This window comes from Botrytis sinoallii (assembly GCF_014898435.1).
Source record: "Botrytis sinoallii strain Bc 23 chromosome Unknown BSIN_016, whole genome shotgun sequence".
NCBI lineage: Eukaryota > Fungi > Ascomycota > Leotiomycetes > Helotiales > Sclerotiniaceae > Botrytis > Botrytis sinoallii.
In genome coordinates this window covers 1-1,096,432 of record NW_024066043.1, presented here as the reverse complement: position 1 = coordinate 1,096,432, position 1,096,432 = coordinate 1, and the positions used below count along the sequence as shown (strand labels likewise).

General features: G+C 42.2%; 325 protein-coding genes across 325 annotated transcripts; 169 read left to right on the top strand and 156 right to left on the bottom strand.

Annotated features, from left to right (window-relative positions):
- Positions 1-2,390: 2,390 nt before the first annotated feature.
- On the top strand, positions 2,391-4,208 carry EAF02_008681 (uncharacterized protein; the record flags this gene model as incomplete). Its single annotated transcript, XM_038904729.1, has 1 exon — positions 2,391-4,208. One exon carries the CDS (start codon positions 2,391-2,393, stop codon positions 4,206-4,208), a length of 1,818 nt encoding a protein of 605 aa, XP_038755786.1.
- Positions 4,209-4,650: 442 nt separating this feature from the next.
- On the bottom strand, positions 4,651-6,179 carry EAF02_008680 (uncharacterized protein). The gene is made up of 2 exons (XM_038904728.1): positions 5,956-6,179; positions 4,651-5,908 (listed from the first exon to the last, which is right to left on the bottom strand). Exons 1-2 carry the CDS (start codon positions 6,014-6,016, stop codon positions 4,767-4,769), a joined length of 1,203 nt encoding a protein of 400 aa, XP_038755785.1. The 5' UTR covers positions 6,017-6,179; the 3' UTR covers positions 4,651-4,766.
- A 623-nt stretch (positions 6,180-6,802) lies between these two features.
- On the top strand, positions 6,803-7,141 carry EAF02_008679 (uncharacterized protein; the record flags this gene model as incomplete). The annotated part of the gene is made up of 1 exon (XM_038904727.1): positions 6,803-7,141. The coding sequence occupies one exon, from the start codon at positions 6,803-6,805 to the stop codon at positions 7,139-7,141; it is 339 nt and encodes a 112-aa protein (XP_038755784.1).
- A 1,774-nt stretch (positions 7,142-8,915) lies between these two features.
- Positions 8,916-10,332, bottom strand: EAF02_008678 (uncharacterized protein; the record flags this gene model as incomplete). The annotated part of the gene is made up of 2 exons (XM_038904726.1): positions 8,916-9,404; positions 10,078-10,332. 2 exons carry the CDS (start codon positions 10,330-10,332, stop codon positions 8,916-8,918), a joined length of 744 nt encoding a protein of 247 aa, XP_038755783.1.
- Positions 10,333-14,511: 4,179 nt separating this feature from the next.
- Positions 14,512-15,712, top strand: EAF02_008677 (uncharacterized protein; the record flags this gene model as incomplete). The annotated part of the gene is made up of 2 exons (XM_038904725.1): positions 14,512-15,005; positions 15,061-15,712. The coding sequence occupies 2 exons, from the start codon at positions 14,512-14,514 to the stop codon at positions 15,710-15,712; spliced, it is 1,146 nt and encodes a 381-aa protein (XP_038755782.1).
- An 810-nt stretch (positions 15,713-16,522) lies between these two features.
- Positions 16,523-17,329, bottom strand: EAF02_008676 (uncharacterized protein; the record flags this gene model as incomplete). Its single annotated transcript, XM_038904724.1, has 1 exon — positions 16,523-17,329. One exon carries the CDS (start codon positions 17,327-17,329, stop codon positions 16,523-16,525), a length of 807 nt encoding a protein of 268 aa, XP_038755781.1.
- Positions 17,330-18,693: 1,364 nt separating this feature from the next.
- EAF02_008675 (uncharacterized protein) lies at positions 18,694-20,938 on the top strand (the record flags this gene model as incomplete). Its single annotated transcript, XM_038904723.1, has 4 exons — positions 18,694-19,818; positions 19,871-20,033; positions 20,089-20,308; positions 20,368-20,938. 4 exons carry the CDS (start codon positions 18,694-18,696, stop codon positions 20,936-20,938), a joined length of 2,079 nt encoding a protein of 692 aa, XP_038755780.1.
- A 668-nt stretch (positions 20,939-21,606) lies between these two features.
- EAF02_008674 (uncharacterized protein) lies at positions 21,607-24,182 on the bottom strand (the record flags this gene model as incomplete). The annotated part of the gene is made up of 3 exons (XM_038904722.1): positions 21,607-22,364; positions 22,414-22,516; positions 22,638-24,182. The coding sequence occupies 3 exons, from the start codon at positions 24,180-24,182 to the stop codon at positions 21,607-21,609; spliced, it is 2,406 nt and encodes an 801-aa protein (XP_038755779.1).
- A 576-nt stretch (positions 24,183-24,758) lies between these two features.
- On the bottom strand, positions 24,759-26,919 carry EAF02_008673 (uncharacterized protein; the record flags this gene model as incomplete). Its single annotated transcript, XM_038904721.1, has 2 exons — positions 24,759-26,750; positions 26,797-26,919. 2 exons carry the CDS (start codon positions 26,917-26,919, stop codon positions 24,759-24,761), a joined length of 2,115 nt encoding a protein of 704 aa, XP_038755778.1.
- Positions 26,920-27,331: 412 nt separating this feature from the next.
- Positions 27,332-28,121, top strand: EAF02_008672 (uncharacterized protein; the record flags this gene model as incomplete). The annotated part of the gene is made up of 3 exons (XM_038904720.1): positions 27,332-27,352; positions 27,465-27,654; positions 27,794-28,121. The coding sequence occupies 3 exons, from the start codon at positions 27,332-27,334 to the stop codon at positions 27,862-27,864; spliced, it is 282 nt and encodes a 93-aa protein (XP_038755777.1). The 3' UTR covers positions 27,865-28,121.
- A 560-nt stretch (positions 28,122-28,681) lies between these two features.
- On the top strand, positions 28,682-31,264 carry EAF02_008671 (uncharacterized protein; the record flags this gene model as incomplete). The annotated part of the gene is made up of 5 exons (XM_038904719.1): positions 28,682-28,811; positions 28,945-28,968; positions 29,057-29,731; positions 29,781-30,942; positions 30,994-31,264. The coding sequence occupies 5 exons, from the start codon at positions 28,682-28,684 to the stop codon at positions 31,262-31,264; spliced, it is 2,262 nt and encodes a 753-aa protein (XP_038755776.1).
- Positions 31,265-32,247: 983 nt separating this feature from the next.
- EAF02_008670 (uncharacterized protein) lies at positions 32,248-35,459 on the top strand (the record flags this gene model as incomplete). The annotated part of the gene is made up of 8 exons (XM_038904718.1): positions 32,248-32,258; positions 32,455-33,178; positions 33,231-33,399; positions 33,471-33,817; positions 33,876-34,263; positions 34,324-34,374; positions 34,419-34,930; positions 34,980-35,459. The coding sequence occupies 8 exons, from the start codon at positions 32,248-32,250 to the stop codon at positions 35,457-35,459; spliced, it is 2,682 nt and encodes an 893-aa protein (XP_038755775.1).
- Positions 35,460-37,739: 2,280 nt separating this feature from the next.
- On the bottom strand, positions 37,740-39,233 carry EAF02_008669 (uncharacterized protein; the record flags this gene model as incomplete). The annotated part of the gene is made up of 3 exons (XM_038904717.1): positions 37,740-38,094; positions 38,166-39,139; positions 39,198-39,233. The coding sequence occupies 3 exons, from the start codon at positions 39,231-39,233 to the stop codon at positions 37,740-37,742; spliced, it is 1,365 nt and encodes a 454-aa protein (XP_038755774.1).
- A 3,298-nt stretch (positions 39,234-42,531) lies between these two features.
- On the top strand, positions 42,532-43,294 carry EAF02_008668 (uncharacterized protein; the record flags this gene model as incomplete). The annotated part of the gene is made up of 2 exons (XM_038904716.1): positions 42,532-43,093; positions 43,149-43,294. The coding sequence occupies 2 exons, from the start codon at positions 42,532-42,534 to the stop codon at positions 43,292-43,294; spliced, it is 708 nt and encodes a 235-aa protein (XP_038755773.1).
- A 3,161-nt stretch (positions 43,295-46,455) lies between these two features.
- On the bottom strand, positions 46,456-50,765 carry EAF02_008667 (uncharacterized protein; the record flags this gene model as incomplete). The annotated part of the gene is made up of 3 exons (XM_038904715.1): positions 46,456-49,629; positions 49,683-49,940; positions 49,992-50,765. 3 exons carry the CDS (start codon positions 50,763-50,765, stop codon positions 47,008-47,010), a joined length of 3,654 nt encoding a protein of 1,217 aa, XP_038755772.1. The 3' UTR covers positions 46,456-47,007.
- Positions 50,766-52,267: 1,502 nt separating this feature from the next.
- Positions 52,268-53,848, bottom strand: EAF02_008666 (uncharacterized protein; the record flags this gene model as incomplete). Its single annotated transcript, XM_038904714.1, has 2 exons — positions 52,268-53,282; positions 53,331-53,848. 2 exons carry the CDS (start codon positions 53,846-53,848, stop codon positions 52,268-52,270), a joined length of 1,533 nt encoding a protein of 510 aa, XP_038755771.1.
- A 963-nt stretch (positions 53,849-54,811) lies between these two features.
- Positions 54,812-55,897, top strand: EAF02_008665 (uncharacterized protein; the record flags this gene model as incomplete). Its single annotated transcript, XM_038904713.1, has 1 exon — positions 54,812-55,897. The coding sequence occupies one exon, from the start codon at positions 54,812-54,814 to the stop codon at positions 55,895-55,897; it is 1,086 nt and encodes a 361-aa protein (XP_038755770.1).
- A 10,814-nt stretch (positions 55,898-66,711) lies between these two features.
- Positions 66,712-68,804, bottom strand: EAF02_008664 (uncharacterized protein; the record flags this gene model as incomplete). The annotated part of the gene is made up of 2 exons (XM_038904712.1): positions 66,712-68,669; positions 68,732-68,804. The coding sequence occupies 2 exons, from the start codon at positions 68,802-68,804 to the stop codon at positions 66,712-66,714; spliced, it is 2,031 nt and encodes a 676-aa protein (XP_038755769.1).
- Positions 68,805-69,509: 705 nt separating this feature from the next.
- On the top strand, positions 69,510-71,205 carry EAF02_008663 (uncharacterized protein; the record flags this gene model as incomplete). The annotated part of the gene is made up of 6 exons (XM_038904711.1): positions 69,510-69,622; positions 69,687-69,820; positions 69,885-70,086; positions 70,248-70,333; positions 70,473-71,078; positions 71,150-71,205. 6 exons carry the CDS (start codon positions 69,510-69,512, stop codon positions 71,203-71,205), a joined length of 1,197 nt encoding a protein of 398 aa, XP_038755768.1.
- Positions 71,206-73,200: 1,995 nt separating this feature from the next.
- Positions 73,201-74,072, top strand: EAF02_008662 (uncharacterized protein; the record flags this gene model as incomplete). The annotated part of the gene is made up of 3 exons (XM_038904710.1): positions 73,201-73,305; positions 73,367-73,753; positions 73,806-74,072. The coding sequence occupies 3 exons, from the start codon at positions 73,201-73,203 to the stop codon at positions 74,070-74,072; spliced, it is 759 nt and encodes a 252-aa protein (XP_038755767.1).
- Positions 74,073-74,795: 723 nt separating this feature from the next.
- On the top strand, positions 74,796-76,428 carry EAF02_008661 (uncharacterized protein; the record flags this gene model as incomplete). Its single annotated transcript, XM_038904709.1, has 3 exons — positions 74,796-75,094; positions 75,150-75,372; positions 75,433-76,428. 3 exons carry the CDS (start codon positions 74,796-74,798, stop codon positions 76,426-76,428), a joined length of 1,518 nt encoding a protein of 505 aa, XP_038755766.1.
- A 1,469-nt stretch (positions 76,429-77,897) lies between these two features.
- EAF02_008660 (uncharacterized protein) lies at positions 77,898-80,510 on the bottom strand (the record flags this gene model as incomplete). Its single annotated transcript, XM_038904708.1, has 5 exons — positions 77,898-79,468; positions 79,521-79,999; positions 80,141-80,258; positions 80,313-80,377; positions 80,500-80,510. The coding sequence occupies 5 exons, from the start codon at positions 80,508-80,510 to the stop codon at positions 77,898-77,900; spliced, it is 2,244 nt and encodes a 747-aa protein (XP_038755765.1).
- Positions 80,511-81,921: 1,411 nt separating this feature from the next.
- Positions 81,922-83,581, bottom strand: EAF02_008659 (uncharacterized protein; the record flags this gene model as incomplete). The annotated part of the gene is made up of 2 exons (XM_038904707.1): positions 81,922-83,285; positions 83,359-83,581. 2 exons carry the CDS (start codon positions 83,579-83,581, stop codon positions 81,922-81,924), a joined length of 1,587 nt encoding a protein of 528 aa, XP_038755764.1.
- Positions 83,582-86,623: 3,042 nt separating this feature from the next.
- EAF02_008658 (uncharacterized protein) lies at positions 86,624-88,855 on the top strand (the record flags this gene model as incomplete). Its single annotated transcript, XM_038904706.1, has 3 exons — positions 86,624-86,699; positions 86,767-87,390; positions 87,468-88,855. The coding sequence occupies 3 exons, from the start codon at positions 86,624-86,626 to the stop codon at positions 88,853-88,855; spliced, it is 2,088 nt and encodes a 695-aa protein (XP_038755763.1).
- A 2,848-nt stretch (positions 88,856-91,703) lies between these two features.
- Positions 91,704-94,583, top strand: EAF02_008657 (uncharacterized protein; the record flags this gene model as incomplete). Its single annotated transcript, XM_038904705.1, has 1 exon — positions 91,704-94,583. One exon carries the CDS (start codon positions 91,704-91,706, stop codon positions 94,581-94,583), a length of 2,880 nt encoding a protein of 959 aa, XP_038755762.1.
- A 673-nt stretch (positions 94,584-95,256) lies between these two features.
- On the top strand, positions 95,257-96,504 carry EAF02_008656 (uncharacterized protein; the record flags this gene model as incomplete). Its single annotated transcript, XM_038904704.1, has 1 exon — positions 95,257-96,504. One exon carries the CDS (start codon positions 95,257-95,259, stop codon positions 96,502-96,504), a length of 1,248 nt encoding a protein of 415 aa, XP_038755761.1.
- Positions 96,505-97,557: 1,053 nt separating this feature from the next.
- Positions 97,558-98,001, top strand: EAF02_008655 (uncharacterized protein; the record flags this gene model as incomplete). Its single annotated transcript, XM_038904703.1, has 1 exon — positions 97,558-98,001. The coding sequence occupies one exon, from the start codon at positions 97,558-97,560 to the stop codon at positions 97,999-98,001; it is 444 nt and encodes a 147-aa protein (XP_038755760.1).
- Positions 98,002-99,045: 1,044 nt separating this feature from the next.
- Positions 99,046-100,518, top strand: EAF02_008654 (uncharacterized protein; the record flags this gene model as incomplete). Its single annotated transcript, XM_038904702.1, has 1 exon — positions 99,046-100,518. The coding sequence occupies one exon, from the start codon at positions 99,046-99,048 to the stop codon at positions 100,516-100,518; it is 1,473 nt and encodes a 490-aa protein (XP_038755759.1).
- A 117-nt stretch (positions 100,519-100,635) lies between these two features.
- EAF02_008653 (uncharacterized protein) lies at positions 100,636-101,253 on the bottom strand (the record flags this gene model as incomplete). Its single annotated transcript, XM_038904701.1, has 1 exon — positions 100,636-101,253. One exon carries the CDS (start codon positions 101,251-101,253, stop codon positions 100,636-100,638), a length of 618 nt encoding a protein of 205 aa, XP_038755758.1.
- Positions 101,254-102,816: 1,563 nt separating this feature from the next.
- On the bottom strand, positions 102,817-104,099 carry EAF02_008652 (uncharacterized protein). The gene is made up of 2 exons (XM_038904700.1): positions 103,747-104,099; positions 102,817-103,685 (listed from the first exon to the last, which is right to left on the bottom strand). The coding sequence occupies exons 1-2, from the start codon at positions 103,833-103,835 to the stop codon at positions 102,965-102,967; spliced, it is 810 nt and encodes a 269-aa protein (XP_038755757.1). The 5' UTR covers positions 103,836-104,099; the 3' UTR covers positions 102,817-102,964.
- A 2,164-nt stretch (positions 104,100-106,263) lies between these two features.
- Positions 106,264-107,103, top strand: EAF02_008651 (uncharacterized protein; the record flags this gene model as incomplete). Its single annotated transcript, XM_038904699.1, has 3 exons — positions 106,264-106,269; positions 106,408-106,803; positions 106,927-107,103. 3 exons carry the CDS (start codon positions 106,264-106,266, stop codon positions 107,101-107,103), a joined length of 579 nt encoding a protein of 192 aa, XP_038755756.1.
- A 283-nt stretch (positions 107,104-107,386) lies between these two features.
- Positions 107,387-109,264, bottom strand: EAF02_008650 (uncharacterized protein; the record flags this gene model as incomplete). The annotated part of the gene is made up of 2 exons (XM_038904698.1): positions 107,387-109,085; positions 109,179-109,264. The coding sequence occupies 2 exons, from the start codon at positions 109,262-109,264 to the stop codon at positions 107,387-107,389; spliced, it is 1,785 nt and encodes a 594-aa protein (XP_038755755.1).
- Positions 109,265-110,114: 850 nt separating this feature from the next.
- On the top strand, positions 110,115-112,976 carry EAF02_008649 (uncharacterized protein; the record flags this gene model as incomplete). Its single annotated transcript, XM_038904697.1, has 2 exons — positions 110,115-110,553; positions 110,602-112,976. 2 exons carry the CDS (start codon positions 110,115-110,117, stop codon positions 112,974-112,976), a joined length of 2,814 nt encoding a protein of 937 aa, XP_038755754.1.
- A 1,093-nt stretch (positions 112,977-114,069) lies between these two features.
- EAF02_008648 (uncharacterized protein) lies at positions 114,070-115,041 on the top strand (the record flags this gene model as incomplete). The annotated part of the gene is made up of 1 exon (XM_038904696.1): positions 114,070-115,041. One exon carries the CDS (start codon positions 114,070-114,072, stop codon positions 115,039-115,041), a length of 972 nt encoding a protein of 323 aa, XP_038755753.1.
- A 440-nt stretch (positions 115,042-115,481) lies between these two features.
- Positions 115,482-116,261, bottom strand: EAF02_008647 (uncharacterized protein; the record flags this gene model as incomplete). The annotated part of the gene is made up of 2 exons (XM_038904695.1): positions 115,482-116,077; positions 116,192-116,261. 2 exons carry the CDS (start codon positions 116,259-116,261, stop codon positions 115,482-115,484), a joined length of 666 nt encoding a protein of 221 aa, XP_038755752.1.
- A 1,556-nt stretch (positions 116,262-117,817) lies between these two features.
- Positions 117,818-120,761, bottom strand: EAF02_008646 (uncharacterized protein). Its single transcript, XM_038904694.1, has 4 exons — positions 120,579-120,761; positions 120,201-120,476; positions 118,502-120,140; positions 117,818-118,448 (listed from the first exon to the last, which is right to left on the bottom strand). The coding sequence occupies exons 2-4, from the start codon at positions 120,447-120,449 to the stop codon at positions 118,027-118,029; spliced, it is 2,310 nt and encodes a 769-aa protein (XP_038755751.1). The 5' UTR covers positions 120,450-120,476; positions 120,579-120,761; the 3' UTR covers positions 117,818-118,026.
- Positions 120,762-121,207: 446 nt separating this feature from the next.
- EAF02_008645 (uncharacterized protein) lies at positions 121,208-121,936 on the top strand (the record flags this gene model as incomplete). Its single annotated transcript, XM_038904693.1, has 3 exons — positions 121,208-121,463; positions 121,513-121,526; positions 121,595-121,936. 3 exons carry the CDS (start codon positions 121,208-121,210, stop codon positions 121,934-121,936), a joined length of 612 nt encoding a protein of 203 aa, XP_038755750.1.
- A 1,107-nt stretch (positions 121,937-123,043) lies between these two features.
- EAF02_008644 (uncharacterized protein) lies at positions 123,044-124,229 on the top strand (the record flags this gene model as incomplete). The annotated part of the gene is made up of 3 exons (XM_038904692.1): positions 123,044-123,496; positions 123,566-124,048; positions 124,173-124,229. 3 exons carry the CDS (start codon positions 123,044-123,046, stop codon positions 124,227-124,229), a joined length of 993 nt encoding a protein of 330 aa, XP_038755749.1.
- A 510-nt stretch (positions 124,230-124,739) lies between these two features.
- On the bottom strand, positions 124,740-125,691 carry EAF02_008643 (uncharacterized protein; the record flags this gene model as incomplete). Its single annotated transcript, XM_038904691.1, has 3 exons — positions 124,740-124,812; positions 124,875-125,301; positions 125,385-125,691. The coding sequence occupies 3 exons, from the start codon at positions 125,689-125,691 to the stop codon at positions 124,740-124,742; spliced, it is 807 nt and encodes a 268-aa protein (XP_038755748.1).
- A 765-nt stretch (positions 125,692-126,456) lies between these two features.
- EAF02_008642 (uncharacterized protein) lies at positions 126,457-127,162 on the bottom strand (the record flags this gene model as incomplete). The annotated part of the gene is made up of 2 exons (XM_038904690.1): positions 126,457-126,816; positions 126,869-127,162. The coding sequence occupies 2 exons, from the start codon at positions 127,160-127,162 to the stop codon at positions 126,457-126,459; spliced, it is 654 nt and encodes a 217-aa protein (XP_038755747.1).
- Positions 127,163-129,158: 1,996 nt separating this feature from the next.
- Positions 129,159-130,738, bottom strand: EAF02_008641 (uncharacterized protein; the record flags this gene model as incomplete). The annotated part of the gene is made up of 6 exons (XM_038904689.1): positions 129,159-130,038; positions 130,091-130,320; positions 130,373-130,487; positions 130,545-130,597; positions 130,647-130,685; positions 130,736-130,738. 6 exons carry the CDS (start codon positions 130,736-130,738, stop codon positions 129,159-129,161), a joined length of 1,320 nt encoding a protein of 439 aa, XP_038755746.1.
- Positions 130,739-131,133: 395 nt separating this feature from the next.
- Positions 131,134-133,176, top strand: EAF02_008640 (uncharacterized protein; the record flags this gene model as incomplete). The annotated part of the gene is made up of 5 exons (XM_038904688.1): positions 131,134-131,181; positions 131,236-131,287; positions 131,338-131,993; positions 132,041-132,160; positions 132,241-133,176. 5 exons carry the CDS (start codon positions 131,134-131,136, stop codon positions 132,961-132,963), a joined length of 1,599 nt encoding a protein of 532 aa, XP_038755745.1. The 3' UTR covers positions 132,964-133,176.
- A 290-nt stretch (positions 133,177-133,466) lies between these two features.
- On the bottom strand, positions 133,467-135,352 carry EAF02_008639 (uncharacterized protein; the record flags this gene model as incomplete). Its single annotated transcript, XM_038904687.1, has 2 exons — positions 133,467-134,591; positions 134,669-135,352. 2 exons carry the CDS (start codon positions 135,350-135,352, stop codon positions 133,467-133,469), a joined length of 1,809 nt encoding a protein of 602 aa, XP_038755744.1.
- Positions 135,353-135,604: 252 nt separating this feature from the next.
- EAF02_008638 (uncharacterized protein) lies at positions 135,605-139,022 on the top strand. The gene is made up of 8 exons (XM_038904686.1): positions 135,605-135,764; positions 135,818-135,846; positions 135,898-136,122; positions 136,196-136,273; positions 136,309-136,619; positions 136,692-137,357; positions 137,437-138,572; positions 138,685-139,022. The coding sequence occupies exons 3-8, from the start codon at positions 136,012-136,014 to the stop codon at positions 138,942-138,944; spliced, it is 2,562 nt and encodes an 853-aa protein (XP_038755743.1). The 5' UTR covers positions 135,605-135,764; positions 135,818-135,846; positions 135,898-136,011; the 3' UTR covers positions 138,945-139,022.
- A 199-nt stretch (positions 139,023-139,221) lies between these two features.
- On the bottom strand, positions 139,222-139,760 carry EAF02_008637 (uncharacterized protein; the record flags this gene model as incomplete). Its single annotated transcript, XM_038904685.1, is given in 2 exon segments — positions 139,222-139,446; positions 139,461-139,760. The coding sequence occupies 2 exon segments, from the start codon at positions 139,758-139,760 to the stop codon at positions 139,222-139,224; spliced, it is 525 nt and encodes a 174-aa protein (XP_038755742.1).
- Positions 139,761-140,658: 898 nt separating this feature from the next.
- EAF02_008636 (uncharacterized protein) lies at positions 140,659-142,246 on the bottom strand (the record flags this gene model as incomplete). The annotated part of the gene is made up of 4 exons (XM_038904684.1): positions 142,171-142,246; positions 141,460-142,054; positions 140,708-141,381; positions 140,659-140,668 (listed from the first exon to the last, which is right to left on the bottom strand). The coding sequence occupies exons 2-4, from the start codon at positions 141,721-141,723 to the stop codon at positions 140,659-140,661; spliced, it is 948 nt and encodes a 315-aa protein (XP_038755741.1). The 5' UTR covers positions 141,724-142,054; positions 142,171-142,246.
- Positions 142,247-143,501: 1,255 nt separating this feature from the next.
- On the top strand, positions 143,502-145,128 carry EAF02_008635 (uncharacterized protein; the record flags this gene model as incomplete). The annotated part of the gene is made up of 6 exons (XM_038904683.1): positions 143,502-143,576; positions 143,632-143,763; positions 143,847-144,164; positions 144,222-144,254; positions 144,321-144,473; positions 144,541-145,128. The coding sequence occupies 6 exons, from the start codon at positions 143,502-143,504 to the stop codon at positions 145,126-145,128; spliced, it is 1,299 nt and encodes a 432-aa protein (XP_038755740.1).
- Positions 145,129-145,946: 818 nt separating this feature from the next.
- On the bottom strand, positions 145,947-149,157 carry EAF02_008634 (uncharacterized protein; the record flags this gene model as incomplete). Its single annotated transcript, XM_038904682.1, has 8 exons — positions 145,947-146,594; positions 146,651-147,494; positions 147,545-147,798; positions 147,846-147,970; positions 148,024-148,297; positions 148,349-148,657; positions 148,717-148,946; positions 149,007-149,157. 8 exons carry the CDS (start codon positions 149,155-149,157, stop codon positions 145,947-145,949), a joined length of 2,835 nt encoding a protein of 944 aa, XP_038755739.1.
- Positions 149,158-149,515: 358 nt separating this feature from the next.
- Positions 149,516-151,207, bottom strand: EAF02_008633 (uncharacterized protein; the record flags this gene model as incomplete). The annotated part of the gene is made up of 2 exons (XM_038904681.1): positions 149,516-150,774; positions 150,825-151,207. The coding sequence occupies 2 exons, from the start codon at positions 151,205-151,207 to the stop codon at positions 150,114-150,116; spliced, it is 1,044 nt and encodes a 347-aa protein (XP_038755738.1). The 3' UTR covers positions 149,516-150,113.
- A 209-nt stretch (positions 151,208-151,416) lies between these two features.
- Positions 151,417-152,452, bottom strand: EAF02_008632 (uncharacterized protein). Its single transcript, XM_038904680.1, has 3 exons — positions 152,219-152,452; positions 152,002-152,147; positions 151,417-151,952 (listed from the first exon to the last, which is right to left on the bottom strand). Exons 1-3 carry the CDS (start codon positions 152,289-152,291, stop codon positions 151,812-151,814), a joined length of 360 nt encoding a protein of 119 aa, XP_038755737.1. The 5' UTR covers positions 152,292-152,452; the 3' UTR covers positions 151,417-151,811.
- Positions 152,453-152,850: 398 nt separating this feature from the next.
- EAF02_008631 (uncharacterized protein) lies at positions 152,851-155,367 on the top strand. Its single transcript, XM_038904679.1, has 2 exons — positions 152,851-153,805; positions 153,857-155,367. The coding sequence occupies exons 1-2, from the start codon at positions 153,698-153,700 to the stop codon at positions 154,754-154,756; spliced, it is 1,008 nt and encodes a 335-aa protein (XP_038755736.1). The 5' UTR covers positions 152,851-153,697; the 3' UTR covers positions 154,757-155,367.
- Positions 155,368-155,951: 584 nt separating this feature from the next.
- Positions 155,952-157,058, bottom strand: EAF02_008630 (uncharacterized protein; the record flags this gene model as incomplete). The annotated part of the gene is made up of 3 exons (XM_038904678.1): positions 155,952-156,521; positions 156,591-156,797; positions 156,955-157,058. 3 exons carry the CDS (start codon positions 157,056-157,058, stop codon positions 156,230-156,232), a joined length of 603 nt encoding a protein of 200 aa, XP_038755735.1. The 3' UTR covers positions 155,952-156,229.
- Positions 157,059-157,944: 886 nt separating this feature from the next.
- Positions 157,945-162,221, top strand: EAF02_008629 (uncharacterized protein; the record flags this gene model as incomplete). The annotated part of the gene is made up of 4 exons (XM_038904677.1): positions 157,945-158,101; positions 158,565-158,948; positions 159,091-161,108; positions 161,161-162,221. The coding sequence occupies 4 exons, from the start codon at positions 157,945-157,947 to the stop codon at positions 161,731-161,733; spliced, it is 3,132 nt and encodes a 1,043-aa protein (XP_038755734.1). The 3' UTR covers positions 161,734-162,221.
- Positions 162,222-163,101: 880 nt separating this feature from the next.
- Positions 163,102-164,798, top strand: EAF02_008628 (uncharacterized protein; the record flags this gene model as incomplete). The annotated part of the gene is made up of 6 exons (XM_038904676.1): positions 163,102-163,116; positions 163,278-163,336; positions 163,396-163,570; positions 163,618-163,707; positions 163,764-164,266; positions 164,315-164,798. 6 exons carry the CDS (start codon positions 163,102-163,104, stop codon positions 164,796-164,798), a joined length of 1,326 nt encoding a protein of 441 aa, XP_038755733.1.
- Positions 164,799-167,886: 3,088 nt separating this feature from the next.
- On the top strand, positions 167,887-168,426 carry EAF02_008627 (uncharacterized protein; the record flags this gene model as incomplete). The annotated part of the gene is made up of 1 exon (XM_038904675.1): positions 167,887-168,426. One exon carries the CDS (start codon positions 167,887-167,889, stop codon positions 168,424-168,426), a length of 540 nt encoding a protein of 179 aa, XP_038755732.1.
- A 1,030-nt stretch (positions 168,427-169,456) lies between these two features.
- EAF02_008626 (uncharacterized protein) lies at positions 169,457-170,595 on the top strand (the record flags this gene model as incomplete). The annotated part of the gene is made up of 2 exons (XM_038904674.1): positions 169,457-170,076; positions 170,142-170,595. The coding sequence occupies 2 exons, from the start codon at positions 169,457-169,459 to the stop codon at positions 170,593-170,595; spliced, it is 1,074 nt and encodes a 357-aa protein (XP_038755731.1).
- A 1,297-nt stretch (positions 170,596-171,892) lies between these two features.
- Positions 171,893-176,255, top strand: EAF02_008625 (uncharacterized protein; the record flags this gene model as incomplete). The annotated part of the gene is made up of 6 exons (XM_038904673.1): positions 171,893-172,118; positions 172,267-172,406; positions 172,517-173,870; positions 173,919-173,957; positions 174,016-175,325; positions 175,362-176,255. The coding sequence occupies 6 exons, from the start codon at positions 171,893-171,895 to the stop codon at positions 176,253-176,255; spliced, it is 3,963 nt and encodes a 1,320-aa protein (XP_038755730.1).
- Positions 176,256-177,174: 919 nt separating this feature from the next.
- Positions 177,175-178,345, bottom strand: EAF02_008624 (uncharacterized protein; the record flags this gene model as incomplete). Its single annotated transcript, XM_038904672.1, has 2 exons — positions 177,175-178,120; positions 178,191-178,345. The coding sequence occupies 2 exons, from the start codon at positions 178,343-178,345 to the stop codon at positions 177,175-177,177; spliced, it is 1,101 nt and encodes a 366-aa protein (XP_038755729.1).
- A 424-nt stretch (positions 178,346-178,769) lies between these two features.
- EAF02_008623 (uncharacterized protein) lies at positions 178,770-179,677 on the top strand (the record flags this gene model as incomplete). The annotated part of the gene is made up of 3 exons (XM_038904671.1): positions 178,770-178,933; positions 178,986-179,201; positions 179,266-179,677. 3 exons carry the CDS (start codon positions 178,770-178,772, stop codon positions 179,675-179,677), a joined length of 792 nt encoding a protein of 263 aa, XP_038755728.1.
- Positions 179,678-181,736: 2,059 nt separating this feature from the next.
- Positions 181,737-183,309, top strand: EAF02_008622 (uncharacterized protein; the record flags this gene model as incomplete). Its single annotated transcript, XM_038904670.1, has 7 exons — positions 181,737-181,858; positions 181,986-182,166; positions 182,316-182,399; positions 182,478-182,597; positions 182,649-182,705; positions 182,772-182,974; positions 183,039-183,309. 7 exons carry the CDS (start codon positions 181,737-181,739, stop codon positions 183,307-183,309), a joined length of 1,038 nt encoding a protein of 345 aa, XP_038755727.1.
- A 598-nt stretch (positions 183,310-183,907) lies between these two features.
- On the top strand, positions 183,908-185,583 carry EAF02_008621 (uncharacterized protein; the record flags this gene model as incomplete). The annotated part of the gene is made up of 10 exons (XM_038904669.1): positions 183,908-184,030; positions 184,114-184,147; positions 184,192-184,244; positions 184,292-184,456; positions 184,516-184,692; positions 184,743-184,781; positions 184,964-184,987; positions 185,040-185,253; positions 185,306-185,392; positions 185,441-185,583. 10 exons carry the CDS (start codon positions 183,908-183,910, stop codon positions 185,581-185,583), a joined length of 1,059 nt encoding a protein of 352 aa, XP_038755726.1.
- A 53-nt stretch (positions 185,584-185,636) lies between these two features.
- Positions 185,637-185,927, top strand: EAF02_008620 (uncharacterized protein; the record flags this gene model as incomplete). The annotated part of the gene is made up of 1 exon (XM_038904668.1): positions 185,637-185,927. One exon carries the CDS (start codon positions 185,637-185,639, stop codon positions 185,925-185,927), a length of 291 nt encoding a protein of 96 aa, XP_038755725.1.
- Positions 185,928-187,258: 1,331 nt separating this feature from the next.
- Positions 187,259-190,644, top strand: EAF02_008619 (uncharacterized protein). Its single transcript, XM_038904667.1, has 5 exons — positions 187,259-187,927; positions 187,983-188,437; positions 188,498-188,528; positions 188,606-188,910; positions 188,960-190,644. Exons 1-5 carry the CDS (start codon positions 187,495-187,497, stop codon positions 190,325-190,327), a joined length of 2,592 nt encoding a protein of 863 aa, XP_038755724.1. The 5' UTR covers positions 187,259-187,494; the 3' UTR covers positions 190,328-190,644.
- A 1,498-nt stretch (positions 190,645-192,142) lies between these two features.
- EAF02_008618 (uncharacterized protein) lies at positions 192,143-193,429 on the bottom strand (the record flags this gene model as incomplete). Its single annotated transcript, XM_038904666.1, has 1 exon — positions 192,143-193,429. One exon carries the CDS (start codon positions 193,427-193,429, stop codon positions 192,143-192,145), a length of 1,287 nt encoding a protein of 428 aa, XP_038755723.1.
- Positions 193,430-194,061: 632 nt separating this feature from the next.
- On the bottom strand, positions 194,062-195,113 carry EAF02_008617 (uncharacterized protein; the record flags this gene model as incomplete). Its single annotated transcript, XM_038904665.1, has 3 exons — positions 194,722-195,113; positions 194,320-194,673; positions 194,062-194,257 (listed from the first exon to the last, which is right to left on the bottom strand). Exons 1-3 carry the CDS (start codon positions 194,901-194,903, stop codon positions 194,062-194,064), a joined length of 732 nt encoding a protein of 243 aa, XP_038755722.1. The 5' UTR covers positions 194,904-195,113.
- A 253-nt stretch (positions 195,114-195,366) lies between these two features.
- Positions 195,367-196,048, top strand: EAF02_008616 (uncharacterized protein; the record flags this gene model as incomplete). Its single annotated transcript, XM_038904664.1, has 3 exons — positions 195,367-195,671; positions 195,735-195,864; positions 195,926-196,048. 3 exons carry the CDS (start codon positions 195,367-195,369, stop codon positions 196,046-196,048), a joined length of 558 nt encoding a protein of 185 aa, XP_038755721.1.
- Positions 196,049-196,409: 361 nt separating this feature from the next.
- EAF02_008615 (uncharacterized protein) lies at positions 196,410-197,827 on the bottom strand (the record flags this gene model as incomplete). Its single annotated transcript, XM_038904663.1, has 2 exons — positions 196,410-197,220; positions 197,274-197,827. The coding sequence occupies 2 exons, from the start codon at positions 197,825-197,827 to the stop codon at positions 196,410-196,412; spliced, it is 1,365 nt and encodes a 454-aa protein (XP_038755720.1).
- A 591-nt stretch (positions 197,828-198,418) lies between these two features.
- EAF02_008614 (uncharacterized protein) lies at positions 198,419-201,749 on the top strand. Its single transcript, XM_038904662.1, has 4 exons — positions 198,419-199,477; positions 199,547-200,153; positions 200,308-200,745; positions 200,874-201,749. Exons 1-4 carry the CDS (start codon positions 199,076-199,078, stop codon positions 201,008-201,010), a joined length of 1,584 nt encoding a protein of 527 aa, XP_038755719.1. The 5' UTR covers positions 198,419-199,075; the 3' UTR covers positions 201,011-201,749.
- Positions 201,750-203,399: 1,650 nt separating this feature from the next.
- EAF02_008613 (uncharacterized protein) lies at positions 203,400-204,956 on the top strand (the record flags this gene model as incomplete). The annotated part of the gene is made up of 4 exons (XM_038904661.1): positions 203,400-203,559; positions 203,613-203,803; positions 203,862-204,108; positions 204,160-204,956. The coding sequence occupies 4 exons, from the start codon at positions 203,400-203,402 to the stop codon at positions 204,954-204,956; spliced, it is 1,395 nt and encodes a 464-aa protein (XP_038755718.1).
- A 2,347-nt stretch (positions 204,957-207,303) lies between these two features.
- EAF02_008612 (uncharacterized protein) lies at positions 207,304-209,255 on the bottom strand (the record flags this gene model as incomplete). The annotated part of the gene is made up of 6 exons (XM_038904660.1): positions 207,304-207,832; positions 207,996-208,260; positions 208,328-208,822; positions 208,879-209,073; positions 209,119-209,169; positions 209,237-209,255. 6 exons carry the CDS (start codon positions 209,253-209,255, stop codon positions 207,304-207,306), a joined length of 1,554 nt encoding a protein of 517 aa, XP_038755717.1.
- A 1,996-nt stretch (positions 209,256-211,251) lies between these two features.
- EAF02_008611 (uncharacterized protein) lies at positions 211,252-213,484 on the bottom strand (the record flags this gene model as incomplete). The annotated part of the gene is made up of 6 exons (XM_038904659.1): positions 211,252-211,963; positions 212,018-212,224; positions 212,283-212,617; positions 212,742-213,220; positions 213,273-213,347; positions 213,400-213,484. The coding sequence occupies 6 exons, from the start codon at positions 213,482-213,484 to the stop codon at positions 211,252-211,254; spliced, it is 1,893 nt and encodes a 630-aa protein (XP_038755716.1).
- Positions 213,485-214,233: 749 nt separating this feature from the next.
- Positions 214,234-216,132, top strand: EAF02_008610 (uncharacterized protein; the record flags this gene model as incomplete). Its single annotated transcript, XM_038904658.1, has 3 exons — positions 214,234-214,493; positions 214,620-214,843; positions 214,898-216,132. The coding sequence occupies 3 exons, from the start codon at positions 214,234-214,236 to the stop codon at positions 216,130-216,132; spliced, it is 1,719 nt and encodes a 572-aa protein (XP_038755715.1).
- A 315-nt stretch (positions 216,133-216,447) lies between these two features.
- EAF02_008609 (uncharacterized protein) lies at positions 216,448-217,671 on the top strand (the record flags this gene model as incomplete). The annotated part of the gene is made up of 1 exon (XM_038904657.1): positions 216,448-217,671. One exon carries the CDS (start codon positions 216,448-216,450, stop codon positions 217,669-217,671), a length of 1,224 nt encoding a protein of 407 aa, XP_038755714.1.
- An 836-nt stretch (positions 217,672-218,507) lies between these two features.
- Positions 218,508-218,732, top strand: EAF02_008608 (uncharacterized protein; the record flags this gene model as incomplete). The annotated part of the gene is made up of 1 exon (XM_038904656.1): positions 218,508-218,732. The coding sequence occupies one exon, from the start codon at positions 218,508-218,510 to the stop codon at positions 218,730-218,732; it is 225 nt and encodes a 74-aa protein (XP_038755713.1).
- Positions 218,733-218,781: 49 nt separating this feature from the next.
- On the top strand, positions 218,782-220,884 carry EAF02_008607 (uncharacterized protein; the record flags this gene model as incomplete). The annotated part of the gene is made up of 9 exons (XM_038904655.1): positions 218,782-218,989; positions 219,040-219,072; positions 219,120-219,359; positions 219,416-219,511; positions 219,565-219,640; positions 219,695-219,878; positions 219,931-220,024; positions 220,075-220,368; positions 220,403-220,884. 9 exons carry the CDS (start codon positions 218,782-218,784, stop codon positions 220,882-220,884), a joined length of 1,707 nt encoding a protein of 568 aa, XP_038755712.1.
- Positions 220,885-222,239: 1,355 nt separating this feature from the next.
- On the bottom strand, positions 222,240-223,139 carry EAF02_008606 (uncharacterized protein; the record flags this gene model as incomplete). The annotated part of the gene is made up of 2 exons (XM_038904654.1): positions 222,240-222,834; positions 222,898-223,139. The coding sequence occupies 2 exons, from the start codon at positions 223,137-223,139 to the stop codon at positions 222,240-222,242; spliced, it is 837 nt and encodes a 278-aa protein (XP_038755711.1).
- A 660-nt stretch (positions 223,140-223,799) lies between these two features.
- EAF02_008605 (uncharacterized protein) lies at positions 223,800-224,638 on the bottom strand (the record flags this gene model as incomplete). The annotated part of the gene is made up of 2 exons (XM_038904653.1): positions 223,800-224,167; positions 224,344-224,638. 2 exons carry the CDS (start codon positions 224,636-224,638, stop codon positions 223,800-223,802), a joined length of 663 nt encoding a protein of 220 aa, XP_038755710.1.
- Positions 224,639-228,928: 4,290 nt separating this feature from the next.
- EAF02_008604 (uncharacterized protein) lies at positions 228,929-230,808 on the bottom strand (the record flags this gene model as incomplete). The annotated part of the gene is made up of 4 exons (XM_038904652.1): positions 228,929-228,944; positions 229,004-229,917; positions 229,971-230,560; positions 230,622-230,808. 4 exons carry the CDS (start codon positions 230,806-230,808, stop codon positions 228,929-228,931), a joined length of 1,707 nt encoding a protein of 568 aa, XP_038755709.1.
- A 1,229-nt stretch (positions 230,809-232,037) lies between these two features.
- EAF02_008603 (uncharacterized protein) lies at positions 232,038-232,629 on the top strand (the record flags this gene model as incomplete). The annotated part of the gene is made up of 2 exons (XM_038904651.1): positions 232,038-232,047; positions 232,109-232,629. The coding sequence occupies 2 exons, from the start codon at positions 232,038-232,040 to the stop codon at positions 232,627-232,629; spliced, it is 531 nt and encodes a 176-aa protein (XP_038755708.1).
- Positions 232,630-232,831: 202 nt separating this feature from the next.
- EAF02_008602 (uncharacterized protein) lies at positions 232,832-234,793 on the top strand (the record flags this gene model as incomplete). Its single annotated transcript, XM_038904650.1, has 1 exon — positions 232,832-234,793. One exon carries the CDS (start codon positions 232,832-232,834, stop codon positions 234,791-234,793), a length of 1,962 nt encoding a protein of 653 aa, XP_038755707.1.
- Positions 234,794-235,343: 550 nt separating this feature from the next.
- On the top strand, positions 235,344-236,261 carry EAF02_008601 (uncharacterized protein; the record flags this gene model as incomplete). Its single annotated transcript, XM_038904649.1, has 1 exon — positions 235,344-236,261. The coding sequence occupies one exon, from the start codon at positions 235,344-235,346 to the stop codon at positions 236,259-236,261; it is 918 nt and encodes a 305-aa protein (XP_038755706.1).
- Positions 236,262-237,773: 1,512 nt separating this feature from the next.
- Positions 237,774-240,206, top strand: EAF02_008600 (uncharacterized protein; the record flags this gene model as incomplete). The annotated part of the gene is made up of 10 exons (XM_038904648.1): positions 237,774-237,984; positions 238,096-238,232; positions 238,289-238,371; positions 238,576-238,673; positions 238,740-238,845; positions 238,899-239,277; positions 239,334-239,464; positions 239,521-239,854; positions 239,941-240,046; positions 240,139-240,206. 10 exons carry the CDS (start codon positions 237,774-237,776, stop codon positions 240,204-240,206), a joined length of 1,653 nt encoding a protein of 550 aa, XP_038755705.1.
- An 862-nt stretch (positions 240,207-241,068) lies between these two features.
- EAF02_008599 (uncharacterized protein) lies at positions 241,069-241,710 on the bottom strand (the record flags this gene model as incomplete). Its single annotated transcript, XM_038904647.1, has 1 exon — positions 241,069-241,710. The coding sequence occupies one exon, from the start codon at positions 241,708-241,710 to the stop codon at positions 241,069-241,071; it is 642 nt and encodes a 213-aa protein (XP_038755704.1).
- A 1,509-nt stretch (positions 241,711-243,219) lies between these two features.
- Positions 243,220-246,497, top strand: EAF02_008598 (uncharacterized protein; the record flags this gene model as incomplete). The annotated part of the gene is made up of 3 exons (XM_038904646.1): positions 243,220-243,816; positions 243,874-245,968; positions 246,097-246,497. 3 exons carry the CDS (start codon positions 243,220-243,222, stop codon positions 246,495-246,497), a joined length of 3,093 nt encoding a protein of 1,030 aa, XP_038755703.1.
- A 2,664-nt stretch (positions 246,498-249,161) lies between these two features.
- EAF02_008597 (uncharacterized protein) lies at positions 249,162-250,224 on the bottom strand (the record flags this gene model as incomplete). The annotated part of the gene is made up of 4 exons (XM_038904645.1): positions 249,162-249,371; positions 249,444-249,637; positions 249,940-250,065; positions 250,179-250,224. The coding sequence occupies 4 exons, from the start codon at positions 250,222-250,224 to the stop codon at positions 249,162-249,164; spliced, it is 576 nt and encodes a 191-aa protein (XP_038755702.1).
- A 576-nt stretch (positions 250,225-250,800) lies between these two features.
- Positions 250,801-252,969, bottom strand: EAF02_008596 (uncharacterized protein; the record flags this gene model as incomplete). The annotated part of the gene is made up of 2 exons (XM_038904644.1): positions 252,826-252,969; positions 250,801-252,775 (listed from the first exon to the last, which is right to left on the bottom strand). The coding sequence occupies exons 1-2, from the start codon at positions 252,873-252,875 to the stop codon at positions 250,801-250,803; spliced, it is 2,025 nt and encodes a 674-aa protein (XP_038755701.1). The 5' UTR covers positions 252,876-252,969.
- Positions 252,970-253,171: 202 nt separating this feature from the next.
- On the top strand, positions 253,172-255,008 carry EAF02_008595 (uncharacterized protein; the record flags this gene model as incomplete). The annotated part of the gene is made up of 3 exons (XM_038904643.1): positions 253,172-253,949; positions 253,995-254,889; positions 254,939-255,008. 3 exons carry the CDS (start codon positions 253,172-253,174, stop codon positions 255,006-255,008), a joined length of 1,743 nt encoding a protein of 580 aa, XP_038755700.1.
- An 840-nt stretch (positions 255,009-255,848) lies between these two features.
- Positions 255,849-256,299, top strand: EAF02_008594 (uncharacterized protein; the record flags this gene model as incomplete). Its single annotated transcript, XM_038904642.1, has 4 exons — positions 255,849-255,867; positions 255,930-256,032; positions 256,081-256,217; positions 256,280-256,299. 4 exons carry the CDS (start codon positions 255,849-255,851, stop codon positions 256,297-256,299), a joined length of 279 nt encoding a protein of 92 aa, XP_038755699.1.
- Positions 256,300-256,945: 646 nt separating this feature from the next.
- Positions 256,946-257,763, top strand: EAF02_008593 (uncharacterized protein; the record flags this gene model as incomplete). The annotated part of the gene is made up of 3 exons (XM_038904641.1): positions 256,946-257,088; positions 257,143-257,436; positions 257,529-257,763. The coding sequence occupies 3 exons, from the start codon at positions 256,946-256,948 to the stop codon at positions 257,761-257,763; spliced, it is 672 nt and encodes a 223-aa protein (XP_038755698.1).
- Positions 257,764-285,653: 27,890 nt separating this feature from the next.
- Positions 285,654-286,508, bottom strand: EAF02_008592 (uncharacterized protein; the record flags this gene model as incomplete). Its single annotated transcript, XM_038904640.1, has 3 exons — positions 285,654-285,774; positions 285,905-286,101; positions 286,218-286,508. 3 exons carry the CDS (start codon positions 286,506-286,508, stop codon positions 285,654-285,656), a joined length of 609 nt encoding a protein of 202 aa, XP_038755697.1.
- A 1,345-nt stretch (positions 286,509-287,853) lies between these two features.
- On the bottom strand, positions 287,854-289,791 carry EAF02_008591 (uncharacterized protein; the record flags this gene model as incomplete). Its single annotated transcript, XM_038904639.1, has 1 exon — positions 287,854-289,791. The coding sequence occupies one exon, from the start codon at positions 289,789-289,791 to the stop codon at positions 287,854-287,856; it is 1,938 nt and encodes a 645-aa protein (XP_038755696.1).
- A 9,084-nt stretch (positions 289,792-298,875) lies between these two features.
- On the bottom strand, positions 298,876-300,071 carry EAF02_008590 (uncharacterized protein; the record flags this gene model as incomplete). Its single annotated transcript, XM_038904638.1, has 2 exons — positions 298,876-299,687; positions 299,741-300,071. The coding sequence occupies 2 exons, from the start codon at positions 300,069-300,071 to the stop codon at positions 298,876-298,878; spliced, it is 1,143 nt and encodes a 380-aa protein (XP_038755695.1).
- Positions 300,072-300,336: 265 nt separating this feature from the next.
- On the top strand, positions 300,337-301,675 carry EAF02_008589 (uncharacterized protein; the record flags this gene model as incomplete). Its single annotated transcript, XM_038904637.1, has 2 exons — positions 300,337-301,016; positions 301,066-301,675. 2 exons carry the CDS (start codon positions 300,337-300,339, stop codon positions 301,673-301,675), a joined length of 1,290 nt encoding a protein of 429 aa, XP_038755694.1.
- Positions 301,676-306,762: 5,087 nt separating this feature from the next.
- Positions 306,763-307,038, top strand: EAF02_008588 (uncharacterized protein; the record flags this gene model as incomplete). Its single annotated transcript, XM_038904636.1, has 2 exons — positions 306,763-306,782; positions 306,840-307,038. 2 exons carry the CDS (start codon positions 306,763-306,765, stop codon positions 307,036-307,038), a joined length of 219 nt encoding a protein of 72 aa, XP_038755693.1.
- Positions 307,039-309,263: 2,225 nt separating this feature from the next.
- On the top strand, positions 309,264-310,639 carry EAF02_008587 (uncharacterized protein; the record flags this gene model as incomplete). The annotated part of the gene is made up of 3 exons (XM_038904635.1): positions 309,264-309,291; positions 309,331-309,447; positions 309,503-310,639. The coding sequence occupies 3 exons, from the start codon at positions 309,264-309,266 to the stop codon at positions 309,982-309,984; spliced, it is 627 nt and encodes a 208-aa protein (XP_038755692.1). The 3' UTR covers positions 309,985-310,639.
- A 598-nt stretch (positions 310,640-311,237) lies between these two features.
- EAF02_008586 (uncharacterized protein) lies at positions 311,238-315,145 on the top strand (the record flags this gene model as incomplete). The annotated part of the gene is made up of 4 exons (XM_038904634.1): positions 311,238-313,117; positions 313,277-314,247; positions 314,301-314,414; positions 314,491-315,145. The coding sequence occupies exons 1-4, from the start codon at positions 312,206-312,208 to the stop codon at positions 315,143-315,145; spliced, it is 2,652 nt and encodes an 883-aa protein (XP_038755691.1). The 5' UTR covers positions 311,238-312,205.
- Positions 315,146-316,718: 1,573 nt separating this feature from the next.
- Positions 316,719-317,786, bottom strand: EAF02_008585 (uncharacterized protein; the record flags this gene model as incomplete). The annotated part of the gene is made up of 2 exons (XM_038904633.1): positions 316,719-317,033; positions 317,133-317,786. 2 exons carry the CDS (start codon positions 317,784-317,786, stop codon positions 316,719-316,721), a joined length of 969 nt encoding a protein of 322 aa, XP_038755690.1.
- A 653-nt stretch (positions 317,787-318,439) lies between these two features.
- EAF02_008584 (uncharacterized protein) lies at positions 318,440-321,770 on the bottom strand. Its single transcript, XM_038904632.1, has 3 exons — positions 321,098-321,770; positions 319,038-321,041; positions 318,440-318,982 (listed from the first exon to the last, which is right to left on the bottom strand). The coding sequence occupies exons 1-3, from the start codon at positions 321,466-321,468 to the stop codon at positions 318,706-318,708; spliced, it is 2,652 nt and encodes an 883-aa protein (XP_038755689.1). The 5' UTR covers positions 321,469-321,770; the 3' UTR covers positions 318,440-318,705.
- A 1,824-nt stretch (positions 321,771-323,594) lies between these two features.
- EAF02_008583 (uncharacterized protein) lies at positions 323,595-324,143 on the top strand (the record flags this gene model as incomplete). Its single annotated transcript, XM_038904631.1, has 2 exons — positions 323,595-323,696; positions 323,854-324,143. The coding sequence occupies exons 1-2, from the start codon at positions 323,690-323,692 to the stop codon at positions 324,141-324,143; spliced, it is 297 nt and encodes a 98-aa protein (XP_038755688.1). The 5' UTR covers positions 323,595-323,689.
- A 3,829-nt stretch (positions 324,144-327,972) lies between these two features.
- Positions 327,973-330,813, bottom strand: EAF02_008582 (uncharacterized protein; the record flags this gene model as incomplete). The annotated part of the gene is made up of 2 exons (XM_038904630.1): positions 329,233-330,813; positions 327,973-329,189 (listed from the first exon to the last, which is right to left on the bottom strand). The coding sequence occupies exons 1-2, from the start codon at positions 329,555-329,557 to the stop codon at positions 327,973-327,975; spliced, it is 1,542 nt and encodes a 513-aa protein (XP_038755687.1). The 5' UTR covers positions 329,558-330,813.
- A 2,952-nt stretch (positions 330,814-333,765) lies between these two features.
- Positions 333,766-335,790, top strand: EAF02_008581 (uncharacterized protein; the record flags this gene model as incomplete). Its single annotated transcript, XM_038904629.1, has 1 exon — positions 333,766-335,790. One exon carries the CDS (start codon positions 333,766-333,768, stop codon positions 335,788-335,790), a length of 2,025 nt encoding a protein of 674 aa, XP_038755686.1.
- Positions 335,791-337,386: 1,596 nt separating this feature from the next.
- Positions 337,387-338,999, top strand: EAF02_008580 (uncharacterized protein; the record flags this gene model as incomplete). Its single annotated transcript, XM_038904628.1, has 3 exons — positions 337,387-337,637; positions 337,733-338,337; positions 338,383-338,999. 3 exons carry the CDS (start codon positions 337,387-337,389, stop codon positions 338,997-338,999), a joined length of 1,473 nt encoding a protein of 490 aa, XP_038755685.1.
- Positions 339,000-341,499: 2,500 nt separating this feature from the next.
- EAF02_008579 (uncharacterized protein) lies at positions 341,500-342,254 on the bottom strand (the record flags this gene model as incomplete). The annotated part of the gene is made up of 2 exons (XM_038904627.1): positions 341,500-342,171; positions 342,219-342,254. 2 exons carry the CDS (start codon positions 342,252-342,254, stop codon positions 341,500-341,502), a joined length of 708 nt encoding a protein of 235 aa, XP_038755684.1.
- A 1,431-nt stretch (positions 342,255-343,685) lies between these two features.
- EAF02_008578 (uncharacterized protein) lies at positions 343,686-345,044 on the bottom strand (the record flags this gene model as incomplete). Its single annotated transcript, XM_038904626.1, has 1 exon — positions 343,686-345,044. The coding sequence occupies one exon, from the start codon at positions 345,042-345,044 to the stop codon at positions 343,686-343,688; it is 1,359 nt and encodes a 452-aa protein (XP_038755683.1).
- Positions 345,045-346,057: 1,013 nt separating this feature from the next.
- EAF02_008577 (uncharacterized protein) lies at positions 346,058-348,603 on the bottom strand. The gene is made up of 2 exons (XM_038904625.1): positions 347,027-348,603; positions 346,058-346,957 (listed from the first exon to the last, which is right to left on the bottom strand). The coding sequence occupies exons 1-2, from the start codon at positions 347,107-347,109 to the stop codon at positions 346,240-346,242; spliced, it is 801 nt and encodes a 266-aa protein (XP_038755682.1). The 5' UTR covers positions 347,110-348,603; the 3' UTR covers positions 346,058-346,239.
- A 1,979-nt stretch (positions 348,604-350,582) lies between these two features.
- On the top strand, positions 350,583-352,551 carry EAF02_008576 (uncharacterized protein; the record flags this gene model as incomplete). The annotated part of the gene is made up of 6 exons (XM_038904624.1): positions 350,583-350,717; positions 350,774-350,948; positions 350,998-351,229; positions 351,278-351,883; positions 351,978-352,379; positions 352,443-352,551. The coding sequence occupies 6 exons, from the start codon at positions 350,583-350,585 to the stop codon at positions 352,549-352,551; spliced, it is 1,659 nt and encodes a 552-aa protein (XP_038755681.1).
- Positions 352,552-354,998: 2,447 nt separating this feature from the next.
- On the bottom strand, positions 354,999-357,666 carry EAF02_008575 (uncharacterized protein). Its single transcript, XM_038904623.1, has 2 exons — positions 355,717-357,666; positions 354,999-355,661 (listed from the first exon to the last, which is right to left on the bottom strand). Exons 1-2 carry the CDS (start codon positions 357,016-357,018, stop codon positions 355,050-355,052), a joined length of 1,914 nt encoding a protein of 637 aa, XP_038755680.1. The 5' UTR covers positions 357,019-357,666; the 3' UTR covers positions 354,999-355,049.
- Positions 357,667-360,051: 2,385 nt separating this feature from the next.
- EAF02_008574 (uncharacterized protein) lies at positions 360,052-361,212 on the bottom strand (the record flags this gene model as incomplete). Its single annotated transcript, XM_038904622.1, has 2 exons — positions 360,052-360,863; positions 360,915-361,212. 2 exons carry the CDS (start codon positions 361,210-361,212, stop codon positions 360,052-360,054), a joined length of 1,110 nt encoding a protein of 369 aa, XP_038755679.1.
- A 3,700-nt stretch (positions 361,213-364,912) lies between these two features.
- EAF02_008573 (uncharacterized protein) lies at positions 364,913-367,094 on the top strand. Its single transcript, XM_038904621.1, has 4 exons — positions 364,913-365,217; positions 365,284-365,325; positions 365,656-365,924; positions 365,978-367,094. Exons 2-4 carry the CDS (start codon positions 365,289-365,291, stop codon positions 366,452-366,454), a joined length of 783 nt encoding a protein of 260 aa, XP_038755678.1. The 5' UTR covers positions 364,913-365,217; positions 365,284-365,288; the 3' UTR covers positions 366,455-367,094.
- A 2,773-nt stretch (positions 367,095-369,867) lies between these two features.
- On the top strand, positions 369,868-371,394 carry EAF02_008572 (uncharacterized protein; the record flags this gene model as incomplete). The annotated part of the gene is made up of 1 exon (XM_038904620.1): positions 369,868-371,394. The coding sequence occupies one exon, from the start codon at positions 369,868-369,870 to the stop codon at positions 371,392-371,394; it is 1,527 nt and encodes a 508-aa protein (XP_038755677.1).
- Positions 371,395-373,659: 2,265 nt separating this feature from the next.
- On the top strand, positions 373,660-376,243 carry EAF02_008571 (uncharacterized protein; the record flags this gene model as incomplete). The annotated part of the gene is given in 3 exon segments (XM_038904619.1): positions 373,660-373,788; positions 373,799-374,102; positions 374,180-376,243. 3 exon segments carry the CDS (start codon positions 373,660-373,662, stop codon positions 376,018-376,020), a joined length of 2,274 nt encoding a protein of 757 aa, XP_038755676.1. The 3' UTR covers positions 376,021-376,243.
- A 330-nt stretch (positions 376,244-376,573) lies between these two features.
- Positions 376,574-377,208, bottom strand: EAF02_008570 (uncharacterized protein; the record flags this gene model as incomplete). Its single annotated transcript, XM_038904618.1, has 2 exons — positions 376,574-376,995; positions 377,049-377,208. 2 exons carry the CDS (start codon positions 377,206-377,208, stop codon positions 376,574-376,576), a joined length of 582 nt encoding a protein of 193 aa, XP_038755675.1.
- Positions 377,209-378,970: 1,762 nt separating this feature from the next.
- EAF02_008569 (uncharacterized protein) lies at positions 378,971-381,153 on the bottom strand (the record flags this gene model as incomplete). The annotated part of the gene is made up of 2 exons (XM_038904617.1): positions 378,971-381,074; positions 381,134-381,153. The coding sequence occupies 2 exons, from the start codon at positions 381,151-381,153 to the stop codon at positions 379,163-379,165; spliced, it is 1,932 nt and encodes a 643-aa protein (XP_038755674.1). The 3' UTR covers positions 378,971-379,162.
- Positions 381,154-382,469: 1,316 nt separating this feature from the next.
- On the bottom strand, positions 382,470-384,234 carry EAF02_008568 (uncharacterized protein). Its single transcript, XM_038904616.1, has 2 exons — positions 382,888-384,234; positions 382,470-382,836 (listed from the first exon to the last, which is right to left on the bottom strand). The coding sequence occupies exons 1-2, from the start codon at positions 384,094-384,096 to the stop codon at positions 382,675-382,677; spliced, it is 1,371 nt and encodes a 456-aa protein (XP_038755673.1). The 5' UTR covers positions 384,097-384,234; the 3' UTR covers positions 382,470-382,674.
- Positions 384,235-384,414: 180 nt separating this feature from the next.
- Positions 384,415-385,772, top strand: EAF02_008567 (uncharacterized protein). The gene is made up of 2 exons (XM_038904615.1): positions 384,415-384,898; positions 385,043-385,772. Exons 1-2 carry the CDS (start codon positions 384,431-384,433, stop codon positions 385,577-385,579), a joined length of 1,005 nt encoding a protein of 334 aa, XP_038755672.1. The 5' UTR covers positions 384,415-384,430; the 3' UTR covers positions 385,580-385,772.
- A 2,291-nt stretch (positions 385,773-388,063) lies between these two features.
- EAF02_008566 (uncharacterized protein) lies at positions 388,064-389,638 on the top strand. Its single transcript, XM_038904614.1, has 2 exons — positions 388,064-388,446; positions 388,516-389,638. Exons 1-2 carry the CDS (start codon positions 388,235-388,237, stop codon positions 389,282-389,284), a joined length of 981 nt encoding a protein of 326 aa, XP_038755671.1. The 5' UTR covers positions 388,064-388,234; the 3' UTR covers positions 389,285-389,638.
- A 26-nt stretch (positions 389,639-389,664) lies between these two features.
- Positions 389,665-393,893, bottom strand: EAF02_008565 (uncharacterized protein). The gene is made up of 2 exons (XM_038904613.1): positions 393,728-393,893; positions 389,665-393,610 (listed from the first exon to the last, which is right to left on the bottom strand). The coding sequence occupies exons 1-2, from the start codon at positions 393,822-393,824 to the stop codon at positions 389,976-389,978; spliced, it is 3,732 nt and encodes a 1,243-aa protein (XP_038755670.1). The 5' UTR covers positions 393,825-393,893; the 3' UTR covers positions 389,665-389,975.
- Positions 393,894-394,738: 845 nt separating this feature from the next.
- Positions 394,739-396,625, top strand: EAF02_008564 (uncharacterized protein; the record flags this gene model as incomplete). Its single annotated transcript, XM_038904612.1, has 4 exons — positions 394,739-395,439; positions 395,590-395,766; positions 395,813-395,900; positions 395,952-396,625. 4 exons carry the CDS (start codon positions 394,739-394,741, stop codon positions 396,360-396,362), a joined length of 1,377 nt encoding a protein of 458 aa, XP_038755669.1. The 3' UTR covers positions 396,363-396,625.
- A 424-nt stretch (positions 396,626-397,049) lies between these two features.
- EAF02_008563 (uncharacterized protein) lies at positions 397,050-399,433 on the bottom strand (the record flags this gene model as incomplete). Its single annotated transcript, XM_038904611.1, has 5 exons — positions 397,050-397,502; positions 397,556-398,011; positions 398,092-398,443; positions 398,615-398,915; positions 399,265-399,433. The coding sequence occupies 5 exons, from the start codon at positions 399,431-399,433 to the stop codon at positions 397,050-397,052; spliced, it is 1,731 nt and encodes a 576-aa protein (XP_038755668.1).
- Positions 399,434-401,108: 1,675 nt separating this feature from the next.
- Positions 401,109-404,285, top strand: EAF02_008562 (uncharacterized protein). The gene is made up of 3 exons (XM_038904610.1): positions 401,109-401,929; positions 402,039-402,670; positions 402,726-404,285. The coding sequence occupies exons 1-3, from the start codon at positions 401,716-401,718 to the stop codon at positions 403,986-403,988; spliced, it is 2,109 nt and encodes a 702-aa protein (XP_038755667.1). The 5' UTR covers positions 401,109-401,715; the 3' UTR covers positions 403,989-404,285.
- Positions 404,286-433,644: 29,359 nt separating this feature from the next.
- EAF02_008561 (uncharacterized protein) lies at positions 433,645-434,058 on the top strand (the record flags this gene model as incomplete). Its single annotated transcript, XM_038904609.1, has 1 exon — positions 433,645-434,058. The coding sequence occupies one exon, from the start codon at positions 433,645-433,647 to the stop codon at positions 434,056-434,058; it is 414 nt and encodes a 137-aa protein (XP_038755666.1).
- A 16,579-nt stretch (positions 434,059-450,637) lies between these two features.
- Positions 450,638-451,478, top strand: EAF02_008560 (uncharacterized protein; the record flags this gene model as incomplete). The annotated part of the gene is made up of 2 exons (XM_038904608.1): positions 450,638-451,288; positions 451,341-451,478. 2 exons carry the CDS (start codon positions 450,638-450,640, stop codon positions 451,476-451,478), a joined length of 789 nt encoding a protein of 262 aa, XP_038755665.1.
- Positions 451,479-452,302: 824 nt separating this feature from the next.
- EAF02_008559 (uncharacterized protein) lies at positions 452,303-452,737 on the top strand (the record flags this gene model as incomplete). Its single annotated transcript, XM_038904607.1, has 1 exon — positions 452,303-452,737. The coding sequence occupies one exon, from the start codon at positions 452,303-452,305 to the stop codon at positions 452,735-452,737; it is 435 nt and encodes a 144-aa protein (XP_038755664.1).
- A 1,577-nt stretch (positions 452,738-454,314) lies between these two features.
- EAF02_008558 (uncharacterized protein) lies at positions 454,315-455,070 on the bottom strand (the record flags this gene model as incomplete). Its single annotated transcript, XM_038904606.1, has 1 exon — positions 454,315-455,070. The coding sequence occupies one exon, from the start codon at positions 455,068-455,070 to the stop codon at positions 454,315-454,317; it is 756 nt and encodes a 251-aa protein (XP_038755663.1).
- Positions 455,071-457,942: 2,872 nt separating this feature from the next.
- Positions 457,943-459,670, top strand: EAF02_008557 (uncharacterized protein). Its single transcript, XM_038904605.1, has 7 exons — positions 457,943-458,100; positions 458,197-458,381; positions 458,429-458,477; positions 458,529-458,594; positions 458,649-458,791; positions 458,844-459,135; positions 459,187-459,670. The coding sequence occupies exons 2-7, from the start codon at positions 458,291-458,293 to the stop codon at positions 459,464-459,466; spliced, it is 921 nt and encodes a 306-aa protein (XP_038755662.1). The 5' UTR covers positions 457,943-458,100; positions 458,197-458,290; the 3' UTR covers positions 459,467-459,670.
- A 140-nt stretch (positions 459,671-459,810) lies between these two features.
- On the bottom strand, positions 459,811-460,800 carry EAF02_008556 (uncharacterized protein; the record flags this gene model as incomplete). Its single annotated transcript, XM_038904604.1, has 2 exons — positions 459,811-460,520; positions 460,629-460,800. 2 exons carry the CDS (start codon positions 460,798-460,800, stop codon positions 459,811-459,813), a joined length of 882 nt encoding a protein of 293 aa, XP_038755661.1.
- A 1,492-nt stretch (positions 460,801-462,292) lies between these two features.
- On the top strand, positions 462,293-462,979 carry EAF02_008555 (uncharacterized protein; the record flags this gene model as incomplete). The annotated part of the gene is made up of 1 exon (XM_038904603.1): positions 462,293-462,979. One exon carries the CDS (start codon positions 462,293-462,295, stop codon positions 462,977-462,979), a length of 687 nt encoding a protein of 228 aa, XP_038755660.1.
- Positions 462,980-474,986: 12,007 nt separating this feature from the next.
- Positions 474,987-476,850, bottom strand: EAF02_008554 (uncharacterized protein; the record flags this gene model as incomplete). The annotated part of the gene is made up of 3 exons (XM_038904602.1): positions 474,987-475,781; positions 475,839-475,970; positions 476,020-476,850. The coding sequence occupies 3 exons, from the start codon at positions 476,848-476,850 to the stop codon at positions 474,987-474,989; spliced, it is 1,758 nt and encodes a 585-aa protein (XP_038755659.1).
- Positions 476,851-499,496: 22,646 nt separating this feature from the next.
- On the top strand, positions 499,497-501,175 carry EAF02_008553 (uncharacterized protein; the record flags this gene model as incomplete). Its single annotated transcript, XM_038904601.1, has 2 exons — positions 499,497-500,525; positions 500,600-501,175. The coding sequence occupies 2 exons, from the start codon at positions 499,497-499,499 to the stop codon at positions 501,173-501,175; spliced, it is 1,605 nt and encodes a 534-aa protein (XP_038755658.1).
- A 1,680-nt stretch (positions 501,176-502,855) lies between these two features.
- On the top strand, positions 502,856-504,115 carry EAF02_008552 (uncharacterized protein; the record flags this gene model as incomplete). Its single annotated transcript, XM_038904600.1, has 1 exon — positions 502,856-504,115. One exon carries the CDS (start codon positions 502,856-502,858, stop codon positions 504,113-504,115), a length of 1,260 nt encoding a protein of 419 aa, XP_038755657.1.
- A 1,635-nt stretch (positions 504,116-505,750) lies between these two features.
- EAF02_008551 (uncharacterized protein) lies at positions 505,751-508,307 on the bottom strand (the record flags this gene model as incomplete). Its single annotated transcript, XM_038904599.1, has 2 exons — positions 505,751-506,388; positions 506,510-508,307. The coding sequence occupies 2 exons, from the start codon at positions 508,305-508,307 to the stop codon at positions 505,751-505,753; spliced, it is 2,436 nt and encodes an 811-aa protein (XP_038755656.1).
- A 2,534-nt stretch (positions 508,308-510,841) lies between these two features.
- EAF02_008550 (uncharacterized protein) lies at positions 510,842-511,652 on the bottom strand (the record flags this gene model as incomplete). The annotated part of the gene is made up of 2 exons (XM_038904598.1): positions 510,842-510,938; positions 511,000-511,652. The coding sequence occupies 2 exons, from the start codon at positions 511,650-511,652 to the stop codon at positions 510,842-510,844; spliced, it is 750 nt and encodes a 249-aa protein (XP_038755655.1).
- A 4,889-nt stretch (positions 511,653-516,541) lies between these two features.
- EAF02_008549 (uncharacterized protein) lies at positions 516,542-517,935 on the top strand (the record flags this gene model as incomplete). The annotated part of the gene is made up of 3 exons (XM_038904597.1): positions 516,542-516,960; positions 517,050-517,593; positions 517,645-517,935. The coding sequence occupies 3 exons, from the start codon at positions 516,542-516,544 to the stop codon at positions 517,933-517,935; spliced, it is 1,254 nt and encodes a 417-aa protein (XP_038755654.1).
- A 1,058-nt stretch (positions 517,936-518,993) lies between these two features.
- On the bottom strand, positions 518,994-519,911 carry EAF02_008548 (uncharacterized protein; the record flags this gene model as incomplete). The annotated part of the gene is made up of 5 exons (XM_038904596.1): positions 518,994-519,265; positions 519,344-519,407; positions 519,462-519,507; positions 519,647-519,804; positions 519,867-519,911. 5 exons carry the CDS (start codon positions 519,909-519,911, stop codon positions 518,994-518,996), a joined length of 585 nt encoding a protein of 194 aa, XP_038755653.1.
- Positions 519,912-521,468: 1,557 nt separating this feature from the next.
- On the bottom strand, positions 521,469-523,156 carry EAF02_008547 (uncharacterized protein; the record flags this gene model as incomplete). Its single annotated transcript, XM_038904595.1, has 3 exons — positions 521,469-522,038; positions 522,121-523,059; positions 523,136-523,156. The coding sequence occupies 3 exons, from the start codon at positions 523,154-523,156 to the stop codon at positions 521,469-521,471; spliced, it is 1,530 nt and encodes a 509-aa protein (XP_038755652.1).
- Positions 523,157-524,371: 1,215 nt separating this feature from the next.
- Positions 524,372-529,251, bottom strand: EAF02_008546 (uncharacterized protein; the record flags this gene model as incomplete). Its single annotated transcript, XM_038904594.1, is given in 4 exon segments — positions 524,372-527,782; positions 527,802-528,348; positions 528,403-528,753; positions 528,807-529,251. 4 exon segments carry the CDS (start codon positions 528,950-528,952, stop codon positions 524,372-524,374), a joined length of 4,455 nt encoding a protein of 1,484 aa, XP_038755651.1. The 5' UTR covers positions 528,953-529,251.
- A 372-nt stretch (positions 529,252-529,623) lies between these two features.
- EAF02_008545 (uncharacterized protein) lies at positions 529,624-533,577 on the top strand (the record flags this gene model as incomplete). Its single annotated transcript, XM_038904593.1, has 6 exons — positions 529,624-529,665; positions 529,737-529,786; positions 529,837-530,156; positions 530,213-532,108; positions 532,163-533,283; positions 533,335-533,577. 6 exons carry the CDS (start codon positions 529,624-529,626, stop codon positions 533,575-533,577), a joined length of 3,672 nt encoding a protein of 1,223 aa, XP_038755650.1.
- Positions 533,578-533,931: 354 nt separating this feature from the next.
- EAF02_008544 (uncharacterized protein) lies at positions 533,932-535,269 on the bottom strand (the record flags this gene model as incomplete). The annotated part of the gene is made up of 4 exons (XM_038904592.1): positions 533,932-534,421; positions 534,581-534,675; positions 534,815-534,971; positions 535,076-535,269. 4 exons carry the CDS (start codon positions 535,267-535,269, stop codon positions 534,265-534,267), a joined length of 603 nt encoding a protein of 200 aa, XP_038755649.1. The 3' UTR covers positions 533,932-534,264.
- Positions 535,270-536,044: 775 nt separating this feature from the next.
- On the bottom strand, positions 536,045-537,683 carry EAF02_008543 (uncharacterized protein; the record flags this gene model as incomplete). Its single annotated transcript, XM_038904591.1, has 2 exons — positions 536,045-537,260; positions 537,313-537,683. 2 exons carry the CDS (start codon positions 537,681-537,683, stop codon positions 536,045-536,047), a joined length of 1,587 nt encoding a protein of 528 aa, XP_038755648.1.
- Positions 537,684-538,737: 1,054 nt separating this feature from the next.
- Positions 538,738-540,209, top strand: EAF02_008542 (uncharacterized protein; the record flags this gene model as incomplete). Its single annotated transcript, XM_038904590.1, has 5 exons — positions 538,738-538,807; positions 538,858-539,197; positions 539,269-539,455; positions 539,641-539,896; positions 539,986-540,209. 5 exons carry the CDS (start codon positions 538,738-538,740, stop codon positions 540,207-540,209), a joined length of 1,077 nt encoding a protein of 358 aa, XP_038755647.1.
- Positions 540,210-541,599: 1,390 nt separating this feature from the next.
- EAF02_008541 (uncharacterized protein) lies at positions 541,600-542,295 on the bottom strand (the record flags this gene model as incomplete). Its single annotated transcript, XM_038904589.1, has 2 exons — positions 541,600-542,004; positions 542,089-542,295. 2 exons carry the CDS (start codon positions 542,293-542,295, stop codon positions 541,600-541,602), a joined length of 612 nt encoding a protein of 203 aa, XP_038755646.1.
- Positions 542,296-542,886: 591 nt separating this feature from the next.
- EAF02_008540 (uncharacterized protein) lies at positions 542,887-545,088 on the top strand (the record flags this gene model as incomplete). The annotated part of the gene is made up of 2 exons (XM_038904588.1): positions 542,887-543,192; positions 543,322-545,088. The coding sequence occupies 2 exons, from the start codon at positions 542,887-542,889 to the stop codon at positions 545,086-545,088; spliced, it is 2,073 nt and encodes a 690-aa protein (XP_038755645.1).
- Positions 545,089-547,377: 2,289 nt separating this feature from the next.
- On the top strand, positions 547,378-548,946 carry EAF02_008539 (uncharacterized protein; the record flags this gene model as incomplete). The annotated part of the gene is made up of 1 exon (XM_038904587.1): positions 547,378-548,946. One exon carries the CDS (start codon positions 547,378-547,380, stop codon positions 548,944-548,946), a length of 1,569 nt encoding a protein of 522 aa, XP_038755644.1.
- Positions 548,947-549,574: 628 nt separating this feature from the next.
- On the bottom strand, positions 549,575-550,205 carry EAF02_008538 (uncharacterized protein; the record flags this gene model as incomplete). Its single annotated transcript, XM_038904586.1, has 2 exons — positions 549,575-549,998; positions 550,099-550,205. 2 exons carry the CDS (start codon positions 550,203-550,205, stop codon positions 549,575-549,577), a joined length of 531 nt encoding a protein of 176 aa, XP_038755643.1.
- Positions 550,206-551,249: 1,044 nt separating this feature from the next.
- On the top strand, positions 551,250-553,594 carry EAF02_008537 (uncharacterized protein; the record flags this gene model as incomplete). The annotated part of the gene is made up of 4 exons (XM_038904585.1): positions 551,250-551,597; positions 552,079-552,184; positions 552,355-552,980; positions 553,079-553,594. The coding sequence occupies 4 exons, from the start codon at positions 551,250-551,252 to the stop codon at positions 553,592-553,594; spliced, it is 1,596 nt and encodes a 531-aa protein (XP_038755642.1).
- Positions 553,595-554,604: 1,010 nt separating this feature from the next.
- Positions 554,605-558,412, bottom strand: EAF02_008536 (uncharacterized protein; the record flags this gene model as incomplete). The annotated part of the gene is made up of 3 exons (XM_038904584.1): positions 554,605-554,775; positions 554,839-557,546; positions 557,596-558,412. The coding sequence occupies 3 exons, from the start codon at positions 558,410-558,412 to the stop codon at positions 554,605-554,607; spliced, it is 3,696 nt and encodes a 1,231-aa protein (XP_038755641.1).
- A 342-nt stretch (positions 558,413-558,754) lies between these two features.
- Positions 558,755-560,254, top strand: EAF02_008535 (uncharacterized protein; the record flags this gene model as incomplete). The annotated part of the gene is made up of 2 exons (XM_038904583.1): positions 558,755-559,031; positions 559,080-560,254. The coding sequence occupies 2 exons, from the start codon at positions 558,755-558,757 to the stop codon at positions 560,252-560,254; spliced, it is 1,452 nt and encodes a 483-aa protein (XP_038755640.1).
- A 348-nt stretch (positions 560,255-560,602) lies between these two features.
- Positions 560,603-561,308, bottom strand: EAF02_008534 (uncharacterized protein; the record flags this gene model as incomplete). The annotated part of the gene is made up of 3 exons (XM_038904582.1): positions 560,603-560,821; positions 560,924-561,122; positions 561,277-561,308. 3 exons carry the CDS (start codon positions 561,306-561,308, stop codon positions 560,603-560,605), a joined length of 450 nt encoding a protein of 149 aa, XP_038755639.1.
- A 6,439-nt stretch (positions 561,309-567,747) lies between these two features.
- On the top strand, positions 567,748-569,755 carry EAF02_008533 (uncharacterized protein; the record flags this gene model as incomplete). The annotated part of the gene is made up of 4 exons (XM_038904581.1): positions 567,748-568,063; positions 568,489-568,522; positions 568,578-569,160; positions 569,213-569,755. The coding sequence occupies 4 exons, from the start codon at positions 567,748-567,750 to the stop codon at positions 569,753-569,755; spliced, it is 1,476 nt and encodes a 491-aa protein (XP_038755638.1).
- A 5,092-nt stretch (positions 569,756-574,847) lies between these two features.
- Positions 574,848-577,296, top strand: EAF02_008532 (uncharacterized protein; the record flags this gene model as incomplete). Its single annotated transcript, XM_038904580.1, has 4 exons — positions 574,848-575,231; positions 575,316-576,139; positions 576,187-576,964; positions 577,036-577,296. 4 exons carry the CDS (start codon positions 574,848-574,850, stop codon positions 577,294-577,296), a joined length of 2,247 nt encoding a protein of 748 aa, XP_038755637.1.
- Positions 577,297-578,017: 721 nt separating this feature from the next.
- On the bottom strand, positions 578,018-580,779 carry EAF02_008531 (uncharacterized protein). The gene is made up of 3 exons (XM_038904579.1): positions 580,256-580,779; positions 579,952-580,159; positions 578,018-579,901 (listed from the first exon to the last, which is right to left on the bottom strand). The coding sequence occupies exons 1-3, from the start codon at positions 580,532-580,534 to the stop codon at positions 578,265-578,267; spliced, it is 2,124 nt and encodes a 707-aa protein (XP_038755636.1). The 5' UTR covers positions 580,535-580,779; the 3' UTR covers positions 578,018-578,264.
- Positions 580,780-582,803: 2,024 nt separating this feature from the next.
- On the bottom strand, positions 582,804-583,130 carry EAF02_008530 (uncharacterized protein; the record flags this gene model as incomplete). Its single annotated transcript, XM_038904578.1, has 1 exon — positions 582,804-583,130. One exon carries the CDS (start codon positions 583,128-583,130, stop codon positions 582,804-582,806), a length of 327 nt encoding a protein of 108 aa, XP_038755635.1.
- An 885-nt stretch (positions 583,131-584,015) lies between these two features.
- EAF02_008529 (uncharacterized protein) lies at positions 584,016-587,384 on the bottom strand (the record flags this gene model as incomplete). The annotated part of the gene is made up of 2 exons (XM_038904577.1): positions 584,016-586,797; positions 587,368-587,384. 2 exons carry the CDS (start codon positions 587,382-587,384, stop codon positions 584,016-584,018), a joined length of 2,799 nt encoding a protein of 932 aa, XP_038755634.1.
- On the top strand, positions 587,046-590,823 carry EAF02_008528 (uncharacterized protein). The gene is made up of 4 exons (XM_038904576.1): positions 587,046-587,218; positions 587,296-588,904; positions 588,960-590,140; positions 590,203-590,823. Exons 1-4 carry the CDS (start codon positions 587,201-587,203, stop codon positions 590,287-590,289), a joined length of 2,895 nt encoding a protein of 964 aa, XP_038755633.1. The 5' UTR covers positions 587,046-587,200; the 3' UTR covers positions 590,290-590,823.
- A 2,515-nt stretch (positions 590,824-593,338) lies between these two features.
- On the bottom strand, positions 593,339-593,848 carry EAF02_008527 (uncharacterized protein; the record flags this gene model as incomplete). The annotated part of the gene is made up of 1 exon (XM_038904575.1): positions 593,339-593,848. The coding sequence occupies one exon, from the start codon at positions 593,846-593,848 to the stop codon at positions 593,339-593,341; it is 510 nt and encodes a 169-aa protein (XP_038755632.1).
- Positions 593,849-595,235: 1,387 nt separating this feature from the next.
- Positions 595,236-596,324, bottom strand: EAF02_008526 (uncharacterized protein; the record flags this gene model as incomplete). The annotated part of the gene is made up of 2 exons (XM_038904574.1): positions 595,236-595,393; positions 595,931-596,324. The coding sequence occupies 2 exons, from the start codon at positions 596,322-596,324 to the stop codon at positions 595,236-595,238; spliced, it is 552 nt and encodes a 183-aa protein (XP_038755631.1).
- Positions 596,325-597,036: 712 nt separating this feature from the next.
- Positions 597,037-598,158, bottom strand: EAF02_008525 (uncharacterized protein; the record flags this gene model as incomplete). Its single annotated transcript, XM_038904573.1, has 5 exons — positions 597,037-597,479; positions 597,530-597,581; positions 597,632-597,762; positions 597,813-597,931; positions 597,989-598,158. The coding sequence occupies 5 exons, from the start codon at positions 598,156-598,158 to the stop codon at positions 597,037-597,039; spliced, it is 915 nt and encodes a 304-aa protein (XP_038755630.1).
- A 1,211-nt stretch (positions 598,159-599,369) lies between these two features.
- EAF02_008524 (uncharacterized protein) lies at positions 599,370-602,957 on the top strand. Its single transcript, XM_038904572.1, has 4 exons — positions 599,370-599,775; positions 599,826-599,946; positions 600,008-601,250; positions 601,305-602,957. Exons 1-3 carry the CDS (start codon positions 599,501-599,503, stop codon positions 601,145-601,147), a joined length of 1,536 nt encoding a protein of 511 aa, XP_038755629.1. The 5' UTR covers positions 599,370-599,500; the 3' UTR covers positions 601,148-601,250; positions 601,305-602,957.
- A 2,661-nt stretch (positions 602,958-605,618) lies between these two features.
- EAF02_008523 (uncharacterized protein) lies at positions 605,619-607,181 on the bottom strand (the record flags this gene model as incomplete). Its single annotated transcript, XM_038904571.1, has 1 exon — positions 605,619-607,181. The coding sequence occupies one exon, from the start codon at positions 607,179-607,181 to the stop codon at positions 605,619-605,621; it is 1,563 nt and encodes a 520-aa protein (XP_038755628.1).
- Positions 607,182-619,716: 12,535 nt separating this feature from the next.
- On the bottom strand, positions 619,717-621,848 carry EAF02_008522 (uncharacterized protein; the record flags this gene model as incomplete). Its single annotated transcript, XM_038904570.1, has 4 exons — positions 619,717-619,903; positions 619,958-620,728; positions 620,826-621,504; positions 621,551-621,848. The coding sequence occupies 4 exons, from the start codon at positions 621,846-621,848 to the stop codon at positions 619,717-619,719; spliced, it is 1,935 nt and encodes a 644-aa protein (XP_038755627.1).
- A 565-nt stretch (positions 621,849-622,413) lies between these two features.
- On the top strand, positions 622,414-623,148 carry EAF02_008521 (uncharacterized protein; the record flags this gene model as incomplete). Its single annotated transcript, XM_038904569.1, has 1 exon — positions 622,414-623,148. One exon carries the CDS (start codon positions 622,414-622,416, stop codon positions 623,146-623,148), a length of 735 nt encoding a protein of 244 aa, XP_038755626.1.
- A 14-nt stretch (positions 623,149-623,162) lies between these two features.
- On the top strand, positions 623,163-624,155 carry EAF02_008520 (uncharacterized protein; the record flags this gene model as incomplete). Its single annotated transcript, XM_038904568.1, has 1 exon — positions 623,163-624,155. The coding sequence occupies one exon, from the start codon at positions 623,163-623,165 to the stop codon at positions 624,153-624,155; it is 993 nt and encodes a 330-aa protein (XP_038755625.1).
- A 705-nt stretch (positions 624,156-624,860) lies between these two features.
- EAF02_008519 (uncharacterized protein) lies at positions 624,861-625,601 on the bottom strand (the record flags this gene model as incomplete). The annotated part of the gene is made up of 2 exons (XM_038904567.1): positions 624,861-625,299; positions 625,354-625,601. The coding sequence occupies 2 exons, from the start codon at positions 625,599-625,601 to the stop codon at positions 624,861-624,863; spliced, it is 687 nt and encodes a 228-aa protein (XP_038755624.1).
- Positions 625,602-626,184: 583 nt separating this feature from the next.
- On the top strand, positions 626,185-627,696 carry EAF02_008518 (uncharacterized protein; the record flags this gene model as incomplete). The annotated part of the gene is made up of 1 exon (XM_038904566.1): positions 626,185-627,696. The coding sequence occupies one exon, from the start codon at positions 626,185-626,187 to the stop codon at positions 627,694-627,696; it is 1,512 nt and encodes a 503-aa protein (XP_038755623.1).
- A 428-nt stretch (positions 627,697-628,124) lies between these two features.
- EAF02_008517 (uncharacterized protein) lies at positions 628,125-630,573 on the top strand (the record flags this gene model as incomplete). Its single annotated transcript, XM_038904565.1, has 2 exons — positions 628,125-628,542; positions 628,610-630,573. 2 exons carry the CDS (start codon positions 628,125-628,127, stop codon positions 630,571-630,573), a joined length of 2,382 nt encoding a protein of 793 aa, XP_038755622.1.
- A 994-nt stretch (positions 630,574-631,567) lies between these two features.
- Positions 631,568-633,614, top strand: EAF02_008516 (uncharacterized protein; the record flags this gene model as incomplete). Its single annotated transcript, XM_038904564.1, has 2 exons — positions 631,568-631,767; positions 631,829-633,614. 2 exons carry the CDS (start codon positions 631,568-631,570, stop codon positions 633,612-633,614), a joined length of 1,986 nt encoding a protein of 661 aa, XP_038755621.1.
- A 1,627-nt stretch (positions 633,615-635,241) lies between these two features.
- EAF02_008515 (uncharacterized protein) lies at positions 635,242-637,260 on the top strand (the record flags this gene model as incomplete). The annotated part of the gene is made up of 2 exons (XM_038904563.1): positions 635,242-635,690; positions 635,805-637,260. 2 exons carry the CDS (start codon positions 635,242-635,244, stop codon positions 637,258-637,260), a joined length of 1,905 nt encoding a protein of 634 aa, XP_038755620.1.
- A 171-nt stretch (positions 637,261-637,431) lies between these two features.
- Positions 637,432-637,922, top strand: EAF02_008514 (uncharacterized protein; the record flags this gene model as incomplete). Its single annotated transcript, XM_038904562.1, has 2 exons — positions 637,432-637,827; positions 637,878-637,922. The coding sequence occupies 2 exons, from the start codon at positions 637,432-637,434 to the stop codon at positions 637,920-637,922; spliced, it is 441 nt and encodes a 146-aa protein (XP_038755619.1).
- A 112-nt stretch (positions 637,923-638,034) lies between these two features.
- EAF02_008513 (uncharacterized protein) lies at positions 638,035-638,493 on the top strand (the record flags this gene model as incomplete). The annotated part of the gene is made up of 1 exon (XM_038904561.1): positions 638,035-638,493. One exon carries the CDS (start codon positions 638,035-638,037, stop codon positions 638,491-638,493), a length of 459 nt encoding a protein of 152 aa, XP_038755618.1.
- An 865-nt stretch (positions 638,494-639,358) lies between these two features.
- Positions 639,359-639,973, bottom strand: EAF02_008512 (uncharacterized protein; the record flags this gene model as incomplete). The annotated part of the gene is made up of 1 exon (XM_038904560.1): positions 639,359-639,973. The coding sequence occupies one exon, from the start codon at positions 639,971-639,973 to the stop codon at positions 639,359-639,361; it is 615 nt and encodes a 204-aa protein (XP_038755617.1).
- Positions 639,974-640,984: 1,011 nt separating this feature from the next.
- Positions 640,985-641,917, bottom strand: EAF02_008511 (uncharacterized protein; the record flags this gene model as incomplete). The annotated part of the gene is made up of 4 exons (XM_038904559.1): positions 640,985-641,076; positions 641,252-641,309; positions 641,358-641,546; positions 641,606-641,917. The coding sequence occupies 4 exons, from the start codon at positions 641,915-641,917 to the stop codon at positions 640,985-640,987; spliced, it is 651 nt and encodes a 216-aa protein (XP_038755616.1).
- Positions 641,918-643,111: 1,194 nt separating this feature from the next.
- EAF02_008510 (uncharacterized protein) lies at positions 643,112-643,870 on the bottom strand (the record flags this gene model as incomplete). Its single annotated transcript, XM_038904558.1, has 1 exon — positions 643,112-643,870. The coding sequence occupies one exon, from the start codon at positions 643,868-643,870 to the stop codon at positions 643,112-643,114; it is 759 nt and encodes a 252-aa protein (XP_038755615.1).
- A 3,259-nt stretch (positions 643,871-647,129) lies between these two features.
- EAF02_008509 (uncharacterized protein) lies at positions 647,130-648,987 on the bottom strand (the record flags this gene model as incomplete). The annotated part of the gene is made up of 3 exons (XM_038904557.1): positions 647,130-647,164; positions 647,225-648,756; positions 648,809-648,987. The coding sequence occupies 3 exons, from the start codon at positions 648,985-648,987 to the stop codon at positions 647,130-647,132; spliced, it is 1,746 nt and encodes a 581-aa protein (XP_038755614.1).
- Positions 648,988-652,590: 3,603 nt separating this feature from the next.
- On the bottom strand, positions 652,591-654,826 carry EAF02_008508 (uncharacterized protein). Its single transcript, XM_038904556.1, has 6 exons — positions 654,409-654,826; positions 654,000-654,163; positions 653,786-653,831; positions 653,620-653,649; positions 653,317-653,500; positions 652,591-653,261 (listed from the first exon to the last, which is right to left on the bottom strand). Exons 2-6 carry the CDS (start codon positions 654,041-654,043, stop codon positions 653,122-653,124), a joined length of 444 nt encoding a protein of 147 aa, XP_038755613.1. The 5' UTR covers positions 654,044-654,163; positions 654,409-654,826; the 3' UTR covers positions 652,591-653,121.
- Positions 654,827-654,866: 40 nt separating this feature from the next.
- Positions 654,867-657,333, bottom strand: EAF02_008507 (uncharacterized protein). The gene is made up of 3 exons (XM_038904555.1): positions 656,798-657,333; positions 655,719-656,744; positions 654,867-655,648 (listed from the first exon to the last, which is right to left on the bottom strand). Exons 1-3 carry the CDS (start codon positions 657,009-657,011, stop codon positions 655,602-655,604), a joined length of 1,287 nt encoding a protein of 428 aa, XP_038755612.1. The 5' UTR covers positions 657,012-657,333; the 3' UTR covers positions 654,867-655,601.
- Positions 657,334-657,613: 280 nt separating this feature from the next.
- Positions 657,614-658,973, top strand: EAF02_008506 (uncharacterized protein; the record flags this gene model as incomplete). The annotated part of the gene is made up of 3 exons (XM_038904554.1): positions 657,614-657,712; positions 657,817-658,395; positions 658,452-658,973. 3 exons carry the CDS (start codon positions 657,614-657,616, stop codon positions 658,971-658,973), a joined length of 1,200 nt encoding a protein of 399 aa, XP_038755611.1.
- A 1,460-nt stretch (positions 658,974-660,433) lies between these two features.
- EAF02_008505 (uncharacterized protein) lies at positions 660,434-664,648 on the bottom strand (the record flags this gene model as incomplete). Its single annotated transcript, XM_038904553.1, has 5 exons — positions 660,434-660,765; positions 660,974-661,880; positions 662,022-662,326; positions 662,388-662,802; positions 662,864-664,648. 5 exons carry the CDS (start codon positions 664,646-664,648, stop codon positions 660,434-660,436), a joined length of 3,744 nt encoding a protein of 1,247 aa, XP_038755610.1.
- Positions 664,649-664,800: 152 nt separating this feature from the next.
- EAF02_008504 (uncharacterized protein) lies at positions 664,801-666,174 on the bottom strand (the record flags this gene model as incomplete). The annotated part of the gene is made up of 1 exon (XM_038904552.1): positions 664,801-666,174. One exon carries the CDS (start codon positions 666,172-666,174, stop codon positions 664,801-664,803), a length of 1,374 nt encoding a protein of 457 aa, XP_038755609.1.
- A 1,588-nt stretch (positions 666,175-667,762) lies between these two features.
- EAF02_008503 (uncharacterized protein) lies at positions 667,763-671,800 on the bottom strand. Its single transcript, XM_038904551.1, has 3 exons — positions 669,906-671,800; positions 668,852-669,855; positions 667,763-668,801 (listed from the first exon to the last, which is right to left on the bottom strand). The coding sequence occupies exons 1-3, from the start codon at positions 671,210-671,212 to the stop codon at positions 668,179-668,181; spliced, it is 2,934 nt and encodes a 977-aa protein (XP_038755608.1). The 5' UTR covers positions 671,213-671,800; the 3' UTR covers positions 667,763-668,178.
- Positions 671,801-677,103: 5,303 nt separating this feature from the next.
- On the bottom strand, positions 677,104-678,198 carry EAF02_008502 (uncharacterized protein; the record flags this gene model as incomplete). The annotated part of the gene is made up of 6 exons (XM_038904550.1): positions 677,104-677,253; positions 677,312-677,583; positions 677,645-677,772; positions 677,875-677,888; positions 677,950-677,984; positions 678,120-678,198. The coding sequence occupies 6 exons, from the start codon at positions 678,196-678,198 to the stop codon at positions 677,104-677,106; spliced, it is 678 nt and encodes a 225-aa protein (XP_038755607.1).
- Positions 678,199-681,242: 3,044 nt separating this feature from the next.
- EAF02_008501 (uncharacterized protein) lies at positions 681,243-682,284 on the top strand (the record flags this gene model as incomplete). The annotated part of the gene is made up of 2 exons (XM_038904549.1): positions 681,243-681,656; positions 681,724-682,284. The coding sequence occupies 2 exons, from the start codon at positions 681,243-681,245 to the stop codon at positions 682,282-682,284; spliced, it is 975 nt and encodes a 324-aa protein (XP_038755606.1).
- Positions 682,285-686,821: 4,537 nt separating this feature from the next.
- Positions 686,822-687,874, bottom strand: EAF02_008500 (uncharacterized protein; the record flags this gene model as incomplete). The annotated part of the gene is made up of 2 exons (XM_038904548.1): positions 686,822-687,587; positions 687,642-687,874. The coding sequence occupies 2 exons, from the start codon at positions 687,872-687,874 to the stop codon at positions 686,822-686,824; spliced, it is 999 nt and encodes a 332-aa protein (XP_038755605.1).
- A 2,222-nt stretch (positions 687,875-690,096) lies between these two features.
- Positions 690,097-692,014, top strand: EAF02_008499 (uncharacterized protein; the record flags this gene model as incomplete). Its single annotated transcript, XM_038904547.1, has 4 exons — positions 690,097-690,300; positions 690,355-690,645; positions 690,700-690,944; positions 690,994-692,014. 4 exons carry the CDS (start codon positions 690,097-690,099, stop codon positions 692,012-692,014), a joined length of 1,761 nt encoding a protein of 586 aa, XP_038755604.1.
- An 815-nt stretch (positions 692,015-692,829) lies between these two features.
- On the top strand, positions 692,830-693,729 carry EAF02_008498 (uncharacterized protein; the record flags this gene model as incomplete). Its single annotated transcript, XM_038904546.1, has 1 exon — positions 692,830-693,729. One exon carries the CDS (start codon positions 692,830-692,832, stop codon positions 693,727-693,729), a length of 900 nt encoding a protein of 299 aa, XP_038755603.1.
- Positions 693,730-695,473: 1,744 nt separating this feature from the next.
- Positions 695,474-698,251, bottom strand: EAF02_008497 (uncharacterized protein; the record flags this gene model as incomplete). Its single annotated transcript, XM_038904545.1, has 1 exon — positions 695,474-698,251. One exon carries the CDS (start codon positions 698,249-698,251, stop codon positions 695,474-695,476), a length of 2,778 nt encoding a protein of 925 aa, XP_038755602.1.
- Positions 698,252-698,919: 668 nt separating this feature from the next.
- EAF02_008496 (uncharacterized protein) lies at positions 698,920-700,317 on the bottom strand (the record flags this gene model as incomplete). The annotated part of the gene is made up of 1 exon (XM_038904544.1): positions 698,920-700,317. One exon carries the CDS (start codon positions 700,315-700,317, stop codon positions 698,920-698,922), a length of 1,398 nt encoding a protein of 465 aa, XP_038755601.1.
- Positions 700,318-700,900: 583 nt separating this feature from the next.
- Positions 700,901-702,434, bottom strand: EAF02_008495 (uncharacterized protein; the record flags this gene model as incomplete). The annotated part of the gene is made up of 6 exons (XM_038904543.1): positions 700,901-701,211; positions 701,269-701,391; positions 701,450-701,611; positions 701,660-701,771; positions 701,822-702,057; positions 702,104-702,434. The coding sequence occupies 6 exons, from the start codon at positions 702,432-702,434 to the stop codon at positions 700,901-700,903; spliced, it is 1,275 nt and encodes a 424-aa protein (XP_038755600.1).
- A 1,465-nt stretch (positions 702,435-703,899) lies between these two features.
- Positions 703,900-704,936, bottom strand: EAF02_008494 (uncharacterized protein; the record flags this gene model as incomplete). Its single annotated transcript, XM_038904542.1, has 2 exons — positions 703,900-704,412; positions 704,463-704,936. 2 exons carry the CDS (start codon positions 704,934-704,936, stop codon positions 703,900-703,902), a joined length of 987 nt encoding a protein of 328 aa, XP_038755599.1.
- Positions 704,937-705,567: 631 nt separating this feature from the next.
- EAF02_008493 (uncharacterized protein) lies at positions 705,568-706,260 on the bottom strand (the record flags this gene model as incomplete). The annotated part of the gene is made up of 1 exon (XM_038904541.1): positions 705,568-706,260. The coding sequence occupies one exon, from the start codon at positions 706,258-706,260 to the stop codon at positions 705,568-705,570; it is 693 nt and encodes a 230-aa protein (XP_038755598.1).
- A 1,303-nt stretch (positions 706,261-707,563) lies between these two features.
- Positions 707,564-708,893, bottom strand: EAF02_008492 (uncharacterized protein; the record flags this gene model as incomplete). Its single annotated transcript, XM_038904540.1, has 3 exons — positions 707,564-708,135; positions 708,187-708,614; positions 708,685-708,893. 3 exons carry the CDS (start codon positions 708,891-708,893, stop codon positions 707,564-707,566), a joined length of 1,209 nt encoding a protein of 402 aa, XP_038755597.1.
- A 1,311-nt stretch (positions 708,894-710,204) lies between these two features.
- EAF02_008491 (uncharacterized protein) lies at positions 710,205-715,371 on the top strand (the record flags this gene model as incomplete). The annotated part of the gene is made up of 10 exons (XM_038904539.1): positions 710,205-710,504; positions 710,555-711,194; positions 711,253-711,577; positions 711,649-712,636; positions 712,736-713,261; positions 713,321-713,706; positions 713,820-713,878; positions 713,928-714,557; positions 714,612-714,790; positions 714,848-715,371. 10 exons carry the CDS (start codon positions 710,205-710,207, stop codon positions 715,369-715,371), a joined length of 4,557 nt encoding a protein of 1,518 aa, XP_038755596.1.
- A 348-nt stretch (positions 715,372-715,719) lies between these two features.
- EAF02_008490 (uncharacterized protein) lies at positions 715,720-716,516 on the bottom strand (the record flags this gene model as incomplete). The annotated part of the gene is made up of 2 exons (XM_038904538.1): positions 715,720-715,941; positions 716,010-716,516. 2 exons carry the CDS (start codon positions 716,514-716,516, stop codon positions 715,720-715,722), a joined length of 729 nt encoding a protein of 242 aa, XP_038755595.1.
- Positions 716,517-717,692: 1,176 nt separating this feature from the next.
- EAF02_008489 (uncharacterized protein) lies at positions 717,693-718,610 on the top strand (the record flags this gene model as incomplete). The annotated part of the gene is made up of 1 exon (XM_038904537.1): positions 717,693-718,610. One exon carries the CDS (start codon positions 717,693-717,695, stop codon positions 718,608-718,610), a length of 918 nt encoding a protein of 305 aa, XP_038755594.1.
- A 579-nt stretch (positions 718,611-719,189) lies between these two features.
- On the bottom strand, positions 719,190-719,813 carry EAF02_008488 (uncharacterized protein; the record flags this gene model as incomplete). Its single annotated transcript, XM_038904536.1, has 1 exon — positions 719,190-719,813. One exon carries the CDS (start codon positions 719,811-719,813, stop codon positions 719,190-719,192), a length of 624 nt encoding a protein of 207 aa, XP_038755593.1.
- Positions 719,814-723,317: 3,504 nt separating this feature from the next.
- On the bottom strand, positions 723,318-725,791 carry EAF02_008486 (uncharacterized protein). The gene is made up of 5 exons (XM_038904534.1): positions 725,645-725,791; positions 725,485-725,591; positions 724,520-725,435; positions 723,570-724,465; positions 723,318-723,516 (listed from the first exon to the last, which is right to left on the bottom strand). Exons 1-4 carry the CDS (start codon positions 725,733-725,735, stop codon positions 724,335-724,337), a joined length of 1,245 nt encoding a protein of 414 aa, XP_038755591.1. The 5' UTR covers positions 725,736-725,791; the 3' UTR covers positions 723,318-723,516; positions 723,570-724,334.
- On the top strand, positions 723,489-724,022 carry EAF02_008487 (uncharacterized protein; the record flags this gene model as incomplete). Its single annotated transcript, XM_038904535.1, has 3 exons — positions 723,489-723,522; positions 723,575-723,898; positions 723,976-724,022. The coding sequence occupies 3 exons, from the start codon at positions 723,489-723,491 to the stop codon at positions 724,020-724,022; spliced, it is 405 nt and encodes a 134-aa protein (XP_038755592.1).
- Positions 725,792-728,631: 2,840 nt separating the features above from the next.
- On the top strand, positions 728,632-731,346 carry EAF02_008485 (uncharacterized protein; the record flags this gene model as incomplete). Its single annotated transcript, XM_038904533.1, has 1 exon — positions 728,632-731,346. One exon carries the CDS (start codon positions 728,632-728,634, stop codon positions 731,344-731,346), a length of 2,715 nt encoding a protein of 904 aa, XP_038755590.1.
- A 4,843-nt stretch (positions 731,347-736,189) lies between these two features.
- EAF02_008484 (uncharacterized protein) lies at positions 736,190-736,850 on the top strand (the record flags this gene model as incomplete). The annotated part of the gene is made up of 4 exons (XM_038904532.1): positions 736,190-736,299; positions 736,368-736,489; positions 736,549-736,648; positions 736,718-736,850. The coding sequence occupies 4 exons, from the start codon at positions 736,190-736,192 to the stop codon at positions 736,848-736,850; spliced, it is 465 nt and encodes a 154-aa protein (XP_038755589.1).
- A 527-nt stretch (positions 736,851-737,377) lies between these two features.
- On the bottom strand, positions 737,378-740,975 carry EAF02_008483 (uncharacterized protein; the record flags this gene model as incomplete). The annotated part of the gene is given in 3 exon segments (XM_038904531.1): positions 737,378-738,010; positions 738,027-740,572; positions 740,729-740,975. 3 exon segments carry the CDS (start codon positions 740,973-740,975, stop codon positions 737,378-737,380), a joined length of 3,426 nt encoding a protein of 1,141 aa, XP_038755588.1.
- A 3,293-nt stretch (positions 740,976-744,268) lies between these two features.
- On the top strand, positions 744,269-746,144 carry EAF02_008482 (uncharacterized protein; the record flags this gene model as incomplete). Its single annotated transcript, XM_038904530.1, has 3 exons — positions 744,269-744,684; positions 744,734-744,937; positions 744,992-746,144. 3 exons carry the CDS (start codon positions 744,269-744,271, stop codon positions 746,142-746,144), a joined length of 1,773 nt encoding a protein of 590 aa, XP_038755587.1.
- A 155-nt stretch (positions 746,145-746,299) lies between these two features.
- EAF02_008481 (uncharacterized protein) lies at positions 746,300-748,535 on the bottom strand. The gene is made up of 3 exons (XM_038904529.1): positions 747,677-748,535; positions 747,108-747,560; positions 746,300-747,016 (listed from the first exon to the last, which is right to left on the bottom strand). The coding sequence occupies exons 1-3, from the start codon at positions 747,749-747,751 to the stop codon at positions 746,753-746,755; spliced, it is 792 nt and encodes a 263-aa protein (XP_038755586.1). The 5' UTR covers positions 747,752-748,535; the 3' UTR covers positions 746,300-746,752.
- Positions 748,536-749,229: 694 nt separating this feature from the next.
- On the top strand, positions 749,230-749,925 carry EAF02_008480 (uncharacterized protein; the record flags this gene model as incomplete). Its single annotated transcript, XM_038904528.1, has 1 exon — positions 749,230-749,925. Exon 1 carries the CDS (start codon positions 749,461-749,463, stop codon positions 749,923-749,925), a length of 465 nt encoding a protein of 154 aa, XP_038755585.1. The 5' UTR covers positions 749,230-749,460.
- A 1,307-nt stretch (positions 749,926-751,232) lies between these two features.
- EAF02_008479 (uncharacterized protein) lies at positions 751,233-752,036 on the top strand (the record flags this gene model as incomplete). The annotated part of the gene is made up of 2 exons (XM_038904527.1): positions 751,233-751,249; positions 751,397-752,036. 2 exons carry the CDS (start codon positions 751,233-751,235, stop codon positions 752,034-752,036), a joined length of 657 nt encoding a protein of 218 aa, XP_038755584.1.
- Positions 752,037-752,636: 600 nt separating this feature from the next.
- EAF02_008478 (uncharacterized protein) lies at positions 752,637-753,383 on the top strand (the record flags this gene model as incomplete). Its single annotated transcript, XM_038904526.1, has 2 exons — positions 752,637-752,656; positions 752,711-753,383. 2 exons carry the CDS (start codon positions 752,637-752,639, stop codon positions 753,381-753,383), a joined length of 693 nt encoding a protein of 230 aa, XP_038755583.1.
- A 1,409-nt stretch (positions 753,384-754,792) lies between these two features.
- Positions 754,793-755,473, top strand: EAF02_008477 (uncharacterized protein; the record flags this gene model as incomplete). Its single annotated transcript, XM_038904525.1, has 2 exons — positions 754,793-755,009; positions 755,064-755,473. The coding sequence occupies 2 exons, from the start codon at positions 754,793-754,795 to the stop codon at positions 755,471-755,473; spliced, it is 627 nt and encodes a 208-aa protein (XP_038755582.1).
- A 2,094-nt stretch (positions 755,474-757,567) lies between these two features.
- Positions 757,568-758,479, bottom strand: EAF02_008476 (uncharacterized protein; the record flags this gene model as incomplete). Its single annotated transcript, XM_038904524.1, has 5 exons — positions 757,568-757,752; positions 757,815-757,891; positions 757,935-758,152; positions 758,238-758,286; positions 758,466-758,479. The coding sequence occupies 5 exons, from the start codon at positions 758,477-758,479 to the stop codon at positions 757,568-757,570; spliced, it is 543 nt and encodes a 180-aa protein (XP_038755581.1).
- Positions 758,480-758,854: 375 nt separating this feature from the next.
- Positions 758,855-759,749, bottom strand: EAF02_008475 (uncharacterized protein; the record flags this gene model as incomplete). The annotated part of the gene is made up of 4 exons (XM_038904523.1): positions 758,855-758,979; positions 759,037-759,129; positions 759,194-759,663; positions 759,727-759,749. The coding sequence occupies 4 exons, from the start codon at positions 759,747-759,749 to the stop codon at positions 758,855-758,857; spliced, it is 711 nt and encodes a 236-aa protein (XP_038755580.1).
- Positions 759,750-760,452: 703 nt separating this feature from the next.
- On the bottom strand, positions 760,453-760,740 carry EAF02_008474 (uncharacterized protein; the record flags this gene model as incomplete). The annotated part of the gene is made up of 2 exons (XM_038904522.1): positions 760,453-760,649; positions 760,710-760,740. The coding sequence occupies 2 exons, from the start codon at positions 760,738-760,740 to the stop codon at positions 760,453-760,455; spliced, it is 228 nt and encodes a 75-aa protein (XP_038755579.1).
- A 974-nt stretch (positions 760,741-761,714) lies between these two features.
- Positions 761,715-763,852, top strand: EAF02_008473 (uncharacterized protein). Its single transcript, XM_038904521.1, has 2 exons — positions 761,715-762,958; positions 763,012-763,852. Exons 1-2 carry the CDS (start codon positions 761,956-761,958, stop codon positions 763,776-763,778), a joined length of 1,770 nt encoding a protein of 589 aa, XP_038755578.1. The 5' UTR covers positions 761,715-761,955; the 3' UTR covers positions 763,779-763,852.
- Positions 763,853-765,837: 1,985 nt separating this feature from the next.
- EAF02_008472 (uncharacterized protein) lies at positions 765,838-766,410 on the bottom strand (the record flags this gene model as incomplete). Its single annotated transcript, XM_038904520.1, has 1 exon — positions 765,838-766,410. One exon carries the CDS (start codon positions 766,408-766,410, stop codon positions 765,838-765,840), a length of 573 nt encoding a protein of 190 aa, XP_038755577.1.
- A 2,087-nt stretch (positions 766,411-768,497) lies between these two features.
- Positions 768,498-769,013, top strand: EAF02_008471 (uncharacterized protein; the record flags this gene model as incomplete). Its single annotated transcript, XM_038904519.1, has 1 exon — positions 768,498-769,013. One exon carries the CDS (start codon positions 768,498-768,500, stop codon positions 769,011-769,013), a length of 516 nt encoding a protein of 171 aa, XP_038755576.1.
- A 1,287-nt stretch (positions 769,014-770,300) lies between these two features.
- On the top strand, positions 770,301-770,720 carry EAF02_008470 (uncharacterized protein; the record flags this gene model as incomplete). Its single annotated transcript, XM_038904518.1, has 1 exon — positions 770,301-770,720. One exon carries the CDS (start codon positions 770,301-770,303, stop codon positions 770,718-770,720), a length of 420 nt encoding a protein of 139 aa, XP_038755575.1.
- A 1,633-nt stretch (positions 770,721-772,353) lies between these two features.
- Positions 772,354-772,791, top strand: EAF02_008469 (uncharacterized protein; the record flags this gene model as incomplete). The annotated part of the gene is made up of 1 exon (XM_038904517.1): positions 772,354-772,791. One exon carries the CDS (start codon positions 772,354-772,356, stop codon positions 772,789-772,791), a length of 438 nt encoding a protein of 145 aa, XP_038755574.1.
- Positions 772,792-772,896: 105 nt separating this feature from the next.
- Positions 772,897-773,103, top strand: EAF02_008468 (uncharacterized protein; the record flags this gene model as incomplete). The annotated part of the gene is made up of 1 exon (XM_038904516.1): positions 772,897-773,103. One exon carries the CDS (start codon positions 772,897-772,899, stop codon positions 773,101-773,103), a length of 207 nt encoding a protein of 68 aa, XP_038755573.1.
- A 265-nt stretch (positions 773,104-773,368) lies between these two features.
- EAF02_008467 (uncharacterized protein) lies at positions 773,369-774,067 on the top strand (the record flags this gene model as incomplete). Its single annotated transcript, XM_038904515.1, has 1 exon — positions 773,369-774,067. The coding sequence occupies one exon, from the start codon at positions 773,369-773,371 to the stop codon at positions 774,065-774,067; it is 699 nt and encodes a 232-aa protein (XP_038755572.1).
- Positions 774,068-774,706: 639 nt separating this feature from the next.
- On the top strand, positions 774,707-775,966 carry EAF02_008466 (uncharacterized protein; the record flags this gene model as incomplete). The annotated part of the gene is made up of 2 exons (XM_038904514.1): positions 774,707-775,245; positions 775,297-775,966. The coding sequence occupies 2 exons, from the start codon at positions 774,707-774,709 to the stop codon at positions 775,964-775,966; spliced, it is 1,209 nt and encodes a 402-aa protein (XP_038755571.1).
- A 1,226-nt stretch (positions 775,967-777,192) lies between these two features.
- Positions 777,193-779,009, top strand: EAF02_008465 (uncharacterized protein; the record flags this gene model as incomplete). Its single annotated transcript, XM_038904513.1, has 2 exons — positions 777,193-777,469; positions 777,529-779,009. 2 exons carry the CDS (start codon positions 777,193-777,195, stop codon positions 779,007-779,009), a joined length of 1,758 nt encoding a protein of 585 aa, XP_038755570.1.
- A 578-nt stretch (positions 779,010-779,587) lies between these two features.
- Positions 779,588-781,153, bottom strand: EAF02_008464 (uncharacterized protein; the record flags this gene model as incomplete). Its single annotated transcript, XM_038904512.1, has 1 exon — positions 779,588-781,153. One exon carries the CDS (start codon positions 781,151-781,153, stop codon positions 779,588-779,590), a length of 1,566 nt encoding a protein of 521 aa, XP_038755569.1.
- Positions 781,154-781,750: 597 nt separating this feature from the next.
- EAF02_008463 (uncharacterized protein) lies at positions 781,751-783,118 on the top strand (the record flags this gene model as incomplete). The annotated part of the gene is made up of 1 exon (XM_038904511.1): positions 781,751-783,118. One exon carries the CDS (start codon positions 781,751-781,753, stop codon positions 783,116-783,118), a length of 1,368 nt encoding a protein of 455 aa, XP_038755568.1.
- Positions 783,119-784,662: 1,544 nt separating this feature from the next.
- Positions 784,663-786,636, top strand: EAF02_008462 (uncharacterized protein; the record flags this gene model as incomplete). Its single annotated transcript, XM_038904510.1, has 1 exon — positions 784,663-786,636. The coding sequence occupies one exon, from the start codon at positions 784,663-784,665 to the stop codon at positions 786,634-786,636; it is 1,974 nt and encodes a 657-aa protein (XP_038755567.1).
- Positions 786,637-791,130: 4,494 nt separating this feature from the next.
- Positions 791,131-794,200, bottom strand: EAF02_008461 (uncharacterized protein). Its single transcript, XM_038904509.1, has 8 exons — positions 793,879-794,200; positions 792,964-793,793; positions 792,661-792,917; positions 792,415-792,586; positions 792,242-792,369; positions 792,006-792,192; positions 791,561-791,951; positions 791,131-791,466 (listed from the first exon to the last, which is right to left on the bottom strand). The coding sequence occupies exons 2-8, from the start codon at positions 793,157-793,159 to the stop codon at positions 791,310-791,312; spliced, it is 1,488 nt and encodes a 495-aa protein (XP_038755566.1). The 5' UTR covers positions 793,160-793,793; positions 793,879-794,200; the 3' UTR covers positions 791,131-791,309.
- Positions 794,201-795,374: 1,174 nt separating this feature from the next.
- Positions 795,375-797,044, top strand: EAF02_008460 (uncharacterized protein; the record flags this gene model as incomplete). Its single annotated transcript, XM_038904508.1, has 2 exons — positions 795,375-795,926; positions 795,977-797,044. The coding sequence occupies 2 exons, from the start codon at positions 795,375-795,377 to the stop codon at positions 797,042-797,044; spliced, it is 1,620 nt and encodes a 539-aa protein (XP_038755565.1).
- A 624-nt stretch (positions 797,045-797,668) lies between these two features.
- Positions 797,669-798,732, top strand: EAF02_008459 (uncharacterized protein; the record flags this gene model as incomplete). The annotated part of the gene is made up of 2 exons (XM_038904507.1): positions 797,669-798,340; positions 798,541-798,732. 2 exons carry the CDS (start codon positions 797,669-797,671, stop codon positions 798,730-798,732), a joined length of 864 nt encoding a protein of 287 aa, XP_038755564.1.
- Positions 798,733-799,877: 1,145 nt separating this feature from the next.
- On the top strand, positions 799,878-800,621 carry EAF02_008458 (uncharacterized protein; the record flags this gene model as incomplete). The annotated part of the gene is made up of 1 exon (XM_038904506.1): positions 799,878-800,621. One exon carries the CDS (start codon positions 799,878-799,880, stop codon positions 800,619-800,621), a length of 744 nt encoding a protein of 247 aa, XP_038755563.1.
- A 468-nt stretch (positions 800,622-801,089) lies between these two features.
- EAF02_008457 (uncharacterized protein) lies at positions 801,090-803,675 on the bottom strand (the record flags this gene model as incomplete). Its single annotated transcript, XM_038904505.1, has 4 exons — positions 801,090-802,206; positions 802,271-802,341; positions 802,393-803,167; positions 803,242-803,675. 4 exons carry the CDS (start codon positions 803,673-803,675, stop codon positions 801,090-801,092), a joined length of 2,397 nt encoding a protein of 798 aa, XP_038755562.1.
- Positions 803,676-804,181: 506 nt separating this feature from the next.
- On the top strand, positions 804,182-805,554 carry EAF02_008456 (uncharacterized protein; the record flags this gene model as incomplete). Its single annotated transcript, XM_038904504.1, has 2 exons — positions 804,182-804,864; positions 804,918-805,554. 2 exons carry the CDS (start codon positions 804,182-804,184, stop codon positions 805,552-805,554), a joined length of 1,320 nt encoding a protein of 439 aa, XP_038755561.1.
- A 143-nt stretch (positions 805,555-805,697) lies between these two features.
- On the bottom strand, positions 805,698-806,004 carry EAF02_008455 (uncharacterized protein; the record flags this gene model as incomplete). The annotated part of the gene is given in 2 exon segments (XM_038904503.1): positions 805,698-805,943; positions 805,963-806,004. 2 exon segments carry the CDS (start codon positions 806,002-806,004, stop codon positions 805,698-805,700), a joined length of 288 nt encoding a protein of 95 aa, XP_038755560.1.
- A 153-nt stretch (positions 806,005-806,157) lies between these two features.
- EAF02_008454 (uncharacterized protein) lies at positions 806,158-807,087 on the bottom strand (the record flags this gene model as incomplete). The annotated part of the gene is made up of 1 exon (XM_038904502.1): positions 806,158-807,087. The coding sequence occupies one exon, from the start codon at positions 807,085-807,087 to the stop codon at positions 806,158-806,160; it is 930 nt and encodes a 309-aa protein (XP_038755559.1).
- A 946-nt stretch (positions 807,088-808,033) lies between these two features.
- On the bottom strand, positions 808,034-811,330 carry EAF02_008452 (uncharacterized protein). Its single transcript, XM_038904500.1, has 2 exons — positions 811,007-811,330; positions 808,034-810,955 (listed from the first exon to the last, which is right to left on the bottom strand). Exons 1-2 carry the CDS (start codon positions 811,160-811,162, stop codon positions 809,753-809,755), a joined length of 1,359 nt encoding a protein of 452 aa, XP_038755557.1. The 5' UTR covers positions 811,163-811,330; the 3' UTR covers positions 808,034-809,752.
- EAF02_008453 (uncharacterized protein) lies at positions 808,311-809,313 on the top strand (the record flags this gene model as incomplete). Its single annotated transcript, XM_038904501.1, has 2 exons — positions 808,311-808,941; positions 809,006-809,313. The coding sequence occupies 2 exons, from the start codon at positions 808,311-808,313 to the stop codon at positions 809,311-809,313; spliced, it is 939 nt and encodes a 312-aa protein (XP_038755558.1).
- Positions 811,331-812,284: 954 nt separating the features above from the next.
- Positions 812,285-813,624, top strand: EAF02_008451 (uncharacterized protein; the record flags this gene model as incomplete). Its single annotated transcript, XM_038904499.1, has 3 exons — positions 812,285-812,291; positions 812,341-812,381; positions 812,431-813,624. 3 exons carry the CDS (start codon positions 812,285-812,287, stop codon positions 813,622-813,624), a joined length of 1,242 nt encoding a protein of 413 aa, XP_038755556.1.
- A 634-nt stretch (positions 813,625-814,258) lies between these two features.
- EAF02_008450 (uncharacterized protein) lies at positions 814,259-815,275 on the bottom strand (the record flags this gene model as incomplete). Its single annotated transcript, XM_038904498.1, has 3 exons — positions 814,259-814,388; positions 814,443-814,967; positions 815,019-815,275. 3 exons carry the CDS (start codon positions 815,273-815,275, stop codon positions 814,259-814,261), a joined length of 912 nt encoding a protein of 303 aa, XP_038755555.1.
- A 1,133-nt stretch (positions 815,276-816,408) lies between these two features.
- EAF02_008449 (uncharacterized protein) lies at positions 816,409-817,535 on the top strand (the record flags this gene model as incomplete). The annotated part of the gene is made up of 4 exons (XM_038904497.1): positions 816,409-816,527; positions 816,604-817,154; positions 817,211-817,328; positions 817,379-817,535. 4 exons carry the CDS (start codon positions 816,409-816,411, stop codon positions 817,533-817,535), a joined length of 945 nt encoding a protein of 314 aa, XP_038755554.1.
- A 1,077-nt stretch (positions 817,536-818,612) lies between these two features.
- Positions 818,613-819,212, bottom strand: EAF02_008448 (uncharacterized protein; the record flags this gene model as incomplete). Its single annotated transcript, XM_038904496.1, has 1 exon — positions 818,613-819,212. One exon carries the CDS (start codon positions 819,210-819,212, stop codon positions 818,613-818,615), a length of 600 nt encoding a protein of 199 aa, XP_038755553.1.
- Positions 819,213-820,689: 1,477 nt separating this feature from the next.
- EAF02_008447 (uncharacterized protein) lies at positions 820,690-823,125 on the top strand. The gene is made up of 5 exons (XM_038904495.1): positions 820,690-821,181; positions 821,293-821,544; positions 821,608-822,145; positions 822,195-822,579; positions 822,633-823,125. The coding sequence occupies exons 3-5, from the start codon at positions 821,781-821,783 to the stop codon at positions 822,993-822,995; spliced, it is 1,113 nt and encodes a 370-aa protein (XP_038755552.1). The 5' UTR covers positions 820,690-821,181; positions 821,293-821,544; positions 821,608-821,780; the 3' UTR covers positions 822,996-823,125.
- Positions 823,126-825,172: 2,047 nt separating this feature from the next.
- On the top strand, positions 825,173-826,489 carry EAF02_008446 (uncharacterized protein; the record flags this gene model as incomplete). The annotated part of the gene is made up of 4 exons (XM_038904494.1): positions 825,173-825,392; positions 825,520-826,127; positions 826,181-826,382; positions 826,437-826,489. The coding sequence occupies 4 exons, from the start codon at positions 825,173-825,175 to the stop codon at positions 826,487-826,489; spliced, it is 1,083 nt and encodes a 360-aa protein (XP_038755551.1).
- A 2,349-nt stretch (positions 826,490-828,838) lies between these two features.
- EAF02_008445 (uncharacterized protein) lies at positions 828,839-829,838 on the top strand (the record flags this gene model as incomplete). Its single annotated transcript, XM_038904493.1, has 6 exons — positions 828,839-828,881; positions 828,971-829,053; positions 829,219-829,287; positions 829,452-829,544; positions 829,635-829,649; positions 829,731-829,838. The coding sequence occupies 6 exons, from the start codon at positions 828,839-828,841 to the stop codon at positions 829,836-829,838; spliced, it is 411 nt and encodes a 136-aa protein (XP_038755550.1).
- A 1,049-nt stretch (positions 829,839-830,887) lies between these two features.
- On the bottom strand, positions 830,888-833,086 carry EAF02_008444 (uncharacterized protein; the record flags this gene model as incomplete). Its single annotated transcript, XM_038904492.1, has 4 exons — positions 830,888-831,544; positions 831,596-831,637; positions 831,698-831,833; positions 831,933-833,086. The coding sequence occupies 4 exons, from the start codon at positions 833,084-833,086 to the stop codon at positions 830,888-830,890; spliced, it is 1,989 nt and encodes a 662-aa protein (XP_038755549.1).
- Positions 833,087-833,980: 894 nt separating this feature from the next.
- EAF02_008443 (uncharacterized protein) lies at positions 833,981-834,810 on the top strand (the record flags this gene model as incomplete). The annotated part of the gene is made up of 4 exons (XM_038904491.1): positions 833,981-834,316; positions 834,370-834,421; positions 834,474-834,531; positions 834,591-834,810. 4 exons carry the CDS (start codon positions 833,981-833,983, stop codon positions 834,808-834,810), a joined length of 666 nt encoding a protein of 221 aa, XP_038755548.1.
- Positions 834,811-834,944: 134 nt separating this feature from the next.
- Positions 834,945-835,466, bottom strand: EAF02_008442 (uncharacterized protein; the record flags this gene model as incomplete). Its single annotated transcript, XM_038904490.1, has 3 exons — positions 834,945-835,094; positions 835,155-835,341; positions 835,417-835,466. 3 exons carry the CDS (start codon positions 835,464-835,466, stop codon positions 834,945-834,947), a joined length of 387 nt encoding a protein of 128 aa, XP_038755547.1.
- Positions 835,467-836,951: 1,485 nt separating this feature from the next.
- EAF02_008441 (uncharacterized protein) lies at positions 836,952-839,809 on the top strand (the record flags this gene model as incomplete). The annotated part of the gene is made up of 5 exons (XM_038904489.1): positions 836,952-837,821; positions 837,927-838,379; positions 838,435-838,480; positions 838,766-839,577; positions 839,639-839,809. The coding sequence occupies 5 exons, from the start codon at positions 836,952-836,954 to the stop codon at positions 839,807-839,809; spliced, it is 2,352 nt and encodes a 783-aa protein (XP_038755546.1).
- A 3,728-nt stretch (positions 839,810-843,537) lies between these two features.
- Positions 843,538-845,061, top strand: EAF02_008440 (uncharacterized protein). The gene is made up of 5 exons (XM_038904488.1): positions 843,538-843,925; positions 844,002-844,139; positions 844,196-844,277; positions 844,334-844,521; positions 844,571-845,061. Exons 1-5 carry the CDS (start codon positions 843,745-843,747, stop codon positions 844,789-844,791), a joined length of 810 nt encoding a protein of 269 aa, XP_038755545.1. The 5' UTR covers positions 843,538-843,744; the 3' UTR covers positions 844,792-845,061.
- Positions 845,062-845,242: 181 nt separating this feature from the next.
- On the top strand, positions 845,243-847,491 carry EAF02_008439 (uncharacterized protein). The gene is made up of 4 exons (XM_038904487.1): positions 845,243-845,332; positions 845,379-845,622; positions 845,677-846,796; positions 846,853-847,491. Exons 1-4 carry the CDS (start codon positions 845,320-845,322, stop codon positions 847,402-847,404), a joined length of 1,929 nt encoding a protein of 642 aa, XP_038755544.1. The 5' UTR covers positions 845,243-845,319; the 3' UTR covers positions 847,405-847,491.
- Positions 847,492-849,029, bottom strand: EAF02_008438 (uncharacterized protein). The gene is made up of 2 exons (XM_038904486.1): positions 848,568-849,029; positions 847,492-848,517 (listed from the first exon to the last, which is right to left on the bottom strand). Exons 1-2 carry the CDS (start codon positions 848,833-848,835, stop codon positions 847,643-847,645), a joined length of 1,143 nt encoding a protein of 380 aa, XP_038755543.1. The 5' UTR covers positions 848,836-849,029; the 3' UTR covers positions 847,492-847,642.
- A 138-nt stretch (positions 849,030-849,167) lies between these two features.
- Positions 849,168-850,761, top strand: EAF02_008437 (uncharacterized protein; the record flags this gene model as incomplete). Its single annotated transcript, XM_038904485.1, has 9 exons — positions 849,168-849,319; positions 849,383-849,396; positions 849,457-849,519; positions 849,577-849,671; positions 849,727-849,818; positions 849,863-850,004; positions 850,063-850,221; positions 850,274-850,609; positions 850,663-850,761. The coding sequence occupies 9 exons, from the start codon at positions 849,168-849,170 to the stop codon at positions 850,759-850,761; spliced, it is 1,152 nt and encodes a 383-aa protein (XP_038755542.1).
- Positions 850,762-851,076: 315 nt separating this feature from the next.
- EAF02_008436 (uncharacterized protein) lies at positions 851,077-852,175 on the top strand (the record flags this gene model as incomplete). The annotated part of the gene is made up of 7 exons (XM_038904484.1): positions 851,077-851,105; positions 851,160-851,325; positions 851,377-851,493; positions 851,550-851,664; positions 851,726-851,797; positions 851,856-852,000; positions 852,052-852,175. 7 exons carry the CDS (start codon positions 851,077-851,079, stop codon positions 852,173-852,175), a joined length of 768 nt encoding a protein of 255 aa, XP_038755541.1.
- Positions 852,176-852,229: 54 nt separating this feature from the next.
- EAF02_008435 (uncharacterized protein) lies at positions 852,230-853,651 on the bottom strand (the record flags this gene model as incomplete). Its single annotated transcript, XM_038904483.1, has 4 exons — positions 853,178-853,651; positions 853,099-853,123; positions 852,917-853,058; positions 852,230-852,860 (listed from the first exon to the last, which is right to left on the bottom strand). The coding sequence occupies exons 1-4, from the start codon at positions 853,289-853,291 to the stop codon at positions 852,230-852,232; spliced, it is 912 nt and encodes a 303-aa protein (XP_038755540.1). The 5' UTR covers positions 853,292-853,651.
- A 354-nt stretch (positions 853,652-854,005) lies between these two features.
- Positions 854,006-856,959, top strand: EAF02_008434 (uncharacterized protein; the record flags this gene model as incomplete). Its single annotated transcript, XM_038904482.1, has 6 exons — positions 854,006-854,093; positions 854,161-854,400; positions 854,457-854,567; positions 854,782-855,581; positions 855,643-855,832; positions 855,915-856,959. The coding sequence occupies 6 exons, from the start codon at positions 854,006-854,008 to the stop codon at positions 856,049-856,051; spliced, it is 1,566 nt and encodes a 521-aa protein (XP_038755539.1). The 3' UTR covers positions 856,052-856,959.
- Positions 856,960-859,756: 2,797 nt separating this feature from the next.
- On the top strand, positions 859,757-862,714 carry EAF02_008433 (uncharacterized protein). The gene is made up of 5 exons (XM_038904481.1): positions 859,757-860,577; positions 860,628-861,244; positions 861,302-861,604; positions 861,651-862,025; positions 862,077-862,714. The coding sequence occupies exons 1-5, from the start codon at positions 860,301-860,303 to the stop codon at positions 862,263-862,265; spliced, it is 1,761 nt and encodes a 586-aa protein (XP_038755538.1). The 5' UTR covers positions 859,757-860,300; the 3' UTR covers positions 862,266-862,714.
- A 1,114-nt stretch (positions 862,715-863,828) lies between these two features.
- EAF02_008432 (uncharacterized protein) lies at positions 863,829-864,369 on the bottom strand (the record flags this gene model as incomplete). The annotated part of the gene is made up of 2 exons (XM_038904480.1): positions 863,829-864,201; positions 864,245-864,369. 2 exons carry the CDS (start codon positions 864,367-864,369, stop codon positions 863,829-863,831), a joined length of 498 nt encoding a protein of 165 aa, XP_038755537.1.
- Positions 864,370-866,149: 1,780 nt separating this feature from the next.
- Positions 866,150-866,978, top strand: EAF02_008431 (uncharacterized protein; the record flags this gene model as incomplete). Its single annotated transcript, XM_038904479.1, has 3 exons — positions 866,150-866,226; positions 866,344-866,559; positions 866,681-866,978. The coding sequence occupies 3 exons, from the start codon at positions 866,150-866,152 to the stop codon at positions 866,976-866,978; spliced, it is 591 nt and encodes a 196-aa protein (XP_038755536.1).
- Positions 866,979-867,267: 289 nt separating this feature from the next.
- Positions 867,268-869,244, bottom strand: EAF02_008430 (uncharacterized protein; the record flags this gene model as incomplete). The annotated part of the gene is made up of 2 exons (XM_038904478.1): positions 867,268-868,402; positions 868,451-869,244. The coding sequence occupies 2 exons, from the start codon at positions 869,242-869,244 to the stop codon at positions 867,268-867,270; spliced, it is 1,929 nt and encodes a 642-aa protein (XP_038755535.1).
- A 590-nt stretch (positions 869,245-869,834) lies between these two features.
- EAF02_008429 (uncharacterized protein) lies at positions 869,835-872,632 on the bottom strand (the record flags this gene model as incomplete). The annotated part of the gene is made up of 3 exons (XM_038904477.1): positions 869,835-871,412; positions 871,500-871,862; positions 871,970-872,632. 3 exons carry the CDS (start codon positions 872,630-872,632, stop codon positions 869,835-869,837), a joined length of 2,604 nt encoding a protein of 867 aa, XP_038755534.1.
- A 653-nt stretch (positions 872,633-873,285) lies between these two features.
- On the top strand, positions 873,286-876,027 carry EAF02_008428 (uncharacterized protein; the record flags this gene model as incomplete). Its single annotated transcript, XM_038904476.1, has 5 exons — positions 873,286-873,480; positions 873,537-874,199; positions 874,244-875,026; positions 875,082-875,367; positions 875,543-876,027. The coding sequence occupies 5 exons, from the start codon at positions 873,286-873,288 to the stop codon at positions 876,025-876,027; spliced, it is 2,412 nt and encodes an 803-aa protein (XP_038755533.1).
- A 1,089-nt stretch (positions 876,028-877,116) lies between these two features.
- Positions 877,117-878,171, bottom strand: EAF02_008427 (uncharacterized protein). Its single transcript, XM_038904475.1, has 5 exons — positions 878,114-878,171; positions 878,022-878,055; positions 877,768-877,895; positions 877,540-877,642; positions 877,117-877,450 (listed from the first exon to the last, which is right to left on the bottom strand). Exons 2-5 carry the CDS (start codon positions 878,042-878,044, stop codon positions 877,345-877,347), a joined length of 360 nt encoding a protein of 119 aa, XP_038755532.1. The 5' UTR covers positions 878,045-878,055; positions 878,114-878,171; the 3' UTR covers positions 877,117-877,344.
- Positions 878,172-878,288: 117 nt separating this feature from the next.
- EAF02_008426 (uncharacterized protein) lies at positions 878,289-879,065 on the top strand. The gene is made up of 3 exons (XM_038904474.1): positions 878,289-878,353; positions 878,424-878,804; positions 878,859-879,065. Exons 2-3 carry the CDS (start codon positions 878,430-878,432, stop codon positions 878,949-878,951), a joined length of 468 nt encoding a protein of 155 aa, XP_038755531.1. The 5' UTR covers positions 878,289-878,353; positions 878,424-878,429; the 3' UTR covers positions 878,952-879,065.
- Positions 879,066-879,983: 918 nt separating this feature from the next.
- On the bottom strand, positions 879,984-880,998 carry EAF02_008425 (uncharacterized protein). Its single transcript, XM_038904473.1, has 4 exons — positions 880,864-880,998; positions 880,678-880,805; positions 880,068-880,623; positions 879,984-880,003 (listed from the first exon to the last, which is right to left on the bottom strand). The coding sequence occupies exons 1-3, from the start codon at positions 880,928-880,930 to the stop codon at positions 880,417-880,419; spliced, it is 402 nt and encodes a 133-aa protein (XP_038755530.1). The 5' UTR covers positions 880,931-880,998; the 3' UTR covers positions 879,984-880,003; positions 880,068-880,416.
- A 580-nt stretch (positions 880,999-881,578) lies between these two features.
- Positions 881,579-882,329, bottom strand: EAF02_008424 (uncharacterized protein; the record flags this gene model as incomplete). Its single annotated transcript, XM_038904472.1, has 2 exons — positions 881,579-882,078; positions 882,125-882,329. 2 exons carry the CDS (start codon positions 882,327-882,329, stop codon positions 881,579-881,581), a joined length of 705 nt encoding a protein of 234 aa, XP_038755529.1.
- Positions 882,330-885,798: 3,469 nt separating this feature from the next.
- On the top strand, positions 885,799-890,535 carry EAF02_008423 (uncharacterized protein; the record flags this gene model as incomplete). Its single annotated transcript, XM_038904471.1, is given in 14 exon segments — positions 885,799-886,192; positions 886,243-886,469; positions 886,515-886,794; positions 886,841-887,074; positions 887,132-887,446; positions 887,458-887,846; positions 887,898-888,348; positions 888,402-888,600; positions 888,652-888,723; positions 888,785-888,900; positions 888,960-889,144; positions 889,194-889,627; positions 889,682-889,762; positions 889,813-890,535. The coding sequence occupies 14 exon segments, from the start codon at positions 885,799-885,801 to the stop codon at positions 890,495-890,497; spliced, it is 4,062 nt and encodes a 1,353-aa protein (XP_038755528.1). The 3' UTR covers positions 890,498-890,535.
- Positions 890,536-891,933: 1,398 nt separating this feature from the next.
- EAF02_008422 (uncharacterized protein) lies at positions 891,934-894,973 on the bottom strand. The gene is made up of 4 exons (XM_038904470.1): positions 893,783-894,973; positions 893,367-893,613; positions 892,664-893,308; positions 891,934-892,609 (listed from the first exon to the last, which is right to left on the bottom strand). The coding sequence occupies exons 1-4, from the start codon at positions 893,941-893,943 to the stop codon at positions 892,256-892,258; spliced, it is 1,407 nt and encodes a 468-aa protein (XP_038755527.1). The 5' UTR covers positions 893,944-894,973; the 3' UTR covers positions 891,934-892,255.
- Positions 894,974-896,210: 1,237 nt separating this feature from the next.
- Positions 896,211-896,766, top strand: EAF02_008421 (uncharacterized protein; the record flags this gene model as incomplete). Its single annotated transcript, XM_038904469.1, has 3 exons — positions 896,211-896,366; positions 896,449-896,460; positions 896,514-896,766. 3 exons carry the CDS (start codon positions 896,211-896,213, stop codon positions 896,679-896,681), a joined length of 336 nt encoding a protein of 111 aa, XP_038755526.1. The 3' UTR covers positions 896,682-896,766.
- A 6,082-nt stretch (positions 896,767-902,848) lies between these two features.
- EAF02_008420 (uncharacterized protein) lies at positions 902,849-905,602 on the top strand (the record flags this gene model as incomplete). The annotated part of the gene is made up of 3 exons (XM_038904468.1): positions 902,849-902,871; positions 902,999-903,142; positions 903,328-905,602. 3 exons carry the CDS (start codon positions 902,849-902,851, stop codon positions 905,600-905,602), a joined length of 2,442 nt encoding a protein of 813 aa, XP_038755525.1.
- Positions 905,603-910,320: 4,718 nt separating this feature from the next.
- On the bottom strand, positions 910,321-912,633 carry EAF02_008419 (uncharacterized protein; the record flags this gene model as incomplete). Its single annotated transcript, XM_038904467.1, has 3 exons — positions 910,321-910,939; positions 910,996-912,562; positions 912,621-912,633. The coding sequence occupies 3 exons, from the start codon at positions 912,631-912,633 to the stop codon at positions 910,321-910,323; spliced, it is 2,199 nt and encodes a 732-aa protein (XP_038755524.1).
- A 1,176-nt stretch (positions 912,634-913,809) lies between these two features.
- Positions 913,810-915,120, bottom strand: EAF02_008418 (uncharacterized protein; the record flags this gene model as incomplete). Its single annotated transcript, XM_038904466.1, has 4 exons — positions 913,810-913,913; positions 914,217-914,707; positions 914,783-914,901; positions 915,055-915,120. 4 exons carry the CDS (start codon positions 915,118-915,120, stop codon positions 913,810-913,812), a joined length of 780 nt encoding a protein of 259 aa, XP_038755523.1.
- A 553-nt stretch (positions 915,121-915,673) lies between these two features.
- Positions 915,674-919,962, bottom strand: EAF02_008417 (uncharacterized protein; the record flags this gene model as incomplete). The annotated part of the gene is made up of 2 exons (XM_038904465.1): positions 915,674-915,850; positions 915,901-919,962. The coding sequence occupies 2 exons, from the start codon at positions 919,960-919,962 to the stop codon at positions 915,674-915,676; spliced, it is 4,239 nt and encodes a 1,412-aa protein (XP_038755522.1).
- Positions 919,963-920,324: 362 nt separating this feature from the next.
- EAF02_008416 (uncharacterized protein) lies at positions 920,325-921,379 on the top strand (the record flags this gene model as incomplete). The annotated part of the gene is made up of 3 exons (XM_038904464.1): positions 920,325-920,475; positions 920,530-920,768; positions 920,828-921,379. 3 exons carry the CDS (start codon positions 920,325-920,327, stop codon positions 921,377-921,379), a joined length of 942 nt encoding a protein of 313 aa, XP_038755521.1.
- A 383-nt stretch (positions 921,380-921,762) lies between these two features.
- EAF02_008415 (uncharacterized protein) lies at positions 921,763-923,590 on the top strand (the record flags this gene model as incomplete). Its single annotated transcript, XM_038904463.1, has 4 exons — positions 921,763-921,808; positions 921,859-921,990; positions 922,044-922,252; positions 922,304-923,590. 4 exons carry the CDS (start codon positions 921,763-921,765, stop codon positions 923,588-923,590), a joined length of 1,674 nt encoding a protein of 557 aa, XP_038755520.1.
- A 451-nt stretch (positions 923,591-924,041) lies between these two features.
- EAF02_008414 (uncharacterized protein) lies at positions 924,042-924,713 on the bottom strand (the record flags this gene model as incomplete). The annotated part of the gene is made up of 1 exon (XM_038904462.1): positions 924,042-924,713. The coding sequence occupies one exon, from the start codon at positions 924,711-924,713 to the stop codon at positions 924,042-924,044; it is 672 nt and encodes a 223-aa protein (XP_038755519.1).
- A 1,147-nt stretch (positions 924,714-925,860) lies between these two features.
- Positions 925,861-926,756, top strand: EAF02_008413 (uncharacterized protein; the record flags this gene model as incomplete). Its single annotated transcript, XM_038904461.1, has 3 exons — positions 925,861-925,914; positions 926,022-926,530; positions 926,600-926,756. 3 exons carry the CDS (start codon positions 925,861-925,863, stop codon positions 926,754-926,756), a joined length of 720 nt encoding a protein of 239 aa, XP_038755518.1.
- Positions 926,757-930,866: 4,110 nt separating this feature from the next.
- On the top strand, positions 930,867-932,143 carry EAF02_008412 (uncharacterized protein; the record flags this gene model as incomplete). Its single annotated transcript, XM_038904460.1, has 2 exons — positions 930,867-930,923; positions 930,992-932,143. The coding sequence occupies 2 exons, from the start codon at positions 930,867-930,869 to the stop codon at positions 932,141-932,143; spliced, it is 1,209 nt and encodes a 402-aa protein (XP_038755517.1).
- A 3,960-nt stretch (positions 932,144-936,103) lies between these two features.
- On the bottom strand, positions 936,104-940,276 carry EAF02_008411 (uncharacterized protein; the record flags this gene model as incomplete). The annotated part of the gene is made up of 5 exons (XM_038904459.1): positions 936,104-937,923; positions 937,971-938,520; positions 938,580-939,308; positions 939,404-940,155; positions 940,246-940,276. The coding sequence occupies 5 exons, from the start codon at positions 940,274-940,276 to the stop codon at positions 936,104-936,106; spliced, it is 3,882 nt and encodes a 1,293-aa protein (XP_038755516.1).
- Positions 940,277-940,874: 598 nt separating this feature from the next.
- EAF02_008410 (uncharacterized protein) lies at positions 940,875-942,015 on the top strand. Its single transcript, XM_038904458.1, has 4 exons — positions 940,875-941,110; positions 941,163-941,282; positions 941,335-941,529; positions 941,578-942,015. The coding sequence occupies exons 1-4, from the start codon at positions 940,933-940,935 to the stop codon at positions 941,658-941,660; spliced, it is 576 nt and encodes a 191-aa protein (XP_038755515.1). The 5' UTR covers positions 940,875-940,932; the 3' UTR covers positions 941,661-942,015.
- A 467-nt stretch (positions 942,016-942,482) lies between these two features.
- Positions 942,483-943,807, top strand: EAF02_008409 (uncharacterized protein; the record flags this gene model as incomplete). Its single annotated transcript, XM_038904457.1, has 4 exons — positions 942,483-942,581; positions 942,653-942,802; positions 942,856-943,554; positions 943,607-943,807. 4 exons carry the CDS (start codon positions 942,483-942,485, stop codon positions 943,805-943,807), a joined length of 1,149 nt encoding a protein of 382 aa, XP_038755514.1.
- A 447-nt stretch (positions 943,808-944,254) lies between these two features.
- EAF02_008408 (uncharacterized protein) lies at positions 944,255-944,701 on the bottom strand (the record flags this gene model as incomplete). Its single annotated transcript, XM_038904456.1, has 1 exon — positions 944,255-944,701. The coding sequence occupies one exon, from the start codon at positions 944,699-944,701 to the stop codon at positions 944,255-944,257; it is 447 nt and encodes a 148-aa protein (XP_038755513.1).
- Positions 944,702-945,267: 566 nt separating this feature from the next.
- On the top strand, positions 945,268-947,486 carry EAF02_008407 (uncharacterized protein; the record flags this gene model as incomplete). The annotated part of the gene is made up of 6 exons (XM_038904455.1): positions 945,268-945,298; positions 945,569-945,921; positions 945,980-946,352; positions 946,406-947,003; positions 947,071-947,279; positions 947,449-947,486. 6 exons carry the CDS (start codon positions 945,268-945,270, stop codon positions 947,484-947,486), a joined length of 1,602 nt encoding a protein of 533 aa, XP_038755512.1.
- Positions 947,487-949,940: 2,454 nt separating this feature from the next.
- Positions 949,941-953,101, bottom strand: EAF02_008406 (uncharacterized protein; the record flags this gene model as incomplete). The annotated part of the gene is made up of 8 exons (XM_038904454.1): positions 949,941-950,575; positions 950,624-950,703; positions 950,749-950,867; positions 950,919-951,832; positions 951,883-952,543; positions 952,597-952,764; positions 952,819-952,981; positions 953,034-953,101. The coding sequence occupies 8 exons, from the start codon at positions 953,099-953,101 to the stop codon at positions 949,941-949,943; spliced, it is 2,808 nt and encodes a 935-aa protein (XP_038755511.1).
- A 1,410-nt stretch (positions 953,102-954,511) lies between these two features.
- Positions 954,512-954,880, bottom strand: EAF02_008405 (uncharacterized protein; the record flags this gene model as incomplete). Its single annotated transcript, XM_038904453.1, has 2 exons — positions 954,512-954,766; positions 954,821-954,880. The coding sequence occupies 2 exons, from the start codon at positions 954,878-954,880 to the stop codon at positions 954,512-954,514; spliced, it is 315 nt and encodes a 104-aa protein (XP_038755510.1).
- Positions 954,881-955,786: 906 nt separating this feature from the next.
- On the bottom strand, positions 955,787-957,708 carry EAF02_008404 (uncharacterized protein; the record flags this gene model as incomplete). The annotated part of the gene is made up of 2 exons (XM_038904452.1): positions 957,330-957,708; positions 955,787-957,272 (listed from the first exon to the last, which is right to left on the bottom strand). Exons 1-2 carry the CDS (start codon positions 957,533-957,535, stop codon positions 955,787-955,789), a joined length of 1,692 nt encoding a protein of 563 aa, XP_038755509.1. The 5' UTR covers positions 957,536-957,708.
- Positions 957,709-958,691: 983 nt separating this feature from the next.
- EAF02_008403 (uncharacterized protein) lies at positions 958,692-960,575 on the top strand. The gene is made up of 2 exons (XM_038904451.1): positions 958,692-960,129; positions 960,197-960,575. Exons 1-2 carry the CDS (start codon positions 959,714-959,716, stop codon positions 960,444-960,446), a joined length of 666 nt encoding a protein of 221 aa, XP_038755508.1. The 5' UTR covers positions 958,692-959,713; the 3' UTR covers positions 960,447-960,575.
- A 154-nt stretch (positions 960,576-960,729) lies between these two features.
- Positions 960,730-962,488, bottom strand: EAF02_008402 (uncharacterized protein; the record flags this gene model as incomplete). Its single annotated transcript, XM_038904450.1, has 5 exons — positions 960,730-961,347; positions 961,398-962,102; positions 962,158-962,237; positions 962,289-962,359; positions 962,427-962,488. 5 exons carry the CDS (start codon positions 962,486-962,488, stop codon positions 960,730-960,732), a joined length of 1,536 nt encoding a protein of 511 aa, XP_038755507.1.
- A 413-nt stretch (positions 962,489-962,901) lies between these two features.
- Positions 962,902-965,539, bottom strand: EAF02_008401 (uncharacterized protein; the record flags this gene model as incomplete). The annotated part of the gene is made up of 2 exons (XM_038904449.1): positions 962,902-965,420; positions 965,473-965,539. The coding sequence occupies 2 exons, from the start codon at positions 965,537-965,539 to the stop codon at positions 962,902-962,904; spliced, it is 2,586 nt and encodes an 861-aa protein (XP_038755506.1).
- A 305-nt stretch (positions 965,540-965,844) lies between these two features.
- Positions 965,845-966,463, top strand: EAF02_008400 (uncharacterized protein; the record flags this gene model as incomplete). Its single annotated transcript, XM_038904448.1, has 3 exons — positions 965,845-965,871; positions 965,931-966,009; positions 966,093-966,463. The coding sequence occupies 3 exons, from the start codon at positions 965,845-965,847 to the stop codon at positions 966,461-966,463; spliced, it is 477 nt and encodes a 158-aa protein (XP_038755505.1).
- A 975-nt stretch (positions 966,464-967,438) lies between these two features.
- Positions 967,439-968,786, bottom strand: EAF02_008399 (uncharacterized protein; the record flags this gene model as incomplete). Its single annotated transcript, XM_038904447.1, has 3 exons — positions 967,439-967,780; positions 967,835-968,202; positions 968,291-968,786. The coding sequence occupies 3 exons, from the start codon at positions 968,784-968,786 to the stop codon at positions 967,439-967,441; spliced, it is 1,206 nt and encodes a 401-aa protein (XP_038755504.1).
- Positions 968,787-969,573: 787 nt separating this feature from the next.
- EAF02_008398 (uncharacterized protein) lies at positions 969,574-972,012 on the bottom strand (the record flags this gene model as incomplete). The annotated part of the gene is made up of 10 exons (XM_038904446.1): positions 969,574-969,858; positions 969,908-970,347; positions 970,407-970,458; positions 970,526-970,693; positions 970,755-970,848; positions 970,902-970,909; positions 971,014-971,066; positions 971,132-971,471; positions 971,781-971,803; positions 972,009-972,012. The coding sequence occupies 10 exons, from the start codon at positions 972,010-972,012 to the stop codon at positions 969,574-969,576; spliced, it is 1,467 nt and encodes a 488-aa protein (XP_038755503.1).
- A 3,001-nt stretch (positions 972,013-975,013) lies between these two features.
- Positions 975,014-975,948, top strand: EAF02_008397 (uncharacterized protein; the record flags this gene model as incomplete). The annotated part of the gene is made up of 2 exons (XM_038904445.1): positions 975,014-975,472; positions 975,616-975,948. The coding sequence occupies 2 exons, from the start codon at positions 975,014-975,016 to the stop codon at positions 975,946-975,948; spliced, it is 792 nt and encodes a 263-aa protein (XP_038755502.1).
- Positions 975,949-976,239: 291 nt separating this feature from the next.
- EAF02_008396 (uncharacterized protein) lies at positions 976,240-979,995 on the bottom strand (the record flags this gene model as incomplete). The annotated part of the gene is made up of 4 exons (XM_038904444.1): positions 976,240-976,300; positions 976,356-976,456; positions 976,511-979,786; positions 979,912-979,995. The coding sequence occupies 4 exons, from the start codon at positions 979,993-979,995 to the stop codon at positions 976,240-976,242; spliced, it is 3,522 nt and encodes a 1,173-aa protein (XP_038755501.1).
- A 654-nt stretch (positions 979,996-980,649) lies between these two features.
- On the bottom strand, positions 980,650-982,636 carry EAF02_008395 (uncharacterized protein; the record flags this gene model as incomplete). The annotated part of the gene is made up of 3 exons (XM_038904443.1): positions 980,650-982,321; positions 982,388-982,482; positions 982,589-982,636. The coding sequence occupies 3 exons, from the start codon at positions 982,634-982,636 to the stop codon at positions 980,650-980,652; spliced, it is 1,815 nt and encodes a 604-aa protein (XP_038755500.1).
- A 302-nt stretch (positions 982,637-982,938) lies between these two features.
- Positions 982,939-986,368, top strand: EAF02_008394 (uncharacterized protein; the record flags this gene model as incomplete). The annotated part of the gene is made up of 2 exons (XM_038904442.1): positions 982,939-983,307; positions 983,363-986,368. 2 exons carry the CDS (start codon positions 982,939-982,941, stop codon positions 986,366-986,368), a joined length of 3,375 nt encoding a protein of 1,124 aa, XP_038755499.1.
- A 737-nt stretch (positions 986,369-987,105) lies between these two features.
- EAF02_008393 (uncharacterized protein) lies at positions 987,106-988,492 on the top strand (the record flags this gene model as incomplete). Its single annotated transcript, XM_038904441.1, has 2 exons — positions 987,106-987,231; positions 987,335-988,492. The coding sequence occupies 2 exons, from the start codon at positions 987,106-987,108 to the stop codon at positions 988,490-988,492; spliced, it is 1,284 nt and encodes a 427-aa protein (XP_038755498.1).
- A 351-nt stretch (positions 988,493-988,843) lies between these two features.
- EAF02_008392 (uncharacterized protein) lies at positions 988,844-989,908 on the bottom strand (the record flags this gene model as incomplete). Its single annotated transcript, XM_038904440.1, has 2 exons — positions 988,844-989,411; positions 989,739-989,908. 2 exons carry the CDS (start codon positions 989,906-989,908, stop codon positions 988,844-988,846), a joined length of 738 nt encoding a protein of 245 aa, XP_038755497.1.
- Positions 989,909-990,710: 802 nt separating this feature from the next.
- On the bottom strand, positions 990,711-992,843 carry EAF02_008391 (uncharacterized protein; the record flags this gene model as incomplete). The annotated part of the gene is made up of 1 exon (XM_038904439.1): positions 990,711-992,843. One exon carries the CDS (start codon positions 992,841-992,843, stop codon positions 990,711-990,713), a length of 2,133 nt encoding a protein of 710 aa, XP_038755496.1.
- A 3,346-nt stretch (positions 992,844-996,189) lies between these two features.
- On the top strand, positions 996,190-998,474 carry EAF02_008390 (uncharacterized protein; the record flags this gene model as incomplete). Its single annotated transcript, XM_038904438.1, has 2 exons — positions 996,190-996,214; positions 996,769-998,474. 2 exons carry the CDS (start codon positions 996,190-996,192, stop codon positions 998,472-998,474), a joined length of 1,731 nt encoding a protein of 576 aa, XP_038755495.1.
- A 5,585-nt stretch (positions 998,475-1,004,059) lies between these two features.
- On the top strand, positions 1,004,060-1,007,005 carry EAF02_008389 (uncharacterized protein). Its single transcript, XM_038904437.1, has 7 exons — positions 1,004,060-1,005,039; positions 1,005,100-1,005,193; positions 1,005,252-1,005,318; positions 1,005,372-1,005,758; positions 1,005,809-1,006,247; positions 1,006,581-1,006,750; positions 1,006,804-1,007,005. The coding sequence occupies exons 1-7, from the start codon at positions 1,004,963-1,004,965 to the stop codon at positions 1,006,827-1,006,829; spliced, it is 1,260 nt and encodes a 419-aa protein (XP_038755494.1). The 5' UTR covers positions 1,004,060-1,004,962; the 3' UTR covers positions 1,006,830-1,007,005.
- A 522-nt stretch (positions 1,007,006-1,007,527) lies between these two features.
- On the bottom strand, positions 1,007,528-1,012,022 carry EAF02_008388 (uncharacterized protein; the record flags this gene model as incomplete). The annotated part of the gene is made up of 2 exons (XM_038904436.1): positions 1,007,528-1,007,987; positions 1,008,043-1,012,022. The coding sequence occupies 2 exons, from the start codon at positions 1,012,020-1,012,022 to the stop codon at positions 1,007,528-1,007,530; spliced, it is 4,440 nt and encodes a 1,479-aa protein (XP_038755493.1).
- Positions 1,012,023-1,012,448: 426 nt separating this feature from the next.
- Positions 1,012,449-1,017,276, top strand: EAF02_008386 (uncharacterized protein; the record flags this gene model as incomplete). The annotated part of the gene is made up of 4 exons (XM_038904434.1): positions 1,012,449-1,012,692; positions 1,012,745-1,012,944; positions 1,012,996-1,015,947; positions 1,016,011-1,017,276. 3 exons carry the CDS (start codon positions 1,012,449-1,012,451, stop codon positions 1,014,478-1,014,480), a joined length of 1,929 nt encoding a protein of 642 aa, XP_038755491.1. The 3' UTR covers positions 1,014,481-1,015,947; positions 1,016,011-1,017,276.
- Positions 1,014,557-1,015,819, bottom strand: EAF02_008387 (uncharacterized protein; the record flags this gene model as incomplete). Its single annotated transcript, XM_038904435.1, has 1 exon — positions 1,014,557-1,015,819. The coding sequence occupies one exon, from the start codon at positions 1,015,817-1,015,819 to the stop codon at positions 1,014,557-1,014,559; it is 1,263 nt and encodes a 420-aa protein (XP_038755492.1).
- Positions 1,017,277-1,019,186: 1,910 nt separating the features above from the next.
- On the bottom strand, positions 1,019,187-1,020,835 carry EAF02_008385 (uncharacterized protein; the record flags this gene model as incomplete). The annotated part of the gene is made up of 5 exons (XM_038904433.1): positions 1,019,187-1,019,375; positions 1,019,432-1,019,572; positions 1,019,682-1,020,095; positions 1,020,153-1,020,311; positions 1,020,743-1,020,835. 5 exons carry the CDS (start codon positions 1,020,833-1,020,835, stop codon positions 1,019,187-1,019,189), a joined length of 996 nt encoding a protein of 331 aa, XP_038755490.1.
- Positions 1,020,836-1,021,265: 430 nt separating this feature from the next.
- EAF02_008384 (uncharacterized protein) lies at positions 1,021,266-1,023,357 on the bottom strand. Its single transcript, XM_038904432.1, has 3 exons — positions 1,023,016-1,023,357; positions 1,021,732-1,022,962; positions 1,021,266-1,021,677 (listed from the first exon to the last, which is right to left on the bottom strand). Exons 1-3 carry the CDS (start codon positions 1,023,200-1,023,202, stop codon positions 1,021,377-1,021,379), a joined length of 1,719 nt encoding a protein of 572 aa, XP_038755489.1. The 5' UTR covers positions 1,023,203-1,023,357; the 3' UTR covers positions 1,021,266-1,021,376.
- A 2,067-nt stretch (positions 1,023,358-1,025,424) lies between these two features.
- On the top strand, positions 1,025,425-1,029,092 carry EAF02_008383 (uncharacterized protein; the record flags this gene model as incomplete). Its single annotated transcript, XM_038904431.1, has 4 exons — positions 1,025,425-1,025,580; positions 1,025,658-1,027,983; positions 1,028,054-1,028,747; positions 1,028,867-1,029,092. The coding sequence occupies 4 exons, from the start codon at positions 1,025,425-1,025,427 to the stop codon at positions 1,029,090-1,029,092; spliced, it is 3,402 nt and encodes a 1,133-aa protein (XP_038755488.1).
- A 16-nt stretch (positions 1,029,093-1,029,108) lies between these two features.
- Positions 1,029,109-1,031,039, top strand: EAF02_008382 (uncharacterized protein; the record flags this gene model as incomplete). The annotated part of the gene is made up of 2 exons (XM_038904430.1): positions 1,029,109-1,030,865; positions 1,030,919-1,031,039. 2 exons carry the CDS (start codon positions 1,029,109-1,029,111, stop codon positions 1,031,037-1,031,039), a joined length of 1,878 nt encoding a protein of 625 aa, XP_038755487.1.
- Positions 1,031,040-1,031,671: 632 nt separating this feature from the next.
- EAF02_008381 (uncharacterized protein) lies at positions 1,031,672-1,032,565 on the bottom strand (the record flags this gene model as incomplete). The annotated part of the gene is made up of 1 exon (XM_038904429.1): positions 1,031,672-1,032,565. One exon carries the CDS (start codon positions 1,032,563-1,032,565, stop codon positions 1,031,672-1,031,674), a length of 894 nt encoding a protein of 297 aa, XP_038755486.1.
- A 628-nt stretch (positions 1,032,566-1,033,193) lies between these two features.
- Positions 1,033,194-1,034,832, top strand: EAF02_008380 (uncharacterized protein; the record flags this gene model as incomplete). Its single annotated transcript, XM_038904428.1, has 2 exons — positions 1,033,194-1,034,192; positions 1,034,242-1,034,832. The coding sequence occupies 2 exons, from the start codon at positions 1,033,194-1,033,196 to the stop codon at positions 1,034,830-1,034,832; spliced, it is 1,590 nt and encodes a 529-aa protein (XP_038755485.1).
- A 597-nt stretch (positions 1,034,833-1,035,429) lies between these two features.
- On the top strand, positions 1,035,430-1,036,993 carry EAF02_008379 (uncharacterized protein; the record flags this gene model as incomplete). The annotated part of the gene is made up of 3 exons (XM_038904427.1): positions 1,035,430-1,035,484; positions 1,035,553-1,036,085; positions 1,036,142-1,036,993. 3 exons carry the CDS (start codon positions 1,035,430-1,035,432, stop codon positions 1,036,991-1,036,993), a joined length of 1,440 nt encoding a protein of 479 aa, XP_038755484.1.
- Positions 1,036,994-1,038,630: 1,637 nt separating this feature from the next.
- Positions 1,038,631-1,039,986, bottom strand: EAF02_008378 (uncharacterized protein; the record flags this gene model as incomplete). Its single annotated transcript, XM_038904426.1, has 2 exons — positions 1,038,631-1,039,501; positions 1,039,556-1,039,986. 2 exons carry the CDS (start codon positions 1,039,984-1,039,986, stop codon positions 1,038,631-1,038,633), a joined length of 1,302 nt encoding a protein of 433 aa, XP_038755483.1.
- Positions 1,039,987-1,040,927: 941 nt separating this feature from the next.
- On the bottom strand, positions 1,040,928-1,042,079 carry EAF02_008377 (uncharacterized protein; the record flags this gene model as incomplete). Its single annotated transcript, XM_038904425.1, has 1 exon — positions 1,040,928-1,042,079. One exon carries the CDS (start codon positions 1,042,077-1,042,079, stop codon positions 1,040,928-1,040,930), a length of 1,152 nt encoding a protein of 383 aa, XP_038755482.1.
- Positions 1,042,080-1,043,434: 1,355 nt separating this feature from the next.
- Positions 1,043,435-1,044,136, top strand: EAF02_008376 (uncharacterized protein; the record flags this gene model as incomplete). Its single annotated transcript, XM_038904424.1, has 3 exons — positions 1,043,435-1,043,518; positions 1,043,594-1,043,923; positions 1,043,987-1,044,136. 3 exons carry the CDS (start codon positions 1,043,435-1,043,437, stop codon positions 1,044,134-1,044,136), a joined length of 564 nt encoding a protein of 187 aa, XP_038755481.1.
- Positions 1,044,137-1,046,038: 1,902 nt separating this feature from the next.
- EAF02_008375 (uncharacterized protein) lies at positions 1,046,039-1,046,375 on the bottom strand (the record flags this gene model as incomplete). Its single annotated transcript, XM_038904423.1, has 2 exons — positions 1,046,039-1,046,227; positions 1,046,346-1,046,375. The coding sequence occupies 2 exons, from the start codon at positions 1,046,373-1,046,375 to the stop codon at positions 1,046,039-1,046,041; spliced, it is 219 nt and encodes a 72-aa protein (XP_038755480.1).
- Positions 1,046,376-1,047,551: 1,176 nt separating this feature from the next.
- Positions 1,047,552-1,050,395, top strand: EAF02_008374 (uncharacterized protein; the record flags this gene model as incomplete). The annotated part of the gene is made up of 5 exons (XM_038904422.1): positions 1,047,552-1,048,035; positions 1,048,095-1,048,582; positions 1,048,640-1,048,960; positions 1,049,012-1,049,019; positions 1,049,078-1,050,395. The coding sequence occupies 5 exons, from the start codon at positions 1,047,552-1,047,554 to the stop codon at positions 1,050,393-1,050,395; spliced, it is 2,619 nt and encodes an 872-aa protein (XP_038755479.1).
- A 2,690-nt stretch (positions 1,050,396-1,053,085) lies between these two features.
- Positions 1,053,086-1,056,158, bottom strand: EAF02_008373 (uncharacterized protein). Its single transcript, XM_038904421.1, has 2 exons — positions 1,053,943-1,056,158; positions 1,053,086-1,053,889 (listed from the first exon to the last, which is right to left on the bottom strand). Exons 1-2 carry the CDS (start codon positions 1,056,155-1,056,157, stop codon positions 1,053,681-1,053,683), a joined length of 2,424 nt encoding a protein of 807 aa, XP_038755478.1. The 5' UTR covers position 1,056,158; the 3' UTR covers positions 1,053,086-1,053,680.
- Positions 1,056,159-1,056,401: 243 nt separating this feature from the next.
- EAF02_008372 (uncharacterized protein) lies at positions 1,056,402-1,057,245 on the top strand (the record flags this gene model as incomplete). Its single annotated transcript, XM_038904420.1, has 4 exons — positions 1,056,402-1,056,495; positions 1,056,564-1,056,614; positions 1,056,666-1,056,766; positions 1,056,826-1,057,245. 4 exons carry the CDS (start codon positions 1,056,402-1,056,404, stop codon positions 1,057,243-1,057,245), a joined length of 666 nt encoding a protein of 221 aa, XP_038755477.1.
- An 880-nt stretch (positions 1,057,246-1,058,125) lies between these two features.
- EAF02_008371 (uncharacterized protein) lies at positions 1,058,126-1,059,064 on the bottom strand (the record flags this gene model as incomplete). Its single annotated transcript, XM_038904419.1, has 4 exons — positions 1,058,126-1,058,494; positions 1,058,558-1,058,751; positions 1,058,808-1,058,903; positions 1,058,998-1,059,064. The coding sequence occupies 4 exons, from the start codon at positions 1,059,062-1,059,064 to the stop codon at positions 1,058,126-1,058,128; spliced, it is 726 nt and encodes a 241-aa protein (XP_038755476.1).
- A 691-nt stretch (positions 1,059,065-1,059,755) lies between these two features.
- EAF02_008370 (uncharacterized protein) lies at positions 1,059,756-1,062,635 on the bottom strand (the record flags this gene model as incomplete). Its single annotated transcript, XM_038904418.1, has 6 exons — positions 1,059,756-1,059,852; positions 1,059,965-1,060,091; positions 1,060,145-1,060,245; positions 1,060,352-1,061,569; positions 1,061,803-1,062,206; positions 1,062,261-1,062,635. The coding sequence occupies 6 exons, from the start codon at positions 1,062,633-1,062,635 to the stop codon at positions 1,059,756-1,059,758; spliced, it is 2,322 nt and encodes a 773-aa protein (XP_038755475.1).
- Positions 1,062,636-1,065,557: 2,922 nt separating this feature from the next.
- Positions 1,065,558-1,066,761, top strand: EAF02_008369 (uncharacterized protein; the record flags this gene model as incomplete). Its single annotated transcript, XM_038904417.1, has 2 exons — positions 1,065,558-1,065,629; positions 1,065,700-1,066,761. 2 exons carry the CDS (start codon positions 1,065,558-1,065,560, stop codon positions 1,066,759-1,066,761), a joined length of 1,134 nt encoding a protein of 377 aa, XP_038755474.1.
- Positions 1,066,762-1,067,641: 880 nt separating this feature from the next.
- EAF02_008367 (uncharacterized protein) lies at positions 1,067,642-1,070,880 on the top strand (the record flags this gene model as incomplete). Its single annotated transcript, XM_038904415.1, has 4 exons — positions 1,067,642-1,068,249; positions 1,068,363-1,069,131; positions 1,069,187-1,070,255; positions 1,070,353-1,070,880. 3 exons carry the CDS (start codon positions 1,067,642-1,067,644, stop codon positions 1,069,379-1,069,381), a joined length of 1,572 nt encoding a protein of 523 aa, XP_038755472.1. The 3' UTR covers positions 1,069,382-1,070,255; positions 1,070,353-1,070,880.
- Positions 1,069,620-1,070,797, bottom strand: EAF02_008368 (uncharacterized protein; the record flags this gene model as incomplete). Its single annotated transcript, XM_038904416.1, has 3 exons — positions 1,069,620-1,069,782; positions 1,069,843-1,070,249; positions 1,070,348-1,070,797. The coding sequence occupies 3 exons, from the start codon at positions 1,070,795-1,070,797 to the stop codon at positions 1,069,620-1,069,622; spliced, it is 1,020 nt and encodes a 339-aa protein (XP_038755473.1).
- Positions 1,070,881-1,071,067: 187 nt separating the features above from the next.
- On the top strand, positions 1,071,068-1,071,835 carry EAF02_008366 (uncharacterized protein; the record flags this gene model as incomplete). Its single annotated transcript, XM_038904414.1, has 2 exons — positions 1,071,068-1,071,161; positions 1,071,225-1,071,835. The coding sequence occupies 2 exons, from the start codon at positions 1,071,068-1,071,070 to the stop codon at positions 1,071,833-1,071,835; spliced, it is 705 nt and encodes a 234-aa protein (XP_038755471.1).
- Positions 1,071,836-1,072,190: 355 nt separating this feature from the next.
- Positions 1,072,191-1,076,097, bottom strand: EAF02_008365 (uncharacterized protein; the record flags this gene model as incomplete). The annotated part of the gene is made up of 4 exons (XM_038904413.1): positions 1,072,191-1,073,299; positions 1,073,353-1,075,421; positions 1,075,482-1,075,630; positions 1,075,681-1,076,097. The coding sequence occupies 4 exons, from the start codon at positions 1,076,095-1,076,097 to the stop codon at positions 1,072,191-1,072,193; spliced, it is 3,744 nt and encodes a 1,247-aa protein (XP_038755470.1).
- Positions 1,076,098-1,077,305: 1,208 nt separating this feature from the next.
- On the top strand, positions 1,077,306-1,078,948 carry EAF02_008364 (uncharacterized protein; the record flags this gene model as incomplete). The annotated part of the gene is made up of 5 exons (XM_038904412.1): positions 1,077,306-1,077,617; positions 1,077,673-1,077,767; positions 1,077,823-1,077,928; positions 1,077,977-1,078,358; positions 1,078,404-1,078,948. The coding sequence occupies 5 exons, from the start codon at positions 1,077,306-1,077,308 to the stop codon at positions 1,078,946-1,078,948; spliced, it is 1,440 nt and encodes a 479-aa protein (XP_038755469.1).
- A 74-nt stretch (positions 1,078,949-1,079,022) lies between these two features.
- On the bottom strand, positions 1,079,023-1,081,005 carry EAF02_008363 (uncharacterized protein; the record flags this gene model as incomplete). Its single annotated transcript, XM_038904411.1, has 4 exons — positions 1,079,023-1,079,188; positions 1,079,243-1,080,306; positions 1,080,367-1,080,520; positions 1,080,572-1,081,005. 4 exons carry the CDS (start codon positions 1,081,003-1,081,005, stop codon positions 1,079,023-1,079,025), a joined length of 1,818 nt encoding a protein of 605 aa, XP_038755468.1.
- An 863-nt stretch (positions 1,081,006-1,081,868) lies between these two features.
- Positions 1,081,869-1,083,632, bottom strand: EAF02_008362 (uncharacterized protein; the record flags this gene model as incomplete). The annotated part of the gene is made up of 8 exons (XM_038904410.1): positions 1,081,869-1,082,035; positions 1,082,094-1,082,393; positions 1,082,488-1,082,577; positions 1,082,630-1,082,700; positions 1,082,758-1,083,087; positions 1,083,148-1,083,322; positions 1,083,379-1,083,478; positions 1,083,525-1,083,632. The coding sequence occupies 8 exons, from the start codon at positions 1,083,630-1,083,632 to the stop codon at positions 1,081,869-1,081,871; spliced, it is 1,341 nt and encodes a 446-aa protein (XP_038755467.1).
- A 3,341-nt stretch (positions 1,083,633-1,086,973) lies between these two features.
- Positions 1,086,974-1,088,705, top strand: EAF02_008361 (uncharacterized protein; the record flags this gene model as incomplete). Its single annotated transcript, XM_038904409.1, has 3 exons — positions 1,086,974-1,087,089; positions 1,087,149-1,088,529; positions 1,088,580-1,088,705. The coding sequence occupies 3 exons, from the start codon at positions 1,086,974-1,086,976 to the stop codon at positions 1,088,703-1,088,705; spliced, it is 1,623 nt and encodes a 540-aa protein (XP_038755466.1).
- Positions 1,088,706-1,089,203: 498 nt separating this feature from the next.
- EAF02_008360 (uncharacterized protein) lies at positions 1,089,204-1,091,326 on the bottom strand. Its single transcript, XM_038904408.1, has 4 exons — positions 1,090,262-1,091,326; positions 1,090,041-1,090,209; positions 1,089,764-1,089,991; positions 1,089,204-1,089,712 (listed from the first exon to the last, which is right to left on the bottom strand). The coding sequence occupies exons 1-4, from the start codon at positions 1,090,791-1,090,793 to the stop codon at positions 1,089,310-1,089,312; spliced, it is 1,332 nt and encodes a 443-aa protein (XP_038755465.1). The 5' UTR covers positions 1,090,794-1,091,326; the 3' UTR covers positions 1,089,204-1,089,309.
- Positions 1,091,327-1,091,843: 517 nt separating this feature from the next.
- On the top strand, positions 1,091,844-1,094,358 carry EAF02_008359 (uncharacterized protein; the record flags this gene model as incomplete). The annotated part of the gene is made up of 3 exons (XM_038904407.1): positions 1,091,844-1,091,979; positions 1,092,094-1,093,840; positions 1,093,887-1,094,358. The coding sequence occupies 3 exons, from the start codon at positions 1,091,844-1,091,846 to the stop codon at positions 1,094,356-1,094,358; spliced, it is 2,355 nt and encodes a 784-aa protein (XP_038755464.1).
- A 490-nt stretch (positions 1,094,359-1,094,848) lies between these two features.
- Positions 1,094,849-1,095,472, bottom strand: EAF02_008358 (uncharacterized protein; the record flags this gene model as incomplete). The annotated part of the gene is made up of 4 exons (XM_038904406.1): positions 1,094,849-1,094,939; positions 1,094,992-1,095,151; positions 1,095,242-1,095,368; positions 1,095,428-1,095,472. 4 exons carry the CDS (start codon positions 1,095,470-1,095,472, stop codon positions 1,094,849-1,094,851), a joined length of 423 nt encoding a protein of 140 aa, XP_038755463.1.
- A 573-nt stretch (positions 1,095,473-1,096,045) lies between these two features.
- EAF02_008357 (uncharacterized protein) lies at positions 1,096,046-1,096,432 on the top strand (the record flags this gene model as incomplete). The annotated part of the gene is made up of 3 exons (XM_038904405.1): positions 1,096,046-1,096,101; positions 1,096,236-1,096,324; positions 1,096,382-1,096,432. Coding segments are annotated over 3 exons (196 nt in total), but the record flags the coding sequence as incomplete, so codon positions are not given.

The following is a 1,096,432-nucleotide window of genomic DNA, read 5'->3' as shown; positions in this document are numbered from 1 at the left end:
CCATACAGCCTGCTTTCTTTCCTTTCCTTTCAATCATAATCGACTAGGGTCGGTTGTTACGATGAAACTCATATTCTCCTTTTTATACATTCGTATTTTCACTCCAAACACAAAACATTATGCATTAATTGAATAATGACAAACATTAATCATTTCTTTCTCAATCATTATTCAAGAAAAGCCCAGCTAAAGCCAAGCTTCTCAAGAAATTTAAGTCGTGTCGTTTAATTGCTGTATCCAATGATGTCGCTAATTGCCACTCTCTCCTTTGTCTTGGAGGTCTTGGGAAAATCATTAACTATCAATAGTTCTTCTTCCTTTCTCCCCTCAGGGCCCAATTCTAGAACACAGCCGTGTCCTACAAACCTTTTTTTTATCTGAATTTCGCTCAGCCCCCTCTTCGCCGTCTAATCGTACGTCAGTCAGTCACACTTCAAAAAAAAAATAACCTCAAGTAGTACTTATGGCACATCAGTTCTCGCCTCATCCAGATCTCTCTTTCTCTCTTATTCGGCTTCCTCGGAAGAACACCTCTTTCTCAGCTCTTGTCGGCTATCAAATCACATGAAAGCTTGGTGAAGACTTGGTAAATCAAAGCTCATGGCTTGGCTTACTTGGTCTACTTGAATTTGTTTTCAGCCTCGTCGTTGCCAACAGGCTTGGTGTTTTGGCTTTTTTCTCACTTACGTTTCTCCAATTCCTTGTCCAAATTTTCGCTCGTCGCCTCCCAAACCTTACAGAGCTCGGCGTTCTGGTCTTGATTGACACATTACGTGCCGCATTGCAGCGGCACGAGCCTTTCAATAAAAGTCGGTCTGGGCTAGCGCAAACTCTATCTCCGCGAATCGAGGGGAGCGAGGTCACGTGTTGCAGACATCTTGCCATATCTTGAAGTTTCGAGATTGTTCCAGTAGTGAGGTTGTCTTGCTGTCAATAACTAGCTACACGTACACGTTTCTGTCTATTTTTGATTCGCATATCGCTGCTCAGATCTTTTCCGATAATGCCTCATTCGCATAAGGTTAATGTTCCTAGTGAGAGGTACACATAGCATGAGACTCCAAGAAACATCAAATGTCGGTATGTCGATATCAATCGGGATTGTTTCGAAAGCGCGCTTTCCTAACACTGCCATGACTCCCGAGTAGATTTATCGGAAGAATACTCTTGCATGATGGATAAAGATGGAGTGGGATGGGTCGTCGTCGCGCATTCGCTTCCGATCGTCAAAACATTCGAAAATATCTCGATAGTCACCCAGATCAAACCCTACCAAACCCGCCATACTAGCCAGAGTTCGAAAACGGAAGAGACCTCAAACTTCAAACCCTCAAGAAATATATCAACAAAAATACAGGCGTAAGTGTTTGAGAAAACGATCGTGTTTCGCGACGTCATCATTCGCTATACTTGCCTGTTTTTTGACGTTACCCACTTCTAACCTCACCGACGACAATGCAAAGAAAAAATAAGTATGTTAGAAGGCCTGAACATTTCAAGGCAGGCATTGAATTGAGACCTTGAGATTGTGTTCTTACTTCTTTTTTATTCTGTTTTTGGATACATCCACCACCTATCCATCCATCACCTTCCAACTCCCCCGTCAACCATCCACCAATCATCTAATTCTAAGCTATCTATTATTTTGTTTTTATTGCCTTATTTTTGGCTACATTCACACATGCATGCCTCACATTGTGGCAGCATACCGAGGGGTATTATCTTCGAGTGCCACGGCTCAGGACGGGCTTCAGAGGGAAGAAGTCGAATTGCACTCCTTAACCACTCTACCAACTGCCCCAAGTTGTTCTCGTTTGTATTGACGGTTATATAGTACGCCCGTCCTTGCGGATTGTGACCGCGCCCGCCCGGTTTCTGCCAAGATGGGTAAGATGGTGAGATTCACTCAAGGCTGCCCCATTTGATGTCAGCAGACTTCCTATCAAAGTGAGAAAAGTGACCAGCATTCTCCATTGACCATTCTAATCATCACAAAAAGAACCTTATCAAATAATTACCTAGGTCGGTTCAATAAGATGGTGATTATTCTATTATACAATCTTATCTTATATTAATTCAAATCCCGAAGGATTACCCGGATACAAATTCTCATGGGAACACAACTGTTTTCCCCAAATAGGGACCAAGTTGGCCGCTTAGAAGAGCCGATTATTATACATTGATTCTCTTCAGATCACTTGAATAAAAGGCCAGGCAGGATACTACGTAAGTAAGCAACGGCAATGCGACATTTGCAAAGACCAATCTCAGCCGCCTGTAAATGTTGTGTAGCATGAAAAAGTGTGACTCTGGCTGGTGGCTTTTCTCCACTTCTGGCCTTCAACTTCTGTCTTGTTTCAGCAATCATCATTTTGAGATGAAAGCGCGAGATGGCATCACCCGCTGCTATTATCACCTACATTGGAATTCCGCTTGCTGTTCTCGGCATTTCACCTATACTTTACAACTTTATCATTGCATTTTTTGTCAAGCTGAGATTGAAGCGACAACTGAAAACAGTGGGCTTAGTTGATGATACGGTTATTCGAAGTCGATTCATCAATGGAGTTGTCGAGCTTGAACTTCCAATTTATGAGCTCAAATGCGAGGAGGGTTGCCCAAGTCTACGAGCTCGGCTTAGGTGGAAAGATTTGGGAGATATTGGGGATGCATCTTGGATTAATTTTGAATGTGGTGAACGAGGTAGACAGGAGCCATATTTTCAAAGATGCCTGGTAGGCCGGGTCACTAAGACGTTCCAGATATCTTCTATACTACCGTTACCAGAAGTTTCAGTGTCATTTGAGCATCTGCTGAGATACTTACTCCAGAATGAACGGAAAAAAGGAGGAAACATTGACCTTAATGGCTTTGGGGCGTTGAAGACCCACAATCTCGATATTCCAGTGGGAACAGTGTTAGTAAGAATTGCAACATCTTTGGAGCAGTGTTTGTTCTTGAAAACAGCTGCGTCGAGTTTGGAGAACCGAGGCTTTCTTTGTTTAAAGTTGTGCTCAAACGTATCTTACCCATTCACCTCGGAACTGTCCAAAGACGATGATTATTTCAGCAAGATAGAGAGAAAGAAGTGGGTTTCAAAAGCTGGTCTCATCACCGAGGATAAAATTTGGATTCTGGAAGAGACGAATCGATATTTCATCCGCGAGCCATCCTCTCCAGCATCTTCATCCGCAGTTCCTGACGGTGTTGACCAGGTTGCCAATACTGCAAAACAAGATGAAAACACCTTTGATTCCCAAGCTATCGTTCCCAAGAGGGGAGTTTATGTTTGGGTCGATGTGACCGGAATTCGGCAAGCGTTTGCCATTGATGGCTTAGGTCCTAATAATGAGCCCGTGCAATTAGAAGAAATTGACAAAACCCATCACATAATGGCACCAACTGCCGGTCTCGGAAAAACGATCAAACTTGAACAACGCATTTTGGATAACCCCCTCTTGACACATGCATTCGCTTCACTACTCGAGCTTAATAATCACCATAAACTTCCACAGTTCGAGTACAGCCCTGACGTTCTTTCCACTGCAGTTTTCGCGTCTTTCACATTTGGGAATCTCCATGAATCGGTACGACTGGCCATGTATAAACGCCAATCTTCTCCCGATTCCGCACTTGATCAAACCAACATTGCTGATTCCCTCGAAAGATTCCCCAGTCAAGCGCGAGAGCGAGAGCGAGAATCTCTCACCAAGATCAATCTGCTAGCTAATACACATGGAAACATAATCGTTTCTTCCATCCCTAAAACATTGATGAAACGGCGTCGCAAGCGTCATTCTATCTACAAGAACTCTCCATCATTCAAAGTACACTTTCGAATCTCGCAATTGAGATTATACCTCGACCTTTTCCTCTGGCAAGAGATTTGCCACACTGCCGCTAGATCTCCAGGGAACAAAGCGTGGCCGCATTTTCTATCACGCAGCACGGTTCCTACCATGGAAGAAATTCTGTACTGGATCTTACTTGATCAAGACTTTGCTACCGCGATCGTCGAGCAGCTAATGCTGATCGGGAGAGAATCGTGTAGCCCGGCCGAACTGCGAAATCTGCCTGATACACACCCGGTTTTCTTCTTTTGTGCAATTGTTTTGATGGATGGGGTGGCGGGAATGGCGGAGAGATTTGGGTTGATAGATGATGTTCGGGGTTGCGTGAAGAGGTTTCCTAGAGTGTATTTGCGATAGGGTGTTACTTTTCCTTTACTTTTTATGAGGTTATTATATATATCTACGTATACATCTGTCTTTCTATCCCTTACATATCTTCTCTATATCTATTTATTCGTTCCTTATAATTACCTACCCTCGCTTTCACTTCCACTCCATCTGCGATTCAGATTCCATTTTAAACTACAATCATCTCTATTATTTTTCCTCTCTATATTCTAGAACATAGTCTACAATATACATAATAAAACACACTATATAAATTACAGCATCCTTTCTTTTCATACAAAGATCCCATTCTCCAGGTAAAGTTGGGCGATCGAATTGTGATTCCGGGCGGCAGATGGCGGAAACCCCCTCGTTCAAGTGGTAGAGGTGGAGAGATATTCTGATATTCCAAGTATACAGGATATCGCATTGTAAGACTACCTATGGTATAGTATTATTTTCGTAGGGTGGTAGCATTATTTCTAGCTAGAGCAATGGAAGTACACACTTTAGGCTATATCATGAAATTGAATAAATTGTTTGAGACGGGTTTTCAAATTCAACGATACGATCGCAGATATTTCTAAATCAAGCTTTCCCATTCAAAGCACTTTTTTCATGGAAAACATCCGACTCAATCTCCTCACTATACTTCAAGTCTCCCTGTCTTCGCACCTCATCCATAACCCGCATGATCGCTTCACTCTCCCTCCAATCCAACCCCTCACTCTCCTTCTTCCCGTCCCTCAAACACCTACCCACCTCATCCGCCTCCCACGCCATCCCATGTCCCCAATTGCCCCTCTCCGGATCCTGCGGAATCTCACATTCCACCGTCTTGAGGTCTCCCGCCTCGTTCGCAATCTTCAAAACCTTGTATTTCAACGGTCTATACGCAGGACCAAAAACTTGGATTTCTCCCTTGGTGCCTTGGATTCTAATCGTCGGAGCTTCATCTCTACTCGCCTCCCCATGCGCATCTGGTTGCGTCGCCACTCTCATCCCCGTCGTTGCGATCCCCACACTTTTATTCTTGGGAAACTGTAAAATGATACTGGTCTGTTCATCCACACCCGTCTTCTCGTATTTCTGCACAGCGGCAAGAACAGAGGGTACTTCGCGCTCGATAGAGGGACAGGATTGACAGTGGTACAGAATTTGGAAAACCCATGTGATAGCATAGATACCCAAATCAAGAAGTGCGCCACCCGCCAAATCAGGATTCACCATGCGGTTTTCGAGAGGAAAAGTCAGAGTGCCATCTTCGTTTGCCTCTGCAATCGAGAGATCTGCAAACACGCGATGCACCTCTCCAATCTCTTTATTTCGCACCAACTCCCGGACTTGGATACTCAGCGGGAAGTAGCGGGTCCAGACCGCTTCCATGAAAAACAGATTGCGCTCTTTGGCTGTCTCGAACAGTTTACGCGCTTGCGAGGAATTGACCGTGAGAGCTTTTTCGCACAGCACGTGTTTGTTTGCGTGCAGGGCTAACATGGCGTTTTGGAAATGGTGGGAATGCGGGGTGGCGATGTAGATGACGTCGATGTTGGGATCGGCAACGAGTTCATGATAGGAACCGTAGGCTTTGATACCTGGGGGCGCGTTGATCTCTTTCAGAAATGTTTCGGCGCGGGAAGCGGAGGAGGAGGAGGCGGCGGCGATGATACGGTGCTTGACGTCGTGGACGTCGCGCGTGGCGGGGTTGCAGAGGATGTCTTTGCAGAAGGCTGGGGGTGGTTAGTTTGAGGTTGTTTGGGGATTGGGGGGGAGGTACTGGTTGCGATGCCGCCGGTGGCTAAGATGCCCCATTTTACTTCGTATGGTTTGGATGTCATGGTGCTGTTCTTATTGATTGTTTTCACGTGCAAACGATGAAGAGGACAGGTGTAGAAACAAGTATGGAATCGTTGACAAGTTATGAATCTAACTGAAATCTGGTGTCGCGGAGCTTAAGAAGTAAATAATGGGTAATGACGTACAAGGCAATTCTGGCACAATGCGGGTGTTCATAAATATTTATTACCCCGCCATCTTATCTGATATCTTATGTCAACGTTACACCACATCCGCCACCTATGTTAACCCGCTGTGTGCAATATCATCGGAGCTACTACATCAAGAAGTCCGACGGTACAATACAAACACATCCGCATTTCAAACAATTAGTGTGCACATGCCCAATTTAACCATTCAACATAGGTATCACAATCCCAGTATCGCTTCTCCATTTCAACTCACGGTTGATGTCCTACAGCTCTAATTACCTAGGTACCTAATACCAATGCTAACCAATCCTCGCATTGCTCCACCATTGATTCTCCAAAGTGGTCTTCCATGATATAGAACCAAAAATCTCTTCCTTAAAATATCTCGTCTTCCTACGCAGAGGCGTGAGTATGGGAAGACAAATCAGCTGATAGTGGATGGGAAAACGCGAAGAGACCGACAAGAAATGCATTCGCTAGTGTGGATTGGAAAGGGGGCAATGGGGAGAATTTGAATGAAGGAAATGAATATCATATAAGCGGAGAAGATATTGATACTTCACGAGATTAGAAGAAAGAAAAAATGTTCTAATTGGTACAAGAGGAAAAAGAATCGTCACAAGAGAAAAAGAATCTATGTCCTACCAAGAGGATACGGAATTCGCAAACGAATATCCATTTGAGGAAGTAAAAACGAATAGATCATCTGTAAACACACAAGCCAATGGGTCACCTGTCCTCGAAACTGACGTTGTCATTCGCCGCTACGAGATGTTCGGAGAAAGTCCTCAAATTCGCAAAGTCGGCTTAGTGCGACGAGCCGGCCGAATCGAAACGGCGAAGAAATCGATCATTCAAATTACATATCTCCTGATTCTACAACCCGTTTTCCAGATTACATCAACATGGGCGGTTTCTCTAATATACTACAAGATGTTAGAGGAGGAAAGGGCAAAGAATAGAAGCGGAATCTAGAATTAATCGGTATTAGGTGAGTTGGGTAGAACAAGAAGCTGGTTCAGTGAGGATACTAGAAGAGATTAAGAAGTAGGAAAGAGAGAGTGATAGTTTGATGATGGAGAGAAGATATGAAGCGTGGAACGCGTGAGGTAGAGGGGGTAATCAAAAAAGGGGTTAGAGATGGGTGGATGATAGTCTCGAAAATGGAATTAGATGAGGATGGAGAAATGGGGAAGAGGGGCGGGGAAGAGAGAGCAGAAGAAGGACTGGGAGAGGGGTAACATGATGACTTTTATGTGAATCTGTTCATTTCTTACTTCAACTTGAAGATTTTATCGGGATTATCTAAAATCGTTTTCAAATTTTATATGTAAATATTTCCCTATAAAAAACCAATCACAATAGAGAAATCAAACTCCTAATAGAGAATCAGAAAGGACGCGGAAAGACCGAGAATTTCGAAAGAGATGCGAGAAAGACGCTGAAAAGCAATCACAAAAACAACGAATTTAAAAATACCTACGGAAAAAATTCACATTAACCAATCTATCTTAATCTCCATTATCCAGCAGTATCCTCGATGTCACTGAGACCCTACCAATACATGAACTCTCAAACGCTGCTCTTACGAATCGTAATAAGACTCGATTGTTCTATACATAGTACAATATAATACAATGCGATGAATTCACTCTCAAGATACCACTTAGGTAGGATTAGGACTCGAAGTAGATGGTCACCCAAAAGGAGAAATATATCCAATACTGTTGGCGGAGAATTGATAGGTGAGATGGAGATGTATATATACATGTATGGAGTAGTATATTACGATTGGGAACATATGGCAGGTACATAGATATGATATATATATCTATAAATATTTGACTACGCATTAAGAAGCTAGAAATAGTATTGGGGGGTTGGATGTGCAATTGAATTGTATGTGAGAATGCAAGGAAAGAATATGAGTCAAGAGGTGGAGCTATCATGGGTGAAATGGTAAAGAGATGGGTGTGATATAATATAGAAGCATAAGCGTTTCGAAAAGAGAGAGAGAGAGAGAGAAAGTAAACTCTACAAAATCCGAACTATGTATCATGATAGTAGACTAGGTTAGGTTAGCGAGGGAGATGATGAGATAGGTAGTCATATATATATATTTATATATTTATAATTGAAGTTCCAAATCGACATGAATCCCACAAGTCAATTAATCAATACGCAAGAGAATGCGACACGAATATGAAAACAGTGAGTGTGTAGACAAAGAAGATTGGGAGATTGGTATGGATACCCAACAAAAACCACTTCTGCTTTGAAAAAGATGGGAGATAGATGTGGTTAAGTTTGCGAGAAAATCATCGTGCTGAGGATATTGCAAAGGGGCTTAGATACCGGAAGATTTGTATGGGAATTTCCTGTATCAAGCAAGCTGCAAGTTACTTTATATGGTTAGATAACAAGAACGTATACTTATCTGTTATGTTCGTGTTCCATAATAGGTTCTTTGATGTTGGGGAAGGGAGGAGTGTTCGTCTTTTTCCTGGAGTGGATTGTGGAATAAAGGGGGAGGATGAAAAGCATAAAGAAGAAAAAGAGTTTTCGACAAGGCAGGGTTTCAAATAACGTACGATGTAATACGCCTTAATAGAAAGATAAATTTCATACCCAAGTGAGAGAATGTAAATTTCAATTTTATGCGAATATACGCCGCCTCGCGTTCAAAGGTATCTAAAAGGGATGATTCCACGGAAAGATCAATCCCAATGCAAATGAGTTGCATGCTTTCTCACATTTCCTCCATGTCCTCGAAATCGTCCATTACTGGAAAATCTCCCACTGTCACTCTCTCAGGTCTAACAAAAACGCCGAATTTTCCATCGCCATCGTTACCCCAATATCTCTTTCCAGCTATACTGCCATCATTCTTTCCGACAGGTTCATCTAGTTTAACTCCGATCCATTTTCCTGCCCCGCCAGGGATTTCTGCAACGTCACCCACATACATCACTACACCTCTTCTGGAATCATCTTCTCCAACTCTACATCTCTTGCCTACAGAGATACCTTTGGCTTTGATCTCATTATCGTAGACAGCAAGTTTGGCATCAAGGAGAGTTGGAGCATCAGGGTTGAATCGTCCGAGCTTTTCATTCTTTTTCCACGCAAGAACACTGTCGGTGCGTTTCTCGTAGGATTCTACGGGAAGAGTGTATTTCTCGACTGCAGAGACATCGGTATAATTTTCACGGAGACCAGGGGCGCGAGTATCAGTTACCTGGGAAGATTTGTGTTAGCATGTTGATAAATAGCCAAGCCTAATTGGCGGAAGTATCGCTACATAAATTTGTTGGGAGAACCCGGTGGGAAAGACATAAAATGATACGTGTCCTCCAAAAATGATTGCCAAACTTAACAATGGAGAACAGTAGGTTTGTGCTTGCAAGTATCAGGTGCCTACTAAGTTTTGGAATACAGCACACCGTGACTCAGAGTGAGACTAACGATAATGCAATAATATATCCACTTGATGGAGCTCAGACTGCGGCAAATAGTTCATGGACAACGAACAAAACTTGTCGTGTCCGTGACAAAACACTCCACTCTGAGCAATTTGGAACACTTGGCCTAGCTGTAGGGCAGGAAACTAATCCACACAAAGCAACATCAGCGAGTTGAGTAGACTATAATTTAAGATTTATCATCTCAATGGCCCAAGTATCATGGAATGAACTATTGGGGCAACCCGGCAAACATCGGCATGAACTATCATATGATGCTGAAATGAAAACCTTGTCTAGTATGGATACGATACCGGAGATCAAGTCTCATGTCGAGGAGAAAATAACATCCGTGGGATCGAGGTGGACAGACAGCCTTGCAGAACGATAAGGTCTTAGAGTACCACGACATGTTTCGCGTTACGAAGCTAAAGAAATTTCCGAACTCACGTGAATAACGGCGTGTGGTGCCAGAGGAAAGTTTGTCAGTTGTGTATTCTCTTCATCCAGAGCTTGGATGTCGACAGATTGTTGATTGTTGATCCACAAAGTGAGTTTTTGATCTGAGGAAGGGATACCGGTCACGGGTACGAGTTTTGATTTTAGTTGACCAATGGACCAAGATGGAGTAATACGACGCTCTGATCCAGAGTTCTCTGACTTGACAATCATGGGGATATCCCCTGCTGTTTGCATACCACTCATGGTTGTTGAAGTTGGAAGGAATGTAGGGCGTAACGGATGAGGCTTTGATGATTGAAATTTTCCGATATAAGGCGACCAGGTACAAAGTTCCGGTTACACAATCAATAAATCTGCGAGAAAGTTCAATGTTGATGTTAATTGCGAGTGGGATGATGATCCAATAGGATTTCCTTATCGATAGAGGGTTGGAAGGTATGGATGTGTATTTGAAATGTTCCACACGATAATATGGAATAGTATGGACGTTTTGGTTTTTTCTTTGCCTTTTCTATGCCTTATGATGCTTGAAATAGAAATCTATCCCGGTTGACGGATCTCTGCAGCTTGCCAGGCGTAAGATGACCAGGTTGTTGTTACCAGATTCCGTTTTGAACTTTGAAGGCGGGAGGGACAACTGCCGTTTGTTCTCGTATACAATAAGAAATGATCCGACGAGAGAGATTCGATGGGGGGATTCGAATTTCAATGCAGAGCCCGATGGGGAATCTGAAAGTTGGATTATGGAGACAGATGAGGTGTCACCGCACTTTCCTTGGTAGAAGTAGGATGATTATGGGTCACAAAGGAGCGAGTGAAGCGTTCATCCATGATACATCAAGTTGTTGTTGTCGACCCATAGAAAAACTGGTCTGGTTGACGCACGTGACACAGCTCCAAAAATCCATCCAGAATAGGGAATAATAATAATATTAACAAGGTGTGCAAGTGTTCCAAGGTTCCAAGGTTATTTTCCAAATCCATCAGCCACAGTTCTTTCTTCAATGCCCCATATTGGAAGTTGCAATGGAAGCTGGAGTGACAAGTTACAATTTCAAATCCATATTGGGACACTGGCATGCTGGGTGGTGGTACAGAGCACCAGTATATGTAACATGAACAAGAAATGAGGAAGGAACGTTCAACGCACATTGCCGAAAGGTATTGTCAACGTCCATCCTGGATAGAGCTGAGAGCAGCAGAGAGCAGAGAGCAGACCAATGAGACCATACAATGGCACACTGGATGCATACACCAACTGTAACCACCACACAAGACAGGCACGAGGGAAGCATCTGTTCATTCTGTTCTGTTCATCGATAGCAAGTACTGGTCTGGTGTACCTGGTGTTTTTCACACAGAGACAAATCAAATACCATGTCTATCGATCTATTTCCATCACACGCATATCACAATCGGTCAATCAAAATTAATGCGATGTGATTGAAAATTTTGTTCTTTTTCTTCTTCCTCTGATTTCTTCATTTACCATCATCATCCCTTGAGAAAGAGAGAAATGTGATTAGAATTAGAACATGTTTATCACGACATCTCTATTTTGGAAGCTTCATCCATAATCCATTGCATCAATCGATACATCTTCCTTCCCTCCTTTCAACACAGAGTGAGCACTTTCTTCAAATCCCCCACCAATAGATTGAAAAAGTCAGTGCTTTAGAAGTTTCAAAGGGACGTTAACTTTCAGTCGATCGCTGGCTTAACTTATTGCAGTATAGCAGGATGAAGTATCTGAGTCTCTGACCCATTTATGGATCGTGGATTATGGATTATGGATGGTCTTGTCGCAAGGCTCAAACATGATGAGATGTATGAAAAATAACAAAAAAAAAAGAGGATCAGGAGGAGATCTCTAACAGTTCTTGCCCCAATTGGCTGGCTAACTTTCGTTTGCAGTCTGCTTGTTAGTTTGTTGGTTTGTTGACTTGTTGACTTGCTGACTTGCTGACTTGTTGACTTGTATCAATGTCTTCTACGCCATTGGACAAACCTCAAAAAAGATACGGGAACTCAACATGAATAATTCTAAGCCCTACATTGAATTTGAATGAGAGACGATCCTCGAACTCTTCTCGGCGCGATTATTCCTGTCAAAATGACTATAGTTAGTGCTATTGTTCTTCTCTGGGATTGCATAGCATACTACACCGCTCAAACAGACATGGGTTTGGACTTTTCTGAGACGAGTTCTTTTCCATAGCCCTGCCCTGTACAGGATACGCCACTCACCGAAGTGCCACGCGACTTGCATCTTTGCATCTTTTGAATACCTATCAAAGCAAGTTAAGCTACGCAGTAGGTACATACTTTTGACTTTGGTTTGGTGGTTCGCAAGATCTACCCCCACAATGATCGGACTACATTTGATTCGGGACGAGGGAGCGATAAACACGATAGCTGTATTACTAAGCTTCCCATCTTGGAAGTTCTACACCGACGGCTAGAGAACTCACGATGAGATCGTGCTTTCATGGCATAACATCGGCAGCAAAGCGAGTTACGCTTAAATCCACCTATACTTGTGCATGAGGCAATTAACATAACAGTCATTTCCTAATTTGACAGCCGCCTTACTCAGGCTTTGATGGCTGCAGAATACTCCTTTCCTACAACAATGACCATTGTAAATGGAAACAAACGGGCACAGCTACATGTCGACGGATATCTGCAGAATATGTATCCTACCTGAGACACCGCAATCAACAATGACAGCACAGCTATACTATTGTTGTCAAGTGTTGCTAGCATGCTAATGCACGCAATTGGGCGAGGGTGCTTGAGGCGCTATTTTCCAAGGCCGTGCGACAGGAATTATCTGGTACTCTCGTCTGATCTGACAAGTTTCTATTTTTTGAGGCTAAGAAGATAGCTCAAAGCGTGAACTGGGCATTCACCGCCCCCAATCCTCCCGGATGGGATTATCAGGGCTGAAGGCGAACTGCAGAAAGCTTTGAGTGCCCGCCGTGTATGCCATTTGAGAGTTAGTCATTTAAGCTTTGGGCTGTGTTCATGGATACCATGTTTCCGAAAGTTCTGAAAAAAGCTCTACTGACTCAAACCGTCTACACGATTATGGCGCCGTCTCACATGACAACATGAATTTACACCGCCAGATGTTGGTATCCGAAGGTGTGCTAGAAGGAAAGGACTGGTATGTAACTGTGCTCCTTGTGATGGCTACCGACAGAAACAAACGCAGAATAGAACAACGCAATACACTCCTCTTCATTAGGCATCAAGGTTTGGACTTTGGATGAGGCATAGCCGACCTAAACGGTCGCGTAAGCTTTATTTTCAGCCACCAACGACCCAAATAAAGGGAAATTTATTCTATGTGGCTTGATAGATTTCTTCGGTCTTTTCGGCTTGCTTGCCCCACGGAAGATCGTGGTTCATCGAGGACTTAGAGGCGCTGCAAGCCATGAAGATCATACATTATAATCCTTGAAGCAAAGCTCACCACTACCCTTGCAAACCAGACCGCCAATTCCTTCTTTTCAGACGTCCATCTTGGATCTACAGTGGTTGGCCGATTGAGGCGACGACAAGCAACCCATATCAAATCATGAGCCTTTTCATTATTGTGGCATTCCAAACCTTCATCCCACTATTAAATTTGGTGAAGTGCAGATAATTACAATCAAAGTCAAGTTTGATCACGATTACGCACAGACATGTGTCTAAAACAGCTTTGAGGGGTTGAAGGAGTATAAATCAGTTTCAAGCGCCAGCTCCCAGGTTTCAACTGTTCTTCCATAACTTTAACAATGGAAGCACTAGAATGCAACATTTCTAAAAGCATTACTATGCTCATGTTCATGTTCATGCATGAATTCGTGGCCGGCCTTCCTCCACACTAGCATACCCTGGTTTGGACCCCCCCACTAAGGACTCTATTTGCATCTCGCATGCTCGCGACCGACTGTCCAACATTCAACCTAGTTATTTCCTGTGGGGATCAGTTCGAACAATGCCCTTGTCTTTAACAAGCTCATTAACAAACTTGACGTATTCTTCCGTTGGCGTTGGCTTCTGCTCTTTTCCATTTTCCATCCAATCTACCGCGATTGGCTGCGTCAATGATATATCTTTACCAATCAGGTTTATGGCCATCACATTATAGGCGAGCCACGCATTTCCCTCTACTATGAAGGCCTGAAATAGGATCGTGGTCCTCCCGTTAGAAATAGTCCAAATCGTCTCAAGATAGTTTTTCTCGAACAATCCAAGCTACCACGTCTTAAAGAATAATCTAGTCTGTTTCACGCCACTACATACTCACATCTATCAAAGACTTGTATCTCCTTTAGCATTTTATCTTTCGACCGACATACTACTCTTTTTGGTTGTACAGCGCCAATTCTCCATAGAATCCTCACATCACCAGTCTTTGTGTCCAATTTGATGATCTACAAATCGAAAATCAACACAGAAACAAACCGTGTACCTCTTTCTCGCAGATCATCCGTCGACCTTGACGGTATCAGGGACTTCACCATCACCGTGGATATCTCCCTCCTCCTCAAGGACCCGGACTCTAATGAGTCCCAGACCACATCACCACCCGACAGAAACCAAACAAGATCTACATCCGTTCAGTCATCAATCACACAACCCGAAATACCAAACTACGCTGCTGCCGTTTCTGCAGCCGGCGGAAAAAGAAGTATGGGTGCCCATCCATCAGAATCTCCTGCTAAGAAGCAAAGTAAATGGTCGGCCGACGAAGATGCTCTAATCATTGATCTAAGAGGCAGTGGGATGAAGTGGGAAGATATCTCTAAGAGGCTACCGGGTCGAAGTGCTATTAGTTGTCGGTTACATTATCAAAACTATCTGGAACGCAGGAGTGAATGGGACGAAGAACGAAAGAACAAACTCGCTAGACTCTATGAAAGGTATTACTCTTTCGAATATCAACCTCATAATAATGTTATTAACATGACTATCTAGGTTCAAGCAAGAAATGTGGTCAAAAGTGGCTGAAGAAATGGCAGTTCCATGGCGAGCAGCAGAGGCCATGCACTGGCAACTCGGCGAAAACGATATGGCAAGACGTGCTGGTGTCGTTCCCTTCTCTCTCTCAAGCGTAACTCTCGATGCTCCATCTTCTGGTTCGAGAGCTTCGCCTGCGAGAGGTCATTCATATAGTCAATCCACATCTAGCACGATGAATTCAGCATCTGGAGGTTCTCGATACAGTAGACCTGGTACCGCACAAGGAAATCCAAACCCAAGAGGTGTAGGAGCCACTCGTACAATCGCCGCCAGGAGAGAAAGCACACCTAGATCGGTACCACCCACGAGCCCAACAGATGGCCTGGCCTTGGCGGCCATTGGAGGCGGTGGGGGCATGATGATGGGTCAGGGTAGAGGAGGATATCTACCTAGTTTGTCGGAAATGACCACAGGTATGAGTCCGTATAGTACGCCTGCTTATGCGATGTCGATGCCCGCGCATTCGAGTGGCTACTCGAGTGGATATTCGAGTCCTGGCCCTGGACCCCTCCTACCGGCTATTGGCATGTTGGGTCAGAGGAACGATGGGAAGAGAAGGGGAAGTCCGGAGGGTGGGACACGGGATAGTATTAGGAGAAGACAATGAGGGTCGTCGTGATGCTTGATGAAAGTTTGTTATGTGCAATGATATGATGGATAGATGGATGCATCGATGGAAACGTGTGTAAATGCGATTGGCGTTGAGGAAAAAGTTAATTTCTGTTTCTACACTTGTTTTCTTTTCTTCTAGGGTAAAGTAGGGTATGGTCGGGATGGATGGGTTGAGTGAGCATATGGGGATGGACCTTGTATATTGGAATGGCGCGATGTTTTGAAAAATATCCCTTGGCTTTGGATCAGGGCTTTATGAATTGGAATTTGCATTGAATGGGATGGAATGGGGTTGAGATGGGGTAGCGTAGCACGCATTGCTTGCAGGCACGCATGGTGTTCGAAACTATACCTTCTAGATTGTATTATGATTTTTTGTATCTTAACCCTTTTATATTCTTCTAATTGCTTTTATGATTTGTGTGTCTACGCATATATGTGTTGATAAATCTTACACGAATGTGTTTATAGAGTGTCATTTCTGGATATAGCCTTCAGGTCCAGTGGGTAATAGTACAGTGTTCAAGTTCTCATGATGGATTAATACTAACAGGCTGAACTTTGTTTCTCGGCTGCCGCCTTGGAAGAAGTGGGTATTGACCTCCAGGTCCCTTTTGTACTACACAGGCGCTTCCTCGACTCGGGTCCTGTCACCTTCTCCATGGCCAGAGCAACGTCGATCATGGTTTTTGCATGTATGTATGCAGTATGACGCGTCAGCGCACATTCGAGAGGAATCAGCATGACGGTTCAGGCAGATCCCGAGTTGCTGCTGATCTCCCGTGGTCATCCCGTGCGAGCAATATCATACTATGGGGTCAGATGCTCGGGGTAAAAGTGAGTCTCCTCGAGAGCAGATAGCCCACCAATTGTCCTTTTCATACCCACTTTCTAGTACCGTGCCGCCTACGCTCTTGATGTCCTCCTCTAGTTCGCCGGCCCGATACAGATGGTAGTAGCGTTGAAAGGTTTTTTCGGAAGCTGGTTGCGTGATACTTCCATCTGGCGCGACTTTTTTGCCGGTACGCATTACCCAAGGGACCATCACATCTTGAGGATTCGTTTCGTCCCAGCCCCGGCGAGAAGAAGATTGTTCGAGGGCCCAGACGTAGATCAGTGCTTTTCCTGAAGGGGAAAGAGTGGCGAGGATGGATTGCACGGCTTCACGACGACGATCTGGAGTAGATAAATGATGAATGACTGCTATACTTATCGCGAAGTCAAAAGTACCTTCTGGATGAGGTAATGCTAGAGTATCGGCTACGATTGCCGAATGGGGTTGGTGGGAACTAGCTATTTTTGCGAGATTTGTAGAGCGATCGGAACCGACGATGAAGACGTCGGGGTTTACGAGGAGATATTTGCCGTTGCCGCATCCGACGTCGAGGCCTATTGATCCGGGTGCGAGACCTTGGAGAAAGGATTTTACAATAGGCCAGGCTTTGTAGCGGGTGGACGAGAAGTGGGAGGCGATTTGTTCGTAGACTTCGTGGACGTTGGTTTCTTCGTAGGTTTCGGGGGCGGCGGGGGGTGTGGTTATGGGTGTGGATTCGGGTGCTGAGGCGGGTTTGGGTACCTTGGGGTGGGTTTCTTCTGGTTGTGGAGAAGTCATGATTTCGGGGGTGAGAAGGCTGGTCTCGTGACTAGAGTTGGATTGGAGGGTTGATATATGGGGAGTAATTTGGTAGGTTCTTGTATTTATAGATTCGGTAGATGAGTGATAGTTTATGCCTTCCCCTGAATCTGCGTGTGTGTTATAGAATCCTTTGCAATGTTTCAATTTCTTAATTGTGCATACGACCTTGGCAATAGGATGGGTAAAATAGATATCCCCTGTCGGGTAGGCGAGAAAGGGATACCGAATCTCGTGATCAGATTTTGAAGTGAAGGTTGTGTAATGTGCCGGGTTAATTTTGGTATATGAGGGGCAGAGATTTTAATCGATCCTCTCTCTGGGGGTAAGCTCAGTGATGAGTAATGAAAGAGAATCCAGAGGTCAGTTTAAGGTTTTATTGTCTCTGATCAAGCACTGCCCAGGTGCTGTTTGAGACAAGGGCTTTAATGGAAAAATGGATGAATGCGACTGTGCGATATACTTTTTGCAATTTGCAGCAGGGAAGTAAACATCCAATGTGAGATGTCGGATGAGTACGATGGTGAGATGTCAGGTTAGTGGATTAGATTCAGATTAGATAAGCTCGATAAGATCATCGCATGTTTGCAATAATTTATCCGGGCTTTCGGGAGGATCGGAGCAGTCGGCCGCTCAATCCACAGACATCTCCAGTGGCTCGAGTGGCTCGAGTGGAGTGGGTATGCGATGTGGATCACTGGTGGATGATGCTTTTTCGAGAAAAAAAATATGCTCTTCTCAAATCCAAACCACACCTTCACCACACTCCGACGTGAATGAGAATACAACGACAACGATACATCTTATTGTATTGCAGAGAGGTCAATTAAAAAACTCTTTATAGTACATCTTGTTCACTACAAGATAAAACTACTACGCAACCTAACTACGGCGATCGCAGTTGTCCCACGAACGATACGCACTTCCACGCTCCGGACTCGATGTACAGTTCGAAATTCAACGGTTTAAAGGCATCGATCAAGTTCCAACGAGAACTCCAATTTCTTCTACAATATATACAGATTTTTACTACAAATTTAAGAGGAAGCTGAGGTGGAAAGCAAGATACAACCCATACTAGTTTCACCTTCACCCACAATATCGAACATCAACACAATATATAACCAGCACAAGGTAGACTTAATAGCGAAACTGAGTTCTTTTAAACTTTGGTTAGCCAATCGAGTCTTATTGTCGTCGTTCACAATACACGTTCGCGTCGAGGAAAAGAAAGACAATAAGCGTATTGTCGAAATTTGCTATTGTTAAAAAATAACAATTTGACCGCGTTTTACAGCCACCGACCCGACCAAGAAGACAATAGAGGATTGATTTTATTCAAAATGGCGACTAAAGTTATGAAGATGTACAAAACACCTCTATTTCCATCATTCGATTCTTCAAATACGCCAGCATACAACTATACGGGGGCATTCAAGTACAACCCACGGTCATTCCTAATGAAGAACCCACGTCAAAACAAGCTGTACGCACAGTACTTCGCTCAATCGAAGAATTATAGAAGAAGATCTGCGCGTAGTAGGAAGATGTCATCTCCCGCAAGATCAGCATCCTCCTCTTCTAATTCGAGCTCGAAATCATCTGTTTCTCCACCACCATCAACCAAGTCTTCTAGCTCGCATCCCGCAGCGAAATCCAATTCTCGTTCAAAGACGTCTGTTTCACCTCCGAGAAAACTGTCTGTCTCTCCGCCACCAATGAAAGCCGCCGAAACTACTGTTCACCCCAAAGAAATCGATACCCCTCCGTCAGTAGAGCCATCTACTTCTACTCCTCAATCATTGGCATCTGTTTTTCCTCGAGAAAACCCATTTGCCTCCTCATCTCCATCAAAGAATCTCAACAGCACACCTACCTCTCCATCTATTTCTTCCCTATCAGTAAAGGGGTCTGACAACATAACCCCTTCATCTGTTCCTCCCACCTCTTCAAAATTACCTCCGTCTCCACCCCCTTCATCCGCTATCTCGGCTATATCAAGGACGCCTCTACCTTCATCTTCTTCATCCGCTACTCAAAAGATACCACTACCCTCGCCCCCATCGTCTGCTGTCTTAGCTCCCTCGAAGCCAGCCGCCTCCTTACCGAACAAACCACGTCCAGATGATAAAAATGAGATAACCACCAAAGTCAATCCTCTTAAACAAACAACTTCCGAGGCAAAGAGCAACACGATCACTATCAAAAGCATTGAGCCATCAAGACCTCACCCTGTTGTTAAAGACGAAAAGATTGCTGTCAAGGTTAACGCTCCAAAGAGATCACGGCCAGATGATGAGGATGAAGAAACTGCTGCTCAGAGTGAATCCCCAAAGAAACGACGAATTGCTGCCAAGGCCTCGAAAGTCGCTACCAAGAAAGCTACCAATTCCAAGCCGGCTGCAAAGCTTTCGAAAGAAGAATTGGAGAAGGCACGCAGTGACTCGCTAAGAAAGCGAAGATACTTGGTATGTTCATCAACTATCACTCATTTATTCATACTAATTCTCATGTTCTTAGGCCTCGAAAGTACGCAATGACTCAACACGCATGCCATCAAATGCACAGAGGGGCCTGTCCAATGTTACTGGATATGCATGCTACAGAAACAGTCTTTTACAAGGTCTTTTACATCTTCCCAAGTTCTTCAATTTCTTAATTGACCAACATCCTGTGGAAACTTGTAAGCTATTCTCTATTTGAGGGTTTGTTGATCATTAGCTCACAAAGATTACTAGGCGACATACCCAAAAGAGATTGTTTGGCCTGTTCTCTTAGCCTTCTCTCTTCAAAGTATTGGACCGTTGATGTTCCTTCCAAGGATATCACACCAATTCTGAGAAAACTCGAGGTTCAGTGCAAGCGTCTTGGGTGGTATCCTGGACCCTCTGGTCAAGGTGATCCCCATGAGCAAATTACCTGGATGTTGGAAAAGATTGAGAAACAGATCAAGGCGTCGTAAGTTTTATTTCCTCTCGTTCGTCTATATCAAAATCTTACTGACCTTGTTTGTTCAGGAGCGTTGCCAGTATGCAGTCGATAATGCAGCTTGTTTTGAGCAGCAGAATCAAATGTGATCACTGTGATAACGTCTCTGTGGGAGACTTACAAGATGAACTAGCCTTATCCATACCCCTCAAGCCGCGTATCCGAGGTGGCTCTGTTTCCTCGTACTTGCAAAAGTACTTGGATGAGACCATTGAAGGTTACAAGTGCGAGAAGTGTAAGGTAACGGGGGACGTTCATCGCGTACAGTCGATCAGTCACGCACCGGATATCTTGTTCGTCCAGCTTAAACGGTTTGGTTATGATGGAAGAAAGGATAAGCTTGCTATTCCGATCGACCATACCCTCGACCTCAGTCCTTATCGCGACCCTAGTGGAAGCAAGGACTCCATGGAGTACGAGCTTGTAGCATCTGTTTCGCACTCTGGTAGCCTCGACTACGGACATTACACCTGTGATGCTCGTGGACCCGATGGTCGCTGGAGTTGCTTTAACGATTCATATTACAATGCTACGACTCTGGCAAAGGCTTTGGGGGGTAACCAACCGTATTTGCTGCTCTACCAACGCAAACAGACTTAATTGTCGATCTGAGGTCGTATGCTAGCCGCTTTGGAGCGTGCTAGATCCCTCTAAGTTTGCTGTTTGGAGAGAAAACATCAGTTCTTGGTCGTTGTGCGAGTTGTCATTTTGTTGGCCTGGGTGTCCCTGCCTCAAACCTTCCTTGAACGGATGAGAAAGAGTCGGTGGTGGATTACTGCATTCTTCCAGATGTTCATAATGGAGTCTAGCTCCCGCTTATGGTTTGGATGCATGTTGCGCTGGAGTTCATGTATAGATTAGGGTTGGATTATTTTTTGATTCCTACTTTGTGGTTCCACGGAGTTTGGGATTATGTCGAGAGAAAGGGATACCTCCTCGGCGATTTTGATGTGGCGTAAATAGCGCTCGATACCAACTTTGTTTCTATCTACTTCACGATATAATGATGAAATTGTTTAAACTTCAATTAATGAACTTATGTGAACTTATTGATTCGTGACTTGTGATTCTTGCATTACTACAATCTCATTTCCACTGAAGCTAGAACCATGCGCAAATATTTATTAATACAATCCGAAATCAGCAGCCATTTTTCTGTCTCCTCTGGGCAAAGAGCCCAAGCTCTTCGGCTCTACGGGAGATTCATGTTTCACATCATCGATAGATCGTTCGGTTACTACAAGCCTAGTCCTTCCTTTCTCGATCCTTCAAACCTCATTCTTGGATGACGTAGATGGGGTTTCTGGAGCGGTCAATTGTATATGCATATCTAGATCATCATCGTTGTCGATCATTTTGATTCCTCCTTCGTCTTCGGAGCATGAATAATAAGAAGGAGATGGCGAGGAAGGAGTGGTGGTATTTGGTGTGGCAAGTGTAGCTGTGGTTGTGGTAATGCTGGGTGATATAGTGCCGTTTGAGTGTGAAGCGAAATGAGTACCTGAGATACTTTTAGTCGTACTTGTGACTGTTTCTGTCGGGGTTGCTGGCGAGCCTAATAAGTCTTCCAGATCATACGAGTTACTAGTAGTCGAAGGGATGTTGGAATTCTTGTTATCCAATTGTCCGGATGGCAATGGAACATGGGCTTCCAGTTCCGCTACCTCTCCAAAATCAATCAATAGCTCTTCCTCTATTCCATCCTTCTTGACCCGGCCCTCGCCATCAATCATTGAAATGCCTTCTTCTCCCTCTCCTCCATTCTCCCATTTCTCCTCATTAACACTACTCATGCTGGGAAATACGTAGGTCCCCAAAACCCTATCAATGACCCCTTCGTATTTCAGGTGCGAATTGAGTTTAGAACTCACGTCGATATTGGTGACGCCTTCAATGTGCTCAATTGGTTGTAGACCAGAAATTCCGTACTGTAGGGAGGTGAAACGGTAGAGGAAGGCGAGGAGAAGATCAGAGGGGTTGTAAACGTTCAAGAGGGGTCCGGAGATGACGGTGCGGAGGGGGAGAACTAGGGAGGTGTTAGAGGGAAAAATGAGTAGAAAGAAGGAGGGACATACGGGAAAGAGTCGACGAGGGGATTGGAGAGCCGATTAGCACCACACTGTCGATGAGACCGAAGGCGTGGCGTTCGGCGAGAGAGCGGAGGCACGAGTAGATTACCTACGAGGAGAGAATTAGCTAACTCTGAAAAATGTCTTCTAAACGTGTTTCCCAATGTCTTGTCCAGCGTGAACATTTGAAAGTACGGTGAGATAGTAAAAAAAAAGAAGTTGACACATACCCGACTCCCTAATGAGTATCCAACTAGCATAACCGGACGTTCTCCTTGAGCTCTATTGATGAGCGCGTCGGCCAGGACTTCTCCAGCTTTCTCGGCCCTTCTCTTAGCTCTCGCAAAAGGATTATCAATCCCAGTAGCCATCTTCAATAAGTAGACTGGCCACAATGCTCCCCATAAAGTAGCCAGAACGGTCCGTTTCAAGATCTCCATTTTAACCATCGACCACGCATAACTCCCAACCGTATCCTTCAAACTATTTCCCAACTCTACCAATGCATTGGTTTCATACCTCAGCGCAAAAACCTCACATCCATGCCCATTATCCTCGTCTCCCTCGCTTGTAGCAAGTTTTCTCCACGGCCTAATAATGTCCCTCTCCTCCCCCACCCACCCATTAACCCCAATCAGCACCCTCAACCTCCTTTTCTCCACCTCTTCTTCCTCTTTCGTCCCAAATTCCCCCCATTCTCCTTTAACATCCAGAAACTTAAAATCCTCCACCTCCCTCGCATACTTATCCATCATTTCCCCCGTCATCCGTGCTCCGTACGCTCCAAAAAACGTTCCCACCAGCGCCCCATTCATACAAAAAACGCCCAGGAAAGACGCCAAGCCTCCTAAACCAACCGAGCCCATGAGTCCCCCAATAGCACCAGCGACTACGGGAGCCGCAAGCCCGCCGGTGACACCGATCAAAGCGGCGCCTGCTACAGAGGCAAGCCCGACTTTCCAACGACGGGAAGACGTATTCTGGGTTGCGCGAGCGGCGGTTTCGGCGTCGGCGTTGAGGGCAGCTTTGGAGGCTAGAAGGAGAGTGCGCGAGGTTTGGATTTCCTCGTGGGTGAGGAGGGAAGGGGGGAGAGAGAGGGAACTAGTGAGTGTGCAGAGAAGAACGCGGGAATGGGCAGAGTAGGTTCCGAGGGAGAGAACGATAATGAGAAGACTTGAGACTATGTGGATGCGGTCTTGAAGGGAAATGGTAGTTAGACGGGTGGGGATTGGAGGGTAGAGGGTCTGGAAAGCTAGGATGTCTTTGCTTTGTTCATTGTTGTTATTGGAAGCGGGGCTATAAGGAGGCGGCGGCCTCGAAGCGAGAAACTCTTTCTTTTTTTGATCTGCACGGGGATCATCTGGGGAATTCAAAATTTTGCCTAATTGTGTGATAATTGAATCACGCCAAGAATCGAAGTAATTCAGAGCTGCTTTTTCCAAAGCTTGTAGTTTGGGCCTTGAAAGATTTTGATTTAGACGGGCTTCAAGACGGCGTTGTGGGGCTGTTTCTTGAGCGCGTTCCGAAGTTGGTGTTGAAGCGGGCGAGGAGGTGTTGGAATAGTGGACATTTGGGTAGGAAGAGACATTTGGATTAGATCCTGCAATGTTGTTGTTTAGATTGGAGTTTGGTTGATTTGAGGGGTTAGAAAAAGAATCTGTAATTATTTTGCGCATGTGTTCTGTGATGGATCCGATTAGGATGTTGAGGGCTCTTCGACGTGCAGGGTTGAGAATAAGTTTGAGATCTTTTGGATCGGCCGCTGTGGGCGCCATCTTTGCAATTGGGTTTTGGGATCTATGATGTGTAGTGATATAACATTGGGACTGATAGTATTGGTTAGAATCAGGGGGAAAGCTAGACAATTGGTTTGATGTAGAGATATATGAGGTGAGAATAAGTCATGTAACAGAATCCTGGAGGCTTAATATGACATGCTCCGTGATCTAGATTTGACACAGCCCCACTGTGGATTTTCCTTCAAGATGTGCCTCTTTCGTGCAGATGAAGTAAAAGCCAAGAGGTAGGCGATCTGAATTTGGATTTCTAATTACGAAGGAGGTTGACCTGAAAGTTAGGAAGACAGAAAGCTTCCTGCCATGGGAGGTTATGTCAGCGTGGGATTATAATGCAGGGGTAAAAGTGGACCAATTCTGCTTGGCCATCCATATCGGTGTGTTGTTTACGTCCCGTGTGTATATGAGATAGCCGAGAATTAGAAATGAATAAAAAAGGAACAAGAAGCAATCATGTCGATTGTTAACTAGGGTATATTCAACGCAACGACGCCATATCTATCACATAGAGTTATCTCATCGCCTCAGCAAGTATCGCCTCCCTCTATGTCTTAATTACAACCCGTTGATGCCATTCACATCATGAGCATTTTGTGCCGATGACTCCATTCTAGCCACCAGTTTCTTGACATTCGCCCATTCCTCACTTCTGGCACTATCCTTGCCCCCAAGATCCGGACCAACCTCAAATATTGAAAGCACACCGTCAATACCACCGGTTGCGATACGTTTTCCTTCAGTTTTTTCCCAAGCGAGTTTGTTCAAGCTCTTGGACATAATGCTTCGACCACCCTTTCGGCCGCTTGGCTGGACTTTAGACACTGGGACCTCAGTGTCCACGGTTATGTCCCATACTTCTAGATTACCTGCTCCATCCACAAGTGAGAATACACCGGGTTTTATAGGTGACCAGGCTGCGTCATAGACAAGATCCTCTCTGGTAAAATCAAATAATGGAGCGACTGCCTGGCCTTCTCCTGAGATAGAAGTTGTTGCTGTCGCAGTTGGGGCCCGGACTTTCCACAATTTAACGGTCCAATCCAAGGAACTGGTAAGAACAAGATCGCCAAGATCAACAGGACCCTTTGCTGGATGGAAATTCAAAGACATGACGGGTGCTGCATGGCCACGGTAAGTGACTCTTTGATCAACACCTGCCTTGGCACCTGCTCGATCATATCTATGGCAAGAATACACAGTTCCTTCTTCCGAACCAACGAGAAAATATGTCGGATCAGTTTGTGGGAAAGCCATACAAGTTGGGCTCATATCTTCAGTTTTTGCGGGTGCTGGAGTTGTTAATGTAAGTAGTTCTTGTGGTTGCGCAAGCATATCTACAGTCCATCCACACATAACACCATCTGTCGAGCAGGATATGATATTATTTGCGTTTTGAGTTCCTACGATATCGACAGAATAGACCGGGTGAGTGTGTCCTGATCCAGTTAAAGGCGTCTTTTGAACTGGTGCTGATTTTGCTCTTGTGTCCCAGAGTAAAACTTGACCGCTGTAAGCACCTCCAATGATCAGATTGGGGTGGAAAGGGGAAAATTTTGCAGCGAGAACATCTGATTGTGCATGAAACACAAATTCTGGCCTATCGTGAAGATGCATATTCCAGACCTGAACCAGTCCATCAGGATCATGTGGTGCAGATGGATTCTTTGTATATGCTGCAAGAACGAGCTCTGGAAATTTGGGTGAGAAATCAATAGCACTGATCATCCTCTTCTTTGACCATCGTTCATCGTAGAATTGGGCAACCTCCTTTATCTTCCGTCGACCCCTTCCGCCTGTATTACCGTATTCATCGTCGTCCCCAACTCCATTTGCGCCACTTAATCCGTAATCTGCAAGCACATCGTATTCCTGATCTAATGCTCTTTCGATAACCTTACTTGATCTTTCAACAAATTCCATAAAATCTTCTGACGATGTCACAGCATTGAGCTCTTCATTCGTCAGAGTTCTCGCAGGGAAATTTTCTGTTGATAAATGCTGAGAATCTGGTCTTACAGAGCCATCTACAAGATCTCGAGTTGCCTTCAGCTCTTCCTCGATTTCCCGGCGAATGTTCTCCCTTAATTCTTCCTCTCTATTTTTTTCTCTCCTGCTTAGCCGCTTGCTTGGTGAATGAACTCCAGGGGGTTTGTCGAGTTCATCTTCCGAATCGTCGAAACCTCGAGGCCTAGAGGTTTGTGTACCCCATTCTTCAGTTGTTTGTACCCCTTTACTGTATGAGAATACTTCCTTAATTGGAGATGGCGGAAACTCATAGACTGTAGATAATGGAACTGTGGAAAGAGACTGGGGAGTCGATATTGATAATGTTTGGGTCTGCGAGACTTGGGCAGTCGATATGGTCGATTCGGAAGGCTCATTACTTAGTTCACCGGCACTTAATACACTGTTTGGTCGACTCCCTCTCGCAGGTGATCCTGCTCCGCCAGGGCCAGTCGATCCAGGTCTACTATCTCCAACTAAGCTGGAAATTAGATTGTCAAGTTCCCTTCGATTATCGGCTCGTCCTGGTGTCGGTGATGCAAGCTATGGCTTGTAAGTTTAATTCAAGTATGAGGGTAAGTTTAATTACATCACTTCCACTTCCTATGCTCTGTCTGCTCACGGAAACTTCTCTCGCACGAAGTTCTCTTTGTCTCTTTAACTCTGCAAGTTTGGCTTTCTTCGCCAGAATTTCATCTCGTCGTTGTTGCATTTTGCGGGAGTTCTATGCCCATCTCATGGGCAAATACCTTTAATTTACCGCAATATCGTGTTGTTGAAAGATCCTAAAGTTCGCAGATGGTGGTTGAGTATTCCAGCAAATGTCTGAACCCAAATATGAAGTTGTGTTATTACAGTTCATAAATACAAGTAGACACGCATAATAGAAGTCGCGTTTGTTGAAAGCGCATTATTGTAATTTAGATATCACGTGGAAGTCTGGTCCCGCAAAATGCCGCTGAAGCTTGCTCTGGCGATATTTCATCCGACCACCTTGAAAAAGTTTATCGCCGACAACAATCACCCTACCTGCCTTTCGTTGTGATACCGAGTTCAATTGGTATTTCTTAAGCCACTACTCTTCTCACCATATCATCCCCGGCATATTCTTACAACTATTCCCGATGGCTTCAACTGGGGTAAACGTACGTCTTAAGACTTCGCGCAATCCTTAACCCGGAGACTTCATTCCAAGTTGGAATCTATTCTTCGCAGGTCTATTGGTAAAAGACAGTGCTAATGTAGATTTTTCTATAGGTTCTGCGGTGGTCAGCCCTTGGTGCGGGTGTATTCTACGGATTCTACCACCAAATGAGCCTATCTTCTGCAGCCAAAGCAGCAGCAGCAAGCAGGGAATTCGAGCACAAGCAAAAGTTAATTGAGCAAGCGAGAGCAGAGTACGCAAAGAAGAACTTGCCTGCGAGCCAGAAAACCGGAGGTGGTGACAGTACGTGAAGTTTTAATAGATTTCAATCTCTACCACATTTACACCTGCTCAAATCTGCAACCGAATGAGGATTTTTGAGTCCATTTCGAGACTTCGAGCCGAATTTCTTGGATGAAGCATTACTGACATTCAAAAACAGTTATACGGGATCCTATGGACAAGAATTTCGATCTCGAGGCATACTTGAAGGTTCTAGCAGCAGAGAACTAGGGGCATTCGTGGGATGGGGGTTTTAATTATGGGTAATGATAGAGGGGCATCGCTGAATGAGACCATTCGTGGTAGTTGGTATGGGCTCCGGCGATGTTTGGAGAGGGTTTCTAGGGTTTGAGCAAACACACAAAAGCCTTTAGACATCACTTAGGTGATACTTCTTGTACATTGTACTATAGACGACCAATACAGCTGGGAGCTTCTGTTGTTGGAGACCCAATTTTCACCTACGAGGACCACAGAAGAAGGAAGTACACGTCGAATGTTCCGAATTTGGATCATGAAAGACTTCCAATACTTCCTTTTGTTCACATGGAATGAGTATACTGAGGTAATCATTTTTCTCATCGACAGGCCAAACCAGCCAGGAACATATACAACCGCTTTATCTACAAGAAAATTGTAGAGAAATAATTACACCTCATTTTTTTCTACAGAGCATAAATCCTTCGCACTGCTTCGCTTGACAATGACGGGATCAGAGAATACAGCAAGGAATACATTCTTCCCTTCAAACCGGAGCCATACAAAATTAGTTTGCGCTCCAAAACATCATTATTCACATAGTAAAACTTCTTGAGATGTTGAGATAAGCATCCTACATTTGGTACACATCACAAATAGGGAATGATCCATTGATGTGTTGATCTATTCACGTGATATTCAAACTAGTTGCGGCGGGTCACTGAACTTATTAATCCCTGTGAACTGACGCGGAGCTCTGAAAGTGCGGCATTGCGAACAGATATGTGTTAATTCCAGAGAATCTTTCAACCAGCGACAAACTTTCCTTTTCACCATAGCTGCCATCAACATGGTTGCAAAAACTCAGGAACCGTTCTTCCAAGGGAGTACGGGAAAGAATTCTCGTGGGGTATTAAGAATTGTTATTCTTTGCTTAATTGCTGGCGCTGCAATTGCCAGTCGACTGTTTTCTGTGATTCGTAAGTACCTCGAGCTTCACACATAATACTCCGAGCATTTGCATTCTTCATGGCATTGAAGGGCATAACAGTTTCGTCGTGCTTTCTGCCAATGCTCAAGCTGTGGAATAAATGCTAATATAATTATGTTTAGGATTCGAGAGTATAATTCACGAATGTTAGTACCCAACGGACCCTCAATGGACGGAGCTCTCTTTGCTCCAGATCTACCCTCAATGAATGCCCGGAAACTAACTTACCTTTAGTTGATCCTTGGTTCAATTTCAGAGCTACGAAATACTTGGTCTCGAATGGGTTCTACGATTTCTGGGATTGGTTTGACGACCGAACATGGCATCCACTTGGTCGAGTTACGGGAGGAACTTTATACCCAGGTCTCATGGTCACCAGTGGTGTCATTTACCATGCCCTTCGAGCTCTTACTATACCAGTCGATATTCGAAACATTTGTGTGCTTCTTGCACCTGGTTTCTCTGGTCTGACTGCCTTCGCAACCTACCTCTTCACCAATGAGATGTCCACATCCCCTTCCGCCGGTCTTCTCGCAGCTATTTTCATGGGAATTGCTCCAGGTTACATTTCGCGATCAGTTGCAGGCAGCTACGATAACGAAGCCATTGCAATCTTCCTACTCGTCTTCACGTTCTACCTCTGGATCAAAGCCATCAAGCTCGGATCTGCATTTTGGGGTGCTCTTTGCGCCTTGTTCTATGGATACATGGTATCAGCCTGGGGTGGATATGTTTTCATTACGAATTTGATCCCTCTTCACGTCTTTGTATTAGTCTGCATGGGAAGATTCAGTCCAAGAGTCTATGTTAGTTACTGTACTTGGTACGCACTAGGCACGTTGGCAAGCATGCAAATTCCATTTGTAGGATTTTTGCCAATTCGCAGTAGTGAGCATATGTCTGCTCTCGGTACGTTCAATCGCCTTGTTTTGAAATGTCTATGTGCTAATCTGTTCAGGTGTTTTCGGCCTTCTTCAATTGGTTGGATTCGTCGAATTTGTCCGCTCGGGTGTACCAAGCAAGCAATTCGCTACTCTCCTTAGAGGGTTTGTCCTTGCCGTTTTCACCATCTCCTTTGGTGGCTTAGTACTCTTGACCGTCTCTGGTGTTATTGCTCCTTGGACTGGTCGTTTCTACTCTTTGTGGGATACTGGATACGCCAAGATTCACATCCCTATCATTGCCTCTGTCTCTGAGCATCAGCCAACCGCATGGCCAGCTTATTTCTTCGATCTTAACCTTCTCATCTGGCTCTTCCCAGCTGGTGTTTACCTTTGCTTCTTGAAGCTTGCCGATGAGCAAGTTTTCGTTGTTGTATACGCAATTCTTGCCAGTTACTTCTCTGGTGTCATGGTTAGATTAATGCTTACTTTGACCCCAATCGTCTGTGTGGCTGCCGCTTTGGCATTGTCCAATATCTTGGACACTTACTTGACCATCAAGTCGCCTGAAGAACCAACCACAACCGCTACTGTAACTGATGGTGCTAGCAATGGCACCACAAAGAAGGCCGCTAAACAAGAGGAACTCCGCTCCATGCGTCAACCTCTGGTCGGTATCTATGCCAGCTTCTCCAAGATTTCCGTTGTTGGCGCCATGACAACATATCTCTTGATCTTTGTTCTCCACTGTACTTGGGTCACATCAAATGCCTACTCTTCTCCATCTGTCGTGCTCGCTAGTAGAATGCCGGACGGTAGTCAGCATATCATCGATGATTACAGAGAGGCTTATCAATGGTTACGACAAAACACCAAGGAAGATGCGAAGATCATGTCCTGGTGGGATTATGGTTATCAGATTGGTGGTATGGCTGACAGACCAACACTCGTCGACAACAATACCTGGAACAACACCCACATCGCGACTGTTGGAAAGGCAATGAGCTCTCGTGAGGAGGTCAGCTACCCTATAATGCGCCAACATGAAGTCGATTATGTTCTTGTTGTCTTCGGTGGTCTCCTTGGATACTCTGGAGATGATATCAACAAGTTCTTGTGGATGGTTAGAATTGCCGAAGGAATCTGGCCAGATGAGGTTAAGGAACGTGACTTTTTCACTGAGCGTGGAGAATACAGAGTTGATGACGGTGCCACTCAAACCATGAAAGACAGCTTGATGTAAGTAACGCTGATCATATCACTTTTGAAAATTTGCTAATCATTCAACAGGTACAAAATGTCATACTACAACTACAACTCCCTCTTTCCACCTGGACAGGCCCAAGATAGAGTTCGTGGCGTAAAGATGCCAGAAGTTGGACCAGTTCTTAACACGGTTGAAGAAGCATTCACTAGTGAGAATTGGATCATCCGAATCTACAAGGTGAAAGACCTTGACAATGTTGGCCGAGACCATGCATCGGCAGCATCTTTCGATAGAGGAAACAAGAAGAAGAAGACAATAAAGAAGAGAGGGCCAAAAGTTTTGAGAGTTGAATAAAGAGATGAACTTTGCTTTGTATCATATTTCCTTATCCTGGGTTGGGCGCATTGAAAAATAGCGCGAGTCCAATGTTATGTATAGAAAACAAAATGTACTCGTAAATATGGCCCTGCGTTAGGTTCAATTGACTTCAGGTATTGATGTGACAGGTATGAGATCCATTTGACATTCAGTTCCTTTCCTTCATAGCCTTCAAATAGAACTTTTAGTGCAAAGCTGAGAGATTCTTTCAACATCATGGTTTTACTTGCAGCAATGATTCACTCCATTATAACATACCACCTACCTACCTAGGCAGTTATTACTAATTAGTGTTAGCTGGAACAAAACACCTGCTCTTTCCCATAATACAGCTCGAAGCATTGTTTCCCTTCACTTTTCCATCCCACGTTGTTCAACCTTTGGATAAGAGAGCTCCTTCACCTTAACTTCAAAGGTCGAAATGGGATTCTTCAATAACCGATAAGAACCCGAGGAAGCATTGCCTGCCACCTATTCATGATTATGGGTCGATAACAGTGAATCATACCTTTTGAATTATCTCTGTTTGTGTATCTATTCATCGATGAGGCTTAAGGTTGGTCAATGCCAGTGATGTTGACGATAGCCGAATAGGGAGAGCCCGAGAAAACCATCATAACATAGATTGAATATCTGGTTTCTCCCATCTTCTTTTGCACACCTATACAACCAACTTTTTTAAGACAAAATTGCACTTCGGATTCTCTTTTACTTCTTTCATTGAGTCGGCTTTGTATTCAAATTTTAATATTAATTGCTTAATGGTAGGCAAGAATCTGGTGATTTTGTGCTATCATTTTACTTCACTTCTTTCATCTACTTTCCGACGTTTTTACTGGATTTCCATTCGTTTACTTTGTGTCGGAGCAGTAACAAGACAACATAAAATCCCCAGACAACAATCCTAGGACAGTCCTCGGCTGGTGAACAAATAACAATCCCCTAATTCGGTTGCCAAAATGCTTACTATGTAAGTCTTTTCTCCTTCATTCGAGCTAAGCAATTCGACTGAGGTTCTTTCTCAACGTTCTCTGTTCTAATCATTGATATCAGGTTGCGAGCTGGCTCTCGGAGCGATGATGGCTCTGATACTACCGAGGAGATTGTAAGAGACGGATACCCCTATTATTTCAAGAAAAATAATGGCCGCATGGTGATGCAAGAAGGGTTCCTACAAATCGTGCAAAGAAGAATTTCAGTTTGCTAGGTCAAGCTTTTGGAATTCATGAACCAAAGAGAAAAGCTTCTGTAGAAGCCTTGAAGAAGAAGAAGAAGAGACTGGCGCGTTTCCTATCCCAACGACCTCCTTATTCGACAGCGCACCCACCACAACACTTTCCCGCTTTTGCACCACCACCAATTCCTTATGCGCCAACCATCCCTCAACAGCCTTTTCCGAATCCAAATTTCTTTCCTCAAACAACCTCCGGATTTCCTCCTTTCTACCCTCTTCCTGGATTTCCTGGATTTCCTGCTGCACCTGCACCTGTACCTGCACAACAACCCATGCGATGGGCGTTTCCACCAAAAGCATCAAAGCCACCAAATTTTGAAGAACTTCGAAAAGTTGAATCTGATTTTCTTAAGAGAGCGAAGTCAAAGTCAAAAAGAGACGGAGATAATGATGATCACACAGAGATAAAGACAACTACAACGACCGTTATCACCAAGCATATTTGTGTCAGCTGCCAAAGAGATCGTTCTTCTAAATATCATCTTGATAATCCAATCAAGGCTGGCGAGACTCCCACTCCTGGGTTTTGTCGCAGGTGTCGTAGAAGCGCTACCTCTACTAGTGGATCAAGTAGCGATGACAGTGATGACAGTCGTTCAAATATTCATGGATATAGAGGAAGAGGAAGAAGAAGAACAAAGGTGAGAAGCTCAAAGGTCAGTTTGATTCCTCATTAATCTTAGAGGTTCCCTCACTAATATCTTTCAGAAGAATTACAGACGCAAACCCATATCTCGAGTTCGCTCTATTGAATTTCTGAGCCGAGATGATGAGAGAAGAGGCAATGCCCACTCTAACGACCATCGGCATGAAATCATCGTTGAGGAGGAAGTTACACGCGAACACAAACCCGCACCCAAAGACCCAGCTCGAAAAAGTGAGAAAAACACAAGACAGTCAGCATCAGAAGCTACACTCTTACTCGTGAAAGGGATCCCTTTGAGGAAGACTCTACTGCTAGAGGAGAGCCAAAAGTGAGAATTAATATTACAAATCGATCCTTATCAGTCAGTCCACCATCAATCGTCGATGATATTCGAGAAAAGTCAGTCCACTTTAACCAGCAGACGAGGAAAGCAAACGCTACTTCTCAAGCCGCCTCTCGACAAGATCTCCATAAATCATACAGGTACGTTGAGCCACTTCACTCTGCTGCTCCATACGAATCTCTGCCAAGATCTGTTCGTTTCTCAAAAGATTCTCTTCCAAATTTACGTACGAAAGATGATGCTCAGCACAGACGTTCTGAGCGTGCATACCCTGAGCGTGCTTATGATCATGATATCCATGAGCAAGTACATGAGTATGTTCCTCGTCGTCGCTCCGATGAAGATATTATCGTGGTTGAAACAGAACACGAACACCCTGAATCACGAAATGGGCCAAGACACCTGCCTCGCCATCGCCCGCGCTCCTCTGACGAAGACTTCATTGTGGTCGAGGACCGAGCATGAACTACCCAGATCTCGAACTGAATTTAGGCATGATCTAAGAAGACCACAAGCTAGACGTCACAGTCCTCCACGTACCCCCATCAGGACTCGAGAAACATATATTACTTCTGAAGTTGATCAGCATGGCAATGAGACGCAGTATAAGTGGACTACTACAAGCCGAACAAGTTCAAGCTTAAGCTCTCTGAGGAGTTTCGTACCGAGTATTCGGCGTGCTTCTTCAGATATGTATCATACTTCAACCATTCGTCGTTCTTCAGATTCTAGCGAAGAGTTTAATAGAGCTTGTAAGTACCAGGTTATCTCTCTTATGACATCTGAAATCAACTTGACCTAATTTTATCTAGATGAAATGGCTCATCAGAATTTGCCAAACCCAGGACCTCGTCGTCGTCAACGTAGCTCATTCAAAAATTATGGAAGCTTTATGGATGGCACCCAGACACCTCCTCGAGCACCAGACCCACCACTCTGAACGGTGATTGGGACCCTAGATATGCGCCCAGAAGTAGAGATCGTTCAACTTCTCAGAGTAATTTACCTAAAGTTCCTCAACATCAGAGCACTCCTCGAAAAAATCAGGCATGGATGGATGCATCGACAATCGATCAGCTTGATCAACGCTTGGAACAGAATCGAAAATCACGTGTTCATTCTCGATCATCTGATTCTCAATCTTCCGGCTCAATGGTCACCCAATCCGATTCTTTCACAACAACCTCAACATCAGCAGGCTTGTATGAACTTAGTGCTTCGGATTCTACACGTTTATCCATGATCCCTCAACCAGTTTCTATTCGTGACACCACAGACAGTGGGAATGAAGTTGAATCGACTCTCGCCGTACCAAGCATAAAAGCAATTCTCAAAAAGAAGCCGGTTATTGAACCTAGCCGTCGTCCTCATGAACGTGCTGAATTTTCAAATTCCAAAGTCGACGAAAATAGCCATGCTGTCCGTTCCACTTCCCAGAAATACAGGGATCAAATTGGAAGCTATACAGCCTATGTTGAGTACGGCAACGCAGCAGTGGTTCCCAACGAAACAAATCGTCTTAACGCTAACAATCGCACTCGAGGACGTTGCAGGCAAAGATGACAATGCTACCATCGTTGATGATGCTACTGATCTCACTCTCCGAACAGCTCGTTCTAAGGCTGCTGTGCTTGATCGTGTCAAGCTTCGACGCCGAGTATCTTTTCAAGAGAAGCCTGAGTACTCGGCTACTCCTAAGCCATCTAGAGAAAGTTCTTGGGCAGAGACTACCAACTATGATGCGGAGCAGTCATATGGTGGCAATACTTATACCAATGATCAATCTTGGGATGCCAATGCAGATCATTCCTATAGTGCTACTAGTAACGGCTATCAATCATGGGGAGCCCAAGCCACCGAAGATGACTCTCGGGGTACCAATACCAAGACCACCGGCAACAATTCTGGCCAAGCCCTACAGATACCGAAACTGTCCTTCCAGACATAGGCGGCTACAGTGGTGGCGCTGGTGTTTAAATGTAATCCCTTAGATTTCAGCGGAGGTGGTTATGGCATCTACTCCTACACCCAAGGTCCAAATCCGGTACGAGAGGAAATGGTAATACTGATGGTAATGGCAATAACAAGAACAAGAAGGAAGCTGATGATGATGATGATAATGATGGCTGGGGTCCCATCCCTACATTTTCTTCTCTCAAACTTTGAGCTCTTCTCAGCATTTCTTCATCCGCTTACTTCCATTGTTACTTTAGCAATGGATCAAGCACCTTTCATTTCAAGATACTACAGCACAAGCAATTGTTCGGCGAATTGGGAATCGGTAACGGCGCACGACTACCACTCATCCTATGCTACTTATGCATACACATGTTTACAAAAGATATACAAACAAAAGATGTTTGGATGTAATTGTTCACTATCAATCAATCACTCACATTCTTTTGATTTCTCTCTCGAGGTTTTCCTCTCATTGTTTCTCTTTGCTTTAATTTTTTCCGTTTTGTCTTCTTTGGTTTAGTTTTTACATTGGCTTAGGTTTCTAATTTGACATGGAGATAGGAAGACCGGCTTTGAAGGAGTTACATCTGTGGTCGAATTTGATTTTGCATTCATCGTTTTCTCTCTCTCACTCAAATTGAACGGATACATACAATCAAGACACGGGAACACACTACCAGTACCAACACTACAGACTACAGACTACAGATTACAAGAACCCGTCGTTCATCACATCCAGAATTCCACGAGAGATCTCGATCGGAGATATGATGGGATGCGTTGGGGGATACTTTATGGGAATATTTGCTTACTTCGTTACTTGACTTACACTCTTGCGCACTTCCGGGGTGAAGATACGCTTATGGGATACACTTATGGGATAATGACTATGGATATGGATATACAGACTTGGGGATTTCTACAATACGTGCATGCAGTACTGCTGGCTGTTATGACTTAGGTTATTTTAGTAATTGCTACGATTTGCTTAGAAAGGAACTTTGCGGTATGAGATAAAAACAGAAAAATAGAAAAAGAAAAAAACACTAATAAAAAAGATTAAAATGATGTGCTTTCAGTATCTATGTTTGCTTTATATCATATGAGTGAGCTACGTCCTGGAGGTAGGTAGTGTGAGAACCTTGAAGATTCGGAGCTTGTTAATATGTAAGTTTGGTACTATACATCCAAGTGATGCCTGTAAATAAAGCAATCCACTTTGACACATATATCACAACAACATTCTAGCAAATGAACAAACTTCTTACATTCCATTCCACAGAAAAGGCAAATCGCCTCTTCTTTAGATCTAGATTTACATACCACCATCAATCTCCTTCCCTTCGATGCTCCAAGACCTGTACAGAATATCTTTACAAGACCCACAGATAGAGAGAAGCTCTACCATTGAATTCCAATCGATATGCATATTTAGAAATCGTTGATATTGGTGTTAGCACCTAGCAAATCCGTCCGCGAAATCTTCAACATCGATATCCATTCCCAGTCAGCCTAACCACACATTTTCCATGTTTATCATATCTTCAATATTTTCTGATATATTGAAAAGTTCTGATAAGATATCGGAATTGACCCTGGTATCTTCTGTCTCTGATGGGTACTCGATAGTGCTATTGGGTGAGGAGGTCATTGCATTGATGGAATCTTCAATGTCTGTATCAATATCAGTATCCATTCCTAGCCACCCGAACCATTCATTCTCCATTTTTATGATTTTTTCGACTTCTTCTGACAGGAAAAAAAAGCTGTGACAGCACTTCGGGAATGGATCTAGGCCAGATATCTTTTGATGTATCCTCAACCATGGCGCCAGATCTTAGTGGAGTCTCCTGCATTACTTCTCCAATTTTTGTGCCGTGCCACCTCGCATCATCTGACATGTCTGTAATATTTTGAGGTATTGAAACCGTTTTTGTAATGTCCCCTTTGTCTCTATATTCAATAACAGTATTGATTTCCATGTCCAAGTTCTCTGGTAGAAATCCATCATCTTTCAGGGCTGGAAGGAGTTCCCCCGTCTCCCGCCCCTTCCGTAGCGCGATGTCCTTGCTCACGCTCAAGTTGTGACACTTCTCGGCTTCCATTACCAATTACAGAAGAATTGTCCTGCACGGCTCTTGAGGAGTAAGATTGTGTCCGTAATGATGAACCTTGATCTGGAAGTGCAGCTAGTTTTTTCACTATCTCTAAACTTCTCTTCTCCAACACAGCGCAAATCTTGGCAGGCACACTCCTCAACTAGTACTCGCTATTGATGATCTGATGCGTTCCGATACCAGAAGCTCTTGCTCCTGTTCTTCTTTCCTCTTTTCCACCAACTCATGTTATCTAGTGCTGATAATCTTTGTCTTCGTTCCTTTCCCCTCTGTAATAACACTCTGATTTCAGCTGGTATTGAAGTGCTCGGTTCTCGCGCTCTCTCCACTGCAGTATTTTTCTCCTGCTGAAGTGGGGTTGCAACACCGCTTTCATGACTTCTACAAATAATCGTGGGATTGTTTTGCGTACGATGAGCAGGGGAAGCTACCATTCCATATGATTTCTGTCGATCCAATGCACTTTGTTGTGTCTGTGCTCTTATCTTATCCCTCTGCTCTCGCAGCCTGACTTGATATGTTATTGGGCTCTTGGTGATGTGCTGACTTAATCCGTCTTCTGCGGGCTGGCTCCAAACCCAGTATTCTCGATTTCCATAGTCTCGAAAATTTTCTGCCCATTTTTCTTTTCCTGGATGTTATGAGGGTTGAAGATATCAGCTTCGGGGTTACCATCTGGGAGAGTTCGAATGGAGTTCTCTTTCACATTTTGCCGAGAAGGGGACACAGGAAGAAGACCCTGTGCTTGCAGCAAAGTTTTGCGTGCCATTATTCTCTCACGTAGATTAGCTATTTCTTCCAGACGCTCTCGCTGCAGAGTAAACACCCCAGGATTGGTTCGTTCCATAGTCATTTCCCTACTCCCTTCCTGCTCTCCTACTTCCTGCTGGTTGTTATTTGACTTGAGACGAAGAGCTGCGCCATCACGCTGCGAAACCGTTCGATCGGTTTGCTCCTGCAAAGGCTGCGGAGGAAGAGGAACTGGAAGTAATCCATGGATTTGCAGCGACGCTTGAAGTTCTGCTGCCTTCTTCCTTCGTTTACTTCGATTTGATTTCTTTCGTCTTGTACGCGAGAAATTTTCTGAAACGAGATTCTCTTCATGTATGTCCACATTCGTATCCCAATAAACATCGCCATATATACCCCCGTACGCATCTCCGTATATACCATTGTGAATAGCCTGCTCCCTTTCTTCTTCTGTCCAACCACTTGTTTCAGAAGCCATAGATTCTTGCCGATTATTATAAATTGAGTCCTGGGTCAACGGTGAAGGTGTGGAAGGTACAAGAGGTAATTCTGCTTGAACATTTCGTGTACATGCCGCTCCTTCCACGCTTCTCACACACTGCTTCCGCGCTTTTCGCCTCTTCATACTCTCCTCCCATATTTCTATTTTGGCAAGACGATCTGCTTTATCCTTGGCTTCGAATGTAGCTAGCTTGAATGCTTTGAAGCTGGGGATTTGTGGTCGCCCTTCAATCAACTCTCCTTCCTCCAATTCTTCCTCTCCCATTTCATAACATTCCGATCCTTTATGGAAGCTCAGATCCTAAGCAATATGTATTGAGTAACAACAATTTTGTGTATTTCACGTTAGCAACACTTACAATGATATTATGGATATCCTCCATTTCGGCATCCATATTGTGAGATGTCAATGTTGAGTACAGAATTTTGGTGAGAAGCAAACAAATAGAACGCGATTTGGTATTTTGCGTGGGTTTCGATTAATGCATCAGAATGAATGAAGATGAAAAGAAAATAAGGTTGTGTAACTAAGAGGTAGGCGCTTCCTTCCTTCCTTCCTTCTGTATTTGAACACGAACAACTTCTACGCAATGAAATACCACACTGGAACAATTCCTAAGCGTTATGAACTATCTAACGCTCCGATTTAGGAATTCAGATTCAAATGTTAAGTGGTCTCTCAAGGTTTGAGAATCTTTTTACAAATCATAAAGCACCTGGGCAATAAAATCGACACTTGATCATTTGCTCATATGTTCCATAATTCAGCCCAAAACTACCTTGAATCACTCATTCACACACATGTAGTTGTCAGATGTGATTTTTCCACAAGTCGTGGGGTATGTATACATACTAAAAGGTACCTCAGAGATAAACGCAACAAGTGTTTTGCAACGATACTCAAAAAGTTGATGCTCATGTCTATTAGAGATACGTTTTTGTACATCAAGCCTCTATGCTTAATACAAGCGCGGTAGTGTAGCTGCGCAACAAGCATTCTTTGTTAAGATACACCAAAGTTGGTTGTGCTTTAAATGTTTGGTGGATGCATGATTGTTCTCCCCGATGAGTGTTCTTTTGCTCTGAATGCTGGAGGAACATATACTCCTGTACCTGTTCACTTCAGCTCGATGTCTTTTGATTACCTACCTTCATGCACTTTGGCGAGACAGACGGTTCAAATGGATTTTTCAACTAGCATTGAATATTCATAATCCAGCCTGAAAGTAATAAATGCTTCCATCTTCCTTGCCAAGATGAAAATGCTGTCCGTACCCAACCATCTTACATGCCAAAATATGTTGGCAAATACCAGACAGCTGGTTTTCCACTGGTATGATGTATCCCAGTACTGATATTTCACTGGAAACACCAATTGAGATGTTAACGCGGAAAAGGAACTTCATCTTTGGCGTATTCATTTTCTTTCATTCGTGATATCTCGTAAGAGCGAACGCTTCTTGAATACCTTGATTTAAGCTTTCTCTTCGATACACCCGTTTCTCTGTCTACTCACCTATCCGAATATGGGAATTTCGACGAACAAATATAGCCAGCCCAACAACAAATAAGGTCAACCCTGGAACAGCTCTGTGACGTGATCACGTGAGTTGGCATAATTGCTCAAGCTCCAAGACCTCGTATTCGCCACTGATGCAGAACTAGTCGTTCTTCCGAAACATTGATGGACATTCGTAGATATTGCAAATGCAAGACACAGTGCGGAGGATGTGTTACAGTAGTGTGTATGACTATGAGAAGGACCCCTCAAAGATCTGTGTTGAACTTTTTGATGATGCAATTATTGCGGAGTTTGATGGATCTATGTTTGAGAAAGACGAGACTCCGCAAGAACAATTTTGGTTTTGGGTGAGTCTAGTCGGTGATTTTCAAGAATGTTGTTGTCAAATTTCTTGGAGCAACGAAGCATATTCAATAAATAATCAAGCCTCTTTGTGATACGCCGGACTCCCGCTATGGCTTTAGTTATTGCTAGACAGGAACGAAAGCAACCTTAATAATGAATCATGATAGGTAGCTAAAAATTACCGCATGGAACCTTTTGGAAAGCGCTCAAACTTTATATCAAATCTTATTTCCATGTCGAACCTCTGCGCGACATACGATAGGTAGGTACCTAGGTAAGCTGTGGAATTTTCACCGTAACCGTTTTGGTACATCTACGATGGCACCAATCAGAAGCAGAAGGTTTTAGTCTGGGCCGCGAGGTTAATAATTAGTTGAAACTTCTGTAATATTTTAGACTTTGGAAGGTTTTTGGTTCCGAGTATCGAATCATTATTGAGGGCCTCGAGAGTGCATCTACCGGTATCTACGGAATATAATAAGAGGGACACCCCTTTCGATCTAGGCGACTTGTCAATGAATGGAGACGAGACGAGAATCGAGATAGAAGTCCGAATTGATTGCTAAGAATTTACCAAGTGTTGACGTTATTTTTGGATATGGATATGGATATGGATATGGATATGGATATGGATATGGATATGGATATGGACATGGAAAGGTATTTATGAATTACTCCTTTTTCGGAGCTGGATTTCCTTGGGAGACGGAAAAAGAACGACAAAAACGCCACGATCTTACATTTTCCTACAACCTTATTAACTACAACAAATTTCCTTGGGAATGTGGAGGAATGCGATATATCAGAAAATGATGGGCTAATTGGATGGGAGAGTTGGTCGTTATGTCAATCTTTTGAATGTCTCCTCATGCATAGTGGAATATGTAGTATGTATGGACTTGGATTGGAGTCTTGGAGTCTTGGTAAGCTCTTTCTTTATTGTGTAGAGTGAAGTACGAAGTGAAGGGTAATAATCAAGTGAAGGGTAAAAGTAGGTGAAGGTAAAGTAAAGTGAAGTAAAGTGAAGAAAAGAAGGAAAAGAATCTCAATTGATGATTGGTTCAATTGGATCATTAGCCCCCTGAACCAATTTTTCCCCGTATTTTTTCAATTTCACTACCATCGACCTCATGCATATAACCATGTCGAAAGAACTCAATTAAAGTAAGCTAAGCCAATACGGGTATGTTACGGCAGAACAAGAGCTTAGCGTGGAAAAGTCGAGGAAAATGAAATGAGCAATAAGCATTATTATCCTTTATGATCCTTGTTTACCTATCGATTCCCCTGTTGATCATCAAATAAACATGACCCTGCCCCGCCTGTCTGCCTGCTGTAGTATCCGTTAGCAATTTGTAGTAATAATAATAATCAATTATTTACCCAGACTTTCCATGACAATAAGAAGAGCATTCAACCCATCTTCCATCCAATTTCCGTTCCTTCCCAATTTCATCTTCATCTTCGTCTTCATTCTTACTTGAAACAAAAAGACCATCATTGCCTCTCATTACATATATTCCTTCGTGGATATTCACTGTCGTTCATCTACAACAACAACAACAACAACAACAACAACAACAACATCAACTCAACTTCATCAAATTATCATATAATCTTATTCTTCGGTAAATCCGTAAGTTCATTCACTCGCAAAGTAAGTAATACATATCTACCCCCATCACTCACTCTTCGATCTACACTTTCGAATTCGACCTTGTTATATATCTAGTCAATCCTTATAACCAACAAACTGACCGCTTTCTTCTCTACGTATAGTCTTTTACAGTCAATCAATCGTCTTTAAGAATACCTCAATAATCAAAATGCAATTCAGCACTCTCTTCCTCGCCGCTGCGGCAGCAACTCTTGCCAGCGCTGTCCAATTGACTAACTCCAACTTCGCCGTCACCGCTGGAACTCCTTTCAACATCACCTGGTCAGATGCCGAAGGACCTGTCACCCTTCTCCTCAAGAGTGGCCCATCCACTGCCCTCACCACTGTCTCCACCATCGGCAGTGGATTGACCGGAACATCTTACTCCTGGACTCCATCATCCGGTCTTGACTCCAGTCTCTATGCCATTGAGATCCGAGATTCCACCAGCACACCAAACTACAGTCAGCAATTCCAAGTTTCAGGTGCTACTGCCGCTGCTTCAACTGTGACTGCTTCTTCTACAAGTGCTTCTTCCGCTTCAGGATCTTCCACTTCTGGCACTTCCACCGGATCTTCCACTGGTTCCTCCACTGGATCTTCCACCACCTCTTCAACTGCCTCTTCTACTGGCTCTTCTTCAAACGGTACCTCAACTTCTGCTTCTTCTTCTACCGCTAGCGGCAACAGCAGCACCACTCTCAGCGGTTCTAGCTCTGCCTCAAGAACCAGTATGTTTTTTATTGAATTGACTTGAACAAATGAATTATAACTAACAAATCATAGGTGCATCCTCATCCAGAACTGCCTCGTCCAGCTCCACCCGTGGCACTTCCACAGCAACCTCTGCCCCAACCTCAGCAGCTGCTGAGTTTGCTTCCCCACTCGCATTCATCTTCCTTGCATTTGCAGCCATCGTCACCCTTAACTAAGAATACAATTTTTAAGTTATGGATGCATGATTTTTCACTTCGTACCCGATTACTTTCGATTTCAATTCAAATTGTCGAAAGTTTTATCTTAATTCCTATAATGTACTTTACGCATAAACGATGATGGTTTGGAGGTTTAATTTTTGGGAATGATTTCATGGTGGAGAAAGGAAGATAGCATGAATGAATGGGTATGGTCATGAGGATTCTTGATTGCTACTTTTACATTGAGAATACATCATGTATGATTGGTTCGAAAAGGCAAAGCGTTTATAAGGCGTTTATTTTCGTCTTTCTTCTACAGTTGCGGATTATTGAGAAAGAGGAGTAGAGTTTACACAGCGGTTAGAGAGATTGAATTGTGATTCGAGACTACGGGTTTCGAAGCCGATAGATTAATGGAATAGAAATATTCAGCCATAAAATCATATTTTCACTGGGCTGACAAGAATCATGACTCGTGAATCTTGATTAATCTGACATTACATTTGCACAGAATTACGATATTACAGAGTGCGTAGGAGTTTGAGCCTCCCAAAAGTAAGCTTACACAATAGTTTCACTGCAGGCTCGTCAGTCAGTGGTTATCCAAGGATTGAGATTGGTGTTGAGATCTCCCTCGTGCTCATGTGATGCGATGCGATGCGATGCGATGCGATGCGATGTAATGTAATGCAATGCACTGTGTGTGAATACTAATGGGTGATTGGGTCATGGATGATGGATGGATGCTTATGTTTGCAGATGCAGATGTAGATGTAGATACAGATGCAGATGCATGGCGTAGAGTTTGAGGATTGTTCTGATTTGTGGGTTTGTGTGATTTTGGGTGTGTTTGTATGATTTTGGGTGTGGAGATGGAAGGTGTGAGGTGTGAGGGGTGAGGTGTGAGGTGTGAGGTGTGACGGGTGAGGTGTAGAAGGCGGAGTGGAGTGGAGTGACGTATATACAGAATGGGTGTTGAAGTGTTGAGGGGTTGAATACCTACTAGGTAGGTAGTAGTGATGGGGTTGGAGTTGTGGATGGAGTTGTGGATTTGGATATGGATATGGATATGGATATGGATTTGGATGCATGTATAGATAGGTATGCAATATCAGGCTGTGTTACGGATTGGATTGAAGTGAAGTGAAGTGAATTGAATTGGATTGGATTGGATTGGATTGGATTGGATATCTGTAAGATTATTTTAGGTAGATTGTGAGTGTATGTTCTAGAATATGGAATTTGGAGTCTAGAATCTAGAATTTAGAATCTGGAATTTAGAATTTGTAAGGAAATTGAAATGAGAGGAAGCGCTTGGGTTAGATGAATAGATGGCTAGATGAATACCTAGATGAATGAATGGTTTGAAGATACTGGGATAATCTTAGAGAGGTAGGTATAATAAGATGGTAGATAGATAAGTAAGTAAACAAATAAATCAATAAGTAAAATAAATAAATAAACAAACAAACGATCCCCCAGCATTATGTTTCGTATTTGCATTCCACGAGTTCAAATTCCTGAGTATGGATGGATGGATGGAAAGATGGGATGGGGAATCCTTGGTGGAAGATAATTGCTACCACAATTTTGTTGGAACGTATCTTGTAAACGAATGAATGAATGAGTGAGTGAGCGAACGAATCAATGAATAAACCAACAAATGAATAAATAAATAAACAAATAAATAAGCGAATATCAAATTTCAAATATCAAATTCCGAGGTTCGAGGTTCGAGGTGATTTGAAAATGAGTAGGTAATATGATACAATGCGATATATATAATATACACCAACAAAACGAATTAAGAAATCCTAAAAGAAAAACTTGGAAAAGCAAAGAAGTAATCTTAAACAAAACTCAGTGTTTAGAATTTGATAGTTAGATACCTATCGAGAATGAGAATTAAAAAACACATATCATGAAATGAATAAATGAAGAATGAATGAAAGACTTGAAATTCGTAACTCGAGTGCTCTAATATCATAATACTACAATTATAAATACTCTAACCTTATTGAGCCTTGCTAAGATTGAGAATCCGATTATCTACTACTAGGTATATAGAAACCCGAATCTTCAAATCAGTGCTCTCTACGATATCAGCGGGTTTAACAAGATTAACTCGATTCTAACTCGAAATCTAAATCTACTAAATTCTGAATCTGAATCTCATCCGTATCGCTAACCTTAATCAATCATCTCCCGCTACGCTGAACTAACAAATCTAGATATCCATCTCTCTCCCTAGTAACTGCTACACATAATACACAATCCCCCCATACCATCCATCTCCTCCCATCCACACTTATCGATCCTTCACTATATACTCATCTCTCCATATCCCTTCTCATCTATACCTATATATACCCGCATATTCATTCATCTTCACACAATATAATACATACCCGACTTCCTACGAGCGAGCCGCCACTGTACAATACCCCATAGATATACATACATACCTAACCTCCCGACCCAGAAAATAACAACCTACCGGTACATGGACCTGATTTTCGAACCCCTAACTCCAAGCTCTTACCCGCAGCCGCAGCCGCACCTGCAACTAGAATTGAAATGAAAATCGAAATCAAAATCACAAGTCGAATTAATAGACCAGGTGAGTGAGTGAGTGAATTACATCCCTGAGTATCTCCTCTCTCCTCTCCCTATCCACGATGATTTAAATTTCTACAAGATAAGTAAATATATAGATACTCTATTAAAGTTTTCCACTTACGATTCATCACTCATCAATCCATCACTCATCTCAACTCCCATTTCCCACTTCCCATTTCTCATTTCCCATATCCCCCCTACTCACCCAGACAATACACAAGTCAAGGTTCCAAATTTCAATTATATAAAAATCACAAGAAGAGTTACTCCCTACAGAATATCCATAATTCCATATAACATCCTCATATAATATAATATATATATATATAACATGTAATAAATATATCGTTGCTAAATAGGTATAAGAAATAGGGGGATTACTCGGTAAACAGTTAGTTTTTCTGCCAACAAATCAATACGATATAGGGCTGCACTTGTGGATAGCGTCAACAACTAACACTCTAGTACAACTAGAGAGAAAGCTAAAGGGAAAGCTAAATGTTCCAAGAAGCTAGCCAATTCATAGTTTACCTCACCAATCATTTATTTAATATGTTATGGTATTTTCTCGAATAATCTAAACTATATTTTTCTCTACTACAGTGTACTGAGTTCGCCCATGGTACATATCATTCATATTCCCGTTCATATTAGCAACCTGAAAATTCAGCCCAATCTGACTCTGTCTTTCCGCGATCCCACTAATATTCATTCCACCCAATATCATTCATTCATCCCTCCCTCCCATACATCCATCGATCATGGTATCAAATTATCCGCCCCACTCTCTTAAAGCACCTGAATAGATTCTTGACCACATCTAAACCTCACACCAGAAGAAAAATTAGCTTGTATAGAAACAAGCAAAGAAGTAAAGCAATTCAGCCAAGGAAGCGAGCAAATAGTAAGAAGAGAAAAGAAAAGAAAAGCTAAGCTAAAGCAGATAGAAAACTCTCGTGTGGGATGTGTAAGTAAAAGATGATAGTACAAAAGAAAAAAATAGGTCTCGTGTTCATAAGAGTACAAAAGGTTGTGTTAGATAAATATACCGTCGAGGTGTCCCTAAGGAAGCGTTGTTGTGGAGTTGAATTGCAAAAAACCAATGGAGATCAGATGTCTAAAGATTGCGTCCTTTGACGTTTTAACTCCTTGGCCAGTTTTTGCTCCTCAATCATCTTTTTGGTGCGCTCCTCAATAAAGGCAGTTTCGAGCATGTTACATACTCTGTCGACCTTTGCAATATGATCTTCTTCTTTGTACAGGAAGAATTTCGACTCGTGGCGATTATATTTACCCATACCCCAGAAACAGTCGAATTTGAGTTTCAAGAACATGTTCTTTGTCGCACTAATCGTGATGATGTCACCATTACGAATTTCTCCCCAAAACTTCGAGTCGCCCAAGGTCTCACTGATATTATGACTTGGAAGTTTTTGCCCATTGATCTTGAGACCTGCCGAGGACTTGGTAGAGATCAAGAATCTGAAGCCTTGTTCTTCTTCTTCACTATGGCTCTTATTCCAGACTTCCGTATACTTTTCACCGGAGTGATAGAAGTCATTTTTGAATAGTATCAGCTTGAATGCGTATCTAGGAACACCTATTCGGACATCTTCACGAGTTGCATATCGGATAGTGTTGGAAAAGCCGCGGCCCCAAGATGTGAATGCTTCCGTAATATTAAAAGCAATGGTTGGTAAACAAGAATCTGGAGTTGCAGAAAACTTTGCAAGCACGCGCTTAGGGACCTGAAAATCGTCTGCTGCAGATGCATCGATGTTTGGAATTATAGCTGATGTACCTTCCGTCGCGGCTTCAATTGAAGAAATGATTTCTTCATCATTTGTCGCGCCTATCTTGACTGGTGAAGAAGGTTCTGAGTTCTGAGCTACTTCAGGCGCAAGGGCATCGGTGTTGACGGACAAATTTTCCTTGGAAGCTATGCTCTGTTGAACAGAAGCGTCGTCGCTGAGCCTTCGTTCATCGCGCGCCAATGGTAAATATCGTTTTGTTCCTTCAATTAAAGGTTCGGATTGAGCGCGAAACGATACATTCGAGCCAATCGAAGGAGTTTTGCTATTGCTTCTGAAGCTAACCATTACATTCTCAAATATTGTACAGCCATGCTGAAATTTCTCTCCTTTGGATTTGGCAAGCTCAACATATCGATTCCAATCCGCTGCTGACATCGGTGGATAATGTTCATGATGAGTCGACTTATCTCTAGGATTCCAAAATGTTTCTGGGGGTACCATGACATCAATTGTTCGCGCAGACTTTCGGCGTTTTTGCGGTGGAAACTCCTCAGGTTGCCAGCCGCCAACTTCTCGAGGTCTTCGAAGACTAATGTTGGCAGCCTGAGCATGCGACAGAGTTGACAAATAGGGAGTTATAATTTCGGTTGGTGAAATCAAGGGAGAATTCATCTGCAGATGACCTAGTTGGGATACAGCACCCAGAAGGCTTGAGTGATTTTGAACAACTCCATTTTCGAAGTGCCTCGCAGCTGGAGTCACAAAGCGAGGGTGAGGTGGAGGTGGAGGTGGGAGCGGTGTCTTTGGCATGGCGCTCGCAGCTTCAAGACGACTCCTGAATTTTGCGACTGGAAGTGTGTCGTCATGTTTCGAAACCTGCTGATGTTTATTATTTCCGATGTGCTGAATCGGAGTTGGGAGATCCACTGGAACAGCCCCAGAACTTCCCAAGGCAGAAGAATTTACATTAACTTCGCCAAACAAGCGACCAGCGTTTGCAGGATTCCGGATGAACTCATAGCTTTCATCTCCTTCGATTTGTTCGGCGGTTGTGAATTTTGTTCCCGTGCCAAAGTCACTCGGAATTGAGCTTGCGAGCTCCAAAGATCTCTCATCATCCGACTCATTGGTACTGAAGCTGCCCGGCATCTCACGAGGTTGGAATTGAATCGTCTCCTCACCGAACTCATCATTTTCACCATTGTTTTCGGGATCATCCAGCAAACTCAACTGAGAAGCGGGTACCTCGAGTTGTCCAACGTCTTCATCCTCTGTTTCATCAAGATCTGGGTCGTTTCCTGTCAACCAAGGACTTTGCTCTAGATCCTCGATAGTGGCACGATGCTCTGGATCGGTGTGAAGCATTTTTATGACAAATCTAATTGCATTAGGTGATACTCCACAACGTTGCAAGGGCCTAACATCCAAAGGCACTGTCATTATTCTTTGAAGTATTTGCGTATGATGCGAGGCAGCTCCAACGGGAAATGGCGGAGTCCCACAAAATGAATAGAAAAGCACACCAGCTAGCGACCAAACGTCGACAGCGTGATCATATCTCTGTTGTGTTGTTGAATCGTCACTGCGTCGGTTGGTTCTTCGACCTGTACGATCATATTGGGGGTATTCGTTATAAACTTCTGGCGCACAATATAGCAATGTGCCACAGAAAGTGTGCAAAAATGTGTCTTCCGTATCAATCATTTTCGACAAACCAAAATCAGTCAGTTTAACGTGCAGTGGATTTCGACTTTGGCAGAGAATATTGTCAGGCTTGATATCGCGGTGGGTGACATTTATCGAATGAAGATATTTCAATGCGCTTAATAGTTGAATAGTCATACTCTTGACTGCATGTTCCGGAAGGAAATGGCACATTGTAACGAGGGATGTAAGGTCCCCTTCGGGAACAAACTCCATGATAATGTATAGATAATCATCCCAGTCGATACATTCGACAAACGAAACCACATTATCCTGAAGCATGTGAGCGTGTGCGTGAAAAAACAAAGGGACAAGAATGAACTTACATGATGAATCTTGCTCATGATCTTGATCTCTGAATCAATATTTTTGGCTCCATTCTTCAAAAACTTCTTCTTGTCAAGCTCCTTGGCAGCGAATGGAACTCCAGTTCGTTTATCAGTCACCCTATAAACAACAGCAAAAGCGCCTTTGCCAATCATGTCGAGCTTGTTGTACTTTGAACCACCTCTCCATTCTCGCTTTCTGAAAATTGATGAAGACTCCGCACTACCACGATTGGCAGCATTGGGGAAGAGATTAAGCTGCAATCTTTTAGTATTGTGCTTTCCTTTAAGGGCAAGACAATCACTTACTGGCTGTCTATCCACACCACCCGCCACACGACGCCGAATTTGCCTTTCTTGAATTCGACGAACGTGAATGGCGAAGTTTGTTTCAAACGCCTCTTGAGCTTCATCACTACGTCTGGGTATCCGAACAACAAAATTGATACTGAGGGCAACAGGCTTGTTTAAAGCAAGGGATATAATAGTCCCGTTTTCGATAGTTTGTCGATAAGGTTTCCCATTGTTTTTCTTCTTGAGTCGGAGTATAGTACCATCAACAGAGATACCATTAGTAGACATATCTTCTAACATGAGGAAGCCATGTTCATTGAGATAAATGCGGAAGTGTTGATTGCTTATCTGAGGAGGTGTGCCATCTCTTATCATAAAGTCGCATCGTTCCTCACTTCGACCAAAAATCCAGCCCAAATTTTCATCTTTCAGATTGGCTGATAGTCGAAGTGCCAGGTCGCAGGGAACCTGACCTTCTGCTGTCAAGTAAGAATTACCACCCTCAAGGCTGATTGTATTCTTGGGGTGCAGTTTGTTGATTTCGGCACAAGCTTCGCGCGCCAGATCGGAATCAGGATGGAGAATGCAAACAATATCTGAAGCATCTTCGTCGGTCAAACCAGAATTTCTGTTAGCAAGGCGAATTGCTTCGTCGGTAGGCTGAGTAGCTTCATAATCAGGATCATCAGTAATTGAGCTAAAAACAAACGCTGGAGTCTTGGGAGGAGGAGGATAAGTAGAAGGAATGAAGAAGGGATCTTTACAGGGCTGGGTTGCATATTCCTCCATTTTGAAAAGAGTGCGGAGAGAACGGTCGATTCAGTAGCAAAGTTGTTTTGGACAGACTTTGAGGAGAGGAAGATGAAGAAGAATCAATTGTCCAATGATGGTAGTATAGGTGAAGTATGCCGAGAATGTTTGCCAGGCAACGGTACTTTAAGAGGGGTATATCATCTAATGTAAACTTGCGTAAACCACACCAATTATTTCTTTCAAATCTTCAATATTGAATATCTTTCTCTGCCATGCAATCAAGTTCGTCTCTTTTATGGTATAAGGTGTCCAAGTGGTGAAAAGAAGAGGCAATAACCAGGTTCCGATGCTTTCTCCAGCTTAGAGATGAAATGAAGGATAAAGATCAGATGAAAGGGTTTTAATGAATGACAAAATAACATAAATTCTTCTAATATTCACATAACCTCATGATATTCGCAGATAGTAAAGCTTGACTATGGTGGTAATGAATGGTTCGTAGGTATTCTGAAGGGACTCGAACATTAGTAAACATCTCTCACAACAAACACATGAACATATCGACAACCTTACAAAGCCGTACTCAAGACTCGCCTGCCCTTCGAGGGCCCACCAGTATTCTGTAGATCAATCGAGGATATTGACAAATCTTCATTCATTTATATAGATGGTTGGCTCATAAGATGGTTCATAAGGTCATGGTAAGAAAAGTTCTAGACATTTTCCTTCAGTCGTTACATACCTCGAAGCTTTCGGAACGGATTAACTTGTGCCATAGCACGCTATACTATAAATGATTTAGCGTCAGTGGGGGTTTTGGCTCGTGTCTTTTTTTTCAGGTCCCATCCACCATCTTCTCCAATTATATGCATTTCATCTATTACGTGCATTGCATCAGTTCCACACCATAATACAGCATTTTGCCGTGCATTTTCCCCATTCTCCATAAGAATTCGATCTCTTTTTAAGTTTGATTATATCTTCGAAATGCGTTCTAGAAGTGGGGCGCCGTCAAGGTCTGAGGTTATTGTGGATGTCAGATTGTTATCTCCTACCCAAGACACACCCGCCTTGTAATATATATCACGAGGCGCACAAAGCGATGAAGTGTAAGTGTGAACGATAAGTATCAAATGATGCGCCTCGAGAACGTCATAGAAGCCAGCATTGTTGCTTGCCCTTATTGAAGCTATTCGACTCATCAAATAGAGTGACACAGTGTTTGAGGCCTGTGACTCCATCGTTACTCATATCACACGAGATCTGTGTCTTGCCGAGATTCCACACACACACATCCCACAATTCTGTTCGAAGACCCTTCACAGATTTTGTGTGACAAAGGCAAAGTCTGCTAAAATGAACAGTCAGACTAGACGGATTGTTCAATACACAACATCCTATCTCATCTCTCTTTCTAGCACGGTTTAAATTCTTAACTCATTGCCAGGACGAGTAGCCGTTGAAGACTTTAGGCTTATCGGAGGCTATGAAAAACATGTTATACTTCAAACTCGATTAAACACTGCTTATCTATAACGTTACTTGCCATTCCTGATTGAATTTATCTTTATTGTTTCGCCTTTTTCGCAGTTCCTTAATTTCTTTTCCAGGTCGACCCTCCACCTTCTTTGTTTTTCTAGAAGTTTATTTACGAGGACGTCGTCAAGGTCCACTTTCCGTTCATTGTTCCTCATTCCTAGTTTTCCCAGCTCAACCGTCTCGACGTTTCCATCTTTATCTGTCCATGAACCAAAATTAGTGCTCTTAATTTTACCTTGAACCGCCTCTACACAAAAATTCGCGCAATTCTCAAAAGCAGTTCTTCCAGCTTGATTCCACGGCATGAGAGCAAAGCAATGCGGCATACCCACATACCCATCGAATATGACTGTCCCTCCGGCCTCGTGCAATCTACGCGTGAAAACCTCTGCTTCATCTTGCATACTCTCCCAACCTACACTTACGTAGACTGGTGCCACACCACGCCAGTGCTCTCTCTTAGCCGCAAGAGGGCTGACGAGAGGATGAGTGACCATTGGTGACTCGCAATAGGTCTCAACACGAGGTGATCGGGCTGGCCAGACCGAATCGTGAGGAAATCTGGGATGAGGCATTGTGTAATCTGATGAAGGTGGTGCTATTATATCGTACTGAATGTTCCTCAGTACGGAAGGGAGGGATCGGGAAATATCAAGCCAAGGCGAAGTAATGGCAAGGCCAGCAACTTCGGTCGCATCGATTGGCACATTCACTCCATTAAAATGAATATGGTCAATCCTCATACGATTCAAAGTTGTCAATAGTAGCAAAAGCGATGTCGCTAATCCTGCCCCTGATGAGTCACCCGAGAAAATAATATTTTTGGGAGGAACAGGTTCATGGAAAGAGCCAGGCGGAGGCGATATCAATGATAGATAAGCGATGAACGCATCTAAAAGTGCCGATGGAAATGGATCTTGGGGTGCCAGTCGATATCGAACTGAAAAGCAACGGCCACCAGTTTGTTGAGCCAACGCAGATGTTGCCGGTCGGTGAGTAACAGGATCCATGAGACTAGACGTTGAGTTCAGTTTGAGAAATCCAACATCATGATCTCCTTACCAGAAAGCTCCGCCATGAAAATAAAGAATCGTGGGACTGTTCGGAGCCACTTCTTTCATCATCATCTCATACTGTTTACACTCAGATATGTTTAGTCGACGAGCAAGAGTTGAGACTCCACTACGATGGCCTGTCCACTCAGCTTGCACATCGACAATTTCTGGTAGATCGAAAGCATTATCTCCGGCCCCAAGCTCCTTTATTGCTTTCACTAAAGCATTTCTAACACCATAGACTCTTTCGTTGTCATGGCAATCATCTTGAGGTCTTGGTATGGTATACTTCGCAATCCACATTGGTCCCCATACTCCCCAGTCTATTTGAGATTGTATTTGAGATTTCAAGATAGCCGCCGGAGTGCTAAGCATAGGTCTTGCAGTCACTACTATGACTTCAGTGATGACATCCTGGACCGAAGCATTTGGGGACCGAGAAAGCAATGCTAAAACGGCTGTCTTTATTACTAGAGGGAAATTAGGGATAACAGCCTTGGCAATTCCAACAGGGCTAATATCCATTGTGTAAGAATGGGAAAATTGGGAGATGAAGAGAATAAGGGAAATGTTAGAGTTGTGGAAACATTTTCAGTTATCTTCAAGTTTCCGCTATGACGACATGACTTTTGGAACATTATTGGTTTTAAAAGAAGGCTCAATGCAACAGCGGTAATTGAGTAGTCAGTAAGCAGTAGTACACATGCTTCTTTTCTTTATTCGGGCTTGCTATTAGACGGTGATACACTTCAAGAATTCTAGGATTCAGAAAGAAATGCATAACAAGAGCTACCCATTAGATAGAACAGCAATAAATACTAGTTGGATACCTAGCTACTTGGTTGCTTGGCCACTTTCGAAGACAGCTCAAGCTTAAGCAAGAGCCACGAAGTGACATAAACACATGAATCTCCACCGAACCACTCTTGTACTTGTAAGCGAAGAAAAATATACCATAAATACCGTAAATACCGCGAATACTACCTCGACTACCTAATAAAAGAGTTAATCTTTAGATAATTTCATAATCTCTTGTTTCCATATTTACCCCATTTCCCCTGACTCATAAAAAGACCCAATAAAATGTCGTAAAGTCTTACAAGTTCCTTACATACATTTGTTTCCTCCAACCCACCTACTTCCCGTCTGAACTATCGTTTGCGCAAAGTTCAAACACGTACCGAGTACTTTTACTACTTCCAACCTCTTTCATCAAAAACAACTCAACCCAACCCAAATCGATCAATTATAAATCAAAACATTTCAGACTAAATATCTCAGCCAAGCAAATCATAATTACAACCAATCATATTCAGATACCCCACCAATCATTGCCCCCCTCGAGCCCCCACACAACTTCAAAGTTCCATTCCATTCAAACATCCCGACCTCCCGTTTTTAGAAAGGAACAAACCCAAAATCACGGACAAAAGTAATCCGACTCCGCAGCCTCATATCTCCAACGCGCGCGGGCGCAAGCAATTCGCAATGCCCATCCTCAAGATTAAAATGCCTCATCCTACAGCGTCAACTTCAAATTCTCCTCCCTCTGCAGCGCCAACTCCCGCACATTATACTTCGACTCCGACTCCCGTTCAAGGAACTTCTCCTCCTTCACATACTCACAAATCATCCACTTCGAGATCCGCCAGCCCCGAACGACCTCCCGTTTCTCCCATCACTCCTACATTATCGGCCGCGAGGCTAGCCTCAACCTCCAATGTAAATGCGAATGTGAATCTGGGAGTCGCCGCGAGAAATGGAACGGCGGGATTGGAATCGCAATCATCGGGTTACGCGCAACGAAGTCATGTCGGAGGAAAGAATATCGCAATCATGAATAATACGATCGCAGCTCAGAATAGTAGTCTTCAGCCAGTGCCAACCCATCCAGCCATGCAAGCGCAAGCCCATGCGCTCAGAGAAACATATACCCATATACAACAAGCGCCACAAGTATCGATGCCGCAACCAAAACCGTCGCCACAAACGATCGATTTGAGTCAGAATCCAGATGCTCTGGCTGTGAAAAGTGCGATTTCGATATTACAGTTGCAGATGAGAAATGCAAAGAGGGATATGGTTACGTTGCAGAGGATTAAAGAAAGGGCGATGGAGGATCCGGAGGGATTTATAGGAAGTTTGCAGGAAGGGGAACAGAGGGAGAGAGAAGAAATTGCGAGGAAGAGGGGAAGAATGGTCGTGGATACGGAAAGTAGTAGTGATGAGGATGAAGATGAAGATGAGGAGTCTGAGGAAGCCCAGCAGATCAATGGAGCGCAGGCCCAGAATCCAAAGTGGGAGACCCTACCAACACCCCAGAACATAGTACGGTGTCCACCGGTTAATTGGGCAAAATATGGAGTTATGGGGGAGAGTCTAGATAAGCTGCACGCAGATCAAATTCGAAACCCAAGTCAAGGAATACCGGCTACCATTAATGCGGATTGGAGCACGACGCACAAATATGGAGATGGAGAGAAGAAGGAATACGTGATGCAGAAACCACTCGAGATAGGCGAGGTGGAATCGAAAACGAAGAAAAAAAGATCACCTGCTAGTAAAAAAGATTGAGCAGACTCGATACAAGACAAGCTTCAATAGCAAACAAGAAACATATTACATGGGAAGGAGTTTTTGCATTTTATACATTTCAGCATCGGGATTGGGGCGGGTCTTAGAACATATGACATTATGAATACGAGGTTATGAATGGGTTTTAGGATTGGAGATGGTATAGCGTGGCGTTTTGGTCAGGTAGCAGATGCATAGCAGCTTTGGGGTTCTCTCTCTCTCTCTCTCTCTCTGTATATGGACTAGATTGGGTTGCGCGACTAGTGCCATATAAATGGCTGGCCAAGCTTACACACTCTTATTCTTTTAATCAGCGTAAATAACACGTCGGGCATTTATGAATGAATTTATTATTTCATTTCCTTCTTTGCATTGACACGTCTCCATTTCTTTCATTCTCTTCTATATCAGCCCGTCTACAATGTTTCATTTTCGATTCCCACATTACCATATTCATCACACTTAACCATCCCCCCCCCCCAAACTCATCTCTTCCCCTTCCTTCCAACCCCCAGAGTCCAAGGAAGCCCTACTCCCCAGCAGCAAACAATCTTACCTTCACCTCATAAGGCGACATAGTCAAAACTCAGTTTTCTTCTCCCAACAACCCATCTTCTCCACTCATATCAACCGCTTCGATTCTTTCGTATTTTTGAGAAACCGCGCGATCACAAAACTGGCTTCGTTGAGTGCGTATTGTTCTGTAGAGAGGGGGGTGTTAGTCGGATATCCTGTCCCGTTCTGTTCTTTCTTACGCGTGCTATTACGTTGTGCTCTATTTCGTGATATTCTTATGTATGCGTGTACAAATGAACTCAATAAACCACAAACCAATCAATCCAGAAAATCCGCATCATCCCTATAATATAACCCAAAACATAAAAACGAAAAAGAAAAAAAACTCACGACCGATACACACTCTCGCCCCTCCACTAAGGGCTAGTTTGGATGTAAAATCCGTGCTGAATCCGCTGAAATAATCTGCACTTTTGTGCCATCGCGGGATTTCCGCGGTGGCATCATCCGCTTCAAAAAGAGCGGATTATTAATCTGTGGTTTTATAGTTTGGATGTCAAATCCGCCAAATAATCCGTGGTTTTTCTAGAATATTCATTTAAACTTCATTCGATATTAAAACCCCATATTTAAAATTGAGAACTATGTAAAAGCTTTAATAGAGTAAATGATCTTGAAAAAGTGCTTAGAATGGAAAAGAACACATTTTGATTTTATCTTTCTTCTTTCTTTTCTTTTTCAAAGAAAGAACCTTTTTTTGAAGTATTTTTGAAGCTATTTTCTATATATAAAATTATTTCAATGGCCACTGATGCAATCATTACCCAAAACACCTCGAAAGCGTCTAGGAAGTCGAAAATTATTGACGGACGATGGCAATCGAAGGTTTATATCTGTACGAAAAAAGAGGTAGAAGATCTCGAACTCGAAGTCCCTCTCCCCCAATTCGTCATTCCAAACGAAAGCCCAAACCTACAGCAAAAGCAACCGAATCTCAAAGCCAACTTCGAAAGATCATGATAACCTCCTCCTCTTCTCCCATTAGAGATTCACTATCCAGCTCCTTCTACAATGACGACACCACCTTCAATCAGAAGAAGATACCCTCTACAAAAAAGAAAAGCTCACACAGGTATTTGATTCAAATAAAGCTTATTGTTAATTATATTAATGTATAATATATAGCAGGATTCCGAACCGATGAGAGGCTCTCAACAAACATCGATACAGACAGCGATGAGAAACGATGGACGACGAGAGGGAGTGTCGATAATAGCGACAACACAAGCAAGACCCAAACATAACACCTGTCGTGGTTCAAAAAGTGAAAAGAACCCCTTACCGACACCATTGAAGGGAGGATAAATCAGTGGATCCCGGCAACTGAGACCAAAGATATTTCGAAGAAATCTACGAATCAGTCAAATGGAAACCCTACGAAAAGCTTCTTTTACACTTAATGGCAACGTCATCCTACAGAAGACTAGTCAACGACCAGGTCAATTCACTGGATGGAGAACACTTCATTATAGTCAATTTGCACAAGCTATTGCTTTAGAGCACAAGACACGCACTAATAGTAATGAGAATCTAACTGGTGATCAAATTAAAAAGAAAATCAATTCGATATGAACATCCTCTTTTTTTATTGTTTATTTGATCTAATTGATTTGATTTAGATCAAGGGACGTTATGTAGAGTGTCGGTATCTTCTTAACCTATCTGGTTGGGGCACTAGATTCAATGAAAAGAACGACACTATGCAGCCTTATGCACCTGATCATCTATGGAAAACGCTTCTACAAGCAAGCGAAGCTAATAATCGAAAATATCGTTGGCATCGAAGTCACTATACAGAGAGCTGGTCGATTCTTCAATTTCTATTCGAAACTCGCACAGCTAGTGGTAAATTTGCATATCACCCTACAGCTTTAATGCAACAAACAATCGTTTCTTCGGATGAGGAGGATAATCTTGCTGATTCAATACGCTCTATACCTTTCTCAGATAAGAGCACTAAAAGGTGGAATAAACATAGCTCTGGGACACACAAGGTAAGGAATTCATATTTTTGAGATGTATTTTATTATTAACTGATTTATAGTTAGAAACAGAGCGATATAAACAATCTATTGCAAGCTACACACCATCGAAAAGGCCTCGAAAAACTGTCTCTTCTGAAGTTGCAGATAGTTTACTTCATATTAATAAATCTTTAAGAGATTTTAATAAATCGAAAAACCACTCTAACGCCTTACATACTCAAGTCGACAACCCACTGCCCCTTTGGCACCAAGCATACTATATGATCGCACAAAACTACCCTAGCAAATATGAGTCCCTAGGGGCTGATATTGCTTTCAAGCTTGTTGATTTCCTACAATATCCGGTGCCTGGTGTTCGCCAATCTTATGGTGAGCTGCTGATGTTTATGCGTATAGGCCCATTTCAAGCAGAGTTTGTGGATAAGATCTGTAGAGAGCTTAAAGAGCAGCACGAAAAGGAAAATAATGAAATGCCTCTATTATCCGCTCCTTTACAACAAGCTTTAAATGAAGGGTGGCTTCCAAGTTCTAATAGCTTTTGATTTGGCAGTTCTATTCACTCTGTTCTCTTTATTGTATGTTTTTATCAATGTAACCTTTGTATTTATTCAATTAGATATTAATATTATATCTTTCAATACCTTTGTCTTATTTGATATTAACAATATATGAGTACGAATGACACCTATTCACCAGCCCTAGGTATGTGAAATAAAGAATATAAGTATGTAATAGCTGGCTAGTGAGAAATGGCGAGTGAGAAACGGCTGGTGAGAAACGGCTAGTGAGAAACGGCTAGTGAGAAACGGCTAGTGAGAAACGGCTAGTGAGAAAACTGTAAAGTTTAGCCTCTCAAGGTGTAATATCCACCAATAACAGGGGTTGCCAGCTCCATCATTCTTCGAAGAAAAATGCTATCTGTGTCTTTAATAGTTTGCCTCTTTGCATGAAATGCACAATGTTGTAGCACTATAAATTAAATCAATAATCTACTCAATTGATAAATAGAAAGAATAGAAAACGCACTCTCAAAATGAGTAATCATAAAGGATTCAGCTGCCTCTTGAATTGCTACAAGAGCAGCAGCATTCCACCTCCAACACTCTCCACCAAGTGCAAATTGATCCGAAACCTCTTTAACTAAACGTTGAAAAGGGGCTTTTTTCAAGAGCAATTCGGTCGATTTTTGATACTTTTTAATCTCTCGTAATGCAACCGCTATACTCAATTAGTAAGAAAGAAGCTTAGAAATCAAGAAAAGGTTTACTTACTCCCCGCTTTCCATCGGTGAGCTCTTTTAGCAACTTCTGCTTTTCTTTTTTAGGCTTCTTTCTCTTGCACTTTGAACCTTTGCTTTCGAAGCTTTCTTTACACTCTTATTTTTAAAAAAAGGTGACCTTCCACCTACACCTAGCTCTTGTTTATTCGTTGATCTCTTTCCGATATTAGTACGTGACATAGCTTCCCTATGTAGTGCGTTTGTAGTTTATATTACAGCTACAGGATTTCCTGGAATGTAGCGCTTTCAAGGCCTAGATTTGAATCATTTCAGTCTATTGTAGAAAAGGTTTCAAATATTCAAGGGGTGCATACCTAAAAAGCTTCAAGAATGGGGGCGAAAGGAATAAGCGTTGAAAAATTAAATGTTTAGAAACGCGTGTTTGTGAATTAATGTATCACGTGTCGCGTAATTCAACCAATCATACTACTTATTTCTCATGGAATATAGTTATTCCGAATACGAAAATATTACAAACAGCACAAACAACGCGCTTTTAGGAACAACAATAACAACAACAATAATAAGCGTTATATTTATAATATTGAATCTCTTCTAAGCTTCAAAGAATCAAAAAGATGCCAGTAGTAACTAAATCTAATAAGAAGAAGCTACAGGGAAAGCAAGAAGAATATTCGCAAAAGCGAAAAGCTAGAAATGCACGCAATCGAAAGGCAAGAATGACACCTAAAGAGCTAGAAGTCGAAAAAGAGAAAGATAGGAAAAAGCATCAGATTTCCTACGCTTTGAAAGTGCTTCGCAAAACTTCTGATTTTTTAAAGGCATCGAAGAATAGACAAGATGAAATGGTTGCACAAACTCGATTGAATATCGAAATGCGACAATCCCAGTACGTGGATCCCAAATGAAAATCTGATTTTAATTACTTTATTTAGAAAAGCGTTGAAGGCAAAAAACCTTGTTCAAAACAACGATAACCCTGTATCAGAAGTCTGAATCAGATGATTCCGAAACAGATTTTGAGGGTTGGGAAGTCGATATTGACGAGAAAGAGGAAGAGGAAGAGGAGGAATCTGATGATAAAGAAGAGAACATGAAGTTAGAGAGCTTGAAAAGATTGACTTGAAAGATTGAATATCAATCAAGAATTAAACAAGTATGAAGGTGTAATGTTTATTTGGTTCTATAAATGCTAATATATAAGTTTAGGCAGTTGGACTTTCTGGGATTTTGATTTGGATTAGAGCTTGGAAAGCTAGCGTAGAGCAGTTTATGACTAATTTAAAGAGTCTAAACGAAAAAAATTGATGAAGAATCTTCGGATTTTTCATGGGTGAAAGATTCGTCCTGGGTAGGTTTATTTGATTTTTTCTCACTAGCCATTTCTCCCTAGCCATTTTCTCACTTACTATCCCTCACTTATTATTATATCAAATTATTAATATATTAATAGAGTATATTTGTATCCTAATAAACTCCCTCATAAAATATTCAGTCGTCGACAACGTGCTGTTTGGAGAAATCTTGCTTCTTGGAGCTCTGATATTTTGAAGCTAGAGGGAGAGAGTGATATCAAGCTTCCTGGACCTGAAGAATGGTGGACCTCTAATAAGAGCTATGATCCAAAAAGACATGGATTTTTGGATTCCTAAAGATGGGGTGAGATATAAGCGAGCTTGGAATCTACTCCATTATACAGAATGGAAAGAAGATCTCTCTCAACTCCTTAAAGAATTCGAAGAAACGCCAGAAGCTATGGCAGAAGATAATGGTAAATGGAGAAACCCTGATGATTACTTTCTATTCTAATTACATGTACTTATTCAAATTCTATTTCAATACGGTGTTGCTTTTCTTTCTCTCGCGCTTTTCGAACTCTTTTCACCTTGCAATAATCTCTCCACATAGCCTCTGCAATTCCTTGTCGAAAGTAGTCCATAGATTGTAACGAAATAGAGTCTAATTCGTTACTGCTTGAATTCATTATTGTATCATCCATAATGCTTGGAACACAATCGATGATACAATCAAATTGAACTTCGAATGGATCTTCTTCGAAGCTATTTTGTCGAATAAAGTTATGTAGAGCGCACAAAGCATAAACTATACGTATTTGAGTTGTATATGGGTATTTTTGTGTTGTGTTAGAAATGGAAAGCGCATTTTGAGTACTCCAAAAATTCTCTCAACCTCATTTCGTAAAGAAGAGTGTCGAAGGTTGAAAAGCTCTTCTGGTGTTTTGGGTGTCTTATTGGATCCCAATTGCTCTTGTAGATGATATCTTACCCCTTTGAATGAAGTAAGAACCTGCCCAGTATTTACATATCCTGCATCACCTAGATAATAATAACCTTCTGGAATTCGTAAACCTTTTGAAATCAAAGCATCTGAAAGCACCTTTTGATCATTCGCAGAACCTTCCCAACCGGCTAATATATAGCAGAATTGTAAATTGAAAGTAACTACTGCAAGAACATTCTGTGCAGTATACCCTTTTCGATTGAAATAAGCAGATCGATCTTCGAAAGGTACCGTTGCTGGAATAAAGGTGCCATCGAGAGCTCCTAGGCAATTCGCAAAATATGTACGATATTTTTCATCTTCTGCTACTCGAGGAAGAGCGAATTGTATAGTTGGATCCGGTAGCTTTACTACTAATGGGTATAATATCATTATAGCATCTAAAACTTGATAAAACCATCTTAAAGCGCATTAGAATAAACCAATAAGTAGATTTATATAAGGTGTTTTTCGTACCTATGGATTGTTCTTCAGAATGAGAAAAGGCTTCAGCTGTACTACGTATAGTTCCACGCTGGCCTACGATATAGAGAAATACGTATAGTTTTTGATCAATTGAAGCATATTGAGAGTGTTGTAGCTTTGTTTTTTCGTGACAAAACTCGATCAAAAGTCGAAAAGTGCGTAGAGGCATACGCAGTTGTTCTTGACAACGTTGAGGGTGTTTAGAATCAAGAAGAGATTGTGTTTTAAATTCACCAGGAGTACCAGTTCTTTTTTTCGAAATTGGAGTACAATAAAAAGAGCCAATAACAGCAGCTAAATTATAAATCAAGATAGGAATAAACTGTTCAGAATCATCAACCTCATCGTCGTTCATTGTGAATAAGAAAAAGGCAGTTTACAATCTAAATCATTAATAGAATCTAAAGCTATAATAGAAAGAATATTGAAGAATCTACTTTTAAACTAAGCTATATATATTCTAGTATGTGGGGAATAGAAATGTAAAGTAATCTAAATCGAAATTAGAGACGATTTGAAGAAAAATAAAGATACCCTATAAACTTAGGTATTTGAAGCACTAATATCATTATAATACTATATGGATATAGGGTGAAAGGCCTATAAGAGCCTATAAAAACGCGGATTATTTGTCAGATTGAAAACGAGGACTGCTTTTTCTAGTCCTCGTTTTCAATCCGCGCCCTTGTTTTCCCATACAAATTTGGTGAAAAAACGCGGATTATTTAGTGTCATTTAGAGTGATCCACCTCCTCCCCACCTCGAAATACACTAAATTCATTGAAATGCGGATTATTTGACGGAATCCGCGATTTGACGTCCAAACATGAATTCAAAATCCGCTTTCAAAAAGAGCGGAATATTCAGCGGATCCAGCGCGGATTTGTACATCCAAACTAGCCCTAAACCCCCCAAACTCCCACCCCAATCGCCTCCCCTCCCACCTTTCAGGTTTCCACTCCAACGCATCTTCCCCCCATATATCCCCCCGTCGATGCATCACGTACGTACTATACGTTACCCTCTCACCCCTCCCTAACCACTATCGGGGTTTTCCCATCACTCTCCGCCACCAACCGGTAACACGGTATCGCGGATCGCGACGCGCGAGTTCATGGGCACGAGAGGATAAAGCCGGAGAGTTTCGTAGAGGATGTGGGTTAGTGTTTTACACGTTTTGAGGGTGGTGAAAGAAGAGAGGGGAGGAGGAAGATAGGGGGCCGAAGTGCGAGAGGATAATAGAACGGTATTTGGTGTAGCGTGCAGGATTGCGCGAGAGGAAGAGAAGCGTCCAGGCGAGGAGCGCGGCGGTGGTGTCGCGGCCGGCGAAGAGGAGGTGTAGCATTTGATCGCGGAGTTCGGTGGGGTTACGGGTTTGGGTGGCGAGAGCGTTGAGAAGGATGTATTTTTCTTCTTTCTCGGGGTTGGCTGCGGGTGGGGCGGTATTGAGAGATGCAGACTTTGGAGAAGTAGAAGAGAGAGCTCGCTGTACGAAATCGGCGGCATAATCTTTGCAGATCTGGCACGCGTCCAGAAACTTCTGAGAGCGCGCCAGCCACCATAATTTGAAGAGTCTCACGCGGAAAATTATGTAGTCTTGGGAGTAAGACATCGCTTGCACGAATTTCTCCTCAGCTTGCAATTCTGTGTTGTTGCCTGAGTCAATAGACTGTAGAGCGGTCGTTTGACTATTGACTGATTTTCCAAAGAGGAATTCTGTGCTAACGTCCATTGTGAAACGCAGGTAATAGAGGAAGGAGATCTACCTCCTCTGAACTTGTTTGAGGAAGTGCTCGATAGAGAATCTGGAGATGATGATCTGCGGCTTCTAGATCACTTATTTGATCTCTGGAAAACTGGGGCTTGAGTTGTTGACGATAGTGCGCCCATGCTTCGCCATCCGCGGTAAAGATGCCGTTGCCGAGTAATTCAAACATGTTTTGGCTTCTGCTGGGGCCGAGCTCGAAGTCGGTAAAGTTGGTGGCGAGGATCGCTTGCATGTTTTGGGGGTCGGAGGTTGATATTAGGGAGTGGAAGGGGTTGAAGATTCGGTAGGTGCCGACCCCCATTTTGAGATGGCGTGCGCGGACGTGGTCTTCGAGGATGTCCAGTGCCTGTGTATGGTTAGGATTGTGAGCTGGTTGATGAGAAGAAGGTCAGGTGTATGGGAGATTCATGGAAGTTTGTGTATTGTATAGAAGAAAACTAGACTTCTTGAAATGCCCGTCCTATTGACCTGAAGACATACACACAGTCACCCAATGGCAGGCATCCAGAGAAACTTTGACTTCAAAGTGAAATAAATCTAGTATCTTCCATCCCCATCCCATCACCTATACCTTCCCAAATCATAAAGAAGCCCACAGCATACATACCCTTCTTAAACTTCAACATCCCCCAATATCTTTCTATTCCCCCAGGCAATTGATTTTTCAACACTTTCGGTTCTTCACACCCATGCTTCCTCCCAAACCTCCTCAATCTCATCCAAGTCACTTCATTCTTAACCCACGCATATACTATCCATGCCGTCAGAAACAGAAACCGTGCCGCTAAAATACGATATTGACATTGTCCTTCAACGCTTTGGTGACTCTCAATATCAGAAAGGCAAAAAGTATACAATAAACAACAAGACAAAGAAACCAAAAACAAGAGTGGCAGGTGACAAAAAGAATGAACCACTGCTTTCTTGTATGATTTATATACGACAACCATAAGCCACAATCTAACGTCCTTGCGTCAATAATCATCTCGCGAAGCCGTAAATTCCACGCAAAACGAATCCTTCCCTCTCCCACAAAATAATCGTCTCCACTTCTCACCTAATCTTCATCTTTGTGTACAGCCTCACCACGCCGACGGAGTAAGAAATGTCAGACAAATCCGAATGCGGAGCGGAATCAAGACTGTAAAGTGTCCTTCATGAGCGGAAAAGCATTGAATATTCGGTCCGTTCCCGTTCCCGCTGCCGCCGCTGCTATACTCATCGCATCCCTTATATATTTAGAGAAAGTTCCTAGGGCTGTAAGATGTAACTAGTCAAAGCTAAGTCGCAAGTCGTAGTCTTGTTATATTGAAGCAATGCTACCGATGTGATTTGCATATTTACACACCACTGAATTGGTTGAATTGTCAACACCTCTCGTCCATACAACCTCAATTATAGTCTTCTTATTTTGAGAACAAGATGTGAACGATCACCCATCACATCTTACCTACCTGTACCATGAAGTATAAAAGAATGTTCTATCCAAGAGCGATGAATTGCTCCCTCCCCCCGGACAATTCTTCCTCTCCTCCATCCGGGAATAACATCTCGGAAGTAACATTTTCCAAAATCACACTCATTCCGATCTAGTCTCTCTAACTTCTCCACTTTCTTTCTTCACTTGTGTCGATCAAATTTCGCTCATTCTCGTTCGTGTAACCGATATGCAACAAAACAATTTTGTCACTCATCATATTCACGTGATATTCGGTCATAAACGACTAAATTAGGACATGGCCGGCCCCTTCGCATTCGCTAAATTTCGCGATTCTGATTGGACATACATTTGCTAGTGATGAAATGAATGGGAAGGGTAAATGAAGATATTCGTAAAAAATGCTAATGGTAGTGGGTATGCATTAAAACGGTGTGGGTATGGAAGAAAGCATGTAGAATGAGAATGAGGAGGCAAGGTAAGAACGGAAGATGGCATTCATTTTCCTCCTGTTTTTGTTTGCATAGAGAGAAGCTAATAGGTAGACGGGTGAGCAAAGGAGCAATTATAGTATTGTACAGCATGCTGTGCTTCACCACTCACGGATACCAACATCAACATGCATGAACTGCTCGCACAAATCTTAAAGTTTACAGATCCCATGCAGATACCCTCAGCTGAAGAACCATCCCCCTCAATCAAACATAAAAACTCACCTGTTTCGGCGTTTACACCAGCCTAGGACATACTAGCTTAGTCACTTCCCAAACAGAGTTATTAGAATCCACGTAGCTCAAATAAACGAATGCGAAATGCATCTCGACGTGCAACAAAAAAGGTTGAGACAACATTTCCATTCATATGATACGCTGAAAATATCAATGCTAAAGTTGACACGAATCTTGTATCCGCAGTAGAGCACAATTATCCATATATGACCCCACATATGACTGCAATATTCCAAGATGTGGTGGCCTAGACCAGTGATGGGTATTTCTTTTCCGAAGAAATAAAATGAACAGTCGTTTAGTCCTTATCAAACTAATCCGAATCGCTATCCGGTTCCGAGTCAGGGAATCCATTAAAGGTGCCTTCTTCATCCGAATCTTCCAATGAGACTTTCGAATCCTGTGATGCTTTCCCTGAATCTTCCTCATCTTCCTCATCATCATCCTCGTCATCTTTAACACCGAAAGCACCGCTGATGTCCCATCGATCGCCTTTTGCGTTTTTACTAACGTATTTGACGAATTTCAATACACCGCTGTCTCTTAAGACAATGCTCATCTTATTCCACGAAGCCGGCATAGTGAAAAGTACTCCATCATCTTCTTCCTCTCCTGCAGCTTTGTAAATTGCTGCATCTTCGTCATTCTCATCATCGCCTGCCATAAACACTAAATGACCTCCAACATCATCTTCTTCCTCTGGCTCTGGTGTAGGTTCCTTTTTGGGCTCTGGTGCCTTCTCCTTGCCATTTGTCTTTTCTTTGCCCTTTGACTTTTTGGATTTTGGATTAGGCTCATCCTCTTCCTCCTCCTCATTTTCCTCCCCGTTATCTTCATTTTCTTCGTCATCATTAGCATCGTCGCCCCATCCAGTTGTAGGCGTCAATCCCAAGTCGACCTCTAATCTTGGCTCTCCTTCGTAATTCTTCGCGAGAGCATAATCTGAACCCTTGCGAAATCTACGTGCCAAAAGGTCATAATTTTCAATTTGACATGATGTAGCAATCTCAAGCCATTTGCGGAATTGAGGGCTTGGAAGTAAAACATTAAGAATTTCTTCGATTGGATTCAATTCGTTTTGACCACCTGAAACTTCACTGGATGGCTTTTGATAGAGGAAACGATGTTTGTGAGGTGGCTTAGCAACCTTCCAAGAACCCTTCTCGATTTCAACGCTGCTATCTGGTAGACCTGCAGCTTCTTGCGCTTCGACATATTCTCGTACTTTGGTTGAAAATTTGACAGATAGAAGACCATCAAGAGTAACATTTGACTCCTCCTCGAAACGTTCGGTAATTTGCTCCAACGTATCCGGTGTTAAGTAAGTAGGCGCCATATATTTGAGTAAGAAGTCCAAATCTGCCTCTTCAAGACCATTTTCATCAGCATCTTCAATGGTAGATTCCGTCACAGTAATTGGCTCTTCCTTCGGGAAGTCATATTTATCTGGGTTGCCCTGCAATTGCATCAAACTGCTATTCTTCCCCCATTTCTCTTCAGCTCCCTTGACGTATCCTTCTTCTCCAATTTGTGGAATGTGAAACCATCCACTAACAGCCATCCTAACTCTACCACCATCTTTTTCCAATTCTTCTTTATTTGCAGCATGATATACCTCTTCAACATCGTGGAAACTCTGACCTGGCTGAACAGCAAAGAAGCTCAATTGATTCCAAGCCGGTGGGATAATCTTCGAGGTGTCAGGACTAGGAGTAATGGTTGTCACACCATCATCCTCGAACTCTTTGGTAGGGAACAATCTCAAAGCTCCACCCCATTCTTCCTTCCAAGCCACATCCGGATCAGTTAAATACAAAATGTAGCTGACTTTTCGACTTCCAATCACATCATCGTGACACAAGAGATGGCAGCCTGGAGTATATACATTGATAGCCATATCCGTTTTCCTTCCGCTCAATTCTCCAGAGCCTGTAATCTTCGCAACATATTTTCGAAATGAAGACGAGTACAATGCATCTCGTAGCCTGAGTAAAGAAGGCAATTTTTCCAGCGCACCATCATCCAACCCATCCAAATTTGCCAAGTCTCCAGATTGATGAATTTTATAGATGTCCGTTTCCTTCGGTGTGAAGTGCACATTTTCTCGAATTTCGTTGCGAACGGCGCGGAGCAAAGCATCGTCGATTAATGGGCTGATGACTTGATGTTTATATGGTTCCGATTTGGCATATTCTTTGGCATATTTCTTGAGGACCTCCTTGTCGAAGAGACCCTTTCTAAAAGACTTCCTTGCATCTTCATCCGACAATGCTGTTACGTTATATTGGGTCAGTTTGTGTGGTAGATGAAGAATAGTTGACGGAAAGACATACCCTTCTTTGCACGTTTCTTCAAGATGCTTTTGCCATTCTGGCCATTAGATTGAGTATCTGCTTTGCGCTTCATCTTGAAAATTGGAATAATGTGTTGATGAAAGGTATCAGAATAACAATTCTCGATTGAGAAAATTAAAAGATTTTCGGGATTATCAGTTCATAATAAATTTGAAGCTTGCTTCTCCAATGACGATTTTGCCAGGGCGGTGAATCTTTTTACGGGGCCACCAGCTCGAAACGCTGAGGTTGGATTTAGAAGAAAGGAGTTTTGACACTTGCACAACTTCACTGGTAAATCTGGAATGCGTACGAAGTATGCTGATCATATCTATTTACTATAAAAAGATTTGCATCTACGCGCTGTGGATTCAATGCAGGAAAGGTTTCTTAAGATGAGAATACCCTCAAGTTTGAGATTGAATATCAAATACGTCCATCAATACTCCTGCATTGTGTCAGGAAAAGCAGTGAGAAGATACCTCAACGTCAATTGGCTTGCGAGATTCAACGCTTTTGATAGATTGGTCAGTGTGGAAGCGCAAGTGCCTCGAGACTGCACTGCATTCGGGTTATTTTCATCCGCTATTTCTGAAGAGGAAGCTCCATTGGGCAATCCTTGATTACGGCCCCTCAACCCCACGTTGCTATCCATGCCGATGATAACCATGTTATCATGAAGTAATAAGGACAAGTCAACAATCTTCTTGCCATTCCGAGTCACTTCTTCTACTGTTACACCTGCAAGATCAACTATTGAAACCATAACACAGCGACAATGAGCTCCTTCGATATCACAGCTACAAGAAAGTGCTTCCCATCATTGGACAAGAAACAAGTGTATTTTGACAATGCCGGTGGTAGTCAAACCCTAGGGACTGTCATAGACAGGTATAGTGCACCTCTCTACTACATTGCTATGAGATGTACAACAGATAATCTCACACATATAAAGCATCCATGATTACCTCATCAATTCCAATGTTCAACTCGGTGGTTCATACAATGTGGGCAAGAAAGCAAATACAAGTTACTCTGCAGGATATGAAGCAGCGGCAAAATACATCAATGCACTCCCATCCAATATTGGTAATCCCCTTTTCCTCATTCTCCTCATCCGTTGAGTGATCTGATCTTTGACGTTACCTCTTAGTCCTCGGTTCAAGCACAACTCAGAATTTCCGAAACCTTTCCCAGGCTTTTGACTTTCCACCCGATTCTGAGTTGATCATATCATCCATTGACCATGAATCAAACATTGCCTCCTGGGTCGCTCTCGCTGAATCTCAAAAGTTTACTATCAAATGGTGGACTCCACCTGCGTCAAGTAACCCAATTCTGACTCCCGAATCACTGTGTGTTTAATCCTCCTTTGATTTCGCATTTTCAAAGATTAAACCCTGGCTGCATAGTTTGTCCCGCTTGATGAACTCCTCTTGCTGCGCAATAGACGCCATAAGCATACATTTTTCTTGTAGTCCATCCCGACTAGACAGCTGATTGATCCCCATTCTAGTCGCCCCCTTCTCTCCTCAAAGACCGCTCTTGTAACCCTCACTCACGCGTCCAACATTCTTGGTACCATCCACGATATTCGCGGCAGTAAGCAATCTCATCATTTTCACACAGCATACTAAAATCTAAAATCAATCTCGAATCAATTATATATCCCCCCATCCAACCCAACTTCCTCTCCAAGTCCTCCCAATTCGCACTTCCTTCTCACTAAATTCTCCTCCAGTTTCCGACCTCGTGCACACCATCCCAGGTGCACTCCTCTGCGTCGACGGCGTCGCCTACTCTCCCCACCGTCCTCTCGACGTCGAAGCCCTCGGCGTAGACTTCTACGCCTTCAGCTGGTACAAAGTCTACGGCCCCCACATTTCCCTCCTCTATGCCTCCCCCTCCGCTCTCTCCTCCCTAAAATCCCTCGGCCACTTCTTCAACCCCAGCAAGACCCTCGCCGACAAACTCGCTCTCGCAGGCTCAAACTACGAGCTCACAGGCTCCATCCCAAAAGTGGTCGAGTATTTTGAAAATCAATCTTGGGAGGCAATCTGTCTCCATGAAGAATCGCTTCAGAAAACTCTCCTTCAGTATCTTCTGTCTAAATCCGAAATCCAGATTCTCGGTGAACAGTCTTGGGATACGAAAAAGAGAGTTTGTACCATCAGTTTTCTCGTGCAAGGATTCGGAAGTCGGGAATTTGTGGAAAAGGTGGATGAGAAAAGTATGGGGGAGGTGGGGATTAGATGGGGAATGTTTTATAGTAATCGATTGTGCAAAGACGTGTTGGAATGTGGGGATCAGGGAGTGGTGAGAATTAGTTTCGTGCATTACAATAGTTGTAAGTTCTTGCTTTTCTTTTGATTTTGTTTTAGTTGGAGAAATTAGTGGTGCTAATATATGTGGTTTCAGTGGAAGAAGTAAACCGCTTAATTGGCATTTTTGATGAGATCCTTGGGAAAGCATAGATATATTCACGTATATATGCTTAGAAAACAATTGATTGCGCTTGCTTGCACGCTAAATAAGAAATTCAAAAACTGGACAGCAGAACCCACTGAAATTCCGAGCATTAATTCTCAACCAGTGAATTCCTACTTCCGATCTCCCTCTCCCTTATTAATATAAAATATCCAGTTGCAGATTCCAAATTCAAGTCCAGGGTATAGTACTCCGTGCTAATTTAATTGACCCATTCATTGCACGAAAGAATTCCTTTCCTTGACCCTCCCCGATCACCAATACCAAAGCTTCAAAAACACACAAGAAAACAGGATTTGTGCAAAAGAAATATCAACCTCGTCCCCAGAACATTCCATTACCTCTTTTCGGTGGCCTGAATTTACCAAAAGTTTGCTCCAATTCTTCTTCCGACCAGCGGCGATGAGGCTCGGTGCCTATGTATTCACCACTGTGACCTCGAGCGAAATGTTTTAGATACCTTGTAGAAATTTGTTAATCCATGATTCATAGTCTGTGATCGATGCGCTATAAATAACGAGGATAAAGGAAGCATAACTTAAAAAATGAATAGCATACTCTTTTCCTCGGCATATAGACTACCTTCGTTAACTTCTTTTCCTTATCATCTCCGTTTCTGCCCTTGTCCTTTTTCTTCTTAACAAGTCTTGAGACTAAACCTGTCTTGCTTTTCTGTGGAAGAGTATCGTTGTGGCTACTGTCTGAGCCAGAAGAATCACGTCTTTTCGGCGGAATACATCGACGACGATGGCGGGGATGATAGAATCTTCGCTTACGGGGGTATTGTGAAAGGAGGGGGCCGCATACATATGTTCAGAGTAGGTATGTGCGGTATAAGGCGAAGCTGAGAGGACGGAAAGACGATGGGAGTGGGGAAGAAGAGGCTCGTTTGTCGGAGCTAGTGATAGGGGGAAGCTGTTAGTTTTGGAAGATGGAGAATTATGCAGTGGGTTTCTTTCTTTCACCAAGAAGTTCTGATTCATGACGATATTGGAGATGGGTAGTGAGGATCGTGCCTTTAGTACGATGAACCATGAAGGAGAATGGAAGTGAGCGGCTTACTCATAGAGATTGGCGGAAGGATACGATCAGCGGAACTGTAACGGTTGATGAGGCACAGCGATGGTCGCTGGGTATCGATAGTATAGAAGCATTGGAGCGTCCAGCCATTCATGGTCGATGAATCAAACGATTATCAAGAACACTGGCGAAAGCCTTTAAATAAGTAAAGCAAGAGGTTTCTGGCAAGACTCTGGTAGGACTCCCTACAATGAAGAGGCCGACAACGGTCCCTGAAGCTTTAAGGCTTTTCAAAATGACCTGGATGAAGGGGCGGTTGAGCAATTTATGCCCTCATCCGAGATCACATTGTACGACTGAGTGGCCACAATCTTTCAATACCTCGAGGTACTTTTGTCGGTTTGTTTGATCGATCGGTAATGAATATATGATCAATCACAAGATATCAACACAAACATGAGGTTATTGAGGTTATATTGCCAATCTGTATTCCCCGAAATGTGAGAAATACAAGATACACAAGAAATCAATTAGAGTCTAGACGTATGAAATCAAGATTTAGATACGACGTAGGATTTGGTGTATTTATAATAAAGTTTTGTTGACCGAATGTTCGTATTTATGCCCAGGTGAGACAATAGTTGCTTGACTTCTTGATTAAATTTCCCCGCATTTCTTATCTCTTATCTTAGCGCATGATTTGTGGGTTGATGATGGATTAATGATGGGCATGATCAAGAAAAAAACCCACCTCCAAACCCAATATATTGAATGCCTGATATTTCAGTTGCTTAGATATTGAACTGAGCTCTCGGTGAGGGGGACGAGTACGAATAAAACAAATACCCCCACCATAATAAATACAACTTTGTCTGACGTACTTTCAAGATTCAAATCTGCAAGACTTATTTCTAATTTCTTACTCTTTCTGTCAGCATATCTGCCGAAAGATTATTATCAAAATGTCACCTCAAGCTATTATTGCTCCATCTATTCTATCTGCAGATTTTGCAGAATTAGGAAAAGCATGCTCTGATACAATCGGTCAAGGAGCAGATTGGCTCCATGTAATTGAATACCTGCCCACAATGTTGAAATCATGCTAATCGGTGATTTTGTGATTTGCAGGTAGATATTATGGATGGACACTTTGTGCCAAACATTACTTTTGGAGCACCTGTCGTTACGAAGATCAGAAGTCATGTCGACCGACCAACGGCTAAACATGGAAAGGGAACATTCGATTGTCATATGATGATTGCTGAGCCAAAGAAATGGGTAAAAGAATTTCAAAAGGCCGGATGCGATCTTTACTGCTTTCACTACGAAGCTGCAATTTCAAGCACTGCAGCAGAAAGTCCGGAATCAACCAGCGAATCGAAGACGAATCCAAAAGAATTAATCAGATATATTCATGACAATGGAATGTTGGCAGGAATAGCAATCAAACCAGATACAAAAGTTGACGTGCTATGGGATATTCTCGAAAACCCTGAAGAAAAGGAAAGACCAGATGTGAGCATTTTCATGACACAAACACAAGGGAACAAATCGCTGATAATTGTAGATGGTCTTGATCATGACGGTCCACCCGGGATTTGGCGGACAAAAGTTTATGGCATCTGAATTACCTAAGGTCGCCGAACTCAGAAAACGATACCCAGACCTCAATATCGAAGTTGATGGTGGATTAGGTCCTGGAACAATTGATCAAGCCGCAGATGCTGGCGCAAATGTGATTGTTGCGGGCAGTGCTGTTTTTGGAGCCAAAGACCCATCCGAAGTTATTGCAAAGCTTAGACAGGCTGTTGATAGCAGAAGGGGAAAGCTGTAATGACAATGCAATGTGACATGCAAGTTCGTACACGGAGGTCATAACGGGAAATGACGGCGGTCATAACGGGACATGAGCGGATACATAGAAGTCGATATACGTATTCGATCGTATCGCAAACGCCCAAACTTGAAAGCAAGCGGGTATTCAAACAGAAAAATAGAGATAGATTCCCAGCCAAATCCGTGCAATGTGACCTCCAACTTCCAGAAATTTAACAAAAGGAGTTCCACATGTGAATGCCATGCAACGCAAATCCTTTCGGCTTCGAAGAAAGGGAGTTGAAGAGAATAATTTCATAGTCAAATACTACTTTTGAACATCACTTGAAACAAAATAAGTACAGAGATTCCGAGAGATCGCCGGCCGATGACTTATACCCCCTCATTATTGGCTGCGTGAGTCGTCTTGCCAGGTTTAGCGGGGACCCGAGAATATGGGGATGCGGATGTGCCAGAATCAAAATTGCGGGGTGAAGACGGATTCCACAGTCGGCAGTTTTGAAGCTTCAAGTATAATTGAACTCGATGTCGCTGGATATTTCATGCTGAAGTTATCTTTATATTTTAATTGAGGTGTGAACAAGCAAAATTCTGTTTAGTGTCGCGAGATACCCCTGAAGCTATTGTTATCATTTTCCTCCGGTGTTTAAATCTTGCATCGGACCCTGCAGCACATCCTTCCGGCAAAAGAAGCGGTAATTGATCATCGCTCTAGTACACAATGGCCGTTATCGATTTTCTTCTCACGCCTTATACGATTCCAATCGCATTGGTGCTCTTCTTTGCTGTCCCATATTTCACATCCAACACAGCTATCAGAGATATCCCCGGACCCTTCGCAGCGAAATTCACAAGATTATGGCTACTGCTACAAGCTCGATTGGGATATCGATATCTGAGTGTTCATGATGCGCATGCCAAATATGGAAAGATGGTTAGGATCCAACCGGATCATGTCAGTATCGCAGATGATGCTGCTATCCAGCAAGTTTATGGTCATGGCAATGGGTTCTTGAAGTCGTAAGTCTCTGATTTGGGCTGTGAAAATTTCAATTGCTAATTTGCTTCTTTTCAGAGATTACTATGATGCTTTTGTCTCTATTCAGAGAGGTTTATTCAATACTCGAAATCGTCGCGAACATACGAGAAAGCGCAAGACTATTTCGCATACTTTTTCCACAAAGAGTATTGGCCAATTCGAACAATATATGCATGGAAATTTGGATTTGTTTGTGAATCGATGGGATGCACTGTCAGATAATGCTCATGGCCAATTCGCAAAAATTGACTGTCTTCACGTATGTTTGATTCGCTAGTATAAGCTTTCCAGCCATATGCTAACGGGTTTGTTTTTGTAGTGGTTCAACTATCTCGCTTTCGATATCATTGGCGACCTTGCATTTGGAGCTCCATTCGGCATGCTTGAAAAGGGAAAGGATATCACGGAAATCAGAAAAACACCCGATGCACCAATCACTTATGCCCCAGCTGTCGAGGTTCTTAATCGTCGAGGTGAAGTTTCCGGTACACTTGGTTGTTTACCACAGCTTAAGCCATACGCCAAATATTTCCCAGATCCGTTCTTTAGTCAAGGTCTTGCTGCGGTGGAAAACTTGGCTGGTATTGCTGTTGCTCGTGTGAGCCAACGTCTTGATCGTGAGAAGGAAGATGGTCGTGTTGACTTACTCGCAAGACTTATGGAAGGAAGAGACGAGACAGGTGCCAAACTTGGCCGCGCAGAATTAACCGCAGAGGCGCTCACTCAACTCATCGCTGGCTCAGATACTACATCCAACACATCCTGTGCAATCCTCTACTGGATTTGCAAAACTCCAGGTGTCCTTGAAAAGCTTCAAAAGGAGTTGGACGATGCGATTCCTGCAGGCGTCGATGTTCCCACTTTCGACATGGTAAAGGATTTGAAATACATGAATAATGTCATCCAGGAAACCCTCCGCATTCACTCTACCTCTTCTCTTGGCCTCCCACGTATCGTCCCACCTGGAGGAGCGGAAGTATGTGGAAAATTCTTCCCCGGCTACACTGTCCTTTCCGTACCAGCTTACACAATTCATCATTCAAAAGAAATCTGGGGAAATGATGCAGATGAATTTGTACCAGACAGATGGTACAACTTGACAGAGAGACAAAAGAATGCTTTCATTCCCTTTAGTTATGGACCAAGAAGTTGCGTCGGAAGAAATGTGGCAGAAATGGAATTGGCGCTTATTGTCGCGACAACATTCAGGAGATACGAATTTGATCTGTATCAGGATGTATTGGAGACCCGAGAGGGATTTTTGAGAAAACCGCTGGAGTGCATGGTGGGGATTAAGAAGAGGGCGAATATTTGATGAGGGGCTAGTGGTAGGAGGGGTTTGTATATGTTTAGCTTTTGTCTTGCATTTTAGGATAAGATTATGTGTTATTGATCTGTTGTATATTATTGGAAAAAATTGTATTCATTCATGAACATTGGAGAGATCTTTGTGGAAGGAAGTCATTTGCTTGAGTGCATGCAGTTGTTTGGTCGATGAACGAACGTGCAAGTCATTGATTGTACGAAGAATTACACAGGTAGTAAAATTCCTGATGATCAATTTTAACTCACACAACTAAATCATAATAAAGTATTAACCTCATATCTCTCCCGTAATTGCATTGCTCCTTCACCCCCCATACACACCCACGCGTACGTACCCCCTTTCCAATATTCTCCTCTCCCACAAGAAAAGAATCCAAAAAAAAATCACTTTTCAAATTGTAAATAGTATATATTCTCAAAAACTCCGCGTCTCATATCGAATACCATCCGAATTAGTGTAGGGGTTAACATAACTCGCTTTCATCATCATATGACCATCCGTTCATGTGATCTGGAGCCGAGTAGCCCCGGGTTCGATTCCCGGATTCGGAAAATGTGCTTTTGCCGTTTTTTGGCCTGGTTGGGTTTGTAGCTTTTTATTCTACTCTATGGGAAGAGAAGAAAGAGATACGAGGGAGAAGCTTTATTTATTTTGAGGTTTCTCTACATGGAGAACTTGGAGAGATGGAGGGAGAGGGCGGAAAAGTTTTATGCATAGCATGTCTGTGCGTGGATGGGATCCGCATTATAATGGATCGGTGGCGTGCGTGGTGAGGGGCTAGAGGGGTACTTGTTAATGTTTGATGAGGGTTTAAGCCTAGGTGTACGAGTAGTAGGTGTGGATAATGTAGGGCTTTAAGAGTTGCTTCTTCGCTCTCCTGTTGAAGAAGTGATGATTAGATTGCTCGGGGAGGGGATTGCTTCATTGATGAAGTGAATTTTTTCTTGAGCGTTATGAAATTTTTCTCAACGGGTTTTAAGCCATTTACATTTTTTCACTTATCAAATAGCCTCACATTTTCTCGAACGATCGTAAGAAACTTGTTTGGATTTGTTCTCAAGATCAACAAACCTCATTCCAAATACCAGACTTAAGGCATCATTTCGTCCTAACAGTTTCCCGATTTTTTCCCTTGCCGATATCACTGTAAAGGGTTGTCGACCGATGATATGGTAGACTTACATACTAGCTAGTATGCACAGAGGTCAAGACTTGTGTTTCATGATAAATGTAGCTGAACTAACTACCGTTGCCGAAAGAGAGAGAAGAATGTGGAGAAGTGGATAAAAAAACAACTTGAAAAACTTTTGCAAGTGCAAGGGAAGAATGAATTCCTGAGGGCAAAGTGGGGTGAAGATGGACTTTGAAGTAGGAAGGTTCGCGAGATTCGGAAGAGACTACTGCCATGACTGGACAAAGGCTCGAGCATATCGCCATTCCGAATCCAAGCATAGAACTCAGTTGCGATCTATATTCTTTTTCAGACAATTGATAAAACTCTTGTCTCGCCCCAGTCCAATCTCGTATGCGGTATTTGAGTGTTCGGCGACTGGAGTAAACTTTATTGATTTGATGACAGACTCGATCTCTTTCCTGCCGCAAAACTCTAAGGGATATTTCCAGCGATTGGCAACCTGGTCACCCCACCACTCCAAAAACCCTTCAATCCATTTCTGGCCGTGGTTGGCAAAATTGCTCTCTAAAAACTGTTTTACATCGGCAACAATCAAGGTTGGAAGTATATCACCCGATGCTGAGCTAGCGGGACTACGCTCAGCCGATACAAAAGCATAGCGGGAAAGAGACCGAGTATCAGTTCTTGCCTTTTCTCCCTCTATGAGCTTGTAGGATTCTTCTTCAACAATCATGATAAAAGTCCACTCATTCGGAATAATCTCTCTAGTGATTTGAAAGATTCCATTTCTCTTTGAAATGCCAAAGCCCATATCGTCGCTATAAAGACCTGCGCAGAGTGGTAAAACCTTGTATCCTGGGCCGACATCGTCGTTTGGTTCCATGGCGAGGATCTTCGCCAGAGTCTGCCTCAAGTCGGAGAGCCATATGTGTCTCTTGTGGAAAGAAAATCCAATGAAGCGAGCTAAGCTCTGCACAAGTAGGGAAGGGTGTCGGTTCGCTTCTTTGAACGACATAGCATGATACCCAGGATTACCAATCCCCGAGTGCGACGACGGTCTCCGAAATAGATTAATTATGTCAAGGCCACCTTCACTATCACGTATGCAATTCTTGTCAGTATTACCACAGGTAATGTATATCATCTGTTCAATTACAGGCGAGATATAACTCAAATCGCAAAATGGTGGCATTCCGTTTTCAAGAAGATGGTCAAACTTGCTCATATCATTCATGAAGCTTTGCGGTTCTTCACTGATATCGATAGCTCGACTTGCTTCTTCGTTCTCGGGGCCGAGCTTTGGACCGAGCGCTAGAATGGGCTCACTGTTGTAATTACGAGAGTTTCGATCGTTGTGGAATTTTTCGCGAGATGCGAATGGCAGTGCATACAGGTCTGTGTCGAATAATTCCCTCAATGCTTGGCCTCTAAGTATCTTTATCTTTGTCGCAAGTAGAATCTGAGGGGTATCCAGTAAATACAAAGATCGAAGACGCGGAAAGTCATTGATTAGCTTGACTAGAGAGGCATCATTTATCTTTTGATTGCCACAAAGACTTAAGATCTTCAACACTCCAGCTTTCCTGGGCTGCTCTAGTACCTCTATTAAATGATCAGGCGATAGATCAAACGGACCCAAGTCAATGCTTTTCTCAGTTTCTAGTAATCGACTGAAAATATATCGTGCAGCAGCGGAACCTGCAAGAATTGTCGGTGTCGAGAGTATGGCTGATTTCAAGGCAGGTCGAAAATCAGGCAGGAGCGTCGCACGTTCAAATTTGGCAGGCAGCTCCTTGATTGGACAATTGAAAATATCCTTCGAGAGCTTTTCCATGCAAGCTTTGCGTAGTGTCAATGGCGGAGAAAAAACTGGCAAGACGACGTCGATTGGCTCTGACATGAATTAGAACTTTGCAAACATTGCAGGTAGTATGGAATGACAGACCTTGACCAGAAACCGGGAGTCGTACAATCTTTGCACCAACACGTATTCTCCATGTATTCCTTGGCCAGACGCTGTTTAGTGTACGACTGTCAATAAGATCTAGCTTGCTTAAGTGATGAATCCATTTTTTCCAAGCCTCTTCAAACTTCTTTGGTTCGTGGCCGTAGGCCTCAATGTACTCAGTAGCACTCAGAGGAATCATACTTGGGACTCCACAACTCATAATTATTCCCCACCCTCCTCTAGGGTCCGATCCGCAATGAATATTGACGAAACAATAGCGGATTTTGTCGATGTCTGTTATATCCAAAACAGTAATCCCTTCATTGTTGTCGGCTTTATCGAATTCCGTATTGAAAGATTGCGGATAACAAGAGGAAGTCGAATAACCATCCTCCTCCTTGAACGAATACCCCATGAACAGACACGTCATCGTAAATGGAAATGGGTTGGTTTCTTTCCGTATACACCAATCGGATCTGTTTGTCGGTGGGAAAGGCAGGATGTCAGTCATTACTTGCAAAGGCAAAGGTTTGGGGAGAATGGATATGAAAGGGTCTGGGATAAGGAGATAGAATCTGGCACAAGATCAGTGTGCAAACAGGGAATTGATTACGAACTCTCGAAGACGTGTAGCCCAACGCTTTTCATGCTCAAGGCCGATTCTGTTCTCAGGGCTCTGAAACAAGTGCACCGCGTTGGAAAGCAGTTCGACAGCATCTGGTCCGAACATGTATTCTAATACAAAGTAAGCTTCGAACGAAAAGTAAATGATCCGAGGGATTTTATTACGATGATGAACCGTTGCAAGTGTTCGATATCGGCTTCCGATTTTGGAAATAACATAGACTTGATGTCTTTCAATAGCTGTCAGTCACTGTTTCAATGTGAAAGAAAGGTTAAGAGACGAAAAGAATTCAAAATTCTGAAAAGGATATGCTTCTCAGTAAAGCATGAAATGAATGTAACATGCACTCACCTATTACCCATGGCTTGGGATGAAAGCGATGATATTTAAAAACTACCTTTTTTTAATGTTTAGTTGAGGTGATAAGAAGAAGGAGACGCGTGGGATTATTTACATGCTTCAAAAAGCAGCACGAAGAAACGTGACATGCTAGTGGTGACCGTAAGCTTCTTACCTCAACACAGTCTTACCTCAACACACGGTTTGCAGGACTAACCCCGCACTATCCTGCGGTCAGCAAATCACAACCCCAAGGACCCAAGGACTATACTATAAAGATTTCTCAATATAAGTATACTTTTCAAAGTCCAAACATGCACTAAAGAGATTGTGTGATTCCACACATCGGTTTTACTTGTTTCCTTTGCATGTGCACGTGATCGTGATAGAGGTAATTTGGAAGGCTGGCTATGTTGTGATCTTCAGAGTGATTTAGGACACACAATGCGAGATACATCAAACGAAACGAATTAAGTTCAATGTCAGGTGTTTGATGTCAGTATGTGAGTACATAATGAGGTAGATGGGTGGGTAGTTGTGAAGAGCATCGGAATTTGAACAAAATACTTGGACCAAGCGAGCTGAATGAAGGAGGTAAGAAATTCTTTGATCTCTTGACCTCTTGACCTCGAAGGAAATAGATGCACGCAAGTACATCTAAAGTAAATATACCTCATCTATCTCAAACAACCAGTGTTCAGACACTGCCGATTATTTCGACTTCGAATTTGGGCCATTAGACGTGAAGCTCTCTCTTTCCAAGCTATATGTACCTAGGTAACCGATGAGATGTCTCACACTCGATACTCCCGCTCATAATGAAGTCAGACCCCTTCCTGTTCTTCTCGTGCACTCTTTCAAATCTGTGGGGGGGGGGGGGGCTGAAAGATAGGTACTGGATTTTGAGACACTACTTCCGTTAGTATCTGTAGCCGGGAACCGTCTCATTATCTCATCACAACTCGAAGGATCTCGAAAGCAAATTTGGACTACCAATGCCAATTCGAAAGCTATAATTTAAGCATAGAAGAAAGACCCCCGTTTGAAGCCTTCCTGCCATTAGCTTCAACAATGTTAGACTCTATCACTGACACAAAATCCCAGCATTACCGCAGCTAATTTATAATTTTGTCATAATTCGTTATATTTCGTACTAACTGGGTAGCTCTTCTACTTGTAGAATGGGGCACTCTAGGCTGTTGAGAGTGACTGCATCCCGAAACATTCATATTAGATGAATGCCACATTCCCGTCCATGGTCTGAAGTCTCCCCATATGTATTCTTTTCCCTCTAACCCTACCAGCTTATGGCACTACCTCCCTAAAGTTATTTTATTAGGCCCAGAGAATAATCTTCTGTCGAAACCGAACCGTATGCAGAGCTGTCAACATCAAAAAGCGAGCTGTATGTGCTTCCCCAATCGCGACCTATGTCTAACCGGTCTCCTGCCCGAAAACTTTCAACATCACCATACCATTGTCTTCTTTAATCCCAAATGAAAGCTTGGCCTCTTTTACAATTGCTTCTACTTCCGCCTCGCTGCATCTCTGCAAATCCAGCAAGCCAGTGCCTTTCTTCCAGAAATCTCGAGCTTGCTTTATAATCATTTCGTCTTCCTCGCCTGTAACAGCCTGTTGAAGAAACTGATCAATATCAGCCACGACCAACTGCGGCTCATAGCTCTTAACAAATGCGACGGAACCTGTACATTCCTGACCGGCGTTCGCCTCGACGTGTGCACCGTGTTCTTTCGCCTTGATAAATGCGTATCTATGACGGAAAGAATGTTTGGCTGCTCCTGGGAACGGCTCATACGGTTGAGAAACGACTATCAAGTTCCACTTACCTGAAGGAGTTGCCCTGGGCCTCTGCCGGTAGTAGTTCATCCAACAATCGCCCTCCTCTTTATTTCTTGTCAAGTTGAACTCGAACAGATTTTTGGCTATTGGTGCAATTTTCATCTCGTCATTCATCTCCGATATTGCCATAGTCTTCGCTAGAATCCGCGTGCCATGGGACACTTGCTTCCGATCCGTATCTGGATTAGAGAGTACTCGAAGGAAATTGGCAAATCCATTGATGAGAAATGGAAGTGTGAGGTTGACCTCTCGGAGACTTAGAACATACACACTTTCCTCAAATGGCCAGGAATCTTTCGTTTTCCTGGCAATCAAGCCCGGTATCTTTCCATCAGATGATAGTGCGTAAATGACTTGAGAGACCAGAAAGTGTGGTGGCTCAATCTTGTTATAGCCGAGACTACCTGTGGCTGGCTTGAATGCCATGGAATACAACTCCGAATCATGGAAGCCTGATACCTTTGTTCCCTGGAGAATCTCCATCTTTCTCCCTAGCGGTATTCCAGGAGTGTTCAGGAGGTAGACATCTTTGAGATTTGGCAACGCGGCGAGAATCGTTTCTAGGGCAGCTGGGCTGATCAAGTTATTGCCGCACAGACTCAACGCGGTAACATTTCCTCGATTCATAGAGCTCATTACTTTCTCTAAGATCTGAAGAACATGACCTGAGCTCAGATTGTAGGGGTAGCCTAGGTCTATAACAGACTGAGTCATCAGAGCCTCGCCCAGTAACTCCCTTGAATTATAGTACCTCGATAACCTTAAAGGCTTTTCACGACTCTTAGAGATTGCTGTCGGGAAGAATCTGGGCATCACTGATGCTCTGTCTAATAATCGCCGGAAGTTCGCGGGTGTCTGTAGGTGCAACTCGTTGAATAATTTCGTTTCGGCTAGGATTTGTAGAGAGAGCGCTCCCTTGACAGATTGGTTTTGATTGACTGTGAAGATATGATCAGTCAAATTATTGAGCCCGCGCTGCTTGATGACGTTCAATGAAAATGGAACACAAACCTTGGGGATGATTCGACAAGAGATCATAAGTATCTCCAACGAGCACCATCCAAATGCCACGAGGCCAAGTATTACCTAGTATATGGGCATCAATAACTCTGAATTGGTCAAGAGACTCATCATAATTCTGATAAGGTGTCATGGTTCGTCTTCGTTTGCTGGCATGGTGTCCTCCAGCAAAAAAGACACTTGCCGATAAAGGTGTCATACGCGGCGCATGCATCTGATCGAGAGAGTTCCATTTAATTGAACCCACGTGAAAGAAGCAATAACCAATATCTTTAAGGTTTGTAATGTCAAAAACAAGATAAGGTCGAGATTTACCCAAGTCGGGATCAAATTCTTTCATCGAAATCGTGTCATTTGCAGCTTTGTAACCAATAGAAGGTATGAATGTAAAGCCGATAGCGAGACAAGTTTGAATGAAAGGAAACATAGTCTGGCGCCGGTGGTTTCTCGTGAGATCATCTCTGGATCAAATGAGTGTCGCAGATCCAAGTTCGTGCTGGATCTGGATTCTGTTTGCCGATGATGAATATATCTTGATGATATTGGCGTAAAGATTGAATAAAACGTCGTGGATAAGACCTATATATTAGATTCTTAATTAGTATATAATCTCATGATCAAAGATCAGGTTTGTATATCGAAGAAAAGAGATGGATATCAATGAAGACGGAAGTTACTCACCATGGCGGTTTTGAATACTAGCTAGCTGGAGGTAGCCCAGACTAGTCTTAGCAATTACTACCACTCTCATGTTGAATGCTTACTCCGATCTTTTGGAAAATCTGGAAGGCTTTGATAGTGTTGTTACGTTTGTGGTTGTGGAGGTAGAAGGTGGAGTGGAGAAGAATTCAGAGGTACTCGAATTATAAATAGAAAAGGCTCAGGCCACAATTGACTTTCCGGATAGTCTTGACGGTGACCGTCTTGATTTTCCTGTTCTTGAGTTCTTATTCTAGACCTAATATAGATATGACTGGGAGGCTAAAGAGTGTTCTTGTTGTTATGATGGAGTCACAAAAGGTTGAAATTTAACCGAATTTCACATCAGGGGCAACTAGAGTGTTTAGACTTTGATCTAAACAACATGTTTTACTGAGAAATAGATTCAATTGATTACAAGCGCTGTGTGACTTTTAAACAAATGATTCAAGGAGATAGATTTTAAGAGGGGTTTAATGACCAGTGTAAGAATTGATAAATGTTGATTAGGTGACAACACCCTGTGGTGGCAGAATCCGTGGTTGACGAAACAATGGTTTCGTCAAATACGATAAAATTTTTAATCTTTAATATTATATTAAAAAATGGGTTGTAAAGTATTAATGTAATCAATCTTATATATATACATGATTAGAAAATATTATTCTGAAAGGATTTAGAAAATTTTCGAAATTTCTTGATTTTTCGAAAGTTTTAGTCTAATATTATTTTCAAGTAAAAAGGTTTATTTATACTGAATTTGATTAATAATTAATTAATAATCGTATATTAATTATAACTATATATATTAGAGTTATTTAGTATTCTTGTTTAAACAGTACATTCTGTACTGTATGGTATAATGATAAAGCTTCTGATTGAAGAATAAATTGAAAGTGAGTAGTAAGGTGTAGAACCTCCTCCCCTTTAAACTTTCGACTAATACTCTTTAGCTCCCCCGCTCGTTCCCCTCCTCCTCCTAGCTCTATACTCGCTTCCCTTCCGTCCACCTTTCCTAAAATCATAAAGGTTCTTCAGCTAAAGGGTCTTTATTTTTTTATTTTTTTAAAAAAAATAAAAAATTAATAATAAACAGGTCCGAATTTGAGCTAATTATATTTGTCGATAATGAAGTATATATTTTGTTAATAATGAAAAAGTTTCAATTCAATAATATATATATTAAATATTTATATAGGAATTTATATTGACATTTTATTTATATACAGGTATTAACTTTACTACCATAGGGTAATGAGTATGCAACTTAGTTGTGTTAATATAAGTCTTGGCCACTTGGACACAATTTCACATGATCTTGTACTGAAATAAGACCTGAATCTATGAGAAGTGTCTGTTCAAGAAGATTCCCAAGAGGATGACATCTCATGTCTGAGAAAACTCCTTATACTCTCATCTACAGGCAACTATTGCGTGGCACTTTCTGACTCTTCTCCATGTTATTAGTATTTAGTCACAATGTTCATCTTCATTTTGGTATCTGTGTCACAAGTTCACAAAGGTTTTGTTGTAGTGGACATGTTTTTTTATAAAGGAAAAAGATTTTTTCATTTTAATTATTGTTTGTTTTTGTGTTGAAAAGTCAAGAAGTTAATACAAAGAAAGACTTCTTCTACTTATCTATTCAAGAAAGAATAGACTGAGCGCCAACAAGGGAAATTCCAGTTTACCAGTGCGAGGACCAGCCTCCAAGTCGTTGTCACCCGTGAGGATGTACAAGATGGTTGGTATGAGAGAGAGAGAGGGTTCTCTCAGTCTTTCCTCCCACCTAGTACTAGTTTCCCCTAGGATTCCTATATCTCTTACCTTTACGATCTTCCGCATCCAGCATACCCGCCAATTGCTCAGCATTAACTTGGTTGTTGTCGATTTTCCACTTGAGAACGAGGGTTCTCTCAACCAATTCCTGATACTCGATTTTGTAAGAAAAAATTGACTCGGATTCATCAAGCGCCAAAATATTGCCAAATTTCTTGACTTCTATGTTTGCCCTGGCGAGTATCGAAACGAATACCAATTGTACCTAATATCTAACCCTCTTCCTATCACCCCAAATACTAGGTAAGGTAAGTTATAACCGGTAAAGTATCGGTAAACCCCAACATCGATAGCCGAGATTGTGTATGCTCAGCCGATGTATAAGCACCCTTGTCTTCCCGAAACAAGTGGCTTCGGGATATCACATTTTCCCCATCAAATCAGTATTTCGAAGATGATTCCGTCGAATAATCAATCGATCGCAGGGTAAGCAAAATTGACATTCCACTTATTTTTCCTTGCTTTTGTGGATTTTAGGCAACTCTAGGCACTGTGCATATGCGCCTCCGTATCATTGGCTAGTCAGAAAGCTGGACCTCAACTGTTTGTAAAGCCACAGATTGAGGCGAATTGTCGTGGTCAATATATAAAGCAAGCTTTTCCCTTTTCTTGTAATTATTCCTCTTCATACGTACTTCTGAAGATCTCCTGCGGTACACTTACGCGCGATAATTAACCCAATAAAATTATTCGAGAGGAGATAGAACAGTCGCTCAATATGGGACAAAGACATCAACTCTTCGTTATTGCCAAGATAAATGGGCGGTATCGCGGACTAGCAGCAATACACCACCGTGAGTTTCTCTCTTTGGCCAATTTGGCCCTTAATGTTCACCCAAATACTAAAGGACAACTTGTCAGAATGGCTCTACGGCATTACCGCCCTCGAAGCCTGCCTAAACATCCTCAAAATCTTGCAATCTCCGGCCAACAGAATCGCATTGTCGCATGAACTTCGCCACGCAGCTCGCTTTAAAGAGGAAGATTGGTCACGGAAAATTGGATTCGCAAAAGTTCCTGTGGCCGATATCCCATTTCCCTTTATACTTACATGTTTGGTTGTCGGAGCTGGCCTCCGAGCAAAGGATAGTTATCATGCTCGAGTCCACAATCTTCCTTTCAATCTATCGTTTGATGGGGGCGATAATAACGATGGAATTACGGTATTCGATATCACTGAACTGACGCAAGTGCGATATTGCTTCGTCAATCTTGATTCATCTGATAGCGACGAAGAGGAAGGCGGGGCTCCTCCGATACCCCCCGCCATGACCCCACTTACTGGACCCCAATATCTTTGGGGATATTATAGAAAAGATGACCAATCAAAACAAGAAAAATTTAAGGATCTTGGTAAAAGCTTTCAAGCTTTGCCGCTAATTGATGGCAGAGCTTTGCATAGTGCATGGCCTGACAGTTCGTGGAGGATAATGGTGCAGGATGGCGGAGAGAGTGTATGCACCCGTGTTGAACAGGTCGTGGCAGGTAGGTCTAGCTTGAGACATCTCCATCATTTGATCATCCGCGTCACTCGATACTTTTGGCTGATCCTTTGATTACAGAAGAAGAAATTTCTGGGCAGAAGGAATCGAATCCTGTAGATTCTGAAATTTCCAGCCTTAGAGCATCCTCTCTTGTCAAGGTTCTAAACTCAGCGATTGCAAGTTCACCCTCCGAACTTCCGCAGATCCTTGAAAGGGCATCGCTCCTTTCGGACTTCTATCCTGCCGCCAAGTCAAAGCTATATGCTGATCCTACCGGTGTGTCGAATTCTGCGTCGGCACGTCGGATTTTGGGCAGTATTCTTAGAAGAGAAAATACAATTGACCTTGGTACCTTCGAACTGACTACCGAGCAAATTTCAGAAGTATTGGAGGAAGCATCTAAAGATCCCAAAGATGTGATTAGTTTGAACTTTTCTGGAAACCTCAACATCACCGAATCATTTCTCAAAGAAATCTTGATCAAGTTTCCTAGACTTAAAACATTGTATCTCTTGAACACCCCACAAATTTCTTTGGAGAAGAAGATTGGGCTATTAAGAGGAACTACAATTCAACTTTACGACACAGAGCTTCTTGCGTTGCCATTTGTGAAGAAATATGACGGGATGATGCACGGCTTCAATAAATTTGAGCCAAGATTAATTCCGCTCTATGGTTACATTAAACCAGTCATTAATCAAATGATCATAATGGCATGTTGTGATACAAATCTGGTTCCGCGCGACACAGATGGAGGCCTCAATATCGAGTCCATGTTTGATAAAGGCATATTATTAGACAATTCTATGCGCGACCATGTTTGTATACCTTTTGGAGAAGTAAATCTCAAGCCATCTGCGTTGATAACCGGGATTGCCCAATACGTTCATTATGTAATGAACCAGCAGCCGTATCTCGATATTGGAATGATGAATCCCCCAGCACTGAATATCGCAAAGCAATTAGCAATGCCTCATACTTTCGAAGATAACGAGAATTCATTTGCAGTTGGTACCATCTCTGACTATTTCGACCGTACGCCAAGCGACAGTTGGTCTCTATCCCACAAGGGAGGGTGGTGGAAGAAATATTCTAAAATTGCTCCAGGTGAATGGACTTTAGTTGTGACTGGGGAAACTGATAGTTGGGACGGCCCAAGGGAGGAATGTGCAAAAGTGCGATACGCTTTTGTGAGCGCTGCTCCTCCAACAGATACTGAAGATTCGACTCTAGACTCATATGTTCCGAAATTCATCATCCGGGATTTTCGTGGATTCCTTGACAGTGTTATCCCTGATACGTCAGATCAGCAACAGATCTTGGAAATCTGGAATAGAGCTGTAGAACCGACTACTCCAAGTTCAGCCTTAAGGTTGAGTGGAAGACAAGAGGTGGAGTCACTGATGCGTGCGCTTGTTTATCCGGTGAACGATCCAGGAAAATTAGAAAATACAGGGACTACATAGTCAAGATCAGCAAGTTGTGCATCGTCAATATCAATAGATAGATTGAAGCATGGCTAATATTCTCAGTCTTTTGGGGGATGGGGAGGGGAGTAGATATATCTCTTGAGTCGAGAAATGATCATTATGTACCGACGCTTGCTGGGTCCGTTTACCGATAAATTGTGCTTCATTGTTTCGTCGTTTATGTTTCCTCTCTGTATCAACAGACCTTTTTTTGTATGACGCCATCAAAACTGCATACCAATATTAGGAATTATAACATCATCGCCCTTGGGTATATTGCACCGGTCATATGGAATCTCAAACAACAGCTGAATTGGTAGAGGATCTCGATACACTCGAAAGAACATTCTCTTCTAGTGCCACCGAGTGAGCATGAAACTGAATGCACATGTAATATCTAGTTTCCTTTAATGAGATAGAACATTCTGCCGTTAGCTGGTCCAAGGATATTGGTGTATCTGTATAATAATAGATCGATACATCCTGATTCAATTACGTCGGGCCGCGTTTCGGTGGTCTGTCTAAAATGATCCAAAACATGTTCTGAAGTATTTTACATTGGCTTTGATGATGCTGGTATTCTTAGGATCTCTCAAAGTGTATGAAAATTAGAAACTGGTGAAACCTTTCGAGTCTGTGTTGCCGCCTGTCATCAAAAGAACGGGCAATTTTGATAGGACAACACCAGACTGATGTCTGAGGACTAGCAGGCTGAGTCTATAAGCCGTACATAATCTGTTGGCCCGGTCAGATGAGAGGTCGGAACTCAAGAAGATGTCAAACATTCCCGACCATAAGGACAAGACTTGACTGCGATACATGAAGTCTCAGAAGCATCTTACTACCACGTGAAAGCATCTGTGTTCCATATATTCAAGTACCAGTCGAATCATCTGCCTATTCAGGGTTAGTCGTGCATGCATCAATATTACTTAGATGAATGCATAGCCTGGCATACAGGATACACAGCGTGGGAGTCCACAAGTACTATACATTTGAAATGTGAAGTTAGAGCAACTCGAAAGATTAATGTCGTAAAGCACAGAAATCAAATTATGTGGGTGAGTATGAGTAATATCAGCTCCGTCCAACGTAGCCCGACGCAAAGGTTCGGATTCTTCGGGTAGTTGTGAACTTGTGGAAGCGTATTTGAAGCAGAGTCGTTGACAATAGATGGAACAAGGAGTGCAGAATGCTGGAGTATAATTTTCCACTGAGAGAATATAGTTACCCATCCACATGAATTGGTGCCTGACTAGAGAGATTCGGGGTAGATTGAAAATGGTATTCAGCAATCGGATGTAACCTTGTCAAAAATGTGGTTGTTAAAACATGCTACATTCCCGACAGATGGTACCAATGAGAGCAACCCAAGTGAGAATTTATAGATGGCTTGTGGATGAATCAGTTGGAGAAAGAGATTTTGGTTCAACTGTACCGTAGTTCATTTGGCAGTAGCACGAACGAGGGTTGGTTGATTGACCAAGCTCGCCAAGACAATGAGTGAGAGACATTGGATGATAGGAAAAAGCACGGACTAATTATGGTAACGACACGTGACGGGATCTTTTACTTGGCTTGGCTTGGTTTGTGGAAACTCTGAGATGTTCAAGGTCTCTCATTCATTCAACTAAAAATGACACCTCAAGCATCTTTCGAAAACAGAGCATCAAAGATATATGACATGATGCAGCAACAGTCAGACGCCGAGATATATATATGTATACAAAGTATATGAATCTTCACCCGAGACTGCTTAGCTGGCAATTTTTTAATGCAGGTACCTCGATCATACCGCCAGCAGATATGAGCTCATATACTGTCCCTATATTTGTGCTTGACACAATCACGTTAGCATGACTGGTTGGCAATATTCATCGGCGGATATTTCTACTTACAGAAAGTCAAAGTATATATAGGGAGCCCACCCGTCACCTATTTCTGTCCTCATTTCTACATGGGTACTTCACGAATCGAATGTATAAATCAGAACATCACATCCAGTCGTGCGAAGTTGAACTACGATCAAGTCAAACCCGGTCTAACTCGTGGTGCATTGAAATCTATCCCCATAGGTCAGTCTTTTAACCATTTCTATTTTTACGCGCCGAACTTGTGGTGTTCCCATGAATCAGCAAGGTTCTGCAGTCGATGAGCACTTTCATTGGTAGATGCTGTATGCAAGTGCTAACGGAAAACCTACCTCCTCAATTAATCGTTGCGCGCGCAATTTGCTAGAAAAATTGATTTTCTTCCCATTTCAGTCCTTGCTTGCCAACTATTCGCTGCGGGGCCGTCATCGCCATGCATTTGGGTTGAACAGCCACATCTTCTATTGGCTATACGGTCGTGAACCGACGTTGTAGTATCTTAGTCAATCTCAACCTTTTATCCTCATTTTGGATGAATCTCTTGACTAGTGGAGATCATATTGGTCTTGACGCTTGGAGAAGCTTGTGAGTCCCTTTTGGTCGGTCTTCAATAAAATAGTTTTCCATTGGTGCCACACCTGCTTGCTCCCCTGGTCGACTTTTGACGCTATCCGGTGACGATTGTACAGGCAATACAGGTATCGTCAGTATAAACCCTTGAGTGGCCCAGTTACCAAACGCAAGTTCTTCTCGTCTCATTCTTTTTTGTAGTGTAGGAGGCGTATTTTTCTTGTCGTTGTTAATTCCTCTCTTTTTTTTGGCATTGTTACAAAGTCTTCGTTGATCGAAGCATACTATCTTTTAATATCTCATTTTCCTTGCCTCACGAGACGCAGTGCGTTTTCGAAATTAATTCACGATACCCAGTCGACAAAGAACGCAAACAAAAAGGTCACGTTTTCTAGGTCTACAAAATGGCAACTCTATATTATTTACCTGCTACAACATACCGGCCGCCAACTTCACCTGTGCAGGCACAGACAAGAAGACGGCCACTTAATACAATAATGGAAGATGAAGAAGAATCTGTACGGGGTTCAAGACACATGGAAATGCGTAGTCGAGATAGATCCCCCCTGAAGGCAGACTTCCTTTCTCCCCTCAGCGACCACTTTCCAACGCCTCGAGCCAATCAATTCATGCAACAATATCGTCCAGCTTCACCATCCTGTTCAGACTCGAGCAAAGACTCTTCTTCCGCTCCATCATCAGCACCATGGACAAGGACAAGTTTTACAACCGATGCTACAGACTTCGATGATCTCTATGATGCTTCATCTGACGACGATAATCGATGGAGCAGCACTATGAGGCAAAGAACTAGTGTTGGGCAATTTTCAAGGTCAAACAGGTCATCCACGGGCTCTACTCGAAGTAGAAACTCCCTAAGCTCATTGCCTTCACTTGTGATTCCGTCAAATGAAGATCCATGGGCTGAAGTCACCGCTTTCAAACGACAACTAGCCTCTCCGGTACCACCAACACCACCCCCGAGAGTAGCAATGTCTCCCGCTGTTCTCACGTTCCTCAAGAATCAAGAAAATCTATCAATTCCATCATCATCGACTCCGCCTTCGTTGGATGGAAGCATGGATTCAGAGCAGATGGCCCAAATATCTGCTCCACCAACTCCAGATGTCGGCTACGACAGTGAAGAAGATGGCCCTCGGGCTAGCTGGGGCGTTCAACTGCAACCTGCTGCTATGGCCACCTTGGAGGCGATCTCAGGACCTTCAAATGACTACTTTGATGAACAGCAGCCGGAACAGGTCATTGATTTGAGTACCGCACCGCAAGAAATTATACCTGGTCAAGAAATGCAGCAAAGCTTGCCACCATTGAATACAAACATTCATCGCGCCAACTCGCTAATTCTTACTCCAAGTCAACAGCGAGCTATGGAAAGTTTAACAAATCTGGAGATCCCATCTCCTGGTGGCTTCTTTGCATCTTTGGGCCATGGCGCAAGACATACCTGGCACCTTGTACCCATCACGCCAGACGAACCTCTTCCGCCTTCGTCAACTACCGCCGAAAACTTTTACAACACTCCGTGGGCACCTCATCCAGTTGAGCGTATCATCGAACTTCCAGAGCCCGCTGATACTGATGGGCCACCTACTGCTAAATTCATTAGACCCGAGATCCGCCATGACAATTCTGATGAAACAATTGTTCCTGTCAGCTCTCCACCACCAAACAAAACTTATTTTGAGGAGGAAATTGTAGCTGACGAGATCTTAACGGATTACGCACCTGGATACATCAACAAGCTTGAGGATACTGCGAATGCCAATGTTGACCGCACAGCACTGTGGCTTGCAGCTCAGCATGACTACCTCTCGGAACTCATCAATCCTACAGAGGCTCGTGATGATGAAGTTGCCTTGTTGAAGCGAGCTGTCAGTGTAAGACTTTCAGCAGCAGAAATGAATATCTCGCCAATTGAGCCTGAACAACTACCTATGCAGCGTAAAAAGACCGTTCGATTTTCCACAGACCCAATCAATCATGATGTCTCCACTCCAGAAGCTGCTACTGCTACACTTGCCACACTAGCTGGAAATGCCTGTCCGCTACCCAAAGCCCTTCCTCAAGAGTCTACATATCATCGTGCCTTCAAACGCTCAGTTCGCAAAACTCGTCGCCGTGATGTCTTCGTGCATCGTGTGCCCAGGTTTGAAGCTATCCAATCTCAACGTGTCTCCTTCCCAGCAGCTCATCGTGCCAGTCTTCTCGGTAAATACCAATTGAGCGTTCTTCCAATGTCCCCAAAGCGCCGCATGTCTTCCAACGTGGCTCGTGGCGATGATACCCCATTTGAAGATCCCGAAAAGCTCCAGCATGACAAAGAAGCCGAAGCTCTTGAGCAAATGTCACCTGCAGCCTGGAACGTGACAGCAACTAAAATGCTTAACGGGGGTCGCTTGATTGCAGCCCCGGTTGCCAAGCGTCTTGCGAGACTGTCCTCGATGGGCCCCACCATCAACGGTACCCCTCGAGACCGTGCTCGCATTCTCGATCTGGGTGGACAAGCCACATGCGATTGGGCATGGCATTGTGCTACTGAATATCCCAACTGCAAAGTCTACACTGTAACCACCAAGGCTCTACGTCAACTCTCAAACTCCAACATTCGCGGTCCTAAGAATCTTCGCCAGGTAGCTGTAGAGCGTCTCGTTAAGCTTCCATGGAAAGACAACCAATTCGATCTCGTCTCCGCTCGCGAAATCTACATGATTCTCAAAGAGCGCGGTGAGAACGGTGAAGATGAATGGGAAGCTTGTCTCAATGAATGCATGCGCATTCTTAAGCCAGGCGGATATCTTGACTTCTCCATCATGGACTCCGATATCGTCAACGCGGGTCCAATGGGTTTGGCCAAAAGTGTTGAGTTTGGATTCAATCTCAAAACCCTCGGTTACGATCCATCTCCCACCAAACTTTGGCTTGGTCGTCTCAAACGCGCGGGTTTCGTAGGTATCAAACGCGCGTGGGTATTTTTGCCCATGGGTGCAGATCCTGAGCATAGATTGGATGTGGAGAGAAACAGTGTAGGTGATCCATTGGAAATGGAAGCGATGGTTAGCGGGAGCACAGGAGATGCAGCATGTGTTACTGGATTGGTCGGTGGCTGGGCTTGGGAGAAATGGTTGTTGAGATGTAGAGTTCAGACAGTGGGTGATGAGGGCACGTTGGAGGGTGTACAAAATCTCATTGAAGAGGGTAGAGCTTGTGGTGCTGGATGGAGAACTGTGAATGGATGGGCTAGAAAGCCAATGGGAAAGATGTAGAGTCAGCTACTTTCAGTGGGAAAGGACGTGCAAATTGGTTTCTTTAGATTTTTTGGTTTGATTTGGTTGTTTTGGTGACGGTGATAAGGGCATGATGATGAGGATTATGATGGGATGAGTAAATGGCTGATTTCTTTTGTTGGTTCGTGGATAGTAGTTGGCTGGATGGTTGACGAGTGATGAGTCTTTCGGTAGTGGGGGCTGGCTGAAGGGGCATTTGGTTGAGGTTGTAAATTATCTTTCTCTTGATGTAGCAATCCATGTGTTTTAAACCCATATTATTCTCTCGTTATATCGTGAATGTAGGTTCCACGCTTTTTCGTATTCGTTCTCAATGCATGGGATACGAAAGTTCGCAAAAAGAGGATTTTGACACTTGAAATTCGTCGTGGCATCTTCTCCTTTGACAAATCTTTGTAGCCCGGACAGACGATTCAAGCTTGATAACAATAAAATTGTTACATTTGTTATTTTTAAAGAAGAAGAAGAAGTATGAATAACATAAATGGAACAGACTGTGAATAGACCTCATTTTTCGACTATATTATACTTCTAGTTTGACTTGTGTATTTCATTCCAGTACAGCTTCCCATCCTCATTCAATACTCCAAACATCTAGTTCTTAATCTAAATCTTCCATTACACATTCAAGACCCAGATTACAATCAGCAAGATGAAGTGGACACCAGTTTTGATTGACTGGAATACCAGCGATAGAAGTCAAATGGATTATACCCAAGACACCATCCAACCAGTAAACACATCAGCCAACACAGAAGGTGTTTCTAATGGAGAATCTGACCCTGGTATGAGTGCCGAAATAGATTCGGTAGAGAGGTTAGTGATGTTTGGTAAATTGATTTCTTTAGCTCATAAAGAATGCATGGAGATAGAAACTGATCTTAAACTAGTCCCAGAATACACCAATTTTGAGCACTATTTAGCATATAAATACAAGGTTTCCACTCCTGGCACTCATTGCTATTGCAATCGCTGCATCGGATTCTTGGAAATGGCCCACTTCAACGTTATCAAGACCCGGAATATATTGTACAACAAGCTTGTTACTTTAGCAAAGAATAATTTGAGGTATCGCGAGAGATACTCAATGCTTTACCACCAAATGACTGGCTTCAGTGTCAAGTTCTCGGATATGCCTTTTGATTTGCCAATCATTGATAATTCTTGCTACGATTACCAACGACCCAGCCCTCTGGTTATGGGAATCTGCCACTTTCGTCGTCGTTATGAACAATTGGAGACTTGCCATGTCAAAACTGTTCAGACTAAGAATACTTTACGTCAACAAATCGATGTCATGACTGCCATGAATGAAGACTTACTTGATAAATGCGATCAGTTGTTCGCGATTATGCAAGAGAAGATTTCGGCCAATTCAGAAGCATTCGATAAACAATACCAATACGACCCTGAGGATTCTTGCCCCTGTCATCACAACTGCAGCGACTGTAAAGAGATGATAGAAGGACAGATCGAGCTGCTCTACCGAGAAAGATCCAAATACAATACCGAGTGCGAAACCACGATGGAAGAATACAAAGAGCTCAATGACAGATACAAGGCTCTAATCCTTCGGGCTACCAACTCTTCAAGGTTTGATATTTCTCGTGGTCCGAACGATAATATCTACGATCAATACGATGATTACTTTCATCTCAGAGTTGAACCAGATGAAGTTCTCGTGGAGGAATACGAACACCTCCTTCCTCACCAAGACGAAAATTCGAATACACCTCGCGATCGATGTGGTTCGTGTTCTTACTGTGCTCTCGCGCTGAAACTCATCAATTTTACCAAAGTCAACCGCATTTTTCCCATATTATTCGACTTCAAGCAAGAATACAGCGATTTATTCGAGGAGTATTCAAATTTCAAAAATAGAATACTAGGAGATTGTTAGAAGCTGGTCTTCGCGCGGATGTTTGGTTTTCTTTCTAGTTTCCTTTGTTGATATCTAGGAGTTGGGCAATCATGAATTAATTTAAGATTTATAAAATAATTAGATGCTTATATGAACAGCAACCTTGTGAAATGAAATGAAAGTGAATGTATTCAGAAGAATATTGCCATGTAATTTGAGGTCGCGAAAATGCTAGCCATTCTGAGGTATCAGAGTCTATGTGGCTCCACATGGCTCTCCTGTACAGCTTTGGACGGCAGTGGCAATGACTCATTTACGCAACTAACGTATCATATAGGCGTCTTGTATCTTCGCCGCAGAAATCGAAGTAACGAAGACTTTCTTTTCTTCATAAGCGCGCTGGATGCATCTATGAGTCGAACTGCCTACGATATATTATAGAGTTGATCCCGAGTAGCAGTTGGGTTTATATGAATACATTGGATAGATGCTTGTTTCAGGGGCGCATCAAGCAGGATCAACGCATACACAATTGAAAGGTGCCGCAGAATTCTTCTGGCTGGTATTCCACACGCCAATCTAGTATTTTCTTGAGCATCTGTCGATAGATGGCAGGTAAAAAATGTTGCTTGATAGAATATGAGAAAGAGTGTGAGGTCTCGGCTGCAGTGTTAATTAGCGTCAGAGATACAGGTCAGACAAAGAATTGTGATAGAGATAAAGAATTGTGCCTCTCTAACAAAGAACTTGGACCTGCATTCTTCCAACCCGGGTACAACAACAAAGCAAAGCTCGAATAGTATGGAACAACATTAAATAACTCACATGCTTGCCAGATGATAGAGAAATTTGTCTTACTGAACTCAGCCGTGTAAAATTTCTTCAGGGAGTGAGCCACAAACGTCCAAGATAACAGATTCTAAACAATTGTAATTCTTAAACTATAAGATCAAGCAATATCTACCTTGTAAGCAAGATTCCATCCTCATACTCGCCATCGATCACCTATCACATCTCAAAAGTACCAATAGCACCAGTCTTAACAGAAATAATTCAGCGAATCATTTAGGTTAGACAATCAAACCCGCTAACATGGACCAGATTTTGATGATAATTGATAGAGACCTTGCTGAAGTAGTTGAGAGACTCGAGGAGATCACAGTGACTCCGGAGATCGATAGAATTATTGATCTTGTTGATAAAACCATTGCAGACATCGCGGAAATAGCCTTCGAACGCGAGGGCGAAAACACACCATCTCCAGAGGCATATCTGGATCTTGAGTCAAATGATGGATACATTTCGGATATCGTTGACAACTTGAGCATTGTCACTTCCGGTGCGGAGATCACACCAACTGCGGTATCTGAATTTAACAAGGACCAATTGGATCACCAATCCGATAGCAATTGCAGTCTACTTGACTGCTACAATAACCACCATGGATACAACTATATGTTAGAACATCAATTTGAAATCGTCCAAGTTCAACATGCTCTCCATTCTGAACTCGTTGCGCTGGATAGAGAAAACTAGAAACTTCGCGAGAAGTACGAAGCTTTGGTCCACCAAACTCCCGGCCTCTCAAGACTTTCTCTCCCGCCCAAGGTAAAGAAGGGGTGTCTTTTTGACAATTGGGAGCATTATAGTCCTGGGGGTGAAGTCTGTGAATGCGAGTACTGTTTCAACGACCTCAAAGAAGAACACTTCGATTCGCTTGAAATCATAAAAAGCACACAACAGGCTCTCAAAGACTCGAGAATGGAGCATCGCGAATTACTCGAGGAGTATGATGCTTTCAAGAAGTTCATGAGCAGGGACTCATGAGACTCAAAACTCAACCTGAAGGCTGGTCCTGATACAGGTATGTCTGCACTTCCCTCTGTCGATGTTCGCTCTTGATGTAATTGAAAAACACTAAAATACAATAAAAAATACATTTGCCCTGTAACTTGAACATGATACATACTGTGGAAACCGTGAGAATGGAAATAACAATAAACTAAAAACTTGTATGGGAAAGAGCCGGTGCGTTTATTTAGGGCATAATTATGTCTCTCCTTCCATTCTAGGAGAAATCGATGTACAGAAGCTACGTGTTTGGACAATATGAATATTTGAGCTTTCCGCCTGACCAGCTTTCAAAAATGTTACCCCCTACTAGAATTCTACCTCCAAATAAAGACCACTTTTCAAGCTCAAGCAACGAACCACAAAGAACATTATGTTCCTCTTAGAGCTTCCCAACAAGCTTCTCGGAAAGATCATGCCTTGCCTCGAGCTTGAAAGCTTCACGAAACCCCACACCTAACGGACAGTTTTCTAAATCAACGATTAGTGATTCCCGATGAATTCTATGTCTGTAGAACCTCTTCAATGATTCCGAACGAGGAGAAAAAAAAACGAGAGAAGGCTTAGCATATTGTACCTACTTATTAGTAATTTAGAAGCGAACACGTAAGAAGTCCGGAGAGGATGATCACGTGACTGTATTTAGGCGCTGCGCTTAACTAGGCTTATATATTTCCAAACATCACAAAATCTTCTCTATAATTTTGAAGCCTTATTATAAATTATAAAATGTCGCTTCTCAATCTACCTATCGAAATCTTTGATAAAGTCGTATTGCTTGTATTGCCCGAAGGATTTGAGAGTCTGGCTTTTGCCTGCCGAGAAACTCACGCATTGTGCACACCTTTCCTCAAATGTCACAATCAACTTCGGTCACAATTCCATAGACTATCATTAGGACCATCATCATCGATCAAGACATTGCTGGATCTCATTCTACGAATCGATAGCGAGCCTATAATTGCCCGTTATATCATACACGCAGACTTTGGCGTTGACAGATATCATTCTTATATTCAGGATTTTTACCATAGACATCATGGACCTCTGAAAAAGCTACTCGCTAATTCTCCTTATTTAAAGAAAGCAGGATTGGACTGGAAGGAATATCACGATCATATTAAAAGGGATCTGAGAAGGAACCGGCACTCTAGGAACTATTCACAACATGTCACTGCTTTTGTCTTGACAATGTTACCCAACGTCAAGACTCTCGTACTATCTCCTTGGCAGCCGCTCGAGGCCCCCAAAAGGCTTCTTGAGGCTATTATTGCCGAAAGCAAGCTGTCGACGTTCCCATGTGAGGATCCCAGTCTCGCTCAACTTACTAAGATCAAGATATCGACCTACACTAGACTCAAGTTTGACTGGTGGAAAGACTTTCCGTTGTTAGCACTGCCAAATTTGAGGTCATATCGGGGCCCTAACTTCGTAGCAAGAGGGGACTTATCCATTACACACCCTTCCAAACCAATTCCGGAATTTCGTTGTGGTCAGAAACTCGAAACAGTCTATCTTAAAAACTGCTGTATCAGTGACGTAGCCATTGCCAATCTCCTCAAACATGCCCCACATCTTAGGAGTTTTAAATATACCCATTCGCCTGATAAGGAAAGCGATGATGAGGTCTGGAATATTTTCAAATTCATCGCAGCAATCGAAGGCGAGGCAGGAAGTTATCTTGAGGAACTTTCTATCAAAATTTGCGCGTCACCGTCCACTGAGGATACCTCTCTCAAAGACAGACCGATAGTTTCAATCGCCCCGAACGAGGTGTTCATGCGTGGCTTTGAGTGTCTCCGAAAGCTTGAATTGCCTTTGGAAATTGCGATCTGTGATCATGCCAATGCCGCATTTCGAGCTACAAATTCAGCACGCATTTTAGCGGACCAAGGACCCAGAAACTTTGAGATATTCATCAATGAGCTTTTACCTGCTTCTGTTTCCTATCTATCGCTGTCATCAGGTGGAATAGACGTAGATGCAAGAAGTAGTATCGTGAAGGCCATTGGAAATCATTTTGTTACAGAACAATCTCGGTTCCCTCCCACCAAAGAAATTCAACTTCTGTTGCCAGGGGATAATAGTGCGATCTATTTGTACAAAGAAAATCATTCAGTGGCAGTTGAAGAAGTTGACAAGTTTGACGTCATTTCGAACTCCACATCATGTGGTTTCTCTCTTGTCTATTTCATTTACTGATTATACTAGGATGGCAGATGTTCGAAACTATGTTAAGTCGAACTAGAGGTGTGTGGTTATAAAGCAAAGTCATGAGTCAAAAACCATTCATTCCTCTAACACCGAACGATATATGACTCACGAGTCAATGCTGCTCGCGTTGTCCCATTTTCCCAATTCTTTGACCAAATCGTCGGTTTCAGCCAGCCTAGCGTAGGAACCATCCAAGATCCCCATCGCTACTTTATGCACCTCCTCCGCTCCTATCTTCTCTTTCCTAAAGTAATCAAATCCAAAAGACGCACACGCATCTACGACAACCACCAAGTTTAATCCTAAATCCTTCGCACCTCTCACGGTGCTGTTGATGCATTTTGCACTTTCCATGCCAATCACTACAATCTCTCTGTCTCTACAGTCAAATTCTGGAAGACTTTCCTTCAATTTACTAGATGCAAATGCACTTCCAGTGTTCTTGATAAAGACAGGCTCATGAAGTAAAGGAACGGCGCAAGCATGTGGTGCGATGAAGCTAGCGTTGGCCTCAATCGGGTACAGTTCATCGCTGGGATCAGGCGAGTGGTGATGAACATGAAGTACTGGGAAGGATCGTTTGCGGAAGGCACTGATGAGTGTGGTCACATTTGAAGTGAGATTGGGGGTAGAGCGCGGACCCCAAGAAGATGGCGGATCGACCAAAATTTGATGGAGGTCGACGACAAGGAGAAGGGGAGGTTTTGTGGGCGTAAAGACCATATTTGCTTTTGTTGATTAGAATTTGCTATTATTCCAGTTGGAAATGTTATTTCGTCAGAAAATGATGATAGGAAAGCTGCGTCGGGTGAGTCAGACATGCCGATATTCACAAGAATGAGTCATAGTCACGTGGATTTGTCGTGGAATCTTTAGGGGCAGATTAATTTTAGGGTCACGTAGATATCAAAAGTTTATTAAAAATAAAATGGCAAGAGTGTTGGCAGCTTCCTGCATTTGCAGCTTAGAATGATACCAGCGATTGTGAGATAATATCAAAGACTTGAACTCTTTAATGCTCAAGAGCACGCCGTCTGATTGTGAGTGACTGGGAGATTTACCATGAAGAACTCACTTTCATAGATTGTGATTTGACAGAAAGGAGAAGCTTCTATAGTATATTCATGAAAATCGCAGGAGGATCTCTTTCAGTTTCAAGCTTTACATAACTAAATAGCATGAATCGAGCACCAATATTTGGAGATTCAGATTGCCTTCCTTGATACCGCGCCTGTATAGTGACGACAACGTGAATTCTTTGGTGATGTGTGGAACATGTGAGCATTTTCATGTCAATTTATGTGGTTCTCCAGTCGGAATCGTGCACAGTTCAGGAATCTTGATAGTTTATGGTCTTAACATTGGAAATATTACTGGAGGCCACACCGCGCTCAAAGAAAGCTCGCGATCATTCAGATGAGTTTAACTTCGGCTTATTGAGATCAACATTCATCTGTGTCACAAGAAAATCTTAAATGTTATTATCCCATGGGGTTTGGATAAAACAAACTTTCACATCACAAATTGTGACCCTCGACGGGCAGAAACCGGCAATATGATCACAGTTGCTGCAGGATGCAACCTTTTGTACTTTGTAACTTGACGCATTCCATTGGATATTTTGCAGCTTTTTCAAACTTCCATTCATCACTATAAAGCCCAATACAGCTATAACTCACCTCGCCTTCATCTCCAAAGTCCACAATAACCTCATTCACTCTCCCTCGCTTCATTTCCCCCACTCAAAAATTCAACCCTTCGCTTCAAGGTTACCACACAACAAGAACCAAGAGAGGGCAAAAACAAGCACTTCTCTCACAATCATTAATAAATGACAGTGATACTTTCCAAGCCAAGACACAAAAAGAAAGCAGGCAGAAATGGCAAAACCTTGCCACCCCATGAGAGGGGCGGGAGGAGAAACCCCGCGACGGGATTTTTTTCCGATTCGAACCAGGCGTATCACCACTCCACCACCAGACCGCATTTGACCTGAACAAACAGGACTGTTTGTCGCCTTTGCGATCTGGATGGGGAAGCTTCAGTTATCGCGGTATATATAGTCGATTACGGTTATCGCATTTGATAAGGTGATGAATGAACTTTGCGAGATTGCTGGGTGGTCGATGTTGAGGTTGTATTAAGGTTTGGAGGAACTATAAACATTTCAGGATTGATGAGCCGTACTAAGGCTTTGAAATAATGGGTTTGTCTTCTTTTCACTATGATTATGCCATTATAAGAGAATTATTCTTGCAAGGTGGACATTAAAGTTCAAAGGCGCAATTTCTGTTGGTAACGTCTTTTCATTCTTTGTTACATAAACCCAATCATTCACTAAAACAAATAACACATCACAAGCCCCATCTTATCAACATCGGTTTCCGATATCTTCCTCACTCTCGAAGCCCAAGCAGTTATGTTTTCAACTTCATCATGAAACAGTATAAACACCACTTGCGCTAGCGGTTGGTGCAGCAGGGAGCGTTTGCGTAACTGAGATTGCACCACTGTAGAGAGCAGGACCAGGAACAGTATAAGTCGAAAGAGATCCATAAATACTGAACTGTATACCCGGATCGGTAGGAGTGTAAAAGCTAGTCGCGGGTACACCGGCTGGTTTTGTTGTTCCAGTACCCTTGATTGCAAGATTGACACACTGTGGATAATTTTGAGCGCCATTCGTAGAGCTAGCAGAATGGAGCGCGATGATTTCGTGGCGGAGAACATAGTTTCCAGTCGCGATATTTGAGGGGATCGTGACAGTCCAGCTATTATTATTGGCAATCAATACATCAGTGCCCCATAAACCACTGGTCTCTGCCGTTGGACTGATCAATCCAACTTGATCGATCTTGAACCATTTCAGTGTTGTTTTGTCGACAGTCTCGCATGGACCATTGCAGTTGGCCAGGTAATCGATGACCGGACCCTTATGAGATACGGGCCATGGTGTCCATTGAAGTTCAACCTTTCCACCTGCCTTAACGGGAGCCTCGATTTGGGCTGGTGTTGCGCCAACGTGGCAGATAATATCGGAAGACGTGTACGCAGCTGGAGAGACGAAACCGTTGTCGAGGTCTTTAGGTATCAGCCAGCCAACGGTTACGGGGGCGGGTGAGGTATATTGATAGCTTGGATTGTATCCATCGTAGCTTGATATTGTTAGCTCAGTTTCTGGAGAGACGTATCATGTTTAAAGAGGGAAAATCTTACTAAATTCCATCCGCGACGATTCCAGAGACTGTGCCATGAGCCTGTACGGCAGAGACGAGTATTAAAGCTGTGAGTTGCTTGAAAAACATGGTCACTGTCTTGATGGAATAGACTTTGGTGGTTGTATACTCGGACTGTATTTAGGGATTTGGTGACCAATTTATACTTCGACTGCCAAGCATCGATATCTCCTCCCTTTCCTGGTTGATAGAAGCGAACACGGCAGTTCAGTCTTACAAATGTACAAATGAAACTATAACGATGACAGAAACATTAGCAATCAAGCTTCTAGTCACAGGAGCAAATAACTCGTCTTATGATCGATGCTGAAAGCCTCAATATGAAGCAGATCGACTCTATATTAATATATTAAGTATTAGTCGTCAAATAAACTCCGCCTATGGGGTTGCAAATCTTCAGCGACCCTCCTTAAATCTTGCCTTGAAACGCCCCACATACGGTGTTCCTTCGGCAGTGTTGCCACATACCCCGGATTTTCATTTAACGAATTTCAATTTCCCGGCGAGCCGTCGGGAAGTGTATAATCACATTTTATCCGAAACCTGGGTTATGCAGGGGTGCGGGTAAAAGGGAGCATGCACGTTTGGGCGATGATGATATCTCATGATTTTTGATATGACAACGAATGGAAAGGCGAAGAACAGCATGTGTCAACTATATTGGAGCAAAAAGACGTATATGGTAACAAATCTCTGAGGGAAAGTTTTGCTGATGTAGGAACAATTTTCCGAAATGCTTTGCAACGCTTTCGATTGATTTCATTTGGCACCAGGTGTGAAATACTCTTACAAAGCCTTTGCCATCTTTCAAACTTAGTATGCTAGAACAGCGAGGGGTTGCGAGTCACTGAATTATTGAAAATGCACCTTCTCCGAAGTCAGATGCACCTCCAAATATGGAACAATCAATCATCATTGGAGGACAACACTTTGATTTGTCCGCTCAATTTTAATGAACACTAACATTTGATTGAATTTGTTGTGATGTTTTAACGATGCTCGCTACTCAAGCTCAGATATGAACAAGCTTCATAGAGCAATATCAGAGTTTGAAGCATCCATGGAATTTTATTGAAACCCAACGTTAGAAAGATTCACAAATCACTGCAATAGTAAAATACCCCATGAAAAGGTGAGGGTGCGAGCTCCTTCGTCAGTCCCAAGTATTGCAATAAATTTCAGTAAAATCTCAAGCCTGTTTGTCAGGTAGGGGAGTAACACAAGTCACCAGTCAGTTTGGATGAATCTGATCGAAGCAGTGAGATATCTGGAATTAGATCGGGATATCTTCCACATATGTGACCATGAGATTGGGTGCGATATGAACGTATCTACTGCCCAGTAGTAAAAGTTGTCATGGCTCGAAGTCTAAGATTCTGTTGCTGTGTCTAAAAGTCCGGCCACAGACTTTGTGTTGTAAGAGAAAACACCAATACTAAGACTATTCCAGATATTGAGATGGTCATTGATTCAAACAATCTATCTGTCGAAACGGTTTGATTATTATCATTTTTAAGTAAGGTATCAAGAATGATTGTAGTCTAGACTACTAAATACTCAACTCTTTAAGTTGATAATCTGATTGAAAAATAAGAAATACATGCATAGAAATAAAGTGCAAATGTAAAATTGATGCTGGCTTAACTCAAATGAACCGGGACCAGGAGTTTGACTGAGACAGGCTTTGTGGTAACATATACTAGCCCTCAACCTCAACTTCAACTCGAAATCTAACATATGCTTTCATTTTCAAGAACGCTTTCTATTTATGTTTCTTCGCCGAGTCGGTATGAGTCTGTAGCAAAGGTTCCTAGTCGCTTCCTACAGAAGCAAGTGCTTTTCAAATTGCAATGGACAAGGTTCAGCGGTAAGGATACTGCATAAATCTACACAACTTAACTTCACGCATATTCACATGGAAAACTTTCCCAGGTGGTTGAAACAGATTGAAGTCTTGATTCGCTGATGGTCCAGCTTTTCGTGAAAGTTTTAGCATCTCGCGCATTATGTTTCAAGGGCTGGTAGACTGGTCTGTTCCTAGCCTATAAAACTACAAGAGCAGAAAGCTCACAAACATGCTTGGGTTGAACGTGTCGAAATTAGTGAACAAATTGGACAGACTCAGATTGCCGGTGCCAGGCTGTGCACCACATGCTGAGCAATAGTAGGAGAGAAGATAGCAGAACTTCCCACTCCCGCTCTCGGCATTGGATAACTTCAGACATTACAATGGTAACTTCATCAAATTCTCCAAGACCATCTCACTCACCAGAGTCTTCCAAAATAACTTCATGCACTTATGAAATGCCGTTGAAGTGGATATAAAGTTGTCGTTCAGCTCCACGGCGAGATGGATCAAAAGCGTAGCTATGTCAGCCTCAGGCCAACAGATAGCTTAACCAGCCGACACCTCTCCTTGAACTGACGCAGCTTCAAGCCCCTCTACATTAACAACTCGTACACCTTTTCCCATATTTACAAACGCAAATTGTTCAATATGCCCGTAAGTATTTGATACAATTCTATGTTTCAATTCTTTCAATTGAAAAATAATATCGAGATAAACATTTCAGAACCGCTCTAATCTTCAAACACCTCACCCGTCATACCTTGGACAAAGCTAACACACCACCTCCCCTAGGCCTACAACAGCATATTCAACGAAGACTCCTCCACTCCTCTCCACCTAATTGGAAACTTCCCTCTCCTCCCTCTTCGCACAAAAGTCCGCGGACCCGCCTACACACTCCCTCTCGATCCCTCTCTCCCAGCACATCTCTCCCCAGAGCCCGATTCCGAATCCTACGATGCATTAGACGAAGTACTTTCGCTCTTCCGCGCCAACACATTTTTCCGCAATTTTGAAATCCAGGGGCCCCCAGATCGTCTTTTGATTTATGGAATTTTGTGGGTTAGCGAGTGTATTGGGAAAGTGAGACCAAAGATGGAGTTCAGGGAGGCGCAGAAGGAGGTTCAGAATATTGCGCTGGATAGCAATTTTGCCATTCCCGGAGAGCCAGGGTTTCCTTTGAATCAGGTGGGTTTGGTTTCCGTTTTATTTGTGTTGTTAGGTTTCTAGGTGTGGGCTTGGAATTGGAAATTGTGTATTGGGATAGGAGTCAGAATGAAGTGAGGGAAGCTAACAGGTACTCCGAAATAGATGTTCGAAGCACCCGCCTCAAGACAAGAAGCCGAAACCCTCCGACAGTATCTAGGGCAAGTGCGTCAGGAATTGGCAAGTAGATTGTTAGCACGCATTTACGATACTGAGGACAGGATGCCAAGTAAATGGTGGTTGAGCTTCACGAAGAGGAAGTTTATGGGAAAGAGTCTGTGAGGAGGTCTGTAGATATGAATATAAGCTGCTTGAAAAAAAGAAGATGACGTTGCAAGATGGGAGCATGCATTTGTTAGGGAGTTGGCGGTGTTATTATGGGCGATACAAAGATATAGTTGTGGTTACGAAACGAAGCTAGGTGGAGGTGGATGGCCAAGAGAGAAGCTGACGAAGTCCACCAATCTTCCAGACTACTTTACCAAATACAATATCGATTCTATACTTCACTAGATACGTGCAATGCAAGGAAAGCGCGATATATTAATTGCATTGGAGTCTAGCTCTATATTCCCATATTTACATCTTGTTCGCCATTTGTTTGAATATCCAAACTTCCGGGTTCCAATTTAATTTTTTTATTCGCACTCCCTTCAACATCCTCTGTAGCTCCCGTACTCGTTTTCTCTACTTCAACTACCTTTGGTCTTTTCGAAAACTTCCCCCTGGCGGATACTTTTCCCTCCGCGGGAACAACTCTCGTTCCCGTAAACAGATATCCCTCAGCACCACCCTTGCTCGTCATCAAAGGATGAGTTCTTCCTGGCAGAACTTGCCACTCGCGTTTTCTGCAGCTCTGTACCGATGTATTCAAGATAAGCGAGGGATTGAGAGGGAAATCTTCATTTCCTTGCCATGTGGCTATTTCGGCTTGTGACAGCCCCTTTAACTCTTCTGGGGGTGATTGAATGAATGCTGTTCTTCTGCTCGTGCTGTAAAGATCTGCAAGGGCGACTAGGGGTTCAATAGTGGGGGAATATATGGTGATGGTAGCACTGGGTCGTAGAAGGTGAATAGTGCGGCGGATGATAGATATAGGGTCCATGTTGGAAGCTACTACTAACCCGGTGAAGTCGCCATGTTGTGTAGTCGATACTATATGTCTAATTCTCTCCCAGCGACGCTTCTTTCGAAAATGGGTCCCTCTCTTGCCCGAACTCCATTTTGATAGTTCTTCTGGAGTTGCTGAAGGAGGTGGAGATGAATACAAGCTATCGCTTTCTGGCGAGATGAGTTGAAGCCAGGATATAGGTAGGAGTCGTCTAGTCAGAGGGTGCGATGCTGCAGGACTATCAATATTGAAATTGAAGTATTTCAGGAGTGAAAGATTTGGTTGAGAGTTGGTGTGTATTAGAGTCAAGGTATTGGTACTGGCATAAGGTCGATATTGACGATCGTGCTGGTGTCGAGGAGCTGGTTCTTTATCAGCTTGGGCTTCTTCTGACGCTCCTGTGAATTCCGTGGGTAAATCTTGATCTTCTTCTGGGTACAGTAGGCCCATTCTCTCGGCCATAGCTGCAACCAGTAAACCACCAGTCTCATCCACAACTAATAGTCGCCCGCCACCACTTGTATTGAGAGGGTCGTCGGTATGCTCGCTTTCTGGATCCTCGGAGAAATGTACATTTGCCCAGCTTCCAGCCAAAGCGAGCATTTCATCTCTGCATTCCATGATCTTGCTAGCATCTTTCTCTTTCATCATCCAGTAATCCATCATTGCCACATCCATTGGTAGAATTGTGAATTGCCGCAGGTATTTTCTAGTTTTCAGCAGCTTATATTTTGCTAACGAGAAAGAAGTCTTTTCGTCGAGGGCAGTGTGCGATAGCATTAGTTTGGCAATGAGATCCTTTCCTGCTGCTGCGCCGTCTCTTTTTAAGGTTTCAATTTCCTCTTGAGTTAGGGTCTGTCTGGCAGAGTCATCAATAGTTTCGCGATTCGAGCGCATAATAACTTCGCCATTTTCTCCAACAAGTTCAAATTCGACCCCATCCCCTCCAATTATTACATTTTCATCTGGAACTGGATTCGCTGCTGCATTTTCTTCTGCTATTGTGTCGGCATGGATCTCGGAAGCAGGTACAATCCTCAAATCCGAGTATTTTTGATCCTTTTGTCGGTCGATAAGTTCGTACTTGAGGTTATAGGGACGGTCAATTATGAGATTGCTCGGAAATGTACCATATTTTCCCAGTGAGATTGGACTGGTGCAATTATCAGCAAGGAGCTTCCGTCAAAATTCGAGAAAACTGTAGATAGAAGAAAATTCTCCGCCAACGCTATCAAAACTCACTCACGTATTTGGAACAACTTGTAAGACTTTGAGGTTGTCTGAAGGTAGTCTTAGTGCTACCCAAGCATTTGCTTTAACCAAGTTGTGCATATTCTGAATAGTAAGAACACTCTCTTAATCGGAGGTATTCAAAGGTATATGCAATTGAGTACCGATTGTTATCGTTGTCTATCAATCGATATTCATTTATTTTCTGAGCATAAATGATTCTGGTAGCCTTGCGTTTAGTTAATTTTTTCTTCTCCATAAGATTCCATACCATTGGCCAAACCTTTTGCCAGATACTTCAGCCTTCCATGTGTGGCAATGCTCAGCCACATATTGAGCCACACTGAACTACCCCGGCCCCCCGGCCGGCCAAGTTTGACCTCAACCTTAGGAAAGCTCTAAGACGCGCAAGCAATCCCTTTTGATAAATACTAAGCAAATTGAATGCTCACTGTCACCAATATATTCTTCTGTGTCAACTATCTTTACTTCAACTTTTGTGAGAAAGAAACACCAAGTTTGTCGCAATTGCTTTAACACCATCAATTCCCCAGCCGCATACGATACATTCCACATCAAAAGCGCAGATACGGATACGATACCCACACATCTTACTAGGTACTTATCGATACCATCGATAGTCTTTCAAGGAAATCGACCTTTTGAAGCTCTATTTAAAACATACGAGTGGTTTCTACTTTCAACCCCTTTGAGAGGAGCTCGATTGTGTCCTCTTACAAATCTAAAAGCTTTCTGAGACAAATTTAAAAGCAGAGTTGTGGTTGCATTCTGTTATCGTCTTGCTTTGAATTGGTTATGACCTCATGGTTCGCTGATACCGATATTTGAGGAATTCAAAATATCAATTTTACCCCAGATATTCAATCGACAGGAACGAAACTTCACCCCGCTCTAAATAATACTTCTTGCTATCGGAGAACTATCACTCACGATGGTCACCCGAAAGCCCGTTCCCCAATCCAGCATCCCTTCCAACAACACCTCCTCGCCGCCATACCCCATTACCCCAGTATCTTCGGATCCACATCATATCCCCCGCCCCGAAAGGAATCACAATGTGATTTATGATCATCCTGCAAATAACATAGAGCCTAATGTTTGGAATGAAGAGGAACATTCTCATCCCGATCCCAAAAGCCTTCCCGACGCTTTAAGAGTTGGGCCATCGACAATCCCTCCCAAGCCTTCTCAGGATATGCTAAAACCCAATTCCTCAATCACGAACCCATTTTTAAGAAGGCAGCAATCACAAAGTTCGCAAAGTGCAGTATCCGATGGAAAGGAAAGTAGTGCAGATATCTGGAATGAGCTCACAGAGAAACCCACACAGCCGGATTATCCACCACCACCTCCTCCTCCAATATCTCAAGGTTTGTCAGCACCCATCTAACCTGACTTTGTACTAATCTTCTTTATAGTAACTCAACAATTTTCGAACTTGGGAGTTTCTGGGCAAGACACAAACCCTTGGCAACCCATCACGAACGAAAAGCTGCCATTACAAACATCCAGCCTTCAACGCGAAGATTCAGGAAACGAAGCCTGGTCAGGCGCAAATCCCGCAAACATCGTTACCTCTTCCGGCTTATCCCAAAATTCGCAACAATCAGTTTTGGTAGATATTGATGAGCCTGGATCTCCAGCATGGGATGAGGATGATTATGACGATGGTGAAGAGGAAGAAGGAACGCCAGTTAGCCCCAGGAAGTCGACATTACCTACGCACGAAACGCAGGAGATACTAGAAGACCAACATGCATGGGACTCTACTCATGGCCAAAGTTCGAATCAGTCACAAACGATTGCAGTTCAGTCCTCTGGGAACGCACAATATTCCAACCCTCCTGCGGAAGGGTGGAATTTAATTGATCATGATACCATACCAGAGAATGTTCAGCAAAGTGGAGTAGTCGGTGCAGATGGCACCGAGATTTCTAGAATACCCTCTGAGGAAATTGCTCCAGCGCTTCCACCGCGCAACTCTCAAGAACATCCTCCTCCCCAGCCTCCGCGCCCAGTCTTAGATGCGGCAAACACAAGTACAATACCGATTACGACACCTGGTGCGTCAACAGCTGCTCTAAGACAGAAGAAAGAGACGTACGAGATTAAGAAAATATCTTGGCATGACATCAATGCCCAACATAACCCCAGAATTTCACCTATTCTGGTACAAAATGCCAATGGACCTTGTCCTCTATTGGCTCTTGTGAATGCTCTGACTTTATCGACACCCGCAAATGTGGAAACTGCTCTGGTGGAGACACTCCGGTCGCGAGAGCAGGTCAGTCTTGGATTATTGCTCGATGCAGTTTTTGATGAACTCATGTCCGGGCGACGTGGAGATGCTGCACAAGAGCTTCCAGACGTGGGCGATCTATATTCCTTTCTGCTAACACTCCATACGGGAATGAACGTTAACCCCCTCTTCTTTCCCGTTGACTCTACTCAGTCAGCGAATGACCCCAGAAACTCAATGCCACACATTCATCCTGCGCAGCGTGAGAGTTCGGTTCCAGGTACATTTGAGGAAACTCGTGAAATGAAATTATATGGTACCTTCTCTGTGCCTTTGATTCATGGTTGGCTCCCCGAGGAAGAATCGCCTGCTTACATGGCACTCAAAAGATCCGCTAAATCGTATGAAGACGCACAAAACCTGATGTTTCATGAAGAGGTATTAGAAGAGAAGTTAGTTGCTGAAGGTCTCAGTTTCGAGGAACAAGGGATCCTAGAGGATATTTCAACTATCAAAGCTTTTTTCATCTCCGCAGCAACTCAGCTTACAGCTCACGGCTTGGATCTCATAACTAAGTCTATGAGTCCAGGTGCTGTAGCCATTCTATTTCGAAATGACCACTTTTCCACAATCTTCAAACATCCGACAACTCTTCAACTATTGCAACTCGTGACAGATTCAGGTTATGCCGGACATGCAGAAGTTGTATGGGAAGGCCTTATTGATGTTAATGGAGAAAGGGCTGAGTTCTATTCTGGTGACTTTCGTTTAGTCGGTGGACCTTCCACTTTACACCAAGGAAATGAAGAAGGTAATTGGACCACAGTCACTGGCCGTAGAAACAATAATCGAGTTGAAACTTCACATGACGCACCATTGAGGAATCAACAAGAATCGCAGAATCACGAGCAAGGTACGACCACAGAACAGGAAGATCACGATTTCGCCTTGGCACTACAACTGCAGGAAGAAGAGGATGAGCGTAACCGAAATGAAACCGCACGAAGGCAAAGAGAGTCGGAGCTTTCACAGCAGTACATTGAGCAACAGGGGAGTAGCAACAATAGTAGTAATGCCCCTGTTAGCCAGCGGGGCGGTAGTGGGCGGGGTAGTACCAGAGGCCGTGGAGTCAATGTTCCAGTCCGAGGAGGGTCAATTCGTGGTAGCACTAGTACACGAGGTCGTCCCGCAATTCCCCCTCGCAACAGTAATGTTGCCACTCCTGCCGTCGACCCAGAAGCGGGTATTGATGTACCACCTCCCACATACGAGCAAGCTGCTACCGAACCAGCTTACCAACCTCCAGATAATCATCCTGCACATCCAAACGCAGATCCAAGCCGGAGAACAAGTGCTTATACAGCGACCGCTGATGGTCAGCAACGTCCGCCAGCTAGTGCTGCAGGTCGCCGTAATACGGCTTCTTATGGTGGCATTAGAGGGGGTAGTCAGACGCTCATAGATCAGGTTCCTGGGCGCAGGATCCAAGCCCCAAACCAAGGGCTACCGACCCCTCAACAGCCAGAAAGGCAGAAAGATTGTATCGTTATGTGATTATTGCATTTTATGAATACATGGCAACGATGGATAAGCAATTGGGACATGAAATGAGCGGAATTTTAAGCCAGGCGTTTGGGCAATAGGCATATTGATTTACAAGAAGGAATATATCACGAGCTACGGGTGGATGAGGGAAATATTCTTAATGTATTATACGCTTTTTTTTTGCAAGTGATTGATTTACAGGCGATGAATGGGAGAATAGAACGGGAGGGTGATATGGTTGTTAATAATCAATATACTAGTATACTTTGAAATTTGTGGGCTTGATTTGATAATAGTATATATAGGTACCTCTCTCTTCTGCTTCAGATAAGATCATCCAATGATCGAGATTGGCAAATTAGATGCCATTATCCAACGCTTAAAATTGACTTTATGTTCAAAATGAATTCAGGGGACTGTACTTGGAGTTGAGATATGTCGCAATTGATGAATGGATCTTGCTGTACCAGTGTACTTCATGGAAAGGATTTCTTTGGTCAGCCAGCTTTGTCGTGTCTGTAGCTAGATACTGGAACGCTGTTGGTGTGCACAATATGCCTTCATTGTATCACAATATGAGAAGATTTCTTATCCTTGAATCAATATGTGAAAATGCGACTACAAATACGTCTTCTACGAGGATGCTTGGAGAAGATAGATGGAACAACTTACACATCAAGATCATGTATTTTTAGGCCCAAAACGTTCCTCAATGTGTCAATATGGGTTCAATTCCTTGGGCTTTGGTTTTCACCTTGGGCTGCGGTTGATTTCTTAGTTGCCCTGGTTTTCTGTGTTGTCTCAACATTTCTTTTCACCATTTTAAAATCGTCTTCGCCCCGTATTGTTGATGTCATTTAGATTTATGATCGCCAAGCTTGTCTATTAAGCCTACGAATCAGAATGGACGAAAGGACCGACTCTGAAGATATTTACCCCTATTTAACCGCAACTAAACTAACCAGCATTATGGATAAATGGATAAATGCAACGAGCCCCCACCACAACCTGTGCCTGCATATAATATCCCCTCCTGTTCCTCATATTTATTTTTTATTTCTCTCAATTGCAACGTCTAAATTTCTGATCAATTACGTACATCATGTCTGACAAAGAACCTCTTATTACTCACATCTACACCGCCGACCCATCGGCTAATGTTTTCAACAACACTCTCTACATCTACCCCTCACATGATATCCCAACCGATATCCAAGACAATGATAATGGAGATCAATATGCAATGGAAGATTACCACGTCTTCTCAATGTCCTCGATTCCCGGTCAGGTAACCGATCACGGTGTCGCTCTCTCTAATTCTTCTGTTCCCTGGGCCTCCAAACAACTATGGGCCCCAGACGCTTGCACCAAGAATGGAAAATACTACTTATATTTCCCAGCTCGCGACCATGATGGTGTTTTCCGTATCGGTGTTGCCGAGAGCGATAAACCTGAAGGTCCTTTTACTCCCGATGAGAACTATATCCCGGGAAGTTACAGTATCGATCCTTGTAGTTTTGTCGATGATGACGGAGAGGCTTATGTTTATTTTGGAGGAATATGGGGTGGTCAGCTTCAGTGCTGGGGAAACCAACATGAGGTTTTCGAAAAGGAAAAATATAGCACCATGGAGCCTACTACTGGACCTGCACTGGGTCCAAGAGTGGGAAAATTGAGTGAGGATATGCATTCATTCTCTTCTCCTGTCCAAGAAATATCTATCTTGGATGAGAAAACTGGCGAGAAGATTGGTGCAGATGATCATGATAGAAGATTCTTCGAGGCATCGTGGATGCACAAATATAAAGGAAAATACTATTTCTCATACTCAACGGGTGATACACATTACCTGTGTTACGCGGTAGGAGACAAGCCTGAAGGACCATTTGTATACAAAGGGAGATTGTTGGAGCCAGTGGTGGGATGGACGACTCATCATAGTATTGTGAAATTCCAAGGACGGTGGTGGTTGTTTTATCATGATTCTACTTTGAGTCAAGGAAAGAACCATTTGAGATGTGTCAAGGTTAGAGAGATTTTCTATGATGAGGATGGTGGAATGAAGGTTGAGTAATTGGGGAAAGACGGGGTATGCTATATTGGCGATAGCTACCTAGTACGTGCTAAGATACGAGCAACTTCTTTTGTGGTTCGCTGCTTCGTATATGTCGAGAATCAAAAAAGGAAAGAATTGAATGGCACCTTCCTCAGTAATCTATAGCGTTACTCTCATTGTGTGTACATTTCCTCTTCAACTGAAAATATATTTACGATCCACATCTTTAAAATATTATTGTCAGGTTCAGGATAATTTTTCCCGTAGGAAGACAAGTTTGTTCAAATAATGAGCAACGAATAGATTATTAGAACAATGGATATCTTTCTCTAAGCAACAAAAGCAAAAAGCAAAACTGTCTAGCTGATCTAAAATCCCCACACCTAATGGCTCCGCATATGCTATTGTATCATCCATTCATTAACCGCGCAATCACACTTCCCATCACCTGTAACTCCCTAATTACAAATGACCGCCACTTTATTCTCCCACCTCTGTCTTTCGGCCAACTCTACCATGAATCCCGCAACACTCTTCCTCGTACATCCCGGCAAGTGACCCATTCCCTTTCCCTCAGCCCCATGCTCCACAACACTCTTCTTCTCTCCCTCCTTCAACATCGCACTTCTCACAACACTGTACTCCAAACCCGAAGCCTTCAGCACTTCCTCTGCAGCAGCGTGATCCTGAAATCCGACTTTCCCCATTGTCGAATTATTGATAAGTAAACGCATCGGCAACCAAAGCGCACCATTCGAAGAACCCACTCCAAAAGCAGACATGTAGACTATTTTCTTGACACCATGAGCAGCCATTGATTGCGTAACTGTCGAGATGACATTTTTAAGGAAATCAGGAGGAGAAGTCGATGCTGCGAAGGGGGAATCCGACGCCCGACTAGATGAGAGGGTTACGAGGACCGCGTCGATTTTGGGACCGCTGGTAAAGACGGTTGTGAGATCCGAGGAGGAGGATGGTGTGCCTTTGATGATTGTGAGGCCCGGGGCTTCGGGAATGGAAGAGGGATTGCGTGCGAGTGCTGTGACGGTGTGATCTGGTGGGGTAGGGGTTAGCGAATGGGGATTCTTGGTAGGTTTTTATGGATGGGTGTGGGGTGGTATTGAAATGCTTGGCTTGGGACCGGGGTAAGGGGATAAGGTATACATACTTTGTGAGAGAGCTTCAGCAAGTACAAGACTTCCTGTTCTACCAGATGCACCTAAAATGAGTAGATGCATTTTTTCGATGGAGATTCTTTCTCTTGCGGTTGTTGATTATTTGAAAGTTGGTTATTTGTGTGACGGGGAAGTAGTGGTTTGTATGTATCGAACACAAGAAGAAGCAGTTGAATATTGCGATTTTCACTTTCTACAATGCGAACTCTCGAATATATGTACTCGCTTCTCACAACAAAACCATGAGTAGAAAGAACGAGGCAGTGAATAAGGAGCCTCTCCTTCCATATTCTTCGGATCCGGAGTCCGGACCGGAGACAACAACTCCATAGAGCGGCCTCTTCGCGAATATCCCGTTTTTGAATTTATGAATCAGCAAATTAATTGTGTGACAGATAAAGAGTGAGAGTTTACTGCAGCTGACAAATGTTCAAAGCTGAGTTGGTCTTTCACAAAAGGTTGGTTGGTATGGATGTTGTGTCCCGAATTTAATGTTTGGGGGCGAGGGAGGTGAGATGACTGTGTTACGATCTCCGGACAAGGCAAATTTATATTTAACACGGTCAAGGCTGGGAAATCTCTCCTTTAATCTCTTTCTTTCACATAGATAAATGATTCTATGACGCTTACGCGGTGCCCCATTCAGTAACCTGTGGAATGCAGGCTATCAGTTTTTGTGTGACTGCAAAAAGGGACATCGGAGAAAGACACCAACATACTCTGGAGATGAAGATCTTAATCTCCGCAACTCTTTTCTCTCTCTTTCAATAGAGTCATCACAAAACACAAACCACCTCGGTATCATTTCGTGTAAGGTCTTGTTGTTTGTGACATTTTAAAAGATAATAGCAATTGCTACGTGGAAAATGACATACGATCTGATGTACACTGCATCTGCCGCCTGCAACTAGCTCTTCGGCTGATTTAAGGAGGAGCCTATGATCAAAACAACACAATCCAAATGCCCACGATCGTCAAATCGCAACAAACCACTATCCATTTCTTCACCTCTATTACACATCGTAAATTTCAACCCAAATCCTAGAATCCTCTCGTATTTGTGAATTCACGAAGTAGGTATCCTCTTTTTCACAGTAGCACTATGATACTCGCTAGTAGAGTCATGACGTAAGTTACGAGCTAGTGTTAGTATTCGTATACTTATCAAGAACGACATTTGGGGCAATGCGCATATACACATGAGTTACTACTCACTAATCACTGATATCTAAATCAACTTCCCTTTTCTCTTTAAGTTGCGTTCGTATCCTCCAAAGCACACCAGACATCCTCACCTCTCCACTCGCCGCCCATCAATTTGCATACCAAAGTGCCAGCAGCAGCTCGTTCAAGTGACTTTTACAACCTCCAAGTTAGCGGGTTATTAATCGAACTTGAGTCTTGAAGCATACATTTTCACCGTTGTCTGAAATATCCTGAGTCTAAGTGTACCTGTTTGGCAAATTTAGGTAAAGCCCTTTAGATTTGGCAATACTTAGTCTATCGTCACATTTTGTGGTTCATCTCATTGGTCTAGTCAGATTTCTCCTTGAGAATATGGCGTATATTAAACATTTCAAGTGACAGCATTATGGTTAAACAAAAGAAAAACCGACAGAGGTAATAGTTTGGAAGCAGAAAGCATTTAAGAAATCTTTAAATTTAGATATAATCTAGAGGATCCATATTTGTATAAATCCTCATCGCTAACGTCAAAATTCCAAATCACACTTCGTTTTTGACCATTCATCCGTCACCTACACCTCAAAATATTGTTACATTTTCCCATTATCACCGGGGGTCTTGAATTTTACTTCAATTTCACCAATTATTTGGCGAAATGAAGGTCATATCCTAGCCATTTTCTTGCGTTGACTTCGGGCACGCTAAGGCCTGGGTAACCGTATGTCAATGGTAGGAAAAAGTACCACCCGAAAAGTACAACAGAAAGAATGACTCCAACTGCAGCCCAGGACATCATCAAGTTCTGTCCAGCGAGCTTTTCACGTGCTGGAAGATGCTTCTTGACGGCACCTGCCTTCTTTGCGACTCCTGATGGAACATCATCCATAATAGGCTCTACGTTGAAAATGAACTCAAGTAGTGCACCGGTGATCAAACATGATGCTAAGTGAGCAGGTAAATAATGATGCAAGAACAGTTGACGGCCCATAAGGTAGAATGGTAGGTAATGTGTTGCCCAAGCAAGGAAAAAGAAACCGGTAGAATTGTAAAGGCGGGATCGGGTACCTAAAATTATCGTTAGTTAAGAAGTCTTGAAGGTAAGCGAGGATAAGACTCACGGTTGTCTAATGCGTCAACTCCGCGGCGTAATGACAATTGATCAGCAGCCCAAATTCCAGCATAAACTGCAAGTAAACTACTTGCCAACCACCAACCAAGAGGGTTTCCTAAAAAGTAGATTTGTTGTCTAGTGTCATTATGAGTCCAGAAACTAACACCTCTTAATAGGAATGGCCAAACAAAAGGTTCACTGGCATATGGATGGCTGCTAGTCAAAGCATTGTTGTGGTAGAACATTGCTCTTTGCAACTCGAACCATTTCTTCAAGAATGGAACGCTCTTAACCTTACGTTCCTCCTTGATCAGGCGAGGGGAGTCCTTTGGAATGGATGGTATCTCATCCACGTACCATATGTTAGAGCTTTGAGCCAAGTTCTTGTTTCCGTTGATTTCTTGTTGTTTGTAGGCCCAATCTGGTAGAGGGGTTGTGTGTGTCCACATAGCAACCTTACTTGGCCAATGAACGAGCTTGAATTGTCCTTGGAGACTCTTGAAATCTTGGCGTGGTTTGCCGTTTTCAATTCGAAGTTCAAAGAGAGTATCATTTAGACGCTCACCCAATGCATCTTCGATGGAAACTGTTGTGAATTCTTGGTTTGTTGGGTAATATGGAGAAGCAACATCGTGGGACAAGAGCATTGTGTTTGTGATAACGTGTCTTAATCTAACAACTTCATTGTTCTTGACAGGGCGACCTTCAACTTCTTCAAATGTGCCTGCAGGAATGATTTGCCAGTGGTTATTGGCATCGGCATAAGGATAACCAGTGACTTGTTGACCTTGACTGGAGACTCTACCATCATCATATCTAAGAGGATATGTATCGGGATGACTGTGAAGGTATCCATGTGTTTCCTTGTGCTTGATTTGAATGTTATCAAAGTAATTGATAGTAACAGCGTTTGCGGTCATGGCGTTGTCGCTAAGAGTCTCTTGGAATTCAGGAGACATGAAATCATCACCTGGACCAGACTTGGTCAAGATTGCGAAATGAACTTGGAACCAAAACAAGTAGAACAGGAAAGGCACAATGATGAGGGCAACGGCGCGAGCGGCGAAATGCTTGCCAAATTCTGGCAAGCTCAAAGCACCCTGACGGCGGTTTATATCCAGCAAACTCCAGAGGTCAATTGCGACTGCAGAACCAATTGTAACAAATGCGAATGTACCAACGTATTTGGTGGAGATGTCGCAACTCAAGGCGAATCCAGTCAAAAGGAGCCACTTCCACCACTTTCTCGAAAATGGAATGTGTCGGAGTTTATAGAATTTGATATAGCAGAGAAGACTGCACGCCATTGCAAGAACGAGGGTGGCATCCAATAAGATCAAACGGGTTTGCCCAATATGCGCATTATCGAATAGTACCAATGAAGCGGAGAGGACACAGGCAGGTAGAGTGTAACCAGATTCCCACATGATGGCGAAGACAGTTGGGACTGTCAAAGCTCCCAGAAGAGCAGGCATAGCGCGGAAAGCCACATATGGCACCTTGTTGTCGATGTATGAATCCCCAATATTTTCGAAATGGAAATGTCCGTCGTATCCCACAAACCAACCCATCAGGGCGAAAAGAAGCTTCCCAAAAGGAGGATGGACATCGAAGAAGTAGGTTCGCTCAAGGTAATATGAAGCAAACTGTTGAACAATGGGTCAGAAAAGCTATAACTCCGAAGGGAGGAACATGGTGTAAATTACCTTGCCAAAATGAACTTCGTCAAACACCACCTCATTGGGATGACTGATTCCCCAGAATCTTGTGACGAATGCCAGAATTGTAATGATTGCCAGGGCGATCCGGTAATCCCATTCTGGTCCAGTTCTGGTTTGTAAATCTTTCACCAGAGCATCGAGCTCAGGATGCGGCGCCGCAACAGTAGAGGCATCTTTTGCTTGAGGTGGAACTGAACCACCTTTCCGTTTTCGAACGGAGCCTTGAGAAGACATATTGAAGTGTAAAGGGTATAAGAGATTCTAAGGGACAAAATAGAGATTAGACATATGCACCTATGCGACGTGTGGTTGCAGGAGCTGTGATAAGACGATGCAACTGTGTCAAAACTGGGAACAACTTACAAGAGTGCTTCACAGCAACTTTTTTCAGAGAGTGTAAGAAGATAGCATTGATCTCAAAAGAGACCAGCAGGAATGAATTGTTGTCTCTCGTGTTGATTGACTTTTTAAAGAAATCGAAGCCCCCTTGACAGAAACGGGTTGAAATTATTACTCCAAGTTTAAGCCGCGTAAGAATAGGACACTTTGTTAAGAATCTCGCCTGTTTAAAGTGAGCTTTAGCTTCATCATCAATTTGTTTGATCAACTCAGGGGTATAAAATAGATTTGCTCTTGAAACGGAACATTTTTGTATTATTTTTGTACGAAGTATATGTAACTATTCAGATTTACAGATCAATATTCGAGATTAACATTTACATTTTTATATTCATACCTAGTAATTGACCAGTACTTATTAACCTTGAGACCAAGTGGGAAGGTACAAAAAGAAATATGTGAGTCTAAAATTAGCATGATCACGTGAAGATAAGCGATTAAGATAAGAGCTCTGACAACTGCTCCAAGCAGAACTCGAGTGTCTCAGTAATCAGTCACAATAGGTAGCTGGAGTAAAAATACTTTGTTGCTGTACAAGACTCCCACGATATCCCGAATCCGAACAAAAGTCATATTGATACCACGGAGAAGATATGTTTTCAAGAATCTTACCTAGATACGGTGCCATCAGATCAACGAGTCGTTCCTCACTGGCCACAACTCTTGTTACAACACCTCAGCGAAGTACGATTTCGACGACACATACTTTGGGAGCTTATAACACAATCTCAGCTAGAGATTGGTCGCGCTTGAGATGTGGTAGACATAACTATGCGAAAAAAGAAGCAAGTCGATGTGGTCAGTCTAAGAGGTCTATTACAACAATCAATAGCGCAAATCTCCCAGCTCGTAAGTTTTTAGATTGAGTTTACAAGACTAGATACTAAGCCTGCTACAGCAATTGGTCCATACGTAAGTCAGCATTGTTCAAACAGCAATTGAAATATTCGTCCGTATTAATCAGTCTCTTGGAATAATAGTCCCATGCTGTGCAGACACCTTTCGGTGTCTTTGTTTCCGGTCAACTCCCTGCAGACTTTGAAGGAAACCTCGTAGAAGGAACAATGCGTGAAAAGACGGAAGCAGTTCTCAAAAACCTACAAGAAGTTCTTATCACCGCCAAGTCCTCTCTCGATAGGATCGTTAAGGTCCAAGTTTTCTTGACAGATATGAAAGATTTCGCTGAAATGAACCAAGAGTATGAAAAGTGGATCACTCACAAACCAGCGAGAAGTTGTGTAGCCGTTAAGGAGTTACCGAAGGGTGTCAATATTGAGATTGAATGCATCGCCATGCCCTTGAATATTGGACCCAAGGAATAAGACTTACTGATTGTATGACGGGATCGTGTTGCTATCGTGTGATACCTATCAAGGTGCAGTGCAAATGCACAGATTTTTGTTCCCTTCTGTGCTGTTTTTCAGTCAGTGACCAGGTTCCGGGATGTATGAAAGATGAAATGCGAGCTAGAGCAAAGACAGACATTCAAATGATAGTAGTACTTTCTGTTTATCTGGCTGGAACAATTGCACAGCCATAAGCCTTTTTACGACTTCGAGACTGGAAGTTGCAGCCATGATAGTCCGGGTCACGGGTATCAACGTCCGGCGAGATTCATTAAAGAATTCGGTATTACGGTCGGCTATTATACGGTTCAGATTATAGATCCGATGAGTGGAGCATAGATAAGACGAAGTATCTACCTCGTATGTACGCCCTGCAGCCTCTCTTTCAATTCACTGCTGGTGTATCCATCAAATCCCGAATAATAGCTTGGGCCCGGCTTCATTCTCTACTTCGGGACTTCAAGAACTAACGTCCTTACACATTCACCCGGTACTTCCGTTAGCCCTCGAACTATACTATATATGGTGGTAGGCATGTGACGATAAGAGTTAAAAGCGTATTAGCAGTCTCCATATTACCTTGAACCTATAAAGTATATAACCCTTCAAGCGAAACCATTTTCTCACTAGTCAATACGTGGCATCCGCGTAAAATCCACTAGCCTCTCAACTCCCGTTCAAGCGAACCGGATAAATTGAGGTAAAATCACGAGTTCATCAACTTCATCATTTCACGGCCCGTCATTTCCTAGTATTAATATCAAATCTCACATATGCACCCCAGACAGTTAAACGATAATATGGGGAATTGTGTAGCCACTTAGGTTAGACGGCATTGATTACTGGAAATGTCTGGGCATACCTGGAGTTTTGCAGGGTATATTGCTAGGGTGGTTTGATAGTTTGTATTCACTATTTTTTAGTATAAATGGGTTGCCCCGAGATTCTTATATTGTCTGTACAATTAATGTGCGTTCTCTTCTTTGCTCAAGTACATTCCAATCCGACTTTCAAAAAGTGCAGGGCTCTCCAGCTTGTGTTGTAAAAAGAACACCGCAACGAACCCACGCAAGCTTATTAACAATGAAGGCCAATCTCGCTCTCTCTGCTCTTTTCTCTTCTCTTCTTCCCACACTCATCAATACTCAAGCATCCGGAAGTGGTACAACAACCCGATATTGGGATTGCTGTAAAGCATCCTGCGGTTGGTCCAAAAAGGCTACTCTAGCCACTGGTTCCAACCCCGTCAGTTCCTGCGACATCTCAAACAACCCACTCACCGACTACAATGCTGTCTCTTACTGTGCTTCTTCTTCTGGTACTTCATTCATGTGTGGCTCACAAACACCTTGGGCAGTCTCAGATACAATGAGTTATGGCTTTGCAGCTACGACGATCTCGGGTGGAACGGAAGCGAGTTGGTGTTGTGCTTGTTATCAATTGACATTCACGAGCGGACCAGTGGCTGGTAAACAGATGATTGTCCAGGCTACTAACACCGGTGGAGATTTAGGAAGTAACCAATTCGATCTTGCTGTACGTCTACATTCTCTCCTCATCCCATCGCTGAAACACGTGAATATCTCACTAATTCTCCCCTAATAGATTCCCGGCGGTGGTTTCGGTATCTTCGACGCCTGCACACATCAATACCCATCGACTCCCGCATCCGCGTGGGGTGCCCAATACGGCGGTCTCTCCAACCGCACCCAATGTGCCTCGCTCCCCGCCGCCCTCCAAGCCGGCTGCTACTGGCGCTTCGACTGGTTCCTCAACGCCGACAATCCCGCCATCACCTTCAAACAAGTCGCATGTCCAGCTGCGCTCACCGCCAAAAGCGGTTGCGTACGCGCCAACGATGCGATCAACGAGACGCCCACAGGTCCAAGTGCAGTCCCTACGTGGGCGAGTTCAACCGGCGCTGCTGGCTCGACATCTTCAACAACTGCGAGCACGAGTAAGAGCACGAGTGTGGGTGCAACGATCAGTACTTCTTCGACCACCAGCAGTGCTGCAAGTGGCGGAACGGGAGCCCCCGTCATGCGTTATGGACAGTGTGGCGGAATTGGTTGGACGGGTTCTACAGCTGTGAGTTGAGAATTGTTTTCTTGAGTCTTGAATTTGTGAATTGTTGATTGTTACTCGTTATCTTGTATTGTTGCTGCGTGTTGGTATTGTATCGACATGACTAATGCTAATTGTTTGAATACAGTGCGCGTTGCCTTACACGTGCTCTGTGTTGAGTCCTTATTACTCGCAATGTGCGTGAAGATTTGCAGAGTCGGAAGGAAAAGTAAAGGGAGAATAGTCATTAGACAAGCGAACGGATGGATGATGGGTGGGTAGGATGTCAACATTGTACATATCGCGATGATTCTCTGTACATAGGGAGGGGCTTTTCAATCATAGTACCATTTTTGATGCTGTGGCTTCTGGAATGAATAATTAGATGTTGGTCTCAGTAGGTATGAACTGGTGCTTTGAAATACTGTGATGGGAAATCTTGTGGTGAAGCTCATGTGATCTTGAAACTACCATCTAGCCCGTGCTCATCAATGGGGATTGATGCGTTGGTTTCCAATGACTTTCCTTGTCAATAATGATCCATTATGGCACTTCTACTTACCAACACAAATGAAATTGTGTACAGCACAATTGAAGCATTGATTCAAGAATTAGGTTAATCGAGTATTTATTACTGGTATGAGTCCAGATTATACAGTGATATTATACATATAGTTGATCCTCCCACGGGCGATCAATCCTATCAATTTACTTCCTAGACAATAATGTTATCCTCATCATCAGACGGGGTAGCCTCATATCCATCAACCTTCGAAACATAAGGCGGCCTACAAAAAACCATCAGCAGGCTCTTTAACCCCCATGCCACCTACAAAATAAGCACACTCACCTAGCCCAATTTCTCAATCCCACCAAGCCCGCCGTACCCACAGCATAAGCCCCCAACAAATTACTCCACCCCGTCTCTCCAATCTGTCTTTGACCAACCGCCAACGCTACCAAATCATACACTAAACATCCACCGAAAATCCAATCACTATTGCTAGCCAACATACCAAATCCCAATCCTGTAACGATCTTGACAGCGGTTGAAGGACCCTCATGGTCAAAATAAGCTACAGAGCCATTGTGCAGAAGATCCAGAACACCAATTCCGGCAAAAGTTTTGGAAACTACATGGGTGAGGATGGAAGAGGTGGATTGTGTGTTCATAGCTGGTTGACGAGCAAATATGTAGTAGAGTTGTGTGAGGGAATTAATAAGGACGAATATATTTGCGGTTTTAAGGGAGGCGGAGTTCCAGAAAACCATCCAGGCTGTTTGGGTTAGCATTGGTATTTATATCATTTCGTCTCATCACCCCTCCCCCCTCCATTGTTCTAGAACACGAAATACTCACTAGCAATACACAAATTCCCTACGCAATAAAACGGTACAAAATCCACCATCTTGTCTACCTCCTCCTTCTCCTTGATACTTTTCTTCGGATCCAATTTCCACAAGCGATATAACCATACCAGTTGGAAGATCTGTTGCGGGAAAAAGAAAAGTGCAATGGCGTACGGTTGAGGAGACCAAAATGAAAGATGCGCATCGTGGATATCTTTCATGTTTGGAGAGGAAAGCATGCCATATTGTTGCGCTGCGAAGTCGATGAGGAAGGAGAGGGGAGCGACATATCGCGCGGTGCTGTGGGAGATGCCCATTTTGAATTGGGGATTGGAGATATTTTGGTAGAGTTGTGAGATTGGGGTTGAGGAATTGGATTTTGTGGTAATATCTTATAGTAACCAAAACGTTGTGAAGAGGCAAAGGGAAGAAGTGAGAAATATGTAAATGGTGGTATTTTATGCTATTTTGTTTTACTGGCGATGACGATGATGATATCGATTTGATAGCTCGCTCCTTCCGGATAATCCGCCCAAAAGTGATGATGTCAACGATCTAAATAAGTTTTTAGGTGCGTCCCGGAGATTTTGTCCCGCGTTCAATAATTTAGGTACTACTCCATGTTTTAGTCAATCGACTAAATATGTGTATGTTTATAAAAACCGTGTACATTAAAATCCAAGGCGAATATTCATTTATATCGATCGACCTCGCGTCTCGTTCCTTCACGAGGGGAAATAAGAGGGGTTAATTTTGTGGAGACCAAGATCTTCGAAATAAATCGGTAGCCCCCCCCGTCGTTCATTTGTCTATCGTACTTGTTGTTTTCTTCAGATAGTTGAGATTGTAATTATGATGGGTATGTGAAAGATCTAAATTCGATATATACGCAGCATTAGATGTTTTATCCATCAGCTTCTGATGTGCTTGATGTCTCTTTGGTCTGGATAGTCCAGATACTGTGGTTTATACTAGGCTCAAATGTCAAAGTCTTCATTAACCTTATGTCATCGTGAGACATTCGATACCTCGTTGAATCTGATCCGACATCACAGCGAATTTAGTATCATCGTGACTTTTTCTTAAACACTACTCAGCTTAATCCTCATCGGCCCTAGACCACTAGCATCGCTTCCGCTTCCTGATGCCACGCCTTCCGTCTGTGTCTCCAATCCTACCAAGATCGGTCCCTTCAGTAGCCTCCTCAACCTCATCTTGCCATTCATCTTTCTGTCAGCATTCTCATCATCATTGTCACTCTTCGTTATAAGTCTTTGGAACCCAGCTTGGATATCCTCTAGAGACCTCAATCGCGTCTCTGGCATCCAGATAGCCATTACAAAAACGGCCAGCAATGAGAAGCCTCCAAACATGAAATAAGCACCATAACTAGAATGCGCCAGAAAGATCGGTGTCAAGAATTCCACCAACCAATTTGCGAACTATACAGCCATTAGTCATTCAGCTTCATGCCCTCATGTGTTCAATACTTACGAAACTCGCCCCCTGAGCCAAACTATTCGCCTCATTTCTAGTCTTCATGGGTTGAATCTCGCTAGCATAAATCTTTCCCATGACCGCCCATGTCGCACAATACGTCAGCGCAAATACAAAAATTAAAACGACGACGACCCAGCGTACAATCCCATAGGAATGGACAGAATCCGAAAGATATAGTGCGCCGATCATGAACATCGACGAAGAAAGTATGATACCGCCAACAAGACCAGATGTACGGCGCCCCCATCGATCAACGTAAAGGGTAGCTGGGATGGTGATGGCGACCATGAGTATGGCACTTACACCCGAAGCGAGAAATGTGGACGTGGTTCCGGGTAAACCTGCAGTTTCGAAGAGAGTTGGTGCAGAATGAATGAACGAAAGCTCCTTTTGAAGACATCATCAAATATAACAGTTTACGATATCCTTTCATTGACGGTGCATTCAAACCGGTGATTGTGTCGACACGCCCTTCGATCGTCAAGCCCTTCACTTGTCAAGGCATGTAAGATCTGACATATACATATGATCGGCAAAGAATATCCAATCCCATCATTTGCCATGATTTCGCTGCTACCTCTATTAACCCAGCGTAATGTATTCTGATAACCTTGTTCCACTTACTATTAGTAAATACACAACCTGATCAGAAGAACGCATGTAGATTAAAGTCAGAAGAGGAAAAGAATGAGAGCATTCTCACAATATAATCATCATCCGAACCTTTGGAAGGAACCAATGATGGACTGCCTTTCCGTGAACTGGACTGCGAATAGTTGATATTGATGAAGGAGACAGAAGATGCACATTCTAGATCCAATGGGCGGATTGAGAATACGACGTATTGCTGAATTTAGTACTTGGAAAAGAGCGCGCGAAACCCCCCTCGCGTAAACTGTACTGAGTACCACTTATTCCTCATTGCTCCCACCTGAATAGAAGTTTTATCATGTGTGTTACAGAGCCAGGATCTAGTTAGACTTGTTAGTAAATTAGGTTGAATAGAATTGCAATCAGGCATCAAGTTTCCAGGGGATTCATTATGAAAATCCAATATCCTTGATTGATGGTTGTTGTCGCTCAACCCACCACGCCGCGTAGGCCACAACCAACATCTTAATGATTCAACTACTCCCCTCAAATCTATATAAGATGATTCACATCCAGATTTCTTTCGACATTGGTGATTTAATTTCATTAATTCATTGTAACATTTGATCATTTACTTTTCTAATCATCAAGCTTACTGTAATTCATTTCCGTGAAAAATGTCTACCAACCTCAAGATTCGTGCCAGTGACCTTCCAGATGGTATAGAGTCCTCGATGGACTTTCTTGATTCTTCATTTTTCCAAAAGTATCGTGACCAGTGTTTACCCACACCAGCAGAAGGGCTCGCATCATCTGGCAATAGGCAAACGAAGCCTCAACCTCCTCCTGTCATTTTCGAGCATTGGAATCTTCTTGTTAAATTTGGTCGTTATCTTACAGTAGCTGAAGCACAATGCCTTTGGGTCATCAGAAAGGATCTTGGGGATGAAGTTCCTGTCCCTGAAATCTATGGTTGGCGAGTTGATGGGGATTATGTTTTTATACATGAAAGTAATACGAGGAGTCACACTGAAACACCAGTGGGATTTTCATGAATGACTCCGACAAAACCAGTGTTTGCGAACAAATTTCGAGATGAGTTCTTTTGCATAATCAATTCATGGCATCCCAAGATTTGTATAGTATTGCCATTTTCTCATGAATTAATCCTACAATTGCTTTTTCCAAGTTGAACGCACATTCTTTCAGCCCAAAAGTCAAGCTTCGGCCGATTCATAACCCCCATTTCTTATTAACCAGCTAGCTGTATTGGCTTTGATAGCAGACATCATAAGCCGGTTGCCATAACTTGAGGGTACCATCTTTTAAAGGGCAAATATGAGGATCTAATATTGTTAGGTGGAAGAGAGAGAAAAAAGAGGACGCAATGAGTATGACTTTTTGATCTTTATTTGCACGTCTTGCGTGCATGTTAATATAGCAAAATTTGATGTCTTTGAATCGACCTTCTGATAAATTAAGTAGTCATGTAAAATGAACCAGTACAAATAAAAGCACCGGAATATTCCTGAAAACTGCAAATGTGAAGAGTTGAAAATCTCATGGCTCGTTACTCAACTTTTGCGAAGTGGATAATTGTTTTAAACGAAGTGATCATGAATATTTGATTCATTAATGCTATCTTATACACCAACGCCAGCTAATATACACCCCTCTAGTCTTTAAAAGACTTCTAGTTGTATTGCATATAAGTGGCAGTGGAGTTAAACTTCAAGTTACCCTTGATGACCTTGTCAACTGCGCTCAAGAAATCCTTTTCTGTCGCGACCTTTCTTCTAGCACGAATGGCAAACATTCCTGCTTCTGTGCAAACACTTCGAAGTTCAGCACCGGTAGAGTTAGGGCAAAGACGTGAAATCAATTCCCATCTAATGTCTCTCTCGACAGACATACTCTTGGCGTGGATTCTAAGAATGTTTGCTCGTCCCTCGAGATCTGGTAGCGAGAACTCAATCTTTCTATCGATACGTCCAGGTCTCATCAACGCGGGATCCAGGGTAGAAGGTCTGTTTGTAGCGAACATGACCTTGATGTTTCCTCTCGCGTCGAATCCATCAAGTTGGGTAATCAATTCCAACATGGTTCTTTGTACTTCGTTGTCTCCACCGGCACCATCATCGAAACGAGCCCCTCCAACTGCATCAATCTCATCGAAGAAAATGATACAAGCTTTCTTCGTCCTCGCCATTTCGAACAATTCACGAACCATTCTAGCACCCTCTCCGACATATTTCTGCACCAACTCACTACCAATAACACGAATAAATGTAGCATCGGTTCTGTTGGCGACAGCTCTAGCGCAAAGTGTTTTTCCAGTTCCTGGAGGACCATAAAGTAAAGCACCTTTGGGTGGGTCGATACCAAGGTTGACAAATCGCTCTGGTGATAACAGTGGCATTTCGACGACTTCTCGTAGCTTTTCGACCTGTTCCTTACAACCTCCAACATCACCATATGTAACATCAGGCTTCTCCTCAACTGTCATCATCGTAACGCTAGCATCGATCTTCGGAGGTAAGGGTAATAAGATTTGGTACTTGTTGCGGTCGACACTATTTGAGATAAGATTAGCTTTGTAAATGATTGAGATCGCATTCCGCATACCCAACTCTCATTCCTTCCTCAATATCTGTAGGACTGACACGGTCGCCAAGGTTTACAACGAATTTCGCGATCTGCTTAACGTTGATGACATATTTGCTCTTTTCTGTATCCTTCTCGTCTTGGATAATCTTCGTACATCTTGCAACTTGTAAAGGTTGCTCTTCTGACATCCGTTGTCTATCTGCTGCTACATCCCACAAATGAGGTGGCGCCAATCCGGTATCTGATTCCTGTTGCAAGTTTAGGCCCTGTTTGTATATGCTATAGATGCTGATCTCCTACCTTTACGCCAATCTTCTCATTCACACTTGTTTGCTTCTCTTTGATCTGTTGTTCGAGTTTCTTTAGCGCGGCACCATATGGAGCTGCGCCATAGGTTTTTAGGACTTGAATATCTCTACGATTCGTTAAATACTGAAAGGATACGATAATGCGATGACCTGGATAACCCTACTCATCTGATAAAGGTGTAATCTTCTTCTCCTCAACCTCGTCGTCGGCGAAGTCCTATGAACTTGTCAGAAGGAGTTCTAGCAGCTTGGATAATAATATATACCTTCTTATAGTTCTCCCAGTTTTGCCCCTTTGCGCTGACCTTCGAGATTGTTAGTCAAATGTATAAACACCAGACAACGTAATACGAACCATGATGAGAGCTGAGTGACGAAAGGTACGATGTTGTAAGGTTGTGTTTTAGCTGAAGATTTGATGGGTGAAGTTTCGTAGAATTGGTCGTTTGCGTAGAGATTAAAAATTCAAGGGCAATGTAATATCCTAACCCAAGTTCCTTTCAATGTGGTGGAGAAAATGTGGTTGTGAGAAGTTTAGTTTGTTGTGTTGATAATCCTCCCATAGCTCTTAGGTATCCAAAGGTACGTCGGCGTTGCTTGATAAGCTAGTCCAAGATAAGGTTAGCCGATTTTTCAAAATTCGAAATCTCAAGACAGACGCGCAGTAGGAGTAGAAACGCGACGACGTCACTTCTAACATATTCTGAGATTAAACGTTCCAGATTTCCTACAGCCAATATCAGATACTTCAAGATGGCTCTTACACAATCAGCAGGAAATTCTACCAACAATGCCTTTAAGGTGGGACATTTAAGTAGCTTAGAGGGTGTTCAATATAGCTAATGTGGTCTATAGGACAAGGAAAAGCCTATGGCTGTTCGAAATGCCAACATTCTGGCTGCCAGAGGTGTGTTTGGAAAAGTAAAATCATGCGGAAGTAAAGCTGACAAAATACAGCTGTCGCAGATGCATGCAGAACCTCTCTCGGTCCCAGGGGAATGGACAAGATGATTCAAGACGGCAAAGGAGGAACACTTATTACAAACGATGGAAGCACCATGATGAAGAGTATGGCAGTTATGCACCCTTCTGCGAAGATGTTGGTCGACCTTTCAGCAGCACAAGATGTAGAGGCTGGAGACGGAACTACCTCAGTTGTGGTTATCTGTGGAAGTCTGTTGGGTGCTGCAGATAAATTACTAGGAAAGGGAATCCATCCTTCAGTTATTGCCGAATCTTTCCAGAGAGCTGCTGCAGCTTCAGTCCAAATTCTCCACGATATGTCGGTCCCAGTTGCTCTCAGCGACACCGCAACTCTTTTACAAGCCGCCAACACATATCTTTCTTCCAAAATCGTTTCACAATACTCAAATCTTCTCGGTCCTATGGCAGTAAATGCTGTCACAAAGACGATCGACATTAAAACTGCAGAAAACGTGGATTTGAAGAACATTAGAATAGTTAAAAAGTCGGGAGGTACCATCGAAGATAGTGAGATGGTTGAGGGAGTTGTTTTGACTCAGGGTGTTTTAAAGAATGGAGGAGGACCTATTAGAATGGAGAAGGCAAAGATTGGACTTATTCAATTTCAACTCAGTCCTCCAAAGCCTGATGTAAGTCATTTGAGGACTATGGATCGAACACTGCTAACGTATTTCAGATGGAAAATCAAATCGTTGTCAACGACTACCGACAAATGGATAAGATTTTGAAAGAAGAGCGAACATATTTGTTGAATTTAGTTAAAAAGATCAAGAAGGCGAAGTGTAACGTTTTGTTGGTATGTTATATTATAGTTCTTTCCTGAGATGTCTTGATGTGCAACCTATTTATCATTGGAATGCTAACAACGACCTCTAGATCCAAAAGTCTATCCTCCGTGATGCTGTTAATGAACTCTCCCTCCACTTCCTCGCCAAACTCAACATCCTCTGTATCAAAGACATCGAGCGTGATGAAGTAGAATTCATCTGCAAATCCACCGGCTGCAAACCTATCGCCGACATTGACTCTTTCACCGAAGATAAACTCGGATCAGCCGACCTCGTTGAAGAAGCCCAAACTTCCGGTTCCAGACTTGTCAAGATCACCGGTACAAAGAGCGCAGGCAAGACCGTTTCCATCGTCTGCCGTGGCGCCAACTCCCTCATTCTCGACGAAGCTGAGCGCAGTCTTCACGATGCTCTTTGCGTCGTTAGATGTTTAGTCAAAAAGAAGGCATTGATTGCCGGTGGAGGAGCTCCAGAGATCGAAATCGCATCCCAATTAGCGCAACAAGCACGAGAATTGACCGGTACCGAAGCTATTTGCTGGAAAGCATTCGCTGACGCCATGGAAGTAATCCCCACCACACTTGCCGAGAACGCAGGTCTCAACAGCATCAAAGTCGTCACCGAACTGCGCCACAAACATGCAAACGGAGAGAAGAATGCAGGTGTCAGTATCAAGAGTGGAGGTGTCAAGGTTGATATTGCGGATGAAAATGTGTTGCAACCACTTTTGGTCAGCACGAGCGCTATTGAATTGGCGGCTGAGACAGTGAAAATGATTTTACGTATTGATGATATCGCTTTATCCAGATAAACTGTCCGTATCTAAAGCAAAAATTTAAGGAAAAGTTGATGGTTATGACATGAGATGTATATTAATGCATGGCGGCGAGTGGGATATCATTACAGAGATGGATATTTCGCTTAACCCCTTATGGCATCAGCTCTAATGAATGAATCATGATTGTCCTCAGGAACCAATCCATGCTTACTGGTGCAGATATGAAGTAATGTGAGCATGTGGCATTCAAGGTGTTTTATTTGCTGTGAATTGTGATGTGAAGACCAACGCCCAAGTCTTTAACAGTGAGCTCTGACATCTGTTTCCGTTATAGTCAAAATACAGTGCAACTTTTATATTCAATATTTACACTAATCGATCCATTCATCCCATCCAGGGAGTATACAACCTTCTCGCATGGTTTCAGAGATTGAAAGGGTCCAAGAGATCTGTCTATAACAATCAAACTCTACCCTTATATAATCCACCCGTTTTTTCATTCCCCTTCCATTCCCACATCTATTTAACACCCACAACTACCAAATTTCTCGACTCATCCCATATTCAAAGACCCCCTCAACCCACGCGTCCCTACACTCTCCCCTCTCAATCGCCTCTCGCAAAAACACGTATCGATCAACTACAATCATTGACTCTATAACCCCAGCACTAAACGCCATCAGTGACCAAATGATACTGAGTTCTTTTTTCCTCGCCAAATATTGAGACTCGTAAGTCTGGATTTCGGCATCGGTGATATCGCCGACTTTTTCCTGGACCATGGATGAGACGTCGGAGCGGGGGACTTGTGGTTCCTCGGAGGAGGAAGCTGGCGTGGCGGTTAGTTTTTGAATCGCGCCTCGCACATAGCTGGTGAAGGACTCGTAGCAAGACTTTCGGAGGGAACCGATTATAATGGGGGTTGTGGTGATGGGCTCCTCTTCTTTGTCGTCGCAGCATTCTGTCGTGTTGCACTTTGTGGAAGTGGGAGTCCGTTTGTCGAGATGGTCGGAGGTGTCTAATGGGATGGCTTGTACAACACCGTAATCTAGGAATAGCTTTTGGAGTAAAGCGCGGTAGAAGTGGCGTGTGAAAAATGAATCACTGTCTTTGGCGGTCCAGTTTGCAGGCGCTTGGACACCCATCATTCGAGAGGTGATGTTGAGTGTGATGCCATGCTCGTTGTATGTTGATAGACGGTTAGACATGGGGAAACCGTGGGGATCTGATGCGGGGCTTGAAGAGGAAGAAGGGTGTGGAAGATTCAGAGCGCGGAGATTGGGACGGAGGAGAGGATGTTTGTAGGAAGGAGTGTTGAGACGTTCGGAGAGGAGATTGTAGCAGCAGCCTACGATGGCTATAGCGTGAACCGAAGGATTGAGGAGGAGAGAGCGGATTCCATGATGTGAGAGGTTGCCGCAGGAGTGGATGGATATAGCCATTAGATTTATTTCCGAGGGTATTACTTCCGAGACACGGGATATGATATCTTCTTTAGCAAGAGCGGTAGAACCGGTCTCCGAAATGATGTTGAGATCACCATCTGGGGCTGAAACTTTCAAATCCTCAATTTGTGATACCACATCTGATAAATCTCCATCTTCAACTCGATGTTCCACGTATTGAATATATCCCTTCCCAACAGCTGGGGTATATATCGTCTGTAAAGCCCTCGCCGGTCGTAATCTGCCTCTTCATCCCTATCCACTTTCCCTTCTGCTCTTTTCGTCTTCCCTACCTCTCCCATAATCTTCTCCCTAAAAACTTTCTTATTTCTCATAACCTTTTCCCTCTCCGCCATCCCCGCCAAAATATCCATGCTCTTCGCCCCCTCAATATTTCCCCCCTTACTCTCCACCGCCACAATCCATCTGTTCCACGGCGGACTCGCCAACGTTCTCCCCAAATAATTCTGCCCACTCCCAAAATCCACAAAATGCGTGATTTCCTTTCCACTTTCCTCCTTCACCTCATCCGCAACCCGCGTCACATAATCCGCAAAATTCGTCACCTCGTGTATTTTCTTCGGAATCATGCCCACCGCCACATGTCTTGGTAACTTTCTAGCACTGAGATTCTTCTTCTCCACGCTTCGGATCAGTGAATGTTTGCGGATATTGAGGATATATGTGATGAGAGATTCTGGCGGCGGATTGGCCGTATCACGTGCCAATGAAAGATCATCCCGCATGAGTAAATCTAGAAAATCCATAGAGGGATATTCGAGTAACCAGGCGCGCCATTCTTCGGGGAGAATCTTATGATAGAGACTTGGCTCTCTGATGAAGAAATCGAGGATATGAACGCCTCCGCATAGGGTTTGGAAAAGGGTAGAGGTGGTTGCGAAGTTTAGGAGTGAGTCGACGTATTCATCTGCGTTGGAAAAATCATCTGGATATGGAAGTGGTTTTTCTGGAGGCATTGTAAGGTTTGTTGGATATTTTTTTATTTGGTTTCTGCTTTTCTGCGATTTTTTAAGAGGAAATTATATCAACCCTTGAATTTTTTCAATATCTTTTTTCACGATGATACAGACACAATGTGCGGCTAGTGTTAAAAATTCACGAGCCTCATCTTCCTTGACTTTTTAAATTTTACAGATACATACCTACATACGTACCTACATACATACAAATAATATAATATCATTTCATCAATACATCAATATATGTATATATCTATCTAGATATCTAGGCCTATATATCCAATCATCTCCGAGATCTTTATAATTATAATTATCATTGTTCCATTCGTCATAGTTATCATTTATAATAAATATTTATCTTATTATTAATCCAAATTTTACCTGACAGCTAACAAGTACCGGTACTCGAGTAAGTGCATCTTGAATCATGATGGTATATACAGCATTATTAATCATCCAAAGAGTTCTGGTATTTAATATCTCGAGGCAAGGTAATGAGGCATGACATCTCAAAAAAGTTTAATTGTGTTAATCCGTACCAGAACTAAGGTTACTCCACATGGAAGTTAGATCCTCGATTTGGTAGTCAATACTTCAAGTTATGAACTCGATCACTCGAATTTGATGCTCATATACGCAGTAATCGCTTAGCTGCCATGAATCAAGATACTGAACCTTCAATAAATGGAATCTCCACCGCTACTCCGACTCCGTCATCTGGCGGCCGTCGACATGCCTGTGATCGTTGTCAGAGGCAAAAACTTAAGGTTTGTTCTAGCCTCGGATTAGTAGTTCGATCATGCTTCATAATGCTGGAAAGTACATGCTAAAGACATCCAGTGTGATATCGAAAAACCATGTCTCTTATGCGTTTCGTTCAGGGGCTTCATGTGTAACAACACCGTCTGGAGCTTCAAGGTATGTGCTACACAAGCTTATGGATGCTATGGAAGCTGACCAGAACGCTCGTCGAAAGAAAACCGAAGCAGGTCCGGAGAAAAGCGGCCCGCAAAAGCAATACTGCCCCTAGTGCTTCGGGGACGCCCTCGGCCGCCCCCAAAGACTGGGACTCTGGACCGTCAAATTCGCGAACTAAAGATTTTCTAGATCATCCTCACCCCCCTAGTCAAGGAGCAAAGGGTATACATTCAAGTCCAGCTTTGTCAAGCTCGCTGCATGATGATGACACAATATCTCAACAAACTACACCGTTCCCCGCGCCAGACAAGTATGCTGAGATGTCCGGATTGGACTTACAAGTAAGGTAAATAAACACCATACCTGATAAGATGACCCTTTTGGTAACCTGTAAGATCTGACTGCTAAACATGGATAGCTTTTTTCACATTCACAAGCAAGGATCAATCAACTCTTTGGTAGAAAGCTATAGTACAAATGCTATTCCAGGCGGAGACTTCGTGAATACCCAAAAACAAAGATCGCCAGACGTCGAGTCAGTTAGCTTAGACTCCGCGTTCCCAGGGTTTACCTTTCCACCGCGGCCAATTTGCGATTTTCTTGTAGAATCCTACAGGAAGTCGGTGCATTGGTTTATGTTGCTCTTCCACGAAGCTTCGTTTAAATGCGAGTACAAGGAGGTCATGGATAGTCAAGCGGCTAGTCCCCGTCAACTTGGAAGCGTTGTACTATTTCTAATGGTATTTACTATGGGAGCGCGGTACACGACCAATGAAGAAGCATTGGAAGCCTGTGGGACGAATCTGGACCTAGAAGCACTCCAGCAGCAAATACTCAAAGAAGTTCAAGCACATCTATTTGATGTTATCGATATAGGTGGAATCGAGTCGGTCCAGATTTGTATTTTGCTAAGTTCATTTTACATGTACAATGGTAGACCAAACCTAGCTCTAGCTATTTTGGGAGCAGGGGTACGAAGCTCACAGGCAATTGGACTTCACAAGGAGTCTTTGTGGGGATCCCTTACCGAGACTGCCAAGGAGGCTCGTCGCCGCACATGGTGGGCACTATATGTTTATGACAGGTAAGCCTAGATTATATACATTATTGATTCTCCGAACATCGAAAGTCTCTTGTTACGTCAGCACTAAATCTCTTCTCAGGTTTTCGTCGATTACATATGGGCGGCCCTTATCCATCAACGATTCTGATTGTGATGTGCGCATCCCCGGTAATCTGGATGATGCCTCCGACGTTCATCCATTGTTAAATTCACTAGAACTTGTGGATGCAGATTCTTCAACCCAAGTTACCTTAAGCTCGTACCATCGATTCAAATTCGCTCTGTATAATATTGCAACCCCTATTATTGGTGACATTTATAATTTGAAAAACTCAAATCCCTCAAACATGGCACAACAGGCTATATCAATCAACACGAATCTTGTGAGGTGGTTTGACCAGCTGCCATCAGAACTAAAGCTAGATTCAAATACAGATCTCGATGTTAGCAATCTTTCAGCTTCTGAGGTCAAGGTCTGCAAGTTATTTCAGCTACAAGCTCTTGTATTACAGCTAGCATATGACAATATTCAGATCATTCTTCATCGGCCATTTCTTCGATATAATCATTGTTTGGCTGTACTTCCTACGTCTGCTACGTCTGATTTACGTCCCACAAGCTTGGAACAATGCAGGCATTGCGCCAGACGAACTTGTAATATTTCATCGCGTTACTCAGATCTTCTCCTGGCTGCTCGAGACACTCATGCTGTTGCATATGTCGCCATTCAAAATTTTACTGCAGGAGTTACATTAGGAATGGTGGCTTTGTCAGATCCAGGTTCGGAACAAGCACAGGATGCAAAAAGAGGGGTCTCGAATTCAATATCTCTTCAGAGAATGCTCGCGGTATCATCTATCGTTCCATTACAAACGGTAAAGGTTTTGGAGCAGCTTTTCCGGCTCATATTCAAAAGAGAAATGGAGATAATGCTTGATGGCCCCCCTTTAAATCTGGAGACTGGCAAAGTCACTTCCAACTTCTCGCAACACGAACAGAAAATCAATGAGCCACCCCGTCATCTTGTGCAAAATAAGGCAACACTGCCTAAATCTCCGCCATTGCAGACTTCACAGACCGTTGTGATGGACCCTGTGCAAGCATCCCGTCAAATCGGAGACAGACGGTCGCAAGCAGAGGAAATGAGGCCAGCGCAAGAGCTTGGTAATTGTATGGACTGGAACAACTGGTCTTTTGATGCAGGAATTGATAATGCCCTAGAATCAATCCAACAAGGTAATTTAAATTCCATTCCAATAGCCTCTGTTATCTGTCCAGTCTCATCTTCCAGCTGCAATTTTACATATTAAGAAAGGAAGTTGTACTCAGCTAATATTTTGACTGACAGTTCTCTGGCAAAATTCACATCCGGTGACAAGTTCAGAAACATTGTCTATGAATACCACTGGTTTATGTGGCAATACATGTGGGCCGCAAAGGCAGGTGGCGGCTGGCGATTCTAAAGATCCAATCACTATCCCACCAGAAGAAGTTCAATCTTTCGACATAAATGAGACTTTAGGGCAGAGTTCCTGCGATCTATATGGGCAATGTTGGATGTGGAATTGGGATCCTTCTGATGGTGATAAGGGACCCAACTTCGGATAAGCAAAGCCTTGGCTACCTGTCGGACGATTGAAAGAAAATTTGAACTCACGGCAAACGAACTATTGTAATCATACATCCTGTTTTCTTTTCGACACTTTCGCATTTGTCATGTTATGATCACTCGCATGGATTTGTTATTTTCGGGGGGTTTTATTGTATCCAGGTATCGAGCCGTTGTATGAAGTACATATAATACAGGTGGGTGAATAGGGGTAATCCGCAGTAACAACAGCGCGCAATGTTCGATGTTCTCTTTGGGAGAAAAATTCTGTACGGCTCACCTCACAAACTGATCGACAAAATCTGCGCCCAACCCAACCTTTTCATAATGAGCTTTTGCGCTCGAAAGCTTCGAGAAAACATCCTCCACCCCCACCGGATTACCAGCAGGATCAACATAAATATAAGCACCCGTAACATGAAACAGCGTAATCATCTCCTCCACTCCTTCCGGCACTTCTAATGTATGGATATCCCCCGGCGGCTCAAAACGCAATGGCTCCTTCGGTAGCCCACCAAATCATGCTCCAGATAATGCCATTTTCCCCGCAGCGTCGTCGCATGTACAGGACCAGAATGACGATGTCGTGAAAGAATACCCGAGCGACGCACTCGTAGGATGTTGACGAAATAGCCCTGGGAAACGCAGAGCACAAGCGGACGAAACCAGACGTTGGGGGCCTGTGGGACCCAGAGCTTCTCGTCGCAGTCGAAGGATAGCACGTTGGGGATTATGAGATCCGAGGCGACGTGTGGGAGGGGCTCGCCTTGGTAGGGGATTGCTTCGGTGTCTGGGCGTGCGTGGGGGGTGGTCATGGTGATTGAGGGGGGGTTGTGGGGTGGTTGGTTGGGTTTTAGGGAATGCTTGATTTTTTTGGTGAAAAGTTTGTTTGATTAAATCTGAATTTGAATTTGTGTCTATTGTCTGAAGTATCAAATGCGTTCTATTCTATATAAATTCCCTTGAAAGAAACCCTGCATCTGATCTCATGTTGAGCAGGTTTTACTCTGTAAAGTGATTTTCTCTACCCGGTGGACACTAGGCACTAGACCTTCCACCGGACTCGATACTGAACTAGCCGAGAAGAATATCGAGGCTCATCATATAAAACCTATTGTTATCCTCTTCTCGATATCGATGTCCTCGACAGATAGAACAGCCATTTATTTTACATATTAATCATGTTTTAAATCGTGTAGTGTTTGAAATTTGAAGCTGGGGACATTGAGTCTGATGTGAGAGATTTTTTTTATCTATGTAGCTGTCTCCTTTGAAGACACCTCGTCGGAAAGTTGGGAAACTAGGTATGCATATCTATTTAGGTATGATGCAGGTGCTTTTCTGCTTATGTATTCGCGATACTGTATTTTTAGTAGCATGCAGAATTTGATGGCTTGTGAATAATGTATGTCACTATGATGCTGTTCTATATACATTTTTATATTTGATATTTTGGGGATGGGTTCAACTAGTTTTCTATAGGTAAGAGACTCGTCAGAATATTCGAGATTTTGGGACGGGAATGCACCTGTGTTAAAGTTGTTGGTTCGGATGTTGTATATCAAGTGCACGAATGAAGAAGTGTTTGATGAATATTCGGCAAAAATATATTTGAGAATACAATCCATCTATCTATTTTAATCTATCCATTGCCCTCCTTTATATAATAGCTACACATTATCTACCACAAAATTCCAAAAAAAAAACTCCTATCTAAACAATTCTATCAACTTTAATAAAACTATTATTCCCTACAACTTACAACGACGCGGCAGTCGTAGTCTCGAAATCTTCCGGCTCCCGTCCCAGCAATTCCCTCAACAAGGCGACACACCGCCGCCTCTCCTCTACGGAATGCTTCAAAAGCCGTCGTCCAAAGCATCGAGAGATCAACTCCATGATATGTGAAATTGATGAATTCTGCAGCTGCTTCGCAAACTCCTCATTAGAAACCTTACGAATGCGCACATCTTTCTTTGCAAGCTTTCCGAGAATCTCCACCGTCTCCTGCAAGGTGAGGATTTTCGCTCCAGAAAGAAGAACCGTTTGGAGACGATACTTGAATCCCGCGGGATCCTTCACAAACCGAGAGAGGAGCTCTGCGGTGCCCTCACCCAGCTCTTCTCGCTTGACCCATGCGATGCCCGGCGCGGCTCCATCATGCGGAATACAGATCTCCTCGACGGGATTCTTGGGGTCAAAAAATGAGGTGTAGAGAGGGTAGGATTCGGAATAGAGTCCCTCGCGCACAATCGTGTATGCGAAACCGGGATGGGTGCGCGTGCAATTGTCGAGGTATTTTTCGGTGTCCAAGTGAGCGCGCATAACGTGGGCGACGGATTCCTGGCTGCTTTCTTGGCCGGCGAAGCCTAGAGAGCCGTAGAAGATGTATTTGACGCCGCTGCGGAGAGCGAAGTCGATGGCGGTACGGTGACGCTGGGATTCGTTAGTGCGGGCTCTGGAGATGGATATAGAGTGGTGGGAATGGATGGCCCACCAAACTCGGAAACTTACCTCTGCTCGATGTTCATATTCTACTGATGCGTAGGAAATGAGGAAGAGAGTATCGATTCCTTGGAATGCATTTTGGAGAGAGTTGTCATCGTCATAGTCTGCTTGACGAACATCCGCGCCGGCAGATTTAGCAGACTCTAATTTTGCAGGATTGCGCGCGATGAAAACTAGATCTTGGGCTGGAAGACGGGGAAGTAGATGCTTGACTGTGCTGCCTCCAATGCCTCCTGAGGCAGGGAAAACACCAACTTTATGACCGGACATCACGAGAATGTTCTTAAGAATAACGATTTGGGATGACAGATAATAGTGGATTTTAGGAATGCAGAAGATCAATGAAATGAGATGGAACTGGTTGATTGATTTCTGTATTTGAAGTTAACAGACGAGCTGTAGTTATATGTGTTTAGCAAAGCAAAGGGGGTTGTTATCTTCTTCTTTCGAATTCGGAGTGCTTTGAAATCAGATATTGAAGGGAAAAATTCGTCTGATGAAGAGAAACTCAAAGAAGCCGCATTGTTTTACTTGACGTCATCTCAATTGATGTGGAGTATCTGATGGAACCAGTCTGTATCGTCTGTAGTATACCTAACTCCTTGAAGACATAGAATTAGTTTTTCCCTACTACGAGTACACGGCCAAGTAAACCCTAGCGTTAACTCTGCAAGAGATTGAAGCAGAAATAAACTTTAAAACGGAAGGAAAACAAACCTACTTGCCACGCTACAGCTAAGAAGCTAGCGGTTTATCCTTTTGGTCGAAGCTTTCTCTAGATATGTGTGAACTTGCATGTTTCTCCAAGCCTTCAATTTTTCATCCAAGTAAGCGAGTGAGGTTTCTGTTGTTTTCCTCTTTCGCTTTTGGCTATTCAAGCGACCTTGAAGATTCCTAGGCTTTGACGTATCTGAAGGCTGAGAACCTACCAATAACGATATAGCTTCACCTCCATGCGTATTGAACGTAAGTATGATATGTTCTGCTCTGCTCTGCACCCATCACACCGTCGGCTAAAAAGCGGGGGAACAAGAGGCAAAAAGGATGAACGATTATTAAGCAAATAATTCGAAACCATCAGTGAGACCTATCCCAGAACCTGCCCTATACAAATCCGTACTAGCGACCAAGCATCCGATCCAGTTATTCGTCCCGTCCCATACCATACCCGTCTTTGTCATCGGAATTGTACATGTTGATAGGTATTGAGATGAATTTTCACACTTCCCACACTATACTTCTTCATGTCGAATCGTCAAAGATCTTCGAGCTATCATCTTAGCCCACCGGAAGGAAATATTGGCACTTGCCCCACATCGTTAGTTGTACATCTAAGTAGCTAAGCAGTCGGAAGTCCGGTGGACCTCCACATTGCAAGAAGAAGCTGTCTATATACCGCAGCAATGTACTGATATCACATAACATAATGAAATTGGAAGAAGGGAGTTTTCGTCCGGCTTATAAATACAATTCCATGCAAGATAACACAAGACAGCACAGCAATTCATGGCCAAGGTATCAAGCTTACTAAGTATGAAGTGTTTATCGTTGACACCGAAGTCTGATACTATCATCGATGGTCTGTCGTTGAGACGATGGTATGATATGATATGATGCTAACTCGCTACTAGTGGTCGTGGCCATCCATCCGTTTCCATTATAATAAGTTACAAGGTATGACGTATCCCTGGATTGGCTTGAGCACCTCCCTTCCGGACAAGAGAATCGATCATGATTGTGGCTACTCGAGTACTCACTCGTAGACGCCATCGTTCCTGCCGTAAAAATTCGTTTGATGATTAATACTATAAGGTTAAGGTTACTACCTTATCGCCTAGTGTCATCGTAGATTTCAAAGCTTCGTGATTCAGCCTCTCTCCTCATATATATAAAAGGTGCTGCACTTCGAGTTGGAGGAGAAATCATTCTAGTATCAGATCAACATCTTAGAACTTCCTTACAAAGTTCTTGTTTCAAGCATCGCGTCATATAACATAGCATAGTATACTATAACATCCGCCGACGATCCCCATACATCAATCACCACAATGGGTGCGACACGCTACTTAAACATCGACGACGAGGCATCTATCATAACCATAGTGAACGAGCCTTCACCAGATGTCAGTGATCCCCCTCTCCAAATCTCCAATTTCTCAAAATATTAACTTCACACAGGTTCCCTATTTCACACCCAAGCAAGACCCAGTTTCAGGCACAGCCATTGCCACAAAGACTGAAGGGAAAGAAATCCCACCTCTTTTCACCCCCTTGAAAATAAGAGGTGTAGAGCTCCAGAACCGTATTCTGGTACGTGTTCCCTGTTCTATTCTCTACAAATCCAAATCCCACTCACCACCTCCTCATATCACCCATAACTAACAACCCAAAAGCTTTCACCCCTCTGCCAGTATTCCGCTGAAGACGGCCACCAAACCAACTGGCATTTTGCGCATCTGGGCGGTATCATATCACGTGGCCCAGGGCTTTCCTTCATCGAAGCCACTGCGGTTGTGCCCGAAGGACGCATTACGCCCGAGGATTGCGGGCTCTGGAAAGATTCTCAGATCGCACCTCTGAGACGCATTGTGCAATTTGCGCATAGTCAGGGCCAGAAGATCGGTATTCAACTTGCTCATGCTGGACGAAAAGCAAGTACCGTGGCCCCGTGGCTGAGTATGTCGCGTGGTCCTGCTGCCCCTATAAAGAATGTATGTCTCAGGTAACTTATTCATGATTTGAGAAGTAATCAATGCTGATTTCCAAAGGTCAATGGATATGAAAATGACGGGTTCACACCGGTAAGAAAATTCGAAGCCCAACGAGCCAGCTCGAATGAATGTGAATAACTGACATGAGATTACCAGGCTCATGGATGGCCAGACAACGTCATGGCACCTAGTGCCATCGCTTACAAGGACAAGAATATCATTCCACACGAGATGAGCCGTGATGATATCAAGTCACTAGTCAACGCATTTGGAGACGCAACCAAGCGAGCCATCGAAGCCGGATTCGACGTAAGTTTCCAATCCTCCTTGTCAATGACTCCGAAGACAGCCAATTAGCATTAACGAATGCATATAGGCCATAGAGATCCACGGAGCACACGGCTACCTTCTCCACCAATTTCTCTCTCCAGCCTCCAACAAGCGCACAGACGATTACGGCGGCAGTTTCGAGAACCGCACCCGTGTCGTCCTCGAAATTGTAGATCTCACACGCCAAATCATGCCCAAGAACATGCCCCTTTTCTTCCGAGTTAGTGGAAGCGAGTGGTTAGAACATCTTGCCCCCGAACCCAGCTGGGATATCCAAGAATCGATCAAACTCGCCAAGATCCTAGCCACCCGCGGCGTCGACGCCCTCGATGTATCCAGCGGTGGAAATGATCCCCGACAAAAGATTAAGGGGGGCCCGGGATACCAGGCTCCGTTTGCCCGCCAGATCAAATTGGCGGTAGGAGATAGTCTTCTGGTGGGAACAGTCGGATCCATCACTTCAGGTGTGCAAGCAAACGATTTGTTGAAGGACAATGGGCTCGATATGATTTTCATCGGGAGAATGTTCCAGAAGAACCCAGGTCTAGTCTGGACGTTTGCGGATGAGTTGGATGTAGATATCAAGGTCGCAAACCAGATCCAATGGGGCTTTGGTGGACATCGCAGAAAGTGATTTATTAAAAGAAGGGAAAGTTAAAAAGGATAGAACGATAGAGACGGGAGGAAAAGTAGATGATAATTGGTAAATTATCAATCCTGTTTATAGAGATAGAAATATTCAACTAAATAATTCCATAACTTCCGATAAATTGTTTCTATTTGTGTTTGTTAATTTTATTGAAGAGCTGGCATGTATGTATCTTCTCCTGGACCCCCCTCCCCTCCCCCCCTTTCTTTTTTCTTTACCCACCTACCTAGTATGTATATATACATACAACTATCAATGATATACTCATAATAGATACAAATTCATACCTATGTATTCCTACCATCTCAGCTATTCTCGCAACTGTATATATGATGATTTTATAGTCAGCATTACTTCGAATTTCAACCAATATGCTTTTAACACACATCCTACTCCTATCAACCTCAATCCTGCAATGGATAAAGTAAATCGTTCACATATTGTCACTTCACATCACCAGACACCCAAACCCAACAACACGCCCAACTTACCGAATGATTCAACATTTCAATTTCTCTTTCTCTTCATCTACTTCAAGCCCAAACAAAAAACTCTCTGAAAACGTCGATAAAATTGCATTCCTTGTCTGTGGTATCCTTCGCTCTAATATCCGCTCTTCAAGCCATTTTCTCTCACTGCATCTATTACAACCGTCCGATCTGAACATCAATCAACTCACAAAAATCCTCCTAGTCTCCCATCCGTCCATCCTGCCTAACACTGATTTTGTCCCAGAACCAAACTCCTCCCCACAGATACCATGCTATCCTTTTCCCGACAAAATCTCTATTCCCAAAACCACTCTACTCAGCAAGTACACCTCTTAGCATACTCAAGAATCCCTCCTTCAACTTATACACCTCGGCCACTTCTGGCTTGGCAGGTTCACCCGCAGTTCTCCTTAAATGATCCTGTTTCCTTGCTCTCCTTTTTCTTTCAGCAGCAATGGGGTCCAACTCATCGTCTTCCTCATCCTCATCACTACTGTCTTCGTCTTCTCCATAGTTGATATCCTCGAGATCCCCTTCGTCCAATCCAAAATCGGTACTCTTGAAGGCTAGTGCGCCAGGTATCTGCTCTGGAGCACCTGTACCTTCTGCCGCCATCTTTTGTCTTGTTTTATCAGAATGCCACTTCTTACGTGCTTCTTGCCAAGTAATCAATTGGTTTATTTCGTTGATAGCAACTTCTTTATTTAGTTGATTTACGCTTACGGCACCTGTAACAAGAGCATTGATGTCAAGTTTTCCACCCTTGGGACCTTGACGGAGGAACTCGAGGATTCCCTCTATCCAACCCATCAATTGAGTAAAGAGTCCATTATCATGAGTATGTACCTCATGAACGAATTTGTAGAAATTGTGCTCGTGTCGCTGGCATAAATCGATGAATGCTTGAACTGTTTGATTAGGGTCTGCTGAGAAATCTTGTTCTCGGCACTTTTCAACAACCTGTTTTGTGTACCGTTAGCTATTTTCGTCTATCGATGGAATAGAAATACACTCACCTTTATCGTATCCTCAATGAACTCGGCAAAATCAGTGACACTGTCGTACACATTTGCTGATTTATATACTCGTACCAAAGGCTCGTAGAAGATTGTGAACAAGTCGCGAAGAAGGCGTAATGTAACCGGTTCCTCAATCATGTTTAGCATCATAGCCTTATCTCGCTGTCTCGTGTACAATTTGAGGAGTTGTTTTAAGTATGAGAACAACTGTGCTCCTTGCTTCATCTCTTCGTCAACGTTCTCCACAGCATTGTTCCAAGCAACATAAGCGTTGTAGATTTTGCCGATTTGAGTCGAGTTCAGGGGCGGTTCGATATCTTCTGACCTTAGGATGGAAACAATCAAGTCCACGCCACTCTCTTCTGCATCAACTCTTATGATATTCTTGAAATCTTCAGGACTGTCAGAGAACTTCTTTAATTTGTCACAAAAGACAGGCTCATTGATCTTATTTTGGAGGCCATCGATAGACTTTTGGAAACTTCGAATCCCATCATTCAAGGTTAAAGAAAAGATCCTCTGCATAAGCGATCTCGTTCCAAAAGGTTGAGCTAGGAAGATGTCTAATATGCTAGACATAACAGCCGCTGGATTAGCTATTCGAATTGCATTCTTGATAATTGTGTATGGAATCATTGAATGAATCTTTTTGGCTTGCGCGAATAATTCCGGGGAGTTGTCTTCTGCTAGGAATAAATGATAAAGAGTTGCTGCTACTTCAATTCGTAACCATTCCGCAAATTTCTGGTATTGAATGCTGAGATCTTGAATGGTTGGCTTATCCTTAATTTCTTTGAATAATTTGGTAAGGCCATTGCTTTCCACGATGTCGCGGCGGAATCTAAATTACTTAGTGAGCGTACAAATAGAGTCTCAAACAGGGATACGTACTCTTCCATGTAGATGTCCAGTTCGGCGGCGCGCTTCCTGGCTATTTCATAAAACTGTTGTTGCTCTACAACCCTCTTTTCGTCCATTAGCCTTCTTCTCTCAACATCCTCTACATCATCATCGGTTAGTTTGATAGGTTGCTGTGACAGGAAATCTTGCATCGCTCGGGTTCCAGCTATTTGAGGATTGGCAAGAAGACCACGGAGGAATGCTCTCAAAGATATGCGTTGATTTTCTCGCCATAGAGTTATGCCCTGAGAAAAATTAGCTCGTGTTATTATAACCTATTAGCAAAACTAACATCTGAGTCTGTAACAGGGGTTGAAGGAGGTTTGAGAAGCCTATCTACTGATGGCCGTGGAGATGATGTTGATGGTCTCGGAGATGACCTTCCGAATGACGCCGCTGATCCAGAGCGACGATGATCTGATAAAATTAGTTGTGATACATCGAAACTTGTAAAAAATTGGCGAACTAACCACGGACAGACAAGTTTTTCATGCCAGATTCGGCGCCCATAGTCCCCATTGTCGAAACCGAGGACATCGAAGACGCATCGGAATCTTTGCCACCCGTAAGACCACTAATCAGGTTTGATGCAGTTGAACTCTCCTTATTTTTCCGAGGCATTGGTGGAAGGACTTTGCCAGGAAGTTCTGTTCGTAGCCTCTTGTGAAGTCTACTGAAGTCACCATATCGGCGTCCGATGAAATATGGGATTTCCCCCTTCTTCTTGACTCTGAGAACGAATTCCTAACGTGGTATAAGTAGTTGTTCCACAATTTACAGCCATGATTAACTCACGGCATGTTTGTGGTATCTGATGTTTCGTTTGATTTTTGTCGTTCTCACGCCCGCCACATTTACATCCCAACCATGCAAATAATGGCCTTCTGGCAAAGTCGAAAGAACTCCGTGCTCGATAGCACCCGCGTCGACAACTTCGAGTTCAGAAAACCTAATTCTCTCCTCATATCCTGAAGCCGTAGGTATACCAGATACCATCATCAACTCCACTAGCTTCTGGCATTTCAATGATAGCTTTCTGCGCTTTGTTTCTTCGAGCCTATCTTCGGATGACGAGATGTGTTTCTCAGCGAACGATTGTAGAAACTTGCATAGTAGATCCGTTAGATACTTGCCCTCAAAGATCCAGACTTTCTTCAACTCACCACTTGTAATTTATCCTGCCAGAACTCCTTCTCCTTCGCCTTATCCAAAAATGGAAATTCGCGAACATGATGTACAAATATGTATCTGAGAATCGGCAGCTCGGAATCTAGAGGAGATACTTCCCCGCGATCGGATTTGAATGGGGCGCCAAATCTCTGTAATGCCGTGGGAGAATTCAACTCGGTGATTTCGAATTTCACTTGTTGCGAAATTAATTCGCGCTTTAGATCTATAGAGAATGAGTCAGTGTCTATGCCAAATAAGAGGGGTGGGGTTGTCGAATACATACAATGTTCTTGCTTTCCAGTAAGTGCTTGTCCTTTATCATCTCCAAAGACGCTTCTTGTGGGCGACAGTATGGCGCCATTTGCTGCCATCTTGGAGGGAGAGGAAGGAGGGATAATGGGATTTCCACCCTCAATCTTATTTTCGTCGTTCATCGAACTTTTGTTGTTATGAGTAATTTGAGGTATATTTAGGAAGAAGATTGCGCGTCTCCTAGGTTATTGCGATGTTGTTGCAAGTTGAGGGATTTCAATGTTCCAAGTTGTTTTAAGTTTTGAGGTCGGATGCGATGGGCTATGCAATGCGTAAAGAAGCTTACGGTGTAGCGGGGTAGCTCGTGAAATGATGCTTTTCTTCTGGTAACCTTGACAGATGCTCTTGCGTCAAGGATTAATAGATTGGTATGTCACCACCATGAACGATTCTAAAAATAACGGATGATCAAATAGAAGTCAAATCACAAACATTGTCTTACTTGATATTCACAGCAGAAGCAGAAGGACATAGTGAGGCATTATATACCATGGATTGGAATTTTGGAATTTTGGAATCTCTTGACAATTGCCATACAATACAGGGATATATGATGGGTGGCTTAGGGAAATGACGACTGATGTCTATTGTGTGCCGGTCCACGGCCCACGGCACCATGTCACCATTCTAGAATCCAAAGTGTGAAATAGATTCCAAGTTCGGTAAATGTAAAGCATTTTGTTATATATATCATTGGACGTGAACCTTGCATAATCGACTCGGCATTCACCCGCGTATCCATCTACCTAGTATCAAAGACGCGAACCCCCAAAACTACCTGTGAATACGCATGAATGTCACTCCTAATGCGTACGTACGGTTAATGTGTATGATATGTAGTGTCATGTTCAACGATGCTAATAAGAAGAAGATGGGTAGGTTTATGGATTGGCATGTAGGTTTCGACCTTTACCAGCATCCGGTTGCTCGGCATGTCAATACTACAAGTCATGGGACCGTCGACCCACTGATTTTTGGGGTCCCGTAAGGCGTAGTATACTTGGAAAAGTGGTACTATTAATAATTAGACTTGGGCTGAGAGGTGTAAGCCCCGTGTGGACATTTTCGTGCCAATAAATTATAACTCGTCGAGTACTTTAAGTCTTGGATCCTCTGCCAACTTCTCTGCTTCCTTGTTGACTTCACTTCCAGGTGTTGAGCTTTCCAATATATCGAGAGTAGGCTTCAGAGTGGTCTTATTTTGGGCCTTTTCCAACTCTCTCAGCGCGGTCGGATTCGAAATGTTGAGTCTTACGGTCCCATGACCTTGCCCTTTCGAGGGAATGTATGCCAGAATGACGATGGATAGTAAAATGGTTGCGCATATCGACATCAAAATCCACATCATCTTGAGTCGTTTTCGTGTTTTGTCTTGCCATTCCTCCTCTGCTTGTTCCCAGCCTTTGACGCGCTTTCTAACAACGTCTACCCGTCCACTCAATGTGGTGACTGTGTTTCGTCCTTCCTTCACACGTTTCTCCAATGCTTTGATCTTTTGTTCCTGTGCTTCGAATTCTTCAAATCCTTCAAGTTGTGCCCGACTTTCTTGGACAAGCTCGTCTCCCTCTGTGCTAAAATCCTCATTCAACTGTCTGGTCATGGATGCCAAGTCTTTGAGGGATCCGATCGTCTTGTGAAGATCCCCTAATTTCTCCAAGACGGAATAGTATGTTGCATCTAAATGTCGGGAAGTGTTGTCCGCTATAACGTTCACATCCGTTAAGGTATTTCGCAGTTCCCTAATCCAGCGCATTAGTATCGGAGAGTAGAGGTGGTAAGTAAGACAAACGTGGCCATCATGGCGCCCTTCTGTTTCTCAGCTTCGAGCTCGCCCTCCCTCAGAGGCCTTCTCTCGTTGTTCTTAAACAAATCGAAGCCATCTACAGTAGAACCCAAGATACTAGGCCTTCGACTTCCATTCCGGCTCCCATCAGGTGAAACTCCTTCACTTTTTGATTCTACAGATGGACTGAAACCCCTCTGCAAAGTAGATTGAGACGATTTCTCGTCTTTGTCTCGACGATGTATATGCGGATGGTGATGATGGTGATGGTGGTGATGAGATCGGTGAGGTTTCACGGGAGGAGATGATACCTCAGATACCGACCGTGTGATTTGATGACGAGTTTTATTTGGAGAAACATATTTGGATCCATCACCGTTGGAAGACATGACTCTTTTGGTTTGTGATCAGATGTTGTTCCGTTTCATATTCAGGTTCCGATGAATGCATGTGCTATGAAGCTTGTATGGTGAAATTTAATGACCATTGATGCAACAATAGGGCGGCCGTTAGCACATCGCTGCACGAATTCGTTCATGAATGGCAAACTAGGTAGGTGTATAGGTAGGTATGTTAAGAGTATGAGTTAATAAATCAATTTAGAAGATAATGGAAGATTGAATCCTTTGGTTATTTCTGATATTATTTATCGTGTATTTTGAAATAGCTAATATACTCAAGGTCCTTACTCCTGATCGAATCTTGTTGAATCGCTGTCGAAGTTTCTGTATCGGCAATATCATAACGTCCTTCAACTTCCAAGAAACTTCGCTCAGTCCGGGTTGACTTCATCCTCGATGATAGGAGACAGTCCTCATTGGTGCTGCTGTGTCCGACTTTTAGTAGGCATATATCGTGCCATCAATAGCTGAATATCGCTCGACGTGCTATATGTGACTTGCGCAAATCAACCACATCACCCATATCTATCGATTGCTTTCAATGTGTTCCAAGTTGTTCCATGCGCCATGCTCCGTCCCAGAAGATTGTCTATCATGACTTCAACATCTTGTTTCTCTTCTCTCTTCTCTTTAATCTGTCAACACGCTTCTGGTGCATCTTTTCGGCCATTTTCTCGTATCGTTCTCTTTCCTCCTTGTTGGCGCGCTTTTCCTTGATTTTTGTAATATGGGCCTGTGATAATGATTAGTCTTGATGCAGATAGAGCTGGAATGGCGCTGACCTGTCTTGCAGCTTCTTTCTCCTCCTTCATCTCCTTTTCTTTAGCCTTGGTGGCTGCTATAGCCTCGTCATTTGCCTTTCTCTTTTCATATGAGGTATTTCCAGCCTTTGGTCGGAAAGCTTTCTTCACGGGATGCCATTGTTTGCCTAGGTATATCGAGTCAGAGACTTGATGCTCGGGAGAGAACGAAAAACTATCAATTGGAGCGCATGCGTACCATTCTTGCGCATTCCTTGGGGAAGGACGGTCGACTCAGCTGCAGGAGCGGGAGGGGCCACTTCTGTTGACATTTTGACAAAATGAATATTGATCAAATATTGGGCAATGATGTGAATATTCGTATGTGAGGAAAGAGGTTGAGGGATTTAATTTTTGGGCGTTATGGATCGTCGTACAGCAAATCAATTGTCGACAGGAATTCCAAATTCCAAGCATATCAATTACGATGCAGGAACTTTTTTTCTCGTTAACCATACTGATAAGCGTGATTGATTGCTTATCAGTAGTATGGATGCATTAATACCTTACTAGGTACTTACTAGGTACGAAGTATATAATTTATTATTCGTACTAAAGTGACTAAAACCCATCTGGACTCTTCTCTTTTTCCCCAAATTCTTTGAGCCATTTTTTTTCATTATTACCAAGGTAGGTAGGTAGGTAGTAGGTAGTCAGTCCACCGGCATCTCTAATCAATTGGTGATTCTTTGATTGTCCGTTATGGTCAATGTTCAATGTTCAATTAATTCTATTAATAATGCGTTCCCTCCTAGTAGGTACATACGTATATAATGTATATAAAACCATATAAAACTATATAATCAACGCAATCCTCTAGACTCGGTTCAAATTTCTTCCATCACATTGTCTTGTCAATCCTTTTCATCACCATGACTGCCAACACCTCCTGATCTTGCCTGATCTATTAAATCCCCAGCTTTCTTGAAGACGCAGGACGGGACCGACTGCCAACCTGGAAGAAAAAGTTGTTTCGATTGTGGAGACTTTCGCAGATTTTCAATCTGATAAAAAAATAGCTCCATCCTCCCCCCCACCTCACTTGGAAGTTGACAGCCCTCCGAAGATGATACTACGATAATCGGACTTCACTTTCCTATCCACGACATTCAAACCTTCGAAATAACTCCACTAGTACCACTCTCGAGCCACTACACATATATCTATTACCTTGGCACACCCAGTCTACGCTGTCTACCATGTTCTTCTAGCAATGTGGTTGGCTTGTTGGGGATCAATTCTTCCTTCTTCGTTTGTGGGTCGCACTCTGATTTTATAATTATTACGAGTTCACGGCAATAAATTACGAGAAAGTAAGAGAGACCTGGGTGTTACCCATTGTTGGAGAGAAAATCTTGCCCGCAGAAGACCGCAGATATCTTGCAAACAATCACGCAAATCAACTGTTTCCTTACCTTGCAACTGTTACTCATTTGCAGCGTGGAACAGCAACCTCATTATCCACACGGCACACAAGGAATCCCAAATCTGCCGTGTCGCCTCAACTTACAAAGAGCTATTCCAATCCCCTTCCTCCTTTCGGGACTCATTTCTCAATTGAAGTGGCAGAAAGTCGAACCCAAAGGATACACACATTGATACAGTCAAATAACAGTTTATAACTCTACTGGAAACATCTTCCTTTACTTTCTCATAAGCAAACTACGACCCAGCCATAATGGCAGCAACTATGACAGCGGAATTCACTCCCGACACACCACAGAAAGTAGTATCCAAGGGAAAAGAGGCTCTAATGAATTCTATTGAGGATTGCCTCTACGGTTCCGTATGTTATATCCACAAAACCTGAGCAAGACAATTATTAACAAATGAGCAGATTGCTGGAGTAGCTGGAAAATATATCGAATATCCTTTTGACACAGTGAAAGTTCGATTACAATCACAACCCTATCATCTTCCTTTACGTTATACTGGACCTCTTGATTGTTTCAAACAATCGATTCGCAGCGATGGGTTCTTAGGATTATACAGGGGCATTAGTGCTCCACTCGTCGGTGCTGCTCTAGAGACTAGCAGTCTTTTTGTTTGGGAACAAGCAAGTAGGGAAGCACTTCTCAAGGCTGGAGTATACAAGAGAGATCAACCACTTCCTCTGGAGGCATTGTGGATGACTGGTGCACTATCCGGCGCCCTTACTTCTTTAATCCTCACTCCTATTGAATTGGTCAAATGCAAAATACAAGTTCCGGCGACCGCGCCAAATGGTTCAGCTCCCGTCGCTGCAAAAACAGTCTCATCAGTCATTCGCGAGGTTTGGCACCACCAAGGCATTCGTGGTTTTTGGAATGGGCAGCTAGGCACTTTGATCCGTGAAACGGGTGGATGCGCCGCGTGGTTCGGTAGCAAAGAGACAGTCACTTCTCTTTTCCGAAAGCTGAACGCTAAAAATAGCCCCCAAAGTTCTTCCTCCGTTCTATCTACTGAACTAGTACCTTTACCTTTCTGGCAACAAGCTCTCGCTGGTGCCTCAGCAGGCATGTCTTATAATTTTCTCTTCTTTCCCGCAGACACCATCAAATCTCGCATGCAAACCGCCTCTACTTCATCTACAGCACCACGTACTACATTCATCCAAGAAGGTGCTCTTCTTTGGAAAAAACATGGTCTGAAAGGCATGTATCGAGGTTGCGGTATCACAGTTATGCGATCGGCACCTAGCTCTGCATTCAGATTCATGATTTATGATGGATTAAAGAGCCGTTTTCATCTTTCTTAGTACTTATTTCCCCATTTGATTACTTACGGCACGACGCGCATGTACATAGAATTGGAATCTTTGCCGCTTTCCACTTTCCATATCATATTATACCATAAAAGGTGGCCGGATATATAAAAATCGAACTCGGGTCTCTTTTTTTTGGCTTTCGGTTATGAAAATCTTGAAAATTAATTGGGGGCGGGCGTTGGAGAGGCGTTCAGGGATATCATATCATAGATCTGTATAGTCGTTCGGTTGACTCGGAAAGGAGGGGTAGGGGTGAGAGTGAGATAAGCAGAGCTCAAGTGAATTCCTGAGCATTGAAGGATTCACAGCTATCGTGTCGAGTTGGAAAAACTTGAAACTGGAGCAAGTCAGCTTTTGAGCGTTGCATTTTATATATATATGTCATAGACGGGACTGGATGAGATAGCATGGAGTAATGTGGGATTATAGAATTTAGAAATTAGAACTTGTTTTGAGAATGAAGTGTTTTGTTTTGTTTAGATTGGGTTTTCTTTTGTGTGTTTAGTTTGGTTTGGTGTTTGGGTGGTTTAGATTTGGTGATATTGATATTTGTTGACTGGTAGGTAGGTAGGTGGGTATGGTATGATATGATTAGTTGAATAGATGAGTATACCTATTTATCCATATAGAGTACAAGTAGATGTATATAAGATCTTACTAAATCAGATAGATGTATGTATCTACATGATAGAAAATACATATACTAGGTATGTATATCTAGATGATTGTGCTATAATATAGATAGATGGATGGATGTATATGATAGGTGTGTGATATGATTATTTAGAGGTAGCTGGAGAGTATATAATGTATACAGAGAGTAGAGAGAGTAGAGAGAGTAGAGAGAGTAGAGAGAGTAGAGAGATTTAGAGGTAGAGATAGTAGAGAGTAGAGAGATTAGAGAGAGTAGAGAGAGTAGAGAGAGTAGAGAGAGTAGAGAGAGTAGAGAGAGTAGAGAGAGTAGAGAGAGTAGAGAGAGTAGAGAGAGTAGAGAGAGTAGAGAGAGTAGAGAGAGTATAGAGATACTCAAATAGGCAGCGGAAGGGCGTGAGATAACGTCCCTGATTAAGAGGTTACCTCCCTAGCGCTTTTTGTATTCTTTACTAGACGAGGTGAAGTTTGATGTTATGAGATGAGATGAATGAGATGTGCATTGGTATATTCGTTTATATGTATTCAGAAGCCTGGAGTATATAGTATGGTAGATATACCAGTATTGCAGTAGAAAATAAGTAATTCATTCATGATTAAAAGCTATGGTATATTATCTGAAGACAAGACAAGACAATGAATTCAACGCCGTGCGAAAATCTGCGTGGAATAATGGACTCGGGATGTGTGGTTCGTGAGATAGATGATCGATCCATCCTTCGGAAGATGAAGGATTTGGGATTTGCACACACCGTATGGATTTTTAGCGCGTGCTTCGTGCGTGTATTTTCATTCTCCGCTTGCTTGTATCCCCTACTCTTCCTTCTCGTCAACGTACTTTGTTCCCTTGCCCTTGGGACTCTTCTCGACTTCCTTGTCGCTGATGTTCCAGTCGTTGAGATAGCCCACGCCGGCGCTGAGGTAGGTGGCGAAGCCGAGCCAGCCGACGTAGGGAGCGAGGGCCCAGGCGGCGACGGAGTCGACTTGTCCCCAGATGTAGGTCAGGTAGGAGACGGTTCCGGTGAGGGCGACGATGTCGATGGTAGCGAGGATGGGGCGTTTGAGGGAGAAGAAGAGGGGCATCCAGATTAGGTTGAGGCCGAGTCTGTGGGAGGGGAGTTAGTGGGAAACTTGTGTAGATAATGGGAAGTGAGAATTGTGAGGTGGAACTTACTGAATGGTATAGAGTGTAGCACCTTGTTTGAAAAGGAGATGGTTTTCGGTAGAAGCGAGAGGAGATAATCCGGTAGAGTATGCGCGGTAGGCAGAGTATCCCATCAGACCGTAGAGGAGAGTCCAGGCTGGACCGAAGACATATGGAGGGTGGAAGGTAAGGGGGTTGTTGTTTAAGTGCCATGTAGGTCCTTTTGAGTTTCTTTTGCTGGGAGGGGTGTTAGTGATTTGTTTGAGGGGGTCACTTGCTTCACGTTGTATATTATCGAGTCGGGGATATTGCCGGAAGAGGGGTTTCATGATGTACGATCTCGTCGTAGATGAATAAACAATGAAGTGGCAGAAGATCCATACTTACGTCTAACTGCGAACCAATAGCAGATCCAAGAGTAATTGGCAAGAGAACCGAAGCCGTTGGATTGGCAAATATGGCTGCGGGCAGCGTTAAGCTGGGAACGAAGGTCGTCATGATGGATGGATGAATTGATTGAATTTCGGATTGATGATGGAGCTGTGGATGGCGGCGTGAAAGGAAGTTTTGAGTCGAAAGTTGAGTGTACGTTGTCTTTATATCGGTTTCTGGTGGAGAAATCAGTTCATCCCCTCAATGACGTACTCCTCTTGTTATGCGAACGCAGTGAAAGTATGTGGAGTGAGAAAGTTGAGAAACCTCGGTTTGTGTGGGAGTGGGAGGGGATTGAGAAGGGGAATTGATTTGATTGTATGGAGGATTGCTAGTTATTTACTGCTTCTTTTGTAAGGTAACAAGATCTCTTATGAATGCTTTGTATTTATCTATTTATGATGGTCTCTACTCATATATGCTTCAATATCGAAGATTTGAAAAAGACGATATTAATTACATCCGAAGTACTTGTATGATGATCCAGAGATCTCCCCACCTACCTAACACCTACTGGTAGCTGTAAGATCTCAATGTGAGAAACTGCATTTGGCTGATTTCGGGAATTGGATGATTTTGATTGGCTCTTTAATATACCTTACTTTGAATCCTTGCTGCTCTCGGGAACCCATTTTGATGATTGGTTGGAATATGAAGGATTGTTGATGTGGAATGGGAGAAGTCGTATCATTGGTTATAATATTAGTCATCAAACTTCGGCTACCTTTGACGAGCTAACCAATAACAAGCATTCACTGTCGTATCATGTGCTTAGCCGAGACGCACTAAGCTACATCAGTCACACTCATCGATCCACTTTCCGCAAGTGCGATGCTCACTAGTCTATTTCCGAGTTGGACTGTGCTAACCCACCCTAATCACTCTTTGGGTAAAGTTTCTGATCAACACCACTCCTCGTCCGGCTAGTACTACAGATACCTACTAGGTAAGCATGTCAAGAAGAAGCGCGAGAGCTCCCTTTGACCAGCCGCCCGAATCCAATCCTCCTCCGACGTTGCCCTTTATTAATCAACAACATCATCATCTATCCAATATTGATTTGGTAGAGGAGCTTTCTTCAAAACAACCGTTGATCATATCTGAATCTTGTTCGTCAGTCCTATTCTTCTATTCTTCTTACACACTTTGGTCTCCCTCAAAAAGAAAATGAAAAAACACAACACCACCGTCGCACCTATCATCCTTTTTCTGCCCCCATTATTATCATTGCGATAAATCTATAGCAATTGCTTTTCTTCCTTCTTCTTGATCGATTAATTCAAAGTCCATCTTGAAATCAAATCAAGTTGATAATATCAAATCATATCACATCACATCAAATTCAATTCAGAGATCGCATATCCATCAACAACAACAAGTTGTCGTCGTTTTTTTTTTACCTTGCCATCTATAGGCACTGAACTTTTTTAATCCTCTTTTCTCTACTCTGCCTATTCTGCCTCTTGTCTCCCTGTTGCTATCGCATTTTTACTTCCCCAATTCAAACATACACTTGTTGATTCTATAACATTTTTGAACAATCCTCTAACGGGCAATCATGTTATCAAACAGCAGTAGCTTCGTTGTCAACACCTCCTCCCGACAATCACCAGGTGTCACTTGACAATCGCAATCGACAAGAACCGATTACCTACATCGATTTCGTCAAAAGGGTCTCTAATAACGAAACTGTCTTACCAGAACGTCCGACTGGTCCATTACCTGAATATCGAAAGAAAGGCAAAGGCGGAGTCATTTTGGACGGTAGCAATTACATCATGGACGGCTACGGAAGTTACAGCAGAGAGCCACCACTCGCTCGCTCACCAACTGAAAGAACAAATTGGGCTGGACGTGATGATGGCTTCAGAAGTGTTAAGATTGAACGCGACGATGGCTTTAGAGGTACCAGACCCGACCGCGACCGTGAATCATTTCACCGTGGTAGATCTCCTGGTATGTCGCATTTTTTCTTCTTATCTCTATGATTTCACCTTTCAATGCTTCGTTATTACGATGTATCTGTTCCAGAACGATACCTTCATAAGTTGATATCCGTATTGTATTTGCTCTCATGCTTACATAGTTGTTCTTTTAGTCGGAGGTGATAGGCAACGTCGAAACACACGCGACCGCGACCGTTCCAGATCGCCTGTAGATCGTTATGAACCTGTTGGTAGAGCCAGAGAGAGAGAACACGATTACAGATCATCGAGGGACCGCGAGGACCGAAGACGAGTTGCGTCACCGGCCCCAGCCAATATTGATCGATGGGTACCTGGTCAAGATTCAGGCCCCCCTCCTCCAATTACTGTCAATCCACTTGCGGATCCAGTCATCCTACCTTTTCAGGTTGGGTTTTCATACTATGGAGAATGGTGGCGTACAAACGAAAAGATCAAGGAAGAAAAGGAGCGTGTTAGGTGTCACAAGCGCGGTGAAATTTTCAGACCTCGCGAAGAAGACCGCGATACTGAAAAGGCTCGCATCCAAGTTGCTTATGACGCGTACAAAGAAGAGCTCCAAGCCAGGATGGCACGTACATTTGTGCAGGAGCACAAAGGTGAACAATGGTTCATGGAAAGATATGTACCTGAGATGCGAGACGCTTTACGCCTACAAGTCAACGAGTTCCGCCGCGGCAACTACAGCCAATGGGAACAAGACCTCGAATCCGGAACTTTTGATGAGTACTCGTTAGAAGGCATTCCAAAGAGCGAAAGTAACGGAACGGGTGGAGTTATCGAGAAAGAAGAGGGAGAAACAACCGCGGCCAACGAAGTTCTTGGTGTTGGTGACCTGGTTCCCTCTAGAGGCGGTGATATCCGAGACGAAAACGCTTTCCAGCCTACGTTGCTCATCAAGACGATTGCGCCACATGTTAGTCGTTCAAATCTCGAATCTTTTTGCAAGGAGCATTTGGGCGAGGATGAAGGCGGTTTCAAGTGGCTCAGTTTGAGCGATCCCAACCCAAGCAAACGTTACCATAGGATTGGCTGGGTTATGCTTCACCCTGCACCTGACTCGGTTCCGGTTCTCGATCGACCTGAAATCAAAGATGATGAGGAGGGTGATGTCCCTGCTGAACCAGCAGTTCCACTCACTACTGCCCAAAAGGCACTCGAGGCTATCAATGGAAAGACTGTCAAGGATGAAGTCAGGGGAGATTTCACATGCCATGTTGGTGTCCATGTACCACCCAACCTCCCACGCAAGAAAGCACTTTGGGATCTGTTCTCGGCCCCCGAACGTATCGAAAAAGATCTTGATTTAGCCACCCGCCTCGTCAGCAAATTCGAAGAAGATTTCGGTTCAGACTTCAATGCTGTCTTGAAGATTGAGGAGAAAGTAGACGATTTAAAGAATCAAGGCCGTCTTCAACCACCAGTTACAGCCCCCACTCCAAAGAAAAACAAGACATCTAAGAATGGTCTTGGTCTTGACGAAGCAATGGATGAAGGTGAAGATTTCGAGGAGATGGAAGAAGGAGAGGAAGAAGAGGAAGGCGCTTTCGATTTCGAGGATGTTGACGACGATGAACTTCTCGTCAAGAAGAAGCAGCTTGATCTCATGGTTGAGTATCTAAGACGTGTCTTCAACTTTTGTTTCTTCTGCGTATTCGAGAGTGACTCAATTCATGAACTTACGCGAAAGTGCCCTGGAGGACATCTTAGACGACCACGTAATACTCTTACCACATCGGCTAAAGCAGCTGCTCGCGCTAGTGCATTGGGAGATGTATTTCCTGGAAAGGTTAAGGTTGAGGACAAGATGGATATGGACCCCTCCTCTCCGGATGGTGAACGCAAAATCAATCCACGAAACAATATTTCCAAAGCAGAACAACAACTTCAGCGCGCTTTCAATTGGGTCAGAACGTTTGAGGATAAGATTATGCAAATTCTGGATCCAGATAACGTGGATGTGCGAAAATTGGGTGGAAAGCCAACTGAAGATGCTCTGAAGGAAGAGTTGGTCAAATTCGTGAAGCAAGAAGATGACCACAAATTCAGATGCAGAGTTCCAGAATGTACCAAATTGTTCAAGGAAGAGCACTTTTGGAAGAAGCATGTCGAAAAGAGACATCCTGAGTGGCTAGAAAGCATTAAGTCTGATGTAAGTTATTATTTCTACCCTTTCCCAACAACCTAAGCTAATCTATGTGTAGTTTGATCTTGTCAACACCTATGTTCTCGATCCTGCACACATTGCTCCATCGAGATCAGATGCCAACAGCAACGGGCATTTCCCTCCAGCCAATGGCCATATGCCAGCGGGTACTCCACGAGGTTTCAATCTTCAAAACTTTGGAATTAATGGAATCAATCCTATAACAGGTTTCACACCTTCTACCGGTTTCCCACCATTCCTTGCCGGACATGCTGTTCAATCACCTATGGGTTGGGTTAGTGGCTCTGATAACCGTGGTCCTGGTCCCATCAGAAGAGGTGCTGGTCGATATCAAACAAATAATCGAACTGGCCCTTATGATCGTCGACCCAATCAGAATCATCAGAACCGTGGGGATCCCAATGCTGGTAGATTAAGCCCTCTCACTGGTGGCGGTCGTGGAGGAGCACACCGTTTCGCAGGAACCAATGCCAATAACCGATGGGGTGACGGAGTAGCGCCGGGTGGTACAACTACCGGACCTCGTGAAGCAACAGCCGGTAGAAGCTTAAAATCTTATGAAGATCTCGACGCTGTTGCTGGAGCTGGATCCGGAGAGTTGAATTATTAAATTCGAGGAATGGAATTGGGGTGGTTTAAAGTGATTGAAAGAAAATTGATATCTAGTGCTCATGGTAAATGATTGCCATGAAGAATCTGATTGGGGACAACGGAGAAAATATGGTAATGGAAAGTAACAGTGTGCGTTTGCCTTTTCAAACTTTCCTTTTGGCGTTAAAACACATCTTGTGCAGGAAATAGCTGCTTTGCATTTTTCAAAGCTTTCATTCTTCAATTGAGAGTCTTTTTTGCTGGTTACCTTCTTTGATGTATACTAAATTACGGACATGGACTCTTTCGTATGCTTGTATTTTTCAAAATTAATAAGATGAATTTGCGACAGTATAGATGATGACTACTTGTTGACGTGTTTTCGGAAATCGCATTAATCATTCTTTTCAATTGAGATGAATCAGGAAGACTTTTGATTGATATATAGATCTGAGCTTTAGGAGTGAAGATCATTTGGAAGTTGATATTGATTTACCCCAACTCACAAGATGAGTAGGGTGATCAAAGCCATATGAGGTTACTGTACATCCGCACGATCTTAATATTGAAATTGACTGATTAGGATTGGACTGGACTGGACTGGATAATGCAATTTGCGGCACAGCACAGTACCTAGTAGATACCAATCAACGGCTTTGAGTGATGGGTGTAGGGAGGGAGGTAGGGAAGGAGGAAGGAGGAAGGAGAGAGGATAGGTAGTGTTTCATATATGTACTTAGATGTATATATATTATATATAGAGAGAGAATAGGAAGTCTTTGGTATATATATGTGTATACATAGAGATACATAGAGAGTAGAGTCTTTGATGATTCTCTTCCCTTTGAATTGAAGCTGTGTAGAATCTCTGTATTCTTCGTGATTGTATATGTATTTGTTTGCATTTGTGTTGTACTGAACTGTATTTGTATTGTGTTGTATGATCACAATTGTATTGTATCATGTTGCATTGTTCCATCGAGAACGCATAACATGCAATATCGATAACATTACCTTCACACACAACACGTGATATCAACCAACTGTCAACAACCCAATCGGCTCTAGCGTGTGTCAAAATGGCCAAATTCTAAGGTTCTTGATCGTTTTCCCCCCTGAAACTCTACTTATATACACCGCCGCGTTATCTCCCTATACAGACGCCCCACATTCAAATCAACCAAGAGGACTTTGCGAAATTCGAATTTGAACACTTGCCAGCAAATCCACTCTTTCACCCAAATAATACCAATACCAGCATTGCTGAGACCGCGCAAAGGGAACATCTTTTGCCATAGCTCAACGACGTCGACGACTGCAACTTATTCTCTTCCCTCATTCTCTGCCATTGCCATTCCCATTTACTTCGAGAAAAGGATAATTCAAGATGACTCGCGGAGAGGTAATAAACAAATCAATTCTTATTTGAACAACGCACTACACTACCTCCCTCACCAATTACTTGACTACTTCCCTGGAGTCGTGTATCTCTTCTCTCTTTCTTGATTCAATGTATTCGCGTCGCAGTATTATGATTGGTAATTGACAAGTCATTGATTATAGATTCTTCACCTTCATATCGGTCAAGCTGGTACTCAGCTTGGTAACAGTGCTTGGGAGTTGTAAGTCGATTGGATACCTCGAGTATACTCGATTGTATGCTAATTCCCTGCTTTCCCAGATATCTTCTTGAGCATGGTCTCTTACAAGATGGTCGTCCTGATCCCGAGGCAAAGGCCGTCCACGAATCTGGTGAACTCGATACAGTCTTCACTGAAACTGGCAATGGTAAATACGTACCTCGATCCATCTTCGTCGATCTCGACCCATCTCCAATCGACGAAAATCCGAACTGGGTGATTACAGATCCCTCTTCCATCCCGAACTTTTGATCAGTGGAAAGGAGGATGCTGCCAACAACTACGCTCGTGGTCACTACACAATTGGAAAGGAGATCTTGGATGGTACTTTGGACAAGATTCGTCGCGTTCTGGTAAGGAAATGTTTCATGTATTTTTTGACGGGCGTTACTAATTTTTCTACCCCCAGGATAACTGCTCTTCCCTCCAAGGTTTCTTGATCTTCCACTCTTTCGGTGGTGGAACCGGTTCTGGTTTCGGATCTCTCTTGCTTGAGCGTCTCTCCACCGATTACGGCAAGAAATCCAAGCTCGAATTCGCAGTTTACCCAGCTCCAAGAGTTTCTACCGCTGTTGTTGAGCCATATAACGCTGTTCTCAGCACTCACAGCACTATCGAAAACTCCGACTGTACCTTCTTGGTCGATAACGAGGCTGTCTACGATATCTGCCGTCGCAACTTGGACATTCCTCGTCCAGGTTTCGAGCATCTCAACAGATTGATTGCTCAAGTTGTCAGCTCCATCACCTCGTCACTCCGTTTCGATGGTGCTTTGAACGTCGATCTCAATGAGTTCCAAACTAACTTGGTTCCTTACCCAAGAATTCATTACCCATTGATCAGTTACGCTCCAGTCATTTCTGCTGCTAGAAGTTCCCACGAGAGCTTCAAGACTCAAGAATTGACCCTCCAGTAAGTTTCCCCACTTTGGTATTGATATCTCATACTAACTTCATGTAGATGTTTCGAGCCAAACAACCAAATGGTTGTCTGCGATCCCCGCAACGGAAAATACATGGCTGTTGCCCTTCTCTACCGTGGTGATGTCGTTCCCCGTGACTGCAACGCCGCTGTCGCTTCCCTCAAGGCTAAAACATCCTTCAACCTCGTCGAATGGTGTCCAACTGGTTTCAAGCTCGGCATCAACTACCAAAAACCAATGTCCGTCCCATCTTCCGCACCAAACGATGGTGCCCTCGCCTCAGTCGATCGTTCCGTCAGTATGTTGTCCAACACCACCGCTATTGCCGAGGCCTGGTCAAGATTGGACCACAAGTTCGATCTTATGTACAGCAAGCGTGCTTTCGTGCATTGGTACGTTGGTGAGGGTATGGAGGAAGGAGAGTTCAGTGAAGCAAGAGAAGATTTGGCAGCATTGGAGAAGGATTACGAAGAGGTTGCTGCTGACAGCTTCGAGGCTGAAGAGGGTGAGGCTGAGTATTAAGTTATTCAGTCCGTATATGACATTTTGAGCCTTGCGTCATTTTGATCCATATGGGGTGGTTTGTGTTCTGCGAATATCCGAAAATGAGCGTCTGATTATTCGGTGAGGTTGGGAAATGAGAGAGATGAGATGGGATGAGATATTTTAGTTTGCTAGATGATATTATGAATAGTCAGTATGCAATATAAATATAAATCTCGATGACAGAAGTGATTTTAAAAGTCGTGCAGTGTACTGTGCGGGAACGTCAGATCGCTCTTGATTAAACAATGCTTGGGCTCGAAATACTACTAGGTATGTGTTTTTGTGGTATTAAGTATTGCCCTGTCTATCGTTTATCGATACATCTAGGTACATAGGTATCCTATTCAAGACATCAATCACTCGCTTATTATAGAGACTAGACGAGAGTAGATCATCGTTTCTAAAAAAAATTCTTTTTGTTTTTATGTCTTAGTTCGAACTTTGAACCTTAGAACTTTGAATGGATGATGGTTGATTTGTGTTCAGACTGTGGAGGTGGGAGAGTTGGATTTGCTCAATTTCGCTTGTGTCCCGTTTTCAGTTGATGATACCTACCTAGGCAAAATCGATTGTAAAATATGTTCTGATAGGATGGGATGATAAATGCATCGGGACTAATCGCTCTAATTGGATTTTGTTATGCAGGAGGGAATGAGAGATGATGTAAGTATCATTTTGAGCTCTTGCACTAGTGTATCTACTTCTGATGAACTCATTGGATTGGTTTGGGCTTGAGGTGTTTGCTCAATGTAACTTACTCTCTATTGTATTTCTCTCTTTCTAGTATAATTATCTTACGGAAGTAGCTTGTACTATTCAAGTTTATACTTATACTTCACAGAGCACTTCGAACCCACCACAAATTGTACCTTCGCTTTCGCTTTCGCGTTTTCCTTCATCAGTAAGTATTGATATCTGCAAAAAGCAAAAGTTTTACTCGCTTAGCTATAGTCCAATTGACGAGCAAGCTGTTGCATCATGGCTGCACGGTTATGTTTATTGTTCTTTTTGTTCCCGTTGCTGACAACGGTATTGTTGGTGGGTTTCATCATGTGCTAAGATCGATGTTGTCAAGTACATTGTGATTTTCTATTTTCGCTTTATTCAAGTTGTAGTGTTTTTGGAAATGATGATGTATCTGGATATGTCAATATCTACAGATATGATTATGGAGGTTATGACTAGTGATGAGCGCTACGCGAAAAATATACCATGGTTACAAATAGTGGGATGCTGAATCAAAGAGAACTGGGCTGCCGATGCATATAGCACCAAGAAGCAAGCTGGATGTTTTAGCACACAAGCAGTTGTGGGGGCTTCGAATCCAACTTTTCAAGATAGTCTACCTACTCTCGTTCCGATATGAACTAATTATTGGAGGATACGATATGGACAAATGTCACTAGTTTGGTGAATCAGAAGATGTATCATTCATGCAACTTACGGTCCTGAGAATTGAGAAAGAGTTCGCGAGATGGGAATGTATTCGCACGAGATCTAGATACTCGCGTGTTTTTTGCTCTTTACTTGCATTAATTCATACCTCTTTGGAGATTGTATACTTACCAATTTAGCTAGAATACTTCTCTATCTCACAATTATAGGCATCTGCTTCGGAACTGGGATTATGGTATAGAATAGAAGTATCTTTCCTAGATTTTGGAAATAAATTAATAGCTCGGCCCCGGGACAAACTTCATTAATATATATTCTATACTGTGCTACTCGGCTCTCAATGACTTATCCCTTTACTTGGGAATGTTGGTTATGTAGAAGCAGAGTACTCAGTATTTTTATTGGCATCTACAGCGCTATGTACGTGATTTCTCTTCCGTTTTGTTTTGTTTTTCTCTTTTTCGCATAATACTTTTTTCGCATCCCCCAATTAGAACTTTGTGATTGAGGGGAAATCGAATGGATATACTGGATTTAATTAATACAAATATTTCTATTATGTTCGCAGATAGAAATAACATTTCGATTGCTTTGACGGGATGGTTGGTTTTATTCAAGAATATAGTAATAGGAATTTGAGGAATGGTAGAGAAGGAAACGAGAGTATGGAAAGATCGAAGAGGGGGATTATGAGGAAGGCGAAACGATTTATACTCGTTTGATCTACGAAAGATGGTGCTTATTAAGTTTGTGAAGGAGAATTTTCTGGTGAGTGATGTTAATGGGGTTTTGGAGGATGTGGAAGTTCGCTTTGGTGTATGGGTTCTAGGCGGCGTGGGGGTCAATTGATATGCAGGGAGATTTGGAGGATTTCGAGGTGGAATATATGGGAAATTTAGATGGGAAAATGGATAGTAATTGTGATGGAAGATGCTGTAGAGAAGCAATGCAGATAGCTGTGCTGGTATGTGGACCCGAAGGTATGCGGATGGACGAGGAGGGAAGTTGTGGGGTGTGTGGAGAGGGGGTTTGGGGTTCATTTGTTGGAGGAGAAATTTGCTTGGTAGGGGCATTGTTGCTGTGTTTTCTTTTGTTTAGAAGGATATGGGGTTACATTATGGAGCGTTTTTGTAAATTCTTCAGAGTACTTTCATGTTTGGGGAGAAACGATGCGTTTATATTGAGGTTAGGAGGGTTTGGGGATGGGATGATGACTTGGATTATGTTATGTTGAAATGGACAGCTTATAATCAGATTTTTTGTGGAACTTGACGATTTTCAAGTGCCATCTAGTATGTATGATGAGAGCGGCCCGAATCACCCAAATTGCGCAGACTAATTTTTCATCATCGAGTCCTCCCATTTTCCAAAGCTCTTCTCGTTCTTTTCCCGTCTTATTTCAGAAGCGAAGTCGTGCTGCAGACCCTTGAAGCCCCTTCTTGGCTTTTCACCACATTCGGTAATCTTGCTATAACGTGCTCAAAAAGCTCGTAATAGCTCATGCTCAATTTTGGCTTTTGCTTTTTATTGTAGTGCTCATATGCTAGTTGGGTACCATATACGAAATAGAGGTATAGGACTTTAAAACGAATATATAATCTCGTAGATGATACATAAAGATTCCAAAGAACCAATGTAAAGATACACAAAAAACTCAACATAGCCAACCATGAGCGACACCTCCGAGTTAGCAAAAGGCTACACTCTCGTCAACGATACACAATACAAAGCCGGACAGTATCTCCTCGAAAAACTCGCTCTCGTCCATACCCCCAACATCCAAATCCTCGACATCGGCTGCGGACCCGGCAATCTCACCGCGTACATTTCCTCGCTTCTCCCAGACGGAAAAGTAATCGGTATCGATCCCAGTTCTTCTCGTATCGCGCTCGCACTCTCGAGTTATGTAGATCATACCAATCTTGAATTTTATGAAGGCATCGCGGAGGATCTTGCACGATTTGGGGATGAGAGATTTGATGTGGTGTTTATGAATAGTACGTTTCATTGGGTTGGGGATCAGGAAGGGGCGTTGAGGGAATGTTTCAGGGTGATAAAAAAAGGAGGAAAACTTGGGATTTCGGGGGGATCCGGGGATTTCGAGGCGCTGCATGAGAGGATTAAGAGGGAGGTTTTGGGGAGAGAACCGTATGGGAGGTTTGTGGAGGAGGAGAGTGGACCGAGGTTTTTGGGAAAGAGGGAGGGATAGGAGATGCTAGGGAAGCGGGGTTTGAGAACTGGGAAATAGGGACGAATAGGATTGTGAAGGAGGCGAGGGATGGGGTGGAGATGGTGAGGTGTTGAATGTTAGTTCGTCGGGGAAGACTTATGGGGGAATTCGGAGAGGTTGAGGGAGAGTGCGAGGAGGGAGATGGTGAGGGAGTGTGAGGGGTACAGGGGAGAGGAGGGGATTAGGATGGAGATGGAGTTTGTTGGTTACGGTTGCTATTAAGGGGGGGAGTGGGAACTGATGTGTTGATGATGGATTATGGGGACATTTTGTCGCTTCTATGATTATGATATTATAGGATTTTCAGATTTATATTGGTTATATTCTAGAACTTAAATATGATGTGATAATTACTAGGGTAGCGATTACACGAGTATAGGTCTTCTATACTTCATTTCAGTATCAGAGACAATGAAATATACTCGCGGATCCAACACAGACCATAAAGATCACCCCATCAAGTAATTTCTACTATCTAAACAGAATAAAACTCGTAACCCTCCACTTCGCAGAAAAGAACAGCCCTCAAACTTGAAAACTCTCTGCATACTTCCTCGCAAGCAGGTCCTTTTTCGCACCATACAAAACACCCCGCATACCAACCAACATGCATGGATCTACAGGGAATAGAGGGATTTGGAGCATATAATCTTCGGACTCCGCAGATGAGTTTAATCATACTATACTATGGTAGGTACTTTTGCAAAATAGTGATAGCCAAGTCTTCAGCAATATAGATGCTATTAACGGAGAAGCTGAGCTGCAGGTGAGCACGCCCAGATGTTGGTAATTAGATCAAATGTGCTCATATGGAAGAGGGAATTTTAGTACCGGGGGATAGTGCGGAGATGGATGATGCATAGGAAGAAATGTTGATATAAATGGGGTTTGTGAATGCGGTTTCTTGGTGCTAGGTGTTATATCGTTGAGTTGAATATTTGGAATAGATATCCTACATAACTCTATATTTCAGTGTACTATAAAGGCAAGCTTAGCATCACATCATACCATGCAACAAAGAGTTTCCATTCTCGGCGCTGGACCCGCCGGCCTCGCACTCGCAGCCGATCTCTCGCGCCACGGCACAAATGTCCTAGTTTATTCACACCCCTCGCATACCTCCCACTCTTCTTCTATCCTCTGCAATGGACATCTCGAACTCTATTCTCCCACTTCCATTGATTCTGCAAATCCAAAACTCACCTACGATATCCACGATGCGGTTTCCTTTTCAAAATTCCTGATTCTGACTGTTCCGTCTACAGGACAGGAAACCATCATGCGTGAATTGCGAATTTTTGATTTGGAGACTCATACTATTATAGCTATACCGGGAAATTTGTTTTCGCTTGTTTTTCGGGAGATGCTAGGGGATATGAAGGTGAATTGTGTGCTGGAGACGAATTTATCGCCGTATTCGTGTAGGATGAGTGGGGGGAAGTTGTCTGTGTCGGGGAGGAAGAGTCGATTTTCTATTGCAGCGTTGGGGAGGATTGATGGGGGGCTGAGGGAGGAGGTTAGAGGGATTTTTCCAATGGAGTTGTGTTGGTGTGAGAATGTGATGGAGGTTTGCTTGGGGAATATTAATGGGGTGTTTCATCCGGTTATGATGTTGATGAATGCTGGTCGGTGAGTTTTGCTGTTCCAATTTAATGTACTTGTGAATAGTAGGGATGAGCACTGAAAATATACAGCATCGAAAGTCCAGGATCTTTTTTCCTTTATAAAGAAGGACTTACTCGCTCGGTATCAAATGTTGTTCAAGCAATCGATGCTGTGCGTCTTCAAATCGGGAGCGAGTTGGGATTTAAACTCGATTCTGTCCTGGATGTTTCGAATAAATGTTATGATCAACATTTCTTAGATTTAGTTGAGCTAGCGAGAAAATCGGGGCCGCATAATGGATTGCAAGCGCCGAATGAGATGGAGAATAGGTTCATTGCGGAGGATGTGCCGGATTTGCTGGTGCCGTGGTTGGTATTGGCGGAGGGGCTGGGGGTTAGGGCGGAGAAGGTTAGAGCGGTGGTGGAGTTGGCGGGGATGGCGGTAGGGAGGGATTATTTTGAGGATGGGAGAGGGTTGAGGAAGTTGGGGTTGTTGGGTTTGGGGAGGGGCGAGTTGGTGAAGAGGTTTGGGAGGGTTGGATGATGGGGTTTATGATATGCATATGGTAATTGTGATATATATACACTTGTATGTTGATGGATTCACGAGATGGCAGCAACTTGACTGTTATGGATTTCCTGATACAAAAAGAAAATAAGAGATGGATATACTATTGCGCGATTGTGAGATGTATTGATCCCTATCAATACTGTGAATAATTTAATTTCTGGATGTCACTTGACTGTTGTCTTTTCAGAAGGTATATTTTGGGTATTTCACATACTCTCAATTTTGATAAAATCAGAGAAAAAAGTTCCATGCGATATCAGAGTAATTATATAAATATTCCGTAGGGAAACCAAAAGAAAAATAGAAAGAGCGTCGAAATATAGAAAGAAAATGTTTCGGAGCGTAGCGAAAGAAACTTATACGCCGGATAATATGAAATATTAGAAAATATTAGGCGCTCTGAAATATTCGCGAGCTAGCTCGCCCCGAATTTCCTAGGTGTATTGAAAGGGGGTTGTCACTTCAGCATTATGAGTATGCGTAAATGAGTATATATTGCCAGATTGTACTCAACTTCAACAATCACTAAATCATTCATGGTTCAGTGGTACCCTGACCTGATCGAGTTAACTCGATTATCACTCTCGGTCGTCTAGTTGGTTTATGACGTCAGACTGTAATTTCTCATGTGATCTGGATGTCGCGTGTTCGACTCACGCCTGAGAGACTTTCTTTTTGGAATTTTTTTGGATTGATCTTTGATGAGGATGTTTGGAGACTTTTCGTTTTGGAGGAGATGGGATGGCTCGGGCGGTTGGTGGTGGGGGTGTTTTTGGCTTCACGTGTTGATAAGATAATGGATGTTGCAGATTGGTAACCTTATGTAATATACATACATAGGTATCTATAGCACAAGTAGGTAATCTAAGAAATCTGTTTCGATTTAATTGTATATCAACTATCATATCAACTATATCAATATCATGCCTTTCAAGCTAGCTCTATATCCTCTAACGCTAGCAATATCTTCAAACGCTAGTAATATCTTGCTGTCTATGTTGAAGAGCTAAATAAATTAAGAGGTTGACTCTGCTAGCGCATTATGACATTAAAATGATTCCACATTCTCCAAAAGAGGTGGGCCATTGTAGATCATCCGACCTTCACCCGTGTATGAGTCGCACTCGCACTCATTTCACCGGCGCGGGGAAATTTAAATAATTTTTTTGTTTCCTCTTTCATCTCTAACCCCGCCATTCCCTCAAAATTATATATCGAAAATTCGAACAATTCTCGAGTTGTGCTTCATCGCACAACAGGCAGAGACAGGATGGAATACCTTAAATTGCCTGGAGATTCTTGCTTCACTCCAGCTGAGGCTACAAAGCTCGCGGCGAGAATCAATGATGTTCATCAAGTGAAGGTAGAACTTACGGGTGTTTGGATTCATTATACACATTTGAGACACTCGGATCCAGAAACTGAAGCCAAGATCAAGCAACTACTTCCAGTCTCAGGAGTGGATTTGGAGGCTAAATTGGGAAGCAAGATCTATTGTAAGTCGTCACTTATTCATTGTCCGAGATAATTCTGGGCATTGAAAAGTGGTTATTGAGGGTTTCAATGCGCGCACGCCATGGCCTCTCGTCACTTTCTACATACTGCAGTGCAGTGCAAGCAAACACTAACCCTCCAATCTACTAGATGTTACTCCAAGAAACCTTTCCCCATGGAGTTCCAAAGCTACAAACATCGCACATGTCTGCGGTCTCGAATCCCAAGTTCACAGAATTGAAAGAGGTCGGGCTATTTTGATAAAATATGCGGAGCCATCTGAGGCAGAGGTGAGCATCAGTGATTTCATCTCAGTACATGTTCCCTTGTGTGGAGAATTATTTGGAGGTTCAATTCTATCTGGATGCTCAAACCAATTACTGACTTCCTAATTCTCAAGAGGGAGGATTTGCCATTCAAAGATATCCTTTACGATCGCATGACCGAGAACATCAGTGCTGAGGAGCCAGATGTGCACAAAATTTTCGAAGAAGGGGAGCCAATTCCCTTGGAGGTTGTTGATCTTTGGGTAGAGGGTTCAACACCTATCGAAGTCTTGAAAGCGTACAACGTGAAGCGTGGTCTCGCTCTAGATACCCCAGAAATGGAATACCTTGTTGAAAAATACACCCAACACGGCAGATCACCTACCGATGTCGAATTGTTTATGTTTGCGCAAGTCAACTCTGAGCATTGTAGACATAAGCAATTCAATGCGAACTGGACAATCGATGGCATGGGTATGGATATGAGTTTATTTGGAATGATTCGAAACACCCACAAGAAAAATCCAGATTTCACCGTATCAGCTTATAGCGACAATGCTGCCGTTTTACAAGGACAGATGGCCAGTCACTGGGCCCCCGAATACTCAACTGGTAGTTGGAAGCAAACCCCTGAGGTTGTGCATATCCTAGCGAAGGTGGAGACTCATAACCATCCCACAGCAATCTCACCTTTCCCAGGAGCAGCGACCGGTTCAGGAGGAGAAATTAGAGATGAAGGTGCAGTGGGTAGAGGATCCAGCCCCAAAGCTGGTCTTTGTGGATTCTGGGTTTCAGACCTTTTGATTCCAGGACATAAGCAACCATGGGAAATGGATGTTGGCAAGCCAGCACATTATGCCAGTAGTTTGGAAATTATGTTGGAGGCACCAATTGGTAGTGCCAGATTCAACAACGAGTTTGGTAGACCATGTCTTGCTGGAACCTTTCGTACCCTCCTTACAGATGCAGATGCCTCAACGGACGAGTTTCGCGGATACCATAAGCCTATCATGATCGCTGGTGGACTAGGTACTGTTAGACCAGAACACGCCATCAAGAATGGCAATGACGTCAAACCCGAAGCTCATGTAATTGTTCTTGGTGGCCCAGCAATGTTGATTGGTCTTGGTGGGGGTGCAGCTTCAAGTAACACATCTGCTGGAGAAAGCTCAGTTGAGCTTGACTTTGACAGTGTTCAGCGAGGAAATCCAGAAATGGAAAGAAGAGCTCAGATGGTTATTGATCATTGCAGAGCCTTGAAGGATGAGAATCCTATTGCATTCATCCATGATGTAGGAGCAGGTGGATTATCCAATGCTTTGCCGGAGCTTGTTAAGGATGCCGGATATGGTGGCAAATTCGAGCTTAGAGATGTCGAGAGTGCGGATGGCAGTATGAGTCCTTTACAAATCTGGTGCTGCGAAGCTCAAGAACGTTACGTCTTGATTGTCAACAAGGAAGACCTTGGTAGATTTACAAGCATCGCCAGTAAGTTACGTCTTCAAACGTGGTAAATCTTATACTAATCATTTACAGAACGTGAACGATGTGGCTTCTCTCCATGTCGGGACCGTCGTTCCCAAGGATCAAGATGGAGTTGCCAAACTTGTGGTAACTGATCGAGATTCTACAGAGCACCCTACACCCATCGATCTCCCTATGTCTACTTTGTTCCCCAAGGACAGGAAATTGGACAGAATCGTGCAGTCTAGGAAACCACAGCTTCTCCCATTCAACGCAGAGAAATCCCTCAAAGAAGCGTACCCCCACATTCCCGATCATGATCTCTTAAGAATGGCTATCGAGCGTGTATTTTCCCTTCCATCTGTTGGCTCTAAATCTTTCCTCATCACTATCGGTGATCGTTCCGTTGGAGGTTTGACCGTTCGCGACCAAATGGTCGGACCATGGCAAACTCCTGTCGCAGACGTAGCTGTCACAGCTAGTGCTCTTAACATTGGTGGCAAACTGAAGACTGGTGAGGCTATGGCTATGGGTGAAAAGCCTACGTTGGCTTTGATCTCGGGTGCAGCTTCGGCTAGAATGGCTGTTGCCGAAAGTTTAATGAACATTGGTGCAGCACATCTTCTGGGCAACTTGCCTCGTATCCGTTTATCTGCAAACTGGATGGCCGCAGTCAACCAACCTGGTGAAGGTGCAGCTTTGTATGAGGCAGTTCAAGCCATTGGAATGGATCTCTGCCCTAAGTTGGGAGTCAGTATCCCTGTTGGCAAAGACTCAACATCAATGAAAGCCTCGTGGAAGGATCAAAAGAGTGGAGATTCTAAAACAGTCACAGCTCCTATGACTGTGGTTATTTCTGCCTTTGCGCCAGTCGCAAATGTTCGTAACACATGGACGCCTGCACTCCGAAGACTTGAAGATGTCGGAGAGACTACATTGATGTATGTTGATCTTGCTCAAGGTCACAAGGCTATGGGTGGATCAGCCCTCGCGCAATCTTTCGGTCAAGTTGGAGATGAAGCACCGGATGTTAGAGATACTGATCTCATCATTGACTACTTTGATGCTTTACAACAATTACACGAGTCAGGAGTTGTGTTAGCCTACCATGATATTTCAGATGGTGGTTTGTTGACTACCATCGCCGAAATGATGTTTGCTGGACGATGTGGCGCTGAGATCATGCTTGATGGAGTTTCTAAGAGCGCATCCCCATCTCACGTCATCGAAGCTTTGTTCAACGAAGAACTTGGTGCTGTTTTCCAAGTTCGTAAATCGGACGAGGTCAACTTTATGAGATGTTTTGCTACCTGTGGTCCTCCACCAGGACTCATCAGAAAGATTGGACGAGTACCAGCTGCATCGAAACAACAACTCGCCATTCGCTACGGACAGAAGCCAATCTTACACATGTCAAGATCTGAGCTTCAACAACAATGGACCAAGACATCTTACCAAATGCAACGTCTGAGAGACAATGTTGATTGTGCTGACGGTCGAATTTGAAATATTAAGGATGATCGCGATCCTGGTCTCCACTATACCCTTACCTATGAGCCTAAGGAGAACATTCTTCCATTGACGGCATCAATCACATCCACTTTCTCTAAGGCACCTCGCGTAGCTATTCTCCGTGAACAAGGAGTTAACGGTCATGCCGAAATGGCATTTGCTTTCAAGGCTGCAGGATTTGACCCTATCGATGTCCACATGACTGACATCATTTCTGGACACTATTCTCTGGCTAATTTTGTCGGTATTGCTGCCTGTGGTGGTTTCTCTTACGGTGACGTCATGGGTGCTGGTCGTGGATGGGCAAATTCCATTCTTATGCATGAACAAAAAGCTCGACCAGAGTTTGAGAATTTCTTCAAACGCCCTGATACATTTGCATTGGGTGTCTGCAATGGTTGTCAAATGCTTAGTCGCATATCTGAACTTATTCCTGGTACTTCTCATTGGCCTGTCTTTACCGACAACCAATCTCAACAATTCGAAGGCAGAGTCAGCATGGTGAAGATCCAAGACAATGCCAAGAAACCATCTGTATTCCTCCACGGTATGAATGGTAGTTCCTTGCCTATCGTCGTTTCACACGGTGAAGGTCGAGCTTCGTTCAAAAATGATACAGACTTGGGAGCCTTGAACTCTGATAATCTCATCCCAATCAGATACACAGATAACTTCGACAAACCCACAATGAGATACCCATACAATCCAAACGGCAGTCCTGAGGGTATTGCAGCAGTGAGAAGCTTGGATGGAAGAGTCTTAGCTATGATGCCTCATCCAGAGAGAACTATCATGGCAGATGTCGGTAGTTACGTACCAAAGGAGAGTGCAGAGGAGTGGGGAGAATTTGGTCCTTGGGTCAGAATGTTTAAGAGTGCTAGAAGATGGGTCGGCTGATTGGATCGTTGCGAAGTGAGATGATATGAATGGGATATATGGAGAAAAAATGGCTAGAATTGGGTTAAGATATCATTGCATGCATGCTTGCATTATTAGTGTCGATGGAGTTTAGGGGTGGATATTGAAATAGATAGATGGTTATCACGCGAATATTGAAAAAATTGGGTTCTTTTGCATGTTTTTGATGTACTTGAATTAGCTGTGAAAATTGAAGTATTTTGCAGCTAATTACAACTATTTGTGGAGAACACCTTGATCCGGGACTTTCTGGATAAGAGAAACGTCATTCTACGCCCTTCGCCCTTGTTTGACTGCATCGCACTATCATCTCTTTCCTTGGGATACCCTCAACTGGAGTGAGAATTCAATCCCATGCCTGGTATTCGAATCATTCGTGGGTACGTACTGTGGTGTGTCGTTGGGGCGAAGATGGCTATACTACGGCATTGCGTCTTCTTGCCAACGATATCTGGGGTTCAAGCAACCGCCATGCTCATTCTGTTTGAGGCTCGACATTCAGTGTCTTAAGTTTCGCCCATAGTAACAATCAGCAGGGTTATTTGCTAATCTTGAAGCTGAGAGCTCTGAAGGATTTATATATGAGATGGTACGATGTGTGTATTAGAGGGATTGAATCAGTGAGACGCATCTATGAGAGGGTTTGGACTTTCCATTCGTGGGGTTTGTCCTTGACGGTGATTGGGAGGCTCTGTCGCTAAGATCTTGAGATCTAGAGTCGTATATAAAGGTGCCGGGTGGGATGTTAGACGTGTTAGTGAGGCTCTTGTGGGGAGCTAATGCTGACTCTTGAGGCGAATAATAGTCTCATCGAAGATAGGAAGGGAGGAAAAAGGGATTGATTTGCTCGATAAATCCTGGAGTACACTTCTCCCCTCATGCCCAAGTCAACAAATTCCTAGCCAGCATTCTGAGCCCTGAGACGCTTGATGATTGCTTCATCCATATCGTGCTTATATTCAAGTTGGGTAATCTTTTGTTGAAGCTCTGCAATCTTTGTATCTTTGGTTTTAAGAGCTACGCGTGTGATGTCACGACCTTTCACGATACCCGATATTTTTAGTGCATGTCTGGCTAGCATTTGACGCAGTCGAGCGGAGACTTCATCGTCGATATGTTGATCCTTGAGAAGATTCATAATGTCTTCCGTCATGTCGTAATTTTGCGGCGAATCCCCTGTGCTGCCGTTTGAAGGGGAAGCCATGAACTTGGGAGGTGGACCTTTCGTAGCATCTTTGAATCTCATAGGAGAAGGTGTCTCTGCAGGACTAAATAATACAGATCGTTCATTCCCACCCCACATCCCACCATTTATTCTTTTGCGGCTTGTAGAAGGAGTACCAAAAATGTCTTCGTCCCGTGTACCTTTTGTCGTAGGCGTAGGATACATATTAGCACCATTACTTTCTCCTTCGCCCCGCTTTCTTTTACTTCCGGGTGTTGTTGTCTTGCCATCCATCTTCCCCTTTCTTGGAGTCTCTGGAAAGCTTCCAGGGTCTGTTCTCTCAACAGTCTTGACCACTTTCTCCTCATCCTCTCGAGTTAAAGGCCATGCCCCAAACTCATCGTGTTCCTTCTTCCCAATATCTTCCAGCCATTTATTACTCGCAATCGCATGCCCTTCCAACGTTCTTTTATCTCTCGATGGAGTCACTGGTGAGCGCGATTCGGGTGTATGAGGCTCCGTTCTTGTGCTATTCAGAACTGCGCCCATCTCCCTTACTTTAGCTTTATCGTCCCATAAGAAGAATCCACAGCTGGAATCTTTTGGTTCTTGACATGTGTAGAACCATCGACCTTTATTTGCTCCTTCTTTCTTGACTTGGAACCTTACGGCGGGTAGTCTGGGGTTGCAATTGCCTGTCGCTATGTTAACTAAATGATAAAAAGATATCTAGTTTCGAGGCAACTTACAACTGCCAGTTGCCATCAGAAAAGAGTCCATTCAGAGCAACCTTTGTTGGTGTTGCTTTGAATGATGGTGCTTTGGATGGTGTCGCTCTGGATGGGGTTGCTTTGGATGATGTTGCGCCATTGCGCTTTTGAGGTGTGTTAAATACACTATACATTGTTTATTAGTATGAGATAGAATTAGGTGTAGCAAGTCTTTCAAAGTATCATCGTCATTTCAAGAAGTGGTGGGAGTGAAACATCTCCCCTCTTGTTGACATCGTCACCATCGCAACCATTGGAGGGATGATTAACTTTATCCGTTATCTTATCGGAGACGTCGATCTACAAACTGCATCGATGAATATCGGATTCGGATAAAGTCAAGGACCGATCAGCAAAATAAGGTTATTATGTCATCAATTATGGGATTCATTATCTCCAAATTAATTATTGTTGAATCTGTTGATTTGACACAACATCTAATTCAATTCTTCCCAATTGTCATTGCCAAACATTTTTTCGTGTCTATGGACTTTGTATTATAAAACTTATCACGTCTGCCATTGCTGGCTTTGAACTGCCAAAACTACCACAGTCAAAATGGGTCTCGTTTCATTCATCACTGGCTATATAGCCCCTATGTTTATCATAATATCTCCCATAACGTCGTATGCGGATCAGACATACTCGATACATAGGAACAAGTCCAGTGCGGGATTTTCTTTGGATATCCCTTTGATCATGCTTGTAGCATCATTTCTGAGGTACGACGTCCTGTAATGTGCGTTGGAAGACTGATGCTAATCCTCATCGTAGAGTTTTTTATTATCCTGGAGCCCATTTTGATACCTCCTTACTGATACAGTCATTCATTATGATTGCGATGCAAACCATGTTATTGAAGGTTGCGCTTGATCATCGACCATCGCCATCGTCGAAAGGAGGAGACGCGGCTATACCATTTGCTGGACACAGAGAAGGGGATGGAGCGTCAAGACCATATAACTTCTGGCAATGGCGTTCCCCAAAACCGTACGCATTGAATCACTGTGTTGCTTACCAAAGGGTTACATGATGCTAACGAAAAAATTCACAGTTACTGGCAATTCCTCCTTTACCTATTCATAGCTCTCATCGCATGCGAGCTCATTCTCTCTCCAGCTCCATGGTTTTATTCTGTCTACTCTGATGCAACCGGCTACATTGGACTCGGCGTAGAAGCTACCCTCCCAATTCCTCAAATAATTGCAAACTACAAATCTCGATCCTGCAAAGGTTTCCGTTTCTCAGTCATGGCCAGCTGGATTGCCGGTGATGTAATGAAGATGTTCTGGTTTTTTACGGCCACAAGTGCTATACCATGGGCTTTCAAACTTTGCGGAATGTTCCAGATGTGCTGCGATTTATTTTTGGGTTTGCAATTTTGGATGTATGGAGATGGTGATGCAAAGAAGAAGGATGACGACTTTAGAGCACCAATTGGGGAGAAAGATGCCCGGTTATCATGAGATGAATGGGTTAAGAATTGGAAGTAGGGGGAGAGCCGAACAAAATTTATAGAAATCTGTTGATGAACAAGCGAGACGAACGAACGAACGAAACTAGCGATGAAAATGACGGGAAATGTTAGTTAGAATACATGATGAAAGTCGGAAGATTTTCAAACTTATTAGAAAAGTGTTAATGGTACATATATATTTAATCAAATCCATTTGTTGATGGGCATTTTCTCCTGAAATTAATGCGACCCCTCATACTCTTGAAATCACAATTGCTTCATCTTGGACTTGTCATGAGCGGTAGATTCCATGTTTGTGACATGATTGACTCTCGAGAGCCTGCCAGTGTGTATTTAAAGAACTCTGTCAAGTGAGAAGAATCACATCCTAGTGGCCGCTATTCAGCTTGGCACAACTGCTTCGGTTCACTTCTTGGAAGCTAGTCATCGCGTATTTAGCTAGTGCTTGAATGATTTCGTTTAATATACGTTCTAGTTCTATCTCACTCACTGAACTTCTTTCTTTTCTTGCAAGTAGATGAAAATGTATGGTGAAATTCTTGTCGTCAGATTCATATTCGAGATTATCCATTGTTCACTAAGATGCTGGTTATTGTGATTTTGAAACATCGGACGAGTATTCTACCATGTAAGTTCATCAAATGTTTCTTTTCGATGTAGTTTGATGATGATTTCCATATATCAGACGAATGCTTCGAAATGCCCATACTCAAACAAAGCAATGAGAAATCTACATTGGTCAATACTCTTGATTCCATTACAGAATGGCATCTCCCTTGGCAGTTTGATAACCAAGCCTGGAAGAAGCTGGCTTCAGTCCAAGTAGATATTCATCACTAGATTTTGTCCAAACATGTTTTTATTTTATATCCACCTTGACTCTTTTATTTATAGAGATAAAGGGTACCGTATTGCTATATTAATGGCTCAAAGCAAGGGACTCGGCACTTGAAGATGATTGGAATTGAACTGTCTTGCTTATAACTTCTCGCAAACCATATAGCCACTAGATCCTGCACTCTCAATTCTGTCAACTATCCATCCACCCATAGCTCTCCCTCATATGACTGATTTGCTATCACTACCGCCTTCATTTATATCCTAATGTTCCGTCTCATGGGTTCAGTTACACTGCATTTATATTGCACATACAAAAACACTTAACAGCGACTCTTAAGCCCGCTCGTATAGCTCGAGTCTTCATACCGCCCCGCATTCATCTTTTAGAATCATTTATGCCACTGGCCACGCTCTCTATTTTTACATCTACATGAACGTCGGACTTTTCTACAAATTATCCATCGGATGTACGTCAAATTTACCTTCTACTAGCTAGCGTTCACGAATATCCTTAACCGTAATATGAATAGCAAAAAAGTCTCTTTCATAGTCCGTAACTAAGTGATATACAAGATGATAGGCTATTTTCTCGTTAAACATTTTAGTGGATGTATATTTACCATTTATATTCTCCCAAGCGATGAAATGGGTCTCCTCATTCCATGTCGCGTGGGCACCTATGATCTAGGTATGGAAAGATCCAAGATAGAGAAAGACATGAAAAAGAAAACTTCAAGAGCTACAAACGACATTTAAAATTTCGAAGCATCGAATGACTCCCAACAAGTAAATGCACGAACCCCTCAGAATATACATCAAGGTTAAACAATCCTCAGCCATCCAATTGGCTGTCTCAATTTCCCAAAGTATAAACGCGTTCATACCCCTCAAAATCTAACCAATCTCACAACATCAATATTCTCTCAATGTAACACATTCAATTCTCTACAGCCTGAAATTCTCACATTCCATTGGCCACAAAGCTTCCGCCAATAGACCCCCAAGCCTCGTCTGTGCGAGCTCAAATGAGGGGTAAATTTAGCGGGAGTGTAACAAAGGAGGGGTAAGCAACATCGAACCATAAAATTCAATTATATTGCTGAAGCTCTTTACACAATCGAAATTACTTTTGCTTTTATTTATCGCAACTCCAGTCTCTTAAATATTCTCCATCGTGAAAGAAGAATCAATTGATCCATTGCGAAAAAATGAGAGGCGTAGTAATCAAGGACCGTAATTCCCCCTGGGAAGTCTCCAATGATCTGGAGAGACCTGTTCCCGGAAAACATCAGGTTTTGGTGAAATCGCTGGTTACAGGAATTAATCCTTTGTGAGTCCTCTATTTCTCAGATTTCACACACACACATTATCTCTCGCACTCTCTCACTCCCTCTTCTTCGTAAACGACCCATCTTACCAATTTCCCCCACGAGCATACCACTAACTCAAAAATAAAGGGACAACATAATGCGACAAACCGGTTCCCTCATCCCTTCCTACCCAATAGTACTCGGCTGTGACGCTTCAGGAGTGGTTGTTGAATTAGGCCCTGGCGTTCAGAAATTCAGAGTTGGAGATGGCATTTTTGGATGTGCGACGAGAGTTGGAGAGGAGGGTTATGGTACTTTTCAGGAGTTTGTATGTTTGAGGTTCCTTTTCCATTCGGACAGGATACTTTGAATGGTGGGTGAGGCGGGTAGTCTGAGTAATGAGGTTGGGTGGGAATGAGGGATGGAGAATGGTGGGATGGAACAAGAGAGACGCTAACTATTAACTCTCTTCAATAGCATTTAATGGATGAGAAACTGGCGTTCAAGAGACCAGAGAGAGTTTCGGTTGAAGAAGCTGCGACGATTGGAGTGGGACTTTTGGTGAGCAAATCTTTCCCTCTTGCTAGTTGTCATGTTATGGTGTTTGTGAATGAGCAATACTGACTGCAATAATGATAGACAGCAGCAATATGTCTAAATGAGGGAAATAATATCATGTATCCTGCCACTCGCGAGAATCAACCAGAATGGTTTATTGTTTTAGGAGGCACGTCGAACGTCGGACAATACGGAATTAAGGTTCGTGTATCCATCTACAATTTGCAAATGTTGACATTGACAAATATCTAGCTTGCAAAATTGTGCGGATACCAAGTCCTTGCTTCATGCTCTCAATCTAATGCTGAGGTGAGCTTCGCGGAAGAGAATGAAGTTGAAATGATATTATGAACTAACTAACCTATCCCACTACAGTTTGTCACATCTGTCGGTGCAGATGCAACATTTGACTACAAACAATCTACCGAAACACAATTGTCTGAGATCGAAAAAATTACATCGGGAGAGTTTGCGGGTATATTTGATGCATCAGCTGCCAGTTCCGCAGTAGGCTTAGCTGCTTTGAATACCAAATCCACAGCAAAAACACAAAAAACATTCTCGACTACGAATGATTGGTATGTAAAAGCTTCCAATCTCTTCACGCTCCGGAAAAAAAAACTACAACTAAATAATAAATAGGGACGAAATCGACGAACAAAAGGACATCAAAATTTATCACGTCCACCTTGGACAAATGGGCAATTTTGGAGAGCCATTAGGCGACGCAACCAACAGCATTGTAGAGAAACTGATTCCAAGACTTGAAAGCTTGCTTTGGAAAGGATTATTAGAGCCAAATGAAGGAGAAGTAGTTGCAACTGGATTTGGAGGCGTAAGTTTTGGTGTTGATCTTTCGACGAAAAATGAGATTGGAGGAAAGAAGATATTGGTTAAGCTGCAGGATTCTTAATGCGGAGGTGCATTCATCAATATGGTAATCATATGATGCCACTTGTTGGTCTTTAGTTAGAACCCTCTCGGTAGTGGAGAGTTAGTTTATCTGATACGAGTTCTTGAATAAATCAGAGTGCAGCCATATGACGGGAATAGGAAGCTTGAGTGTAACGGGATATATTTCAAAATACATTCTGAGAATTTCTGGTTCAGCTATTTGCTGAATGATATGTGTTTTAACTCGAACAACTCTTTGCACGCGGTTTTCGGTTTGATCAAAAGACCAAAAAGAGGGAAGAGGAGCATGTGATCTGATTTAAAAGCCAAAAAGAGGGGTATATCTGATTTCGATTATCTTCTCTTTGACAAGTCTGGCCTTCCAATCAGAATTAGATATTAAGCTTACTGCTGTCCAGATCAGGTCACAGCAAGGGACGTCATGTATGTAGGCCTGACTTGGCAATGTAACTCTCGGGTGAAGATCTCTTGCAGCGCTTCAGCATTTAAGCAAGGCAATTGCCTACCCGCTCGTTGCTTGGTACAAGTGGTGAGAGTTCGCACTGTCTTCGCCTTTATACTGCTTCATCATGCGGTCGCTTTCAATTCTCTCAATAATGTCTTCGCTCACAATTGCGTCTCGTGGAGCTTCTCTTTGTGGGAAGATAGTCGGTCGTGATACCGCACTTCTGTCTAGTTATGATTTTATTGTTGTGGGTGGTGGAACAAGTGGTCCTGTCGTAGGAAATAGATTATCAGAGAATCCAGGCTAAAATTCACTCATTTTGATGCTTTGGATACCTAAGAAGCTTACCATCACTAGCGACAACTGTTCTCATTATTGAGGCCGGTGAACTGTAAGTGCACGAGTAGTCTGATGTAACCGTCTAATAGTATATAGTGATCAGGGAGAAGATTTCATACACATTCCACTTTTCGCAGGAATTGGGAATGGTGCGATAAGAACATAGTATGATTGGAATCTAACCTATGCTCCCCAGCCAGCTACAAATAATAGATCGATTGCCATACCACTAGGTAAAGTTCTAGGAGGTGGTTCTTGCTTGAATAAGATGGCTTTCGATCTTGCTGGAAAAGAAGACTATGATCGTTGGATCGAAGTAGGAGCAGTTGGTTGGAATGAACTCTTTCCATATTTCAAGAAAGTAAGCATATTATGTGCAACACATCGAGTAATCCATCAACTAAATCTTCTGTCCATCAGTTGACTAAATTTACACCACCTGCATCTGAAATTGCAAAAGAATGGGATATTCAAACGGATCATTCAGCACACGGATATAAAGCCAATTTAATGAAATCTGTGTTGAGAATCGACGTACTTGCTGACCGTGTCTATAGGTCCATTCAAGTTATTCAACATTTAATTGGCCATCATTCAGTTGAGTAAATTGTCCTAATCAAACTACTTCTGCTGACATGTTGGTAAAGTACATTTATGCGTCCATGAAATACCTCGGAATACGCAAGGTGTTTGACTCTTTAAATGGAGATGTAAATGGTGCTCTGTGGAATCCACAATCACTAGATCCAGACACTGAGACCCGCTCAAATTCTAGAACTGCTTATTGAATAGTGCAAATAGTCGAACCAATTGCACCTCTTAGAGGGACAACAGGTGACAAAACTGATCACTAAACTAAGTAATGAAGGAGTTGCAATCATTTGGTGGAGAGGTAAATATTTGTCGACCGCATTCTTTGGGTAACATTCTGACAACGAGAATAGTATGCAGCTGGCTCCAATTTTTCAAGATCAACCGTACTTGCGGCGAAGGAGGTAGTTCTCGCAGCTGGTGCTATTCATTCACCTCAGCTGCTCCAACTCTCTGGAATTGGAAGCTCTTCTTTACCTAAACAATTTGGTATCGAAACTGTGGTGAGCTTGCCAGGAGTTGGGGCGAATTTCCAAGATCACCCATCGCTCAGAGCTAGTACCACTTGTAGGTTGTTATAGCAAAAGTCTTTAAAACCATCCACTAACTGGATCAATAGTGGATATTTACCTTTCCGCGAACAATTTGACCAGTAATGCGACTTTCAATGCTGAGGTGCTAGCATTGTATAGGCATAACAGAATTGGTTCGTAAAGTATTAAACTTTCCAAATCGTTCTAATCGGGCAAAATAGGTCATACTCCACAGAAGGGGGAGGCGAATATGCATTTATTGGAAACCGTTCTTTCACCAATACAACTTCACAGATTGTATCCTCCGCTTCATCTATCACACCGGCATCATATTTACTATCCGATGTCGACTCGCCTATCTTAGCAGGATATGAAGCTCAATACAAAATCCTCACTCGAGATCTCGCATCCAACAAAATGCCAATTATGGAATTCGATCCTTTCACTTCCCCATCAGCAACCCCAGGATTCCTTACTCATCAGACAGATCTTCTTCTATTAAGCGCCGCAGCTAAGTTTGCTCGTAAAATAATCAACACACCAATATTCGCAACACTATCGCCAGTTGATACAGTACAAGGCCCAAGTATACAAACAGATGCGGATTTTGAGGCATGGGTTCGTTCGACTATTGGAACGACATTTCATCCAAGTGGCACTACCTCTATGATGAAGAGACAATATGGAGGAGTTGTGGATTCCAGTTAAAGGTATACGGGGTCAATAACTTGAGAGTAGTTGGTGCGGGTACGTTTCCAATGATACGGAGTGCGCATTTGCAAGTGACTGTGTATGCCATGGCTGAGAGAACTTCCGATGCGATTAAGAAGTCATGGAGACTTTGAGGCAGATGCTATGATAGGATGATGTGCTGAATAACATATGAGCAGATAGAAGGGGTAACTATTTTCATTCCAATCTTGTTGCTCTTCTTGCCGCTGGAGTGTTAAAAAAGCAAAGTATGATGGTGTATATTGCCACCCCGTAAATTGGTGTCGTGATACCCAGTAGAAACCTTGAGGATATAGATCGTTGTCTACAGATTTAGAGAAACTTGAGAGTCTCTTCCAATTGTACCGGTGAGAATTTATCGAACAAATCTTCGCTTTTACGTAGTGTTCTTGAGTTTGGCAATTGTTAATTCTGAGGTGTGGTTGCAAAAAAACACACACGCTAGCATACTCTCCGACACAGGCAGGTACGTGCCTACGGAGTATAAGCGAACTAAAGCCGGGCTGTCCTTTCCTTCCATCCAACTCTCCAATTACATTTCACATCGATTTCGGCATTTTGTATTTCTCCGTTGTTGATCTACATCCAGGGCACGTTTGAGCATGATGTGTTTGCTACTGTTTACTTGATAATGGCATTAACATTACTTTTTCTTCGTTGAAGGCTAATGGACCCCCGGGGTTGAGAATATGATACCTATCCAGACAATCCAAACCCTGGTAACGACAATCTTGTATTCAGCATTCTACTAACCGTCAGTTCTACAAACGAGAACTCTTCAAACACAAATCCAAGTGCATTGGTATATACTAGAATCCCGCGGCGCGGGTTGGTTCCTCGGGTAAACGTAGTATTGACGTTGCTCGTACGCATGTCTATGGGGGCTGGATTCATCCGGACTTTGCTAGACTTGTCATATCTACCAGGCAAGAACCGTTTGGTCAATGACAGATCGACTGCCTCTTGATAGATTGTAACGGGAGTTTGAGAAATTCCATCCAACGATTCTTTAGCTGAGCTGTCATGCAGTAGCCAAGAATATACTTTGCCTGGGTAACGTTCCACTGGAACCAATCATACGGATAAGCCGAAAAGCTTCTTGAGCCCTACCTATATCATGCCATGCCACGCCAATGAATGCACAGCTATGGACATATCCCAGCTGCAGTGTCTACACCGTAACGTCTCACATCAGCCGAAAGTTACACATGAAACAGAGAGAGTACCCGTCAAAACGCAGATTATATCCACTGAGTCTCCATGCTCTCTTAACAACTATATAACACACAACTCCACAATTTGATAAACATTAATAAAGACTTATTACGATCAAACTCACTCACAGCATTGTCGCCGATATTAACGGTGAACATTCACCAATCCCATGAGTTACAGCCTCAGAGGCACCCCACCAAAATCACTCCACCCGCCCCAAACCACCCCACTATAGCTACGACTACCCTCGTATCTATCGTAGATACATAAACAAAGCTCTTCCTCAAAGATCTTTCAAATCAACATTTCTTCCAAAATATCTCTCAACATGTCTCATTTTTTCCATGACGCCAAAGCAGCCATCGGCGACTTCGTACATGAAGTCGAGTCAGAGGTTTCGAAGGCTGCAGGAATCTCAGACGGCGAGAAACACAGCCACACTCATATCGGAGAGGCATGTCATGCACTTCATATAAATGGAAAGGAGAACAGATATGGCAGTTTCGCTCCTCCAAGAACTGGCCATGATATTAAATGGCATATTGACGGGTGTGCGTACATGTGGGCTGTATCTGTCGCCTTGGAAGAGGCACAGGAAAGTATCTGGATTCTGGATTGGTGGCTTACCCCTGAGCTTTATTTGAGAAGACCCCCATCGGCAAACGAGGAATATAGAATCGACCGCATGCTTTTGGCTGCTGCTGAGAGAGGTGTCAAAGTGAACATTATCATTTACAAAGAGGTTACTAAGGTCTTGACATGTACGTTTTATCCTCATTTCTGGCCACATGTCACGTGGACTAACCCCGATGTCAGTATGCTCCGAGCACACCAAGAAAGCTCTAGAGGTTCATCCTAACATTTCTGTATTCCGACATCCGGATCATGTTCCAAGTGGTATTCATCTCGAATCGGAACTTATTACCGACTTGAAGAATTTCAGTTTAAGAGACTTTGATCTTGCACAACTTCCTAAAGAGGGCATTGAAGCTTTATATGGAGCCCGAAATGATGTTATTCTATACTGGGCGCATCACGAAAAGCTTTGTCTGGTTGATAGCAAGGTCGCTTTCATGGGTGGTCTAGACTTGTGCTTTGGTAGATGGGATGTGAATCAGCATCCAATTGCTGATGCACACCCAAGTGACCTAGACAATATTGTTTTCCCAGGTCAAGATTTCAATAACGCAAGAGTGTATGACTTCCAGGACGTTGAAAATTGGCAAGAGAATAAGCTTGATCGCACGAAGTACTCTAGAATGGGATGGTCGGTATGTATTTTGGAAACACTCAAGTAGTTGTTGGACGATGAAATCTAATTGTTGTTGTAGGATCTATCAATGTCGTTGACAGGACCAGTTGGTAAGTTAATTAGAGACACTCCCACTATTACACTCCCACTATTACACTCCCAAATTTCAATGACTAACACTTCAAAGTCGAGGATCTCAGAGCTCATTTTGTTCAAAGATGGAATTTTATTTTCCGAGAGAAATACGACACTCAAGATACAAGATACACAGCATTGTCCTTGATTCCTAATGATATCCCTGATGGATATTATAACGAAGATGGTACAAATGTCGGTTCATCTACCGAGGGTGCAATCTCCGATACATTCCGTCGAGCGGGTACATTTTTTGGCAGATCGGGAGGTAATTCAGGGTATGGGGATGATCAAAACGGCGTTTCTATTCAGCTTGTAAGAAGTTGTACTGAGTGGAGCAATGGTGTAGCCACTGAGGTAATTCTGTCGTTCCAAAAATCATGCCGCAGGATACTAATTTGGATAGCACTCAATTGCCAATGCCTACATTGAGGTGATTCAACGAAGCCAACATTTCATCTACATCGAAAACCAGTTCTTCATCACCGCCTGTTCCGATGAGCAAAATCCTGTTGAAAACAAAATCGGAGCGGCGATCGCAGACAGAATCATTCGTGCTTATCAAAATGGCGAGCAATACAAAGTTATTGTTTGTATGCCAGCAGTCCCAGCTTTTGCAGGCGATCTCCATGCAGATGATGCTTTGGGAACTCGTGCAATTATGGAGTATCAATATAATTCAATCTGTCGTGGCGGTAACTCAATTATGGAAACAGTTGCTAAAGCCGGAGTACCCGATCCAAAGGATTATATCCGATTCTACAATTTAAGAAACTATGATAGACTTAACGATAACGGTACGATGGCTCGAACTGAAGAAGAAAGTGGCGTCAGTTATGAAAGTGCTAGAAAAGAGCACGATGATATCGTTGGCGCTGGATATGGCGGTTACGGTGAAGAAACTGGTGCTCGTAGGGGTCAAGAAAATTACGATTATGATCAATACCAAAGAGCCGCCCCTCGTTCCCAAGAACAAGACACAGTAGCAGCATGCTATTTGGAAGATGGTCCATCCATTACATCCATTCCTTGGAATGGTACCCCAGAAGCCGAGCTCGATGCCTTCGTCAGCGAGGAACTTTATATCCATACCAAACTTCTCATCGCCGATGATCGTGTTGTAATCTGTGGTTCAGCTAACCTCAACGATCGCTCTCAACTCGGCACCCATGATTCCGAAATCGCAATCGTAATCGAAGACACCGAAACCGTTGATTCATATATGGACGGTCGCGAGTTCCGAGCCGCAAAATACGCCACTTCGCTCCGCAGACAACTCTTCCGAAAGCACCTCGGCATGATCGCACCACAAGATTGGACCAGACCAGATGCAAACTATATGCCCATCAACAAAGACCCCAACGATTACGACTGGGGCTCCGACTACGATATCGCCGTTCAAGATGTGTTTTCCCCCGAATTCACAGATTTATGGAATGGTCGTGCGAGAACTAACACAGAAGTTTATTCGAAAGTTTTCCATGCCATTCCGGCGGATAATGTGAGGAACTGGGATGATTATCATGAGTTTTATGAACAGTATTTTGTATCACCTAGTGATAAAGATACAAATGAAGAAGATAAGGAGCCCGCAAGATATCTCTATGGGCATGTGGTGAAAGAAGAATTCCCAGGGGGCGTGGAGGAGGTTAAAGAGGAGTTGAGCAGGGTTAAGGGTATGCTTGTTGAGATGCCGCTATTGTTCATGGATGGGGTAGATTTCGCGAAGGAGGGGTTGAGTTTCAATGCTCTGACCGAGACGATTTATACTTAGAAGGAAAGTTTGGATAGATATCGGGATTGAAAACTTGAGTCCCACTTCGTGGATGATTGGCAATGGTTTGGAAAGCTTTTGAAATTTTTCTAAATTTAAATTTGTCTTGAATATTACAATTAGATACAACAATTAGAGAAGCCTACTTGATTACTAGCTACATAGATGACCTCAAAGATGAGAAGTTGGGGAATACGCATGGGTCAATCAGGGGCTTTACCGATCATCTGGCTTTGAAGACATCTCCAAACGTGAGAATACGGCGCTGTGACTGGTTTACATAAAAACTTCGAAATGCGATGGCTCGGCATGGAATATCTGTATTATGAGACATGAAACATTGTATTTGTTATACAGTATTTCCTAGCAAATCTAAGCAAATCCTGCAGGCACTTTAGCAAATTTACATCGGATTTGTGACATGCAGATATATAAGTTATAGAATGCGAATGTCATACAGAATGAGGGATAGTTATTATAAGTACTTGAATTTGATTCATGGAAGATCCAATCCAACACCGACGATGCGGAACGTATTCTTTTCTATCCTGGTATAGATACCTATTTCTATTCGCCACATTGAACAAACATTTAGAGCTACATGAACTTGAAAACACAAGGAGAAGCTGATTGTAGATGGCGATCCATCCTTCCCATTTCTCAATATGAGATTTTCCCTACTACATCAATACATGCATATCTAGATAGTCACACACAAACGTGCTGGATAGTCGACTTGTCATATATTTCATTTCCCACCCTTTGACATCCAATCTCTCCATCCAATCTCTCCATCAACCACCCCAACACCTCCCTATCCAAGTCTCCCCATCCCCCCAGATCAATTTCCAGAACATCGTTCTGTATCCCGTGATTATCTCCCGTCATTAATACTTCCCTTCTCCGGATTCGCATGTTCGCCCGTCCAAACATGTAAAGCTGGGAATTTTACACGTGGAGAATATGACGCGAATTTGAAATGTGCGGTATGTAACTTACATGTGCGATGGATCCACGAATCGATTGCTGGTTCGACAAGGAAGGGGGGAGAAGGAAGAAGGAAGAAAGATTTGATATTATGCATGGGAATTCATCACATTGGATATTTAGGGAATGGGATTGCGGAGGTAGGCGATTTGGTGGGGTTTGTCGAGAGGAGCGAGATCTTTAGGGGATTCGGGATGGGGTTGCACGTTGTGTTTACTTTATCTGATTTTAATATTATACCTGGACGGGAATTCGAAGATGGGAGGTTGAGATATGTGCTGGATTTCTGGTTTAGATATTTACATTGGGGTCTGAGGAAGATGGGAGGAATGATCATTGAGGTGAGATTGGGATAGGGTATCCGATTAGTCTCCCTGTGCTGCTAATACGCTTTCTTGTTTGAACGCTGCTGTATGAAACTCGGCATACGCGGCGGAAATTGTGGAATCTGGTTGGTATCGATTTCCTTTCGCTTTTGGGATCATTAGTACTTTGTAAATTTTCTAGTAAAAGGTACAAATCATGAGAAGTCGTAGTGGAGGAGTCTTATCAGAATAGATATTAGATAGACAGAAAGCTTGGTAAAGAGAACTGCGTGAGATTTGGATCCTGATTAGAAAGTACATACTAGGAATAACTGAGGGAATGCACCCATGTACTAGGTATGTGACTTTGATTCAGGAATTGAGAAATGTAATGTGAAGACTATTTTGTTCATTTACGCCATTGTTTACAAATCTTGAAAAGGACACCACCCTAAGCACCAGTGCACCTGCTATCTGAATCTAAACCTTTTCATAAATCCCATTCTTATCCATACGCAACGAGTTAAGCCTTCTTGAATTTCTCCCCCGAAATCAATGATCCGACAAGCTCTATCAAGTAAGATTTTCCCTTACCAACCTTCACCATCACACTAGGAATTCTCCAACCAAAAATCTGTCCGACACCACCTCCATTTCCGATAGGTACGAAGATTGTTTCTTTCATTGGTTTGAATTCCTGTTGTACGGGATATCCAGTTCCAGAACCCCCCGCAATCATTTTCCATACTGAGCCCAACAATCCAGGAGCGGGCTCCGCAGGCTTCTTGACGCCGAGATCGGTGGCAATATCTACTGCGAGAGAAGAACATAGTGTTGCGAGCATAGGGTCCATTTCCAAGGCGGAATTGGAACTTCCGGCTACCATATCTCCTAATACGTAGATACCCTTCACATCATCCGAACCATTTCCCTTGACGCGGAAATAGACATCACGTGTGATGACGCGTCCTGATTCATCGAGCCATGATTTCGATAGGAATTCACTGTTGGGTGTTCCTCCAGTAGCGTCGATGTAGATGTCGACATCGCGTTTACTACCATCGCTGAGGGTTAAGGTAGTGGGGGAAACACCTGGCTCGGCGGGGTTGGTACTTTCAACGCGTACATCATTGATAACCTCGACGTGAACAATATTTTCGAGATAATCTTGGGCTCGTGCACTGGTTGCCGGTTTGACTCTCGAAAGAACTCTGTTGGCACCAGAGAGAAGTGTGACTTTACAATTTGGAAAATTTGTTGCGATTTCTCCTGCGGTTTCAACACCAGCTGCGCCGCCTCCGGCTACGAGGACAGTCTTTGCGTTGGGGAGAGCAGTGTGTAATGCACTCAAGGCGCTCTTAGTGTGGGATTCTGAACCGTGGAGTGTCCAGAGTGGGGATTTGGAGGTTGTACCTGTGGAGATAATGAGAGAGTCGTAGTGAATTTGTCGCGTGGCATCTGTAGTCTCATCGCCTGTTGATATGGTAACTGTTCGCGTTGCAGGATCTAGAGCTGAAGCCACGCCCTGGATTAATTCGAACTGCGAGGCGTCATATCTTGAAAAGGCCTCGGACAATGGGACGAATAATTTTTCATGGGGAATTAAAGTTCCATTGATGAGGGCTCGTGGACTGGCGATCTTGAAGAAAAATGATGTGTTGGGAGTGATGAGTGTGATGTGATAGGATTTTGTTTGATCGAGACGATGGAGCTGAGGTAAAGTTTGACGAAGCAATTGGTGAACGGCGTTGACTCCACCAAAGTTTCCGCCTAGAATGACTACTTCGTGGACAGTGGAGTTGGAGGACATTTTGAAGGTATTCGGAAATGGATTGACAATGGGATGGGTAAGGTTGAGGTTGAGCTTTGAATGTCTGAAGGTCTGTTAGCTATGGAGATCTGGGGTCTGTGGGTCAATGTGGACTGATCATTGATTGAGTACTAGGTAGATAACCTCCATTTGATATTCAATAAGAGTGTAGAGGTAAAGGAGAGTAGTACCTGATATATTCTAGAAGTTATTGAACGTCCACGGGTCCTTTGGATGATTCTCTAGATGAATTCTTTAAAGACTTTGACCTCGAGAAATTATATTTACATTTACCAGAATGAATTGAGGATTGACGTGTACCTCTTATAGTAAATCGTTACTGCTCTCAGACTGGTGAAAGAACTTCGCGGGGCACGGATTGATCATTTATCAATTGCTCGAGCGTGAAGCTATTTATATATTCCCCCTTGCTTCACAGTGAATGTTACCTACCTACCTAGGTCATTTATCAATGATTGTCATCGCCATATCGAGATCACCAATTTTGAACAATATAACACATCAGAAAGTCCTTTGCACGACTATCTAAATGTTGCCGCGACGTTCAGCCAATCAGAAGCATTTCCGCTGAGAATCATGGTCCCCGGCTAACGCATCCTACTGCACTCATTCTACAACACCTTGCTCTTATCATTTCTTTTTCGCAGGTGTTTGAACACGATAGGATAATATAAATCGGCCAATTCAGCCGCCACAAAAAGAAATGTTGTTAAAGGTGTGCCTACCACCGTGTAGTCCTTCGGATAGTGGAGATATCTCCAGCAATACGTCAAAATTGCAGATGCTGAGCCAATGAAACGACAAAACCTATCTGTCCTGATTAGCGCAGAGAGCATGCCAGATCATCAATCATACAAGTTACAACTCACCAAATCTCAATAGAATGACCACTTGTATGACCTCTCTCCATCAACTGTGCAACTGAGGAAATCCCAAGGAACATCTGGAGAACAAACGCCGACCAGAACATTGCATCCATATCGTCGCCGTAAGTTTCCGCAAATGCCCAATGCAGAACTACCATCATTCCAATCCCTCCCCCAAGAATCGTCTTCAGATTTTGAGATATCATGGGAGCATGATTCCACTGGGTTGGCCCAAATTTCATGGTAGTATACACAAGAAAGGCATCGATGATAAGCCTGGGAACAAAAACTAGGATTTGCGTCAGGGTGAATGGAAGGCGGAAGCCGTAGACTATCTCCCACCCTATGTTTGCACAGCTATTGTATGTTGTTAGTCGGAGCGATATGTGGAGTGATGATATTTACAGTGCAATAATAGGCATTCCATAAGATTCATCTCGATACGCTTGTCGAATGTATAGAAGATATGTAAAGGTCCAAAAGAGCCCCGTCGAAAGTATGAGAGTATCTTGGACTTGGAGGTAATAGAGAGGAGGTTGATTGATGGTATCAATGGCATTGAGAGGAAGATGGATCTTGAAAGTCATCTTGAAGATCACGATGTAACCAGGAAATGATAGTGTCACAAATATCTATCAGTTCGTATTTGATTTCCCACTTTTGAGAAGCCTCAAAACATACGTTGCATCCGTCCGACGCATCGACCAATCATTCACTGTCAGGAATCTACCATTAATTTTGCTGTCTGGACTTGGTTATCTCTATAGCAGTATATTGTTAACCACCAGATTAGTACCGCCGAGAATACAAGCAAATGTTACCTTCAAAAGAGGCACTCGCATCTGGCGCATTAAACAAATTGGAGACCTCATCTACAGTGTACAATCTAATTGGTATAAAATTCACGTGATCTGCCACGTATTTTTGTTTCTCGTGACTTCCATGCACCCCATTTATATTTCTTTCAACATATCATATCTTTGAAACATCAATAACCTCATCACATATTTGACTTCTCACTGTTCATCAATACGCATCTTGCTATTCACGATGACCTCCTCCGAAATACCACTCTTTTCAAACGATTTAATCTCCGAAGAATGTCAAAATACCCTCCCGGAAGGCTATAAATTCCGTGCACTCCAACGCTCGGATTTCCATCGTGGATATCTAGGTGTTCTTCGTGACTTAGCATATGTAGGGCCCATCACCGAAGAACAATGGGAAGAAAGGTTCGATGCGATGAAGAAGTGTGAGGATACTTATTATGTGTTGGTGATTGTGAAGGAGAAGGGGGGTGCGGGTGATGGAGAGTTTATCATGGGGACTGGGACACTGGTTGTGGAAATGAAGTTGTGAGTGCTTTTATTTTGAGAAAGTAATGAAAGGAGCGGAATGGCTAATGTATTATTGGTAAGCCTTGGAAATTTGGGACTACAAGGCCATGTGGAAGATGTGTGTATCTCGGCGGATCATCAAGGACAGCAGTTTGGAACAAAGCTTATTAAGGCCTTGGATCATATTGCTTCAGAAAGAGGTTGTTATAAGGTGAGTTTATTTTATTCCATGTCCAGTTTTTAAAACACATGAGTAGCTAATCATATCACAGAGTATACTTGACTGTGGTGCCAAAAAGGTACCCTTCTACGAAAAATGCGGTTATGAAGGGAGAGGGTTTGAAATGCATCACTACCATGATCCTGAATCGGAGGCTGCATTAAATGGAGTTTGATTCCAATAAATCCTGCAAGAGGCTTTAGGAATGGTGTTTTAATGTTCGCGGGTCCAGTGACAGCGAGTAAAGTATCAAATACTGTAAATAATGGTTTTTAGAACTCATTTGTCAACCTCGCCATCTCCAACAATGTCTCTTTTAATGAATTTTTGGGTTTTCGAATCGTTTCCAATTTTCCCTCAACAATGACTCAGACAACTGATTCAACATATCGATTATATCTGTCCGGCACACACGTATTTCGTCGCAATGGACGAGAGTTCTTTAATATTATGCGGTCTGGAATCAAATGATGTTTATGGATATCTATTAACAGCTCTATTCTAAGATCATTCGCCCAGATCTTACCTCTGATATCTCAATGGAAAAAGCACATAGATGCATTTTTCTGCACTTCCCAGACTCTCAAAATCTTAGCTTCATGAGGCATTACCTCCACAGTATATGGAACATCATAAAGACCCTCTTTATGTTTCCACAAATCACGAATTCGATAACGATCCCAAGTCATAAGAATATCCCGACGAGGACTAAAACTCATTTCCGCCGTGGAAGTTCCACGATTGAGTAATGCGATAGCATAACTCCCATCCGTCAGCTCTTTAGCATAAACTTGAAGATCTCCATCAGATTCGTAGCCCACACCCACTGTCTGAGCTGATATTCCAAGCGCATCTTGATTGATCTCAATAATCTCTTGATTGGTGAGAGTTTGAAGTTCATAAGTATCCAAAGTCCTCACGTCGGATCCAATGAGTAGAGGAGAAGCTACCATCGCCCACATACTGAAATGCGTTCGATATTCAATATTCGACGCCCCCGTCCCTACAAGTTGGGTCGAATTCCCATTGAGTCCAATGATTAACATATCATAATCATTCCAATGACCCGGGCCTGAATATTGCACCAAGTCATTTCCTCGATCAATCATGTCCAAGACGTCGAAATAGTACTTTTCCCGATTTCCAGGATAGTTGAACTCATCAGAAATATCTTGACCAATGCGCCACTGATTTGCTCCTTCATCAGCGGCCCATTCCCAGATATCGGCCCAACCGCAATGACATGCGTGGTAGACGATGGGACGACCACTTGCTAGGAGCGCTTTGGACATTTTCAATACAATTTCTTGGACCACGGATTTAGGAGCATCTCCATGGGAACAACAACTGTGGTCATTAGAAAGTCTTCAAAGGTATATTCGGACAGAAAAGAAGCCCACCTATCATATTTCAAATGATCAATCCCCCAACTAGCAAACATATCTGCATCTTCTTCCTCATGTCCAAGACTCCCCGTATACCCAGCACAAGTCTCATCACCGGGTCCGGAATAAATGCCTAATTTGAATCCTCGTTCATGGGCATAGTCGGCTACAGCTTTAATTCCATTTGGAAATTTGACAGGATCGGCTTCGAGGGGGTGAGCGGATCGAGGTCCTTTGTATCGCTGCCAACCATCATCCAAATTCACATAGATAAATCCGGCATCTTTTAGACCGTTAGATATCATGGCATCAATAGTTGACTTGATGAGGTTTTCGTCGATCAAATCACCAAACTGATTCCAGGAGCTCCAGCCCATGGGAGGGGTGAGGGCGAGACTATTGTTCAGGGGTGGGGAAACTGGGGGATCAGGACCTGGTGAGCATTCTTGCGCGGTTGGGGAGGTTGTTGTTGAGGTTTGAGAGGATGAAGATGTGCTTAGAGCGAGAACGTGGATGAGAGATGCCGTTTGTAGAAACCATGGGATGGCGAGTTTCGCGAGAAAATGCATTGCAATTATTTTGTCTTCTCACTCTGAATGATGTTCAAGTACGATTATCTCACGACTATTATGAAGAACTCTATTTCTCTCTTTCAATTCATTCTATTAATGTATCTCTCTCGATACAAGACTACTCATATACAAAGCAGAGGCAGAAGAATACAGCTCGTACCGATCATACCTAAGAAAAACACGAATGCTTTTTACAAATTAAAACATCTACCCCGCAATCCTTCTCGTGTCGTACAGCATGTCAAAGTAACAGCCAAGAGCATTCTCTACATAATGGCTAGCTGTCCCTTCCCCAAACATCCAACTTTAGTACTCCGCACTTGCGGCTGAACATCCCCATGCATTTTGGCTGCAGAAAAATCGATACCAAGAATATCACCGACTGTAAGTCGTTGCATCAAGCAATAGGAAAAATAAATTGTAACGTCAAGGTTCCATACCGTGCGGACCGCTCGTAACGTATCATTGAATAGATATACGAGAGAATTGAGTTTAGCTTCTGATGTATACATACAAGTTCAATGTGAACCAAGCTCCGCTCTTAGATATACTACCTATATATGCAGAAGCGGTGATGATGATAAGTAAACGTCCTGAAGACATACCCGCCTTATTCTATTCGTCAAGATATACTGCTGACTCAGACCGAATGCAAGCATGTACCCCGACTTCGGTACATGACTTCAAACACGCCCAATTCAATACTGAACTACCATTCCAACGTCGTCAACTTACCTACTTATCTACCTTCCTAATTTAGTTGTCCGGTCCGTGATATCTATCTAGAGTTGTCGGTTTGCTGGGAGTGCCAAGACCGCGGGGATTGATTGGGTTTTCCCCACATGCACTCACTCCCATCTATGGCTCTTTGGGAACGGTGCACCCACCCCCATTTTGGTAATCTGATATCATATCATAACGTCGCATCCCGTATCTGCAGAAGCATGAGTTGCAGCTTATCATCGATAAGTATCTATGGATGGATTGATCTCTTCTGCTTTCGCAAGCGCGATAAGGATTAAGATTTAATGAAGGGTTTCCTTAGGATTTTCATACAATATAGCATGATTCCAACGGGTGTGTTTGAGGATACACAGTGGGTGACGATTTACGAATATTGAATATTGGATGTTGGATATTGCGCATTAGACGACTATATCTTTCGAGATCGATTTCACATTCTAAGGATACTGGTTTTATTTTGAATTCTCTCATCTCCTCATCATCATCCATCCAGGAATCAAGATGCGGAAATCAGAAGACATGACCACAAAACCACACCTCCAAGATTTATCTCTCCCCATCGACCCCCCGCATCTCCCTAATAAACAAACGCACCTCGATGCGCAAACTGCGACGGAAATCGAGCATTCCATGTCTTTTCGCGATGCGCTTCGTCTCTACCCCGCGGCGATAGCTTGGTCTGCATTTTTCTCTCTCGGAATTATCATGACGGCTTTTGATCCCCAATTACTGGGAAGTTTATATGCGACACCTGCTTTCCAAAAGGATTTTGGATATAAATACAAGGGAGATTATATCGTGAGCGCGCAATGGCAGACGGCATTGGGAATGGGGAATCCGATTGGACAGGTGGTGGGAGCGTTACTTATTGGGTTTCCGATGGAGTGGTATGGAAGGAAATGGGTGGGTTTTCGAAATCTTTATAACCACGAAGGATTTGACGTGCGCTCGAAGCTAACTTGGTATTGGTAGACATATATGGCATGTGTATCCGGTACTGCAGCACTTATCTTCGTGCAGTTCTTCGCGCGCTCTCTCCCTGTTCTTCTCGTCGGGGAACTTATCGGCGGTCTCATCCTAGGCACATATACTACCATTGCCCCAACCTACGCATCGGAAGTATGTCCTATAGCGCTTCGCGGTCATCTAACTTCGTATGTCAATCTTTGTTTCGTGATGGGTCAACTCATCGCAAATGGGGTTATTGCTGGGACGTCTCGTCTCGATAATCATTGGGCATATAGTGCTCCATTTGCAATTCAATGGCTCTGGCCTCTCATCATTTTGATTGGTATCCCTTTCGCGCCTGAATCGCCTTGGTGGTTGGTCAGGAATGACAGACTTGAAGAAGCAGAGAAATCGCTGGATAGACTGTCGTCGAAGGAAATTAATAACAAATTGGTTCTGGCGATGATGATTGAGACGGATAGGTTGGAGTTGGAGATGGAGACGGGGACAACTTATTGGGATGTTTTTAATAAGACTAATATTAGGAGAACGGAGATCGCAATTGCGGTTTTTGTGACGCAGGTTTTCAGTGGGATTTATTTGGTGGGCTATGCGGCCTATTTCTTTCAACGTAAGTCTTCTTTCCTCTGGTGTTGTATCTGATTGTGTTGTATTTGATTCTTCCTTGAGAAGATTCAAGATCTTTTTCTAAAAAGTACATCCGTTCTCGCTACTTGGGTACTGTGTGAAGAACTAAATGATAATCTACTGACTCACTGTTCCAGTTGCCGGTCTTGCTGGATCCAAAGCATTTGATATGAGCGTCGGATTTCTAGCCGTTGGCTTCGTAGGAACCCTTTTGTCATGGATTTTGATATCAAAATTCGGTCGACGACGCATCTACAACATCGGCCTTGCGTTACTCACCACTATTATGTTTCTTATTGGGATTCTGGATTGTGTACCAAATTATGTGAATCGTCCAGGTGTCATCTGGGCACAATCGACGCTCATGATTGTTTGGAATGGTATCTTTGATCTTAGTGTTGGCCCCGTTTGCTACACGATTTTCTGTGAGGTATCAGCGACCAAAGTTCGTTCGAAAACTATTGCTGTGGCTACGGCAATGCAAGCACTTGTTGGAATAGTTATGACGGTTGCCATTCCTTATATGATTAACCCGGATCAAGCGAATTGGAGAGGAAAGATTGGATTTTTCTATGGTGAGTAAAATCTTTTGCATTATCAATTTTCACAACAGAGGAATACACCGATTGGTGGAGTTATTGGTTACAATCATTCACGACGATAATAAATATCGAAAAGAGTATAGTGACTGATGATTAGATAGGTGGTTGTTCGGTATTTTGTCTTATCTGGTGTTGGCTCAGAGTCCCAGAAACCAAAGGAAGGACGTACGAAGAATTGGATCTGATGTTCGCAAGAGGTGTCAAGACGAGAGATTTCAAACATTACAAAATCGTGTAATGTATTGTATATCCACACCAATTTGACTCGTTAATGAAATTAAAAATAGCACTTTCACTTGCAGATATACTGGTTTCGTCTTATGTTTCGTTCTCATTCTCACCACTGTACATTTTGATGGATCATCTTGTGCATGGTTGATGATGATGAACTTATTTCAATTGTGTTTATCTTCAGTGAGTGCATTGAAGGACTCCTTGCATTAACCCTACAACTTATGAATCGTTCCAATTTCTGGAGACCCCTAGTTTTGTGATCTTCACAATCCCAAGACACAATGATTGAATTTTGCAATGAAAGTTGAAACCCCAGAAATCGGCAAAGAAAGGTTGAGCGATTTAATGCCAAATCAATCCAATTAGCTCGTCGACACGACACGACACAACATGCATGACACAGCACGATAAATCAAATTGACATCATTTGTGTCGGCCAATCCGTCTGTCGGTGTTTTGGGTCAAATCCTGTCAATTTTGTCATTCCTGTCAATCCTGTCATCCATACTCGTGAGTCGTCGTCATATGTTCCGGGAGTCCGGAGTATTGATGGGCGATGATGTTCCAAGTTTTTTAGGATTGATCGATACCCAGGTCCAATTAGCTACGTAGATGGAAAGGTAGAGGGAAGAAAAGTAAGGTTATTCCGAGTTTCGTCCACCAATCTTCGTGTAAATGTGAAGATTTACTACCTCGAACTATGAGTTGTAATCTTATCTAGGCGTAGGTAATACTAAAGTAAGTTTCAACGGCAGATGAAAGAAAAAGGAAAAGATGTCCAAGGCCGTTGCAACCCGAGATCTGAAAAGGCTAAGGGCCTCAGGTATATATACATTGTTAGTCATCAGCGACGACCATATCGGTGCTAGAACAAGCCTTTTCCGAGCACCGAGACTATGTCACGTTCTTATCAAGGACAACGATTGGTCATGAATTTTCCTAAGTTTTTCGTCGTGTTTTCTAGCGTGTCGTATCATTTCTAATCTAACGTCGTCAAATGAATATCTTATGATGCTAATAAGAAGCTAACAATGCCTTAGTAAGCCTTACCCATGGCCAAGGCATTACCACGATGAAATTTTATACTGCGGAATTAAGCACAAAGCATAATCTATACGAAGCTTTCTTTCACACTATGATCCCAGAAGGAAACTCCCACGCTTTGCCTCAATGGTTCTCTTCCCCCCCTCATCACGCATCGACTGCGATTCCGATGATACCCCAAAATGAGGGGGGGGATGACAATCACTCAAACCACTCGAGCCACTGCGGATATCGCGTCAAGGCAGCGAGGGGTTGGGAAAATATGAGACCATTTTCATCTACTCTACCCCATAGATAGATGTGCATATGTCTCAAAGATAGATGATCACATCTGTTTACCAATTCCGGATTCCGTCTCGGTTTTCTTATCTACGGAGTACGAATACAGTGCGTGCTTGGTATCTTTTTTATACTTTCGCCGCAATGAACTGAAAGGAAAGGAGTGGATACAAGACGTTGAATGGATGCAAAATACACCTCCAACCATTTAAAGCTACTTTCGTCTAAAGGCGGCCCGACGAGGCTGCGGGAGTTGTCGAATAAAGCTACTGACTCGCATGATCTGCAACGTAAGGCGAAATCAGCCAGGTACAAGCTTGAAAAAATTAATTCATTCGAATTTTTAGCATCAATTTACTCCAGATTTTGATGTTGGAGAAGAGAGAAGTCAAACGTGGTGACTTTGGGACATCGTGTCGATTACTTGCATCAGTGATCAAGTCCAATCCAACTCATGTTGTTGGCAAGATTCATATCCTCAAGGTTTGGCATGCAATACCACGCACTACCCCAGATTCAATACCCTGAATTAGTCAAAACGTACATGGTCAATACCGAGATCACACTGAATTATTATCAGATTATGGCGATTTCATGGAGACCGTTGTTCACGTCGCCTCGGCAAAACATAATAGTTACTTTTTAGTGGAGTCACAAAGGAACAAATGGTCCACTGTCACTGATGAAACTCCATAGAAAAGAATTTTACTTACGTCTTAGGAACCACCTTCCAACATGGTCTTACCATTCGCACTGACGTTCCCCTCATTGAACTTACTTGAATTCAATAGAAATTGATTGTCAATCTTTGGCTTATCTCGGTGTCGAGCGTGTCTAGCCCCGTCCAGAAACCCTACATATTTTCGTCTCGTGTCCACATCTTGATGTTATCTTGCTATCTTTCAACTCTCTTTCAACACTCAGCTACTCCTTCTTCAACTGATAGCTTCAATCCTTTATTCTTGTTCCAACGACCGTCATTAGCATCCGAAATCGACAGCAACATCTCTCGACTGTTGAGAAAAGGCTCAAGACAAAAATTTGCAAACGAATCATAAAAATCTGCAAATATGGACCCCGAAAAGGCAACTTCGAATAAAGCCACCAAAGATGATATCACAGCCGCCAACAATGTTCGTGGTAACATCAGGGCGGACGATCAGTCCTCCGATATGAAGGTAGCAGAGGTACTCGATGCTTTTGGTAATGAGGAAGGCGCAGAGGTTCAATGTAAGCTTTTTAACTCCTTGATTAGCGAAAGAATTGGCTGACAGTATCATCAGACAAAACCATGACTTGGTGGCAAGGAGCAATCGTTATGATTGCTGAAAATATCTCCCTTGGTATCCTTTCTCTACCAGCTGTTTTGGCCAAGGTTGGTCTCATTGGTGGTCTCATCTCGATTCTTGCTCTCGGTGTTTTCACTACATATTCTGGTTACATCTTGTGGCAATTCAAAATGCGATATCCTCAGGTATGTTAGGTTCTAGGAATAGTCTTTGAATATTTACAGTTTCTAACAAATTTCTTAGGTTACAACTTATGTAGACATTGGTGGTATCTTGATGGGAACCTGGGGAAGAGAGATCTTCGGTGCTGCTTACGTCATTTATTGCATTTTCTGCATGGCATCGCATCTTTTGACTTTTACCATTGCCATGAATGTTCTCACGAACCATGCAACTTGTACTATCATCTGGGGTGTCGTTGGATTGGTTGTCTTCAGTTTCCTCTCTTTGAACAGAACCCTCAAGAATGTCTCGTTCTTGTCCATTGTTTGTAAGTTTCGCCAAGTCCTCTATTACCGAATTTCGCTAACCGCTGCAATAGCATTCACCAGTATTCTTTCCGCCGTCGTCCTCACCATGGTCGCCTTGGGTGTATCGCCAAAAGCCGACGCCACAGACATGAAGGGAACTTACAGCCCATCATTCCCAACCGCTTTCAACAGTATTTCCAACGTTGTTTTCGCATACGGTGGTCACGTTGCCTGGGTCAGCTTCATTGCTGAACTCCGCGATCCAAAGGACTTTCCAAAGTCTCTCGTCCTTCTTCAAACTGTCGATATCAGTCTTTACTTCGTCGCTGCTCTCGTCATTTACAGATATGCTGGTGAAGATGTCGCAAGTCCAGCTCTTAACAGCAACAGTCCTATTGTTCGCAAGGTTGCATGGGGAATCGCTTTACCAACCATTATTATCGCAGGAGTTATCTTTGCTCACGTCACTGTTAAATATATTTACATTCGACTTTTCTCCGGAACCAAACACTTGAACAGTCGAGGATTGATCGCCACCGGAACTTGGATCGCTCTCGCTTTCGGAACATGGACTGTCGCGTGGATTATTGCCGAATCCATTCCCGTCTTTTCCGATCTCCTCGGTTTCATTTCTGCTCTTTTCGCGTCTTGGTTTTCTTACGGTCTCCCTGGTATCTGCTGGTTTTATATCAACTGGGGATCATGCATGCAAGGCTCCAAGCAAATCTTCTTGAGTTTCGTTAATATTGTCTTGATTATTTTAGCGTGCATTATGTGTTTTGCGGGTTTATACGCTAGCGGTTATTCTATGAACTTGGATACTGCTACTTCTCACGGTGCTTGGTCTTGTGCGGATAACCAACATTAATTGGTTATCTTGGGATTATATTATAGCAGTTGCATTGCATTGCGTTGCGAGGTCTTCTTTATTTTCTTGGGAAAAGCAATCGAAAAGCGAAAGGCAAAAAGCAAAAAGCAAAAAAGCATGATACCCAATAGGGAATTTCATATCGGTGGAGGCTTCTTTTATGATATCGAATTCCGGTTTATAGGATTTGGGCAATTAGGTGTCTTAGGCGCGTATGTACTTTGGGAGTACGAATTTTGGGATGGGGGGCATTCTCACTTGATTGAATGAATGGATGGGGTCGAGCTGGATATGAATGACTGGCCTTTTTTGTATATTATCGGGTAATGTTGTGATGAGAATTATGGTGTGATGATTAAATTATCTAAATGAATGGAGATTGATTCATTGGAATAGATGGTTTTTTGAATGGTTTCGATGACGTGAATACATAGTGAATTTGTGATGTTGAGATGAGATTGATGTGAGGATATATTAATGAAGTTCATGGTATCAAAAGCGGGAGATATAAACTCTCCTCGATGAGATACGATGAGATGCGATGAGATGATATGAGATGAGAACTACAATCTTCTAGCTGGCGGGAATGGAACTCATCGCATACGGCAACTGCTACATCTTTTCCCTCTCTACAAACCTGAAGAGAGATAGAGAAAGAAAGCAGAAAGTACATCACCAAGCGAATGAATGACAAGACAAAATAGCACGGAAACAAGTTGTTTGAAGATCTGATTGATTTTGAGGAATGTCATCTATACGTAGGTAGGTAGGTAGGTAGGTAGTAGGTAGGTAGGAGGTAGGTAGGTAGGTAGGTAGTAGGTAGGTAGGTAGGTAGGAGGTAGGTAGGTAGGTAGGTAGTAGGTAGGTAGGTAGGTAGGTACATGCATGTGTGCACGATGGAGTAAGGAGTACGGAATACGGAGATGAGAACTTGTGATCTCTTTACTGTATTGTATCATACTGGATTGTAATTTGTGAGTACCTGGATATCTATCTGAATTATTTTTCTCCCCCCCTCCCTCTCTGCAGCACTATACATACCATACCCCATACACAACACACCCACCCATTAGATACATCATCCACACCATACCACATGATCACTCTCTCCATCTCCATCTCCATCTCCCGATGCTCCCATCCCTGCGCCCGGATATGTATTTACTACGGAGTACTCGTGCTGCCAGAAAGTATGCAACTCCGGCACTAAATACACTATATCGGCTTTAATGGGCCAATAGAATCCACTGCTTCCTTCAATCCCACTATATTAAATAGAGATTTGGAAAAATGAATCAATTGAATAGCTCGCTTATATTGAAGCCCTACTACTTTCAGCACAAATTTCAATAACGTATGCCCCTTTTGAGCACTAGAAAGCTTCCCCACAGTGGCTTAATCCTATTGAAGCAAGAGTTGCATACTTTCTGACCGCACAAGTACATCATCGAATATTCCTAGCGTCTTCTCCCCATCTCGTCTCGCGATTCTCATCATCCCACTCTATGCCGCTGTCATATGTACGAAGTACAGGTACTTTTCTCCGAGTACCGGGAGGTATCCATTCTGTACTTGGGTGTCTAATGTACCTAGGTACGCTAATGAATAATGAATAATAAAATACCCGAATACCTTCGTAGGTATCCCTGTTTTTATTTATGTGGGGTTGCTCCACTTGTGCGGATTCTTGTGGAGGATGATGTGAGTATGTGGGTATTTATATGTTGTGATAAAGTTGCAGATGGTATATAAATCAACTAGGTCGCTTAGCTCAGTTGGTTAGAGCGTGGTGCTAATATCTTCCCTGATTCATCAGTAAGACAAAAACGCCAAGGTCGGCGGTTCGACCCCGCCAGTGATCACTTTTTGGTTTTACTTCTTTTGCATTTTCAAGTTGGGGTTGTTGGATGCATGTGAAGAAATATATATGTAGGGATGAAATAGATGAGAGACAAAGGATTTGTATAGAGAGACTACATGTATGTCTATGTTGTGTGCGTTGCTTTTTGGTGATAGGAAAGCTTGAGGAAGAAGAATATATCAAAACGAGCTGAAATATCAGAGTTCCGTATGCGTATGTACTATATCTACCTAGGTATTCATGATATTTCGATGTTTGGAAAGTCGCTAGTATGAGGGCAAAGTAAATTTTCTCTATTTCAGACCCTCGAATTTGAGCGATCAGAGTTGTCTTGAGAAAGAACCCCTCTTTACAACGACTAACCTATAATTAGTCGTACCATCTCTGATCAACAAATGATGCTAGCTGTTGAGCTCTTATCTTTCGTACATGGTGGTTGTGGCCGCGTGATAATCATTTGAGATTAGATGTTTTCAAATAGTGAGGTCAGACTAAGTTCATCCATTGCCGCGCTTCAGTTTGAAACAGCTTTTTGGAGTCCTCAGAAGTCTTCAGTCTGTAGAATCCTACTCGGCGATAATGGTTGCTATCTGACTCCATAGCAGGCTGTAGAATTAAGCCGGAGATTGGTTTGGCCTGGGCACTGAGTTTACAAAAGTTCAAAAGCCAGAGGTCTTCTCTGTCGGTAGCACATTTGTTTGTTATGTCGGTATGTTCTAGATCATATTCTTGGTCCATAACCGAAAATTTTACGCCCATGGGGTATGAATTCTTCCAGATGAGCTTACCGGGGCCTTTTGAGAATGCATTCAGGCGAAGTATTGGGGGTTGAGAGTCAGTTGCTGGTATATACTCGTGATTAGATTGGTGGGAGAGTTGTTGGTCTGTATTCAGCACTTCGGAGTCTTCCATGTGGAAAATCCCTTGGTAGAAGGAGAGGTGTTGGTGAGAACACCATGACCAAGAGGGCCAGCTTGAGTCTAGGGATGAGTTTCCGAGAGGGATCCACATCAAGCTATACTTCATATTAGTCTTGAAAGTGATAGAAGGAGTTATAGAGTCAGAAGTCGGCCTATATAATCTGGAACAAAGATGAGAAAGAAAAAGTATATTTTTGACACTGATTCGGATTTCGAGCACAGATTTGTATAGGATACTTCAGTGCAAATTTCACTTACCATCTAGGAAGGTCCTCGAGAAACGTGCCAAAAATGTTTGTATGAAATCCAAGGCGTTTCTGAAACAAAGCAGAGCAAGCTGCAAAAGCAGCTGCTTTGTCTGAAGAGTATGATAAGTTGCGTTGACAATACTGGTCTACAAGATTGTAGTAAAGCCTTACAAGTGCGTCAAAACTAAGATCATTAAAATTGAGTACAGTCGGATGCCCAAGCCGTCGGGCTTTTATGAAGCCAGCTTCTACTCGTAAGCCTGCGAGATCATTCTCTGTGAGCTCTTGTTCAGGGCTTGTCTCCATAAAAAAATCCCTTTGCACATTCAAAATATATCCTACCACAGGTAAAGTGTAGAATACGGGGAGAGAGAACGCGTTCTTGTAAAGTCCACGCCCTGGTATTCCAGATACTCCTTTGATGGATGTCCCACGTCCAATCAATGGGAAATTCGTTCTGCAAACCGTACAGATCTTGACTGAACATAATGTAGGATCCAGGCTCGCTATTCATCGGGTAGAAAGGCAGTTTGACTGATGGCTCTAACGACGAATAAGGGGGTAGGAAGCCGGATTTACTATTGATACCAGATGTGGCGCAGATGCATAACGCTGCGTTCCCGTAAACATCGCCCATACGTGCGATTTCTACGGACTTGTCGGGAATGGAATCTTGAAGAATGCAAATAGAATCGATCCACAGATACTGAAATCCCAGGTCACGAGTAGCAATGACGGCATCCCTAAACGTGGCGGGCAAATCTTCCAAAGGCATTCCTTCCATCCGAGACGACAGAGTTGATGTTTGACTTGTATATTGAGCTTCGAATGGGTGTTCTTTGGATATTCCCAGCAGTGGCTCAGGGTCACATATTTATCGATAATTCCATTACCCATGACAATCTTAGGAGGCGAGCTTTTGACATCTATAACCCTTGTGGGTAGGATACTAGGCGTCGTGTCTCGACAAGTATCATGCTTGTCGCACATTCTCAACCACATCTGCGCAATGCTGATGGCTTCATAATTCCATGTTCGTGATCCAGGACGAACCAGGAAGTACTTCGAAGAAGTGTTTCCACCGTCGCCTAGTCGAATCAGCAATACAGTCCGTCCACAGGATTGGATCTTACCATATTCTGCGTACAGGACAAAACTAGCTTCAGATTCCCAAGCACCATCCACTTTAAATATCAGATTGTTGTAAATTGGCAGTTTCAACTGACATCCATAACTTGCGGAAATATTTACTTCTAAGAAGAATCAACATGGTAAGCAATTGTTACACAAGTAAGATTGATGGACATATCTACCTCCGTTCTTGAAGAACGGCTTTCAGCAAACGTGCGCAAGAGGACATCCCTCAAAGCCCCGCAGAGGTTGCAACCATCGTTAAACGAGACCAAAAGACCTGGGAAGTCAGGCGTTGTATCTTTTCGATGATATGGCACTTCAACGTGATACACCCAATTTTCCTCAGCACGTCCGGGTAAGCCACGGTCAACAGTGAATTCCTGGCACTGTCTGCAAGGAGAATTTACCAAAGCCATCCTGCTATCGGATTGCTTTTAAAACTTTGCACTCGTCGTTGAGAGAGAGAGAATCGGAGATTTTGAAGAGGGGGAGGTAAGGAATGTAATGGTGTGGTAAGCTCGTTTGGACAGCCATGATGTCAAACCCCTGCTGTTTCCATGTGTGGGTGTAGAGAGAATATAGATATATGAGTAGTACGGTGACGAGTTTCCTCGAGAATGATATATCTCTCTATGATCGAGACTCCTGCCTTCCTGTTGGGTGATCTGTCTCAGAGAAATGTTTTAAACCTGCAGATTGCCCACGCGAAATTCCGCGTAAGTGATTTGACTTCGAGTGACTCCACAGAATTCTATTTCTGCTCAGTTATACAAGAGCTTGATGTTCAATAAACTCCATTTCTGCTTCAAACGTCTCTGCTCGCTTATCTCCCCCTATATTCGCATATAGGTTGATTTCATTTCGAAGCTGATGTACCTGTCGTAAAAGACTTGTTGATACAACTCATACCTTAAGTTTACTATGTCAAAGAAATCGGCACATTAGTCTTGCCCAAAGAGTAGTGGGACTGAAAATTGCACGATCGGAATCCGACCAAATATGTTCCTTGTGCGATCCCACTCGCTGCTGTGCTTCGGCCATGATGCAGTACATCGCTCAGTCTTAACGTTTGAGTATAGTGTAATACTGACAAATCTCTTTCACATACGACCATAGACTAAGAGAATTGGGCATCCCGTCCGCTCTGCCATACACAAGCTTCAGATCGGTGGATTAGTAGTTGGGTGGGTGACCACCAGCGATCCCCACTGTTGTATGTTTTGACTTTTTTTGCTTTCCTCAATTTTTTATACGTTGTTGTTGCGTCGTTTCGTGTGGAGGGTTGGATTTTGCGAGGATGTTGAAGGGAGGCAAAAGGGCGAAGATTTGGAGAAACTGTCTTTGTCATCAGATCGGGTAGTATCTGGTGTATCAACTAATCTCGATTTCGTGTCTGTATGAAGGTTTCAACTGGTACCAATTTTTGATCCTTAGCACGAAATACTCTACGATAGATAGATTACTTCGCAGTACATAATTTCGCAATGGGAAAGGTTCTTGAATCCCGTCTCGTGTAAACTAGTACCTTCCTTCTTGAACAGTAATTGAGCCATCTAATCTCTTCATATCGAAGCGTTGCCGAATCTTCATTACCACGTATCATGGCGTCTATATACCATCAGGCATTGGTGCAGGTTGAATTCGTCAGATATTTACTGTAAATAGTTGATTTTGGAAGGATATCCTCAGCATCTTTGAGATCGATGTAATATATACAGGATCACATCCTGAATCTGCCATGGGCTCTTTCTGAAGTTCGCACAGAGTCAGAGGCTGAAGTAATTGATAGCTGAGAGACTGGGTGGGTTTTCTACTTGACTTATTTCACAATTGGACATCAGATCCAGGCTTAGATTGGATAGGAAAATGTATTGCGAAGGGAAAAAAATGATTTTTCGTAACTGAAGAGCTAGGAGAAAGTTCAACGCAACAATTTTATGATGCAGATGATAGGTCTGGAGTATGTGGCGGGTGGAAATAATTATGGTCAGAAGAAATGGTGTTATTTTCTCAGAACCATCATAATACTAGTCACCATCGATATTCCTAATCTGGTTCTTGACATATTATATATGTTTCATTGCATATTGCTATGATCTCCAGGTACTGTCGGCTCTCCTTGTAGAGCCAACCTATCCTAAAAGCTCTGCAGGAGCCTCAACCCACTTATCCCTCACGTAGTCCGCAAATCCCTTTCCCAGACAATCCAATCGACTACTGCTACTAACACCTCTCCCCAGATACCCATAGATCACGAAATGTACCGCCATGATTGCTGAAAACTCAACTCTTTCAATTACATATCCTTCTTTCCATTCTTCGCCTAATAATTCTTGCATTTTCGAACGACTGAAATAGTTCTGAAGCCAGCTGTATAATTTAGGGTTTGAGGATGATGGGATAAATATTCCGCAGTCGAGATTGGCGCCTTTATCGCCGGAGCGAGCGAGTACTATATCGCCTAGTCGAACACTTTTTGTAGGTCCAAATGTGGAGAGAGATTGTGGAGAGACAGTGTCGTATGTAGCGCGGCAAGTGAATGGTTGATATTTTGGTGGGTGTCCGCATTTGAATGTCTGTACTTGATTGTCGGAATTGATGATATGCACTTGTTCATCAAGTTGATCTTGAGGAAAAAGCGCTGGATAATATGCCAGGAAGGGTTTGGGGATCGCAGTACGCATATCGAGGGATGCGTGGAAACCTGAGAAGTGTTGAAGAGATATTTCGGTGAGGGCTTTGACTAGGCCTTGAAGAGTTGCAGCTTCGACGGCTTCGGCGAATACACGGCAATAAGTTGTGCTGCTGAGTTGTGTCGAAGGATTCATTTCGGATACACCGATGCTGTATAATCAGTAACTCGTTTATTCAAAATTGCACGTAAAAAGGGACTCTTACGTTTGAAATTCCAAGAGTTCAAAAGATTTATCGATTCCAGCAATTTGTAATTTTCTTCTCATCTGCGTTTCAAATAGAGCCCATTTTTGTTTGGTACCATAACCTGTTGCGTTTACCAGAATCTGGCATTGATATCCGGCATGATAAAATATTGCTGCTTTGGTTGTTGGAGGTGGCGGAAGATCAGTAACACCGGTAACTTTGACACTTTTACCATTACATTAGTGACCAAATCTCGACATGTAGGTAAATTTTTGACACTCACCGGTTCTCAGATAATTGAGAGACAGATATATTATCAAGGACGGCAGTCACATCACTATTCAGGTAATGATTACCTTGAATCTCATACAGAAATTGGGCCACAACAGTATCAGAAGTAATCATCCCACCAGTAGCTTCATGTTTAGTGATTGTGCAAGAACCATCTGCTTCGATTTCCGCAATAGGGAATCCTGGATCAACGAAAATGTCCTGATCATATTCAGTGAAGCCAGAAAAATTGGCTCCAGTTACATAGGCTGAACATTCTATTAGATGACCGGCGTTCAAAGATCCAGCAAGAGAGTCATAATCAGTTTCTGACCACGAGTGCCAATACTAAAATGTCCGACAGTCAGTAAATACCTATATGAAAACATTTTCACGGGACCAAAAAAAGTTGTTCAATAGGAAACCGCGGAAGAAAGAATGTTAATGAAATTGGTATTATCATTAGACTTACCCATGCAGCGGCAATCACAGGAGATGCGTCAGAAACTCGCCCGCAAATTATAATATCGGCACCTTCACGCAAACCCTTAACAATAGCATGAACTCCAAGATAAGCACTACTTAAAACAATAGGAATCGATCTACCTTCCAAAAACGAGAAGGTATTGGCCGGTAATTCTAGGTCTTGGTTCCATGAATCAAAGTGTTTCGGTAACTTTCCACGTAAGGATGCCATATCCGGTCCAATATGTGAAATCAGGTCATCTCCAGAGACCCAGCCAACCTTAAGAGCAATGCCGCGTTGTTTGGCAAGTTCGTCAACTTTTCTTGCTAAGCCTTCGGGATTCAAAGCTCCTCCGTTAATAACAACCTTGGTCTTTTTCTCGGCTAGCAATTCAAGAGATTGAGACAATCGCTCTAAAGCAGTTGAGATATATCCTGGATGATTTCCAGCTCTATATGCCTCTACATTCTCCGCCATATTCATCTCTTCCGAGGGTTTATTAGTTTCGTTCATGTTTCTCACACATCAATGACATACCTGCAAGGTAGTCACCGGTAACGAAATCGACATTTCCTAATGAAATCTGTTTGTACATCCTATAAGCGGGATCACCTCAGGGGAGAGTCAGTGTCTTTCTCAGGGACTCATATCAGAAATCACGAACATAAGTAACGCGAACAATTGGCAACTCTGACGGGTCTTTTGGGCTGAAAAGCCCCATGGATTGGCGTTTCATTTGTCGCCGCCATAGCATCGAAGCTGGGCTCCGATTGACAAGATATTGATATGTAAAGGTAATGACGAAGAAGAGGAATGAAGAAAGGCGAATCTGAAGAGATTAATTTCACATGAAGCCGATATATGAGTTTGGCTACATCATTTTTCATCAACCTCGGTGGCTTGTAGTTACCCTTGGGGTTTGAGACTACTGTAGGTGATGCTGCGTTGGGTAATTTTTATGCTAGCGGATGAAGAGGATCTGCCGTCAAGATTTGCAGCCATGACCACAACTAAGTTATGTATAGTGTTTGATATACAACACATACTTCTAGCGACCACCGTGAAACAAGCAATGATAAGTCACTGCGGTAATGACGGAAATGGCGAATCTCCTTTCACTGTGCTTGATACCAGATTGTGGGGTAACAGCATGCGGCCGATCTGCGGCTCATACTGAAAACGCAGAGTCTATTCCATCCCAATTCCCTAATAGGAAATTTCTCGTGAAACCATCATCGGCCTAAAAGACTCAGACAACAACACGACAGCCCAGAGCTTCTTTTGTGTCAATTAACTCACTGTCTGAATGTTTTCCTATAGTAAAAATATGGATAATGCGTGTCACTTAAGCCGAGGCCCGTTGATGGGTTCCCGGAAAGTTAAAAAGCTTGATAGTGTGGCTACCACTCTGTCAGTATGAGTACTCCTATAAAGAGCTTCCGGTGGAAGGTACCTTTTCAAGTATCATTTGTCACTCAATCGATATAACAAGACGATCATGTATTCTGTACCAGAAGAGAGCAGGAAGGTTTTCCAACAAGGGATATTGGAAAATCCCACCATCATCCCCAACCTGCCAAAGGACTTTCAAGATCATGCCAAGAAGATCAAATTCGAAGGAGAGGATGCTCCAACTATACCAATAAACTGGCGATTCGCTGAGAGTATATCTTCAATCAAAGCTTTGGAAGCGACGGTGCTTTTATCGCTGTTGAAAAAGAAATATGATGTGGAGCCGAAAGAAGTTATCATCAACACGTGAGTAACCTTGATCATACTACAGCGACGCCGTCTCGTCTCCTAAATTCACACCCTTGCCCCTTCCCTCATATCACATCCGCTTTCGCTTTCGCAACGACAGTTAACAAATTGCAATAAATACAGCGATCATGCACAACTCTTTATCATGTCTACTCTATTGTGGGAGATTAATCACGAAGGAACCAAGGTGACACTATTCAATGCCTCTGATCCGAATTCTGAAAATGGAAAACTTCTTGCAAAATGGTTCCCTTCAACCGATATTCACAGATTACAAGGAACATATCATCGTGCCTCTTGTACAAACATCTACAAGACAAAAGATGGAAAGTACTTTCATATACATGGTAAGAGTGCTTCTGAATGATTTTGGAGATGTCATATTTGCTTACTTCGTTCAGGAAGCATGAATCCAGATCCTAGCTTGGATAGTATTGGACTACCTCATGAAATGGACCAGCCAAGCGTTGAAGCGTCTTGGAATCCATTCATAGAAAAATTAGGACAAATAGATTCGGATGACATGCAAAGAATAGCATCAGATGAGTACAAACAGGCAGGAACGATTTGTTGGACAAAGGAAGAATATAAAAATAGCGAGCATGGCAAAGCCAATGCTAACGCTGGATTATTTGAAATCAGACATTATCCAAATACCACCCAAGGTGCAAGTTGGTGGCCCGAAACAGAGCAAACAAGTCCAAAGCGACCTTTGGCTGGCTTGAAAATCGTTGACATCACCCGAGTCATCGCAGCTCCAGCAATTGCAAGGGGTTTAGCAGAATTGGGTGCAAGTGTCATGAGGATCACTCCTCCGCATCTCCAGGACTATTCTCAACTGCACTGCGATCTGAATTGGGGAAAATGGAACACCCATTTGGACTTCAGGAACAAGGATGATCTTGAGAAAGCCAAGGAATTGATACGAGACGCAGATGTTGTTGTTACTGGTTACAGACCGGGAGTCCTTGATAAATATGGGCTCGGGAATGATGGCATTCGCGAGCTAGTCAAAGGCAGAAGTCGAGGTATTATCATCGCAAGAGAAAATTGTTACGGATGGCATGGTCCTTGGTCATATCGAAGTGGATGGCAACAGATTAGCGACGCAAACTGTGGTGTCTCTATGGAATTTGGTCGAGCTATGGGCAACGATGAGCCTGTCACACCTATCTTACCAAATTCGGACTACTGCGCTGGAGTTTCAGGTATTGTTGGAATCCTTCAAGCACTGATACAGCGCTCAGAAACTGGCGGCTCCTACGAAATGAATGTGGCTCTAAACTACTATTCTCAGTGGCTTGTCAACTCATGTGGCATGTATCCACAAGAAGTTTGGGAGGATCTATGGTCAAGGAATTGCAAACCTGTATTCCGACACTACCACAATATGAACTACACAATGTCCAGGCTATTCCAGACCCTAATAAAGTCAGGCACTGGCAAAAGTATTTTACGCGATGAATTCTTCGAGAATAGAGAAACTAAGGCTGTCGGGGTAAATATCAAAACTGTAAAACCTATTTTAAGGTTCCCGAACAAAGAGGTGGAATTGAGGTACAACGTTGGTACCAGAACAAACGGTGTTGATGCTGCGCATTGGCCGACTGATCTGATGACAGAAATAGTAGTATAAATGCCTATCAATTTTGACTATTATTCACTTGTGAGTAACAAAGCTACTGTTTTGCAACCGTAGAGACTGTATCGAAAGGCGATATACCGCACAACTACTGTCTCAGTCGTTAATATGAAATGTCGCTGCGCCGCAATACCTTGCGTGCTTTTCCACAATGAGCTGAGTTATCACCGCCACCAACTATTGGTATCTGCTAGTTCAATACTTTATCTGCTAGTTCTTTGTTAATGTTGCACATCTCTACTCCCCTACTACCTTTACTAGTTGCATAACTTTTACCACTTCACAAATACCAGTTGGTAATCTATCATCATGATGCCTCTCCCTGACTCAGTTTACAGCTCTCAACTTCCACAACCAGAGCTTGCACCCGAGATAATTAAGGCTCTGGTCTTCGAGCGCTCTAAGCGGGCCATCGGTTCTGTTCATATCGATCCTTTCTATACCCTCGCTCTGAAAACAACTTCAGATTCCTCACTCCCAGGAACCTTCCTAAAAGTCCAAGAAAGTATCGATTCTACATTGTACTCTACTCCTTCTTCCGTCTCAATCTCGCGTCTCATCTACCAGTCTCTTACTCTTACCGGAGACCCTATTCCTGTTTCCGCGTACATAATTTGGCCTCTTCTCCCACGAAGGAACTCAGATGGCAGCTCCCAAATTGTCGCCTGGGCCAATGGAACCTCTGGTATTTTCTCCGAATGCGCTCCTTCTCACCTCCGGAATCTACACCAGCACTTCCTCGCGCCCTATGCTCTAGTTTTGTTCGGCTATGTCATCGTTGCCACTGATTATGCCGATCTAGGCGTCTCCCATTGCTCTCAGCCACAGAACCAATTGATTATTCATCACTATCTCGCCAATCCTGCCGCTGCGAATGATGTGATATATTCGATTGTTGCGGCTCGTTCTGCGTTTCCATCCTTAGGATCAAAGTCTGTATCAATTGGTCATTCTCAAGGTGGAGGTGCATTTTGGGCCATTGCACAACATAATTCTAAAGAAAACATGGAAGGGTACCTTGGAGGCGTTGCAATCATTCTTACAACAGATATTAGAAGTAATTTTGATCCAATTGGAGCTGTCGTCTGGGCGGGAATGATGGTAGGTCTGAAGAATGTGTTTCCCAAATTCCAGTATCCAGCTGTTTTTACAGAGGAGGGGCTCGCTGCAGTGAACACTTATAGAGAAGTTGAGGGAGGCGGCGCAGTAGGAATGGGTCTATTCTTACCATTGGCACTGGAGGGGATTTTGCTGAGACATGGGTGGAGAGAAAATGAATGGGTTATCAAATATAATGATTTGATAATGAGCGGAGGCAAGGGAATTGGCGGAACGCTGTTGGTTATCCATGGAGAGAAAGACCCGCTCATCGATTTTACTCTTACCGAGAAGGCTGTACATGATATAGCTATGAAGTATCCTGATTCTGAGTTGGAATTCATAAGACTACCCACTACGCACGACTCGGCCATCACAGAAAGTCAGTGGTATGGATGGAGCGGATTAGAGAGAGATTCGAGGGCAAAGCGATAGAGAGGTGTGGGGATATGCACTTAGAAAAAGGGAAATTCAACCGGGAGAGAAGTATCATTTCGGAAAGACCGAAGGAGAGTTATGGATTTGAGACTAACTTGTTCATGGCAAGCGCAACCGAGAATTATCACAAATTTTGACCGACATACTTGCGGGACTATGGGATAAAGTTTTCAATAGTCTAGTCTAGAATATGGAAATGAAAACCTTTGAAATTATGAGCCCAGTTAAGCATCCTGAACCCTCTCATTCACTTCAGGGATTGGAGAGTTTCTTGAAGTAGAAAGTTTATATCTAATTTAGATTTTTGAATTTCCTGTACAGATAAAATGATCGCTTATGTTTTGAGAATCATAACTGAACTTGATCAAGTATCTGAATCTTCCTAGTATTGGCTAATAATACTGGAAAAGACGTGATACTAGAGCGGGTATCAGGATGACTTGCTGACGGCGGTAGGAGATAAATTTAAGACGCCCAAAACCCAAGACCATGGCATTGCCATCGGCTTCAAGAGACATACCATGTTACATGTTTTAGAGAGTGGAAGATAACAGATAGATTACAGAGATTGGTCAAAGTGAGTTGAGGGGTGAGACCCCTGGTCAATACCAAGTATCACACAACTTCAACTATTGGTAAGATAACGAGAGATTCATCTCAATGCAGATATACAATCTAAAGCGGGACGTCATTTCTCTCCAACAATCTATTCTAGGAAATCTGATGTTGCATCAAAAGTTTTCTGGGGGTAATATGTATTGTGGTCGTTGATAACGAAATGAATGTAACCTATGACGAGCTTACAGGATTAGATCCACATCAACCACACAACTATGCTATCAACCCTAGCATCTAATACTTTCTTCACTGCCGATTGCGACCCCAGTAATGGCGCAATGAAACGGCAGAGTGTAGGATTTTATGCTCTTAGACGATTGGTCGCTCCGAACGTCGTACATTATCACGGCTGTGGTGCAATATCTCGCCAATTGTGCGAGCTGAGACAGGGAGTTGTTACGGCTTTTGGCAAGCTGCTTGGTTTTGGTACTTATCTATGAGGCTCGCCGTGAGTAATGAAGATTCAACTACGGGAGGCTTGTAATCAAGATGTCGGAGACCAAGGATTCAGAAATTGTGGTAAACCGCCATACTGGAGAAGCGGAAGTCAGGGAGCTTGGAGCGCTAGAGTTCATTCATGAATACGGAAATAATGGATCGAAACCATCGTATCAAGAAGCTTCAGGAGCACCAGTCGAAAATGAATCGCCTCTTGGTTTGCAAGTTACGTGGTTCACTACAATCTTTTTGAACATTGGTATTGTTCACCCCATTCACAATTCAGAGAAGACTACTAATTACCTACAGGTCAAATGATTGGCACAGGTGTCTTCTCAACTCGTACGTTCTAAAAAATATCACATAAAACTCAGGCTAATGGTTTCCAGCCGCAAGCATCTTGTCAGCAGTGGGTTCAGTCGGTCTAGCTATGATCTATTGGACACTCGGTCTACTCATCTCCGGTTGTCAATTTTCAATCTATACTGAACTCGCCAGTTTCTTTCCGAATAGATCTGGAGCTGAAGTAGTGTATCTGGAACAAGCGTATCCGAGACCAAGATATCTTCTTCCGACCACGTTCGCTGTGCAATCGGTTTTACTTTCTTTCAGTAGTAGTAATGCTATTGGTAAGTGGCTTCTCAAAGTTGCAATTAGTATCAATAAAAACTAATGATATGATTAGTCATGGGTAATTATCTGTTTGCTATGGCTGGTTACACACCCTCATCTTGGGAGCAGAAGGGATTGGCAGTTGCTTGCATAACTTTCATTACCCTTCGTTAGTATTAATTCCCTCTCATGAAATTAAAAGCGGCTGACGTAGTATCATAGTGGTGATATTTAGCACTAAACATTCTCTACGAATATCAAACGTGATCGGAGTGATCAAGCTCATAACGCTCATATTGTAAGTCGAGACATTCATTTTGCTTTTTTCATTTTAACTGACACATTCCTTTAGCATCTCAATCGCGGGTCTTGTGGTACTAGGTGGCCACACTAATCTTGCAAATCCCACAGAGAACTTCAAAAATGCCTTTTCCGGTACGACAAATAGTGGTTATGGACTGGCAAATGCACTAGTCAAAATAAACTTTGCCTACTCTGGATATGCAAATGCATTCAATGTGATTGCAGAAGTGAAAGTAAGATTTGAATATCCCGCAACAGGTTTAAGAAAATATTGATATTGTCAAGGACCCAATAAGAACCATAAAACGTACCGGACCCGCTTCGCTTCTCGTTGTGGCTATTCTCTACATTCTTTGCAATATCGCTTATTTTGCAGCTAGTATATAACCCCTCTAACCACCTCTAGGACCCGACTAACACACCCTCTAGTCCCTAAAGAAACTCTCAAAGAATCAAATCAACTCGCCGCCTCTCTTTTCTTCACCGCAGTATTTGGTGCCGGTAAATCTGTTCGCGCGCTCAATTTCCTCATCGCTCTGTCGGCATTTGGAAACATTGTCTCAGTCACCATAGGGTCATCTCGCATCATCAGAGAATGCGGTCGTCAAGGTGTACTTCCATATCCTCGTATGTGGGCTTCTACTCGACCTTTCGGAACTCCTCTTGCTGCTTACATTCTAAAATGGGGTTTGACTATTCTCATGATTTTGGCCCCACCTTCAGGTGATGCTTTCAATTTTATCGTGGATTTGTATAGTTATCCAAGTAATCTGTTTTTTATTCGCATTGACTGCGGGATTACTCATTATTAGGAGGAACAGAAAGACACTAGGTATCGTGGACGATGACTTTAAAACGTGGGATGTAGCGATCTATTTCTCATTGGCGATTAATATTTTCTTACTGGTTATGCCATGGTATCCTCCTCCCGGAGGAGCTAATGGTGGCGATGTGAGCTTTTGGTATGGTACTTATTGTGCCGTTGGCTTGGGTATAATGGGTGCCTGTATCCTCTACTACGCTTTCTGGATTTACATTCTGCCGTACTTTGGTAAATACCAGATCCGGCAAGAATTGATAGTTATGGATGGTGAAAGTTCAAAAGCTCATCGGCTGATCAAAGTCCCAAATGCTGAGCTGGAAGCTTGGGACAGAGAGCATGATGCGTTGGGGAGAAAAATCGATTCAAGTTCGCCATCGGAGGATGGTGGGGCTGAGAACGTTTTGGAAAAAGAGTGAAACATTGAAGGCAACTGGAAGAGTTTGGAATGCGGGGATACAGTCACGACATGGAACGTCATGGAACTTGAACAGTAGATGTCATTAAGGCTTCGGCAATTAACCGAGCCTTAGGAAAGAACAGGCCGCGCCTAGTTCGGTCTCCTAGCCAGGTTATTTGAAGCCTCTCTCAGAGTATAAGGCTGATGATTAGGGGTTTCCACCCTTATTTATATGTAGATTTTGTTGATCATTGAATGTACTGGATTCAAGCCAACAGCCTACATATAGTAATTTGACCAATTGGGGGAAGTAATGGAGTTATCAGCCTTATAAAACGATCTTGACTTTGGAACAAGACATCATATCCCGAAATGCCGATCTCTCTAAGTTCAAACCCAGAATCAATGGCAAAAAGCTGACACTGGTGATAAATAATGTCATTTCTTTCCCTTCAAGAATTATCCGTTGAAAAATTACTTTCTACAACAAATAATAGCGCGGCCTGTTGATGGTTTGCGAAGACACTTCATCATCTCCCTTGGATTCGTGATTTCATATTCTCACACCATTCTTGATGATGCATAAAACTTCATGAGATCCATATGGCGCCAATGGTAAGCACTCTTTACGATTCAAAGATTTTCAACGAAAGGTGATAGATATTAGACCCGATCACTAAATCCAAAACAATTCAGCCTCGACTAGAGCTAACATCACGGCTATCATAAATCACGATTGCATCGAGGTCAAAGATGAAAATCAAAATCTACGAAATGATCGAAATATAGAGACGAAGAAAAATTGTCTGACTTGCTCCTCATATAGTAGGTTTCATTGAGGTTGTATAAAATAGATTGAGAAAGAATGAGAATAAGAAGCGCAAGTTATTCGGACGTCAGACACCGAGCCCGAAATAGCTCGAGTAAAAAAAAAGGAACAATGATAATCAGCGGATAATGATTGTAGCAAGAGATGGATAATTTAAAATTCGATGATAGATGAAATGTACCATGGATTGGAAATATGAAGGTTATCGAATTGTAGAGATAACATGGCTACCTCACCTTTTACCTGTCACATGGAAGGCGCATAAACATGCGCGTGCACTATATTGTTTTATGTTGGCTATGCATCGTCGTGTTGTTGTATTTTTGGCGACTTGAAGGAATCCCCCAAGTAGCGAAATGGGTATTTATTTGCATAGCTCTTCTCCGACCATGAGCATTAATGGCTCAGCGATGATGTCCAAAGTGTCCCTCCTAGTGGTTTGGTTTCGGTTGTGAAAATTTTGAGGCGCCTGAATATGTGAGATAACAGGCTCAGTCGGCTTGGAACCATGTTTTGCAACTGCGGAAATACAAATTATTGCCTTCTCAATCGGTCCTTGGACGTTTGCTAGCCTCATCGCCCTCATCGTGACCATTTACTTCAGCCTCTCCGTCGACCTCATCGTGACCCCTAACCCTTCCAGCGCCTTCACCAAGTACTTCAACAAATTCTTCACCTCCAATCCAATTTCCATCTGCGTCAAAATATTCCGAAACATTCTCCGCAGTGATCCAGCCGCCACTACCTGGAAATGGAGGGGGCAATCCACCATCCGTAGCTCCTTGTTGTACTCCTGGAAGTCCAGTAACACCTTCATATCCGACATTACCTTCGAATTGAAATTCAGGACCTCCTTCTTCCATATCCTCGTCTTCGTCTGGTACAAGATTTGAGCAATTCGTCAAAGCTTCGTATAATGTTTGTGTAGAATCCGATTCGGCGGGAATAAGAACCAATTCGATAATCGATGGCATATCATCTCCAGCTGGAGGAGGTGTCTCTAACTGCATGAATAACCCAGTTACCTCTCCTTTCGATGCATCTGTAGGATCAGGTAGACGTTGAATGGCATGTAAGGATATAGAAGTATAGGGAATTGCGAGTCCAGCTGAGGTAGTTTTATTGAATATAGTGACATTCCTAGATGAAATAAACAAGTCAGCCTTTGCGCAATGTGTACAATGGTGAGAGATGAACAATTACTCAGTAGAAATGTAGGCGTCCACTGTCTCTACAACAGCTGCCTCCGAATTCTGTGCTGGACCCTCTGCAAAAAATGGCAATTCTTTTATATATTCTCCATAGGCAGCTGCACGCGCAGCTTTAGCATGATAATGTAGCACAGGTCTAGCATCGTAGAATGTGCTTGGTGTTTGTGTTTGATGTTCTACTAAAGGTGTGAATGAGTCCAAAGCTGGCGCCGAGTGTATCGTTGATAGAGGCATTTTGGTTTTCGAATGGAGAACGCAAAGTAAGGGTATCTAAAGCTTCGAGGTTCCTGAATCGTTTTAATTCGACTCCGAGTTTTACAAGTTTCGTGAATAAATGACAATCGACTGCTGTCCAACAAATCCAACAGACCCCTCTAGAATTGTTTCTATAAGGCTGAATTGAGGGAAAGTGTTCGGAGAAAGCGGCCGCTCGGATCAATATTTATCCGCAGAAATTCCCACTATCAGGACTTGTCTTGTGCAAGTCTCAGTTGCGTCTGCTCTACCTATCTATTATCGAGTCTACCTAAGATTACCTACCTAGGTACTGGTAGTAAGTACAGATGAATATCTTTGTTCGTGATATTTGTTCGTGCTTCAACCACCATGACTCTTTCAAGTGCATATGCGTACCGGATGTCAAAGCGAGCAAACATGAGCGACCTATCATATTGCACTCCTTCTATTCAAGACATTAAACTCTCAATCAGGGAAGGATCCATCAAAAAGTAAGAAAGTGAAGCTAACTAGTCCAACAAACGAGCATCTGACAGAAGTCTGTGGTATATATGCGGAACTCCAACGAGTCCTATACGATTCCAAGCAACAAAGCAAAACTGCAAATATTATTCCCCTCCTGCACTCTTTATGTATGGCTATACCTATAGACACCAATTACTCCGTATCTCCATCATCGCTTTCCTTCTTTTTCTCTTCGCCATTCTCTTCCTCGTTCTCTCTCTCCTCTTTCCACTTGATTCGGCCCATAACTAATTCCTTTAAAAATCCGTTTTCGCCTTCTAGTTCCTTTATTCTACATTCCATCATCTCAATCCTCTCTTTCTGCTCTTTGACGTTGATTTCTAGGCTCTTTTCTCTCTGTTTCTTTTTCTGGCGAAATCGTGCTGAGGCTGCAGTCGATGCATCGCGCTTGGCATTTGGTTCCCTTGGGGAAAGCGACTGTGTGGGCGAGGAGAGTGTTTTGGCATATAGAGGTGCTGATGGTGGGGGCTGAGCGTGCAGATATGAATGCACAGGTATGACTAATGAGAGTTAGTACCTCGAAAATCATGAACTATAATGTTCTGCGGGGAATATTGGGGTATGACGGTTGGCGTTATTTTTCCCGAGCACTTTGTGCTAAAACGCAGAAACCTTTTCAGTCGCCTGCGGGTGCATTCTTCTACCCACAGAGCGAAAAAGATAAATCAGAACTCACCGGTATTCTGTCTATCGACCCAATTCATTACACCCCCCCACATATCAATCGAACCCTCACTACTATCCGAGGCCGGGTATGGCGCTATTGGGGTATTATAGCTCGAATTCTGCGCCAGCCCTTGAGTGAATACTCTAAGATCATGCTGGGATAGGGCAGGATCTAAATATGAATGCTGTTGCTGCTGCTGTTGCTGAAAACTGGGTTGTGGTTGAGGATCGAAATGCTGCGATTGGTAGAGAAGCTCCGGTTCTGTTATCGGAGCGATAGACGGATATATCTGCGTGGCCGTCATGGCGACTTGTTATATGGTAAACTGTTGTGCTAATTCGACGTGACAGGACGACAAAACAAATACACCAGAAACGCAGATATCACACAATCTTCAGGGTATTTATTATAGCACCCCGCCCAGTTGACTTGAGCACAAAGCTGGAAATCAAAGTTCGACAAGTGGGATATGTTTGATTTATGGATGTCTATTGGCGGTAGAGCGTACGAATATTATGTAAGTATGCTCTATCTATATGCGATAGCGTGGAGAAACTTCCAGGGTCGTGCCGTGGAGATGGGGTGAGGCGTCGTAAGGCGCAGGTGAATGGATCCCAAGTGTGCGGAAAGGAACGCCCGAGACCAGCATCTATGGAAGAGGCAAAAAAATGCGTGGGATTCCCTCATCCAGTATGATCCCTAATGTAGAAGTGAAAAAAGAAAGGCCTGATTTGACCAATTGTTCTGCGAATGTGTTTCAAACGACCACTTGTACTATCTAGCGAATGTGCGGAAATAGAATCCTGGCGAAGTGACACCGGCGAAATCCTACAGTGACACAAACTTCAGAGTAATAACGGATAACGTATGATGAAGACGAGATAGACGGACTATCGAGTTTTACCCGAATACCTTCAACATATAAAGCTTTATATGTTCCATTCAATCAGGCTCTCTCGATTACCGAGCTATAACTCTATTCAACAAAAGGACCGAAGAAAACAAAGATATTACCAAATGTTGAACCTCTTTCAACAGACATAGGAAGTCGAGATCGAAGAATTTTGAACCTCCTCTCAGGTAGCCCACTTTACTAACCAAGTTGACATTGACAGGACGTATTCAAATCCAATCAATCCTTCGTATAGTAATTAAATTTCCGATTTCCGATTGGACTCCACTTGAGTCGATGGCGCCTTGTATCAAAAACAATGATAGAGTGGATGAAGTGGACACGGTAGCTAAGAGCTCTCACATCTCGCGGACTGTTCCGAGTCCAAGTGCTCAATTCATGATATATAACTTCTCAACTGTCCGCTGTTTCCCAATCATTATTTTCGAATACTCAGGCTGAATAAGCTACAAACCCCACTCATGCAGCTGAGAAACATCAATAAAGCCACCAAATGTATCAGAAAACCACCAGTGTCACGATTGATGAAGGGGTGGAAAGGCATCAGTACAAATTTGTACTTCTCCCGAGTTGCTTACCCGGTCGAGTGGGGGTTCCACAAAGACTTGCTAGCATGCATGCGTATTGTAGAAACAAGTATTTCTACAGGAGTTATCATTTTGGGCCATACGTCGCTGAACTCAATTTTGTTATCACTCTCCCGCCTTTCGCCGGCAACACTCACGAACCCTTTATCAAAATGTTATAAAACACTCCTCAGTAACCTTATCTACTTTTCTTCCTCTTTCTTCTCTCTTATCTCTTCTCTATGTTAAGGTTCGAGCCTCTTAGGAGCACCAGAGGAATAATTGAAAAGTTCGATTTTCCGAGGTGTATTGAGCACGCAATACAGGGGTTCGATGAGCTCTTCGATTTACGCGAGATGGACGGCTGGTAGACCAAATTTTCGAAAATTTTATCTCTCTTAAGTTTCAATGAATGCCCGCTCATGCATTTCGCAGAGGGAGCCGTTTTCTTGAAATCAGGAAATCCCCTCTCAATGATAGTGATGATGATTATGGAGATTGTCGTCAATGAATGAAATAGGAGTTCGCTTGGCAAGTCTTCCGATATTTCTCCGTTAGTGCTCTCAGATCTCAAGTTGAGGTTCTGGTGGGAGGATTGAAATTCGCGGCGTGGGGTAATGAGCGGAAGGTGTGCCGGGTTCTTTTATGATATCATATGGTGGTATTTCGATTATTGAAGAGAGTTATTATGCAGGGATGTTTTATGGATATTTTCCAAAAATATGTGCCGGTTCTGATAAACAGGGAAACATTATTTTAGATCTTCATCAAGCAGTTTCATTGCGTTATCTTGCAGTTGAGTGGCCATTGTGGGTGATGATCGATCTCTTTCAAAGTTTCCTGAATACTATGTATTAGTCGGGGCTCGAAGACTTGGATTGATATAATCAATTGGCGGAGACAATCCCAGGCAGTACCCTTTATACAGGTGATTTCTCCTCCCTGATAATATGTTCCGAGAGAATATCGATTTCTCACACAATATTGGGCCGCGAAAGTTCATTGGAACGACAATCAAATCTACACATACGATATATCTTTTCAAATACGTAAGTTATCGAGAATAGCAATGCTGGATACTAAGCCACCAAGTCTTATTACATCTGAAAAGTATACCTATCTTGCTCAACACAAGATTTTTGGACCAAATTAGCTTCTCACTACTCTCAAGTCTCGAATTCAAAGAGCTTTCTTTAGACAATCACATTTCTGAGCCCCCATTTTGACGCGAAGAACTTTTGATCATGAATTACAAAGCTGGATGTATTGTGTTACCTTCTTATTTATAACTATATCCACATCCACGCACTAACACCAGCATTATCATCACATTTCCATCTACCACGCATGCACGCACGCACGTACTTCAATAGAGTACGTAGCACCTTATCCACATCCACGCGCACCTCCGCACAAAGCTTAATTGATAACGATATCGCGATTTGTCTCTCTCATCTCCACGTGCAACTACAGCTCTATCTCCGAGTCCTCTCCACACTATCGTTTCTTATCCCAGCGGTGAGAATGTTGACGACCATAGTATGACGATTATGAAAATAGGAATATTGAGGGAAGATGTATCGCTTCATGACTAATGCTAGGGAGGTAGGTAGGTATGTAGATAGTGTACATGTTCATATAGGAAAGCGAATCCATTTAACGTGGGGATGATATGAGATATCTAGTATCTCCAGGGCTAGGCGGGTATATAGATATAAACCCCTCGCCCTCCTCTTTAAGTCTTATTGATTCTTCCTTTTCTCTAGAAAATAGATGGGATAGAATTCTTCACCATGTATGGCAAGATAACTCACCCGACATACCTAGGTAACGCAAGTCAGCCTCAAGCGGTTATAGATAGCTTCCCACATTTCCCACATCTCCTCTAAAGTCATAATAACATATAATAAGTAGTCGTTATCATATTTCCAACTTCCCATCTTCTTGTATCTCATCTTTTCAAACCTTATCTTCATGTTTTTACATCCCTATATCCTCATATCCTCATATCTTTAGCTCATTAGAATCCACGATATCTCTACACCTACTCCAAGATTCCGATATCCACTCCCAAGATCAAGATATGCAACATCAGTTCTCTGAATACAATTCGCCTTCTGCATCACGTCCTCACATCCTCTATATCTAATTATTGAAATAGACTTTGTACCATTCATATCTTATAATCCTCATATCCCCCCATCCCCCCATCTTCCACACAAAAACCAAACATCATCCTCCCCATCAACCTCCCTATCCATCCTCACATCCTCCCAACCCCCATCCAAGAACCAATTCCCAACCATCAGCTCCCAACACCTACCCACTCACTCACCCCCAACCAAGGAAATTCAACCCCACAGCTCAAGAACCCATTAACAAATACCAAGATACCCGCGTATATTTTACGATCCAATATAATACCGTCAAATGCCTCATTTACTTCTCCATCTCCCCATAACCCCCTATAAACCAACTCCACCTCATAAATACCTACTTATTTACTCATATACCTCTCTACCTATCTATCCATCCACAGCACAGCACACGAGATCACACCACACCACACCCCCCCAAAGAAAGACCCCAGCAAAAACAAAACAACCATCCAAAACACCAAACAAAAACAACCATTTACCTCAAAAACAACATTTTTTACTATGTACCAAAAGAAACCCATACTAATCTCGATGTATGTATACATTATAAGCGTCGCCTATATAGAACAAGTCAGTAAGGAAGTCCGTGATACCGCTTACGAAGTAACGATGCCTACCTGTAGCATTCTTCCCCAAGAACAACACAACAGTCCGAATTCACACGTACACTGGACACAAGAAGCCCCAACGAATCAAGTAAAGACTTAAATCAAACAACAAATATCACGCTTCAAAACTTTCAAACATAAATTTAGACTTAACATTGTATGCAATTCATGCATCAACAGTCTAAGTACGCAAATCATTGATCAAAATGTATCTATCGACCTAAATCGATACCCATGGCAGCTTCCCAAAGAATATCACTGAGATGACCTCCAAGACGTTATCGATTATCATAGTAGCTTCCCAAAGTGCTCCCAATTCCCTTCCTCCCTTTGTATATTTGTATCTTATTATTTCTTACGATCACTACCGAGACAACGATGTTAGCTATGGCAAGTTGATTGGGGTCTAGGTTTGTAACTCACGTGCTAAGCCTTCTGGAAAGCAATTGTAACCCCTTATCATTATCAGCCTCCCTCTTCGCTCTCTCCAAGGCTTGCTCTCGTCCCTCTTCATTCTGTCTCGTGACTTCTTCGTGACTAGGTGGGAGACGTTCGTTTTGCAAATCAACCTTTCGTGCATCCTCAAAATTAGTAATCGCGTTCTTGATACCTTCTGCTCCAAGCATCAAAGTTCCAGCTGGAAGTCTACCACCAGCTGCGGTCTTCAACTCGGTAACTCTCTCGGATTCTTCTCGTAGAACTTGGAAGACTCGGGAAAGACGACCGATTGCAAGAATTTTGTTCTTGATTGCCCTTCTCTTGTACTCGATGGATTCCGGATCCATTGGAGAATTGATGGGTGGCGATATAGGACCTGGAGAAGTGCTTGATGGAGTTTGATCATCCTTGAGCTCATCCTCCGAAGAAGTGCTAAGAATTGCGAGTAACATATCGGTAATCTTCTCTCCAACGAAGGGTAGAGACCAAGTGAAAACGTCCATGAAGTTTGGTAGCCAGTAAGGATGAGGAGTACAGTTGAACTGTCTGATGTTCATAACGTTGTTCTCATACTTTAACACAGCGGCCTTGTTGTTATAGACATCGAGGTAATTGGGTGCTGAGAAAATGGTCATGACACTAGGAAATCCGGTTGTGCGAGTCTTTCTGTACATTCTGTAACCAGCATCTTGTGCCTCATGGGCTCGAATGATTGAAAGAAGGTTGTTTTTCTCAAGGAAGTTGCATGCAGCGGGATATGAGAAGAAGTATGAGCAACCTCGAACGTGATTGTGAATGAAGAATTCGGAAGTTTTTTCCTGTCCGAATTCCTCCAATGGATCTGCCCATAAGATATCGCACATAAGGCCATGAGTGGGAGGTTCGCGGAATCGATCAATCTGCCAATTCAAATTAGTGACGTCCTGAAAAAAGTAACAGCAGGTGTACATACGCTTTTAAGATCATCCAAAGTGTGTAGCTCAGGACTCAAACCTCCATGAATACACAAGAATTGTTTGTTCATAACAGCTGCTAAAGGCAATGCACAGAATGAATCCATGCATGCTTCGTAGATTCTCTCTGAGTACTTGTGCTTACATTCAAGCTTGAATGTGAAGTAATCTGTCAAATGCCTGCATTCATGGTTTCCCCGAAGTAGCCACAAGCTGTTTGGGTACCAGATCTTCAAAGACCAAAGATATAACACACACTCAATACTGAAATAACCTCTGTCGACATAATCTCCCAAGAACAGGTATCTGGTATCAGCTGGATCTCCACCCACTTCAAAAAGCTTCATTAAGTCGTAATATTGTCCGTGAACATCACCACAAACAGTGATTGGCGCATCCATCTCCAGAAGGTTAGGCTCTTGCTTCAATACTTTGGTACCCTCTTCGAGAATGAAAAGAGCTTGTTCTTCGGTCAAGCGACCTTCTCTGTAGAAATGTTGCTTCAAGAATTGTAAATTTGGCTTGGATGGATCTTGTGGCGAGAAGAATTGCTGATCTGTCGGTGGGACCATGGCAGGTGCTTGTACATCTGCAATTATATAGACTCAGCATCGCGCTCTGGCAGTTGCGCATCTTGAATTTAACCATACCTTTGCATACTCTTTCCATCGTGCTCACTTGACTTCCATCTTCCATGGTATGCAGAGTAAAATCAATCTCTGGCACAGGTTTCTTCTGATGAATTGCTCGCAAAGCATTATCAACTTGCATTCTGTTCTCAATGCCCGCTGGCGCAAGTGGGGTCAGCGGGGTTTTGGGTTGGTCCTCGCCGTCCATGATGGCGAACGGTGTAAAGGATGAAGGAATATGGAATTTCCTGGTGACTGTCGTGTCACAAAAGGAAGCAGTCGTAACTGGATATTTTGCGATCGGGTTAGGAAAGCGGATGGCAGAAAGAGGCTGAAGAGAAAGGGGAGGTTGTTCAATACAGGTGAACTGGACCCTTAAAGTAAGCAGACAAATTAAGCCGTAAATAACTTGTATCAGCTCCTGAGCAAATTGAACAAATCCGAACGAAGACTCCAAGCAAGCCTTGTTGAAGATCAAAGGAAAGGGCAGAGTATATTGAACTCGCTGTCGTTGGTAGCTGTTGTCAATAAGGCTGACAATCCGATAAGTTCTAAAGGGTTCAAGTTGTTTGTGTTTCGGGGAAGGTTAAGCCAAAGCTGGAGGTGAAGATTAATAAAAAGGCGGCAAATCCCAGGGTGCTGCCAGACTGCGAGACTGCCTAATAAATTTGGTAACCTTAAGGGTGAATGGGTGAGTGAGTGGGTGGTGAGTGGTGGTGAGTACCGCCCTAGTAAGCAAAAACGAATATCTGTGGGGATTCTGAAGCCTCGACCAACATTCTACCCATTCACTGGTTCCACAACACCACAACTTATATTATCGTATTATCATTCATTACAAGGACAGGACACATTGAAGATTGAAGAGATCACCAGAAAGTATAAATATCCATCTTACATATACACCTACGTTGTATCGTACACATACCTGGGTATACCTCCTTCGTATACACACCTATACACACACCTTCTTCGTACATGTCTATCAGATACATACATACTCCGTACACACATATACACACATAAATTCCTCGTCTCGAATTGCCAATATCATATGTATCTCTCATCATAAGAGAAAGCATCCGATTGATCGAGAAAGACACCTAAGCACATCTATCTATACGAAGTAAAGCAACCAATCCAATCTTCAAAGCAATCCCATTCTCAGATTTCACAGTCCTCGAACCAGAACCAGATCCAGATCCAGATCCAGGGGCATAATCGATATCGCGTTTCCAAGACTCTAAACCAACCTTCTGCCCTTCCAATTCTTCGAGAACACTTCACGCAATCCCTTTTATCGGAGAAAAAAGACAAGGGTCGTCAATTGTTTGGTAAATCTTATTCCATTTAATTGTCTATTATTACTTGGAAGAAACGAAGACCAATTGATAGAAGATTACTGGTCATAGCTCTTTCCCAAGATCCATTTAAATCATGGACAACCGTTGAGTGCCCCCCTTGTACAACTTCACCGATAGAGAAACTCAAGAACTAACAATGCTCAGGTACCCATCCACTGTTAGCGCAGGTACCTCTAACGGTCTCACCGTTTGTCTCTCTTCCTACTGCGACTACTCTTCCATACACATATAAAACTCTTCCCTCAACGTTGCCACCATCATCTACGGCAGCTGCAGCCTCGTCCAGCGACGGGAGATCTCAATACGTTGTATCGTCGTCGGGCCACGCAGCACATCCAGATGAGATAATTGCATCTTGCAAAGCACTTCAAGCTTATATACAGAAGGTTCAAGACGATGCAGACAGGGAGCTGAAGGCCTGGGAAGATGCGATAGCTGCAAGAGAATTGGCAGAGAAGCGTAGAGTAGCTCCCGGATGGTTGGACAGTGATGCTCGGATATTAGAGCCAGAGAAGAAGACAGTTGCGGGAGGTGAAAACCTTATGGACGTTGATGTGTCAAATAACGATGCTTCACGCCTCGCACAAACCCCTGTGGCTGTTCCAAATCAAGAAGGTGACGAACTCGATAGAGCGTTTGGAGGAATGGGATTAAATAAACCGTGATTATGAGACGACTACCAAAAGACGAACAAACCATTAATTTAACAGATACTACATGTACTTTTCTACTGCTGTGCAATTTGTGACGTAACTGAAGCTTCAAATATCGCGATATTAGCCTTGAATCTAAGGCACAAATGCCAACCTCCAAGGTTGAGCTTCCCAAAATCTTCAATCTTGTCTTGTCTCTCTTGCTTCGACCATAATGCCTCCACGAATACCTAGGGCGAGAACTGGCTGGAAAAAATCCCTTCGAACGCCAAACAATTTCGAGAAATCGCATATCTGCCCAATATGCACTCTATCTCAATATTCAGAGAGGCCTCGGAGTGAACCTCGACAACGCAAACTCTTACCCACCCCTCAATTACCAGTCCGGCAATCATCTACTGCTCCTATAAAAGCTATAAATAATGGAAGACCTGGTAATATCTTAAAATTAGATCGCAGCTCTCTTAGAGAGGCATTACTCGACGTACAAAAACACGCCACGAATTATGTGAATATCTCTAGGTTACAACTTGCGTTAAGAGGTTTAGAACAACCAGAGGGTCAAGAGACAATAAGGATTGCGATATTAGGACTTGCAGATGGTGGTACCTCTCTTCAGAAGGCTAAAGAGCTCCTGAGACTCATTTTGGCGGACCCATTGAAAGCAGAGGAGGAATGGGAACGGCGTATAATTCACGGGGATGACATGAACCGGCCATTATTGATAAGGGTGGGACATAATGAGGAAGAAAGCTCGGAGCGGAATGGCAGGCTGGTACATGAAATGAATATTTCTTCTCCGATGTTCAATGGGCACAAAATGGAGATTTTAGTTTTGGAAATGGAGCCTCCAATAGTCAACGGAACCGAACTTTTCGAAGAAACAGTCCTAGTACCGACGATGGAGATACCGTCTAGTGCAGCCCGTTATACTCCAGTCACAACGCCCGTACATAAATCGTTCCTCCTGGGCCAAGGAATTATGGGAGCAGTCTCTCTTCTTTCGTATCCTCTGCATGCAAACCGAGAATCTATCGGAAGTGCTGTCAACGTTCCAAACTTCGAATCAAAATCTCTACCTATACAATCTATCGATATTTCGTCTGGCAATGAAGCTCTGCAAACATTTCGTAAAAGCATTGAGAATGCGATGGTTTACGAGCGTCAATGGTTGTCAAGCGGTATTCCAGAAGTTATTGACTGGATGAAGTCGGGTGCATCCTCAACTCAAGATACTATCAAAGAACCACTCCTCCGACTGATTTTATCTATCATACAAAATGCGGAGAAAAACCTGAAAGTAGAACAAGCAAGACAATTGTCCCTTCTTTTGTCTACTCGAATACCTTCAGCCCAGATGACATCACTACGTCACGAGCTCTCTAGTTGGTCTGAACGTGCTCATACTGAGCTTCGGGATCAACTGGATGTAGCCTTTGGTGGCCGGAGATGGCGTAAGCTGGGTTGGTGGAAGTTGTTTTGGCGTGTCGACGATGTTTCTATGATCACGTCTGATATGTTGAGCCGAAGCTTCTTGATCGAGGCCGAAAAAGAGATCATATTTCTAGCCGGACGGACAGAAGAAGCTGGAGTCTATCGAAACATATCTCTTGATTCTGACTCTACACAAAGCTCTGATTGGGCTTACACACCTGTCCAGGAGGCCCTTCCAGAAGGATTACCCCCTCCACCAAATCTTCGAGATGTTATCCCAATCAAAGCGGATGAGGATACACCAATGAAGATAAAGCCTCAGCCTTGGCCTTTACATATTCCCATTGCTAGATTATTCTTATCTACAACTACCATTCCTGCTCTTCAAGCCTTAGCGCAGAAGCTTGTTCTGCAAACCCTCAGTACTTCATCCTTGACTTCGGCTCTTGCCGGTCTAATGTATGTGAGTAACATGTCTACAACTTTGTACGAAGCAGGAGCAGTCGCCGCCTTTGGAATAGTGTGGAGTATGAGACGGATGCAAACCAAATGGGAGACTGCGCGGGCATACTGGGAAGGCGAGGTTAGAGAAGAGGGCAGAAAGGCTGTGAGAACCGTGGAAACGATTGTTGGTGAAAACCTGAACAAGGCAGAGGAAGGCAAAGGTTTCGATCCAGTTATCGAACGAGATCTGGAGAAAGCACGGGAAGCCATCAGGTCTGCGCAAGATATCATACGTTGAGAATCAACGAATAATTAGCATCGATGTAACATTATTGTATTATGAAACAATACTCAGCTAATTGTAAATCAACAAATAATTACGGAACATCGTTTACAGCTTGTGGTAAACGGGTTTCTTGTAGCAAATGCATGGAACACTCAAAATATTGCACGACAAATTCTTTCTTTGCATTTTTACCCCAGTGTTTTTGCGCCAGACGCAAGAAAAGACTTGTGTATGAACACCAACTGAAAACCCATAACATTTTTTCCCTTTCACCCCCTTTTCTCCCATTCAATTCACATGTCCACTTTGCCGTTGACTTTCTCAATCACGTGTTAAGAATATTGATACGTGCCTCAGGCAATCATGCTGCTCTAGCGCCTGGCTGTTCCAAGGTTCGAAAGCCATTGGCAATAAACTCTTGAATCTTCAACTTTGCGACATCAATTAACTTTAATTTTACAACATTTTGTAATCAATCTACTCCGCACATTATCTCTTGTAGCAGGCCATTCCATTTCTTTTGTCAAAAGCTCTTTCTGATGCATAATAGATCCAGTGCAATATGTCTACTCCAGATTCAGGTACCATAGATACTCAAACGGCGAAGTTGACGAAAGGCAATGTCGAAAAATCTCTAGACAACGAGAACTCATCAATCCACGATAAAACAGAATTAAAGCATACAGAGATCGGCGAGGAATCTACAAAATCTGACAAACCAGAAAATTATGCGACATCTCAAGATTCATCAACAGGTACAGAAGAGCAAGGCGTCACTTCAGATAATGATACGAATTTGAATGAGAATCAAAACGGAGAAAGTGATCCAAGGGAGAAAGATATTGCTACCGAGGGCCCGCCATTACCAGAAGAACCTCTTCCGCCCCTCCCAAATGAACAACCTCCAGTTGTCGCACAAGAAGATGATGGTTGGGCGCCAGTCTGGGATGAGACAAATCAAGCTTTTTACTTCTACAATCGCTTTACCGGAGCCACACAATGGGATAACCCTCGTGTTCCAGAAGTCTCGCAGCCTGGCCCTCCAGGCGTACCATCTACAAAGTCTGCTATTGTACCTACAGAACTCGACCCAATTTCTCGCCCAGCTTGTGGCTATGATCCTGCTATCCACGGAGATTATGATCCGAACGCCTGGTATGCGCAATCATCGGCAGTCGAAGAACCAACAACTGTTGGGTTAGATCCAGCCGCCGCCTATGCAGCAACTGGCCAATTCAATCGATTTACAGGACGTTGGCAAGCTGCAGAAATCAATCCAGAGAATTTCAATGATGAGAACAAGAGTAAAAGGCAAATGAACGCTTTCTTCGACGTTGATGCTGCGGCAAATAATCATAATGGTAGAAGTTTGAAGGAAGAACGCAGTGGCAAGAAGTTATCCAAAGCAGAACTAAAGCAATTTAAGGAGAAGAGAAAACAAAAAAAGGAAGAGAAACGAAGAGCGTGGTTGAGGGATTGAATATACCACAAATTTTTGCATGTATTGGCGTTGTATTGGGGTTACATAGGGATCAAATCCGGGAGTTCTTGGATGATTTTGAGCGGAAGGGGTCTCGGAAACAGACTTCAAAGCCAAGGAAGGCACAAATTAAAATCATATTAATCTTTATGCTCCACACATCTTCTTCTCTTCTTTTACAAGACAATTGGAACGGTTACCGAACTGTGGAGGCTTACCCCTCGAATACTCCGAGTCCAGCCATCACATTTTCCGATTGTATATTTCCAGGAGTTGCATGCATGGGGTTCGGAATTTTGCCTTGTTCGCTCACATCGTACTTTGACGGTCTCGAATTATCATGTTGTTGATCAAATGCGCCGCTGTAAATAAAAACAGTCAACAACGCCAACCCTTTAATTGGGCAGCAGACTAGTATTATATTTCACTTTCTGCCACAAAATGTCTATTTAATTTACAATTATTCTTAAATCTTCCAACTCTGTTGTCAATTTCATGCTTCACGAGACGAAAATCTCTATCATGCGGCTGGCTTCGTTATCAAATCCATAGCCCACCAGCCTGTACTCGGTCTCATGTTGATTCGTCGAATGCTGTCCTGTAACAAAAAATCATCGTACCACCCATGAGTTACCCCACCCCCACGAAGAAACGTCTCAAGTCTGGAATCAGACACCACGACCTTATCCGGGCAGTCTTCCGAAAGTCCTTGATCGATATTTGATGGCGACTTTTATGCAAGTGATAAAAGCCGTCCTTAGGATAAGTGTTTGAACTTTGCGGATCTTGCAACAACGCCAGGGATGACCTTTTGGCAAGTTTTTCCGTATGAAATTTTCTCCAATCGATTTTGGTCAAGCTATCGGTAAACTCAAAAATAAATGGGATTTCCGGTTATTTTTGTCGTTGCGTTGAGTACAGACATCAACTAGTAATGCCGCAGTTGAAAAGATAAGGCAGTGTATCATTGCTTATGCATAACAAACAATGGACGAGCATGCCGGATAAGAAGTTGTTCTAGTTGTCTTACTGCATACTGCGGGGTGTAGAATGAACAAAACAGCCTCTTGGCGTAGTATCCCTCCTTAGCCATGAAACTTTCTGTTTTCCCGGAGCCGCTCTTTCAGAAATGAAGATTGACCGATTGGTGACAATAGTTGAATATTTGCCAGATTCATTGTAGTTGAATGGCCTCTCCCTACCAATCCTTGCCTTCATGTGTTAGTGACATGTCTACAAGTCTTCGAACTATTTGAGGAATCACAGGATAAAAATCTAGATCTCTTTTGTAGAGACTTTTCCCTGTCCGTGACTCCACTTGTTGATTTCATCAATGGTGCGGGAAACCATTGGATAGAAAACACGTTGGATAACTTTGCATTTCATATGAAAAATTGAGGAGATGTCGTCTACTATATATGTTCCGTAGTACTTCTCTCTTCTCCATAAATTAGACATTACGCCATTCTTCTCCCAACTTCGTCATCGCCTCACAGCGCTTTCCTGTTAAGCATGTCAATTGTCACTAATGGAATGATTCAAAAGTCGAGGGATGATGAATCTACACCTCTTCTTTCGGATGCGAAAACCCCAGAAGTTACGAGTTACAATAAATCCTCCATTCACAGCGATGAGGAATCCACAATATGCAAGATACCCCTTGTTGATCCATCGCCGGAAAGCTCGCGTAATATAGCAGGCGTCATTTCAATTCTTCTTTTAGGTGGGTGCAATTGTTTGGACTTTTTATTTAGAGGCTCTCCAAGCTAAAGATTGCTCTCTTATCTATTTTCCCATTCTCAATATCAACATACCCCATCTCACAAATCCCTAGGTGTCTTTATAGCAAACGCAGACGGGTCACTGGTTCTTGCCACGAGCGGAACCATCAGTAGCGAGTTCAATGATTTGGGAAATGCAGGATGGCTGATCTCGTCGTATATGCTGGCTATGTGCGCTACTCAGTCTTTGGTGTGTTTTCCACGCCTGTTTCCAGAATATAAGATCACCATCTAATTAGAGACTAGTATGGGAAATTAAGTGATATCTACGGGAGGAAGAGTACGATATTAGCTTCTTATGTGTTTTTTGCTTTGGGCTGTGCTATTTGGTAGGTGTTATTACTTGTGAAAAGATCTCGATTGTTATGATTGTTTCGTAAGGAAATGATTAATTCGAGGTTCATTGTGGGTCATTATTGCTAGCGCAAACATATGGAATGGTGGGGTATTGCGAAATTAGTCATTGGACTTGATGTTTCTCACCCAAAACTGTGTCTGACGAACTGTTTGTAATAAGCTAATATAAAACTTAGTGGGCTGGGATGGAATCTCCCGGTAGTGGTAGTAGGACGACTAGTTGCAGGCGTTGGTGGCGCTGGTATCAATTGTCTAGTATCAATCGTCATTGCAGGTGTGTTTCTTGCACATCGTTCTTAACAAAGCTAATCTCATATCCACAAGACATGGTTCCAATCAGAGAAGTCGCTAAATGGAGAAGTTATGTCAATATTGCGGCTACAACTGGAAGATCATTGGGGGGGTCCAATTGGAGGGTTTCTGACTGATACTATTGGGTGGCGTTGGTGAGTACCTGATGCATATGTAGTATTATACTTTCTGATTGTTTTGTGTTCAGGTCATTTTTAGCACAATGTCCACCTACTATCTTAGCCTTGATGCTAGTAATCTGGAAACTGGATATCACACCGCAACAAATCTGCGGCAGACAATCGCACTTCTCGAAATTAAGCCGTATTGATTTTCTAGGCTCCATTTTCCTTTCGGTCTCAATCGTTTGCGGACTCATGGTCCTTGATCTCGGTGGTCATCGAATGCCTTGGACCGATCTTAAATTGCTATCGCTATTAGGCATCTCAATTGCAGCTGGAATTTTATTTTTCCTCGTTGAAGGGTTTTGGGCTAAAGAGCCTATTTTTCCTTTAAGATTGTTGCGTAATAGAGATGTACTTACAAGTTATGTCAATTTGGGGTTTCAATCGGGCGCTCAGATGGCGGTATGTGGTTTCTTGACTAAGTATTCGTTTAATTTTAGCGACTAATGAATGGCTAGATAATGATGCTTGTTCCGATTTATTTTCAAATAACCGATCATGCGACTTTTACAACGGCTGGTGCGCATCTCATGCCTTCTGTAATTGGAAATGCAGTAGGAGGTCTCCTGGCTGGATACATTATTCACAAGTACTCCTCTCCATATTTCTTCCCCTTTTCTAGACTGTTCCGCTAATCCCCCCTAGAACCGGACACTACAAACCCATCCTCCTCCTCGGTGCCCTCTCCTCCCTAACATCCTACACTCTCCTCCTCCTCCGCTGGCACGGCCACACCTCTTTCCTCGAATCCCTCTACATCATCCCCGGCGGCTTCGGTAACGGAATAGCACTTTCAGCATCATTTATAGGACTCACAGCAGGTGTAGAACAAGAAGAGTTAGCAATCGCCACGAGTGGACTTTTTCTAAGCGCAAATATAGGATGTGTGGTGGGGGTTAGTGGGGCAGGAAGTATCATGCAAGCGGGGCTTGAAAAGGGTCTTAGGGTTGCGCTTGAGGGGTGGGAGGGCAGTCAGAAGGTGTGTGGATTTTTTCCTTTTCTCTCTTCTTTTTTTTTGGACTTCGTGGTTCTGAGTTACTAAATTATATCATCTCTTCGCTTCAGATCATCGAACGAGCACTCTCGGATGTTGAATACGTGCGGAATCTCGATGGTGAATTGGAAGAATTGGTGAAGAGTGTTTATGTGAATTGTTTAACTTATACTCATGGTATGTGGTCTTTTCTCTATGTAGCTTTTCCTCTGTGCTGTTTGATGTTAGTAGATTGTGAATTGGGCTAATGGGGATGAATCAATGAATAGCTGTATCTGTTTTTGCAGCGGTTGTGGCGCTGATTGCGGCGTGTTGTGTGAGGCAGCATCGTCTTTGAGTATTCTGGGGAGGGGGATTGGGGGTCAAGGATGATGAGGTATGGGCAGGAGGGTAAGGTAGGAGGCTCGGAGGGTATGAGAAAAACGAATTCGGGAGATAATAAAAGCGCAAAGATTATATATTGAAGAGCGAGAATAATTGAAACTCACGGGAGGATAATTCATAACTACTAATTTTACATTCATTTCATTGGATTCCAGTTCCAAAAAATTATGATGTGTAGTCAGTCATATGGCGGAATCTCGAAAATCACGTTCTCGGGGCGGAATAAAATCGTCTCAAGAACGCCTTTCATTTTATGAATATCTGAAATATTCTTATTGCTAGACCACTTGCCTACCTAATCAGGAGAATTGCATTTCGATGTCCCTGACCCTTCGCGTGTTGAAGTTTAAAGCTGTTGATAGCGAATCCGTATAATCTCATCGGATGCTGTCTCTGGGAAGGGCTTAGAGGGAGATGAGATGGGTGAGAATTGTGTTTTTGATTGAGGGAGAAGGTGAAGGAGGGAAAACAGTGCACGATTGAAATATACGAAGTACCAGAAGTTCTTTTAGTTGTATATCAGGAAGTCGGTAGAAGTATTTTTCGAGACAATCACAATTATGCACTTGACGCATTGATTTAGTTGAGTTAAGCAGTATGCGATCTAAATACAAGTAGCTTAAAATAAAAACCCGAGCCACCGCCAGTACTCATGACTCAAAATTATCGTTAAACGGGTATATAAACTAGATAACAACACGAAATGGGATATCAGAAATGAATTCTAGTTAACATAACCTCAAAGTCCAACATCGCTGAACGCTCCAAAATAAAGCAAATGCAGTATAAATCAGAAAAAAGATACCCATAACCATCTACCACCGCCTATATTCATAAACAGACTCAGAGCGCGAACGAACTTGAGGAAAGCGGACTTCTCTAGAGCCTGGCTGTTTCACTCGAATCCTTGGTTGTCTAATCTCCCACACATCTTGACATGGCAGTTCCGGAGCTAAAGGAGGTAACAAGTATGGCTCCCTCTCCTCTAGCTCTCGTCGCGAAGGATGTCGTCTTGGATATTCATCCCGACGGTCGACTTGTACAGGAAAAGGCAGGATATGTATTTCTTCAGAAGTAGGTACAGGTGCAGGTGCTGAAGCCTTTTCTTTTTCTTGTGTCGGTTCATGGCTCTTCGTCCCCCCAACCGTAATACCCTCTTTCTTCCCATCCCTCTCCATTTGTAATTGTATTTCCAAGTGTGCCTTCTCGTACTCCTTCTCCATCATTCTTCTCTTATGTATGTGATGATGCCATTCATGTCGTACTTCTAACCCCGCAAGAATCAACGGAGCACTCCAGAGAACAAGCTTGCCGAGCTTCTTCACAGGATTCTCGAGTTTCTCAACTGTCTTGTAAACGCGCTTCCCTACTCCGGCTACCTCCTCTTCGACATCTTTCTTGAATCTATCTTCTCTATCTCGTGTGTGATGTCGATGTGATCGAGAGTTCCTTGACATTTTGTGCGAACGTTTTCGACTGCCTGATGAGCGCGAAGATCGGGAGGAGCTAGTGGAGGACTCCCGAGACAATGTCGATTTTCGGTGATTGTGAGGCATTCGCAGAGTTTTGCGTATTGCTGCTTCGTTCTCCAAGTATATACTGAGAAGCACAATGGTATCAGAGAATAATGAGTCAGATCTGTATAGTTAATCTCGAGTGATGATCTAGTAGCAAAAAAATAATTCGCAAAGCAAGCACTTCCACTTATGGAAAGGATTAGGTTGCTATATATTGTCATTTTAACATCTGCGACAACTTGAGGCAGTGATGTTCAGCAGTTAGAGTCATGTGTAATCCATGACCAGCTGACCTACCGTATGAGTCTTTTATCTCGACACAGATATGTAATGAGACTATGTTTCGAGAAAAGATGACTCTTATTCATCATGATTTGCAATAAAATGATTTTGAGGGAAGAGAAGTGCTGAACACTCCATGAGTCGCTGGAACTTCAAAGATGATGAGGACTGGAAGCGCGACGCGTTGCTAGCTCATATATTCACGTGCGCTTATATAAGCGAGATATCAACCCTGTGGTCCCCCACCACTGCCGCCAGTTACAAAACGAGCAATGCTGCTCAAAATATGCAACTTCTGTGATTTGTCGAACAGTGTCGGATTATATATGCAGTAATTCCTAGTGGAATCTCCTCGACATTCTATTTGATCCTGAGCAAATGTATTTTCAGAGGAGTGAGTACCTTTCAAGTGGTCATTCTCATGATATTAGTCAGTTGATTGTCATGTCATCTGATTCAACCTATGTTTCGAAGCCCTGCGGAGTATTACTTGTGTTCTGAGTTTGCAATCAGTTAAAACTAGCACCTATTATCTATTCCCCCAAGGGTACTTCCTATCTCATCTGTTTTTCTTGATTTTCGTATACTGTTTTCTTGGCCATCGACAGGCCCTGGCACGTCGCGTTTTTGACCTCTGATGACTACCACCATGTAACTTACTGTGAATGCAACATATAGACTTACTAGAGCTATGAGCCATAGCTATCCGATGTAGTCTTTTACTTGTTTGTACGAGAGGCTTCCTCCAGCGATGTGATAAGTATCAAGCATCTACTTCTCGTAAAACAATTTTTGATTTTTATTGGTCATAGATAGAGTATTCGAAACTATCCTTGTAGATAAAACCTACTTCTCTATCAATTCCTTAAATAGAAGAAACTTTCTTGTGCGAATTAGAAGTTCAACAATTAATTGTCATTTAAATCTAGGGTAGGATCATGATATCTGGAAGTGGCGTCTACCTACCCTGCCCTCACTCAGCACATGTGTGGAGACTTGCTTTTTATTGCAATTTCCGCAACAGTGGCGGCTAATAGTTCAAGACACAAGGCTCTTTAAATTTCCCCACATATGAAATTGATACTTGGTCAACATCGAGCAGATAACAACATCACTAAGCTCAACCATCCTAAATACTCTTAGCTCTTGTACATGAAAACTCACGTCATGCCTCAATACAATTATTCTACAAACCCACTGGACTCTGACAGTATTCGTTTGCTCGCTTTAATGCCAAGCAAAGACCAAACCGCTCGAATACAATGCCAACTTCATAATTATTCTCTTCGAGAATCGGATAGAGGGATTCATCTTTATGAAGCTTTATCCTACGTCTGGGGTAGTCCGGACAAGCCTAAAGTTGTCCTTATAAACGAGAATTCTCTACCTGTTACAACAAATCTTTACACAGCACTGCTACATCTTCGAGATCGCACCTTCGAAAGAATTATTTGGGTGGATTCGATTTGTATCAATCAAAAAGACGACACAGAGAAGAGTCAACAGATTCAATTAATGGCGAAGATCTTTGGTCAAGCGAATCGCGTAATTGTTTTTCTTGGCGAAGCAGCAGATGATAGCAATCAAGCGCTCGAATGTATACGTTTTGCTGCAGAAGGTGAATCCTCGAGAGATGAATCCCCAGAAGGTGAATTTTCAGATGATGAATTTTCAGAAGATGAATCTCTGGATCAGGGAATCAATGAAGTGAATCAGAGGGGAATTTTTGAACTGCTTGAACGACCATGGTTTCGACGGATCTGGGCAAGTCAAATTACCATCGATGATATTTCAGAAAATCACTAATAGAATTCGATGCAGGTTCTTCAAGAGGTTGGCTTCGCTCAACAAATCCTGATAATGTGTGGCTCTGCAACAATAGACGGGTATACCTTCAGCACAGGCTTCAGCCAGCTTTTTTACAACCGTCACTCAGACTTGCTAGATCTGATCCGTCCAGTGATTTACCTAATAAGAGGAGCGATCTTCCGACCAAAATATGAGATTAGGTCATCAGGCGCACTTTCTCTGGGCTCGCTGGTGGATATGTACCATACTCGTATGGCCACTAACCGCCACGATAAGGTATATGCCTTGCTTAGCATGAGTTCTGATAGTCCTAATCTAGCAGGCTTGTCGCCTGACTATAAGATTACATGGTCCGCACTATTGAAGCGACTTGTTCAATTTGTGCTCTCCAAAAAAGTATTTGTAAAGACTTGGGAGAGCAAGGAAATGGTACTAATTGAGAGCAAGGGCTATGTCCTTGGGCATGTGATTTCAATAGATGTTGATAGTACTAGGTACGAGAGACAGTGTATAAATATCAAGTTGAACAGTCAGCCAAAATCCGTGCACTACGACAAGAAGTACAGTACTCGTTGGTTTCTCCAGGCTTCAGCGAAATCTATCCGACAAGGCGATCTCGTTTGCCTTTTGCAAGGGGCTTTAAAGCCGTCTATCATTAGAGCATACAAGGATCATTTTACTATCATTGTAATTGCGGTCACCTTGCAAGAACACACGCGAAAAAAGAGAGGACATGTTAAATCTAGACATACCTTGGCTTCGAGACAGGAATCCCCGCGTGATTTTCTACTCATCTGGAACTGGGAGCAAGTTCCAGACAATTTTCAAAGTCAAGAAGAATACGAAGGTACAATTGAGAGGTATACCTCAATACCAGAGTATCTAAAGACAGATACACACAGAGCACTCAATTCAATCAATGTAGCAGTTGCCTTGGCAGACACAAAAAACTACGAATACGCAAAAGATATACTTCAAAGACAGATCAAGAACTACGAGGGAAAGCTTGGAAGAGAAAGTCTACATATATTAGCATTGAAAGAAAGCCTTGCATGGATGTATTATCACCAGGGTGATGTGATGAAAGCGGAGCCTTTCTTCATGCAGGTAATACAGATAAGAAAAAGTTTACAGGGGGAAGATCATCGAGATACATTGAGAAGTATAGCAAAGCTAGGATTAGTCTATATGAAAGAACAAGGCTGGAGCATGGAAAGGCGACATATGATAACAATATTGAGTAAAATCGAAAAAAATATTCAAATGAGTGAGGAGGACATGATAGAAGTTGGAAAGTCGAGTAATCAGAAAATGATGAAACTTGTATTGGATCAGGAAAAAAAGAATCTTAAAATTACGGAAGATGTGATGGAGGCAGTAGTGGGAAATCATGATAGTGGTTATGAGGTTATGGAACTTCTATTGGCTCAAGGAAAAGAAAATGTTAAAGTTACAGAAAATCTGGTGAAGGCTGTAGCAAAAAATGGGCAGAATGGCTATGAGATTATGAAACTATTGTTTGAGAAACGAGGCGAGGAGATAACAATCACTACACAAATACTGAATGATGTGGTTGATAACGAGGCAAATGGGTATCAAATTATGAAACTTTTATTGGAGAATGGATATAAAGAAATATCAATCACTCAAGAAATAGTCAAGATTGCACTAGAGAATCCAAGCTGTGGATATGAGATTATAATGCTTTTATTTGAGAAACGAGGCAAAGAAATCACAATCACTGAAGATTTGGTGACAGCTGTAGCGGGGAGTCGGTGGAGTGGATATAAAATTATGGAGTTTTTTTTGGAGAAACGAGGCGGAGAAACAATAATCACTGACAAGGTGATAAAGGCTGCAGCAGGGAATTGGGGTCATGGGTATGATGTTTGGAAGCGTTTGTGTCAAAAACGAGGCGAAGAAACAATAATCATCGACGAGATGGTGAAGACTGCAGTGGGGAATTGGAGTGATGGATATAAGATTTTGAAGCTTTTGTTTCAGAAACGAAGCAAAGAAACAATAATCACTGATGAGGTGGTGAAGATTGCAGTAAGCAACTGGGGTAATGGATATGAAATTTTGAAGCTTTTGTTCCAGGAACGAGGTGAAAAAGTGACAATCACTGAAGAGATAGTAAAGATTGCAGTGAGCAATTTCAGAATGAACCAAGGATTTTAAGACTTTTGCTCGAAAAAGGAAGGGAAAAAATAGTCCTTACTAAGAAATTAGCAGAGGCTGTAGCAAAAAATGGGTTTAGCGGGCAGGAGATTATGATAATTCTACTTGAGGAACGAGGGGGAGAAGTGACAATTCCTGAAAAGGTAGTTGTGATAATTGCCGGCAAATTCGGAAAGAAAGCTGTGGAGCTTATGCTCGAGAAACAAAGAGAAAAAGTAGTTATTACTGAAGAGGTAATGAAGGCTGCAGCAGGAAATCCTCATTATGGGAAAGAGGTAATAAAGTTTTTATTGCAGAAAAGAGGGGAAGAGATAATAATTACGGAACAAATATTAGAAGTTGCGGAAAGACGTTCTCGTTTGACAGAAGAAGTGATGGAGTTATTGTTGAAGCATCAGGCAACTAATGTCATGATTCCAGAGAAGACGATCAAGGGCGCCATTACAGATGAGTAGTTGTCTGTATATAGTGGTGGTCTTGAGTCATTGAGCATACTTTAACAGGTTGAGCGAGAGCGCTAGGCTCTTAGTAATGCTTATAAAGAATTGCAAATTCCTGTGTATAGCTTAGCTCTGGATAGAATACAATATTGGCAAGCGAAAGGCTTTCAACTTCAAAAGCATTCTCGACAATGTATCCTGTTAACAATTTGCCCGTCAAAACTTTTTCATCTACAAGAGCAAAGACGAGAATCGCAGTGGGCGTCATTCTGATAACCTTATTAACATTCTCAACATTTGGATTCTTTGTTCTGAAGTGAAGACGGGCGAAAGAAAGACATCAGATTACAGGAGCTACTCTCACAATATAGGGTTTGAAGCCGGAAAACCATAACTACATGCTGAGAGTATTGCAATAATAAAGAGAGTTAAATGTGCATGAATTTGCAGAGGCTGATTCAAGTGAGGGGACAGAATATATAAGTACACGAGTTAGATGCACACCTATACATATCTTGAAAGTAGACGTAGTAATGAAACACATAGATTCCAGGACTCTGAGGCTCCTGGCTTGCAATTCCATTTTTCCCTGGCAATGTGGATTGTTCTATTACGTTACTTTACTTCATTTCCTAATATCTGAACGATGAAGTAATTGTACTTCTTCATGATTGAAGTGGGCCGAGATTTAGGAATGGATGGCATTCTCGTTGCAACAACTCCATTACGCGAGATAGATCAGAAGTAGAAGCTATAAAATTTACCTCTAAACTGAACTACCCAGAATTACTTTATTCTCAACGTGAAATATCAGTAGGATCGATAGTGTACCTTCAATCATCTCTGCTTACTAGTCATTATTCTAGTAGCGACGAAGACGAGCTGTGAGTGCTCTCGCTATCCAAGCGATTGCATCAATTATATAGCAATCTCCAGCTGTTGTAGCTTCATTGATCTCATTGCGCAGACTGAAAAATTTAAACGAAATCATTGGCTACATATACCTTCACTATATCCTTTCTGTGCTAGTTAATCCATCAGCTAGATACCTTAATTTTTTGTCTGAAGTTCTATCAGCTGTATCATGAATTTAAATTAGTTCAAAAGAAAATCTATGATTCATTTCTAAATGAACTTATGTGTTCAATTTGAAATCTCTTCTGATGTTTTCTTCTTTTTTATTTTTGGCGCTTTGAGTTGAGTCTAACAATATTGTTGAGACGTCACGGTCTAAGTCCACACGTGATTCTGAATAGCCAATTGAATGTCTACTCACACACCCGCTTGGTATACTGCAAAACTACTCTTTTGAGACTGTACGTATTAAGTTTACTCTGCTATACTTGCATTTGTGACATTATTTTCAAATCAGCATTGAACAATTCCGAATGTACCGAAAGACCCCCAAATCCGCACCGAGTATGTTGACGCTAATGAAAATAGCAACGATTGATATACTGAATCTTATGCAAGAGGCCGAGTCTTCAGAGGCTAACAACGTATAAGATGAAAGTAAATGGATATACGCAGAGTTGAGCTCATTCTAGACGATAGGAAGTATTTTAAACTTTTATGACGATATTTGAGCATGATTACAGATTGCAGTGTGTAATATTAACGAAAGAGTAAACTCGCTTAAACTAAAAACTTAAACAGATAAACTCCCCTTTGGCTAGCGCGTATACATATTGCTATTATAATGATCTTCGACCACAGACCATTAGATTGGGAATAAGCCGGGAACATAATATAGAGAAAACTATACTCTGGGTCCACGAGGCTGAATTGAAGATGAGAGAAAACAACTTTTGGAAGGGGGTGAACAGCCGTTTTCTGGAGTCGTGACAGAACAGGCGTATAAGCGCTAAAGCAATATACTTAGTAATCGAGGCTGTATGACATAGTATTTAAAGCTACTGGATTCAGCAGTCCTAATAGTCGTACTTGGACGTAAAGTATAAAATACGGCTATGTAAAATAATATTGTTCCGAAACTTGTAACACGCGCCGGGATTGGGAAGTTAGATGATATCACTTTTGGAGGATAGAGAGGTGAGTTTACTTGGTATATGGAGAGAACGTATTAAATTAATTGAAGATTAAAATTACTGAATATTTATCCAGTCATATATATATATAGTTTCTATGATAATATGATTCAAGATCGTGATCGAGATTTTCATTAACACATAAAGATAATTAGATCTAAGTTAGCCTGATTTGAACCTCGACTGGTTGAGTTAGAAAAGTTAGGAAAGTGAGAGAGAAGGGTACTAGGATAGGAGAATGGTTGAGTAGGAAAACAGAAAAGTATAGAAGAGTCAGGGGAGAGGGTCTAGAAATTTGAAAGAGAAAAAGTAGAGCAGTATAAAAGATGAATACCAGTATAGATTGAGATAGTAACCGAGCAGAAAAGTGATTCTAATAGATTTAGGAAAGCTGACCAAGCATAGAAATATGAAATTCGCATTAAAATGTAGGGATAAAACTAATAGATACTAGTAATACCAAGACATATCATTGGTTATATGTTTTGAGGGATGTTAATGTCCTAATCAGGTTACATATATTCTATCTATTCACCTATTCTTATATCCACGCAAATTCACACTAAAATCATCTTTCGAGGCAGGCTAGGTATTCATCTAATCCCCACCATATCTCAACCCCCAAAATAATTTACCACTCCAACTGACCCCCCTTATAACTCCAAAATTTCCCCCCGTGACTCTCCTTCGTACTCTTCGTAATAAGCGGCACCATTAGGGCACATGAATCTTCAACTGAAACGGCTGCTTGATCCATTCCAAAATAGACGGCTCCGGAATTACCGAGCTCTGTTTGGTACCAGCCGGGATCAAGAACGAAGGCGTTCAACGGGCCTCGACGCTCATAGGAATGGGTTGCGAAGAGAGAAATTTCATCATAGGTTAAAATTAAAATTCAAGAAGAAACACCCACAGTGATCGTTCCCGCCGTACTCCCAATAGTAACATATTTTGGATTCTCACTCTTCAATAACAATGACAAAGTCGCCTGATACAATCTCACAGCTCTATAAACACTTGGAATGAAATGGCCTTCTAGATCTTCAATCTTTAGATCGACAATAGAGGGCCACGCGTAAGATACACCAGCGTTAGCGATGACGAGGTCTAGATGATTTATTCCGAGGGAGGGAGCGTGCCGATGGCGGTTTGCGCAGAGGTGGGGGAAGAACCGTCGATTTTGATGATGACTGGGGGTGGAGATGGGGGTTAGCAGATGTGGGGGAGGGGCTTGGGAGAGAGTGGAGGGAAATTATGAGATCTTGATGTATTATAGATAAAGGAAATCGGGTGTTTATGATTGAGTCCGCAGAATACCAGAGTAGAAATTAGCCATCACAATGAAGGGTAAACAAATTCGGGAATCATGAATTTCAGAAAAGAAAAGAAGAAAAGAGAGTTATGCTCACCGAGCTTGGAATTAGCACCAGTAGGCAGCTCTGAGAGAGCTTTCGACGTTGGATGCGAAGGGTCCCGATTAGCAGCAATGACGATGTGATCGGGTTTGCTCATATATTGGGCTAGGAGACCTTTTTCTGTTGAGTGATAGGGTTATCAGAATTTCGTTTGTTTTGTTATACAAAGTTGGAGTTGGGGAATGAATAAATCGAGGATAATGAATAATATGTGAACCAAGAAAGTACTGTACCTAAACCTCTGTTAGCACCACTAATAAGAACGATTGTTGGAGCCATGATGATTTCGTTAAAGATCAACCAACCAATCAATCAACCAATCAATCAAGAGTTTAAATGTAAGTACCTAGGTAGGTATAGACTGTTGAATACAGGTTATCGAAGTAGACGAGAGTTTAAAATGTATACATCAGTAATCTTTAAATGAACAACTACCTACACGGATACGTTCCTCCTGAAAGGTCTGTTGGACCGACAATTACGTTCTTCAAGGTTACTTGCATTGAAATCTGTATTTCCAATCTGGAATATGACAAAATTACAAATCAACATCAATATTGTGCTTGCTAATCAGAAACAAATGATAAGGAAATTAACAGGGGCTGGAAGAATATGAGGAATTGAAGTGGCTTGATAGTAAGATGCCTATCTAATAAGCGACATAAAGATAAATTTGCTTTGTCTCCATACCTACATTTTGACAGAATATTGTTGACTTGATAGTGTGGATTTCAATTCGTCTCTGAGAGTTGTGACATTCGTCGCATGGTATAAAGCTAATCCTGTTCCCGAAGTCGCGGATCTATTTGCCGACTCCTCTTATCTAAGTTGTTCTATCAACTAGAGGCTGTTCACCTACAATTTACTCTCCCTCCCCTTTTCACCTTCCCCATATAACTCGCAAACCAGCACTCCCACCCCCACATCCTCCCCTCCCTCCCCCTCTCCCCATCGATCTTCCTGCCCATCCCCAAAAACCCACTTCACACACCCATCCCTCTGACTTCTAACCTCAACTTCCATTTTCATCTGTCTGATAACGCAGATAGTTTGGCCAGCCACTATCTGATCTCCTTTCTCGACGCAGATTTCGATGAGTTTTCCCGGGAAAGGTGTTGTTATATGGTTTGGATTTTGGGGGTTGCCGAGACGATGGGAAGATTTTTGGGAGGTGGGAGTGGAGGAAGATGAGGTGAGGGAGAGTGTATAGGGAGTCGGTTCTGTGGTAGTGGAGGATGGAGAAGTGAATAGGATGTTGGCTTTGAGAGAAGAAGGAAAGTTGTTGGTGAGGATGCGAGTTATTTGCATATGATATGGTATTGGCGCCGAAGTCCCAGATTTTGCATTCGTATTGGAGGATTCATCAGGAGTAAGTTCAATAGTCCACGCATCTCTTGGACGGAATACCACACCTGATGAAGATGGTAAAGTCGGTAATGAGCTCGTCAATACCGGTAGTGCCGAATTTTTCAAGCCCTCGCTTATCTTCTTGGCGGATCTGAGTAACACCGGTAAATTCATCTCCAACCATCTTGTATCGCACTCTTGCTTCTGAAATGCGTCACTGTCGATAATTGCTCTTAATAAACCTAAGTTAGATTCAATGCCAATGATATATGTGTCATCTAATGCTCGTTTAGCTTTGGCGACGATATCTTGCCAGGTAGGTGCGGTGATAACGAGCTTTGCTAGTAGACTGTCGAAATCTGTGCCGATGACTGCAGGGGTTGAAGGATGCAGATGAGTATCTACTCGAATACCATTTCCTGAGGGAAAATAGAAAGATGAGATCTTCCCGGGACTGAGTGAGAAATTCTGAGAGGGTGATTCGGCTGTGATGCGGAGTTCCAGGGAGTGAATTTGAGGTGGTGTTAATGGGGATGAAGGGAGAGATTCTATGAGCAGTGATGAGAGGGGATGCCCTTGAGCGAGGAGAAGTTGGATTTTGACGAGATCGATACCGGAAGCCAGAGATTCGGTAATCGTATGTTCCACTTGTAAACGCGGATTGATTTCCAGGAAATAGAACTCTGGCGACGATTGCCGGACCAAAAATTCGAAAGTTCCAAGCGAGTGATAATTCACCTTCCCGGCCATCCTCAACGCACTTTCAATAACCTTCTCGACAACTCCCCTATCCGCAACCGAGCAAGGAGCAAACTCCACCACTTTTTGAAACCGCCTCTGGATACTACATTCCCGCTCCCAAAGATGTCTTACCCCTCCTTTGCCGTCGCCAATAATTTGTACTTCTACATGTCTATACCCATCTATAGCAGCTTTCTCCGCAAAAACCTTCTTGCTAGGACTTTCTCTCAATGCTGCTTTTAACATCCCTTCTAGCTCGTCTTCTTTCGTTACGATCCTAATTCCACGCCCTCCGCCTCCATCTACTGCTTTAATGATAATAGGATAACCAAACTCTGATGCAAATTTCTGGAGTTGAGTCACATCATCTGTGGGTACTTGGAGGGCCGGAAGAATAGGAACGTGACATTCCTGTGCAAGATTTCTCGCCATCAGTTTATCACCTGTTCTTTCTAGAATTTGGAATCCAGGTCCGATAACAACCGCGTTAGCTTCTCTCCACATTCTTTCTGCAAACTCAGCAGATTCGGATAGAAATCCATAGCCTGGATGGATAGTATCGATATTGTATTTTTGAACAATGGAAATTAGAATTGAGATATCGAGATATGAAGATGGAGATGGAAGTTGAATGGAATGGGTTGAGTTCAGTGTGTGTGATGAGTCGTTGGTGGTGTAAAGGGTGTAAGTTTCTATGTTTAACTCGCGTGCTGTAGATAGAATACGCGTTGCGATTTCTCCTCTTTTGGGAGTTAGTTTGGGGGAGATCAGAGGGGGTTGGTGACTACCTACCTGTTTGCTATGAGAAGACGCTTGATAGGGCGGAAGGGTTGTTGCGACATTTTTCTGACCCCTGTATAGAAATCTGGAATTATATCGAGCTGTGTCCTCTCTGACCGAAAATGAAAGCAAAATGAATTGTAAATTTGAAATTATTGAAGCTCCATCAATGTTCGAGATGTGGCCGAGCTTCAAGGTGTGGTTAAGCTTCCCCACAAAACACGGGGCGGGGAGTAAGCCGAGGTCCAAATCATGTAGATCGTTAGATCTTCATCAACAAGCTCTCGAATGTTTACTTCTACTTTTACAAACTGGTATCGAAGAATGAGATCCGAAAATAAAATATCACCTCATCATCATGACAGTCGATAAGAAAGAAGAAAGCTCTTCAAAAATCGCGTCAGATCGAATATCTCAAGTAGCCGGTCATTTCTCTAATACATCCAGTAAACGTCGAGGGCTGAAAGCAAAAAATGATCTTCCAGCCGACTATTCAGATATTCTCGGGACGATATCCTCTTTGCAAAAAATAGCCCAAACACCCGATCTCTCAAATAAAGGATATATCCGACAAAAGCAAGCTGGTAAACTCTGGGTCCGAGAACGAGTTCTTCAATTACTCGACGCAGATAGTTTTCGCGAAGTAGGTTCTATTTCTGGAACTGTTTCATGGAAAAGACTGGATCCTTCGCAAAGTCAGGGGAAGAGAGAAGAGCCAGTTTCTTATGTACCAAGTAATAATGTACAAGGCTTTGGCTTATTGAGAGGAAGAAAAATATTGTTTACAGCGGATGATTTTAGTATTCGTGCTGGACATGCCGATGGTGCATTGACGGAAAAAACGATTTATATGGAAAAATTGGCTGTTGCATTGAGGTTGCCTATTGTCAAATTGGTGGATGGCTCTTCGGGAGGGGGGTCCGTGACAACTATTAGGAAAGAGGGGTTTTCGTATATACCGCCTATGCCATCTTTTAACCATGTGGTCGAACAGTTGAATATGGGGATTCCCAATCTAGGAGCTGTGTTGGGACCGGCTATTGGGCTTGGAGCTGCGAGAGTTGTTTCATGTCACTTCTCTGTGATGGCTGCGGATGTTGGAGCGTTGTTTAATGCTGGACCAAAAGTTGTTGCTGGTAAGTGCATTGTATTGGCGGAAGGAAAATGCTAATCACCAACAGGTGCAACTTTTGAGGAAGGACTTACTTTCACAGATCTTGGTGGCCCGAGTATGCACTGTACAAATGGTACCATTGATAATATGGCAGGAAATGAACAAGAATGTTTTGAACAATTGAGGACGGTTTTGAGCTACTTACCAAACTCTGGTGCTTCTTTACCCCCAGTCCTAAACGCTGAAGACCCAGCTGATCGGCTGTGTGAAAGTCTAAGAACGATTATTCCACGCCGAAAAGCGAGAATGTATGATCCTAGAAAAATCATAAAGACTGTGGTCGATGTAGAAAGTTGGTTCGAAATTGGAGCACTTTGGGGAACTACTGCCATTGTTGGTCTTGCCAGACTTTCTGGTAGACCCGTTGGAATCATATCTATAAATTGTGAGATAAACGCTGGAGCACTTGATGCTGCTGGGAGTCAGAAGATCACTCGGCATCTCAAATTCTGCGATATTTTCAATATCCCTATACTCCAATTTGTCGATATTCCAGGGTATGCAATTGGAACAGTTGCAGAACGAGCAGCGACGATGAGGCATGGGGTAGCACTTGGGACAACATATTATTCTACAACGACTTCAGTCTTTAGTGTTGTGACGAGGAAAGTGTATGGGGTAGCTGGTGGAATCATGCTCGATTGTAGAGATCCTCGTTTCCGAGTAGCGTGGCCAAGTGGAGAATGGGGAAGTCTTCCACTAGATGGAGGTATTGAGGTTGGACATGCTGCGGAGTTGAAAGCAGCAGAAGCGAACGGAAAACGAGAGGAAAGATATAAAGAGTTGGAAGAAGAATATACTCGATTGATGAATCCAGTTAGGACAGCCAATGCGTTTGGAGTGGAAGAGATTATAGATCCTGCTGTTACAAGGCAAATAGTTTGTGAATGGTTGAAGCACGTGTGAGTACCTCTTCCTCTAATGTTCGTGGTGTTGACTAATGTCATGTAGATATGAGGAATTATTGCCCATCAGACTTTTGGATCGAGCGAATGGGAAAATTCATCCAATCTTTTACTGAATTAGGACGTCGTCACTGAGAGTTCCTTTCTGTTCCAAACTGCTCGATTACTGACCCGGCTCGCCCAGCTAAATTGAATGTGGCTACACCTCAATTATTGACTAATTCTTAGATAATCCAGATTCTTATTCTTCATTGGTCGTGGAGAACAAATTATACCAACAGGAATGATTCTGAGCACGTGAGATGACAATGCCCCTGCATCGAATGTTCTTCCTTTCTTCGCTGGCCCACACGTTCCCATGCATTTGGTGGCGCAGCTCGCGCAGGTAGTACATAGGTTCTGTTGGCTAAAGGAACAACGTATCTTATGAAGATCATAACCAATGAAATCTGATTCATCTTGTACAGAATCTGTACTTGATGTGGCTCAGATTTGACGTTATAATAATTTGATCGACGTGACCATCTGAAATTATCGCCAACGCATTGTGTATCAACCCAAAGGAGATGCCATCAAGAAAATCAAGGTAAATCAGGCAAATCAGACTGTCCCTTCCAAAAATCTCCCTCGAATAAATTTCAAAACAAGGGAAAATATAAAATTACTATAAAAAGAAATCATTTATTTCTGTACCTGAATCCTGATATCCGTCGTTCAAGGACTGCCTAGCATACGTCACTGACACTAAGCGAGTGAGGCAGTTCCAAGATCTATATTCAAGTTCCGCATTTTAAAACGTGAATATAATATTTACCCCCTCCACCAAGACTTTTTTCTCCACCAGAAAAGCAATCATACTCTGACATATTTTTGCACCATTACATTTTTGAATTTATTCACAATTTTCTGGATAATCATATAGAGAAAAGAATTTTTTATAACACAAATTCGCAAATATGGGTGCTGTTTCAATGAGTGAGTTGATTTTATATGTTCTTTACGACTATTAATGAACAAGCGCTGACGATTCACCAAAGTTCTCTTGATACTAGTCACCATCTTCATACCTCCAGTTGGTGTCTTCCTAGTATCAGGCTGTGGACCGGATCTCCTGATAAACATATGTTTAACACTCCTTGGGTACATCCCTCTTTCTCTTCACCCGAAAACAAAACTAACACCCAAAAGATACATACCCGGACACATCCACGCATTCTATATCGAATACGTGTACTATGAACGACGAGAAGCAGGTAGAGAAGGGAGATTCCAAGCGGCGAGAGCTCCGGGAATTTATTCGGATAGGGTGCAAGGAGGTGGTTACGGTACGATCGTTGAACCTACGAATTAATGGGGGGACATTGTCTGAGTTCAGCTTGTTTTGCAGTTCATGAGGCGAGACCATAAATCGATTGGGAGTTCGAGACAGGGGAGGATGTCATGATTGGGTGTTTTGCGGAATATGGAGGAAGATAATATTGGGTGTATAATGATGGAGATGATAGATGGTAGAAACTGCGCTATGTACTGGGAGGATTCCGGGAGAGATATGGGGAGTTCACGAACATATACTTGGGATACCAGTTTGTCTTTTGAAAGCTATATAAAAGGCTGCGTTGGGATGGCGATACCAAATTTGTATTTCTGTTTCATTCTTCCCCCTTGATTTATTACAAGAGAGAACCTTAAATACAGAAAGACTCTGCGCACAAGCATCTCTTGATGCATCTGTAATATCGAGTATACAATGCATACAATAAATACAATTTCTCGAATATCAAGTACACCGCCACACCGTGTTATAAGCTTCAGCCACATCTTATTACCCCACAATCCACTAATTTAGCTCAATCATGAAGCTTTGAGATTGAGACGTGTTAAACCCGAAAGTCCAGATTGCGATAATATTTCCATCTATCGATTCCGTCCACATTTGACGGAACCTCGACCACTACACTACCTTCAGGATCCATACAACGACGGCGCATGTAGGAAAGGACTTCGGCTGCATATACCATACCTTCCAATTGGACGCAAAACAATTCAAGCAAGCATGCATTCCTCAGTAGTGCGCATCCAAAATGTCTTTGGATTCTTCACCACAGTGGCATTTGTCGTCGCGGCTTTGATCGCATGTACAGATATCATTTCGCCCCGGACGCCCAGTGCCAAAGTAGAAGTGAAAGATATCCAAGTGTACGTTCTCCCCTCCCTGTCTCTTTCTCTCCAATCCCAACTAACCCTCCCCAGTGTAAAAGGACGTCCACATTACTATTCCACGAAGAAAGAAGAATACGCACACATCCGCTTCTCCCTCAACGCAGATTTCTCCTCCCTCTTCAACTGGAACACTAAACAAGTCTTTGTCTATGTTTCTGCATCATGGCCTTCCAATTCTTCGGAACCTCAAGTGCTGAATAACGAAGCGGTTATCTGGGATACGATTATTACGAATCCGAGCGCGGATCATTTGCAAAATATTGGGTCGGCTGCGAGGAAGAAATTGATTAAGAGTAGTAAGGGAAAGAGTATTGATCCTTCGAGGTTGGTTCCTATTTTCATTTATCTTTGTTGAAGCTTGCTCCCTCCTGAAACTTATATAATAGAAGGGATGTACTAACAATCACCACCTACAGAGGCGTATTGAAACTCAAGAATCAAAAAGCGAAATACCAAATCACACAACCGGGTGGAAAACTCGCATCAACAGAAGGAGTCGTGTTGAAGGTTCATTATAATGTGCAGCCATGGGTTGGAGCACTTACTTGGACGCCTCAGATAGAGTTTTTGAGATGGAAAAAGGTTAAGGGGGGTGTGAGTAAGGTTTTTGGATTACCGGCTTTGAAGGAGAAGAAGAAGGTTGCAGAATAGGGGACAAAGTAGAGGGATGTTTGTTGTGATCTGGAGAGGAAAGTGGTTAATGAGATAATGGTTATGGAACCATTTTTCGAGGATGGTATTTATGTATTGTTATAGAATTGGACTGGAAGAATGCGAATGCAAAATATACCACGTTGGGTTTCGGCAGTGAGCCTTTTTTTTTTCAGAAGTCATTGTGCTGGCTCCATTTAATATACCTTTCTATTGGGATATCTATCCTCATCATTGCTTCATTCTCAAGCGGGAACGACATGCTCCATTTATAATCTACCTTGCCAAATACCTACAAGTGCATAGAGTAATGGTATAGATCCACAACAATCATCAATTCCCCTTTTCTTCTTCTCCACATCTGTTTATAAAAAGCACGAAGAGAGCGCATAAATGATTAGATTATACTCTGATCGAAAAAATGAACGATTGCCATGGAGGGGGCATTGTTTTTCTTACGGGGGGTTGAGGTTCGTGCATGCAAATGAAGTTGTATGATGCAAGGTGGGAATTTGAGGAGGAGGTGAGGGAGTGATGGTTTGGTGATGGTTTGGTGATGGTTTGGTGATGGTTTGGTGATGGTTTGGTGATGGTGATGGTGATGGTGATGATAACAGTAACACCACTTGAAGATTTGTTCGTGAGAAACAGGATTAACAACGATGACTGGCACCACTGGTATGTAAGATTACATAGGTATCTAATGACAATCTTGATCAATCGATCTAATACTATCGAACTTCTTTTCTCCATCCTCTCCATCCTCTCCATCCTCTCCATCCTCTCCATCCTCTCCATCCTCTCCATCCTCTCCATCCTCTCCATCCTCTCCATCCTCTCCATCCTCTCCATCCTCTCCATCCTTTCCATCCTCTCCATCCTCTCCATCCTCTCCACTATAATCCTAATCCACATTCCTATTCCTAGAAAAAAATATCAGAAAATACCGCATAATTCTCCATCTCCATTTCGCCGCTCTTTGACTCTTCATCAGCGTTTCTTCTCCCGATAGAGCGCTATAAATATGGGTAAGAGATATGGAATAATTCAAAGTTCCTTTTGCTATATACTATTTTCATCTCGGGGGTTATATTTGATGGAATTTGTGGGGGTTATGGGGAAGAAGGAGGCGGGGAGAGAAATGGTGGGGAGAGAGATGGTGGGGCTGGTGGGAAGGGGATAGGATGGGGATGGAGAATGAAGATTGGAGACTGGATGGTGTGGGATTGGAGATGTGGAATTTGGGAAGGTGGAATGGATGGAGTGGATGGAATGGATGGTAGAGCTGTAAGGGGATATGGAAAGATGTGGTTAAAGGACTGAGGTTAGTTGGCGGGTTGATCGTAATATATTATGTGAACTAGAGGGGATAGTATAGAGAGCTTTGAGAATAGAGAGAGGTGTAGAGAGTTGTTTTTGTATACTGAGTTTAATGTTATTCACTCTCATGGTTGTTCTACAAAGTAAAAGGTTTTGAAGTGAATAATCGTATGAGTATCATATGTATACTGTATACCTAACATTGGGATATAAAAACGTCTGGGTTTTCAAGACTTTTGAATCACAGCTTTTTACGCGCATCAAATAATACATAGATGGTCCTGGGTTGCGAATAGCTGTTTGAGTTGTTGGAATGAGTTTGTATGGTATGGCAATATGTTTTGAGTTCTTGAGAATTCGGGAGAGAAACTCGCTAGGTTTGGGATGATATTTCTGGGTTACAGTATTTGCTGTGAGCGGCAGTGATTCAATGAAATGATGAAAAGGGGTTATGATGATGATAATGAGAAGAGAATGACAATAAGAAAGTGAATAACGGTGAAAGTCTACTATTAACTGCGAAAGTCTACTATTGATTGCATACGCAATTCTATTTTCGTGACTACATTCTGCTTCGTTTTTCTGAGAAGATCACCCCTTGAATGTTGGTATACCGAGTCATAGGAGTGAGTTTTAATTAGTTGAGGGGTTGAGGAGAGAAGGAATGGAGAGGGGGAGCGTCGTTTATATATTTCGATGATTCACGGGAGGAAGGGCAAGATTGTGTTGCTAGGAGATAACCTTGGAGGTTGTAGTAATTTATAATTTTTAGTGAATTGAATTATCTGTACGGCTGTCGAGCTTGAAGAGATTAGGAGAGGTGGAGTGCTATTGGAGAATAAACCCAAGTAACGGGGAGAAAAAGATATTCACTACTTTTATCAAGGGTGGCGAGAATGTAGCACTGGATGTGACTATAAAATGTTTCAAAGTCTGAGGAAGCTCGGGTTCAACATCCGTTGCACGAATTGTGGTCTAAGGGTGTGAGGAAACTGACCAGTTTGTGGTCAGTATTATTTCTAGGAGTAAATATAATCTGTGTTTCAAAATCTTTGAACTGACTGTATAAGATCGAGTATCAATGGAAGATCAGACACTTGGGAGGCGAAAAGGCAAATTGTATATGACAATATCAAGGATGAATTTAACAACAATCGAAAATGATAGAAATTCACTCAATATCCACATCCCATTACTCCTCATTCTAATACCTATAATTCTGAGTATGTTTCTCAATCCCTGCCTTTGTATATCCTAGATCCACAATGGTTGTCCGAGATTTCCTTAGGGGTTGAGAATATAGAAAGGTGAAGAGAGAGGAGGAAGGATGGATAGGTATTTATACACATCTATCACGATCTCTTTTGAAAGAAGAAGCAATATACAGAATGTCCCATATAATTATAGGGGCTCAAGATATTTAAAGAAAAATGAGAGTGAATTGCAAAATGGTCGGGTACTATTCTGTGCATCCATGGATCATTCTAAGTTCCATAATCGAATCCTAGATACAAAAGCGCCGCTCTTTACACATCTTTCAAGATTTGTATGTTGAAAATTGAAATATCACAAATGGGACTGTTCCCAAGGGCTCCGGCTGCTCTTACAATTGAAACGGCTACCAAGATGGAATGTTTAGATAGTGTCCTTGACATAGCATGTACGTATGAAGAATCAAATTTGTGCAACAACAGTAAATCCGTTTCATTATATCACTCGATGACAACGGCAGTCCTATATCTCAATAGCGGTAAATAAGAACATCAAAAGAAAGCCAAACTCTGAAACTTTGAATTCTCATCGAATTTATATCTGGATTATCCTTCAGTCCACTGCTTTCGCTCTGATAGCTCAGCGATCGAAATCAATTCTTTCCGCCTAAAGTTGGTGGGAATCTTTGTTAGTGGAAGTTGAGAGAAAGAAGAAGACAGACTACAGAGGTGGCTGATTATATAGCTTTGTTTTGAAGAAAGGAGTCTTCTGAGATAGGTTTTAACGATTGAGATGCAGTGCCTTGAGATGCGGTATCTTGGAATACTTCAAGTGAGGTTGGTAACGGTAGAGTTGTGTAAGTGAATAAGCATATGAATATCTAGATGTGACAACAAGGATGGTACTACATTCTCATTACTCCCCTTAATGATTCCATGATATAATGGGCCTTATTTAAGAAACTCTTGGTTATTCTTTTGGTGAAGAGGTATAGTATTGAAACCAAAACCCTGCTTCGAAACTCAAGGTTCGAGTCTTCAACTCACCAAGTGCGTATGAATTCACTTTTCTTTGCAGATCGGGTAGTGATACTGTTTTATGAATCTTGATACTCTCTTTCTCTTTTATGAGAATATTCGACGACCAGTTAAACGAGTAGCGAGTGGCCCGCGACAATGAAAATTGCTGAGGATGGCCAGTCGAAATCTCTTTTTACTTTTCAATTTTTCCTCGTTACTTCTCTTAAGACACAGAGGCGCTCAAAGTCATAGCTTGTGCAGACCTTTGTAGTAGCTCTCTGCTGGGAAGCTATATAACAAAGAATAGTGAAGTAGATGTTGTATTAAATAAATGATCAAGGAAACATAAGATGAGATAAGAATAGGTATTTGAGTCGGGTCTTTATATTTGCTTTCAGTCTCTTTGGAAAGAAGGAGGGGTATTGCACAGCAAATATCTCGAATGGGAAATATAGCAAGGACCAGATGGATTGTAGACGCAGTTTTATCCGGCAGGAGATATAAGGTATATTTGAGATGAGATGAAAAGTTTTTATGGAAAACGGAGTAAACGCATGGTTTTTAAAAGCAATGCCAAATATGACTCAAAAATTTGGTGGGAAATCTTATACCATTAGCGAATCCTAGTTTCAAGTAGGGTATCACGGGGCAGGCAGGCGGGATAGGGTTCTAATAACTTTGCCCTAATCTAGCAAAGTTATACTGATTCAGGTAATAGGTTCAGATTGAGAATTAAGATGTAGCTTAAAAAGCTACAATACAGGATCTTTTGAGTTGAAGATATATAGAATTTTCATAGCGAGCTAGCCTGATCGGGCTCTAACTCGCTTGTGCTCCAATGCGAGCATTCTTTTCGGTTCTTTTCAATAGGATTAATATATTATGTAAGCTCATATTGTAATATTACTCCCCTTTTAAAAATCGAGCTCCGTTGAGACGGCATATTATGGTTTACAATCTATAGGTAAACAAGATCTGATCAAGTGGGATCGGGTTTGTTAAGGTATCTATAATGGAAATTGCAGATCAGTTTTTGTATGTCTTCCAGGTAGCTCATAGTGTTATATGGATATATATATAGTAGTAAGCTATCAGGAAACAATCCCTGATACTGTGCCTTTTGGACAGATTGCGTGTGTGGCGTAGTGGTAAAGCTTACAACTCCTATTGTGTCCGCTTACGTAACACATAGGTTCTTTGATTGATATATTGTAGTTAACCCAACAGACAGTATATTTTAGACAAGGTTCTCCATAATCTTTTCTTTTCTAATAGAAGTTCAGGATTTTAGTAACCTCAAAACACTTAAGACTGTTTATTTTTATAAAGAGTAGTAATAGATTATGCTATTTAGAAATAGAATTATTGTATATAGAATATAATAAGTTGATATAAAAAATAGAATGAATCTTTATTGAAATTAAAAGCTTTAGTTTATAGATATAAAGATCTATTAAATTCAGAATCTTAAAGAACCCAAGATTCTTCTAATCAAGCTTTTTTTATAGGTGTAGAATCTTAATGTTTTTGGTATTTAACCAGATCAGATTATCGGGCAGATATTTATAGGTAGGGGAATAATGGATATTAGTATTTGTTGGGATAGGGATCATGTGACTGACCGCGCTAGCGCATGCGCTAGCGCCCCTGTACTATAGTATATACATTCGTAGCCTTTAGCTTTTAGAACCTCGAGCAATATTATAACAATATGAATTATTAGTACTATATTACTTCACCATTCTTATGGTGATATCAATACTAATCAGTGATATTACAGATCAGAAGCCTGGCACCTTAATTTCAAATGCAATATGGGTTTATGACTAAGGTTGGTATTTCTTTGAAAAGGTATAAGCTCTTGTATCAAAGCAATGTGGTTTGATATCTGTTTTTGTGTAAATAAGGATTATTGGTAATATGATGGTAGTTTTTGTATTTAGTATTAATTCAATATAATTTAATATTAACAAACTGAGTTTAATTAATAATGTGGTAATGATCTTTACAATTAATCTTAGTCTATATTTTATTCTTTAAGATAATATGTGTTAAAGAATACAAATTAGTAGTTATTAGTTCGAGCTAAGCATTATCTTTTAACAAATAAATACAACTTTGCTGGATTTTGGTAAAGTTATATTTAAGTATTTTATTTCATTATCTATTTGTTATTTATCAATATAGTAGGATCTTATAAAAACGACTTTATAAAGTATAAGTCTAAACGTGATGACAATATTGAAAGTGTAGCCGAATCAATTGTATTATCAGTTATTACGACTGATGATTTTAATATAATGGCTGAGCAATGATAGAATAACCTTATTGATTTTATAAAGGAAATAGATATAAAAGAGATTAGGGATTTTTGTAAGTACAAATTTTACAAATATCAATAATCGAAGTATTATAATAGTGAGCTATGGTCGGACTACTTTTGCGAATTTGAATACTTCAATTCGGAATATTTTCAAGTAATCGGCATGCGTTTTTTATACAAATTGAGATACGAATTGTGCTTGTATAGTGTGTTTGTTGTGAAGTATAAGATCTGCATGATACAATTTGTTTATAATGCTTTAGTTGATATAATCCGATCATTATATAGAGAATGGTCAGATAAAGAGATTGTAGATATATTTGTAGATAAGGGATTTATATTTCGATCAAAAAGCATATAGAAGAGGATAGATGAAAAAGATATTCGAGCTTCTATATATATATTACTAAAAGAATCCGAGATATTTTAAGTAAGTAGCTAGTTTGGATTATCAGGTTTCAATCAATACAGGCTATTGCAGTTACCAAGTATTTTATTTCAAATTGTAATAATTTCAGAATTCAGCCTTTTAGATAATAAAGGAAAGGGTGTTGATATTAGACAAAAAGCATTATCAAAACCACAAGCACTCCATTATTATGAATCCATTCCCCAATCTAATATTAGCTTTCTATAAGAAAATAGTAAACCCAACTTATCTATATACTTATTCTACAATCAAAAGAAACCACTACCTTTGCGGCCAGTTTAGTATAGATAATTTCAACTCGAAATACCTTTTTGATAACCTAACCCTCCATCACTATAATTATCTTTACCATTATAAAAAAGAAGTGGTTAATCATTTAGTGATTTATTTGGTAGTAATGGTGGTTCGAGTAAAGGAAAAGGAGGAGGAGGTAATAAAGGCAAAGGAAACGATTTCCTACAAAATGGTTATAATGGAAATAGCAGTGGTGGAGGTAGAGGCGGTATAGGAGGAGAAGGAGAAAATGATCCAGAATATAATTATAATATTCCAAAGATCTTTCTAAATCCATTATCAAGAGTTATAAATATCGGTCAACTTTTCGGAAATCTTGTAAAACTTTATAATAAGGATAATAAATATAATAAACAAAATAACAATTTTATACACAAATTCAATATATTCCTCAATAATTGCTAATATATTGATCTACCTAACAATCTATTTCCAAAAGCATTCTTTGCTATGCTTGTTGATACAGTATTTGATTTCTATTATACGAATTTAGAGACTATGCTGATATTGATATGGGAGATTCGTAAGTTATTTATAAATATATTCAAAGATCCCAAGTATAAAAGAAATATTATATAACAATAGGAAGCTGTTATACTAAAGAGTGTGATAATACAATTAGAGAATAATGGGAAATCAATTATTTACTATCTACAACAAATAATGACAAGATTATGTTATTTATATAAAGGATTCAGTAATATAATTAGGATAGAGGATTTACTTTATTAAAAGATTGTTAATATATATATACTAATACCAGTATGCTCTCTAGTTTGTTTTCACCCAGCTAATAATATACCAAGTCTCTTTGAAGAACTTTGTTCAGCTATTATGATATGGGAGCTGGCTTATCCAAACGAAAACATGATATTCTATATTAATTGGAAATATCAATGTGGAGGAGGATATAATTAGAATAGAGGATTTGGATGAGATAGTTAATAATTATTTAAATTATAAACTAAAAAGAAGTGTTTTATTTGCAAAAGAATAATTATTAATCAACTAAATATAGTAAGAAGGAGTGTAATGAGTTACGATACAAATATAAGAAGTGGTTTAAAAATACTAATAATAATTTTAATAAAGGTTTTGAATAGTTTCTTATTGAATATAAAGATTCTAATCAAAATGATATTAAGGAATCTGATATTGATACTAATAAGGAGATCGAAGCTTACTTTGCTCAATATAAACTTTAAGATTTATTAGAATAAAAATCATATTCAAGCTTTATTACTCAAAACAAACTTATTAATAATAAAGAGATTATAATAAAATTGGCTAATAAAATACTTATTCATACTTTAACACACCAAACTTGGAAGGAAATTATATTTATAAATGGATATAATTCCAAAAAGTTTAAGGGCATTATTATTGATATAGCTATAGCGGAATGGTCTATAGTAGAATTCAATTAATATATGGTATATAAGACAACTATCGAGAATGTTATCTTAAACAAAAGCAGAGCAGGAGTTGTAAACATGATATTCGGAATTGGAAGAGCTAAATCTTTCGAATCAGTCAAATTCTATTTATTCTTAGAAACTATCGAATTTTATGTTATAAATACGGAAACACTATTTCTATTATCACTTAATAACATAAATCGTCTCAGTATATACTACAATAATATTATCAACACTATCATTATAAGAATAGAAAAAAGTTATTCTTGTATTTGACATAACAAATATATAGTTCTACTATAGCAAATAAATATACAGCAGTTTATATAATAAATTATCGAGAATAATAAGTATTACTTTACCAATACAAAACTACAACACCTATATCATTGCTTTGGTCATCCATCAGCATATAGACTTTTACAAATACTACAGCAATGTCACGGGATCACTTCTGGGAGTATTCAGAAGCTTTACCGCTGAGCTAAACGCCCAAAAGACTAGGAGGTAGAACTGGAAGTTCTACCTTACTCTCACATATATAGCAGGACAGGACAGGACAGAAAGGGCTTAGTGTCACCCCGTGACAAGCAAGCTAGCTACAATAACATTTCAAAAGCCAAGATTAACAAGCTCAATAAGTTCTGTTAATATTATTAAAAGTACAGAAAATCACCAGATTGATTTAAATTCAATCTACAAGATAATATTAACTTCAATCATTCAATAATAGTTAACATTATATATATTAATACTCATTTCATTTTATACATTATTGATGAAGGTATATGATTTTAAGCTATATAATAACTAAACAATATTACCACAAAACACACTTTCGATATACTTCGAAAATGCTGGATGGATACTTATATCGGTCCATCAGATTTTATTATACATAATGCTAAGAAGAACTTTGTAAGCAAGGAATTCGTTCAATACACTGCAACCATATTGATAAGAATAAAGAGTATACTAATTGAAGCATATTAGTTAATTAGCATAGTTGAATATTATTATACAATCATTAAGAGAGTGTATGCTATTATTTCCGATAAGCTCGGTAGTTCTATTATAAAAAAAATGATACTACAAATGACTGTAAAAGCAGTAAACAATATTATAAAACCAAACAAATTAGTTTCAACACTTCTAGTCTTTAGAGTATATCCACGGATATCTGAATCTGATCCACCTACATTTACAATTCTATAATAATAATCAATAATCAAGAAAGTAATAAATGAAATTCATAAATTACAAATGATACAATAAGTATTTGATACTTTGAGTTAGCGAAATGAATTATTTATAATAGCTTTATATAATTTATCTGTTAATTTGAAGATTTGGGTATAAAGAGAATATAAAGGATAAACGGGATTATATTATTTATTAGGTATAAAAGATAAGATATGCATAATACGACTATTAAGCGGACCAACGGAATTCCGTATTATTCAGGTTAAACCTTATATAGAGGATATACAGGATCGGCCTTAGAATCAACTCCAATCACCTGCCGAATCAGTACAAATACTACCTGTACAAACTGGATTAATACAGTAAGAGCAACTTGCTGTACCTAGTATAAACAAAATAATTTTACTAAAATTTAGCAAAATTATATTTATCCCCTTACTAGCTACTATTAGAAATAGAAATCCAGAGGAGACCCTCTTGGATATATCCAGAAACCTCTAACCTCAGTAATAATGAATCCCTTAAGTAGTAATTCCAGTATAATCAACACTTTTCACAAAAGGAAAAAATATCGAATTCATAGAACACCCACCGAATTTGTTAATTTTTCTATTAGAAAAAGATGAGTCTAACGATATACAACACGTTAAATATTATACAACATCTACTGATACCTTATTATCAACAATTTTTGTGGAATCAAGATAAAAGGAGATCGATGGATTTATAAAAAACAGTGTTTTCTAATTTATAAAGATTACGGATATCCCTACAAGTATAAGGATTTTTAACTCTTGTTTTGTTAATAAAATTAAAAATAAAGAAACTAACAAAGCATTTCCCAAATCCTAATTGATTATACAAATATAGAAAGATTAAGGAAAAGATACTGTTTTAATATAATCGCTAACAATATAATATATCAGCTAATATATTATACTAGTAGTAATAGTAATGCTACCTAAGAACAAGGTAACCATGAGTATTCGCAATATCACACAAGTATATACACAATCGACATTAAACTTAGTTTGGAAGTTTTATGCTCGATCACCATCAGAAATGGATATTCTAGAGGACTTTATCCTGCAAGTTGTACAACTATTATATAGTATCCCGGAAGCAGGCAATCACTGGTTTAGCACCTACCACAAGTATCATATCAATGCTCTCAAGATAATATAATCAATCTACAATCCATATTTGTTACATATAACTAAAGATGATACAGTATTCGGCATTATCAGATTACAAATGAATAATATACTCATTATAGCTAATAAAGTATTTGCAGATTATAAGCAAGCTGAACTTAGAAACACTAAATTCATGGCAAAAGAGCATGAGATACTTATATCAAATACATTATTCAAATTTAATAGTGATTTGATTACTCAGTGGGATGATAGTATAATCTACCTCAATCAAAAAAAACAATACGAAAATCTTTGTTTAGTCAATTCAGAACCATCTAATATACAAAGTACATATAACAAATTCAGAAAGTTGGTGATAATAAAAGACCAGTATATTATATAATATGTTCGAAAAGTATATTATCGTACAGGACAATAGCATATCACGATGGAGGGGAATGATTGGACAATAATGGTATAAGTATAAGAATGTGTATATCTCCTCATCTACAGTTAGAACTGATCTCTTCTCGTAGAGAAGAGATCGGATTATATACTGGGTGATCTTCGGGTACCGATCACGGGAGCGGTGATCGGTCCTGCGGCCGATCCGGTTATCGTTGTTCCGCTCCGGAGTATTCTATATAATGAATACCTGACCATCACATGATCTGATCCACGTGGTCTACAACACCGTTTCCGTCACATATATATAGTAACTATATATCAATCAGAGGTAGCTTTTGACTTATCATATATAGTACAAATAGTCAACCCAAAAGAAAAAGATACTAATACTCTTAATAAACATATTCAATAGTAGATTAACAATTTAGAGAGAGGATTACAATTTATTCTATTTGATATAGACTCTTTTAAATTGATTATATTTATAAATACATCCTTTGCTAATAATAAAGATTTGTTCTTTTAAATTAAATATATTATTATTCTAATAAACAAATTCGATAGGGCTAATATTATTCATTGATTATCAATTAAATGTAAAAGAGTTATTAGGAGTATACTAACATCAGAGCTCTATAATATGATTTTGGGCTTTAATATTAATATAATAATTAAAAGTACACTTGATAAGATCTTCCCAAATTACAAGATACTATTAGTTATATGTATCGACTCGAAATCATTATACAACTATCTTACAAAGCTTAATATAATTATTGAAAAAAGACTAATAATCAATATAATAGTAATTCAAAAGGTATACAAGAAATGGGAGATTATAGAGATTAAATGAATTAATAAAGAATCTAACCTAATAGATATAATAATTAAATCTAAACCATATCAAGCTTTAAAGGACTTGATTGATAATAATACTATAAAGATTAAGGTTATGGAATAGATTGAAAGAGATTAATGGCATAGATGGTTATATTGAGAAAGGGATATTAGCTAGAAAAAACACAATACGACGATTTTAGAGAGTTGCCAGTATTGGGATAGGGATCATGTGACTGACCGCGCTAGCGCATACGCTAGCGCCCCTGTATTATAGCATATACGTTCATAGCCTTTAGCTTTTAGAACCTCGAGCAATATTACAATAGTGTGAATCATTAGTACTATATTACTTCACCATCCCCATGGTGATACCAACAGTATTCTTCGAGTATTAGGCTTGACTATCACGGGGCAGGCGGGCTGGATAGGGTTCTAATAACTTTGCCCTAATCTGGCAAGGTTATACTGATTCGGGTAATAGGTTCAGATTGAGGATTAAGATGTAGCTTAAAGAGTTATAATATAGGATCTTTTGAGTTGAAGATATACGGAATTCTTATAGCGAGCTAGCCCGATCGGGCCCTAGCTTGCTTACGTTCTGATGTGAGTATTCCTTTTGGTTTTTTTTGATAGGATTAGTATATTATATGAGCTTATACTATAATATTACCCCCTTTCTAAGGGTTGAGCTTCATCGAGACAGTATGTTATGATTTATAATCTATAGGTAGGCGGGGTTTGGTTAAGCGGGGATCGGGTTTGTTAGAGTATTTATGGTGAAAGTTGCGGATCAATTCTTGTATGTTTTTCAGGTAATTTATAGGTTTTTCGATTGATATATTGTAGCCGACTCAATAAATAGTATATTTTAGGCGAGATCCTTTATAATCTTTTCTTTTTTAATAGAAGTTCAGGATTTTGGTAACCTTAAAACACTCGAGGCTATCTACTTCTATAAAAGGTAGTGATAGATTACACTACCTAGAAACAGGATTATTGTATATAGGATATAGTAGGTTAATATAAAAAATAGAATGAATCTTTATTAAGACTAAAAGCTTCAATTTATAGGCATAAGGGTTTATCGGGTTTAGGATTTGAAGAACTTGAGGTTCTTTTAATCAAGCTTTTTTTATAAATATAGAATCTTAATATTTCTGGTATTCAGTCAGATTAGATCACCGGGCAGGTATTTATAAATAGGGGAATAATAAGTATTAGTATTCTTCAAGTATTGGGCTTGACTAACAATTAGTTCAATTTATAAATATAAGGAGATAGCTTCCATTTTAGCAATAAATTCTTCAGCATCTTATATAGCAAGATAGTTATTCTGGAACAATATGGGCTCGAAGTTCAGGCAAGAGTAGAATCTATAGTTCGAGAAAAACAAGATTATTCGGGTATTTTCGAATTAGATATTATTAATAAAGAATTTAGTGAGTAGAAGTTACTCTACTCAATCGTTTTATAGATAGGCTATATACAATTGGAGGTATTATTTCAGTATTATATTTGTCACGGCGCCAACTACATGATCTATAGTTGCCTTTGTATCTCAGGTATAGCATACTAGCGTACCCTACTTCCTATAAGTAGGGCTTCACTCTTCCATAGCTTTTCTACCCTTATAGTATAATATAAGTCTTTACCTGTACCTTGACAGTTTGTATCATCTTCAAATAAGCTATCACAGCTTTATTTCTTATTTTACTTCCAAAACCTTACTGATGCCTTATCCCGATTGCGTTGATTGTACTTACTGTTAATTCATTGTATACCCTACCGCCGATATTTGAGCTTCAAAAAGTGCTGAAGATGGGTAAACAAGCACCTACACCAAAAACACCTATATCTAGCTTACCTTCGCAGTTCCTTTTCTTGAACTATATTCTCAACTCCACCGAAACCGATATTTCTCTTTTTACAGATCTATTCAATAATCCAAACACTGTATACTTCACTATTATTTAAACTGTATTTGAATCGATCGAATCGATTGCAAACTCATTACAAACCCAAGCTGCCGCTATTTAAACCCAAGCTATCGATACTCAATCAAAGATTGTTGAATTGAAAAATATAATTGAGATATTGAAGATTGTTATTTGTAATAATTCGTAAGCTTTATTTTGTTATAAGTATCTCGCTATCTTAAAAAGTTTAATAATGATGAATAAGATATTGTAAAGCATTAAGATTAGTATACGACTTTTTGTAATGCAGTCAATCGCTATTTAACTATAGATTACGAAAATAAATCAGAGTTTCAGAAAATCATATTTCTTGTTAACCTACTTTCTGGCCTTGCTTATATGAATAATCAGATATACTTTGATATAATTACAAACAATATGCATGATTCCGACCTTTAGTCCTCTGGATGGTATACTGTAATAAGCATTTGGTGTGAATTAAACAAGCAATACCAGATTCTAGATCTCTTATATAAAGCTTCCATAAATTACAATAAATATAAAATGAAGAAAATCCTATTTGATAACTTTATTACTAAATTCAAACAGCTCGCTATCAAATGCAAAAAGACTGCCAAACAACAAATCATTGATTTTAAACTTAAAGTCTTACAAAAACTAATCAATATTTTAATTAATCATTCTAATAAATCTTCTACTACTAATATCGACATATAGATAGTCTGATGGCAAGATATCTATAATGATTTAGAGGAGAAGATTCATCTTAATAATCAATACAAGAATCAAGGTATTAACTTCAATAATCAGAAAAAATCTAATGAAAAGAAGTCTACTATTGTTATTATAATATCTATGCCTAATCCCTCTAGAAATTCTATATAATTGAATATTGCTCGCTAAGGCTAGTAACCCTTATTATATTACAATAAAAAACAATGTTTAGATCTTGGCCTTTATCTTTATTACAAAAAGCCTAATTATATTAAATTCAATTGTAAAGAAAAGTAATGTAATAATATAAAATATAATATCAACTCAGAAACCATACAATACCCTGATCATCCTCCTGTCACAAATCAATACACTCCGAATATCCATTGTTTTCTCATTACTGATCACTATTATAACCTTGGACCCTATCGCAACACTTATAGCCCTACTTACCAGAATACATTTCTGTCTGCTAATCGTTTCCCAACTGTTGTGATACTATTTCGATATGCCTTTCTAGTTCTCATTGGTAACAGAGATCTGAACGGATTCGTTAAAAACTTCATATATTCGGATGATAGCGGAAATTCAATTCCCAGCTAAATATATTAAAAGATTAATTTTGATTTATAGTCACAAATCAAGATTCTTTATGGAAAGTTTGTTTTTATAGATTAAAAGATTGGTTATGTCTAGGAATCCTTTATATCTTAGAATAATAAATAGCAAATCTCTTAAAATCTCAATAGAAATTTTCCTTATGCTTAATATGATTATTCTATTTATTAGCTTAATAGATAATGGAGTTGCAGAATATGGGTTTATAGATAGAACTCTTATATCCAAGCTTGGTATTTCTATACATCCCCTTCCTATTATCCGTAATCTGTTACTTATAGATAGAAGGACTTCTGATATTCTATCTCAATATGTATTGTTAGATTTACGGATTAACAATTATAAAGAAATTGGCTTATTCTATATTACCAATCTTTCCGACGCGGACCCTATAATCCTTGGTCTTCTATAGCTTCAGCGTTATAACCCTATTATTAATTGGGTAACAATGATTCTTAAGTTCACATTTATATACTGCTCCAGATATTGCTGCCCAATTAACTCTATTACAATTGTTATCCTTAATTATAATAATATACTAATCCCAGCAGACACAGCGTTCAATCCAATATCATATATACCCGTTAGGAAGTCTATTTTGAAATCTACTTTGAAAAAATCTACCTCAACCTTATATCGTACCTTTGCTGAAGAAGTTATTGATGAAAGTCTCCAGACTCCCTCCTTTTCATTCCAAGATCAGTCGATACTTTTGGAATACAATCCTTTGACTTTAGTTGTAAAAAGAAATACTGATAGAAACCTCTACAATATAGATCCTGCTGATCCAATACTACCCGACTCAAATCACTACTACACTCACCGAATCAATAGAAAAACAAAAACCTGTATCAAAATGATACTAAACCGGCCGATTTTGAAATCGGCTTTAATATAGATTATCGCAGGCTTTAGGATATATAAAAGATTACTACAAAACCAAAACGTTTTACCTTCATTGAACCCCTTATTACTATAAAAACCCTTTAAGAAATCGATTAACACCTTACAAAATATCCGACAGAAAATGAATGATATAAAGTTCCTTATAACTAATAGCTTTATTCAATTTTATAAAAATCAGAAAGCTTATATCACAAAAGTAACCTGGAATGAATTAGATAGAGCTTACGAGTTATACTATATAATAACAAACAATCCTATTCAATTATATTATAATATTATGGAAAGCGATATCAAGAAGTTTATGGAAAAGACCAACCAACTTGTATTATCTATAATAGAGATTCAAAGCAAGCTATTACTCTAGCTTCACAATCTATTTGCTAAATTCTTATTTTCCCTTACCAACAAACTCCCGTTATAATATTCTTGGAATCATAAGATCGAGATTATGCTAGATAAAAAGCTCTTATACAATAAAGATCATTCAATATTCCTAGCCAAGCTCTAAATTGTTCGCAAATAGCTTAATAATAATCTAAATAAAGAATTTATCCACAAATCCCGTTTCCAATCGGTTGCCCCATTCCTTCTAGCTGCAAAGCCTAAGGGGGGTATTCGAATTTGCTAGAACTATTGTAAATTGAATAATATTATTATTAAGAATTGTTATTTACTATCACTAATTAAAGAAACCCTCAATACCTTATATTATACTAAAGTTTATATCAAATTGAATATTATCACCATATTCAATAAACTATAGATTATGGAAGGTCACAAATGGAAAACTGCTTTTATAACTCGTTTCGGCTTATTCAAATCCCTGATAATACCTTTTAGCCTTTATAATACTTTTGTCTTGTTTTAGAATTATATCAATTATATTCTTTTTGATCTTTTGAATAAGAATTATATAATATATCTAAACAATATCTTAATCTACTCTGAAAATATTATAGATTATCGAAAATAAGTTTGCAAAGTTGTTCAAAGACTTATTAATACTAGATTACAAATTGACATTAACAAATACAAATTCGAAACAAAAAGAACAAAATATTTCGGCCTAATTATTACTCTTGATGGTATTGAGATAAACCCCGATAAGATTAAGACTATCCTTGAATGAAAATCGTTAATTAAACTAAAAGACCTTCAATGCTTTCTAGGGTTCACCAACTTTTATTAATACTTTATTCACAATTTTTCTAAAATCACAAAATCTTTAAATCGTTTATTGAAAAAAGAGAATATATAAAATTAGATTGCTAATTAAGAGAATGCCTTTGAAAACCTGAAGTATACCTTTACTTTTGTTTCAGTCCTTGTAATATTTGATCATTATTGCCATACAGTTATTGAGACAGATACTTCCGATTAAACTGTGAACAGAGTATTCTCTTAATATAATAATAAGGGCCGACTATATTCAGTTATATATTTCTTCTCAAAATATAGTGCTATTGAATATAACTACAAGATTTATAATAAGGAACTATTAGTTATTATCAAATTCTTAGAAGAATGGAGATCTGAACTATATAGAACTCAAGAGTTATTCGAGATTATTACTGATTATAAGAATCTAGAGTACTTTATATTAATAAAAATGTTGAATCAAAAACAAACTAGATAGACTGAATTCCTGGCTAGTTTCAATTTTCGTATTATATACAGACTAGATCTTAAAGCAGTTCGCCTTAATATATTGAATAGAAAAGCAGAAGATCACTCTGTATACATTGACCCTAATGACAATCGAATTAAGAATCGCTTATAAACAGTCCTTCCAAAAAGAGTATTCGACATTGTTGTATTCAAGAACCTTATCTGACAAACAAATAACAATATCGACCTCACTATAGTACTTATAGGTATAATCATCCTCGATACTGAAAAGCCGATTGACAATCTTATTGATAAAGTATACGAATCATTCGAATTGGTTATTATTATATGTAAAACACTTCAGAATCTAATTGCTTGTTATTGATTATTATCAATTCAAAAAGACCTCTGAATTGCTCTTCAAGATTATAGATTAATCAATAATAAAAATTTTTATTACAATCACCTCTTTATTCTCCCCTTTACAAAACTTTGTACCCAGATTATATACCAAACACACTCCACTAGTCCAGTAGAATATTCCGATTGAATTAAAACTATTAATCTTGTTTTCTATATATACTAATAGCCTAATATATCAAGGGAAATCGAAACTTACATATAAGCCTATCAACTCTACTTCAAATCAAAGTTTTCCGTCTTACTGCACCCAGATTCCTAAAACCCCTATTAATACTATTCTACTCCTAGTCCGATATCTCTATTGATTATATTATACTACTATCAATTAACAAATACTATAGTAAAAAACATTAATATATTATTACAATTATTTACCGCCTAACGAAAATACATTATTTCATTCTGGTTATAGGATTATCCATAAAGGAGCTCATCAATCGATTTATCGAAAAAGTCTATTGTCTATATAATATACCTGACAATATAGTATTTGATAAAGGTTTATAATTTATATCAGAATTCTGAAAGCACTTATCCAAACATCTATCGATTACTTTAAAACAATCCTTCTCGTTTTACTTCAAGTTTGACAAACAAATAGAAAGGATTAATACTATAATAGAATAATATCTTTAGGTTTTTATAAACTTCCATTAAAATGATTAATACAATTAATTCCTACTTATAGAGTTTACATTTAATAATACTATCTCAGAGACTATTAGTATATCCCTATTCTTTACTAATTATGATTTTTACCTATACTTTAGTATTGAGCTCTTTTTATTTGTTCCCCCAAATCTATTATATCAATACAAATGTGAGTTTCTAAAGGCTAACAAGATTGCGGACCAATTTGATATTATTCTAACAAAATTGAAAGCTCTAGCTGTTTAATCTATTCAGAGATATGAAGATTATACTAATAAGACTTGTATTAATGTTTTTTTATACAAAGAAGATAATAAAGTATAGATTAATATTAAGAATATAAAAATCAATTGCTTGATAAAGAAAGATAATAATAAATGGAATAGTCTCTATAAGATTCTAAAAGTTTATAAATAAGCCTGTCTATTTCAGCTCCCTATTAGTTTTAAGATCTTTCTAGTATTCTATAATTCATTACTTCGATTACTCTATTGCTTATCTAAACTAGCCAGTCAAGAAGCAATCAACGAAACCGAATCCTATCAAAACCAAGGCTATATCCTAGAAAGAGATAACGAAACGAATGAGAAAACCAAGTGATGGGAATTCAATAAACTATTTGATTATTATAACAAAAACGGATTTTATTATCAAGTCAAATGGAAACATTATTCAGTATCTTGGTAATCTGTTGAAAATCTTTATAGCCAGAAAGATATAATTATCGCTTTTCATTTAGCAAATCCAGATAAATTAGAACCGCCTGTTTAAATAGACTTTAAAAGATCTATTACTGTCACGGGGTGACACTAAGCCCTTTCTGTCCTGTCCTGTCCTGCTATATATGTGAGAGTAAGGTAGAACTTCCAGTTCTACCTCCTAGTCTTTTGGGCGTTTAGCTCAGCGGTAAAGCTTCTGAATACTCCCAGAAGTGATCCCGTGACATTAGGTAGAACTACCCTTGGTTATAAGTGGAGCTGTGTGGGGGGCCCACTTATAGCTTATAAGCCTTCATTGGTTTGGGGGCTAGCATATATAGATCCTGTCTGCCTGTCTGAATGCCTGAGGCATTAGAATCCAGAATCCTGAATCCTGAAACCTCCTAGTAGGTGATGGTATGGAGACCATACCTTAAGAAGGGGGGTGGTGTCACGGGGTGACACTAAGCCCTTTCTGTCCTGTCCTGTCCTGCTATATATGTGAGAGTAAGGTAGAACTTCCAGTTCTACCTCCTAGTCTTTTGGGCGTTTAGCTCAGCGGTAAAGCTTCTGAATACTCCCAGAAGTGATCCCGTGACAATTACTCCTGATTTCCTGCTAATACTTATACCAAACGTATTCCCGAATCGAGGCTAAAGCAAACCTAAAAAGCTTTGGTAATTAATTATTATTTCTAAGAAAGTTCATTTAATTTAATAGTAGAAATTAGAGTATTTTAATATTATTTTGTTTTCTAAAAGGTCAATTGGTATTGTGATTGTGAACCAATCGCCTTGAGCAGGGGGTACTGTTATAGCACCAACTATATGATCTGTAATTGCCTTTATGCCTCAGATATAGCATACTAGTATGCCCTACTTCCTATAAGTAGGGCTTCACTCTTCCATAGCTCTTCTATCCTTATGGTATAATATAAGTCTTTACCCGTACCTTGACAATATTAGCTCTCTTAGTTTATTTATCAATTTCAGAATAATAAGCAATTGAAAGCTTAGCGGCTATGCCCAAGTGCTTACAAATATGTTTTCAGAATTCAGAGACGAATTGAGCTTTACAATCAAATATAATAATCAGAGGTAAACTATAGAGCTTCCAGATATTCTTTTGGAATAAATAAATAACCTTTTGGAATTACAGGTATTATAACAGAATAAGAAATGTTTTATTTTTATTAATTGGTCAATTATTATTATAATAATATCGAAATCGATATTTTCAAATAGATATATAATGAAATCTATTGAGATATTTTATTAAGCTCTTTACAAGATTGGGAGTAGGCGGAAAACTCTCTTTTGGCCTTTGTGATTCGGGGTAGCGTGGTAGCAACTATAATAGTTATGGACCCACTGCATAACATAATTATAATATCCAGGCTAGTAGTAGTTTCGGAATAGTAATTCGAAGATTCGGGTATAGTGTAAATAATCAGCAGCGGGCGATTTGTGGTATAAACAGAGCAGGTAGGTTTTCAGGGGGTTATGATCGGGAATATATAGTTTCCCTTAGTAATATAGTAGATTATTATTTTCAATATACTCGGTAAGAGTGATTTTCGAGTGTTTCGGGGATTCCTTTTATAGGGATTTTAGAATAGATTTGGGTACAGGGTCGGCTTGGTAGTCTTTATGGAACAGGGTAAGTAGATTGGCAAGAAGGTTTAAAGGGTTTTCTGGGTTCTCTAATTGTATTATAGGGTTGGGTACAAATATAATACATAGGATTGCAGGCTTTATAACTTTGTTATTTTCTGGTAAAATTATGATATCATCAAAATCCAAGTGGTTGATGGTGTTGGTAGGGTTGGGGTTTCTCTAGCTATGGGTGATTATAATAAAGTATATTCTTTTAGCAATCTTGAATTCAATTAGGGTAATAATAATGGGAAATAGATCGAGATTCAGGTTTTTTTATTTCAGAATAGTATGACTTTAGTGCAGGAAATATTCATTCCTTTTCTTAGGGAGATCTTCTAATCTTCTGGTCAGTGTATCGAGTTTAGCATCTAGTTTTCCGGGGTAATAAATAATTCGGAAATTAAATCGAGATAGAAATTCGGATTAATAGGCTTAATAGTAATTTAATAGCTTTATTATGGTAAAGTATTCCAGATTTCTATAATTGGTAATCATTTAAATTAATAATGCGGCACCTTTCAATTCAAAATACTATTTTTCGAAGCAATGAATAATAACTAATAGTTCTTTATTATAAATCTTATAGTTATATTTAGTTATCAAATATTTTTTAAAGAAGAATATAACAGGTCTAAGTACTCCATTATTATCATATTAGAAGAGTACTCCGATGGATATGTAATTAGAGGCATTGGTTTTTATAATTATTTTCTTTTCCTAATTGAAGGAAGCCAGGACAAATGTTTCAATAAATGCTCGCTTCAATCAATCAAATGCTTTTTGATAGGTAGAGCTTTATAGAAACGAAACATTCTTTTTGATCAGGTTTACTATTGGATTAATAATTTTCGAAAAATCTCTAATAAATCATTAGTAAAAGTTTGAAAATCTAATGAATACTTGAATATTGGTTATACTAATAAATAATTTCTAATTCACAATTATTCAGATTTTCTCTAAATTTATTTGAATATCATTGTTTTCTATAATAAGGTTTAGAAACTTGATTTCGGATTTTAGAAATTCATACTTTTCGAATTTAGTGAATAAACTGGCTTCCCTTAGTGCTTGTAGAATCTTCTGGATATGGCAGATATATTTCTCTCGAGTTCAATTATATATTAGAATATTATTTAGGTAAGTAATGTAAAATATATCCAGATATTCTTATAAAGAATCATTAATAAATTTCTAAAAGATTGTGGAAGCCCCTATTAGTCCGAATGGCATAACTAAGGATTCGAATAATCTGAATCAAATATGGAATACAGTTAGGTATTTCTGTTCTTTTTTTATTCTTATATTATTGAAGGTAGAGATAATATCAATCTTATTGAAATACTTTATTTCTTTTAGATTATTTAGAGATTCTTTTATTAATAATAAGGGGTATTGATTTTTAACCAATAAATTATTCAAAGCATAATAATCTATATAAAATCGGAAGTCTTTATTAGCCTTTTTGATAAATAAAATAAAAAAAGTGGTAGGGAAGAAGCTTAGTTAAATAAATTCTTTTTTAAGATTTTCTTCTAGCTATTTTTTTAGAACTTCTAATTCGGGGTGGGATATGGAGTATAAGGTGTCGAAAAAAGGAATAGCTTTTTTTTTAAGATAGATCTTATAGTTGTATAATCAATAAGGGGGTAGCTTCTTTATATTCTTTGGGAAAAAGATATCTTTCCAATTTTGGAATTTGAATAATAGATCTTTGGGATTGAATATTTTTTTCTTTTTATTTAGAATATTATTGATTTGTTTGATTGATATTTAGAATATTTCATATTTCTGGTAGATATAAGCCGAACAGGCTTTTAGAGAGATTACAGCTATATTCTTATTCTTTAATTCTTTGGGACAAGTAGATAGATATACAAATCAGGCTTTTAAAGAAATATCTGGCAGAGCTTTTATATAGAATAGGTGGGACGAAGTATTACAAAATTCGTAGTAAAACGAGCTATCGAATTGAAACGAGTTTGTCGTAAAGTCGATATGGGGGTTGTGTTTTTTAAGTCAAGCTATTCCCAATATAATAGAATAATAGGCTAGTTCGGTTATATACAAAATAATCTTCTTCTCAATATAATCGTTAATTCTAAATTCTACTCAGATATAGAAGATAACTCGATTATTGGACAGGATGTTTCCATCGAATCCTATAACTTCAAATGCTGTAGATAATTGATATACTAGTATTTTCTGGGAAAATATTCAATTTCGATTTGTGAAGGTAATTTCTTTATATCTGCTATTAATCATAGTGTATATCGAGAAAATGTTTTTTTTCAAGAATAAGGTAATAAATAGAATTATTAGATCCGTATAATTGTTTAGTTTATTTTCCAAAGGAAGGCCATAAATAGTAGCAGCAGATAAACAAAGGGTATACAAAGAATCGTCCTAATTGCGATTTAAATCAGACATATTCTGTTTTCCAAATTGATTAAATTAATCAACAAACGGAAAGAAAAGCGAAATGGGGAATGGGTAGGGACTTGGTCTCTCGGAGGATTGTTCAGTACAGGGCTGATTCTCGTAGGACTGGTTGTAGTAATGATAACTCGGAGTTGAACAGGATGGATATTGGGGTGCGGGCAATCTCATATTAGGTGGCTGGCAGAGCTACAGTGATAGTATTTGTTATATTCCTATTGCAAATCCAGGTTCCTAGCAGTGTATTCCTTTTTTCCTAAGTTTAGATTTATTAGATCTCCAGAAATAGACTTCGGACTAATGAATCATAAAGGCGGAACAGTAATTATTCTTTAGAATAAAGTTTTGAAAGTAATAGAATGAATATGATAGACTTATTGTTGATATTAATAGAATCAGTTATTGAATTGTTATAGATAATTAGTATATTAACAAAATTCATAGATCGAAATAGAATTATATAATAGTATGTCTTGTAATTCACAAAAGATTTCTTGAAATAGGAATGGGGTTAAAGCATTATTAAGCATCTCTCCTTCTAAAATAAGTCTCTAGAATTCCGCAAAGAAGGTATTAAAATCAAGGTGTCTTTACTTCAATACATATAGTTTATTCTATATGTTTTATATTCAATCAAAATCCCCAAAAGCATTTTTAAGATATTCAAGAAATACAATATAATCAGTGAACTAAGGAATCCTATGGGAGATCTTAGATAATATAAGCTTATATATCTTTTCAATAAGTCTTTCAGTAATGTAAGTCAAACAGACAGAAGTCATTAGGAATCTATTATTATTCATATTCAATTTTCTGTATATCTATTAAACAAATCTATACAGATCGGAGCAAGTGTCATCAAACTCTTTCGAATCGGGGATACACTTATTCAATCAAATGGTCGAAGTAGGTACAATAGATTCGGGGACAGAATCAGTAGGAGTTTCGGGGGATACAGTTTCCAAATAAGCAGGTATAATAGGTATAGATTTGGCAAGGTAATCGAGTAGATAGGCGTTTTGAATAGTAATCTGCTCATACAAAGCAGCTTGAATACATTTACAGACTAGGGATTCGGAAATTTCGCATTCGAGTGATCTATTGATCTCCTTCAGTTCGATATAATACACAGATACCGACTGAAGGTATTGGTACCAAATCTGGAAGTCCTTCGATACAGAAACACCAAATTCCGAGGAGTCCCCAGGTTGGTCAGGCAAATGCAAAATAGTTATCGCGAAAGTAATATTTTAATAGATAGAAGCTACATAGTATTATAGAACAAACGGACTAAATAGAGTTCTAATAACTTTACTCTAATCTGGTAAGGCTATACTGATTCAAATAATAGATTCAGATTGAGAATTAAGACATAGCTCAAAAAGCTACAATACAGGATCTTCTGAGTTAAAGATATACGGAATTCTCACAGCGAGCTAGCCCGATCGAGCCCTAGCTCGCTTGCGCTCCGGTGCGAGCGCTCCTTTCGGTCCTCTCCGATAGGATCAGCATATTACGTGAGCTCACACCGTGACATTGACTAACAATTAGTTTGGTTTGTAGGTATAAGGAGATAGCTTTCATTTTAGTAACAAATTCTTTAGCATTTTGTATAACAAAACGGTTATTTTGGGATAATATGGGCTCGAAGTTTAGGTGGGGGTGAAACCCATAGTTTGAGAAGAATGGGGTCATTCAAGTGTTTTCGGATCAAGCATTGTTGATAGAGAATTTGATAAGTGAAAGCTATTCTATTTAATTGTTTTGCAGATAGACTATATATAACTAGAGATATTGTTTTAGCATTGTATTAGCTCTCTCAGTTTATTCATTAGTTTTAGGGTAGTAAGTGGTTGAAAGCTTGACGGCTATACCTAAATGCTTATAGATATATTTTCAAAATTCAGAAACGAATTAAGCTTTATAATTAAATATAATAATCAGAAGTAAGCTGTAGAGCTTCTAGATATTTTTTCGGAACAAATAAGCAACCTTTTCAGAGTTGTAGGTATTATAGCAAAACAAGAAATATTTTATTTTTATTAATTGATCGATTATTATCATAATAATATCGAAACCAATACTTTCAAGCAAATATATAATAAAATCTATTAAGATATCTTGCTAAGCTCTTTACAGAATCGGAAACAAACAGAAAACTCCCTTCTAGCCTCTACAATTCAGAATAGTGTGGTAGTAACTATAGCAGTTACAAACCCATTGCATAACATAATCATAATATTCAGGCTAATAATAGTTTCGGAACAGTAATTCAAAGGTTCGGATATAATGTAGGTAACCAGTGATAGGCAATTTGTAATACAAGTAGAGCAAATAGGTTTTCAGGGGGTTATGATTGGGAATGTATAGTTTTCACCCGAGAAACGAATCTCCATGACTGTCTCTATTTGGGAGAAAAAAGAGGCCAAAATTGATCACCTTAATAAATTTTAAAATAAATCAATTGATAATAAATTTACAAAAGTTATTGAAATTGAAAAAATTCTTGAACAATCTTCATTCTATGAAATTGTTTAAAGGGCTTTGCTAGTGGCCAATTGTGGCCTGTTTTTTGTCCTACGAAGAGGCTGTCAGTTAGTATATTGGATTTTGAGATGTCTGGTATCGCAGAATCACTCCCGCTAATTAGAAAAAATAGGAGCAACATAGTTGCCTTCCCCTTTGGAAAAAATTATGATATCCCCAGTGCTCCTAATGGGTACATTTCATACTTTTCTTTTTTCAAGACTCATCCCAACTCGCTATTCCGGAAAGGTCATTAGATTCTCCATCATCTAGTCCACTGCAAAATACTAATCAACATCAACAAAGCTTTGAAACTTAAAACCAATCCAAACTATCCCATCACAAATCTTCATTTTATATCACCCAATCTAATCAATCTACAGTCTACTCAATCATATCTATATCACTCCACCCACCCATTAGAAGCACTGCCGAGATCACAGATCCATAACATATTTGCGATATCTAGCGAACTCAATGATATCTTCCTGAAAGCTAACCCTCGATATTCCACTACAAAACACATAGGCGAGTCCCCGAGCGCTCACATGCAAATCACCCTGTGTCATTTACAAATCGATGCATAAATTCCTGATAGATTCGCTTCTGCGTATCCAGATTGCTCCTCGCACTGTTAAGTATTTCGCTTACCTAGGTACATATAACATCGCTAGGAATTTCTCTTATTCTACTCATTATAATCAAGTTTAACAATTTAAACATCACCATGTACTAGTCGAGCTCCGGTCATTGTGATTCTCCCAATCTCGCGGCATCTTCCTACCCCTTTTCGAAATGCAACAATTTACACTACCGACAATCTTCATATCTATCCACAAACATCTTCATATCTCCTAACCTTCTCCATCATCATCAGAGCAAAAAGCGAATGTTAAGTTAATAACTCTTCTCTAGATACCTACTCGAGAATTAGTATTCACTCACCATTTCTTCTCCCTTCTCAATTCATACACCACCATCACACCACCATCACACCACCATCACACCATTCAAGTAAACAATATCAAAAACCCTCAAACTCAAATGAGCCCACAGACCCAACTCCAACTCCAACTCCAACTCCAACCCCAACCCCAACCCCCAACAAACACCATAACGCATATATCAACATCCCAAAGCATACCTTCCCCAACACAACCCCAAATTCAAACCCAAACAACTCGTGAACCTCACAAATACCAGAAAAGCACAATATACAACCTATTCACACAAACGATAATCAAATCACATCACAACTCATCTCAACAAACCCTCTACATCCCACCGTAACAAAATTCAAAAATTCAAAAATTCAGAAATTCAACAACCCAACAAACAGAAACCATCAACCCCAACACTCACAAACAAGCCCCTACAAACACCGACACCCATGAAAATAACTCAACTCAGATATATATACCAATCCCATTTTTCACCGAGCTATAATACGATACAATACAAGTAGCTAGCTAGCTAGGTAGGTAATGATGAATATCTTAGCACTACCCACCCTACTCAGCTTGAGCACTAAGCATCTTGTGTAGCTTGAGGAAATACGGCTGGTTTACTTTAGTTCAGTTTGCCATGCCATGCCATGATATGCCATGCTATGCTATGCCATGCCATACTATGCTATGCCATGCTATGCTATGTCATGCTGCTATGTAACCCATCTATCTCAAAAATAAAAATTCATATCAAATGATTTGTTTATATTTCGCTTTTCTACCCCTCATTCTTTCGGGTAGTATCGTAACATCGTATGAGCGGTTGAAAAAGAATACAAATATCAATATCGACATATATCTTAAACCTCCGCACAACGCACTTGCGTTGATCAAATTACCTATTTCTTCTCTCACATCCCTCAAGTAGAAGCAAAATTAGCACATGAATATAATTTCATATCATATCGTATCATTCATCTCATCTATTCTAATCTAAACCATTCTATTTTCGTATCAGTAATGGTATGACCAGTTTGTCAGTATCCTCCCTATCTACCGTTCCTCCACCACAACTTGCAATACAATAGCACTTCTCTCCATCGTAAATCCACTGCTACCTAAGCCCTTTTCCTCAATCATTATTACCATATCCTCAATCACCCATCTAAGCACCGTAAACCTTGAATCTGTCCTCGATGGGCTTGAAGGTCTTCTCTCCAGCTTCGGCAACAGGAGTACCGAAAACAAGTTGGGCGTTGAGTTCCCAGTCAGCTGGGATGTTCCATCTAGAAGATTCGATGTTAGTCATGTATTTATTTCAATCCCTCTCTTTAGCGTCTTTATCTTCATCTTCATGTTACTCTTTCTCCACCCCCACACTCGAATTACCCCAGGGAAATAAAAGAAAAAACTTACTCAGAAGCAACCTTAGCATCAATCAATGGAGAATAATGTTGCAAGTTTGCGCCCAATCCCTCAGCTTCCAAAGCAACCCAGATGGCATATTGAGTCATAGCATCACTTTGACTAGCCCACATGGGGAATTTGTCTGCGTAGGTAGCGAATGCGGATTGCATTCCAGAGACCACCTTTCTATCTTCGAAGAAAAGGACCTATTGATATTCGTGTTAGTTCATTTTTCCTATACCAAGATGACAGATCAAAGATCCAAAGATGAAATTCTCCCACAATGGAATGACAGAATGACAAAAAGAAAAGAAAAACATACAGTTCCATAACCAGCTCTAAATCCATCAATTTTCTTCGCCGTTCCCTCAAACTGATCCTCAGGAACAACACCCTTCAAAACCTCCTTGGTAATATCCCAAAGCTTCTCATGCTCACCCTTGAGCAACAAAACAGCTCTCGTGCTTTGCGAGTTGAACGAGGAAGGAACGTGCAAGATTGATTGCTCGACAATCTCTTGGATCTTGCTATCTGGGATGGTGGATTTGTTGCTGAGAGCGTAGATGGTACGACGAGCCTTGAGGAGATTGAGGAATTGCGTTGATGGAGACATGGTTGGTGGTTTGTGTGGTGTGGTGTAGGTATTAGATACGTGTATGTGTTCGAGTATGTATATAAAAATCGAGAACTGGTTGCGAGATACAAGTTGTCAAGTGCGAATAGAGAAAGTGAAAAATAAAAAGCCTCCAGAACGGAGAGATCAAGCCTCTTATACCTCCAACATTCGACCCAAACCGACGTTGCGAAAGTTAAAACCCGGCCCGCTCTTGGCCCCGCTCTCTGAAAAGAGACACACTGACAGAACACCATTCACGCCCGCTCCACTCTTTCCCATCCCATGCCATCCCATCGAGAATCGCGATTCCCAATCTCATGTCGCCATTGCAAATCCCACATCCAGATCCAAAATCCCACCAATAAAACCCCCCCAAATGGAGATGTCTAATAACCATGTTTTATTTTCCAATGCTTATCTTAGCCAGTATCAATCAATCGATCAATCCAGTGATTCACCTATCTACCTAGTAGTTATTGCTTCTTCCACTGACACAGTAAACACGTACCTACCTAGTACCTACCTAGCATCCCACCTAATAAACTCAATCTACCTGCTTCCCCCCTTCCTCTCGGCCCCCCTCCCCATCAAATTCGCATGATGTCTAATCTCTCACCAAGCTTCGACCCTCCCAGCTCCACAAAATAGTCAGGATTTCTAAGGATTCCATAATTGATGAACCGCTGACATATCCATTATAAACTTTGGAGTGGGGCGGATCTGAGTGCGGCGCGCTTCTTTCTACTATTGGTGGAATTGCTGCGGATAAGCGGGGTACTGATTGCGGATGCTCGTCTGTACAGGCGCATGGTGTCGATGAATGCACGAAAAATATTGAGACAATTGTTACACTCACGATTCATCAAACTCGAAGAATATGATTATGATTTTTAAATGTTTTCATTTATAAGCTATCTGTATGGCATAGTATCCCATATACTTCTTTTCACAGAAGTATCTACTTGCTGTCTTGTATTCACTATCCCATCATGTAGCTCCCAACAAGGTAATCCCAATTGCTTGGATTGTTCTTTTGCTGTTGTTCTCATTTCCCATTTCGCCATTCTGAACGCCGCTCAACACCCTGTTGACAACCAAAATTTACCCAGTCAATATCCTATATGCAAAATGTGTAGCCAAAGAATCCCCCCATTCATTGCATAAAAGCAAGACAGCTCTCCACCCATTGAACATGCGTATAATACAGTCCAAATATGGCAAACGATGTCGAAAGCCCACTGCGTATTTACAATCCTTGTTTCATTCGCATCGTAATCCCATCTTTGGTAATTGAAGACCCCAGACTCAAGGAAGAAAGGAAGGAACAATAAAGTGAAATCAATCACCAAGTCTCGGCAATATATTGCCCAGCTTCATTCTTCAACTTCCAGAAATTCTTTGCTTCTTCCCTATCCAAATTGCCCTTCTCCATGGCAACATCTACAAGAGCTTCTTCAACACCTTCACCCATTCCTTTACTGCTACCACAAACGAAAACTCGACCATCTAAAGCATTGATGATGAACCAGACCAAATCTCCTTGATGTCTAACTTCGTCTTGAACATATTTGCCCTTTTGCTTACTACCTGGTCTTCGACTCTGAACAACTTTCTTGACTTCTGATTCATGAACACCCCATTCACCCGAATACAGTTCATCCAGAAGAGAATCTCTGACTCCTTGAAGAACCCAAACTTTGTTGGCGCAATTAGCATTCTTGAGACGGCGTTGAACAAATCCTCGGAAAGGTGCAACTCCTACACCTGCACCAATCAAAAGCATGGGTCCATCGGAAACGAATTCTCTAGCCAAAGGATTTGCCATTAATCCTTTGAACATTGGGATTCGGATGTTGACCTTTTCTCCTCTCTTTTCAGCTTCAATGAATTTTCTTGCTTGTCGCTCAAAGAATCCTGATCCCAGACCAATTCGATTTCCATCCTTCCAGTGATTGGTTTCGTGGACAGTGACTGCAATTTCGATTAGTCGGCTACATCCTTCAACTGGTACACAATTCTCTTGAGGATCATTGGACATTGAATAGAATCGAGGTCTCAATGTTTCGAGTTCCGAGAGAAGATGATCGAGAGGTGGTTTACTGGAAGGGAAAGCGTGAAGAAGTTGAGGGATGGTGATATGTGGACCAGTTCTGAAATCGCAGAATGCACCTTGTCCTTCTCCAGAACACAAATATAACAAAATCTTCTTCTCTTCTGGATCGGTAGCATATTCGGCAAGGATTCGTAAGATCTTTTTGTTTGGAGGATATGATTGAATATCAGAACACCAGGTCAATAAATCGCGTCTGGTTGTGATTAATTCTCTTGGTTTATCGTCTCCCCAAATTGTAGGCCATCTTCCAGAATGTGTCTTCAATAGAATCTTTCGGTCGCGAAGATGTCTTGGAATAGATAACAAATCCATCATTTCTTCCACCATTGATTCTTCATTTGGTGCCATGACACCAATTGCACCACCAACCTTGAAATCAACGCCACCTTCCTCAGGATAATCGGTGACATCCAAATCGAAGTGATATGTTCTCTTTTCAGCACCAGGCTTAGTCAATTCTCTAGCGTTGAAGATTCTCGCGGAATAGACCTCGTAAGGTGGATGTGGTTGAACGAACGAGGGTGGTTGAACTTTGGTGTCGACATCTAACTTGGCATGATGTGGTGTGAAGTCGATTGAATCATTTTCCATACTAATTCCTGAATTCTTGTGGGAGATAGCATTTTGTATGTCTGCCGCATCTGCGACGTCCATAGAAGGCTCGACGGTAATTGCTCCTCTGTTCTCATTGACATCCAAGGATTGCATACCCTTGACAATATCCAAGGCCTTTTCCTTGTCCAAAGGGAGAATCTCCATGTTTTTCTTTGGCAGATCTGGCAGACTTGTCAATCGTGTAGGAATGCTTTCGATCTTCAATGCCAAACTCCTGTAAGCATCGTTGTCTGGTAATCTTGGTCTTTCGTAGGTAAGGCCATCAGTTTTGGTAATGGCCATACAGCAACCTCCACCACAGCATTTTTCCACCAATTTCGTGCCCGCATTTCCGATAATTCTTTGCATATCGGTAGCATTTTGTGAAATAAGTACCGTCGAAGCCCGACGACGGCGGGGTTCAATTTCTTCGGGTTCGAGGTCTGAAGAGGAAGAGGACGAGTAGGTGAGAGCTGGAACCTGGGATACCTGGGAGCGGGGTGATTCAGGCTGTGGCTCTTGTGGTATACAATGAGATGTAGTGGCCATTCTGACAACTTGAGGACGCGACATTATTCGAAGTAGAATCGATGAGCGACGGATCATATACTAATTGTACGAGTATGAGTGCCGAGAAATCGTTGAAAATCCGGAGGGGGAAGGCAAAGCCAAACTTGCTGATTGTGTGTCAATCCAACTTTTGAGTTTGATAAGTGATTCCACAACGGAATGGTATGATGTAAGAAGTGATCTAATAGATTGTTGTTGTTCTTTAAATAATAAGCATTGGCGTAATACTTGTGTGCTGAGAACTTGAGTGATTATTGCTGTAGTAGATTTCCTATTTATTCGACTTGATCAAGTATTATGGTGAATATATCAAATGAAAGAATTATGGTGAATTCTGGGTGATGTGGATAGAAATCCCTTTTAATAAAGTTTTTTTCCGAAGAGACAAATGGAATCTTTGGTGGCGGAATGACTTGGAACTTTATTTTGTATTCTTGACTTGAAGCCTCGGCCGACACCGGGATGGAGATGGAGATGGATATTGATCAACCGTAACAAGCGTAATATAAATAATATAAATAATATAAATACGGAGTATTCTGATCAAGCTTTTGGATATATACCTCGTAGTATATAAATGTGGAGGAACAATATTTAACAGACAAGCACAAGGAATTTGATTGTGTAAGAGTCGTAGTGATGACGGATCTGATATCAAATGATTACTACAGTACTGACTAGTAGGTATGTATCGTCATCATCAACCATCAAAGCAATATATTACTACCCACGAGTAGGTCACGAGTAGCTATAACTCATCAATCTGATTTGAATCTCCTTTTTATTGATTCTATTGTGTGCTCTGTACGATACATACATCATCATTGAACATGTCTGTCTCACCAAGAAAACACACAAGCAATGGCCTCAGGATGATCAAACATTGAGCTCATCTTCCCCCTGGCCACATCTGTACGTCGTATTTTCTGTTGTCCTTTATCATCTTGTATCCATATATAGTCAACATCTCCATCACCCACTCCTACTCCCACTCTTCACATCAATACCTACCTAGGTAGGTACTTGCATCAGATGTACTAGGTCTTTCCCTTCACAACGATACTCACTTGCTTTAGCATCACGAGAAACCCAACATCGTCAATCGATCATTCAGAGAAGAAGAAATAAACCATCTCTCAGCTGGCACATGCTTTGCCTACCTACATAACCGTTATTCAATCCCGACAAACATCGTAAAGATCAACTCTCTTTTTACTAAAAACTATGATTCGGGTCCTGTTCAACTCAATTGAAGTCAGGAACCAACCGTTTTAGGAACTGCTAGGATAAGAGAATACCCGCTTTTCGTAATCTACTTGCCATTCGAAGTTAGGATATCCAGACAAGGGAAATAGTCCCTGTCATAGACCTTGTCATAGACTTGTCATGGACCCTAGTCGATTCACTTATCTGATCCGAAAGGTCGAGGGCTAGACTAAAATGGTGAGACTCGGTAAATGCTCTGGGTAGATGGAAGAATGACCTGACGGTAAGGTGATACGGCAAGAAAGGAGGTAAAGAATAGTATTCAGCGCGGGTATAGAAGGGCTTGGACTACAGAGACTAGGAATTTAACGGTACTGATACTGATAATAGGGAAGTTATGAGACTGCCAACAAGCACGATGACATCTCGATCCGAACAGCCTTTCGCCCTTCGTTTTCGCATTCGGGTTAGCCGGTTCCAAAGCCGGACTATTTACACGGAGAAATACACTATCCCTTGACGTTGTTTCCTAATTAACCCATGGTTTTCTTGTACAATCCACTTATCACATTCAGAATTTCACAAAATCACAAGCAAGTCATTTTGGGGAGTCTGGTCTATTTCGATCTATCCCAAAGCCAAAAATGAAGTCGGCTTCACGTAACCCTACCTACAACTTGCAACGATTTCAACCCAACCATTCGGAACCCTAATACCCAGATCCGAGACATGCTCATCTAAATTTACACATATTTACTTTTAAGATACGGGGGACTTTCGATCTGATAACTTTAAATCATTTCGTTTAATTTATATGTACAACAAAAGGTAGAATAAATTACAAATGATTAATGAATCAAGGAATCAAGGAAATACGTGGAGACTCACGTTGGGTGACATTCCGGTGACATACCAATTCTCAACATTCCAGGATTTCTCCACCAGGTTCGACGGGGTGTCAAAAGCAACAAGGAATAAAATCTGATTAGATGAATCTGATTAGATTATGTGAGCCCCACTTCGCCGAATCCAATATGATCCCTTTGTTGAGAAATTATCCCAAGACATGGAAGCGAATTTTTTTCCTGATTCAAGCTTTGTACCATTCGGATTTACATTTTTATCAGATCGTGTGGATCTCATGCCATCTGATAAGTGGACAATATTTCCTCTGCATACCCACAGGCATTCTACTCCGTACACGTATAAGGTGTGTACTAAGAGTTTCTTGCATTAGCTTTTTGCTTATATTCTTCTATGGATCATGTACTGCATAAAGAAGGTAGTCAAAATGGCAAAAGGAAAGGCGACACGGAATATTCTTGTTTTCGTGTCCAGCTGCTTATACTTATTATCGCATGTGGATTTCTTGATGCGCCCAAGCATTTGCATACCAGGATATGGCAATCGCGAACCACAGTTTGAAAATTGCGACTTTGATGTACAGATGATGAATGTCAATACATAAATGGGGAATTGTGGGAAAGGATTCGGTAAGCTTATCAGATCGAATGATGGAAAGGGGTTGCGAGAACGGAGATTAGATTAATCTGATAAATTGTGGTGAGATGCGTGGATCTGATCTGATTAGACAAGAAGACAGCTAAAGACAAAGAAATGTGGTTGATGGGATGAACAATGTGAGTGGACAACGAAAGAAGACACGTGATTTGTAAAGGGGTGGTTTTGGAGTTTTCATTCCATCCACGTTACTCTTTCCGTCGCACCGGAAATTGCGACATCTTGAATGCAAGGAGATGAACATTTTCAGAAAATCATTGGAAATAGTTTTACAAAGTGAATTCCATTCATCCTCGCTCTTCTTGCAGTCCAAAAAGACTCGACTCAAGGCGTTTGAAATCGGGACAGATTCTATTCTTCCAGACCTGTTCTCTTCTTTTTGACAGCAGCAGCTAGTCTCTCCTCAACACCTTCACGGAAGTTACGGCTCAAATCTAGACGTGGGTACCGCTATTTACCGATGAATTGGCACGAAAATCTTCTTCGGAACTGCTGACATGGCTAGAGATACTCCACTGCCATTGTGCTCTGTAGATCTCCTGCAATATACATATCCCCAGTGGTTTGGGAACCCTTTGTCTTACCTATTTTCTTCTCTGTTTTCCATCTCTCTTCTCTTTCTTCTTTCATATTTTCCTCGATTCTTCTAGAAAGGTTCGCGGATCTTTATGTTGATCGTGGTTGATATATACATTTTCATGTGATCAACCCTGCTTAAGTGCAAAGTCCAAAGTGCTTGGTGTGGTTGCTCTCCAGGCTCACAAACATTGGGGCTTGAAGTGCATGAAAAGAAAGGTCTTTGAGTCTATATTCTTCACACCAGAATGCTCAATTCATCCTACGAGTTCATTGATCTCAGTTTCTGTTGTTGGTGCGCTCTAATTTTCGAGATGTGATTTTTTGATTTACGTTCAGAATTATAGATTTGACACAACGAGGAATTATGTTAATACCTAGGTAACCTACAATCACCGCATCTTCAATTTATTTACAAACCTAGAGGTATCTGACTTCTCTCAGAGTCTCCTGTTTTACATAATTGTATCATCTTTTCTTCGCTTCTCATCTCATCGATGCAGACAAACACAAAGTTATCACACAAACTCAGGGATGATAGGCAAGTGCCAAGTTCTACTTACAATATGAAAATGAAGTATATTACGTTTTAAAATATGTAGAGTTTGGAATCCCACTTTATTATATTAGAATCCTCGACCAAATCTGCTTTCTTTCTTGCTGTTGAGAATGACTTTGGAGGAAACTTCCTTCTGCGGAGATGTTCTATGGTATTAGATCCAAGTCTCTAGGGAGTGGCTTCTTAATGATATTTCATAGCATTGTTTCTAGATGTCATGTTTGATGTTCAATGTGGAGTCTATGCTATATCCTCGGAGTGTTGAATGACTGTTTGTTGTTATAAGACGAGATCTTCCGGAGACTGCGCAGAGATTTTGTGTACCTATGGGATATTCGCGAGTGATTTTATTTGCAGGTTATCCATCAGGACTATTACCCGCTGCCCATACTCTTTTTCTTGGGATCTAAAAAGTTGGGATGGGTTGGTAATTGATACTAAAACTACCGGCGAGTGAGTATTTTTGCTGTCATGGATATCTTGACGCCGCCAAAATAATAATCATGGCTTGTTTGGTATTTCATCTCGTGGAAAGTCACAGGGTGGATGGCTGAGGTTCATGAGTACCGATCGAAGGGTAGTGGGGTTTGGTCAATAATTGGACAATCTCAATTTTGGCGTAGAATCGATCCGTCGTCTTTTCATGCTTGAACATTTTGTACAAGGAAGAAGTGGCTTTATGCACTCGAAATCGGGATTGAGAGATTAGATGAGGGGGAATGTGTGGAGATGGTATTTGAGAGATGGGGGTTGGTTCATGAGTGAATTTTACTGGTGGATAGTGGATGCGGGGAAGTGTCTACCTGGTTGATCTTTCCTGATAGAAGGCTGAGAAGAGAGATTGGGAAAGGAAAGGGGAAGAGGGTAGGAATTCTCCCAAGGCGAGGAGTATAAAAGTCAGGCAGGTGCATCTTGTTGCGTCCCTAAAACAAAAGCAACAAGTTCATTGTTTTCCCCATATGAATAGCGTGATTGGTTAGTTAGGGTTTCAAGAGAGACTGTAGTTGCTACGAATGGAAGCAGATGGAATGAGACGAATTATACATCGTGTGGTAACCATTGTCTTTAGATAATCATCGCTGTCAGTACTTATATTCCCATCTCATTTTATCCCACTCCCATCGCATCTCCTAACACAAATCTACCACCTATATCATTCTTGTGTGCCTGGGTATATCACACATTATATCACCTCTAATCCATCTTTCTCGCCAGAATCGCAAACAGCAAGTTGCATCGCCCATTCTCGTAACCCGTCCTGCTTTTCCTCAGCTGCAACTGCTCATGCTGGGCCAACTGAGATTTTGATGGCAAGAGACGTTTATATATTGAGAGTATGAGGTGAGATCTTGAGAAAGTGGGAAAGGGTTTGTGTAGTATGGAATTGATTCACCACGAGTAGTTAAGTGGTCAAGTACTTGTATCTGAAAGTCTTGGAGAAATTGAATACTGGTAGGGAATTGACAGGTATTTTGTGTTGTAGATGGATTGCGGGGTATATCTAGTTAGGTAAGCATCTGAGTGTGTTTGGGAATGGGTGAGGAGAACGAGCGATCTATCTACTTAAGAAACTGGTGGAGTGATTCTATCCTGGGAGTAAATATGTGAAAGCCCGTTCAAAGCCTTTTCAGAGGAACTGCCTGTCCTTGGAGTATTTCTGATTCGTAGCCAACAAGAATTTCGCGCTCACGCGTTTTTACAAAGAATTCCATCCTTAACTTTCATTCTTGGGATATCGTTGTCTTTCTCGCCAAATTAAAGTATCGTTGTTGTTTTGAAAAATTTTCATCTGATCTCTTGAGGAAAAAGTCCTCGGTTCTTTCACGGTGGGATTTTATCAAATCGATTGCGCAGAATGAAATTCGCCTGTATGAGTACACTGGTTACTTGTTACTTGTTACTTCACAATTGCACAATACTAATGTCTTTGTGGATTTGTATGAATCCTGCCAGCATGGTCTCAAGAAACTTTTCTGTGACTATGAGAGGCCTTTTATTCTGTCCCTCAAAGAAAATTCCGGAAGATGAGGTGGGCTTATTCGCCGCGTAGGGAAGGAGAAAGAAAGCGCAAAGTGTGTATCTTGTGTTCTGCTTGATTTTCCTGGTGACGTAGGAGGACTTGGTTAGTCATGACCACCTATTAAATTTTTCTCGCAGAATAGTGAATGTTAGGTATTCAGAAAATTCCGAACAGCAATATATAAACCAGATAAATTCTGCGGGAGCTGACGATTATCACGTCTATACAAACGACATTTACGAAGTCATGAGGAGAACTTCGCGCCCTCTTGGAGTATTCTCAGATTCACACATATGTGGATTATTGTAGTAGGACTTGGAAATATTTACTTCTGTCTTGTTATGTTACATACGTATGTCAGTTGTGAATGTTTGATACACGGATCGGGATACGGTGGGATTGTTATCGTTTATCTACTCTTACTGTCGCCTTCACTTTTAAATCTGAAGAATTGTACCGTGTTTTTCTTCACACTGTCGTTTATATGAGATATTGATTTATATTCCTTGAAAGCTGCTTTGCTGGAGATTTTTTTTGGTGAATCACATCTGGAATTACTTCTTATGTTGCCTGAGTTTAGTATAGATGCTTGTTTGCCTTTCATTCACGAGGCGAAAGTTCCAAGAAATCTCAAGCTGTTTCGGATTCTGGTTTAGGATGTGTTATGACTTGGGGTGCTTGGATGCTTATATATATCATTGTTGGAGAAATAGTGGGCGGGAGATCGCGCCAGTATCTTGAATTCTGGGGGTGAATTGGTATTAGAGGATGAGCGGCAATTTAAATTCGATGGGTGATTTAGCATAGCCCCTCAAGACAATTATTCACTTTGTCCACGGTTGTGGAAGAAGCAGGTGCCTCTGTAGTGGAGACGCTCCGCTTAGGAAAGATGATAGAGTCTATATAAGGATTACGGCTCAGCTCTCTATACCTTTACATGGCCAACAACAAACGGTATATGAGCCGTTCATGTTTTGGAAGCGTGTAGCATTTATAGAACTATACTGCATTAAGCACCACTCATGAAAGATACGAGCGCTTCCCTGTGCAGGGAAATAATCGTCATTCTCAGTCAAGACAAAAGTGCTTACGTGAATACTTCATTATCACTGTCGTTTTGAATCAATGGCTTTTCATTGATTTCTCTGCTGTCATTATACCACATAAAATACACGATTTCTCAAGACAGAAGATTTAAATATCCTACCATCGGAAAAATCATTTAGTCAATAATTTCACACAATAACTCTTCCGCTCATCGCGGCCCATAGAATCCTGAAGTCCTTAGACTCACAAATTTAAACCCAGATCAGGCCTTTACTTAAGTAAACCTTGGAAGATTCAAGTCATCAGGCTTGTGCGGATAGAAGCGGATGTTGATATTAAGCGAGGGGTAGCAAAGCGGAGGAAATGCACGGAATGTCAGAGTATTATCTAAAGAGCACAACTTTTGCGTTCTTGCGGATCGATAAGTGTGATAATAGATAAACGCTACCAAAGAACTAGGCTAGAAAGAGGGGTGTTGTAGATGATATCTGTATTTGCCAAGGAATTTGATGGAGTTGGGGTGCAAGATGCGGTTTCGATGTCTGTAAATTATGCTTTTATCCTTTTGTTTGGGAATAACAAATACTGTGTTATTGTCCTTGTTGTTTTTGAATTTAATTGTTGCTATGTGATACTCGTTGTCGTCGCTGTCGATGAGACTATCGATCAGTGTGCCCAAAGGAAACTGCGAACGACAAAAATGAACTTGCTTATTATGAAAATCCTGAGACGGGAAGATTGTGACTAGGAGAATGATTCCCGCGGCATTCCTATGCAAGAGCGTCGATGTTTTGATAATAAAGACTTACTCACCGATGACGCTAAAGTCTTTTCACTATCGAGGTTCAAGTCTGCTAAAAGGGTACTCCGCTTTGATTTAACTGTCTGCTGAGAAATGAAACAAGACAAGTATTCAAAATCAGTGTCCATTTAGATCTTAAAGTGACTCCTTGACGGTAAGTCTTATCCATATTTTAACTTGTCTTATATACCTTAACATACCCGTCTCGACACTTCTGAGAACATGAAGTCAAGTAATAAGGACAACGATTGCCACAGCATAGATCTTGCCCAGCTCTGCCTCAACATCATTTTGGTTTGATTTTGTCGGCGAGTTGGCTCACCTCGGGCGTAAAATGAACCATTTCCAGCAGGTAAAATTGAGGGCCTGTGATATCACTCTATCAGAGTTTGATGCCGGCACCATTAGAGAATACTAGCGAAGACCGTACGAAAGGGCCAGCGGAAAATGGCATATTTGTTTCAAAGTCATGTTTTGCGCAGTACATCATCCATAATTCAAATTGAAACTACATTGTTGAATCTTTCTCATCTCTGGCACTAAGTTTTCTCATGAAAAACAAATACAAAGAATAAAGAATTACACCACGTTGATTTTGTAGAATGCGAAATGTTTGAATGGACTGTTGAGTTGCGGTCGGTTTTCCCTGAGAACACGTGATGGCGATCTACCTCTTTGTCATCGTCAAGCTCGGCTGACCATGTCCATTGCAATGTGTGTTTACTCAGGTCTGGAGCAGATTGCAATACTCACATCTCAAAAATACTCAATAAATCATGAAACGTCAAGAATGTGTGTGAAGAAGTGCAGAATGGTTAGGCTCACTTGACTTGGACCTTTTTCTTGACATCCTTCAATATGACCACGAGAGTTAAGCTACCACATCTATGTCATGCAACAGGGTTTCGAAGGTTTCGCGGAATTGATTTGTCGCTCCCAATGACTTGCCAGGAAGACTAACCTTGCCATGAACTGTATTTATTAAGAAGTAACACGATGACGAGAGTGAACCTTCACCGTCAACTTGCCAGCTTTGCATTTATCTAGCTGCTTTTCAATGCGGTTCTCCAAGCAAACGTATCGGAGTACGCAAATTCAACTCAATCGCACGCAGGCGTGGAATATTCCTCTCCTCATAAGCTATTAGCTTGACTAGCCGGGTATTGAAAGTAATGCTTGCACTGATCTTGAACATCCACGTCAAATTTCTGTGGAGGAACAAAAGTACATTGCAAAACCCGACCCCATAACGTCTTCCGCATGCTTCCTGTAAAGCTTTATCAATTGGTAGGTCTAGCTAAGAGCCCTGACTATAATGCAGTATCGTGTAGTCTGCCAGAGTTGAGTTTGTATGTCTTAATCCACAACGAAGCTGGATCTCATCTTTACTGCTTCATCATGGATTTCGGGAAGGGTTTCTGCCTGCTCCAGCCATTTCAAAGCCTCCTCAGTTTGACCCTGAGATTTACATATTGAAGCCATGTTTAACATGCTTAAACCAAATCCACTTTCAGCTGCGACTTGAAACCACTCTTTGGCATAACCATAATCTCGCTCTGACGGCTTCTTGTCCGCTTGGTCACTGTTCTTAGATAGTTCAATAGCACCAAGATTGTGGCATGCTTCAGGCATACCAGCACCAGCCGCTTTGAGTAAATAAACCATCCTATTATCCTCTTCCTCAGGACCTACATGTTTAGAAAGATAAAAGAACGCTGCTGGATGATCTAAGTCTAATGCTGCTTTGCTGAACAATTTCTTTGCAGCCGCTCTATCAGTCTTTTCTAAAATCAAGCCAAGCACGACGAGTGCCTCTGCAGCCCCTGGAAAATGTGGTGAATTTTCTCCACCAACAGCCTTTTGCAGCCAATCTCGAGCTTCCTTTTCCCTTCCTTGACTGTATAGAATTTGACCAAGAAGTCCCATTGCTTGAACATTGCCCTCTTTCTTGGCTAAAATACCTAAACGTTCGAGAAAAACTGTAAACCTTGCTGTGTAGAGCTTATTACTATGAAAAGCTTCTGATACAACCTCTAACGTGGCTGCTGGGTCTCCCATAGCTGACGCTGAATCTAGCAACACTCTTGCTAGACGTTTTTGTGCTTGTTCCCGGCATCTCCCCATAGAAATAGATAATTGAGTCACGTCAGATGCCGTGATACCATGCTCTATAAAACATCAGTAAGCTATGTAAGCTGCGAAGAAGAAGAAAACACCTTACTATTGCAAATACCAGTCTCCCAACCTTGGTTCGGATTTCCATGTAGATTCTGGTAGTTCTTTAAGAATTCCATGGCTTTATTAGGTTCGACAGTCAGAACTCCAGCTTTATGGTCCGTTTCAAGAATAAACATCGGTGGAAGAGCTTCAGGAGTGTTGATTGGCACCCTCTTCCGTATGATCACTGGTTCAGTAGCATTTCTCTTTGCTAATATCTGCTTTCTTGAAGGTTTGATATTGACAGCGAACAACCTTGGAGTGGTATGAAATGACCTTTGATTTAATAGTCTGAGACCATGTTTTAAAGGGAGCATTGCTCGAGGATTCGACATGTTAACATTCGTGTATAAAATATCAAATATCAATCAATGAAAAGCCTGATATCAACATAAATCACAAGCTTGATGAAGCAAGAATGACCAACCGTCTGCGTTTCTCGATTATCGGAAAGGCGGTGAATCCGATAAAATATCAATGTCATAGCGCTCCCCGGCACTAAAGAAATCTCAAAGATTTTTTTACAGGTTTGTCCTACACCCAAGGCCCACTCACACCTTTAACCGTTATTTAAAGTTCAATCCAATACAGGTTTTCTGTATGTTCGCCAGAATCTTTAAAACGTCTTCGAAAGAGGATCTTCAGGCGGACGATCCATTGACTCCTAGTCAGCAATTGCGCGACGAAAGTAGAAGAACTAGAAGTATGGTTACTACGCGGGGTAGAGCTCGAGAATTGGCAGATAGTCCCTCAGTGAACGGAGATGGAGATTCTATAATCATCGATGAGGGCACTCCAGTTCCAAAAAGGAGAGGGCGACCGCGCAAATCGCTTCCTCTTGAAGATGATGAGGTTGCTGCCACTCCACGACCTACGAGGAACTCGAAAAAGGTGTCGGCACAGGCAAGCGAAGAAGAAGCAACACCAATACAGTCACCGCAAGTAATTGAAGAAATACCCAATTCTGCAGAAGAATCAGAGGATGCGCAAATCATCGAGGCAGATGAGGAGGTAGTTAAGACATCAAAAGCCAATGGCGATGTCTCGACCCTTTCGAAAATCACTACCACTGTTACAACGCCAGTTGCGAAGAAGCATAAGCGATTCGATAGCGCAGAGCCTGAGCCTGAGCCAGTGAAAGAAGAAAAATCCGAAAGAATTGAAGCTGAAGAGGAGGAGGACGAGAGTAGCGATGACGATGCCCCAGAGGAAGTAACAACAAATGAGGCTGCGAAATCCGCCAAAGAAAAGGAAAGAGAAGCAACAAAAGCGATCGAGGAGTATGTTGATTGTGATTTCTGCCTAAATGACTTGCTAACGTGATTCCAGGCAAGAAGCTGTCTCGAAGAAGAAGCGCCAGGAGAAAGCCGCAAATCTTAAACGTCAAGCAGAGATCTCTAGTAAGAAGCGCAAGTTAGATGTTGCATCCGCACAAGACGAAATGTTACCCCCCGCTCAGAAATCGAAGATTGAGGTCACATCAACCACCGAAAAGGCGGATGTCGATATGGACGAGGAATCAAATACTTTAGAGGGAGAAGGAACGGCAGATGGACGACTGGACTCCGAGGACGACATTGAAGAAATTAACAGAACTTTCGCAATCCCCGGACAAGTTCCACTTCCAGATCTTCTGCCGGCCGAATTTCTAGAAGATGATGATGTTGATAGCCCAGAACCTGGCCGTCTCCATTCAAGCCTACCCACAAGATCTGTCAAGCCAGATAAATTACGTCGCCTTCTGGAGAAGAAGCCGAAGGATAAACGGGTTGGTTCAACTACATTCAGAGTTGCGGAAACCCGAAATCCACTTTTACCTCCTAAAGCATCAAATCAAGCACGCTCGCTAAAGGAATCGTGGTTACAAGGTCGGGCAGGAACCAAGATCAAGCCAAACCGTAAGCCCTTCAGCCAAGGTTTTATCAAGACCAAGAAATAGAGAGGAAACTGTTCTGGCGATTGCGGCGGTAATATCGAGGGGATTGGCTTATGTGCGGCGTCATTTATTTTGCTCACTGTCGAGGTTTTAAGTTTGAGAGGCTCTCAAAATGTCTAGATGACAGACACCAAAATAGCAGAATATGAGAAAAAATGGGGGACGAGAACAATACGGAGGAAAGACTGATGAGGGGATCATGCGGCGGAGGAGACACTACAAAAGAGAATGATCACTCCGAAGAGGTCAGGGTCTGAAGATAGAATATTGGTGTTTGGCTAGGGTTGGCGCATCTGAACAAAGGATTATTGAATGATTCCCAACTTTCTTGAAGAAAAAATTAGTAGCATGGAAGTCTGGAGAAATAATTCAATTCGAAATGATCTTCCACAACCTATTGAATCTCACGATGCTACCTGCTCCTGAAATCATATGTCTTTTAAATTGTGATTATAGATCCCGCAATGCTTCATAAAACTTGAGTAATCTCTCAAGCCTCTTATTGTTCACGCCAGTGCAAATTCGTTGAATGTCCTGATTGCAGAATTAACGCAGTGATTTAGTATTATTCATATCAGACTGGCAGCTAGTGGAAGAATGGTAAGTGGTGTGAGAGGGAGGATGGGAGGAGGAAGGGCAAAGAATGGAGGGAGGGAGGGAACAGGAAGGGAGGGAAGGAGGATACCGTCTTACTCACACTGAAGCCGTATAAGCCCGCGAGTTTTCGTGCATGGCGATCGCATCGTCATTGAAAAGTCCCCATTTCTATCGAAGTCTGGTTGCCGGGAGATGAAATGATGCCAATTGTGTGAAGATGGTGGATTGATAGGTATTGAGATGGAAAAGGACCGGGAGAGAATGGGAACAGAGAGAACTAAATCGGTCTTCTTTCTTGAACTCGAGCGGGTCTCCTTTTGAGATTGGTTCATTGAGACATGCGTGCAGGATGAGATCATAAATCTTATATAAATTCGCGCATGTAACGTTAACAAACGAAGTCAACTCATGAATGCTTTCCGCTGTGTAATGTAGGATAATGTAAGATTGGATCCATTTTCTCACTCTCAACAAATTCTCCTAGCTTTTTCATCTCAAAAGTAGACATCTATCACCTACTGTTCATACTGAAGTTATTGTGGTTATAGTGATCAGTGCAAAGCGCCCTTTTTTTGTTGTAAAAGAATGGATAGGGAAGGAAAAGTCAAGGGTTAGGTTTAGGGTTGATCATTCTACAATATTGTGTTTCTAAACATAGTAATTTTGGTTCGTAATGCCTTCTTTCTCGACTGTGTCTATTTTCCAATCCTCTCCTACCTTCTCCCATTGTCACGAATAAGGTCAATCGGCAGTCATTCAGCTCCCGCTCGGGCACCGCACGCTTCCGCGGGTGGGCCGAACACATTCACCGAGTCCGAAGTGCTTCGGCGTAACTATAACTTCAAATTACACTCAAGCTAGATTCCATATATTACAAGAACAAAATTCATTCCTCTGGTAGAAGTATGTTTGGTCTTTGTTTTGGGTTCAGAAACAAATAAAACATTCGGCGCACTGTCTCGTGCGAGCGAATTCGTCACTTACCGGTTTTTGCATCATACAGGGGCTCGCCTATAACCAGCTAGACCTTAAATGTCTTAGCATTTCTATGATATGGAGTCGTTACTATATCTGCCGTTTGCTGGTATGGAAACATAATTTCAAGTAAAATCGAGGACAGTTCTTCCGGGAGGCTACCTTTTCAAAGTTTCATCCCGCATGCACACGAGCCGAAAATTCCATTCATGGCTAGTCATCCTCTGGTTTATATGGCTTGGTGGGTGATCAGGTACAGCAGGTCGGAGAAATTTGAACTGCGGATGGCAGAGTTTCAATATTTTTTTGATGAAGCAAACGTAGTTGAGAGACTATCGTCGGCCTGTTCACTAAGCATCAATATTTAATCTATAATAATAACCTCACATAGTAACATTCCGTTTATTGATACTCGAATCAGCTATTTCGATCTAAACTACTAGTGATATTTTTGATATTTAAATCTCTAATTTTTCATAACGATATTATTCTCTTCTATTTATAAATAGAAAAGTATTCATATTAGAGTTTCGAATCATCGATTTCTTTAGAAAACCTAGAAAAGAATTACAAATTTTGAGAAAGAAATTCGAGGATTTGAAAATCTGAAAATTTCATAAAAGTAAAAAATTGTTAGTAATATTAAAACTAGAAGATCAGAATTTCATCTTTTTAAAAAAGCTATAGCCTGAACTAGCGTATAATAGACCCCAAATACCAAGCTTTTGAATCAGTTGTGGTGTTAATTCATGGAATGTCCTATATGAGATTATTGTGCACAGGTTATCATCGTCAAATCTATTATGATTACTCAAAATTTATTACATTTACAATCATTGAGTTTCACACATCTTTCAATCATTCGTATAGCTTTCTAAGCGTTCAACAATCTTCAAGTACAAAAGACTACTTTCCCGATTGGTTGCGCTATCCAACAAATATTCGCAGTGGCTTGAGAAACTGGAAATCTTATAGGTCATCGAGGCGTTTCAACAAACGTTGACTCGCAATCTTGTAAAATGCTAACCTCATTCATGTAGCTTCTCACAAGCGTTATGTACAAACGGAAGAAAACGTAACGGCGATGCATCTTGGATGCATACAAATCACAAACACCCATTCGCAACAATGGGAATTCTCCACCGATTAGGTGTCTTATATTTGATTGGCCACGAGGTTACTGGGTCTATTCCCATAAGAAACGTGCTGTTACTTACCACAGGGCTATTCATGAACACAACCAAACATCAAATTTATTTTTTCGTGGAATTTGTTCATATGGCTTATGATTTGGAAAAGGGGGCATCAATGGTTGAAAGCTGAGATAGTTCATCGGTGATGTTGGAGATGATGGGATTAAGTTGCGAAGATATTTGTGATCTTGAGATGATGATCAAATTGAACAAAATGTAGATTATTGTGTACTTTTGTGAACAATGATGAAATTGGTAAAAGAAAATGTATCCATAATCTCGCCAGAGTGAAATCACTATGAGACATCGTATTCGTCTGCATGAAGGGATTGGATAGGATCAATATATCAGCCATGGGTGTAACTCAAACTTACCATCAGCCAATTTGTTGAGCTTTTTTTGCTTGCTCGACACTGACGTCAATCGAAAGATCAAGTTTGCTACAGTATGATCCAGCGAATTCGTGATTATCGATCTTCAAACTTGTGCTTAACATATCATCAACCTCGATAATAGTCAACAGTCAAACGGAATGTCAATACTTGAAATGACTCTCAAAAGACTATTTCCTGCACGTGGCTCGAGGGCCGACTGTTGAAAGCTCCTGTGCGTTTTCCCTAGCAACCAGCAACATGGTTTTTACCATAAAGTCTGATTCTTGGCCTCGAAGCTTCCCGGAACAATACATGCACATGCTCTTTGGCATCTAACCGAATGCATTACGACAATGAAAAGTTTCCTCTGATCACTGGAACCGTTTGGCAGCTACCGCAATGAGGGTTTCGGAGCGCGTTAGTCTTTGGAAGGAAAAAATGAGACGGAGCTGGCTATTAAGCTTCACCTTTATCTCTTCCCATTTTTCAGCTAATGAAGTGAGTATTTTCTCCCCGGTGTTTTCTACCAAGTTAATATTTTAAAGATTACCACTCCTTAACTTCATTAATATCTCTATAAACTTCACTTTCCTCTGGCCTCTGGGATCGACAAACGCCTGCCAGAAAACTCGGCACCTCATCTTTATTTTCTCAGCCCTAGCTTCAGCTCTATGGAATACGAGTTCAATATAATATGAAAGGTGAGAGAGCGCATAAAATATAGCATGGGGGAAAGGTAGCTTAAGCTAAAGACAGCTAGACCCGCCAGACAGATTCTTCTTCGGCACTGAATCGAAACGGATTCTGCCATAACGTCTAGCTATGCTAGCTCCATCAGACAATGAAAGTTTGAGGCACAGATGAAAAGGTGACTTGTCATCTTCAACCTTCCATCTCAAATACATCTAGTCTATTTTGACCTGCATGAGGAATGGGCTCACGTCAGCTGGACATGGATATGTTTGTGTTTACAACTTTGTTTCGAAGCAATGAGAAGAGAAGACACTCGATTGGCCTCGAAATAGCCGCAAAGAGTTCAACATGAAGAAGAGTGGCGCAAACGGAAAGGAAAGAGACTCCAACAAGGAATGATACTTCATAATAAGTTTTCAACATCATTAGAAACACACGTATATTTTAAAGGTAAAGTCTTGCGATGGATTGTATCCTGCAACACAAAGAGGGCTATACACAGCTAGTTTACACTTGAGCACGCTCCGAGACTCTGACGGAGGATAAAAAGAGGTGCGAGATTAATCAATCCATTGTTATTAGTTGACGAACTGCGGAAAATTGGAATGCTTGCTGAGCACTCGTACAAATATTCTCGAGAAGAAACGATACAAAGCCGGAAAACTTGAGGAGATATCAATGAAATTGATAATTGCCGGTAGCAAACAATAGTTACGTGAGATATGAACTACACAACTTCATCTCACGAATTATCATGTTGAAAGGCAAGTCCGGAGAAAATCCAAGCCATCAGTTCTTCGCAATGAAAGTGAAGTCGGGATGAGATCTTCGCTAATGGACGACTTCAATACTAGACCATGCATATGCATCTATCTACCTTTCGCAAGACCATCCTCGTCTCAAACAAAACTAGCATTTTATGCCATGATGTTGAACTTTCCTAATTCTGGACATCCAAATTTTGAAGAAAATGATGGACTCGATCCTCGATAGAAGGGCACAGAAGGAAGGGAAATCACGGAAAATCACGGAAAATCATTCGTAATTGAGCACGTCACACGTTACTGATTATATACGCATTCAGCAGGAAGAAAAATTAGTCGATAAATAATCCCCTACAGTCCTGGTTGCAAAATAATGTGCCTATTTTAAGCAACTTGAAACGCTATATTTGAAATGAATTGGGGGTGATCTATCAGTTCCAAGCTCGGTATCGTGGTGCAATGTCGTGGCACTATACCACGGTTCCCAAGTTATAATGCGATGGACTCATGCCAGGTAAGATTATCACATCTTTAAGTTTGATCTCCAGAATGATACTGAATAAAGCTAAAGCAAGGCGAGGAAACCGGATTCTGGTAGTAGTCTTAAATCTACAACCACGATTTATGGAAAGACTCCAGAATATTTCCTAGTAATATCATTGGATGATGGAGTTACACCTGTTCATCCGAGTTCTATGTGCATTCATTCCTGCATCTTGCCTCGATTTATCAGATATCCTTTGCATTGGTTATACAAGATCCTTGCTTGATCACCTGTCTACGCGAATAATTCGCGTTCTTCCTACTAGGCAGCCACGCCACAAGTCTCTACAGACCCTGTTTCTCACTTAGTGGTAACCAAATACAGGAATTTTGCTTTCTGAGTCCACCAATAACTTGAGAGCAATACAGAAAATCATACTTGGAGACACAGGGCTGTGGAAGATAGATTGACCCTGTTCGAGGATGCCGACATCCTCGCAAGGATGATGAATGTCGGAATACTTTATTTTAGACAACGTAGCATATTGATTGTAAGAGTAAATTTTGATAAAACCTTTATTGAATGACCGCAAGTGCGAAGGCATGTATGGTATTCATCGTTACATACATAAGGATTGGTTGAATGGTACTTAGATACTAGGCTGTCTTGTTACATCGTATAACATCGTCCGGACATCGTAAAATACATACCATGTCAGGATATACATGATACTCCATTAGAAAGTATCTCTAAACAATACTTAGATGATCAGTAATGACTAATCAGGCAGGCAAGTGTTTCCGCATTGCTTAACGAAGTTGACAGGCGAGTAGTCCAAGCCTAGTAAGTGAGTATCCGGTAATTTTCAAACACAGAGGCACTGGCTATCTGTTAAATATTCATCTATATTCTATAAGCATGCACTTGCATTGTTTGCACAAACAGCACTTATTATTTCTTCAGCCATCCCAGAATACGTTTTCGCGGGTGAAGCTAGCTTGAGATTTTTCATATTATACAAGAGATAAGAGCCTTCTGTCTATGAAATTGTTGAAAGAAATACACATTTCCTTTTCCGCAGCGTCATGTCGGTAAATCATCGCTACTGCTAGCGCACAATCAGTACTTAGAAGACTGGCATGAATTAGATCAATTGACCAACTCGAAGCATGAGGGTTTGTGCTTACTTTCCATGTAGCAAATAACTTTGCCATGTTCAAGATAGAACACGCCGATAAGTTCTGCTACTTCCTTTTGACTCAGCTATTTTCATCACTCATACTCACCGAATCTGATTCTATCTTACGTGTACACCAGCTGTCCAAGTAGCAGATGATTTATCAACATCAAGCACAACGTACTTGAATCCACACGAAGCCATGGCCACTCTCCTCTATCGCTCGCTACATTCCCATTCGAGGGAGTTTCCTTGATGCTTGGTTGCCAGATACGTCGGAAGACCTGTGGTCAGCTCGTGCTGGGCCCAATCACATTGCGGTTCCCTTTGAAGCTGAGGTGGAACTTGGAAGATGTACACAATATAAGCTCCCGCAGAGAGGAAACAAGAACTGATGAGACTTTCTCAATTGACGAAGTCGATGCTTTCAGTATCCTGTCATCCAATGGAAGTAGTGATGACTTACGACAGAGAAAATCAATGTCTCGAATTCGTCACTGTGTTCGCAATGGCAATCGCCTCAAGTTATACAATCAACTAAGTTGGGGCCATGTCGATGATAAGTACCATCTCAAAGAAATATTGAAAAAAAATCTCGTTATCCATCAAAAGCTTGATTAAATTTGGCATTCATCGGACAGGGGATTCGTGACCCGTTTGCTACCTCTACCTGATGCCTCCTTATCTTCACATATGTGTCCTATCTGTGTGACCGTCCACAATCACCACCCAACAGCCACTTAAACTCATTTCCAAATAGGGACCAACAGATTTTAAAGGAAACAAGGTTGATAGACAGTACCTGTGGTAACCTACCTAGTTAGTTTCGGGACTGAGTAAGCAGAGTATTGAGAAGTAGCATAACATCGCCACTACAAGATCATTTATCACTTGACAATTCAACTTGACTCAGAGACAGTAGAGTTAATGTAACCATGGGATCCAACTTCATTTTTCTGTAGAATTGACTGTTCCGTCAAAGGGGTTGAATGGTCTAATGGGATATTGGATGTTCGCAAATCATATAAGTGGTGATGAGTGCTCTTTTCAGATCATAATGTTCAGATCAGCTACTCCACCGAGACTTCTGCTACACTACAATAAGATATCTCAACACTTTTACAACCTGTTTCACTTCCAACATTTCTGATTCAAAATCGTCATGGCGAGCCCCATTCAAAAAACCTCACTATTTAACTGCAATAAATGTTTCAAGACAATTACAGCCAAGCACAACCTCAACACTCATACACAAATTGTACACAAGAAATTAGAGATGTGCCCTATCTGTGGCCGCGTGGTGAAGAATCTGGTGCAACATAATACCAGATACCATGCATATGTCAGCAAAGGAAGACGCCAGTGCCAATACTGTTTGAGATGGTACATACGGATTTGCAGGCATAAATGCTCTCGGCAAAGCCGCCGGAGTTTATACGTACCAAGAGCTTGTGCGCCGCTCCGTACCACAGAAGATCTTGAGCCATTGCAAGTTTTTTTCATCAACAGTTTCCCAAAGTATGTATATACAAGCAAGCTTTAGCAACAATTCTCTTTGTCTAACATGCAATAGACCGTCTTCCGAGCACTTCCATCCTATCTCCACAGCATTCAACGAGCAGATCACTACCCTTGCTGTCTTTGAACAACACCGATTCCACAAATCAGACTTCAAATCCCGAATCATCTTGGAATGACGCCTCGTCACCATTTAAACGGGCACGCCTAGACTTTTTGATGGATATGATGGTGTCATTGGACCCAACGATGGGTTCGCCTGAGCTGTTGTCGACGTATCCAGACGGTATTAATGATACCATCTCGATATCTTTAAGCTCGATAGTATACAAAAGGGGGATCACGTCAACCTCTTCGACTCAAGAAACGTTAAGTGTTGATTTGCCAGATCATGACGTTCCAATTCCCAGTATAGAATTTTGCGATGCAGATCACCCATCTGCTGAAGAGACACCAATTGCTGCGTATGGGTTTGATTGGATGACGTGGGAGGAGTATACCAGTTGCGATTTTAATACGCTAGAGAAGTGGTTATGATTTGGGCATAGATGGAGTTAATTCGATTGTGGATATGTATCATCAATATATGAGGAGCAGATCGCGGGATCAGGTACTGGTCGTGTATCGCTAGCAAATCAACTGCTTCTAAGTTTACATCTGGCTAATTCCACCGCCAAATACTATCTCTGATTTTGATATGACCCAAACATATCAGTATTCAATCAAGCTTATCATTCCTCCACATTCACTCTTATCTTGACCATCATTTGAGTTTTCAAACCTGAACATGCATCCACATCCACATTATTGCTTCTGTTCGGCGTCTGAGATCCAAAGCCAAATGAATCAAGGAGACAAACACCTTGCCGCCCTCAGCTGATATGTGGGAGAAATAACTTTACACATGCCGAATTCTTTGCAAGGCCCGGTGTGACACTCCTGCTCGCTACTTAAGTGCCGGTATGATTAGTTCTCGATTGGCGTGTTTATAGACCAGGTAGAAGGAGTGTTGGTGGACAGTAAGAAAACGACTTTATTTCAAGTCAAAATCAATGGTGCGAGGTTCCAGTATTGGGTTCAAAATTGATGCTGGAATTAATAAATGTTGACAGCTTCATCAGACACGCGACAGATATGAGGAATTGATTTATATTTCTTAATGAGATAGATGGTTATATATGTACAGAAGAGAGACACAAGGATTAACAATGAAGTGAATAATTTTGTAATCGTTCGTTTAAACATTCTGGAAATATCAATTTCCCAGCTTCAAGCTACACAACAGCCTCCTCGTAACCTTCCAGCCTTGTCCCCAATATTAACCTCCCATATACAGATTTGCCAGAAGACTTGTTGACCAAGAGTCCAGTCCTATCAGTATTCGGCCATAGAAGTAAAGTTTAGCAGAAGTGCGACTTCGAAATTGAGTACAATAGTCAGAGTAAAGACGTTGGATTAAGGTTGATGTCCGTGGAGCGCGGCTCATCTCGCCATCAAACCACGGCATTGACTCGTTTAGGTCGCCTCGTGGAATTGAAAGACAGAGTTGGTTTCATCTGATCTCTCCTGTGTGCCATAATCGAGTGCCGAATGCAATCTTGTGGCCCTCCGGAATGTTGTGTTTGTACTTGTGTCTTGGATTCCGCATTCGCTTCGCGTCTGTGGCTTAGTCATGGCTTCGTCAGCATTGTGATCGTAGTAGCACGTGCGTGATCGTATTTTAAATTAATCTTGACCACACCACACCAAAGACTCTCAACATGAAACATTTACTGTGCTTGAGATCTGCATGTATACAATTCTTCCCTATATTACTGTTTTTATTAAGCTTTCCATAGCCTAGCATGCATCTACACAGTGTGTAATCCCCCTCCACTTCCAAGGATCACTGTTTCGTGGAAGCCACCCTACATTCCCATATGTACCGACATTGTCCCAAAATGACACGGGACCGATCAATCACTGTTCAAAAACCATTCTTCGGCTGGTCTTAGCGAAATGTCCTTTGATTATCTATCATGCACAAATAACACGATATATATCACCAAGTCACGCAGAATCATAGAGATTTGATCTTCAGTTGCAGCAGTCTGCGAACTTCGTGTTGTTTTCATCAACATGTATCCAGCGATATATCTTGGTTTCAATCTTGGATTTTTGTATAGCGAAATCGCGAGAATTACGACAGTTCACCTGTTTCTCCGGTGATTCCGCAAGTTCCGAACAGCTTTTACGAGGTTTACTGTCGATAAGATTTAAGCTTTTGCAGATCACTAAACGAGGCAGGTGGAAGCTGCGGGGTTTTGAATTACTTTAATCTACTCTACCCTAATTGGCTTTTGTGATATTAGTATATTACTAGAGCTCTATAACTTTCGTCCGTAGATTAGCTGGCAGGGAAGTTCATTTTTCAAATCTAGGTCATTGAATTTCATCTATCGAATCCTCTACAACAACCATATTAAATAGAACTGCCAGTGCCATTTTAAATTAGGATCCACTTTTCTGAATGTCCATTCGTATGTACACAAGCTAAATTCCCCTGCTCAACATTCTATTTGCGCTCCAACTACAGTGTTAGGATCAACATGCTTAATTGGTCTCGGAGAAGCAATGTAATGATGCCTTAAATCTCTTAACACTCTTTATAAGTTCAGATAAAGGCGTTTTGTTATTGCTATTTCCATAGGCTTCATTCCTATAAAGTTCATGCTGACGGTCTCAACTCATCGTTCAAAACATTGGCACAACTCAAATCATGTTTGTTCTACACAAGGTCATTGGACTGTCTAGTATTCTATTCACGGCAGTCTCTAGTCAATATATTTCCCTCAACTCTGGTGATTTGAACGCCAGACTGAATTCATCGAGCCAGACACTTGCATCTTTGATCCCAAAGTCCTTGACTACATTCGATTTCTCCCCTTTTGATCTTCTCTCACAAAGAAACGAAAATGGCAATTATCATGTTGGCGATATTACACTCAGGTATCGACCTGTTGGATCTACTTCATGGATCGGTGTCGATTCCGCTGCAGCTAGAAATGCGGTGACTTCCACTGGTGCCACTTCCGCAAACCTCGCACCAACCCTACCATCAGGAATTCCTTTGAACATCACGAGAGTTTGGTCTGCTAGCGGGGCAGATATTAATCTCAACTTCACTATAACCAATAAGGGTAACACCAGTATTGAAATCGGAGCACTTGGATTCCCTATTGAGTTTAATAGCATCTTCACAAATAGGACAGCAGTAGATACTCAGCAAATGTGCTCCCTCGTGGATCCAAACATTGGCCTTGACGGTGGCTATCTACGCGTGACTCCATTATCTGGAACGGGTCCAGCGCTTGTAGTGACACCATTGGGACAAACACCCCTCGAAGGATGGCGATTTTTGGAAGAAGATCCCGACACCGCACTTTCCTATCAAAGCCAAACATTTGAAGGGTTCTATTCTTGGGAAACTTACACTCTAGCATATACTCAGAATGAATGGAATGGTACGAGCCCTTGGAATCCCGGTACATCTGTAGTGCTCGCGAAAGGCCAATCGATTACCAAGGGATTGAGATTTTCTAGTTCAAGTAGTATCAGCAATATCGAAACCACTGTAGCAAACACCGGAACTCCTGTTGCTATTGGTATACCGGGATATATCATTCCCCAGGTAAGTGATGTTATTTCCACCTTCAACCTCCCATTCCCATGACCCAATCATTTTGGATCTTTCATCTTATGTGTATATTTGACACATCCCTGATGAAGCTCTGTTCCGTTCTTTTATATGACATTGAATCGTGGCCAGATATGTTTTGACACTTAACAGGATCTCACAGCTCAATTGTTCTTGCAACACAATTCACCTGTCTCTTCCATTACATCAACTCCTGCTGGAGCCTTCACATTTACCGCTACAGGAACTAATAAGTACAATCTTACCCCTGGCTCCTCTGCATTTGGGAGAGTGCGAGTAACAATTACATATTCTGATGGTCTTGTACAAACGGTGAACTATGCCATCACCCTTTCTGCACCCTCGGCCATATCTAAGCTGGGCACATTTCTAACAACAAAGCAATGGCTTTCCAATACCAGTGATCCCTTTGGTCGAGCACCATCCGTCATATCATACGACCGTTCAGTTGATGCTCAAGTCCTTCAGGACCCAAGGGTCTGGATCGCTGGATTGAGTGATGAAGCCGGAGCCGGATCTTGGCTCGCTGCAACAATGAAACAAGCAATTTCACCCAATGCAGCTGAGGTGACTAAATTGGAACAATTCATCACAAAAACACTATGGGGTGTTCTTCAGAACTCTGACTATAGCGTCAAAAAAAGTGTCTTTTACTACCAACCTGGTGCTATTTCCTACAATTATCTATCCTCGATTGATTGGAGCAATTGGTGGAGTTGGGACAAACCGACTGCGTATGGTACCGAGAGAACCTACGATTATGTTCATGTTACTGCTGCTTATTGGGCTCTCTATCGTGTTGCTAGATTTTATCCAACGCTTGTCACTCAGCAGACATGGCAATGGTACTTGAATCAGGCTTATGAAACTATTATCTATGCTACCGGTCCGAATACGGATTATGTAGATGTAGGATTGATGGGCGAGACTGTTTGGGGATATGTTTTGCAGGATTTACAAAATGAAGGGAATACTACTGCGGCGAATGCGGTTGTAGCTGCGATGAAGACAAGAGCAGATTTGTGGGATAGTGAGGCTGTTCCTTTTGGGAGTGAGATGGCTTGGGATTCTACTGGGCAGGAGGGGGTTTATTATTGGTCCAAGTAAGTGATATGACATCCACACCTGATTTTCGCTAATCCATTTGGACTTCCAGCTATTTCGGCTTGACAGCTACAGTCACGAAGACAATTAATACCATCTTGGGATACATGCCCACGGTAAGCCATTGGGCCTGGAATGGCAATGCGAGAAGATATTGGGATTTCATGTAAGTTTAACCAGACTCTCCACAATCCGATTCCAAACTCTCAACACCACAGATGAAATTAGCTAACAAACAAAAGCTACGGAGGTAAAATAATGCAATTCGAAAGAATGGGTCATCATTATGGATCCGGTCTAAATGCCCTACCACTACTATCACACTTCGAACAAAATCCCTCTCAAACGTATTTGCTTCGAGTCGGATACGGCGGAACAAACGGTCCATTATCTAATATCGACCATGAGGGCTTCGCATCAGCTGCTTTTCACACATGGCCAGATACCATGGCTTGGGACGGATACAGCGGGGACTACGGACCGAATTTCGTGGGTTTGTCATTAGGATCTGGTGTCTATGTTGTGGATGATGCGGTATTGGGTCTTATTGCTTTTGGGGGTACCCTCTGTGGCTCAAACACTTCATGGAGTGTAGAGCCAAGAGATGCGGTGAGGAGGAAAGTGTATATTGCACAGCTGGGGTTTAAATTTGAGGTTGATGCGGCGGCTATTGAAAGTTTGAAGTATGAGGATGGTAAGGTGCAGATTAGTATTGTGCCGAGTGTGGAGGCGGTGAGTGGGATGGCAAAGGCGAGTGAGACGATTTTGAGAGTTACGAAGATGGCGCAGGTGGGAGGGACGGGGAAGGTGGTTGTGGATGGGTTGAGTGCATTGAGGGGGGGTTGGAAGGTGGATCTTAGAGAGGGGAGGGTGAATGTAGCGGTGGGGTTTAAGTAGGTGGCTAGTGGGAGATGGGTAGTTACTCTTCAATGTATGTTGACTGCATGGAAGAAAGTAAATGAGCATGGAGTTAGTGCCGTTAAGTAAAATCTTGCATAGAAGAGAAGATTCCATTATCATGGATCTATTTACACATGGATTAGGAGGCGAGAATTAATTGATTGAGAGCGTAATATCTTCGGTGCTTAGTAATGGACTTACTACTACTCAGGTGCTGAGAAATAATTTCAACCCCTATTTACGCTTGGGAAACCATTCGCATAATACACTGATGCATAGTTCGGGAGACGCCACTGACCTATATATACATATGTCCATTTTTATATGACACACTGCTGTTATCGTATACTTACCATTATGATATTCTCTGATCAAACGCTCAATCATATTCCTAGTCCTATATCTCCATCTGTTTTAACTGTTCTAATCTCCTCCACTCCATTCATTACATTCTCTAAGAAAACCAACGTGAGAAGATTTAAATAACCAAACCCCCCCTCCCCCTAAACACATACCCAAGTACACAGTAAACCATCTAGACCCCCCTCTACTCTACAATAAATTACTTATCTCACCATATTACATTACAAATCCCATTTCTACTCCCCATTTTCTACTCCCCATCTTAATCCCCATCCACCCAACCACTCTAACAATCCCACCACATATCCTCATCCTCCAGGAATACAACAACACAGACACGATTACTCATTCTCAGTCCAACATCTCGAGATAATATTCTCACTTGACTCCACTCCATCCAACCCATCCCATCCCAACCCAACCCAATCAATCTCGCCATTCTCAAGATATTTCCCCTCCTTCCTCCCCTCCCATTTCTACTCCCATTTGTTCTCTTGAATCTGTATATAAATAAAATACATAAAATCAATCCTCACTCCAATTATAACTACCTACCTATCATCTGAATATATTATAAACTCCATCATCACACTGCTAACTAACCCATTTCCCAGAAAATCGAGTGATCATCATCATCATCATCACACAACACAGCATACAACTACATAGACTATATAGACTACACCCCCTCTAATTCCCTTCCCTTCCTTCCACACTAGAAAAATTATCCCACCATGTATGTATACATCTCGTGTATATCCGATTCACGTTGTGAGTTATATTATATGTGCAATGTATAGTGCATAATAGATAGATATATATATAAAAAGATCTCCTAATAATAGATAGTATTAGAGAAACGCACGAAGAGATCTTGAGGAGGAATTCGGGATTGTAATAGTCTACTTTTTTTTTCAGATTGCAGGGACATGTGTTGGGAAGGGATAGATGTGGATGAATAGGTACCTATTGGTACATATTTTCTGCACGTGCTGAATGCTAGTTATTTGTTCCTTTTTTGTTAATTATTGATTTATCTTGTGTTTTGAATCCTGATGACGATGAATTCTCGAAAACGTAATATGATATGCTTTGAGTCTTTTAATATTCGGACAACATAGCACTCTCATCTCTCAGCCAAAAAACCCCATCCCATCTCAACCCATCCCATCCCATCACACAACCCGCACATCTCCCCTCCCAAAACTCACCCCCAAAACCCCTTCCCATAGCCAATACTCGCTCTCAACTTTTCCAAACTCGCCGCCGTCAACCTCAACCACTCGATATCCTTCCCTTGCCCCGTCCCCCTCCCCCTCGCATAAAACCCCAACGTGCCAATCTGCACCCGCCACGACTCGCGACAATTCACAAAACTATATTTCCCTTTCATCCCCTTTCCCTCTTTGAACGTGATATCGACTTTCGCGCTTGGGAGTTGCGCGGTGCGTACGCGGAAGAGGAGGGATCGGTGACCGAGCTTTTTCGTTTCGTGGAGAGTGCGCGAGCCGAGGGAGGTCATCTGGGGGAGGGGTGTTAGTATATCAATCTTCCAGAAAGAAGAGAAAAAATCGGCAATCGAGTACTAGAAACACAAACTCTAACGTAACCTCAAACTTACAATCGCAATCTCCACCACTGAAAACCCATTTGCCGGATTCGGCATACTCACAATCACCGCCGGGTGATCAAACGCATTCACATGCAGCTTCGGATCCACGTACGCATGATGCACAATATCTTCTTTCGACGGGAGCCACACGACGGTACCCGGTGTGATATCGTTAATATGATGCGATTGGATGTAATATTCTGGAGGCTGGGTAGTGGTACTCTTCCGAGTTGAGATGTTGAACACATTTTCGGGAATAAGTGGGTTTGCGAGGGAGAGAGAGAGGGAACGGGTTATGGGGGAGTGGATACCGGGAGATCGTTCGCTTGTTGATAGGGAGGAGAGAGCGAGTTTGTGTTTTTGTTTTTGGTTTTGTTTCTGTGGTGTTGCGATGAGTTTTGGGGGAGGCGGAGGAGGGACTTTCTTGATGAGAGGAGGGACTTTCTTGATGAGAGGAGGAGGGGGTGAAGAAGATGTTAAATCTATAACGATTGGTTTTTTCGCGGCTTTACTCTTGATATTCATAGGGACTGGAACTTTGACCCCGCGATGTACATCACCCTGCCGCGATACATTCGCTCGAACTTTGCTCTTCTCTTTAGCGGACTTTGGTTTAGCTTTTGCTTTCCCCTTTCCCTTTACTCCCGTTTTGAGTTTCGCCATCCCGATGTATAGAAATGTAATCAGCCCACTGGAATCGAATCTATATAGGGGGTAGAAAAAGCGTTCCCGAACTTATCAGGACTTCTCTAGACTTGGTCCGCGATGCAGATTCCTCAACCAGAAATATCAGACTATGATACGGTGTCGTCGAACAATACAATGATACAAATACTCTCCCCCAAAAATGCTTCCCTCAAATTAGATAGTAATTTCGACCCAAATCAACTCTTTTTCTTTTTTAAAAAAAGCCCCCCTAAATAATCCACACAACGTACAAACCCAACCAGCAAACAAAGAGAAAGCAAAAAATAGATATTCTTCCTCCAAGAATGTTTCTGGTCTTCTTTGTTCAGATACTTATCGAACAGAAGAATCACTTAGTCTAGCAAAGCAAATGTATATTTATAGATTCAATTGAAATGGAATCAACAGATCAAAGCGTGTGTGGTAGTTTTGATACGGGTATATTCAATTGGGTACGAGTACAACCTTGGAACGGGATCAAGTACGATATTGATTAGTCAGCATATCATTATGCAGAGAAATCACAAATATTATTCACGTCACAGGACAATCACAGAATGCATAAAATCACCATTCACAATTTTCAGGAGAATTTTTCCAATGGGTACGAATGGTAGAACATCAAGATCATATCTGCAAATTACTTCTCATTAACCTATTACACTATCTCGCCATCAATGCCCGGTCTCCTTATATATCCGAATAATGCAACATGAATACCGTATCTATCTTTATCCAACCTACCATCCAAGCCATGCAATTCATACAATTCTCAAACCCAGTAATATCCTGAAATTGGTATATACACATCCCCCTTCCTCGTATCTTCCATATCATACAATTCCATATGTATAATGAGATCCTCCCCAGATTCCCCAATCCCCATGATCCATTCTTAAACAATCTTATAAGCGATCTTCGCGATATAGAAGCAAGCTAGTCCGAAAAATAGTAAACCAGCTGTGATGCACCAAAACCATGTCAAATCTCCTTCATAGTCCTGACCAGGTACCCATACGTTCATACCCCAAAGACCAGTAATGATATTCATGGGTAAAACAATGGTACCAAGGACTGTAAGTTTACCAAGAACATCCGCGGTTTGTTCTTGACGTTCATTCATACGGATGTTGATTTGAGCAAGGTAATTACCATGAGAGCGAGCTAGGATTCTGTAGATGTGTTAGTGATGACTTTGATCATACTTCAACCCGAGGAATAACATACTTTTCATAGTGGGATAAATTTCCAGTCATAGTAACGATATGATCTTGAATATCTCCCAGATATAATCCAATCTCACTTCGTGGAGCAATTTCCCATTGCTCGTTGCATCTTTTAGCGAATCCCTTGATGACATCTGCTTTGTTGCCTAGCAGTCTGTAAAGACCCATAACTTTCTTTCGACAATCACCAACTCTTCGAAGCATGTCTCCTCCACTTTCTCCCGAGGTACCATCTCCTGCTTCAGATTTCTTTTCGTTATCTCGGGTAGACTTTTCATTCTCCGCTGGAGAGTGAAGTTTCAAAATAGCATCATCAATATCATCAACTTCATCTTCGATAGTTTGAATTAAAGGAGCAAAAACATCGGTAATATCATCAATGATAGCATATGATATCCAATCAGCTGTGAGTCTCAAGTAGTCTTTCAGTTGTCGAATTCGTCGTCGAACATTGGCCGGATGAGGTGTTTGAGAAAAGTGAAAACTGATAACCCCATCGCGGAAGACTACCACATACATATTGAGAGGCTCTAAGAAATTGTCGTTATTCATATCTTGCTCGAATGATCGATAATTCACAAAGTAATAATGTCGAAACAATTCAACCTTTTCTCGAGCTTCCTGCATTAAGATATCCTCAGCTGTCAAAGGATGTATACCAAAGGTCTTGGAAATGATCTTCATCTCCGCATCCGTTGGAGAAAGAACATCAAGCCACCAGGTAGGACGATCGCCATATCTTTTAGGCTTCTCTTCGAGCGGTGGAGTAGACTTTGGTGGCGATGACTTATTTGGGGACGCGTCATGGGAGGTTTGTCTAGAATGCGATTCTGAAGGGCGCCCTGCACGAGGAGATTCTGTACGTTTTGATTCTTGATTTGCCATATCAATTATGGACGATTGACGAGTTGCTGATTTCGAATCTTCGTTATTATGTCCCAGGGCATGATTGATGTATGCATTTTCTCGACGAATTTCCGTATCATCACCCTCATCCTCGGTTTCAGAATCAGAACTATCATCAATTATGGGACGATCAGGAATAAATAATTCTCTAAAACTTCCACCTGGTTGAACAAGTTCTGAAATTGTTTGACTGTGAATGGTGCTTGGAAATTCTTCGTTGAAATAAGTAAATCGATATGGTGCATCATCCTCCGCTCGATGCCAACCTTTGTGGATTGGTCGAAGCCGTCCATTAATCAATTGAGGTTCGGTGATTTTCTTAGCCCGTCTCTCTTCACTCCTGCCTTCTTTTTCAAATCTGCTCCAATCATCGAGGACAGATAAATTTGGAAATTTCCTTTTATGGCGTCGTGATCTGTATGCTTCATCTTCTTGTTGAGGAGCATCTTCCTCCGCCATTTCAGACATATCAACTGGAAAGCACACGTCTTCTTCAGCTTGTAATGCGATAGTGTGTCTTCGTTCTCCGTAAGATGATCCTTTGCGCGGGGTGCCTGGAATTGAATCATCCTCACATGCATCTTCTGGGAGAGACCTAAAAGATCTCATAGATCCTGCCTGAATAGAATCTTGCTCTGGTGAATGATCGCGAACCATTACATCTCCAAAGCTCATATTGGGATTTGTGGCTCCGAGCACAGGAGACCCTGGAACCGAGGGTGGATAGTTGACATTGTATTCATCATTCTGCCTAGCCAAACCAGATGTCGTCTTTTCGAAAATGGTCTTCTTTTTGCTATGATTTGATGACCTGCTAGAGCTTCGGCGACTACGTTTTCCTTGTTGAAGAAAATTATTAGAGCTTTTCGATTTCGAAGCGCTGGAAATAAGTGGAGTCCTCTCGTCGGTTTCTTCCATTAGAGCTTCATCATCAGAATTGCTCTTCGATTTACTAGTGACAGGTCTTCGAGAAACGGTTTCCGACGATTTGAATGGATTATTGTACGAAGGTCGACTGAAAGAAGGACTGTCATACATCTGACCGAAAGCGTTTTGACCCATTGTCGAAGGTCTTCGAGGTCGCATACTTTGATGATCTCTGTCGCAAGACGATGTTAGGAAATGCTATGTATTATATGCCATTAAAAGACTCACCTGTGATCCAAAAGTTCTCCGCTCTCAATACTAGTATTACTCAAGTTTCTTCCTCTATAGAAGCTTGACCTTGTTACACTTTGCGGAGCATTTCGTTGTGCCATTGGCGTTTCAACCATACCATTCCCATCCTCAGTTGATGCGGCGAAAGATTGTCTTCTTGGTCTCTTTTTCTTTCCACCTCGATGATTATTTCTCTTCTTCTTAGAGTTATTCTTCTCTTTCCCGGTATTGGGCGTTGAGGTCGCATTGAAATCATTGGAATGATCTTGTGGTGGTTGTAGAGCAGTAGGTTCCGGTCTTTGAGGTATTGTGCCACGAGTATTTGAGCTTGTAGGCTCCGTCGCACGAGGTGGAAGTGGTGCAGACATGATGTGGGAAATCGTGTATTTCAGTCGAGAGACACCAAATGTTTCTTCGACCGGCTGATACTCGATGCGAGGTAAGATAAGTTAAGAGTCTGCAAACGGGACCAATTGAATGATGATCCAATCAAGGTAAGCTGCTTTAACCTGCAAGGAGATAGATAATAGCGATGGAATCGTTTATCGCAATACGATACATTTGTGATAGGTAAAACGAGGCGAAGTGCAGAATCTGATCTTCTTTTTATTTTTGACCAGAGAAGAAAATGGAGATGAGAAATGAAATGTCGTGATGTTGTGTGAGTTTATGGGAGGAAAAGTTGGTTTTTGATTTTGGGTCGAGCAAAAGCGCTATCTAAGCAGCTAAAAGCCCGAGTAGGCTAGTTCTACGGCCATTTATCAATTATGACGCCTTGGAACTTGCGATATTCCGAACCAAGGAAGAATTCGACAGGAGACAGTCTTGGTTGGAAGCTTAACCTCACTCGGTCCTTGGCTTTACCGTGGACGATCAAAAGAGTGAGAGATGGGAAAAGAAATATAATTACGAGAGAGTCAAGAGAGTCGAGAGTCAAGAGTCGAGAGTCGAGAGTCAAGAGTCGAGAGTCAAGAGTCAAGTCACATCTATCAAATACATGGTCAGAACATCAAGAATTCAATTGATACCTCCCTCTCTACCTTCCATTAGACAACGCCACCTAGATTCCCTAGATACTAGATACTTCCTTTGCGGGGTCGAGAACCGTTTCTATGCATATTCTATCTAGGTACATATCATCCTCAGCCATTTCGGTATAAAAGTATTTATATATTCGGAATTCGTAAGGAACCAGGGACAATGTACGATCTAGCTCGTATAGAGTCATCATTACCATCATCTAATAAGTCACTGATGATTGGTTGAGAAAACATCATCGGATGTACCTACCTACCTGGTACAATATTGATGTCGTGTGCTCAATTGCTTATTTGGATTAAGATTCTGAAGCTTTTTACTGTGCATATACTTTGTATAACGTAGTTTAACACCGAGTGGGCCATATCACCGAATGGGCCACTTCAAAATACACCAAAATTAACGCTTTTTTAATATTTGTATTTTAATAATCAATCATTATTTTTTAAAAGAAAATTAATATAAAATAATAATGAGAATTTAGCTTTTTATAAATCTATTTTTGATATAAAAATTTCTTATATTTTCTAAAAATAAGTAGAAATTGTCACGATTTTCGTTACAAAAAAAACATTTCTATAATAACTATTATAATAAATTGAATTTTCAATAAATAATTAGATTTTCATATTATTTATATGATTAAATTTTCCAGTTTCAATCTTTAGAGAATTCTGTCTATAAATAAAGAAAGTGCACGGTTATGCACAGACGAATTTTGTATGTAAAAATGATGGCCCACTCGGTGATATGGCCCACTCGGTGTTAAACTACGTTATATCTAGTATCTATCTTATACATACGTTTATATATAAAAGCAACATTTACTATAATAGAGATACAGATAAATAAATGAGCGAAACAAGATCGATAGAGACATCTCAAGAATTATCTAATTAATATCCTAACAATACCTTCCCTTCAAATCTGACGATCAAAGATTCAAAATGCTATTCGATACTATTATTAATAATATTGATAACATTTAGCAACCAGCTAACGTTACTCCACCCCTCAAGCTTCCTCACTGATTACAACCCCATTTCAGTGCACGGAATCCATCACATCACATCACACTTGAAAGCTTCACGAAATATCATATTGGAACATACATTGCAGAGTATTGAACTCTGAAAAAATACTATCATCGAGAAACATCCAAGTGTGAAAACCCAATCAATCATTTGATTAACTATCAAATCCACCAAAACCACATGCATCGTCGTTGTATCTACGATGATGAAATTGGAGATATTAGGAGGTAGGAATCGAGTACCCTTTCAAAGACCTTCTTTAATTAAATCATAAATTGATTTCAAGTAGAATACTAAAATCTGAGAAGAGTAAATGAAAATTTGAGTTTTCATTAAATTTACAAATAGGATGATGTGTGTTTGATATGATATGGAAGAGAGATTTAAATAATTGAAATCCTTTCAAATAGTACTCAATTTCCGCTTCTTAATTCGCTTATAAGGTTAGAGGTCGTGTCGTCTACTTGATGTATCATCCACGCGTCTCTTCCAATCATTAGACGATTTTGATGAATAGATGGAAAGTAAGATAAACCTCCTGCACGGTAGAAAGACTTACAACAATTGAACACCAGTACACAAACCCCAGAACATCCACAAAAGAATCCCACAACCAAAAGTCACACCCCCTCCCCCCAACAACCCCCACATCACAATCCCAAACACACTCACCAACCTCAGCGCAACCACCTTCCGATTTCCTCAATACCAAAAAATCAAACAATCCGCGATTCCACAATACGCGCCCATCACCACCATGGAGGTATCGACCGCGTGCAGATTTCCCTGGATGTAGAAATGAGAGTCAGGAGTCCGAGGGTACTGGTGCGCATGGTGTGACCGAAGTAAACGGTTTACGCAGAGGGGAGGAGGCGATGGAGGGGGCGTACCCAGGTGAGCAGCGCAGAGCGCGGCCGAGAGAGTCTGTGGAAGAGCCCGTCGAGGAATATGGGAGGGAGGTGAGGAGGTAGGGGATGTGGTTGAGCGTTGTGGTTGGGAGGGGGTTTGAGGGGTTGGGATGGTGATGGTGATGGTGATGGCGATGGTGGGGATTGAGGAATGGTTTTGAGAGTGAGGTTTGAGGTTTTTAGGGCTTCGATAAATCAAGAACAGGAATTCGACGTCTCTTTATGACTAGGAAATGAGTAATCCCAACTGCTATACTCCGGGATCTCCTGAATGAATAAATAAATATGTATATTACGCGAGAAACCTATCAAACATTGCGTTGGCTAGTCCTTACACATAGCCGAAAGATAATTATATGGAAATCGAATCGAGCATCATCAACATCACTTCTTTCCGTTCAAATCATGAATTCATTCCATACGAATAAGATAACAGAATGAATCTACAATCAAACAAGCGAATAAACACCTGCGCATTTACATTTACATTTTGAGAATTTTGTATAATTAGATATTTTCCATATAAAGAGAACTAAACAAGCATGACGAAAAATAAAATGTTGAACTCCTTCTAGACCTGAAGAGTAATCATTTCCCGCTTGATGTTTCGCTTAAGAGAATCCAGAATCTAGATGTTAAGTGAATGAGATCTCACTCCTTATTTTTTAATACTGGATTTCGAGTTACTTATTACTTTATCTAGATTTATTTATTTATTTAAGATAATACATTTAATAAAATACAGAAGAATCATAGATAGAAAATCGTGCGGGATATCGATGCTGGGGATTCGATATTCGGTTGGAGATAGAGTGTGATATGTGGAAGTTGGGATGAGAATAAGATCTTGGGATTGGTTCTTTGCTTTTACTTGATTGATGCATGCTGGGATGATGAGATACGGTATAGGGGATTGCGGTGGATGAGTTGAACTGTGATGGGTGGTTTGGAGTGGATGGTTTGATGGGTTATGCTGCTCATATGATTATTATTATTATTATTGAATGATATCAAGGAAAAGTAAGTAAATATCTGAAAGCGATGAGTAAGTAGTATACAATTTACAGCAACATCAATATCCAAATTCTCTCCCTTGATAAAATTCCTACCTAACAACGCATACAAATATAATTCCAACATCCCTCATCCGAAATTCCCAGCTATCTACTCCCAAAACTCTGTGCCTCTTCGTTTGATCCATACAAGCCATGAGTGATCTCCAATTAAGCTAATTGTTCTCGAACGGGTAGTGATACTATATTGATACATGAGCGTATTTCAAAAGCTAGATTGAGAAAAATTAAAAAACAGGTCCACCGTGACCATGCAAACAACTGTTGGATATAACTTCGATAAAATAATGAACTTCATACTCACAGTTCGGTTTCTCTTCTCGTTAAAACCTCTAAGATTTCCTACCACAAATCTACATTCTCTTCACATACCTCATCAATCCTCATCAAACCCCCTTCTCCCTCAAACCATCCCCTCACTCCACCAAACAGCACCCGCAAAACATATCTCCCACCATCCCAATCGACAATCTCCCCTCCAAATTTCCCACACCCCAGATCCACGGCCCCTAATCTCCAGCAACAAACAACGCAATGAACCCAGAAACAAAAAACACACATGGGACATCCTCTCCAAATTCCTCGCCCCCTCCTCTTACCCCTCCTATCCTCCATCAACACACCCGTCATCACAATCGCACTCCCTACAACATCCCAAGAACTTGGCTACGGACAAGATGACATCTATAAGTTTCTCATCTTCACCTATCTATCATTCCCCTCTTCCCAACCCAAACTTTCAAACCAACCCCCAACACCCCAGGAGTAATCAACACCTTCCTCTTCGCCTCCACAGCCCCCAATACCTCTTCGCACAAACCTCCAGCAACCTGGTCGACGTACCCCATCCTCATCTCGCTCTCTCTTCCACCTCAGCAGCGATATCGCAGGCGCTGCCACAATTCCCCATCCCTCATCGCGGCCCGCACAATCCAAGATCTAGGCACAAGCGGCCTGTACATCCTCGCCGATATCATTCTCTGTGATATCATCCCCCGCGCCATCGCGGCCCCCATCTAAACGGCGTTCTATCCAAGGCAGCGATTAGCTCGACCATCGCACCGGTAATTGGAGGTATCCTCGCACAGAGCAATTGGAGATGAGTATTTTGGATTAATCTCCCTGTGTGCGCCGCGGAATTTCCGATTCTTCCATCACATCTCCGAGTTCGGGATCCTCAAAATCCGGAATGGAGAAACCCATCAAACGCGGTAGATTTTCTCAGGAATGCGATATTCATCCGAGTTTCATTTCTATACTTCTAGACTTAATAATGAGCGTACGCGATATCCCCGGAAATCATGGCAGATAATCGTTCGTTCCTCTCACTCTCAGTCTCCTCGACTGATGTATCTCCCACCTCTACGAATCTTCCACCTGTTGATGCACAACTCCCATGCCCCTCGCCTCTTCCAGCACCGCACATCTGCAAGTTTCCTCCTCATCTTCCTCGGATCCATTGTCATCACTCCTGCGAACTATTCCCCCCCGTCTACTTCCAAGCTGTGAAAGAAGCATCCCGCTCGATTCCGGTATCGACTGTATCTAACATCTCCCATTCGCGCTGGCTATCATCCCCATTGACCGGCTCAGCGCAGCGTTTCTATCGAAAACCAATCTCTCCATCCCTCCCCGCAGTATCAGATCCGCACTCTACACCATCAAATCCGTACCTCTAACACTACCCGCAACCTCCAACCGCGGTTCCTGGATCAGATACTAAATCATCACATCCAGCGCATGGGTTTAATTTTCACAACTCTCATCTGCACGCTTGTTGCTACCGATGCGTATTCATCTATGCGTTCTTTTGGTTTTGTGGGGTTCGACGAGACGATTGCGTCGATGGTGTTTAATCAGATTGATGATATTTGTAGATGGTGCGGGATGAGGAGGTGCGTGGTTTGGATAATGGACAGGCGTATGTATGCGTATTTGAATAAGGGACGATTAATGCATTGTCTGCTACAACTCAAACCCAAGTAATAGCCGTCTACATAAAAGCTCCCCAGGTAATCTGGCCAATACTCATCACTATTTCTTCCTTTGGATTCTTTCGTGTATTTATTTATAGAAAAGCATGTAGAATTAAGAAAAGAGAAAGGAAATAAATTCAAATTAATAAAGAAGGAATCTAAAAATCATTAATAAAGATGCTCGATATAATTCAGATGATTCGACAACAATTTGACAGTACAATAAGTTACTCTCACATCCCCAAAACCCATTTAATTACTTCCATGCCTTAAATTGGAAGATAGTACCTATACTTCCATACCTTGTAGATTCAATAATAAAAGAGTAAGCTCTCGCTAGCACAAAACAGATTCAGATTTAAAATAACTCGATTCTCACTAAAACCCAAACGGATTCCACAGCAAAATACTCCTTTTCCTTTCCCCTTCAACTTTTCGATTTCTATTCTGATTCCATCTAGTATAGATTGGAATCTATAGTTTGCGATTAACTCTATATAGATTGGAAATCTAAAAGACGTATTCATTAAACAATGATCGGTAAAACTCGAACTATGTGACAGAATTTCCTCAAGTAGGTATATGTCACTCGATAATCCCCAAGCTATAAGGAAATAAAAAGCAACTTCTAACCAAGATTTGATCATCAAGATCGAAATTCATCCGCTAGATCTCATGTATAGTATTGATAATACTCAAACTCCTCTAGATTAGACGTAAAATTTATCACAAAGATAAAATACCAATCAAACCAAACACAACATGAATCAAAAAAATTAGTAATCAAACTCCAAAACAAAACACACTATCCATCCTCCCACCCCCCTCAAAATGACCCAAACCTCAAGGCCACAACCCTCTCTCCCACTCTTGCCCCCTCAACGGATCCCCAAAAACCACACTCAACCCATACCCCCCCCTCCCCGGATTCCCCAACCCATCCTTCCCCGTCCCCGCTGCTCCATCTCTAAAACTCTGGAACCCACCCCCTCCATACCCCCCTACCGGTCCCCCTATCGCACCCGCATCCTTCTCATTCTGATCCTTGATCGCTTCCCCACGATCAAACACAAAATTTTCAGCTTGTGGTATCCATGTTCCGTTTCCCCATACTATATGTCTGCGAAGTGCTATATTCCAGGAATATGATGATTCGAGGGTACCGCCAAAGATGGAAGATTTGAGCAGGACCTCAAAGTCGATTAGAGAGCGTTGGGGTGAAGAGAGAGAGGTATAGATCGCTAGATCTTTGGGATGAAGAGTAAGCAGATTGGCAGCCGTAGCGACGTGGATATGATATGTAGTGTAACTATGAGCGAGAGAGGTAAAGTGTTTGATATCGGTTTCAGAGGTGCAAGCGAGATAAATTACTCGAAATTTATTGTGCTTGCATGCTTGAAGATAATTTTGAGTTTGCTTCTCCACACCGGTCCAATTGGCTGCTTTTGCGTCTTCACCTGTTCGAAGATGTGCGCCATAGTACATTTTATCTTGTATTCCTTCACTGGCATTGAATCGAAGATTGTACTTTTGAGACAGTGCGTAAAGGACTGTTGAGGCGAGAGTGCGGATTTCTTGATTGGGCCGAATTAGTCGTCCAAATTGAGAGACAAAGTCCGGATTATCGTACTTCAATGGCCAATGTAGCAATGACTCCTTGATTGTCACACGCATTGGCAGCTTTTCCGAGAACTCAAAATTTATTTCATTGAGCCAGGTCGTAAAATCATTAGCCCATGTGCCAGGATTGGCAAGGGGAGATTCGAATGGTTCTTCTAATTTCTCTGGGGATAACGAACCCGGATCAAGAGGATGTGGATTTTGAGTGCTAGGAGCCGTATATAAATCATTGATATGTGGAATAAACTTGATTCGAGGGCATGCTCCAGTCAAAGATTCTTTAAAGAAATCAAGGTCGAAAAGGTATGAGAATGGAACGTGCGCAGTATTATCCTTTTCTTTCCTACTCTGTAAGCCGGTATTCAGTTCTGGATCCGGTGTGTTTGGCCTATCATTATGAGGTATCCAAAGTTTAAGTTCTGGGATGACAATTGATGTTGCTACACAGTTAGCAGACGAAAGATTAAGGATGAGAGATCATACCTCCAGCTTCAATGGCATATCGAACACAATTCAATAGTATATTTCGAATGTTCGCAACTCCTCCATATGGTGCTTCACATTGGAAAATCAACCCTTCTCTCCATTCCGTGTTGTCGCAGACTTCAACTAAAGTCGAATCATCAAAAGGTCCATCAATATCTGTTCGAAGAGCCTTTTGGACGAAGATCCCTTTCTTCCCTGAGACAGCGATTTGAAGTGTCTCATGATAATCGTGATCTGAAAAAAGATAGAACCCGAAACCAATAGTAACAATGAATATTAAACCAAACTTGAAAAATTGAAATGATTGCTGCGACAGGACCATTTTTGATCATTCGTGAAACTTGAAGATGAAATTATAGTAAGGAAAGTACAGAATGAAATGGACAGAGTAATCGTTAATACGTTGCAATGATATTACCCCTTACGGTATGATAAGACTGAAAAGGAATTTGATGTCTCAAATCAGGTGGACGGTAGCCATGTAAGTGTGGCGCGTATATGAAGCTCGCTCAGCAAAATGATATGGCAATGATTGTCGTATCATTCTGTGATTCTCATAAAATACGACTTGATTCAGAAGAAAAGATATAGTATTGAGGCAAAAAGTAAGGTGATGTGGAAGTATATATCACGTGTATAATAAAGTCAGGAATTCTTCTCATTTTTTACAAGCATGAGAAGCATGACAAGCATGACAAGATGTATTGAGGTATTTGCCAAGGTTTGAGAATGTGGGATAGACGCGATTGTGTGTACACATCACATCGTATACCAAAGTTGTTGATCAAGCCCAATGGATCCGAGTCACTCGATTCAGAGAGGAATATGCAAACATGATAGGAAAAGAAGTGTCGACGATATCAGTATCGAGTGTCGCAAAGTACAGCATTTTCATGATGCCATTCTCTTCCTCTTCACTCCACCTCGTAAGACCTTACCAGACACTTCTTGGCCCCAAATTCTGACAGGGATGGTATCAAAACCTGGAGCTCTGGAGTTTTGACATTCCTTCCATCGTAAATCTCTATCTCATCCCGTGTTCTTATTCTTCTTCGAGATGCTTGTTTATTCTTCATGCATGAACCATGAAAACGAGCACACACCGTACAATCCAAAGGGCCGAGACGGATAGGTTCATTCTAGAATGTGATATCGCAATGTCGGTGTAGCTAGCTTCAGCCTTTTCGTGGTATTATTGTCATATCGTGAAAATATGAGGGTTGAAAAATGAAAATGGATGAAATGAAGAGATGGAGAGCAGAGCTAGAATTCTCAACTAGAAAAAGAAGTTGGGCCGGAATTTCTAAAAGTAGAAGGAAAAGAAGTAGGTATGCATAAAATACCTAGCACTTATGCATGTTTGATGTAGTACAGCATATAAGAACAAGGAATGACTTTTCTGTCCAATCGAATTGTTTAAAAGATCCCCAAGATTCGAGAAAACGCGAAATATACGCGTGTGAATATCTGATGATTAAGCGACGCGTCTTTTTGCACCACCAAAATAGAGAGAAATGAAAGAAAGTGGAATGAGAGGAAAGAAATGAAAAGACAAGGAAAAGAGGGTAAAGTGAAGTGAAATGAAGTGAAGAAAAGAAAAGAAAAGAAAAGAGTGGAAGAGAGGAAAGAAGTAAAAGAATAATCATTCGATAGACTATCTTTAATACTTGAACTCGACCTTGAAATAACCTTACCTAATTCTTACATCATCTCTTGTTAAATACTCTAATCTCCATTTCTCTTTATATCTTTGATTTAATCCATTTCATTTCATCTCATTTCATCTCATTTCATCTCATCCCATCTCATCCCATCCCTACATTTGCGTCTAATCAAGTTGTCTTTAAAGTTCAAACTCAAAAGATTCTCCCGTCTTGTCGTTTCCCTGACATTTGACATTTGGCATTTGACATTTAACCCCTCCATTTTCTTTTTTATCTACCTACCTATGTATCCCTCTTGATGTGGAGTTACTACCATCTTAGGTACAGTAGGATCATTCACCAATCACAATGTTGGTACGAGCCAAGTCGATAAAGTCCTACTACGTACGTATCTAGGCAATTCAGATAGGACGATAAGTCACAACCCTTGAAACAAAGCGTTTCTCTTACCTAGGTAGTACAAGTAGAGAAGACGGAAAACATCATATCCATCATATTCATCACATCACATCACATCAACAGTCTCGGAGCATTGGCCAACGCTGTCCCACTCCTTTTTCCAAGACCTGCAGGTCCAAGAACTCCACACGAGCTTTCACCAATTCCTACTGCATACCATACATGGCATCCATATTACATACAGCAAGTACCAGAACATGGTGTTCTTCCTGCGACTCGCTGGATCTCATGCAATGTAACTGCGTGCAGCGTGTCCTGTACCTGCTGTAAGTCCTAACTGTCAAAATACCCACTCGTGATGGAGATGAACAACAGATGATGCTGCACCATGCCATGAATCCTGGTCAGTGCAGACGAATGTGCTTTGCAGATGGAAGTGTGTGCACCGTGCCAGTATCCAATTCTAGTGATTCTCATCATTCTAGCCATGTCGCTACTGCAACATTGTGGACATTAGCTGCCAACTTATAAGGACATCCCCAAAAGAATACGAAAACCAGGGACTTTGCGTAACCTACCTGGGTATTTCTTGCCGATTCATCTGGATTGGATGTTGGCTGAAGCTATAAAATGCCAGAGATGTAGGTAATTATAGACCGATGAGAAATCTACTTACCGGTACCTACGAGTCTACGAACCGACGAGGAGAGAATATCTGGTAATAAGTACCGTTATTGTATTCAAAATACATTATTTATTTTCTATTGCGATACTTCATCACCCTTCACTGATCGCAACTAACACTTGGAGTTTATTTCTTTTCAAAGTATCCGAAAGTGCATTGATGAATTGATTTGTTTTGATCGTCAGCTTTGGACCAATGAAAACTCAATATGGCACAAGATTCATTGAGAACCAATCATATTCCCCCATTCGATGAAATTCTGACGCGCCAAACCTCATTTTGTTTGATCCACTCTCGAGCCACTTTCACCCAATATGGACGCTTGACCCACTTTCTCTCTCTTCGCTTCACTTTCACTTCCACATCGAACCTACACACCCTCACACCCACCATACCATTCATCCATCCATCCATCCATCCATCCATCACCCACCCACCTTTAACTCCTTCCCGCCGCACTTGCCTTGCCTTGCATACCTAATCTTTCCTTACTATCCTATTCTATCCATCTTCACGACACGATCCGACCTCTGAATAGCTTCCTCATTCTTCTACCTTACTCCCGCACGCCTATCGCCACTTCAATTCTAGTTGATCCGATCAACAAGACTCTCGAGGAACAATCAACCTCCTTTCTTCGTCTTCGTCTTCGTCCTCATTAAATTCGCCCCTTCACCGAAACAAGTATCATCGAAATCCCGAATCGCATCGCATTCTATCGCATCACCTCGCACCGTAGGAAATTGGAAAGGAATTAGACACCCGAATCAAGATACTCCCTTGTCTCGGTCTCGGTCTCAATCATCGATTTCGCTCAATTGTCTCTCTTGCGCCTTGAGTACGGTGATCACCATTTCCTATCCGGCAGACGTGCGCCATTTCACAAATACAACATTCATACAACAACATTCATACAACAACACCACATTTGTCCTCCCTCGCGATCTGCGAATTTCACTACAGCACACATTCTTTTATTCCACTACTTCGCTTCTCGCTCGGATTTCTTTTCCTCGTTCTGCTGGTAGAGCAATCGATTATCTGGTAATAATATTTTCACAACGGAATTTCAATCGTGCGACCGCGATAAAATAATCATAATATTTGAAGGGTGAATATACCAGAAAGTCAATCGCGACGATACGCGCGCAAAAGTCAACAGTCAACTATCAAAGCACGGCCGCAATCAATCAATCTCCACAAAGAATTAATCTCACGATACGCCGGGACCCTCTACAAATTGTCAATCAACTGGTTGAAAGAATCGCCCTACCCACGAATACCGAGTCATAGCTGGGGATTCAGTTCCTGATTCGTTCAAGCCTATCAATTAAATCACACCCTAATCATTGATTCGGTTCTTCAAGATCGTCAACATCAAATTGTTTATGCAGGGCCTCCTTCGCACCAGTCTGCATTCAGAAGGAATTTTCCAAAACATCTATTGACAGGATCTGTTGAAGTTGGGAGGTAAATTCAAGCTTCACATTGGCTTGAATATATTCACTTCGCTCGCCCCGAATAAACGAACGATTTTCTTCATTTACCTTTGATCACCCACCAAAACGTTCGTTTTCTGGATTCTTTTCACAATCCACCCTCTTTCTCGATCTATTCGACTTTTCCGGCCTTCTCATTACACTTCACGTCTCCTGTAAATTGAAAAATTGCATTGCAACGAGTGAGATTTGCTTCTGGCGTTCTGTACAAGATCGAATTCCCACTTTTCCCATTTTACAATTCAGTCAAATCTGAAAACGTTTCAACTAATTCATCAACACGATGTCACATCACCATGAAAATGGGTCAAATACCCTTCCTCGGGGTTTCCGCTTTCATCATCTTGAAGGAGATCAGCCAACTACACCCGAACCCTTCGACCTTGTTGGATCGGAGGGTCCACCTTCTCCACCCCGTCCAAATCGTTTAAAGGTCAGACGACGAAATGTGTCGAACTTGCAAGCACCAACTGAACATTTTCTCGCTTCTGTTGCAGCTGCAGATATCCCTATCCCTACAATCGAGGAGCCACAAATAGCTCCCCACGTATCGTCAGATTGCGATATGCCAGACCGAGACCCACTTTCCATCAGTACATCTTTCTTGGCCCCGCATACATACAATACAAGATTCTCATCTCCTCCGAAAACTCCAATACCTACTTTAGCCATGGAAGAAACAAACCTTCAACGTCCCGATTGGAGAATGGGACTCTCGTCGCCAAGTGAGCTTGATATTGAACGACCAACATCTGCCGCATCGCTACGCTCTGAAGATTCATTTTACAGTGAAGGCCATCTCTCAAGGTACTCGGAAGATGGTAGTTGTACAAGTCCCGAGTCCGATTGCGCCGATCCATTCTCATTTCCATCATATTCAAAAGCCAAGGGCAAGAAGCTACACAACGAAGCCACCAAACCCAATGATACCGTTCTCAACGCAAACCTCCGTCACAAAACTCGAAAGGATGCACCGTGGACTTCAGCAATGAGTTCTCATTTGTGGTCGGTCTATCTCCTCTATCTCCAAGATCCAGTCGTGACACCTTTTCGAATTGGAGCGTGCGCTGTGCCTCCGGAAGGTGTATGCCATCGTGTTGCTCGACAAGCAAAAAAGAGTTGGAAGGGACCTAGAGGAATTCACAGTGCCAAAACTTCCAATCATCCATCACGTGCGGCGCCTTCTGAACGCGACCAGCTTGCAACCCCAATTGGAGATCGACAACGAACATACACACAGTGGCCCCACACAAGCTCAGCTACTCGCGCACATCTTCGCGAACTTTGCAAGACAAAAGATACCAGCGCTGTTCAACGACATATGCACCTTCAATCTAGAAATTCTACTCCTTTTACACAACATAATCCTCGTTCACGATTCAGAACTCCCGAGCCACAAGTTCCTGTTCCAAAGACTTTCAATACTAAAGATATCTCAATATCGTTAACGACAAGTACATCTGAAACCATGCAACCAAATGGACCTTTAGCTCAACTAGCCACTTCCCAAGAATCTTCCATTGCTAGACCGCGCAGATCAATGTGTCAACCTAGGGGCTGGGTTAGATCTCGTACCACAAATCTGAGCTTGGACGACTCGAGAACTCGAAGTCTCGGGTCACCATTCATGGCTCGGACGTATGGACCTAGCTCGACCATGGATGGGGCATTTGATGAACCTCGGCCTTCAGCTTTTCGCGTTCATTCTGATACGATATCAGGTCCAGGACCTGCACCTCGTCTTAGGTCACCTCTTCACTTTGATCCTCCTCGTCCTTCAAACAACAAGGAGCACAAAAGGCGGGTTCAAAATCATTTTGAAAATTTAAATTTAGGTGGAGCTACTTTGAAGCCAAATAGCATGAATGAGCAGATATATGGTATGCCTCTCTCGGGAAACCAACAGCGACGAGTACGGACTCGAGCATTCACCATCGGTGATGATCTTTTCAGAACCCGCATGCCAGGATTGTTTCAACCTCTTCCAATAGGATCAGAAAAGACGGGTCTTGTTCCCGATATTAGTCCGTCGCCAAGATCCCAGCCAAGGTTACTTCCATCCGCCACATTCGATGCTCCACGTTTACGATCGCCTTTTATGGAGAAACCAAGTAATACATTTCCTAGAAGAGCTGCTCATCACCAAAAGACACCTGTTCGCCACTCTGGAATAGTGACCATGCATAAACCACGTCACTCGATAGATTCTTCTGATTTTGATGAAAGGCCTTCACTGCAATCAAGACTTACTCGACTTGATACCAGGCTTGCTGAAATTAGAGAAAAGGAAAATGGCAGTCGAAATTGAGATAGTCCATGTATTGCTGTACAATAGACGATCGATCATTGTTCCATCGCCATCTGGGATACGTTTATTTCTTTGTCTTGCATATTTGCGCTTCTCTGGCCATGATATCCATGAATTATGCGCTGCTGCATATGGCGCAATTTGGAGTTTCTTCAATTCGAATTCTCAGCTTTCGCTCATCGAGCCCCGCCTTGATGATGGCAATTATACTCTTCGTTGAGGCTATATAGCTTCTTGTTTTTAATCGACATTATTTCCTTGTATTATAACTTGCTCTACTTTCCGGGATTGAGATGAACGGCACGTTGGGAAATGATTGTAACGATTTTACGAAATATGGTTGGAAGGGAAATATGATATTTTATTTGCCTTTTATAATATTGAGCAAATGGTTTTTCTTTTTCTTTTTACAATCCTACTTATGGTGGATGTGTGGTACTTAATGGATATGGATATTATATTCGGGAATCGATGCTGTGCATATGAGGAAAGGGAAATGGTATGGTTTTAAGGGGGTTTATGTAGATACGGGATGGGAACGGATGGATAGGATGGGAAAAGAAATCAATGTCATACAACTACTTCTTTAAATTGGTCCTTTGGGTTGGTGTGACGTGTTACTTATAGTGATTTCGATAGTAAGCAGAGTTGAGTAAAGTGTTGGGGACTTTGTGTGTATGAGAAGTGGCTGTTCAGATGGGTGATTTGAAGCTAATTTGTTGGCGAGGGGGGAAGAGGGGGGGATTGTCAGATTGGTATTTTTTATGTTAAGGGCATCTTCTTTCCGATGGTAGATGGTAGTATCACTGGAGAGAGGTCCTAAGTTGGATTAGGTATACAGCATTCGCGCATCTATAGATACTAGGTACCTATTCTCTCGCCTCTCCTGTTCATTTTCTGCTCATCTCTCTCTATTGGTGGTACCAGTAGTCTGAATAGGTACAATACCGAATCGAAGGGATGTGGGATGTATGTTTCGAGTTATATGGATGGATGTGAATGGTTTATATGAATGGTTTATTAAATAATTCATTTCGAGGAAAATTGAAAGAATGAAAGAATGAAAGTGTTTATTTAATCATCCGAATGGGAATGGTTCCCTCCCATGTTGGTTGAATTTCCTGATCTCAGCTTAGCTCTTGATATGTTTGTTTTTATTACAGCTAAGAGCGAAATCGGTGTCCTGTCTCCGTATTTAATACTTAATCAAGCGATGGTATGCCCACATGATTTGTAATTTAGCCTGAATTCCATTAGGCCATCAGTCGCTTCTTAGGCATCACTCGTTCTTCTTTTTGTTCTCTTTACTCCTTACTCTCCTCCTCAGGCCTACATCATAGATATGGATATATTCCAAGAAACACAATGGCCTCCTCTCCTAATGACTCGAGCGATACTTTCCAAAACGAGATTCAAATGGACATACAACGAGCAGCTCTGGAGGAGTGAGAGCGAAATTGGGCACCAGAAGCGCGGGAGCCTAAGTATGCACATTTCAGTAGATTGCTTTCCTCTGCTAACCTCCCCTTTGGTTCTCAAATGAAAGATGACACCAATATCCCATTGATTTACTTTTCCCGCGGGGAAGAAGAGAAAATGAGTCAAGATCTCTTTCCATGGCTCTGGGAAACCAAGACATCCTGGCGTCCACCAATCGAGACTACCAGCATGCATGAGAAGTTTGAGCGCACTGTAACTGGTCCCAAAAAGCAATTAGAGCAGATACAAAAGTATAGGTTCAAGCGAGACAACATCACTGATTGGGCTTCAAATCTACGTTTTCTCACTGGACCGACACCTATCGTGAGGGACGATAACACTTTGAATCCAAGGCCTACCGAGCAGATGTGTGCTTGCACTTGCTTCTCATGAGAGGAAAGCTTCGAGCGCGGTAAAGAGATTCTGCCAGCCTGTTCGTACGCTAGCGCAGCATCCCCTTTAGGGAATTCCGCTTGATACAGGAGGCGCCCAACTGTCATCACTACGTTGCGGTTTCATACCGATGGCGGGTTAACAATGAAGATACGGCGGTGGTGGAGGGAGCACAAGACTCTGATGCCCAGAAGGCTGCAGGTAATTTGTCCACCGTCATCGATCGTGCAGTCAAGTCTTCCCTGCTTCATGGCTATCAGCTCGTTTGGATCGACCAGAAGTGCATCATACAAGATGATATGGCAGATAAAACAATAGGCGTCCAGGCCATGGATATTGTGTACGAGAACGCGTCTCTATGCTTGGCAGTACTTCAATGCAAGATCACCTCTCAGGAGCAGATAAGCGCCTTAACGGAGGCTATGGACGTCAGTCTTCATCCAGTTTCAAACGAGAAAGAGTGGCGCAAATGGATAGAGTATCTTGACCACAAAGAGCTTATTGCCATGGCCGAGGTTGTTAAAATGATCACCGAAGATGAATATTTCAGCCGGGCCTGGATAGCTCAGAAGAATACAGCTGCGAACGCCACAATTCTGCTCTTGAAGTACGATTCCGCTTTAATACGTCCGGACTCTATGGGCAGTCTCGACGGAGAAATTCAACTGCCCCTGTGTAAGTTCCGGGTCGCATGTTCCTAGCTAGCTGGCGCTTTTCAAGCCACCATTGAAAAGAAAGTATGGTATTACGAACGAGAGGCAGCACGATATGGTGAAGATGACTGGTTCGGTGACAGGCGGAAATCTTTCAGACATGACGAGCATTTCCCAAGACTACCCTCCATTGAGCAATTCAAAGCGAGCATAGAGCCAGATCAACAATGGAAGATACACTTCGACAGCTCTCTGCGCAAATGCCGGGGAAGCCACGTGGCACGCAGACATCAGGGCCGGTATCATTGTTCCGCAGCTGAAGCTGTCGAATTTCTATCGACAAAGCATAACTATGAGATTGCTGATCGTCTTGCCATAATTGCTAATCTCTGCAATTTTGAGGTCCGTTTGGATGCCCAGAAGCTTAAGGAGCTTGGATATGATCTCGCTGTATCTCTGTTCTGCTTGGCACTCTTGAATGGAGACCTCTCGTTGGCGAGGCTGCCAGACGGAATAGAGTACAAAGACCTTGGTACTGAGCAGTTCTCATGGGATCATATCACGCTCCAGATTAGTCACGGGCAGGATGTTCTTCACCGGACCGTAGATATCGAGATTGGCCCATCATCATTCTCATGGGCTCCCCGTCTGAGGCAAGGCTTTATGGAATACCCACGCATATAAGGACAATAAACGTTATGCTCTTGAATTTCTTGGCCCGAAACCTAGGCTTCATATGTATGGGTGGTTGTGGCATGGTTATGAGACCTTTGATTTTGCTAATTTTGCTAAAATCTTTCAGAAAAAATTATCGAACAACCCAGAAGACACCAAACACAGTTTCTGCCTAAAAGAAAAATGGGAGATGACTACCACCAACCAATTAGACTGTTTTTGGGATCTCATTCAAGAACTTCGAAATCGACAACTGAGTTCTGTTTCTGAGGCCTTGTGGATTTCACTCTTAATGTTCAACAAAGGTGTGGAGCACATATCTAGCACTGCGGAACGATACACCTTCTCGAATTCCCTAGATCCTCGAGATGATGACAAATTACGGCTTGCCATGCATGATATATCAGTGGAAAATTTCAAAGACTTCTTGCCCCTAGGACGCGAGTCAACAGAAGATATCGTCACCCCTTATTATTGGATGATACAGAATATAAGTGAAGGCGATGCACTCAATCTCTGGAAACTCAATGACACGCATCTAAGCGATTGCGACGACATGACACAATCTACATCTAGGCCACCACACGCCTTTTTCAACGATTCCCACCCAAAGTCTCTCTTTACTCCCATCATACGGAGTGTTGCCTCTAGAAATCTGCCCAGGACCCTAATGGATGAGCAACGACTACTCTCCTGGCCCGCGAATGTGACTGATTGTTCGGATGATGGGCGGGGAGTTTGCATAAAGGTAGATCGTGGGAAAAAATAGGTGGAAATTGTTACGTAAGCGGACACAATAGGAGTTGTAAGCTTTACCACTACGCCACACACGCAATCTGTCCAAAAGGCACAGTATCAGGGATTGTTTCCTGATAGCTTACTACTATATATATATCCATATAACAGAAATTGAGTACTCTTAAAGGATTTCTTTAATAGATTACAAATTCATTTCAAACTAAATATTGAAATTTTAAAAAAACAAAAGAAAATTTGAGTCTTCTTTATATTGGCAACAAGTGTTTTATTATTTAGTATTATATCGAGAAGAATTCTTGGTTGTTGAAGCTCTTCCGAATAGTAGTTATTTTCCGCCTGTTTTTTCGCTTATATAGAGATAGGATAGGACACCGATTTCGCTTCTAGCTATATCGAACTTGTACTTCTTTGTAATCTTTTCATATCGAATGTTGCTTGTTGTTCTTTTAATGATCTGACTTGAAGTTATCTTATAGGATAGATAGACAGACAGGCTTATTAATTAATTTAGTGAATTTTTTTTACTTTTTGGGGGGGAAGGGGGGGGGGCTTTATTATCGAATATTTCAAGGAGTTTTTTATTCATTGTTCAAATTTCTTATATAAGCATTACTATTAATACTATTAATTTTCAAATCGGCATCTCAATTGTTTTTGTTTATAGAAAGAATGCTTTTTTTATCATTTGAATTATCATGTGAATAATCGTCCAAAATCGCAAGATATGAATATCAGTTAATTAGAGCATTAACTCCAGCATCCATACCACTCTCCTCCTCATCCACATCCACATTCCAAAAACGCATCCCCTAAAAAAACTCCTCTCCTCTCCTCTCTACACCATCCTCCACAACCCCCACAACCCCATCCCCAAAACCACCAAAACAAAAATCTCTCGCACCCCTCTCCCCCATCTCCCAATCCTCACCTGTTCTTCCCGCAGCGCGATAATCTCGCGTTGTTGTTCTGCGCTAGTGAATTCGAGATCTCGGAGTTGTGAAGCGAGGTGGGAGATTTGTTGGTGTTGGATTTGGGTACGGAGGGTTTGTCGATGGGTTTGGTGCTGGATTTGTTGCTGGAGTGTGTCGATGCGAGGGGCGGCGATGATGATCCAGGTTGTGAGGGCGAGGACGGCGAGGGGGGTGGTAAGTTGGGGGGGGGGGAGTTGGGGGGGAAGTTGGGGGGGAAGTTGGGGGGGAAGTTGGGGGGGGGAAGTTGAGGTTGTAGTTGGGGGGAGGGGGTTGGGATGGGGGGGAGGGGGTTGGGATGGGGGGGAGGTCGGACATTTTTGGGGGTGTGGGTGTGTGTGTGAGTGGGGACTTACTTGACACTTGTATGCTTGAGGTAGTTACTCTTTTTTGTGTGTTATTGTAGAGAATATCTTTGCAGGTAGGCAGGTAGGTAGGTAAGAAAGCAAAGCTCGATCTATGTCTATGTATCCGGGGATATACTGAGAGAAGGAAGAAGAAAAATATTAAGAGAGCGGGGATGTATGGTATGGGTTATATATCTCCAGATTGGGATTGTTTACTGTCTGTCTGGGGGTTTGATGATGGTACAAAAATATACTGTTGGGGAATTGGAATTGGAAGTGCGGCGGAATAGGGAGAGACTAGGGGGGTTGGATTGTAGTATTGTTTTTTTTTACAGTGTTGGATTCGGTTGTTTTGGATTTGTTGGTAAGTTATTACCTGGTACTTGGGCGTCATGCCAGAAATGCTTAACTATAGTGGAATAGTATACAATCCAATCATGAAGTTACAGCTCGTTTGGGAAAAACATTAAGATCGTAAGAACCATTACCCTTCTGCAATCCTCGCTTCCAAGCAGGCCTATCATAAACTCTCTTCAACCACTCATCCAATCTAGGAAATTCCCTTTCTAGATCGACCCAGTTCCTATGCTTTACGAAGCTCATAGGAAACTCCATCATAATATCAGCCCTACTAGGATTCTTCCCCATGAAATACCCACCTTCCGGTGCATTTTTTAGTTCTTCGTCCAAGATAGTTAGAATCTCCCTCAACTCGGGACCATCAAACCAATCTACAACTCCATTCCTAATGAAATCTAGATCAATAAAAAGGACGAAGTAAACCGATCGCACGAAAGTCGTAAGATTGAAACAAGTAAGGATCTCATCTCTAACCCAATCACCGCTATTTAAGCCAAACTTATCCTCGGTGTCAAACTTGCGAAGAAGATATGTGCATATAGCATCGCTTTCGGGAATATATCGATTACCATCCGCGGCACCAGTTGTCAGAACTGGGGCCTTTCCATATGGGCCGAGGGCTTTGAGGGATTCGGGAGCGCGGAAAGGGGCAATAGGATCATCGGCAGGTTTGCGGAAGTGGTAGATGACATTGTATTCAATACCTAGCTCTTCAAGAAGCCAGAGGATACGTTGAGATTGGGAGTGCTAGTTTCGTTAGTTATTTATCATCAGATTTGGAGGGGCGAACTTGCATCTAAGTGATGGAGAGTTGGCTTATTGTCTGCCATCTTGTTTGACTGAGGTTAATCGAAGATGCTGTTCACTAAGCATTGAAGAGATGAGGGATTTGACGAATATATCAGAAATCTACAGATTACTTTCTGCAACTGATACGCCATCGACGTATAAAAATGGAATGATTAACGCAATAAGAACGCCACGAGATGCTTTGCGCAAGCATATCCCGCTCGCGCCTCTTCAATATCAGTAACTTACATTTCTTTTAGCTATGTGTCCACACGAATGCGTCCTGAAATTATGTGAGAACTCAAGGAACTCGAATTCCAGAGTCACAACATAATCTTCATGTAACGTGAGTGTTTATCGCATTCTTGTTCACTAATATGATTGATGATTTATGGGGACATGATTGTCGTGTACGGATGAAGGGGGAAGTCATGGATTTTGATAATAGGCGGTAGTGGCCCGGGCTGAAGCACGTGGAACTTCACGGGCCTTCTCACCATCACATCCGGATTCTTGTTTCAAAATTTGTACTCTAATACACACAACATTCGTGGTCTGTAAAACAGCGACACTCTTCATCTACATACACAAGTTCGAAAAAGAGTATTGTTGACCAAAGTTCTAGAATACTTAGTACATCAGTACTACACTTGAGATTCCAGCTACACTGACGCCTTCCCATAACACTTGGGTAGCTTGCGAGCTTGCTTCGACATCCAACTCCAAAGACTTGCTTGTTCTCTGATGCCTGAAAAAATCGGAATTCTTACCACTTAAAGAAGATTCATTACTCTTCGCCGGTGTGCTAAATGGCTCAAACTCTGGGCCATACCTGTCCTGCTGAAAATTTCCCCCATCAGGCCTGATTAAGCTCTGATGAAATATCACCATCAAGTTTCTTCTTTCACGAGGCAAAGGATCGGGTATGTTAGTTGGCTGATACTTATTAGCCTTATCAAATTTAACGTCAGATGTCTCTAAAATCAATCGTGGTGTTTGTATCGGCGACGATATTCTTACCGGGTACTCAGATCTGCACGGCTTGTATCTTGGATGAAAATGATTTTAGCATTGATAATACACTTCCGTCGGCACTCGACCAGATATTGTTTTGATCAGACCAGCTATATTCCTTGGTAATACGATCATTTCGCTACCTACATAGTTCTGGCGGTCTAGCTAAGTCACGTATTGACCTGTATCCATCCTTGATTGACCTTTCAACATTCCGACACGCACGATTTTACCTTGCTCGAGCGAGAATTAACACACACACCCACACCCAGTTCGTACAGAGACACGGATAGATCATTTCCGACTTTGCTTACAGCACAATAGACCAAGTCGCTTGTGCATATCGCCTGTCTCTCCAGTCCCCCACAGCCTTCGAACCTATCAACCCGCAGAATGCTCAATTTCGATCGGCACTCAATGAATCTTTCAAGGACGTCTTATACCTACTTCCCGGTCTTTCAAATGCTTTTGGTGGCAGATTCTTCCATCAAGGTGGTCATGAAAGTTGCATGGTGAGAAGGCGTTAAGGCTACTACTCCTCCATGTAATGCTCTCCTGAGAGCAACAGAGTCGTCCTCCAAGCCATCGATGCGTTTTTTCATGTCCCAGTACCGTGGCCAAAGCTCTGGAGGACAACGATCTAGATCATAATTGAAGCTATAGCATGCCAGCTTTCTCAAGCCACAATTCTTTGGGGTATGCTTATAGATGCCAGCGATGTCTTCCTTCGTCAATAAGGCTCGATTTAACTCCAGAGCTCTCACGACATAATCTGTTATGAGATTCATCAAATCTTCTACACACAATCTGCTCGCCAGCAAATAGAGCCCTCCCCAATTGAACCCCGTTTCGATCCGAACGACTGGACAATCATGCTGCGTGCGCTCACTCATTTTTTTGCCATCAGGATAAATCGACCATGGAGGCAAGTGCCCATTAGACGCCCACCACATCAAATCGTGGAAAGCCTCGAAGTCACCACTGGGAAAAGTAACGGAATTCGATGCTGCTTCTTGGGATGTTCCATTAAAGAAGTTTTCGAAGTATTGAATTTTCTCGCAGAGAATCTTCTTGTAAACTCGGATCACTAATATTTCCGGGCCGATATAGATCTTGACAATTTCTTTTTCTGGGCTCCCATCTTCCTGATCGTCACATGGGCAGTGAAGGGGTTTGAAATTGTCCCGCTGCTCGTCTTCCTTATGTTCAACAGGGCAGTGGAGAACTAAGCCAGCTTTTTCTGATGGCGTCTCGAAGTCGCAGATAACTGCAGCCATTTGCTTACTCTCCTTCGAGCGCTTTTGGTATTTCCAAGGTTCAGCACGTTCGTCCCATACAACACCCATCAAACCTTCATCTCGCAGATCTTCTCTCCATCGCTCAAGTTGAGACCGCCAATGTTCTAATCCTATGGTTACTGGCTGCTTCTTGTAATTGAACGTTACAAATTTTGTCAATATCGGCTCCTTTCGTGTCCGGTTTTTGTTGCTGCTTGTTGATTCCTTGTATGAATTTTTGGCTTCCTCTTCTGTGATCACGTATTTAATTTGATGACTGGCTCCTGTACTTCTGATTGCCGGTGTCTGCGTTTCTTCGACATCTTCATCTGTCTCTTCGCAATCTTCATTATACTTGAAGTGACTCCAATGCTGGCACATTGGATCTTTTTGGGTCTTGGGGATCTTCTCGGTTGCAGCGAGCTTATCATCTCCATGCGCTTCGATTGCAGATTCTTTCTCCGGATCTTTCGTCGTAACGCTGTCTGAACTATGACTGTTTGGCGCAAGTACTTCCTTAATTTTCTTCGATGGCGCCATTGTCAATATCTGATTGCGTCAGAATTTTTGAAAGCCAGAGCATAAACTTGTCTCTAGAGAAACTTTGAAGTTCTTGAGGATTTGCTTTTGTATGATGATTAAAAAACAATTGCCACATACCTGTTTAATGTCTCCTGACTATCTTGACAGCGCAGAAATCAGGATAGATCTTAAGAAGTAGCTCTTTGCTACAAAGGCTAGTAGCTGCAGGTTTATTTTTGGTACAAAGTTCAATTTGATGTTGAAGATGAGTGCCAAGTACTGTAGCTCTGGATTCTCTTCTTGAAAAGATTGATTCAAACTTGATAATGAGAGTTGAATGCCGAAGTCACAATTTGTTTTTGATTCAAGTATTCAAATTGGTATTTGAAGTCGCATCGACTCTTTAATAAAGTTGGTAATGGATGGAAACAAATTTCCTTGATCTTCGATAGTGATTTGTGTAATAGGTTGAGTCGTGGGTCGGGCCTCGGACAGTAAAGGGACAGGCCACATTCGGCTAGTGTGATATGTTGTTAGATTGTTAATGAATCTTTTACTATGATTGATAAAGGTTCTTGAATCTATATTACAGCGTACCTAGACTTACACCCAGGGTCATTCACTGTCACTGTCGACCGAATATGGTATATAGTGATTATATAATAATGATTAGAGTTCAGGCTCTACAGTAGGTAGGGCTTTTGCTTTATATAAACGTTCAAGAGATTGTTAAATTAGCAAGTGGGATACGACCAATACACATAGGATGCATCATTGACCTTGTCTCTCTACACAGATAGCATTCTAGCAACAGAGACAAACAGGGGTGATTTACCAGTGGACTACAACGTCTTGGATCGATCAAGTGTCAACATGCTTGTCTATCATTATTGTCATCTTGCTTTGCTTTGGTAATTGACAACTTGCCGCAAGCCAATGCAGAGTCCGCTGTTCTTTGTTGTTTGCTCGCTTGATAGAAAGAGACTGTAAAAATATTCATCAGACAACGATTGTATGTTCAAGTTTTTTGAACTTGGGAAAATGCTTCTATTGACTAAAATCTAATGATGACTAGGTAGTAATTGATTGAGTGGCCTTGCAGTTATGGCTAATGACAACCTTTCGACTTGTCTTGACTACAACAAACATACTTTGAAACTTTCCAAGTTCTATTTTTTACTTCCCTTGCTTCTCTTCCTAAACCACCCGACACCTAAGTCTTAACACAAAGCGCCTGTCCCACACTCAAATTCGCACAACCAGCATCAATCTCGGTATTTAAACTCCTCAAGGTATCCAACGTGATCCCATTCTTCGCATCAACAATATCGCATGTATCTCCCATTGAGACAATGAAGAATGTAGTGCAATTTGCAGCGGTTCCAGGGAACACGGTACCGGTGGTGTTGGTGGTTGGATCGGTCACAGTGGCGGTTATGGTGGTGGTGTTGGCAGAACTGGTCGTGTTTGCTTTGGGGGTGTCCGTGATGGAAAAGGAGGTTAGATCGCGGGCCTCGGCAGGGGGCGCGGTGGTGTTTGTTGCGCTACCAGGGGCTGGAGGAGCTGGAGGAGCTGGGCCACCAGCTGGGGGAGCGGGGGGAGCTGGCTTTGTGGTGTTGGCTGCATCAGAAGGCGGGGCTGGACCACCGGCAGGAGGAGCAGGCGGGGCTGGCATTGTGCCGTTGCCTTTTGCAGCTGGAGCTGGTGGAGCTGAACCACCGGCGGGAGGGGCTGGCGGGGCTGGCATTGTGCCATTGGCTTTTGCAGCTGGAGCTGGAGGGGCTGCACCACCTGCTGGAGGAGCAGGGGGTGCAGGCATCGTAACATTGGCTGCATCAGCGGGTGCGGGGGGAGCAGGAGCACCGGATGGGGGCGCCGGAGGAGCGGCCATTGTAGTATTGGCAGCGTTAGGATCAGCGATTGCTATTATACTATTTACAATATTAATTTCATCGTCGATAAATACTAATTCAAGGTATAGGTAGGTAATGAATGCTTACTCTCTCGTCTCCAACTGAATAGGAGAGGCGTGGATAGCCGTTGCCAAGACGGCGAGTGTAAGAGCGGTAAATGAATATTGCATTTTGAAGTTTTGGTTTGGATATCGTTGGGTATATGAGACGAACTAATCTTGTTTAATAATATGAAGAGAAGAATTACCAGTAAATCTAAGGAATGAGGATGAAATATCAAATTTCAATTTTAATATATTAAGGAGAGTAATTCAGCAGGACTAGCCGCGAAAAAGGGAGTAATTAATAAAGAGTGTATTAGAAAGTTTGGTTCGAGTTTATATAAATATCGGATGTGGTTTGCGAGGAGGTTATATACATATGTAGGAGAAATGCTGTTCAAGTGTAGATTCTCAAACAGTGCCAGAGGAGATGTTTGAAGGTTTGAAGGTTTGATATAGGCTTCACGATCAGTGCTCAGCCACGCTAAATCATGCCGTGATTGTGTGAGATGGAATTTTTACCGGAGAATTAACAGAGTGGTATACTTCAGACGGTTCTGAAATCGGCTAAGGAATTTGCGCACAAGTCATGGTAGGGCGAATGAGGCAAATTGAGGTGAGGTGAGGTAGAGATGGTTTGGAGCAGTAGTCGCACTGCCTTCATTCTGAAATTCAGAGCTTTTATCTGGAAAGCTTGTTTTGGACAGAGGGGTTAGCGGGTTCTTTGATGGATGCACAGACTAGAGGGGAAGCTACAGCTATGAAATAATTGTAAGGAGGGAGATGTAGAGGATTCGAAGGGAGAGCTGTGTATGGCATATGAGAGGAATTCTAATTTGGATATGGAAGACGCCCCTCTTGAATGATCATCAAAGTGAGTGAATGTTAGCACAATCTATCACCATACCCAAGGATCCCGTTCGTGAACTTTCTTGTTGTCAGACCCTCTTTCTCTTCCTCCTCTATTTCAACCCATCTTTCCAATTCGGAACATCGGCAAAAATACAAATATAATTCCATCAGAACATCAGGTCTACAAGGTCCGAAGATCTGATGGCACATGATGGCATGTATCAAATCATGCTTAAATTTAGCTCTGCTTCAAATCTCTCGCCAAGGTTCACCCAGAGTGTGGTTTCATCTTCTTGATAGAGATTATGCTATGTGAAACATGTGATAAGACTCATTCTTGCTGTGATTGTTTGAGATGGGAAAAGTTTGATAGGTTGGTATGATTCATTGATGAATCGAATAGCTTAGAGGAGATTGGAGGGGGACGTTGTATGCTGATTGCTGTGTCTCAACTTTGTCGTCAGATTGAGGTGATGTTGCTGTGGTTGTTGGATCGTGATAGGTTGATTGGGTCATGTGATGAGATCTAGATTTTCGAGGTCTTAGAGGTTTTATCCATGTACGGCGTGGCAACAAAAAAGAAATAAAACAATGTGTGGGGGATCTTCAAATGAATGCATCTAGAATGAATGCAAGAGAATCCGTTCCGGATTTCCTGTACAGAGTTTATACCAACGCCATACGAACCAATAATTAAATGTCACCATTCTCATCCCTCGTGCTGCCGAGTCTTCGCCGTTCAGAAATCGGCTGGAGGGTTTGATAGAAAGCTTAAAAATGCGCATGGTCGGATTCGTCTGGCTGCATCCGACAGTTGTTCAGATTATTTCTTGGAATGTCATTCTTTTGATGACTGTTACGTGATAGGATACTATCTACATATGAATATGAGACAATTGGTGCTCAGCGCCCTCGAACCATCAGCACCCTCAAGCCACCGGTTCGAAGTATAGGTTGAAATGTAGCATTCAGCGAGAAGTAACCGTTTCTTTTCATAAAGGGAAGCTTCCGAGCCTCCGATCTTTACGAGGGTTCATGGCATGGGTAGACATAGATCAAAGAGGTACGCCCCCAAACAATCTATATCGTTGTCAATTTACCAAAATATGTAGTGTAACCACCAGGTATGATTTCCCATTGCAGTTTCCTCCAGGCTTCGTGTCGGTTTTGGTGTACTTGTACGTTCGGACGGCCAGTCCTGTGTCCTGACGGGCAATTGTACCATATGAATCAATAGGAAGCTCGAGATGTTGTGTTTCCAACAGAACCAAACTCGTGGGTCTAAACAGCCTTATTGACTCCTATCAAGGTTCAGGATGCTAGCACGGTAATTGTCCCTTCTAGAACGGGGCCTATAGAAAATGAGTTCTTCGGTAAGATAATATCTCCACCCTGAAAGAACCTTAAAGGGGCAGATCGATGGATACGGGATGAAACTTCGGGGAAACATTGAAAGAGGGGGTCCGTAAAAGGGAGCTTCACCGCCACTAACTTGATAATATAGAACAGAGCTTTTCGAGGGTGGATAAACATCGCATTCGCGTTGCGTTCGAAGTTCGAATAATCTCATCACATTTTCGAGCGTATATCAAAATGTAAAGGCAATACGTCGTCTAAAATTAGGTACCTACAGATGCTGATAAATCCTCAACGGTCCACGGAAATTAGCTTCCAGTCCCGGGCCAGGGCCGAAATATAATCCGAAAAAATGACTGGTCGGTCGGTACTACCTAGGTAATCATGTATCAATATCTGGGCCGTAAAGTTTCTACCTAGCTATTCCAATGTCATCTATCATAAGCACACAGCAAACCCTTAAAATTAACGTCAATCAACACTCTACAGTCCAAGTTAGAACCCAGTAGTACTGGATCAGGACCGGATCAGGACTGCGGAATATCCCCATAGGACTAATAACGGTACTACCAACCAAATAACTTGGTTTCAAAGCGGCACAAAACTATCATATCAGACCAAAATCTACTACTATCGGAGACCCCGCATTCGATTCGATAACTTCTCTTCTTCAACTCACACAATGGAAATGTTATCGATTCAGCGTGAGACAACCATACCTGAAAAAGATTGGCCATTGCGATTGCGATTGCCGCACCCCACTTCTCACTGAATCCCTGTATGTATGTGTATATTTTTTCAGTCAGTCACTTTGCCTTCGTACACGATGTTCCAATTTGCACGACATCATCTACATCATCTGAATTCTGACCCCATCTCATTTGCGTGTTCGTTCAGAAAGTTCCCACTATTGGGCTGAAACTAGCGACAATTGATAAACATACTTACGAACGATTTTGTTGACATAAAGTTCATGCCCTAATGCAGGCCCAGGACGCATGAATTGGAAATAGAAGCAGGTCCTAGGTTTCCTGACCAGGCTTGTTGAAAGGCTTGTTGGTGGCGGCGGCACATTATTTCGTTTATTTGCTCTCTCTGGAGGGTATATTTGACAGGGGAACAGGTAAGGTTATCCCGGGTCGAATTTGGGGTGGGAAGACCCAACGTGCTTGTGGCCTTACCGCTTCTGTTCTGCGTCATATTTAGTCTTTACGGCAAGAGATATTGCATTCTGTTTTCGCTCAGACTTAAAAGTAAGTTCGTTCCTTGCATCCTTTGCATCCGTTAGCCCATGCGCATGTGTATATATTCCATTGCGAACCCACATGAGTATGTGACTTTGCATAAGCTATTCAAATATCTGCATTCAACATTATACCTGAAATCTGTCCAATATGGATCAGAAAAATGATCTTGGGGTCATTGAGACTTCCGTGACTGACACGTCACAGAGCCTGAAAAAGAGTAGCAACATGGCTACCATCGAGAACGATGATGAGAGATTGCTGAACAGAATTGGTTATACTCAAGTTAACCTTCTTCACTGCCCCCGCAATCAATGTGATGCCTACTAACAATAGCGAAGGACCTGCGTCGACATTTCTCCAAATGGTCTACATTATCCTACGCGGTCTCCGTTCTTGGTGTCCTAGGATCCGTTCCTGCTACTTTTGGAAGCCCATTGAGTCTGGGTGGACCAGCTGCATCAGTATGGGCATGGTTTTTTGGTTCTGTAATGGCACAAATCATATCAAGTTCAGGTTAGAAATCTTCACTTTTGAATTGTAACTTGTACTGATATACTCAAAGTATCTGAATTGGTCTCTGCATATCCGACGGCAGGTGGCATGTACTTCGTTACGAAGAATGTTGTCCCACCTGAACATGCGGCGATATGGAGCTGGATTATTGGATGGTGTAATCTACTTGGTCAAACTGCAGGTGTTGCCAGTGTGGGGTATACCGTTTCTCAGCTTGTTCTAGCAGCTGCGAGTATGAACTCTGATTTTGATGAGGTCACCGGGACATATGCCTATTCACCGTAAGTGTTTAACAATGTCTGAAGTTTTGTGTACTCATGTTCCGATAGAACTGCACTGCAAACCGCTCTACTCTCATGGTTGATCCTTATAATACTGGGAGTAATCTGTTCCTTAACAACAAGACGTCTTCACCAAATCGTAACTTGGTTCATGCCAATCAACGTCCTAGCTTCAATCGCTATATGCATCACTCTACTCATTCTAACTCCCAACAAACAATCTGCAACATGGGTCTTCACAAATTTCACCAATGGATCTGGATGGGGAACTCCATTTTCATTCTTTCTCTCATTCTTATCAGTAGCATGGACCATGACTGATTACGACGGCACAACCCACATGTCGGAAGAAACTCACGATGCTGCAGCTCGTGGGCCAATGGCTATTCGATGGGCCGTTACCATTTCTGGAGTCGTAGGCTGGATGCTCACCGTTACTTTGTGTTTTTGTGCAACAGATCTTGAGGCTATCATTCATTCGCCCACAGGAATGCCAGCCGCGCAAATCTTCTTAAATGCGGCGGGCAAGAATGGTGCAACTGCAATGTGGTTTTTTGTCATTCTTGTTCAATTTTTTACAGGATGTTCGGCTATGCTTGCTGATACTAGAATGGCATATGCTTTTGCGAGGGATGGAGCTCTTCCTTTTTCAAAGTAAGTTCCCAAGTCTCTGGATTTCCAAACATGCCATTTTGCTCATTGCGCCATTCCTCTTCATACCAAAAAATACTAACAACGAACTTCATAGGTTCTGGTCCAAAGTAAATCCCTACACCCACACCCCTCTCCACTCTGTCTGGCTCATCGTCCTCCTAACTTGCGCACTCAACACCATCGCCATCGGCAGCACCGCTACCATCGTCGCAATCTTCAACATCACAGCTCCTGCTCTTGACATGTCTTACGCTGCAGTTATCCTAGCACGCAACATATACGCCTCGCGCGTGAAATTTATTCCCGGACCATACACACTTGGAATATGGCAAAAGCCACTCAATGCGATAGCATGTACCTGGGTGTTAGTTATAAGTATAGTTCTTATGTTCCCAACGGTGCGACCGGTCACGATGGAGAATATGAATTATGCGGTGGCAGTAGGCGCGGCTATTGCGGTGTTTAGTTTGGGTTGGTGGTGGGCTGGAGCGAGAAGGTATATTGTTCTTTCTTCTTTCATATGCACAAGATTTTGGGATGATACTAATATGAACTCTAGGACATACACGGGACCGAAAACAAAAGATCTCATACAGTCCATCGCGTCGGAAGAAGGCAATTATGAATCGGATGAGAGACCTAACTATGGGAGTATTAACGATCGTTGAAATGGTGTTGAGGATTAGATTTTTATAAAGGCGTTTTCTGATTTCGGGTCAAGGAGTTGGTGGTTTACAAAAGCGTTTCTTCACTGGATTGAATTGAATGTAGAAGACATTTCCATCTTTGCGCATTGAGAAAGAAGGTACATAGATCTAGATAGATAAATATATAGATATATATTTGCATTTTTTAACCTTCATGGACACGGGATGATATGTTTGTATTGATTAGATAGACCAAGGTCGTAAAAATAAACAGCTCGTTCAATATATAATTAACACAACCTTGGAATTGAAAGATTGATGAAAGCAGAAAGAAAAGCTCACCGGCAAGTTACGTTACCCAACAGAACATTTTCCGAGCGGTCGAATTCCGGCCTTTCTTTCACTAGATACTCCCAAGTTCCAACTCTCAGACCTGACCCCCACGCAGACTCCAACACAAAATAACCAATCACACGCTTCCTCTAACTGCATTACCATATGGTCTCTAAAGTCGCCCCACATACTATTTGTCATTTCTATATAGTGTAAAATAATGCATCCCACCACAATTAAATATCACACAGCTCTTGTAACTCAGTGGTAGAGTGGGCGATTGCAGTAACACTCTGATAGAAGTCGTTATCATACGTTATCGCCAAGTCGCTTGTTCGAACCAGGCCGGGAGCTTCATTTTTTAGTTTTTTTAATTTTTGCTGGTGTGGATGGGTTTTGAGAGGGGAGGGAGGAGTGATGGATGTGGGGGGTGGATTTTTTTTAGAATGTCCACACGGGTGTGTGTGTGTGTATGTGTGGCTGAGAAACGTGGAGTATGAATGTTCTGTTTCTGGAAGGTTTACTTGTCATTTATTTACTTACTACTACTTCTTACTTACCACATACTTGCAGTGTAATTGATCCTTTGAACGAGTAGTAAGTAGTAAGTAAGTAGTAAGTAAGTAGTAAGTAGTTTCTTGCTTTCCACCTGCGCCATGGAATTGCGATTGTTAATCGAAATCCGGATCACCATTGAGGTATTCATTCTGCTTGTAGATTTCCCTGAAAATCATAGATAGCAAGTAGAGACATATGTATATGTCTGTCTGTCTATCTACTACAACAAATTAGCTTTCCCACTCTCAATATCAAGCGTACATGTAGGTATTCTTCTTTCATCTATCTCTCTCTCTCTCTCTCTCTCTCTCTCTTTCTCTCTATAGCTTTAAAACCCAGCTATACCAACTATGTTTGTGATATTTACTCCTCAAAAAACACTTCTACTCTCTTGAATAGTATAGAAACAGTAAGTATTCTTGATAAACTCTCTTCATACCAATTCTCTACAACTACTAATTATATATACTACAAATTCCTTCTCTCGTCTTCGTCTTCCCTCGCATCCCTATAACCTATTTCGCAGCGTCGAATTTAAATGTCCCATTTTTAAACTCTATATCGCATCGTACCCTTCCTAGATTTCTTATTAATCATGATATGGTGAAAATGTATTTCCTCCGGTCCCTTGCTTTGCTTTATCACTTTTATATTCCGGATCGATAGTTTCATTTCCTTGATTTTTCCCGCGTCAATCTGTACTTGTCTCCTTCGCTTCTTCGCTGGGACCGTGGTTTTCTTGATAATTAGTATAATCAGTATAACCACATCTCAACGACCAATCATTTCTTCTCATCTTTCTATGTATGTAGTTGCACATCTCTCTATATTGACGGAACGGATTATTTACTTTTGTCATCTGCGTCTTCGAATGTATCGGAAGTCATGGTGATGAAATCTTGTGCTGGGTGCTCGAGTGCTTTCTTTGTTCATTGTAGATAGTTCGCGCTGGGGGGCTGAGTTATGGAGATGGTGTTTTGAAGGGTTGTGTGGGTGGGGATGTGAGTTGATGATTGCTTATTGGACCTTGGGAAGGTATGGTGAGAGATTCATTGGATATCTGAGTAGGTAGCTTTAGCTTTCTTTAATCGTCATTACCTCCCTTGAAAGTTAGATTTACTTGGGGAGGAAATTTGAAGGTACTTGAAAGGCAGAAGCTTGATAGAAAGCTCTCTTGACTTGTCAAATTATGTCAACAGGTGTGTAATCAATCTCTTCTGCCAAAACTAAGCATATTCTATGAGGGTGAGCAATCACATATCAGTATTTTGGTAATCTTACATGTAGAGTGAAAGAAAAGAGGAAACGTCAATTAAAATCAGGAAAATCAAAGGGGTTGTAAAGTAGATCTTGCATTCCGGATTGAATCAATATATTTTGGGGATTTATGCGAAGTCTTCTGAACTTCCGAGCCGAGCGTCGAAAACAGGAAACCCTTCTTCCATTTGCTGGCTTTCCATTCTGGCATATCTATCCCGCTGATGTATGTGATAATCTCAGAAATTGAATACGTTTGATTTCACTTGTCTAAGATCCCGAGTCCTGGGTCTGGCCACTAAAACGCGAATCTATATCCTCTCCTTTCTCCCCAGCAATTCTCAGAAATTGCACCCGAACACCTCCAGAACCTAACGCACATGAGAATTCTGACGATAAAGACCCATAGCACAACTATTATCCGACCATCCCAAACGAAGATCATCCATCCACCAAAGTTTCGGTTCGCCCGCCACCGTCGCACTCATGAGAAAATAAGTTAAATTCCTAAAACTAGGTTCCAAATCCACGGTCGTCAAAACGCAATTCGCAAGTTCGGGACACGCGGGAACATGGATGATTTGTTGGGTGACTTGAGAGGTCTTTTGAGAAGCCACGTCGTACTTGTATCCCGTAAATGTGAAATCGCATGAAGGACCCGTGGAATCGCAACCGAGTGATGCTCCGTAGAGATTGAAATTGAAACATCCGGTGTGTCTTTCGTCGCCACTTCTTATTTGCCCTGAGAAGCTATGGTCTGCGGTGTTAGGGCCCCTTTTTCTATCTGAGGAGTTGGCTTGGAAGTTGGTTGTGAATTCGAGGAGGAGTGGTTTTGAAGATGGGAGGAAGGGGAGACGTTTTGGTGGTGGAATGACGGTGAAACCGTCGGAGAAGAGAAATTGGTGGTAGGGATTGAATAATGGTTCCGGCTGGACGTCAGTATCGCTTGCGTTGGAGACGGACGATGGTGGGACGTCATCGAACTGTTTGGATGTTTGGTTAGTTGCTGGATATGAAATTTAGTGAAGATAGACTTACAGTCAATACGAAGTCTCCACGCTCTCCGCAGTTTGTGGGCGTGGCTGAGGAAATGATGCTAGTGGATGTAGAGGATGTTGAGTTGGGGAAAGTGACGGAACTTGATTCTTCAATCACTGGAATGAAAGTGGATGTTGACGCGGTTGTAGACAATGAACTTGATTGAAATGTTGAAGTGGCATTGAATACCGGAATCAAGATTGAGCTTGAAGTAGACTTCGATAAGGAGGAGGCGTAAGATGTTGCATTGAAGCCGGGAATTGAGGTAAAGCCAGACGTTGAAGTCGAGCTAGAAGTTGGAGTATATGCAGAAGATACAGTATCCCTAGATGACGAAATCGAGCTGGAGATTGATGTCGGCATCGAAAATGAAGAGTCCAAAGTTGTCGAAGTGGCAAAAACAGAATTGAAAGTTTGAGTAGCGGCTTGTGATTCCCTCACTCCAGTCAAAGTAGTCAGAGACCCAGTTGTAACCAACGTAGGTGTAATGAAGGTCGATTCCGCTGCTGTTTGCGACGTTGAATTCCACCCCCCGGAGTTGGAGGCAATACCGGTAAATATTCTACCTGAAGCTGATTGAGAAACCACAGATGTTGGAGAAAAGACGGTATGAGTGGCCAATGACGAAACTGAGTTGAAACTAGAGCTAGCAGTCAATGATGGTGAGGGCTCAACAAAAATTGGTAAAATGGTCGATGGAGCTGAGGCGACTGTCCAAATCCCCGTCGAATTGCCCCCACTACTCAAAACCTCCGAAGGCGAGCCCGAAGGCAAAGGTGTGGTTGTCCAACTCGCCGGTACGGGAGTTGTATATGGTAAAGGAGTGACTGGCTTGATACTGCTCTCAGAGACTTCAGGTCCAGATGTTGTTAGGCTTGGGACAGGAGACAAACTCGAAAGTGGGTTTTCAGTAGTAGAAAGATTGCTGGCCATAGACGAGAGATTGAAAGAAATTGTCGAGGTAGAAACTACTGCAGTTGGAAGAGTTACCGATACGAATGTGGAAGTACTGGAAATCATCGTTCCATTGGGAGATGCGTAATTTGTACTGGACTGGGAAGAAATAATTGCGCTGGCTGATGTAAATGTAGATTTACTACTAGCAGTTGTCGTTGAAAGTAGAGTTGAGAGAGGTACAACGGTTGTTTCTGTGGTGGTTAATGTAATTACCACATTACTGCTGGATGCTGGCTGAATTGTAATCGGTGAAGATGATTGGGAAGTAGTTGGTAGAGGTGTAGACGCTTTTGTTGACAAAATGACAGGCTCATCGGTAGATGTTGATTTGGTTTCGGTTGTCATTGACGACGATTGAGGCAATGGTAGAGTTGACAGGGGGATCACCGTTTCTGTTGATATGATCACAGACTCACTGGTGGAGGGTTTTGTCAAAGAGTATGGAGAGGAGGAAGCCGGAGGGGTATTCGGAAGAGGTATAACAGTTTCTGTAGATATAACCACAACTTCACTGCTAGACGCGGATGTCGATGCAGGTGGAGGTGGAATCGATACAGGAACCACTGTTATAGCACTCGTAATGACGACGAAAGATTGACTTGGAGCGCTAGTTGGCGTTTGTCCATTCAACCAGCTAGTTGTACCTTCGACGACTATGAAGGAAAAGACGTCACTGGATGACTGAGGGATTTGTCTTACTCCAGCGGCGGTCTCAATTGATCTAGTAAATCTTGATGGTTGGGAAGCTTCGATAGTCCGAGTTGATTCCGAAAATCCAACTGACGAATAGGTGGAAAAGGTGGTTGCAAAAAAGAGAGGGAGAGATGTATCTGCAATAATTTGTGCATGCGGTTGCTTGCTACGGCAGTTGGAAATGGAGCAGGAGTTTTCAGAGCAGGGAGCGTAAACAGTGACGGTAGACTCGATGGGACCATACTGAGGAGCTGCAACAGCAGTTTCCACATATGGCCCATATTGCGATGAGGAAGTTCAAAATCATGTTGTTAACATTTATTGATACACTGCGATTCTGATCGTCTGAGGCTGAATGAGCGACGAAAAGAAGGATTGCTGTTTTCGAAGAAAGGCTGGGGGGGTAGAAATTGAAACTAATTTCTTTATTTGTTTGCTCGTTGCGCAGTGAATTTCAACCACGACGGTATATCCCGCTAGATAAAATTCTTTGGGCAAGCCAATGAGACCTTTTAGGCTCATCATTTTCATATCAATGTTCCTCAGCTTCTTGAATAATGAAAGCTGAAATCGGCATCAATCCAACGAGACTGCAATGGTGATAAACCTAAATACATCCATAGCATTTTCGTCTTTTACTCCCCATTCATCACTTTAATGACCTCTCTAGTAGATGCCTAATCACTTACAGACATCATTTTATTCTCAGCTCACAATATACAGTAAGCAGAAATAGACCCTCCAGATCCGACGCCAGCTTTCAGTCTCAGTCAGCCAGATATTTGACATTCAAGCCCAAGATTCAAAACTCTTGAATATTGCCTCATCGAATATTCGTACACCATCAGGCATGTATCGAAGTCGACACTCAAGCTCATCAAAAATCATAAGTCAGATATACGGCAGAGTGGTAAGACCAGTACCTGATGTGTATATCTTAGCGCGCAGCACTGATGGCTTTCAGTGAACAATGACAGTAAGATGAGAACATATACTTTCCGTATGTAGCTTCTTCTGTTAGAATTTGAAGTTCTTAATAGATGAGTGCGTATGAGAATTCATGGTTCCACTAGGTACTCAAACAACATGTCCATAAGAGGAGCAGAAAGCAGCAGCCCGAGAATATAGCTCGGTGGTTATATTCAAAGGCAGGCCCTCCAACAACTTGAGGGGATCAAACATTGCACATTGCAATCCAAGACTTCACGCTACAAGAAGTCAAAAGTCAAGACCAGAAGACCTTTCTTCCTCTCAATGAACCCTCTCAAGCGAGACCAAGAGTACGTACGAGTACCTCGAACATAACATCAACTTATCGAAACCCATCGAGAACGAAGTTCTACTCCAGTAAGCATTCCATATCACACCAACACTCGAATCCAAGTTCCTACATTGAAAACAACTCATCAATGAATAATCCCCAAAAACCAAAAGATCACATCCTCAAACTCTCACCTTGAATATCCCCCACGGACTACATCCTCTCGCTGTCATGTATCGAATTAGCCCTAAACATTTACCTTACATACCTAGGTAGTATCTTCCTATAATTCTAGAGAACCTCCTCCAGTCTACCTATAGTTTCCACAAACATGTGTTAGTACATCATCCACTACCAGATTGAAATGCTGCCTTGATTACTTTCCTACAGGATCACTAACTCAAACCCCAACCTCACAGAAATCAATTACCTATCCCATTATATTTCATTCCACTTACCCATTCATTATCACTCATCCCTCAACCTCCCCTTGTCACCATTGCCCTCTTCCCCCCCTCTTCCCTCCATATATCCCAATCCTCCCAAACCCCCCACGTCGTCCCAACCCCCAACCCAGCCACACCGCCACACCGCCACACCTCTCCTCCCACCTGCAACTCCAAACCCACACCAAACACCACCTGTTTCAGCCCATCCTATAAAAAACACTCCCTCACCTCCCCCCTCCTTTTTAATATATACACATATGCACAACATATGCAACGCAGCTAAGCGCCACCCGTCTGATCTACCGTCTGAGGTATGTGATACCGAAGCGTAGGATGTTTTATCTTACCCGGGTAGTAGTGTGTGTGTATTGTGAGATAGGATGACAGGTCGTTAATTTTGTGTGGAAGTTCAGATTATTTGTTCATTCAGAATATTCAGATGGAGGCGTGGGAAGTAATCGACAGTTGCTTGTGAATTTTGTTTTTAATATTACATTCGTGACATCCAGCGTCCAACTACACTACAACACAATACAATAAACAAATAGGATATCTATTATGTGTGACATTCGTAAACAATTCCTCGACTCATCGTATTGCATCAAATACATGATGCATATTTCCCATCAAGGTATAATAAGCCATTCATCCGCGCACTCATCCATCGCAGAGTACTAACACCCAATGCATCTGCCCCCATGAAAGAAAACAATGTAAGAAAAGAGAAGAAGGAAATAAAACACCTTTCCTTTCCTTTCCTTTCCTTTCCTTTCCTTTCCTTTCCTTTCCTTTCCTTTCCTTTCCTTTCCTTTCCTTTCCTTTCCTTTCCTTTCCTTTCCTTTCTACCCAATCCCCAAGCCCTTGCTTTGCCTTACCTATATTAATGATTTTGACTCGTACTCGAGTATCTTCAACCTCTTTTCTTCTGTCCATAAGACACCAAATATCTTGTACCTCCCGGATTAAACAAGAAATCTATGCAATAAATTCAAGTCTCGAGCGGCGTCTCTTTCCATTATTTCCTCCTTTCCCTCCTTGTGCATTGGCACCGCTATTCTTTCCACCCTGTCCCTTATTACCTCCCTGTGCATTCGCTGTATTAGCTGCTTTTGCCGAAGTGCTCGCCGTACTAGTTGCTTTTGTAGCTTTGCTCGTAGCACTAGCTGCATTAGCATTTCCCTTGGCAGCTGAACCCTTCGAACTTGCAGCTGCAGCTGAGCTTGCCACCGAGTTGTTAGGCCCAGCAGCCACTGCACTTGCCGCTAAAGCAGCAGCAGCTTGACCACCAGATCCATCATTTGAAGCTGCATTCGCAGTGGTACCTGAACCGGTAACTACGAATTTAGTGCAGTCGTCCGCGGTACCGCGCTGGGCGACAGGCATGATGACTGGTTGATGATTGGATGAAGAAGCCATTGTGCATACACGGTAGTTTCCAGCCGGGAGACCACCGGTCACGACAGCGGAAAGAAGACCGTTACCATTTCCTGCGTCGTTGATACCTTTGAAGAAGGCAAACTGGGTAGCGTCGAGAGCTTTCGTAGGGTTCAAAGAACTGCCGAGATCTTGGACAGTGACGTGGGTGTGGCCAATCACTTTACCGCCGGAGAGATCTTGGGGTGCAGCGAAGTAGGTAGAATCCGCGTTGGTGAAGGATCCGGCCACGAGATTTGACATTTGAACTGTGATGTTGAAGGTGGTGTCTGATGGGATGCCTTTCCCACCCGTTGGGGGATTAATGATGGTCGAAGAGACCATGGCGGTCTTGGCAGGAAGTTTTCCCATTGCTATTTATGATTAGATGCGTGTCTACTAGATGTAGTCCACAGAAAACTTACGAATACCGTTACATGATCCTGTAGTAACTTGTAGACCATTTGTCAACGTTGAACCAGAGCAAAAGTTGATAAAGTTGTTCTTCGAGGTTGCTGATTTCGCTTGTCCAACTTCTGCCGCACCAATTTCTCCTGAACCATCCGCGAATGAACCGCTCTGAATAGCATCTGATGCTAATGTAAGGGATGCATCGTTTCCACTGGCAGCTGTAGCAGCGTCTTTTGTCCCCTTTTGCGGTGATGGAATTGCCGCTACAACACTTATCAATGCAGCTACACTTGCGATTTTGCTGATATGCATTGTTTCGATTTAAAGCTTGGAATTATAAGTGGAAATAATATTGTGGTATAAATGAATGAAGACCGTCGAGGTGTGGGAGATCGTGAAAATTAGATGCACGGTCAACGTGATCTACTTGACTGGCAAGATAGAATAGAAGTAAATTAAAAGAGAGAAACTGTAAAAGAGAGGAACCCGCCAAAGAACTTTGAACAGAGAGAGAAGAAGAGATTGCTTGGGACGAGGTTGAAAGAAAAGAAGAAGACGAAGCGTCTATACTTATTCTTATTTCTTGGCATTGCGGCATCTGTGAATGTAGTGTAACTTCAAGTGGATCAAGAAAAGGATAGACGGAAGTGATCATAATTCTGCTGCGTATATTGGCAATGGAGATCCCGCTGTTGCATAAGAAGCTTTGAAACCAGACATGAGGTCGAAGTTGTCGCAGCGCGTGGAGTACCTGTCATCTGAAAAAAGAGAAGGAAGTATGTAGAAATATCAGACGAGGATTCTAATCTGGGTCTATGCTGATCTCAACTCAGTCGTGAACATGGACTAGCTTGCTTGAAATGGGATGAAATGGGGGAAACGTCGATACGAAGGTTGGCTGTGTTTGGGTTGATTGGAAACCGTTGATGTCTGAAGTGCAAGGGTGGTAAAACTTGCCAACCTTCCGATAAGCATGAAAATGCCAGCCCACCAGAACTGCAGTTGACGTTTAATCGGATGATCGAAACCATTAGGAATAAAAGGAATTTACGATGTATTCAATTGATCAAGGGCAAGAGTATGTATGAGATATCAAATATGAACATCAAGACGTTTGGAATTATGGTGGTGATGATGTGATGATAGCAATGGTAGCAACGGTAGCAATGATTTGTCATCTGATGTCGTTGAAAGAAGAGTTGAAGAGTGAAGATGGAGAGTGAGTGAAGAATGATTTTGGATTTTGGGGTCACGATAAGCTTGAAGTGAAGAGTGGATTTCTAATGTGAATACTAGGTAAGGTTCAATTGGCCCTGAAATTGGTCCTTGCTTTACTACTACTACCACCACTACTATAATTAGAGTAATTAAAGTTTGGCTCAAACAACAAATGCAAGTACACTTGAACACAACATCTGCAACATTTCTTTGGATATAACCTCTCCATCAACTGTACTCACACTCTCGAAGATTGTTCTGTATCTCTGGATGATAATCTAATCATCATGATCTTTACATCAATCACCAAAACAAAACTTTCTCCATCTTGAACTAAGACTCCGCAAACTACGATATCAGATGAAGCTGCCAACGGAACTATGCTAGGGGACTGAGTCTCCTTAACAGCTTACATCCGAGCATCTTGGGTTTTGAAGTTTCAGACACCGAGGATCATAATGATAAGATATCAGATTATTGATCGGAATTAGGGTTAAAGCTGTACTCTATGGCCACTACGTTGTGTCAACAAGCCGAAATATTGCTTGCAAGACCTTGGATCTTAGCATCAGGATCTGACAGCATGGGGATCAGTCAAGTCATGTCAATCAATCACACACCATGCACCAAGTCAGAAAATATATCCCGCAGTCAAAGTCAATCCCGTGCAAGACATTATGAGATACTCTATCGATCCAGATTTTAATGCTATTCGGAGCAAAGGCAACGTCGATTTTGCTACGAGCTTTTGTTGTTCATTATAAGGGTCACCCTCATGCTCATCTGTACACCTTTTCCACTCTTCGAAAACCTACATTTGGCATCACCAGAGAACATTTCCAATAACATTTTGACGTCATGAAATGTTCCACTCCTCAATTATCATATCTATTGCATTGACTCTTACCGTTTTAAACGGTAGAATATTGGCAGCTGTCATCCGAGTTAGCATATTTTCATATGGTCCTCGTCTCAGGTCGTGTTACAGAGATCCGATAAGGCTCATTGATTTCCAGGATGCTTATACACTGACCCGAGCCAAGCATTTTCACCGTTGTTCCCGGTCAGGTTTCAAGCATTTTATGACAACCTAATCCTTAGCATCAGTTTGTCTTGGATCGATTCTTATCACATGTTCTGTGAGCGCAGATATGGTAGAATGATTTCGGATTAGGGAACCGTGTGCTTGAAATATCTTCAGACAAAAACTTATACTCGATGGCTAATCATGATTACCATCTGCTAAATATTGATTTTCAATCAGACCGATTTAAAGCTCCATCTCTCCACCCCTTACCCTCCTTTCAAACATCATTAGTGACAGTTGCACTTTTATCTTCAACGTTAGAAGAATTGACCGAATGCAATCATCAACTTCACAAATCGTATTCTCAACATTCTCACAATGTTCTTCACAAAACAAAACGAACGATAGGCCAATAACTATAAATCTCTTGAAACTTTAACTTACAGTTTACTGCTCTTGGCATGGTTCTATCGAAAGTTGCAGAATTCAGGTTATTCAGTAGGTTGATGTCGATACAATAAGGATTGAAGCTTGGCTATATAAAACTCAGTTACTCCCATATTATGTATTGAACGAAGGGATGCTGTCAAAAGCAAGCCGTCATTCATTGTATGTTTTTGATACAAAGCAGAGTCGAAAATGTACCACGGTGTACTCGATTGACCTGCGTGTCTTTAAACTTCCGCTGAGGCGTGGTTCTGCACAACAATTGCACAGCATACAGTTGCTATCGATTCAAAGAAGCAACATCAAATTGCGGTGAAGACCTAGGGAATAGCCTCAATCCTATGTTTCTTTATCGACGAACAAGACATGGGATGGCTGTTATGGTGGGGTCGGGCGGAAGTTCTACGGCAAAGGCAGGTAGCACAGTAGGATATGGGAATTGAGAAAGATGCTATTGCCAAGTCCAAACCCACCATCTTATCGCGGATTCCACAGCGTAAGCACACGAGCTATACCTCTGACACCCGAAGGAGTTCCGGTGGTTGTACAACTGGCTGAGGATGACCCGAGACATTGGAATGATGAGCACTGACAAAGTCCCCGAAGTCGATTTTTTTCGAGATCATCGTGGGGCGGAAGTGATGCAATCAGGGTTGGTGCCTTGCATATTAACGTGTGGTGCACTGGTGCGTGCTGTATTCAGTCTGTGCTAATACTGCTTTCACCATGGTAGTAATGGAAATCTACTCATAGAATCCAGAGTTAATAAGGCACCTTGAGTTCGGACAATCACGACTCCGGACATGGTGGAACTTGGTGAAAGACATCTACCTATGATAAGAAAGTATCACTACGAATACGCTTTCGCCGAAATTTGCCCACAGTACAATCTCATCTCATCTTGCTGAGGCTCAATATGAGGGGCATGCCTGTCGTGTGCTACCGATTTTTCTATGGCGTTGCTCTACCAAGACTTGGCTCGTGCAACGATGACCCCTTCTTACCGGTCACCGCATGCAAGTCATGATAAAACGTAACATGAAAGAGTCTGAATGGAGTCTTGAGAACAATGTTAAGGGAATGTGAAGACTGTACAAAGGAGAGAACATTGTCCGATGTTCATGGTATTACATTGTTCGAAATTTTCTTTGGTTTAACAGGCTCAATAGGTGCATATGATATCAGCGCTAGGTCCCCTCATAACTTAGCTACTCAGTGAACTTGTGGCACAGCACTGACTGATGTTTTCGAGATGATGGATGACCTTTTTCCATTCGTAACTTTTCCCTTCTATCCTTCGACCTTTCCCCTCAAAACTCACACTCATCCATACGCACATCCACCCACACACACACACATTCATCCCACTTTTGCAGTCAAAATATAAATTTATTTCTTAGGATTTATTCACGAACGAGCCAGCCACCCTTCTGTATCACAACAACTGTACAATAAATTCGATTCTCGACTTCTCTTCTTAAGATTTTGTTGGCATATACATTTATTTCCTGTTACAAGAAGCAATACATACATTGACAGCGTTCTTTCCATCTACCCGTTGTGAAGGATTCTCGACATCAAACCAATCGACTTTGAGACCACCAAATCAAAAGCACCCAATATTCGTATGCGAGCACCTCACAATTCCGTTACACCTGCATCGAAACCTTTATTAATGGAACCGCAAATAGGTACAATGTCTTCTCCAGAACCAAGAGTCGTAAAGCGACCAAGTAAGATTCTTTTTTGTTCCTTGAATTTTGTTCTCTTATCGTCAATCGCGTCCTCTTGAAATTTTACATAGGCAATTTTCTTCCCGCACCAATTCAGCGGGTCGCGCCGCTCTAAAAGCAAAGGGAAAAAAATATTTTCAATCAATTGTTGAACTTTACCAACCACACTTATATTATTCCTGTCAACTCGCACAATTATTTGAATCATTCACCAATCCATCGATACTGCGATAAAAGAATACATCTTTTTCTTACAATCCAAACACTCTTTTGGAAGCATTCAACATTACTTCTGCCATCCCATCCACTGACATTTATTCGCAATGGCAGGAACTCAATCAGAACCCCCTCCAAGTCTTCCTCAAGTCATCGCAGAACAGCATGTTCCTATACCTTCAACCGATAAAGATTCGCAAAGATTGATTGTCGTTCTCTCCAATGCCAGTCTCGAAACTTATAAACAATCTTCGGGTGGTGGAAGACCTGGCGCCCGTCCCGCAGAGGAAAAATACTCTCTTCTCAACAGTGATGAGCACATTGGTATTATGCGCAAGATGAATCGAGACATCAGTGATGCCCGACCTGATATTACACATCAGGTTCGTATATAATCAAGAAAATGATCAGTCATTTCAATACTGACCTATCGCAGTGTCTTCTCACCCTCCTCGACTCGCCGATCAACAAAGCCGGCCGACTTCAAATCTACATTCATACCGCCAAGGGAGTTCTCATTGAGGTCAGCCCAACGGTCCGAATTCCACGTACCTTTAAGCGTTTTGCCGGTCTGATGGTTCAACTCTTACATCGCCTCTCTATCCGATCTGTCAACTCTCAAGAAAAACTCCTCAAGGTTATTACGAACCCGATCACCGACCACCTACCTCCCAATTGCCGAAAAGTCACATTGAGTTTCGAATCACAATTGGTCCGTGTTCGGGATTATGTGGAGACATTGGACCCGAAGGAGAGCATTTGTGTATTTGTTGGTGCCATGGCAAAGGGAACAGATAACTTTGCAGATGATCTAGTGGATGAGAAGATCTCCATTAGTAATTACAGTCTTTCTGCAAGTGTGGCATGCAGCAAATTCTGCCACGCTGCGGAGGATGCATGGGATATTATTTAGACTATTCCGCTGTTTTTCTCATCCCACAAAAAGTACCGGCGAACACATTCGACAGTATACGAATGGAGGAACGGAGCACAAAAGACCACAGGGTTGTGAATGGTATGAGATGATGGGCATTGGAGGTTTGGTCGATATGAAAAGGTGAAAGCGGGACCATTGAGCAGATTCAACGATAACAACATCGTTCGATATGCTTGTGGTCGCCGGGCTTGGGTATCTGTGTGCTCTGTCTCTGTTTTTACAACCAAAACATAAGGCGTTCAACATTAGATCCAAGACGCTTTAGTCGTCTTCGTGGAATACTTCAACTTGATCCACATCTCTTTTGTCTTTTCTAGTATCAATTTGCATCCACTTTAGAGCTTAGTAGCTACTGCACGCCGGATGACGATAAGTATTTCCCCTTTTCAGCATACATACCTTTGGCGTATAATTTTGCATTCAGTTTCCTCCCTCGAGCTAGCTGAACTGCAAGCAGTCAAATTAGCATGGGAAATTGGTTCATGCTGCTAGGTGGCAGACACTACCGCGAGTCATTCGGTGACAGCGGATAGCTTCATGTACAAAAATACTATACTGGTCAATGAAAGGGAAATTCTCCAAAATTTGAACAAATCACAATGCGTGAAGTTAATCCATCTGTCGCATACCCCATTCTTCTTGCTCATTAGCTTGCAACTTAACAAGAACGGTTTTCGCGTGATCAAGAATGGGATAACGGTTAACCCGCCTCGGGGTTTAAAGTACAACAAAACATTTATACTTTTTCCATGCAGGTTCTAGATTCAGGTCTGCGCAATCGAGATGGAAATGGAAACGGAACTGAAAACTTATAGATCTTGAATCAATCTGCGTGTACTTCATTGGGTATTTTCCTGTCGCCTTGAATTGACATATCAGAAAATCGTAATAGCAGATCGAGTCTTTCAACCTCGGAAGTGAAGCAGCTGCTCGTTTCCAACAAATTATGGGGATGAAAGACTCGAGTGTGGTTCAGATTGTCCTATTTGCTAATCATTGCAGCATGGCATGATCTCGACACCAATCGCTTTTATTTGAGGCGATGCAATACCGGTAATCCTGGTCTAGAGCGGTCGCATAAATTGGTAGGATGTTGGTAATACTTGGTACGAGACGAACAAGATTTCGTATGGATGGACAGGAGATCTTCGTAGGAGGCCGGAGACGTGGCATGCGGAGAGGGGAGAGGGGAGATGGATGATGCAGCGTGCAAGTCTTCTTTATGGTTACGATGCGGGTTATGAACGGTAGGAACGGTAGGCACGGTGTAGGTACAGGTACAGGCACAGGATCCTGCATCGGGATGATAATTACTTTTTAGTTAGTCTGGTAGATTATAGACTTGTAGAAGATGATGCAGTAGAAGAAGTGATATATGATGGAGACGGATTTTGACACAAGTCAATTGGGCAACTTTATAGTTCAATCAAATCACAGCCCTCTTTTCGAAAATCTATATCAATTCAATCGATTGAGATTTCGGAATTGAAAATTATATGAATCATTTTTAACCTGCTCCTAAATTTACTGATAGTTCAGATTCTCGACTACGACACTACACTACACTACTTTTGATTGATGCTGTTTATCGCTTCGTGGTACTGAGAGACATGACATTGGGATATGTATGATATGGACGCTTTTCAATCGGGTTTGCAATTGGGTGTGTTTTGTATTTTGTGTGCAGTTTTATCCGTCTACCCTAACATTACCAGCCAGGTATGATCTCTGGTTGGGCTCATTTCCTTGCCAGGCCAGGCACAAAGAATCGGCCACGATGACCCATAAGAATTTAGGTGAGTGAGTGGCTCGAAACTCGAGACTCGAGAGTGGTCAAGAGTGGTCAAAAATGCTTGGACCGTATTGATTGAATCGATGGAGTTCAAAGTTCTCGACATGATCAAATCACAAAAAAACTTGTTCGCTACGCCTGGCTCGCTGGCTGAAAAAGAAAAAAGTTGTGGGGATGTGCTGTAGTGTCGAACGAGTATACATGGGTTTGATTTGATTGATTTGTATCGGTCTATTGATCCATTCAATCGAGGGATTAGTATGAGGCGACAACTGTCAAAACTAGATAATGTTCTCCATTCTCTTGCAGTATGCATATATACTATTTACTCCGGGCTCAAAAGTTCAACACCACATACCGATGCATAAACTTAATGCTTCGACAAGACTTCTCTTTTGATTCCTCTTTTCTTCTTCCTCTTAATGTCTATTCATCAATTCAAAGTTTAAGATCCAGTTACAAATAATACTTATATACGTTCATATATCAATTAAATTTTTGGTTTTCTTTGGTAAAGTTGGGGAGATCCTTTTATTAACGAGGAATTCGGTGCACAGTACGAATTTTGATATCTCGTTAAACAAGTCAGTTCACCCATTATATACATATCCATATACATGTGCATTTATTTACATTTACATATCTATCTCGATTTGCAGAATTCCTTATTAAATTTGTTTCATAATTCCAAGGACCCATTTTTACATCTCATAATCCAATTCCTATCGCGGCAGATTTTCGTTTGGTACAGAGAAATACCTAGTACCTACAGATATTACTTGTCAAGTGTTTCTACCTCCTGCCTGCTTCTTTACCGCATTTTCCCAACCTCCGAAACTTATCAAACGCCAACACTGCCTTCTTGCGAATCTTGCATCACCACGCAACCCATCTTCAGCTATTTTCATCAACAGTCAACCCTTTTGTCTCACTCTCTAACCTCCGGAGAGCTTGTTTGTGCTTCCCGGCGTGGATCTTTTCTGCATCATCAGAGTAATACGACTTAATTCAACGATCGACCTTAATCTATCGATCTAACGACAAAAACGATTGACAAGTTAAATCGTTAACAATCATTACCTGTGTGTTTCATATTCTGGGACCTGCTGAATGAAGTAAATGTGCATGCACACACGACGAGTTCACCTCATCTCATCTGATCGCTGACCGCCTTTATATCCACAATCCACAACTACATAGGTAGTTAGCAGATCAAGCGGAGCAACTAGGAACAACCAAGACCAAACCGGAGTCACATTTTTTTTAGAACTTATCAGGGTCATCATTCCATCTTCATCGGATGTTCTTTTTTCTCAGCATAATTTTGGGCATTATTTGAAATACATACATTCACCGTTCCCCTCTCACCGTCAACACGTTACACCGTTCACGCCACCTCGATTCGAGTCATTCATCTTTACTTCAGTTTGGGAATATACATACACACACACATACACAAGCATTCGTTCGCCTTTTCACAAGTATAAGAAAATACATTGCATATTAGATTTCGAAATCAGCATAAATATCCTGAACAACAAACAACACAAAGAACGAAACATAAATTCAAATTATACACTAGACGCCATAACCGAACATGGCTTCCCGCGGTCGAGAATCCTCCCGTCCCCCAACTATAGTCACAGCTGCTACTGAAAAAGAAGCTCGTCGTGTTCTTCAATGGCAAGAAGAAGTTGCCAGAAGTACAGCTGGTAGTTCCACTTCCCCTACTTCAGACGAAGCATACCGTGCTGTAGCTCCAAGTCACGTTTCCAGAGCACCTGCCCGAACACAAGTTTCCCATGCTCCTCAATCTCAAGCTCCAGAACATCCACCTTTTCGAAGAGCAGAAACTTTCCCCAGAGTTATGAGGAGAGAAACTTATGCAGGTCATGGACATCCGGGTACACAAGTTAGTATCCGCCGAGACATGAGTCATGATGAGGAGCAAACCGTCTACGTAGACGAGGTAGAACGAGCCGAGCAAGAAAAAGAAAAAGAGAAGAACGGTGGGCTCTTCGGCATGACCAACAAAGCTCTCGTGGGTACTTTTCTTGGCGCGGCTGCAGGCGCTGCATTCGCATATGCAATGGTCAAAAGCGAAGACCCCGAATACGAATTAGAACCAGAGCGTAAATCGATGCCGGGTCTAAGAAGAAGCTACACCACCGGTCATGCGGAAACCATCGCAAGTAGCACGAAAAGTTCTTCAGTAGGAGGCCCAGCACACAGATATAGAGTTATTGAGGCGCCACATGCTCCTATGCCTCCTCCTGCCTCTAGCTACTCGCGCATTCAACGTGATCGCGAACGTGAGAGAGAGGGCGTGTTAAGTCCCATTGAAGAACGTAGTTACTACAGCTCCGTCGCGCCTTCAAACACAGGCACGAAAATCCGACGTAACGCAGCGGATCAGGGCGAAGGTTCGAATGCCGGAACGGCAAGACCACCCACCGCCATCAACATCCGAGACAAAGCCCAGAGCATCGCACCCACCAAAGTAAGCGAGCGAACCAGCACCGTCAAAGCAGTCAGTCGTGCCCCGACCCAAGTCTCGCGCGCCCCCAAAAGTCAAGTCAGCGTGCGCGAATCCGAATACGAGTACGGACCTGCTCCGACGCAAGTTTCTGCAGCTCCAACCCGATATTCACAGGCGCCGAGAGGCGATGATGCAAAAAGTAAGATCAGTCATACACATACTACGATTAAATTCTCACCGTCAAAAGTAGGCGCGAGCTCGCGAGAACGCATTCCCCGGTCCGAAGCGACGTGGGAGCGAGACGATGTATCGGTTAGTGCGGTGAGCGAGCGTAGTCGCGCGAGGGACGTCCCGCTTCCGGCATCGACGGTGGTGAGTGCGAGGTATGGTGGTGGGTACAGGGAACAGGGAAGTGGGTATACGCATGCGGGCGACCGGGAGAGGGATGCGGAGAGGAGGGGCGAGAGGGATGGGAATGATAGGAAGAGTTGTTTTGATAGGGGGGTGGATGAGGATGGGAAGAGCTATTTTAATCCGCGGGGTGCGATGAGCGTCGCGCCTTCGGATAGTGTGAGTAGTGTGGGGAGTAAGAGGGAGAGGATTGAGAGGTTGAGAGGGAGATTGGAGAGGGATTTGAGGGTTTAGTTTGGGGGGTGGTGCTGATGTCCTTCTCGTCTTTTGAGACTCATCTTTCTCTCTCTCTATCTCTCTGTCTCTATCCATCTCTCTACATGAAGATATACTCGGGTCCGGCTGTTTCAACTCTTTTACCTTTTTACTTTTTACATTTCTTCACCTTGTTTATCTTGTCTATCTGTTTTTCTACACAAGTTGGTTATTGGTCCTGTTCTGATATTTTTATCGTCGTGTTGTTTTTCGCGTCGTCTTCGTTCGCTTGCTTTTGTTATGGATGGATGGCATGTTTGGAGTGGGGATTTAATTGTTTGTGAATGAAAAAATTGGATGGTTGAATGGATGGATGGTGGATGGGATGATGGGGTGATGGGATGGTGCGACGAATTGTGGGATGAATATATGCATATATGAATACTTAAATGAATGAATGAAAAATTGATTACGGGATGTTTTTACGTTTTTGCGTTTTTATGTTTGGTTGGATTTGCTTGTGATGATTTTCTGTGCCGTTCTGTGTGTGATGGATGGGTGTGGGTTTGGTGTGGTTTATTGATAGAGTAGCAGGTGGATGTGAAGACTCTTTGGGTTTGATGGTTTTCTTGTGGGGGGAGGTAGTTTGTCTCGGGATTGATCTGAGAAGGGAGTGTGTACTGTATGCTTGGGTATGCATTGAAATGTTGATAGGAGTGTGGTTGGTTTTAGTCTTGCGATTCTGATGTGTGGGAAGTGAAATGTGGAGGTATGTAATGACCTATATATGTATATATAATCTGCGTGGTTTTATTTGTCTCTCGCTACTGTACCTGTTAATTGTATAGAAGATCTGGGGAGAGGGCAGAGAAGGGGAACTTTTTTGTGTTTCCGATATTGTTATGATATTGGTAATATTGTAGATAAGTTTGAAGATGGGCTTTGGAGATACAAACATGAGATTTGTTCTGGGTGAGTGGTGTTGTTGATATGGGGGATGATTGTGCATATTTGGAGGAGATGAAGGCAATCAAAATTCTTTATCCATGAGGGAAAGATATTGACTAGAAGCATTAAAATGGATAAATAAATGAAGAGTCCCAAATGAGTAAATCCTGGATTTCAGTAAACTGCACGCGGAGTATGGGGTCGAGTGGCTTTTTGGAGAAACGAGAGAGGGGAAAAACGGGGATGGGAAAGATATATCGGTGGCTTGGATATCTCGATGCAGGGGAGCATTGTCTTTGAGGGTTGTGTTTAGATGGGACTGATTTGGTGAATAAGATGAGGAAAGGCGTAGGTGTGAGTGTGAGTAGAGGATTAGTGGACTTGGTTGGCTTGATATATGTACATATATCTTACCTCCCGACGATTTCTCAGGTATCAGTGTTCTTGATTTGACAATCTGTCATGTCTTTAAGCTTTAAAGAGTTGTGTATCGTGATGCTGGGATTCAAATGCTTCGTGGATGTTCAACGGTATCGGGTTTGATTGATTGGAGAGACAGGCTAGTCGTGCTAGTTCTACACTCGATTTCCGTCGTGAGGTAGCATTCAATAATCTTTTCGCGAACTTTCATGATCGGTGATTGTGGTCTTGTGGGGAGTTTTGTCTTTATATCTTGAAGAGTTACATCGTAGATAGTATGTGAGCGAGCTCGAGGTTCAGAACGAAGCTGATCTTGAGACGATTCTTTGATGGCATTGGCAATGGTTTCTTTATTGTTTCGTCTGAGACTTTACGATTGGGAGTCGCTGTAAGTGTGGTGGTTTAAGCAGATGATACTACAATGGTAGTCAGATCAATTATTCATTGTTGAAATCATTCAGAAATTTGTAGTTGTGTCCCCCTCTGTCTTTTTTATATTGATCTTTTCGCTATCATAGAGTGTACCTAGTTTACCCCGGATACTATTCTACTTCGGGATTAGTGTAATATACATCAGTCTGTCGAGTTTTGATGGTAGCTTGTGTCCGACTTTTCATCAGAAGAATAAAGCTACACAATTCTCCATAACCTCATCTCAATTCATCTCTACTCTCTATTCCAAGTCTCATATTCCAAAGTCTTACTCTATCCTTTAGGTATCCATTCCAAATCTTGATGCTATTGCCTGTATATTTCGTGAAATGGAGACGTCGTTAAGGTTACCCAGCAGAGCTTACCCCCGTCTCGATTTTCATTGGACCTTGCTTGCTTATCTTGTAAACATGAACGACTTTTCAATCCATCATCTATCAAGAATAGATACATTACTTTACGACATTCCGTCAGGTATCTCCAACCCTCCTCGAAACGCTCAGCATGCTTTGCAAAGTGTGTGATCGTTTGAATGTAACCGACCTGCTCGAGCAGGCAAAGGCCAATAGTGGTAAGCCCTCTTATTCCGATGACTACCGGACTTTCGAGCATCACAAAAGATACGATGATCTCGTGAGTGCAGCCTCGTCCGGATGTGAGCTTTGTCTACTTCTTCAACGGCAATGCGAGGAAGAAAGAATCGAGGCATCTGGGCAAGGTATTCTTAGATCAGTTACACTGGAACAAAAAATTTCGAGTCATGGAGGCGACGGAGAATAGGCACATGGACTTGCGAGTAGAAATTGAGACTTCAGATCTGTATTGTGACCAACCGTTCGAGAAAGAAAAGGTTTTTAATCATTTGACATTCAGACATTACAATGAGAGTTGGAAGTGGAATTTTGATTACTATACTAAGATGGTTTGCATTCTTCAGACACCGAAAGGTATTGTGGATTTTTGAATATGCAGCTCTGTTGAATGAGGGAATCTTGATCGATCGCTGGTTACTGATTTTGAATAGATCAACCTAAATTTATCGACGATATTCGAATAGGTCAGTTTATCGTTGACGAGGATTTGGCATCAGATGCAAATTTTGACATTGCACGAGGCTGGATGAATACCTGCATTGTTGAACATTCTGAATCAAAATGTCCTTCTTTTGAAGACAAAGTCTTACCTTCTAGAGTGATTGATGTTGGTTTGGAAGACACAAATCCATCTCTTTTTGTGACAAACGGTCTTGGGGGCAAATGGATCGCACTGAGTCATTGTTGGGGGGGTCGAATTGAGACCGTTTTAACAACATCGAATCTGCAATCGCTCCAAAAAGAGATCAAAATGACAAACTTACCAGCTAATTTCAGAGACGCAATTTTGATCACTCGCGGGCTCAGCTTTCAATATTTGTGGATCGATTCCTTATGTATCATTCAAGACTCCATACACGATTGGTCGACTGAATCAACAAAGATGGGAGACATATATCGAAACTCTGTCCTAACTATCGGAGCAGCAGCAGTACACAAAGCTGCCGATGGTATACTTCACACTCGATCACAAATATCTCACGAGATGAAGCCTAAACTTAAACTATCAAAAGACAGTGGATTCGACGACGTTGTAGAAATTGCTACCTCCATCTTGGAGCCTGAAAATCTCGCCAGATTGTTTAAATCTGGACCTCTGCAATCTCGGGCCTGGGCATTACAAGAGAGAATACTTTCACCTCGAATACTGTGGTATGGTCGCAGACAAATCTATTGGCAATGCCCATGTGGATTTCAATCTGCGAACGGCATGCCATCAGATGGCAGCAGCGATTTTCCCTTGAGCAAGAACTACATCTATCCTGTATTTACTCGAAGACTTGTTCTTAACCAGAATTACAATGATGAGTTCACGAGATTCTCTGAAGAAGAACTGCTAGAAATAAATCGCGAGTATCAATTCATGGTTGAGGATTACTGTAACCGAAATCTGACTTACCCAAACGATAAACTCCCAGCTTTTTCCGGCATTGCAGCACTACTCCATAAAGGAGTTGGAGGACATTACTTAGCTGGAATATGGAGTAAATTTTTCCAGAAAAATTTGCTATGGTATGGAATCTCTAGTTGGTCAGATACAGTGCCTCATATAAAGCAGTACCGAGCACCATCATGGTCCTGGGCTGCTGTGGGTGAAGGAACTTCTATATTTTATTACGATTCAATTCGCTTTACATCTACCTCTTATGGTCCTATTCTTTTATCACATCACATCGAACTTGCTAGCGAGAATCCTTATGGCGCTGTCAGATACGCCCATATTATTGTTGACACGCTTACGCTGAAGTTGATTCACCTAGGTGAATACATGAATCCCTCTAACAAAACCGGGTTCTCCTTAACATTACATTGGTTTGGGGATACGGAACTGAGTTTGTTATCTCCCCAAACGCTTCCCGAGTCCCCCCCCGGAATTCCTCTCGAGAAACAGGGCGAGATAGAAACACCAAGCGAGGGATCTGCAGCCTCCACAACTGCCGAAACAAGTCTTGAACATGCAAAGCTGCGAACTGCTCACATTGTCCGCTGGGATGAAGGTTACCCCGATTGGTTGGCTGTTTCTCCGCTGAAGTGTAAAATCATGTTTGTAGTGGAAGAGAAGCGACCGGAGAAGTACGAATATGCACCCATGGTGGAATTTGAATCGTGTTTAAAATGTCTGATCTTGCAAGAAGATCCCGAAGATACAAAGGTGTGTAGACGTATAGGACAAATGGAGCTGAAATTCTTCTACGAAAAGACAGAAAAGCCGGATTTGGATGCATGGCTGGCTTCAGATCGGTGGGAAAGAGAGACCCTAAAGTTGATTTGAACTGGAAGTTGACAGAGGAGGAGCATGCAATTTTCTAGCAGTTTCACTGAAATTATGAACAAAGGTTTGTCTACGTCTGGTAGATGGACCGAATTTTTCTTAGCGAATCACAATGTATCGCAGTAAAACTTCTTCTATTTTATGAGCTATGGGTGGTTAGCGTGGAGGAGGGGGAGTATGAAAAGTTACACGGGATTTTCAAACTCGGAGCAACATGACTTTATTAAAATTGCGAGATACTAGTTTTTGAGATCTTAAAAGCATTTGTATTTTATATGAAATGTTTAAACAATAAGTATTATTCAGCGGAAACAAGCAATTTCCAGGAAACTCTTACCAGCCACATACCCAGCACACAACTTCCAAATTTAGATTACACCCCCACCGACAACCCCCCTGGGAATCACAGATCTGAGCAGAATCTCAAAATCCGCATCTTAGATGTGAATGGCAGCACTTCAATCAAACTTTCCATCAAGTCTACGCGTCCGCAAGCTCGAAATCCCAAGCAAGTAAGTGAGTAAATGCACCATCCACAAACAAGCCCACCCATCTACCACTTCCCAAACAAGATACCCACAAGCAAACCACCCACACCCTCCAAAACACCCCCAACCAAAGCTCCCGCAAGCATAAGCACATCCCCCACAATCGCATCCAACGTACCCAACACCAAACCAAGAGCACCAACCAACCCACCGATCAGTCCACCGGTATATACTCCTCCGAATGTGTTTTGCACAAGACCCATGGTTCCGGCAATCGAAGTGATGGCATTAGCGCAAGTACCGCTGATGATTTGTTGATCTTGAGCCGAGTAAGTTCGAGCTTCGAGATCGCGTTTTTGGGTTTTGAGAGCGGTGTTGGTGGTGGTGGCGGCGGTGATGATGTTTGTTACTGCTTTGGAGATGGCGGCTTGAGCGGTGCTGTTTTGGGCGGAGCTGGAAGAGGAGGTGATGGTGTTGAGGGTTGAGTCTGGGGGGTGTTATAGGGGAGGTAAGGGGAGTGAATTGGAGAAGAGAACTTACTGATGGTTCCGGTGTGGGTTTGCACTTGGGTGTAGAAGTTGTTCATGATATCGGTTGCGTTTGCGGTAGCACGGGACTCGACTCCAGCGATTGTTGGGGCGGCGAGAGAAGTTCCGAAAAGACCGGTGATGGCGAGGAGGGAGATGAATGAGGTTCTCATTTTGGATATTGGGAGGGTGGAAGATATGAGGTGATCAACGAAGAAATTGAAAATAAGTAGAAGATGAAATCTTTGATGAAAATTTAACAAATGTTGTTGAACGAGAGTTAAGTTAATCGAATGTATTATGATGAAGTAGAGAAAGAATAAATGAGCTGGATCAGTGAAGATTGATGTAAGTGTCGAGAGAATCCAACATCTTTATATACCCATCCTGTCGCCCTGAACACTCGTCCAGACCTCTCACGCAAGATGATTCTACACACATCGCACACAGATTTTCCCTTGTGATTGATCCATCGTGAGTCAACTAAAACTACCGAGATATCTGTCCTGGCTAAAGCATCAAAATCAATGCGCATACGAGTGCATTGACCAACGAAACAATTTTCTTCAAAACCCATCTCGCAGTTGATATTCGACAGCTGATTTCGATATCATCAAAATACCACATCATCAAACGAAACAAAGCACAGACAATAAACCATCGTAAGAATTCGGTACAAAGCCAGCTTTGACATCCCACGTGGAAAGTGCCGATCAAATATAAGCTATCTCGGACGCTAAAGGGATGAGCTACATGGATATGTGTATCTGTCCCGTACAATACGAGAGAATGGTACTATGAATAACTTCATTTTTTGGGGCTTGGCCCGAGGTCCGCAGTATTTGGATTTTGGAGCTTTGTTAAATTTTCAGGGGAGGAGGTGAAGCTTATACTTTCCGGATGGAAAAGATGGTGGTGCGTAGGAGGAAGGAACACCCTGTCGAGCCTGTCTATCAGGACTAGATAACTTTTTAGCAGGTTCTGAGCAAACGGCAGTGAGAGCTTCATGTTCGCTTCGAGGAATTCAATGGGTCTCGTATAGGAGTGGTGAAACACGAACTCCGCTCTCTTCAATCTATTGTCATTGTGGAGTAGGAAAAGAGATGGCTCTTGTGCCGTGATAAGAGAGAGCGAGGCATAGCAATGGGAAGAAATGAATATTGGGATTCCGATTGGACGAGACTGTTAAAGGAGAATTTTCATATCTCGTAACGATGCGATGGGATAAACGATGAAGCAGAGTCTGAGAGTTCAGTATTCTTCTGGCCAGCGGGAAATTAATGAATACGATGGAAGGATTGCAGGATTTCAAACCGCGATTTGCTCTGTGTTGATCTACTATAGATTACCTGGTGATGAGATGCAATTCTTTTTGGAGGGAGTGGTGCTTCGGAATCCTTGCAGTATCGAAAGGCTAAAGGGGACAGGCAAAGCACTTGCGGTGCGTCTCAGTCTCTTAGAATTATTCCAAATTATTGATATTTTGGCCATCCAGTGAAATAGTGCTAGCAGTGTACCATTTTCAAGCTCCTCATACATCAATCAAGAATTCCCTAGGCTTCTGGTTGATTGTCCAAACATCTCTTGAGGTTATTGCTTCATCACCTGAGGGGCATCCAGGTAATTATTCGTCGAACAGACTCAAGAGATTGATTGAGCCATATCTACCTCCCGCTTTCAACTCAACTGAGAGAAAGTTCAGATCATATCCTGAAACCTCAAGAGAATGCAATACAATGTCAAGGGGCTAGAATATCGATCCGAGATTGAGGGGCATCAAAAGAGACCAAGAGATAAAGCTATGATGAATAGTTTGAAATCAGGTAAGGATATCATCAACTTCTAACCCACTTCAGTCTTCAGGTTGTACTACAACCAATTATATTTCAAAGTATCACGTAACATCACATGTCAGAAATTTAGTAAGAGACCGCTATTTCATTGTAAGAACACTATGGTTCCAGCCTAGGTATTTTCCTATCTGAAATTGGATCATCGCAAAACGCCAAGAGTAGCCGCTCTTTTCCCTGTCGTTCATTCATTTATTCATTCATGTATTCATCCATTCAATTCCTCTGCTCAGTACTAATCCCATTTCGCCGATCTCCTCTTCCAGTCTGTGCTCGCTCAGAGACAACCAATCGCATACTTCGCACCCTCGAAAACACCCTTAAAATACTTCTCCGCAAACTGACCACCAACAGAAGTAGGATGACTAATAGCCATTTCGTTCTTCTCGACAATCAAACCCGGGATGAACTTCTCTCTTGCTTGGTTAGCAAGAGATGTAGCGATGCCCTTTCGGCGGAAATCGGAGTGGACCCAGAGTCGATCAATGCACATGTATGCTTCTTGTGGGACGGAATTGACAGAGGTGGCGAGAGCTGGGGATGCATTGGAGAGGGAGGTCGAGAGCGAGGCATTCTCAGCAGTTTCGGCGGTGTTCATAATAGGGGTTGCTTTGCCGATTCGCTCGGCGAGGAGAATACCAATTGGACGGGCGCCGATAACGTAAAGGAAGACCTTGTAGCGGGGAACAGGAATAAGATCTTTAGAGTCGTTGGGGCTGGTGATCATGGACCAGAGTCGCGCGGGAGTTGGTAAGATGCCATCCATATCCATCAAAGTAGCCTCAAGGATACTTTCTACAAGACTCTTGACGGGACCGGATTCCTTGCAGCTAATGCACTGGACGGTGTGAAGTTCGCCATCAATTATCTTTTGCCATGCTTGAGTATTGACGTACTTTGGCTTGAAAACAGGTCCGCCCAATTTGAAGATCTTGTGGAATTGATCATGCATGCGCTGGTCCGAGGGGTCGTTAATCGCATACTGCATGCCGCAATTAGGGCATTTATTGGAGAACGATTGCCCTAGATCTAGAATTTGTTGATGGAGAGCAAAACCCATAGGGCGGGCGATCTCGGCTCTGAGCCTTGCACGTTCTGGAGCTTCAAGGGCCTGGTCAGCAAGAGGGATGAGAGTGCCATGATCGATGATGGATTGGTCTCTCATGTCTTGAGCATCTTGATAACGTTCCATCAATTCAACTCGTGAATCATCGGTAAAATCTCCACATAGTTCTTGCAAATCGTCTTCATAAATTTCAGACATGGTATCGATCTTTGGTAGGTTTGGTTTGGTGCTAATGCGACGTCGAACCGATTTCGTCCTTTTCAATATGGGGTAACCCTGGGGTATTGGGGGAGGCGATGAAGGAGGAGATGATACTGGATGCTGAGATGAATCCGAAAGAGTAGAGGATTGTGATTTTGGTGGACTCGAAGATCGTTGTGGTTGTGGCTGTGGTAATGGTTTGAAGTAGCTTCGAATAGAAGATTTGTTAGCTTTCTCCACTGGATGGAACTTCGAAGTAATAGTGGTATCTTGTCTGGTTAATATCTCTGACGAGGGAGAAATTGGTCTTTTTTTCGAAGCCGAAGTAACACTTTTCCGTGGATTTTGCCTTGAGGTTTCTGAATCAATTCTAGTATGATTCGATGCAAGACTTTCTTTTGAAAAAATTGATTCTGAGACAGGGGAGGGAGATTTCGTCGTATTAGTGCCTGTCTTATGCTGCAACCTTGAACTAGATCTCGAGACTGTCATAGAGTTCGAAGCCTCCGGGGTAGAAGTGAGTTTGGCGCCTTGAATCTTCGTTGAAGATTTGCGTTTCAAAGAGTCAGGGGAATAGGAAGAATTGATCTCATTATCGCGTCGATTTTGCTGATTTGATTTGAGTTCCGTGAGAGGAGAGATAGATCTGACGGATCTAGGAGATAAAACTCGTGAGTTTATGGTAGAGAAATTCTCGATCTCTCCCCGCGGCTGCTTCGAAGGAGATCGAATCAGAGGAGAACGTGGTTTATCTTCAAATCTATCCCTAGAATGGTTTTTGGGAGAAGAAACCGGTTCAGAAAGAACTGGAGAAGAAATTGACACGAATTCCGAAGCATCAACGCGTTGTCTCTTGTTGGAGAGATTTTGATTGCTTCCTCTTGTGCGTTTAGAATAAGTTCTCATGGTAGCATTACTTTTGCTTAGGGTACATAATTAGCGGCTGTGCTCTTGCAAGTGAATATGTATGTGAGTTGATACCTTTTTGAATGATTCTCCATTGTTACTTCGGGTTGTGGTGTTGAATCTTTGTGACAATCTTTCTCGTGGTCATGATATATTGAAGATTTGGGGAGACGCGTTTCGGGTCATTTTGATAGAAGTTGTGAAAACACGCTAGTTAAAGTGGTGGTCCGTGCTCGAACTGATCAAGAAATATACTCCATCAAGTCATCCAACATACATCTCATGAACATTTCGACATCCGATGAACCAATGCATGAACCCTTCATTTTTGTACACCGAAAGGTGAACTAAAGAGTGAAACTAAAATTTGAGTCTTATCATTTTTGATTGTTCTCTCAAATTTCGAAAGCCTTGTTCTCAGCCTTGCCTTATTAAATCAATAAGAATTCTGAAAGTCATTGCACCTGCATAGATATCATAAAGTTATTTCACTCCCCCAGATTCAGTTTTCTTCATGTCACAGAGTTCTTTTCCTCGTGTGAAGAAGGTTGCCTAGGACTGGTATCTAGGTATGAAGGTAATATGACTGAGTATACATTGATTGTAACATGAATACTCACAACATTATGATATCGCCCCAGAGGTTCTCAAGTATTACCTCATTAAATCAAGAGTCGGCAAGGTACGGCAAGCTTGCAGGATCTTCACCTCAGATACTAGAATGCCATGCGAGTGATGGCTGAGCTGCATCATTGGATTCCGGGAAAGTGCTATCCGTGAGAATGTTGGAATATTGACAGGTAAATACCCGTACCCGTCGGGTTCAAGCTGGGGTGGTTACTTTGAGATGGCATCCACCCACGGATAAGTTGCCCAGTACCCAATACTGTCACAGTGAGATTATGAACGCTTTCTGTCCGGAATGCAGAGATTTTTCACCGAATAGGCCTTAAGCATTTCGATGGTCTCATGTGAGGAACCTTGAAGTGATGATTAGAACGTCATTCTGTCCGTGCGAGTATGCCAGGGTTTCTAATAATTCCTATTATATCATATGATTCATTGGAGGGATAAGAAGTCGGGCAGAATGTGATCAGCGCAGGGTACTGTTGTGCACAGGACGGATGTGGTCGTGGTGCGTGTTGAGGTTGACATAGAAGCGAATGGTTTGGGTGCATTTGCTTCCATTGTGTAGGCGCCGCTCGACGAACAACACTTTCCATACGTTCTGAAAAGCTCACATCCAACCTAGGTAGCTATAGTTGGACTCCTAAGGGTATACATGTACATTTAAAATAGTTTGTTAGGTTAATTCAAGATTGCTATGGAAGGTTATGTGACTACAGGCCGAAGAGATATACAAGTTACCAGATAGTCAAAAACATGAAACGGGATTACAGAATCAAAGAGCTATTTGTGCAAACAAGCTTAATATTAATACCCAAATTGACCTATGATTCCTGGAGGTATTAAACGTCTATTTTGAATCTTGAGATCCTGTCTATATAATTCCCGCCAAGTTGAAAGCCTTTTGTATAATACAATAGTTTTGAATCCGGTACAGAAGGCGTGATATTATTGGTACAAACCAAAAACTTCTGTTTGGTACATTTCATTCATTTCCTTCGTTTCAAGGTCTTATCCGCCATTTCTATCAGGCCATCCTTGGCCTCGCTGTCGGGGAATGCACTGATGGCAGAAATTGCCCGGCTCGCATATTCTTCAGCCAGGGCACGAGTTTGCTCTAAGCCATCGCTTTGTAGCACTAATTCCCTTGCCTGCAATTCTGTTAGTGCGAACTCTTATATACTCATTGTAACATAACCTACCCGCAAAACATCTCCTTCCTGAGAGAACTTCCTTCCCACTAGGGAGCCCAACTCTTTGTTATTCTTCCATGCAAATATCAATGGGGCAGTCGCAAGACCCAATTCCAAGTCGGCTCCTGCAGGCTTTCCCAGTTCTTTCTCGCTGATTGTATAATCCAACATATCATCAACAAGCTGGAATGCCAATCCTAGATTCTTACCATAATCATACGCTGCATCAACAGTAACACCATCTGATCCTCCGAGTAAAGCCGCGGCCCGGCATGACTTTGAGATCAAGCTTGCGCTTTTCAAGTATGTCTTTTGTAGGTAGTAAGAGATCGTCTCTTCTGTCCAAACAGGATACTTTTCGTCTTGCGCGGTGTTCTTCAATTGCATGAATTCTCCCTCGACAAGGTTCGCAATGACTGTCGCCAATAATTCGGTAACTTCCGCATCACGCAGACGTGCAAGAGCTACTGAAGCTCGGCTCAACAAAAAGTCTCCAGCCAATACTGCCATTTTGTTCCCAAATTCGAGATTAGCAGATGGGTTGCCTCGCCGCGAGACGGAATGATCGATGACATCATCATGTAAAAGGGACGCAGTATGAATAAGTTCCGTAATCTCAGCCAAACGTCTTTGAGAGGGGAGTATGTCACTTTCGGCTGCCGAATATGTTCTGGGCACATGTGCCAAAGGGTTTAATGTAGGTGCGGTAGGATTTACATCCGAAAGGATGGTAGTCGGCGATATTGGGTTGTCTATATCTGCAATTTCTTGATTGGGATTATATCGAGAAGATTTGGGCGCTAGGGCTGTAGCTCTAGACATCAGTAGTACAATCATAGGTCGTACATGTTTGCCTTCAGCTTGTGTATAGTATTTCGCAACAGTGTCGAGAGAAGGATGTCCAGATCCAAGGAGTTGCCGTATGTTGCCAGTCAGAAACTTCATCTCTTTCGCAACCATTCGTAAAGGGTCTATCGAATTGGTCCCTCCTGTTGCCCGGGTGGTAGCATTTGAAAAAACATTGGACGCCACAGATACCGCCTGCGCCCAGGTTGATTGCTTCCGCCTTGTAGAGTTATAATGGTATGAAGGAGTAAGTATAGGACGTAGTGATGCCGTGCAAGCTAATTGACACCGAAAACATGCGCCATTGACCTGCGTTCTGGCTATGGAGGAGCTGGGGAAGAGCTTCGAAGCCCTCATTGAATAATTCCTCATGGCCTGTGAAACCCCCACTATGTCGAAATACCAATTTTTCTTTGTGGAAAAGACAGTTTTAATACTCAATTCCACGTATTAGTACCTCGAAGTCAAAAGCGGCCGTAGGAGTCCTTGTAAACCTAGAATGTATGGAAGAATGTAAGGAATATGAAAATTATTCCCCGCAAGATTCCGAGCATGAATATTTCGGTTGGACTAGACCACTGTCGGACAAGTTAATGCCGATAAGCAAGTTTTACCGATAAGCTTTGAAAGCGGGAAATGATACTTGGAGCTATCACAAACATCTAAGACTGTGGTGAACTACTTGATACATTCATAGAACGTGAAAATGGTTCTCCTTACCATGACTCCGACTACAGTCGAAGCATTAAAAATCCTACATGAATTCGAAAATGCCCATTCTCAAGACGAGCCAACACAGCTGCCTAGTGAACAGCAACTGGAGAGAGAAATTGGAGAAGACAATCTGAAAACCTTCTCGGAAAACAAAGTCCAACTGAATGCAGAAGACAACAAGACAGATGCAGATATAACTGAAGAGCATACACAGACTGGATTGCTGGTCCAGCAGGATGTGTCCACAGCGAGTTTGGAAGACGCAAACCTGGCAGAAAATGCAAAGACGTCACAGGAACCGCTGTTAGAAAATCCTAAAATCGGTAATCCTATATCTCATGGTCAAGTCATTGATCTATCTCGAAATTTAAAGAAACATAACCTTTCACCGGTCACTTTGGAGCTCTTGCTTCGAGGGTCTCGTGTCTATGTTTCACCTCCTATACCAAAGGCGGAGCCTGTAAGTTATGATTCAAAGCTGCCGATGCCAATTCAATTTAATACATCTGAAATAAGCTCGATTAAGATATTCACTACATGTTTCAAATGGCACATGCTCGGAGTTGGGAGATAGGCATCTAAGCTAACGTTATATCATCTGCAGACGTCGGAATACAAAGCTCTAATGGCAAGACTTCGACGCGAAGAAGAAGCTCGAGCATATGATCGAATGACAAATCCGCCGCCTCCCATGGAAACATTTGCACAAAGATTCCCGTCTACATCTGCCGCTCATGCTTTCACTGCCAACTTTCCAGAAGTAGGAAACACCGAGGATGACGACGTTACATATGCGGACATCGATCGACAAATTGCTGTTATATTTAATGTCATTGTATCTATTATTGCTTGTGCATTTGGGTTATGGATGGCTGCAAGATGGTGGAGCACACCTGCCCGATTAGCTTTGAGTATGAGTGGTAGTCTCCTGGTTGGCATTGCCGAGGTGGTAGTTTACATGGGCTACATCAGACGAGTTGGAGAAGCCAAAGGGCAAGCGAAAAAGCTGCGGGAGGTGAAGGAGGTAATGAAGACATGGGTAGTTGGTGGCGATGTAATGGATGAACGAACTGAGCCTGTCATAATTGGCGAAAAAGATGTCATCGAAGATGCAAAGCCACGCAGGAGAAAGAACGTTTGATACAAGCTCAGGAAGCTCCGTTTTGAAATTCTTAGAGGTGTGTTCTATTATGGTCTTTGAATTATTAACATCAGACGATGTTAATGGCTCTGTAACAATTATGGGAGTTTCGCGACTTACGGCAGGTCGAAATCTGTTACGAGTTTTAAATTAGATATACAACAGTCTACCGTGTTTACTCAAATCATTTTAGGTACGGGTTGGTTCCGAAAAGTAGTATTATATGCGGCAAAGATTTTGAGACAGGCGGCTAATCGACGAAACAGAGGAGTGAGAGGATTGCTTCATCGCATCCCACGATGAATTGGCGCTAACATTACAGGAGATCTGCGAGACATGAACTTTGACCATCATGAGGATATATATTTAGTTGATAATATCCCTAGAAAGTTCTTAGAACATTCAGTCACATTCCTTCGAGTCAAGAACAATACATTTTTGCTTCCATCGCGAATCAGAAGACTTCGTTTCGAATCCATCCAACATCTATTTTTAGATACGGGATAGTCCCATTCCAACAAATATATCAAGCACATTGCATGACCTTCAACATCCTCCTCCATTCAACTCTCCATCCATACTGAGCTCATAATTCATCCCAGTAATTAATTCAGAATTGTCAACTACCAAATTCCTACATTATACTTGATCTCACCGCAGCTTCTGAGAAGTACAAGATCAGGTCCTTCCAGCCACAATCAGTCACGCCCACAATTACTTTCTGAAAGGATCACGAATTCTAAATTAATCTCCATTGTCAATATTATGGATTCTCTTACTGAATATCAACAACAATTGCAATCCTTGGAGCATGAAAACAAGCAGCGACAAGCTCGCGCACGAAAGGCCAAGACATCTCAAGATGGCTCCTACATGTGTGATTCTGCGGAATCCCCGTGTCTTCTGGACGTACAGTTAGAAATGCTACGTAGGAGCATGACTTCTGACTCGCATGGGGGAAAGACAGACTCGACGACATCGAGGTGATGCTTTTGCGCTTTTGCATGCAGTTGTTTCTTTGCCGGGCTGAATACTTGTGGGGAGTTGTGGCAGGAATAGATTTGGGATAGGTTAACAAGGATTAGACGGAACTTGGTACGGCGGGATTGGATTCGAAAACAGAGGATACAGGCAAAATTCTCACTTCTGATATGTGCTGGCACATACAACGCTCAATGTTTAATAGAAGGATAGGGCATAGACTCGGGATAATTTAATACGCCCGATGTTGTTAGCCGTGTGGGTTCGTATGTTCAAGAGATTTCAAGGCGTTTTTGCGCCTTGCTGTGCAAAGGTTGGAGAAAAGTACACACGATTAATAGACATCATAATGCATTGGCTTTCACATCACGATACTAATGCCTTGTATTTATGTCGACGGGTGATGCATCTTTCCTCGATCCGGCTTGGCTAGATTACTGTGCCGCCGCCACAGTCAGGCACAGCCACTAGCCTTTCCCCAAACCACCTATCACATTGTCCCTCTTCTCACAATTCGCGTCTTCCAAATTCGAGGCTTCCATCATGATCTTCACACCCCCTTTTCCCTATTATCAAATGGCACTCGCCCGCCAGCCTCATCTTCTCCCGTCCCCACCCTGTATTCGTTGTTCTCACTTCTTGGTATCTCCCCTGCATCCTTCAGTCTCATGTATCAATTGGACCTCAGCGATGTTCTCTTACCAGCATCATCGGTTTCATCTGAATTTCAGGTTTATTTAAACCCTTTTGTCTGCCTCTTTTATTCTGACTATTTACATGAGGGTTTATTTGTATGAGGAATTAAACTATCCAATTTCTGGTCAGAAGTTGCCGCTATACTACCATATACATGCAGTGGGTTTCGGATTTATATTGGGCTTGAATATGAGGTAAGTTGGGATGCGAAAGGGCGAGATGCACGAGGTTGGGATGGAAAAGATGAATCCCGAGATTGGCTTCTGAGTTTGAGTGCAGTAAGATTGGGTTCTGAACTTACCTTACTACACTATTTCGTGCAGTATACGAAAATATTGTGGTGAGGCACATTATCTTGGGTATATTTTGGGGTCGGGATGTTATTGATGTTGTACAGGGCATATTGAAGAATAGGCAGGAGAGCCTAAGAACACATGAGCCAGAGGTGTTAGTACTCTCTCTTTCACATCTTGTGGTTCAGAATGGAGTATCAGTCGCAGCCTTGGGACTCTTCGACATGGTTGTATCTTGGGTACCTTGCATCCTTGCCCGGAAGGATTCCTTCTTTTTGTCTTCTAGAAGAAGGCTTGCCTCTTAGCTTATAACACATCATCACGGCAGAACACATATTTACATGTGAATACTCGGTCATGGATCAATATAGATACAATATGTGTATAATTTCCCTTTCCGTCACCGAGTACCTCGCACGCCTCGCAGAAGAAATATCTTGTAGATACAAAACCACAACAATCCATGAACTCATGCTCTCCTGGTAATTTTCCTCTTGCCTTTCCCCTCACCCTCGCCCGATGCCCATGTCCCAAAACCTCGTTCTATAAAGTCCACTGTGTATCCCGTCCCACACTTTAATCGTTGCATTGTAAAACGCTCATTCTTTAACCCATATCCTTGACTTATCAACAGATCAACTCCGTTTCAGATAATGATACCCACTCAACTCATCTCCATACTATAATGCCCGCCCGCAAACCCAACTCCTCTCCAAACACCAACAACCACAACCCATCAAGAACTTCCTCTAAAAATCACAACACCCCCTATCAAAACGACTGGGTAACAATGACCGAAACAACAATATCTGAAGAGGAAGATATCAAATGTGCCCCCGTATCAAAACAAACAAGAACGACTTCTTCACCAGCAAGAAATGTCTCGGCAGATAATGTGTACGTACCTATAAATCCATCCAGCCTTACAAATTCAAGACACCACTGCTGGGTTCTAACACATCCCAGTACCTCTTCGCTCAAAACGCCCAAGAGCGAAGCCTCACATGAAGCCTCGCGCCACATTGGGCCAGAGACAGAGACAGGGACAGGGCTCCCTCGCTACTCACCGGGCGCTGTAGAAAAGCTATCTCGTTTCTCTCCAAGAAATGAATATGGATATGAGATCGATATCGATATCGATAGCGACTTCGCTATAAACATGGATATGGAAAACAATCCAGAAGAAGAAGACGATGATGCATATCATTACACATACAAGCCCAACGCATCCCTACCTCATCCACCTCTTCCACCACACTCCCCTCCACCCTCCTTATCCTCCCACATACCCCGCACCCCGCATTCCCTCCACATCCCCGACCTCGTTTCTTTTTTTCCGGCCTTAGAAAACCGCAATGAGCACTTCAACAACTATTTCCAAAACATCAGGTTCTTCGAAAATGATATCACGATGCCTCGAGATCCAGAACTCGACCCCTTATCTCGTGATACTTCAGATTCAGACGTTTCCAGACGCATCGCACAATCAGAAGAAGATGGCGATGATAGAAAACAGAACTCCATCCCTGAAAATAAAGGAAGCAAAACGACGGTTTCTTGCATACGCATTCATGTGGATGATTCTTCCCAGCAGACTTGTTCTATTCTCCAAATTCCTGATTTAGATGAGGAATGCGAACATGATCCTCACCTTGATTTGTATCCTGAGAGTGAATTTGATTCTTCTTCGGTATCGTCATCAGCGTCGTCAGAAGACAAGGTGGATGGATGTTAGAAGATCTTGAAGATTTGATGAGATGGGAGACACCAGGGATTGGCTGGGAGGGGTTTATTATGATTTGGTATGATATATAACGATATGATGCACATCCCAAAAATCAAACACAAGGAATATAAGTGCATATTTTAGCGATCAGAGCACAATCTTCCTTCCAAAAGGATAGGAAGGCCAGGCAGGGGAGGACAAATTGCAAAAAGCCATGGTGTATCAGACACTCTATGATAAGGACCAACAGGACAGAGTCGGCTCGGTGTTATACATTTTGATACTTTACTTATACTACTACTTTAGTAAATCTCATCACCTTGAGAAATTAGAAATGGAAAATAATCACCACTGTGGCACTGCCAGAGAGTTCTGGACTTTACCATCTGTATTCATGCTATCTATGGTTCGTATGTTCATTACTATGACTTGGTGATTAGTCTCCTAAGATTTCTACATCTGAGATATGTATGCTCGCTTGCTGTCAATTGAAATGTGCTCACAAACTACCTAGGTTTTGTGTTCCTTGAAACGCGCTGACTTGTACAGATGAAAAATGTACAATACCATATCCCTTACACACCCTTAACTCCCACCAACTGCAAATTTCTTTTCCCCGGGTATCCTCCGCTCATAAGCTAACAAGCAACCAACCAATCCACTGTGATAGTGTGTGTACCTTTCTTCACGCGTCTCTTATTTATTGATCGAGGTCAACGCTTGACTCTCTGCCAAAATATACACCCCCCTCACCATTAATACCAGGTGCCCTCTTCTTGATGACTTTGGCTGGAATATCTGACATATCGTCCATAATACTATCTGCATCACTCTCGGCATCGCCTTGACCATTTGGATAAACTTGACCAGACTCATCGAGGTCTGCACTTTCTTCTCTCAGCTCGCTATATCCCTCTTGCAATTCATGTTCTGGTGTAGCAGGAACTTGTAGTTCATCTGGGTCTTGCATTTCGGAATCTTCATCGGAGTCGACGGGAGAGTAGTTGTGAACGGAATCATCGAGAGAAATATCTGGCTTACGGCTGATGGGATGCTTGTTCTTCTTGTTACCATTGGAGCCACTGCTGCCGAGATGAAATTGAGTAGATTGAGAAGTTTCATTACTGGGATATTTATCGTTCAGGTCGTACTGTGCATCAGCCATTTCAACATCCTCAGAATCTGAGTTGGAATCAGATTCTGGCTGGCGCTCTGGCTCATCTTCACTGCTATCTTCGACAATTTTTGTTCTGGTTGCCAGTTGACTCTTCTTATGGCTAGCCTTCTTTGTCTTCGATCGTGATTTCTGAACATCTTCATCATCGTCTTCGTCTTCAGATCGAGGCTTCTGCGCACTGGTTGGTACTCCATCATCGTTGTCATTTTCGACGTCGCTATCTGCTACCCTTTCAGTGCTCAATGCAAATGATTTAATTGGTTTCTTGACAAGAGCTGCACGTTTGGACTTCTTTGCCGAATCAGGAACTTGAACAGAATTATTGAATTGCTCGCTCTCCTGGTTACTGGCAGAATTGCGGTCTCCTTGTGATTCATCTGTCTTAAGCATGCGATGTCTCATCTTGGCCTTGGAGCCACTACCACCGACGTCGTAAAGCTCGGGATTGTCCTCAAATAGAGCACTGGTTTTTGACTTCCTGGTTCTCTTCTTGAGACCGGTCGATTCAAAAGGCAAGTCAACATAACCTTCGGGTTCATGAGGTGCTGATTGCTCATATGCTTCGATGAGTAGCTGAACATTCTCTTGAAGAGTCTTATTAGCATGGGTTGTAATATTATGTACCAAGCCGCGGAGACAGATTCTCATTTCCATTGCATCGTGGTTTCGATCGAGCTTTTCATCAATCGCTCTCCAATCAATCTTACTCTCTGCTCCTGCTTTACTATCGCGAATAGCTTTTAAAAACTGTAACTTCTCTCCAGCCAGAGTCTTGGTTGCTTCCTGATAACTTTTGAGGTTCTTCCAGCTGTTGCTGATTACAATACGTTCCGCGACAAGGTCATCTGTACTAGCTCGTTCTCGATTTTTGATCGACTTCCACTTTCGATAGCACTGAAGATGACTCCTGGAAAGATCCATGAGCTCACTGACTTTCATCCAGCTTATATCGTGTTCGTGATAAGTATCGTCGTTCTCCACCTCAGGTGTGAGTAGTCCCTCTCGACGCCTATCTTCGCGAACGAGGTCGATACACCTTTTGACAGCATCCTTGAGCTGATTTTCCTCCTCAAGTTTCCAGGGACCAAGTTCTAAATTTGTGACAGATAAGTAATTTCTCCAGCGATCACGACAATCATCAGGCAAACGATTGAGCTGAGCACCGATGAGAGACCACTTTTTGGGCATTGTCTTGAAGAGTTCCATCAATTCTTCATCTTGCTCGGGAGTCCAGACACCTCGTGCTGCATAGTTGTGAAAGTTTCTCCTACACCAACTTTGGAGGTTTCGCTTGGCAACATCAGGTACTTCCTCTGTCATGAAATCCCAAAATTTCTTTCCATCGATGAGAGCGTTGTTCTGAATGATGGTATTGAGAGCATGCTGTTCCAGGCCATTGTCGACACGATACAACTCCACGGCGTCTGCGATCCTCCTTGTCTCGTCTTCGTTGAGTCTTCCATTCCCGTCTCTTGGTCTCGTAACAGATTGACTTTTGCTGCGTTTTGGCTTAGCTCCGCTCGAAAGATCTTTTCTGGCTTTGGCGGATTTTTGGTTGGTCGACTTTTCGGATGGTGCTTGTTTTTGCTTTGGGTTTTTGCCCGATTTTGGTGTTTCCATCGCCACTAGAGAAGGCTCATCGACAGGCAAATACCGCTTCCGACGAGTGGTTGATGTATCCACTGACTGTTCCTCATACTCTGAGCTATCATCCGAGGAGTCTTGAGCATTCCCAGCAGATGATGATCTTTTATCAGAAGCAGTCCAGCCTGCCATCTCTTCATTCCCAGAACGGCTTGTTCTTACAGCAGGTGATGAAATAACCACATCAAAATTCGATGCAGGTTGTCTTTTCTTTTGCTTGGTTTTTGATGCAGTGACCGTGGAACCTCCGTGTTGAGCATCGTCAGAAAACATGGAGCGAATGTCACCATTCCTGGGATCTGGATCAATTTGTTTTCTTTTCTTCGATTGGTGCTCAACTTGTTCATCAATAGCTGGTCTCTTCCCAAGAGCCTTTGCAGACGGAACAGCTGGTTCTGATTCCAAGCGACGATTCTTGCCGGCAGAAATGAATTGATTCAGTAGGGCAGCCGAGTTTGCATCGCCAGCTTCCGTTCGGTTGACTTTCGGAGTCTTTGGTTTAGCGACAGATTTTTTGGCCTTTGACTTTGAGGGTATAGATTTGTCAGAAGTATGACTTTTATTGCCCAGCACCTGAGTACCATTTTCCTCAATGTTTTCTTGTGATTGATCTCTCTTGCTCGACTTCAAAAGGTAAGATTCGTCTCCGAAATGCTTGTTCAAAGCATCTTCTAGAGGGACATCGTCGATTAAAATTGGAAACCGGTTTCGATCGCGATCTTCCTCATTCCCTTGGGCAACTTCTGATGCAACTGTCTTTTCCAACTTTGACTTTTTCTTTTTCTTCGATCTTTCGCTTGCATGGGTCAAGTCCTCTTCGGCCTTAGTTTCTACTTGTCGGAGAACTTCCTCTTCACCTAGTGGTGCCGAATGTGATGTACTGGATCTGTGGTTCTTGCGGCGGTTTTTCTTTTTCGACGCCGAATCGGTGGTTGTCATTTCGACTTCAGGTTCTTGATGTTCTGTATCTTCCAATTGTGCTGCGTCAACTGGCTCATTTGGGACATAGTCTTCGTAGCTAATCTGCGATTCTTCTTGGTGAGACTTTCGATGCTTGCGCTTTTGTTGCGATTTTAATTGTTTAGTGTTGCCCAACTCAGTCAATTCTTCTGTATCAAGCTCTGGCTGGTCAACTTGCCCAGATTGGTAAGCCTCTGAACTTGCCTCTTGTCTATCTGCATCCCCATTATAAGCGTTTTGGTTTGACTTTTGTCGTCTTCGCTTTTCCTTTTTCGCGCTCAATTCCGAGGGTGATGTAGGTGAAGTACTTGGATTTCGTTCCGACGCGCCAACATCTTCTGGGCTTTCTTGAATACCAGCAATCTGATATTCTCTCTGTAGAACACTTGCTGATCCACCCATACTCTTATTCTTATTCTTCTTCTTATCTTTCTTGTGCTTTTTCGTACTGCTACCAATGTGGTCATCTATGCTACCAAATTGGTCACTTGCAGGTTCTCGAGAATTGTCCATGATTGGATCTCTATTCAGGAGTGATCGAGTTGTTTTGGATTCTAGATTAGGAAGTGATAGTCAGTTTCCTTCCCAAAACAATTATGTCAAGTATGATTGGGGAGATGTGCAACAATCTCAGGTTTCTCAAAAGCAAATAATAAAAAACTTTGATCTACCTTGAGTTATCTTATCAGTTTGATCACTTATCTGATCCTCTTCCAGATTCTCGGGTTCCAGCTGTGAGGAAAATAATCCTTTGGCCCAACTTAACATGCTTTGCGATTCATGTTACTTTGAATCGTTTCTGTGAACTTTGTTGAGGGAATTGTCAATGATAGTTGGTAGAAAGGAGGGGTTGTGTCTGAAGAATTGACTTGAATCAACTTTGGCGCGTCGAGTTATTTGATTTAATTTTTGGGAACTCAGATCTAGCGGCCGCTAGAAGAGTAACGATCTGGTATCTAAAGCTTCAGCTCGGACCCATTTGTATGTTTTTGTGTATGTGCAGGTTTATTAGTCAGCCAGATGGGTTAAACCTCGGATCTCCTGGTATTGATGCTGAGACTGGACTGTGCTGTACAGGACAAGAATGAGACACTCAAGATCTCTCATATGAATATGTCATACAATATGTCAGTACTTTGAGAAGCACTATAGCTCTTGCCCATACCATTCATATGCAATCAAGAGTTCAAATTCAAGATTTTGGTGCATTGAGCAGATAACAAGAGCAAACAAATGTACCCATCCTATGTTCACTCAACTACACGTCAACTCCCAAGACAAGAACACATTCCGGATGCTATTCGTGAGTTATATGTGGAAGGTCAACAAAATACCAATCTTAAAGAATACCAGTTGGTGAAGCAATGTCCACTGGGTTAGCACATGGAATGACTTTCTCAGAAACTACTTCTTATGTGCCTCTGTTGCTCATCACTTCCTAGCTCAAACGCACACTCCAGATTGTTTGGCTGGAAAAGTATTTTGTTTTCATTGCCAAGTTGTGCAAGTATATTGATGTCATGTTCTTGCTGCGGGGTAGGTGACACTCTCACCAATATGTTTTGTTCATGCAGATTAAGCCAAGTATATAACACCTTTTCATCAAACATCGCCCCGTTTCTTTACACGTCCACTTTCTTTCAGTTCACTCTCTTCATTCATGCAATAAGGGATCTTTTAGGATGTCTTCCTCTTCTCGCTGGAAAGATCTCTCAGATCAACTTCATTCAACTCTTCCAGCCTTTGACGAACTGATTAACAAAGATCCTCAGTACAATGCTTTTGTAAAGACTCGAGCCATTCTTCCCCAGATTACCTTTGGAGTTGGTACATCGACCTCAAACAACATTATAGTTATTGCCATAGATAATGGTAAATGTCACGCGAGAGTTGGTACGGCCCAGGAGGCTTCATTCACACTGTTAGCATCACTTAGACATTGGGAGCAATTCTTTCAGCCAATTCCAGTTGCCCCCTTTCAAAGCTACTGGGGTATGTTTGGAATGAACATCAAGCAAAAAGGTATCGAAATTCAAGGAGATCAAAGATCTTTCACTCAGCATACTCATATCTGGAGACGAGTTCTTGAAGTGCTTCATGACGCATATTGCGGGCCGATGAAATTAGATGAAGAGTCTGAAGTGGATGAGGATTATATCATTGGTCGTTATGTATATTTGAGCATCCCAACATGGGGGAAATGCAAGGTTTTCTACGAACAAAGCGGATCTGGGAAGCAAGACATAGTTTTCCTCCATACCGCCGGAGCAGACGGTCGACAATATCATGGGGTTATGAATCATGCCGCCATGCGTGAGAAGTGCAATATGATAGCTTTCGATCTACCGGGTCATGGGAAGAGTTACCCTCCTCCAAATCACTGGTAAGTAAACATGGTAATTTGAAATATACTTTCGGTTGTTGGGAAGACTAGAGGTCCTATTATAAATTTTGAACTTCACACAGCGCCACAAGTTTGGCGTTACTCTACAGTCGAATGAGATGGAAAAAGTACTGACATAAAATTCTCTAGTCCCGGTGATTATACAAACACTGAAGACAGTTATGTCGGTGCTATCACCGCAATAGTCAAAAAACTGCAATTGAACAAACCCATAATATGCGGAGCATCCATGGCTGGTCAAGTGTGTTTGGCTGTAGCAACCAGAGCTGACGAAGTTGGTGCTGGCGGAACGATTCCACTACAAGGGTGAGTAGGTATTCCATCCACACAATGGCATTAATAATAACTACAGCTGCGAGTATCTTAACATGGATCGTCAATTCAACGACCAGTCACCCTACGTCAATCAATCGCTCTTCAACCCAGAATGGGTATACGGCGTAATGACTCGCCTCGCAGCTCCCCAAGTCTAAAGCTAACACCCACCACAGATGATGTCACCCACCACTCCTCTCGCCAACAAACAACTCATCTGGCATATATACAGCGCATCCGCCTACGGAATCTTCCATGGCGACCTCGACTTCTACTTCGGCGGTTTCGACGGCCGCACCCGAGTCTCCCGCATCGATACCAAAAAATGTCCAGTGTTCATGCTGACGGGCGAATACGATTGGAGCAATACACCTGCCGTGTCTCAAGCAACGTGTGACAAGATCCCCGGCGCGAGACACAAAGCTATGCCCGACATTGGACATTTTCCAGCGACGGAAAAGCCGCAGAAATTCGTACCGCATCTTTTGGAAGCGATCGATTGGATTCGTCATGTAAGGATGCAGGATGGGGTGGGCAGTATGGAGCGAAATGTGGGAGTGGGGATTGCAGCGGAACGGGGGTGTTGATATAGGAAGATTTTATGCGCGGCTTCGAGTTGCTCATTCAACATGGCGCGGAGAAAGTATTTGCTTATTTCAAAGTTCACCCTATTGAATTGGATCCACAACTTTCTAGTAATAGTGTTTGAGGTTTCATGTTTCTTTTCAACATCGTGCAATACCTATCTACACCAAGAAAATCTGGATATGAAAAGGAAGCTCTTTAGTACCTCATCCCTAGATCCTATTAAGACCTATCTATGCAGATAATACTATATACTGTCTCTCTTTCCCCAAAGTCTCACACAGAATACAATAGCCCTCTGAGAACTCTTCCACCAACTCTTCCGCCAAATTTTCCCACTCGATTCTTTGAGTTTCAAAGCCCTATTTCCATTCTACCACTCTATGTCCCATCAAAGGCGAGGGCATGTAAAGAAACGTACTACGTTTTCAGTTGTACAAAAGAATATCATGATCCATGCATGAAGTTCAAAGTTCAAAACTAATAGTCATCGTGGGAACTATTCAAACCGGATGTGAAAGAGAATATAAAATTAGATTTACGCTATCCAGATATCTTCATTTAATATCAAAAGCCTATCCAATCCAACCCACTCCCCCCCTTCTAAATATACAAAAATCTCACAATCATACATAAATACACCCACTAACCCATCCCCCCATCCCCATCCCCACCCCTAGCCCCACAATCTACTTATCCTCCCCATCACCATCCTCCTCCTCCGGCTTCTCCTCCAACACCACCTTCGTAACCTTCGTACCCTTCTTCTCCCCATCACTCATCGTAATCTTATACTTCCCACCCAGCACCAAATCCTTCGCCACAATCTCTCTCGTTCTGCCCAAACTCTCAATATCACTAATCCTCTGCAACGTCGCTTCGAGATGTTTTTCGAAACCTTCTTCGGCGCAGATACTACGGAAAGCTTGTTGCATGGGCACGGAATCCGCGCGCACCATCGCTTTCGAGGTAATGGTAAAGAGATTCACGTGATCGTATTGCTGGATGAAATCTGCGCGCGTCATGATCTGGCGGGCTTTGTGGAGTGGGATTTCAGGGATATTATGCGAGCCGTCGTCGATATAGGTGGGTGTATCTTTTTCGGCGGCGACGAGCGCTTGTGCTAGGACCATGGCTGCGGACTGGGGGGTGTGAGTGTGAGTGTGAGGGATGGAAGGAGGGGGAATATACTTACGGCGTATTTTTGTTGGTCCATTACGTCGTCGTCCATTTCCATACCGAGGATCCAACATTGGTTTAGGAACCAGCGGCGTTCGGTGTCGATGATGTTGTTGCATGTTTCGAGCATATCCGAGGATTTGGCAACTCGGTTCAAGAATGTAAGACGGCCACCTACGCGGTTGTAGACCTCATTTAGGATTTCAGTAGAAGGTGTTTCGGCATAGTATTTTTGACGATATCTTTGGAGAGCAGACACAGCCAGGCTACGTGGAAGATCGGGAATCGTGGTAACTTCCATACGGGTTGCTAGTAACTTTAGTCTTTCATAAACCCAATAGTCATCACTATTGAAAACCATAGTGACTAAGTTGGAAGCAGCCCATTGCTCGGCACGTTGTTGTAACAGTTCGAGTAGGTCCTTGCCGTTCTCGTCGTCTCGGAGAAGGTGTATCGCATTTATAATGACAATCTGAGATCGTAAGTATTGAGTCATCATCCAGAGCATATCTCAGCCGGCATTGTCAGATCAAAAAAGACGTAAAAGCTCACCAAAGGTCCACGACCAGTACTTCGTCTCTTCAATGCAACTTTCTCCAACTTGTTCATTGCTCTTTCAATATCCAACAAAGCTGTGCTATCTCTTGGTCCTCGTTCAGAGAAGTACGATCCGATGTAATCCTCATTAAATTCAAAATTGAGTGCCTTTCCTAAACGTACTCTGAAAATCTCAGGGTCCGCATGTGCTTCAAACATACTGACTCCTTCACCATCAATTTTCTGCATGGCCTCGAGCAACATACTGGATTTGCCTACACCCTTTTCTCCGATCAATAGATGATAGTGTCCACGATCTTCTCCGTGCACTATTTTGTCAATTTTCTCTTGCTCTGCACGGTGAATCCTATGTTTAATGGGAGTCAGTGACGTCTACCAATTCGAACACAAATTTTGGAAGAAAAAGAAGAACAAAAGTTAAATTAAGGAGAAGATAAGAATTCTGAGAAAGGAAAAATTGGTGTTCCACTTAAGGAACAGGAGTAAGTATTAAAAGCAGCAAAACTTGTGTACGAACCAATGTTCATCATCGTCAGCTTCATACCTCTTTGGCATCTGTTTCGTAGTTGCGGCAAGGTCTAGAACTGGATCACCCGGCTTGAAGGCAATTTCCATCTTGTGAATAACCATCCATTTGTAGAACCTATGATAGAGATAACCACCTAGGGCAAATCCTGTTCCAAGTACAATGATAGATGCAAAGGCTGTCAAGGCAGCGTCGAGCATTTTAGTCTTAGCATTGAAAGGTTCATCATGTGACGAGTAATCTTTTCGATCCTTCTGATATTGATTATGGGATGATTCATTCTCGGGATTACCTGTATATACTGCCAGATTAATATTTTTCGAGGACAATTGAAAATAAAAGCAAGAGGTAAACGTTGTTGGGAGCACGTGGGTTTCACGTATGAAGAGATAGTGATATGCACTATAAGTGCTAGCTTTTAGATGTGCATGTCTGCCATCTATCTAGATCGGTATCATCCGATTAATCTATTTGAAGCATTCAACATAGCTTATGCAATGTTGACAGCCATAGGTTGTAGATAAACTGAGACATCCCCATTGAAAACCCAGCTTCCGATGAAAAGGAGCGAGTCAGACAAGTAATTGAATGCCAAGCAATACAGGGCAAGGACGGAGAATTGAAAAAAGGGACAAACTCACGCTTTCCTGAATTGAACCCATTTGAATTATGTTCTGAAGCGGCATCTTTCGAGAGACATCGTAGTTGTGATTGTGTGATGATGGGCTTTCGTGTTTGTAACCAATAGCGCGTTGTAGAGGCGCGTATGGTTCTCTGGACCACGGCTCTTTGAATGACTGAAGGTTGCATCGCTAACCTTTCCCTTTCCCCTTTTCTTTCTCTAGCTTAGGACGGATGTATGTATGAGAGACCTGGAGTGGAAAAGAAGTGTCAAGGAAATCGTGTCGATTGGATATAATGATCCGAAATCATTTCCGTGTACTTTTGTTTTTGGTGGTTGTGTTTGTTGTTTAGTAGGGGCTTTGGGTTTTGGTGAATTATGGTCAAAGTTTGATGTTCGTTCGTAATCTGCTTGGCGGCGTGAGAGCTTAAGCTATGGTAAATTACTCGTAAAGATTCCGACCAAAGTTGTGATTGAATTTTGAAACAAGTGATATTATGGCACGATAGATATTCACGGAAGCTCTAGGTAGGCAGGCACTTGGGATTCATCTCAGCTTGAGATCTCTCAGGTTCATATCGAGACAATGGGACTGAACTTTGCTTGGGTTCTCGTGAATTCCTATAATTAGATCACCACAGTAAACAGAATCCTGGGTAACCTTCCCGTGTGGTGGTGAGCGGATGATTACTACCTGGCAGTCCATTCTTTTGGGGTAAGAAGGTTTTGGGGTAAGAAGCAGAATCCGGTGTGATGAAGTGATAAGGTTAGCGGGCATAGCGTATTACCATCCAGCAATCATCTCTAGATTTGCTTCTTCTCGCGGATCACCGTCGGATCACCGCAGCTGTCAATACAAGTTCGGATTCAATTGTGACATACTGTTCGCTGCAAACATTCTAGTGTGACTTTACTGCCATCTACTTACGCAGCATCCTCAAGACTTGTAACGTTCATCTGCTCCCAGGTCCTCGAGAGGTTTGACTCTGCAGAGTCTAAAAAGAGCTCAGAGTGCAGAAACACAATCAAATGGAGCGGGATGACGGCCGAGATCTAATAATACATGAACAATGATCTGACAATAAAATCCATGGGGATGCTGATCCTAGCCTGGTAATAGACACAACCAAAGTTGGGCCCAATTTTTCCTGTACGGTGACCCTTCATTACCGTCCTTACCACGACACACAATTGACCACTTATTACCTTACAACACCATGGTAAACTCTTCAGATCTTCAACCATATAACCATCGTTTCACATATACCTGTAAACATCAAGAGCACTTCACACTGCTTCCTTCTACATGCTTCTAGAGAAGGACCTTCGCATTACTAGTGACGGCAATTAACATCTAGACATCATCTTTCCTGCACGTACCCTAAAGTCCTTTCCCCTTTCGTTTAAAATGATTTTTTGAGCTGCATCTACCTAGGTAGCTTTACGTCGTCGACTATTCAAAGCCATGTGGTAAATTGATGGGTGAAGAAATTCCGACATGAAAGCTAATATTTCCGATGCAAGATATACGGGATACCCGTCATACTCGACCACTTCAATAACCAATATATTGACTGCTTCTACCTTCAAACCATGCATAAACAATGTTGGGGAGTAAATATTCTTCGTTGGGATACTTTTGGACGACTTGAAGCTGCACGTCAGAATGCATGATCATGTGAAATATGCAGCCAATGCCATATATGGATACGCTCTGGCTGTGCACAACCCAAAATCCCTTGGAACGGATCGTCATTCAGTTGCCGGGACCCATCTAGCGATACTGTAAGAATTTCGATCAGGAAACATTATTGAGCATGGATCGCTCAAAGCAGCGGATCATGGCCACATATATGATCCATTGCTTTTCGTTCTAGTCAGACGAATGATGGGTAAGATGATATATCTCTCCCAACCCTACATATCAGTCAGAACTTTCCATCATATGTCAAATTCTCCATCTCCGGATCATCTACTAGCTAGGATACCTTGCTGTTCCCCGTTTGCCATGCGGATGCCAACATCAAATGTGGGTACCGAGTCAACGACGAGTGACAATATTGAGGTATCAAGAAAAGCAGATGATAGCTAGATATCTAGTACAAGTCCCCTTCCACATAGTATTATTGAGAGTCTTCCTTCAAACATTTGCTACTTGCATCAATTCTTCCCAGACTATAGTTGGTACACAACTGGAAGGATTCCAACAATACTGCTGTATCGTCTGATGTATAGTTGCTGGATGACAATTTGGAGAGTTTATACAAATTACCCATGTATCAAGAGTTGAAGAGAAGAAGAAAAGAAGATCTGTAACTCTTCTTCTAAAGTATATTCAGTGGAGCTTTTCAAATCTTTCGTCTTGTCATTGGCGTTGTCATTCCCGAAAATATTCAATGAGAAAAATCATTCATATTCAGTTGTACTGTTCATTGATTGGAGGAAACTTAAAGGCTTTTATCTCAATGATATGGCAAGAAAGTCATTCTCGAGTGGTTCCTGGCAGGATGGGGTCTCTTCCACTAGGTCTTCCTTATCTTCAACTTCAAGCGACCCGACCGATTACTTTCCCACAACCACCATTGATAAACACACAGATCGAGTTCCTTGGATCATCAACCATGTATTAGAGTGCCATCTATCCTCTGAACTTCCTTTGAAAATAATGTTCTCCTTTAATGCAGGTATGTGAACGCTTATTCAAGCTTCTTCTCTCTTCCCATTGTTGGCCAAAGTCGGGTCGCATTCCGACCTGGTTTCTCAAAACAAAAGCTGACTTGATTAAATAATTAGGGCATCGGGTGCCAACATTGAAGGAAGCACAAAAATGGTGGCAGTACGAACCAAAGGGAACAGCTATCATACACTTTTTAATCTCATTGGAAAAATCAAAGCCAGAGAATAAGGAAGACTCAACCAGCAAACCTGGAAATGTTAAAGAGAATAAAATCAGTGAAGCTGAAGTTACTAAAGAGGACAAATCCAGAAAACCTGATGATTTTAAGGATGAAAACATTAAATCAACAATTCGAAACCATGCTGCTTATGACCCTTTCATGGATGCTTCAAACGAAGCCCTTCTTGATATCGACTTTGAATCAGAGCTTCCAGATGGCAGACGAGCAAATAGAGGGCTGCCACCTGATTTCATTAGGAAGTGGTGCTTGGATAGAGTATTTACAAAAGATGAAGATCAGGTGGATTTTGATCAGGCTCTCACTGGCATTGACTATCTCCAAGATCTTGAATGCCGAAGACGAGAGGCTCTTAGAGAAGTTGCTTTGCGTTTGAAAATTGACAAGCACAATTGGAGAAGAATTTTGAGTGCTGATCCTGATGCCAAAAAATGGGTAGAAGATATTCAAGCTCAAGAGACGATTATCGAAGGCTTCTATGCTACTTGCTTTGTTGATCTACGAATCTGGGTATGCGAATATGCCTCTTCAAGATCATTGGTCATGCTGACCCTTCATTTGATAGACAATGCTCCATGAACTTAAAGCTCATCCATTTTATAAGCCGAATGCTCTCGCCATGCTCAATACATTATATCCACCATGTATTCGAGATCTCCCAAATGATCGCATTGATCGCGAAAAATTACGAAAGCATCGAGCCAAGTTCTATAATCTCATCATCCAGGTGACGCACGAAGGTATCGAAGCTTTGAAAGAGTTTGAAACCCTCTTAAAGAACCCTGCATGCAAGCATAATTGGGTTGATACTCGAGAGAACTTGAGAGATTACATTGAGCTAGCCAGTAAGATGATCGAGCAATCTAACGCTATACACGACATTATGTTCTTCAAGAGAAGCGCTGCAATAGCATACAGTATACGATCCGCACACTCTAGAAGCACAACCGCATCCTCATCCACATCAGCTCGTACTGAACGCCAAAGCGACCAAAAAGAAAAATCAGTCACGGTAAAGAATACTGCTTTCGATTCAGAAAAGCCAGCTCCTCGGCATCATTCACAGAGCACAACGGGGAGCAGGAACAGCAAGGAAGATACATCACACCTGGCCACCTCAAACTCAATGAATGAGCCTCAAAAAACTGACAGGGCTGAGGCAAAAGTACACAGTCGAAAAAGGTTGGCATCTCCAAAAAGTCAACACGAATATCGTGAAGAATATCACACCATACCAATGAATGCGCCAAGAACGTCCTGTTCAGTAGTGAAAACCCCTAAAATTCCCGATGCTCAAAGCTTCTCAAGCTCAAGGTCATCAAATGGAGATGGGAGAGAATCGGTGCACAGCCAGCAAAGGATACTTCAATTAAACACACCGTTCATGGAACAATTCTCCGAAGCGGCACATCATAGCAGTTTCCAAACTTGGGTTCCATTGAAAGATCAACAGAAGATGTCGCCGTTACGTCTAAAATCATTTCCTGATCCGTGGTCGAGAGGTCCTCCTAAACCAAAGTATCAGCTTCGTCCACAAAAGTTATCTGAAGATGAGAAACTTCTGAGAGTTTTGTGCCGGCCAGAAGCCCCAGTGGAAAGAAGGGCATCTTTCCCGAATGGTGTTCCAAGTTCATCCTCACGAGCAAGGACTTCCAGTTTTGCTTCCAAAAAAGTAAAGTCTCGCGGAATGTACAAAGACGGCGGTGCGACTTCAGTTGAAACTTTGCGGGCTGGCTCTTCAACACACGTTTCGCAACACGGCTCTTCGAGTGGACTCGGTCCAATGAAGCAAGTTGAGCATGTCTTGAAAGATTGTGAGGATTCATAATAAGTCCACTAAATCACTTATTAATATCTTACTAAATAAGAGATATCTTGATGACTAATACACATATAATATGATCTTATATTATAAAATCATATTATCATATAGTTGTATAATAGTATCTCTTATCAAATTGATTTATAATGGAATAGAATGAAATGGAACTAGATGGAAGTATACAGGAAATATCGCTAAATTGATTGGTTGTACTTTCTTTTTATTATCTAAAATGATTCTATAAGATACGATTTAAATCGATCTTATTTATAAGCATAGAATATACTAGAATTTCATTATAAACTATATAAACCTAGAATATCTTTAAAGAAAATCTAGGAAAAAGCAAGCAATTCATCTCAACTCAGCCTAGCTCTTCTAAATTGACTTCAATTCAACTCTTATTCTATATATTCGATTTATCCCTCAAGCTTAAACTGACTAGATCTTCCACTATCATTATAATAATACTATTCCTTATTATTATAAAAGCTAACCTCCAAGAGGTTATGAGCCCGGCTAGTCTAAACTAGCTTAAAAAGGGAATTAGCTTGATTTAAGGCTGTATATCATATATATACCGCTATTGAGCTGTCGAATATCGAATTTTCGAATCAATTCAATCGAATTCATATCGAAAAACACTACATATAGACCCTGAGGCCTGCGTCCCTGAAGCTAAACCTAATTGAGCGTATAAAATTAGGTCCCTAGACGATATATTTATGCTATATTGCTACCCATAGCGGGTGATATATCAATATTCTTCATACCAAGGTGCCCTAGCTTATTTAGTCTTTATTTTATACCAAATAAGATAAAGATCTAATTTAAGAGGTGGCTGGTCTATTCGATCCTCGAGACTAAAATCGATTTTAAATCGATTTATTCACCTGATCCATTCAAGCCCTGAAACTAGCTAAATATTTAGACTAGTATTTAACCAGTATATAAGACCAATTAGTCTATAAAGGACTTAAAATGGCTCCTGGTATTAATTTTAAATCTGATCCTCTAAAAGGCAGATCTAATTATATTGAATGGATTAACCGAGCTAAGCTCTTTCTGGAAATAAATGGCTTTATGCCATATATCGACGGTACAGAAGTTCCACCCAATAAAAGTCTATATATAGACAAATCAGGAGAGCCTATTTCACCTGAATTAGCCATAAAATATAATGAAAGGCTTTCAGAATATCAGAGAAACGAAAGAAAGGCACTAGGAGCTATTAAATCTATAATTAGCTTCGAATTAGTCGAAAGATTCAAGAATAAAACTTCGGCTAAAAGCCTATGGGACTCCATTAATAAGATGTTTGGAGAGTCTTCCATCGAATTAATGGGAAGATACCTAAATAGGCTAATAGAATCTAATTATACTAGCTCAGAAGGAATGGACGAATATACTAATTCGATCCAATCATCGTATAATTACCTAAAATCGATGAATTTCGACATTCCGGATGCCTTTATAGTATGGTTTCTTTTTAGAGGCCTACCTAGCTCTTTCGACAGCTTTGCCTCTCGAAAATACGAAGAACTAGCTAAAAATACGGCTAGTATTGATCTGGATAAGCTCTTTTCGGAGCTAATATCCGAAGAGGCTAGAATGCGATCTAATATCGACCTAAATGCTAATAAAACAAGCTTTAATAAAGCTCCCTATTGCAAGCATTGCTCTAAAAAGGGACATTTAGAGTCGAAATGCTTCATAAAATACCCTGAATTAAAGACCAATAAAGGGGATAATAAGAAGCATTTTAAGTCGAATCCGAATAGAAATTCGAATAAAAATTCGAATAAAGATTCGAATAAAGATTCGAATAAACCCATCTCTAGCAAGCAACTAATGGCTGTAGACCATTATATAGGCTTAGCTAATCAATCTCTTGGATCTAAATATAAATTTATATTAGATTCGGGTGCTACAGAACATTATTCACCCAATAGGGAATGGTTTATAAACTATAAGCCATTAAACAATCATTCCATCACTGTAGCTAATGGGGAAAAGCTTCGTATTAATGGTATAGGAGATATTCCTATTCTAATTAATAATAAATCAGAGGTGCTACTGCAGGGGGTGTATTATATTCCCAATATAGCCTCCAATCTTATCAGTTCGAATAAAATAGCCCAAAAAGGGTGGGCTAGTCACATTGTTCCCCCGGGAAATAAGATCGATATTATTCATAAAGAGGCTAATATACGAACTACAGCTCCCTGGCTAATTGATGCATATTACCTTAATTTTAAGGTGGATTCTAAATGTCTTAAAAGCATCAATACCCCTGAAATGGAAGAGGAATCAACTCAAGAATCGAATTTATTATTAAATAAAGTCGATCTCAACCTAATCCATAAGAGATTAGGCCATATAAATAAGGATTATATTATTAAATCCTTGAATATCCAATCAGATGTAGCTAAATCTGATTTAGAGGCATGTGAATCATGCAAATTCGGCAAATTCCATCAGAAAATAAGCAAGGAACCCTCGGAAATCCCTGAAATAAGCTCTAAATTCGAAAAATTCAGTCTAGATATAGCTGGACCCTTTAGAACTACAGGGATTAAAGGTGAAAAATACTTTCTAGCATTCACAGATTGGGCCACTAGAGCTATTTGGGTATATCCCATTAAATTCAAATCCCAGGCCTATGATATTCTAATAGAATTCTACAATCTAATTAGAAATCAGTTTAATATTAGTATTAAAATACTAAGATTAGACAATGCTCTTGAATTCCTTTCGAATAAATGGTCGGATTTTATTCGAAATCACGGGATTATATGCGAATATATTAGCCCGTACGCTCATTCCCAGAATGGAATAGCCGAGATACTAAACAGATATATAGTTGAAAGACTAATCTGTTTAATTAAAGAGAAAGAGATTCCACTCTATTTATGGCCATACCTAGTTAAAGCCATCGCTCATATCAAGAATAGAACATATAATAGTTCTATTAATACTTCACCATTCGAATTAATATATAATAAGAAGCCCGATCTAAGCTACATTAGAATCCTAGGCTCTCTTACTTATATTATTAATAATAAAGAAATTCGCATGGAAAACTGGATTCTAGAGCTCGGAAAGGCATACTAGTAGGCTTTTGATTCGTCTAATAATTATTTGGTCTATATTCCGGCCAATAAGAGAGTGATTAGCTCGAGAGATGTCGATATTCAAGAAGATCTTATATATTCTAATGAATATAAAAACCAAGATCTAAAGCTATTGGAAGAAGAAGACCTCGAATTTCAACCTATTCAAGATAATATAGAGGATGAAGACACCACTAGCACCATAGGCATCAAGCTAATCCCGAAATGGACGAAAACAGCGAAAGTGACGAAACAATCGACTGTATAGAGGTCAATCCCGGTGAGCCTACGCCCGGTGAACCTACGCTTGATGAGCCAATAGAACCTACTATACGGCAATCTAAGCGTATAAGAGGTCTAATTCCTGATAATAAAGGCCTTGCTGACGATGGAAAACACGTGATTTCCTATTATGGACTTGCTTTTTCCGGGTACTTCAATTCAATCAATAAGGGGGTGAATATCGAAATAGATCAACAAGATCTTCAATTAGCTTTCGATACCAGGCTTAAAAATAATAAAAAGATCATTATTAATAAGCCAGATCGCGTATTGATTGAACCTAAGTCCTATAAAGAAGCTATTAGCTCTTTGGAAAAGGAATACTGGCTAAAAGCTATGGAATACGAAATAAACACCCTTGAATCCAATAGAACTTGGATATTATTGATAATCCTAATAATAATAAAACCCTAAGGACTAGATGGGTATATAAAATAAAGGATTCAGGTGAATTCATTGAATTCAAAGCTAGATTCGTCGCTAAAGGATTCGAACAGCTATATGGATTAGGACTATATTGATACGCATGCATCGGTAGTTAAATCGATGGTATGGAAGCTCTTATTCGTATTAGCTCTTCAAAACGATTGGCTAATTCATAAAATCGACATGGTGCTAGCGTTTGCACAAGGCAATATCGATACACCACTCTTATTAAGTCCACCAGAAGGATTTAGCGAACTAAAGAATAAAGCTTTAAAGCTAATAAAGCTTTATATGGCCTAAAACAGTCGGCCAGGATATGGTATCATACCCTAAAAGACGTATTAAATAAATTAGGCTTTATAAACCTAATCTCCAAGGAATGCATTTTTATTAATAAAAATAAGAATGTGATTCTAAGTGTATACGTCGACGATATTGCTATAATAGCCCCAAATCAAGAGATTATTAATGAATTTATTAATAATCTAAAGGAATACTTCGATCTAAAGATCTAGGTCCTATAAAGGACTATCTAGGCATTCAAATCGAAAGGACTAGCAATACACTAAAGCTACACCAATCAGAGTACACTAAAAAGGTGCTGGCTAGGTTCAATATGCTAGATTCCAATCCTGTTTCTACTCCAATGGACCCGAAAATAAAGCTAATTCATAATAAAGAGAAAGCTAATAATGATGATATTAAACTATATCAAGAAATTATAGGCTCCTTATTATACTTAGCTCTCGGAACTAGACTAGATATAGTATTTTCCATATCTAGATTAGCTAGTTTCTCTTCCAATCCTAGTGCAGAACATATTCAAGCCACTAAAAGAGTACTGAGATACTTGAAAGGAACTATAAATAAGGGTACAAGTTATAATAAAATTAAAAACCCTTATATTCAAGGATTCTGCGACGCCGACTATGGAGGGGAGATCAATACGTATAAATCCACTAGCGGATACGTATTTATGCTAGGGAATGGGCCTATTAGTTGGAAATCTAAACTACAGCCGGTAGTAGCCCTTTCTACAGCCGAATCTGAATTCATTGCTATAAACCTAGCTGCTAAAGAGGCTGTTTATATTAAAAAGCTACTATTAGAGCTTAATCTATATAAGCAAAATAAATTTCCTCTATACACGGATAATCAGGCCGCACTAGCGCTTGCTAAGAACCCTATATTCCACGAAAGAAGCAAGCATATAGCAATCAGATTCTACTATATTAGAGATATTATTAAATCAGGGGATTTAGACCTAATTTATATATCTACTAATGAACAGAAGCTGATGGGCTTACTAAACCATTAGCTCGAATCAAATTGATCGAATTCACGAATCAGATCAATCTGAATTAAGATATATAATAAGATTGATTTAATGCACCTATTAAGGGGGTGTGTGAGGATTCATAATAAGTCCACTAAATCACTTATTAATATCTTACTATCACGGAGGTAATAGCTATGTCTAATGGTCACTTTGATCAGGAGATAGGTATATAGAGTGATAATAAACTAGATTGACTTGAGGTGTGATCATAAGGATCATACCTGCTTTATATACCCTGATCAGGCGATGGAGTCGCCTAATTAGGTATATAGGGTACACAAATGAACTGAGTGAAATAGTTTTAGTAATCATGGGAATGAGTACTCCGGAGGAGTACTAGGATTAACACCGTAGGGTTACACTATACGGTGAATTCCGTGACACACCCCCCAGATCGCTCGGTGCTTTGATGGTTACACTGAGGGATCTGCATAGCAAACAAAGGAAAATTTTTTCTGGCCGTGAGCGGCGTAAGCGTTGGTGAGCGCCTTGTTCGGGTAGTTGCTGTGATTTTACCTGCCGGGCAGGCTTATTCATCAGATAAAGGAGCGTGAGGCGTATAAAGCGTATGATTTTTCAAGAAAAGAAAAGAGTGAGTTGTATCGTTGATCAGGAAAGCCTGTGAGAAAGTGACGATATTCGAGTGAGGGAATTAATCCTTCGGATTGTTGCATATCAGGAGGCTTGAGTCATTTTGATTGTTATGCGGTTGAGTGTTTGTATCAATTGATTCGATCGATCCGCGCATACGACGCTCTGTGGCGGAGATGGAATTGAGTGGAATTCGATGGATTTTGAGAGAACTTAGTGGATCGATATGATTATAAGAGGGAGACAGTTCCCCTTCCTTAGATTCATATTCGATAATTCCAATACGTTCTTTCATCATGCCTTCTCCTGTCAGAGAGTCCCCGGCCTTTATTGATCTTGTTGATCGATATACAACCGCCTCCCCGCATACCTCACCGAAGGGTGACATTCAATCTGGTGGATCTAATGCTCAGCGTTCTCCTGGTCAGTTATTGCCTGCAGCTGAGGTTCGATCGCCCTCCAACAAACAGTTTTCACGGACAAGACCATCCTTTGGTGAACATCACCAAGATCTCGATGATAGCTTTCTGAAGAAGGTTGAAGCTGTTCGAGATCGCCGGGCTGATGCAAACAAAGGTCGTACAGTGATAACTCCCGCGGATCGTGGTAATCCTTTTGTCGATAGCGAGGAAGAATATCATCTTCCTGACCTTCCTCCCGACGGCGAGAGTTCCTCATTGGAGTCACCTTTCTCTTCTTCCACCAATCCCACCCCCGCTCCTAGGTCAAGTAAGAGCCGGACACCTACTCGCAAAGCTCGTGATGAGCGCAAGCGGAAGGGCCCAAAGCGTGATCTTAGGAATAAGGGTGCGCAAAACGCTGTTCCCTGTACGGAGTGTGTTCGTTCTCTTCTCTCTGGTCGTCATGAGGAACATGGCAAGTGTTTCAAGCGGAGAAATGCGTCTTCTCTTCGGTGCTGGAAGTGCACCACGCACACTTGTACACCTCTCCCGGTGTATTTGAGACCTTTGGGTGTTCGACTGTTGGAGCTTTGCGATCCTGAGTTCGTGGTACTTCCTGGAAAGGTATGTCTGATCTTTTTTATCTCGTTGTGATCTGCTGACATACTCTTTAGAGGACTGTCCCGACCAGAAATCGGCCCGTATTGCGATGACGGTTATGTTGGCGATGACTAAAGAGGATAGCGAGTTCATCGATCTTGACTCTCTCTCATCACCAACACAGGTTATGTCTCCTCCCCCTGCTCGATCGTCGCGATCATCCGTTCGTCCTTCCCCCGCCACGAGATCATTACCTCCCTCTCCGACTAGGAAACGGAGATCCTCTCCTGCTCCTCAATCTCCTGCGGTAAAGCGTTCGAAGGTTAATACGAGGGCTCCTGCGGCAAGTCCTAAGACTCGGTCACAGCCTGCTCGTGCTGCTTCGAAGGGTAAAGAGAAGAAGGTTGAGTTTGATATGTATGATGATAGTGATCTTGATGACGAGTATAATGCTGTTGGTGAAGGGGACGTGGTTGACTCTGGTGACGAGCTTGCTGAGAAGAAGCGGAAGCTTGAATTGATGCAGCTCGAGATTGAATTCGCTACAAAGAAGCGTGCTCTTGAAGGAAAATATGTCGTTTGATCTTGTTGATCCTGGTGCTCACGTCTTGTAGGTTTAGGAGGGATATAAAGTGATTGAACTTTTGTCGTGATAAGTTCTAGTTAATCCATCTGCTGTCATCTCTGCTGTGGGCAAATATGTGAGATGGAAACTCCCTTTTGAATATTCCTGACGTAGCCACATGTTCTGTATATCGACGTGTCTCAGCTTAGTAGTGATCCTTTCGTTCTCACCTACTACTAATCTGATCGTTTGCTGGTTGTCGCAGAAGATCGTGACTGGTTGCTTGACTACAAGATTGATCTCTTTGAGAAATCGAAAGGGTAGCTAGTGTCTCTTTTGATGTGCGCTCGACACCAAGTAATTCGGCTTCGGTGGTGGAAGTAGTGATGGTATCTTGTCTTGAAGCTTTCCATACTACTGGTCCACCGAACAATGAGATCACGAAACCTTGAGATGATCTTCGTGATTCCTTGTCGTCGGCGAATGAGGCGTCTGAAAATGACAAAAGCTGTGGGATCTGTTCTCGACAGTATCCAATTGAGTAGTATCTCGTGTTCCAGAGATACCGAATACAGTGATCAACTGCTTTCATGTGATCCGGAGATGGGTTAGTTAGAAAGTGACTGAGTTGCGATGCTGCGAATGCGACATCTGCTCTAACTGTGATTGCGGTATATAGCACTGATCCTACCTTTTCTTGATAGATTCGTATGAATGTGATAGTAGCAGTTCCATCATATTTCACGAATTCCATGATTGGTAACGGTGTGCATGCGTTGCCATTATTGAGATTAAACTTCTGTGCAATCTTCTCAATGTAGGTATCATGTGCTAACCAAAGTTTTCCCATTTTCCGATCGCGAATGATCCGGATACCCAAAAACCACTCTGTATCGCCTAGATCTCTCAATTCATAGGCCGCCTTGATACCAGAGATGATACTATCAGCTGTTGATACATGCTTGCGATGATACACGATCTGTATATCGTCCACAAAGAATAGTACCAAAACAGTCTGATCTGGGTTTGTGAAAAGACAGGGTTCCTCCTTGCATTGGTTTAGACCTAGATTCTTTAGTGTCTTGCTAAAGTCCTTGAACCATAATGCAGGGGAATCTCGGAGACCATATAGTGCGCGATCAAGAACTACGCACTTATTTGGTTCCTTGAATCCATCCGGTAAGTAGCAAACTACAGGTACACCTGATGGATCCCTATGAGCATTGACAAATGCATTGACGACATCAAATTGCTTTGTTTCCAGATCGTATTTTGCTATCAGCGCCATTACGATCCTAAATGATCTTCCGGCGAGTGTCGCGGCGTAGGTTGATTCGATCGTGTCTTTAGCTTGAAGATCACCACGAACAACCAGCCTAGCTCGACATCGCGTTAAGAATCCCTGTTCATTGCATTTGTATGTGAATACCCATTGCAATGGTATAGGGGCAATTGGTGCGTCTTGTGCATTGATTTCATGCCATGTTTTGCGATCCTTCAGATTGTTGATCTCAATCTCACACTCGCGTTTAAACCATTTCCCCAAGAAGTGATCCTTGAGTTGGTGGTAACGCTGAGGTGGTTTGGGCAATCCTGATAGATGCAAGTTGGGTAGCTCCTCTAAGGCTCCATTTTCAGGTGCTTTAGGAGGGCTAGGTTTTGTTCGTACGGCGGAGGCGATCACGCTGTGTACGGTAACAAATGAGTGTTCTTCCCCCTGTATATTCATATTTGGGTGGCTAGGCCAAAATGTTGAATGGAAATCTTCGATACGGGAATCACCTTCGAGCGACAAGTTCGCAATAAGAGTGCCTATAAGCGTGTGGTCGCTTGTTGACGGATTGTTTTGCAGTCTCTTTTGTTGTCGAGTTTGATGGTGGTGATCCGTAGATGTGTTGATATCAGGAGTTGTATCATCAAAATCAAAGGATTGATACTCAGATGGATTGAGAGTTGGGCGAGGAATTTCGATCCTCATGATCCTTTGTCTTTTGGGTTCTCGATCAGGAAGAAATGAAAGTTGATCTTCCTTGAATTGATCGATTGTGCGTGTCGGAGGAGGTAATCTTTCCGGTGATGTTACTTCCTCTACGACGTAGGCGTCCATAGTATCAGTAGGATGAGTGTCTGGATCGCTCTCGTACTCCCCGCGTATGACTTGGGTAGCACTACCAGTGTGCTCATAATCCATACTTTCTGGTTGATTACTATGGTTGCTCGGTGATGTCGGAGTAGAACTTGTAGACTCCTGTGCCTGATCAGTGGTGGTTCGTTCTTGAATTCGGTCTTCTGCCTCTAGGGCCTCTTCAGAGTGCAGAAACCTTGTGCGTACTACTACTTTCGGTATTCATGTGTGAGCTCCCACCCCCCAGAGACACCCCCGAGTCCTGCTCGTCTTGAGGTGTATCTGAAGTGCGCATGGTGGTGTCAACAGAACCAGTAGTAGTGTGTGTCGAAGCCATCACATCGTCACCTTGATCAACAATAGTACCATCGATATCGATTATTTGCTGAATATCGAGAGCTAGTGCAAATTGCTGTAGCTCTTGATCCGTGTGTATATCGATGGTTTTATCTGTTTGATCCATTTTGTATGTTCTTTCCTCAAAGAAAGTAACGTTTCGAGTGACGATGACCCGCTTGAGCTTGGGTATCCAGATACGGTAGATTGGAGAACCTGGTACGTATCCGACGAGATATCCAATATTTGCTCTAGGGTTAGTTTTGTAAATTCTCTTGTTTATACCTAGTTCTCTTTCCTTATCCAGAGGGTATGCCCTACACCCGTATCGATATATTCTACTCCAGTTTGGGCGGAGATCGACAGTTAAGTGATCCGCGACCGCTGGGGCAGATGATCGTAGGTATTCATGAAACCAAGTATCCAGCACCTCATTTGGGGATTTGAACGATCGAGCTTTAAGAGGACTAATGTTATATAGGTAGGTAGCAGCTTGCACTGCTTCAACCCATAAAAGATCAGGTATGCCTGCGGAGATCCGCATCTTGATCTGTTTGGTGATTATCTCTTGTCCTGCTCGTTCCGATCCTCCATTTGATTCGTGCGTATTTGGTGGAGATAACTCAAGTTCAATACCTTCGGTTTTGATCCAATTTTCGAATACGGTGTTTCCCATAATACCAATGACTGAAGTGTCGTTATCCTGCTTGATACAGACTACTGATAGACTGTACTTTCTGAGCACCCAAGCGAGGAAGTTCTGGATTGTGTCAAATACTTCGAAATGAGTCTTTTGGTATAATGGAAAGCTAAAGATCTTTCCACTAAACATGTCCTTGATTACCAGGAGCCAGGATGCTCCGGTATATGCGCGTGGAAAGTCGAATAAATCCCATTGAATTTTGTAGAAAGGACGTGGTGATCGGGATTCACTAGGAGCTCGTGATATTATTTGCTTAGCATGTGTGCGTGAGCAATCAATACACTCAATCCTAGTGAGTCCTTTTATCCTCACGTTCCTTGCTGAGAAGACGAGATGTTCGAGTGCTTCTTTACCCAAATGTCCTGATCGTTCATGCCAGAGTTCTGCGGAATCCTCTCGAGGTTTAGGTGGGTCCCTCGATCGGCGAAATGGTCGTTTGACGTTGGTATTGATCGTGGGACACATCAGAAGGTTTGGATTCACAGGTATCGTGCTTAGGTTGATCAAGCAGGAGGAAAGTGGTTTGTATTCTAGGAACAAGAGGTTATCTTTACGAGTACAATGAGCGACAATATGACTGTTCTCAAGATTGCCCTTCCGTAATGTAGAGTCCATCCCTAAAAACCATATTCCTGCACCTAAGAGCTTTGTTTCCGAGACGATATTGACGTGAAATCCAGGAATATATGCGACATTTGAGAGAACCAGATCACCTTTTGAACCTTGAGGTCTTTGGAGGATATTCTTGATCGTGCGAGTGCCTCGTCCGACGACCTGAATTTTTGTTGTTCCTGCCTCAACGTAATCTGATGCTGGTGAAGGTGTATATTCATGTCCGTCAAGAAGATCGATATTGTTAACGAGGTGCATGGCGCCACCGCTGTCAAGTATAGTACTGTCAGAGAGTTGATGGAGTGGATCAGAAGTAGTAGTATAAATCCCATGACTCGTAGAGCCTTGGATAAGACAGGCAACTGTTCTTGATCCAGGGTCTCTTGAATCATATGATTGAGAGGTACTACCTCTTGAGTTGATCCATCCCTTCTGCTCCCAGGCTTTGCGTATATTCGACCATCGATCTTCCTTGATCCTTCCTCGTATGTCATTGCATTCCTTCTCTGTCAATGAGATTGAATTCCGGGAGTCGCATTTTCCGGTGAGTGCGAACTCAACTAACCAGCATGTCTTGGGATAGTGACTACCACCTGCCTTTCCATTCTTCCAATCAGATTCCGACTTACAAGGGCATTCATATCGACCAGTTGCCTTTTTGGGGCCTCCTCTCCGAGCATTGCCTTGCTTTCCTTGCGGATTACCAGGGTTATGCTTAGGTTCAGAGTTGATTGTCGAGAATATACCCTTGCCCTTGGGTGCTAGAGAGTCCTGATAGACTAAGCCACCAAAGATATCTCCGAATTGCTTCAAAGAGTAATTGGGAATTCCAAGTTGATTGTTGGTCTCGATCTGAATGAGCATGGTGCTTGCCCAAGTGGGGAGCATACGTGCTCCCACAGCCTGTAGGAAGTTGATGATTGCTAAGTCATCCTCTACTTCGACATGATATGATTTTGCGGTAGTATAAGCTTTAGTCCATTCGTTATGCCACTTGATCGGATCAGTTCGACCTACGGTTGCTTGCTGAAGAACGTTTCGATATTCTTGAGCAATAGCAGATTTTGCTGTTGTGATGGTAGGTGCGAGCTTATCCTGTAGCTTCTGAATGATCGTTTTGAGTGGTAAAGCTTTTCCATCACTGTTGTCAAGAGTAAGTTCCATAAGGTGGGATGAGTCCACTGTTTCCGTAATCCATTCGTAGACATCCTGATACGATTTATGCATGATATTGTACTTGTCCCTCTGGTAGCGGTACTCTCCTTGAAGTGCGGAGTGTTCTGCTGAGATATCTTGAAAGGTACTTGCTTTAGGCCTCACAGGCTTAAGCATTGGCTCTTTAGAGGATTGTGATGGAGTCATCTTAGTGTCTCCTTCTGAGTCCTTCTGTTGAGATTGTTCATAAGCATCGAGATCAGCGAGGTACTTTGCATTATTGTTCAAATCGTATTTTCTCATGAGATCGATGATCGTAATGAGCTCAGGTGGGTCCTTGGTGAGCCAGTCTTCTTCGTCGGTGGGGATCAACTGGTGAAGAGTTTTTCCATCTTCCGAGGATTCTCCGGAACTGATCGGAGTGATCGGAATGGTCTTGGAATCAGATGGTTTGACGTCCTTCCAGATACCTTTCGATATACAGAGGTGTTGTAGATTCAGGAACCATCTTGACCAGTGTCCACGGGTAACGAGTCTGGTGACTTCTGAGGAATTGGATTTAGACATGACGAGTTTGTAAAGATGAATAGGAGAGAGTATATATGAATCAGAGTGATCAAAAGACGTATATGAATAATGAGGGCGCAGTATGAGTGCCAACCGGGCTCATAACTATCACGGAGGTAATAGCTATGTCTAATGGTCACTTTGATCAGGAGATAGGTATATAGAGTGATAATAAACTAGATTGACTTGAGGTGTGATCATAAGGATCATACCTGCTTTATATACCCTGATCAGGCGATGGAGTCGCCTAATTAGGTATATAGGGTACACAAATGAACTGAGTGAAATAGTTTTAGTAATCATGGGAATGAGTACTCCGGAGGAGTACTAGGATTAACACCGTAGGGTTACACTATACGGTGAATTCCGTGACAATAATGAATTCGAATAATCAAGAAGCCTGTATACTCCTTGCTATCGAAGCTATTCAAAAAAACAAAAAAACAAGTATTCGAAAGGTTGCAAAGATATATAATATTTTGAATACAATACTACAGCATAGAATTAATGATATTACTTCCTATTCCGAATATCGACCTAAATCTTATAATCTTTTAGAACTAGAAGAGAATATCATTTCTGAATATATAATTGATATGGATATGAGAGGATTTTCATTTAAATTAAGAAATGTAGAAGATATGGTGAATCATATTCTTGAATCGAGGAATGCAAAGCGTATTGGGAAGTTCTAGGTATATTGATTTGTAAAGTGTCGAATCGAATTAAAAATGTGTTTTAGTTATATTTATGACTTTCAAAAGGCTTTTGTAAAGATCCTAAGCTTATTGAGAAGTGGTTTCGATTAGTTTCGAATATGTAAGTGAAATATGGTATTCTCGATTGCGATTTCTATAATTTCAATAAAACAGACTTTATAATGGGTATAATATACTTTGGAATGGTAGTAACTAATATTGAATGAAATAACAAAAGCAAGACAATACAACCAGGCAATAGAGAATGGGCTACAGCGATTATATGTAGTAATGGGAAGAGTGAAACTATACCCCTATTTCTAGTGGTTCAAGAACAGATTCATCTTTTTAATTAATATACCGAAACCGATTTTCCTGCAAATTGAGTTATTAAATCTATATCTAATAGATGAACAAATAATGAGACGGGTTTAGAATGGTTGAAATATTTTGATAAATATATTAAGAATCGAAGAAAGAGTAAATATCGAATATTAATACTAGATGGGTATAAAAGCTACAAATTAAGAACTTTTCAAGTATATTATAAAGAAAACAATATTATATATTTATATTTATTACTATATTCAAATTATTTAATTCAACCACTTGATATAGATTGTTTTGGTAATCTGAAATATTTATATAATAATCAAATTAATGGATTTATTAAGGTATATATTAATTATATCTCGAAGGTCGAATTCTTTATAGCTTTTAACAACATAAACCACAAAAAACACAACACAAGCTCATAACAACCATATCTACAGATATCCTGAAATCATATTATATAATATATACTAGTACAATCGCTATAGTACTTTAAGCTGCTTAACTCGAAAATACTATCGCAGTAGAATTAAAAAGGGCTGGAGAGCTAGCTATCACCTATAGGGATAGCGGGCTTTTCAATTAATCTCGATAACCGCTTCTTAATTATTATTTTGAAGAGAGTGCGAATTAATAACAAAAGTGCTAGTCCTTTTTTAAGCTTGTTTGAAAGTGGCCAGAATATTATTGAAACAATTGTAAAAACAGCTATTCAGAAAAAGATTGATATATAACAGAAGCACACTGCAGACAAGGCTCTAATACTCACTAGCTTCGAGACAATCCTTGTACAGTTCACAGTGCAATTTGCGGAACAGGATTTGAGTTGATTAGTAAAAGAACTGGTATATAGAGTATTAATAGCTATTATAGATGGTACAAAAGGGATCTATAATTCGAAATTAGTAATAAAAAATGTGAAGCCAATTATACAGATGTATACAGGGATACTTCGAATCCTTAAAACCGCGATTGCTACTTCTTTCGGCTTAACTATAAAAGCAGAGGCTGTAAACAGGCCTAAGCGGATGATTAATAGAGTATTGAAATTAAAACACACAAACGAAAGACTCTTTCTCTGATTCGACAAACAAACCAAGATGGAGTTGTCCTCATAGGGAATTAGACAGGTGCTGGTAAAGGTGGTTTTAGAGATTGCTACTCTAAGGGCTAGAGCTATTGTAGTAATAACATTTATTTGAACTGAGTGGGTAGTTACAGCTTTCCTAAAAGCTTGTATAGTTCTTTTTGTGAATAAGTAATAGGCTATGGTAGTTATTAAAGCTATAGATCTTATAATTAATAAGCTATAGTATACATATATAGTACTAGGGATTCCAATGATTATTATCAATCTTCTAGGAATGCCTATAGAGATTGGGGAAAAACAAATGAGGGAAGAAATCTGATATTAGATGGGATTATGTTTAATACAGGTAGCAAAATCCAAGTTCAAAGTAGATAAACAGAATCGGATTATCTGGATACTATCTTTCCAGAAATAGTTATCCTATTATAATCTATTTAATGAAATTCGAATATTTTTAATAAATAGAAAATAAGCTTTAGAAAGATATAATCCAGGGTATTAGTAATACTATAAAAACTGGAAATACAAAAAAAAGCGGTATACAGAAAGTATGTATATCTATTATTTATTTATGAGTCAACCAGGAATTGTAATTACTTAATATAATATGCAGGATATTGTGGACCCTTTCTAGTGAACTATAACAACTACCCTATCAAGCCTTAGCAGATGAATAGTAAAATAGTATACTCGGATCAAAAGCAGATCCAGATTATTCGATAAGTAGGGGAAATTAGTATTATTATTGTTTTAGTATTAATAATAACAATTCAAATACTAATAATAGTATAAGAAAGAAAAAGGAAATCTAGGATAAATGTAATTTCTTGATATAAAGATAATAGCAATTCAGAAAGCAATATTGGAAAAGAACAAGCAAATAATATTTCTAGAAGCTCAATGGATAAAAAGCAGAATATATAAAACCAACAAATTACTTATAATAGGGCAATAAAGATCAATAAGAATCTCAATCTTAAAGCTCTGAGTAATTAGGCTATGATTGGGGAATATAACACAATAATAGAAAATCTATATGAATAAATTGAATTCGCTGTTTATTGTCTGGATAAATATATGGAAAAGCCTTGTATTGTATGTAGTAGTATTGTAATGAGTATTTGAGAAAAAGATCGATGTAATATATATAAGAGCCCTGGGTATTTAATATATATATTCAAATATATAACGGATATTAATATCTATCCCCAATAACCTTCTGAAGGGTAAGCGAGATATGCAAAAAAGGATAGGGATGCTTATAAGTAATAATATATATCAGAATTGAAATTAGATTACAAATGCTATAATTAGTAGGAGAGGAGTATAGAGACTATATATGGCTTTCTATAAATGGAATTAAATTATTAAATCTATATAGGGAATCGAATATCTCAGAAGTTCTAGAGATAATCCTTGATCTGATATCAACTGGGGATATAATTATTGGGAAAGACTTTAATACTCATTATATACTATTCGAGCTAGATATGAATACAACGTATAATAACAATCGGCTTGCGGAATGGTTTAGTAACAAAAGTCTCAAGTTCACAAACATTTCAGGTCAAGTAATATATAGAGTAGGATATATAATCGATCTAATCTTTTTCAATATTCTAAAAACATATACAGAAATAAGAGCTGATATGTATTGCGGATTTGATTATAATATTCTTTTTATTATTATATAAAGAGCAAGTTTAGTATTGAGATTTCAATATGTATATTGTATTAGAGAGGAAGACCTACTTCTATTTCAAAGAATGGTATCAGTTAATATAATAGAAATCAAATGGGAGACACAGACAGTAGTCACAAGTATAGTCTTGGATCGAGCTGTTAAAAATATACAGAAGGTATTATAATAGGTAATCAGAACGATAGGAAAACTAGATTGAAAGATAGGAAAATCGGCTCTTTGGTAAATATCCGATTATACAATTATTTGAAATGTATACCTCTAGAGCTATACAACCAATAGTGATTATTCTATAGAATACAGAATATTCTTATTATATATATAATAGGTCAAAAGAGAATATTAGAAGAAATTCCTTAATAAGATAAAATCAGATCGAAATCTATATAGAATGATTGGATGGTATAATCTAAGCCCTATATACTGTTTTTTACTGATTATAATAAGCAAATACATTATTATAACAAATAAGGAAAAAGCCGAGCTACTATACTCAAAGATTTTACAATACTTCAAAGCTATTAACAATCTTCTGAACTCCGAATACAATCAAAAAAGAAAAAAACTATCCTGAAAGAAGTTTATTTTTATAAAGGAAATAGAATGTAATATTATAGGAATCTCGAATATATCCCCAAGGACAGATTGGATTATAATGAAACTATTAAAGACTATCTGAATAGAAATAGGCTTAATTCTATATACCATTTTCAATAAATATCTATAGCTCAATTACTTTCCTATAGTATAAAAACAAGTAGAGATAGTTATGCTATCAAAAGTGAGGAAGACAGATTGAATATCCCTATAATCATGGTGGCCTATAGCTCTCCTCTTCTATATTAGGAAAGGTCTTAAAAGAATTATAGTAAAATGTCTAGTATAAATAGTTCTAATATAAGAAATACTCAGCCTACAATATTGTAAAGCCTTTTCAAAATGATTGGCTATGGATTTGATAGTATTGTTTGTTTATGATGTAGAAGTAGTGCTTAATAAAGGCCATGAGATTATAATGATTATACTAGATGTATAAGAAGCATTCGATGCTTTATTTAAAAACAAATTTCTAAGACAAATAAAGGAATAAGGATTTCTACAAAACCTAATCGCTTTAATTGACTCCTTTCTAACCCAAAAACAATTCAGGATTAGATTTAATAAAGCAATAATTGGCTATAGTATAATGGAATATGGTATTCTATAAGGCTTACTCCTTTTGCCAATTCTATATATGCTTTATTTTGTAGAACTATTTCAGTAAAACCCTAAATTCCGATTTGGATATATAAACAATATCTGTTTATACCGATTATTGGCAAGTGTTCAACAAAACATCGCAATACTAACAAGAGATATAAAAAGTATGTTCCGCTGGGGAGCTAGAAACAAAATAATCTTTGTATCCGAAAAGATGGAGATGATCCATATGATACAGCATAAGCATTTCATTAATCCGATATGCGAAATAAACCGCGGCTGCACTATTGCTTTAATCACACCAGGATTGGCTCTACAATGATTAGACATATGATTCGATCACAAGCTCACATTCAAACAGTATATCGAAATGCAAGTAGCCAAAGGCCAGAAATTGGCTCACTATATCAAAGGGCTAGTCCGGATTATAAACGGACCCCCAGCAGTATCCCTATGGAAAGCAATGATCATTTGCCTATATCTAGCTCTATTTTATAAGGTAGAGATATGGTATACAAAACAAACAAAAACTACTGGATAGCACCGAGACGGGACACCAGTGATAGTGAGCGCCCGATTAGAAAGAATAATTCTAACTATTAATAAGGTTCTACGAATAGTAATTAGAGAAGTCCTCCCAGTTTGGCGAATGACCCCGAATATAGTAATAATAAGGAATAGCGCTCTTCCACCAGCAGAAGTAGTATTAAAATAAATAAAATGGAGAGTAGCTCTTTGTATCCAAACTATTAATCCAAAACACTCTCTTTATCATCAAAGGATAAAAGCCACCTACTCCTTTAGTAATAGAGAAAGCCAATTATAGTCAGTTAGAACAAAGATTCAGGTAATCAGTTAATACCTTCCCCAAATCAAGGAAACAACTTTAGCAAGGCTTTACTATATATCAGAATGTCGAACGGATCCTATTAGAGGCCTTACGAAAGAGATAGCGGCAAAGTAGTTTCAAGAATGATGGAATAAATATATATATGATTAGATTACCATATTCTCTGATAGATTGAAACAGATTGATAAGGATAATAGGCAAATAGGATATGGATATGTTGTATATAGAGGATAGATAATAGTATACAAAGAAAACAGTGGATTGCATTACAATTCTTATATATTCGATGCAGAAGCGATTGGGGTATACCGAGGTCTCCAAGCAGCGATCAGAAATATTATCAGTATAAAACGAATAGAAATCTGTATATATATTGATAGTATATTAGTAATATGAGAAATGAGAAGCATAGTCTTTATCATATTGTAATAGGCCTTTTTTAAATGCTACAAACTGATGCAAACACACCTGATCCAGATCAAATGGTCGCTAGGCCATACAGGGATTGAAGGGAATGAGTGAGCAAATATACTTGCTGATAAAGGAATAAGAAAATCAATCTTAGAACATATAAACCGATCTATAATAAATAATATTCGCTCTATAATAAAAATCATTATAGAATTGATAGTATAAATATAATAGATTAAATAAATATTAATACTCTTTAAATAATACCAGAAATGGAATCTAAAGAATATAAACAAATGCTCTAAGGAACTAAAACTCTCATAAATAACTCTCCATTATATACTAACAATCTACTCAGTATATAATAATTTCAAAAACTATCACCAACAATTTAAACATAAAGAAACAATAATTCACTATTTATATAAAGTATTCAAATCCTTTAAGCATATTATATATTGCTGCAAAGTCCTTGCAACCTATAAAACCTAGCCTCCAAATATCAAGCTCAAATATTCATTCTGTAATCAAATAGTTCAAAAACAACTATTGAAATAGTTAATATATATATTAGCCAAATTCACTAAATTTATTACTATAACAAACTTCTATAAAAGCATATATTCTAAAATATTATTAGAAGAATAAAAGGAAAGAAAAAAAGGAATCGAATGATTTAGGCGAATATAAATAGAAAGTAAAAGGGAATAGATCTAGAAAAACTATATGAAAGAAAATTGAAGCATGCAGTATACCATATTGCAATAGAATGTATACAAAAGCTATCCTTACAGGATAAAGCAGCTTTCAAACAAATATTATATAAAAGATCGAAAAAACACGTACGAAAACGCTTAAAAGATCGAAGACAAAGGTGCAAGTATATTAGCCATCGCTTGGGAGGCTATTGAGGGTATTGAGACCCTATCCCTAGGAAAGGGGGATTATATAAATTAGAAGATCATCCCGCAGTTAGCCCAACCGTAATGCCCCCTGGGAGGCTCGCCTATACGGCCCGGTTGAAAATTACTAATAATAATAATAATAATAATAATTTATAGCTTTTAAAGCTGTATACGAAGAATCAATTACCTCTCAGAATATAAAATCAGGGTTTTGAGGAATAGGTTTAATACTATTTAATCCTGAAGCTGTATTTTCGAAGTTAGATATTCGAATTCGTATATTTACTCTTTCCTCTTTCGATTTAGATCAATAAATCTTTCAAACTTTTCATAATCTAACTAAAGCTTTTTCTCAATCAACTTTAATGAAATTTCGAATAACCCGATATCAATCAAGCTCCTCTATATCTATATTTGATTTTTTTATTTATTTTATTTATATTAATTAACGTCTGTTTTGGACCTCCCTAAGGGTATTTAGACGTGCTAAGATAAGGAACTATTTGAGCGGCGTGATCGTCGCAATCGAATTTAGCAATTTAACTTCAATGCCAGGGGCTATTCGCTCCTCTGCGGGTGCGATCCGCTTCTGTTTCTAGAAGGGAATGTCTGATCCAGATTGTTGTTGAGGCAGAGCTTGGTTCCCGGGTGGATAGGCTCGTTGTGGGCTTCGATTCTTATGGTAGAGGAAAAGAAGCAAGAGTGGGTTGCTATTTGTTTAGCCGAGCAGCAGGGCTCTTATATTATATATTGGGTTTGCGGTTTTTAGAAGTATAGTATATTCGAGTGATCAGTTGAATAGTGAGTTTATAAGGGATAAACAGCAAGCTTTGTTGAAAAGATTGTCGCTTTCTAAGGGTCCTTTAGTAGTTAGGACAGATCTGAGTGTAGAACTCTGAGTCGGTGATCAGCTGAGTGAGCTTGCTAGGTTTATTTATTTATTTATTTATTTATATTAATTAACGTCTGTTTTGGACCTCCCTAAGGGTATTTAGATATGCTAAGATAAGGAACTATTTGAGCAGCGTAATCGTTGCAATCGAATTTAGTAATTTAACTTCAATGCTAGGGGCTATTCGCTTCTTTGCAGATGTGATCCGCTTTTGTTTCCAGAAAGGAACATCTGATCCAAGTTGTTGTTGAGGCAAAGCTTGGTTCCCGGGTGAATAGGCTTGTTGTAGATTTCGATCCCTATAGTAAAGAAGAAGAAGCAAGAGTGGATTGCTATTTGTTTAGCCGAGCAGTAGGGCTCTTGTATTATATATTGGGTTTACGGTTTTTAGAGTATAATATATTTGAGTGATCAGTTGAATAATAAGTTTATAAGGGATGGACAACAAGCTTTATTGAAAAGATTATTGCTTTCTAAGAGTCCTTTAGTAATTAGAATAAATCTGAGTATAGAACTCTAAATCGATGATCAGCTGAATGAGCTTGCTAGATATATATAAGAGTTTCTTGATATATATAATCGCCTGCTTATTAGATTGCATTTCTATAGGGGCAAGGGGCCAGTCTAAACGCTTTAGATTGTTTATAATGTATTTAAAAAAGTAATATAATTCCTTAACATTATTACATAAGCAGTCCAGCTTATTGTTTTGATAATCAAATCGCTAATGGTAAGCAGTGTAATCGCTATAGCCTGTTTTTATAGTTATCAATTGATATAAGACTGCTTTTGATAAAATTAGTTCCTTTGGCTTCTTTATATTATATCTAGGAGACCACTTCTTATAGCCAGTAGAAAAAAAAAAGTTCATCTCTTCCCACCAGATAGATTCTGTGTGTAAATACTTCTGACAAATAATTGTTCGGATCCCACTGATTATTGATAACTTGTCAATTGCTTGGTCTATAGGTCCAATTGCGTTTGTATTTGCTAAACAATCTACTTCCTCATTGCCTTCGATCTCCATATATCCAGATAACCACTTTATCCTGATGTTGAATTGTTTTATTGCTTTATGATACTTGTGGAAAGCCTATTGTGTTGTAAACAATGCATTTCCGTGTATACCTTAGATAACCGATGTATTATCAATATACATTCAGATCCGACTATTTAAGGGATTTTCAAGCATAATGATTAGATACTTTAATCCACGCCATACTCCTATTGCTTCTGTATCGAATATATATAAGTTGCTTTGGATCTGCTTAAATCCGAAGGTTATTTGAATGCTATTATGATATATTGTATATTTATAGTCAATATAATATTTGTAATCAATAGTTTATTCTAATCTATCAGAAAAGATTATATAGTTTTCAGATAAGAGTTGTTGCTATCACTTTTTGAAGGCTTAAGCTACTTCTTCTTTAATTAATTCTTTTATTAAATCTATTCTGCAGCCATTCGAGAAATACAAGTGGAGTAGCTTTAAGCATTGTATTTCTGGGATGAGACAGCTAAGCCACTAGATTCTTATAAAAGGCCCTCTTGCTATACCTGCTCCTCATTTGCGTTTTCGTATTACTAACTTCAAACGATTTACTAACAAGTATTGATTGTTAATCGTTTTTAATCGAAATACGAATTGCAGTTTAGCATATTCTAACACAACTATCCCCAATAACAGGCCCGCTTCTTTGATAAGAACTACGATCAATATAATCTTGTATACTAAGATCACTCCTCTTACAACAGTATTGATTATTCTATTAATACAACAAAGATAACCTTTTATGCCTGTACTTATATTTGAATTGCTTTGGCCTAGGCTAGACTTATATTTACCAGTGTACCATATTTCCATACCGAATAGTACTACTAGGAAAATACAGGTGATCACTGCTTTTCTTAGAGAGAAAGCTGGTGGCCTATGTATAATGCGGGCGATCGATCTGATATGCAAGGCTACTTTCATAGCTTTCGCTGTACGTGTTTTGATGTGTTGTAAGAACGAAAGCCGGCGATCGAAGAAGATACCCAGCTATCTCAGAATAGGCTGAGCGCTTCCACTCGTTGCAATCAATACTGGAGTGATTATCAGATCTGGATTCACTATTAATAATGGATTAATGGTATTATGTTGTTTGGTAATATGAAGTAATTCGAATTTCTCAAAGGCGAATAGGATTCTATTCTTCTTACCCCATTTGATGATCTGCCGTACTTATCGTTGCAGGATCCTAGTATTTGTAAAGAGATACTTGAAAGAATAATAGATTGCAATATCATCTGTATAACCAAAATGGAATTTTATATCTTGATTGAGGAGCTTAGTAAGATAGAGTATATAGAGTATAGGTAATAGTGGGAACCTCTAAGGGATACCACATACCACTAGATACTCCTCAATTATAATATCTTCGAATCTCACTCTAACTTTTCTGTTTGTAAAGAATAAATTTATCAGTTTGAACAGTAAAGTTGACCATTTTTGTTTAATCATTTGGCTTAAGAGTTAGCGCTTCAAAAGAGTATCAAAAGCTTTTTGTATATTTATAGTAATAATCAAAACTATATTGCTAATTACTAATGCGAGCTTTGTGTTGTGAGTGAAGGTAGCTGCTAGATTTGTCCCTGATCTTCTGGGGAGCGCTCTGCAGTATTGTGGGCTGATTACTTTATGTCTCAGAGCTGTTCAAGATATTTGGCTGGCTATATACCGTTCGAGACCCTTTTCGATGCAGGAGATTAGGGCTATTGGTCGCTACGACCGCGATGACGTTTTGTCTTTCTTGCCTACCTTGGGAATCATTACTACCTCCGCTAGCTTCTATCCTTCTGGGTAGTAGTTTAGAGCTAGGTATGATGCAAATATCTCCCGGATCAGTAACTTGACACTCGGCCAGCATACCTTAAGAAGGCGCATAGTAGCTCGATCCACTCCTAGTGCAATATACGAGGCTCCTATAACATGCTTTTCTACCTCTTCAGCCAAGATCGTTCTTTTCCAGGGGAAGGTCCCCTTATATATTTGATTGTGTAGTGAATCATTTGAAAGATTATCATCCGCCTTGAATCGATCCAAAACCACTATAAATAGAACATCCACTTTCTTTTTTATATCACAGATCTCCTGTTCACCAATTATTAGGGAGGGGGATTTCACATTACTTTCGAAGGTCAACTTATACCATCCTATAGTTCAATAAAGTTCTTTATCGTTCTTGACCCTATTTAAACACATAGCCTAATAGAATCTTTTGGCTTGTTGCACTACTTTTTATAAAAAGTATATAGCATAAATCTTCCTTTCCAAGTCCGTTTCCCTTTGTGCTTTTATATGTACTCGATAAGCTTCTCTGTACTTATCTGTTCATTATAACAAGGCTTTCCCTATTTTTCGATCAATCTTGTTAACCACTTGGATTGACTTGTCTAGTGCTTTTGTAAGCTTACTAATATAGATCTCGATCTCGATTGTAATCTGGATATCTACATTACTGAGGTAGGCTAGCTGATTAGCCATTAGTCCATCCAATCTCAACAGATCCGCCTCCTTTATTCAATAGTGGTACTGATTCCATTCTGTTGTTCCGCAATTCGCTAGATTGGTAACCTAAATAGTATAATCAGATCCACAATGAAGTTCTTCCAGCACCTCTGTATAAGCAAATGATACATTGGAGAAGATTAGATCTAGCATATACCCTCTTGCATAGATAGATATACCTAGAATACCTATAAACTCTATACCCTGTTCGTTTGCCCATATTGCAAGCTGTGCCCCTTAATTGACTGCGATTACCCCCAATTCCCATAATTTATGCTTTACATTAAAATCCCCTCCTATAATCATACACTCATTTGGGATCAAGTGTATGATATAATTAATAATATCCAAAATGTATAAAACTCTATAAACATTCAGAATCGAATATCCATTGACTTGTATCCAAAATAGATCTCTGTTTTCGAGTCGATCTATTTGCTCTACTTTCAAGTACACACCTTTTTGTATATATGTTATAACCCAAGAACCTTGTTTGTTTTCCTCCAAGTCTCCCTAGAGATTCTAGTTATCGATTAGTTGATATTGATTGTATACATTGTGATTTTGTATGGTTGAGTTTCAGTATAATCTTAGCTCCTGTAAACAGATTATATTCAGCTGAGCTTCAGCTGCTAGTTGTAATAGTGTGATATGATTCGCATATTCCCGACCTATATTCGCCTAAGCGATAGTGAAACTTTTGTTCCTTTGAGTATGCTTATCAATTGTACTATTCATAAAGAGAATCTAGATATAGTATCTATCATTATAGAGATCTCTATATCATTCATTTCCAGATCTATTGGAGTGAAAGCTTTTTCTGCTAAGGCTTTTATATTGAGATTCCGCTGACTTTGGTTATAAGCTGGGTGTATGCATAGCATGATTAATGCGATCGGCAGACTTGTACTAAGCCTACACAGACATTTGCTGAAGCATTCATTCTCATATACTATAATCCTCACCCCCAGAGTAACCGGGGTTTCTGTAATTGTTATTTTAGGAAACAAAGATGATTCAAGGGTGTAATCCGTTTTATCTGTATCTGCTTTGTACAGCATTTTATAATCTTTTCTGCCAATAGCTCTGACTACAGCCAGTTCCTTTGTGATTAAAACAATCTGTCATTTAGTATAAACCCTAAAAGCAACTAGGCAATTGGAATAACCAGCACGGAAGGGCTTATGATAATTAGCGTATTGAGCTATTCTAGTGCATTACTGATGTACAAGTGTGCTCTTATACTCAGTATTTAGTTTACCGTATATCAAGTATCTTAAAGCTCTATTACAGGTAAAGAGATTACAATATTCTAGGCAGCCAGTACTATAAAGTTGAATTTCCTAGGGTTTGTTTAGGAGAACCAAATAGAAGCTGTTATTAAATAGTCGAAATCGTGGTATTGCAATATTAAAGCCAATAATCCAGATGGCTCTTTTAATAATCGGGTTGACCTTGCTACGTGTCAATCTGTAGTTGATTGGCTACTTGCCAATTTGAGCTGTAATCTCCTCCTTGATAAGCTCAATGAGTATAGGAACAGGAGCACCTTTGATATAATAGAAATCGTATAGTACTTATAGGACTACATACATAAACCATTTTTCTAATCTACACATACTTATTGTATAAAGGGTTTTAAATATCCGCTCAACATTTTCTGTTTTCATGATCTCCTTCCGACTAGCACTAGAACTGTACCTTAATATCCAGCCTGTATTATTCCTTTGAAGAAAGGGGATTTCTGCTAATGTAATCTCAGCAACTACCTCTTTTATTCTGAGTCTTAACAGGAATAGGCTAGTCTCTGAAAGCAGAGCTTCCCTGCCAGCTATTATAAGGATCGTTTTTTCGATCCGATCATTCTCCTTTTTGAGTCTGCATGCTCCCAAGCGATCAGTGTTCATACTTTTACTAGAAGCAAAGCGTATTGTATTAGTGGAGCCTGTAGTAAGGCTTACTGCCTCAGGCCTCATCTGAGTTTTCAGTACATCAATATAGGTTTTCTGCATATTGCTTTCTAACTATAATTACTCCATTACAGGCTTTTTCCCTTAATCAAGAATAGTCTTTATTACTTCTAGCAGAGTAGAAATGATTATACTCTTAAACTTCACAGTGAGTTTGTATTATTAGCCTTGGAATCCTTGTGCAAGCTTATCTGCTAGCACTACGAATGCCTCGATTACCTTCTATCTCTTCCCCTCTATCTTATCAATCCTTTCGAATCGTTCCTTGATTATACCAAGAATAGAGCCTATAGGCGATCTTATAATTGGTGGGGGCTGTATACCAGCCCCTAAGGTATTAGTGATTGTTTGAAAGGAAAGCACCCCCTAAATTAAAAAACCGCTCGACGTGCCAGGGGCGTGTATCACTATCAGCATAATAGAAGCCTCCTGTGATTACAAGGTTTGATAAGATTAAGCCTGCCGGGGCAGGGGAAATAAATAAGGAGTATATGTGTATTTTATTATAATATAATGCTCATTGATTATGGAAGATCATATATGTGAGCTTGCTAGGTGTATATAAGAGTTTCTTGATATATGTAATCGCCTGCTTGTTAGATTGCATTTCTACAGGGGCAAGGGGCCAGTCTATATCTATATTTGAGATTGTATTAGTTTTAGCTAAAGGTATAGAGAGATTAGCTTATAAGAATATATTTTTAAATATAGAGGTCCGTATACTTCGAATAGCGAATAAGGTATTAAGCAAATGTTGATGTGCGAAAAAAACCCAATTACATCAAGGAGGAATACTTACTGAACAAGAAGCTCTTGATATATTATCTCAACAAAAGATTGATATTCAGATTCAATACAACGAGTATCAAAAAGGAAGGAATTCTAATAGAAAAGTATTTTTTAGTTGATACTGTAGTAAATGCGGAAAGATTGAATATAATACAAGAACTTGTCAAAATAATATAATAGATTCTAGATTATTATAATTTTCATAGTTTTAATCAATTGATTCAATAGTTATTGAATAATATAAGTTTGAAAAAGTGAATAAAGGTGAAAGTGACCCGCACACTGATATGACCCGCACACTGATAAATCACGTTATATTGAATAATCACTTCCTCTTCTAATTCTATAAGATTATAACAATTCGCTCGAGTTTCGATACAGGGAATAAAACCATTCATTCTATGATTGAGTATTATATATAATAAATTATATAGCTTAGCAGCTTTTCGAATGCTCATTTTTTTGTCTTTTCGAATAGCTTCGATAGCAAGGAGTATACGGGCTTCTTGATTATTCGAATTCATTGTGGGTTGTTGAGAAAACGCGTATTGAAAGAGAAGAAAGTGAATTGAGGTGAAAGTGACCCATTCACTGATATGACCCACTCACTGATAAACCACGTTATAATATAACGTGGTTTAACACCGAGTGCACCATATCACCGAATGCACCACTTCAAAATACACCAAAATTAGCCTTTTCCTAATATTTGTATTTTAATAATTAATCAATATTTTTTAAAAAGCAAAAAAGATTTATTAATAAGAAAAGATCTTTTATAAAAATATTAAGCTTTTATATAAAGATATCTGTTATATTCTATAAAAAGTGGAAATTGTCACGATTTTCGTTACAAAAAAAACTATCTCTATAATAACTACTATATTAATTCAAATTTTTGATAAATAATTAAACATTTATAATATTTATATAATTAAATGTTACAATTTCAAATTTTGAAAAATTATATTATTAAATAAAGAAAGTGCACGGTTACGCACAGACGTATTTTGTATGTAAAATTCGTGGTGCACTCGGTGATATGATGCACTCTGTGACGAGTTACATTATCTAATATATAAACTCTTTTCTTTAAGATCTTTTGATCTTAAATTATTCTTTTTAGGATTGTGTAGCCTAATGGTAAAAAAGAGAGTTTTAGGTCTATCATATTATTTAAGATCCATTTAATTCGAAATTTAGTTCGATTCAATTATTAAAGGTTGTGTTAGTGTAAGCATATTCTTTGTATAAAGATGTCTAAGTCTGAAACCTTTTCTAGATCGAATAAGATCGTGCTAGTATAAATATATTCTTTGCAAAAATGCCTAAATCTGAAACCTTATTGTGTGAACAAGGGAATTCACTTCAAAAGAATGACTTCAATACAATGGCTACTGTATCAAAGGTATTTAGGCGAATGCAAAGGAGACTAGCTCTTTCAGTAATGTCTATATAAGGCCTACTACTTCCCCTCATTAGCTAGCTCTTTAGACAGAATACAATACAGACATTTAGGGGCCTACTGATAGTGGAAATTACATCTCCCGTATTCCTGATCTCATTATTGAACCAACACTTATTCGATACTAGGGCTAGGTTGTGTTAGAGTAAATATATTCATTTTATAAGTATTTGAAATCTAATTGTAATTGATCAACTGAATGTAGAGCTTTAAAAAACCTAGTTTTCTGAGAATATTTCTATCAATTGCATATTAGCTGCATATTAGAATATTGAGGAGCTAGAGCAAATCTGTATATGTTCTTATGGGTAACTATTACTAATCGATCGGAGGATCGATCCTTAACGAGGGGGTAATGTGATAAGTTATATTATCTAGTATATAGACTTTCTTCTTTAAGATCTTTCGATCTTAAATTATTCCTTTTGGGGTTGTATAACCTAGTGGTAAAGAAGAGAGCTTTAGGTCCGTCACACACTCGGTGTTAAACCACGTTAATCTTATATTATAAAATCATATTATCATATAGTTATGTAATGATATCTCTTATCAAATTGATTTATAATGAAATAGAATGAAATGGAACTAGATGGAAACACATAGGAAATATCGTTAAATTGATTGGTTATACTTTCTTTTTATTACATAAAATGATTCTATAAGATTCGATTTAAATCGATCTTATTTATAAGCATAGAAAATACTAGAATTTCATTATAAACTATATAAACCTAGGATATTCTTTAAAGAAAACCTAGAAAAAGCAAGCAATTTCATCCCAACTCAGCCTAGCTCTTCTAAATTGACTTCAATTCAACTCATATATATTCGATTCATCCCTCAGGCTTAAATTGACTAGATATTCCACTATCATTATAATAATAATATTCCTTATTATTATAAAAGCTGACCTCCTAGAGTGAGAGGCAGAATCCAAGTAATGGTCTATTAAATGAATTAGCTGATTGTAATTGTTAGAATAGAAAAAGATGTTTGTTACTAGCATACTGCTTAGTATCATATATATGATTTCCAACAGTAATAATGGTGGGGCAAAAGAAAAAAAAAAGCGTGGTAGACCGAGAAGACATCAACCTGTTGAGCAGCAGCCTGGACTGATCAATGATGACGAAAATGATACTTATACTCCTGAACCACAGATCCCACCTGCACCGTATAAAAAGAAGGTAGGGCGTGGAGGCGCAAGACGCGGGCCAGCCTGGGAGAAAAGGAAGGCCGAGAGAGAGAACGACGCGCGTTCTTCCAATCACAAGAGTCAAGATGACCAGCCGGGCAGTGAGAGTAACCCGATCGGAATAGAAGACGGCTCAGATAATGAAACTGTGGTGTATAGGCAATCAGACAACCAGGAAGAAGATGTTAAGATGGAAGATGTGCAATGAATTACTTGCCATATGCAATGGAGAACTGAGCAATAGATCATTTGATCGATGATGAGATGATTCATATCTCATTCCCTTTCATACCAATGAAACTTTGTGGATGGTTTCTGAGTTTTAAGTTTCCGCAGCTAGAATGATAGAATGGATGGTTGGTTGGTAATGGTAGGATGTTAAAGCCAGATGTCGGCTCTCTGTATTGAGACTGAAATATAAATTGAAATATATTATCTTGAAAATTTAGCGAAACGGGATGACAATAGATCTTCTACGCTCGTGTCCGAAGTTCAGTTTATAAAACCTTAGAATGACACGCTGTGAAGCACCCTGCACACGGTACTTCAAGATCGCTTATTTTAACAACGCATTTCAGATTCATAAAAGACTTTTAGCCAAGTAGATTGATTAATTGATTTCATTTACATCCACCTTCAGTCTAAGACTATATAGGATGGCTAGGCCTTTAGAGGCTCTAGTGGATAATTTTTTATTTTATAAAAATGGATATATATAATTTAGGGAAGTGAAAACAAATGTTGGGGAATAATGCCCACTCATTATACACATTACATATAATAAGAAAATTATAAAATCAAGAAATTGTAAGGAAATCAAAACCCTTTTTTATTTTTCTAATTACTTCTTCTTTATTTTCTTTTCCTCTCTCCTTTTTTATTACTATTCCTTCCTTTATCTCGTTTTGTATGAGAGCCCTAGCCAAATGCCATACTCTTATAGCGATTTTAATAATATTAATGAATTTAATAACTAATTCAATACCTATTTTTATATAAAATAAGAACTATATAGTAATCTTAGATAATAGTATATTCTTGAATATTTCTTTTCTTTCTATTTTGTATATAGAACAATTAATAAGGAAATATTATAAAACCTCAATATTACCACATATACATTTATTATTAAAGAGTTTGAATTGATATAAATAAGATTTGATATATTTATAACCTAATTTGAATTGAAAATATACACTAACAATGTTTTGCTTGATTTTGTTTGGTAACTTGATTTTTGATTCTATCTTTTATAGAAATAGTTTTGAATAGGTTAAAAAGAATTGATTTGATTTAAGTTTGTATTGATTGAGAGTAGAAAGCTATTGATCTGAATTGTACTCTTTAATTATTATATTTAGAAGTTCAAAACTTGTTTCGTTTGAAATAGAATATATTATAATTGCTTTTTTTGCTAATTTATTTGCTAGTTTATTTTTTTCTACTAAAATATATTCTGGAATTTAATTTAGAGATACTTTAGCTTTTTTTGCTTTAATGATTTCCGCTACTTTGATTACTCGAATCTAATAGGTCTATTCAGAGTAATCTGATAGTGTTTTTAAGTGATATAGATCAGCTTGATTATTCGAATATATTTTGAATTTGTTGCTAATACAAGTAATTGTACTAGCATATTCAATAGCTTTAATAATCCTATAAAGCTCTCTATTATATACTAATTAATTATTACCAATATTTAATTATTATTGATATAAAATTCGATTATTTAATTATATTATAATTATACCTATATTTATATCTATTCCTTTTTTAATAAAAAAGGTATTAATATAAATATAGGTAATATCCTTATCTTTGTGATTGAAAATGATATTGTGAAGAATAGCGGTATCTTCTTTTAATGAATTACTAATATTAACTTTAAAGAGAATTTCCTTTTTCCATAAAAGGAAGTTGAAATGAATAATCTTTTCAAATAAAATAGAATTGAGATTCTGATTTATTGATTCTTTAATTCTATTAAGTTAGATTGATTTATATCATTTTCTTTGAGGAGTAGGGATTATTTCCAAATTGATTTGATATTGAGTTGATATTTCTTTTTTGATATTGATTAGATAGTTTAACAAGAGTTTAACTAAACGAAATGTGTATTGCCTAATATTTAAATCTAATCGAATTTTTAAAGGCTTTAGGCTTACTTCTATTTCCATTAAAAGAATTAGGGCTGTTTTGAAAACTCCTAATATCTTTCGAAAAACTAGGTTTTGAAGCAATTACATTATATTCTTAAAATAAATTTGATCTCTCCACCAAATTACTAATCCATAATCAGTTATACTGGTTACACATACTATATATAATTGTCTAAAGGCTTTAAGATTAAGACTCTTTTCGATATTAACTAATCAAACCATTCGATAGAAAGCACCTTTTGTTTATATGATTCGAATATTAACATATTGATTGAATTTGAAATTCAGATCAAATCATATTCCCAACCATCTAATAAGAGATTGAAATACAATTATTTCCGAATTGGGTAATGTAATTAGATATTTTTTTATCAATTTGGATAATGAAAAGTACATTAGCTCTATTTTTGCCAAATCGAATTGGATTACATTTTTAGAATTGAGTTTATAGATTTGTTTTATAATTCTTTTTAGAGTTTTGATATTCTTTTTTTATATAAATAAATATATAATTAAAATAATATTATTTATATAAAAAAAAAACTTAATCGAATTGAGTAAAAGAGCTTTCTGATATATATAAGGAAAAGAATTAGAGAAATCGGATTGCCTTGTAATATTCTAATCGAAATTGATTTAAAAGATTCGATTTGATTATTAAAAGATAGTTTCAATTGTTTTTGTTAAAAAAATAAAACTATTTAGATTATTAGATTTGTAGGTAGTTTTAGTTTCTTATAAATATTTAATAATCGATTTTTCGAAATATAATCGAATACTCCCTTTATATTTATAAATAATATTAAGATCTTTTTATTAGCTTATTTGTTTTTTTTGATTTCTATAATCAATAAAAGTATAGTATCGATTACTGATTTCTTTTGGTGTTCTTTTATTTGATTTTTGTAAAAAAAATAAATTGTTTTTATTAAATATTTTAATTGTTAAATTAGAATCCTTTCACTTATTTATTTAAACAATTTAAAAGTATAATTATTCTATATACTTTTGAAAGGGAATAATCTGATTTGAAAGCTTTCTTCAAAATAATTCTTGTAATTTGTTTTCAATATTTTGAATAATATTCTAGATTAATAAGTTTATTAAAGAAAATAAAAAAGGTTTATGGAATTGCTTTGTAAGTCTTTATAATAATCTCTTAAATAATTTCATTTAGATTAAAGATTTTTTCTTGGATTTTAATTGAATAAGTATTGTTTAATTTGATTTGAATAAGATTAGACTATTCCTATTACTTAGATTATTTATACTCTTTTCATTATGATTTTGAAATAATAAAAAAAGATAAAAATAAAATTGATTTAAAAGCAAAGTATTTTCCTTCGAAAAAGCTTTTTATTATAATATCCGATATTCTTTAATCTTGAAAGGGGATACGATGACTCTCACCTGTACGTGGTGTATCCTACGAACCTTCGATCGTGCGATCGGAGAGCTAAGTAGAGTCAGCTGGAGCCGGGTGGTGGTTATACATTAATCGGAGGCCGTACTGGGAGCAAAGGTACGCATAGCTAATCACCAAAGAGTGATCGCGAAGATGCTCGGAACAGAGGACTATCAGCAAAACGGAAATGAAAACTATTCGATGGTGGGAAAAGAGATGAAAGCGGGATTAATACGGAACCATACCTTTACGAATCTGTATAAGGAGCAGAGCCAGAGCATATCACAGCAGAATGTTTGCGAAGCGGAATTAGCCCTTGAAACAACAGATAATGAAGCTTCTATAATATAGCTGAATCTGATTGAAGCCTGTGTTGGAAGCAAAGCCGATATCCTTAACTTGACGAACGAAAATCGACAAAAACACCTCTGGGACACTAGCGTACAGAGTTTTCATAACCCAATAATATGTATGATCTGCGGGTATACTGGATTGGATATTTACAAATGGTAAGGGGAATAATAGAAAGTATACAAAGGCTAGAACAGTGTCTATTGGGGCCGGCGGGAGTATATATGGAATAGGAGGAGGGACGTTTTTAGCACCTTATTTCCGAGTATGCGGAAGCGGTATAACAGCGGAGGAGCTCCGGTATAGGAAGAACGCTTTTAGCAAGCCATACTCGATAATGCTCGATCGATATTATAGTGGTAGAGGATCTCAGGTAGAAGCTAATTCTATAATATATATATACAATACGCTTTTAGTGCTTTACTTTCGACTACAAATTATATATTGGGAAATGGATTTACAAGCAGAGCTTTGATTAATAGATTAAAAACATTATAGAAGGGCTACCTAACTAGAGATCTGAAATAGTAAGCCTGCGAGATATAGTCGGTCTTGTTGTATAGAAAAGATTCGGCAAGGTAACACGAAACGGCTACTAGCCGCGAGACATAGCATATAATAACAGCGACAGCAACATTATCTATATGGCTCGAGAGGATGGATACATGTGTTGGTCTATAATCGGATACTATAGGGCAGAGAGCATAATGGAGATATCAGATAGGCTTAAGGAGCAAACAGGAATGAAGATGTGAAGGAATGGTTTTGGTCCTGGCCGGAATTTCCAAAGGTAATCATACAATAGGTGGTTTAATATAGTCAGAAGATTCTACAGAAGCCTAGTACTAGTGGCTTTATCACAAGTGAGCCGGGAAAGCGTCTGTAGGTGTAGCGAACCTACTTTGTATTATAATATATTCTAGAAAGTAGTTATAATATAATTCATTTCTGTCAAGCGAAACCAGTATAGGGCTACTTGATATAATAGTAAAGGAATACGACTCCGATCAATGGCTAAAGACTTCAATCAATACGAATCCAAATCAAATCAATCAAATACAACCTATTCGAAACTCTTCCCATAGAAAATCAACTCCAAAATCAAACTACCAGAAGATACTAAACGAAATTACTGCTAGCGCCTTCTTTCAACTCAAAATCGGCCACAATTATATTAAATCTTATTTACATCAATTCAAACTTTCAAACAATAAATATATCTACAACAATATCGAAACAGCTGCACATCTCCTTATTGGTTGCCCAATATATAAAAAAGAAAGAAAGGAAATCTTCAAAGAAATACCAATCTCTAAAATCAACCTACAATTCCTGCTACATACAAAAATAGATATCAAACTAGCAATCAAATTCATCAATACTACCAAAATCGCTACTCGAACTTGACACCTATCAAGAGCCGAGATACAAAACGAAATTATAAAAAAAGAAAAAACAATAAGAGAAGGAAAGAAAGCCATTTTGGAAATAGAAAGAGAAAAAGGAGGAGAAGAGAAAAGATAGAAAAGAAAGGGTTTAACCCTTTCTACTCTATATCTTACTATACGCACTTCGTATAGTAAGCAGGAACGAGTCCCCAGTATTAGTTTTCACTTACCCTATTATTAAATTCCTAATTTTGTACTTTAAAAGTTATCCGCTAAACCATTTGGCCTAGCCGTCCTATATAGTCATAGACTGAAGGTGGACGTTAATTAAATCAATCAATCAATCAATTTAATCTTGAAAGTTTTTAATATAAGTTATTGCTTTGAAAATTATCTTTATATTCTTCTTTTCTAAAAACTTATTCCAATAATCCTTTTTTGCTATTTAATAGTTTGAAAGTATCTATTTCTAGCGATTTGATATTCTTTCTTAAAGCTATAATTCTTTAAATCTGATTTAATTCTTTACTTTACTTTTTCTAACTCTTTTCGGAAATCTTTTAATTTAAGTATCTATCATAATTTAGCCCTTTTAATTAAAATAATTTTAGATATATATCTTTTTATTGCTTTTTAAATGATTTTAATAAGTTACTTACTATTTGATTTAAAATTAAATAATAATTGTCTTTATCTTTCAAAAGGTTTAAGGAATCCTTTTTGGTTAGAATAATTAATTCTAAATTAAATAGAATAGGGGAATATAAGGATTCTGATTGAGTATTAATTCAAATTTTTCCTAATTCGTTAGTTTAATATTATATTTAATTATTAATTCAGTATTAAAAAATACTTAGATTTTCTTTTTTTTAATTTGAATAATATTTCTGTATAATCAGATCCTATATTTGAAAGTATTTATCAATTGTGAATTTGAAAAGAGATTTCTTTTTAATACTAGCATTAAATTAAGATACTTGAATTAAGGAGATTAGTTGATAAAAAATACTAAATTCCAAACTCATTTAAAAAAATGAGATTCTGATTTTTAAACCATTTAGCTAATGATTAGTATTTCTGCTTTTTTTCGAAAAAGAATTTTATTATGGATAATAAACATTGAAGTTATCTAAAAGAATAATTTCTTGTATAATAAATATATTATATAAGTACTTTTTGATTATAAAACCTTTTTTTTTAGTTTGATTAGCTTTATTATATATATTAATAATTTAAAAGGTTTTATTTTCATTTTGATAATTGAAAATCTATATATCAGAATTTATTAGAGAATTAAAAAACTAGATTGATTATAGCTTAAAGAGTTTTTGATATGTATAATAATATACATAGCCAGTAATCGCCTCGCTGATCAGGGCACGGCTGGGCCGCTTGACCCTGGCCCATCCTGCCTCCCCACAGTCAGCAGCTCCCGCTTTGTCCCTACGTGCCAAATGTCGGCGCTCCGAGAGCAGATGGTGGAAGGAAAAAAGGGGCCTGATCTCCGAAACGTACAATGCAATGGAAACCGGCATATAATACCTCGGAGCCGGAAAGCCTCAAGCTCCCTCGCGGGGTACTACACAGATTCATAACGATGCAAACCGGATACAGTGACTTTGCAGTCTATCACATCAATTCAATCACAAAAATAGCACGAACATCTATACATGTGGGATTGAGAAAAGCCCACTGTACTTCTTTCAATGTTCAATCAATAATCAGATACACAGCGACTAGCTGCTTGTATCAAATCGATTTCGATCCGAATGGGACGTGATAGTATATATCAATTGTATTCTGCGAATACAATATAGCTTTACTAAACTTCTCGCTAGATCCAGATTCTATACTAGGATATACTCAAACTATGCGAAACTATGCGAATTCCAATCTGCTCCAATACCCCGAGAATGAGCTCTCCACCCCAATCAATCTAAGACCCGCATTGAACAGTTATAAGTGCTTCGAGCACTCTCCCGATCGACAGCGATTGATCTAATCATCTGCCGATATCTGGATGGCATACGAAACAAGGCCCTCTGAAACAGAACCACAAACCCTTAGACAGAACAGCTGCAGGATCGCCAATGAGCGGTACTAAGCAGGGGAATACCAGAGGCAAACAAGCCCCTGATTAGCTAAATTACATTACTATAAGCGGCTGGATACGCTAGCGGCCCGTAGGCCCCGCTCCGAGTACGTCTAGAATACCCGTGGGAGGTCAGATATTAGATGTTAATCACTAAAGAAATAAATAAATAATAAATAAATAAATATAGAGCCAGTAATTAGAATTGAGTCTTAATAATATTTATATAAAATTAAAATATATAATAGATTTTGAATTTGAATAATCGATTCCGTTTTTAATAATTCAAGATTCCTTGAATTATAATAAGATTGATATTAAGTTTTATTACAAGCTATAAAACATTCTTTATAGTTTATAAACTCTGATTGAGATTTATTTAAAGAATTCGAATATTATATAATTTATTAATAAGTAGTAGTCGATTTTTATTAAAGAATCTAATAGGTTTTATATATTTTCGAATTGGCTATATAATTCCCTTAACAATTCAAGTATTTTATTTTTAGTATTAATAAAAACTTTCCTTTGATATTATATATTATATACAAGTGTATTAATATAATATACTTGTTTTTATATAATCTATAGGAAGGGTTCCTTTACAATAAACATTCTAATACCCAATCCTTAATATTCTGGTATTATTAGTTGGTTTTGATTTATAGAATTATTCTATTCTTATATTACTTTTAGTAATATATAATTACTTTTGAATAATTAATTTCTGTTTTTGATTTTATAGCAAAAGCAATAATGATAGTATCTTTTTGTTGATAAGCTTTTCTGAAAACAGATATAAGCCAAAAGGAAATTCCTATAGGCTTGAAATCTGGATTGAAGATTTTAATTTTATTAAGTATAAAATCCATTCCTTTTATACCTGAGAATTCTTTAATTAGGATTTTGTAAATAATGACTTTGTACTATTTTGATTCTTTTGAATTCTTTTGAATTTAATAATAGTATTTCAAATTGCTTTTTTCTCTAATAAGAATTATAATATAAAGGATTATTTATTATAATAATAATATTATTATTAAAGAATATAATTATTATTACAATAATTAGCCCTTTGATTCTAATCTTTTGAAAAGCTTTATTTATTTTATTTCGAATAATTAAAGAGAAAAAGGAGATAGGATTTGGAAAATCTGGTTTTAATTAAAATAATTCGTTTTTGGATAAGGTTAGATTTCTTTTCTACATTAATAATATAATGTTTTTCCCTTTAGGAATTAAACTTTTATTCTCTTTTTTTTGAAATATCAGTATATATTAGTTTCCATAGTCAATATAACGGATATCGACAGCTCGTCACACACACATCAGCGAGCTTAGATCGTACTAAGCCGCAACCTTCCGATTACGTAAGCTCTAGTATCAGACACAGCTACAGTCGTCACAAACGGCATAAGTGCCATAGCGATTACCCCTACAAGAGCGCCGATCGCGACCGATCCCTGGTTTACTCGCAACCGATCACCACCCTCACTTTATCATTCAATTACAGTAGCACAAGTGCCTATAGCACAGAAGCTGCGAGAACCGCTATATCAAGTCTGCGAGCAACAAGAGGATTCTCTATTGCAATATAACTTAATGTTCTTGATGAGTAAGCGCAATTCAAATGTGAGGTCTACGAAGTGTTCGAAACAATGTTTTATCAATTCGAAGCTGATAGCATATTAGAGAAAGCAGTCTTTAGCAAAGAAATATGTAATATAGTAATAAACAATATCAAAACTAGGTTATCACAAAGTGCGATACAACCCATAACTGGAAATAGGAATAGCAATAATCCAAACCGCACCTATACGGATATTATAAAGACCCCGAAAAACTCGAGTGTATCTACAAACACGAATGTGTACATACAAGGGCAGGCTAACAAGTGGAGATCGGTTAAACCCCGGAAAACCAGAGTGGATATCCGTTTACTAGCAGCAGGAATTGCTGCACCGACAGTAAGCCGCCTGAGTGTCTATATATTAAGAAAGGCGATCGATGAAGTTATCCCTAATCTGAAAGATACCGATATAATGGCTATTATCTTCACAGCTACTAATTAGATAGTATATACTACCAGCAGCGCTATATGTAATAAACTCCTCAAAGCCAAGAATACAGAAAAGATCAAGAAGATTCTGAACTGTAATAGTCTAGAACAATCTATAATCTGGTACCGCTACATATTAGAGGGGGTCCCAACTTCTTTTTGTAGTTTAAATAAAGATAGAATACTTATTACTAAGGAATAGTAGTTAAGGAAGTATCAATACAAATAGGCACTCCCCCAATCGATTATCGAACTATTATCCGAATAGCCAACTCCTATAAGTAGACCTAGATCGTCAGTCTATTGAGAGAAGTCTCTCCCTTCAGGCTCTTTGATAGTTCCAAACGAGCTCGGTACATTAAGCCAAAGCAGCGCATCACTCATCATAATCCAGGGTGCCAGGGTTTCTGTAACCCAACGATATGCAAGAGCGCCCCAAGATACAACAACTGCGGCATCCTACAAACAAACCACAACAGCCCGTTTGGGCCTAAATATAAGGCCAAGACTGAATACACAAACTACACAGAACCGTTTCAAACCGGACACAACAGCTATCCCGCGATGCTACACCAAGTCAATAGGAAAGTCATGCACCTCACAAAATCCGAAGTCCACAAGATTAAGAAATATAGCTGAAAAACTTGTCTAACCATTAAAATATTAGCTAACAAAACACCTACCTCGACTACAACAGCTCTCTAAAGTATTATAATAAAGATACCCCCCCCAATCCGTAGGGAATGTATTACTATATATGAAAATCTGAGCAGCTTTGAATATACCCCTCAGAATACCTTCCTGGCTAGCAGCTTGTTTGAGGATCCCTACCGCCCTAAAAGGAAGTGCCCAAATGAGGGTAGCCTAAATGAGAAGACACTCTTCAATGCTACGCTATTACAGCATACTGGCATGGATATCGATATCAATCTGAATGAGTAGCTATTCCTTTTGGTACTGTGGTGTTAATCGCTAGATAGTCGCAGTCCGATCTATATGGATCGGCTGGGCAAATGTACAGAAAAAGACAGGAGCGTATATCGCAATACTGCAAATAGTATACAAACAAGATTTGGAGATTCTATGCATACAGGAACCCTTCATATACCCTGGAACTCGAACCCAGAACCATCCGGGGTATAACTTCTTTGTGCCGATGGATAGTTGGGATAGCCTGGATGGCTTCAAAAGAGAAAGGGAGAGACCAAGAACGATGATGTATGTATACAAAAACAAGCGACTACACACTCAACAAAGATGTGTTTAATTATACTGGGATCTTTTCTGGATAGAAGTGAACAATATGCAGATTATTAATATATATCAATAACCGGGCATCAGGGAAATGATGGACCTAATAGTCTCTATAATATTTTCCGATCGTATAATAATAGGCGGTGACTTTAATGCCAAGCATAATCTATTCGAGTCTGGTATAGCCTTGGCTGACCAAGAAGCTCTTCTTGCAGAATGGTCCATTTCGAATAGGATGGACTTTATTGGGATCCCAGGAGTCCCTACCCACGAAGCAGGTCATATAATTGATCTAACCTTCTCTAATATCCTGTTTGTTAGCACTATCGTTGATATTAATCTGAAAACAGCTCCAATCACGAAATACAAGTAACTACAATCCCGAACCTCACTTCACCCATTGCCAAGCCCTTTGGTTGCATAATCAGTAAAAGAGGCCTTTTAGTCTTTCAGGGGATTATAAAGAATAGAGTTCCCCACTTTCCAAGCTCAGCGAATATACCTGCCAGGCAGGTCAATGAATTAATAGGAATGCTGGATTCTTTGTTTGAATCAGCAATTCGCTTAGCAGGAAAGGAGAAAAGCGCTTCCAAACGTTCTGCTTCCTAGTGGACAAGTGAATATAGAACAGCATATCAAAATTATAGAATAGCTAGAGCTGAGGGTACCAACCAGGCGGAACAACGGCGGTGGGGATTAATAATCATAATCAGAAAAGCGAAATGCTAGTATTGGCACGGGATTATTAACAGGATCAGCTGTAACAGAGATTTATATAAAGTAATAGACTGGTATAAGCTTGCTATCAATCTCAGAGCATTGCCCCTGGTTGTTGATGGCGTGACGATTGAAGATATTGCGGAAAAAGCCCGGGTTCTATAAAAGGAGGTCCTTGAGCGCTTCGATAGTAGTGACGATCTCACGACGGACCCACTTCGGTCAGGCCGTATACCCAACGAACTTCTATGGAGTATGGAAGTGTTCCTCGAAGAAGTGGAAAAGAGTGTTATAGGAATCTCGAGCACCTCATTGGGGCCTGACCAGGTCACTGTTCGCCTTCTGAAGGCTTGCTGGGACTCCATTGGACTGGTGATTGCTGGGATCTTCAATAGATGCCTGCAACTTAGCTATTTCCTAGACAGATGGAGATGGGCAGAGGTGGTAATGATCTCTAAGATCGGAAAGAAAGACAAATCGTTAGTACGATCCTGGCGACCGATAGCTCTACTCTTATGTATCTCGAAGGGTCTGGAATGTATAATCGCTCGATGTATCTTATGGATCGCGATGATAGCAGGTATACTCAGCCCCTAGCACGGTGGAGCGCTCTCCAAGCGAGCAGCAATGGACCTAGTCACTTCGTTTGCACACGATGTCGAAGAGGCCTTTGCCTGCAAACAAGAAGTCACGATAGTTACACTGGACGTACAAGGCGCGTTCGATGCATTCCTGCCGAACAGGTTACTGGAACGCATGCGCCAGCAAGGGTGGCCCTGCTTACTCCTGCAATTAGTCCAAGTCTTTCTGAGCGATCGCTTAGTAAAAGTTCGGCTGGAAAATGCAATTACAGAATATAGTCGTGTCAAGTGCGGCACCCTGCAAGGCTCCCCATTCTCATTTATACTATACGTTCTGTATCTTGCTAAGCTTTTGAATCAAGATATCAAACTGCACTTCGGATATACTGACAATATCTACATCTATCATACATCCAAGAACATTTACAAGAATATTAATCTCCTCAAACACAATCTCCGCTAGATTTTCCAATGGGGTGAACAAACCATATAGTATTTGCATTGGAAAAGCTAGAGATAATACACTTTTCCTGGAGGAGAGAGGTGTACACCCTGTATCTGAAGGTAAACAATGAAATAACAATCCATCCAATCAGCGAGACGAACAACAAAACTGTTCAACCAGCCCTACGCTAACTGGGAATCTGATTTAATCAAAAGCTTTTCTTCAAAAGACATATAGCAGAACAAGAAGCAAAAGCCCGTAAGGTCACAAGGCACATCAAAGAGCTCGCACAGACACAACACGGCCCGCTAGCTGCAGCACTGCGCAAGGCAATGATCACCTACGTCCTCCCCACTGCCCTCTATGAATCCGAGGTATGGTACACAAACCGAATAAAGCCAAACCAAGCAGGGGAAGCCGCCTATAGCATAATGGTAAGCACAAGACTGAGCAGTTACATTACCAAGGTCGATCAAACGATTATCCTAACAACAAGAGGAGTTTTACCCGCTTGGTGCATAACTCCAACCATTGCGATCCTGAGAGACTCTGGATTACCGCCCAGCGAGCTAGCATTCGAATAGGTACAAATAAGATTCGCGCTCCGACTCTGCAAGGTGAACGAAAACCACCCACTGGCGATTCGTCTAGTGCGAGCATCTCAATGCAAGATAAACAACACCAACCTCTGCAGACTAGCCGGATTGATCCCGAAAGCACCGAGACTAATACTCTTCCCGCCGCACTTTTCTGCAGGGAGCCGCAAAGACCCTACAGGAGGTATGAAGAAAGAAGCAGCCGCATTTGAATTCATACAATAATGGAACTATCTGCCTGATAGCTATATTACAGTCTTCTCGAACGATACTGAACAGTATTACCGAGGGCAAAAGATAGTCGACTATGGCTATGCGATCTATCGGGGATAATTTCCAGTAGTATCCGGTTATGGGGCGATCAACCCACTCTTGCATATCTTCGACATTGAGATAGTAAGCGCTCTAAAAGGTTTGGAATGTACTGTTCGATTAGAGCCGGCTAGGCAAATCACTATATACATCGATAGCACCTCAATCATCTGATGTATCAAGGGCAACACCTCTGACTCATCCCAATAGGCATTTCTGTGTTATCATGAGATTATAAGGAATAGGTAAGTGGCGATCCGATGGTCGCCTGAATATACTGGAATTCTTGGAAACAAGAAGACTGATTGGCTCGCTGATTTAGGTACTTGTAGTGGTTATATTGAGAATGACAATTCATTGCTTTTTATTATTAGTAAAATAAGCTCAATAGCCAAAACCTTTAGATAAAAAAACAGAATAGAAATGGTAAAAGCGAAATAAGGTTACCCTCGCTGGCCAATACCATTACTAACACCTCAGTTATTAAGTCAAGGAATCTGAAAAACTTACCCTCCCCTGTTCTATTCTTTAACAACTAATAACACTCAGAACCAAACACGGGGATTTTGCATCCTACCACCAATGCTTTTAGTACGACAATACTATTTCAGAATGTTTCTGTGGATACAGCAAAGAGTCTAAGCACCTGGTGCTTTGCTGATATTTTTGTATTCAATTTGATAATTGGTTGAATAAATCTGGCTTAATTCCGTGAGACACAAAGGGTGCAATCGACTATTTCTCTCTTCTTCTAAAGACCCCAACAGACTTTGTAATCTTCCTAACAATTATTAATCATTTCAAGCAACCACACTCAGTCTCTCCGGAGATCCTCTGATCTCCCACTTTCATATTACCAACCGGGGCTGTACTCCCTCTGGAGCTGCTTTCCCCCCTCCACCACCACGTACAAACTGCACCAAACAAAAACTGACAATATAGGGTCCTCTGGCCAGCCGCAAACCTAAACTATCCAGTATAAAGTGGATTGAACAGTACCAACATTGCAAGCGGGAGACAAACGGCAGGAGTGCGCACAGCGCTTCTGGCCGCTTTTCCCCCAGTCTATATCACAGCCATAGAAGAACAGAACGCGTAGCTATGCCGGCACCCCCGCTAGTATAGTCCATCCCTAGTATCCCCTGGGAGGTCGTGGCGAGCCCCTGCAGCTTGCCCCCTGGATGTAAATTAAAATAAATAAATAAATAAATAAATAAATAAATATATTAGTTTCAATATAATAATAATAACAGTAGTAGGCGAAAGAGGTTTAGCTAATACTTTTATTTATAATTCGATTTTGTATGTAGTAATTTCCAAATAAATGATTTGAGAGGTGATGATATTAGAAGTTATAATAAGCTTCCCCTTTTTAGTATATTCTCTAAAGATTTCTAAAAAATCTAAAAGCTTAGATTGTTTTTTGTATAATTAGGAGAAAAAGAAAACTAGCATTATAAGATCTCTAGTTTTCAAAATAACTTTCTTAAATATATTTAGATTATTTTAAATTCTAGATTGTTTGTTTTGATTACTAAGAATATTATAGAGTTCTGTTTTTTATTCTAATTAAATATATAGATAGTATTGATTATATCTTAAATAATAAAAAGGTTATTAAATAAATTGAATTTTTTAAATCTTTTTTCAGAACTAATTAACTGGTTGATTGATAGAATAGAGCTAGAGATTTCGAATTGAAAGTTTTCAAAAGGTAAGAAAAGATTTGAAAATATTGGGATACTTAGAACAATAATAAAATAAGTATTTAATATAATAAAGGCTTTAAAAGGAGCCTTCATTATAATCGTATTTCTAAGTATTAATAGATTGTTAAAAGAGTTTATATTGAGGATTTTATTCTTATTCTGGTAATTTAGAGTAAGAAAATTTTATACGAATTTTCGTGTATATTTTGTATTCGGAGCATCGATAATAGTAATACAACAATTATTAATTAGAATCACTAGGGGGCAATTGTAATCAATTTGGTTTAATAACTATAATCTAAATCGATTGCGAAAGGGTTGTATTTCAAAGAAAAAGTTTCCTTCGAAATTTGTTGTGTGACTTTTAGCCAAGTAGTAGTCAAATAAAAAATCAATATACCTGATTCCCTTTCAAATTCTGTGGGTAACTTCACGCTGCTAATAATCATGTAGTAGGAAAACCGAAGGAGACAGGAGAGATTCAACTGCAACTTCATCCTCAATATAACAGGGTAGATTACCATGTCGCAGTGTAGCCCTCAGGAGCTGCACTTTGCAACTTTCCATCCACAGAAAGTCTCCATAGCTCTGACGAGTAGAAAAGATCGAAAAGCTGCCCTGTTTTGATCCGCACATAGGTTCGTGGCAAATACGCATCCAAATGTGAAAAATATCAATATGTCAACTCATATGAAATGTAAGACCATGCTGCTAGCGGATGTGACTTGCTATAATAGGCTAACCCCTCGCTTCTCTCTAGAGGTCGGCGAAAATTTGCAGTAGAAATAGAGACACTAACGGTAAGAGATAATGGAGGGTACATAGTTGATAATTCAAAAGTGAGAAGTTACAGCTGAAGTTGCTTTGTTTGTTGAATTGAGGAAGGAAAAGCTCCACATCTAAGCTCTAAGGAGAGACAAAGATGATAAAGAGCTGAAGAGATGGCAATATACAATTCTTGTGTAGAAGTGCAATTCGAGCTTGTAGTCAACTAGTAAATACCAGATGGAAGTTGAGATAATGAATCTCTAAGGATTCAATCACATAGATGTGTTTCACTGTCCATCTAACATAGAACAGGTGAATTCTAGAGCTGGTACGATCAGGGGATATGAGCACGGCAAATCCATCTAGTCTGAGGAATATGGTATCCATGTAAATAGTCACAAGCGCCTTCACACAGTTTAAGGCATTTATCTCCATGAAAATTACATAAAATATCGGTTGAATTTAAATTGGCCTGGTACGGCACGTTCTACTGTACCTCCACGTGACATAAAACTGCTCACCAGATCAATACTGTCAGCTTTATGGCCCGGGTTCTATTCTAAATTTGCTTCCTGACAACACTTTTGATTTCTTATAGATTATAAGCCACGGCTTTCCCTTTCAACATCAAAACGACAAACAACACTTCGGTCACTGATAATTAAAAACTATTGGAAGTTTCGTTTGATTTCAGTTCTTGCAAATCCAAGCAATCTTGGACCAGGCTACCAAGAAATCGAACTTTGGATACTTTGTTTTTTACATTCGTTTTGAATTTCTGGATTTGAAGTTAAAAAAAGAAAAGGTTCGTACTTTAAAGGACGATTCACCTCACTCCTACCTCATCATCTCAAGCCCTATCCTTGCGTTTCCAGTTATATGTCATGATACATATACTAATTTATTGAAGAAGTAATTCGGTTCTTACATAGTCTGAGACGCTTCCATAACATGGCAACACCTTTTCTTGACCTAGATTATCCTCGCTGGAACAATTCAGTACTAGACCAGAAATACTTTCGTTGGAACAAACTGTTTGATACGATGAACTTTGATGACGATGAATCTCTGGGAAAGATACTTCAAGCTGCTGGTGCAGCAGAAAGATTTCATCCTTTCAACCTCAAGCTGATTGAAGGTACCGACTTGAACGAATTTGAAATGGTTGCAGTTCGCGACCTTTCGTATGCGTTCAATCGCAATTTTTTCTGCCGTGATGTAGTGCGCCACCTCATATTGTTCTCCAGATACGAGGATAAAGTCTTCACTCTCGGGAAAGCAACAAAGCTTTGCACGGATATACTCAAAATCACCAAATTAAGTCCTGTACGTCAGCCAGATATGTATCTCAAGATTCGAAGAGAATTCTGTCGATTAGCGCCAGACCTGGAAAATCTTGATGAAGATGAAGCGGAGGCAGAATTAGATCGATGGGCAAGATGGAGGTATCATGAAACACGGGTCGTCACGGGACTTGGGATAAGACAATCTGCTCAGGGACAGGACGATGATCCAGCATCTCCTGAAAGCATGAACGCCAATGTTGAGAATAGCCGGGAAGTAACATCTGTGAGAAATACAACAGAAGGCGAGTTACTTGAGGTATTTTTTCTTATTCCAATCGATTGACATCATGCTAATTCAATTTTCAAAGGCGGCTAAGGTTCTCGTTTCGATGAGCTCACAGGGAATTGCAGATGGCCTGGTTGTGACTCCTGTTCCAACTCCACAGACTCAAATTTCCAATAAAAGAAAGCGCGATGAGACATCTAGTGACCCAGATAATGAATAAACTCCATCTCAGAACAAAAAAAGTCTTCACAAGTTATCACTACAGAAGACGAAGCTTATCACAGATTCATCCCATTTTGATAAGATCATTATTTTTATCACGGAGTAAAGATCCAAATCTTTTCAGTTATCCAAACAAGCGGGCGACCTACCAAGTCCTCGAGGGCTTTCTGGCGGAATCGAACCACAACAGATAAAAGACATGCCAGAGAAGTTAACACAGAATAAAACCGCGAATAGTCACACGTTCTGGCTACTTGAAGAGATAGATACTTTGTGCGAAATCTTGGAGAGCCACACAAGAGAATCTCGCACAGGGAGAGGCGCGAATCCAATCGTTTGGAAGTCAGGTACTGATGAGCTCAATCGTCGCTTTGAGGGTCGCTTACAAAAGAAAGACGGGAAATATTTTCTAACAGAAGATCGTTGTGCACCGAAAAGGAGTATTGGTAGTATCCAAAAGATTTTTCAAGCTGACTTACGCTTGAAGAGTATCTAAGAAGCACACAACAATGTGAAGAAGGAACCAGACATCGCGATGGATGAGAAATCAATTCAAGTAGAAGTTTCTGCGGAAGATCAATTATGGTTCCAAAGATCTACTTCAATAGTCGCTGATAGTCTCACCAAATCTAGAGTCCCCCACGAATGTTCAAATGGAAAGGGATCAGATACATTGACAGCAACGACCGTGCAGAGGCAAAACTTCACACACCGGACAAGAGCAAGACTATCATTGAGTACATAAGTTTACCCAATGAGCCGAAACAAGACAACCCTGAACACTTTAAATTGGGCCGAGTTCTATTTGAATACAGACCGAAAATGAGCTGGAGCTCACGAAGTGCTGTTATGATGCTTAATCAATGGCGTCAAATACTGTTACACAGGACATCAGGGGTTTCTTTAAAAGGAAAGAAAACGGGGCTCGATTTTACTTGCCCTTGGTTTTGGGATGAAACTTACAGACTTGGGAACACAGTGATCGAGCATATGGATGAAATTAGTCTTCGCGATAGAAATGTGTCTGGGGTGTATTCTTGGTCGGTCACTAAAGAGTTTAACGACAGTCTCGGGCTGTATCGGACCAAAACCCAAATCACAAAATTGGTTGCCGGTAAAGACTCCAGAGAATTGAAAGATGACTACATGATAGAACAGAAAGAGAGAAAGAGAGAGATAGATGATGCGAATGCGGCGGCTGCTTTTGCGTTGTCGGCGAAGAAGTCAAAAATTTCCTCCCCCGGCGACGATCAGTAACACCCATTACAACTCTGCGCGTTCCATTCTTGAGATATCTAGAGTTGCGTCTGCTTGTCACGCGAATTTATCATCGAGAGGTCATCTTTCAGTCAATAATATCGTTGGGGATCGATTGTTTAGGATTTCTTATGAGGCGGTAAGAGTCTGTAACGTTAACGTGAGGCTAGTAGTGGATTCTTTGGGACAAGAATTGACGGTCTTGTATTCTCGTCGATGGGTTCCGGGAAAGTTGAGTTTGAGATTGAAGAGTAATCAGAATTATTCAGTCCTCATTCAGCGTTAATAATAAAGCTTCTACATCATGTGCCATGATTTTATCATTCAAGCCTGACTGAATCGAATCGTTTATACACTGACCGGGAACTCAGCATGTCATCAAAATACTATTAAGCATTGAAACTACCAGATCTAACATTAAGTAAAGGCTACGTGGATATGAATCTGAGAGGTTTTGAGAGGTTTTTTTTAATTGCGTATCACGGCCTAGCCTCTGTCAATTCTGTGTACAGGTCACAAATATTCCTTTCATCCCTCTGCCGCTCCTTATGCAGATTATATAGACTTTTTGTTACCGCTGCTTCAGCTGTAGTCCTCTACTACTGCATGCGTTTTAATTTCAGACTGAAGACCAACATCTAATTGACCATTGCAAATAGCCATCTTTCATCCATTTCTAACTAGCCATCCTTTGGCACCTAGACCCAGAAGACCCTAGACTGGCGTTCCTCTTAATCTTTAGAATTGAACTATCCAACGCTGGTTCTCCCAAGCATTAACCTATATCTGTAGCTGTCCGTCTTCATAAACTTTGATTAGATTGTGATAATCCTGCCAAAATCTGAGTTAACGTATGTGAAGTAGAGTTTTGTCAGATTGAAAAAGTTTAGGCGTAATATTTAATGGGGGTATAGATTGAATAGTTGAGCGCAAGACGCAGATCAACATTTCTCAGGTCTTCTGAGGATGAGGCATAGTCACTTGGATCTGAAATAAGAGCGCAGACTTGAATCCGCAGCTCAGCAGGTGTATATAATAAATTTCTTGAGACACTTAGAGACCGAGTGCTAGAATCAAATCTACGATACATAATTTGATGAATTACAAAGGTTCAAATGAAGTTTTGCTCACATTGGCTATATTTTTACACATTTTAGAAGGTTGAGACTTTGGGCTTGGGTATGGGGCAAGAGTGAAGAGTCTGGAGACAACCTTAGCGATGTCTGTGAAAAAGTCACGCGAAGGAAGGAACTCCATAAACTGACTGTTATGATTTTTTGTATTGCAAATTGAGCCCCTTAAAGTAAATCCTGTTGATACAACTGGAGTACCAAAAACGCAAACCACGGTGAGCGATGTATAATATTTTACGATCCTCTTCCTACTAGTCCCTACTTTCCTGCAAATCTGTAGACTGGTTTCCTGATATGGGGATACTATCGATCTAATTCCAGTAGCTTAGAAAATGCGTGGCAAATTTTCTGTTGAAACCAATTCGAAACTTTACAGAAATTGCCAAAAACGCCAGAGATTATCATCAAGAGATGTAGCTCAAAATTAAGACCAAGCTGAGAAATTCAAAGATTATACTCGACTCCAATCTCGCGGCTCGGTAATTCGAAAGATCTCTCAATCATCTCAAAGATAACAAACCACTTCTTGACATGCGTATTCTGATCGCGTCGCTGTTGCTTTGGTGTCAAGGTCCTGAGTCTATCAAGATCGACTGGAAGAAATTTTATGGGTCCTTGGCGACTGGATGGATGCTGGCGACGGCCATTTGCAAGTCTCGGTGTTACGTGGCGTGCAGCTCTGCGTTTCTGAGCACGGAACTTCTCCATCTCTTTGCTGCTGGCAACCATTGTGATAAATTCATCATCAATATTTCTGATGGAGTCTACAGGCTCTCTGATTCTCGTCGAGGTTTCTTTTTGAGCGATTTGTGGCTTTTGGGGCTGCTCTACCGTCACCTTGGGAGCACTTGGCTTCTTGATAACTTTATTCTCGATACCATGATTTCTGACATCCATCGTTCGCTCTATTTGTCCCAAGTCTCTAGGTGTGTACTTGCGAATCTTCTCTCGTCTCCAGTCGTTCAGGAGAAAAATGTCGCTCTCGTCGTTCCAGTCGAATGGCTCACCATTGCCATAACCCCGATCATAATAGACCTCTCGACCCAAGCCAGCTTCTGTCACACTCAGCAGTGCAATTCGCATTTTGTTGGGCTCCTGTGATCCAACCACTGCTGGTGTGAGGTCTTGTCTGGGTTTGAGTGTCCAGTCGCGCTTGCCGCCAAGCTTGCTTCGAAGAGGAGGTGGGAGTGATGTATTCATCTTGTAAGGGAGTCTTGGGGAGTACGTCTTTTCTTGCTGCTGGATTGTCTAAACAACTTTTTGAGGGGTTATGCTGGTGGAAGGCTAGTTTGAGTGTAATAGTTAGTCTATGGTGCAGAAGAAAACATAGATAATCTTATGCTAAAAGGGAATCTACCTTGATTATATGCGGATAGTGATATCTACCTTTGACAATCTTTGAGGTTGTAAAAACAAAAAAAGATCTCGGAGCTCTCTAGAATTAAGTAGAGAGGCTGTACAAACTAGTCCGACTTCGAATCAATTGATTAGTCAGTGAATATGAGGCTAATATCGTGTATCACGTGCACGTGTGGTATGATTCGGCTCTCATTAGACGAGTACCCCTGATTGACCAATGCGGTATCATTGATATTGACTATTTAGAATATGCATCATCAGACTTTAGTGGTAATTTGATTGATTGATTGATTTTATTAACGTCCTTTTTCAGTCCATAACTATTTAGGACAACTAGGCTATAGGGGCCTAGCAAATACTATTGGATATCTACAATAGATATATTCAATTTGGAGAAATAAAAACAAATGTTGAGGAACTAAGCCCAATCTCTATTCAGAATACAAATAGAAATAATTATCTTCATCCTCTAAAACACTTCCTTCCTGACTCTTCCCTTTCCCTAATCTAATTAAAGTATCCCAATATCCAATTTCTCTTTTTTTAAAATCCTAAATCCAATTTGCTATTCCTCCCTTTCTATAAAAGACAAGAGTTATCCTCTTTCGAGTTATTTCCAATATAGCAAAGGGTTTTTTCATTAATAAGATAATAATAGAAGGCATTACTTTTTTCTATCTTTATTTCTTTTAAACTAGCCCTTTGTATATTTTTATAAGCTTGATATCCTCTAGCTCTTATTAGATGTGTATAGTCGAAACTGTTAACAATAGTGGGGCAGAGCCGAGCCCTAAGCTTATACACAAATCAATTCGGAAAATTCGAAAATTCGAAAATTAAAAGGAAAAACGTTATATTATATTGATGCTTAGAGTATAGTATTAATTTGAAGGCAATAGCATTCTTTATATTGTATTGTTATAATATTCGAATAATTAAAAGTCAAAGGATATAAAAAAAGGGATTGTAATACGAGTAGAGTAATAGCAAGCTCTATATCAAAAAGATTCTTTTAAAGAGAAGAGACCTATTGTGTATCTTACTTCTATAAAATAATAATCGATAGTAGATATTGAATCTGATCGGGGTTTCTATAACCTTTGTATTTACATCTAAAGCTGGTATTCAACTTTTTGTAGGTATTGTTGTTGTAAAATCGTAATATAATCCTTCGCTATATCTCTGACACCTCTCTCCTTCCAATTCTTCCGATTCCATCTGCGACTCAATCTTAGCTTTACAGACTCTCAAGAGAGAGCTGGAGGTTCATAGGATGTACCGCGTATAGGTGTTGAGTCTTCGCATCCCTTTAGTGGTAGTAGAGACTATGCCTCAGTGATAGATGAGATCAGACAAAAGTTTGATACTCCAAATATCGTATAATGTACATTTACTGAACTTTTAGTACTCGCTTAAATTGTGGTGAAAATTTATGCAATTTCACGAAATCGATCACATTTTAGGAAAGAAAAAGATTTCCCTTTGAAAGTAAGCTTTCAAGAATAACTATCATGATGTTGTAGAGAATTCTGGATTTTGAGATGATTATAAGTAACTCACATCAAACCTCACTGATGATAAAGCGATAGAACTCTTTGATTTTGCGCGGCTTGTGATGATTTTGTGAGGTTAAATCAAGAATTCATCAGGAAAAAACTCGAGGAAATAATTTCACAAAGACTTCCAGAGGATTTTAGTGTGCTATAACTTGCTTTCTGGCTGGTACGATTGTTCGAGTGATGCCAACCACAAGGCTTATTATAATCAACATCTTCTACTTCAATATCACTCTTGACTCTATAAAGTATATGCATTCTTCAGGCGAAAATTTGAATGGTATTTAGGGCTATGGGGCTCACGATGAGCTCACGCTGTGCTCGTATGATGAGTAGGATATATACAGTTGATTCAAGCCTCGTGGATGTCATGATATAGATGCCGCTCTGAGCAATACGAATCATTTGGGTTGCTAGATGAATGGAGCTGTTGATTTGCAATGCCAAACTTCTCGTGCTTACGTGACACAATGTTGTGCTTTGAAAAGCATAATAATAGCCCTAGTTACCAAGAAGAAGCATCATGTATTCTTCAACGAGAACTTGTAGCTAGAATCAACCGAACACGGCGATGTCTCAAAAGAAAAGTAGCATCTCGACAAAAGGTGTTCATCTTGTTAGGTTCCACCCATTTTTCAATGAGAGAACTTTTTCACGTTCTTCAAAACGCTGCAGACTCTTTCCATGCTTGGGTGAAATCTACAAGTAGTCAAGAACATCAAATCCCCCAGCATTGCTCTTCCAAGTTCCTATTTTCGTGAAACCACTAGTCGTGCAGCTTTAAATTCTATAGTAAATCTTGCTCACATCGACTGTTTTGTGAAACGGCGTTGAAAAAGATATGCCTGTAAGCACAACCACGAATCGCATGAATGGATCTCAAAGGTTGGTAAATTGCGAGTAATTTGTCGTTCAGTAGTTAAAAAATTGGCATCCATGCATCCATGACTCGGTATTTGGGCATAGGACTCAGGCATTCAATTCGCAAGGACCATAAGCAAATGCATTAGCTCGGACTTGGCATATCCCTAATGGTGCTAAGTGCAGCGCTAAGCAATGGCCCTGGGAAGAGAACCCGCTGGATATCGAGCAGTCTGCTTAATAAGAAAAAAGGTATTAGCTAAGAAGATTTTGAGTGTGCATGGAAACCGCCTGTAAATGGAAATGCAATGATACATATGCGTGCGTTACTAGTATGATATCATGGAGCAGATGTCTTGGCATTTTCTATTTCATTGGGGAAATTTGTTAGATCACGTGGATTGCATCATCGTAAGCAAGCTGCAGAGTCGGAAGTAGTATATTAATCGCGGATGTAAGTAAACTAGGAGTCGGTATGGTAGGGATGCACACTTCATAAGTGGTATATATGCATCGACATCTGCCCCGATCTTTCGCTGACTTTTACAAGAAATATCAAGTCTGAGTTCTCCTTCTTCGACGTCACAGTTTTTTGAAAATAAGTCCACTTCAACGTGTCTCCACGCTGCCCGCTTTCATTAGACATGGAAGGCTACAAACTTTCTGCCCCGGTAGATTGCACGAGTACACTTGACACAGGAAGTTTGAAAAGAAAGACTGCTGTCATTACCGGAGGTTAGAGGGAATATTGTTTATAAGTAGAATGTGCTGACCAAGTGCAGGTGCAAATGGAATCGGAGAAGCATATACAAGGGCGCTCTCTGCTGCAGAGTAGGTGGCTATTCGTAAAGTGACATCAAGTTTTTGACATGATCAAAATAGCGTCAACGTATGCATCGGGGACATGGACTCCAAAGGTGGTTCGAAGTTGGCATCGGAGCTTGAGAAGTAAGATTGTGTACCCTACCTTATATTTTGGATCTTGTGCTAATTTCACTAAAGCGCCAAATTTGTGAAGTGTGATGTGACCATTTGGGAAGATCAGCGCCGTCTTTTCACTGAAGCTGCATCTTTCACGGGAAAGGTGGATTATGTTATCGCCAACGCAGGCATCTGTGCTCCTGATGAAGTCTTTACTTTCGCAGGTAACCAATGGATTATCTACACCGCTAACACTCAGCTAACTAAAATGTGAAGGCAAAGGCCAGGAACCCACAGAACCAAATCTGAAAACAATCGATGTCAACTTGAAAGGGACATTGTACACCACAAAACTGGCTCTTCACTACTTTATAGAACAAAATGGAGAGAAGCCATCGCCTCAGCAAGAGGATACATGCTTAGTGCTGATCGGATCTGGGGCAGCATTTCTGGACTGTCTTAGAGGACCTGTATATCCGAGCACAAAATGGGCTGCGCGAGGTATTATGCATTCTCTGCGAAGAACAGCATTCTACCATGGCAGCAGAGTTAATGTCATCTCTCCCTGGTACTCAAATCCCCAATGAACTCAGACTTCCTGTTGCTAATCTGATAATAGGTACGTCAAGACATCGATATTATCTGCAGAAGCTTTCGCGCACGTGGAGAAGTGCGGGGTAAAATTCGCGGAAGCAGAAGATGCAGCAAGTGCTCTTTTGCGAATCCTATCTGATCGAACAATTAATGGCAAATCACTGTTCGTCTCGGCGAGAAAGTGGGCACCAGCAGGGTATCTAGACTTGGACGTTGATGATTACCCTGGGAATGAGCTGATCCAGGAAATTCAGGTGGATCAGATGAAAGCAGCTCCTGTGGACAAAGGCTTGTTTCTGCCGTAGAGTAGATTGTGAATCTCGAGATTTCCGGCGTACTGTAACTTTAAATTTCTCTGATTTGATGACTGGCCTTGGGGCGGTGCAAATGATGTAAATATTCCCCACACATATTTTGTACTAAAGGGGCTTCTGGTAGGTCTGTATTCAATGCTTAAATTGCGTTGATGGAGGGAGAATTGCAATTGAACCGTCGCGTTTTGCCTTTTTCCAAATTTGAGGGAGACATAGGCCACAATTAATGCTCTACGCCAAAGTTAAGAATGCACTCTTTCAGAAACCGCGATATCAAAATACAGCTCCTCTTCGCCGCGTTGACCCCTCCAGAAGTTTGTTGAGTGTAAGAGCTCTCAGCAACCTCTCAACATCCAAGGCCACTTTTCAGCAAACTCTGTGGTGACCTCCCAACTGGATGGGTCCCAAGGACTGCCCCAAACGATAAGACCACTCCTCTCAGACGGAGCATGACACACTTCAACCAGATCATGGCAAAGGTCGTCGTCATCAAAATCTTCACCTTTGCTTAACATGTTATCACGTAATTCCGGAAAAGGAAACAGATCCAAATAGGGATGATGGGAGACTTGACGTTGAAGCGCGATTGGACAAAGACTGGTTGGGTGACTCGTGTCCCAAACGAGTGAGGTGTTTTGGTAAAATGGTGAAATTGCATCTGCCGTCAACCAGTCAAGATTGAACCCTAGAGAAATCATGTTGCTAAACAAAGCACGAAAGACGTTGAACTGAACCAGAGTGAGGAGGAGGTCAGCGCGGGGAGAGATGGTCATGCGCTGACGAGAAATGAAATGCTCAACTTGTCTAATAATACATTGAACCTGGGGGGGCGTCAGGTCTGATGAAAGTAAATTTTGTTTGTAATCGTATTCAGTAAATGGCCCCGGGGAAGTGGCGTCTGCAGAATCCTCGGGTTGCTTCCGTTGTTTGATGGCTTCGAGGATAGCACACAAGTGTGGGTCAATTTCCGGTTCCAATGGTTTCGTCTCTTCCATAACCAGGCTTGCAGGGGCTGATTGCATGCTCAATAATTTTCGTCGTCTCCCTAAAAAACATAAGAATATAAACATGATTTAGAGCCACTCATTCGATGTTATTCGGCCGAGGTCAGGATGTTAATGCACAAGGAAGTCTGTTTGGCTATCGAGCTTACTATAAAGTCTTTGATGCAGCCGATTCTGACGTTTCCTTCGCTCAGCAGCATTTGTACTGCCTGTCCAGTCATCTTCCGCGAAACGGACTTCTGCTTGCTGTGGCATCCGTCCCAACAGCACGCTTCCGACCAGTTCTCCACCTTCTTCTGGACGACTCGCATTGTTTTCCATGTTGAGCAGGCGAAATACTTGATGGTCAGCGAGATTGAGATTGTTGAAATTAAGCAATATAGATTTTGTTGAGGAGTTTTATTGAGCTTAATGGAAAACTTGCATGAGCGAACAACTCGTTTTAAATTTTGGTAACTGCAATCGATGGTTTTGTGATTGGGATCATGAATCACCAGTGTGGCGATGTCCCTGCTCCCATTCCCCGCTCTTTAGCTCCTTGACAGCCGAAAGTTAAAAAGGTGCTAGTCGCTGCGACACGTGCCCGGTAATATCACGGTTGATTACTAATCAGTTCAACTTCAATCGGAATGATAGTTTTAAGAGCTACCTACTCGAGCCACCGTCATCATTATTATCATCATTACTGCCGTCATTCTAATAATTTGCTTATAATAACTCAATCCTGGTGTTTTATCTCCCAGCTCTTGATTGGTTATTTGATTGAATAACAGCCTTTACAGAGGCTCGTGTTGTTGAAGTCAAGGTAAGGTTTTGTTTGCCTATCTATTATGCCGAGCGTGCCAAGTATAATTTAGCAGCACTGATGCAGACTGCTTACGCCCCACTCCGGAGAGTCTACCGACAGAGGTTCTATATATGGTAAGCGAGCCGACAAGTGAGCTTCCAGATGTACGACGCAATCATCAAGTACCTCCAGCAGTACCGAAATCTCGATTTGTCATATTGCATGCCGTGGGTAGCACAGCCTTAGACTCGGCGTGACTGTTAATATCCCCTCTCAGGGAATGTGTGATCGGGTCTTCTACGGAATAAATTAGTTAGGGGGGGATAATACTAGTTTTTTACCCTCGGGTACGCTGAGATTTGGGATAATATCATCTGCTATTGAACGAACTCGGTTTCAGTACAGTAAAACAGCTGAGACCTATTGCCTCTCCGCCCGATTGGTGTGAACAATATTTGAATTATGCACAGTATGAGGTAGTCGCTAGTCCAGGTGAGTTCTTCCTGATCTTCAGGTGAGCATACACATGTCTCGGATGCTTTAGCTACAGCAGCTACTAGGAAAATGTTTATAATATTCCCCAAGTAGGTCATGGATCGATCGAGATCATTAGTTTTGGGGTAAACTGACAGGTGTACTAGATATGATTATTCTCGGAGCTCGTCATAATTTAAACGTTTCTTGGCAAGCAAGCAATACCAGCGGATCTAGGGACTATTAACCCACAAATAAAGGCTTGGAACCAATTGCAGTTGTTTCTTAGATGGCTGAAGGTCAATAGGAACACGCGTCCTGCAGCACCTTGAAGAGGCAGTGTATCTTTAATTCCTTGAAGAAACCTTATAGCATTGCATGAAATTACTCGTGACATAGCATACGTCAAGCAAGCTATGGCAATGAAAGGGTTTTTTGCTGGGCTCATCAACTATAAGAACAGCGACATGTCGCTTCGTCACAGTCTATCCTGTCACTCACATCCACAGGAAGCTTCATTTTCAGACATAATTCGAAGAAAACAGTGTCATCATGAAGACAGGCGTCAGTATTGCCTCACTCAGCGTCACTGTTGCGAATATTTCGCTCACAATGGCACAGAACATGTCTTACGGGGCCGACAACTGGTACCGCAGCGATCAGGTGACTGTTCAGCCGATCAACTTCCTGACCCAATTTCGAACTTCCGTCGCGGGGAACATCTTCATTCGCAACGATCTTGCTCGCAACAACCAGACCGCCAGTACGCCTGCCATTGTCGTCGGTCACCCAATGGGTGCGGTAAAGGAACAGAGTTCCAACCTCTATGCCACGAAGATGGCTGAGCAGGGCTTTGTGACCATCTCTCTCGATCTCCCATTCTGGGGCTCTAGCGAGGGCGAGCCAATGAACACCGTGTCGCCAGACTTCTACGCCGAGGCTTTCAGCGCGGCAGTGGACTATCTGGGCACACAGGCATTTGTTGATCGCGAGCGGATCGGCGCGATTGGTGTTTGTGGCAGCGGTTCATTCGTTATCAGCGCCGCCAAAATCGATTCTCGCATCAAGGCCATCGCCACATCGAGTATGTACGACATGGGATCAGTATCCCGCAACGGACTTCGTCATGCCCATACTGTTGAACAGCGCAAAGAAATGATTTCACGCCAACACACAACAAATTTCGAAGGAAACTTTTTCTTCGAAATACGACCCTTTCGCGATCGATTTAGATCATAGTTATTAAACCAAATTGATTGCAATTGCCCCCAAGTGATTCTGACCAGTAGTTGTTGTGATACTGTTGTCGGCGCTCTAAACACGAAACTCATACGAAAATTCGCGTAAAATTTTCATTCCAAACCTTCAAAATAAGAATATAACTCCTAATATGGATTGTTGCAATAATCCATCAATACTTCGGGATATAGCTATAATAAAGGCTTTTTCTGAAGCCTTTATTATATTAAACACTTATCTTATTATTATTCTAGGTATTCCAATACCTTCAAGCCTTTCTTTGCCTTCTGAAAATCTTTAATTCGAAATCTCTAGCTCTATTTTATTAATCAACTAGCTAACTAGTTTTGAAAAAAGAGTTGAAGAGTTTAATTTATTTAGTGACCTTTTTATTATTCAAGATACAATTAATACTATCTATATATTTAATCAGAATAAGAAACGGTGCTCCACAATATCCCTTAGCAATCAGAACAAATAATCTAGAATATAAAACAAGGTAATTACACCAAAGGAAACAATTCTAAAAGTAAAAGATCTTATAATATTAACCTTAATTTTTTTTTAATCACATAATGAGCAATTAAAGCTATTAAATCTCCTAGAGATCTTTAGAGAATATACCGAAAAAGGAAAGCTTACTATAGCCTTCAATATTATTATATCCCAAATCACTTATCTCAATCAGCTATACGGAAAATCAAATCCCAAGCTAAAATACTAGCTAAAAATCCAATTCCAATTACTACAATACCAATTAAATCAACTTTTGCAATTATAACAAAAGAAGGAGAATGGAATCTAGTCAGTAAAGGAAAAGCTATTAAGCCTATTCCAATAGACAAAAAGATTGAAATCACTCAAAGACGCCTAATCCTGATCAAACCAGAAATCCCAAACTCTACTTCCTTCTCCTCCTTAACTATTCGAAACAAAATAAACGAAGCCTTTCAAAAGAGTGGAATTAAAGGACCAGTTATCGCAGTAGCTATTCTATCCTTCAATAACAATATCATTATTATAGCAAACGATCTCTTTATATTACAATTCCTTTTAGAAAAGAAAACTATTTAGAATAATATTATTAAATTTGAGAGGATTCAAAAGGATTAAAAATGGTATAAAGTTATTATCCACAAAATCCCAATAAGAGAATTCTCAGGACCGAAAGGAATGGATTTTATTTTAGAGGAAATCAAAACCTTTAATCCAGATTTCAAATCAATCAGAACCCTCTTCTGGCTTACACTAGCTTCCAAAAAAGCTCATCAATGAGAGGGAGCTATAGTTATTGCTTTTGCCATAAAATCAGAAGCAGAATTAGCTATTCAAAAGCAACTATATATTGCTGAAAGTAATACAAGAATAGAAACTTCTATAAATCGAAACCAACTATACAATGCCAAAAGTGTTAAGGGTTTGGATATCAAGATGTTTATTGTAAAAGAAACCCTTTTTATGGTTTATATGAAGGCAAGTATATTATATTAGTATATTTATGTATGGTATGTAATATTAAGAAAAGTTCTATCAATACTTAGTAGCGAAATACTCGAATTGCTAAGGGAACCATGCAGTAAATTCAAAAATATGCGAAATCTATTAGGCTATTCAATAAAAATCGAATAATACTTATTAATAAATTATACTAATATTCAAATTATTTAAATAAATCTTAATTGAAATTTACAAGCTATAGAGAATGTTTTATAGTTTGTAATAAACTCAATATCAATCTTATTATTATTCAAGAACCTTGAATTATCAAAAATGAAAATAATTATTCAAATGCAAGATCGACTATACACTCTAATTTCACACAAACACTTCCGAAATTCGATCCCAAATACCAACCACGAACACTATTATACACCTCAAAAACCCTTCAATTTACAATCAACCTTTCTCCCGATTCTCCAAGAGATCCTGATATTCAGATTTTCGATTATCGAAATGGAAATAAAACCTTCCAAATAGTTAATATTTACAATAAAGCTGATCAAGCTAAAGAAAAGGGCTTTACAATTGAAAGATGCTTATACAATTCAATGATTATACAAGAAACCATTCTCCTAAGCGACTTCAATTCTCATCACCCATGATGGGATCCTTTTTTGGAGAAGAGTGGAAATGTTGATCAATTAACCGAATGGTTTGAAGATTAGAATCTTATTTTTCTTAATGAGCCTGGTTTCAGTATCTTTTATTATACCAATCTCTTCAATTCAAGTATCATTGATCTTACATTAGTCTTAGAAGGAATCGCCTCTCAAATCCAAAACTGGCAAACACTTTCAGATACAGGATCCGATCATACAGGAATATTATTCGAGCTAAAGGGAAAAGAAGCAAGCCCCCTTAACACAACATCGCTAGCTAGATACAATACAAAGCTAGCTAATTGGGATAAATTCGAATCGATATTGAAATCAGAATCATTATATTCCCCTATTCTCTCTACTCTGGTATCAACAGTCTCATCTGAAGAGGATTCGCTAAACGGTTTGAAAGAAAGAAATAATTATTCTAATCTGGATCAAGCAGCAAGCGAACTTACAAGGATTATCCAAAAAGCTACTGAAAATTCCATACCTAAAGCTTCGTCGACTAGAAGAGCGAAGCCATGGTGGACCCCCGAATTAATAGATCTTCGAAAAGAGCTAGGAAGAGTAAAACAATCAATTGAATTGGATCTGGAGAACTTAAGCCTCAAAGAAGAATATCGAATTACTAGAAACAAGTATTTTCAGGCTATTAAAACAGTTAAAAAGAATTATTGGAATGAATTTCTAGAAAAAGAGAATACACAGATAATATTCAAAGCAATAGCTTATACAAAGGATTATCAAAACCAAAGAATACCGGACATTTCAACAGAAAGCTCTTTTGAAGGAAAATGCTTTGCTTTTAGATCAACTCTATTCCCACCTCCTCCTATCACTCCAAAACCATAATGGGAAGGATACAAGCAATCCAAGAAATGGGAATGGCCTAGTCTTTCACAAATCGAATTAAGTAATGCTTGCTCAGCCAAAATCCAAGGAAAAACCCCTGGCCCAAATAAAATCACTCAGGAGATCATTATGAAAGCATACAAAGCAATTCCATGGATCTTTTTCAATCTATTCAGCAATCTAATCAATTTAGGATACCACCTACAATGCTGGAAACAAGCCATTGAAGCGATTCTAAAGAAACCTTCAAAACCCAATTACTCAGCCCCAAAAGCATATAGAGTCATTACACTTCTAAACTGCCTTGGAAAGATTAGCGAAAGGATTTTAGCTCAAAGATTAGGCTATTTAGTAGAAACTACTAATCTATTATATAAGAGTCAAATTGGAGGCTAACAAAAGAAATCAGCAATTGATGCAACCCTTTTTCTAATTACCGAAATCGAAAGAAACAAGCAAATCCATAAAAAAACCTTAATTCTATTTATAGATATAAAGGGAGCCTTCGATTATATTTCAAGAAAATCGATTACTAGATATTTATAAGAAATTGAAACTGCTAACGAATCTCATCTCCTGAATAGCCTCTTTTCTACAACAAAGACAGCTAAAACTTTCTTTCAATAATCAAATCGAATCCTTCAAGCCTATTTCGACCGGAATACCACAAGGCAGTTTTAATTTCTCTAATCCTTTTCCTAATATATATTAAAGAATTATTCTTTTCAAAATCGATTAAATTTCTTTTCTATATTGATGACATTGCTTTAATCACAAACTTATCCTTATGGAAAAAGAATATTAGATTTCTTGAGAAAGTTATAAAGCAAATCTACAAACTCAGCTCGAAAAATGCGATTCAATTCGATTTAGTAAAAACAGAATTAATACACTTCTTAGCATCCAAGCTAACCAAAAACTTCCCAATCACATTACCCAATTTGGATATTATTAAATCTCAATCTTTAATTAGATAGTTAGGTATATGGTTCAATCCAAATCTCAAATTCAATTAATATATCAATATCCAAATCATACAAGCAAAAGAAGCTTTTTATTAAATAACTCAACTAGCAAATATTGAAAAAGGCCTAAGTCCTAAAGCTTTTCAACAATTATATATAGCTTGTGTGACTAGTATAGCTGATTACAGATCAATGATTTGGTGAAGAGGACAAGCCCACTTCAAGGATAAAATGCAAGCTCTTCAAAACCTAGCTTTCCGAAAGATACTAGGAGTTTTCAAAACCGCTCCAATTCTTCCAATGGAAATCGAATCGGAATTAAAACCAGCAAATATCCGATTAGACTCAAACATCAAGCAATACGCTTTTCGATTAACAAAACTCTCATCCAAACATTCAATCAACATCGAAAAAAGCTACTCTAGCATATCAATACGCTAATCGGGAAGCGATCAACACTCCTCAAAGAAAGCTATACAAGCCAATTCAACTCGATAGAATTAGGGAATCAATTGATAAAAAATTTGATTCATTCTCTCTCGAAAAGATTATCCATTTTCACTTCCCTCCATGGAAAAAGGAAATCCCTTTCAAAGTTAATATTAGCCAGGCTTCAAAAGAAAATGCAGCAATACTCCACAATATCATTCTTAAACACAGAGATCAAAATACTATTTACATTTATACAGATGCTTCTTCCACTGAAAAGGGAATAGGTATTGGTGTAGGGATAGTATCAATACAATCGAATAATCAGATTTCATATCAAGAACAAGTCAATATTGAAAGCAATCAATTAGTTTATAATGGAGAGCTATATGGAGTCACCTGAGCTATCGAATATGCTAGCTCAATTGCTAGTAGTAGAAAGAAGTTCAAGATTTATTCAAATAATCAAATAGGCCTTCTTCGATTGAAAATACCCTTAGACCACCCAGAGCAAGTATATCAAATTCGAGCAATCAAGGTAGTCGAAGTTATTATAACTAAAGGATCTGAAATATCCTTGAATTAAATACCAGGGCACACATCAGTTAAAGGGAACGAGCTAGTAGATAAGCTAGTAAAAGAGGTTACTACAATATAATCTATCTTGAATAAAACCAGTTTTGAATTGCTAGAAATGATAATTAAAGAATCCTCTCTTGATCAATAGAGTTCAATTTTTAATCAATATAAATTTAAATCCAATCAATCGGCATTAACCTATTTAAAACTATTTCCATAGAAAATCGGATTGAAAATTAAACTACTAATTGGAACCAGTCGAAATACTGCTAGTGCACTCTTCCAATTGAAATTAGATTATGGATATATCAAATCATATCTATATTGATTCAATCACTTTAATAATAGATGTATATGCGATAATATTGAGATATTACAATATCTTCTGATTAGCTATCCTATATACAAAATAGAAAGAAAAGAGATATTCCAGAATATATTATTATTGAAAATCACTATACAATTCCTATTGTATATTAAAATAGATATCGAATTAGTTATCAAATTTATTAATATCACCAAAATCACTACAAGGGCATAGCATCTAGTAAGAACTCTTAAATAAGAAATAATAAAAGAAGGAGTAATAATAAAAGAGGAAAAAGAAGAAAAGAATAAAAAAGAAGCAATTGAGAAAATAAGAGGGGGGCTTGACCTCCTCACAATTTCTTGATCATCAGAATTTTCTTATTATATACAATGCATATAATGAGCGGGTATTGTTTTCTAGTATTTGTTTTTATTTCCTTAATAAGATTATAATCAATATTGTAAATCAAAAAGTTATCTATTAGACCCATCAAGCCCAGCTGTCCTATATAGTCTTAGACTGAAGGTGGACGTAAATTCAATCAATCAATCAATCAATCAATCAAATGATTTCACGTGCATCAGAGCAGCGTTGGGCCGAGGTTGACGGGGCAGAGGTCGCAGTCACTGGCGGCACACCTAACATGCTCACCAATGAGTCAACCCCCATTGACCACGAGTTTTATGACTACTATCGCACCTCGCGTGGTGAGTTCACGCCACCCACAACAACGCCAAACCTCACCACCCATCCTACCGTCGCAAGTCAAACTAAGTTCTTGAATTTCTATCCCTTCAACGATATCGAAACCATCTCCCCACGCGCGATGCTCTTCATCTCAGGTGATCAGGCACACTCTCGCGAGTTCAGCGAGGATGCCTATGCGCGTGCTGGCTTGCCAAAGGAGTTAGTCTGGATTCCAGGCGCAGGACATGTCGATCTTTACGACCGCGTCGAGCTAATTCCCTTCGCCAAGCTCACAGAATTTTTCCAGCAAAATCTTGCCGCCAACTAAGAGGCCAGAGAGCGGTTGTTTTTCTCCTCTTGTCCCATGAGATAAAAATGCCCATGAGCATAGGTTATACGGAGAGTTTGATTATCGCCATGGAAGCAGAAGTGAATAAATTGGAGTTGTATTGCTGGGATGCGTGTTGGAGCTGGGTTGCGGTACAGCGGAGATTTCTGGATGTAAAATATTCATTTCTTTTTTAATGGCAAAAATGAGCCGTTACATAATCTTAGTTGCTTTACAATAGACAGATATAGTCTCAAGAATTGCGCATTTTGTGACATGCCGTGATAATCTTCTCTATCCACACATTTCTCCTCTTCTCTTGTCACGGAGTTCTGATCATAACCCCATACGATGTCATTAATATCTGCGCTTTCGGCAACAACAGAGCCTCAGCATTTTAAAAGAATTCTTCGCATGATAGGTGCAGATCAAGCTCAAATAGGACTAAAAGAACCCCGTAGGACCAAACTTCAGAACTTGTGGAAATTCCTTCTTAGGCCATTTCGTCAACTCACGCTCACACAGATTAACCAGAACTTACAATAGAATCTCGATTTTCCCACCAACCAACGTTCTGTCATTCACATTCACTCAATCAATACAAACACATTTCCAATAATCGAATTCTCTTATATTACTCAGACATCATAATCAGTATTGTGGTGATACTAGAATTCGTTGGTGATTAAAAATGTGAAAAATATTATTCTTCGGGTAATTGAGCATCATCGTATTCAAGCCCAGGGAAGTTCGAAAAACAAAACGAAGCGAGCGTAAATAGAGGTAAGCAAACTGGAATACGTTAGTTCATCATACTCTGCTACATTTCCCACCACGGGCGCTGTTGTAGAAACGTTCATAGGTCAAGCAAATCCAATGCATAAACTATGTATCCGAAAACATTCACTCCATTCAAACAAGAATTCTTTGTGCAGATAGGTATATATGAACTATCCATCGTGTTAATGGCTGCTTGTGTGTCTATCGAAGTAAAATGAAGACAAGATTCCTATTTGCGAGAGCGAGTGTCTTTGGACGAAGGGAAGATTAAGCAGTGGATAATACGGGGTCTGTAAGAGTTATTAGTCGTTGAATTTTAGGGCAAAAAAATTGAGTTGACGAGTTTGAAGGTGGGTGTGTTGTTGCTGTTGCTGTTGTTGTTTGTGGGATGAAAAATGGAGGATAAGATGGTGGTTTGGTGGATCGCTGAATGGATTTTGATAAATCATCTTTTGATCAATTATGGACTGGGTAATGAGTTACCCAATAGCTTTTTTCGAACCAGCGGGTTTTATTGCGTTCCGAAAAAGAAAGTTTGAAAACCATTCATTGTGAGCACTGGCTGTAGAAGCAAGGAGCTTGTAATTATAATACTTCGACGTAGGAAGACTGAGTTAACGGAGTATAGATCGTCATCATAATCTATAACTGAAGGGTGAGCTCAGCTATTGTAGAGCGTATATATAAACTAACAGACATGCATGCGCATACGAGAGTTCGCACTGTGATTGATGTGTACGATCCGTGACAGGGCCAAAGTTATCACGTGATTCATTAGGCGACGAGTAACATGATCATGGATAGTTCAATTCTCGATTATGTACAAGAGTATGTCGCGGTTAATGCACACAAGACTTGAGACTCGAAGAGGTCTGACCCGAGGGCGACAGAATGCACTGTGAGCTCCTTCTCTTCCATCCAGTGCTCGCAACCGGTAGGTTTCGTACCTTCCTTCACTATACTCAACTTAAATCATTAGTCCAAAACCAGCGGTTGGTTCATCTGTGATCCAAATTATTGATTGGTTGCAATTACATGCTAGACCTTATTGATAGAGGTCAAATAAATCACAACGAGAAAGCTATGAAGAAATTAGAGCCTTATAGATGTCTCCATCTCTTTCACAATAAAAGGTCGCTTACCTAGTTCAAGCTAGTCTTAGACCAAGGTTGGCATGATGAGTAATCACATATGTATTTGATATTCTTTACAACTAATGATATAGTGACCTATTCTACTAACGAAGCTTTCAGCCAAAAATCGACCCAAACAATCAGTCATGGGTCACCATTCTATACCGCTCGACTCAAACCAACTCATGATTCACCAAATCTAACCTTATCACTCTACCCACCCATTAGGAGCACTACTCACATCCTCACTTTCGATAGTTTGAATTACATGATTGATAATTATATAATCAGATATATAGCTAATCAGAATCATTGTAATACATGATCAGCTTGCTGAAGCTTGAGTAGTTTCATGTGATGTTAGAGTTTGCTGTAGGTATATGAAGGCTCGCATTATAATGACTACTGTATTCAGACTAAGAAATCAAAAAAGATATGTCTCTTGATGACTGTGAATCCATTCGACCAAACTCAATCAAATTATTGGAGAAATCGAATGTTATAAATCATACTGTGAAACTATTCTCAGTCTAATCATCACTTTTCGACGAGCACAGCAACTCTTACAGCAGACTCTGTAAAGATCTATACAGGATACGTTTGTGTGAACATAATAATTATACATGTCAATAATCAATCTTAACGAAAACGTAATAAAATAAATGTATCAAAATATCAAATTTGTGTGTCAGTGCTGCATTTGACCAGGAGCTAAGAAGGAGGGTGTGATTACAGTTTCTCTTCGTAGATTAGCTCTTCTCTCTTCACAGTTTTCACAGCACAATCCTTGCTCCTTCCTAAAAAAAAAGTGATTTCGATTCCGATCTCGTTTTTTTCCTGGCGAAGTTGATTCTGATTCACGAGACTATGAAGTCAAAAAGAGGGAAGAGTATCAAGGGGACATGTGACCAAAAACTAAAGAGAAGAATATAAATATAGTTTCTCTTTGTAAATTAGCTCTTCTATTTTATAGTTTATAGCAATCAATGAAACTGTTTGATCCCTATGGTTCTTTGATACCCCACTCTATGAAATTGTAGATGCGTATGTACCCCAAGCCTATTTCATTTCAACCTAAACTTGATTCAAGTTTTTTCTATTTTTCCTAATGCATGTCTTCAAGCTTTTCATATCATATATTGATTATCAACGATGTAAGTATAGTCCTCAGAGTGCTCGGAAAATCTTTTATTACTACTAATACCAGGGAAGAGCACCCGGCCAGACTTACCCGGATAAATCCGAGTATACTTTTTGAATATTTTTATGGATATCTATTTTGCTATATATTACAGGGTAGGGTAAGACCTCTATGAAATGCTTTTGAACGTGAATATATCTCAGAGTATAATTGTGTGGTATTCATGTGATATTTTGAGCTGTGACTCAATCAATTATTGGATTATATAATCATATGATTTTATTGTATGACATTTTCTGGATTGTTGATATGATTGAGAATGATTTAATACTAGACATTAATGAGACGACTATATGGTAAATCAAATGATATATGTTCTAAATAGTCTAGACAATCAGTTTCTTCTCTTCTTTCGTATTCTCCGGGTTCTCGTCCAGCTAGCTATATGCCTTTGTTTAGGATAGAATAAATACCCAGAAAGGCTAAAACGCCGAGTAGGGCACGGGTGTCCATGTCTAACTAATAGAACTTCGTACTAATTTTATTGCTTTAAGATGAGCATAGATGACGTATTACCTACGAACCTGGGTCCTAATTGTCAATATTGTACTCTGTTACAAGAGCTAGATGTGTACGGAAAGAAGCAATCTTTATATTTGAGTCTAGCCCTCTCCCTAAGTATACTACAGTAGTCTACTGACTTATTAAGGTGTCAAGGTGTGCGGGGAACTAGGGCAAGTAATGAAATATAGAATTCTGTGAGGACTAAAAGGAATCCTTCGGATTCCTGAACTAATATAGCTAGTGATTAGTTAGTATCATATGATCTGAAGAGCGTCGCTCCTTTACATAAGGTCATTTATCTACTTTAATTTAGATATGGTAATTTCAGATATATCTTAAAAGATATAATTCTTATTCTTATCGCTGTCTAACTAGAATATATGATTCTATTAATATTTAAATAAGTTAAAAAATAAAAAACTGAAAAAATAAAAAAATAAAAAATAAAAATAAAAACATTAGATGATATATCATGTCACGGGGTGACACTAAGCCCTTTCTGTCCTGTCCTGTCCTGCTATATATGTGAGAGTAAGGTAGAACTTCCAGTTCTACCTCCTAGTCTTTTGGGCGTTTAGCTCAGCGGTAAAACTTCTGAATACTCCCAGAGGTGATCCCGTGACATATCAGACTGATCCTAAAATAAGATAAAAGTATATTAGACAAAAGAAATCGTTTTGAGTAAAATTGTTCGTATGATATTTATTTTTATTTATTTATTTATATTAGTTAACGTCTGTTTTGGACCTCCCTAAGGGTATTTAGACGTGCTAAGATAAGGAACTATTTGAGCGGCGTGATCGTCGCGACCGAATTTAGCAATTTAACTTCAATGCCATATACTATACTATACTTCGTACTATACTAATCTATAGAGCGTTATATTAAAAATAGAATACTCTAATTCTCTATTTAAAGTATAATAAATGAAGTATATAATTCGAATTGAACTTTGCTCTCTAATAATATACTTATATTTAAAATCAAATTGTTATAGAAATCAAATAATATAAACTGATAATTTCTAGATGATTACTATAATTAATTTTTAGTAATATTAATCATAATATAAGTTAAAGTCTAAAGTACTAGAATAGATATTAATATTATATCGAATTATTAATTTAGATATAATTATATTTTCGACTTTTAGTTATAGATGAGAACTATAATTAAGATGTATATTATAAACTATGTATTTATATTATTTTATTTTCTTTAAGAGAAATTAAGCTATATATAATATATAAGACTTATAAGAATTATATACTATAAGCTAGTAATCCTTAAAGAATAAAATATATATTGAGTTCTACTATTGTAAATATATACTATAGTCTAAGAAGTTAATAAAAATATTAATATATATCGATCTTAATATAATATTTTAGTTATAATCAGATGAGAGTATTATAATTGTATAATTCAAGTATATATGATAGACAAAGAAGGATAGATTAATTTTAGCTTAAATTAAAGGAAGAGATTATAAATCTAAAGCGATTACAAGAATCACATGCTATAGACTAATTTCATCAAGGCAATAGATAGTTTTTTAGAGTCTGATCTGATTAATATTGGTTCTCAGCTTTAGAAATAAGATGAGTAACGATCAAAATGATTGTGAACTTTGATTCTTTAAAAGACGAGATCAATGTCATTATACAACTAGAGTATATGTAATAAGGTTTATTCTCTATTTAGGAATTACGAACAACTCTTCTCGAAGAGGAAAACCCCGGAAAAGACAGGACTAGTTCCGGAAAAAATGATTCACCTTAACTAACTTTACAGACAATTGTAGTTTCGGAGAGTGTCTGATGAAGAATATAACCATTTTATAAGTGCTTTACATCTGTATCTTTATTAACATCTCTCATTCTAGCTAATTAATAACATCAGTGAGTCAACAATCAGTCTTAAGTCTATATTGGTTGTTTTTCCTACCTCAAAGTGTGGATATTTAGGGTTATATTGATACTAAAGAGAAGATACGAGACATCTTGATGATCATTTGATAGTTTTTCTTAAGCATCGCATGTTATTTTCTAGTACTAATATGCATAATCTCCATGCTAATCCTCTAAAAATCATAAATGACCCCCGAGAATGCTCAAATTATTGATAAAAATGGCTATCAACCCTCAGAAATAGGCTTTGAAGCACCAATCTCAGCTGCATCTGCTTCCTTATCTCCATTCTCATCATCCGACGTACGCTCCGAGTCACTGATATCGGTGTCACAATCGACATAAATCGGAATCTTTCCACGGTATCTCCTAATTAACTGCTTAATTTCCTCATGAATATCAGGCCAATGGTAAAGGATGTTCTGAATCTCGGAGCTTGAGCGCTCTGGAAAATGTCCCTCGGTCTTAGTATAGCCTCCACCTCTAATGACCGGAACATCATCAATGGTGAGACTACGCGAGATTAATAGTGCCATAGGTAATCCAGGAAGTCTCTTATGGCCAGAAAACTCCTCATTCTGAGCGTCTGCAATAAGCTGCCAATCTTCTTCATCTAGATTGGCCTTCTTTGCCTTCACTGCATCCAGAATATGTGCCTCTAGGAATGCTCTTTCCCACTCTGTCCACTTATCATTCTTTGGTTTAGGTGGAGGAGGAGCAGAATAGACTCTTTTCTTCGCAGCAGGAGGAAAGCTTCCAGGAAGTCTGCGACGTAAGATAGCGTTTGCCCATTCGTTGAGCTTTGCGACAGTGACCTTTCCCCCTTGGCCTTTCTTCCAGTTTCGTCTAGTACCCGCGTATTTGTACTCCCATACTTGATTGTTATCCGCTACTAGCTTGACGGTAGCAGGAACTATCTTGGTGAAGGGGTCAAGCATCGCAGCCGCGTTCTTGACAAGGCTGAACGTGGCTTCAAGATTTGAGCGTGTTGTAGCGATTTGTCCATTGAGAGCGACCGGGATCTAAAGAGAAAGAAGTTAGATATTGAGAGGTAAGAGAATTGACCAACCGATACTTACGGCAAATGACGGAACAGAACTTCTAACTGGAGGGCTAAAAGCAATTGAGCGCGGTGGTGGGGGTTGCATAGTTCCGGTGTCTGTATTCTCGGTCTTCGAGCCTATTGTGCGTCCTCTCTTTCTCGCGGGCTGCTTCTACAAGTTAGCACATGGTCAAATGAAGAATAAACGTAATACATACAGGAAGTAATACACCCCAAGGGCCTTGGGTAGCATTTCTTGATCCAACAGCTATGCTTCCCAATGCTTGCAAGTCTACTGATGGTTCCATGCCTCCCATATATGAGTCTCGTTGAGAGGACCATTGATTAGCGGGGGCAGATTGCTGAGCAGAGGAGTGACGAGCAGCGTTAGATTGCATTTGACGACGTTTTCTTGGGTTGGGGGACATCGGTGTTGGGTAGAATGGAGCGTTTTGGGGATTCAGTGCCTCGGTGAGTGGATTGTAGCTTATAGGGCCTGAATAGTGGAAGTTTCCAGAACGAGGTTGAACACGGTCTGTCATAGCCTGATCAGCTACTTGACCAGAAGATAAATCTTTTCTTGGTTGTAATTGTGCCCTTTTCGGGTGATTAGCGCCTGGTGCGTTATCATTGCGAGCCCGAGACAATGACCGCGTGTTTTCAGTGTTGATTGTTCGCAAGTAAGACTCTGGTATCTGGACTCGATTCGGCAACATGGCAGGTACAGGATTGTTAGACAGTCTTTGATGTCCTCGAGGATTAATAGGGCCAAGGTAAGGAGCGAGAGCTGCCGCATACGCGGGACTGGTGCTTCTTCTTGCTCTCAGAAGGTGTGGTGGAACTTGGGAAGAACTTGGGACCCTTTGAAGACGCTGACTTCCGATTAACCCACCTCTTTGCGGTCTTCTTTCTCTAGCACGAAAATTTGGAGCTGTAATATCCTGTTTGGAGCTTGCATCATTGCTTTCGATGGATGGGAGTGGATCGTCTGGGTTTAGACCCGATATTGGGGCCATCGAGTCGTCATTTTTTTGATTTTTGCCCTCCATTACGCCAACAGTTATAGTATTTGTAGTCGCAAGAGATGGTGACGAGATAGAGGCGATCTTAATGGGCAGTCTTCTGTTCAAAAACTATGTATTATAGCAAAACAAATGTGTCTGATAGAAAATCGTTGTTAAACGCTGTTAATATAGAGGTGGAAAGAATTTATTAAGAACAAATTCGGCGAACGTTCGATTATTCGACGCAAAAAAAAACACTTAAAAGTATTAATCACAAATTTTCAAGACTACGGCAGAGATTCTACCACTTTTTTACATTTTGTGGCGTGATTCATTCCATTTGCCAATCATACAAGGCTGCTTGGTAAGGCTAATCAGTCATATAATACAGTACAAGGCTTTGCCGCTTTGAGAAGCGGTCGAAGAGGGGGCATCTAGCGTTCTGTTGTATTCTTATATAAGTATGGTGTCATATAGAAGCCTCTGTTTTGCCTCATTTGAACGTCTTGCTTTGGCGTATTCTTTTGCTTGCCTGCTGTATTGCATCTAATCCTACTCCAACACTTTTAACCAGGACTAGAGATCAGTGTGGCTCATCAGAAGCTTCTCTACGGTTATAAAGCTCTGTGAACCAGGCCATACTCCCTGCGGTTTATGTTCAGCTCAGAGCTGTGCCAGTTAGAAGCTAAACTTCCTCTTCTACATTGAATCGATTGATTACTTTGCCTCTCTTTATGCTTCTTACCTCCCCTGTTTCCTCTCATTTTGTGTATCTGAGTCCTCTCTTGCTCCTCATGCTCCTCTGGCGACATACTTTCTCTGAATGATTGTTGATCTTGTAATTCCTAGCTAAAGTATGTTCTACCCTCTCCTACGTCTCCCCCTCAGTATGCTCTCCTCATCTGCTAATTTTCACTAGTCTCCCGAGCCCAATTCTCCTTCCTCTCGCTAGAAGCCTAGACACTAGATCACACAATCGTAAGTATGTCAGTCTAGCGTCTAAATCTCTAATGTAATAAGAAGGTCCTTCAAGAGCTAAATTTGCTAATTGGGGCTACACTACCCAACATTTTTGTCGCAGATCAAGCATCAGACACATCTGTTGGCTCTAAATTATGGTTCTTTTGCTGGAACTATTTCCTACTGCCATTTCCCTATCGACCTTCCAGCACCTAGACGTGATCCTTAAGCACTCCACGTTCTTTTGATTCCACGGACCCATATATAAAAAACTGTCTGTTGTAGTTGTTCGTACTGCGAAGCTTCTAATATGCTCTGTTAGCTTTTAATTCTGCCGCATGTGCAACCAGCAGCTTGATGTGTAAAACATTTGAAACACTGTGATATATTTGCTGCTTACTTTTGATATTTCGAATTTGTGTGTTGCTTCATCCGGCTAGCTGCCTGCTTTGTAACGCTGTGCAATTCCTTTCTCACAGCGAGTCACTTCTTTTGCTCCTTTAAGACTATATGTTGGTAGTAACACGATGTTTGATCAATTTCTGCACGCGAGGCTCTGATAATTGTAATCCGGGACATAGCGCTTTAGTTTGTCTGCAAATCTAGATATCAGCTTAAAATGCTGTAGCGACGACTTGTCTTGTCGAGTCTCTAATCAAAACATCATACTTGGCCTTCTGTCTTGAGGAATATCTTTTGCTCTAATTGATCCCCATCTCGACTGTAGTTGTGAATATTTCATTGATGATTTTACTTCGTCTAATACTATTTTTGCATGAACCGAAAAATTTCATCTCTTTCTCTTATCTAGCGAAAGAGCATTTTCTCCTCTGGCTCTAATTCGCTTCTTCTTACTCCGACTCAATATAAACCATGACTCTCTGCAAGAGCTACTATCTAGGTCACTTCTCTCCTCTTTCTATACAGCTTTTACTCACATCCCCACAATCTTACTGTCTAGATGGCTCTTTAAATCGAAAATCTATCACTTACTTAGCACTATCGCCTTGAGCCTGCTCTTCTGCTTTAAACTTTATACTACTACTCGCGGTCCCTCTCTCGTTTGAACTGTAAGTAAACTGGCCCGCATTCTTCATTTCGTCTTATCTGCACTCTTTAGTCTTGCCTCTATTTGCTCTAGCTCTTTATCTTCTCCGCTAATCTACTCCATCTAGATCGATCTTTCTACTTACACAATCTACTTCGACTAGAACCTTTACCACTCTCGTACCCTTGCCCAACACATTTGCAATATCCCCCAATCTTTCAGAAAAGAAGCTCCACCAAGTTCGTCTCGGGCGCTTGAATTCTACGTTCTCGGAAAAGACGACCATAAAACATGAATAGCGCGTTGTTTTCCTCGGCTGAAATACAAGCTCTCCGATCTGTGTGATTACTCCTATGGAAACAGCGGTCAATGATGATTGGGAAGTTGTTCGATAAACGGATACAATGTACTGTCATGCTGTTTTTTGTCTGAAGCAGAAGCACTCGAATAATTATAAACATCTAGATGTTGGGATTTGCAGCTGTCTTGAGCTGAAACCGGCAAGCACTTTCGAATAGATCTATTTGGATGCAGGAATAGTGGGATACAGATCTATTTTATTGTTCTTTTGGTTCCTTCATATATCTTTCTGCTATTAAATGATGCTCTGCACTATTCACGAACTATCAAGCTTATATGAGAGTCACCGTGATATTCAGTAGACACGTCCTCTTATGAACCACCTCGAACGATGTCGAACCAGGTTAGAACATTCAAAGCGACATATAACACTAGAGAGTGATGGCATATCAAGATTCAGAGAGACCATAGATTTAATTGAGTCTATAACTATAGTGGGATCTGAAGGAAAGCCCCAACGATGAGGTGGTCGGGGTGAGCTGGAATAGAGTTGCGTTCTTGAATTCGACATACAGATTTTTTATCAAGTAGAACAGGATCACATAGCGCAGCCTAACTGAATCCTTATTAATTGAAGATTCCCAAGATAGAGAGGCATAACAGTCAATACGACGTCCATAAATTCCTCACTGCTTACTTCCCCTGCGCAAGAACACCTTGACCCACAACCACAACTCGTATATGACACTGGAATACACTGATTTCTATATGGACATGAACCATCTAATTTTGTATTTCTGGAGTCTTAAGGCCATTCCCGGGGTTGGTGGGGTCTTCCTGAGGTTTGGCTAACTCAGTAATTCTTGCAATGTAAGTTCATTTTCCGGGGCCTACAGTGTAGGTGCGGGGTCAAAATGCCCCTCATCAAGCCTGAGAGACGCTATAATACAGCAGGACACACTGAAGCAATAAACAATTTTGAAATCGCCTTGGACTTGAAAACCATCACTACTGGGCACTGCACAATCTCGATTTGGCATATTAATATACAAAACTTATACTTCTATCTTCAATAGTGCAGTTCTCTAGATCTAATGTACCTATTCTCCAAGACGTATTCTGCTCCATTATATGTAAAATTTTAAGAGCATATTCTTTAGGTATCTTTTCTGATGGCATGTCACCAGTAAGACTTTCTTGAATGAAATCCACATCCTGCTCAAGAATCTTGAACACCGTAGAGACTTTCTCTGCATTCTCAATTCGCAACGGACTTTTCAGTCTCACCTACCCCCTAACTATCTCATTTGCCTCGTCGTCGGCATTCCAAACACGAAACGTACACGAAAATTCGCGTAAAATTTTCATCTCAAATTATTAAAATAAGAATAAAATCCTTAATATAAATTGTCTCGATAATCTATTAACACTTGGGGATACAGTTATGATGGAGGCTTTTTCTGAAGTCTTTATTATATCAAACACTTATTCTATTATTATTCTAGATATTCTAATATCTTTAAGTCTTCCCCCACCTTTTGAAAATTCTCAATTCAAAATCTCTAGCCTTATTCTATCAATTAATCAGCCAATTAGTTTTGGAAGAAAAATTGAAGAGTTTAATTTATTTAGTAACCTCTTTATTATTTAAGATACAATTAATATTATCTATATATTCAATTAGAATAAGAAACGGTATTTTATAATACCCCTTAGCAATTAGAATAAATAATCTAGAATACAAAATAAGATAATTATATCAAAAAAAATGATTCTAAAAATAAAAGATTTTATAATTCTAGCCTCAACTCTTTTTCAATCATGTAATAAACAATCAAAGTTATTAGATTTTCTAAAGATCTTTAAAGAATATATTGAAAAAGGAAAACTTATTATAACCTCTAATATTATTATATTCCAAATCATTCATTTTAAATCAACTATATAGAAAATCGAATCCCAAGCTAAAATACTAGTCAAAAATCTAATCCTAATTACTATAATACTAACTAAATCAACTTTTATAATTATAGTAAAAAAAGGAAAATAAAATCTAATTAGTAAAGGAAAAGTTATTAAGCCTATTTCAATAAACAAAAAGATTGAAATCACTCAAAGACACCTAATCCTGATCAAACCAAAAATCCCAAATTCTATTTTCTTCTTCTTCTTAACTATTTGAAACAAAATAAACGAAGTCTTTTAAAAGAATGGAATTAAAGAGCCAATTATTATAATAACTATTTTATTCTTTAATAATAATATTATTATTACAGTAAACAATCTCTTTACATTATAATTCCTTTTAGAAAAGAAAACTATTTGAAATAATATTTGTTAGAATAGAAAAAGATGTTTGTTACTAGCATACTGCTTAGTATCATATATATGATTTCCAACACTCCCCCTTAAGTAGTATGCCCTACAGCTCTTCCTTGGAGCTAGCTTCTACGCTTCTATGCGGAGCTGACCGGTTCCAGTTCCGGTTGCATACAAGTGGGTGTGTGGATCTTTTTCTATCCAATCTCAAGTTGCCGGATGTGGGTCCTTGTGTTACGATCTCATATCGTACACTCTACCACTGCGCCATCCGGGCTCATAACCTGTTAGAATAGAAAAAGATGTTTGTTACTAGCATACTGCTTAGTATCATATATATGATTTCCAACAATATTATTAAATTCGAAAGAATTCAAAAGGATCAAGAATGATATAAAGTTATTATCCACAAAATCCCAATAAGAAAATTCTTAGAATCGAAAGGAATAGATTTTATTTTAGAGAAAATCAAAATCTTTAATCTAGATTTCAAATTAATCGGGATACGATGACTCTCACCTGTACGTGGTGTATCCTACGAACCTTCGATCGTGTGATCGGAGAGCTAAGTAGAGTTAGCTGAAGCTGGGTAGTAGTTGTATACTAATCGAAGGCCGTATTGGGAATAAAGATATATACAGCTGATTATCAAAGAATGATTACAAAGATACTTGGAACAAAGGATTATTAGCAAAATGGAGATGAAAACTATTCGATGGTAAAAGGAAGATGAGAACAGGATTGATACGGAATTATGCTTTTACAAATCTGTATAAGAAGCAAAGCCAAAGTATATCACGGTAGAGCGTTTGTGAAGTGGAATTAGTCCTTGAAATAGCAGATAATAAAGCTTCTATAATATAGCTGAGTCTGATTGAAGTCTGTGTTGGGAGTAGAGCCGATATCCTTAACTTGACAAATGAAAATCGACAGAACACCTTTGAAACACTAGTGTACAGAGTTTTCACAACCCAACAATATGTATGATCTGCAGGTATACTGAATCGGATATTTACAAATAATAAGGGAAGTAATAGGAAGTATACAAAGGCTAGGATAGTATCTACTAGGGCCGGCGGGAGTATATATAGAATAGGAGGAGGGATGTTTTTAGTACCTTATCTTCGAATGCATGGGAACAGTATAGCGGCGGAGGAGCTCCGGTATAGGAAGGATGCTTTTAGTAAGCCATACTCGATAATACTCGATCGATATTATAGCGACAGAGGATTTCAGGTAAAGGCTAATTCTACGATATACATGTGCAACGTGCTTCTAGCGCTTTACTTTCGACTACAAATTATACATTAAGGGAGTAAATTTTACAAACAGAATTTTGATTAATGAATTGGAAACACTATAGAAGGACTACCTGGCTAGGGGTTTGAAATAGCAAGCCTATGAGATATAATTGGCCTTATTGTGTAGAAAAGATCCAGTAAAGTAATGCGAAACGATTATTAATTGTGAGGCGTAGTATATAATGATAGCAATAGCAATACTATCTATATAGCTCAAGAGGACAGATGTATATGTCAATCTATAATCGGATACTATAAGGTAGAGGGCATGATGGAGGTATCAGATAGGCTTAAGGAACAAACAGGAATGAAAGTGTGAAGGAATGATTTTGGTTCTAGCCGGAACTTCCAAAGGTAATCATGTAATAAGTAGTTTAATATAATTAGAAGATTCTACAGAAGCCTAGTACTAATAGCTTTATTACAAGTGAACCGGGAAAGCGTCTGTAGGTGTAGCGAACCTACTTTGTATTATAATATATTCTAGAAAGTAGTTATAATATAATTCATTTCTGCCGAGTGCGCGGGAGCGGCATGGCGGCGGAGGAGCTCCGGTATAGAAAAGACGCTTTTAGCAAGCCACACTCAACAGTGCTCAATCGGTATTATGGCAGCAGAGGATTTCAGGTAGAGGCCAATCCTATGATATATATGTACAATGTACTCCTAGCGCTTTACTTTCGACTACAAACTATACATTGAGGGAGTGGATTTTACAAGTAGAGCTTTGATTAGTGAATTGGAAACACTATAGAAGGGCTGCCTGACTAGGGGTCTGAAATAGCAAGCCTGCAAGACATAGTCGGCTTTGTTATGTAGGAGAGATTCAGCAAGGTAATGTGAAACAGTTATTAGCCGCGAGGTGTAGCATATAATAACAGCAACAGCAACACTGTTTATATGGCTCGAGAGGATGGATGCGTATATCGGTCTATAATCGAATATTATAGGGCAGAGGGCATGATGGAGGTATCAGATAGGCTTAAAAAGCAAACAGGAATGGAAACGTAAAGAAATAGTTTTAATCCTGGCCGAAACTTCCGAAGATAATCATACAATAGGTGGTTTAACATAGTCAGAAGATTCTATAGAAGCCTAGTACTAGTGGCTTTATCACAAGTGAGCCGGGAAAGCGTCTGTAGGTGTAGCGAACCTACTTTGTATTATAATATATTCTAGAAAGTAGTTATAATATAATTCATTTCTGTAAGGCTATAGCGATCTGATCCACATGGATCCACCCTATATGCCGCCTCATAGGCCACCTTAGTGTGGACCTCTTGACACAGCTCCACTGAGCTCCGACAATCTACCGCTAACCCTAATAGAGCTTTTCTATCATGGGCCGCAAAAGCGATCGATCGAATGCTGAGGGGGAACTGATCCCCCTCCAGCCGCCACCACTGCGCCTATGCGCCACTCCGCTACTCAGCGGAACCATCGTTCCGGCTGCTCCTCTCGAGCGGCCCAATAGCCGAATCCTCCGCTCCCATGGAGCACCATCACACACACACCTGCTTCTTTGAAGCAACACACCTGTACACACTGCTCCTGCCCATATGGTTTTATGGCAGGAGTAATCGTACAATCAGAGCGCTCCTCTCCACGAGTAGCAGGAAGCGCTAGGAATATAGGGCCGATCAAACGGCCCTATTTGCGAACATTACACTGGCTTGTTTAGGATATATAGAAGGAACTGGGTTTACCCTATGAGGTTTTACTAGCGTGCGCATCAGCGCCTTTCTGTATTTGTAACTCTAGATCTAGCCACGTCTTTCATACCCCTAGGGAGGTCCCCCACAAGACGTTAATCACTATAAATAAAATAAATAAATAAATAAATAAATTTCAAATTAATCGGAATCCCCTTCTGATTTACACTAGCTTTCAAAAAAGCTCATTAATAAGAAAAAGCTATAATTATTGCTTTTGCCACAAAATCAGAAGTAGAATTAGCTATTCAAAAGTAATTATATATTACTGAAAATAATATAAAAATAGAAAACTTCTATAAATCGAAACCAATTATATAATACCAAAAGTATTAAGGATTTAGATATTAAGATACTTACTATAGAAAAAACCCTTTTTGTAGTTTATATGAAGATAAGTATATCATATTAATATATTTGTATATAATATATAATATTAAAGAAAAGTTCTATTAATATTTAATAGCGAAATGCTTAAACTATTAAAGAAACCATATAGCAAATTCAAAAACATACAAAATCTACCAGGCTATTCAATAAAAATCGAATAATACTCATTAATGAATTATACTAATATTCAAATCATTCAAATAAATCTTAATTGGAGTTTATAAGCCATAAAGAATATTCTACAATTTGTAATAAAATTCAATATCGATTTTATTATTATTCAAAAACCTTAAATTATCAAAATAAAAGTGATTATTCAAATATAAGATTGACTATACATTCTAATTTTATATAAATACTTTTAAGATTTGATTCCAAATACTAATTACAAACATTATTATATATTTCAAAAACTCTTTAATTTATAATCAACCTTTTTCCCAATTCTCTAAAAAATCCTGATATTTAGATCTTCGATTATCGAAATGGAAATAAAACCTTTCAAATAATTAATATTTATAATAAAACTGATCAAGCTAAAAAAAAAGGCTTTATAATTGAAAAATGCCTATATAATTTAATAATTATATAAGAAACCATTTTTCTAAACGATTTTAATTCTTATTATTTATAATAGGATTCTTTTTCAAAAAAAATAAAAATATTAATCAATTAATCAAATAGTTTAAAGATTAGAATCTTATTCTTTTTAATAAATCTAATTTCAATACTTTTTATTATACTAATCTCCTCAATCCAAATATTATTAATTTTATATTAATCTTAAAAGAAATTACCTCTCAAATCCAAAATTGGTAAACATTTTCAAATACAGGATCCAATTATACAAGAATATTATTCGAATTAAAAGAAAAAGAAGCAAGCTTCCTTAACACAACATTGTTAGCTAGATATAATATAAAATTAGTTAATTAGAATAAATTCAAATCGATATTAAAATCAGAATTATTATATTCCCCTATTCTTTCTATTCTAATATTAACAATTTCATTTAAAAAGAATTCACTAAATAATTTGAAAGAAAGAAATAATTATTCTAATCTAAATCAAACAACAAACAAACTTACAAGGATTATCCAAAAAGCTATTGAAAATTCTATACCTAAAGTTTTATTGATTAAAAAAGCAAAGCTATAATGAACCCCTAAATTAATAAATCTTTGAAAAGAATTAGAAAGAATAAAATAATTAATTAAATTGGATCTGGAGAATTCAAATCTTAAAGAAGAATATCGAATTACTAGAAACAAGTATTTTCAGATTATTAAAACAGCTAAAAAGAATTATTGAAATGAATTTCTAGAAAAAGAGAATATACAAATAATATTTAAAGCAATTGTTGGTATCACCATGGGGATGGTGAAGTAATATAGTACTAATGATTCACACTGTTGTAATATTGCTTCCTGTTCTAAAAGCTAAAGGCTACGAAACGTACGATATAGTGTTGGTGCGCTAGCGCCTGCACTAGTGCGATCACATGGCTCCTGTCACATGATCCCTGTCCCAACACTGGCAACTCTCTAAAGTCGTCGGGTTGTATCCTTTCTAGCTAATCCCTCTCTCTGTGAAATCATCTGTGCTACTAATCCCTTTTACACACTCTCTCTCTTTCTCTCTCTTTTTCCCTCTCTCTTTCCCTCTCTCTCTCTCTCTCTATGAAACTATCTTTTATATAATCCTTATCCCAATCAACCTATTTCTATTTATAGAAAATCGTTTTCTTTATCTTTATTATTCAGATAAGCCAATTCCCATATTATAATAACTGGGCAAAAACAAGCTAAAGAGTATACTTATTCTTTGCTTTCTCCTATGCCTCCTCCCATATCTCCTTTTCCACCACCATTCCCATTTCCACTATATCCTTTTTATAAAAAACCTCTTTTTTTATCTTTATTTTCTTTTTTTCTATCCTTATTCGAATTATTTTTATTATTTGATAAATCATTATTTAATAATAATACTGGATTTTTGAAAAAAGGGGGTTTCGGTAGTGGTGCTGGATTTTCGAAAAAAAAGGGTTCCAATAGTAATGCTGGATTTTCAAAAAAAGGGGATTCCGATAATAGTGAATTTTCGGAAAAAGAGGGTTCCGATAATACTGAATTTTCAGAAAGAGGGAATACTGAATTGATTCGTTAAATAGATATTTCGAAAAGAAAGGGTTCTAATACTATTCTATTCAATATGCTTATAGATCAGAATGAAAACTCTTTATCTTCAAATACATCAGCAATCTCTTTATTTATCCATACTCTATATAATAATCGAATTACATCAACTAAAGCTTTATAAACAAATCGTATTATACAAATACAATGCTTTACAACAAACAAGCCACATAAACGTAGCTTATATCAAAGCTTGTATAGCAAATATATACTGAAAGCTTGAAAATGCTCTGATATAAAATATTTGAATGCTTGAAAATAATCCGACTATAATTCGTTATCGAAATAGTTTTTTCATTAATATTTGTATAACTTGTATCTACAGAAATCTCTAATTTCCTTTATATTTGCTTTAGCAAGATCGATAGGGTAATCTGGCCATCTCTTAGCTAATCTCTTATCTTTGTATTTCAGTTTGTGCTTTATGGAATTATCTTTATATAATCCTGTCATATTGACGGATAGCAGGTAGGTAATAAGATAAGGTGCTTAATATAACTTTGCTAAAATCCGACAAAGTTGTATTTATTCGTTAGAAGATGGTGTTTAGCTTGAGCTGGTAGCTACTGATTCGTATTCTTCAATATACGTTATTTTAAAGAATAAAATATAGATTAAAATTGAATGTGAGGGTTGTTGCTACGTTGCCGACTAAACTTGATTTTTGTTAATATTAAACTATATTAAATTAATACTGAATGTAAAAACTGCTGCCATATTACCGATGATCCTTATTCATATAAAGGCAGGTATCAAATCATGTTACTTTGATACAAGAGCTTATACCTTTTTAAAGAAATATTAACTTTAGTTACAAACCCATATTACATTTGAAATTAAGGTGCTAGGCTTTTGATCTGTGATATCACTAATCAGTATTAGTATCACTATGGGGATGGTGAAGTAATATAGTACTAATGATTCACACTGTTGTAATATTGCTTCCTGTTCTAAAAGCTAAAGGCTACGAAACGTACGATATAGTGTTGGTGCGCTAGCGCCTGCACTAGTGCGATCACATGGCTCCTGTCACATGATCCCTGTCCCAACAGCAATAATTTATATAAAGGATTATTAAGATTAAAGAATATCGGATATTTCAATAAAAAGCTTTTTTAAAGGAAAATACTCTGTTTTTAGATTAACTCTATTCCTATCTCCTTCTATTACTCCAAAACTACAATGGAAAGAATATAAGTAATTCAAGAAATAAGAATAGTCTAATCTTTTACAAATCGAATTAAATAATGTTTGCTCAGTCAAAATCTAAGAAAAAACTTTTGATCTAAATAGAATTATATAGAAGATTATTATAAAAGTATATAAAGCAATTTTATAAATCTTTTTTAATTTATTCAATAATTTAATCAATTTAGAATATTATTTATAATGCTAAAAACAAGCTATTGAAATGATTCTAAAAAAACCTTCAAAATCTGATTATTTAATTCTAAAAGTATATAAAGTTATTATACTTTTAAACTACCTTGAAAAAATTAGCAAAAGGATTTTAGCTTAAAGATTAGGTTATTTAACAGAAATTATTAATTTATTATATAAAAGTCAAATTGAAGATCAATAAAAGAAATCAGTAATTGATGTAACCCTTTTCCTAATTATCAAAATCAAAAAAAAACAAGCAAATTTATAAAAAGACCTTAATTCTATTTATAGATATAAAGGGAGCCTTCAATTATATTTCAAGAAATCGATTATTAGATATTTATAAGAAATTAAAACTATTAACAAATTTCATCTTCTGAATAATCTCTTTTGTCACGGTGTGAGCTCACGTGATATGCTGGTCCTATCGGAGAGGACCGAAAGGAGCGCTCGCACCGGAGCGCAAGCGAGCTAGGGCCCGATCGGGCTAGCTCGCTGTGAAAATTCCGTATATCTTCAACTCAGAAGATCCTGTATTGTAGCTTTTTGAGCTATGTCTTAATCCTTAATCTGAACCTATTACCCGAATTAGTATAACTTTGCCAGATTAGGGTAAAGTTATTAGAACCCTATCCCGCCCACCTGCCCCCGTGATACTACGTAGCTCCTACCCATTAAAATATCGCTTTCGCGATGACTGCTCCGCACCCGCTTGGCCGGTCTGGGGACTCCTCAGAATTTGGTGCTTCTGTATCGAAGGACCCCCAGGTTTGGTATTAATACCTCCAGTCGGCATCTGCGTATTATGCCGAACTAGAGGAGACTAACAGATCGCTCGAATGCGAAATTTCCGAATCCCTAGTCTGCAAACGTATTCAAGCTGCTCTGCACAAACAGATTGCTACTCAAAACGTCTGTCTATTCGATCGCCTTACCGAATTTATACCTATTATATCTACTCGTTTGGAAACCGTATCTCCCGAAACTCCCGTTGACTCTGTTCCCAAACCTACTATACCTGTTCCGACCACTCGATTGAATGAGCACATCCCCAATCCAAAAAAGTTTGATAGCATCTATTCCGATCTACATAGATTCGTTCAATAGATACATAGAAAATTGAATATAAATAATGATAAATTCCCGACAACTTCTACCCGCTTGATTTATATTATTAGAAGATTTATTGGAAAGGTATACGAGCTTATACTATCTAAGATCTCCTATGGAATTCCTCAGTTCACTGATTATACCGCACTCCTCGAATATCTCGAAAATGCCTTTGGGGATTCTGATCGAATACAAAATGTACAGAATAAATTATATGTACTAAAGCAAAGACACCTCGATTTTAGCATTTTCTTTGCAGAATTCTAAAAACTCGCCCTAAAAGAAGAGATGTTTGATAATACTCTAACCCCACTCCTTTTTCAAGGAATCTTTTGCAAACTACAAGATATGTTGTTGCATAATTCCGCTCCGATCTGTGAATTTCGTCAATACACTAATCACCTATAACAATTCGATAATCGATTCCATTAATACTAACAATAAGTCTACCATATTCATTCTATTGCTTCCGAAACTTTACTCCGGAGAATAATCGCTACTCCGTTTCTACAACTCGCTAGTCCGAAGTCTACTCCTGGAGACCCAATGGATCTAAACTTAGGAAAAAAGGAATACACTGTTAGGAACCTGGATTCGTAGTGGGAACGCGGCGAATGCTATTGCTGTAGCTCTGCTAACTACCTGATACAAGACTGCCCATACCCCGATACTCGTTCTGTTCAACTTTGAGTTATTACTATTACAATCAGCCCTACAAGAATTAGCCCTGTACCGAATAGTCCTTTAAGGGGCCGAGTCTCTATCTATTCTTTATCTTGCTTTCCTCCCCACTCGTCAACTAGTTTAATCAATTCGAAAAACGGGATACGCCTAATCTAAACCGTGATCAGGATGATTCTCCGCATACCCTCCGCTTATCTGCTGCTGTTATTTATAGTCTTCCTTTGGAAGATAAACTAAACAATTATGCAGATCTGATAATTCTATTTGTTATTCTGTTTTTGGAAAAAGATATCCTCCCGATATACGCTATAGTCAATAACAGATGTGAAGGAATTGCCTTCACAAATCGAAGCTAGGTGTCTTCCTAAAAAATACCAGTATACTAATTATCTACAGTATTCGAAGTCATAGGATTCGATGAAAACATTCTGCTCGATAATCGAGTTACCTCCTATATCCGAGTAGGACTTAGAATCAACGATTATATCGAGAAGAAGATCGTTTTATATATAACCGAGCTAGCCCACTATCCTATTGTACTGGGGATAGCTTGGCTTAAGAAACACAACCCCCATGTCGATTTCGTGATAAACTCATTCCAGTTCGATAGCTCGTTTTGCTACGAATTTTGTAACACTCCGTCCTACCCGTTCTGTATAAAAGTTCTACCAGATATTCCTCCAAAAGCCCGATTTGTACATCTACCTACCCGCTCCGAAGGGTTAAAGAATAAGAATATAGTCACAATCTCCCTGAAAGCCTATTCGACTTACACCCACCGGAAATATGAAATGTTCTAGATATCGATTAAACAAATCAATAATATTCTAAATAAAAAGAAGAAGGTATTCGATCTCAAAAACCTATTACCCGAGTTCCGAAATTGAAAAGATATCTTCTCCCCAAAGAATGTAGAGAAACTACCCCCTCATCGACCATATAATCATGAGATCCATCTCAAAGAAGAAGCTGTTCCTCCTTTCGGTGTCTTGTACTCCATATCCCACCCCGAATTAGAAGCCCTGAAAGAATAGTTAGAAGAGAATCTTAGAAAAGGGTTTATTCGGCCGAGTTCTTCCCCTACCGCTTCCCCTGTTCTGTTTGTCAAGAAAGCTGATGGAGGCTTCCGGTTTTGTATAGATTACCGCACTCTGAACAACCTTTCGGTCAAGAACCGATACCCTTTGCCATTAACAAAGAAATTTCTGAACAACCTGAAGGGAATGAAGTATTTCAATAAGATTGATATCATCTCTACCTTCAACAATATAAAAGTGAAAGAAGGGCAGGAGTATCTGACCGCGTTCCGTACCCGATTTGGACTATTTGAATCCCTAGTTATGCCGTTCGGGCTGACAGAAGTACCCGCAACCTTTCAGAGGTTTATTAACAATTCCCTGCGAGGATACTTGGATGTATTTTGCACCGCTTACCTGGATAACATTCTGATATACAGTCGAACCCGAGAGGAACACATCCGTTATGTCCAGAAGGTTCTGCAAGCACTACGGGAAGCCGGTTTGTTCGCTAAATTCGAAAAGTGCGAATTCCTGAAATCTGAAACCAAATTCCTAGGCCTTATTGTAGGAAGGGATGGTATCCGAATGGACCTAGAGAAAATCAGAACCATTATGGATTGGAAATTGCTTGCTATTATAACTAACGTCCAAGCGTTTATCGGGTTTGCGAATTTCTATTAACAATTTATTAGAGATTTCTCAAAGATTATCAGCCTGATGATAGACTTGACCAGAAAGAATATCCCGTTCCTGTGGAGCCCTGCCTATTAAAAAGCGTTCGACCGATTGAAGCGAGTGTTTATCGAAGCCCCTGTCCTGACTTCCTTCGATTGGGAAAAGAAAGTCATCTTAGAAACTGATGCCTCTGACTATATATCTGCCAGAGTACTCTCCCAATACGATGATAAGGGAATACTAAGACCTATTACATTTTTCTCTAAAAAACATTCGGCAGTTGAATATAACTACGAGATTTACAACAAAGAATTATTAGTTATCATTCGCTATTTCGAAAAGTAGCACCCAAAGCTGAAAAGCGCCGCCTCCCCAATTCAAATCATCACCAATCACCGAAATCTGGAGTATTTCATTACTACAAAGTTATTAAACCATCATCAAGCCCGTTAATCCAAATTTCTATCTCGATTTAATTTCCGAATCACCTATCGCCCCGGGAAGCTAGATGTCAAACCCGACACGCTGACCAGGAGGTTAGAAGATTTCTCTAAAAAAGAAGATAAACGTTTTTTGTATTAAAGCCGTACTATCCTGAAACAAGAGAATCTAGATTCCGATCTATTTCCCGCCGCTATTACTCTAATCAAATCCAAAATTATTAAGAAAATATGCTTCACTATAATTACCCACAACCAGAGAAATCCCGACCCTACCAATACCACCAATTATTTAGATTTCGATAATACCATAACTTTGTTAGAAAATAGTAAAGTTATAAAGCCTGCAATTTCACTTGCTATATTTATATCCAACCCCGCAATACAATTAAAAGATTTAGAAACCCTTCTAAACCTTCCTGCCGATCTGTTTACCTGTTTCACAAAAGCTACCAAGCTAACCCTATACCCGAATCTATCCTGAAATCTCTACGAAAAGGATCTCCGAAATACCTGAAAATCACTTTTGCTGAGTATACCGAAAACAACAATTTATTATATTACTAAGGGAAACTATACATTCCCGACCACAATCCTTTGAAAACCTACCTGCTCCACTTGTACCACGAATCGCCCACCGCCGGTTACCCGCACTATACCCGAACCTTCGAATTACTATCCTAAAACTATTACTGATCTGGATATTATAATTATATTATACAATGAATCTGTAATTGCTATAATTGCTACTACACTACCCCAAATCATAAAAACCAAAAGGGAGTTCTCCGCCTACTCCCAATCCCACAGAGAGCTTAGTAAGATATCTTGATAGATTTCATTACACACCTGCCTGAAAGTATCGGTTTTGATACTATCATAATAATAATCGACCGATTAACAAAAATGAAATATTTCTTGCCCTATTATAGTACCTGCAACTCCGAAAGGTTGTTCGCCTATTCCAAAAGAATATCTGGAAGCTTTACGGCTTACCCCTATCCATTATATCTGATTGTAGAGTTCAATTTGTTTCTGAATTCTAAAAATATATCTACAAGCGCTTGGACATAGCCACCAAACTCTCGATTGCTTACCACCCCAAAACTGATAGATAAATTGAAAGAGCTAATGTGATACTAGAATAGTATCTCCAATTATATATAGTATATCTATAGAATGATTGGGCAAAGTGATTCCTATTTATCGAATTCTCCATCAACAATATCTAATCCGAAAATACCCGAATAACCCCATTCTTCTCAAACTACAAGTTCCACCCCCGCCTAGGCTTCGAACCCGCATTATCCCAGAGTAACCATTCTATTATATAAAACGCCAAAGAATTTATTGCTAAAATAAAAACCATCTCCTCGCATTTATAGATCAAACTGACTATTAATCAAACTCAATATTCGAAGAATACCGATATTCATTATTCCCCTACCCATAGATACCTACCCAGCAATCTGATCTAACTAAACACTAGAAATATCAAGATCCTATACTTACAAAAGAAGCTCGATTGGAAGAACCTCAAGCCCTTCAAAATCTTGAATCCAATAGGCCCCTTATACCTATAAACTAAAGCTTCCAGCCTCAATAAAGATTTATCCTGTTTTCCATATCAACCTATTATATCCTACACACAATAATCCTGTTCCTGAACAATATAATCTGCTATCATCTTTTGTAGAAATAGATGACCTCGAGCGTTTTGAGGTTACCGAAATCCTGAATTCCTGCTAAAAAAGAAAAGATTATAAAGAATCTCACCTGAAATACATTGTCTGTTGGGTTGGCTATGATACACCGATTGAAGAATCTGCAAGTTACCTGGAAGATGTACAAAAACTGATCCGCAACTTTTACTGTAGATACCCTGATAAACCTGGTTCTGCTTAATCGGGCCTTGTTTGCCTATAGATTATAAACTGTGATGTACCGTCTCAATAAAGCTCAACCCTTAGAAGGAGAATAATATTATGATATAAGCTTATATAATATACTGATTCTATCAGAGAGGACCGAAGAAGTGCTCGCACTAAAGCATAAACAAGCTAGAGCCCGATCGGGCTAGCTTACTATGAAAATTCTATATATCTTCAACTCAACGATCCTTGTATTGTTAGCTCTTTGAGCTACATCTTAATCCTCAATCTGAATCTATTACCCGAATCAGTATAACTTACTTGCCAGATTAGGGTAAAGTTATTAGAAACCCTATCCCGCCCGCCTGCCCCCGTGATATCTTTTCTATAATAAAAACAGCTAAAACTTTTTTTTAATAATCAAATCGAATTCTTCAAGTCTATTTCAATCAGAATATTACAAAGCAGTCTAATTTCTCCAATCCTTTTTCTAATATATATTAGAGAATTATTCTTTTCAAAATCAATTAAATTTCTTTTCTATATTAATAATATTACTTTAATTATAAACTTATTCTTATGGAAAAAGAATATTAAATTTCTTGAAAAAGTTATAAAGCAAATCTACAAATTCAACTCGAAAAGTACAATTCAATTCAATTTAATAAAGATAGAATTAATATATTTCTTAATATTCAAGCTAATCAAAACTTTTTAATTATATTATTCAATTTAAATATTATTAAACCTCAATCTTTAATTAGATAATTAGATATATAATTCAATCCAAATCTCAAATTCAATCAACATATCAATATCCGAATCACACAAGCAAAAGGAATCTTTTATTGAATAACTCGACTAACAAATATTGAAAAAAACCTAAATCCTAAAGCTCTTTGATAATTATATATAACTTGTATAATTAATATAGCTAATTATAAATCAATGATTTAATAAAGAGAAAAAGCTTATTTTAAGAATAAAATATAAGCTCTTCAAAATCTAACTTTTCAAAAGATATTAGAAGTTTCAAAACTATTTTAAGTCGTTTAATAAAAATCGAATCGGAATTAAAACCAGCAAATATTCGATTAGACTCAAATATCAAATAATATACTTTTCGATTAATAAAACTTTTATTTAAATATCTAATCAATATTGAAAAAGCTACTCTAGTATATCAATACACTAATCGGAAAGCGATCAACACTCCTTAAAGAAAACTATATAAGTTAATTCAATTTAATAGAATTAGGAAATTAATTGATAAAAAATTTGATTTATTTTTTTTCGAAAAGATTATTCATTTTTATTTTTCTTTATAGAAAAAGGAAATCCCTTTCAAAGTTAATATTAATTAGACTTTAAAAGAAATACAACAATACTCTATAATATTATTTTTAAACATAGAGATTAAAATATTATTTACATTTATATAGATGTTTTTTTTACTAAAAAGAGAATAGATATTAGTATAGGGATATATTAATACAATCGAATAATCAGATTTCATATTAAAAATAAATTAATATTGAAAGTAATCAATTAGTTTATAATAGAAAGCTATATAAAGTTATTCGAGCTATCGAATATGCTAGCTTAATTGCTAATAGTAAAAAGAAATTCAAGATTTATTCAGATAATTAAATAAGTCTTTTTCAATTAAAAACACTATTAGATTACTCAAAGCAAGCATATCAAATTCAAGTAATTAAGGTAGCCAAAACCATTATAGCTAAAGGATCTGAAATATCCTTGAATTGGGTACCAGGGTATATATTAATTAAAAGAAACAAGCTAGCAGATAAATTAGCAAAAAAAACTATTACAATACAATCCACTTCGAATAAAACCAGTTTTGGATTGTTAGGAATAATAATTAAAGAATCCTTTTTCAATCAATGAAGTTCAATTTTCAATCAATATAAACTCAGATCCAATCAATTGGTATTAATCTATTCAAAGCTATTTTCATAGAAAATCGGATTGAAAATTAAGCTATCAATTGGAACTAGTTGAAATACTGTTAGTGCACTCTTCCAATTGAAATTAAATTATGGATATATCAAATCATATCTATATCGATTCAATTATTCCAATAATAAATATATATACAGTAATATTAAGATACTGTAACATCTCCTAATTAGCTATCCTATATACAAAACAGAAAGAAAAGAGATATTCCAGAATAAATTATTATCAAAAATCACTATATAATTCCTATTGCATATCAAAATAGGTATTGAATTAATTATTAAATTTATCAATATCACCAAAATTGCTACAAGGGCATAGCATCTAGCAAGGATTCTTGAATAAGAAGTAATAAAAGAAGGAATAGTAATGGAAGAGGAAAAGGGAGAAGAGAATAAAGAAAAAGCAATTAAGGAAATAAAAGAAGAACTTGACCTCCTTACAATTTCTTGATTGTCAGAATTTTCTTATTATATGCAATGCGTATAATGAACAAGCACTATTCCCCAACATTTATTTTCACTTCCCTAATAAGATTATAATCAATATTGTAAATCAAAAAATTACCTATTAAGCCCATCGGACCTAGCCGTCCTATATAGTCTTAGACTGAAGGTGGACATAAATTCAATCAATCAATCAATCAATCTATCTCATTTGCCTGGATTCCCGAGCCTGATATGGTTGTAGCTTTCAAAATCCGCAAATCGCGTTACGAGGGCAGAAGATAATGTTGAACTTCATCGTACCTTCCTTTTCCTGCAGTCTCGCTTGGATTTGCTCAATTGGCTTCCCCCTTTTTTACCTAGTTTTTATGAGATATGAGATACTGTTGTTGATTCGATCTTCCAGATAGAACCGTCTATTATAGTTATAATGTTCAAGTTGGGTATGCTTCCTCCCAGATCCCTCCAGGTGTATATCATTATAGTGCTACTGCTTCAGTTCGCTTCTCCCGCTTATCTAACGACGCTCGATGTGCAACTATTCCCAAGGGAAATACATGTATGTATCAAATTCCATCACTCCTGCCGTTTCCCGATCTAATCCCCTCCTCTCGCCTCTTGCCTGATCCACTTGAACATGTGTTGTGGAATTTCAGTCGTCATTCATCAAGTTCTCCCTCACCTTGTACATTCTTTTCTATCTAATAAAAGGTTATAGTCGTATAAAATGTGGAGGTTCACAGATGAAGGATTCATTATGTAGAATTTAGATATCTTCAGATAAAGGAGCTATCGTGTGGAGGAGTTCGACTAGTCAGGGAGTTTCGGGTCCGGGGGCAGTTGAGTGTGTGGTTTGATTTGGTTCCTGTTCAAGACTCAAGACGCCGATTAGTATCAAATAACATGCAGATAGCTCAAATGTTCAAGGACTTATAAAGAGATGGAGAACAAAGAATGATACTGACAAAATAATGACAAACCATAAGATTACCTGCAAGTTTCTAATCAAGATAGCAGCTTATGTTAGACTTTGTTTGCATAAACAAACATTACATGCATATTTAACATGTCTGCAGAGGAGTCTTTTCAACAATTATATTCTGCCAAGCATTTATCAAGAAAGAACGAACATCCATGCTTCCTCAATGTACCTATCTTAAAGTCCTTTCTAATTTTAGGAGCTGAAGACGGCATAAGAATTTCGGTCAATAAACAATGATGATGAAGATAAAGATGAAAAATGGAGAGATAGATTGAATACCATAGATGGATGAGAATCAAATGGATGGTGGATTGCGGTCAAAGAGATGACCAGATTGATGGATGTAAGATCTTCCTATAAAATAATCTACAAACAGCACAACCGAGAAATGAAAACAACTATCTACTAGATATCAACATCTTGTTAAACCATCTCCGCCTTGTAGATAAGGCTATCTATCTAAAAACCTATGCAAAAATCTTCTATCCAATAGTAAGCAGAAACCTGCTTGAAGTTCAACAATTCAATTTGAATTAGATGAGATTTGGCCCTAACCTCGGCTAAACCCGAGCTCTAAACCCGAGCTGTACGAATGTTTGAAATTTATCTTAATATTCACAAGACAAGAGTGAAGCCTTTCGATGAAGGATCATATGTATTCTATCTTTTGAGAGAGCTTCTTGTACAGAAACTGGAAACTTGGGTGATATTTCTGTCATTCCGCCAAATTCGATCAAAAAAAAAAATTCATATGCTAAATTCTTCGTCTCTGGGACAACAACACTCACTTTCTGTTACGACAATCTTCACTTTCTTGATTCACACTTCACAGATACAGGAACCTTTGTTCATTTCTTTTCTGTATCTTGATTATCAGTTTTACTCTATACCCTTTGCCTCTTGCTGCCAAAGAATCTCAACTTTTGGAGCCAGATACAGGAATCATATGAGACCTCGCAGGTTGCGTCTATTAACTGATCACTACAACTTGTTTTGTCGCTCTCGCTTTTGACAAAGCCTGCCGTCCTAACATTCAGCACTACTAAGAAGAAATTGTGGGCTTTTCCTAGCTTGCTTGCCCGACTTATTTGCATTCAGCAGCTTCAAAGATTCCTTCCAATCCCACAAACATACACCCCTCCGTAAGTTGCACACTTTGTTTGGTTCTTTCAGCATACTAACCGCGATTGTTTGATCTAGAAGACCGCAAAAAACTGCAAAGAGTATATTATCTTGCCACCCTCCTCCTCCTTTCTTGGCGAAAGATTCATTGTCCCCGGCTGCACTTTTGGTCGCTTCCTTGTCGCATCGATACACCTTTATGGTTTCTCAGGAAACCAATCAAACAACAGAAAGGTATGTTTATCTTTCATATTCACATATAGTGTGATCTTTGAGTCAATAAATTTCTATTGTCTTCCATGTGCAGGTCCATTTATAGCGGACTCATTAATTGGGGTGCTTCCGCCCTCGGATTTAGCCACGCCCTGTGCCTTATTTTTTCGTGACATGAGCTATCACAGTCATACCTCAGCACTGGTACTGGATCCTCAGTCGTCGAACTATCAGCCAACAACACTCTCATCATTACAAATTAGAACCATAAATAGCCCGCCCCTTTCCACACAATCAATGTCTACTGGGTGTTTCGGTTATCACCTCAATTTTCGAAAAGCCATATATCTCGGCGTATTCATAGCCTAGTTAGCGGATGCGTTGAGACTGATATTGCCATATTTACTACTTCCATCTGAAGGGCTCTCCCCCAAGCTATCATTGAGTTCAGAAATTGGTCTTTTCTATGATGAGAAAGATTTACAACAGCATTTCCACTTACCCTATCACCATATCCTCACTAGTAGATGCTGACCAATAAATGCAGGCAGGAAATCAGCCGAGACAGCTCACGACGCCATATCCAGAAGTTGGCCCACCATGCATCTCTGGAGACATTAAAAGCCACGCGATTGGACAGTATTGCACTATCTGCAAAGGAATGAAGATGCCCTGGGGCAGTTTTATGCCAATTTCTCGATATAATAAAATGCCAGTTTCCGTGGGGCGAAAAGGCACAATCTTACAAGCCGTTCAAGTCGATAGTGCTCATGAGATGAGTTTGGTGGCTATGGCGACATGGGCAATTTTGGAAAACAAATGGAAGGAGGCTGTCGAAATTAATCCTACGATAGAACAAGGACGAATAAAGGCTGCTGCCCATGCCGTTGCAGATATCTCTTTTGCAGCCATGGCGTCACCCGACTCTCTAGATAGAGGCTTAGTAAGATGGTGGAATATATTGCACGAAGCTCTATTGAATCCGGATTGGACAGTAGCCAGATTCAAAGCACGATATCGCAGACCTAAAGTAGTGCCAGCAGCATCTAAAAATGATTCGAGAGGCAATGAACTAGTTACCTTACCCATCGCAGATGACGATCCGGAGCAGGAAGATGATGACCTTGGTTATGATAACACTGACAACATACCAAAGGGTAAAAAGCTTTTGTTCCTTAGTCGCGATGGAGCCGATGGAGACGATGTAGACGACGATAATGATGATGAATACGAGGATGAAGTTGGGAGTTCCAAAACCAAACGCCAAATGTCTCCTTGGCAGTTTGTCCCAGGACAGGACTTGAGGCCTGCTTGTTTGGCTACACCGGACACGTCAAAGTTTTTCATGGTTCGTCAGCTTCGCAAGGACCCAGGCGTCATAAACGTCAGAGAGTATCCAAATATCGCTGGTTTTGATTGGAGTGATAAGCAAGCTATCCATGCCTTGAATAGAGGAAGGAATCAAATCATCCTGCGAACCAATGGGCCAAAGACCGCGCCTCGATTAGCTTGGTCGCAAGTTGAGAAGGATCTCTTGAGACATCAAGTAATAAAAGGTCTCAAAAACGGAGTGAGTGTTCCCACTCATACTAAGTAGTATGTAGCATTGCTATGTTGCACAAATTTGCTAACATTGACCTGCAGTACACAAAGCATGATATGCCATGGGAGCAAGTTGCTCACAACATCAACGTCGACCTGGAAAAAGTCACACAAAAACAAGGCTCCGCACTTGCCATACCAAGTAAATGGAACGCCGGGACTCAACGAATAGATTACAAAACCAAAAGATGCTGCGAGATGAGAAAAGATCGAACCGGTTCCGATCGGAATGCATCTGGCTGTATGAACCAGGCTGCCAAGTTTGGTGATATTGACTTATTACTTCGAAACAGCATAGAACACCCCAGCAAGCGCAAGTCTGTAGACGAGGTGCTTAAGATAATCCACGGTGCCCATCAAGATCCTCCTTCAAACATCAGGGCCGGCACGACTGCTTGCGCCGCGCCCGATACTGAAATGCAAATGGTGGATAAGGGAGAGCATTCAGGTGCTGAATCTTCTTCCACACGAACCGATAAGATGCAGGTGGATGGTTCTGATGAATCTTCGGATAATGAGCCTCTCATGAAGCGTAGAAAATCAGGCCAAGCTGATGGCAAGAAACCCTCGGGTAATGTCCATCCTATGACACGTAGGAACTCGGAGAAGAGTCAATGAGTATTTCAAATCAGTACGATACATAAAAGTTTCTCATTCGATGGCCATTGACGTTTGTATTGAAACTTTCACTACTCTTTCTCTCTTAAATGTACTCCTGGACATCTACAATAATGGAACTGCCACACTATGGGTCCTGAGCAAATTTAACACAAGATCGTCCCTCGCAACCATTCACGGCTTAATTCTTAGGGTTTATGGGGTTTTGCTATTTTGAAGGACTCAATTCGGTATGGCGAGATTGGTCTAACGATGAGAGGGTGCAGATATGTACAAAGATGGGTTTAGATAATGGTAGTTGAGCGCGATTGGGTTCTTTATTGGTATATGGTTGAATTTTCTCGTTAGAACTTTCATATTTATGGCGCAGCATTTGAGCAGCTGAATCACTAGTATTCATCGCGAAGGATTAATTAGTATTTTGCACTCGGAAACGAAAACGTGGTCCAGTCGGTCTCGAAATCAAAAGACAAAGTTCATTCAATGTCCGGATTGAAGTGAGCTAGAATGAATGTCCATGCACCTCATTCCGAATCTCAGCCGAAACGTGACATCTTCAGATTCTCCTGCCTGAAGCTCGTTCCTTGACAAACTAGCGTCTTTACTCAGTTATCTTTATTTCCATCCGGAGCTTTTTTCCTTCGTTAAGCTTAAAAAGGCCTTGAATTTTAAACACGACCCATACATTTATATCGAGGGGATATAGTCACATGATCATGGAATGGAGTATCACCTCTCACAACAAGCCAATCACAGCCTCAAGATGCAAAGATCGACGAATCACGGCGATCCCAGCGCTTTGATCGCCCAACGAATCGTGGAGAGGAGATTCAGGGGAAACAAACGAAAAATCTAGACGCGGGACAAACCTTGGAAGGTATTGCAATTTTAAAAATTTCTCCTACTCCCACCAAAACGGACTAAAGAGCAATGAATGAGCAAGCCACAATCAGCCCCAGATCCACAGATATCCCATTCTGGTGAACATTCACGAATTAACCCACTTCTCCTATGGTATTCTTTCTTCGGATCATTGAGGATGGATAGAAGCTAGAGACGGATTAGGAAATAATGAAGGTTTTAACATTGTAAGCGATTGTGTCGGCGCTTCAAATGGGATTGTTCATCCGTTGTTTGGAGGCTAAGAAAATAGAGAAGAGCTTCAAAGCGGGATACAGGTAACTAGTCAGGGGTCGCGTTGTCTGTTGGGTCCGCATATGTTCGCTACATGCTCTAGTAACTTCTAGGAGGCAGTGAAAGAATCGAAAACGCAACGAATTGATGTCCAGAGAAGGTATCCTCTCGGGTGTTATCCTGGCCAGAACAACAAATAACTCACGATACCGCAGGAGACTTTATGTAATGTGTACAAACATACAAATGCTATGCTTACCTCGTGGCAAGAAAGCACGGCTCGCGCCGCAAACAATCTTACTCTGCTCTCCAAGGGACTAGGACGTGCTCGCATACTAGTAGTATTGCACTATCTATACTTAGCGCAAATGTTATTGTTTTCCTTGGGACTATAGAGCTGAACTTGGTTCCCCACAATCATTTTTATACAAAGATGTAGATCATCTCTCTTTAGATATCTCATATCCATTCCTCTCTTTAAATCCAACCACTCATTTATCTTTGTTTATATCTGTCTTTCCTTTAAACTATTCTTAGTCATTCAAGATGAGAGTTTTAATCGTTCTTTCTGCCTTAACCGGCTTGAGTCAGGCTCTTGTCGTCGCCCCACGACAAGCTGTCAGTCCTTCAGAAGTTGCTGTCACATCGACCACCCTCAGTACAGTCACAAACACCATTACCACTGCCTATCCGGTTATCACTACAGCGACGACCTGTAATGTAGATAGTGTAATCCCAAAAGGCACTTGCTCGGCCGGCGCAGTTTGGTCCTTGACCGGAGGCAATTATTATTCTCAGCAATGCGGCGCATCACTCGTTGGTGGAACCGTCATTCGTGCCTATGTCGAACCTGTTGGGGCTGCGGCCACTTCAATCTGTGTATCCATCTGCAATGCTCTCAACAATCTGAAAACATCTGCCAGTTCATGTAACGGAATTGTTATTACCACTATTGGTGCCCTCAATCAATGTTTCTTGAATAATGGACCAGTTACTCAAGCACCAGCTGCTTCAAGCGTTTTCAACATTGTGCAATATACATCCAATCCTTGTGTTGTCACGAGCACTGCGTTACAAACAGACATTTCTTACGAGACAGTTACGTCTACGATTGAAGTCGTTTATACTTCGACTGTAACTCCATCTGCTGCTGCCAGTACTTCAGTCGTCACTATTCCTTCATCGGAAATAACCATCAGTACGAGTACTTCTGAGATTCCTTCAGCTGCTGCCAGTACCTCAGTTGTGATCGTTCCTTCGGCGGATACAACCACCAGTACCAGTACTTCAGAAATTCCATCTGCAGCCGCAACCACCAGTACTTCTGAGATTCCTTCAACCGCTGCCAGTACTTCCGTCGTCATCATTTCCTCGACCGACGCGACCGTCAGTACTTCCGAAATCCCCTCCGCAGCGACCACAACTTTAATCCCCACCATCTCCTCATCCAATACAACCAATACAACCACCAGTACTTCCGAAATCCTCTCCACACCAACCACAACCTTAATCCCCACCCTCTCTCCAACCAACACAACCATAATTACTTCCCAAACCTCCTCCGCAGCCCCAACGATAGTCTACACCAACTCCTCCATCTCTATCTCCACAATTACTTCTCAAACCCTCTCCTCCGCAGTCCCAACCTTGATATTCACCAACTCCTCCATCCCCATCTCCACAACCACTACTTCCGCCGCCGCCGCATCTTCTAGTACTGCTGGCGATGACGATAACGACGATGATGACGATGATGATGTCTGTTATTACAACGACGAGGAAGATGAGGAAGAGGATGATTATTAGGAGATTATGATGGTGTTTGTATGTTTAGATGTAAGTATATATGTGAAGGAAGAGATAGATGCATGAACTCACATGAACCCCAAGAAGAAGAAAGGGAAAGAGAAATAGGAATGGGAATAGGAATAGGAATAGAGTTTACCGCGCAGAGCTCACCGCACGCATAATCATACATTCTTGTATATAGCTGTTTAAAATATAATACAAATTTCCAAATCCTACTATTACAACTCACCGTGAACGAACTGCGGATGATTGATCTCGCTATCATCCGTTTAGGGGTAGTTTGGGGATTCCACGCATATATCTCCCCATTAAATATGGTATATCTTACTTCCTCCCCCATCTTCCCCAAGTCTTCTTTCCTCAATTTTATATTCTTGCGATGAAATTCAACATCTCTCTCACACCTCACACCCAGCCTTCCAATTTCCACTAACAATTTCTCTCCTCTCTAGAATCCGATACTTTTAACCCCCAAATTCTCCTAGCAGGTCGTACTTTATCTCCCGCTGCTATTTCAACACAACCTCCACTTCCAAGTTTCAGCCGCCGTCGCAATATCTCGTAATCCCAAGTAAATATGTAATAAATCATCTACATAACGTTCCATGCTCTGGAAACTTTTCTAAAATTCCCAGCCTGCATATTGAAATGTAATTACATATCTTTACCACTCTACTTTTCATTACGGGTCTCGATCATTATCGTTCGTTTCTCGTGGATATATACACCGTGGGTCTATAAGATTTTCCCAATTTGATAGAAACGCACACCTTTTTTTTTCGAAAGATCGAAGTGTCAAGTAGCTGCATGGAAGAGATTCCAGCAAAGTGGAAGGACTGAATAGGTACTTGACGTTACACAAAAGCGGGGTGCATAAGCGGACGAAAAGGGGTTGTGTTTATACAGACATCATTATTTCTCTGACACGCTAAAGGTAAAAATACAACGTGTTTACATCATGCACATCACAAATTTGGATCAAAAATTTCTTTATCGATTTGATTATCCTACGCTATCAAAACATAAAGCACAACTTAAACCTAAACCTAAACCTAAACCCAAATAAACAAAAGAAAATTACATCAAGGTCGTAAGAGTGCTCTATAATCTCTCGGTATCATACATATCCCAACCCAATTGCATCAAAAAAAAACAATAAGAGCTGAGCTGTATGTACGCCATCGAAATTATCAGTTTGTGTAATGTTTACCATATCCATATCACTATGTACCATACTGTATCGCTGAGCCCTAAAAGAAAAGAAATTTTGTGCTGTGTAGAGCTGCCGAGTGCCGAATGTGTGGGTTTGGTGTCATCATTTTTCATAAGAGGTGTCCCCTGTTGCGCGAAAATAGCTGGGAGAAACGTTCGCGTGTGGTTTTCGTAAACTGAATCGCTGCGAAAATTGTGCTGAATTCATATCGTCGAGGAAAAGTAGTCGTACATAATGAAAGTCTGCAGTGGAAGTCTTGTATTTCTCATTATCTCAACTGAAAACTGGAAATTATTGAAGCGCAAGACAAAATATCGAGAACATTGTTTGGTGCCCCTATGCGTGAAGAAGGAGCGCGAGAAAGCATGTCTGACACCAAGACGGAGTAGAAGGTCCACTGGTATGAATTTGGAAACAGACTATTTCCTGCTTAAAGTGGTGTCAAACTGCTTTGCACTACTCTTAGGAAGCCTTGAACCAAACGCACCGTTCAATGCAAATGGTCGGGATGGCGAAGTTGGTGGTCCGTTATCCTCGTCATCATCGTAGTGCTTCTTCAGTATACGTGGTGGCGGGCTGCTTGAATAGCGACGGTGGATTGTCTTTGGCTTCTTCGATGGACGATCGTTTCTATCATCGAATACGTCATCAAACATGGGCAAGAAGCTTTGGCTGGGAAGGTTCAGAGCTCGCTTTGCCAGCGGATTAGGTTGTTTGGTCTGCGCATTATACATAATTGCAGAAGTCCTACCACTCTTTTGTTTCTTTGCTGTTGGATCGTCATCCTCATCTTGTTCATCATCGATAGCCTGTGAAAAGCTGCGGTGGAGGCTGTCCGTGGCTTGCTTTGTTGGTCGACTGTTTGATTCTTTCTTCTCGTCATCAGCAGCCTGCGAGAGTCGACGAGGACCTCTAAGTACGCCACGTCCTCCCTTTCCACCAAGTCCAGTGGCATCGTTAATTAACTTGAGAATATCGGGGTACTTTAATGCTTGTGTTTCGGTTGCAGAGCCTGTGCGATTGTAACCTACGCGGTCGCTGCGACTGGTCTTGAGAGCTGTAAAATGGGTTATTAGCTATCGTTTTTCAAGAATAAAGTGAATCCATGATAGTTGCCCGGAACTTCCGAGTTCTAGATTCTTTAATCATACAACAACATCAGAGAAATTTTGACTTACTTCTATCTTTCTTGCCATTCTTTGGTTCTCTCTCGACTCCTGGTGCCAACTTAGATCCTTTCTTCTGCACAAAACCATCGAATCTCTGTCTGAGACGATCTGCAATCTCATCCCAGTCAATCGTATGTCTGGTTTCACCAACCCTAATCGCATCTTGTACCTCCTCTTGGAGCTTATCTTTCTCTAACTGTGTCCATGGAATTCGTGTTTCGGCGATATTACCATGGGTACGCTTACGATTCTGAGCCCTAGCCTTATTGAGCTTCTTGATATCGGCAGGATTATTCCAGTCAAATCCGGCAATTTGTGCATATTGGCGGAGATCAACCTCTTCGGGATCATCGACATTTTGACGAGTCAAGTAGAACTTGCTAGGATCAGGGTTGCCGAGTTGTGCATTTGTGATGTCTGTTCCTTCGACAAATCGCCACGTAACATTGGCACGACCTGGCGTATTCTTCTTGACTTCTGGAAGCTTACGGAAGTAAGCTCCTTCAAGCTCTTCTTCGTCATCATTGCTATCGTAAGGCTCAACGTCAGAGGCTTCTTCGCTACAACGTGGTGTTTTGGGCGTCGGGTTACGACGAATCGAGAAATCCAATCGACTGCGGGATCGTGCGCCATTGTTTTTGGTTCTGGGAGTCATTGCAGGAGCGGGATACACATGCTTGTAGTATTCTTGAGCATAAAGAGGACTCCATTGTGGCGCGCATTTACCAGTGCTATGCGCTCCTTCCCTTAACCAACTTACAAAGTCGAACGTGAATTGAACATATCCTGGACCTCTGCTCTCGTTCCTATTGAGATGATCCATAAGTTCACGAGCCTCAGCTTCGCTACGCCCGTCGCGATTGTTAACATAGTTGATCGCATCTTCTCTGGTGAGCATTACTGGAATACCGGTGAATACTCGTGACGAGGTTCGAGCTTTTTGGATGAGTGGTGCTGAATTCTTTGCTTGGAAGTTCCAGTCTCCAGTTATCTGTGCAAAGTATTGGTCGTGGGTCAAATTTGGATTTCTCAATAACTGATGGAGTGTATCGAACCATTGTGGTACTCGTTCACTCTCGCTTTCATCGGCCAATGTTCGAAGTTCTTTCACCATATTTGCAATTCTATGAGCAACATCATGCAAATGTGGAAAAAATTTGAAAGTTGCGACAAGACCAGGAACTGTAGCAAGATCTTGTTCTATGATGCGAAATTCGACAAGCAAAGCAAGCTGGGCAATCTCGTAGGGTTCGGTCAAGTTTCTTACACCCTCTAGCAATGCACCTTGTGAGGGGACTTGGATTTTGTTGCCGTTCGTATCGAGAGCCACTGGAAGTCTGTCTCCCCATGGCATTTCCATACATCGACAATTAAAACAAAACCTACCGATCAAGTGATTATGCTGGAAAGGACAAGTCTGGTTGAGCTGCTTCTTGGTAATCCGCGGTACATGTGGAGAATGCAAAGGACTGAGTGTTGTATCGAGAGACATTTCTGATCCGTCTCTATGGTCGCTCGGCAGAGGAGTCTTGTGTGCAATTTTCATACCGGCCGCGAGAGCGTCTTTGGACTTACTACCACTAGTGCTCTCAGCATCACGGCCCGAGCTCTGCTCTAGGCGTTCCAAAGGAGTCGCAGATATTTGCTGTTCATCTCCGACTTTTTTGAGGTGAATTATAGAAGCTCGATCTTCTTCCTGGGAAGCAGCAGCGGCACTGAGGACATCCAAGCCTCTGTAAAGAGGTAAATTCGGACGATCCGACATGCTTTCTCCTCCGTTTTGTTCCATCTCTCGTATACTCTGCATTGTGTGTTCTCGTCTGCGTTCGGATTTCGATTTTCGCTAAGTGTTCAAATGAATTAGTACGAATACTTGAGATCTTCAATCAGTTAATTCAGGTGAATGCCTATTTCTTGGAATTGATGAAAATAATAAACGAGACCTCTAGAAGACTGTTCACTGATGTGAACCAGATAATCTTGAGTTGAGAGATTGTGAAGAGTGATGTCACTGACAAGAGATTGTCAAGTGCGCTCGTACAAAATTGAGTCAAGAAGGAAAATTGAAAGCGTTTGTGCAAATTTGCTATGCCAGAGGGACAGGGCAGCAGATCTGAATGAAGATATGCAGATATGCAACGAAGGGTATTGGAGATTGAGTGCACAAGTGCAGGAAGAATTCGAAATGATGATATGCCAGGATTATTGGGAAGAAGATGGTCCAGAAAGAGTGCACTGAACGACGAGACGAGGCTCTACGGGCAAAAGTGAAGAGTGATTGAGCTAAGTGCAATGCAGGAGAGTGATCTATCTGCGCAAGCGCGAGGTTAGAGAGAGTGGAGGAAGTGTATACTGCAGGAAGAGAAGTGCTTTTATGAGAAGTGCTTCAATTTACATGAGTAAAGAATGAGGATAGGCAAAGGACACAGGAAGGAGATAGCATATAAAGAGCTGGAAAGTAATCGATGCGCTTACTGAAGGATAAATGTACTTTGGAAACTTCGAGGATATTCTCAAGAGAAATCAAAAAATCGTGTGAAAAAGGTTGCTGCTGACGAAAGAAAGTTGAAATCCAATTTCAAGAAAAGATTGAATTGTTGTTGAGAAAGAGTTGAAAAGAGGTTGAAGTGTTGATGTTGTGAGGGTGGAAGAAGTTGTTGTGAGGAAGGAACGATTCGAAAAAGATGAATATTTTGGATTCTTTTGTATCAATGTTGAACTTGATAGAAGATCTTTTTCTTCGGTAGAATCAGTCATCGCCCTTTACCCCGCCATTGGTACGGTGGTTGCTATGTGAATATTATATGTAGAAACAATTGTATTCTTGGAGAAAGTGAAGAGTGAATATTGTAGATTGATGGGATGGTAGAGTTGTTTCTGTTTTGAGTGAATTTGAAAGAAGTATTTAGTTTGCTTTTGTTATTCTCACTAATTATACATGATCCAGCCAACATAATTGGTTGAATTCCTTGATATCTCTATTCTCGTTCCACCTCAATGTATGGATATTGTCAGCACGAGGATGAATTCAGATTTTATCTTTTTCATTCACCATTTTCGAGTGCATATGGGTTGCAGTCAGACACTCATGTTGGGTCTTCAGTTTCTTTAAGATGTTGAGATCAATGAAATGATCTATGTGCGCCTCACCTTGTCTCATGTCAAAGTCTTGCTTAATCAGTGCAATGTATCTTTTGGAGCTCAAAGCATTTCAGACAGAATTGGTTCTAGATTTTGGCATATCCTAGATCCTAACTCAGAGAGATGGAGCTGGGTACATCACTATTCCAAATTACAAGACAAGTTTCAAGAGGGTGCTACGACCTGCTCATATTCTATGTATGGAGGCAATGAGAAGAAAGGGGCCACAATTCTAAGCCAGTATCAATAACCGCCAGCTTATTTGATTCTGGGCTCATATCACTTATGTTTATGCATGCTTGAATGTTCATACCTCCGAACTGGTAGAGACAAAAGGAGGTACAGGAGGAGAAGCACATATTCCGCCAAACTTCCAAGCAAAAAGACCCCGCAAATCAAATCCATTGTTAGAGAGGGCTTGATTATCTAAAATTATGTTAGAAGGAGAAGCATCACGGAAATTTGGCTCAAGTTCTCGCAGTGTATCTATTGCATTTGTCTTGTTCTGAAATCTAGTATCCAGTATTGCCGACTTCTCCCATCTCCCCATCTTTATGTGCACCTCTTCATTCTTTCTCTGATTCATCTCTGTGTACATACCCAGCCGTCCTTTATGAAGTTCTTCACAGCCACCTCATCGTGAATTCTCTCTTTTACCGCCCCATTTTTTGCACTCCTACTGAGTGTCCCGCCAATTCGTACGGGCAACAGATTTATGTTAAGTCGAATTCAGACTCAGAAAGCAATATCTAGCACCTAGCGAGAGATCATTCCCATTTCCGAAATAATTATTGGGGCGGAAAATAGGAAGCTTTCTTGGCGTGGGCAACTTGTCTATAGACTGAGATTTCAAACCTGGCAGTCCTTCATCTCATCATCAAGCCAACTTTCATCGTTTTGAGCTTTATCCGTCGGCGATTTATACGAGGTTCTAGAGGAGTTATTAAGGCACATCATTACATGTAGTCATATCACAGAATAAGTCACATGTCAATTTAGAAACAAATGGCATGCACTGAAGCTCAATTTCTATCTGTATAGAACCCGGTCTGCAAACAGGCCAAACGCCGTAAAGTGCTGTGGTATCAAAATAGTCAAAATTATTAGAATAGACTGTCCTGTTTATGTCTTCCATCATAATTCGACGCGTCTAACACTCAATCACAGCCCGCAGCCCATCTCCCACGAAATCCTGGCATTCTAAAGGTCAATCAAGTCTCCATCCCCCTCCTCGTCGCCAGGCGACCAGCTTCCGACGGAAGTGTCGACCGGAGATCGTCTGCCATCAACGGTGACGCTGTAAGTGATTATCGTCAGTAATTTGAAATTTCTCATTACTCACGTTATGCGAAGCTTACCGAGACTTTCCACTGGTCTGTGGGTTAGACTCCAGCGTATTGATCTCCCAGTGACGACGAGCCTTGTTCAGTCTGTCGACATGCTCCTTGTTATTCCAGTCAAATTCATCGATATTCAAGTCGATGCGCTTCTTCTCGATCTTTGTTGGATCCCGAATATCGTATCGGCGAAGAACGAACTTGGTGTTGTCGGGCTGACCAAGCACGGCAGGAGTCAAATCGGTGTCACCCGTGATAGCCCAAGCAACAAAGGCATCCTGGAGCGATCTCGCACTGAGCTTAGCCTCGCTAAACCCCGGACTTATCGGTGGAGACTTTCTCATGCTAGGACTGCGACGACGCTCTTCAGAATTCACATCATGAGGTGTGATCTGAAGAGGGCCGGATTTGACAGTCTTATCTATCAAGTTAACCCAGTCATCCTCCTCATCATGAGCCTCTACATCGGCCTTCTTGAAGTCCCCCGCCCTATACGCGCTATCTCGGCGATGTCTCTTGTGATCACTGAAAAGACCAGTAGGAACAATCGCATCTGCAAGGTTGCAGAGAAAGTTTTCGCGGAGGAGAGCGGATTTTCCTTGGTGTCCTGGTTGACCGAATGGGGGCAGGGGTGCCTTGGTCGGTGGGAGCTCTTGGTTCTTTTTCTGGGACATACTGATCTAGATTAACCCTTTATTACCGTTAGTGAATATAAGTATGGAGCAGTTGAGAGCAGTGCCTCGATACTCAACTCTGGGTAGATCCTCAAGTCTTTGTTTGATAGTAGGATATGCTTACAAGTTGATGTCCCGAATTAACTTCTTGATATTAGATGTCTTGAAAGACAGTATGTTGCAAGTATAAAAATATGACAGGATTGCATGAATTAGGTTGTGTGGTGCAAAGATTCGTCCTTGGAAGCCTTTTTTGAAAGTAATATTTCTCAGGTACTTGATGTAAAAGTTTTCTGATGAAATAAAGAAGTTCTCAGGATGTAAGATCTTTTGTTTATATAGATAAATAAAGGTACGGTCATTTTATTCTGAAACGGCATACAGCTGGTCGGCAGGTCGACGACAGTATGCTCAGGGATTCATTATTCACAGCTGCTGTAGGAAAACTAACTCGAGCTAAATGCTATCAGATACAAACGTTTTCTTCTTGAAATGAGTCAGGAAAGGAATTAGATAGAGTTGTTGGTGGTGATTGCGGTTTCTAACATTATTAAATATTAAATGTAGGTAGGAGGAGGTTGTTCTGGTTGATTGAGATGACATCAGATAAAATTGATTTGCCCAATAGTTAACAAAGCTGGCCAGCTTCTACAAACAGCTCTCTAGGTGAATATCAAAAAGATTTCTATAAGAATGCCTAGGAAATCATTATTTATATTCATTTATTTCACTTGTAGATTCATAATCTGCCTTTCATTGCATCCAAAGTAAATGATTTGCAGAGCTATATCGAATCTATCTTATTTCATCTTTATTATGTATTTGCTGAATTACGATCAGGAATACCCCTTTCAAGTACAAAGCTGCAATGAAATAAAACCCAACAGGTATGCATTGAATTCTGAATCCGCGGCTTCATTTTACGATGGATATATATTATTATTATTGAATCCCAGAGTTTGCACACGAACCATGATTGAACACACCGAAAGGATAGAAATGAAGAAAGTACGGAGAAAACAAGGCAGGAACCACAACCTTCACTAGAAAGATCTTTATCGAATAGCGTTATCTTCCAAATACTTCCTTTTATCTCTGGAGAACTCGAGATGGTGACACAAGATATAAATGAGCTACTTCGCTCTTCACAATCAACGATTTCTTATTTATCTTGTTGAAAATCAGGATGCTAAAGACTGTTTCGTCTAACTACCCAGATTCTTTACATTCTTAGCATTGTCCACTTCGAACAGCAGATCCGTCAACTCAGTATCCACCGAATTTAACTCGGGAGCTTCACGTGTTTGGCAGCCAGTACCGAACAGCAATTCCACTATTCTCGATCCTGAGATCCAAGTACCTGTGATCGAATGGCCTCTCGTCAATTCCTTTTATGGGCAAATCCGAGAATTCCGATCTTTGGATATTTAAGCAATCAGGGGATTGAGGAATTGTCATCAAGGAGGTTGCTTAGGCAATCTTGGGCCACCAGAAGCTTGATTCAGGTGCCCCATTATATGAGAAAACAAGATTTTGAAGCTTAGTTAAAACAAAACTGCGAAAAGATTTCTCTGCTTCCGGGAGTGATTCTCAATAACGGAGTATTATCATGTTATTCGTCATAGCATTTCCCCAGCACACTTTGTACTTCTACAAGGTCATGTTTTTATTGAATGCCGGGTCTGTGCGCAAAGCACTTTTCTATACCAAAACTCATTCATTTTAGAATTCAATATTAAATTATTTAATATTATTATCTATTTGAAATTTTGTAAAATAATAAATTTTTATTCAAAATTTAATAATATAGTTTTAGTTTTTTTGTTAAAGTTTTCAATTAAGTCAAAATTTATATCGAATTTTTGATGCTTAAAATTTCTATAAGAAATAATGCTTATTTAAGAATCAAATTTCTCTATAGAATTTCATTATCAATTCAATTCAAAAATTAATAATTCTAATATCAAAATAATCATTAATTGAATCTCTCTATAAATTACAGATTTTAAAACCTTATAATAAATATTTGAATTATTATATATTTATAAATATATAGAATAAAGCATAGTTTTGGGGATACGAAGACTCAACACCTGTACGCAATGCATCCTACAAACCTTCAGCTTTCTTTTGAGAGTCTGCAAAGCTAAGATTGAGTCGCAAATAGAATTGAAAGAATTAAAAGAAAAGAGATTCAGAAATATAGCAAAGAATTATATTACAATTTTATAATAACAATATCTATAAAGAGTTGAATATCAGCTTTAGATATGAATATAAAGATTATAGAAACTCCGGGATGCGAAGACTCAACACCTGTACGCGGTGCATCCTACGAACCTCCAGCTCTTCTTCAAGAGTCTGTAGAGCTAAGATTGAGTCGCAGATGGAATCGGAAGAATTGGAAGAAAAGGGGTTTTGGAAGATATAGGGAAGGAAGGATTATATTACGATTTTGCGACAGCGATCCCTACGAAAAGATGAATACCAGCAAAGCAACGCGGATACAAAGGTTATGGAAGCCCCAGTCAGATTCAACATCTGCCTTTTATTACTACCTCTACAGGTACGATACGGAAAGTTAGCCTCTTCTCTCTTTTGGAAGAGTCTTTTCAATATAGAGCTCGTCGCCGCTCTCTTCGAATTACAACCCTTTCTCTCTCTTTGGCTTTCAGCCACTCGAATACGACTTTACGATACAGAGAATGCCATCGCCTTTTAATTAATTCTATACTCTGGGTATCGATACGATACAACGTTTTTCCTTCGATTTTCGAATTTTCGAATTTTTCGAATTGATTTGTGTGTGGGTTGTAGGGCTTAGGGTTCGACTCTACCCCACTATTTTCAACAGTTTCGACTATACACATCTAATAAGGGCTGGAGGATATCAAGCTTATGAAGGTATACAAAGGGCTAGTTTAAAAGAGATAGAGTTAAAAGAAGAGTGGTGCCTTCTATTTTCATCTCACTAGCAAGAGGACCTTTTGCTATACTGAAGGCAACTCGGGAGGGGATAACTCTTGCCCCTTATAGAAGGAAGGGATAGCAAATTGGATTCCAAGTTTGAAAGAGGATTGGATATCGGGATACTTTAATAGGATTAGGGGTAGGGGAAGAAGGAAGAGGGAAAGGTCCCAGTGGATGAAGACATTATATCTCTATTTGCACTCCGAATAGAGATCGGGCAGAGCACCCCAATATTTGTTTTTACTCCCCAAAATTGATCATATCTACTGTAGATATTCACTAGCATTGCTAAGCTTTTAGAGCCTAGCCGTCTTATATAGTCATGGACTGGAGCGGGACGTTAAACTAAATCAATCAATCAATTATAGAAACTCCGATTAGATTCAATATCTATCATCGATTATTATTTCAAATACAAAAATATGATATACAATAAATCTCTTCTTTTAAAAAAGTCTTTTCAATATAAAACTTACTACCACTCTACTCATATTACAATCCTTTTTTATACTCTTTAGCTTTCAGCCACTCGAATACTACAATAATACAATACAGAGAATACTATTACCTTCAAATTAATATTATACTCTAGATATCGATATAATATAATATTTTTCTTTTAATTTTCGAATTTTCGAATTTTCCGAATTGATTTATATATAGGCAATAAAGCTTAGGATTTGACCCTACCCTATTATTTTCAACAGTTTCGACTATACACATCTAATAAAAACTGAAGAATATCAAGCTTATGAAGATATATAAGGGGTTAGTTTAAAAGAGATAAAGATAGAGAAGAATAATGCCTTCTTTTACTATCTCATTAGCAAAAGGACCCTTTGCTATATTAAAAGCAATTCGAAAAAGGATAACTTTTACCTTTTATAGAAAGGGAGGGATAGCAAATTGGATTTAGGATTTTAAAAAGAGAAATTGGATATTGGAATGCTTTAATTGGATTAGAAGTAGAGAAAAAATGAGGAAGGAAGTATCTCAGAGAATGAAGACTATTTAATCTCTATTTGCACTCCGAATAAAGATCAGACATAGCACCCCAGCATTCGTTTTTACTCCCCCAAATTGAATATATCTACTATAAATATCCACTAGCAATTATTAGGTTCTTAAAGCCTAGCCATCCTAAATAATCTTGGACTAAGAAAAGGACGTTAATTAAATCAATCAATCAATCAAGCATAGTTTTGGTAAGGAAATTCGCTTAAATTTCAGCCCGGCATTCTTCAAAAACACGCCCTCGTATGACATAACGATATAATTGACATGAAATGTTGGGAAAAGAGCAGATATTGGGTGTCATGAAAAAGGGGTCGCAGCTAATAATTAGCTCTATTAGTCTACAGCATCCACTTGGCGCAGCCTATGCCCTCTTTGAGCTTCGTAGAAATTCCAAGTAAGCAAACCTTATCTTACTCAGAATATAACCTCCGAAACATATGACAGTTCATTCAAAAACACGCGGGTTCACTTAATATATACAATAACGCAGAAAGTTTGCCAATCCCTTGGAACGAATAATTTTCCCTCCAATTTGTCTATCAAGGTGTTTGGAGATCCACCCCAAGCAAGCCGCTTCGTCCACCTGATTAATTTGAGCGTATTCCACAATATCATGCGCCAAGTGGCCGTGGAGGGTTCGCCGGCGCCTCTAAATAAATTGTGGAATACGCCAAGCGAGTGCCAAGTTCCGAATATCATCATCACCAACCTTAAATCGGAATGCCGAAGTTTTTCAGTGCCGCAGTATTGCCATGACTGTAGGCGCAGCCATATCAAAATATTCAAATAAATACATACATCCCGTCTAATCGCGTTGAATTCGGATCTCAGACCGTGTGTTTTCTTGTGCTTCTTTGTCCTTCTTTTTTTCGCGCATACGCGACCATTCTAGAACCGTGAGCATGTTACTCCTTCTAGCTGCCTTTGCAGCAACAGCAGCCGCTCAAGCCATCAATGGCACCTGTCCAATTCCATTATCACAACAGCGCACCGATCTCACCACCATTGGACGATGTTCCGCCGATTTGGATGTCATCGGGCCAGGATTGGAAGCCGTTCATGAATACGTACGGGCTCCCACGGGATTAGGTTTGGATCCAGATGGCAATATCTTCTTCACCTATGCACGCAATATGGAGCCACAAAACTGGACTCTTACAAAAGCTACAGGCTTTAATAGTGAAGCTCCTTGGCCATCAGCTGAATGGCAAAATTGTGCTGCGGGCCAAAATGCTTCAGAGTGCTTTGTCAACGTGCAGAATGTAGTTTTGGATGCGGAAGGCACGTTTTGGGTTATTGATAGTGGAGTTCCTAATGGAGCGTATGTTCATGTTTATATTTCTTCGTCTATGAATTCAAGGGGCTTCAATGCTTTTTTGGAGGCTAAAACATCAGCTGATCTTAACCTAGTTCCCACCCCACAACCTATGGAGCTAAAATTATGGCATTCAACTACACTACCGGAGAGCTAATCCGTAACTACATCTATCCACCTGAGCTTTACTATGCCAAGATCCAATTGAACGATATCAAAGTCAACAATACACTCGGTACCGCCGGATATGCATTCGTTACCGAGGATTCGGCATACGGTTCTATCACAACTATAGACCTCGATACTGGAGCTACCATTAGACATCTCTTCAACAGTACCTTCACCACTCCTGACCCACATTTCATCTCCATGTACAATGGAGAAGTCATCAGAAACTGGGCCGGCACTACCTCTTCAAATCTCAACTCTGGAACTAACGGTATTGCATTGACCGGGGGTAATGTCTATTGGGGTGTCAAGGCTTCTAACCACTGGTACTTTGCGTCTCAAGAAGCTTTCATCTCTAACTTGACAGACGCAGAGATCGAAGCTGTGGTCCAAAATCCTGGAAACTTCCCATCTGAGCAAGCTGGATTTACGGCTGATGACCGTGGAAGAGTATACATCTGTGCTTCTGCTGTAAGTTCCTGACACTCTATGATTCCGCACTATTACTCATTCAACCCGCAGCAAAACGCTATTCTCTACGCCGACACTCTTCAATCCGAAGTCACCGATGAGGTGAACGGGGTTCCAGCCGGTGGCGAAGGCATGGTAGCAGCTGCGAACTATAACCTCAAGACCCTCGTCCGTGGTGGTCAAGTACAGGCTGCTGATACAATGGCCATCTTGGATGGATGGCTATACTTTACTACCAATCAACAAGGACTCGCTCCTGGTAGACAGTATAAGAATATTGATAAACGAAGAGGTCCTTTCAGAAGTTATCGCACCTGGATTGGAAGAGGACCTGCTGTTTAAATTCTTAGCCCTCGCTACACACCTCAGAGTTTAATGATAATAATTACTCACTTATGTAAATATATATTAAAATAGAATTACTGTTTATATCTTGGTTTGGTATGCTGAAAAACAAGCCCCGATTTGAGGTGCTCCGTTCTGGAGCTCACAGGACAGAAAAGATGGCTACTCATCAATCCCACCCAGAGGTGATCAGTCTTAGAGTCAGTTATTCTTCTCTTGGTATACAGCTTTTGTCACTTCTAGCAGGATCATAAAAAAGTCATGACATGTGTTTTCTGCGAGTGAGCTGAAAATCCGTCCAAGCCTGTTTGATTCAAGAAGTTTTTTATTCCATAAACTACCTAGCTAAGATGACTTCCCGGAAGGATTACGAACAAGTGCAATCTAGTCAAGGGGTTGTTGATCCAACATCGTCACGAGGACGCAATATTGACACAGGAGCAGCACCTTTGATAGAAGGTCTGAACGAAGCCATTTCTGTGTCCAATAGTTTTTCCGGAACGAAATCCACCAACTTTATTAATATCAAGGAAATTAAAGAAAATCGACAACAAAGGAAAACAACATTCAAAAGCCAACCCGGAGTGAACTCGCTGTGCCAACACTAGTGTTTTCTCTGACTTTGCCATGGACTGTTATCAAGAAAAGGTGCTATCTTAGACATCATATTGCCAAAAACAAATGTCGTAGGAATGAGGGCTTATAGAACGGAGGCTGTTGTAGGAAAGCTTTTTGAGGGGGGAATTTGCTGAAACTGGAGGGATATCGCTGTTGAGTTCGCAGAATATTTGAGGCTGATCCGTGTAAATATTCTGGCCGATGGTGAGACCTTGGTAGTTGAGCAACACGTAGGTTTGGTTGAGAGGATTGAATCGCACGAAGACCGAGGATATTTCTCGAACTTTGTTGGAGATTTACTGAGATCCCAGTACATCAAACTTTCTCAACGCAATCTTCTTTTATTCTGGAAATTTGACATTAGCTTGAATCAGAAGTTGGGCTCTGGGTAAATTTACACACGCGAATCTTGTCTTCACCCACAGCTATCTTGCTCTCTATAGCAATGAACACCCTCCATAGCCCTCATTGTTGACAGAATTAAGGAGCTCAAACTCCATTACATCAAGGTCGTCGTTAAGATTCAACGATTCAACTTCTGCAGGTATACTCAATGCTTGAGGATCAACCACTAGGGGGCCAATGAATAGGGAGTGTAGGATTATCGAACCGCTATGTGTGGAAACAGAGCTTAATTCTGGGTTCAGAATTGCTGATCCAACAGGGATGTTGGAGGAAGATACGAGAGCAGTTTGAGTGGCGTTGTTAACTAGAGTAATAGAGTGATTCTAAGCTTCAGGAATGTCAGCTACGATCTCAAACTCTTCGGAATGTCCTGAAAAAATACCCTCATTTCCATCCTCTCCATCATCTTCATCATCGTCATCATCGATGGTCCCCTGAGTCAAAATCTGATAGCTTCAGCTCTGCGTTCTTCAACAAATTCTATCAAATTTGGGAACCACATTCTTTTCAATGATAAGGTTACAACACTCCAACATTTCTGTCCAACTGAAACATCAGTGTCAGTAATCGCTAATGTGATGGCAGCAATTCTGAACACATTAAGCTTATCGATATCATCCTGATTATCCCAATCGTGGTGGCGAGCATTGGGGTATCTATGCATGATAATTTGGTTAGTTCTTACTGAGTCATCGACCTTTCTGAAATGAAAGTAAATGAATTTATGAGGCTCGGCATTTCCAATACAGCGGGGGTGACGTCCTTTCTTTGCTCCATTGACAAGTATCTTGGATCAGGGATCGAATTTCTGTAGCCGATGAGAAAATCAGTATCGCCATTCCTCTAGAAATCAGTTAGTATGTAATTCTTCATCGAGGATACATTTTATATCATAGCCAACATACAATTAAGGTCATGGCAATATCCACGGATATCTGAGGTGGAGACATAATGAATTTGAAGTAATTTAAAGTTTAAAAGAGGATGTTGAAATTGTTTCTGGTGAAGGCGCTCAAAACGTTCTAAAGCCATATTAGCATGATGAAAGGTAAAGTAACTTATTGGACTCACTTGTAATGAGTCTGCTGATTATAAATTCAGTAGGACTACTTGCTTGTGAGGGTTGTATGTTGAATTCTGTGCAACTCAAATTGCTTGGTTTGAACAAGTATTTGAAACGTGAAGGGCAACCCAATTTCTGTCAATGGCCAACAACGATGTTGTTTTTGTAAACTTGAGTTGCTTGTTATTTGCGCGCTAGGTGACTGAAGCTTTCGTGATGCGCCAGTTCTCGAGTTTGTTTTGGATAATTTGGATGTGCTCTGCCTTGATGACAATCGGTTCCTGCCAGAATGGGCTGCTATTTTTCAGGCATCATTAGCAAATCTAGCCGACTACAATAGAGACAGAAGATTATCATCATAGGATGCCCTACTAGTGCTATGAAAGTCTATTGTGCTCAAACTTGCGTGAAATTTTCGGTGGAGAGGGGAGAGACCAGGTTCTCAGTAAGAAAAAAAAGTGCAAGTAATGGCAACGCCGACCACAATTATTAAAAGTTGTATTGCTCAATAGGGATGTACAAGGAAGAGAAACTCGTCTTGATTTTGCAATTCGAAGGACTGTGGTTGCAAAACCAACATTAAAAGACTGGTTGCCGTGGCAGAGGGGAGGAGGGAGAAACTCAATTGTGCAATGCTTTGCCAAAAGTCACGGGATTTCGCTTCGAGTCAGATATAGCTGGGACAGCAAATTCACTCAATTTTGTCTTGGTGATTTCTGAAAGACCCGAAATAATCATGAAGCTCACTATAATTGTGGTCACTGGGAGATATGTGAGCGACTTGGAGTTCTCGAAGTTATGAAACTTTTGCATAACACGACACGGTAAAGTCACCACCTTTGTAAGTAAAGACCTCGTCATGCGGCTGATCTGAGTAATTCTCTGTAAATTCTGATCCAGTAATCTTTCCTGGTCCTGTTGAGAAGTTTCCCATCACTGGTATCCTGCTGCAACCACCTTAAAGTCTGTTCGACACCTGATATCGAGGGAAAACGCAGCACTAATTGGGTAGAAGCGAACAAAAAAATCGGAATCTCTTGCGCCAAGAGTAGCAGGTCTATTTAAATTCATTTCTTTGCCTCCCCCTTCTGGCTACCATGAAAGCTCATATCACTAACATCCGCTTATTTTAGTATGATCACCTCCTCCCACGCTATGCATATCCTTCAACAGACCGATAAGTCGCCAGCAGTCATTATATAACAGCAGCCACACATTCTAATACTCTTCGACACTCATAAGAGTATCGACGGAGTCATTCGACAGATCCCATTCAAAGATGGAGATTAAAGTACTTTGATGACCCACCTCTGCGCCTGCACTATTATCTGGACCCAAGTGTTTTTGTATTGCTCCGAGAAGTCTGTGTCTCGCATTCAGTGCTTGGACTCAGAAAGAGGGTCCAGATGATTTTGTTCAGGTGCAGATTGAACTTTCTGTGGTCTTAATCTTGGCTATTATCACTGTCTTGTTCATACTGTTGAAAGTCTGCAGCGGTTAGGTTCTCAAACTGATATTGAACTTGCCGTGCTTGCTGGGGTCTCCAGTATCTTTCGGCCTGGAGATTGGAAGAGTTTTGTTGGGCATTTTGCTGAGGGCTCACAAGATTCTGGAAGTCATTGTTATCTCGTTGAACATGTTGGCGAGGTGCGTAAGGCCCATGAAGTTGATGCTGTTCAAAGTTTTGTTGTCCTTGACCATATTGTTGATACATTCCACAGACTTGATTTTTGAATTGTAATGGGCTTTTCTGGTTATACCGCTGATTCATCACATCACTTTGGGCATGAGACTGGTTGAAGCCTTGCTGATAATGCTGCTGCTGCAAATTGTATCTTTGGTCCTGTGGTGGAGTGTAGTTTTGTGTTGTTGTATATTGGGGCATATGTCCGTAAGTTTGTTGTGTCTGTTGTGTTGACTTTCCGAGCCCTTGAGCATGGAAAGTATCATTTCCGTGATGCATAGCCAATTTTCGCATCCCAAATGCCTGTTTTTGAGATCGGGTCATATTCTCCTGCTGAGAATAGTAAGGAGACGCAACTTTATCATGTTGTTGCTTCATTTCCAGATCCTGGATGTTGGCCTTGGTTTCTGACCTGCCGTTGGTTAGACTGATGTGATGTTTCATGACTGCGATCTGATTGAACGGGTGGTTGCGGCACATGTCCTCCGGGGTGTATAAGACTCTGCAGCCCTTGCCCAACGCGCTGTGCTCCCCGAACTCGGTCCCTTTCAAGTGGTCCGGCATAAAACTGGGACTGCCTGTCATTGACCCGAAACATGGAAGTAGCTGGTTGAAATGGCGGTACAGTTGGTCGAAACTGGAACTTTGGTGCCGACGGATGTGCTTGCGAATTTTGCGCTGCCACAGACACAGGTATGGAAGCTATAACATGACTTTGTGCCTCAGAGCTGTTTGAGACGCGGGTATCACTTTGCATGTCATTAGTTGAAGACTCTACAATAGTAGACACCTTTAGCTTCTTTGAACTTTGCTCTTCAGGTGTTACCTCAATCGTCGATTTCCACTTAAAGGGAGGGAGGTTTTTGCCGCCTTCAGAAAAAGCAAAGACGCCACAACCCTCCGCAATAGCTGCCATCCGAAAGAGATTGAGATTATCAATCTGTGACTGGTTATTCCAATCGAAGTTCCTAAACTTAGCATACGTGCGAACAATAATATGCTCTGGGTCGTGATAGTCGCAGCTGACGAAGAAGAACTTGGTCGAATCGCGAATGCCTCGTATTGCAGCTGTGATATCTGCATGTTCCGAAGGATGAGAACTATGTTTGATCTCGAAAAACAACTCCTTGAGGAGCTTAGGGTTCATATTTTCGACAAGACAAAAGTCCTTTGATCTGTGACGGAAAAATCCAGAAAAAGCTTCGCGGCATCCTTTTTCGAAGATAAAGCTATGATCCATCCGATCATCTTGGAGAATAGGTGTAGCCCCTCTTGCCGTATTCCTTGATGAGAAGTTTTTCTGATGGGTGCGCAATTCAGCAGGAAAGGCCGGATGGTCCTGATTGAACGGCTACGAACAAATTAGTCAAGAGACCTGAAAGATGACAAGATTTGAAATTGCTTTTGAAGGAAAAGGAGATACTCACGAAAAATGGCCTAAAAGGCATATTGAATTCTGTTTGAACTTTCACTCAACGTTCTGTGTAAGCTCTTTGTGAAATTCAGGAGTGGTAACAGTAAGTTGTGATGGTCCTCTGGATTGAGCCAAAATAATTTTTATCCTTTATCAAAGTTCAGTAGCACAATTCTACTCTTGTTGATGAAAGTTGAAACTTGTATAATCTCAAAGGGTGATAATGCTACCCATAACTTTGGTTTGCAGATGTCCAAGTTTTAGTAGACTTTTGGAGTTGTAGGTTTTTGAATTGGATACAGCTCTTTTAAACCAGCCAAAATCCAGAGGAATGTGCTCGGACCTCCAACCTCTATTGAATACTCAGGCACTCAGCAGAGGTGAATTCGAACTATGACTGACATATATCATGCTGAGGAGAAACATGTAAACTTGATTTGGTTTTGATTGTGTTTCTATTGGTCATAATGCACAATGTTTGGGGGAAAAAAACTTCTTCATGACAAGGGGCGACTAAAGTACTTTCAATATAGAGAGCTAAAATTGGCCTGCTCAATGCTCCATATGAACTTCAAAGGCATACTAATGGAGGGACAAGGGTCCAGGAATTATCAGAGTTAGGTTATGTCAGACTGAATGAATATATATCATATACTTATTGGTGTTGAGTGTTTACTATTTAAGTGTGATTTTTCTTCATTCTTTATATTTATAAATCACTAGATGCTTCTACACTTTGCTTTGCAAATATAATCTGCTTTGCTTTCTCCTCTTGATTCTTTGATCCTATAGCCAACGCTTCGATTTATGTATAAAAGCAGAGATATAGTGTTCACTCAAAGCGATTAAAGCTCTGAGTCTTTCATAGAGCTGAAGCAGTATACAATTCTTTAGCTTACTGGCTATGGATTGGGATATAACGGATGCATAATTGGAACATGATGTTTGTAATGAATAACTGCTCCATAACTCATACAAATCATACTTATTTCTTACTTCATTCTTGTACTGCAGTCAGGCAATGCGGGATGAAAACACGGGGATCAGTTACACTAAAGCATAGGTATCATATACAAAGGCTTGAGTCAATGATGCTTGTGTAACTATTAACACTCCTCATTTAATACTGCAATGATGAAGCTTGAAATATCAAGAAAACGAAGCAAACAAGCACGCAAACAAAGGGATCAAGACAAATAGGGTAATATTTTTCTCATCATACGAAGACTAATTCTCTATTCCAGCTAATCTACAACTCATCTTTCTTAGTTTTTGTGTCCACCGTCTCCTCCAATGTTCTACTTTTCGTATTTCTACCCTCCGCACTCTCGTTTCCATTCACATTAATTCCCTTTCTCTTCTTATCAACAGCGGCAATCTCATCGTCATACAATGTCCACTCCGGTACCTGTCTCCTTGCTCTATCCAACTTCGGTTCCTTGGTCAACGGATTGTTACACAGATCAATCGTTCTCGCTTCTTTAAGACTCTCGTCACTGCACCAAGTTTCACACCAAAGCCATTCTTGCGGTAGACTATGGATAGGAAGAACCTGTTGCATATGGTTTGGTAGATCTTGATCCAAGTTTGACAAACTATTTGGGTCTGCAGAGAGAGATTGATATTGTTGGCGAAGACGATCTCCTGCAGCAATCTGGCGGAATCGGCGGAGATCCACGACGTAAAGGGCACTAATATGGTATGGTAAGCCGCGAAGGAATTTCTCCCAGTAGCCTTGTTTCCAGAAACGGAAACCCTCCATTTCGGTTCTGCTATCGCACATAGGAGTGAAGCCGTATGGTGCACCTTGGAGATCATGATTTACGAGCTCGATCATATCGGTACGAACGATTTGATCGGCGTCCACGAAGATAACCTTGTCGAGGGATAATGGGAAAAGAACATCCAAGAAGAGGATTTTATAGCCCCAAATCTCACGTTGCTTCTCAGTTTGTCCTCGAAGCCAATGAGGCCATTTATACGTCACCATTTCGTACTTGAAGCCATATTCTGCGGCAAGATAAGGAATGAAATCTTTGAAAGATGGGGACAGAAATTGCTCAATAAACCAGAATTTTACCGTGTGCTTCGTGTTCTTCATGACACTGACCATCATGATATTCAGCATACGCTCATAAAGATGACCGCTAGCAACAGAAAAGATGTTGATCTCGGCCTGTTCTTCCACCGCAGCAGCAGCTTTTGTTTTGCTACCTAAGATGCCTTGCGCAAAGTTTAATCCTCGGGAGACGTAATCCATTGCAGATTCAACCTTAGCTTCAAGGACATCTTCTCCTTCCATACCAGGCTTGCGAGAAAGACGAGGATATAAAGTGGCTCCTTGAAAGCTCATGAGAACAACTTCTGTGGTACTATCACCAGGAACAGGCGCCCATCCTTTTGAGCCTATGCTATCAATTTTAAATATTTCGGATGTTCTTCCACTCTGTAGATCAATCTTGTAAAATCCAGGATTGGCTTTGAATTGGAAGTACCCTAGGTTAGACATGATTATGGTGTCGGCAAAGTGTGGGTCTCTTTCGGTTCCTAGAATGAGCTGTGCTCCGCGAGGAGGACTACCAGATGGCATGTCCCTCGAGTGACCTTCAATGAGAATATGCTCAAGCTCATATAATGCATCTACATCAGCCTTGATAGAGCTGAGTTTGATGTTATCTGGATCGTGGATAGAAACTTTAGGGGCAACTAGCCATGCTGGTGGTATGTCCAACTTGACAGTCAACAAGGCCTCCTGTGGCACACCAGTGAACGAGGCACCAGGCTCGATCAAAGCACCTTCGTCGTCAAAATTAGGCTTCGAATCTAGAACATATCTATAAAATCTCTTGACGGGAAGCTCTTGGAGACGTTCTTTGGGGTTTAAGAACATCTTAAGATAGACTCCTTCAAGTTCAGATATAGCCTTCACGATTGGAACCCACTTCTGTCCTTGTTCGCTAGCTGGATCGATAGTAACAGTCATATGTATGGTTGCAGTTGACGAATCTCCTGTTTCGATGGATGTATAAGAAGAGTTCCAAACGTCGAATGCACTGATTCTATTAGTTGGTGCTTGCTCAAATATGCCATCGGGTGTATCTGATACAGATGACAATGCAACCATCGAGGAGATTTTGGCACCAGCTAAAGGATCAGCAATCTTATCTGACAATCCGAGACTTTGCATAGCAGCATAAACAGGAGTTATGCGTTTGGCACGTTCGTATGAGATCAACTGCTCAAAGTCTTCTTGGTTAAGTTCGGAACCAGCAGGTATTGGCCCAACAAGCCGTCCATTAAGCAAGATTGCATTTTCACCTGGAGATAGGCCTGCAGCTCGGACCAATGGACCGGCTTCCTTCCAATAATTCCTTGCGGAATTTTGAGTCGTAAGATCCAATTCAGGTCCTTCAGGGCTCACTAAACTAGGCAAAATTTGTGTGTCCACAAGTGGTTTGTCTGAATTCTTCTGGATATGTGAAAACAAATAGGTGCTGAAATCCGATGTTTCCATTTCACCGGGGGAATTATGGACGATGATAATCTCGAGAGCTGGAACAGATTCTCGAAATGAAGCCGCGGATAAAAGGAGGTCTAAACCAGAAGCGGATGATAAATCTGCTACCAAAATCATATGAGCCCAATCCTCCTTAGGCGATGCCGAATCTGATCCAATCTTAGGCAATTTGGAAAGAAGATCTTCATGTTGCTTCGAAAGAGTGGTAACATCAATTATCTTCAGATTCTTGTCGCTTTCTGGGACTATAATGGAGTTTCGTCGTGGCGTTGCTTCAGAGAGGAAGAAGTCTGGGATGTAAGATTCTTGGGTGAATATCTCGTTGAAAACTCCCTGCTGAATCACTTGCAAGTCTGCGGTGAGTCGCTGAACCATTGCTTGCAACCAATTTTCGTCTCTGGGGAGCGCAACTCCATCTACAAAGATTGGTGGAAAGTCGCCATTCGCAGATAGTCTTGTGGTCCAGCGGCTTGCAGCATCAATTTGATCATTGTAATGATCTGACTTCAGCAAGTCTACAAGAGGAATTGCTATCTTCTCGGCTCGAACCTCTCGACCCTCGATAGCGGCTTGGAAAGACTTTTCAGTGGGGCTAGCTGCCCCATGCACGACGGAAGCCTCGAGATAAGCAATAGCTCCAGAGAGTCCATAAACATCCAAAAGATGATACAAGACTCTTGTTTGCTCTACAGCGGCTGGAGAAGTGGTGATTGGAACAAGCCCGATATGGAGGACTAACTTCCTTTTGACGAAGCTTGCAAGTGTTTCAGCGACGAGTGCGACATCTTCTATCGTGCTGAAATCCACTGGTATAACCAAGTTGAAAATTTCCTTGCGGACTGAAGGTAGCTGGCCAGGATATGTTCTTTGGAGTAAAGCGCCAAGAGTCTCGGGAAATTCTTGGTAGCGTTTATCCTTTTCGATGTCATTCAACCACATGATAACATTACCTCCCTCAATCTCATCTCTCCAATCAAATCTCTGAACGTCTCCATCACTCTTAGCTTCGGAAATGCTAGAATGGGAAAGCAACTGAACAGCTTCAGGTCCTGTCAATCCAAGATCACGAACACCATTGATCAGTCTTCTTTCCTTTCGTAAGATATCCAGGATACTTATAGCATCAATCTGACGATCAATCATCTGTACACCGTTCACCCACCATACGTTGATACCAGCGGGGGACCAATTTGCCCGCGTTGTAATTGTGCTCCGCAAAGAAGTCGGAAGAGACGTTGTGTGAACTTATAGCACTGGAATGTTTTGGAAAGTCTTGTGAAAGCTTGATGAGGGAATCAAATGGCTTGTCACTCTGCATAACAAAACTAGATGCTTTGAGCCCCAGTGAAGAAAGCTCTGATGTGGAGAGGGGCTTGAGATCAGCTACCTCCTCGTCTTCAAACTTGACCTTGGCCTCGGTCTTGGATTTAGTTGTTCCCTCGTCATCTTTGCGGTCATCAATAACTATATAGTCAGTTCTTTTAAGGGCGAGTTCTACACCATAGCCCGGAATCATGAGAGGCTTATTCGAGCCAGCATCGATCGCTCGCCTATGACGGAGACGATAAGATGTTTTGCCTTCACGGGCAGTTTTAACCAAGGTTTTGTGGAATAAACCAAATGTTGAGGATGTTATATCAGCATATAATATGGAATGGGGTCCCGTAGGATTCCCGAGAACATAGTCAAACGGTAGTTCTTGTGTTTGTCTATAAGCTAACTATTAGCCACCTGATGATATTACTTGATCACTCAAAACTCACGAATCGCCGGTCACGGTTCCATGAGGCTCATCCAATGTGGGAGAACAATACTGATGCCCATCAAAGAGCACCCATGTTGGACAGGATGAATCTTGCTCTGTTTGTATAGATGCCTCTGCGGCAGTGTGGTAATATTGGAATTGTGCTTCAATGCGCGGTGCAGCCACTCTCATTGACAATGCAAGCTTGTATGATGAAAGTGCCTCCGGATCCAGATGACCATCTTCTGTCAGAACTTTTATAAACTTGTCATATAGGTCTTTGTCGGTGGATGCTTTTGCAAAATAGCCGTCTGCAATCCGGTCAAGGAGAGGGAAGTACGAGGATGCATTTTCCGTTGCTGCAGTTTCCCTACACGAATATCAGTATAGCTAGAAAGACACTCTAAGGAGATTTAAACATACAGCAGCTCAAGGAGATATGGGGCTGAGGGAAAGGATGTTTGCAAGCCAACATTGATGGATGGGCTAGCAGAAACACAGATGGAATGAAGATATGTAGATGCCAATAGAGCTCCCGAGAGTCCCCATGGCAAAGTGAAGCCTCCCATCTTGACTGTGGAGTTCTAAAACCTTCGGCTGGGTGTTGAAAGACGCTCCTCTATCCGGTCTTTCATAGGGGAGCTTCCCCAAGCTAGAGATAAGGCTAATAAGGCTAACGATGGCAGACAACTCTTTGAAGCTATTGTCCGCCTGAAGATCAAGACAAAAAGAAAGTTTACGATGTATTATCAAATTTGAGACATGAGCAGCATAAATATCATAAACAAAATTCACTTGAAAAGTTCCTTACTCGTAGAATATGAAGATATTATAGACAAGGCTGACCAGAATTGAGGTCTTATCGCATTCCCCTCAAGGGACAGATTTCCATAATCTAGAGCTCCAACCAAAAGTGGTTCAGGATTGTTTCGAGCTCCTGTGGCTGGTGAAGCTTTTGGTGCTAATTGGGTGGCAGCCTTGTCAATTGAGTGCGTTGATGCCTTATTTGCGGGAAACAGCAACGTCGCATTTCACACGCTTCGATGTTTGATACCATATCCTCCTGTACTTTACCTTAATTTCAAACAAACCACCGGATATCTTTTCTTCTTACGTCTTTCTCCAGAATACTGTGCACTGTACTTGAGAAAGTGTCATATTAGGAGAAGATTAATTTAATTCGCCCAGTTACTTGATGCGCAACGTATAGGGCTGTTCGTCATTCAGAGCATCGGTCAACATGGCATCTAATTCCAATTCCTCCCCTACGATGCTGACGAAGGTACGTCGCGACATCTTGCCCTTAAACTAAGAAGCTCATCCAATGGGTTATAATACTGACACGTATATAAGTTCGAGTCGAAATCTTCCAGAGCAAAGGGCATTGCTTTCCATCCTAAACGGTTCGTTCACAAACTCAATGCGCAACACCTATACCTAACTATATTCATAGGCCATGGATTCTAGTTTCTTTACACTCTTCGACCATTCAGCTATGGGATTATCGCATGGGAACATTGATTGATAGATTTGAAGAGCATGATGGGCCAGTTCGAGGAATTGACTTCCACAAGACACAACCCCTCTTTGTCTCCGGTGGTGATGATTACAAGATTAAGGTCTGGTCATTGCAGACTCGTAGATGTCTATTTACCTTGAATGGTCATTTAGATTATGTTCGCACAGTTTTCTTTCATCATGAGCTTCCTTGGATCATTTCCAGTTCGGACGATCAAACTATTAGGATATGGAACTGGCAGAATCGCTCTCTAAGTAAGCTGGGAATGGCTCAACATTGTATTCGCATACGATACTAATCTTCTTCTCAGTTTGCACAATGACCGGTCACAATCATTACACAATGTGCGCTCAATTCCATCCCAAAGACGATTTGGTAGTTTCTGCATCCCTTGATCAATCGGTTCGAGTTTGGGATATTTCAGGCTTGCGAAAGAAACACTCGGCGCCAACTTCTATGACTTTCGAAGACCAGATGTCAAGAGGGAACCAGGCCCAAGCAGATATGTTTGGAAATACCGATGCTGTAGTCAAATTCGTACTTGAAGGACACGATAGAGGTGTGAATTGGGTAGCTTTCCATCCAACCTTACCTCTGATCGTATCTGCTGGTGACGATCGACTTGTGAAGTTATGGCGAATGAGCGAAACAAAGGCATGGGAAGTCGATACCTGCCGGGGGCACTTCCAAAACGCATCTGGATGCTTATTCCACCCTCATCAGGATTTGATCTTGTCAGTTGGCGAAGATAAAACTATCCGAGTTTGGGATCTCAATAAACGTACATCGGTACAGTCATTCAAGCGAGAGAATGATAGATTTTGGGTCATTGCAGCTCACCCTGAGATAAACCTTTTTGCTGCTGGACACGATAATGGTGTCATGGTATTCAAACTTGAGCGAGAACGCCCAGCATCTGCCTTCTATCAGAACAACCTCTTTTACATCACCAAGGATAAACATGTCAAATCTTATGATTTCCAAAAGAATATTGAAAGTCCAACACTCTTGACCTTGAAGAAACTTGGAAGCCCTTGGGTCCCACCTAGATACTTTCCTACAACCCAGCCGAAGAGCTGTCTTGTCACTTCTCCTGCAGATGGCGGTTCATATGAACTCATCAATCTTCCTAGAGATGGAGCCGGTTCAATGGATTCAAATGACACAAAGCGAGGCCAAGGTACTTCTGCTGTTTTTGTAGCACGAAACAGATTCGCCGTTTTGAATGCTACAACTCAACAAATCGATATCAAAGATCTTTCCAACTCCACAACCAAGACCATCAAGCCTCCAAATGGAACTACCGATATTTACTTTGGTGGAACTGGTAATCTTTTGTTGATTACCCCCACTGCTGTTCATTTATATGATATCCAGCAAAAGAAAGCAACTGCTGAACTTGCTGTATCAGGTGTCAAGTATGTTGTCTGGTCTAACGATGGTTTATACGCAGCTCTCTTGAGCAAGCATAATGTCACGATTGTCACAAAATCCTTAGAACAAGTCAGCACCCTTCACGAAACCATCCGCATCAAGAGTGCAACCTGGGATGATGCAGGCGTTCTTCTTTACTCAACTTTGAATCACATTAAATACACTTTATTGAACGGAGACAATGGTATCGTTCGCACCCTCGATCAAACCGTCTATCTTGTCAGGGTTAAAGCACGTACTATGTACTGTTTGGACCGAAGTGCTAAGCCAAAGATTCTGAATATTGATCCTACTGAGTATCGTTTCAAGCTTGCCCTTGTGAAGCGAAACTATGAGGAGATGTTGCAAATCATCAAGAATTCCAGTCTGGTTGGTCAAAGTATCATCTCTTATTTGCAAAAGAAGGGTTACCCAGAGATTGCCTTACAATTCGTACAAGATCCACAAACTCGATTTGAATTGGCAATCGAGTGTGGTAACTTGGAAGTCGCAGTTGAAATGGCAAAGCAATTGGACCGACCAAAGTTGTGGTCCAGATTAACAGCGGAAGCTCTGGCTCACGGTAATCACCAAATTGTTGAGATGACGTATCAGAAGTTGCGACAATTTGACAAATTGTCGTTCCTGTATCTGGCCACTGGAGACGAAGCAAAATTAACGAGAATGGCCAAAATTGCGGAACATCGTGGCGATTTCACTGCCCGTTTCCAGAACGCTTTATACCTCGGAGATGTCCAGGATAGGATACAGATGTTCAAGGAGATTGACCTTTGTAAGTTTCCATTAAATACGTCGCTACTCACATACAAATACTAATCCAGATTAGATCCACTTGCTTATATGACCGCGAAATCGCACGGCTTTACAGAAGAATGCGAGTCAATTCTCGAGGCCACTGGCCTCACCGAAGATCAAATCACATTGCCTACCCTCGGATCGCCACTTACCCCTCCCAAACCTGTCATCCCCACCTTCAAGGCAAATTGGCCAACAAAGGCAACTTCGCAATCGTTCTTCGAGAAAGCCCTTCTTGGTCAAGTCGAGGGTCTCTCCCTAGAGGATGAACCTTCCGCTGCTGCAAATGGATTCGGTTTTGACGAAGCTGGAAATGATGAAGCCAAGACTGGTGCTCTCATTGAGGCCGATGATGATGATGAAGATGCTGCAGGATGGGATATGGGCGATGATATCGTCCCCGAGGTTGAGAATGATTTTGTCAATGTTGATAGTGCAGAGGCTGGCGCTGGTAGCAGTGAGGCTGATCTATGGGCTCGCAACTCTCCTATCGCTGCTGATCACGTTGCTGGCGGTTCTTTCGAAACTGCAATGCAATTGCTCAATCGTCAACTTGGCGCCGTCAACTTCGAGCCTTTGAAACCTAGATTCATGGAAATTTACCAAGCATCAAAGACTTACCTCCCGGCGTCCGCAAGTCTTTCGCCTTTGGTCAATTATGTTCGACGAACAGTTGATGAGACAGATCCTCGTAAGGTTCTTCCTATCATTCCACGAGATATCGAATCATTAGCAACCATCGACTTACAGAAAGGATACGATGCCATGCGACAAAACAAACTTGAAGATGGCGCTACCATATTCAAGGGCATCCTTCATGCTCTGCTTGTGAACGCTGTCTCAACCGCTTCCGAGGTATCAGAGGCAAAGAAACTCATCACGACAGCATCAGAATATAGTATAGCAATGGCTATCGAAATCTCGAGGCGGAAGATTGGAACTGCTGATGAAATCTCAAAATCACCAGAGAAACTCAAGCGCAGTTTGGAATTGTCAGCTTATTTCACTATTCCCAAGTTGGAGGTTGTTCATAGACAATTAGCTTTAACGAGTGCGATGAAATTGGCTTTCACCAGCAAGAACTATAACTCCGCGTTGAGCTTCGCCAACAGGATGTTGGCAAACGGTGGAAGTGCCAAGGTTCTTGAGAATGTAAGCAGCCTCCCACCACTATTTAATAATATCAACTGACAAAAATTTTAGGCTCGTAAGATTAAGGCTAATTGTGAACGCAACCCCAACGATACCCATGAAATTGAGTTTGATCAATTTGCTGAATTCGATGTCTGTGCTGCCTCTCACACACCTATTTACTCTGGCTCTCCATTCGAAGTCTGCGCATTCGATGGTAGCAAATATCAAGCAAAATATAAGGGTACTGTTTGTGCAGTATGTGGTGTCTGTGAGGTTGGTAAGAATGGAAGTGGATTGAAACTTGTTGCTTAAATGCAATGGTGGCATAAATTTAGGGTGGTGCAGGATGATTGAGATATCTTTTGGTTGAGGTGATAAAATTCATATTGGAGTTTGAGGAAAAATTATGCCGTTAAATTAGTTGATGAATGTAGAACGTTGTTCTTAACTGCTCATTTATAAATGAAGATTATGTAGTTGCATTCCAGGTTTAGATGATGATTGCTGATAGAATTGTGCTTGTCAAGTGGCATAAGTCTGACTGTCTGAGTAGTGAACACAACCTCAGAGAAAGATGTCTATGGAATCGAAATCTCGCGATCCAAGATTGGTGGGATCATTTGGAATCCTTCTTAGAAAATTAGATTAGAGTGAGTCTTGCATAGGAGCAACACTCAAGCTCGCAACAATCGAACCAACGAATCTGGGTTAGAGATTGACGGATTTAATGGCAGCACTGGCGATATTGAAATGTTATAGCCAACATGATACCCGTTTCAAATTTCTAATCTCACTTTGTTGCCTCTCCTTTTCCACATGATGCCGCTGTCACAAACCTTGCAATGCTCTCTATATCACATTTCTTCAGTATTTTGATGCTCATTATCTTCTCTTCCCTCATCTCTCTTCCTTTTCCCAATTTCACTTTCTCCAATCCATCTATACAACCATCCCGCAAACCCAAATTGTTAAACGCACTCAACATTCTATATTAGAGAATTACTCCCTACTCAACAGAGGCGATCTCTCTCCCACAGCAGCTTCTTCATCTACATTCACTTCTGTCCCTGCTGGCCCTGCATTCACATTCAGTTCGGATTCCCGACTTGTTTTGAGATCGTAAATAGCGAAGGCGAGAGTAGAGTAGAAGAGGAAACTATTTTGGGGGTGAGGGGGGTTAAATTAGTTTTGAATGGGGAGTGTGTTCTGTTATTAGGATTCTATGAGATATTACAGAAAAAAACCCCAAGAAGGGTGATAAGGTAGAAATAAGAGAATAGGTGAACGAATGGAACAGAAAGAGGGATACACATACGGTAAACCAAGAAAACTAATGATCGCCTGTGCGATTCGGGGCGTTCGCGATTGCGGTTGATTATAGGAGTTATGGACGGGACCAAAAATGCTATCCTATTATTTTATGAAGTTGGATTAGCTCAGGACTCTTACCACCTAGTACGAATTTGCACAAAGTCCTTTCCTCTCCTCTCTCTTTCGCTCTTTCTATCCACATACAAACTCTCAAAAACATAAAAAAAGTAAAACTTACGAAAAGTAACCAAAGCCAAACAGCACTCGCAAAACCGCTCTTTGCCACTTCTAACCAGACCATAAATTCTTTACTGATATCCCCACTATTCCCCCCTCGTTGAGTGATGATAATGAACAATATCGAAGCGGAAAAGAAGGCATTTGAGAGGGAGTTTCTAGGGTGTGTTGTGAGTTATCATGAGTGAGGGAGAAACGCAGGGGGGGGAGGAATCAAAAAATGTGAAACAAGATTTTCATGGAGGAGTACAAATAGACATACACAAATTCATAAATTGTAAAATTGGCATCCAGCGTTAAACACCAAAATGTAAATACGCCCGCATGTATCATCACGGGGAACGCAATGAGTGCTTGGAAGACTCCGATTGTGTGAGCCATGTTTTGGCCGAGGGAGCGGGGTGCGGGACGGGGGGGAGGGGGGCGGGGAGGAAGACGGGGTGGTGGGTACTGCATCCATGGTGGGAGAGGGCTTTGTATAGGGGGCGTGTAGGGTGTATTGATGATTTGTATTAAACGAGAGACGGTATAAATCTAGATGACAGAAAAACACAAAATGGTATCTCAAAACCGCACGAAAAGAAATTGATAATTTTCGTCTACGCGAGTATGATATACATATTCCCCAACCCCTCTTTTATAATCTCACGCCTTGCCAAGTAAGGAAGCATGATGTACATGAAGAAGAACGGGGGGAAACGGCGTAGCCGATAATATGGTAAAACGTGGTGGCCTGGTGCTCGGTTAATACGATTGGTGCTTATGAAGGAGCCTGATCTCGGGAGTGTGTGATTGGTTTATATGGTGAAGCCTAGAATATACGTACGAGATGGATAGATTGGTGAAACGGATTGTATGTATTATTTTTGGTGGTATTGTAATTATCCTATTAAGGAGATTTTGGGTTCAGAAGGAATTGTGTGCTAAGTGAGTAGGATTCATTTGACATAAAACTTTCTCGTCAAGCAAATTGCATTGCTATACATAATATAATTCGAGTACTTTTCGGGGTCAGAATATTTAGCTACATACAGATGTTCCTTTTTTAAGATCGATTCCCAAAGATTTTATGCCTGTCGGCATGCGATGTACCCATTTTGATGCTGGTGATATTACCGGCAATATCCACCAACAAGCTTTCATCCGATGGCTCATTAACCGCAGAGTTTGGACAATGTGAGTACTAAGAATATGATGTTCCAATTTTTCCATCATTCAAAGATTTTCATGCTCAAAGAGCCTCAACTCCAGCTGCAATCTCGTCAATCTCATCATTACCCCCCTCCACAAATTTATAAACACCCAACTGTCGCTTGTTAAAACACGTGCTAACAAAAATCATATCTTCATTCGTGATAGTAGGCTGTACTTTTTTCGGGGTGCCACTAAGTCGTCTCTTATTGAAATAGGAGCTTAGGAATACCAGACCTCCATCTCTTCTACCAGGCTGAACTGCGCTGGCATAACATAATTGAGATTTGTTGGTTGGGTTTGGCCATTTGGGAATTTCAATATTAATGGATGCGAGGACTTTAACGCTCCAGATGGTATCCTTTCGTTCTACTTTTAGGATTTTTGCGCCAACTTCCATGCATGACGCTAGTACTTGGAAGGAAATGTCATCGCTGGACTCAGTTCTGGATTCGTCTTCGGTTGGTCTGGGATATTCGTGGAGGAATTCAAGTCGGTATGCTCCACCTCCAACATCCAAATCTGCTACAACATCGATTGGTGTTTCCTCTGCAAGCTGATCATACGTTACTGGGCCGTGGGACCATTCCATGACAATGACTCTGACTTTATTGTCATAACTACCAGTTAAGAGAATCCATCTTTTACCCCCACATGGTAATGGTAAAATAGAGATAACAGCAGCATCATGCCCCGAGTATGACGTTTGCAAATTCAAATCAACATGGTTATCCCTATTACGGGGATTTCCTAGAATGCAAGTTCGGAGTTTCGAATCATCGCCTCCTGAAAAGATCCCGTGGAAATTTTCGGAAGATGTGTAAGGATGACAAGTCCAATAGCAACAATATGCATATTGAGGCTCCTCGCTAGAATATGGGATTTTCAAGGAATGCAATGATACTGGCGGTTCTTCCTTCCTCATGTGTAAGTCCGAACCGTGTATCTTGCCATATATAGCGCCAGTAATGTTAAGTATCTGAACGACTCCGGTTGAAGCCGTTACAGCTAAAGATAGGTAGCCATCTGTGGATGTTGAAGGACACCATGCAAAATAGGTGATCAGAACGGAATCATCAAATACTTTCCATGTATTGACGTGTTCGATATTGGGAGAAGTATCCTCATTAGTCGTTATTTTGAAGAGGGATATTTTGCCCGTGCTGGAGGAAACTGCAAAATAATCTTGGTCTGTGGGACAGAAGTGAAGATCATAAATCGCGCCATATGGATATGGACGTGATTGGCAAAGGGTTCTAATCATATCAGAGGTGACAAGAAGGACATACGCTCGTGAATGATGCTTACAAGGAACCATCCTCAAGATGATATAGCATTACACTTCCATTTCTTTTTTGGAGAGTCGATGGAGGTTCTGACTGGTCTTTCGATTCTTCCGAAATAATATCGCTGTCTTCGACAAAAACAAGTGGTTCGTGAGAATAATCGACTAAACTCAAAGGAGCTGAAGAGATTATTCCTTCTTTATTGGGAAAAGGGTCTGTATTCACAACGACTTCACTCGAAGCCTTCTCAACATTTACCCATGAGTCTTCATCTTCCTTATCTAACTCATAGGTACCAATGACGAACCATGAAGGGTTATTTGGCCAGAACTCTATGCAACTTGGAGGGAGGTCCAAGAGATCAGAATCAAGAACTTCGATCTTTGAGGCCATCTTTGATTGATTGATGGGGTTTTGGCATGGAGAACTTGTTTCTCATAAAAGATTTCCCTAGCAATATAGTAAGTGCAATGAGAGAAAGAGATGTCTGTTCTAAATGTTTCGTTTTTTTATTGCGATCTTGTCTCAAGGTTTAAACGGTTCCAAGGAAAAGTATTGTGAATTCAAGCCACATTGCACCGCCACCACATGCGATGAAGTCACCAGAAGGGTTAATTGCGAGATCTAGAACAAGAAGTCACAAAGTCACCAAGGCTTATTACTAGGTAGGTACCCAATGGATTCTCTCTTGCGCATCAATCTTCATCCTTCCTATATATCCCGCTCGCCGCCTCCAATATATTGAGGGGCAGCGGCGGATCGAGGTAAAATAAGTACCACACAATGTCCGCTTCGTTTCCACTTCTTTCATAACCATATCTCCATATATACTCCGTACTGCTTCTTCACCAAACATCTGCAAACATCTACGATCCCCTGTGGTTTGCTATGCATTCGGGTGTTTGCTTCCTCCATCCCTGGAGGAAAACGTATGCGGGTCATGTTTGCTGTTGAAAGGTCTAGGGGATGATTACTTCCAGGTGGAAATATCATTCCAATATGGAATTCAATATCAATGACTACCTATCCTCAAACTCCAAAGCATCAGATCCAAACACCCATCAGCAAACGTTCGAACGTTCTACAAGCTCAATATCTTGATTGACTCAAAACATCTCTGCTTCTCGTCATAGAAAGCAAGATTTGGATGCCCATCAAAAGACAGCATTCTGTGGTCCGTGCATAACCTTCCTTGAAGTGAATTCCCCTCAACACTTCCAAAGTTGAAATCTTCCGTCCAATTTATTAATTGATACATCTCTTTCCATACATATCTTAATACTATTACTATTACCTTTATTTAATATTCGTTGATTCAGTGGTCATATCATATCCTTTTTACGTGTACATATCAATCATTCATCTACGTGTTTCTCCAATTTCCAACTTCGACTTCACTCACTTGTCACCCGAAAGTTCGTGTGAGAAAGTGTCTTCCAAAAACATCATGGCGAATGGAAAAGAAACCAAAGTATCAGACAACGAGGGTTATCTATCAGATGAATCAGACTTCTATGGTAATTCAACCATGACGCCTCATTCATCTCACTACTAACCCTCACATCAGGTGATTCCCAGACCAAAGCTTCCTTCGAAGATCGTGCTGCAGACTTCGACGCTACAGCATATTGGAAAAGTCGTCGACCAACTTTGACCGAAAAGGCAGATGCCAATGTTGCCCATGCCCTTGCAAATCCAGAGTCCAAAGCGACTCTGTATAATCCGTATGCAGGTCAAGCATGTGCATGGCAACTTGATGAGAGTATTGATGATTTCTTGCGACGAATGCCACCAAGAACTACTGAAGTTACTCCATCAACTCCGTGGATATTTGTTACCAATCCTTTTCGGAAGGCTCCAAAAGGCATTGCGGTAAACGATGAAGCCCCTCCTGGTGAACATTCTAAGTGAGTGATACTGGATAGCAAGACCAAGAGAATTTGAAGATGCATATTTCACATACTAATCTTGTAAATAGCTGGGCGAGATGTGTAACTGAGGGTAATCGTTTACTTGATGAGCTGATCACTATTCGGAATAACATCGAGAAAGAAAACTCGAAGAAGTCCACAGTTGCAATCGATCGAATGATAAATAAAGAGAAAGAGATCATTATCCAGAGAATTCTAGATACAGCTATTGATTGTGGATGTACTAGTGGGAAGGCATGTATTGTATCTCGCTTATGTTATTGCACCGGGTATCTTAGCTTCTTGCCCCTCTGTTTAGTGTCCAAGTAGTTCTCGGATAACCCTCAATACATATCGGATATACATCCGAATCGCCAGATATTCCCATCTTCCCTCCCTACCACATCCATGTTTTAACTCTAATACTAACTCTTCCCCAGTGGATGATATTCTCTCCTCCCTCCGAAGTAGACGAAATCTGGGCCGCAATTGCCAAGGCCACCTCGACCAATTCTCTCGGTATATCCGCTAAAGTAGCACCCAAAGATGGAGCCGACCTACTCCAAAAATCAAGACTCATATGTATCTACACCGAGGATTTCTCCGACAAGATGGATGTGTATCGAGTCTTGAAAGCCATCCGAGAATTAGGGTTGGTTGACCGAACTCTAAAGGGCGCAATTTATTACAAAGCCGGTAAGTAAACCCCATTCATCTCTCCATATTCTATCGAGGAGCTAGACTAAGTTGCGTTGGGGAAACGAGATTAATGATTGGGATATCAGATGTGTACACCTACCTAGAACTCTCCTCCAACAATCCCTACGATATCAAAGCCTCTCTCTACAACTCCTTTGAATTTTTCAAAAATCCTCCTCTTCCTCCATCCACAGCCCCTGGATTGAGATCCCGCACTTTCAAAAAGGAAAATGGGAAGGTGGATTCGTTCTTTCGAAAAATTAAGAAGGAACCAAGTGATTTGGCTATGCATCAGGTTAATTATGAATGAGACGCTGAGTTTGTTGAGAAATTGAGAGGCTTGAATTACGGTCTAGCTTGAGGATGAATGTGAATATGGGGATTCTTGAGAAGGGAATGTTCAAGGAGTGTAAGCACGTTTTCTTTTTCCCCCGGCGCTCTGAGGTCTTGGAAAGGTGTTGAGATCAATAACAATCTCATTACTATGAATGATCTCCCGCCACGACACTTGTGGAGCTAGGTAGCTACAACGAATCGATTCGGGATTCAAAATATCTTCTTCCAGAGGGTCTCTAATTCAGAGATCTAGCTATAGCTAGGATTGTAGGATGGATGCATTTGCAAAGTAAATACCTGGTAACATGTGCGTTTTATCAAAACCACACTTTCGATATAATCCAAGCGAATGGCAATTTCCTCTTCACTTCGCGATCGTGGATGGTGCGGGTAAAATTGGGGAGGGGAGGGGATAGAAATATGCGTACCTGCCTACATAAATGACGATCTCTGTGAAACACCAATAGATAGCTAGCTATTTGCCAGTCACGAGTTATTCGCTAGATATCTCATATACAAATACAAATACAAATTTTCCAGATCAGAACTATCTATTATGTGACTAGGTAGTTTGTATTTTTCGTTTGTTATATACAGGGAAATAGAATGGAAGAGGATATATTAGATTAGATCGGATGTAGAGAGAAGGTAGTGAGTTGGGGATTTGTAGCTGGGGATTTGTAGCGAGGTATATATATTTCTTTTAAAGTTTCTATTGGGTACCTCCCTAGGTACCTATTTATCTATAATTCTTAGGAGATGGCGAGGAGAATGATATGACATGAGCTGCTACCTGCCGTCTTGGAAGTAGGCATCGTCCTGAAATTCCCCGAGTTTGAATTCAAGCATGGAGTTTGACGAATGAAGTGTTTGGAATTGGAATTTACAGATATTTACTTTGGGTACAAGCAGGTAAGATTGGAGTTGTCTACTATCTTCCTGTATTAACTGCTACAGATATCCCTTGCGGATAGTGGGCAACCTTTACTTACTCTTTTGGTCGATTACTACCCTTCTTTATTCAAAGATGATAGGGGCGGGCCCGTATCTGAACTGACTAGCTTCTTCTTCCTTGCCCTCGCTGTCTCCGGAACTTTTCTTGACTGACAAGTTGTCCAGACATCCTCTTTTATTAATTGACCGGCGTGTTGGCGCAGATATGGTGAGATGGCGGTATGAAACTCAATACAAAATCCCATTGTATATCCTCAGCGTTTCTCCCGTTGTCACCGGGACCCCAATCGCTACCTCTATTTCGTTCCCATCCTTACCTCCAAGCCTCTCTTACTCTGCGATAGTACTCGACGTTCGAAGATTGGTCTTTCACCATCAATAGTCGTTTCATATTCCCTCACGAATAGACCTCAAACATAATCCTCATCCCTTCCCTCCACCATCCCACTCATGTCGCCTACCCTCTTCAAATGCAGCACCAATCTATACGCACAACTCCCATTCAAATAATATCTATTCAACTTCTTACTTCTCACAAATCCCAGTCGTTCATATAATCTCATTGCGGCCGCATTCCCCTCTTCAGTTTCTAGAACTATTTCATCTGCTCCTCTGGCGGCCATCGCATCAATTGCCAGTTTCACCAATTTGGTTGCGATGCCCTGACCGCGAAATGAGGATGAAACTGCGAGCATGGCTATGTATCCGCGAAGGGTGGGTGGGGAGTGTGAGGAATGAGTTTCGAGTTTGGCGATAAGGATGCCGTGGAGAGGGGGGGTAGTTGTGGGGGTTAGAGGGAGAGAGGGGTCGAGTGCCTGGGGAATGTTAGTTTGATTTGGAAGTGAATTGATATATTGATTGTTTGTCTATTTGGGGGGACAAGGAAAAAGGGCAAATACCATAAAACATAAATCTCCCCATTGGTATAGAAAATATCGATACACATAGATACTATAGGGTTCGCTCAAATCTTTAGATATCAGGGCTCGAATTGAGGGTAAATATTGTTTCTCGAGTGAATGCTCATATTGTATATATCGTAGTTCGGCTGGTAAATCTTTGTTGCTTGTAGATATAGGTGTTATGGAGCTGGTCTCTGATGCCATGTTTGCGGAAATTATCGAAGTTGTTGTTTGTGAGGTCTCTACTTATGTTGTGTGTTCTGGGTATCTTTATGAGGTGTGTACGAGTATGTATGGGATGAATCTTGATGGAGGGGACGACGGGACAAATGATGATGATCCGATAAGTTGGACTGGACTGGCTCCTGGATAAACTTCGGTAAAATTTGATTGAATTTCTGAATTTCTAATGTGTCACGTGGATGTTTTGGGAAACTTTTTGTTTCTTTCTTCACATGTAAAAATACCTCATGTACCCCTGTCAATCTTTATTTTTAACCAATTAAAAAAGGTTATCATGAGAACGGAAAACAAACAGTTCCGAACAAGCCGCTAAGCTGCCAATCCCGAAGCAAGCGCAAACAATTGGGATCAATGCGATTACGTAGCTTGGCAGGTTCAAGTTAGAAGGATCGATGTAATCGATCCCAAATTATTTGTGAACAAAAAAGTTTCCTTTCTTCATATTTCGAACTTTCCATTTTCTGACAATGAAGAGATGAGTTGATATTTATTTTATTACTTCTTCTCATTCTCACTCTCTCCCCCACAAATTCTCAACTTCGCTCTCTCATCATGTCCCTCATCCGCCGCCTATTCCTCGGAACTCCGACGCCATCCCCCTCCCCCTCTATTCCAGCAACCCGTTCTTCCTCCCCCTTCAAAGGCGAAGAAGTGCGTCTCGCGCCCGTAGTTCGAGTCCTCACGTATAAAGAACGAAAACATAGAAAACGACGCAATACATTTATATTTTTCCTCGGTGGACTTTTTGGCTTGGTGATTGCGGGGTTCTTCGCGGGCAAGAATGATTTACTCGAGTTACCGGAAATGTTGGAGGGGATTACTATGGATAGTCTGATGGACGTGTTGCCGGCGGGATTTGTGAAGGATGCAAGGATCTGGCTGTAGGTGCTGGCCTTTCTGTATTGTATCCCTCTTTCGGTTATGGGGGAAAGTTGGGCATGGGAAGGTTTTGAGTTACATGTGAGGCTAATGAATCTTTGTCTGTAGAAGGGAGAACGGGAAGCCGTGAATTATGATTCGTTCTCTGTGGGTTTACATCTCAAGTCGCAGGGAATTCTTGCGCATCATCCAGTTATTATGGTTCCAGGTGTTATCTCGACGGGGTTGGAATCTTGGGGTACGACTAATGCTTCACGGCCTTATTTTCGCAAAAGATTGTGGGGAAGTTGGAGTATGATGAGAGCTTTGGTTGCCGACAAAGAAGGGTGGAAAAGACATATCATGTTAGACAAACGTACTGGACTGGATCCTCCCGGAATCAAATTGAGAGCTGCGCAAGGATTTGACGCTGCCGATTTCTTCATAACAGGATATTGGATTTGGAGTAAAATACTGGAGAACTTGGCGACGATTGGCTACGATCCTACGAATAGTTACACGGCGGCTTATGATTGGAGATTGTCGTACGCGAATTTGGAGGTGAGAGATCAATACTTCACAAGATTGAAGACGCATATCGAATTGGCGAGTAAGATTTCAAATAAAAAGGTGGTCTTGGTTTCGCATTCTATGGGTGGTCAAGTGCTGTTCTATTTTATGCATTGGGTAGCATCTTCGAGTGGCGGAAACGGTGGAGATGATTGGGTTGATAAATATGTTGATTCTTGGATCAATATTAGTGGATGCATGCTTGGAGCTCTCAAGGGATTGCCTGCTGTGCTATCAGGAGAGATGAAAGATACCGCACAACTAAATGCATTTGCAGTTTATGGCCTCGAAAAATTCCTTAATAAAGAAGAACGAGCTGAGCTCTTTCGAGCCATGCCAGGAATCTCTTCCATGCTCCCAATTGGAGGCGATGCTGTTTGGGGTAATGCAACTTGGGCACCAGATGATACCCCAGGTCAGGAAGTCAGCTATGGACAATTTTTGAATTTCAAAAACCAAAACACATCAACGGGGTATCGAAATCTTACGGTATCGCAATCTCTAGACTATCTATTTAATACCACAGAAGATTGGTATCGTAAGGCAGTCAAGGGCAGCTATTCGCATGGTGTAGCTCATACTACAGCTGAAGTGGAAGCAAATGAAAAGGATCCAAAGAAATGGATCAACCCACTTGAAACGAGATTACCTCTTGCGCCAAATCTGAAGATTTATTGTTTCTATGGTATGTTCTTCTATCTCCAAAACTTTTCTTTTACCAATGCTAATATTCAACAGGTATCGGTTAAACCAACCGAACGTGCTTATTTCTATCGCCACTCGGATAATCCCCTTTCGTCCCTCAATATCACAATCGACACCGGTCTATCCCAAGCTAACATAGACCACGGCGTGATTCTTGGAGAAGGTGATGGAACCGTCAATTTACTCAGTGTCGGTTACATGTGTAATCGTGGTTGGAAATACCATCGCTATAATCCAGCAGGTATAAAAATTAAGACCTACGAAATGCCTCACGAACCAGATCGTTTTAGTCCTCGTGGAGGTCCAAATACTGGAGATCATGTGGATATTCTGGGGAGACAAAGCTTGAATGATTTGATTTTGAGAGTAGCGGCAGGTAGGGGCGAGGAAATTGAGGAAATGGTTGTCAGTAGGATTGCGGAGTATGCGGCGAATGTAGAGATTGGGGAAGAGGAGGCGTATAAAGTTAAAGGGGAAGAAGATGATGGTAAAGAGGAGGAGAAGAGGAGAGGGAGAGTCAGGGACAAGGTTGAAGAGAAAGCGGAAGAGGTGTTTGAGACATTGGAGAGGATTGTGGCGGGGAAGGATGGGGATAAGAAGGGAAATAAAGATGAATTGTGATAGAAGGGGTACTTTTGTTTATCTTCCTTGGGGGCTTGGTCGGGATTGGGAAAGGGCTAAGTTTGACGATTGTATATACAAATGATACAACACATGATATCATACTTAGAATATGGAGTCTGATTAGGGAAGGGTCGGAGTTGGGATCGGAATCCAGGCGTTTTAGACGGAAGAGGGAAGAAAGTGCGTTTTTCATGTGTTGTACATAGCCGCACCTTATATTTGAACACAAAAGTATTGTGTACATCGCAATTCTTCTAATGCGCGTCTATCATTAGATGAGTAATGAAGTCAGAGGGGATAGATGTATATAGTAGTGATGAATTTGTATCAGCAACCAATTGTTTAGCGAGCAGAAAGGGGAGTTTTTTCTCCATTTCAGGTCGGTGGTGATTGTTAATCATGAGTATGTGTCCTTTGGTATTTAGTCCTGCTGTTGTTCTTGATCGTTGGTATTCGGCACTTGGAGTCTTGGACGAACGTGGTTTCCAGATCCAGCTCGATAGTTCGACGTCACGAAGGAGAGAGGGAAAGTGTATTGACTTCATCGAAATTGCTGAACTTTCTCAAATACTCAGGCTCTGGATCTCTGCATACCTACGTACCTGAATATACTACCTAGTTGTATCTAGTACTGTACTTAACTCCTCCTAGTCAAATCCTCTTTCTTCTCTTTCCGTTTCTCATAGAATTGATCTCGTAATTCGGCTTCATCGCGGTTTCCCGATGTGGTTTGGACAGATCGAGGAGGAAAGGGCAGAAGTGGACGGTGATGTGCTTGCTATTTCTATATTAAATGGAGTAAGAGCGATTTGGTTTGTTTAGTTACTCAATTCATCGTATTTAAACCCGAGAGGACTTTGATTTTTTTTTTCCTCTCTTTTCTTTTCTTTCTTCTCATCATCAACAGACATACTTCTTATTCATAGCTTACAGATTTACAACAACGATAACAATAACATTCGTTTTCTCACACGATTCTTGCTTCTGGCTTATTGCTAGGGTGGTTCTGTTCTCATTGACATTCGTTTTGGGAATATAGATTTATTGTCTTATTCTTTACATCGTTGCCTCATTTGTTGAGAGTTTGTCACTCACTGATCACTTACTTCCTCAGTGCTTCTCCATTCATCTCGAGTTTTCAATTGAGTCCATTCAAAAGTACTGTAGGGCTGAAGGACAATTTTCTCTCAATTATATGCCTGGTCGTCATCCACGCACAATCACCTGGCCTTACATTTGTGGGCGTGGGCGAACTGGAAGTTGTGTCATTTCTAGGCAAGGAGCATTCTCACTTGAAAGCGTTGTACCACTGGTAACAACTAGTAATACAATTCATCTTACTCCTCCTGATAACACAACTTAAGTGGTCATTATTAACACCACATTCTCTCCTACGGATCAAACTCCGGAAGCAGCATACGCCTCATCTCCATCAACAAGGACTATTCTCTCGCCTGTTTTACGCATTCCTGCAATTACAACTGTAGTAACGTCAACGGGGGTGATAGTACATATAAGTCCTATGACAATATATGGCTTTTAATTTGCTAGTTATTTTGTGACAGACTATTGTGTCTGCAGGGTGACGAACGAGACGGTCGATGGATTCACGGCAGACTCAAGAGCATCAGGAGAACCAGGAAGTCAGACGAACGTTATCTCAAGCGTCTAAATCGGCCGAGGAAAAGAAAACTCTAGAGACAGCGGTGCAGTCAACATCGAGAGAACACTCGCGACACGCATCGCCAGTACAGTCGCCACCACAAGCATCACGCTCGCCTAAGCGACGTACATGTCAACGCAAGCCATCTCCCCCATTCGTCAGTGCCGTGGAGAGAACGATAATAGAGACATTGGCGCCAAAGAAGAGGAAAAGGAAGTGGTGCCAAAAACAGGTGAAGACAGCAAAGAAGTGGCTTCAAAGATTGATCAAGAAGTTTCAAAAGACAGCCCCAGTGCAATCGCCACTGCTAGAACCACTTTCGTCGTCGGCGCTAGCTCCAGCTCCAGCTTAAATTCTAACTCCAGGTCCAACTCCAGGTCCGACTCCAGGTCTAACCCCAGGTCCAGCTCCAGGTCCAGCCCCAGGTCCGACTCCAGGTCCAGCCCCAACCCCAGGTTCAGCGTCAGCTCTAGTGAAAGCCCCAGAGCGAGCCTCGGAGCAAGCCTCGGAGCACCTCCCAAGAAACGAAAGTATAGAAAAATACGATCCGTTATAAAAGCAGTCAAAGAATATTGGAAGCCAACACCCAACCCACCACGTAATCCATTACAGTCGCAATCACTATGGCAAACAGAAAACCCCCTAGCAGCATTGCGACCAGCTCCAGTGCAAAAACGGCAGAGAAAGAGGACACGCATTCTGAGAGCGATCAAAGAATATTGGAAGCCATCAGACAACCCAGTACCACCACGCGACCCATTACAATCGTGGGCACGGCCATCAGCAGTGCCACCACCTCCAACACGAGCCTCAGTGCGACCCCCAGTGCGACCCCCAGTGCAACGAAAGCAGAAGAAAAAGAAAACAGTTCTAAAAGCGATCCACGACTATTGGAGGCCTCCTCCACCTTGATTGCTCGGGAATCTGAAGGTCAGGACCAGAATCAGTATGGGGGCGGTGGGGATGAATACATGCAGATGCAAGTGGTTGAGAGCGCAAGAAACGCTACACATGTTGCTCCTGAAGTGGGAAACTTTGCAAGTGAAAACCTATTGTCAAGTTCGTCAAGTTCTACCATGATGGTGGCGACTGCGTCGTTTACTAGTGCATCGATATCTCATAGTGATTTATCTTCGACGTCAAGGAAGACGATGACTACTATACTATCAGCCTCAATCTCCGCACTTGACATTCGAAATAGTGAGAGTGATTCTGATCGATCCTCACAAACTGGTCTTTTAACTGCAGGCTCTGTACCTCCTGCTCAATTTCTCCCAAATGAATCCGATTTATCCATTCGAGGTGGCCGTGTAGCTGGAGGTTCTCTTGGTATGATGTTCGCAGTAATCGACCGGCCCCGCAGTAGTCAAGTCTCTAACACATCGAATCGATTACCCTTGATAGTTGATAGAATCATAACTTTCGCTGATGGGCGCTCCCAAGCAAACTTGAGAGAAGCAATATTAGGTCCTCCCCAAGAGCCGAGAGAGGGATACTCCGATACGGAAGAGGAAGAGAATATGGATTCAACTTCAGATTCAAGTTCAAGTTCGGAAACTGATGAGGAAGACGATGAGAAAAGCGAGACATCTTCAAGTGATTATGATTGTCCTGGATCAGGGACCAGCCATCGTCGTCAACGGACAACACAAGATCGACAAGATGAAAAAGATTCGGGATCTGGGAGAAATCATGGTTCAAACCCAGGTAATGGGAGTGGAAATGAAGATAAAGAATCACCCGATCAATCAGATATTGTTACACGATCCGCGCAAGAGGCCAATAGTAAAAGCAAGGAAATACTGTCAATATTGGAGGCGGATAACAATGTCAAAGAACTTCATGCCGATCGCTGGGGCTTGAATCTCCTTGGAGGAAAAGGACAGGAAAAGAGACAAAGACGTGATAATACTACTTCGGATTTCTTTGGAGGTGGTTTTAGGAGTTTGGGTTTCGGTATTGCTGCTCAAACATCCAATGGAAAGAGAAGAAAAATTGGCGAGAAGGGCGAAAAGAAGGAGAAAGATGTGGACATGGACGATAATGATGATGTCGACGATGATGCCGATGATGAAGATTCTGGGTTTGACATGGATGATGAGGGATCTGTCAGTAATGTTCTATTTTACAGCTTCAAGGGACTAGTGAAGAATTGGGATAGATTGGAGTGTTCGAGGAGATATCGAGTTTGATGCGTATCAATGCAGTGGAACCTGTACAGCAAACGGGAGGCTGGTAGATGTTGACGTTGAGGAAGTGGGATCGGTAGTTGTCTTTTCGATTGAGATAGTAGATGGACGATCGTATGGGTTGTCGTGGAAGGGGTAGGGAGGAGGAGTTGTGTGAAATGTATTTTAGATGTTGATCAGGGAGATACATACATCAGCGACTAAAGTCAACACCACATCATTAGCGAAATAGATCAGCTTTATACATCAAGCCTATACTCTTTCTTGGTGTAGTCATGAGAAGAGAATTCTTCATTAATTCATATACAGTTTTCGAGTCGAGATCACCCCTTCCATGCATAACCTTCTTGATTTTGTCCCGAAACGCCGAACTATGCTGGGCTGGCCATTATATCATACACCTCATCTTGTCTCATCTCATCATATACCATATCGTACACCCTCTCCCCATTCATATAATACATCCTCCCATCCCATTCCACAAGACCATCTCCTATATTTTTCATATTCGAACCTCTGCTCACTTCACAAGATCACAATATATCTTGCCACTACCCAAACCCCAACAATCTTCTTTTAGACTCCCGTACTCATTTTTAAGTTCCTCAACTCATTGTGATCTTTCCCTCTCCTACCCACATCTCCCATCCCTCCAGCCCGTCCTCCACCTCTCCTCCCAGCGCTCGCAATCAAACTCCCTCTTCCCCAACTTCCGATTCACATCATTGTGGGCCTCGCACATCCACTTTCCAAACTCAGCGCGACTTTCCGTACGCACCTTGTTCTCGGCCATGTAGGTTTGGAAATCGGAGGCGCAGGTCCAGCAGGGGTAGAGTTGGGAGAAGAGGCTCATGAAGGTGGAGATGTTGGTGCGGTCGGTGGGGGTGGGGCTGCTGGGGTAGGAAGCGGAGAGCGTGTGCAGGAAGGTCCAGGAGGCGCGGCCGAGGGCTTCGATGTCGGTGGGGGCAGTCGGTTGGGGGGAAGTGGTGGGTTGAGAGGTTTGGAGAGATTTGGTGGTGGAGGTGAAGGAGGCGAAGGAGTTGCAGGAGCGGCAGCTGAGGGAGGAGGGAGGGTTAGCTTTTGGGGATGGATATGATGTGATGTGGTAGTGATGTGATGGGAGGAGGTAGGGGAGAATCAGTATGTATGACTTACGGTTTCCCATCTTTTCCCAATATTACACCTTTGGGATATTTTTTTGGAGGGACGGCCGCGCTCGCGGTAGGTGTATTTGTGGTTTCATCCTGTGTATCGTCTGCCATTTTGGCCTTTATTATTTGAAGGAAGGAAAAGGATAAGATAAATATGCATGAAGTTTGGAAAATGTACAAAAATGTCTACTCGAGTAGATATATAATAATTGAAGCTCTGGTTTGTAAGAAAAGGAAAATGATCGGCCTTTTCCGCATTTTCCGCATGGGTACAGGGGTATGGTTTAAGCTTAAAAGATTGACGTGTCATTGGCGAATAGAAAGAGGCGTAGTGCTGATAGCTTGGAGCAGAGGCTAATCGTCATTTCTCCAACATGTGCCCCGCAAGTGGGATGGATGATAAAGTTTCATGTGCTTTTACGATAGTGAGATTTTGACGTTTGGAATCTAGGGAATTTACAGTTACAATTACGAGTGAGAATTTGAAAGATTGGAGAGAAGTAGATTGAGGAATGGAAAGGATGGGGAGAAAACACCGACGTTTTGTTGAAGACGAAGAGTGTGCCGAATGATGGGTACGAGGAGAGGTTTGAGGAAGTGAGTTTTTAATGCGATGAGGCCATGGGGGAGGGGTGGAGGGGGAGTGATAGGGGATTTGAACGATTTTTGTGCCGGTATTGGAACATAGGTTTATGGATGAAGGAAGCGGATGAGGTTAAGCGGTTACTTAAGGAGAGGGGCTTTGGGACTGAAGAGGGAACGAACTACGGAGGCTTTGATTTTTACCAGTCAGAGAGCTGTGGAATTATTTGGCTAAGTTGGTGGGGGAGGGCAGAAAGAAAGAAGAGAGGGTATGTGATGAATTCTATTTGATTGAGTGTTATAGACCATTCACTAATAATATTCTAGAGAGCGATGAATGGCCACATCTACAAAATGTACCAGTCTATACCGTCGGCCCAGCTACTTCACGAGCATTACGATCGATACCTCAAACCCCCGCCTTGAATATCTTTGGTGCCGAATCAGGAAATGGAGAAGCATTGGCACATTACATGTTAGAACACTATGGGGATTGGTATAAGGATCGCGCCATAAAACCATCTCTTCTTTCATGTTGGAGAACAGAGAAGAGATATTATTCCTAAAACATTAATGAATCCAGAATTATCAGCCGAGAAGCGAATTCAAGTCGATGAATTGGTGGTTTATGGTACGGGAGTAATGGAATCTTTTGAGGAAGATTTCAAAGCTTTATTGAAGGAGACAGAGAATAGGGATACGAGATGGGTAGTCGTTTTCTCACCGACAGGATGCGATGCTATGTTACGATCACTCGGGATGTTAGATTCCCACACTGGGAAAATAAAACGAGCGGATGAACAGGAGGATGGAAAGAGAAAGACTTTCATAGCGACGATTGGACCTACCACGAGGGATTATCTCAAGAATACTTTTGATTATGAACCGGATGTTTGTGCTGAGAAGCCAAGTCCTGAAGGTGTAATTGAGGGGATTAAGAAATTCTTGGATAATAGGTAGCTACCTATAGATATCTCGTTAATGATTGAAAGATTCTTGACACATGATCTGCTTATTTGGGTTTCAAGTGCAGGTTTGCATGTAATTTGTGGATTGGTGATACAGCATGTTGAATTTGATGCAATGTCGATGGTACTTCATTCCGAGGGTTGTCATGCATAAAATCGTCCGATCATTCATTTTGATAACGTACAAAAACGGCTATGGATGTCGTTGAACCGTCGACTTGGAATCTTATATATAATTGGAGATATATTTTATGTATCGGACGGAACAATCAAATCTCGCTGAGAGACATACAACGAGAATTCAAAGACGAGATATAAACATCAACATCAAACATCAAAACATTGAAATCTACCACTCAAACAAACATTTCTTGGCTCCCACACACCTTTCAGCCTTATCCGTATCTCACCTAATCTAACCAATTGAAACTTAGTGGCGCCCCGTTTCAATAATCAGCACTGGCAATTGGAAATCGACAATCGACATCTTTCATTTCATCAGACCACGAATGGGTGAATTCACTCCAACCAATTGCTCAAGTACGACAGCTTTTAAAGTATATAATTCTTGCTCTCAATTACTACAATTGCCATCTCGAGATTCATTCCACGAAGCTAGCTAGCTATACCTCTCACATTCCAATCTTATAAAGGTTCCAAGCTATCCTCGGAACAAAACCACGAAACGTTCCAGTCACACTCACGCATAGCGGACACGACATATACCTACCAGTGGATCCATCAATGCAGTAAAACCATCCAACCACCGCATTCACAATCGCATCCATCCACAAATGCAAATAATCGCTATCACGACGAAAACCCCCATGTCCTCCTCGGGCACTCTACCCCCCGCCCTCTCAAACTCCACAAGTTGGCTGTCCCGACCAGTTCCACCGCAGTCACTGGATTACTGCGACGTTTTTCCACCGAACCTTCTACTCATTCGGGTAACGGCAATGGGAATCATCACCACAATACTTCCAATCTCGCGAAATCCCAATCTCCATCATTCTCCCCAGCACAAAATGGTATTCAAGGCGTCTACACACCTCCTCATCGAACAGCATCGCCATTTCAACCACCGCCTTTGTATCCGGTGACGTTGAAGGGGTGGAGAGAAAATACAGATCCCTCTGCGAAGTTGTTGAGCCGCGCATTGGCGGAGGAAATTAGATTACTGGTTCCCCCACGCTTACAGTTGTGCGAGGAATGGAATTTGGTTTATAGTCTGGAACAGGATGGGGTTAGCTTAGGGACGCTTTATAAGAAGTGTGATGACTTGAGGGGTTTGAGGAATGGCTTTGTATTGGTTGTTAAGGATGGAGAGGGTGGGGTATGTATCTCTATTTATCTCTTGTCTGGTCGTTATCTTGGTGGTCTTGGGGGTTCATTTGAGATTGGGCATGTGGCTAATGATGTTGTTGACTATAGTTATTCGGCGCATACTTGACAGAAGCACCGCACCCCGCACCTCACTATTTCGGCACAGGAGAATGTTTCCTCTGGCGCGCGACCATCCTTTCCTCCTCCCTCCTAGCAAATCTTCCCCCTCCCCCTTCCTCCGACACAACAAACTTGCAACGCTCAACTACCATCGGCGCTCCTCGAAATCAAAACCATAACCCCGCCCATCCCTCTTCACTCCTCTCTCCCACCTTCTCCCAACATCCTCCCAAATCCCCCTCCTCCATTAAATCAGGCGCCAGCACGCCCGAACGAATTCGCTTCAAAGCCTTCCCCTACTCTGGAATAAACGACTACATGATGCTCTGCGAAACAGGGTTTCTATCAATAGGAGGTGGAGATGGGCATTATGGACTCTGGTTAGATGATACCTTTGAGAAGGGCGTAAGTAGCAGTTGTCCAACATTTGGAAACGAACCATTGAGTGAGGAAGGGGAGAAATTTGATATCATTGGAGTAGAAGTGTGGAGTATTGGGAATTAAGCGGTAGTGATACACGGGAGGGAGAGGTCCTCGGCAAGGAGAAAGAAAAAAAGAGGCAGGAGATGCAAAGGGCCTGGAAGAAAGTGAAGAGGGGGTTACAGGACGATTCGATTAACATATGCATGATACCCTTATTGCGAAATTTGTAGGCAGTTTGAAGCAACTTTTTTTCACCCTCATTACAGTCCATTGATAAGAAAATGGATGGCGCGAGTAATATAGTAGGAGTGCACGGCGAGAAAGAACCATTATAGTCACTTTATCAAACCGTTATTCAAAAGTTGAAATGGAATTCTGGTGCAAAAAGTAACTGACGTTTAAAACTTCACTTTGTAGATAAATAATAGTACAGTGTGAGTAACATTATGTGATTGGGATTCCCTTCTATTGCATCCCACTCTATTCCGTTTCTGACGCTTCAATTCTTTCACTCTCAGCCAGATATCACAAGATCACAATATCACGATACATGCGAGGAAATACCAAACTGCCGCTCTCATCTAATCTCATATCTGGTAGAAGAAAAAATGAATGCTAAAAGCTCACCGGGGAAATGTTCATTTTCCCGGTGAGCTCGGCAATTTTTTCTTGGATGCTTCTAGTTTTCGATGAGAAATGAATGTTGAAAGTATATAGTACCTAGTATTCCCTCGGTACTATTTCAAGAGCATTGTATAATATACCTAGGTATGTGATCAAAGTGTAGAGTAGCTAGCTGAGGAAATGCACATTTCGATAGAAAAGAAGTGTAGATATGACACCTTCATCCTCATCGTCGAGATCACTTCAAATTTGTATTTGCACTTGGAAAATTCTTGGATATTGTATGTGGAAAACCTTATATTCATCAAGATCGTTAATACATCATACAACCTAACGCCAGGTATCAAGTATCATTTCTCGATGATCATAACCCTAACACCGTAATCATCAATATCATCAACCATCCGATACAAGAAAGCCCATTCCCAGTTTTCATCTCCTGCCTAATACACACCTTCGACGTAAAATCAAGCACTAGCCTGTACAACTCTGAACCCTCCCTGTACCAACTTGGTAATCTCTTCATTCTTGTGTTGTAATAAACTCAAAGCATATGCGACATCATTCCACTGTCTTTCGCTTTCGCATCTAGCTAATCGAGCTGCCAATTTATCGGCAAGTTGACGGGCATGTTTATCCTATTTATCAGATCAGTATCAATTCCTGTGATATAAACATATACAAAAAATGCAGCAACATACCTTTTCAATAAATCCAGCCAAGAACTTAATGATTCTCCTGAGAGCATCCTCTTCAAGCTCCTTCTCGGCACTCAGCAAGCTGAACATATCAACAAAGTGATTATATACAGCGTTGTCCTTCGTGCTCAGCTCAGTAAAGAACATTCTGCTCAAATCTGCGATACGTTTGTCATCATCTTCGAGACATTTAGCCATCTCTCCTAGTTGTCCCTTGACCTTCACTTGACCGGCAAGAATGAGGAAAGTGAGAGTCATCAAACAAGTTCTCTTCACACTTGCATCCTTATCGTTCAATCGTCTATAAAGGAAATCGGTATTTTCATCGATAAGATGGTTAAAGCAGACGGCCATATCACCAAGAGCGATTACAACATTCGAACGGATAATCGGGTCCTTCGATCGCTCCATAATAGTGATGAGAAGAGGAAGATTGGTTTCACAATATTCCGAGCTGACGCACATGAGCTTTGCCAAGCAAAGGGTAGCAGCTGCTTGAAGGTTGCGATCCTTGTAGGTTGTGTTATTGGAACAAATTTCAGCCACAAGTGGTCCAAAGTTAGCGAGTAGGGAATTTTGTCCAAATAACAGTTCACGTTCTCTGATGTGTGCCATGGCGTCCGTGAAATCATCTTCCGTTGTTCCTCCTATCATATCGAGATCATCGGCAGCTTCTTTCGCGGCCTTGTCTGCTGGTGTCTCCGCTGCTTTGTTCTTTTCAGCATCTACCTTCCGCCTTTTGAAATCCATTTCGCAAAGCTCAAGATGCACAATCTGCTTGATAGCAACATGTCCGACTATAAATAGAAGTTGCGATAATGCAACAGAACCCTTCTGCTTGTTTTCGGACGGTGCTGGAATTTCGGTCTCCGCTGGTGGCGCTTCTTCTTCCCGTCCCTGTTCTTCGGCGTCTGCATCCGGCATATCTACGTCCATCATGTCTGTATCATTGTCCTCATCCAATTTGGGCTGAGGTGATGCCGCAGCTCGCCGCTGGAATACGTTTTTTGTCTTTCTTCGGAGGATCTCTGAGCAAAGGTTGTCTGGATGTTTCGAAAGGGCATAGATGGCACTAATCGCCTGTTCAGCTACACCATACCACTCTTTATTATCAGACTCCACTTCGATAATAGCAGCCAACTTTCCGAGGACGGCATGATCGTTACTAAGCTTCGAAGTTTGCTGCGTCGCTTGTCTTCCAGTAGGGTTAATTCGTCGCAGTGCTAAGCATGTGTATTTGGCCAACTGCAAGTCTGATCTACCAAGACTCCCCAAACCAATCCTTAACATTGTTTCCATTTCCCCAACCACAATCTCCGGCTTTGCGGTAGCAAGCATACCCAACACAATGATTGCACCTCGTCTCTGACTCTTCGAAATTTCTCTCTTCTGGACTCCATAGACTTGCCAAAGTTTTGAGATGACGAGATCCGGAATATGGTTCGCCTTCATCATGGTGCTCAATAGTTGCTCAAGGGAGGTTAATTCTGCCGGTGTCGCTCCAAACGTCAAACTAATCATATTACGTGCAACGTAATTCGCAGCATCGTTTCCACTGTATGTATCGGGGGCTTCAAAAAAAAGACGTTTGTAACAATCAATAAGATGATTTTGAACACCCTTTCCTTCGTCACTATTACCCTTGGTCCAGATTAGACGTAACATTCTTCTGATGCCAAGCTTATTTTGTTCGATATTGTAAGCATCTCCAACTTCGAAGTAGTCCATAGCCTCAATAACCTCGCTCTTATTCTTCGATCCAAGCAGTTGACAGATAATGGTAGTAGCTCCATGTAGAACTTCAATAAATTTAAGAGCCTCAACATAGTATCGTCTGGTCAAAGATAATTTATTGATAGCCTCTGAAGTAGCAGCTTCTTCTTGTGCTTTTTTGATTGCCGCAATCTTATCCTCGTCGCTCATAGGTGCTTGAGCCTTCTTGGGAGAATCCGATTCCAGAACAGTAGCATCGTCTAGTAGTTGGGGATCTGCTTCTGCTGTGGTAGTATCAGCTAATCCAGCTGCTTCGGCTGGAGGCTTTAGTGCATTCAGCTCCGCATCAACGGCTTCTAATCGAGAATTCCACTCCTTGAAATTCAACTGTGATCCGTGCATTAGACTAAATGGATGGGTTTTGATCAAGGTTCCCAAGAGTTTGACGGCATTTCGGCGGACATTACTACTCTTATCCTCTAAACTTCGCGCGGCTAATTCGGCGACTCTCTGTCGACGCTTTGGAAACTTTTGTTCGAGTTCACAAAGCTTGATGTAAACCTGGATTGCTCGACATCTACAGTAAGGGTTGATATCCAAGAATCGTTCTTCCAATACGTCAAAGAATGCATTGAGTTGTGATTTGTGGTTATCGCCACGTTCTTCCTGCTTACTCAGGTCTGCTATGAGATTTCCACAGATTTCGATGAGGGCACATCGTACTGCGTAGTTTTCGCTATCCAGTTGTTTTGCCAGCATAGTCATTTGCTTGATAACCAGCCTAGGAGCGAGCTCGGAGAGTTTGACGATAAATGCCGAGACCGACTTCGGTCCCTTGGTATCGTTACTATTGAATTCTTTGTTGCTAAGCTCTCGAATTATTTCGTCCGATAATTGAGGATAATCATATTGCTCGGATAGAATATGCAAAAATTCGGCCATAGGTTCGGCTAAATGCTCGAAGTAGGTCAAATTCTGCACGATAGATATTTGTGCAGCTATCATCTAGTCAGTTCAAACCCATTCATACAACTGAAATTAACCTACCATAACCGTGGCCGTGATGCTTAACAGCAATGCAGAGGACTTTGAAAGCGTGCATCCGGATTGCTGTATTCTTAACTCTTTGCTCACTTTCTAGTACCATATACACAGGTCTCGTAAATAGACTAATAAATGTATCCCTCTCGGATGTTGTTAGAAATATCTTTGAGAGCTTTAACTTTAGGACCTTGCACATAGTGTCAAGTGCTGTTTGTAATTGAGCAGATGAGTCCCAGTTCTCGTTTTTCGCACTTGCTTTAGCTTTTGAGGCCTTGCCTCTTCCACGGGCCACCGAAGCAGTTGTCGACTTCTCAGCCGCCTTGGTTTCCACCGCTGCGATCGTCCATTGTAATAGGAATCCAAGGATCTCCAGTAATTGTTTATGGTGAGCGACTAATTCCTGTTCATCTGTTTCGAGATCGTTATGGATGGTATCCGCTTCAGCAGAAAGACCGGAGACTATGAGGTCAAATATTTTGCTCAAGGCATGTGTAGGTAGGGCGGAAGAGGATCTAGAAAGTTTGAAGAGTTCAGAATCTGGTTCGGTGGGGTAATTTTGAGTAGATTGAGGACAAACTGGTACACACTTTAGCAGGAATTGCAAGGAATCAAATGATGAACTTCTTGTAATAGCATCTGGATTCTCTGCAACTGAATCCACGATGGGGTTAAGGACACTGTTGACCAGGGCATTTGTGAGTGATTCGGGGTCATTTTCGCAATCGACAAGGTTGGAATCTGCCTCTGGTGTCGGAACAGTCGCGGGGTCGCTCATATAATGCTTAAGAGCATCATTGATATCGAAATCTATCGTATCCATATTGTCGACAATGACGACCTATCCGGAATCGCAGTAGAATACATAAACCGAGTTTATGTATTGTCGTTGATTTATTTGTTTGTACGGATGAAGTTTGCGATAATAGTTGCTAGGGGTTTTGTGTTTATTGATGTTGACTTTCTACCACTTCAAGACTAGCGCCTAGAACCTGCACCGCGATTTGACCGCGACTTGAAGACCCCGCCAAAAATCACATACGTACAGCGAGCAATAAATTACTACTGCGTCGATTGTACTAAGCAACCCGATCGAGATCTCGACTCCATTCAGTGATGGGTCTTTGAGAATCTCAATTTACTCAAAATTATATTCAATAGCAATATGTCAACAGCACGTCAACGTCAAGGGAATACCAAAAATTCTTTCCAAATTCACAATGACGAGACAAATCAAGAAGAGGCAATGAATGAAGAGGGCCTCGAGAATGACGAATCAAGAATTGAAGATAACGAGAGGCTGCAAGATGAAGGGTATTCGGAAGAGTCTGACGAAAGCGATGATGCTGTTGATGCTGCTACTGCAGAGGATATCGCCAAGTTTGAAGCAACTTTCAAGGGCATAAAGGATCGATTTCGACTGATAAATCGTATTGGAGAGGGTAAATCAAGCAATTGCATGTTATGGCGCGGTTACTAACGCGATCTAGGTACATTCTCTACCGTTTACAAAGCAGAGGATCTCTTATATGAGCATTACGATAATGATTGGGATATTGAAGAGAAAGAGCATTCCGCATGGACGTCACCGCCCGTGAAAAAAAGGAAGACCGGTGGAATTCGAGAAGTCTTGGACCAATATAATCAACAACGCCGTGGGAAAAAATATGTTGCTATAAAGAAAATTTATGTTACAAGCAGTCCAACTCGAATCCTCAATGAGCTAGACCTCCTAAACGATCTCCGAGGCTGCGATTCAGTCTGCCCCCTCATTACAGCATTCAGGCATACCGATCAAGTAGTTGCAGTTTTACCATATTTCAGACATACGGATTTCAGGGAATATTTCAGGAAGATGAAAGTCTCTGATATGCAGGTGTATTTCCGGTCGTTGTTCACCGCCCTAAAGGCCGTTCATGCCCAGGGTATTCTTCACCGGGACATCAAACCGACGAATTTCCTCTACGAGCCGGATAAGAAAAGGGGCGTACTTGTCGACTTTGGATTGGCAGAGCGGGAAGAAGAGGATTGCAAATCTTGTCTGTGTACAAGAGATTATGATACACGCAAAAGGAAGCTAGAGAATAGTGTAGCCGTTCAAAATTTGCCATCGGCTGGCTACCCAAAACATGATAGTCGACCATCGCGGCGTGCAAACCGAGCTGGAACTCGTGGCTTTCGGGCTCCTGAGGTGCTTTTCAAATGTCAAGAGCAACGGACGAAAATTGACATCTGGTCTGCAGGAGTAATACTTTTGACTATACTTTCAAAACGTTTCCCGTTCTTTAATTCGGCTGATGATGTTGAGGCAATGATTGAGATTGCTACCATATTTGGAGTCAAGAGAATGAAGAACTGTGCTTATCTTCACGGGACTGTTTTTGAAACCAATATTCCTACGATTGGCCAGGCTGGGTTCGCGTTGGAGAAAATCATCCTATGGTCAACATGTAGAAACGATGGTGGACCAGATGGGGCGGAACAGCCCTTGACTAAGGAAGAGAAATTGGCCGTCGAATTTTTGGAGCGCTGCTTGGAGCTCAATCCGCACAAACGTATTAGCGCGGAAGATGCCTTGAATCATCCATTCCTTCTGGAACCAACGCAAGATGACATCAAGAACGAAGATTATGATGAGGACGAATTAAGTATGATTCCAGCGTAATGAATGGTTGTATTGGCGCTTTGTGGATTATGGGGAGTATGGTAAATGTGTGTTTTGGGACTTTGTTGTATATATATATATTAGGATTGTGAGGACATTGATATCTTGCATGTCAGTTCTTAAGGTACTGTTTTACACAGCACGCAATCTAGATGTAGAGGTTACTTCAAAAAGTGAACCCTCTCTCAGATTGCACAGCACCCATAATAATGAAAATCAATTCACCAACGAAAAAAATGGTTTCATAATTCCTTTCATTTTCATCAAGAACTCCAATAGCCATTTGTTCAGAAGCCATTTATGGTATTTTGAGAAAACCTATAATCCATTCGCTATGAATTTTCCCATTTATGCAACCAATTCAACAACTCCTCCAGCCTCTGTAATCTTTCTCTCTGCCTCCTTGCTGAACCATCTTGCGCGTACAACCAATGGTATTTCTGGGATTCTACCCTTTCCGAGAACTTTTGAGTAGCCGAGTGGGAGGAGGTCGAGGACTGGGACGGTGTCTTTCTTTTCGCCAGAAAGATATTCATCACGCTTCTCGGCTGGGACGAGGGACCAAAGCTAGAGAACAATATTAGTAAATGTATTTTTGTGCCATATTCGTCGCATCTCGAAAGTTCTCAACTTCCCCGCGATCCAAATCGTTTGTAGAACTGAACGTACCTTGTCAAGGTTGACAACTGGCTTCCAGAAGTGGTTGCCTTGCTTGTGGAAGTATCTCATACCGACCTTTCCGAAGTAACCTGGATGGTACTTATCCATGTTGGTTCGGTGGTGATGTTGACCACCAGCAAGACCACGACCACCTGGATGCTTGCGGTGCTTTCCTACACGACCTTTACCGGCGGAAACATGACCGCGGCTATACAGAAGAAATCTCGTCAGCTTCAATTCTTTTTCAGTCCTCCATCCAATGCACTATCAACAACTTCGAGGGGAATTGATCTGGGCGCGCGCGCTCAATCGGTTTGTGATTTTGTCGATAGGAAATTGCGATTTCGAGGGATAGAACGTACTGCTTGCGGGTTTTGCTCAAATGGGTAGGCATCTTGTCGTTGAAAGAGTGCCGTGTGGTTGTCGATGTCTTTGGTGAGACTTTGAAAGTTCGAAAAATGTTAATAGGAATTCAAGCAATTGTGTGGGCGCACGTGGACGCTAGTAAGCGAACAAATAAAATAGTTTTTGCCTCAGGTCCCACAGTTCCATTTCTTCTCACGAACCCTCGCCATGCTTTCTATCTTGTTAATCTCGAAATTAATCTTCTGTTCATTTTTCAAACCTTACTGTGTTGTATAAGGTTGATGAATATTTATTATTTTGTCAGAATTTCAAATGCTCAACATAACCCAAATCTTCTATAGAAAATTTACAATATTTCATGATCCAGCTGATATATTCAGACAAATCCCCAAATTATATGGTCTATAATCATCATAAATCTACCTTCGTGGTATGCGTTCTCTAGAAATCAAGTATTGCACTACCAGTGTGGAACAATCTTTGTACTCTATTGGCCTATTTCTGTATGTTGTACGAATGCAATGTAGGATGCTTCCGCAAAAAGACCTCGTGGGCGAAGTCTCTCTTGATGCGAATGCTCACAAAACAAATTTCCATAAGCCAACCATTTTTCTGAAATCAACCCGTTTCTTGTCATTGCGAGTTCTAAAATGGCTTTTCCCAAGACTTGTGGATTGGAATCATTCGGCACCTCCTAGGCATTTTGCAGTCCATCTTGACTCGACATCTAGTTTTAGGATTGCAATTTTTTGCGCGGATTTTTTGACCAAAGCATCCGGTTTTGATTCGGTTGCTCCATGTTCTCAGACTGTTCTCTTGTATACACGGCTGAATATCCATATCAAACATACCATGGCAATTAGTTAGGCAATCAGCCTAGCATGTCCAAGGACACGAAAACGGTAGCATATTTTCACAAAGCAATCCTGAATGTAACAATTTGAAATCGCAAAATTCGATTGACATCCAAGGCTCACACCCATCCATTTCTCTTGATGCTCTTGATGCGGATGCACCTTTTCATTCGCCAGATTCCTGCAAGATCCATAGATCACGACACTACGTGAAATGGGGAATTGCATGGCAAACCCTCTGCTTTGTGATATTGCTCGCTTTGTATGAGTATGCTCTAGCCATTGGACATCACCTTTGTTTCTCCTCCCTTAATAAGACTGCGGCTGGGTCACCATTACGCCAGCAATGAGCTATCAGGTTTGTTACTATATTTGCTTATGCCACTGCTTCACTATTTGCAGCCGCAATAGAAGCAGCTTACGATCAGCACTTATGGACGTTATTCAAACAGGATTCTTTCTCGCTCAATGGACTTGACGATCTTTTTGCCTTGAAGTCAACGCCTACGGGTTCCTTCAATGTCGAAGTACTTGCACATGCCAAATTGGCCGTACTATCAGCATCTGTTTCCTAGTAGGTAATTCCCCCCTCCTACAAAGTAAGTCGCCATTATTGCTTATTTTTTTCGTACAGGTTGATAGCTCTAGCAGCCATTGCACCGCCTGCTACTTTATCTGTGGTTCTAGGAATTTCTATTGAAAACCAGCCGGCGGAAGTTCCAGCTCTCGACTAGAGCTCGGAAGGATTTTACTATCCAAGGTTCGATACAATCGCTCGGCCGACAGGCGAACTTTCCGCACTCACATCATCTGCAGCCGAAAGGATGGATGTTCTTCCGTATTATATACCGGCCGACAATTCGTCTTACTACTTACAGTTTTGGGGGCCGACTATAAAATGTTCACCATCAACAGATGTCCAAAAGCAAATCTTCAACAAATTTTCCGCCTCACTTCCTGTTGGTACAACAACGCCTTATTCACTTCCGTTCACAGACACTATTTTTACTCCTAATTTAACCCTCTTTTTCTCTTTTGAGCCTGGCTTTCCAATATTTATATTTTCTGCATTCACGCCGCTCTTCGCGGATTTCGGCACCTTCGATTTCGATAATCAGAACCTCTGGTCACTACTGTCTAATTCAAGTATCCATTCGAAACCAAAGATACAATTATGGGTGCAGACCTCGCGAGATAATTTCGTATGCTCGCTAGGCAACACATCTTACAAAGTAGGTAGGTTTTGATGTCGAAAATGGCGATCAAACAATCACCAGTCTTCAAACGATAGGGTTTAAGCCTGTACTAATGGACTTCACGCTGACGGCTTCGATTACTCCAACCCTCATCCCTATACTGAACATGACTCTTACATTGCATCGTTTGTACGTGAAGAGTTTTCTAAAGCTAGTGGGAAACTTCTGATTCGCAAATCTTCCAACTTGATACTAAGAAGTAGGCTCGACACATGTGAGGATTTTACTAACAGTCTGTGGAAAGACGAATTTGTGAAAGGCATCGCTAGTGAGTGTCACTGGATAGAGGACTACGGCTGCAATACAACCCGCTCCATTGTGTGGTCTAACTCGTCGATGCTTGGCCATAGTCGACCAATCAATGCCACTAGGAAACCCAAAGCATGCTCAGCGCAACTCAACTGACGTGAGTAACTTTCAAATACTTGAAGTTTTCGCAGAATTCAAGTTCCTCTAGCGTTATCATTACTACAGTATCTTGGATATCAGTGTGGTGGCAATGAGCAGCACCACAAAGTAAAAGTGCATTTTCATCCAGGTATAGAGGGCCATGCTTATAGTCATTTCACAGGAAGCTAAAATACGTCAATGTGACATCTAGAAGATCAACAAACGTCTACCCGTACAATTCGCGCAGCCTTATATTATCCTACTGCATCGCAGCTTTCATGGCTTTCATAAGGATTATGATAGGCATGTTATCATGCATCAGCAATGGCGTCGCCCATAGCACCGCTTTCTCAGCTCTCGTCGCCACGACGCGCAACCCCGAGCTCCATGCTCCATCCAAGGGTCATTGCATCCAAGGGACATGCATGGGCTCACTAACTCTTGGCAAAGAAATGGCAAAGACGAGATTGGCTTAGAGAGCCGGGAAAGGGCGCTGCGAAGGAAATGGCTGGGACGGATGGAAGTGTTGAAGTTAAACATTCGGGATTTGATTTTGAGGATGATGAGGAAGGGTGGGGTTAAATTTGAAGTAAAATATGCTTATATGGAGTATGAAAAGATTGTGTCTTGGAAATGGGTATTCCATGCGACTGGATACATGGAGGAGGGTCTCGGATATACGGGGCATACGGGGTGTTCCAATGTTTGGGTGTGTTTCCAATTTGTCGATGGACACGAGGCGACATGAATATTCGAGATAGGAGTTTAAACATACTGATGTCTTGCAAGAGATCTACCTAGGACATCGCGTGCTTTAACTCTATAGCAACTCGCTACATTTATTCATCTCGTCTCATTTCACAAAGCAATCTACAGACTCGCATCCATCCTTTTCTATTCAAGTTACTGTAACCCAGTCGACCATTGTTATATCTGTCGAGGCAACTCGGTCTGGCCTGCTCTCTGTTACACTTTCGAGACAAGAGATATTTCACACACCATCAAATCAACCTCCCGTTGCTTTCTCTTATTTCCTCGCTCTACAAACTCTCCCAAGATACCAAACCTACCACACTCATTAAATAGCCAACTGACCCGCACTCTCAGCCCCTTCAATCCATTGCATTATACCCCAAACCCTGAAATTGGTGAACCTTAAGGAACTATCCCCGATAGAAAATGGGAGCTTGTAGTTGATTCGGTACTTCCTTCATGGTAAGTTTTATTGCATATCTGAATTTGGAAAGGTTCGAAAAGACTTGAAAAGATCAGTAATCTCAATATTCAATGCAGAGTATTCGATGCAACGATCCGGAGAGTTTGAGTTCGTTTCGGAATGATTTTATGTGAAATCTCTAATTTATTTAGGCGCAGTAGTGGATTCAAACCTTTCTTTAAGGAATCCTTTAATCCAGGATCACTCATGCAAAACCAAGAAGTATATTCAAAAATTGACAGCCAAAAATAAACTCACTCCCGGTGAGCCCGCAGACAAACCTTTCAATCCCCAGTCCGCTCGGAAAACTTATCCTTCAGCGCATCCGGATAACATCAAGTCAAACCCACACCTCCTTACCGCCATTTCACACATCCGTATCCGTGTGCCCTCATCCGCATCCGTCCGTGTCTCATCCATGATCCATCCATCCCTCCCTCCATACCCAAAAGTCAGGCCGGCTCGCCAGGGCCCATTCATGCCATGCACGGCTCCCACCTGCAATGAAAAGCTACACACAGACATCGACACAAACTCAATTATCCATCTTGGATTCTTGGCATGCATCCCTACCCGCTCACACTCGGCAAACTTACTTTTTCTGCTTGCGGCGCAGGGCTCACTTACCCTGGAGTTATGGACGGTTTACGGTTTGGGTTACCTAAGAAATTTTTCTGTCCACCGGGGTCGCGAAATATGCTTTCGATAGCGACATCGGCATTACTTCATCCTCTCTCCTTCTCATTCGTCCTGTGATATCACCCCGGCAGTCTGCTTCCGTCTTGGCTTCTGTCAGTGTCAGTGCCAGTGTCAGTCTATTGCATAAAATCCATCAACGGTAGCGAGTGAGCCCTTATTTCGATATACTCTAGGTACTCGTGCGGCTAGAAAGTATACAACACCTGCCTCAATAGGATTAAGTTATTGTGGGGAAGCTTTCTAGTGCTAAAAAGGAGCATAAGTCATTGAAATTTGTACTAAAAATAATAGAGCTTCAATATAAACGAGTGATTTAATTAATTCAATTTTCCAAATCTCTATTTAATATAATGAGATTAGAAAAAGTAGTGGATTCTATTAGCCCATTGAAGCCGATATAGCGTATTTAGCGCCGGAGCTGCATACTTTCTGGCAGCACGAGTAGGTACTCGTACACTGTACATTAGGCTTGGAGTACCAAACTAGTAACATGGATTCGCCGTACACAGTGTGATAGTAAGTATCCTTTCAAATATCCAAGCTACAATTGTCTAGAATCAAAGTCTCCGATAGGAGTGGGATAAGAATAGATTACGGTACCGGTAATAGAATGGAGTTCTGTACTTGAGTAAGATATTGCAATTGTAAGCAGACAGCGGGGTTGCAACCCCGCGTTTTTGCTTTTGTTTTCGCTGTCGATTTGTTTGTTTGTCATCAGAGGTGATCTTCTATCTATTTGGGTTTGTATGTATGTATGTATGTGTGTATGCATCTGTCTATCTATTTGTCTACGAAGTATGATCATCCCAACATTCTTCATCCTTCCCGGCGCATCAATTCTATCCTCTCGATAGCAAAACAGTCAGTCAAGTCAGTTTCGTCGAAAGAAATACAACTACAAGCCCGGGTATATACTAGGTAGATATACATAAGAACAGGAATAACCATCTAATCACTCATCTCCATGTATCATATATATATTTCCTTCAACTATCCAACTCCATTATTCCATATTGCGTAAAAATTCGTATCAGTTACCTACCTACCTATATCGATACCAACCTTGGAATACATCGATTTCTACAACCAAAGATTCCGGTGACTGTACTCGGGTTTCGATGAATATCTGTGTACCTATCTGTATATCCTCTCCTCGCCTACCAATATACATACCCAAGTACTCAGGACTCACCATTCGATTCTCTCATCCTCATACAAACATACAAATCCATCTATATTCTCTTTACACATAACCAATCCATCTACCTGCATCCCCATCCCCCTCCCCATCCCCTCACCCCCACCCTCGGCCCCAACATCCGAACCAGGAATAAAATCTCCCATCACCATTAATTACCATTAATCACCATTACCATTCCCTACCTACTCATATCCTCTCCATTCCCATCTACCCGTCAATCAAATCAGTACACCAGGTAGTAATACACTACTCAGTCAAGACCTACTTCCTTACTCAGTACCTACCCCGTACCTACATATACCTACCTACCTACATATACCTACCTACCTAGTAACCACACACCACACCCTCCCCTCAAATCTACATGTGAAGATTGCAAATCAAAATTCTATATAAAAATCTGTCTGCTTTTCCATTCTTGAAAAATCGACTATTGCTCAAAAGATTACAATATCTTCATATATACATTCACATATACATTCACACATCTACATACCTACCTACATATACAACCATATACCCCTTCATATCATCCGAGCTCCAACTCCATCCATTCCCATACAATATTTTCTTCAAGACTTGCTCGGTGTGTGGGGGATGATCCACTTTATCAATCCATCTACCTATCTACCTATCTGTCAATCAACCCATCATTTTTATCTATGACTCCTTCAAGTGAATGATTCAGAGGAGGAATTTTTTTCCTCTCTCGGAGGATTCCAGTTTTTAGATAGATTCTTTTATATAAATCAGGGTTGCCCTTTAAACCGCTGGTTGGATTTCAACATATTACATTATATTATATTATACCATACCATATACATAATCTCTAATTGGAGTCTCCATCCAAAATGGCGAATCCCAATCCCAATCCCAATCCCAATTCTATAAATCCAGAAACCTCCACCGAAGAAACCTCCACCACCTATCCATACCTCCCATCATCCAATCCAATCCACACCTCCAATCCCGACAAAGAAATTGCCAGCTCACCCCACCATTCCAATCACTCCGATCCCGAGCTAACCACCAGCTCCGAGGAAAAAGACACAGCATTTGCAGAAACGCTAGCGCGGAGAACTCGAACCAATGGAACCCAAGTGACGACCGCGAGTTGGAGAGCTCTGGGGCCGCCGCCGGATGGAGGAATGAAAGCTTGGGTGCAAGGTGTGTCTTGTTATTTATTTTTTTATTTTGCGGGTAAGAGGCGGGAGAGGGGAGATTGGAGGAGTGATGAAGGAATGAACATTTGTGAGGAAGGTTGTGGTTTGAGAAGGAGAAGAGAGAAACAAGAATGTTGAAACGGCAAGGAAATGTAGGGACAGCATTGAGAGATCAGACGCCAATATATCTCGCGTGATAGTAGTCTTCATCCGAAATAGCAGTGTAAAGCCCTTGCAAGTGCAGGTACAAGTCCAAGGAAAACTGCGAACATAGATGCGAGAAGAAGGAAATAAGACAGATGAGGAAAGCCGCGCTGAAATACGCCCAAATTATATATTAAATTGAATTGCAGAAAATTGCTAGGGAGATGTCAGTGGTTTAGTATTAGACCTTACCGAACCATGCACTGACTTCATTGTTTTCCGCAGTTATACTCAGTCATCTTGTCATCATGAACACATGGTTAGTATTCCCCAACCATTCCCAATACCTCGCACCCAATCTGACACCACCGCAGGGGGTTCATAAACTCTTTCGGCGTCTTCCAAACCTACTACGTCACCACCCTCAACCGCCCCGCCTCCGATATCTCCTGGATCGGCTCCGTGCAAATCTTCCTCCTCTTTTTCGTCGGTACCTTTACCGGACGTCTCACCGACGCTGGACATTTCCGCTCCGTATTCCTCGTCGGCACCATTATCGGTCTCCTCGGAATCTTCATGACCTCCATCTCCACGACCTATTGGCAAGTATTCCTGGCGCAAGGAATCTGCATGGGTCTCGGTAATGGCTGTTTATTTTGTCCTGCTCTTGCAACTCTCAGTACGTATTTTAGTACCAAGAAGAGTTTAGTGATAGGGATTGCGGCTGCGGGAAGTGCAACTGGTGGTGTGATTTTCCCAATTATGGTGCAACAGTTGTTGCCCAAAATTGGATATGGGTGGACGATGAGGTCGCTGGGTCTTATTCAATTAGTGTGTCTTGGAATTTGTAATATTGGGATTAAGCAGAGAGTTCCCCCGAGGAAGAGTGGTGCTTTGATTGACTATCCATCATTCAAAGACGCTCCATATGTGTTATTTGCAATTGGAATGTTTTTCGTAAGTTGTGGCCATCATGTGTTAATTGACACCCACTGACGATAGCAAACAGAACTTTTGGGGCTTATACTTCGGTTTCTATTACCTTGGAGCATACGCAAGATCAATCATCGGATTGCCACTTGCAGAATCGATAAATATAATAATCATCCTGAATGCCGTTGGGGTAGTAGGTCGCGTCCTACCAAACCACCTGGCAGATCGAGTATTTGGACCCTTGAATACACTTATTCCAATAGCAATCATAGACAGCCTTCTTTGCTTCTGCTGGATTGCCGTATCATCAAGAGGTGGTTTGTATGCATGGTCGGTTATGTATGGAATCTGTGCGGCAGGTATTCAAGGACTATTTCCAGCCGTTTTGAGTAGTCTTACCACAGACCTGAGAAAAGCTGGCGTTAGAATGGGAATGGTATTTACCGTTGTAAGTTTTGCTGTATTGACGGGACCTCCTATCGGAGGAGTGTTAATTCAAAAGAAAAATGGGGGATATGAGTACGCGCAAATCTTTGCCGCTGCTGACTTGTTCATTGGGACTGCATTCTTGATAATGGCAAGGTTAGCGAAATCCAAGAAGTTGTTTGCTAAGATGTGAGAAGGGTTGAGGTCCAAGCTAGACTGCTCTTATGATTGCGGCTATTAGTCTGTCTCATTGTACCATTAGATTAGATAAATACGAGTACCGGGGCGTTTGTAGTCGGATGTTTCCGGTAGTTTAATGATACCCGCGCTGCGCTCGTTGAACACGCAAGCTAAGATTAAACCTTCTGGGGTAAACAAGACATGACTACCTGCAAGCCCATCAAGCCCAGCCACAAGAGATGATTAGGGTTTTCATAACATCCATTGTATCAGCAGTACCTATTTAGTATCACCGATAGTGTCACCGATAGTGAAAGATAGATGCAGGTGAAAAAGCTTTCAACCTTTCCTGACATCACCTGCGGCATACTAATCCAGATGCGTGAGTATGGAAGCCATTCACATTTCCAGATCGGCTTCCTTACCGCATCTGCTCAAAATTGGTAAAGCGGAGAATTCCTTTGTGTCCATTTGTGGGATACCCGCTATCCGTAGATAATTCGGTACAATTTGAAGAGCAGAGCCCCATAATATGACCGAAGCAACACGTGAATTGTGGTACTGTAAGGGTGCAACCACAATGAAATCATGAAAGTTAAAAGGCTGAGCGTTCAAGGTTGACCTCTAGAGAGTGGGCCCTGTGAAGGGGTATTGACACATCGACCGCAGTGTAGGCATGCACGCGTAGCTACCATGCCCAGTTAGCCACGCACAAGCATGGTACTGATGGGTCCAGGGTTCATTCAATGTTTCCGCAAATTTGTCCCTAACCAGTAAGCTGCAACTCACTACTGTAGTTATGGGTATTACCCTTTGACAACCAAGTCGACGACAGTTGGGGAAAGTGAAGGTAGAAAATAATCCTTAAGCAAATGAAGCAACCCGCTACCGGAATTCAGGAACGTGCTATTCCAAGATCTAGGCCAAGAAAACACATTGGCACCAAATTGAAATAGCCAAAAGCTAAGTGGAAGACCTCAAATTGCGATAAAACAAAACAGCATTTCGTTGCTTTTGAAAACTCAACAGTGATATTTGAGATCCCAAGGGTAGCTTGAGCCTTGTCGGCAACCATCAGTGTTTGCAGGCATTTGCCGGCAAGTTGCATTCACTAAAGTCTCTAATAAATGTTCCACCTTGCCAAGGTTGATGGTAAGCTTCAACCTAAGAAGGCCATGGCCATACTTAGAAAAGTACCTAGTAAGTAAGGCTTAGCTTGCCTGTGTATACGAGATATAACGGAAAGCATGATATTTATAGGGAAAACTCGGATGAGGAATTATGCGGCAACATCGGTTGATCCTGTACGTACTCATAAGGCTATAGGCTTATGAGAGTACTTGGAACAACAACAAAGCCAACAAGGTCATTGCTGTCTTACAGCTTTGCAATCCATGCATAAAATACCTCTTTCTAGACAAAGAAAAAGGTCAGATAGGGCTGCGGAGAGACTGCATTGTCCCATCTCATCTGTCTTCGAGATGCAACATCACGAGCGAGAGCAAACCAGACTGACTTGTTTTCCAGCATTAGACTAACTAGTATCAATTTAAGCTTGCCGGTATTCTCCTAAAAGTCGGGATGTTTGGAGCACAAAATTGCCAACACTCAAGACTACGACCGACAAGACTTCGACGTTTGTAGCGCACGGTATTGGCGGTAGCTGAAAGTGGTGATTTGACGCATGCATGCATGGCCTCTAGAAAGAAGGATGACAGCGGGGCGACGGGTGACGTTTGAAGCTGAGACTTGTCATTGGGAATGATTTACCAATAGAGGTTGGTGGACGGACGGTACGACCCATCATACGATCTTGCTACCCTTCTTTTTGGTTGTAACGTATGCTCAACGAACCTTGAAAGATCGATGGTAGGACCCCTCTCACGGAAAAGCTTATGCAGCTGTAGATAGTAAATTTTGTGATCGACTCCCTTGTGCAAGAATGGAATCCAATCAAATCTTGAGTATAAATATAACCCAAAACTCTAAACAATGAAGCGTGTGAAGAGGAAACATTCGTTTTCGTAATTACCTCGAGTTGCCTCGATGATCCTGCTTCATTTAGCGGTCAAGAGATCAAACGCAATCTCATAGAGACGATGATACTTTCGTACGGATGGCATGGTATGATGGCCCGACCCCCAGGAAGTAGTTGGAGTAAGGTGTTGAACCTTATGTAGTGATATCCCCAGCCCAGCGTCTGCAGCTTGATACAGATCACATTAGTGAAAAAAGTCTGTCAAAATGAGGATGGAGCATTTGAGACCTGTCAACGGGAGAGCACCATGCTAGGGGTAGCTATTGGTGGATGAAATCGCAAGAGCAATGGGTCCATGGTAAGATTGGTAAGATGGGGAAAGACTCAGCATTCGGATCCAAATGAAGTTGTTGATAAAGCTTCGGTATGTGCGGCGTGCGGCATGCGCACTGCATTCAATGTGTGACGAGAAAACATGACTCGCAGGTAATAAAGTTTATTGTGATGTGAAGAATCAAGATTGATGATTGAAGTCTGGAAGAAGCTTAGGATATTTGTGTATCTCGTGTATTTGCATCAGTTGCGTGATTTGCTCAATCGGCCTCACCGTAAAGATTACATATTCCCTGGCGAGCCCGGGTAGGTGCATGTAGAGGAAAACTCTAAATTGTATCAGATGCTGCATACAAAGCTCTACACTGCAACCTTCCGGACTTGACCTAACGGGCCACGATATCACTGCTGCTGCTTGCTGCTGCCGATGATTGTGACGATGATGATGATGACGATGATGATGATGATGATGACGCCGATGACGCCGATGAAGCAGTGGGATGAAAGAGGTCAGAAGATAGCTCTTATCGAGACACTTCCTTTGAGACGTAAGTGCTTGGGTTGGGGGAAAACAGCCAGGAGAAGGAGGTAGGGAATTTATCAAGAATTTCTCTCTCTCTCTCTGCCTCTCTCTCGGTCCTTTTTACCACGAACAATACGAGAAATGTGACATTGTGAATTTGTGACTTTCAAGCATGCGCGTGTCAGGGTCCAAAGCAACTTGCGTCCTTGTTCTTCTTCTGCTTCTTCTTCTTCTTCTTCTTCTTCTTCATTCCACGCACGATGTTTGGGCTCGGGAAGCAGAACTCTGGAATCTGCAGTCTGTACCCAATATCTGGTCAACGTTCCCGCGTTCTATTGGAGAAAGAATGCATAAGCATATAATACAAATTCAGGATTTAGAAACCAAATCAATCTAACGGTTTTCTAGAAGCCGCCATCCCCGCCTAAAATGTTCGAAATGGCGGTGCATCAATGCATAAGTCAGGTCCCCGGAGATCATTTACTGGAAGAGGATTGGTTTTGCGATAGGTGTTTAAAGAATTCTCCATGATGCATTTAAAAGACGTTTAGTCTGTATGAGAAAGAGATAGCGGGAGAGAGATAGACAATAAGATGTTGACAATTCATTAGATAATCCAAACCATGCAGGTGTGTAGCTAGCTGTACTTTGACGGTTCAATGCTCATATGAGAGGAAGTATCTTTTAGTCCGTAGATCTGGATGGATCTGGATGGATCCTGTTGATGATACTAGGTATTCGTAGATACTCGTCGACGTCACGGCCAAAGGGAGAATCTGGGAGATATCTTGGAACGTCAGGAATGTCTAACTGCTTTAATCTGCTGCATGTCTCCTGGCGCTCTACTCTTGAGCTGACTATCGTGTCAACCCATTCTTCATACCTTGGTCCATCGTTCGCGATATCCATAGTTTCCTATATCCGTAGTTCCCTTCATCAAAGTTCAAAGTATATTGCAAATGTAATCAAGCAATCACACATACCTGGCCGGCAGGATCTGTCTGGCTGCTGGCTTCTGGACTCTGGATACTTGCCCCAAATTAGGTTCATCTGGTCAAACTCATTTTAGTGACTCTGTCACCGAGATCCCATCCCATCCAATATCTACGAATCTGCGCTCACGTTTCATCACGCAGAGATTATCACAGCCTCACCAAGAAATTCACCAAGCAATCCAGCGTCTAATATCCAATATCCAGTCGCCAGTCTCCAGTATCCAATATCCAATATCCAATATCGCAGTAATATCCCACATCTCAGAAAGTATAATAGAGTTCTATCAGAAACCACAGATCATCAGTGGTACCCAACTGCCCTTGTATCACACTACCGTCAGGGATTCCTCTCATTCCTCTTATTTCTCACAATTATCACTGCCATCGACATCCACAAATACATAGGTGATCATTCCCACTTGAGCCACTGTCCTCCTGAAGAACCATTCACGAATCACCACCCCCTCCAAAACGTCCCATCCATGAGTCTACATACGAAAAATCTCAACTTGTCCGAATTGATCATCCCAAGGATTTCCACCTTTCATTAAGTAAATGCTCTTTTACTTTCTGTCCCTCCCCGAAAACGTCAAGCTCTCCCTCTCACTCAAATTTACAAGGGTTTACATCGATAGCAACCCTGTAGACGTGTAAATATTTGTCCCTTATCCCCCCAATATTCAACATTCAAAAAGCAGTTGGATTGTAGGACGCAGAAGAAGAAAAGCAGAAGAAAAAGTTGGTTGAATCAATCTTATACATACCTACACACCTAGGTACATATACTCATACTCGAGGACAACTTTACACATTCGCCCGCCGGCTTCCTCTTCAATTGATTCTTGCATCTGATAGCGCAGACAGTGAAGAGTTTTATATTCCAATTCTCTTTTCTAAACTTCTGTGCGAAAGGGGCCGAACCTACCTATTAATCTTTTATTTCTTCATTTGTTTGTCTGTCGTGGGTTGTTTGTTGAAAACATTCATTCATCCATCCATCCATTCACTTCTCGATTCTCTCCAGTACCCGTGTTATATATGTATAACTGCTGGTGTACCACTTCCCACGTCTAATCTTCGATCCGAAAACTCAACCAACTCCATTCCTACCAACTACAAGTTCCGATAAAAAAATAAAAAATTCGTATCAGAACACCAAGGGAAAACGAAAATCCACTCCCCCTCCCACTTCTTCCCCAATTCTACCGGATTTGCACCGGTATACAACCCTCGCCGACAAAAAAATAAAATATCTTCAGGGATTTCTATTGGCAAGATGTCCAGCTACCCAGTTCCGAATGGTCACAACAACAATAACAATGGCTACAATTCCTTGCCATTGCACGGCCCAACATCAATCCCATCGCCAAATGATTCTATGATTTCTCACAATCAGCAGCTTCAACACCAGCATCAACAACAACTCGGCATACCTGTCTCACCCTCTTTTCAATATGATCCTCAGATGGGAGCTCCACAGGGTCAGCCATCACCCCAAATGCCCCCACCAATGCAACAGTACAATGATGGAATGACGAATGGTCATGATGGTTTACCCATTCAAACTGGAACACCATCATCCATGAATGGAACCGGAGAAGCACCAAAAGGAAATAGATTACGGAAAGCATGCGATTCATGCAGTATCAGAAAAGTCAAGGTGAGTTCACAAAAATTCAAAAGCATCCATAGTTTATCTTTACATATTGCGGGGTAAATTCTAAACATATATTTTTCTGAATAGTGCGATGAGTCTGGTCCTCCATGTCGAGCATGCGCTGCACTAGATATTCCATGTACATTCGACAGACCAAGTCGTCGCAGAGGTCCACCAAATCGACATGCGGAAGCAGTAAAAAAGAGAAGACTCGAGATTGAATCTTCGGGTGGCGCATCTTATTCCTCTCCGGCATCACCAAATAATGTTGCGGCAACGTTGGCATCGTTCTCTTCACATGCAGTTCTATCTGCCGAATCGATATTGCCACTAGCTACTCTTGAGCTCTTCGTCGATGATTTCTTCACATACATACATCCGCTCGCCCCATTCCCACATGAACCTTCATTCCGAGTGGCACTCAAAAACCGAGAAGATTTAACAAATTCATCATTTCTTGCATTGTTGGCATCCATGGTTGGAATATTAGTAGCCTCATTTCCTAGAAAGCCTAGGCTACATCTCAAAGCTCAACATCGAGAACATCTGTTCCCACATTCGCTCAATTTGGTCGAAAGATGTCATAAAGTGGCAGTTGAAGCTAGGGGTGCCGGATACCTCGATAAGGATCTATCAGTCTATGATGCAGCTACAAGTTATTTTTTGGGATTGTCAGGCGCATATACATTCAACTGGAGACAATGTAGATTGTATTTTGGAGAAACATTAAACATTTTAAGAATGTTGGGAGCACATAGAACCAAGAACACTGGTGGGATGACTACTTTAGGCCATCTTCCTGCAACGTTTGGTGCTGAAAGCCCTCAATATGTCGATCAGCCTGAACCTGTGGATTATATTCGTCAAGAGATCGGTAGAAGATTATTCTGGGTTATGTTTGTTGGTATTCGGTACGTAATTATACCCCCCCTGATGAAGTATCTTACTGATGAACAAGATCAATGCAACAAATAGGTGCAACATTTGGTGAACTTCTGATCCCGCCACCAACCCCAAACGAACCATATCCTCCACTACCTGTGGAAGTTGACGATGAATACATTTTTGTAGATCACATCCAATCGCAGCCCGAAGGTATCTTATCAGGCATTGTTGGATTTAATATGGGTGTCAAGACCTACATGACATGTACACCCCTGTCAACGATGGAAGTTGCATATGGAATTGATCAAGTCTTCGACTATCAACGTCAACGAAGGGTGCTCTCACAATGTCTTAACGCTGCCAAACACGTTCTCGACCAATTACCAAATGAGCTGATGCTTCTCCAAAATTCCGAATCAGGAGAGTTTGGTCAACGAAACGAAGCCTACTATCCACCTTTGGAAGGGTTCCCGGGTGCTCGTGCAGGTGGAATCGAAGGACAATCTTGGAATGGAGTCACCGGAGATGAGAAGAGAAGGAGACAGTATGAAATCATGAAATCTAATATTTACGCTAGCCAACTGGCCACCAGGTCATATCTTGTTGAGAAGTATTGGAACCTTCAAGATGCCTACGAACAGCTTAAAGCTAAAGCAGGCGGCTCGGGCGATCTCAAATTAGGATCTCCAGGTCTGATCGCAAGTGGTTTGGATGAAATGCTACCACGATCGGTAACAGAAGATTCAATCGAGTCTATCGTCATGAATGAAAGGGAGAGCATTGTGAAGGATTTGCTGAAGGCGCTAAGTTGTCTTCAACAAGTAAACATGGAACCTAATGGTGGTAGCTTTGTTCGTTAACCCTTCCCTTTTAATTCCTCAAGCATTTTTTATTTCGGGCTTACTAATAATTTCTGCTCTAGGTTAATAAAATCCGACAAATAGCGTCAACTTTAGTCGACACCCCGCAAAATCGCAAAGGACCTTTCGCATTACAAACCGAAGAGTACCTAGGTAAATTCCTGGATATCTTGATGAAGCTTGAGAGAGCTAGTCCGGCCGGTGCTAGGAGTGAGAGTGCTGATGGTGTGGTTGATGAGGAAGAAGAATTAAGTAGTTGGGCCGATCTCAGAGAATATCAGACGAGATTCGCTCAATCTGGAGGATTTTTGAACGAATTGTAAGATCATAATTAAGGTTTGGGGCTGGGCGACGAGAGATGGAGAGATAGATAGAGAGAGAGAAATGATTAATGCGTTTGCAATGGAATGGCAAGGAAAATTTGGGCAAATGGGGTTCGGGCGCAGATCTTCTTATTGTAAAATGGATGGACGGATGGATGGATCGTGTGGGATGGGCAGATGATTGGGTCTGTGGCATGGGATATGCGTGTATGATGGTGAACGAGATTGGGATTCGAGTGAAGCAGATGGAGTGGTTGGATCCACAATGTTCATATGGGAATTCAATCAATGGCAGGATGGCAAACAAACAAAAAAAAGATTTGCACAAATGGTTTTTGGGGACTGGACCGGGGGAATGGATGGGCTTGGTAGCTGGATCGGCTACAATGTTTACTTTGGTATTTTGTGGTACTCTGTAGTAGACCATCGGTACATTTCTGCAACCGCACATCGCGCATGGGATATTCACCAGGGCAATCAATGCAATTTGCACATGCAGTATAACAGTTCATGTAGAATAAGAAACAAGAAATAAATAATACCCACATCAGCATGTCCGAGACAATAAATGTATGTGAAGTTCAGCATCGTTGACTCGTCAGCAAAAATACACAGAGTAATCTATCTATTCCTCTCACGAATTCACACCCCTTTACACCCACCTCTTCCACTCACACATCACAAATGAAAATGAAAATCAAACGCAACAGCAGAAATTTGGAGTACAATATATATATATATTTCTACATGACTTTCAGCTAAAAAAGATCCCCTTCCCTGGGGTTGGTAGGTAGCTAGCCATTCTCCTGGTATATCCGTGTTTCCCAACGCCTTCTATATACATCTCAAGCAATCCCAAACGCCGTACATGTAGAATACGTCTAACCCATATAAAACTTCATCGTCATCGTATCAACTTCGTAGCTGGCAATTAAATTTGTTGTCAAGCTCGCTTCCTCGCATCTTACTTACAACTTGCTCCCCTCCTTCACACAGCACACATTTCCGCTGGAACCAATTACCGCCTCGCCAGCCTCCTGCTTGTGCTGTGCCGCGCTATCTTTTGCCAATACACTCTTGTTGAAGCTTTGCTCCGAGGGTGGCACATCCAACGCGGGGTTCTTGGTGAAGAAATTAACTGGTTTCAATCCAACCTTGATAATCTCCACCGGCATGACGGGGAAATCTTCAATCCGTGGGACATGATTGATACCAAATTGAACCCAGACGACAATGTCATCATCTTGCACGTTATCTTGACGATCAGCGAAGGAACGCACACCGGTACCGCCGCGCGATTGGTTGGTGTATTTTCCTCCGGCGTAGAGCTCACCGTCCCGGTAGGATGTGACGTAGATGTTGTGGTCTGCGAATTCGGCACGTTTGTGGTGGAAAGAGTCCTTGTCCGCGAGCATCTTTTGGAAGGGAGGAACGTGAATTTTGTAGGCGACGGGTTTTCCGTTGATTGGGTTCTTGACAGAGGAGTTCTGGATCTTGAAGGTGCGGTTGACGTCGTAGTTGAGATCGTAGCCGCCGGAGACGGTGATAGGTTTGGTTTCGACGGTGTAACCGACACCGTGGGGGTTGAAGTCGCTGCGTGGCATGGGGTGCGCTTCGTCGTAGACAACGGTGTTGAGAGGGCCGTCGAGCATAGGGTCCACACGGAGAGAAAAGATGTGTTGATGGTGGGCGGCGAGGACACCGGGGTGCACGACTGTGCCCCATGGGACGGTGAGACCTTCATCGATAGGTTGGGTGGAGAGGATACCGGTGGCGCGGACCTCGTACATAAGTTCTCCGGCTTGGTTGAATTGGAAGGCGAGAATGTACTCGTAGTTTGCGACGGTGAGAATGGATTGGAGGACGAGCTCTCTGTTGCGGACGACGGCTGCACGGCCGGTTCTGTAGTTGGTGTGTTTCCATCCGATACCGTTGTCTTGTTCGTGAATACAGACTACGTTTGGCATTTCAAGCACTCCTCCTTTGTCATCATTGAGAACGGCGGAGAGGTAGTGGATTGAACCAAGGCAATCACATCCAAGTTGAAGGTTGTTTGCAGTGATCCCTGCACCAACATCACCGAGATCGAAAGCAGCCTTTCTGTGGAATGGGTTACGAGGATCGGCATATGGAATGTTCATATCCGAAAGAGACAATCTGTAGAAGAGAGGGCGTCCATCATAGTGAACATCGTAGAGAACCATACCTTCTCTCAAGTTGAAACCAACCTTGAAACTCCATTTTTGCCACTCTATAGTATGCCCCTGTTCACTGAACTTGGTAACTTCGAATGAAGCACCTTCTGGCTGGATGACGTTCAATGGCTTGAGATCTTTTCGGAGATCTTGTGCTTCTGGGATATATTCGTTTGGAGGTTGAACTTTGTATGGTGAGAGTTCCTTGATTGTGCTGTCGGCTCCAGTTGGCATGATATCGATACGTGTAACTTTCATGGTCTCGGCACTGACGACTGGGGAAATGGTAAGAGGCATAGCATAATGGTTACCATCGACCTCATTAGGGTTCTTTGGGTCTCGAATGTAAAGGAAACATTGGAAATAGCGTTTATCGTCAGTGAAAAGTCCCTCGTTAACTCCATCGGAGCCTAAGAATTGTCAGTACAACTTTCATTCGAAATGACTGAGGTAAATCTACCATAAATCCATGGGTCGCAAACAACTACAGTGCCTTCTGGCAGTTGGAGCTTTGCAATTGCGGCTTTTACTCCCTCATCTTCCAGGGCAATTAACTCGACTGCTACCAGTTCTTCCGAATCGGCACCACTGTGAACATTGGGGCCAAGTCTGACATTGCTCTCTACCTGTCCAGCAGACAGGTTGACGATAGCTTCGTGTAATTTATCCTATAGAGGGCATATCAGTATCAGTTCCCGAGCGATTTTAAAACAATTGCCACTCGAAAAAAATAGACATGAAGGAACTCGAGTAACTAGACTTACAGTATTTTTAATATAGTAAACCACAAAACTCCTTCTATCGATCTTTGGGAGAGCAGATCCGGAATGTTCAGCAGCGAGAAATGGGACTAATTCAGCCTTTTTTGGTTCCTCGAGGGTAATACTCTTGAATTGAAGCGTAACCTCAGCAGGCCATGAACTCTTAATAATCTGCGAACTCTGCAAGATCTCTGCAGCAGTCAATGGACCGAGAGGATGTTCCAAGATAGTTTTCTTGGCTCCCACAAAAGGGAGGGAAGTTGAAACTTCGGCTGTAGACATTGTATGCGTTGTGGAAGCGAGTATCCAAAAGCTGCTCAGAAAAAATACAATGTGAAGATGCAAGATGGAAAGAAGAAAAAAAACGAGGAGTCCCTCGATATATATACGGCTTCCAGCTACCGGAGTAATGAGCCAAGATCTTCGTATTTCAATTATGAATGAATCTTGTACGATAACTTTCCATTACAATCTATTGGACCCCTCTTTCGAATCATAGCATTCGCATAATCTTATCGTTGTCCTGTTAGATGTTGCATATATTTTTCAAGTTATGTGTCTGTAGAAACCCCACTTTCACTTCATCCACTATCTTTTATCATTCGCATGGACATTCCAAAAGGAGCAACGCGGGGTCGGAATAGTGATGATAGATCTCTGAGAGATCCATGATTCAAGAATTTGCTGCGTATGAAGATAGGTTGATTAGCGAATTTTTACTTAATGTTTGCTTGTCATATGTATTATCGTTGTCTGTGAAACACATAGGGTTTGGAATCTTAAACTTTAGATGCATTTCGATGTGTCGACGGCGATGTGGATTGTGTGCATCGAGTTCATGATATCGGAAATGCTGAAGTGTAATCCGATATTTTGTGGAATTTCTGACTCCGTGTTTCGCATGGACTTTCCTAAAAGAGCTTTCGGTAATCCCGGTTAACTCACTCTTATCTTACGCTTGCATACCCGTACAGTGATAGCCGATTGTTCCGTAATGTTTCTTATTCATTGTCGCACATTCATCCATGGATAGCAGACGAGGTGCAGACGAGGTGCAAGCGAAGGGCAAAGCGCATAAGGACAGTGGCAAAAACTCGTCTTCTCGTTATTTCTTCGCAACTGGAATACACCATCTTGAACACTATCCTACATCTTGTCTTCAAACCTACACGAACAGCGGTTGCTACGGCCGACATTCATGGGTTACGGTGCAATTTGAAGCGGTTCTGCTGTGCTACTCTTGTCTATTCTAGGAGTTGGAGGGACTGACTAATCCCTCGATCAAACAATGTCAACATGACCAACCTTCTGACAAGATCGTCAACTTGAATGAAATACGACTTTTATGAGTCTGTTGTGCGTCTCGCATCCATGCGTGCCACCGCATCATACAAAAATATAGCGCACTGCCCGCGTAAAGATGTCCGTCCGTCAAAAGTTTGATTGGATTCATGATTATTAAATTTCGGATCACTTGTTGTCATTCAAAAGAGAGAAGCGAATCCACAACAGAAAAGAAACTACTCATTGGAATAGTATAGACATCTTTGTTTGCATGCGAGTTATCGAATTCCTGCGATAGATGGAGCGAGGTCTTTTCATACATATCTCTATACCCGAAAATATGATCCCCCATGATTAATATTGTGTTTTTTCGTTCCTTATAAAAACAAAACAATACAGTCCATTTATCTCAAAGTCACCTGAGTAAATCTGCCAACTATGTATGTATATCCGGAACATTTCTGAATCACTCTAACTATGGCCACAATGATCCATTCACAGAACACAGGCGAGTTGCAAGCGAAAATCGAAAGGGGCGAAGCGACAGTGAATACAATGCAACATGTTTCGTTTATGAATCACGAATAGGTATGGAAGGAGAGTTTAAAAACACAACCATGTAAGATCACGATTGCGCGCACTCATTTAATTAAGTAACCTAATGTTATATTGCTAGAATGCGTAAACTACTCGATTAATAATACTATAGAAACCTCGCATTCCTCTGCGATTCCTGTTTGATGAACATATCCCATACGACGAAACCATTATGCAAAAGCCCAAATAGACCTGAATAGATTCTCATGAAACACCATGGAGTGGAAAGCCACACTTTGTCGTGAAAAAGAAATCCTTCGAAGCGACGACCCTTATCTCAACCCCAATTACAGCATTCCACCCACATCTCCAAACCCCAAACCTCCTCCCATCCACTTCCATCTAATCCCCAGTAAGATAGACCCAGATTAACGGACCTTGCCCAGGCAACCCGGTTCTCTTTCTTCCCATATCCCACCCCAAACTTGCAAGCGTCATTTTCATCCTCTGACCATTTCCTCCCTTAAAAAACCATTCCCTTAGTCCCACTTTCCATTCCCCACTTCCTGGACCTCCGTCATCACATTCTTATCGGCATCCTTATTGCTACAACCCAGTTGCTGCATCATATCCTTGATTGTCATGGTAGACGGAACAAAAAACTTACGATGATTAGCCACATCATGTGGATAGAGCGGGGAGTTTGCGAGCCAGGGGGGTGTGGAGCCGGTTATGAAGACATGCACAGGCAGTAGAGAGGGGGGAAAGAGGTAATTGTAGCCTGGGGGAAGACCGATGCCGTCGAATTGATTCTTGACGTGATACCGGGCATACCGCTTTTATCGGCAGAAGGGGGCGCGGGGTGAGTGCTGGAAAAAGGATACGGAGGAGCTGCAAAACCTGGTGGGCCGTAGCCCGTAGAGTAATGATCGGGGCAGCCATAAGGCGATGGCGCGTAGCCCATGGGAAATGGGAAGTTTGGGAATGCCATACCGACGCTTGGGGGAAGAGGACCCGAATCTGGACCGTGGTAGGAGTTGAATGGTATGCCAGCCATTTATTGTTGCAGACTAGAAGAATGTGCGACGGGGTTGTGTGAGATTGGCAGTTGATATATTTGTTGTCTAGGTGGAAAAGGTTGTTGAGGTGGAAATGGTGGAGGCGGTGGTCCCGGGTCTCGACCGTAGTATCTGTTCCAACCACTTAAGGGATCGGATTTTGCTACGAGTTCTTGATAGTAGAAGATTTCGTAACCTGTGATGTCGAAAATCTGTATGCGGAGAAGCTGGACCTGCTGGATCTTGTCGAAAGGATCACAAAGGGTTTTGTACGAAACGATAACTTGCACGTCTTCGTATGAAGGTAAAGTTACAAGGTTTGGTTCTTGAGAGGACGCCACGATGGCGAGTCGAACCTAAAAATGCCGAAGCTTATGTTCTGGTAGTTGACTAAAAAGATGTGTGAAAGTTGTAGATATATGAGCGACAAGGGGCATAAACGGAGATTGTAGATGAATAGAGTGTTGATACATTGTTTGGAGTTGTAAGAAAGAAGAGCCTTGATTAAATAGACGATGAAAGGGGGTCAGATCCGGACCAGAAAAAATAGTGGTCGTGAATGGGGAAAATGTTTGTGAATCATGAGACATTTTCGATCAAGAAACTTCCCTCCGATGATTCAAAAAAAATTCTACAAAAGAATCAGAAACATACTAAAGCATTACTTGGCAATCAAAGGATGAATCACCAACAAGTAATTTTAGGTATATCGTTAGATTTTGTGAATGTAGGACTAAACCTAACCTTGAGGCCTCCTATGTATGATACTAGTACAAAAAGATGCAGTTTTCACCTATCCTTAATTTTTCGAAAAGACCAATGAAGTTTGATTGCAATAGTTGGTTCTTCCAGTTGGCCCCTTTCAAGAGCCGACTATTAATGTTTTATCCACCTGCCACTACCGCAAGACCTTCATAGATTTTCCCTTTAACAGCGTAAAAGGAACTCGTTGTGACGCCAACACTTTCTACCTCGATTCTCCCGGTGCCAGTCTTACGGACAATCACAGATCCGTCGATTAAAAGAGTACCTTCTCCTCTGAGTTCAGCAGTAAGACCAGAAGATTGCATGATTTTTCGCAGATCGGTTAACCTTAAATCGCCCACATGCAATGGCTGAGCAACCGATCTTGTTGCCGACGCCATATTCGAAGGTAGGACATCCAAAATTGGCATCTCAACAACGGCTTTTGCTGAATCAAGAGCTGCCTGTGTTGGAATTTCTTCTGACTCCTCTTTTATCATCTTTTGCTTCTTATTGGCACCTTCTGAGTTGTGTGAATCGCTGTCAATATGTGTAGTTTCTAGTCGGCCAGTAAGAGTAACAATTCCTAGTCCCTTGACGTTCTGCCAGCGTAGTTGTTTTACCAAAGAATCAGTGAGTTTAACAGCCCACGCATTGGTGTCTACACTTGCGTCAATAATGACACCAATCTCTGGAGTGTACACATCGATGAGTTTTTCTTTCGTGCTACCAAGAAGCTTTCTACAATCGCATGCGAGTGCTAATGTCTCTTCTTTCATACCGCCAACTAATATCAACTTCCGAGGTTGGATTAGAGGTATCAACATTTGAAGACTGCGTTTGTCGTGAAGTCCGGAGAAGTCGACAAATGCAATTCGAAGATTAATTTTGAGCGTCTTGATCGAGATTTCTAGTCTGGATGGTCCAGGAATCTCTTCTTCTATAATATCCATTGGGTCATCTTCTTCTGGAACTTCTGCAACTGAGCCATCCTCGTTATTGCCGATCTGCTGTCGCTTTCCTTCATTCGACGCTCCACGTTTACCGGAAGCTGCAACATCATCCCATTTTCTTTTTTTGCCAAGGGTATCTTTCGTATCATATTTTCCAGGTCGCTGTGGCTCCTGTCCATCCACCTCGTCTCGTTCTTCAGCCCGTAGAAATTCACCTGGTCTAATAAGTTCTCCGAAATCATCATTTCGCTTCCTCCTAATCGCCATGGGAAACATCTTATCACGGCCTTTCTTCCCTCTCACATCGAAATCGTGAACGCCTTTCTTCCGAAGAAGGATATTAACGCCAAGATCTTCATCACTCAAGCCAATCTTCTTCCGATTTGCTTGGCCCATGGTTGCGGATATGTTAAGAGCCTTTCCTTGCTGTTCATTCTCAGAGTCATCAGAATCTGACGATGAATCCGATGAAGCATCATCAACAATATCAGCAGAAGCCTCAAGAGCTGTAGCGCCACCCGGTTGAAGAGTGGTCTGCAATTGACGTTGTGTTGCCAACCACTGTTGATAAACAGTCAGATCATTACCCTCTAATGGTATGCGTTTGGGTTCTCTGATTTCGAGATCTCTTCCTCCTCCGTATACCTGTTCCAGAATTCCTCCACTTGAGCTTGGTTCCGAAGTGACTCCATCGCGTCGTTCTTCCCACCATGACCATAAAGTTCTTCCTAGACTTGGAGCTCCACTTATCGGATTCAGTCGCTCTGTTAAAATCAAAAGATTCTTATCATCGTCCGCGATTTTGCATAGGACCTCCTTCGAAAATCCCCATTCAATGGAAGTGTCACTGGCAAGGATAACCTTCCCTACTGATCGTCCTAAATTGTCCGTCTCATTCAACATTCGGTCGATTTGACCCTTTCGCCCAAGTAATCGAAGGTGTTTAAATTCGAATGGGCCAATGTGTTGTTTTGCTTCCTCCGTATTTCTCCTTTGTTGTCCAGTTCGCTGTTCCTCATGGCCAGGCTGCGCTTCAAACTCCCGAATGATAGCTTCGTCCATCCATTCAAACATACTTCTTGTATATCTCATCGTCATTTCGCTCGTACTCACTGCTAGATAAGGTTTCGCAGATTTGAATGCGCTTTCTTCCTCCTGGTTTTCTGTTCTCCAAGCATGCTCTAGAAGATATGCAAGTTCCATCATTCGCGCTCCAGAATCTGTCGGTATAAGGACAATTCCTCCTCTGCTGATTGATGATCTAATCATATCCAGTAGAAGTTCATCTCTCTTGGCCCGACCTCCAGGTAAGGCAACTCGTTCTCCTCCTTTACTGCTGCATATCAACGCGGTTGGTTTCCGTAATTGTTCAATAACCTCAGCTCCTCCAGCCCCCGCCCCACCCAACCAGGCTGCACCAGCCAAAACATTCTCGCGAGCTTGATTCCAGTCAACTGCGTATACTATAGACTCAAGTCCGTGTTGAATATGCCATATCGTGCCTCCTAAACTATGTCCAGCATTGTAGGCCGTAATTGTTACCCCATTCAGTGGTTGATGAGGCTGTGAATATTTCAAAGGACGAACAAGCGAGAAGTAGTAGTTAATTTCTTCTTTTCGTTGGGATTGAAGGAGGAAAGCGGACGTTGTGGGTATAATGGTTGATGCTAATGGTGTTGAGCAATACAAGTCTTGTAATAGAGTTCTCCCAAGCGCGATGACAGGATGTGTCGCATAGACAGGTATTCGAGTGAAGAGAGGGAAGTGCTTGCAACAATGAGCGTAGGCTGCGATATGAGGAACGGTCGCATGAGTAAGTAAAATAAGTGAAAGCGTAGGGATTTGTTTCTCCAGCTCCCTTAACTTTTCCACGTCGAAAGTTTCATCCCATCCTACATCAATCAGCACCTTGATCCCTCCATCAAGCTCAAGTAAAGATTGCGACGCCGATGATGTCGGATTGCGCTCCCTGTAAAGAACAAAAAGGTAAACATTGTTATCGCATTCTGTGATGGATACAAAAGAGAGAAGGAATGCGATGTATTTGTCTCAAGGTTGACAATAATAAAGAGCAATGCAAGGCTATCTTGAAAGGCTGTAGCCGCGACCTAGAAGCCCAATAATTGATACACGCTAAAAATTTAAGGTTTAGGTCTGGTCCGAAATTACTGGGTACATAAGGCAAGGTAGCCTTAAGGAAGTATTGGGCGGAATTTATATCCTCAATTCCATCCAGTTAATACCTTGGCTTATATTTCAATGTTTTTTGCCAGTTTTTCCTGTTAATGACATCTGTCGTCGCTGACTCTCTACTATTGCAAATTCATTTAATATTATAATATCTTGCAGCTATCTGAATCTTCGACAGACAAATGGCGCAACCTCCTTTTGTAAGGCAATCTGTTCTATTTACAAGTCTTCTAGGATCGTTTCCTGCTTCTGTCCATGAGCTGATCATGATTTATAGCAACAGCAGCCTTCTTATGGGGGCCAGCCTCTCTACCAAGGTCAGGGAAATCCTATGATGCATCCCACAGACCCAAACGATCTCGGCATGGAGAATTTACAGATATCGAATCAACAACCAGCTCCGAGGAAAAAGAAGAAGGATAGGCACGCATATCATGTTGTCGAAGCTCAAGGCTCTTCGCAAGCATTTAATGGAATGCCACAGGGCGGTGTTCCCCCTTCAGCTTATCTCAATGCCGACCCTTCATCAATGTCGTCTCCAGGCGGCCAGTTCCTAAATTCGCCCATTACACCTCAAATGTCACAGTTTCCTGCCCCTGTGAATGCGCCGTTTAATCCTGCGAATCCCGCCACACTTAATGAATATGCTGCTGCAACTGGACCCGGGGACAGTTTCTCTGCTAATGTGCAGACTTCGGCGCAAGGCCGAGTAGATCCAGATCAAATTCCTAGTGTACCTCGATCGAGAGATGCGATAGCGCAGTATTACCTGAAGAACGTATACCCAACATTTGAGCATCATCTTCCTCCAACAGCCACAGTGCCGTTCGTTGCTTATGACCAAGGAAACGCTTCACCAAAGTTTGCACGTTTGACAATGAACAACATCCCATCCACGGCAGATGCGTTACATTCAACTGGGCTGCCACTTGGTCTTCTCTTACAACCATTAGCCCCATTACAGCCAGGGGAGCTCGAAATACCAGTTTTGGACTTTGGAGAAACAGGCCCCCCTAGATGTCATAGATGCCGTGCATACATCAACCCATTTATGGTATTCAGATCTGGGGGCAACAAGTTTGTGTGCAATATGTGCAACTATGCAAATGATGTACCTTCGGATTACTTTAGTGCGATTACACCACAGGGGGCTAGAGTTGATAGGGAACAGAGGCCCGAGTTGATGCGAGGTACTGTGGAGTTCTTGGTTCCGAAAGAATACTGGTCGCAAGAGCCGGTGGGTTTAAGATGGATTTTCTTGATTGATGTAGGCCAAGAAGCGCTAAACAAGGGATTCTTGGAAGCATTCTGTGAAGGCATTCTGGCAGCTTTGTATGGAGGTGATGATTCAACTGAAGAGGATGGATCTTCGAAACGCAGAATTCCCCTAGGATCAAAGGTCGGATTCGTAACCTTTGACAAGGACATTCACTTTTATAACATGAATCCTGCACTAGATCAAGCTCAGATGTTGATCATGCCGGATATTGAGGACCCATTTGTTCCCCTTAGTGATGGATTTTTCGTGGATCCGTATGACGCGAAGTCCAACATTACATCTTTACTGAGTCAACTCCCACAAATATTCTCTCAAGTTAAAAATCCTGAGCCGGCATTACTTCCTACTATTAATGCAGCCATGGCAGCTCTTGAGAAGACTGGAGGAAAGATTGTGTGTTCTCTGTCGGCTCTTCCAACCTGGGGACCTGGTAGGTTGTTCCTCCGTGATGATGGGAAACAACATGGCGGAGAACAAGACAAAAAGCTCTTTACAACTGAACATCCTGGCTGGAGGAAAGCAGCGGATAAGATGGTCGCAACTGGAGTTGGCATTGACTTATTCCTTGCTGCTCCTGGTGGTGGTTATCTTGATATTGCAACAATCGGTAAATACCTCCAAACTTATATCCTAATTACTGGGATTACTAATCGCATTCTTAGGTCATGTTGCTGCTGCCACTGGAGGAGAAACATTCTACTACCCCAACTTCGTCTCTCCAAGAGACAATGAGAAATTGTCGCATGAAGTTGTGCGCTCCGTTACACGTGAGACTGGATATCAAGCGCTGATGAAGGTCCGATGTTCCAATGGCTTACAGATCTCTTCATATCATGGCAATTTCATCCAACATACCTTTGGAGCTGATATTGAGTTTGGCGTTATTGATGCAGACAAAGCTATGGGAGTCTTATTCAGCTATGACGGAAAGCTAGATTCCAAGTTGGATGCACACTTTCAAAGTGCTCTACTCTACACTACAGCTGGTGGTCAGCGAAGAGTTAGGTGCTCAAATGTTATCGCTAGCGTGAGCGATCAAGCTAAGGATTGTATGAACTTTGTGGATCAAGATGCTATTTATGCGTTGATTGCCAAAGAGGCAGCATCGAAAATGCTTGCACACTCATTAAAGGAAATTCGAGGTGCCCTGTCAGAGAAAAATGTCGATATCTTGGCAGGATATCGTAAGAATTTTTCGGGATCCCATCCTCCAGGTCAATTAGTTCTACCAGAGCACCTCAAAGAATTCAGTATGTACATTCTGGGTCTTGTCAAATCTCGCGCTTTCAAAGGCGGACAAGAACCTTCCGACCGCCGAGTTCACGACGCGCGTATGATCAAAAGTATGGGTGCTCTAGAGCTTTCTTTATACCTTTATCCTCGCATGATCCCAATTCACAACCTTGCCCCCGAAGATGGGTTTGCAAATGAAGACGGTCACCTTAGGATGCCACCCTCAGTACGGGCTTCTTTCGCCAGAGTTGAAGAGGGTGGGGTATACCTTGTGGACAATGGACAGAATTGTTACTTATGGATGCACGGCCAAACTTCACCCAATCTTATCATTGATTTATTTGGCGAAGATAAAGATAACCTCAAGGCATTGGACCCATATCTCTCATCTCTACCTGTGCTTCAGACTCATCTCAGCGCCCAAGTGCGAAACATACTAGAATATCTGAAGACAATGCGTGGAGCGAAAGCTCTGACAATTCAACTTGCAAGACAAGGTCTTGACGGTGCAGAATATGAATTTGCCAGACTATTGGTGGAAGATAGAAACAATGAGGCCCAGAGCTATGTGGATTGGTTGGTGCACCTGCATCGGCACGTGCAGTTGGAGGTAAGCCATCTCTTTTCCAACCAAGACTGAAACATTAATGCTAACATTATCTGCGGAAATAGTTAACCGGCCAAAGAAAAAAGGATGATAGCGGGGACAATTCCTCAATAACATCGAATTTTACAGGTTTGAGACCTCCCTACTGGTAAATTCATGATGTTTGATGGATGAAGAAAATTGTACGGCGTAATTCAAGCCCGAAAAGAAAATAGGGAATTTTGGAGTCGGATTTTGGTAGGGGGAGGAAATGGAACTGTAGTGTGACAGTATATGTGATTAGCGTGCATAAAAAACCAGTCAACATTTAACATCCAAATCTCGATCCCGACTCAAATCATTATTTCTTCAAACGATCTCGGCTTCGCCTTGCTGAACTCGGTCGCCGCTTAGTATGGATACAGTCCCTTTCATGATTAGCCAGACCAAGGGTTCATTCATTGATTTTGTTAATCACTACTTCGTAGGAAGTCGAGAAATTTGCCAAGGTAATCCTGCAAACATGCGTGTCGTCCCGAGCCTTATTTATCCCCCGTTTTCGTAAATAGACGCTGACCCGCCGGGTACTATTTACCCAGTGTGCCGAGCCCCGGGCTTTGTTAGTGTTTGAAAAATAAAATTAAAAAAAAATGTTTGCCCTCGTCAATTCCTATTTTACATGTCCTATTTTCATTTTACATGTCCCATTTTCCGCTCGTATATCCTTTTCCATCTCCAAGGGAGTATTTGGATGGTGCCATGGTCGATACAAGTGTGGTAGAGACTAGGGAATGCAACTCTATTTATGCTTATGTACGGCGTCGGCACTTTACACCATACATACGGCTAAAGTAATGCTTGCTAAAACGCACGAATCCATGTCCTTTTAACCTCGCTTGCTAAACTCTGGACGTAAATGGTAGAGAATTGGCTCAAAATAGTATATGATGTGGATGGTACAGGGAAGAAGGACCGAAGTGACGAACTGTCGGGAAGGAGATGGTGGTAGTCATGCAGGGCGTATATGCGCGGAAAACGGTTTTGAGAGAGGTATTTACATGGAGTTGAGACTAGGCGGGCGGAAGATTTCATTTCAAATACTATTGTTGGCAAAGCGTTTATTTTGAAAGTCATGCGTTTGAGTGAGCGCGGATGAGTGTTCCGGTGGCAAAATAGGTTCTTGTGGTACGCATTGGCGAGAAGCCGAGGAGTCTTCGGATGGTAGGATTTGCAGGGTTAGGAGATCCCTCGTTGTCTAATCCTAGATTCAAAATATTTTCACGGCTTGGGAAGAATAAATTTGAAACAATTGAAGAGGATTCCTGATTTTTTTCATTCGTCCACTGAATATGTGGGATGTGGAGAAATGCTGTGCGACCGATATCTGTCTCTAGGAGAAGGTAGAATATTTTTATTGGTGGATTTTTTTCAAGCACATCTGGGGTTCTTTTTTATGTAATATCTCGCTTGAATATGCAGTGAAGCTGATGTTCTCTATTTAGTTGCAGTGTATTTTCTCTACGTCATTTTCGCAGCAACTTTTCCACGGGAAGAAGATGTCTCTGATGAGGCCTCGTCACAGCCCTTATGTGGCGTCGTTAATTTACTGTCTGATATTCTAGCTTCTCACATGTTTCATTTTCATTTGGTCACAGGTTTTGCATGTGGATCATTTGGTGAAATAGTTTTATTCCTTTGTTCTCGCTACAAGCTCTTGCTCTAGGGAAGTTAATATTGAAATCATTTTAAGAATATGCTCAGCAACAGCTAGTGTTTATTGTAGGAGCAGGAACTCAGTAGCTTCTCATCTGACATTAACACATAATGTGATGTTTCGAATACTCAAAATACTCACACTCGACCGAGACTAGCACAATTCTTGCATCTGAACCCAAACAGACGTTCAACGACTGGCTTTGGGGCTTCTACTTTCATGAAGCAGCACCAAGTGGTCCTGAGTTTTTCGAGTATCGGACGCTCATCCTCTATTCTACATCCGCAGGCAAAGATAGAAATTCCGTGCGGGTTTACCTCGTCTTTGGCTGGTGCTTTTTCTGGCTTAGGCTTGATGAGCTTGGTCGTCATGTAGAAATATCGTATGATGTCGGTCTTGTTAGTTGTGTGGAAGGATACGTGGGATTAAAAAGTGATTAGGGAGGGGTATAAGTGGGCGATACGTGTCGTTGTTTGAGGATTGTTCAAAAATAATCTTAGAAGAGGTGGGCGTGTTTCTGCCATCTGGGTGTGAGGCAAGGGTATCCATCTTTCATATCCTTGATAGCTATCGTTCTTGTTCCGTTTCTATCTCGTAGATAGCGAGCCGGAGAACTCGCTTCTCTGGTGTCCAATAGCTTCTTCGAAATGCAGTTACTGTCTATATCGAGAGACCACCTGAGACCAATACAAAATCTCTTTGTTTCAACATGTAGTGAGTGGGTGAGACATGATTCCCCCACCCAATCTGAGCGACGATGAAAATAAGAATGAACTGTGCAATTCCTCAGTCGGCCCAACCAAAATGAAGTTTTACAAAGAGGTGATCCACCAGACCAAAATGTTTTGCAAAAAAGACATACAACAGTGGGGATTCGCTGGTGGTCACCCACCCAACTACTAATCCACCGATCTGAAGCTTGTGTATGGCAGAGCGGACGGGATGCCCAATTCTCTTCAGTCTATGGTCGTATGTGTCAGAGTTCGCCTTGTCTGAAAATATATTCATTGTCACACACAGTGAGAGACGAGTGTTAAGTCAAACACCCCACGAAATTTGAGAAACTAACTAGCTCACAAGTCTGGAATTGGAGGATTGTTTGAATTGAGATCTTGATTAGAATTTTGAAGAGCGCGAGTATTAAAAGGTATCGCAGGTAAATATACAATTTTGACATTCGCCTTCTCTTTTTCAATTGCAAGGTCTATTTCTCTTCTCGCGAAATTAGGCGATACGTGGTGCATCACATGAGAGGCAATATTCACTGTGTAGATTTGGTGTGTGTTGCTGTTGAATTTCTGATGGCTAATTTGATATCGATATATTTGTATATAGTACATTGGACGGTTTTTGTAATGGAGTAATCAAATTTTATTTAAGGGGTGAAGTTTTTTTCGTGAAATGTTTGGTATTTTAGGTGTTGACAATGACGGAACAAAAGGAAATAAATCACCAATTCTCAGCTCCACTCAACCGCACCTCATTTTCTCGCCAAAAGAAAAGAGCCGTCATTGCTTGGCCTCACCTCGTGTATCCACTGCTTCCACCTTCAAAACATCGCATGAAATATCCGCTTGAGCTTGTCCGTGAAGCCATTCCCGATGAGTCTTCAGACATGCCACCTCCATTGCAATCCGCTCCTCTCCTTGAGGAACATACGAATGTAAAATTGTGAAAGGTTGAAGAATTGTCGGTCGAATCATGCGTCCATTGCGAAAGGTCGGGACTCCTTTGGATTGGAAATGGATTTGGAAATCGACGGGGTTGTTGTCGGACTCGTGTACTCGCCTAGTGCTTTCGAGAGCACAAGAGAGTTTGATTGTGGTTGGGTGTGAGGTGGGTACGACGTGGCAATTGAGGTCGAGAATGAAGTGGTGGGGCTTCAATTCGGCACCGACGTCGTGGTGGTAGAAGGTGAAGATGTCGTGGGTTCGGTCGTGTCGCTCTTGAGCGGTGATCGCTGCTGTGAGGCTGTTGATTGCGAGGAAGAGGAAGATCGTCATGAAAATGGAATTCATGATTGTGATCTTTGGGTTGGGGCTTCTGAAATTCGCTTTGATGATTCGGGATTTTGTGTTTCTGATTTCTGTGAATTTAGGAATGCTGATGAGAAAATAGAAAGGATATGAACAGAAGGAATGAGGGGTTTATATAGATTGAAGAAGGGGTTTGTTTTGAACTTGTTCATTAATTCGTATGTGATCTAGGTGTACTAAGCAGAGAGCTTAAAGTGTTGATGAATTTTAAAGCAGTCTCTACTTCACCACTTGAAATTTAATTTCCAGGCGTGTATGCGCATCCCTTGCTAACGACGGAGAGATGTGTTCTTCGAGAGTCGAGAGGCTGTTCCTGCACTGTTCAATTGCCCCCCTTGCCATTCATAATGACTCCATGACCACATGAGTTGGAGTACTGATCATTTTCCAAGGGCTACTCATATCATGATCGATAATGTGATTTCGTGATCCCTTCCTATTCATTCTTTGCAACTGGAACCATCAATCGCCAGCTATTCATAGAATCTCATGCTATATATCCTATCATCGTCTCATGAATGGATCTTCGTTCGTTGGCATTCGATTTTTCGTCGGGAGACTGGTACATTTGGAACAGCATACCGGTATCTGTTTGACTTCCGGTACGAATACTTTTAAGGCCGGATTCGGAGGAACGAAGCGCACGCTTGTCCGACTTTTGCATGTGATGCAATATCTGATTTCGAGAAGGCACATATCTTATGCGATGACCAAGATTTGAAGACGGAGGAGGAAATATGCAAGTTACTTGTGAATCGACAAAGTTCTGGGAAGAATCTGAAGGCTATGGGAAAGCATGCTAAGAATCGTGTTCCTTTTCTAGTCATTAGATCACAAAAGAATATCACACGTTCTCAAGGAAAGGGTGTTCTAGAATCTAACGAAGGCAATGGAGTTATCTCCGTTACACGTGTCTCTGATGTTCATTGTTTGGAGATAATGCAGAAACCGGCATGCTCACCCGGAGATCGATAACTCTTTCTTCGCTTGCAAGTGGGCTTATTTTTAGAAATAGAGAACAATGAAAAAGCTTTTTATCAAAGAAAACAAGTCTCAGACAATAACATAGTATGAATCACGAACAAAGAACATTGTCAAAGCAGTTGCGTGAAGAATCATTTGGACACGGCTTGTGCTCTACAAATGATAAGAAGTTTCAGATGGTACAACCTTTCCCTTTAAAACAATCCAAGCATTACATTACAAGATATCTCACAACTTTCAGAATTAAGAAAAGCAAAAAGAGAGCAACAGCAAATGTATATCTACGTGCAAACTGTCTGCCCACGATGTAGCCACATTATCGGCTACTTTTGGGAGAAGAAATGTCCGCAGCACAATCAACATCATATGCAAGAGTACAAAGAGGTCAAGCATCCAGGTTACTGTGATCGGGAAGATTGTGTACCACCAAAGTCACCCGAAAGATTAAGCCCGAGTCGGCACCAGCATGGCCATGACTGGCATTTGAGGCTGGCGTGAGAACTCGGGCCGAGCCTTTGTGACATCGGAAAACGAACGTTTGGGCTATAGATTAGATCAGTTAGATCAGTAGTCGAATTTGGAGCTAAATCTGGAATTTTGATCTTGAGATTAAAGTTTTCATGAAGTGGCTCGACGGACTGAGAAAACAATATTGGGTGTTCGACAGAAAGCCCACAATCAAATGAATTTTTTTCCAGACTTCTAAGAAATACCCAACGTCATATGTGGTTACAAAATGTGACATGTTTCTCCTTGATTCAAGTTTCCAGGAACCGTAATATTGGGGGCCGAATGGATGTACCCCCTCGTTTACTGTGCCAGTCAGTGCTTCTCGAGATCATGCCACAACAATATTCTCTCACGCTGCACAACATTTCCGATCCGTCATATTATGCAGCTGTGATAGAAAACTCCTAAGTCAAGATCCGGAAAAGATTCATCGTGATACCAATACCAATAAATATTCTCCTAGCGGCGTACCAACGAGACCAATCATTTCACATGATCATATTCGTCCACGGTCCCACCTCAACGCATTTTCCCAAATCTATCTGTGACGTCGAATCTCATCAATCTCACCTCTCCACATTTTCTCAACCTTTAGTGGTACAGGTGCAGAGATTTCGATTGCCGATATCTCGCGTGTAACACTGCACTGCCGGCCCGCAGCCTTGACATCTCTTTCAGATCCGATCAAATCCCCTCCACGATTCGAGCGTTCTTCTTCCAGAACAGTGCCGTGTAACGTAGGGAACATGCATACCAATTGACTAAAGCAATACGGATAATAGTTACGCAATGCAGGATCCGCAGATTTGGTCGAACGTCGTTGCACATTGCAAGGAGAGACAAAGTAGAGGGCCCGAGAAGTAGGCTCGGCCGTGTCTGGACGTCGTACTAGATCTGGAGAGTTGTATTGTTGGGGGCGGAATCGTGCGGGATGTTGCATATTTGGTTGAGGTCGGAGCCACATATGTCATATTGATGTGAAACTATAATTGCGTTGGGTGCCGCAAAACAATGTACTTGAGCTTTCTGATGGGTAGATGTCTTCTTTTAAGGAAGGCGCAGGAAAATCTCCGTTTGACGCATGCTGTGACCACGATGTGATTTCTGGGAACGGAGATTTATCAGGTCTTGGGAATTAGGAGCTGATAAAAAAAGACTGAAATTGGATATCCCGCATAAACAAATGGTTGATTCAAAGAGTGATGAAAGACAGACCGGAGATATTCCCGTATCCGTCAGCTCAACATTAGGCGAAGTTGTCCAACGACGATCAGTCCTGGTCTCTCCAAGGGAGTTACATTTCAAGCCATAGGATTTAGTTGGTCCTCCTTGGAGGAAGTAATCGGCGTATAAAATTCCATATAGTCCATCACTAAAGGAGCTTTCCTCAGCTGTTTGTCTCACCTTCCAATTTATCCCTGTATAGTAATCAGGTATTCTCAGGAACAGGTAACAAGAATCATTCGTATGTATAATGTCTCGCAATTGAATAGCTGACTACAGAAAAAATGATAAAGTAGTCCCAACATTTTCCCACCGCTCTTAAGCCAGGCCTGAATTCTGTATTCCGTGTCGCGTCACAAACGCCACCATGTAATACACCCATGCCTGCATCGTGACAGCTATTACCCTTTGCACCACCTAGAACGCCAAGCAAACATCACCGTTGAAAATTTTCAAGCCTTGAACGCGCCATGGAGATTTGCTGGCTTGAACGTCTGCCTGAAAATTTCGAGTTCGTGAGTGAAACAAGTTTTGTTACTTGAGCTTGATGACTTTGAACTTTTTGATGAGGAACTTGGACTGCTGGAGCTGGAGCCTCCGGGACCTTCACATGGCTCAAAGGCAAAGATGATGGCTGAAAACTGCTGATTGAACTCGTTGTCACGAACGAGCAGCTCACGCCAGATATTTGCAACTTCTTCTGGTGGATTCTTGAAACCTGGGCCAAGCCCATACGTTCCGATTACAATCTTATCATAACCGTAGAAAATTGCAATCCGCAAGGCGGTCTTAATGGAAGCTTTCATCAATTCCCGTTCCGTTTTAAAAGAGTACTTTTTGCCTGAGCTATCAAGCTTAGGACGCTTGACGGTAGGGACAGAAATTATGGGCAGTGCTGAGATATTTGTTAACAAGAAGTTCGTAGTTAATGCTTTGAAAACTCACATTTGTATTCTGACCACGGCTCATACTTTTCTGGTCCATTGCGGAAAAACAACTTGGGCTTGTTAGGCAAATATCACATTTGAGTCTAGTCAACTTACCAACGTTCTGAGAGATAATACCAGCTCGTTCGGGAATAGGGTAATTATTCGAGGTGATGTTATCTGAGGCTGGTGTCGTTAAGCAAGTATATAGAGTGCTTCGTCTGGCTAAGCATTCTTCCGGTTGCATAACACCTGAGGAAATGAGTTAGAGTGAAATAGGCACCCGGTTAGAAAGAGCATACCAGCTTCCCAATCACCACCTGGTCGCCTTTCATGTGCCGGCATGATGACTGGAATGGGTCGATCATTCTCGCTGGCCGTCCATTCAAGAGCTAGATCCACGGGATCTCGTTCATAAAAGCTTTGAAACATTAGCCAATAAATCTAAATCTAAGATTTTCCCAAAGCCCTAGAATACCTACCAAATGTATACTGTCTTGATTCCCTAATTGGCTGATCTCGTAGAGAATCCGAATGGCATAAGTACGAAGTAGCTGGCCACTGCGGGCATGCACTGCGTATATAAGGGACGTAAGTTTTCTTCGCCTCAGCGGCGATCTCTGAAGGCTTTGGCTTCGAGGGGGGCATGTTGAGTTTGTAGGTGAAATAAAAAGATAAGGATCTAGACGGAATGAGAAATTGATTAATGCAAAGCGGCGGAATAAAAAAACGATGGGTATATATCGAAGCAAGTTCTTAAATTAAAAGCTATAGTAGATGCAATTCACCGCGATAATCGACAACAAGACGAGGGGCATGGCTCAAGTATATATAAACGAAGGGATACAAGAGATGTGGTTCAAAAAAAAGTAAATGCTGCGAGCGCGATCTAGTCCACATTCCTGATGCACGATCTCGATCACAGACCTGGAGCTGATAGATTCCCGGAACTTTTGTCAGTCAAGAAAAGGCATATTGATGATTGATTTTTTAGGTCCAGACTCTTTGAGTCAAGATTATTTCCACCGAGCTGAAGACATATCGACAGTGAATTGGAGGCGGATGATATGGGTTGCAGCTTCCGAGTCCTTGCTACCAAGTGACAAAAAGTATGCATGTTACCGGAGACCGACCCAGAGATCTTTTGATCAAATCCTGTAGGTTACATAAGATTCGCGAGAAATAGATCTGTCAACTATCGTCATTCTCCATTAAGACTAGGTAAGGGCAGATGAGAAACAAGATTAGTCCATGCATGTTCGAACTGGTTCAAAATGATAACGGGTATAGACAGTAATAATGGGATACCGGTACTGTACAACGTTATACAGATAGGGGTACATTCCAGAAATCGTTGTGTAAGGCAGGCTTTCGTCACTTAGTATACTGTGGCAGAGGAATCATTGATGTATAAGCCTGTTTATACAATTCATTTGGGAGAAATTGAGGGATGATAAAAACGAATAAACAAGTGGTGTGAGAAAGCAATATGAAAAATTTGCTCCAATTTTGAATTGCTTTTGGCGACGCCCAGCCTCGTAATCCTATGAACCCCTGACGAGGATTCGAAGGTTAGAGTTTCCAGATCTCGATATATAGATATACTTAGATCACGGCCCATAAGCTGTCTAGTTAGAACTGATAATGTGGACATTTTAACGATTTAGTTTGTTAATTGATCATGAATCAGATCTGATGGAAAGTTGGGAATGCTTAGCCAACGGCTCGGGTCGTTCCGGTTCGGCAATGCTTTATCTAATTCCTTAGAACCGCATTTAGCGCGCGTCTACGGTGACCCTCATTTACCACTCTGTCTTCTAATATCAGATACGATACTCGAAGAAAAGCATGAACATCAAAAAGAATGTATGATTGACACGACATCAAAGTCACCAAAGGCAACCACAATTATTCCGCTTGGAGAGTTTTAAGATTAATCTTGTCGATCTTGCCAAGTCGCCTGCTCCTCTGAAATATCGAATAAGAAACAATGGTACAACCCCGCTTTTTGTCAAAATCAAAATATGTCGCACGATCTTTTGTTCAATTAAGGAGCTTCAGTATTTCTTATCCTACTAGATCTTCCCAATTATCTGTTGCGAAATTACTTGGAACATCTCCCGAAAATGTAGATGAGGTTCAAGTCAATGTCAATGGCTTTATTCGTTCAATTAGGAACCAAAAAAAGATATCGTTTGCTTCAATTGGCGATGGCTCAAGTGTGCAACCGTTACAAGCTCTTCTTACTCCGCAACAAGCTGAAAGGTCTGATAACCATACAAATAAGTTCTCTTCCACTCCTAATCGTACGATAGACTTTCAACGGGTACAGCTGTACGCCTCACCGGATACTGGAAACCTTCCCCGAACCAGAAGGCACAAAGCAATGAATTACATGTGCTTGAAGTAGATGTTTTAGGTGCCGCGGATCCCGCCGTATGTAAGGCTTGGATGCAATACGTTGTTATTGATGATCACTACTGATCTGGATTGGCAGACATTTCCGCTACAGAACAAATACCATACGCCTGAATACCTTCGCACCATTCCTCATTTGCGGACGCGGACGCCCTTCAATTCAGCATTACTTCGATTCCGATCGCAAAGTATAGCTTCTCTGACACAATTCTTTGCTGAACAGGATTACGTTCAAACGCATCCTCCTATAATTACATCTTCAGATTGTGAAGGCGCGGGGGAAGTTTTTGAGGTCGGTAGCGCGCACAAAGGACCAGTTGGGAAAGGTGATGATGGAACATTCTTCAGATCGCCAAAATACTTGACTGTTTCGAGTCAACTGCACTTGGAGGCTTTGGCCCAATCAGTAGGAAGAGTATGGACATTATCCCCTACATTTCGAGCCGAGAAAAGTGATACGCCACGACACTTGAGCGAGTTCTACATGTTGGAAGCAGAGTGCAGTTTCGTTGAAAAAATGGATGAAATTATGGATCTTGTGGAAAACATGCTGAGACATTTGACAACGAATCTATATTCTACTCAAGTCGGGAGAGAAATATTAGAATCGAAGCGAAGCGGAGATGAGGAGAAAGATACAATAAGCAGAAGACATGAATTGACCCGAAGATGGGAAGGTATGATGAAGGCGCCCTGGCCGCGGATCACTTATGCGCAAGCAATCGAAGAACTTGAAAATAGTGGCCAAACTTTTGAACATCCTCCTGCTTGGGGTTCAGGTCTTCAAGCTGAACACGAGCGATATATCGCCAATAAGGTCGGACTTGGATCGCCTGTTTTCGTAACAGACTATCCAAAAAGCATCAAACCATTTTATATGCTATCTTCAGAAAATTCGCGTGCAGGAGGAACGCAGGAGACTGTCCAGTGCTTTGATCTTCTAGTTCCAGAAGCATGTGAAATTGTAGGTGGATCTATGCGTGAGTATAGATTGCCAGAACTCATCTCTGCAATGCGAGCGAATGGTATGTTACGAGGTGATGCAGGGGAAGAAGAATTTGGTTCCTTGAAATGGTACGCAGAACTGAGGCGATGGGGAAGCGTACCTCATGGAGGGTTCGGCTTGGGATTCGATAGATTGCTAGGGTATCTCTCTGGTGTCCAGAACATCAGAGAGATAGTCGCATTTCCAAGGTGGGTTGGGAGATGCGATTGCTGAAATGAATCAACATGGCGCATTGTGGTTTCAAGGCGAGGATCAGCAACCCCGAGATAGCTTTGCCACGAGGCTTTCTTAGGGAAGCCCGATCGACACGATTATAGTGGGTATCATGGGAATAGAAAGATTTATGACATGAGATCACTAATTCATGCAGCGACAATCTCTTGACAACAGGAAAATGCCTCGCTGTAGGCGACCTGAGAGGCAAGAATTATTACAATTCAGTGCATCTTTTCACTCTACCAACACACTCTAGTGATGATGCCATCTTCGGATGATGCTTGTCTACACCAACTTCAGCATAATCGCTACAAAGTCAGCTTCGCCTCCTTGCGAAATGTCATATGACGTTGTTTGCTCGCCGCCATCCTCTCCACTCCCTAGCTTTCAACTAACTAATCAACAAACCCTCAACCGCTTTTTTCCCTTAAATGATACAAATTGAAAGCGCTTGACTAAGATGTCAAGTTAGAATCCTCTCCACATAACTGAAAACTTACCGCAAATCTTTACCGAAACCATAATTGCGAACGTGTGCCCCCAAACTACAACAGTGTATCTAACTCCAGGTGTTGCACATCCGAATCTTCAACAAGATTCATTCTGATTCCAGCCTCATTCGCATGTGCATGCCCCTGGCCCCCAGCTCGAGCTTTCGGCGGGCCACGGAAATGGTGTATGATTATCTATTCACAGGTCATTTGAATTTGACAAATCGATTGTAAAAGGTCGCGTTCTCATTTCAGAGGTACAGTAGGTGCCCGCATAAAGTTTGCGGGCTATGCATAGAAGTTTGTGTTAGGTTAAAGTTTATAGTTAACGGAACGGGTGGATCAATTTGGCCGGGTTCTCTATACCTGATTGTTTACAGACCCCAGAAGTAAAGATTCGTTTCAATACCTATCTGAGTTTAATTACTGAACATTAGTGTTGCCGTTTTTTTTCGCATTAAATACTCTCCATCATTTTCATACCAACAATAGAAGCACTAAATGGTTTGGAAATTGAAAAGGGCGTGAATATTCTGGTTGAAGTGTGTAGCACTGCATTCATATCAGTTGGTGATTGTGCACTGCAAGAGTAGCATCTAACATATCGTCACATCGAAGAAAAAGCCCTCACGCAAAGTCACCGATACCCCTCGAATTCAGGATATCGATTCACCAGATTCTGAATCTCCTTGTTTCAATGACCAACGAATATCACGCCGGTGTATGAGATGAAGCTTACTTTCCAATCGTCAAGACTACCTAGGTCGATGTTGAAATAATGGAATTTCGGAAATCCAACCGAATGTCAATAACACAGGGAATAGGGTAACTTCCTATAGGCTGCCAAGATCTGAGATGTGAGAGGATCCATTGATAGATATATCAGATGTGATGAAGATACGGAAGGGCCAGGGAATTCACCCATTTTGGGTTGCTAGACTATGTGATTAACAACTTCCGACACGTCGTTGAAGCATAGCCTTGATAGTTTCGAAAGTGTAAAAGTCGAAAGAGCATATTGTTTTAATTTATCCGCCAGCCTTAGACAAGCGCCGAAGCGCAATCTGGAACATGAACTGACGATCCCGGATGGCTAGTTTGGGTAATTTCGACCGACACGCAACACCTTGTGTTTTGCAGTGCCTCTTGGGTAGCTATGTAACTCGGCGTGGGTTTTAGGTGGGCAGGCAGGCGCTGCGCTTTGTAGGCTGAGAATTAAGCGCCACGACCCCGCATGCACACGTTTGTCTCGACTTCAAGTCAAGTTTGACGGAAAGTTACATTTATTATATTCCTGTTTTACGCGAGCTTATTTTGATAGGAAATTCTCCTTTGTATTTCTCCCAAAATCTGCAAATTGAGTGATAATTTCGAGATAAAACTCCTATTCGTCACCTTGTCCGATGTTACTATCCATCCTTATTCCCTGCCTACTCTTCCCAAAGAACTTCCCACAACTACCTCGAACTCTCCACCCACACCTTATGCACCACCCCCTGTCTTGACTCAGCACCCCAAAGTTGGGGTCTCAGTTTACCATATCATTACGCCTTTCTTACCTCGCTTCCGTGCTCGCATGCTCACATCTGCATAGTTGGCGCATGTTGCAGGCTTTGAAGCACACCCCCTTTCTTGCCATTACAGCCACCATGCCACCACAGCCGTTGACGAAGTTTAGCGTGTGGAAATTTTCACGGGGAATCAGACAAGAGATGGAGTGTGGCCTAGACTCATCTTTCTACGGAGTAGAGAGATGCAGGGTATGTGCTATGTCGAGAGTCTTAGAATGGAGCGAGATTATGGAACGTGGGTATGTGTACGAGTATGCTTGTTTATGTTTGTGTTTATGTACATACGCACCCGGTTTTAGGCTCTTTGGATACCACGGATGCAAGTGGCGCTCACCGAAGGGTGAGATTCGGTGAGGTGATTCGGTAAAATACTTCGGTGAAATAATTCGGCGACGAAATGCTGATTTGATTGATAGACCTTCGTAGGTACTCGGCCAGGACCAAATAGCCGTCCGAAAATTTGGGGGGAGAATGGGGGAGGTCAGATGAGATGGAATGAAATGAGATGAGACAAGATCAGACTTGACTTAATTTCTTGAGGCTCCTGTCTCATCCCATCCCATCCCAGTTTTCATTATGTTATATTTATTATATATGTGGATATCCATATGTGCTATTCCTACAATCTGATGAATTATCAAACAATCTCATCTCATCTCATACATAATCGAATCGTTGATTACCAGAGTCTTGGGTAGAGAGCTAGAGTAGTAGAGTAGAATAATGATTAAAACACAAATTTAAAAATAACTCCTCTCCACTTTCTTTCGTCTTCTCCTCTTTTCAGTTCTCTTCCTATCTAGTACGTTATGTAAGATACAATTCCACGTTACATACAAGTACCTATACATACCCACATACACTAGCAATCACGCCGCAAATCTCTGCATTACAATATCCACAAATTCACTACCCTACCATTCCATCCATCCAAAACAGAAACCATCCATCTGCACATCCCATTAGAGACCCCTCCCCATTATCCATCCTTCTTCTCTTCCCCTCTCATTCCAAAGAAAAACATACACACACAACCTTAAAATATCCAACCCAGCAATATCCCCCTCCCCTCCCATCTCATCCAATCTCATCCCACCACCCCTCCCTCTGCATCTACATCTACACACACCACCACCACCAATCCATCATCCGCAATCAACCCAGCTCAAACCCAAACTCCAGTTCACACCTCGACTCTCCTCATTCATCCCACCTCCACAACCACACACCCTCCAAACATCGCCAAGCAAGCAGACCCACAGTAGCACCATTATAAATATGCGTATACTATTAATCATACATGACATGGTGTATATAGGTACCTATATATATCTAGGTGTGTATGCAGAAGATATGGAATATGAGTGAACCACTGTGTCGGGACCGGATCAAATCAAATCAAATTAATTTATATCACATTCCATCCTTTCCCATCTCATCCATCATCTTACATTTTATTACTTCAAGTATAATAATTCAATCGTTCATTTGTTAATTCTTTTTTAATTCTTTTGTCATATATAATTCTTCAAATGATTATTCTATTTATTCTACTTTATATTCGTATTCATATTCAAATCTGCAGCACAGCACAGCACAATACATATCCCTCCTACCCTGCCCCCTGCCCCCTCCCCTCTCATTCTACAACCCCCACCACCCCCACCACCCCCAACCCAAGCACTAGGCTCCCTCCCTCTCTTCCCCCACTCCATTCCGCACACTCAACTCACTCGAGTTCTAGTATCCTTTGCATAGGTACCTACAAACGCACACACGTGTGAATTTGGGGGTCCTCTTCTTTTGTTTCATCTCATCTCAGTACATCTGCTCATCTCGTCTCGTCTCATCTCATTTCATTTCATTTCATACCATCTCAATTAAGCTATCACAGACACAAGACCAAATTGTTCAAAATGGGTTCTTCTTTTCCCTCTGAATTTATGTGAATCTAGCTATGTAATATAACGTAATGTAAAGTAGAATGAGTCGATGATATCCCATCTAATCATCTCGTCTCATCTCCTTCCCTCTCCTCCTCAGAAACCACGGAAGAGAAGTAGCCAAAGTAAACTCCATAGCAATGCAATGTAATGGAACTTTAAACCATCCACAGACAAACTAACAAACCACCGAGCCATAGGTACCCCTTTGCTTATTCCATTCATTATGAAGAAAAGCCTGATTGTTCATCTAAAATTGTACAGAGAAGAAATGTATGAAAACTATGCATGCTGCAATAAAACGAAACCAAAAAAAACGAAAGTATGGGATATCATTCCTGAAAAGCGAAACTCCGCTCATCATACCGAACGCCATTATTGCCTGACCCTCCAAACCTCTCCTTTCCAATAATTTTGCACGCCAAATGTTCATGCCCCTAATGCCATCCATACCCCTCTCCCTCTAGATCATAAATTTTCGATCCAAGACACTTATGGCTCTTCGATCTTCCCTTTCATTACATCCAAGCCCTGCGGCAGAAATTCCAGCGTTTAATTTTCCGATTTCTGATGCCCCACTTGCAACACCCGAAGCCTTCTGTTCCTCATCTATCTTTGATTCAACCTTGTCATTTTGCCTTGGACTAGTTGATCCGGGTCTGGAAGTATTGCCGCTGTTCGATTTGTTATCCTCTAGGACACAAGCTGAATCGGTGTTATGAACAAGACTCGAGATAGATGGCTTTGTTTGAGCCTCTGATTTACTAATTCCATTTGGTGTTCCATTTGGAGAATTGGCTGATTGTTCATGGAGACTCTTTGGTGTGTGAGCCGGGGAAATTGTTGCCTGCCTTGGTGGAGTAGTTGTTCTCTGAACCCCGTTGGGTCCGATATTAACTGGGGGAAGTGGCGGCGCTTGGGCCAATCTTGGATCAATCATTCCACTTGTTTGTAACGCTCTTTGAGCCATCAGTGCATGCTGTTCAGCTTGTATTCTGGCATGTTCAGCTTGAGGACTGGGACGATAGGCTGGGCGATGTGGCTGAGGAGCACCGTTTTGATAGTTGTGTGGGGGAGGTGGTGGCAAAGAGGTGTTTGAGAGAGGTGGTGGAGGTCGATCATATACTGTTGGTTGTGGTGGACCATGCGCCATCATGCCAGGAGCGTGACTAGGATGGTGATGAGGACTATACTGGTGAGATTGGTAAGGAGATGTATGTGGAGGTCCCGGTGCCATGTGATAAGGGGAAGGATGCATCGACCCAGGTGGTGGCGGAGGAAGCTGTGATGAATACATCTGTTGAGGATGGTATGGAGGAGTGGAAACCGGCGATGGTGGCCATGGGCCATATCCCGAAGGATACCCATATGAAACTCGATGTTGAGATTGATGCATATGTGGATGTGGCTGTTGCATATAAGGACCTTGTTGCATTGGCGCTCTGGTGATAGCTGGACCCTGAGCTTCATGAACTGTGGATTCTGGATACATGCCCTTTTCAGGGACAATTCGCTGAAGTTGTGGGTCACTTGTAGGCTGTGGAAGCTCGGGAGCATTTGGATGATGTCGCGAGAAGTAGTAGCTGATTAAATGAAGATGATGTCCAGTAGAAGTCGTGATACTGAAGGATTGTTTCATCAACCCATCAGGTTTATACCGGTATCCGTCTGGTCCATCTCCGTCCATATCTTGATCGTCGTCGCTACCCTTTCCACTGTCCGGTGTCTTTCCTGCCGTTCTCCGTGCTGGCGGTGGTACAAATTGACCACCTCCTCTCTTTCCTTCCATCTCCCGATATGTTAAAAAGCTCCCCGAGACTCTGCTTGCGCTCCATGATTTCCCGTCAGTCCATCTTCGCATTCCAGCTTCCCTTTCATCCCAAACAAATACTGATCCAGCCTTTATGGACTGTCTCTCCTTCTCCGATAGTCTTCTTTGTACTCGAGGTAATAGACCAAGTCGGCAGGCTTCGAATAACTTAATCGCATCCGCAGGAGTGCGTACATGTCCGTGGTAGGTCTCCATGGAGGAGTATGGATTAAGTAATTGATTATCGATTGTGTTTGTAGATGAACTAAATTATGGCAGATAAAGTCTGCTCAATGTCAGATCGTAATAGGGCTATCCAAATCAATTGACTCGTGAATTCAAGATATATCCTCTCGTGTTTCTGTTCTTAATGAAGTTACGCGGCTTAATTTCTTGGCAGATTCTCGGACGTCAGATATGGAAGCTGGTGCGGGTTAGGAAAGTCGGCACATTAACGTTCTTGACGTTTTAAAATCGAGGTGGGTAGGTTATTTATTGATTGATTGAATCTTGACCCTTGACGTAAATCTCAAAAAAGTGAAGGTATTGTCGAGTGTATTGTTGATGGTGAGACGTTTGATGAAAGAGGTTCTTCTACCGATCTTCTTTTCGCTTCAGATGAATTGTTAGTCAAATGTTCGAAATCTTTCCTGTCCCACTCCAAAATGAAATACAAGACGGAAGTCGACGCGAACTTGAGACAAGTTGACGCACAAGGTGACAGAAGCTTAAACTAAAGCTTCACAGACTTTACGCTTATTCTTACTCCGAAAAAGAAAAAAGTAAGGAAATAAATAGATTTTGACTTGGGGACTTGTGGAACTTGTGGAGAAGAGTTTCTAGTCGTCGAGTTTTAAACACGGCTCGAGCTTGAACTTGAGCTTAATCTTTTTTGCTTCTTTCAAGATCAATTCTGATACAAAACGGTCCACGACCAAAATAGAATGACAATCGTATGAGAAACATTGAATGTGTGGATATGCGAAGATTTTGAATGTGTCCACAATTATCCTTTCCTCGCGCATTGAATTGATGCGAGTGTTTGAATATGTTGAGATGACATATCTTTTACTCTTTCAAATACTTTGAGGAATGAAGAGGATTTGAAGACAAATCGTCTGGTTCAAATATATTTGGTGTGTGTAATGAATGAATGTGAAGGTTGGAGTTGGTATGGATGGGATGGGATTGAATGGGATTGGAAATGTTTCTCAATTTCGATGACGATAGAGACAATGATGTAACTGATGTGTGTTTGTCTCTCCTACCGAAGAACGAGGAACGAATAACGGGAGAGCGAGTTGGAAGATATGAAGGTATCTGGGTACACAACAGCAAAAGTAGGTACACCACCTTCAATATTCGAGTACCCGGATGCTTTCTTTTCTTCTTTTCTCTTCTCTCCTCCTCTCGTCTCGTCTCTTCTCGTCCTGTCTTTTGAAAAAAGGGGAAGATGATTGAACAATATGAAAGGTGTGTGTGTGTGCGTGTGTGTGTGTATGTATGTGTATGTGTATGTGTATGTGTATGTATACGTCTGTATATGTCTGTGTTCAAGAAAAGATTATGGTACATACCTGATGTAATGAAGAGAGAGGTGTTTTGAACGTGCCGAGCAGCTGACTTATATCTTGACAATTTCGACTTGAAGAATGATACAGTTTGAGGGTTTGACGTTGACGGATCGAAGTTGAGATAACTATAGCTCACTAAAATATTAAAGTACAGCTAGCGGATGTGGAGGTGAAGGTTTATCGAACTTTGATTCTCTCGTTTGTCGGTCGGAAAGTTATTCAAGGAGGACGAGGTGAAGAGGTGAAGAGGTGAAAAGGAGGAAAAGGAATGAGAATTAAGCTTTCTTTCTATCTTTCTATCTTTCACTCGGTGCCGTACCAATCCCTTGGTTTTGTTCGTCAAAAGTGCCGCGCGATATGAAAATGGATGAGCACGTCGGCATAAATTGATAAACCGTTTTCGGGTGGAGAAGATAGGCAGGTTCAAGGGTTTAGGGTTTTGGGGCCTTTCAGGAGTTTATGTATGATCCAATTGATCAAGATGGTGAATGGGACGGTGCAGCGTAAGCCCTCAGAGATTAGTTCGGATACTAAGGACTCAAAGAAGATGTCCGATAGATCGATATAGAGTAGTCGCAGTCGTAGTCGTGCGTGGACGTATGCTTAGTCTTGGTTTTAGTCTTGGGCTACCAGGTAATGCATACTCCTGTAACTTGTAAGAAGATCAGATGGGGGTGGACGGAATTTGGACAAGGCAAGCATGCCAATAACTCGTAATATAAACGCCCGTCTCTTTTAGAGTAAAGAAGGTAAAAGACTACTCCGTCCTGTCCATGGTATGGCACATATAAAGGCAAGAGGACCCGGTCACCAACAATGCTCAATATCTTGTAGCAAATGAGAATCCCCGAAATCCCAGCAACAGCTATAAGTGTAAAAGAAGGTTCGCCGGTTGGTTGGTGAAAATCTTACTCTGTAGATTAAGTTTGGAATGGGTATCCATTCAGTCTGAAGCTCAAAGCTGCAATGTTCATTTGGATCTTCCAAACTAAACTCGATGGAGCAATATGGAATTACGAGCGTGCTAATTGAACGAGTACCTATGTGGACTTTCTTGGTTTCCCAGGGGTATGAATGCTTTGTCCTGAAGTGGGTTACATTTCGATGTGGTTGGTCACTTCACAATTAGAAAATGTACTGACTAGGAAGTATCAGACAGGTTATGCTACTTCTTTGAGTAAGATCAGCATCGAATTCCAGAAGTTAGACGTTTTCAAGATATTCTTGCTACTCCGTACAGGTATTCAGTCTCTCGTGTGGGTATGTGTCTAAAGCTTGTTGATACCTCAAAGTCATCTATTTTCTGCTACTCGTATTGGAATGCCTTGGTCTTTCTTGTTGGCTGAACCTTGGCAATACCAAGTCAAGCAGCAGAGATGAATATACAAATAGACTGACTGCACGGAGGAGTAGCTGAGGCAATATCTAACAAATACCAGGTATAGAAATGTGTCTAACCTGGATTGCAAACAACTGCCGATATTCGATCTTCCTGCCCCGAAGCTCCCCCTTCATTTGCTTCTAGATGTATACACAACGTAAGATACATACATAATTGAATGCAACATGTATGATCTCCCCAAGCAATCGCAATTAACAAGAGAAAGAATTTTTGATCTTGGAAGTGCGAATAGAATTTCTTGGCTTTCTAGCCCAATGTCTGATTAGGACTCGTGGGCAACAAAATGGATGTGGAGATCTGATCTGCCTCAAGCTTTCCTTGTTCCTTGCAAACAAACAAGCAATAAAAGTCTTGTCTACGGGATATTAACCTCTTTAAACTAATCTTTATTCCGAATAAACTTACTTGGCTTCCATGAAAACTTAATGAGCTTCTATGATAGAACGCCGATGCACTAAACTTTGTTTCGATATCATTCACAGTTCTGGATTTTGATGATTCACACTCGTATACGTATTTGTAAGTATTTAGTCATCTTGCTAGAACAGATTCCCATACTTCTTGAGAGCACCATCACCCGTTATCCTCCAATGTATATCATCAACAAACACTCGTCCGTCATCTACATCTTGACTGGGACCGACAACACAATACATCCTCTCTCTCCCCATCTTCTTTGTGTCATTTTTTACAAATTTAACCTTGGTAACAAGGATAAATGATGAGGGTCCTGGATTCGTAAGCTTAGTGGATTCAAGGAAAGCATTTCGGATTAGGATTGACGGGCAAACCCCCTGCTTTCACATGGACTTTAACTATGTATGAGCTTATTTCATCGCCTACAGATTTGCAGAAGGGGCCATTAGTCTCCATCAGCCACACAAGAGCATGATTAGCTGACTACGACTGTTGGTCCAACTGTTATGTATCGTACGGAGTATAATGTGAATATCATCAAACCTGAAAGATCAAGAAGGTAACTGTAGGAGCGTAAATGAAAAAGCTTATGTTTCTTCAAGGCTCTCCAGACTCGGCAATTGAAAAGGGGGCTGAAGCCTGGCCGAGTATATGAACCGTAAACATCATTGCTTTACAGCCAGTCATTTGTTGGGGGTGAAGTTTCGAAAATCATCACATCACCAACTTCAAGACTTTTTTATCCCACATCCCCACAATCATCCACCACACTGCTACACTGATCATCGAATCCCATAATTTTGGCTTACCATTTCCACCAAACAACCAACAATAGGCCAGATCACAAGACCACCTACCAAATGTTTGCTCTAATATCCTGTACTCCGTACACCTCGGGGCCAAGTCCATCGGTCTCATCACCATGCACATCACTGCCCGGCGCAGTCAGCACATCAAACAGTAATATACCGGCCGCATAAGAACACAACAATCCACAAAAGCAAGCAGCGCCTCATCAAATTATAGTTTTGCTCACCGGCATCTCTTCCCTTTCTTTGGCCCCCAGATTCTTGTTTGAAATACTCCAAACGCCTGTAACCTATGTCAGCATTCTAAAAGTATCTTATTTTATACCCCTCCAATCTTCTCGCGTGAGAGGCCAAGGCAAGGTAAGGACAGCACAAATTTGATCCAGACAGTCGGTAACATTCTTACGACACGATACGATGCGCATAGCTAGCATCGTATTGCATATAGCCTTACCGTGCAGACACGAGAAACAGCCGCGAGCACGAGTGGGCAGGCGAGGAACGGGATGGCCTCATTTTTCATTTCCGGACGAGATTTCGGGAGTGACATTGAGAAGTAATGTAACTGTTTGAGATCTTTTCTCGACTTGGGGGTTCTTTCAATTTTCCTCTCACGGTAGCACATTTTCACTCTCAATGTACATACCGATAGTACCTAGGTAACACACCATCGTGAGGGAGCACAAACACAACATCGACCAGGATCAACACAGCCGCCATCACGAAATCCTATGAACGGAGTACTCACGGGAGTGTAGACGCAATCTGGTTCATTTTAATCAGGCCACTTTATGCTATCCTAATTCCCAACCTCATTTTACACACATGATCTTGGAAAATGGACGGCATGGCTTATCCGTTCCTTCGCCCCATTCTACGAGAAGATTTGCACGCGGCTCCAGGCTAAAAATTTCTTCCCCCCTCATCTATGATCTGTTTCATAACCTTATTGCGTACTCTGTATCTACTCAACTCCCAATCAGAGATTAAATCAACCCATCGGTCCCGAAATGCCTTTCTAAACCGGACACATCGGACTTTATACACAATACTGGAATATATTTATATATATACATAGAAACCTATTCCCTTCTCCTTCCTCCAAAGTCTAACTGACTGACGAATACAGTGGATCTCCCCCAAGCCTTCTTCCCAATCCTCAAATTCCCAATTCGTTTCACGCCGCGAAACATTGCGAGGCAAGCGTAGGAAAGTAGGTAATTAAATCTCCGCTTTAATATATAATTATGGAGTACATACAGATTAAAAAAATACGCATCGTAATGAAGCTTAAAAGCTTACGCTTACTCTTAAGTTGACTCTTTAACCCTATTTTTTTGTTGCTTTTCTTTACCTAGCTTTGGGTGTCTGTCATGTTGTTGGCGTCAGTCAGCTTTGACGCGGACTGCATGGGATTGGTCGCTTCGTACGGGGAGGAATGCATGGATGGCGTTTGTATATATGTATATATGTATATGTATGTTCATGTTGTTGGCGTCAGTCAGCTTTGACGCGGACTGCATGGGATTGGTCGCTTCGTACGGGGAGGATTGCATGGATGGCGTATGTACAGTAAGCTGGTAGGCAAGCAGACAAGTAGGTAGGAAATGAGAGGGAATGGATTCGACGAATAGATAGATGGATAGATTTATTTGAGTACCATCTATCTCTTACATCATGCTCTACTCGTCGATCTTCTGGGTAGTACAGAGTATAAATTTCCATTCAAAGACACTTCCTACGATCATATCAATGGATCTATAGATAGCAGCTTTCTGCAAATCCAGATGCAGATCCAACATGCTTCGGATCCCTTATCTATCCATCTATTTTCAGTTTGATGAATCCTGAAGTTTTTGCATCGGGATGAACTTCGGTGTATTGCATTTTGCTGTATTATGCAATATCATATCTCACCTGCTTTCCTCCACAACACACAAGTGACAGACAGCATTATGGCACATCCGAGATCAAATCCTGTGATCTGAAAACTTATCTTACTACGGAGTATGCCTGTCCACCTCAAGGAAGAAACGACTTATCTCCGATGGAGTAATAGCTCCGAATATAAATGAAAAACGAGAGCAATATACCGATCACTCATACCCTCCACCCAAGCCCTCATCAACATCACACACGACAAAGCATACCCGTCCACCAACCCAAGTCACTTCATATCAAGCCAGGATCTGTTCATCCGAAGCATAAGGCTCAGGAAACAGACGGCATAAGTCCGGGTATATTCATAACCCTACTTACTGTTTGAGAGCGTCCTGACTACCTAGTAACCAGGAAGGAAGTGTACTTCGTAATCATGAAGTTCAACACATCACATCATCTGATAACCTTATACTGACTAGTGCCCTTCCCCATCTCCCATAAATACCTAGGTAATCGTGGGATAATATAATACTCGACCAAAACGAATGCACGCATGATGAAACAAATCGGATGTATTATTTTCATCGGTCCCGAGGGCCGAAACTCTATGTTGAGAATAGGGTTTGGAGTGCGGAATGAATGAATGAATGCTCTGTACGAGATATTGGACGTGCGTACTAGGTATGTAGAATGATGATGATGATGATGGATGGATTGACGCATGAGCTAACTAAAAGTATAAAGAGACGTAATCGTACCTACGGAGGTAATCGTTGTGAATTTAGGGTTTTGAGTATTAGATTGTTTGTTGTATCTAATTGATTGATGGTTGAATTATATTGATTTCTTTCTCTCTTTCTTTCTCTCCAAGTAAATACGATATTGCTAGATATCTTCTGGAGAGAGAGAGAACTCGTGTCTACCCGTTTTCAACTGTGTACCCACACTATTGAATTTAAGTTGAGGCTCAAGAGCGACGGGTGAGGTGATTTTTAAGCTTAGTACGTGTCGAGCGTGTGCACTACGGTAGGAGGAGGTGATGCTTACTACACATTTTCTTATTAATTGGGGTATGGAGGCCGATGAGATTTTCTTGTTCTCTTTATCAATACATATTATTAGACATTGATTAACTGTCTAAACAATCAATCCTTTCGGGTTCTTTTTTCGAACATTCTTTTTCTGAAATGTCACTCTCACTCACGCAATTTCCATTTTTCCATTTTCTCTCCCTCGCCCGAATCCCGAGTCTCCCTCCCGGGCCTCCCCCAAGAAAAAACCAGCATGGAATTATGATCAAAATTCAAAGAAAAAATCGAAGGGGCCCATCCACACCCCCCATCCATATTCCAAACCTTCCACGCAAGCCTCTCCACTCTCCCCATCAAAGGCGTTTTCTTACTTCTCTTACTTTTCTTGGTTTGCGCTTGGCCCCGTCTTCTTCGTATTGTGAGTGGATGTGTCCAGCCGTCAAAGTTTAAGCATGTTTTTTAGTAAAGGGAAATAAAGTGCTCAGGGTGTCGATCCGGGTCGGCTATGATGATTCATAAAGCCAATGAGTTTGGGTGGGATGATGGATGATGGATGATGGGGAGGTAAGCAACGGAATCTTCCTTTGCAGTGAGTAGCACGAGATGGGCTCTAGGCTGCTTTGGGAGTGGTGGGATTGGGGAGCGATGTTGGTATGTATGATGTGCTCGTATCATGGATATGGATATGGATATTGGTGTCAGTGGTGGTGATTAGATGAGGCCCATGAGGGTAAATAGCGAACGGACGGATTGATGCTTAGTTTTGCGCACATACACATCTATATTCATTCGTATACATCCCTCGGTATACTTCGTCCATGCATACACACATGCTGCTATCCTCACCAAGCAAGCCAACCTTCACAGTGGCAATCAGTCCAAGATCTAGAATCTCCTCATTCCATCACCCATCAACCCATATTGCCTCTGCACCAAGCAAACCCAAGAACCACCTCTCGTACAGCATCCATAGCATGACACCAAACTCGTCCCCAAAACTTACTTCCCACGCGATAATCACAAATCACCGTTCTGTAATCAACGCCCGTCCTACACAGCCTCCTCTGCCAATATTAAACCCTCTTTGATCACATTATCCCTTATGAATGCGCCAAGCATATTTGATTTCCTCTCCATGCTTCGTATACCTCCATCCACATACGAAGAGAACAACAATATAAATTGCTCTCCCAATTTCACATGAGAACTTCCACGGCCAAGCAAATGCCAAGGCACGCTGTGGCAGATGAGAAGATTTAAGGTTAATTTACTTGGAGGAAGGGGAGGGGCTAGTAAACTCTCATAAACTTTAAATGATTATTATTATATTATTATTATTATTAAATTCCAAATCCTTTCTTCCTTTCTGAATTTCTTTTTTGCTTGAGATAGATGGGCAGGTTATGTATGTTTGGATGTATGTAGATATGTACTCCGAATGGAGGAATGAAAGAATGAATGACCGACTGGCTTTTTCCGTGGTGATCCCAACTAGGAACTTGGTAAATTGTTATTCAATAACGGTGAAAAACACTTTCTCCGAAGATGCCGCGCACCATCTAATTTGGGCACTTTTTATGCATCGAGATCTCCCCTCGAGACACGGAAAAGTATGTCGATGTCTGGTATAGGTAGGTAGGTAGGTAGGTAGGTAGGTAGGTAGACTCGTAGATAGATAAGTGTACTCCGTAAAGCAACAGGAAAGTTTGGATAGCGAGAGGGGAGTCTGTTCTAGATTTGATGAATGAGACGGTGAGGAGCAGGATACGATACCTAGATAGTAGATGGTAGGTAGCAACTGTTGGTTCTTGGACAGGATGTACAGGATGTACAGGATGAATGCTACCTAGGTCTGTACACAGGTGGACAAATCAATCCAGCCAATTCGTATAAACAATCCGAACCCGATGTCCGGTTCCCCGGCCGCACGAGCGAGGGTGTCACATCAAACTTTTATTGAGCATGCATGATGGATGCTTGATTGACGACTAGGTCGTGTACCTAGCTCAGGTCGTAATGGATACTAGAATAGGAAAGATCTTGCGATAGCCGGGAACCTTAAGCTTACTCTTAGATTCTTATTTGCATGTAAGTACGAGACGGACAGAGATGTATGTATGTGTGTGTGTGGTGTTACGGTACGGGGGCTCGGGTAGTTGCATTCGTGTATACGAAATGAGAGAAACAGTTTCGGTGAGAGAAGGGAATGGAATGGGTGGAGGAAATGGGATAAGGCTGTGAGTGAGACGATGAGCTTATTTGGTTCTGGATGGCTGTCGAGATCCGTTTGTTGTTGCTTGTTGTTGGGTGGTGTGAGTGCCAAGATTATACAGATCAGTGTGGCGTGAAATGAAGTGACTTTGGTGCTTCTTGTTTGAGTAATGATGGGTGTTCAGCCGCCAATATATACGCATTGGATGCGCAATTGAGAAGTTGCTTTGCGGCAGCGTGGCATATGGGTTTACTATGTTAGCTGTGATTCAGATACGGGATTGGGATATGGGGCTAATGGCTCGACATGTTGGGGTTGCTTGATCATCTCGTCACTCTCATCGGTTTATCGTCATCATCGCTACCTAGGTAACCACAATCATAATTTCACAACACAACCCTCAGAAACATCATCTCCTCGGTCTCATACTCTCAACACCCAAAAGGCAACATGTAAACCTACCTCTAGCTTACAACACAAACAACTAGTCGAACGTTCAGGCTCAGTAAGCAATCCCAAACTCCCCACTCATAATTCCATGGAGACCCTCACAAATTCACAATCATAAGCAAGCATCAAAAGACCGTAAACCCCATCTCCTAAAACCGATTCGCAAATCCCAAGAATCAGGGTCGCGGTGGAGAATTGTCAGCAACATATCTGCATCTGACGTCCTCGACACGACACCCATCGTACCGAGCGCACGAATCGCATTTGTTGGTCCGAAAGGGTACCTATCGTACATGATGCATGGGTATGTGTATAAGCTCGCATTGCGATGCTTGGCGTCAGCGTGATACTTGGGCCCTTGTTTGAGGAAGAGCACGAGGCTAGGCTACGAGAGATAGAATGTCTTGCGGCTTATAGATGCTTCTGCTCGTGGGGATGAGATATGCAGATGGAGATGGAGATGGGATGTCGAGATGGGAAATTTACGATATGATTGATATCTTTGCAGAATCCATCCCATGATTCTCATCTCGCGCCACCGTTTAGGAGGAAAGAAGGTTGGGTCAATAGACGAGAGATCAAATGAATGCTTGTTTGCTTATTATCTTCGTGATTCCTTCAATACATCCATCCACCATCCATACATTTTCGATGAGATCTCCGATCCTTTCCTGAAGAGTGAATTGCATACATAGGTAGGTACATACATACATGTATAACGTTGATCAAATAGATAGATACCTACTAGGTAGATGGATATACATCTTTCTTTCTTCTTCTTCGCCGTCCTCCTTCAAACATGACTAATAACCATGGTACAGAGTCAACGTCGTGCAATATACCTACCTACCTACCTACATTCAACTAACCAAATAACCATAACTATCATCTCAATAATCGCCCAGATTCATTCTCATTCTCACACCTCACTCTCATAAGACAGACGAACATGACATGACATGACATATCATATCACCACATCATCCAGCACCAAAAAATAACCTTAAACTTAAACCTAAAAATCTTCCCTTCTCCCTGTCGTCTTGGCATTTCGTCTGTACGTCGTACAGCGCCCATCTTTTCCACATTTTCTGATATTACCTACGTAGATAGGTACTCGTATGCATCAATAAAACTGTCTGCTTGAAAAGTTACTCAAACTTTGTGATAGGAGAATTATTTCATAGATGTATATGGTAGGTAGGTAGTATTTACAAGTGATAAATCAAAGTCTCAGGAAATGAGATTTTAAATCAATTTCTACATACAAGATACGAGATATTCTCTTTGTTGCTTAGGTATTCATCTCCATTACTCATCATCTTATCATCCATTCCTATCCCCATCCTTCAATATTCAACTCTCAATATCAATCCACCCCCCAAATCCCCTACCCCAAATAAACATCTCAACAAACTTAATAACTCAAACCCTCTATACCTCGAAAATCTATCTGCATTCCCTCACCATTCTAATCCATCTTATCCCATCCATCAAAAAAGTACTTCACACATCACACATCACCCATCCCCCAAAATCTCCCAACCCATAACCACCCATCCACCCATCCAATATAATTCCCAAACTCCAAGAAACGCCTCACCATTCCATACACACATTGTGCATTATCATATCATATCACTTATATAGAGAGAAAAACAAAACAAAAAGCAAAGCAAAACACAGAAAAGAGGGATCCGGGGGTTCGACTCGTTTGAGTGGGATCCTAGTAAGGACGCGTCATCTTTATTGTTCGCTTTTTTTTAATTTTTGTTTTTGTTTTTGTTTGTTGGGGGATAATTGGAGAGGAGAGGGATAGGATAGGATTGATAACACGAGAAATTGTAATTCGTAGGTTGAGGGGCCGAGTGAGTGGGTGAAAGGGGGGAGGTATTGGAGGTGGATGGTGAGGATATAAAAAGTAGGGAGGTTTTGGGGGGTATTAAGTCTGGAATCTGGATAGAGAGGGAGGAGGGGAAAGGGTAAGACGGAATGAGTAAGGACGGAATGAGTAAGACGGAATGAGTATATTTTGGAACAATAGAGATAAGAGAAATAGGTTAGGGGAGGTTGAAGAAAGTTGTAGGATAGGAGATTGGTCGGTCGGGAATGAAATAGATTTCAACGGGATCTCGATGCCCGAGAGGGGAAATGAGAGGATAAGAGGAGATTCGTATGTCTTTCGTAGATAGGTAGGTGATGTATATTTATGTATATATACACGGTCCACTATACTATATGTAGGTTGCGGGTGTATTCAATGGGTTATATGTATTCTCAAAGCCCGAGGGAGGCTTGTCTTTCAGTATACAGGAAAATATCATATCACACAAATCTATTTATCCCATCCCATCACATCCCATCCCATCCCATCCCAAAGAGGAACATTGATTGCGGATGTTAATACTCCATAAGGTTCATTCAACCGGATTCATCTAGTCATCACATTAAGTCTCAAGTAAGATTACATAACAAAGCGAGAATGATTCAAGTGGATTTATTCATCTTCTCATCTCCTCATCTTTCCTCCCTATTCCATAACTCAGTCTCTAACGGGTCTTTCCATAGCCTAAGTACTAGTCCATATCGAAACAATACATCTTGTCACTCCATTCTATTGTCTTCATATCCCACATTCCTTCGAAAAATCTCTAACATGGCAAAAGTGCCTGCTTCCTGTTGACCATTGATGTTGACCGTTACCGGGTGATAAGAATCTGAATATGAGAGCAAAGTTGGTAATGTAGATGAGCTATGCGAAAGAGTAATAGCTCAGAATTCGATAGATTGTGTGCTGTGGCACGAGTTTGGGCAGTTTCATCTGATGATCTGACCTAATAATGGGGCCGTGGTGAAAGATTCATTCTTTGAATATTAGATATGCAGAACCTCTCCGTAGATTTGCTCTTTTTCTTTGTGAAGGTTGTGATTGTACTGTGATTTGGCCTGCCTCTCATTCATGTTCTGCTCTGCTCTTAGAATTCAAACCGAGGAAAACTCGGCATCTTGATAACACCAAAATTCCACTCATGTGGTTGTTCCTGCGGCTTCAAAGATTTATCCTCTTGAATCTCCTCACTTGCTAGATCTTCCTGTGATGTTGACCACACTATTCGATCAATACCTAGGGCCCATGGTCTTGGACTTCTTGCCAAAGAACCGCTGATCAAGGACGGCATCTTTTCGAAAATTCAGACAAGTGTTATATTTTCGAACTTGATATCTTTGAACCATTCCCATTCCGTAGGAGCAATTACCCCTACTCGACTGTATTCCTTGCTACTTTGTTCAAATACCTGTAGAACTATCCCTACATTTGTTCGCCCCAAGCTCATTAAATAAAGGTCTACCGGTGGTTGAGGTAAATGATCAAATATAATTCGTAATGATTCGACATCTACAGAATAGTCACCAGTTTTAGACCGTTGTAATTGAAGCAATTGGCCGCGAAGATATATTCTCCCGGAGATAAGAGTTCCACGAGGGTCTTCCCCTTCAGGAACAATACTAATGTGTAAAATTTCCGGATCAACAATTCGTGAATCTACTGGTACATGGACAAATTGTCCTCTGTTGACCCTCGATTCGAAGACCCGGTCTTCTCTTAGGAGGCCATATGTTATCGGGACATTCATCTTGGCCCAAGACCATGATGGTTCATAATTATGCGTACTTTGTTGCCTCGCACGATTTGACAACCATTTCCAACACAAGCCTCTGACAATGTCCTTTTTCCATAACCCGGCTACATATTCATCATTCAGAAGATACGCGAATTCGAGAGCGAGACCAGAAAGCGCCGGGAACTTGTCGGAACGATGCGTGAGTTTACGGTTGTTATAATCCTGCACCATCTTTCGCCACAGTTCATAATACTTTTCAGTTACCATATCGTGGTGCGGGCTACCCTCGTGGATCTTGTCGAGACACCTCACACTTGAGTTCAAGACATATCGTGAAAGACTAGATTTCAAAGCCCATTTATTGCTATTCAATCCATGGTTATGATCGGATATTCGAGCCTCTCGGCACTCAAAAAGCAAGGTGTGTTTAGTGAAGTGTAAAATTCTGGGTGAAAGTTCACGCTCCTGTAGGGTCCAGCTTCTTTGGATCAGTGTACTTTTTGTTATAAAGATTGTCCCATCCGGGATAAGGAGTCTTGAAAAGAATTCCAGGTTGATTAAGAGCTTGAGGAAGCAATGGTAGCTCGCTATGTAATGCAAAGAGGCCCCCTTCACAGTTGGTTGCTGCCGCTGCTGCAATCGTGCAATATGCATGGGAGTAGATTTTCCCCATCTTAGCTGATTCTTGTTGCCAATCCTGCAGAGAGTTTTGAACAATGCACAAAGAATCAATCCATAGATATTGTAGTCCGAGACGTCTGGTAATAGTGATCGCATCGCGAAACGTTCGAGGTAGCGTCTTGAAAGGGATGGAGAGCAAGCGCCGCTCAAGTGTGCTGGTTTTTGTTGTTGCAGCCTCTGGCATTTCCTTTCCCCAACAATGTGTCAACGCAAGGTACTTTGTATAACGATCATCGTTTTGCTGCGTCTCCACTAGTCGAGGTGGTGTGCCATACTTTCCAACATCAATGAGCCGACGAGGCCGAAATCTTGTATCGTAATGTATATTACAGTTTACATGCTCATTAATACAGGTTTTGATCCATGATGATATGATAGAGGTAATGTTCTGATTTCTGGGGAACAAAAGGCTGGAATTCAAGTCGTCTGAGAGATGTGAGATTTGTGCGCGAGGAACCCCTAACAGAGAACGAGATCGACTGATATTAAAAAGAATTCCTCATACCCGTAGTTTCTACATCAAACATATAAGACTGCCCATCCCTTCCCACTTGGTAGGAAATAGGATTTCTAAGAGGGGTAGAAGCCCCTTGCTTTCGGTCGATCTTCAAATAAGTCTTCTGCCCTTCGTTACCAGATGGAGTGGAAGCAATAGCACTATGGAATAGGGCACATATGTGACAGTTTGTTGCGGATATCTCGAGACCTTTCACTGAAAGATGATGAACATATGAAAATTCCTCAAAACCTTTATTGAGAATCGGCTGTACAGGAATGGCAAGACACAATGCACAAATACCCATGGTGGGAGGTCGGTGACGAATAGTGTCACTTTAAGCTTCTTCGGTTGTAATATGTTGCATGTGCAAACTACTAGGTAGGTTGATCATGGAAACAAGAATGGAAGATTAACAAGTGTGGGCATGGTAAGTGGGGTAAATTTCACACGTGATATCGCAGTGAGCTTTATGTGAGATGAATGCTTTGATGTGAAGGAGTAACTTTTGTCATTCGCATGTGAAAATTGATGAAACATGTAGGTAAGTGGTGCTAGAGATATGGCAACTATCATAAACGGAAGTGGTGTAGTTGGGGCTATAGTTTTGCCTGCCAGCTCGAAATACAAACTTACCAGTCTGGGATAAAGAAGGTGCATTCGTGCCAACGCTATACATCCGCAGCTCTTTCCATTTCTTATAGATGTTGACGCTTTATTTCTCGGGGTTGCCGAACGGTATGATTCCCTACCCGAGACTCCGTTTTCCCAAATTTAAAATCCGTATCATCGGATCCAATACCTAGAAATATCATAACCTATACACACCTATCTTTTCACGCCCCTTCTTGTATTCTTATAACAACATCAAAATGAGCTGGCAAAATGATTCTCCTTACTCCCGGCATGAGTTTTCCAGCAAGGCCGCCGCACCCTCCAGCTCATCCTTTGCTTCTAACTTCTTCCGACGAGCCCGCCGAGCATCTCTCACAAGAAACTTTAGAAAGTCCGTATCCTTCGCAGATCCTCTTGAGGCAGAACCCCCCAAAGACAATAGCTCCGAAAATAGTGAGGTACTATATATGGCAGATTCGAAGCGACCCCAACGCCCAAAACCACAACGTCGAACTTTGTCGACCATGAGCAATAGCTCTCTTGCAACTCTCGGTCAAAATTGGGATAGCGAGATTGATTCTGATCTCGACAGCGAGGCCGAGGAAGTTTCTTGGGATATCATCAACAAAGAAATACATGAATGGCAATATGTTTGTCGTACTGGTAGACCGTTCTGGTGGTCACCTGAGTTCAAAAGTACCCGTATGTGTCGTATCTCCACGCTATCTCCAAAGAATCATGAAGAGCGCAGCACACGAGCTTGGATGAGAGATATTACAGACAACTCCAGACCGCACCTAAAGAAACGTTACGCCACTATGGACGATACCAATTTTGCAGATTCCAGCGATGTACAAGAACTTGCAAAAGTGATTGCTGTTCAACTTCTCGCAGCTTGTTTCACTTTAGCGCCAGATTATCTTGTACCTCTTCCGTCGACTCCAACATCATACACAGGAAAGGAGACTCGAAACTACCAGATTCTAGGATGATAAGTTCTTTGCGTATGCACACCCAATTTCGATATTCACCTTGCTTTGGACATCAAGCACGAAGTGCATCTCCGATCCACCCATGGGATTGCGGAGGGTATGACGGGTCATCGACGTATTCGTCGTCACCGCCATGCAGTGGCGATGCTACACCGTTGAGTATCACGTCAGAACCTGCAAGAAGACGAAGTAGATTACAGAAAGTCCACAGAGCATTGAATATCTCAAAACAATCGGCATGTGATTGCACTGTTGGGAGCCATAGAAACAATCATTCATCAAGCGTCAATTCCACATTCAGTGGCAAAGTTGGAACGTCGATGGGCCAGAAATTGAGGGACGGGCATACAATCGAATGTGGGAAGATGTCGACAACAATGCACGTGCCCGGAGCTGATAACCGAAGACACAATCCTATGCATTCAATGGTCAAAGATCTACCAGAAGTAATGCCACCAATACCGGCTGATTATGCGAATATCGATACCTCGAAGATATATCGAGGAGTACGGCCAACTCTACCACAAAGGACCAATTATCGTTTATGGCCAGTCCTCAGGTCAGAGCCCCATCCGGTATACGTGCAGCCCGCGAGGGAGCTCGTAGTAAAGAGATGGAAATCAATAAGGCGCCAATTTGGGGGTAGCTTGCAGGCTTCCTTACCAAGAAGAGGATCTAGAAATGACGAATCAGAGTCAGGAAGTGATGCAACAAGTCCCGCACTCAGCACGGATGCAAGGGCACGGAGGCGCCGGGCCCAAGAGAGGGGTGACATTCATAGTGCTGGTGGTGATGATAGCCCGCACTACAACACTCCAAGAAGCGGTGCGATGACACCACTGACGCCACTGAGCCCAATGGATCCAATGACTCCCTTGACACCTTTTACGATCCCCACAACGCCTCCTGCGACACCTATGGCCCCTTCACTACCAGGTTTAAGGCCAATGTCTCCTTTCTTTAAGGTAGCAGATACTATGGCAGCCGTCACGATCTTTTCTAGCTGATGCGCGTCAACCAGAACATGTCATGATTCCACCCGATTCATTCAAGGACACAGGTGGCTATGTTTCACCAAATATGATAAGGACAGAACTTGCTGCAGGAGCAATGTTTATTCAATCGAGATCAAGCTCTCAGCCACCTTTAGAGCCAATAGCCGGTTCATGTCGGGGAAGACGAACAAGTCTATTATCAGAAGTATGCACTCCAGAGGACTTCAATGACGACGGGACCTTGAAATGTGATGAAGGGAACGAAATTCAAGGGATTCATTTGGCAAGGGCGAACTCCAGTGGAACTCAGATATTTAGACCCGGTAGCGACGGCATCGAACTTGATGGAAGGCCGGTGGGTCCTGGAAAGGAATTTTGGGATGGCCCAGTCGACAATATGGGAAAACGAAGGGAAAGGACATACTTGTAAGATTCAAAGACAGTTGGTGATTCCTAAATCGTGATCAATAATCAAATTGAACAAACAAATTGGGGGGCAAAAGGAAAAAAGTACAAAATTGGAATAATAAACCATTGAACCTGCCTGGGGTATCTTTATATTCTTTTGTTACAATGCAGTACCTATTCTGCCGCTGTGCACCAATAACAGTAAATCTTTAATGCCGAGTTCCAAAACGCCTCCGTATATCTGCTTCCTGTCTATGCGCCCAAGTCCAGATCCAAACGACAAACCGATAGCACGCTCTTCTCTATTCTTCAACCAGGGTTGATATTCTCATCTGCCTTTGCTCCCATACCAACCATCTCATAATCTCCAGCCCCATCTCTTCCTCTGCCCCTTCCTCTCCCTCTTCCATATCCTTGTTCTATATCCTTTGTAGCGTCGTCTTCTCCTTCCATTCCGGCACTAATATCTCTCTCCATACCAGTGCTATCTGTAACAGTATTCGTATTATTCTGAGCCGTATTCGAATTCGTGCCAAAATTTATAGGGCGCAATTCTCGCCATTGACAACTCCATATGCCTAAAAAGGTCATGAGAGACGCAGATGCGAATTGTAAAGCCCACCAAAGCCAATTGCGGGGGACGGAGTGCGAATAAAAGGACGTGATTAGGAGATGCAGGAAATGAATGGTTATAGCGAAATCAGGGATAAGTTTGGAGCGCGAAACAAGAAGGAGGAGGGAGATAACTCTGTTCTTTGTGTCAGTTCCATGGAAGAAGAATCAATGCAAGACGACAACAAACCCTATAAAGCTATTCAACATCCAAACGAATCCTAACATCCAGCCAACAGTTGTATCACCCCTTAAGCTTCTCCAACTCAGTACCATATCGAAAGAAAAGGCTCTTCCAGCAACCAGTGCGGTAAAGAGTATCAGCGCCGTCCCGATAACATACCAAAGCACTTGGAGGATTATAATCTGGCTGAGGATCTTTAAGGGTGGTAACTCGGAAATGGCGCCAGCGCGCGGCGGTCTTCTTCGTCGTGCCATATGTATGGATAAAGTAGTTGGGTATGCGCACTTGCTACCTTGATGGGGAAAAATGTTTGAGCATTTCTATATTGATATTGTAGCATCTGTTTTCGAGGCTGAGCTCATGCATGCACCGGACATCATATCTAGTGGCCAGAATATAGAAGGGGGTAGGCTTAGTAATTTTCGCTATGCGTTTATCAATGATTACTAAGAATTCTAATTTGGGATCACAATTTTTCGGTATCTTCGCCTTGAGAAGTCTTACCCAGTACTTGATTATCAAGTTATCGTAAAACCATCCATCTAACTGACAATATCTTTCTTGTTAAGAAGACTTATGAAGGACATACTAGATATGCTCAAGTACTACTACTATTGATGTCATACACATACTAGCTTTGGAGCTATTTGCGGTAACTGGGAAGCTCGCCTGACTCAGCACGCGGATCTACCGGCGCGACCACATCGCGTCCCGCCCCTTGTGCTAACGTTTTTTATTATTCTATTTATCTTTGTACATTTTTTTGATAGCAAATTTACCAATTCTAGTATCACTGTAATCTCAAGGGTCTCAGATATCCACATCACACCAAGTATCATGGTCTTCGGTAAACTCTTTAACTCTTTACGCCCAAAAGCTTCTCGAAATAGATTGAAGACAGAGTCAGATGAAGGGGAGTCGGCTTACTTGAAAGCCGAGTCAGATGCAGGGAGTACCGTCAATACTTTAAGATTTAAACCATCTCGGAATAAATTGAGAAAGGAGCAGCCCACTCGTCCGAAGACCGCCAATCCGAAAGGAAAAGGGGCTTCACAGGCCACTCAATATCTTCGCCCCAATGGCCGATCATTCGATGGTGCAGTCGATGAGCAAACTGGAGAGAGGGTCGATCATACCGCACTGCTCCACGGTTTAGCCCACGTCGGATCTTTTGATTCTATGCATGAAGCTTACGGTATGGATAATCCAGATCGGCCCCCCGGAGAGCTCGCGGTAGCCAGTTTACCTTCAAATATTTGGAGGATTATTGTGGGATATCTTTCACCTAGTGATGCAGCGAGTCTTGCCTTCTCAAGCAAAACACTTCTCCATCGAGTTGGACGTAAACCATGGCATGATCTGGATCTTCCAGAAAACCATCGATACAGGATTGAGTTTTTGGTTCACATGGACCGTGATCTTCCTAATCATCTTCTTTGTTTCCCCTGTGCAATCTATCATGTTCGCATAATACCAGGCGAAGAACGCCTGAAAGCCACACATATTATAAATCATCTTTTCGAATGTCCAAATGCTTTAACACAAGTCGCTCCAAGGACTCGACTAACTGTCGGTCACACTCTCCCGTTTTCGTTTGTGCAGCTTGTGTTACGATCAAATCGCTACTCCCCAAGCCACGGAATTCCAGTAGAATCGATATCCAAACGCTGGAAAGATCCTCAACTTGGAGCCCAAGGCACAGGAACCTGGTCACATCAAAGTCGATATTATGTTGACAAAGGCCATCTTCTCTTACGCGTGATCAGTCAATGCTTTCCAGAACCAGATCTCCCTATAAGTGCGCAGCGGAACCTTTTGTATTCCCGCGAGGATTACTTTCCATACTTTTCGGTCTGCGCTCATTGGAGAGATGGCGATCTCATGGATGTATGTAAATGTGCGTTGGGGCACATACCCAAACGTAGAGAAACAACGTCTTCAGCACTGAAAAGCAGTCCGAATGCTCTCTTTTCACTTGCAAATCAAAGGAGTCAAATGTCCTCGCAATGCTCTGTGTGTCAGCCATTGCGTCGATGCCCACGATGCCCAACAGAGTACTTGGTTGAACTCAAATTCGCTGAGGATAAAACCGACCAAGTCAACAGATTCAAGCAAGCTATGACTGTGACGAGGTGGAGCGATTTAGGCAATGGAACTTCTCCGTTATCGCCAGAATGGGCTGCAATTAACGGCGAATTCGAGGGCTATGATTCATTTGATACCGTTAAAGGGCGTGCGATTTCTGGAATCTTTGAATCACAATTTGGTATTACACTTCCTGCGCAGAGGATCTTGTCGCTCAATCCTAAGAATGAAGAGAAAGGAGAAGATGGTCACAATTGGTATTAAGAATTATAGAAATGTTAAAGTAATGTTGATTTTTCTCACATCACGCCCGAGACCCAGTTGCATTCCAATAAAATTCAAGAAAGAAGAGCGGTGGCACAACTTCATTACCCGAGAATCCTGTTTTTTTTGGATTCGGATATTAGAAATATTATTTCAAATATATGGACCGTAAATTTGACACCAGAGCACCTAGTTACTTTTGTACGTTATGCTTTCCGTCATACAGTTCTTGTACAATTCGCACCAGCATCTGGTCAACTACATTTGGGGGCTAAATGTTGCAGGAATACAATCCTTGCACAGATCTCAGCTGTCTTACGCACAACTTGACATAAGCGCCCGCTATCAGCAGCTGCTATAAGTCGACTTGGATGAACAGCTCTTCTGCGCTTGTATGATTTCCTTGAGGAACAATTTTTATTGTTATCATGCCACCGAATCTTTGTGAGATATGTCAGAAGTTCGACCTTCGAAAGCTCTTCCTTGATTCCGCCGCTCAAAATGCGACATCAGCCAAGGGAGCAATAAGTGGATATCAAAGTGCTGATCTGCAGGTACGGCCTGGTCTACCGGAGTTTTACAAGCACCATATAAGCACCGCCGCTCTAAAAGCTTCTTCAGAAGCTGGATGTGAATTTTGTGTTCTGATATGGACGACTCGATCAAAGAAGGAGCAAGATATAACTGTAGAAAAGTGGCTTGATGAGACTGGCCAAGGTCAGATTTTCATTGGAACAGGAAGCTCTAGTGTCGCAAAACGTGAGAGTCCTTACATTTTGGTGTCCCAACGACCTGCAAACAATTCTCCGCGGAATCTGTGCAATCTCGAAGTATTTGCAATTCCAGGTAGGTCCGATTTCATTTTATAGCCTTCTTTCCCATGGTTTCAAATTTACTGAAATATTGATATCAGATAGTACGGTACATCAGGAGAGCCCTTTCATCGGAAGGCCGATATTCGCGCAATCAAATTCTCCAGAGTGCTACAAACTGGCCAAACAATGGCTGAGAGTTTGCTCGAGAGATCATAAGAATTGCGGACCCATCAAAACTCGATGTCCTACACGCCTCATTGATGTAGGCTCTCCAGACACCAATCCATTTTTGGATGAAAACCCCGATCGTGGTGACGTTGAATGGGTAGCCCTTAGTTATTTATGGGGTGGCAATGGTTACCTGAAATTGGAACAGTCAACATATCAAAGTCTTAAAAGCGGTATTCCGGTGAATGATTTTCCGGCTACCCTGCGAGATGCAGTTTTGACAACAAGGGAGCTCGGTTTAAAATATGTGTGGATTGATGCTCTGTGCATCCGTCAAGATAGCACCGATGATTGGAAGGCTGAAGCCGGCCGAATGAGAGATGTCTACGCAGGTGCGACAATCACAATTGTCGCAGCAAATTCTACTTCGACTAGCGCTGGAATGCATTTTCCTCGGCCAGAAAATGTACAGGCCGTTGCACGATGTGAATTGCCTTGGGACTCCAATACCAGCGTCTCACTTCGCTTAGTATCTCACATATCTCGTCAGGCTGCTAAGTCTAGTTCTTGGTTTACTCGTGGCTGGACGTTCCAGGAAGGGCTATTGTCACCGCGGGCATTATCATATGGCAGAGATCAGATGATATGGGAATGTGCCTATCATACGGAGGATGAGAGTGGCCATATCGGACTTCTGGATCAAAACTACGACAGTAAAGATCTTTTACACAAACTGCGGAAGAAACAAACCAATAGAATGATTCGCGCCATACAAAGTTTGTCATTAAACACTTATGCTCTTTTTTCGGAATTTGATAATCGTAGAGCGAAATTAGGCTATCCTTCTAAGAAACTTGCGGCCACAGGGATTAATATGCAAGAAAATTGGGGAATGGATCCGTATTTGAGATGGTCTGAAATGGTGCAACAGTTCTCAATTAGGAATCTGACATATATGACGGATGTTTTACCGGCTCTATCCGGTATTGCTCGGGAGTTCTCGATGATTACCAAAGATACATACGTTTCCGGGATGTGGAAATCTTACCTAATTCCCAGTCTACTTTGGAACAGGAGAGCATTGAGAAAGATTAACAAAGTATCGGAGTCTGAAATTGACACCCAGTTCTTTACACATATTGATTGGAAGAAGCGTGAATCTTATTTAGCTCCTTCGTGGTCCTGGGCAAGCATCAATGCCGGAAGCGCACAACTGGAACCATACCCATTTGCGGATGCTACCGTACATCAAATAGCAGCCTTAGTCGATCTTCAACTTCACCATTCAGGAACAGATATATTTGGCCCCCTTGAGCCAGATAGCGCGTTGATCATGAAAGGAGTTCTATTTCCAATCCACAACCTGGCGGATCATTACTGGAGATTTTCTGACCCGCCTGAGCCACTCCCAAAATTTCAAGAAAGGCTCGGCAATGATGGCATGGAGAAGATCTATTCTGGATCATGGCCTGAACTTCAAGAGTACATTCACGAATGGATAAATGACGCTGATCATGCAAGTTTTGAGTTCGAACAGCAACATATTCCACATCCAAACCAAAAATCTGGCGCCTTTCTCCTTGTGCACATCGAAGGCGTTTCTGAAGATAACAATGGTTTCAATTTGGACGGCAGTTTAGCATTTCTTCTCGTCGAATCAACTGGAAATGTTGACAATGAATATCGGAGGGTCGGTGCAATTATGATTCAAAGATCTAAAGGATATCCTACGGGCAAACCGATCATGACACTTTCCGAGGCGAAAAAGGCAGAAAAAAGGGGTGAGTATTCTTGGACAGTACAGCCTGTTTCTCCGATGGAAAAACTTATTGCAAAGGTATGGCAAGGGAGACCAAAAGAATTCCCAAACCGAAGCACGATCCGTTTAGTATAAGGAACTATCTTTCCAGAGCGTCTTTGCAGATCGTTTAAGGCTAAACGCTTTATGGATCACTCGAACAGTCTGCTAGGATATTAATTAAGTGTGGCGATACCACGGCACGAGGGTCCAGTAATATTATGGAAACTTCTCTCCACGTACGAAGTAGAAATATGAATAATATAAACCGCACCCCAAAATGAATTTTTTAAACACATAATCGAGTATCTTTAAAATGATTTGAAATATTCAATGTATTTGAATACACAAACCGATTTATAACACTGACAATATTTGATTATCAAACTTGAATTACTCGAGTAGAACATCGATTATAAGGTTTGCTTGGTGTGCAGCTCATTTCGTCCTTCACCCCCCCCGAATAGATATAACCCCAGCCGGAATAAGAGATAATTAAGACCCACGGGAGTTAGTTCCTATCATGGTTCCATCATCCAGGGCCTTGGATGTCAAAAAGTCAAATACAGTGATTTTTTGAGCCTTGACTATGAAACGCCCCTGTAAAATAAATGAAATTGGTTAAAATGCCTTGGTATCCATGGGATCCTCTATTAGACGAGATTTCTGGAGCCAAGAAGTGGTTACGCCTCTTTCTCTCGGGACACTAGCTTTTTTGTTCTTTTGAAGCCCCGTCTTCAGCCCGTTAGATGTCAACTTACATCTCATCTTTATCCCATACACGGTTTGAATAGCTTAATCTAGCACCAGCATCGATACACCCGTGGACATGATACCTTTCCCGTTGTAGACATTACCAAACTGGCGGCTCCAGCAGAATTCTCGGATTCCGTTCCGTCTCTAATATCTATCATTGATCTCATTGGCTAGTCGATCAATAATCAGGGGGCCGTGCTTAATTCAAGACACCCCATCGTCTGGTCTAAGGCTGAATATCATCAGACTACTCGAGTAGATCTGGATACAATTCCTAGAGACAATTGGATACTTACTACAAGTCAAGCAATTCACAGAAAAATCATTGTATGCAATGGCGCCTAATACTCCCATCGGGTACATCGTCCAATTTCAAGCCTCAGATGGAAGCCCAATTGATGGCAACACAATTATCACTCCCTACAACAATAAAGCTCAGATGAACCCCTCGGCCCAGCTTAATGGTACTTCCGGAAGACAAGCCAAGAAGCGGCCTAACCTCCCCAAGGTTCGGTCCGGATGCGTAACTTGCAAGTAAGTCGATGCTTCGTCGACACTGTGAGGCTCGATGACACTAATACATCTGCATTTAAAGACGAAGGCGAATCAAATGTGACGAGCGAAAACCCGAGTGCAATCGATGTCAGGTGTTTGGCGTGACATGTGAAGGATATGGCGTTCGTATCTCTATAAATCGACGTAAACCCGACCCCAAACCGCTTCTCCCTCGCACTGATGAGGTATCGCCAATATCATTATCGCCTCAATCATCTCATTCACAGCAACTATCGCCACATTCCTCGCCGTCGATGAGACTGCCCTTCCAAGATGAATCTGAAGAACGATACTTTCGAACATATTTAACCAAGACAAGCATATCCGTGACTTGGAGTCGAAGTCGCGTCTTTTCTTCGTCATTATGGGATCGCATCATTATGCAAGCTGCACACGATGAATCTTATCTTCGGGAGATGCTAGTTGCAATTGGTTCATTTGCTGAGTCCAAAGATGTCCAATCAAGGGGATACGCGGATGAAGCAGTGCAAATGCGAGTTTTTGCTGTCAAGAGATATGGGCTTGCCCTTCGTTCAATGAGTGTTGGATTGTCCAAACTAGAAATCAGTGAAGGTCCAAGGAAGGCCTTGATCGGCTGCCTTTTAGTTTGCTGTTTTGAATGGTTGTTAGGAAATGACTTTACTGCTCTTACACATGCTAGAAGTGGCGTTAAAATACTGCGCCAGTGGCTAAGAAATTATAGAGGTAAAAATTACAAAGCAGGTCTCTGTTCTCCGGACTCTAGGATGATTGAGGACGAATTAGTTCAAGCCTTCCTCAGGCTTGACAAACAAGTTGCAACATTTGGAGACCCTGGAACGAGTGAAGAGCACAAGGAGACAATATACGAATCAATCGGAACAATACAAGACATGCCTAGCATTTTTCCTGACTTACAGGAAGCCCGGTTATATCTCGAGCTAATCGAGAGACGATCAGTACATTTTGGATACCTAGCAGCTGAATGTGCCGCTGCCACCGCCAAAAAGACCGATACTTCCACTGCAATCATACCCACGAAAGGCTTCAAAGAGGAAAATAGCCTGCCTGAAGTAGTAGACATAAGAGCCCTTAAATACGAAATCACACAATCACTTATCAGATGGACATCGGCCTTCGATTTATTCTGTTCTAATATCCCACCGCTAGATACCGATCAACTTGCCGGAGCCAATCTATTAAGAGCGCAGAGCATCGCGATGGATATAATTATGAAGATTGCGCCAGGCGGTCCGCCGCCAGATCACCAGGCAATCATTCCGGAGTATCAAAGTATTTTGGCTATCACTGAGGAAATTCTTGCCGAAACAAAAGATCAACGACAACTTGGGAATTTTAAATTCGAACAAGGTGTCATAATGCCTCTACATATTGCTGCAAAATGGTGTCATGACCGTACGATCCGGAACAGGGCAATAGAACTTTTGAGATCGTACAAAGATAGTGATGGGGAACCGATGAGGGAGGGAGTGTGGGATAGCGAAATGTTTGCAGAATGGGATGAATGTGCATCAGATAAGAGAGAAGGCTCGGTATGGGGGGATGGTTCGGAAAGGATTGGGGATGGTCATATGCGGCATGCGGCGAAGGATAAAAATCAAATTTTTAGGTTGATTGGATCTGTGAACTGGGAGAGGAGGTCCAGTAGTGGAAGTTCGAGGAGTGATTTGGGACGGGGAATGAGCGGTAGTCCTAAGAGTGATATGGGACGAGGAACGAGTGGTAGTCCTAGGAGTGAACAGGGGCAGGGAAGGACGGGAAGTTGTGTGGAATTGGGGGATGCGGAGGGCTGGGTCGAGGAACTACCTGTTAGAGCGTCCCCTTGAGAGTTTATATGGATGATATCAATGTAATTTAAAAACAACATACTGTAGGACTAATATGTATAAACAGAACAGCTAAATGACAGAATAATAAAAATGTGTAAGTATCTTGTCTGGGTACATCCAGAAGTGCACGCTCTGTTGTGTTGCCTGAGAGAGATAATTAAGATGAATCCTACGTCATGAAAAAACTGCCCCACGATCTTAGGGTTATATATTCTCGAACGGGTGTTTCAGTTAGTTGACTATGTACATGATGCGTAACTAAAAGAAGTCATAAGCTATGCATGAGCGGGGTTGTTCGATCATTCATCTCTCCGTTCCAGAAAGCATCAAAATAGTATCAAAAACACGAGAAATATGGATTTCTGTCATGGCAGCTTTTCTGGGTGGATCTTTGAGAATTGTTGCGCGATAAGAAAGAGGGGTTGTGGAATTGGATGTTGACATGGGGAATGGCAATGAAAACGTGCCTGGATACCTCACGTATAATTTGTCAAGCGTATTTATAAATTCTAGGATATAATGAGAGGGTAAAGTTTCAAGACTTTGATACTTGGAGATTTATAAGATAACTCAAGCATTGGGATTCTGCGACGTGTGAACGCGGCGCAAGATAAATACAAGCTACTGGTGCGAGTGAGCACTTCCAAAACTTCAACAATCAATCATATGATCCGAGAGGAAGAATATAACGTAAATTATCGAAAGCTGATGTTCTTCTTTCTTCACGATGATTCTAGGCTTGCAATACTTCGCTCGCCGATTGCATCTGCGTTTGAGGAGTGATTTGTAAGAAAGCTTTCTCCAACTTGGCTTCCTGGATCTCGTTCAGACAAAAAAAACTACACTTACTGTCAGGTCTTTTGAACATTTATCGCATGAGGGTTACAAGATCTTCCTGGTCTTAGAAGGTCTGAAGAAGAGGTTGTCGAGGAAAGTCACGTGATAGCGTGATTCCTCCTTGGTGGGTGCAAACGCACGGCTTCTACTCGTATTGCTTGCGGTTTTCAGATCGCAACGCAACGTCTCATTTGCATCCTTCTATTCAAGTCTCAGAATTTTAATGCTTCTATTTTTCATTCGAGGCAATGTGGCTCTGTTCTCAACAAAGGGATGTTTGTTATGTCAAAGGCCCATTTTAAGAGACGCTGTATGCTCAGCCAGTCTGGACTGCAGTCAATTACGGATTTTGAAGATACTATATCGAAAAAAGCCTAAAACCCTATTCGTCCTGCCAGTAATAAAAATGGAGGGGTGGTACAAAATGCGAAATGCAAATGTGACGACTTGGCATCCAAAACCACCAAGATCATATTAGCAGCTCGTTAGATAATTGGCTGATTGAGGATATTGATAGGCTCTGGTCATCCAAAATATAGGAAGTGCGCAGATATTGTGTGCGCCTGCATATATCTCGGGCAATGATTCGCCACAAGATACCAGGAAGTTGAAGTGTCCGAAGCTGACATATATCATGGTCTTGTTTCTGTTGCACATATCATCTTGAATCCACAGCCTCATCATACAATTGTTGAACCAGCTCATCAACTTCAATATATCTAAATTACCATAAAGTATTGCTGTCGACAGTCAACACTATTTATTAGAATATTCCTCTCGGGGAAACATGGACCCAATTACAGCCTTAGGAGTCGCGGCAGCTGTGATACAGTTCATTGATTACAGCACAGGAATAGCTTTGAAAGGAAGAGAGGTTTATAAGTCTGGAGAGCTTGGGGCCAATGTTGAACTTGGGGAGGCGACAAATCGCTTGCAAAACTTAGTCGAGCCGTTAAGGAGCTCTCTTCATTCAAAAATTCAAAACGCACCTTCGCCTTCACCAGCGGATGCCGATCGAGCCCTCAAAGATATCTGCACTAAATGCATCGACTTGTCTGAGGAACTTAGCGGTATTCTTGACTCCCTAAAGCTCAATCTAAGCGTTAAGCATCCAAGGCTAGCAAGCTTCCAACAAGCAGTCAGGGCTGTTTGGAATGATGAAAAGATACAAGGGTTGAAAAGTCGTTTGGGTGATTTGCGTAGCAATCTCGAGACACATGTTCTTGTTGACTTGAGGTAAGGCCATGATCTTCTGAGCTAGTGAGATTAAAAGTGACTCGCGTACTCTTTACCGGCCCCTTCATTCATACAATCGAATCAAACTTATTTAGTACTAACAGGGCCATTTAGATATCGAATGATCGAAGTCAAGCTCGAACAGGAAAACAATTTCAAAACGCTTGATAAAGCATTGCAAGCAATAATGCAAGACGTCCTAGACAATCACCAGAGTAGTTTAACTAAGTTTGAGCAAAACTTCAATCACTTGAGATTGTCGCAGGAGAAAGAGCATTCGCACACTCGCAGTGTGCTTGTCGATCAACAAGCATCGAGGCATCGGCGTCAGGCGGAATTAAGTATTCTTGAAAGTCTCAAGTTTTCATCGATGAATCTTCGGCATGAGACGATTGCTGAAGCACATCAGCAAACTTTTGAGTGGATATTTTGCGATCCCGAAATTGAACATAAACCATGGAGCAATTTCAGCGAATGGCTGAAAAACGAGAATGGCATCTACTGGATTCATGGCAAACCTGGATGTGGAAAGTCAACCTTAATGAGATTTATTGTCGATGATTCTCGATCTCGTGGATACGCAGAAACATGGGCACATAATACTCCCCTGGAGACACCATCTTTTTTCTTCTGGAACAGTGGTGATGAAGCTCAAAGATCGCAATCTGGCTTACTTCGAAGTCTACTTTACGAGATTCTTGAGAAACATTGCACTCTCATACCCGAAGTATTTCCCAAGGAATGGAAGACCGCATTCGAGAATACCCTGCATAATGTCCCTATTCTGGCAACAAACTGGTCACTACCTGTACTGAAAAAGTCATTCCGGACATTGATCGAGAAAACGTCGGGAACACTATCATTTTGCTTCTTCATTGATGGTTTGGATGAATACGAAGGAGATTATTGGGATATTGCAGATTACTTTTACGAACTATCCGAATCGAAACACGCGAAATTTTGCTTATCCAGCCGGCCTGAAATTGGATTTTTGGATACATTCGGAAGCGTGCCCCAACTAAAGCTCCATGACCTAACGGCGTCTGACATTACAATCTACGTTCGAAATAGATTGGAGAATAACTTACAGATGCGACTTCTGATGAATACTAGTCCGTCGGATGCGTCGGCGCTGATAACCAACGTCGTGTATGATGGGAATGGGGTGTTCTTATGGGTTAGACTGGTCGTCAATTCTTTACTGAATGGCCTCCGAAAAAGGGATGATGTTTCAACGCTCAGAGCTCGCCTACAAGAAACTCCAAAGGAGATTGATGACCTCTATGACCGTATTTTATCGTCCATTGATCGAATACACATGGTAGAGGCCTCGAAGATATTTCAACTAGAAAAGGGTGCAAGGGTACTCTTGTCAAAAATCAATTTTCTAGATTTCTATGCTGCCTACAAATTGAGCTTTAAGTCTTTCAGTCAAGCTATACTTGCAGACGAAACTTCCTGCTTTCGCCAAATGTCCCTCGAGGATTGCGGGGAGGATCTCGCCCATGTGTTACGTACCCGGTGTGGAGGGCTTTTGGAATTGGCCAAGAGCATAGGCGATGTGAATTAAATTCATAGAACCGCTCGGGAATACATACAAAAGCCCAAGACATGGGAAATACTCCTTACTCATACATCAGACCTGGAATTCAATCCATGGTTTACTTGGTCAATTTTCTATTTAAACTTAGTCAAGGCGGGTACGAAGGATAATTCGCTTCTTTCGACAAGTATAATAGAAATGGGAAAAAATTGGAGAGGTATTTGGAGTCGCTTCATCTGGAACCTACGCAGAGTTGCCTCAACCAAGGCCAAAAGCCATATCCCCCAGTTGGTTGAGGAATTTGATAGAGCCGCTCAGCAGTATTCGGATTCTCTTAAACCATCTACTAACCAGCTGGAATATTGGTATGAGTCTAACTTTAAACCTACTCATATTGATCGTAATAATGTTACTTGTACCACCTACGATGAAAGTTTTCCTCGTCATGATGTCTCCAAGGGCGACAGGGCGGATTTATGGAGTACGATGAACTTACTCTCGGCATGTGTTGAATATGGTGTATCTACTTATGTTGAGATGAAGATAATATCAGACCCGTCTCTGATGCGACTGAAATATGATCCTCCTCTGATGGTAGTCTGCTTTGGTTATTTTACATTTGACTTTATATCAAGCTTACACAGTTTAAGATTACTGGTGTTTCTGTTGGAAAACAACGCCAATTTTAATGATATATATTACGGTCACAGTTTGTGGAAAATATTTCTTCACCTTGTGCATACTAAATTCATTTCTTTTGGGTTCCATACTCTTAATGTAATTTTTCGGGCACTGGAAATCATGCTCCAGCGCGGAGCCGATGTTGAAGCGTGTTGTATTGGAGAAAATATGACATGGTATGAAGTGTTTCCCGATCAACTAGATCGTTATAGAGCTTTAGAACAACACTGCAAACAGCCGCTTGAATGCAAGGCTTTTGCTGACATCGGTTCGAGCAATCCGAGCGACGACAGCGCAAGCCATATCAGCGAAAACTATAACGAGCCATGGGAAGTACGACATTCCTTGGAACTTATCATTAAGGATGTATTTGAAGAAAAGCGACCGGACCTTTCAGCGAACCTACTAAGCCTAGTTGCGCAAAAGAAGGCTGAGAAACTAGCCATTGAAAAGCAGAGTCGAAATCAAACACCTAGCTCATCTAGCGGGAATAAAGGACGGAAACAAAAGCAGAGAAACAGGAAGAAAGGCAAAGGAAAGCGTGGTCAGATTGCTTTGGCAGATGATTCTGATTACTGAAAGGATCGAAAGAAAGGATTATTTTGATGGTTCGGCCTGGTATACTTCGAAGGGATTGGATGAATATGTGTATTGTGGAAAATACGGAGCAATCACTCCAACAAAGTGCTGTGCTTCTGGGTCCCATGGAGATGTTACAAAGCATCCTTCTTGAATTCGATCCGAAACTTGAGGAACTTCTTCTCGTGGATAAAGGGGTATTCGTTTGATATGTTGAAGATTTTATGTTTTAAAGTTGTGAAAGCTCGGGTTTTTATTGTTCTTCTGCGGCGTAATGATCGAGGTTATTTTGTGGGCGTGTCAAGACCGTTAAGTAATCATTCCATCCTGGAACATATTGCCTCGATCAAGATGTTGATGAGATGATCTAGTGATCCAGTCTAACGTCGCTCGGGCTGCGAGAATATCACTTCACGTGACTCTACGTTCATCAAAAAAACGTTTCCTCTTTCTCACTGTGACTATAGAAGACTTGTATGTAACCTCTTCATAATTGCAGAGTAGTAATTTATCAGGAAAACTAGTATTCTCGGCGTTGCTGGGAAGAAATCATGGATGTCATGTGGTTACATGCACTTGGCGGGGTCGATCGTGATCGGATTCGTCTTCGTCTATGCAAAACTGTTGGTAAAAAGTTATATCTATCAAAGCAGAAAGCTGTCCAACATCTAATTTTTATTTATTATATTCCTACAAACTCTTACTCCACAAACTAAAGTTGATTCGATTCGAACATTCCTTGTTGATTTCCTTCAGTTTTCCTGTTCCGTCTACAGCTTCAGGTCCATCCGTTCAGATGATTCGAGCTCCTCATAATCTACATTATTCTCGATCAACAAACACCACATCATCCAACATCCATTATTTACCATCTCTTTCTCCTCATACCGCCACCACCCCGTCCAACCCTCATAATCTCATCCAACGCAATCCAAAACCAAAATTTCTTCAAATATTCCCACCCCTGCCTCTTCGTTCGCTCTGGCGTAACACTCCAACCCACTATCCACAATGCCGCGATGACCACACTGACCACACCCCTCCTGATAAGTTCTACTCCTGCCCATTCAGCCGCTATCAATCCCAACCCTTCCATCAACACATATTCCCAATATTTCGAAGGTTGGTATATCCAGATCACATCTCCAGTTGATTGTACGATATTTCCGTTTGAGATCATTGTACGATTACCAGTCGGGAGAATTATGGCAATGGGATAAGCTTGCACCGCAACTTGCCATTGAAAAAACATGGCTGCGAAGAGGAGTGCGCCGGCGAGAATTCGATCGAGGAATAACGAGCCTTCGATTGAGGAGGTGAGCCATGCTATTGGACTGAACGGAGTTGCAGTAGTATAAAGAAGAACAATCATAGCCACAGCAGAAAACTTTCGAGAGCCGGTCGATTTCAGGATTTGGCTGGAGGCACCTGTAGGCATGCTAGGCATGGGGCTACTTTGAGGTTCTGCTTGTTTGACCATCTTGTCTTCGGATGAACAATTGTCGCTCTGTCTGTTTGTTTCTCAAAGCTATTGCTACTCATATTGCACACCAGCGTGCGCAACCTTTCTTCTTAAACTCATGATTTTGGATACTCATCGTGGTGTGGGTCGCATTGCTGCCTTGAAGATATTCCGTATTTGGTCGAAATTGCGGCACAGCTGCCTACAGGAACATTTTTTACGGCGTAGTCACCGAGTGCACCTATAAATGATATTGAACTATCGCAAAAATCATAATTTTCTGGCAATTCCCTGCTTACTGCAAGGCAGAAATGACACTTATGGAGCAAATATTGTAAGGCAATTGGAAGTTCCTTCGTATTCATGAAATTAGACGACTACCTCATATATAATCGACGATTCGCAGTGCTCCTCGTGTACTGTGGTCGTAATCACTCACAATTCCAATTAGCTTTGCAATGCTCTCGGATTCGTTGCCTTTGAATTTCAGTATGGTGGTATTCAAGTCAGATTGTGCTCAACATGGTGGTGCCGAAATTTATGCTTATTACCTACTTAGGTAGGTATGTAAGATTATCGGTCGCCAATAGATACCGAATCATACATGGGATTATGACGATGGCGTCATTCTTTTCAGATATTCAGAGTTTATCGAAAGAATTTGTACTTACTTGTTTCTACGTCTATATCTACAATCAATTCCTGGACCGATCATCATTTTTCATCACGTACCACGTCTGTTGATGAAGCACTGAATGCTCAGTTTTTGGTACCTTGTTGTCTATCAAACTGAATACCTTGGTAACATCCAATACTGCGTTGGTAAAGGGGAGACTTACACACTGCCGCGTCAAGTAACATGTAGAACGGTAAAATGAAGAACTTGGTGTAGCAGATAGTTGGTCGGTCTGGAAAAGTTGTACGATTAGCGCATTATATATGTCTCCTTTATCTGAACCCTATAAGTTGAATCTTAGTATTAGAGAGTTCTTCGGGTCTCTCATAACTTTCTAAATTCTCAGTAGATTATTAAATGTCAAAATTTGAACATGTTGCGTTCACATCAAACAATTCATATCGCATCAATACAACTCGAAGCAATCTCGGGTCTTTAGCAATAACTTAATTTTATTAGCTTTATATTTTCCCTATGACTCCGATGCCATCTATCATGTACGACTTACCTGTGAATTACTTTACCTTTTGGGGGAGGGGACTTACCTATATAATTATATCTCACCTTTCCTTTTCCTTTTCCTCCATCGGAGATTCCGCCTTGTTATCCTTTAAACTTACCGGTTCCCTCCTCTTCTTTCTTACCTACCAATAAACTCCTATACTCTGAGGTTTCCTTCTATTTATCTTCCTTACAATTCCTTCTATTCCACCCCACCTAACCAACATGTCTCCCATGCAAAAGCACATCCTCCCAGCCATCCTCCCAGCCATCCTCCCTCATCCTCTCCCTACTCCTCTCCCTCATCCTTCCCGCCATCTCAATCGCCTCCCTCTCCCTCATCTGTCTCACCCTCTCGCGCTCCAAATCCCCCTCTCCCTCTCCAACTCCTTCCTCTCCTTCCTCTTCCGCATACTCTTACAAATACAACACCTAATCACACAATACGCCACAAAAACCGCTACGATAATCACCGTGATGATCGCAGTAAGACTCCCAGAAGGACGAGTAAATACTCCTTTATCGGCGGTAGATGTTGCTGATGCGGTGGCGGTGCTAGAGATGGTAGAACTGGTTTTGGATATGATGGAGGTGGAGAATGTGGAGATGGGGATGCTTTTGGGGGCGGAAGTGGATTTTGGAGGGAGGATTTCGATAGAGGGGATTCTGGTGGCGGAGGCGGTTTCGATGGCTTTGGCGACGGTGAGGGGGAGGAGTGTTGTGATGGATGCAGGTGGGTTGAGGAGGCTTGAGGCGCTTGTTTGTGGGGGTGGTGCGGGCGCCATGTTGTTGTTGTTGTTGTTTTGAGTTTGGTTTCTTCTTGAGTGTGTTTTGGATCTTTATATTTTTATACTTTTGTTTCTTCGTTTGCTGGAGAAGTATATATATAGGAGCGAGTGTATAAGCAAAGTGATTGCCTTTCTATTTTATTTATCAATTTGTATATTTCTATATTTTGTTTTGTAGTATAGCAAAATCAAGAATGGATACATGAACCCGCAAGGACGGGAAGGTATATATAAGATAACTCAAGACGTCGATTAAGAATCGCACAATGGGAATAAAGACTCTTTATTACATTCCTCTCCATTGTACGCAACAGAGAAAGAAAAGAAGTTTTCCATTACAAGAGCTCTTTGATAGAGATGCTCTAGAAAGCAGTGATGAGGGTCTTTGTAGGCTGACAATGGAGAATTCGTTTATATTGCAAAGGGCTTTGTGAGAGGACAGAAGAGAAAAAGGAATATCAAAGATTGCTTTGTTGAGAAATATATCTCAAGGATAGGAGAGATATTCTTAGCAACGATTTTGAGAGGTGAAAGAAAATGATATGTGTACTGGATTGGATAAGATATTTGTTCATCTAGGTATTCTATATTCGATCTCACCAGTACATATATTTCGATTCCTCAAAACTCGCCTCTATAAATACTTACCTATTGTTAGGTATGGAAAAAACGTGAAGGCTACCTAACCAAGTACCCGACAACAAAAGGAAAAATATAATATACAAAGAAAATTCATTTTCCAATCTATTTCCCCCTCACCAAGTGGATCGCTCACAACTCGGTACTTACTTCGAACCTCACTTGGTTTTGTTTCTCTATGTTGGAGGTATGATTATAAATTAATATATGTATGTGTAGATGTATAGAGATAAGTAAGGATGCGTGCATCGCACCATCACTGTTGCTTAAAAAATTAAGCACTATCAAGCTAGTTATGCAAATTCCGCTATCAAATTCCAAACGTATCCTATGGTATCATTTCCTGCGTTCCCGTTCCCGTTCCCATTCCCATCCCATTCTATCCCTTCCCTTCCCGAACCATCAAACTGTCCATCAAAAATTCAAAATCCCATACAGAAATGAGGGGTAGTTCAATTCAGGACACATGACATCTCGTCAGTATATGGATGAATCATCCAGTGAATTCCAATCTGACTCAAAAGTACCCTGTAATGAATAACACCACTCATCCTACACAAATTTGATCTCTTTATCTTCCAAATATGCTGAATCGCCTCTTTCTCGCCCCATATACACCGTTCCATTAACCTCGATCCTATGCCATGCATTTCCTGCATTCGCGTTTCCATTCACATTCGTGGAACTTGCATTTCCACTTCCCATGGTATCACCCCCTCTCAAACTCTCCGTCCTCCACTCACTCTTCTCCTCATCCCCACTCCTCTCCCTCGAATGATACGACGGAACCGGACTCTCCGTCCCCACCATCTCTTCTTTCCATGCCGCCCTCTCAGACCAGTGATTATCCCTCGCACTCTGCCTCTCATACTCCATCTCCAACTCCCTCTTCTCATCCATCGAATCCACACTCCCCGAACTCTCTGGCCTCGCTGGGAATGGTCTGCTAATCTCACTTTTCCTCACCGTCCCATTTCTACCCACACCCAATTTACTCCCGTTTCTCGCAACTCCATTTGCGTCGCCTCCCAAAACCTTCCCCATCATTTCATTCTTGGCTCTCTCTTCCTCCTCACGTTCCTTTTCCTTGGCTTTGGCGAGTTTCTTCTGTATCCGCTTGCCGCGACATACTAAACACCATGTCAAAATCCCGGTGATAATAGCAATAGCGGCGATGAAAGCGAGGATGGTACCCCAGAAATTAAATTGCACCTGCCAGAATCCTTCACTGGAGATGGAAGTAGGAGGGGATTCCGCGCGGGTAGTGAGGGATCGGGCGTTGAGAGTGGAGGAAAGGTATGGAATATACATGGTGGCTTGATGTGGTGTTTATGACGTTCCCGATGTAACGAGTGGGCAGGATATGTATCTTGTTCTCCGCAAGTAAATTTGTACAAAGTCGATCGGACCGATTGATCAACCTGAAAGGTAAATGATATGCTATCCAGCAATGCGAAAGTAATCTCTTGTAAGTTCGGAAATCAAATGTTGATCCAGCAATACTGAATAGGTAAAATGTAAAGTGTCCAAAATAATATTGAAAGAAGTTCCAATCAGTTCCAAAGTTCAAACTAAGTTCCAACCCCCGGGGTGGTATCAATAACTTTATGATTTGGTTCCCAGGCTGAGTCAAAGAAATCTATTTCGCAGTGGGCGAAGATTCACACAAAGACTTTGTGTTGTGATCTTGTGATGTCGATGTTCGTGATAGGTCTAGTTGAGATGATATATTCTTGACCCCCTCTCTGAAAGGAAATATTTTTCTCAAAGAAACCGAAACGGGGGTTGAAAGAATGTGGGTTTGTTGGAGTGATGGTTGAAAAACTGGATAAAGAGATATCTATCAGATAATCTCCCCTTGTGTAGTGTTATGCTGTAATGTCTTGAGCTCGAGCCTGTCGAGTCGATAAAGAAGTTGTACAAGTTGTATTGTATGCGTTGTAAATGTTGTACAAAGAGTATCTCAAGGAAGAAATTCCCTTTCCAATTCCCAGAAGACTAATCTCGTCAAGAGATACAGTAATGATATCTGTAATGAATCCCCTCTTCAAATCTTTTTCTAAAATTTCCCACTCATAAAATAATCTCTCCTTGGAATAAAAAGAAAATGTTCCACAAAACCAGTAATATCAAAACAACAGGACAAGAAGATCAGACGAACAGACCAAGGGGAAATTGAAACGAAACAGGAATTCACCCATCTTCATATATCGTCAATCACCCTCTCAAAATTCAGTTATTGCATATCCACCTAACGCATTGTCTCATTCAACTGCACTTAGTACGGCTTGCCACTTGCTAAGCCCACCCAATCACAATCTTCCCTCCTCATCAAGAATGAAAACAAAAGGTATAGAAAAAGTTAATCAATATGCCACGACGCCATTAAGCTTAATCGCCATTCTCGGGCTGGCTCCGTCGTGTTTACGGAGTCGTCGTTCGCGATATACAGTATCCATCCTGGCAGTCTTTCGAGAAGAGAGAATACCAAGGCCGGCGTTCGATATCTGAACGGATATACGCCGAGACGTGCAGACTTTGTGAGACTGAGATATGTAAGTTCTCCGTACCGGGTTCTGTATATCTCCACCAACATCCAAGCTCTCCTGGGTCCTCTATAACCCTTTCTTGTTTTATGCACCCATTCTTGCTCCAAACCTTTTCCATAAGTAGTCACCACCTCCATTTATCCCTCCGACAATCCCCCAATGCAGTAACACATCTCCATAATCCAATGATCTCCCATACACGGAGACAAGCGCACGACACTTCAAACTCTCCACCACTTCTTCAAATATATGATCATCACCCCCTGACGCCGTTTCCCCTCCAAGCCACCATTGTCTCCCGTCCCATCTCTCATTTAAAATTCATCCACCCATACTTACGATTTCGAAACCTCAATGTAAGCTTGGCATCGCGCTTGGCGTCCCCAATTGGCTCCCATCCAATCTTACACCGAGACCATCCTGGCCAATCTTCACTTGCGCATTCTAACCGATGCCAAGATAGATCCATGTGCTTGGACTTTCCAACTCCACCCGAAATAATGAAACGGGTGATTCGGAACAACACAACTGATCTTGACATTCACGAGAAAGAACGAGATCCGGAAAAAAAGTATTCTCAAAAGAAACTGGAAAGGAAATCAGAAGAGTAAAAAGAGCAAGAAATCCGAACATCGAACCACGTACACAAATTCACAATACATACTTGGACTCTGCATTACACGCCTTCAAATGACAAAAAGTCAAATAAGATAGTCTTCCATTTACACCCCACCCATCCTAGGATCAAAAATAAATGATATTAACCAGAACGACAACCAATTTCCAAAGAATCATTTAAGCTTCGTTTTCGAAATCAATATACATAATAAAACCCTAGAAGCGATCTAAAGGAAAGTAATTGTAGAATTGTAGAATCATACATTACCGAATCTCAGAATCTCACCTAAGGTCGAGCTACCTACCACACAAAGGGGAGAAAATCCAATTGGCCACCACTCAAGGGTACAGGGTCCTTTTCAAACTTCATACATACAATTCAACAGGTAGTAAGTAGCAGAATAAATATAAATACCGATCCTTAGCAACTCCCCCTTTGTATCATTTTCTCAGTACAAACTAGGTAGGTACAAATTACAAAATATCCAACTCTCACATTATCACGTGTAATGTCATTATCTGATCTCAATGATTCCTCACGAGCTCATGCTGCCCAAAAGTACATACACTCAGTACATCTCTACCACTGCGAGAACCAAACCCATCCATCCATTCATCCCCTTGTAGTTCACCATCTTGATTCTTGCAACACACATATCCAGCTTCGAACTTTCATGAATACTTTCTAGCTGCACAAGTACCGCGAGTCCCTTTACATACCTACAGGAAAGATAGATACGTAATTTTCCCTCGAGAAATCTAGAAACTCACACCCAATCTTCCCAACATTCAGATCACCATCCACAGTCAACCACATAACAACCAACGTACTCGAGAATAACTAACAAACCACAAAACCCCCTCCTCAAAATTTCAAGTCTCAAATTTCAAAATTCTCAAAGTCCAACTCCCAATTCTTCATCTCTATAAAAAAGCAATCATAATTTTATAACTATTAATACAAATAAATCTTTGCAATCTTAATACCTGGTACTATGCATAAAAATCACAACCACAACCACAACCATAATAATAATCGAAATATATAATAACATATTTTTCATATGTTGATTGATATCTTGCGCCCTGCGCACTCATCGTCCATTCATCCATCCATGTTTCTCATGAACCAACCAATCTAATAAATATCTCTTCTCCCTCTTCTCCCTCCTCTTTTCCTCCATCTCCGATCCAAATCAAAACCCAAACCCCCCATCACATACAACCCATAAAGGAAACAATATAGTTCAAAAAGGAGGGTATTTCAGAAATGAATGAAAAATGGTATATGTATGCATCTATGGATATAAGATGGACGTCAAATAAATGAAGCCAAGCTGCTTCGTAACGCATGCAGCTGCCCTTTGAATCGTACCCAGTGGCACGTGAAGTTGTCGTAACGATTAGAAATTTTCTTTACCCCAGCAGAAATTGAATCCTATTCCAGTATTAGTACATTGTATCAATGTGAAAAAGGAGATAAATGGAAAGTACTAACCAGGCTCACTGTACATATTACACTTGATATGCAACTGACTACCCAACACCTTTGGTCCACAGAAAAACACACCCGCTTCACTGGGACTATGAATCTTCCTCACACTCTTGAAAATCATATCCCAATTAGGTCTTCCAAAATTGGTTGGTGCTCTCAAACCTGTAATCGCATCACGATCTGCATTTGCATCATTAATCATGATATTTGTCGCATCATCCACCTTAATCTTAGCCGTCAAATACGTATGAATCTCAATCCTGTTATCCATATCCTGAGCTTCGATTGCCAATAAAAGAGAACGGAACCATTCGAAAGAACCGAAGTCACGACAAATCCAGAAGAAATAGACTTTTCCGAGACGCGTCTTCTTTTGAGGATAGTTCATGCGGTACCAGATGGATTTGAGAATCGAGGCAAAAGGAGTAACACCAATACCGGCACCACAAAGCATAGCGACTTCGAATTTGAAAACATCCTCAGAGGCGGAACCGAATGGACCATCGACATAGACACGGGGTAAGATGCGACGAATAGCCGAATCAGCTCCATCAGATCCTGGTGAGCCTTGATTGACACCAACAACTTGAGATCCTCCCTTTCCATCCTTTGGCTTATCGAATTCACATCCAAGGGCTTTGCCAACAGCTCTAGTAAAATCTCCTACCATTCTAATATGAATGGAAATATAATCTTCTTCGGGAGCCGATGTGAGAGTGAAAGGATGGTATTGATAAATCGAGACCTCGGGACAACAGAAGAAGATATATTGACCAGCTCTTGTCTTTGTATTCTCTTTCTTGATCTGAATTTCGCAAACGTTGGAAGGATGTTGAACAACCTTCGAAACATAGGTCTTATGCTTCCCGCGGATTTCACGTGCAATACGTTCAGCGAGGTAAATGTAACCACCATACATCCAGTATTGCCAGAAGACACCAATAGCCGATGTACCAACACTAACACAGTAAGGTGCGGTATCTGGTTGAATCATGCAGAAAGCTCCGTGGACGGACCAGAATACAAAGAAGATGACGAAAAAGTGATGGGTATACCAAAAACGTTCAAAGTTTGCCCGACGATACTTTTCGTATGAAGTAATAGCCATAGCCATAAGAGCGACCAGCATAACATACCCAGTCCATCCAGGTCCACTAACAAAGTTGGCAAGGAGGAAACCACCAATACCGAGATTATTCTTTGCTGAAATTTGAGCAAAGTTGTTCCAATGCGCAATAGTGTGTACCCAAGAGAAGAATACAATAGACCAAGCTGTAAGCATATGGAATGTGATATTCTTATCAAATTGTACAATGCCGTTCAAAGGAGTTTGACGTGCCAAAGAGATCAAAGTACGACAAACCGGAAACAAAATCATAGCAACATCGAAATGTAGCGTCAAAGCAGCGGATCTAGCAATCGCATAGGTGACGGTAAATGTGCTTCGAGCAATGCCAAAACTATCCTTGAGCTGATAATTCAAGAAACCGAATGTGAAAACCATGACATGAAGTAAAGCGAAAACGAAGACGAAACTGAGATGATGTTAGTAACTCGATGCTTCCCACGATTCTAGTCACAACCCACAATCGTCGATATCCCTCGTTAACCATCCATCTGTCGAATCTCTCCCTCATCGTCAATTCCCTCGGCATTTCCGCCGTCATCTCACCAGACATCAACATTCTCGTCAATGGTGGCCATCTTGATCTCTCCGAAACCCTCACCGATCCCGTACTCATTCTATCATAAGCCTTTTCAGACATCTTAAACTTTGCGACCTAGAATCGTAACTTCTGAAGGTCTTTTTTTTATATAGAAAATTTCTTCCGTCTTCCTTCTCGTCCAAATTATACGTGGGTATCGTGGTAGTATTAAAGGGTAATATGATTCAGGACCTGCTGAATAGACAGAAGTTCCCAAAAGCAAGTAATCGTAAAAACGAAAGAAAATTATTTGAATGAACGTAAAAACGATAAAAGCCTGTTGAAAAACCCCCAAAAACTGTCAGTAACTGAGTTCATTCCAACTTGTGACATGATTGCCAGAGAAGTAATACAACCATCAACAAGACACTCGGCGTCCAAATTCAAAACGTACCTGTAATCAATGCCTGCACCGATGGCTGTCCCAAAATCAGCGAGTTAATATCGAAAGTTGTATGACTTCACTTTGCAGAGATCCCGAAAAGAAAAGACAAGAGAAATCCAAGAGAAGAGGTGTTCAGAGCAGAGAGGAAGAAACGAGGAAACTTTCTGCCAAGCAGAAGGAGGGAGGAAGGTAATGTCACAAAACATTCAGAACATCACGTTTATGCATGGGGAACAGGATGTGATGGCCTGACAATTAGATTCGTATGGAAGTGTCTGAGCATAACGTATAGAACAAATCCAGTCTCATGGGTTCGAGAGTCGAGAAACCAGCGTCTCTGAGTTGCAATGGGTGGTCGAGAGAGGGGCTTCGAAACAGTGATAGTGGTGGCCATCGTTGACTAGGGAGTTTAAGGTCTAGTCTCATCAGCTTTTTGGACGTGTGAGAGATGAAAATTCTTCGAGCAGGATTGCCGAAAGGTACGTGGAGAGAAAATGGTCGAGGGGAGGATTGGGGATTGATGTTACATGGGTTGAGAGGGGCCGTGGTTGGTCTGTTTGATATGGGGTTCTAAATTGGTTACGGATAACCTTAATAAGCGCGAATCGGAGCAACAGTTATTATCCTATACATCAAGGATACGAAGTTCACCCGTTCACGCGTTCACTCGGTTGTTGCTTGGGTTGACCCATTAACTGACTGTATTAAGGATTACGAGAATGTTGCTGTTCTGGTGTTGAATTTTAATCTCATCTCATGATAAGTCATATCCTATCTCATCCTCACGAAAACAGACCTCGCCCCCTACAAACCACCCAAATCCCACTCGCCACACCTCTCACCATCCCATACACAACCCCGTTTGCGAAACCTCCAGGGCTCCCAAGTGTAACCCCCAAGCCTCCTAATCCCATCGTCGTTCCAGAAATCCCCGCCCGAAACCTGCCCAGAGCGCTGCGCGAGCGTGCGAGCCTAGCATGCATTGCGAAAAACTGAAACCAGAATCATCTAAGCCATCATCAGTAGCCAATCAGAATACACACACATCTGACATGATCGTACAACGACTACCCTTAAAATATCCAAGATGTTTGATGCACTTTTGAGGCTCAGAGAATTAACAAGAAGAAAAATTGGCGGCGGCAAAGCCTTGTCCTATCGAATTTGTGAGTTTGGATATGGGAGCACCAGGAGTGTGGCTGGCAAGTGTAGCTGATGATGAAGGGGTACCATTCGAGTCTCCTCAAAGCTTATTTGCGCCCTGTGGATAACCAAATATCAAAGTATTCAACATTGGCAACGGCGCGCATGATGCTGATACTAATTAATCAGATACAATACCTATATCAGCGTGCGATATCCCAACACAATTGTATGATCTCCCCAGCCTTGCTACACTATTTTCTTCTCCCATCAGCTCACATTTCCATTTCCATTACGCATCTCTGACCCCCAAGAAAAATCCCTTGAATCGAACAATCAATAGGTATCTTGAATGATCGGCTGCAATGAGAATGTTCTCAGTAATCGCTCGACTAAGTATCTATACGATCTATACATAGATAGATAGACAGATACAACTCAGCAATCCGTACCGAGAACTCCCCTCATCGACCATCCTTCCGTCGATCCCCTACCTACGCAACACAAAGAACACAAACAAATACCACTCCAACGACAAATCCACCCTGCCACACATACCCCTCCAAGCCCAAGCATCTCGACAAATCTCTTCCTACACCCACTCCGCTTCACACATATCCCCACGTAAACCGATACGTAGTACATACCATACATAGTACATCAAAATCAGCCCACATCACCATCTCAAACTCACACTCGCACCTCTGTAAACCCCAAGAATCAAAACGCGAAGAATCGGTAAAATTCCCGTTTGATACCTATTGATGAAGTACAAGGAGCCCCGTATACACATACAGTATCCGGTATTCAGTGCCGAGCTTAGGTTAAGCTAGCTAGCTAGGTATGAGTTTTATATCGACTTCGTGCATGTATGATTACAAACCCATAAAGAGTACCGGTATCTACTATACAGATATTATGATGAAAGCACCGACTCTAGATACATACAGAGACACAGTATTCGCACCGGGAGAGAAAAAGTCATGAGAGTTTCAAGATACATCTTTGCAACCTAGTACCTATACATGTTCCAATTCCATTCTTTCCCCTAACCTTTCCTCCATTCCACCTCTCTCTCACATCCGCATCCCTTCCCTCCGCCTTGAGAATCTCTACAAATCTCATCACCCACACACTCACCCATCATAACACAACCTCTCCAGCCCCTCCCCCTCGGTCCCGAATCCTCAACACACATACCCTCACCCCCCTCCAATTCCTCACGAGTCACCACTCCCTCCCTCCCCACAAACCTCAAACCCCAAACGTACCATGCATCTTCCCTCCATGCATCTTTCCTCATCCCTCATGCCTCTCTCTACCTTCTACCCTCTACCCCCATCCCTCTCCTTCCCTCCCACCCCTCCGAAACATTTCCAAAGCCCCACACCATCAAACCCAAATCTCAAACATCAAACATCAAACATCCTCACAACAGTCAGTTATTCAGACAGATAGACCCACTCACCATGTCAGAATCAACCCAAACGCTTACACACTCACAACTTACACAACTTACACACCTACCATCACTTCCCCATCCACCCATACATTACACGTGCACACACAACAACAAGAAGAAGAAGAACAAAAGATCATCGCCATCACCATCACCATCCCAACAACTCCCCAGCAACACGCATCACCCCAATCCCAACCCCAATCCTCCTCCCTACTCAAATCCAAATCCAAATCCAAATCTCACCCCATATACCTAGTACCCCAGCTACAATCCTCCTCCTCCCCCCCGCTCCTCCCCTCACACCCAAACCAAACAGAAAATACTTCCATCCTAAGCCCCCATAACAGAAACGTTGACCAAAAACCAACCAACAAACAAACAAACCAACCAAACACACAAACCAAACCAAAGAACCATATAAATAAATCCAAAAGTAAAACAATGAAAGAAAGAACTTAGTTCATATTACCCTTACCATAAATGCCATAGACAGATGGATCACTCAGTTACCTTTCATACCCAGTATTGTGTTACGGAAGGGCAGATGGATAACACTAAAACATCCATCAAATTCCACATTCTTTCACCTACATCACATTTCACACAATACCATGTCTCAATTTCACATCTTCACTCATTCACAACTACCACCCACCACCCTCCCCAACGTTGCATCACGAACGAGAAGGAACAGCAAATCACAAAGTAAGAAAAGCTCCGAGTAATGCTATGGACCTGAATATCAAAGAATAGGAGGAATAGTAAGAAAAAGGCGGTGACGACGACGACAACCCGTTCATCATGCAACATGATCATCTAATTCCCCAAGCACATCCCTTATTTATCATCCATCACCACCCATCCATTCATTCATCATATTGCATTCTTCCGATATCTATCCACGACAAATCTTTCTCGCCTCTCCCACAATTTCTGCCCCAATCCATCGCAAAATATTCCCCCCAAGCAGTAGCGCTTACAAGTCTGCCATGTAATGTATTTCGTGTGTAAAAGAGTAAAGTACCTAAGTAAACCCAGACCAAAAAGTTGTCCATTCATCGAGTTTCGTTGACGCCAGCAAATCCTTTACGCAATAGGATAGAATAGAAGAGATAGAAAGAACACAGAGGAAATTCATCAACCCATCCATTATTCCGATCCGTCATGCTTTGTCATATGTAATTTGAAGGTTATAGTAGGTAATTTAGATGGCGTATTTTCGGGTCCATTCTCTGGCTGTGGCCTCATATCTAGATCGGTCGGTCTTGTAGACGTGTGCGATCTCTGGAACAAGTGGGTCATCGGGGTTGGGGTCGGTGAGCATGGAGCAGATGGACAAAAGGACTAAAATCAATGATTAGTGGTAATTTAACAAAGTGTAATGAAAGTGACAATATACCTTTAGAGATAGTCAAAGCTGGGGACCATTGATCTCTCAAGATGTCTAAACAGATGCTTCCGTTCGAGTTGATGTTTGGGTGATAGATTCTGGTTGTGAAGCTGACCTTGGGAGGCTTGAATGGGTAGTCGGTAGGGAAATGGATGGCGAGGAAGAAGACACCTCCGGTATATGGCGAGTCAGACTGGTAAAGATGTTAGTAAATTGAAAGATGATCATGATAACTCATGAATTCCGAGATTTCAAAGATCGTTGGCCGAAGGGCGTCGGATCAAAGAGACTTGAAGATAAGATCAAACTTACAGGACCCATGATAGTAGCTTGCCAATGGAACTAAATGAAACAAATAAATGTTAATATCCTCTCTTCGATACATCTTACTTGTCATGACATGATATCCATCTTGAGCGCATTCCAAGGTATTCTGTGCCTCGAAGGGGCATCAAATCTTGAAGGAGGAACAACATACCAAATCGTCTCCTATAGGGCCAGCAGAGCATGATGAGGGAGGGTCACTATTCAAACATCATATTAGCATACTATTCCCAATACCATCCATACGAGATATCATCGCCGTCATGAAGTTTTGGATAATCCTGCACCAGACCCCGCTCACGAAGTAGCCCCACCAAGATCTTTCCAACGTCGTGGCGGTGACCAAAAGGACAAGAGATATAACGTACCGGCCCAAGTCTGTGAGTTCCTTGTTGATTCTCTTCAAAGCCATTTTGAAGTATGTATTATTGTGTGGAGGGTGTTGTGTAGTGTGAAGGGTTGTCGAGTATGTTGATGAATTTCTCGAGGTTGCAGTAGTTTAACGGACTGGTGAGTAAGTGGTCTGGGATTTCTGGTAGACACGATTTTGTTGTTAGCGACCGACCACCCATAAAAAAAAACACGCGAGCGGCTATGCCGAAGATGACGGAAGGGGATAGAGATTGTGGGTACGAGATGGTCAAGAAGAGAGAAGCGGTAAATCTTTATATCAATGTATTTGGGAGAGTCGTGTAGATATTGTAGTCAAATACATAGAGAAATAAAGAGTGCGGGAGATTTTAAATGGAATAACAAGTAAGATCATGGAGTACATACCAAAAGGTTCTTGACTTTTTGTTGTCCTTGAGTAGAGAGAGGAGAGAGGAGAGGGTAGAGGGTATTCTTTCTTTTGAATACTAGGTGGGTAGGTGGGTAGGTGGGTAGGTTACTTTGGGGAAAGATGGGAAGAAGAGGAAGAGAAAGAAGAGGAAGAAGAGTTCTTTCAAAAACGGAGTATCTTTCCTTGAATTCAGTTACCAGGTATTTATCAAGAAGAAGTCGCAAGTCGGAGTCGGAGTCGGAGTGAGTCTGTGTTAGATCATAACTGTACGGTGAATGTTCTTGGGCAGCCAGCCGTCGTTTTGCCTTTGCTTTTGGTTTGCCTCGTGCCTTGGCCTATTCGCTTCGATTTTGGGCTGCGAAGGAGCGGCAAAAGTGCAGTATGAATGCGCAGTATGCAAATATCATTCCAATCTATGATATACTCCCATACAATTATTCAGCTATAAGTTTATTCACTCCTCTTCTTTTATTAACAAATCATATAACCACCTACCAGTACCACAGAAATTGAAGGATTCACTTCGAACTTACTTGAAGCTTACTAATTTCTTGTCAACTCTTCACAATTCATGAGCAATCACGCAGTGGATGGTGGCTATGACACCATGACAATTCACATGTGCATGGCATGGAAGAGAAGGCCATCAACGACATTTACCTGAGTAGGTACCTACCTAGGTAATGTATCTTCAAATCCATTCACGAAACATAATAAGCTTTACCAATCCATTCAAATATCTACCTTTCATTCAACATACATGAATTCTCTTCTTTTCCTTCCACTGTTCCCGAAAATATCCGAATCGTGGCAAAATTTCAAAGCCTTTTCTCCACGAGAAGTCAAATGTATTCGACTACCTACGTATTTCATATTCTCAAGTTTTTCATGTTAGACAAGATATAATGATTAAGATAGATATACGAGGTCCATTTCACCAAAGCTCAAGACATTGTTGACATCGATTTTCTGCTTTACATTTCTTTGTTCGATCAAGGTATCTCCTGAATAATTCCTACACATGTGTTCCTCCTATTCACCCCTTTTCAAAAAAGAAGCCTCCTTTTCAAGAGTCAAGAACCGACACCTTGATGGCCATCCCCCTCCCAGTTCTATATGGCCCAGCCAATATCTCATAGCTTCATTTCTCATTTCCATTTGCTAACTCGTTGAACTCAACCCAATTCAATCAACAAAATGCTTGAATGCCAGTAATTGCTCTTCCCAGAATCAAACCTAATGCATTTGTCAGCATTAATTCGAATCACAGCATCAACTAATAAGAAAAGATCAAGGCAAAACTTACAATGAATATCACTTTGTCCTTCATAAGTTTGGGTGACAAACAAATTCGAAACGTGTCTTCCAATACCATACTCATCACTCGCAGCATTACCACCAAAGATCTCCTGTAATGTTCTCGCATTTCGAAGTGCAGCATCGCAATTCTGTCTCTTAATCATACTGATCATCTCCGGTGCTGCTTCTCCCTTGTCCTTGAGTCTTCCAACCTGAACACAAGCCAGTGTACCAAAAGCCGCGTCTGAGACGGCATCTGCTAGCTTCTTCTGGACGAGTTGATATTTGGCTAATGGATTGCCTTTGAATTGTTTTCGTTCAAGGGCATATGTTCTCGCTCGGTCAATACAATCTTCGAGCGCGCCTGTCATACCCCAAGCAATACCATATCTTGCACTATTCAAGCAAGTAAATGGTCCTCGAAGACCCTCTACTGTCTGGAACATATTTGCTTCAGGCACTGGACACTCATCGAGTTGAATCATACCAGTCAAAGAAGCTCGAAGTCCATTTTTATCTTTCAAAGCAGGTGTTTCCAACGTCCCCGGTGGACAATCTGCTCGATCGATGATGAAACCTCTAATCTTGCCAGTCTCTTGTAACTTGGCCCATACCAAGAATACATCTGCGATTGGAGAATTTGTGATCCATGTCTTAGCTCCGGATATCGAATAATAGCCCTTCTTTGTTGGATGAGGTTTCGCAGTTGTCTCCATGGACCCAGGATCACTGCCATGATTCGGCTCTGTCAAACCAAAACAGCCCAACAATTTCCCCTTTGCCAATTTTGGCAAGTACTTCTCCTTTTGTTCTTGTGTGCCGAATTCGTCGATACCTCCCATTACCAGCGAAGACTGTACTGACATGCCAGATCGATATCCACTATCTACTCGTTCAACCGCCTTGGTAATAAGTCCCGAAGCAACATTTGATACACCAGCACAGTCGTAGCCATTAATCGTAGCTCCTAATAGCCCTAGTTCTCCCATTTCTTCGAGTATCTTTCGGTCATAATGTTCGTCTCGATATGCCTCTGTTCAACCCCTCCTTTAGCTTGCGCTCCCAACATACAATTAACAAACTTACGCAAAACTCGAGGTAACATCCGTTCCTGACAATATTGCTCCGCAGTTTCTGAAATCGCTATTTCTTCCTCTGTAAAAAGATTCTGTGCGTTTAAAGGATCTTTCCAATTAAATGGTTGCGGGGTAGCATGAGCAGCAAGACCTCTAGTAGTGATAGCTACCGGTCTCGCATTTGCCAATTGCCTACTGGCATTTCGTAATATAGGTCTATACATCTTTGGATTCGACAAGTAAATTGTATTATCACTTGAAGATGAAGAAAACGTGAGAGAGGCTGTTGGGTATGAACACTTCCCCAGATGTACTAAAGTTATAAACTAATCCGGGCCACCATTTAATTGAATTTGGAGCTCCGAGGCATGTTCGGATACAAACGGTTGTCGATCCGTGTGTACATGTTGCATTGTAAGTATCGTAGATAGGCATGTAAGGATTCAACCATGCGGTAAATCCATAATTCCGTATGAAGATGGAGAAAATCAGCCGCAGAGGTGTAAAGTATGAGCTAAAGAGGTTGACAAATCTTTACAACCACCGGTGATCATATATCGTTAGTTGACTTTGTGGTAGTAAAGGTCTTTCAAGCGGCGCCTAGATGTGAATACCCGGTAGTCTCATCTCATAGTTTCCCCCGCAAACCGATCGGATGCCTGAAATTATAGCGGCTTCTGCTGCCTAAGGCTTGAACCACTTAACGCGTGAAGATCGCGCGTCATGCACTTCATTCGCGTCAACTCCAAAATCTATCCAAAATCAAAAGTCTTCTCTCTTCCTTGACTTTTTGTAAGTTAAACCATACATCAACACCACCGCAATCATGGGTATTAAACAATTGATGTCCATCATCAAGGATGAAGCTCCTGATGCAGTTAAGGAAGGAGAAATCAAAAATCAATTTGGCAGAAAAGTTGCGATTGTAAGTACCTTGCTGCTATTCATTCTATACTTACATTTGCGCAATTAACTGACTTTGATCTAGGATGCGTATGTACTTCCTACAGTATCATCTACACTTTTTAGAAACTAACATCTTTCAGATCAATGTCCATCTATAGTTTCCTCATTGCCGTCCGCTCTGGAGGTGAGATGCTCACAAACGAAGATGGCGAAACTACCTCTCATTTGATGGGCATGTTTTACCGCACCCTCCGTATCGTCGATAACGGGATCAAACCAGTCTACGTATTCGATGGTGCACCACCAAAACTCAAGTCCGGCGAATTAGCAAAACGTTTCCAGCGCAAAGCAACTGCAACAGAAGGACTTGAAGAAGCAAAGGAAACTGGTACTGCAGAAGATATTGAGAAATTTTCAAGGAGAACCGTTCGAGTTACCAGGGAACATAATGCAGAGTGTCAGAAATTGCTGAAGTTGATGGGTATTCCATATATCATTGCGCCAACGGAGGCAGAGGCACAATGTGCTGCGTTGGCTCGAGCAGGAAAGGTTTATGCTGCGGCAAGTGAGGATATGGATACTTTGTGTTTCGATTCACCCATCCTTCTTCGACATCTCACATTTAGTGAACAGCGCAAAGAACCCATTCAAGAAGTGAGTTTGGAGAAAGTTCTCACAGGATTAAATATGGATCGCAAACAAGTAAGAAATCTTTACACCAATTCCAGACTACGGCGCAATACTAACATGATCCAAAGTTCGTAGATCTTTGTATCCTCCTCGGCTGCGATTACCTCGACCCTATACCCAAAATCGGTCCCCATACCGCCCTCAAACTCATTCGCGAACACGGCGATCTCGAAACCCTAGTCGCATGGATCACTGCGGACAAGAAAGAACGTTATGCCATTCCCGAAGATTGGCCATACCAAGACGCCCGCGAACTATTCTTCAAACCCGATGTCCGTCCCGCCGACCACGAGGATTGCGATTTCAAATGGGAAGCCCCCGACATTGAAGGGCTCGTCAAATTCCTCGTTGTCGAAAAAGGTTTCTCGGAAGATCGTGTTCGCAGCGCCGCTCAAAAACTCACCAAGAATTTGAAATCATCTCAACAAGCTAGACTGGAGGGATTCTTCAAACCAATCCCGAAGACAGACGAAGAGAGAGCAAATCTGAAGCGTAAAAATGATGAGAAGAACGAGGCAAAGAAGAAGAAGGTCAAGGATGAGAAGAAGGAAAAAGCAAAGGCGAAAGCAAAGCCTAGAGGAACTGCTTAATAAGTCTTTTAACCTTGTTCATAGCTACACTTTGGCATGAATGGGAGAAACGTGTATTATTTGCTACATCAGGGTTTGCTTTACTTTCACAGGCGCACAGGTGCACATGCATTAAATAAATGAATGAATCTTAAGAGGACAGGGCATGGAGTTCAAGGCGGTAGGTAGGTAGGGAGGTAGCATAATATATTCCTGCTTTGGGCGGTATATTGAGATATACCTAGCATCCATGAATACCATAGTAAATCGATTCGCTACCAATAAATCCAATACACTATACTACAATAAATCCAATAAATTGCTCAAATACATTATTGACCTCCCGAGGTCATTACAGATACCAGTTTAGTTTAGGTTTATCCCCACTAACAGCATACATACATTGGCATATCTATTTATTTATCAATCTAATTCCTACCCTCCCTATTCATCCGTTCATTCAAACTTGAAAACTCGATTAGCAAATATAAGATTTTTTTGTCTCTATTCTATCCTATCTCATTCATCCTATCCCATTCATTCTATCCTATCTCATCCTATCCTATTCATCCCATCTCAACCCATCTCACCTCTCATCCTCCTCCCCTCACCCCCCTCGCTTAATCCACCATCTCTCTCTCTCTCTCAATCAAAATTAAAAAAGCGTATTCCAATCTATACTTCTATACCCCTATCATCCTATCATTCATTCAAGTATTATTCATTCATTCATTCATTCATTCATTCATTCATTATCCCTTCTCCATTTATTCATGTATTATTCATTCAAGTATTATTCGATTCTATTCTATTCTAATCAACTCTAATCCATCTAATCCATCTACTTACTCTACGCTAATCTCTACTCTAATCTCCACTTTTCTTTTCTTTCCACTTCAACTCTCTTCTAATGAGCAGAAATAACAATACCAATAATTGTAAACACACCCCTTCCCCTCTTTACCCAGTCTCGTATACCATTTAATACCATCTCAACTTATGCTTTATTCATTCCCTCTCTCTCTCTCCATCCATCCATCCATCCCTCCATCCATCATGTTAAACATATCGAATATTAAACAGACAAACAAACACACCCTCCCCCAAAAGTGATTCCTTCCTGATCATCCCATACTATTCATACAAATACCATTATCATCACAATCCCAATCACAACCCTAATAAGACACCCCAAAGAAACGATGAAACCCCAATCACCAATCCATACACATCTTCCTCCTCTGCCACCCCCTTTTTCTCCATCTTCCTCATCCGTCCATCCATTCATCCCTCAATCTATCCCTCAATCCTGTCTCCACAAAATCCCACCACCAACCCAATCCCAAAAGCCCTTCCCATTTCCATTTCCATTTCCCACTCCCCTTTCTTCAGAATTCCACTCTCCATCTCCATCTTCATCTTCATCCCCATCTCCATAAACATCCCTCGCCCTCATATTCGCCACATTACTCGCCCCACATTCATTTTTCTTTCACCTTTCCTTCCGCTTCCACTTCCACTTCCACTTCCACTCGGTTGACACCAACAACCCGGTTTATCACAATCGTGCATTTCATCCTCATCCTCATCCTATCCTCATCCTCATCCTCATCCTCATCCTCACATTCATCCTCTTCCAATATCTTCCTCTCACCACCACAAACTCCTCCCTCCTGCTTCTCCTTCCCCTTCTCCATCCCACTCAAAACCAACTCCCTCAATTCCTCCACCACACCCCCAAGTCTCCGAATATCCTTCTTATCCCCTCCCGTTCCCTCTCCCACCATTCCTCCCTCTTCCTTCTTTCTCCTTGCTGTTTTATCAGTAAATCTTTAACCAAATATTCTACCCTCTTTTCTTCCGCCTCTACCTCTCTTTCTACTCCCACCTCCTTTCCATTTCCTTTCACTGATATATCAAAATCACTCTTCTCCATTTCTGTATCCTTTCCCCCAAGAATTTCAGTATCAAGCAACCCCTCCACTTTCATATCATCCAATCTCAATCTCCAATAATCTTACACCCGTGTTCACATCCCACAATTCCAGTCAATTTCTCACCCTCCTTCCCCTTTCCTTTCTCTCTTCTTTTACCACCTCCCTTGCTCTTAAACTGACTCGATAAATATCGAAAAGCGTCTCGTTGATCCATAAAATTCCCATCGCTATCAACATACCTCACCTCCACCTTCCGATTTGCTTTATACTCCTTATCAAAGCCCTCATCAAGTCCTCTCAATCCCATTTCATTATCACCACCCCTTTTTCCGCACTTTTCATTCCGAGTCACTCTTCCACAAACCGTCCCGCTCTTTCTGCTCTCCTCCACTTTCTTTATCCTCTCTCTCTCAATCTCTTCACTACTTTCAAGACTTGGCAGGTCTGAAAGCTTTTGTATATTCAAAGGACACTGAGTCCTACTTTCAGATTGACCCCCGGTCCAACCCGCACACAAAGGTACCTCAGATACCAACTCACAATCCCTCACTTCTGAATCCAATACCTTCGAGCCCCTCCCAATCATCCAACCTTGCGCTCCAATATCACCAAGCATCCCCCTGTCGCACTCCTCGCTCTTCTCATCCTTCAAATCCCATCTTTCTCCCTTCATCCCCGCAATCTCCCCCTCCCTCCCCACCTCATCCGCGGACAAGTCTCCCATCTCTCGCTGCGGTATCGTAGCACAAGACTCATCTATTCTCAACCCTCCACTAACCCCCGACTCCCCACTCCCGAGATTTCCCATCGAAATTCTCGAAATAGAAATATCCTCATCCTCAAGCTCAGGATTTATCGAACTCGGTACCATCAGATCTTTCTCAAACGATTTGCTTTGCTTTTCTTCAAGATTCCATCCACCGCACGCATAATCCCCTCCACATCTTTCTCCTTCTTCATCCTTCCCACGATCTTCCATAATCCCATATCCCTAACCTCTCTCATCCACTCTACCTCCTCCAAATTGATCCAATTCCCTCCTTCCTCGCCAATCCTCTCTCTCCCCAATCTTTCCCATAAACCACACTCCAGATATCTTTCAATTTATCTCCCAACCGCCCCCCCATCTTACCCCCAAAATCAACATCCCCTTCAAATTCCCTCTCCAACCTCCAACCATATTCTTCAACTCCTCAACTTCCCTCCTCAAATCCCTAATCTCCCCTTCCATCCCCTCCACCCTCGAATTCTGGAAAATCTTCCCCAGCGAAGAACTAGACGACTTCATCAAACTAGGCGATTTCGGCCGATTAACTTTCTGCAGTCTCTTACGAGGAGATGGAGAGCGACTACTTCCAGCCGGAGACTCCACCGCTAGTAATGGTGGCGAATTAGGACCATCTAATTGAGGCATCGAACGATGTATAATCGTAGGAGCTACACCATTTATCAACACCATTCATTCCAACCCCCAAACACAACAATCAGAGAAACTCACCATCACTAAACTTAACCTGTGAACTACCCATCGAAACCCGTCCATTCTCATCCGTCGTGAAGTCCCACGATCCCAAATCCCCCATCTTCCTCTTCATCTTTCGATCCATCACCGGGAATGTCTTTCTCTCTTCCCTCTCAATCTCAATCTCACTCTCCTTATCCATCCCCTCCATCACCTCCCTAAACCGAGCCATCGCTCCCTCCGAATTCACTTTCCAGAATCTTTCCATCTCCTCTTCAATCTCACTACATCCTTCCTTTCCCAACAACCATTCCTCCGATCCACCTCCACTCGAATCCTTCGACTGATCAGCTCTCAACAAACCAGGCTGCGAGAAAGCTCTCTCTTTCGCCGGATATCGCGAAGCCTGTCTCTCCATCACAACACTCCCCAGTTCCGACGCATTCTTCCCCTTTACCCGCGAACCAAACATCCGATAGCTCGCTAGGTTTTTTCCCACCTTTCTCCCTCACCGTGTGATACCTTCCTTGCTTAGGCGTCATCAATTGTATCACCCTCTGATGCACAGGCGAAAAGCGCTCTGAATCCGCAATCTCGCGTTCATTCTCACGTTCAACAGAGTCTCCACGAATTTCTTTATAATCTGACAAGTGTCCATCATTCTCATCCCCAGGAACACGTATCTTAACTTGTCGACATGGAGAATCCGACAATGTGCAGGTTTCATCATCCAAACCAGTACTCTCAAACGAACCACCCTTATCTTTCGTCAACCCAGTCTCAGGAGAATTTCTTCCTCCCCTCCCCATCACTGGCAACGAGATCGGACTTTCAATATTACTCGAAATCCCATCTAGACTCGTAGTCGCATGATCATCCTTCCTTCGCATTTGAGCCGAGTAATCCCCATCAAATCCCTCAATACAAGTTGTCACCAAGTCACCATCCCCCACACCACAATCCTTAAGTCCACTCGCACAAAACTCCGTCTCTCTCAACGAACTCACCTCCCCCACCATCTCATTACTCTTGCAAGAACGAGTAGGAGAAGGCGAGCAATAAAGACCCTGCTTAGCCTCATGAACCAAACGAGGTACTTTGAGAGAAAATCCCCGGATACTCTCTTTGCGTCTATTTTCTTGCGATGCATCGAGTGCTTTATCTACAGATTTCGATATCTCATCCCAGAGTTGTTCATGTAGATTTTTGACGATTTTTTCCGGCTCTTTTTCTTTCTCTTCTTCTTCGAGATTCAAATCGATATCGATTTCATGAGTAAACTTTATGTCAGGATATTTATCCTTCTGTTCGGTTTCCGAATCTGGTATGCATTCCACATTAGAGTAACATGCCGGTTCATTTTCATTTTCGGAATCGAAAACAAATTCTTTAACTTTGATAGGAGTGGAAGTTTCGGGAGATAGATATCCATCTGAACCCTCAGGTTCTGAAGTATGCACCGAGTCCGTCCTGAAAAGTCTTTCCAGTTCATTTTCACTCTCAGAGCTATTCTTATTGGTGCAGCTAGCAGCTGATATGATATGAGAATCTGACTCATTTTTGCTTCCAGAAAACGCGTATTCATGCCAAACAGCTTGTGTATCTTCAGCAGGTGTGCCGAGGATGTCTGATGGTAGTGGTAAACCCACTGGAATACTATGTTTAGTACCCACTGATTTGTTCTTCGCGAAAATATTATTATCCGAATCTTTGATTCGATCTTCCTCCTCCCTACTTGCTCGAAACATCCTATTATTACTCGCCATGATACGACTGAGACCTTTCAATGACGAAGAAAAGGCATCTGTATCTTCTCTGTTTGAACATTCCATATCCATCGACGCGATGCCTTTCCCCTTTAACTTACTCAGAGTCGATACATGTCCCAACTCATCATGAAGATTGCTATCCATCTCCTCTTCCCGCAACATCTTCGCACCCCTTTCCATCTTCCCAATCGTAATGAGATTTCCCTCACCATCCAGCGACCCAAAATTCAAAGGCCTAACCATATCTTCCTCAACATCATAAGTTGAAACACTAATAACCGTAATAATCGACTCATCGGAATCGGCTTCAGACGCCATAACAGAGTCTATTCCCGAGTCTCTTCTAGGACTTGGACCTGGACTCGATTTCACAATATCTTCAGTGGAAGCCAAACCATCCATGCCCAATCCAAGTTTAGCACTACTCTTTCTCTTCCTGATAATTGTGCCAGTCTTAATAGGTGTTCTCTCTTTTCGTCTAACAGTCTCCTTCCCACTGGCCGAGCCCGAGCCAGCCCAAATATGCATTTTGAATATTTTGTCAAACAAACAAACAAACAACGAATAATGAATGGGTAATACTGTGCGTGGTAACTAATTTACCACGAGAAATTCCGCTTAACTGATACAGTCCTGGCTTTATTCACAGGGAAAAATTGTTCTAAGAGTCAATCAGTATGTCAGTATAAAGATCGATCCAGCATGTCCACTTTCAGAGCCCAGACAATCAGTACCATCCACTTACCCAGATCCTTATCCTTCGCTACTGGGTTCTCCAAACGGACAGCGTCTGGACTCAATGGAGGATCGAAACAAAAAAAGTACGATAATCTCTCTATAACACGAGCGAAGCTCCGAACCGCAATCTTCACCCCTTCTCTGGTAGTAGGCAAAAAGCTATTATAGATGGGAAGGCCAATAGAATAGTACTCGGTTTCAGTGCAAACTTTTTCAAATTGGTATTCTTGTAGTTCGTGAACTGATGCTACGTCAATGCTGTGTTCGTATTCCTGTTCCGTAATTTTGCAGACGCACAAACTACTTTCGAGGATCGTGTAGACTTTGACCACAATCTTGATTTGAATCTTGAATAGTTTCGGTGCCCTGTTCAAATATATAGGACCGCCAGGTGGAAATCGGGGTAGAGGACGTTTTCCACCGCGTATTGGCTTCCAATTACGCCTCAAATACCTCTGTTCTATTGTTGGTAAAACGTGTGTCAATTGTCTTGCAACCAACTTTTCGAATTGATCTCCGATATCTGCGCCGAACAAGAGCTTGATTTGGAGTTGTTGACTACGTTGGCATGTGTTAAACAGAGTCTGTTCAAGTACAGCAACGTACTCTTTGAGATTATCGAGGTTAACTTTTCTGCCGTGTCGTATCGAGCGATGATAGCAAAATTCTTTATACTCTTGTTCAACCTGTTCCTCAAGCTCGAGAATTTCTTTTTGTATATCCTCAACTGGCTCACGCCTTTCTCCTACTATCGGAGATCCAACGGTAAGTGGCAAGCCGTTGAAGCTTCTCTCCAGAAATGCAGAAGGAGGGAGGTATCCCAGTGGTTGTGCTGGCTGTGCCCAATTGTAGGATGTTTGGCTCTGATTATAGTTGCCTTGAAAGGTAGCCTGTGCTGGACTTGATGACGGTAGCTGAGAGGAATTTAATAATTGTTGTTGTCCTTGATTGATATGCAAGGCTCCCAGTGATTGCAAGCTGCCAGGGGCTGGTGAGCTTCTCTGTACGCCCACGTCGCTTGATGATTGAAGAATATGTGCTTCAGTCGAACGCGTATTGAAGAGGCTTTGATTTTGGTTGGGATGTCCGACTCTATATGTCTGTTGTAGCTGAGCTCCCTGCACCGACTGCCCCCACTGCAAGCTCAACCCACGCTGTTCCGTCCCCGTCCGCGTCTCTCCTCCCAAACCCAACTGTTGCAATCTACCTTGCAATCTACCCAACAACGAGTTCTTTGCACCCTCTTCACTCAATCCACCCTCTTCCCTCAGTATAAGATCTAGTCCCAGCTCAAAAGACCCAGCGTTTGGATCCATTCACATCCATTCATATACATCAACAGAGATGCAAACCAACAGAGACGCAAAACAAGCACGATAGAATATGAATAAGAGTTTGAGTTTGCGTTTCGTGTACGTGAATCAGAGTATGGTGGGAGGATGCAGTGTGATGAATGGATGAAGTGTTGTGAGTAAAAAAGAGGTAAAAAAGAAGTAAAAAAGAAGTAAAAAAGAAGTTAAGAAGTTAAGAACAAGAAGTTAAAAGTTAAAAAAAAAGTAAAAATAAAAATAAAAATAAAAATAAAAAACATCCCCAAACTCCCTAATCGGGAAACCACACCACAACCTCTCTCCTTCTCCTTCTCCCTCCCTCTCCTTCTCTCCACAACAAACCCTCCTCCCCCCCTCTCCCCCCAAAAAGCAAGCAAGCACAACCACCCTCCTCTCCCTCCCTCCTCCTCTCCCTCCCAGCTACCAGCTACCAGCTACCTAGTATATATAAAATTCTAAACACCACCAGGAAAGAAAGAAAGACAGAAGACAGAAAGACAGAAAGACGAAGACAGAAAGACAGAAAGACAGAAAGACAGAAAGACAGAAAGACAGAAAGACAGAAAGACAGAAAGACAGAAAGACAGAAAGACAGAAAGACCAGAAAGACAGAAAGACAGAAAGACAGAAAGACAGAAAGACAGAAAGACAGAAAGACGAACGACAGAAAGACAGAAAGAACAGAAGACAGAAAGACAGAAAGACAGAAAGACAGAAAGAACAGAAAGACAGAAAGACAGAAAGAGACAGAAAGACAGAAAGACAGAAAGACAGAAAGACAGAAGACAGAAAGACAGAAAGACAGAAAGACAGAAAGACAGAAAGACAGAAAGACAGAAAGAGTACAACAAATAAATATAAACATAAACAAAATCTACCCACTCACCCACCCCTCACCTTTTATAACTTTATATATCTAATACCTACCTAGGTAAAAATTACTTAATACTTAATACTTAATACCCAAACCACGCACGTACAATTCTTACATTCTAACACATACTCTCACAAAATACAAATATATCAAACAACAACCCCCCAGAACACAAAAGAGTTAAAAAATATAAGTCTTTCCATTTCTCATTCAACTCCCTATCCTGTGCTATGCTATGCTATCCTATCGTATCTACACTCTCCATCCTTCCCTCCCTTCCCTTCCTCAAACCACCCTATACACACACACACACACATCCATCCATCCATCCATCCAATTTACACAATTTACACCACAGCCACAACCACAACCACAATCAATCTCATAAACACCAACATACAACGATTGTTTTAATTCCTTATCCACTCTCGCAACGATCTATCATCCATCCATCCAACAAAAACACCAACACCACCAACAACAACAACAACAGCATAACCAAATCTATCTACAAAACTTTTTTTCGCCCATCTCATCTCATCTCCTCCCTCCTCTCCCCCTACCCTCAACTCTCACCTCACCAAACTCAAACTCAAACTCAAACTCAAACTCAAACTCAAACTCAAACTCAAAGAAACAAACAATAGTAGAGATTGTGTCATCCATCCATCTTTCCTTCCTACTCCATCCCCCCATCTTCCCCCTTCCTCATTCATTGCACCCCATCTCCTTTCTCCCCTTTCCCTTCCCCTCAACCAACCTCCACAATAAACAAACACAAAAGAAACTCAACTACGAATACGATGATGATCCTCCAAATCAACCAAGCCAGTCAATGGCAGTCCCAGAAAAATTCAAAGCAAGCAGAGGAAAAGAAAAAAAAGTGATTAAGATTCAATGAAAGTTTCCCATCCCACAAAAACCTCCCAGAGAAAAAGAAAGTAAAAGGAAAGTAAAAAAGGCGATTCGCTAGATGGTATCATGGTATCTTATCTTATCCTCCACTTACTGCGCTGCGCCTACTGACTATTGTCCCAACTCTACTCCTTATCAACTTGCTATGTATTGTTTCACTCCTCGTGTATCCATCCCTAAACAATCCCTGCCTATACAAATCATCTCCCTATCCCAATCCCAGAATCTTTCTCTTCCACCCCTCTTCCATTTGGCGGCAAAGGCGGTAATTGTTTTTCCAAGCTACTTCTACTAATCATCCTCCTTAGACTTTGCGGTCTTCCTTGATTGTCATTCAAACTGGGAGGATAATCTTTGGCAGGCGTAGCTGGCCTTCTCTCATCATCATCATGTGTACTCCTTATGCTCCTTCCACTCCTTCCTCCTGTACTACTCGCTTCTCCCATTTCCTCAACAACTGGAAGGATCTGTCCCTGTAGTCCATTTGTCCTTTCCGCACTTGGGCTTCTAACTGTCGATACGGTTCTAGGTTCGATATGCTCTCGTCTTCCATCATGCTCAGTTCTCAAGGCTTCATTTTCAGCACGTTGAATGGTAGTGTTGTTTGTGACGGTACGATGCATATGTGCACTATTTGAACGTCGACGTGTAGAACCCATGGTAAGGTTGGAGTCTGTGTGGGGTACGGGTGGGAGAGGACACTCTTCTTCTCGAGCCGCTTCTTCTTGAGATTTTGTAATTCCCTCAATAAATTCGATAAAACGGTCGCCATAAGGTTGAGGGTTAATTGGAGAAATCAGTTTCTTATCATGCTTGAGACCCTCTGTTTTTGTATTAGCTTAGATGACCACCACAAAAATCAAGTTGACTTACTGAAAAGATGTTCGAGTTTCTTAAGAGTGCCATAATGAGTCAGACAATCAATAATCGACAGGAAGAAAATTTCCTCTCCAGGACTATTATCTTCATGTGTAGCTCGAAATCCGCCATCATCACTATAGAATGTGAAATCCTTCTTGTTTTCTTCTTCAATTTCATCCGGCATTCGTGAACTGCTTTGACCCATTGGAATTGGCTTTTCCTGCTTGATGATCTGGCGTAATTCTCTCGCTTTCCTAGCACTCTCCAATTTACTCGGCGTTCTCATTAAAGGTCCAGGTGGTCCAGAATCATCTACTGGGCTATCTCCCCCGGGTTGGAAGACTTGTAACGTTTTGTCCCGTAGATTTTCTTCGTTCCCCTTGGTCAAATCATGTATTCCGACCAACATACTATAATCCATAATCTTCAGTTTTTGCAATAATGCTACATCCTTCTCCATTTGTTCGAAGAAGACTCGTCTCTTTTCCGGCCCAAATTCCAGGTGAAGATTTCGTCGAAGCCAATTCAAGTCCTTGAGCGTCGCACGGGGGTTTTGTTCTAGGTTCTCCTCTTTAAAATCTCGACCAATGGTTGACCCTTTCAAATCGAAGGTTTGATGGACATCGCGGTGTGGTGGGAACAGGTTGTTCATGACCACAAAATGAATCTTTCTTCCATAAGGAATCTTCACTCGATGAAGTCCATAAAATTGGGATAGAAGTGTGTTGGGATTATCCTCCACATGGTGATAGTAATCCTTCAAAATCTTTCTCAAGAACTTATGCTCGGAATGATGAATCGTTTTGATGATATATTTATAATCTCTCGAGAAGTAAAAGAAACTTCCACTCTTTCCAGGTGACCCTAATTCAGAAAGAATGTATTTACTCGTCAAGGACATGAGATAATCCGCAGGATCCAACTTGAACCTTGCCCGAAGACTTCGAAATACCCATGGCGCATAGTCCTTGAATTTGAAATCGTACTTTGCAGATGGGGTCAACTCATTCCCGGTACTGTGTAAAGTATTAGCCAAGTCGTTTCACACATGTTGATTGTAACCTACATATCAAACGAGAATTTGTGCTTGGCCTCGAAATCTGCGTCAGTTAATGGTCTATCAAGCTTCGCGTTCGTTCTCGAAACGGTAAAACGAATGCCCGTCAACATATTATATGCCGTGACCCAATTGACGTGGTTTTGATCAACTTTCGTTCCCACCACCACTCTATCATCATCTTCCTCATCCTTCTTTCTTCTCTTACTCGCACGCTTCTGTCGTACAGCTTCTGCCCATCTAAGTGCATCCTCATCCGGAGGAACCTCCTCGTGAGGCATATTAGAATGTATCGATTGTGTATTGCGTCTATTGATACTCGAAGATCCACGTCTAGCACCTGCTGTAGCTACCGACGTTGGAGAGAATCTTCCACTCGTAAAGACCGCGTCACTACCATCCCTTGAATTTCTACCCGAACTAACTTTAGGTACTTCTAGTGTATGTCGATGCTTCAACTGAGTAGAACCAGGGTGCTGAAGGGAGTTTTGTGAGGGTGAAGAGGGCGGTGGATATGTCGGAGGTGAGGAAAGAGAAGAAAATCTTTGTGGTTGTTGTGGTTGTAGTTGTGGCTGTGGTGAAGCACTTGTAGAACGACCTGGCGTTTCGGGTATAGGTAATGAATTATTAGTAGGGACTGGAGTCGAAGGTAATAAAGGTGACTGATAAGTTAATGGACCTGTGCTGTGAGGATGTGGCTGTGATTGGGGACTCGAAATTCGATTCTGGTGTTCACTATCACTCGTCGTGATTGGTCGTGGTGAGTCGACGGTAGCGTTGGATATGGTTCCATTCGTTGATGCAAAAGAGTTTCTATCTGCGGCACCATTCGATAACCTATTAAAGCCATTTGCAGGACCTGGACTCCTCCTTCCATTCTGGGATGAAGCATTGGGTTGTTCATTTACCGAATATGTACTGCCATTCATGGACGAACGAGATCTGTAATCCCAACTACCTGCGCTGGATCGACCATTTGGTAAGGAGTGTAAGGTTGATTCATGATGCGAATCTCCATTCATTTGGTGCCTGCCAGCCGTCCCGTTACCATTTGAGTGAGGATTGGAGTGACCATTTGAAGCCGCAGCACCATCGATATATAGATCGGATCCGTTCTCCAAGCCATTCCTTGATGAAGTATGTGTTGAGGTTCTGCCATTTATGCCATTTATGCCATTCGCACCATTGAGGGATAGCTTTTCGTGTGAGTTTCGAAGATGGCTGGGGAGATCCAATGGGGGTCGGGATGACGAAGAATACATAGAGCCTCCTGTGTCGTCATTTAAGAACGATGGCATCTCTTCGAAGTGTGGCATTCGTGAAGCTGTTTAATGGGTATCGAGACTAAGTCGCGTTTGTTGTTGATGTGAATCGAGAGGGTTTGGTGGTAGTACGGTACGGGTAGTGGATGTTTAAAAAGGAGATTACGGGTTTTGCGGATGCGGGTGGTGGTGCCAATTGATAGTGCGTGGGTTATTGAGTGAGTAAGTCAGTCAGGAATTGACTAGTGGTAATGAGGGTTAGAACCAGATGGGCATCTGAAGTGAAGAGGAATAATTGGATAGAATATATGAGCATATGAACATTATCAGCATATCATCATTTCTTAGGGAGCGGTGGTGCAAGAGAAGATGGAATTGAGGTGAGGGCATGTGAAGGAGTGAGTGAAGACTAAAAGTAGTGAGGGAGAGAGAAGTTAAAGAATTGCAAGGTTATTACGAGTAGTAGGTATCGGGATTATTACTTTGCAATCAGGGATCCAAGCAAGTGTAAGCAAGTGTACAGTCAAAGTACCAGGGAGGAGGTAGTAATTAATAAGAATTGAAGAGATTCTTTTATTTTTTTTCTTGAATGGCTTGGTGGATGAGGTTTTTGTTAGTTGTTGAGCTCTGGTGAGGGAGGACTGAATGAAATGGATGATGGATGATGGAGTGACAATTGATTATTACTATCTCAAATGACTGGAACTGGAATTGAGTATAAAAGTGGTATATGTACCTAGTATATATGAGATGTTGATATTCCAAGCTCAATACATGTGAGGTACTGGTACCTGGTTCTTGTTATTTCTGACTATTTGTTACCTATTTCTAGCTACTTGATCTTTTACTCTTTACTCTTATATATACAATAATAACCTTTTGATCTAATATCTAGTACCTACCTCCTACCTACTACCTACCAACTCACATCTACAACTCAATACAACTGAAATTCCACCCAAGAGCCAAGTCCCTCAATAGGCAAGAGCCAAGTTGACCCAAAAAGAAGAACAAAGAAAGGGCCTCAGATCCCAGACGAACGAACTACGAACAAGACTTATATCGAAGCATATCGCCATGACCATTAATTTACCTCGTACTACATCTTTCTCTCTTGGTGCAAGATGAAAAGCTTCAATTTGTTTATAAAGTACCGGTATCTAGGTACTTATGTAGTATTCAATATTGATACGTTATTATTGTTACTGTGATGTTTATTGTTGATTTTATTATATCAAGTTTAATACATGTTTATCATCGAATGAACATTGAATATATGGATAACTAACTTCTTTCCATTCATCATCCATCATCCATCAACCACAGCCACAATCATCAATATCCATGGATGAATCACTGATTATCAACCCCAATCTCATTTCCAATCCCCCCAAACAAAAAAAGAAAAGAAAAGAAAGAAAGAAAAAAAATCTATTTTCAGTAACACCCAGCTGTTCGATTCTGTACCTATTGCATACATCTATGCATCCCTCCCACGTGTGGACCTATTTGTGGACCTACCTCTATTCCTACATAGAAAGAGAACCCTCTCATAGAAAGAAACCCCCGATTACGGTCTTCTCATTTAAACTAATCTTCATTGGGATCCATTTCTCAATTTATTATGGAGATACTTTTCCAGGGTCTTCCTCTTTGTTTCTTGTAAATGAGGAGGGAGAAGTATACGAAGCTTGTGAAAATATTATTCATTTTTGGTAGATATTATAAAGCAAAGCCGAGTTTATGATTTGTAAAGGTACTCGAGTACATATACTCCGTAGAGAGCAAGAGAATTCATTCTCAAGTACTTTATATGTATATCCTCGAAAGTTCTGAGAGGAGATGAGATGGGATTTATAATCAATAGGGGAATGAGATTAGAATTGACTACCTAGTATACTCTACTTGGAAGTTATACCGTACATACATATATTACATCCATTCATCTATTCATACATACATAAGAACAAACAACATACCCAAATACAATCAATCAACTCCAAAAGAATCCAACAGATGAGATATCCCTCCCTAGGTATCTATCTATCGTATATCCACGAGTATCCATATTCATGATGCAATCACTTACAACCTTCCACCTTCCGATCAGCCATTACTCACTCACTCACTCACTCAACCAATCGATCTGGTGTACTCCATATTCCATCCAGTATATTTTTATCTCTGCATATTTGCATAACCCGTCGGTCTCTATGCTCATCTCCAAGCCAGATACCTAGATAGAGACCTCTGAAACAACGATTTCTCATTCATTCATCCATTCGTTACTGGTAAATCACTCACTCATAACCTTGAAAAAGAAACAACAAATCAACAAATCTCATCTCTTCGTATACCGTACATCATACCTCCATTCATACATATATACATATTCAATCATTCAATACCAACACCAAAACTTCACTTCACGTCACTTCCAATTCCACCTACCTACCTAATCTACCTACCTACGAACCCATCCAAGAATAGCAACCAGTAGGTACGGAAATTTAAACCCCACCCCACTACGTCTACATCATATCCATATCCACTCATACAATTTACTCTGTTCTATTCTGTCTCCAGCTGTAAATTATAATAGATAGGTACTCGTACTTATACGAAATACTCAGTACGAAATACCTATCTAAATACCTACCTCGTCTCCTCATACTATCAAGATACTCCACCCTACTCAAATAAATCCTTCCACATAACACGCATCAATCAGCACTTTATTTATTCAGCCCTCGGGCCTCTAGTCAGGGCTTTCCTTCTCTTCCGCTTCCGTGCCTTTTTTCCGAGTAGGAAGATGGGAATGGGAATAGAAGTGGGAATGAGGAGGGGAGGGGAAGGGGAGTAGAAGTAGGAAGAGGAATAATAACAAGAATAAGAATAATACATCAAAATCAACTCATCCTTCTATAATTCATCTCGTGTATATATTATTCTATCTTTCTTCTTTTTTAAAGTTAGATCTTTAGTTATTATATATATATCCCTCTCCATATATCTTCATCTCCTCAATTTTACTTTTTTATACATATACATACATACATCACATATATATATATAATATTAACTCTACCATCTTCATCTCCATCACCATCACATTATTATTACATTCTCATTATCATCTCTATCACATCCTCATCATCTCCCCCCCTCCCCGTCATAATACAAAGTACAAAGTACAAAACATACAAAATACACAAACACGCACGCCATCCTACTCCCCCCAATCCCAATCTCCATCTCCCTCCAATCTCCCTCCAATCTCCATCCATCCATCCATCCACCCATCCTAAGAAATAACTTAAATCCAATATCCTACATACTCTAAAATTTCACATGTATATGCGACATTAGACTGGCTGGCTAGCTGACTGGCTGGCTTATCCTATCTAGTAGATATCTACTCGTATCTAGAAGTCTAGCTTAGTCTTTTAGTTAGTATTTGTTTATTAAGTTAGCTGGCGGGCTGGCTCGGTTGGGAAGCTCGGGAGGTGGAGGGTAGAGGGTGGAGGGTGGAGGGTGGAGGGTGGAGGGTAGAGAGTGAAGGGTAGAGGGTTGAGAGTGAAGGGTAGATGATGAATTATATGTCTTGTATATATATATGTATTATATTATTAAAAGATATAATAAAAAAAGAAAGAAAAAAGAAAGAGATAGAGATAAATATATTACTACTATCTTATATCTATCTACTAGTATTAGTACTTATAAATCAATCGATCTATTCTTATTCTAGATATTCGATTTTCTTAATACTATCTATATATAGATATTAGATAGATAAATGAGTAAATAGATGAATAAGTAGATAAATAAATAGATAAATAAATAGATAAATAAATAGATAAATAAATAGATAAATAAATAGATAAATAAATAAATAGATAAATGATTAGATAAAAGATATATATACTAGATAGTTAATAGTTAATAGATATTATAATTATAAATACTAATCGGAATATCTATTAGGTATTTATATTATATATAAGTAGTAACTAATAGTCTATCCATTCATCTCTTACTTACTTATACTAGTTATTTATTTACCTATCATACTCGAATATTATATCTAACTATATCCTATTACCTCTCTATACCTTACCCTACCTTACCACCCGATATTCATTCATCTTCATCTTCATCTTCATCTAGAAACCCATCTCCACATACATACATACATACCCCGCAATAGATCTAAAGCCCATCTCACAAAACCAAAACCAAAACTACCTACTACCTATTATCTAGGTATCTAAATGTTCATATTCCTTCTCCAAACTCGCAATTCTATCTAGCTACCCCTCACTCTATCCCTCTATCCCTCTATATCCTATCATACCATATACCATCACATCCTCCCCATCCTCCCAATATCACTCATTACATAACTCATTATATTGCAATGGTAAGAGTAAAACAAACCCTCATTCGGTCTTTTGTCTATAAGTAAGTCTACCTATCTACCTACCTAGCTCATATATATATATATATATATATATATAAAAATACTAAGTAAATAATACCTTACTCACCCCCCTCCCCTCATCTCAACCTATAACTTATCTTCTGCCTTCTCATTTGTATAGGTATATATATATATAGAAATACTGTTTTACCCACTACCTAGTACTTCCTCCATCTTCCTCTCCCTCTTCCTCTTTCTCTCCCTCGTTTTCTCAATCCAATTTCTTCTATCTCAACCTTATAGAGAAGAGTAGAATAGAGCAGAATAGAATAGAATAGCCAGTTCTACACATTTCTTTTCTTCCTTCCCCTCCCTTCCCTCCCTTCCTTTCCATAAATACATATACATAACCCCCCCTTCCCTTCCTCCCCAGATCCCTCTCCCTCTCCTCACACCCCCCTCCTCACATCCCTCCCCCCCCAAAACAATCCCAAAAACCCCCTCCCCCCCCTTTCCCCCTTCCCCCCCTTCCCTTGACACACAAAAAAAAAGCAAACCAAAACATCCCCACAAAAACCCCCTCTAACCTCTGATCTCTGATCTCTGATCTCCCACTAGGATCCTCGGAGAGAGGATAATATTCCATTTTCCATACTCATACCCATACCCATACCCATTCCCTCTCCCTCCCCTCCCCTTTCCATTCCTTTTCCCCCTTCCCCAATCAATTCATAACCATCAAACCAAACCAAACCAAACCACCTCACTCATCAGACCCGAATCAAAACAAAACAACCGACGCGTCGCGTGTACTCTTTTTCACTCTTTTACTTGCATAACCTTTTCATTCTCTCCAATCTCTGGTATATATCAATGATGTGCGAGAATTTGGAGATAAACGTCTGTTTATTAACACTCGAGTAAAAGGAAATTGTATATATTAATTACTCATAGTAAAAAGGACAAGAAAAAAAAAGATGTTCTCTCAAAACCCTTAATTCTCAACTCTTCGAGTAACAATCAACCCACCAATCCACCACATAGAATCAATTTATCAAGAATAAAATAGAACATAATGCAAGCATGAACAAGGCAAGGATAACTTGGAAAATATTACAGCAACACAAAACTAAATGAACTTAAAAAATCTTTATATTCCGCTACCATCAGGTTGTCGTTGATCTTTTGAACAAGTACAACATAATCTGATATCCATCACTAATCGCTATCACAAAATCCCAAATATCTAGCAACCCTACCCTCCCAACGCCCATCCGTTCCATTCCGTCAGTCCAATACATAGTTTCCTAGTACCTGTAATTGTCAAAAATGTAATCTTGAACAATTACGCTTTTAACATATTCCCAGAACCACAGCAGAGCAGAGCACAAAAAATATGGAAGCCACAAATAACAAACAAACGCGGTCCAGTCACGCGTGATATCCGGTTCCTTCCCAAACGCCTTATGAACAGTTCATTAGAAAGAAAGATGCTTGCAAATGTTTCTCAAAAGAGATATATTTATGCAGTAGCAGCGGCCTTCTTAGGGGCAGCCTTCTTGGTGGCGGTCTTCTTAACAGCGGCCTTCTTTGGTGCGTCGGTCTTGGTCTTGGTGACGCGTCCAGAAGCGGTCTTCTTGAGGACGGTGTCTTTCTCAACTACTGCTGGTGCCTATAGTCAATTGTTAGTCATGTTCATATTTGAGTGTATAGAAACATAATCGACTTACGTCTTTAGGGGTGGTAGGCTTCTTTGCCTTGGTGACTGTGGCCTTCTTCTCCTTTGGCTTAGCAGCAGCCTTTGGCTTAGCGACGGCCTTCTTTGGTGCAACCTTCTTCTCCTTGGTGGCGGTAGCATCGGCGGGCTTCTTCTCCTTGGTGGCAGTTGTCTTCTTGACGGCAGTCTTCTTAACAACGGCCTTCTTCTCGGTGGCTTTCTTTGGGGCCTTCTCAGCTGGGGCCTTCTTGGCTTTTGGTGCGAGCTTGACTGTGCCGGAGGAACCTGTAAAAGAGGGATTAGATACTGAAAGGTTTGGTATGTGGCGATGCAAGGAGAAGCTTACCCTTTGGCATAATGAAGACCTCCTTGGCGACACCGTTCTTCAAGGCGCGGTTGAAAAGAGAATCGAACATGCTGTCACCAGCATTGATCTTGTTGTTGGCCTTGAGGTACTTCTTGAGTTGGATACGGCTGTGTTGATATTAGTATGAGATTCAAGTACGAGTGGCGGTTATAAGACGCGTCGAGTATTAATTGTAGGGAATTGTGCGAAATATAAATAGGGAATCATACCTAGATCCATTGCGCTACAGAAGAAAGTTAGTATATGTATGAAACGTAGAAGTGGATGGAGGAATCCAAACATACCTCTTTCAAGTTGATGATCGCATCAATGATCATGTCTGTCATGACGCGTCAGTAATTGATCCATGGGAAAATGAAGCTCCACGTTCAATGCATAAGAAGCATGCGATCATAACCATGTATACATAATGTGTATGCGACGTGGTGTTGTGGATTCGGAAGCTATTCCTTACCTTGGTAGCTGGCATGGTCGGATGGAGCAGCCTTTGCCTTAGGGGCAGCAGCGGCGGTAGTGGCGGCCTTTGGTGGCATTTTGATTGATATTTGGTAGAAAGGGGTTTAAAAGTAATTAAACTGATTTCGAAGTTGAGATAATGAACAAGAAAGTCCAAAAGGTTTTGATTTGAATTGATTGTACGTGGAAAGTTGTTGGTATGTTGAAAGGCAAAAGAGGTTCCGAAAGCTCGTGTTTGGGAAGCGGGGGGGTTTGTTTATGTAGATGCGAGAAATGGTCTTGGTGATCTTTCCACAGTTTTAACGGAATTGTTATTACTAGTCCGAATTAAGCAATTAATTATAAAAAATGCAAACGAAAGGCATTCTGAAATCCAATTTCACGGAAGCTGATTGGTTTAAAGGAGGGAAATGGATGCTTAGTTCAACCGTCTAATACCCCCTCAAAGCTTTCGCCTTGATCATGCGACCCCAACTCGACTTACTCGGTTTTTTTCGCACTTTTCCACATCCCCCTCTCAACTTTTGGGAATCTGCCACACTTTCCTTTCTCTTTTATCTGGGGAGAGGGGATGTTTTGTATTTCCTCTTGATACTGGTGAATCTTTGTTTTTCATCAAAACTATTTTGATCTTTCAATTCAGTGAATTGATGACAATAGTACACGATGCTTTTGATAGATGATTGATATAAAATTCAAGTCGTCGAGTTTGATGAAGTTGACATATTTTACTGTTTTTGCTATTAGACACAAGGAACGCGTTCTATATTACAATATTTAATGTTATTAGTGATTTCATCAATTAAATAGTTACATCAATGATACTTTGGTTCCAAAATTGGAGTTGTGGTTGCGAGTGCATCAGATTGAATTTTGTGTCGAGATATTTGTTGGTTTTTGAAGCATCACGATCTTTTCTACGTATCTTCAACATACGCCCAACAATCAACGAAACTGCGTTCAATTGTTATAAATTTTATATCAGGGGATGCGTATTTGACATATTATCAAGTGTATGTGAAAATAATGTTATTTTGACTTGTTGCTGCTTCAATTATAAGTATCAACGAAAGTTGGCCAATTTTTGACTCGCGATTATTTCAGATTGCGACCGAGACCCCCAACTACATTTTGAATAACTCCCTCAAATTTTCATCAATGTCGATGAAAAGACATACAAATCATTGATCATTTCTTTACATTGTGAGCCATATATAATTATCTGCATCTATTTGCTGGGCTTGCTTTGCTAGGTTACGGAGTTTGGCAGGCATACGGAAGACGACAGCCATAGCATAGGGCATAATACGAAGAACACTCTCAACATCATTTCGAGATCTCAAGAATTTCCGAAGAGACTATCATTTTCACGGCATTCCTCTCCAGAGAATTTCCATAGCATTTAGACATAGCGAGTACTCTGGTGCAACTTTGTCCGGGTGTTCCGAAAGAGTGCGACCGAAAAATGACTCAACTTGGCAAAATCAAAATAGGATTGTGCCACAAAAGTTTAACAGAAGTCTAACATAACACAGCCTCAACTAATTTGAAATAAATTTCTATCTACAAAAATATTTATTATTTCTCTATCGATCTGAACAATTTCAACAGTTTTCATCGCAATGTGCGGTTGATTGAACTGGTGTGGTTTTCACCATGCCACATACCATTCAGCCAACTCATCGCCCAATTCCGACGCTACTCCGATCATACCACTCCCGATACCAATTCCTAACCCGAATCTCTCGACTTTGTTCGGTGGCATCTATACTCGCATATGCATTTTCGGAAACTATCGTGTCGATGCCACGTGTATTGTTTCAACTTTTGTCAGCCCCAGATATATTCTCTTACAGTACCTAACAACATATATCGGCAATTGGATGAGTGAGGCTGATCATGCTAACCTTTAATATTCCTACCAATGTCGGCGATAGATAATGATATGATTGACTTTATCTAAAGTGCTGTCTACTTTCACTGACATCGTCCTTTCGCACAATCTGGCCAGGATGCAGATCGATATGCAAATGGCTATGGCTGCTACCTAATTCCTTGGAGTTCGAGATTTGATTGTCTTTGACATCAAGAAAGGCAACCAATTCTATACTTCGATCTTGACTTCGGTTTGGGAGATAATCAACAAGTTTGCCACACGAGGATGGATGAGCTTCTGGAAGTTGAGATTGGCAATACCTATCTACTTTTTTGGGGAATGCATCTCAAACTAGCTTTCAGGGAACGTTACTGCGGGATGCACCTTTCATATTCACTCTATTTGACGCACTGCGCCTGCGTTCCTGTGGTTAACCAACTGTGAATGAGATGTCAATTCTCATATCATGCTCTTATTGGCAGACACAAACCAAAGCGGCAGGGGTCAAAGCGCCATACCATGTGATTCACTCCCTCCCTCTTGGCTTATGCCTCGTCATCAATGCAGGGGTCACTGGCAGCAATTAGAGCCTAACAACGTTATTACAGCAATCCGAAACGATTCAATGCACGAGATTTCTGAGCATAACATACATCTTAGGGCAACGAATCATTACCATATGGAAACAAATAAGATGATCAATAAATACAACGGATACTCTTGTCGCGTCGATGCTTCTGTCTTGGCATTTACGCTTCGCTCTATCAAGCACACATCAACCATTCCTTCTTCACTCGGTGTAATCATGGAGAGAAGGAACGATAGCATCGATATAGGACCGCCATCTCTTCAAAAACAAAAATAAACGTCAAAAGCAATGTCATCAATTCAGACCACCAACACAAGGAAAGACAGTGCCTTCCATCTCTCCAGAATGCGACTTTAACCCATCCATACTTCATATTTTGAGATTATCTTCGTGCTTCAGAGCTTCCACAGACAACATGGAATTCTTTTTGACCAAGAAATACCCGAGTATGAACATCGTTCTGCCCCAATGTGCCCTACGATTGAATAGTTGAAAGTTAATTTGAAAGTTAGTAAGTTGTATCTGATACTTAAACTTGAGGTCTGTTTACTGTTTCTCCTTCATTTCTCTTCGCCATATTTCTATACTCTACAATATCAATTCAGCAGCAGAGTCATCAGTCTGTAGCTATAACTTCTAGTAACAACGCTCTCGAGATGGATCCTTTTCCTGCTCCGCAAAATCCGACTTCTGTCCTAAACGTCATTCCAGACTTTCGCGAATTTGATCTCACACGGAATAGAGAATGCCATTATGTGGGATTTGTAATTTTCTGCGATTTGCCCGATTATAGTGGTAACATCGGTATCATGAAGGGCCACCTAGTCAATCGTGCACATGCAGAAGAAGCAGAATTTGGAAGAGCAATGGCATTTATAGATACTGAATGCAGCCTAGAAATGGCGAGCCAGATATTTGATGAATATGGTCAACTGCAACAAAAGTGGTTCCTAGGGTCTCGCAAAGGCTCGGGCATTTGGGATGCTCGTGTAAACATTGGCAATTTTCTTATGATTGATTTAGTGAAAGTTGAAGAACAGTATCGTCGCAAAGGCTTTGCAAAGTTTTTGGTGTCTGGATTGCTATTCAAGATGAGAGCCTACAGACTCGACTTCTCATACGTTTTCACATATGTAGGAGGACTGGAAGGGCAGCGAGACAGATGCGATTGCATTTTGGAGAGCAGTGGGTTTCAAAAGAATTGGACTGTCACACGTATTCTGTTTTGCAATGTCAATGGACGACAGATCGAAGGTGCCCGACACGGAAATAGAGGACGCAGAAAGAGATACATATGATTCTGAAGCTTCATATTCTACAGAAGATGAATTTTCTTCGGCAGAGCAAAGTCATGAAGATGAATCATCGCCCCGGTCGCTTGCATCTGGGGAATTGAACGAGCTGGGCGAGCCCCAACTGCCACCCTCTAATCAAGATAATGCATCGGAACAGTCCAACAGCCCAAGTCCAGCCATCAATGAAGAAGCTCTAGCGGTGGAGTTGTTCAGCCCAAATGTTCAAAGTTCGCACACTAGTGTCGAAGAGCCAATTATGAGCATGGAAAATTCAATGAGAAATCCTCGTCAGGGGGATGATAATGAAGATAGTGAGGAAATGCCCCTCCTCTCGCCGTCAGAGGATTTGAGTTCTCGTTTTAAGAGTTGCTGTGGATTATCGGTATGGTTTAATGGAACATAGCGGGGTGGCAGGACTTGGGAACCAGGATATAGCATTAATCATCGACCTGTAAGGTTAGGACAGCGATCAAATTATAAATTCTTTCTAAAAAAAAAATTGAGGCATGGCTTGACTGGAATTTTTGATGGATAAATTGATAATCAAAGAATTTCGAATCAATTGGGGATCCGGGGCACGTTTATCTTCGGGAAGTATATACCTCGAAATCGAGGTTGAAACACTATGTAATCACTGATAGGTTTTAACATTGAATAAAATCTGTCACCGAGTGAAGGCAACGAAGAACTGTAGGGATCGAATAGTTTCAATTGATGTTGGTAGACCGTGAAGAGAGGAAAGCTTAAGCTGCGAAGAGAAGCTGTATTCCCTCCTCTTAGCCGCACAATCACGTGATATACACATATGCATCCATCGCTCCCCAGGAACTCAATTTTGGCCACAGGATTATCAATCAACTTTTAGTATGATGCAATCTACATGTACAGATTGTTATTAGAAGCTCTAATACCTCACTCGGTCTGAATACAAAATCGATTTATATAGGTCATATTTAAGAACTGAATAAAGTGAGATTAGTTCAGGAAATGCTCGACAGACGACTCAATTTCTGCTCTTCAGAAAATTTTGAGATAAGCCCACCAGTGGGTGCATGAAGTGATGGGACACTGCAAGTGTGAGCTTGGAGATATTTGTTAACGTATTGATTTTTATATTTGAGGAATTGTTATATTTATCTATTAGAGATTGAACAATGAGAAGGTAGATTCTGATATCAAACAATTGAGGAATGAATTAGTTGGAAATTTCGAAGTGTCCCGTCAGTTCATGTGCCCACTGATGGCTTGTACCAATAGGAGGAGAATAGAAACCAAGTTGATACTGCTACTCATATTGATAGTAGAAAAAGCAATGTTCGAATCATGCATGAGAATCTCTTTTTATAGCTGAGCTAGTCAGAAAAGATTATATGACTAAAAATTTGATTTCTGTATGAAAATCAAGGGACTATTGTACGATTGTAAGTACCTTACAGAACGTTCATTCAAACTACGAATTGAGCGCACGAGGGGTTTAAGGAAGAAACCGATTCAAGCTTGTCCATGCTTTAACGGACCGGCAAACCTTAGCGCAGCATTCGAATTCCCCACAGAGTATCTGCTTGATAATCAAGAAAGTTAGCTGGACTCTCGCGCGAAGTGTTCCTAATCTTACTATATGTATGAGGCATCTGTTCAGTGCTCTAATTGAAATGATGTCAAACTCACTATTTGCATGCATATGATCCCGCCTTGGATCCTGCTGCATCCAATCTCCAGTACAGATCTTCTCAGCTTGATTCCTTCGATCTCACATCTCACAACAGTGCATCATAACTTCAACAATCCTCGTTATTGTGCTGGCAAGAGTGTCGTCCGGCATCTCCCTAAGCTGCTCAAACACAGCAACACCAGCTACCGCATTCTTGGCTTGACGCGTTCTCTTGACAGCCTTGCCTCCAAGATACTTGCTAAGCTGTCTCGTGTGGAGATGCAGGAGAAGGATTGGACCACAATTGACGCTGCATAGCTTCGAAGCCAGGATGCATCCCGGATCTATATTGCCCCGCACAACTTGCCGCAGCAATTTGCGGAAGAGTCTGCTCTCTATTTCGCCTTGCTGCAAGCCGGTGTCGAGTACGTGGTTAAAGTATCAACCAATGTGGAGTACAGTAGCCCAATTAGCCCCGTGTACTACGGTTGCTCTCACTGGGCCATCGAGAACTTGTTGGGCCAGACAGAATTCAAAAGTATGCAGTGAACATCGCTGCAGCCGAACTTCTTTAGTACAACCTATCTCGCGTCTACTACAGATTGGATCGAATCGTATCGTAAAACCGGCAAACCGGAGACATTGAATATAGTCCCTGATGCTGATATGGCTGTGGCAATGATTGATCCTGGCGACGTCGGTACTATTGGGGCATATCTCCTGGCTCTTGAGGACCCAAAGCCTCATAATCATGCCAAGTATATTCTTAGTGGTCCTGAACTGAGAGAGACATTGTCAGAATAGTCGAGCAGTATGCAGGAACCAAAGTCGAGAAGACAGAGTTCAAAGTAACTAGCTGGCTTGATGACTTGATCAAGGAGGGGTGTGTATCCGAAAAAGGTTTTGCCATCGATAATGGCTGGATTTGAACCATTGTGGCATGGCAATTGCTCGCTCGCTGGCACACCGACTAGTAAGGAAATCATAGACCTCGCACCCCCGAAGGGTACAGCTATGGATGTATTCAAAGTTATATTAGAAGATTAAAATGTGTTTGCATCGATCTACGTGTCAGGGGTTCATAGCGTACTTAAGTAGATTAGCCATACACATCCTATGTAATTGGCGTCCCCTCCGCCTCGTTCTACCCTCGTTTTGAAAAATCTCATACATCTTACCCAATGCCTATTCCTTGCACCGTGATACTACTAATTGTGATGCCACGGCTCACTTATTGACCTGAGTCAGTAGCCACGCTGTATGGAGACAGGGAGACTAGTACACAATTAGAAGATGATAATTGATGCTATCACTACTTCTCCCAAATCAACATGACAGAATACATCTCTATCTCGAAAATAGTAGAAAGTACTATAGAAACAGAATTAAATCCCCACAGATAAGTTTAAATTCCATTGACCGAATGTAGTATACTAAAAGTCATCGAATATAATTCATACTTACATGGAATAATTGCGGTGAAACTCGAAAGCAGTAGACAATTCTCCCCGCGATAGGCGACGGGAGAACGTGTGAACATAAGGAATGTTCTTTCAGTTGCTTCTTTTAGCTAACGATATCATTTTTCTCTCCAGACCATGTCTACCTAGTCATCATTTTGCGGAATCACAGTGTATGGATGCCAGGCTTGTTCGATGATACCTCCATAGAGCAGCTTAGAGAATGAGCGTATGTCTATCCTGAAGATTCACTGAATAAGAGATATGGAGCATTCTAGATCTCACATTGTGCCTTTTCTGTCGCGTGTACTTTGATTTGATAAGATATGCAATTTTTGAAAGGGTATTGTCTCGAGCTACTATGCCCAGTCATGCAGGTTCGAAAATGTTGATGTTGATTGTTCGATGTAGGGGCTGGATCAAATGGCATTGGTGAGGAATACCCTTCAAAATGATTAACTTAAGGGAGAGATGAAGATATTAAATTATCTCAAATTACTCGAAAAACATAAAGCAACCGGCAATCACCACTCCGCTAGTATTTGTTAGAAGGAAATAAGGAGACATCTTTGCTGGTTTCGTAATAATAAAGCGCCCACGAACCCCCTGAATTCGCCACCAAAACATAATATACTTGCTTGAACGTGGACTGTGAATTGTGGACACGACATACATCGACCTAAACTATCCGCTTTTTCTGAGAGACGGTGTTACATCTTCATGACGTACAAGCGGTTTCAGAAGGTATCGATCTTTTGAGAAGCATTAGTCGTAGGGGATTGAGAATAAGCTCTAAGCTTGTGGTATGAAATGATATGCAAATTTGAGTAATGTGATACACAGTTTGCGGATTGTAAGCAAATTTTACAAGAGATGGAAAATTGGTAAGCAGAGGGTACATTGCGGAACTTAAAATTACTCTGTATAGTTTTGAAATAGACATCAAAGAGAATAGAGTTATGTCAACTTCGAACTCAAAGAGCATTCAAATCATCTCAAACACCTATCCAAGCATTAGCAAGTCACCAAAATTCTATCATACATTCATGCATCCGAGTCTACATTTTCAACCCATGAATGATGTGCAACACGCATCATGTTATCCATTTCACTCCCAATTCCATATCGTCGCATGCGACTGCATCTTGAATATCGCATGTCTCTCTTTATCATACTGTTCTTTGAACTTCACTATTGCTTCATGGTATTGTTCACTTAATTCCATACTCTTGGTGCTAACTAGCTTTAATATCGTATACCTACTTTCTACAGGATTCTCTCCCTATATTATGAGTGAATGAATTTATGATCTTCTTTTATTGATGCTCCTCCATGACCCTTCAGAGTTTCATGGGTTCAAATGTTCTCCCATCACTCGAGGTAGAAGTACTATGAGATGTATGAACTATAGTACAAACTCGCTGAACAGCAGTATTGTTTGCTAACAAGAAGGGGATATAAACAAGTACTAAATCAACTGAGATGAAATCATAACAGTCGCTCTGTTTAATTCTTTAAATCATTAATCTAGAGAAAGACTTCTTTCTACCATGTTACTTAACACACTGCTTTCACCAAGATCAAGCTCATTCATCGCACCTTTTTTTTTTTTGATTTCCTGGATGAAAATTGGAAGGTTCTCATTTTGAATTTCACAAGTTCTAATAAATTACTACATCACATCAGCGTAACTAATTGGTTTTTTATGTCTTGTTATTATTCGTTTTGTTCACGATTCCAGTAGAATCTATAAAGTATTTTTTTGGGTGAGCGCCAGCGCTTTTGAGGTTATAGTAAAGAAATGAGAATAATCACTAAGAACTCACCTCTCAGCCTTGAAACTTCTTCATCAAGTTCTGTACCTTGGTACTGATTTTTCTGCCGATCTTTTTGGGAGCAGGAGCAGGAACAGGAGTAGGAGCGGGAGCGGGAGCTGGAGGATCTTCGCCCGCTAATTCAAAAACCAACATTGGACACCCGAACTGGGGCATGGATAACCAAGCATGAATTTTTACAACTCGTTTCGCACCTAAGCTCTCTACATGATCAGTAAGCATTCTAGCGACCGGTCTTGCGTTGGTAGTTCCCATCAACATCGCAAACTCAGCACTCGCTGCGGAGATGTCGTTGCATGAGAAAGTAACCCCATTGAATTCGTTCTCCTCGATTGAAAGTCCTTTTATTTCGAGTGCATCACAAATCGTTGTATAGGTTCCGTTATTGGAGATCGGGGCAATGATGACATACTTGAGTTTTTGCATCTGTAAAGGGTGCAGAATTTCTACATCCCCCCCAGTCGGGGCAACATATGTATAGCATGTATCGCGCCACGTTTGAAATAAGAGCTCGCTATTCCAGAGACGGGGCGTATACACATCTGGATTGTCATAATCTGCATCTGCCCACTGGTTCGTAGTGAAAATAGTCCCAAATTTCGGAGATGCATAGATTTCCGCTACATTATTAGTACGAAGATCTTGATACTTTTCCCTATTCGCCGGGTTTACAACTTCTTTGGAAGAGAGACTGTATCTAGACCAGTAATTACCTTCATGCTCAATTCCAAGCTCCGTGAAAGCCGTTGTCATGCCATATCTAGAAAAAAACTCAGAGATTCCCAGATCGTGACCTCCGTCGACGTTCACATACCGGATGTTCCAGTCGGGATATGCAATATCTTGGTGAGGAGTATTATTGATAGCGATTCTGTTAGCTTCAAGAACGGCGTGGCCGCGTTCGAGATATTCTATGGGTGTGAAAAGTTCTGTCTCTCCAGTAGTGTAATTGTCGGGATCTTCATATGGATCGTATCTCCGTCTAAGTCGTTCGGGATCATTCAAAACTTTGGCGAGATTCGCGTCGTAATCGAAGGCTGTGGACATATTTGCAGAAAGTTATGCTTGCCTTTGATTGAGACTTGTAATTTTCTTGACAAAGAAGTATTTTAGATTTCTCTTTGTGGAATGTAAGGAACTCGTGAATAGATGAAGAATATGGTACTAATTGACAAAGGAATTTCAGGTGGCTTTTATAGCCAAGATTGTACCGTTGTTCAATCCATATTTGGGGATCGTTTTGTAGTTGTAACAAGGACATTGTACCTGCATTATGGGAGACGACAAAGAAGGTTTGTATTCTTGAAGATGTGTGCATAGCATAGTGTAGAAAATGAAAGTAGAAGTGGTTGGGAACAGTCCGAAATCTCGTAAAATCCAACCGTCTGGGGAAGCAGAATCAATGGAAACTTCCAACCATCTGACAATAATTGAACATCTGAGGTTATGAGAAATTCCACCTCATGTGAGGTTTCCAATTGGAGTTGATACGGTGGATGCAAGTAGCTTGTCTCGAAGCCTCGTTCGAATGTTATATGATTGAGGGAGTGATGGAGCGCACCATTTTTGGCGAGGAAGAGCTTCATGTCGAGATGATTGGATAAGAAGGAGTATTTGTCGATCAATAGAAAGTAAAATTGGGTACTGGCAGCATCCGCCACTATTCACATCCACCATTCACATCCACCATTCACATCCACCATTCACATCCACCATTCAAATATCATGCCATGATGTTTGTAGAGTTTGGTGCCTGGCTAGAAGGTCATCTCCTATTTTTGAGTTTACCCTGTGAGATTGTGTAGAAGTTTCTAGGCAAATCGAGTTCAGAGACATTTTCGTCAATTCAAGCCTTTCGTCAGATTCTTGTGTTTCCGTTTGACACGTGTGGCCGAGGAAACTCAAGAATTTTCTTTTCCACTGGGAGGCGTCGATAAGATACCGGAAAGTCGATAAGTTAGATAAGATTGTACACTTACCTGGTATATTGAATTATTTCGTGCCTGTGAAACTCATTAGTCTGTTGGTGGCTGTCGGGCCAGAACTCCAATGTTGGGTTAGCGTACTCAAGGCGTTTTTAGTTCTGATCTCCGCTGAATCTTCGAGCACGTTGTTATTTCCCCAACTTTCATTGGATATCCACAACTTCAGCCAAGAACATGTCAATTATTGCCAACACCTTCTGTTGAATCTTTGCATTACAAGAAAAAAAAGCTTCACTGGAACAAGATCTTTAGCCACGCAATATTGGCTAAATGAAAGGCACGTACCTGTTATCTTTGAGCCATGTCGCGTGCAATATTGCGGTAAGGGGATGTTGATGTACAGGAAAGGTTTGTTTCGTGCCACGAGGATAGCAATACTCCCCGCTGGTGCCCCATTATACGAAGCTATAGACTGCAGCTTGCAGACTGCAGACCCCAGGAAAGCAATATGTTATGGATGGTTTCCAATTCTGGTTGATTCATCGCTCCACGTGTTTGCCCCTTCCAAATTTGGAGCCCTTGAGATGTGAATTTGAAATGATTTTGGAGAGCATATCATCTTAAAGCAGGCAGGCATCAAAGTTTGAACTTTTGGAAACGATACTCGACCAATGAATTCAGCACATTCAGAAGCTGCGTGGTACATCTGGGGAAGTTGATTGGTTTCAACGAATGAACGGGCTTGGCGTCAACATAAGGTTGCAAATGGATCCTGCACTAAATTCGGACATCACCTAAAGGGTCCCGGGTCTCTTTGACTTACCCGTCTGCCCGTCTAGAATCGCCAAAAGGTCATCGACCATTTACAGCCTTCAGAGGCTGAACTCTATTGCTTGAATAGATCGTCAACGGCGCCAAAAATCTCAAAAGTCAGACATCTACATGCTACATAATGGCAAAATCTGAAGCCACAAAGTTGGTTCTGCGCTTCGCTCGGGGTCGCCAGCCCAATAGCCCCAATTGAGTGGCCTGGATATTTATTCACTGCTGAAAATACAATCTTGGCGACCCGGGAACTGGGACTTTTACTAGAATCAGTCAATGTCATTTTGGGATGCCCAGACTTTGGACTCGGAGCTCCTTGCCTAATAGAATTCACCATGGATTTCACGTTAAAATTCAATTTTCGGAAGTAAGCAACAATTGGAATCCCACCTTGCAAGAAGGAATATAAGGATACCTCGTTTCCTTTTTGCCAAAGTCTTTTCCTCCTCAGTCAAGCACTCGCACCAAACCCTCACCTCAAACTTCGTTGCAAAGGTACTATTCCTTCAATTCGTCGCAATGGTTGCCCCTGCCCCTGCCATACATACCACCGTAGGCGGAAATTCTGCCTTCCACAACTTCAACAATGACTTCGCCCATATTACAGACGCAAATGAGCGAAGACGTCTTGCTCTTGCCGAGATCGATAGAGCTCCATTCGGATGGTATCACGTCCGTGCCTGTGTTGTCGCAGGCATTGGTTTCTTTACCGATTCCTATGATGTAAGTATATGTAATCACTACACTGGAGAAAGACATCGCTGATGATTGTCATAGATCTTTGCCATCAATTTGGTCACCTCTATGTTGGGTATAGCATTTTTCCAGAACAGTGTCTCAAAGGGTTCGATTCCATCAAGCAGTGATACTGCTATCAAGGTTGCCACTTCCGGTGGAACTGTTATTGGTCAACTTGGTTTTGGATGGCTTGCAGATGTTGTCGGTCGTAAGAAGATGTATGGTCTTGAGTTGATGATTATCATCTTTGCTACTCTCGCCCAAGCCCTTTCTTCTCCGTCCCACGCTGTATCTATTGTCGGTCTATTCATTTTCTGGCGTGTATTGATGGTAAGCTAGCACCTGTTCTAATTTTCTTTGCTTTCACATACTTACATATTTTAGGGTATCGGTATTGGTGGAGACTATCCTTTGTCAAGTGTTATCACTTCCGAATTCGCAACCACTAAATGGAGAGGAGCTATGATGAACGCGGTATTCGCTATGCAAGGTATTGGGCAATTTACTGCTGCCATCATTGCTTTGATTGTCACCGTAGGTTTCAAAGAGTCCCTCTTGACTGGATCAAAGGCCTCAACTTGTACTGGCGTTTGTCAACTTGCTGTTGATAAGATGTGGCGTGTTATCATGTAAGTTTATCTGCTCTTTTTGGCATAATACAATGCTAATGGATACTAGCGGTTTCGGTGCCGTCCCAGGTTGCATTGCTCTCTACTATCGTTTGACCATTCCCGAAACACCTCGATACACCTTTGATGTTGCCCGTGATGTTGAACAAGCTACCGAGGATGTACAAGCCTACAAGCATGGAAAGAGCCATGGTGAACCAGATGAGATCACTCGCGCTACCACCAACAATCAAGCTGCTCAAGAACTCGAGATCCCCAAGGCCAGCTGGTCAGACTTTATCGCCCATTACAAACAATGGAGATTCGGCAAGGTCCTCCTCGGTACAGCAGGTTCATGGTTTTTCCTTGATGTCGCCTACTATGGTCTCGGTCTCAACAACTCCGTCATTCTCTCCGCTATTGGATGGTCCGGTGGTCATAACATGTATGAAGTTTTCTACAAAACTGCCGTTGGTAACCTTATTCTCGTCTGTGCCGGTGCTATTCCTGGATACTGGGTCTCTGTCGCTACAATCGATACTCTCGGCCGTAAGCCGATCCAATTTATGGGCTTCACCATTCTTACCATTCTCTTCATCATCATCGGATTCGCTTATAACAAACTTTCTGGTCATGCCCTTCTAGCCCTTTACGTCATTGCCCAATTCTTCTTCAACTTCGGTCCTAACTCTACCACTTTCATCGTACCAGGTGAATGTTTCCCTACACGCTACAGATCTACATCTCACGGTATCTCTGCTGCTTCCGGAAAGGTAGGAGCTATTATTGCACAAGTTGTTTTCGGACCACTCCGAACAAAAGGTGCTGCTCCAGGCGCTACTGGCGCTGCAGCCAGCCCATGGTTAAATCATGTTATGCAAATTTTTGCATTGTTCATGTTATTGGGATTGTTTACCACTTTCCTCATTCCCGAGACCAAGAGAAAGACTCTCGAAGAGTTGGCTGGTGAAGTTCCAGGAACTCCTAATTATGACCCTGCTTTAGCTAGATACACTGCTGGAGCCCAAAAGAGTGGTCACTCGAGTCATGAGGGCATTGCGCATGAGACTCAACCTGAAAAGATTGTTTAAGTTTGTTTGGATATGGACTTGGGCTATAATACGATGTGATACCTGGTGTTTTTGATTGGTTGTTCAGTTTCAGGGGTTTACATAGATAATATAAAAAGCATGATGGGTTATTCTTCTAGTATTGTCTTCATATGCACAAAATTGTCAGAAATAGTGAGCTTTGATGAAAAATTCTAACTTGATATGGTATGCTAATTAGGTAGTTTGTGTAGCCTTCCCGCATGGCTTCACTAATAACATCAACTGGTGTCTTTCATCTCTACAACTCTTGATAAAACGTACCAGGTGAACCCAAACTTACTTTACTTTGGCTTCTTGCTGGCATGCAAAAATCGTCGGCATGTCATTCACGCCCTTAAGCTTCTTTTAACATCACGTGCGCAGCGGCACCGACTACCCCGCTTTGATTTTGATCAACTTCAAAGGCTATCTATCGTCCATCTTGACGTTATACTGACATTCATAAATTTCTTTGGAATAGATTAGAAATCAGAACGCGTAAAGCGTACAATATTAGCTTTATCCAAATACGAACTCGGAGTCGAGCATCTTACAAGGGGAGATATATGAGTCAGAATTGATTTCTCAAGTGGGAACAGTCACAACGTGCTTCTATATCCAGCTCACTATAAGTACCTGGAATCTTGCGGTTCAAGGTCTTGTCATACAATCACTTTATTATTTTCTGTTGAAACACCTCATCTTGCTGAAGATTTTTCGGGCTTTCACAAAGTCTCGGAGCATACCCACGTTGCATTTGATTCAGCCCAATCTTTATAGTCTCTATCCCGGAGCAAAAACCTCATCACTTCGAGATGCATATTCCATTTACCAACCTCGATGTCTTCACTGATACCCGTTATCTGGGTAACGCTCTTGCCGTCATTCGTCCCCAGTCACCCAGCACTCTTTCACAAACCCAAAAATTGCAAATCGCCAAAGAATTCAATCTTTCCGAAGTCGTTTTTCTCCATCTCCCCGAATCGAAAGATTCAAATCCAAAGGAACTGGTAGTCGATATTTTCACAACTTCTGCCGAGATTCCTTTTGCTGGCCATCCTACTATTGGAACCACATTCTTCGTACTCAATTATTTGGGACTGAAGAGTGTAGAGGCTTTAATCACCAAAGCTGGGAGAATCCCAATCGCGCTTGATGAGGATGGAAAAGTGGCAAGGGCGGAAATACCGCATAATGTACATCTACATGAGAAAACATATCCGTTTAGAGACTTTGATACAGGAGAAGAAACGCAATCTCCTATTGTCTCGATCGTCAACGGAATGACGTTCGTGCTCGTGAATCTTCCTTCCCTGGAACATCTAGCACGAGCGGTGGAAACCAAAAATCTAAACCCCAGTTCGTATAATACGGAAAACTTAGACGATGGGTGGAGGAATGGTTTGTGTTCGACTATGTATTATGTGCATGTTGGGGATGAGCAGGGGAGGAAAAGATATCGAACGAGAATGTTTGAATCGGAAGAAGATTCTGGGACGGGAAGTGCTAGTTGTGCGTTGGCTTGTTATTTGACGAGGAGCGAGGAGGGGAAGGGAGCGAAGGAAATGAAATTTAAGTTTGAGCAGGGAGTGGAGATGGGGAGGAGGAATGAAATTTTTGTAGATGTGAAGACGAAGGAGGATGGACAGGAGATCGAAAAGGTGGTATTGAGTGGAGAGGCGGTTAAGGTTTTGGAGGGGACTTTGGAGGTTTAAGAGGAGGATTGTATGTTTTTACCTAGGTCTGAGGATATGGGGGATAGATATTGATATTCAACTTGCTCATTGCCTCATCCTCGCAAACTACCCCACTTTGACGATTTGATTGGCCTGATCTTATTTTTGAGAGTTTTGTTGCACATCTTATTCCGAAAGTGAGATTATCTCAAACACTCAAGCGATCAACAATATGTACTAGTTACTTATTAGCTTTGCTATCAGTGGTTGTCATTGGCTACTTCTGAAGAGTGAATAAAATATACTTTTTCAAACACTCCCCGCTCCACTTTTCCAGGCGAGCAAGAACATTGGATTAACTCTCCCATGAAGTATAAATGCCTCTCGAAACTCTATTAAATCATTGAATCTCAAAAGTGATGCGATGCGATGTTCTCGCCTTTGAGGCTTTTGCCAACACCGATTCAATCACAGCTACACAGAACTTCACTTGAGCATGAATTTTCATTCGCACGCATCCAAATACGAGTTATTTTCCATTGTCAAATATCTCACTTATTAGAGTTATCGATCCTTCTTCATAATCTATCAATATCACTAATCACCGCATGATTAAACACAAGAATGAGATTTTCGACAACGAAACCAGGAAGTATGATTCAATAACTTACCTATACAAGCATGATACTACCAGGTATATCCACAACTGGTTCGCAACGGAAGAAGAAAGTAACGTTTCCCCAAAACACCGACAACCTTGCATTCGCTCCATACTGGATCACGCGGCGTATTTGTTCTTGAATATACCATACGCATGGGGGTTTTGTACTGCTGAGATTGCAGAAAGTCCTAAAAGGGGTAAGATAAGATTATTCACTGTAGTTCCAATCCATATCGAGAATTCATGCAGAAGCTCTGCATTGATCACGATACCCCCATTTTAATCAATCGAATAAGGTACCTACCTACCTATATAACCATCGCCCTAATCCCTCTCCCATCCTTTCCACAAACAACCAGAGATCAATAGCGATGATCAACCATGGCGAGTGCGTGCGTGTCCAAAATTTGAAGAGGAAAAACACGGTCACCTAGCTGGATAATTCTGTCTACAGTTTTACGGTATGAATCGTCAGTTCTAACTCCTGAGTAACAAAACGAAGAGATTGTGAATTTTTTGATAATGAAAATGTATTTTGATTGTCGATTGTCGATCATCTGTCGTATTGTCATCTGTCAAATTTTATTACCAAGATGAGGAATCATATATTCCGGAGATCTATATCCCAATTTCTTTCATTTCTATAATCTCATCAAGTACCTACGCAATGGTATCTCCGGGTTGTGGTGCTTTTTTCGCTGTACCTTTCTACCTTTCTACCCCATGTATTTGAATTTTATTGGTCGTCGAGTGTTCATGATGGTAATTTGCTTGTTGAAGCTCACTATTATACGGATACCTCTTTATTGCTTGTTTGAGTCTGCTCTGTTTGAGACTGAGAGAAATTTGCGGGCGTGGAATTGAGTGATTATAATTTTCAGATGCATTCAGATACGGAGATTGAGACGGACGATAGATATTGTTTTCATTGTCGTAGCCTGGATTGCCGATATTCGACTTGTTTCATCATCGAATAACATTTTCGTGCTAGCAACATCTAATATCTATCACTTGATCATTTTGCTACTCACTATAGTTTGTTTTTGTAGTAAAAGCTCAACTTGCATGGATATTGAGTACAAGTAACTGCCATTCAAAACTTTAAATAACCAAAACCGCCATTTACACCATTTTACTTCCCCTCCTCTTAATTTTACCCCTCTCCCGGTCTTTAGCATCGCCCAACTCTTCATTTCCTACATCACCTTCAGCCACTCCACCTCCCTCAACCTTCTCCTCAGTCTTCCTCTTATTCCCAGCTGGACTCTTCCTCCTTCCTAAAAGTACTTTTAGAGGCTGCACCTTATACACCGGCTGCTTATTCCTCGTCTCTCTCGTACTCCTCCTCGTTGCCGTTGCCCCCTCACTTCCAGCTTCCGACAACTCCTCAGCTTGAACTTTCTTTTTCTTAGCCTTACCCTTCTTCTCCTTTGGATCAATATACTCATGATCGTCCTTCATTAAAATATCCGGACTCTCCAAAGGGCTTTCGAGCGGTGTGATCGGAGGACTTTCAAGCTCTTCATCATCTGGCACTTTGGTTTTAGGTTTCAGTGCTCCGGGCGCAGCTTTTCTTCCTTTCCCTGTTAGGTTTCCCTCCCCCACCGCCGCATCCAACAGCCCCTCCCTCTCCAACCTCCGGACCTCGCCTTCAACTCGCCTCTGCAACCTCTCTTCCGCAATCCTCAATTTCTCCTCGATCCTCTCCTTTTCCGTAACCTCCTCCTTCGCATTATTCTCAAGAGTATTAATTTTTTTCTCAAATTCCTCCTTCATATCCTTATGTGCACGATCTGCAAATCCGAGCTTAAGTTTAAGTTCTTCTACTTCTTCAAGCGTGTTATAGAGATCTGTCTTTGCGATTTTGAGCTCCTCGGATGCAGATTCTTCTTCCTCTGAGAGAGTATGACTTGAGGTTGAGAGAGTGCGATGTGAGGATGTGCTTTCAGGGCCTTCGGGGGGAGCAGTAACAGCTATACCTGGACCTGAGCCGATACCGACTGCGTCCCTCTCGGTGAGTTGGCTTCGCAACCTTACGACTTCATTTTCTAATTGGGCGATGACACCATGCGCTCCATTTAATCTTCCCTGTAATGTCTCTGCTTCCTCGACCAAACCAGCTGCATGCTTATCCGCGCCCGCGACTTCCTTATCAAACTTCTGCTTCCAGACATCCTCGTGCTCATCCGAAAGTGCCTTTCCCCTCTCGTACAGCTGTACAAAATGATTCCCCCTTTCGTATGCCATTTTGAGATCCCTTTGCAATTTTTTAATTTCATCATTTTCCTCCCAAGCTTTCTTCCCTTTTTCGTATAAGCCTTTGAAAAGATTTTTCTGCTCATATGAGTTCTTGAGACTCCTATTCAATTGTTCTATCTCATCTTCAAACTGACCCGTTATTCCGTCTATCTCCTGCTCCTTGTCCGCGATTTTCTTGTTGGCTGTTTCAAGTTCCTGTTCGAGTGCCAGCTTAGTGGCATTCAGAAATTGAGTATGGCCAACTGCTTCATCTCTATCCGCTTCGCCTCTTTCGAGCTCTTCAATTCGGGCTCTAGCTTCTTTGATCTCGGCGCTGAGCTGATATTCTTTAAGAGTACGTGGATGCTCCGAGTGGGAAGGTAATTGGGTAGCAAATGCAATGAGTTGACGAATCCATTCTGCGCCTGCTAATTGTTGTCCTTCTCCAGCCAACCGATACAATACAGACATCTCAGGAGGTACATTTAAAACAAAATCATTTACTTCATTTGCCCATTCTCTCCAAGTGCTTTCTTCAACTAATGAAGCGACTGGTCGATGACAAACCAGGTCAATCAATTCTTTGACCCAAGTTACACCTGGGAATTGTTGACTTGAACTCTCTGCCCCCGGGTTTACATCTGGTAGTGCACCCCCGGGTCGATACAAATTTGCTGCAGCGAGACGAAAGAGACCTTCTACTGCTTGGGGCTTGGCTTGAATGTGATTCCATAGCCTCTCCGACCATTGTCTCCAGACAGCATCTCCGAGTATCTCCGGTCCTGATGAGCGCACCGATTCATTGTCGCCTACATCAGACATTTCTACATCAGACGATTTCTGAGCCTCTGAAGCAGCCAACATATCCTCCAGGGTCCGTATCGTTAGCGATAATTCCGCAGCGCGCCCCTCCAACTTCCTTCGGTCTTCTTCCCACGCAATCTTCTCTTCTCGTAGTCGTAAAACTTCTCGCTTTGACGCCTCAACGCGGTAAGAATCCTCTATTTCCTTTACTCCCCGTAGTCGCTCAATCTCCTTGTTGGCTTCCTGCAAAGCAACCGAACTATCTTGTAGATTTGTCAACTCTTCATTTTGCTTCCTTAATTTTTCAACATCGTCCATTGAAGCATTCCAATTAAGTTTTAGCTCTTCCGCCCATGCTCCCAGCCTACGTGCCTCGTGATCGAACTCATCCCTCTCTTTCTTTGCATGCGCTAATTGTCTGATAAGTTCCACAACATCGGGAGGTTGAGGATCATTCGCCAATTCGAGCGCAACATGCGCACTTTCCAATCGGTCTCTGTATCCATTTTGTCCAAATGTTTTTTGATACAGCTCATCGTACTGATGCTGTAGCTCAGTCTTCTCTCGCTGCGCTCTCTGGATTTCATAAGACTGCGTAGCTTCGGCTTCAACGATGGCGCCTTCGAGAGATATCAACCGCTCAAGATATTTATTTTTTTGCGTAACAAATACCTCAGCCAAATTTGTGCCATTCACATCGAAGCGAGGCAGTACTTGTTCCTCAAGCTCACTAACATATTGTCTTAGGTCATCCCTCTCTTGAACAACTATCTTATAGGATTGTCGGACTTGTTCATCATCATGATCTGATTGTTCGGAATGTCTTCTTTCAAATCTTGTGGTGTTTTCTGGCTCCATGATTCCCGCATCGCAATTGTATAAATGTTGAAAAGAAATCAAATACCTCGAAGCTGTAGATTTCACTATTGGAGAACAAAGAAGTGTTTGGGTTTTGAAATATACACTAGCCGCAAATTGTTGCCGTCCTACTGCACCCGAACAAAGAGGAAAGGAAACACAAAGTTACCACTTTTGCACGTTTTTGGCATAGGGTCATTGTACTGATGCACAGTGGCATCCAAATGAGAGAAATAGTCACCTAGCCACAGCAGTTCTGGGAGGAGAATGCCCATCGTTGATGTATCAGCAAGATAGAACTATGGACTAGTTCAATATTCTTATTCATATGGATGATACCGTTTTCTTGTGCTGGGACGATTTTCTGCTGGTCATCATCTATACCTTAAACCTATACCTTTTCAATCTTTTATGAGATATAAATTTTTGAAAAGAAATCCCGAATCCGAGATCACAATCCCATATCTCTGTCTAGCTTTAAATCAGGATTTTACAGTGCCATGAATGTCCAAAATTCAGCGTAAATCATGGTCTCGATTAACCCGAGCGTTTTTGAAATCCTATTGAATACTAGCGCTAGGTGAGTAACGTTAATTTCGATAGAATTCAAGATTAATGCATCTCATCGTGGGGATGTCAATTCATTACTTCAATGTTGGAACGAGATTTCATTCCAGTGGTCTTCTGCTAGGCGCCGTCTTGTAGAACTTACTTGACTTGCTGGCCTTGAAGAATATGGTATCAATGTGTGACATCAAGCGATTCCACAAGGTTTTGATTTCTGTGTGCTCATTGGCGCCGTGAGATAATTGATCCGACCCTACACCCATCAAGGGAAATTCCGGGGATTGAGTGACGGTTGTGCGAACTTTGCTATAACTGAAAATTGTATGAACCAAAACACACCGCGTGATCATACCTAGGTCAATCCCATCCGGATGTGCTATGTTGATTGAATCCACAACTTCTCGTGCTTGAGTTCGACTGAGACCTCGAGCGAGTACGGCTCTCGCTTCCCAAAGAGCGTCAGGGGCAAAGTTATAATGTGGAAGATCGTCCTCTAATACCCGACGGAAAGTTTGACGGATGGTTGAGATTTCGGGAATATCCTCTATTTGCCAGTAAACTTCCCAGTAGCGCCCTAAGCGTGTCATGGCAGGCTTTACTCGTCCCATGTTAAAAGGAGACCTCCAAAATTGTAGAAATCGCATGAAGACTTGGTATTGCCTCCAATTTTGCACTGGCAGGCCTTTTATAACTGCAACGTTCGCCCGACCATTGTTCATGGCTGGAGTGTACTGGGAGTATTTAGCCACCGTTCTGTCCAACTCTTTTGTGACTTTTTCGTCTAAATGTAGACAAATGGTGATGGTTTGATCGATTCTGCGTGGTATCTCCATATCTTGACTGGTCGTCGGACCGGTCTTGGCTGTCTCGTGTCCTTGGTAGCCGCTGGCCTTTTCGGCAGGCGGCTTCTGGAGTTCCCCGAGGAAATCTTTATTGCGTGGCAGACTATTTGCGAAAAGCTGGACTTGTTCCTCGCCTATGGCGTTAACTTCGGGCACAATCTGTGTAGAAGTGGGATTGGGGGTTGTTTCCAATGTAGTGATCGGTTGCGTCGCGGCATTATAGGGTGAAGGTTCTTTAAATGCCGTATATCCATCACCCTCAAGTCGATTTAAGAACTTCGTGAACATTCCGAGGTGTGCGTCAGATTCCTGCTGTATGCCCCCGCTGGTATCCTCCATCCTCTTCTCAGTTACTATATCGGGACTCGAATCCTTGACTACTCGGCAGATTCCCATGTTCGTATCAGTTTCCGCAGTATACTGAGGATGCGACGCATGAGCGGAATCACAGTTGTTCAGACTCTGAGTATTATTCTTGACTCTAGTTGGCTCAGCTCTTATTGGCGATTCACTGCTGGACATTGCTTTGCAGGTCTGTGAGAACTTTCTGGTAATGCCTCGACGTAAGGAAATTGACACATTGTTAGGACGAAAGAGTCTGGCAGGCAGGGTAGATGGTACGACACATCTCGGCATATGAGCTGTGCGTAGCCACATGTTCAACAAGTAATAAGAAGGGAGAAATCCACCCAAGTTCTTTGCCGCAGATTCGAGAATGAGTCCAAAGACTTTATGTGAGCTTAATAGGTAGATCAACGCTTTCACCTGATGATCTGATACTACAAAAGAAAAGATTGACTATACAAATGTTAAGATATGAACATATTGACTGAAGTTTGTTGAATATATCGTACACCCTACGATATATTCAAAATACGTTGAACTTGTAACTGTTTGGGTCTGTACTGGATCTGAATGTCAATTGATTATTTTTGCAACGAGCTCTCAGCCACAGATACGTCAGATGACAACAACCAATGAGATCAATTGTACGATCAGCAGCCACAAAGAATCTTCGTACCTCAGGCATCAATAAAGGTACCATTGCACCGAGACCGTGGTATGCACTTTTTCAGACGATTCAATTAAAACGGATTCACAGTAAAGCATAAAATTAGTCAAAAATATTCTTGATTCTTATTCACGCCGCCTGTACCACGCTTTTTTCCTCATTCAAGGACAATAAAATTCTGTTCCCCCATTGTTCAGATCGCAATTGGAAGTTTTGACTGGTGAACTTTCATGTCATATTGATCAACAAAGATCTTACTCCAGCATATGCCTCGATGACACTGGGTGTGATTTGGGTAGCGGGTAGAACGAAACCATAAGTTCCAGTATCTCTCAGTTCAGTGGTGAAAGAGAAATCAGCACCAACGGTTGCATCATGATAATCTACGCTGTTTCCAGTGGCTGCATAAATTGTGGAACAGATAGGACCATATGTGAAGACTGTTCCATAAACTGCTTTCACGGCAGCAACATAGCCTGCTGCAAGAGATTGGTGCTTGGCATTATTCTCTGGTAATGCAGTGCAAGAGTATCCGTAGGCTGTGAATATTGAGTTAGAAAATTTGTACAATGTTCTTTGAGGTTGATTCGACTTACGAGACATCATGAGTTGAGAGTACGAGTGGAAATCAATGAAAAGTTTTAAGCCTTGTGCTGCCTTGATCTTGTTGGAGTATGCAGCAAGTGCTTTAGTTTCTTGGGCATCAGCTGCAGCAACTCCTATATTATATTTAGCACATTTTTGCCAGATAACCTGGGGCCAATTGACAGTACATACCCCTATAATCTTCAGCGCAAGGGTCCGTGGAAGCTCCACCAGCAGTTGACCACTTGTACTCCCAATTTCGATTGATATCCCTACCATAACAAGTTGAAGAGGATGGCGGTGTCTGACGATTCTTACGCCACAATCGATTTGTACTTTGTGTGTATAAGAAGCCTAAGGTCGAAATTAGTTATGCCGGATAAGCAAGTCCATCCAACTTACCATCAGGATTTACAACTGGGAAAATATAATAGTCATATTTGTCAACGAACCCTTTGATCTCCGTGCTGCTGGCATAATTTGAGAGAAGGTTGTACGCCATGTATTCAACAGTCTATAAATGTTAGTGCTGCTACATTGTTGAAACTTTGACTATTGACTTACCAAAGTTGTGATCCACTCTCTAGCATGCACAGTACCGTGGAAAAGCACGGCTGGCTTAACTCCCTTGCCGGAACTACCATAAATATGAATACCAGTAATCGGATTGCCTTGAATGGAAGTTCCAGCAGTCACAATCTCAGCGTTTGATGGATGTGCAGTGACAAGATCCTTAAGGAATTGTATGTGGTCCGCATAGGCATGGTATGCTGTGAACCACGTAGCATTTGGTGCAAGGGCTATTATCTGTTAACTATAGCTCTAGATAACAGAAATGACACTTACCAGCCTCTATGGAATATGTATCAGCGTGCTCCTCTTCCGCAATAGATTCTCCAAGGTTGTTGTGCATGACCTGTTTTGAGAAATCTTCAGTAATTCTCAAGAAGTTGTCGACCTGCTCGGGTGGTACAACCACATCAGCTGTTCCAAGTTTGGCAGACTTTTTCCATGTTTGAAGGTTTAACGAAGAGACGATGTCCTCGATTTTCTCGATGTTGTTTTTTTGAGCTTTGAGACGGAAAACTTTGTAGCCATCATAGTTGACCTTTTCTGCAATAGCTACACCTGCAGCAGCCGCTGCAGTAGCAAGAGTGAATATTTGAGAAAGCTTCATCTTTGCAGAAGTTGATGAATACAATTAGCTAGGTACTAGGAGAGGGAGAATGTTGTTTGATATAGAACTCTGTACGGGCAACTTGCGGTTACCAACGGAAACTTTTTTGGAGGAGTTCCTGAACAAGAAGCTCATAACTTCATCAATAAAACTCATCAAAGTTACACATATTGAAGATACACATTAAACAAATCATAAGATCAGACTGAAGAAAAATCTGTAGTGACCGGCCTCGGTAGATCCAAATAGGAAGCTGCGATACTTTGCCGAGCATGTTATCTCTTGTGCCAAGGGGGCCAAGACGTTTAAAATAAGGTTAAATTGACATTGCCTTCCGCATTGTGCGGGGAACCTGCATCTAGGTTCAAATTCACCATTTTGTTCTAGAATTCCATTATCGAACTTTTGAAGATATTTATGACTTCGCATTGTAGCTTGGCTGACTGAAATACAGGTGAAGTTCGGCCAGTGCAGGGGTGTTTGAGGCGCCCACGAAGGTCGTGTTGAAGTATGTGAGATTTGCCTGAATTGATTACGCTATGAAATTGCGTTATCATTGGGTTTCAATACTTGATATCTTAGCTCCTAAGCAGACAAAGCTTTCTTCAATAGCGCTGATAGCGCTGCATGCACGCACCCGCCTTCCAAATCAAGCATCTTCTAAGCACTGCTTTTACATACCAGATTGCTCGATTTCCAAATGCATTGCAGCCATTTTTACGACTGAGTTAAGGCAAACCTGGAAGAATCAACGAGGAAGGTGATGGCGTTTATAAACTTCAATTCTTGACATCCAATATCTGGCCTATCTCTTGGACTAACATGATTGTACCTGGTCCCATGTCTATCCATTCTTTAATATGACATTCCAGCATACCCAGCCACGTCAAAGCTGGTCTGTAGCCGTGACCTGAATGTCCCATTAAGGAAGCTTTAAAACTTTAATTATCAAGATGCGAATCACGGCTTGTGGGGCAGTATGATTTCAGTTGTACGCACAGCTCAAGCATCGAAGGTAGAATTTTCGGATGGCGACAGGTTTGGCGGCAGTGCTCTGACCGCCATAGACAACCACAAAATATCATCAATGTTTATCAGACAAGAAATTTATGTCTGATATACTGCCTATGAACAAGTCTGCGTCTTCTACGAGGGTTGTCACAAGGTCTTTGTTTGACAATTCGATGATTAGTCCAATGTTGCAATGTCAAGCTTCATGCTCATGTGCTCAAATGCAAAGTACCTTGAATTGACATGACACCGCAAAGATTCACATGAGATAAGCCCAGAATTTTTGCAAGATGGGATTTATGTGAATGTTTGCCCTGATGGCTAATCCACAGAATAATGAGATTTGCCACTATCCAAAGTACGTGGACTGTGATGAAGAGGTGAAAGGATCGTCAAGTAATTCTTTGACTCTAAGAATCTAACTACTCATGTCTCCATCTTTCACCTCACTAGGCTATTCCCTGAATGCCGCCTCCATCGATAACGCTATGTGTCTCGACGCCGTAGCCCTAGGCTTTGGCGTGTTTGGAGGTAATACGAATACATACCTCACCATGAATTTGTCGGCATCGGCCTGTAAATGAGTAACGATTGTAGGAACTGGCGGGTCGGCCACTTCCAGACCTAGTAATATGCCATAGTCATATAATGGATGACGAACAGCTTTGAGTGCATCGCGAGCACCCTGTTTGAAAGCATATCGCCATGATACGCCCGGTTTTCCAGCAGTCCAGATTTTTTCGGTCTGGAAACCGTTTTGAAGGATAGAGTGAAGAGTATTGATTGCAGTGCCGTGCCATCGTACCGACATCTGCCCGTTGTTTTGAATAACAGCTGCGTTAAACCGATCTCGGATTCGTGCTGGTGGATTGAGGACGGCAAATTGCCATATATCGTCTGAAAAGCCAGAGACTTTCAAAAAGTCGGGTGGAGTAAAGTAGTTTTGCCCAAAATTCATCTGCATCCACTTGACCAATCGAAAACTGGTTCAGGATGATTTTCCTGAAGATATGATACCAGAGCTTCAGATGTTAACGTCTTGGATTCGGGGAGGCCTCGAAGAAAAGGCTGTAATATCTGAACATCAGAGATAGAATAATCGGAGGGTTTGAGAAGCCGACGTTGATGGTCGATTTGATGATAAAATGACATGAGGAGCAGATAGAGCCCACGATGGTTGACCTCGCAGACTTTGGCCATGGCCTTGCCCCATTTTATGGCAAGCTCTGATTCTTCCCCATGATCTGACATATCCGAATCTTCTGTCCTAATTTTGTCTGCTAGATCGAAGGGAATGGCGAGGGTTCGCAAACGATTGCGGATTGTACCGGTGTTTTCGTGTTTTATATGAGGAGGATTTGAATCTTCGAAGTGTTCGTTTCTACACATGATGGTCTCTTTGGGACTCCTAGCGGCTGACTTAAGGAAGCGATGAAATGTATGGGAAGCATACAGGTCGAGACAATGGTAACCAGGATGTGCAGCGGGCATTGCGAAGTATGATTATTGGAGAGAGTGCAATGATTTATAACGGAGAACCATGCTGTCTTAGGATATTGGCAGGTAGGAACATCTGACTGAAACCACTCGTACCTAGCCATCCATGTATCCATCGACCAAAAGGGCTGCTAGGAAAAGAAAGGAGATTTTCTAGAATCTTCCCACATTCGATGGTTATCCAAGTTCGAAGTCCCTTGTTAAAGTTATCGTCGTCTTTGACGTTCCCGCATAGAAAATACGCCATACAAAAGCACTCGAGCTGATAGAACTTGTAAGAATGCGACTACATACTCTTAATCTGCTACAATTCAAAACAATAGTCTTTGTTGAAAGAATTAGAATTTTCCTCGACAATCCAGAACGAACCTTTTGGGCAATCAACTGTCGAAATGAAAGATGAGATCAAGAACAAGCTAGACTGATACAATGTTATTTACCCCCAAAAGAAGAATGCCGAGTACGCCATCATCTCGGGCTATATGAAGTTCGAATGTTCCACGGTGCCACTCGAGATCGATCCTTACAGAAGGCAGATTGCACCCCAGCATTGAGGGCCCAAGTCTCCTGTTGAGAAGTCAAATCGAAAACTACTCCGAGTGGATTTCTGTGATGAAAAAACCACCTAAGGTTTCAACGTTACCCATTTTTTCACACCAGGTTTATCAAAACACATCCTAATATCTGGTAATATCCACTCGGTATGTCGACGCGCAAAATCCTCCAGTCTCATTTTCAAACCTGGAATTTCGTTCTCGTCTATGAAATCTTCATATACTCTCAAGCTCAATTTTCTTAATCCAGTAAATTGCATGACATCTTCCCAACAAAAATCGCTCGAATCCCAGAAATGTAGCTGCGCCCTGCACTCCAGATTTCGGACCTTTTCTACATCATTTATACCCTCCAAACGACCCCCAACCAACATGAATACGCAGTTGGAACCCGCCTGAGTCAGATTCAAGTTGTCTCTTTCAAAATCAACGTATGCTGTTCCTGCTCTGCGGTAAGAGCCAAAAGCTAACTCATATCTTGTCAATCCGACCTCTCGTGCCTCGCTATTGACATGAAGTATTGTCGGGATAGCGCTTATATCATCACCACCATCGATTAAGCTAGCGCTGTCAACAAACCAACCCCGGAATGAAAATCGCCCTATAATGCCTCGATGATTTCTGGATTTGATGTGTAGATCCCGAGGACCAGGTATGCAATGATGCCAAATTTTGAGACGGAGTTCCGTTGGAAGCTCCGAAAAACGAGAGAACGTAGTGAGCTGTGCCGGAGACGGACCTGACGGCTGCGATATGCGTTCCATTGCAAATAGCTTTTATAGTTTAGCAGAGCACAAGGGAAGAGACTGGAGGCGATCTGGATAATGTTGATATCGAGATGCGTCGTTTATGGAACAATCGTTCACCTGGCGCAAGGGCGGCACCATGAAATTAATGAGGACAAATATGACAAAATCTTCAATTGAAGGAAATTAAATTCTGAGCAAGGCGCATTGATAACATGGAGAAATCAGACAGGCTAGAGAATTTTATTTATATTCAAAATTGTTAGATGACGCGTGGTAATCTTGGCTAGGCACCTAGCTTTAGGTATACATTAATAAGCAGTTTGTTCCTTCCACCATTCCCCGTTGCTCTCTGATAATATTATTAAAGCGGCAGCACAGTGGAGATAGTACTCTTGAACGGTGTAGTGGGGGAATGCGGGGTCGCATCTGGGAATATAAGTGCACACTCCTAACATGTTAATTTATTGATCTCCAAAATTTCAGTAGCCCATCCATCTTGATTCAGTCATAGAAATCTATGAGTATCATGATTTTAACTGAACTCTATTTCATATTGTCTAAGGCTACCTAACGACTTACAGAAGAGCAAATAGCTTTGCAGCCATAATGTTATTCTACGGATTGTCACTCAGGTATTGACCAAATGAATGAATGGGAGAAACATCATTATCTGTTGACCCCGATATGATAAACAAGACTCCCAAAAATCCTACGAGAGTATCTCAAACTTATAATCTTCAACCCCTTCATCAGTTCGCTTACGCACAATTTGTAAAAAAAATCTTCACCATTTGACCCACACCACCCAGTTGCGGATTATGTACCCACATTGCGAACGCTTTTTCATGAAGTTCTCTCAGAGCAAAAGATGAAGTAAAAAAGGCTGTTAATCTGTACAGGTAACGCTGAATAGTACAAAAGAAACTGGCAGCAAGGCCAAAAAGAGATGACCAGACTGGGGCACGATCCCAGGACCTTGTCCGTATTTAACAGGTGTTAAGTGTTAAGGACACGTGATAACCAACTACACCATCCGGCCGTTTGTGATATTTGTTGGGAAGATCACTCCAATCTAAAAATATATTGAGATGTTGTGTAGAGGGGTTATGTGGACAAGATGTTAGCAAGGAGGAAAGTGGGGTCAAATTCCGACATGGATAACTGATTAACTAGCACCATTCTCATAATTGGACCTCACAGACAAGGTGCTACTCAGTGTTGGAAAGATCCGATATGTCAAAAGGTCATGAGAAATAATGTTACTAGAAATTATATTCTACAATAATACGTGATTGTACAAATCTCCATTCCATTCAGCTTAAGCTTCACCAGGCCAGATGTCATCCGCAATACTTCTAACCAAAAGTAACTTGTTTTTCATATCTTCCCACCCTAATGAATTACCCTCCTCGTGACTAGCAAACCCACATTGAGGGCTTACTCCCAATCTCTTTAATGCTTCTTCTCTCGTTTGGCCTGCTCCTTTTGCTACGATATCGGCAGCTTCCATGACTCTTGCCTTCATCTTCTCTTTATCTTCGAGTTCTGGAAACTTTGAGGTGATGACTCCAAGAATAACGTTCTTGTGAGATGGGAGGTAGAGCAGTGGCTCAAAGCCTCCGGCCCGTGGTGTATCATATTCGAGGTAGTATGTTGCTACATTCAGGTTCTGAAAGAGCTTAGTAGCAATACGATCATAACCTCCTTCGGAAAAGTGACGTGATCCCATGAAGTTACCCCTGCAAATGTGTAGACCAAAATGCATTTTAGAGGCATGTTTCTCGATGCTGTCGTTATAACACTTAATATAGGCATCAAGCAACTCTTCAGCAGTTTTGGTATTAGAATTGTCTTCCTCCCAACCCTTCAACATTTTCTCGGAACAGAAATCTTTCAAATAGTTAGCTCTTGCTTGTATTTACGTCGCGTCAGAATACCTACATGCGAAATTTGGGTCATCAAACTGCACATTTCTGAGTCCAGCTTCGTACAAGATATCCAACTCTGCACTGACAGCTTTCGAGATATCTGAAAAATATTCCTCATCGTTTGCATATACTTCTTTGGGGAAAGCCTTTCCATCCTTATATCTGAGATGATACCACGGTGGGGCAATCATTGTCAGTTTGATGTCACCCCATCTCTCTTCAGGTACAAGAGTTTTCAAATATTCGAATTGACCAATGAGTGTCGACTTTCCAGTGTGCTTTATTTTGCCGGTGCAGAGGCAAGATTGACCTGGCTTGTGACCTTTCTCGATAAATCCAGCGATATCAGGAACATATGGACGGAAAATGTCCATAGAAGGGTTGCGAATTTCGGTCATACCGTCGAGCTCCTCGAAAAACGTTCCCCAGAATACAGCGCGTCTGCCATCCGTCTTAAGTAAGCATATGTGCCACAGTTGACCGTTTAATGAAATTATGCGAGACGACGAACCGATATTCCCCATCACTAACGGCCCTAAATCCGCACTCCTTTTGCAGCTCTACTACCTGCTTGATAGAATCATTCTCAATTTGTGTAAGTTCTTCCTGGCTTAGATGATTCTTCTCGAAAGCACCACGTTTGGTGAGAAGCTCTGTTGGGCGGAGAAGAGAACCTAAATGTTCGGCACGAAAGGGGGGATTATGGTGAATGGTCGCCATTTTGATGTATCTTACAGTGAAGAGGCAAATATTCAAGAAGCAGAAGAAGTTTGGGTACCTAACCTTCAATAGTGGAAAGAGCAATGCATATACTTCACTCCCCCCGCTCGACTCCGCACCAGCCGCTGTCACATCCGCAATACCTACATGAGTGCTACATCGGCAGATGATATATATGATCCTATTGGGAACGAAGGCAGTGGTATACGATATATGTACCACACCATAACCGAAAACTTCCCTCAAAAATCGAGGTTTCTGAATACCAAGACGCTTGGTGCTTGTGAGGTTGTTGATAAACGATTTACGTCGTCCGATAGCCTCAAGCTTTCATTGAATTGAGGGAATACTGCGGAGATAACATCGGATAAACGTTTGCCGATAAAAAGCTAAGCTCTATCTATTATCCTGCGCGTATTCGTGATACAAACTATTAATACACCACCCACCCTGATTGCAATCAATCTACATGAAGCAACGGTTATCTATCTGCTTGTCCTATTGAGGGCGGCGTGAGAAATTGAACCCCGCATGAATCATCCGGAAAATGTATCAAATGCGATCAAATAGACGGCATACCGCCAAAACGGCTCACATACATTATGCATCTCGCAGGTGTGCGTTCTTATCACTGATTTGCTCCATGAACCATGGATGATATAGCATTTCTTGTACCGTATACGTTGATTGTATCGTACTCCGCAACAACGGATGTCAATGAAGGAGTTGGTTGGGCGACACGCACAATCTTTACGTCAACCCTGCGGAAGCTTTCAATTGACAGCTATAGTGGGGCTAATTGATGCATCCACTGCGTCTCTTACATGACATGGTCACCGCCAATTTGGCAGCCCAGCACCGCGCTTGTATATGCTTCCTACATTTACTGAGCTTCAGTATCCTTCATTCGTTCTCGTGTCATGTCGAAAGTAGGTAGTGAGCTACTGAACGGCAACCGTATGAGGCCTAGACCCAACATAATGTCTTTACCAGTGGGCCTGCAGGATCGCGGGTAGTAAAGCGTGGTGGGGGTTGGGAGGCTTAGGGTTGGGTTAATCCTGCAAACATTTCGATCATCTATCAACCCTTTTATCTGTTTTGCCACACATCTGACTGCATGAGTCGTCGATAATTCACTATCGCAATCATGCGAGATACCAACCACTACCCTGGGAAGCGCGTATTTCCTACTCAAAATTCGCGCAGCTCCTTATCAATTCTAAATGACTATAAAATTTCTCTTATCAGCACCTTTTCTCAATTGTCTTTGTATGACTTTTTTCGCAAAATTTCAAAAATAATCCAGCGAGGATGCAAGTTCAAAGCATCGTTGCAGAAGTCATTGGACTGGCTGCTATCGGAGGTTTTACAGTTCCATCGATTGTAACGATCTCGCGTACTCCATACCGACGAAAGGGTACTTCGAGCTGGGGTGACAATAAGGATGGAAACACAACCACCGCCAGTGAAAACAGTTTCAACTCCAAGGCCCCAAAGATATGCTTGTCTATATTTATTATCTTGGGTGTCTTAACGTTTGTTCTGAAAACCCTTCCATTTGGTAGTACTACCTATTTCCTTGAGCAATTTGCAACTAATAGTGTGGGTTGGGTGAGTGTTTGATCTAAAATATTTCACAGCAGTGATGCTAATTATGATAGATCTTGTTGACGATACAAGTGTTCGCTGTATGCTATACGAAAGATACTCTCGTGAGCTACACACAAGGCACATACACTGCAGCTTCTTGCTTTGCTTTCCTTTGTATGGTCATCAGTGAGGACCAAGAAACTCTGAGAAGCCCATGGTCGATTTCTACTGCCCTATCTATTGCCCAGATGACTACTCTGCTTGCTGTTGGGACCGCGAGTATATCGATACCACGACGACCGCAGGTTTTCTATCATGGGAGGCTGGTTCTAAATGAATTCAACGTTTCTTTCCTCAGTCGATTCTCATTCTCGTCAATAGGGTATTTGCTCACAAAGGCGAAGCGGCAAAACAAGTTAGATATGGAAGAACTCCCAACAATGCACTACGCAAAAAGATCGAAGACTCTCAGTCGTGCATGGATGGCTAACAGTAGCACTGGTCGATTGTGGGTGAGGTTGTTGAAGGTGTATAAATGGTCACTTATTTTACAAATCGTTCTCGGGTTAATCCATGCTTTTCTTGCCATTGGCCCACAACTAGCAATCTTCAAAATACTAAACGCAATGGAGTCAGGGCAAACTGGAAAGCAGCTAGGATTCTATATACTGGCTTTTGGGCTTGCCACCATTTTAGCTTCTTGGGTTGAAGGTATGTGTCAATCACCAAAACCTATCTCTATTATCATTGACCTAACATTGCACAATAGCCATGCAAGATATTACAAGCACGAGCCTGGTTTCTGTTCCAATGCGAGCTCAACTATCAGCTTTGATATTCGAGAAAACTATGCGGCGTAAAGATGCAAAAGGCAGGCCTGCAATGGCGGAAACCGAGAATGGCATTTCTTCTGATGAGATCGACCCTGATAAAACATCCCAGAAAATTCTCAACTTGATTGGAGTGGACACTGGAAGAATTTGTGATTGTGCCAGGCAAACGTTCGAAATCGTTCAAGCCCCCGGCCGGATCATCATATCTGTAGCGTTTCTGGTTACGTTATTGAGCTGGCAGGGAATTCTACTTGGCTTCTGGTGCGTTTACCTACGTCCCCATCCCCTCTTATTAATGATTTTCATTTACAACCCCGAGACTAACTTACTAGTTTCATCATCATAACTTTTCCCATTACACGTCGCTACGCAAAGAAATTTACAGTCTCGCAGGGGTTTCTGATGCAGACTAGAGATAAGAAAGCTGCAATTATTGGCGAAGCTCTTCAAGGGTTCCGCCAGATCAAATTCTCCGCTCTTGAGGATCGATGGGAAAGATCAATCATGGCAATGCGAGACATTGAGCTTACAGCAACCTGGGATGTTCTAATGTCCAGAATAATGTTGATTTCATGTTGGATTTTAAATCCGCTCATGACCGCCGCCATTGCACTGGGAATCCACTCATATATTTACCAACAACTAACACCCGCACAAGCGTTCACTGCCATTGGAGTATTTCTGCAATTGGATCATTGTATGCAATGTCTCCCCAACATAATAACACAGACGATTGCTGCCAACGTATCGCTGCAACGTGTTGAGAGTTTTCTTAATTCGCCAGAACTCGGGAACATTCTTTCTAGCCCAATAGAACCACTCGTACCCACAGACTCCGATTTGCCTGTGATAGTTTTCGAAAATGCGAGAATAAGCTGGCCCACCGACACCGAGTACTTAGATAACGAAAGTGATCGGTTTATTCTTCGAGATATCAATATCTCATTCCCAGTTAACAAATTGACAATCATCTGCGGGAAAACTGGTTCCGGAAAAAGTTTGTTATTGAGTTCAATGCTTGGCGAAGCAGAGCTTATCTCTGGTAAAATTAGGGTACCGGAAAGGCCACTTGATTGTTATGACCAGCACGCGAATAAAGACAACTGGATTGTTCCGAACTCGATTGCTTTTGTTGCACAGATCCCCTGGATAGAAAATTGTACAGTCAGAGAGAACGTTCTATTTGGCCTTCCGCTAGATTTGAATCGTTATGAACAAGTCATTGAAGCTTGTGCTCTGACCAAAGATCTTCAACTCCTGTCAGACGGGCATGAAACGGAGATTGGGACTGGTGGAATCAATTTAAGTGGTGGCCAAAGAGTAAGTAATACATACCCGTACTATTCTCGTCGCATCTCGAGTTTTCTATTGCCATCAAACTCAACTTTATGATACAAAACTAACCTATTGGTGATGTAGTGGCGGTTAACTTTGGCAAGAGCCTTGTATTCACGTGCTGGAATTGTTTTGCTAGACGATATATTTAGTGCTGTTGATGTTCATGTTGGCCAGTTCATCCTTAATAATGCTCTAGTCGGCAAGCTGAGCGCTGGCCGTACTATCATATTAGCAACACACCATTTATCTTTGTGCAAAGCGCATGTCAAGTCTATCGTAGAGCTTGAGGATGGTATTGTCAAGCAATTTTCTAGCGTTCAGGAATTGGAAGAATATCTTGGTGCACCCGTCGAAAGCCTGGATGATACTGACGAGACTCTAATTGCTATGGAAGACGATTTAAAGGAAGATACCATCGTAGGTACATCAGGCTGCAATTCTCCGACGACGAAAAAGACAGATCCTCTCAAGTTTGTTTTAGACGAATTTCGCAAGGAAGGAAACATCGGATCTTCAGTTTATTCAAAATGGCTCAAGTCTTGTGGTGGATGGACTATCGGAATTATTTTCCTTCTGATTTATACCATGACCACCTTACTTAATCTTGGTAAGATATTTTCTTCTTCACAATGATTTATGAGGATAAACACTGACACTCATCTTTAGGCCGAACATATTGGCTTCGATTCTGGACTAGTACCGATGGTGAGAACGAGCGCAATCTACATGCAAGGTTTGATCAACCGCAAATTTTCATGACTTCTTCGACGTTCGATAGAAACGGTACCGTGCCATCATCTGATGTGTCAGGAAAACACAGCACAACCTTTTATCTCGGAATCTATTTTGCCCTATGCATCGCCATGAGCATCTTCCGTATTTACGGTTATATCTATGCATACAAGCAGTGCATTCGGGGTTCCAAAAAGCTCTTTAAGACAATGTTATTCAAAGTTCTAAGAGCTCCTCTACGTTGGATAGACACTGTCCCATTTGGAAGGGTTATGAATAGATTTACCACTGACTTCAACACAGTCGACTTTGATATTGTTGTAAGTATAACTATTTCCATCGATATTCCCCTTGATTGATTGATTGATTGATTGGTCTATTCAATGGAATTTTTCACGCTGGAATGCTCCTATTTCTGACATTTTTGCCTCAGGATACGCTCACATGGGGAGTCGGTGATGTTTTCAGGTTATTCGGCATAGCAATTGCAGGGTAAGTAGTAGACCCTCGTTGAACACACCTCTGCTAATGAGATAAAAAGGATGTTCTTATCACCATATGTAATATTTCTAACAGTTGCTGTATCTACATTCTCCGCATATTTAGCGCTCCAAGCTATTACAGCCGCGAGAGCAATGAGACGCTTGGATTCGACCAACAGATCACTCATATTCGAACAATTTCGAACAATTTTGATTGGCATAACTACAATACGAGCTTTCGAAAAGAGAGATGTTTACCTTGAAAAGGTATATCGTAGGATCGATGATGCAAGCTCAACACTTTGGAATACCACGTTATGTCATAACTGGCTCGTTTGGAGGATAGGAGGCATGGCTTCGGCGGCATACACAATGTCAATCGCGGCGATTGTAGCCGCTACTGTGACTGATGCAGGGCTTGCAGGTTTTGTCCTTGCTATATCTTTGGAATTTTCAAGTGCCCTATTTTGGTCACTTTTTCATGCAGGTTTCCTGGAATTACGAATGAACGCGGCGGAGCGTGTGATTGAATATACAGAAATGCCTACAGAGACATTAGATGGCGAAGAACCTCCCGCAAGCTGGCCAACAGCTGGGTGTTTGGAAGTGAAAGACCTAGCCGTTGCATACAATCACGATCTGGAGCCTGTCTTGAAAGGATTGAACTTCAGCATTGATCGACAAACGAGGTGAATATCCGGAATCTGTACCTCCACTAAACTTCAAGTCTAACATGATATTAGGGTCGGGATTGTTGGTCGCACTGGATCCGGAAAATCTACGCTAACCTTGGCACTCTTTCGTTTTCTGGAAGCGAGAGAAGGCAGCATTGTTATCGACGGCTATGATATCTCGAAGCTAAAGCTACAATCTTTGCGCCGTAATCTAGCCATCATTCCTCAAGATCCAGTGTTGTTTTCAGGTTAGAGCTCTCCGGATTCTCGAAAAAGAAAAAGAAAAAGCACTGACAGAATCTTAGGCACACTTCGGAGCAATTTAGATGCAGATAATGAATACGATGACACAGCGCTCTTCGACGCCCTTCGCCGAGTCCACCTCATCAATGAATCTGACTCCGGTATATCAACCCCATCATCGAACACATCTCAAAATCAAAACATCTTCCTCTCCCTAAACAGCTCCATCGCCGAAGGTGGTCTCAATCTTTCCCAAGGCCAACGCCAACTCCTCTGCCTCGCACGTGCTATTATTTGCCGCCCCAAAATTCTTATTCTCGATGAGGCGACGTCTTCTGTAGACGTTCAAACGGATGCGCTTATTCAGCAAAGCATTCGCGAAGAATTTGTAGATAGCACGCTGTTGGTTATTGCACATAGACTTAGTACAGTAGGGGATTTTGATAAGATTCTAGTGATGAATGATGGGCAAGTAGCCGAGATGGGAAGTCCAAAGGAGTTAATTGACAAGAAGGGAATGTTTTGGGGTATGGTGAAAGAGAGTGGAGAGGTGGATAAATTGGTTGGTATGAGTAAGGATTCATAGAGGATTTTGGTCGGATGCTCTCGTGCATGTTGACTAGATTGGAATTAATGTATGCAAGAATGTCAAAATTATATGTCCTCACTGTAACAGGTTCTATCCTTGCGTTGTGAAGCATTCCTCCGATGTTTTATTGGAAACAAGTACATTTCACGAGTTTTCGAAAACTCAATATCACGGGAAAATTATGTTTGGACTTGGCACAACAAGATCTTTCCGAAAATCATTTTCATTTCATTTAACATACTGTTCTCTCCACCCTACATCTTTACAATATTTACTCGAACACATCCTCACCTCCCCACAACAAAGACCCAAAATCTGGCTCCTTCATCGTCTACTGTTCGAGAATCAGGTTACAGGAATAGCACGATGACTAAAAACACTAGTCCGACCAAGAGCTGCTCTCCAGACCGGCTTACTTTCACTAAGAAGCACTTTCTCTCTCAAAGCACTCGCGTTGCGGCATTGATGCTCATGGCCCATACCATCTATCCCATCCACCACTTTGCCCATGGCGTTTGTCGTAGGTTTAGGAACTTCAAGAGTATCATCAGCCGTGCATATAATTCCCTGATAGACAGCACAAAATTAGTTTAATAATACTTTCATGCACAAACCCAAAAAGATGAATAACCCACCTGCGCAATGTAATCCAAACAATGCAAAAAATGCAACGGATTCTTCGACCACTCTGCCCCCTGAACCTCATGATCATGATTCATCGGCCCCCCAAATAACATCGTTCTAATCATGCCCAAACAATGCAATTGATGAAACATGGTTACTCCGTACCCCTTCGTAACCCCCTCTCCTTCATCTACTATGATGAACCCGCCGTTGGGAGTGAGAAGATATTCATCCCAGTCTACATCCTCCGGGTCTCCGAGCGCGGCTTCGAGCGCGGGGATGGGGGTGAAGATTTTCGGGTAGAATTCGCTTTGGGGGATTGAGTTCGCTCCGCTGGTGTGGTCGTGGGCTTCGGGACAGATTTGATAGACGATGAGATTTTGGACGGGGGCGAGGAAGGGGAGGAGTTGTTTGTGGGCTAGGAGAAGGAATGTTGATATTATTGCTGTGGAGAGGAAGATGGTGGATAAGATGAAGCGAAGACGTGAGCGAGTGCTGGGTTTGAATTTGTTTTCCATGCTTGCTGTGGGTATGTGAGTTTTGTGATCGAATCTTTAAAACTAAAAGTCAGGAGCTATGTTTTCTTGAATACGGAAGAAAAGCAATGGGGCATACATACACTGAGCCTTATGCTATAACGGCCGGAACACACCTGGATCTTCAATCTGCAAGCAGGGATATAGAACAAAATGAAAGCCACAGGGTTTTTATACTTGGAGAAACGCAAAATGCTGTTTACTGGTCATGCCTTTGAATGCTATAACAAAGATATGAGCTGTGATTTACTCGCTCGGAGCAGATACTCGAACCCAACTCTGATATTCAAGACATCCCGAGTATTACATAAACTGTATACTTAACACTAGAGCGTACATCGGGATCCGAACGAGCATTAGTTGGCTCCAACATTAACAACCCGAAACACTCTCCAAAAGATCATCAATCGCACAACGAAATAATAAAACACCGATTCGGAAACCGTATCGTTATCTTCGTAAAGTACCTATCGAAACTTGTTTTCAATCCTAAAGATCCCCCTCGTTACGATAATTATCCTTGCTGCAACGACCATCTAATCTCTAGCGTATGTCGCACACGTATATCCACGTGTAGTTTCCATCAAAACATACCTAGATAATCGAAACAACTACCGGTTGTGCAAAGCTGATAAGAAGATCATGTTGTGTAGCGAGCAAGCGAGGATTCGAGTCCAATAAAGTTCAACATGACGATAATACCAGATCAACCCTCTTATCGACACGTCATATAAATCTTTACTGTGTTATTTTGATGAGCTGATTGCTGCAAGGAAGTGATCATGAAGGGGCGGGATTTACATAAATTATAAAGAACGATAAGGAAATTTTGTGTGCTGGCGGAAGCTGTGTTGGGTTCTCTGCAGATGCGGTTGCAAGCAATGAAGAATATGTGATATGACATCTATGAGGGAAATAATCATGAAGGAAAATCAAGATTCTGTGCAAGTACTGTAGTACTACAATTGATTCAAGCCGAAAGCTCTATCTTTTATAGAATTCCTGGATTGGGCCGTTCCCCATATTCTTTGGTTGCTTGACAAGCCATATTTCAAAGACGAATGCTTATGTCTGTTTTCGTGAAATCTGAGTGTGAGATTTTTCAATTTTTCAATCTTCGAACCGTTTTTTTCCTTTTTCCACAGAAGTCCAAACATCATGTCAGCTTTATACAGTCCCGAAGCCACACACTACGAAAGTCTCGAGGACCAAAAACTTCCCAAGTCAGAGAGAGAAGATAATGATGACTTCTCTAAAGCAGACGAAGAAGTGTTGTTTCTCGAGCGTCATGACTTCCCCTCTCATCAAAAGCAACACAGTCATAAGCGAAAAATCTACATCGTGGCCGCCGTCGCTATATTCATTGCTCTCGCATCAATCACATTCGGAACATACTCGACATTACGTTTTCAGGCCTTGAAGCATAGTTACAACAGCGAATCTACTCAGCAGCTATCACCATCAGAAGCACACTCCCACGAAAGCCACGGAGGCGGCCACGAACACAAGCATGAGCACTCTCCCGTCTCATCCACTCAAACCAGCTATTCCTCACGCCCGGACCTAGATTGCGGCGACAGTGAAACCACTGCAAAAGCCGCAGGCTGCACATTTAACGTAATGGCGTTCTCATATGTTCCAGCCGCATGTAGCGGCAGTGAAATTATGAGCTCTTTCGTCGACAAACATGCCAATCTACCTCTGGACGGAGCCGGAATCTTCCCCTGGTACCGCTGGTCCAACCGGACCGAGCCTGTCCCGCAAGATACAAACGAGCTTAGTAAATATCCATTTATTTGGACGACCCATGAATGGCACATTGCGCATTGCTTATACAATTGGGCTTTAACTACCGATGCGATTTCGAGGGTTCTCGACAACGAGAAAAATGTTTGGATCTTGCAGGATGCGGTTCAAGGGGGTCATATCGCGCACTGTAATGGCTTGGTTTCTGATAGAGTGACAAGTGGTCTGACGCCTTTGAGAGCATTCAGGGCAATTGGACGTTGTGTAAAATTAGATACTGACGGTATTGCTACTTTGAGCAATGATCCCTATAGAAGCCATGTGGATTGAGATGTTCGCGGTTTTTGCTTGGCGCAAGAATTTCCAGATTTATGTAAAGGAATATAAGAAAAATAGTATATAAGACAGAATCTGAGCCTACCTTATAGGCTACCAGCAGACTTTACAGAGTTTACGTGATATAGAGCCATGCATTTGCGCAGTATTCTGACTTGCTATTTACCAACTGTGAAAAATGGTCCAACTCTGAAGCCCGAACGGCCATTGTGATATTTGAAAGATAGACGGTATACATTTCAAGCATTTAATAGTAAAAGACAAACAATTCGATAAGAGGCAGCCATGAATGAAGAGCTTGGGTTTCGCACAAATGCGTTGAGAAACTGCCTTGAGCCACCAAACATGTATGCTTTTAAGTTTCCCAGTCCTTCACTTGATGGCCTAGGTGAAACCACTTTCATATGCTACATACATGAAGTTCAATAAATGAAAATGTTTAACGAGAAACTCATTTCACCGAAAATAAAACGAAGCTCATGGATGAACGCTGGGCCAATATCGTAAACAGCCACTTTAGAGATAAGTTCACCGTTCATAGATGGTTTCGTTTAGTATACCTGCTGTGCCGAGTCACTCTTCAAAATCCACACTCAATTCAATATCCTTCCATCCTTCCCGCAAAAGTGCATAAGAAAACTCTGCCACTATGCCACGACCTTCGATTTCTATGATTTTCTCCTCTTCCACAAACCCTAGATTTCTCAATGTCGAGCGCATCGGTTCATTATCCCTCATTGTTCCAGCGACAGCTTGGAGACCAAATTTAAGAGTTAACTGAGTCAAAATACTAGTCGTTAATCTCCCCAATCCCTTGCCCCTCACCTCCTTATTCAGAACCACGCCGATGTTTGCGACTCCTGGCTTGACCACAAAAATATCCCCAAACCCCACAACCTTCCCATCAACTTCAACGAGGACCTTCAGGCAATGAAAGTCCGTATTAGCCTTGTCGTATTGATCATACATGTTGTCTTTCCATTTCGAGATGGCAACCTCATCCCAGACTTGGTCTTTGCTGTCTTGCAATTTATTGTTATCGGCGTTTGTCGCAAGGGGGAGCCAGACATCAAAGTGAGATGGTGTTGCGCGAAAGAATTTGACAGTTGGGTGTGACGGAATAGTGATTGTCCATTTCTTGGTAAAGAAACTTGAGCGGTATTCTGAGGGTGGGGGTGAGGGTGAAGAGGAAGACATTGAAATAGATGCTATATATCGGCTTAATAACTGAACTTCTACCAATGGGTGAAGTATGAACTCTAGACAAGTCATTATAGACTTACTTTTTGAATATCCGATTGATATTTAAGTTGTTAATACTGCCCACAAATGAAAAAATTGACTGATAAATGAAATCACGATCAATCAAATTGTAAAGGGAGATGGGATCAAATCGACGGAGGATGATTTTAAAGCCATCAGTAGCGAAGATTGCTCTGCGTTAACAAAAGCTGTACCACGTGTTTTCAAGGATCGAGTGGAGAGTTCTATTGAAAAGTTTGATAGGGAATACAGAATCAGTATCTGATGCATGTACTATGATCTGTTGTGGACTTCGTGAATCATAACTTCCATTCCTCTCACCACCTTCCAAATTGGGCGACAAACGATATCCGTCGCTGCTGTTTTCGATCACATCGGTGACATGAACGAGAACATCAGGAGATCATGCGCAGTAGGTAGGTATGATGGTTTCTCTCAATATCGTACTCTGAAGATAGGTCAAACCACTCGTGGTAGATTGTTTCACACCTCCCTTTGTATCGGTTCTTGTTTGACTCCCATTCCGAGTATGTGCATCCCCTTCTCACATCTCACAGTAAGGTTGGTAGCAATTGAAGTATAAAGAACAGGACTTTGATCAAGCTCTGCATTTATTCAAGACAATGAGATTTGATTAGGTAGATAAGATAAGATATAAAGTTTTTCACATAATCGAGCTAAGCCACTTTAAATCTCCTAAATCACACCTAGTCTATTCCGACTGTCATCATCTCATCACTCATAATGAGTTGAAGAGATGTTTGAGAGTAAAACCTTATCACACCGGTTTCACAATCTAAATAGTCAATTCCTCCGCATTATTCAAAAGCTTTGATCTCCTAACAAAAAGAATGACTGTTCCATCACCAATACATCATCATACTCTATTTCCCATTCTCTATGCTGATTGGTCAATTCAATATCAATATCAATTAACTTCGATGACTCTTTCCCGCTCATACAATATTGGAGCAGATGCAACTTATAAGAAAGCTTCGAAGTGGAGTGAGCGGAGAAACTACACGGTACAAGCCCAGGGATAGTCAATCATCTCGATTAGAATCTGAGAACACATACAAGTCTAGATCACAATGAGTCTGACTATGACATATCACACGTAATTTTTATATCAAATTTCATCACCAATCTCGTTCTGGGAACTCGATCAGAAAAAACAGGTATTCCGACCCAGCGGGCCGGGTTGGGGGTTTAAGCCTTTTCTTATACCGACATGTGAATCTAGTTTCGGAGTTCAGTGCGAGATGTGGCTGGGATCTGGGTACTCGTTCATAGGGCCAAGTGGTGAAGCACGGAGTAGTAAGATCTTAAGTTTTACGGCGCAGGAACTATTGTTCCTGCTTACATAGTAATGTTTGAAGTATTGTTAGATTTGGAGCTATGTGATGAGAGTTTTCCCGTTTGGATGGCTGGATGCATAGATCAATTTACAAATACAATGTTGCCTGGGCTAGCTGGCGATCACGATATGACACCAGGACCACAACACCAACACCCACCATGTCAACACCGCAATTTCCCACAAAACAGTCAAAAGAAGACAAGAGATAGATTGGAAATCAGGCAGCAGATCATTAGCCCAAGAAGCCACGGAATACCTGCATATCAGACACATTCATCCGCAATCCATTCGTGTGTCTTTCGTAATGGAACTACTCATACGTAGTTCGGTATGGTTGGTACCTGCACATGCGATTTCCAGTCGATCAGTTTGTCGCGGCACAATGAATACATACATATCTATATTCGTTTGTTTGTTTGTTTGTTTGTTTGCTTTTGAGCTGATGGTATACGTGTACTCGAAACATCACCTGTCAACTTGCAGGACAATCGGGATCTCGAACAGGAATGCTTGAGCATAAGAAATGGACATCCTGATATCTGGGACTTAGAGAGTATCAAGCACAGAGCCATATGAAGAGAGAATGCTGAACAATCTCACTTTGAATAAAACAATATGATCACCCAATGAATGACGCATCTCCATGCCCCATACCCTAAGAACCCCATCCAAATTCTTCTCGCCATCCTATCCCATCCCATCCCATCCCATCCCATCCCATCCCATCCCATCCCAAACAAGCTCCCCGAGTACACCCCCTCCTCAACTTCACCTCACCGGTCCACCACCAAACCCTGAGTCATCCGGCCTCGCTCCCACATTTTTTCCATCACCGCTACAGCAAGCAAAAGCTTACCTACTCAACCACTAATAACCTAACCTTACCACCTACGGAATACAGCATCAACAAGTGGAATAAGCGAACTCCGACTATACGTGGGAGAAAAAACAGGCCGGAATTGACCAATGCGTACAGCACGTGCCAACTGCTATCAGCCAAAACTCATTTTCACACCAAAAATCAACATTTTACTATATTTTCAATTACTAAAATCTTTATGATTTATAAATAAAATTCTTTTAAATTTTATTTTCATAGAGTTTTTATAATAAAATTTGATATTTTCACTATTTTAAAATGCTCAGAAATTTATATTATCAAAATTTATATAATTGAATTAAAATATCAAAAAAGTTACTTGATTTTCGCTTATTTTACTAGTAAATCTCATTATTTTCGTAACAATACAACTTTAACTCTTTATAATTCGATCAATAAAATATTTAAAAAAAATCAATATATTTTTATTAAATTTTTAATAAAGTAAATTAATTTATATAAAAAAATTAGATTTTATTATTAATTATTAAGAAATTCATAATATAAATAGTAAGTTTTGATATGAAAACGTATTTCGGCTGATAGCAGTTGACTAGTACTGTAACACCTCTCTCTACACATTGTTTTGGTGAGGGTGCACCTACCATTGCGCAGTGGTCAATTCCGGCCTGTTTTTTCTCCCATGTATAGTCCAACCTCTTCATCACCCTATCCACACAATCCACACTCACCTTCAGCCTTATCCCAAACCCCTTCAAGCATAGCTCCTCCCTCTCAAGCATCCAACACATGCAAAGCGTGTACGCGGCCGGCCTTCTGATTGTTCTAAAAAAATTTCACACATGATTTTTTTTTTGATATGCATTGCTTGCATGGTTTGTTGGTTGGTAAGCATGCAGACTCCATATACCGTAGCTATTTTCCTTTCTCGACCGGGGCGGGTGAAAACGAGGCAAGCATGGGACGAGGAAGTTTTTTGGTTCTTTTTTGATATCTTGCTCAAAATTGCTTAGTTGCTGGATTGCTTAGCGGGCGGAGTTTGCATGAGATGAGATGAGATGGGTCGGGGTTGGGATTCTAGATTCTCGGTTTGTTGTGACTCTTTTGCTTTTTCTGGGTTCGGTTTGTTGGAGTGGAGGTACATGGACGGGTGTCATAGTTTTTTGGAGTCTGGGGTTGTGATGGATTTGAGTTGGATATATATAGAGGGAGAGATGCCTCGATTACGAAGGCTTTCCATCATCATCATCATCATCATCATCATCATCATCATCATCATCAATCAGATATAAGAAGATATTAATTCACATAAAAGTAACACAACTATCTCAACATCAAATTCATTTTTCAAAGTCACAATTCTACCATCACCAACATCTCAAACATCATCAACAGTACATTTATAAAAATGCCTGCCGGATTCCCCGCCTACCCAGCTTCGCGTATGTTTCCTCCCCCCTTCTCTATCCCATAAACACATCTAACAAACCCCAGGTTTTCCAAACGAAAAGCCCCCAACGCTCTTCCATCCCTCCTCTCCCAAATCCCCAAAAGCAACACCCGTCTCCTACTCCACCTCTAGATCCTATACTGCTACATCTTCCTCCTCTCCAAAAGATTCAATGGATACCACTACCACATACACTCCCGCAAACGATACCTCTTCACTCTACAGCACCACTTCCACCATTTCTTTTTTGAAGCATCCGCTTAGTACACTCAAAGCGAAGTTCTCGCATAAGGAGCATTCGAAGAGGGAAGCAGCCAAGTCGAACGAGAAAACCTTGATCGATCCCTCGACGCCAAGTGAGAAGACACGTACGTTCGACCCCAAAGTCTGATGTGATAGACATGAATGAAAGGGTAGGAGGAGGCTGACTTGATTGGATTGGTAGCGAGACAATCACTCACGGAGACATACATGATCATGGCTATGAAGTAATCATAGCCAGCGTTCAATTCGTATGTTTATTTGAATGGTGTTGTTACCGCAGATCCTTGGAATTTGGGGATTCTACGATATTGCTGCGACATTATATATCTTTCGGTATGGGGTTCGGTGGAGTTTGTTTTGAATCATTGGTCGCATACTGGCAGTGTCTGGATCAAAGCCAGATACTTATGAAACAATTCTATTCTGACTGAGAGCGGATTTTCTTGGGAAACGGCGTTTTGGTAGCTCTAGTTTAGTGTTGGAAATTGACTTCTTGATTTTCATATCTCGTTAGGCTTTTAATAAATAAATTTAAGTTTCTCAAAAACTATCATCAAAATCATCTTTCATCGCAACTATACTTGGACTATTGTCCAGTTCGTCGGTATTGTCAAATCCAGCTCCTGCGGTGGTCAGAAGATCTTCAACAATTCTTTTACTTGCTTCTCGTGCTATAAGCAAGTTAGCTTGCATCGTCAACGGGTCAAAAAAGGGCAATAATATACCAGGAGTCTGTAATAATCTTGATTGCGGTAGGGAAAATTGAATGGTCTTTGGAGGACTCATTCCAAGTTCCTTGTAGATATCCTCCGCATCTTCATCACTATCGCTTTCCCATGTAATCTCATCTTTCTCTTTCTTCACAGATCTGGCAAAGATATCCTTTGACTTGCCTTTCGCGGGGGTTTGAACGCTTACACCGGGAGTGCGCGGTGCATTTTGTCTATATGGTTGTCTAACCGGCGAGCTGAATATATCAGCGTGTAATTGAGGTGCTGCAGCTGGCGGTGAAGACAATGGTGAATGGTTATCTCGCCATGAGGGTTTGTTGGCAGGTGTTTTCTTTTCTTTCCGATTTGTAAGTGGTGTAGCTTGGATTCGATAATTCTTCTCTAGCATTTTAAGGTATTGAGGATCTTTTGACTTTTGAGCCGTTGATGGTATGTAAGTTTGAGCATTTGATGGTAAATCATATAAAGTCGGGTCCATTCGATATGAGGCTGGGTCAAATGGGGATGAGTCTGGTAACATTGACATATCCGGCGCCCTTTGCTTTGCTCCAGGTGTACTTGGTAGTTGTGTGTCATCTTCATCATCCTGTAATGTCGCTCCTTTAAGTTCCCTCCTCAAGTCCTCGTATGGTGATGAGAAGTCTGCAAATTGTGCTTCTTTATCCTTTCTGGGAGGAGGAGCTCGAGGTGTGCTACCACTTATGTCATTATCTTCTAACATTGAATCATCCTGATCATAAGAATGATGTCCATCATCTTCCGTTCGGACAGTTTCATCATCAACGTGCGATGCAGTATATTGGCTTGGTTCTTCGTGGGACTGGGCATATGAGACATCCTCCTCCTCCTCCTGTTGCTCTACTTGTAATAATGAGACATTGGCACTGGCTTCAAAAAATTGTTTCCAAAACTACCCCGCTATTAGTTACCTTTCAGGTATTCTCTAGATGTGCACCAACCTTTGACCCTTCCCAAACCGCATTTGAATGGTTGGCATATTGTTCAACGACCGGTAGGATACTTGTAGTAACGATGCGATGTGCTCGACTAAAGTTGTGATCAATTTCTGAGGTTGCGTTAGTAAACAAACAATGTTTTAGGAGAGAGGTGGAATCTTGCCTTGGAGAGTCAAAGTGATAGATTGCTCTAGCTTCTCAAGCTCTTCCGTAAGAGAAAGTGGTCTTGCAGACGACACACTAGCTCGAGACATACTTTTTACTGGAATTCGGTATCTCGTTCAGAGACTGGAATTTTTCGGGTTGCTGAGGGGTTGAAGCGACCGGCGCGTCACTGATTTGATTTTTACCACGCAAAAGCAAAATGATTAAATGGCGTAGCACGTGATCAAGGAGTTCTCAAGATTTGTTTACTTTAACTTTATTATATCTTTACTGCCCCCAACATTTTATACTTTCAAGATAACATGGAATTCAATGCAAATCAAGTCTACCAGTATCAATATTATATTACGATCGTTGGTGATTCCCTCCTTTGAGGTTTTGCAAAGTTTGTTTCTCTATCACATTACCTAGTATCCTATACCTACCAATGTGTTTGTTAACTGTCTAATCAGTGGTAATCAGCACTATCGATTCTGGTATAGTATACGGAGAACAGACTCCGCACTGTCCAGCATTTCCTTTCAACTTTAAGCTTAAAGGTAGAGAGATAGAGAGATAGATAGATATGGGCGATATGGATGGTATGGATAGTATGGATGGATGGTATGGATGACATGGGGAAATTGGGTGTTCCGCGTTCAGACTCCCGTCAGTTCCCGCCAGTTCGCACCAATTCTTCCCGCTCATGCAACTGTTTTGCGCTGCAACTTCTGTGCCACCTTCTCCTTTTTCTTATTCCAAGATTTCTTGTTTCTTATGGTATGCATTTACGATACAATATTGGTATTTGATTGCACAGACACAGATACGAATTCTGGCTAAGCCTGTCATCTGATCAACATCAACCCCATCGGACCTACGAGTAGGCATCAACTGATTCAACTCGAATCAGAAGCACAGACAAGAACCCCCTGGGAATTTGGATCATATCCCTTGAGGATTATCACAAATCCACTACATCCGGAAGAAGCCTTACAGCATCAGCATCAGCATCACCGTTTGGATATCTGCACTATTACTGGTGAATTCCGCAACTCTCTCCTTTTATTGACGTTATCTTTTTCGCATCGTTTATTTTGACACCCCGCTTCCCCCTCCCACCCTCCCTCAGAGTCTCAGATTTTTACAGCCTTTGCCTCCAATTGCTCAATAGGGGGAGAGCAAAGCAATCTGTTCTCGCGAGCACTTAGAAATATTGAAAGTCGATAAGTGGGCGAATTCGTTTTCCTTGTATCAAGAGTAATTCCAGACCTTCAGATCGCGATCTCTAACAGCCTAAAACATATCTTGACAATAGTCTTCAACTGCCATGACGACCATTGCCTCAAACTAGCAAAATTCTCCTCAAGAAACATGGACTGATAGGTAATATTTCACAAGCACGACAAGCATTCTATGGCTTATACTCCGTACACTACTCAGAGCAGAGAGCAGGTGGTGTGCATAAGGATTTCAACAATAGGATCACCCTTGCAGGAGCATCGACAGCTTTTATGCAGGAACTTTCGGTTTAGGTTCCACATTGCCGAGGCTCCATCTTTACCTACGATGTAACCGCCGTCTTTCAGAGATCAGCAGACAAATCATTGGGTAGACAATTTGGATATGTCTGTTACCTGCATCGTACGTACTGATATTGACGAATTTTCAAGGATAAGATGGTCGAATTAGGACACTCTACCAGTAATATAGGGGCTTCATGTACCCCTTAAAAGATCGATAATCGTTCTGCACAAGACGATTTACACTATTTTAATTCCGCATCGTACAGCTTTCAACCACTCAAGTACTGATTGTTAATATTCACACAAGTGTGCCGGTGCGGGGCTGTCCCGTTGCAGAATCACCAAGCCAACATAGAACTTACTCGCTTGATGTTTTGCAATTAAAAAAGTCAGATTTCAGAGTTCGAACACATCCAAACAATATCGAGAGATAACAAAAAACAAACAAAAAGACTTCATCCATCCATCTCAAACTACCTCCAAGTCTCAAACTGGGGCAATCCGTGCGTCACAAGCCAAGGGACCCTATTCATTTATCTTCGGTTCGAGTTCACAGATGAAAATTAAAGCTAACTTCTAATTTCTAAGTTCTGAGTTCTCACGCTTTTATAGTTCCAAGATTATTTAAGCGGCATCCAGTAAGATTTTGGGAAATTAATTTTAAGCGGTCTAAACCATACCTTGTCTGCTATGTTTAGACTGTAGACTACGGAATTGACATGGGAGAAACCCTCTTCTCCAAAACTATTCAGCCAGTTTGGTCTCTGAGCGCTATGGGGAACGTGAAGTCTATTTATCCATGTCGCGGCCTTGTCAAGACCTTGTCACCGCGTGGACCTGGGTACTCTGTAAGAGAGAAGTTTTGTTTTTCTTATACAGCACGATGTACTTTCCTTCACTTTATCCAGTGACACTCCTTCACTACGTTTGTGTGCTCTCACATTTTCTTATGCTGTTTCATTTCTATCGTCATTCCTTGCATTCCTTCCTTTAAATGCTTTCCTCAGATATATCGAATCCTATTGTGTGTTGAGTTTTCTCGCATATAGGAGCTCGGTTGACATATTGTTAATTGCTTACAACGTCCTCCCCATCTCATCCGAAGAATCTCACTCGATATCAGGTCCACCCCTCTTATGATGCCTGTTCCGATCATAACAATTTGCGAAATTCACTGTCACTCACTGAATCAATCGTGATTTGCTGACTCGACTTTTCACCTTTGGATTTGTTTACATCGACCAAAAGCTCATTTTTCCACGACCACCACGACATATCACGAACACCACCAACGTACTTGCGAATCGAATTCACTTCAACGTTATCTGCTCAAGAACTTGCAGTACTACTCTTCGATCCAGGATATCGAGACAATTGCGAGAATTCGAAGCTTGGCTCAATTGAGCTCTCCGAGCCACGATCTAGGGTTCTGGTTTCCAGAATCATATAAATTACGTAGGAAGCTTGGATAATCTTGACAATGTCAGTAGTTCTGGGAATGAGTTCTATGGGAGAGAGCATTAGCAATGATGAATCGTCATCGTCGTCCAATGCGCTCGGTCGCCGCGTTCGTCCACCACCAATAAATACAAGTAACTCAGAGGAAGGCAGAGTTCCTCTGGGCGGTCGAAAAGTTAATCGTAAGGAGTCGAAAGGTGGTCTCCGAGGAATTTTCACCCGCAATAAATCTGAAAAGAATGTGGTATCGCCAGTGTTTGAAGAACACAAGCCAGCTCCATCAGTCACATCACCAACGCCACTTTCACCAAAGCTGATGAGTCCAATCACAAGTCCTGTGGGAGATGGATTTTTTCGAAAGTTTGCTACGGGCAATGCGACTGAATCGTCGTCTCCAACTACACCAGCAACACCAGGGAGAGCTACTAGGACCCCATCTCGTTTGAATCTCAGAGCCAAATCGATCATGGACGGCAAAACTGCCGCCAAACCTGCATCGAAACCCACCCCAAAAACCTCGGTATTTGATCCACCGCCATTATTTCAAAGTTATCCTCAATCTGTAAAGCATGCTCGTCTTTCTGCTTTAACTTTATCAGCCGATGCCATTATCCGCATGTCGAATCACAAAAGGAATACCAGCCTACGAGATGAAATAGCACAAACAACAGAAATTGGGCCGGATGGGAAGAACATAACAATCAAACACAAAAGGCAAAGGTCAGGTTCAATATCCAAAGGTGAATGGACTCAAAAGATTTTTGTTTTGGTAACTTCCGGTTATCTTCTACAATATTCAGGCGAGGGAAATTTCGATCGATTGCCAGAAAAGATGATTCAATTGGGCAAGGAGTCTGTAGCTTTTGCATCAGACGTTATTCCTGGCAAACATTGGGTATTACAAGTATCTCAATCAATGAGTGCAGATGGAGTTCCAACGTCAGACTCTAGGTCTTTATTATCAAGACTTGCATTCAGAAGTGCAGATTACCGGAGAAATGCTACCAGTCTTCTGCTTGTCTTGGATAGTGCCGAAGAAATGGATGCTTGGATTGCTGTACTGAGGAAAGAAATTGAAACACTTGGAGGCAAAAAGCAGATTACGGAAATCGGAACTGTGAAGACAGAGGAGAACCCACCGGAATTGAAGAGTCAACCAAGTCATCGATATCTTGCTCAAAGAAGAGGCTCGGATCAAGTTTCTATTCCATGCTCACCACATCGAGCTTCTAGTGATCGCCGTCCCTCGTGGCAGCAACCAGAGGGGCAAAATATAGAATTGGCTTTACCGTGGTCAACTCCCCGTGAACGTCGTCCCTCTTGGCAGCCAGAAGAACAGAATATTGAGGAGATATCCTTACCTGAGCCCCTTCCACGTTGGTCACTACACGAAGCCCAAAGTGAAGCAGCTAACAGACCAACGACCGGGTGTGCATCAGTTACAAATAGTTCTAGTTCATATGAACAAAATTCAGAGGGTTTACGGGATAGTTTCAATAGATTGTCATATTGCTCGTCCGATCAACGAACTTACATCTCGTCTCCAGCAACGTCGCCAACTAGGGATAGTACCTCTACCATGGAAGACCTGCCTCCTTTATCTCTGGATGCAGTACGAGCAAGGCCGAATGCAGCAGAGATCGTTGAACGCAGAAGATCATTACAAACACTTCAAGGGGTACGGGATCCTATATCTCAAGTATCATCTCACCTTCAAAGTCCCCAGCAAACCTTGCGACAATCAAATTACGGTGTAACTTCCCGAACTATGAGAAGCCCATCGCCTGCAACACCAAATTTTAGCGTACCTGTCTCTTCAAGTAAGAGATTTTCAACTAGGACTCCGGCTGCGGAAAGACGACCATCGCTTCCTGCAATGAATCTAACCATGGAGACTCAGAAGAGAAACAAAAAGGGACCTCCAACGGCACTGTCCGTGGCTAGACCCTTGTCTCCTGTTATGGATACAACATCACCGAAACGAGTTCCGATACCTGTCACCTCTACCGAAACTTCACAGCGACCTTTTCAACGAACTAGATCATCGACAGTGGATACCAAATCACGCTCTCCAGCACGGTCTCCAATTGGAAAGCGATCAAGCAAAGAATTAAGGTCCGCTCGACGTGTCTCTAGTTTTACGCCATCAAACAATACATTAGAAGTTCGCGACCCAGATTTACGACGACACTCTAGTATGCAGGCAGTTCGTCAAACTACACCACCTATCGAATCTAATGGATCATGTGTATTCAAATTTCCCGAACCACTTTCACCAAAGGTTACTCCAGATAAAGAGTCATTACCAATCCTTCAAGAATCTTTATTTCCGACCCAACCATTACCAATACTTTCAGAAATACCTGTCAAGCAAAGTCTGCAGCGTCGTCCAAGAAGTATGCTCGCTTCCTCGGGGTATCAGCCACCAATCGCTGAAGAACCATCAAATCCTCCACGTCGCAAGCGACATTCTTCATCTTTCGCTCCCACAACCCTCTCTTCCCCTCTCAATCACAAATCAAGTTATTCCTCTGGTTTGGTTTCGCCAGGCAGTGGATCCAGAAGACCTATTTCAAATAGAAGAAGCTTGCCAGCTCTTATGCATGGTGCTCCTCCAGCTCCTCCTCCAGATTGTGCTTTACCTCCTTTGCCTCCTGGAAGTGCTATAAGTACTATTGGAAGAACTAGGGGTACCTCTTTCGTGAATTCGAGAAGGGAAATTGGAGTGAAGGTTTGAACCTTCAAATTTCTGAGGAACTCTCAATCATCAATGAGATGAACTTAGAGCTCTCATTCTTATTACGGCGTTCATGATACCAATTTTCTTATTTCCCATATTGTACATTCAAGTCTTTTTTTTTTCTCTTTTCCTCAAACAATTTCCTTTCTTCTTCCATTCTTTCTCCACTGTATTCTATTTCAAACATAATGTTCACCTTCACGAAACAAACATGACGCAGCACGGCAGGCGGTTTTTGCGTCTTTTCTTTTCTCGATAACCAGTACATACATTCATGATCTAATATTTAGAAAAGACTTTCCCATACGAAACGAAGGCGAGAACTTTTACGCTTTGTACTTATTTGTATTTTAGGCTTGGGTGGGCAATTATGGGGTTGATATTCCATTTTAGTCTTGATGATTGAAATGGTCACACAAAAGTGTCGAAGAAAGAGAGTGCTGTGGGGCGAGATAATTCAATGGGTATGGAGATGAGGGCTGAGAATTGAATTGCTGGGAGAGGCTTATGGAATTCTGGTCACGTATTATGAATTGAGATGCGATGAAATAGGATATAACAAAGATATCAAAATTTACTCAAAATTGGGCTTCTTCTTGTGATACTCGGTGATGGTTATGACATGCATGCTGATTTTATCATCACCTGGGCAATCTCACGTATATCAGTATAGTATAGTAGCCCTCATAATTGGCCGAGATATAATTATAGTGTTGTTTTGATCATCGATATTCGAACTCCTTCTCTCCCTTGAACGATACGAGAATATGAAAACTGCCGAATTAAGTGGTGGCTGCTGCGGGGGGAAATTACATGGGCTTGTTCGGGATATGCATGTGCCTGTGTTGGTTACACCAATGGGGTCTTGGTCATGTATGTATGTATGTATGTATGTATGGGATGACAATATCGATGTTGGCTTGTTTCTTCCTATATCTTCGGGATATACTTAGAGGTGTATTGTTAGCTGAGATCTGTGATAATGCAATATTAATATAAAATGTCGGGGAGCGGAAAGGGATGTCCAAGCTTGTTTGAGCTTTGAGTTGGTTGATTGATTGGTTTATTAGTTTATCCGGAATTCGAGGATGTTCGGACTTGGAAATGGGTGATTGATAGGATGTATGTATATATTTATGATTATGATAGTCTCCGTGCCGGTAATGATGAGTCGAGTCTTATCTCGCGCCCGTCTAATCGTCTAATCGTCGAATACAATTCGAATCCCAACATACGGGAAGTGGAGAAGCGTCGAAGCTTGAGATTTCGCGTGGTTGATGTCTTTTCAGGGCAGGGGAAAGAAAGAGGGTTTTGATGGGAGTGGACTAATACCCGTTATCTGAACCCAAAAGCCTTCATATCTTCTTCCTTTTCCATCATTCTAGGTATATCGTTAGTCTACAGCGAAATTTAGATTTCTGACGAGCTGGTTATATTGCTAAGTTCTTGAAATCTGACAATGACATGAGCCTGCGAATTAATTGGATGCATTGGGGTTTCGTTTTCATTTCTATAATTTCATCTCGAGCTCTCGATACCATTGTTTTCCAACACCGTCATCCGAAGGAGTCTGGACATGTGAGATCTCGGCTTCTAATCTCAGTCTCTCATTATGATGGGTTCTTTGTAACGTCGCGACTCGATAGATCGTTCCTAGTTCAAAGAGTCAAATCTCTTGTTGTATTCTATCTGTAGCCTCATTCACTCAACATATCACTTCTAAACAGGCACCTAGACTCTATACGTGCTCTCCGGAATAGCAAGCCAGCCATAGCCCCACTAATAGTGCCCGGCTCGGTTCGGAATACACCGTCCTGTCTCTAGACTCCACCACCGATCATCCTACCACAACCATACATACTCCACTCTTCCCTATCCTACAATTACAACCATGTGAATATATATTATTACAAATTCGTTCACTACATCAAATAACCACAATCGGTCGCTTAGCTCAGTTGGTTAGAGCGTGGTGCTAATAGATTCTGATAAATATCAGAGCCCAAAAACGCCAAGGTCGCGAGTTCGACCCTCGTAGTGATCAAATTTTCTTTTTGCAGTTCTCTTGCATCAAGAATCATCAAAAATAGTCATGTATTGATGGAGATATGATGTTTTAAAGTTGTGGTTGTGAGGGTGGTGAAAATTTTGCGTGGGGACGAAGCGAGCAGTAAGAGAGCGGCGCTGCTTTAATCTATAGGGAATTGACAATTCCTTTTCCGAGTATGCGATGAAAAGATGGATAGATACCTAGCTAGGTAAGTCAGAATTGTAAGGGAGATTTGAGCATGGAGATTGTGTTAAAAGGTTGAGAAATGATGTCAGTGGTATGGAGGACGACTTCAGACGACTTTCAATGATGGTCTTGTTATTTTCCCACAGCATGGCTCGTAAAAGTGGCAAGACGACTCAGTCGCTTTTCGTACGGAAGGGAGAGATAAGATAAGAAGAATACAATTGTTTGGGAGTTAATGGGTTTGTTGTTCTCACTTCACAAACGGATACAAGATGAACGCCTGCTGGATAGGTATATTTGAAGATATTTACTTACTTCACTCTGTGTTTATCTATGCAAAATCAAATACAGCTCAAAAGTATTTCATGCTTTGATAAAGCACAGGATTTGATGTCTCATTTTTTGACGGCGAACCTTTCGAAATCCGTCAATACGGAGGGCTTTCGGGGGCTTTAGTTCGCCTCCTCGGGCTAAGAATTGAGGCATTTGATGGATTCTATTTGATCGCATCCATTATATGCTTTCCGTTATGCTGAACTGACAAGTGTCAAGTTGAAGAGAGCGGTGACTGTTGAGGAATATCTACAACAAACACGAATATTGACGGTCTTGGGTACACATTATCAGTCTGATATTACGATTCCGTCATACTCAAATCTCAAATCCATATTTCACGCTCAAGACAGCAGCTACTGATGCTCTCGCTGTACAAATGTTAGTGCTATGCAACAACCGGCTGGTACTTTCTTTTCAAGGAAACCCCAATGTCTCTTCTACATCTTTACAATATCCACAAAATCGATACTGTTTTATGAATGCTCTTCCTTCTGATATACGCCAAACAATTTTCTATATTTATATTGTATTATCTCGGGAAAGAGTCCACGCCTGTGAATACTTATGAATTGGTTTATTATGCCGAAACGGGCGACTCAGGACTATCAGACACACTGCAATAACAAGATGTGCTGCAAGTTCGGCACAGCTTTCGCCTCTTCCTCTTCTTGAGAAGGTCATCATCAATGGAAAATTCTTTGTGGTACGAAATATTTTCCCGCAAATCCGAGACGAATCGACCAAGACAGACCGCGCTATTTCCCATGCGGTTATACTCGGCCATAAATTGTCATCCCGACAAGTGCGCCAACGTCTTAATATTTTTCATCCTCTTCATGCTATATGTCCAACCTACGAATTTGATTCGCATTCAAAGCTGCATACTGCGATATATCAGGAATAGATTATTAGCTAATTAACCTCACAATATGGCTGTGCTCTGTATGGAACACAAAACAACCTCATATTACCTAAATTGTCGGTCTAGAATCTGTCAGAATCCCACAGACTCTTAAAGATACGAAGCGGCGTCCGCTAAGAACAGTTGTATCGTTTGAGAAAGTCTTGGGTGGTTTAAGAGGGATAGAATATTGAGACGTTTGATATGACAGACGCACTGTACAGCAGGCTCTAACGAGCGGCAGTGAAAATCTGAAGTTTAGAGAGATAATTCTGCTACATCTAGATGGATGGGGGTCGTCAGTAAAGCGACAGATTTTCGCGCATTACGTTGCACACAAATTCCCGGTGTCGGCACCCCCACAGTGCTACTGCATGACTGCAGTTCCACCACTGTCAGCTACACAACATAACATTTTCAACGCATGTTTGACGATTAGTTGAGGCTTCCACGACCCAGCCTGCCGCAGTATGCTCTCTGCATATAAAAATGATCAGAATTATCTCTTGGCCTAAGCACAATCTGAACGGTTACTTGTGTTGGTCTTTGATTTGTCTTCTTCGATGACTCTATCTGTTCTTTCTATGGGCAAAAACATCTGAAAATACGAGAATGAGGCGCAATTGGGCAAACGCATGAAAGGCGTGATTTGAGATGGGTATTTTCAGCTTCATTCTACCCCACGGTGATAAAGTGTTCACAAGCTCGTAGCGAACGCGGATATAGTCCAAGCACAGCAATTTGTTATCACGATTGACACCTATCACGGATCTTTAAACGACCCCACCAATTCAAGATGATTCAAATAAAATTTCCAGCTACGCCTTTTCAAATACCCCGCACCCATGTAACGTCGCTAAATGCCGGATATCAAAATACCCCTCTGCCAAGGACCATGATCTTGGAGAATTGATACTATCGCTGGAATCTGGCTGTTATACTGAGCTGAATTCGTTGATGTGATATGGCATCACGATTGGGTGATTTTGCGCAAAGGAGCATGAACGTATTTTCACAACAAGCTTGGTTATGCTAGAAACCCGTTCGAGCATGTCATCCCTCTTTTTATTGCAGCAATATGTGATAGATTATGACACAACTGTCAAGCCATTCCAATGAAGAATCTATTGATGTATCACTCAATAGTTTGCGTCCTTCACGATGGCAACCATCAGCCATCGCACAGCCAGCCACCAAAACACAGAAAGTGAAGGACTCCGCACTATTATAAACGTCAAAGATCGAGGAGATGAATATTTAAGTTGAGCATATCCAGACCAAATCTGATTTACACTCCTCACTGCTTATCTACTTCTCACAGCAACAATCATTACTCAAATCAACTTTCTCTCATATCATCATTCAATATGGTTTTCAACGGCGTCGGTACCTACGAGATTGTGCCATACCAGGCTCCGACTCTCAATCTCAATGCATGGGAAGGCTTGCTCACACCTGGAGCAGTTGTCAGAACATAGTAAGTTAAATTGCAAACCGTCCTGACATATTGCAGTTGACAATAACTAATGCTACTGGGAATTTCAGTGCTCGTGGTGATGCACCAAGCGACAACGCCAAGTGGCAGGTTGCACTCGTTTCTGGCTCAGGGGATAGCGCCGAGTATTTGATCATCAATGTTCGCAGCGGTTTCTTCCTCGCCGCAACCGGTAAGTGTTATACCAACAAGCCTTAGGAGATGATTCACATGCTAATATAATACTGATAGGCGACAACAAGATTGTCTCTACTCCTCAAATTTCCCCGACTGATCAGTCTGCCCGCTGGACTATCAAGGCCGCAACAACCAATGGCTACCAAGTCTTCACGTGAGTATCATTCTGTCCACCCCACCTTGATCAATTCAATAGTCTAGATGATTGACATCAAAATCACAGTATCAACAACAAGATTTCTAGCCGTGGCCAACTCTCCGTAAAAGACTTTGGCACCCAAAGTGGAGCTGATATTCTCTCCGCATCTTCAAAGAGTGAGGATAACCAGAAATGGTACTTTGATCCCAGTAAATAAGAATGGAGACATCTGGTAGCGGGTAGCATGGTTTCGAATCGATGGAATTCAGCACACTCTTTTTTGGTATCTGTATACAGATTTAAATAGCAAATGAAAATACAATAGTCTTTTCGCATATGAAGATGATTACTTTTCTTGGTGATTGAACATGCAGATGATTCTACGACTACCTATCATCACATGTTCTTTTTGCGATGGTTTGATAGAAGCGCTAAAAGTCCATAGTAACTAAAATGGATATGTACAAAGTTGACGTCTGTATAATAAACAATAGGTCTCCAGGAATGTAAATATGTCATATTATTCAAAGCATAATATAAACAGCCCATCTGTTGATACACATGTACCCCCGGTTTCATCATTCAAATTCGATTGTAGGATCATGCACAAAAATATATAAAACGAAATTATCATTATTGTTTGCTTAAACTACCTACATATTCAAAACTATTAATGTCGCAAGGAAAACAAAGAGGGAAGGAAGAGCTTCAATAGTTGAGTCATAACCGCGTATTGCCTTATACTTACTTTGAAAGGTACTTAATCGTCTCCATCTTCGTCATTTCCATCACCGCCATTGTTTTCACTATTATTTCCATCGTCATCCCCACCATCATTCCCAACATCATTCCCACCACCATCGCCGTTCCCATTATCGTCGTTCCCACCATCATTCCCACCATCGTTATTTCCACATCGTCGTTCCCACCATAATCATTCCCTCCTTCATCATTTTCGCCACTAGCATCTTCTCCATCTCCTCCATTTCCGTTCCCACCTTCTTCATCTCCTCCTTGGTCATCTCCTCCTTGATCGTCCTCTTGGTCTTTTGTATCATCTTCTCCCTCGTCTCCCGCTTCAGTATCACCAGTATCATTTCCTTCCTGATTTTCTTCCGCTTCATCTCCATCTGCGTTGTTCTCTTCTTTATTATTCTCGTTTGCTTCATCCCCATCTTGATTATTTGCACTTGCATGGTCATCCTGGCTGCCCCCTTCTTGGTTCTCGTGAGTATTTTCACTCTCCTTTCCTTCTTCGCTTCCTTCCTGATTATCTCCATCGTCACCCCCTTGGCCCTGTTCATTAAATGCCCCTTCATTTTTTATTTTCCCTCTTCTCTTCTTCATCTTCATCTTCTCGATCGCTTCCATTCCCTCCTTCCGAATCATTTACCAAATTATTGTCCTCTGTTTGATCGTGTTCACCTGCATCATCTGACTCTAGAATCATTTCTCCTAAATCGTCTCCCTCTACATCGCTGTCTTTCGAAGCATTTCCTTTTGGGTTATTTCCTATTTGGTTGTTTCCTTTTGGGTCGCTTTCTTTGGGATTATCTCCTTCTGGATTATCTCCTTCTGGATTATCTCCTTCTGGATTATCTCCTTCTGGATTATCTCCTTCTGGATTATCTCCTTCTGGATTATCTCCTTCTGGATTATCTCCTTCTGGATTATCTCCTTCACCACTTCCCTCGTTGTCCCCATCTATTTGATCGGCTTCGTCGTTTCTCCCTTCAGTACCTTCTTCTTGACTCTGATTATCGTCCTCCTCTTGATCACTTCCCTCCACATCGTTGTTGTCTCCCGAATCTCTTTCCTGAGTATCACTTCCATCTTTGTCATCTTGGTCGACATTGTTCGTTTCTGAGCCGTTCTCTTCACCATCTCTATCACTTCCATCATCCCCGCTTTCTAACTTGCCTTGTTCCCCTTCGCTTTTATCGCCATCTACCACCTCTTGATTCTCCTGATTGTCGGCAGCATCGGAAACCCCTTCTCTGATTTCTTGATCAGCATCTCCACTCGCCTCGTCCTTTCCATTGTTCTCGCTGTTCGAGCCATTTTCATCTTCGCTCGCTTCCCCTGTTTTATCTACACCATTTCCACCATCCCCACCATCATCATTGTCCTCTTCGTTCTGACCGTTCTCGCTTTTTGAGTCATCAGCCTCCCCAACTGCCCCTTTGTCTCCGTTTATCAGAATTGTTTTGGTCTTCATTTCCTCCATCTTCAGCTTCCTGATTTTGTCCCTCGACCTCTTCATTATTATCATCTCTTTTTCACCATGATCCTCACTTCTAAGATCTTCCTCAGGAGCCTCGCTCTTAGGAGTTTTATCTCCCTCCTGAATATCTTTGCCGTTTGCGTCATCTTGACCCACAGCGGCACCCGCTCCACTCCCACTCTCATCCTGACTTTCCTCATTATCCCCATTATCCGAACCTACCTGAGCCGCACTTCCTTCCGCCTCTCCCTCCTCATTACTCCCTGTTCCCTCTTCTCCCTCATTATTCTCGCCGCTCTCTTCTGCCTCGTTTTCTGGGTCATCCTTGGCCCCATCCTCAGAAGTATTATCTCCATCAATTCCACTCCCCTCCTTCCCATCGGTTTCCTCCCCCTCGCCTTCCTCTTTCCCCGTTTCACCACTATCACTTTTGCTTTCTGGATTATCCAGATCCTCACTCTGCTCAGGGTCATCGTTGAAAATCTCAAAAGTTTCCTCGTTGATCAACGTATCAACCTTTTTATCACTTTGACCACTTGTTCCGTCTCTATCACTAGCATCAGGTCCAACCTGAATTGACCTTCCCTGCTTATCGTCACTCTCCAAAGGTAGAACATGTCGACTTGCTGATTTCCCAGTTTTCATTTCAGCGAGGAAACCTTTCGTGTTTTGTCCAGTTGCAACGAAGGCTGTAGTAATATTTGGTATTTTTGCAACAAGTCCTTGTGCATTTGTGAAAGACTCTGGGTCTAGAATAGCATCTGTGATCAATTGAGACCCCAAGGCAACTAAGGGTCCAATCATCGGAATACAACTGAGACCCACAGCCACAATGCCCATGAGGCACTTGACAATCCAATCTTTGTCGTACCCATTTCCTTGGTAAGTGACACTGATGCCGTATTGACTACTGATCAATCTGTCAAGTTGAATGAGACCTGCTTTATTCATCCATCGAATTTGAGTTGGTTGTTTTGCAACGACGGATTTGGAATCAAAAAGGGCGATGAATTGATAAGGGTCTTGAAACTCCTCTTTTCGTAATTGAGTGGGGATTGCAAGCATACTTGCAAGAGATCTGATATCAAACCGGGCTGTGTATTGAGGTAGGAATTTCCACCCAAAGGTATCATTCCGTTGCAAAACTTTGCTACCTACCACCTCAAAGTCATCACTAAAGATTCCTTGTTCTCTCCTTTTCTCGGCGCCAAAGACACCAGGTTCCTTTGTAATTGGGAGCTTTGTTGTCGGATTTCTTTGCTGAAGCTGGTGTGCCAATTTTGTCGACTCCGATTTAAGCGTGTGGCCATCTCTTTCTCTCATTTTCTGGCCAACACTACCCCTGTTAAGAGTATCGATCTGTTTGGCGTAGTCCTTTTCGCGGTTAACAAGATTATAATTCCCTCTGATAAGTTCTTCCTCGTCGAGCTTGATATATCTGTAGATCTCCAGGGTCGGACTACTAAGACGTATTTCCACCCGGGTGTACGTGCACCGATCAGGGTATCTTTTATGCGCTTCTTGACATAGCGGGATATAGATACATCTCAGTGGATAAGACAAATCTACCCAGAGAAACTGTTCGTCGAGCGTAGGAATGAGGCATGGCCAAAGCCCAACCTCATTTTTTCCGCTCTGATCACTAATTTCAAAGTAAGCATCGGTACCCCCGACAGAATCTTGTCGTTTGGTACCCATGCAAGTGCTGCCGGCCACTACAAGATTGGGGGATTAGTTATGCCTATTGACGACAAATTTTGGAGAGAAGTAAGGACACAATCCTATGTTGAATAGCAACAATAGTGAAGGTGGAACCGGGGAACAGAACTATACAGTAGAAGAGTAAAAGAGAGTGAAACATATGTACTCACTGGCGTTCATGTATTGGTAACGGGCATAAGTCTTCCGTACAAGGTTACTGAGAACCTGCTTTCCTAAGCGATTCAAGTCTTGATAAGGAATATTTGGGGTATAGAAGCCTTCATCAACATAACAGTTGGAAACTATCTCGAGTAGAATATGACTATAGAACTGTTTGGCATCATCTGGGTCAAATTCCCAGCATTTCAAGGCTGCTCGAGGGAACCAAGCAACACCTTCAGGGTTTGCTCCTGCCATGCTGCTATTTCTTGAGCTAGAATTTGCTAAATTGAAGGGTATACTATAGGTAAGAGGCTTAATGCTGAGGAGGGTAATGAGAATAAGGAAGTGGAATAGCTGGTAGCTTGGATTGCGCTTGAATTGCTCAGTTTGAATTGGCGAGTTAATATGTGCTATGTTCTCCTCGTGGAAACACAACTATTCATGGAGAATTTTGGTAAAATAAAAGACCCCAAAAAATTCGTTGATTAATCAATATCTCTTTGGCAAAGGAGGACAGGACTACATAAATGTCAAAAATGATTGTTACCAGCCAACACCTGCCAAACTCGAGTTGTTCATGGTATCAGATATCAGCGTTCGGGCATCTCACGCTTCCCGAAACTGTAACCAACAATTACTTAGATATTCAATTGATGTGTCAATATCCTACTGGTTTGTAACGTTCCTGGACTTCGCGGCTGTGTTCATATTCTGTGCTACTAGGCGAAAGATCTCCCATTTCATCGCCAGGAATGTATCTAAAAATGCAATAAATCTGCTATGTTCTTCAAACTCTGTCTCAACTTTCACGACAAAGAAAAGATTATCAGCCAGCCATTTCCAGAATTCATGGGTATTAAAACCAACCGATGACCAAGTGCAACTCGTTGTAAACCGCAGCAGACTAGAAAAGCAATCATTCCACCAGTAATTTGCTCCTAGCTTGACAACAAATAGTAGAAAAATCTTGTTTTTCTTCACTGTTGTGTTATATAGTGTAGCAAGTAGGGTTTCAAACTCAAATGTTGGGCGGAAATGGCCTAAGCTGGCCATGGGCAGCGCTCAAACCCAACATAAATGGTGATACATGTAGAGAGTACTTCTCAGCATGCACAAGGAGCTACTTGTCCTTATAAAACAAATAATGAGGAGGTTGAAATAACGAAACAACGCCTGAATAGCCATATATCAACCAATCAGGGAGATGCACGCTTGATCAGTGAGTGAGCTCAGCAAGCGGATCTGCTTGAGGTGGCTGTTTTTTGACTGCTTTGAACATATCTCATATTGTAAGGTAACCATACCCCGCACCCTGTGTCTTGGTGGTATGTTGGTACCTTGTTACATACCGAAATACTCCCATTGTGTTAACGGTATTACCATTCAGGCGAAGAAGTGAAGGGGGTTTCGGATCGGATCTCGTCATGATTTGAAGCACAAGAGCCGAGTGCCCGGTCTTTGGGTTACTTTCATGTTAGGACCTGTTTTGACGAGACAATCTCTATCTCGACACCTGACAATCCATTGCGATGTTTGAATGCTTCCCCGTTCTTTCAAAGGAATCTCATCTTTCATGCAAATAACGTACTTGGTGGTTCTTCAGGAGCCTCGTATGGATAGTACTGGGTTATTGCACACTTGATTGAGAGCGTTTAAGTGCTGCCAACAACTGTCTCAACAGATTCTTGATAGAAGTTCTTTCTTGAACTGGCTCAAAACGGGTTTCCGTCTGGGATTATGCCTGGAACACTCTTTTAATACTGATATGCAAAGTATCATGGGCAACAAACGCGAAGATCTTAGGGCACGATCTACACACATCGAAGATTTGATTGAGATCAAAACATACAATTATAACAAATGATATGCAGAATAAAACCCTTTCAAGCTCAAGCTTCTTGAGCAATAACAACCAGAACAATTGTGATCAATCAAAAGATTTTGCATACCTAACATTAGTCAGATCCCGCGGTCATTGGAAGGGGGGGATGCTCACCGGTACGCCCTCTCCAGCCTCCAAACTGGGCATCTGCATGTTTTAAGTGGGACCCGTGGACGTTAGACATCACCACCAGCCACACACGTGCTACGAGAAGAAATTTCTTACAATTTGGCGACAACGTCATGAATCTGATAATTCCCATCAACAGCCATCGGTCTTATCTTTCTCTTTTGTTGCAGAAATATGACTTCCCGTGTCGAATTGTCACATCCCACAACTGAATTTGGCATTAGGTTAAGTCCCTCGAACACTTCCATGTCCTTACAGGACTATGTCAATTAGATCACTCTCCATTCTCATCCTTTAGTCCGCACATTTGTAACAAGCACGCCGCCCTTCCGGTGACTGAAAGGGCGTTGGCTCGATACTGTTGATAGCGAATCAATTGCCTGTCTCGGCCTCTACGCTAGTCAGATAGGACTCCACTGTGTATGAGCAACTTTACTTTGTGGGCCTCAACCCGCAAACCTCAGCCCGGTACCTGAAAACGGTCAATTGAATCCTAGGGTTACTTCACTGAATCCGCTCTTATCTACCTACTAGTCAAGGCGGGACAGACGACGCTACTCTGGTTGAAGAAGGTGCTCGGGTTCTCGTCGCGATTGATAATTGTAACCAGATGAACCTTCTCCTGGCGGTTAAGGTATCCTCAGGCGAACCTGGAGATATTACTGTATGAATTGCCTAGACGTCTAATATTTGCAGATTCTCACAGTAAGAACTCATGTTGCATTCTTTCCCTTCTAAATAACATCAGGCAACGCATTTAACAACATGACTTATTTTTCATTCTATTATCATATATAGATCTATATTACTTTTGAACCTCGGCTCGCTCCGAAGCAAATTTTTTTCTCGCCCGACTAAATTTCGGGCTTGCACTGGAAGTGGAAATATAGCACGGACTGGCCCCTCATTTATGGCCAGTTCCGATTCTTAACGATTGCCAAAAAATGACTCGCCTGAGAAGGAATCGAGTCAAAACAATTCCCAGATTGATGGAATCGTCAAGTGACGACTGTCTTGGCAAATGCTTGAAGAGCTTTCCGTCTTTCCGCAGACGCCCCAAAGCTTGTGTCAACGACCCTACATACAATAAGCAAGTGTTGCGAATAAAAATTGTGCTATTCGTATTACAATTTCCAGGTGATGCGTTTGATTTCGACCACCTTCCTCTTTCATCGACGTTCCCCAATTTTGTTACGTCGTTAGCACAATTTCATATCGAACTATATCTGATAGGATCAATGTGGAGGGTCAACGGTTCCATCGGGTCAGAGATACGGTGATGTGGGTTGTTGATCTTGATTTTATCCAGTGATGCTGCTTTCTCTGCTTCAATACTTAAGGTTTTTGGTGGGGCGTCTATACGCGTCTCCACCGCCCTTTGACGATTTCCACATTAAGGACCTCGGATTACACGGGTAACCATGCTGAAGCCATGTGATGAATCCACCAGAGGAAATTGACAATCCTTCATATATCTCTTTGATCCCCAAAGTATTTTGACGCGGTACCTTCAGTCAGTCTCCTACAGATTTCAGTCATGGCCAACAATTTAGGAAATCTTGCCCTCGATGGCGGCGATCCTCGCATTGACGGAGTAGGCGAGGTGAACGTACCAACGACTGTTCGTCGCAACTTGCATGATCCAAATGTCCCCTTTGAGGAATACTTGTATTATGCAAAGATTCAGCGGGAACTAGAGAAGAATGGACTTGGTCCAGAGGAACGGGAGCGAATGTACCAGGAGTATCTTGCCGGAGTAGACCATGTTGCCGGGAAGGAAATCGGTGATGAGAAACACGCTCTTCCAGAAATTGAGGATGAGAAGACCGGACCTCAGCCAGTCGGCGAATCAAAACCTAGTTCCATTACCAAAGCCCCCCATCCTTCGCTTGTCGGAGCTGGTGAATGGGAAACCGCATCCCGAGCAGCAAGAAACGCTACGTGGGGAGCTGTGTAAGTTATTCTTTTGGATGAAGCTACGATGTATCTGACGGTCAAACAGTGTATACCTTATCACCACCGATATTTTAGGGCCATCCAACGCACCATACGCTGTTTCACAATTCGGATATGTTGGAGGTGTAATGATGTATTTTTTCATGGGTGTTATGGCTTTCTTCGCTGGATGGCAAATTTGGCGCATGTTTTTGAAGCTCGACAGTGACAGATATCCAATGAGGACATTTGGTGACTTGGGATTCAGAATGTAAGGATACCACGCCCACAACGAAATCTACGGGTACACAGCTAACTTTAACAGTTTCGGAACTTATTCTCGCCATGGTATCAATCTTCTGCAAAGTATCCAACTTCTGTTCAATGTTGGTGTTATTGTCATCTCTAACGGTCAAGCACTGTCGGAAATGTCCAAATACAAGCTCTGCTTTTCCATCTGTATCTTGGTCTGGGCACTCGCTGGTATGATTTTGGGTCAAATCCGTTCTCTGCAGAAGTTTGGATATCTTGCCAATTTCGCCATTTGGTTGAACATTCTTGTCATTTTCATGACCATGGGCGTGGCAGCACACAGTCCTCCAAACTATGACGCCGTGTTGGCATCTTTTGGTATCGCGAAAGCTCCCATCAAGCATACTGTTTGGATTCCTTCTGGCTCAACTTTCGATTCGCAATTGAGCTCTGCTATGCAAATCGTCTATGCTTACGGTGGCGCAATGTTGTATTGTGAATTCATGGCTGAAATGAAACGACCACTCGATTTTATCAAGGCGCAATTCCTAGCTGAAATATTCATCTTCGTTTGCTACCTCATCTTCGGTCTCGTCGTTTACTCGCAGCAAGGTCAATTCACCTACAATCCAGCCAATCAAGGGCTCTCACCTTACTCGTGGCAAACCGTCACCAATGCAATCAACCTGATTTCCGGTCTCATTGCTGCCGTTCTATACGGTAACATCGGTATCAAGGTCATCTACCAAAATATTGTTGAAGACCTCTTCGGTGGCCCAGAGCTCACTACCAAGAAAGGAAAACTCATTTGGATTGCCATCGTACCTTTGTACTGGGCATTTGCATTTGTTCTCGGATCCGCAGTTCCTCAATTCACCAACATCTCTTCGCTCGTTGCTGCAGTCTGCATCATGCAATTCACATATACCTTCCCCACCCTTCTCTACTTTGGTATGACCATCAAAGAAGATGCCATGCATCCAGATGAAAAATTCGACCCTGCTACCGGAACCATAAACAGAATCGATACCTGGAAAGACATGAGCAGATGGAAGAGAGGTCTTATCCCAAGATGGTGGTTGAAGGTCTTCTGCTTCTTGTTTTTTTTGGCAAGCGCTGCTACTGCCGTTTTAGGTATGTATACCAGTATCAAAAGTATCATTGCCAGTTTCGGATTGGGTCATGCAACCAGTTTTGGATGCAAAAGTCCGGTTGGATATGCTTAGATGATGGGGACTTGGAGATCAGGTAATTGGGGACTAGGGAACCAAGGGCATATTGGATGATGATAATGATGGGGTAATGACGGGGAATGAAGATATGAATAATCTACTGAAGTGGAGATCTTAAATGAGAATAAATGATTATATTTCACTCAGCAAGAATGCATTATAATGTGCGAGAACCTGTGTCAAAATTCTCAATGCTTGAACAAACACTCATCTATGCTGCCGCCGTTGACAAAGTAATCCGAGGTCATTTCTCACTGCGAGTTCGTCGCCCCTTCATCGGATTATAATACGCGAGTCGAGGTTTAGAAACCTTTGAAGCACACTCTGCTCAACAATGTCTGATTGGAATATCGCAGTGAACACTCAATGATTAGTTGGAGCCTTTTTTCAGATGTTGTATTTCTCTTTTCTTATTCTTGAAAATAATTCTTGTATCCTCAGAGGTCCTAACGCTGTTATAATGCCATGCTCTTAAAACTACAGATGCTACCAATACTATCAAACGTGTTATTCCCATGATGTCCATCCTGCCTATTATGTTTACCAATTCCCCTCTACTAAGTCAGGTATATACAATTTCACCTGTCAAATAATTGAAGTATTCACAGATCCACTTTCTCTTCTGTGGTATTAATATCGTCCCCAGTATTGGCTTGAGCTTTGAGATCACATTCAACCATTGCCCGAATTAGCTCGGTTGTAATTTCAACACCCTTCCGTACAGACTCGGGATCGGAGTCGACGGGTACATGTAAGAACATGGCTTTATTTGGTTTTTGATGCTTGTAACGGTGTGCGAGAGAGGTATAGTATATAAAATCGCAGAGGTAGTTACCGGCATCTTCGGAAATGCGTGTATCGACTTCCTATATGAATGTATTCAGTAACGGAATGGGAAATATGGACCAGACAAAGGCAATGTCATCGATCAAAATGGATAGAAAAGTCAATACGAACAGGACAAGCTTCCTTCCATTGACGGAACATTTTGTCGAATGGCAAACTCGTCAAAAGTTCCCCAGGACAATCATGCCATACCCAGTCATCGCCCTCCTTGATCTTGTTGTATTCATCGTTCAAAACACTACCATCGACATCTTTCATGAAATATCCATCTCGATGACCCCGTCGCTCACAACTGTAAAAAGATCGACCAGATGCCATTCCAATATGTAGTATATAATCAGGCTTTGTGTCATCAAGAAGTACAGGCACAAGTTCCCGAACAGCCTTGTATCCTACATGAACTGGCGCTCCATAAGTCTCAATCTTAATGCGTGGCGTGTGCTTGTTTATTGGTGGTCGTGCATGCGGATGGTGCCCCTCATCTTTTACATTCGTAGGAACGTAAGGTGGTAGACGAGATGCTATCTCCCATGATGGATTTATGGGAAATTGCGCGCGAAAAGGCTGTTTGAAGTCACAGTCAGCATTTAGGAACTTTGAGACTTGGGGCAGTTCAACATATTGATTGAACAAGTCCACGATTGAGGGGTAAAGCGGGGTGTAATGTCAGAATAACCCACACCAAAACCTGTAACCAAGACTCGGATTTCCTTCGCATCAGGACGTGTATTCTCATTACCACTGATTGATCCCATGATTGCCAAAGCGAATGATACAAGATGTTTATAATAATAGGTACAGTAATCAATCCTATCCAAGGATCCAAGGAGTGAATGATGATATAAAAGTGGTCGCTCGGACGCCAGTGATGATGCGGAATGTCCCGCAATTTAGCGTGGATCGGACGCTAAAACCCCGGACTCGAGAAACTCCCAAAACTACCTCGGTTGATTGAACAACTTCATTCACCAAAAGCGTTGATCTCACGTCTTCTTCATTGTACGCATACCTTGGAAGACAGGCAGGTAAAATGGGGTTAACATATAGGTATTTGGAAGTTCGAGCAGCTTGCTACATGTCTAACACGTCTAATCCCTCGTCGACATATGATATTTACCCAGATGCGAGCTTATCAGCTTCTCAATGGGCTTCAACGATCGAGTGGTCTTTGAATAGTGCAACAAAGCGAGAAGACCGATCGGTGCTGAGGCTTACAATGCTGTGTTGATATTATTCAATGGTTTCACTTATGAAAATATTGGCTGTGTTGGCAGTGGTTGGATGATGGCGCAGGCGGCGTAGTCTTCTCGAGCAAAGTTCTGGTATGTTGTACTGGGGAGATATGGACCCCACTCACCATAAACATTTTCACGAGTCACAGACTTCGAAAGATGCTATTTCGGAGATGCTTCTTCCAACAGTTGTTCTGAAAAAAGAAGAGTGTTGTCGGTAGACAATTGCATGCAAATATGGAGGCGGGGATTCAACCCGGATGCAACCAAAATCCATCGATGTAAGCCCTAGTCAAGCAGAATACCCTAGAGTTTTCCGAAGCTCTGAAGTTCTGACATAATAGACAAGCAACTATTCGAAGTCTTACTATGTTTCTACTGCATGTTACAATATTCTCTAGGAGACACTGCTCTGTAATGCACAGCCTCACGTGAGATTTGATCTCTCCAGCTGTTGAAGTGGTTGGCGGTGTATGATTTGTTGAATAGGTACCTAGGTGTCAGTCGCGCCTCAAAGTGTGGCATGGATTCTTGGATTCTATTGGTTCCATTTTCTCAAGCCTCTCATCTGCCCATATTTGATTCTTGAAATAGATTTCCTATACTCGTTCATCATATTGAAAAAGCTTTTTGGTAGTATTATTCACTGCCATGGCTACCCTCCTAGCCACACAAGCAAGCATCGCACAGCAAACAATGAATCCATACGATCACAACTTTTTGTTTGTCTTCCACTTGCAGATACGGTAAATATTTCCAGCAAAGCTGTGGGCTGAGTAAGAATCTACTGAAAGTGAATTCATTTTCTGTGCTGTGCTGCATTGGACTCGAGGTATATATACTTTGAGGTGACCACCTTAGTTTCTATTTTCATCATCAACATCAAACATTCCAATACAATTCCTCAACTTCAAAGATCGCAATCTAATACCACTTCCATTTTCTCTTCTTTTATCACATACCTGAATAACTTTACTACACAAAGAATACCCACTATCACAATGTTTTTCAAAGCTTCCACAATCGCTTTCATCGCCGCTATTGGCTTTACATCCGCTGCACCTACACCTACCAGTGACTCTTCCTCCGCGGCAACATCAACTGTCTCTTCCGATGATTGCACAATCGTATGGCCAGGAGTTCTAGAATACATCTGAGAAAACACTCCTCAGCATGTCGCTTACAACACAATATCCCAGGACCCTTCAGATCTAGACCAAGGTTATTTTGGAATGGGTGCAACTTGGAATGGAACAGCATGGACCTCGCGCCAATACACTTATGCATCATTTGATCTTCCAGCTGATGCACAAAACTGTGAGCTCTGGTCTTCATTCCCTTCGAGCAGAGATGACTATGAGGTCATTACTGGTCCATTGGACCCACAAGTCGAAGTCTTTGGCCCATCTATCCCTCTCGACTCCAGTGATCTTACCTTCTGGGATGTCTTCCCTGTCAATGGCGAGCCTACTGTGGAAGTTTTTACACCTAACACCTTAAATCCTGGTCAGGAGACTCTGATCGGCACCTTTGACTGCTCTTCGCAAGCCCAGTTCTTGATGGGCATTTCAACTTTATCAGGCCCAGGTGACTTCAGCTATGATATCTATCAATTCCGTGTTAATAACACCGTTACTAGAAACTACGGCTTGTACGTAGCATACGGCTCTGACACTTGCCAACTACAATTGCCATAGAAGACATGGTATTTGGCATGTGATCGACTGCGGAGAGACAGACGGGGAAGGGGGGGTTAATGTTTCGTTTTAGTCTTAATGGTTTTATGGTTTTATGGTTTTATGGTTTTGAGCATGGTGGATCTAGAGTGAAATTTCACATTCCTTTTGTTGGATGCATATGCATAGCGCCAGTTGGTTTTAGTCACTCTTTTTTGTATTTTGGGCTTTGGGCATAGCGAGAGCAGCATTGGTGGGACATCGAAGACTTATATTCATTACGATCATGATGGGATAAAAGACTGCATGGTTATGGCATTTGGATAGATGATAGACATGGAGCTCCTTCTACAGGATAACATCTAAATAATAATAGAGATTCATATCACAATGACTTTACTCTAGAATGCCCTGGTGAACTGTGAAGGAATCTTTAATTTGTAGAATGGGAATTTTATGATTTCTCTTTCTTTGCTAAAATGACAATGCTTGTGATAGTCTTATGTACAATGTAAGTGGGCTATCACGAAGTAATTCGCATGGGTAGGTACGAAACCCTAAGAGCTCGTTCGAATCGACTTCTCTTTCGACATTAGATGTGACATCAAACGCAACAAGATACTGTAAACAATATGTCAAAATGATGAATGCTTCAAATAGTGTTCTTTATAATAATCCATAGTAGGTAGCCTTTGAGGTGCTATTAACCAATATATTTGGATAAATTAAAGTCTCCTTCATTTTCCATTTAACTGTACACATCCCAATATTAATTTTAATTATTGTTAGTTTCATACAAATTCTATCAAACACACCCCGATATATCCTGGCCTCAGTGTCATAATACTCTTGCGGTTTGAAATATTGATCAAATATAGAAAGATGATCCGAATGAGCCCTACGCATCTAAAGGTATTTATACTATTCATTGAATGGTATAAAACCACTGATATCGAGAGCCAGAAATCATTCAGTACCTTGGGGCAAATTTTGGGTTCACCTTCAACGAAACAATCTTTAAAAACTGGCCTAGCGCCTTCAATAACTCGCCCGAATTTCATTCCAACTTTAAGATAAAGTTCTTTTTATTTCTACAACAGAAGAAACGTTTGTGGTTGAGGTTGATATCCATCTTCAAGACTCTGCCACTGGGTCTTAAAGCGAAAGACTTTACAAGAAATATCGAGGGCCAGCCAACACAACTCCTTAATCGTCAAACACATACAGACTTTTATCACGAAGCAAATCTACGTCGATTCTCGACTCACTCAACCTGCCTTGAATACTTCCATCCATCAATTATTACTTGAAACAGACCCTAGACAATCATGGAGGGACGACTAGAGTAAGCTCTCCTCGCCGATATCTCAGCATACTCATGAATATGAACATTAACTAATGACATTTCTGGTGAGCTTGGAGATGAGTTTGTCCATATCTTTGTTGGACCCGAAAGAAAGAAGTTCTCGGTCCACAAGAACCTCATTTACAGATCTGGAGGTTTCTTCAAGGCAGCTTTTCAAGACAATGGATTTAGAGAGGGAGCGGAGAATAAGATGGATCTACCTGAAGATAAGCCGTATATTTTTCAGGAATTTGTTACCTGGATGTATACCGCACAAGTTGGAAGCCTTCAAATCCAAACTGCAGAGGACGAATCCGGTCGCGATCTTGCTATTATTGAGCTTCACATTTTCGCCGACAAGTATCAGAGTGGGCAGCTAATGAACTTTACCATGGATTTGCTTCAGGATTCTCTCAACACCAGCTGCAAACCTCTTTCGTTCCGAGAACTCGAGACGGTCTTTAAATTCACGAAACCCAGGTCTCGTCAACCCTTACGATGCTTTGCTATAGCAATGATGGCTTGTACTGTTCTTCACGGTCCAAACTATTCTTCGGCCCAGAGAATGGAAAGAATATTCAAAGAGATTGATGGTGCGGCGATCGAGATCCTTGAGTATATACCTATGCTCCTTTTAACACATACGAGGACCCATAAAGATCCAAGATATCGTACGGAGAATCCTGTAATCGAAGAAGAGGGATTTGAGATTTGCAAGTTTCACCGACACAAATTCGATGAAGTCTGTAACACGGAACCGAACAAACCAACAACCGTGTGGAATTAGTCTAAATCAACATTATGCTATCCTTGCTTTGTATATCAGCTCTCGAGAATAGTACTAGCGGTGGAAATTCAAACTCAGCTTGTGCTCATTGGAGGGGGTGAGAATGGAAAGTTTGCATCTATAATCGGCAACAGGAGTGTACTATGCTTTCCGCAGAAGATTGCATCTTAGGTTCGGTCGGTTTCATAGAGCAAAAACCAAGTAGATAGAATATGAGCACATTGTAGGTACGCATTGGCTTATCAACACTGGCGGTAATGTGAGGGTGAAGTAATTTGCATGATCAGACTTAACCGTTGTCACCGTAATGAAGGTGACTAGAGGGAATTGATAATTCTTCGCTGCATTATTTGAGGTTTTATCACCAATTCACTTCTCAAAGTTTCATACGGCCCATCGTGATACGACAGAGTTCCAATACCATGTTAAAAAAAAAGGTTTCGCATTCGCAAACCCTCATGTTTTTCGATACATCCAAATTTTCGACGTAATAACTTCAGATCCGCGATTCTCCCAATCAAATTTGTACAAAAACATCAAAATTAGCAAGCAAAAACAGTGCGATCACGACAAAGAAATACCCAAGTAGCATCTTCCGTGATGGCACATCTGACTGCTAGGTAAGAACCAATATTGTGTACTAAACCGACCGAAGCTAACTCGAAGATTCGTAGTCGTCTTGGCAATGAATTGGTCCAAATCATTGTCGGTCCCGAGCTCAAAGAGTTCTTTGTCCATAAAACTCTCATCAGATCAACTTGCGACTTATTTGACAAAGCCTTTAATGGAAGATTCAAGGAAGGTATTGAGAACAAGATACTTCTTCCCGAGGATGATGCAGAAGTTTTCGAAATCTTCGTCAACTGGATGTATTCCGGGCATCTTAAAGGAGGATTGAGAGAGCCCATGCTGATCATTAAAATCTGGATTTTTGCCCAAAAGTGTCAAGCTATCACCCTGAAAAATTGCGCCATGAATGCTCTACAAGATGCACTGGGCGATGAAAGAATAGGTCGATTTGCATTGTCCAATTCTGAAGTTGCACATATATACGAGCATACAACATGGGGTGATGAGCTGCGAATATTTGCGATAGCAATGTTAGCGTGGGAGATTCCGTTTGGAGATCTAGAAGATGTCGCTAATTTGGAGAATACATTCAACGACGTGAATGGCTCATTGGAAGACGTTTCAGAATTTACACGCGATTTTGGAGGGATGCCTGTTGCTGATCCAAGAGTTCGAGGCGGTCGTTATGATAAATGTGCGTTTCATGAGCATAACGATAACGATGAATATGTTTGCGTCGCGGCATTGAATTCTCATCAGTATAGAAATATACACTAGTACACCTTGAATGTACAGTAGATCTTCAACTACGAAGCCTAAGCGTCTTACATTTTTCTCACCTAGCCGAGAACGCGAACGTGGATCCGTGTATCGGTAGATGGAATCAAGTGATCTGAGATAATGGAAGTTGACTTGATCGTATAGGGGGCTGAGCAGACTCGGTATCTCATCAATTTGCTTTAGAGATGGCCGAAATTGTTGGTGAGACTCAAATTTCAGAAATTATTACACACAAACTAGTTATCACAATATGGAGAGCTGTTAATTTTTTACTCCCGACGTGGAACTTATATTATTTAAAGGGTTTGCCAAGTAGTAGAGAGATATATTCATGCATCTTTACGTCTGATACATTGCTATCGAAAAGAATTTGAACTCGATTATCCATGCCTTTGTTTCACCGTTCAAAGAACTAGCGTTGTGAATCTTTCAAATAGATCAAACCCCAAAATAGAATTTGTTAATGGCATTACGAATTGAAATCGCTTCAGACGCCAAAAAGAATGTGGGCTAAGACAGGCCAAAAAGTATTAATACTGCCAACTGATAAATCTGCAGAGAAAGGCGGTACGCAGCAACGAAAAGTCCTTGGGCAATGTTGTATGTACTCAGCCTTTGGGCACATCACGTTTCCACTAAAATAAAAACATACATCGTGCTTCTACCCACTAGTAAACGAGCCCCATGAGAACTTCTCTTGGCACCGCAATAGAAAATCGTCAAATGTCTCGCTTACCGAGAGGCTGAGAGAAAGGGAGTTCAGATTATTATCGGACCACCAGCTTTCATACTCGGGACAGCAAATAAAAAGCCCCCAAACCTCACTACACCGACAGCAGGTTGTTTGCTGTTTGCTTACCCTCTTCCAAAAATAGCTCACATCAGCCTCATCACCCAAGCCGTTGTAAAAATTCCCCAAAATCTCACTCCCTTGCAGCTGCCAAGCATTTACCCCGCGACTCTCACTGGTGGTCCAACCCGACTTTAGTTACACAGCTACATACATCAATCATTAGATTTGTCATAAAAACTCTCTCTACAAAGAAACCAGAAACATTATCTCTCACCAGTTTGCTAATAACATCATGTAAAGATGACAATCATGATCATCATATGATATTTTCAGCTTGATGAAGAATCCCGTACTGCATCAGCCTTGTGTAAATCAGCACTTGTAGCAAGCCTCTTCGTATCCGTCCGCAAAGTCATGAGATCGTCATATGATTTTTCTCAGCAGTTGATGACAGTGGCATCAGGCTACTTCTGGATGGTTGGGTATATAATGATGCTGCTGGATCGATGGAGATGTTGTTTTCTCTCCATCATCATCATCATTACTCAGAGTCCAAGAACTTTAAAAACAATCATACTCCCATTCTTCACTTGAAATTAATCTTTAAATCAATATGCTTTCCAAGACTATTCTTTCTCTTCTCATCGGAGCGACAAGCTTCGTACAAGCTTCTCCCGTTCCAGAAGCCTTGAACGAAAAACGTACTTGCGGAACACAACTCTTCCCAAATCAAATCGTCCAACTTTCCAAGGCAAACCCGAACACCGCCTATCCAAACACATGGAACACAGATAAATCTGTCAAGATTAGCCAGGACGCTGATGCCAATGGTATGTATACCTTTCCCGAATATCATCATGAATCCAAATTAACACATCCCCTAGGTAACCCCTCCAATCAATTCTGGGAACTGATCTCATTCCCTCCTCTCCCAGCCGGATCCTACGGCTGTTCCCTTACTCTCACTTTCCCCTCAGACTACGCACCATCCATCACCGGTATCTCTCCAGCTCTCGACGTCTTCACCGTTTCTACACCTCTTCCCAACGGTCCAACATTCAACAATATCAGTCCTAAAATCAATTCTGGTATTTTCGGCTCTGTTACTCCTGCAAGTGGACAGAGTGTTGTTATCAATACCCAGGCTTGCAATGGGGGTAGTGGTCAGGGATTGGCGTTTGTGTTCAGATATGCGGATTGGGTTCGTGGACAGGGTAGTGTGAGCTGGACTGAGTATGTTAATGCTTTGAATGGGGCGGGTGCTCGGGGTGTGTATTTGAATTATAATTGTTAGAAGAGGGATACGAGAATGGTAATTTTTCGAGCTATGGATGTTGGATTTCAGGAAGGGAAGGGATGAGAGAGACTGCTGGAGAGATGATGAGAGAACGGTGTGGTGTTGGATGGACTGGAACTTCTACACATTTGACACTTCGTACTTGAGATACTAGTTCTAATAATCTGATAATGTTTTTATTTTCTTCCGTTTCTGCCATGTGAACTAAAGTCCGAGGTATCAATGAGGTACGTGTGTGCAGTCGTATCGCCCACTCTGTAACAATCTGTTATTCGATGAGAGTGAAATTCCCATGATTCCCAGTATCTCCTGAGTCTACCAAGCTGGCAAAGTCCCAAAGAAAACCCTAGTTCTGAATGAGCAAAAAGCTCTCTCTAAACCATAATGAGAAGAATTACCGCACAGTCATTCGTGTTCAAGCTAGATGGCATCTAACTTGGGTTGTCGTAATTATTGGGTTTCATTGCGCAGTCTTTCTCGTTTCCTTGATCGTGAATATGAAAAGTGCACCAGCGACCTTCACGGGGACCTCGGTACTTAGGATTGTAGTCGACTATATCGGATAAGTTGTCACACTCAAACTTCAAGTATGATCCAACAACAGCAGGGACTTCTAAAAGTATATCTCGAACGCTGACATAGTTCATCTCTTGAGTTTGATAGTGAAGCTGAGCAACACAGAAGGTTTGTAAGATATTTTCAGACCTCAAAGCTGGTCCTTCCCGGAAAATGTATTTAACCTCTGCCACAACCATACACTCACTATTGAACAGATAATAGTCTTGAATATAATCCATAACGCAATTTTGGAGTTTGTTGCAAGAGATGCTGTGGCCAAAAGTCCATAATTTGAGAGCGAATTTGATACTCGGTCTTTGACAAGATGTCGCGCATAAAGCCATTGGACAAAGGCGTCGAACACATCAGGTTCTTCATCCACGGAGATCGAGCCGCGTTCCTGAAAGGCGCCGAAGAAATTCATATCTTTCATCAACAAGTTCTCGTGGATGTGATAGGATTCGTCATCGATATAAACGGTGACCATGTTCCTGTATATTGTGAGCTTGAAACCCTTAACAATACCCCTACTAAAGAGCATGAACTTACCCAGTGGGCTGCGTAAGATCCATCTTCTTGTTGCTTGAAAGTTCTTCTTCAAAATATCGAGATACAATATAAAGCTGCGCGTTTCTTTTGAAGTTGTAAAGCGAAGGAGATTCTTTTTGGGTACAAGTTGACCTTTGTGAAGAGCAAAGTACGACTAATAAATACTTAATTTGGATAAATATAGTGAATAACATTAGTCCCAATCGAAAGTGAGGCGTAAGTTGTTATAAATCTGACCCTACAGTGAACATTTTGCAGCGAAGGGTGGTGATAAATCTTTGAATGTAAGTGAAGCTTCTGTCGGAAATCCGCAACACAAATGATGGAGGACTGTAGTATCATTATTACAGATCAAACCCAGCAGAGATTGATTAGGTGAATTAATTGGACTAAGCGTATTGTTTTCTTGGATAAAGTCAGTGCTAGGAGTGTTTTTATCACTATGACCATTCCATATCGGTGAGGGAAACGGTTTCTTTGATTTAAAATCAATCTTTCTGTGAAGCTTTGTAAGAGGTATGCTTAGATACCTAGGTAGTCAGGGGATGTGAAGTTAAAGGGACAGGAAGGATGGTTATCACATGTTGGCGCTTCAGAGTTATCCCATTTTAGAGAATTTGATAATATTCTTCATTATCATATCATACTGAGGATGATATGATTCATCTCATAGGATCTTTTGAAGACCATAAGAGAACAAGAGAAATTTTTGAGTGCGCCGCGACAGTACAGCATTCCATGACCGTCACCGAGCTTCATCTCTGACTGCCGCTTTCATTTGAGACGCATGATAGAATTAAACCAAATCCGCGTGGTACTGTCGATTTTGTGCAAGAAACCACATTTTGTTGACGAGTATTGGCTTCCTTAAAGTCTAGAAAAACGGGGAATGATAAGTCAGCAAACGTTCTCTGCGGAAGACGGGTAGCAAAGGGGCACACCGAGAGACCTAACTGATTCAACGCAATCTGGAAAATATTGAAGCTATTCGAGCTTCAATTGGCAGTCCTCGCGATCTTTATCGGTATAGTGGACATGGAATCGGCAAGGAGACTTTTTGCGATTTCTGGGGTCAGACTCTGTGTCCAAACAGTACACGGCTTCATATTCGAGATATAGATCAATTATATCCGAGGAATGAAGGAGAGCCTGGCGAACAGAATCGTGATCTTGTGTGCCGTTTGGTAGTGAAGTTGTAAAGCACAGAATTCCCGTAAAAGATTCCAATCACCGTTATCGTGCTTAGTGGCGCCAGCAACGTATTCCAAGTCTACAGGGACCCATGAACTCATCATCCTGACCGTAGTACTTTTGAATAAAATTCATGCTATAGTTCTGGAGCTTTGTGCACTCAATTTTTTCGGCAAACAACCATAATTCCAGCACTGTCTTGATTTCTGGTACCCTGAAGAATCGTCCTGGGGTATAGAGCCATTGGACAAAAAAATCGATCGCCTCAGCTCCCTCAGTGACCTCGATAGTTTTTTTGTATGGAAAAGCTTCGAAGAATTTCGTATCTTCACGCAATAATTCCACTTTGACCTCGTAGGAGTTTCCGATAACTTGGATCTAGATTGTGTCGCTGGCGATTCATTGTGAGTTTGGACCGCATGGATTGGAGCTGGTTGAGGGGAGAAGGGGGGTGTGCACTTACTTGTGAACCTCCATTTCCTCGCCTTCTTAAGGTTGATTCCCAAAGATCACTGATTGCCACGAAACAAAAAATCCCTATGAAGTTGAAAAACGAAACAAAACTGAGATCGCTTAACGAATAGAACGCTAGCGTAGATTAATGAAGTGGACATAGGCCATTGTAAAAGGTGAGCGCACTGGGTCAGTATTTATTTCGAATGTTTTCCAGACTGCGAGAAAATTATCATACCGAGACCTTTGCATTGCCAGGTTATAAGATTGTTTTTCTGTTGAACTAGGTCAGATTATATGGTTGTATGGCTTACATTTGGTGCCGGGGGAGGCTTACAGCATATCCCCTCCAGCAACTCAAAGATTACAAACGGAGTAGGATTCTACAGCACAGGCTCTAGAACAATATGTGCAAAGCACGACCCCATCGAAGCCGGTATAGAATTTTATCTATACTATGAGTGTTCGATGCAAAATGCGTAGTGAGGCGGTTTTGTGAGTCACTATTGTTATCATGAGAAGATGCAGCAGAAAAGAGGCTGCCAGAGGGGAATGTTTTCACAGATTTGATGCAAGAAACTTGATGAATTCTAGAGACTTGATGATGAATTACATTGCTTTTTGTATCTACCAGATGAATGAACGCCTCTCCCTAGCAGTATGAATAGATGCAACGAGCTGCTTGAAGTCGGTCATCGAAGTTGTAGCGAATCCCAAGACTTTTGACGGTTTCTCAAGCCTATCAAGAGACTCTAAGGATGGGTCAGCAAAGAGAGTTAAGCGAAGCAAGCAGCGGAAGAAAAACAAACCAGAGATATCCACCAACGAAATGTAAGCCCAGATTTTACTAAGCGTTTGGTTTAGATTCGCAGATCTTGTCATCGTCGTTGTGAATGTGGAATCTGCAAAGATGATTTTTGTCTCGGCATGTGGGGTCGAAGCGCAGCTGGTCAATGTCACAAATACTTTCATAATAAAGATATGGACCAAGGGCGACTGGAACTGCTTGAATAAAATCACGAACCGTTTCGAAGTCCCCAGCGTTTTTCTCACGAAGCGTAGCAGCACAGAAGTCCTCTAAAGCATTATGCCCACCACCATCCTTTGCCGTCTCAAAAACGTATATTAAATCCGATTCCTCCATCCAATCATCTTGATAGTCCTGAATCCAATCCATGGCGTAGTTCTGAAGCTCTGGGCAGGAAATTTTAGCAGCAAAGAACCATAATTCTAGAATCACCCGGACGCCACCAGTTGGATGTTTGAAGAGACCTCGAATATAGAGCCACTGAATAAAGGAGTCAAACATTTCAGATCCTATATCTATGTGCATCACCCTTCTGCGTTCGTAGATGTCGAAAAATTTCGTGTTTTTGCGCAACAGCTCTTCGTGGACGTGATATTCAGAGTTGCCGACATTGATCTGGATACTTTTTCTAATCAAAACGTCAATTTAGGCTGGAAATATCACAAATTTATTGGAGTATCCGTTGACTAACCCAAGAGACTGATTGAGTTCCATTTTTGGCCGTTGTCGAGTTGAGTTTGGGTAAGATTCGTTGTGAAATCGGGATCAAATCGGCAGCCAAACCACACTCCTTTGGAGTTGTAAAGTTTGAGAATGGTTGTGAAAAGAGTTTGACGGGGCGCGAAGTATATATTTAAAAAAACGGGCTAGTGGAAATTGATACAGTGAATGTTCTCAATAATTCTTTTTGAAAGTGCGTTGGACAAGAATTGGGAGCATACATAGGTAAGTGTCCTCATGTTGCCTCACTCGATGCTCATCAGGAGACGATGATAATGAAGAAGTTACAGACAACGCGCATCGTCCGACCTCCAAAGCGTTCCCTCTTCAATGTACGAAACCGAAATTCCCAATTCTCTAGAAACGCTTGTAATTTGAAATGGGTTTCAAATTCAGCGCGCTTTAGTGAAGACATATATCTGTCAAGACACACTCAGGAGGCGCGAGCATGCATGGCACATGTGTTGTGATTGAGAAGCGGTTTTGTTAAACGCTTGGGAGTCACTTATCCTGAAATCTACCCAGTTTGCCAGTTCTTACATACCAGCATCGACTGCACCCTGCTTTGGCAACCCGCAAAGATTGACGCCAAATGTCAACACCACCCACCCTAATATCCCTTAGAAATTTATGACCACCAAATCCAAACTATAGCCCCCAAGCCGACTGGTACAAGTATCTTTAGCAGATCGGCTAGTCATGTACCGCGCTTCAAATCGTGTATAACAACATCCCCCTCCTCTCCGGCATCCTGTGCTATGCCGGTACCAGCTTTCGGTGGATATTGGACCCCGTCCTTCTCAAACTTTGGTATGCAGGTACATTCTTGATCGGCAGGGATCGAAGAGAAGACGGAAGGTAAATGTAGAGCGCAGCCGAACCAAGTTTCCTTCTCTGCCGCCCGCCAGTGTTAGTATGATGTAAGATGAGAAGAGGGCGGGGTGAGAAACATACGACAGGTCGGGCAGCTTGCTTGTCTACACATTGTAAGATAGTTTTGGTTTTTGCGGACTGAAGTGGCAGGTATTGATCTGGGTTTGTTATAGATTGAAATCTTTTTCCATAACGTTGCGACTGTTCTTTATTATTCTTATATGCCTGGTAGCTCATTAAACTTTTGCTCGGGCTTCATTTTGTGGGGTAGAAGGAATGATGTTCTTTGGGGTCGGTGACGTTCATGTTGCAAGGGTGTTTAGCGTTGCTTGATATTTTTAGGGTCGCCGAAGGAGCCTGAGGGATTGCTGACTGTACGCCAATTCTTATCTTAACATCCATCCATGGATCCATCTGATACCTTCTGCACAAGTGACACCACGACACCTGTGGCTTGACCAAAAATAAATGTTTCCAAGACACATGGTCGTCCTCGAAACCTATCTTTTCTTGATCTGAAAGGAAAACTATCGATGACATGCCGCTATTGAAGTCTTTGACATTTGACATTTGACATTTGAAGGGTTTACCTACCTACCAGCTGAACGCCCTAGCCCATTGAACGATCTATAGTTCACCGCTCTTAGCCTTGGAGAGGAGAGTTCTACAAGATCTTCACTGAAATGGACTCAGTGGCTTACTTGGTCAAAATGTTCAATTGGTAGATGAACCATTCTGTGTTTGTTAAGGTGGCATGGAAACGATACCTCAGATCTATTACTTCAAAGACTACTGTAAAGAGAGGCAGTAAACAATATGGATAGCGCTTTCTAAACAGGCAATGACTCTCACAGATATGCAGGGGGATCAACATCGCTCATCAGACTACAAGCTTCGGGTATAGTACAAGTCGCATTGTGAGACACACCTTCTGTTTACCATACCTAACTTGTCACAAAGGAATTGTTACATCTATCGTCGCTGTGGTAGAGCGAGAATAAAGTATGTGGTAGTTGATGTTAAACATAACAGTTTTCTAGTTAATGGCTGCACTCGTAGTTATTGTCTAACGGTCACTCGAAGTTCACTGTGTAGTGTGTATGTGCTCCGTACTCTGTGTTCATTCGCGAATCGACAATATATATGGTTACAACGAAAAGAGATGTGCTTGCATTACCGAGGTCGGGAATGAAACTTTCCCGTCCCGTTTCGAAAACCTGTTTGAATCATGATGGTTGATCAATACTATGTTGTCGAGAATATGTACTTATACCTGGACATCCTCTGTATTTCCTTTCTATCATAATTCGCAGCATCAGCATCCAACATGGTCTCAGCAACACAAATCATAACAAATCTGAGAAATGAACACCAAGTCTCGTATAAAATTGAGAGACATCCTTCCGATGCAGAATTCAAACGTGCCAACAGGCTCATTCCTCATATTCTCGAGGAAGAGGCACGTGAAAATCCTCAAAGAATCATGGCAATGGTGGCCAAGACATCTGACATATCCGAGGGATTCAACGAAGTCAATGCTGGGCAGTTCTTGTGCGGCGTGGACTTCCTAGCTCATTGGATTGATTCTTATAAGTTGAAATCTTCATTGACTGAGACTTTCGCGTTTATTGGATCTCAAGATTTTCGCTATCCGATCATTGAGATTGCTTGTATGAAAACTGGAAACCCGCTGCTATTACCAAGGGCTGGAAATGCATTAGCAAACACAGTTTCATTGCTCAAGGCGACTAAAAGCACAAAGCTTTTCTACACATCGCAATATTCAGATCTTGCTGCACGAATTTTGGAGGTGATCCCAACTTTAGACAAGCACGAGATACCGACGCTACAGGAGATAATAAACACAAAAAGCAAGCCTTACCCTTACACGAAAAACTGGGATACACATCATAATGAGCTCGCACTCATTATTCATACGTCGGGTTCTACGGGTGCACCAAAGCCAAAGAATTGCAGCCATGGGTACATCAGTGGTTTCATCAACAGCAGTATATTGTTACCTGATGTACCCGGACGAGCAATTGCAGGCTTCAAGTTTGTAGAAAAAGACAAACTGCTCTTGAGTGGATGTAGCTTCTCGCATGCATCTGGACTTGGCCTGGCATTCTCAACGATCGTCTTAGGTTCAACCTTGGTTCGTGGCCCACCGAACGAACTGTCTAGTGGGAGAATACTCCATGATATCATGAAGACTCTTCCAATTCATGGACTCATAGAGGTTCCAAGCGTTACAGAGCAATTGTTCTTGAATCATAGCGAGGGCCTTGAAGAAGAAATCGCGGCTTTGAAACATATTTGCTGGCTTGGGGGTAAGCAAAAATTCTTCAATTCGCTCTTGGGTTCATTTTTAATCGAGAAATAGGTCCACTTTCACAGAAAACAGGAGACTTCATTATCGACAATACCGACGCAGTACTGTGGCAAATTTTTGGGTCGACTGAATCCGCCCAATTGCCACTTCTTGTACCACCCAAATCACATTGGTCACATCTCGAATTTCACCCCCAATTCTTACCGGAATTCGAGCCAGTGAATGATGACTCTACGCTTTGCGAACTGATTTTAAACAAGTATGATGATCCAGCTCTTGCTTGGGCTCAACCTGTCTTTCATATGGCACCTGATCAGACCCAGTGGAGGACCAGGGATATTCTGCGTCGCTACGAAGGTTCACTTCCCAATGGGGTTGGTCCACTTTGGAAATTCGAAAACCGAATCGATGATCTTATCATCCTTTCCAATGCAGCCAAAGTCAACCCTGTACATATTGAAACTCTACTACAATCGCACCCGCTACTTAACGGCTGTCTTGTGTTTGGAACAGGTAGAACTCGGTGTGGAATCTTGTTGGAACCGAAAGAAGATTCGAAATTGACGGAGGAAGATTTAATTGAAAAAGTATGGCCGGACGTGCAAAAAGCTAATGATACGGTACCAGCACATGCTCGAGTTGAGCGACATTTGGTTTTCGTGGCGAAGAAGGATAAGAGGTTTGAGAGAGCTGCTAAGGGAACTCTTGTTAGATCCATTTGTACAAACATGTACAAAGCTGAGATTGATAGTGTATACGCAGCGTTTGAGGCAAAGAACTACGGATACAGTAAAGCTGATCTCAAGTTGCGAATTTAGATCACTTTGATTCTCTTTCTTTTCTTCGAATAGGTAGCTTTAGGAAATCGTAACGTATGTTTGATTATTGATATCATAAAACACATACCAACAGTACCTATGCATGTCATTTTTTGAGTCAGGTTACCAATGCGAATCACAATAGTTTCTTTACTTTTACCTTCAGAGCTAACTTTTTTTCCTCCTCATTTTTCATTCTCAGTCTATTCAAAAGGCGACAAATGGAACATAAAATTAAAAAGAAGCGGAGTAAACATCGCATCTATCAAATCATCACACCCATAGACCTTTCTTTTCTCCTCCTCATGCTCTCAAATTCCCCCTTCTCAAGAAATCACACATCCCGAGGATGGACCCTCGGCTCCATCCCTCCCATCTCCCTCTGTTCGTCGTCTCATAAATCTAGTCACTCGAATCCATCGAATTCTTCTACAAATAGCACAATAATTACGCTTCTCAACGATAGAAAGCCAATAGAATGAACATCTGCTTGCGTCAGGAGTGCTGTCGGATGGATTGATAGGGGCTTGACGACAGTGTTGCACGTGTGTGGAAGAATGCATGCAGGATAGGTGGATGGTGTGTTGGTCTTCGCACATTTTGAATTTTGGGTTTGGGTTGTTACTGGGTCGATTTTGGAAGAGTGCTGCTAAAGTGTTATGGGACGTTGATATTGGGTATGTTTGATGAATTTGATTTTCTTAGAGAACTGAGAGTTTGGTGGGTAGAAAGGAAGTGTGATAAGTATTAATGTCTCAAATTGGGGGTTGTCCTGGCACTGTTTTGAGCCTGTTTGAAGATGATGAAAGTTCTCATGTTAGTATTGATTCTTGGATTTTTACTTGCGTGTCATAGAAATAAGATTGGAATTGTGGGAGAACAAGTTCAAAACAACGTCTTTTTTTTGAGGTTTTTTTTTGATATCCCGCATCTCTCAGTCTTCTATCAACTATTTAATCTCAGGTTAGCTACTTCATGACTAGGTACTTATTGATATCATATTTATCACACCAATTTTTTATCGTAGGTCATTGTTTATATTCAAAGTGTTCTTTAAAAAAGTGTTTTTCATTGGGGGATTTTTAAGACCGCTTCGTAGTAGATACTTCTCAGCATCTACTCACCTAGGTACCTACATAGGTATCTATTCTTCGCTTACAACCTCCTCAAACGTGCGCTCGTCTCCTACCATTCTCATCTCAACTTGCAAAAGAAAAGAAAGAAAGAAAGAAAAAGATCGAAAATACAGCTCAATCAATTTTGTGCGGTAATATGTTCGCAATTATAGCACTTACCCGGCTTGCGACGGAATATAGTACGGTAGGCAATACATTCTAGGATTGGGCAGTTGTGTACGTATCGATAAAAGCAGTGTTCTATGCGGACTTCGCGACAGCCGCATTCAACGTATTGAGTGCAGATTTCGGTACACATGGCGGCTATTTTGCTTTGCGTTGGGGTTTGGGTTGGCTCTTGGGTGTTCGGTCTGCGTTTAGTTTTGCAGTTTGGGGTGAGAGTCAAGAGGCTGTGGGATAGATAATGATTTGTAGGTAAGAGAACTTATCATCTTATACTAGATGTGTCAGATTGTCCTGGACTTATTCTAGATCTGTTCTTGCATGTTGAGCTAGTTTTGCGTGTAATAAATTCTGGAATGATAATTGATAACAATGCAATATCCATTATACTGCAGACATGAGCAAATATTGCTGATGGATGGCACTGGAAATTTAATTGCGCACTGGTGCTCCAAGCTGTGTATCGACAGGATGAATATGATTGTTAACACTGGTTGTTCTCTCTTAAAGTACTGTTCTGAGGAGGATAATCTAAATATCAGAGTATTCACGATTCAAAAAGAAACTCATGTGATCTCATGTCTTCTCTGGGACTTTTCGGTTTGGTATTATGTTCTTGATGCCATCAATTGGTATGCAGTGTAATACTCATCATAGGAAACCAAAAGGATCTCATTTCTTCACAATCCATTTCATCTTTCTTCACCGTCTCAATTTCCGTGCTCAGAACCTTTAATTCTATCTCTTACAAAATCCGATAATCAATTCTGTTTCAATTCGAAATCCCAAAATTTGACTTCTAAACTCTCTCCGTTAGTAGCCTCAGCTTTAGCAGGTCTACAAGCCATCGCCCCAACTGCAATATCCCAATCTTCATCAGAAAAAAACCACGCCACCTCTCTAAGTGGTATTCTCTCTTCGCCCTTGATCCAATAAACCCAAAGACTTTTTCCATTCTCGTCCCCCTCTCTCCTCGCTTCAACCGTAACCTCCACGTCTTCACTCGGATCAAGACCTGTCGGATAGATGCTCCAATCCGCAAAATTGTCACATCCAACAGTGCTCACAAATGGTTTGCCATTATAAAACTCAACTCCAGTCTTCAGCCAGCGATCTTTGGAACCGGCTTTGGTGAGATGGAGAAGAAGGCCACCTTGGTCGTAGCGATATTTGCAAGGGAGGGAAAATGTGATCTTGGAAGAAAAGAATGAGGTGAGAGGTATTGCCGAAGCCATGTTGGTGGGTGCATTGAAGACATCTGTGGTAGGAGGCTTGCGCCAGATGTCGGTTGATGGAGAGGCAGTTATGGTGAAGGGTTCTTTGGTGGGAGACATATTGTTTTGTATGGGTTGTATTTCGTGAGTGTGTAATAGTTTTGATCTTGAATAGCACCACAGGTCGGGAGAAGTAAACTTCAGTTACTTCAGACAATAGATATTCTCTCCATCCATTTATAGTAGTCATGATGTAGGACAAGGAAGGAACAGATCATGCGTTTAGCTACCCCACTTTTGCGGGCCGCATATGCCGGTATATACACCATGTAAGCCGGATTTCGAAAATCGTACCAGAATCGTAGCTTCTTGGTGTTTCGTAATGAAATTATACACCCAGGTACTAACCTAGGTAGGTATTGTATGACACGATGTTAGATATAATCCTAGGACCATATTAAAAAGACGTCATCGTGAATCGGTTTAAACACCGGATAAACCACGGCAACTTCTTATTCTTTTACCTCTCAATTGGAGTCGATCCTAGGTAGCCGAGGCAGTCAATATGCAAGCTCCAGTGATATTCCGTATATGTGCTTGGGTTGGAAGGTGATCTTGCTGAGCTGTTTGATACATCATCAAGAATAGTCCAGGGGCAGTTCGCTTAATCACGAGGACCTCTCGATCCAGTCACAATGCAATCTTCTGTCAGTTCTTCATATGATTGAGTCTCACAGCACATTCTGGTCAAAGTGGTTTCTTCTTTCGTGGAAATATTTGTATTGAAGTCATGACTAGTGGAGCGGTTTCGTTACTTCTTTCTGATGAGTGCGTTCATAGGTGAATTAGTTTCCACCCACCCCTCCTGATCACGTTATTTTCAAACTCATCACCCTCACATAATCACACACTTGCGCGTCTTATCAACCTTCTCCGTGTGTCTTCTTCTTATCATATTTTGCCTCTTTTCTTCTCTCACAAACTCTTCTGCTTGTTCTAATCTCTTAAGAGTAAGAATTGTACCTTCTCTGATTGCGGCCGCTTCACTCAGTCTTCTTGTCTTTGCTTTCTGAAGAGATTCTTTTTTGATATAGATTCCGTCCTCCTTCAAACAGCGAATACATTTTCTTTCCAAGTGTTTTGTTTCCTCTTTGCGGAACGGACAAGTTGGAGGGTAGGCATTAGGTTCGCAAAGATGATTAATGTACGACAAATGTGGACAAGTATGGGCGTGGCAGATTGAGAGACACATCTTTGTGGATGGAGTTTTTGGTTAGCGTGAGAGTTCCTGTGAGTATGTAAGCTGATATGATATTTCTAATAGCTAGTGAAGGATTATTCGAGGTTCGAACAAAGGGTATTGGGTTTTAATAATGAATTTCGAGGGAATTGTTCGTTTATTGTTCTCGATTCCATCATCTCATATCTCTAGAATCAATGATATTCTTTACCCTTTCTCAGTTCTTATATGAAACTGCAGATGAGATCGAATTCGTTGAACAGTTGAAGGGGTAGTTCTCGATCCAGCTGTCTCCGCTCTTGACTAAGTTGGTCCAATTAATTCCACGCATACGATATCTAACTCTATCACTTTAAAACATTCTTTGTATCGCAATTGACCAACTAGATTTTATTAATCATGACTATTCCATCTCAATAGTAAATATGAGTCGCAAGAAAGATGGAAGCAGTTTCGCGCCATCTCCAGTCTTCAACATTATAGAAGCGATAACCGAAAGGGGTTGGCATACCGAAAGGAAGTTGTAAAGTCTTTCATTAACCAAATTTGAATCGTACAACTGAGTTTGTTGTTTGGGTTTGGGTTGTAAATTCGAGTCTCATGGTCCATTTTTACATCAAACAAAATCCCTTTGTTCTTTATCTCGAATTAGGGATTTCTCTTTATCGATGGGATAATCTCAACAACAGGTGCTCGTTCTTCATCCACAAATAAATAGTTTACTTCTCTCCAGCTCAAAATAGTCAGCTTCTTTGTGATGTCACCAGACAGAGACATTCTCTTACACTCTCAACATCATTCCAAAAAAACAAGAATATTGGATTTATTTTAAGCAACTTCACAAAGGCCTTTATTGGTTATTGTATAGCTTAATATGAGTAAGAAGTTTCTGGAAATATAAATACTTCTCAATACTTTTCGGGAATTCCTAAAAAGAGAAGAACAATCACTGAACAAAACCGCGATCATGAACGCTGAAGCTCAATACTTCCAATATCTTGCACAATCTGCTGGAACAGATAGCCGAGTACGAAGAAGACCAACTCCAGAATTCACCGACTGGAACTTTCTCACTGAATGGGAGAGGTCAATGCAACCCAAAAAGAAATTCCCTAAATTCCAGAACGAACCTTTTGAAGAAAATTTAAGCAATCCACAGGAGCCTATCCCGGAATATGATACACCTCCACAATCACAAGATGAATCCCCAGAAACAACACAGGAAATAGACGAACAACACAAGCAATCAAGAAAAGACAATGAAATGTTCCAGAGATACATTATTCCGGTTTCTGTACTCATCGGGGCTCTTATATTTTCTATTCTCAGCCACTCTTTCTTTTCGGCAGCCGGAAACTTCGTTAAGAATGTATTAGAAGCTTTTCTTGTGCTTTTTGTTTTTCGTCCCGATCAATTACGCGCTTTGATTGAGATACTCTGGGGATGTTTCAAATGTTTGGAGAATTTCCCTCAATTTTATTAATATCAATACATTCAAGATAAATAACCACATTACTCTTTGTGCTGAGTGTTAATGCTAAATGACTAATGAACTTGCTTTGACATGAATAGGTGTTACCTTGAAGAGGATGGTAATATGGAATTGATTGAAAACTTTGAGAATTTTGGACGATCAGACAAAATGAGCCAGAGATATACTCAGCTCATTAATAGAGTCTGTGATCGAAATTCCCTAGATGTTCTCATGTGTTACAACTCGGCTCCTGGAAACATACTATTATTCAACACTGAGATTTCCTAACATCTACACAAACAACAAACAACTTGCATGGAATAACACGAGGATTGTCTCAACCTCTATATCCCTAGCTTACCCTTCTCCGACCATTCCATCAGTGAACAGCCCCGCAATCAGGAAAATTACGCGAACAAGCCCAAAGACACAAGTTGAAACTACTTAATATGAATTTTCACATCATCAAATCCACAAAAACCAGGTTTCCGAGCTCTCACGCAAAATCCCATCGTGAAAACTGCAAAGATCTTGGAAGAATCCGAGACGCAGAGAATGACATAAAAGTTGCACAAGAAAATGATAGAAACGCACGAAACAGATCGGGAAGGGCCAATCAAGCCATTGTGAATTTTGCTTATAGTAAGGTGTATTGTTTTCTGGAATACTGCTGTACAATCTATGTCACGTTCTTATTTTGGAAATCATTTGGAGCTAATTGACATAGGTGATCTCAGCAAATAGGAAGTCCCTAATATGCGTGGAAAAGATCATGTCACATAGAATAAGAAGCTGACAATAAATTTCCCGTAAAATCCTATGATTTAACCCTTATCAGCTTGATACTGCAAACGACTCGAAGCACTAAACATTATCGATTCGATATTCTTACTAGGAAATCTGGAGATACATCAACTTTCATACTTTAAATTGAAGCGGTTGCTGTGCAATAAGAGGGATATAAACATAAGCGAAATAACGAAGGAAAGATGCTGTGAACGAGACATTCTTTTGAGGCGATCAATCATATTTTACAATCGATTTTAGGAGCTAGACATTACGATATCGTACTTCGAACTCTCAAAAAATACCTCGAGCGAACAAATCAGTAACAATGTCCAAACAATAAAAATTCACGACTATAAATTCTTTGAATCCTCATTTTCCTCACCGCATCATGGAGAAATATACTCACTCACCATACCCATCCCCCAGAATTGAACTAAACAAACTCCAGTATTAAACCACTCCGTAAACATAGTCCAACAAGCAATCCCCCCATTCCCACCTCAAACCATGGACTCCAATCCCCCAACCCCACCCCCTACACCCGTACCCCCTCCCCCACCTCCCCCCCCAATAACCCAAGCCCAAGCCACCAGCGCCGAGCTCACCGAGCTCCTCCTCCTGCGCACTCAAGCGCGCGAATTTCACAACCCCATCTCATCGCACGCACGCCAACTCACTCATCAAGCCGAGCGCATCGAGCTTCTGGAGATGAGGAACCAGCAACTGCAGACGCAGATGCAGATGTTTTGGGCCGAGTTTGATAGGAGGCGTGATGAAGGGGTCAGGGAGGGAGTGGTTCAGGGGGCTTTGGAATCGTGGGAGGAGTTTGTGAGGTTGTTGAAGATGGCTTTGGTGGTCGTGGTGGCGGTGCTGATGCATTGTTTCCTTTGTCTTTTGTTGAAGATTTTGAGAGTGGAGGGATTTTGAGGGGTGACAACTGCTGGGGATTTGGAGGGGAGATATGACAGGTATGTATTGTACTGTTATATAATTCCGTAGGTCGAAATTTCTTAGATATAATAGAATAGATTTTTTTTAAAGAACAAATATGAATCGTTAAGTGATGATCAGCTTATGTAAATAACATCTCTGATACGAATACCGTGACCAATAGCCGAAAATTCTGAAGTTGATATAGCCTATAGCCTTACGTGACTTGATTAAAGATCCGATCTACTCTTAGTCTAATCGTCGCTTTTTTCGACGAGTGGAGCGACTCTTATAGTAAAGCTTTATGGAGATCTGCATATGGGATAATCAATAGCTTATATTATAAACTTAGATTCTAGAAATCTCTGTAACTACTTGAGTATTCGACAACTTGATTATCTTGTTGCTTTAATTATTACTAAATGATTTCTAAAACAAATCCTTCTTTGGGAATTATATTCGAAATAATCAAAAACAAGCTAAAAGATCTATCCGATATATAAAACAAGTCTTCATATGAACATTTATAGTAGATTGCAATCTGAGTCTCTAAAGAGACAAGGAAACCTTTGAATGAATCTGATCGACTGAATAGTAATATAAATCATTAGAACATGCGTGACATCACAAGAGGAAAAAATTATAATTCCCAGCGGAGATGACTTCTGAACATATACATACCTACCTATATACCATTTCAATCCCCCGACAAAATAAATCCCCAAATCCCCAAGATTAAACTCACAGCAATGAATAAATCAACATCACCATCACATCACAACCCGAATCAACAATCTCCATCCCACCCCACCCCACCATAATAACCTACCACAACCTCAAACATATATATTCAACTCCAGATACTTTATCCATCCACCCATACATCCATCAATTCTCCAACATACCATACCACATACCCCAGACAGAACCATCCCAAAATCTTCTCTTCGCGCTCCTCTCACTCTAAATCTAAACCTAAATCTCAATAAATCAATAAATCAAAATTATCCATCTTCTCTTCTCTCCTCTCCTCCAGCTTCCACGCGAACGAGTATACCACAATCTCCATCCTCGAGCAACTAATCATTCATTGATTCATTCATTCATTCACTCCATCCCTAAAAACGTCACAGAATAAACCCTACCATCGCACCTGGTTGGCGTCTCACAGGGGTAGGATGTCCATTGTTCCGATACTATTCTTCCTGCATGTATTAGGCTTGCTGATACTTTGGTTTGTGGAATCAATCTGCATTCAACATTGCCACTTTAGCTCTGATGTCGCTAGCTAATAAGTAGAATCTATATCTATGTCCCCAGCTTGCAGGCTTTTGCTTGATACTCTGATCGATCACCGGTATACGAGAGAGATTATCCCAATTATCTTGAGTATCAAGTCATTTTATAATATTTTCACGTATCACCTGGGCCAGGTGCCTCTCAAGGTAGGGAATCCTCTATGGCGCAGCATTCAAGCCACCCCGCATTTATGAGCACCTGCATCCTCACGACAACTTGGAAATATCAGAAAACCGGTACACTTACCTAGTAGCTTTCTGAACAGTCTCAGATATAGATGCAGTTGCTGTCACAATGAGAGTTAAGTCCAGAATTCAATCCACCAGACTATATGGCTACTCAACTCAGTCAAATCTATGAAACCGTTCACACTCTCATCGGGCCATTCATACCCTTTCTTGTACCCATCAACTTTTACATCAACCTACGGTTCTTATCTCACCAAAAATGGAAAACGAGTGCAGCTAGCAATGTTGTTAATATAGCAAATATCATACAACTTCTGAGCCGATCACTACCGCGGGTATTACTGACATTCTGGAGCATGAATGGGGACTTTGTCGGGCAATGGACGGTTTGGACGGAGACTGGACTAATTATTTTGGCTCTTCTGATATGGGGCTCAGAATGGGATATTGATGAAGGATCGATTGATGAGATGCTAGATGATTGGTGGGCTACATCTGCCGACAGAAACGAGCAAAGAAAGGTTGAGGAACAACGAGAGAAGGAGTCTGATAAGGGAGGAATTGCTGTTGAGTGCCAATGACATCATTCGAAAGGTCGCTAATTGAGATGGAGACGCTTAAGTACGAAAAGCTTCGAGAGATTTGATTGCTTGAACTCTCAACTGCGCCATGACTAGGAGATTAAGATGCTTCGAAAGTTTGCGGTTACCGTTGACGATGACGATGAAGGTGTGCATCAATGGAACCGGAGTAACATACAAGCTGAATCAAGAAACTCTGTTTTATGCAGGAGCTGTGAAGTTCTCCTTGGAGGTAGCGAAAATGGAGCCAGCGTCAAGCCTACAGAAATATATGGGATTGTCATATCATCCGCAAGTCATGATCAAGACTAAGGGATTTACCCGCTCAATTGTTCGAATTTTGATACGAGAGATCCATTTAAATTGAAGCTTAATGGCCTTAAATCTCACAGCATAACACTAGGTCCACTGAATAACACGCTATTATAAGCTAAGAATCGCCAAGGTTGCATTTGACGTAATCGTGCCGTTACTCCCGTGATAGATACTCAACCACGACGACACCCAGAATTATTTTCTCTTTTTCTCAACTCTTCTCAACATAACAACATTTTTGGCTATCCTCCACAAACTGAATATGTCTGAATCATCCATCCACAAACGTGCCGTGGTAGTTTCCGCTTCGGCGATTGCATTTCTTTTCGCTTTCGTTTTAATCGTTGTCTTCATCGCGACGGATATCATTCATATTCCATACGTTTCTCATGGTTTGGGTTCACTTTTTTCCTGGATGACTGTGATCCTATCACCAATCTACCCATTCTGGGCTCCTCTAACGCTTGGTTTCTCTATCAAGCTATGTCGACACAAGGCATTTCCAAAGCAAACAGAATGGATCACTTCATCTATTCTGATTTGTACATCACATCTTGGACGAGTGATTGTGGATACGATGCAGGTGTTGGGGTTTTTTGACAAAGTTTGCAGCTTGAGAAATTGCTGGCATGAATATATTCAAATGTGCTTGATTGCAGTTGTAATAATGGGCGAAGTCGTTGGAATTCCATGGGATGCAAATATTGTTCAGACTTGGGTCGACCAATTGGCGGTCGAATCTGAGGACCAGGCAGCAAAAGAAACAGCTATAAATGATGAGGATGGGATGGAAAAGGGTCTTGCTGATCAAGCTCCTGAGGAGGTTACGTGCTTGGATAGTAGAAATTCGGGACTACATGAGAAGCAGATGTCTGTTGAGACTATTGAGCTTCATGGAACTGAGGACGTTGAGTTGCCCGTGGATGAGGCATCGACACAGAGTGATGAAGGCACGAAATAGACACACCATGCGAGATCTATTCATGTTTGACTACAACACAGGCTATTGGAAATCGAAATCGAAGTGGAATACGTAAATTAGAAAACAGCTGGTGTTGAGGATTGTTCAAGGGAAGTAGAAAATTGTAGCATCAAGCAATGATTTGTCAACTTGGGCTTCCTATTACCTTGTTTCCGATTTATATCACTCGTTGATCACAAGTAAAATTCCGTGCTATCCATGGAATTTCACAATGCGTGCAGGGTCAACTGAAATCGTCAGTTCCGACTAAATTAAAATTCTGTGTATTAGCAAAAGAAATCTTCCCGAGGTCGCTGAACCTACTCTACAATAGTACTAGTCCCGTTTGCGGACTCGCTAAATTATTTTCATTCACATATATATTCCGACTTCCATATAACAAAGACTGAGGGCTAATCACCAACCTTTCTCCTTAATAGAAGCTATGCTCTTTGTTGCTTGGCCAATGTCAACAAAGACTCCTTAAGCAAAAACCGTAAGATATCTCCTTATCTCAATGAAAATGTATGGACGTAGTTTTTGGCATCTCACCAATTTCAACATATCGGATCTCATCGAAGGCCCGTCCGTCGCAAATCACCAAAATTTGATTTGATTGGGTGCAAGGGCAATAGGAAAATGGCAAGAGGTGAATTCATACAGCAAGCCAAGGTCATTGTGGCTTTCCCCAATATTGGAGTGGGCGCCCTTGGCGAAATTAAGGATCAAATACTTCCCGACACCAATGTCACTTTCTTTCGGTCCAGCTTTTATTTCAATGATCCCCCATCAGCTGAGGGAATAGCGGAAAGAGATTTGATAGTTGCTCCTGCTCCTCCGCCCATACCATGGGAAAAGCTAAGAGAGATTCGAGAACGAGTGCTGAAAGATATAGAACAGACTATGGTGGAACCAGGAATCATCATCCTAGATGATAATTGTAAGCCTAGACTCAACCTTATCGATGCAATGGAGATTGAAGACTGGGATTATAAGCTCGTTTCCCCTGCACGTAGTCAAATCACTCGGGATCTCATGCCGATGCACTATGGAATTCAAATGAAGGAGCAGTGGCTGGGTGCGCTGAAGCATCTGAAAGACGATTGGGATGAATATGTCATTCCCACCAGGGAGAAATTTGAAATTCCCCCGGGCCAATCGCTATCAGATGTCATTGTGTAGATTATGCAAGAACCGGTTCCGATACCAAGACCTGCCGATGATCCTAGAGATTATTCAGAGGAGGATGATGATGGAGAGGTAATCGACAATGAGCTTCTCCGAATAGCTCACAATACGGACAATAGGCTTGGATCCAATGCTCAAATTCGAGCTTTGCCACTATCATTTTCCAACGTCATTGTTAATTCGCCCTACAGTCAAAACAGAAACACAAGCAACGCCAAAACAAAAACCTTTTTCACATGGTTCTTCTTCCTCGCTAATGCCATACTTACTGTTGGACTTGCGTACGTACTTTACAACATGGCCTTAGACTACGAAGAATTCATCGAGAGCGACAAACCGGAAAAGCGAGAGATTCTGAAAGAACCATCCGAGTGGGTGGAAGAAAGTCCATTTTTCATTTGGACGACATGGCCAAAGAAACTAGTGAGAATGGCATTGCCTTACGCTGCAAAGAGGAGACAAGTAAGCGAGGAACTATTAGAGACGGTTGAGAAATGGATACAAACGGAACGATTTTTGAGAGGAAGCGATCCGGGATGGCAGTTTTCGGATGTGCTTGAAAAATTGAGGCATGTGGGGCTTATCACTTCGGATACTATAAAGAAAGAAGCATCTGGGGTAGTCTCTAAAGTGGCTTCTACAGCAGCTTCTACGCTTTCCGCACCAACGACTATACCGACGATTGATTTAATAGGGGCTGAGTATGATTAAGGTTAGCATTTAAAATGCATGAGATATAATAGTAATGCCATGATTTGAACTGGAGGCTTATGAATTATGCATGAACATGTTTGGCACAGCTGGGCGTGAATACCGGATAGGATGAAGCACTTTCTGAAACTGATATGGCTCTCGCATCAACCACATTTTAGCCTCATCAAAATGTCACGTTCTCCACGACCCCAAACACCACAATTATGTTTCTACTTCAAACACGTGATAATTTTCTATTGTCAACCAATCATCGTTTTTCTAGCAGCGGATATTAGTCAGCCCCGCTTATCCCCGAAACGATCACCATCCCACCATCATCCCACTTCCTCCTGACTCAAACCCCTCTTTATCAAACTCCCGACTCCCAACTACTCACCGTGCGAAACCTTATCATCCATCGTGATCGATCTCAATTAAAAACTCTTTCAACTTCCCATCACGCGGAAACCCCTTCTTTATCTTCTTGGAACACAATAACATCCTGTCAATTCCGAAACAATCTCGATGAAGCCTATTTCTCCGCACGGTACATGCTTCCAAGGCTTCGAACAGGAAGACTTTGCTTGTGCATGAATCAAAATGGAAGGAAAGAGATGAGAAGAAACAAAAATGAATCGAAAACAGCTACCAGTTCATTCTGTTTCTGTTCTTATTCGGTGGCATGTGGAAGGATCATCTGATTCTTTCTCCACATGCAAATAAACGTGCTTGACGTGCTTGACGTGCTTTTTAGCGGACCCCTTGCTTTCTTTTGGCGGGGTATTGGACCCTGGACCCCTTGTTTTTACCCTCTTTTTATGCGGTGAGATTCAGTTGCGACAAGAGATTCATGATTCGGGCATGAATTGCTGGGAATCATGTACAATGAAATCTTTACACATAAAATGTATAAATATTAGCGATCATTTCACGTTTATGCGGTGTTACTTGTCAGGTTACTTGTGTATCTTTGAACAACACATAAACTCTGTTGCTCTTGCATACATCTCATTCATATAAGACTGTCTCTTTCTCAATCAATATAGAAGGATTCTGGGAATCTAGTTACCTGTCTTTTTGCCAATCATACCAATTTCTTGGATTTCTTTTCGATACCCAGTATACTACGTCTTTCAGAGGACACTTTTGAAACTCGGTTTGAAGATACCGAATAGTATATACCCAAACAGCTGCAATACCTATCTGTATATCTTATCACTCCACCCCCCACACACAAACTCAACATGGGATCAATAGCCAGAAGAACCATTGGTTCGACCCATCAATGGTGGAAAGAAGCTGTTGTATATCAAATTTATCCCGCCTCCTATCTCGATACTACCGGTTCTGGAGATGGTGATCTCAATGGTATCACCTCAAAATTACCATATATCAGATCTCTCGGTGTAGATGTAGTATGGATTTCACCTATCTATGCATCTCCTATGAATGACATGGGCTATGATATTTCGGATTATCGAGCTATCAATCCTATGTTTGGTACTATGGAAGATTGGGAACGTGAGTCATCCCCTCCTCATCCCTTTCTCAAGACTCTCAGAAATACTAAAAACACATAGGTCTCTGCGCCAGAGCTCACGAACTAGGGCTAAAACTAGTAATGGATCTCGTGGTAAATCACACCAGTTCTGAACATCCCTGGTTCAAAGAATCCGTCTCGGGCGGTCCTAACGGTCCCAAAAGAGACTTCTACTACTGGCAACCACCTAAGAATGGCAAAGAGCCCAATAACTGGGGTGCCATGTTTGGTGGTTCATCCTGGGAGAAAGATCCTTCTCATCAAACAGACGAATACTATCTTCACGTCTACGATGTCAGCCAACCCGATCTTAACTGGACAAATCCAGCTGTTCGCAACGAGGTCTGGGATATTATGCGTTTTTGGCTCGATAAAGGATGTGATGGATTTCGCATGGATGTTATCAACTGTATTTCAAAGGAACCTGGATTTCCCGATTTTGAAGTCACCGATCCGAGACTTGAATTCCAGATTGGCGTGAGGGGCAATTTCAATGGACCTCATGTCAAGGAATATTTGGAAGAAATGCATCGCGAAGTCCTCTGTCATTATCCCGAAGCATTTACCGTGGGAGAGACCCCAGGACTCAAGAGACCTGAGAGTGCATTGGGCCTCGTACAAGGAGGAAAACCTCTCCAAATGATCTTCCAATTCGAACACATGTACTTTGATATCCAACCCGGAAAGAAACCCTTCTTTCCTCGCCCTTCATGGGATCTTACCGATATCAAGAGAAATCTCGGGGAGTGGATGTCCTTCAATGCCGCGAATGACGGCTGGGACTCTCTCTACCTAGAAAATCACGATCAGCCGCGTATTCTTGGGCGCTGGGCAAAAGATACTCCGGAATGGAGAGTGCAAGCTGCGAAAATGTTAGCGCTATTCCATGCAACCGGTAGAGGAACCTTGTTTGTCTATCAAGGACAAGAAATCGGAACGGCAAACAGCAAGTGGTGGACAAATGAAGAGTTCAGAGACGTCGAAGAGATTAATTTCTTCGCGGCAGAGAAGGCGCGCCGGGAGAAAGAATCGAATGGGAAAGAAGTAGACATGACAGATATTTCGCGCGGTATCCAAGGATACGGAAGAGATAACTCGAGAATGGGTATGCAATGGAATGACTCTCCAAATGGCGGGTTTACAAAGGGTAAACCATGGATCAAGACGAATGAGGAATACAAGGAAATCAACGTCGCGGCGCAAGAGGGAGTTAAGGGGAGTACGTTGGAGTTCTGGAAACAGATGATTAAACTCAGGAAAGAGAATCCCGTGTTATGTAAAGGTGGATTTGAAATGGTGGATCAGGAGAATCAGGAGGTTTATGCATATCTGAGGAAGGGAGAGGAGAAGGAGTATTTGGTTGCGTGCAATTTCAAGGAGTGGGATGTTAAATGGAAGGTTCCAGTTGAGACGGGAAAGCTGTTGTTCGGAAGTTATGAGGAAGGTGTGCAGAGTGGAGAGAAAGAGGGTGAATTGAATTTGAGGCCGTTTGAGGGAAGAATATATGTGAGAGATATTTGATAGGGAGAAGTATGGTTTAAATGTTTGTTGGAGCTCAATGCAAAATTCTTTTCTTATGCAAACTTTTGCTTTCTGTTTGTGTAATATGTATGAATTGGTGAGATACATGGAATGCTTTTCGTATCATCTGATCACGGTACAGCAGACATTAGAGAGAGATCCTTCCACGAGGCACTATTCCGACTGTGGATCTAAGTGAGAGATTCGATGACTCGGAATAGCTAACAAGATAAAATCACAATCGCGTGGTAGCTGATATCAAACAATGCAACCAATAGCGTGGAGAATAGTTTTAGGAATGTTGTGAGGAGAAGCTAGTATCATGCTATTAAGTCACTCAATGATGAGAATGGGTGAGCAAATAAGACGTAATATCGGTTGCTCAATCAATGTGATGTTCATTAAAGATTATAGAATCGTTCAAGGCGCGTAGAAAGACCTTATAGATGTACCTAGTAGTTCGTTGTCGAGTTTTCCTAATTGTAACTGAGGATGTTACTTTAAACCTCTCAGCTACTTTCCACGTACGGGTTCATCCAAAAGCTTCACAAACTCTGATCATATTTGTCAAATCATAGCTAGACATCCAGCATACTTCTAATCTGCTGTGGGGGAGCCGATACAGAAACAGTACTATTAGTGCTTGCACCTTGTTCGGACTCAACTTGTGTCACCGAGCTAGCTTCAGAACTTCTTGTCCTCCCTGGACTATCTCTAAATCTTCCTTCGGTATCCAGATGCGGAGGATATAATATACCAGCGGTCGTTCTCAATGCCTCGTTACTTCTCGTAGGGGTTTCGATATCTCTTTCATACCTAGTAGGTGACGGAAGATCTTCCATCTCTACCTCTCTTCCTAAATCCCTTGTTCTTGGGGCTCCACCTCCGACTTCAGCGACGATGGCAGTTATCCTCTCTTGCATACTGGCAATTTTGTTATCACCATGTAGCCTACTCCACCATCTCGGCTTCTTCGTGTATCCAATCTCTTCATCCGCTGCTACATCGCGAATCCGTCGCTGTCGAAGCAAATCACGATCCTCGTTCGGATTCACGTAGCCACCGATCTCGTAGACGAGCAGTATGAGAGCTATTGGTCCCCAACCTAAGGGATACATAACTTCCAATTTCGTTTGAATGTTGAGAGGAGATATTGGAAAACAAAATGAAATTGCAGCGATATATCCGATCATGATTAGAGAAAGCAAAAGAGTAAAGACAAATTTGGCTGGAGTGTGTTTAAAGACTGCAATTAAGCGGTTCCCAAACCCCTGTTCGTGAGATATGTAGTGATATATCGAGTGTTGTAAGGAGTATATTGTCGTTAGCCATCCTCCAAAAAGAAGAAAGGCTGCGAGCTTGAACCGGACATCTGTTGCGGCCGGTGCAGCAATATCATTGCTCTGATCCAAATCTCGTTGCTTTTCGAACGAACCCCATGATCTCGGTATGACCAACAAGAAGTTCAACCAGAAGAAAAAATAGAAAACCAGAGGAATAACTAGTTCGATCTTCGTCCGCTTATCATCCTCCCTCAATGCGCGTCGATTTTCAGGGATATCAAGCATTTGTCTCTCTTGCCAGCTGCCCCAATGTCTTACACTCTCCCACACGGCTGCCATCGTTGCAGGTACCATCAAGAACCAAAAGAAGTTCGTTAAAGCGAACGGCAATTCTGGTAAAAAGTATCTGTCAACATCGACAGTACTTATGCCGCTAATACCTCCACAAGTTCCAATTATAAGCATCCAATACCATTGCCATCTTCTACTTACTGCGCGGAATCGTTTTCGAGGAGATAAACTTGTTCGGCCGTGTTTTCGTAGGTTAATCAATGTGAACATAATACTGATCAGGAACAAGATTCCCATTGCGAGACCAATTTTGGACCGCGCTCCCATGGGTTCGATTGGTGAATAACATGATGTGCTGTTAAGAAATGTGCCATTTTGGAGTAAATGAGGGGTATATGGGTCGAAGAGAATGAAGCAGAGGGATCCATTGGAAAACGTGCCATTGGAGTAAAAGGTATAGTTCCAATGTTTCAAGGTTGTAAGATTGAAATGCACTCCTTCGATGAAGGTGTCGCTGGCATTATCACCAGGTGGAAATGGTACAAGATCGCGACTATCCAAGGACGCCATCACGAAGGAACATTCAGTCTTTGGCAGATTGCTTCGAATAAGTATTCATGGGCCCGGTAGTTCCTCTGGACGGTGGAACAGGGGAATCATTAGAAGCACATGGTATTAATAGACAATATCCAGAGGGTGTGAATTGTATTGTATTTAATAAGATAACAACAGTGTGGAATGTTGAAAAGTTGTCAAGCAGACAATGCTTCTGGAAATGCCGAACATTCCGTCAATAAGCTTTCTAATGGTAATCGCAGCTTCGTATTGTAGTTATAACGTTACTTCAAACCTTGGACAAATTTTGAAGACCTCGCCGGCTCGTTAGTAAGGTATTAAATTTGCATCGACTATATTTCCTCCAGTGAAGAGGGGAGTGAAGGGAGGAAGTTGATAAGAAGTATCGAAGCTCAAGCTTCACCAGAATAAGTTCTTCATGTGATCCGTGCATTTAAAAGTCTCCACAACGGCACTAAAAGCTCCACGACAGCTACTCACACTATGTACTGTAAATCATAGGTGTTCAGGGTCCTAGAGGTATCAGAGATATCAGATTGTTCAATGCACCAGCAGATGTGCAAAGGAAAAGAACCCAATTGAACAGTCAAGATGACATCCGCAGATGAAGAAAACTCCTATATCGATTTCGAAACTTTCCTCTCGCCCACATTCTCCCCTTCAGCATTCGCAAACTCTCTTGTTCTGGGGACAAACAACCCTACCGATACACCCCTCGATCTCTCCACACCTCTCTCCCGTGTGCTATTCGATGCGCAAGAAATAAATACACATATTGATACCCTGACAACCAAAAGCGCCCTTCCCCTCCTATCACATACCCAAGATCAGACTGAATCGAGTCAGAGGATAGTACAAGAGATAGATTCGCAGGTCGCAAGTCTCAATGATGGATATAAACGACTTGAGAAGGAAGTTTTAGTACGATATGAAACTGCAGAGGAAGTCCAAACTGTCGCCAGTAGATTATGGGAAACCGTAAGACTGGGGCGGGTAGTCTCACGATGCTTGCAATTGGGGAGACAACTTGAGATTCAGCTGTCTGAAATCGGAAATACGGGTGCGCCTGTCAAGGTTCCGGGTGCAAAGGAGGACCATAAAGCTTTGGTGAGGTGTTCGAATACACTACTGAATATACGAGAATTTTTCCAGAAAAGTGGCCCTGGGGAAGAAGGTCACGGTTTAGAGAGAATAGAGGTTGTGCGGACGCTTCAGACATCGATTATCAACCCCGCAGAACGAGTCGTAATTTCCAGATCACAGCAACTTATTCGCGAATTTTCGATGAGCAATTTATCATCTAGCAGCAACAACGCATCGACATATGCGCAGACCAGGGATACCAAAGAGCGCACAGATTCGGCTTTGAAAACTTTATACCTTCTATCCTCAACATCAGGACTTAACAGCAAGAACGCGAAGAAACTAAAATGGGAACCAGATCTCCTCGTTCAATCGCTTCAGGATTATCTCCGGACTGCTCTCACTAGCTCATTGGCATCTCTTTCTCGTGCTCTTGCTACGCTTCCTACACTCGATCGAACTCTTCTCGAGGTATCTGCTCGATGCCAAAATGTTTTGGCGCTGGAATCACTACTTGCATCTATACAGCCACCTGCGCACCCAAACTTGCCCTCGGATGATATAGCTCCAGCCAATTTTCTCCAGCCTTTACTCACATCTTTAGAAACTGGTTCGTTACCAAGTTATTTCTGGAGGACTTTAGCTGGTGGGTTGACCACAAAGGTACAAGAAATTATCAATAAAGGTGGTGTTAGCGCTAGAACATTAAGAAGCAATCGTAACAGTGTTAGGGATGCTATTCGAGAATGTGTCGTGAAAGGAAGCCGTGCACCAGCTGGAATAACTGCTTTGAAAGGCGAGAAAAAAGCAGATGCTAGCTGGGAACGAGAAGTAGCGGTAATGGTTGGAAGTGTTATGGGTCCACTAGGCCGCTGAAGCATATCATATGTTCCACGGAATGATAATTAGTGCAGGTCAAGAGCCAAGGCGAATCTCTAGATCTCAAGATATCTGAGACATACCCAGTATGCGTGTGGCTCTCAAAGCCCATGAACACCCGCAAGGCTACTCGCCGTGCCTGTATTTTTTAGGAGTACAGTTGCCATCGAGAAATTTCTGTCTGTGCCAGCTGAAGGTATGATGTGAGAGAAGGGAAAGAAATGTGCAGACTAGTGATATATACCATCATCATATGATTGAATGGGAACTACGCTGAAAAGCATTCACCCCTTGCATTATGATATAATCGCATCTTTGTGTGTTTCCCTGAGTTGTTCATATTCGCTTCTCTTTGTACAAAGTCAGATATATTCTAGTGAATGTTCCATACTGTCCCATTTCATGAGCCTTCTCCTAAGTGTGCAGAGCAATCGGTTGATTTGATAACATTGAGACACCGATCGCTAAAGCTCTTAATATTCAGTTGACGTCTATACATTCTAAAAAGAATTGATGCATTTTCAGGATCTGCTATCTAATCTCATTCGCAGATCTCAAAATCACTCTGGTTGGCATGATAAGAACATATGTAGTGAACCTAAGATTCATATCGTCACCATCGAAAATTGAGAATAAATACAGCGTTAAAGAACAAACGAATTGAGTAGCTCAAGCGAGTAATTAGGAGAGACTCACATATGAGCCGTAATGTAAGAATATTCATACAAGAAGTAGATAGTTGTTATGAAATTGACATGCCATCCACGCCTATTCTTACGATCATCTATATGATGGCCATGGCTTTCTGGAGTTTGAGAAATTTTTGTAAGGCATGTAACGGCTGGACATTGACAAATGTTTAGTATACGGTTTCCCCTCGATTTGATTCACTACTATTGGGGGCCCCATTCTTCCTTATTTAGTCCGGTACAGAAAACATATATAAACTCCTTCGGATTCTGGTGTCAGGCCCAGAGGGGCGCCCGCATGGGGTGACCGTGAGCAATTGACAATGACAGACATCGTCGAGAAGTCAACGACGCACCTGCTCCTGTGTACTGTCACGCTTGAGGTAATTTAAGCTCTAGCTAAGGTGCTGTCGTCTGATATATGTCACACATATTACTTCACTGTCATTTAATCTGTCGACATACATGCCGTCATTCATCTGCCTGATCCCGCTTCTTGACTAAAGATCATTCATTGCCAATGACATGAGGGCGCGCCAAAGAGAACAACCCCATCTCACAGCATGTCATATCTTGATATTCCCAGAATTTCTGACCAATCGACGTAATCCTTGTTTATGCATGCAGCTACAAAGAGGTAGAATGATAGAGTATCACAATATTTGATTGGATTGTAAGCGAACTGTGGGACGCAGCCAAAACCGGGTATATTTTGCAGTGTGGAGCGTTTAGGACACTGCCTCTTAACGTCGTGTTCTTGAAGAAGTGTGCCATTCCAGAAGTCTCCCACTCGCATCTTGACCTCTTTCTCAATTGCACTGCCCAAAACTTGAGCATAATATCCCATTCAATATGGATGACTCAACGTCCGATGATACCCAAATGACCGCTATTCAGCACATGCAAAGCTGGCTCTCGGCTTGCGATGAACAACACACATGCAATGCTCTCACATCAGACCGGCCTTCTTGGCTTGTCGATACAGTGGAGTATTGTATCGTACCTGGAAGTAATCCAAATAATTATGTCGCACTCAGCTACACCTGGCAAGACAGTGCATCATCGGAAAATGAGGAGCCCTTTCGATTACTCGAGGATAACCTAAAGATCTTGACCCAGCCTGGTGCGTTGCGCAACGCCAGTCAATCACTACCAAAAGTTATTCTCGACGCCATGGAACTGACAAACCGTCTTGGTCAGAGATATCTTTGGGTGGATCGACTCTGCATCATCCAGGATCAAGAGATTGCAACAATATCTGAAGTTATGCGTATGGATCAGGTATATGCGGGGGCGTATGTGACTATAGTTGCTGCAGCGAAGTTTGGCCTTTTTGACAAACTGACTGCGACCCTGAGCGATCCCGGATTTAAAAATGAAAGGAAATTCAACGGACAGTCGTGGGAAATTCGTGCTCATTATTCATCAGTCGCCGATTCAAAATGGGCAGAGAGAGCTTGGACATATCAGGAAGCAATTCTCAGCAACCGCGTTATCTTTTTCTGCAATAGGACAGCTTTCTGGCAATGCGAATGTGCAACATGGGATATGGGGTTTCTTTCTCCAGGAAAGGTTCTTGACGAGTCTACGTCAGCCATGTCAAAGTTTTCGCTCATGAGAAGTTTTTCTGTGCCATCATATCCTGATTTTGGTCTGTACATGGATCTCATTTGTCCGTACAATGGACGCAAGCTCACGGATGACAAAGATGGTCTCTCCGCATGCCTGGGTATCCTGAACCGTCTAGCTCCAAGCTTTCCAGGTGGATTCATACACGGTCTACCGGCCCTTTTCCTCGACTACGCGCTTCTATGGCAGCCATTGAAAGACTGCTATAGAAGAACTAGCACATCTGAAAACGCTCGATACCTTCCATCCTGGGCATGGTGTGGATGGGAATGTTTCGTGGATCCTTGGAGTTTCCAAGCTAGCTTCTGTCTTGATAGCAACGATAGTTTACGGAAGGATAAAGCAGGCTCTTGGAAATTACAAAATCTTGTCACTTGGGAGGCCAGCTCCTCTGCACGCGGATCTGATTGGCTCAAAGAGATAACTGATCAACTTTCAACGAATATTCCTCAATTATCAATCCCGGACGTACAACGAAAAGAGAAAAATATCACCGATCCCGACCGCAAACTCACCACACATAGTAGTATGTACAACGACATAGAATCAATATTTTTATCCTCCTTAACAGAACATGCATTTTTTCTTCCCTCGGCGACTTTAAGAATCGAGGACAATCAACCGCCTCTCAAACGCGGCATCATGCACGTATTCACGGAACCCATTCTGAATGAAAAGCCCCTGTCAAGTTTACCAAGCGTAATCGTTCTGCAAAATCAGAAAGGTGTGTTCTGTGGTTTGTTACGCATCACAGGAGATGCGGAGTGTGAGCGAGGTACGCCCATGGAACTGGTTGCTATCTCAGAGGGTAGTGCCAGCCTCAAAGACATGGCGATGTGCTTTGAGGAGAAGGTTTTTCAAAATAGTCAATATTGCCACCCTGGTCCATTCAATGCCGAATATGATTCCGAAGGATGGTGGACTGGTGTATCAGGTGGCTCGTCTATATGGGGCAAGGAAAACTACGAGGTTATTGCTGAAGGAGACTATGAAGAAGGTCTCATCCTCCCTGATGGCTGTTTATGTAAGGATTGCTTGTGCGAGGCGCATCTAGAAGGTGACGCAATTCGTGAGTTTTATAACGTTCTCTGGGTACGAAGAGAAAACGGAATTGCGCATAGAGTAGGCTGTGGACGAATAATTAAAGACCGTTGGAGGCAAAATGATCCGGAAAAGACGAGAATTATTCTCAACTGAATACTACGAGCTGCTCCTCCGAAATTCTGGTGTTGAATAAATGATCTTGTTGCACAATGTAACGACAAGAACATTTATAAATGAGCAGTAGAATCTAAAAGAATAATAGTCATAGCCCTTGGTTAATTTCCACTTCTCTAAAACAAGAACTATATAGGTTCACACCTCCTATATGTCCCAATTCCGGTAATCTATATTAAAACTCACAATACAATAGTAATCCCTTTAGGGGGCGTAGACTCGATAAGACTCTATGATTTTGAGATAGATTGTATAGTATAATTCTATAGTTGATAGACTAGAATCCTAGGAGTATGAGAGTACAAGGCGTTCGAATTCTAGAACATCGAGATAATTAAATAAAGTTCGAGCAACATGAGAGTGATTTGTCGAATATAAAATGATATTGCAACTTTATAAAACAATCTTTTCACAACCCCAAGTCCCCTCATTCTCGGATGGAATTTACACTTATATATCTCATTCCATCCTAACCTCGCTTAATCATCAGATTTCTATCATGAGATTATCACCAAAATCGTTACTAACGTAACTTGACTAGAAATGAGTCATGTCATAATATAGGTCACAAAAATCATATTTTCCTATTTGACCTTGTCCTACATGCTACAGGGTGATCTACAATTATTACTAATCCAACTAAACTATCACTATCCTCTTCCTCTTCCATTTCCCTTTCTACCTAATCAATTTAATACTTAAATAATCTACCACATCATCGTTTTGGTAAGGGTATCTATTCAGCCTCTTCAATAATTTTCAATACTTTTTCAATACTAAATACAAATTCACCTTTTAACTTTATTCTCTTTCCACTTTTTTGTTTCTTTCATATTTCAAATAACTCTTTATATTCTTGAAGTTCCTTTCGAAGAATAGCATTTTCAGTATTTAAGCTTTCAATCTAATGAGTTATTCGTTTTGCATATCTCTGTACTAGAGAAGTAAGCAGATTATTAGCAGATAAAGCTGAATTGAATACCTTATTTGCTTGTTGCAGCTCAATATCATTCGGGGGAAAGCTATTAAGTAAAAAGAGATCTAGATCTTCTGGGTTTGCTAGTATATTTGAAATAGAAGGTAATGATAAAAACAGGGTTGAAAGATTATTTAGAACTTGACAAGAACTAAATGAATTCAAACCTGCTTCTTTCCATCCGCTTTTGATATTTTGATAATTAAAACCTTTTTCTCTTATCTTTTGAAAAAGCTGTACCCAATCAGATCATTATATTCGTTGTATTCCTGCTCGAGAATATCAATCAACCTCTTAGGCATGATATCGCTTTATCGATCCATACACTCCAACATCCAATAACTGAAATAGATGCAAATAATGAGGTAGTAGAATAAGAAGATCAATCTCCTTCTCAATACAGAAAGCAATCAAACTTCCTATAATATGACTAGAATGACTATCTATAATCAATAATCGAGACTGATCTCCTGATATTTTTCGAGATTCTGACTCAAAAACCTTATATATCCATTCAAAGCCATAACTATTAGAAATCCACCCATTATTGCTTGTTGAGAAATACCAGTTTGGAGGAGTGTTAGTTGGAATTCATATAGTATTGGTATTCTAAGCCTTGAAAATAATTATAAGGAGTAAAGAGCCTCCATCTGCATTCACACATTCCAATATAATTATCCACTCTTGCCTTCCTACTATAACCTTCCAATTCAATTTGAGAGTAGAATCTACAATTATACATATTAATTCTGTTTCTCCAATTGTATATCCTATTTCATCCATATTATATATATTCTTGAGTTTATAATATCGTTTTTCGATTTATACTTGAAATATTGAAAACCACACTGAAATTGTTTCAAATGTGGCTTCTTTATGCCTTACAGATTCCAATTTACGAGAATAGATTTCTTTAAGTTTGGAATATCAATCTAAGAACCTATAGATTTATCGTTAATTTATATGATTTGACTGAAAGGATAAAGGGATAGATAATAATATGAAAATGATATATTGATTTAGAATTTCTTGGGCTATTTCTTTCAACAATCTAGGAATTATAGGGTATTCAATAACTATCAATCGTGAGATTTATTGTACTAGAGTTTTTTCTTTTGTATTAAAAAGTTTTTGAAAGGATTCATGAGATTGAAAGTATAATTGTTATCCAGCCATTCGATTTATCAAAATTGACTTCGGAATCTTAAAATAAATAGTAGTATTTCGAATTAAAGTAAATTCTTTATTTTTTAGACTTTCTATAGCCTTTTGAATATTATCTTCCGATTTACTATGATTTAATGACTTTCGATTTATTGTGTATTGAATAAATGTGTAAAATAAAGAAATGAGGGGGTGATTTTGACCCATATTATGACATAACCCACTTCTAGTCAAGTTACGTTATCATTGTTATCATTACTGTTACTATTATCACTGTTATTGTCATCATCACTGTTATTGTCATCATCACTGTTACTGTTATTATTACTGTTACTGTCATGATTATTGTTACTATTATCATTACTGCTGCTGTTATCATCACTGTTATTGTTATCATCACTTCATCTCAACTCTCCCATCCCAACTCTCCACGCAACTGTTAATCATCTCCAAACCAAACCCTTACCAGTTCTAATCCTACCACAATAACATTTCCAGCCTCACTAAACCTCAAGAACGACACGCTCGTCAAAATCCCAAAGAACCGCGCTCCGCATCCTCAAAGTGTTGTGGGTAATGGATAAATGTGAAGTGATAATTTCGATGCCTATACAGTTATAGAGTCCTTTTATAAAGAGCTATCAATCTCATATTTTCCATTCCGCAACAAGGGGCTATAAAACAGAGAATATGGAATGAATCAGAAATGTGCAAGTAGATATAGTGAATACAGTGCAAGTATCTCCACCTCTCGAGATCAATATCGGAAACTCGAGTCGGAAGGTTTTGGTTATGAATCATGCTCTATTCCGAATTCCAAATTCCGTGCATATAAATTCTAATCCTACCCAACCTAGAGTACCAAGCAAGTCTCAAAACACGAAAATATGTCAGCCAAAGGAAAGGAAGTCCTCAGCATTTCCTTGCTAGTATAGAGTAAGGATATCAAGAATATGAATCTTAAAGTATCCCTCCCATATCTTCCACCTGTCTGCCTATATCTAAGTATAGTAGGTGAAGAATCACTGTCAATTTCTCCGCTTTCTATTTGTTATAAATTGTTTACTCTCGTCAAGAACCTGGATATACACATGTGTCATCATCATCATTATCATCATCATCGTTAATCCCCTCTCACCATCCCATCTCATCTCACCACACCCCTCCCCCCCCAAAAAAATCCACAATCTTCTACCTCCACACTCAACTAACTCTCCAAACTCGAATCTTGTCACCTAGATATCTGCCAAACAACATAAATCATTCACTCTTTCACTACCAACACACAAAATCCCAAATCCCAAATCCCAAATCTCAATCTTACCGCCAGAACAATATCCTTTACAAAGATTAATTTCAGAAACAACCCGAAAAAATAAAGATAAATAGATGAATATAGGTACCTACCTATATATAACACATAAATGATAGAAATGAAAAAGAGCCCTATACAAAGAACAAAACAAGAGGGAGGAAGAAGGATATGAGGGGAGAGGAAAGGGAGGAATAGAATCCGTCTGAATACCTACTAACCCATCGATTGCTATCGAACTGATTCGAAAATAATATATTAGTGAATATCTAGGAGGTAGGTAGCTTAAGTATTTACCTCCGGTTATATGATTCAAGATTCTAGAATCCAAAAAATGTGTCGGTTAGTAGGCGTTACCTACCTAGCTAGGTATATAAACCCCCCTCTCCTTCTACCCTTTCTACTCATCAACACTGAGAACCACACGATCGAAAATTGGAACAGGAAGATCTCACACACCAACCCCATGATGCTCCCAAGATCTTGAACTCAAGTACGTTACCTACCTAGATAGATACACACCACTCCCCCTCTCACCAAGAAGGTAAAAGAACCCCATATTCCTCTATCCAACCCTTTACTTATTTTCCATTTTTTACTGTCAAAACTTCCCTCCTTCGTCTTATTCACTATCCGCAGAGAAATATTCACCGTCATTGTATTTCTCATCGTTATCATCGCCAAAATATTGAAACCCCATCGCCATCTAAAATCCCACCATACATTTACAAACCCCATCGCCATCTAAAATCCCACCATACATTTACAAACCCCATACGAATATCGCACAATTTCTAAGCTCTGTAGAAAATGAATTTAGTTGTTGAACAGGAGCGCTAAGTTGCAGACCTTTGTAACTCTGGTTTGATTTTTTTCAAGTTGTTGCAGTAGAAAAAAGGCAATTGCGATGAATTTATAGCTGTCAAGATATTGGTACCAGCGAGAACCATGCAGAAGATACTTGTTTGAAAGTGAATTCCTTGTTTTGCATAATCTGATTCAGTCTGGAAGAGCAATAATAAGTTACTCTGCTTCTGTGTGAATCATCTCGTACTAGACAACTCTATATTAAACCCTCAAAATCTATCAATCTCCATCCATCTCCACGCCAGCAAGGCGATAAAAAAAGCCCTTCCCTAATATAATTCCAAACAACCAGCTTCAACTTCAAATCCCACCAAGAATCTGGAAGTTCAAAAACTATTTATGAGCCCGCACGACCATGTCGCATACCTCAACATCACACCTTACCACCATCCTCCCCTTATCTTTCCACCTGGTAGCCTGCTCATACACATACGCCGCTCCGATCAACTTCTCATCATCCCATCTTCTTCCTACGAAAGATATTCCAAGTCTATCACCAACCGTTAGTTTCATTTTCTCATTTTCAAACCATACCATCATACCCTCAGAGAGAGCAAAACACAAAAAAAACATCAAAAACTCACGGAATCCCCGGTCCGACCTCCACCATCCCATTCTGTCTCACAATCTCCGTTTCCGGGGGATAAAATTCCATAGGTACACTCACCACCGGACAACCTGCCACATCCGCCGGTTCAACCGCCACATTTGTGGGTAGGACAATCATATCGCAATCGAATTTATCTAGTAATTTAGGTATTTGTCTTCCCATATGATTTCTTTCCACCATAGAATTTCTATATTCTTCGCTATCTCTGACATACTTTTTGCCGACTTCGAGAGCTGATTCGAAATGCCCGAGGCCACGTTTCGTAGCTTCTTCAGCGGGGGTAGCGATTGAGTAGGTGATTACATCGGAGAGGGTGTATAGAGAATGAGGATTGGTAGAGAAGTAAGAGAGGGCCTTTTTGATATCTTTAGGGGATGATTAGCATACATGGTTGTACGGATGGGGAATCGTAGATGTACTGTGGTATATATCTACTTTTAAAGCGATATCATATTCGTCACCCGTACATGAAGATCTATCGGTATTGAATGTTGAATATGAAGTCGGATCCACAATGGTGGCTCCTAAGGATCTCATTGCATCGAGTGCGTTTTCGAAAAGATGGATGGTGGTGGGATCAACGTGCTTGAGAATATGGCGGGGTATCTTGTAGTGTTAGCATTCAAGCTGCAAAACACTCGCCGGCATATCTCACTGCGATTCGCACACCGTCTAACCTTCGAGAATTACAAGCTCCTGTGAAATCTGGGATTTTATTTGGCTTCCGGCAAAATATCGAATCTCGAGGATCGGAAATGGTGATAGGATCCTGCTCATCCTCACCTCTTTTATCTCAGTTAAGCAGAAGGACTTGGTCCAAACACTTACCTGCAATCACAGTCAACATAAGTGCTCCATCCTTGACGCTCCTTGCCAATATCCCTACAGTATCCTGACTATCACTCAAAATATACATTCCATATCTCGAAGTCATTCCTACCGTCGGTTTTATTCCTACAACAGCAGATCTCTGCGCAGGTAATATGACGCTACCAGAAGTCTATAGTTTCAACGTTCAGTTTACGCATTCACATCTGATTTGGGTCTTTCAAACTTAAATGGGAAATGACAAACCTCAGTCCCTAGAGCAGCAGCGCAAAGTCCCAAAGCAGTTCCAACAGCACTGCCGGATGATGAAGCTTTAGGATGTTGATCTTTATGATAGACACCTAAACACTGACCACCTACAGCAGACCAACCAGGAGTGCATCGATTATTAGCCCATTGCGAGCCATTTGCAACTCCTAATATGATTGCACCTTGTTCACGAAGTTTAATAATTGTTGTTGCTTCAATACTTGGGATAGCTTCGAGGAATCCGGTGCAGCCAACTTCATTAGGTGAGAATTTGCTTAACCTCAACAATTTTAAACTTACAGGTGGTCTTGAGGCCATCGGTTGTGAATAACAAATTCTTGATCAAGATCGGTACTCCATGAAGACTTCCATGAGCCAAGCCACGAGACCGTTCTTCATCCTTTTCTCTAGCAACGTCAATGGCCTTTCGATTGATCTCACTAACAACATGGACAATTGAGTTGACTTGCTCGATACGCTTGATGTAAGTCTTCATTATCGTTAGTGATACGACAAAGAAGTCATTATGGGCATCAACGGGCCCTAATAAGCTGTTCACTTGAGAAACTTCCTTTTTTTAAACCATCCAATATCTCGGTGATTGATATTTGATCAAGCTTCATGGTGGGTATTTTTTGACGACGGGAAACCAAACAGAATCGAAAAGGGTCAAAAATAGACTTGAAATCACACATAATGAGAATATCAACGAATTTAGAAGAACAACTCGATATTTCTTGATTTCGTCGACTTGGTGTAATGTATTACGAGAGTGAGTCGTTTGGGTAATTGGTGGTGTTGGCAATGATCTCATCATTTCTCGTAGTTCAGTCGTCAAATGGCGTTCAATTTTCACGCGGCAAGAACGCATTTTGGCTGGCGATTGCCCCCGGCTATTATACGTGATCGAAGTGGTATATGGCGACTCCTACATCTTCTTGAAAATAACATCTCTTTCTTTACAATTCATTCTCCCTCATCGTTTTCAATTAGCTCTTCACTTACTTGGATTGTGACGACTGCGGTGAACAATGTTGATTGAAAAAGTCCACATGAGGATACTCGTGTATAATTTCGACAATTCTTCACAATTATTGGTACGCTGTAGTGAGCGGATCCAATCTTCGAAGCTGTCCAAGTATTTCATTCAGCCGAGGCAGTACCCATGGGACAATCAATTCTGAGTTCACGATGATTATTTCAAACGCGACTTACTACGTCCCGTCCCTTCCCATCTCGATGCTTTGCATCCTCCTCGGTTCAAAGACAAAGTCGATTTCTGCTTGAGACGTACGTTTTTGGCGTTGTCATCGCATAGCAATGCGTGAGAGGATTCCCAACAATGTGTCAAGCCAATGATTCGTACGGCATTGATGGATGCTCAAAGCCACATACGCATATATAATGGACTTGGTATTACTCGTCGGTGATTATGAGTTTTCATCGAGTAATTATCGAGTAATGATCGAGTAAGAAAATGGGATGGATTGAGTTGGTGCGGTTTGTTATGTATCAGCTAATAACCTCAACGATAGGCTAAACTTAAGTCCGATCCGGCATCGGGATTCGCCTTGGCTGTTTAGTACTTCAGACGATGCAACGGACAAGCCAACCCATGCAGGTGTAGGTACACCAGTGGAGATGCATGGATGTTACATAATCAATCAATTTTCAAATTCCAGCAAAATATCACGAGAACCCGACACATATAAATCAAATTGATTGTGGCTTACATTATCATGGTCGTACAGCACACATGACTGATAATGAACATCAAAATTATTGGATGAAAATGATATCTAGGTATCCTTTTCACTGCCGTGTTCGTATTGAAATTTCCACACATCCACCACATCCACCACATCCACATTGAATGAATGAATGTTCACAGCTTCTTCTCATGCAACATCTTCACATGCCGAGATGTCCCGAATTAAAACTTCGATCGCCCTAACATAGAAGGTCTAGCAGCTCTCATTCTTTCGAGCCTTCCTGACTAGGGAGCGGCTAGAAGAAATGCTTTACTCGATCAAAACACATCATAGGTCATTTTAAGGGTTCAAAGCATGTCCCGACCGCTTGTTCCTTACGCCAGGGGAAGAGAAAATCTTTATTTATGGAGCTCTAGACGGAGCTAGTGGCTTTTTCATCTGGATCCAGGATTGGAGTCATTGGTCAGATACGAATTAAGCTTGGTCGTATTAGGATGAAGTCTACGATATCAACCCCTCGGATTGGTGGTTGAGAAGAAAGATAAGGGATTCTCGATGGATTCTCGATGTTCATGATAACGATTTTGGCGTGGGGACATCTACATCTTCGGATTCTTCCACCGTGGCATAGCTACGGACAGTCATGCTACGGTATCATACGGAAATGCACTCCACATTACAGTAAGCCTATCGTAGTTGGGTTCTTTCTATTTATGTTAATCAAATGTCCTTATATCTCCATCTTCCCTTTCCCCAGATTTGAAAAAGTTCTTCAAATTCTAGAAATTCACTTGAACAAAGAAAGTTCCCCCCTTCATTTCCCTTATCAGTCATTCCAATCATTCTCGAATCTTTCTTATCTATCCCACCTCTTATCCCCCACGATAAGATTTGTTCCAGTGGATATTCTCTCGAATCATACCTCAATATATCTTCAATTCGTTCTAAAGAACCTCTTCATACTTTATTTTCCATTATCACATCACAAAGGTCTTCAATATGACGACAACATACCCATATCCAACTCCTTCCGCCACCCCACCCCACGATTCTCCATTACAATCTACAGTCCTCGTCTCTTCGAGAGCAGTCATCTTTGACGAGAATGACAATCTCATTGTCTCGCCTGCAACCATCACAATCTCACCCTCGACCGGCAAGATTATATCCATCTTACCTACCGTTCTCCCACCCTCTAGTTTTCCACCAAACACAATTTATGTCGACCACACTCCTCATCTGATCCTTCCGGGATTAGTCGATGCACATGTTCATCTTAATGAGCCAGGTCGAACCGAGTGGGAAGGTTTCAATACCGGTACCAAAGCTGCTGCATCAGGTGGTGTCACAACAGTCATTGATATGCCATTGAATGCAATCCCACCAACTACAACCATGAATGGATTACAAGAAAAGATTAAGGCTGCACAAGGTCAATGCTGGGTTGACGTTGGATTCTATGGTGGAATTATACCTGGTAATGCTGAGGAGTTGCTTCCGCTTATTGAAGCGGGTGTCAGGGGCTTCAAGGGCTTCCTCATAGAGAGTGGCGTATGTACCTCCTCACCAATCATAGTTGCAGTAACTAACAAAAGTAATAGGTCGATGAATTCCCTGCCGTCTCTTCCGATGATATAGCCCTCGTTCTCAAGACACTCAAAGATGCTTCTACAACTCTCATGTTCCATGCGGAAATGATCCCACCAATAACAGCCTCCGTAGGTGATGACGTCCAAATATCCCTCCCACCTCTCCAACCATCAGGACCTCTGACAGCATACGATACATTCCTATCCTCCCGCCCTCCATCTTTCGAAACATACGCGATTGATCAAATCCTCTCGCTTGCCCATCTCGCTCCTTCTCTTCATCTTCACATCGTACACCTTTCCGCCATTGAAGCTATCCCTCTCCTCCGCGCCGCTCGTTCATCTGGCATAAACATTACCGCGGAGACTTGTTTCCACTACCTCGCTCTTGCATCTGAAGATGTATCCGAAGGTGACACCCGTCATAAATGCTGTCCACCTATTCGTTCTTCAGCCAACCGTGATGGCCTCTGGAACGAACTCTCACACCCGGAATCCGTCATCAAAACTATCGTTAGCGATCACAGCCCATGTACTCCTGAACTCAAACTCCTACCCGAGCATTTATCCCATGGCTGTGGCGCCATGCGCGACGATGCTAAAGGAGTGAATGGTGCATTATTGAAAGATCAAGAAGCCAAAGAAAAGGGTGATTTTTTCGCCTCTTGGGGAGGTATCTCTTCGGTTGGACTCGGTCTTCCAATTCTCTGGACAGAAGCCACATCTCCTTCTCGCGCTGCATCTTCTTCTTCGATCGATATCCTTGATATTGTGAGGCTATGCGCTGTGAATACGGCCAAGCAAGTCGGACTTCAACATCGCAAAGGAGCGTTGAGACCAGGGTTAGATGCGGATATTTGTATCTTTGAAGATAATCACGAGTGGCTTGTAGGCAGAGAAGAGTTGCTTTTTAGAAACAAAGTCAGTCCGTATACCGGAAAGACTATGAAGGGAAGAGTAAAGGAAACATGGGTTAGGGGAACTAAGGTTTATGAAAGGGGGGTCGGAGATATGAATGGAATGGTAGTTAGGAAGGAAGGTCCCGTTGGAAGGTTGCTTTTGGAAAAGAGGACTGTTTGAGCTTAGGTTTTAGATGAAGGAGTACTTGGATTTGGTAGGTGCTCAAGGTGTAACGATTTATGATATAATTTGGAAGTTGTTGGTATGGCATGGCATGGCATTGGTATGGGATATAATTGCATGTATGAATGAATGGTATGAAGGAAAATTTGCATGTCGATTTAGCTTAAGTTGGTTGCATATATTTTATGATTATGAAATAGAATTTATGGCATAATTAGCATGTTTATTGGGCCATTTTTCTCATTCATACGTTCAATTTCTCTTCGTGGGTTGGAAATGTACTTTGTAGGCCCGGGGGACCTTTGATTGTGGCTGGGCTCAAATGTGGCGTAAGGACGAAGCTAAGCCTAACATAGTTTGGCTTCAAACGGGACTCCGGAAGAGAAGGGGACAACATAATTCATCATTCTTCAATTATTCTTCATTCACCAACTTACTTAAACTTCCAATTCTACATACCTATATATACTTAATCTATTGCTCGAAATATATCATTCTTAATCCGAAATCCAATTTCATTCTCAATCATAAGACAACGTACTCAAGGTTCTGCTACGAAAATCAAGCCAAGTCAACAACCCCTATCATCACATAAGCCTCCAACCATCCACGTGCATCACAATGTCAGACTTTCTACCAACCGTACCGATCTTTCAACCTCCTACCACCTCAGCTACAGAATACAAAATTACCACGCCTGCTACCACTGACCCCTCTCTAGCCCACGCATCCATATCTGAGAATCCGATTCTGCACCCCCGAAAATTCGATCTAGAAAGTGACACCGAACTATACCTCCATGAAAACCGCGTGATTCCTCGTCTATTCTTCTACGAGCCTGAAGGAGAATTGCAAATCTCGAGGTTGAAAATGTTGAAAGAGGGTTATTTTGTGGGACATCCGAGGACATTGGTTTTTAGTGTTGCTGGGGCCGTGGCTCCCGTAAAACGTGATGCTCTTCAGAATTTGGATCTCGGGTTTGGATTCCCTCCTGCTTCTTCTTCTTCGGGGTCCAGAGATACGGAGGAAAAGTATAGAGCAGCGTATTCGGTGCATTTTGGACCGAAATCTAGGTATAATACTACGGGTAAAGTGAAAGAGGCGGGGAGCAAACTAGAGATGCAGAAGATTGCCGAGTTGGCGGCTGCGTGTGAGGCATTGGAATTTGTGGAGTTGGAGTGTAAAATGAGGGTTAAGGGGTTTGAGGATGTTAGTGGAGAGATTGCTGCTGGAGGATTGGTGGTAGGTGTTACGAGTAGTACGAATTTGTGGTATGGCATTACGGAACATATTGTAGGTTTATTTTTCTTCCGTCTTGTGTGAAGATACGGGATGAGGAGGGTAAATAGAGGTTGTCATATCCGGTTAGGTACTTTGGTTACATTGATCAAGACCATACGTCAAGCCTTCCCTTCCCCACATATCCTCCCTCTCCCACCCCTTCAAAACCAATCCATCGAACACTTGACGGGTCAAAACTAACAACCCCACAGTACAAATGGAAACGTAACAAATTCCAAAACTCAAAAGGCAACAAAGTAGTAGGCGAAGACCTATGGAGAAGAATCGATGAATGCATGAATCGATTCGAATTCAACCAGACGAGAGTCGCTTGGTTGTTATGTGAAAAGGAGGATAATGAAGCCGAGGAGGCTGCTCAGAAAAAGGTTGACGAAACTCTGTGAGGGACGGACATTGGGTGCTGAGTGAGGACTTTTGTTTGAGCGAGGATAGAAAGGGGGATAGATGAATAGGGGGACCGGGAGGAAAGGGGTTGTGGTGGCGCAGATCATTGTGTATGTATGATGTGTATATAGGTACCTATGTATGTATATATTTATCACGGGACCTCAAAGCTTTCCTCGCGTAAAGTCCTGAATTTGGAAATTTTCAGATAGAATGATGTAGCGTTTAGGAAAATTCAATAAGTCATCGCAATCGTACAAGCGACCAAGTCACAAATAATATAAGCTATAAGAGACTTTCCTCCTAGATTACCCATCACCTAATTCCATATCTCGAAATCGTTTCCTTCAAATGCAGAGTCACCTTATACCCGCCATCATCATTTCCGACCAATCTTCCATTCCCCCATGCTATATATCATAAAGTAGGTAGGTAATCAATCTATTCCATCCACCAAAGTCAACAATTAATTTAAATGCGGCTTTCTGGTAGGTATGAAGATTTGTATTTCAGTGTTCGAGAGAAATTCCCGCGTCAAGCATGATAATGTTAGCTGTGGCGTTTGGGGAACTTGTTATTGGCATACGACGATTATTGTGAGTGTTCTTGATGAAATTTTGGGATGCGGAATGTTGTGGCTGAGAATAGGGATGTGAGTAAGATGGGAAGGAGGGGTAGTACATATTGTGCTGTAGAGCTGTGAAGGTTTTAAGGTTTTAAGGTAGGAAGTACTTGGTAGAATGAAACGAATTGAGAAGGTGATATAGGTAATAAAGTTGGTCAACAAGATAAATGCCTCAGTATCTAATAAAGTTTTACAACAATCGTTCCATCTGTCATTGTGAGTGATAGTTCGTTTCTTGAGGAGATATAGTTTCGGATAGAAAGGTCAAGTGCTGATGAAGGTACTTCCCACCCCTTGAACGCTACTGCGCTCCTGCTGTCTACTTTTTTGCTGAAAAGCTCAGCAGCAATCGACGGGCGTAAACAAAATGATGCGTAGAGATTTTGAGACAAGTTCCTGTACACAATCAACGATATCAAACACGATTTTGGATTCCCATCATTCAGTATCTCGAATTGACTTAACGCAACGCATTCAAGAAAACAATTAATTCTACCTCATCAGCAGCCACAAAAAACTATGCCTACTAGTGTACATGTCAACGGGACAGCCCCCGTCAGCCGCCGAGAAAAACTCTACCAAGAGCTCATTCACCGCAAAGCCGTTCTGACCGATTTTCAACACTTGCCCACTGTAGTATACGACTGGCAAACTGCCGAGGGGCCCTATTTTCCACACATATACCAAAGACTTGGCGATCACGAGGGAAGATCCAACGGGGTTCCCAAAAACCTCATGGAGATGAGAATAACACGGCATAGACATCTCATGGCGTCGAATTCGGCCATGCCGCTGATCGCCCCATATGAAGTATATTATCCCGGCGATCTCGTCTACAATGTGCGCTATACCATATCCGCCGCTCTGGAATATTTGAATCCCGACGGAACACAGATTGAACCGCTACTGCTTCATGGTCCGGATGCACATAGTGTTGTTATTAGGACTACGTATTCGACGCCTCCACGCACGGCGATTCATAATCTTCCGCATACGGCACCCGGAGGGTTGTATTCGTGGGATAATATTAGTACTAAAGCGGTGCAGACTATGTTGTATGCGCATGGGATGATGTTGTTTGGGGCTGATGGGAAGAGGAGGGAAGTGCCATTGGAGGATGAGGTTGTGAGGGAGTTGATGGGGGATGTTGAGGCGTGTGTGAGGGAGAGTGTTGGGGATACGTGGAGGCTTGGAGATAATACTATTGGGTGTGCATCGGAGGAAGATAAGTTAGATACGGAAATTGGTTTTCGATCGAGATGATGGAGAGGGATTGTTGTTGGTGGGGAATGTGATGGATATGTTTATGAGGGTTGAGAGAGGAGGTAACTGAAGTTTTGGTATGGTTATACCGCTTTGCTAGTAGTCAAGAAAATGGAGAGGAAGAGAGAATTCCCTGATACAGGTTTGATGACCAATGGCGAGAGAGCTTGAAAGTTGACGAAAGACACTCTTTAAATATTATTAAATTGTATTAATTCATTCGTGGAGGAAGGTCTACAATAGCTAGAAATAGGCATACAATATAACTAATGCTATTCCTTGGCAGCTATAGTGTTTCCCTACAAATGTTCTTTTTGACACCTGGCTCTCTTTTCTTGCCAGAATTTCCGCTCCAAAGCAAACCCGTACATTTAAGAGTTGCCAGAAACCAGGTCATTTTTTAACACCTCATCCAGATTCTTTCTCAAATATTTCTAAGTGAATGCAAATCGAAAACACAAATTTGTACTAGATAGTAGCTCTCTTTGCCAATCTGATAAAAGGACATCCAAAATCAGGCGACATGGTCGTCAAAACCTCCTGTGCGTCTTCATAACATTCATCCGAATCTTCCTCGTCGAGTTCTCCATGTACTAGTAATCCCGATTCCATGGCACTCTCTAGACTTCTGTGCTCTGCTGCACCCTCATTAATAACATTCAGTAGATCTTCGAAAGCACTCAGTAATTTATCTGTAATCCCAGATCTCTCTCGTAACCTGGTGACGAAATCCCCTAACACGTAATTTTTGTCAAATTTGATTCTCAGGTGGTTGGTAGAAGCAAGAATGGATACAGTATCCAAATCTGCATATTGAGCCACGAGTTCAAGAAGGTGGGGTCCCTTTAAGCGAGGACATTCGCTATATTCATACCAGCGATCGAGGAGTAATTGGAGGACATTATGGTTGTTATGTATTATGGCGGTGGTAAGTGGTGTACGACCAGCTTTTGATGTTACGTTGATGTTAGCTCCATATTCCAAGAGTAGCATCGCGTGACTGGCGCTGTTACCACGGGCAACTTGTAGTAGTGGCGTAACGCCATCGACATTGCTAGCTTCAATTTCTGCATTGAAATCGAGTAGAGTTTTAAGTAACAGAGGATCTGAAGCATTTCGCGCTGCGCAATTCAAAGGACTGCCGAATTTGATACCGTTTGGAAGGACAGGATCCGGATAAGCTCCAGCTTCGAGAAGTAGTCTAACACACACGGTATGATTCTGGTTCGATGCTAATGTAAGGGGTGTGTTTAGTTTGTGGTCTATGTTGTTGGGATCGGCGCCATAACTCAATAATGTTATCACTGAGCGTTCATCTCCTCGAGCTGCTGCCCATTCAAGCGCAGTACGGCCCGTTGCATCAGGAACATCAATTTGACTGGGATTTCGTAGGATCTCTTCTTCCAAATCTTTCATTGACAATCTCAGAACTATCTTGTGAATGGCGGCGAAATTTTGGTTCTCCACAAAATCACTACTGGCACCCAGCAGTCTCAGAATCTCAATGATCCTCTCGGATATTCCACCACGAAGAATAACATCACAAGCCTTGTCACTAGGGCATTCATCATTGAGAGATATTGGTCTAGAATAGAAGATTAGCCGGAACTCTTTGGGACTTTCTCCGCCTAAAGAATGAAACGGCATACTTATAATCAGCGTCGGCACCAGCAGACAATAAAAACCGGCAAGTCTCATACTGTTGACCATACAATGCCCACTGTGTTTGAGAATTAGTAAAAACAGGTTGTCAAGCGTAGTTTCAACTCACGCGAAGTAAAGAATATCCCCGAGTAGTACTAACATCACGAGGTGATGCCATTCCGCTCATGAACAAATTTTTCAGCCCTTCAATGTTACCTTCCAAAGCAAAACTGACACACTGGGCGGAGTCGGAAACTCGCCTTAGGGTGGTTAGAGACATTTGTGGTCCAACATTCGATTGGTATCCCAACTGGAGACGAATTATCTGAGACCAACAAAAGCCCAAGGGAAACCAGTATTCGAAGCTCATATGAGGGGATTGTGATTTCTCGCATGCGGCAGTATCACATTTCTGACTAAGAAGAGGCATTCCAGTATATCCGACGAAGAGTTGACCGAGGATGCTATCCATGAATCCAGGTGTGCTAGATTTTGTTTGGGAGTGACATGCACATAGACAGCCCGCACGACAAATGCTCGCGTATTGGGTGAGCCGAACGCCCACGGCTTCGGGACGACTGGGCATCTTTGGCGGTCTCTCTTTACTGACTGATCTAGATAAGCGTCTTCGAGACGCTGGAGGACCCATATTGTAAGAAGGGCCAACTTGAAGAAATTGACTGTTTTGGATCTGAGTTGACTGAGTCTTCAGCATTTCCTCAACTCGACTAATCCTCTCGTCAACCTGTTGATATGTGTGATTGAGTGTCTCCTCAACATTTTGATGGTGGGAGGTTATGTCACGAAGAAACTCTTCCCAGGAAGTGCTTTGTGCTTGGGCAGTTTGTTTAGTGACTGTAGACAATGTCTCGAGATCGAGACGGACACGCATCATCTCCCGCCTGGGATCCAGATTAGCTTGTGTGTCTATCTGCTCATTGCGGCTTCAAGATGCCACGAAGGAATTTATGCATACGAGTTAGAAGCCCCGAGAATAACATTGAAACTAGATTTGATTTCTCTTATCTCTTCCTGTAGACTTTGTATCTTGGATTGTTCTTTTTGCCAAAGGCGTATTTGGAAAATGATGGCTCCATTCTTGGTTATTAATGCGGTGAGACGGTCGATGATTGCCTTTAACTCCTTCAATTTCAGCTCCGCCCTCTGCAAAATGTTCGGAATAGATATCGTGTCTGTTCGTGAGATCTGAACAGAGGATTTTGATCGTTCTTCAACGACTCTACCGACCTGATAAAGAACTACTTCAATGTCGGATATTTCGTTGCTCAGTGCGTGGAGCCTACCAGGCAATTGCTTGCAAAGCGCTCGCAGTTCTGATAAGGCTGACCCAATCTGTCCTGCGAGCGTAGCAACAGCTATCACGCTCGCAGTTACTGACAGTGGATCCATATCGAAATCCCGTTTGACTCGTCCTTTGAATCATGTCAAGAAAGAAGGGATTTCAAGTGAGGCAGATCAATTCCATTGCAACCATTATCTCTTCACGGATAACAAGGTACAGTATTTTACGGTCACACCGGTTTAATAGGGTTGCAATGTGGTCTGAATCGGGGTTTGGGCTATCTATGCGACGACCAGATGGCGAGACTTTGATTTGGGGGCCATGATATGCATCTTTTAGAAATCGCCTCGGTATTTATGCAAGTTACCGGTATCTCAATCCAGATTGAGAAGAAAGCTACCTCCTGCATAAACCATACCCAATAATAATCAATTTGGAAACCTCCATTATATCCGGGGCGCCTGCAGAACCAATAAGCATTCAACTCATTGTCCTGGACGTCTCATATAAACCGATCGCGGACCAGCCAATAACCATTACCGAGACCTACGTATAGTTTGCATCTGCCTTCTGGATAAATCAAATAATGATTAAAATGCATCCAATTGCAAAAATGAGTGCAACGGAAGAATTCGGGAGAAAAACACGAGAGAAGCACTTTAGCTTCAACAAACAATATCACCCACTGAACCATGGCTCGTTCGGAGCATTTCCAAAAAGTGTGCGCGACCATCAGCGCATGTTGCAAGACGAGATAGAATCATACCCAGATACATTTTTACGATACACCTATCCTGAACTTCTAGGCGAGTCTCGCCGCGCCATTGCGCCTCTTCTTGGGGTGGAAGCAGACGAAGTTGTGTTCGTGTCAAACGCTACTACGGGCATCAATACTATTTTAAGAAATCTCGTGTATGAGACGGGTGATGTAGTTGTTTATTTCAGCACTATCTATGGGGCATGTGAGAAGACCCTTCAATCTATCTGTGACACCTCACATGTCGGATTGGAGATGTTTCGTGTTGAAATTGATTATCCTATCGAAGATGAGGATATTATCTCCAAATTCTCAGGTGCTGTTGAACAGTTGCGCAGCAATGGGAGGAATATCAAGGTAGCCATTTTTGATACGGTGGTAACTTTACCAGGCGTAACATTCCCCTGGGAAGGGATGGTGAAAGTATGTAAAGATCTAGGTGTATTAAGTCTCATCGATGGTGCACACGGAATCGGGCACATTGATCTCTCGCACTTAGGACAGGTTGGACCAGACTTTTTCGTCAGTAATTGTTATAAGTATGACTCAAACTCCAGCAAAGTATCATTTGCCTATAATTGACCCTGAACAGGTGGCTTTATGTTCCTCGTGGATGCGCTGTATTACATGTACCGATCCGAAACCAGGAACTCATACGAACCACGCTACCTACATCTAAATCTTTTCAGTTGGCTAAAGATTCTCCCAAACCAAACTACTTTGTTGAAATATTTCAAAAAGTTTCAACGATTGACCCCACCCCATACATCTGTATCCCTGAAGCATTGAGATTCCGACAAGGAGTCTGTGGTGGAGAAGAAAAAGTCCGCTCTTATTGTCGTACCATCGCGTTGACAGGAGGTCAAAGAATGGCGGAAATTCTCCACACGGAAATTTTGGAGAATCAATCAGGTTCCATAAACAAGTCTTGTTTCGTCAATGTCCGTTTGCCTTTACGGATTGTGCAGACTTCCGTCAAAGTTTCTGCTGAATCCGAGACTGAGCACTTCTCAATAAGTTCCTCAGATGCCCCTCACATTGCTAAGTGGATCGAAGAAACTTCCATCAAGGAATATGATACGATGATTATTACCAAGTATTATTCAGGGGGCTTATGGGCGAGAATTAGTGGTCAAATATATCTTGAAATGGCAGACTTCGAATGGGCAGCACAAAGACTGAAGGATCTCTGCTCAAGGGTCGAGCGAGGACATTGGAAGCGGGTTTGATCAAATGGAAAGCAGCATGGCAAGAGTAAGCGGTGAATTTTGGCTTTGGATCTCTGGTTAATATCTTTCAATTGTATGACTGCTGCACATGAGAATATATTGATAGCTACTCCTTAAGGACCAAAGCTGCGGTTCACATATAATCATTGCGTGGCAGCCAGAACAACAATTTCCTCGTTATTCCATACTAAAGAATCAGCCAAACAATATTGCATGCCATGTTTTTTATGACTTGCAAACATCGCCATTCCACGCCCTACAGTAATATCCCAATCAGGGAACCACACTCTACCAATAGATGCATGGCCACCTTCACAAACTCTGTTGATTTCCAATCCCTCATCGCTCTTGCGATCTTCCAGTTGCTGGTATGGTGATTTTTCCCATTTCTACAACCACAGGAATAACCGTGGAAAGTAGTCTGGCCTGCAGGTCTGACATCTGATACATAGTTGTGATAAATATGTACAGTTGCAAATTTGTATTGTATTACTAGGTAAGGAGAACTATTACATGAATGTCGCAAGCCACAAACAAATCCCGATACTAGAACATGCAAATATCATTAAGCAGTTCTCTTTTCCCCACTCATTTCACTTTCTTTCAAAGTGACTTGCTCTTCTTTTTTTCCGCATCCGCCTCTGCTAGAGCTTTCTCGATAGTCGTCCACTTCAAATCCGGATACCTATCATTATCAATAGGATCCAATTTTCCTTTTCCAGAGACCATATTTTCCACATACTGCATCCCCTGCCAAGGAGGGAATACCTGCGTTTCCTCTCCCCCGATCACGAACTTTAGGATCGAAATAAAAACCTGGAGGAATCCAACACTTCCTGTCCACATCGGTTTATACTCCTCACCACGGACCTTAGTGACAACAGCAGCCAAATCTTTTGCATTGACCGAGCTACCCGCAATACGTAAGAATTTTGGTGTTGGATTTGGATCCGCAGCTACAGCAGCTGTATAAGCAGCTACGTCTGGAATCATCGTGTAATCTAGTTTCTGATCCACGCTTCCAAAATAGAAAATTCGGTGCCATTTGTCGTTGATAACTGGCATTTGACCAGTTGTGAGAAGTTCCATGAAGCCACCATTCAACACACTCGTCCAGCGAATTCCCGATGCATCAAGCTTGGTGTGAAATTCACGACGAAGATCGAGATTTCTGTTGGATCCCGGCGTGCACTTGGTGAAATCCAAAGCGAAATCAGACGGAATAAATCGCTGTACATCCGCAGCAACAGAGGCCTCGAGGAGTCTTCCCTGAACACCTAGCATAACTTCTCTGAGACCCTGAAGTGCTGAAACGACTGTTGTGGCACCTGAGACTGCTTTTAGGATAGCTGGACTATCGTTCATGTCGACTTCTACTATATCGACGCCAGCGTCTTGTAATTTTTGGGTGCGGGATGCTGCGGTGCCGGGACGTACAAGAGCTTTGACAGCTACATTTCTCCTGCGTAGATCAAGGGCAATTTGAGAGCCCAGATTACCTGCTGCACCTGCAACGGCGACGAAGCTTGACATCTTATCGTGATGACTTCGGTAAAATAAAGGTATTCAATTGGGAAAACCTGTGAATTTTGCAATGATTGAAGCTAGCACACAATGAAAAATGAAAGCCGTTTCGAATCCGATCAAGAAAGATGAATTGAATATTAACTTGCCAGTAATCGAGAAATCGCAGAGCTTTTGAACACTTCAACCAGCAGCTTGAAAGCTAATTCCTAGTGGTTGGGTATCACCACATATGCGATGAAATACATGTTGATGAGCCCAGGATTACCAATCTCCAAACTCGCAAGTAACTAGAGAGCGAAGGCGCGAGATGGCAATATGCTACCGGATAAACTCCTGCGATCGATCCTACGCTAAACCCTTTTGAATTAAGGTTATATCTTATCTCTCGATTCCAGATGGAAAGATCAACAGAAATGTTCAATGTTTTATGCACTTTCGCGATTCACCCAATCACACATTCATACCTTATTCCAAAATGGGAAGAGTATGCTTCGGATCTAGTAGGTTTGTACAGTAGCATTGCGTGGTAGCAAACAAACCATTGATGGAAGATAAAAAGAAAAAAGAAAAGAAAAAAAGAATTAGATTTTGAAATAGAATCTTAAATCCACCATCTCCTCATGATCTGCATGCGCACAGTGCGTCAAAGACTCGGGATTCAAAGCAAGACGAAGCGAACACGTTTTGTTTTTGGCTAGCGCATATATAAGATAAAACTAAGCCATATGCAGAATGTATTCGATTGCTCTATTTTTCTCCTTGGCACAGCAGAACGGGATCTTATATCATCATCATCTCCGCACCTGTGGCACCGTTGACATGATTTATCATCACTTCACCTTATTCTTGTAGTACCTGAGATATGTGGTTTTACCGTGTGGAGAAAATCAACAAGTACCTAGCCACACTCTGTAAGATCACGCTATTGCGGATGCGGAACGTATTCGAACTCGGTCGGTCATGCTTTGCTGACGTCTATCGTCATGTTGTTTATGATGTTTGAAGGCAATGGCTATTATATTGATATTTTATTCGTTGATATGCCTGTATGATGAATTCTCCTCGTACAGAGAGATCGTTGTTACTGTCTAGAATCCCTTCTAGAGTACCATATGTAAATCTATATAAAGATAGGCTACAAGTAGATGTATGAACTTAGTCCAATCATCCAATTTTACCATTTGAAAAGACCATCTCCCAGACTTCCATTTCATTTTCTTCCTCACAAAATGTCTTCCACTACAATGATAGCGATTGTTGGCTTCACAGGCAGAATGGCTCGCTTGATCACCAAATTTATCCTTCAAGACCACCCGGATGCGATAATCCATGGTATTTGCCGCTCAGCTAGTAAGGTCGACGAAAACATACATTTGAATCCTCGGGTTAGACTCTTCGAGGCCAGTTCCATAGACATCTCTACCATTCGCACTGCTCTAGCGGGTACATCTGTATGCATATGTTGTTATCTCGGTGACAGCAAGCTTATGATCGATGGCCAAAAGATTCTTATCGATGCATGTATTGCAGAGAACGTTTCTCGCTACATCGCCTCTGATTATACTTTTGACTATCGACCTCTCAAACTCGGCGATTATCCCGCCAAGGATCCATCGAAACACATTCATCAGTATCTTCAGGAGAAAGAGCGAACGGAAAATATTAGGGGTGTTCATGTCCTTAACGGAGCATTCATGGAATTCGTATGGAGCCCTCTGCTTGGTTTTGTAAATGCTGAGGAGGGCAAGTTTCGATATTATGGTACAGGTGATGAACAGTTGGAGATGACTGCCATGAAAGATACTGCGAAATTTGTAGCCGCAGTTTCTATGGATCCAAAAGCTGTTGGGGCTGTAAAATGTAAGGCCATGGAATATTTGTTTCATCATTTTGAGTTCAAAGTCTTACTAATATTCTTTTCCAGATCGAGGAGACTCAAAGAGCATCAAGAAATTAGCTCATGTATACCGGGAAGCCTTTGGAGTTGAACCAAATATCCAGCGACTTGGCTCACTCCAAGATCTTCATGACAATATGACTTCTGCTTTCAAAGAAAACCCAAGGAACGGATTGGCTTGGATTGGCTTGTATGGCCAATACTGGATGTCTAACGAACAGACATTATTGGGTGATACAGATAATAGTCGTTACCCGGAAGTGGTGCCTACTACCGTGGAGGAGTTTCTAAAGGGGCACACGAAAGAAAGTCTGGGTGAAAGTACGAAATTCTGAGAATGAATCATATGAACTTCGAAAATTAAGTGCTTTTCTACACCGCTTTGCCTAATCTCTTTCATCTCTATTGCACCAACAGTTTCTTTCTTTTAAAACAGTAAATTTCTTGCACTTCGACGCGGGATCGACCCTCTGAGGGGAGACTTGGGAGTTTCCTTTTTCTAATTCCGAATAGCGCCGGTTTTTCCCAATAGCCTATCCTGTAAAAAAGGGGATTTCGATAGATAAACTTTTGAGAATTCCAGTATTCGTAAAGGGGTGGGTCTCTGGAGAATGGGTTGGTTGTTTTGGTAGATTCGGGAATGTAGATATAATACTTCGATTAAATTCGTTACAATAGAAGAATGTAAGAGATCAGAAGCCCTTCTTCTCCGATGGTTTTCTAGTGATTCGGAATGTTGGAAACACAGATTCCATATTGAAGGTGACAAATTTTTCATAAACTGATATTGTGGCAATCCATTTGTAGAGGTGCGTCGACGATGTTTGGAAGTGCACTATCCATCATATAGCCACATTGATTGGCTGGATAATGTAGTAGGCTACGTATCCTCTCATCGTGAATCCCATCCAAGTATGCACAAAGCCTACTACACACAGCAGTTGCAGGGTCCATAACCCACCAGTAGTATATTTGGCTCAATAGGGCACTCCAATAACATAAAATCAACAAAGCTCTGGGGTCTTTCTGATCCAGTAACTGCACAAAGGAATCGGGGAGTTCACCCACGAACGACATAAACGTGCAGATCGTATCTTGGCCAGTTCCGAGTCGTATCAGTTGACATAAGTGCCTCAAGGGCCCCTCATAAGAATCCTTGAACATCTTTGAATCCTGTTCCCCTTCAAATAGCCTATGAAGCGCTCTAGATATTTCTAGTGCCCACGGATTTACGTCGTTCGGCTTGTCATGATTGCAAGGCCCTTCGTTTAAGAATTTGGGATCGTGTTTCATATCTAGCAAAATACTGTCTTGGAGGTGGCAATTCATATCGCTCGTATTCCACAAGATTGATACCCCTCTCATAGCACGTAGCCAAGTAAGTCGACCGCTTCCGTCAGTGTCAGTATTTAGATCTGGCTGAATATTTCTAAAAGTCAGCATCGTGTGAAGGTAAGACGATGCGATGATTGCATCTGCATTCCTGGCATTCAAGCTCGTTCGAAGCTCTGATGAGTAGGACGATAAAGATTTAGAGTAATGCAACGTGAAAGCAATGCCATACTTTTTCTCTTTTGGGTGTAAATAATGAAGATGGCTTGCCGAAAAAGCAAGAATAGCATGCATTAGGTAAGGGGCTTTGAGAGAAATACTTAGCCCATGCTGCTGGATGATATGCTGAAACGATTGAGATCCAACCCAAGGAGTAGTGACTTCAGTGAAGTGGTCCAATAATTCAGAAGCATCACCTGGTTTGTAGATGGGGTCTTTAAAGTGCGAGCACGGAACCTCTGACTTTTCCAGGTACGAAATGATTTGGTCTCTGACCGATGGGCTACAAATCCGTCCGGTCGACATCTGTTGTTCCGATGGCAATCGGTCTCTCATGACTGACTTTTGTAGGACAAGATATTCACACTGAACTGCCCCGAGTAGTCGATCTGAACATTGTCCACAGCTTGGTTTTGCTTCATCACACTATCTCTTCTATCAGGCAAAATACAGACGATATAGCAGGTAACTACACACCTTTATTCTGCGTTTCCTGCAGTTATTGCAGCCGTTCCTAGACTTAGTATGCGATTTTCGAGGGCGATAATTTGAGTGGGGCTTCTGATTCGGAGTGATCGGGTGTGATACATGAGGTCGTTCACTGATCCATGAGAAAGTTTCCGTTTGCGCCATTATAAAAGCCTTTAGTACTCGAGTATCTCGGTTTTGATAACACTACACGAGAAAGTGTATCACGACTGTTAAGGTTTGAGTCTTGGTTGAATGATATTTTTGAGGGAAAACCTGGGATTGGGACCACAATGTAATGCCGCCAAGTATCTTCCTGTAATAGTTCCCATTGACTGACTTGTTTGTATCAAATATTACCTCTATTGAGTGTTAGTGTTTGGTGGTCCGAGGTTGGTCTTGTATCCTCTTAATATCTTACATACTTCGCATACATACCTAGTTCGTAGGTGCATAATACACTAGACCCCCTTTATATTGGTCCGTGCTCATCACATAATACTGCGCCGCATGCTTCAATGACCCACCGGTACTCTATTCATCATAGTAACTTCATCAGTTTCTTTACGTTCATTGCTTTTCATGGCATCTTCAGATTCAATATTCCCTCCATAACCATGTAGTGCTCATTTTCTAAGTACACAAATATGTTATCGAGAGGGAAACCAAACCAGCGATCAAGGAAATACGGCGTGCACCCAGGCTTACACAGTTCCAGTGTCATGATTGGTGAGATGACATTGATACCCATGAGATGCTAAGTCTTTAATGCTCCTTTACGTATAGATCCAGAAAGAGCAGGGGAAACAAGGCAGCAGCAGTGAATCTAAGATGTTCACCTTACTTTCGCAGCTCAATATTAAGGGGAGAAGACTTTTAAAAAAAATCACAATGTTACCATCTATAGCAACCATAATGTCTGCACCGTTGCAGGCTAAATCACCAAGAGTGCGGATCGCTGCTGTACCTAGATCAAGGACAGGCTGCAAATCATGTCTGTTCAACAATCTAATCAGATGTTCTCTTATGCATAGCTGACCAGTCATTCTATGCAAGTAAGTCCCACTTCTATAACTTCATGTTCACGTTATTCCACAATTTTGCAGACATTTTGATGTTATAGTCTTGGATAGATCCCGTCATGTTAAATGCGACGAGTCAAAACCTATATGTCAAAAATGCCTAGTGGGCGGATTAGATTGTATTTATCAATCGCTTGTCGGTCCAAGAAATGGAACACTTCACAGAAAGATAGCACAAAAAAGAAAAATTTTAGCTAACTCGAGAATGGCTCGTGAGTTTTGAATTCAATAACTTGTCCCTGAAATCTAATGAGTTAATAGCGAAATGTTATTCTTTTACAACATCTCTAACGTTAACAAACGTAATCATTCGACCATGAGGCTCAATATCAATACTTTGAGTTCTTCAAGAATAAAAATGCATCGCTTCTTTCAGAATACTTCGAAACGGATTTCTGGGAGCGACTTGTACTTCAATTGTGCCACCAAGAGGAATTTGTCAAACATGCTGTCGTCGCTTTAGGTTCACTTGCGAGAAACATGGAAGTGGATTTCGATTCTCCGTTATCTAACAACACCCGACATACAGCTCCCTCTGAGTATTATCTGTTCGCTTTGAGAGAGTATTCAAAATTTCTACGTCTGGCAAGACGGAACACAAATAAAGTTGTGGAATCAGATAGATTACAAAGTATACTTGTCTCATGTGTCTTGACCAGTATTTTCGAGTTGTATCAAGGTCGTCAAGAAGCTTCTATCAAAACCGTCGTATCAGGCCTCAAAATTATATCTAGTGTTCGAGAACAACATGTGCTCGAAAATACACATTCAATATGGTCACTTGGAATCGATATCGATCTTCTTGCACTGTTCATCCGTTGGGGGCAAGGCTTTTTATTATTCATGCCATCTCAAACACCCTTCGCACCTCATGGATTACTGCAAAATCTCGAGGATACTTTGTTCCTCGAAAACATGCTTGTAGAGTTCAGCTCCCTCAAACAAGCGCGCCTCTACTTTGATATTCTCAATCGACATGTCTTAAACTGGTACGCAGATTGCAATTACCAATGTCCAGGAGAACGAGATCATCCAACCGAAGTTGATCGTCTATGTCCAAATTCAAAGCCAACGATATACTCAGAAGATGGCTTGGCCTATGGAGCAGCTATCGATAGATGGTCGAGAGCATTCACTTGTATTTTTAAGTCTAGTCGTTCACGTTCTCGATCATCATCACCTCACCAAATTTCAACAGCGTTGATGATCAAACAAATCTGCGTGCGTCTTGGTCTCCCACAGATCACAATTAGTGAGCATCAGATCACAGCTTTATGCGCTGCGCTACTTGAGTTTGGAGTCGAGATTCTGGAGCCGAATAACAAGAACCAAGTTTTCAAGTGGGTAGATGACGATTTAGTAACAGGTCTGTTTCTCGTAAACCAAAGATGTCCCGATGAGAAGATGAGAAGCAGAGCATTGGAGCTGCTGTGGAACCATGCGAGGCGGGGGAATCTTTACGAACATTCTAGTGGAGACAATTCCTCGCTCGAAGTTGGGCCTGGAAAAGAATCCTTCGGAAGACACACGATGGGAGCTTCGTAATATAATCACTGGCCACTTGAGTTGCTGGAGTGGTCGGTAAGGCGACGACGAAAGAATTTCAGGCCGATTGGTGAATGGACCTGTTCCGGGATTCTATGCAAATACAACATACCAAAATGATAGTCACAATGACCACGGATCGTGGCACAAATAATACAATCTATCTCAGGATATATTGAAAATTTTTCGTTTCCCAGATTTGTATAACTTTCCAGAACAATAATTAACCTTTCAAGAGATGTAAGCGACCTTCTGAAGTTGAATATAATCCAGCTTCTGCTTTGAAATTAATTCTTTCATTTCAAGGACAGCAAAATACTTCGACTCAATTGAAATGGCCTCTTCACCACATCCTCGGTGGCTCAATTAAGCAAGCATTAAACAATCTTTACAAGTAAAACATTCCTCCCTCTAGTTATACTGCATATTCATACAATCAACTTCGGTATAGAACAAACCATAAAATAAAATAAATTAGGCCCATAACGCCATCCTTCACTTGCTTGAATACCTCTGTGGTCTTTCAAAGGCCGCACCTTCACACGATAAGCGCCATAACAATTCGCGAGTCTCCAAACTTGCCATACAATACAACTGTCCCGAGAGAGACTATTCATTTCCGGTTTCATCACCTTCAATTCCAAGCCTCTTCCAATTTATCATCAGTAATTATCTCTGCACTCTTATGATTAATATACTCCGTTGGTCTGAACACGTAACCCGGATGAACAACCGACAATGCGTAACCCGCAATCGCCACAGTTCTACGAAGTAGTCAGTACAATCCTCACACCACAAAATCAGAATAATAAACTTACATTCCCTCCAAGCAAATAAATCCAATCTCATTCTTCATAAAGCTCATTCCCCATCCTTGCCCCAAAACAGCCATTTTGTAGATAGTACTGATGCCGACTGCCAAAAATGTTGTTGGAAGTGCAATATAGAAATACATAAACCGTCTCGAGGCGCGTGTGTTTTCTGCATACGCATTTAGTTGTTCGGGGTAGGCACGAACTTGGATTTTATAATCTGCATGCAAAACACCAAAACAAATCATCGAAAGCAATTGGAAGCTCAAGCCTGCGATGACGATGTTGGAACCAGTAGAGAGATAGAAGGGTGGGGTAAAGCCGACTGCAGAAGTGCTTTGGAGGAGACATCCGGAGGTGAGGAGAATAAAGGGGAGAAGTGTGACGGAGGTGGAGATGAGAGGGTAGGTGGCGGGATTGATGCGGGAGAGAGTGATGCTGTAGGTTTCGATTATGTTTGTGTAGCAGAGGAATACTCCGTTGAGGAAGAATAGGGGGCCAACTGTGAGAAAGAGATTTTGGAGAGTAAGCCTGAATAATTGTTAGTCTCATCTGGATAGATTCAACGGATGAATATCTTACCCAACATGACTCCAGGGACTAGATGCCATCATTACTCTCCCAGCATACCCAATTACTTCGCACATACTCCCCAGTATGAATGTAGCTGTGAATCCCCATGACTGATATCTGAAACCTTGTATCAACTGTGCGATCGTAATGATGCAGAAAATGGCCAACAAAGTAGCGTTAGCTGGAAGGGATGGTGCGTATCCAAATGGTGTTGCTGAGACGGGGCATTCATCTGAAACTTTCAGACAATTTGCGTAATAAGACATGACTTCAGACGTTTTTCCACAAATTTAAATAGAATTCTTTTTGAAGAAAGTAAATATGGAATAATGAAAGAATGTTACTTCAAAATGAAGGGTCGAAGATGACTTGTATTCATTCATAACTTGGCGGCACAGGACTTTTTACTCCATCCCAACATTTTGGCGGGAGCGAAATTATGTACACATTCAACTTATAGGTCGGATTGAAGCCTCAACCAACTGGTACTTCAGCCCCTTGGTTGATGAGGAGAAAGGTTACTGGGCCCTTCCCGCCTACGAATCATCATTCTGTCGACCGAATCGTGTTGAAGGAGCGGTGATTGATTGCACAGCATTTGCGATTGATATGAAGTGATGGCCGAAAGGAATGCAAAGGCCACGCAAGGTATAAATGTTCTAAATTGCACAACTGGAGGCTTCAATCGACACAAAAGTAACTCTTCAGAGATTTTCAAGAATATAAAGCTCTATGGAAGCGGATTATGTCTGTTTGTGGCCCTAAAACGATTCCTGCAAGAAATTTCCCAGGTTTGAATCGGAGCGCAACCCAAAGAATTGAAAGTCTGGTATGCATCTCCTATGAAGACGGCTGGGATGAGAATGTATTGAGCAAGGACCATATGTTGGATATTTTACCGCGCAAGACGACGATCTATGTGGTCGGCGGTTCGCATCCTTCAGCTCGACCCCATTCTTCAAGAACGCAAGGACGCTAGTTTGGTATACAAACTCTTATATAGCTCACTATGCAGTAACCCGAAGATTCCACTTAGTTATAGAAGTATAACACTTTGGTAATAACTTTCCATGTTCGCATTGATAGCATAATAAAAAACAACACTCAGAATGATGCATATACAAATGACTATTCGTATAGGCACGTAGTTTGTTTGGACGAGGTTTCTTGCCTCTCGAGCGCTTATGGATGAGTTTTGGGATACTCCTACCGCTAGGAATCCATGAGGTCAAAAGGAATGTGTCCTAGAGTAACATCTAAGCGCTCATGCAACCTGCTCTGGGTGAGCAACATAACATGTTACAAAGATATCACATGGAGATTAGTAAAATTTATTCAACTACCAGACATTATCTACGCCAGAGTTCTGCTCAAAATTCAAGCATCTCTAAAAGTGAAGATGAGTGGTGAATTAAGTCGGAATATGGGCGAAAGACACCCCGAAGAAGCGTCGAAATTGTTGAAAGATAGGATCATTTATCATTACGACGTCTGCGCTGAATACTATTATTCCCTTTGGTAAGTCTTCTTGTGTCGCCTTTGATATTCATACCTTTGTAATGTTTCCAAGATTCACTCAGACTTACAGAAACAGGGGCGAACATATCCACCACGGATACTTCCTCACTCCCACTGATACAAAAGAAATTGCTCAAATACAACAAATAGAACTCTTAGTTCGCCAATCGAAGCTCGAACCGGGAAGTAAAGTGCTGGATGTTGGATGTGGACTCGGTGGTACATCTCGATATCTAGCACGAGAATTAGGTTGTGAGGTGATAGGAATCGCATTAAGTGACGCAGAGATAAGGATTGCGAGACGAGTGAGTATAGGAGAGGCAGATGGCGGAGACGAGGATGAAGATGGCTTCATTAGGCTAGGGAAAGGAAAAGTAAAATTCATGGCTTTAGACGCTGAGATGATTGAAGAAACTTTTGGGAATAAAACCACGAAAACGTTTGACTGTGTATGGATTTCGGATGCAATAAGCCATCTTCCAGACAAGAGAAAGTTCGTCAGTGACGTAGCAAGGCTGTTGGATATTGGAGGAAAGCTGGTGCTTGCGGATTGGTTTGCAGTTGATTCTTGTATAAAAGATGGTTTGAAGTCTAAGCAGCAATATGATGACCTGACAGCTATTGAAAGTAAGATATCTTTAGACGTTACGAATGAATTTGATGCTAATCTTGGTGATTTCAAGATGGCATGATGCTTCCTCCACTCATCAGTCAAGAAGCATTCGTGCGCTTAGCTGGGATGAAGGGGTTAAGTCTTTTGGTCGAACCACTCGAGATTAGTGAAAAGGTGTCGAGGACATGGTAAGCAATAGTCTGAGTTTTATTCGTGAATTTGCTGATAAGGATGTTAGGGATATATCGTGGTCCTTAATTACAAAGCCAAAATTATGGCTTTTTGCTCTTTCGCAAGGAAGAGAAGGGCTAGCGTTTGTAGGCGCGCTGAGGGCGACGAGAAGGGCATATTCGAACCAGACATTTCAATATGCTGTTTTAGTTTTTGGGAAGTAATAAAACAGAATAGTGTATATCTTGTTGTAAAGTGGTCTTAGTCAAATGAGCGGTGTGTACTATCTTCATAGACGTTATCTATCCCAAAGCCCACGTTGGTCATTGAATTCAGGCGGGTTCCCTGCATTCGCAAAACTGCAGTATAACCAACTGGGATGAAGATTTGCCAGCTACAACTCCCCTCGTCTTGTACACCATCAACATCATTTTGATGGATATTATGATCGTGATTTGGGAACATTGACATAAACAACATAGAATGTTAATGCCTGAGCCGGGTTTCGTAAGCCGTCTGGAAAGATGCAAGTATCTTGCTCGGAACTTGGGTTCAAAATATTTCTCTCACTTGGCCCCTTGAGTCAATCACAAATACGCATCACACGGAGCTTCGGCTTGCTGCTCTGGGCAATCTCCGTAAGTAGCAGTTTTCATCTATCGTCAAAGATATACCAGGAAGGATAATAGATCGAGTTATCAAATAAAAATAAGACTCAATTAAAGATAGATATGAGGCCAAGAAACTATAAGTAGGGAAGTGCGAAAGAAAACGAGAAAGTGCTCAAGTGGAAAATTAAACTAAGAACGGGTATGGCAAGAACGTGGGGATCGATACTTTCTTCACTAGCAATATTAGAACTTAGTCGCAGTGGAGAAGAACGCGGACTGTGGATCAAGCTTAAGCTTAAACTTTAATGGCAAACATGCATTTTCCAAAGACGGACATTCAATCCAATGTAAGAGTGCAAAGATCTTGAATTTGTGCCCAAATTCTATATAAAAATCGTCCAACCAAATAGAAGGCCCTAGTGCTTTCTGTGAATGAAGTGAATAAAAGAGCAATATGTGACAAAATCATTTCTTTGTCCCCGTTCTTAAATAACAGCTGCCAACAGTCTCAAATGCCTATCTCATGAACATGGCATTCATAACCACATTAACATCATTGCGCCGGCAGTACTCCCTAATGAACATCCAAAGGCAAAATCATAAACAAAGGCTTTCCCATACCAATCCACCGGCCAAATGATGGTCTTTCGCATCCTTCCTTTTATATAAATCATCACTTAAATTTTGCACCTACTCGCCAGCTAATTTCTTGCCTTTCTTTTGTGTGGCCGGATGAGTTGTAGGATCCGACATGTTGAGGCCGATCTGCTCATGACGTTCGGGGGTTTCCACCCAAGTGTCGAGAGGTGTAGAGCCACTGGTATTGGCGGGGAAAATCGAATGTGCAAATTGGTGCTGCAACCCGACCGAGTCGTTTTGGCTTGTGAGGATGTTGTTATCCCCATTATAATCAACGGAGGTAGTTGGAGTCGGAATAAAGATCGAGGACTGTGACATCGATTCGGAGGATGGGACGATATAGTGCGGTCTCATGAAGGTTTCCGCATCTGCATACGAGCCAGCAACACAAGTACTGTCGGGTAGACGATGGTCAAAAGAATACCGTGCCGACGTATTCACAAATTTGTTGTGTTTGTCGCTCTTCGCTGTCGCAAAGTTGCAACTGGTAGAGAGTTCATCGACCAAGTCTGAAGCAAGCTCTTCGGCGATGTCACCAGAGTATTGGTTCATAGAAATTGCATCGCCTTGGAAAATCCACTCGCACGGATTGTTCGACGGCACGTTGATGCCTGTGAGGTCAGAAATCGATGTTTGGAAAGAGTCTGACATTCTGATTGAGGCAACTAGGCAGCAAAGTTAGTCTCTGAGAGTCATTGGCAAATGAATGAAGTGGTTGATGATGAACATACACTTTTGATGATTGGAAAGGAGGTCAGTAAATCTATAGTAATGATAAGAATGGTGAGTCTGCTTTTTATAACAATCAATCCTGCAAGCTACTTTCGATTGAATAGTAGAGCTTGTTGAAGGTATGTCAAATGATTGTCAGTCTAAGAGGGGTGGGTGGTGATTCTCGGACAACGGGGAAAGACACTAGGAGTCTACAATTTACCTACCCAACCTACCTCATTCATTTCGTTACTTACCTCACGCTCTCAGTACAGCACACCAATCAATCACCGGTAGCGTCTGTCGCTTGCCAAAAATATCATTGTAAACGCGTCCGAATCCTTGATAGTATCAAGTCACGGGGAGTGACTTTGAAAAGGGCGACTTCGGTGGTATTGTACAGATTCTCTTAATCAATCCGCTTGGCACGCCCTAGACAGGTTCTTCTTTGATCCATTAGAGTAATGTAGAGTGCCCTGGCCTAGAGCCAATCAGACCATTTGGTTCGTCTGAATCCTTCGTCGCGATCGATTGTTGCATATGATTAGTCGTGGCTGCATGAACAGCTCAATGCCTCAAAAGCGGTCATCATTGAGCCGAACAAGCACAAGACAAGAATGAAAAGTGTGATTTTTCACAGAGAGCGGTCGCCCCTAAGAGAAAACAGAAAGTTCAGAGAGAGCGAGCCCTTATATCAATTACTCTCAAACCTTGCTTTCCAACAGTGGGTAGGATGCGACATAGCCATCATGCAAGGATTCAGCGCGAATTTGCATGGAGGACAGTAACCCTTGCGACCGACACGATGATAACATTTGATTCGATATCAGAAATGATAAGACGGATCGTATGACCATTTTTGCAGAAGCACCCGAAGATGGGCGCAAACAATGGAGGTAAGATCATTGAGGCAGAACGAGGGACTCGTATAGCACTCGTTCCTGATGGCCAATTGAAAAAATCATGTTGCAATTCGACTCGCTTTTAATGCATTGCTGCCATCCTGCATGTGATGGATGTTACTTTTTCGTCTAATCGCCCTTTAGCCCCCAACTGTCAGACCACATTTTGACAAGGAACATTGGTGAGTCAAATAAATGATACCCTGGATATGCCGTAGAACTTCGAGCGTTTGATGTGAAAAAGAGCGTCATCCTATTCAAGTTATTCTTCTTATGACTGGATCGAGAATGCTGCAATCTTACAAGCACATATTGGTGATCATTACACATGTGCTCTGTATGTCAATGTAGCCCGGAAAGGCTCATGATCATACCCGTCTCGCGCCATTGCAAGGTAGCAATGCTCTTTGCTTTACCAATCATTGCCAAATTCCGCATTCATTCATATGATATGACAGATCCTTTGCAAAGGGAAATCTCTTTGCTGGACATCGTCGATATTGTGGCGGAAGTTCGGGAGCTTCTACCATGCACGTGATCTAAGGTTAACCACTTCGGAAATTATCATTTAATCTCCTTAGTCCCGATAGCCAAGAATTCTTTTGCCCCTTTTCTCGTCGCTGCCAAGATAATACATCTTCTTTTTACTTTCTCTATGCTATAAGAAGCTTTTACCGTCGGTCAAATGATAAATTCGGATCATGACAAATTCTCCGTCTGTTTGTCCAGTCCGAATCAATTAGGCTAGGCATAGGTGATTGTAGCGCATCCAGCGCTTCGAGAAGCTTGCTCTTCGATGATCATCATTATGACGAAAATCGGACATTGAACCATACAACGTGTAAGTCTTTCATTGTGAAGTCACATAATCTGGCACGAGACTCAGTACCTTCTGTATCGCGTTGCAGCCTTTCAGTCACCTTCCCAATCAACAAAATGACTAGTATGTCGATTCCTCCGCCTTGGCGAGCGGCTTGCAAGACTTTATATGAAATTCCACAAGAATGGTGGGTTTTAGTGTGGTTTCATACACGTGATGATCATCGCGGACAAATCTTGGCCTCCAACCAGAAAGCATATAGATATGTTCTAGATTCATGCTAAATGGAAGATTTAAGGGACTGATTCAAGCCTACTTTAAATTGATGGTTCAAAAAAAGCTTCTCTAGCAAAATTCACCATTCGTGGAAAATTCAAACTTGTCAATATGAGGGAAGTGCCGACCCGCTGCCAAGCTGAAATCTGGGGATATGGAGTTGAAACATAGAGGAATCCCCATCACTGCAGATTAATCTTCATCTGAAGATTGTGGAGATAATATCTAGTGCCGGTGTGTTGAACATCTGGGGCCTATGAGCTGCTGCTTTCTGGTAAATTATGGATGATCCTCCCAACGTTCCTGCCTGAGTTTATATTGATTCGCGGAGAACCAGTGTACATATTTATTCCGGCCCATGACAAATTGATTTCGCCCATTGTTCGCATGACGAAAATATGATTTCGGGAGATTGCTATGCTTGGCCTCGAGGACTTTATAAAGACGGGTGTCCTCAAGACCTCACCTTGCCAAGTTTGACATCCATCCATTTCACTTGATCGTCTCATCATGCATAAGAACTCTCAGATCTCTGGGCTTTTAGCCCTCACCTTGGCAGGTGCTTGCACTGCCCAGACAGCCTGTACTGCTTCGGTGTATTCCCAAATCGCTCCTTGTGTTGCGTCTTCTACGGCCATTGTTTTGAACAACGTGTTTGCGCCATCAGGTAGCAGTATTGACCTTACCAAAGTTAAGGCCGGTACAACAATCACCTTCGCTGGAAAAACCACATTTGGATTTACCAATGAAAGTAGCTTCGAACCAATAAAGTTGGGGGGTTCTGGAATCACCGTTACCGCCGAGCCTGATGCAATTATCGATGGCAATGGCCAAGCTTACTGGGATGGTCTTGGTTCAAACGGTGGTGTGCCAAAGTAAGTTTCCACAGCAATTCAATGGCCATGCAGCTAACAATGAATTTAGGCCAAACCATTTCATTGCAGCCTCGAAATTGATCGGGGGTTCCATCATTGAGAATCTTTACATTCAAAACTGGCCCGTCCATCTTTTCACTATCACCGGTGCTGTTGGACTGACCATTCAAAATCTGGTCCTCAACAACACAGCAGGAGACGCACCAAATGCAGCAAGTGGTACATTGGCCGCAGCACATAATTCAGATGGATTTGATGTCAGCTCATCCAGCAACACAATAATCAAGAATACACAAGTTTTCAATCAGGATGATTGTGTAGCAGTCACGAGCGGAAACAACATCACCATTGATGGATTACATTGCTCAGGTGGTCATGGTCTCTCCATCGGATCTGTTGGTGGAAAGAGTAACAACAATGTTACAAATATCACAGTAAGTTATATTTACTTCTTTGTTAAAGAACTTACTTACTCATTTACTTTCAGTTCAAAAACAGCGAATTAGTCAATTCCAGCAACGGAGCTCGCATCAAGTCAAATTCCGGAACCACCGGTTTCATCTCCAACATCACATACAGCAATATCAAGCTCACCAATATTGATACTTATGGAATCGATGTACAACAAGATTATCTTAACGGAGGCCCAACAGGAAAGCCAACTAACGGTGTCAAAATTGAGAACATTCTATTTGAAAATGTGGTTGGAACAGCTGCAGCCAGTGCTAGAAACTACTATGTGCTTTGTGGCGAGGGAAGCTGTAGCAATATCAAGTTCTCTGGTGTTAAGATCACAGGAGGTGCAAAAAACAGCACCTGTAACTACCCAGCAACTGGCTGCCCCGCATAAATATACATGGGGAGCGAGGAGAAGTGAGAGAATAAGGGTCGTCTGAAGCAGGAGGAAAGAGGAGGAAGGAGGATAAAAGATGTATATACTTGGGCACCGTTGTTTGTATATAAAATTAAAATATTCGCAGAAATTCTATTCAATAATCACAGATGTGTATAATTGATGCACTAACATATTGTGGATCGGCTGCTTTAAGGCTCACATGAACCAAGGAATCATCAAGTCAGGTATCTGTCAATTCTCAGTGTATATCGTAATCTAAGGTCAAGTCATACTTTCAATCATATCCACTATACACCGTGTATATTCGTGTGTACCGAGCAATCGACATGACAACGGCACTTAATAACCCACTCGAAGATATCAGACGACCCATTTTTTCGACTCTAAAGCGACAAAGGGTGGCAGGCTATGGTTTCAAGATATGGGGTTTTGGTCAAGGAACGTCACTTTGGACCGAACGTCGTCCGTTAACATAAACACGATAAGGGTCAAAAGACCCTGAAATAGTAGAACAAATTGAGCTGATTGAGCGGTGAATTTGTCAGAATACCTGAATCCTGCGGCCCTAAATGAGGGGCCATCCCATCCTCATAGTGTAGCGGGGCTCGGACACCCATAACTCCACAAGATTCCATGGGGAAATATTCCCGCGCCGACTGCCATCTTCCGCATAAACGTTGCTTGTCGTGACATCGCAGCCCGCATGTAATATCATGCAAAAAACTACACGTTTTTATATGCAACACGCAGGAGAATCGTAATAATGAGCGGCACGGCGTTGACTACCCCTTTCCGTAAACGATCTGTGACTTGCGTCCGAAGCTTACGTCGGTCGACCCGGTCGGTCATGCCCGACTCGTGTGTCTCAAAATGAACAAAAAGGCAAAATCTTTCCTCTGCTGAAGAATTTTCGGGCATAGCATACCTTAAAAAGTAGTATGCCCGTACGGAAACGGAAACTTTAAGAGCCACTTTACCTGTGCGGAGAAAAGCCCCGAGATCAACAAATTTCAAAATAGCTCAAGCCCGTCTCAAACCGAGCCCTACAAATCACAATCCCTATGAACTTGCTTCGTTTATGAGCTTCGATTTTGATACCTAGAAAAAGAGTTCTCAACAACGCGATTGCGACCGTATACGGTTGCTCGCGCCGAAGTGCCTTTGCTTCATAGTCCACTCGGTTGTCTCAACATTGGCCGTCTCTGTGCATCTTGATCCTAATAGAATATCCTTTTTCGATAAGATTCTCCGATGTCAATGCACGCATCTAGGAATCGCGCATCTGCATCTTCTTTCGGTTCGTCTCCGATGACATACAGCAAAAGCTCCTGTAAGGATACCGGTTTTTGTAGTCTTATTTCGAGACACTCGATCAATTCTGACCCAACCGTAATTTGATTCCGATTGGTCCCAATCAAATCACATTTTCGTGATATCTTTGGTGAAAATCAATCAAAATATCAATATACTGTTAGGTGATGACCCAAATCCTGATGATTCTCCTGGTCTAATAAGGATGCAAGTAATCCAGAGATCTCAAAATATAAGGATACAGATCATTCTCAAGTACCCAATGTCCTTGCAGAAAGGTTTTGCTGTAGTTCATGCTGGACCTCGATGCTGAGCCTTATAAGAATAGGGATAAGCCTTTGCTTTCGGGAAAATCCTAGAACGGCATGTCGGTACTTTCGGCATGGTAACCCAAATAGGAAGCAAGGCCATCTCGGTGAGGCAAGAAGATCGTCCGTGAGCCTGCCTCGGCTCACGGTTATTGGTGAACCTTGAGTATTTGAACCATTTTGTCATCAAACACAGCAACGTTTGGAGGTTTAAGCAAACGGCATCGGAAGACATACGCAAGTTTGGAAAAAGCGCCTTGAGATTTTTGTGGATTTGAGTGAAGATTGCAACGCGATTGCTTCGGAGAAATTCATTGATCCGGGAGAAGAAGCATCGAAATACGACGTGAGACAGTACCTGGATGCCCTTGGTTGCGGTGTAGTGTTTATTATAGATTTGGATTGCATTGGATCGGTCCGCATTGCAGTAAGCCCACATCACGTCAAGCGTTTGATCTAGAAACGAAAAGAGACACAATCTTGCTCGGAGCGATATCTCGGAAGAAAAAGAAACGATTCGCGCATATATAAGAGACCGGCTGGATTATCAAAATGGACGGTCAAAAGATCAAACGCTCAAAGAACATAATGGCTCAATCAACATATCAATCAGTGGTTTTAGCAAAGCGTCCTACTGGACAAATCGTTCCAGGAGAGACTTTCGAGAAGAAGGAGAATCAAATGGTAACGGAGGCAGATCTCAAGGATGATCAAGTCTTGGTTGAAGTGTTATATCTTTCATTGGATCCGGCCATGAGAGGTTGGTTAAACGGTACGTACCAACAGTTATATCATTCCTCTATTACCCTATTAGCCAGTGATGAATGATGTGGAAGGGACCATTATTGACACACCCCGCTACCGCACGTGATAATTGCTGACTTTGAATGCTGGAATAGACAGAAGATCATATGTTCCACCTGTACAAATTGGTGAAGTCATGCGTGGTGTTTCCATTGGAAAGGTTATCGCCAGCAAATCATCGAAATTCAATGTCGGTGACTACGCATCCGGCATTACAGGGTGGAAAGAAGTAGCTATCATGGCTTCCAAAGACCTTACACCTATTGATCTTCCACCCAACGGCAAGCTCACCGATGCCCTTGGTGTTCTCGGAATGACTGGTCTTACCGCCTACTTCGGAATTCTCGAAGTTGGAAAAATCAAGGCTGGAGATTTCGTTGTAGTATCTGGTGCCGCTGGTGCTACTGGAAGTGTTGTTTGTCAAATTGCTAAGCTTAAGGGAGCCAAGGTTTTGGGTCTTGCTGGAAGTGATGACAAGGTACAATGGTTGAAGGAATTGGGTTGTGATGATGCTTTGAACTATAAGGATAAGGATTTCCCATCTAAGTTCAAGGCTGCTACACCAAACTTCATTGATGTATTCTTTGACAATGTCGGAGGAGAGATTTTGGAGCTTGCTCTCAGCAGAGCTAAGCCATTCTCAACTTTCGTTATGTGTGGTGCTATCAGTCAATATAACTCTGATACTCCAGTTGGACCAAAGGTATATTATACTCTCTTCAAATATTGCTTGCCGCACTTGCTGACCAAAGTTAGAACTTCTCAATGATCATCGCAATGAGAATTCGTCTTCAAGGTTTCATCGTCTTCGATTATGCATCCAAGTATGCTGAAGCCCGTAAAGAGATGTCTCAATGGTTGGCAGAAGGCAAACTCCAAAGAAAGGAGACTATTATCAAGGGTGGACTTGGAGTTGCCGAAAAAGCTTTAATGGAGTTGTATCAAGGTGTTAATACTGGTAAGCTCCCGTCCTATCTCAGTGCTTGTAAAACTTTTTACTGACAATCTATAGGTAAATTATTGGTCGAGATTAAGGAAGATAGTTCTATTGGCTCCCGTTTGTAAGAGATACCTAGATAGATTAATGCATGAATGATGAAATATACACACTTTATATCCCACGAGTTCCCTTCAAGGCGTTGTTTAAGACGTCTTATTCTGTTTCACGGTCAGTGTTGATTCTGTGAAAAATACATTACATAGTTGCAATGAACTCTCAAATGCGCAACTAGATTTGCAATGTGCATTCATAAACTTCGTGCTCTAACATTGATCAGACGCTTAGGAAACCATGCAATTTCCACAACCCAAACTTACAATTCATGAGGCTCGAACGTCCTCCTAAGTCTCGTCACCCTCCGCCTCAGTCCATGATCTTCACCGATTCTATTAGCCATACTCTTAAACTCAAGGCCCACCACTCCGCCCCACCATCCCTCCGCTACCCACTATCCACTCCGTCCTTACGCCCGCGCACAAGCCCTAGCACTGTCTCATCATTCGTCTCCGCTATCGCTACACCCCCACTAAACACATCCACAAAAGCCCCTCCATCCACTCATATTCTCCTCCCACTACTACTCCGTACTCCCTCCATCTACAGTCATTCCTCAATCCCCACTGCAACCATTTTGAATATATACCTTTCTCCATGATTGTCCCTCATCAAATAACCCAATCAGGTCCCTTAGCTCAGTTGGTTAGAGCGTGGTGCTAATATCAGTTCTGTTCAATCAGCTTGATATGGCACGCCAAGGTCGGCGGTTCGAGACCGCCAGGGATCAATTCTTTTGCTGTGTTGGACTGCTGAAGAGCTTCTCTCTGCGTTGACAAAGTGGTGCTATTCGTCCTTTTTGTTTTTCATGAAAGAGTAAGGCTCAGCGTTGTCAGAATGACACCAGGCTAACTCAACACATATGTTTCTGAATCTTAAAACGCTTCAGCTACGATTCTATTTCAATAGTCTTTTGAAAGAAGAAAGTTACTACATGGTAGAGGTATTTGTTGTCTAAACGAGGTCCTCTAACCTGTATGCGAAAGGAAAAATAGTTTTCAAAAGTAAGTATTGAAGATAACAAACCCCAAAGTGAAGGCGTAATCATTATTCGTAGTCTAATCGTCGCTTTTTCGACAGAGCGTAGCGAAGAAACGAGGAAACTTCAGAAAAAGGGGGGGAAGTTGCCATTAGCTATAAGTTCAAACGAAGACTCACGTGATGACAATACAACAGCTGTATTGATTATCGGAGAATTCAACTTCTCATTTGGAATGCGATTATGATATGAAATGTCTTCTCTGCACACAGTGCGTGGAACCTAGAGATCTAGGATCTTTGTTGGATCTTTATGTATGGGATTTCGAGGTAACGGAGGCATATACTTACTTGCACATGCAAAATCACTTTTTGAGAGAGCTTAGTTCTCATTCTGGTCATTACGAAAATAGTATCTTATTTTTGGTTTGATATGGTTTAATGAGGTTACGAAACGATACTTACTGAGTGATCATGGGTATAGCATGAGATGATATCTAGGAATGTATGTATAAAGTAGGACCAGCTCGAATACGAATCCTTGAAGTAGGAACTTGAGGATAGATAGATCTCTAGTAGATATACACGGAATAGAAATAACTCCAGAGAAGAATAACTCAAAGAGGAAAGAAATGCTATAGTCACTCGTATAAGAACGACACTAGTCGTGCTACTAGAAATATGTTTAAAAAGACATATCAGTTATTCAAGTAGCTAGTTCACGGAGGAATCGTTCCCAACTTCTACATAGGAAAAGAACGAAATGGCATTGTAGGAAAGAATGTAGTTTGGTGATGATTCAAAAGTATGAGGGTAATTTTCACCAGGAAAATTATGCTGCCGCTCTAATGCACATGTCTGATCAAAAGCAAAAAAAGAATCCAACGCAAAAAAGGTCCCCTCCACCCAGGCACAACAACCTCTTTCCCAAGAAACGTCCCATCACACAAAAAATCACCAAACAAAGTCAAAAAGCAAACGACATGTGCAGGATTTGAACCTACGAGGCCGAAACCATAAGATAACCGAATTATTCATTCAAGTCTTACCCATTAACCACTCTGGCAACATGCCCATCATACAAGTTTGCGTGATTTGTTAATGAGGTAATCTTGTTTTCAATATCTATATCTCGCGCATCAAAAGTGGACGAGTGGATTGAACAATTCGGGTAATATTCGGAAACCTAGGTATGAGATGACAGCTCAATGGAGCTTCAGGAATGTGAGAACGACCCCGCGTTCAAAAGTAGGTAATGAAGACCTGAATTGCGATTTCATTATTCCACTTCACTACACTACACTACCTACTTCAATCACAATTACAATTACAAGTACAATCCCAAATATCACATTCAAATAAACTCTCATTCTATAACCAAAATGGCATCTCAAGCAGCATGTATCTTCTGCAAGATAATCAAAGGCAAGTTTCTCATCTCTGTAACGTTAATATCATATCCCGGCGCAATTCCAAAGCTCGATGCAAAAGCTAACATGGTTATGCATCCGTAGGAGATATCCCCTCTTTCAAACTCTACGAATCGGAAAAGGTGCTTGCGTTTTTGGATATCAATCCTTTGTCGAAGGGTCATGCGGTGAGTATTTTCTTGTATTCTTGTTATCGTATAGAAAGAAGCTTGGATACTTGTGTTTCTGCGGGTGAAGCTATTCCGAAGTTTCCAGATTATGGATGGATGGATGGATGGACGATGGATGAGATATACAGATAAAACCAAATTAACACATCCATCAACATCTAGCTCGTAATCCCCAAGCACCACGGCGAGAAACTGGTCGATATTCCTGATGATCAGTTGGAGGAGATTCTGGTACCTATCTCTTTTCCTTCCTTCCTGATCCTCTCTTCGCATTTCCTCGACATCATACTCGGATAAATGGATATCACAACCACGCACATAGATTACATTGAAACCATAACGGATGAGAAATATCCAGAGCTCACGAAATACTAACACAAAATACTCCTACCTAGCCCGTAGTAAAGAAACTCGTCGTAGCAACCGGTGCAGAAAATTACAACGTCCTGCAGAACAATGGACGTATTGCGCACCAGGAAGTTGATCACGTATGTTTCTCGTCTCATTCCCTCATACCCCCCATATCTCTCTCTTCTATCATCCCCATCATAGACTACAATAACTAACAGCTCCTCTAGGTACATTTCCACATGGTTCGTCCCCCTCCCCTCTCATCCTCATAATCCTCAATTCCCCATCCCATCCCAAACTAACCTCCTCCTCCCCCTTTACAGATTCCTAAACCCTCCACCGAAGAAGGCATGTCCATCGGCTGGCCGCAACAAAAAACCGACATGGACAAACTAAAAGCTCTCTTTGCAGAGATAAAATCAAAGATGTAAACAACTCTATAAATATCCGTTGTATTTAGAAGCAAGCAATCAATCAATCAAGGAAGCGAAGCGAAGCAGGCGTTGAGACTCAATACTTTTTTCCAATGATTTATCGGAGAGAGGAAGAACAATTTTATTCCACCGGCGTTTTTTTGCTAAGAATCTCAGGGTGTATTGTATGTAAAGTGCAGGAAGATGATATCTTTAGTTTGGCTGGGTGATTTATCGATTGATCAATGAGAAATGAGGAATGACTACGATGAGAAGGGACGGAAAAGATACATGATATGTATGATAAACCAACAACTCTCAAAAAGCAACTTCCCATTCTCTCACCATCTATCCAGTATATCTACCTCATCTCAACCGCAAAATCCTAGTCTAGTCTACCCCAGCCCAGCCCAGCCCAGAGCAAAATCCATAAAGTATAACTAATCCAAATGCAAGATTACCACCTACCTACTTAGTATACACACACGAGTAGCACGTAAATATTATTTCATCTCCCTCTCCCTCTCCCTCTCCCATGTGTAAAATACAAATACATCTACATCTACATCTAATCCAATCTACAAATCAAAAAGAGATGCTGTTAATTCAAAACAGAATTTCGATAATAGGAACATGTACCTCTAGCTAGGTAGTAAAATACACATACACATACACATACACATACATAGAACCGAGCTTACAAAGGAAATTTGTAAACCTACCTACCTACCTACACAATTGCACTCCTTCCTCCTTCCTCCTTCTTTCCATTATATATACATACATAAACACATACACGCATGTATACATATATCCATTAAACCCCAATACATTCCTCACCAATCTTACACTTGCTGATCGCTCTACCAATCAATCGAAGGACAAAAAATCTATCATATACTCGATATCAAGATATCTCTCTCTTGTTTTATTCTTCTACTCTTAGTCTGAGTCTCGCTCTCGTTCTCATTATATATCTTCCTATTCCTATATCCTTTCCTATACCCTTTCCTATTCCTGTTCCTCCCTCTCTCTCTCTCCCTCTCCTTCTCCTTCACAAACCCAATCTAATCAATATCATCCGCCGAAGTTTCCACCGCCGGAGCAGCCGCAGCCGCCGCAACCGCAGGAGCCGTTTCCCCCTTAGCCTTTGGGTAAAAATCCAATTTCCCCCCTGGATTAATGACGCCCGTTCGATCATACAGACTCTTTGCCCTAACATAGGGATCCAATTTCCAATAATCATCTCTGAGCTCCTTTGCCAATTCGGTCCTCCTAGTCTTAATTTCGGGTGTCTTTCCTTCCGAGTTGATCCACTCCAGTGTAGCTTTCTCATACGCATCCACGATATTCTCTCTTTCTTTCAGGAGCTTATCTCGGGTTGCTGTATCTTTCATCAAGTCATTTTCGCCGGGGACTGGTTCTACGAATTTGTATTCCCAATTCTCGTCGCCGCCGAGTTCGGCGAGGATTTGAGAACGAGGAACGAATTCAGACATCTCTTCGACGTTATTTGTGAATTGAACTTTAGAGGCGACGACGGGGTCTAGCCAGCCACGTATTATTTCCAGATACCTGGGGAAGTTAGTGAAAGGATTTTGTAGAGGGGGAGATGGAAGTGTACCTTGGAAGACCCATGGTGCTCTGTGGACTAAGACCACGCCTAAACTTTCAGGGTAGTTGGCTTCGAAGCATTTAATCATGAATTTGACAGGTCCATAATCCTATAATGAAATCAGTAAGTTCCTGTGGGAAAGGGATGATTTTTCACTTACCATATTTGCCAGAGAAAATCCAGTCATATCGAATACTACACACTATCATGTTGTCAGTACTTATTATACCGAGTAAACTCAACGTGGAAAGTGTATTCTTACAGCAGTATCTACTGGTGGTTCCAATAACATCCTAGCAGATTCTATAATGAAAACTGTGTATCTTTCCAAACTCTCTTCCGACTGCTCTCCTTGTTTGTGTAAGCGAACTCTCACAAAGCACATTGGTCTTCCGGCTCTGTAAGATTTCATATTAGCAATGATCTAAATATGCGTATATCGATGGAGGGGTAGATCTTATTCGAATTAATAAGTGAATAGTAACCAGGATACATACTTGTCTAGCCCATGCAAGAAACTCTTTCCCGAGCGCATCTGCATAAGGAATCCTTCTGCGTGTCTCTTCTTATCAGCATTAGTCGACTTCTCATCTTCAAGAGCAGCCAATTCTCCATTTTTCACGATATCATCATCAACATGCATATCCGAAGCTCTCCATCTCATGGTAGAAATCATCATGACCAATGCCTTATCCACATCCCATTTTCTAGCTCTCAAGAACCTCAATAGAAGCGCATCTGGATGATCGCATTTCACCATACTCCAGAATGTCGCACGAATCGAAGCCGGTGGCAGACTAGCCAAAGCATCGTGAAATTCCTTGGTTTGCCCATATTTATCATCCGCATCCGAAGCATTCGAGATACGCGAAGCAGCGCTTGCAGATTTCGTAGATGCAGCATCATCATCCTTATTTTTCCTGCGCAGAGCAGAGAATCTCTTCTTCTTAGGTTTCTCGGGAGCCGAGGTATCCGATTTTGCAACACCATTGCTCACTTCCGAATCGCCACTGGTACCGTTGGTATCTGCTTGGGGATCAAGTACGCCAAAGACTTGTAGGGTGGCAACCCAGAATTCTCGTAATTTCTCTTCTTCATGTGCTGTCAAAGTGCCAGATCGACCTGGAAGTGTTTCGCCCGTCATTTTGTAATATTCGGAATATTCTTGCTCGGGATCAATTTGTACCTGTTGTGGGCTGGGTGTATGTGTCTTTGGCTGACTGTATGTTGAAGTATAGAGAAATGCGCTGCTAATGAATGTAAGGAGTAAGACGGTAGCCCAATTTCCTAAGCTGCTGTGCACAAGCGTTCGCAAAGACGTTTCACACGAAGTATTGCGCTTTTCAAGGCAGCTGAGTGACAATGAGGATGTGGTTCGATTATAGATGGAAGTTGCAGCGCTCGACCTTTTCCAAGCGGAGTTAGGAAGTAAAGTTGCGCGCTTTTCCGTATTCAATCCCTTGATCTTCAAAGTGTTTGAATGGAGTTCCGAATAGTTGCGACGAAGGGGCGCAAATGCTTGTATCCTACCGAAAGATTGAACAAGACCCCCGCGGTTATGATTTCGACGTATTAATGTAGCAGGTATAGAGAATGAATACTGAGTATATTGATGCACAAAACCACTGGTTACTCCAGCTGGTATTTTCATGGAAAAAATGTTGAGTCGATGATTTTCAATTCTTGGATGAGAGTCAAGATGAAGGAGGGGTTGAGATGGGAAGTGAGGGGACTCAAGCCTTGATATATGGGCCTCTCGAACCAATGTCACCAGCAAAGCAAACTTGTTATGAGGTCAAGGTATGGGCTTATGGTACACAACCACAAAATGAGCTCGTACCTCTCACAATATTATAATATAAAACGCTACGCAAAGAATTCCTGTACCCAATTCTTTTTAGGATCCAAACTCAAAACCACAGGAAATTAAAATACGATCCACGAGCAGCGGAAACATCTTCTAATCCGAAGAAGCCGCGCATCATCAGAAGTGCTTCAATCCAATTTCCTTTTTTTTCCATACGATACCCGTTCTGCAGTTCATAAAAAGTTCGTCATTATGCGGCGCTCTGTTCCAAATGTTGTGTGTGCCAAAACTCGTGCACACGACATAAAATTGTAGGTAGGTGCGTGTACGGAGGAGTGGTAGCGGGGTAAAAAGGTATCTCTCACATTTGTGGTTGGTGCAGGTGGTCCATGGGTGGTGGTCCTTTTAATGCAAGAATGATATCTACGCAGCGTACGTAGGTACGAGGTAAGTTGAAAGGTTTCTGGCATTAAGTTTCACCGCCATCAGATAAAGATATCAATCCTGGATTGTGTTGTATGTTGTACAGATACATACAGACCGACATACATACATACTACATACCTAGCATTGAATATCTAGTACCTACGCGATAACTTTGGGTTGCGCGTTGATTGGGTATTGACGATAAGGTCGTTGACCCAGAATTTGTACGAAGATTTCCACCAGTGCCCCTCGTAACAAAACAACAACACCAGTACATTCACAAACACAACCACAACCACAACCACAACCACAATGACCTCCACCACCCCCCTCAACGACGCCCATAGCAGCGTCAAAAGATCCCACTCCGCCTCTCGAAACCCGCTGTCTCGTCCAACCACTCCTCTCCGTCCATCTTCCCGTTCGTCTCTTCGCGATTCGGCGAGAAAAAGCACAGGCGGTTATTCGAGTGCACCGTTGGAAGCATTTGAACCTGCGTTTGCGGAATTGTCGGACTCCATGGCAGATTTAGAAGCCAATTTTATGCATTTACAATTGATGCATGAGAGCTTGGCGAGGTTTAGTGAGAACTTTGCGAGTTTTCTCTATGGGTTGAATATGAATGCTTTTTGCGTCGATTTTCCCGAGGTTTGTTTACTTGGATTGGCCTATTTTGGGGCATTGGTTGATCAGGTTACTAGGCACCTATTCCAGATTCATTTCGTCGAGCACAAGAACAGGAGGAGCAATTGGGTCAGTATGATAGGTCAATAGGCAATGAACAAGCTACTGATACATGCAATAGGCAAATCAACAAATTCAGAAAGATTTCGTGGTGAAATTGATGGAGAAACAACATTTTTGTAAGCAACATATTATTCGCTGCTATGGTTCATGGTTCGTGGCTCATTGATTTCTCTAGGACCACGGATACCTCGTTCGTTGATAATCCTCCTCCAACCTCCTCGAGAGGAACCCCGAAATTCACAACTCCAGCACCATCAAGAACAGCAGGCTCTTCTGGCCGAGGTGGATCTTCGGGTGGCTCTGGCTCATCTGGTAGAGGTATTCCTGTTCCGCGTGGTGGACGTGGCGGTAGAGCAAGTGGTCTTGCAAGAGGTCGAGGTCGGGGTGTAAGATGAGACGGAAATACACATTAAAAAGCTCCTTCTCCACCATGATACCCCGCCATAGATTTTGTAGTAGCCACGATAAACTAAGCTTTGATAAACCCCTCGTGTGATTACTCCATGTCGAGGGACAACGATATCTGTGCTCAGGTTTCCTGGTCGTCGATAAATCCGGAGTTTTCCATCTCTACCTCTACATCTAGAGCCTTGTTTCTCTTGCCATTGTCTGCAGGTCCTTGGCCAATAGCTGCTTCAGCATCTCTTTGCGTATATGGTCCTTCCTTCAATGCTTGACTCTATTATATCATATTAACATCTTGCTATACAAACATTTTCCCGTGATTCGCAGAACCTACCTTGACTCTTCTCTTGTGAGGTTTGCCCTTGAGATGCGATAGCATACTATTCTCCGATTCATACCATTTTGCGCACTCAATGCAGTACCATTTTCCTAAGCCTGGCAAATCCTCTGCGGCTTTTGAACCTTTATGTTGGGCAAGATGTTTTGGAGAACGAATATCGGCAGAAATTTGATCGAGATCTCTGTTGTGAGAAATATTAATTTTGCGCACAAAATTTTTCAATATCTAACAATTGAAAATTGAAAATTGAACTTGCCTCAATCTTCTTCTGGTCTTGGTCTTTGTTGATTTTTGAGGAATACCCATTTTGATTTATTAGCAGTAGTATTGTATTGATATCGTGATGTCTTATTTCATGGATCGACTTGATTGGAGTTTTGCTGCAAATGGAAATCTCGATGTATCGGACAATAGTTGACAGTCGCAAACTCCGCAATCGTGAATTACTAAAAAATTTGCTCTAGGCTTTCATTTTTTTTTTGGGAAATTACGGGGAAACTTTTACCCTTGCTCGCCTTAATGCTCAATGCTCATCCCACTTGTTTGAGGATCCACTTTGGAGGACCAATCCAACGTGGTGCAGCTGTCCGAGCCTCCGAGGCTTCACGGTTAGATCGGGAAGAGAGTGCGGAAGTTTTGATCGGTTTTGGAAAGCTCCGCTCCATCTGTCCCGGCGGAAGTGAGGATTTGTCTTGGATGCAGATGCCATCGAGATGGGTTTCAATGGTCCATGATATTTAAGGAGTATATGCGTTGGTATTGGTACGATTATATCGATGGAAAGTCTCAAAGTATTGAGAATATTCAAGATTTCAAGACAGCTGAAAATGTACAAGTGATGTGATCTGACTGAGTACCTAGTGTTATAGATACTATCAAGTCAACACCATGGATAGAAGTGTATATATATACCCAGGGTAGCATCTAAAAATGATTCATATCAAAATTCCCAACTTTTGAAGAACCAACCGAGCCAACTCAGCCTCGGGGAGATCCTATATTCATCGCACATGATCGGAGTCGAAGTCCGCCTTCGCATCGCACCGGACCCGTTAGACGGACAATAATGGTGAAGCCAGATTCACACGCAAATGAGAATGTGGATAAATGGATGCGGGCACTGAAATCTGATTGGTTACTAATCTGAAAATTTATCCACTTATCGACCTGCAGACCTACGAAAAATTCGCATTTGAAATATAGCCGCAAACAAAGGCTTCATTGCCGCTTCAATTTCCAACCCAAACCCTTGACGAGCGAGAGGGGAGGAGAGGAAACGAGAGGGACGAGAGCAGAGTAACACAAAGTACATACGAGGTAGAGTAGGACATGAGAAATAAATTTAAAATCTGTTCTCTCCTGTTTTGCTATGGATGTTCTTGATATGATTGTTTCCATTCAATCTTTTTGATTCATACAATACAATATCATACAACACGATACCATACAATTCCGTACAATACCATCCATCCATCCATCCCACCTGATTGATTATCTAACTGTTATCTTCATATCTAATTGGACAAAACTTGACACAAATTACATCTTTGTGCATTCACTTCAACTCCATTCCTGTCTCGCCTTAATCCCGTTTTATATAAAAATCATAATACCTCATCTCTCATTGGTCCGCTCTCCCTGGTCCAAGCTTGAAGATAACCCGCGGCCCCAAGCTTCGGTTGTCCAAGTTTCTTCCTCCCACTATTTTACAACTTCGAGTGGTATAATAATCTTTCCAACCTACAACCTTCCTCCCTCCCCTCCTCTTTTACCTTACCAACTTCTCTCATAATGTTGGCAACAAGACAGGTTCTCGCTGCTGCGCAGCGGCGAGCATTCACCGGCATGGGCATTCGCACAATGGCCACTGTTGGTGATTCCCCGCTTGATAAACAAGTCAGACAAAATATCCACGAAAAGAACAACTTCATCAATTACAAGAAGATGTCCGAGAACCTCTCCATTGTTCGTCAAAGGTTAAACCGTCCTTTGGCCTACGCTGAGAAGATTCTCTACTCACATTTGGATGATCCTCACGGTCAAGAAATTGAGCGTGGTGTATCATACCTCAAACTCAGACCCGACAGAGTGGCTTGTCAAGATGCCACTGCTCAAATGGCCATCTTGCAATTCATGTCCGCTGGCATGCCTTCCGTCGCAAACCCTACCACCGTCCACTGTGATCATTTGATCGAGGCACAAGTCGGAGGTGCTAAGGATCTTACTCGGGCTATTGATATCAACAAGGAAGTTTACGACTTCCTTTCTACTTCTTGCGCAAAATACAACATCGGTTTCTGGAAGCCAGGTTCTGGTATTATTCACCAAATTCTCCTCGAGAACTACGCTTTCCCAGGTGGTCTCCTCATCGGTACCGATTCCCACACACCAAATGCTGGTGGTCTCGGAATGTGCGCTATCGGTGTTGGTGGAGCTGATGCTGTCGATGTCATGGCCAACCTTCCTTGGGAGTTGAAGGCACCAAAGGTTATTGGTGTTAAGCTCACTGGTCAACTCTCCGGCTGGGCTACTCCAAAGGATATTATCCTTAAGGTTGCTGGTATCTTGACTGTCAAGGGTGGAACTGGTGCTATTGTCGAATACTTCGGTCCAGGTACTGAGACTATCTCTGCTACTGGTATGGGTACGATCTGTAACATGGTATGTGTATTTTCTCATCTCTTCCTTTCACATATTTTCATTGTCTCAATTCCTTTTGAACATTCACATGTCATCTTTCTGGCTTGTCACTAACTATATTTACAGGGTGCTGAAATTGGTGCAACCACTTCTCTCTTCCCATTCAACGACCGTATGTACGATTACCTCGCTGCTACCAAGCGTACCGAAATTGGAGACTTTGCTCGCACATACGCCAAGGAACTCAGAGAGGATGAAGGTGCCCAATACGATCAATTGATTGAGATCAACCTTTCTGAGCTCGAGCCACACATCAACGGACCATTCACCCCAGATCTTGCTACCCCAATCTCCAAGTTCAGTGAGGCCGTCAAGGCTAACAACTGGCCTGAGGAATTGAAGGTTGGACTTATTGGTTCTTGCACAAACTCCTCTTATGAGGATATGTCTCGTGCTGCTTCTATCGCTGAAGATGCCATGGCTCATGGTGTTAAGGCAAAGGCTCTCTTCACTGTTACTCCTGGTTCCGAACAAATCCGTGCTACTATTGAGCGTGATGGTCAATTGAAGACCTTCGAGGTCAGTAATTCTGTACAGAACCATCAAAGTAACATTATTCTAACTATTTCATTAGGATTTCGGAGGTATGGTCTTGGCCAACGCATGTGGTCCATGTATCGGTTAGTACCCCCCTTTTTCCCCTCCCCCTTTTTTGCCTAAACGATCCGACCATTCAATTCTCAACCACAATTTGAACATTGAAATGCTTTGCTGAGAGAGTGATTGCCATTTCTCGCTCAGGTGGCTTTTCAATTGTTGAAATTGATTGGTGCATTTGAAAAGCTTCAATTGTTGAGATTGGTTCGGACATTGAAATACTTCATGAGGGTCACCCTTCCAGATCCATTTCACTTCGCCTTTACTTACACCCTCTCTCCTTCAACGTTGCTTACATTTTTCATTAGGGCAATGGGATAGGCGTGACGTGGAGCGTGGAGTTGCTAACTCCATTATCTCGTCCTACAACCGTAACTTCACTGGACGTAACGATGCCAACCCAGCTACTCACTCCTTCGTCGCATCCCCAGATCTCGTAGTCGCTATGACTATCGCCGGTTCCCTCCACTTCAACCCTCTTACCGATACCTTGAAGGGTAAGGATGGAAAGGAATTCAAATTGTCCCCACCTACTGGTGATGGATTGCCATCAAGAGGATATGACCCAGGACAAGATACCTACCAAGCACCACCCGCTGAGCGTGCTTCCGTCAATGTTGCCGTTTCCCCAACCAGTGACCGTCTTCAACTCCTCGAGCCATTCAACGCATGGGATGGAAAGGATGCTTTGGACATGCCAATCTTGATCAAGGCTAAGGGAAAGACCACCACTGATCACATCTCTATGGCTGGTCCTTGGCTCAAGTACCGTGGACATTTGGACAACATCTCCAACAACATGTTGATTGGTGCCATCAACAGTGCCAACGGTGAGGCCAACAAGGTCAAGAACTTCACCACTGGTGAATTCGATGCCGTCCCAGCTACTGCCAGAGATTACAAGAAGAAGGGTATCCGATGGGTCGTTATTGGTGACTGGAACTACGGTGAGGGAAGTTCAAGAGAACACGCTGCTCTTGAGCCAAGACATCTTGGAGGTCTTGCCATCATTACCAAGTCTTTCGCCCGTATTCACGAGACCAACTTGAAGAAGCAAGGAATGCTTCCTTTGACTTTCATCAACCCAGATGACTATGAGAAGATCGATCCATATGACAAGGTATGAAACTCGAACAAGTATCCCAATTATGAACCATTATACTGACTATTTTTCTCTTCAGGTCGACCTTTTGTGCACTGAGATCGCAGTTGGCAAGCCAATGACCCTCAGAGTTCACCCTAAATCCGGCGAGTCATTCGACATCAAGCTCGCACACACTTTCAACGCTCCACAAATTGAATGGTTCAAGAACGGAAGCGCCTTGAACACAATGGCAAAGATGAATGCATAAATTATTAAAATAACATTGGGTGCGGTTGTGGTGTTGGGCGGTGGTTTACGAGAATTAAATTTTTCTGGGCTTTCGGAGCTAATGGGTTGCTCTGGTCTGCTACTGTATTTTGTTCATCACAGTGGGCCACTTTTTTTAGTTTCTGCTTTTACAGTTTATTCTCGTACATTAGGCCTCCTTTTTTATGTTAAAATGTATGAAATTCCCAGATGGGAAAATGCTATGATAATTAACGTTTTATGCTATATATTTTTTGCGAATGATTGTGTGAAACTGAAAAGTCAAGATTTCCTTTTGAATGTCGGAAGTTGTGAGAAGAATGTGAGGTGCTGGCATGGCTAAGCTAGCCATGCGGATTAAACGCCGTGTTCTAGGAATGCATTCTCTATCTTTAGATAGGTATTGAACCTCTACTACAGTAGCTTCGGTCGTCCTTTCACTATTGGTTAGTCTTTGAACTACTTATCAATACTCGACATCTCATCTCTAGTCTATGGGGCATAGGTGATGCTAAAGTTCGATGCATAGGTACATAGCATTCATCCATCCATCATACAGTCAGTACAAGCGAGATTTAATATGGAGTGGAATGGAATGGAATGGGGTGGAATGGGGATTTGTTGGTGGTGGTGGTGGTGGTGGTGCTCTTGTTTGTGGGGGGGGGGCTGGTATGGTGGAAGGTTTGTGAGGGGATTGGATTAGATTAGATTTGTTTCCCCTTGTTTCGATTCGCTTATTTCGATTCGCTGGAGGTTTGCTTTGCTTGTCTTGTTTTGTCTTGTCTTGTCTTGTCTTGTCTTGCTATTATTACTACATCGTGTGGAAATTGGAATAGCGGATTGGGTTTGTGGTGCTGTGTACTGCGTTGTTTGTTTCTGGATTGTTATGTGGTTATATGGCTATTAGGCTATTAGGTTGTTAGGTTGTTAGGTTGTTAGGTGCTGGCTTGGGGGTAGGGGGGTTGGTGGTTGGATGAATGGATGAATGGATGGATGTATTGGTATTGATAGGGAAGTTTGGTGTTACTAGATTTGGTATGGAGTTGTGGGTGTGTACTTAGCTCATAAGTTGTGAATTGAGATGAGAGGATGAGGATTGTGATTGGGTGTTTGAGATTGATGGGTGCTGGGTGTGAAGAATATGCATTTTTAGGAAAGTAATGTGTGTATAGATCAATAGTGAGATTTGGATTTGGTTGTGATGGATCAATTCTATGGATGTTTGGAATCTGGATGAACTGTGGTTACTGTTGTTACGGATTTTATTGTATAGATTTCGCAACTGTATGTATCTAACTTAGTCCTTCATTTTATAAATCATGAGATCTTTGGGTTTAATTCGGGTATTTCTTCAAGTCGCAATGGTGATGACGGCTCTTGCGCTTGGAAGCGTAGAATTTAGAGGTTTCTTTCTTTCTATCTATCTATATCTATCTATCTATCTAATCATTCCTAGCTGTGTAAGAATCACATATATTATACTTCAGGCTCGGTATATGGTTACGCCTCGGTAAGGGGCGCCGTATACAGTTCCCGTTGTACTTTGATACTCTATGTAGTAGTCGAGCCTCTTTTATGGTCTAGCCAGTAGTCAAGTTTGATAATTGAAGATTGGGTTTCTATATCAGTGGTCTTTGCAGCTAGTCGTGAGTGTATTTCAACAACTATATAACTCCATCTTCATATATCTAACACTAGTGAATGAATTTCGACTCCTTGGAAGAGTCTATTCAATCAATATCCAAATAGTAAAACATGCTTTCGTGATTAATCCAATCTACTTTAAATGCATCACCTCCTTCTCGTAGGCATTGATATCTTCTGACACCAAAGCCCACGGGTTAGCATTCTCCTTTGCGAAAATTGCTTGCTATATGAACACTTTTTGTTTCGTGTTCTATATCACTTTCCAACGTCTTCTACGCATGGAAGGAAAGGTTCTCCAGATCTCACTTTGTTATATCATTATCCTATTCTTTGGGATTAATGTCGACGCATTTGTGGTTCAACTTTTAGAGTTGTCTATTTTTGTAATGTTTATGTAGGGGAGTAATAATAGAGGGTTAAGAATATGAAGATGGCTATTTTAACGGGGAGATGATTTTGTAATTCTAATTAGTGGTCTAATTACTTTGTTTTGCGGGGCTGACGGCTGTAGGCTCTATGTTTCCTTCTGTTAGAAGATAGTACACTATATGAGATGGAGAGAAGTGGAGGGGCTGGTGTGAGGAAAGTGTACTTGTTTGATAGATGCGATTTTGTGGACAAATTTCGTGTTTCTTGGTTAGTATCTTTATCACTTGGTATTTCAGTACTAGTTGTGATGGAGGTAAAGATGAAATGATACCTCACTTCTTGTAGGACAGCTCTGGTTTATGCTTCTGGAAATCATGCACATGTGCTAGCAATTAAATCATGGAGAAATTGTTTGATGAGGATAAGAGCGGACAATCAAAGCAGTAGTTTCTTCAATCCTTCGACTCGCATCACAATCAAGAATGTAATGTGTGATAAATGTGGTGATGTAGCCGTAATATATAGTCCAGTTCCAACGTTAGGTTAATACCAATAGCTAGGAAGTGATTAGTTTCAAGATTCGGCCCTAGCCTTTATGTGTGAACTCTCTCAGAACGCCGGTCTGGATCATAAGAACATCATTCGGCGTTGCATGTGTATATAGTATTGGATGATGGGTTAAGTAAATGCCATATAAGTTTGTGGTTAGCAATTCTAGCTACTGTCTGAGCTTCTTGATGAGATTCGCTAGTCATGTGGAAGATGTGTAACAGGGAGTGGACTGTGAGAGTATAGCTTATTGTAAGGATCGTGTCCTGCAGTACGTGCTTTAACAATACTACTGTGTATTATAGAGTAGACTGTTGCTATACCATGAAGTGTAGATTCTCTGGGGGCCTGGCCCGACCCGAAAACCCTCAAGACTCATGCGCTGTGATCCGTAGGAGTCCTGGATTGGTTATTGATATTTTGAGGCGATCAGATGTTCATTGACAAGAAGAGACATCGACCAATGTATTCTATATGTTTGGATGTTATAGTTCTTGGAAGAATCTACGAAGAACGAAGCCATTGGGTTAATGACTATATAAGCGTACTGATTAAAGCTTCTATAGTAACAGATGATCTTGTTTCAACTGACGAGTACGAAGAAGGGGTACATATATGTAGACACAGAGATCAAGCCTTGTATTTTGTACAGTCTACAAAAAAAATACTCAATCAACAACTAACGCGTATCCCGAACGACTTGGAGAGGAGTTGCTGAGGACAAATGAACAATACTTCCGGTGAGCCCATACATGAGCATCCACAGCTCACCGGGGAACAAATCCGATTTCACAATGAACATTTGAACATCTGAATTAACTTAAATTGCAACACACTTGGGCCAATGTAGTATTAAAAAACGCCCAACCAACCAAGAAAGCTTACTATTACTTCTAGGTTCGTTCATCATAATTGAAGACTTCTTCAAAGTCGGCTCTTTCTAATGGAAATTCGTTCTCCTGGTTGTATGGATTTCTAACAGCCTTGTCTCTCCCCTATATCCTCGAAAAGAATACATTAAGTCTAATACAGTGCTAAAGATTGAAAGAATCTCCTATAAAATTGCGTGAAAAATAGTAATAGTAGTATGACTCTGCGTAAGAAGCATTCAGACCTCTTGTTCAAGCAAGTAAAAGTCCATGCTCTGACAAGGCGCGTGGAAGCTCAGCCTCGCGGTAAGGTTAGCGAAAAGTACAAGACAATTTCGAAAGATGCCGGATTTCTCAACATAACACTCAGCGCATCGACTTTCGAACGATGCCGCAAGACCCTTTCAAGCCTTCAAGAACTGATACCTAATTCGTTGAATATTCAAAACCTGCCATATTTCTTTCCTAAAGGCGACGAAACCGGAATCCCGCAACATCCACGATGGCGATTACTTTACCCCAATTTGGCGCAACTCGTCTACGATCATATATTCTCCGTTTACCTTTATTCACGAGATGCATAATAGCAATCATATTCATATTATGGCTTGTCAGTCTGCAGTCAGCTTGGGACCTCCAGAAATGGGGTGGCTTGTACCCGAATGAAATTGGGTTACAGTCAAGTAAATCTACCATCTCTAGACAGCACGCAAATGATTCCCATGGAACCGAAAAGCTAACATGGCGTTATCACTATAGTGTATCGCACGAATACCTTCCCATTGATACATATGGGGTTCATACATATGATAATGAACACTATTGCTCTAACCCCATTGTTGGAGAGATTTGAGGCGGAATATGGGACATTGACTACGTTGGCATTATTCATGGGTCGTAGGTGTACCTCGATACTCTAGGTGGGAGAGAACTAGAGCTAATGGATGTTATAGCTTTGTCGACGATTCCTGCGTTAATATATACATTCGTGGAAAGGGGAATCTTCCACATGAACACAGGAGTGATGGGTGCCAGGTGAGAAAAATATCCTTTCTGTTCAGCCCACAAAGTCTTGCTAACAAAGAATCTAGCATTTGGGTTTTTACTCTACTTGCAATGGAGGCGATCAAGACATATAAAACAAACCCAAACTTTGTATTGGGAACAGTACATATTCCAACATGGACTACACCAATTATCCTTACACTATTCATATCATTCTTGATACCACATACTAGCTTTCTTGGACATCTTTGCGGGCTTGTTTTTGGTTATGGATGTTAGTGCTCTTCTATCTAATGGTTCGGTCCGCTAGCTAACTTTTATAGGGGGACTGGGCTATCTCAAATTCTTAGCTCCACCAGAGAAGATTCTTAGATGGATTGAGGGCAAAATGAATCTCTTGGGACGATTACCACATTACGTTTCGGTTGACCAAAAAACCTATGGAAGATATGGATTATTGCCTACTACCAACAATCCTATTATCTCACCGGAAACAAATATTGCGCTAGGATTTCCTGGCCAGGCACAGCGATTGGGACCTTAGAATATTGTACTCATCAATCAATGATTTCCCTTCTCTCTGTACAAAGACTACGCATGATACGGAGTTTGGATGTTCTGGGAGCGATCATGCTTTGAATTAAAAACGGTGGAAATGACATATGACACACGACTTCGGTTTCTACTTTAACATCAGTGGTAGACAAACCGCTGGTAGCTTAAGGAAGCATGGATAAATTTATAATTGTAAGCTTTTTAATGACGACTATATAACTAGATGAAGCTATTTGATGTCCGCCACGTTGTGGCTATCTTTATTCATTTAGTACATAATTTGTGTGAACTCTAATGACCTCGAATAAAAGTAACTTAATTTAATTGCTTTATGCTATTGTGAACATCCAAGTACATATGGCAAATCCATGATCTGTCGCGTAGGCTCCTGATCTCGCGTCTTCGGAACCTCGCCTCAATTCCGGGCATTCTGACAAGGCTGACAACCCACCCAAGCTTCAAGCTCCCAATGTGAGCGAAACAAACGCTCCTGATTTTGTGAGGACTTCTTCTAGCCATGGGGCTACTATGTAAGTGTTCCAGTTCATTGTAACCAATTATTCTAACAACAAAAAGCATCTACCGTCTTGCGACATGCGCCGGTTCGAAAATTACCACCATATCTATCCTTTCTTTGCATAGCCGTTGGTGTTGCATGGCTGTTACTTCTGCCATTAAATGATTATTCGAGAAATACTTATGTTTCGGAGAATGCACTGTTGCCAGGCCAGGTCCATACATATTTTGCGGGAAGTGATCAGAACATTTTTCGTGGATACAAGAGGGAGGTTGATGCTTTGGGGGAGAGCAGTAATGTTGAGTATGCGCGAAATTGTGGAAGAGATTGGAGGTTATAGCTGACTTTGCTATGCAGGGTTAATGACAAACTTGAGGAATTCTTCAAGGCTACAGGACTCAAGGTTGCCAGGCAAAAGTATGAATACAAATCCGCGGGTGAAGTTTACAGAGGAGAGAATGTGTATGCGATCTTACATGCACCACGAGGTGACGCCACGGAAGCAATTGTGTTGGTAGGGGCTTGGAGAAATATTGACGGGGAGTTGAATCGAAGTGGTGTTGCTTTGGTTCTTACTCTGGCGAGATATTTCAATCGGTGGTCTTTGTGGTCAAAGGATATCATATTCCTGATTACTGCAGATAGTAAAGCTGGTCCTCAGGCTTGGGTTGATGCCTATCACGATACACATGAGTCTCCCGCTATTGATTCACTGCCTGTCAAAAGCGGAGCTCTTCAAGGAGCTGTTGTCATCGACTATCCTTTTGATCACCGCTTTGAATCGATTCATATTGTCTACGATGGAATCAACGGACAACTTCCTAATCTTGATCTCTTCAATACCGTAGTCTCAATTGCTAGCGGCCAAATGGGCATTAGAGTCTCACTCCAGAAAATGTGGCAGCACAGCGATAGCTACCAAGATCGACTCAAGACTATGTTACGTGGTATGATAAATCAAGGATTAGGTCATGCTTCTGGACCCCATAGTAGTTTCATTCCATATCATGTGGATGCGATCACACTCCAACCGTTTGGAAACGGCTGGCAAGATGAAATGGCCATGGGGAGAGTAATCGAAAGTACTTTTCGAAGTTTGAATAATTTGTTGGAACATCTCCATCAGAGTTTCTTCTTCTATCTACTCATGCAAGCTAATCGCTTCGTGAGTATTGGTACATATCTTCCAAGTGCCATGTTAGTGGCTACAAATTTCACTATTATGGCGATTTTCCTATGGGTGAAAAGTGGTTGGCCTAGTCCCACCAAGACAGAATCTGTGCTGTCGACAGAAAAAGGAGAGGAGAAGGAGAAAGCTCCATTGGTGATTGTGGAAGCCGGTGGATCGAAAGCCCTTGTCCCACAAAAGGATCCTCAAACGCGCGAACGCAAGCTTGCACTTCCTCTTGCTGTTGTAGCTGGATGCCAGTTCTTGGGGCTCGTTCCTCTCTATATATTTAACCATACTTCTAAAGCCGTATGTCCCTCTCTAAACACAAATCGAAAAGAAACCAAGGCTAATGTACGATTTAGAATCTTCCCGTAGTCTTCTTCATCTTCCTAATCCTCAACACCTTCCTCCCCCTAGCCCTCTCCACCCTCCTTCACTCCCCCTATTGCACAACCCCTACCCCCCACCAACTATCCCTCATCCAATCCTTCTCTCTACTTCTCCTAGGCATGTACCTCTCATCCCTCGCTACCCTCAATTTCTCCCTCTCAATCCTCATCGGTATCCTATCTTCCCCCTTGTCATACATTCGTCCACTGGGCCACAGACCCATTATCGCTGCTATACTTGTTGTTCTCTTAGGTGTTCTTGCGCCTTCAACTGTATTGTTTGCTGGTGCGAGATATTGGGGTTTGGATGTGGGAGATGTTTTGGTGGAAGCGGCGTTCGGATGGGATGTTGGAGGTATGACGACACAGGTTGTGGTTTGGTGTGTTTGGTGGCCCGCGTGGGTCGTGGGTGGGATGTTGCTTTGGGGGAAGCCCAGAGCGGAGGAAGAGATGGAGAGTTTGGATAAGGTTGCGAATGGGGTAGGAGGAAAAGTGGAAGTAGCCAATGGAGCGGAAAAGAATTAAGGTGGCTTGTTGATTGCACAATTTCTAGATAGAATGGATGCAGCCACGCATAACCATCAGTAAACATACAATTATAAAAACAGAAGGGTATTGTTCTCATATATCATTTCATTCTTTCGCAATGCAAATACAACTAACCCCAGGCATGCATGCAAGAGAGGGAATATCTATTTTACAGTCCGATGTGAAGCCTAAGACGCCATTCTTGCCTTTTCATTCACGATTATGATGCTGAGCCTCATGCTGCCCACACGTCCTGACCCTTCGACTCGATCCAGTTGCCCAGTGAGTTGACACTGGAATCCCATTCTTCTAGTCGTGTACGCATACCCTCGATTTGACCCATATCCAACACCTTGGGCTGTACCCAGTTGATACGTGCGATTTCATCAACTTGATCGATGCTTCCTCGCAACAACCCTAAACTCAAGGCCTTCATAATTAGATGCTCAATTTCGTCCGGGCGAACTTTAGTCTCCTCGGAGATTGTACGGAAGGTCATGGCACGGTCATGAGGAGGGCGGCGGAAAACGGCTTCGGTGAGGGCGGCGAGGTAAATCTTTTGTTTGAGTCCGTCGCGGTGTTGTGCGAGTAGGGGGTTAGAGGAGATGTGACCGGAGAGAACATCGTAGGCAGCGAGATCACCACGGTTGAAAGCGAAAAGAAGATCTCGGAGCCAGGCGTCGTCTTTAACGAGGGTATCGAGGATGGGGTGGAGGAGGAGTTCACCAAAGTTATAGATGGTATCGGATACAAGAGCTGCGATGCTCAGATCGTAGGCTCGGCTTTTGCGCTCAGAGGGGGTGAGGTCGTTGAGGTCGATACAAGCTAGATATAGCAGGGCGTTTTTGTAATATGATGCGAACTCCAATTTGGATTGATAGTACTCTGCATTAACCCGGTAGAATGCAGCATGTACGATCGTCTCCACAGAGTCGAACCCATCTAATATCTTCTCCGATTTATCCAAATCTTTTCTGGCCCCATCCTGATCTTGTAATTCTAATTTGACGGTGGCTACAGCCACTGTTGCGTAGACGTATGCATCTTGGGAATTGGGATTATCGACTTTCTTTGCTACTGCCTCTAGGAAGGACAGGCGCTCTGAACCATCTAGTAATGAGTTAGCAGTTGCTTTAGTCTCTTCAATAGTATTTTATTACCTTTACACTGTGAAGCAGCGCTTAAAGCAAGAGTAACAAGCTTCAACTGATTGATCTTATCGGCGAATGTGAGGATGAATGTCTTATATATTGGTAATCGTTGGGAAGCGCTTTCTTTGTGATTGAAAAACTCAACAAGGGTATCTGTCAGTTGATGCCACAGCTTCTTCTCCCAGAGATCTTCGAAGGATAAGAAAAGGTGTTGAAGGTCTGCTGGCGCAGCATCACGTTGCTCTCCGAGAAAGTCGGGAATTGTGTCGACATTCATGATGATTGAATGAGGTGGATTGAATTATAATTGGTTTTGTCCGGATGCCCTGTATCCACTTGCACGCCGTTCAAAATCAATAAAAGTCGGATTCTTTGGGTATCTTGTTGTGTTTGTAAATGTTAGAAATTGAAGCTGTTTGGTTGGGGTTTTGATATTAAGGCGAGGCAACGAGAGAGCTGCGCAAGGTCGGGCCTAACCAGATTTAGACTAGTATACTCCACGGCTGGACTCCCGCGAGGTCAATCTACAACTTCAACATCAAGTCAAATTGAACCCTGCCAACTGCCTTTGCGTCTGCGATTCAATTGATTTGTACCCCAGTCGCAAAAATGCAGAAATCCTGCAGTCCATCGACTCTTAACAGTCTGCGGACTGCTGTACGATCGAAAAGAGGAATTAAAAATGTACCTTTGAGCAGGAAGTTATCTGATGTCACTATCACAAGGACCGGAAAGCCCATTATTCGCACCCAGGGTGGCAGGTAAGCACTCTGAGATTGATTCTGCACTTCTACAGACCTTCTTGCTAATGTGTTGTAACACAGATCATCTCTCGGAGGTATATCTGCTCCCAAAATTGCAAATCCACCATCAACATAAGCCTAATTTGATACTATAGGGCATACCGCAACCGTTTTCGGTGCGACTGGTTTCCTCGGACGTTATATTGTGAATAGACTCGGTACGCGAATCTTTGTTTATAATGCAAGGAACTTGGGCTGATGTGAGAGTGGTTTAGCAAGACAAGGATGTACAGTTATTGTCCCTTTCCGGGAGGAAATGGCCAAACGACATTTGAAGGTTTCCGGTGATTTGGGTAGAGTCATTTTCATGGTATGGCAGAAAACCTGTGGACAGTATTTGGGTCACCTTGACTTACTTCGGGTAGGAATACGATTTGAGAAACACACAATCTTTGGAGGAGAGTGTTAGGCACTCTGATGTTGTCTACAATCTGTTGGACGCAAACTATCCCACTAAGTATGTTCCAAAGATCATCTAGAGAGAATACTCATTAGCATCAGGAACTTCGATCTCGAGGATGTACATGTTGAAGGAGCGGAGCGAATTGCCGATGCTGTTGCCAAATACGACGTGGATAGATTTATCCATGTCTCTTCCTACAACGCAGACCCTAATTCGCCCTCTGAGTTCTACAGAACTAAGGTATATAACCCAGCTCTTTCGAACATCGGTTCATATGATTGACAAGCATCTTTATTAGGCAAGAGGTGAGGAAGTTGTACGCAGTATATTCCCCGAAACTACAATTGTGAGGCCTGCTCCATTGTTTGGGTTTGAGGATCGTCTTCTCCACAAGCTTGCTGGATTTACCAACGTCCTCACATCCAACCACATGCAAGAGCGCTACTGGCCAGTTCACGTATGTTTTAAATTCTTCAATTGCATGACTTTCTATTGACGATCTCTTCTAGGCACCCGACGTAGGCCAAGCACTTGAAAAAATGCTTCAAGATGATAGTACTGCATCGCAAACATATGAACTTTATGGCCCAAGAATTATTCAAACAGCAGAAATTGCTGCTTTGGTAGATAAAGAAATCAATAACCATCGTCGACACATCAATTTACCAAAGAAAATCCTTAAGCCAGTCGCTGGTGTTTTGAACAAAGCTCTCTGGTGGCCTGTCATCTCTGCTGATGAGATTGAGCGAGAATTCATTGATCAAAAGATCGATCCTTCTGCAAAAACATTCCAAGACCTTGGAATCGAGCCAGCAGAGCTCAGTAGTCTCACCTTCCATTACCTGGTATGCATAATCTTCTACCAAAGTTTCGAGCCAGCGATGCTAATTTTAAATAGTTGGGATATCGAAGTGCAGCATTCTACGACCTACCACCATCAACAGAACGCGAGAAGAGGGAAGAGAAGAAATATTTGCATGTCCTTGATGACCAGTAGAAGGCTGGTTCTGGATATGGAATGTATTCATAATAGCATGCGAATTGTACATATGCCTAGAATATTTGAAACCTTTTTCTTGTGTGTGATATTCCAATTCTAAACCACCGTCGAGGATTATAATTTTGCTTGAAAATTAGACGATATAGGAGCACCCCCTTTCTAGACCTAACAAATTTTGCACATCAATAATTTTTTATCAACTTTTTTGAGTGAAATTCAAGATCTCACTCCAGCCCCACATTTTTACCCCTCCAAACCCCGTCCACAATTTTCCACCATCACGTTTCTTGAAAATAATTTCAAGTATCAGCCATGGAGAACACAGAAGATGATGATATGCCGTGAGCTTACTGCAACTGAAAAATACTCGAAAGTTCACTAATGATATAAAATAGCGTTTTGTCGGGCTCTGCGCTTGATGCCTTGAAAGAGTTTTACAAAGACCGAGATGCGCATCAACAGAAATTTGAAGACTTGAAGCAGCGGGCTGAAGATCAGGCTGATGGCGTGCCTTTGACCATGGATGCTTTCGCCGAGGACTGGAATGAATCGCAATTTTGGGTCAGTTTTCTTGGATCTGATTCAGGGGTTTTGGAAGCTTATAGGTGGTAGTATTCCAATGAGACAGCCACAATCCTCGCCCAGGAACTCCTGAGAGATGCTGTTGCTGAAACGGTTATTGCTGTTGTATCGGCTCCAAGTGTGTTCATACAGTTGAAAAACATAGTTGTGAGTTAAGTTTGTAGCAGAGGAAAATGTATGGTCATGAAGTTAATATCTGGAAGGCAGGGTGGGCGGCGGACAAGAGGCCGACGCTTCATTTATTGGAGTTTGATGAGAGGTTCGGCGTATTTCCGGAGTTCAGCTTCTATGATTTCAATAATCCGTTAAAACTTCCTTGTGAGTTTTGAAATACCTGGCCATGTTGGGGATGGAATCATTGCTAATGATGGTCCTGTAGCGCATTTGAAAGGATGTGCCGATCGTGTTATTTGTGACCCGCCATTTTTGAGCGAGGAGTGTCAAACTAAAGGTATATAATCACTCAGCTTCTGGTTATAATACTCAGGATATGACACTGAATTTTCTAGCATCTCTAACTGTTCGATGGCTGTCAAAATCATGGGGTCAAAACGAATCGTTGATGTCATGGGGACAAGAAGAAGCTCCGCCATCGAAGCTTATCGTTTGTACAGGTGAACGGGTAGGAGAAATTGTGAATAAGCTTTATCGACCGTGAGTAGTATCCGTTCTTTTTCTGGTGGCATGTTAGCTCACATAAAACAGACAAGGTATTGCAACTACGACTTTCCTTCCGGTGCACGCGAAGGGGTTGAGTAACGAGTTCTTTTGCTTCGCTAATTTTGAATGCGAACATTGGACGTGGAGAAAGTCAGATGGTGAGAAATAGTGTATTCATAACTAAAGGGTATCTATTCCCCATCACAAAAGAATCAAATACATATCAAAGAGCGGCTCGCGCCTTCAACTTCCATCTATCTTGCTCCTTGGCCACTTTGTCATCCGAGTGCAACTTATTCAGAATCTGCACAATGCCACCATTCGCTGGTATATGAAGGTTCTCTGGTACATCCTTATATATTATCTTCACAATCTCCATCGAGGTCCACTCATCCGCTTCCTCATCACTGGCAACAGTAACTCCGGGCTTGCTCTTTGCGGACTTCAACACTTGGATAACCTGGGACTCTCTTTCTTTTCGGTGCCGGATGTACTCTCCAATTCTGCTAGGTCCATCTTCTAATACTGCACCGTGTCCCGGATATGCTTTACCGCTAAAAAGTCCTTTCATTCTTTCAAGACTGTTCAAGTAAGTCACCAAGTCCTCAAACACTGCGGTTCCATGCCCCAACACGTTATCCCCGGTGAACATGACATTCTCTTCTTCCAGTACCAGTGCCATGTGATCGTGTGTGTGGCCTGGGGAATGAACTGCACGGAGAGTTGCACCCTCTGTTGCGAAGATCTGGCCATCCTTGATATCTGTTTGTCCCTTGTCTGGACTGTTCTTGTGAATGACAGTTTTTGGCGAGTATTCTAATAAGTGACCGACTCCTCCCACATGGTCAAGATGCCTAAATTTTTGAATTAGTGACTGTAGATACGGTCTTTGAAGTGAACAAATTCCCACCAATGTGTGAGAATACAAGACGTAACCATAGCTTGTTCTTTCTCTAAAGTCTCTTTCAGATTCTGAATCCAACTTTCCTTCCCGTCGCCCGTATCAATCAGCAATCGATTTCTTCCTTTTCCAACAAGATATGTATTCGTCCCTAAAACCTCGTCAGAACAATCAAACTCTCTACCACATACTATTGTAGTAACCTTGCAATGTAAACTATTCGACATCAGCTGACATGCACAAACCAGCTCTTTCGTTCAAACTCCTCACCTTTCCCGGATTCCCACCAAGGATCCGAATGACCGTAGGACTCAATCGCTCCACTTCTGGCAGTGACACTAGTTGTGTTGCCATTTTCTTGATAGTATTCTTGAGGGATATCATGAATGTAGACAAAGGTTCATTCTTTGATGTTAGAGTAGATGACTCTGGGAATGATGCAATGCCGATAAGCCTCGGTTCATTGATGGCTGTTTGATAAGCATGACTTGGTGTTAATAACGTTAACTTTGAGCAAAGGACTCGGGTAGATGAGACAACTTGATGGCATTCGATACACTTGTACCAAGATCTAACAGAAAGGAAGTGTATAGATGTTTTTTTTTTTTTTACAATAGATGCATTTTTAAATTTGGTCCTGTATGTAATTCCATGGCTTTACGTTGTGACTTCACACAAAGTACAATAGACAAGGGCAAATGTACCTTTTCTACTCGTGAACGAGTTACCTATTTAGCTGAGGCAATGGATGTATGAAATTGGAAGATATAATAATTTTTGCCCTATAGGTCCTATTATGTTATCTCGTATTATATGCAGCTAGAAGAAGAGACCGTTTGAGGATACCTGAGTACGTTGTAACACAACATACCCATCTAATACCCATTCGAGTAAGATATTCATATAGGGGACCATAACCCCAGTCCCCGAAAATAGCCTTTCAATATATTGCCACTTAGTGTCTCACCGCCCGGCCGATTTTCCGCAAGGCTTACCATTTAAGCTTCACATTAATCCATTAATAAATGTTCAGAAATCAGAAATCCATCAACGAATTTACGATTTTGTCGCAATTGCAGGAGATCTGCACATAGGAAAATGTCGACATCTAGACCAGTAACTCCAGCTTCCCCTCGATTTATAAAGATTAAATCGCCGCAACCTGGAGTTCCCAAATATGGCTGTCGTATGTTTCTCAATCCATTCGTGTCGTATTCTCAGCCTTCCCATCCATTGCTAATATAGCATCATAGAGCATATTCAACAACTATTGAATCCGGCTCATGATGAACGTATGAGAAACACAATTACATATTATAAGAATTGTTTGAGGGTGGTTCTAGATAATACACCAATTGTACCTCAGACGTCTAAGACGCCCAAAGGCCCGCCCCTCACTTCTCTGACGCCAAATTACCTCTGTTTGCAATGCGAACGAACAGCTACGGCTCAGGATCATGTAAAGCATGGCCAGGAGACTTCGCATAGATTCTGTATGTTGGTTCGCAATGTCGATGTTCAAGACCTCGCTAATCAGTGACATACTCAGATGTTGAATCAAGGACGGGAGCTTTGTTTTGCCAAATGTGCAGTGATTTTGTATGGGATCCTACACTAGAAGAGTTGAGACTGCGCAAAATTGGGACCGGAACTTTTGGTAGTAAGTCAAACATGAGTTTCATACCACCATTGAGTTTTGTTGTGGCAAGCTTCGATGAGGAGATCTTTAGCACTAGCTGCAGCTCTACAGTGTCTGCATCACAAATACTCAGATACTTTCGTTCTATTATGCATTACATTATCTATCATTCAGCTTTGCCAGCGGCGTTCATACGTCTTTTTACGCAACATGCTGATTTTGCCTTTCACTTTAGGTCGGAAGCGAAAACATGACGAACTTTTTACAGACGCCACCAAAGAGGACCCAAGATTCATATCCACAAACACAATGTCAGCTCCTTGTAGAGCAAGTGGTGTTAGGGGTATCTACAATATGGGAGCTACCTGTTACATGAACGTCATTCTCCAATCTTTCGTTCATAATCCTCTGCTTCGAAATTTTTACCTCGGAGATGGTCACCAAGCAAGCGAATGCGAACAAAAGAATTGTATGAGTTGCGCTATGGATGATATGTTCCAAGATTTCTATTCGCAAGAGATTACAACAGGATATTCAGCTTCAAACATACTTGCTAGCTTTTGGCTTTCGAAGAGAAAAGCATACGAAGAATTGGCAAGCAACAAAGAGCAAGACGCTCATGAGTTCTTCCAGTTTCTTACTGAAGAGCTGCACGAAATTAATGGGGGATCACGAGCAAGCGATCCAGAAGATAGTAGCCCAAATCCTAAGCGATCGAAAATGGATCAAGGCTGTAAATGCATTGTCCACCAGACATTTTATGGAAAATTGCAAAGCACCATCACATGTCAGAATTGCGGAGACGTAAACACATCGGTCGAATCCTTCCTAGATCTAAGTTTAGGTCTTGATGTTATTCAGAAAAAGAGCAAGCTAAAGGCAGCTACTGGCACGATAAGTCTCCAACGTTGTTTAGACGAAGAATATATTCGACCTGAACGTTGTGAGTATTCATGTAATCAATGCGATACTTCAGAGGCAAAGAAGCAACTCAGTATCAAAAGCCTACCCAACGTATTGTGTATTCAACTTAAGGTAAATCTCTCTCCCTTATCACCGAGCTACAACAATCAACGCAAAACTAATACGAGAATAGCGCTTCAAACAAGACCCCAGAGGTCTGGCTTCAAAGATCGATACTACTGTTACCTTTCCTCTTCAATTACATATGCTCCCTTACACCAATCGTGCTCGTGGTGTAGACACGAAGAATAATTTCGAGCTGGCCAGATCATGTACTTATGATTTGCAGAGTGTTGTGGTTCATGTTGGCAATTTGGAAACTGGTGAGCAAGCACTGCATTCCCTCTCTCAATATTTCATTTGAGACACTGATGAAGAGTTCGCTAATGAGAAATTCGAAAATAGGTCACTATGTATCCTACTCTAGAGTCGGAAACCAGTGGTTTAAGTTCAATGACCATAATGTTACGTTGGCGAGTAAGAGTCAAGTGTTGAATGAACAAGCTTTTCTGCTATTCTACGTAATTCAAAGTCTTGCTTGAAGATGTGGCTGGGAGTGAGGATGGCACAAGTAGAATGCACATCATATACATAATAATAAGAACGAAAGGACCGGTCATTATACAAGAGAAGATAGGGGAAGTTCAGAGAGCAGAGCGGAACGCAGGAATGTGGTATACACATAAAATACTTTGGGTTGGAGCTCGGGACATAGGGTTTTGCATTCAAGGCGTTAACGTTGCGGGTATTGCTTGATGGGATATGGAGCAGGATTTGGCTGGGGGTGCATAATTGGTGATTCATGGATGATAGAGATTTGGAGGGAGACGGAAAAGAGGGGAGAAATGGGGGTTATAAAAGGTGTTTCTTTATTTTTCAAAGGGAAATACTTGTTTATATTACTTACATATACCCATTATACAATACAGAAATTGTATTTTTTTTTTAAGAGAGAAAGAATCTGAATGAGTTAGGATGTGTCTGAGAGAAGAAAGGGGAGCAGTGATAGATGGTGATGTGGTGTGTAGTGTTCTTGATTGCTGTCTATTGATCGTTCGGCACAATGCATTTCGATGTTTACTACTTTACAAAGTACTTTGAGAGGAATGAATGAATTGACTTGAGCTTGGCTTGAGGTTGGATACAAGAACGAGGTTAAGCGATAAAGAAGGGGATCAAAATGTATCATGACTCTATATCCGGAGATCTGAATTAGACCGGGAACTGTCGTGGGCGATGAGGTGATATGGGAAGTGAGTGGGATGGGATAGGATAGGGTTTGTGTGATATAATATAGTATAGTATAATATGAGATGATGTGATATGATATGATATCAGTTTATCACATCTGCTGTCTGTTGTCTGCTGTCTGTTGTCTGCTGTCTGCGGGATGAGATGTGATGAGAAGCATATGATGTGATGTGATGTGATGTGATGTGATGAGATGAGATGAGAGAGGAGAAGTAGAAATAGATTATCAAAGTCAATATTTTCTTATAGCTGGGGTATGAGATACAATGGGTGGATTTTTTTGTGTGGTTCTTGGCGTGGAGGGGTAGGTGTGTATGACTGAGTGCGCGATGTGCGGGAGTTTGGATGGGAGGTATTTAGTGTATTTGGTGTGTAGAAGGAGTGGAAGAAAGGGAGATGTTTTTGATGGTGTGTATGTATGTATGTATGTATGTATGTATGTATGTATGTATGTATGTATGTATGTATGTATGTATGTGGTTGCGATTTAAGCGGCTCGGAATCGGGAGAGGTGGGTTGCCGGTGGGAGGATAGAGGATGGGAGGGAGGGCTATTGATGATACGTAGGTATACCTACTGCTGGGTAGGATGGGGTGGGGTTTCTGCTATTGCAAGGTTATCTTGGATCGGTGAAGATGGGGAGAAAAGATGAATGATCTGGACTTTGGGTGGATGAAGATTTGTTAGGTGTTTTACACGTCTGCGATGGATTGTATGTTAGAGGGGGAAGGGAAAGTTGAGGGTTAGTCTGTCTGTCTGTTGGTGGTTATTTGGTGCTGGTAAGTTTGTATCTTTCTCGGATTCCGAAGTATGCGGGGATATCTTAGCGAGATCTATTGTGATCTGATAGATCACAGATGAACTGAGTTACAGTATTGAACAGGTGATGAAATCGGATCGAAGATGGGATTATGGAGAATACAATGCTACAACGGATAATAAAGAATGAATGTAGTTTTAAAATGCCGTAGCCAATGACGTGAGGATGTGGAGTTTAGGTTAGGAGCGGTGTTTAATATCCGAGATACATCCCAGTTTGCGTGTGCAGCGTGTAGGTAGTGAGAGCGAGAGGGGTGGAAGCTAGGACCCCCTCTTTTGAAGGATGGGAGAAGCGAGCTGCAGCCTGCACGGTGTGTTGAGAAGGTTTTAGTGGCGGTCTCGGCGTGGAACGGGATGGTCGATGGCGTCAATCTTGATGAGATGTGGTTCGTTATGTTTTTTGTTTGGGGTTTGGGAGGCGTGAAAGATTGGAAGTCGATGTCCAGAGTAATCTTTGGACGTTGGCGGAGAGGTATGTATACTATGTGAAAGGCTGACGAGTAAGAAACGTGGTGACCGAGTGTGTTTTCTTCGGAGAAGTTTGGTCTGTAAGCCCCAATATGTTTTGATAATCAGATGATTATTTTCCAAGGTAGCTACTAAATATCGGCATGACATGGTCGGGGAGGTATGCAACATGTCAACATGACATGTGTAAGTTAGGGAAAAGAACGCCCTGTGAGTTTTTCTGTAGTCACGATGAATGATGATTCCGATGTTTCCGTTACCACTTGCATGGACTGGGGATTTATTCTGTTCCTCGTGCCACGATGCGCGCATGCAAGAAGTCGAAATCGTGATGAGAATTGTCCCACCATGAATCATGAATGAGTCTTCGGAAATGTCGGAGTTGAGTGTCGTTGAAATGGCTCGATTGCTGAAGTAATAAATGTGGAGGTAAGGAACGAAAGAAAACGTGGTGGTTGGAAGATCTTCAATGGTAGAGCATGGATAGTAGAGGCTCGACAGAGGTTACTAGTCAAGTAAGCTCGTACGTACATGCATGCATGGGTGGAACGGATGGTATTATCCTCGAGCTATCATAATGATCTCAGTCACGAGCGGGGACATGATGTTGGGTTGGAAATGCATGTTATTGGTGAAGGCTTTTCATGTGAGGAGCTTTTTTTCTTCTTTCCTTTCTCTTTTTGATACAGCCTTGTCGTTGACCTGGTGTTTTAATGCAAGGTGCTGGTGGAAAGTGTATTATTAATTATTAAGTATCTATTAGTAATTGTGAGTCTAAGGACCGGAGTATGGTAAGCTTGGTATGTCAGCTGCGTTGTCAGATCTATGATATACTAGGTAATTGAGATGGTTGAGTCAATGTGTGTTTGGATTGAAGTCCTTGCAGGGAAAGAAATGCCGTGCTGAGTCTCATTTATGAGTTTCATGTTAGCCAAGATGATATGTTTGGAATCCCAAGTAGAGACAAGAAGAGACAGTATGTATATGTGCATGTATATCTTGTCGCGCGGTTGTTTGATTGCGCGGATGTTGTTCATTTTGAGTGTTGACGTTCTGCTGTGGATACAATTAATCCTTTGATCACCTTGCACGCTACTTGTACAGAGCTTAATAAACACCCAATGTTCAGTCTAACGCCCCCACGTCATATTCATGCACGCCAAGCCCTATAGCTTTTCTGATGGCTTTCTCACCTAGCTTCAATTACCCACCTGAGCCATTGTAGATACCGAGAATTCTGAATGAAGACAAAGAAAAAGAAGACAAATGCAATGATGTGAGAATTTAGAGAGAATTCATTAGACACAGCTTGAGGTCATATATTCAATAATTAACTACTTACTCTACTATATCATATCATGTATGGTCCTTTTGAAGGAAAGAGACTAAAACATCAAATGCAATGGAAAAGTCGGATGAGGATGATATCACCCATTTCAAATGCCGCCGCTTGCGGTAGTCAGCTTGTAAGTTGTTGCTTCCAAATGTTAGCTTATTAGTCATCTATCAAATTACATTTGTATCCCAAGCAAGCCAAGGTACCTAGCTCATCGAAAAAAATCGTATGCGATCTAGAATTCATTTGGAAGCAACAAGAATCAACTCAAGAGCACCCAAGGCAGGTAAGGTCAGGTAAGGTAGTAAACCCAGCAAAATCCCAATCTCGATCGTTCGCACAAACAATGCCGAATATCCAATCCCTAGTCATTTGGAACCTCGTGCTAGCTGGCTGACGCCTATGTATATGCACATTTGCATTTCAATCCATAGGGCGCGAACTTGGTCAGTGGAGTAAGAAATTCAAAATTTACTGTTCCATTCGAATGATTCGATATCGGAACATACGGAGTCATCACCGTTGGCAAAAATCCTTTCTTTCCATTGCTTTTACCTCATTCCCATGATTCCATCACGGGAAACCTATTTATTTGTCGTTATTCTGCGGCCAATGTTGCTACCTCCTTCCGACTTCTTTACCCACACATTTTCCTTTTCGGCGTAAAGACAAGACAAGACCATTCTTCTAGAACATCTCTTTCTTTTGTTCCACTATTTTGTTTTCATCATCAGTATACATATTTGGTGAACGCCGCACTTGTGATTTCTTCTTACCTCATCCTTCACTGTTCCATACCCCTTGAGATACGATACCCAGAGACCCTAGATTATTTACATTGTGCTCTTTTTCACACTCAATACTTTTCTTACCATCATCGCATCTTCCACTACTAGCACAGTACGAAATAAAATCAGATGCCTTCACATCTGCGAAACCTCGCATTATGTAGCAGTCTTATATTGCTCGGACTTGCACCTCTAATAGCCGCACACGGCGATGAAGAACTGGAAATGGATATGAGCATGCCAATGAGTTCGGTAGCCACAGCTATTTCTACAGCCACAGTTTCGTCCGGCATGGACACCGTGGTGGCTGAACCTTCTAGTTATTTTCGATATTCTGAACATGGCAGTCTGATGGTAGCTCACATTATACTCATGACCATAGGATGGGTGTTCGTTCTGCCAATTTGTGAGTAGTTCGGGAACAGTGAAATGTCTCCAAAATCTAATACATTTTAGGTGTGATGCTCTCCATCTCTCGATCTCGATTAAGTCTCCCTACACAATTCACGTTTCTAGCTTTGAACGGTGGCGGTTTCCTCTGCAGTATAATATACAATGCTTCCACTCCAGACCTTTATCCGAATAATTTTCATCATAAATTGGGGTGGATTTTGATATGCGTAGTCACTGCACAAGCGCTATTAGGGGTCATCAGTGCCTACGCGGGGCGCAGAGGCGAGAAGGAACAGGAGAACTCCGGGTATGTTCCAGTTTCGAGAGAAGCGATAGCAGAGCATACCCGCATGCACGAACGACCTAAACCTATCCCCAGATTATCGGATGATAGTGGTCAAGGTACTGAACCAGGTACCGAATCTCTACGAAGCCAATCGATGTCTCTGTCTGGAGATGATGAAAATACATTAAATGAATCGGAAAATGACGAGTTTGAAAAAGTGGGCTTGATGAAAGGTACCCAGGTGGATCAATACTTGTCGAAACGACTTCCGGGATTACTTTCTGCTCGTCTCTTGAGAGTAATTCAATTTTCATGTGACGTTGTGGATCGAATAATCCTTCTCCTTGGTTTTGCTATTCTCACATCTGGATTCGTCACGTATGGTGGTTTATTTGTAAGTTTTGCCAGCTCCATGAATTCATACATCTTCAGAAACTAAATGACAACACAGAAAGGAGCAGAGATTTACAGTGGTCTTGCGCACTTCATTAAGGGTTCGGTTTTCTTCTGGTATGGAATCTTGACTCTTGGTCGATGGGCAGGTTGCTTCGCCGAAATTGGTTGGTCCTGGAATATTAAACCTGACAATGAGCGACGATTTACTCCAACCGCCGAGTTCGTAGAAAGTTTCCTCATCTTCTTTTATGGCTCCACGAATGTTTTCTTAGAACATCTGGCTGCTTGGGGGAGTGCATGGAGCGCACAAGATCTCGAGCATATTTCAATCACCATTATGTTTATTGGTGGTGGATTGGTGAGTCTTTAAGATAATAATTACTAAACACTACTAACTCGTACAGTGCGGTATGCTCATTGAGTCGAACAAAATTCGCAACCTTTTGAATACCACACTTCAACAATCATCATCTCAAATGTCACCCTATCATCCAGGAGCTCAAGAACCGAAATCCTATAGGTTTTCGATGAACCCAATTCCGGCCTTAGTCGTTATGCTATTAGGAATGATGATGAGTTCTCACCATCAACATTCAATGGTCTCAACTATGATTCATGGACAATGGGGAACTTTACTTGTGGGTGCAGCATTTGCACGTGCTGCTACTTATGTTGTATTCTACCTTTCACCACCAACTTCGATTCTTCCTGGTAGACCCCCTACGGAAATCATTACAGCTTTCTGTTTGATGGCTGGAGGCTTAATTTTCATGGCTAGTGTATGTCATTCCTTCTCGAGCTTGGATGTACCAACACTAACAGAATTGTAGAGCAAAGATACTGTCAAGGCAATTGAAATGAATGATCTCGATGCGATGTTTGTTTTTACAGTTTCCATGGGTCTCATCACATTTTTGATGGCTTGGATTATCTTGGTGATTGCAATCAAAGGGTGGGCAATAAGGAGAGAAAAGAGATGGGGTAAGAGTGTTGGTTATGAAGTCGATGGGACTGCATAGAAATAATGCTAGCGGATAATGATGGTTGTGGGACAAGGGAAGATGGGAAAGTGGAAGGATATATAGATGGGTCATGATACTACGAATGGATGGATGAGAAGATGGAAATGGTAATGTTTATGAGGCGGGAATGGAGTTATGGAGTCAAGATACCATGGATTGTTTGATCTTTTAGGTTCGGGTTTGAAATTGGAATTGGAATTGGAAGTCTTCATTATGAGAGGTGGAAGGCAAGGAGAGATGAATTAATTGAATAATGGGTTTGAAGGTTGAGGAGTAGAATTTTCTGTCACTCGCGCAATCGATATGAATATAATAATCGCAATTGTAGACAGTGTTATTAATTTCTATTTTCTCTTCTACTCTAAGTAGGCATTGAATATAAGCTCCTCACGCACATGGCTCTGTTTAGTTGTAGACTAGAAGTAGATGTTAGAAGAAGAAATTATTGAATGAAAGACCAATTTCAGTGCAATTAATATCTTTTATTTCTTCACGAACAGCAAAACAAATCGATCAAGATCCCTCTTGTTTATAACATCTACCAAACCTGACACATTCCTAACACATCCCCTTCCCAATATCCATATTCCCACGATCTCGTGAATAGTAGTAGGTAGTATTGCGTTTATGTTCAGCCCACTCCCACCCACCCTCGAACATCCCCCGACCCCTGGTCCAAGCGCCCATCCCACCCAACCATCACCACAACCTTTTTTACTCATATATATATTCCCAAACAGCAGGTTACGAGGTCGGAGTGGGACAAGCTAGCTCAGAATTCATTTCTTGGCCTTTTACCAGAGATGACCGTGGCTCATGCCCATGATACTCCATTTTTCAAATCTTTGTAACACACCTTCTGATTATTCAGAGCACTTTATTTTTGCATTTTTGAAAGGGGGGGGAAGGGTTGTGTGAGGAGGGGGATTTTTTGGAGGTGGGTGGGTGGTAGGGGAGGGGATGGTGAGTGAGTGAGTGGGTGAGTGGGGGGTTTTTGTGGGGTGTGGAGATGGGGTTGGTGGATGGTTTTTGGTGAGGGAAGGGGGATTGTTAATGTATGTATGTGTATAGTATGGTTTTTGCAGTGTGATTTACGATTTTGTTTTGATGAAAGAGTTTGTTTTTGCGATTTCCTAGTACTCTCTAGAGATTAGATGAATTTTTTCTATTTTTTGCATGATAAATTTAAGGATGTAGTTATTATCACTTATTTAAGGAGTTCGCAGATGCCAAATGTTGCTCGATTTTCATTCACGGGAGAAAGAGTGCTGATGGATTTAGTTTTTGTTGATTCCAACTAGTATTTGAATGGAGAGTGTGAAAGCTCGAATGTTTTTGAGCTATCTTGGATTCAATATATCAATTGCTTTGGTTGGATACAGCAGGCAGAATGATTGTTATTCGAGATTCTTCAAAGCTAAACTGCAATCCCAAACATATGCTATTGAATTCGATCTAATTAAAGTGGGGTTGTGAGCTGAATATGTGAATAGACTGTTACACCGTTGATAATTTCATATTGCTAAAACTGACGCTGAATGATGGGAAAGGAAAAATACCTCAAACCAGTACGATAGTACGCATTTCCCATGGCAATGAACTGCAATATTTGAGGTCTGAAATCTGTGCCAAGCCTACCCTCTTAAAAGTTCCCTCTTCTGTACCGGGGTGGACAAGGAGACACATTGTACTGCCAATATCAGGTTTCATTTGGTACATCCGTCCGCAAGATCTGACTGTCGATTTGCTGATGCTTGCAATCCGTAATATGATGAGGTTATTGGAATTACGCTGCGTAGTAGAGAGCTGCTCAGTTACAGCCTTTGTCTCGCGTAACAAAACATGACGATTCGTGTATTTTAAGTTCGGTGATGGAGCTTGAGCTGGTTTTTGGGAGAATGGTACAGCATGAGTTCTCGATTTTGCCACAAGACTATAGAAAAAATGGATGCAAGAAGATGCCCAGTGAAGAACACCTTTTACCCTTGGCTGCAAAGCACTGACTTGTGGAGGTGGTGAAAACAACGGTTCTGAAGGCCAGGCGTATGAGTTTCGACGGTTCGACATCAAATTTTAGGAGAATTTCCCTTCTCGCAGCCATTGATGGTAACAAAACGGCGGGGGTCGCTATAGCCACATCACTAACAATCCTCGCTGACTTAAACGAAGACAATGGGTATGGAGTGTGAGCTTCGCAGTTATAAGATGTCCGTTGGGAATCCCATCAACAGTTGTGATCTCACAGCTAGATATATTGGCTTTAAATTTTTGAGCTGTCGATTTCCAACCGCCGAATGGATAAAAGCCATGGTCATAAGAATCATTGTAGGGGCTGATGTCGAGGCTGGCCCAGCTCCATGAAGGTGCAATATACGCTACTGGGATATTCACTCGCCCAGTTACTCTCCAGAGAAGACCAGCATGGGCGTCTTCGGCCCATATACCTACCCAATAAGTAAATCCGGACTGTGCTTCAATTTCTTGTATTAATCCAACCAACGCAATGGGTCTATCAGTCTCAAAAGTAAGAGCACGAGTCGCATACTCATCGACTAAGCTGTACCACCGCTTCTTTATGTTGAGTAACCGAGCATGTAAGGGGCCAAAGTTGTCATATATATGCTCTTCCCCATGGATTGGGGCTAAGAAAAATCTTTGGGCATCCCTACTATGCACGGTCTATCGCTTGACGACAAGATTCCCGGATTCACATTCGATTCTGAGAGTTTCTGAAGCTGGCAATTCCAGACAAGTTGTTCATGATTGTAGTGTAGAGCGCGTGGAGAGAGAACGTGTTCTTGAAGCGTCCATCCTCTAGTAGCGAGAATGGGTCGACGCCGACCGGGGTATGGGGTTTAACATCTGCTTGAAGATATATCGTACAAGACCCTGCGCGTCGCCAGTGCGCTAACGGCATGGAAATAGAAACCTTTGCCATTTGTGTACGTAAAATGCGCAGAAACCCAATTTGGTCAGAAGATGCGTCATCGGCAGCAATAAAAAATCACAATGTTTGTAGTATTCTCACATGCGCTTGCCTCGGATAGCCAATCTGCCTGGGCAGCAACATCGGAACCTTGGAGAATGCAAATCGAATCAATCCATAGATACTTTAATTTCATACACCTCGTGACTTTGATGGCATCTTTCAGTGTGGCCGGAAGCTCTTGCATAAATATAGAACGTGTTCTGCAATCCAAATTTGCGACATTAGTTACATAACCACCAACCTGACCCCAGCAATGGCTTAAGGTAGCCCAGTTGCCCATCTCGCCTTCTTCACTAATATGTAAGTGTGATGTCTTGCGTACATATTCCGTGATATGTTAACAACGGAGGAGATAGATATAATGCTTTAGAGAGGACGTTGCGTGTTGAGGATCTGCTACCACCCGAATTAGCACTCATTCGACTCCAAGTTTTAAAAGATAGCATTGTTTTGAACTCTTTGGCTGGATTTTGTGAATGTTGCAAAAGATGCAATGAAAATTGGAAGGAAAGCCAACTCAGCCGCTAAAAGTTGCCCAGGTGTAGGATGGGGCAAGTGTACCCGATCGTCAAGACTATCAAAATTTATTCACACTTCTCTCCTTTCATCTCATATTCACACTTTACAACTTTATTACACTTCACCCCATTCCTCTCACTCAAAACAATAAAACGAAAATTATTACCCAAGAGAAGTATTGGGCAGACATTGGTGGTTTCTTCAATCTTCCATCTTCCCTGTTCCTCACCAAGCGAATCATCAAACAAGTGACGTCCTACCCTGCCATCCCAAACTGCAGCCCTACCAACACAACATATCAAAAGCAACAACCCCATAACATCACATCACCCTCACGCTCATACGATACGATACCAAATAAATATCTACAATCATGACTACATATTCTTCCACTCCACTCTTCGGCGGCGCCCTCATAGTCGACCTTCCATCTACATTCGCCGACGTCAGGTAAGCTCTTTCTAGAAAAAAAAACCAACCAACATCACAACACATGCAGAGCCCCACATCCACTCCTGACGAAAACTCAAAACTATCACGATCAGCACCAAACTAACAATTCCACAGTACAATAAGACAAGTTCCCGACCATCAAGAAGTCTATTTGGATAAAGATGGTTTCACCAGTATCATATTCGATATCACCGAGCGAGTCGGTACTGCGGGCTCTAGCCCCGCGACCGATGGAGCGGCTATGACGACTCATTTGGAGGATATTGTTGATTCCGATTTGGATACTGTGAAAGTGTGGTCGATTACTGATACCAAGTTTTCTAAATTGCCGTGTGTACCTCACATTCTTTTGTTCTTTTCCCATTCCTCTATCCTCTATCCCCCATCATCCATCTCCGCTACGTCACATGACCAAGCCTCATCTACTCAACCCAAATCTGACAACTCCCAGCGAAAACACTCCCGCCTACACACTCATCGCCACTCAAACACCCCCTCATGATCCCAACTCCCGCGCCTCAGCTCCAGATTTCACAGCCATAGTACTAAATCTTATCCGTTTAGAAAGAGAGAGTACAGATATCTTGGTAACAATTAACGTGCCTCATATTAAAGGCGAATATTCAGCCGACGATGTGGATTTGCAATTAGGGAAACAGGGAAAGTTGATTGAGAATGCTGTTGAACATGCAGCAAAGATTTGGGAAACTTTCAAGATTAAGGATTGGGGTCTTTTTGATGAGGTTTAGATGATGAAAGGGGGAAGAGGAGTGAGAGAGGAACGGATGGAAGGGGATTGGGAGATGGGCGATATCGAAATGGAATAAAGATCGATTTAGTATGGATTTGGCTGGATGCTGAGGATTTACTATGTTTCACAGGTTGTTTTTCAAATTTCCATTCCCTTTGTCAGGACAGAGCAATGCGTATTTACAGAATTAGCTGTCATTATGATGATTATTGTTCTGAATAGTCTGGATTTCATTAGTTATTCAACAAATCTCAAATTCCAATTTGATTTTTCTCTCACTCTCACTCTCACGGACTCGTCAAATCCAAGAAATCGAGTTTCCTCGCAACAATCTCCACATCCCCGTCATCAGGCGTACTCTCCTTCTCCCCCGCTTGTGCAGCTTTACTAGCCTTCTGCTCCTGATACTTCTTCGCTACCAACCCCATAATATCTTTCTGCGGACTCCCCGGATTCTCGTCCCTGATCCTCTTCATATTTTCCTTTACAAAAATCTGATACTCATTCTCCTTTCCATTCTTTGCCGCTCCCCTAGGCACCGGTTTGATCTGTGCCAAAACCCCCTTACAAGCACCACACCTATGTCTTTGCGTATCGATACTTTTCGAATGTCTCTTAAACAGTGTTTTGCAACCTGCTTCCGTACATTCCCACACATATTTATACTCTATCTCATAAGAATGTTTCGTCGTAACCTCAATTCCGCGATCCCCAAATTCATTCGAACACTTCGCAGCCCATTCTTTGAATTCTTTTCCGTGCGGATTAGTTTTGATATTCGAGATCATGAAATTGGCCAGATGACAGAATTCGTGCGCGAGAACATTCAAGAGACGGTTTTCGTCGTCGATGACTTTTTCGGCGAGCTCGATGGATGCGTAGTGACGGAATGTGGTGGGGGCTTTGCCATCGGTATTGGTGGTTAGGGGAGATTTGATGGTCTCGCGTTTCCAATTTGCACGACCGGCGGTTGTGATGAGTTTTTTGGACCAGATGATTTGGACGCCGCCGGTAGAGGCGGAGAGTTCGGCAATGCGGCCGGATGTGATTTTGGTGTCGAGTTCGAGGAGGAAATCGGAGGCGATGGTGTGTTTGGAGATTGAGAAGGCTTTTTTGGAATCTTTGTCTATGCGAGGAGCTTTGAACGAAGGGGGTTTCTTGAAGAGAGATATACCTCCTGAAGTTGAGGGTGGTTGAAGTTTGGGTTTGGAGATGGGTTGGAGGGTTTTCATGGGAGAGTATTGATCGTTCCAATCGTTGACAAGATCTTGAGACCAGAAACTATCCATACTGGGACGGTGCGGTGTAGATGGTATGCGGGATAACTTTTTAGGCGATGCCAGGCCTCGAGGTTTTGATTCCGGGCTTCCTGGGGGTGTTGATAGTTTGACTCCTTTGGATACTTTTCTGGGTGAGGGGGAGCTTGAATATGTTAGCATATCTCTAATACCATGAGATCGACTTCCTTACAATCGTAAAACAGCTCCATTGTCATCAAAACTAGAAGAAGTCCCTGGCCGGATCTCAACTTTCTCGTCTCTCTTTGGTGGCTGTAAGACAGGTGGGTTGAATGCAGGTGGTGTATCTTTGTCGTCGAGTGTAGTTTTATCTAGTAGTTGTCGTAGAATCTCCTCCTCTGTATCAGTATCACTCGAATCTTCAACCACTGTCCTACGACCCCTGACCAGTCTTCGAGTCGATTTTGGAGGTGTTTTGAACACGTCAGAATCGTCATCGTCGTCTACTATGAAATCTGATAGATCATCTGAATCATCATCTTCGTCTTCCTCCTCTGAATCGGCTATTGTAGGTTTCCGAGCCGTTGGTCTTCGTTTCCCATCAAGATCTGGTATCCTAGGCTTTGGAACCATTGGTTTCCTTTTTGGTTCATCCTTCAACACTTTTGGCATCGGTACAAAATCTGATAAATCGCCCGAATCATCTTCATCCTTTTCCTCTTCCGAATCCGTTACCCTATAGTTCCGAGCCACAACTTTGCGCTCCTCTTCAAAATCCGGTATCCTAGGTTTCACAACCGTTGCCTTCCGCCTTGGTTCTTCCTTCGCCACTCGCGTCATCGGAACCGCTGAATTTGAAGCCGATATCTTTCTAGGTTCCGTACTCGATCGCTTCGTACCCATACTCAACGGTTTCAAAAGCGGATTATCTGAGTTCTGCTTCAAAACGCGCTTCCTAGCTTTAGGCTTTGCATTCTTAGAGCTTTCCATTTCATCACTCCCTAATTCCTCCACATTTGAGACCATCGATCCTTTCTCTTTCTTCAGGTCACTTTTCGGTTCACTCCGCTTGACCTTCCTATTTGTTTCTCCAGATACTTTTTTGATGTTTTTGTTCCTGCCTTTCCTCGAATAACTTCATTCACGTCCGGGAATTCCTCATCACTACTATATACTACAAGCCCTCGCCATAATAAATATTGGTGCAGAGAAATTGGCTGCAGTAAACTTTAAATTAATATCAATGAGTTGTTAATGTATCGATTATCGTCTGTTTTTTTTCCGGGTTGTGACTTCTTTGTTGGCTCGGCAACGAGATGCTGATAAAGTGGGTTTTGTAAATTTAGCACCAGGACAATTGTTTCACCCCTTTCTTCACGATTAAGGAATATGATTTGATGGAATAAGTCCATGTTTTCAAATGCCATCTTTCATTTAGTTGGTGTACAATTGAAGTACGAAAGCAACATTATAGATGTATGGTCTGCAGGCATTACTGGAAGTAGCTTCTGCTATATACGGGTAAATATTAAGGTTACAATACATTTCCAATATAGATAATATCCTCTCGGTGGCACTCTATCATCTAGCTGGAACAACTTGCGTGAAGTGATGGATCATTCATCGTCCTCCTCCGGATCTACCTCCTGTGCTTCATTGTTTCCACCGTCAACCTTTTGTTCCTGCTTCCTCCACAAGGTAGCCAGGAATTCACCTGTGCTAGCTTCTTCTATAGATTTATCTTCTCTCTTTTTCAGGAACCTGGGAAATCTCAAACTTAATCCCTTTTCATCGCTCACGAGCCCAATTGCCGCTCTATAAACTGGACTAATCGTGACATCCGCAAAAGCCATCTCCCAGACCTCTTGTGGTTCAAACCATACATCGGGGTTCCCTCCTCGATAATCGACGTAATTCGGTTTGCCTCCAAGAACATGCTCGCCACCTTCTTCGTAAAATTCTTTGTTGGCCTTGTAAAATGTATCACTAAATCCCGAGATACACTTACACACGGCTTCCAGAGTGCCTGTCTCTTCGTTGCGAACCGCGAGGAGGATTGGCGACCAAAATTTTGCTTTGCGTCCTTGGCCGTGCCAAGCAGCAACAGGTATCAAATCGAGTGTATCATATGAAGCACTATAGTCTTTCTTCACTTTCAGCCAAGAATCCAGTCGTTTGTCAGGCTCGTAGGTAGACAATAAAGCTTTTCTTCGAGTTTTCTTCTCGGGCTCTTTATCTATAGGCTTTCCTCTCTCTTTTGCATGCTTCTGGGCCGTCTGGAGAATAGAGGATACTGGTTCATCTGAAAATTTCTCTGACTCAGGTAACGTGGGGTTTGGTAGATTATCTAGAATCTTCACCATGATTCCTTCGCACTTTCGCTCTGTTGCACCTTTGAAGAATTCCAAAACAACCTCTGAGTCTTGAGAAGTAGCATCGATACTCTTCACCCAGGTGAACTGATTCGGTACCTCAACGAACAAACCCCGTAGAAGTTCTCGTCTTTCCCGGAATGTTCGATTCAGAAGTGATTCGCCATTCAAATACATCAAATCGAAAGAGAACAAGCACACGTTAATAGTAACGCTTCCGATTGCTACGTCTTTCCTCGCTCTATTTGCTAATGATTGAAAGGGTTTCAGATCACCAGTTTCCCGATCGACAGAAACGACCTCTCCTTCCATGATGAAACTATCAACTCCTTCTCCGCGAATCTTGGGAATTAATGCCACAAGATCGGGATATTTGTCAGTCATGAGTTCTAGATGCCTGGAGAATATTGACACTTTGCCATTCTCATCGCAGTGAACTTGTGCTCGTTGTCCATCATACTTATACTCGCAACTGAAATCTCTACCTTGAAGCTTCGTAAGCATTTCTGCGAGATCCCTAGTAATACTTCCTAACATGGGGCGCAACGGAATGTGTAAGGCTAGTCCGCATCTAATTAGTAGTTCCTCGCAGACTCCAATCTCAAGTAAAACGGGTACCAGGTCGTTATAATTGGGTCTCTTTGCAAAACATGCTTTCACGATTTCTTCACCTTTGGACCACACCTCAGTCAAGCCTTCTTTTTTAAGTTTTGCCAACTCTTGTGGTGATTTAAGAGGAAAGTCTGCTCCCGGTGGTTTAGATAGTTGGAAAGCTCGAGATAAAGCAATCAACATTGTAGTTTTCACTGCACCAATACGGAGCTAATAGACAGGATCAGTGAGAGGTCGACATGGTGCTCCATAAATCAACCGTACGGAGTGTATTGGGAAGACAGTATGATTACTTACATGTTGGCACAAAGTTCTAACAACATATCGACTCTCCTCTGCTCCTCTGGCATCTTGCAGCAAACGATCAACAACTCGTTGCTTGATCTCACTACTGCCTGTTCCTTGCGTCTTGGCTATTTTGATCAGGGATTGATAAACTCCTTTTATTGTGAGTGGCTTTGGCTTTCTCAGTGTGAAACTTTGTCTCTTCTTCGCCTCAAAAGCGACATCACCAGCATCACCATGTTTGTCGTATAAGGTCTTCAATGACCTAGAGTCTAGCCCACACACATTTTTCAATGCTTTTGAAATGGCTGAGCCTCCTAAACCTAGTTCAAGGGATATGTATGGCGGTGAAATCGCATTCGTTGCCAGCCAGACCTTTATTGAGAATCAGTACAAGTATACAACGGAACCTATCATGTGACTTATGATACGAAAATGTTGTATCTGCCTATGAAAGACTTGTAGACACGGAATGAACATACAGTAGGTAGGAGAGCATCCGGGTCACCCTCGATAATGATCCTCAGTAAATTGACTAAAGTATCTACAATTTTTATGCGACTCTGGGTGCTATTCACGAGTACAAAACATCTTGTCAAGAGAGCATAAGACGCATCCCCTCCTTCTGCAGCCCAGTGTTTTTGCAGATCAAACACATACTTGGAAGGTTCGAAAGTCAAAGGACTTTCATCCAGTGGTATGTTTGATGAAATGGTATCTTCTGCTGTGCCTGCGGATTGTAGAGAAAGAGTGTTTTTATTGATATTCGGCTTGGCCAACTTCACATTTGGCTGGTCGTGAATGCTATTAATTAAGGTCTCTTCATCTGTATGGCTTGTAGTAGCTACCGCAGGAATTGGAGCCTCTGAAACATTCTCATCGATCTTCACCGAAGGATTCTCGGCCACATCCCTTGCGCCAATCGATTCCCGATTCCATTCCTCTTGTAATTTTCTAGCCAGTTGCTCATCGGTCAATTCCGAAGGACCCGCGCTACCTGGGCTGCTCAGGATTGGACTGCCGACTGATCGAGACGACAACCCTTCTTCATCTTTCTTTTGCTTTCCGAAAAAGAAGTCGAGATTTCGAGAACCATTGGACTTTGTATCATTGTTGAGCTTCCTCCGCTTCGTAGGTGTCCCCATGGTCTATATGCCTTTCGCCACTTGCACCTGAAATCGTAGAGTCAATGGTTGCGAATATGCTTCGTATTATCATCTACGCGCCATTGTAAGAACTGTTGCTAAGCGCAATGCACGTTTTGATTAATTATTGGGTTTGAAACATCTCGAAAAACCCAAAGTGAGCTGTAGGATTAAAGAAAAAGTTTATTGACAGCTACCTAGTAGATACAGCCCGCGCATATTTCGGTGACGTCGTCGTCTTTCAAAAGGGACCCCGGAAAATGGTAGGTGCTCTCCACAATGCATGAGATGGAACCAAACATCAAAAATAAAAATAATTGCTCTTTTCAATATTCGAAATTAAATCTGGTAATTAAAATTCAGATTTGAAAATTAAAATAAAATATTCAGGAGCTTCTAATTGACTTGGTGTCGGATATTTCTACCATCTGGTACATCTTTTGATATTGTTATAGGATATCGAAATGTAAGTGTGTATTTTTGATGTTTGGTTGAGTGAACGTAGATGTCCATATAAATTCTGTAAGTGCTTTTTGGCGACGCTAAAATTTAATTGTTACATAACCATGCCTACCTTACGTTAATTTACCTTCACTAAGGACAACTTCAATTATTGCAACTGTCAATCGAAAAGGACCACCCGATCAATAAACATGTCGCTCCATATAGAGCAGGAGCGTAGCCCGAGGGCTTATTTGTGCAATCCTATCGACGATATACCAGTTGGAGAAAGAAATATTAGAGTTGAAGACTGGTTGAACGACAAAATCCAAACCACCACAGATATGACAGATCTATCGAGCTTATTGGAGAACGTAGAAGCAAAGCAAAGACAGCTGGAAGAGCAAGTAAGTTGCAGTATATATGTTGATTCATTCTACTAGCTAACTAGAACTTCTTCTAGTTGAAAGATGCCAAAACCAAGCTCGCTGAGGCCAAAAAATCCGCGGCAAATCATACTTCGTCGATGACCCAAAAGACTCAAACTTTTGAGCAACACCAAGAGGACTTACGAGCGCGGATGATGATTCTTACATCTTCAGATACTCCAGAGGAAGCAGTGCGACGTTTGAAAGGGCCGATGGAGAAACTACAACAGGTCGAATTGGCACAAGCATATGTTGAACTATTGAAGGATGTCGATGATCTGACCAAGGAAGCTCATCAAAATTTACCTGAAAACCCTACTGAGGCTCTAAAGCCATATGTGCGATTAAAACAACTTGCGATGACTTTACAAGCGACTCAGAATTCCACAGAAATTGCTGCCCCTCATCTCGTTTCTTACGTCGAACAGACTTCCAATCATTTATGGGACCAGATGGTTCAAATCATGGTCAAAGAATTCCGGGATGTACTCAAAGCCTTGAACTGGCCAGATCTCACTGTTGAAGTTTCCAAGGAATGGCAAATATGCTTTGGAAGACTTTTAGACCTGCAAGCTCCAGAGATTAGAGAAGCTCGAGAGCCCCTTGTCCTTCTTCCTTTCGAAGTTCTAGTGAAGGAGAGTGAACTGAAATTTCGCTATCACTTCATGGGAACCACGCCTACGAGTGCGAGCAGTCTTGTAAGTTTCTATCTTCCGTTATGAAACCACTCTGACAAAATTAGCTCGGGGAATATTACCTAAACTGGATCATTGATGTTATAGATGCGCATGAGACTTATCTTCGAGACAATGCTGGACCTGTTCTGGCTGCACACTTCTTAGGCAGTCCTTTAGCGGGGAACTCACTTTACATAGACCCTGTATCTGCCTTTATCACAGCACTCTTGCCATTAGTCAAAGAGAAGACCGATTTTGTTCTTAACGAAATTCAGCACAACTCCGCGCACTTGAGTAAATTTATAGGCCAATTAATGGTCTGGGACGATGCTATCCGAATCAAGCACAAGTATGATGGTGGCAATTCTGAAGTTGGATGGGTTGGTGTGACTTGGCATGTTCTAGATAAATGGTTCGTTCCCTGGCTAGAAGCTGAGGAAAGATTTGCCTTCCAAAGATATGAAGAAATAATGGAATCGCCAGACAATGGAGATATTGACTACGACAGCAACGAGTCTAAGAAGACTAAAGGTACCTTTGGTGCTACCAAGGTCACTGATCTCCTGAAGGCAATTACAACACAATATAAAGACCTCAGAAAAGTCTCACATAAACTTCGTTTCTTCCTCAATACTCAAATCGCGGTTCTTGATAGGTACCAAATTCGCCTGTCCGAATCTCTGGATGCGTATATCTCACTTACCTCAACTGTTGGCCGTATAGCTACAGGCGCCACTAAAGAACAACAACGGTCTGTCGAGGGAATGGCTGGGCTTGTCAGCCTTTGCAAAGTCTTTGGTAGCGCAGATCATATTATCTCAACTCTGGAATTCCTTAGCAACGAAGCGGTTAGCATCTTCTCTCAATACACTATGACGACGACAAGTACTGATTTTTGGTTAGTTTTTCGTGGAATTATATTTTCAATTGGACGAGAGGGCACAAGGTGTACATCCGGATAGCGCCATCGCTGGCCCGATTACCTGTTCGCAACTGAAACTATCTACTTCGCTCAAGCTAGGCACTGGTGAAGGAACCATCTTCGATACAACCATCCAAGGCTTCAAGAAGATACGAAGCAACGCGGGAGATCTTCTACAGAGAGCGATTAAATACCCATTTCCAACTGCTTTCAGAGCTTATCTCACTCAAGCGCAATGGACAACAGTTGGTCAAGACTCTCAACCTTGTAAGTTATTTTCTTTCATCCTAAACTCCCTAATCATCTAAATCCTTGATACCCTTTGAATTGTTCAGTATCCATGAAGGATTCGGACTGTTTCGATGATTAATTAGCATCTTTACAATATTTGAATTGTTCAACTTGCTTGAATTTCCACGAGCTTTTCACTGATCATGTTTAGTACCACATTACACGTCCTCTTTAACAATATCAGCCGAGCTTGACCAACCTCTTCAGGTAATGAAAGAGAAAATGGCTTATCTCGAGAAAACCATTTCTTATCCTGCATTCATGCGAATTTGGCGTCAAGCAATCTCAGCCCTTGAAGACTTGCTTTTTAACGAAGTCCTCCTCAGGCAGGATTTCACAACGTTAGGCGCAGCTCGCTTTTCCCAGGACTTAAAAGGTATTCAAAGCATCATTGGCAACTATCTACCGTTGGAGGGCACGGCATTCATGATGCCACGACTTACGCAGGGCATTGCTTTGCTAAATTTGCCTATAGAGGCATCGGATGAAGAAGGGATGTCTTTGTCAGAGGCAGCGGAGAAGATTTATGCTGGTAGACAAGCATGCGAAGGGGTTCTGAAAAAGTTGCATATGGATCTATTGGACAATCCTACCGCGAGACAGATTATCCTGCGAAGAGTTGAGGCAAACGATTAAAGTAAGAGGTGGAAAATGTGGATGGGCCGTGGTCAACATTGGATTAGATCATGACAAAATCATAAATCTTTGACCAGATATTCAATATTTAGAAATAGCAAAATATGTAACTTTTGAATGTTGAGAGATCTTTCGATTTTTTACCGTCTCTTAAGGTTTAGCACAGCAAGCTTTGAATATCAAGAAGTTCCCGACATGTCAAACACTTCAATCACATTTATAACTAACTACAAAAACATGTGTCGTCGAAATTCAGCTCAAATCATTGAAATCCTAGATTTTGAAAGGTTCCTAATATATAGAGTAAAGCAAATGTCTCAATTTCCCCCTCAGCCACTCCTCTCAAATTACCTCTTGCTTCTCCATCGTCAACTTCGTGCAGCCAATTTCCTGGGGAGGCTCGTCCTCGTTCTACTCCCCTTCGGTGTACCATGTAAGGAATGAAATGACAATCTTACCCCCCGTCTCAGGATCATCACTTCATCGTCACTCCCTCGTTCCGCCCTGGTTTGTGAATTCTACTGTATCGAAAACACCATAATTATTAAGAAAACCTCTTGTACACTACTTCTCATTTCCTGACTGTTGAATGGGAGTACAATCGCTCTATCTCTTGGAAGTGCAGACTGTTCTAGTTCATCTCAGTACATTTCTTGTGTCGTCGAGTTGGATATGTTGGATGATAGATGTTGGATTTCCGACGCGATGCCCAAGCTGTGTGCTGCATGTAGGGTTGTGTGGAGAATAGGGGAGATGTCAAGAATTCACAAATCGCATTGCTAAGGTTGATATGAGATGTTAGCAATATCAAAAGGAAAGCGATGTATTTCTAAAAGTGACTGAAAAGATGTAGTCACAACTGATTCTAGAGTGATTTGACACATACATGCACGAGACGCGAGCACTTGCAATGATCAACTAGCATCACGATCATGGTTGATGTCCACTAAAAGGTAACTAATCATGCAATCGACCATCCTCTGAACAGGCCATCAGACGAAGGACAGAACAGCTGCTATCCAAGGTCTGAGCACGGAAATTCTCATGTAGAAGTTGGGCACATACGGAGTACTTGAGAGGACCTGCGCACATTCTCTGCTACCATGGAAATTTTGAATGCACAATGAAGATCCGACCAAAGCAATTGCCAATAAAATATCACATGTTTGAAAGATTGAGAAGATTGATTGAAGATTTATCATCAGTCAATGAGGTCATATTTGTCTAAGCAATGCTTTTTGCATTAGAAATTGGTTAAGACAAAATGCATCCCGAAAAACCCAGTCGATAACTCCTCCGTTCCCAACCTAAAGCACTCTAAGCCTTAGCGGCAGCTTGGTTTGGGTTGACCTTCTTTCCGTCCTTGTTGTATCTAACACGGGGAGGTGGGGCACGGTTACGTCTTCCAACACGGGATCGGACACTGTAGAAAAGGGAATCAGCCCAAGTGTTCTTATAGGGTCAAACTTACTGGCAGTTCAACCAAGGATTCATCTCATAGCATTAACATACCGGACAATCTTGCCGTGAATGGCGCAAGAGACGCAGTATTGCAATTTGAGGTACATCTTGGGAACTGTGTACTCAGAGAAGACAGATGCCTCTGAGATATCACCTGTAATGAATTCGTATTAGCGCCTGTTGCAAAAGTCCAAAGTCTCTCATCCGCCAAATCTCTCGATGTTCCATATTTTCTGCGAAATTGATGAAAGGGAATTATCTGGAATAATCAGAACGTACGGATGGCAGCGGACTCAACCATATTACGGATGGTAAATCTCTTGATCGCCTTGTCCTTTGGTGTGCATCGGGAGCAGTTGGAGCATCTGATGGGCTTGACGTGACCACGACCCTTCTTGTTACGTCCGCTATAAAATCAATCAGCCTCCTGATTTGCTAGGTATTTCATGTTTTTCGACGTTGATATAATCATGATAACTGTATCATTTCTCAAAGAGCTCGTCGTAAATTATGGATGGAGTGGGAAATCGTACTTGGACGCGCGCTTCTTGACCATTTTTGCGGATTCTAAAATAATTTGTTAAATTTGTCCAGAGATCAACTTTGAAGATATCTGCAAACTTACTGAATTGGCGGATTATTCAAATCTTTGGTTGTTGGTTGGCGATTGTCGTTCGTAGGATTGAAATCTCGTAAGTCAACATCTATCAATATTCAATTGTGTGATCTGGTAAGCGAGACCTAGCTTGGCGCTAACGCATTTTAGCGCACAACCAAACTTTCGAAATTCCCTATCAATTATCTTCAACTTTTCTTTTCGAACTCTACAAGACCTTTGAGGAAGACAATCTAAACCGTTGTCCAGGTATGTCATTACTATCTGAATGCGAAATCGCATAATTTGAATATGATTGAATTCTAACACCTCTTTGAAGATAGTCATGCAGATCTTCGTCAAGACCCTCACGGGCAAAACCATCACCCTCGAGGTTGAGTCTTCGGACACCATCGACAATGTCAAGGCCAAGATCCAAGACAAGGAGGGAATCCCACCCGACCAACAGCGATTGATCTTCGCCGGAAAGCAACTCGAAGATGGCCGCACCCTCTCCGACTACAACATCCAAAAGGAGTCCACTCTTCACTTGGTGTTACGTCTCCGTGGTGGTGGCAAGAAGCGCAAGAAGAAGGTCTACACTACCCCAAAGAAGATCAAGCACAAGCGCAAGAAGACCAAGCTCGCTGTATTGAAGTACTACAAGGTTGATGGTGATGGAAAGATCGAGCGTCTCCGCAGAGAGTGCCCAACTCCAGACGTAAGTTATCCTACAATAATTGTTAAATTTGGAACGCTACTAACTCATTTTCAGTGTGGTGCCGGTGTCTTCATGGCTGCCATGCACGACCGTCAATACTGTGGACGCTGCCACTTGACCTACATCTTCGATGATGCCAACAAATAAATTATCTTCAATGGATAGTCGAATGTGAAGGAATAGATTTTCGCACGCTATGGTGTCGTTCAGATATTACTCAATGCTACGCAGAATCTATGGCATACATGCTTGATTTATCAATTATTGGCTTTGAAACGTGAAAGTGATTCTTGTGAATATGTTAAACAAAATCGGCTTAAAGCCTTGGAATGACTGAAGAATGAAACTATAATGTTCTATTGAAGAGATGACGAGAGCCAGCAGAAATCTACCACCGGAATTGCCTATCCCGCTGCATTACCATGACCCAGGCCTAGCCATTGTTCCCCTATGCCCCAGCTTTGGCACTCGTTACCTTTACCTGATCCGCGGCCCATCTGTAATCATAATCATCTTCATGCGCGCAAGCATTACTATACATGTTCAAGATCCCCAGCTATCTCCTACCCGCCTAGTCAGTATCCCCTTACCCTTCTTCAGAGAATACAAGGCGCCCAAAGACATCCAAGTATTGCTAGAATTCAGGGACTATTCTATTTTTGTGATGTTCTTCCTAATTTTGGCAACATAAATGCCTTAAAGGTCTTTACAGTAGAACCTTCCAACGATTGACAGGATAACTAAAGGAAGCTCGAGAAGTGACATTTCCCACATTGCTGTTTGTGCGTTTTGATCCAGGAGCTTCGTGCGCGACAGTGACCACTACATACTCGTGATCTCAAGACTACATGGACATCATACATAGGCTCATGATTGATATAACAAACCGACATCGCAAATATGAGACTTTGGCAGAAAAAAAGACACATCACCGCCTTGCCGGCTAGGCATTTTATACATCACGTGGTGCTCGCTCAAATTTATCTTTTGTTGCACGTCTGAGTTTTTCACTCGTTTCTCCAACTTACACCAACAGATTCCGAGCCAAAATTTCAAAAAGTTACATCGACTGGGAATAAGAATGGTTCTCGGATTTTATTCCCGAGATTTGGGAGATGGTGTTTTTCTTCGATTTTGCGCTCATCTGACCGAAGTCATCATTGGAGGTTCACATTTTAGAAATTTTGTTATAATCACTACTAGGTATGTCAGTATCTGATGTATGAACTGCTTGCGGAAATGTGATTTATGATCCGCAAATACCTAAAAGTATATGTATAAAATCCGACGTCTGAAAAGAAATATGATTATGGTACTTTTGACTTCCTTTTGAAACCGTAACGCCATCAATGGTCTGTACATATCCACTCGCCTCGTCTATATCTCTTGGGACTACCATCCAAATTTCCCAATTTTTGCGGTCGATTCAAACGCTTCGAAGCGCACTGTTTTCATATTTCACGACCTTTGCTGCCCCATTTCCGTTGCTCTCATCATCAGGATGGGTATCGTCTTCCAACAACGTATCCACGCTGGTCTTTTACCAACTCGGTCATCGTCACATAATTTTCCATATTTCGACTTCTCCTCAATCTCCATATCCACTCGCAACCTATCCAACAATTCTTCTCATCTCTTCCTCCCCCCAAATTTCCGTACCTTGCTTTAACGCATGTACCAATATTTGCAACGCATTCTCGTTGAAATCATCCGCTTCACGGATCTTATCCAGATCTTCAGAGAATTCAGTAGTGATACGTTGAAGATAATGAGATGTGAACTTTTCAGCGAGAGCCGAGTCTTTCACTAACGTTGGTTTCTGGAAATAGGTTAACAAAATTCCGAGAAAATTTAGAAGGGGAGTGTAAATTACAGATGGGGCTTTGACTGATGCAGTTGGCGTAGTTTGAGAGATTGATTTGACAGCTGCTGATTGAGCTTTTGGCTTGAGAGATTGAGATTTAGGAGCAGTGTCACTTTCACTGTCGGATATGTTTGTTACTATTTTGATATTAGTACATATATGTGTGGTTTTCATCAAACATGATAATACACATACCTTCAGTTCTCGACTGGCTCTTCTTGCGACGCTTAGGTTTCACGGCTTTGGGCATTTTGGCATCCATCTTCACCGGCACGATATCTTATGTTTACTCGGAAAAGGTTGTTACTTCGACATTTAAGATTTAAGACGACGACTAAAAACGATAGGTTTAACGCACGTGAAAAGCTCGTGAGAAGAAAATATTTAAGTGGGGAATGGGGTGGGGAAAGCATGATGGCGCTTTGCCCTCACGAGCCTCCCCTCCCTACGAATCAATTGCAACCTGGCCAAACACTACATACATGTACATTTGTTTTACGGAATCATATTAAGACAGAATCTGGTGTAAACAGTACAAACTAGGAACTGTCTTGTGATTGCATTTATTAGCAATTTCATGATTCTTTACAATGTACGGGACTTTCTGTGTTTCTGGGGGTTGGAAAGAGAGCACAAACGAAGGAAGTCGCAAGTCGCCAACAAAATTCTTTAAGGTCATTTTTATATTGAACTATAATTCGATATCTAACTTCTAAGCATAGAATCCCGTTTCAGCTGCAAATAGCCGGCCTGTTTTAACGTCTTTCCCGTGCGGAGCAAGTGTAGCTTTGTTCGTATGTATGACAATAACGTTCATAGATCAAATTTACTTTGCAACAGCCACGATGTTCAGACAACAGCAGTCATTTAAAACAAGAGATACCCAAAAAACAAGATACAGCTGGAAGATTTATGCAATCACCTTTGCCAATTTCGCCAATTTGGGATTGTGTGTTTGAGAATCGATTGACTCAACCAGCAAGAGTGAAGCAACATAGTTCCTGAGGAATGTCACTACAATAGATCGGAGAGCGAGTTGATCTGACTCCTTTAAATGGGAATAGATCTCTTCCGCTGCCAAAAACAAGAACAAACTGGTGGCGAGATAAGTTTCCACACCCTCACATCTTACGATGGCCTCTCCTAGATCCATCATCAGGCGCGTGAGAGACTTGTAGATCTTTTGAGGGCCCACACATTCGGCTTCAATCTCAGGCATCTCCAAGTTATTTGCAACTGCGGCCACCGCATTACACATTATTCTCAACGTCTTTGGGTCAATCAAGTCATTCTCCGTGAACGAACTAGAAAAAAGCTGAGGAACCCAAGGCATGAGTAGTTCAATCAGGGGCTTAATTTTTCTCTCGTCCACAATCTTGCGTGCTGGTTTTCGTATCTCTTCGGGGCCATCTTGGTAGAGTTTGCAGTAAGCCGCATTTGTCATACATCATGATACTGGCTAGAGCTGCGGTACATTCCTCTATGCTGCTAAATTCCGCGCCGGAAAAATTGACATTGCGATCGTACTTGTATTTCAAAGGGGTTGGTACGTCCACAAAAGTGTCGTGCCATGCGGATAACCTTTCGTCCTTAAGCTCAAGGGGCTCCAGATCGAGAATAGTGCTCGGATGAGTTGCTTTGAAAAAGTAGTCCACATTCATAAGCGAGCATTAAAATCACCTCAAATAGTCTGAAAAATGACAAGATCACCTACGATAGCAGGACCTTCGTCATGGTAATGCTATGACATTTTTATTGAGTAACTTGCCAAGTATGCGTCAATTCGTGTCGCCGTTCTGAGGCAACTATTCCTGGAACGCTGGACGGAGATTGAAATGCTCAATGAACGTAGGAGCTCTTCTCTACCTTCCCTGCGCTGTTTTCTTGCAAATTGAAAGACATCACATTGTGTGACAGATCTGTGACATGATTACCATTAGTACTGAGACCTTGAGATATTCCTCCATTGGCGGCCTTGGCATTCACACGGCCAATATCTCCTTGTGGCCTCCTCTATTCATCAACTAATGATATAATTGTGAATTTTCTGTGCTTTCTCTATTTCTGAACTCTGTCAGTGCAATGTGGCGGGCTGAGACTAAATTTAATGGATAACCTGCGCAAGTAATCATAAATATGGCAATATGGAAGATAGCTCCCGCTTGAAATCAAGTGGGTTTTGATAATCATGCATTTCCTACGGATAAAGACCCGCAAGTTATGCACTGGTGAGCCAGTACGACAGGCTCGTTTATCGACCAAAATCTACCCCCCTTTTCATCCACGCGTAGGAATGAGATAAAGATGAATTTTCATCACAGAACTTACGGTGCCACTTTCTTACCCCCATAAATTTATTTTACCCAGTAAGTATCGGCGAAATCGTCAAGCAGCTCAACTTTGACCTCTCTGATTCCAAGGCACTACCATCTCTAATCGTTACGGTGTAAGGTATTTTCGGACGATTATCTGAAAGCAAGAAGTGGAAAAGAATGGACGCATTTTATGGAAAAATGATACATTCGTGATCTTTACGCCTTGGTGGGCAGTCTGATCATTTGGGGTTCTTGTTATACCAAAGCTCGTGCAAGAGCTCTAGTAGGCCTCACATGGATCGAAAAGCTCCATCGGTAGCTGTATTGCACTTGGCCCGAAGTAGAGATGAGCTTTTCGGATATTTATTTCCAAATGGTATGTGTTCATAGGTGTTATTTCGATGAAGGGCCTGAAGCTAATGCATATCATCCGCTGTTTCGGGTCCCCACCAAGCGCCTTTAGATGTCACGGAACAAAAATCAAAACCCATTTACTTTCGTATGCACTTCTACTCTCCATTGTTGCGCTCCTCGATCCAAAAACTCTTCGGTGGTTACGATTTACTTGCCGAGCCATCACGAGAAAATTATCCCGGAAACTGCTGCTGACATGTTGAGACGTGCTTGGGTTGAGCTGTTAAAGTCTGAGTCTGAATATAGTTCTCAATACATAATCACCATATTATAAGCTGATATATTAATAGATTTGAAAACTTAAAAATCATTGGCTCAGTTCAAGACTGATTGGATATAACATTCATGTTTTGATACCAAAAATACAAGTGCTTTGTCGTGATAAGTGGTTTCTTTCCCCAGCAGAAGTACTTGTTTCCTCCCCAGACTAACAAATAACCGACCACTAACGGGAGCCGACAATTACATATGATTCCATCGGCATCAAGAGATTAGATAAGGACTAATTGCCGTGACCTTCAGTCCTTCAGCCGCTGTAGCTAGTTTAATCATCGACACCAGAACAACAGGGAGCACCGGTCTAGCTACTTTAGCGATTTTCACCTTCGGCAAACAACAGTAACAAAACCATCACCACTTTTACTCTACTTCTGATAAAAATTTTAGAACTTATGTGAGCTCTTGGGGGGTTACATATCACCGATAAGCTCCCAAGGAGCGAAGTTCATCTGGAAAGTGGTCATCGATTGTTAAAAGGCCGATGGACTTGATCCAGTTAGACTAAAGTAGTGACAAGAAAAGGTATACAGATCTTAATAGAGTAGTCTAGGCTCGTGTAGGGCTGATTTAACTGATCATGAATAAGAGAATAGAAACTGAAGGAAGAGTTGGGGAACGAATCAAATAGTGTTTAATGTAATTTAAGTTACAATAGATCTACTCAAGGGTTACCAGGGCATATGATTAGCTCCTATGAATCATCGAGATTCATTATTACTTACTTTAAACTTCGTGTCGAATCATCATACCCCGAAGAATTACTATTTTTGTCTTCGATCTATATTGACATTGAGTTATTTACTGTTTGTATGACCAGACTACAGATGATGTAGAGCCTGCTATGTAGGTTCTAATTACCAAGGCTGTATCCTATTTAGGGAGCAGAATTGGTTACAGGAAGAAGCAATCCTTACCTACATACCTGTACAACCGGCTACGAGCCTAGCGCACTCGCTAGATCTTACAATATAGTAGGCGTGACCTAACGTCATTACACTCACTACCTACCTTGGTATTCTTTATATACTTATTTCATTGTTGCCTGACATATCTGATATTATTCATTTATTACTTAAAAAATGTTTCGAAATTGAATTTTGTTTCAACTTCTAATAGGCGACGACGAGAGCTAAAATGTGACAACGAGGACTATGCGCAGGTATATGCTCTAATTCTGATCTCGCAGCCTTTGGTCTGTGTGGGACCAACCAGGTCATTTTGCTCACACAATTCAACCTTATATTGTAGTGTAGGGAAACAAATACTAGAGATAGAGGAGGACGCCTTCAAATGGAATGATCTCCAGATCCGGGTCGTCCATACAATTCAAATTTCTGGATGTTTACACACACACCTGAAACACATAGTCTCCGATTCGCATCTGGTTACCGAGCCGTAAGCTGTCAGGGGATGTGCATGAAATAAGTGGGTCCAGGCTGCACGATTACTCTAATAGCATTTATTGAGGGTTCACAGCTTATCTGGTGAGAGGAGAGACCACTCTGCAGCTGCAGCATTGAGGCGGATTCCGAGAAGCCTTGCCTAATGTGGTATACCCAAATAAGCAGATTGATATTCATACATCAACATGACAACTTGGTATCTGGAATCATTCATCCCTTCTCCAGCCGTAGCTACTCTGGCGCGCTTTAATCATAATATTTTTGACCTCCTCATTACCATTAGGTCACAAGTCTATTGAGTACATGGAACACCTTCCCGTCATGAATTTATTTTGGCACAAGAATGCCTTGAATTTCGAACCTACTTTTTATGAGGCATTTCTCGCAAGACAATCTCGTAAAGTCTTCAGACGTTGTCAATGTCATGTCTGCAATATGTGCCGTAGTATTTATCTTGTTTTTGCCTGCCAAAATTTGGCAGCTGCGTGCTTCTCGCGCAAAAAAATGTCTTGAGATGGCAAGGACGCTTAAAAGCAGTCAGTACTCGTCTCCTTTCTATAGCCTAACTCACAATACCAATAACGACCATAGACCCTTGCGATAATGTTGTCTTTTCTTCTACTGGCTTATGTTGTTGCCGTACATGCGAAGCGTGAATTCTTCTCGTTATCTCTCTACTAGCTTCATCAGGTGCTGCATTTGGGTTGAGTCTGCTTTTGATGCTTGAGATCAAGCGATCTCTGAAGCCGTCAGATTTAGCTGTTCTTTATCTTGTGCCATCAATCATATGCGATGTTCTTTTTCTTACAATTCCCCCGAAAGTTTGGGCATTTTCTAGAGCCTCACAGCCAGTACTTGCTCGATGTATCATACACTCAGCTCTTTTAGTACTCGAGAGCTGTGATGAACGCCCTTCACTTAGCAACTCTAGCAATCTTCAATCCCCAGAAGAATCATATAGCGTGCTGAATAGGGTGCTATACACTTGGATAAACCCCATCTTATTTCAAGGATACACAAGTATTCTCATTGACCAAGATTTGCCACCTCTCAGTCAAGATATGAAGCCAGAGTTCACAAGGAAGGCAATGCTTCAAACATGGTCCCGTCGAGGTTAGTCGAGATACTCAAAGTAATTGTTTTCTTTCTTCTCACAAAACTAGCCAAGCCCGAGACAAAGTATAGCCTACCTTTGGCGTTGATGAGATGCTTGAAGCACCCTTTTTTGGCTGCCGTCGTACCGCGACTATCCTTGATCGCCTTTCGGTATTATCAACCCCTCTTAATAAAAGAGTCCATCGAATATGTCGTGGCCCATCCTATCGAAGAAGAAAGTAGCCGTGGTTTTTGGCTTGTTGTATCGGCCGTGGCTATTTACGTTGGCCTTGCTGTAAGTGCCAGTCTCTGTTCTCCTTTCACACGCTAATACGCTCAGTTATCAACAGCTGTGTACCAGCACCGCATAAATAGATTGAAGCTCATTACCAGAGGGGCTCTTGTGGGGTTAATCCATGCAAAGACTATGGAGTCTCCCAGCATTGCTTATGACAATGGCGAGGCGACCACACTTATGAGTACAGATGCAGATAGTCTGGAAGGAATCGTTGAAATGGTTCACGAGACGTGGGCTCAAGTTATTGAAGTTTTCATAGGTGTAGGGCTTCTCGCTATCCAAGTTGGCTGGATCTGGCCTCTTCCACTTTTCCTTATTTATTGTCAGTACTTTAATCCAATCTCTTGAAATGATGCTAAGTTTGCTAGTATGTTCACACATGAGTCGATTTGTTGCGAAGCATTTACAACCTCGTCAAAAAGCTTGGAATTCTGCAACGCAAAGCCGTATAGGAGCTACCAGTTCATTGATAAGTTCCATGAAGGTCGTTAAGATGATTGGACTCCAACATAATCTTACCCACCGAGTGCAGCAACTTCGAAAAGAAGAACTATGGGTGGCCTCGAAGCTTCGATGGGTCATGGTATATTACAACGCATCCGGTTAGTCAACAGTGATGTATAAGTCCTGATATGTACATTTTACTAACGAGAATGTAGCCAATGCACTGGGAATATTTTCCCCAGCGATTACACTGGCTCTATTTGCCGTTATATCACAGGCCAATGGAGTTAAGCTGGATCCCACGACTGCATTCCCAACCATGGCAATCTTGAGTATGATTACCCACCCAGCAAATATGGTCATGACAATTGTACCGCGTGTAGTGGCGGCTTTTGCTGGGTTTGAAAGAATTCAATCGTTCTTGCTCCGCCCATCTTTACAAAACAATCGTGGAGTATTGCCGAGACTTACTCAAAATGAAGTAGCATCTAACCATCCCACAAAACCAGTCTCGCAATTCAAATTCAACAGTTGAGAATAGGTGATAAACAGACAATTCTTGACAATATCAACATAGAAGTGCGCGCAAAATCTTTCGTTATAATCTCGGGTCCCACCGGTTGCGGTAAATCAACTTTATTGCGCACTATAATTGGAGAAGTAATACCTGCCCGGGGATCAATTTCTTTATCAACAAAAAAGATAGCATACTGTGCTCAAAGACCCTGGCTACCAAGCGGTAGTATCAAAGAAGTTATTTACGGTGCTAATGATATAGATGGAGCTATTAATCAAGAAAATGAGGAATGGTACAATACTGTTACAGAAATGTGTTGTCTCACTCATGATTTCGATACCTTGCCAGATGGGGATAAGACACAAATTGGTAGCAGAGGACTCAATTTGTCTGGAGGTCAAAAACAGCGTGTGGTATGTTCCCAAAAACGACAAGGTAGGTATGCACGAAACTAACAACTGTAGACACTAGCACGCGCATTATTCTCAAGGTCGGACATATTATTACTAGATGACACTTTTAGTGGGTTAGATGGTGATACTGAGCGAATCATATTTGATAACTTATTCGGATCCAGTGGTCTAGTAAAGCGGTTGAAGATTACTGTCATACTAGTTCTAATTCTAGTGAGTTCCCTTTGGCTTTACATCAGCTCAAGTTCTTACCGTATAATAGCTCAGTACTTTCAATCAGCAGATCATGTCGTTGTTCTGGGGTACCATGGAATCACAGATCAAGGTAGTTCGCAAAGTATCAAAATCAAAGCTGGCTCTATAGCAAAGTTCTCTTCTGGGAACCACGTCAAAGATAACGCCGCAGTGGCAGCAGCTTTTGCAAGACTTAGCACCCAGGTTCGAGCAAAAGACGAAGCTAAAATTGACCTTGCAAGACGGAGCGGAGACGCGGCTCTGTATGGTAAGCCTCTTCCTTCTTTAACAGCGTTGAAAATGAAATTGATATAAGCGTAGGATACTATCTAAACTTTGTCGGCTCAAAGAATCTTTTTCTCCTTATCGCCTGTACAGCAGCATATGCCTTCTTCATTACCATCCCCCAATACTATTTACAGTTTTGGACCGAGTCAGATGGTGGAAATACACTATTTTGGGTCCTTGGATTTTTGTTCCTATCATTCATGTCATGGATCACGACAAGCATTCAGATGTGGTAAGTTCCTTGCAAACTTCTATGAGCTTGTGGTTGTTGAACACGTCCTAGGGTCGTTCTCATACAATTGGCATCGCAATCTGGATTCCGAATACACGAACGACTGTTACATATCGTAACGAGGTCAGTGCCCCTTCTCTACAGAAGATGATCGGATATTATAGGAGAGACTGATGATTATTAGCGCATCCTTGTCGTTTTTCTCCCAGACCGGCAATGGTTCCATATTGAATAGGTTCAGTCAAGATATCCAGCTAGTGGACAAGCAGTTGCCACCAGCCCTTCAAACCATTATAACTCGTAAGACTACCATCGAACTTTCTATTCTCAAATTGTCTGAAGCTTTCTAACAAATGCAGAGATTTTCAAGCTCCTGATGCAAGTCATACTACTTTTCGTTGCCCAGAAGTGGCTCACAGTATCCCTACCAGCTTGTGTGCTTGTTGTCTACGTCGTCCAAAAAGTCTATCTCCGAACATCTAGGCAACTTCGTTTCCTAGAGCTAGAGGCTAGGGCAGGGGTTTTCTCGAGTTTCTTAGAATCTGTATGTATGATCTTCGCACAACGAATATTCCTCTTGCTGATAAATGTAGGTCGAGGGTCTCGAAACAATACGCTCATTTGGCTGGTCAAATGCAGTAATAGAAGATAATATCACAAGTGTGGACAACGCTCAGCGTCCCGAATTTCTCCTTCTGTGTCTTCAGAGATGGCTCAATGTCGTCCTGGATCTTCTAGCAGCTGCTGTCGCGACCAGTGTTATCGCTTTAGCAGTAGCATATCGCGATCGTGTCAGTGGTGCACAAGTTGGAATCGCGCTCAATATTATGCTTGTGGCAAACACAACCTTACTGAAGCTCGTAGAGAGCTGGACGACATTAGAAATCTCTCTTGGGGCGATTGCTCGCTTGAGGACACTTGAACATATGACACCTCTTGAGGGTGGAATGGCTCAGACCTTGGAGCCTGTGGAATCCTGGCCGTCAAAAGGGAATGTTGAGTTCAAGAATATCACTGCATCTTACCTGTATGTAGTCCCAGTGAGTTCTTAAATCTGCTAGCTAACTAGAGCAATACTTAGATCAAACTCAGCAGCTCTCAAAAACCTAAGTCTGAGTATCACCTCAGGCCAGAAGATTATCGTCTGTGGACGTACAGGCAGGTTCGTGATTCCACTTCACCAAATTCACCACAAGCTAACTTTCAAATTAGTGGCAAAAGCACTCTTCTCTTGACGCTCCTACGACTTCTTGAGTTACAATCTGGCCAGATCATGCTAGACGACGTTGACATCAAGAAAGTTGGGCTTGAAATTCTTCGACAACGTTGTTTCATCACCGTCTCGCAAGATCCATTACTTCTATCAAACGAAACCTTACGGTTCAATTTAGATCCAGATACCTCATTATCCAACGAAACTTTAATCGCCTCGTTAAAAAGAACAGAGCTCTGGTCCTTTCTACAAGGAGCAGCTGGAACAGACGATATCTCGGGAACAGCATCAGACACCACACCATACAACTATCACCCGATTCTCGACAAATCCCTCTCATTATTCCCCGAGCTATCAGTCGGCCAAGGCCAACTCCTTGCACTCTGTCGCGCTCTTGTCAAAGCCCAGACAGCTCAACATCTTGGTCGCAAACCCGTCGTGTTGTTAGATGAAGGGACTTCTTCTCTAGACCCCGTTACCGAATCAATCATCCACGGTATTATCGACGATGAGTTTACCCAAAAAGGACATACGGTTATATGTGTAGCGCATCGAATTGAAGTATTAGCGAAGCATACAGAGTCTGGAAGAGTAGTGGTGGTATTATTGAGTAATGGGAGATTGCAGGAAGTTATTACGGATCTGAATCCGGGGACATTAGAAAGACTTGGGAGATTAGACTGAACGGTTTTTCTTGCCATGATGCTTGAGATTGGAGGGAAAAGTTTTTGTTGCTATTCTTAAGAGTAGATGAGCTATGTCAGTTTGGATACTACTCAAGTAGTGGAAATCCAAATTTAGAACTTCAGAGTCTCTTTAGTCTAACCGATCAGGAAGATGTTTTTGACCTTAAGATTGATATTATCCTATCACTTCCATCAACATATCTCAACCAAAAACCCATCTAGATCGTATCATAAATTCTCTCTTATATTATATATCTATATATCCATACTCCTTTAATCAAAAATTAAAAATATAATATATATCAAACTCAAAAAAAAAAAAACTAATTACAACAAACTTTGTATTTATAAATATTAAAGATTATCTTTTATATATCCAAATTATAATACATACAATCCATCTCATCTCCTTTCCCCTCATCTCCCCTTCCCTCTCCTCCCCTCCCCTCTATTAATACATCTCAATACAAAACTCGTTTAGATCATATTATAAATTCTCTCTTATAATAAATATCCATACATCTATACATTCATACATCTATATATCCATACATCCATACTCCTTCAACCCAAGATCCAAGATTCAACACACACCAGCTCAAAAAAGAGCAAACTAACTACAACAAGCTTCGTATTTATAGATATTAAGATTATTTTTCATATATACAGTATATAAATACCTATATGCACCCACCCATCTCCTCAATCTAAACAACCATCTCCTTTCCCTTCCCTTCCCCCTCTCCCTCCCCTTCCCTCCCCTCCCCTCCCTCCATCACCAAAAACTTAAAACTCAAAACTTAAAACCTAAAAACCAATCACCACCCACCTAATCATCAAACCACTCACAGCACACCCCCCCCTCCCCCAACCCATCCCTCTACCCATACCCCCCCTACCCTACCACCCCCCACAAATCCACACCAACAAACCACCTCTCCCTCCCCCCCAAGATCCTCAAACCCATCCATCCATCCATTCACGCACAACACGCAACTTTCCCCCACAACACAACCAACAAACACAAGTGTCATACTTCGGCTTTGTAAATAACCGAGTGAGATTATATCATATCATCTACATAAACAATGCGTTTCATGATCAATTATGTTCTGTCCCTTGCCTAGTCCCAAATTTTCGTCAAAACCATATTTACCTACTTTCACTGCAACTGAAATTCCCTTGCAAAAAAGCGAGAGAGAAAAGGTATCACAATCACTAAGCAAAAATACCAAAAACATTCAAAACACTCCTAATTTCTTAATAACAAAATATCATTCTGGTATAGTATGTGTATGTGTGTATTGTATACCCCAACTGTATATTCAAATTCTTCCTTTAATCTCCGCTCTCCACTCTCTACTCCGTGCTCACTTCTACCCTCCGCTCCCACTCCCACCCCACTCCCACTCCACTCCTAGTCCCACCCCGCCCTCTCCGCTTCTTCCCTCTGCTCTCTATCCCCAACCACACAATTTCCACAACCAACCAGAAGGAATCGTCTATGTTATGTGCTCAAAATATAAGTTCCCCGAACCCCGTATCCGACAAAGTAACGAACTAAAGCAACGAATCCCACATCGCCATCTCCTTTCCCTTCTTCTCCCATTCATGTATGTGATGTAATAATGTATGTGTATACGTATCAAGTATCGAGAGTATCAACAAAGAGCTATCTCGTTTCCTTTAGTATCATCCAAGACCACTCCAGTTACCAGAAAGAAAGAAAAATGTTATCTCATCCGGAGCATGAATTCTAAGCACCTGTGACTTCATTCTCCTTCAAATCCCATTCTCCCTGCTGTAACATGTGTAGAACCTCTTTTCCATCGGCCGTCAAATCCGGTTTACCTAAAGGTGTAACCGAACCTGTGAAGAATCTCGGTTGCCAATCAACGCCTTGTTCTTGTCGTTGTTTAGCTTTCTCTCTTTGCCTTTCTTCTAATTCTTGTTTGAGGGCTGTTGCCCGGGCAAATTGTCGACCGTGAATGGCTTCTGTGACGCCTGACCAGAACTTGAGAGATTCATTTGGTAGCTGTTTTTCTGTTGGCGGGATGATCTTTGGTGCTACTTGAAGAGGCGCGAGATCTATCAGGAGAATTTGATTGTCCTAATAACGTCCAGTCAGTAGCTGTCGTCTGATTTTATGAAATGGGATACTTACGCCCTTCGGCCCCAAACTGAAGTATAGCTTGTCCTTCCAATTTCCAGATACCCTTGCTAATATATCTTTATCAGGAACATCTTTGATCCTAGTCTTATTATCATTGTCTGGATCGTAGCGGAAGACAACTCCCTCCACTTTGTTCTGCGTTTTCCCTAACCATCCCTCTTCAACATAATGTAAGATTGTCTTGATCTTCGTCTGAGCGCAACTGATGTAGCACTGGTCTCCTACGGTAACACTTAAAGTTCCACGCAAAAGCCCCCCAAGATGGGCAGCTGGATGTGTGAGCTGGTATTGCTCGTTGTCTCTCCTCTCAATATTAATGAAGATACCCAAATTGTGCTCCCCTGGTGTAACCTTGATACTCGTTCCAGTGAACTTTGCCGATATTTGATCGAAACCCCGGGCCGAGATACCCTTTTCCGGACAATCGACATAAAATGCGGAGACGGGTGGATGATGCGAAGTTTGTTCCGTCAAATACGATACTCGAACTTTTTTGCCCGATTTCGGCTTAGGAATTGTGACATTCGACGCATTGGTCGATGACATAGGAGTAGCCTTCTTCGAAGAGGAAGCACTCGTCGTGCTTAATTTTCCCGTCTCTATAGCCGGTTGCGAATCTTCGACTTCCCAATTACACTGTTCGAGAGATCAGTATTCCCCACTTCGACCTTTCCATTTAGCTGCAGCTGCTTACCCTAAAAAATTCCCCAAGAGTAGAATTGTATGGCTTGCAAGGCTTTCCTTTCACATATTTCAGATCCTTCGTAAACCAAAATCGCATGACTTCCAACATTCTATCTAATGGATCATCCGAGTCTCCTATTGCCACAAATGTATTCGGTTGATCGAGGTAATTCCAATACTCGAGATTGGGCGTTGGTTCTAACAGCTGGGCCGGCAAACTAAATCGAACGGAAGCAATATCTGCCACTCCAATAAACCTATGAGAAAAGAGAAAGAAATGTCAGTCATGACCATCCGAAACGTATGGATATCTGCGAAATGTCCACAGGTTGCTTGAGAGGCTGAAGCCACATTTTGTTGCATTGATAGCGGTGTGGTTTTTGTGAACATCTCCTAGCAAAGATGCGCAGAAATACATCAACTTACTTTCGCAGAATTCCCAAGAACATCTTAAGTTTTGAGCCATCATCTGGTGGTTTCTCCGCTACCGCGGAGGATGTAGGTAACGACTCGGAGGCAGTTGAGGGGGCCGTCGATGCAGCAGGTGAAGGATTAAATGCGGAGGAACCCGAGGATGTAGATGCCATATTTGAAGATGCGGATTAAATAACAATTAGAGAATCTTATATTATTCTGGTATGTCGAGCAGAGACTTGAAGGGAGGAAATGATTTTCAAATTTGGTGATTGAAGGTTGGTTGGTTGTACAGCAGGTGGATGTTTAAGATGGAGAAATCCTTGGTACGGGAGTGACGTTTATTTTAGGGGCCTTACGATAAGGAGCCGATAGGGTGAAATGATCACAACAGGTGCAACATCTAAAAGGAAAGATTGGTGCGTTTAAATCTCGCAAATTCGAGGATATGAACTTCTGAAGTAACTGAATATTTGAAGAAACAACAAGAAGACAGATTGATATGACACTTTCGTGTTGATCATCTACACGATTAACCGTGCGAAATTGAAACCAAATTATCGAATATATCAAACCAAAGTTTTTTCTTCCTGTACGCCATGACTCCCGCTCGGTTATTACCTTCTAGTCATTAATTCGAGAACAACATCTTGCCATCTAATTCAATTTCAATACATTAATCATGTTCAGTTTTTGGATAATTCACAACATCTACATCATATGAGTCTTCTCCGTAGAAAAAAGTGTTAAGCAGAAACTGTTCCTCTTCCATCTAGATGAAGTCTTCATTGCTCACAGTTCCCAAACCCTCGTAATGAGCCCTGGTGACCCCCCAAAACTGTGCCGCCTGGAGTCCAAATGACTTCATAACGAGACTTACATGTTTTAGACTGCTTTCGAGATCTGTATCGAGAATTTGAGCTTCCTAGTATCAGCAGCCATAGATGATTTGTACCACATTCTTGAAATTGCCATTTACTGTCACCGTTCTCGAAACTTATAGAGTCCCTTACCTATTTAGTATTTGCTGGACATCTTTCTTACGTATTTCCCCGGTTCGGGAAGTTCTTGAATTCAACCGCGAGCGGATTTGTAAAGAACTCTCGTAATGAGGTTGACCTACCCCATCGTTCTCTCCTATAGTAGATTATTATGCATGTTAGTTCACGTTGACTAAACTGTATCAAGCGGCCAACTCCAAGATTTAATTTGCAAGTGGACCTCCAAGCTCCGGGTATTTCGACTTGGGTTAAGTATGCAGCCCAGTTGAATCAAGGGTCACTATATTGTAACCGGCCGCAAAGCAGTTCCTAGATGTGACCACCTGGCTCTTTGCGCGTGACTGTCATTGAGTAGGCCCGTTAGTTGGACAGGGAAAATAGTCGGCTGAAGGGAGAGATATATTCCGTCACTTCCACGTATATAGAAGGAGGGCTCGAATGAAAGAATCAAGCTGTTGCTACTTGATAATATCCTCGACTTTCATGACCGTCTGAGAAATTGCAAGTGAGGAAGTTGCAACATTAATTCATCACCCGGCAGTCAAAGAAAACGATGTAGATAGTTCAAAAGAAGAAGAAAGAAAGAAAGGATATAACGCCTCTATATCTAGTGATGATAGGGAGATGAAGGCTTCTCAGCCTTCTAGAGTGTAGTTAGGGAGCGAAATGTTCTTGATGCCATGAAAAATGAAAAACGTGTGTTAAGTTCCTATGTATAATTTGGACCGTTTGGAATTTTCGATTCTTGAAAGTTGAAAGTCCATTCATAAATATCAACAGTATTTCCAGTACTCGCAGCTCTTATTTGGACTGCACTCCGGACTATTGACACCTTGACAAAAAGTAAAGTAACTCAGTCTGAAACAAAGTGGTTCTGAAACGCCAGCTTGCCAAATGCCAAGCAAATTCATAAAAACAGGTAGTTGGGGATATACTAAACTCGCTCGCGGGCCGTCCCTCTTTGTAGCTACTCGATCAAACTAACAACGGCAATAGAACATTGTAATGAATGCATTGTTAAGTCTTGTCAAGAGACCAATGTTTTCGTTTCATTCTCTTCTCAGATTTCTCATAGATGAAACCCAGACAGCTTTCAGAGGAAATCCCATTCGAGGATGGCCCGAGCACATGTTCGAGGCCCAGTGTCTGACTATAAACGTACCAGGGCTGGGGAAGGGGAAGAGTTCTTGTGTTCCGAGTTCTATCATTGAAAAAGATAACAGATCTCGTACGATGTTTGAAGCTTGGACTCTGGCTATAATCAAAGAAAAGATAATTCCCAGTCTTGGAGAGTAATACTGTATATTGCTTTCTTCTGAGTATATTGACTCAGATGAGATGTAATGCGAACATAGAGGAAGTTCCTCCACCCTCCCGCCACCGGATTCCACCCACGCAAGAGACTTCCTGTTCCGAGTCCCGATTCCCAAGCAAACAACATGGACTCGTATGATCCTAAAGCCTGGGCTGTTACCTCTATTCAAGATGATTCGACAACACTTCCTATGCAAACTATTGCCAAGAATCAGAATTCGGGGTCTAAAAACATGCAACCCAACCGACTTGTGCCGATTTTCCGTCCATACATCGTGACTGTCTGCAGTGTCACCAAATGACAACAGCGATGTTCATCATGTACTTTGATCTGGGCTCATTAACTACTAAGGCCACACATAGAATGTCAATGATGTATGCAAAGTCCCTTTCTCGGTGAAGCCGAAAGTCGTGTTGATCAAATTCAGGTATTACGGATGATAGAAAAGATTGATAACGGCGCTGGTAAGAGTAAGAGTAAGACCGCAGGGTCCTCCACAGTCTTACAAGAGAACACATTGGGAGTCATTAGCATTGCAGTAGAAGGCTCGTGGAAGCATCCGTATCGCAACTTGGAACCAATTTTCTACGGATAAAATAATTCCTTAACAAATAGTTTATATGTTTTTTGTATTGAGTAATGGCTTTGATTGTAACCTCCGCGATTTAGATTTAGGATATTGATGTGGGCGAACGACCAATCACATCGATGTAAGAGTTCTGGAACCTACTTACCGCACCCCTGTGACAAATGTGACAAAATCCCTGCAAAATTCATGTTTTTCTATATAAACTAAAATACTATATAATTAGTTCAATTATTGATATTAAATTACAAAAACTTTATAGTGAATAATATAAATTATTATTTATATATAAAAATTTCTAATTTATTTTTAAATATTTTTATTAAAAAGTTATATAAGTTTTTAGTTAAAAAAGTTCAGAATTTTTAACTTGTAACGCTTTTCCCATACAAAATAAGCGAATTTTTCGAAATTTTTCAAATTTTCAACTTTAACTCTTCAAAAATATTACTATAAAAATATTTAAAAATAAATGATATATTTTTTTGAGTAATTTAAATAATCTAAATCTTTCTATAATAATATATTCAATTTTATCTCATATATTTATAAATAAATCAGGGTATAAAAAACTAAATAATTGTATATTTTAGCTGGAAAGCGTTACATGTGCGGTGAGTAGGTTCCAGAACTCTTAGCATCGGGTAAATGTTATGAAAAATCCTTGTGCACACAACGCAATAACAATCTTCCCAAACACTTTTGAAGGGTATGCACATCCGAGGTGCTCCATTAGACAAGCATTGTTGACGTCATTTATATGGGTCCCCACTTCAGAAAGTTCAATGGGCGGAACAGCGGATAAGACGAGGTGAAAATCCTCTCTTATTCAGGAATTAGATATTGATGACATCGAAGATCCGTAATACATAAATAAACAAATCTCCAAAAATAAGATGAAAGGATGAAAAAAACTTCGGTTCAGGTGGGATTTGTAGTAATAGGAATCCATTTTGATCAATCTATGTGCCATTTGTACTCCGTACTGTGCTTTGTTTTATATTGTTATATGTTGTTGTGAGCGATGATCTCATGGCTGACAAGTAATAGGTACCAAGATACTGTTGACGGGAGCACTTTTGCCTTGTATATCGGTGACAATGTGATTATTGGCGATAATGCTGTTTCTCGAATCTCGACGTGGCAATTTGACTGCTGAAAAGAGTTTGTTACGAAAATGACAGCGGAACGTTCCTTCTCTGGAGAACATCCTCGAGGCTTGAGTATTCTAGATGTCGAGAATTGTTCAAGTACCCACTGCTATAGGGCAAATGTCTTGAAAACCTACCCTGGTCATAATTAAAGGCGGCTTGTGGCTGAAATCTTTCTACCCACCGCCACCAGCGGTGTAGTGGTAAATCGTGTCCGTGGAAAAGATTGATGGCTTGAAAATTCAAACCGGCAGATGCATCGCACTCAATCACTTGATATCGGTACCTTCGGTACCTTTGATCGACTAGATGCAGTATCGACAATTTGACGCTACTTTGAGAGTGAACAACTCATATCGCAGGAAGGAGATAACATGGGGACGGATATTCTTCGCGAAGCTTCCACAGCTCGACGTCTTAAGCGAAAGCTGCATCTAGATCTAGATTGTGGTAGATGGTGCGCGCTGTGTTTGACTTTCTCTTATACAATAAAATACATCTGGTCGGGAAACCTCGGATCACTATGCTGCCCGTGCATATCCGTGTGAACCTGCTTGCAAGAGTGTATATAGCATATATGCCTACCGGTATGTCGTAAAGTCAACAATCCACGATTATAGAATGGCCAGATGTCGCGCATAGAGAATTGGCAAAGTCAAGAGGCTGAAAAGGATAAGGGCGGGATGTACCGATTAGACAGACGCTTACGTAGTCTAATCAAGCCGTAGCTGTGAGATGTATCACGTTGGCGTTCTGAGGTAGGTTAGATGCTGATTCCGTTTCATGCAAGTGCAGCACTTATTAGGCCGTTCACTTTTTGTGCTCGGCTCCATGCTTGACACCAAGCCAGCGGTGCACGGGAATCGAACTAAAATTTAGTGGTATCGTATGGAGATTGAAGAGAAAACGGTAATTATGGTTTGGATGAGGGCACAACAAGGAGGGGTTCGGAGGTTCCGAGGTAAAAAGAAATTGAAATGTATTAAGACCATCAAGGATAGAAGGAAGAGCAGCCAAAGAAACTCGAGAGTCGAACGTAATCTCAATGAAGGGTATTCATTTGTGGATGCGGGTGAAAGCTGCTAGGAAGACATTAAAATATCCCGGAGAAAGATTACTGATCGGTTACGCCACAGCTATACGCCACATGGCTCGATAATGGTGCCATCTATACCTCTGATTCGTACATATGGATGGATGCCTTTGTCCGAGAGCGTCATGGAGCTAATGTGATAGCTGTGGCTGTGCGCACGAGAACGAAGGTCACATTTCCCCCTCGATTGTCATAATCCAATGAGAAGCAGTAAAATTCATTCAACTGCAGTAGACTAGGCTTTTGCCAGTTGAACTTGTAGACGCTTGAATAGCCTATGAGAGCTCGTATCTAAGGATGATCGAAACACGCCCCATTATCCCATTATCCCATCATCCCATTATCTCATTATCTCATTATCTCACTAGCAGATTGTAGCTAGGTTAATGCTGTATGCAGTCAAGTCTGGGCTCTGGAGCATATGAACGTATGGAGAAAATGAATTCTGAGCCGCGGCAGGTGACACGAGAGTATGCAAGCATCTGTTAACAGCTAGGTAAGCTTTTCTTCACACTGAGCAATCAAGACAGCACACCCTGAAAATCTTCCCAGCACCGAAACGATACCTGACCTATATCAGCGTCAGCCTATGATGTATTACGCGAATTATGATTAATGTGTTGTGTTGCCGTTGAGCCATATTTCCCTGGAGATCATAATGTCTAAAGCGTCTAAGATCATAAGGCATGAAGCTTGCACCTCATCTCCGGTGCGATAGGTTGATGGATCTGCCACAACGCCACTAAGGAGAAGTCTTTTGGTACTAGAGTTTCGGCTCTGTAAACTTCCCGTTGATCGACTTGTGGCTCGTACGGCTCGCTAGAGGAGTTTGAGTTCCTTTGGTTTCCTCTTCTATGCAGGAGAGATCGTGGCTGTGGCTATGCAAAAACTCTACGGAAAGGTTATCTGGAACAGTCCAGACTGAAAAGATGATTAAAACCAATGGGGTGGACGCAAGAAGACAAAGAGATTGACAGAATGATTTGTTTGGCTGAAGCGCCTGCAAGTCCCAGAAGTGGAAACAACGTAGGTAGAAGGAAGAATTCCCCGCGCGGCCTGGAAATGGACAAAGTGGCACCCAAATCTGGCAAGCAACACACTAGAACTTTAGAGCCCCGGGCTCGAACTTTCTTTCCCCAATTCTTGAGATTAAGGACTGTTGAAAGGGTTAAATTTGTCAAATCCATCTACGGTGATAGGATCGCAACAGTTAGATGCTCCGAAAGCACGTATTCATATGATCTAACGAGAGAACCAAGACGAAGCAAATGCCTTATTATGATTATGGTGATAGAGTATAAAATGCAATAAGATGCGAGGATGCGAGTAAGCAATATAAAAGACATTGGCTAGGTTTGAACCAATTTGATGGTCGTGGACTAATGGTACGAGCGAGCTCACTTGGGGTAAAGAATCAAAAGGTAAAAAGGGGCCGATCTCCGAAAGCAGAAATCTCTCCAGATTTTCGATATGTAGACGCTCTTTGCAGGTGGGATCAGGATCGGAAAATAATGTCACGTTCCGTTGCGACACAATTTACACGGATATGAAGCTGAATTGGGCTTAGCCTTGATTCTCCATTGGGACCGAGAAGAATAATGATACCCAGCATCCGGTACCCAGGTAAGATATTTCATTGACCGTAATGATTGTGATCTCAGCAGAGTGCGAGAATGCCCGTTCGTCGCAAGCACAAGCCAATGTGGCTTGATACTTTACAAACGGAAAAAAAGATGGCGACCATCTCAAAGAACGAGAAATTGTGATGGGTCGATGATACTTTTCGCCACATTTGAGATTCCATCGATCGAGTGCTGATCCTTTCTTGATTGGATGAGCGACTGTGGCTGATGAGATAGATCGGTGATGAGGGTGAGAATGTTGATGGATGCCGCTTTGACACCATGAAAATACGTCGTCTCTCCACGTCCGAGGACCTCATTAAGGCAAAGCTCCGCCAAATGTACCCAGGTACTCTGTGGATAGAACTTTCTTTAGCCACCCCCAGCAACAAACGACTGACCCAAGGAGTCCAAGTAAAATATAATTTGCATGAAAGATCCCAGCAAAGAAAGAGAAAAAAGAGGATGAGTGAGGTGATTGGGGGGAGGATGTCAATGAGAAAATGACCAGGGATAATAAGGGAAATCAATTTGCTGTATGGGTATGGAGTAATACATTCATTGATTGATTGATTGATTGATTGATTGATTGATTGATTGATTGATTGATGTATTGATTGATGTATTGATTCATTCATTCATTCACTCACTCTCATATTGTCGTTGATCTCGAGGCCAACTGATGATGTGTCCACATTAAGCATGCACATTTCATTCGCGGTACCGTTTACATGGCTTTCGGCTATGGTGCTTCGTAAAGACACTGGGTTGAGACGGAGAACAGAGGACGGCCAAGGGAGATGGAAAGACACGCTACACCGGCTCTTTGTTATTTGCTTTATTGGCACGCCTGAATGTGAATGTGAGAATGCGTTTGATGCGAAGTCGATGTGAGGAGAGATGTACCGTTTAGGTAAAAGTGGTGCTTGGGTCGAAGTAGGTTTGATATGGTTCGGTAGGAAGGAAGGAACTAAGGTGGTAGTAGTGGTGGATCTAGAACTATTGGAGTAGTAATCAGCTGAGGTGCTTTGGCTTGCGATCCTCATTCATTCAAATAGTCTCTGTTCTAATACTCGATCCAGGTCTAGGCACTCTTGCTACTACATTGGAAGGAGCCACAGTGAGTTTGATCAGAGAGGCGCTTAGATGTCGATTGCAAAGAAGTTCATCAGTTATACGATGGTGAAGTCTTCTCGTGGCCACGGATACAAGATGGTTGTGACAATGTCCTCGATAGACGTAGATAGTACAAAGTATGCCCTGCCTAGGTCGGTACATACATACCGGTGGACGTACTAGTGAGTTAAATGATGAGCTGTGTATATTGTATTGTATATTGTATTGTATATTGTATTGTATATTGTATTGTATATTGTGTAGGTTATTTATATTATTGATATTATTGATATTATTTCTCTTGATATTACCATGACTGATATCTTTCCTTTTCGCGTGCCAGTCGGACCCATAGCAAAAGACGTACCAAAATTAATCCATGCAGTCCCATGTCTCCAGTCTATTCTAGGTTTCTATCAAAAAAGAAAAGCAAAGGTTCGAATCAAAGTAGCCTCAAGGAACCTTCCGTTATGCGAATTTTCATAACATGATAAACCCCATCACCCATAAACCCATCACCCATAAACCCATCACCCATAAACCCAGATCCCATAAACCCAGAACCTATAATTCCCCTCTTCCCCTTCCCTTCCACTCCCTTCCCCTTCCCCCCTTCCCACCTTCCCACCTTCCTACCTACCTCCAGCTGCCTCCTACCGAAAACCGACATATGATTCTGCTCATTTTAGAGAAAGCCAATATCATCATTTGATAATATTAAGTAATCAATTACGGTCGATAGTATGAGATATTAAATACTGTACCATCCCTCCCACACAAGACTTCGCACCCGTATCCTCGAAAAGATTATCGTCGTCGCTCTTCCATACAAGATCATATTATCATATCAGATCATATCAGATCATATCAGATCATATCATATCACCTCATCTCAGCTCATCTATCTCATCTCTCTCATATTATACATAGTTTCACTTCAAGAGTCACAAAGTCAATCAATACCTAATAGGTGATAGGTGATTCCCACTAGGTAAACGAGTGAATTCCCATTACGCTCGCTATCCGAACTTTAGCAAATCCCATATGCTTACCCCTCCACTTCTTCCTCAGCTCAATTCTCGACACAACAGTCCACGTATTTAATCATTTGCATTCGACTCTCTTCACAAAGGGAGGGAACTCCTTTACTCTCTCAAATACTCAATAAAAAGAGCTTTGAACAGCTCAACCATCATGACCTCGATGTTTCGCAATAGGTAAGCTGATTCTTCTCTCATTTGCATGTTGCTCTTCGGCTCGGCGCATCGTCTTGCGCTTGGTACATACAGCCACAGCCAACTTGCCTTGAATATTTCGTGGACCAAGCTCACCATATTGAACCAGAAAATCAACTCAAAAACCCGGCGATGAATTCATCACCGACTTTCGAAAACACTTTCCAGAGCTCGTCTCTTCAAATAACCCTTCTGGGAAGCAGATCGATAAGGTAACTGCGCCTACATTTGGGCCTGCGGATGGATCAGGCAGGCAAGTCACCCCAATTTTTCATCACAATCTACACAACTTGCATTGCCTCTGAGTTGTTTTTTTTATACATTTTTTTTTTTTTTTTTTTTTTCATTAAAGCTAAAAAAAAATTAATATCTGTCATTTCCCTCATTGTTCGTGTCTCTGTTCATCGTGTATGTAAACTAATGCATTTGTCAATGTAGACACCACAGCGTAGGAGCTGAAGATACGGGTAAAGAGATACATGATCCGGATCCAACACCTAGAGCCCGAGATGATGCTGCCGCATGGCGATGGACGCCCGGTTTATTGGGATCATCGTCCTCCAACTTTGACTCCAACTCATTCGGATTCCCGTCATCATCCTTTCTCAATGCAGCACCAGGCCCTTATACTTTGACACCGGGAGGAACAAATACTGTATATCATCCTCAAGCTGGAGATCTTCATATGGGTATGGGCATGGGTATGAACATGGGAATGGGCATGGGGATGGGACCTCCTCTTTCAATTCCCACTACTACAGACGGTCTCCATACCGAAACAATGATGGGCATGCCTAGTTTTCCTACCCACGATTTTCATGATTTCAACCCTTTCGCACATTCTCATCATCATCAACCGCAACCGCAGCCAACCTCATACGCGCCATCTTCCTTCATCCATCAGGACACAGGTTACGAAACAATGGACCATGACGGATCTCCCATGGATGATGACGAAGGACCACTTGGTTCAATGGAACGGGTGATGCACCAATCTCCCTTGACATTCCAGCCACACTCGTACGACATGGCTATACCTGGATCAGCTTCCCCATTTGCCGAGAAATTTCGTTTCCAGGCTGTATTGAACGCGCCAACGGCTATGGTTAAAAACTCGCAAGAGATTCCAGTCACATATCTCAACAAAGGACAGGCATATTCAGTCTCTATTTTGGATACTGAAGCGGGCCATGCACTTCAGCCAGGAACTCGTTACCGAACATTTGTACGTATCTCATTCGAAGATGAACAGCAGAGACAACGACCTGCTTCATGTTGGCAGTTATGGAAAGAAGGAAGAGGTACTAACGAGGCTCATCAACGTGGTGGAAAGCTCCAAGCGGTCGAATACGTTGAGTCCACGCAAATTGGCGAAAGTGACGATAAGCGAACGCGCATGGAGCTGGATACGGCTTCTTTTGATGGATTCTCTGTAATCTGGACTCCAGCGGCCAATTGTGTCCCAGAATGCAACATCGCTGTCCGCTTCAACTTTCTTTCCACGGACTTCAGCCACTCAAAGGGAGTCAAGGGTATTCCCGTTCGATTTTGCGCCAAAACTGAAACCCTGTCTTCTGGTTCCCCACATGTTAAGGAGGCTTCTGAGGTAGCTTTCTGCAAGGTAAAGCTCTTCAGAGATCACGGAGCCGAGCGGAAATTATCCAACGATGTTGCACACATCAAAAAGACCATTGAGAAGTTGAAACAACAAATAAATCAGGCAGAGACTGGCATGAAAGATTTTGGGAAGCGAAAGAGAGGCTCAACCGCAAAGGCACAAATGAGTGAGCGACCTGGTAAGGTTCAAAAGCACAAACGTACTTGGTCCATGTCTTCTGCTTCTTCTGCGGGTGGACGAGCTCCGGTCGAAGAGGATCTTCAGGAAAGACTTTTGCAGTACCAAGATATGTTTCAAAGTACACGGCCAACCAGCGTACTTTTCTTGCGTGGTTCGGAACAGGACGACCCCGATCTTTTCCCGGTGGCTTTGGCAGGTGAGCCACTCGACTTGACTAAAGTAAATTCTCGAGACAACGCCACTTGGGCAGCGAGGAGCAGCGCACGTAGCTCGACTACCGGTACCTCTTCTATCATCTCCCCATCGCCAAGCTCAATCTCATTGCACTCCCAAGCTGCTCCGCCCGCGTCTAATCTTTCCACTTGGAATGATTTCCACAATCTTCCACCGGGAGACTCCCAAAATCAGAATCCACAGCATTTAGCGAGCCCGCCAGATCAGCTAACCAAGGTTCCCAAGTCAGACGATACTGGTAGCTTAAGTGGTTGGATTGAGGCTTTGGGAGTTGATCCTTCTTATAATCCACCTGTTGAACAACCTATTAAGCCTGTCGCTTGCTTCTATGTACTCCGTAGAGACCCAGCCCAATCAGCTAAACACGAGTATCACCGAGCTATCTACTTGATGCAACGTTCACTCAAAGATTTCACTAGCGCCATAGCCACGAAATGGAACTTAGAACCTACGAAAATTTCGCGCACTATTCATGTGCTTGAAAACGGTTTACAGGTCGAGATGGATGACGATGTTATACGCGAGCTGTCTGAAGGACAAGACTTTATCCTAGAGGTTCACAACATTCAAGCACCAGTCAAACGCGAATGGGAGATGGAACTCACTGTGGACAGCGACAGTGCTGGCGCGACACAAAGCGTTGTCCACAGCGAAGGATACGAATTGAAGCTATTTTTCTAATCAACCTACTTAATTAACCTTTCCTTTATCACTTGTTTTATTATACCCATAGACCAGGAGGAAATGGTCATGCAATTGTTATGGATCTAAAGATCTAGGATTGGGTCGGGACTGGGCTTGAAGGGCGTCATTGTCGTTTTCTGAGATACCAATTTCCTACATGAAATGTTTTGCTCCAAATCACCTCCAAGACGATCGTGTTTAGGAAAGAAGCATATACATCAATGGAAGATGTTGAGAGACAGATTCGAGATCTGATCTCAAACGGATTGGGAAGGGGTAGAGCGGGGGAGAGCTTTCGTATTTTGTCACATTTGTTTCTATCGGGAGGATCTTTTAAGCGTTTCATTATTCTCTTCACGGCCCCAAAAGCCATACGAACACAATATTTGACGCAGTTATATTTGTACATGGATTTTCACGATGCGAACGAACCATTTCTTTTTCACAGGGTTTGGGGTTAATATTCAGAATTGGTACACAGATGGGCCTCGATGGCAATGGTGGCATGGGTGCACTTTTGTTTAGGACTACCAGCAAACTTTGAGTATACAGTCGCCGTAGTTTCGCCGCATAAAAATGAAAATTCAATTATTCTTTTACTTTCATGTGTTCCCAATAGGTAGTGATCTGCTATGTGGTGACCCGTGAATATGGAATTTTTTCCCGGTAATAATCCGAGTCATGACGGCGCCAAGAAACGTTGGCACTAATGAATTACGAATGCTTTGGCTGGGTAGCTAGGTAATAAGGTAGGGTAGGCATGCATATGGATAATTAAAGTAACAGACTAGGGAGGTTTATTAATAAATGTATGTGCCTATCTTCCGGTAGTCGCAAGTGTGGTTACTAGCCACACTGTACTTAGCCACAGACAGCACTTTGTAGCACATGGAAGGTTTGTAGCACTTTGCTTTGCTTTGCTTTGCTTTGCTTGTGGGTATTTGTTGAGTTGGGTAGGTTGGGTAAGTTGATCTCTGGTTGGAAGATGGGAAATGGGAAATGGGGTTTAGAAAAGGTTTGGCTGAATGGTTTGGATGAATGGTTTGAGGAAGATGGATGGGATGCATGAGACGGGATGTATGAGACGGGGAGGAGATTTAGAGATTTAGAGATTTAGAATTTAGGAAGGGGTTTATTTTCTCCTTCTTTTGGTTGGGGGAGATGAAATGAAATGATGACATGCGGATGGAGGTGATGGAGGTGATGGAGGTGATGGAGGTGATGGAGGTGATGGAGGTGATGGAGGTGATGGAGGTGATGGAGATAAAGGGGAGTAGATATTGGGTGGGAGATGTAGATGTAGGGGTAGGGTTGTGTATCTATTGTATCTATTGTATTTGTATTCTGTATAGGAGCGAGTGTTAGATTCTGGATTCTGGATTCTGGGTTCTGGATTTGGATTCTGGGGATATTTAAGGGGAGGGGGGTTAGGGCTGGGTTGGGGGTGGAAATGCATGAAGATTGGAAGAGAAGGGCTACTGATTTGGAATGGGTGAGATGGAGTGGTAGATGGAGTGATGATATTGGGAATAGTGAGAGTGAGAGTGAAATTATGAGATGTGTGTGCTTAATCGTATGTATGGATGTGAGGGGTGGAAGAGTGGGTGCTTGGGTGCTTGGGAATTTGCGAGCTAGAGAGATATTATGTTGAGGAGATGAGATGGGATCTTGGGGGGAAGGGATGGATTGAGAATTTGAGAATGATCCTGAGATATTAGACTGACTAGATGGGAGATTTGGTTGGGGATGGGGAGTTTTTTTCTTTTCTTTTCATGGTCATTATTATAATGTGGTGTTTATTCGGTATAGGTAGGTAGGTATTGTTATTACTATTGCGTGTTGAACCGGGGCTGGGGAAAGGGTTTACGATTTTCTGGTGCATGGTTGGAGGTGTAGCTTCTAGCTAAGTATATGAAAGTTGATGCCTATTTTTTGAGAAGCTTGGATCGATAGCTAACTATGGTTGATAGGTAGGATGTCCTTTCTCTACTTTGAATAGATATACGTGTTATGGTTTGTAGACGGCACTGCTTGATATTCAGATGGGACTTGAGCACATTTACATTTGAGGTTTATAATCCATAGAGTTGATGTTGGCTTGATGACTGCTACGCAATACTGGCAGTTGTCGGCTGGTACTCTGTATCCCTAACTCTCAAGAGGGAGCTGATTACTCAAGCGAGATTACTCCCGCTTAGAGATTTGAGCCTCATCGTGAGGTGATAAATGGATGAAGCATGATAGGAACTGATGATCATCGCCCTTGCTTGGGATATACTATCTAGAGGTATTTGGAGACGATCACAAGAACATGGGTTCCTCTATCTTGGGAATACGTAGGATCGATGATAGATTCATGTTCCATACGGTTGATAACTATCTCTAGGAACGACTTGACCACTTTTGACAGTTCACTACTCTTCTCTTTAGGTAGATATTGTGCTTTTAAGCTTTCGAGCTTTTAAACTTAATTGTATGTCTGAAATAAGCATTTGCTCTCAACATCTAATCCTGTGTCAAAGCTCAAAAAGATAACTTGAGGGATATCCAAATCTAAACCTAGATGCAAGTGAATGCTTGGTATGGGATAGACTAGTTTTCCCTTCACTTGATTTCATCCAACTGAAAAATCTCAAATTTACAAGCGCGGTTGAGGGATTTTGAATTTGAATCTTGTCAACATAATAAGATTTAGCACTAGCAATACTAATCAAGTGATCAAGCGGTAAATTTAGCAGGTACTGATCCTGCCATACTAACCTATGGCTTGCATATCAAAGCGAACCAGACTAACACAACAAGCTACAATCGCGCAATGCCAATCATGAACTATCGATTGAGTCTATGTTAATTGTGCATTGCGGCTACAGAAGGAAGGACACATATATCGAATTCCAAGACCAGGCGAGCCAGGTAAACTTTAATGAGCGCCGGCGATGAGTGATCTACCAGAAGCTAGGTACTTCGAACGCATACTAGCTATCCGGATTCCTTAGCTCAAATTATCAACAACACAAATAGCAAATTGAAATTCTGCGAAGCCGATCAACTCGTGTAAGCCTACTTTGAGGAATTCGATAATCACCTACCTAGTCGATATTCTCCGATTGGTGTGTATAAAATTTAAGGTTCAGAACAAGAGACGCAAAAAGAGAGGACGTAAAGCCATCCCACGCAAGCCTCAGACACAAGCCGCAGACACAAGCCTCAGATATGTGATTGGATAACCAGGTAGCCCCAATATGCAGCTCATCCATAGTATAGCACCATGTACGTTACCTAGTACGTATATGTAAATGTATATGTATCCTGCAGATCGGTTTGATCCCATGTATAGTTAGCCTGCATGTACCCCAGAAAACCCATAGCAGCCTGATTAGGCCGCCATGGGAAAATTTCTCCCAATTCGCCACCCATCCTCCTTCACAAACAGCACTGCGTCCACATGTAAATTGTGACTGTGAAGGTGGTACAAGCAAGCCTTACTTTCATGGATAAAATACTGATGACGATAACCATCGGTCTAGATGTGGCACATTTTCATCGGCTCCGACGATCAGTGAAGAATGTGCAATACCGCCTCGTACGGATATTGAGCCGATAAGCCTCAGCTGAGCTGGTGCCACGATTTTGGTACCCCTCATCATTGCCATTTTTACACGGCCCTAGACTTGTACTTTTGACATGTGAGATCGCCGTGCGATGTGATAGAATATGCATAAGGCGGGGATGTTTGTTTGCTCGGGTCTTGTAAAAGCGAACTGTGGCTCAAATTTAGAGTTTCCCTTTGATATTTGAGAATATTAGAAAATAATAAAATAATAGATACGACGCCGATTTGTTGCGCGATAAAATTCGAAATCAAAATTCAGCATGCCGATCATGACCCCTATTGTACTTATCCGAGATCAACCATGTTGATCACTACCGAACTCTTTCCTCTCCACGGAGTATTCATATCCCAAGCACAATTCTCAAGCCACAGTTCGGTTCCACTGGTTAGGTAGGTACCTCCAGCTACCTACTATCAGCTAGTTTGTAATGAGCCACATATGGCTGTTCCATGCAAACTTCAAAGACGCTTGTCTTCCTCGGCTATATATGCCGGCGCCATAATACAAATACAAATTTTTTTTTTTTTGATCTGCACTTCTTCATATGAAAGTGTGGCTCAAATTCTCGGTTGCGAGATACACTACTTGTGCAACCAGATCCTTTCTATGTATGCGCCTTGTCGGCACTCAGTGGCGTTGTAGACGACAGTAGGTCTGTGGAGGTAATCACGTGAATAATTGATGCGGAATGGGTTTTCTGTTCCTCATTCTCTCCTGAATATCACGAGAATGGGAAATACTTATCAAACTTTCTGTTTTATCCTAATCATGATCACTGGATTGAGAGGAGTCAACTTCGGCGTTATTTTGATAAATATTTTGATATCAAATCTCCGCGGAGAGTATCCACGAAATGTTCGGCAGTTAACATGGCACTTGACATTTATATGATTGATATGATCGATTGGCGAGGACAGACCGCAGAAAATAAAGTCATGTTTAATAATCCTTATCATAAAATATCCAATAAACAGTACTCCATTCCAAAGATGCCCGCTAATTCTCATGACCTATCCACAAAAACTCCCACCAACGCCGCTCCAAAAGGGCCGTTTATGCAAGGACAATCCCAATCTTAAGATGCAAATTGACTCGAATAGTTCAAACCAGCAACGCAATCCCCTCATACGCCCGTTCTACGATTTTGCTTCCTAGTCCAGGGACAGCTCTGAGCTGCTGTAGAGTTCTGATCTGACCGCCATCATCCTCATTCTGTAGCTCTAGAAACTCGACCACATCTCTAGCCTTCTTGGGACCTACTCCGCAAAGACCTCTGATCATTCCTACATCTCTAGAGTTGACAATATCCAATAGATGTCTTGTTCGAGGTGTGGGGGGATCCAGCAGGCTAAGAGAAGCTTCGTCGTTGAAGACACGCAATTTGGTTGTCGTTTTGGACTTTGTCTTTTTTGACTTGGCGGCTCTGTGTGAGAAGCTATCATCGTCCTCATAATTCTCCTCTTGATTTACAAAGGATGCATCGTACTCGGCATCAGGTTCTGAACTCTTTCTTGATACGGGCCGTACTTCCTCACCCTCTTGCTGAAATGAATTGGCGGGTGTTCGCAGCTGTATAAATGGAGCAGTAGGCTTTCGCATTTCTGAATCTACCGGCACTGGATGCTTGGTTACACCGGTATTCTTTGCTTGAATTTTGCTTTTGAGATGCTCAATCTTCTTGAGCAGTTTCTCTTGGCCTGGGAAGAAAGGAAGTGCCATCCTGATAAGAGTTAGCCAATGTTATTTAGAAGAGATAGATTAGCTGGGCAAACCTACTCATACATCTTGAGAGCGCTGGTCTCTTCACCACGCTCTTTGTGTTGTCTCGCCATAAGCAGAAACCTCAGACCTTCAGATCTCGCATCTTCCGCCGAGTTCTCATCAATCTTCTTTTCCAGTGCCTCGAGTCTTTTCTGAACTGCTTCACTAATCTCAGTGGGTGCGGTTTTCGATGACTGTTCTAAGGCGCGGTTTGCAAGAATTTCCGAGACTTTGCGCTCAACCATTTCCTCAATCTTCGCGGCTGAGATATCAGCTGTGGATGATTTGAACCCTGATGGCACAGGTCTGGCGAGTTTGGCAACCCGTGAGCCGATGACTCCATCTGATGGCCCCTTTTTATTCGAATTCGATCTTCGGAGTGCTGGAGTGCTGCTCGACGGCCGGGCTGTAGTTGCCTTGCTTTTATCTGTATATACAGAGAAAGCTTTTGCAGGCTTGTCAGCCTTTTGTGCTGGGTTGACCACAGTGTTATGCGAATTCGTGATGGGTCTCAACGGCTGTCGTTGCATACTAGCTCCGGCCGGTTTCCTGGGTGGCTGCGTGAATACAACTTCATTCTCAATTTCCCTGACCTCTATTCTCTTTGCTCTTGAACTTACGTTCAAGGAAGACAAAGTATCCAAATGGTAAGAACGCAATGGTGCAAGGTTCAAAACCATTATAGTGATACCATTATTCTGACCCAGACTGAGAATTCGTGTCATTTTAGATTCTCGATATGGAATTCTCTTGTCGCCTCTACCAATAGCATCAATACACTGACTGAGCACGAACAAACTTTTGTTGATGCTTGCAGATTCAATCATTCTCTCCTTGCCATTATCTGTTCTCCGGTTGTCCTCTGATCCTGCTAAATCGATTGCTGATGCAGTACTGATCAAGGTCGCATCGCCAGTAGTCTGTGTTACCTTGACCATCAAGATGGCATGGCTTCGACTACTTTGCGCATTGAGTTTGGTCCCTGCTGTGCTCCGGTTGTTGTTGGCTTCTATATATAACTTTTCGAAATCCTTGAGATCATTGCAAGACCTTTCCGAGAGCCCAACGACTATTGTCTTCCCATCCTTCTCTCGAAGTGGCAAGCCAGCAAGAGATCGCTTATCGGGAGACTCGAATAGGTCGAAGACTTTGTCGTTATATATTTCGTAGTAGGACAATGTAACAGTAACAGAGGTGTTCTCTCCAGAATCCTTCGCAACCTTACGCCCACGTCGATAAATTCCGCTCAATAATCGAGGAATAATCCCGCGGTCTGCCAACTTTGTTCCGCCACGCATTGTATGTGTTTTCCCCGTTCCAGTGACTCCATATGCAAAGAGTGTAACATCGAGTCCTTGGAACAGTGATTTCAGTGTGGGCGCAACCTCGTTCGTGAAAAGTTCCTCTTGGGTTGTTCCCATATCGTAGACGCCGTTGAATGTGAAACTAAATTCCTCCGACTCATTTTTAGGATTCGGTATCCGGACGACATTGGGTGTTTTGCTTTCTTGACTACTTTCGGCGCGCACGATGGTATCCTTATCCAATTCCTTTGGTAGAAGAGGACGTATTCTTGCAACGACTTGTTCAGAAGGTCAGCTTGGAATGAGACTCGATTGATTTCTGCAGAAAATACTAACCTCGTACAGACATGATCACAATCGAAGGATATCCAAGTAAAGAATATATATCAACAAACAGGAAAGAAGAAAGAATAGAATTAACGATTATGCAAGATAGTATCAAACAAGCAAAGAACTGTATTAACAGAATTAAGACCTTTGCCCGCTCCCTCAAGGAGTGTTCTATACCAATTCAAGTGAGCGTTGGTTGAGTTGATGTATTTCGAAACCCTAAAACCATGTCAAAGTTTTGGTTGATGTTGAAGCTCTACCCGCAAAAACGCAAACATCACGTTGCCCCAGCAACAAACGCTTCACCGAAACTCTGCCGCAGCAGGCAAGACAAATAAGTAACAGATGATTATAGGATAACCATACTGAAATACACAAGTTGATTGTAACTCAAGACAATTTAAGACATCATGATCCAAATCTAATAAGTAGGTGAGTAGGTATGCTTTCTTTTAGAGCGAGCCATCAATCTTTAGGAGCAGGTATGAATGCCCCCTCGGTTAACATCTGTTCAATCATGGACGGGAAATCAGCATCTAATTCACCTATGAATGGTTAGATTTGATATTTTTTGGTTGTTATATTTCTCAATAAATGAAGAATAACTGTTGGTACAGTCAACAGTATGGCATCGTGTAATCTTGGATTTCTCCATATTTATACCAACCTTTAATACCCTTCGTTTCAGCGGCCAGGGTTGAATATTTAAATCTCATTGATTAATTGAAGTCACAAGTCAACCACAAAACAACAAAACAAGTCACATCATTCTGGAAAGATACAATAAGATTTTAGCTTCTATTTATTCCAAAGTTTATAATTGAATAGGTCTCGTTCACATCTAAGCCTTAAATGATATATTGAGCTGTAAAGACTATTCAAAGGTACTTGTTTCGGCCATTGATTTCGCTTGCATAGAGAACGATCACTATCTACTTATTCTTATGTTATTGAACTGGTGTACTGGTATAATACAGTGCACTGTAGAAAAACATGCAATCAACATCTCTCATGTTCATAACATATCGTCTAGTCTCAAGTCCATTTCACAAACCCCGATTTCCAAAATAACTCTCTGAAATTTGAATCCACATCAAACCGCCAAGCTATCTTCGGCACTGACCTTCTTCACCTCTTATAGCTATGTTTCCAAAATGCCACCTAATTACCTGGTTAAAATCCCACATACGTTATATCAAATAGGATTTTCGGCGGCTTTTTTTAATTTTTCAGCCAGCCATTCCGGTTGGCTTATAAAAGGGCTATGGCCGACGTTTGCACGTTCGATCGTGCCGAAGCCTAACGTAGATCTGTGGTTAGTTTCTTGGGAGTGCTAGGGGAAATTGAATGATCGAAGAGTAGAATTATATCTGAGTATGTAGGAGCTTGCGCAGGGAGAAACAGGAATGATGAGGGGAATAGGACAGGAAGATGATACGTAGTTAGAGGAGTGTGACCCTGGGAAAAGATTTTGACTCTGCTGTCTGGAGCTCTACTATATGCCCTTCTTTTCATGATATAAGATTCATGGTTCTTATTATCACCACAAAGTAACAAAGTGGCCCAAGAGGAAGGAATAAAAAAGAAATAAGCAAAACTTACTCCCCTCAGCAATCTCCTGTGCTCCCCTAATCATCCCCAATTGCGCTTCCAAAGGAATCGCCTTATCTTCTTCACAAACAACATACGTACTCGGGATGTATCTCCACGGCTCCGTAGTCACCGGCGAATCAAAAGTCTTGTAACTGTGTTCCTTCAGCACCTCCACATATTTTTGTGCTTCATTTCTGGAGATATCGTTATAGAAGATTTCATAAGGATCTGAACAAGTGACAGCTCTGGAATCTGGGGAAATGGAAAACCAGGGAAGGGGACTATGATTCAGAGCACCCATTAAAGACACGGATTTGGGAAGGCAGAAGGCCGCGATGTAAACCAAACGGCGGATCAGGCCAGTACGAGAGAAGGGGGTGGTTGAGGGAGAGAGGGTGGCGATGTAGGTGTCTAAGGCCGACGAGCCGACTACTCCGCCGTAAGAGTGGTAAACAAGAATCAGGGGAGTGGACGTGGAGAGGAGAGAGTCGATTTTGTTCCTGAGGTGGGTTATTATGGTACGTTAGAAATCGAGAGAAAGTAATAAGGGATGGGAGTACACGAAGAGGAATTACCTGATTGTTTCGACATCTGGCTGAGAATCTTCGAGATGAGGAGATGCACCCACAGATTTTAGGGAAATGCCGTGAACTTTATAACCCTTCGCTGCAAGAATATCTGTGGTGGGTTTAAACTTTTGTGGCAGAAAATGTCAGACGGAAACGCCAAATAGGGTTGCATAAGGCGGAAGAGCTCCTTCAAATTATCGACAGAGCAGCTGCAACAGCTGCAATTTTGCATACCAACACGCAGATCATTGGACTGGTCTGAAAACAGGAGATCTTACGGATTCTGGGCTATGCCATGCTCCAGGCACGAAAACAAACTCTGGCTTCTTCGATGTATCTCCCATATTGACACTAAGGCGAAGTAGAGATAAAATCAGTACTTCCGAATATGAATGAATGAATGAAACGTGGAGAACAATGAGGTACTTTCAAACGACATTGCAGATCACTATTTATAATAACTCAAGGACCCTTGAAGTTAAAGGCTTATCTCTCCGGGACCCTATTTTCCACATCCAGCTTAACATATAACAATTGTCAACCTGATATGTTAATCATACCCAGATTGGTCTTAGCAAAAAGTATAATTGTACTGGAGAAACCCGCGGGCTCGAGGCGGGGTACTGAGCTTAACATCAACTCAGTGCGGTCAGACTTTTGGGCTTGCCCCTACACAGGCCATCTCATCCGAAATTGTTTGCACAAGAGATTTCGGGATTTGGTAGCTACAACATACGTAGGTAGGCAGATGATGGCCAGCATATTGCATTACAGGCTTATTATTTAGAAGAAGATAATTTTCATGATCTCATTAATAGTCATAATACATCCGATACATCCCATATGGTTATCCAACGCCCGCACAAAAACAACAACACACGACGATATTGCATCTCATCATGCTCGACCTGTGATGTAATCCTTATTTTCTATCGTCACGCTCTTCGTCATATGATTGACCTTGTATACTCCGACCAACCTACTCGCGAGTTCAAACATGTTGTTCCGCAGCGAGATAACGATGAATTGTGCGTTTTTTGTTCGTTCCTTGATGTAAGACGCTACGATGGAAACCTAAATATGTCAGCAACGTATACTCGATAAGGCAGTGGGATTGCACTTACATTCCTAAAATCAAGAGCAGCATCAATCTCGTCCATTACATATAAAGGTGTGGGTTTATAGTGATGCAAAGCAAACACCAGTGCCAAACTACTCAATGTCTTTTCACCCCCACTCAAATTGGAGATGTTTTTCCAGGATTTCTTTGGTGGCATCACACTGAACAAAATTCCCTCCGAGAAAGGATCCAGCGAGTCCACTAGTTCCAGCTCGGCATTCCCTCCCATGGTGATCATTTGGTACATCTCTTTAAGTCTAAGGGAGATTGTACTAAAACCTTCCATGAAGCCTTCGAGACGAAGGCGTCGTAAATCATCGCAGCGTTTCTTGGCTGTGTCTCTTTGAGTTACAGCACTTTGTAAGTCTTGGTTCCTTGCAGCATGTTCTTCAACTCTTCGACGATATTCTGCAAGAACACCTAGCTCGACATTGACACTCTGAGTTTTCTCTTCCAGAATTGCAATCTCTCCCTTCAATGCCTCCTTGCTCATATCGGCGAGTTCGTCTCTGGTAAAAGTAGGAAGTTCCTCTTGCTCAACTTCTTCGCCTAAGTCACTAACACTCTGAAGAGTAAGTTTACTCAACTTTTCTTGCCAATATCTAAGTCGCTTTTGATTTTCAGTCAATACTTTATGGTTTTCTTCAAGCTTGTTGCGCATTTCAATCTCAACTGCACGGGTCTCATTGAGTTCGGTAGTTTTCTCATCAAGGTCAGCTTTGAGAGCACTAAGCTCTTTTTTCTTCTCTCTCAAAGTCTTTTGGGCTTCATCAACTCGAGCTTGCGATCCTTCAGAGCTTGATCCTTGATTCTGAATCTCCTGCTCTAGTGCTTCTAGATCCGCAATAGAAGCCTGTATTTCTTTAGTAGCCTTAGCATGATCTTTCTCGTGTTTAAGGATTTGTTTTTCAGCCTTGGTTTTGGTCACTTCTGCTGTTGACATGGCCTGGCTGAGGGTATCGATCTCTTCTTTCAAAGAATCCACCATAGCACGCTGAGCACGAAGTTTCTCACCACCAACTTGCATAATTCTGTCCTGGAGAGCTTTGATTTCGTCCTCAACACTCGCTGTCTCCGCATGAAGTTTCTCGATTTCTTTTTGAAGCTTTGCGATGTCCTTCTTCAGTGCAGATACTCGACTATCATCTGTCTGAGATGGCTGATGCTCCTTGCTCAACTCTTTGATTCGTCTCTGTGCGTCTGCTAGGTTTCGCTCAGAACTGTCTACCTCTAGACCGAGTTTTTGCATTTTCGTATCGAGTTGCGGTATTTGATGATTTATATCTTTAAGTCTCGTCTCTAAGTCTCTTTGGCGATCCTGAAACTTCTGGAAAGTTTTTTCAAGCTCATCTCTATTTACTTCCAATTTTGAAACTTGCTCTTTTGAGACTTCGGCCACCAGCTTTGAAGACATCAATCCCTTCTTGACCGTGTTTCCACCACCAGACATAGTACCCGATTTGTCAATCAGTTGGCCATCCAAGGTCACGACACGCCATCTTTTAGCTCCGTAAGCGATGCGATTCGCTTGTGCTAAATCTTTAGCTACGAGTGTATTTTGTAATGAGTGGAAGAATGCTGGTCTAAACTTGTCATCTTTTGGCTTGATAAGATCAAAGAGACGAGGAACGTTTTCTGGTGTTTGGATGGGTGAGAGATCACGATTTCCTAATTTATCCAAACACATAAAGTTACCTCGTCCGAGATTAGTCTTTCGAAGATATTCGATACACTGCTGACCAGCCTCGACTGTATCCGTTACAAAATTATCAAGGGCTCCACAGGCAGTAGAAATTGCAATGTCGAATTGTTGGTCAATTGTGCCTAGATTTCCCAGTCGGCCATGGAAACCATCAATTCGCCCAGATTCCTTAAGTCTCATCAGACCAGTCAGGACGTTTCCTTGGGTTTGAGTGTTTGAAAGACTAGCACGAGCTTCGTCGGCTTTTTGGCGAGCCCCAGAAAGTTTAGCGCGAAATTCCGGCTCCTTCTGAGACAATTGCGTGAGTTCGGCTTGTAATCGAGCACCGTCCTTTTCCAGCTTCGCTCTTTGCCCTCTGCATTGCTCGAGCTCTTCGAGTTTAGCCTCCCTGCTTTCTTCTATGGCCTGCACCTTTGATTGAATTTCCCGAAGTGCTACATCACCGGCATTCGCCTTCTCGTCTAAGATTGCAAGCTCACTCTCCGCTACAGCAATAGCAGACTGTTTTTGATTGATCTTTTCATTCCAGGGTTCCAATGACTTCTGCTTGGCCGCGATTTGATCAGAGAATGCTTGGGTTTTACCTTTGAGACTATCCCTAATATTAGCGAGCTCCGACTCCTCTTCTGCCATTCTCTGTTCGGTTGCAGCTATCTCGGCAGCAGCTTCGTGAATTTCCTCTGCGCACTTCTCGATTGTGGCTTGAGCTTCAGAAATGGCAGAGTCGGATGTGTTAATTGTCTTTTCCAGCTTCTTCTGTTTCGTTGTCAAGAATTTCTTCTTTTCTTCAAGCTTTACTCGCTCTTGATCGAGGTTTGCCATTTCCTTGAGAATTGCTTGCGTGTACTTTTCGACCGATTCATACTCCTTTTGGCCTTTTTTGTACTCCTTTTCAAGCTGCTTAATACCTGCTTCGTTGCCCTGATGTTTTTCCATTTCCGCGTCTAGCTGTGTCTGCATTTGGCCAATAGCCTCTTCCGTGACGGCTATATTATCATCACACTCATTGATATAAACTTGGTACAATGCTGATTGCTTCATGGACAACTCATTTTCGTCCCTGATATAAGCAAGAGCCTTATCTTTCTTATCTTCAAGTGCATTTTTTTCCTTTTCAACATGCTGAACCCGCCCACTCTTCTCAACACACACTTCGTTCAGAGTCTCTACTTCGGTAGCAGATTCTTCGATGGGGGTCTTATATTTGGATGTGCCAATGATATCCTCCAGATACTCCAGAAGACCGTCATCATGCTCATTTGCAGCTTTTGGCTTCATTTGTGCAATTGACTCGACTTCACCTTGAAGGATCAAAAATCTCTTATGATCTAAATCGACGCCCCTATCACGAAGGAGTGTCGTGACAATGGTGAAATTTGACTCTTTTCCGTTGATATAATATTTACTTGCGTTATTTTTGAACGCCCTTCGAGATATGACCAAATCAGAATTGGGAACAATTTGGTGGGTGCCATCTGGCTGATCCATCACTTCTTGGAAATGTACAGCAACTTCACAATGATCCAAGTCCGGAAAAGCTGCTGAATTGTGAATCAATGCGGAAATTTTGCCTTGTCTCATTTTGCTAGCTCTGAAGCCGAACACAAAAAGAAGAGAATCAATGACGTTAGATTTTCCGGAGCCGTTGGGACCAACGACAGAAGAAAAAGAAGAGTGAAATGGGCCAACTTCCTGACGACCAGCATAACTCTTGAAGTTCGTAAGAATCAGGTAAGTGATAACTATTCGAGATTTTGGACCAGTATCCTCGACCACTGGAGCTGCTGCCGCAGTCCTTGATTTCAGCACAATATCCATGGGCTTTTCCATGATTGTATCCATTGCTCGAATGGGTTTGACAGCCGACGCTTGACTGTCCGATGTCCCAGGCCTCTCCGTGATATCTGCAAGAATTGTGCTATTGTGTATTTCGGATGGTTCAGGAGACTGCGAGGTATTTGGTGTTGGTAGAGTAGGATTTGACTCAGGTGCCACTGAGCTGCGTGCACTTCTGGTAGGTAGTACACTCTTTCTTTTCCGTGGGGCTGCCTTTTTTGTAGGTGACTCAGGCGCTGGGGTTGCTGTCTGGTCAGGATCGAAGATTTCCGAAGGTTCAGCATTCTCTGCTCCTAAACTCTTCTTTGCTCGACCGCCTGCGCGAGGTGTAGCTGCCATTGAATTCGCCGTCTTCCTCCTTGACTGGGGGGCTGTCCGGGTACTACGCTTCGGTGCGGGGGTGAACTCTTCCTCGTCATCTTCCTCTTCGACTTTTACTTCCATACTTTCATCCTCATCTGATGATTCTACTACCGCTTTCCGGCGAGAAGCGACCCTTCTCGAGGACCGCACTGGGGATTCTGACATGATGAGGTCCAGCAAATGTGTTGTTTTTTTCACTCGCGGGGAAAAAATTGGTTATTGCTGTGGATTAAGGAGCTATATTAAATCAGTAATGCATAATGAGTACCAAAAGGTCACAGAAAGTAAGATACCTGTTAGCAACGCGTCCTATATTCAATCAATAATAAATAGGGTGTTAAATGTGTTGTGTTGTTGAAGTTTGTTGTTTTTCTTGTTTGCATATTGCGGAGGGTCATTGTTTACTTCAAAACAGTCAAATAACACTAAGATAAGGTTCTTATCTACTATCAATACTATCGTCGCAACAATTGCAAAAGAACTCCTTAAACATAAACAACGGTACAGAAATAATACGGCGATACAGAATGTTTACCTTTCAGAATTTCGACGAAGTCTTCGACTTTGATCCAGGCTGCTCATATGATGAAATCGTTGTGCGAAAAATCGAGAGCAATCGTAAGAAGCTTGAAGGTTTATTCATGGACACTTTACTGAAGAATTTTGAAATTCGTCGACGTGAGCTCCTACAAATCGTTGCGGTAATATATCTCTTACTAACTTGTGCGCAAGCCGTTAAATATTATCCACCGAAATCAAATAGTGACCTTCGAAATCTACACAAAGTCATCATTGACTCAGCGGGCCAAGATCATCATAAACTATCAGCTCTGTATTATATACTGCTCGACTTTGACGCTCCAACCGGACGAAGAGACTACTCCACTACATTTGAGCAAAAGTCGTTTTTACCTCAAAGCTACCAAATCTACATGAAAGGTCTTTGGCATCTGGATAACCTTGATTTTGAGGTTCGTGATTCTCTGTCTCTAAGATCCGTAGATGCTTAACATGAACTGATCATTGCTAGTTGGCTCTTCAATATCTGACCCATCCATCTTTGATACCAAGCTTTGCGGATGAAATTCTGGAAGCCCTCGTGTTACATTCCTCAGACGATCTCGCAATTCCATTAGCATACTATCATACTGTACAGCCAGCCTTGACTTCATCTCGAGCAACAGAGAGTTTGTTTTCTGCCATCGCAAGAATAAGTGTCACAGAAGCCTTCTACTTCTCGCGAGGACAGTCGCAATACATGCAACGACACATGTTCGAACAATTGATCGTGGCCGTCTTAAAAAACTCTCCTCCAGAAACTATCGCAGATCGCAGTGTCGAGCTGGTAAATCTACCATTGTCACCAGAAGAAGAGGCTTGGTTCGAGGACTACTTACTTCGCGGAGAAGGAAGAGCAATAAGAAAGGCTCGGGATACGATAATGATGCGACGAATTGGCACTGGGAAATTTTCGGAAACTTTATCACTCAAAGGCATTGGTAGCAGATCAATTGGTGGATTGGATTGGGAACGTCTGTCTGCAGCTGTGAAAGAAGGACTTGGGCCAAGAATTGACGTATGAAAGGGAAGGGCGAAGCATGTACATCTACATTTCAAAGATACCAACATAGCGTTATGGAGTTAATTGGGGATTTGCGATAGGCTCTGATTTGCTGAATATGTAATTATTTTGTTTTGATGTAGATTTTTACTCATTCCACTTGTGACAATCAATTTTCAAATTAACCGTACCGACGCGTTTAGCTACCAGACCGCGTTCCGACCAACATCCTCAAAAATTCATTCGCATCAATCAAACAAAGCCGTATACACACTTTTATGAATATGAATTTTCTCAACCCCCGCGAATCTCGAATGAATACCTTATAAGTGTAGCCGTTTAGGCTTTGGCCATCCAACCAAGAATTCCTAACTACCATCTTGATTCTCCAGGCAGATTAAACAATGGCCGTGTGTAGATTTTGGCAGCAGGGGAATTGCAGAAACGGAGGTATGGCTATTTCTCAAATTTAAGGACGAAGGTGTGCTCACTATTGAAAGCTGATTGCAGATTCGAACACTCCGATCAAAATGCCAATTCCAATAGGAACGGCTTCAACAATCGATATGCGCCTCTTCAAAATCAACCTTCCAACCAATCCAACTCCAAAAATTTCAATACACAACGAGGAGGTGAGTATTTTGAGCATACATAAGTATATACGGTGGCTTACGGCGTTGTAAAGGATCTGAGGCGCATATACCTTTCAGTCTCGATAAAGCGACTATAAAGCAAGACCTCACGACCGACAGACCTCAATGGATTCTTTCGGCATACGGACCTGGGCGCCATGCGCCAGAGCAATTGTTCGGTGGACCAGCGCGGGAACAAAGTTTTGAGGAAATGCGCCTTCTTCATTACATTGCGGTAGCTTCTGGCAATGCTCAACCAGCCGTATGTGAATCATCCTGGGGCTATGAACTATTGGAGGCTAATATTTTCTAGATACAAGATGCAGAGAGGCTATGGCAAGAAGCAGATCAGCAAATTCAGACTGCGCTGAATGATATAGATGGCGCCATAAATTACATTGTCGCCTCCGACAGTAAGCATCCAAATCGGAATGATATTTGTCAACAGGGCACCTCCCCAGACCAAACACCATGGGTCCAGAGGAGCGACCATCCTCCTGTAAACAATGCTTTTGGTGCAGCCAGTCAAACGACTACATCAGCATTTGGGCAACCTTCTACTCAAAATGGCTCTGCATTTGGACAGCCTTCAAGTCAGAACCCCGGTGCGTTTGGTGGGCCTTCTCAAGGCTTTGGAGTTGCATCACAAGTTGGGGCATCTGGTGGTTTTGGCCAGCCGTCCGCTTTGGGCCAAAAGCCAAGTGCCTTTGGTAGTACGTTTGGACAGCCTTCACAACTAGAGCAAAGGGCTGGGGCTGGGGCTTTTGGAAACCCTTCAGTTCTGGGACAGACACCAAGTCCGTTCGGTGCACCCTCAAATGGTGCCATGAATTCTGGACAGGCAGGCTTCTCCAATTTCGGCGGTACAAGTAATGCTTTTGCTCAACCAAATTCAAATCCCCTGGTAAACCCCGTGGGAGGTGCTTTTGGTTCCAATCCTCTTCCTCCTGGGATCCAGCAATCGCAAGTCAATCCGATAACGCAAAACAACAACCCATTGGCGCCCGTTAACTCTTTTAGTCAGCCTACTCCACCAAATCCATTTGGCTCAAATTCCGGAACTACCCAAGCATTCGGTGCTCCTTCTCCAGCACCAAATAACCCCTTTGGAGCTCCAAGTTCTCAACCTATTAATGCGATGCAGAACCAATTTACAACTCCTGCTACACAAACACAGCAGTTTGGCAATCAGCAAGGTGCTAGTAATCTAAATATGATCGCTGGCGCTCCCCCTGCGAGACCTGGCTCCAATATGAACACTTTCAGTCCAAATTTTCGACCACCACCAAATGATAACATAGTACCGCATCCTCCAGCTGAAAGTTACATAAGGACTCGGGGTGACAAGTTAGAGTCTTTCAATGGACTCCCAGTCGAGTATAAGGACGGAGAGCCAGGGACATCCGTAAATGGTAAGTGGCACAAGATATGGTGCGCAAAGGGGTATGCAGGGCCAAACAAAACTACCGAAATTGAAAACGTGGCTTTTGATGAGCCGACAACAGCTGCATATCTACAGGCCAGACGAACAGGAGCTTTTCCAGGTGGTGTTATGCCTATGATGCCACCCAAGAGGGAATGGTGCTTGTTCAACTTTTAATCTACTGAATTAGATTTGGGCGGTTATGCATTGGGATGGCGTTGTGGTTATTGCCGTGTGGTTTCAGAAGAAGAGTATATAACATACGGTCTTGGAAAATACATTGTAGGAAATAGTGGAGCATTGCATTGTTCACGAGTATGCTGCTGGGGCTCGCTAGCATCTAATTGAAGGAGAAAAATGACGGGAAATCAAAAAGATGCCTTAGAATCCCTTTCAAATTTACCCTCCTTAACGCACTGTGCATGCATTGTACTACGCGTCTGATATAAGTGCAAACTAATTTACAAGACCCATCTCATTTCATCTCTTGTCTTTCCAAGCACGGTAGAAATCTCAAGTGAACGTTGTGTCTCGTTACTATTAAGTATTTCGTGGATCTGATGTATACCTCTCAAGAAGTAAACTTGACATTGAATGATTCGAAGATCAAAAGACTTCGAAAGTTCACTCAAGTCATCTCATCCCCTTTTGTCAAATACACATATCTCATCTTCACGTCTCCCATCTTGCTTCCTGCGATAATCAACTTATTCCTCTGATCTCTAATGTCCACCTCTATCTGGCTCGCCATCATTCTCCAGTCCTGCCTCCATTCTGGTATATCCAGAAGCCCCAACTCGCCCTTAAAGTCCCTTCCATACTCAATAACCTTCAATACCTCTCGCAAATGGGGCATACCTGCTAGAATCGAAATAAGATTATGCAATTCGCACATCCTACCCCAACACACCGCCGTGAAACCCAAAGAGGTGATGGGAAAATAGGAAACAAGAGATGGAACAGCGGCAATGTGATTGTCATCCTGAGATTCACGATGAGAGCGGATCTGCGCCACGGTTATGTAGACGGTATCTTTGGTTCTGGAGACGGGAATGCGCATGTGCGGGATGGGAAGGAAGCTGTAGGTTGAGAGGGCGAGAGTGCGCGTTTCGTGGTTGATGGAGAAGAGAATGGGTGGTTTGGTGAGGGAGACGAGGGGGGCGTTGTCTCGGTTTGGTCGGGTGGCTAGTTGGACGATTCGAGGGGGTGGAATGAGATGAGACCATATTTTGAGACGGATTTCTATGGGGAGGTCCCAGAAACCCCAGAATTGGGGGAAGCTGGATGGTTTTTGAGGCATGCTGGGTTTGAGGATGGTGTGTGGCGGAATAAATGGAGGTAGAAAATGGAGATATAACAAAGAGGGTGTAGAAATTTCAGCACAGTTTTAAGCTTATAATCAAATGATCCTGAAGAAGACAAAGAACTTCTCTCCCGTGGTGGCCATTCATGCCCGAGAAGGTCTTCCCTTGACTAGACTTTAATTTGATTCTTATTGAGAATCAGATTTCGAATGGGAAGCAAGTGTAAAGGTGGTATTGGAAAAGAAAAGCTCTCGTTTATTCCGTTCGATCAGCTTTGTAGCGCTGTCATATATACCATTCTATCGTCGCCGCGCTTTCGTCTGACATGACCTTGTAGAGGCAGTCAATTCTTGATCTATCACCCCAATACACACAATTGTTTTCTTTTGGAGAAATTAAGCCTTATTTTAGTTCCAGGCTCTTGCCTCATCTTTATATTCTCATTCTCACATAATTTTAGAACTTCCAAAGTTCTTTCATTCCATTTCCATCTCCATCCTATTATCAACTTTCCCTATTCGCCACCCCTAACAATGCTACGTCACCCGACCATCTCCAACCCCGCACTTCACTTTTTATCAAAGCTCAAGCTTTACCTCACTTGATGGTTCCTTTCAACTCGATATTATATTAACATCAACTCAAACTCCACATACTGCTCTCTAAAACGCTTCGCTCGGGATCGGTGAATAGATAAGCGTCTGAACATTAGTTTTATTTTGTGTTTACTCATTAGTAAACAAAGCGAAGCCGCTCGGAAAAGGAGTAGGAATCAAACGAGCTACCCCTCATCATCTCATTTTGAACCGAGTTGGTGGTCCTCCTCAAATATAGGATCGAAACTTCCTAGCTACTAGTAAATTTCAAGAGAAGAAATTATACCAGCGCATGCAGATATCCTGGCTCAACATCCAACAACTAGTAATCCTCTTCCTGGTCATTATATTCGTGAAGGAACCCCCTCCAAACACAGCGCTTTCTCTAGAACTTCCAACAAACTTCACACTGTCACCTTTGCACCTCCGCCCATATCTTCAGCGCTTTGTGCACACACATGGTACGCAAGCGAGACGAGGAATAACATCCAATAACAAGATGGCGTGGACATGTTCGGGTCGTACGAATACAGAGTTGATAAATAATATGTGGAATTCGGGTTTGATCCATAGTGAGAAGATTAGAGAGGCTATGATTTCTGTATGTTTGTTTTTGATTCCCCTGCTTACATTGTCTTCGACTCCTCCGATTTCCCTTTGAACTTTTTCAAAGGGCCTTGGGGATGAAAGCTAATCCAATCTGTCAAGGTAGATCGCGCGCACTACACACCCTCTGCGTACCTGGCCTACGAAGACTCTCCACAATCCATTGGTCATGAGGCCACCATATCCGCTCCCCACATGCACGCCTCTGCTCTCGAATATTTACTCCCATATCTTGGAGAGGGAAAGAGAGTTTTGGACGTAGGAAGTGGAAGTGGATACCTAACGGCCGTTATGGCCGAACTTGTACTTCCCTCATCATATTCACATTCCTCACGTCGAAACCGAGCAGGGGCTGAAGCTGGAGGGGAAAAGTGGAAAGTGGTGGGATTGGAACATATAAGAGCCTTGCGGGATATGGGCGAGACCAATGTGATGAAAAGTGAGAGAGGAAGAAAATGGCTAGCGGAGAAGAATGTAGAATTTGTGGTTGGGGATGGGAGAGAGGGATGGAAAGATCCGGATGGGGAGGAGGGGTGGGACGCCATACATGTTGGAGCCGCGTCGACGGAAATCCATGAGGCATTGATTGAGCAGTTGAGAAGTCCTGGTCGGTAAGTTCGACATGTCGATGTTGATTCTCCTTTGTAGATCTTTGTATAATTAAACTAATCGCACTGTAGAATGTTCATACCAGTTGAAGATTCTCGGAGAGGATTCGGCGGTCAACATATCTGGGTCGTGGATAAAGATGAAGAGGGGAAGGTATCGAGGGAAAAGTTATATGGGGTGAGATACGTTCCGTTAACCGATGCCCCGAAGACGGCTTTTGAATCATGATAGGATTATGAAATCGACTTTCTGTAACGGGGCAGGACATTTGAGTACCTAGGTAGTAAATAATTGGTTTGGCGGGTTAGCGGATAAGGAGACGGGAAAGCGAGATGTTTCTGATGGTGTGAGAAGCTTTGATATGGACCAATGCCTCTTCTGAATCACAGCTAGAGCTATTTTAAAAGCGTGTGGAAAGTTATTGGGGGAAATTGGAGGTGACCCATGCATGGATAGGCAGTAGGCGTCAGGGTGTGTTCTGAAGTTTTTAAACTTAGCTTTGGAGGGATGTATTGATTTGAATACCAAAACTCAGATCTATTTTGGCCAAATGCACAGATAGCAGTTGTTCGTTACAAGGGAGTGTAATTGGATATGATCATGATCATGTTCATTTCGAAGAGAGAGAGAGAAGGGAGGGAGAGAGAGAGAGAGAGACAAGACGAAGAGACACACGATGAATGCTAGGGTGGATAATCATAGTATTTGGAAGAGAAGTGCATTAATAAGCCAAGCTAACTAGTTAATGGTTTCAATGATTGACCCAGTAATCCGGTAAGGTTCACAGACGGTATGGGTAGTGAAAAGGGGAAAGAGGCGCGATCTAACAAAGATACTATTGAGTCTTGACAATGAGGCTTGAGTTGCTACGTCAACGTTGACGTCTTTTAGAGAGACGACCCGAGCTGAGACAGTCGGTTAATGAAAGCGATGCGATTGATTAAGCTTAATTTCATGGTTTATTCCGTACAAAGTAATAAAGATGGTACCTGTGGATGCTATGTATGTGCGTGTGTGTGGGTGGGTGTGGGTGTGTATGTAATCGATGAATGAGTAAGCCCGATCAAACAATAATGTGCAAGTGTTTGCGACATCGAACGTGGGGAATGCAACTAGGTAGGTAGGTAGCTATTCGTAGTCTGTATGCATTTCTCAGATCAAGTTATGTGCAACCCAGGGGCATGAAGATCGCGAATTGAGAAAAATGAGAAATTTCGATGCTGGCATGTGTGATATTTCATGGCTTCCATCGTACGTTCCTCGGAGCAATAATAAAGTTGATACCTAGGTACCTACCTCCTACCTCCCTAGTAGCTACCTAGGTAGGTACTTTGTTTTGGGAACCCCGTCGCGGGGTTTGAATATGTCCGGTTGTGTGTGTTGATTGATCATGAACTCTCCATATCAGACCACTAATACGGATCGAGGTAGAACCTAGGCGGAATGGAGTCGTAAGTTTGGTACAGCCACGATGCGGGAGATGGCAGGAAGATTTGGGAGCGCTCTTGTTGAGACAAGAACATGGGAGGGAGAGGTGGGAACTTGAAAGAGGAAAAAGACGTCCAAAAGAAAGACACGTGGGGAAAGATCAAACACGAATACGAATCATGTGATTCACGATTGTGGGTGTGAAGGTGAAAGGAAAGGAAAGGAAAGGAAAGGAAAGGGAATGGAGCAAGCTCAGCCCGATTAAAAGTTACATGGGCCGGGGGTTTTACAATCCATCACAAAGTGACATTCATTTTTGGACTGGATTTGGATGGGTGCTTAACAGGGCTTACCAAGAAAACGGTTATCCGCCTCCCCGATAACAGAAGCAGAAGTAGGTACGTACGTACGATAGAAGTCGCTGGGTCGATACTTCATATTCGGTAGCCCTGTCGTCATATTGTGATGGTGACGAGACCGAGTACCGATATGATAGTCGAGGTCTGGAACCCTGGCACCGATCTGAAGTTTTGGGCGTTGAGGATTGGGCCAATGAGAAGAGAGGGAAGGGTCGGGATGGAGAATATGCTGCCGTGGTATTTCGAGGGCCAGCCGTATGGGGAACTCGGCAATCTGGAGAGAAGAAGGGAATGGGGAGATGGACCAATGAGAGGGTGGGAGGGACCCCTCTCTTCGATCTCTTGGGGAGGATTGAGAGGGACCGAGATCTGCGTGTCTTCTTACTATTACTCACCTTTTCTCTCTCTCTCTGTACGATAAATGCATAGGTGATGATTAATATTTGGATGCTTTTTCTGCTCACTTTTCTCTTATTCGTATTCGAATTTTTGAGATGACATATGCCATGTTACAACTTACATGCGATAATTCACGAGGGGGATTTTAATTATGATGTTTTATTTACCACAAATTTGCGCAAGTCATGCCGTAATACCGTAATACTATTATGCCGTAATACCGTAATATCTAGGTAAGTAGGTAATTGTAAGCAGGTAATTATCAGTAGGTAATTGTTCCCGATCATCGAAATCTTTTCTCCATCGCTCTTTTCTTCCTTCCATTTGTTCTACGCAGCTTACGTGGGTAGACACTAGATCGTAAATCGACATGGAGGGAGATGTCTGCATAGGTATCTAAATAAGGATTTGATCAATTAACCCTCTGGTCCATACACACTCAACCCAGTCAGGCCAACAGCAAAGAGCAAAGAGCAAAGAGCAAAGTGCAAATGCAAATGCAAATGCAAATGAAACCTGATAACCTTTGTGTCTCTTCCCTCGAGCGCCGAAAGAGACTCGACCAGATGCTCGATACCCCGATGCCTCCCTAGTCCTGCTAGTCCTGCTAGTCCTGCTAGTCCCAGCAGATCTTGACCATCACAGGCTTAAATCGCACCGTGATGATTCACCAGTACATCTGGCTAGGACGCAAAGAAACCGGATATCATTGATCCATGGCCTATGATGCCGAAGGTTAAGGCCTCGTTGGGTTTAGATCGACTGCATCGAATTCTGAAAGAATACGGTAGACTTGATTATCGAAAAGTTTAAAGTCCCATCTGAATGGATTTGGAAGACTTCTTTTGCTTACCTACTTTTCCCTTGTTTTTTCCCTTGTTTTCCCTTGTGTTTCTCTATTCTTCACCTGCTTTTTGATCGATTCTTCCTTGACTCTTCCTTGACTCTTCCTTGCTCTTCCTTGCTCTTCCTTGCTCTTCCTTTACTCTGACCTACTCTGACCTATTCTGACCTACTCTGACCTACTTTTCCCTCCTCTTTGCCTACTTTTTCCCTACTTTCTCTCTATTCTTACTCCCTCCTGACTACTCTCACCTCCTCTTACCTCCTCCCACCTCTCTCACCTCTCTCACCTCCTCTTACCCTCCTTCTACATACTTCTACTAACCCTCAACCTTACCATCCTTCATTACCCAGTATTTAATCAACCTTTCCCCCTCAGATGTACATCGGAGCTTGGAATCATTTCTAATTCTTTCTCAACTTGCTCATTCCAAACCTTTCCCCATATTCTTATTCTTATTCTTATTCAGATCCGTATCCATATCCGTATCGTTATCCACACTCACACCCATACCCATACCTCCCTGCCTTACCTACCACCATTGTACATTCCTTCACACAATTCCACGCGAATTAACCCTTTTTACTTTTTATTTATTTCATTATATTATTCAAAAATAGAGTAACATTCGTTACTCTTACTGTATATGATAATTCTTACTATCTACACGGCTTCAATCCACTTCATTCACGTCTTCACCCCACTACACCCACTTCAACTCTAGATCGATCGTCTAACCTCTCTCGACGCTACTCTACTTTATTCTATCCACCTACTCGAGCTACTCTACCGGTACTTCTCTTCTACGAACTACAAAAGATTGGTGTACAACCCATATTCGCTTGAAAAAATAAAAACTACATCACACCATCGCTCATCTCTTCTTTTCATTTTATTTCAAAATCAGAAGAACAATCAATTCCTTTCTTTTTATCGATTGTCATCTGGAATATCACACTCCATCCATCATCTTTATCGAGCTTATTCCTCCCACGCTTTCAACAAGGTTCGCTTACCGATCTACGACCCCCTCATCCCGGTATCCGCAATCGTCCTCGAAATCGACCTGATAATCGACTTCACAATCGATCTGGGAATCTTAGTCAAGTCAACCTTAAAATCGAACATTTTCTAAAAGGAAAGACGAACCGACTCAATCAATTCCTCCTCTATACATATCACTGGTTCCGTACCATTATCTCATTCACCATCTCGATTACTCCCACCCAATTCGACACGAGGAAGCACCAAATCTCAGATTTCTGTATTCTATAGAACAACATAGACGCCCTATCACAATTAGCCAAGATGACTAAAGATAAGAAGATGAAGCCCGGAAAGGTCGAGAAGTCCTATTCCAACAAAGTATGCACACTCATCCTCGTCCTCTCATCCTTTGGCGAAATTGTAACATTAACTAACATGCTCCCAAGACCCCCAAGACCAATTTGGAAAAGATGTCTCACAAAGAGCGTGCATTTATTGCTGCCGCCAATAGAAATGACCGTCCAGATGTCAAGGGTCGAATGAAGTCCGCTAGAGAGGCTTCAAATCTACACCGAGAGAGAACCGGTCGCGGACTCAAACTTTCAGAGGACATTGTCATGTCTGGAAATTTGGGTGAGGAGGAAGAAAGCCCAATGCGAGTTTTTCAGAGACGTCATTGGAATCCCATGTATAATCCAGTCCCGGTTCCCATCACCCAAACTGAGCTCATGCAACATTTACGCGACAATCCGGCAATCGCAAACAACATTCTAGCTTTGATTGAAGGTGCCCAAGGCCTTCGTCCCACGGAGCAGGTCGAGCAGGTTGAGCCTCAAATGGCAATGGAGTTGTCATTATTCGTACAAGTCAACCATCAATTAGCATCACAAAATGCCAATCAACCCGGGAGAATGCCTCAAGACATACCAACACCCCCAGGAACATTAAGTCGAAAAACTAGTTATGGCCCAACTATGCCAACGCCACCACAAGACCAAAGTTTATCATCGCCATTAGAGGGTCCAATGATGGCATCGTCACCAATGTTAAATAATGAGTCAAATATGGCTGCTCCACAGATGGAACGACAACCCAGAAGGCGACACACAAGCTTTGGACAAGATTCAACATTGTACGACATGCCCGGCTACAATCGCAATCCCGGATCTCAATTTATGGGCCGAAGTTCCAGCACTCCCGGAAACATAACACCTGGTACACCCTTTGAACACGAATCGATGATTCAAAACGGAGGACCACAAACCCAGATGGATCCAATGCATCATAATTCTGGACTTCGAAGCCCAGAGCCCCAAACTCACATGAATCAAGTACATCAGAGCCCCCTGGATTGGTATGCCAAAAATCAAGCGCTTCCTCAGGCAAGTCAGATGCCTACTCAGCAGACGAATCAATTTCCCACGCAGTGGAATCAGGAAAGACCAACGCTCGACATGTCTTATGCGTCTCATTTCCTTCCAAGTCAAGCAGCGCAAACCAACGCAGTTGAAAATCACTCGTATAATCAGTTTGCGCAACCGAGCACGGATGAAAAGTTTTTCGCCGACTTGATCGATTTCAACGGCGGCGGACGTTAAATTTGTATATCGACTTGAGAGGATTGGGGGTGTATGTGAGATGATGTAATTATTAATGAATGGAAGGTGTTTTTGTCGATATTTGAATTTGGGAGGGGAGCCATAGCACGGCACGGCATGGCATGACGGTATTGCTTGCTTGGTTGCTTGGTTTGGGTGTTTATATTGTTATTATTATCATGGGGAATGTACACGATTATGGCGAAAAAATGGGAATACACGGATTAAAGGGGTTTGTTCACCACAGGAGCGAGGTGTTCAAAATTATCATATACATATATACCCATGATACACGGAGTTGGGGATAATTTCCTTATTACTTATTGGTCAGTCGGTATAGACTGGGTCGGGGGAGGGGAGGGGAGAGGGGAAGAAGGGGGGGTAATCGAATTGATCGGTTGGTCGGGTTCATGAATGTGGATATGACGATGATCATGACATTGATTCGTGAGTTTCTTCGAGTTTATATTTTATTTCTATTTTTATTATTATTATCTATATCTTTATTTTTATTTTTATAGTACACGTGTATACACCTTTTTTTTCACTATATTTTAATATTGTACTATTAAATTATTATATTTTATATCAGGATGATTGATTCTTTTGGCTAGTGAATGGTTTTCAGGTCTTGAATTTGAATTTGATTTTGGGGTTGATTTTATTTTCGAGCTGTACTTGTATGAATAGTCCTGGAGAGTTTATTTTATAATGTGCGTGTGTATATTTACTCTATATATTATATTGATTGTATATGTTATTTGTTGTATTTATTATTTGCTGTATGTGTATATGTGTATATGTGTATGATAATATACATATGTATATGCACCTATATATACGTAACAATAAATATATACAATTCTCACATGTATGAAATTGAATCTATATCGATATTTGGAAGTATGTTATGTTTTGTAAGTTTGATTGATGTTTTGTATCTTGTGTGATGTAACTTGGATCTTGAATTTTGGATTTGGAAGCTTGGATTTGGAAGTTTGGATTTGGAAGCTTGGATTTGGAAGTTTGAATTTGGAAGTTTGGATTTGGAAGTTTGAAGTTGGAATTTATATCTTGGATCTTGGATCTTGGATCTTGGATCTTGTATAATGTATAATGTATAATGTATAATGTATAATGTATAATGTATAATGTATAATGTATAATGTATAATGTATAATGTATAATGTATAATGTATTTTGTTATAATAGGTAGGGTGGTAGGGAGGGAGGGAGGGAGGGAGGTAGGGAGGTAGGGAGGGAGGGAGGGAGGGAGGGAGGGAGGGAGGAAGGTAGGGGACTGCATGGTCTTGATAGTTTTTTTTGGAGTAGTTGATTGGAGTAGTTGATTGGAGTAGTTGATTGGAGTAGTTGATTGGAGTAGTTGATTGGAGTAGTTGATTGGAGTAGTTGTGAGGAGTTGGTGTGCGTAGATGTGGTCTGGAATAGTTATCTAGAGTGATTATGGTTAAGTGATTATCCCCCAGTAATTGCCTGTTTAGAATCGTTGTATCGTTATATCGTTGTATCGTTAAGTCGTTATCGAAAACAGTTGTTGTCTGCGGTCGTTATGTCGTTGAGTATCGGATTAAGGATGCGAGTAGTTGTTGTTGGGAGTAGTCAATGATGTTTCGAATACCTAGTATTTGAGAAATTATATTTGGAGTCGAATAGCTATGTGGAAATTGGAAATTTGATGGGATGACTGGATCGTGGATTGTACGAGTAAATGATAGGGTATCTCATTGTTGTCTGGAATAGTTATCTGGTGTAATTGTTGTGGAGTAGGTAGTTATTATTTATAATATCTAGCTGTGTTTAGTTGAAGTAGGTACCTAGTGGTGTTAAGTAGTCACCGGGAGTGTGTTCGGAGTGGTGATTGTCTATATTAGTAGTTAGTAGAAGTATCTAGGTATTTGTTGCCACTTGCGTGGAGCAGGCTGTTGTTTAGAGCAGTTTTCTGAAATGGTTGTTTATTGAATCTTCTTGTATGGGTATATGAGTAGATTGATGTACGCAGTTGGATGTTTTTGATTGGTTGGGAGGATTGGTTGATGGGTTGGTATTTGATATTTGGTGTGGGATGGGATGGGATGGAATGGTGGGATGCTGAGGTGGTAGGATGATGAGTGTGAGATGTTGGGTGTGGGGAGTAGGTAGTCTGGTTGCATTTCTATAGATAGGAGAGGGGAGGGGAGAGGGGAGGAGAGGAGAGGAGAAAGAAGAAATTCGATTTATGGATGTGTGATATATGTGTCAGAGAGATGGGAGAATGGAGAAGAGTTCCTTTTAAAGTGAAGTTAGAGGGTGGATTATGGATGATAAAGGAGAGAGTAGGAGGAGAGAGTGAGACAAAATACGAAAAAAAAAACAGTAGAGTAAGAACATAAGAATAGAAAGAGAAATAAAAGGTAAATGATATACTACAACACTATAGCATATCACATGTACACAATAACATTAAGAAGATAATTACATTCAGAAAGGAATATTTTTGTATATCATATCATATCATATCATATCAAAAAAGAAGAAGAAGAAGAAGACAAAAAGAAGGATCGAGGTGACTCAGGTGGGAGAAGAGAGTGATTTGGAGATCCTTATGTATGAACTTGTATGCCGTGTGTTGTGTGTTGTGTATATACATCGTATCATATAATATTGTATCATATTATACGTATCTAGAGAAAATATAAGATTTTTCTATATACAGTATCTTTGAATAAGCGCGGATGTGAAGCCTGAAAGTGTAATGTAGATATGGATATAAATATGGATATGGAAATAGAATTGAAATATATCTAGAGAGAAGAGAAGAGAGAAGAGAGAGGTAGGAGTAAAGGGGAGGGATTTAAGCGATTCCTTCATGTCAAATAGTATACATCTTCATCTTCCCACCCATATTCAATTATTCAAACATCTCTTTCTCCAAGTGAGAAGAGCAGAGTTCTCCAAACTCAAAAAGGGTTCCTAAAATTGAAAAGGAAAACACTCATCTTTCAATTACGAGAGGGAAAACGTGAAAGATAATTCAGCGAGTCATCAAACAGAATAACCGAAACGATGTGATGATCGGCGAGGAGAATAAAGGCGGAAGAAGTGAAGAGGGCTTATGGTATGGAGAGAAAAAGAAGAGTCGTCACTACACCCAGCTACCCATATTGTAAACGTGATTTCTACTTCCGTTCACGTAATACAAATAACCTTGCTCCTTATATATATGTATATCTTGATATCATAAATAGTTGTATGAAATGACATGATTGTGAACAAAGCACTCAGGTATACATCTTCATGATTTACATACCAAAAACTACAAAATGTCTCTTCTCCTGAGTAAAGTATCAAAATACGACATGAGGAAGATGATAAAGATGGAAAGAATAAAGAAATGAGAGAAAAGATTAAAGAAGATACTTGGGAAATTCTAAGCCCTGACTACAGACTAGAGCCACTCACTCCATCCCGTTCATCTACATCCATTCGTTCGTTTCGCTTACATGTAAGATTACATTAGTTCTTCATTTTCGCCCTTCAGTCTCATTTCAAAACTATGTTGCAATTCGATTTTTTTTGTATTCATATTCTTATTGTCTCTATAACATCAAGCAATGCTCGTTGCGCCGTGCTCATACAAACAGAACATGTATCAAAAAGAGCATACATAGATAGCATCATGATGCATCTATATGCATGCAATGCATAAAAATCAAGGATAAACGAGCAAGCTGCATACATACGCAAGCATTGGATATCATGCTATTCCATCCCATCCTAATCCATTCATCAATCATATCATATCATATCATACCTACCCAAAGGCAAATTTTCCAATATCAAAAATTTGCCTCTGCTATTTTCCATGCATGCTCCCCTTCCCAGGCTATCTGACATTATCTCATAGTCCCAATTCAACCATCCATCTGCCCATTCAATCCCCTGCCCACATTTCTGAAAAATTTACCAAGCATTTCCGTGACTATCATAGGATAGCTGCGAAGCGGCACCCGTCTTGTTCTCTACGTCTTGTTTCGGCATAATCTTATGCATATGTTTCGGATTCATGAACCCTGCGTTGTTTAATTCCCCCATTTCCACGTCCTCATTATGATGCACCTCAATGCCATCCTCTAAACCATTTGCCCAGGACTTTGCAGGTGCAGAAGTAGGTACTTCGACTTCTGTCAATTCTCTATGCACTGCCCCCACCAAATCTATCACATCCGAACTTCGTACGTAGCCGAGATAATAAGGAGTGCCACTTGCACCAGCAGCTTCATGTTCGAAGATTCTTCGACGATCACGCACCTCCGTCACATATTCGTCATTATACTCTCTCCAAATATCATTCTCGAAATCGTAGATGTAGATCCAATAATGACCACCACCAGCTTCACCACGATGAATAAATACAGTTTGAAGCTTATATTCGTACTTGGTCATATTCGTGAATTGTTCATTTCTTCTTTGCTTGAGAAGTTGGATTTCTTCGTTGTTTCTTTCAATTTCCTGGTTCAATTCAGCTTGGCGTTCTTCAAGCAATGTGACCAAGTTTGCGTCAACTTCGATGTCGTCCATCTCCTGCAGCCCTCTAGTAAAGTTCTGTGCTGCAGATAGTGCATCACAAACAGATATTTCTTCTGTTCCTTTGTCCTGGCCGAGGACTCTTTGCCGCTCTTCCAAAGTATTAATACGTGCCTTCCATTTCCATGCTTCTTGACGACGACGCATCAAAGTAGAGTCAGGATCTTCGGAATCCATGTATCTATCAAGATATATCGTTTCTGGAAATATTACCGCGTTTCGATTTTTATAAGCAGTATGCTTGATATTGTCATAACGTGTACGTTGGATTTGTACTTGTAAGATTGGGGGTAGTTTGGTGATAGATGCGTATTGCGGTTGAATAGTACCATCGATATGTACCTGTTGTTCGTCGAAGACCACATCCAATGCTTCATAAATGTCTCGAGATTTGTTTTCATCCGGAAAAATAATGAGATTAGCCCATGGTTCAACTTTCTTCTCTAACCTTTCCGACTTTCGAAGATAAGAGGCATTTGCACCATAAAAAGTGTCTCTGATTTTATCGATTTGCTCACCAGACACAGGATCGATGCTTGTCGGCTTTATAGCACACTGTAAACGAAACATCACGTTTCCGATAACCTCGGTAACATCTTGCTGAGATCCAAATTTCCATAGATCGTCGTCAGTAATGACTTCTTTCTGGTCATTTGTCTCTATAGAAAGGCCAGCTTTGTTTCTCGGAGGAATCGGAGGTGGCTTGTCTGGCGCGGCTGTTATGACATCCGGAGTTTGAACTACTGAATCGCCATTGACCATGACAGCATCATCGAAGGTACTATCGGCATCCTCTGATTTGTCCCAGGCCTTGTCTGCTGCGGGACTCGGTCTACCTACAACATCAGAATACGGAGGTAAACCATCCATGTCTGGTGCCTCTACCAATGTGCCTTCACTACTATCATCACGCTGATTTGAGTCTTTATCTTCAGGTCGGTCAACCATCTCAATATCCTCGTCGGCTGAAGTTGGAGGAGGAAAAGTAGTTGTCGGAGGACCTTCCGGCCCCAAAATAGGGTTCATCATGGAAGCAATATTTGATGGAGCACTTGGACTACTAATAGAAACTCGACGGAAATTTGCTTCGGCTGCTGAGCTGAATATAGTCAATTCGGCCAACTCTCTAGTAGGCTTGATGGATCTTGTTGAGGCAGTCTTCAAATTTTCGAACAGGTCGTGTAATTCCGTCACAACTAAATATAATTAGCCAAGCTATTTGTCCAAGGAATTTGACACTCACATTTCTGGGCTTTGATAATTTCCGCCTTACTGACAGCACGTCCTCCAACACGCTTCTTCTTGATATCCTCTTCATTCAGAGGCATGCGAATCTGTTCAAAGTTCATGGCTACCTCTCGAACGGCTTTTACTGTATAGTAATACTGCAGAAGACTGTTTAGATAGCATGTATTGCCAATATTATCTAGACCAATTGGCTGATTAACGGTTGACTTTTCTGCTTGAATGTCGGCGTTTGGATCATCAAGTTTCCTCAATAAGTAACTGCTCTGACGATCATGAGCTATTACCCGGAATGCTTCCTTGTAACTGTCAGATGAACCAGTAGGAGCACCAGATCTGAGACTTTCGTAATAAGCCAGCACAGTATCATCTGGGGCCCCCCTATCGGTGATTTGAAGCCGATTATAAGCTTCACCAACGTCAAGGTTTGAATCTTCAATTCCAGACTCCATGGACGTAGCCGCACGCTGCAAGGTGTAGTCGTCTCCCCGGTTATTAGCAATCGCTCTTAAAGCTTTTGCGACTTTATCCTTATCGCCCTCAAAAGACTACATCGGAGTTAGTTGGGAATCTTTAAATGATCGTTAATTCATGACTATACACATACCATAGCAACGGCAGCAGCTTCAATGCTATCAGATGCAGTATCTGAAGTCACGCTTAGGAACTCGAGAGCTTCTTCAAATGTCATTGTGCTATCATTCGCTACGGCTTCAATAGCAATGCTCTGCCTATCCTTTGCTATCACGCGCAGACATTCGCGTGCCTCATCTTTTTGGCGCGGTCCAGATTCGATACGAGACTTGTAAACACCGATAAAAAAGTCATCGCCCTCAGATCTGGTGATATTTCTCTGCAGCGCGAAGAACGAGTAAGCTTTTTCGATGTCTTTTAGGCTGACTTCTCCGGTAGACATGATCATCGTAGCCTTCGTTTGTAGATCGGAACTGCGGCGTCCGTTGCCGAGCTCCCGCAAGCAGTCCAAATAGTATGGCTTATTCACCGGATCGCATTGACATTGACGATCATAGCTCCAGGCTAACAAATCATCTGTAAATAGCTCGATTGCGCCTAAACTGGCATAATAAGGGTGCTCCAACGAATCTACGACTTGGACAGCATCTCGCTTTGGATAGTCATCGCAAGAAAGTAATCGTCTGATATCATCCAGAGCATAGGGGGGAGAAAATGCTTTTTCACTTGAAGACTTGAGCTCCTTAAGCTCCATATCTGGTCGATCAAGCATGAGCTGGTTGAGCTCAAACCTGACATCGTCTATGAATTCGCGATTCCCGTCATTGACGACAGGCAAAGTCCAAAACCCTTCATATTCCTCCTAAAACGAAAGTTAGTGATGCGAATGAATTGTAGAGGGGATTTGGCAAGCTGAATCCTGAACCATAATTTGTATTATGTCGGTGAGATACATACCTGAGAATTAGATGATGCCCTCAGCTCGGATTTGAATCCTAGATAACCTAGTAGAGCGTCGCAATCGTCTCCGAATGCTAATCTGAACCTTTTATTTCTGGCTGCAATAGCCTTTCTATCCGCACCTCCTGCGTCTCTTAAATACTGACAAAGGTTACTAAGAACCTGAAACGGGTATATGGGCCTGTGTCCTGTGAATCTTAGGGGTTCTTTTTCAATTATTCTCTGCCCACGACTCAGAGTATCTTGGACATTTATTAAGGGAGCTATCATGGCAGCGGAGAGCCTAGGTGGTGTTATTTTGATAACAACTTTGACTGGACAGGTAGCCGCAGTGCAAGCAAATTCATGCGCCGCGAATTCAAAGATCTTTTTTGAGTTCTGCGACGATCTGGTCTCAACTACCCGAAAGTGATGGAGTGGATTTTCGAGGTCCTTAGGACTACAAGGAGTTTGTCCATCTTTCCAGCCTCGGAAATCTACAGTTATCCGAAAATGATATCGGCAAAGGGAACAGTACGCGGCTATCTTGCGGATCGTTGTGGGATCTGCTTCATCATGTGGGCGTAGAGCATCTGTTTGAGAATCCTTTCTAAAAAGCAGATGGCGACAATTGGAGGCATGAAGCCTTGGGTCAATATTGGATTCGTTGTATATTGGCGCTGGTTCTATGAGAGTGTGCTTGCCGGACTTTGCGCTTTTTCTTAAATCATAGTCAAGTAGATCTTCCACTAACCTAGGGGCCGTTTTCCCTACATTGGCAGAATCATTAGCTCAGTTCTAGTATATTCGAGAGCTTTGAACTATCTCAAGCTCGAAAGAAAATAAGTCACAGAACTTGCCTGGTCCTGGTTTCTTCTCGTAGTCAAACATAGCACCTCTCAATAATTATCTATCGCCCACTCTGCCTGCCGATACTTTGTGATTTATGGCCAGCTGAAATATTCTGGACTTGCTTAGCTACCCCGCCTCTCGAAAGGTTGTAAAAGGTGAATTGATATTGAGGCTGGAAGGATCAATATATTGACTTGCATGCGAAACGATTTCTTGAGAGAAACAATTGAAGATGAGTAGAAACTTTGTGCCAATCCAGGTACTAAATGTAAGTTTGGTTGTTTGATTGTGTAATGGTGAGTGATTGATTCTCCAAATTTGGCTAGGAGGAACACAAGCAACAAAAGAATAGGAACGCGAGCATCGACAAGTTTTATGATTTTAAAGGAAAACAGAAATATTTGTACAATTTCTCATCAACTGTGTTGGCTCAATATGTATTTATTTGTAAGTATTTCTCATCTAAACAGGCACGGGTGAAGGTTGATGGGATTATCTGCCGCCTTGCATTTTTGTTGCTTGAGAGCTTAGATGATGGCGATGACGGAAATAATTGGATGGCGGCTAGTAAGCACAAGCAGCGTTTATGGCGGCATGTTCCGTCCAAATTCCCCGAATCTATCAACCTCATACCGACGCCATAGCAACTTCTTAGATTTTTAAGTTCCATCATTGACGTTCCGTATTGTCTCAACATGGCACCGAATAGTGAAGCATACCACCCCCAAGATGCCCTCAAAGCAGGCATCAACGGCGCACTGATTACAGGAACGGCTGGTGCTTTTGCTTCCGCGATTCAAAATAGTTTGCACAAGAAGAATATCGGCATGATGGGTGTCTTCACCAGGACAGGAGGCACAGCTTTCGTATTCAGTAAGCCCATTAAATCGAATCCCCTGATCATCATCATGTTGACTTTCTTCAGCTGCGATGGGAGGAACATATGAATTCACAAAATACGCATCTGCCAATTTGCGAGAGAAGAACGATACTTACAACACCGCAATTGGAGGATTCTTGGCCGGATCAGTTCTGGGATTAAGATGTGGGCTCTGAAATAATTTTTCAGCGGTAAATTAATGCTAATTCATCAATAGTCGGAACAACTCCTGCGGTTCTTGGATTTGGTACATTAGCGGCGGTTGTGCTTAGTGCATTCGATTATACCGGCGGTGCCATAACGGGATATAAGAGAGATCCAAATGTCGATGAATTTGAGCGCAAGGAATTCTTGAGGAAGAATCGAAGGATACCTGTTGAACAGACTGTAGCGGAATTGGGAGAGGGAAGAGGTATGTTTTTCTACTCATCTGGAAGGGCATCCAACTAATCACTTGAAGGCATATACGGACCAGGTTATGATGAGAGAAGAAGGGAGAGAATCAAGGAGAGATATGGTATTGAAGTACCAGCTAGATCCTAAAGGGCCTTGTATTCATAATTCGGAGGCCTCAAACAACGATGTACATAGGTTTAGGGCTTGCAAATCACTTTAGAGTTACAGCTCTTTGAAACTTGAAGACCTGCCTTCCAGGCTTACGGGCTGATGGCGACTTCATGATACTGTCCAGCTCAACATCATAACTACTGAGAGGGGATTCACAACACCCCAATGCATGAGCGAGCAGTTTCGAGGGTTCACTTTTTGCAGGAGGCAGCACAATCGGCACAGATAAAAAAATTCATCGACGACGAGAAGCTTTATCAACACCCGAGTGCACAAAAATTCATTATAATTCTTAAATTAGCCACAATTTGAAACTTGACCATCATAAGCTCTAGGTTACCTTCTGATCTGTAATCACGTGTGTGATGAATTATTGAACTACTGCCGGCAAATATTAACTGTTGATTTAACCCCGCAATAATATGCTGTGGCCCTCAACCATCCCCTCATTGATCGACCTTTTGAGAAGCAAAGCATACTTATAGACTCAGTATTTCCTACAAATTTGCAGACCTTCTATCTTTACCAAAAAAATAAAGCACGATTCGCAACCTCTCATATACCTTCACTACAAATTTTGAGATCACTGTAAGGTTCTACGGCTTCGGTACCATAAGTGGTGTGCTAGAAACATCAAGTCATCTGCCTCCACCCCTTCAAACAACTGGTGAAATCAGTTGACCCAATTACGGTGGCAAATCAAAACATTAGAAATAACAAATCTTGTTTGCTTGCGGCGAGAAGACCTGTCATATAGCATTACAGTAGTTTCCTCTGTACAATAAAGCTTTTAATACAATGGAGAAGACAATGCCCGCTGTTCGTGCTCCGTTCAATCAACCAACAGAATCGTCTCAGGATGTGAAAGAACGATTCTATCGACACTTTCAAGAAGAGGTGACAGGGAAGTCGATTACCACTCGACTAATTGAATTGAAAATACTAACATTTTGACAGACCTTCAACAGCGTATTAGCCAGCTTGGGAATCTCTCTTTAGTTGGAGGAGAAAGGCAAGATGCTACAGACCACTGCCTTGCCAGTATTACAAGGCTATCTAACGAAGTTGCCGATGCTACGGAATACCTTCCAGCATATGACCAGAGAACTTATTCGCAGGCAAGCATTTTCTGGAAGCGTGATGATGCATATCCTGTACTAATGATGACCAGGCAATCAAAGGTCTCTCGGAGAACCTTCAAGAAGTGAAAGCCAAGGTTGCACCAAGAACTAGATTCCGGTTTACTTCAAGCAAGAACAGTTCCGCTGTTTCTATCAATGATGCCGCTCAGCTAGCTCAGGAAAGTCTTAGTGCTACTTTGAAGGCTTCTATATTGTCGTCTACTGAATCATCACTGGCCACGACGCCAGCTAATTTGATGACACCACCCGGCGAGGAAAGTGCTAGAGATACTGTTGGAGATTTGCCTTCATTCTCAAAAAATTACAATGCCGAAATGGCCACTGCCTCGGGTCCAATTCGAAAGCCTAGTTTCTCAGAAGCAAGCACCATCAACATTACAGGTCACACTGGTCTTCACATCATCCTACCCTCCTCAGCATCCCGTGCAACTTCATCTGGTGCCATAACAAAACTCAATGGGTGCATTGTTGACATGTCAGTCCCAACGGCTAATGGTGCTCCTTTTGCTGGGCTTTCCTTGAAGAACATCAAGCATTCTTTGGTCATAGCTGGGCATGTTGCGGGGGCAGCACATATTACCGGCATCGAGGATAGTATAATCGTCGTCACGTCAAGACAAGTCAGAATGCATGATTGCAAAAATGTTGACATATACCTGCATTGTGCTAGCCGGCCCATCATTGAAGACTGTAGCAATGTGAGGTTCTCACCTATCCCGAATTCTCAGGTAAGTTTGGTCATAGGGTTTACTCATTACAGCACACTGACAATATATGTAGAACGTTACAGATGAAACGGTCAAGAATCAATGGGATCAGGTTGACGACTTCAAATGGCTTAAAGCAGAGCATAGTCCGAACTGGAGCATCTTACCAGAAGAGGAGAGATTGAGAGAGGAAATTTGGACAGATGTCGTACCCGGAGGACCCGGAGTTGGACTTGATGATATCCTGAAGAAGATTGGGCTCACTGGACGATAATTACCATTAATTACCTCGAAGTACGTAGTCTTTTGATGCAGATTGGCCAGTGATGGAGATGCAATGAAAATTCAGGTAATGGGATAGCTGAGCAATAACAAGTTTCTTTTTTGATTTTATATTTTTGATATTGTATGTAATCCATGATAGCATTGCACCTCAATAACGAGATGTGCATTTTGCTCTACACGAGCCTCAACTCATTGCAAGACTCTTGGACGAATGAAGCGCCATTCAAAGTCCTCGGCCCACGATAATGCTCCAAAATAACCTCTTCAATCTTGAAGGGGCTTAATCTAGCGTACCTCACAAGGTGTTCTATGATCCATTGAGCTGAGCACCCGATTGGGCTCTTTATGCCTCATTCTTCATGATACATGTTCCTCGACATAAGGGTAACGTTCGCGTATGTTTTGTCTCTTTTCCTCTTTCATGCTATCCATGCCTTCAAGTTTCCATTTTATCTCCTGATCCTCTCTCTTCTCGCTCTTTCTTCATATTCAATCCTATTTTCATCAACAGATTCAACACCTCTTTCTGCTGTGCAATCTTCTCCTCGCACTCTCTTATCTCCTCCTCCTGGTCTTCAATAGTCCTATGCATATCTGGCATGCTCTTTACACCCACTCTTGCCTTTTGTAATTTATGTTTGATGCCATCGGTCGCAGCATAAATATCTTTGATGTTCAATGGCCCCGTGCTGTTTGCATTGAATGAAGGAGTCGCGGCCGGCGGGGAAGCTGCGGACGGATTGCTTGGAGAGAAGTTTTGAAGACGAGAAATTGTTTCGCAAAGAACGGGGATTGTGTCGATATAATCTGCGGTGAGGCCCTCAGGGAGAATCATCGTCGGTGGGATTTGAGATGGTGTGGCTTGAGATGGAGTAGTCGTCATCTTTACTAAATCCACGAACGTAGAGCTGACAAGCTATCGATCGAATCGTTGAGGAAAGTTAAAAATGTCTGGACCCGAGTCGAAGATTCTCCAGTATCTTCAAAGCTTCAAAGCTTCAAGTGTATCCCGACGTGTGTGTATGTGTTATTGATTGGATGTGAAGAGGTCCGATTAGTCCTTGTGCTAGCTAAGAAGAGCAAGGCAGGTTCGCTCTTATCGCGGCGGTTTCACAAATACGGCGAGACGGCTTTGCACTGGAGGGGCCTAAAATCCATCACCCCACCACAAGCGCAAAAAAGCTTCTTGGAGTTATCTCTCAACAATTCACTTGTTTACTTCTGAAGCCATTCAAAATCTTCATTGTACATACCTAGGTACCTGGGATTTATCAATACATCGATCGATTTGAATTTGTCTTTTCTCTTGTAAGTTGATATCAAGTCCTCGATATCCATTTCTTTCTCTTAGAAAGAGATTCGGTCATCAAGGCTCTTTGTTTGGTGGTACCGAAGCTGGAGCTGATATAGCCTGTATTTACTAGATTCGAAACATTTCATTTCGCCAAAATGGTCCAAGTCGAAAATAAAGCTGTCCTGAGTATGTCAAAAGATTCCACGTATCCTCAATCTATCGATATATCTATCCATTGCCCGAAAGGACTCTGTTGATTCACTCTATCCATTTGGCATGTACATATTGCGACTTGCCCGCAATGCCTCGAACCTCCATTCCAACAGTTCAGCTCAATACTGAGAAATTGTTACCCCCTTTACCTCGTACAAAGAAAAGACCAGATTACATTCTTGCACTATTTTATATACTTGTATATCTTGAAGTCTCATGGCTAATTGTAATGATTTGGCGCAGTTGTCATTGATGGATGGGGAGTTCCAGGTGAAAATTCACCCAAAGATGGAGATGCGATTACAAACGCCGAAACTCCAGTAATGGATGCTTTCGCCAACAATGCAGATGGATATACCAAGCTTGAGGCATCCTCCTTGGCAGTAGGACTTCCAGAGGGTCTCATGGGCAACTCGGAGGTCGGACATTTAAATATTGGTGCCGGAAGAGTTGTATGGCAGGATGTTGTCAGAATCGACCAAACAATCAAGAAGGGAGAGCTGAACAAGAATGAGGTTGTCATGAAGGCATTCAAGGCAGCCAAGGATGGCAATGGCCGCCTTCACCTTTGTGGTTTGATCTCGGATGGTGGCGTTGTAGGTACTCCCCTATCCAATCGACAGGCAAATACAGTACTTACTCGAGTGACAATAGCACGCCAAGCAAGATCACCTATACGCCCTCCTCAAAGTCGCAAAGGAGCTCGAAATTCCACATGTTTACATTCATTTCTTTGGTGATGGACGTGACACTGACCCAAAATCCGGCGCTGGTTATATGGAGGCCCTTCTTGAGAAGATCAAGGAGATTGGAATCGGTGAGGTCGCGACAGTGGTGGGCAGATTCTACGCCATGGACCGTGACAAGAGATGGGACAGAGTCGAAGTCGCATTGAGCGGTCTTTGCAACGGTGAAGGAGAGGAGAGCAGTGACCCAGTCAAGACAGTTAAGGAAAGGTACGAGAAAGGCGAGAATGATGAGTTCTTGAAGCCTATTATTCTCGGAGGGAAGGAGGCTCGTATCCAAGGTAAATGGATCAAGATTCCTAAAAAACCCCATCAACCAAACTAATGACCCCAGATAACGACCAAGTTTTCTTCTTCAACTACCGATCCGATCGTGTACGAGAAATCACCCAACTTCTTGGTGACGTTGACCGTTCGCCAAAACCAGACTTCGCCTACCCCAAGGACATCACTCTTACTACCATGACCCAGTACAAGCTCGATTACCCATTCGAAATCGCATTCAAGCCCCAACACATGGGTAATGTTTTGGCCGAGACTCTCGGTGCTCAAGGTGTCAACCAGGTTCATGTTGCCGAGACAGAGAAATACGCTCACGTTACATTCTTCTTCAACGGAGGTGTCGAGAAGGTATTCCCTCTTGAGGTCAGAGATGAATCACAAGATCTCGTACCATCAAACAAGAGCGTTGCTACTTACGATAAAGCCCCAGAAATGAGTGCTGCAGGTGTCGCCAAGCAAATGAGCAAGCGTATTTCCGAAGGAAAATTCGAGTTCGTTATGAACAACTTTGCACCTCCCGATATGGTTGGCCACACTGGTGTCTATGAAGCTGCAGTTATTGGTGTTGCTGCTACTGATAAGGCCATTGGCGAGATTTACGAGACTTGCAAAAAGGAGGGTTATGTTCTTTTCATCACCTCTGATCACGGGTAGGTCTTCTGTTTCGTGTTATAATGCTCTGTTCCTACGAATCACACTGACAAACTCGTGTCTTAGTAATGCCGAAGAAATGAAGTTTGCCGACGGTAAACCAAAGACTTCTCACACAACCAACAAAGTACCATTCATCATGGCCAACGCTCCTCAAGGCTGGTCTCTCAAGCAAACAGATGAAGGCGTCCTAGGTGATGTTGCACCTACGATCTTGGAAGTTATGGGCTTAAAGCAACCCGAGGAGATGACTGGATCCAGTCTTTTGGTTAAGAGTTAGATTACCCACCCAGCGTTGAAACAAATTTGCGAATTATTCTGGCGTTCTGAGTTACCTTCGAATTTTTATGATTGAATGAAGTTTGCGTTTGAGTTTCCGTTGTTTTTGGCACAACAAGCATTGTTCAGAAGAGAATAGAAAGCTAAGATTTTCATACTTCACAGGCAAAGGTACCAAGAGAACACATGATGAGACGAAATAGAGGGCGGGAAAAACTAGACTGAGGAGATGTATGTATAGATACCCTGAATACATATCGATAAAGTTTTTGGGTAGTTGATGCAGTGAATCGTGCAGCAGCTCTACAACCTAGGTAGTGATTTTACTTTCAAGTTTTCGCATCCACCTTGTTTGCGTGATCTTCTTTCCCACCCACCACTCGGCTATCTTTTCCTTTTCCATAAACGCCCATAACGCATCATACAAATCCTTATACACGCCCCCTACTTCGATGAAATCTGCCGGCTTGCCTATGTCACAGTTAAAGAATGACATGTAACCTTTGTTCTTGGCGACGATTGCTTGTTGTCTCAGTGACCATATTATCGTGACTCCAAAGTCTCAACCGAGAAGTTCCTTCGTTATGCGATGGGCTAGGAGGAGCTACACTTAAATCATAGGTCATGATTCTGGTGAGGCTGATAAGTATACTTACTAAATCCGGAAACCTAATATTTAGGCCTCTTCCAGTTCCAAGTCGATGATTGAACTACGCATCCAATACGTCTCACATTCATAAAATCGACAAAACATTCCTTGCGCAATGATTTCTCAAACTATAATACCACACACATGTTGCAGGCTGTCATGTGTTACATGTATCCATGGTGTTTTCAATTCTCAATCTATCTCGGAAGATCGTGAAGCATATGGTTGAGAGACTGGGTAATCAGATCGTTCCAATTGGGATCGCACTTGAGCTCTTAACTCAAGAGCTTTGTGATTGGCCCTCCTATCTGATGACGAGTTTATCGTGGAGTGAGGGTTACCAAAACAGGGCAGATGGGCGCAGTGTCGGGAAATACAATGAATGGAGCCGCGGGCGTTCTGGAGAGTACGTGGCTAAATATGAGATGGTTCCAGTGAGTAGCGCCGTGCGAGGGAGCTGTGGGAGACCGACGGGCAGTTTGGTTCTAGCGAGCTCGAATCTTTTAGGGTCCCTTCTTCGGTGATCGCAGCAACGAGTGGATGAGTATCTCAGCAATTTCTTTCCAAATAGGCTGCCTTCACTTCTACTTGTAAGAACCAGTCTGCTTCTGTACACGATATACAAGGAAAGATAGCCAGGTTTGATAATATGCGTAAATAGTACGTGATAACTCTTCCTAACTTTTAGAATTGACTTTGTTACAAATGACCAGGAAACTTTGTCTTCGTTTGTAAAATTTCGCTTGGGAATTTCGCTTATCGTTCCTACGTTTACACTTGTGTTTCTAATTCTTTGCAACCTTTACAAACTTTGAGGTGATTCCCCGCCGCAGACTTGTGTATTCTAATCCGAAAACGCAATTCTCTCATCTGTATTTTCATGGTTCTCACAGAACCGTCGGTATGTTCAACGGAGCAGCCAACTGTTGGTGAAGAGATATGCACGCGAGTGCATTCGACATGGGTAGTTTCGGATACGAAAGCATGTTCGAAATCCACTGGTTAGCAATGAAATATAAAGATAGGTTGGAAATGTGTTGGAAAGCCATGAAGATATCCCATCAGCTTTACGTGCTGTCATGAATGTCTACAGTGCATTACTTCGTAAGACACGTGGCAAGAGAGAAGTGACTGAGCACAGATCAATCGCATTTTTGACAACCTGCTAGATATTTAGATATGCTATTCAAGTCAGTGAGAAGTCTAGTGATAGTATTACACAACATGCACTGGTAAGACCATTCGGATATTGCTTACACGGTATCAATTCCGAAGAAAATGAGATATGCACCATCACAAGTCGACTTCTGAAAAGCTCGTTGAGTTAGAGAACAATAATGTTGGTAGAGAGTCCCTCCTGAGAGCCTCCTTGAACATCTTTTCATGAATACAAATAACCACAACTCATATCCAAGGCCTCAGGCCGTCCATCTAAACTTCTATAATGGGAGTGAGCCAAATCGCATCTACTAGTGTCTTGCTGAAAAGTGTGACCCTGACAGACAGTGGAAAACTACACGACAAAATTGCTCGTATACCAGGCAAGATAGTGTTACGCAAACTCTGGAACAATATGGCCAGGAGTTTCTAACGTTTAGGTAAGCAAGGCAGGACTTCTAAAGCTGTTACATACTGGTATTTTCATGCATGGTGCTAGCAACCAAATATTCCACGTCCTTGTCAATATCGCTCAGAAATTGCTCATCTTGGGACTGATCGAGGCACTGACAAAACTCTCAGAGATAAGTGGCTGAAAGAGATTGTAGACGTTGGAATAAGACTAATGTATTTCATGTTGATAAGATGGTCACAGCTCGTGGCTTTATACTAGGGGTGATCGAACCCTTCAATGACGAGGGAACTGTATTTGAGAGCAGATGGTGATTACAATGTAGAGAGAAACCATGAAAACAGAAAACAACGCAGCATATTATACCCATTGTATCAAAATATTAAACTTTCCGGTATAAGTATGTGTATGTTCTTCGCCTGATCATCTATCCTATAGTCACTTCCTTGGTCTACCCCCTGCAACCGCTCCTCCCAACCTGCCAAACTTTCCCAGGCTACTCCTCGATTTCGTATGTTGTGGTCCGGATGGAATTCCACTTGGTGCATCTTTAGATACTGGAGACGGTCCAGATAACCTCGTCGAATCTTTGAAACCCCTACTCTCTCCACTCTCCATTCTCGACTCAAAACCGCTCAATCCATCATCCATATCCCCACCAGGCCTTCTCGCCCGTCTCGCCCTCTCTTGTACAATTCTAAATTTGTCAAGTAATTCTCCCCACCTGATGCCACTTTCCTCCCTGCCTTTCAATCTGCTACTCCTGTCATAATTTGACGGTCCTGCAGTCGTCTGAACGCTAAATGAAGGAAAAGAACTATGAGTTTCTGTGCCACTCTTTTGACGTTGATGGAGAGCAAAGGTAGAAAACGCGTCCACTACACTGTTATTACGAGATGAAGAAGGTACGTACGCTCGAGGTGCTATGTGTAGGTAGCCTATTGCGCTCACACTATTTAACCTATTCTTCAATGCTGCAAAAGCCGAGGATTGTGGAAGCAGCATAAGAAGGCCGTAAAGACACTTGTAAAGATGAGGATATTTTTCGGGCTCAAGTAGTTGGAGGCGAAGATCTACAAAGGGTGATTAGCAATATTTGTGGTTTGAGATAGTCACCTTACATGTAAAGACAGGTGATTCTAGCAATTGCACAAGTTTATCGATTTGGATAAGCATGTTAACTGTCATCTCGAGTTCGGCACTATTGATGTCAGTATTATTTCGATTACGGACTTCTCATGCATACAATATCTGAAGAAGATTATATGCTTGCTCATAAGCTTGGCCTAAAAGACAAAGTGAGAAGGTAGCTACAGCATTGTAGCACCATGACCTGAAGAGAGCGACGAAGAAAGCTTGTCCGTCCTATGCAGCCATTAGCAGATGATTTTTCATTGGACTGTGGATATTACGGACCTTATTCTCAATATTTCGAAGCCTTTTCCTGAGATCTGCTAATTCCGGTGCAGTGATGAGATTATTATTAAGGTTCTGTACCATAATGCTTGCAAATTCAACATCTTCTTCCTTTTCTATGCAATCCGCAAGTGTTCTGTAGATTCGCTCTGCGCTAAGATTAATACATAATTGTCGAATGATCAAGTTTCCTCGAGTCTCGAGGAGCTTCCTGTCAGTAGAAAATAGTTGAAGTAAGTTTACCATGAAAGAAGTAAAATAGTCATCATCGCTGTTTCTCGAAATCTGAGATAAAAGTTGGAGATCCTTAGTCACCACGGCTTCCGATGGATCAGAGAGTGTTTTAAGAAGAGCAGGAAATATTCCATCATTAAATGCGAGCAGCTTCTTAGGTGCTTTCCTGTGTAGCATGAGTAACCAATTTAGAGCTTCAACTCTAGTTACTTCGTGATCATTAAGAAATAGTAACGTTAATGAGCTGACCGCTGCAGCATAATCGAGATCTACATGTGCCTGGTATGGCGGTGTAGGTGTTTGCGCTTTGCTAGAGGGAGGCGGGGGTGTCTGTACTTCTATATCTCTCTTGTCAAGCTCACGAGATCCGGACAAGGAGCCACGATTTGTAGCGGAAGAGTCTCTTCGTTCAGTGGGATTTGATTCTTTCATGGCGAGAAATCTCGAAGGGGCTGAGGAAGGTGCCTCTGAAGTAGCACAACCTTCGTCCGATAGTGACACAACATAAGCCATCAAGGATGTGTTGACACGGGCAGCAGCTTGTCGAATGGTATCGACTCCACTAGCCATAGCTGGAAGTAGATGTGCCAATATCTTTGGGGCAAATGGAAGGACTTCTTCAGGGCAGATGTTTAGGAATTCAACAATCCATCTTAGCGATTCAAGTAAGCTATCCTCTTCTATCTGATGTCAGCTGGTTGAATCAGAGATTTCAATACATTATCCTTACCCAATGGAGTGTCCAGATTCGCAGTAAGGATGACAAGAATTTCTTTATGATTTACGTGAACATCTTGACCGGGAACCCAGTCGTCATCACTACTGATGTCTTTGTCATCTACATCCATACCTGAGTCGTCATCTCCACCTAGATCTGGTGCCGTCGATCCTTCGCTGTCCATAGAACCTGACCGTTTTCGTTTCGTGTCGCTGCGCGATTTTCGGCTTTCTTCTATACCTTTCTTGATGCGTGAAATTCGCTTTATTTCACTAAGAAATCTCTCAATTGCACCTTGAGTAGCCACGTGAACATCACGATTTGGATCACTCAAGAACTTAAACAGCCCACCGAGAAATTCAGGGAGGAAAGAAACAAGTTCTAAATCTGGAATAGAATCTAATAAAGTTATCCACCCCACGAGAAAGGTGCGCGTGAATGGATTTATCACGTAAATTCGTTCTTTTAATAAAGGTATGAAGCGAGCCAGGGAGAAGGCTGTAGGAAGATCATCGGAATCCTCGAGGGTTTCCTTATTAGAATCGGACATGGAATCGTCAGAAGTATGAAGAATCGATACGTAGGTAGCTGCAGATTCAGACACTATGTCCTTTATCAGACGATCCAGAAGCTCTGCACCATTTTTGACTGAGAGTTCTGAGTCCGCTCCTAGCTGTTCGGTCATTAGTCCGAAAATACTTTTGACGGATTCTGGGTCTGACTTGCCTTACATAAAGCGTCGAATATGTCATTAAAGTAAGGTAAAACTTCACCCTTTGCCACTTTGGCAATATTGTACATACTTTCGCACGCATAATACCTTACTCGAGCATCTTGATCTGTGAAGCAGGCGAGGACTGGTGGAACAATTTCGTCAAGGTATCTTGCGAGGTCCTATCAAAAACATCAGCTTGATACATGTAACTCCAACACACCTCTGTATCATACCGGGCCTAATGCAATAGCAGCAGCAGCGAGACCAATGAGACCGCCATTCCTGGCATGCGGCTGGTGGACAGCGTAAGCATAATCGTTACACAGTTGCTGGATGATCTTTTTGATTTTATCAAACTCCTTGGCTGCTGTAAGATCACGAATGACCCGTTCAAGACTGTAGATATCTGTTAATACATTGTTACAGGTAGGATTCTCATCGCACTTACTCTAAGGCGCCGACCTTCCGTTTGTCGTAAAGCTTATCATTCAGAGCACGCTGTATACTTTGATCCATGTTGAGTTACTGGTGAGGTCAAAAGTTCATGTTACCTCAGAATAATTTGCTCCGATGACACCCTCTCTCAATATCTCTTTCTCATATCGCAAAGCAAAAGCAAAGCAGAATGGCGAAGAAAGTGGGTAGATCTGTGGATAGCTAGCTGTAACGGGGATATCACATGAGTGAATGGTGGGTGCACCGTGAGTTGTATTCACGAAGGAGATGAATGCTGAACAGAACACTGAATTTATTTCAAGGCGGTGAGGTATCCTAATCTATTATTGTCGGCAGTGGTGAATGACGAGAGTATGTTTGAAGTGTATTGCAAGTGAAGGATTTGTAGTGTGAAGAGATTCGTTGTTTGCATGAGAGGCTGTGGATGTGGATCTCAAGTTATCGACGAGGCAGGAAAGCTTGATGGCGGAGGAGTCTGTGATCTTCAATAGAATAGAAGGCTCTACCCAATCAGAAGGTGTGCCTTTAAATAAAGGACAAACAGTATTAGAAATTAATAAGAGCAATAAGATTAATCAAGGTATTTCTACAAAATGCACCATACACATGCAATATACACATATATACAGCTTTTCACTTAAAAGTTGAGTACCTACCTAGTACCTACATAGACATTCATGGAGACTTGGGAGAACCATCGACTCAACATTTGAATTGCTTCTTCACAATTCATGGTATGATTGTTATCGGATTACGTAAGTATTAGGTAGGGCCCAGTCAAGACGGCCCGAAGCGCATATATAAATGGTCAAAGCTTACACGTGAGTGCCTAGTAGTAATAAGTCAATGAGAATTGCAGCTTGTCAACCGCCACGATGTATCGTAGAAGGATTCAGAATATATGCAAGAATGTATAGCTTTAGTATCTGATTGGATGTCTAATTTTGATCGGTCCATAGTCTCAATTGAGAGCTCATATGGAATTGTCCATCTTGATCTGTTGCCTTGTTGCGGAGGACTCAACTTCATCACAGCCTCGACCGTTAGATTCTTCAGTTTAGTTGAGCTTAGAAAGTGCTGTGGTACATCGGCAAGGATTCTCTTTGTTATAGGAAGATTGTTGACTTCATTAGGCAGCCTGTGCATGTATGATCATCACAAATATCAAGAGTTGATATGAACTTGAAGGGGCCAGGTTATGCTGTTTGCCTCTGAATTCCCCATTGTGCTCAACATTGCGAATCACAACAGCTGAGCTAATTTTGCATGGATATTGCAATGCCAATTCCCATAGATCCTATCATTTACGCATTCGGCAGCGAATCTAGGATCCCAGCAACGAAACGTGTTTTGAGATGAGGACGATCCGTCGTACAAACAGAAAACAACCATAGTACAATAGGCAAACAATCCGATTCAAAGCATTTAACGTAATCCCGAAGTGAACCGGACAGTATTCACATTCGCCTCCTAACACCAGCCCCACTCGCTTGCATGACGGGCGCAAAGGGCTTCCAAGGTGCAATATGGGCATCGTTCCCCCCCAGTACCTTGCTCTTGTTCGTCTTGTACAGAGATTTGATCTGTCTTCGTATTTTGATTACCGCTCGATGCTTCACCTCCCCCGTTCTGAGCTCGCATCTCGCCGTCCCGTGCAGATTGAGATCTAGTGTCGTGTTCACTATTACTATGACCTGCTCGAGCAGATCTTCTCGCAAATCCTGACTGGGCTAACGTTTAGTATTGTGGTTCTAGCGTGGTTTATGAAAGTAAACTTACTCCAGGGTGTGACTTTGCAATACGTGCAGCAGCCTCGGGGGTCATATGGCGGTTTCCCATCCTTGTGTTTAAGTGAGGTGATGGACTTCGTCGATATGCAGTTGGCAATGGGCTGATTTGAAGAGGCGTTCCACAGTTTAATGTAGGTTCAAATGATTGAGAGGTTTGGTCTTAACGAAAGGATGGGACATCGCAGGTATATGTAGAATTCGCTCGACATCGTAGATAGAGTCTTAAAGATTGAATTGGGAGCTTTGCATGAATTTTAAATCCCAATGCAGCACGTCTCAAGACTTCTCATCTGCTTGTCCGTCTACTCTTTGTCCCAGCCTTTAATCACATAAATATGCCACAACTGGTAACTCTTGCGCGAGCCTGGTGCTGTAACATATCAGCGACAATTCCATTCGTTCGCTTCCTCTACTAACTTGCACTTGGCATACAACACTTCAGCGGGTGTGTGCGCAGGAAGCAGCTTCACCGTCCCCAATTGTTGCGAATGTGGGCAAGAGATCACCAACCATGAGGTTAGGTTCCAGTCCATCATGTCGGGCTCATTCCCGCCTGCACCCTCATGTACCTTTCCGTATACTGGAAGAATTCTCAAATGACCCGAGTCAATTGTCACTGCATAATCCTGTATTAAGAATTCGGGCCGAGTGTCTGAAGTTTTTATATGACGATAATTAATCATAAAAATGGCCTAATTTAAATGTTCTGGAGGAAAGTGATATCCCGGAAGATTATAATGGAATGGTATTGGACGCTGCGTCTTCAATCGCTTGCAGTATGCAGGGTCCTTCGCGAAACGTTATACAATGACTGGTTGAAGTCAGAGACGGGATTCTACAGTTTCAGACGATATATCAATGCATAGAAAAGCGGTGTCAACCCATAGCTCCGTGTGATCAGACGAGTCATATATTGAAGTGAAAAATAATGTATTGCAGCCGTTCTGCGACTTATCTAGTGCCCATGAAGAATATCACCCTTCTCTACTATGCTCTTCTGACATTTAGCCAGGATTGCAGCTTGCCTACCAACTTCTTCCAGCCTACCAATGACATCCTTATTGCCGTCTACAAACCCATAGAGCGCATAGGGAATGCCTACTTCATTGCAAAATTCTAACACAAGCTTCTGGGCGCGGCGAAGATTGTGTCTAGGCATCCTGGGAAAAAGGTGATGAATAGCCTGAAACTGAAGACCTCCGTGAAAGAAGTCGAGCCATTGTGGGCAGTCGATATCCATAGTCGTGCGTAGCATCTTCTGTGGAAAGGACTCGTGGGGCCCAAGTTCAGACGTGCTCATGGAGAAATGTGAAAGAGTTATCTGAGCATGGACTGGCATAGTGACCATATGGCTGATCAAGACAAATGCAACTCGGGCACCATTTGTAGGAATGCTTCTGTAAACTACTCCATAGCCATACCAAGTCCAAAAGAAAACCTGGCCCGCAATTTCTAGCCATCGTTGCCACCGTGCAGGACCTTTCTTTGGCCCAAGACCCCGGAGAAGATACTCCCAGGACAAGCGGTAGAGATTGAATCGACCAAAGCAGAGTACTACATAATAATAGTATGATTGGTACGGAAGGAGAAATTTCGCGAATGCGTCATATTCTAAGCATTTTTCATAGTAAGTTGAGGTCAGAGAGCTCAAAAATCTATGGGTAACGGCGAAGAAGGGGATATGCTGAATGTCTGGATCATGCTCGGGAGAGTTTGTCACAATGTGATGAACGTTGTGGTTACGTTTCCACCATCCAATTGATAGACCACCAATGAAGTCTGCAAGCCAAATGCCGATGAGCGAGTCAATCGTGAAGTTGTGGGTGATTCCCATATGGCCTGCATCATGCACCGTAAACACTAATTGATGCCATAGACAACCAAGAAACAGCCCACTTGTCCCATACCAGCCCCACTTCAAGCACATGAATGCCATAGTGGCAAAGAAAGTATATCGGCAGCATTCGATTGCGTATGAAGTGTAATTGCAGTCATACAGGCCTTCTGCACGCATCCGTTGATCCAACAGACGGTACTTCTGAACAATTTCTTCTTGAGTATCCGGATCTAAAGAAGGATATTTTGCATGGTCTAGGACAATTTGTTCTCGAGTCAATGCATCAAAGTGAGACATGCCGTCGTCCAGGTCAGGCGCAGATGAAATGGAAGAGGCAGAGGACACCGGGCGATCTTCTTTAGCCAACCCTCTTCTGCGCACTTCTGTGAAATCTTCATCGAATGTAGGTGAGGGGAGTCTTGAAGTTTCAGAGCTCGATTTTTCATCGCAAGTATTGTCGTCTTCTTCGGAATCGTCGGACGTGCCTTCGACATAGCTTCGAAACTTTCCGTATTGTATTGGAGGGACAAAGTTCTTCCAACGACCTTCTATTTTACCGATTTGATACCTTCCCATAAGGGCTCTGGTTTCTGCCGAGTGTAGACTATAGAGAATCTATTAGTTTGGGTGATCTCGGAAGAGTGATTGTTACTTTACGGACGCGTTCACTTCATCTGTTGCATCCCTTCCTACCATATGCTTAATGGCCTTGTCTCCTCCGGGATGGTATTTCATCCAAGCATCTACTTTGAGTACGGCCTGGTCAACAATAATGATCGACCTGCCATCTGCGATGAGACCTTCGACTTGTCTGCGAGATATAATCTTCTCCTTAGAAGCGGCCGCCACGGCCTTCAAGGAAGACATTGTAAAATGATCGTTTCGTGGGACAGATAAGCTGAAGCCGATAGTAAAATAACAGAAAAAGTGTGAAAAGCAACCAATCAATTGACGCTCAAAAGAGTTTGTATCGAATAAACATTCGATGATTTTGATTGATTATACTTTGTGAAGAAAGATAATTGTACGAAGTCTAAGAGTCTAGTATCTTTATTAGTAGTAATCGTTAAGAACTTGCGGTGTATAGTCACAACTTACTACGGAGGCTCGGAGGTTGATGGGATAAGTTGTGTAAGCCTCATTTTTAATAAAAGTTGTTGTTTTACGAAATTCCAATACTGCTTTTACTAATTTTATTAGATATTCAATTATTCCCTTCAAAATTTCGAATTTTGATATCTTTTATTTACATTTTCAACTTTTATAATTTGAAAGCTTTTAAAGCTTTTAAAGCTTTAAATAGATTCTAAATAGTTTCAGAATAATATTTCTAAAAAGAAAAATATAAATTTCAATAAATTTGAGTGATTTTATTAGAGATAAAATAAATTTATAATACTTTTACTATCTAAAGTTCACTATATAAATTTTCAATCAGCATAATGATATGATTGATCCAAAAGATAAAAATGGGGAAAAGCTCAGTCGCTTTTTGGTGTGTTTTACAATACTTACGCCGTCAACCTCCGTAGTGATGCCAATCCCTTGAACCAGTGGCGGGGCTTGGATTTTTGACCCCTAATTTTGTGGGACAGGCTAAATGTCGTTGGTCAAGCCTGTTTCGTCTTACCAATTGATGAAGGTTCAACATCAATATCAACTAAATCAACAATCTGACCCTTCCACCTACACATTGGACCTGGTATTTGTGGCATTCTCTCTACTTCAAGATGACCTTGATACTGTCCCTGCTGGTCATTCACGAATATGATTGTACATGAATGATATCGTCAAGGGTCCAAAAGTACTCTATAAAAAGGCAGTTCGATGAGCAGATACCTGGTCACCCCATTTACCCATATATCTGCAAAAAAGTGGGTTGGAGAAGCTCTCACCTGTGGGTCAATTGCGAATAAACATATGGCATGAGAATTGATGCAAACAATTTCAATCTTCTCCATAGGCCAAGCTCATAGCGTGAGAGAGCCGGTTCACAAAAAGGCTCGGCGGAATGTTGGCAATAGTGACGGCAACGGCGACGGTCTTGAATGGGATTTTTCGTTTCCCTCAAGTCTAACGCAGATGCCTTGTCTGCTATAATGGGTTGGTCCCTTGTGCAGTTTTTCTCTTACTGGGGTTTGAGTCTCCTGCTTGCGTGTGCAACCCTACCGTTAGTGACACTGAGAGCGACTTCATTGTGACCTTCTGCAGTGAGCTGAATACCTTCATGCTACATCGAATGATTTTAGAAGTTTCTAGAAATAGTACACGTTTGGCTGTACTCTAGTGTATCAGCTAGTACAATTTACATGTCGATATTGTCACTTTTCCGGGTGTAATGTCTTTTTTGGATGTACATGTTATCTACTGCTTAAGCAATCGCTATTCGTTGGAAACATGCAGCAGTCACCATGATCATCTCAGTAATATCCAGGTCCAAACACTGCCCCTCGGGATTGTGCTGGTGAGTTGGGGTTCAACTCTTCCCACATTCGTACACCGAGGTGAAGTTTTGCATTCTAAGGCGACCAGCAGCCATTTCTATCTCCCATTGAGCCTAAGACCGCTACTATCCTCCTCTCCAGTGACTCTTCTAGACAAATCCAGTAATCACTACTTCACCGAAGGCCAATCGCTGTTTTACTCGGAAGTGACATTGCATACGGCGATGGGACAAACTATGTTTGCTTGATATCCTCACCTCTGTGTAACTTCAGATATACCTATCAGAAATCTCCTATTGCCCCAGAAGAGCAGATCTAAAAGTCACATAAACTACAATATGGAATTTTCTTCGTTGTTATCTCCTAATATTCCCGGTTGTACATGAGTGTAAGCCTCATTCTGTTGGGCAAAACCCATCGTTTCACAGCGAGGGGGTATTTCTTCCCCCCAGGTATAAAACACTCGCTGGATATCCATCTCATTCTCTCGAATCCAGCAACATTTCAATAAACGTTATTACAGCCCTACAAACCTCACAACCCTTTCAAATTTTACAACCTAATCTTTCAAAACATACTTTTGTCTTCAACCATTATCACAATGAATCTTACTTGCCTCCGCAAACACAATCCCAATGCTTTCCGCCAATTAGACACCCACATCGACCCAATCTACCTCCAAACACCACACCGACCCCAAACTGCGCTCGCACATTCCCTGATTATCCCACGCACCCATCCTTCCCACAATTCTACTCATATCTATAACGACTGCCAGTCCTGTGAAGACGATCCACGAACTGGTGCTCATTACTGCCGTACTTGTATCGAAGCTCAATATTATTCACTCCAATCTCAATCTTATTCACAATCTCAGATCCAAGATATGTACTATACCACGTGCGAATGTCCGCATTGCGACAGTGGTTTGAATTCCTATACGAATAGCGCGAGAGGGTATACGAGGGGTGATGGAAGATGTTCAAGCATAAATATAGAGCCTGTTACCCAGCAATTGTAAGTTTGATTATTCACTGATAAACGGAAGGCCACAACAACAATTGTGCTAACGAACGGCCCACAGACATAATGCAGGAAGATACGCCCATCTGTCTCGCAGTAGACTCGGACGAAGTCCTTATAGAGATGTCGGATTACTTGGTTCAGGTACATGTTTAGGCGCGGCAGGTGGATTGAGTGGCTTGGGAAACGTAGGTGGTCTCGGAAGTCTGGGTGCTCTTAGTGGTTTTGGGGGAGTGAGAGATATGAGAGATGCAAGGCATCACGGCGGAAGATGTGGGCTACAAAATAATCGGCTTTCATATCGGATTTAGGTTTTACCTCCTAGCTTGTTGTCGTTTGCGGGTTATACCATTGTTAAGTTTCATTTTGTTCAAGTCTGTAATAGAGACCATGGGAGGAAGCAGGGGTCACAAATAGGAAGGAGTCAGTCGAGGATTATTCAGAAGTTCTAGGGTTTCATAAGTTATCAATGAGTACTGCATACGATTTATGTAACCATATCTTACACGAATCACAAATTTCAGTCTCATGCTCATGCTCATGCTTATGATCGCGCCATCATTATCAAATCACGCCCCCGCCACCTTTAACCTTCTAATAATGGACAGCCTTGCCATAGGTAGCCATAGCAGCCTCTTTAAATGCCTCTGCCAAAGTTGGATGTGCGTGACACGTGCGTCCAATATCCTCACTTGACGCGCCATATTCAATAGCCAATGTAGCTTCTGCAATCATCTCTCCGGCATTTGGTCCGATAATGTGAACACCAAGGATTCTATCAGTCTCAGCATCGGCAAGCATCTTTACCATACCTTCGGTGTCCAAGTTGGTCTTCGCTCTTGAGTTTGCTGAAAATGGGAATGTGCCGGTCTTGTACTTGGTGCCAGCAGCCTTGAGCTCCTCTTCATTTTGGCCAACCCATGCGACTTCTGGATGTGTGTACATAACAGATGGGATGGCTGCGTAGTTGACGTGTCCGTATCCCTTCTTGATGTACTCAACGACCGCAACGGCCTCTTCCTCGGCCTTGTGGGCAAGCATAGGTCCGAAGGTGCAGTCACCTACAACTCGGATGTGAGGCACCTTAGTTCGGTATTCCGAGTCGATGACCAATCTTCCCTTATCGTCAGTCTCGAGACCGATGTTCTCTAATCCGAGACCTGCGGTGTATGGTCTTCGTCCAATAGCAACGAGTACGACATCTGCGTCAATCTATGGAAATTGTTAGCGTGTATATGCAATATTTAGTAGATTTAGCGTACGGTTTCTTCCTTGCCACCCTTTGCAGCCTCAAGGCTAAGCTTGACCTTCTCACCAGTAACATCACCACCCATAACCTTAGTGTTGAGCTTGAAGTCAATGCCTTGCTTCTTGAGGATCTTTTGCGATGATTTTGCGATTTCAGCATCCATTCCTGGTCCACCAATTTGAGGTAAGAACTCAACAACAGTAACCTTCGTACCAAGTCTTGACCAGACAGAGCTCATCTCAAGACCGATAATACCTCCACCAATAACAACCATGCTCTCTGGAACCTTCTCTAGCGCGATAGCTCCTGTGCTGGTGATGATTCTCTTCTCGTCAACCTCGAGTCCTGGGAATGGTGTGGCCTCGCTACCAGTAGCGATAAGGATGTTCTTTCCAATAATAGTCTCTTCTCCACCCTCTGAAAGGTTGACCTTGACCTCGTGCTCGCCAGTAAATGTAGCAGTACCCTTGACGTATTTAACATTGTTCTTCTTGAACAAGAATTCAACACCCTTTGTGAGTCCAGCGACCGCAGTGTCTTTCGACTTCATCATTTGTTGCAAGTTGAGCTTGACATCTCCGACTTCGATACCGCGAGCCTTGGTGTCATGTAAAATTTGGTGGTAAAGATGCGAATTGTTGAGTAGAGCTTTCGAGGGAATACAGCCGACATTCAAACATGTTCCTCCAAGAGTTCCACGCTTTTCTATACATGTTACCTGCGTAAAATGTTAAAAGTCTGCAAAAAATTTCCTCCTATTAGGCAAACCATACTTTCATGCCCTCTTGACCGGCTTTAATAGCGGCAACATATCCTGCAACACCTCCTCCGATGATAACCAAATCTTGCTCCTCTTCTACATGTCAGTTGTTTTCACCCCGTGACATCGATTGGGATTACTGACCAGCTTCAGTGGCATATCCTCGTCGCGATAAGTTTGCAATTCCTGAAGGGGCAACTATCTTGGGAAGACTGCTAAAAGAGAAAAAAAGTTAGTACAGAAAACTTTCAACAGGAATTGAAGTCTGGTCATTGCACTTACGAGGATTGTTGTCTGAAAGCAGACCTGACGGTCGCTCTGGGCACTACTAAACTGCGAAGCATTTTGTATGAAGGGTATTGTTGTGTTATTCAACAAGTTTTAGGGTCGCCGCCGTTTGTTTAGTTACCGGACGGGCGAAGCGGATTGATCCGATAATCACGTGGAGATCTTTTAGAACCCTTTTTAGAACCGCGAGTTCCCGGCGCCGCTTGATTGTGTAAGCTAGAAGTCTCCAGGAAGCCCAAAAAAGACAATCAATTTGGCACTTGTAAGGGTTGCTTCGGCTTAGAAAACTACTAATTAATCACTACTGATACGATATACATCAGGCAAAGCCAAAATAATTAAAGGGAACAATCTTTATAGGTTCCAGCCCGTGTCTCACTCACTACTAGTAGTTATATGAAAGCACGAGCAAAGTAATTCAGAAAGGACGCCATCTTCTAGCTACTAATCCCACATCGCTATCCACTATCTACCTGGGGGTATCTGCATTAAGCAATGCCTGAAGTGTATCTCCAGCAACCTTACAACCCCATTTGACGATATCCTTTTCAGCCTTTCCTCCTGCTATATCCGTCTTGCCTACTATTTTCTTTAAGAAATATTGCAGCCCAGTTATCATCTGAGGCGTTTCCTTCACCCTCGAGAACAGATTTGCAATTGCTTTCGTATCTCGACTCTCTTTCGATGCTTTCTGAGTTTGAAGAACAATAGTGATAAAGAGAACCTCACAGAAAGTTTTCGTCTTAGCTTGTAGATAGCTGAGATTTAGATTCTTGAGAACGTTAAGTCCAAGTCCACCTTCTGCCATCAACGTACCAAACATCTTGGCCAGATTGACAATGTGCCTCGTGTCCAGCTCAGTATCCTCTTCAAAATCTTCATCATCGTCGTCATTTGTTTCGCCCATTTTCTTGAAAAGATCCCACAAACTGAATTGGAAGGCCATCTTGAGCTTTCTATCACCACATAGTCTCTTTGCTATCAATGTGTAGTACGGGTTGTACATTTTTTCTGCGCCGGAACATTGTATCAAGACTTTCGGTATCTCAAGTTCCTGTACCTTTTTTAATTTCAATTTCATCAATCGTAAATATGCGTCTTGGTAGTCTGAGGCGGACATAATGGTGATGAATACAGCTCGGCGAATGTCCGTGTTCATACGTTGCTCTCTGGCAAGTTGAACGAGATCAGAGGTCCCTGCATCTACGTCTTTAACTTCTCTGGTGCTTTTAACTTTTGATGTGGAATCTTCCTCGTCATCGGCATTACCTGCCCAACTCGCACCAACCAACCACCATTTCCCCTTTTTATCCGAATCTCTAATGTCTTTTAGACCAATGCGCAGGGGTTCGCTAGCTTTTATACTTCGAGTATTCAGCGTTCCTAGTGTTTTTTTCATTCGAATTGTATGCTCTGAGGTGACAGCAGAAGCAACAGCCCCAGTTTTCATTTTGTTGTTTTTGAGATCGTTGATGGTTTCAATCATGAACTTTGTCCTCACGGACAATTTATCTTCGCCACCAGCTTTTTGGACGGCAGGCCGAAGCATAGTAACAATATCTTTTAGTGCTGAAGGGTCGTCTTGTCGTAATTGAGGACCTGAGATGCGCACAATTTTTAAAAGAAGCTCGGCATTCTGTTCCGATAGTGTATCTAAAAAGAGCTTGATGTAATCGAAAATGAGGCTGCTACCCACTACTTGAAAGTTATACAATTCTGAAAGTAGAGCTATCAGGTTGGTAGTTTCCTTGCTGTCGGGAACGGATGTCGAGGATTCTTGATTTAGTGATAGTATACGCGCATAGTGTTCGTCAAACAGTTCAACTATTCTTTGAACTACCTGAGCACCGAAATCGGTACCAATAATCTTGTATACTGCGGCAATGAATCCGGCGGGGAGGATTATAAGAGTGTCGGGTAAAGTCGTTGGTTCGCAAACAGATGTCAGGAGCAGATCGATGAGGGTGGAAGTCATGTTTTGACGGGGATTGGTCCGATACAATTTTTCTATGTCTCCAAGGAGGGATAATAGATTGGCTTCTGTCAACCTATTGACCAGACCTTGAGTTTGTCGCCGCAGACGCACTAAATCTTCAGAATCTGAAGAAGATGCTTTTCGTAATGAAGGTGGGATATATTTTCCAGTGGATGTTGCAGTTGCAGACACAGGTGCCACGTACGGGTTTTCGCGGACTTTTGGCTTCGGGGGGGCGTCTTCATCACTCCCCGAACCAAAACCTTCGAAGTCGTCCTCAGCTGTACCCTCATCGTCGTCACCTGAATCGCCGTCCGAGAAATCACCTTCCTCTATTGACATATCAGACGCTTCGTCGTCATCATCATCCATCATCTCGTCGTCTTCGTCCTCTTCTTCGTCCTCAGAACTTTCATTGCCCCTTGCTCGCTTTCGGGCTTCTGCTCTTTTGCGCTGAAGCCAGTCATTTGCCTCCGCTTTTCCTTTTTTCTTTTCTTGTACTTCCTCATCTTCGCTCTCGTCTAAGGCATCCAGATCACCCAGAAGATCATCTAACCCATCCTCTTGGAATGATTTTGGTAGACCTTTCTTCTTCCCTTTCAACCCCAATTTCTTCTCCAGAGCGGCGATCTCATCATCGTCTTCCGCCAATTTATCCTTGACAGCCCTCGAAATGTTTTTTCCTATCCTTGATTCGGTGTTCACATCGTCCTTAAGGGATGCCTTCGCTGGTTTGGGGTCTGCTTTCTTCGTCGTTTTCAATATGGATTTTGGTTTTGGGCTATCGTCTTGTTTTGTTTCTGGGATAACCTTCGCGTTCAGCGGTTCAATATCTTCGTCTTCCTCGTCATCACTGTCGACATGATTATACTTAGGATGTTGTGACTTCAATCGTTTTTGCGGAGGAGGCCTAGAGGACTGGGATCTACTCTGCTTCTTCTCTTGTCTTTCCGCTTTGCGCATTTCTTTACGCCCGAGACGTTTGCGCCCTCGACCTCCATTTCCACCACCATCTACAGAAAATTGTAAGCATATGAGAATGAGTTGTCAATGGCTAGTATTCACCTTCGATTCCCAATTGCTGAAGAAGACTACTGGGTAGCTTTGGAGCTGTAGATTTTGGCGGTGCCATATTTGTGAAATACCGTAACAAATAACAGACTCTATTTGAATCACTAATCAATGCTACAACTCCCAAGTAAACAGCTGCAGCTTAGTTATTAAATACAATAAGTTTTGTTTTAAAAGGCAAAAAATATCCGATCATCCTCAGATACCGATAAGAAATTTTGAGGTTTATCCAGACTTTTTTTCCTACCGTAGCCTTGACGAAAACCTTCAGCCTTGCTTTAGCCTGGTCCAGAACCCCACACATTTCATCACCCCCACAATCATTAATCGCAGCTTAAAAACAGCATCATAACAGCAGTTTACACTATGGTGTCGCATTTAAGTAATGATGAGGTATGTTTCTATTACTACTCATATGGCCTTGGGCAACTAGTAATTCTTTGCGCAAATAGTTCTTCTCGAAACTCGCTCCTCTTTTTGATTCCCGACGGGAAAAAGATCATGGTTCTGTTTTCTTAACACAGAAATGTTGTAAGTATTTCAATACCCATATGCTCCTGCAACGGAGAAGCCTTTCCGGACTTCTATGGACAGGTTTCTAACTGCCATAATAGATAGCTATGACTCGGCCTCCTATGCTTCCACAACCGCGGCGCTACCTCCCGGTAACGATGTCGAGATGAATGCTCTCAACGATGTCCTCACTGCTCAGTTCCCAGACCTTTCACGCGACGCCCCTATGCCACTTCTCATTCGCGCCACAAATGGCAAAGGCAAAAAGAAACGTTCAGAAAAGACAAAACTGTCCACCGTCGTCCAGCCAGATCAATTAGATTCGTTCTTCGCTAGATATGCAGAAATATGTAAAGGTGGCATGAGTGCGCTGAAAAAGAGAGATAGGAGCAAAGCGAAGGAAAAGCTTAAGGCAAAGAAAAGAAAGATAGGCACCACTTCTGCTGTTGCTCCAGGAGACGAGAAGAAGTGAAAGAATCGAAGTTGTTTTATGGTGGACGAATAAAGTGTCCTGAACTGCCCAGGTGGACGTGGATATTCCCGGAGAAGTAACCGAACAGCATGATTAAGGGGGGTGGATATTTTGATGTTGACATCACAGCATAGCGTCGCATATATGGGATTGCTACTTTGGCCTTCGTGGTGGATTGGTACATGAGAGTACATACTAATCTAATACCAAAAGGGAATGTGAGGCGTTTGCCAAGTTGTCGAGCCTCTATTCTCAAGGATTAAATTCAGCCGTTTATTTAATATTTGCCCATCTTCTTACATACACCTTTATGCTGGAAGTCACGACTACTTATCACATCTACTTATCACATCTTGTCTTCTGGGACTGTCTTTTCCGTGTTAAATGTTCATTGATGAATATACAGGTAATGATATCCCTTCCTCGGCCTGTGAATATTTACAAATCAGACCACCAGCACATATCCCATTCCACATATGAACAATGCATTTGTTTCCACCAACATATTTCCCTTTCCACATATGAACAAGCCTACTGACTTCTCAGCCGCCCCTTGCCACGCCTACCACTTTCAACTCATGAACTAACACACCATCTACTAATCCATTCGTATAAGAAAATCTTCTTATAGTACAAATCCATCCCAATCTATGTCAACGTCACAAAGTCCATGTCTATGTGAGACCACTCACTCGCTACCAATTCTAGGGGCGAGAGAAAAAGAAACACTTGAAAAACCTCCACGCCTAGGAAGAACAAAGGAGAAAAGAAAAGAAAGAAAAGAATAGTAACCGGCAGAAGAAAAGAAGGGTATCTAGATCAGGTTGTAAATGTAGCAAAGACACAGAAGTTGCCCTGAACTCTGGAACGTATAGATATAGGTCTATTTGTAAGTATGTCGTAAGTACATATTGCCGGTTGATAATAGTAATCCTCTAAGGAGGAGTAGCGATACGTGAAATAGGAAGAGAAGCACTAGCAGATGTATTGCCTGCTACAGTGGAAGTCGAAAGCAGGAGTTGAGGTTGAGGTTGCCGTGAAATTGTTAGGAGGAGCATGCTGAGCAATATGAGCTTCTGAGAGCGTGGGACTAGGCAAATAACGTGGTTGGGGAGTGAACCGGTCGACCGTCATTTGCGCGACCTGTGCGTCCGGGCCTGCGGATTGCATATCCGTATCATGAGTTGGTGCGAACTCATTGTTTGTCTCCTTTGAAGGAGAATGTGTCAAACTATCCGCATATTCGGGCCAGTCATTATGAGTCAAAAAGGTAGCATCATGACTGTGATGCAAGCCAGTTGAAAAGGCAAACTGATTCTATTCAGAGGTTGTTAGTTCATTTCTCTTCATATACGGGTCATATTAACGTACCTCAGAGGTGTCTAAATTATCGGACCTTACTCCTTCACCGCCGTCGTCAGTATTGAATTCACCATGTGATCCCTCGTGATCAAATTCAATAGAGGACTGGGGATGATCTTGATATCCCATTGTGTAGCGCTCTACTTGTTGCGGATTCACTTCGTAATCTGCCATGGTACCGTATTGGTGAAGGGGTGCCCGAACTGTGAATACAGGCATGCCGTGGGATTGTCCTGCATAGGGGTCGTCATCAACATCCATGCCGTAACTAGGTAAGCTAGGGTCTCCATTCTGTTCAGCGGATTGCCAAGAATAGTTGTTGTATGAGGATTCTGGAATGTCGGGACGAAATTGTCCTTGCTGATATGAGTTATTGCCTTCCATGAAAGACGAGATTTGATTCATTTGGCCCTCTTCTTTGATTGCTGCCAGTTTTCTTCTTCTTGCCGCCTCCAGGTGGTCTACCTCTTCTAGGCTTGGAAATGCCTCCTCCAGCAACAGTAGCAGTTGTGCGACGCTTCTTCTTAACGGGGCATTCAGGTACATCTTCGACAGCTTTATTCTTGCCCTTGCTTGCACATCCCGTTCCGTCACATGATTCACAGTCCCTAACTCCATCACTGCTTGCACCACAAAACCAACAGTTTCCAGCATGCTCAGTTCTTCTTCGTCGTCCTTCTGGACTACAGTTCTCTAGACCCTCAACCACAAACGCGTTATCGATAGGTGGTCTTCTAGCTTCGTAATCGTCTCCTTCAAGTCCTTCACTCATGGCTTGACATCTCCAACATGTACCCTGAAGCAACCACCGTTGATCTCTAACTCTGGAACCATGTACAAGACATAGATCTTCGGGACATTTTTCTAGCGGCCATCCGTCGGGACAGCTGCTATCAAGTTTGGAGACTTCGACGTAGGTTCGGTCGCAGCAGGTGTATCGAAAAGGGCGTATGAGACACATAATTATGTGTGAGCTGTAGCGATGCAGTATAATATCGGAAGTTGTATGAGTGTGATCGTGGTCGTGAGTCTCGTTATGTCTCTATTATTAATGCTTTATTGTTCTTGAAGGAGAATAAAAAGTTGATTTCGGGATTTGGTATTAGTTGTACATTCACGATTAAAGGAGATCAAGGGGGGAGACTTCAAGAACTATATAATATGACCAAGAACAAAGTCATTTTTGATAGAGTGAATATTCAGATATGATACAGGAGATGATTAATGATTCACGACCATCTTCAAATATGACTTTGAAAGACTCATGTGATTGTATTATTCCCGAGTATTTGTGATTGTTTATTAAGAACAACAAGGTGACAATCTTGTCCTTTTAGCATTGCTTGGTTGGCATACACTCTATGACGTTATTTTATGGCAATTCACGCTCACTCATCCATGGAAAGAGGTTTATCTCCAAAATAGACTTGTATTGCTATGAGTATCAGGCATTGTACTTGCTATTAGATCCATTCTGTGAGAAGACTTTTGAATGAAAGAAAACATAGAAAGCAATGCGCATGAATATTCACCCCTCCAGACTCGCAACGAAATAGTAGAGCAATTCCATGCTAGATGAATTCAAAAATTCATCCATGCAGAGAGAATTCTCAGCCTCTGATGACTTTTTGGGTGTTAGATCTTTGAGTACACATAAGAAAATCGAGCTTGATAAAAGAAAAGTGTGTTGTAACATGGGCGAAAGGTGTCGTAAGGTGTGGGACCAGTTCGTGTGCTTAGATCCGAGCTCACATGATTTGATCTTGTGTGAGGTGAGTGACTTCTGTCTCCATAGCATCACCGGCACCACCAGGGATTTGGTACTTGACAAAGCTCAAGCCGAGAGGACGACCTCCGTATTGGTAGCCAGAGAATTTTTCAATGGCGGTATCTGCATTCTCGGCCGAGTCAAACCTAACAACACCAGTACCACGGGATCGGCCATTAGGCTCATATTGGATCTCAGCCTGTTCGACCTTGCCAATGGTGGTGAACAGCTCGACAAGATCTTCGTTGCTAGTGGACCATGGAAGCTAGATTTACATTAGTTTGTAAAACGATGAGGAGTCAAATAATACTTACGTTGCGAACATAGATAATTTCACTTCTCTCAGTTCCAGCGGTAGCGTGGTCGGTGAAAGGGTTAGGTGCAGCTGCGGGAGCTCCAGCACCACCATCGAATCCACCAGCACCTCCGGCGTAACCTCCACCAAATCCACCACGACCTCCACCAAATCCTCCACCAAATCCGCCACGGCCACCTCCGAAGCCTCCACGGCCTCCAAATCCGCCACCGAAGCCTCCACGACCGCCAAATCCTCCACGAGCACCACCAAATCCTTGAGCACCTGCGAAGCGATCTTCGCGGACCTCAAGAGGGCGACCTTGCCAGTCATAACCATTGAACTGCTGAATGGCATTGCGAGCGTCATCGGGAGATTCGAAAGCAACAATACCAGAGCCCTTTGGACGTCCGTCAGGACCAACATGGACATCGGCGCGAACAACGGCACCATTTCGGGCTATATAATATTGATCAACATCTTGATCACATTTGTGTTAGTGCAGGAGGGAAACATACCAGCGCCGCGGAATAGATCCTTCAGATCTTGCCATCCAACGGTGTAGGGAAGCTAAATCGCTAAGTTAATATTCTCGGCACTAGAGTCATAAAAAGGGTAAAGATAGATGGGGACAAACGTTGGAGACGTAAATTTGACGGCCTCCACCTCCAGCTCCACCTCCAGGGGCCATGCCACCTCCGAAACCACCTTGGAAACCACCACGACCTCCTGGTGGACCGCCGCCTTCGTAACCGCCACGGCCTCCAGATGGAGTACCAGTGAATCGGGGTTCGGCCTCACGATCCTTTTACAAAAATTAGTAAACGTTGAAAGCACAATTGAAACGGCATAGAATGCATGCTTACCTCTCGAACGTAAACGAGTCTTCCCATAAGGTTCTGGTTGGACAGAGTGTTGACTGCCTGTTGAGCTTGCTCCCTCGTAGCATATTCTACAATGCTATTTCGAGTTAGCATTTGAGATCAATCAAGTTTAAGACTGTTGTTACTTACCCGCATCCCTACAATACCCGCGGAACAACGTCCCAATCCGTCAATCCAACATTCCATCAAAATCCAAGAGAAAAAGAAAAGATTCAAAGCCAAATCACGTATAGGCGCCCACCTTCGACATTCCATTAGGAAGCAATAACACATCAGCAAAGAGGACCTCTCCAGCTAAAGAAATCGAACCCCTGGTTAGCCCATATTCCCAACTCCAACCTCCATTATCGAACACTGACCAGATCTCATAAAGTCTTTAAGATGATGCCACTTAACATCGTATGACAAGTTGCCGACGTAGACACGACGGTCTTGTTGCGATGATTCACGTAGAGTGCTCATCATTTGCTCTCTGGCCGCAGCTCTCTCTTCGTATGTCCTATGTGGTTGTCCACCGTAAGCTGATCCCCCAGAACCACCTACACCTGCAGCACCCGACATTGGGGATCGAGATCTGCGATCGTTTCTGCGATGTTCGTCACGGCTGCGTGAGCGACTGCGAGGAGAATATGAACGACGACGTTGGGTGCGTCCTGGACTGCGAGAGCGTTGTCGACGAGGTGAACGAGATCTCTCTCTCTGTGAAACGTAAGCTTCTTTGACCATTAGATAGACAAAAGACAATGAAGGAATCGAGTTGTGCGAGAATATTTGTATGTGTGGGTTAGACCATCAAGGTTCTTACGCCATCAATTAGGAAAGGTTCCCACAGAAGCGCACTGGCGCGTTGCGATCAACGGGATCTCACGACTAGTTTGCGCCTGGAGATGAGATGCCATAAGCCGAAGACTCATAAGGCTTTCGGGAGTGCCTTATATTGCCGACGCTCAGCTTTGCGCAATGTTATACTGGAAAGATTATTGAGGAAGCAGAAGAAATTGAACATACTTGTGGTCGATAAGAGTCGTCCGCTAGATCAAATAATAGATTGTTAATAAAATGTTCTAAAGGAAGCAAGATTGAGGTGGGGTGGTTTGTGTAAAGGTTAAGGAAGAATCGAAGGTAAGAAGGTAAGAAGGTTTCAATGACGTGAATAAAACAAGACCAGATAAAGTGAATCAGAAAGAAGGTGAATGGACTAATTGGGAATGGAGGGGAGGGCATTGGGGAACATACCCATTGTATCTATTGTGAGTGAAGTATTAAGGTGATAAGTAGAATCAGGAGGCTGCTGCTGCTTAATGCTCTAGCCTGCAGGTTGGAGACGAAATGGACTCCCAAGTGACTGCGCACAAGGATTCTATGGACTAAGTAAGGGCGAATTAAACGTTGCGTTTAATTGATCGAAATCGGCAAATAAGTTGAACCAGTGAAGCTCCGTGAAGAATATTCGATGCGGCTTATAGGGACCCGTAAGGAAGAAGAACTTCAACAAGGGCAGTATGGCACAGCGTCTGTTTTTTTATCCTGCGGCAATGTTCGTCAACAAGGGCGTTACCAAAAAAAGATCGTGGATGAATGTCAAGGGTTGGATCTGCCTATTTGGAACGCGTCCTGGCTGCGGTGACAAAGCTCGAAGAAGAGCTGATGAATGGATTGGGAGGACAAGACTTGAGGATGTCTTGGGGGGTGGGTTGGGAGTAAATGATATCTGAGCCATAAGTGAGAGCTTACCTGGTTGTTGCTTTGACCAATGGTTGGGTTAGAAAGGATGAGATACAGAAAATTTGAATTAAATTTCTATATTTTCCTTACCCGACTAGATGGCTCACAAGGGTGTACTACTCCTTGAGGTAATACAGATGAAAGATGGTGTGGTTCAAATCTGTATGGATGGGGGTGTGTTGGGTGGTAGATGTTTTGATGATGGGTGGAAGGTGTAAGGTGCGAGTGCCTATTGAAGACGCGATGTAATGAGGAGTTGGAGAAAAATAGCTAGGTAGCGCGCAGGAACTGTTACCTTTTCGGCTGATAACCGGCAGTGGTCTCTCTATCAATTTTTGGCTTCAGCTGAGACATAATCTATTAATCATCACTCTCAAATAAGAAATAATAGCCCAATGCGGTAGTTGGCAGGTGCGTTATTAGTAATTAAATGTCGACGATTATCACAAATGATTATATGTATCTATCTCTATTTCTAAACCTACCTCGAGCCTACCATCTAACGTGAACCAAATCGTTCACCGAAGCATTTCTTACATCGTACCGTACATTCCCTCACTTATCCTCCATACATACATAATGTTGTTGACTAAACCTCATACTCATCTTCATCCTCTGTTGGTCAATTCTTTCCAGATATGGCAGCATACGAAGACATATTGATATTGGCACACGCTCATGCATTGATTGCACTTGGGCATGTTTTCATAGTACTGCGGACTTTCAGGTACGATACCATTGGATTTGCTGTTTTGCAAGTTCAAAAAGAGAGAGGTCGACGTATGGAGTATAATCATGCGAACCACTTGTTCTCCACGCCTTCAATATCTATCTTTGGTTATGGATCGTATCATGATGGGCCCCTCCACTCCTCCAGCGTCTAGCGAAATTTCCGGACTACAACGCGGGACCATGGACTCCATCATAGTATAATCAATGGATGTCCCTAGAGTCAACATGAATTATGTGTGCTTTTTGGTCACTCTCATTGTACGGCGCGAGTAGTCGTGTATATATATGATACAACGGACCCATAGCTTACTCCTCTCAACTCACCGTCTCAATTGGACATATTAGTTATTTCTATTATTCAGACTGATATTCATTGCATGCTACTCAATTTGGTTCAGGTTAAAGAATCTCTAGGATCACCTCGCCTGGATTCATTTTACCTAATGGCCATCACAGATCTTGAAGTTCAACAATCTTCTACGAACCTCACATTTCTCTAATAGGCACCGTACATACAGACCCCCGCACAAGTCACAAAAATAGTTTAGTCTACGAACTCCGGAGAAGATTGGCTCGATCAAGTCTGGTTCAGATTCATCGAATAAGGAAGCTCAAACCTCCTTTCAGATCGAGCAAACCAATGAAGTCTTTTGAACTGGGAGTAGGTATCCACCAATAGTTCCCTTTCATTCGATCTACACCTGGGATCTCTCACACATTATGTGCGATCTCAGTCCTTCTTATCCAATTGAACATAGCTAAAGAAATGGAAACGCAAATGCAATATTGCCACGAGCTATGACTCGCGGCGAACTTCTTCATGAAACACGCTTCAATATATCAATTAACGTATGAGCAAGTTGAAGGAAAACATGTCCTACCCACTTGTTGGGGGTTTGAGCAATCCCATGCATGCTTATTACCACTATGGAAGAAACGTTGAATCGGAGGGCCTAAACGCCAATGATATGGTGATTCCCAAAAATTGATGACCTGCAGCTGAAATCTGCAACAATACCTGACCTTAACTGGCTTGCCGGACGGAAGCTCTTCCCCGTAGCACGACAGAATCAAGTTGATATGTCCACGAGACGATGCCTCAACCACGAAGTGTCATATCCAAGCCCGATTTCAGCTCCTCTGGCCTGAAAGAACAAGATCAGAATATAGAGATAGGTCCATTTCCCCTGATATGTACAATTATATGTACACATGTGCCCCTTCGTATCTTGCAGAATAAGACCAGAAATTTCATGCAATACGATGTTGCCGTTGCATCCTAGGGGAAGGCCCACATTGCAGCATGCAATGTGTTTTCGACCGAGTCTATCCACATCGAATGGGACGTCGCGCAGAGAATAAACATTTCATACCAGGGGTAACGAAAAGTGTGACGAGAAAGACACCAACAAAAACATGACATACATGCTGTGAGAGGTAAGTAACATTTCTTACTGCATATAGAAAAGTGGATCAAAGGTAACCTTACAAGGGCATTTGCACCAAAGAAAGAGACCAATACGAAAGGAACGGCGAACTTAACCAACAATTGCTTCATCCGCTTATGGATGACGGCCAAAGTTCTTCATAAACGAGGCTCTGCGGTTGAAATAGCAAAAGGGAAGCTTACCTCGAGCTTACTCCAAGTAGAGCTCGCAAAAAAAAACTAGCCTATCGGGATATCCCGCGGGACGGGCAACCATTGGCCCAAGCTGAACCTTGAATTAGAAAATCTTCTACTATTAACACCACCAAAATTTATCCTCCCAAACCACCTCCCAAACATGTCGTCCCCAACAACTAGACTACTACCCCGCCATCTACGGCCTCTCATCAAACAATACAATCGCGCAATTCCAAATTCTCTCTCCGCCAAATCCTATCATTCATACGACCGCCCCTCTCCCTTAGATTCTCCTTTTCCACCTACCGAAACAAGCATTCTCCGCGCCTCCGTTCCGTACATCCCTACTCACGGCTTCACTCTTAATACCCTTTCACTCGGCGCCCAAGATGTCGGTTATATAGCTGCCGCCACAAATCTTTTTCCAAAAGGGGCGTTTAGTCTAGCACATTACCATTTGTACACCCAAAGAATAGCTTTGAAGAATCACACAGAACTCATTGCTCCACCTCTAGAAAATGAAGGGAGGGAAGCACCGAAGGGAGTGGGAAGGAGAGTAAAGGCATTGACGTGGGAGAGATTAATGGGGAACAAGGATGTAATTCACAAATGGCAGGAGGTTCGTAAATTCTAGCTTGGATTTTTATTGTTACATTCCATAAGAAACTAAACATCACCCCCAAAATACCTTCACAATTCCCCTCTTCTAAATCCGATTCAAAACTCCACATATGTTGACGCCCCAACTAACACCCCTCTCAGGCTCAAAGTCTCCTCACTCTACCAACCAATCTCCCCACCTCTCTCCGAGAACTACATTCCCTCTCCGACGAGATCTGGTTCCTGTCCGGCGACATCTCAGTCGACAGTTCCTGGTATACCAAGCGAGCCAGTCTATCCACTATTTACGCTGCTACCGAATTATACATGACGACAGATAAATCCGAGGGCTTTAAAGATACCCGCGAGTTCCTGGAGAGGAGATTCAGGGATTCACAGGTGCTTGGAGGAATTGTTGGGGGGCTTGGTCAATGGGTGGGTTTCACGGCGATGGCGGGTGTTAATGTTTTGAGGAGTAAGGGGGTGAGGATTTAGTGGATGATTTATATGAAATAGAGGAATGTATTTTGCTGTTCACGTGGCATGAAAGGGAATGGCAGGAGGGAACAAACAGATCAATAAAAGGTCATGTATTCAGATTCATGTTATTTTAACATCAAAATTGCCACCAATAGCAACCACATGGGCAATACCATACCTGGACTCAAGGACCAGTGAACACCATAACGCCATATCTTCGTAAGACACTGCACCAAATATTCCCCACTGTGATTTTACAAGTTCCCAACGCCCCTTAGAAGTTAAGTAAATTACAGTAAAATTCGATTAAGCGGGATTTATCGTCTCGGGAATAGATTTCTGTAATCTTTCTCTCGGGGCTGCAAGTCTGTTATATGTTAGTAGGAAGATATGGGCATTAGACTAGCAATTGAGGGACTTACTTGTGGATTGACACATCAGGATTGTTGTCAATGCCAGCTCCCAAGGCCTTGGGTGTGATCAAGATGAATTGTCTGCCAACGGCGCGTCGAGCAGCGCTGATCTATCGACTCATTAGCATATGAGAAATTTGTGAGTAGAGCTTATTGTAACTTACAATCATCTTAGTGCTCACATCCCGATTAACATCATCCATGAAAACGTCGAACTCATCCAAACAGCGGAGAGGTGCACCCATAGCTTCCCAGAGAGAGAGAAGTAGACAGATAGACGAAAATGATTTTTCTCCTCCCGAAAGCGTCTTGGTTTGTCGACCCTTCTTATTATTACTTGTCTCGTCAGGTTCCACATGGACATCCAGTAATCTGTTCTTGTGATCAATCTCAAGTTTTCCCCTGAAAGCTCTCTCACTCAGCAGATAGTTGAAGTTGATACGAGATCTGGCAGAGATATGTCTCTGGAAACTGCGATATTGCTTCATGCGCAGAGAGAAAGAATACTTAAGTAGTCTTAGCAATTCTTCCATGTGTTTACGGCGGGATTTGAAGCTCCTCAAAAGCTCATGAGCCTTTGCGTAGCCATCTATAATTTCTTGCTCTGTGACCCCAAGCTTTCTGCTATACTGACTCAATTGATCCGTAATACTCTTGTACTTCGCTTCAAGACTAGCTCTGGTCTCATGTGGTGGTACTGGAATTCTGGCACATATCTGCGTTGCCGCTTCAATGTATTCTTCCACTCGAGTTTCCGTATCTGCGAGCTTAGTTTCGGCTTCTCGTTTGTAATCCTTATAGACCTCAACTTGCGCAATAGCAGCATTCTTTTCCCCAAGTGCTATAGCGCGTGCCTGCTCTTTAGCTTTGACCTTCTGATTTGCGTTGGCAATCAACTTCTCATGACTTTCTACACGTTTCTTGGCGGCTCTATAGGCATTTTTACAGCCAAGAGATGTTGTGTTATACTCAGTCCTTGCAAGAGTAGTAGCGCCATAGGCATTTTCGTAATGCGTAACATTATCATTCGCCTCCTCCAGTTGTGCTTTGAGGGAATCCAGATAGCCATCCTCAATGTTAAGGTTGTTGTATTCGTTTTCTAATGATTCAACACGTTCTTCGGCCTTTTGTAACCTAATCTTTAATCTGCCTTGGGCAACCTTGTGCTGTTGGATCGCCCTGTCTGCCTCTTGAACACGCTGTTGAGCTGCACGGCAACTGTTTGCAAGCCTCGACTCTTCAGCTTGGCAGGTTTTCAATGTTTCCTGTTGCAAGACAATACGGCGCTCACCATCTGTATTCATGCGAGCTTTGAACCGGTAGGGTGACACATAGTCCTGTGCACTATTTTGATAGTTGGGGCCATTGCAATACAGGCGAATACCCCAGCCTCTTCTTTGTGGATTGAGAGTGAAGCAATGTCTGACATGCGCAGGCCTAGACCTAGGCTCCATGATGCGCATTGCTTCTTCTAAGTCATCTATCAGTAATACCTGATCTATTGCTTGGTTTATGATCAATGTGTTCCTCACAATCTCACTATCAATATCCAACATTCTTAAAATGGTCATGAAGTGCTGATCAGGCTCGTTGTTTGTGGTGTCAATGGGTTTGGGAGGCGTGATGTAAATTTGAGTTCGAAGTATACCCATGGAGGAGATGATTTTCTGCAGCCTGGCCTGGTCTGCTTTGTTGGTAACAGCAAAACTATTCAAGGTGTTACCAAAAGTCACCTCGAGAATATCAGACCATTTAGGATCGCGAAGTTTCACGTGGAGACCAATAGGACCAACAGGTTTCTGAATGAATCCTCGATCTTGCTCTATTCTCCGAAGTAGCTCAGGAGTTTTCTGGTCAAAACTGCGCATAGGATCCGGGCGTTCGTTCTGCATTTCTCTTAGTCTGTTCCTACAGTTCTCCACTTCCTTTCTCTTCGCGGCCAAGGGCCCTTGCTCTTTTTCAAGTGCAGATTTAGCAGATTGACTCCTCTCTACCAATCCTTGCATCTCTCCATGGCTCCTCTCAAATTCGGCTCTCGCCTGCGAAGCTTCCGTCTTAGCAGATTCGATCTCTGTGAATTTTCGATTGAGAGATCCACCATTGGCATCCTCAATACGCTTCTGCTCGGCATCGATTTCCCCTTGAATAGTTCGAGCTTTTTGCTTTGCTGTTTCGAGTTCCAGCTTACTCTCCTTGTGTTCCTGGTGGAGCTTTTTAACCTCCGAGTCTGCCTCTTCAGCCTTCGACTTGGCTTCTTGCTCTTCGTCTTTGATAGGGACAAGCTCCTCTCCAAGAACTCTGGCCTTTTCGGAAGCTCGCTCAACAGAAGCATCAAGTGTCTGATATGCTCGGTCTTTCTCATCTACAATCTTCTCCTTTTCCTCAATCTTTCGTTGTGTTTCCACAACTGTCCCTTTGCGCTCCTCCAGTTCGCTTTCTTGCTCGTCAACCTGAAACCATGTCAACTGGTTTCTGAGAACTCTCTTCTCAACTCTCATGTCTTGATGCTGATCATAAATCTTCTTCTTTGCCTCTGCATCCTCGGCCTGTTTTTCCAGTGCCTCGAGATCACCCATGCTTTCATCAAGAAGAACTTCGATCTGATCACAACTCTCGGAAACAAGCTTGTAGTCATTGTCAAGTTGTTCGAGTTGTACGCCCTTCCTGAAAAAGTCGAACTTCTGGGCTGGGGTAGAAGATGTAATGAAGGTTTTCGCCTCATCTTGAGTAAGAACATTCATTGGGTTGTCAACTTGAAGCTGGAAATACTCCACTATATCATCCATATCACCCTTCTTACTGGTTACAAGCCCACCGGCTGCGTTCTTCACTCTATAAGTGCTACCACTGCCCGAAAAATGACGTTCAATGATAATCGACTGTCCGTATACTTCTGGCCGATAGGCGTCGGAACCCTCATTTTTCAATTTGACAAGAAGCATTCCCCGATCAGTTCCTGTCTTGATTAAGCTTTTCATACTGCTTCCACGATTCGTCGCACTAGGCTTTCCTCCTAGACAGAGTGTGATGCCCGTCAAAACTGCACTCTTCCCAGCTCCATTTTCCCCGACGACAAAATTGATAAGTGGGCCTAAGGGAACTTTAAGATTTTTATGGTTCATGAAATTCACACACTGAATTTCTTGAATGATGGAATTCTCGGCAGCGCGATTGGTACGAGGGGTCTGATTTTTGGCAAGAAGTTGCTGAGTAGCCATGTAATCATCGTGTTCGGTGTGTTCCAAATGTTTGAATCCAGCATCGCGAAGTAATTCGTACTGAGTTCCAGGGGGCACAGTCATTTCTTCATCGTCATCATCTTCATTATTATTGTAGTCATCATCGCTGGCGTTGTCGGAAGAACTGGAGGGGCTATCGTCGCGGACTTGTAATGATCTCGAGGAAGATCCACCATTAGAGATTTTGGCGCGTTTGCGTTGCTAAGATAAAATGTCAGCATCTGTGGGCATGGATAGTTATTCTGGAAGTATGGCAGAAGGCGGAGGACATCTGCCAATATCCCAGGGCGCAAAAGGGTAGTGGTGGGTGTTCAAGAGTTACGCACAGTATCATGACGTAAGGCTGAGCTTGCACTCTCAGTTGCAATAACACCCCCCTCATCGTGTCTTGCACGCTTTAGAGGAGCCATGTGGTGATTTAGTTACTCTGATAAAAGTCAGAGTCGAGTTGTGAAATAAAATTATTAGGTTCGGCCATTCGACGCGTTGAAGATAAGTTACAAACACGCGAGAGCACCTGATAAGCCTCCAATCGCGGCAGTGAATTAGGTAAGCTTTCCAATCAGCGTGCCTTGCTTGAATTGCCGTGAAATGAACAATCCGGCCAAATTCAATGTACATATTCCATCAATCCTTTCATCAAACCTTTCATTGTCTGATTATCTGATGTTTTGAAGTTTAATTTGATTCAATTCGGATATATCTAATTAGGTATTCCATGGTTCTATAGGTAAGAAATATTTGGAATTTGATTGGTCCTCGAGTCAAGCAAGGTAGGTTACTGGATTGATTACTTTGAAGCATTCCACTTACTTACTCATGGATACGTAGGTAGGTACTTATTATACGGTAATGCACATTTCGAATTCTACAACTCTTCCAGAATGATCGACTTGAGACTACTTACAATTATGCTTAAAAAGAAATTGGTGTTGTGTCAAGCTCTGATAGTTTTAGGCTGTTCTATCTACATCTCTTGAATAAAGTGGCCCATACTGTTGAAACGTATGGACCGAACGCTATCTATCACACGCAGGCTAAACTATAACATTACATACAAGTCATCAAGCAGTCGCATCTTCTGCTGCTTTCAATGCCATCGCAAACCTCGCTTTCAGATCGCTAGCATCCTCAAGACCAACACTGATCCGAATGAGTTCCGCAGGTACACCAAATTGCGCCGCCCAATCTAGTTCCAGGTAATGAGCTAGGATCACATAAGGTGAAGTTAATGTGAAGTTGGTTCCCAGACTTGGGCCTTTCGCAGTTTCAATCTTGTCATAGAATGCGACTGCTTGAGGCATCTCTTTAAAGGTAAATGAAAGAAGCCCACCATATCCTCCGCTCGGTGTACGACAATCATCGTAGAAAGTTCTCGAGGCGTTGTATTTGGGGTAGTAAACCGACTTTACCAATGGATGGTTTCGAAGTATATCACAGATAACTTCAGCGTTATCGTTGATTTTTTCAATACGAGATACAAAGTGACGACTGTTTCGTTCCATGAACATAACATCTTCGGCCCAGTAGTTATCTTCATATTCTGTTTTAGCTACAGACTTCAAGGATTGATAGTACTTTCCACCAGTGTTAAAGATGGCACTTCCGCCCATGACGTTGCATTCTCCCGAGAAGATTTTCGTGAGACTGCTGACGACTATGTCTGCAAATGGTAGAACGTGAACATTGATAAAATTTCCAATGGTCTCATCAACCACCACAGCAAAGTCGTATTCATCTGCCAATGCCCGGATTCGCTTTAGATCTGGACAATTTAGCATTGGGTTTCCTGGAAATTCACAAAATAGTGCGAGATATTTCTCTCCTGCTTTCAGTCTTCTCTCTAAATCATCTAAATCTTCGGAAGAGCCGTTGCCGTAAAAGTTGCAGCCGGGACCAAATTTTTCCAGAATTTTGAGAGTATCGACATACGGGAACCCGAAAGATATGCTTTTCAAAGAACCTCTGGTTTTCAATAGCATCTGGTGGGCATTATAAATCGAGTTCATGCCGCAAGGATAAAGGTAAACATCGTCCTCGGAAAGCTCGGCAACTCCACGCATATTAGAGGCCATATCTGTGCTCGGAGTCTCAGACAAATCAACTTCACCAACCAATGAACCTGCGATCCGACGGCGAATTGCTGATCTTGCGTTGTCCACGAAAGAAACATCAAGATTTCGACCAAAACGCTCCTCTAGGAACTGCGAGCTTTCCCGAGCCTCAGAGTTTATCGGCGAGATAGGGGAGTGATGGCTGTCGCCACCACCTGAGCCGTTATGGCTTCTAGATGTCTTGTCTATAGAGCCTTTCTGGTATCTTCTGGGACCTTTACATAGCTTACCACCATCTTGAGGACTTGGCGGACTTGTCTTTTTCACTAGCAATCCTTCTTGGAAGAGAGTGTGGCAAAATTCAGCTCTTCTGCTAGAAACACCGTCTCCAGAATGCTGCCAGTATTGCTTCGCAATCGGGAACAATTCTTTGGCGAACAAAACAGCGGAAATGGAAGGCGAAATCTTGGTGAGGACTTCTGATGAGGTTTGATTACGCTCAAGGACTAAGTCGATTACACTAAGCTGATTTGGAGATATCGACTTGTCTCTTGAAAGCATAAACGCCACACAACTCCTAGCAGTCTTAGGCGACGGAAAGAGCATTGCCTGCTCGTTTTGACTGCCATATGCTTTGACAATATCATCGGCGAATGCAACGATTAGTTTGTGAATGAAGAATCTGAGTCACGAGACCAGCCAGCGTCAGTTAAACGGAAAAGGTTGACGAGAGTTAAAGTAAACTGACCGAGGATATCCAGTGGTCATCTTCCCCAAAACCCTTTGGTCGCCCTCTTCGTAACCAACATTGTCCTTCCACGTTGGTAATGAAACACTTGTGGCCTAGAAAAGTATTAGATATATGAATCATATGAATTGCCTCACGAAAAAGGATTTTTTCGCTATTGCTATTTCCTTGCTACATTAAAAAGAAAGGTCGAATACTAACATGTGGTGTCAAGGCAGGTACGGACTCTCCAAGTTCGATTACAGACATTTTGAGTTTGTAATGTAAAGACGGAGGGTTATGGTTGAAATATATTAATAAATTTAGAAGTCCGTTTTTTTGTAAATTTAACTTGGGGATCCCACTTGTAACGATGCTAAACAATTGTGCAATCAAAGATATTATCCGCTATCGGAGTTTCAGGATAAGAGGACTCTAAAATTTAAGCTTAAATTTAGTGGATGGGGGGGCTAAGACATTCGCATCTTTTTTTGAAAAATATAATTTTAGTACTCGTAGAGAGAGAGAAGAGAGAAAATCGTCAACATTCGTGCATCAACAATATCACCATAATGGCACCTCTTACCACAAAACGACGCAAATTAGAACATACAAGTGACGATGAAGCTCCGCAAACCCAAAAGCCAAAGGTAGAGAATGTCGACGCGGAGGATGCTGCGGCAGATGAAGCCTCTTCATCTGATGATGCGGATGCAATCCAATCGAAATCCAAACATGCGCCTGCAAAACGACGACACGACGACCAGGATGCTGCGCTATATTCTGGCGGTCTTTATAAGTCGAGTATGTTCAAACTTCAAGTAGATGAGCTTTTGAATGAAGTGCGACCAAATTATGAGAAGCGCGCTGCCGGAATAAAATCCGCATTACACCAGCTCAAAAATGCAATTGAAGGCATTGAAGATCATGAACCCCTTCTTGTAAGTCTTATCCCGAGTAATTGACCAATGCTAGTTACTTATATATGATTCATAGATTCCCGATGCTATTAAATTGTTCTCCAAAACTCACAAAATTGCGATCCCCTTCCCCGATCCTAAACCCGACAATAACGCGGCCTACAAACTTATATATTCGAAACCATCTGGTATTAACGTTGTTGGGAGTTATGCTTTGGGGACTATGGTTAAGTCCGAAAAGCCTTTGTGTGTCGATATGATTGTGAACATGCCGAAGTCACTTTTCCAAGAGAAAGACTATCTTAATTATAGATACTTCTACAAGAGGGCGTACTATCTGGCAACGATAGCAGCTGGACTTCATACTGCAATGCCAGACTTGACATTGGAATATGACTTTTTAAATGGAAACAGCCTACATCCGATTCTAGTAGCTCGATGGAAAGCTAGCGCAAAAGGGGACCCAAATTCGCGATTTGAGGTACATATCATACCTGCTGCTGCTCGTGGCTGCTTTGCAGAGGCCAAGCTACGCCCCACAAAGAACTCGATTCGCCCTAAAGAAGGAGCAGATAACGACGCCACCACACCCGAACCTTCACCATTTTACAATTCGTCCTTGAGCGCGGACTGTAACTTCGAATCATATCTCCAACTGCTTCATAATGCATCCAAGACGTCGGAAGGCTTCAAAGATGCGTGTCTGCTTGGCAGAATTTGGCTTCGACAAAGAGGGTTTGGCAGTGCTATATCTCAGGGAGGGTTAGGGCACTTTGAGTGGGCCGCCTTGACAGCTCTGTTACTGAAAGGAGGGGGCCCCAGAGGACATAGCCTTTTATCTCCCGGATATAGCAGCTATCAAATGTTCAAGGCAGTAGTTCAATATCTATCGACCACTGATCTGGTCAAAAAGCCAGTGCTTTACGAGGTACCAGATCTCCAGATTGCGAAATCCGACACCCCAGTATTCTATGATGGCTCAAGAGGCGTCAATATTCTGTACAAAATGACGCCATTTTCATACGAATTACTGCGTGATGAAGCAAAAATTTCATTGACAATGCTTAATGACTCTACATTTGATCAGTTTGAGGCAACATTCATCACAAAGGCCGATCAGATCCTGCAGAAATATGACTGCATAGTAAATATTCCTATCGCCGCCCAAAAAGATGGTGTGTCTAGTTGTGATCATAAGATTCATGCCACCACCTTTGCAAACCATGTATTCGCTACCTTGAAGGAGGGCTTGTCTGATAGGGTCAAGCTCTTAGATATTAAGGCCATCGAAACAACCTCTTGGTCGGTTAAGAGCTCAGGGCCGTCAACAAGTAATCACCAGACGTTGAATCTTGCTGTTCTCTTTGATCCAGCGAATATAAGTCGCCTTGTTGACCATGGTCCGCCTGCAGAAGATAAGAAGAAAGCATTAAAGTTTCAGAAGTTCTGGGGTGAGAAGGCCGAGTTGAGACGTTTCAAAGATGGAAGTATTCTTGAAAGTTTAGTCTGGTCGCCTGGTTCAACTTATTCCATTTTTGAAGATATTGTCACTTATCTTATAAAACGACACTTTGGAGCCGAGATAAGCAAAGGACTGAGCTTCATTGGCGAGGGTTTTGAGAAATTATTACCCTCGTACGGAAATAGCTCTAAGACTTTTGAGGTCCTCAGACAGGCATACAATACTTTTGAGAAGGATATCAGAGATATGGAGAGTCTGCCGTTGCAACTGAAACAACTTTCCGCGGTAGATCCTCAATTACGATCTTCGTCGATTGACCTTCCCTTGTTTGCACCTAGACAACCTTTGAATGTCCCAGCAGATGTGCTGATCCAGTTTGAGGGATCCGGTAGATGGCCAGATGATGTTGTTGCCATCCAAAGAACTAAGATTGCTTTTCTTCTCAAGATCGGCGAGCTTTTGGTCGAGTCCAACGATGCCATAATCACGAGACTTGGCATAGAGAATGAGGATCAACCACTACAGAACTGTGCTTTCTTGGATATATTTTATCCATCGGGCGCCACGTTTCGCCTTCGAATTCACAATGAGCGAGAGCAAACACTTCTTGAGCGCCAAGTCAAAGATAAGACCAGTGACAATCGATCGCGAGAAGATGCAGCTTCAGCACTATCTATCTATAAAAGGTTTAATATCCAGCTCCCATTGCATACGCAATCGATATCAACGCATTGTACTCGATTCCCTCTTCTATCACCAACCATTCGTCTTGTTAAGAAATGGTTTGATCGTCACATGCTTTCTGATCATGTCAGTGGTGAGCTTATCGAGCTTTTGGCAGCTCGAGCTTTTCTACAACCTTATCCGTGGAAGGCGCCATCGAGTGCTATGTCTGGATTTTTACGCACTTTGCTCTTCATCTCGAAATGGGATTGGCGTTCCACTCCACTAATCGTAGACTTCACCGGTACGATGACAGATAAAGATGTTTCCACCTTAAATACCAGGATGGAGGCATGGCGAAAGATTGATCCAGGCATGAATCGCACTGTTGTGTTTGCAGCATCGAATTATGATACAACTGGAACCGCTTTTACTGACAAGGGGCCCTCGAAAATGGTAGCCGCAAGAATGACCGCTCTTGCGCGATCAGCTTGCAAAGCCGTCAAAGACCAAGGCTTGAACTTGAATACCAGATCACTGTTTGCAACATCTACGAATGACTACAATTTTGTCATCCATCTAAATCCTAAGGCTGCCGGTACCTCGAAAGCAAAGGATTCACATCGCTTCAAGAATCTTGAGGTGCAATCAGAATTGAACATTGAAAAAGTCGACTATCAACCCCTGCGAATGTTCAGCGAAGAATTAGAGAGTCTATACAGTGGGAGCATTGTCTTTTTCCGTAGTGCAACTGATATCTCTCGAATTGGAGGACTTTGGAATCCGCAAACGAATGTATCTAGAGCCTTCAAAGTGAACTTGGCATATGCCGTAAAACCTGAAGAGAACGATGGGGATGATGAAGAAGCGAAGAATGTTAAAATCAACCAGTCAGCGATGTTGGCGGAGATCGCTCGTTTGGGAGGTGATCTGGTGTCGAGGATAGAAGTTCATTAAGGAAGACGCTTTTAATACTATAAGGACATGTAACGCAAGAAGATGAGAATTCTTAGATGATACCCAGGTATAGAATGATAGTCATGTTGTAAGGGATTACATGGTCTTGAGAAATAGCCTTTGAGGCTGATTTGATAGTTGAGCCTCTCAGTTACAGTACAATCAAAGAATGATCGTCTTGAAAACCATTTCCCATCGAGCAATGTAACTTGCAAATAAGAAGAACTTGAGAAACCGAGGCCACTAGTGGAGAATTTCTTTCTATGAGAAATGCCAAATCGAGTGAGCGCAAGAAAAGCAGCCTACTCTACCTACGTAGTATTTACATTCTACGTTTCAATCACCACAAATTAAAGACTTATACTAGAGAAGCTTTGAAGCTTCATTTTTGAATTTTAGACTAAGACAAAATCAAATAACGTCAACATCCGAAACTGATTGGACTCAATGAACCATTCGGGTCAATTCAAATATGGAAAAGTAAAGTTCACCGGAGATCACCAGTCAACTACAGAGCTCACCGGTAGCTGATCTGGCCCAAGCATTTTCTAATCCACACCTTCAGCCTTACACTCACTCGCTTAAAAAAAGTTTAGGTGGGGGTAAAAAAGTTATCGCGGGGCAATCTATCGGTGGAAGATTTTACACATCATTTATCAACTAACTCTTTACTCAAGCGGTTCATTAATTATTCCTCCTTGAATTTTTCTTGCGCATTGGTGATAACTCGTGTCACAATGCCACCATATGATAGCGAATCATCTGGAGGTGAGGAAGAAGACTACACAGAAACCAATGTTTTACTTGGTTATGCCGGGAAAGAACCTCAAGATGATACAATCAGTTATTTAGGTGGTGAGCCTGTAAGTTCTCCCTTGAATGATTCTTCGAAATTCACAAAACCTACGATTTCTTCCACTTCAATTGCCATCTGAAAAACAACTAACACTTACTTCACCTGGGCAGTCTTGGATTGACCCTTCCACGCCTCCATCCGCCACTCTCGCAAAATGCAAAATCTGCAACGACCTCATGGTTCTAATCCTCCAACTGAACGCCGATCTTCCCTCTCACTTCCCCGACCACGAACGTCGTTTATACGTTCTAACATGTCGCCGAAAAACATGTCGGAGAAAGGAAGGAAGTGTTCGCGCATTGCGCGGTACACGAATCGCTGAATCTGCAAGCAAGCCAAAATCAAGAGAACCGGAGAAAGAGAAACCAAAGCCAGAGCCCGCAAAGCCAGCAGCTAGGATAGGAGAAAGTTTATTTGGAGCCAAGCCATCAACATCCGGGAATCCATTCGCAACAGGCTCGAATCCCTTCTCTACACCATCAGGCGGAAGCACACCTTCAAATCCTTTTGCAGCCGCCGGTCTAGCCACCTCTGAACTCGCTGCAAAACCCCCTCAAAACCCAGAACCTAAATCTTCAGAAGCCACAAAGGACACTCTTCCGAAAACCTTTGCATCTACCCTCTCCCTCAACAATCCACAATCTCAGCCAGCGACTCAAACCCCTCCACCCAACGAACCATGGCCTACAACAGATCTCCCAGCACCCTATCCCCTTTACTACCTCGTAGATGCCGACTACGAGACCCTCGATAAAGAGCCCTTACCCCCGCCACCTCAAGCTACAATCGTAGACGACACACCTGATTCATCGTCTGGTGGAAAGGAAGACAAGGAAATCTTTGAATCAACGCACGACACGACCTTCCAGAAATTCGCCGATCGTCTTTCACAAAATCCTGAACAAGTAATCCGTTATGAATTCCGTGGTTCCCCTCTTCTCTACTCTAAAACAGATTCTGTGGGAAAGATCTTTGCGGATGCTGGAAAGGGGAATGAGAAGGTTAAAGTTAGTAATGGCAGTGGAAACTGGAAGATACCGCGCTGTGCGAATTGTGGAGCCGGGAGAGTATTTGAAGTGCAGGTAACACCCCATGCGATCATGGAGTTGGAAAGGGAGGAAAAGGGCCTGGATGGGATGGATTGGGGGACAGTAATTCTAGGGGTTTGTGAAAAGGATTGTGTGCCTAGCTGGGTAGAAGGTGGAAAGACGGGATACGTAGAAGAATGGGCGGGAGTGCAATGGGAAGAGTTAGGCGGGAAGAAATAGGAGACGAGGAGAGGTTGTTCAGACGTCATGAATACATAGTCATTATTGCGAATACCATATGAGAAATGAAGCATCGTTTGGGGCTTTGACTTTTTTTATTTCATTCGGCTACTTGCAACAGATTTCGCGTGCATCATATAGTGAAGGAAAATTTCACGCTGCAGCTACTATCTATGCGACGTCTAGAAGCCAGCCACTCATCTCGAGATCCTCGTCATCGAGGGAGATGCAAAACAGATAAAGAGTTTGCATCTTTTCCCGTTCCTCAAGGACACCCTGATATAACGCCAACCTCCAACCCATTATCCCTTTGCATACAAGCATATCTCATAATTACTAACCCGTGCACACCTAAGCAGGTTGTTCATAAGCTCTCTTAATTACCCTCGAGAATTGCTCCATCTTGACATTTTCCCTGACCACGGTTCCCTTGGCCTCATTCTCCTTGTTTAATGGTACAATGACAGCGCCATTTTCTATGGTCCATCCGCATACCTCCTTGATAAATTTTTCAAAGGCTTCACCATTCATTCCGAGCCAATTCTCGAGCTCTGAACTAGCTACTTCGCGCACGGATTGGGAAATTGTCGAGGCAATGCGGATGCGCACTAACTCTTCGAAACCACTTACGTCGGCGATGAGATCGGCGTATAAATCATCGGAATCAAGGGTTGACCAAAATTGGCTGTAGTTTGCGGAGGAGAGGAGGGTGTTGAGAACGGCGAGCTTTTGTACGGCTTCGGAGAGAGGAGCGTCTCCTGCTGCGGGGAGAGATGATGAGGCTGAGATAGGTGTAAGGATGTGGGGTGGAAGGAGGTGGAGAGCGAGGCTGAAGTCTGGGGAGGGGAAGACGGTGAGGGACTTGACGAGAATGTTGGTTATGGTTTCGTCTTTGGTGAGGTGGGGGTTGAATTGGTAACTGAGGTTTTGGTATGATACATTAGTTATGTATTCCAATTGATATTTTGCGACGGTTTAAAAAATGACGTGTATCGTGTCTTTCAGATAGAGCTAATAAAAAACTTCATGAAATGGAGGGATTCATTCTCCAAAGTTTCAGGTAATAGGGAACGTTAAACGTTCATTCATCATTTGGACATAGTAAATCTTCTCTTTCTCGAGCATGGGATTCATTGAGCGTATGTGTCAAGAGCTTTGAGCTCCTACTCTTCCCCTCATTCTTCCACCCAACAAAAAAAAAGAGAAGCAATGGTAGATAAAACAAAAAGAAAGATTCCCAACTTACAGTTTCAGAAGCGCCAAATTAGCATAGCAATCATAAGTTTTCTCCTCACACTGCAGCGTTACATATTCTTGGAAAATATTTGTTGTTTCGGGGTTATAACGATCGAGTCCGTTGAGGATAGCATCGATATGTTCAGGCCTGTCTGGCGCATAATCAAAAGGGACACCCATATTTATCGTATCGTGGGTATGTGTGAAGAATGAAAACAGGAGGTGGGGTGTTGGTGGAGAGACGGTGAGGTGGGAGAAAAAATTGGCTTGGTCGTCCAAAGAAAGAAGAAGGAAGTTGAAAGAAAATTGAGGTTTTGGGATATTGCTGTTGCTCGTTAGGGCTGCTGTGTGAAGATTTTGCCGACGCTAGTGGGGTGTTGGTGCCTTAGGTTGTCAGATGGAAATTGAGGAACTCAATGGTTTCCCATCTCGTCTCCTCAGTCTAGATCTTCAATCATCTTTTGTTTCCAATGTGCAAGTATAGTTTCAAATGACAAAAGGAACGATTTGTCACGGAAACGACTAAATGTATTCAAACACTCATTCGGATAGGATTGAGTCTATCTATCTATCTACACAAAACAAGATACGAAGAATATACATGAAATCTCCTCGGAACCATTCAACTATAAATAACTAATATCGTATGTGGTGATCTTTACTCCATGAATCAATAAGTATGTTGTGGTGGTTGCCTTCCTTCCTTTCTCTCCCTCGCCTGGGATAGAAACCCCAATTCCCATATTGAGATAGTTATCTCCTATTATACAAGTCTTCTCCCGTTTTCTCATCCTACATCCCCTGAATATAACACATAATCGCAGATTCGCTACATCGCTCAAGATTGCAAATGCCAATTAACTCCAGTTCCAGTCCATACTAAACGAATGGTACGTGGACCCCCAATGGTATATTTTGCTTACACTTCCAAGGTCCATCCCATAAAAGAAAGTCATATTCATATTCATCTTCATCGCCATCGTCATCTAGCTTTTCCAACCCCTCCCTTACTACTTGTAGCACTCATTGGACTAACATTATCTGCGTTTCTCCTCACATCCCACTGTTGGTTCATATTTCCATTCATACCATAAAACCCTTGGCCAGCCAAACTGCTCGGTCCACTCCCTATATCTGGACCTGGATCTCCCCAGTCGCCCATTGATGTTCTACTGCTGTATTTGCTTTCATAAGTACCTTGACTTGCTATTCTCGAGTCGCTGCTCACGAAGTTTTGGATTGGCACTACTGGCGCCTGACCTGGTTTAAAAGTGGGCATCGTTAATGGATCTGGATAAAAATCGGAGCCACGTTCAAACAACGCAGGGCTATTTGATTTCTGGACGCTGTTTGCCAACATTGGCAACCATAGTTCTGGTCGCTCGAGGTCGAAGGGGTCAGATCGCCCAGCCATTCTACGTGTATTGTTGATGTTGGAAGCTGTAGAGTATAATGTATCACGAAAGCTTTCCGTACTGGGTGCTATACTTGAGGGATACCGTGATACATTACTGATGCTTGGAGTGCGATATGCAGCCGGCCCATAGACACTGCTTGGTGCATTCTTATGACCTCGAGTAGTACTGTCTAATGACTCGCCACGAGAACGACGGACGTCGCTGATATATGTACTGGTCCTCGGAATGGCAGGGCCAGGCCGAGAAATAGAATCCCATTTGTTCGGGTCCGCAAATGGATTGGTATTCAAGTTTCTTGAAGCAGGATCCGCAAACGGATCTTGTGGAATACCGAAGTCTAACCCCAAACTACCGAACATTTGTCCGGATCCCGAGTTTGAAGAAAGAGAAAGACGGCGACGCTCAGCTTTCATTAATAAATTACGATCATCCATGTCCATCAGATTGCCAAAGTCCTGCCTTTCCGACATTCCACGTGCCATTGCAAAAGGATCCTGTTCTTCTTTCGGGGTTTTTCGAAATACACCTTTAACTTTATTCGTGAAGTCATCTGCTCGATCTTTTGCGGCGTAGTGCAATGCATGTGCAGATGCCGAAGAGTTGTTCCTGCTATGATATGGAATTGGACCTTCAAAGAATTGTGAGTTCCCTCTATCAAGATTCACGGTTGGCTTATTTCCTGGCTGAACATGATTCTTAAGAGTAGAACCTATACCAGCTAAACCTGCGCCAAAATTTGTCGCAACACCCCCTATTTGTGCTTTAAAGTTTGTACCTCGACCCGCTGATCCTACGGAATCATCATAAATATCGTAATACTGGCCTTGTGCCTTCTTATCAATATCATAGAACTGGTCTTGAGTTCCGTTTGTCAGAGGTGTGAGGAGAGAGTTTCTCTTTGACTTTCTTCTTCTCCTACAGCAGAATATGATCAATCCTATTAATGCAAGAAAGCCGATTCCGCCCAGTATTCCTCCAATTACAGGTGCAGTCATGAGACGACCCAACGAAGAAATTCCACCTGCAGCTGTTGACTCAACCGATTGTGTTGAAGATGCTGTTGCGCTCACGACTGAAGTTGCATGACCGACACTGGGATCGTGGGTTGCGGGATCATGACTGGATGTAGCTGTAGTACTTATCTGACTTTGAGCAATTGCTATTGAAGTACTTGATGACTCAGTTGGCGTCGTGCCTTTAGACGCTGGGCTAGGTGATGTTGTCGTACTGATGTTTGTTGAAGTTGTTTGAGTTTGGGATGCACTTGAGGTGGTAGCTACTGGGGTTGGTGCAGGTGGAGGTGGAGGTGGAGGTGGAGGTGGGGTTGGTGGAGTTGGTTTTGGTTCAACTGCACTCGTAGTCGTACTTGACGATTGTACCACTGGTCCTCCCACCGCAACAGCCACTGGTGAACTCGCAACTGCTGGGACCACACTAACCGGTGTTGAGGTTGGTTGCGGAGTTTGAGTGGCACTCTCCGGAGTTGAAGTTGAAGTCGAAGTTGAACTTGAGGAGGTAGACGTAGACGAAGAAGAAGAAGAAGAAGATGATGATGATGTAGATGTAGAAACTGGAATTGGAACTGCAGTTGTAATTGCTGATGATACTGTATTGGCCGTCCTTGGAACAGCAGTACATCTCACACCATTTATTGAAGTAATTGAAAATCCTGCCGGCAGGTTTGCGCTCGTCGACATATTGTCAAATAAAGAAAGCGACACCCAGTCGCTACAAATGAATGTATTGAATCAGCCTTCAAGGAGATTGGTTTGAATATTGGCTCCTCGGCCCTTCAGGTTAATTTCATAATGGTACTCTATATCTTGTCGACGACCAAAGAACGGCAATCAACAATGAAAATGCAAAGTAAAAAATAACAAGAACAAATTGAAAATTCACGAAAGCTTCAGGCACAATAGCATAATGAGTAACAATTTCTCACTCACCAGAAAAAAACGGTTGAAAGACTACCATTTTTCTTTTGTTACACTGGAGAGGGGAGGGGTTAGATGTTGCAAATCTGATACACGGTCTGTTTTACGCTCTGGCCTTCTTGAGCACTCGCTTCCCAATCGATCGAACATTTCACACTAAAGCGGTAAGAACACCCCGTAAGCACAATAAGTAAAGGCCTTGCCGCTGCTAATCGGGACAAGTGGTTGAGTAAAATGATGTAGATGAATGGAAGGTCGAATTGGAAATCAATGGAAATGATTGAAAAGGCTTCGATTCAATCTAATTCTCCAGGTGTCATTGGACAATCAAGAAAGATTTAAATGAATTTATGCCTCCCCTCGTCTCCCTCCCCCTGTGTGGGGTGACAATAGAGTTATAGAAAAGGCTAAATTAGTTGATAGGGAAAGGGATAGGGATAGGATAGGATAGGATAGGATAGGACAGGATAGGCTAGGCTGCCAAATCTGCTCGTTCTTCAAGGGTCAAGGCGTACGAGTGAGGTTGTCTAATGTCAAATCAAGTTGTCTGCTGGCAATTGTGCTGCCAATTGTAGGACTCAAGCCTCTAGCAGTCGACTAGCCCTGACTACTTACCCGAGTTAGTCTTGTTTCCGGAAAAAAAATTAGATTAAATGGCGAGAATTGTCACATTTCTGTTGATGGTGTGGTGTCATCACGATCCAAGGGGAGGGGAGGGGGAGTGATGGAAAGCTACTTCCTGCAAGCGAGAGGGTTATTGTAGTACTGACGATCCCAACGATTTCATAATCGACTCCTTCGAGATAATATTGCTACAAAAGAGACAAACGCCCCCACTTGGCGGTGAATGTTAATATATCTTCATTTCGATTTAATCTAATTTGTTTCTTTTTGAAAACTGACAAAACATGAATCACCAACTATGCCATTATCCGGTGTTGGGCAGTTGAGGGAGAGTTGATGAGAGTTGGAATTTCAAATATGGGTTCTACAGAATAGACATCTTTCCGAGTGCTATCCGCACTCTCACTATCAGAAGCTTCTCAATACACTTTTGAATTATAATGTTATACCAAATGCATGTGTGTTTTATCATACTCTACCACCCGGTATATGAGCATGCCAAGCCTAAAGAGTTCGTTCCTTTTACAGTACCTGCATACAATGATTCCACAAGCTTCCACCACCAAGAATGTGACAAGAGGATACAAGAGTCTTTCGCTTCACTTCATCCCAAAAAATGGAGCAAGATGAATAGATCCGGAAGTTCGCATTACCAGCCTTTACGTTGGCTTACCACGTTTTCTTGTTTGAGCCTCAGTGATCCTTTCTTGGCAACTCACTTCTATGGAGGAGGTATGACCTTACCGGTTTTCTTTCACATGTGTGACATATCCACTATTTCCTCATCCTGAACCTAATTCTCTCCAACTTGTTTCTGTTCCAGTTATGCTTATTGACCTCCGTTGTGGAATCGACTGCTATGACCCTACACTATACCTACAAGAGCATCAGTCGAGAAACCAACACATGGTAGGCAGTATCAAATTAATTGAAGCACCGCAGGAGCGCAGTAAACAAAACTGTCACAATGGAAACTAAGCATTTTAAAGTTGTATGCTAGGTCATACTCGTTTTGTGCCATAACAGGCTTTATTATGGTGCAACGTCTAGAAGGGCCACTTTTCACTCCACACGGCAATCTTCTGGTCCGCGTATGAGGATCGTGTAGTGCCAGTATCTAGGTACAGTACTGAACGACATTGTTCTATTTGTTCATTGGAATGTTACAAGACATGGTCGCTTAGAATCCAATATTGTCGGAAGCTAATTCCTACAATGGTCGGGATTGATATGAGGTTGGTCGGAATCGACTATCAAGTGTATAAGACGAGCAATCGGCAGGTCATAATGTAGAAATATTCAACGCGTTGCGTCTAGCCGTAAGATGTTGTTGATCTAGACCAAATGATATGATATGCAGCACAAAGGAACCCCGCAGAATACATATGAACAGAACAGATTTCCGGTGACATTGCCAATGGCATTATTTCATTACCTTGTTGTATATGAATGTACTGGTGCAAAGTCAACAAGCGGAATATCCGGAGCTTGAACGGTGATGCGATGCTTTGCCAGATATGATGATAGTTTGAATGAAGAAGATTGGCATACTTGAGTAGGTATGCATAAGTAACCAGATTGACTCGTGACTTCTGTGAGATGATCTGGGGTCAAATCTACCAAATGGCACCATCTTATTAAACCCAAAATGTGAATGACTAGATAGCAGATGAGCTACAAATTACAATTGATGTGTAAAATTCACTACCTACCTAGGCATGAAAGAAGAGGTTTCCAAACTCAAGTCTTGAACTCAGGTATCTATCTGATTGTACGTGTATGATCTATGCCTTTCCAGTATCGTTGACTCCCATCAATATCATATCATATCATATCATATCACATCACATCACATCACTTCACATCACTTCACTTCCATAGGAAACTGGTCCTCGTTATTCGTGCTAGTCCTTCCATCTGAGTAAATCACTCTTCCAACTTTGCCCTTGTAAGATCTTACATGTTCCGCAGAGGCAAAGGCCAATAACGGCACACTCATATTATTGGTTTACAATTAACCTTACAAGAACTCGAGTACATCATCCACTATAATCAAGCAATTGATTGGAAGAGAAGCAAATTGAGAAACGACAACATATGGCATATGCATAATTCACGCGACTTTGCCCCAGCATCGACCGAGGAGCCAGAGTAACTTTCTCCATAACAATCAATCAAGCAACATCGCAGCGAAAGAGACTTCGCACCAGAAGTATCTCCCTCAATTGTCAGTCATCTTCACGTCAAATATATCAATCAACGATTTGGTATCGAATATATTAATAACACATCTTTGGGATATACCAATTCTTCCACACTCGGATTCTACGAGGGGTTTGCATTGATTGATTAATTAATTGTTCTTAAATTCTTAAAGGGTGGGTGAGAATCAAAGCTCCAGGCAATAACCCCTCAGAATATCAAAAGAAACGATCCGGGGAAAAGGAAGACCGTCGCTATCGTCATCATCACCGTCATCATCATCATGTTCGGTAATTTTGCAAGTTTTGGTAAGCATTGAAATATATTCATACTACTCGACTACCCTTTTTTATAATTCTGAAACGGGCCTTTCCTCGTGCCTGCCAACCTCCTTAAGCTTTCCATACTGAGCTCAACATTACACTAAAATCTCTCTGAGATCTGGATGGGAGTCTCAATTCTAAATCTATAATCTGCAACCTTTATCATGTGGTCCTCCCATGCATGATCATAATGAGATCTTCATTATACCCCCGACAGAAGCTACGGTCATCCCGTTTGATACCTCTCCTCCGGGGTTTTGGTAATCACTGCGTGTCTGAAAGTCTTCAGAGTTTCACGAATCACTACTACATCAATAATGAGCATTCACATTATTGATCATCTCATGAAACCGTTGCAAACCCATACAAGCTCTTTTCGTCCGTTTTCTTTTCGTTTCATCTTTTCATTTTATCCTACACCCATCCTATTTAGCCGTCTAGGCATTTCACAACGTCCATACTATCATCCAAATTTCCCATGAAATAGGACGCGAAAGGATCCATATTCAGAAAAGCTCAATATTCTGACTCTTTTACAGCACCGCAACCTACCACAGCTGATGGTAAGCCTCGGACTATCCCACCACCAACTCCACTCACGTTCCCTTCAAGTACACCCCAGTCGCCTGAGCATGTTTCTTCGGACGATGTACCCCTAGTCACGTTTCTTCAGACTATTCATCGGCCAACGGATATTAAATTGTCCCATTTCGAAAGACTAGGTATTCACGTCGTCCCAAATGTATCCCCTCAGGAGTTCTTACCCGATCCTTCCTTTCTTCCCCCAGATGAAGAATGGACAAATGTCTCCGAGGAAGATTTAGAAGATGCAACTACAGCAAGTAAAAAGCCTTTAAGTAATGGCAATAAAGGTCCTGGAGCGAAAGCTTATCTGGACCGCCGAAGGGAACTTTCGATTGACAATACAGCTGCTTTTCGCACTGTCCGGAGAATTCCCCAAATAAAGGGCACACCAGCAGCTCGTTTAGGCAATGCGTATGAATTCTACAAGAATTTGGAAGTCTTTTCGGGCTACTGGGTTGACACTTCTCTTCCAAAAATCACCACCCCTCCTTCTGACGCCGCCGAAAATGGTGCCGAGAATCAAATCGGAGAAACCAAAGAAGGTGAAGCTCCAATTCCGCTCCATCAACAAACCCACGTTCGGACTGGCACTGGTTCCCAGCTCCCTCACGAATTCCGTCAAGGTCTTGCGACTTCCTTCATAAAACTTGTCGCCTATGACTTCGGCTGTAACGTCTCTTTTCCACGTGTCGAACCTCGTCTCCATATTCATCCACCAAAGTCACAACCCACATTCCCTCCATCTCAGTTCTCCGCTATGGGCATTACTATGATCTACCGTTCCCCTACCGACCGAAACTCCTCTCGCGCAGGAATCCTTGAAGGTCCCTTAGCAGCTCTCTCATGTCGGTCGTCAACATCCTTCAGCACTCCCCTCGATTCCAATTTAGATCTTGCTCGTGAAGTAATCACGATTCTGCTCACGGCTCAGCAACGGAATCGTGAAGGAAAAATCGAAAAGCCCTTTGGTGAGGGGAAATGGTGGACTACTGTTCCTCGCTGGGGTGGTGGGAAAGGTGGTCCTATTGGCAAAGAAATCGAAGCAACCTCTTCTAGTTCTTCATCCGCTTCTTCATCTTCAGGAGATAAATCTATCATGTCTGAAATCAAATCCAAAATCACATCTTCCTCTTCGGAAGATAAATCCCTCATGTCCGATATCAAATCTAAAATCGGCGGTATAAATTCCCTCCCATATCTTCAATCCATCACTTCGGAAAGACGTCCCCCGCAGAAGAAACTCCGCACAACGCGTCAAGGCGGCCAATCTCAGATGTACGAAAATTACCGCAAAATGATGCCCCCGACCAGCACGTGGGATAAAAAGGTACGTTACATGGCGATTGGAAAACCGAGTGGTGTACAGGGGGATTGGGACGAGGTATTCTTGGTTAGCTGTTTGAATCACCATGTCAGTTTTCTGAGGGGAAGGGTTGGGAAGGAGATTCTTGAGGTTCTAGATGGAGAGAGAGATGGAAAACGGGGGTATAAGAGAACGGTGATTTGGAGGACGAAGTGGTATGATTTGTTCAAGAAGGAGGATAGGGTGGAGGCTATGCGTGTCATCTGGGGAATAATGGCTTGGGGGATGAGGGAGGAGGGAGTCGGACAGGGGAAGATGGACGGAGAAAGGGAAGAGAAAATGGACATGGATAAGTAAGTGAATGGGGATTTGGAAAGAGGATGCCATGCCCGTGGAATCTTTTAGTAGATAGATTTGGATTTGTGCTCAGTGAGCTATTTTTGCATATTCTGAAGCGTGCTTGAATGCGGATGAATGAAATGGAATGGATAGCGAAAGCGAGCCAGCGAGGGACGATCGAAAATTGGAGAGATAAAAGGACGAGTGATCCAATGGATGAATGGATGAAGAGTACATACATACATACCATAGATAGACGAGCATGAAAATCAAAGTGAGCTTATTTATGAGCATGATTACATTCTGTCACAAATTAATCACAGATGCTTGCTGAATAATCGAGATGGATGAGAGCAGGACGTATCCGATCCGGCTTGGAGTTTTGACGATTGGAACTAGACAAGGTAGGCAGGTAGGTAGAAGTATATGTCTTAATCAACACGCTATGAAACGAAATGTATTTTTAACTTCTTTGCAAAACCAACTGAATGTTCAATATGGCTCTCGAGAGCGGAGATTTGAATGCAGGAAGGTGGAGGAGGATATATGCATACATGCATGTAATGTATTAAGACCTCTTAATCAGATCATCAATACATATATAAACCAGCGAGAGAAAATAGGATAGACACTTCATACGCGCGCCCAGTTGCTTATATTTCTCGAGAACCCAGTGCTGTGCGGATGGAAAGCAGGTAGGTGGAGGGAGGTATGGATGATGCGATTTCAATTTATCTGTTTATTTGTTTTCTAGTCTACATCTATAAACCCCTTCTGGCGATCCTGGATACGGAATATAAGTACTGTTCGCTGTTCGCTGTTCGCTAACACTACTCTGAGCACATTCTAATGTTTAGAGCTGAAAATCCCTCGAATGTCACAAGAGGAATTTCGCGAGGATGCTTCGTTTTTGTTCATCCATGTCGATGTTGTTGTGCTGGGCCTGAAGAGATAGATAGTGTTCGTTTTTGTATAGCTTGTTATTGTGTATCGGATGAGAGATCAATCGCATTGGAAATTCTTGATCTTGTTGGGTTTAAGCGCAAATATCCCTTCTTGTGCGTTGAAACAAAAGAATTTGCTGTAGCAACGCTATGTCTTTTATCTATCAACGGTTGAATACGTTGAATAGCGTTGTCTCGATGTTGTGTTTGTTCGTGTGAAGTGCCAATGCATCCTGAATGAGCGAAAGCTAAGTCGGTGGAAGATATAAGAATCAGAAAGTGAACATTAACCTTAATATTTATATGGCAAAAAGAGATTTCACTGATTTTGTGTTGTAGTTGTTAGATTCTTGATACGACTTGAGAATTTGAGGTCCAGCATTCGAGATTTCGAAACTCGTGAGACGAAATAACCATTCAAGCGCTGCACATGACACACTATTATTCGAACTCGTTGGAATTAGTGTAGATAGAAAGTATCTAAGTAGTAATAAAGCAAATATTTCCGGTATTAGATGTTGCTTGTAAAATTCGCACCTGGCTTTGGATCATGCAGGTATCCGGGCGTTGAGAAAACAACTGTACCGAGAAGACTAGACTAGACATTTCAACGAGAGCTAGATTTGTTTAGTTTACTCAACTGTCATCATTCATAAACGAGGTAGTCAGTACAAGTCATCATAGGAATTCACCTAAGTCCTATTGCTGCATATTCTTTATGAAAAGAAAGGACAACGCCGCAAACGACCCGAAGCGCCTATACTCCATAACTTACTCTTGAGTTTTAGTTTATCTTCCTACCAAGCGGGTACGCAACCTTTTGCGGGTGTCAAGTTTGCCTGTGATTATGGAAGTTGTCACCCTGTGGCGTGTTGCTGAGAACAATATCCTGCAACTCGTATGGATGTGACTTGAGGAGCTTTGTTACATCGATGTTCTGGAGCCTTGTTGTACTTCAAGCGGCCCTATCAGCTGCTACTAACGCGTTAATGTTGTGAGTTCTTTTAGAACGCTCGTACTGCATTAGAAAGGGGGATGGGTAACGCCCAATTGGAGTCCAATCAACTAGTATACTTGACAAGAAGTATGTTGCAGTCCAATAGGCAAGAATTCGTGGCCACTCAGTGGAGATATCCAGAGTTACATTGCGGTTTATTGGTCAGGGGAAGCCTCCCGCCGGTCGTGATCTCGGGGTAAGTACCATGATCAACGGTGATGCTACTGCATTCAGTCTGGAAAGAACGACGGGAGTCGCACATGCTCGTACTTCTTTGTGCCCCCTGCATTCAAGTACCCGAGTGTTTCTCTGATGTTTGGGTGGAGGTATTGTCTTGAATGATCCATGAACAACTTGCATCGAATTGGTTGATGTATGCAACGTTATTATTTGATATGGTGACAAATTGTGCCACGCTAGTGTTTGGCTCGATGCCCTCGATACGGGCTATCAGTAACAGGCGTCAATGTTACAATGATTTAGCCCTGGAAGCTTGTACGTGACAGTTCAGATGCCGTGGAACGTTCTCAATCGAGTGAAATTTGTCTGCGATATAACTTAGTATCACGTACAAGTTGATACAAAACAGTTTATTCGAGGAATTCGAACCACGTTGGAAGCATAGGATAAGAATCGAAGCTTGGGGTAAAGCGTGCACCACCCTAGTTATCACCAGCTCACTATGCTTGCTTGCTGGCACCTGGCAGTATACATTTATCAATGTTTGCATGTCTCCCTCCCTATTCAGTATGTACCATGTAGATTTGCTTAGAATATGATAATTCTATTAGCACTACGTGATTGGTCACAACGAGTGCAGGGTGGCAAATCAGTTAACCTGTAAAGTCCCAGTACGTCCTCGGGACCCCACAGTGTGAAAATTCACAGCAGCATAGGGGCACCGCAAATTGTTATCTGGTAATGTGTTCGGCGACCTGAGCTTGCTCAAACATTCTGGGGACCCGCTGTCAAGATTAGAATTGTGGCGGCGAAATCTCATCTTCCCACAGAATCTAAATGTGATAATGTCTGGAAGTATGGAATGTGAATACCCATTTTGTGATAAAAGTTGTTGGAAAACAAGACACAAATGGGGATGATTAATATTGATGTGTGTCTTATAATTCGAGAAGCACATTGATCAAGTAGAGGTAGGTCCATGCTTAATCAGAAGAACCTTGTCCTGCGCATCATCCCTACTCTGCACAATCGACTGGCGGGAGCCTCAACCTCAATATGATCAAAGAGCCGGCTCGTAGGGCTGGGGCTGGTGAGCAATGTTACACAAGAATCCACACATCAATGTCACGTAGCAACGTTTGATAAAGTGAGTTGGCGCCAAGATTCTAGCTGACGTGATAGATGAAGAATAAGAACACAAGAGCTACCAAAGTAAGTTCAACGCCTGTACATAGCCACATGCCGCAGGCTTGCATACTCGGCAACAGATCTGGAGTCAACATTGAAACGTGGGAAACAAGATTCTGACAGCAGATAATGCAGGCAGGGCTTAAGATCCACTGTTTCTAGCTTCTACGTAGATATCATTTTCGGTGATTTGGACTTTGACACCAGCCAATTCTGCTGGCTACAAGGAATTCTCGGAATGACTAGCTCTCGAGGTCTCAAAGGCAGACTTCTTGCTCTGAAAGTATAGGTAAAGGGTACGAATCTGAACATTGGTAAGTTATGGGGAAGATAGAAAAAAAAACTGTAGATTGACGTGGGTGACTTGGGATAACAGTGAACTTCAAAGCTTTCAAGCAAGTTTTGCCGGTTTCTTGTAAGATAATTGGACAATTGAGTTAAGGAGTTTCTCAAACTGTATGAGATGAGGGTCTGCTTTGTGAAGGGAAAGAACCGGTACCTGTCAATGTGTATGGTATCTTGTATGATGGATGTTGTTGCTGTTCTGCAAGAGGTTAGACATCCTTCAGGGGAGGGGAGCACCGCGTCGCTGCTTTTCGTGAAACTCTGTGGATTGCTCTTGAACCTCGCTCCCTCGGTAGACCTCGGCGCAAGGCAAAAGTTTGCAAGCAATAAAGCAGCACGTCAAGTGAACCTATGTGGCTGACATTAGACGAGATATCTTGGCCAATTATATGGATATATGCACGACCACGCCAGCCATGAAAATGGTACTTCGGACGCTCCGTCCGAAATCATCCACATTAACCACCATGTTCGTTCAAAGGATATGAGAGTTCTGGGCTTTCATCTTCCTCATCCGTCATTGTGCCGATATTGGATTATCTGCAGAGAAATTCTTCTTCCGAAAAGCACCGGACCGATATGCAAGATCGAGCTTAGATCTGATTAATTTTGCACATACAAGGGACCTAAGCCATAGATGGCTTGCAGCTGCGTTGATACCCTCTTCAGCAGGACATGATATGCTATCTCCATATGCGTTCGAATTCTGGATCCATTGGGTACGTGACACCAGATTAACATACCCAAACTGTCACCCGGTATAATTTTAACATGCACGAGATTTTAATCTCGTGTGTCGGCTTTCCTGACTCTTGGTCGCGCGTTGCCCCGTGAAAAGGTATACCCTTAGAAACACGGTCTCTCCGATTAGATGCAGTGAGCTTCAAGAATATGCAGCGCCTCAAAAGAATGTGAATTAATACTGGATAAGTTGCCTTAATCTGGTAAGGGGGAATAAGTTATGGAAGCAATGTTGAAAGACAACATAGTGGAAGATGAAGATAGATGAAGAGGAAGACGAAGAACGTGAGACGTGAGATGTGAGAATAAGGTGATACAGAATGGTGCTGTTCTGACTAAATAATCAATGCCTAGGATAATACGTACGAGGTTCAAAACGAAGAAGATACTGAAGTTAGGTAATAATAGTGTCAATGAACAACTGTGAAAGCCTCTCAAGCCAAGCCAATTGTTGATGTCAGCAAGACAGCCATAGAGATGGATATGTAGGTATGAAAGCATGCATGAAGATAGATTTGAGTGGCTTTTCCCAAATCTTTCCTTGACATGGGGGAAATATGATGGATAGATGTACTGTAACCTGCAAATGCAAATGCACCAATGCGATGTATTAGGACCCTCAACTTTCAACGATGAGGTGGATGTAAGGTTGATGGTGTGATTTCCCACTACTTGATAATACTTTGAATGAAAAGATGTGATATACATATCAATGTAGTTGAACAATATGGATGATTGGAATGGGTGTATTGTAGTATGTATGTATGTATGTATGTATGTAGGTATGTAGGTATGTAGATATGTAGGTATGTAGGTATGTAGGTATGTAGGTATGTAGGTATGTAGGTATGTAGGTATGTATATCTACCTACCTAGATATATCAAGAGTTGCCCAGGTGTAGTTCGAGTGTTTGCGGCAAGTACCTACTAGTATGTAGCGAATGGATTGATTGATGAATTGGTGAGCCACTTGCTTACTCATTCCAAGGTTGACTATTATCAGGATATCAGAATATCAGGATATCAGGATATCAGGATATCAGGATATCAGAATATCAGAATATCAGAGACACCAGAGATATCAGATGTAGTAAATTCGAGAATTTCATATCTGGAGGATCATAGGTATAGATAATATAATCAAAATCATGTAGAGATACATAATACGACATTTGAACGGTCAACTCCTACATACTCCTTCCTATTCCTACTCCTACCGTCAAATTGTGAATGTTACCTTTCTCCCTTTCTACTTTACTCGTTTTAAGTTAATTTGATTCGAATCATAATCCCGGTAGAGTATGAATTCTCAATAGAGATATAATAAGTCTCATTTATTTATATCTAATGATTGGCTTTGTCTGTTTATTTGTTTGATTTCCTACTGCCCACATACATACATATTTACCTACTTACATATTGTCTTTTGTCTATTATCTATTATTACAATCCATTCTCCTCCCCCTTTCAATCTTGCTTGCATCTCTACACCTCTCTCTCTCTCTCAGTCTCTGCATCTGCATCTATCTGCATCCGCATCGGAAGCAGAAAAAGAAAGAGAAAAAAAAGAAGAGAATCTTCAGCCCTGCTATTGCTACTCATTCAGATCTTTCCCCTGTTCGCTGACGGAACATACACTGCCCAGCGCGCCTCGCCTTTTCCAGAGCACAACACCACTTAATCCATCAATCAGCAAACCTCACTATCACTATTGCACATTAGTGTACCCGCCTATCACGACCTTGTGCATCGCATCTTCCGACCGATTCTCCCCTCCCGTCTGTTCCTAAACACACCAAACCCAACCTCCATGCAATTCTGCCCCACGTTGGAACATCGACGTATTCAATTAATTACCAGGAACCTACTGGTAGCTAAGAATATCTTCCTCTACCGGCTATAAAGATATCTGCCGGTCCGCCTTCAAAACTCAATCAATCAATCGATCTCGTCTCTCGACATCATATCACTTCGATCCGGTTCATTCTGGTCGCGCTTCCGCAAGCTATCACCCTACCCCTCGTCACGGCTTTGTGCCGACAAAAAGCAATTAATAATCAACAATCTTGCGTGGCTCACAACATTCCATCACGTCGACGTCCATAATCAATATGTCTGGGTATCCGGGATACAATAATGGAGGCTATGGAGCACCAAACCAGCAGTACCCGCCCCAACCCTACTACCCGTAGGATCAATTTCCTCCTCTCTATGCAGTTCTCTTAGAATTCTCACTTACTTTCGTCAGCCCTCAACCAACATATGGAGCTCCTCCTCCCCAAGGCGGAGGCTACGGATATCACCAACCTCCGCCTCCACAACAGCCTTATGGATATTCTCAAGTAAGAGGTTCACACACGCAGATGTTCGTTCCTAATACTAATTATCTCTCTCCAACAGCCCCCTCCTCAGCAATACGGCGGATACAATGGTGTGCCATCTAACGCGCCACAATATGGCAGCCCAGGTTCGCAAAAATGATCTCGGAGTTGTAGCAGAAATACTGATTATTCTACCCAGGAATGCCCTCGGTCAGCTCAAACGCATATACAAATGGCAATCAGAATGCTCCACCACCACCACCACAGGGAATGCATTCATTTGGACAAGGTGCCCCTCAAGGATATGCCTTTCAATATTCCAACTGCACAGGAAAACGCAAAGCACTCCTAATAGGTATCAATTATTTCGGTCAGCGTGGTCAATTGCGTGGATGTATCAACGACGTCAAGAATATGTCATCATATTTGCATGAAAACTTTGGGTATCAGCGGGACGATATGGTTCTTCTTACGGACGATCAACAAAATCCAATGAGTCAGCCTACCAAGCAAAATATATTACGAGCCATGCATTGGTTGGTAAAGGATGCTCGACCCAATGATTCGTTATTCTTCCATTATTCTGGTAAGTGATTCAACATGTATAAATATACTTACTTGTATTGACGTCTACAGGACATGGTGGCCAAACCAAGGATTTGGATGGGGATGAAGAAGATGGTTACGATGAAGTTATTTACCCAGTCGATTTCAGACAAGTTGGTCACATTGTCGACGACGAGATGCATAGAATCATGGTCCAGCCTCTGCAACCTGGTGTTCGATTGACAGCAATTTTTGACTCGTGTCATTCCGGAACTGCCCTCGACTTGCCATATGTTTACTCCACTCAAGGAGTTCTCAAAGAACCAAATCTTGCGAAAGAAGCGGGCCAAGGTCTTCTTGGTGTTATTTCTTCTTACAGTCAAGGTGATATGAGTGGTGTTGCAAGCAATTTGATGGGATTCTTCAAGAAAGCAACGACTGGAGATGATGCTTATAACAAGACATTGGCTACCAAAACATCGCCCGCTGATGTGATTATGTGGTCTGGAAGCAAGGATGATCAAACATCGTCAGTATATTTTTTACCGTGTCATTGTTATGGATGAGCATTTTGAAGAACAGGAGAACCCCTTGTCACAATGTGTTGCAAGGGCGTCTTGTGGCATTATTAGCGTCGGAGTTTATGCTATCTTCTGGATACTGAACCTTATTATGGTCATACATGTACATAGAAATAGTCACGTTTAATTTATAAAGCCCGAGGTCTGTACCAGTAGCCAAGTCTGGCGAAGATACAGACCAAGGGCCGCGAGTTACGTTGGGTCGAGTGACCTAGCCGACCTTCATCCATATGCCTTCTTACATTTCTGGTCATGAATAGGTACTGACGATTTGCATACAGAGCCGATGCTACCATCGCTGCACAAGCAACTGGTGCCATGTCATGGGCTTTCATTAGCGCCATGAAGAAAAATCCACAACAGAGTTACGTTCAACTTTTGAACAGTATTAGAGACGAACTCGCTACTAAGTACACCCAGAAACCGCAACTCAGTTGTAGTCATCCGTTGAGTATGTCCCCCTCCCTGCCTTTATAGTCCGTCTAGTGATGCTAATGACAGCAGACACCAATCTTCTCTTTGTCATGTAAAAAGTCGCACAAATGTATTAAAGGATTTATGATGCAAGGGACAACATTTTAAGGCATGCATGTGGACGGGAATTGGGAAGGCATGCAGCTATGAGGTCTATGAAGAACGATTTGCTCGATGGGAACGAACAATGACGGGCTGCGGGTTTATGATTTTTTTTTTTTTTTTTTTTTTTTTTTTTTTGGATTTGATGGATCGAGGACTTGACGGCTGGTTCTGGCATATTTCTTTCCTTGGCAAAATGAATGATAGTAAGGACTGGGATGGATGGATAATGAATACTATGCCACTGAGACGTTTTTCTCAAGATTGTTTACCCGAGATGCTCTCTAAGACTGTATTATTTATCTGGTAATAATTTATTTCTCCACGCCATAGACCCAACTACTATAAGTTATTTCCATCCTAATCCACGGTATACCATGAAACATAACTATGATCCCCAATTGATTCAACCTCAACTCCAAAAAGATACAGTAAGTATTTTGCTAACTCGACCTTCCCATACCCAATTCAGTACAATTCCAATGCATATTGCATATAATCATTTCTGCATTCATACTCCCGCTATCCTAACATTGACAAATTTCATTACTCGACAAAGGAATTTTGAGGAGAGAAATGATTTGGAAAGAACGCCTAAGATAGGGAATGAAAAATAAAAGAGAGTACCCAAACATTACTGCAATCCCTCCACTCAATCCCTCACCCCCTCATTCCTCTCCTTCAAGATGTCCCTCACAGCACTCTTAAGACTACTCTTCCTCGCGACACTGAAAGCCGGATTGACGATCGGTTGTGCTTGATTTGCCTTGACGGGTGATGCATTCCGCGATACATCTCTGGATCCAGCACGAGATACAGAGCGCGATCCCGAGCTTTCTTTCCTTGCCGATAATGAACCTGGAATCTCTTCTCTTGCTGCATTTTCCTGAGACGAAATTCTCTTTGCTCGATTAGCTCTCATGACCTCTAATTTTCCGAGTATCTTCTGGTGGATTTTCTTATTTTGATCCCATGCTTCTGCACCTTTGCGCATGCGGAGACCGGCTATGATTAAGAAAGCTACGGTGCGGATCGTGGCCTTGGGTTTAGGGGCGGGAGCTGGTTCGGGTATCAAACTTGTTTGGCGGAGGAGGCGGAGATCAGCTTTGTTGCTAGTGGGATGTTAGTGAATGTAGTATTAAGCGGACTTGAAAAGGGGGAACTTACCATGCATCATACATGCTGATTTTGGCGGTCAGATATTTCTTCGCGTATGCCAAATCAGCGCGCTTGCTTTCTTCTCGAGCACAACGGGCTTTCATCCATTCGATTTGCATGCACAGACCCTTCAACTCCTTTCCGTGTTTGTCATCTCTCTTTTCAATTTCTTTCGAAAATCGCTTCTCTAGTTCATCTCTGTCCTTCTTTAATGCTTGAATTTCGTCTTCGGTGTACGAAATCGACATATTTGGGAATCTAACACCGCTGCTAAGAGTGCGCTTTTCGGCTTCCCATTCACTCTTCGCCTTGATGTAGTCTTCTTTCGACTTGACGTATTCCTCCTCGAGAAGTTCCAATTGCTCTTTGGCGCTAAGGGCCCTGGCACGTTCTCGGTTACGTTCATCGCGGACTCGACGGAGACTGCTGCGAAGCTCAACTTCCTTGGCGCTTACACTTTGGATTGCAGTTTCACGTTCCTTGATAAGTAGTTGTAAAGATTCGCGTTGAATTTGAGCTTCCTGAAGCATTTCGTGGAGGTCTCTGCGTTCAAGAGCAATAGTGTGGTTTTCTCCACTATTTGCACGTTCAGCCATGAGAGCTTTCTGGAGACGATCGATTTTGTCACTGAGTCTGTTGATAGCTGCCTCAAAAGAGGCATTCCTCGTTGAGAGCTCATCTTTGGTAAGGCGTAGTTCATCCAATTGACGCTCCAATTGGTCTTTCTCGGCTTCCCAACTTTGTTCTTGATGTTGGAAGTTGATGTTCAAGGCGTTGATTTTTCGTGCTGCTTCTCTGTCTGACTCCTTCATTCGGGAACGAAGATCTTTGAGAGACTGATGTGCCTCTGAAAGCTGATGACGAAGTAGACCGATTTCCTTATGAGTAGAGCCACCAACCGAAGCTGGCGAAGAGGCGACGTTAAAACGTGCCAAATCAGTCTCGTGAACTTTACGCTCGAGCTCAGCAATTTGTCGTTTGAGAACCTTAACCTTATCCTTATGGGCGGTTTCACGTTGAATGTATTCATTCTCTTTTTGACGCAATGCTGTGAGATCTTGTTTAATTTCAGATAATTCGTGAGAATTCTCGCTATGCTGATCACCCGATGCTGGCTGACTTGCCAATTCCAGGATTCGCTCTTCTAGCTTGCTGATAGTCTTTCTGGCTGTAGCTAACTCCCGCTTTTCGGATGAGCCGCGGAGTATACGATGTAGGTCCTGAATCTCAGCGTTGAGGCGAGCTTCTTCGGTACTGGCTCTCTCAATTTCTTCATTCAGCTCCTTTTCGATAGCCTTTTGCTCTGCCACGGCAACCTTGTGGTCCTCACGAAGTCGGCGAACTTCGTTATCAAGCTTCATCTTGGCTGTTCGAAGCTCAACTCTCTCCTCTTCGAGACGGAATGTTTCGTCTTCTTGTTGCTTCAAAGCCCTCAGTTGACTCGAGATCTCATCTTTCTCAGCCTTGAGTTCAGCATTCGATGATCGGAGGGAGTGAAGTTCGAGGTTGACTTTGCCAATTTGGTCTTGCAAGTTCTGTTTCTCCAATCGCACCTTTGACAGCTGGGCCTCGTGATTCTGTAACAGCTTGTTCAAACTCTCTTTCGATCCTTGATCAGCTTGGAAGTCGCTATGGAATACCTCCAGTTCTGCTCTTGCACTGGTGGCTGCGGCTTCTGCTTTCGCAAGATCTTGCTTAAGAGTCTGTAACTGTCTTCGAAGACTGTCAGATTCGTGTCTGGCAGCACTAACATCTTGATTGGCTTGATCGGTTTCCTCGTCAAGACTGGTCTGCAGAATCTCAACTTCATCCTCCAGACCCTCAATCTTTTCAGCCAAGGATCTTTGCGCACGCTGGCTGAGTCTAAGCTCTTCTCGAACACTAGCTAGTTCGGATCTTGACTCTTCCAATGCTTTGCGACGATCTTGAACATCTTCGTTCAACTCGTTTATCTGGCGTGTAAGAAGAGCTTCTTGACTCTCGTGCCTCTCTTTCTCGCTGCGCATAGCCTCTCGAAGTTTCGACTCTCTCCCAGATAAAGAACCTTCGGTCTGTTGAAGTCGATCGATGGTTTTCTGGAGGCTTGCCGCCTGTTCTTCGGCACGGGCTCGTTGGGTTTCAAGATTGCGTTTTTCGGTCTCCCAGTTCTCAATGTCTTCATCGTATAGGCGTTCTTTCTCCCGGATTTCTGCTTTGAGGTCCTCAACTTCATGACCAAGGCGTCCTATCTCTTCTGTGTATTGATCCCGCACGTCACGTTCGTTACCAAGTGCCAAACTCTTCTCATGTGACAATTTATCTTCGAGATCCTCGATTAAAGCTTTAGCCTGAGCCAAATCTGCTTGTAGACTAGCAGATTCAGCTGTCAGAGCGTCATGTCGGCCCTGGAGGAGATTCTTCTCATCATTCCTCTGTTGGAAATCTCTCTGTAATCCTTGCAGACTTTCGAGTCGAGTAGCAAGAGCTTTTCGCTCACGAATAGTCTGATCCAAGTCATTTTCAACTAAGTCAATTTTATCATGAAGACTCTGCTCCTTCGCTTCACTGTCACGTTTCAAGTCCTCCAGTTTCTCTTGCCATTTTTTGACTTCACGTGTTTTTTCGGCATGCTGCTGCTCCAAGTTTTGGTGTCGTTCTCGAAGATCTTCCAGTTCGTCTTGTAAACGGTTGGCCTTCTCTTCAATCTGGCGACTCAAGCCTTTAGTTGTGATGGACTTGTTGGCTAGCTCATCCTGAAGTTCTTCTAGATTGGCTTCGGCACGTTCTTTATCTCGAATGGCTTCTTGGTGATCCTCTTTAGCTTCTTCGGCTTCGATTCTCAGGCGTTCTACATCATGCTCTAATTCCTTAATCAATGACTCGGCCTCTTTGAGCTCTTCATTGGATTGTCCCGTTGCTTTCTCTTCCAACTCTATCGCTCGGCGTTGCGATTTCTTCAGGGCTGTTTCTAAGTTAGAGATAGTTCCAACATGTTTCTGAACATCATCCTTCAAATTGTCAATATCGTCTTCCCTGTCATTAATGAGCCGATCCTTTTCGCGTAGGTCTGCTTCCAAATCGTCGATTTTGTTCTCCATATCGGCGTACTTGTCTTCCTGGCTTCGCACTCGGTTTAATTCATCTTCCTTCTCCTCCAAAACTTGCCGCAAATTATCTAGCTCTTCCTGTTGCCCGGCACTCACATGCCTCCTCTTAAACTTCTCCTGCATATCCAGAATCTGTTGTCGATATTGCTCGACATCCTTTTCGGCTGCAGTCAATGTCTTTCGGAATTTTTGTAACTCCCTTTGCATGGTAACTTTGTCAACTTTAAGCTCAGTGTTTTCTTTTAGTGCAGCTTCACTGAATCCCGGCCCTGCCTTTCTCAAGGCCTCTTCCAGGAAATGGATCTTAAGTTTTAGTCCGAAGTTTTCCTTCTCAATTCTGTCAATGACGTTTTCTTGCTCGCGTAGTGACAATTGGTTTCCATCTTGTAGAACCCCAGGCCCCTCGTTTCGCCGGGGCAGTAAAGCTGCCGGCGTCGAGGCTGTACTACTGTCGATATGCGGCATTGGAGTACCAGCCATAAAGGAACCCGTTCTTGTTGAATCGTCCCCGTATGCTGATCCAGCAGGTAATGGGCCGAAACCTTCCTGAATTTTGTCCAATCCACCCGCCCGAAGAAATGCTGGTGTTGCCTGAACGTTCTCTTTGTTATTTCGACGAGTGCTATTCATCGTCGCATTCTTCAGTAGAGGTGTGAACTCTCCTCCCCCAAGCCCCGCTGGCAAATTTCGTCTGTCCCCAAGGGTAGTGCGACTTCTGGGAGTGCGAATGTTGACACCACGGCGGCCATTTTGCATCTGCGAAACTAGGTTGTTGTCTTTTGACGGCGACTGGAAAGACTGTTCTTGTGAAATATCGAAGTCGAGGGCATGACTACCTAGATAAGTAGCATCTCCAAGAGCCGTTCGTGGTGTATCAAGCCCTGCTATTCCGGCTTGCACCATTATGAAAATTGTTGTGAGCTTTGAAACTCAAATTAATGTAAGAAAACCCTTTATAATTTACTGTGAAAAAGATGTAAGAATAGCGACCATAGCGATTGACCCCAAACCAAAGGCAATGTCTTTACTCAAAGTGCATTTGTAAAAGAATAAGCCGAAATTGTGGTTTTTGGGGACGCGTGGGAAGAATTGAAGTTTTCTGAAATGATATCAATAGATAGATACGCGATGGTCTCGATTGTTTACGTTCTTTCCAATAGAGGTTAGCGCCGGGTTGCCAAAACAAACACCTCGCACGGCTCTTTTATTGTGCCAATGATATTAAACGATCATACCGAATGTTCAGCCTCATCAAACTTCGAAAGTCTCTGGTCAACACCGTCGGCTTTCTGAAATATCGAAGCTTCTGTAATTACGAATATTGCTAATATGGATGGGCTCGATGATGATTTTAAGGGATTCGATGAAGGTTTCAATGGATTCCCTAAAAGACTTCCCGATGATTGTGTGGAATACTCACTTTACATCATTGACTCCAAGTTAAAATCACAAAAGGATTTACTCAGCAAGTTAGAGGATGTGCGGAAAGAGTCTTTGAAACTTCTGAAGGATCTTACTAAAGACTATATATGGCAACGGGATGGCTTTAAGCTGGAAACGAAGAATGAGAAAGGTACGATATCCACAATATATTGGCATGCGTCAAATGATTAACGATGTGACAGGCTCAATGTATCTTAACGGGATTACAAATTATGGAGATTCGGTCGAAGACGAATGGCTTATTGTGTATATACTTAAAGAATTGAGCAGTCGATTTCCCACATTATGGATCAAAGTTGTGGACTCCGATGGCGAGTTTCTACTGATTGAAGCTGCAAATGCTCTACCAAGATGGTTGAATCCTGAAATCGCAGATAACAGGGTGGGTATTCTCGTTCACATAAAGTAAGGAGCAAGTTCTGACACCCAGCAGGTATGGATTCATAATAATGCTCTTCACATTATACCATTGCGTGCAATCACTGATTCCTCAACTAAAACCCCAACTGCCCCAATATCTCGATCACTTACCTTAGAAGAAGCCCGCAAAACCATATCCTCGACCCCAGAAATACTCATACACTCACCCATGATCGAAGAAGAGGCATTTTATCGTTTGCGAAATTATCCGGCCCAAATCACAGCATCCCTTCATCATGCTCGCATCACAGTACCGCGGAAAGTTGCTTACATACTACATCTTCGCCCAACCGCTATAGCCCCGGCAGTCGAAGCGTTTTATCTTCGCGATCCAATTGCACTCAAGCCTCTTCAGTCCCTCTCATCTAAACTTACATTTCCTCCAAAGGATTTAGTCATCGTCTCAACCCGATTTACAAAAGTTCTCTATGCACAACTGAAATCGCAACAATTTTCTGCCCCTATTGCATGGAAGGATGTTTTAACACCGCCAAAGAACGGCGCAGGATTGGATGACTTTACACGACTGGAAATGGGAATGAAGATCACCTCAGGATTCGAAATGCTAGTTACAGATCCGAAAAATGCCGATCATCGATCCGTTAGAGAGATTAATATACTTCTAGAGGATCTCGAGGAAGATGCTTCCAATCTTCCTAACGATGGCGAGATTCTGACGTGGAAGGACAATATGAGAGAAGACGATGAGAAATGGCTCGACATCAATTTCGAGGACTTCGAGAGAGAGCTAGATGGAAAGAACAAGGACAAGAAGTCGGCTGGGATACCTGGAGCTTTTGGACCGGAACCCCCGTCAGGATTTGGTGATGCAAAGACTGAAGCTGATTTAAAGAAAATGGTGGAACGATTCGAAGCTTTCCTAAACGACGATGATGCCGGTCCTGACGGTGCTGAAATGGATGAGATGGATGTCGATGACGACGAAGACGACGAAGACGACGACGATGATGATGAAGACAGCGAGGAGGATAAAGATGTTAGCTTTGATGAAGTGGAATTTGCAAAGATGATGAGAGAGATGATGGGTATGCCAACGGATGACATAGATCAGCCTGCATCTCGATCTAGGCCAGGAAATTCCCGCAGGGTTGAAGAAATCGATAGTGATGATGAGGATGAAGAGGACGATGAGATGGAGGAGATACAAAAAGTGATGAAGAGGATGGAAGCAGAGTTGAACGAAGCTGGAGCGCTCAATTTAGATCCAACCCCAAGCAAGATTGCTACCCTCGCCGGAAAGGGGATGGGCACTAGAAAAGGGAAGCAACGAGCAAAAGTAGATGAGGAGGACGAGGAAGAGGAAGAAAGCGATGAGGAATTGGATATCGATTTTAATCTGGCGAAAAACCTATTAGAGAGTTTCAAGAATCAAGGAGGCATGGCTGGGCCCGGGGGCAATCTACTAGGTATGATGGGTATGAAACTACCTCGCGACGAAGATGACGAAGGGAGAAGTCGTGGAAAGAGACCTGAATAAAGATCGAACAAAAATTATAAGATATTTGACTATTGCTTGGGTATCACTAACTACATCAAAAATTCGCTGGTATGCCTCAATTTTCATCCACCAAATCCTCGATACCAATTTTTTGCCTCTTGGAACTCTCCGCCTCCGGGGCTACAGACGAACTCAGGCTTCGCGCTCTCTTGAGCATATCATTGACTGCAACATCCACTTTTTCCAGTTCTGATAAAGCAGCGGTTAAATTCCTCCGGTTTTCTAACTCGCGTCTACTGCTGTCGTTTTGGGGTCGGTAGTATTCTGTCACTATTCCCAGTACAGCTCTGTAGCAGCGGTAGAGCAACAATCGTACTTCTGCATTTCCTGTGTCCTCGATGAGATCATCTTCGTCACCTGCCTTCCAGCCTTCCATGAATCCTTCACTAGGATTTTCGAAAACATTTGAGAGTAATGGATCTCCGAAGACACCCTGACTCCAGTTTCGCAGCCCTGTCAATTTGAGACTTTCAGTCGGGATGTGCGAACTGCCTTCTTTGATTCCATTCTCGATCATTACGTTCCGCTCGCCCAGATCCAGTAGTACCAATCTAGGAAGTTTGACGGCGTCCATGCGCCAAGATAGACGTTGGTAGTGTGATCGCACTACATCGTATGGAAGTAAGACGGCCATATCTTCTCCATCGCGTAGAATTGATTCAAGTAATGTATTGAAAGCTTCTGACCATGTTGGGGAGCCTGAGCCTAACGGGGCTGAAGGGGGCGATTGTTTGAAGGGATCCGGGAGGACTCGAGCTGCTGTACCAAATGTGCCGTTGGGTGATGTGAGGGAAGCTAAGCTTCGAGTTAGAGATCCGACTTGTTTGTCGATGAGGCGCCGGTTGGGTAGACTGAGGTATACTGAGAGTGCAGAAAGTGTTTTACCGGCTGTCGGTTCGAATATTGTGTATGGTAATGCCATCTCTCGGTTATTGGATGAATGCTTGAGCATTTTCGGTATCACGTCTTCTAGTTTGATGGATGCTAAATCATGTTCTACGTCTTCCATGCCATTGACTTTTTGGCATGATGTATCGAGGAAATGTACGAGGGTTGCTTCAGAGTACTGAAGCGTGGTCTCGTGTCTCAAGAGACGAACTGCTAAACTGGGCGCAAAGGATAGGAGAAGCTTGTTGTCATTCGACATGTTGAGCGTGTATAGTCTGGGTAGTTGGGTAGAGGGTAATTCTTCGACACTTCCTAGTTTCATATCCGGTACCACATGGCTAAGTATCTCCTTAAGACGTCGTACTGGGACCGAGTACATAAGCGACGTCTTGAAGGACTTGCCAGGGACGGCAGTCTTGTACGAAGCCATTATGAGCAGTGAGGTTGTATTCAGATATGAGGGTGAGATGTGGATATGTATGGTTTTGGGATAAAGTGGAGTCAGTGGGTTCGATCAGCCTGAGGATGAGGGTGAGCAAATTGATAGGGATATGATGTGTATGCCGTGTTGCTGTAATCTGGCAGTAGCTGTTCTCGGTTGCTTACTGACTCGGATAATAGCCTTGCCTGGCTTTTACCTTAATATGATATGTATAAGGTTGGCCAGGAATATTTGGCGGCACTCTGATCTCGTCAATTCGCTTATAGTGTGTTTCGATTGGTCCAATTGCAGTGATGAAGTCCGTGGCAACTGGCTCCTTTGAGCTCCACAATACTGGAAATTAGATCTTTGGAAGATCGGCGGTGGAAGGGACGCACAACACCCAAACTATGTGATTAGGTAGAAATATTGTTCTGCATCGAAGTATTGATGTACAGTTGTAAAAGTAATGCTCGTGCTCTTTGGTGTTTGGGTATTGGTTGCCTTGAGGTGGTACTCAACAAAATATTGGTGCCTGCGAAGAGATGCAAGGCAGCCACCTCCTTGAGAACCCTGAAGTGTTCTGCGGGTAAGAGAACGTGAATTGGGTAATTTCCTAATAATGGATAGTTCTTTGAAATGGGTAAGTGGAATAAAACACGAAGTTCTTGGAATCTTATCGGCGACAGGATTGATTGTGGATAACTGTGGATGATTGATAGACTTGAGCTGTATCGGGTATCTGTTTTGTCGTTGTATAGCTAGTACTCTGTAGGTCTATCGACGAAGAAATAGATATAAAGTAATTCTCGAAGCGAAAGATGGATGTCACTTTTCTAACGAGAAACGGAGATTTGGACGAAAAAGGTTTAGACAACCGATTGGAGGTGAGATTAAGGCGTTGTTTTGAACGATTCTGGATTCTGGAATATTGGGGGAGAACTTCTCCGGGACATGGAACTTGTACTAGAAAGGCAATTTTTGAGAATCATTCATGTATGGTGACAAGATAAAATGGAATCTAGAAAATTAGTGGAGTGCGCTTGAGGCGTGTATAGGAGGTCTTTTCTTAGATAGCTCCCGCCATGGAATAACAATCGTGTCTAGTGTTGGAATTTGGAAGCTTGGTTGGCAAGATGTGGAGACTTCAGGTACGGGGTGTTCGATGTAGGTAAAAGTTAGAGAACTAGATCATAATGGGTAACAAGATCTTCAATATCCCGGTCTATGTATTATCATCGATCCAATTACGGGATTGTCGAGAGTCGAGATTAGAGATTATGTTGATGTTGAGAACTTTGGTCCCCGAGACATTGGCATTGATGCAAGAAGATACCGAGGGCTGTAGATGTAGATGTAGATGTAGATGCGGAAGTAAAGATGGTAAATGCAGTTCGGGCATGAACGAAGGAAGAACGGATTAGATGTCGTATTTTTCTTGAGTGGTTGATATTGATTGGTATTTGTGGTTGTAAGTGTAGTGGCTGGAAGTGGAATTTGAATTGATTAAATTGGTGGGGGTATGTTAAGCCTGAGGTAACATCAAAAGGTACATCCACACTATCCATGGTAATCCATCCCTTTCCCTTGGGTTGTGTTATATAGACAAGGGGGGAAGTACGATTTAAATTCTACGATTGGTTGGGAATAAGCGAGCTTTTACATCGGGAAGGTGTAGGTTGTATGGGATTATTTGGTCAGCCATCCCATCCATACATATCTTTTGCCTGTTCATCAGTTCTTGATATCGACTTTGTATCGGTTACGAGTGCGATTGCGAGTTACATCTACTACTGATGCACATACATATACCTACTACACCTATACACTACATACATACCACTGAGTGATGCTGCAAAAGTGTTAAGACGTTTCCAATACGGACTCATGCATTGAACGCATAAATCTGAAATCCCGACAATTCTGAGAGCTGCACTCAACACATGCTGCAGCACAGGAACGAAATGGGGGATCGGCGAAGGAAATTGGAGAAGAAGAAAAAAATCTCTTGAGCATGAAATCCTTCAATGGAGCTGAAGTGGATATGGGTTCCAACACTAGAAACAGATCTTTCCGTGTTGAAATATGGACTTAGGACATATCGTCCTAACACTCCACCTCTAATCATCTGTTCCGACGAGAAGGAAGAATATATTAAACACGTGTGGTACTGGGAAAATGAATGCACGTTGATTTACGAGAGAACTGTAGCCATATGAATCTGGTGACATACCCAGGTACGTACTTTCGAACGGAGTGTGATGCATGCTGAGAAGAAAGAAAGCCACCACCTCGTTGGAGGAGCCCCAGGTATTTTCATCTGATGTTCGAGTATTCATTCTATTCCTATTCCCATCAATATAGCCATCTCAACCTTTCCAGATCACCAATCTACTACCACACCCCAAATCTCAATCTCAAATACTAATAACTAACTCATTTCACCGTTCTCATCCCAAAAAAATTCCTCGGATCAATCAGTTCCACCCTCGTTTAATTTCAGCCGATCAGGTTAGCCGCTCCCATTTCAGTACTGGCCCGAGTGCGAAACCATGTAACCCCGATGGAGCGCCCAGTAGTAGCGAGGTTGCATACACCATGTACGCGTGTTTAGTACAAACACTTCTGAAGTTTTGGGAAAACTTGCAAAATATTTCACACGTGTAGGCATTGCTTGTGTCATTAAAGATGGAAAGGTACAGTTAGTTTCGAGCTATCTGCATATCATCACACAAAGAATTCTAGTTGTAGATAAGGCGCCGTTGTATTTTATGCGGGAGAGAGAACTCAGTTCAGCTGGGCCTTGGTGACATATTAGATAATGCAATATTGTGATCACTATGTACTTTACATCGACTTGTAATATGCATTATGCACATGCAGTATGGAGTGACGCTTGAAGTATGTCGATGATTCGATCAAGATCAAGATCATGGATATTAGTTTTCCAGATGCAAAATTCCCCACAGTCCACGTTTTTTCACTCTTCTAGGCTTCAAGGGTAATATCTAGGTACATTCACATGGATCAAAGTCTTGAGAAGCTGTAAATGTAGCGGTCAAACTTGTGCCTCGAGAAGCCCTAGAAGCCGGATATGCACCATTATCGCCTGCAATGAAAGGGTGGGATTTTAGATACGGGTTTGTTGAGGAACTTGAATGCGACATGACATGAAATGATATGATAAGATTTATGAGTAAGGTAAGCTGATCTAAGCGCCTGTGCAGATCGATTGGTATGAGATATGCGCAAGTATTCCAATGCCCGATTTTGATATATTGCATCCTTCCCGTCACGAGGAACATTTCCACATCTCATCTCTGGAAAATGGTAACTGGCATAGGTGATACAAGGTCATGCTAGTAATCTAAAACAATTAACTGCCGTTTGATTCCTCGGGTAGAGCCCGAGTCTCGTCTGTAATTACGTTTTCGGGCGTAGCTCTTGCTTTGGCATCTGCTAGTCCCCCAGATTTTAAACTCGCTGAAGGTGACTGGAGCTCGTAAAGGTTATAGCGCTTAAGCTTTTCCCAGTCATCTCCAACGACACTCATACCACAGATAGTCTAGCCAATGCAAGTTAGCATGTTGATCTCTGCATTTGTGGGTTTGCATCTGTTACCTGGTAAATCTCGATTATTATCACTTTGTCTGGCTTAGTGAGATTGACTTTATGACTGTCATCCACCAGAGATGCGACCTGTTTAATCACGGCATCCCGCTTTAATGTGCTATGATTGCGTATCGTGGGTCGAATAGCATACTGCAATGCGGTTAATGAATGTTGACCCAAAAGTCAAACAATCTAATCAAACTTCGAGGCTAGAACTTCAATGTCGTGGCAGCACTATACGCAAAATAGGAATACGTACCGAGTATGCAGCAACTTCTTCTGATTTTGCGGTTTGTCCAGCAAGTCGTAAATGAGCACCTAGCACGGCTTGTCCGACTTCTTCGATGCCTTTTTCTGTTGCTTTCCCAATAATTGACATTGGAGTTAGACGATTTACAAACCTCAATTTTCTCACCCCGCCCGATGCTGCATCTTCACACATCCTGTGGACGAGATCGGCTGGGTCTATTGGCGATCGTGTTTTGAAAAACAGCACGCACTGAATATCTAGGTAAATTGCTGAGAAAAGCTTCTCTGCGGGATCTTTATGCGCTGCAACTTCTTTTCGAATGGATGCTTCGATATCATCGACTGATTCGGTAGCGTCTTCGTCTTCCTCATCCCCCTTTTCGTTGCTTGACTTCACGGATATACCGTAGTACTTCTCAGCAGACTAATTGCAATTTAGCATAAACCGGTAGAAGTCTGGGACTAAAACTTGATAACCAACCTCCTCGAGTAGACTCCTCAGCTCCTCTGTCGCCTTTCCTTCTTTGCCCTTCACGCACGTTGCCCAAATCCCTTGGTCACCTGGGTCTATCTTCCCACCACTCTTAGACGCCATTTTGGTTTGCTGATGTGGAGTTTGCCATTTGCCATTTGAACCACCCTGCATAAGAAGTCAGGAATTTTGGAGAGGCAAATGAGGTCAAACTGAAGAATATATCGTCGAGCGCGAGAACCAATTTGAAGGACTACAGCAATCTTGAATCAAAAACTGACAGCCTGCCCAAGCCCTCTTCCACTTAGTTGCAACATCTCATTGATGATGAAAACAGAAAACATGCTCTGGTCTGCATGTCTTGGAGCCATCACGAATTTGAAAATTTCTTTCAAGTAAATCTGATAGAATAGGTCCCTTGGCAGTCAATCTCGCCGAGGGACCACTCTTAATCCGAAGACTTCAATTCGTTTCCTTTCTCGACTGCCGCCAAAACAATCACCAATTCATATCCAATTGCTTCAGTTCCCCCCCCCTTCTGCGTTCGCCCCAAACATAAACCCACCATGAATTTAGAAAGAAAAAAGGAAAGCACATACCTTAGCTCTCTTCCCCCCTCTATTATCCCCATCTCTCGCATCTCTTCCGCCGCCCCCAGATCTTTCTTTCCTCTTATTATTTGACTCCGCCATATGCTCAACTCGCGTCTACCAAACTGTACTCTCAGACTCAGTCTTGATTCCAATCCCACCTTACCTCTGTGATTTGTTAGAAGATGTGAATTGGTTGTGGTTTTTAAAACTTGTCCGGCATTGAAGATCACGCCGCCCAAACAAAATGAAAAATATCGCTTAGTCAGACAGTCTAAAATACCCCACTTCGCCGCATTGGGGTAAGCAATAATTTGTGAATTGGTGGGAAATTTGAAGATGGAAGAGCAAGATTTCCATTCCAATATCGAAGTTGAAAGTTTCAAATATTCTGTAGTCAATCACATTCCATGATATTCTTTTGATTTCAATCCAGTATACCAAACCTCTAAGTCAATTCCAAGGTTACCTTGATGTATTCATTCGACGGAATCACAGCAATCAAAGCATTACAATTCCTTGTTCTGACGGATACAGCAGAGAAGAATTTCATTATTTCATTATTTTCATTATCCTAACCTGATACCTGATCCATACGCCTCCAATGCGCCAATAATTTTGATTTCGAAGCTCGAAATATTCTTTACTCCTTTGCGTTGTTCTTAGCACTCGCCTCAGCCGTCAAGACCAACGCTCTTGGAGCATCCTCCTTTGGAATATACAATTCCACAAACTGCAGACAGTCCGCAGAGTTGAACTCTTTATTCGTGAAAAGCTCATTGACTTGGTCTTTGGTCTTAATCTGGTGAAGCTTGTATTTGCCTTCTTTGGCACCAAATGCTGGGACCAGATCTTTGTTGTTCCAGGTCACAATATCGTTGTATCCTGCTTCCATGCCGTGAATGAATCTCTCAATGGTGTAGCCATCATTGCAGATCACAAAACTTCATTGATTATTAGCCATAAAATCTGTTGAAAGGGGAAGCAACGTAACTTACATGATAGGTTTCAATCCAAGGCGGATCATTGTACTTACTTCTTGAGCCGTGAGCTGGAAACTACCATCACCAACAAACAAAATGGTTCTCCTGTCATTTCCAGCATCTCTGGCGGCCAGTGCAGCACCTTGACAAGCACCAACGGAGTACCCAATACTGCCCCACAACACCTGGCTGAGAGCTGTAACTCCCTTTGGAAATTTAGTCTCCCAAATACCGAAATTGGCTGTTCCAGTCTCGGTAATGACAATATCATTCTCCTTCAAGAACTCGCCAGCCCTGGGCCAAAACCATGCTTGAGTGATGGTATCTGAGCTATCTTCGTTTGCGGTAACCTTGTTTTCCATCTTGGGCCCTGGAACGGCGGAAAGCTTTTGAAGGTCGATTTTCTTGATAATCTTCTGCAAAACCCCGCGCATATGAACGCCTGGGTATTCGGAATAACGAACGACAATTGTTGTGCTGTGGAAGTCGATTGTGTTAAGTTGAGAAGTCTTATAGGAGAATCCGGCGGTGTTGAAGTCACTCTTGATGGCTCCAATCGTCAAAATGAGGTCCGAAGACTCGACTCGTTCTTTAACATCTGGCTGACTACCACTTCCCGCGTAGACACCTCCATAGTTTTCGTAGGTCTCGTCGACGGCACCCTTGCCCATTGGAGTGACAAAGACAGGCAAGCCAGTCTTTTCTATCAATCCGTGCACCTCTGGGATGACTCTGTGTCTAATAGCGCATGCATCAACAAGGATGATAGGGCTTTTGGCGGCCTCAAGATACTTGAGAACTACATCAACGACGTAATCCTCTTTGTCCGGGTTGTTTGAGGGTAGAGACAAGTCAATAGGTGTCTTCAAGCGTTCTCCTTCTACCTTCTTCTGAACCATATCTGTTGGCAGTGTAATGTAGACCGGCTGGCTATGGATCCAGCATTGCTGCAGCGTATGGTCGATTAAGGCAGCCGCTTCGTTAGGATCATTAATCTTGGCCATTGCGCAAGAGATCTCCTTTGACATATCTGCGAAAACATTAAAGTTTCCGTTTCCGAGTGTATGATGCAAAAGCATGCCATCCTTTTGCGAAATTGTTGAAGGGGTGCCGACTATGTGGACAATAGGGACTCGTTCGGAGTATGCACCAGCCATGGCATTGATCGCTGAGAGCTCTCCCACGCCAAAGGTAGTCATGATTGCTGAAATTCCTTTCACACGAGCATAGCCATCGGCAGCATATCCTTTATAAAGTTAACGTTAGATATGAAACATTGGCTGATAGAGGAAAACTAACCTGCATTCAACTCGTTGCAATTGCCAACCCATTTCAATCCAAGCTTAGGAATGTAGTCAAGAGCAACCAAATTGTAATCTCCTGGCAAGCCATGAATAGAATCGATTCCAATTTGCTTCAATCTCGTGAATAGATACTCAGCAATATCCACTGGGGATTTGAGAGATTCAGTCCTGAGATCCACCATGGTGAGTGATAATGGCGGGGTTGTTAGAAGTAGTACTTGTGAGATGTATGGAGGTTTAAATGTTTAACTTGTTCTCGTTGAATGGTGGATGAAGAATAATTAAATAGATGAGAAAGCAATGGGATTCAGAAATTAAATACGAAACCGGAAAGAAACTCCTTAGTCTTTATAATAGTTTGTCTCTGGCTTTGGACAGCCGTTTCTGCCGTCGATACCGATATCACCCATCATCCATCAAATCACCCCACCAAAAATGACGTTTTGCTTGGGTGAGCTCTTTCGAGACTGGAAGCTACAACGGCAAAGCATGATTTTAACTCCCCGGGCCATCATGGGCTTATTAAGTAAGCCACACATTTATTTCATCCATACAGATCTACTCATAGAACAATGAGATCCGTATCTTGAATGTTGGTTGTCAACGACTGGATGATTCCGATGTCAATGGAATAAGGTTGTTGAAAAGTGGTCTGATGGAAGATACGAGTATCAAGGTAAAGAAGTTAAGAAATTCAATTTGTCGGTTTATATAGAAAGAGGTTTGGTATGACAGAGTATGATCACCCAGGTGGTATGTGAGGAACAAATGATACGACGTATTGACTGCATGAGAGTGGAAACTCAATTACGATGTACAGGAGAAAAGTGGATAGATAGCTCGAGGCTCGAGATGGTCATCATGGACTAGATGGTATACTTCATACTAAAGATTTTAGTGTGCTGTTAATGGCATCAACTGCATCCTGCTATTTCATACCTTGATTTGGAAACCGATCGTTCCATGAGGATTTCGCAAGTTCCGCCGTCGGTTAGTTCGCCGTCTCTATCTCTCCATGCTTGATATTGTAGATTATCAATGGATCGGGAGCTTGTAAACGTTTTAATGTAACATCAAATATAAATAATGATTGTCTAATTTGATATCGAATATTAAAGAATAGATTTTCATGGTGTCCTGGGTTTTCGTCTTGCTGCATGCAGACTGTCTACTCTGTGTATAAATTACCCAGTTGCTATTTCGTACCGGTAACATCATGCTGTTGAAGAACGGAAATGCGAATGGGATAGATAACCGTAATCCGGCAACATTTTGAAGTTTGTAGTTTGTCGTTTGCTTAATAATGATCAGTGTACGAAGTATGAACGAACTCCTTTAACCAGGTCCTCGTAAGTTGATGTGCGAATAGGAAGTAAGCTGCACCTTCTGTGCCTTTTTTGGTCCCACACACATTTTCGTTGGTGAATAGGAGGTAGAGTCGGAAACGACCTTACAGCTCACCTATGGATAGTTATACTATTTGATGGAAACCCATGCATACTTAATTTTGATCAATTGATTGACGCTCCGCTGGCCCTCCGGGAGCCACTGCCGTGGAGGCAGGCTATCCGAATGGGAAATAGTACATCGTACCCAACCTTGGAATGTGTAAGAAAGGCTGAGAAGGGACATCGCTTCCCAATGGAATCTTAGGTGTTACTCATATCTTTTGTTGATACTCTCGAGTATATGAGTACTGGGTAGATCAGATGCCGTACGTGCTGGTAGGTATGTCTAGATATATGGGGTGACTTGTTCAATATACCCTACCCACCTCGATGCCTCTCACAATACAAAGGTGCCCTGCTCTGTTGCCCTGTTGCCCCGTTGCCCTGCAATTTTGAAACATAGGGAAAACCAAGATGTTGGCTGAAGCAAATCAATTTTTGCTGATAATGATAAAAAAACATAAGCGGGGGTGACTGGAATGATTGTCCGGTACTTAATCCTTCCTTCTTTCTATTCCCTACGAGCAGACTAGGGAGTTCGAAATCTTTAGCCTTGTTTACAAAATTCCCCCCATGTTATGTTATGCCATGCCATGCCATGCCATGTACAATACTACTACCTAGTAGGTAAAGAGAGATATTGATAATATGCCTTTGCTCCTAAAAACCCTTGAAAAATAATTATTCAACCTATCTACACAAATTATTTACTTGAAATTTAATCTTTTCTTTTTGGCTTCAATTTGATCTACTTCTACCCTTTCTTTCATAAGATTACACATACACAGTATAAGAAATCTAGTCCTCGGATTTGCGACAATCTCTCAGCGCCTATACCCGTCATACCTTGGTTGGTTATCTTTGCGAGATTTCTACATTCCAAACAAAGGCCAGCATTGCGATTTTCCAATATTCTTTGGACTCGCCCAAATTGATCTAAATATGCGCAGGCGACCATGAACCAGCGCCCCCAAAGCTCTTCCACAAGATCAAATACAAGCTTTTTAGACTCAAGTCGTGCTGTGCAGGCCTCACCTCGAAACAAACCTTCGAATAACGAGCTTACAATCCCTGAAAGTAATTTACTTCTCAACAACGTTCCAACTTACGCAGTGAGTAGCTCTGCAAGTCTACTTATTCCTACCGCCTACGGAACAGGTTCATCATATCCTACAATTGTTGCATCGAGCTCCCATCGCGACCCAGAGCTCATTCTGCGGCGACCAACCCGCAACCCCCTTCTCAATATTCGCCTGCTACCCATTCTCGACATTCTACGCGATCTGGCTCGGAAATTTCAATGTCGTATCAGCCAGGAAGATATCAGTCGGCCGGCGACCAAAGGCAATATGGACTCCCTCCACCACCTCCCATGTCCCCGCCATCTCAACCGCATATGAACCAGCTGAACTTGAACAATATACCTCCACCACCGCCTCGAAACAACATACCTCCACCTCCACCTATAGTTTCGAATAATTGGCAGCAGCCACAGCAAACTTGGCTGGTTAACAATAATAGACCATTCCCTGGGCCACCGGCTAATCCTCCAAACACAAGTCAATACCACGCCTACAATCCTGGCCAGCACCATCAACCTGCGCCGTTATCGATAGGTCAGTCTCAATCGAATAGTGAGCAGATGTCAGCAACATATATACCGCGCGGGGAATCATTTGGACCTGGTGTTGGGATACCTGGCTTGGGATGGAGCAGTCAAGAGAACTATAGGGATAGTGCGGACTTTTCTGCTATATCGGACAGCTCAAGAGGAACACCATTAGATGACAGTAATTATTACAAGGATCGATCATATCCGTCTCAGACACCTCAACGGTTCAATAACATTCATCTCCCAGAGTATGATTCCCCAGGCCCCCCTACAGCAACTATAACGAATCCACAATTGTCTTCGGCCACCAATAGAGGCTTGACAGCAACGTCAAACAATTCACATCAACATGCGTCCGGCAATAATTCGAACACGCCAATCTCACCGAACGATGCGGGTTCTCAATGGTCCATGAATCGCGTTTTGTTGTGGCTGGCTAATAATCACTTTTCTAATGATTGGCAGGAAACTTTTAGAGCGTTGAATATATATGGCTCCGTATTCCTCGAACTTGGCAGTGTTCATGGTGGTAGAGGTAACTTTGGGATGATGCACCAGCAAGTATATCCACGGCTAGCAAAAGAGTGCTCCAGTAGTGGAACTGGCTGGGATCAAGCTAGGGAGCGCGAAGAAGGGAAAAGAATGCGACGTCTGATTAAGGCTATTGTGACTGGGAAAAGTCTAGAAAGTACCAAGTCGTCACAAATTCGGCGGCAGTCATCCGCTGCTAACCTTATCACAAGGCCCAGTACAGAGAGCAGTCTAGATAGTTTTTCTCATCATGGCCGTGGAAACGGAGCTTCCATATCTACGCCAAACACAGCCAACGACGATGATAATAGTCCTGGAAAACAAATGTCGACAAGTTCTGGGCAAGTTGTTGGAACGAGAAGGCATTCAGGAAGAAGTACTACTATGCCTATTTTGAGCAACATTAATACCGCAGAAGAAAGCGATTTTAATAATATCCGAAATTCTCATCGAAGTGTTTTGAAAAATATTGATAGTGATGGCGCCCGGCGTCATAGTCCAAGCGCCAGTAATGAAGTCAACGAAGGAAGTTTCAAGCCGCAACCTCTGCGCCTGGATGGGAGTCCGAAGAGCGGTAGTCCTGCTGGGACATTCGCAACGCTTCACACACCGGTAGGGCAAAATCTATCAGCTTCGCCTCGTAGTGCTGTATTTGGCCACCGATCAAGCAATAGCACCGACTCCATATCTTCTAGCCAGGCAATTTACGGATCTGGAGTGCCACCAGGTGCTAGCCAAGCACTTAGAGGTGGAATGGGAGGGGCTGTAGGCGAAGTCGGCCTCGTAAGAAACCAAGAAACTCGAAGACATGGTGTTGATGTATCACGTCCTTCTCCCTTGGATGGCGAGCGTTCCGCAAGCTCGGAACAACCCACATCCGCAAAAGAATCGAGAGGGTTTCTCAGTCACTTTAAAGGGAAAAAGCGACGAGGAAAAGAAGACGGCCTAGCCCCATCGCCCGACGACCAGAATCTTGATTCCCCTACTAGCCCATCTCTTGGCTTTAAAGCTGCACCTTTCTTGGGCAATGGCAGGATTAGCAACTCTAGCGAAACTTCATTGGACCGACCTTTGTCCACATTCTCCGCGTCAGAATATGATAAATTCGCGCATGGAAAGGGATATCGCGGCGTGCGAGCTACAGGGAGGAGCTTTGTCTTGGCTACTACCGACGGGTGGAATTTTCGTCTGTGTGATGTCACTGAAATCGATAATGCGCAAGATCTCAAGGCTACGATATGTTCTAATTTAGGCGTTCTTGACTCAGAATTTACACATTTTTATCTTACGGAGCTAGGTAAGATGGAGCACGAAGAAGCATTGGATGATAATAAACTTCTGTTTTGCAAAAGGCACAAAGCCGATCAGTCTGGTAACCTCAAATTCTTCGTTAGAGGAGCAACAAACTCTGCACTAATCACTGCCTGCCTCGCAATCCGCAGGTCACGGCATGAACTTTACTACGAAACTGAGTGGACTTTCTCCTATTTTACCCCCAACTGCGCCTCTCGATGAAGAGGCTTATGCCCTTCTAAATGGAAGCAGAAGACGATCCAGCTCATCACCACCTACATCACGCCAAAATACGATCAAGGGGGATACTGCACCTCAGAAAGACAAGCCTGCACCTACAACTGAAACACCAGATGCACTCCGTGAGCGCCTAATGGCGTACAGAGCATCGCATTTAGGAGAGAGAGAAATACCAGAAGCAGATAGACAAGCGTTCATAGCAATGGCATCAGCAGAACATAAAGCTGAGATGGACCGAAGACAAAAAGAATATCTGGCAAAAAAGAAAGCAAACAAAGGTACACCAACCTCCGCGGATGGTGCTTTGGGTATTGTTGGTCGCAATGTTGATTTCGATCAACCGAGACTCTCGCCTTTTGAAGATAAGAAGCCGGATAATCTCTTCCCTCAAAGAAAAGCTCCGCCAATCCCTGGAGAGTCAGCTACTTTGATCCAAGCCAACTCCTTGAGCAAAAAGTCTGGTAACCAAGCTCGTCTATCATATGAAAGCGTCGAAAGCGAAGGCAAACGTTCATCTAAAGACGACTCGAGTGAAAGTTCTAGCACTAAACGGAAGCCAGTCCCCGCCTCACCTGTCCATCCAGGAGGTATTGGCGCTGCCCTGTTCGTTATGGGTAAAGGCTTTTCATCAATAGGGCATCCAACAAGTACCGTGTAACCGGCCAAAAATCGCCTCCAATCAATACGTCTGAGAATTATGGCAAAAAATGCCATGTCGACAGGGATCATGGAAACACTGGATCTGGCAGAAGCAGTCCCAAATCGAGTGGGACTCCAGGTAGCGTTACTTGGGGCAGAGGTGATACATCATTCATCATTCCCGATTATGCTGGTGAAGAAGAAAGCTTATCGGCGAGCATCGCTACGTCTTTGAAAGATTCCAGCAACGCTGCGATAGCCAGAATGAAGGAGAAGAATACGAAGAGGTCCTTCCCCCCCTGCCATTAGTCCGAATAGTGCTCATATGTCGGAGCTTACCACGCCTGGAAATCGGAAATCTTACGGTCCAAACCTTGATTTCACCGAAGCAAGCGTGGTGTTCGATGAACCTCCCCAGCAAGTAGAGCAAGAAGATTCAGACTCGGATTCAGATTCTGGTCTATTTAGTATACCAATACAAAAGACGCAGAAAGCTAAGGAGGGAGTTAGTGGAGATGACTCTTCTGGCATTTCCAAGCGGCCAAGTTTGACTGTCAAAACCTCAAGGGCCAAAAAGGGCCTTTCCGTGTCTTGGGGCTCACCTCAACAGGACAGCTCATCCTCATCCAGCCTTCCAAAATTCCCTGATTTTGACAATCAGCGTAGAGATGAAAACGAGCGGACCATTGAAGAAACCGAAGAAGAGAAACAAGCAAAAGTACTCCGGAGACGATCTTTTGCTCGAACCGATACCTGGGCTCCCAGACCTCCTGAAGAGAACATTCTCCTCAATCTAGAAGACTTCTTTCCCAATCTCAATGTAGATGAACCAGTGATGGACGAAGGTGTTGGTGGGTCCCCGCCAGTTTCTCCTATTGCAGAACAAGATACAGTGGATTCAGCTACAACTACGACTCCTTCAATGTCTTCTCTATCAGTTGCCGGATCTTCTATGCTTTCTACGCCTAGAACGAGCATGTATGGTGACGGAGACACGCTCGGATCAGACGAATCGACCCTAAAAGCACTCGAAAGACCGGGCTCTATGCAGAGTGTTGCGCAGCGCAACATTCGTCGCTCTGGCGGCTTGGGCCGAATGAAGTCGATTCGTGAAGTGGCTAGAGGAGCCCACGAAGCAAACAAGCGTTACACTTCGGCAACTGTTGCTCCACAGAAGGGCGACAAGACTTCAAGCATGATCCAGCGTCGTAAAAGTACTAAGATGTTTGGTGCTAATATTGTTCAAATTAAACCTCAGCGTGGTAGCCTACTGATCCCTCAGATCCCACAAGACACAATACCCAAACGACAAGCCACCTTCAGGTGGTTTAAAGGTCAACTAATTGGAAAGGGTACTTACGGGCGTGTTTACCTGGGTATGAATGCTACAACTGGAGAGTTTTTGGCTGTGAAACAGGTTGAAGTCAACTCCAAAGCGGCTGGAAATGACAAGGAAAAAATTCGTGAGATGGTAGCAGCACTAGACCAAGAGATTGATACCATGCAGCATCTTGATCATGCGAATATTGTGCAATATCTTGGTTGTGAAAGAGGCGAGATGTCTATCAGTATCTTTTTGGAATATATTTCTGGTGGTAGTGTAGGAGGTTGTCTTCGAAAGCACGGCAGATTTGAAGAGACGGTCGTCAGTTCGCTAACTCGTCAAACTCTCGATGGGTTAGCATATCTTCATCGAGAAGGTATTCTTCATCGTGATCTCAAAGCCGATAACATCTTACTCGATGTTGATGGAACGTGCAAGATTTCTGATTTTGGTATCTCGAAGAAATCGGACAACATCTATGGCAACGATGCATCCAATAATATGCAGGGATCCGTGTTTTGGATGGCCCCTGAAGTCGTTCGGTCACAAGGTGAGGGATATTCGGCGAAGGTGGACATTTGGTCACTTGGCTGCGTTGTCCTAGAAATGTTGGGTGGCAAACGACCTTGGGCCAAAGAGGAAACTGTAGGCGCTATTTACAAACTGGGAAGTTTGAGTGAGGCACCGCCGATTCCAGACGATGTTGCCCAAGCCATTAGCCCTGGAGCTTTAGGTTTCATGATGGACTGTTGGACTATGTATGTTTTTTTCATCTGTAGCATTTTAAGCTTTTACTAACACCATGACGCAGTATTCCAAGCGAACGACCAACAGCCGAAACTCTCCTTACTCAGCATCCTTTCTGTGAATTGGATACTCACTACAACTTTCTGGACACAGAACTTTATGCTAAGATTCGCGGCACATATTAATTGGACACACGGCTTTTCCGCGACACCTGACCTTTCACAAACTACCTCTCAAAATATATATCACCTTCAGGATTTCAGTTAACATTAATTAGACTGAAGTCTAGATCTATTCTATGCTTCCTCAGCCTCTATATTTGCATGATTTGGTACTATTTACAAAGCAAGCGGTAAGATTTTGCGGGTGCCACACTGGCTGTTGGAAATAATGCTGTATTTGATACCATCTCCTTTGTTTGTATTGTTTATTTTTTCGGTCCCCTGGTGCGTATGCGAGGGATGTACGCGAGATTCTTGGATAAATGAATCGGTCTATTTACGGTCTGTATGATTGGCGAGCATTTGCACACTATGGAAACAAGTAACATGATGCGAAGAGGGTCCTGTATGTATAGTACGATTCTAGTGAAATGATGAGGTTTACATGATATTCTCAGAGGCGTTATGTTGAAGCAAACGGCATATGTTTGGATATGTTGAATGTTGCAAAACGGTGAATAATCTAATGAGAAACATCAGATGCAATCGAACTCCTTTACAGGAGCTTCCATCCCTGGAAGCTTGCAGAGTCATCACGTAATTCATCACTAAATTTGCGCCTATGCGTCAGTGATTAGAAACAGCGATTCACCATCCTATCTCCCCCTCTTCTTTGGACTTTCCCTCTCCACAAGCCCTTCAAATAGCCCGTCCCTCTCCCTGGTAAGATCCCTCAACTCCATTCTCAAGCTCTCCAGTTCTAGTCTCGCCAAATCGATATCTTGTGGTAAACCATGGAATGCTTTAACCTGCATTTCCAAATCCTTCACTGTCGCTAACCACTCTTTGAATTTCTCTTCTTCGGCTTTGATAGTTTCTACTGTTATCTTAGACGTAGAAGAATTAGGCGAGGAGGACAGGGCGGCTGTGCGCTCGCGGATTTCTGGAAGTTTGCTGGTGAGAATTTTAATTTTGCGTTGGAGGTCGAGAGTTTGCTTTGGTAGGTCGGTTGGGGCTTGGTAGGAGGGCGATTGGAGGGAAGCGATGAGTGTAGTTAGATTGGTCAGTTCCGTGGTGAGGGAACGTTGGAGAGTAGCCACGCGTGAGGTGGCTTGAGAAAGTGTGTAGGATGTAGTTTGCAGAGAGAGTAGTTTGCGGCCGATAATTTCAGTGGACGGAGTGGATAAATTGAGGGTTGTGGATAAAGATGAGAGACTCTCGAGAGCAGTTTGGCCCTCAGGAGTAAGGGAATCTTCGAGGGTGTGCAAGAGCTCTGTATTTGGGTCATTATCGAGGGAGGTTTGGATGGCGGTGAGAGCATTCTCTCGAGATCGAGCCAGGAGTTCTTGTTCTTCGTCTGCGGTCTCATTAAGTGAGGCGAGAGAGAGGAGGGCTTTGAGTGTAGAGGCATTTCGTTCGAAGGCTGGAATGGGTTGATTGGCGAATTTAATCAAAAGCCAGCTATCTATATATGACCAATCTTTAGCAGCTGCAAGTTGTTGACGAGCAACTGTAGGTGAGAATATCGTTGCGGGCGAAAGGTGAGACATATTGGATGTAAGTCGATTTGCAGATCCAGGAATCGAAATATGAACCCCAGTGGGGGAGGTATTATCAGTAGGAGAATTTAACTTTGGAGCTATTGGAAACAGTATAATATTTGTTGTAGATTCGAACGAGTGAGACTTTACGATCTTAGAGATAATTATCCCAGAGAATTTGGAGGAGAATTTGAGCGAACAAAGTCCTGGGGCGTTGTGATAAATGCAGTTGTGAGATGAAGATATATTTTTGTAGAAAGTGTTCATGAACGATGCCAACAAGGTGAACAAGGCTGATGATACGCTAAGCAAGGATTTGACGGAGATATTACCTAATCGAGATTAGACTGTAAACAATTGAACATCAAATAATGAACTTAATGCAGACGCCTCATCGGCCCCAATTAAGCAGGCCTCAAAGACCTCCCGAATTGAGTCGAAAAGGCCACCTAATTCTGCCGATATCATCGAATATCTTCCACGTGTAATTAATTTGTTCATATTGTTCAACTGTTATCGCCTTTTCTTAAAGACCAGCGCTCAATCCTTTTTTTCCCTCATTCTTCTTCACTCTTTATCCCATGCTTTAAACCCTCTACATTTAGATTCGTCATAGACGTAAATACATACACTCACAATGATTGTGAAAGTAAAGTTGTCGGTCCTTGCCTTTGCCGCAACTCTCTTATCCACAAACTCATTGGTTTCGGCACTTTCTGCGAATGATATTCCCTCTGATACTCCCATTTCTTCTTTATTGGCATCTGCCAACGCGCATCTAGCAAAGGGCGAAACGAATGATGCCTTAACTTATTACGACATTGCTATCGCCCGCGATCCATCGAACTATCTCAGTCATTTTCGTCGCGGAGCTGCCTACCTTTCCCTTGGTCGAATGGCTCAGGCTGCCCAAGACTTCGATAAAGTATTAACAATCAAACCAGGCCATGAACCGGCATTATCACAAAGGGCGAAGATCAGAGCAAAGAACGGAGATTGGGAAAACGCCAAACAAGATTACCTCTCCCTCGGCGCATCTCATGGAGCAGAAGAAGAACTCGCGAATCTAGTAGAGGCCCAAGGCGCAGCTAGTTTGGCAGTGGATGCAGAGAAAAATCAGAATTGGGAAGAATGTGTAACACAAGCCGGAGCTGCAATAATGGTTGCCTCCAAGGTAGTATCACTTCGCAAAACTAGAGCTCATTGTCGATTCGAACGCGGTGAAGTTCAAGAAGGAATGAGTGATCTCAAACACGTTCTTCAAATGCAACCAGGACTTACGGATCCCCATCTCCGGATTTCTACAATCAACTTTTACAGCTTGGGGGAAATGGAGCAGGGTATGGACCAATTGAGGAAGTGCTTGCATTCAGATCCAGATTCGAAGAGTTGTAAAAAACTATACAGAAGAGAGAAGACTATCGATAAAGCCTTAGCCCAGGTTCGGAAATATTTTGAAAAGCATCAATTTGCGAGCGGAGTGAAACTTCTTGTTCCATCCGGGGACGAAGTTGGGTTGGCTCAAGAGATAAAGGATGATGTCAAGGAACACCGAGAGGCTGGCTTAATCCCTGAGCATGCGCCAAATCACCTGCTCACTCAAGTTGTCGAAATGGTTTGCCAGGCTTATCACGAGGTATTTTCAAAGCTCTGGAGTCATTTTCTCTTTAACTAACGTGATATAGACCAAAAATACTAAGAAGGCCACTGCTTACTGTGACGAAGCTCTTTCACTCAACGAAAACTCCCTTTATGGACTCCTTCATAAAGCCCAGAAACATATGGAAGCAGAGAACTACGAAGCTGCTATATCCACCCTCAACACTGCAAAGGAAAACCATCCTGAAGCGCAGCAGATTGGAGGACTCTTACAAAAAGCCCAAGTAGAATTAAAGCGAAGCAAGACAAAAGATTACTACAAAGTTCTAGGGGTTCCTAAGGATGCGGACGAGCTTCAGATCAAATCCGCATACAGAAAATCAGTCAGAATAAATCATCCAGATAAGGCCCATAAACAAGGAATTAGTAAGGAAGAGGCTGAAAAGAAGATGGCAGCGATTAATGAAGCATACGAAGTACTGAGTGATCCTGAATTGAAGGCTCGCTTCGACCAAGGAGATGATCCAAATGACCACGAGCAACAAAGAGGACATCCATTCCAACAGGGTAGCCCATTTGGTGGCGGTGGATTCCCTTTCCAACATGGCGGTGGACATCATGGTGGTGGGCAACAATTTAATTTCAAGTTCGGGCAAGGGGGATTCAATTTCGGTTGAGAAGATATCTTCGATTCTGATCCAGGCGTTGGTTAGGCTTTGCAAGTTGACGGTGATTCAACCATTTAGTATACTCTGTAAAATGTACACATCATGGCTTCAAGAAGCTTGTGCGATGACATTCAAGAAGATAGAAGAGAAAAGAGAAAAGAGAAAAATCATTCACAAATCCTTAATGAAAGATTCAGTTTCTGTGATTGCATTGTACTTGAGATTGTGAATGTGATGGCAATGTTAAACAAATCTTGTGAATTAATCAATCACGAAGCCTCGTCATCAGCCTTGTCAAATTTTGGGCGCTACTGTATAAATCCCGACGGCATAATGGCACTGACCTTGAATGCGGATCAATACAAACTTCAAACTTATCAAACTTACCACTTCCTTTCTACGAACAGTGCAACAGTGTTCAGTGTTCAGTGTCTGTCTGTGTTGATCGCGACAAACTGGGACTCGATTTACAAGTTGTCTTAATTGTACGGCCCATTCTATTCCTCGATTATAATTATATTTTTGCACATACAAACTTCGGGATGCTCTTACGATAGCATAAATACCCTTTCTCTGTAAACTCTCCTTCTAGTTGGACAAACCAATATGGACGGATTCGAGGTTGCATACACTTTAGATAATGAACAACAATTCTGGGATGGTATGTACACATATATGGCTCCCTTGGGTTCTGTGTTACTTGGGGTACTTACTAAAGATTGCCTTTAGAGATCGATGACATCGTTTCTTCGAAATGTGCGTCGCATCAATTAATTGATAATGCGCTGCGATCCTACTTGAAATTTACAACCAACTTCAAAGACGAATATCTGCAATCAGAGTTTGAAGTTGCAAAATGTTTGCACAAATTGATGCAGAGCGAGCTATTCGCAGCGAATAAGGACTATGTGAGGACCCAGATCGTCTATAGCCTCATGCAGGAGGACGTACCTGCTACGCTACATGTGATAGCGAGCTTTCTACTATTCGATGGGCGCAATAATGAGACAACTTTCGAAATGATGAATAAGGAGGGATGTTTCCCAAGGTTATTGGAGTTGGTCAAGAAAGGGAATAGGGAAGATCCAACTTTACATAGACTACTACTGGAAACTTTGTATGAGATGTCAAGGATGCAAAGGCTTAGTTTCGAGGACTTGGGTCAGGTAGATGACGAGTTCATCATATGTCTCTTTGAGATAATTGAAGAGCTATCGGATGATGTTAATGATCCTTACCATTATCCTGTCATTCGAGTTTTAGTAAGTCTCTCCCGCAGGTTTAAATCTAACACCCCAATTGCTAACACCTTCTCTAGTTAGTTTTGAATGAACAGTATATGGTTGCTTCCACATCAACATCGGATCCTTCACATACTCTAACGAATCGAGTTGTTAAAATTCTCAGCCACAAAGGGTCATCGTATATGACCTTTGGAGAGAATATCATTCTTCTACTAAACCGCGAGACTGAAACCTCTCTACAACTCCTAATCCTCAAGCTTTTATATTTGTTGTTCACTACAAAAGCCACCTACGAATACTTTTACACTAATGATCTTCGCGTCCTACTGGATGTCATAATTCGTAACCTTCTCGATCTCCCTAATGAGTTTGTCTCCCTCCGTCACACATATCTTCGAGTCCTTTACCCATTACTTGCACATACACAATTACAGCAACCACCACATTACAAGAAACACGAAGTAGTGAAAGTTTTAAGCATACTCGGTGGATCGGGTAATGCACATTGGGAACCAGCAGACGAAACCACCATACGACTCGTCGAGCGAGTAGCCAAAGTTCCCTGGCTCCGGGATGACGACATCAGCGAAGGAGAAGTAGCGCGGAAACTCCTCGGTATAAGCCTCTCGCCTTCACATACCGGTAGCTCGATAAGCGTTTCGGATGTAGCTGCCGTTACAGAAAAACCTGGTGTTCAAACACCTAGTCGCAAAGCAGAAAGTGAAAACGCTGCACATGATCACGATACGCCTGTGATGGCGCCCTCTGATGAAATTCCAAAGAAAAAACGCGCGCTGCCACCGCTTCCACCGGCTGTTAGAGCAATTACTGCTCAAAAGAAAGTGCCACCGATGACGCCACCGAGGAGGAGAACGAAACTTAAGGCTATGACCACGCAGCCACCTGAGGCGGCGGGGGTGGAGTGATGGAACGTGGAACTATGTGTATTGTTGGCGAATTTGGAGTTATCGTGGGGGCATTGGTATTAGGAAGGGAAGGGAAGGTCTTTGTTCCTCCGCAAATAATACAACGGCGTCGGAGTGAGGAGTGCAGGGTCGGATGAGTATACACTTCTACTCAAAAATTCGGATTGAATAGTAGTTATCAAAAAGTCACAAGTTGCTAGGTAAGACTATCAACTTCCATTTGAATATTGAGAGTCTGTAAACATCCTTCAGGAAGACGATAAAATACAATCGGGTCTGACCCCATACATTATTACTTCGTTGATAAGCTGTGTTCCTTAAACCTCTCATCCATATATGTGCGGCGTCGCAGGTGGTAGTGAATCTAAACTTCCTCCCTTGGGGTAGCCCCACTATTCAAGTAAATAAAATAGCAAAAGAGTTCACGCGCCCGATGCACCAGGCGCGCTACATCTCTGTTGACCTATTTCGCGGTATCAATGACTCCGAGGGGATCGAATGCTCCCTACAAAGATACCGCGCGCACCTCGAGTTGTTGTGTCTAACCGTTAAGCTAGATTGTCTATTGGGTCAATACCACCATTTGACAAGGGAACTGGCGGGATTGAAGATTATATTGGTTAGGCGAGGTTGGTTGTAGTGAATGTTGAATGGTGGGAAACAGAGAGCGGATGGTGAGGGATGGAGGGAAGGTGAATAAGTATTCACTTGACAATACTTGGATTGAAGTGGAGCCTTTGGCAGGTGTTTCTCTACGGAGAGATGATGTTCTTTTTGTTTTATCTCATCTTGCTTCCGCTTGTTGCCCTTTTCGCAAGCCGAGTATCGAGGTGGTGAATTGGGAGAGCACACGTTTCTAGTGGTATTTACAAATACCTACTACAAGCCGGGATGTATGGAACGCCTACGCAGAAGCTCGGTAGTCAAATGCTACCACATTTCCATCTATGCACAAATTTTGTAGCGCTAGCTTATTCGTTGAGATACTAGGTAAATTTTGGGATTTCTGGCAATTCTCACTTTCGTTCTTTGGTCCATCATCAGCTTTCTATCCTCTCTCGTTCTCTGGATATTATCAGCCATTATGCTTTGAGATGTTGAAGAGTCGCGTGTAGTAATTAGTGAGTCTGAAGTTGCAAAAGCGCCAATGGAAGCTACGCAGAGCAAGAATAACAGAATGCTGGAGTCAGGAATAACGCTGGCCCTTTTCCACTTCTTAAGTGTCTCAGAATGAACATTGTTAGCAAATTTAAATTGCAAATCGAGGGACTATACAAATTCTAAGCTCAAATGAAGCGATTTGATGTATTACTATCGATCGTATTCTCGAATCCTGTTGATGCGCTCCATGTAAGCGAAAAGGAAAAGGGCGGCTGGAACGATGGTTTGGGATTTGGGATTTTCTATTTTCGATTACAGTATAAGATAACAATGTTAGTATTTTACTGGAATGGCCAGTCATTTAATGTTCCAATCTGGGCAAAATATCAATTAGAACTGGTATTGTAAAATTTAAGTTTGAATCTATGTCATCTTCAACCATCCGAATCGCTTCCTCGCCAATTGATGCCAGCAGCCAATATCTTACATCAATCAATAGGAGTCATACAGCAATAGTGTGAGTGAAAGATCCATAACTACTCAAAAGACCATTTCTGTCCATCTGATCCCTCCCTGGGTACTATACTGACTATCACTTTCCTTCCGGGCGGAGCAACCTGAAGAGACATATTATTGAGATCTTGGCCAGGTTCAACCCAATTTCCCCCTACTGGTACCAAGTCGAACCTCATTGCTAGCATTGCCACAAGCGCCGCTACCTCTACCATAGCAAACCCTCGTCCGGGACACAAGTTTAAACCTCCGCCGAAGCCTCGGAAAGCATGTCCAGGAACCTTGCCGCAAAAACAATTCGCGCGAAATACATCGGCCGCCTCTTCCCAGGTCTTCTTGTCATAGTGTAATGCTCTATTGGCTATGATCACCATTGAGTCCTTCCTAAGGAGATACTCATCATCTCTAACGATCATATCTTCCATGACCATACGCGGTTGCGTGCCGGTAGCTCGGAATCGTAAAGCTTCTTGTTGCGCGGAGAAGAGTATCGGTGCGTCTTTTAACCTACGAAGGTTGATCTTACGTTCCAAATTACCCGTCTCCATCGAACGCGTGGTGGTTGTTATTTCTCGCACTTGCTCCCGCACTTCCCCCAGAAGCTCGGGATCAGAAAATATATGGAAGACTGTCCAGAAAGCGGTAGGAACCGTGTTGGTCATTATTGCAATGCCATTGACACACTCGAATCTGGCAAGGTCGTCGTGGCTCATCTCGGTCGATAGACTTGCGTATCTTGCTTTGACCAGCGATGAACCATTCTTTTGGGCACCTTTAGTAAAGTAACGACTCATTGCCTCTACCACTACGGCTCGACCTCTGATGGCTTTGGAGGCAACAAAATTCGGGAGAAACTTTGTCAACAGGAGCGTGACATTGTCGTTGGCAAAGTTCCTATATCACGCTTAGCTTAGTGTGGTAGATATAAGCTGTTCAAGCACGACATACCAGAACCCAGTTTCTACCTTTGAATCTCGATACGGATTTTCGGGACTGTAGACGCTTTCCGTCGTGGCAACCGTAATTTCATGCTGAACCCATGCCCAAAGATCAGTAGTTAAATTGATATCACCTGTTTCACTTGCTAAATTGTCAAGACGGGCCTGGATATTTTCTGCTGCGATACGGATCATGCCATCAACGCCGCCAAGAGGGGAGATTGCCTGCTGTGTGGCTTTCAATCCATCTATCAAGAGACTAGGTTTCTCAGACGCTGGCTCTAGATTGGCAACCAATTTCTTCATCCCATCTCTGCTCAGGCCCCCAAGTTCAGCTGTGAGCAGGGCCTCCAGGTACCAGAAAGAAGCGGTCTTGCCCTGTCTCTGAAGAGAGGTTATCAGTTCCGGAGAGCCGACGATGTGCACTTTTCCGCCAAACATAGGGATCGAAATGATTGGTGCTTTCCATGTTTGGCTGTACATCCAATGGGGCGCGAGTCAGCACTCGTGTACTGCTTTACGGGACGTTAAACTCTCTGCGGGAAGGAGTAGGACCTACTAGATTTTGGTATAGTATGCACTTCTGTACCAGAAGAGGCCGAGGGCGTGACCGATGTATGGGATGGTTGGTTTGATTTCTGGGGGCTCTTGAGAGTCAGTGCTAGAGCCGCGGCAGAAAAGCCCGGGTTAGGAGAGTGAAAGATACTCCTATGATAGCGAAGAGTAAATAGATTTCTACAGTTGCCATTGTCTGCGTTCCTGAAAGTTTCTTTTAGGAGTTAGGTGGTTGATATCACGTTTGATACATTCAACTTGTTGGGCGTGGAGAAGTTGGAGGTTGTGATTATATGAAGAAAATGTGTTGGCATATAAAATATCATGGCATCTGATTTGTGATTCACTTGAGATTGTTACACGGTCTACGACTTCCATTGGTATTTAATAAGTGAATCTGCCGACTGATTGTTGGCTGTCGGTATCTTGTTGCTTTAGACTAGCTATTGGACCCTGAGACATGTGCCTCATTACGCCGCACGGTTCTGATAGGGAAGCAAGTATGGTAAAATAATATTTCTCTTAGTCGGTTGGTGTCTAGTGTATTGTAAACCTCAATCAATTATATTGCAGAAGCTAATACTATCAAAAGTCCTCCCTACACAATTGTGATATGTAGATATTGAGGATTTGATGTCTGTTCGATTAGAAAAAGACTCCGATTTCGAATGCTGCCATTGTATTGAAAGTAGCTCCGCGAGCGAGAAAGACAAATCTTCAGGTAAACCACCAAATCTGTTTTTGAGTTCATAAAAAACCGCCCCATTTACAAAAGCTAGAATTCTGATAGAAACATATCATCCTCCATTTACTACCGCCCTAAGTCTCTATCTCCACCCACCATGCTCTAGCGACCCAGCCACCGCCTTCCTAAGCCCCTCCTCAAAATCTTGAATCGGCTCATACCCCAACACCTTCCTCGCTTTTTCAATACAATACGTATGCTCAAACAGTGCATACTCCACCTGCTTTTTCCCCAACTGATACGGTCGTTTCCTCCCACATGTAAAAATCCAAAACACAAATTCCAACACCGACGAAAGAGCCAACGCAAACCACGTTGGCAAATGGTAAATCCGCTCATCGTTCGATGTGTAGCCCGCAAATTGCCAAATCATCCTTGCGAACCCCCAGAACTTCCGTGCTTCGCCATCGTAGATATGGAATGCTTCTCCGTCTGCCGATGTAAGATTGGAGCATTTTCGCTGGCGCGTGTCAAGGAGAGCTCGCGCGAGTAGAACATGTGAAGATGCTGCGTTTTGAACACTGCAGAAACTCCAGAGATTGTTGGCATCGCCCAGAACCACGTTTGTTCTGCGCTTTTCCAGGGCGTTCAACGCACCGGGTATACATATCGGATCATGCGTTCCGTAGATAATTGGGAATCGCAGAGCGCCTGTGCAAAGATAACCTTCGCATGAGAAGGCTTTGTTTTTAGAGTCGTCTAATGACAAGGGGTTGTTTGCACTCAAGATTAATTTCTCTGCCTGTGCTTTAGTTCTTGCATATGCAGGCGCTCTGGGGTCGCTGTCGGCGAGAGGAGATTCTTCGGTAAGATTTACGTGTTTTGATCCGCTGCAAAGAAGTGAAGATGAAGTGTAAACAAGCACTTGTACATCCTTCGACTTTTTCGCGATGCGGAGAAGATCTTTCGTGCCTTGGATCGCTACCCTGTCGTAATCATTCGCTGTCCCTGTCACGGGAGATGGAGATGCAACGTGCATAATGACTGTAGGTTTGAGATTATCGATTAATTTCTCTATCGAAGAGGCATCGGTAAGATCAACATTGTGGTAAGTCGATCCACTCACTTGATTTTTGCTTTGTTTGGCAGAACGACTGGCGACGGCTACAGGAGAGAAGTTCGAATTCGAAACAAAATGACACACAAGGTGGTAACCCACAAAGCCGCAGCCTCCGATTATAAGGACGCCGAGTGGTTCATTTCCATCGTTCGAACTCTGAATTGACGTCTTCATACTTATCGAGAATAATACTGCGTGAAAACGATCGGCGAATAATTCGAGTATGTAATCTTGAAATGTGAAAGCTAGCTTGGTATGACACTTCAGACTTCAGGCTATAAGCTATCCAAAATGCAACAACATATAATGTTGGTTGCAACTGTTGCTATGGACCTGCTTTTTGCCGGCGCACAAACACAGCCTGCCACCTCATACTAGTGAATTTTCCAGTGTAAAAGCCACACATCTGTACATTATACTTATCGAATGGTCTCAGAATCTCATATCATTGGGCCTGAATGGGATCACTTGCATGGTCATACAGAATCAAGCAGCAACTGAAGTCTCAGGGGCCTAGGTCATACTATACAACTCACAGAGTTGTACAGATATGTTTAAATATAGGCGAAATGGACGGAATGGCGATGAAATACCTGGTGGTACACTATAATCAAACTCTTTTACGTCATCAATATTGGCGATTAAGTATTGAAGCGAGTGAACTTTATAGAAACTGGTATGTATTATGATGTGAACTAGATACCTCCATCGTGTGACCTTCTAAGAAAATGTGTAGCCTGAATAACGCTCAAGTAACTAAAGTGAACTCTACAGCTGAAGGAATTGACTAAATCGACTAAATGGGTCATAAACTGTCTTCTGAATCTGCAATTTTTGAATACCGGACCCATGAACGGTTTGAACAGGATCATTGGATGCAAAATTCATATACCTAAAATCACCAGCCATTCTACTTTCACGCCAGTATTAGATAACATGACAGGCTTACGTGCTGTTGAGCGCCAGCTCATCAGTGCTTTGCCAAAGATCCCCAACCGTCGGTGCAAAAGCGACAGCATCGGTATCGAAGCTAGAATCATTATGCCCAAAAGGAACCACCGCTTAAGAGAGCGGTTTGAAGTACCACTCGACAGTCATCTCATGTTGTGTCATTAACACCTGATCCTAATAAGTGGTAAAGGCAACACCGTTGGCATTATTATTTTCTGCCTCGGAGGTGGTATTAGTATTTGGACTAGTACAATAGATTTCGGGTGCGATCAAATAGTGGCGGCAAAGTAATCACTGCCGATGATACTCTTATACACGCGAGTACAGATGTTGGGCCCGAACTCCTATGGGCGATCAAAGGAGCAGGCGAATGTTTGGTGTCATGGTAAAGTTGAATCTGAGGACATATCCACAGTCAATCTTTGGGTCGCCATCAGGGGCACACTAGATCGGCAATCTTTGTATTGTTCAAATAGTACGGAGGAAGTGTGCAGGGTGATGGAACGATTGATAGTCACCACGAAGTATGACGCCGCTGGGATCATGGTGGCAATGGCACCATCCCGGCATTTCAGCCAATGATCGCTGTTGCACCCTATTTATGTGATTCTTCATCCGACCCGGATCTTCTCCCGCCCTTTATACGCATGTGCACTAGCTATGTGTGTAAAAGAACACCGGCGAAATGTGCATATGTACAGGCCTACTAGAACGTTCAATAACAGTCTCGACTTTAGCGGAGATCCAACGGAAGAACCTCTTACATTCCAACCTCTTACAGATCTCAATCCGACTATGCCATTGGCATCGACCCTTACTACCCTAGTTCGAGCGACCACTTGGACTTCGCCTGTGCTAAGGGATATCTCAAACAGTTCAACTTGACAGACTTTCCTGATTTCAGAAGCCCAAATTTCATGAAAGTTATCGAAATTTACAAAGAGTTGTTGGCCACCTGCCCCGACGCTGGGGCTGTTGGTCATGTGTTCGAGTGGCATACCGGAATATCAAAATTGTCACCAGCCAATTGGGCATTTGGTAATGAGCACGTTCATTTATGGCTGACTGTAAGTGATATCCTCATACATGTCACGACACAAGTTTGGAACTTTTCTTTTTTTGGTCATTAGCAACTGTTTCTCTGGTGCCATGAAGCAGAAAACCACGACATCGTTCTTGACTTCGAGAACAAAGCGATTTCAGCTATGAGCGATGGACATGCTGAGGAAGACTGGGGTTGTTGTGCAAATTGCAATCGCACAGATCCTATCCAGCGATAATATTGAGTAGAGGAAAGTTTAAAGAGATTGAAATCATTGAAGCAGAAGTGGGATCCGCAAGGTGTTTCCACACGGCAGTTGTTATGACATCCAAGCGGTTTAGCTAATGAGGCACTGAGTAGTGATGGATGGAACTTGGACGACGATGAAAATTAAAGTTGTGTAACCCGATTCCCGAGGTCAAGCCGTTGCGAATGGTTTAAAGCATCGTGAAAAGATCAAAGGTGGATGTACTTTCGTGGCGTGGGTCAACTACTGTAATAAGTAGGTGGGTATTGGGTAATTTGTAAGGATGACACGGACATGAAATTATTGGAAAATAAATGATTAATCTATGGTTGCTTCTCTTTTGAAGATTTGATATCCGACTGATCCTAGAACGAATTGTTAGCGATATTCAATCCGCTCCAGCTTGTAGATGTAGAGTACGCCAACCAGCCAACCAGCCAGCCAGCCAGCCTCAAGCCTTTGACTCTCGAGTCTCGAGTGACTTTTCCCAAAGAAAGGGGTCTTCATGAAGTGTCTCTGATGATTTGATACTCCTATCTTGAACACCTTGACGCCGTTATCCCGTTAGATATGGTGAGTGATATTTCGAGACCTTGTCTTAACATGGTCCACCAGTCCCTTCTCTCGACCTTCTCCCAGCTTCTCCCGTAATTCCGATGTGGTTCAAGGAAAAGAAAGTGGAACAATGAAATGTGAAATATCGATCCATTTGCGGGGAAGCCAAAAATGAGTAGGGATGATTTATCGGGAGATCATCTGTGCTAGACTCAATATAGTAAAGCACATGATCGCACGAGACCTTTTGATGATGGCACGCAAATTGATATGGGGCCAGTCACTCCATTCTTCATTTCTCACGTTGGTGCTCGAGTGATGATTTATTATTATATTTGCCTGGTCTTCTAGGTGTGGAGGGACTGGTAGTAGTACTCGAACGTTTATGGTACGATGATTTGAATGGAGGAATGATCAAGAAGATCGAGCGTGGTATATAATCGAATGTAATAGAATGAGATGAGAAGGATCTGAACTTAGTCACGATATCAAATTTGAACGAAGAGGTAGGTATCCCGTGACCAAGCATGTAGTACTCGAGTAGGGACCGAGGGATATGTCGACAGTATACTCTGGATAGATTCATAAGTAGATGAGAAAGGAAGGAAATGGAATATCTCTGGAAGCATTTTGAATGACTAGGTATCAATCAGTAGATGTCAGTAGATGATGTACAGTACAGTCAGGCAGGCAGTCAGTAGTAGTGTGATGCACCTCACATGATGAGATCTCTTATATTAATTGCTATCATGTAGCCGTTGCAGTAGCTCCAACTTGTCGGCTGGTAGCAGGCCGGTAGCGGTAGCAGGCTGGTATGCAACTTGCAACTTGCAACTTGCAAGCTTGACTAGATTCTTGTACCCTGGTACTCAATGAGTAATCAGTGACCAATGATAAATGTCTAGTCTCTATGTAGGTAGGTAGTCTTTAATCTCTAATCTCTAGTCTCTAGTCTTTAGTTTTTAGTCTTTAGTTTCTAATCTTTAATCTTTAGTTTTTAGTTTTTAGTTTTTAATTTCTAATCTCTAGTCTTTAATTTTTAATCTTTAGTTTTTAGTTTCTAGTTTTTAGTCTTTAGTTTTTAATCTCTAGTCTTTAGTCTCTAGTCTCTAGTCTCTACTCCCTAGTCCTCAGTACCCAGTATCCAGCACCCAGCATCCAATCCCTAGTATTTATGAATATCATTTGAATTTTGAAGCCTGAAGCCCAAAGGAAGAAAAAGGTGCAATAAGTTGCAGCGATGCAAATGTCTCAAAACTGATATACGATGTGATGTATGTCCCTGTGTAGCACTAGTACCAATGAATGATAATGTCATCATTTTCTAGGGAGGGATCTTCACGAATGATTTGTCTGCGATCGAAGCTGGACGGGGAAATCAAGGACAAGAGCAAAAAGGAGGAGAGCGAGAGCGAGAGCGAGAGTAAGAACAAGAACAAGATTCTTTTCGATTTCGCTAGATACGATTAATTGATGATTGGCGTATTGGGTATTAATTTGACCCTTCGATGAACCCTCTGATTGGTCCTACCTGTTAAATTGAGATTTACCTATTTAGTACGTATCTACGTGTGTAATCTTACCCTCCCTCGAGCCTACTCCGTACCTAGTACCTCCCTCGAGCCTACCACACCTATCTACTTACGGAGGACGGGGACTGACGAATGAGGGTCATGCCTTTTCCACTTTCTTTCTTCTTTCCTTTCTGTCCTCTCTATCATTATAAAATTCACGTCATAGGGAAAAATGAATCCTGGTTATGTAGGTATGATTCTCGACTGTAAACGGTAATATAACTATCGATGTATAATTTCCGGATTTTGATCATAGAACAATATACCTAGGTAGGTAGTATTCAGTATCTCCTACTCGTAGATAAGCGTCTTGAATAATTGATCATCTACTCCTCAGTATCCATCTCCATCTCCATCTCCGTCCACATCCCCGTCCTTCTCTTCCGTGGATTCATATTACACGCCTAATACCTGTACAAGATTTTGGAGACATATCTACATATCATATGTAGATACCTATCTACCTCGTACACTCCTACACTCGTACTTTTCATAATAAGTATAAGATAAACATATATATATACATATATATAATCATTCTATTATTCCACTTCACATAGAAGCCTTACAATAGTATCTCTTGAGTATTTCTCTTTATCCTACTAACCCAGGTATTATTCGCTTTCATACCTAGATCCCCAGTAGACTTGTCGCTAACTTATAAATCCCATGAAGGAGTGACCACCTGCTTGTCATACCTATATTACATTACCTGGTAGTAATATATCCTTTCACCCCTCCCCTCCTCAATTCTAGATCATCTTCCAAAATACCTCCCTCATGCCTGCGACGATATCTCAGCCATCATCTATTCTCGTTGAAAACCAAAAAGAATTGAACAACATTCAGAGATATAAGAAACGTATCAATACAACCCAAATCGCTGACTCATTTGATTTGATTCGTAAATCCGAAATCTGAAATCTCGAGGAATTTGGAATTTGGAATTTCCGGTTTTTTTTCCCTTGACTAGTAAATTTCCGTCCATTGTTTGTGCTACTCTACTGGGTATCTGATGTCTTGGGTCCCTTATTAGTCCACAACCACCCATTTTAGCTTGATCTCCCCCTACGTCACGTCAACGATCAAATCCCCCATACCATTATTACCATTATTACCATTACCATTACCATTACCACCAATCTTCCTTACCACCTTCAATTACTACTACTTTCCCTGCCGTCCCTTCCCTTCCTCTCTCTCTTCCTTCCCGTCCCGTCCCTTCCCTTCCCTTCCCTTTCCTTTCACGACTCGTCCTTTGCCCTTATTTATTCATCATGTCTACCATCGGCACAAATTCTGCAATTCCTGCCCCCGCGCAATCATACAACGATCGAGGTTACGGCGCTGCAAGTACCCCACGAGCACATCCACAATCTCAAATCATCAACGGAGGAGGTCCTGCAGTATTAGACTACGCTTCAAACGATCACGATCCTCATACGAGTATTCAAAACTCACACGGAAGATTCAACGAGGAGTGGGATGCGAGTCAACGAGGAAGCTCAATAGTAGACGGCAATATGCATCGATCATATTCAGTCATGTCGCAAGGCGATACCTTGATTCCTTCCAGAGGGGGAACTCTTAAAAAGAAAGCTTCATTAAAAAGAAGCGGTAGTAAACGAAGTTCCAGGGCAGGGAGTGTTCGCAGTTTGGTGGTTCATCCACAAGGTGATATCGACGAGGCACATAGTGCTTTCTATTCTCCAGTACCCACAACCGGAAATCCCACGGATATTTTGGCAAACCGGTTTCAAGGTATTTCACCATAGCTTTTGATCGGCGACAATATGCTAATCATTATCTTCTACTTTCAGCTTGGCGTAAAGTCCTTAAGGATCTTATCGTTTATTTCAAAGAAATCCAAAGCCAATATGAGCACAGATCAAAGAGCCTTTTGAAGGTCTCGAATGTTATTAACAATACCACGGCGCCCGCCGTCTTTTTACCTACAGGTGGAATTGACGACGCCCTCCAGATTCTTCGCAATTATCATAAATCCGCAATCGCAGAGGCAAACAAGTCCAGAGATATCGAGCAAGATGTTATTCTTGCCTTGACCGGCTTGCGTAGCGATTTGCAACAGAAGATCAAGGAGATCAAGGGCTTATCGGGCGACTTTAAAAATTCCGTGGATAAGGAGATGGAAGCGACTCGAAAGGCTGTGGCCGCATTGCAAGATGGTTTAGGTCAATCAGACATTGATCCTTCTCAAATGACGGGCAAGCATGATCCATACTTACTCAGGCTTGCTGTGGATCGTCAGGTCGAAAAGCAGATTGATGAGGAGAATTACCTTCACCAGGTATGTTTCAATATTTTCCAAAAAAAAATTCAGAGGCTCAGGAGCTAAAATAACCAGGCATATCTCAATTTGGAAGCCTCTGGGCGTGAACTCGAAGCTATTGTAGTGGGCGAGATCCAAAAGTCTTATAACGCGCTCGCAGGTATATTGAAGCGTGAGGCAGACAGTGCCTATAGCGCAGTAGACGAATTACGCGCGGGTCCAATTGCCATGCCAAAAGATCATGAATGGACGGCATTTGTCGAAAATGATGAACATTTTGTTGATCCAAAGCTTCCTATTCGAACACCAGAGATTATAAGATATCCTGGACAGGACAACGAGCTTGCTGGGTGCATTAGAGAGGGTCTCCTTGAGAGAAAGTCCAAGTTCCTAAAGGTAATTCCCACTATGCCCAAGTTCCACGATCTTCTGCTAACTCTAATTTAGTCTTACACGTAAGAAATTGATTCAAAGTGATACTCATAATATGTATTGTACTAATCTCAATTCTAGTGCTGGCTGGTACGTCCTTTCTCCTACTCACTTGCATGAGTTTCGCTCTGCGGATAAAATCGGAGCGCCAATCATGTCTCTCTATCTCCCCGAGCAAAAGCTCGGCTCTCACTCGAATGAGGGAGGATCCTCAAACAAATTCATACTCAAAGGTCGTCAAACTGGAGCATTACATCGCGGACACTCTTGGGTTTTCAGAGCGGAAACACGTGATACTCTACTCGCTTGGTACGAAGACATCAAGACTTTGACGGAAAAGTCTCCACAAGAACGTAATGCGTTTGTGCGTCAGCATGCCCGCAGCGTTAGTGGTACATCACAACGAGCTGGTTCCATCAGCAGCGACGGTGTTATGGACGAGGAGGACGAAGAACCATTTTCGGCACATACATCAGCCATTGTAGGCACTCAAGGACTCAAACAAGAACAAAAGCGTCCTGAACCAGGTGGGAGATTTCCATCAGATCTACAAATTAATGCGACGCGTGGCTTACAGGCTCCTCTTTCGCCTTCTAGCGGAAGTTCCATTTTTGGAGGTGAAGCAGATGATGCAGTGATTACCGCTGCAGCTCTACCCGCAAGTGGTGTTGGCCATCACTATGGAGAGAGCCCTGGCCACGCGTCGCCGACACACGCACAGATGATAAATCAAGCTGCTGAAGAAGATGGTGTGAACCCTTATACTTACGAACCCATTCAGAATATGAACACTACGCGTGATAGTCAAAAACATGAGTTACCTACCACTGCCGCTACCGCAGGCTTAGGCGGCGCCGCTTTGGGCATAGCAGGCACAGCCGCATACCACGATCACCAGCTCCAGAAACAACGCGAGCAAGCAGACATGGAAGCGACGATGATAGCCGCCCCTGACACGGACCGACTCCGAGAACAAGCGGATATGGAAGCAGCTATGATTGCAGCACCCGACGATCATATATATGACGACGACAAGGCACAGCAACAAACAGATATTGAAGCCACGGCCATTTCTGCACCTGACACACACATGTCCGGAGGACGTAGCCAGGGCGATATTAGCGCGGTCCCTTGGTTCAATGAAGCAGGGGAGACTGCGGCCATATCGACAGTAGCGGCTACTACGGCTGTCCCAACTACCTCAACTGTCACAGATACTACTGAGCCAAGGTCAATGGAGGCACTCCTCGATCCCCTCGCCAAGGATCTCGAACGTCCAACTTTGGCTGCTGGGCAAAATCATCAAAGCGTCCAGAGTATCAGCCAATTGCATGTCCCCGGTGAATTCCCCAGGACTAGAACAGAAACAGGAAGTTCTTTGAGTAACGAAACTGTCTAAAGTGGGTCCCATTTTTATTTTTATTTTGGTAGGACAGAACTCAAGGGAGAGAAAAATCTGGAAGTATTCTGTATTTTGTGCGTATGGATTGGGTGCGTTAGCGGACTCTACGGTTAAGGGGATGGAATGGAATGGTTGGGATTGGATGGTTAAGGAGGAGGGAAACTAGGTTATAAGACTTGGGAATGAGGAATTGGCATGGTGGAGAAGGTATGGATGGATGGATGGGCTCGATAAGATTTCCGCGATACTTTTGCTTGAGGAACTTGGGATTGAATGCAATGCAATGCGATGAAATGATCTCCTTTGTGGATTTACTATTGGCTACCTAGGTATTGCCGAGTAGATATGTCCTGAATATGAAAATATTAGTTTTATGTTCATGTTTGTGTTCATACTCATTTTGATATGGTGACTTCGTCTGGGCGGGGAGGGGTAGGATATTTAAAGAGATGTTGCCAATAAGAGAGGAACAGGAAGAAATCCAATATTGCTAGTGAGGCAATATCTGGGGGTAGAGATCCTTTCATGTCAAGACTGGAAGAAACAAGATACCTCGATCATAATGTTTACGTTCACACTTAAAATTTATGTAGTACTGTACTCTCCACCCATCGGTCATCCTTAGACCCTAATCTATACACAAACATACTGGTGAGTAAAATATCGTATGATCTCCTTTCTATTATATGATGTGTTCCTTCTCTCTTCGTTATTGAAGAGTTTGGGAACGGAGAGGGGAGGAAGAGGGATACTTTCTCTTACTTTGTCAAAGATGGAGATAGTGACAAGGTTGGGGAGTGGATGTTTTATTTGGGGGATGAGGGGAGGGGAGGAGAGGGCAATCATGGTAGAGGGTAGAAAGGGGGGTGGGGGGGGGGGTAATAGCTGAGTTGAGATGGGATGGGAAAGGAAGGAAACGAGAACGATTTTGGGAGTTTTCTTGTGGTTCGTGGTTTGGATGAATATCTATATCCGTCTCCCATGTTGCATTTTCAGACGACAAAGTAAAGTACGTTAGTTGCTAGAATGTTGAAAGATTACTTGATGGGTAGAAAAGTGAAAGTGTTGGGAAATCTCATAGGGTGCCGGGGTGGATATAATTCGAGTGGTCTTGAGGAAGGTATGTAGCCATAGCCGTATTACAAGACCACAGACAGATGAAGAAGGAATACTTTTCTGTTCAATGGTTTCTGAAAATGATACTGGCGGTGTCTGTAATTGGGGCGCAAAGTTGCCGTTGTCGAGGTCGATGTTTCAAGTAATCTGTTGTTACATCGATCATTCGTCCATCTCATTGTACGTACTGGAAGAGCTCGTCCACTCAATTTCTCGTCAATTCAGTAGAACCTCGTTGACAGTATGGTATGTACATGAAGCCAAATCCTCTTTCTAGGGTTTGATCTTATGAATTGTAGTAAGAGTCACGTTGTGAGGTCTTCAGAGTTTGAAATGCTGTGGTACTTTCATTCGATTGGGTAAGATCGGATAGAGCCAGGTCCCCAGGCAGATTCAAGAATTGAGATCTTCTTAATCAATCTATACTCCAGAACATTCCAGCCTGCCTTTGAAGATGATTCATTTCGTTCAACAGAATCAATTCGGATGACAAAATACAGAACAAGCAGAGAGAGGCAACTGCTAAGAATCGACATCTCAATATCTCATCCAATGCGGAACTTCATTCGTGGTAAGATTTTTTCATGGAACTGTTAGCATGATTTTGGGTTGTCCATCTAATCTCATAATTTACTGTACTATCTCTATTTTTTCTTCTATCATTCTCCTTTATCGGTATATACAACTCCTCCTTCCCTCTAGGTCCATCAAGCAAACCTATCAATACAGACTAAGCTGCGCGCGCAACCACCGCCCTCAAACCAGGAAGAAACATCCCGATGCCTCATTTCGCTGGTTCGGCATACCTACAGATAGCAAGGTAATAGCCAGAAAAGATACTAGCGAATAACAGGAAACGCTTTCCCTAAACTAGATTCCTTCTCCCTTGCCCATCGCAGTATCTCTTCCGCCACCCTCGAGACATCCTCGAGATTCTCGATAAACATTCGTTCGTTCCTTGTGCCTCAGCCAGAAAAACACAACGAGCTATGAGGGATTATTCAATAATTCTTCTCATATGTGTGTCTTACAGCGAGAACACCAAGGATAAACAGAATCTTACAACCATGTACCTTTCAATAGACCGACCACCTGGTATGTTTCACGAGCATGCGCCTTCGCTAGACTACTGACCTACGCGGTTTTCATCCAATACTTCTACTCGCGTATAGTCTCTCCATAAGACACAGCTCTGACCAGTCCACAGATTGGAGCGAGATACCCTAACGGGATTCCCGATGATCTATCTATCGTTGAATCTTGCCAGTTCAATGGCACATTCCTAGAACCTGGTAATGGGAACTACCGTGAGGGAAACTCCAATCCGACATTTTGGGGTGTAATCTGATCGAATAGGACATAAGCCTCGCCTGTAGACTAACTTGCCGAGGATCTTCGCGATTCTTGGTGAAAATTCATTTTTGAAGTTGTTCTTCTGCTCATATACGAGTGGGTCTCTTGCTGCGGTCGGTCATAATCACGTTCGAACTTTAACGTGACTCTTCGTCATCAGTGTCGCTATGCACTGAGCCTTCCTCGCGCCGATATACGGTCGGAAATCTCTTGGGAGTGTGGATGTTGGGAATGGGTTAAGATCTTTAGTTGGGCTGAGATTTTCAGATGAATCTGGACCTTCAAAAGGGTCGGAACTTTCAAGTGGATCGGGAATTGAGAAGGTGTTGGGCATTCAAATTGGATTGGAGCTTGCAGATGAATTGAAACGTTCATGTGGATTGAATATTTTAAATGGGCAGGCAATACAAACAAACAAGCTTAACGTTCAAGCCAAAAGATTTTATCCCTTTCCGCATTTTGAAATATTCGCTAATCGAAAGCTTGGTAACCTTGAAGTGAATAACTTAGCTCCCTGCCCTCCACGTAGGATGATAAATATGAGCTTGCGTTTTGTGTAACGGACCGGCACTACAAACCACGAAACCATTATGAAATTGTAATTCTCTTTTCATTCTTGTCATCTCCTTATCCCTCATATGACGCTAAATCTAGCATACTAACAGCAAGGAAAACGCATTGCATCTCACGCCCTTTCTTATGCAGTGGTCATATATCTCATGCTCGTATTTAACAAATCCTTATTTCATCATCTTCGTACCTATCTTCTCATCTTATCATGCTCCTAAAATTCCTTCCTCCAACATCTCATTTTTAAGCAGCAGGCGCAACAGGAGCCGCAGCTGCCTCGACAGGCTTCGCTTCACCTGGGAAAGGGTTATCCGACCTTCGCTCATCACGAAGTGCTGTGAGTTTCTCAATTGCTTCTTGCAATGAAACAGGCTTTCCTCGATCTTGACTCGAGGTATCGTCACGATTTCTAACATTGACTTCACGACCCTTCATTTCTGTGTCGCCGACAACTGTCAAGGGTATTAGTATTAATCTATGACAAAAGGCATATGTGACCACTTACCAAAAATAAAGTTGTATTGTGCCAATTGACCTGTACGGATCTTCTTTTGAAGAGTGTTGCCACTGAGGTCAACATCAATGAACATTTGTTGTTTGTGGAAGATGGATTGCACTTCCTTGGCATATTCAAAGTAACCAACTCCGACTGGGATAACAAGGATTTGTCGAGGACTTAGCCAGAAAGGCCATTTACCAGCGAAATGCTCAATCAAGATAGCAGTGAAACGTTCGATACTACCTGCCATAGCTCGATGAATCATGACTGGTCTGGCACATCCAGGGGTAAGTGGCTTGTACACTCTTTCCTTTGGTGGAGCATTTGGATCCTCTGGTTCAGCATTCTTCTTTGGCTTGACGATGGGCTCCTTGACGGCGTCTTCATCCTTCTTAGTTGGTACATCACCGGTATTGTATTCAAGTCCAAAGTTTTGAGGTAACTGGAAATCAAGTTGGATTGTAGCGCATTGCCATTCTCTCTTGAGGACATCGCAAATAGTGATATCAATCTTTGGGCCATAGAAAGCACCGTCGCCTTCGTTAAGTACCCATGGTACTCCACCATCAGTTGCCGCAAATTCGTCCAAAGCAGATCGGAGTTTCTCCTCTGCCATATCCCAAGTCTCGAGTTTACCCAAGTACTTTTCTGGGCGAGTAGAGAGGTTCAACTTGAAGGTGAAACCCAAAAGACCGTAAATAGCCTTGAGAAAGTCGAACAAACCAGTGATTTCATCCTTGATCTGGTCCTCCCTACAGAAGATGTGGGCGTCGTCTTGTTGGAATCTTCTTACTCTAGTCAAACCGGTCAACGCACCCGAAGCTTCATTGCGATGAAGAACACCGAAATCTGCAACTCTCCAAGGCAATTCTCTGTGACTGCGCTCGCGGTGACCAAACATCAAGCAATGGCCAGGGCAGTTCATGGGCTTTAAAGCAAAAGTATCCTTCTCGACAGGGAATGTGAACATGTCATCCTTATAATACGCCCAGTGACCGGAGGTCTTCCAAAGTTCGGAGTTGTACATATTTGGCGTAATAACTTCTTCGTAGCCACGGGTCCAGTATTGCTCTCTCAAAAATGACATGATTGTGTTATAGATACGAGCACCGTGTGGCAACCACATGGCAGATCCAGGTGACATTTCGTGGAAGAAGAATAATTCTTGATCCTTACCAAGTTTTCGGTGATCACGCTTTGCAGCCTCTTCCAGAAATTTCTTGTGCTCAGCCATTTGCTTCTTATCAGGGAATGAGACACCATAAATTCTTTGCAAAGAGTCGTTTTCCTTATTTCCGAGGAAGTAAGATGCTGAGTTCTTCATGATAGCAAATGTCTCGATTCTGCCAGTGTTAGGGACGTGAGGACCTCGACATAAATCGATAAGAGGTCCGTTACGATAAACAGTGGTGTTGGTTCCATCAGCGATCTTGTCCTTGATGATGTGTTGCTTGTACTTGTTGTCCTTGAACATCTCCAGAAGATCATCCTTAGAAAGAACCAGTCGCTCGAACTTTTGCTTCTCCTTGACAATTTGACCGACCAATGTCTCCAAGGGCTTCCAGTCTGCGTCAGTGACTGTTCCTTGATTTGGCAAACCCATCTCGTAGTAGAAACCATTGTCGATTGGGGGGCCGATACACAAACTGCAACCGAATCGTCTTTCTGAGGCTTCGCCCAAGATATGAGCACTAGAATGCCAGAAGACTCTTCTGCCCTCTTCGTTCTCGAAAGGGAGCAGCTCAAGTGTGCAATCCTTCTCTAAGGGTCGCTCCAAATCCCATAGTTGCTCAGAATCCCCATTCAATTTCGCAACAACGGTGCGCTTGAGAAGACTCTTCGAGATTCCCTCTGCGATTTGGGCGGGTGTGGTCTCCCAAGCAATACCCTCCTTAACAGATCCGTCCGCAAGAGTAATGGTGATGGGATCTCTTGGTTTTGCAGCGATTTCCGCGTCATATTTTGCCTTCAACTTGTCGAAAACTGCTATGCGATGAGCGATAAATTCTGGCGCTGGGTTGAGTTCTAAAGGTCCGGCATCGACCCCACTATCCCCTCCCTTCTCCTTCTTAGGCTTTAGTGCTTTGGGTGCTTTCGGTTTCTTCTCTCCAATGGCAACATTTTTGACACCCTCTGCCACCTTCTCAACTGCCTCCTTTGCCTGTTCCATGGTGTTTCGATAGGTTGTTATTCGAAGTTTGCTGTACTTGGGAGGAGTCAAGTACAACTAGACGGTGAACTCTTTTGAATATTTTTATGACTCCAATTATTGTAACGTTTGTCCCTCCTCACATGGACCGTGCACTCTGCAGATGACTAAGTCATGTCTGACCAATGAAAATCGTTCTCATCTTTGGCTCCACGCTACCCAGTTTTCGCTTCGAATAATTTTTTGGAGAGCTTTAATTTTTGTACTCTCCAACGATAACGCCAAAACACCCTCGAACAATCGCCAACATCAAACAATGTCTTTCCGAGGCGGATCAAGAGGCGGTCGCGGTACCGGCGCAAATGCTGGTTTCAGTGGTGGTAGAGGAGGATTCGGTGGTCGTGGTGGAGGTACGTTAATACTCTTTTGCGAATTTGAGCAGATCAATTTGTGCGCAATTGCTAACGATTTACACCAGGACGCGGTGGTTTCCAGCAAAGAGACAATGGTCCTCCAGCAGATGTATTTGGTATGATAGTTCCTGTTCGCATTGTTAGAGCCAATTGCTAATTAAAGACAGCTATGGGATCTTTCCTCCATGCCAGTGAAGGAGAAATTGTCTGCGAATCCATCAATACTAAAATTCCTTACTTCAATGCGCCAATCTACCTAGAGAACAAGGTATGTAATTCTCAATTCAAACCCCTTTTATAAAATATAGACTAACAACCAATTGATAGACCTCAATTGGTAAAGTCGACGAGATTCTCGGCCCCATCAACCAAGTTTACTTCACCATCAAGCCAACCGAAGGTATCCAAGCTACTTCATTCAAGACTGGCGACAAATTTTACATCGGCGGCGACAAACTTCTTCCTTTGGAGAAATTCCTTCCAAAGCCAAAGCCACCTCCAGGAGCACCAAAACCAAAGAGAGCCGGTGGTGCCAGAGGAGGTAGAGGAGGACCAATGAGAGGCGGACGAGGTGGTGGAAGAGGTGCGCCACGTGGAGGAAGAGGTGGTTTCACACCAAGAGGTGGCAGCGGAGGATTCTCCAGAGGTGGTGGTAGTGGTGGTTTCTCTCGAGGAGGTGGTGGTTTCACTCCTCGAGGTGGCGCGAGAGGTGGATCGAGAGGAGGATTCTCCAGAGGTGGACGTTAAAAACGGTAGGATAAAGAACTGAAGTAGACCAAATCTGGGTATATGGCGTTTAGGGATATGTTTGTTGGTACGGCTTGGGCTGCTGCGAACTTCTGTGCAAAAATTGTACTTTCTTAGTCAATAGTCGGTGGACGATAGGAAAATCATGAAGCTTCGGGCAACATATTACACATACTTTACCAAAGAGAACCTGATCTAAATTGAGATCAATCACCCGCCCAAAGATTACGGATCGAAAAGCCTCCAGTCACATTACCTTCTCTGTATATTTGGCCTTCATCTACTCTTAGAGAGACAATCCTCTTATCCAAAGAACGTCCCCTAAGAGAAACTCGAATATTTAGCCAGGTCTTCGATCCTATACACATTTCTTGTGCCTATCTAATTCGTTGATTACCAACACAAAAATGCATATAATCTTTCTCGCTCTCCATCTTATAGAAGTCAGCAATTAAATACTTCTCGATTTGATTACAAGATGAAAACTGCAGGTGCTGGAAAAATTTGTTCACTGTTGATATGTTGTGCAGAAATGACTTAATGTTTATCTGTATTATTGGTTGTTGAGTTCCTTATTCGAATGATGGCGGATTGAAGTTTCAACCATCGGGTATGAGAGAGAAACCCTGTAAGAACCATATTACAGTCTCATGGCGAAACGAATCAACGACTTCTTCACTTGCATATGGCCGTTGAACATAACTTGAGAAGAGGAATGCATTTAATAGGTATATTTGCGCCAGTTCATAAACTTCAAGGTATCATAATACATGCTTCATCTCCACCTCACCACCAAGCCGGATATGTCTATTGCCATCCCTTCTTCCCACCACGTTCCCCACTTCGTAATCCACACTCGATCCCAAGTATGATGTTTTAATCATGGCTTAGGAATATGAATGGTCTTACTAGTCATCATGCAGCCCCAAAGAACAAAAAGTCCCACAACTGGATGAAATTCAAAAATAGTTCCAGTGCCAACCGTCCCTAATGGTATATTGTCCAAGATCCAGCCCTTGGATACCCAGTATGCCATTAATGCGGCAATGGAAAGGGAAGTAGGGATCGGTGTGCCCTCAAAATATTTACTCTTCCCAGTGGCATCCTTAGGAACATTGGCTACGGTGATATTGAAACGGGCTAGACGGGTGAGACCGCAGAGGACGAAGAAAGTAAGGAAGAGGTGGTCGAGAGGAGTGCGGATACCGATAGCAAAAGCTGCAGCGGCAGGAGAAACACCAAAGGATACCTATAGAAGAAATCGTTAGAATCAAATTTCCGACACGTATGAAAGTGCCAGGAAGAACTGTACCAAATCCGCCAAAGAATCCAATTCTTGACCCATCAAACTACTCTTCTTTCTCCATCTGGCAACCTTCCCATCCATGAAATCGAAGAACAATCCAAAAGGCATAAAAGCTAAAGCCGCCCAGAGATTTCCGTGCGCATCTGATGGACCTAGACAATATCGCATCGAGGCGAATACAGACATAACACCACAGAACCCTGATTTGTAGCAGTTAGTCAATTTGTGCGAGAGACTTTTGGAAAAGCAGAATTACCATTGAGTTCGGTAATCAAATCCGCAAGATGCAACATCTTGATCATGGAGAAATGCCCCGTATCTTTCTCTAACAACCTCTTTTGTTTATCCATAGCTAGAGCATCCGTTAGCACACTATACAATAGTATGAAATCCATCTATTGACCCAAGAGGGGGAGGGGTAATCAAAGGAGCAATCATAAACATACCTGGCCCACCGGTTGTTGAATCCTTTGTTGCGCCATTTGCGGCATTGCCGCTGTTTCTTTTCGACATCTGAGATATATTAACTCAAACTGAGTATTCAAGGTGTAACAAAGATGTGAGGGTATCGTGAGGTTGTTGGTTTTGAGCCTTTTTGGGGAAGAGTGATTTTCTAGGTTTGTTTTCTTTTCGTTTGAAGAGCTTGGTTTTACCAGCCATGACGTTGAGGGATCGCCAAGCCACAGCTGAACAAGGGCTTGAGCAAACCTTAAACACCAACAGCACTTGTTATTATTGCCTTGGAAGGAATCTGAATGGATTGAACAGCCTTTTAACCCCAAGGACAAAGATCGAATTCGAACTGGTCATTTCCAGTATTACATACATATTTTTGGGGGTAACCAATCATGTACTTGGTGATACAATCATTCTTGCCGAGAACTTTGAGTGGGACTCGGAAAACATGCACAGCTCACAGATATATTCCACAGATGTGTTTCACAGATATATTCCGCAATCACTTCAGTCAAGACTGTCAGAAACTGGAAAATCTGTCATTTATTCTAAAACGCCTCTATAGATATGCCCAAGTCACGCCATTCGCACTGAAGCTTTTACCTAGGTATTGTTATTAACCACCCTGAAAAATAAATATCATAGGATAAACGGTAATCTGTAGAACCGTTCCAACCACGTCTTCCCAAACCAAATTATACAATATTAATGCGTACTATTCGCTTCCCCAGCGATTACCTGCATGTTTTTACCGAGTAAGAATGATACCAAACCCATCAATCCATGATGCACATGATCCTGAAACGCCTGCGATAGTGTATCCTCTCGGGGGTATCAAAGTATGCCTGGAAGTGTTAGCGAGATCTTATGCGAATAGCCGGATGTAATAATATAAACTATTGTAAGTCATAGCAACTAATGTGATATAGCACCGGCGCAGGATGGGAATATACTAACCCAGAACCACCAGCAGGGTTTCCAAAAACCTGGGACTTCCTGCCTAAACTAGTCATGATTGCAATTCCGTCCAACCACAACCCACTTCTGACGTAGAATCCAGTAATGTACTCTCCACGACGTGTATCTAACAAGATATTAGTAATTCAGGCGGAAACTTTGGGAATTCTGGTCACATACCAAGATTGAAATCTGCGGAAGATCCACCCCTCTTGCCAAAAAGTTGTGAGGTCGCATCTTCATAAATAAACTCTATACCGTCGAGAGCGAAGCCCGCCCAGCTAAAACGCAAGTCAGTGGTCGTACTTAGGTGGAGTTTCTTAAGAATTTGAGAAGGACGACCCAATGTGATCCTTCCAACCGGGTTGAAACAAGTTTTTAACTTACACTCTCACTTGTATCATCAGTTTCGTTTGATGAATTGAACTGTCAAAGACGACTTCTTGTGGCTGGGTTCCGTCCATCTGTGATGCACCCAGCTTACTGCTCCTGAAAGCCATCTGTCCATTCTTCAATTTTAGCTTACTGGCTTTTGAGACGAGTTGGGTAAAGTCATCAACATCATGGCTGCCACCAGCGAACGACTTTACGGATATCTTCAGTTTCGATTTTCGGCGGTCTTCTGGTAGTTGATTTCTTAGATCTTGCTCTGTAAGAGTAATTTGTCGTTGAATGGGTCCATTGCCATTCCCATCTCCAAACTCTTGCCAATTGTGACAAAGATCCTCGCCATCCGTGAATATCTCGAGGAAAGCTACACCAGATGCCGCTGTAATTATCACACTGCCATTATCCACAGGCCATACTTGTATGGAGTCATCGTTAGCTCGCGGAGGATCTGTAGGGAGTGCGAAAGATGGGTGACTTCGAAAGCGTAGAGTGTCTAGCCTATGCCATGTGCATTCGTCTCTTGGTAAAACCAGCCCTCCCTTCGATCTGGTGCGTGTTGAATAAGGCTCTCTGGTGGTGAATGATCGGTTCAACGTGACGTAGTCCCGAAGCATTACCCCGTGCTCTTGATGGGGGCATCCAAACAAATGGCCTACTTCATGTAAGTGTGCACCTATTCCAATATTGGCAGCCTCCCAGTTGCTGCCGGATTCATTACAGTCATTGGCTACAAAATTAGTATCGGTGATTGTACAATCGGAGAATGCTGGCACAACTTCTTCGAGGGTAGATGGATAACTTTGTAATGCCTGACTTCCAAAAATGGCTAGTTGAAGCTCGCCGCCTCCACCTCCGAGGGCCGCATGACCAGTGATCATATTTTGCTGTTTCTCCCAATGAGCGTCTAGGAGAAGAACTGTCACATACTGTTTCTGACCTGGCTGGGGCTTAAAATAATTTTTGACATCTTCACTGGCAAAGGAAAATAGATCGCCTCGGCGGGCACCATTTTCATTCTGCTGGGCGACATCAAGATGCCGAAGTTCGGCAACAGTCTTAGAGCTTCGAATGACATGGATTTTGGCTTCACTTCGCATTGTCCCAGCTTCCCGGTCTCTATAGTTCGAGGTGCCCGTAATCCACTCTTCTTCGAATCTAAATGTCCTCCTGCCAAGCTTATTTCGGTACATCTGCTCAGCGGTGAATGCTTGCCACCTGCTGACCGTTAGCTCGTTCTCTTTAGGTAGAGAAGATAGATGTTGAGACTGATAGAAAAACAAGAATCAAACTGATAGGATGTGATGTCGCCCTCTTTCCGCCTTCAAAAAAGTTCGTCCCCGGAGCCACTGATTCCACAGGAAGATGCTCATTGCCAATTCTAGCAATGACAACTTGCCTACTCACCACTAGGATAGTAGAGATTTATACAGATGAGAAATTATACGTACAGATAAGCGGCCATTCTGAATTTTCGTGTAGCAGTATCCAGGCCATTGCCTTCTCTCTCGATGCGCGAAGGAACAGCATCGAATGTGCCTGGTGAATCTTTTCCAAGCAATATAACCAATTGAAGTGGAGGATTTGTAAGAGTAGGTAGCATGTGAAGAGTGAGGAAAGAGGAGTGTACAGGATTAGGAGAGTTGCTATTCGCGAGTTTTGGAGATGTGAAATCGAATCTCAATCTATTAGGTCCCGGGGTAAGGTAAACAAGTGCCTTAAAATGAGACTCAGAGACTGGCCAGTATGTCGGAGGAAATCCATCGTCTAGACGAGTGACTGTGAGCGTCCCATCTATTTGGACTTCTGATGGATCAGATATCGTGCCATATATCGATAAGACCTTTTGATATACCTGTTTGATGTATGTTAGCTTCACCAATCCTGGAGCTTGGATAGGAAAGCTTACCCATGTGTTATCAGTGATAGATAGAATTCGCGGCGAATATGGCGAGACGGGCAAAGCCGACTTTGAAGAAGGGGATCCTACGCCCGACATCCCAGATACACTATGTCTATTTGATCCAGTGGTAGAAACGGTTGGTCGAGTTGCTCCCATACCGTTGAGGTTCGATGAGGACTGTGAATTTGTCATTGTTGGTGGGGTTGTAGCGCCATAAGAAGAATTCAAGGATATTTGCGATTTACTCGAAGTGAATGTGTTGCTTCGAGGAGCGCTCCCACCACTCGCATTACTACCAGTAGATTCACCTGTGCTGGAGTCGGTTGTTTTTGCGCCGGACTTGGAGCGCCTCTTAAAGTCCTTCAAAAAGGAAGGGGCCATGATATAGCTAGAGCAAGGAGTGTAGCTGAAGACAAGGTCGCCCGATGAGTTAGCTTGCGATGTTTTGAGATCAAAGCGAAGAGGACATTGAAACAATCCTTCGGGATTGATGACAGCGGAGATGATGGCAGACCTTTGGTGGTGTTTTGTTCAAGGGAGTGCTCCCCTCGACTGGCAGTAGTTGAGAAAGAGGAGTGCTAATTTTGGGACTAAAATGATGAAGCTTCTTGCTTGATGGTCCTGATGGGGGGCTAAGAGGAAAGAGGTTCTCCAGGGATATTTAATCAATGGGGAATCAAAGAAGGCAGATCCTTTTTCAGAAAGGCAAAACGAAGGTGTGAATGGTGGTTGTGAATGTTTTTAAATATATTAATGGATTTAACGTTTTCCAGTCAATCCAGCATAACTGAGCGCTCGTATCAAAAGAGAGAAGGAGTGTAGTGATGGATGACCTCGGAAATGATATTAAGGAGGATTCTTTGAGAATATTCGATTATTTTATCATTATTATTATTATTACGTGTAGATTGTAAGAGGGGATTGGATTAGCTTGGTAGGTAGATATTGTTCAATTGAGTTGAAATTGGAAGAGAAAATAGGTAATTAGGTAGATGATCTTCAATTCATTATAAAATACGTACGAAGTAGTGAGGGACGTAGGTAAGTGGTAGATGAGTGGAACGGTTGGAGATGAAGTTGATTACTAGGTAAGTAATAAGATAAGTTCCTGGTAGTAGTTTAGTCGATGCAGGTGGTACGTGATAGTACAAAAGTAAGTGGCAGATAAGAAATGCCATTATATACCTAGGTAGGCATATATATAACCACCACCTATTTGTAAATATAAATACCAACACAAACATGAATATGAATATGAATACAGTAACATCATGATAAAAACTAACCATCCATCTACATATCACATCCTACCTAGCAACTCCGTACTACGCTGGAGAATCGAAAACATTGAAACTTGAAAGACAACCTTGGAACTTTTAGACAAGACAAGACGGCAACGGCAACAAGTTTGGCGGGGAGCATACTTTCAAGGACATCTATAGTTCCTACCTCCCTAGTAGCATTTATTGCCGGGGGCCCTTGCAACTAATGACATCCATGAGCTACCTATATTATCCATAATCCATCCATCCACTTTATGTTGAACGGAACAGAAAAAGAGGACTATGATCACACAGACAGTGCATCGTGCGTCGTATCGTATCGCATCGTAGCGTAAGCCAATGGATGAAACCAGTCATTTCAAGATTCTTTTTTTGGATCATTCCAAATGCTGCTGCAATGGGGGCTGCAATGGGGGCTGCAATGGGGGCTGCATTTCAACTGATACTGCAGCCAATATGTATTACCCGTTACAACACAATACAACAATCCAACAATCCAACAATACATGACATGACATAACATGTCATGATTATCCAACCAGCCAGCGAAATACAGTTCAACAAGAGACACATGTTTGATGAATGATCGTCAATACCTTCCATTGATGTTCCGAAAGCATCTCTTTGACACAGGGAGATTTTAGCAGTGGTGTAACCCAATTCACTCCATCTACCTACACTGCTGCAATCATATGAGAATCATGATTCAACTGTACCTACCTAGCATGCTGTCTTATGTGCTGCGGCCAATTAATTCCTACACAACATATCTGCCATGTTGACTGCGCATTCCAGACTCCAGACTCCAGACTTCAGACTTCAGACTTCAGACTGCAGAGGGGACATGGTAAAAGATGACGTTGTAATGGCACAGGTACGGACTAAAGGAAGAAAAGACTTCTTCCTCGCTATCCTCGCTACTGTCTAGCTACTGGTGAGTATGGATAGCTAAAGGAAGAGAAGACGCTCATATTTGGGGGGCCTGGTGGGCTCGTGGGCTCGAAAAACAAACAAGACTGTGTGTAGCTACTACTCGCTCCAGCAAGTAGTAGCTACACATTCCGTACAGTATATTGTAGGTACATAGGTAGGTAGGGAGGTAGACTCGTAGCAACGTGCGAGATGGTCTAATAATGCATGATTCTCGTGGAGTGAGTACAGCTATATCATACCATCCTCTGTACGTACCTTCTAGACGCGCCCTCCATACAATGATTCAATAAACTACGACAGATAGTCTTATTATATAACACAATTCGAGATGTAATAGGTAAGTGTCGCATCTCATATATGGACAATCTACTCCGGCCTAAACTTCATTAATCTGAACCCAATCGGATTCTGATACAATTCAACAGACTGTTTGATATCTAGAATTCGAGTCTTACTCTCAAAACACCATCTATCATTGGTCAATGCTGAAAAGTCCAATTTCCTTTTTTCTAACTGCAATATGTCTTCCTCTCTCTCTCTGTTGCTTTCTTTCTTCCTTTTACCCAGAGGCTCTCGAGAAGCTTTCAATGTCCCCGAGCCCTATAATTCGTTTGTCTTGAGCACATTACAGAACCTGAAGACCTAAAAAATTACCGCTAGACCGCTAGACCAATAGCCCCTTAGCAGCTCAGCTCAGTCTGATCACTTCCCCTTGTAAGCGATGGTAGCAGTCCCAGGAATGAGCAACGGAATTCTGACCTCTTCATCCTCAACCCGTACCATTCAATCATCATACAATTAATTCACTTTTTGGAAAAACTATACCATAATTCCGAATTTGGGGGGGAGATAATTTTATAAAAACTTCTGTACAATCATTCATTTATATTGCTGTTGACCCGCAACGGAAAACTCGTCCAAGAAAAAAAAAACAGGTGGAAGAAGCTAAGGCTAATTTCGACCTTTGGCGCCGACCTTACACTTCTACCTTTAACACTGTCCATAATATTTGCCTCTGGTATATACTTCTTTCGCAGCCTCATCAACAAGCAGATCAATATTATCGGCATACTAGATATTGATTAATATGTCTTCCCCATGGAAGAAGCAGCCAGAGGAGGTAGCGGGAGCGGTATTGAAAAGAGCTGAGTTGAGCAAGGTAGACACCTTCTTGTGTTATTCGAATCAAGTCCATTGCCCCAACACTATACTAATATCAAATCATCTAGATGGCTCGGAAACTGCAGAATCGATTGGCGCTCGCACAATTCAAAGCCGAAAGGGGTTGGGAAGATCTTACACTGGATACAATAGAACCAAGGATGGAAGAAGAACTAAGAAGAAGACGGCCAACCTCAAGTGGAGATATGTTATCGGACTCATCCTCCAGTGTAGCGTCTGAACTACCTTACTCGAACCGAAGAACCTTACTGAGTTCCCCTTTGAAAGCCACCGCCATATTTTCCGATCGAATTGTATCGAGTGGTAGCAGCACTGGGCCTAGGAAGAGGTCGTACCACACTACTTTCCAACAACCAAGCTCAACAGCTGGATCTCGAAAAAGAGTTCGCTCTTCCCCCACACCAAGTAGATTATTACGTCAACCAAATAGCTCCTGGAAAAGTCACCGTCAACTAGCCCAGTCGTCTCCTATCAAGCCACGCAAGCCTCACTTCACCACCTCGGCGGGACCGGATCTCTCGTTCTACCGGGGATCTTCACATATGCCAGATGACCTTACCTCCCCCAACTTCGCAGCCCCATCTGACGATGAAGACAGCCACCTGCCTCTACACTCTTTTAATATCCGACCTTCGTCTCCGCGAACCCCGTCTCCCATTAGGAACAGAGGCAACCCACACCGTCGAATCAAAGAAGGTAATGGCAGGTCAGCAGAAGAAGAAGCGGATCTTTTACTGTACCTCAGTAGCCCCGCAAATCCAATTTCGCGAACGAGCATGATGCAGCCACCATCTACACCACCGTCCAGGAAGCTTGATTTGCCATCATCTATGATGACCACTCCTAGTTATAGCGGTGGTCTTTCGATATTTGGTGCGCCGGCCACACCTTCACAAGGATTCGACTTTGCCGATTTTGTCAACATAACACCGAGTCCAGCTCAAACGACTTGGACCCCAAGAGCTGCAAAGACCCCATTGACTGTTGCACGTAGGCGCTTGACTTTTGAGAACTTCCATCCACAAAATGCAAGCCCATCAAGGCGTGACAGTCCTGCTTCTAAGCATACCGGACTTGGCATGCAATTGGGTGGTGATCTTCTACCCTGATTTATGCTTATTTTACGTTTACGATTCACATTGATGTTTACGAGCATCAACTCCTATTCTCACGATTATGTTACTTTGTATATGAATTTGACGGCTCTTATAATGTTCTTTCTGCATGTGGTACGAGCAGAAGTTTGGTGTTTTGGTGGGAAGCTAATATCCTGGAAGTAAATCCCTGGTAGGGATATGAAAGATGTGATAAGTTTGGTTAGTTTTATTGTATTCTATGTTATGGCGGTAAGAAAATATATGATGGGAAGAGACGGCGAGATGTAAGTAGCGGGGTCGTGTGGGATAGGGATAGGGAAAGGGAAAGGAGTGGAGAAGAAGGGAAGGAAATCCTTGAGAGCGCGTCTTTTTGTCTTTTGCTCACTACCTCTCTAGATAGAATGGCGAATTTTCGTGTCCAATTCGCGATATGGGAATTTCAACAACCAATGAACTTTAAGTTATCAGGAATCAATTGTTCTAGAATTTATGATTGGTGGATTGACAAAGTGGCTTACAAAATATGGGTTATGACGATGTGATAGGGTCACATCTAGATTCTGTGCAAAGTAGGTAGTGGGTGTGCTCCGTATGAGACTACATTTGCAGTGAATACTATTGCACATTGGCTATCCGATCAATAAGACTTTATTAGAAAAAACCTCGGGACCCTCGGTATTTTCCGTTGGCGGACCTAATATAGTGTGTGTACGCCGCCAACTGTTGGGACTTGGACGCGATGTTGACTTAGCTACTCGATCACCAATGTGATCATATTTGCTTCGTTCGTTATCATTCACATTCCAGTGTTTGCCACTTCTTCTCAAGTATTGGAGGAACACGTTGTATAATTTATTCGAAACTGTGCCTTTCTTTGCTGCACATTGGAGATATGGCTCCTACAAGTATTTGGGTAGCTTTTTCCCTCTTCTTCTATTTCATTGTGAACAGGATATACAAATCACACATATATTCTTCCAAACTGCGCAAATTCGAGTGTCAAGAGCCAGTACCGAAAGACACTATCAGCCGTTGGCCTTTCGGTCTTGATATGCTCAAGATAGCTCTGGAGGCCGATCGTGGCAAATTCTTCCCACTCCTCCTTCAAAGAAATGTCCAACAATATGGCATAACATTCAAGTATTCGATCATGAATACTTCGAGTCTTTTTACAGTAGATCCGAAGAATCTAAAAGCTATTTTAGCGACACAATTTGACGACTTCGATCTAGGGTCAATGCGGATAGGGGCCTTCTGGCCTATGCTTGGGAAGGGCATATTTACACAAGATGGCCACGAATGGAAAGTAACAAGGGATATGATGAGACCCCAGTTCAATCGGGATCAGATGAGTGATTTCGAGGTGGAGGAGAAGCATGTTCAGAATTTGATGAGAGCTATAGATACCAGACTTCAGGGTGACTGGACCGCAGAGATAGATCTACAGGTTCTTTTCTTTCGATTGACCATGGACTCTGCAACAGAAATTCTACTTGGACAGTGAGTAGAATCTTTACCACACTTACGTTGCACTCTCCCCCAAATATTCCGGGGGCGGTATTGCAATAATCTTTGATGCTGTACAATGATAACTAAGCTAACAACGGTTTTAGGTCTGCTGATACCCAGCTTCTCGATCTGCCAGAAAATCAAACAAAAGCCCAGGGTACCAGAATAGATTTTGCGGCTGAGTTTGACAACGCTTTATCTTGGCTTTCTACCCGTGGCCATTTTGCTGATATGTACTGGCTGGTCTCCAGCAAAGACTTCAGGAATTCTTGCAACAAATGCAACGAATATGTCGATCATTTTGTTCAACTTGCTCTCAACAGAAACTCACTGGCCAGAGATCAAGACAAAGATGATTCAACCGCAATCAAGAAGAGATACATTTACCTGGACGCCCTTGCAAAAGAAACACAAGATCCAATTGAGCTTCGTTCTCAGTGCTTACATTTGATGCTAGCAGGTAGAGACACGACGGCCTCATTACTAGGATGGTTGTTTCTTTTATTCGCTCAAAATCCCAATCAGTATCAAAAGCTGCGTAATATCGTCATCGAAAACTTTGGAACATACGAAAATCCTTTGGAAATAAACTTCTTGGACCTCAAAAATTGCCGATATCTCCAACATTGTTTGAATGAAGCTTTGCGACTTTATCCACTTGTACCATTTAACGTCAGACAAGCAAACAAGGACACAACCCTACCACATGGCGGTGGAAAGGATGGAAAATCGAAAGTCTTTATTCCAAAATGGTCAATAGTTGAATACAGTGTTTTCGCCATGCATCGTAGAAAGGATATATGGGGTGATGACGCCGAGGAGTTTCGACCTGAGAGATGGGAAGGAAAGAAAGTGGGATGGGAATTTTTACCTGTAAGTTTGGGTTCAGCTCTTTTCCCGTCCGAGGCTTCTTACTGACGTTGAAGAGTTTAATGGTGGTGCAAGGATTTGTATCGGGCAGCAATTTGCCTTGAATGAAGCCGGTTACGTTGTTGTAAGACTTCTTCAGAGGTTTGATATAATTCGAGATATGGCAACGGACTCAGTTGTGAAACATGAACTCAAACTCACAAATTCCTCCGCCAACGGTGTTAAAGTTAAGCTACATGCTTCCACTGTATGAGAGCAGATGTGTCCAGTATCATGTGCTATGCTTTTTATTTCTCATTTTCCCCAATTGGTCTTGGAAAATTGGCAATTTTGCATAACTTGGTGGTATGAGACTAGAAAGGAATGATTACATTTGGATTAGCATTGATGCACGAGTACAAATGGCAGGCGAAAAACAGCAGCTCGGCGGTCAGACATCTCGCGTAGTAGCCAGTCTTGTTCATTCATTTAACTCCAATTTAAATACTCACTCATGCTAAGCCCAGTTTCTTGAGAATAGCCTTAATTTCTTCAGCGACGAGATCTGGATCATCAGTTTGTATAAAGTGACCACAGCCACTGGCAATCTTCACACCCTCACATCGATCTTCATCTGTGATACTCACTAGACCGGCATTATATTGGGCCCAATGTCTTCACAGCGCTGATTAGTCAAACATTCCCGCCAAGAGCACTGCAACGATACAAACTTACGGATTCGTAAACCTCATACTCATGCTCTTGGGTGTTCCCATTCTTTTTAAACTCGCGTCCGCAAACGTAACCGGATCGTGCCCTACAACCGTAAGCCACGGACCTTTTCCATTCGTACCAATAAGTTTAGGTTTATCGTCACAGGGGAGTAATCTTGGACCAGGTCGTCGATCCATGGATTCAGAGTTTGGGACTGATAAATCAAATACATTTGTCAACCGCGTGCGTGCTTCAATATATCGGGAAAGTGAGCAGTCTGGTGCGAGTACGGTAGAGGGGTCGAAGGTGGGGGATAAAGGATCCGGGAGGAAATCGCTAAAATTTATATTGGCGATGTTGGAGTCAAGTGCGATGAGCGCGGCGCAAATGAATGGATGGGATTGTACATAGAGACGGGCTATGGGGACCTGGCAGAATGTTATTTTGAGGTTACACGATTGAAGAAAAGAGGCAGGGCTCATCGATTATCGTAGACAGGGCGAAAAAAATGTCACAAAGTACTTACTCCAACTGAGGCAGCCACGAATATCACACTCAGTCTCCCATTTTCGGCATCAGTTTTCTCAAGCCCAAGTTCCTTACTAGCGACAACTAGAATAATTTCGTGAAGATCATTTGCAGCGTCCATGAAATCATGTCCATAACCATTTCCATCATCTAGAGGATCTCTTGCAGTAGTCAACCCCTGCCCATAACGGTCAAATGTTAAGAGTGGTGGGGCTTCCTTGACATGAGATCGAAGAACTGATATACATGACTCCCATGAGGAAGCGGGAAGACCAAGTCCATTTACAAAGACAACAAGGGTGTGGTGTAGCGTGACATTCGATTCTGAGAGGGTCGAATAAGATGCACGTGGAAAGAAGGTGTAAGATATCGGAGCTTGTGGCTTTGAAGGAATAGTAAGGAAAGATGGACACGGGTCGATCGGAGAAGTATCAGAGGATTGTTTCATTTCGGGAATTGTGGAAGTTGACCAATTTATCATATCTAAACCTATGCGATATTCATGAAGTGGATCAATGATGTATTCAGCCCTATGGTAAGGCGGGGACACAAGACTAAAAACAAGGGCGCCGCTCGGGCCGGTGCTCTGAGATACTTATCTTATCTCAATCAGTAAGCGAGCTATCTATCCATGTAACCTTTCGAGCATACCAACCAATCTTTGTGCTTCGGTAAGACAATAACAACATATCATCCCGACGCAGATCACGATTTGAGAATGGCATCTCCAGCTGTCCCGCTGAAGCGAACCTACAATCACAAATCACACTCTTCCGAAGATTTGAAAACTAAACGTATCTGCACAGCGGCAAGTATAGCTGCTGCAAAGATATCATAACGGGCACCTACAATCGAACGAGTTCTCACCATCTCAGAAGATGCTGTTTGGTCGCTCCGCAAATCTGACCTCCGTACGCACTTTCTTACTCTGCAACAATACACTCAATCACTTTCCAATGCAATGCCAAGAGTCGACTCTGGTGCGGAAATCCATGATGATTTGAATGAGATCCCTTTGCCCGAGATCCTTCCCCCACTCCTACGTATGCCAGTCGAAATCCGCCAACTAATCTACCGTCATTTGCTGACACCTCCCTCCAATGACCGCCTTGGCCCCCATCCTCGCCAACTCCAATCCCACATTTATCTTTCTCGCGCTTTCGAAGTCGCCGTTCTACATCTGAATCGCCAAATATATCACGAAGCGCTCCCAATATTTTACGGCGACTCCCTTCAAACCATCTCTGTAACCGTCGACTACAATCTCTGGACACACAAAACTCAACGCTCCGATTTAGTTCTCTCCTCATTCCTCACCTCGTCAATTCGGAATTTATCCCTTTCCGTCCAGCTCGGTAGCGAGAAACGAAAACAGAAACCCGATGACTTCGAAGCGGAGGCGAGACTAATAGAAGTAACTAAAGGAATTAAGAAATTGAGGAAATGGTTAGCAGGAGCTGACATCCAAATTTTGAGGATTGGATGACAAGAGCCCCCGCAGACCTACACATTGGAACAGAAAAAAGAGATCTTGGATGGACTGAGAGCATTGAGGGCAGTTAAAGTGGAGGCCGGGAATATTAACTGGGGGCTAGATTGGAACAAGGGAAAGAAGTTTAGGTTTGACGTTGATTATTTAAAAGAATTGGAAAGAGAGCGATCCTGACAATGGTATGTCAGAATTTGTACACGTGAAAAGTTCGAAGTAAGACAAAAGTTGGGATACTGGAGCTTCAACTTATTAAGCCGATCTATCTATTGCCATTCATGACATTACAACATTTCCCATTAAATACAATTTACCCAAACGCCGCGCTATGCATCATCAAGTCCACCCCATTTTAATATTGAAGCAACTTCTGCCCACTCTTTCCATCCGCTTTCTGTGTTGAGAAGGAGCAGAACTGATCCTTAATGGCCACTACTTCATAAGTACCTTCCTGCGAAGACTGGATCGTCTTGCTGTGTTCATATGAAATCTCATGTCTGGTCTCCAGCACATGAGACTTCTGGCCCTTCTTCGCGTTCGTACTTCTTGTGTACGTGAACTCAAAAGGTGGTACGCCCCAGAATTCGAATAGCAGTTCAGCTTGTCCACCCTCGTGAATATCAACTTCCACCTGCCTTCCTTTACTGATCTTAACGCTAGGCATTTGGTGGATAATCTTTGTGATCTCAGTCTTTGCTTTACATTCGCTGGCTTTATCCGATATAGCAGTTATTGTGAAGTTGCCTGGCTTCTCGGCAATACGTCTGAAACTAGTGTTTGGTGATTTTGCTTTCCTTTGTACGTTCTCAAAGGTATAGTAAATTTCAAAAGGCGCTGTGCCCGATAATGTGTACCCGATTCGTTCTCCCACACAGTAGTCTGTACGGGACTCCAAGGGATGAATAGTAGGAACATCGTAAACTTGCACTTGTACGTGAGGAGCACCATGTTCTGTTTTTTGCTGACACCCTCTGGAGTCGCGAATCTTCCGTACACTGACTTGATGGATGCCTAGCGACAACACTCGGTGAGGTATCCGGAAATCATAATGGTTGGAATCGATGTTGGCAATTTTGACAGTTTCTGGTCTTGCACTACTCTGATGTTTAATGTCGATCTCAAGGTAGAAGGGAGGAATGCCTTCGAGTTTAATAGGAATAACCTCATCTCCGGCGAGCTCTTCCTTGCAATATTTATATGACTGTCCTGGTTTAATGAAATTCGCAGCTGGCTTCCTGTTAACCTTTTGCTCAATGATGAGCGGCGAAAACTTCTTCGAGTCATGGTCATAAAGGTTGTCGGAAAGCTCCGAGAATTTGTACTCATAAAGACCAGGCTTGATTGTGTCCATGGAAACAGTTGAAAGTCCAAGACCTGCGTCAAACTCTTTGTTACTGATAGATGCAGAGCCATGTTCTGGCTTATGACGAATCTCATATTTGACATGGTAAGGGGGGGAACCTGTAAGTTGTTAGCCGAGTCAGATATGACCCTGAGCAAGTAGCTTGACTTACCAATAAGATTGACCTCGACCGCATCTATATCACCTTCGCATACTTCATGCTTTACATATTTCTGACCCTCCAGCACAAGAGCCGAATTATCAGCAACCTTTATTTTCGGTCTTGGAAGCCAATCAACCTCAAATAAGGATGCCTTGGAATCGACTGTCCCGGGACACTGGTTATCGTTTACATCAAGTAATTCGTATGTACCACGAGCATCCACCTTAACCGCATCATTGGTTGACATAGCAGTCTTCTCCAAAATCTTACCAGAATCATCATTTACATTTCGGTATTTGATGCTCCAAGGAGGCTGACCAGTCAAGCGAAGAGGTAGCGGAATGTTGGTGCCCTCGATGGTCATAATCTTATGCTTGCCATCCAAGTGACCAAAAGCAACTCGAGGTCTTTGGTGCCTCACCATAAATTTGACCTCGCCGTTTAGGAATATCTTGCAGCCTGTCTTGTCCTGGACGCTTGCAAGAGCGAGAGAATATTCTCCACCAGTAATCAAAGGATCCGTCTTTATCTTGTAGATGTCGCTTTCGATTCCAGTGACCTTTTGCTTTCGACGTCTTCCGTCATGAACAATCTCGTATTCCAAGGTAAAAGGTGGTTCGCCAGAGAGCTCAACATTCATCTCCACAGGCTCTTCGATGCATGCGTCAATATCACCTGCAGGCCGTCTAAGATAGGCTGAAGCCGGTGGCTTCACATCTTGTTCCAGAACTAAATCATTGCTATTCAATTTGTGGTTCTTGTAAACAGCATCATCCACGGAGGTAAACTGATACTTGAAATGACCTGCATCGCGAGGCTTAAGCTCCAGTTGGTGTCGTAATCCAGATACTTTCACTGATTCATGCTTGAGACCACTCTTTGTAATTATGTTGTACCTTACAACGAACGGTGGAGTGCCTATTAGATCAAGGTCAACAAGTAAGCCAATGGAATTGCCAGCACACTTGTCGTTAATATTCTCGGCGCTTATAGACAGCTGCGGCTCGGGTGGGTTCAGCAGTAAGCAAGAAGCAGGCTCCCTGACTTCACCTTCACAGAATTTGCTCTTAACACCCACCAGGGTGTAAAGACCTGGTTCGCGGATATTTGGCGATTGGTGGGCATTGCGGGCAGAGTATTCCTCAAAAATCACCTCGCTGCCATGATCACCCGCGGCGGTCAGGGTGTCAAGGGGAGAGAACTTGTATGTCAGAGTATGAGAAGTGTCGTCTGGTGTTCGGCCAGGCGATGCATATTTTACCGGAAGTTGTGTGGATTGGCCGATAGCAACCATAAGTGGACTCCTAGAATCACAGCCTGAGAGCCTTGCAAGGGGCCTCTCATGGACTGTAAGACTCTGTTCCATGTGTGTGTTCTTGGGATAGATGAGCTCTCCGTCTTCACCAATAAGCGTGAAATTTGCGACATTTCCAGTAGCGTCGTGAATCTCATTGATCGAGTATAACCACAAACCGCTGGGGGTCATAGATTCATTCAATGGAATGACAACCTTTCTAGCTTGTCCCCATGAAACATCCTGGTTTCCTAGGGTAAGCAACGTGCTGGGCCTAGTCGAACCCAGGAGCGGCGAGACGAAGTTCTCCGGTTGATTACTCTGGAAGTGGAAACTGCGATCTTTGTCGTTGATGGTACGTCCATACACAATCTTCAACGGGGCTGTTCCCTCAAGCTCGATAGAGAGGTCGGAAAGATCTCCCAGACACTTGTCCGAGCTTGTGGACCTGATGATGGCTTTGGGGCATTTTACAACAAGCGTATCAGACATTCTCCGCTGTACTTCGAGCTTCGACTGATCTATAATCTTGTGAAGCCTGTATAATCCCGGTTTCTTCACAATGTAGTCAAGCGTATAAACGTTTGGTTCATCACCCAGCTTTCGAAAGTTCTTCAAGTCTCTTTTCTTCAGCTCTATCGTTTCGTTTGCATTTGTATCGAAGTCGAAGCGCAATAATTCAATGTGTACAGGTTTGGTCTGGTTAAAATACATCGGGAGCTTGACAGAAGGTCGACTACTGTCTAAACAGAATGGAAGACCATCCGGATTCAATGTCGCGGATCTGTTATATATTAGTATTATAGAGCAAGTTGTAAAGTATATGACCTTGGTCAAGACGTACCCCTCTGGCAATATGTTGATAATTTGCCTACCCATAATCAAAGATGAGTTGTGTAAAATGGTGGCAGGCCGAACACTGTTCTCTGAAATGGCGAGTTCGCTGTCGAAAAAGGTCTTCGTAAGAAGTAAAACCCATCCTTGGAGTGGAAGCTTTGCAATTTAGCTTTATCGTCACCAAAACAGAATCAGGGACCACTTACGCCAATTCTGAACATCAGCACGAAATCAAAAATAGCATGTAGCCCAAAAGCTACATGAGATGTCCATTGTGACCACTCCAACCACGGTATTCGTAGTTTTGGTACCCAATATAAAAAGAGTGCGTCCAGCATTACCCATTTCATGAATAATGGGAAAGACTCTGATTCATCCTCTACCAACTGCCACCAATCATATAAACGCCATACAAGTAGCAAGCCATACAATCCCGTAACATACATGCGCTGGCTAGGAGCATCAATGAGCTCTACCGGTATCAATGGCGCATCGGATTCTATCGCAGCAGGCGAAGCCGTTGGAAGATCCCGCAGTGGGGATGTTACTCGTCCTGTCGGATTCCTTTGGCCACTGCCAGGAGTAGGCGGAAAGCCAGAACGCATTCTAGGAGTCCCATTCATTGTATAGAAGCTTTATAATCATTGCATTCTCTATATCTTGACGAAAGTCGTTGAAGGCCAAAGTTGAGAGGGGAGGTTTGTTCGTTGAAATCGTGTCAAACAATAAGCTGTATTGGTGAGTGGGCAAGCTATTCGCGAAAGTTAACAAGAGAAGAAGAAGAAGATAAAGAGGGAGATGAAGCCGAAAGAGCTAGATTATTGTAGTTATTTGTGTAAAGGAATAGGTACCGTACATTCGAAAGATGAAGATCCCAAGTTTCCTCTCAAAGCACAGAATTTGCCTAAGTCGCGAGTGAAGTTCCTTGTGGGACGCGTTTTTTGAATTTTGTGAATTTTTGTTGTTTCCAGCGCCAGCATTTCCAAAGCTTTGACCACTTTCATGGTAATGGTAAGTTGACCTCAGGTACGAGACGAGTAGATCTGATATGTATCTTGTGATATTGGTTTGGGTAGAAATTGAATATGGTAAATACTTCCAATTCAAAATAATAATAATTGATTGATATCATGTGAAACTCCGAAAAGAGTAGGCAGGTATTTACCAATAACTGTCTAGCTCTAGGTATTTCTCTAGTGTCCGATTTACCTAGTATTTTGTCCATGATTGCCGTCCATACGGTTCTAGTATCCTCCTCCAAGCCCATGCCAGCTTGGGTGTAGGTGTACATGTGTTCTTCTTGTAGCATCCAGAACGTCTATCTACATATACCTATGTCAATCTACCTCTCTCAACATTATTGGAATTGCAAAGAACATAAAGTCAATTGACCCGAGCAAATGCAATCAACAATTCACACATGAGAAATTCAAAGGTTTCAAAGGGCTTCTCTATAAAATCTAGCATTGATAACCTGAAGAGAAATCCCTTCTTTCCTGACTATCTGCTTGTCCCTAGTAATCTTTTACACCTGATTACTTACCCAGATCAAGTACTACCCAGGTCATGATACACAACACAAATTTGTCCATCTACCTTATATTTATCGACCTATCTAGGTACCTTTCTTCACCCACTTGGTACTTGTACATCACTAGGTACTGATCATCTTGGGCCCCATAATTTGGTATCCCGATACTTTCAACCCACTCCTTCCTCCCTTCAATTTTCTGCATTACAAAAATTCAGCACTTCACTCTGAGGCTCAAAGTTTGGTCATCTCTTCGATCACTTTGCCGTCTCAAGGTTGCGCAATTAGAGCAAGCAAATGATGCAAGGCTCTCCGGCATCAGAGGACTGCTCAATACAATCTACTGCTCCTGATGTTGGCCCTAGAAGACGCTCCTCGAGGAATCAAAAGAGGTCCAAGTCTCCAAGTGGAGACTCTACGGATAGATGTGGGAATGGCACGGGAACACAAAAGATACAAAGTGAATCAATGGGTCTTGCGACAAGTCGCCTCGGACGTGTTGGCCAAAACATCAAGAGATCAGATTCTGAGATTCTCGATGATGCATTAAAGCCCTTAACGGATGACGAACGTAAGTCTTGGAAGGGATGGTGTGAATTAGAGAGTGATCCAGTAAGTTGCTTTTCGGGTCGTGGGATTCTTTAAGTTGACATATGTTGTTTGCTAGGCACTTTTTAACTACATATTACGAGAGTATGGTGTCAAGGATGTCAAAATCCAGGAGGTTCTTGGCCTGGAGGACGAGATGCTACAGTATCTACGGTATGAAAATATCCGCTTCCGCCAATACCTGAAACTCAAATTGACATTATACAAGGAAACCAGTGTATGGATTGGTCTTCCTATTCAAATATATAGAGGATGACTCGGAGGATGAAGAGACACCTCTAAAATGTCCGAACCACATTTGGTTTGCCAATCAAGTTAGGCAAACCCAAGACCTTGATGAGAAATTGACTAACAGAATGTAGACTACACATAACGCCTGTGCTACTATTGCCCTTCTGAACATTGTTATGAACGTCCCGAATCTTGATCTAGGGGACGGCATTCGTGGTTTCAAGGAAGATACTCAATTTCTAAAACCAGCATACCGAGGTCAGGAACTTAGTCAGAACGAGTTTATCCGCAACATTCATAATTCGTTTGCTCGAAGAATAGACATTTTGAATGCAGACTTAGGTCTTTCAAATGAGGTTTCAGCTTGGAAGAAAAAGAGGAAAACGAAAAAGAAATCTGGGAGAGGCAAGTCCAGGTCAGACGTGGAGTCAGGTTTTCATTTTATTGCATTCGTTCCAGTAGAGGGCGTTGTGTGGAGACTCGATGGCTTGCAACGTCAACCAGTCACTTTAGGTAGGTGAAAAAAGCAATCGATCGAATAATACTGACAATTTAAAGGGCCGTGTAACGATGACTGGATTTCCGTAGCTCGTGCCAGTATCTACGAGCAGATTGTCAAGTACGGCGATGATTTGCAGTTTAATCTTTTGTCTTTGTGTAGAAGTCCTCTTCGGATAATTCCACTAGAACTCGCCCAAAATATACACGCCATAAAGCGTGTTGAAGCTTTGCTGGCACAACAGATGTCTGATTGGAACGACTTCAATCAGGTTGATGATTCCGGACTGATGAGAGGGCCCTCGGAGGAATTTGGTGTTACAGACAAACTACTTCACGATACAGCACTTCCAGAGAGCACATGCAATATACTCGAGCGAGAGAGTACTAATGCAAGCGCCCTTCTTCGCCTACAGCAGCAGTGGGTTTCCGACCAAAAGGCACTACGCATCGCATATAGAGAGGAATTGGCATTGATTAACGACGAGAATGAGCAGGCAGCGAGACGGAAGAAAGACCATACACCAATAGTCTATCGTACATTAAAAGGCCTAGCTGATAAGGGAATTCTAAAAGAGATCATAGACGAAGTTCAAGCGGTATAAATTGAGTATTAGAACCTGTTGGCTGTTCAATCTTACCGAAAATTCAACTGTAGTAATATATGTACATACCAACCCTAGTCATCAGGATATTCGTTCCTGAAATTCGCAATAAACTGACATTTTTCCTGATCATATCGCTTGAAGTATTGTCCCGCCACTATCATCAACGACGTCAAGTCCGGCTGAGCAACAATCTCTATGTTGTCCTCAGCCACATAACGTAAGCTAGCATCTTCTACGCTGTTGAATTCGTAAGCGCTTCCACTCTTCACGGCACATCCTAGGGCTACTTACAGTACATGATAGAAGCTTTGGTTCCTACCTCCTGGGTAAGAATCGATCTGGTGCTGCGCTATCCAATTGGAGCCCATGTGACATCCAACATCCCAGCCAATTATCGCTCCTGTATAACCGTATCTTTGGTGGCGAAATACTTGCCCAATCTTGAATTTTACCCGATCCGTTCTATTAGATTTGTTGCGAGTCCGTACTTGCCTCGGAGTCGAGTCTACCGTGCGAATTACTCTCAGTTCCTCGACTAGTTGGGAGTACTCGTTACTTGAACTATTGTATGATGAAAGGATATACTTTTCGATAAGGCCGACGTCCTCCGGGAAGGATTTCTCGAATTTAGCCATCAGCATGGGTACTAATTGATGCTGGTTATGACCAGGAGGTATTGGGGTTGGGTTCAAAAGAAAGCTTGCCCAGGTGACTGAGTATATTGCATGATCCATTTCCAATAATGGCACACTCTGTAATCTAGTAGTCACGAGGGATGGGTCTTGTGCGGGACGACTTCGTATATAGGGAAACTCTCGAATGGTTGTAACTATATTTCTAGTCGTGCGGAGTACAATATTGTTGGTAGCAGAAGATTCCGCGACGAATTCGGAGAATGATACTCCTCGGACACCCCAAGCCGTCCACAATCGCTGAAGATTTTCCAAAGGGATTTCTGATGCTGATCGGAATGGATCTAAATACATGGGTTCCACGGCGCTGTCCTTCTGTTTGAGTGGCTTGTCATCGAGGTCTATAGAAGGCTTCGGGAGAACCATAGCATATACGTGACTCGGCATACCGCAGACCCTAGCATCGAGTCCAGTTCTTCGAGCTACCGCACAAAATATTGCGACAGACACCAGTGGCAACGAAGGATGCTCTGGCTCCTGCAGTGCTAGACTAATATAGTTATTTTGTAAATTGCGATAGTTGAGTTCATTGTTGAGACCTAAAAGGTTACGGTCGCGCAGAAACGTAACGACTGCGAGGGCTTGTTGTCGAGTAGACATGCAATCGAATTTTGGGTAGTCAGTTCGAACCCAAGTGGCAAGGTTGTCAAGAATATCGGAAACCTATGCCAATTCATCAGTTAAAATTCACACGCATACAGCAATATTGAAGGAAATGCATACCTCCTGAAAATCCCCGATGTTGTCATGTAGAACAAACATATCGTAAGCTCCCAGTGCTGCTTCCAGGGATACCTCCTCGCCCCTAGCAAGCTTCGACCATACTGCGAGAGCTTTTGAGCGATGAATGAAGTCAAGCACTGCACAAGCATAGTACCTATATATGTATATATTAGAAAAGAAACCATCTGCGCGTTGAATAGCTTACTTTCTAGCAAGATAATCATCGCCACGCATGCGACTGTGTCGCAAAAGTGCATCTTTTGCGTCATATCCAAAACGTCCAATTTCTTCGAAGTTCACAATACGATTAGCTCGACTCTCGAGAAGACCATTCAAAGCGGCTGTCGTTCTTGTATCTACGTTTTCCCGATGGATATATAAACCTTTCCAATTCACATCTCCTACAATACCGGCAAACTTATGAAGAACGGCATGTCTCGCATCCCAGTACTTGAAGTGTACGCGACAGTGGTATCGCCAAAGTAATGGCTCATTCCCCAAGCGATTGAATCGCTTTGAAACCAGTTGGATATTCGAGAGAGTATCGTGCGGAGAACTGAAGTAGAGTATTTGTTGCACAATCTCATTGGGAAGAATTTCAAAAGTAAAACCTCGGCTTGCAGAATCGTTAGGAGTCATCGCAAAAAATGAAATGCCAATTTGGCAGTCGTAGTTGTGCTCTGGAATTCACCTCTCGAATGTAATTGCTGCGTCACTTCAAATAAAATGAAATAATTGTGTTTCTGAAGTCGAGGGTCGTGAAACTTGAGAATGCTTAGGACTGGCGCGGAGTCGTTCAAATGGTTCAGATAGTTCAGACGGCAAGTCACTAAAGGATGAGTATTCCCTATTCACTACCTAGGGAAAGAAATGTATGACGGAGATCGAAACAAACATCATTTTGTATGACCCTATCTGAGCCAAAGAAATCCGGCCATACTTGGAGAAAATCACTGGAATAATGATAAGAATTCAAACAATTGAATCGGGCGTCCATAAGGATTTGTTCTGGAGAATTCACAGCACAGTATTGTATGAGAATATCGAGAATTCCGTTTTATTGTTGTGGTATCGCCTATCAAATGCACCTTGGCTGAAGTAAGTACATCATACCAGCTCCACCCGCACAATGCGCATACTGTCATACTGTCTAGATGCAAACCACAGGACCTACCCCGCTTCAAAGCAGAATAGATAATCCCTCCCTTCACAATGACATGCTACGATGTTCAAGAGACAGGTATAAACATTTACCACTGCAAATACGTCTACAACTGAAACCACAACTAAAAACCACAACTACAATCGGGATCTTCTTTATTTTTGTAGTGGAAAATGTGATAAAATGATTGTGCTGTTGTATGTATCATATCATTATCTAATAAACATCCCGATTGATAATTTCCATTGTCATCGCCTTTGGACGCCGTAAAGTGCTGTCTGGGCCACTCCTACTCCCGCTGAAGATGATGAATGCTAAAAGTGCTTTCCAACGGCTCCATTTACATGATAGTACAATATCTTTGTAAGGGAGTTTGCTCCGAAGGATGGGTATAGTAAATGCCAAACCTCTCCCTGCCATCTATCGTTTCATGCTCAATCTGTTTTTCCTTTGTTTCTTTGGGAAAATTCCGTAAGAGAAACTTGGAGAGTTTTTCATCGATGTTATCTATAAGCATCAGTTGGGTACTCTTCCACTTTGTTCAGATCTGCGTGTTGGAAATTACCTTGATCAGCCTTTAAAATCACTTCGTCTCGGCATAAGGGGCAGGCATTGGTCCCACGCCGCTGCATGAACACCGTGCATCGAACACATAGAACATGATTGCATTCCATTCTTATTGGTCGCCATACTATCGCCAGACAGACAGGGCAAGTATAATCACTCAACTGAGGTACTATCTGAACAAGATCCTGTGTCACCTGTGCGCATACAGATCTGGCCATCGTTTCCGTCATGATAACGTCGGATTGGATCAGTCTGGGGAATGTTTGCCTAGCACCAAGCGTTGTCCTCTTGTCAAATTCTAATTACCATTAGCTGTGATTCCGTAAGAGAAATGATACGTCATTGTGGTGCCCAGATATTAACCATGAGAATTGAACAAGTGTAGAACGTACTTTTCAATATCTTAGCAATAGCTTTTTGGTTGATCTCCTGAAATTGGAGATTTTGGAGTAGCGTAACATTAATGCTGATAAACTGGTTCACTATTGAGGTCAGTATCTTCACTCGAGAAAGACTAGAGTGTACAATACGTACATGCTTTACGGCTAGGGGATAGTTTGAATGTATCTACGATGCCTCTTTTAACTACTTCACTCTGGAACCATCTGCGAAACGTATCATTAGTCAAGTACCGGCGTGCCTACTAAAATGTGCTTACTTACTGTAAACGCTTCAATGCAGCTACACTATCACGCTTACCATGATCCTTTTCGAGATCCGAAAAGAATATTCCAGCCTGTACGTAAACATCAAACAATTCTCTCCACCGATACTGGTCGGTCTTTTTGAACCTTGAAGGCTCGCTGAGCTTCACGAGCTCTTTTGAAAGATCGCCAACCTCGGCGACGAGAGCCCTTTGTTCTTCGTCTTGGAGTGCATCAAGATTTTCAACATCTCCCTGCAGAAGACCGAAGAATTCTGCATCGAAAGTCAGGGGCACTTCGACTTCCCGAACAAGAGGTCGTTCCACCTCAATCTCTGACGATGAATCTCTACAAGTCATGTCAACAACTGGTTTACACATACCCTAAGAATCAAAAGAACACACTCACGTAGGAACAATTTGGCCACCTTCATCACCAGCGGGATCGGATAGCGACACGTCTGAAAGGTCCCGATGGTGATTTACCAGATCCTCTAGATATCTTCTCGTGTCAGCTGACAGCCTAGCATCAACGGTGACACCTTGTTCAAGCCGTAAGATGAGGGTGGGCCGAAATTTCGACCCTTCTTCAATTAGTTTCTTTACGCAGATCAACATAAACGTAGAAGGTGATTCATACCCTTGAAATCATACAAGTACGCAGGACCAGTACTGGAAATCTCTCTCAACTTTGCAAGCGCAGCAGGATCCAGACCGCATTGTGCTAACTCGGTCGCAATCTGGCTTACATTAGCTTTTGTTGATCGGTGCGAAATTCTGACCGACCTTTTTAAGAGATTTCTTGAGCAGACCATAAGGAATGGCAGAATCTACCCAGCGTGGCGGAAAGCCTTCTCTGGCAAGGGCATCTTTGAATTCTTTGGCAAATTTCATAATAAAGGCATGCAGTACAATAAAATGTAATTAGTCGACTAATGCTGTAAATCTGTCGCTCTGTCTGCTATAACGCTATTGGGAAGAAAGATTTATGTGGCATTGTTTGAAAAGAGCAAAAGGGGGTGGGTGGGATGGCGATGAGAATATTTACAATTTTTCGCGCAGGGCAAGGACTATCTTGACTGTTAGTTGGGATTCTTAAGGATGCAGATAGCGGGTAGGTATAGAGCTTTAAGCTTAGGTATCAAATTATTGACGAAGAAGTTTGATAGGCAAGAGCAAGATGAAGATATTCCAGAGGAAGAAGATTTCTCAAAAGCTATGTATTCGTAATATGTAATATGTAGGTAGAATTATTGACAATGAGTAGGAGTGCGCGGGAGTGAGTGGGAGTGAGTAAACAAAATCCGTATGAGCTTACCTGGTAGACTGTGTGAAGGTGTGACTGGACTGGGTTCAAGATACCTAGTAGCTTATCAGATATCCAGACTCCAGACAGGGACAAGTGCTTGATGCAGGCCTTGTCCGCTTCAACATGAATCTATCCAAAAACGTGCAAAGACTTTACTTCAAGATCAAGATTCTCACTCCATAGGGAGTTCTGACTTCTAATAAGTCCTGGGTACCGGTTCGCGCGTTCTTGACTCCTTGGGAATGGGGATGGAATGGAGTACCTACCTACCTGTACCTGGTAGCACATAGGAGTACCCACCTAGCAATGCTACCGGCTAACCTATGGACCGACTCGAGACCGGTGATTGAGTCAGTAGTCTGCTCTCTCGCGTCTCTGTAGAGTCTCAACGGTGCAAATGCTAATGGCTATCCCAACTACCTCGAGCTTTCTAGTCATGCACGTGCTGTCTAATACTATATCTACTGGGTGCAGAAAAACTAGCTTGTCTCCTAATCACAAAACTCCTCCATACCTCCATGTGCCATCTTGAGAAAAAATCAGATTTTATATCTACCTAGTCCCTACCTGGTCTAGCATTGCACCTCCACCATCAAGATGCTTATGTAATAAGATTCATACACTTATTACCATTCTCGCCATTCTTGTAAATTTGGGTAGCTCGGGTACGGTACCTACATACCTGGTAGTACATCTACCGAGGTCGATAACGCGCATTTGGACAATATACCAAAAATAGATTTCTGCTTAATGAAAAAAGAAATTTTAGAATCTGTATAGTGTGTTTATAGAAATCTTATAAAGAAAGATAGAATTCAATTTTATTGAAGATTTTTTGTGAAAAAAATTATATTATTGAATAGTTTTTAAGGTTAGTTTTATTTATTTGTTTCTAGAATTCATTTCAAAATTTTCTATAAGAAGTGTATTAATATTTAAAATCTATTTTCAAATAGTTTTTTTTATAATATATAGATTACTTTAGAGTAAGCGAAACAAGCGAGAAAAGCTTAATAAGAATTCTTATCTGAAGTTCGAGCTCAAGCTTATTTTGTTTAAATTGTATTAGCTTTAAATAGTTTCTATAATATTGAAAAAAAGAATTCAATTTAGTATATAACTTTCAAGGAGGGGAGCCTCAAGCTCCCTCGCGGGGTACTACACAGACTTATAGTGATGCGGACCGGACACGGTGACTTTGCGGTCTATCACATCAGATTCAACCACGAAAATAGTATAAATACCTATATATACAGGATCGAGAAAAGCTTATTGTACTTCTTTCAATACCCAACTAATAATCAGATGTATAGCGACTAGCTGCTTGTATCAAATCGATTTCGATTCGAATGAGATATAATAATATATATCAATTGTATTTTGTAAATACAATATAGCTTTATTGATTTTCTTATTAAATCCAGATTCTATATCAGAATATACTCAAATTATATGTAATTATACGAATTTTAATTTGTTTTAGTATTTCGAGGATAAACTTTCTATTTTAATCAATTTAAGATCTGTATCGATCAGTTATAAGTGTTTCGAGTATATTTCTGATTGATAGCGATTGATTCGATTATTTGTTGATATTTGGATAGTATACGAAATAAGGCTTTCTGAAATAGGATTACAAATCTTTAAACAAAATAGTTGCAGGATTGTTACGAGTAATATTGAGTAGGGGAATATTAGAGGCAATAAGCTTTGATTAGCTAACATTATACTATTATAAGTAGCTGGAATGTTAGTGGCCTGTAGGTCTGCTCCTTAATATATCTAGAATACCCTTTGGGAGGTTAGATATTAGACGTTAATTACTATAAATAAATAAAATAAAATAAATAAAATAAATAACTTTCAAGGAATTAATGAAATAGAAGAAAAAGTGATTTAATTATTAATTAGAGTTCAAGAAATCGATTAATGTATTTCTTTTTAAATCATTTCAAAGGTTAAATTTTGTATTCAATTCTAATTACTTTTATTATTGTCACGGGATCACCTCTGGGAGTATTCAGAAGCTTTACCGCTAAGCTAAACGCCCAAAAGACTAGGAGGTAGAACTGGAAGTTCTACCTTACTCTCACATATATAGCAGGACAGGACAGGACAGAAAGGGCTTAGTGTCACCCCGTGACAATTATACTCAAATTCGAATTCGGAATCTGTTTTATATTGATGTCTTAATTATTAAACTTAATAACTAATCTAATCTTAGATAATATCATTAATACTAATAGAATACTTTAATTCAATATACAACTTTAAAGGAATTAATAAAATGAAAAAAAGAAGTATAACTATTAATTAAAATTCAAAAATCGATTAATATAACTACTTTTGAATTATCTCAAAAATTGAAATTTGTATTCAATATAGAAATATTACAATAGATTTGAAAAAGATTAAATTTCGATATTCAGTCTTTTATTCTTTAAGTATTATTAAATTAAATATAAATTTCAATTTTTTGAAATGATTCAAAAGTAATTATACCAATCAATTCCTTGAATTTTAATTAATAAATATATATCTTTTCTTTTTATTTCATTAATTCCTTTAAGATTGCATACTGGATTAAAGAATTCTTATTCTTAAATACACACTACAAAAACCTAAATACGGTTTTAGTTTAAACAAAAATCTATTTTTGGTGTATTGTCCAAATGCGCGTTATCGGCCTCGGTAGTACCGAGGGATCCAGGTACCTATCATTCGGTTTACTCTTTTTTTCCTTATCTGATTGTTTTTGGTACCTATTTCATACATTCATCGTACATTCATACACAAACCATTCAGGAAGTTCTTTATCGTACTAAAATATAATAAATCCAATATCGCCCACCTACCTACGTGCAAGGTTCCGTTGCTTGCCTATACTTTGAACACCATCTAGAAAGCGATTTCAATCCTCTATTCTATGGGCGCAGAACAATCTTCGTCGCGTGGTGGGGATGCACAAAATAATGGCGGGGTAGTCATGAAAACATGTTACTACGAATTGTTGGGCGTCGAACGACAAGCTTCAGATGATGAGTAAGAACTTGGACATTAATTTGTAACTCATTATTCTAAGATTGATTGAATGTACCTAGGATCAAAAAGGCTTATAGGATAAAAGCGCTGGAACTTCATCCCGATCGAAATTATGGCAATGTTGAAACTGCCACCGCGAAGTTTGCCGAAGTTCAATCTGCCTATGAGGTCTTGTCAGATCCACAAGAAAGAGCCTGGTATGACTCTCATCGATTATCAATCCTAGGAGGCGGTGATCCTGCGGAAGACGACTTTGCAGATAATGTTCGAATAACGAGCGCAGCGCATATCATAAGCTTGATTGGAAAATTCGATTCCAGTGTCCCCTTCACGGATGCTCCGAATGGGTTCTTTGGTATACTTCGAGAGACATTCGCAACTCTTGCAAGAGAGGAGAAATCAGCATGCGATTGGGATGGCCTTGAATTAGTCGATTATCCTGATTTTGGGAGCGCTGAGGATAACTATGAGGACGTAGTCAAATCCTTTTATAGAGCCTGGGTGAACTTCACAACTCAGAAGTCATTTTCATGGAAAGACCTCTACCGGACCTCCGATGCGCTGGATAGGGCAACCCGCCGATTGATAGAGAAAGAAAATAAAAGGTCCCGGGATGAGGCCAAAGCAGAGTTTAATGATGCCGTTAGACATCTCGTTCTATTTGCGCGAAAGAGGGATCCCCGCTTTACTCCGAATTCACAAACCCAGGAGGAGAGACAGAAAATATTGCGGGATGCTGCATCGGCCCAGGCAGCTCGTAAACGAGCGGCAAATCAAGCCAAGTTGAACAGCTATGTAGTTCCGGACTGGGCGAAATCCGATGAATCTGAAGGTGCAATCGAAGAATCATCTGAAGAGTCTGAGGTTGAAGTAATAGAGTGCGTTGTTTGCAACAAGACATTCAAAAGCGAGAACCAATTTGAGGCGCACACGAAAAGTAAAAAACATACCAAGGCTGTACAGGCTATCCAGAAACAAATGCGCAAAGATAACAAGTCTCTACATTTGGATACACCACCGGAACCAAAGGGTAGTGACCTTGATGATGGTTTCGAAAGACTTGAAGTTACGTCAGAAAATGGGAACTCTGAGTCTGCTTTCGATGGTGCAACTGAAGCTGAAGAAGCGAGACGCTCGCCATATGATCACGACTTGAATGCCGGCAAATTAGACGGTCCGGCCAAAGACGATTCCGATATCGACAGCCTAAATGATGATTACGCACCCAGGGCAGCAGTTGAGGAAAGACTAGCGGCAGCAGTATCGGGAGATACACTCTCTCCTGAAACCGAGGATCTGGACCCTGGTCAAGATTCAACCAAAGATATAGAGCAAGATGCTTCTAGCGATCCTACTCCAAAGAAACCTCTTGGAAAAGCGAAAATGAAACGTGCCAAGAAAGCTGCTCAAAAAGAACCTGCAGGGCTGCAGGGCGAAAATGTAAGTGATCCTCTCTTCACTTATATCACTTGGTGCTCATGAGATTCCAGTTTAAATGTGCCAATGTGACATGTCATGAGTCGTTCTCCTCAAAGAGCAAACTCTTCAATCATATCAAAGAATTTGGCCATGCCTCGCCCGTACAAAAAGCTGGCAATTCAAAAAAGAGGAAATAAAAAATGGGAGCTAAATTATGAAGTTTAGAGCATTGAATGTGGTTTACTATAGCTTTATACCCTTATTTGTATGTAGAGGCGTTCCAAAGAATGGCAGGCATGCTCCCCCGCTGAGCACAAATCTAATGAGTTTCCTTGTCATAATGACCAGCCATTCAAATGCTTGTGATCTGACCTTGAAAGCAGACATTGAAGATTAACTAATCAGCCCATTCATCATTTCTAAATCGATCTATTCGACGATATGTAAAGGTTACAATCCACTGGTATAAGTCCATGGTGGTTTTGGTAAATTCCGTTTCCATTGCATGGCCCCTTGGACATGCACGTCTGGACCAAACTTCGTTGTTTTTGAAACATGTCCTAACAATTTTGAATCTTTATAGCCTGCGAGAACTTGATTGTTTTTCGATCAAAATGGGACACTTGGATAGACTCGAGTAGCACAAACGGGTTGGGATTGGAGGTATATTTCGATGTTCACATGAGGTCTTAAACATTAAAACCAATCAAAGTTGTAATTTGCGATAAGAAAGGATTAAGACTAATCTCTATAAAAATCACCTACCCCGAACGCCCTAAATACCTGAATTCCTTTGGTGGATCATTTCCCAGCGCCTTGAGCGTCTAATATGGTATCGTCATCGTCGTCGTCGAATGTTTCAACCTCGTCAATAGCTCCATCTCGCTCTCCGCCTAAGCCATACGATGCCGGGTCCGTGTCTGCAACGTGGATAACTCCCTTACCCTGTACTTCCTTAACGGCCCGTCGCCACTCATTCCAATCGTTCTCGTCACGTATCAAGAATGCAATAAGCATGCTGGGATCCATCTCCTTTATGTGGAGTCTTCGAAGTCGACGAGTGTGGCACGAGTCAACATCCTCTGTAGTATAGTCATCCATATTATCTCTGTACGGAAGTGCTGGTCGTGTTTGATGAGGATCCAGATAGAAGAAATCTGACTCTTGCACACCAATGAAGTAGTGCGAGGAGGATGGGCGACCCCTATACTGGATTATTATATGATCATGTTAAATGAAACTCAGAGTGACTCACCCAGCTATCCCCACAGATTGTGGCATCTGTAAGGAGTACTTCAGTGCCTCCCAGTAGACAGGAGTTATCTTGTCAAGGCCCAGCCTCGTACCGACTAGAATGAGAGTCGGGGTGAAGTCTGAGTGGTTTGGCTTTGCGATACTCATAAAGGTGTCTTCGTATACGTCCGATCCATCACCCGTGATGTATACACGCAGTTCTGATTTGGCTTGGTTATTGGACAAAGCCCTGTAGATTATCAGCCATTATTCAAATTCCACTCGAATAGTCTTCTTACTGGATACAGCGCGCAGTAGCAGATGGTCCGAACCACTCTCCAGGATGTTTCCCACAAGCACTTGCACCGTGCTCGACAAATTTGTGAATAGAGTAAGGAGCTCTCGGGTCATCTGCGAATAAAGATAGGATTTTACGTTCTTCGTGGCTAGATATCCCGCGGCGCCATTCTATGTCATGGTCAGCTAAGGCATCGAAGAAAGTGATGGTAAGGGAACGAACCTCTGCCCATTCTCAGAGTAAGCAATGCATTTGCCAAAAGGCTTTGTCCAGACCTTATCATACAACCCCACCCCGTGTCAGATGTAAAGCCTCCTTGGTCGACAAGTTGGCTCCTCAATCGTACTGATAGTGACATTGCAGAAAAGGCTTTTGGATCCTGCGACTTAGCTATCGCTGGAAAGCTTGATCGGTATGTAAGCCATATCTTGGCTTCAAAATCATCAAGGAATGCGGATGGCCATCCTCCATCTGCATTGGCTGCGTCGCAAGTTTGATAGCCTGAACTTGATTCAAGACTGCCAACGGTACTATCAGGTGGAGTTGTAACATTGGTAGGTAAAGACTGTGCGGGTAGATGTTGTCCTTCCTGGGGAGGGGAGTCTGTAATAACTGAAGTGGGCGACTTTTCCAGAATAGGGTATTCTTTTCCTAAACACCAAATAGGTGACTGCGAGGCAGTGTCGTTTGTAGGCTCGGGGTCCCAGAAATACTGGACGAAGCGTTTGTAACGACCTATATCAGCCGCCGTCATGGTTGAATGCGACTATGATTCGTATTCAAGTCGTATCGGATGCACATAAGACTTGTAGAGCGCTATGGGAGAGAATGGCGGGGACGGTGAGCTGAGGGGAAATTGATTAGGATTATTGACGGATGCTGTAGTGGAAGTATAGAGCTGATGGAAGAAGTGTAGTTGAAGTAAAAGTATTATAAATAAGTAAACATTTGATAAGTCGAGAAATGTTGCAGATTGTTTGTAGTATGAGATGAGGTGAGTGCTGCAAGGCGAAGGCAGCTGATGTTCTGATTGATGTTATCACGTAGTAGTCAAATATGATACTTTGTTTGGCCTAGTGCGTTCTTCTGTGAATGTTTTAGACACGACAACACGACACTTTCATTTTGGAAGTGCATGTGCAGCGACTGACGGGAGAAAGGTACCTAGCAACTGTAGCCTAGCTCGGCAGGAACTTGGTTGATGATGTAATGAATTATTAATTGGATAAGAAGTTAAGAAGATACTACCTAGTAGGTACTAAATAGGCATTAAAGTATTGGTACTCGAGAGCCTTACTTAGTAGTGTCTCCGAGTAGGTATCTTCTGGACACCTGTGAACAAGGTATTTATTGTTTCTCCATATCTCCTCTCCTCCTGTACGGAGTACTACAGACCCACCTTTTAATAGTTTCTTATCGATAAGAAGCTCTCCAAGTCCTCATTACCTAGACATCCATATTTATTCAAAAGCTGACTAGCGAAGGCGAAGTGCCCACAAATTGCCAGCATCTTATTGGATTAAAAAAGCTACTAGTACACATCTTCGTGCAGCGCAGTAATCTATCATAATAATTGATTTTGTTACACACAACACCGACCAGTACCTGAGTTGCCTACCCTGTAGCCTAACACACTCATCACTAGGTTATTCACCTACCACTCGAATTATTCTCATTGATGGCAAAACATTCTTCATCTTTTCCTGATCGAAATTAACATTCGTCGTAAGGATCTTTACGTCAGTTTACCATCCGTAAACTTCGATTCTATTGACAGTTTCATTGTGCCGTGATAACACAAGCTATGCCACGAAACAAACGGGGTGGCGCTCGTGGGAGGCGCAATTTCAGCTCACCTAGAGGTGGTCGCGGAACTCCTACTCCTGGAACCTCCTTTATACCATTCGCTGGCACATATGTTCCGCAAAGGCCTCAGACTGGTAATGTTTATATATTTTCCATACCAATAATCTCTGGCGAATGCGAATGCGAATGCAATTGCCATTGTTCTACCAGACATGTTGGTCAATGCTAACAAAATTGGTATATTGTAGGTTTCACACTTCAAGAAGAAGCTCGCAATACTGAACGTCATCATTCATTTTGGAACTCTGATCAAAGATTGAGGGATACAAAAGTGAGCTTTGTCAGCGCCGGGGAGTTCAATCCACCAGATATTATCAAGGATTCTGAGGAGGCACTGGCTGGAATGAGCTTGGAATCTGCAGAATTACCTGCAGGAAACTTGACCCAAGATGTGAAAACAGCGAATCGCGAAATGAGGGCGGCTTCACCCTCTTTGTCGTTCATGATAGATACCGATGGTGGTAACCGTGTTGAGACAGGCCTTGCACCACCGCGTTTGCGCTCAATCTCTCCAGCTAGGTCAGACTCAAGCGAAGAAGTCATTCTCTTTCACGGACGTGGTCAAGTAAGGAACGAAGATGCCAGGATAGAACATGACCCCCCAACAAGCGCAGATCCTATAGATGCCAGGATCAAGTTCTTAGATGATAAACTTCTTGAGCAAGAAAAGCTATTGGAAGAAGCTTTAGATGAGAAGGAGGCATCTCTAGAGTCTATTCCACCCGAGCTGGCAGAAGCATTGAACAAGGAGATATTTTTGGGCGCGACGTCACATAAGGTAGCAAACTCACCTTCTCCAGATTTCGAGGCAATATTACCCAAGCGTCAAAATAAAGGTCGAGGTCAAGGTCGTGCTAGACGAGGTAGACGAGTGACCGACAGAATCGATGATAGTGACGAAGAGGATGCTATGATTGCAGACTACATTGCGAACATGGATCAGGAACAGACTATGGCTGAGGTCGACCATACATTCAACAAACGTGAGTTGGGAGGCGATGACGACGCTGCTTGGGAAGATGATTCTTCTGTTAAAGAAACTCATGATTCTGATGGACGTCACGGATGGGGTCGGACAGAATTGCAGGATTTTGACGATCTCAGCACGTCGGATGAGGCCAGGGGCAAAGTCGAAACGATTTTATCAAAAAGGCACCGTGTTAGTGGCGTGCAGTACTTGATCGTCTGGGAACATCAGGACGTAGACGAAGCCAGATGGGTTCCGCTGGATGTTCTACAGGATTCCGGGGCACTGCCTCTCATTGAGGTTTTTGAAGCTGAAGAGAAGTTGGTTGCCGAATTCGAAAGTAATGGAGACGAAGACAGTGATGATTCCGACGATATTGCCGATGGAGACGATGACGACCATGATGACGAGCAGGATCTAGTTCAAAGGAGGATCGCAAAAATGAATGATGAACAAATTGCAAGACTGATAAATAAGCAAGAGGAGCTTGGTATGGGCGGTGATGAAATTCTTCTCTTCGACGATGAAGTCGATGATGAGGATGACGACATGGAAGCATCTACGATTGATCTCAGTAATTTCATACTTTCAGGCAGAAGAGGCAGGAAGGAAAGACAGCGGCGCCAGGGCGAATTTCTACCTGCAGCTCCATTGGCCGACGCTTACGATGGATTTGATGTAATGGATTTCGATCGACCGAGTCTCAAAAAGAAACCTAAAGGTCGCAAGGGCAAGTTGATACTAGACGATATCTCGGATTCAGAGCTTGAGGCCTCAATGCAATCAGCTTGGGACAATGATCGTGTTAAGAAAAAGGAGAGAAAGCAGGAACGTGAAGTATTACGTGCACGAGGTTTACTGACTGGCAAGCATGGCAAGCCCGATATGAAGGCAAGGTACAAGGAAGGAATGAGTATTGATGATGTCAAGGAAGAAATCAAGGAGTTTTTGAAGGGTGACAATATCACGTCAGTATCATTTCTGATCTTCTTAATCCACACTAACATATTACAGCCTTTCTCTTCCTGCGATGGACAAAGCCGACCGCAAATTTGTTCACGAGATCGCCAATGCATTCAAATTGAAGTCCAAATCAGCTGGTTTAGGCAATAAACGTTATCCTATCTTGTACCGTACTTCAAGAACGACTGTTTATGGAGAGCGCGCCTATGAAGCTGCAGCGTCGAAGCTTTCACGTCGTTTCCTTCCGCGTAATGACGTAGGTGGGAGAAAAACAGGCGCTGCGCCCAAACGTGGCGGCCGAACTGGTGGTAGTGGTTTTGGAGGCGGTTTCGGTGCTGCTAGTTATCGTGATGGTGATGTTGTCGGGGCATCGGCTCCCGAACTGGGTATTGAGAACAAAGGAAGAGCGATGCTAGAAAAGATGGGCTGGAGTGCCGGCACAGCTCTTGGTGCGCTCGATAATAAGGGCATTCTTCAGCCAGTTTCACACGTTGTAAAGACCACAAAAGCCGGTCTAGGATAAGAAGCCGCAAATATGGACGAGATGTCGCGAACCGACTCGTCGCCCATGCGTTCAATTCGAGTCGATACGGTCTCGAACACGTACTCGGCGATGGTCACTAAATAGGGGTTAGTGTAGAATGCTTGTGTTTGACAACACGAGTCCAAACTCGAATCGCGGCGCGATCTAACTCTATTAATGACATTCCTCTATATAAGAGGATAAAAACCATGCGCCACATTGTATGGGACCTAATAAGTGACAGTGAATTAAGTTGATGTTTGAATTTCGTCTTCTAATTCCCTATTCTGATGAAGACGTTTGTTTATTGTACAGCCACGTACCCCGAAAACAGACCGTGAAGACATTTGCCCCCATAAAAAGCAGACCATCCATAACGCATTAAAAAGAAAACCCCAAGGTCCTCGAACAACAACAGCCATCATCTATGAGATGACCCCAGAGCTCAAGCATATCCGATATCCCCCCTAAACCCCAAAGAAAAGACAACTTATTTCGTGGATGAAGAGTACTTGGTAACAGCCTTGGTACCCTCAGAGACGGCGTGCTTGGCGAGTTCACCGGGGAGAATAAGACGAACACTGCGGGATAGTTAGAAATGAGATATGCGGATGTAATTGGGTTGGCACATACGAGGTTTGAATTTCTCTTGATGAGATGGTGCTCTTCTTGTTGTAAGCAGCGAGCTTGGATGCCTCAGTGGCGACGCGCTCAAAGATATCGTTGACAAAGGAGTTCAAGATGGACATGGCGCGGTTGGAGATACCAGTATCTGGGTGAACTTGCTTGAGAACTATGGATTCAAAATGTTAGTGGTTGTTGTTTGGTAAATGCGACGCGTCATGATTGGAAGCGCGACCGAAAATCGCGAGTGGGTTTGTACCTTTGTAAATGTATGAAGAGTAGGTCTCCTTGCGTCCCTTCTTCTTGCGTGGCTTTCCTTCGCTGGTGGTGGTCTTCTTGCCAGCATCTTGCTTGCTAGCTGGGGCCTTTGATGCGGATGCAGGTGCCTGTTTTGAAAGGTGTTAGAAGATGATATTTGGAGCGCGCCGCGAGAGTAAACACGTACCTTGGCGGCAGCTGGTGCCTTGCTTGCAACTCCCTTTGGTGGCATTTTGAATTTAAGATTTATTTGGATTGAAAAATGTGAGGTTGGAGATTGATGTTGATGTTAATAAGTGTGAAGATGGAAGATGGACGTGGGTGTGGTTTGTTGTTAAAGTTATCAAAGATGAAGGGGATTGAAATTGGGAGATGAAGAGTTTAAATGAATAATAAGTCGGCCAAAATCACTTTCGTGCCCTTTTGCTAACCGTGCTGCTGGGGACTCTCTAAAATCGATGATTGGATACCCGATTAATGTGGAACCGCCGTCATGACCAATCACATAATTCGTTCAATCTGCGGGTCGTGCCTTCTGCTTATAAAATACCCTAAAACGCTCTAGCTCATGGAAGGAGCTCTTTACGGTGTTTTTTTATGGGCAGAGGAGATCAGATCACGACTTTTGACGGCTCTTGTTGATAAATGTTCGTCCCCATTCCCATCTTCTTTTAATTCAAAACATCTCTTCTCCATCCACGCAAAACTTTCGAAAAAACCACTTTCCAGAATTCTTCCTTGAATTAAATTCATCCACCAACTTAACAACTTCCCACATTAATTTTACCTTTTAAACACTTTCAAAATGACTGGAGGAAAATCTGCTGGAGGAAAGGCGGGAACTACCAAGAACGCTCAATCGTAAGTTGCATTTCCCTTGTCTTCACATCATACCTCGCGACTTTTCGATTCAACTTGCAATTCGCGTTTGTATCTGGATACCATGGTCACTTTTCCATCTTGAATCTTCAATGCTAATTCATTTGCCTTTTTAGCCGTTCATCCAAGGCCGGTCTCGCATTCCCAGTTGGTCGTGTTCACCGTCTTCTCCGAAAGGGCAACTACGCCCAACGTGTTGGTGCTGGTAAGTCATGTTCATCGAACCCATTCTAATTTGCTATTCCTAACGCGTATCCATCAGGTGCCCCTGTCTACCTCGCTGCTGTTCTTGAGTACCTCGCGGCTGAAATCC

Coding starts and splice junctions, on each gene's coding strand:
- EAF02_008680 (XM_038904728.1), bottom strand. CDS start 6,016: ATGACATCCAAACCATACGAAGTAAAATGGGGCATCTTAGCCACCGGC. Junction 5,909..5,955: donor CACCGGCGGCATCGCAACCA/GTACCTCCCCCC, acceptor AACCACCCCCAG/CCTTCTGCAAAGACATCCTC.
- EAF02_008652 (XM_038904700.1), bottom strand. CDS start 103,835: ATGTTTTTCAAGCAACTCACAGCTTTAATACTCGTCTCTGCCGTACAG. Junction 103,686..103,746: donor ATCGTCGCGGATGGAATTTA/GTAAGATTTTCC, acceptor AACAATATCAAG/CTACGATGGATACAATCCAA.
- EAF02_008646 (XM_038904694.1), bottom strand. CDS start 120,449: ATGTCTTCTCAAGGCTCCGTTCGAAAACGGAAAGGTGGTTCAGTTCCA. Junction 120,141..120,200: donor ACGAAGTTCATTTTGGCAAG/GTAATTTACACC, acceptor ATTGTTCAACAG/TTTGCTTCATATTACCTTGA. Junction 118,449..118,501: donor AGTTGACGCATTAGACAACC/GTGAGTCTTATC, acceptor CGATAATTTTAG/GTACCCGATCCCGCCTTTAC.
- EAF02_008638 (XM_038904686.1), top strand. CDS start 136,012: ATGAATCAAGATACTGAACCTTCAATAAATGGAATCTCCACCGCTACT. Junction 136,620..136,691: donor GGATTGGACTTACAAGTAAG/GTAAATAAACAC, acceptor AAACATGGATAG/CTTTTTTCACATTCACAAGC. Junction 138,573..138,684: donor CCTAGAATCAATCCAACAAG/GTAATTTAAATT, acceptor TTTGACTGACAG/TTCTCTGGCAAAATTCACAT.
- EAF02_008632 (XM_038904680.1), bottom strand. CDS start 152,291: ATGTCAACAGAAGTGGCCCCTCCCGCTCCTGCAGCTGAGTCGACCGTC. Junction 152,148..152,218: donor CCAAGGAATGCGCAAGAATG/GTACGCATGCGC, acceptor CGATATACCTAG/GCAAACAATGGCATCCCGTG. Junction 151,953..152,001: donor AGAAAGAAGCTGCAAGACAG/GTCAGCGCCATT, acceptor TCATTATCACAG/GCCCATATTACAAAAATCAA.
- EAF02_008631 (XM_038904679.1), top strand. CDS start 153,698: ATGGCAGCAACTATGACAGCGGAATTCACTCCCGACACACCACAGAAA. Junction 153,806..153,856: donor AGGATTGCCTCTACGGTTCC/GTATGTTATATC, acceptor ACAAATGAGCAG/ATTGCTGGAGTAGCTGGAAA.
- EAF02_008619 (XM_038904667.1), top strand. CDS start 187,495: ATGTCTCATTTTTTCCATGACGCCAAAGCAGCCATCGGCGACTTCGTA. Junction 187,928..187,982: donor GGTTACTAAGGTCTTGACAT/GTACGTTTTATC, acceptor CCCCGATGTCAG/TATGCTCCGAGCACACCAAG. Junction 188,529..188,605: donor GTCGTTGACAGGACCAGTTG/GTAAGTTAATTA, acceptor AACACTTCAAAG/TCGAGGATCTCAGAGCTCAT.
- EAF02_008614 (XM_038904662.1), top strand. CDS start 199,076: ATGCGGAAATCAGAAGACATGACCACAAAACCACACCTCCAAGATTTA. Junction 199,478..199,546: donor AGTGGTATGGAAGGAAATGG/GTGGGTTTTCGA, acceptor TGGTATTGGTAG/ACATATATGGCATGTGTATC. Junction 200,154..200,307: donor TGCGGCCTATTTCTTTCAAC/GTAAGTCTTCTT, acceptor TCACTGTTCCAG/TTGCCGGTCTTGCTGGATCC.
- EAF02_008584 (XM_038904632.1), bottom strand. CDS start 321,468: ATGTCTGCACCACTTCCACCTCGTGCGACGGAGCCTACAAGCTCAAAT. Junction 321,042..321,097: donor GGAGAACTTTTGGATCACAG/GTGAGTCTTTTA, acceptor GTCTTGCGACAG/AGATCATCAAAGTATGCGAC. Junction 318,983..319,037: donor AATTTATCCCACTATGAAAA/GTATGTTATTCC, acceptor ACACATCTACAG/AATCCTAGCTCGCTCTCATG.
- EAF02_008577 (XM_038904625.1), bottom strand. CDS start 347,109: ATGCAATATTCATTTACCGCTCTTACACTCGCCGTCTTGGCAACGGCT. Junction 346,958..347,026: donor ATTCAGTTGGAGACGAGAGA/GTAAGCATTCAT, acceptor TATTGTAAATAG/TATAATAGCAATCGCTGATC.
- EAF02_008575 (XM_038904623.1), bottom strand. CDS start 357,018: ATGACAACCGAAACCAAATCAACATCTACCGATGAGCCTGTCATTTTG. Junction 355,662..355,716: donor GTGGAGACTTCGTATTGACT/GTAAGTCTATCT, acceptor ACATCCAAACAG/TTCGATGACGTCCCACCATC.
- EAF02_008573 (XM_038904621.1), top strand. CDS start 365,289: ATGTCTTCTCCAGAACCAAGAGTCGTAAAGCGACCAA. Junction 365,326..365,655: donor AAGAGTCGTAAAGCGACCAA/GTAAGATTCTTT, acceptor TCGCAATGGCAG/GAACTCAATCAGAACCCCCT. Junction 365,925..365,977: donor GACCTGATATTACACATCAG/GTTCGTATATAA, acceptor GACCTATCGCAG/TGTCTTCTCACCCTCCTCGA.
- EAF02_008568 (XM_038904616.1), bottom strand. CDS start 384,096: ATGAGGAATTATTCAATGAGGGCTTCGAAGCTCTTCCCCAGCTCCTCC. Junction 382,837..382,887: donor AGGAAGGAGATGTTTTGCGG/GTAGGTTATGTT, acceptor ACAGAATTGCAG/GCAAGGGAATTAGTGCTACA.
- EAF02_008567 (XM_038904615.1), top strand. CDS start 384,431: ATGGTTCTCCTTACCATGACTCCGACTACAGTCGAAGCATTAAAAATC. Junction 384,899..385,042: donor CTATACCAAAGGCGGAGCCT/GTAAGTTATGAT, acceptor TATCATCTGCAG/ACGTCGGAATACAAAGCTCT.
- EAF02_008566 (XM_038904614.1), top strand. CDS start 388,235: ATGCCCGCCCGCAAACCCAACTCCTCTCCAAACACCAACAACCACAAC. Junction 388,447..388,515: donor AATGTCTCGGCAGATAATGT/GTACGTACCTAT, acceptor AACACATCCCAG/TACCTCTTCGCTCAAAACGC.
- EAF02_008565 (XM_038904613.1), bottom strand. CDS start 393,824: ATGTTAAGTTGGGCCAAAGGATTATTTTCCTCACAGCTGGAACCCGAG. Junction 393,611..393,727: donor AACTGATAAGATAACTCAAG/GTAGATCAAAGT, acceptor TTCCTAATCTAG/AATCCAAAACAACTCGATCA.
- EAF02_008562 (XM_038904610.1), top strand. CDS start 401,716: ATGGCAAGAAAGTCATTCTCGAGTGGTTCCTGGCAGGATGGGGTCTCT. Junction 401,930..402,038: donor AATGTTCTCCTTTAATGCAG/GTATGTGAACGC, acceptor TTAAATAATTAG/GGCATCGGGTGCCAACATTG. Junction 402,671..402,725: donor TTGTTGATCTACGAATCTGG/GTATGCGAATAT, acceptor TTCATTTGATAG/ACAATGCTCCATGAACTTAA.
- EAF02_008557 (XM_038904605.1), top strand. CDS start 458,291: ATGGAAGGCTACAAACTTTCTGCCCCGGTAGATTGCACGAGTACACTT. Junction 458,382..458,428: donor GACTGCTGTCATTACCGGAG/GTTAGAGGGAAT, acceptor GACCAAGTGCAG/GTGCAAATGGAATCGGAGAA. Junction 459,136..459,186: donor GTTAATGTCATCTCTCCCTG/GTACTCAAATCC, acceptor ATCTGATAATAG/GTACGTCAAGACATCGATAT.
- EAF02_008531 (XM_038904579.1), bottom strand. CDS start 580,534: ATGTCTACAGCCGAAGTTTCAACTTCCCTCCCTTTTGTGGGAGCCAAG. Junction 580,160..580,255: donor TTTACTATATTAAAAATACT/GTAAGTCTAGTT, acceptor TGCCCTCTATAG/GATAAATTACACGAAGCTAT. Junction 579,902..579,951: donor TTGCGACCCATGGATTTATG/GTAGATTTACCT, acceptor GACAATTCTTAG/GCTCCGATGGAGTTAACGAG.
- EAF02_008528 (XM_038904576.1), top strand. Junction 588,905..588,959: donor TCTTGATATTGCAACAATCG/GTAAATACCTCC, acceptor TCGCATTCTTAG/GTCATGTTGCTGCTGCCACT. Junction 590,141..590,202: donor ATCGGCACGTGCAGTTGGAG/GTAAGCCATCTC, acceptor CTGCGGAAATAG/TTAACCGGCCAAAGAAAAAA.
- EAF02_008524 (XM_038904572.1), top strand. CDS start 599,501: ATGGTACAACCCCGCTTTTTGTCAAAATCAAAATATGTCGCACGATCT. Junction 599,776..599,825: donor ACTCCGCAACAAGCTGAAAG/GTCTGATAACCA, acceptor ATCGTACGATAG/ACTTTCAACGGGTACAGCTG. Junction 599,947..600,007: donor TAGGTGCCGCGGATCCCGCC/GTATGTAAGGCT, acceptor CTGGATTGGCAG/ACATTTCCGCTACAGAACAA.
- EAF02_008508 (XM_038904556.1), bottom strand. CDS start 654,043: ATGGCTTTGAAGAGAATCAACAAGGAACTCACAGACTTGGGCCG. Junction 653,832..653,999: donor GAACTCACAGACTTGGGCCG/GTACGTTATATC, acceptor ATGTTTGAATAG/TGACCCTCCCTCATCATGCT. Junction 653,262..653,316: donor AGCTTTGACTATCTCTAAAG/GTATATTGTCAC, acceptor CATTGATTTTAG/TCCTTTTGTCCATCTGCTCC.
- EAF02_008507 (XM_038904555.1), bottom strand. CDS start 657,011: ATGTATAGACCTATATTACGAAATGCCAGTAGGCAATTGGCAAATGCG. Junction 656,745..656,797: donor GATGTTACCTCGAGTTTTGC/GTAAGTTTGTTA, acceptor GGGGTTGAACAG/AGGCATATCGAGACGAACAT. Junction 655,649..655,718: donor AGGACAAAGTGATATTCATT/GTAAGTTTTGCC, acceptor CAAATGCATTAG/GTTTGATTCTGGGAAGAGCA.
- EAF02_008503 (XM_038904551.1), bottom strand. CDS start 671,212: ATGCCACACTTCGAAGAGATGCCATCGTTCTTAAATGACGACACAGGA. Junction 669,856..669,905: donor CACAAATTCTCGTTTGATAT/GTAGGTTACAAT, acceptor TACTTTACACAG/TACCGGGAATGAGTTGACCC. Junction 668,802..668,851: donor GAAACTCGAACATCTTTTCA/GTAAGTCAACTT, acceptor ATACAAAAACAG/AGGGTCTCAAGCATGATAAG.
- EAF02_008486 (XM_038904534.1), bottom strand. CDS start 725,735: ATGTCTCGAGCTAGTGTGTCGTCTGCAAGACCACTTTCTCTTACGGAA. Junction 725,592..725,644: donor TATCACTTTGACTCTCCAAG/GCAAGATTCCAC, acceptor ACGCAACCTCAG/AAATTGATCACAACTTTAGT. Junction 724,466..724,519: donor AAGATTATTACAGACTCCTG/GTATATTATTGC, acceptor ACTTGCTTATAG/CACGAGAAGCAAGTAAAAGA.
- EAF02_008481 (XM_038904529.1), bottom strand. CDS start 747,751: ATGGGATCAATCAGTGGTAATGAGAATACACGTCCTGATGCGAAGGAA. Junction 747,561..747,676: donor TCTTGGTTACAGGTTTTGGT/GTGGGTTATTCT, acceptor GACTTCAAACAG/CCTTTTCGCGCGCAATTTCC. Junction 747,017..747,107: donor AATGGAAGGAAGCTTGTCCT/GTTCGTATTGAC, acceptor ACATTCATATAG/GAAGTCGATACACGCATTTC.
- EAF02_008473 (XM_038904521.1), top strand. CDS start 761,956: ATGGTCTCAGCAACACAAATCATAACAAATCTGAGAAATGAACACCAA. Junction 762,959..763,011: donor ACATATTTGCTGGCTTGGGG/GTAAGCAAAAAT, acceptor ATCGAGAAATAG/GTCCACTTTCACAGAAAACA.
- EAF02_008461 (XM_038904509.1), bottom strand. CDS start 793,159: ATGAAGACTTACATCAAGCGTATCGAGCAAGTCAACTCAATTGTCCAT. Junction 792,587..792,660: donor CTGCTGCTCTAGGGACTGAG/GTTTGTCATTTC, acceptor TTGAAACTATAG/ACTTCTGGTAGCGTCATATT. Junction 791,952..792,005: donor AAAAGTAGATATATACCACA/GTACATCTACGA, acceptor CATCCCCTAAAG/ATATCAAAAAGGCCCTCTCT.
- EAF02_008452 (XM_038904500.1), bottom strand. CDS start 811,162: ATGGCGCAAACGGAAACTTTCTCATGGATCAGTGAACGACCTCATGTA. Junction 810,956..811,006: donor GCAGGAAACGCAGAATAAAG/GTGTGTAGTTAC, acceptor TAGAAGAGATAG/TGTGATGAAGCAAAACCAAG.
- EAF02_008447 (XM_038904495.1), top strand. CDS start 821,781: ATGCATAAGAACTCTCAGATCTCTGGGCTTTTAGCCCTCACCTTGGCA. Junction 822,146..822,194: donor TCAAACGGTGGTGTGCCAAA/GTAAGTTTCCAC, acceptor CAATGAATTTAG/GCCAAACCATTTCATTGCAG. Junction 822,580..822,632: donor ACAATGTTACAAATATCACA/GTAAGTTATATT, acceptor ATTTACTTTCAG/TTCAAAAACAGCGAATTAGT.
- EAF02_008440 (XM_038904488.1), top strand. CDS start 843,745: ATGGCGATTACTTTACCCCAATTTGGCGCAACTCGTCTACGATCATAT. Junction 843,926..844,001: donor TGAAATTGGGTTACAGTCAA/GTAAATCTACCA, acceptor TTATCACTATAG/TGTATCGCACGAATACCTTC. Junction 844,278..844,333: donor ACAGGAGTGATGGGTGCCAG/GTGAGAAAAATA, acceptor CAAAGAATCTAG/CATTTGGGTTTTTACTCTAC.
- EAF02_008439 (XM_038904487.1), top strand. Junction 845,623..845,676: donor GGGGAGAGCAGTAATGTTGA/GTATGCGCGAAA, acceptor TTTGCTATGCAG/GGTTAATGACAAACTTGAGG. Junction 846,797..846,852: donor TTAACCATACTTCTAAAGCC/GTATGTCCCTCT, acceptor TGTACGATTTAG/AATCTTCCCGTAGTCTTCTT.
- EAF02_008438 (XM_038904486.1), bottom strand. CDS start 848,835: ATGAATGTCGACACAATTCCCGACTTTCTCGGAGAGCAACGTGATGCT. Junction 848,518..848,567: donor CGCTGCTTCACAGTGTAAAG/GTAATAAAATAC, acceptor ACTCATTACTAG/ATGGTTCAGAGCGCCTGTCC.
- EAF02_008433 (XM_038904481.1), top strand. CDS start 860,301: ATGCCTTCACATCTGCGAAACCTCGCATTATGTAGCAGTCTTATATTG. Junction 860,578..860,627: donor GGTGTTCGTTCTGCCAATTT/GTGAGTAGTTCG, acceptor AATACATTTTAG/GTGTGATGCTCTCCATCTCT. Junction 861,245..861,301: donor TCACGTATGGTGGTTTATTT/GTAAGTTTTGCC, acceptor ATGACAACACAG/AAAGGAGCAGAGATTTACAG.
- EAF02_008427 (XM_038904475.1), bottom strand. CDS start 878,044: ATGGTCAAGAAGCGCGCGTCCAA. Junction 877,643..877,767: donor GGTTGAGTCCGCTGCCATCC/GTACGTTCTGAT, acceptor AATTCATTACAG/GTGATATCTCAGAGGCATCT. Junction 877,451..877,539: donor ATTCACGGCAAGATTGTCCG/GTATGTTAATGC, acceptor CCTTTTCTACAG/TGTCCGATCCCGTGTTGGAA.
- EAF02_008426 (XM_038904474.1), top strand. CDS start 878,430: ATGCAGATCTTCGTCAAGACCCTCACGGGCAAAACCATCACCCTCGAG. Junction 878,805..878,858: donor GAGAGTGCCCAACTCCAGAC/GTAAGTTATCCT, acceptor ACTCATTTTCAG/TGTGGTGCCGGTGTCTTCAT.
- EAF02_008425 (XM_038904473.1), bottom strand. CDS start 880,930: ATGGATGCCAAAATGCCCAAAGCCGTGAAACCTAAGCGTCGCAAGAAG. Junction 880,806..880,863: donor GAGCCAGTCGAGAACTGAAG/GTATGTGTATTA, acceptor ATATCAAAATAG/TAACAAACATATCCGACAGT. Junction 880,624..880,677: donor CATCAGTCAAAGCCCCATCT/GTAATTTACACT, acceptor ACCTATTTCCAG/AAACCAACGTTAGTGAAAGA.
- EAF02_008422 (XM_038904470.1), bottom strand. CDS start 893,943: ATGGCATCTACATCCTCGGGTTCCTCCGCATTTAATCCTTCACCTGCT. Junction 893,614..893,782: donor TTCTTGGGAATTCTGCGAAA/GTAAGTTGATGT, acceptor CTTTTCTCATAG/GTTTATTGGAGTGGCAGATA. Junction 893,309..893,366: donor CTCTTGGGGAATTTTTTAGG/GTAAGCAGCTGC, acceptor TCTCTCGAACAG/TGTAATTGGGAAGTCGAAGA.
- EAF02_008410 (XM_038904458.1), top strand. CDS start 940,933: ATGGCACCGAATAGTGAAGCATACCACCCCCAAGATGCCCTCAAAGCA. Junction 941,283..941,334: donor ATCAGTTCTGGGATTAAGAT/GTGGGCTCTGAA, acceptor ATTCATCAATAG/TCGGAACAACTCCTGCGGTT. Junction 941,530..941,577: donor GGAATTGGGAGAGGGAAGAG/GTATGTTTTTCT, acceptor AATCACTTGAAG/GCATATACGGACCAGGTTAT.
- EAF02_008403 (XM_038904451.1), top strand. CDS start 959,714: ATGAATCTTACTTGCCTCCGCAAACACAATCCCAATGCTTTCCGCCAA. Junction 960,130..960,196: donor GAGCCTGTTACCCAGCAATT/GTAAGTTTGATT, acceptor AACGGCCCACAG/ACATAATGCAGGAAGATACG.
- EAF02_008389 (XM_038904437.1), top strand. CDS start 1,004,963: ATGTCTGGGTATCCGGGATACAATAATGGAGGCTATGGAGCACCAAAC. Junction 1,005,040..1,005,099: donor CCGCCCCAACCCTACTACCC/GTAGGATCAATT, acceptor TACTTTCGTCAG/CCCTCAACCAACATATGGAG. Junction 1,005,194..1,005,251: donor AGCCTTATGGATATTCTCAA/GTAAGAGGTTCA, acceptor TCTCTCCAACAG/CCCCCTCCTCAGCAATACGG.
- EAF02_008384 (XM_038904432.1), bottom strand. CDS start 1,023,202: ATGGTGGATCTCAGGACTGAATCTCTCAAATCCCCAGTGGATATTGCT. Junction 1,022,963..1,023,015: donor TTGCAACGAGTTGAATGCAG/GTTAGTTTTCCT, acceptor AACTTTATAAAG/GATATGCTGCCGATGGCTAT. Junction 1,021,678..1,021,731: donor CTTGGATTGAAACCTATCAT/GTAAGTTACGTT, acceptor TAATCAATGAAG/TTTTGTGATCTGCAATGATG.
- EAF02_008360 (XM_038904408.1), bottom strand. CDS start 1,090,793: ATGACGGCGGCTGATATAGGTCGTTACAAACGCTTCGTCCAGTATTTC. Junction 1,090,210..1,090,261: donor TACTCTGAGAATGGGCAGAG/GTTCGTTCCCTT, acceptor ACCATGACATAG/AATGGCGCCGCGGGATATCT. Junction 1,089,713..1,089,763: donor CAATCTGTGGGGATAGCTGG/GTGAGTCACTCT, acceptor AATCCAGTATAG/GGGTCGCCCATCCTCCTCGC.